Source organism: Eleutherodactylus coqui, chromosome 1, assembly GCF_035609145.1.
Source record: "Eleutherodactylus coqui strain aEleCoq1 chromosome 1, aEleCoq1.hap1, whole genome shotgun sequence".
Classification (NCBI taxonomy): domain Eukaryota; kingdom Metazoa; phylum Chordata; class Amphibia; order Anura; family Eleutherodactylidae; genus Eleutherodactylus; species Eleutherodactylus coqui.
This window is the reverse complement of record NC_089837.1, coordinates 69,862,732-71,016,164: the sequence shown is the minus strand read 5'-3', so window position 1 is coordinate 71,016,164 and position 1,153,433 is coordinate 69,862,732. Positions and strand designations below refer to the sequence as shown.

General features: G+C 44.3%; 2 protein-coding genes and 2 long non-coding RNA genes across 4 annotated transcripts; 2 read left to right on the top strand and 2 right to left on the bottom strand.

Moving 5' to 3' along the window:
* Positions 1-161,111: 161,111 nt before the first annotated feature.
* Positions 161,112-167,764, top strand: LOC136609880 (uncharacterized). The gene is made up of 3 exons (XR_010790057.1): positions 161,112-161,192; positions 165,723-165,767; positions 167,699-167,764. It is a non-coding gene; the product is annotated as an uncharacterized lncRNA (long non-coding RNA).
* Positions 167,765-375,270: 207,506 nt separating this feature from the next.
* On the bottom strand, positions 375,271-991,662 carry NBAS (NBAS subunit of NRZ tethering complex). The gene is made up of 52 exons (XM_066597064.1): positions 991,546-991,662; positions 985,141-985,195; positions 982,171-982,207; positions 971,981-972,058; positions 969,760-969,807; positions 967,090-967,133; positions 964,901-965,034; positions 962,406-962,539; positions 959,564-959,662; positions 920,128-920,266; positions 913,991-914,059; positions 905,985-906,113; positions 898,007-898,070; positions 893,808-894,001; positions 882,925-883,182; positions 881,175-881,300; positions 872,080-872,231; positions 865,607-865,744; positions 862,882-862,960; positions 860,039-860,143; positions 857,687-857,823; positions 814,406-814,489; positions 804,944-805,097; positions 799,076-799,261; positions 796,802-796,975; positions 789,896-790,029; positions 787,901-787,963; positions 781,478-781,600; positions 770,378-770,480; positions 751,187-751,416; positions 728,528-728,640; positions 710,074-710,187; positions 680,871-680,984; positions 680,026-680,183; positions 675,848-675,961; positions 667,891-668,049; positions 663,025-663,138; positions 655,592-655,715; positions 620,938-621,014; positions 618,373-618,510; positions 595,709-595,938; positions 571,890-572,000; positions 557,840-558,090; positions 551,395-551,729; positions 540,456-540,671; positions 539,410-539,612; positions 527,066-527,155; positions 490,967-491,162; positions 455,170-455,309; positions 420,918-421,062; positions 404,791-404,919; positions 375,271-378,074 (listed from the first exon to the last, which is right to left on the bottom strand). The coding sequence occupies exons 1-52, from the start codon at positions 991,645-991,647 to the stop codon at positions 377,799-377,801; spliced, it is 7,119 nt and encodes a 2,372-aa protein (XP_066453161.1). The 5' UTR covers positions 991,648-991,662; the 3' UTR covers positions 375,271-377,798.
* Positions 991,663-1,002,427: 10,765 nt separating this feature from the next.
* On the top strand, positions 1,002,428-1,037,238 carry DDX1 (DEAD-box helicase 1). The gene is made up of 26 exons (XM_066597076.1): positions 1,002,428-1,002,507; positions 1,004,487-1,004,538; positions 1,005,068-1,005,131; positions 1,005,273-1,005,302; positions 1,006,335-1,006,431; positions 1,006,538-1,006,585; positions 1,009,779-1,009,862; positions 1,010,137-1,010,220; positions 1,011,431-1,011,507; positions 1,013,430-1,013,502; positions 1,013,591-1,013,667; positions 1,014,997-1,015,111; positions 1,017,422-1,017,560; positions 1,017,638-1,017,698; positions 1,020,762-1,020,860; positions 1,025,215-1,025,304; positions 1,025,406-1,025,594; positions 1,027,797-1,027,848; positions 1,027,933-1,028,079; positions 1,033,324-1,033,415; positions 1,034,518-1,034,590; positions 1,034,677-1,034,749; positions 1,034,852-1,034,894; positions 1,035,135-1,035,230; positions 1,036,094-1,036,214; positions 1,036,841-1,037,238. Exons 1-26 carry the CDS (start codon positions 1,002,492-1,002,494, stop codon positions 1,036,969-1,036,971), a joined length of 2,223 nt encoding a protein of 740 aa, XP_066453173.1. The 5' UTR covers positions 1,002,428-1,002,491; the 3' UTR covers positions 1,036,972-1,037,238.
* On the bottom strand, positions 1,015,187-1,025,439 carry LOC136621550 (uncharacterized). The gene is made up of 2 exons (XR_010791252.1): positions 1,025,383-1,025,439; positions 1,015,187-1,016,391 (listed from the first exon to the last, which is right to left on the bottom strand). It is a non-coding gene; the product is annotated as an uncharacterized lncRNA (long non-coding RNA).
* Positions 1,037,239-1,153,433: the final 116,195 nt, after the last annotated feature.

Sequence of the window (1,153,433 nt, the reverse complement as noted above, 5' to 3'; positions counted from 1 at the left end):
TGTTTCTGCTCTACTCGTAATACACCATGCTGAGGGGTAGGGGTAGGGCTAGAGGACATGGACGCAGGCGAGGACGCGGAGGCGCAAGTCAGGGTGTGGGCACAGGCCAAGCTCCTGGTCCAGGTGTATCGCAGCCGACTGCTGCAGGATTAGGAGAGAGGCAAGTTTCTGGGGACCTCAGAATCATCTCACAATTAATGGGTCCACGCGGTAGACCTTTATTAGAAACTGAGCAGTGTGAGCAGGTCCTGTCGTGGATGGCAGAATGTGCATCGACCAATCTATCGACCACCCAGTCTTCTACGCCATCCACAGCTGCAACTCTGAATCCTGTGCCTGATGCTCCTCCTTCCTCCCAGCCTCCTCACTCCATGAAAATGACACATTCTGAGGAGCAGGCAGACTCCCAGGAACTGTTCTCGGGCCCCTGCCCAGATTGGGCAGCCATGGTTCCTCTCCCACCGGAGGAGTTTGTCGTGACCGATGCCCAACCTTTGGAAAGTTCCCGGGTCCGGGGGATGAGGCTAGGGACTTCCGGCAACTGTCTCAAGAGCATTCAGTGGGTGAGGAGGATGATGACGATGAGACACAGTTGTCTATCAGTGAGGTAGTAGTAAGGGCAGTAAGTCCAAGGGAGGAGCGCACAGAGGATTCGGAGGAAGAGCAGCTGGACGATGAGGTGACTGACCCCACCTGGTTTGCTAAGCCTACTGAGGACAGGTCTTCAGAGGGGGAGGCAAGTGCAGCAGCAGGGCAGGTTGGAAGAGGCAGTGCGGAGGCCAGGGGTAGAGGCAGGGCCAGACCGAATAATCCACCAACTGTTTCCCAAAGCGCTCCCTCGCGCCATGCCACCCTGCAGAGGCCGAGGTGCTCAAAGGTCTGGCAGTTTTTCACTGAGAGTGCAGATGACCGACGAACTGTGGTGTGCAAGGTTTGTCGCGCCAAGATCAGCCGGGGAGCCACCACCACCAGCCTCACCACCACCAGCATGCGCAGGCATATGATGGCCAAGCACCCCACAAGGTGGGACGAAGGCCGTTCACTGCCTCCGGTTTGCACCACTGCTTCTCCCCCTGTGCCCCAACCTGCCACTGAGATCCAACCCCCCTCTCAGGACACAGGCACGACCGTCTCCCGGCCTGCACCCACACCCTCACCTCCGCTGTCCTCGGCCCCATCCAGCAATGTCTCTCAATGCAGCGTCCAGCCGTCGCTAGTGCAACTGTTTGAGCGCAAGCGCAAGTATGCCGCCACACACCCGCACGCTCAAGCGTTAAACGTGCACATAGCCAAATTGGTCAGCCTGGAGATGCTGCCGTATAGGCTTGTGGAAACGGAGGCTTTCAAAAACATGATGGCGGCGGCGGCCCCGCGCTACTCGGTTCCCAGTCGCCACTACTTTTCCCGATGTGCCGTCCCAGCCCTGCATGACCACGTCTCCCGCAACATTGTACGCGCCCTCACCAACACGGTTACTGCCAAGGTCCACTTAACAACAGACACGTGGACAAGCACAGAATTGCGGGCCCCAGCTCGATGCTGGTATCTGCGGCGGTGTATGCTTCCTCCACTAAACCACTCTCCTCCTCCTCCTACGCAACCTCTGTCTCGCAATCAAGATGTGTCAGTACCAGCACGTCGCCAGCAGTCGGTGTCGTGCGGCGTGGCAGCACAGCGGTGGGCAAGCGTCAGCAGGCCGTGCTGAAACTACTCAGCTTAGGAGAGAAAAGGCACACAGCCCACGAACTGCTGCAGGGTCTGACAGAGCAGACCGACCGTTGGCTTTCGCCGCTGAGCCTCCAACCGGGCATGGTCGTGTGTGACAACGGCCATAACCTGGTGGCAGCTCTGCACCTTGGCAGCCTCACGCACATGCCATGCCTGTCCCACGTCTTTAATTTGGTGGTTCAGCGCTTTCTGAAAAGCTACCCACGCTTGTCAGACCTGCTCAGAAAGGTGCGCCAGCTCAGCGCACATTTCCGCAAGTCCAACACGGATGCTGCCACCCTGCGGACCCTGCAACATCGGTTTAATCTGCCAGTGCACCAACTGCTGTGCGACGTGCCCACACGGTATAACTCTACGCTCCACATGTTGGCCAGGCTCAATGAGCAGCGTAGAGCTATAGTGGAATACCAACTCCAACATGGGCGGCGTAGTGGGAGTCAGCCTCCTCAATTCTTTACAGAAGAGTGGGCCTGGTTGGCAGACATCTGCCAGGTCCTTGGAAACTTTGAGGAGTCTACCCAGATGGTGAACGGCGATGCTGCAATCATTAGCGTCACCATTCCTCTGCTATGCCTCTTGAGAAGTTCCCTGCTAAGCATAAAGGCAGACGCTTTGCGCTCGGAAACGGAGGCGGGGGAAGACAGTATGTCGCTGGATAGTCAGAGCACCCTCCTGTCTACATCTCAGCATGTTGAGGAGGAGGAGGAGGGGGAGGAGCATGAGGAGGAGGGGGAAGAGACAGCTTGGCCCACTGCTGAGGGTACCCGTGCTGCTTGCCTGTCATCCTTTCAGCGTGTATGGCCTGAGGAGGAGGAGGAGGATCCTGAAAGTGATCTTCCTAGTGAGGACAGCCATGTGTTGCGTACAGGTACCCTGGCACACATGGCTGACTTCATGTTAGGATGCCTTTCTCGTGACCCTCGCGTTACACGCATTCTGGCCACTACGGATTACTGGGTGTACACACTGCTCGACCCACGGTATAAGGAGAGCCTTTCCACTCTCATACACAAAGAGGAAAGGGGTTCGAGAGTGATGCTATACCACAGGACCCTGGCGGACAAACTGATGGTAAAATTCCCATCCGACAGCGCTAGTGGCAGAAAGTGCAGTTCCGAGGGCCAGGTAGCAGGGGAGGCGCGGAGATCAGGCTGTGTAGTGGAAACCCAATATATCTATATTTTGGACTGTGGACCTTTGTAGTGGACAGTGAAATTGTTTTTATTCTGTATACTAATTCCAGTACTTTTCCATTACAAATATAGATATGCCTTCTTACATGTATCCAATGTATCTACTTCCTTAATGAAACTTCTGTTCTCAAAACGCTGACAAGATAATATATAGTGTATACACGTTACATTTTCCATCTGTTTTGTAAATTTAGAAGAAGTAGAAATCAGACATAGATAACCGCAGTCTGAAACAGCTACCGCAATAATTACCCAAGCAATTTTACTGGAAACGTATGCAAATAACATGGGAGATTTAGGCAATTACTAATTCATGATGTAACATCCAATCATATCAAAGGAACCACACGTGGGTCTAAGACAACCCACTCATCTCATCCACCACCTGATGGCCAATCACAGATGACCGGAGGATGGAAGAATTGCAAGATGCTTATCCAATAATTAAACAATACGTTGTATCTATGTAATCTTTGACCTGCCCAGATGGTCAGATATGTTAAACTCTTTTAAAAGAGGCTGCGCGCCCAACATTAAAGCAGAATTGAGGAAGCTTATACATGCTGAACCTGTGTCAGTGTGAAATCTTCTTATGCGCATATAATCAATTCAGAATTAATCTGGAAGGGTGTAAACATTCCTAAATGAGTAAGTCGTTGGACGCAAAAGGAAATCCACGGCAGTTGGTGGCCCGTACGGGGAGTGATCGATAGGTTCCAAAGAGCTCGGACAGAAGGCACGGACATAGGCAACCTTGGACTTGGCGGGCCCACCAAATCATCAGAACACGGTAAGATAAATTAATTATCTATACCTGTGTGGCTGACTCTAGGCTTGCCTATGTGCCGTGTCAAGGCCGATCGATTTGGATCCGCATGACAGGTATTTTTTAAAGTCTCAATCACTCGATAAGAACCTGTCATAAGATATAAAAGGAATGTTTGCATGCCTGTTGTCTTGAGAGTACTGGTAGATTGGCCAGTAAGTTGCCCTAAGGGTGAGGAAGACCCTGGACAGGTGTCCCTGCTCGGGTCAGGTTTGGTGACGAAAACCTAAGAGTAAGGGACCTGTCAGGGGAGTTTGACCAGGTGTTCCTGCTCGGGTCTGGTTTGGTTACAAAACCTAAGAGTCAGGGAACTGTCAAACGTCTGGACAGGTACCGCTGCTTCGGTAAAGTCTGGTAAGAGACCTAGGAGAGAGGGAACTGCCAGACAGCATCCCGAGGGGCAGTGAGACTAAGCCAGCCGTACTGGTGCTCTGTCTATTTGTGTGTGTACACCCATGTCTTGCCCGAATTGCCAAAAAGGATTGTTATTGACGATAAGTACCCTCGGATGGGAGATCTGTAGTCAGAATAATCCCTACCCCGCCCACCGGTGTGGTTATGGTCCACTGCTGGAGGGTAGCAATCCACAAATATTTGTTTATCGTTTGAATGTCCACGAGTGGATTCCTCTGTCTGAGGGTAGATTAATAAACTGTGTAGCGACAGAAATGCAAACATTGTACCAAGGTCAATTCTTACACCCTAAGTTATCATTGATTAATCAAGCAATCTTTCTGCGTGCTCAAAGCCTCCTACCTGTCCTTTATATAAAGCTAGTGTGCTTGTCTGTTGTGTAGAGCTAATCCTGCTGAGTTGTTTATATAGAAATAGTCTGTTTGTCTGTCATATAGAATTAGCATCAGTCCTGCTCAACTGTAAGAAGGGATTGTCGGCAGTGAGAACGCATTGGCTGGGTTATAGCCAAGATTAATGCACCGTATGCAGCGGCGCGTTGTGGGTTTGGACTTTTTAGGTTAGATGTGCATTATTGGATCCCTTCTAATAAAGGCAGACTGCTAAACTGTGTTGCTGTTGAATTGTTAAATGTTGAAAGTATAGGCTTGTGCCCATAAGTAAATGTATACAATGGGTTAACTGTGAAAGGCTGCTTATTTCAGTTACTTCCTCATTTTCTAGGGGGAAGCGCTGTAACACTGAATGTAAGGAATGTAAGGAAAAACTTTGTTTAATAAAATAAAGGAATACAATGAGTTATACTGTCTTTAAAAACAGATGGAGGTCAGTGATGTACTAAATTGTTAGAGCAGGTGGATTAGACCCAAGCGATAGAGGAGAAAAGCAAATTCATGTGCTGTGACATATAACAACTACTGTTCGTATGTCTTGTTATGTAATCTAATCTTTGTTATGCGTTCGTCATACAAATGTAAAAAGTTATATGCCACTCACATCCTGAGGGGGCTCTTAAGAATACAAAGTTACAAACTGTAACAAACTGCATAACCCACCATGCACACAAGAAAATACATCTATGTTTGCCAAGTCCTCAATACCACATGCAATATTAGGTGGTCACAGCTGTGACTGTAAAGTTACAACATAGTTGTTATACATTAGACGTTAGAATTTTCCCTGAATGTCAGTCAGAGGGAGAGAAGGCGGGCTGGAATGGCGTCGATACCAACACATGCCAAGGACACCAGCGTTCAATATAGCAGTTAAGTTGTATAACAGTTCAGTAAATAAGGAGATATAAGAATAATATCTTAGTCACTCAGCAACCTTTGACACACGATATGTGAATTGCAATACATTACCAATCAGATGGAGATGCCAGGCATCTAAGACTGCATCTGCCCGGTCGCCGGAAGGACGACCAGGAACGAGTCTGGGACAAAAAACTGTTGTAAAAGTAAATTAGCCACGTTCTCCCTTGTAATCCTATCTCTTCCATTCTGTGTTAGAGAAGGGAGGGGCTGTCACGGGAGGGAGAGATTTTAAAAAGAGGAAGTTACTGGTGCTGCAGTCCCAGGGAAGTTAAATTTAAATAGTTTAAACTAGTTTAAATAGTTAGATTTAATAGAAGTTAAATTAAATTACAGGGAGTAAGGTGTAAAGGAAGTAAGTTAAGCAGAGAAGCCCAAGAATGGGAAACAAGCAGGTAACGATAAGGCCCGGTATTCACAGGAGGGACGGGGCAGGTTGACCCGTAAACTGTAAAATGTAAATTGTGTGATGCATAAGACTTTATCTTTATTTGGTTGTGATGTGTATCCGAGGACTGCAACCATTGAATGACAAAATGAGGAAGTAGGTATACAGCCACACTCAGAGGGGTGGAGCTAGATGATGCGAGAATACGTAATGGGTCTCTTATCCAAGGAGGGGGTAAGAATCATAGATAGCCAGAAAAAAAAGGTTTTGTTTTTTTTCTCCTGTCTCAAACTCAGCTTTCCACGGTTCCTGACATCCACAAGACAGGCATAGGGAAATTGAATGTACCCACCATGATAATATATATACGAGACCCAGATACACACCCCTGGGTCAAACAGTATCCCCTTAGAGAAAAAAAAAGGGTGAAGGGTCAGTCACACATGTTGGGTGCTGTGTGCTGATGCTTTGGAAAAACTGCCGACCGGCCACAATTTCACTGTTAATTTCCCTTGCAGAAGATGGCTGTAAGGCCTGGAGGCCTCCAAAGACTAACCAAGTTCTGCAAGAAAGGTTGTTCTCCTGGCCAGGCCATACCTGTACATACATCTGTTGCCAAATTCCGCACCTTTCTGGGCCTTGTTTCATACTGCCGCCCATAAGACAGTATTGACACAAAAGCACGGAGGACAACCACGGCCACTGAGATACTACTCCATGAGGTTGGATCCAGTGACTCGAGGAGCTCCCTCATGTGTTTGTGCGGTGGCAGCAGTACGGGCAATGGCTGACAAATCTTCTAAGTTGGTATTGGACTACCCCCTAGTGGTCCACACCCCAAATGACATCCAGAACATACTCATGCAAGTGCAACCCAAGCACTTATCTCTGGCCTACAATGTGCTCTTTCCATGCCTCCCATATTTCTTTCCGATGTTGTACTACCTTGAACCCGGCTACTCTTCTTCTAAGCAGGTATTCCGGTTCAAACGGGGGAGGGGATACATAGGTGATCTGAGTATGGCAGATCAGCTATTTTTTAAAATTCTGTGAACAAGATTCTGACAAAAACTGTTAGTAGAATCCACTGTTAATGATGCATATTTTGAGTTTTCTTTTGTAGATGGTACCAGGGTGAGGATTGATGACTCCGTCCTAACCAGATATGCAGAGGTCACACAACAAGATGTCCTAAACGCAGAAGCTCTGCCTCCGCATGTCTCAGTGCAAGAAGCGGAACCAAAGGCCCTCACTGAGGCGTGTAGAGTGGTAGAAGGTAAGACGGCAACTCTTTACACTGACTCCTGGAATGCATTTGGCATAGCTCATGATTACAGCCCAATATGGAGAGCCAGACAGCTTGTTATCTCAGTAGGACTGCCAATTAAGAATGGTGCAGCGGTGCAGAATCTCATGGAAACCCTACTACTACTACCTGGCAATGGAGAATTCACACTGATTTCTACAATGGAGAAGCGAGAGACGACACCCTCGCCGACAGCACAGTAAAGGCAGCGGCCCTCAAGCCGTGAAAGAAATAAGAAAAGATACTGACAGCATGAGTCAGTGGTAAAAACTTTGGACTTTGATAAAAACTTTGGACATTGACAAAACTTTGGACATTGATATGTCAAGGACTTTACAGTTACAAGCCATCGAGGAAGGAAAGCAAAATGGGCTAAAAGACGGGAGCAACAGAACAGGACGGCGTATGGCGAACAATCAGCAGAACTTGCCTACAGAGGTCCCTGCCCCCCATGATGGCCCAACTGGTACACAGAATCAAAAGCAGCAATGATGTCGACACTGAACAAGAATGGGTGACACCTGGGTCCTCTGTAGCTGCTGCATCATTTGTCCAGTTAGGATGATCTTTGCCATATGCGAGTCCGGACAGAAGTAAGGTGGCCATAAAACACTTGCCTGGACCACTCTACCCATTTCAGAGATTGCCAATTTGACCACATTCAGCTCACACCTGTTGAGGAGTATGAATATGTGCTTGTTGTTGCTCGAGTCTTTTTCAGGTTGGAGGCCCACCCTGATACTAAGGTAAATGAGCAGGTAACCACACAGAAGCTCATGAATGAGGTAATCTGCAGATACAGGGTACCGGAAGTGAATGAGGTAAACGAAGGTACACACTTCATAGGTGAAATAATGTGACATCATGTCTGGAAGGTAATTGGACAGGGGAGTGTGCCTTAGTAAAGCCCTTATGCTCCTCCACATCCTATCAGACAGCATTGAGGATAATGAGGTTACCCCCAATAGTTACTCTATCTTGATCCAACTCTGCTGTGTTCTGTAGTTATCCTGTCATGTTGGTCTATCCTTGTTTTCTGCATAGGTACGGCGGTTCCTTCCAGTCTTGTCACTAGGTAGTGTAGGGTCAGTGTAGGCAGCCTGGACGTGTCCACCATCAGGGCTATCTCCAGGAGGGACATTGGTGTGGGTGAAGATCAGGGAGTCCCACGCTGTGCGTACCTGTGCATACTACTAGTATTGTAACAGTACACTAGAGTGAGAGGAGAGGCACCTGGTGGTAGGTTTGACCTACACGTGTACATTGACGTCATAGGACAGCCAAGGGGGGGACCTGACTAGTTTTTAAAACTTAGAGACCACGTTAAAGCTAGTTTCAAGTCCATTTTTCTGATCATTATGGTAAATAAAATGTTGACTGGATTAATTATGTTTATTATAATTAGCAGCGGTTTATAAATTATACTAGAGATGCCTTATAGGGACTAGTCGACCAATGGGACCTACCTTGACTATGACTTTTCAAAATAGAATGGCACTAGGTACGATTTTAGCCAAAAAGGGGAGTGTCTGTAAGATGATAGGGGTGACTTGTACCTACATTCCAGACAACACGTGACCCGCAGGTAAAGACGCAGTTGCCATTAAGAAGCTGACCGCACTAACTAAAAAGAGCTAACCTTAGTCTGTTTCCTCAGTAAGGTACCTAACAGGAGAAGAAAAATATATAAAAAATAAGTTTTAAAACATTGTGTATTTAGAACACTGTGATAGGTTTTCGCTAAGATTTTGCTTTATTTTATCTGCAGTGCACTCTGCTCATGCCACGCAACATGCCGGTGTTACAACGCCCCTGGTCCTGTTACCTTGCCACTTCTGAAAAAGGGAAGTGGGAATAATCACCTTTTAGTTTCTTCCTTCCAGACTGATAGATATGATCATGCACTTACTAATGGGACAGAGGTTCAGTCATGTTGATCAGGCATTAGATAGCCCTAATTTTGCACTCTTTGTGGATGAATCGAGCTAGTGTCAAGAAGGCAGGTTCTACACAAGAGTTTATTCTGATAAAGAAGTTATTAATTATATTTGTTGCCATTATAATTGTCCTAATTTCTGTTTGTTGTATACAGTGTATTCCGACCCTGATGACTACTTGGTCCACCTGTTTCACTATGATGTCCAACAAAAAGCCCACTGTCAGTGCAAACGTCATCATCATGGATCCAGAATATGATGATGTCGAACCATCCTATACCTCCATGGCAGTGGTAGCCCCAGTCTACAACACAATGCAGATCTAGGGTCAATGGTGGGGGGTTAGGGTCGGACAGAGTAGGGACACGTAGTGTGAGTTTAGTGAAACAGATAGTTTCAAGGGGGGTCTGTAGTGGAAACCCAATATATCTATATTTTGAACTGTGGACCTTTGTAGTGGACAGTGAAATTGTTTTTATTCTGTATACTAATTCCAGTACTTTTCCATTACAAATATAGATATGCCTTCTTACATGTATCCAATGTATCTACTTCCTTAATGAAACTTCTGTTCTCAAAACGCTGACAAGATAATATATAGTGTAAACACGTTACATTTTCCATCTGTTTTGTAAATTTAGAAGAAGTAGAAATCAGACATAGATAACCGCAGTCTGAAACAGCTACCACAATAATTACCCAAGCAATTTTACTGGAAATATATGCAAATAACATGGGAGATTTAGGCAATTACTAATTCATGATGTAACATCCAATCATATCGAAGGAAAGACACGTGGGTACAAGAAAACGGACTCATCTCATCCACCACCTGATGGCCAATTACAGATGACCGGAGGATGGAAGAATTGCAAGATGCTTATCCAACAATTAAACAATACGTTGTATCTATGTAATCTTTGACCTGCCGAGATGGGCAGATATGTTAAACTCTCTTAAAAGAGGCTGCGCGCCCAACATTAAAGCAGAATTGAGGAAGCTTATACATGCTGAACCTGTGTCAGTGTGAAATCCTCTTATGCGCATATAATCAATTCAGAATTAATCTGGAAGGGTGTAAACATTCCTAATTGAGTAAGTCGTTGGATGCAAAAGGAAATCCACGACAGCAGCATGTACAGCGCAGGCAGGGGAACACTCTCCAAGGCCTTTGCCAGCTTTATGGCTCCCCAGCAAGACTGTATCACCGCTCCCCAGTCAAGGCTGAGTCGGCGGGAGCACTGTAAAAGGATGGTGAGGGAGTACGTAGCCGATCGCACGACCGTCCTCCGTGACGCCTCTGCTCCCTACAACTACTGGGTGTCGAAGCTTGACACGTGGCCTGAACTCGCGCTGTATGCCCTGGAGGTGCTTGCTTGTCCTGTGGCTAGCGTCTTGTCAGAGAGGGTGTTTAGTGCGGCTGGGGGAATCATCACGGATAAGCGTACCCACCTGTCAACTGACAGTGCCGACAGGTTTACACTCATAAAGATGAACAAAGCCTGGATTTCCTCAGACTTCTCTTCTCCACCAGCGGACAGCAGCAGTACCTAAACAATACGTAGGCTGCACCCGCGGATGGAAGCATCGTTCTCTATCACCATAAAAAACGGGGACCTTTTAGCTTCATCAATCTGTGTATAATATTCATCCTCCTCCTCCTGCCCCTCCTCCTGAAACCTCACGTAATCACGCCGAACGGGCAATTTTTCTTAGGCCCACAAGGCTCAGTCATATTACTTTTGTAAACAATGTTTATACGTTTCAATTCTCATTAAAGCGTTGAAACTTGCACCTGAACCAATTTTTAATTTAACTGGGCTGCCTCCAGGCCTAGTTACAAATTAAGCCACATTAATCAAAGCGATTAATGGGTTTCACCTGCCCTCTTGGTTGGGCATGGGCAATTTTTCTGAGGTACATTTGTACTGTTGGTACACCAATTTTTTTGGGCCCTCGCCTACAGTGTAATCCTAGTAATTTTTATGGGCTTCGCCTGCACTAATGCTACAGCAAGGTGTGTGGGGTTGGCCTACACTTTTGCTACATAAATGTAACTGTGGCCTTGTCTATACTGCAACTACTGAAATGTGAAAGAGACTGTTATCTCCCTAAACTGCTGCAACGGGAATGTTACTGTGGCCTGTCTTGACTGCTACACCTACTGAAATGGAACTAAGACTGCCCTCCCCCTATACTGCTGCTTCGGAATTGTTACTGGGGCCTGTCTTGACTGCTACTATTACTGAAATGGAACTAAGACTGTGCTCCACCTATACTGCTGCTAGTGATATGTTACTGGGGCCTGTCTAGACTGCTACTACTACTGAAATGGAACTAATACTGTGCTCCCCCTATACTGCTGCTAGTGATATGTTACTGGGGCCTGTCTAGACTGCAACTACTACTGAAATGGAACTAATACTGTGCTCCCCCTATGCTGCTGCTAGCGATATGTTACTGGGTCCAGTCTAGACTGCAACTACTACTGAAATGGAACTAATACTGTGCTCCCCCTATACTGCTGCTAGTGATATGTTACTGGGGCCTGTCCCTAATGCTACCGCTGAAATGTTACTAGTTCTGGGCTCTGACTATACCGCTGCTAATGGTATGTCACTGTGGTGTGGAAACGGAGGCTTCCCAAAGACATGATGGTGGCGAGGCCATTTCCCACCAACGCGGTTACTGTTAACGTACATATTACCAGTCTGACTGGGGCATGCACTGTGGGTCGAAGCCCACCTGTATTGTATGTGACGTTAGCTCTGCTGAGCAGGGCTCTGCAATGGGATACATTTATGTACCGCCGATGGGTTCCAGGGAGCCACCCATGCTGTGGGTCCACAGGGACTTCACATTAGGGATTTGTACCTGCCAGTGTCTATGTATTAAAAACCCTGGTCAAACTGGGGCATGCAGTGTGGGCCGAAGCCCACCTGCATTTAATCTGACGTTACCTCAGCTGTGCTGGGCAATGCAATGGGATACATTTATGTACCGCCGGTGGCTTCCTGGGACCCACCTATGCTGTCGGTCCACACGGAGTTGTAACTGCATGTGTCTAGTTATAAAGAACCCCAGTCTGACTGGGGCATGCAGTGTGGGCCGAAGCCCACCTGCATTTAATCTGACGTTACCTCAGCTGTGCTGGGCACTGCAATGGGAATTGTTTATGTACCGCTGGTGGGTTCCAGGAAGCCACCCATGCTGTGGGTGCACACGGAATTCCCATTGCGGAGTTGTACCTGCCTGTGACTATTTATAAAAAACTCCACTCTGACTGGGGCATGCAGTGTGAGCCGAAGCCCACCTGTATTTAATCTGACGTTAGCTCTACTATCCGGGGCACTGCATTGGGACAAACTACACGAGCAATACAGCGCTAATGAGACGTGCACAGCTACGCTAGCATTGGAGTCCGCTGTAGGCCCGCGATTGCTGAGGGTTTGTGCAGAGGCCTATGTCCTGGGTGCAGTGAAAGTCCGCTTCCTGCCTAGGATTGCTGAAGCGGTGGGCCGAGGCCTATGTCGTGGGCGCGGTGCAAGTCTGCCATGTTTGGCCGGTCAGATCAATTTTTGGTTCATGTCTTGGGTTTCCTAGGACCCACCTATGCTGTTGGTGCAAACTTAGCTCCCATCGCGGTGTTTGACCTGTCTGGCACAAAGGCACTGACTGACTTGGGTAGGGGGCAGAGCGCAGACGGCTTTCCCCTTGCAGTGTGGATTGAGCTATGCGACACCTTGACAGAATGAATAGTGTGTGGCACATGGGTTCCCCATTGCTATGCCCACGTGTGCAGCTCCTGATGGAGGTGGCACAGAATTGGATTTCTCATTGCTTCTGTACAGCATTGTGGGCTATCGCCCTGCCCCTTTTAAAGAGGGTCGCTGCCTGGCCCTGCCAACCCTCTGCAGTGTGTGCCTCCGGTTTCTCCTCATGGCAGACGCACTTATAAATAGACATGAGGGTGGTGTGGCTATGAGGCCAGCGTGTGGCATGAGGGCAGCTGAAGGCTGCGCAGGGACACTTTGGTGTGCGCTGTGGACACTGGGTCATGCGGGGGGGGGGCAGCATGTAACCCAGGAGAAGTGGCAGCGGAGTGTCATGCAGGCAGTGATTGTGTTTTGTTGGAGGTAGTGTGGTGCTTAGCTAAGGTATGCCTTGCTAATGAGGGTTTTTCAGAAGTAAAAATTGTTGGGAGGGGGGGCACTCTTGCCGCTATTGTGGCTTAATAGTGGGACCTGGGAACTTGAGATGCAGCCCAACATGTAGCCCCTCGCCTGCCCTATCCGTTTCTGTGTCGTTCCCATCACTTTCTTGAATTTCCCAGATTTTCACAAATGAAAACCTTAGCAAGCATCGGCGATATACAAAAATGCTCGAGTCGCCCATTGACTTCAATGGGGTTCGTTACTCAAAACGAACACTCGAGCATCGCGGAAAGTTCGACTCGAGTAACGAGCACCCAAGCTCATCTCTAGTTACAATCCCTTCAGAAGAGACCGTGGGAACGAGAAAGGGGAAGGGGTATGTCTGTATGTTAAATCCTACTTAATGCCAAGACTAAGAGGAGATATAGGTGTGGAAGATGAACATATGTAATCTTTATGGGTAGAAATACAGGGAAGGAAAACTAATAAAATCCTGATAGGAGATTTTTTATAGGTTACCAAAAATAACAGAAGAAACTGAAAATGTATTAATAGAAAAATAAAAGAAGTGTCAAACCACAATGAAGTAAGTATTTATTATGGGAGACTTTAATTATCCGAACATAATGTTGGAAGATGAAACCTGGATATCTCACAGGCGTGATAAGTTCTTGAGAACAATTAAAGATAACTACCTTACCCAACTTGTACGGGAGTCAAGTAGAGGGAGGGCCATTCTGGACAATAGTATTAACCAACAGACCGGACAGGGGGTGCAGGTTGCGGGACACTTGGGAAATAGTGACTACAATATAATTAATTTCCAGCTGTCATTCAATAGGAAGCCTTATCAGGGAACAACAAAAAATGAACTTTAGTAAAGCAAAATTTGATCAGCTCAGAATTACTTTTAATAACATTAATTGGGACAATATCCTCGAGAATACCAGTGCAGGGAACAAATGGGAGAAGTTTAAAAACATCCTAAACACCTTATGTGAGCAGTTCATACTCTTTGAAAAAAAACTACAAATAGAAGGAAACAAGAAGGCAGTGAAAAACCGCTAAAAACATACAGGGAAAAAAGGAAATATGTAAGGAAAAAATCAGAGCTGCCTGGAAAAAAGACAGTTAAGACAGGGGACAATATAGGGATCTCTCTCATTATCTGTTTATCCGCAGGACTGCAACGGTAACAAGGCGGTCTATGTCTTCTATGTCTAGAAGAAAGCAGGTTTCATCACCAACATACTGTAAGAGCAGTGAGACTGTGGAACTTTCTGCCTAAGGACGTGGTGATGGCAAAATCCATAGAGGAGTTTAGGAGGGGACTTGATGTCTTTTGGGAGCGCTACGACATTACAGGATATAGAAACTAAATAACCAGCAGGACTGTTGATCCGGGGCTTGAAGTCAAGTAGGGACTTTCAAATGTTGATCCAGGTATTATTCTGACTGCCATTATAGAGTCAGGAAGGAATTATTTCTCCTGAATGGGGTAAATTGGCTTCTGCCTCATTGTTTTTTTTTTTTTGCCTTCCTCTGGAAGAACAAGGGAAGGCGGAAAAAGGCTGAACTGGATGGTGTAACGGTCCTTCAGGGGGTGGGGGCAGCACAGACACTCTGGACTCAGAAGTGCATGAAAACTTACAGCAGTCTTTATTTTGACGTATGCTTTCAGTCAGCAAAACAGCAACACAAAAGTCCATGCGATAAAACAAAATGAAATGTCGCACCATGCAGGGTGCTCAGAGGCTTCCTCCTCAGGCTGTCAGGCACTGACTCCTTGGGAGCTGCAGCCTTTTATGCCCCAGTAACAGGGTCAGTGCCTACAGCAGAGCTTCCTTTGAATCAGGGTGAAGTTGTGGACTGGACCGCCACCCTGTCCAGACTAAGAGCCTGGGAAGGAGATATACTCCATCCACAACTTTACCTAAGCATGGCACCCCTTTTTATTACATTCATATGCCCTAATAGTGCATTTAAGCAGGGGGTGCGATCTTGGCACAAACCATTTAGGGCTTAGTCACACGGGTGCATCGACACCCATACACAGGCGCCGATGCGCCCGTGTGACTGAGCCCTTTACTGCAGGAAGAAGACGTCCGTATTTCAAGACGGACGACTCCACGCAGAGCTGAAGAAAGAACACATGACGAGCAGTGAAGCCGGTCACATGTTCTTTCTTCCGTCTTGAAATGCGTCCGTCTTCTACCTGCAGTAACACGGGTGGCGGTGCGCCCGTGTGGCTAAGCCCTTAGAATGTTAGATACACTGTTGCATTAAATATCAATTTAAAGTTTACTACATCTGATTGTTAAATTACCTTAAAAAAAGTTTACCCCTACCAAAAAAGTCCATTATTCAGTAAACATTATTTTATTTTAATATATGTATTTGTCATCAACAGAATCATAATAACTTCTGGAATTAAGTTATTTTACTGCATGGTAAACAAAGGGAAGGTAAAAGGGGAAAAAAACGAATTGGTCTTTTGTTTTGTTTTAGGCTTTTTTTGCATTTCCTTTAAATAAAATTATAAAAAATTATCACTGAAATATATATGCCCTAAAATGTTGCCATTGACATATACCAGTTGTCTGTCAAATTAAGCCCTCATACAGCTACAGAGATAGAAAAAATTTAATGTTTGACTCTTGGAATGCAGTAAAGAAAAAAAGAAAAAAAATGCTTGACTATTAGAGTTCAAAATGGGTCACGCCTGAATGAGCTAAAGATGTATACTATGGAGATAGATAGAGAGCTCGCATCTTTAACCCCTTAATGCCCCAGGATGTACATTTACATCCTGCAGAGTTGTGGTATGTATGAAGAGAGACTGTGGGGTGACCTCTCTTCATACAGCATGGGCGTCAGCTGTTTATTACAGATGATACCCGCGGGCAATAGCTGCAATTAGCTGCCTGGCTGATCAGTGCTATTAACTAGAGATGAGCGAGCACACTCGTCCGAGCTTGATGCTCGTTCGAGCATTAGGGTGCTCGAGATGCTCATTACTTGTGACGAGCACCACGCGGTATTCGAGTCAATTCCATTTCCTTCCCTGCATGTTTAGCACCATTTTCTAGCCAATAGACATGCAGGGAAGGCATTACCACTTCCTCCTGTGACGTGCCAGCCCTATACCACCCCCCTGCAGTGAGTGGCTGGCGAGATCAAGTGACCGCCGAGTATTTTAAGCGGTCCCGCCCGCGGCTCGCCTCAGACACACAATGGGAGAGTATAGGGAAAGTGCTGCTGAGATAGGGAAAGTGGTAGTGTAGGATCCCTGTCTTCAAGAACCCCAACGGTCCTTCTTAGGGCCACATCTGACCATGTGCATTACTGTTGTGGCTGCAGGGAGCAGTTTTGCACAATTTTTTTGTTTTTTATTTTGGACTGTGCAGACTATTACAGCTATAGTGTTCTCAGTCTGCAGTCTATTATACAGAGTATAGGGAAAGTGCTGCTGAGATAGGGACAGTGGTAGTGTAGGATCCAGTCTACAAGAACCCCAACGGTCCTTCTTAGGGCTACCTCTGACCGTATGCATTTTACTGGGTGGCTGCTGGGAGTTGTAGTGCTTCACTATTACGCAGCTAGGCCTGTTTGCAGCCTTCCGTATAATTTTTTTCTGGCTGCAGTTTGCATTACAATATCGCTGTCAGCGTGAAACTATATGCCAGTAATTCCATAATTATTATTTACACGATCTTTGTCTGCAGTGAATTATACGCACAGCCTAGGGCTAACACAGCCACTTTTAGAGGGGAAGTGATATACACAGTATACAGCCTGTATTCTTTTTCACACAAAAAAATACAGCTCCTTCGTTGGACTGCATATCATTGTCTGCATTTTACTGGGTGCCTGCTGGTAGTTGTAGTGCTTCAGTATTTCACAGCTAGGCCTGTTTGCAGCCTTCCGTATAATTTTTTTCTGGCTGGAGTTTGCGTTACAATACCGCTGTCAGTGTGACAGTGTACGCAAATAATTCCAGGATTATTTATACAGCTCTCTGTCTGCAGTGAATTACACCGCGGTCTCACCTGAGAGCCTGAAATGCAGCCCTGCATGCAGCCCCTGCCCTTCCCTATCCGTTTCTGTGGTGTTTCCATTGTGAGGGCATGTGTATATATTGCTATATGTTTTTATATCTTTATACCTGCGTGCAAATTTTATGCAATGCTTTGTGACAAAAAAACTTAATATTCAAATACGTAATATGCATTCTTAAAAAATCATATCAGATATGACAAAGAGCTTCTGCAAGGCGGAGAAGACTGTGTCTTGGAAAATTACAAAGAGGAACAAGATACAACGGCGATAAGCTTGGCAGTTTAGGGAACTTGCAACATCTTGTTCGAGGACTGAGGAGGAAAAAAGAGAAGTGTCTGCTGCGAATAAGGAACATGTGATTGATACAGCTGCCTGTCTAATTAATTTTTGCTATGGACAGTATTATGGACATATATGATGATGCTATATATCTGGACCAATGAGATGCTATATGCTTTGTGTTGCAACAGGAGGATATAAAACCCTGTGTAAGCCAGTAAAGTCACTCGCCATTACTCCCGTACAGGGAAGCATACCAGACCTGTGTGTGGTGTTTATCCTTACCGTCGACAACGGGACATATTAGGGTGGGCTTTGATTGATGCTGTACTGATTCATTACCCTGACACCATGACTTTCAGATGTTTTCTGGTTTTTCACAAGTGAAGACCTATGCGGAGCATCGGTCATATACAAAAATGCTCGAGTCGCCCATTGACTTCAATGGGGTTCGTTACTCGAAACGAGCTCTCGACTTGAGCAACGAGCACCCAAGCATTTTGGTGCTCGCTCATCTCTACTATTAACCCTTTAAATTAAGCTGTCAATTCTGACAGCGGCATTTAAATCCCTCGAAGAATGTTCAGGGGTCACGTACACCCCACCCTGCGATGAGATCTCAGGGAGCTGTGCATGTGTCATGGCAGCCAGGGGCCTTCTGAAAGGCTCCAGGGCTGCCTTAGCAGACTGACTATCAAGCCATCCCCGTGGGGTGGCTTGATAGACTGCCTGTCAGATTGCAGTATGATGTAATGCTGTGGCATTGCATTATACTGCAAGAGCGATCAAAGCATCGCTAGTTGTGGTCACCTAGGGGGGCTAAAAAAAAAAAAGAAAAAATAAGATCAATAAAGTTTTACTAATTGTTAAAGTCACACCTCTTTTGCCATATCTATCAAACTAAAAACGACCACTTGTCAGTGATGTATGTATGTGTGTGTGTGTGTCTGTGATTCTTATGCTCCACCCCAGGTGATGTCATCACTCTGCCCCCTGGTGACGTCATTGAAGGTCCTACAACATATATAAAATACAGAGTCTGACCGACAGAAGAACAACACAATTAAGGCTTTTAAAAAGGGGAGGACAAAAATAACAAAATGAGAATACCATTAAACCGCTACTATGTCAGATACAACTCAGCAGTCCTGACAGAACAAACTGACCAACCTCCACCACAGAGATCCGGTGGGCTGAAGGACTTGTGGTGATGTCACCTCTGTGGGAGGAGCCAAGCTGTGTTTGTCTTGTGTGGTAATCAAGCTGCTGTGTGTGATGTGTGGAGATCATGATGCATGTACCATGTAGCAGAGTTGTGTAGTGCATTGCGTCACCAGAAACACTGATACTATAATTTTCTACAACTCAGCAGTCCTGACAGAACACACTGACCTACCACCACCGCAGAGATCTGGTGGGCTAAAAGACCTGTGGTGATGTCACTGCTGTGGGAGGAGCCAAGCTGTGTTCGTCTTGTGTGGTAATCAAGCTGCTGTGTGTGATGTGTGGAGATCATGATGCATGTACCATGTAGCAGAGTTGTGTAGTGCATTGCGTCACCAGAAACACTGATACTATAATTTTCTACAACTCAGCAGTCCTGACAGAACACACTGACCTACCACCACCGCAGAGATCTGGTGGGCTAAAAGACCTGTGGTGATGTCACTGCTGTGGGAGGAGCCAAGCTGTGTTCGTCTTGTGTGGTAATCAAGCTCCTGTGTGTGTGATGTGCCACCAGAAACACTGCTATTATAATTTCCTAATAATTACTAGTATATATAAAATAGAATGCATGTATGTATGTGCCACCATAACTCATGAACGCCTGGAGCAATTTCAACCAAACTTGGTACATATATAACTCATTCCATGGAGACAAATTGGGTGGGGATAAGACAGCCCCCACTACCCCTGGGGGAGGAATGCTGGAATTGCACTTGAGCAGATGGTTTTTATTTCACAGTCTTATCTAATACAGATGACCACCACCTCATCAAATACTAATATATTACACAGATGGCCTCCTCTTCTGCTCCAATTATGACACAGCTTCCCACCAGCACTAAGCCATTATGTACCACACAGAAATGAGCCCAGCACCCCCTCTTATGATAGCTGTCCAAAAGGAAATCTGTGCTGCCCATAGCAACCAATCACAGTGCAGCTTTCATTTTACCTCAGCAGTATAACAAGGGAAAGCTGAGCTGTGATTGGTTGCTATTGTCAACAAAAATTACAGGGGAAGTCAGTGAGTTTTTTATTTTTAATTATGCCAGTATTACACAAATCTCCTGCTCCTCACATAATACTATCTTACACAGACAACTTCCTCCTCCTCAATACTAAGATTACACAGAAGACCTCCTCCTCATACAGCAATGTATTACACAGACGACCCCCTCATGTATTAAGACAGTACACAGACGACCTCCTCCTCATATACAAATACATTACACAGATGATCTCTTCCTCCTCATACACTAATATAGTAAATCAGTCCATATATATATATATATACACACACATTGAAATTCTTTGCGTGTGTAAGAATAAAATACACGAGCAACGCCGGGTAATCAGCTAGTCTACAATTAAAAAAAATCTAAATAATAAAACTAAAATGCATATTTGGTATCGCTGTGTCCGTAAAAGTTGCGCATTATTTACCCCGTAAGGTAAACGTCGTCCGAAAAGAAAATAAGGAATGCCAGAAATGCACTTTCTCAGTCTCCTTGTCCCCTAGAAAAAATGCAATAAAAAGCGATCAAAAAGTCGCATGTATTCTAAAATGGTGTCAATGTAAACCACAGGATGTCTCACAAAAAAATGAGTCCTCAAACAACTACATCGATAGAAAAATAAAAAAGTTATTGTGCGCAGAAGATTGTGGCAGAAAATAATTTTAAAAAGTTAAATGTCTATAAAAAAAAACATAAAAGTAGTATAGCAAAAAAAAAACTATACAAGTTTGGTATCATACTAATCATACTGACCCATAGAATAAAGTTATCATGTCATTTTTGTTGCAGTTTGTGCTCCGTGGAAAGAAGATACACTGAAAGCTGGTAGGATGTTGTTTTTTTTTTTAATTTTAAAAGTTTTACATTATATGGTACAATAAATAGTACCATTAAAAAATACAGCTCGTCCCGAAAAAACAAGCCAAATTTATGTGCGCAAAAACACATGCGTAAAAAATTTCTCGCTATTCTCTGCTGCAACTGTGACAGCTGCAGCAGGAGATTCCTTGGATGTAAAACCCCTGGATGCTGTCACATCCGGGGGTTTCACCTTTGGTCAATGGGGCCGGCGGCAGCTAAAAGCACTTCAGAGCAGTGCAGGGAGAAGACCTGGCTGGACGCGGCTGAGCCCCGGCAGCTGCAGAGAGGTGAGTATATGTATTTTTTTACACATTTTAGAGATGATTTTCAGGGAAGGGCAGGGGGGAAGCTCTCTCCATAGCAATGCTTTGGAGAGCTTTCACTGCGTTCCCCGCGGACGGATTATCGCTTTGGTGGATTGCAATTCAAACCCACCTGTGGTAAGGCAGGCTTATTGTGCAGCTTAAGGCCTCGGTCACACAGCCATTTTTTGGTTCGATCTGCAGACGCGCTTGCAATCTGCAGATCTATAGACCAAATGCATCCCAATGGGATTGGTCACATGTCCGCTTTTTATGCGGATGTGCAATCAATTATAGGACACAACGATTCACAGAACGCGACTATCTGCGTTCTGCGCATCGCTGTGTTCTATATATGCGCTCTATGGGGCCGGCGGCAGCAGCGCCAACCCCATTGAGAACATATGCTAAAGATCGTTCTCCTCTGCCACAGCTGTAACAGCTGTGGCAGAGAAGAACGATGTTCGCCCATTGAATTCAATGGACCCGGCAATACAGCCGGCTCCATTGAAAGCAATGGGCTGCCGGCGAGCGAGGGATGAATTTTCGGGAAGGGCTTAAAAATATAAGCCCTTCCCTGAAAATCATCCTAAAATGTGTAAAAAAAAAAAAAAAGTATACTCACCTTTTCCCAGCAGCCAGAGTTCAGCCGCGTCTGGCCAGCAGTTCTCCTGAACTGCTCTATGTAGTATTCAGCAGCCGGAGATTTAAAACCCCCGCCTGCTGAATGGGCTGCCTCTGATTGGTCACAGCCCTCACCAATCAGAGGCAGCTCTCACTCACCCATTCATGAATTCATGAATGGGTGAGTGAGTACAGCCTCTGACTGGCTGAGTGCAGGGACCAATCAGAGGCAGCTCTCAGCTATTGAATGACAGCTGAGAGCTGCCTCTAATTGGTCCCTGCGCTCAGCCAATCAGAGGCAGCACTCACTCACCCGTTCATGAATTCATGAATGGGAGAGTGAGAGCTGCCTCTGATTGGTGAGGGCTGTGACCAATCAGAGACAGCTCATTCAGCAGGCGGGGATTTTAAATCCCCACCTGCTGAATACTACACAGAGCAGTTCAGGAGAACTGCCGGCCAGACGCGGCTGAACTCCGGCTGCTGGGAAAAGGTGAGTATACATTTTTATTTTTTTTTTTTACACATTTTAGGATGATTTTCAGGGAAGGGCTTATATTTTTAAGCCCTTCCCGAAAATTCATCCCGCGCTCGCCAGCAGCCCATTGCTTTCAATGGAGTCGGCTGTATTGCCGGCTCCATTGAATTTAATGGGCGAACATCGTTCTCCTCTGCCCCAGCTGTGGCAGAGGATAGCCGGCAGTGTGGGGCGGTTTCACTGAAAACGCTGCTAGGTGCTGCTTTTTCAGTGAATCATCGGCCCCGGTCACGCGATTTGCGGATGCGCATCCGTTATGCGATCCGCAAATCGCGGGAAAAAACGCCCGTGTGACCGAGGCCTAACACTTAATTTGTTGGATGTGCAGAGTTTTATTTTCTATATGCAACACATTTGTGCAAGAGGGGCTGCCGGCACCTTTGTCATGCACTCCAATTTCCCATCTGGTTCAGTGACCATTTGTAAGCCAGGTACCCAGCTTTCCCTTTCATGTGAAAGCTGTTTAGCCTAAAGAAAGGGTCTACAGAGCTAGGTACCCATCCATTAAGGTTCACCTTGATGTGGTGGATGGGCATTTATGAATTTGATGAAATCATGCATTTTTATGTGGTTAGTTAGTACAAAAAACCATTATGCATTTGTTTGCAGATATTACGTATGTATGTATGAGTGTTGAGGCATGTGTTTGTTACTGTATTTCTTGCAGCCATTGCTTATTGTGCACCTTCACACTTAACTTATTTGTTGCATGTGCAGACTTTTGCCTTTTATATGCAATCATTCTACAGGGCGAGCATGTTTTTACAGGCCTGTAGAATAAGGCCGCTTTCACACGGGCGACAAAATTGCACCGTTTTCTTGCAATGCAACAGCACTACAAATTGCATGTATGTGAAGCCCATGCTTTCCAATGGGTTCCTTCACATTAGCGATGTTTTGGAGGCTGCTACATTGTGAGAAAACAAAAATTGCAACATGGTGAATATTGCCACGATTTGCTATGTTTTTTTAGTCCATGTTTTCCTATGGAGCCTTCCTTTGTGTTGCATTGAAGGATAACGTGGTTTTAATGCAGTGTAATGCAACTTATACAGTAGGAAGTCCTACTGTTAAGCCCTAAAATAAGCCCTAGCTGTGTTAAAAAAACTAAAACAATACAGTACCTAACATGCGCTGTCTGCTCTGTTGCACGTCTCCTCCGCAGCTCCGACACTTCTTTGTAGTCTGCAGCCAGCACTTCCAGGTCACAGGTTTCAAAAACCCTCCCTCCAGGAAGCGCTGGCTCTGATTGGTTCTCGAGCACCGCAGCTCAGCCAATCACTGTAGTGCTCGATGAACCAATCAAAGCCATCACATTTAGTTCAGCAAGTCAGTAATTTATTTGCAAAGCATTAGTCAAAGGCAGGGATGAAAGCTGGAAGTGTTTTACTGCAATGTGTTGCCACAGCCCCCCCCCCCCCCCCCCCGAGAAAGTGTTTCAATACAATGTTTACTAATGAAATTCCAAGTCATCATCTACCTCAATTGAATGCAATGTAATTGAGAAGTCAACTACCCTCTTTCCCTGCAATAAAGAGTTAAATTGTTGTCATCTAAAGTCTGGTTCCTGGAGTGCTTCCCACCACCTACAACAACTGCACTGAGACACCACATGAGACTACAGGAGCATAAGGACTATTACCACCATTTTTGTATAGTTCTCCACTTTTTGTATTTTTAGTTTTTGTCTGGAATGGGTACCTTCCCATATCCAGGCTGGCGTCACAACGAAGTAGCATCTTACCAGATCCGACCAGTTATAACAGCTACTTATTTTTATTCATTTCATTATTTTATTTATTATTTTTACCCCTGGCTGTAGTTTGACCCTAAGACAGGCACTTTTCCACTCCGCCAGGAAGAGCGGCAGAACCGCCATGACTACCATCTTATTTGTGCCCTCCCTGCTTAATACCTTCCTACTCTGGGTTGCTACATACCCGATTAACAGGAAGCAGTGGGTTATATGTGTTTTTAAACTCAATTTCAATTTGGCAAGCTAGACTGAGCGAGGACTTTATGCTTTAGGGCTGAACACGTAAGCATCTTGTCTGCTGTTTTTTACCCTGGTACTGTTTTTAGATGCACTTAATAAAGTTCTACAGTATTTTTAGATGGAGAAGAAATCAGTGCTTGCTAACTTTCATTTGCATGTCTTGAGAATGATGTGGAGGCGGTTACATATAGCGGTTCCTGTGCACTGTTGGATGGTTACCCGGGCTGGGAGGACTCCCTTGGTGTGGTGAGCTGGCTGTATAGTCTTCTCATTTATTTTCCTCTAAATTATGTTCCAACTCATAAAATATCTTGTTTTTTTCTCGACTGGGTATAACTGTCACTGCTCACATACAGCACAAGTACAAATCACTGTTCACTAGCTAAGACTATGGAAAATACTAAGCTTGTAAGAAGAAATATCCATATTTAAGCCATTTTTCGTGATTACAAAGTGTTTTGAATACATTATCCCTATGAGTTAGCAGAGGGTGAAGATAGAGAGTTTGAATCTGTCACTAAATCTCCCACTGGGGTCTAATAGCAACCAGGACTTAGGTAAGAGCATGAAAGAAGAAATCTGATTAGCTTCAATGTGATCAAAGTCTCTATGAGTACACTTAACAGTCGAGAAGCTCTTCAAACAGACCTCTGTGACTTCAGCCTTAGGAATTATACTTTTTTAAGGTATTTTTAGCTGATTTGACTACATGAAGCCTGTACTATGGCATGCAAAGTCCATACAAATCCATAGAATGGAGCCGTAAGCAATCCATGTGCCATCCTATTTTACTGTTGCATAGCACTGTAATATCGCATATAATGAAACAAGCCAAGGTTTTTTTTCTATCTGTCAGATACATGTAGAACCCAATTTAAAAAAATCCATTATATGTGTCCATATGAAATTTTAGAGACAGAGAGGTACAAAATAGCCCCACAAGTTTCTATGGGTGCCAATGTAGAACTTATAGGTTGTGTAAGGTGCTACCTTAAAGGGTTAAAATGTTGCCATGGATATGGACTCTGTGACTTACGCCAAAAATTGAGCCAAAATCACAGCATGTGCCGAATTTCAGCACATTAAAACTAAACGTGCACAGTAGAAACTTTGTAGAGACTGGGCCCTTAGTTTAAAATGCACCTTTTTGTGCTGAGTTACAGTGGTCAGATTGCACTGAGCTGATAGCACTTAGGCCTAGTCACGGTGGTGGCTACTCTGCATGGAATGAAAGCTCGTGCAGTAAACAAATCACACAACTGTGGCTAGAAACCACAGCAGTCAAAGTTCCATGTGACGTCAGTGCCTCACAGTATCAAGTAATGAAGAAAATAAAGCACCAGACTCGAAGAACTTTGGTAAAACCGGAGGCACATGGTTTACTCAACATTTGAAATATTATGTTAGGGGAAATGTGCCCACAAGTTTAAGCTATCTGGTGACTGCTTTGGATGGTTGTTGTGGAGGAATGGTGGGAATCTTACAGCCTCTCACTTGCTTTAGCAGACGCCGAAACTTCGGAGCTAGCTGGAATAATATCTGGTCACGATCTCTAGGCCTGTCCTCCTTCCCAGATCAGCGGAGTCTGCCTTGGCTTGTTTCCTTCACCCGTTTCCTCTGAGTATTCTCAAGCTAAACCCAGGCTGGACTCTACTTGAATTTAGCTCAGACTGGCTGGTCTGAGCCTAAGCTTAGCTCCTCACGTCCTTCCTCCCCGACTACATTTTTCTTCTTTTCTCCTCCTCTCAAGCCTAACTAGCCATAACCCTGCCCCCTGACCAATCCTAATCCAGACAGAACAACTGACATGACACAGAGCAGAGAAGGGTGACAAGGGTACAGAGATATACAAGTTAGACCACACTGACATACCTACATAGACACACATAGACATTCCACATGAGGTAACTGAATAAGTGCTGTGGGAGCCCTAAGTCTGGGCCACTACAATTGAGCTAGAGGTACTGCTGTCTTGGAGGGGAAGCTGCTGGAGTGGCTAAGAGAGGACAGTGACCGGAGACTTTGTGGTGTCTTGAGCCAAGACACAGCGCTAGCATTGTGTCTCCAGACCAACAGGACACCTAGATGGCAACAGGAATCTATGGAAATCGTGGTGAAGCACTCTTGATATGGGTCATTCTAAGGCCTTAGTCAGACGGGCGTTTTAAGCCGCGATTTGCGCATGCGCATGCGTCCGGCGATTTTATAAAACCATTGCTTTGCAATGGTATCGGACACATGAGCGCTTTTTATGCGCTTGTCCGATAAATTATAGAACAAAAAATCGCAGATCGCACCTATCTGCGATCTGCGATTCCTGTTCTCTTCTGTATATGCGCTCAATGGGGCCGGCGGCAGCAGCGTCGACCCCATTGAGAACATATAGAAGACAAATCATTCTTCTCTGCCACAGCTGTAACAGCTGTGGCAGAGAAGAACGATGTTTGCCCATTGAATTCAATGGAGCGGCAATACAGCCGCTCCATTGAAAGCAATGGGCTGCCGGCGTGCGCGGGGTGAATTGTCGGGAAGGGGTTAAATATATAAGCCCTTCCCGCAATTCATCCTAAAATGTGTTAAAATAAAAAAAAATTGTATACTCACCTTTCCGCTGCAGCCGGAGTCCAGCCGCGGCCGCTGTCAGTTCTCCTGAACTGCTTCTTGGCACTATTCAGCCGGCGGGGCTTTAAAATCCCCGCCTGCTGAATGATCTGCCTCTGATTGGTCACAGCCCTGACCAATCAGAGGCTGAAAACACTCACACACCCATTCATGAATTCATGAATGGGTGAGTGACTGCTGCCTCTCAGCGCTGAGCCAATCAGGGGCAGGTCTGACTCACATCCATTCATGAATTCATGAATGGGTGTGAGTGAGGCATGCCTCTGATTGGCTCAGCGCTGAGCCAATCAGGGAGCAGGTCTGACTCACACCCCCTTCACACCCACTGCAGGACGGCCACGCGGAGCTTCGGCTGCCGGGAGAAGGTGAGTATACAATTTTTTTTTATTTTAACACATTTTAGGATGGATTGCAGGGAAGGGCTTATATATTTAAGCCCTTACCGACAATTCATCCCAGGCTTGCCCGCAGTGCATTGCTTTCAATGGAGACGGCTGTATTGCCGTCTCCATTGAATGCAATGCGCTGGACAGCTCCGGCCCGTTTCTAATGAAACGCGGCTAGGAGCAGATTTACTGGCGATTTGCGGGCGACTTGCGCGCACCGGTCACGCGATTTGCGGATGCGCATCCGTCATGCGATCTGCAAATCGCGTGAAAAATCGCCCGTCTGACTAAGGCCTAAGTGAGTACTCTTGCGTGATATACTGTAAGTGAGGCTAGCTTCAAACTTACAATAGGTGTGCACACCGAGGAAAGGGATAAAGACAGTGAGTTAGCAGGCCTGCAATAGGAGATGAGTTCCATATTGTGGACATTAACATCATGCACGTTTCTGATTCCCAAACCCAGGTTATGCACTGTGTTATTTAAGGGGACATTATTCGTTAATATGGGAGACAGTATTGGAGTGTTAACCCCTAAGAGAAACTGTCCCATTATGCCATATATTCCATAACTGGACAATGTGTGAAACGGTGCTGATAACACTTGAGTGTTACTGGTATTGTTCTTTAAGAAGTATTTCCTATTGTGTACAAAGTATTAAGCTTAGGATCTATTCAGCCTTAGGCCCCCTGCACAAGGGCGGAATTCTGCAGTGGGATTTCCTGCAGAATTTCCACCAGTGCCTGCCTGCATGGGATTGCATTGCAAAACGCAATCCTATGCACACAGTTGCGATTTGTCCACGTGAAAACACGCGCGGAAAACAAATCGCGGCATGCTCTATTTCGGTGCGGATCTCGCAGAGGCCCGCACAGAAATGTCAGTAGTAACGAGCTGGCTCCACTCTGCGCATGCGCAGGGAGGCGGCAGCCAGTGCATAGCAGAGACTGAAGACGCCGGGATCGGGTGAGCACGGGTGAAGGGGCACGGGTCCACATCCCACTACGAGAATTCTCGCAATGGGATCCAACACGGCCATCTGCAGGCAGCCATAGTCAGCAACAGGCGATTCTCAGTAAAAAGGTTTAATTGAATAACCATTATTGCTATACTATTATTGTTCATTTCTAAATCTGTGTTTATTAATAAACTTTGGTTACTCCATCTGCTACTTCATATCCTGACTCCTGCGCCGTGATACTACCACCTGTGACAGTTGCCAAAGCTGTAACATGCCTATAAGACTTAAATGGGGTTGTTTCACTTCTTGCTATTGATTAACCCTTGGAATACTGTAGCTCAATAGATTCCCCAGGGTAGCATGCACAGGACCCCTATTGACCAGCTGTTCCTCCAAGGTAATGTCTCAGCGTACAGAGCTGTCTTTCCAGACAGAAACAGACAACTCTGTACATTGCTTAGTGCTCTGGGTTGGTACTGCAGGCTAAGTCCCACTGAAGTGAATGGAGTACAGTACCAACCCAAGCCAAGCAGCAAAACAGTTCTGTGCGCCAAGAAATCAACTCGGGGAACAGCTGATCACTGGGGTCCTGTGTGGCGGAATCCTGGGCAGCAGACACCTGCCAATCTATTGACCTATTGCACCTGACAGAAAAGTATTCTCTTATGTCCAGTACAACTCCCACTCTGAGAATTACAGCTTTATAGAATTCTCTGTGTTTGAGGGCTATTAAATAGACAGATCAGTCACCAGTAGGGTGCCCTGCGACAGACTGTATGCCTTACTAAACTAACTAACTACAGGCCTTGTTATTAGCCTCGAACAGTTTGGCGCCCAACGTACAATGCGGTGCGTGCACAGTTAAACCAGAGACCATAGTTCTCTGGCTGACCCGGGCCTGTTGGGTACCTCTATCCTTTGTCTGGAACGGCAGGAATAGAAGTTCATCCGAGAAACATGTGAACTCACTGACGCTGCTACTTCTGAGCCTGGTCCTTAAAGCAATCTTCTCCGTTAGGATGGGGGTCTGACAAACTCTGGATCAGTCTCTAATTCAGCTCCCTTTCACTGTAACTCCAGTCCTTTAGGGGCCCTTTTCCATGTGAATCACATTGGTTCACTCTCTCCAGCCCTCCAAAGCACACTTCATAGGATGGCCGACACACACTTCTTTCTTTTCTTCTGAGCTCTATCCTGTCTGGGCAGTGATGATGCACTTCCTCTCCCCTGTTGCATTCCAGGCCATAGTAACCTCTTGTGGTCAAACAACAAAATGTCAGTTAGAACAGCATAACAGGCTTGAAAAAGACTTAGATTAAGTTGAAACGTCGCCATTTTATGGAGCAATAAAACCCTTTTTTTACTATCTTTACACCATTGATGCTGCCGCCTCCTTGGATACCATTGCATTTATTTGGGGTTTGGTTCATGACCCCACAGGTGGCTTGGCATATACAGACTGGAACCTCTGCACTGAAGTGCATGTGTTAGGTGTGCTGCGGGATTTTCCTATTTCTACTGAGAACAGCATAACTGTCACTACCTTAGGGCTTGGTCAGATGAACAATTTTTTTGCATGCCTATGTGCACAAAAAAATGCACTCCACGGGTGTGCAAAATGCGTGTAACCGAAGCTCCGTGCTTTTTTTTACATGTGCGCAAAATAGTGTGTTTAGGCCTTCAACGGGCAAAGTTTCATATGCATGTTTACTGGAGCAGCTGTGCTTGTAGAAGTGCAGCTGCTCCACGAAGGTCCCCTTATCACTGAACACTATAATAGCACTGTCACAGTGTTCAGTGATGATGGGACTCCCCGTGGGGCCGAAAGAATCCTCTGCCACAGCTGTCACAGTGTTCAGTAATGATGGGACTCCCAGATGGGACGAAAGAATCCCCTGCCACAGCTGTCATAATGTTCAGTAATGATGGGACTGCAGCAGTGATGAAAGAATCCCGTCACAGGGGAAGCAATGGGATGCGGGCAACCCCTGCGGCAATGATTTTCAGGTGGGGGGGCCTTGAAATATAAACGCTACCTCGAAAATAATCCCTAGCTGTAGGGAAAAAAACCAAAAACAACTCACCTAGAAGCGCTGTCTGGCTCTTCTTCCCGTCCCTGGCAGTCTACTTTTGTATTCTGGTGGCCAAGGATTGAAAAGTCCCCGCCTTCAGAAAGCGCTGCCTCTGATTGGCTGAGCGCTGTGACCAATCAGAGACAGCGCTCAGCCAATCAGAGGCAATGCTTTCTAGAGGCGGGGATTTTTCAATCCTTGGCCACCAAAATACAGAGCAAGACTGCTGGGGACGGGGACAACAGCCAGACAGCGCTTCTAGGTGAGTTAAATTTGTTTTTTTTCCCTATAGCCAGAGAGGGCTGCAAAAAGATGGTGACAGAGTTTCTTTATGAAAGACATGAAGACAATCCCTTTTTAACTGGCTGTTGCATTTGGACAGACAATCTCGCTTCAGCTGCTGAATGGTCATCCATTTAATGCATGGAGGGGCTAGTTTTTCCAGATTAGCGTGAGCCCTTACAGAGTAGCTCTCTGCTCTATAGAAGGTGGTCTTAGATTACATCAGTGCAAGGGGGTTTCCTCTCCCATAAAACTGCATTACAGATATTATTTCACCTGTTCGTCTCTCTAAATCATTCTATTTCAATGACAGGTAAATCTTCATAACTTGGGGAGATGAACTAGATTTAGAAAGCGCAGTAATCGCTTGAGTTTACTGCAGTTCAAAAGGGCAGAAGAAGAGAGCGGGAAGCAGCGTTCTAAGACTTTCTCCTGCTCCTTCGTCTATAATGATCTTCTTTTACATTTTTATTACCACAAACAGAAGATGAAATGACTTTAGGGATTTAAAGGTTGTAATCATGTCTGACAGCTGTGAGGCTACTATTTATTACCTCTATATATCTTCTTCTTTACAAGGTTAGCAGATACACAGCTAAGAGATCACAATGCACCAGAAGGTCACTAGATTTCTAGGAAGAAAAGACAACAAATCACTTGCACTCATTGCTCAGATTAAGTCATTATCTGCAATCACTTGACACATTGAATGGCAAGGAAGATATAATGGTATAATTCATTTAACCCCCCCCCCCCTCCCTTCCCTTCCTATAACATTCCCCCTCCGCACTTTAAAAACACCTCTGCATTTCAATATACGCTGGAAGGTAAGAATGGAAGAAGCAGATGTTGCATTACAGTAAAAGTAAGCAACATGTTATATTAGACAGGGGGTAGAGCATGGTAACAAAGTAATCTAGTGCTCACCCCATGTATGAAGAGCAGTGTCCAGTATCACAATCTGACTGTGCTCAGATACCTCTGGCTCAGGGGCGTAACTATAGGGGGTGCAGGGGATGCGGTTGCACCCGGGCGCAGGAGCCTTAGGGGGTCCATAAGGCATCTCTTCTACATATTGGGAGCCCAGTACTATGAAAAAAGCATTATAGTTGGAGGCCCTGTTACAGATTTTGCACCGGGGCCCAAAAGCTTCAAGTTTCGCCTCTGCTCTGGCTTACGTCTAGTATCAAAAAGGAAAAATCGTCTGCCACTGGACGAAAATCCAACTTCTTTATTGATTGACAATTAAAGTATGTACATAGCTACAGATCAAGGCTCGGAAAGTCTTTTGCCTAAGTGTTTTGATCTGCAAGGTTCTTTCTCATAGCATGTCTTCGATAAAGACATACAGAGAATGTTGCCTGTCTTAGATCGGCTGCCCATGGCCGGGTCGGATTCCGCATCCACATCCAGCTGTGACCCCGGCCGGTTACCCCACGTACCTGCAAAATCTGTATTGTGGCTTACTTTGGATGCTTGCAGTCTATCATGGGCAGTACAGATTTTTTAAAAATATTTGTATAGGCGATGACGCAGCTATCTACGGCCCATCCGCAATGTTAATAGCAGAAGGGCTGCGGGTTGGATGGCCTCCATTGACTTCAATGGAGGTCAAGCGGCAAAGTCCACAGCAAAATAGAACATGCTGTGTTTTTTTTGTTTCCGTGTGTGCAAACGAAAAAGTGAAAGTATGTACCCTTCAATGCACGCGATTTGCTGCGGATCCTCCGAACAGGGATTCCACAATTGGAGTCCGGTGGTATGAAGCCAGCTTATGGCTTTGTTCACATAACCCTTAAAATCTCATTTTTTTTCATTCCATCACTGAACCAGAAAAACAAAAGTAACAGAGTCATATGGCGGACACCAACAGTACCAAATGAACCCCATTGACTTTCATGAATTCCCATTGGCTTTATGTCATGGTCTCTGTCATTTAACTTTATATGCTGTGATATTATTTTCTGACATTTCTGATGGAATACCCTGACCGAACGTGCAAATGGAGGTGCGAACAGAGCTTTATTGTCACTTGGGCCTCGTGGACACAGAGACATTACAGGTATGGATGTTCTCATTGTGGCATGTTCCAATGCAAAACATATTAGGGGAGGTATTCATGTGAGGAGAAAACCCTATACGTTCCTAGGGACCCATGATAGAGAAACAGACTTCATGCATGCGGCTTTGCATTACATTTAGTAAATCCGGTTCTATTTTGGAACATGAAGAAGCAGTTATCTATAATTGGGAGCAATACTAGATCAGCCATATTTGAAATCATTGGGCAAATTTTGTTGTTACCCAGTCACACCATCCATCTCTCAGCTCTCCATTGCAATCGCATGGAGGGAACACTCCTATCTCTATTTTTAATTATATAGCGCCAACATATTCTGCAGAACTTTACAAATCAGAGGGAACGTGAAAAAAAGGAAACAGACGTTACACGCGGTAATAAGTTCCGGACACACTAGCAGTTTTTCATCCTCTATGTTTTAAACGGAATCAACGTGGACTGCAGACGGACCCATGTTATTCTCTGTGGCAACTCACAATGCAGAGATTTCTGATGCGGACTGCATAAAAATAATACTGATCACTTGGACTTTGCGTTCTGATTAAAGTCAACGGGGATAGAAAAAAACTGCATTTTTTAGAGAGCTGTAGACAAATAGAATTGAGTTCGCTTCAGGTTTGGTTTTTTTGGATGTTAAAAGCGGATGGCATATGGAATTTAAAAAAACAAACACGGGAACTGCATACAGATGGCACACATATGACACACGGAACTGCATACAGATGGCACACACATGACACACGGAACTGCATACAGATGGCACACACATGACACACGGAACTGCATACAGATGGCACACACATGACACACGGAACTGCATACAGATGGCACACACATGACACGCGGAACTGCATACGAATGGAAAAACATCCGTTTTTTGCAGATGTAACATGGGCAATTTTTTAAAGGCAAGTGTGCATCTAACCATAAATTAACAAACAGCTGGAAAAATAGGGGTGAGGGCTTTGCTCACAAGGGCTTACAATCTATGAGGAAACAGAAGATGTAAAGTACTGCTTCTGTACAGCGGTCTCACTGTCTTTTTTAGAAACTAGATAGGGGCGAAGGACAAGAACATTATCCTTCCATTATATAAGGCACTTGTCAGGCCCCACATGGAATACTGCGCACAGTTCTGGTCACCGGTGCTCAGGAAAGATGTCACAGTGCTTGAGGGGGTTCAAAGAAGAGCGACTAAACTAATACATGGAATGACGGGACTGGAATACCCAGAGGGGCTATCAAAGTTGGGACTATTTACTCTAGAAAAAAGAAGGTTAAGAGGCGACCAAATAACCATGTATAAGTACATGAGGGGACAACACATGGATCTCTCCCGCGATCTGTTTACACCCAGGACCACGACGGTAACAAGAGGACATCTGCTACGATTAGAGGAAAGTAGGTTTCATCACCAACACAGAAAGGGGTTCTTTACTGTAAGAGCAGTGAGACTGTGGAACTCTCTACCGGAGGAAGTGGTGATGGCAAAATCCATAGAGGAGTTTAAAAGGGGACTTGATGTCTTTCTGGAGAAGGATATTACAGGATATAAATATTAGGTTAAGTGTCAATCCTGGTATATAGGCAGGTAGGAACTATTAGGGGTTGATCCAGGGAACAGTCTGATTGCCATTAGGGAGTCGGGAAGGAATTTTTCCCCCAAAAGGGCTAATTGGCTTCTGGCCTTGGGGTTTTTTGCCTTCCTCTGGATCAACACAGTAGGATAGGCAGGCTGGACTAGATGGACAATGTCTTCATTCGGCCTTACATACTATGTTACTATGTTACTATGTTTAGATGGACTCAATGTGCGCTATGTGAACATAAAATGTTTGGAAAAATGGTTGTAAACGTTTTAAGAACTGTCAAGCTGAGGATTTGCCTTGAACTGTTCACCATCCATGGCTTGGTCTTCTACATTTTGGGGGCAACAGTCAATTAGTGTATATTACATGTCGGTATATTACACCACTTACTATAGTATATGTTACTGTGGAGCCCCCAGTATATTCGATGCATTCTGTGGTAATATCATGTATCTCTGGTATACTCCACAGATTGGATCTACTACACAGAGAGAAAACAGTCACTCAGCTGTAGACCACTCTATACCAGTGTGTAGCAGAGCTGAGTGTATATACCTGCATGTAACAGAGCTGCATGCAGTCACTAAGCTGTACACCACTATATCTCTGCATGTAGTAGAGCTGAGTGTATATACTTGCGTGTAGCAGAGCTGAGTGTTTATAATTGCAAGCAGTCACTGAGCTATAAACCACTATACACCTGCATGTAGCAGAGCTGAGTGTATATAAACCTGCGTGCAGCAGAGCTGAGTGTATATACGCCTGCGTGCAGCAGAGCTGAGTGTATATACCTCTGCGCAGTCACTAAGCTGTAGACCACTGTATACCTGCGTGTAGCAGCGCTGAGTATATATACCTGCATGTAGTAGAGCTGAGTGTATATATCAGCGTGTAGCAGAGCTGCTTGTATGTATGCCTGTGTGCAGCAGAGCTGAGTGTTTGTTCCTGTGTGCAGCAGAGCTGAGAGTATATACCTCTCTCTCTTTCCTTGCCGCTCGCTTGCGTCTGGCTCTCCCTTAGCAACCCAACCCTTCACTCTCTCTAGCGGCATTGACTTAACATAGGAACTTTGCCCTGGCCTCACAAGTCACTTGGTGTATCCAACTCAAATTTTAGGATTTTACACTGGTGGTGGGGATGTCACAAATCTAATGAGACCAAAATCATCCACCAAAGATCACGCAAAGGGGTCAAAGTGTGGTGCAAGAAAAAGCCTGTTTATATTAGATAGGATAGTAAACATAAAGCTGGATATTGTATATATACAGGAATGAAGTGTCTAAGGATGTAAGGGGTGTGCGGGACACACTGGTTCTAATGGAGAATGTAGAAGAGGGGTAAACAGAGAAAAGTTAGATTTGAAAATGCTTCCCTAAAGAGATCTGTTTTTACAGCACTCTTATGTATCAGTGGCTAACCTGATCGTCTGGGGTAGCGCATTCCAGAGAACCGGTGCAGCTCAGGAAAAAAGTCTTGCAGATTAGAGTAGGAGATTAAGAAAATGGAGGATGTTAGTCGGAGATCATTAACAGGATGGAGAGCATGAGTGACACCGGTAGACAGAGATGAGGGAGGAGATGTCGAGGCTATAGCAGTCGAGTATGAAGAATGATCAGTAAACAGATATATCTACCTTGATCAGGGAATATTAGGAAATTTCGTTCATTTGTGAGATCAGTGCAGGAGGATGTCGCTAACTTCTCATTTGATGGAATAGTATCTACTAACTGTCATAGAGTGGGATTTATTGCCAAGGATGTGCTAACATTTTACATCAAAGGGCTTAACCAAAATTCCCTTTGGCTCGCCTGTAACAAAATACTAGAAAATAAAATCTAATACAAAAATTAAGTATATTATATAACAATACTAGGAATAAATCCTCAGTGCCGCACAATTCCGAAACTGCTCCCGCATATCGATAATCATTGCAGAGTACAATAGGAATCAGTGCTTCTATTTTAAGCCAAGATTAAGAAGTTGAAATCGTTCCCTGAGGTTGCTGTGTATTTTTTATGTTAGTCAGCCTTTATAGTGTCACTTTGAGTGCGGTTTATTGATTCTAAACCACACTGGATACTATTGATCGTATTTTGGAATGCAGAAAATGTATTACGACATTAAATAACTTTGTGTGCGCTGAAAAGATAAAAAGGCCGTTACTTTTAATAACCTGGATATGATTTTTAAGATTTTGCACTTCACTTTTCTGTTAATTTAACAGGAATTGTAACCAACATATTGGCTATAGAAGCACTTATGTGATAAATTCATGGCTCTGCATTGGCTGTCGCATATTATTATAACTTACCCATGGTTTATAGAAATGACTAAACGTGCTTCATTTAGAGCAATTACTCGAACGAGCATCACTTTTTTTTCGAGTAACTGCCTACTCGGGCGAAAAGATTCGGGTGGGGGCCGGGGGGGTGCTGTTGCCGCCTGGGGGGGGAGCTCTCTTTCTCTTTCTCCAACCCCCCCCCCCCCCCCCCCCGCCGCACTCCTCTCCGCAACCCCCCGCTCACACCTGGCGCCCCCCAAATCTTTTCGCCCGATTAGGCAGTTGCTCGAAAAAAGCGATACTCGTTCGAGTAATTGCTCTAAACGAGCACATTCGCTCATCTCTAATGTTTTATATTATAAATAGCGTAAAAGTGATTACAACATTTATAACATACACTTAGGCCAGTGGCAGACGAACAGATTTACATTGCAGAATCTGCGGTTAGTGTCCGCACTGAGGATCCGCAGCAAATAATGATCAAAACATGCTATGCGAAATCGCTTGTTCCTGTACACTCATGGAATCAAATTGCGATTTCTGCTTGCGGAGAAAAAATCACATTATGTTCTGTTTTCATGAAGATTCCGCATGGACAGCTTCAATGGAAGTCAATGGAAGCCGTCCGATCCATGGCCTATCCGCAATTGACATTGCGGATAAGCCGCAGGTACCCACATCGTCGCCTAGTGACAGCAAGAGAAAAATAATATATTTTTTTTAAATCTGCACTGCGCATGACCAATTGCAAGCCACCGCAGTAATCCGCAATACAGAAAATCAAAAGGTACGTGCAGTCGCTGGCCAGGGACAGGGCCAGATTCCGCTGCGGGCTCTCGCATGCAGAATTCGTCCCATTTGTGTGCCACCAGCCTTAATGCATCAAATAAACAACTATTATCAATATTATTTATAACTAATTAGAACTTTTATTTATATGGTGCCAACATATTTTGGAACAGTTGACCAGGTCGGGTTTGGTACCTTCCTTTGGTACAGACTACATAGTGCCTAATTACAATCACCATACAAATCAGTGCCAATGTAACATATGTTGGCCAAATAACACTTCCATATACAGTAGGTACCTAAATAGTACAAGGTAAGGGCTCATTCAGACGAGTGTGTTTATGTGCGTACATAGGTGCACACAAAACCGCGTGTCTATTGGAACCATGTAAATATTGCACACGAGGAGTCCCCTTGTCACTGAACACTGTGAAAGCAGTGTTCAGTAATGATGGCACTCCCCACGAGGAGTAAAGAATCCCCTGCCACAGCTGTGACAGCTGTGGCAGAGGATCACGCTGTTCTCCCATTGCTTTTAATGGGAGAACTTTGAATTCAATGAATGACCAAGTGCTGTGACCAATCACAGGCAGTGCTCAGCTGTCATTCAATGAATGACTGAGCGCTGCCTGTAATTAGTTGAGCGCTCAGCGAATCAGACACAGCCCTTTCAGGAGGTGGGGATTTTAAATCCCCGCCTGCTGAAAGAGCTTCAGAGCACTGCAGGGGGACTAAGCGGCTAGATGCTCCTTAGCCCTGACAGCGCCGGAGACGTGAGTATATATATATATATATATATTTTATTTTTTTTTACACACGCTAGGGATGATTTTTAGCGAAGGGCTTATATTTAAAGCCCTTCCCAGAAAATCACTGCAGGCGTTACCGGCAGCCCATTGCTTTCAATGGGGCTGCCGACACCAGCAGCGGCCCCATTGAAAACAATGGGCACGGATCTTCATTCACGCATGTTTTAGCACGTCCATGGGCGCGTACTTTTGTGCGAATGTATGTGCATGCGAATACACGCTCATCTGAATGAGGCCTTACACAGTGCTGCCAGCACTATACACTGCAACAATATACACAACAATATTTACAGTTGTAATCAAAACTATTCAGCCCCCATTGCAAATTCGGTTTATTGGCCCAATTTACAAACTTTCAGCTGTTTGCAAAATAAGATAACAATCAAGCAAGAATACTTTAAATAGCTCTAATATAACAAGTTGATTCTCTAAATTCAACACAAGATGCAACTTTTAATAAATGCTGCAGTCTCAGAATATTTCAACCCCTTCATGACAAGCGTCTTTTTATTGAAGAATAAGAGAACACGTCAAATTCTATTACTCAGTGACAAACCTGAGTGTAACATGGTTCAAGTATAAGTTATAATTACTTAAGACTGTGTAACATAGCATATTTGAAAAGGTATTTTGTTGTATTCAGGATATAATCATTATACCTGTGAAAGACTAAATGGCACCTGAAAGGGTCGAAGACCTTATTTGGTCCACCAATTGCCGAAATGTATTTTGCATGTGGGTTGTGGTTGATGAGCCACACCAAATTCTTCAAATTCTATAGAATTTATCTAGGCACTTTCTATTTTTACATACTATTTTTTCATATGGGAGAATAGAATTGAAAAGATTACGCCACTGAGGGAGCGTAAGGGGGCTCCTATTCATCCAGCGCAATGCTATAGCTAAACGGGCCAGAAACAGGACCTCACCAAAAAATATATGCGGATATGGAATTGCAACTGCTCTTGATCCAGTATACCTAGCAGGCATTCAGCATGGTATGGTGGAAGTGGCACCCCCAATAGTTGTTTCAGGAAGTCCATAACCTTCATTCAGAAGGAGTGTACCATCGGGCAACTCCACATCAGATGGTTAAAGTTAGCGTTGGGTACCTGACAGCGATCACATTGCGTGTTAAAGAGTCTATTCATCTTAAAGAGTCTGCTTGGTGTCAAGTAACATTGATGTACAATGTGCAGTTGAATCAGTTTGTTGTTAGCTGCTAGCGAGGCTGAAGTGTAGGAGGACATTGCGGTACTCAATTCCTCTTCAGAGAGTGAGGGGATTATTTTTCGCTATTTATCAAAGACATCATGTTCTACGTATGAAATTTTAGCTTGAATGAGATATGTATATATCTGCGAAATCAACCCCCTAGGTCCTGCGTGTCCAAAACTCCTTTGAAGGGATAGGTGGAAAGGGATTGATGTGGCGTTATCTTGGAGTTATGTTGGAGTTATCTATGAAAGCTGGTTCTAGGTATATGGTAAAGCTGCTGCAACTGCCCAAAGGAGGTCAAAACACTTTATGTATACATGTACACATGTTCCAAGGAGGTGATTCCAAGATCTACCCAAAAGGGGGTAGAGGTCATATTATTCACTGAGGCCATAGCAACCAGAGAACTATATATTATGGAGATCCATTTAATAAATATTTCTCCAAACCTGAATCTTTGGCGCACCACCAGTAGACAGGAACACTCAACTGAGTCAAATACCTTGGCAGCATCAAGAGAAGCTAAAGCCCAATCAGATTGCCACCTCCAACACACCTGTGTGACTACCTACACTCTTCGTATATTATCTGAGGTGGATTTTCCTGGTATAAATCCTGATTGATCTGAGTAGAGAATGTCCTGTATAGCTAAGATTAAAAGAAGCGCCAATATTTTTTGTTAAAATTTTATAATCTAGGATGAGTAAGGAGATGGGCCTATTTGAGCTGTAATCCTCCGGATCTTTATCAGGTTTAGGATTAAGGATTATGTTGGCCTGTTTGAATCTGGGGGCATCCCCAACCAAGGGTACCATTATCTAGCAGAAGCAGCTTTGGGACCAACAGCTCCCTATACCGTAAGTATATCTGCAGAGAAAGGCCATCAGGTCCTGGTGTTTTACCTTTGGACATAGAGGGCTGGATCTCCTCAATCTCCTCAGCAGTTATGGGGGATTCTAATAAGGACACATGTTCCCCTTGCAACATTGGAAAGGTAATATTTGTTAGATATACATACAACTCTTCAACTGTATAGGTAATTTGGGTTTGGTAGAGTGTCTCATAAAATTCTCTCTCCATTCACCCCTCCATGACAAGCATCTTTAGTACTTAGTAGAGCACTTTTTGCTGTAATGACCTACTGCAAACATAATGCATAGCTAGACACCAGAGGGTTCTATCCAGTATATGCTTCATTCCTCCTCCTCCTGACATACTGCTGATCCATAGACTCAAAAAGTTCCACTTTTGTTATATTGCTACACAGAAAAGAAATCCACATCTTCCGTTGCTTATTTATATGATTCTGGGCATATTAGAGCTGATTTTGTTTGTGCTTTTGGGTCAGCAAAGGTGTACATCTTGGAGTTTAGGCATAAAGAGCTTCAGCATTTAGTATGCACCTTACCTTACAAATGGAAACCTCAGTGCCTGCTGCCACCTAATCTTGCTGCAGGTCTTTTGCAGTCACTTGAGGGCTTTTAATCATCTGCCTTCCTCTTTCTTCCACATTCAAGCAGTGCAGCTAATGTTGGTTCAACCTTTTCCAATCCACTGTCTGATGTCTTCCTTCATTCTGATTGAAGCTTGTACAGCTCCAATGTCAGAAGATGTCCGACAGGGTATTCTTACCGTCTATTGCCAGCCACTCTGCTGTCGGAGCCTCTCTGGTGCGCACACGCTGTCTTTAGCCAGCAGATGGCACTGTTGTATAACAGCAAAAAGAGAAAGCCTTTTAGGAAACCCTGAATCCAAAATTGGATTGGAAAGGTTTAACTTTTAACTAGTCAACTATACTGCCAACTGTATTTCTAGTAACATTCAATGCTATTTCTATCTTTTGGTACCATTTTCGCTGTTTGTGGAAGGTAATGATCTATTCTCCTAAATTTTTTGGACCACTCTCTTGACATATCCATATTTATAACATACAATCAAATGTCAGAGTCAACAAAGCCTTATTCAATCCAGGTGACTGAAGTGTTTTATCTCAAGCACACTAAAAGTGTAATTAATGAAGCCCTTGATTAGTAGCATCAGATGTGCTTGACACAACACCTGATTTGTAAATATGTGTTCTTATGAGGGATTCTATTCAGGGGGGTTGAATTATTATGAGACTCTAGGTGTTGAATTTGGAGAAACCACTTGTTATATTAGTTGTGTTGAAGTATTCAAATTGTTCTTGTTTGATTGTCGGTTTTGTTGTTGTTCTTTTTTGTCAAACAGCTGAAAGTTTGTAAATATGCAAGTAACCTAATTTGCAATGGGGATTGAATAATTTAGGACCTTTTCACACTAGCGACATCATTTTTTTTTTTTGCTGTTGCATTGTGAGAACAGCAAAATGGAAGGAAAATGTTTTCATTTTCAAGCCCATAGAAATGTATTGAAGCAGAAGGTCTTCAGTTTCAATCTGTTTTTGTATTTTCTGTTTCCATTCCATTTTTTACACTGCAGCGATTTTGTTCCCAGTTTAGATAACAGATTACAGATGGATCCTTTATTTTAGTGCATTGTACTCAATGGGGGGCAGATGCAACATGAAGACAATTTGTTTGGTGGCTGTTCTTCAATGAATGTGGCTTAGTGGTTCACACTGTTGCCTTGCAATACTGGAGTCCTAAGTTCAAATCTCATTAAGGCCAACATCAACTTTGAAAAGTTCCATACAGCCATCATCCATGGTCACAAGGTGGCCAAACATAGTTAGAAGACCAAGAAAAATTATCAAAAACTCAAAAAAGTAATTTGTTTGTGTCTTTAATGTATCCTGGGACTCTGAGTAACAGAGGTTGAAGAAGATCATCAACTCATTCACCTAGTTTTTCTTGTAGGAAATTATACAATTGGTCTAATCCAGTTGTGTAGCTAGCTACTCACCAGTCCCAAGCCCAAATAAATGGGGAGGGGTGGAAAAAGCAATGGAAAACTATGGAGAATGATGATCAATAGAGTGACCAAAAGTCGGCCACGACCGAATGGATAATTACCACCACCACCACAATTGGTCTAAATGGGGAGGAGAAAGTCCTTATGAGTTTTAGGAAACTTACGAAATATAGGTTTCATTGGATGTTGGACAAAAAGATAGTCGTATTGTTTTTTTATCAATACTTTTTAAGTATAAACCCTCAGTAATCTCTGTAGAGATACATGAACAATGTGGGCAGGATTCCCAGTCAGCCTCTGGTACATAGTAGAATTCTGCGACACGTTTTTAATTTCACTCTGGTACAAAAAGAAGAATCCAACGATACAAGCAACTCTCCTTTATCGAAGGGTTGGATAATAATATTAGTATTAAAGAGTAATTGATGTAAAGCAGCTCATTCTCTAGGAGATACATTAGAATGAATAACGCTGGAAGCATAATGTAATTTAGTTAAATCACATTCAGCTCATTGCTGGAAAAGGTCCATCCCTGGAGTACAAACCTTGATAGGATAGAAAAACGAATTAGGGATATGATTTCTATGTATGGTGGAATGAATCAAATTGGAATTACCAGGTGTAAAATCCCGTAACTCCATCAAAGAAAGTATTGTCATGTGTTCAGAAAAATTAATCTGTAATGGAAAAAGATTCAATCCTAGGAAAATTGACATCTGGTGTAACATCTGTAGGAGTTTAGGAATAGGAATCCATTGAGTCTTCATTAACGTCAAAAAGATGCCTTTTGACCGTCAATAAACTTATAAATTTGTTAACATTCCATAATGTTTGATATAAATCAAACGTGGCTGATGGTACAAAGTTTAATCCTTTAGATAATAGAAAAATATGATCATGGGGAAGTATTGTTGCAGATTAATTTACAATATTAGCTTGATCATAGTTTAACAAGGATGTTTGTGATTGTGGGTGAAATAAGCTTGCGGTGTTTTCTACCATGCTGGCATGGTGAGCTGATGTGGAAGGCATATTATCTTCCTTTTGTGAGATATCTGTGCAAATATCAGATGAGTCATATTCTGTGGAGCTGAAGCTGGGATGACTAGATGTTTCTTATTCTTTAACCCTTTAAGGATGTGGACTAGAGATGAGCGAACACCAAAATGTTCGGGTGTTCGTTATTCGAAACGAACTTCCCGCGATGCTCGAGGGTTCGTTTCGAATAACGAACCCCATTGAAGTCAATGGGCGACCAGAACATTTTTGTATTTCGCCGATGCTCGCTAAGGTTTTCATGTGTGAAAATCTGGGCAATTCAAGAAAGTGGTAACGACACAGCAACGGATAGGGCAGGCGAGGGGCTACATGTTGGGCTGCATCTCAAGTTCACAGGTCCCACTATTAAGCCAGAATACCGGCAAGAGTGGGCCCCCCCCCCCCCCTCCCAACAACTTTTACTTCTGAAAAGCCATCATTAGCATGGCATACCTTTGCTAAGCACCACACTACCTCCAACAAAGCACAATCACCGCCTGCATGACACTCCACTGCCACTTCTACTGGGTTACATGCTGCCCAACCGCCCCCCCTCCCCCACACAGCGCACACCAAAGTGTCCCTGCGCAGCCTTCAGCTGCCCTCATGCCACACCACCCTCATGTCTATTTAGAAGTGCGTCTGCCATGACGAGGGACCGCAGGCACACACTGCACAGGGTTGGCACGGCTAAGCAGCAACCATCTTTAAAAGGGGCGGGGCGATAGCCCACAATGCTGTACAGAAGCAATGAGAAATAGAATCCTGTGCCACCGCCATCAGGAGCTGCACACGTGGGCATAGCAATGGGGAACCTATGTGCCACACACTATTCATTCTGTCAAGGTGTCTGCATGCCCCAGTCAGACCGGGCTTTTTAATTCATAGACACAGGCAGGTACAACTCCCTATTGTGAAGTCCCTGTCGACTGACAGCATGGGTGGCTCCCTGGAACCCACCGGCGGTACACAAAAATATCCCATTGCATTGCCCAACACAGCTGAGGTAGTAATGTCGTGCGTAATACAGGTGGGCTTCGGCCCACACTGCATGCCCCAGTCAGACTGGGGTTCTTTACAAGTGGACACATGTAGGTTACACTCCGTGTGCACCTACAGCATGGGTGGCTCCCTGGAACCCACCGGCGGTACACAAAAATATCCCATTGCATTGCCCAACACAGCTGAGCTAGTAATGTCGTGCGTAATACAGGTGGGCTTCGGCCCACACTGCATGTCCCAGTCTGACTGGGGTTCTTTAGAAGTGGACACATGTAGGTTAAACTCCCTGTGGACCCACTGCCTGGGTGGGTGCCAGGAAGCCACCGGCGGTACATAGAAATATCCCATTGCATTGCCCAACACAGCTGAGGTAGTAATGTCGTGCGTAATACAGGTGGGCTTCGGCCCACACTGCATGTCCCAGTCTGACTGGGGTTCTTTAGAAGTGGACACATGTAGGTTAAACTCCCTGTGGACCCACTGCCTGGGTGGGTGCCAGGAAGCCACCGGCGGTACATAGAAATATCCCATTGCATTGCCCAACACAGCTGAGGTAGTAATGTCGTGCGTAATACAGGTGGGCTTCGGCCCACACTGCATGCCCCAGATTGACTGGGGTTCTTTAGAAGTGGACACATGTAGGTTAAACTCCCTGTGGACCCACTGCCTGGGTGGGTGCCAGGAAGCCACCGGCGGTACATAGAAATATCCCATTGCATTGCCCAACACAGCTGAGGTAGTAATGTCGTGCGTAATACAGGTGGGCTTCGGCCCACACTGCATGCCCCAGTCAGACTGGGGTTCTTTACAAGTGGAAACAGATGCATTTATAATTCCCTGTGGACCCACTGCCTGGGTGGGTGCCAGGAAGCCACCGGCGGTACATAGAAATATCCCATTGCATTGCCCAACACAGCTGAGGTAACGTCAGCTGGAATGCAGGTGGGCTAAAAATTAATTTGATTACACTGTAGGCGAGGGCCCACAAAAATTGCTGTATCAACAGTACTAATGTACATCCCAAAAATTGGCCATGGCCAGCCAAGAGGGCAGGTGAAACCCATTAACCGCTTTGGTTAATGTGGCTTAAGTGGTAACTAGGCCTGGAGGCAGCCCAGTGTAACGAAAAATTGGTTCAAGTTACAGTTCCAACGCTTTTAAGCGCATTGAAACTTATAAAAATTGTTCAGAAAAATTATTTGAGTGAGCCTTGTGGCCCTAAGAAAAATTGCCCGTTCAGCGTGATTACGTGAGGTTTCAGGAGGAGGAGCAGGAGGAGGAATATTAGACACAGATTGATGAAGCAGAAATGTCCCCGTTTTGGATGGTGAGAGAGAACGTAGCTTCCATCCGCGGGTGCAGCCTACGTATTGCTTACGTATCGCTGCTGTCCGCTGGTGGAGAACAGAAGTCTGGGGAAATCCAGCCTTTGTTCATCTTGATGAGTGTTAGCCTGTCGGCACTGTCGGTTGACAAGCGGCTACGCTTATCTGTGATGATTCCCCCAGCCGCACTAAACACCCTCTCCGACAAGACGCTAGCCGCAGGACAAGCAAGCACCTCCAGGGCATACAGCGCTAGTTCAGGCCACGTGTCCAGCTTCGACACCCAGTAGTTGTAGGGGGCAGAGGCGTCACCGAGGATGGTCGTGCGATCGGCTACGTACTCCCTCACCATCCTTTTACAGTGCTCCCGCCGACTCAGCCTTGACTGGGGAGCGGTGACACAGTCTTGGTGGGGAGCCATAAAGCTGGCCAGGCCCTTAAAGACTGTTGCACTGCCTGGGATGTACATGCTGCTCGATCTCCGCACCTCCCCTGCTACCTTGCCCTCGGTACTGCGCCTTCTGCCACTAGCGCTGTCGGCTGGGAATTTTACCATCAGCTTGTCCGCAAGGGTCCTGTGGTATAGCAACACTCTCGAACCCCTTTCCTCTTCGGGAATGAGAGTGGGCAGGTTCTCCTTATAGCGTGGGTCGAGCAGTGTGTACACCCAGTAATCCGTTGTGGCCAGAATGCGTGCAACGCGAGGGTCACGACAAAGGCATCCTAACATGAAGTCAGCCATGTGTGCCAGGGTACCAGTACGCAACACATGGCTGTCTTCACTAGGAAGATCACTTTCAGGATCCTCCTCCTCCTCCTGGCAGAGCAGGTATTTTTTTTCCCAATTAAGGAAAGCAAATGGCGAAGCCAGGAGTAAAACGTAGCTGGGTGCGTCTGATTTTTAAACGTTGCACACGCAGCCGACACGTGTCCACCGCCCTTAGGACGGACAGAGGCAGGACAAATACAATTATTTTCAGTTTTTTTCCACCAAAAGGCAGCACTGCGTATATTCAATGAACATGAGAAGTTTAATAACTGTGCTGTGTCCCTGCTAATGTGTCACAGAACGTGAGGGTAGCAGAGTTATTAACTCTGGCAGAGCAGGGTTTTTTTTTCCCAATTAAGGAAAGCAAATGGCGAAGCCAGGAGTAAAACGTAGCTGGGTGCGTCTGATTTTTAAACGTTGCACACGCAGCCGACACGTGTCCACCGCCCTTAGGACGGACAGAGGCAGGACAAATACAATTATTTTCAGTTTTTTTCCACCAAAAGGCAGCACTGCGTATATTCAATGAACATGAGAAGTTTAATAACTGTGCTGTGGCCCTGCTAATGTGGCACAGAACGTGAGGGTAGCAGAGTTATTAACTCTGGCAGAGCAGGTATTTTTTTCCCAATTAAGGAAAGCAAATGGTGAAGCCAGGAGTAAAACGTAGCTGGGTGCGTCTGATTTTTAAACGTTGCACATGCAGCCGACACGTGTCCACCGCCCTTAGGACGGACAGAGGCAGGACAAATACAATTATTTTCAGTTTTTTTCCACCAAAAGGCCGCACTGCGTATATTCAATGAATAATAACTGTGTTGTGGCCCTGCCTACACAATTCTTTCCCTGCAGTATCAATGGAGGGTGCAATGCTCTGCAGAGGCGATTTTGAGAAGAAAAAAAAAATGCAGCACAGCTAACAGCAGCCAGCACAGTACTGCACACGGTTAAATATGGCCCTAGAAAGGACCGTTGAGGTTCTTGAAGGCTACACTCACTCCTAACACTCTCCCTGCCTATGCAGCACTTCTGTCCCTAATGCCGGGTGCAACGCTCTGCAGAGCCGATTTTGAGAAAAAAAATAATTGCCACTGCTAACAGCAGCCAACACACAGCTATCAGTGGCCCTAATAAGGACCTTTGGGGGTCTTGAAGCCTACACTAACTACCAATTCTTTCCCTACAGCAGCTCCGGTACAAACAGCACTGTCCCTCATCTAACTCACACGGCATCTGAGGCGAGCCGCGGGAGGGGCCGACTTTTATATTCGGCGGACACCTGATCACCCCAGCCACTCACAGCAGGGGGGTGGTATAGGGCTTGAACGTCACAGGGGGAAGTTGTAATGCCTTCCCTGTCTTTCAATTGGCCAGAAAAGCGCGCTAACGTCTCAGGGAAGGAAGTGAAAGTAACCAGAACACCGCATGGTGTTCGTTACGAATAACGAACATCCCGAACACCCTAATATTCGCACGAATATCAAGCTCGGACGAACACGTTCGCTCATCTCTAATGTGGACCCTTTTTTTTAAAATATCATTTTCAGTTTTTCCTCCTCATTTAAAAAAACTAAATCCCAACTCTTTTATTTATCCATCAACGTAGATATCCGGGGGTTGTTTTTGCGGGACGAGTTGTATTTTTCAGTGATACTAGTTAATGTACCATAAATGTACTGAAAGACTTCTAACTGGAATAAAATGGAAAAAAATGCAATTCCGCCATCTTTGGCAGTGTCTTGTTTCTACGGCGTACACATTGCAGCAGAAGTGACATGATTAAAGGGGTTGTCCCGCTGCAGCAAGTGGGGGTATACACTTCTGTATGGCCATATTAATGCACTTTGTAATGTACATTGTGCATTAATTATGAGCCATACAGAAGTTATCAAAAGTTTTATACTTACCTGCTCCGTTGCTGGCGTCCTCGTCTCCATGGTGCCGACTAATTTTCGGCCTCCGATGGCCAAATTAGCCGCGCTTGCGCAGTCCGGGTCTTCTTCTTTTATGAATGGGATCGCTCGTGCAGGATGCCGGCTCCTTGTAGCTCCGCCCCGTCACGTGCCGATTCCAGCCAATCAGGAGGCTGAAATCGGCAATGGACCGCACAGAAGAGCTGCGGTCCACGGAGGGAGCAGACCCCGGCGGCCATCTTCAGCAGGTGAGTATGAAGACGCCGGACCGCCGGGATTCAGGTAAGCACTCTCCGGTTTGTTTTTTTAACCCCTGCATCGGGGTTGTCTCGCGCCAAACGGGGGGGGGGGGGGGGTTAAAAAAAAAAAACCGGGGGCGGAGCCTAACCGCTGAGCAGCATGGAGTTCTGAGCAGAGAACTCCGTGATTGCGGTACATACCGGGACCTTATGCAGCTATCTGTCAGACCCAAAATGGGCAAGATCGGTAGGGACAGGAGCAGTGACCCTCAAGAGACGCCAAGAAAGTGTAAAGGACAAGCGGACATGCAGCGTTACTTGAAAGAAAAGGGCGCTCGTCCTCTGCATGAAGCATCCAAGATGGCGCCGGCCCACGAGCCGAACGGAGCTGGGGGAAGGGACAAAGATGATGAGATATCTTCAGAGGAAGAAGAAAATGAACGGATATCTAAAGGCTTTATGAAAGACCTCCTGTCGCGGACCATGCGCCCCATACTCCTAGAGCTATCGGAGATAAAAGAAGAAATGAAGCAGCTAGGAAGAAGAACGGAAGATCTCGAATCCTCCACGACTGCCATTTCCTCTCATGCCAGTGAAATGGAGCTTGCCCTAAGAGAACAACACGCACAGATCAACAAAGCGATCCTAATGCAAGAAGACATAGAGAACAGGAGCAGGCGAAGTAATGTGCGAATAAAGGGCCTTCCCGAATCTTGGGCGTCGGAAGTGCTCGAAAAAGTAGCGAAAGAAATCTTCGCTTCGCTCCTGGGCGCAGAAAGGGCGTCTTCTATAACAATCGAGAGGATTCACAGGGCACTGAGACCTCCACCTTCAGCGTCTGATCCACCAAGAGACATCATCTGTAAGTTGCTCGCCTTTCCAGACGCTGCCGCGATCCTCAAGGCGGCAAGGAACCATAGCGACTTAAAGTATGGAGGTACTTCATTGCAAATTTTTCAAGATCTTGCGCCCTCCACACTGGCGAAACGTCGCCTACTGCGACCACTGCTGGACGCTCTGAAGGAAAAGAATATTCGCTACGCCTGGCTTTTTCCTTTCGGTCTGGGCATAACCTATAAGGGCCGCAGGTTAAATATTCGCTCGTCTGACGACTTGGACGAATGCTGGCAGTTCTTGGACATCGACCCAATCTCGCTCCCCTGCTGGCAGCCGCTTCCTGATCTACCCAAGTTCACGAAACTGGACTCCTCAGAGAGATGGCAGACAGTAGGAAGCTCAAAATCGCCCAAAGGAAAAAGAAAGAAACCCAGAGAGGAAATCGCGGGCCCCGAGACCTGAAAGGGATTTACACGCAGGGGATGACCCCCTCGCTTGTCTACTCTGGAAGAAGTCCACCACGTTTACACTTGTTTGATACCGGTTTCCACAACAGTACCACGTTGAAAGCGTTATATGAAAATGGTGACTGGGTATGGGGCAAATCTGCCCGCAACTATAAGCTGAGTATGATGCTCCAACCCTTTTTCCTGCATAACCCATGTTACATTAGTGTGAACTGAAGTTATACGTTTTACTATCCCTTATCTCTGAAGACAACATCCCCTTCCTCCATATGAAGGAGGGGGGGAGTACTTCACACCCCAGCGTTATATTTTATTTTATACTAACATGGGCCTTGAATATTTTGCCCATTCCAATTGGTCCCCCCCTTGTACCGGTCAGGTTAGGCCGACAGCTAACCCCATTTTACTGATCGCCGTTAACCCGGCGGTCCCATTACCCCCTTGCCCTCAAACTTGGATCGGTTTCGGCCAAGCTGTTAAGCCGTTCCATAAGATTTTTTCTTTCCTCCAACAGGTTTCTTTGTATATATCAACAGTTAATAGGATTAATATATTTATATCTGTTGGTCAATTCAATTTAACTGTACCTTCCCTCACCTGAACTTTCCCCACGTGTACCTGTCTCACCTTTGTCCCCTCTTCCCCCATCCTCCCTCTGTCTCTCTCGTGACAGTTTACTTACAGCAAAAATTCATAGCACATATCCTTGGTACTCGGCAGAAGAAGGTCTTAAGGCATCAGAGTCAACCCCCACAGCTAGAAATCACAGATGGGTGACATACGAGTCACATCTTTTAACGTGAGGGGCCTCAACTCACCCGCAAAAAGGCACAACATCGCCCTCCTGGCAAAAAGGTATGGCACAAGTATCCTTCTTTTGCAGGAAACTCATTTTAAACAGGGCAAGTGCCTATCCTTGCCGGGCAGGTGCTTTGACCAAGCTTTCCACTGCGCCCACCCCGCCTCTGCCTCGAAGGGGGTCTCGACCTACCTTCACAAGTCATTAAATTTTAAGTGCCGGTCCACTTTCAGGGACGAAGAGGGTAGAGCTTTGTTTTTGAAGGGGACGTGCAATAACATGAAAACCACAATAGCCAACCTCTACGCCCCTAATTCAGACCAAGTTCCTTGGCTAATTAAACATCTGACAATCCTAAAACATTTCACGGAAGGCCAATTAATCCTGGGAGGAGATCTAAACTTAACCCTTCAACCTCTAAGCGACTCTTCCACCGGGCGATCGCACATATCACAAATAAAAATCAAGAGGCTCCTGCGCTGCTTACAGGAGTTAAATCTTACAGACGCTTGGCGCCTGCTGAACCCCTCAGTGAGAGATTACACCTTTTTTTCAAAGGTCCATAAGTCCCATCAAAGATTAGACTATATATTCCTTAGTTCAGACCTTCTAGCTTACATAACGGAAGCGAAAATAGATGTTACCACGGTCTCAGACCATGCCCCGGTCCATGTGGACCTCCGCCTCCTCCAACCTAAGCCCAAAGAGTGGAGATGGAGACTCAACGCTTCTCTGCTGGACTCCCTAGAGGAAAGAGACAGATTAGCGGCCTCATTGGAGGAATATTTCTCCATTAATTCAGGGGGGGACATGGGGGTGCCGATGGTCTGGGAAGCCCATAAGGCTTTCATACGAGGACAATTGATAGCTTTGGGGACCAGGACTAAAAAACTCCTTCAAAAGGATATAGATGACAGATTAAACAAAATAGCAAAACTGGAACAAGCGACAAAATTATCTCAATCCAAATTCGCTTTGGAAGAACTAGAAGCTCAGAGAAGGGACCTCAAGCAACGCCTAGACTCACGGTACAATAAAAAACACCTCTACCTAAAGCATAAGATATACGCTCAGGGAAATAAAGGGAGCAAATTTATGTCTTCTTTGATTAAAAAAGCCCGTGCTAAAAACTTCATACAGTCTATAAAAACTACCAGCGGTTCACAGGTAACAACATCAGAGGAAATCGCAAAGGCCTTCCATCAATATTACTCCGACCTATATAACATAAGACAACAGGTAAATCCCTCCCCAGAAGAAGAAGAGGAAATAGATCAAAAGATAAATACTTTCCTACTACAAGCTCACCTCCCCAAACTAGACAAGGAACAAGCTGAGTCCCTAATGACTCCTGCTTCACGAGAGGAAGTAGAGTTGCTACTAAAATCCTGCCCGAAGGGCAAAAGTCCTGGTCCCGACGGCCTAGACATTTTATACTATAACTCCTTCAAGGATATTCTAGTGCCCAAACTCACCGAACTCTTTAATGCCCTACTTCATGGTGCCCCACTCCCAAAGCAAGCCCTAGAGGCTCATATTACCGTATTACATAAGGAGAACAAAAACCCTGAATCCTGCAATAGTTACCGCCCAATCTCGCTTTTAAACTGTGATTTAAAACTTTGGGCTAAACTCTTGGCCAAAAGGTTGGAAAACTTCCTGCCACTCTTGATCAATGAAGAGCAGACGGGATTTGTAAGTGGGAGAGAGGGCAGAGATAACAGTAGGAGAATCCTCCATGCTATCCGATACGCACACAAATTTAAGGAACCTTTACTCCTGGTCGGAACAGATGCCGAAAAGGCTTTCGATCGGATAGACTGGAACTACATGAAAAAAACTCTGCTTCACTTTAACATCCCCCAGTTTTTCGTAACAGCAATTTTCTCCCTATACGCGTCACCGTCGGCTAGAATAAAAATCAACGAAATCTTATCACCAGCTTTCGATATTAAAAACGGGACTCGTCAGGGTTGCCCCCTGTCCCCTTCCCTATTCGTGTTGGCTTTAGAACCTTTTCTTCAATCTGTAAGACTAGACCCAGAAATTCGAGGCTTGGACTGGGGGGAAACACTCCCTTTCTTCTGCGGCCTTTGCTGATGATATCGTATTTTTAATAACCAACCCAGAGGAAGGTCTAAACAAACTTGAATCTGCACTGATCAATTTCGGAACTCTTTCCAACTTTAAAATTAATTTTTCTAAGTCTACGGTCCTGAATATTTCAATTCTAGAAGCACGCTTTAGAGCCATTAAAGAAAAATCACCATTTAACTGGGCCAACAATTCAATGGATTACTTGGGAATAAAACTGACAAGAAAAATAGAAGACCTGTACCAAGAGAATTTCCCCCCACTTATTGGCCACATTAAAAATCTTCTAAGGCAGTATGACATCCCCCTAATCTCGTGGTTTGGGAGGAAAAATATTTTAAAGACATATATCCTCCCCACAATACTATATAAAATTAGAATGATCCCAATACATATACCAAAGAGTTTTTTTAAAACCCTGCGATCAATGTTTACAGGATTTGTATGGAGGAATAAAAGACCTAGATTGGCATACAGCCTTATGATCAAGAGAAGATCGGAGGGTGGAATAGACCTACCTAACGTAGTTGAATTTTATGAAGCCTCTCAATTAGGGTACTGGATGGATCTGGCGTCCCCAATAAAAGACAAAACACTAACATCTTTGGTTGAAATCTCAGAAGGAAGGTCATACTTGAAAGAATTGTGGTTTCCTTCCAATATTGGACTCAGGTCAAAAAGTTTTAATCCCCTTCTAAAAGGCCCTTGTGAGGTCTGGTCCAAATTAAAAGACTCCTTAGCACCCACTCCTTCCCCAAGCACCCCCATTAGAGCCATCCCTAACCTCCTTGACATCCCAAGCGACCCGGCCTCCTATTCAGTATGGGAAAAATTTAAGGAACTCAAGATAGGAGCCCTGCTAACCTTGGCACATAAAACTGCTGACGAAATATTAAATGAACTTCTCCCAGGACATAAACTCTCATTCTTACAACAGAACTTTATAAAAAAATCATTAACGAGCTTCCTCAAAAAATTTAACTCCACAAGACCACATACAAACTTTGAAAAAATATTGTCTGACAATAACCCTAAATTTAGGAAAATTTCATATATTCGAAAGCAAATTGTCACCAATCCTTCCTACTCCAAGCCTAACTTTCTCCTGTCCTGGGAGAAAGAACTGGGTATCTCCCTTTCACCATCAGATATTAAAGTAATTCTGAAGGCCTCCTATGGCATCTCGCCCTGCGTAATTGCCCAAGAAAGCCACTATAAGCTGCTGGTAAGGTGGTATAAAACCCCACAATGGATGGCTGCCTACAAATTAACCACAAATGGAAATTGCTGGAGATGCGGGAAAGAGGTTGGTTCGTATTCTCATATCTGGTGGAGCTGCCCAGTCTTGACCCCTTTCTGGACGGAGGTGGAGGTAATTCTGCAGAGGTTCTCACCGGGACTACATATCTCCCCCGAGGTGCTCTTCCTTTGGAGGCCCTCTGGGGAGTTCCATCCTAGGAAAAATCCACTCATTGCCTTCCTACTAGATGCTGCCAAAGCATTAATTCCATTACTGTGGTTGCAAAAGTCCCCCCCATCAATAAATCAGTGGATGGAGAGGGCAGACTCCATCGCTAACTTGGAGGAACTCTCCAGTTGGGCCACAGGTTCTCGGGAAAAGTTCTGGAATATTTGGGGCCCCTGGCGTCAACTGAGGACCACTGGATGAGGCCTCGGATATAAGAGTTGGGGTCCCTCACGGAATAGGCGACTCCCTCCTGCTTTCTACTTCTAGCTGACCATGACCAACACCTAAATCATAGAGTTTCTTTCTAGCTTGTGCGCCAATGGGCGGCTCGGGCCGCCGCTCCCCCTCTCTCCCCGGTCCTTATTTAAAAGGGACTACACTATAACCTGCATAGCTCACGCATAGGACGATGCGGAAGATATATACTTCACGCTGAATCTCCAGCCCTGAAGAGAGCCAGTCATCATTCATACAGTAAGCTCACGAGAACCCCAGCTCCCCCCCATCCTGTACCCCTCCCCCCTTCTGTCTTTTTCCATACCCTACTACCCTACCCCCCGTTACCCGACAATGTTATAGATAAAGTGTGGTTTTGCATTCAAGTTAAGTCGGATGGCTATTAAAAGCCACACGCCCCGACTTTTTTTTTTTCTCTCTTCTCTGTTTACCCCTATTTTTGTTTTTGATGAAAAAGACTTTTCTCGAGTTAACCAATTGCATCTAAGCAAAGAGACAACTACACCATCAGATCCGAAAGAAGATCCCTCGTCAAGTATCGTCAGCAACACATCTCCTACGTTCATGTTTATAATGAAAGGACACGTGAAACTCAATTCGGATAATTGCGTGATGCAAATTAATATTGTCAGTATTTAGAATTGTCTAAATTGAATGTTTTGTTTAACAAAATTTGTAATAAAAATCTGATTTAAAAAAAAAAAACAAAAAAAACCCGTTTCGGCGCGGGACAACCCCTTTAATTATTCTATACAGTTTTTCTTTTGCCATACTACTTTTAAAAGATATTTGGAAAAAAATAAAATTGTCTGACGGCCGTAGTTTTTTAATTTCTCTGTCAACATAGTCGTGTGACGACTTGTTTTTCTGCTGGACGTCTTGTAGTTTCTATTGGTGCCATTTTCAAGTACATAGAAATTTTTGAGCACCTTTTACTACATTTTTCTCATAGATGAGGTGACCAAATAAGCGCAATTCTGATATAGGGTATTTTTTTTCTGATGAGGTTCATTGTGCAGGACTAATAATGCATTACTTTGTTATATCGGACTTTTACTGGTGCAGCAATACCAAATATGTTTTTATAAAACTTTTTAAAATTAATTATTACTTTTTTTTAGTCCCCATAGGGATTTGAACTTGCAATTGTTTGCTTGCTCCTGCAGTATATTGTAATACCATAGTATTAAATATACTGTGATCTGACAAGCAGTCTCTCAAGCTATGCCACAGACATGGCTTGATAGGTAATCTGCAATCGCAGCTCCGGGACCTTCAGAAGGCCCCTGGATGCAATGGCATCCTACAAGCTCATTGCGGGAGGGGAATGGGGGGGGGAGTAGGAAGGCAGTTTGGGGCCCCGAAGTCCAATCAGGGCATTTAAATGCCACTGTCAAAGTTGATGGTTTTTACTTAAAGGGTTAACAACCACAATCAGCATAAGCACTAACTATGACTGTTGCACGTGGCGGTTGGCTGTCAAGGACATGCAACACCTACATTGTATGGCACGGAATCATCGTCCAATCCCACTCCATATAAACCCCAAACCCCCATGACGTAACTGTACATCATAAAGCAATAAATGGTAAAGATAGAATTAATGGGAGCCAAGTCAATGTAGATCAACACCAGGTGTACACAAAATCCGATGCATAGTCCTTTAAATCCCGACTAAACTTGGATCATTTTGCCCATGTGATAGAATCTTCTAATTTGCTTATATTTTCCTGTAATTTACTAGTTAAAATTGCAAATTTTGAATGAGTGGAAATTTCTTGTAAAGAAACTTTCAACTGCGTAATTTCTTCGTCCAAATACTTCAATTTCCGTTGTTTATATTGTACTAATAACTCCAATAATTTTATGGAAGCTTAGGACAAAATATTATTCCACTTTATCATGAATTGTTCATCAAGAACGGATCTTAGAATTTTCGTGATTCACAATCCTCTAGGAATCAACTGTTTTGCAATATATTGTTGTAAAGTCGTGGAATCCCACCATTTCCAATTGGTAAAACATGGCTTTTTGTTTAAGTCTCATATGATGGTAGATAGAGTCGAGTATGTGTGTATAAACAAATGATGTGCAAACACAGCATCTACTTTATTTCATCTACTCTGATTAGTCAGGGGTAAAACTTATTCTGGGATCAGACATGGCAGAAAACATCAACAAACTACAGAAATACAAGTTCTAAGTCCAACCGCAAACTCTCAGGTGTGCATATATGCAAAGATTTATATATAAAGCCTGACAAAAAATCAAGAAAAATACATGAAAGTGGAAATAGCATGATAGAATATAACAAGAAAAAAAGAAAAAAGGAAAATAGCACCAGCTGTCCATCCACAATTCAATGCTTTCCGGTTTGTTAGGACATCTCCAGCTTCAAGTAGTAAAAGCAGTAAACATTTACTGAACCGTGTTAAAAGCAATGGGGTGCGCAGCCCAATAACAAAAAAAAAAAAGGTAAACGTGTTTCGAGTGTGAAGCTCTTGATCATAGCATGCATCAAATGGAAGCCAAATCCTTAAGTTATAAACCTGTGAGTTACACAAAAAATGTGGAGTGGACTACAAGTTCATATCGGGTTTTGCAAACAGAGCAATCAAATATAAAAAAGTATACTGGCTTTTTTTTTTTGCACCACACTTTGACCCCTTTGTGTGACCTTTGGTGGATAATATTGGGTCATTAGATTTGCAACATCCTCAACTTCGCTTTAATCATAAAATTTAAGGTTGATACATTGAGTGACCCGTCAGGCAAGGTCAAAGTCCCTATGTTAACTCTAGTGGCGCTGTTATGTTTCAGCCAACAGCGCCACTGCGGAGAGTCAGGGCTCCTTCACACTAGTGAGGGTGTTATCGGGCTGTGAATCGCGACCCGATATTGCCCTTGCAATCCATATGAAAACCCATGGATGTGAGGTGTTTCACATGAAAACAGCCTCGCATCCCTGTGGGGCTGCAGGAATCCCCCTGTGTGGCTGTCACAGCCACGGCAGGGAATCGCAATGTTCTCCCATTTTTTTTCAATAGGGCTGGTGATATTACAAAAAGAAAGGACATGTTGCAATTTTTTTCCATCATAGCATCACAAAGCGGTGTCATGCAGGGAAACATCGCAATTGTGAATGAACCCATTGAGTCTAGTCTATGCGTCTAGTCTATGCAAACAGCCTTATAAATTAGATTACCAATAAAAATTATGTCTAGAATTTATACCCAAAAAGTACCCCAATAACTTAATATGCTTCTCGTCTAAAATCTTTTTTTGCCAGTATCCACCTTGCACCGGCGGATTAACCTTTTCAATACCAATCACATAAAGTGAACTTGTATTGCCAAGTTGATGTTGTGCAAAATGTAAAGAGGCACCAGATTGATTGCGCGTTGTAGCAGAGGAGGCTCCCAAGAGATGCTCCAATATTCTAGCTCCTAATTTACGTGTGGCACAGATGATGTACTGCACATGACAAGAAGAACATCCTATAGGATATACTATATAAGAAGTATCATGGCTTAGTATATTTTTGGATGGAATACATGTTATGAGTGACATCTGAAATAGATGTAGTACATTTTTTAATATACTTGTAAGTGCTTCATAGAAGATGAATGAGAATATGAAAATAAACTAGGGGACAATAAATTACCTAAAGACAAGGATTTTTTTTCCACACATTGGATTCCGACTTTGAGACAGTTGTATAAAATATTATCTTGTTATAACAATGGTAAATGGCATTTTACACTGTTAATAATATAATTAGATTAAGGAGAGTAAGCAGTAGAAAAACAAAATTGGAATTTGTGCTAGAATTGCTTGGAGAAGAAAATAAATAGGCAGATCTAGATTTAGCATTAAAGGGGTTGTCCCGCGCCGAAACGTGTTTTTTTTTATTTTCAACACACCCCCCCCCCCCCCCCCCCCGTTCGGCGCGAGACAACCCCGATGACTTCGGTGACTTCATACTTACCGGCTGAAGATGGCCGCCGGCATCTTCTCCCTCCGTGGACCGCAGGGCTTCTGTGCGGTCCATTGCCGATTCCAGCCTCCTGATTGGCTGGAATCGGCACGTGACGGGGCGGAGCTACACGGAGCTACACCGAGCCCCATTGAGAAGAGCAGAAGACCTGGACTGCGGAAGCGGGTCTAATTTGGCCATTAGACGGCGAAAATTAGACGCCAACCATGGAGACGAGGACGCCAGCAACGGAGCAGGTAAGAGAAAAACTTTTTATAACTTCTGTATGGCTCATAATTAATGCACAATGTACATTACAAAGTGCATTAATATGGCCATACAGAAGTGTATAGACCCACTTGCTGCCGCGGGACAACCCCTTTAACTTTGGATTTAGCATTCTACCACCATTCCTTTTCAATCTGTGACCAGAAAGGATCATGAGGCGATGCAATCTGGATGAATTAGAAATCAGAGTCAAAAACGGAGCAGAAATGTCAACAACCTTCAATATGCAGATGGCACCACCCTGCTTGTGGAAAGTGAAAGGGCCTGGAATACCTTATCCAACAAGTGCTAAAGGAAAGCAAATGCATGGGACTGTACCTCAAGTCATGACCACGGTTGGCAACGGGACAGTGAACATAAACATGAATAACGAAGAAGTTGAGTCAGTCCAAATTGTCATCATTGTTGTTGATGTAGGTCAAAATCCTATTGGCATATTCACATCAGACTTCCAGATGAGGAGGAGGTCTTCTATACGACCGGCCATATCACTGATTAAAGTGGCAATAGATTTTGTTGCTGGTATATAGATGCCACTTCTCCCATCATGCCATATACAGGTTGGCCAAAGAGCCCTCGTAGGACAGCCAGATATTTGCAGATAAAATCTTTTACTAAAACATGAAAAAATTATATTTCAATAAAAAGTTTAAGCCGAAATGCTCTTTTTGAAAAAAACAATATGGACTTGCAGTCCACTACGCTTTTTTTGTATCTTTCATAGGTGTATAACCTAAGGTTTAGCTGCTGTTTGATATATGCTGTGATCCAAAGCTTCACGCTTGAAACACATTTGCAATTGTATTTTATGGACTGCACACCCCATTGCTTTTAACATGTTTCAATAAATGTTTACTAGTTTTCCTATTTGAAGCTGGAGACATCCTTCTGTTTGGTGTCAATTGCCTGGGAACGAGTTCAGGGTGTTTTTTCTCCATGTTTCTACAAGGAATGTCTAACAAGCCTGACAACATTGTATTGTGGGTGGTGAGCTGAGGCTATTCTCCTTTTTTTTTTAATACAGCCATCACCCTTGGTCAGTTTTGAACCTACAATTCCATCACTGCAAGGAAGCAGTGCTAATGACTGAGCTACCATGCTTGAGAAGAATACACACATAAGCATACAACCTCGATGCACATATTGTCCAGAGGTAGACGTGAACCTAGGACCCCAATGATATAAGGCAACAGTGCTAGCCATCAAGCTTCTACCCCCTCTTGCTTCTTCCTTCTAAAGAGGAGGCGAAAGAGACAAAGATCTTATTTTTATTTTCCTCCCTTCCCATTTACCTCCTTCTCCTCTGGAGGAGGAGAAAAAAGAAGGAGAAGAAGAAAGAAAAATCGTGGTGACTTCGTTATTACCACTATTGCTTTGCTGTGCTGGGGTTCTAGGTTCAAATTTGACCAAAGACAACATTGGCATGGACTTTGTATGTTCCCTTTGTTTTTCTTGTTCTCCTACTCCAGAGAAGAAAGAAGGGAGAACAAGCATGTTGGCTTGCAGTGTTGGAGTTATAGGTTTAAATGGTGAGGTATGTATTGGCTTTTATGTTCTCTTTTTCTTTAGTCTTCTTGCTCTTCTATTTCTATTAGAGCAAAAGAAAAAGTGTGGTGGCTCCATTGTTAGCACTGCTGACTTGCAGTGCTGGAGTTATAGGTTCAGATTTGACCAAGGGTGATATCTATATGGAGTTTTCCAAAATTGATGGTGCCCTTGATGAGACTTGACCCTAGCATTACATGGAAGCAGTGCTAACCACTGAGCCACATTTATTGAATAACTACCATAAAACCTACAGATGCTTTTCATTTCCATTTTCAATAGAACTGGATTAGTCGAAAAAAACGCTAGTGCGACTGTATATTTCTGTGCTATTTTCAATGGCAGAGTACATTGATTGTCATATTACTATACATCCTACTCATTCAGATATGGCCTTTTTACCTAATGTGATGATGCCTTTGGGTGAGCTTAGATAACCCTTCAATAGTCTGTAGACCATTTGTCTCTCTGTACAGAATGTTCCAATCCAATGAATTCTTTACAGTACATCACATACTGTATGCTAATGTAATTACTGGTTCTCACTGTGCCTGGCCTTGCTAAAAACAATTGCTTGTGTAAGCAGTTTAATAATAGTTCCATCTTACACAACATGCAAATCTACAGCAGAATGTATTTGTTATGTTTGCTCTGTGATTTCAGTGTCCGGCTCAGCTGCCTTTAGATCTATACTAGTCAATGTCATTTCACATACAATAAAGTGGATGATTAAGGTCGGAAGAACAATGCAACCAACGTAGATATAAAACCAGTTCAGTTGCACAATGCCAGTATTTTGCAAAGAAAATGTGTATTTTTGGGAGGTAGCAAATTGACCGTCTCCATACCTTATTAACACATGGTTTGACATCCATAATACATTAGGGTTGTTGTTGGTTTAGCCAATATACTTGGAGGTCCAAGGTGAGCAATGACAGTGAAGTGGTTGATTACACAATTTTCTCTGGTGGTCTAGGGTAGCAAAGGGATTATTAATTTATTTATTTTTAATCTAGGATGGTCTAAACTTCTGTGCTGATTTATTTTATAATATACATATGTATTTTTGCTTATCTTGATATCACTGTGTGCTATTAGGGTGGTTTGGTCAGGCATTGATTTACTTTACAAGGTTTTGTTGTGTTAAGATAATAGAACAATAGCTTTTTAATGGGTTAAGATAGGAAAACTTTCTGTGCAGTGCTATCACAATCAAGCTAAAATTTGCTACATCTTTATCTGATACAGAGTTACAAATCCACTGCTTCCCTTAAGGCACTATTAAATCCCCTGGAGGAGACTCAGAACTGGTGATTCTGAATACTTCTCTCCTGGTGCTCCCTTGATAGGAACATAACGTTGAAGTACCACCAGCGCTTTTGGGTATTCCCAAAGTTATGTCTTACCCAGCCTGACTGATGAAGGGGCCCTACTCCGAAACATGTATCTGCTGGTTTTAATCAATAAAAAGAGAAGTTGGATAATTCTATCCCACTGTTTGTCAGAATTCATTGGAGACCAGCGCCGAATCACCAGTTCTATGTGTCCAATTACTCCTATTTGACCACTATCTGGTGGATCCATCTGGTCGGCAGCTCCTCCTGGTGAAATAATTTTTACATATATTCACTCTTGTTTTTTTCTCCTCAAATCTTTGAGGCCTTTGGATCCCGGGTATCCTACCAGGCCACAGACCCTCATGGATACCTGGTTTCCTCCACCCCTTTTTTATCGATTTGTGATCAAGAGACTGATGATACAATGAGCATAATTGCAAAGCATTGAGATATTTCTAATGTATTAAGCCCTCAAGGACCAAGAACAGTAAATTTACGAAGCTTGGCCCTGGGCTTTAATCCTGGCCAATAGTAAAAATACAGTGGAGAATTAAACCTCCTGCTCCTGCAATGCAGGTTCTTAAGACTTCTCTCTTGCTGACTACAAAGACAAAAGCAGAAGTGTTACTTCTGATATTTGACCTGGTGATCATGTGATTGTTTGGTGCCACAGCAGAGCTTCAGGATGCTAGAAGACTTAGCTAAGCTCTGTTAGTGACTACTGTCATTATAAGGGAATGTTTTCCCCTGTAACTGGGGCTCCTATGGATGCTGCTCCTATGAATGCCCCAGCTACAGTGGAAAAGTGTGAAGTAAGAAAAGAATTGCATTGTGAATGACCCCCAGAGGTCCTAAATGATGTCATGAAGGTCACAGAATATACTCCCAGATTTAAAAAAGTTTTTTAGCAATTCACATAAAAGTCCTTTGATATTGAAATTATATAAAAAAAACCTGACTTCACCCTATAATGTCCCAAAGTATAATATTTAGATGAACACGAAAAGTATTTGCTGACCCCACACTGGAATCTGACCTGCCTCCCCCTATATTTCCCTAAAATCTAAAAACCCTCATGACATCAAACAATACAGATAACTTTTTCATTTCTACACGTTTCACCCCTAAGTTCAAAGGGCTCATTAGGGATCTCCACTCAATAAGTGATGCCACTAATCATTTAGAATATATAACCAAATATTATCAAAAAATAATACCAAATTGTAATGGGTCAAATCTCAGATTGAGAAGGCTCCCAACTGCATATTTTTTCACCTCACCACTTCAGGTACCCAGAGACATTGAGGAGAGCCAAAATATATTCACATAATGTAATCGTACATAATTAGTGTACCCCACTGCCAATATTCTAATCATTTGGGCCATATACCAGCCATGACTGAAAAAGATGTCACAGTTTCAGGAGAAACTCTAAAATGATATGATGTTACAATGAAACCACATATATCAATATTTCAATACCACACCATATCCCAACAACCGCTTGTTACATGTTATAAATAGACAAACAGACAATACTTGCATAAATTGTACCTGGAACAAACATGTGACTCTCACAGTACTGCCTCACAGCAAGGATATTATATGTTTCACATAATAATAGTGAACAAAAATGGGAAAAGCATAGAAAGAATAAAAATAAATATATTATATGGAAACGCCATACGTCAGTGTCACTGTGCCATACCAGATCCACAATAATGCCTGTTCCATGTTGTAACGAAAAACGTTTGGTACCGTGTTAGCCAGTAGATCAAAATGGGATTGTTCTCAGCAAGATAAGCCAAGTAATCTTGTAGATATGATACCTTTTAATGGCTAACAAAAATACATGATGTTATAGCGAGCTTCCGAACCAACGCAGGGTTCTTCCTCAGGTATAATGGCCATGAAACTAGACATGTGAGTTTCCCAATGCTACATCTAACCAAGGATACTATATGTTGCATATTGTAAAGGGGAAAAAAATGGGGAAAGGGAGCAACCTGTTAATTTCTCAATAAAGTACATATGATATCCATAAATGAGAAGAAAGGGGGCCAATATGAACTCATATCCATTACATTTATGCAAAGAATGCCATATGCTCCATATTGTAATGGCAAAATGATTAAATAAACATCCAAAAACACTGTGAGTAGAGATGAGCGAGTATACTCGCTAAGGCTAACTACTCGAGCGAGTAGTGCCTTAGTCAAGTATCTGCCCGCTCATCTCTAAAGATTCGGCTGCCGGAGCGGGTGACAGGTGAGTTGCAGCGGTGAGCAGGGGGGAACAGGGGGGAGAGAGGGATCTCCCCTCCGTTCCTCCCCGCTCTCCCCCGCCGCTCCACGCCTGACGCCGGCACCCGAATCTTTAGACACGAGCGGGCAGATACTCGACTAAGGCACTACTCGCTCGAGTAGTTAGCCTTAGTGAGTATACTCGCTCATCTCTAACTGTGAGCTTTTCATGATATAAGCGTTCACATTATTACCAATCCAGTGAAACAGATTCCACCATTACATCATAACCCCCATGTGTGTCACATTGTAATAACGAACATGACTCTAAATGACATCTGATGGTAAATCCAGATGTGATGCATATAGATAGTATTAATAATACACCGCAACCCACTCACGTCTCTTCGGAGATTAGAGAACGCCTTCTACTGATGGACGTATTCTAGAATGATGCTGTTTGGGGTTGGATATGGGCCACAGGGAGTGATCAAACAGTTCCCCTTAAAGGCTCAGTCAGACGGGTGTTTTTTTGTGCACATTTTGTTTGCGCAAAATGCATGCCTAAAACAATTTGCATATCCGAAGCATGAGTCATGCTGAAAAAAACGCATAGTGCACGTGTACTAAACAACAGAATAGCAAGCAATGGCAAGTCCTGCGTTTTTGAGAAAATTCTTTGCAAACGCAGATAGCCTCGTTTTAAAATACGGTGACCTATAATTTGCATCACAGAATTTTTTGCGCATGTAAAAATCAGACATGTGACCGCTGCCATTGAAAAGCATTGGTTCTCATAGATGCGAATCACACACGCAAAAAACATGCGCACAAAAAAACGCCTTTCTGACTGAGCCCTCAATCTCCTGCTAGAATTACATCATTACCACATGTCCGCGTCACAATTATAGCAACCCGAAAAAAAATGTGGCGCTCAGATAAAAAAACAAAGCACATGCATTAGTGTGGAATTTACACTGTAGATGCGCGCATGAAAGATCTTTAGCCCCTTAAGGACGCGGCCCTTTTTATTTTTCCAATTTCATTTTTTCCTACCCCTTTTAAAAAATCATAACTCTTTTATGTGTCCGTCGACGTCGCTGTATGCTCGCTGCTGCTCTGTCATACAATATATGGGCTGTATGAGGGCTTGTTTTTTGCGGGACGAGTTGTATTTTTCAGTGGTAGTATTTAATGTACCATATAATATACCAAAAAACTTTGGAAAACTTCTAAGTGGAGTGAAATGGAAATAAAAACTAAATTCCACGATCATTAGGAGGGTCTTGTTTCTACGGCGTAGATACTGCAACCAGAATGACATGATAACTTTATTCTATTTAGTCAGTACGATTACTACAATACCAAATTTGTTTTTCTTTTGTTGTACTACTTTTATTTTAATCCGAGGATATTTCATTTTTTTTAATTCTGACCGCAATAACTTCCTAACTTTTCTGTTGACATAGTTTTGAGAGGGCTCATTTTTTGCAGGATGTCTTGTAGTTTCTATTGCTATGATTTTGGAGTACGTATGACCTTTTTGATCACCAGCATTGTATTGAGTGTGATCGACCCTCAATCCCTGTTCATTCAAACTCCTAACATTGAGGACGTAAATGTATGTCCTGAAGCATTAAGGGGTTAAAATGCGCAAATAGATGGAAAAACCCCACAGATGCGCTCACATCAACATCCCTCAAAGCAGTGGGAAACCACAGTATTTAGAGAAGTTTTAAACTGCCATCATAGGCACTAGAGATGAGCGAGCATACTCGATAAGGCAAACTACTCAAGCGAGTAGTGCCTTATTCGAGTATCTGCCCGCTCATCACTAAAGATTCGGGTGCCGGCAGAGGGCGGGGAGCGGCGAGCGGCGGGGAAGAGCGGGGAGGAACGGAGGGGAGATCTCTCTCTCCCTCTCTTCCCCCTGCTCCCCCCTGCTCACCGCCGCAACTCACCTGTTCCCCGCGCCGGCAGCCGAATCTTTAGAGACAAGCGGGCAGGTACTCGAATAAGGCACTACTCGCACGAGTAGTTTGCCTTATGGAGTATGCTCGCTAATCTCTAATAGGCACATATTTGAAGTTCAAATCCATAAATGAGGATAAAGGGGCCCAATATAAACTCATATCCATTACATCCATCATCTACCTTATTCTTGTTCTGTGTCAAAGCTGGAATACATCCCAATCTGAGGCCTCGGTCACACGAGCGTTTTTTCCCGCGATTTGCGGATCGCATGACGGATGCGCATCCGCAAATCGCGTGACCGGGGCCGAAAAAACTGCTCCTAGCCGCGTTTCATTAGAAACGGGCCGGAGCTGTCCAGCGCATTGAATTCAGTGGAGCCGGCAATATAGCCGGCTCCATTGAAAGCAATGGGCTGCGGGCGATCTCACGATGAATTTTCAGGAAGGACTTAAAAATATAAGCCCTTCCCTGCAATTCATCCAGAAATGTGTAAAAACAAAAAAAAATATATACTCACCTGGTCCCGGCAGACGGAGTTCAGCCGCGGACGGCCGGCAGTTCTCCTGAACTGCTCTGAGTAGTATTCAGCAGCCGGGGATTTAAAATCCCCGCCTGTTGAATGAGCTGCCTCTGATTGGTCACAGCCTCACCAATCAGAGGCAGCACTCACTCATCCATTCATGAATTCAACGCGATTATTCAATTCTAAGCGCCAAACAATTAGCGTCCAAATTTTACGTATGGAATCTAATTTTCTCACTTCCCAATGTCATAGAAACTTGAAATTTGGCACGAGCATTGATTATGTCATAAATAGGTAAAGTTAATGGGTCCCAACTCGATTATTCAATTCTAAGCGCAAAAGAATTAGCGTCCAAATTTTACTTATGGAATCTAATTCTCTCACTTCCCGATGTAATTTGGCACGAGCATTGATTATGTCATAAATAGGAAAAGTTAAAGGGTCCCAACTCGATTATTCAATTCTATGCGCAAAAAAATTTGCGTCCAAATTGTACGTTCCAAATCTAATTCTCTCACTTCCCAATGTGTTAGAAACTTGAAATTTGGCACGAGCATTGATTATGTCATAAATAGGAAAAGTTAATGGGTCCCAACTTGATTATTCAATTCTAAGCGCCAAACAATTAGCGTCCAAATTTTACGTACGGAATCTAATTCTCTCACTTCCCGATGTAATTTGGCACGGGCATTGATTATGTCATAAATAGGAAAAGCTAATGGGTCCCAACTCGATTATTCAATTCTAAATGCAAAAGAATTAGCATCCAAATTTTACGTATGGAATCTAATTCTCTCACTTCCTGATGTCATCTATATATATATAAATGAATGTCTGTCTGTCTGTCTTTCCTTTATGCATTACTACACCATTCATCTAATCACGATGAAACTTTGGGAAGTTGTTGAGTACACTCCTGGGAAGATTACTGGCATAGTACATCTATCCTACGATAGGTGGCGTGCGTGCGAGCATCGTCGACAGTTATGCCCCCCAGACAAAGATCGCTTGATTTCCATCTCAAGCACGAAAGCAAAAGGCATTACGAGCAAGCATGTTCAACTCCAAAATGATGCATCCGCCAAAACGTTTTGCAAGACAATTGCTGGATATTGAGAATCCGGAGATAAAATGAAAGCTGTGCTGTGATTGGTTGCTATTTCTTATACTGCTGAGGTAACATGAAAGCTGTGCTGTGATTGGTTGCTATATATTATACTGCTGAGGTAACATGAAAGCTGCGCTGTGATTGGTTGTTATATATTATACCGCTGAGGTAACTTGAAAGCTGCGCTGTGATTGGTTGTTATCTAGATATATAAAAAATGAATGTATGTATGTATGTCTGTATTCGCAGCAACGCGCGACGGGTAAGCTAGTCACTAATAAAAATGTATATGTCAGTTTCTTCTATGGCTACATCAGTCAAACAAAGGGAAATAATGATTTTCAAAAAGGCCACAAATGATAATGTTTCATGTAACCCCTCTAGAAACACCGTTCTCAGTCCATACATCCATTCAATTTCTCTTTGCAAGAGCTTTCTGCCCTTGTCACCCCTCCATGAAAAAGGGAGTGCTATAGGGGAAAATGTCTCAGGTATCACAGTGTTGTGGTGCTCACCTCTTGGTTAGGAGGTGGGTGATGCCACAGTATCAACCACATTCCATTTGACTGCAGACATTATGTGCAGCATCAACACATGCGCCTTGTCATTTGGCATTGGGCAGCAGCATGTATTCATCTCCCGTTATGTATTTCCTGATTGGTTGGATAAGGGAGTCACATCCCTTTCGATCAAATCAGCCAGAGTGAAAGTGCTAACCAGCCTCATCTTGACATCTCCGTCTCAGTGTGTAAGCAAAAAACCACGGCACTCACTCTACCCCACCAGAGTGAAATACTAGGGGGGAGGCAAATTAGAGAAAAATAGTATTTTTAAGTAGAGGAGAATCTTAGTTCTCTGTAGCGAAAAAATCTAATTAGATAGATGCAGAGCCACCAACAGGGCTATGGACATAAGCCCCTTGGGGAAACACGTATAGCAGAAAAGGTGACAGCATATAGTGATGCACAAAAAAAACTCCTTGTCTAAAGGAACATGCTTTATTGTTTCAAGTTTAAAAATTAGGCGACGTTTCGACCTGTAGAGGTCTTTTTTAAGCCAAAAAACAGATGAAACAAGGTATGGAGTCCATGTTCCGCATGTCCACAGGGTGCAGCAGCTCAGTGTGTGGCGCCACCATAACTCTCAGCATGCCCGCTGTCTTGGGATTATATTTGACTCCGATCTCTCCTTTACCCCCTACATCCAATCTCTTTCCCCAACATGTCAGCTGCACCTCAAGAACATCACAAGAATCTGCCCTTTTCTCACCATGAACATGCTAAAAATGCTCACTGTTGCCCTCATCCACTCTCGGCTCGATTACTGCAACTCACTGCTAATCAGCCTCCCCCACACCAGACTCTACCCTCTACAATCCATCCTGAATGCAGCAGCCAGGCTCATCTTCCTGTCCAGTCACTACTCGGATGCTTTTGAACTATGCGAGTCACTGCTCCGGCTACCCGTCATATGCAGAATTCAATTTAAACTCGCCACCCTCATTCACAAAGCTCTCCATAGCACGACACCACCCTACATTGCCTCCCTCATCTCAACCTACCACCAAGCCTGCACCCTGCGCTCCGCTAATGCAATTAGATTAAACGTCCCTTTAACCCGGACCTCTCATTCCTGCCTCCAAGACTTCTCCAGAGCAGCACCAGTCCTCTGGAAAACACTCATCTTGTTTTCAGATAAGTCCCTGGTGTCATTACTTATTTGACTAATTTAGTTACATTTGCTTCCTAGTTCTGCTTTGGTTACTGTTTTTTACATCCGTCAATTGTGACCTCCCTTTTCACCACCTAGAAACAGTCTAAGTAGCCCCCAGGTTCCAGGACAATCACCTCGCTTTAGGCTATGTCCCTCACGCCAGATTGGTTAGTGTCAGCGTGCCCCCTATTTCTGTTATTGTTATTAACCTATTTTGTATTCCCTGCACCATTCTAAAACTATATGTCTAAACTACTCCTTTATGGACCATAATAAATATTATTGGACGTACAGGTGGCATCCATAGGGTATTCGTGTATTGCATGAACATAAGGAGTCTGGAGTCAGACCATTACAATTGGCAAGTTAAGCCAAGAAAATGTTGCACCTCTAACAACTTGTTCAATTTATAGTATGCTCTTTTATGAAAGTGATGCATTCTATACCCATATGAAGATGTATGAGAAAACATAGCTGGTACATAGGAGTGTCAAACACTTGTCCATAAATGGTTTCCTTTGAGCTATTCTAACACTTCCACATTGGAGTTAAAGTTATTCAAACATGGATTTGACTTGGAAAATGGCAGGAAGCACATTCTTCATTTCATCATCATAGACCTTTTAAGTGTCCGTTGAAGTAAAATGGGATATATTGCACTTTTATGAAAAATGTAATTTCTAAGGGCATTTTAGTAGTGTAATAAAACTAAAGACAGGTGTGTAGAGGCAACGCTTACAATAAAGATGCTTCTCATGTTCCATCATTCTTATGAATAATTTAAGACCCAACAAGGCAAAACTGAAAAATACTTCTGGGGAAAAATTGCAACCCTCTGCAAAACAGTTAACCTTCAGTTCACCCGAAAAGCAGATTTCACAGTTAAGATTTTTTTCGACAAAACAAAAAATATTAACAATGAAGCATATTGAGCAACCAAACAGATAATACATTTACCTCACCTTGATATGCAGATCTCACAGCGCACTTTCAGTACTCGGATCTTTCATATTTGAATTGTATTTTGTGAATGCACTGTCCTTAGGGCTCCTTCACACTGGCAAGAAAATGGGGCGATTTTCTTGCGTTGCAAGAGGGAGTAAAAACCAATATGTTACGATCGTGTGGGCACTCTAAGCATGGGCCCCACACAATCGTACCCAAAGAGGGACTGGAATGGCACGCACACAGGTTGCACACGGTATTCACACGGGTTTCAGGCAACTGACCCTGTGCTACAAGGGGAAGGACAGTGGCCCTACCTAAGCGGGGACATTGCCCCAATAAGAGGGCGGCCCAGCGGTCTTCGGAACTGGGCCTTAGCTGATCCTAGGAGCCATGACACAGAACAGGAGACATACACATGCCACATAACAGAGACAGAACAACAGAATACACAGAGCCAGAAAACACAGCAAACAGCAGCCAAAATGCAACCACTAGTAACAGATGATAAGCTGAATGTAAATACCAGGTATTAGTTGACATATTGTACAAAACATGGAAGCTAGCAGGCCACTTCACGGCTCCTGGTTATACTGCTAGCAGTGTCATGGATTCACCAACTGACACACAGAGAGAGACATAAGACGTTTGGAGGCGGCTACTGTAAAGGGGGAAGGAAAGACGAGCTGCATGTGCTACAGGTGTCCAAACCGTCTAGAGGAAAGCAGAGACACACAACCAGACCTACTAGACACAGACAAGGATTCATGACTGCTCTCTCTGGATCCCAGACAGAAACTGACAGGAGCAGGGTTTATATGTGAGTACAGACCCAGGGGATTGGCTAGCAGGAGGTAACGCACCCAGCCAGCTCAATCAATTAACCCTCAACCACCTGTAGCTGTGATGCTGGGAAGCTTAGAACTACAGATCCCAGCAGCACACGTAACAATACCTCCCCTTTAAGAAAGCGGCCTCCAGACCCTTTAAGCATAACAACAAAAATTATGCAACTCCTCTAAAAGGCACAGCCGCAGTACAGGACTTATCTATATGGGCCTAGTGCGGACGCCAGCTAGTCAGCAGGAGCAGGGAATATGCTCAGGTACATACAATACAGGGGTCTACAGAAAATTACGGCCGCAGGGCGCACCATGCCGCAGTACGGACACCGGGACAGGAACACAGACTACATAACGGGTAACAGACAGAGCTGGAACTCAGACACAGACAGGGAGACTGACCAAACAGGCCCTAACATCCGCCTACCAACGGACAAGGGGACAGGATATCAGATCGGGTGTCCGCCCACCAACAGACGGGTAGCTATACAGGAACAGGTATCAGGCGTCCACAACCAATAGACATGTGGCTCAGACAGACAAGGCCCTACATCCACCTACCAACGGACTAGGAGTCAGGATACAGATCAGGCGTCCTCCCACCAACAGGAACAGGAATCGTGCGTCCAAAAGGGAGTGAATTATGTTACCATAATGTGGGCTAACTAAGCATGGGGCCCACATGATCGTACCCAAAGAGGGACTGGAATGGCACGCACACAAGTTGCACACGGCATTCACACGGGTTTCAGCCAACTGACCCTGTGCTACAAGGGGGATGACAGTGGCTCTTCTGCTCACTCTGGAACCCAGACAGAGACTGACAGGAGCAGGGTTTATATGTGAGCACAGACCCAGGGGATTAGCTAGCAGGAAGTACGACACCCAGCCAGCTCAATCAATTAACCCCCAACCACCTGTAGCTGTGCTGCTAGGAAGCTTAGAACTACAGATCCCAGCAGCACATGTAACACAATAAGTTTCAATGGTTTCATTCTCATTTGTAATGTTTTCACGCCTGCAATGGTGCGTGAAAAAAAAAATCCAGCATATCCTTTTTTTCTGCGATATCAACCATTGTTTTGAATGCGGCCGGTGGCAGCAGCACCAGCCATATTGAAAGCTATGGGAGAAGATTGTGAGCCCCTGCTGCAGCTGTGATAGCTGCAGCAGGGGATTCCTTCATCCAGGGGTTTCAACTTGTCTTCAATGGGGTCAGCGGCATCATCAACGCCGGCCCCAATGAAAGCAATGATAGAACATCGTGATCCCCTGCTGCTGCTGTGACAGCAGTGGCAGGGGATTTCTTCATCCCTGCCGGGAGTCCCCTGATCAGTGAACACTGTGACAGAGGTGGCAGGGTGTTCACTGATGAGGGGACTCCCTGTGGGGATGAAGGAATTCCCTGCTGCTGCTGCTGTCACCCCATTGAAAGCAATGGGATGAAGGGAACCCCCACATTGATGTGAGGCTGTTTTCACATGAAAACGCCTCACATCCAAGGGTTCCACATGCATTGTGAGGGCGATGTTGGGCTGTAAATCACTAGTTTGCAGGAGCCCTAAAAGGATGAGTCATCCATGTGTGATTGGAGGCGGCACAGACACACCAAACAGAATGAAGAGGTATGAGCAATCCAGTGAATTCTGCTTTATTGCGTATCACTTCACATCCATTTAATTAAAGAGACTTTCCAGTTTTATATGTAAATAAAGCTCAATTCACAGACGTGACTTATATTAAAACTCAAATTTTAATAAGATATGATTAAAATACGAAAAGAAGGGGCACTACACTGACAAACATACAAACACAGAAAACCAGGTAAGGTGGACCACAAAAATAGCGGTACCCGTAACAACCTGGATTTATGACACTCGATGAATATTATCTCGAACACTCCACCGGACAAGAGACAGAAAGACCCCAACAGGACCAGAGTGGGAATTGAACAGGCTCGTTTAATTATAATAGTACAAGAGCCTGATGGAGTCTTTTGAGATCTCAAGGCTCCACTCCGTCTCTGTGAGAAGGCTTATTAAATGAGTGTCTATTTTATAATTCGCATCGAGCATATGTCGTTCGATGCAAATTAGAATTTGCAGGTCCTAAATGGACAAAATTTAATGGGGTGTCATGATGCAATCACCCGACATTGATGCTTATGGAGCACTCAAAAGCCAACAATTTTGTTAGGGGTCAGAACTAGATATACTGTGCTGGTAGTGTTTTTTCTCCAGATATTTGAATACAAGACTCTAGGTAATCAAGAGGAAATGTATGTACGATTGTACTTTCTACCTCTATATGTTAGAAATAGCTGAGGATAAATAGTACAGTGATAGTATCTGCATTTAGCAGTTGATGCGGAAAAATTAGTACTTTTTAGACTCTACGCGTTTCACCACATAGTCTTTGTGGATCATCAGGAGATATAGTACTCAAGTTTTGGATAAGGTCTTTGTGTATAATAACAAGATGACACGGTTGTCTCAAATCACAGAGTATCATGAGCAGTTTACAACTAAAATAAGTGATAGACTCTCAGTTTCACTTGTAACAAAAATAATAGGTCACTTGAAATAGCTAAGTGACCTATTTAAAGAGTTAAAGGAGATAAATCCTAACTCTAAGTGTGAATAACTCTCGCTCCTAACTGATACAGAGCAAGCTATTTCTCAGTATGAGGGGCTATAACGTAATAGTTATACCATTGAGGTTAGAGGATGGCCTGATGCTAAAAAGTGAGGCACTATGGGGGAGGCAGCGGTGTGTGTCTGTTAACCCCAGTCGTCGTTAGATACCCCAACAAAGAAGCACTATAGGGGAGACAGCAATGTATGTCTGTTAACCCCAGTCTTAGTTGGATACCTCAACAAAAAAGCACTAAGGGGGAGACAACAATGTGTGTCAATTAACCCCAGTCTTGGTTGGATGCCACAAGAAAATAGTGCTTTTTGTTAGAGAGTAGAATAAACCTGAAAGATAACACCAGGTCTATGTCTAAAATCCCAATAATGGATTTTGAGAGTAGCAAGTTGGTTCAGAACAACCTCAGGTAATAATAGCCAGTGCCCTCATACAAAAGAAAAAAAGAGCTCCAGCAGGAGCATAGCGGAGAGAGTAACCCGTCGCCTTGATGGTAGGCTAGGGAATGAGGATGATCATTGACTGAGCTCATTATATATAAATAGCTCCTCCCAGAGGGGTTTGGTTTAAATAGATTCCTCCAATCAAATTGCTTCAAGGCATCAACAATAGCCATGTGCTGTAGTTTGTTGATCTTAAAGACGTTATAATGCATCCATATTAGTCAAATGATAGATATATGGTTGCTAACCTTAATAGCCGCCCGTAATGCAGGAAACCTTTACCGCTGAATGTGGATCGTAGATCGTGGCAGGTAAGTAAACGGGCGAAGCTGGTGGGCGTGACAGAGGCGCCTGACGCCGCCGAAGAGGCTAGGTGAAGCGTATGACGTCATTACGCAAAGAGGCGTAGGTGAAGCGTATGACGTCATTACGCAAAGGGGCGTACATATGGCTTAATTCCCAGTCCCAGGGCGGCGTAACGTAGGACGCATATCTCTGCCGGCGCCACGTATGTGATGTCAGCACGTTGAAGACGCGCCTGTAGATGGAATTACGTCCATAAGGGGCGTGGTTACGCTGCGTTCCACAGCCAGCACTATGTGAGGGCGCCATGACGCCTGTACGTCAGAGAGCTACTCGGTACCGCTACGCTACTCACAAAGTTAAATACGTAAATGGCGTATTCTTGGTACTAAGCGTAACTGCAATGTCCAATGTGCATGACTATTTAATTCTATTAAGGTATTCAACTTTGATTAGCCCAATGGAGTAGATGAATAGCAATCTTGTGGGTAAGTATTCTTACTAGTGTTTCTTTAATACCACCAGGGGAGGGAAGTTGGTGAAAAAGTATATATTAATACATCAAGTGCATATTTTAATAGAATATGCAGGAGCTCTATTTTATACATAAAATGTTTAGTCCACTGAGAACACAGATCGTTAATTGTGAGTATGTTCTAGTGTCTTACCCCTCTCTTAGGGACCGATAGTATGCACCGATTCTTTAATAAAGGTATAAATTGATACACGATAAAGGATAAAAGCTCAATTAGAGCATATCAATATGATGATGCAGAAATCAAGAAATATTTGCACCAGAATGGACTGCATGGACCAAGATTATAGAATATGCCGACAAAAATCAGCCTCAAAGGAAACAATTGAACAAAAGTTGTTCGTTAAGACCAGCCGGTTGAACAGTATCGCACCTATAGATCCAGGCCGCTTCTTTTTGCAAAAGCAATGAATCTATATCACCTCTTCTCCCATCAGATTTCACGATTTCCATCCCCTGGAACTAAAGCTAAATCACAAATAAATAAATAGTACTAGAACTTTCTAAGATATTTTGTAGATATGTTTGCAGTCAGAGGCGTAACTTGAAGCTTCTGGGCACCAATGCAAAATGAATAACAGGGCCCCCAACTATAATGCTTTATTCATAGTACTGGGCTCCATATATGGAGAAAAGTGGCCTTATGGGCCGTTTAAGGCTCCTGGGCCCGGGTGCTACTTCATCCTCTACATCCCCTATAGTTACGCTCCTGTTTGCAGTCAAGGAATGACAACACCCTTGTTTACATTCAGAAGCAGAAAACCTCTTCATTCCTAGTCCTGCTCTCAACTGGAAATTGCCTTCAATTGTATCCAAATCCAGCATAAGCAATGCTGTATGATTCTAAATTAATACATGGTAGTGAAATGGGTTGCAAGGGCAGAGAGACTTCAGACCAATTCAGTTGAAAAAACAATGCTTTACTGAATGTATGATAGGCCGCCTGCAGACGAGCGGGTCGGATCCGGCGGCGAGAATTCTCGCGCGGGACCCGACCCGAGCGCCTGCAGGGATGAGCGCGTACTCACCCACGCCCGGCGGCCCCGGCTCTTTCATGTGCCGGCTGCCGGGCAGCCGGCGCATGCGCAGACCGGAGCCGCAGGCTGCATGAGTGACGTTTCTGTGCGAGGCTCTGCGAGCCCCGCACAAAAATAGGACATGCCGCGGTTTGTTTGCCGCGCAAGATTTCGCGTGGCCAAACCGCGGCCGTCTGCATAGGATTGCGTTTGTTAACGCAATCCTATGCAGGCTTTGAGCCGCGGAAATCCCGCCGCGGGATTTCCGCTCGTCTGCAGGCGGCCATAAAGATAGAATTGTATGGCAATAACAACAGTATTATTTTTGATACAATGCATATAGTTTACTAATGTTCATTTAATGCTACCTCTCAGTTTGTACCCTGTGAATCAAGTGCACTTAATAATGTTCACAAAATGTAGAATTATCACAGTAATAAATGGTTTATAATGGGCAGGTGTAAATACCATATCAGATGCTGTTAGAAAATAGGAGTCTCCACTAAAGTAATTTAAAGGGGTTGTTTGGCCGCCCATGGTTATTTTTTTTTCCACTAATGACCTGTAGAGTAAATGTATTAGAACATACATCATTATGCAAACAAAAGCATTATTCAACTTAGCTTTTATCTTCTTTGTCTTCTCTCTGTGAAACTGACATGCTGAATGAATCTAAGATGGCCGCCGTCCTTACACTTCCAGGCAGAGCAGTAGAAGTAACTTTTTCTTCCCCACTTCTGCCCTAATCAGCAATTCCAGCAACCTGATTGGTTGTTTGGGTTGACTGATTCACCAAACAATCAATCAGGTTGCTGGAATTGCTGATTAGGGCAGAAGTGGGGTAGAAAAAGTTAATATGCCCACCAGCACCTCCCCTGCAAGCCAGCCAGCACGACAAGAAAAGAAGATGGATTTGTCGTATCCAAGGACGACCAGAGGATCAACACAAGGGGGGCACTCCTGTATGTAAGTATATAACTTCTGTTTGGCCAATTTACAGTGCACAATGTATATTACAAAGTGCATTGTAATGGGCAAACAGAAGTGCTCACATGAATTTATTACGGTCGGACAATCCCTATAATCTTGCAGGAACTTCGGTGACCAGATCCATTAACTGAAATATGCAGTCACTGTCCTCTGAACAAATTATTAGCACAGTACCTTTGGGGGGGTTCTGCGGTGATGAAGTCAAAATAATCCATTTTACTGGTGATGGTGCTCATGATTACAATCCTTGCAGTTGGTAACTGCAGCTGACATATTCTTGGACAATCTCTGGCACTTGCGTTGCAAGAGCTATGAAGTATCACTGTAAGAATCCAAGTTGCAATTTCTTTCTCTGGTACAGAAAAACCCAATTCTCTAGTGGCACTGGGGCAGCTCACTCCCCAGAAGGCTCTCTGTTCTTCGCAAAAACTGCTAAGTCAAACCAAGCTCTGGAACAGGGCCTGCCCTTTACACTCAGCCAATCAGCAGGCAGCTGAAGTCCTGTTAGTCCACAGCAGCAAAGGTAGAGCAAAAACGTCTTGTCAGGAATATAAATAAATGATAGCAGTAATATTCATAGATACCCTGTTTGCCTGAAAATAAGACATACCCTGAAAGTAAGACATAGCATGATTTTCCAGAATTTTTGAGGATGCAAAATGATTTTTCAGGCTTTTTGAGGATACTTGAAATATAAGCCCTACTCCAAAATTAAGCTCTGCTAACAGTTAATTAAAAAGTCAATTTAAATAGTGTCCAGGCGACTATACATGTAAAAAAGTTAAAGTTAAAATTTTTTGAACAAAAAATAATATAAGACACTGTCTTATTTTTGGGGAAACATGGTATGTACAAGGGCATTTAACCCCTTACAGTAGCAAACTAGATGAGGGATTTATACAGTTTGTGCTGATGTGTTTAGCTCACAGAGCACTGTCTAGCCTGCATACATTTGTGTCCATGTTTCAAATGACAGCAGGACTATTAAAGGTTTACTGTTTCTGAAAGTTAACATGAGTGATTTCATTCAATGACAGTTAAGAAATACAGCGTCTCAAAAGTAGTTTTATATACCAGCCTAAGTAAAGGCCGCACTGGTATGAAGTGTGCCAAATGTATGCCAAAACAGATGCAATACTCTTCATACATCTTACACACCTTCAGACTGCCTATACACCAAATATGAAATTTATGCCAGCTACCAGCAAAATGAACAAAACAAGCATTTTGGCTCATTTTTTTTAGAGTTTTTTTTGTTATGGTCTTTAGTATTTTCAATTTATTGTACAGGCCGCTATAGAAGCGGCAGTACTCATCAAGTAAGTGTTTTCTTGTTTTTTTATTTCTAAAGAGGGGAATATAGGCAAAAAAGAGTTTCTTGTTACTATTTTTTTTACTATTTTTAATTTTTTCTACACGTTTTCCTTGTAGGGGAGTAAGGGGACTTGAATCGGCAATCATATGATCGCTATGATAATACATTGCAGTACGTCTGTTTAGTATTGTATAATCCCTATTGCTAGCAATCATGTGCCGTGGCAGCCCTGGACACCAGACAATGCCATGCAGTTGGCATGGAAACCCACCGGCCCTCTGTGAAGACATTGTGGTAGGCCAATGACATCACAGAGAGAGCAATCCCTTCGTAAATCCTTTGCATGTGCAGCATCCTGTAGGGTGACTCCAGACACAGGGCAGACGTTGAGGAGCTGGGAGGGTAGAGTGCTCACTTGTCATGATGGCACTTACCAAGCTCCCTTCCGGAGGGACATACATAGCCTCAACCAGAGCAGCGCTGGGCCTCTTCTGGACACACCTAGGAGAGGGATGGCCAATAAACATAGGAACAGGAGATAAGGTTGTCACGGGTAACACCACCATTCCGTTACCCACCGGAATGACCCTCGTCGGTAAATAAAGGAGCCGCAGACTCTATAACATAGCTTAGGTCCCAGGGAATGGTCAGGGTCTGGCACAACTTTACTTGGAAAACTTTATCAGGGTACACTTGAGAATACACTGGTGCAGAAGACTAGAGGTCAGGGAGGAAACACAGAATGAAACCAGTCCTGCAGTCGCAGTTATCTGCTAGGAACTGCTCCTGGACGGGGAACTCTCGAGAGGAGGATAGGGGTATGGTCACTCCACAGACACTCTCACGGAGCAGTACCTCTGCACGGTAGTTTTTGGCCATCTCTTCTCACTTACTCTCAATCTCTCTTTTACTTCTTCTCACTCACTGTTGGCTCCTGGCATTGGAGTACTCAGGAAATCTATCTTCTTCTTCTATTCTTCACCACATGAGGGTTGAAGGTACTCCCATGTGGTTGGCCCTGTCTCTCAGGAACCCGGAAGAACAGAACTCCTCACCACACCCAAAACACTCATATTTATAGACAACACAGATCACATGACTAGACAAATATTGATACATTTACAGGCATCTCCCAGTCTCATGCAAACATTAACCTCTCACTTGCTGGAGCTGTGAAATACATAACAAAATGACTAGACATCTTTGCACAGCGCATCTACAAAAGACATGACATGTATGACATTTATGGAGGGGCCAGCAACATAGACTTCTAGCAACTACACATGCAGCTAGCAACATTGATTGCTGCTTGTAAGGAGTTAGCAGCAGTTTTCATTGATCCCGCTGCAGGTGGCACGGGTACAGCTTCTAAGCCATAAGTTTACGTCCTGTTGCCTTAAGTACCAGGCAGACAAAATGTAAACTTACGTCATGTGTCATTAAAGGGTTAAACAAAGACTGCCATTATCAACTGTGATGTTGATTTTTATTATTATTTTAATTATTATTAACAACAACAATCATCGCAATCTACCAATACAAGAGTTCACCTCTGGTCAATGGGATATAATTATGAAAACAAAAATCAGAATTTCCACTTTAACCTAGAAAATCACAGCAAAAAAACTGGCAGAAATTAATTAGATTTGCCTGGTTTGACCAAGTATGAGCAAAATTGATTAAACTTTGTTATGGTGGCTACATACTTTCTTTAGTTTAATGATTTAATGAAAACTTCTTCTAGAACATGACCTGTAATTACATGGCGATGTGATATTGAACCTTGTGGCTGTTATAATGGCTTACAGCATTCCTGATTAGATTTTCATTAGAAGAGATTCTCAGTGTGAAGAAATCAAAAAAACTTCTTAAAGAGCTATTTGTTTAAACGTTTCTCACCCATTATTTGATAATTTCATAAATCATAATTCTATGCCTCACTTGTCTTTGGCGCATGACATAGATTCAACTATTCTAAGGCATTTTAAAGTTTTTTACATAGACTTGTAGGAAAGCTTCCTTCTAATAGCTGACACTGTAGAGGCACTGGAACAGCTCTCATTTGCATAGCAAATTTCCCAGAGGAGCATGCATGGCCTTTTAAGTCTCCTCACGCCCACTAGGTAGTCTCCACAAGGAGAAATTATACCCCTACTGTCCCACATCATAGGCTTCTCACTCAGCTAGAAACCTACTGACTGTACACTCATGAAAGGCAAGAACTCTGAAACAGTTTATCGGTATATGGTTAACTTTTCCTTCTGGAGACGACTCTGGTTTTGGCTTATATTCCCAATCGTTTTATAAGACCTGTGGTCAGGCATTGATTTTTAGGAAAGCTGCCTTCTAATAGGTGGCACAGTAGAGGCATTGTAACATCACCCAAACATCCCATTGGAGCATTGCATGACCTCTTAAGTTTCCTCACACCTAACAGGTAGTCTCCTTGAGAAGACACTGTACCCTACCAAATAAATTCAACTGCAATGGCACAGATGATCTGTTGTGTCAGTTTGAGCTTGAGCAATTAGGGGGGTTAGATTCCTCCTGGCCTGGGTTCTGTGCTGGTTAATTTCAGTGCAGTCTCCTTTTGCTGTTGGTAGAGAACATCTCTGGGTCTGGTTTCTGTGTTTCAGCAACTCTTCAGATAAGTTTTGAGATTTATTAATGAGATTTCTTCTTTGAGGTTTTGGTTTACTCGTATGGTGGTTCTCCTTTGTCATTTACTAGGGTCAGTGAGTGGCACAGGCATGAGAGTGGATGTGTCCTTTTCGGGCAGGTCGTCCACTAGTAGGCAGGGGTTGCCACTCTCTAGTTCCCCTTAGGTGATAGTTTCACTCCTGTGTTTATTTTTTCCTTTTACTGCAGGAGGTTCCTTGTAGTGTGGTGTGTACATTGCCAGAGGGTATATATTTTGGTTTGCAGGTATTGCACGCATGAAGCAGATGTGACATGATCAATCTGTGTTCAGAGATATCTACTATTACTGTATAAAATAGGCAGACAGACCAACACATAGATAACAGCAGTGGAACCAAAGCATGCTTCAATACAGATATGTGGTATATATAAATCTCCTTTATTGTAAGATAAAAGAAACTTAATTATTCCATATAACTGAAGTATTATTGCAGGGAACAGATGTAACAACCAATGTATTGCTTACTGGAATAATATTATATTGCCACTCAAGTTGCTTCTCTATGAAGTCTCAAGTTCACTGTTTATATACATGAGGATTTAGATGCAGATGTCTTTTTATTCCATCAAAATAGTATGCCATTACACTTGGGTACTCAAGATAATTTCCTCTCTTCTTCTGTCCATTTTGTCATTGAATTTATTGCACACTTGAAATCTGGAATGTCTAACCTATGGCCCGGCGGCTGCATGTGGCTCAGGATGCTGTGAATTTGGCCCAAAGGGGAGTGGGGCAGGGGCAGGCTGAATCTGAAGGATGCTGCAGGCAGTACCTCACAGTGGCAGTCTTTCATTCACACACAGGCTCATACAGATGACCCTCGCTGGTGTCAGAAACAGCCACGTGGCCGCAAGCTGCATGTGAGCCTGGACACTTTTCTGTGTCCAAGCTTGCATGCAGAAGCAGGCACTGATTCCAATTTGGAGTCCATATGGCCTCGTGTCGGTGGTGGGTATTATTTGGAGGATGATGGAGGATGCTTGGAGCATGGTGGAGGTCAATGGAGGTTGTTCGGGGCACAAAGTAGGATTGTGGAGGACAATGGACGTTGTGTGGAGGACTGTGGAGGATGATGGGGATTGTTTGAAACAATGGTGGATGATGCCCTGCAATGTAAGTGTTTGTGTGTTTAATGTATGGTTCAAGACAAATTTTCTTCTTTCAATATGGCCCAGAGATGCCAGAAGTTTGGACACCACTACTTTAAATGATACTTCCACCTTCAGGAAAGAATCCTTACCAGATACTGAATATCCATAAATATCACTGAAGAGAGTATCTGATTAATCAAAACATAACCTTGAATAAACACATCAAATAACTCATTGCTTATATGCAAAAAAGTAATACACTAAGATGAATACACTCTAACCCTAGTATATTCATAAACTAATCTGAACTAATGGAGTAACCACCCTGACAATAGCCACCCCATCCTTAAACCTATCTCTAAATGCCTCTGAAGGCTCAGTCACACGGGCGCATCGGCAGGTAGCAGGCGGCCGTACCTGAAGACGAACGTCTCTCTGCAGCGCCGGAGGAAAGAACATGTGACCGGCTTCATTGCCAATCATGTGTTCTTTCATCAGTGCTGCAGAGAGACGTCTTCAGGTATGGCCGTCTTCTTTCTGCAGTAACGGCTCAGTCACACGGGCGCATCGGCGCCGGTGTACGGGTGCCGATGCGCCCGTGTGACTGAGCCCTAAATTGTCCCTGATGTAGGAACCAGCGGAAACAGTAAGTGATGTAAACTACACAACAGGTAATATGCATTGCCCAGCTACACAGAAATACCGATCTAGGGGCAAGAGAGCTCTTTCCTGCTTTGTGCAAGGGACTGTGTGTGAATCAATCAATTTAAGAGAATTAGCATAACAGTGCATTTATTCCTTGGTGGCAATTAAAAATGCCTCAAATGATCAGCGAAATAAAACAAATCAGCCAACTAAAGGTCCTGTGTACAGTGGACAAATAGTTCAATGGCTTGCCATTGGCACACCATCATTGGGTTTGATACCATCATGATGGTGTTGAGCGGCTCGCAGCTTGTTTTACAACCCGCTAGATTGAACAATATGGCGATGTTCCATGGCCTCCATGTTCCCCAGATTTGACTTCTCTGGATTTCTTTCTTTAGGGTCACGTTAAAGACTTAAACAGATGGATACATGCACTAATACACTCGCCTCTACAAAGTGTATTAGCACATGAAGCTGGGTTTTCTTTGACTATTTAAACTCCGCGCTATTGCACTTGAGTTTTAAAAAAAAGAACAGGAAGATAGATCTTGCCCTATCTTTCTCGCATGTAGAAAAAAATATGCGCATAGTATTAGGGGCTATGATTTTCATGGCCGCAAAACAGGACGAAAACATACCCATATCCAGCAGCACCTTGTGATGTTGGCAAACTAGAGAGATGAATACAAGATTGCTTCTTTCAACTCTGGAACAAGCATCTCTGTATATTCATACACATACCTTCATGCAATGCTGGCAAGATCTCCGTTGCCCTTGGATTTCTGTAGACACCTTGTATATGTTGATTTGGCAATCTTTGTCCACTGTTCCTTGAAAAAGTGCTCTAAATCTGTCAGACTGCAAGGGCATCTCATGTGTGCCGCCCTCTTCAGGTCAACCACAAATTTTCAATAGGATTTAGGTCTGGGCTCTAACTGGGCCATTCCAAAACTTTAATCTTCTTCTGGCAAGTCATTCATGTTTGGAGGTATGCTTTGGATCGCTGTTGTGTGAAAGGTTGTGTGAAAGGTGAAATTCAGCTTCATTTTTAGTCTTTTAGGAGAGGCCTGAAGGTTTTGTGCCAAAATGGACTGATACTTGGAAGTGTTCATAATTTCCTCCATCTTGCCTAAAGCCCCAGTTCCAGCAGCTGAAAAACAGACACAAAGCAGGCGCACAGGAGCTAGTAAGTGCGGGGACGAGCGTCAGGTGTCGTTTGCCTGACACTCGTCCAGTCTAAATGGGCCTTTAGAGTTGAAATAGAAGATGTTGCAAATGGCCACCACCGACCTCCAAGCACTTCTAAACCCACAAGGACAGTCCTAATTTTGGATGGTGTTGATAAAGATAAATGTGCCTAACTTCTCAGGAAATGCAATAGGCAGGCCAGCAAGTCCTGCTCCCTGAGGTACAGTACACCCCTAAGGGAGGGGGGGTGTTGGTTTTCAGTTGCACCCCAATGGATAATTTGCTCCTTCATTTTACAATGTTTTTACTGATTTCTATAGTAGACGTAATATCACTTTATGAGGCAGGTCGGAGCTGTGGACCTATACAGGAGGGTCACGTGTGGATGTAAACAGGAGGGTCATATATGTCCTGTCCTTCAGAAGAGTTTTTCTTATGAAAGTAAGCAAGATGTGATTTCTGTTCCTTCCAAGGGGGACAGTTCTGTGGTGTAGTGCCACGAGCAGCCAGAGCATTGCATCTTTCCTGAGCGCATCTCAGTGGATGTGCAGTAGCAGCTTCCTCATTCCTGTTCTGCAGCTGTAAGTAATTAACGCAGGGTTGCATTTGGTGACCGATATGGAGAGATGTACATAGCCTGATCGTTTGTGTCCTGCAGCCCCTCGACAGAGTTAAAAGAACTTTCTCCCTTATCTACCAAAACTAAAAGGGAAAGCCTGACTAAGGCACACTGTTTAGCACGGTTACCTTGTGACCGTTTGCAACAGTTCAATTTCTGTGCCCCGGAGAACCCACAAACTATGTATGCTCACAATTTTACTGAATAAAAGTTGTATTTCAAGCATGGAACTGGACTATCCTGACTTTGAATACATGGAGAGTCATACCTATGCTTGGCTTTACGTATATACGGCTGCAGCCTGATTGATAGGTTGTAGCTGCCTGTGGGAGACAAAGAAATGTGGAAGTACCCATAGGGGTATCCAGTTAAAAAGAGAACCCATGGATTACCAACCATTGTGGGAGACACCACCGCCTTCCCTGTCCATGGCTTCTTAACACCCATGACAGGAAGCAGGACACAAGTCACCGCTTAATACTAAATTAATAAAAAAGAGTACAATTCTACTCAAATTACGAGTGATATAAGCATTGTGCCTAAAGTGAAACATCCTGTATAAAGAAACTTTCTAAGTAGTCTTGAAAATTGTTTTTATGTCTACAGCTCCTTTGTAGATGAAAGTGTCTCCATGGTAACAGACTACAAAGTAATTCTCCAGTAATATTCCCCCAAAAATCGTTGAGTCCTTAGGGAGTCACAAATGGTCTAAAGATAATTTTCGGGGACGATTAGCATACTGCTGTATGTCTTAGAAACGTTTCTAAGCTTAAAACTGGTGGTTCATGTGTGGTTCAGTGGGACACTGATTTGCTGAAAACATCTGTCCAGTTCAAGGATCTAGAGATTATAAAAGTAGATGTATCCATTTTTTAATCTGGAGAAATTATAATAATAGTATTGGAAGAGGAAAGCTATGCATGGTTGGCCATGATGTGTTGTTTTAAACAACAATCTGGACAGTTAACGCTGGAGGTGTCATCATAAATGCGGCATAAAATACCGGATGCATGCAGCACTTTTTCTTCCATCCAGAAGCCGGACAGCTAGGCGGAGACTGGGCGGACCCCATTATGGTCAATTCAGTCTGCCCAGTGCTGTTGGTTCCATCCACAGCCGGAATCGTTCAGCCAGAGGGTTTCCCCTTTCCTGCTCCCCAAACGGAACAAGAAAGCGGAATCCCGAGCGCAGATGTGACAGAACTCTAACACAATCAGGTATCTAGGCAAGCAAAATATGCAGTATTAACCATAAAATAATGATTACCAACAATGGAACAATAAAGAAACAATTATAAGGTATAATAAGACATAACATTTTATTAGGCAGAAAAAGTTATATTAACCATTAAAATTATTTTTTATCGAGATAACAGATTAAATAATGATTACAATTCATAATAAAAAATATGTTATGAGAGGGAATTGTGTGGTTTATCATGGTAACTACCAGGAGGATCCTTAGTCAACCAAATTAAAGGAATTGTCCCACTTCTAGCTATTTTCACACGAGTGTGTTTATGTGCGTACATTTATACTCACCTCTCCTCAGTTGCTGGGGCTCAGGCGTGTCTATCCTGTCTTCTCCCTGCACTGCTCTGAAGCTCTTTCAGCAGGCAGGGATTTAAAATCCCCACCTGCTGAAAGGGCTGTATCTGATTGGCTGAGTGCTCAGCCATTCATTGAATGACAGCTGAGTGCTGCCTGTGATTGCTCACCGCACTCAGCCAATCACAGGCAGCTCCTGGCCATTTATTGAATTCAATGTAATATCTTAGAATTCCTGTAATATCATAGCACTCTAGATAGACATCGAGTCCCTTCTTAAACTCCTCTACCGATTTTGCCATCACCACGTCCTCAGGCAGAGTTCCACAGTCTCACTGCTCTTACGGTAAAGAACCCTTTTCTGTGTTGGCGATGAAGCCTGCTTTCTTCTAAACGTAGAGGATGCCCTCTTGTTACTATTGCAGTCCTGGGTATAAACAGATCATGGGAGAGATCCCTGCATTTTCCCCTGATGTTTTATGCATAGTTATTTGGTCAGCTCTTAACTGTCTTTTTTTCCAGGGTGATTAATCCCAATTCGGATAGCCTTTCTGGGTATTCCTGTCCTCCCATTCTGTTTATTAATTTAGTTGCCCTTCTCTGGACCCCTTCAAGCACTGCAACATCCTTCCTGAGCACCGGTGACCAGAACTGTCCACAGTATTCCCTGTGATGCCTGACAAGTGCCTTATATATTGAAGAATAATGTTCTCTTTCCTTGCCCCTATACCTGTTTTAATGCACCCCAAAACTTTATTTGCTTTTGCAGCAGCTGACTGGCATTGACTGCTCCAATTAAGTCTACAGTCAACTAGTACCCCCAGGTCCTTTTCCATCTCACTTTACCCCATTTAGTGTATATTGGTGGCATAAAGACAGCAATGGTAGTGTCCTCCCAGCAGGCAGAGATGGTACAGAATATAGCTGCTCATATGATGTTGTGCTGATGTTTCATGGGATTTAAAGCAAAGTATAGTGGAAGGGAAAGCATGAAATAATCTCAGCATCAAGATGGCACCTAATAAGTATCAGACAGGAGGCTGCACTGCATGGAAGTGACTGAAATATACAGAGGAATCTTCCAGAGTGTGACAATCAGCTGAGGGATGCACAGATGGAAAAATATGTTTTCGCCGGAGTGGTCATTGAAGTGATTACACCAGTATGCATCTGCATCTTCTGAGAACAGATGCAGTAATGATGCAGCACAGTGATGAATGTTGCAGGCTATGTCTGCACACGTCTTTAATATATCTGAAAGTTGTCAATACACAGATGATACATTTCTGTTGCTCATTCTGCACATTCAAAGCTGACTTAATCTTCAGATGATGCTCCCTGACCTCTGCAAAGCCATGTTGATGAAAAGGATTTCTGAGAAATAGTTGAAAAGATTCTGAAAATCATTCTACTCAGGGCGAGTGCGACCCTCCCTCGTTTCCTATGAAGAAGTCTAATTTACAGAATGTGAAACCTCCTCTAGCTATTGTTTACTCTGTCATTAATGGTTTTCTTGCAGTTTTCCTTGTTTTACTATATTTCCCATTGAATTTTGTCAACTATTCCTTGATCATTGTACATCAGAGTTTAGTATCACTTTTCGGTGCCTATAGCCTTGGTGTAACAGCAGTGGCTGTACGCCAAGTGCTTGATGTTAGAATAGTGCCAACAAGCCACTTTGCCTTGCCCAAACCTTAAGGCAACTAAGGCCACCTGCAGACGGGCGGGTCGGATCCGGAGGCGAGGATTCTCGCCGCGGGACCTGACCTGAGTGCCTGCAGGGACCAGCGCGTAATCACCCGCGGCCGCAGCTCCTGCTGTTTGATGTGCCGGCTTGCCGGGCAGCCAGCACATACGCAGACCGGAGCCGGCGGCGGGTGAGTGACATTTCTGTGCGGGGCTCTGCAAGCCCCGCACAGAAATAGAGCATGCCGTAATTTGTTTGCCGCACGAGATTTCACGCGGCCAAATCGTGGCCGTCTGCATAGGATTGCATTTATTAACGCAATCCTATGCAGGCTTCCAGCGGCGGAAATTCCACAGGAAATCCCACCACGAATTTCCGCTCGTGTGCAGGCGGCCTAAACCTTTGTCCCTGGTAAAGGAAGGCTTAGCTAAAACGGCACCTTGCAAAGTGTTACATTGATGATGTTTTGTTTTATTTTTCAGAAAGTTGTGATCCAGATACATTTATCTATAAATAAAGACAAAAGCCCTCACTGACTCGTCACTAATTCTCCAACTTCCCGATGATGTAGAAACATGAAATTTGGCACAAGCATAGATTATGTCCAAAATAGGAAAAGTTAATGGGTCCCAACTCGATTATTCAATTCTAGCGCAAAAATACTAGCGTCTAAATTTTATGTGTGGAATCTAATTCTCTCTCTTCCCGATGTCATAGAAACTTGAAATTTGGCACGAGCATTGATTATGTCATAAATAGAAAAAGCTAATGGTTCCCAACTCGATTATTCATTTCTAAGCGCAAAAGAATTAGTGTCCAAATTTTACGTACGTAATCTAATTCTCCAACTTCCTGCTGTCATTTTTTTTATAGAGGAAACATTGTATGGTTACCTCCATGGGGTGTTTCCTGGGTAACCCAAAGAACCATGCAAAATGGTGAGCATATTTTTTTCCTCGGTATCTCTAAAGTAATCACGACTTCATAAGATTTTCCGTGTGAACACCAGGTAAACACCAGTACCAAATTAACTCGGGCGAAGCCGGGTATATCAGCTAGTTATTATAATAAGCCCTTCCTGCTTAATGCCATGCATGTGCAGCACAAAGATGGAGTGAATAAAGGAGCTGCAGATAATTTACATCCCGTTGCAAAGGCAGGAGACAATTACAACTGCAGCACAGAGTAACTTCTTTGGGATAACGTTCTACAACTTATCCTGAAGGGCTTGTCTGATTTGCAAGTGTTTACTAAAAAGTCTTTCCTATGCAGCAAGATAACTAACAATTATATATTTATCTCTCCCCGTTGTGTCCCACATGGCTGTTCTGGGTCTTCCCTCTGACATCACATTTACAGGCTACCCCCAGCCTATTTATATGATGTCACAGGCACTGCCACCAATAACAAAGCTCAGTGATCGATCGCCAAGTCTGCAGTCATCTGTACCAGTACCCATACCTAAACCATACAGCCTGCAGTTATCTGTACCTGTACCCATACCTAAACCATACAGCTTGCAGTTATCTGTACCTGTACCCATACCTAAACCATACAGCCTGCAGTTATCTATACCTGTACCCATACCTAAACCATACAGCCTGCAGTTATCTGTACCTGTAGCCATACCTAAACCATACAGTCTGCAGTCATCTATACCTGTACCCATACCTAAACCATACAGCCTGCAGTTATCTGTACCTGTACTCATACCTAAACCATACAGCCTGCAGTCATCTGTACCTGTACCCATACCTAAACCATACAGCCTGCAGTCATCTGTACCCATTCCTTAACTATACCAAGCATATTCAACATGGGCTGTAAAAATTGAACACTGGCACCGGCTTATAGAGTAAATTCCCGGGGAGACGGTGTTTTATTGGCTGGGTGGCAACCCTATATGGACGTGAAACTTGCCCATGTGAATAAGCCACAAGAACTTACAATGGTAACAAGTTGTGGGGCTTTTTAAGCCAAACAAGTGAAAAATGGACCTAAATGTGATGTTGCTGATATTTCCTTCTAGACAATGTGCTGAAATCTATTTGTGTGACTGGATTAAAAGGTGCTGTCAGGAGACGGGTGCTTTTCTCATCACTTTAAACAACTGACTAGAGTTTTATCTGTATGCAGTTTTCAGTTTAAAATATCATCTGTCTTCCTGGATCAAATTAGATGATTCACATAAAAAGCTGAGCGAGATTGTAAAAACAAGGCCGGCTTCTAGTTTTCGCTTTGCTCATATTATATGTGATAAGTGAAACTGAAGTTGCTGTTGTTAAGAATTACAACACATGCAATTAAAGCTGATTTATTAACTCTTTTGAACGTTAGGTGGAGCGGCTCTGAAAAATATGTCTATACGCTAGAAGCCTGTACAAGAGATGATCTTATGTGATCACCCCATATAATCACTCTATCATCTGATGGGCTTCAGCAGAGCTTTCAGAGCAAAAGAAATGAAAATGAGGTGTGAAATCCTTAATTGATACATTACTAATTTGGAACTTTAAGCCCGATTTTAAAAAATTACCTAAAACAAAATCTGTCTTTTTTGCCCATAGCAACCAATCACAACACAGGTTTAATTTTACCCCAGCACTTTCAGAAATTAAAGCTGAGCCCTGATTGGTTGCATGGGCAACAAAGACAGGTTTTGCATTAGTCATTTCGAGCCCATGACATAAATATACATCATGGGAAGGGGAAGTTGAGGAGAAATGGCGCATATTTATGGCTTATGGATGACATGGGCTCGGGAGCTAAGCTTGTGCCATCTGCAGGAAGAGCTGGCTGTGATTGACAGCCGATCTCCTGCTGTAAACTCCTTACATGCAGTGATTGACACATTGGGGGCATGGCGTGCATTCAGCTCACCATGTAAGATTTTTGGCACATTTTCTCTGGAGAATACTAGAGGACATAGTCATAACCAGAAAGAGAGTCACTAACAGGGAGCCCAAATAGCTAACAGACTTTTTTCTGTCCCACGGTCTACAACACCAGGTGGAGGAAGATGGTTCTGGACTTTCCTTTGCCAGCAGTTCTCCTTCCAGCGTCCCATAAAGCGATGCGGTGAGTGAGTCAGCTTGTCAGCCTTCTTCCCCTACGCAAAGCCACTCAGATCCTGGGGAGACTAGCGGAGACCTAACTACTCTGGTCCCGACTTCGGGCAACTGGATGGTGGCAGCAGGGTTGGCACCTCAAGGGGTCTAAGCATATAGCCCACAGCAATCTCCCACCAGCAGCTCTAAAAAATAAAGGGCTAAACTGGACAAGCAAGTACTCCCAGGCTCTATCTTAGTTATGTCTACAGCAACCCTGGATCCTCTAATTAACCTTCTATGCTCTAATAATGCTGCATCAGAGACTTTTATTATGAAAAGATATGACAGGACTCATGGCTAAAGTGAACTTATCCATAGATAATATTGAAAGCAGAGTGGACCAAAATGGGGTAGATTACCCAGGTGAACGCCTAAAAACTAAACTAGCTGACATTGAAGACTGTAACAGAAGGAATATTGTGAAATTCGGAGGCATTCCTAAATAGGTCCAACCCTATGATCTAACAAACTATCTGCAGAAACTAATGCAAGTGTTACTTCTCTCCAGTCAGAAACGTGATCTTCTATAAGACAGAGTGCATCGTCTACCAAACTCAAAACTCTACCACTAGAAGCCCCTAGAGACGTTATTGCACGACTGCATTTCGTCTATGCTAAGGACGCCCTCCTGCTAGGAAGGCAGGAAAACTTCCTGACCTGTTTATACATATTCAACTTTTCATTGATTTCTCTCCAATGACAATACAAGCCAGAAGGAAATATATCCACCACATCATCACTAAGAAAAATCGGACTTCCCGACAAAATTGCTGGTTACCCCTTTAGGACATGGCCATTTTGGACATAAGAATGAGACAAATTTTGGAGGACTTTCATCTCCACTTTCCAAAAGGAATAACTTTTTATTTTTCTGTCGATGTGACCATGTGAGGGCTTGTTTTTTTTTCATGGCAAATTGTAGTTTTTATTGATACTATTTTTGGGTGGCTATAATATATTGTAAAACCTTTACCAGTTTTTTTTAGGGGAAAGGAAGGGAAAACACATCATTTCTGCCATTGTTTTTTTTTTACAGCGTTAATCATGCAGCATCAATTAATTGCATGATACATTTTTTGCGGCAGGCTGGTACAATTATGACGATACCAAAATTATTTGATTTTTTAGGTTCTTCTGCGTTTGCACAATAGAAACCCTTTTTTGCACTTTTTTTTGTTACATTGCTGTATTCAAAGAGCCATAGCTTTTTTATTTTTCCATGGATGCAGCTCTGTGAGGGCTTCATCAATGCCTGACAAGCTGTAGTTTTTATCGGTACCATTTTGGGGTACATATAGTTTTTTACATCACTCTTACTGTATTTTTTGGGATGCGAAATTAACAACATACGCATCTTGCTGCCCTTTTTAGGCTTGTTTTTTTTTTTTATTGCCTGTTAGAGATGAGCGAGCGTACTCGGAAAAGCACTACTCGCTCGAGTAATTTGCTTTATCCAAGTATCGCTGTGCTCGTCCCTGAAGATTTGGGTGCCGCTGCGGCTGACAGGTGAGTCGCAGCGGGGAGCAGGGGAGAGCGGGCGGGAGAGAGGGAGAAAAAGATCTCCCCTCCGTTCCTCCCCGCTCTCCCCTGCAGCTCCCCGCTCCGTGCCGGCACCCGAATCTTCAGGGACGAGCACAGCGATACTCAGATAAAGCAATTACTCGAGCGAGTAGTGCTTTTCCAAGTACGCTCGCTCATCTCTATTGCCTGTCCTTTCCATATTTTTTTGAGGCACGCTCTATCCAAATCAGACATACTCTTACAGGTATTCAGGTCAGCATTCTATCTATTGTTTGGTACTTTCAATACAGGCCACAAGTGTGAGCTCTCAAACTCCCATTAGAGTGGCTATTATATTTATGTCCGTTAATACCAATGGCTTAAACAGCCTTTCAAAAGATCCTCAGTATGGAGGGAAGCAATCTCATCACATACAGTTATTTTATCCCTCCAGGAAACACATTTTGCTTCTAAAAATCCCACTAAGTTCTCCCATAACGGTTTTCCTCCATGTATTTATGGCTACCTCTGAGAAAAAAAAGTAGCTGGGGTGTTAATTGTTATTTAAAACACAGTCACATTCCAATTTATCCATAATATCATAGATTCTAAAGGGAGGAATCTCATTTGAATTTGTAAAATTGACGAGATTTTACTCTTAATCATACTCATCGTAAATCTATTTTTTGAATAAGTTAAGTGAAATAAATTGGTCTTTTATGCTGACTTTAATATTGTCCCAGACAATCATCTTGATTCTACTGCTTTGAGACACTTTCCTGCCTTAGCTCTGTGGCTACATAAGGAGGAATTTAGATGTCTAGACGTGTCCTCTAGGGAATATACCTTTTACTCTTATAGACATCATTTCTTCTCTAGGATAGATTGGTTCCTTCTGAACCAATGGTCTCTCCATTGTATTTCCTCTTCTTAGCATCGTTTACCCACCCCTCTAGAGCCTGTCGGAATAACACCTTTTTGATGAACCTTCCCTCTTTAAAGGGAAAATCTTTGCTCACCTGAAGGAGTTCTTTGCTATTAAGCGTACATCTGAGATTAATACTTTTTCCTTATGATATAAGCATAATGCATATATTTGAGGTATTATGATTCAGTTTAGCTCACAATACAAAAAATTCAGGCCCTATACACCTCACCTTCAGCTAGAATCATGGCAAACGGAATTTTATCCAAATCTTTTCAAATAGCGAATGGTACTAGATAGAGTTGCCCCTTGTCTCCACTGTTATTCACTATGGTAATTAGATCAACTCCTCATATTAGGGGTATCTCAAATTGGTCCTACACAATATAAATTAGACCTGTTTGCAGATGACATGAATTATCTTTCCTAAGGACTACCTCCTGTACTCTTGAAGAGTTTGGTCAGGTTTCTTACTATAAAGTAAATGCCAGTAATCCCCTGATTCTAGCTTCATGTATTGCAGATCCCCTCCAAAAAACCATCCAACGTGAATTTCCTTACCTGTGGAAGAATGAACATGTGCCAGACCTGGGCATTCGTTTATGTTCATTATTTCGCAAATTAGTGCAAGAAAATATTTCTTCTCTGATAGACTCCATATAAATTGAGTTAATATGGTTTTCACTGACATAATAGTCATGCGTTGGATGATCAGTTTTGTACAACATGCTTATTTTGCCAAAAATACTGTGCTACTCTAGAACCCTGCCAATTCTAATTCAAACTTCAACTATTTCTACACTATTAGTAACATTATAGACCCACTACTGGATCTTACTCAGTTTCCAGCACTTAGAGCCACTATTTAGGCCTGTCTTTCCTTGATGCACCCGTTGAAGGGCCTATCTACTAATTTTTATACACACATTCTATTAGATATTATGTATTTCTCTCTCCTGATATAGGTATCGAATCTTGGAATAAAACAGGCATTCAGTATCTCTTTGACATATATTCAGGAGATTAGGTCGTTAGCTCCCTTTATGTTGTATGCTCCAATTATAATATTTCTACAAAATATTTCTATAAATACTTGCACATTAGACACTTTTTAAACTTTATTTCTTCTTCACAACTATGTACCTCGCATCAAGTTCTCCTCATTCTCCAAAAATAGAACTAAAAAATGTTAAAAGGATATATGAGTATGTTAATGGAGAGGTGGGGACCATTAAGAAAAGTCACTTACTTAATTTGGGAGTCATTTTTCTTAGAACAATAGTTTACGACCATTACATGGTCTCTTAGAACTTCCTTATATGCAAATTTGCAAGAAGTATATCTTAAACTTTTGACAAGATGCTATTACTATCCATTCAAACTGTCAAAATTACATCCTGAGACTGACAATACCTGTTGGCGTTCATGTGGTCATCAGGGTACATTCATTCATATATTCTGAGAATGTCCTATTATTCATTCTTGGTGACTGTCAATATTTAATCTTATTTCTAAAATTACTGAGCTTCACATCTCTCCCAGTCTCACTTTTGCTCTGTTTGCCCTAGGGATAGACAGGTTTTCAGTAGACTTAAGAAGATTAATGTCACATCTTACTATCGGCTTTATTGCTAAGCTAGGAACTGGAGGTCTCCCACTTGCCCATCTCTTAATGCTTTAATTGATATGATATCTACTCATTGTTTTTATGAACATATATCTTTGATGGGACAAAAGAGACTTTTGGCTTTCCAAGCTCGCTGGAACCCTTGGATCAACCTTATTCTTCTTTGATATGTGATGTTTGGCCTGTAGTGACTAAATTCCTTCCTGATAAAGATATTGATAGGCTGTACATTATCTTTTTCCCTATGTTCCATTGGGATGTTCTGATGATCCCATGCAACTGTTCTGTTTTATCATATATTTTAAACAATTGTCATCACAGCGGTATCTATATATAAAAAGTTAATGAAAAAGTTAATTTAAAAAATGGTGATCGCAGCATGTTCGAGCTTCCCAGAGGAAGGGAGCTCCCTCTGTGATGTCATCAGCCCTCCACCATGTAATCAGACACCAGTGGGAAAGTGTACTGTTAAAAAATGTTTGTAATCTATACATAATGTATGTCTATCATGGCCTATGATCGCTATGATGAGTGATAATAGCATCGTAAGTTCAAGTCCCCCGCAGGAATATTAAAACAGATAAAGAATAAATCGTCTAGACTTAAGTAAAAACGCCCATTATTGTGAACATTTTACCTTATTTAACAAAGAAGTGAATTAAAAAAATATACATAAACACTACTAAAAGAAGCAACCAAAATTCTTTTTTAGTTTATTTTGAATTGCAAAAAAGGCAATAAGATTGATCAAAAAAGTCATATTATATCCCCAAACTGTAGCAATAAAAACTACGGCTCATCACAGAAAAAATGAACCATTACAGTGCTCCGTCGAAGGAAAAATAAAAAAGTTATGGGTTTTTATTGTGCAAAAGTGGAAAAAAAACTAAAAATGCATATAATTTAGTTATTTTTTAATTGTACTGACCCTCAGACCTGCAAAATAAATTTTCATGTTAACATGTCATTTACCCCACATAGTAAAAGCTGTAAAAAAAAATGACAGAGTTAAAGGGTTCTCTCTGCCCCTCCAAAAGATTACCAAAAGGGATGCAATACATTATATGTACCCCAAAATGGTAACAATAAAAAATACAGCTCATTACGCAAAGAACAAGCCTGCACATGGCTTCTTTGACATAAAAATAACAAAGTTATGGTTTTTGAAAAGTGGGGATAAAAAATTGTTCTGGTTGGGGCTGCCAGCAGAATGCAATGTAATTCCCGAATCCCGCAGAGAACACAGCGTGGGGTTTGTTGAGAGATACTTTATCTCTTAGTGGCTGAACGATGGATTCTAAGTTCACCATAAAACTATCGTTCAGACAAAAAGTGCGCAATGGTAGCATTTGCACGCAACGATTATCACTCACTTGCACTCGTTTTAACGAATTTTGAGCGATAATCGTGTCTAAATGGGCCTTAACAGCACCATAATTTAGTTTATGGTTCTGCAGGGATGTAACAGGTTCCCTTTAGAAACTTAGACAGTTTTGATAAATGACACCCTTTGTCTTTACCTATAAAAATAGCTATCCTTTGGATAATCCTGCTCATGTGATGGCCAATTTAGAGTGCGCAGGCATAAAATGAGCAACACTGCCCATCCTAGGACACATTCTATTGGGGTGGCATCTTCCCCTCTCCCTCATTATTAAAGGGTTTTTCTTGGGTAATTTTTAAAAATAATCTGGCCACGTTAAACGTTACTAAAATAACATATAATAACCCATTCCAAGCTCCAGCGCCTCATCTACTGTTCTTCCCGCCAGGTGTGTTTGCATGCTGCAGAGTCAATCTGTGAATGGAACATGACAAACTGCAGCAGCCAATTACAGACCTCAGCAGTTGATCGATAAGGTCTGTAATTGACTGTTGAAGTCTATGAAGTTCCATACACAGGTTGACTGCAGCTTTTAAACAGAGTGTTGGCGAGGTGGACCACTAAGACCTGTCATTAGCTGGAGCTGTCTGTTAAATTCCGTATTCTGCTTGTAAATAGAGTGCCAACAGGGTGAAACGCAGATGCAGCACCCAAGCTGTGTGGGACCAGGATGTGATCGAATTCCTTATTGACATCATAAAACAATTTTAGGTGCTAACTAAATACCATAGATGATGATTAGGCTGTGGCTACATAGTGACTTTGGCCGTGAAAAAAAAATCGCTGTGTAGCCTTGTGACCTGGCAATCTTACTGATGTCAATGTGGGTCATGGTGTGACTTGCAGGTTGCCATGACTCAAAGATCGCAAGAAGTTCAGTCTTTGATTGCTTGTAATTTGGGGGTTGCAGCTAATTGCTAGTTGGACTGTGACCTACATTGACATCAAATATTGCAGGTTGACAGCCGCAGAGCTGCACAGTGATCTTTAGTTGCACAATCCGTGTCACCATGTAGCCCTAGCCTAAATTTTTTAAAAAGTGGATGATGGTTAAGATGACAAGGATGAAAATAAAATATGTAAATAAAAAATGTGCATAATGGCCTTTATGAGATACAGAATATATGATGTATGTATATGTATATATATATATATATATATATATATAGTGCATATGATATAATGCTAGAATACAACATGTCTTCACATTTATAGGCACAAAATAAAAGTATTAGCTATGAGAGACGTAAAGATTATGGAACTGATTATATATAATTCCTATACGTTTTTATACATTTCTTCATAAATCTCTTATATGAACCTAAAATCAATACAAAATGCTCCTTGAGCCTAAGTTAAATGAGAATTTAAGTACACTCACAGAGGAGATAGTGATCTTTATTAGTTTATAAGAGGTAGTTTAAAGTCAGATTTATAAGTGGTGTCTCCAATAAGCCTTTCCAATCACTAATATATACCTCAAGTCAAAAATTATAAATTCCCTCTGCTCCTGAATCCTCATGTGCAGTAATGGTGCGAAGACTTTCTGTTCCAAGCTACCTCATTTGCTATACAGGCTTCTCCTGTCACCTACAGTAGTGTGCAAAAGCTTTAGGCAGGTGTGGAAAAAATGTTGCAAAGTAAGAACTTTTTCAAAAATTTAAAATGTCTGATTGGCTCCAAATTTATTCTGCAGCAGGACAACAAGCCCAAACATTCAGCCGAGTCATTAAGAACTGTCTTCGGCATAAAGAAGAACAAGGAGTCCTGGAAGTGATGATATGGCCCCACAGACCCTGATCTCATCCTCAACCAGTCTGTCTGGGATTACATGAAGAAACAGGAGGATTGGAGTGAGCTACATCCACAGATCTGTGCTTAGTCCTCCAGGATGCTTGGCACAACCCTCCTGACGAGTTTGTTTGAAGACCGTGTGCAAGTGTATCTAGAACTGATGCAGTTTTGAAGGCAAAGGGTGGTCACACCAAATATTGCTAGATTTCTCTCTTGTTCAATAATTTAGCATTTTGGTAAATGACAAAAATAAACTATTAACATTTTTATTTTTGAAAGCGTTCTTACTTCGCAGCATTTTTTCCACACCTGCCTAAAACTACTGCCCAGTACTGTAATTCAGAAGCAGAAGTTGCTTGTTTTATTTATTTGCCATCTTGATGGAGGGCTTCTTGGTCCCACAGTCCTCTGGTCTAGATCCTATTGCTCTCCTTTCCTCCCTCCTTTCACAGTGTAATGGCCCCCTGACAACGGAGTCCTCAGGCAGGTATTTTGTAGACTTAGCACGGAGTAGACTACGGGGCTCAAAAGTTCTTTCTTTCTACTTAGAACCTCCAGCAAATAGCATTTTGCGAAGGCCAGTTCACAGGCCTAATCCGACAGCCTACAGCACAGTCACATAACCATGGAAGGACTGCATTGTTTTTCTTTTGTTCAACAAGGAACTTTTATTAGCAGAGATTTCAGAAAACACTCGTAGCACTTTCCATTCCTCGAATCTTTTGGCACAGAGTTGCAAAAACAGATGGCGTAGAGCTTTGTATCTTTAAAGTTAAGCAACTCCTGTCTCAGGCTGCTCGGATACACAGCTTGGTTCAGCAATGCTGGTCTCCGGGAATATTGGCAGCCCTTGAAAGTATAGCTTGTTTCCTTCTAACCAGACCAATATCTGCTGCATCACAACTCTTCCGCTACTCTGCAGAACTTTAATACTTCGACAGTTGCCTTGTAGTAGGAGGTTCCGCCTCCCTAGTTCCCGCTTTGCACCATCTGACTACTTCTCCCATCACCTGGAGGCAAAAAAAAAAATTAAGCAACATTTACATAAAAACATTTAAGCACCAATAAAGCTTATATAATTGTTATAACTATGTTAATACTACAATCTGCATTAGAAGGGTCACAACTCTATAAATCAATGCTGAGATTGGTCCAAAACTCAATGAACCACAAAGTGCCATGGTTAATAGGTTCAGAAACAAAAGCAAATGTCTATCAGATAATGAGGCCCCTCAAAACCCCACATCAATAGCATGAGTTGCTTCTGATTACTCCATCCCAGGATTTACGAACTGCTAGGCTGTGACATCATCATGGGAAAAGTCCAGCAAGTCATGAAGCTTCTCCAACTATAGTGCTGGTAAATAACGGGTTCATAAGCAACTTCACTGACCATAAAATCAAATAGAGGGTTCAGCAAAAACTTCTATTATAGTACTTGTGGCACATATCTTATTGTTTTCTTGTAATAGTGCTGCAGGTGGTGGTATGACGCAGAACCAGGACACAATACAGCAGAAGGAGTTACAAGAATATACAATATTTATTTATGAACAAAGGAATGAAAGTGAGTTATGTTACAATGGCAAGGAAGCCATTAAACTATTACAGTAGAATCACCTATCGCTAGTTCCGGCTAACTAAATCCTAGAAACGATATTCCTTGGTGTACAATACAGAATAACCATAATACCTCTAAAAACCACATAACTAATCTTTTGCAAGAATTAGTCCCATTGCACAGAAATACAGGTCACTTGATACAGTATAGCCCACAGTTCGTCTTTGACGAGTTTTAAGGCTTCACCGTGCTTAATGCAGTTTATAGGAAATACAACATATGAAACCCACTTAAAATCTTTCTCCTGGACTCAAGTCCATATAACAATATCTCGCATGTGAGCAATGGAAATATACTAACAGTGTAAGTCCATTCGGCATGGTGTCCTACTATACAACAGGCCTGTTGGTTCGTTAGTAAGGATGAGCGAGTATACTCGCTAAGGCACTACTCATTCGAGTAATGTGCCTTAGACGAGTATCTCCCTGCTTGTCTATAAAGATTCGGGGACCGCCGCGGCTGACAGGTGAGTCACGGCGGGGAGCAGGGGACAGCGGGCGGGAGAGAGGGAAAGAGAGATCTCCCCTCCGTTCCTCCCCCGCAGCTACCCGCCCCGCGGCGGTCCTCGAATCTTTAAGGACGAGCAGGGAGATACTCGTCTAAGGCACATTACTCGAACGAGTAGTGCCTTAGCGAGTATACTCGCTCATCCTTATTTGTTAGTAAGACCCTTATTGGTGTTCACATCTACTGTCAGATTGATGCCAGCCTCACTTACAATATGTCATGTGGGAGAAGTCACCTTGACCAGCTCAGGCTAATCCAGGGTCAGAAGCGCTCCTACATCACAGTTTATAGGAAGTTTATAGGAAGATAATTTAGGGTAATTGTTGGTGCATCTCATAGTTGCCATCACTAAGGCAACAATTTAGCCATTTAAGGCAGCCTCTTCTAATAGTCACCGGAAGTTCTCTTTTAAATTAAACACCCTGGTCTACAAACAAATAATAAAACCTACATATTTGGTATCAGCATGTTCATAATATTACAATATTTATACTGCATGGTGAATACCGTAAGAAAAGTACAGCATGCCGAAACTGTTTTTTGGGGGGTTTTCCAGCTTCCAAAAAATTGAATAACAAGTGATCAAAATGATATAGTACCCCAAAATAGTACTAAAGAAAACCACAGCTCACCTCACAAAAAATGCACCAAAACACACTCCAATCGACAAAAAAGTTATGTGCCTCAGAATATGGCGATGGAAAGCATTTTTTGTTTAAGCAAAATCATTATTTTTCAAAAGTAGTAAAAAATATTTTTTAAAAACTATATAAATTTGATAGCACTGTAACTTTACTGACCCATAGAATTAAGCTCGTATGTCATTTTTCCTCCACTTGGCCTTACTTAGTACTGTGTTTCCCCCTAAATAAGACCTAGCCTGATAATAAGCCCTACCCTGATTTTGGGGGGACTTGAAATAAAAGTCATACCCCGAAAATAAGCCCTGGCTACACGATATGATTTTTTTTGCTGTGATTGGTTCATTGAGCACCAGTTGGGTGGCTGAGCCACGGTGCTCGAGCGCCAATCAGAGCAGTGGCTTGCTGGAGGCAGAGTTTTCAAACCCTGTTACCAGCAAGCGATTCTCTGTTGGCACTGGAGACTAAACGGAAACCTCCGAAGACCAGCAAAAGGGATCCAGATGGCGCCTGCTAGATGAGTATAAGACACCCCCCGAAATTAAGATCCTGTGCCTTTTTTAAGGGCAACAATTAATGTAGACAGAGTCTTATTTTCGGGGAAACACGATAATGCTACCTCTTACTTCCCCCTTACTGTTCCTAAAACAGATAAAGTAGCTAAATAAAAAATAGTAATAATACTTACCCAGCCTCTTCACACCTGCAACTTATGAGACACTGGGGTAGAATCCCTACATGGGCTGATGCAATGCAATGACTTCATTGAACCAATCTGTGCAGGGGACCCATCCTGGCATCTCTTAGGCTGGTTTCACCTCTGTTAGATCCTCCATCCAGAGATTCCGTCACACATTCAGCTAAAAATACCAGAAGAAAAAGTGCTGCATGCAGTGATTTGTTTTCCGTCAAAAAGCTGGGCAAAAAGCAGGCGGACCACCATTATAGTCAATGGGGTCTGACCGGCGCGGTTCGGTCCCATCTTGAGACAGAACCATTTGGCTGCGGGGATTCCCCTTTTCTACTCCCCAAATGGAGCAAGAAAGTATAATCCCCAATGCAGATGTGAGACCAACCTTAGCAAGCAACTGCCGCAACGTGAGACAGGCCTGTTGCAACCAGCACTAGGTGGAGCTGGTCTAGATGGAGGCTAGCAAAGTTTAGGTATTATCCTCATTTAGTGTGTTATTCCATTTTGTGCTAATTTGCAGCTATTGAAGTGGAATCCCTGAGAATAATTTGTATGCTCATCATTCTTACAGTTTTTTTCCAGCGCATGTAAATGAGGTATGACACCCTCCATTCACTTGCACGGGAAGCAGAATGTTAGCAGGTTTAATGAGGATTTAGATGCGGGATCTGTGCCTAAATCTTCATCAAATCCACAACGACTGAATTTATCCTTAATGGCCATCATAAATACATTGCAGACAATCACAAGGGATTAAGGATGGTATCTATTGGCCTTGGAAATACTGGAGATTACTGGTATATACTGGGCTTATAAGTAGTATGTAGTTGCACTAAACCCTACAAGCTGTCTGTTCCATTCTATGTATTTTGTCATGAAGACGAACATAATGCTATTACATGAGGAGAACAGCTAAATAAATAAATGAATTGTTAAATTCATCTATTTCATTTCAATTTGTGAATAGATTTTCTTCCGCACAGCGTTAGCTTTAACCCTTTGCAATCCAATTTTGGATTCAGGGTTTCCTAGGGGGCTTTCTCTTTCTGCCATTTTACAATGGCGCCATCTGCTGGCTAGAGCCAGTACTGCAGTATGGGACATGCTGGAGAGGCCCCAGACAACAGAGCGGCCAGTAATATAGAGTAAGAATACCCTGCCGGACATCTTCCGACACCAGAGCTGTACAGCCTTCAATTAGAATGTCTTCAGATGTCAGACAATGGATTGGAAAGGGTTAAAAGAAAATTCAATAAAAAATAAAACCTGAAATAATAATTTGCTTTTAAAGGTCAAGGTTTAATTCTAAAACAAACGCTTGCTCACATCACAAAGATATTGATTCACTAAAATTCTCACTATTATTTTTTCTTTGGAAGAAACATTTCAAAAAAACTGGAAAAAAAGGCAATTTTCTTCTCCTTTCACTTGTAAAATAGAGCAATAGAGACATCATTATTCACATCATTAAATATCATTACACGAAATTTTAATCATAATCTTGGGCTTAATGGTATCATTACACATAGGTGCTCTGATGTCCAACGCTTTGAATATTAGGAGCCTTTGTAAGGAAAATAATTAGAGTTAAAGAAATGACTTTTGTAGCCAGAAGCATCAATTAGATGTATTTTATCTGTTTATACCTCCTCAAGATTAAAACAGTTTTTACCATAATGAATGATAATAAGATAGCAAATTGATACAACATAACCAGCAAATATCTATCATTTTGCCGAACACTTGAAATATATAATTTGGAAAAAAATAAAAAAAGCTACATTTACAGAAGTCTATTGATCACATAGACTAAGAAAATGATGCTGACCTACATTTGTACTGTCCATGGCCGTACTATCCAATTAATGTCTAATTTTACAAATTATTGCTAACTTTTTTGTAAAAGCAAACTTATCATAACAGCCTTGACTGAGATATTTCACTTATAGAGATTTCAATGGCCGACGTGTATCAACAGGCATAGACCACTCTTGACGTATTTGTAAGGCATTTTAGTTACACCTTATCAAGGTTGCCAACCATCCAGAAATTCCTGGACCGTCAGTAAATATATGACAATTTTTACAATTGAGCAAGTTCTGACTGTATTTATCATCCTTTTACAGCTCACCGTAAATGCTGATAATTACATTGTATGAGCTGTACATACCTAGTTAGTGCTTATAATCTTTATCATTCAGAATGGTTTTCCAATGTGTCCATAAAAAATGGTGTCCATCCATGATTTTTTTCTAAGCTGTCCAGAAGAAAAAGTTCAGGATGGTAACCCCTGCACCTTATGTATGAAGTGATTGCAACAACAAAAACATTTTCACCATGGGCTCCAATGTTTTCAGCTAGCCAAAGGCATGGACTTGGATGGACCTTGAACAGAATTATGAATGCAGCATTCTTAAAAAGTCTCAAAAAGCTTTACCTTCACACTATCTGTAGGCTGCTGTTAAGTATAGGCTACCAAAGTCGACATATGTCTTCAAATTTAAATTTAGCAAATGTTATGTGATATCAGGTATGGATGAGATAAAGTTTCTCCTTTTGGAACTGCAAATTGGTATATAGAGTTTTGTAGGCTAGACAATGCTTCCTAGATACACACTATGCAAAATAGCTTCTATTCAGGAAGAAGGAAAACTCTCATTAGTGCTACAGTATATGACTTTTGATACATTTTCTGGAAAGCATCCTCCAAAAGACTGATTGAAAATGAACATAAACTAGTGAAGACTGAGTGTCCTGGATTTTTTTATTATTTGCATCAAAAAGAATTACCCCTCTTTATGATACCAAATTGGGTGTGCTTATGGGTGCATCCTTTTTAGGCCTTAGTCAGATGGGCGTTTTTTCGCGCGATTTGCGGATCGCATGACGGATGCGCATTCGCAAATCGCGTGACCGGCGCCCGAAAATCTGCTCCTAGCCGCGTTTCTTTAGAAACGGGCCGGAGCTGTCCAGCGCATTGCATTCAATGGAGCCGGCAATACAGCCGGCTCCATTGAAAGCAATGCGCTGCGGGCGAGTGTGGGATGAATTGTCGGGAAGGGCTTAAATATATAAGCCCTTCCCTGCAATTCATCCAGAAATGTGTTAAAATAAAATATATATATATACTCACCTTGTCCCGGCAGCCGGAGTTCAGCGCGGCCGGCCTGCAGTGGGTGTGAAGGGGGTGTGAGTCAGACCTGCCCCCTGATTGGCTCAGCGCTGAGCCAATCAGAGGCAGGTCTCACTCACACCCACTGCAGGCCGGCCGCGCTGAACTCCGGCTGCCGGGACAAGGTGAGTATATATTTTTTTTTTATTTTAACACATTTCTGGATGAATTGCAGGGAAGGGCTTATATATTTAAGCCCTTCCCGACAATTCATCCCGCGCACGCCGGCAGCCCATTGCTTTCAATGGAGCCGGCTGTATTGCCGGCTCCATTGAATTCAATGGGCAAACATCGTTCTTCTCTGCCACAGCTGTTACAACTGTGGCAGAGAAGAATGATTTGTCTTCTATATGTTCTCAATGGGGTCGGCACTGCTGCCGCCGGCCCCATTGAGCGCATATAGAGAAGAGAACAGGAATCGCAGATCGCAGATAGGTGCGATCTGCGATTTCTGTTCTATAATTTATCGGACGAGCGCATAAAAAGCGCTCATGTGTCCGATACCATTGCAAAGCAATGGTTTCAAAAAATCGCTGGACGCATGCGCAAATCGGGCGAAAAAACGCCCGTCTGACTGAGGCCTCAGAAGGATTTCTGAAATGCAACTTTTTAAGAAGTTGCAGAAAAATGTTTTATCTGTAGACCACCAGCAAGCTGCCATAAAATGTTAGCCATAAAACTAAACCAAAATTTCACACCTTCTACAATACAAAGCATAACAAATGATCTTCAACATAAAAAGAAAACAGTTTGGCACAAAGTTAGCCAGTAAAATTAAATGTTGGGATGCCCTTAAATTACTAGCAAAAATAAATTATCATAGACTTAGAATGGTGGAGTTGGAAGAGACCTCCAGGGTCATTGGGTCCAACCCCCTGCTCAATGCAGGATTTACTAAATAATCCCAGGCAGATGTCGGTCCAGTCTCTGTTTGAAGACTTCCATTGAAGGAGAACTCACCACCTCGAATGGCAACCTGTTCCACTCATTGATCACCCTCACTGTCAGAATGAGAATAGGGCTAATCCCTCTGCAGTGTGACAGTCGTTCAGATATTTGTAGACAGCTATCAAGTCTCCTCTCGGCCTTCTTTTTTGCAAGCTAAACATTCCCAAATCCTTTAACCGTTCCTTATGGAACATGATTTACAGACCATTCAGCAACCTGGTTGTTCTTCTCTGAACTTGCTCCAGTTTGTCTATGTCTTTTTTAAAGTGGGGTGCCCAGAACTGGACACAGTATCCCAGATGAGGTCTGACTAAGGAAGAGTAGAGGAGAATAATTACGTTACGTGATCTAGACTCTATGCTTCTCTTAATACATCCCAGAATTGTGTTTGCCTTTTTTGCTGCTGCATCACATTGTTGAATCATATTTAGTCTGTGATCTATTAGCATACCCAAGTTTTTTTTCATTTGCCCAGATGTAGGACTTTGCATTTCTTCTTGTTAAATACTATTCTGTTCGTTGATGAATACTCTCTCTCTCTCTCTGTCTCTTTTCTATAGCGTTAGCCATCCCTTCTAGCTTTGTGTCATTGGTAAATTTCATCAATTCCCCCTCAATTCCCTCCTCCAGATCATTTATAAAGATGTTAAACAACATTGGCCTAGGACAGAGCCCTGTGGTACCCCACTTGATACATTCTTCCACTTGGCTGTGCAGCCATTTATGACCACTCTTTGATTACAATCACTCAGCCAGTTGTGAATCCACCTAACAGTTGCCTTGTCAAATGTCTGGATAGTTAAAATCTCCCATGATCACTATGTTAAAGCAAGCTTTCAAGACCACTAAGGTCTCTTCATTAGGTGTGACTTAATTGTATATCAGAAGAAACAAACACATCTATAACATTAGCAGAGATATGACATGATTGACATTCCAAAAAACAAAATGAGCTTGGTGAGTAAATAGTTAAATAGTCCACAGATAAGCGCTCGTTCACATCAGCGTGGGGTAGTTCAGTTTTCCTGGTCCATTTGAGGGGAAGGAAAATGGAACCCCCTAGCCAAAAAGTTTGGTCCTATGATGGAACTGAACAGCACTAAACACACTGTTATTGACTATAAAGGGGTCTATTCAATTTACAGCCAGCAGTCCAGCATTTTGTTGGAATTAGCAAAATAAAATAGCACTGTATGCAGGACTATTTCATCCTGTTTTCTTGTTGCAATCAGCGAAGGAGATTACACAAGGAAACTCCAACACTGATGTGAAGGAACGCTATGAGTGTAGGAATTTTATTGCTTCCTGAATGATGTAGGTTCACAGACCCGATGCCACCAGTATCCCTTTACCAGATCTTTCAGATGTTGTAAGCTGCCATAAATTCTTTGGCTAGATTCTGTCTTATGCTCGTAGTGTCAAAGATTCTTATTAATTTGTACTACCAGACTCTTCTTTCCTTTTGGGATTTGAAGTTTCTTTTAATGTAATATGATTAGAGATGAGCGAGCACCAAAATGCTCGGGTGCTCGTTACTCGAGACGAACTTTTCACGATGCTCGAGGGTTCGTTTCGAGTAACGAACCCCATTGAAGTCAATGGGCGACCCGAGCATTTTTGTATATCACCGATGCTCGCTAAGGTTTTCATTTGTGAAAATCTGGGCAATTCAAGAAAGTGATGGAAACGACACAGCAACGGATAGGGCAGGCGAGGGGCTACATGTTGGGCTGCATCTCAAGTTCACAGGTCCCACTATTAAGCCACAATAGCGGCAAGTGTGGGCCCCCCACCCCCAACAACTTTTACTTCTGAAAAGCCCTCATTAGCAATGGATACCTTAGCTAAGCACCACACTACCTCCAACAAAGCACAATCACTGCCTGCATGACACTCCGCTGCCACTTCTCCTGGGTTAGATGCTGCCCAACCCCCCCTGCACGACCCAGTGTCCACAGCGCACACCAAAGTGTCCCTGCGCAGCCTTCAGCTGCCCTCATGCCACTCCACACTCATGTCTATTTATAAGTGCGTCTGCCAGAGGAACCGCAGGCACACACTGCAGAGGGTTGGCACGGCAAGGCAGCGACCCTCTTTAAAAGGGGCGGGGCGATAGTCCACAATGCTGTACAGAAGCAATGAGAAATTCAATCCTGTGCCACCTCCATCTGGAGCTGCACACGTGGGCATAGCAATGGGGAACCTATGTGCCACACACTATTCATTCTGTCAAGGTGTCTGCATGCCCCAGTCAGACAGCGTTTTTTTATAAATAGTCACAGGCATGTACAACTCCGCAATGGGAATTCCGTGTGCACTCCCTGGAACCCACCCGCTGTACATAAATGTATCCCATTGCAGTGCCCTGGACAGCAGAGCTAACGTCAGATGAAATGCAGGTGGGCTTCGGCCCACACTGCATGCCCCAGTCAGACTGGGGTTCTTTAGAAGTGGACACATGTAGTTACAACTCCCTGTGGACCCACAGCATGGGTGGGTGACAGGAAGCCACCGGCGGTACATAAAAATATCCCATTGCATTGCCCAACACAGCTGAGGTAGTAATGTCATGTTTAATGCAGGTGGGCTTCGGCCCACACTGCATGCCCCAGTCAGACTGGGGTTCTTTAGAAGTGGACACATGTAGTTACAACTCCCTGTGGACCGACAGCATGGGTGGGTGCCAGGAAACCACCGGCGGTACATAAAAATATCCCATTGCATTGCCCAACACAGCTGAGGTAGTAATGTCATGTTTAATGCAGGTGGGCTTCGGCCCACACTGCATGCCCCAGTCAGACTGGGGTTCTTTAGAAGTGGACACATGTAGTTACAACTCCCTGTGGACCCACAGCATGGGTGGGTGACAGGAAGCCACCGGCGGTACATAAAAATATCCCATTGCATTGCCCAACACAGCTGAGGTAGTAATGTCATGTTTAATGCAGGTGGTCTTCTGCCCACACTGCATGCCCCAGTCAGACTGGGGTTCTTTAGAAGTGGACTTATGTAGTTACAACTCCCTGTGGACCCACAGCATGGGTGGGTGCCAGGAAACCACCGGCGGTACATAAAAATATCCCATTGCATTGTCCATTACAGCTGAGGTAGTAATGTCATGTTTAATGCAGGTGGGCTTCGGCCCACACTGCATGCCCCAGTCAGACTGGGGTTCTTTAGAAGTGGACACATGTAGTTACAACTCCCTGTGGACCCACAGCATGGGTGGCTCCCTGGAACCCACCGGCAGTACATAAAAATATCCCATTGCATTGCCCATCACAGCTGAGGTAGTAATGTCATGTTTAATGCAGGTGGGCTTCAGCCCACACTGCATGCCCCAGTCAGACTGGGGTTCTTTAGAAGTGGACACATGTAGTTACAACTTCCTGTGGACCCACAGCATGGGTGGCTCCCTGGAACCCACCGGCGGTACCTAAATATATCCCATTGCAGTGCCCATCACAGCTGATGTTATGTCAGCTGTAATGCAGGTGGGCCAAAAATTTATTGGATTACACTGTAGGCGAGTGCCCACAAAAATTGGTGTACCAACAGTACTAATGTACCTGAGAAAAATTGCCCATGCCCAACCGAGAGGGCAGGTGAAACCCATTAATGGCTTTGGTTAATGTGGCTTAAAGGGGTTGTCCCGCGAAACAAAGTGGGGGTAAGCACTTCTGTATGGCCATATTAATGCACTTTGTAATATACATTCTGCATTAATTATGAGCCATACAGAAGTTATTCACTTACCTGTTCCGTTGCTAGCGTCCCCGTCTCCATGGTGCCGTCTAATCTTCAGCGTCTAATCACCCGATTAGACGTGCTTGCGCAGTCCGGTCTTCTCCTTTGCTGAATGGGGCCGCTCGTGCTGGAGAGCGGCTCCTCGTAGCTCCGCCCCGTCACATGTGCCGATTCCAGCCAATCAGGAGGCTGGAATCGGCAATGGACCGCACAGAAGCCCTGCGGTCCACCGAGGGTGAAGATCCCGGCGGCCATCTTCACAAGGTAAGTATGAAGACGCCGGACCGCGGGGATTCGGGTAAGTACTATCTGTTTTTTTTTTTTAATCCCTGCATCGGGTTTGTCTCGCGCCGAACGGGGGGGCTATTGAAAAAAAAACAAAAAAAACTTTTCGGCGCGGGACAACCCCTTTAATTGGTAACTAGGCCTGGAGGCAGCCCAGTTAAAATAAAAATTGGTTGAGGTGAACGTTTCAACGCTTTAATGAGCATTGAAACGTATAAAAATTGTTTACAAAAATTATATGACTGAGCCTTGTGGGCCTAAGAAAAATTGCCCGTTCGGCGTGAATACGTGAGGTTTCAGGAGGAGGAGCAGGAGGAGGAGGATGAATATTATAGACAGATTGATGAAGCTAAAAGGTCCACGTTTTTGATGGTGATAGAGAACGATGCTTCCATCCGCGGGTGCAGCCTACGTATTGCTTAGGTATCGCTGCTGTCAAAGGCCTTAGAGAGTGTTCCCCTGCCTGTGCTGTACATGCTGCCTGATCTCTGCGCCTCCCCTGCTACCTGGGCCGCAGAAATGCGCCTTCAGCCACTAGCGCTGTCGGATGGGAAGTTTACCATCAGTTTGTCCACCAGCGCCCTGTGGTATAGCATCATTCTCGAACCCCTTTCCTCTTCGGGAATGAGAGTGCAAAGGCTCTCCTTATACCGTGGATTGAGCAGTGTGTACACCCAGTAATCCGTAGTGGCCAGAATGCGTGTAACGCGAGGGTCACGAGAAAGGCATCCTAACATGAAGTCAGCCATGTGTGCCAGGGTACCTGTACGCAACACATGGCTGTCCTCGCTCGGAAGATCACTTTCAGGATCCTCCTCCTCCTCCTCCTCTGGCCATACACGCTGAAAGGATGACAGGCAAGCTGCATCTGTACCCTCAGCAGTGGGCCAAGCTGTCTCTTCCCCCTCCTCCTCATGCTCCTCCCCCTCCTCCTCCTCCTCCTCCTCTGGCCATACACGCTGAAAGGATGACAGGCAAGCAGCATGGGTACCCTCAGCAGTGGGCCAAGCTGTCTCTTCCCCCTCCTCCTCATGCTCCTCCCCCTCCTCCTCAACGCGCTGAGATATAGACATGAGGTTGCTCTGACTATCCAGCGACATACTGTCTTCCCCCGCCTCCGTTTCTGATTCCAAAGCGTCTGCCTTTATGCTTTGCAGGGAACTTCTCAAGAGGCATAGCAGAGGAATGGTGACGCTAATGATTGCAGCATCCCCGCTCACCATCAGGGTAGACTCCTCAAATTTTCCAAGGACCTGGCAGATGGCTGCCAACCAGGCCCACTCTTCTGTAAATAATTGAGGAGGCTGACTCCCATTGCGGCGCGCAAGTTGGAGTTGGTATTCCACTATAGCTCTACGCTGCTCATAGAGTCTGGCCAACATGTGGAGCGTAGAGTTCCACTGTGTGGGCACGTCGCATAGCAGTCGGTGCACTGGCAGATTAAACCGATGTTGCAGGGTCCGCAGGGTGGCAGCGTGCGTGTGTGATTTGCGGAAATGTGCGCAGAGCTGGCGCACCTTTCCAAGCAGGTATGACAAGTGGGGGTAGCTTTTCAGAAAGTGCTGAACCACCAAATTAAAGACATGGGCCAAGCATGGCACGTGCGTGAGGCTGCCGAGCTGCAGAGCCGCCACCAGGTTACGGCCGTTGTCCCACACGACCATGCCCGATTGGAGGCTCAGCGGCGCAAGCCAGCGGTCGGTCTGCTCTGTCAGACCCTGCAGCAGTTCGTGGGCCGTGTGGCTCTTCTCTCCTAAGCTGAGTAGTTTCAGCACGGCCTGCTGACGCTTGCCCACTGCTGTGCTGCCCCGCCGCGTGACACCGACTGCTGGCGACATGCTGCTGCTGCTGACACATCTTGATTGCGAGACAGAGGTTGCGTAGGAGGAGGAGGAGGAGGGTTTAGTGGAGGAAGCATACACCCCCGCAGATACCACCACCGAGCTGGGGCACGCAATTCGGGGGGTGGGTAGGACGTGAGCGGTCCCAGGCTCTGACTCTGTCCCAGCCTCCACTAAATTCACCCAATGTGCCGTCAGAGAGATATAGTGGCCCTGCCCGCCTGTGCTTGTCCACGTGTCTGTTGTTAAGTGGACCTTGGCAGTAACCGCGTTGGTGAGGGCGCGTACAATGTTGCGGGAGACGTGGTCGTGCAGGGCTGGGACGGCACATCGGGAAAAGTAGTGGCGACTGGGAACCGAGTAGCGCGGGGCCGCCGCCGCCATCATGCTTTTGAAAGCCTCCGTTTCCACAAGCCTATACGGCAGCATCTTTAGGCTGATCAATTTTGCAATGTGCACGTTTAACGCTTGAGCGTGCGGGTGCGTGGCGTCATACTTGCGCTTGCGCTCAAACAGTGGCGCTAGCGACGTCTGGACGCTACGCTGAGAGACATTGCTGGATGGGGCCGAGGACAGCGGAGGTGAGGGTGTGGGTGCAGGCCAGGAGACGGTACTGCCTGTGTCCTCAGAGGGGGGTTGGATCTCAGTGGCAGGTTGGGGCACAGGGGGAGAGGCAGTGGTGCAAACCGGAGGCGGTGAACGGGCATCGTCCCACCTTGTGGGGTGCTTGGCCATCATATGCCTGCGCATGCTGGTGGTGGTGCCTCCCCAGCTGATCTTGGCGCGACAAAGGTTGCACACCACTGTTCGTCGGTCGTCAGGCGTCTCTGTGAAAAACTGCCACACCGTAGAGCACCTTGACCTCTGCAGGGTGGCATGGCGCGAGGGGGCGCTTTGGGAACCAGTTGGTGGATTATTCGGTCTGGCCCTGCCTCTACCCCTGGTCACCGCACTGGCTCGGCCTGTGCCCACACCCTGACTTGGGCCTCCGCGTCCTCGCCCGCGTCCACGTCCTATAGGCCTACCCCTACCCCTCAGCATGCTGTATTAGCAGTAGTGCAGAAACAGAACGCTGTAATTAAATGTGCCGCTTATTGGCCTGTGGTTGGAGGCTGACTTAGTTTACGGAACCCCAGGAAATAATTTGGCGCAAGCCTGCTGTAACACTTAGCTGGCTGCGTATTTATTTGGAGAACTACTACCCCCAGCAGACATGGACCCAGAACACTGAGCACAGTGACAGGCAGGCCAAATAGATTTTTTTTCAAGATTTTTTTCAAAAGGACCACTGCGTATATTCAATCTATAATATATGTCTTCTGTCACCTGCCTACACAATTCTGTCCCTGATGTGTGTGTCACGGAACTGCAGTGTTGCACTGTTATTAACTGCAACAGACCGGTGATTTCAGAGCCAGGAAATAATTTGGCGCAAGCCTGCTGTAACACTTAGCTGGCTGCGTATTTATTTGGAGAACTACTACCCCCAGCAGACACAGACCCAGAACACTGAGCAGAGTGACAGGCAGGCCAAATAGATTTTTTTTCAAGATTTTTTTCAAAAGGACCACTGCGTATATTCAATCTGTAATATATGTCTTCTGGCCCTGCCTACACAATTCTGTCCCTGATGTGTGTGTCACGGAACTGCAGTGTTGCACTGTTATTAACTGCAACAGACCGGTGATTTCAGAGCCAGGAAATAATTTTGCGCAAGCCTGCTGTAACACTTAGCTGGATGCGTATTTATTTGGAGAACTACAACCCGCAGCAGACACGGACCCAGAACACTGAGCACAGTGACAGGCAGGCCAAATAGATTTTTTTTCAAGATTTTTTTCAAAAGGACCACTGCGTATATTCAATCTGTAATATATGTCTTCTGGCCATGCCTACACAATTCTGTCCCTGATGTGTGTGTCACGGAACTGCAGTGTTGCACTGTTATTAACTGCAACAGACCGGTGATTTCAGAGCCAGGAAATAATTTTGCGCAAGCCTGCTGTAACACTTAGCTGGCTGCGTATTTATTTGGAGAACTACAACCCCCAGCAGACACGGACCCAGAACACTGAGCAGAGTGACAGGCAGGCCAAATATTTGTTTTTCAAAGATTTTTTTCTAAAGGACCACAGCGTATATTCAGTCTATAATATATGTCTTCTGGCCCTGCCTACACAATTCTGTCCCTGGAGTATTACTGCAGGGCGCAATGCTCTGCACGGCCGATATAGCAAAAAAAAAAAAAGTGCAACACTGCTAAAAGCAGCCTCCACACTACTGCACACGGTTAGATGTGGCCCTAAGAAGGACCGTTGGGGTTCTTGAAGCCTACACTAACTCCTAACGCTCTCCCTGCCTCCAAACTTCAGTCTCTGGACTATTACTGCAGGGCGCAATGCTCTGCATGGCCGATATACCAAAAAAAAAAAAAAGTGCAACACTGCTAAAAGCAGCCTCCACACTACTGCACACGGTTAGATGTGGCCCTAAGAAGGACCGTTGGGGTTCTTGAAGCCTACACTAACTCCTAACACTCTCCCTACAGCAGCTCCAACACGATACCACTGTCCCTCAGCTATCTCACAACGCATCTGAGGCGAGCCGCGGGAGGAGCCGATTTTTATACTCGGGTGACACCTGATCTCCCCAGCCACTCACTGCAGGGGGGTGGTATAGGGCTTGAACGTCGCAGGGGGAAGTTGTAATGCCTTCCCTGTCTTTCAATTGGCCAGAAAAGCGCGCTAACGTCTCAGAGATGAAAGTGAAAGTAACCCGAACATCGCGTGGTACTCGTTACGAGTAACGAGCATCCCGAACACGCTAATACTCGAACGAGTATCAAGCTCGGACGAGTACGTTCGCTCATCTCTAAATATGATCTATGTTGTGTCCTTGGCTACCAAAATGCTCAGCCACAGGTAATTTCGTCTTTCTATCTATATTTGTATAGTGATAAGATGTCATCCATGCTTTAGGATTTACTTCTGATTATCCAACATAAAGTCCACAAACTGGACATTTAGCAGAATCATATATATAATATTGGACATAGAACATGTGAATGTCCCAGAATTTTTTTAGTCCCGATGTTTGTTGGGGAGCTGTATTTTGTCTGTGGTCAGTATGTGTGAGGGTTTTGCACCAGCTATGTCCAGTGGTCAATAAGCTCTACACAAGTGGAAAAATAAGCCTTTGAGAGCCTTTTTATAGCCCAAAGCTGGAACCATTTTTAGGGCCTCAGGTGGCAAGACTGCTCATTTTTTTATTTTAGTTTCTTTGAGCAAATTGCAGAACAGTTACAGCATAAATTTACACAATCTTGACGCTCAGTTACAGCAAATGTGGGCCGATATACCACAGGGTACCATATGTCTCCATGCTTACCTTGCATCTTGTATCCAAGCTAGAGGCAGCCTAACAGGGTACTAGAGCCTCCCTTCAAGTGTTCAGTTTTTTGCAAAACACTATCCATTTGCTCTGATGTTGTATTCAGTTACTTATATCAATGTTACAATCACACACATAAAGTTTAATTTGATTCCAAACAACTTCTTCTAGGTGCGCAATTTTTTTTGACAATAAGTGTATTTTAATTACTGCCCTAGCAGCAGTGACAGAATTACCGCCATAGCAGACACTTCGGTTGGTCTGCACAGCCATGAGAACTGACAGTGGCTACGTTTTGAAGTAAATCATCGGCACAGCCAGGGGTGGGAGCAGATGCCCTTGGTGCTGGGTTCTATGTCTTGGCCAAGATATTTAGAAACAGAGGATTCATTGCAGGACTTACTGCTGTTGATAGCTATTTAAACCAAACAACAGAGCGACCATTGGAGCGTTGCAATGTGTGCTTGATCTTTTAAGTGTGTGCAACTTAAATCAGGTAACATAGTAAACATAGCGATAGAAAATGTTAGGCTGAAAAAAGACATATGTCCATTTAGTTCAGTCTCTTTTTCCCCAATGTTACTCCAGAGGAAAGCAAAAAACCCCTTTGAGGTAGAAGCCAATTTTCTTCATTTAACCCCTTAAGGACATGGCATATTTTGGACATAAGTATGCAACAATTAGGTTTTTCTACAATACAAATACATTTTCTACATTGCTGCATTCAAAGTCCAATAACTTTTTTATTTTTCCACTGATGAAACTCTGTGAGGGCTTGTTGTTTGCATGATGAGTGGCAGTTTTTATTGGTATCATTTTGGGGTACATACGGCTTTTTTGATCACTTTTATTATGTTTTTGTTAAGCAAAATGAAGAAAATTTTGCCTCAGTTTTTTTACGCTTTTTGCCATGAAGCATAAATAGTGGGTTCAATTTATTGTACAGGTCGTACAATAAACATGTTTTACATGTACATTTAACATGTTTTTTGGACTATTTTTATCTTTTATTTACACTTTTTATTTTCCTGTAGGGGACTTGAACCATAGCAGCTATGATTGCTATGATAAAGCATTGCTGGACTTCTGTTGTAATTGCAATCATAGGCTATGGCAAACTGGGATGCCAATATACATTGTCCTGTTGCCATGGCAACCCATCGGGCGTCTGCGATTACATTGCAGGGGTCTGTTGATGTCACAGATGGAGCATCCTCCCACTGTGAACCCTTTACATTTACATAGTGATATGTAGGGGGGTTAAAAGCTAAGTTCAATGTTCTCATTGGTCTTGAGTGTTGCAGTGTGGGACAGGAATTAGCCTCTGATCCCGCACCATCCACATGACATAAGTTTACATTCTAATGTCTTAAGTACCATGCTGCCATGATGCAACCTTACATCATATAGCGTTTAAGGAAAGAAATTCCTTCCTGACTGCTAGTCGGACAATCGGAATAATCTCTGCATCAACAACCCTTCTGAAGTAATCAGTGGCTATAACTTGTAATATTGTAAAACAATAAAAGGTTAGTACCGTGTTAGCCAGTAGAGCAAAGTGTGATTGTTCTCAGTAGGAGAAACCAAGTAATCTTGTAGATATGATATCGTTTAGTGGCTAGCAAAAATACATGATGTTATAGCAAGCTTTCAAACCTACTCAGGGTTCTTCCTCAGGCTTAATGGAACAGATCTAAAGACACATGGTGTGATTAATTTGCACTTAAAATGAATTCCAGAACAGGATAAGAAGGCACAGAGGTAATGTGATTAATAGCACTTAGATAAATACCAGAAAGGGATGAGCAGAACAGTAAATACTTAATTAGTCCACTGACAAGACATGTGAAAGTTTTATGATCTCTAAATTGAGGTTTGGGGGTCACCACCAGGCCAACATGTCACCTCCGCTATGGGTTTCTCATTTCTCATAATCTCCACGGATGTAATAACCCCCTCCGAGATTCATTCCATTTTTGATAGTATCAAAGGTGGTTATAAACTTATATTCCTAAATTCTTCTGTGAAGTTGGGACTTAAAATTGCCTTTAAGTATAATAACTTTCACATGTTGTATCTGTGACTAGAAAAATGCTTTGCCACAGGTAATTCTGGCTTTCTGTCTTTAATCGTGTGGTGATGCAATTTCATCCTCGCCTTCAGTTTTTGCCCTGTTTCTCCAGCATAAAGTCGCCCATCAGGACATTCCCTGCACAGGATCAGGTACACAACATCAGACGTGAAACATGTGAATGTCACAGGGATCTTGTAGTCCTGCTGTGTGTGGGAGAATTACGTGTGGCAAAGTATTTTTCTAGGCTGAACTACCCTGGTCCCTGAAAATAAAACCTACCCCCAAAATAAGCCCTAGCTACACAACATTAAAAGCAATACATTACCTAGCAGGCTCATCCAGGTCCTCCCTGCTTGGCTCCAAAGTTCTGGCACACTTGCTTGCAGTCCTTAGCCGCCGACAGAAGATGGCTTCTTGGTAACAGGGTTCGTAAACCCCGCCTCCAAGAAGCGATGGCTCTGATTGGTTTTTAAATAAATTAATGCAATATGTGTGATTGGTTCTCTGAGCGCTGCATTGATTGGCTGAGCAACTGCGCTCGAGAACCAATCAGAGCCAGTTTATGAACCCTGTTACCGGGAAGCAATCTTCTGCCAGTGGCTGAGAACTACAAGCAAGTATGCCAGAACGCTGGACACCAGCAAGAGGGACCCATACCGTGCCTGCTACCCCAAAAATAAGGCCTAGTGCCTCTTTTGGGGCAATAAATAATATAAGACAGGGTCTTATTTTTGGGGGAAACATGGTAGATGGACATATGTCTTTTTTCAGCCTTATACACAACTAGGCCTTATACACAACTATGGACATATGTCTTTTTTCAGCCTTATACATTGCACGGCGCTATAAGCACAGAGATTGATTATTGAAAATTGGGCTTTCAAAAGATTCTATGAATAGCAGTCCTGGAATATACAAAGTGGGCCATAAAATTAGCCCAGCACTCTTATGAAAGCTGCCTAAAAGAAAATCTGTGTTGCCTATAGCAACCAATCACGGCGCAGCTTTTATTTTACCTCAGCAGTATAATAAATAGCAACCAATCACGGCAGCGCTTTTATTTTACCTCAGCAGTATAATAAATAGCAACCAATCACGGCGCAGCTTTTATTTTACCTCAGCAGTATAATAAATAGCAAGCAACTAATCACAGCGCAGCTTTCATTTTACCTCATCACTATAATAAATGAAAGCTGAGCCGTGATTGGTTGCTATAGGCAACAAAAATTACAGGGGAAGTCGGTGAGTTTTCGAATTTTAATTCGTTGCCCGGTGCTAAAGAACGCTCATGCAAAGTTTCACTTGAATCGGACCAGAACTGTGGATTTGTATACGACACAAGCAAACAGATTTAGCGTTTTCTGTATAAGATGCTACTATGTTGGCGGTAGGGCAGCTATTTGATTGTGTCAGTTGCAGGTTAATCTTGCTGCACCGAAAAAATTCAGATATAAACATTGAAGATAATATAGATAGTTAAATGTGGGAAGATCTGTGATTCTATATGTTTGTCTCAGAAGCCAAAACTGCTGAGCTTTTGAGAACATTTTAGTTTTAGCACATCAAACTGTGTTTTTTGAGCTATTTCAAGGCTGAAGACTTCTCTGAATCTGTCTGCCGTGCCCATGAGATCCTGTCTTTTTTCTGACATAAAGAGCTTTATAGAAGGTAAACAGTGAACAACAGGGCTAGCAGAATATATTAAAATTTAGCTGAAGGCAAGGTTCAGTATGCAGCCTCAGGCTGTTCATTAGAGAAGAGGACTGATCTAGCAGGATACAAGCACTAGAACTAACGGAGGATTGTGAACCACAGATGGAATCTATTGGAAGAGGATTTATTGGAAATGCTATTATGTAAACAACATGATGAGTAGGATATCCTGATATCTACAATGATCATTCTCTGCGGACATGTAAACTACAAAACAACACAAAGTCTTTTAAAAATGTGACAGATTAGATAGATAGATAGATAGATAGATAGATAGATAGATAGATATGAGATAGATAGATAGATAGATAGATATGAGATAGATAGATATGAGATAGATAGATAGATATGAGATAGATAGATAGATAGATAGATAGATAGATAGATAGATAGATATGAGATAGATAGATAGATAGATAGATATGAGATAGATAGATAGATATGAGATAGATAGATAGATAGATAGATAGATAGATAGATATGAGATAGATAGATAGATAGATAGATAGATAGATAGATATGAGATAGATAGATAGATAGATATGAGATAGATAGATAGATATGAGATAGATAGATAGATATGAGATAGATAGATAGATAGATAGATAGATAGATAGATAGATAGATATGAGATAGATAAATAGATATGAGATAGATAGATATGGGATAGATAGATAGATAGATAGATAGATAGATAGATAGATAGATAGATAGATAGATAGATAGATAGATATGGGATAGATAGATAGAGAGATAGATAGATATGAGATAGATAGATAGATAGATAGATAGATATGAGATAGATAGATATGAGATAGATAGATAGATATGAGATAGATAGATAGATAGATATGAGATAGATAGATAGATATGAGATAGATAAATAGATAGATAGATAGATAGATAGATATGAGATAGATAGATAGATAGATATGAGATAGATAGATATGTGATAGATAGATAGATAGATAGATAGATAGATAGATAGATAGATAGATAGATAGATAGATAGATAGATATAGGATATATAGATAAATATAATAATAATAATAATCTTTATTTGTATAGCGCCAACTTATTCCGCAGCACTTTCAGGCATGGATAAATGCAAAACAATACAACAATTGCAACAATTACAATGTGAGATACATTGGGTTAGACACAAATGGGTTGAGGGTGGTACAGGAGGTTCAGGGGTTGGGGAAATATGGGATAGATAGATAGATATTAGATAGATAGATAGATAGATAGATTATTAGATATATATGTGATAGATAGATAGATAGATAGATAGATAGATAGATAGATAGATAGATAGATAGATATGGGATATATAGATAGATATGGGATAGATAGATAGATAGATAGATAGATAGATAGATAGATAGGAGATGATAGATAGATAGATAACTAGATAGATAGATAGAAAGATAGATGAGATGGATAGATAGATAGATAGAAGATGGATAGATAGATAGCTAACTAGATAGGTAGATAGATATGAGATAGCTAGATATGAGATAGATAGATAGATAGATAGATAGATAGGTAGATATGAGAGATAGATAGATAGATAGATAGATAGATAGATAGATAGATAGATAGATAGATAGATAGATAGATAGATAGATATAAAAGACAGAGAGATAGATATGAGGGAGAGAGATAGATATATGATAGATAGATATGATAGATAGATAGATAGATAGATAGAAGATAGATATGGGATAGATAGATAGATAGATAGATAGATAGATAGATAGATATGGGGTAGATAGATATGAGATAGATAGATAATTAGATATGATATAGATATGAGATAGATAGATGGATAGATATTAGATAGATAGATTATTTGATAGATAGATTATTAGTAGAGATGAGCGAACGTGTTCGTCCGAGCTTGATATTCGTGCGAATATTAGGGTGTTCGGGATGTTCGTTATTCGTAACGAACACCATGCGGTGTTCTGGTTACTTTCACTTCCTTCCCTGAGACGTTTGCGCGCTTTTCTGGCCAATCGAAAGACAGGGAAGGCATTACAACTTCCCCCTGCGTCGTTCAAGCCCTATACCACCCCCCTGCAGTGAGTGGCTGGGGAGATCAGGTGTCCGCCTAATATAAAAGTCGGCCCCTCCCGCGGCTCGCCTCAGATGCCTGGTGAGTTAGATGAGGGACAGTGCTGTTTATACCGGAGCTGCTGTAGGGAAAGAATTGGTAGTTAGTGTAGGCTTCAAGACCCCCAAAGGTCCTTATTAGGGCCACTGATACCTGTGTGTTGGCTGCTGTTAGCAGTGGCAATTTTTTTTTCTTCTCAAAATCGTCTCTGCAGAGCGTTGCACCCGGCATTAGGGACAGAAGTGTTGCATAGGCAGGGAGAGTGTTAGGAGTGAGTGTAGCCTTCAAGAACCTCAACGGTCCTTTCTAGGGCCATATTTAACCGTGTGCAGTACTGTGCTGGCTGCTGTTAGCTGTGCTGCATATTTTTTTTCTTCTCAAAATTGCCTCTGCAGAGCATTGCACCCTCCATTGATACTGCAGGGAAAGAATTGTGTAGGCAGGGCCACAACACAGTTATTATTCATTGAATATACGCAGTGCGGCCTTTTGGTGGAAAAAAACTGAAAATAATTGTATTTGTCCTGCCTCTGTCCGTCCTAAGGGCTGTGGACACGTGTCGGCTGCGTGTGCAACGTTTAAAAATCAGACGCACCCAGCTACGTTTTACTCCTGGCTTCGCCATTTGCTTTCCTTAATTGGGAACAAAAATACCTGCTCTGCCAGAGTTAATAACGCTGCTACCCTCACGTTCTGTGACACATTAGCAGGGACACAGCACAGTTATTAAACTTCTCATGTTCATTGAATATACGCAGTGCTGCCTTTTGGTGGAAAAAAACTGAAAATAATTCTATTTGTCCTGCCTCTGTCCGTCCTAAGGGCGGTGGACACGTGTCGGCTGCGTGTGCAACGTTTAAAAATCAGACGCACCCAGCTACGTTTTACTCCTGGCTTCGCCATTTGCTTTCCTTAATTGGGAAAAAAAATACCTGCTCTGCCAGAGTTAATAACTCTGCTACCCTCACGTTCTGTGACACATTAGCAGGGACACAGCACAGTTATTAAACTTCTCATGTTCATTGAATATACGCAGTGCTGCCTTTTGGTGGAAAAAAACTGAAAATAATTCTATTTGTCCTGCCTCTGTCCGTCCTAAGGGCGGTGGACACGTGTCGGCTGCGTGTGCAACGTTTAAAAATCAGACGCACCCAGCTACGGTTTACTGCTGGCTTCGCCATTTGCTTTCCTTAATTGGGAAAAAAAATACCTGCTCTGCCAGAGTTAATAACTCTGCTACCCTCACGTTCTGTGACACATTAGCAGGGACACAGCACAGTTATTAAACTTAGATTATTCATTCACTAGAGGCAGTGGGGCCTTTCGTTTTCAAAAAAGGGAAAAAATTATATTTGGCTGCAGTCTTGCGCCAATTTATTTCCTGCCTGTGAAATCAAATCACTGGTAATACAGCATGCTGAGGGGTAGGGGTAGGCCTAGAGGACGTGGACGCGGCCGAGGACGCGGAGGGCCAAGTCAGGGTGTGGGCACAGGCCGAGCTCCTGATCCCGGTGTGTCGCAGCCGACTGCTGCGCGATTAGGAGAGAGGCATGTTTCTGGCGTCCCCACATTCATCGCCCAATTAATGGGTCCACGCGGGAGACGGTTATTAGAAAATGAGTAGAGATGAGCGAACGTGTTCTTAACGAACACTTACGCACCCGGACACCGGCTTTACCGAGGACTTCAGTGTCCGCGCGTAAAGATTCGGGGGGCGCCGGGGGGCGGGGAGAGGCGCGGCGGTGCGGGCGGCAGCAGCGGGGAACAGGGGGGAGCCCTCTCTCTCTCCCTCTCCCCCCCACTCCCCGCCGCACCCCCCCGCGCTGCCACGGCGACCCCCGAACTTTTTTCGCCCGAGCACGGAATTGCTCGCAAAGTTCGGTGTTCGGGCGAAAAGGGGCGGAGCCGAACACGTTCGCTCATCTCTAAAAATGAGCAGTGTGAGCAGGTCCTGTCCTGGATGGCAGAAAGTGGTTCGAGCAACCTATCGTCAACACGCAGTTCTGCGCCGTCCACTGCTGCAAATCCGAATCCTCTGTCTGCTGCTCCTCCTTCCTCCCAGCCTCCTCACTCCACTACAATGACACCTGCTCAGGAGCGGGAACACTCCCAGGAACTGTTCTCGGGCCCCTGCTTAGATTGGGCAGCAGCGGTTCCTCTCCCACCAGAGGAGTTTATCGTCACTGATGCCCAACCATTCGAAAGTTCCCGGGGTCCGGGGGAAGAGGCTGGGGACTTACGCCAACTGTCTCAACAACTTTCTGTGGGTGAGGAGGACGATGACGATCAGACACAGTTGTCTTGCAGTGAGGTAGTAGTAAGGGCAGTAAGTCCGAGGGAGCAGCGCACAGAGGATTCGGAGGAAGAGCAGCAGGACGATGAGGTGACTGACCCCCCCTGGTGTGCAACGCTTACTCAGGAGGACAGGTCTTCAGAGGGGGAGTCAAGGGCATCAGCAGGGCAGGTTGCAAGAGGCAGTGCGGTGGCCAGGGGTAGAGGCAGGGCCAGACCGAAGAATCCACCAAGTGTTTCCCAAAGCGCCCCCTCGCGCCATGCCACCCTGCAGAGGCCGAGGTGCTCTAAGGTCTGGCAGTTTTTCACAGAGACGCCTGACGACCGACAAACAGTGGTGTGCAACCTTTGTTGCGCAAAGCTCAGCCGGGGAGCCAACACCAACAGCCTCACCACCACCACCATGCGCAGACATATGATGGCCAAGCACCCCACAAGGTGGGACGAAGGCCGTTCAGCGCCTCCGGTTTGCACCCCTGCCTCTCCCCCTGTGCCCCAACCTGCCACTGAGATGCAACCCCCCTCTCAGGACACAGGCACTACCGCCTCATGGCCTGCACCCACACCCTCATCTCCGCTGTCCTCGGCCCCATCCAGCAGTGTAGTTCAGCGCACCGTCCAGCCGTCGCTTGCGCAAGTGTTCGAGCGCAAGCGCAAGTACGCCGCCACGCACCCGCACGCTCAAACGTTAACCGTCCGCATAGCAAAATTCATTAGCCTTGAGATGCTGCCGTATAGGGTTGTGGAAACTGAGTCCTTCAAAAGTATCCCAGTTCCCAGTCGCCACTACTTTTCCCGATGTGCCGTCCCAGCCCTGCACGACCACGTATCCCGCAACATTGTACGCGCCCTCACCAACGCGGTTACTGCCACGGTCCACTTAACAACGGACACGTGGACAAGCACAGGCGGGCAGGGCCACTACATCTCCCTGACGGCACATTGGGTGAATTTAGTGGAGGCTGGGACAGAGTCAGAGCCTGGGACCGCTCACGTCCTACCCACCCCCAGAATTGCGGGCCCCAGCTCGGTGCTGGTATCTGCGGAGGTGTATGCTTCCTCCACTAAAGCACCCTCCTCCTCCTCCTCCTCCTCCTCTGTCTCGCAATCAAGATGTGTTAGCAGCAGCATGTCGCCAGCAGTCGGTGTCGCGCGGTGTGGCAGCACAGCGGTGGGCAAGCGTCAGCAGGCCGTGCTGAAACTACTCAGCTTAGGCGATAAGAGGCACACGGCCCACGAACTGCTGCAGGGTCTGACACAGCAGACCGACCGCTGGCTTGCGCCGCTGAGCCTCCAACCGGGTATGGTCGTGTGTGACAACGGCCGTAACCTGGTGGCGGCTCTGCAGCTTGGCAGCCTCACGCACGTGCCATGCCTGGCCCACGTCTTTAATTTGGTGGTTCAGCGCTTTCTGAAAAGCTACCCACGCTTGTCAGACCTGCTCGTAAAGGCGCGCCGGCTCTGCGCACATTTCCGCAAGTCCCACACGGACGCTGCCACCCTGCGCACCCTGCAACATCACTTTAAGCTGCCAGTGCACCGACTGCTGTGCGACGTGCCCACACGGTGGAACTCTACGCTCCACATGTTGGCCAGGCTCTATGAACAACGTAGAGCTATAGTCGAATACCAACTCCAACATGGGCGGCGCAGTGGGAGTCAGCCTCCTCAATTCCTTTCAGAAGAGTGGGCCTGGTTGGCAGACATCTGCCATGTCCTTGGTAATTTTGAGGAGTCTACCCAGGTGGTGAGCGGCGATGCTACAATCATTAGCGTCACCATTCCTCTGCTATGCATCTTGAGAAATTCCCTGCAAACCATAAAGGCAGCTGCTTTGCACTCGGAAACGGGGGCGGGGGAAGACAGTATGCCGCTGGATAGTCAGGGCACCCTCCTGTCTATTTCTCAGCGCGTACAGGAGGAGGAGGAGGAGCATGAGGAGGATGAGGAGGAGGGGGAAGAGACAGCTTGGCCCGCTGCTGACGGTACACCGGCTGATTGCCTGTCATCCTTTCAGCGTGTATGGCCTGAGGAGGAGGAGGAGGATCCTGAAAGTGATCTTCCTAGTGAAGACAGCCATGTGTTGCGTACTGGTACCCTGGCACACATGGCTGACTTCATGTTAGGATGCCTTTCTCGTGACCCTCGCGTTGCACGCATTCTGGCCACAACGGATTACTGGGTGTACACACTGCTCGACCCACGCTATAAGGAGAACCTGCCCACTCTCATTCCCGAAGAGGAAAGGGGTTCGAGAGTGTTGCTATACCACAGGACCCTTGCGGACAAGCTGATGGTAAAATTCCCAGCCGACAGCGCTAGTGGCAGAAGGCGCAGTACCGAGGGCAAGGTAGCAGGGGAGGTGCGGAGATCGAGCAGCATGTACATCCCAGGCAGTGCAACAGTCTTTAAGGGCCTGGCCAGCTTTATGGCTCCCCACCAAGACTGTGTCACCGCTCCCCAGTCAAGGCTGAGTCGGCGGGAGCACTGTAAAAGGATGGTGAGGGAGTACGTAGCCGATCGCACGACCATCCTCGGTGACGCCTCTGCCCCCTACAACTACTGGGTGTCGAAGCTGGACACGTGGCCTGAACTAGCGCTGTATGCCCTGGAGGTGCTTGCTTGTCCTGCGGCTAGCGTCTTGTCGGAGAGGGTGTTTAGTGCGGCTGGGGGAATCATCACAGATAAGCGTAGCCGCTTGTCAACCGACAGTGCCGACAGGCTAACACTCATCAAGATGAACAAAGGCTGGATTTCCCCAGACTTCTGTTCTCCACCAGCGGACAGCAGCGATACGTAAGCAATACGTAGGCTGCACCCGCGGATGGAAGCTACGTTCTCTCTCACCATCCAAAACGGGGACATTTCTGCTTCATCAATCTGTGTCTAATATTCCTCCTCCTCCTCCTGCTCCTCCTCCTGAAACCTCACGTAATCACGCTGAACGGGCAATTTTTCTTAGGGCCACAAGGCTCACTCAAATAATTTTTCTGAACAATTTTTATAAGTTTCAATGCGCTTAAAAGCGTTGGAACTTTAACTTGAACCAATTTTTCGTTACACTGGGCTGCCTCCAGGCCTAGTTACCACTTAAGCCACATTAACCAAAGCGATTCACCTGACATCTTGGTTGGGCATGGCCAATTTTTACTGAGGTACATTAGTACTGTTGGTACACCAATTTTTTGGGGCCCTCACCTACAGTGTAATCATAGTAACTTCTATGGTCTTCGCCTGCACTCATGGTACAGAAAGGTGTGTGGGGTTGGCCTACACTTTAGCTACATAAATGTAACTTGTGCCTTGGCTATACTAAGGCTACTGAAATGGAACTAAGACTGCGCTCCCACTATACTGCTGCTTCAGAATTGTTACTGGGGCCTGTCTTGAGTGCTACTATTGCTGACATGGAACGAAGACTGCGCTCCCGCTATACTGCTGCTTCGGAATTGTTACTGGGGCCTGTCTTGAGTGCTACTATTGCTGACATGGAACGAAGACTGCGCTCCCGCTATACTGCTGCTTCGGAATTGTTACTGGGGCCTGTCTTGAGTGCTACTATTGCTGACATGGAACGAAGACTGCGCTCCCGCTATACTGCTGCTTCGGAATTGTTACTGGGGCCTGTCTTGAGTGCTACTATTGCTGACATGGAACGAAGACTGCGCTCCCGCTATACTGCTGCTTCGGAATTGTTACTGGGGCCTGTCTTGAGTGCTACTATTGCTGACATGGAACGAAGACTGCGCTCCCGCTATACTGCTGCTTCGGAATTGTTACTGGGGCCTGTCTTGAGTGCTACTATTGCTGACATGGAACGAAGACTGCGCTCCCGCTATACTGCTGCTTCGGAATTGTTACTGGGGCCTGTCTTGAGTGCTACTATTGCTGACATGGAACGAAGACTGCGCTCCTCCTATAATGCTGCTACTGATATGTTAGTGGGGCCTGTCCTAATGCTACGGCTGAAATGTTACTAATTATGGGCTCTGCCTATACCGCTGCTAATGGTATGTCTCTGGGGTGTGGAAACAGAGGCTTCACAAAGACATGATGGCGGCGAGGCCATTTCCCACCAACGCGGTTACTGTTAAGGTGCATATAACCACGGACACGTGGAGAGGACACGTAGTGCCTCAAAAACATCCCCCTCCTCCTCCAACAGGGAAAACATTCTTGGCAAATGCCTTTGCATTGGTTCGTCTGGTGGCAGTCCAAGAATTTCACCTTTACCGACACTACAAGAGAGCCCCCACACCATCCCCCCGCCACGGCCCACTTAATCCTGGCCGCATTCCGAAAACCAACAAAATACAACCGTGCTACTAGGTCCGCAGTCACCACCACATTACCACCAACGCGGTTACTGTTAAGGTGCATATAACCACGGACACGTGGAGAGGACACGTAGTGCCTCAAAAACATTCCCCTCCTCCTCCAACAGGGAAAACATTCTTGGCAAATGCCTTTGCATTGGTTCGTCTGGTGGCAGTCCAAGAATTTCACCTTTACCGACACTACAAGAGAGCCCCCACACCATCCCCCCGCCACGGCCCACTTAATCCTGGCCGCATTCCGAAAACCAACAAAATACAACCGTGCTACTAGGTCCGCAGTCACCACCACATTACCACCAACGCGGTTACTGTTAAGGTGCATATTACCAGTCTGACTGGGGCATGCAGACACCTTGACAGAATGAATAGTGTGTGGCACATAGGTTCCCCATTGCTATGCCCACGTGTGCAGCTCCTGATGGCGGTGGCACAGGATTCTATTTCTCATTGCTTCTGTACAGCATTGTGGGCTATCGCCCCGCCCCTTTTAAAGAGGGTCGCTGCCTAGCCGTGCCAACCCTCTGCAGTGTGTGCCTGCGGTTCCTCCTCATGGCAGACGCACTTCTAAATAGACATGAGTGTGGCGTGGCATGAGGGCAGCTGAAGGCTGCGCAGGGACACTTTGGTGTGCGCTGTGGGGGGGGAGGGGGGCGGTTGGGCAGCATGTAACCCAGGAGAAGTGGCAGCGGAGTGTCATCCAGGCAGTGATTGTGCTTTGTTGTAGCTAGTGTGGTGCTTAGCAAAGGTATGCCATGCTAATGAGGGCTTTTCAGAAGTAAAAGTTGTTGGGAGGGGGGGGGGGGCCCACTCTTGCCGGTATTGTGGCTTAATAGTGGGACCTGTGAACTTGAGATGCAGCCCAACATGTAGCCCCTCGCCTGCCCTATCCGTTGCTGTGTTGTTCCCATCACTTTCTTGAATTGCCCAGATTTTCACACATGAAAACCTTAGCGAGCATTGGCGAAATACAAAAATGTTCTGGTCGCCCATTGACTTCAATGGGGTTCGTTGTTCGAAACGAACCCTCGAACATCGCGGGAAGTTCGTTCCGAATAACGAACACCCGAACATTTTGGTGTTCGCTCATCTCTAATTATTAGATATGAGATAGATAGATAGATAGATAGATAGATAGATATGAGATCGATCGATAGATATATAGTAGATAGATACACTGACGGAACAGCCGTTTCACGATTGCAGCTTCCCTGTATGGAAATTAGACACGTGTTGCACAGAGTGCAGTATAAAATTACGTGATAGGTTTTCCTTGAACAGTTTCAGTGTAAATCCACATTAGAATGACAGAGTCACTTCCAATGAGGGCTGCTCATCAGTGCTAGAGAAGCCAGGGCCAGGATTTGATACACTGCCAACCCTGTGGGATGTGGTGAGTATACAGAGAATGGTGTGAGGAAAAACATCCAGTGAAAGGAGATCTTGTGGTTACAACTGTTTGACAAAAGTGGTCAGAATAGGTTGTCAAGAATCGTTCTGACGAAAACAGACAATGTGCAGTCAAGGAAACTGCAGCTGAATGCAATGTTGGTGCTCCAACTAATGTGTTTAAAAGCACAACTGGTTCAAAGAATGTGAAGCCCTGACCGAGAAGCCAGCGATAGTCAGCGAGGATCTGCCCATCTAAGCGCTCTGCACGGGCACTAACAACTAGCGGTGACGTCACCCTCTTGTGCAGTAGTTTAGATCGGCAGATCGTCTAATCTAAATCTACCATTAGTAGTGGCCTTTTACCCAGATGGCTTGGGAAGCTATTGAAAGTTGATAGTGACTAGTTGACTTAAAATTTCCTTTTGTAATTGCTTTATCTGTATGACAATCAAACAAAGCTGCTTGAGGCCAGTTTAAACAAAAATCCTCTGTTGGACTAAACTTTTTCGGGTGCATATCCCATATATACACATACAGAAAGAGATAAAAGAAATAAGATGACAAAGACTGCTAAGTTGCATCTAAGGGCCACCCCGTCCCTCTTCAGGACTATTCAGTTTGTAGTCTTCTATTATTTTATCTGTAAGAAACTCATCTCAATTAATTTATATGAATTTCCTTTATCTACTATACATACATTTTCAACAGGTGGCTAAACCTTTACTGTAAGCATGGCATACCGCCCTTGGAATTCAGTGCTCCATATGAGACAAACAGAACTCCCACACCTTATACTACTGGTTTTACCATCAATAATATTTGTCATGGCAGTCACCATGTTGTAGGTCTTAGGCCCAATGTCCATCCATGGGCAGATCTGATTTGTGGTGACCGATGCAGAAAATCTGCAAATCAAGCCGCCCATACATAGGGATACATGGGCAGCCACAAATGAAATAAAGCATGCAGATTTGATTTGTGGACCTTTTGGTCTGGAAAAAAAACCCGCAGCATGCTCCATTTTAGTGCGGGTCCCACACGGACGGCTTCCATTAAAGTCAATGGAAGTGGTCCGATCAGAGACGGATGGGTCGCAGATACCACGAGAAACCAGGAGTTTAAAAAAACCCTCCCCTGCGCATGTGCGGCGGTGCGCCATACTGGATCCTTTAACATGGCACCATGCATACTGGGTTCTTTTACATGGCACCATGCATACTCAGCCAGTGTTCCATACAACTGGTGGAGAAGGAAGAAAATCCCCCATTCTAGTAATTGTGGGAACCGTAGCGTTGGCCCCACTGATCTTACCTATGGATGAGTAATGCATGTTTTTGGTAAGAAAACCCCTTTCATAAGTTTATTAAGTGCCCACATACCATAAAGCTAGTTCTGCAAAGATTATTATACAGTCAGGACTAATTAGTCTTCTCTTTATTTCACGCCAGATGCAATTTAATCATATTCTTAAAACGATTTCACTCAGAATTATACAAACAGAATAATTTCATTATTGTTAAGAAAAACTCTGAACGTTTGTTCTGTCTGTTGACTTTACTGCCTACAAACACCATAAATGCTACATTATTTGTGCATTTACGCTTGAAAAATCCCCTTGTTGGGATTTTACATTATGATTTTTAATAGCACAGAAAACGCCATTGTGCTCAGTGCGCTTTTATAAGATGTGAACTTTAATTATGTAGGAAGCTTTTAAGTTGGGATAAAGCATTAGCATACATGGGCTATCAAATAAAGAGCTTATTGAAAATCAGAAATAATAGGTGTAACATAATGGGTAATTATGAACTCTATTTAGAGCTTAAAAATGGAGCCAAGTATTAGAACCATGTAACCACTTAATTGAGTAATGTGTAATCCGGAAAGAGACAGATTTCTCACATAAACCATTCACAAGGTCAGCATTTAACTAAAGTGAAGAACTAGACAAAATACTCACTCCAATTACTCCCACTATTACTACCATTCTACGTCCAAATCCTAGGGCCATGTAAGGCCATACCGATATCAATATAGATGACTGGATCATCCAGATTTAGCTTCTATAAAAAGCTAAAACATGACATTAGTTTTGAATTAAATGTATCATAATTGTGAAGATTAAAGCAGAAACATAGCTGAAAAATAACAAATGGTCCATCCAGTCCTGAGCCCTTTTATGTGTTATTTCAATGTTTTTATTCAGTAACATAACTTGTTGATTACTACTTGGCTCAATTAAGCACAACCATTGCCTACATGCTATATTAGAACCCCAATATATTAGCCAGAGAGAAGAACTGCTGCAAACAGCTGGCGGACTCAACATAGCCATCATTTCACAGGTCACCATGGAGTATCGTATTTGTCCTGCAGTGGCCACAGGAGTAGCAACGGTCCTGAATTTTCTCCATGTATAGATAGCATGTCTAACAGTGGTTTGATGTATATCCAGGTCTTTATCAAAGCTTTTGTAGCCTTTTCCAGCTTTATGTGTTTCTATAAAATGTCATTTGAGGTCTTCTAAAAGCTGGTTGCATCGAGGCATGATTCATGGTAACCAATCTTTCTTGGGAAAAATAGTCCAATTTTTCACAAAGATGCAAACACCATATAACTCGCATTTAAAAGGTTTTATATCCGAATGTGAAAGGTACATACAGTAACAAAAATGATCACTCCCGTGTATATGGAGTTTCTTCTTTCAAATGCAATCCAAGATATCAGAGGCAAGAGACTGTGTAGACATACGCCGAAAGCAATGATGTTTTGGGGAACCTACCTCTTCCGTACACCCATCACCAGTATAAATCATTAAAAATCACATGGTGATGGCAAGACATCATCTGTAAAAAGTAATAGGAAGAGGGAGGTTCCCGAAACATTACTTGTCTTGGCGTGTGTCTACACCTTCTCTTGCCTCTAATACCTCAGTTTGCCTTTTGAATAAAGAAACTACATATGTAATGGGGTGACAGTTTTAGTTACTTTCTGAACCTTTGACATCCAAATATAAAACTTTTTAAATGCAAGTTGCATGCTGTCTGCATCTTTGTGAAAAAATGTAGTTGATTATGAAAGATGGAATCCATATTTATGCAGCCCCTGTGCAGATGGGAAATACCCTTTGGAATCCAATGCTTTGGTTTTACGGTTCAGGAAGAACAGTAACCAGACTTTGTATGCTGTTATTTAATGGGCAAAACACTTGTAAAGGAAAACTTGCAATCTCATCTCCTTAATTAAATCACCTTTTGCCAATTAGCTTTTAGAGAAAGTTATTAACATGTAGACTCACTTACTTTTTCTCCCTGAATTGTGTGGGTGTTTACTGAATGCGTTCTTAAAAAGCCATATATGGTAGAACTATTTGTTGTACCATTAGCTAGACTGTGTTTATCTATAAGTATAACTTAGAAAACAATTGGATCACATTTTTTTACTAATTGTGCAAAAATCCTGGTAATACCAAAGGGTTCCCTAAGGGTCCTTTTACATAGTTTGACTATCATTCGTCGTTCATTCGCTGACGGCATTAACGTTGAATGATTATAATTCAGATTCCACGATCCAGCGAAAATCTGAACAATTATTGTTTAATGTAAAAGGGCCTTTAATTTCTGTATTTTAAAAAGTTTCATGATGATTATCCGTTCAGTAGCATCCGACCTTCGGATCTATAGATGAATGTTCTCCACGCATTCCTGTCTTTTACCACTTCTTTCAATTCGGCGATTGACATGTTGGTGGTGGCCTTGATTGTATCTAGTCATCTTGTTCTCTGTCGTCCTGATCTTTCCTTTAGACTGACTTTGCCAAGCATCAGTACTGTTTCCAGTGTGTTAGAGTGCATCACGTGGCCAAAAAAAAAAGAGAGCCGTGGTTTGATGATTTTGCCCTGTAGTGATATTTTCAGTTTGACGCGATCTAACATTACCTTGTTCGTTGTCATGGCAGTCCAAGGTATCCGTAGCATTCTCCTCCAGCACCATAGTTCAAACTCATTAATTTTCCTTCTGTTTGTTTCCCTTAGTGTCCAACTTTCACAACCATATGTCGTTATGGGAAAGACGATTGCATTGACTGGTCTAGTTTTTCTTGCAATGCTAATATCCTTGCATTCCTACCAAGTGTAATCCGTCTCTTTATCTTAGGTCCAGATTGCCCATTGCAATTGATTTTGGATCCAAGGAAGATGCAACCTTGGACCATCTCAACTTCTTCGTTGTTAATATTTATGTTCACTGCCCCGTTGCCTACCGCGGTCATGACTTTCGTTTTCTTGCTGTTGAGATACAGTCCCATGCAATCGCTTTTTTCTTTTGCATTCATCAGATAAGGTATTCCAGGTCCCTTTCACTTTCCACAAGCAGGGTGGTGTCATCTGCATATCGGAGGTTGTTGACATTTCTGCCACCGATTTTGACTCCGATTTCTGATTCGTCCAGATTGCATCGCCTCATGATCGTTTCTTCGTACAGATTGAAAAGGACTGGTGATGAAGCTTTGCCATAAGCCTTTCTCGATTCTGAACCAATCAGTGCTTCTATAAGCTGTCCTGACTCTTTCATAAACTTCTAAAAGTTTCATAGTAAATATGAAATTAGCTTTTGGCTGTATGGTAGTTCTGTGCCCACAATGGTTCTTGTTCTTGGCACTGCACAAGGATTGTAGCTCACTTTGAACATCAGCTGCTGATCATCAATGCACAGAAGTTTGCAGGAAAAGCTGGGATTTGCGGAGAGTGTTCTTGCTCACTGTAGATAAGATTGTCGGATGCTGATTATATGGTCACATGATGCTCATAATCTCTTCCTTTCGATACAGAATACAATATTATCTATACCTACAGATTATCTGACTGATGCAAACTCTTTTCTCAGTAATACCACAGGGGTTGGCCGCATTATAGAGAGATTTGCTTATAAAGTCCACAAACTATGAATGAATTTCTAACAAATTCATCTTTATATCTGACTGCTAAGTTGTGATTGAAGGCCCCACCTGCTGCACATGTAAATACTCTGTAAACATAGATGACCGGTCGTCTGCACATCCAAAAAATGGAATATGGCTGAGGTCACATGACATTCCCACTGTTTCCTTGAATGACCCTGGCTAGAGGTACAGAATTACAGATAAATTCATTTTTAACCCAACTCTTAGAACTTGCTGCAAGAAGTAAGTAATATAACAAAAAGTCATTGCAAAGCTATTGAAAAGGCACAAAAAGGTATTTCCCACAGTTGATATAACACATTAGGTGTCAAGTTCAGCTTCATTATACCTTTATAGGTCAATACATCCCGCGCATGAACAGATGGTAAAAAATACACGTATGTGTGCATGGGATAGCAAAGAAGTGTTCAACTGGGTATATTACATGCCATAATCCATCCAATGGACTTGGAGACCACTGGTAACTAGAGATGAGCGAACGTACTCGGATAGGCACTACTCGTCCGAGTAATGTGCCTTATCCGAGTACCGCTGTGTTCGTGCTGAAAGATTCGGCACGCGCTGCGGAGCGGGGAGCTGCAGGGGAGAGCGGGGAGGAACGGAGGGGAGATCTTTCTCTCCTTCTCTCCCGCCCGCTCTGCCCCGCTCCCCGCTCCGACTCACCTGTCAGCAGCGGAGCGCCCCGAATCTTTGAGCACGAACACAGCGGTACTCGGATAAGGCACATTACTCGGACGAGTAGTGCCTATCCGAGTACGTTCGCTCATCTCTACTGGTAACGCATGCGAATACAGTGTTCACATCGGCACTAGAGGGTCATTAATTACAATTTAGACATCACTTATAAATTAAAGGTATATTTTTAAATTGGAAATCTTTCAATTAACCCCTTCAAGACCAAGCCTGTTTGTGCCTTAGTGGTCAAGCAAAATTTTGTCAATCTGGTATGCATTATTTTAACAGACAATAACTCTAAAGATTTTACACATTGAAGTAATCTTGACACGTTTTTTTTCGTCAATTATTGTACTTTTATTTAAATGGTAAAAGTAGACTGACACTACTTGGATATATTTATTTTTTTTTAAAACTCCAAAATTGCGGAAACTTTTAAAGAATTGGCATTTTTTCGTATTTTTTAACTACAGTGTGTTAACCCCTTAGTGACAGCCCTATAGTGTTTGTACGTCCTGCAGATGCAGGATGTTTATGAAGGGCGATCGCAGGGCGACTTCCCTTCATATATTTTGGGTATCGGTTGTTTCTTACAGCTGACACCCGGCGGCAACAACTGCGATAAGCCATGCGGCTCATCTGGGCTGTTAACCCTTCAAATGCCGCAGTCAATTCTGATAGCGGCATTCAAATCCCCCAAATGTTGTTTGGGGGTCCCGTACGGCCCCCACGATGACATTTCAGGGAGCCATGCGGGTAAAATGGCAGTCAGGGGCCTTCGAAAAGGCCCCAGGGCTGTCATATCAGAATGTCTATGAAGCCATCCCCATGCGGTGGCTTGATAGACTGCCTGTCAGATCGCAGTATGATATAATGCTATGGTATTACATCATGCTGCAGGAGCAATCATCGCAAGTTGTGGTCTGAAAAAAAAAGTTGAATAAGATCAATTTTTGCCATTTTTATAATAAAAAATTCTAAATCCTAAAACAAAAATACATATTTTGTATTGCTGTGTCCTTAAAAGTCCGATCTATAAAAATAATGCATTATTTACCCAATCATCAGAAAAAAATGCACTTTTTGGATACTCTGTCTTCAAGAATAAATGCAATAAAAAGTGATCAAAAAGTCGTATGCATTCCAAAATGGTACCAACGCAAACTACAGGATGTTCCACGAAAAATGAGCCCTCGCACAACTATGTCGACGAAAAAAAATATATATATAAGGGCTCAGTCACACGGGCGCATCGGCGCCCGTGTTACTGCAGCCAGCAGACGGCCGTACCTGAAGACGGACGTCTCTCTGCAGCGCCGGGAGGAAGTACATGTGACCGGCTTCATTGTCGGTCATGTGTTCTTTCATCAGCGCTGGAGAGAGGCGGCCGTCTTCAGGTACAGCCGTCTTCTGTCAGTCACGCGGGCACATCAGCGCCGGTGTACGGGTGCCGATGCGCCCGTGTGACTGAGCCCTAAGTTTGGTATTGTAGTAATTGTACTGACCCATAGAACAAAGTTATCATGTCATTTGTTGCAGTTTCTAGAAACATGACGCACCGAAATATGGTGGAATTTTTTTTTTCCATTTCTTACTACGAGCCCTCAAACAGCGACCTTGATGGATAAATAAATGAGCTTTTTTAAAAGGGGGGAGAAAAAAACGAAAATAGAAATAAACAAAAAAGCTCTGTCACTAAGGGGTTAAATATATACATAACTATTTTTTTATCGGACATGTATTTCTATTTGTTTACTTTACTTTGAAAACCCGTTTAAACAATTTTTCATGTTATTGAGCAATGTATTTGATTAACTAATTTATTTTTAATTTTAAAAATTGTGAAACACATTGTTTTTATTTTATATTTCATTTATCATTTTTAATTTAGATAAATGGTGTTGATAATTAAATTAATTGAGGTATGTATCAATGAATGGCTGAGTGCTGCCTCTGACTGGTCACAGCACTCAATCAGAGTCAGCGCTTTCTGGAAGTAAGGATTTTTCAATCTCCGGCCACCAGAATACAGAAGAAGACTGCCGGGGATGGACAGAAGAGCCAGACAGCGCCTCTAGGTGAGTTAACTTTTTTTTTTCTAAAGCTAGGGATGATTTTCAGGTAGGGCTTATATTTCAAGCCCCCCCCCCCCCCTGGATAACATTGATGCGGAGGTTGCCTTCACCACATTGCTTGAAAGCAATGGAATAGCACACAGCTGTGGCAGGGGATTCTTTCATCCCCGCTGCAGTCCCCTCATCACTGAACACTTTGACAGTGATGAGAGGACTCCCTGCGGGGTTTAACGGAACCCTCTGGGAGTCCCCTCATCCCCGCGGGGACTAAGGGGTTAACAGCGGGACATTTAAAAGGTGCTGCTGTAAGCAGCGAGGAAGCTATTCCTGGCACAGCAGTTTCCATTAACTACTGCTCCCAAAGGAGTCAATGGAAACTCCTGCAAAACACGCACCTATGTCCTATCTTTTATAGGTGCATGCTGTTTTGCACTTCAAATTCCGTGCATATGAATGCTTCTATAGGAACCCATTGGTTCTTTTAGAAGCATGCATTATACGCGCACAAAACACACACTCATCTGAATGAGGCCTTAGGGCTTAGTCACACGGGTGCCTCTGCGCCTGTACATGGGTGCCGATGCGCCCGTGTGACTGAGAACTTACTGCAGGAAGAAGAAGGCCGCACTTCAGGATGGATGACTCCCTGCAGTGCCGAAGAAAGAACACATGACCGGCAATGAAGCCGGTCACAAGCTCTTTCTTCCGGCGCTGCCAAGAGACATCTGTCCTGAATTGCGGATGTCTTCTTCCTGCAGTAACACGGGCGCCGATGCGCCCATGTGACTAAGCCCATAGTGGGGATTTTTCACAGCCAAATATCCACAACAAAATCCACATCAAATTCCTCATTACACTATTGATTTTGACATAGATTTTTACATGGATCCACTACAGACTAAGTGTTACGGTATCCTACCCGATGATACGCCAGCCTAAGTTGCCCTAGAACTTACCCGCAACCCCTGTCCCTGCCTACTTGCCTCCACTCCTGGCTAACCCCAGGCGGGCAACTGGGCGGCAGTCCCTACACTCGCTAGGGACCAAGGAGGGACGCTGGTGTACCAAGATGGAACAGGGTAGGATACCGACAGGAAGGGTAGGTGAATAAACAAACAGAAAATAGCAGCAGACCGAGGCAGATGGATAACCTGGCAGATATGATGTGATGACAAAGGAACCCACATAACGCGGCGCCAGCTTCAAAGATGGGACCCTTAGTTTGAGATTTTTAGAAGACAGGTATACCTTCTGTCCCACCCTGTAAGGTTCAGATACAGACAGACTCTTCTCACTACGCAACTGCATACGAGCCCCTGTTGCTTCCAAGTTTTTCTGTACCTCTTTCCATACTACCTGCAGCGTATCTGTGGCGACATCAGCTGCAGGACAGACAGATGGAGTAGGGATCGCTGTAAGGAAGCAAGGATGCTGACCATATACACAAAAGAATGGAAATACCCCAGTGGAAGAACAAGTGAGGTTGTTTAGCACAAACTCTGCCAACATCAGGAACTCTGCCCACTGATGAGCCTTTTCGCCAGCAAACAACCGTAAATATTGCACTAAATCCTGGTTCTTCCACTCTGCAGAAGGCACGCCAAAACTGCGACACAAACTGAACCCCGCGATCAGATACAATGTTTTGGGGAACCCCATGTAGGCGAATTATTTCTTTTACAAAAATCTTGGCAAACTCTTTTGCCGAAGGTAGCTTCTTTAACGCCACAAAATGTGCCATCTTTGAGAACCGGTCGACAACCACTAAGATAGTAGTGCACTTCTGGGATTCTGGTAGATCAGTGATAAAATCTACCGATAACTGCGACCACGGACTAGAAGGTACCGGTAACGGTCTCAGAGGGCCCTCAGGAGGACGCCGCTGACTCTTATTGCGTGCACAGACAGAGCATCCCTTAACAAAGTCGCGGATCTCCTGAGACATGCCTGGCCACCAGAAGTGTCTAGAACAGAGATCCAGGGTTCCCTGAAACCCTGGATGGCCTGCGAGAACCGACGAGTGAGATTCATCCATGACTCTAAGACGTAAGGTCTCTAGCACAAACCATCTGCCCTCCGGCACCCCCGAAGGAGCGTCCTGCTGAGCATTCTGAAGTTGAGGGACGAAGTTAGATTCTACAGCTGCCACCACCATGCCAGGTGCCAAGATATTCTCAGGGGTCATAGTCTCACTTTCCGGCACCCCGAAACTCCGTGACAGGGCGTCCTCTTTCACGTTCTTCTCTCCTGGGATATATGTCATGACTAAATTAAACCTGGCGAAGAACAACACCCACCTGGCTTGACGAGCTGTGAGTCTTGTAGCATTGGCGAGATATATCAAATTCTTGTGATCAGTATATACGGTAATAGGGTGTCTAGCACCCTCAAGATGGTGTCGCCACTCTTCTAAAGCCCATTTGATTGCCAGTAACTCACGGTTACCCACGTCGTAGTTGCGTTCTGCTGAACTAAACTTCCGAGAAAAGAACGCACATGGGCTATACCCAGATCTCCCACTGATTTCCTGCGACAATATTGCCCCTGTCCCCACCTCAGATGCGTCTACCTCAATGAAAAAGGGTAGACGCGCATCCGGCTGTATTAACACCAGGGCAGTCGTGAATGCCCTTTTTAGATAACTAAAGGCCTCTAGGGCTGCAGGCAGCCATTTTACCAAGTCGGCCGCCTTCTTAGTCAGATCGGTCAAGGGTTGAGCAATAACCAAGTAATTCTTAATGAATTTGCGGTAAAAATTTGCAAAACCCAAGAACCGCTGGAGAACTTTAAGGTTATCTGGTCTGACCCATTGGGAGATTGCTGCTACTTTGTCAGACTCCATTTGAATCTCCGTGGGCGAAATCACATAACCAAGGAAAGATACTTGTTTAGAACCAAATGTACATTTCTCCAACTTGACAAAAAGTTGACACTCGTGCAAACAAGTCAGAACCAACCTCAGGTGCTGTACATGTGAATCCCAGTCAGGAGAATACACCAGAATGTCATCAAGATATATGACCAGAAATACACCCAGGAAGTCGTGAAAAACCGCGTTCATAAAACCCTGAAACACAGCGGGGGCGTTACAGAGTCCGAAGGGCATGACCAGACATTCAAAATGCCCTAACGGGGTGTTGAACGCCGTCTTCCATTCATCTCCCTCTCGAATGCGAATTAAGTTGTAAGCACCCCTTAAGTCCAGTTTGGAGAACCAGTGGGCCCCTACCACCTGATTCAACAAGTCAGGAATTAGGGGCAAGGAGCACTGGTTCTTCACTGTGATTTTATTCAAGGCCCGATAATCCACACAAGGCCTCAATGTCCCATCCTTCTTCTCAACAAAGAAGAGACATGCCCCGGCAGGGGACCTGGATGGCCGGATATGTCGTTTGACCAGAGACTCCGAGATATAGGACTTAAGGGCTTCATGCTCACGCCATGACAAATTGAAAATGGCTCCCTTAGGGATGGGACTGTCGGGAATCAGATCAATACCACAGTCCCACTCCCTATGGGGAGGCAAGGCCTCAGACAGTTTTTTGGAGAATACGTCCTGAAAATCTGACAAATATTTCGGAAGCACAGTATCTGCAGACCACATGGCTATAGTAGTTAGGTGATTATGGCAGGATGACCCCCAATGAGTCATTTCCCGGGTGGACCAATCAAATTGGGGATTGTGCAGTGCCAACCAGGGCATACCAAGCACCACATCAACAGACATCTTTTCCATAACTAGGAAAGACAGATTCTCAGAATGTAGAACACCCACAGTGAACTGCAGAAGGGAAGTCCTCCATTTAACAACACCTGCGGAGAAAGGGGTCGAATCAATACCAATGAAGTGCATGGGGGGCTTCAGCATGGAAAATTCGGTTATCAGAGGTCTGACAAAATTTAAATTAATCAGATTGACTGCAGCACCCGAATCAATATAGGCTTGACCGGACCGAATAAAATTCCGGAAGCCAATCTGACAAGGCACCAACAACCTAGGGAGTACCTGTGACCCTAGGCGACCCTTCAGAGAATCGCCTAGGATCGGTAGTTCTTCCGCCGCTTCAGACTGATGTTGCCGTTGCTTCTGTGGACAGGTTGCTACTCGATGTCCGTCTTCCCCACAGTAGAGGCAAAGATGGTGAGTCATCCGGAACCATCACCGTTCCCCGGGACTTAGCTGGTCCACTTCCATAGGCTCAGCCCCTGGAGCTGGCATGGGGGAGATGGGAACGGATCTACAGGACTCCCTAGTTTTACAGGCCTGACGTTCCTTTTCTCTAGATCTCAGTCTTCTGTCAGCCTTTACTGCCAATACCATCGCCTCATTAAGTGTTATGGAAGCAGGATGGAAAATAATTAGATCCTTGACAGCATCAGAAAGGCCCAACAAAAACACATCTTTGAGGGCGCCTTCATTCCAGGAGGTTTCACCGGCATACTGTCTAAACATAGAGCAGTAGTCTTCAGCACACTGCTGCCCCTGACACAAAGCCATGAGGTAAGATACAGCTAACCCCGCCTGGTCCGGCTCATCAAAAATACCTCTTAGTTCCTGAAAAAATGCATCAACAGACTGCAGGCAAGCAGAACTCTCAGGTAAGGAGTAGGCCCATGTCTGGGGGGGACCCCGCAGCAAGGACAGAATCAATCCCACCTTCTGGGACTCAGAGCCGGAGGATCCTGGCCGCATCCGGAAATATAGTTTACATGCCTGCTGAAAAACAAAAAACTTGCTTCTATCCCCAGAAAACACCTCAGGGAGAGGAAATTTGGGTTCAGGAATAGATGGGGCAGCAGGAACCTGTGCCAAGACCCGCTGCTCCTGGGCCATCAAACGACCGGACAGGTCTTGGATCACGCCCACTAGCTCCTGCAACTGATTAGCAAGGACGCTCGTAGTCTCCATTGGAGACCAAACAAAAACCCGTAGGGAAATTTTAAGGGCCAGTTATTATGTTACGGTATCCTACCCGATGATACGCCAGCCTGGGTTGCCCTAGAACTTACCCGCAACCCCTGTCCCTGCCTACTTGCCTCCACTCCTGGCTAACCCAAGGCGGTCAACTGGGCGGCGGTCCCTACACTCGCTAGGGACCGAGAAGGGACGCTGGCGTACCAAGATGGAACAGGGTAGGATACCGACAGGAAGGGTAGGTGAATAAACAAACAGAAAATAGCAGTAGACCAAGGCAGATGGATAACCTGGCAGATAAAGCAGAAGCTGAAAGCAGGAGACTGTCAGAGGCAGGAAGCTAGCACACTGAAACAGAAACCAATAACTGGCAGTGAATAGACCTCACTGCCAGCCTTATAAACAGAAGCCTCCGCCCAGGGGCGGAGAGGGGGAGGCGACGCCTCCTAGCAGAATCTCATAAGAGGGACTCATGCATAGAGCTGCACTCACTGACACCCGCGCACACGCCGCCACCCGGACCCACGAGCGCGCGCACTGTGCCGACCAACCACCCACGGCCTCGGCAGCCGCCGCATGATAACACTAAGCCTCTTCATTTAAAAGAGTGACATCAGCTGCGGATCTCTGTCAAAATATGCACCAAATGGTGTGGAATGGATTTAGATGTAGATTTTGGTGCAGCTTTTCATCAAAATTCAGTAAGTGTGAACATACTCTTATAAATTTAATTTATTTCTATATAACTGATCAAAAATTTACCCTACACTATACATTCACCCCCTACTAACTATATTGAGGGTTAATGTGTGGTGTTCTACACAGCATACTCTGCTTCTCTTTCCTCCGATCTTACACTGACAAGAGATCATGCAAGAGTGACTTTTACAGTGCCGAAATGCCAGGAAACTGTTAGTACAACAAACTTTCCTGGACACATGGTTATTGGCCGTCACTCTGATTATGTCATCGGGACCTAAACCAATCAGGTCATGATTACAGCAACCAAACCACAGGCTATTAATATCAGCCTGTTTTGGGTGGCACACCCACTTGGGATTAGGCAATCACCAGTTGAATGCAGAACACAAATTTACATTGCTGCTGCACAGAGCTCAGCAAGGGGTGACGTAAATTTACCATCAAGACCCGGAAATTCTGTTTCAATGGCATTCTGAAATGCTATATTTGGGCATAAAATTGTGCTATCCACTGTTCAGGTTTGGGAAAATAGTTCTATATGTTTATTTGTTCAGTCGCTTCCAACTCTTCGTGACCTCGTTGACCAGCCCACACCAGTGCTTCCTGTCAGCTGTCGCCACCCTCAGCTCCACCAAGGTCCAGTCCGTCACCTGAAGAATATCATCCATCTATCTTGCCCTTGGTCGGCCCCTCTTCTTTTTGCCTTCCACTTTCCCCAAGATCAACATCTTCTCCAAGGTATCCTGTCTTCTCATTATGTGGGCAAAGTACTTCAGTTTTGCCTTTAAAATCATTCCGTCCAGTGAACAGTCTGCCTTTATTTCCTGGAGTATGGACTGTTTTGATCTTCTTGCAGTCCAAGGCACTCTCAGCATTTTCCTCCAACACCACAGTGCAAAAACGTCTATTTTCCTTCGCTCAGTCTTCCTTATGGTCCAGCTCTCATATCCATGGGTTACTATGGGGAATACCATTGTTTTATAGTTCTATATAAAATGTTAATACTACCAAAAATTCTATATTTTTTCCGCACACTAACCTACCCAATTCCACAACTCACCATGTTGAGGTTCCAAAAACAACTAATGAGATATGTTTGGAATAATAAGAAGCCTAGAGTGGCAGCCCAGATCTTATACCAACACTGTAGACAAGGTGGGCTGGGAGTTCCAAATCTGCATTCATAATATCAAGCGACAATTATAAATCAAGCTACGTCTTGGCTATGGGACTTCGAGACACTATTATGGTGCCATATGGCAAAACATTTGAACAGAAATCCACCATTGAACTCCTTCCTCAAAGCATACATGATTGACGCTCTCTACCCTGAAATATCGCCTTTGTTGGCATTTCAGGACATGTCTCCACCTATGCTCGCAACACTACAGGCTTGGAAAACATATGTGTACAAATTAAAAAATTTCCCAGGAAAACAGTCCCTTAAACTATTACTAGAAATTTTCACATATTTTATCCGAGGCTTGAAAATTGGAGGATAGGGGGGAAGGGGCATTGGATTCATCTCTGATATCATGGAGGGGGAGGAGGTACTTTCATTCCACAAGATCAGAGAGAAGTTTGGGCTAAGAGATAATGAATATTACCCATACTATCAAATAAAATCCTTCTTAAAAAATAATAAATTGGAAGTTCTCAACTTTCCAGATGGCTTGGGATTCCTCCTTTCCCCTGGTAGTACCACTAAAGGGTCAATGACAAGAAATTTTTATAATGTCATATGAAGAGATATTGGGGCCTCGAAGAGTGTTCATTTAATGAATTGGGAAACAGATCTGAAGTGGGAGTTTTCTCAACCTCAGTGGTTGAAAGCTTTTGAGCAGGCCAATAACTCTACCCTCTCGGCGAGTTTGCTGCAGACTCATTACAAACTTATGACAAGATGGTACTACACTTCTGCCTGAGTAAAGAGTGCTGGAGAAATTGTAGTCAGGAAGGCACGTGGTTCCACATTCTGGAAGGAGGTATTTGATCTCATCCAAAAAACAGGCATCTATGTGAAGAGTAACCCTCAACTAGCGCTTTTGTTACTGGAATGCGACCACATACCCTGATTACATAGGAAGTGGATTTGTCATTTCTTGCTAACAGTAAAAATCTTAGTAGCTAGAAAATGGAGACCATGCTCTCCCCCTAATGTCAAAGATTTATTAGACACCATAGCAGACCACTATATATATGAAAAAATGTATGCTAAGTCCAATATCACCCTGAATTGCTTTAACGCTCTATGGAGGCCTTGGCGACAGTACACGTTATCAGTTTGACATGGATTATTTGTTGTTTCAAATGTGTTCAGTATTGGTATTCTATGTAATCACAAGTATAAACTGGAATTTACTAAGCATAAGTTAACATAAGTGTACAAGATAATTTAAAATATGTTCCTTGTGATTCTATACTTAGACTCATGTAAAACACTTGTGTGTACGATCAAAATTAAGATCTGTTCATTTCATCTATTTGCAAGTGTAAACTTGGACATGCCAGTGTGTTGCATTCATGTATGTTTTGGAAAATGTTGACCTGCATAGAAACTGTCACAGCCGTGAACAGCCAATGAAGTGCTCAAATGGGCAAGGGCAAAGCCACAGGGAATACCCCGCAAGATGACCTGCGTAATGCCAATATTATTGTACGGCTCGGAGACTTGGACCTTGCTGTCACAAACCACTGTGCATCTGAAGTCCTTTCACATGCGATGCCAATGCTAGATTCTCCATGTCCGTTGGTTCGACTTCATCAGAAACAGCGAGATACAGGCTCGCAAGGGGCTTGAGTCAATGACAGAAACAATAACAGGGAGACGACTTGCACTTTTTGGTCACGTTGCAAGCTTGTCAGAAGTTGTCCCGGCCCACAGTGCTCTAACAGCAGTAATTGCTAGGAAAATCAAGAGACGACCCACTGCTGGATAGTGGAGGCCTCCTGGTCATCCGGGAGGCTTGTGGGTGCAACAGATAGGCAACGGTACCTCCTCCGACATCTTCACTGAATGGAACAATGCTCCCGGTCGTGGTCGTTCTAGATCGGCGCTACGGACCCTCGTTGTCCAAGCGAGATAACTGACTAAGTCACCCTGGACCCAGGTGTCCGAGAGGTCCCAACTGTTATCCTACCACATAAGAAAACAACAGTATTATACGTGATAAGGGCCAAGAGGGGCTGTAAAGGAATTAATAAATGTCGCTTATCAAAAATGAGTATATATCAATTTATATTGCAATATATTGTATGTGTAACAGAAGTCATGACTGTTTTAAGGAAGTAACCTGTGGCTTTCTGTCTACACTGAAGGTCTACGTTTGACCGAAGTGGAATCAGGAAGTCACAAGAGCAGATGTCTCGGGATGTAGAAAGACATAGCCTAACCGCAAAAGAAGTTGTCGGCTCTTTCTGTCTAAAATTAATATGTTGTCTAAAAGTCATGTGAAATCAGCTATTTCTTAAAAGTCATATATCAAGCCTAAATGTCAAAGTTTATTGAATGATTAAGTCACAAGGTTTTTGTAAGATGTATGGAAATCACGAGGTTATTCCCTGTATTACCAGAGGTCGCGTCCCTGCGTGGGCGATCTTCTATAAAGACTGAGACTATGCCAATAAAGACTCAGAGTTCATTGTTTCACCATATACCGTGTGTAATGGTCAGTACTTTGACTCTCAAGGAGCGCTCCTCCTGCTTAGGTCAATTCGGAACCGGACAACATAACTGACCAGTCTGTTTGAACAAATTAACCCTCGACATACGTGACACATGGTAGGTGGAGGGTTCTGTTACAGATTTTGCATTGTGTTGCAAGAGCTTCAATCATCACCTCTACATGTGGGCAAATTATGAGCCCGTCGCCATATTTCTTTGTATAGGCCTAGAGTCTCCGACATTTGTATAGTACATGGGCAGCAAAGGGTCTTCAATTACAAACTGGCATCAGATATAAATAAAAGTACTTGTGTAAGTGGCACAGATTCCCCGTTTATGACCTTTTAGCTAATCTTCTTATAAAATGGTCAACCCTTTTAGGGCACAAATGAAGATTTAGTCCTACAATGAATTCCCTATGAAGGTTTATACAATGCCAAATTACAGCAAAATGACCTCTAATTCTTGTGCTACTTTCCATAGATGATTTTGTAGCCAAAGTGTTGAGGGAAAAAACGCTGTTATACATTAAATGGGGTTTTTCGATTATTCATAGCAGCTAAAGGGAGGCCTCCAGACCGCTGCTCCTTCATTGTCTTTTATCTGTTTTAACAGTGGCGATGACATTAAGGGAATCCAAATGAATACTCTGTAAATGTTTTAGATTACAAAGACTGGAACAATGCTCAGAGAGCTTAATGATGTGAGTAGCCGTACCTGAACTTCTGTAATTTACTGCCAATGCTCCTCTGTATAATTACCAGGTACTCGAAAAAACAAGAACATTTAAAATTGGTTTCTATTTTTATGTATTTTTGGAAAGAACAATAAGAATTGTATAAAATAAACTACCGTAAATTAATTTCTTGTAAGTAGAGAATTGAATATGTACAGCATGTCAAAGATTTACAGCGGTAGCAGACTTGAATTTATTATTGAATTGCTTATTTTCCCCACTATGAGATATGAGAGTTTAAGTGGTTTGCCCATCTGGACAACTCCTTGGTGCACGTTTTTAGAGTCAATGGCGCTTTGACATCTAGAACTTCCCTGTATGGAGAGTAGACCCTTGGCCCTGGAGTGTAGCATAAAATCAAGTTACAGGTTCTCTGGATCAGTGTCAGAGCTCATTCACACGGCCGTAGGCATTTTCATGTGCGCCCACTGGTGCCGTAAAAACGTGTGAATGGGCAAACAAATCTAATATTTGTACACCCGTTCAGATGGCACAGGCCCCAATGCAAACACACCGAGCCGCCAACGCCGTTGGGCCTCCTCTCTCCTACTCTTTGGCTGAGTGCAATGGTAGGGGGCAGGGTGAGGGTGGAGCTAAGCTCCTACCCCCTCCTTGTCCCTTGTCTGCAGCCAGCAAATAGAGAGGAGGAGCTAAGCTTGTCCTGCCCCCTCCCATTCCAAACAGCTGGAGGGAGGAGAGAGGAGGAGAGAAGAGGGAGGGAGCTTAGCAGTCACACTGCTAACACCCCTCCCACCTCCCTTCTCCTGTCATTGGCTCCCATAGGAGCCCGTGCAGTGGTCAATGTATTCCGGCCTGAAAGATAGTTCCAGGACTATCTTTGTCAATGTCTGTTTGTTTGTTGGAGCATCACACACAAACTGTACGACCGATTGACATGAAATTTTGCACACAGTATAACCTTCACCCAGAGAAGGTTATAGGCTAAGAAATATTGAGAAATTTTGCTGTCTCTGCCACCTTATTTGCATATTTTTGCCTTTCCTAAAATTTTATTGCTGCAACCCCCAAATTTGCTTTTACCAATGATTTAAAACTGTTGCCTATAACAACCAATCACAGTGCAGCTTTCATTATACCTCAGCAGTATAATATATAACAACCAATCACAGCACAGCTTTCATTTTATCTCAGCGGTATAATATATAGGTAATACATTCACATAGCATTAATCAGCATCGGTTGCTTCCACGTATTATGCGTACGTTTTGATATCCACTTTTATTACTTAAAATGTCAGGTTTTGTATTGCATACGTTCTGCATTGGGTACCCGGGCTATTTCTTATATATATATATATATATATATATATATATATAAAATAGGATGTGTGTATGTACCACCATAACTCATGAACGCCTGGAGCAATTACAACCAAACTTGGTACATATATAAGTCATCCCATAGAGACAAATTTGGGGGGCACAAGACAGCCCCACTACCCCTGGAGACGAAGGAGGGGGGGGGAGCTGAAATTGCAGTTGAGCAGATGGTTTTTATTTCACAGTCTTAGCTAACACAGACAACCTCCTCCTCATCATACACTAATCTATTACACACACGACCTCCTCCTCAAATCTATATATATAAAGCTGAAAACCCACACTCACTGACTCACTGACTGACTTGCCACTAATTCTCTAACTTCCCGATGACGAACAAACATGAAATTTGGGATGATCATTCTTTAGGTCCTACATAGGAAAAGTAAAGGGGTCACAACTCGAAAATTCACTGCTAAGTGCAAAAGTATTAGCACCCCTGTGTAATGTACCAAATATAATTCTCTAACTTCCCGGAGTAACAAAAACATGAATTTTGGCAGGAGCATTCTTTAGGTCCTAAATTAGAAAAGTAAAGGGGTCACAACTAGAGATGAGCGAGCATGCTTGTCCGAGCTTGATGCTCGTTTGAGCATTATCATACTCGAAGGTACTCATTACTCGAGAACATTTCACCCTTTCCACACTAAATTGTTTTCAATGGAGCCGCGGCTGCTGCCGGCGTCTCCATTGAAAACAATGGTCTCCCAGCACCCCTGCATTGTTTTTCATGGAAGGGCTTTACATATATGCCCTTCCCTGAAAAGCAAGGATTTTAGTGTAAAAAAAAAATAAAACTTACCTCTCCGCCGCTGCCGTTTCCCCCGTGGGAATGAAGAACACATCTGCCGCATGCGGCAGATGTTTCCTTCACCCCTGCTAGTAAAAAGGATTCCCTGCTGCTACATCTGCCACATCTGTGACAGATACAGCACAGGAATTCTTCAAATCCGTATCGCAGCTGTCACACATGACAGCTGTGGTAGAGGATTCTGCTATTGGCACCCCGTCAATGGATTTCAGGGAAGGGCTTTAAATATAAGCCCTTCCCTGAAAGTCCAGTAAAAGTAGTGTAAAAAAACAAAAAAAATAGATACTCACCTCCCTTCAGCTGCCAGGGCTCAGCAGCGTCTTCTCCTCGCTGTCCCCAGCTCCGTAGTGCTGATCTATCAGCAGGCGCTCAGCCAATCACAGGCAGCTCTCGACGAATGAATAACAATTCTTTTTACCAGTGGGGATGAAGCAAACATCTGCCGCATGCGTCAGATGTGTTCTTCATCCCCGCGGGGGACACAGCAGTGGCGGAGGGTGTTTTGGTTTTTTTTCACACTAAAATTATTGTTTTTCAGAGAAGGGCTTATATGTGAAGCCCTTCCATGAAAAACAATTCAGTGGTGCTGGCAGACCATTGTTTTCAATGGAGCCACCAGCAGCAGCCGCGGCTCCATTGAAAACAATGCAGAGCATGGGGCACCTTGAAAAATGCTCGAGTCTCCCATTGACTTCAATGGGGTTCTTTACTCAAGCCGAGCTCTCGAGCATTACAAAAAGCTCGGCTCAAGTAATGAGTATTCGAGCATTTTGGTGCTCGCTCATCTCTAGTCACTACTCGATTATTCAATGCTAAGTGCAAAAGTATTGAAACCCCTATGTAATGTAACTTCCCAGTGGCGTACAAGCATGAAATTTGGCACAACCATTCTTTAGGTCCTAAATAGAAAAAGTAAAGGGGTCACAACTCAATTATTTAACGCTAATTACAAAAGTATTGGCACCCCTGTGTAATGTAACTTCTCGGTGTTGTACAAACATGAAATTTGACATGACCATTCTTTAAGTCCTAAATAGGAAAAGCAATGGGGTCACAACTCGATTATTCAATGCTAATTGCAAAAGTAAGTTCACCCCTATGTAATGTAACTTCTCATTGTCGTACAAGCGTGAAATTTGATGCAAGCATTCTTTAGGCCCTAAATGAGGAGAGTGGGAGGAGTGGCACATTCTGCAGAGGATAAAGAAAAAGAAAAAGAAAATCCGCGCTCCTTCAGGAAAAAGTTATCCTCTGGTAACCAATGGTTATAGAAAACCTCCTTTTTTATTTGTACGACGCGTTTCGTCCTATTGCGGACTTTATCAAGTATATACATTTTAAAAGATCATAGCACTTTATATAACAATATTACCTCTCCTGATGAGGATCCACGGCTTCCTCCGTGCCTCCGGCGCCCTCTGACGTCCCGCTGTGCGTCCCGCGTCAGACGTGACACGCAGGCACGCAACGCGATGACGTCATCACGTCAGACGCTTCCCCTGAGATTTTAGAAAAATTATAAGCAATAATTTTTATTGCCAGCAGCAACCAATCACAGCTCAGCTTTCGTTTCTTATACTTCTGAGGTAAAAGAAAAGCTGCGCTGTGATTGGTTACTACGGGCAACAGCTTTTTATTTAGGAAGACTTCCACAACAGTGTGGTGCTGCGCTCATTGTTGTGGCTCACTTTGTATATTTTTTAGGACTGCTATTCATAAAATCGCCGTTCAACGCACGGGTATATCACCTAATATATATGTGTATATATATATATATATATATATATATATATATATATAAAACACAGGGTATATCTTCTAGTCAGAAAATACAACAGATCAGATAAAGAGTATGCCTCAGCGTCTGATTTTAAGGCCTAATTCCCACGGGCGGATTTCCGCTGTGTAGCACGCAGCGGAAATCTGCGGCGTTGCCCTGCAGCTATTAGGTTCTATTGCAATGCTCACGGTGCGAAATTCCACTGCAGGAATTCTGCGCTGTGAATTCACCCGTACTCACCCGCGGCATGTTCTATTTGCCACGGGCGTACGCGCAGACGGCTTCCTTTGCAGTCAATGGAAGCCGTCCGTCACGCTATCTTCCGTTGTAGCACAGCAGAAGATAGCGTGAAAACGCTTCTTCCGCCTACGGCCGGCCGCATCGTATAAGGCGGCCTGCGCATCATGTGACGCTGTTGGCGTGTCATATGACGCGTCAGCCGTGTCATGCGCTCTACTGCTTATGATCACCGGAGCGTCATGCGGGACGTCGGGCGGCAAATCCGGAGGTAAGTATGGGGTCCCTGGGGGGGTGCCGTGACAGGCTCCGCTGCGGAATTCTGCTTGCAGAGCCCATCACGGCCCTGGGCACTAGGCCCTAGTAGTAAAAACAACATTGGTTATAAACTTGCTTTAAAAAGTTATATGGAAGCTTTGCCATACTTACAAACAAAGAATTCTTTTATCATGCAAAAAGTTCTCCTCTTCAGAAGAACTTTCTAGTCGCATAAAAAATTGTACACTAAATATGGGTTAAAATAACATGAATTTAGAAACTTACAGTACCTTTCAAGTACTTGTTTCTGCACCATCGGTTCCCCAGTCTCTTGCGGTCTTGGCTTATTTAGTTGCGATAATTAATTGCGACAATTTAAAAGGTACGTCGTTTTTTTATTTTAATCTAAATTCAATTAATTAAAGAAGTTGTTGAGCCAGAAAACCCTTTCAAATTCTCTTTAACCCCTTCCCAACCAGAGATTTTTCATTTTTTTAATAGTCATTTAATTATCCCCACCTTTACAGAGTCATTTTTGTTATTTTTCTATTGGCATAGCCGTATGATGGCTTCTTTTTTGCAGAAGAAGTTGAATTTTTCAATGGTACCATTTGATGTAGAGAAAAATGTTGACAAATTATTTAAGTGGGGAGAAATTTAAAAAGATGCAATTGCATCATATTTTGAGTGGTTTAGCTTTTACAGTGTTCAAAGTGAAGTAAAAATGACATATGAACTGTGTTCTGTCGGTGCAATTACTGTGATACCAAGTTTATATAGTTCTTTCATGTTCTGCTATTTTTAAACGTAAATTAAAAAAAATGTCTTAAACAAAAATTGCTTTCTGTAACCATTTCTGTGTCCTGTAACTTTTTAAATTTTTTTGGTCAACTGGGCTCATTTTTGAGAGCTGAGCTGTAGTTTTTATTAGTACCATTTTGGGAAACATGTTTATTGATTGCTTTTTATTCAAATTTTTCAGAGCCAGTATAACAAAAAAATGGAATTTTTGCCTTCTGAATATATTTTATGGCCTTCCCCTTGTGGGAGAAATATTGTGATATTTTAATACTTTGTACTTTTACATATGGGTGGTTTTTTTAAACTGTTCAGATTTTTATGGGAAATTGATAAAGTTTTTTCAATTTTTTTTACTGTTAAAAGACTGTATTATAAAACTTTTTGTACATCTTTATTCAGTCCCCACAGGGAACAATACTTCATTATAACTAGAGATGAGCGAACGTGCTCGGCCCCGCCCCTTTTTCGCCCGAATACCGCGATTTTCGAGTACTTCCGTACTCGGGCGAAAAAATTCGGGGGGCGCCGTGGCGGCGTGGGGGGTTGCAGCGGGGAGTGGGGGGGAGAGGGAGAGAGAGAGGGCTCCCCCCTGTTCCCCGCTGCTACCCCCCGCACCGCCGCGCCTCTCCCCGCCCCCCGGCGCCCCCCGAATCTTTACGCGCGAGTACTGAAGTACTCGAAAATGGCGGTACTCGGGTGCGTAAGTACTCATTACGAGTACGTTCACTCATCTCTAATTATAACAGCTTATAATGTCTTTTAATTTTGAATATGAAGTCATGCCATGGGTGGGACTTGATAGGCATTTATGTATGGTAGTCCTGAAAGCCTTCAGTAGGCTCCGGGGTGCCGTGGAAGCGCATCAGCAGCCCAAAATCACATTGCCTGAGGTGGCAATGTGGCATGGGAGGGGACTTCCCATTGACTCTTTAGAAACATGGTCAGCTTTGATCATGATATCCAAAACGTTAACTGTCGCAATAAGAGCTAACTCTGTTCACAGCAGCTACTGATGGCTGTCAGCTGGCAAAGACAGCTGATAGCCACCAGGTATAGAGCGGACCCGGTTCCTTATGCCCACTCCATACATCCTTACGACTACATGACGTATATTTACATGATGCTGTTGGGAATGGGGTAAAACGATTTTCTCATCACAGACAACCCCTTTCAAAAAAAGCAGCCGCTTGGGTGATCAGCTAATTGACCCACATCCTGCTTCCAGGATCCTTAGCAAAGCATTGATTTTGCCAGGTGTAGGCACTAGAAACACTGCAAGCAAATACAAGGGAAGGCTCATGTCCTCCAGAATAGAAGCTACTCTTACTGAATGGAAGTGCAAAGTGGGGACACCCTTTCATGATATCCAATTGCCCTCATTGAGCAGGAAACCACCCGGTGAAACTGACAGCTGACGCAGAGGCCAGATACTCACTTCTCAACACGTAGCTTTGTACGAGGAGGAAACTAGGATTGAGCTAGCCCTGAACTTGTGAGGAATAGAAAAATCCTTGTCTAACACAGAGCAGGGTAATCGTCCAAACAAGGACGACCCTGAGCTGGAACCTGGGTGCTGACTAACCCTGTCATGATCCTAACACCAGAACAGATCGTACCAAACAGAAACAGAGGCCGAGGATGAAAGTAGGTAACAGAGAGCCTGGAAGGAACCCAAGTAGCAAATAACTACAGCAAACTGATGATCAGTAGAAACAGAGATCACTGCAGGAGCAGCAGCCACAAGCTGTCATAAGGTACGACAACACTGCAGCACTGATGATCAGGTCTGAGGGAGCTTTATAGCAGAGTAATTGGTAAACAGCCTCCAGATTAGTGAAGGAGTCAGGAACGGTTAACTCCGAAGATGCTGGAGCAAAATAAACACCAACTTAGATAACAGACAGAGCAGAGCAGCAGACATGTCTGATATACCTAACAGTTGTCTTCATGAGACAACTCCTTTAACTAATGAACAAAGATTACCCAATTTCTAGAGATAACATATTTGTCAGCTATTAAAGTAGCCCAGAGATGTCAAGTTTAGGTCAACTGTGTGTCTATTGTTAATAACTCAGGGGAAGATGCATTAAGAATATGCATCTCCTGAAGAGTTTTTCAAGAGCACTATAGAAGAAATAACTTTTTTATCGTACCAGGGTAAAAGCTAGTTGACAAATGGCACAGAATTGTCTCTATTAGAAGCTTTTCAAACAAGTTAGATGGGTAGAGCACTGAGGCTGGTTGCTAGTTTGCTTTTATCCACTTTCAAAGCTTTATGTTATAGACCAGCTGTATGACGCAGCTTTTAGAGCACAGCATGTGCAAGTAGAGTGTGACCAGAACACCTACTCATAGACTTCTGCATCGACCTTTCCTATTTCAAAAAGGAATGAAACATGCTGAGTAATTATATGAGAAACAGGAAAGTGCTACAATGTATATTATTATAAAGTATTCCAAATTATGCATTTTAAAGCTGAAGTAAATCTATTTTGACATTTTATTGCATTTGATTTGCGTAAAAAAAATTACATTTGCACTTCATTTTTTTATGCGTTATTTTATGTTATTATGAATGATTTAATGGCATCTACATCCTAATAAAATGAACTGAAAACCTCTCAATAGATCAGTAGATATAAAGTTGCCCTGGTTTATTCAGCATCAACAGCTACTCTACAGTAAGCTCTCCAGCAGCAGATGCCACACTATGCCCCCTGCTGTCAGTGCTGGTCATAGGGTGCATGTGCGTGTCTAGGCTGCCTCTTAAAGGGCCAACTAATCTTGGTACTTCCCTGGTTATTGAACCCAATAGAGGGTGCCTGAGCAATAGGTCCATTAGATTCTATGAAAGTGATACTAATTTATGCTTGACTCCTGATTTTGACCCATGCCTGTTCACCCAGTTTACCTAACTTTCTTCTATTCTGACCTTGGGCTGTTTTTGGACTATGATTTGCTAGATTGCTGTCTGCCCTGACCCTCTACCTGTCTATCTGCTTTGCATGAACTCCTCCGACCTCAATATGTTATATCAACCATGTCTCTGCTTGTCCCTGAATTGTGTAAGCTACCACTGCACCAAAACTATTCCTTGGAACACCCATCTGCCCCAAGCCTTTTTAATTAGACTATATAGCTTGGTGTCCTACTTTGCCTGATTTCATTTGGAGGCTTATGCTCAAAGAGTCATTTTAATTAGATCATATAACCTTATATCCAACTACTCTGAATCAATTGAAGGCTCAGACCCAAACGACAAGTATCTGTTACACTTAGGACCCGTCTGAAACCATGGTCATCTGGACATGCAGGATGAGCCCACAGGCTTTGATCAAAATATGTGCCAAGAACCTTGCATTTTTATGTGGTTAGTATATGCAAGAGTCATGCAATGTTATTCAGATATTAGATGTGCATGAATGCTGTTGCCACATGTTTCTGCTTGTACTGTATTGCTGTAGGCATGGCCTACCTGCGCTTTTGCATTTCATTTGTTTGTTGGATATGCTGACTTTATGTGTGTTTTTTTTTCACTTTCAATTTTTATTTATTTTAATTTTGCTTTGTATCCAGAAATGTTTAGCGAGTACATTACAATATATTCTTAATTTGGTTTAATACAAGTGCCAAACAAGTCATACATTTTTAAGCAATTAAACGGTTTGTTAACTATTAACAAATCCCTCTTAGTTGTAATCTGGAAGCATACATCTTCTATACATCTGAAGGGATATCTGAAGACTTAGTGGCCTGGCCAGGGTCTCTTTTGCATATTTATAGGGACATTGGAGTGGGATGAAAGGTAAAGGGGAGATAAAAGGGAAGGGGGTTGGGGGGTGCCATCACTCACGGAATTTCCACCCAGAACCCAACATGCAGAGTAGTATAAAAACCACTCTCGTCAAGAAGTTAAAAGTCTGTTATGTTGTGATGGTAGAATGTAATTCACCCATGGGCTCTAGATTCTCCGGAAAGCTCCATGGCAGTCTAACAATATTGAGGTTAGCTTTTCATTCAGGAGATACCAATTCAATCTTCTTTTTACCTCAAAAAAGTCCAGAGCAGCCGTTTGCCAGGATTGGGCTATCGTCTGGTGGCTAAAAAGAAGAACATAAGTAGTCTCTGTGAATCTATAGAGATATTTGTTATATGTTTATTTAGCAAAGTTTCCCAAGGATTCTTTCAGATATTGCATCCGGTCACTGAAAAAATCAGTTGGTAAACTCTGATCCATAATCTTTTGACTCTGGGGCATGACCACAAAATGTAAATCATGTCTCTAGGAACTTGACAGCCTCAAAAGCAATGTAGTGAATAACCTGGAACTGCATGGGCTATTCTGGTGGGAACTAGGTACCAACAAAATAATACCTTGTAGGATATTTCCAGCATTCAAGTATTGCATGCACTTTTGTTGGTTGATTCCCAAATCTGAGACCATTCGTCATCAGTAAGGGCATTACCTATGTCCATCTCCTAATTAGATACGTTGCTTAGTTGAGTAGGAGGAATGGACTAAGGTATTATAAATTTTCATGATGATACCTTTAGTGTGAGGGTATTTGAGGCAAAAGGGGAGAGGGTTAGGGATAGTGGGCAAGTAGTGTTCCTCAGAAGGATTGAAATTGCTTTATTTGCAGATATGTAAATATTTCTGAGGAAGGTAATTGATAATTTTTCTGTAGGGTAGGGAATGGGATGACTCCTTCCTTTGAGAGTAAGTGGTACACTTTAGTGATACCTCTGTCTGTCTAAGCCTGAAAAGCCCATGGGGCCTCATTACCAGGAGGGAAAAGGGGATTCTTCTAAAGTGATAGGAGTGGCAGGTGGGGTGAAATTAGGCCTCCTGAGTACTTTATGGAGTCCCAAATTTTAAGAGCATGCTTCATGATGGGGTTGGTTAAAATGGGTCTATTTATTGGGGTGGTCCATAAAATGGATTAAGTTTGAAGAGGATGTAATTCAGGGGCCTCTAGAGATAAGCAGAGAGAATATTTTCTGGTGAGTGGAGTAGTGCTAATTGGGCTATTTGGGCTGCCTGATTATATTTCAGAATGTTAGGAACCCCTAGTCCTTCTTGCTGCCTATATCTGGAAAGAGTAGAACGTGAAACTCTTGGATTAGAGTCCTGCCATACAAAGCGGAGTGATATCTGTTGAAATGTTTTCAAAATATGTCTTCGAACTGATACCTGGAGGGCTCTAAATAAATAAAAGAAGTTCAGGAGAGAAAAGTCATTTTCAAAGAGTTCACCCTACCAATCCAAGATATTTGATAACGTTTCCAGGTTTCCAGGAGTAGTCAAAGTCTCCTAAGAAGAGGGGGATAATTGTGTGGGGGTCATCGGGTCCAACCCCCTGCTCAGTGCAGGATTTACTAAATCATCCCAGAAAGATATTTGTCCAGCCTTTGTTTGAACACTTCCATTGAAGGAGAACTCACCACCTCCTGTGCTAACCTGTTCCACTCATTGATCACCCTCCCTGTCAGAAAGTTTTTTCTAATATCTAATCTGTGTCTCCTCCCTTTCAGTTTCATCCCATTGCTCATAGTCTTTCCTTGTGTAAATGAGAATAGGGCTGATCCCTCTGCAGTGTGACAGCCCTTCAGATATTTGTAGAAAGCTATTAAGTCTCCTCTCAGCCTTCTTTTTTGTAAGCTAAACATTCCCAGATCCTTTAACCGTTCTTCATAGGACATGATTTGCAGACCACTTACCATCTTGGAAACCTTTCTCTGAACTTGCTCCAGTTTGTCTATGTCTTTTTTAAAGTGGGGTGCCCAGAACTGGACACAGTATTCCAGATGAGGTCTGACTAAGGAAGAGTAGAGGGGGATAATTACCTCACCTGATCTAGACTCTAAGCTTCTCTTAATACATCCCAGAATTGTGTTTGCCTTTTTGGCTGCTGCATCACATTGTTGACTCATGTTCAGTCTATGATCTATTAGTATACCCAAGTCTTTTTCATATATGCTGCTGCTTAGCCCAATTCCTCCCATTCTGTATGTGCTTTTTTCATTTTTCTTGCCCAGATGTAGGACTTTGCATTTCTCCTTGTTAAATACCATTCTGTTAGTCACCGTCCGCTGTGCAAGCTTTTCTAGATCATTTTGAATACTCTCCCTCTCTTTCCTAGTGTTAGCTATCCCTCCTAGCTTTGTGTTGTTGTCAAATTAGATCAGTTTCCCATCAATTCCCTGCTCCAGATCATTTATAAAAATGTTGAACAACACTGGGCTCAGGACAGAGCCTTGTGGTACCCCACTTGATACGTTCTTCCACTTGGATGTGCAGCCATTTATGACCACACTTTGAGTACGATGACTCAGCCAGTTCTGAATCCACCTAACAGTTGCCTTGTCGATCCCATATTTGGTCATTTTTTTCAATAAGTATAGTATGAGATACTTTGTCAAATGCTTTACTAAGGTCAAGAAAGACTATATCCACCACATTTTCCTGATCAACCCAGTCAGTAAATTAGTAAATTGCACTCCTGAAATAGTTTAATGAATCCAAGACCCATTGGAATGGGAAGTTTGATTGGAGTTTCAAGACTATATGCGAAGGCAATATGACATTAAAGGCTCTGGATATGGCGTTGTTGTTAACTTTTAAGCCAGATATGGACCCAAACCTGGACAGTTCTGCCACTAAATTAGGCATACTGATGTGAGGGGAGGATATTAACAATAAGATATCATCTACAAATAGACTGATTTTATATCATACTGAGGCAATTTCAATCCCTGTGATGTTTGGATTGTTTTGAATTTTCATTGCTAATGGCTCCACAGCCAATATAAACAGGGGGAGATATGGGACATCCCTGCTTTGTGCCCCTCAAGATTGATATTGTGTCAGAACAAATACTTTTGTATCTGATAAATGCTTTTGGAGAAGAATATAATATTCATAACCATGTTAAAAATTCTTTCGGTAGTGGCATAAATGTGTAAGGTGTGTGACTCGGCATATATTGTCAGAAGCCTGGCGACCTGGTACAAACCCCACCTGATCTCCTCTTATTAAATAACGAAGAGCTGTGTTCAGGCGTTTGGCCAAAATTTTAGTTAATAGTTTCATATCTACATTAATAAGGGAAATTGGATGGTAGTTCTCTGTTTAGGGAGTCCCTCTCCAGTTTGGGGACCATCGAAATAGCTGCTAAGTAGAGATGTTTGTCCTACAGTTTGCCCATCTCACATTGTATTGATATAATCTACAAGAGGAGTGCTGAGTGTTGCTGTAAATTTCTTATAATATAATACAAAGAACCCATCCGGGCCAGGACGTTTGTTAGTTTTGAGGGATTTGATGGCATTCTTAACTTCGTCTGGTGTTTTTTTGGAGGTTAAATATTCTAGAAATGTTTCGCTTAAAACCAGAAAGGCTAGGTCTTGAAGATATGAATCAAGCTGACCTGAGGGAATTGAGTTAGTCTGAGAATATAACTTTGTTACAATTTGTTTGAATTCTGACCATATGTGTTTGATTCCTGTTTAGGGGACCCTGCAGCTAAGGCCAGATCCCTCAAAAAGGTGTTAAAGGGTGAAAACCAGGGGACCTTAAGGTGCAATAAAACTTGAGATTGTCCGTATGACCAAAAGTTGGAAAATCTTCTTTTCATCACATTCAAATTTGTTTGTTTTGCCTCCAAATTATAAAATTTAAAGCCTTCCATAAGCATCGGCTTTCAACGAATAAACAATGATTTTACCATGAAACTTTGTAAACGCACCGAGCCACAATAAGTTCTCTGACTTTGGAGTAAATGATTAGTCATGTCTCATTATGTTTATTTAAAACGCATTGACCAGCTTTTGAGAAATTTCCTCTGCATAGAAATGGAATAAAGCTCTTCAGGAGGTCTTTTAAATCAAAACTGTAATGGAACAAATGTGGGAGTAACAGTGCTGTAATCCATTATTTGATCCTAAATATGTTTGCAAATCAACAATGCGTTGATGCATAGCCTGACTACATCACACAACTCAGTACATTTTAATGGCTTCTGTCTGAATTGCAAACTATTATCTTTTAAAGGCCCAGTAGCTAAAATGCATTTGGCACATTAACCAAACAAGGAATGATAGCATCCTTGCTTCAAATAGTGAACCATAAAACAAGAGCCTATTGTTCATCTCCAGAGAACATGAAGCAGACATTGCTGTTACATAAGTAAGAAGCAGTAGTAGCTATTGAAATGCATTAGTCATCCTGTAAGAAAAGAGTAGACTTTCTTCTATGCTCATCATTTTGTACAAATTCAGTTAGTGATATCTAGTCCTTACAGTGGCCCCCATAGAGATTGTCCAGTTGTAAAGCATTGATGGACTATCCAGAAGATAGGCCAACAATAGTAGATCAGTGGGAATCTGCCACCTGGGAACCCCGCTGATATTCACTGGGCCAGTGTGCTAGTGTATTGAGCTGATTTCTGCAGGAAGCAGATAGCTCCGTTCTCACTGCAGTGGTCAGGTTTAGTATTACAAGCCAAATTCTCATTGAAGTGAATGAAAGCTATGCCTGTAATACCAAGCCTGGGTACTGCAGGGGGAACAAAGCTATCTGCTTCATGCACAAATCAGCTCAGTGCAAGCACACAGTAGCCAGGCAAATATCTCATTAGCAGGGATCCTAAGAAGCAGACCGCCACTGATCTACTATTGATGGCCTGTCCTAAAAACAGGCCATCAATGCTTTACAACTAGACAACCCCTTTAAAGTTGAATTATCTTATGAAATCTCATAGAGATGGGGAAGGATCCTGCATATTAGGCTGGCCATACACTGTAGATAACTTCTGGTTAAAACTTGCTTGTCTGACAGCTATTCTTCCTGGTTCATACAGATGCATACTCCACTCAGCTGAAGAGGCATGTGTTCTAAATAGTGATAGAGGAGTAAGCTACTGCCAAACAGAGCTGGCAAAAATGTGTCTGCCCTGAAAGCTAAAGGATCGCTCATGTTAAAATTCAACCTTCCTGATCCTTTTCCCCCAAGGCATCTTCTGTCAGTGAAATTCGAGATACAAGCATATAGATCAGAGCAAGCTGGTCTCACTGAAGTCAGCACATTCGGATGACATTCATCTAATGTGTATGGATGGCCATCTTTACAGTCCTATTAATTCATGGAACTGAGCTGAAATGCCCCATACAACCTGCAGATAGGAGTGGCACAGTTTTTGGAAGAAAACAGTCATGTCTTTCCTTTACTAGACAGCCCCTTTAAGGTCTGTTTAATATGACTTTAAGCGGTTTGGGTCTTGTATCTGGAATACTATGATCATCTGCAATACATCATGTCTGGTAATACTAGTTTGCACAACCAGAGGTGAAACGTTTTGGATATCAAAAAGGAGACAAACCGGTGACCTGTTATACAGGTTTTTTTGGAATAACTAAAAATTCTAAAATTAAGTTTAGCAAGGTACGAAGAACTACATGGACAAATATACAAGAATTCACCTGAACCGGAGCAGTGTCACAAGCAGAGCACCTGCCCTGGAATAGGCAAACCCACTGCTGAAAAGAGAGCAGGAACTAGCCTGAGACAAACTGGCAGTAAGTACCACTAGATACTAAACCTCTGAGACTAAGGTAATATAAATAACCAAACTGATTGAAACACTGATATTAACACTGAAATATCTGAGACTAACAACTGAGTATTTTCTGGAACTGTTTCTGGCCAATACCGGAACAGTATAACCAGCACCCTTTTTATTTATAAAATAAATCCTGTATTTTCACATTGTCCACTAAGCCTTATAATAATCTGATACTTCATGTTATAGTTGAACTTTGCTGTATCTGTACATTGTCTTTAAAGTTGGCCATGGACACACAATCGCTGTCCACTAGATGTTTTTTTGGTCACCAGCTACCAGCTCCTATCATAAAACATGTTCTTTTGACTTGACTCAACAACCATGTTTCTGCAATACAGATAAGAGGATAATCTGCTTCTAGATACCTCTAGTGCCAACTATCTTAGGGATAATCATTAGAATCAGACAAACTGTCCTTTTTGCATTTGGATAGGAAGAAGATATTGCTGTTCATTTGTGCAAGTTTCTTCCAATCTATTAAGTCCCAAATTATCCTGGTATCTACCAGAACTTTGCTTGACATCATCATTGGCCAATCCCTCTAGACTGTTTTTGGCAGACCACAAGTCTTTGGGATTTAGTAGTCAAATGTCTATGGCCATATTGAAAGCTGAAGTGATAAAGCAGCTGAAAACGTTTTATGCTTTCCTTTTTCACCTAGTGGTTTGGTGGTCTCATGATATGTAGGCCTATCATGAGGGAATGGTAGATGACTCCCACTGAACACAAAGAATCAACTGACTGAGATAACATTTGCTCTGAAGGAACACATCTTGGTTGATTTTTAGCTGATTGTTGATGCTTATAAGATCAGTGCAGGACCAAAAAGCTGAAGTAGAAATCAGAACGGTAAGTAACTTCTGTAGACTGGAGTACCCAACCCTTGGAACAAGGACTAGAGTACTATACCACTGAATATTAAAAATTGAGGTACCAATTAGAGATGAGCGAGCACCCAAATGCTCGGGTGCTCAGTACTCGAGACGAACTTTTCACGATGCTCGAGGGTTCGTTTCGAGTAACGAACCCCATTGAAGTCAATGGGCGACTCGAGCATTTTTGTATATCGCCGATGCTCGCTAAGGTTTTCATTTGTGAAAATCTGGGCAATTCAAGAAAGTGATGGGAACGACACAGCAACGGATAGGGCAGGCGAGGGGCTACATGTTGGGCTGCATCTCAAGTTCCCAGGTCCCACTATTAAGCCACAATAGCGGCAAGAGTGGGCCCCCCCCCAACAATTTTTACTTCTGAAAAACCCTCATTAGCAATGCATACCTTAGCTAAGCACCACACTACCTCCAAAAAAGCACAATCACTGCCTGCATGACACTCCGCTGCCACTTCTCCTGGGTTACATGCTTATAGCCGGTTCCACTGAAAGCAATGGGCTGCCGGCGTGCGCGGGATGAATTGTCGGGAAGGGCTTAAATATAGAAGCCTGAGCCAATCAGAGGCAGGTCTGACTCACACCCCCTTCACACCCACTGCCGGCCGCCGCGGCTGAACTCCGTCTGCCGGGACAAGGTGAGTATATATTTTTTTTTTTATTTTAACACATTTCTGGATGAATTGCAGGGAAGGGCTTCTATATTTAAGCCCTTCCCGACAATTCATCCCGCGCACGCCGGCAGCCCATTGCTTTCAGTGGAACCTGCTGTATTGCCGGCTCCATTGAATTCAATGGGCAAACATCGTTCTTCTCTGCCACAGCTGTTACAGCTGTGGCAGAGAAGAATGATTTGTCTTCTATATGTTCTCAATGGGGTCGGCACTGCTGCCGCCGGCCCCATTGAGCGCATATAGAGAAGAGAACAGGAATCGCAGATAGGTGCGATCTGCGATTTCTGACTATGGCCTAAGAAGGACCGTTGGGGTTCTTGAAGCCTAAAATAACCCCGGCATCAGCAGCACTGTCCCTGATCTCTGTCAGAATGCATCTGTGGCGAGCCGCGGGCGGGCAGATTTTAATACTCGGGTGACACCTGATCTCGCCAGCCACTCACTGCAGGGGGGTGGTATAGGGCTGGAACATCACAGGAGGAAGTTGTAATGCCTTCCCTGTCTTTCTATTGGCCAGAAAAGCGCGCTAATGTCTCAGAGGTGAAAGTGAAAGTAACCCGAACATCGCCTGGTACTCGTCTCGAGTAACGAGCATCTCGAACACCCTAATACTGGAACGAGTATCAAGCTCGGACGAGTACGCTCGCTCATCTCTAGTACCAATCTGTCGGATACTAGCAAGCTAGTGAACATCAGGACATAGAATGTAAAACTCTTGTGTGTGTGTTAATAGGCTCCATTGATCCTCCACAATAAAGGTTTTTGTGCCAAATGCCTTGATAATTAGAGAACAGTTACTGTACATTAACATTTTATATTGTTCTCATTAAAATTAGCTGTTGATGAAGCATAATGTGAGTAGATTTCATTAACGCCTGATCAAAATAGCTGCATGTGTCAACCAAAGTGATAGAGAAATACATTGTTTAAATACCGGAAGAGAAGAAGCCTTCCACACATCCTATATCTTGCAGACAGCTAAGAGAAGGTGAATAAGTAATAGGAATTCTATGAGCTGCTATATAGTGCCTACTTGGGAAACATACCTCTGCACATACAATATGCTGTACGATGGAGAATAACATGACTTGTTTTATGTCAGAATCTGCATGAAAATTTTCCTAATGAACTCAAGACTACAGAATGTACAATCAAACTGTAAGGTGAAAAGTTTTCCCAGTATTCAGGAGTGTTACAGCAACTTTTTACTTTTCAGTTGCTTTGGAGCTATATACCTGTGCAACATCAGCCTATACCAAAGAACAAGGATTTGCATCCTTAGTGTAGCTAGCTGCATCCCATTACCCCGGGCAACCGGAATAATTTCTGGACCACCAACCCTTCTGAAGTAGTCAGTGATATAACATGTAATGCTGTATCTCTCAAGAAAGGCGTCCAGGCCCCTGTTAAGCTCTTTTATCGAATTTGCCATCACCACGTCCTTAGACAGAGAGTTCCACAATATCACTGCTCTTACAGTAAAGAACCCCCTTCTATGTTGCTCTAGAATTATGTATAAATAGATGATGGGAGAGATCTCCGTATTGTCCACTGATATATATACATAGTTATTAGGTTGCCCCTCAGCTATCTTTTTTCTAAACTAAATAACCCTATTTTGATATTGTCTCTGGGTATTGTAGCCAGCCAATTCCACATATTACTTTAGTTGCCTGCCTTTAAACCCTCTAAAACTGTACACAATCTTCTATCCTTAATATTCCTTTATTCCAGTTTCTATGAGGATTAGTATTATTTTTATTTTTTTTTCAAATCAGATTTTTATTAACATTTTTCAATATTACAGGGTACAAGCGATTTGTGACAAGTAAATATATGTATCGATAAACATCGAGTTATAGCAGGGTGATGAGATGGAAAAATTCAATCGTCACATAACGCTAAAAAAAAAAAAAAAAAAAGGAGAAAAGGGACATAGGATACGGGGATATCCTTCAAGTCGCCAAAGACATTACTTAAGTAAGAAAAGGACAAAGACAGGGAATAGGGAGGTATGTGGCAGGGTAGGGAAAGGGTAGGAAGGTGGGGGGGTGGGGGGATGGGGTGATAAGAGCAAGGAGGGATACGTGCAACACCTACATCAGAGCGAGAAAATGTCCATGAGTCTCAACTCGCGCCAAGAAGACCAGATTCCAAGGAATTTATCATGGGTATTCCTGTGCCAGCTGGATAACTCCTCCAGATTGAAGGTCATGTCGGCCCTCTCCTGCCACTGTGACAAAGAAGGGGGTGCCTCGCGTTGCCAGTGTAGAGGTATCAATGCCTTAGCAGCGTCTATAAGAAATGCTATCAGCTTATCCTTAAGAGGGTGAAAAGCCAGGGAATGTCTCCAAAGGAACACCATCTCGGGCGTAAGGGAGAAATTTGGTTTAATCTTCCTCAGAGCCTCCTCCACTCCCTTCCAAAAAGGCACCAGCCTCGCGCAATTCCACCAAATATGGAGGTAGGAGCCTATCTCCCCATTGCATCTCCAACATCTCCCATGTGGAGCCAATTTTTTACACACAGAGCCATTGCGGAGTCTTGTACCATCTGACGAGAAGCTTATAATGTGATTCTTGAGCTAAAGTACACGGTGAAAGGCCAAACGAAGTCCTCAGAACCGTTTTAATGTCCCCCTGGGATAGGGAGATGCCCAGTTCTTTTTCCCAGGAATTGATAAAGGAGGGCTTAGCTATGGTCTGAGGGATGACAAATTGTTTACGTAGGGATGAAATTTTCCTCGCCTTCGGGTTCGCCTCTCTAATTGCCCTTTCGAAGGGTGTCAGGGGTCTAGTTGATCTATAGGCCTTGATAAGGATTATTATTATTAGATAACATATTATGTCACATACTGGCATTTAGTGAATCTCTTGATTAACATTTACATTATTTAAAAATCAGTCATTTTTTCTTACAGCTTTACACTGAACAATTACTGCATCGGAAACCTACTCAATAACAGGTTGGTACATCTTTTGAGCAATCACAACTTTTAGACCTCAGGGAACAAATTCCACAAGGTGGCAAACATCCCCATACTCAGCTCAACCCATGTCCGCTGCAGCAGCTCAATCAGTTGGAGCACATTTTGCGGTTAAGTGGGAGCAGATCTCACAGCCCTTTCCAGCATATCCCAAAATGTGGAATGGGGGTTACAGTCCGGTGAGTTTGGGGGTCAAGGCAGTGTGGAGAATTCATTGTTGTGTTCCTCAAATTACTCCCTAGCGAACTAAGCTCAATGACATGGAGCATTGTCCTGTTAAAAGATGGCACTGTGGTCGGTGAAAACGTCCTGAAGACATCTACTATACCATTCAAGGATTGTAGTATGATGATCAATGGTCCTAGTTTGTGCCAGGAAAACACTTCCCGGACCACTGGCCTGTTGAACCCCAACGTTACACACATGAGATATGGCTTCATGCTTTTCATGCCAGATCTGGACCCAGCCATCTGTACGGTTCAGCGAGAAAGCATAGCTGAGCAGAAAAATGCAGCAGCACCACATGGGGTACAATAATTTATGCACATTTTTGAACAATTTACTATTGGATTACTATTATATTTACTTCACTTTTAAATTTTAGACTCCTAGTACATATTTTGATCCAAGTGATTCAACTAATAATGGGAATCTGTCACGTCTGATAAGTACCATAAACTAAGTCATGGTTCTCATAGGACAGGGAAGGTGGTCTACGAGGGTGTACTTCTTAAACTTGTCCATCTCCCTATTCCCTCGCTCTCCCTTCTGAATGTCAGCCTTTAATCTGTGAGTGTGACTGTTTTCTTCAGTCACTGTGCACACTCCTGTAGAGAACAGTATATGTGCACACACACTGACTGAAGAACAGAGTTATTTTCACAGACCGAGCATCAACTTTCAGGGATGAAATTGAGAGAACGGGAAGCCAGGTAAGTATAAGAAGTTCACTTTTGAGCTCCATGCTCCCTGTCCTATAAGTACCATAGCTTAGTTTATAGTGCTCATAAGATGTGACAGGCTCTCTTTAATTTTTTGCATATAAAAGGGACAGATAACTTGCTGTGCATTGGGGGTCTCATCACTGACCCCCCCCCCCCACACACACACACACACACACACACACACCACCACCACCACCAATCTCAAGAACGGAGCTCCCATGTCCCTCATCCTGCAATGAGGAGACTGCATGGAGTGCTGGTCACGCAAGTGCTCCAGCACTCCATTCACTTTCAATGGGACTCCTGAGTATCCGAGCAGCACATTCACTCGGGTATTTCCGGTTGACCGCACATGTTAAGTTAGTGCTCCATTCACAGTTATATCCCTGCAGTGACAGGAGAATGGGACATTGGAGGCCCATTCTCCAGATCGGTCGGGGTCTCAGTGGTGAAACCTCCACAATCAACAAGTTATGCCTTATCCTGTGGATAGGCGATAACTTGATATTCTGGTACAACCTCTTTTTCATCCACAAAGCTGTGCTGAATTTTTCATTTGCTTCTGATATTACATGGTATCTAAAGAATTGCTCACTATACTGCATATTTCTTCACAGATCTTCAAAACCTATTCAAATGTCACCTCCGCTCACTCTACCGCCTTTTTGTCTTTTCTCTCCACTTCCACCTCTAAAGCTTCTCTTGTGCCTCTCCCCTCATCTGTTGTTTCTTACAAGATATTCGGTACGTCTCTACTCTTTACATCGTCAAACACAGCCTAACAGCAGATCTGCTCTCATCTCTAATAACCCTTACTTCAATCACTGTAGTACAGTAGCACTACAACCTCTATCATCTAGCAAGACGAATACTGCTTATATCAGATCATTCACCTATGAGTATAGATACCAAGTAGGAGATAACAAGTATAAGCCATTCAAACACTCTTTTAATGGAAATTTTCAGGATTTCTGTATAAAGACAAATCATTTCAGAAGTTCTTCGAGGCTGAACTCAACAAATTTATCCAAGATAAAATCCAACAAGGAATACTAACGTTGGAGACTGCAAAAGAATTCTTAAGGAGGCATATAATCGTATATGTTTATGGTTTAAGGAAGAAAAACGCTGAAAGATCAACTGAGAAAAGCAATCAATACAAGTTATATACTGGAGTAAATGCAGAATATGTACAGCTAAAGAAAATGTATATCACAGAAAAATATCAAAAACTTCAAAAACAATAAAAAAGAACCTTTATTAGAACTAATTAAAAATGGATAATATAAGATAGATACATTAACTTATCATAAAATCATACAGTTGGAAGGGACCTCCAGGGTCATCGGGTCCAACCCCTGCCCAATGTAGGATTCAGTAAATTATCCCAGAGAGATGTTTGTGCAGCCTTTGTTTGAAAACTTCCATTTAAGGAAAACAAATCACCTCCCATGGTAACCTGTTCCACTCATTGATCACCCTCACTGGCAGAAAGTTTTTTCTAGGATCTAATCTGTGCCTCCTCCCTTCCAGTTTCATCCCATTGCTTCTGGTCTTTCCTTGTGCAAATGAGAATAGGGCTGATCCCTCTGCACTGTGACAGCCCTTCAGATATTTGTAGACTGCTATTCAGTCTCCTCTCAGCCTTCTTTTTTGCAAGCTAAACATTCCCAGATCCTTTAACCGTTCCTCATAGGACATGATTTGCAGACCGCTCACCATCTTGGTAACTCTTCGCTGAACTTGTTCCAGTTTGTCGATGTCTTTTTTTTAAAATGGGGTACCCAGAACTGGACACAGTATTCCAGATGAGGTCTAACTAAGAAAAAGTACACAAGAAAAATTACCACACGTGATCTAGACTCTATGCTTCTCTTAATATATCCCAAAATTGTGTTCACCTTTTTTGCTACTGATGTAGAATATAATGACAATAAATCAGCAGCTATACAGATAAGAGTGACAGGTGCGACGATCCAGATAAGTAATATCTGACAATATGATAGCATAAAACGCCAGATATCAAAAGTAATAACCAATGACTAAAATTATTGCATAAAGTGCCAAGTAAGAAAATAACCCACTTTTCATAGGCAACATAGTTAATAGAATCTCAGCACAAATATACAGGGACAAGTGCAACATTCCATATATGTAATACCTAACCAGACATGTAATGTCTGATAATACAACAACCTTAAGTGCAAAATATTAGGGCGATAGTCAGTCAATGAAATAAATCAAAAAAGGGGCAAGTGCTAAAACACTAATTCATGAAGGACAACACAAAGAAACACGTCAAAAACCTAAAAGTGTCTAAATATAGAACCCTAAGGAAAGAGACTAATTCAGATGTGGAGAAAGCGAACAAACCTGTAAATCCACTGTAGTTCTTTCTGTAGAACTCTTTTATCATAATCACCGCCACGTGGTGATGGACGTGCGATCCCTAAGACAGAAAAAAAGAATGCACTAGGATTAGAGATGAGCGAGCACCAAAATGCTCGGGTGCTCGTTGCTCGAGTCAAACTTTTCGCGATGCTCGAGAGCTCGTTTCGAGTAACGAACCCCATTGAAGTCAATGGGCGACTCAAGCATTTTTGTATATGACCGATGCTCTGGATAGGTCTTCACTTGTAAAAAACCAGAAAACATCCGAAATCCATGGAAACACTACAGAAACGGATAGGGCAGGGCAGGGGCAGCATGCAGGGCTGCATCTCAGGCTCCCAGATCCCACTATTAAGCCACAATAGGGGCAAGAGTGAGACCCCCCCCCTTAACAATTTTTACTTTGGACAAACCCTCATTAGCAAGGCACACCTTAGCAAACCACCACACTACCTGCAACCAACCACAATCACTGCCTGCGGGACACACCGCTGCCTCTTCTCCTGGGTTACATGCTGCCCAACCCCCCGCACGACCCTGCGTCCACAGCACACACAAAAGTTTCCCTGGCCAGCCTTCAGCTGCCCTCATGCCACATGCTGGCTTCAAAGCCACACCACCCTCATGTCTATTTCCAAGTGCGTCTGCGATGAGGAGGAACCGGAGGCACACACTGCAGAGGGTTGGCAGGGCCAGGCAGCGACCCTCTGGGGTCCGATAGCAGGGGGTGCGATAGCCCACAATGCTGTTGAGAATTGATGAGAAATTGATGTCCGATCTTCACGTAAGCGGGCCCAGGGTCAAGCTCGTTCCCAGCCTACATCTTGTGTGACCCAAGGTGCCGCGAGTTACATAGCAATGAGGAATGCATGTGCCCACACACGATTCATTCTGTGTTGGTTTTCGGATAGCTCAATTGACACCGCAAGGGGAAAGCCATCTGCACTCTGCACCCTACCCAAGTCAGTCAGTGTCTTTGTGCCAGACAGGTAAATCACCGCAATGGGAAGTCTGTGTGCACCCACAGCATAGGTGGGTCCTAGGCGACCCAAGACATGAACCATGAAGAAATCAGAGTGCCCAAACATGGCAGACTTTCACTGCGCCGAGGACATAGGCCTCTGCACAAACCCTCAGCAATCGCGGGCATGAAGCGGACTTCAATGCTAGCTCAGCTGCGAAGGTCTCAGTAAATCAGTTACGTTTTCTTTCACCGCTCCAATGACTGGATTAGCCAGGAAAAAGTTCCACAGGCCCAACCTGGCGCAGTTGCAGTTCCCCCGGGACATAGGCCTCAGCCCACACCCTCAGCAATCGCGGGTATGAAGCGGACTTCGATGCTAGCACAGCATTGAACATCTCATTAATGCAGTAACGCTCCTCTTCTTTGGTCCAAACCAGTGTATCAGATAACTGGTAACACGAGAGCAAATACATGATGCCCAGTGCTGATCCCCTGACCCCAAGCAGGAGGAGGAGGTGGCCAAGAAACCATGAACAGGACCCACTGTAGCCCGTGTGGGAAGTATGTGAGCAGGCCCATGGTCCGGCTCAGTCCCAGCAAACACACTGTGGTACCCAAGGTGCCGCGAGTTACATAGCAATGGGCAATCTGGGTCCCCTCACACTATTCATTCTGTGTTGGTGTCGGATAGCTCAATCGACACCGCAAGGGGAAAGTCATCTGCACTCTGTACCCTACCCAAGTCAGTCAGTGACTTTGTGCCAGACAGGTAAAACACCTCAATGGGAAGTCTTTGTGCACCCACAGCATAGGCGAGCAGAAGGAACCAAAAGAAAGTAATAAACATGAAGAAATTACAGTGCCCAAACATGGCAGACTTTTACTCCGCCGAGGACATAGGCCACTGCACACACCCTCAGCAAACGCGGGCATAGAGTGGACTCCGATGCCAGTACAGCTGTGAACGTCTCATTAAGGAGGTAACGCTCCTCTTCAGTGGCCCAAACGAGTTTCACAGATAACTGTGGTAACACGAGAGAAAATACATATTGGCCTCGGCCCACAATTAATGCCCTAGTCAGTGAGTGTTTTTGGGCCAGATAGGTAAAACACCGCGATGGGAAGTCTATGTGCACCCATAGTATAAACAGACCCCTGTAACATTCCTGTAGAAAAGGTATAAGCAGACCCCAGTAACATTTTGGTTGCAGTAGTATAGGCAGACCCCAGTACAATTTCTTTAGTAGAAGTATAGGCAGACCCCTGTAACATTTTGGTAGCAGGAGTATAGGCAGACCCCAGTAACATTTCGGTAGCAGGAGTATAGGCAGACCCCAGTAGTATCATTTCTGTAGAAGTATAGGCAGACCCCGGTAACATTTATGGAGCAGCAGTATAGGCAGACCCCTGTAACATTTACGTGGCAGAACTATAGGCAGACCCCAGTAACATTCTTGTAGCAGAAGCATAGGCAGACCCCTGTAACACTTAAGTGGCAGCAGTATAGGCAGACCCCTGTAACATTTCTGTAGCAGCAGTATAGGCAGACCCCGGTAACATTTATGTGGCAGAAGTATTGGCAGACCCCTGTAACATTTATGGAGCAGCAGTATAGGAAGACCCCAGCACCATTTCTGTAGTAGAAGTATAGGCAGACCCCTGTAACATTTTTGTAGCAGCAGTATAGGCAGACCCCTATAACATTTACATGGCAGAAGTATAGGCAGACCCCAGTAACAGTTATGTAGCAGCAGTATAGGCAGACCCCAGTATCATTTCTGTAGCAGCAGTATAGGCAGACCCCACCACCATTTCTGTTGTAGAAGTATAGGCAGACCCCAGTAACATTTATGTAGCAGCAATATAGGCAGACCCCTGTAACATTTACGTGGCAGAAGTATAGGCAGACCCCAGTAACATTTATGTAGCAGCAGTATAGGCAGACCCCAGTATCAGTTCTGTAGCAGCAGTATAGGCAGACCCCAGCACCATTTCTGTAGTAGAAGTATAGGCAGACCCCTGTAACATTTATGCGGCAGAAGTATAGGCAGACCCTTGTAACATTTATGGAGCAGCAGTATAGGCAGACCCCTGTAACATTTACGTGGCAGAAGTATAGGCAGACCCCTGTAACATTTTTGTAGCAGCAGTATAGGCAGACCCCTGTAACATTTACGTGGCCGAACTATAAGCTGACCCCTGTAACTTTTTGGAAGCAAGAGTATAGGCAGACCCCTGTAACATTTAAGTTGCAGCAGTATAGGCAGACCCCTGTAACATTTATGTAGCAGCAGTATAGGCAGACTCCTGCAACATTTACGTGGCAAAAGTATAGGCAGACCCCAGTAACAGTTATGTAGCAGCAGTATAGGCAGACCCCAGTATCATTTCTGTAGCAGCAGTATAGGCAGACCCCACCCCCATTTCTGTAGTAGAAGCATAGGCAGACCCCAGTAACATTTATGTAGCAGCAGTATAGGCAGACCCCTGTAACATTTACGTGGCAGAAGTATAGGCAGACCCCAGTAACAGTTATGTAGCAGCAGTATAGGCACCATTACTTACCTCAGATAAGTTTATTCTTATTTGGTTTTGTTTGGTTTGGTGCTGATTACTGTGGCAAGTTTTTAAAAATAATATCATGTATTTTGTGATTATATAATTTAAGTGCAGGCCTGCATTTATCCAATCATATGGTGTCAATATATATATATATATATATATATATATATATATATATATATATATATATATATATATATATGTATATATATATATATATATATATGTATATATATATATATGTATATATATATATATATATATATATATATATATATATATATATATATATATATATATAAGCTGATATACCCGGCTTCGCCCGAGTTAATTTGGTACTGGTGTTTATCTAGTGTTCACACGGAAAATCTTATGAAGTCGTGGTTACTTTAGAGATACCGAGGAAAAAAATATGTTCACCATTTTGCATGGTTCTTTGCGTTACCAAGGAAACACCACGTCGAGGTAACCATGCGACGTTTCCTTTATATAAAATGACATAAATTTTGGACACTAATTCTTTTGCACTTAGAATTGAATAATCGAGTTGGGACCCATTAACTTTTTCTATATATGACACAATCAATGCTCGTGCCAAATTTCAAGTTTCTATGACATCAGGAAGTGAGAGAATTAGATTACGTACGTAAATTTGGACGCTAATTCTTTTGCGCTTTGAATTGAATAATCGAGTTGGGACCCATTAACTTTTTCTATATATGACAGAATCAATGCTCGTGCCGAATTTCAAATTTCTATGACATCGGGAAGTGAGAGAATTAGATTACGTACGTAAAATTTAGACGCTAATTCTTTTGCGCTTTGAATTGAATAATCGAGTTGGGACCCATTAGCTTTTTCTATATATGACATAATCAATGCTTGTGCCAAATTGCAAATTTCTATGACATCAGGAAGTGAGAGAATTAGATTCCGTACGTAAAATTTGGACGTTAATTGTTTGGCGCTTAGAATTAAATAATTGAGTTGGGACCCATTACCTTTTCCTATTTATGACCTAATCAATGCTCGTGCCAAATTTCAAGTTTCTATGAACGTAAAATTAGTGTCCAAATTTTAACTACGTAATCTAATTCTCTCTCTTCCCAATGCAACAAATAATTACACAAATTTTTACCTCACAAATGTGAAATTTGTCATGACCATTCCTTGCGTACTAAATATTGGAAATTTAAAGGGTTGCAACTTGATTATTCAATCCTATGCATAAAAGTAAGTGACCCCCTATGTAATGTAACTAATAACACACATCTCTACTGCACAAACTTGAAATTTGGCATGACCATTCCTATGTTATGTAACTAATAACATATCTGTACCCCGCAATATATGAGACAGTTATCTTCTCAGCAAAACAAAACGCATTTAGAAATATGAGTATATACTGACAGGAATAAAACCGACTGTCGTATGTATTTTTTTTTTTGTTAATTCACTTTTTATTGAAAATTTTCCTTTTACAGTGGTAAGAGCAATGAAACCAGTGTACTTCAAACAAATACTCAGCTTACTATTACGTAATTTAAACAAGTTATTTGAAAATGCAATGTATTCAAGCTTAACGGTACTTATTAAATTATGTCAAAACGTTGATCTCAGTAGCCTCTTACCCTGGCCAATGCTCGCTTAAAGGCTTTATTTTCTGGTCCGAGGTAGGCGACCGAGATCCATTCCATAGATAAGAAGCGTACCCATTAAGAACAATATAAACAATGTAGAGGGTAAAAAGAATGAAACAGGTAAGAAGGAGTATAGAAAGAAAAGTTGAATGGGAGGGGGAGAAGGAGATGGACCTATTTTGTCAGCTGTTTGATACTTAAGTGTCTTGTTCTGCCCAACTTACATCTACCTTTGGCTTCAACATCTCCACCGGAGCCACCGCTTCTATAGTACCTCTCTCTCCTCTTCTAGATCTGCTATAGTGTCCTACGTTTGCAGGAGTACTCAATAAAGGGCTGCTGCGCCTCCCCCAGGGGATTGGGGAGAAACAGCCACCTGACAAGGTTATCATCCCGCGGTTCTTTGAGTCGGGTCCGCCTTGGAGATGTCAAAGAGGCACAATTGTATTGAAAGGCTGTAAAGTACAAAAGGAGGTGGACATGGACTGCTGGGATGGAGTATGCCTTTAAGTATAACAAGGGGCTGCAACCTTCAGTCTGGGTTGTGAAATGAGAATAAAAAGGGGCGTTACCTTTCAGAGTAAAAATGAGCAGCGTGTGTGAGGTGGACATTCTGTGTAGTGGCATTTTCACATACAGTCTGAGATAAATCTCTCACCTATCTGCCTATACACTGAGAGGAATCTATCTGATCTGTGTGTTATGAGCAGCGTGTGTGAGGTGGACATTCTGTGGGGTGACATTTTCACATACAGTCTGAGATAAATCTCTCTCCTATCTGCCTATACACTGAGGAAACTTTGCATGGTTACCTCCACGTGGTTTTTCCTGGGTAACGCAAAGAACCATGCAAAATGGTGAACATACTTTTTTCCCGGTATCTCTAAAGTAACGACGACTTCATAAGATTTTCCATGCGAACACCAGATAAACACCAGTACCAAATTAACTCGGGCGAAGCCGGGTATATCAGCCAGTATATATATATATATATATATATATATATATATATATATATATATATATATATATATATTTAAATATATATATTTAAGGGGCACATGGCTGGTTAATTATGGATCATTGATTGATAATTGTTTTTTAGTGCTGTCAGGTATGTAACATAGTATGTTAGCCTGAAAAAAGCCATATGTCCGTTTATTTCAGCCTATCACCCTACAAATGTTGATCCAGAGGAAGGCAAAAAACCCCAATGAGATAGAAGCTAGTTTTTTATCATTCCATGCTCAAATCTGGCAATCAGAATAATTCCCGGATAACCAACCTTTCTGAAGTGATCACTGACTATAACATGTAATATTGTGTTGCTCAAGAAAGGCTCCCAGGCCGCTCTTTAACTCTTTTACTGAATTCGCCATGTACTTTTCATCAATTACTTATTGTTCCCTGATGAACTAGGATTACTTGGGAAACACGTTGAGACTGTTTTCTTTTATGAATTAGTGTTTGTGGCACTTTTTTCATTAATTTCATTGATTAAATATCTCCCTAATATTTTGCAGTCTAGGTTGTTCACATCAGACATTGTATGCCTGGTTAGGTATTACATATCTGGATTGTTGCACCTGTCACTTTAATGCATATTTGGGCTGAGATTCTATTAACTGAATAGGAGGTTTTTTGGCACTTGGAACTTTATACAAGAATTTTAGTGGTTGGTTATTACCTTTGATATCTGGCATTTTATGCTATTATATTGTCAGGAATTACTTATATGTGTTGTCGCACCTGTCACTTTTAGCTTTATATGTCATTTTGCTGATTTATTGTCATTAAATACTATAACCCCAATTCCAAAAATGTGTGAAAATGTGTAAAATGTAAATAATTGTTAAGAGAAGAAGAATGCAATGATTTGGAAATCTCATATGACCATATTTTATTCACCGCAGAACACAGAACACATATCAGAAGGTGAACGGGAGAAATGCTTCTGTTTAATTTTAAAAAAATCACTCATTTAGAAATTGATGGCAGCAACACATCTCAAAAAACTTGGGACAGGATTCACAAGAGGCTGGAAAAGTCAGTGGTACTGATGGAAAATAGCTAGAGGTTAATTTTCTAGTTACATGACTGTGTATAAAAATATTGAAAGGCGCTATCAGTGCTGAGCAGTACATGGAGGTTTTAGAACAACATATGTTCGCATCTAGACAACATGTCCTTCAGGAAAGACCTTGCATATTTCAGCTAGACAATGCTAAACTACATACTGTATCGATCACAACAGCATGGCTTCACAGAAGAGTCCGGGGGCTGAACTGGCCTCTTGCAGTCCGGACTTTTCACCAATAGAAAACATTACATGAAAAATCAAGCAAAGATGCTCCAGGACTGTAGAACAGCTAGGCTCCTCATCATACAACAATGGGACAACATTCCTCTCCCAAAACTTCAGCAATTGGTCTCCTCACTTCCCAGACTGTTGTAAAAAGAAGAGGGAATGCTACACATTGGTAGACATTACTCTGGCTCAACTTTTTCTAGATGTGTTGCTGCCATCAATTTCTAAATGAGTTTTTTTTTAAGAAATGAAAAAATGTGTAACTTTCACATTTTGATATGTGCTCTATTGTGAGTAACATATGGTTATATGAGATTTCAAAATCATTATATTCTTTTTTTCCTTACATGTATTTACATTTTATACAGTGTCCCAACTTAAGGGGTATAGCACCATATTTTTGAGCTTTTTTATTATATGAGGGTGTTAAAGGAGGTTCAAGTATGGAGCCGTCCTTGTCAGGGAAACTACTCTGCTATCAAGGAACAGATAGATCAGGAATACGGAAAGGTGAGTGTACCCCGCACTCCTTTTTGAAGTTCCTTTATCTATGTTATATTATCCATTTTTTGCATGGTGGCGTTTTTGCCTTTTAATACATTGTATTATTGTTTTGTAGTTTTTGATCCTTTTTCTGCCATAATCAGTGATAATTTTAGATCAGATTATATGCTCCCAGTAATATGTAGCTATAGATAATGAAATTAAATAGCAAGGAATAAACTAGTAGAAAGTCCAGCCCAGGATGGCAACTGCAATTCTGTCATCAGGTTCATGCTGACCAAATTACAGGCAGCATGGATCCAGGACAGCTATGCACAGCAACCCTGCAGATGTTCTGCTCTGAAGCAATGCAATGTTTCAGAGTAAGCAAACTTTGAAGTTTGACTCTGAGCTGAGGTTCAAGGCTTGGAGGTGAGCCGCACCAGCCTCTCCCCACCCACAGAATGACATATCTTGCCCTCTACAAAAGCAAGGAAAGAAACTCAGTGACTCAAAGCTCATCTTACAGGGTAAACTATGTATATGATGTCTGTATAGGTATTTCATTCTATACTATTTGTGATAGCCATATCTTTATACATATTCATGATTGTGATTTCAGATTGCGTGGACACAGTCTCTTTTTTATGTATGTTTTTTTATTTTTGTGTGTTTGCAATTATTTGTAATACAGTATGTTATTTCTCTTTATATACTTTTTGTACTGTGTCTTAGACAAAGTGTATTAGAATAAAACATCCACAGGGTTGCTGTGCATTGCTGTCCTGGATTCCTGCTGCTCATAGTTTGGTCAGCATGAACCTGATGATAGAATCCCTTTAAATCAAGATTTTGCCACTTTGTGAAACTGTTATAGTGGAACCCCAGCAGATGACTGATTTTACCATGTAGGTTTGTGTGTTTCAGAGAGGTAGCGATGATGAATGAATGTAAGGCATGGTGTGAAGTTACATAATGCATACACATGAGGGTAGAGTTGTTTTGATAACAACCAGGCTAAGATGTATATATATATATATTGGATAACTGGAAAATAATTGAACATCATTATAAAAAGAATGGCAAAACTTAATAAATATGGCAATACATTTGGGAAATTAATGACAAATTAGGCCAGGACATTTGAAGATAAAACATACAATTGCTATGAAAATCTGAAATTCTACATAAGCCAGAACAAATTGCTGAGGCTCCTGCTAACTATTATTATCTTATATTAAAAAACAAAGGAGATGGAGTGGTTTAAAAGGGGTCTAGAAATATTGAAAAATATTTAAAAAAAACCCTTTTTTGTGCTTTTTCTAATATTAGCATAAAAAAGGTTAAAAAAAATTAAAACCCCACATATTTTGTATTTACGCGTCCGTAACGACGTGTACAAAAAGTTGAACACACTTTTTATTTTGTACAGCAAAAAGCGTTTAAAAAAAACGCTAAAAAACAGAGGCAAAATGCTAATTTTTAGCATTTTGCCTCCCAAAAAATGCAAAAAAAGGGATCAAAAAAGCCGTACATTCCCCAAAATGGTACCAATAAAAACTGCAGCTCGTTTCGCAAAAAATAAGCCCTTATAGAGCTCCGTACATAGAAAAATAAAAAAGTTACAGGGCTTTGAATGCAGCTATAGAGAAAAAAAAAGATTTCCAAAAAAAGGTTTTTATTGCAAAAAAGTGTAAAAACCTAAAGAAAATATAAGAATTTTGGTATCGTTGTAACCATACCAACCCGCAAAAAAACTTTTGTGTGTCATGTATGCTGCATGATTAACGCTGTAAAAAAAAAAAAATCTATGGCAGAATTCATACGTTTTCTCTCCCTGTTATCATAAAAAAAAATTATGAAAGTTTTACAATGTAGTCTATGTACCCAAAAGTGGCACCGATAAACACTACAGCTCGCCACGCAAAAAACAAGCCCTTATACGGCCGCGTCGACGGAAAAATAAAAAAGTTATGGCTTTTGAAAAATGGAGATGGAAAAATACCAAAAATCGCTTGGTCCTCAATGCCAAAATAGGCCGTGTCATTAAGTGGTTAAATAACCAGCGGGGTTGTTGATCCGAGTCTTGGAGTCAAGTAGGAACTTTCAAATGTTGATTCTAGGGATTATTCTGACTGCCATTACGGAGGTGGGAAGGAATTTTTTCCCCAAATGGGGTAAATTGGCTTCTGCCTAATTGGGGTTTTTTGCCTTCATCTGGATCAAAAAGGTGAGGGGTGTAAACAGGTTGAACTAGATGGACATTTGTATTTTTTCAGCCTTACTATGTTGCATTGCATACTATGGAATAATAATAGAAGTAAAAACTATTTAAATAAAAAAATCCTAAAACATTAAGAGAAGATTGAGCTATGCTAAATCAAAAGATAACGATGCAAATGTAGCTGATGATACATTAGACATAGTAGAAATACATAAAACTTATTTAATGTCCTTCATAAAACTATTCCTACTCTCTTATGGGTGTATAGTAGCATTTCAGTACCAACAGCAGGCACAAAAATGTTCTTCCCATTCAGGGCATTATTATCATCGAACTAAAACGTCAATAACCTAAAAAGATGTATATTAATCCATCCACAGGGGTGCATTGCCAAATGGTGTGCTAGCTCTGTTAACGATCTGATCTACTAAGCAATGTTACATACTGTAAATTCTTTTAATGGAGAACTACTAGAAGCCATTTTAGTTTCCTTTTAAAGCAACTTAAATATTTTTTTACTACATCAAGTTATCAGAGCTTAAAGTGCACCCAACTTGACAAGTGAGTTTTCAGAATAAACGCGCTTGTGTACATGAGGAGTAACACTATTTCTGGTAATTATATGACTTGTATATGGCATTTTACAGCAGTTTCCCTTCTGCAAGCTCCATATCTAATTCTTAGTCTTCCTTGAGTCAGTGGGTAAAGAGTGGCTGCAATGATGTCTCCCATACACTGCAAACATAGGGGAGCTCTTCTCTATCTCTCCATCATAAGTAACAGCATCATAAGCACAACATCATAAGTAAAAGCATCATGGAGGATATTATACAACAGAGTAATTGTGAATCCAGCACGGTGATGATAAAACACTTACTACAAGTTGCATCTATGTCTGTGTGTCTCTCTTCAGCAGCTTCCCTCTCCTCCCCTGCCCTGTAATCTCTTCCCCACTTCCTGTAATCTGTTTTTGCTACTATCAATGGATTTTACATGACGATAGGCAATGGCCAGCAAGTTAGAAAGATGTGGCCAGTACTTTAGAGGGATTTTCAGCACAATAATGTCATTATAGGTAAATAAAGTGATTTTTACTTTTGCTAGCTACCACATTGGGTTGGCTATGACATACACAAAAGAATAGTTCCAACATTGGTTCAATGCATTTCAGTTGGACCTACAATTCTGCAGAAACCAAGTGGTCAAATACAAAATGTAAGAGGGGGGATGTAATGTGGCTCAACCCTTCTAGCACACTAACCAGACCTATTAAAATGTCTAGGAAACACAAAAAGTAATGATAACTGTCAATAGAGTAAAAATGACAGGATCGATAATGTATTTGTACATTTAGAGCTGCTTAGAAGTCTTAGGACAGTAATACTTCAACACATGTGAAGCTGCTTAGAGGTCCAGTTACACCAATCCATGAATATATATATATATATATATATATATATATATATCAGCAAGGGGTAGCATATCTACCAGTAGTAATGGAAGGTCAATACAGAATATGCCAATAATCGACCAGTAAGAAGCCCCTATTACTGGAATTCCAGCAGAGATTCACTATTAATCACAAATCCTAGGATATTCACCATCTGCAGTTCCACTGAGTACTAATAAATTACTCCACTTTGGCTGGATAATACCACTTTAGCTTAGACGTAGGATTGCTGTTGTTTCTAGTGTCTTAAACTGTCAATCTAAATCTGTCTTCATCATGGATTCCTAGCTGTCCATTCCCCTAAGCTACATAGAAGAGAGCTAAGGTAGCTTCTAGCATGAAGCTAAACTAAATTAATAATAATAAACTTTATTTGTATAGCGCCAACATATTCCGCAGCGCTTACATAGACAGGGGGAATACAGAAAGACAAAATACAAACATTACAGAACCACGGTTACATATAGTAATCAGTTGATGGAAACAATAGGGGTGAGGGTCCTGCTCCAACGAGCTTACATACTACAAGTAATGGGGTGATACAGAGGGTAAAAGGGCTGGAGATGTGCACGGTATGGCGAGGTGGAGAGTGAGCGATGCTCTACACATAGACAATGGTCAGACATTTAGCCGTGTGACGGCAGAAACGGTATGACCGCAGGAGCGGTTTATGATGGCTAGCAGGGATTGCAGTCAGTAGGTCAGGGAGCATGTTATCAGGCGGAGTACAGAGAGGTTTGTTTAGGGAATGCGGTATGCCTCCCTGAAGAGGTGCGTTTTTAGAGCACGCCTGAAGTTCTGCGAGTCCTGGATTGCTCGGGTAGCCTTTGGTAGTGCGTTCCAGAGGACCGGTGCTGCTCTGGAGAAGTCTTGGAGGCGGGAATGAGAAGTTCAAATGAAAGGGGCACTCAGTCTGGTTTCATTAGCAGAGCGGAGAGCCCAGGCTGGTTGATGGATTGATATGAGGGAGGCGATATAGGGGGGCGCTGCTCTGTGGAGGGCTTTGTGGATGAAGGTAGCGAGTTTGAATTGAATTCTGTATTTAACGGGCAGCCAGTGCAGTGACCGGCACAGGACAGAGGCGTCCGAGTAGCGGCTGGACAGGAAGATGAGCCTGGCTGCCACATTCAGGATGGACTGGAGAGGGTAGAGTCTGGTGCAGGGGAGGCCGATCAGCAACGAGTTGCAGTAATCGAGCCGGGAGTGGATGAGGGCGACAATAAGCGTTTTTAACGTCTCCACAGTGAGAAAAGAGCGGATTCTTGCGATGTTCTTGAGGTGCAGCTGACATGTTCGGGCCAGAGATTGGATGTAGGGGGCAAAAGAGAGATCAGAGTCAAATATGACCCCAAGGCAGCGGGCGTGTTGTCTAGGAGTTATGGTGGCGCCACACACTGAGATGGAGATGTCAGGATGAGGTCGGTTAGTGGAGGGTGGAAATACCAGTAAGTCAGTTTTAGAGAGGTTTAGTTTTAGGTAGAGAGAGGACATGGTGTTAGAGACAGCGGACAGACAGTTAGTGATGTTTTGGAGGAAGGGTGCAGAGATGTCACGGGCAGAGGTGTATAGCTGGGTGTCATCAGCGTACAGGTGGTATTGGAGGCCAAAACTCCTGATGGTTTGTCCAATAGGGGCTGTGTAGATAGAGAAGAGAAGGGGGCCAAGGACCGAGCCCTGGGGGACCCCAACAGCAGGGGGAAGAGGAGGGGAGGTAGAGCCAGCAAAGGAGACACTGAAAGAGCGGTCAGATAGGTAAGAGGAGAACCAGGAGAGGGCAGTGTCCTTTAGGCCAATGGAGCGTAGTATACTGAGGAGGAGTTTGTGGTCAACAGTGTCAAACGCTGCAGAAAGGTCGAGGAGGATCAGTAGGGAGTAATCGCCCCTCGATTTGGCTGTCAGTAGGTCATTGGATACCCTAGTAAGGGCAGTTTCTGTCGAGTGTTGAGGTCGAAAGCCAGACTGTAGGGGGTCTAGGAGAGAGTTCTCTGATAAATAGCTTACAAGGCGGGAGTAAACCAGGCGTTCTAGTAGTTTGGAGATGAAGGGGAGGTTTGAGATGGATCGGTAGTTGGCAGCATCAGTCGCGTCCAGAGTCGGTTTCTTTAGCAGTGGCGATATGATGGCGTGTTTGAAAGAAGAGGGAAAGATGCCAGAGGTCAGAGAGAGGTTGAATATAGTGGTGAGATGGGAGATGACCACTGGGGAGAAGGAACGGAGGAGGTGTGAGGGGAGAGGGTCGCTAGCGCAGGTGGTGGGGCGAGCAGAGAAGAGCAATTTGGAGACTTCTTCCTCTGTCGCTGGTCTGAGTACAGACAGTGAGCAGAAGCTAGATGCAGTGCTGACAGGACTAGGGTCAGGGCTAGTCTGGGATTGGGAAGTTATTTTCTGACGGATGTCGTCTATTTTCTTTTTGAAGTAAGCAGCCAACTCTTCAGCACTGAGATCCGTCACTGGGGGCTGCGGTTTTGGGCTGAGAAGGGAGTGAAAAGTATCAAAGAGCCGTTTAGGGTTGTGCGATAATGAGGAGACTAGAGAGGTGAAGTAGACTTGTTTGGCATGGTGGAGGGCGAGGTTGTAGGTTCTGAGCATGAATTTGTAGTGGAGGAAGTCTGCGTCCGTTTGCGATTTCCTCCACAGCCGTTCAGCACTTCTAGAGCACCGCCGGATGAAGCGCGTTTGAGGTGTGAGCCAGGGTTGCCGCGTTCTACATCGAATGGCTCGGGTTCTGGGGGGCGCCGCTACATCCAGGGCATGTTTGAGAGCGGTGTTGTAGTGAGCGGCAGCCAGGTTGGGGCAGGAGAGGAGAGAGATGGGGGACAGAGAGGACTGTAGGGATTCAGCAAAGTCCTGGGTGTGAATGGCCTTAAGGTTCCTGTAGGTACTGTAGGTAGGTGGGTCTGGAGAGATGGTAGGGAGCGTGACAGAGAAAGAGAGGAACTTATGATCCGAGAGCGGGAGAGGGGAGTTAGTGAAGTTGGAAACAGAGCAGAGACGGAAGAAGACCAGATCAAGAGTGTTGCCATCCCTGTGAGTGGGAGAGGCTGTGAGTTGAGAGAGACCAAGGGAGGAGGTCAGCGAAAGAAGCTTAGAGGCAGATGGGGACATAGGGTCATTAGTGGGGATGTTAAAATCACCTAAGATGAGGGTTGGAATTTCACAGGATAGGAAGTGGGGGAGCCAGGCAGCAAAGTGGTCCAAAAACAGGCGAGGAGCACCTGGGGGGCGGTAGATAACTGCTACTCGCATGGACAGCGGACGGAAAAGCCGTAGCATATGTACTTCAAAGGATGGAAAAGTGAGTGAGGGTACAGGGGGGATGACCTGGTAGGTGCATTTCGGGGAAAGAAGAGCACCTACTCCTCCGCCACGCCTGTCATCTGGTCTCGGGGTATGGGAGAACTGCAGGACATTGTAAGACAGTGCAGCAGGGGAGGCCGTGTCAGACTGCTGTATCCACGTTTCTGTGAGAGCTAGCAGGTTTAAAGATTTAGCAGTAAAAAAGTCGTGGATGGTGGGGAGTTTATTACATGCTGACTGGCAGTTCTAGAGGGCACATTTAAAGGAGTCAGGGGAGGCTATGCATGGGCTAGCAGTTGGGCTTGGAGATTTTCTTAGTGAGTCAGGTAGAGGGTGATAGCTAGGAGCAGTGGAGGGTGGGCCAGGATTGGGAGAGATATCCCCAGCAGCTAGTAGCAGCAGGATAGAGAGGGTTAGCAGATGGCTAGGAGATTTATGAGGGCGGCTGTTATTTTTGTTAGTGGCACTAGGGGGTTTGAGGCTAAGCAAAAAGGTAAAGAGTGCATGAGAGCTGTGCATAGGCGAGGACAGGAGAGAGGGGCTAATGTGTATAGAGTGCCCCAGAGGTGGGCACTTAAGTCCAGGGACAACACCCCACTCAGCTCAGTAATAGTCTAAGGACAATCCCCCACTCAATTCATTAATAGTCTAAGGACAATCCCCCACTCAACTCGTTAATAGCACAAAAGAAAAGGAAAAGATAGTGTGGCCACCAGCCCTGATGACATATCCACAAGTTTGTTGAAAAGTTAATGACCATTAAAAGTTACAGGCTAAGTACAGAAATAGCTTAAAAGTGTTGTCCGAGTTCTGTAAAGGGCATCTCAATCGGTCTCCCATTGTGTAAAATAGCAAAGCAACTGATACTCTTCTCGCATTGCACCCCACTAGTTCTCTGCTACTGCTCTGCGTCTCCGTTGTGCTCTTTGCTTACAAGCTTCAATCAGTCTGTCATGTCCTTTAAATCTGCTGCTGCAGCCAATGACAGCACTCAACGATAACCACTGATTGCTGTCACTGGTTACAGCAATTTCTTTGGAGACAGCTTAGGCTGACGGCAGCCTGTCATCATCAAGGAGACCCGCTGCTGCCAGTGGGCGATGAGTGGGAAGAGGTGAGTACCAGCTGCTTTGCTATTTTGCACCATGAGGAACCCATTAAGATGTCCTTTACAGAACTCGGACAACCCCTTTAACACTTTCTGCCAGGACAGCTCAATTATTTGGCACCAGTTCTCATAGATGCCAAACATATATTTTCTTTCATTTTTTATCTGTGCTACAAAAATGAAAACTGTATGAGGATGGGATGCGCTACATCCTAGAATCTCTATAGAAACATCAAACACCCCCAATACAGGGAGGAAGTATTATTACAGGCACCCAGATACAGAATATCTTGTCTCATCAACAACTTTCTACAGAAATACGATTTTTCCCCCATTTTTAATGCATTAAAGAAGCTTTAATATGGATCTTCTAGTTCTCTCTTAAAGACATAAAAAAACAACAAATTACAAATTTAATTTACTTCTATTGACTCAGCATTATATATAAAACTTGTATACAGGTGCTTTATAGAAGCAAAAAAGTTAAAGATTAAGTTTCAGAGTTGAAATTGATTTCAACAAATACTTCAGGGAAACAAAGTAACGTTAGTCTATTAAAGCAGAAAGCCATTTAAATAATAGCAATTGAATCCGATTTTTTTCATTTGGCAGTAGGTGAGCTGAGAATGCTGAATACAACCACCTTTAATAGGATCTTATAATCAAATACTGAAAACACCTCTGATATCACCCACAAGTACTGTATAAATGAGCAAATGTTTTTCCATAGAGTAAACCATACAATTAATCTAATCATTAAGTAGCTTAGCTTGCTGTATTTAAACCACTTACATTGGTATAATTAGATACAATATAGTTAGACAGTACCCTAATATCCTCAATTATTTGTGCAGCAGGAAGCGTCTTAACAAAGTATATCCAGTATATAAGTGATAACATATTGCTGGATTTGCTATATCATTATGGTCCAACCTTTGGGACCCGGGCCATTACCAAGAATGAGGACAAGGTTGCAGTATTCTATACAGCAAGTGGATGAGAGGATCACTGTACAGCAAAAACCTGTCAGGGTGCTTCATCTGTAGTTACTGTAACATAGTATGTAAGGCTGAATGCAGACAATGTCCATCTAGTTCAGCCTGTTTATCCTCCTATGTTGTTGATCCAGAGGAAGTAAAAAAAAAACCAAGAGGCAGAAGCCAATTAGCCCATCTGGGGGAAAATTCCTTCCCGACTCCCTAATGGCAATCAGACTAATCCCTGGATCAACGCCTAGACAACAGATGGTGAGTAAAAGATAGCATATCTTCTGCTAGGTCCAAGGCCTGAAATAGTTTACACTTTCTTGTTTGCTAACATTGCAGCTCCCTATGGAGATCACATCCATTTTCAGTATGAGGAAACAAAGGAGAGCTTCATGTGTAGGACCTCTAAAGCATACAATAGTAATTGGGTTATAGTGCACTCACCTTGAGATGTTGTACGGGTGTAGGCACTGCGAAGGACATTTATAAGCTGCAGCCAACCTGCTGAAAATGGAACAAGGAGCCTTCATAAAATGCTGAAGATTAGTGATCAGCAAACTTTTGAAAAGTTTGGTTTGGTTCAAATTAGTTCGAACTGAACCGGAAGTTCACCAAAACCCCTAAAACTGGTGCATAACACTGTCTAAGAGCCACCAGTGTTAAGGACTAGTGTTGAGTGAACCAAACCAGGAGAACCCTGGTTTGGGTAGAACTTTTCTGGAAGCTCAGTTCAGGTTCATGTGAAACCAAACTTTTAGCAAAGTTCAACCCAAAACAGGGTAAGGCCTTAGTCAGACGGGCGTTTTTTGACGCGATTTGCGGATCGCATGACGGATGCGCATCCGCAAATCGCGTGACCGGTGCGCGCAAGTCGCCCGCAAATCGCCCGAAAATCTGCTCCTAGCCGCGTTTCATTAGAAATGGGCCGGAGCTGTCCAGCGCATTGCATTCAATGGAGACGGCAATACAGCCGTCTCCATTGAAAGCAATGCGCTGCGGGCGAGCCCGGGATGAATTGTCGGTAAGGGCTTAAATATATAAGCCCTTACCTGCAATCCATCCTAAAATGTGTTAAAATAAAAAAAAATTGCATTCTCACCATCTGCCTGCAGCTCCGGGCAGCCGTCCTGCAGTGGGTGTGAAGGGGGTGTGAGTCAGACCTGCCCCCTGATTGGCTCAGCGCTGAGCCAATCAGAGGCATGCCTCACTCACACCCATTCATGAATTCATGAATGGATGTGAGTCAGACCTGCCCCTGATTGGCTCAGCGCTGAGAGGCAGCAGTCACTCACCCATTCATGAATTCATGAATGGGTGTGTGAGTGAAACCGGCCTCTGATTGGTCAGGCTGTGACCAATCAGAGCAGATCATTCAGCAGGCGGGGATTTTAAAGCCCCGCCGGCTGAATAGTGCCGAGAAGCAGTTCAGGAGAACTGACAGCGGCCGCGGCTGGACTCCGGCTGCAGCGGAAAGGTGAGTATACAATTTTTTTTTATTTTAACACATTTTAGCATGAATTGCAGGGAAGGGTTTATATATTTAACCCCTTCCCGACAATTAACCCCGCGCACGCCGGCAGCCCATTGCTTTCAATGGAGCGGCTGTATTGCCGCTCCATTGAATTCAATGGGCAAACATCGTTCTTCTCTGCCACAGCTGTTACAGCTGTGGCAGAGAAGAATGATTTGTCTTCTATATGTTCTCAATGGGGTCGGCGCTGCTGCCGCCGGCCCCATTGAGCGCATATACAGAAGCGAACAGGAATCGCAGATCGCACATAGGTGCGATCTGCGATTTTTTGTTCTATAATTTTTCGGACGAGCGCATAAAAAGCGCTCATGTGTTCCATACCATTGCGAAGCAATGGTTTTAAAAAATCGCCGGACGCATGCGCAAATCGCGGCAAAAAACGCCCGTCTGACTAAGCCCTTATACTGGTTTGATTTACTTCATACTACTAAAGATCAGGAGGAAAGATTGCAAGATAGACCAACCACAAAGTCTGATGAAGATGTTGGTTTACCGCTGAAATAAGTCACCAATAATGTTGGGTTCACACGGGAATTTCCATGTGGACTTTCCACATGGAAATTCCGCCTGCATTTTTAAACCTGAGACTAAGCAGCAAAGTGGATGAGATTTGCAACACTTGTTCACATGCTGCCAGCAGACTGCTGTGGACAAATGGCACGGAATTCAAATCTGTAACATGTCGAGTGTATCACTGTTTCCGCTGCGGGCTCTCTTCTCTCTATGGGGAGAGATTTACGCAGTGGAATACAGGTGGAAAAGCTGCTTCACACCCGTACCAAATAGTACGGGTTTTGAAGCAGCATTTCCCATGTCGAAATCTCATGGAATTTCCATGCGGTCCAACTGCAGGCATTCCGCGAGACTTTAGCGGGATTTCTGTCATGTGAGAACCCAGCCTACAGGTTTTTACATTTCATCCCGCTGTGTCCTTCCCCATTACCATCCTTATACAGGTTTTCACCACCCATTACAATGGGAATGAGAACAAACTCGCTGTAGATAACTCAAAGTAGCTGCATGCCTTGCCTCTGTGGTATATACACCCTTATGGACCACACATATAGCGGAACTTTCTGGAAGCTAATAAACGCTTAGAAGCTTGTTTACTATGACCTGTAGAAAATGTTTAAGTGCTGTTGCTATTCCACAGCTGAATGTGAATTCATTCATTATACGAATTATCCAGGGACAAACCAATTTTTTCGGACTGCTCAACCTGTGATAAAAGCAAAAGAAGTCATGTTTATCTCACCTGATCCTCCATTACTTCCATTCTGCCAGTGCCAGGTCTTTCGCTGCTCTCCATTTCCAGCTGCAGAAGTGATGATGCAGCGGACAGGGTCAGTTCTTTGGGTTGGGGAAGACGACGGGGTAAAATCTTATAAGGTCACGGGTGGCTCTATCATCTTCTCCTTCAAGACCCAAGGTGTAGTCAGCCCAGCCGCATGCAGGATCTGGTATAAGTAACCGTGTTGAATAGCTTTATTACCCATTTGTCCTCATGACTCCAGTGCCCCTTTTTAGTGAACGAAGCAAATGGCAAAGTCAACAGTCAAAGAAATAGTTGTATACCGGAGGCACATGGTTTTCTTTCATTTGTTCAGTCATATTAGATTTTTCCAATACATGGCATTAAACAGTCTTAGGCATAACAATGCAAACACTTTTGTTCCCTATTCTTCCATCAACAAGTTTGTATCCAGAACTCATTCTTCCCATTTTCAATCTATAAACATCCGCAGTCTGAGTCATCTGACGGACAATTACTCAGGATGCTTCCGTTACTTGTTGGGCACGTACCACATGCGCTTCTCATTTGTGCTTACTACTGCTGTAGAGGAACAGAGCAACCATGCACTCACCACCATCGAATCCAATAAAACAGGATCTGCTCCTCACATCCCATAGCCGTGGAAGTAAGGCCGGGACTCGTCCCTCGGTAAGCTTCAGATCTCCTGTCTCCTCCTTACACGGCCTTCTTCTCCGATCACATCTCCACTCTCTGACTTAAGTAGCCTTCACTGCTGCTCTCCTGCATCACACCTCCTTTCTTTCTCTATCCCCAACTACCACACACTTCCGACTCTTCCCCCAAAGTACCTGACTGATAAAGAGATAGAACACACCATAAACAAAGGCTGAAGTGACACAAGACACAGACCTACACTTACAAAGACACAACTACAATACACCAGGAAAAAGACAAACATCACAGAGAAACCCTCTTACTGTGGGCCACTTCAATGATATAGATAATCCCCAGCCAAAGTGACATTTCCCTGATGTGAATAACATTACTGCTAGCTCACTGAAGTGGAAATTGGAGAGCAGTGGGGTCTGGGCACTAGTGTAACGGGAATAGATGGAGATCAGGTAAAGCAACTTTGAAAAAAAATTGGTTTGCAGATAGTTCTTTTAAATTACCAGGTTGTTCAGCTTGTTTAGCACAAGGCATAGTGGGTAAACAAAATGAATGCAGGATGGTTGAGGGGTAGAGGCTTTGACGTGAGTAAAAGCAAAAGTTGCTGCACTTGTAAATTCTTCAAGTGCAACTATTATTATAAGTTTTCAGAGGGTGGAGCATAACTCAAGAAGGGGGAAGGCACCCAGTGGGGGAGATTTACTTAGCAAAATGTGCTAAAATACTGGCTCAAATTGAGCCCTAAAAACCTTAATGATGTGCCCCAGTATGTTCACTCACTGGACAGTTTTGAAAGAGTGTATAGAAAAGGAGGTGTAGCTAAGCGGGGTCCCAAAACGGGCCAGTTTTATTAATGGTATGTGCCATAATTGTTTTGAAAAAATAGTCTAAAGTAAGACAACCAAGAGGTGGTTTAAACAATCTAAAAGTGTCTAGCATGTCTTGCAAGAGGCACCACGGTAATAAATTTGGCACGTCTTTTGCCTGGCTGGTCTAGTTTTAAGTTCTAAAAGAATAAATAATAATAATTACTCTCCAATGTACGTGCTGCTAAAATATTACTGGGTAAAAGAAATAAGCAGAGGGCTGTTATATCTATACACGAAGAGACACAAAAAAGAATCTGAACCAGGGACAAAGTCAGATCTCAATTTACAATACAATGCCAAACATGTGGATGGGTTGACCAACAATAAATTAAACTCATTTATATACCTGGTGTTGTCTAGGTTGTCACTCCTACAGCTATTTCTTGGAATAGCAGTAGCTACTCATTTGGTCCATTCTTCCAATAATAAACTTTGGACGTTGATCATAGTCCTTCTGAGGATCATATTGAAAACCTTTTAGCAACAAATTTAAATAGCTTGCCGTTTTGTCTTCCTCTTTTAGAATTCGGGCATGATGCTGTTCCGTGGTCTCTGCAGCCCTTGATGTCCTGGCTCTTTCTTTCTCCTTTGGAATTCTGGTCTCATGCTGTTTCAGGGTCTCTGCAGCCCTTGATGTAGTGGTTCTTTCTTGCAATACTTGAAGTCTGGCCTCACTCTGTTCTGTGGTTTCTGCAGCCCTTGATGTCCTGGTTATTTCCATCTCCTTTTCAATTCATGCCTCATTCTCTTCCAGGGTCTCCACAGCCCTTGAAATCCTGTCTCTTTCCCTCTCATTCCTAACTGATTGGTCCCATTGTACGCCTGTCTCACTCACAGTCATTTTACTTTATTTGCTTCTGGATGGAATTATCCGATGGGTTTACATTTTTTCAGGAAGCCACGTTTAACTTATTGGTTTCTATAAGCAACAAACAGTTGAAACATCCCTCCAGTGTTTTCAGTTGGATTATGAAAAGTATGTATACCCAGTTTGGTTGAAACCCATCAAGGCATATAGGAGGCTATGAAGAACAAACAAGCAAATTTTCACTTTTATACATACAGACAGGCACTTAGAATAAACTAGTCCCTGGGCATAGAGCAGATTTACACATTAAGTGGTCAGATTATATGGTATCATTACATTTTGATGCTCTGCAAAGGACCTCCGCGATACAATTTTTACTTCAAGGCATAACTAAATGCTGCATTTGTCCACCAGTCCTGGAGACAGACAGATTAGAGTTGAACTGACATTACATTTTCCAAGTAAGCAACAGAAAGAGCCAACTTCTGTATCCTGGCTGCTTAATTTCTTGTATATCGGCTTAACATTCTCTCTCTGCCTTATCCAGACCTTTACATCTTATCTCACACCTTAAGTAAAAAGCTTCTTGATACAAATCTTCAGCCTGGCACTTTTCTTTTCTAAGCTTCTTTATACACTTTCCTATTTGTGCCCTAAACATTCTCTTTCTAATCAACTTTCAAAGTTAACGATAAGATTTAGATTGACTGTTCTGGCTTCAATTAGATAGTATTAAATATTAAAAAGGCATTGGCATATACAAATCAGGCAGAGCTCCAGCAATGTAGATAACCAGAATTTGTATTTAAGTGATAGCATTAATAACAGACAGGCTTATCGATGGAAATCTCCTTCTTACCTGGAGGTGTAAACAGATTTGTTTTTACAGTACAACAAATTCTAATGGGATCTTAAAGCGGAATAACAATTCTGGATCATCTTCTCTTAGAAATCTGACTGCTGTCAGACTTCTACTATTCCTCTGGCAAGCGTATGAAATAATTGACAACATGCCCCATTGACAAGCAGAATGGTTACACACAATAGCCAGTATTGAGAACAATACTGGAAAGATATTGGGATATACTGAGTCACGATAAAGACCTCAAAGAAGTAATACCAGAAAGCCCAAAGATCACGTTTAGACGGGGTAGAAATATTAGGGACCATCTCATCAGGAGCCATCTTGACCGAAGTAAACAAAATGAAAATTGGTTATCAAAAAGTGTACTAAACGGTACCTTCCAGTGCCATAATTGCGCCGCATGTTGCTTTATTGAGAGAAGCAATTCCTTTTCATCAAACACAACTGGTAAAATTTACAAGACCAAGAGCTTCTTTAACTGCATTACTAAAAATATTGTATATCTGGCCACCTGCACGTGCAAGAAACAATACATCGGTAAGACGAGACAAGAGTTTAGGAAACGAATCCTAGATCACATTGGGAATGTAAGACGAAAAGAAAAAACACCAATTTCGAATCATGTCTGGGAATTTCACGAGGGTGATCCGGATTGCTTGAAATTTCAGGGAATCGAACTTATAAGAAGAGATACAAGAGGGGGTGACATTGATACCTTCCTGCTACAAAAAGAAACAAGATGGATTTATAGGATGGATACGGTACAACCAAAAGGGTTAAATGAACAACTCACGTTCAACTGCTTTATATGATACGTTCTGATATACCAATTTCACCAGGTCAAAGAAAATGCTTGACAAATAGCCCATGAGGGAAATATAATGTGTAGGAAGGAAGATCGGCACAATGATGCACCATAGAATATCTAATCATTTGCGTGTGAAAATAAAAATATACATTGGTATACACATAGGTATATATTATGGCACACATATGCATGTATACGGGAGGAAGAGGAAGCTCACTATCAATATAATGTTTCCCTAAAAAATGGTTAGATATGCCAATTTTGACTGAGTAGACTTAGTCAAAATATGGCTATTCATATAGAATTTGATCTAACCCAAATTACCATCTATGTTCTTTATTAATATCTAAGTGAAGAACTCAAACGACTTACACTCGACTGGATTACTGAAGAATTCAACTCATATTTCCTTGGTCTATTATCAGTATATCAGCCTGTGCCGTTAGGTTCCATATTCTGAGCTGACCTCCTGTCGGCTGCCGGGTTAGAGGAGATGGAACAGCGTCACCATGGAGACAACGCCGGGGCGACGCTGGGTTTAGCCTATGTGTTCATGTGTTGAAACGTCATCATGCTATTAGTCACCATGGTGATGACGCCGAGGCGTCGCTGGCTTTTCGCCGATGCGTTCCAGCGTCACAACGTCATCACGTCATCGACGTCGTACCCCCTATGACGCGGCGTGGTCACATTGATGACTGCATCACGCCGCTACGTTCTAGTGACCTGTTACCCGGAAGCGCTTTCACAAGGGATAGTTTGCCTTGTCTACACAGCAGCACGTTCCTTGAGGGAACTATGTCATCACGCTGTTCACGCACGCAGCGTGGCCGGCGCCCCCTCCTCAACCAATCAGCACACATCTATAGGAACAACGCCCATAATAGGAGGACTTCATACGGAGTTGCATCTAAACATACACCGTTACCATGAGCCGATCTCCTGATCATTAATCAGTAAGAAGAATCGAAGAATGGGCAGAATAAGCCTTTAACCCCTACATATGGTTGTACTGACCACCCATTAATTACACCTTGTAAATAAAGTTCGTCTCTTTGTAAGACAAAACTGCTCCACCCCCTGAGCAACTTCATTTGTCAGAAAATCTGGATACACTCCCCCTGGGAGGAGAAAGCTTGCTTTATAAGGGAAGACAATCCCATAGCACTCAGATAGCCCTGACCTACCATCCAGGCCAGAGGCGCTACCGCTCTTACCATAGACTAGTAATATCTCTATCAGCAATAGGCAGTGCTTTAAAAAGAAGTTAGAAAAGTCAGGCTGCTTCAAGCATAATTGGGGAAAATCTTTATCTGATACCCCCCACCTATATTCTTTATGGTTGCGGTTGACTGCAGATTGCCTAAAATACTGAGATCTATACTTTGTAGAGACGCTGCCTGCTTACCGCAGGTTGCTTTCTCTATAAAAAATAAAATTAAAATATATAGATCTCAGTTCTGCACTATATAGAGTGATAGCCTACATCTAAGGCTGCCCTCTGCCAGTTATGCAGACCTGATTGTATGAGATCTATACTACAATGAGCAGCTGATTGACCACCACAATATTGCTCTCAAGTAAAAAAAGATAAATCTCATATCAATCACGATAATAGAGTTTTGCATTATCTGGAGTGACTGTCTATACTTAAGGCTGCCCTCCTATAATTATGCAGACCTGACTGTATGAGATTTATATTATCCAGAACAGCAAAGCGCTCATCACAAGACTGCTCCTTTTGAATAAGAGATAGGATCTCATACTGATTACAACTATATAGAGACCACCTCTATATTACAGGTGTTTCCCTATATGAATTCATAAACTCTATATCTAAAAAGTACTATTTGCACTGAGCACTCTGTATCTGTAAGAGCTATCATTATTCTCTCTAAATAGAGCTAATTAAACTCTGGAATAGGCATCTGAATGAAACCAGAGCCACAATAATCTACATTAAAGAAAATCTCCTGATGACCCGCTAAAATAAGCGGCGAAACGCGTCGAGATTTAATGAGATTCAAACAAACACGAAAAATATAAAAACTGGAGATTATAATGTCACATGTGTAACTATAAGGATAGGTGAGGGGCCTTTATGAACTTGATCTCCATCTGAAACAATAGCTATATGCCTATTATCAAGTTCATAGACATACACCCCCGGTATCCGCAAACCTTCCATCCTCTGATACTGGAAAAGATACAAGACTATCTGTTGCGATACTTGTACTTAATCTAAGTCTTGATCAAACCTTTATCATAGGAATAAAAATCTGGGAAGAAATGCGCAACTAGAATTAAACTTGCTCTCACCACAATCCGAGTTCCACGAAGTAACGACAGCTACCGCACTATTGTAGAAATACATGGCCCCGTTTTAGACACTAGAAGGGTATGAAAAATTAAGCGAGTGGCTATAGTCGTTTTCCTCTTGATTAAAGGGGTTGTCCCGTGCCGAAACGTTTTTTTGTTTTTTTTTCAATAGCCCCCCCATTCGGCGCGAGACAAACCCGATGCATGTGTTGAAAAAAAAAACCGGATAGTACTTACCCGAATCCCCGCGCTCCGGTGACTTCTTACTTACCTTGCGAAGATGGCCGCCGGGATCTTCACCCTCGGTGGACCGCAGGTCTTCTGTGCGGTCCATTGCCGATTCCAGCCTCCTGATTGGCTGGAATCGGCACACGTGATGGGGCGGAGCTACGAGGAGCAGCTCCCCAGCACGAGCAGCCCCATTCAACACGGAGAAGACCGGACTGCGCAAGCGCGTCTAATCGGGCGATTAGACGCTGAAAATTAGACGGCACCATGGAGACGAGGACGCTAGCAACGGAACAGGTAAGTGAATAACTTCTGATAACTTCTGTATGGCTCATAATTAATGCACAATGTACATTACAAAGTGCATTAATATGGCCATACAGAAGTGTATACCCCAACTTTGTTTCGTGGGACAACCCCTTTAAGGTCAATATATTGACAACCTAGACGGTTATCTGTAGTGCCCTATTTTTTGTTTTATGTTTTTTAATAAAAGTTATTCCATAAAAAGAAGTCATTTTAAACTATGTCTAAACTGTGAAGGGCATTGGCATATACAAATCAGGCAGAGCTCAGCAATGTAAATAACCAGAATTTGTATTTAAGTGATAGCATTAATAACAGACAGGCTTATCGATGGAAATCTCCTTCTTACCTGGAGGTGTAAACAGATTTGTTTTTACAGTACAACAAATTCTAATGGGATCTTAAAGCGGAATAACAATTCTGGATCATCTTCTCTTAGAAATCTGACTGCTGTCAGACTTCTACTATTCCTCTGGCAAGCGTATGAAATAATTGACAACATGCCCCATTGACAAGTAGAATGGTTACACTCAATAGCCAGTTTATTCAAGCATTTCCAAAAGGAATAACAGAGGGGCAGCATAATGCAAAGTTCCAAGTAAAGGTGCTCCAACCGGAGACCCAGATGAAAAAAAGCAAATACTATAACCTGGGAAACTAGCCATGGGACTGAACTCCTAGGTCCCAGCAGTGATAGTGACCCACACCCCACAGCGGCCCCAGCGGTAAGTGACACCCCCCACCGGCGGCCCCAGCGGTAATAGTGACCCCCACCCCATAGCGGCCCCATTGGTAATAGTGACCCCCACCCCACAGCGGCCCCAGAGGTAATAGCGACCCCCACACTCTGACTTCAGTGTGCTGTCGGACGCCTCCCGGCGGAACCAAGTAGTAGGAGACGTCGGGGCAGAGGGGAGGGGGATTCCAGCTGCACACTGAAGTCAGTGTGTGCCGGGATCAGCGTGGCTAGCAGTGCTGGCAGGGGAGCCGCGGCCCCTGCTGGTATTCACAAGTGGTGAGCGGCCGATGGGGTGCATGCCAGTAGGGAAGGCTCTGCGTGCCTCCTCTGGCACGCGTGCCATAGGTTTGCCACCACTGCAATAGACCTAGCACAGATGACAGCTATGACACTGCAAAGCTTAGGTTGGAGACTGTATACATTTTTTGATATTTTTCAGGGGCTATCCAGCTTTAAAAAAAAAAAAAGGAAACTTTTGGAAATCTTTGCAAATATGATGAAATAAAAAAGTAATACTTACTCGCCCTCTGCCCTGGTAATCCAGTGGTTATTCACTAGCATGTGACCACTGCAGCCAAACTATGGCAGCAATGGTGCCATGCCCTACTAATAGCAGCGCTACCCAGCAATGAGAACCATGATGCCGTGAGTATGGCATGTGACTGCTGTGGATACCATCACCAGCAGTATGAATTGTCACTGCTGCCCGTATGTAAACAGAGACTGGCAGTGGACCGATCATAGGGGGCAGAGGATGGGTGAGAAATAGTCTTTTTTTTTTTGTTTCATAACATTTGCAGCATTTTTTTCTAACCGGATAACTCTCTTTAACCCTGAATCATTGCAGCATACTTTTTTGCAAATATAGTATATAACAATGTACAGATGTGGCCAAAAGTTTTGAGACTGACCAAATTTTGGTTTTCATAAAGTTTGCTGATTCAGTGTTTTTTTTAGATCTTTTAGTTGGATGTTTCTATGGTTACTGAAGTATAATTATAAGCAGGCCCTTTCATTAGGCCATTTCCCACACATGGCGACAGTGTTTTACCCTGATTTTTAGCTGCGCTTTCGAACGCAGGTTACTGCATTTAAACAGCATTTTTTAATGCACACCATCATCCTGATGGGTGATGAGGTGTGCTAAAAATGCAAAACGCACCAAAATAGAAAAGACGGTGTTCAAAAATCGCTGGTGTTCCAAATGCCGTGTTTGAGTGTAGGTCAACGAGGCCCTATTGAAATCAGTGGGAGCATTGTACCACGATCAGCACAAAACATGTGTGTGAGAATGGCCTAAGGCCGCCTGCAGACGAGCGGAAATCCCGCCGCGGGATTTCCCGCGGGATTTCCGCCGCTGAAAGTCTGCATAGGAGTGCATTACAATACGCACTCCTATGCAGACGGCCGCGGTTTGGCCGCGCGAAATCTCGCGCGGCAAACAAACCGCGGCATGTTCTAATTTTGTGCGGAGCACGCACTCACCTGGCCGCCGGCTCCGGTCTGCGCATGCGCCGGCTGCGCGGCAGCCGGCACATCAAAGAGCCGGGGCCGCCAGGCGCGGGTGAGTACGCGCTCGCCCCTGCAGGCTCTGGGGTCGGATCGCGCGGCGAGATTTCTCGCTGCCGGATCCGACCCGCTCGTCTGCAGGCGGCCTAAGTTTGTAAACTTTTATTGACAAATATATCAAGTTTAGGCAAATAGTCAATATTTACAGTTGTGACCCTTGTTTTTCAAGACTTGTGCAATTTGCATGCTATCAGCTTCCAGCCAAATGGTAATAAACTCAAAGCACTGAGTAGGCAAGAATGGATTGCTATCAGGATTTGGCCCTGAAACTGATATCCAGCATGCCAGGGCCAATACTTTAAATATTGAGTCTTTGCCTAACTTGATGTATTTCTCAAAAAAAGTTTACAAACTTATGATATGCTTATAATAATACTTCAGTAACCATAGAAACATCTGACTAAGAGATAACACTAAAGCTAAACACTAAGGGTGCTTTCAGACGAGCATACGAGCAAAAACACGCGTGAACACTAGAGATGAGCGAACACCAAAATGTTCGGGTGTTCGTTATTCGGAACGAACTTCCCGTGATGCTCGAGGGTTCGTTTCGAACAACGAACCCCATTGAAGTCAATGGGCGACCAGAACATTTTTGTATTTCGCCGATGCTCGCTAAGGTTTTCATGTGTGAAAATCTGGGCAATTCAGGAAAGTGATGGGAATGACACAGTGACGGATAGGGCAGGCGAGGGGCTACATGTTGGGCTGCATCTCAAGTTCACAGGTCCCACTATTAAGCCACAATAGCGGCAAGAGTGGGCCCCCCCCCCCCCAACAACTTTTACTTCTGAAAAGCCCTCATTAGCATGGCATACCTTTGCTAAGCACCACACTACCTCCAACAAAGCACAATCACCGCCTGCATGACACTCCACTGCCACTTCTCCTGAGTTACATGCTGCCCAACCGCACCCCCTCCCCCCCACAGCGCACACCAAACTGTCCCTGCGCAGCCTTCAGCTGCCCTCATGCCACACCACCCTCATGTCTATTTAGAAGTGCGTCTGCCACGACGAGGGACCGCAGGCACACACTGCACAGGGTTGGCACGGCTAGGTAGCGACCCTCTTTAATAGGGGCGGGGCGATAGCCCACAATGCTGTACAGAAGCAATGAGAAATACAATCCTGTGCCACCGCCATCAGGAGCTGCACACGTGGGCATAGCAATGGGGAACCTATGTGCCACACACTATTCATTCTGTCAAGGTGTCTGCATGCCCCAGTCAGACTGGTTATATGCACCATAACAGTAACCGCGTTGGTGGTAATGTGGTGGTGACTGCGGACCTAGTACCACGGTTGTATTTTGTTGGTTTTCGGAATGTGGCCAGGATTAAGTGGGCCGTGGCGGGGGGATGGTGGGGGGGCTCTCTTGTAGTGTCGGTAAAGGTGAAATTCTTGGACTGCCACCAGACGAACCAATGCAAAGGCATTTGCCAACAATGTTTTCCCTGTTGGAGGAGGAGGGGGATGTTTTTGAGGCACTACGTGTCCTCTCCACGTGTCCGTGGTTATATGCACCTTAACAGTAACCGCGTTGGTGGTAATGTGGTGGTGACTGCGGACCTAGTACCACGGTTGTATTTTGTTGGTTTTCGGAATGTGGCCAGGATTAAGTGGGCCGTGGCGGGGGGATGGTGGGGGGGCTCTCTTGTAGTGTCGGTAAAGGTGAAATTCTTGGACTGCCACCAGACGAACCAATGCAAAGGCATTTGCCAACAATGTTTTCCCTGTTGGAGGAGGAGGGGGATGTTTTTGAGGCACTACGTGTCCTCTCCACGTGTCCGTTCCATGTAAGCAATAGTAGCACTCAAGACAGGCCCCAGTAACAATTCTGAAGCAGCAGTATAGCGGGAGCGCAGTCTTCGTTCCATGTAAGCAATAGTAGCACTCAAGACAGGCCCCAGTAACAATTCTGAAGCAGCAGTATAGCGGGAGCGCAGTCTTAGTTCCATTTCAGTAGCCTTAGTATAGCCAAGGCACAAGTGACATTTATGTAGCTAAAGTGTAGGCCAACCCCACACACCTTTCTGTACCATGAGTGCAGGCGAAGAACATAGAAATTACTATGATTACACTGTAGGTGAGGGCCCCAAAAAATTGGTGTACCAACAGTACTAATGTACCTCAGTAAAAATTGGCCATGCCCAACCAAGATGGCAGGTGAATCGCTTTGGTTAATGTGGCTTAAGTGGTAACTAGGCCTGGAGGCAGCCCAGTGTAACGAAAAATTGGTTCAAGTTAAAGTTCCAACGCTTTTAAGCTAATTGAAACTTATAAAAATTGTTCTGAAAAATTATTTGAGTGAGCCTTGTGGCCCTAAGAAAAATTGCCCGTTCAGCGTGATTACGTGATGTTTCAGGAGGAGGAGCAGGAGGAGGAGGAGGAGGAATATTAGACACAGATTGATGAAGCAGAAATGTCCCCGTTTTGGATGGTGAGAGAGAACGTAGCTTCCATCCGTGGGTGCAGCCTACGTATTGCTTAGGTATCGCTGCTGTCCGCTGGTGGAGAACAGAAGTCTGGGGAAATCCAGCCTTTGTTCATCTTGATGAGTGTTAGCCTGTCGGCACTGTCGGTTGACAAGCGGCTACGCTTATCTGTGATGATTCCCCCAGCCGCACTAAACACCCTTTCCGACAAGACGCTAGCCGCAGGACAAGCAAGCACCTCAAGGGCATACAGGGCTAGTTCAGGCCACGTGTCCAGCTTCGACACCCAGTAGTTGTAGGGGGCAGAGGCGTCACCAAGGATGGTCGTGCGATCCGCTACGTACTCCCTCACCATCCTTTTGCAGTGCTCCCGCCGACTCAGCCGTGACTGGGGAGCGGTGACACAGTCTTGGTGGGGAGCCATAAAGCTGGCCAGGCCCTTAAAGACTGTTGCACTGCCTGGGATGTACATGCTGCTCGATCTACGCACATCCCCTGCAACATGGCCCTCGGAACTGCGCCTTCTGCCACTAGCGCTGTCGGCTGGGAATTTTACCATCAGCTTGTCCGCAAGGGTCCTGTGGTATAGCAACACTCTCGAACCCCTTTCCTCTTCGGGAATCAGAGTGGGCAGGTTCTCCTTATACCGTGGATCGAGCAGTGTGTACACCCAGTAATCCGTCGTGGCCAGAATGCGTGCAACGCGAGGGTCACGAGAAAGGCATCCTAACATGAAGTCAGCCATGTGTGCCAGGGTACCAGTACGCAACACATGGCTGTCCTCACTAGGAAGATCACTTTCAGGATCCTCCTCCTCCTCCTCCTCCTCAGGCCATACACGCTGAAAGGATGACAGGCAATCAGCCGGTGTACCGTCAGCAGCGGGCCAAGCTGTCTCTTCCCCCTCCTCCTCATCCTCCTCATGCTCCTCCTCCTCCTCCTCCTGTACGCGCTGAGAAATAGACAGGAGGGTGCCCTGACTATCCAGCGGCATACTGTCTTCCCCCGCCCCCGTTTCCGAGCGCAAAGCAGCTGCCTTTATGGTTTGCAGGGAATGTCTCAAGATGCATAGCAGAGGAATGGTGACGCTAATGATTGTAGCATCGCCGCTCACCACCTGGGTAGACTCCTCAAAATTACCAAGGACATGGCAGATGTCTGCCAACCAGGCCCACTCTTCTGAAAGGAATTGAGGAGGCTGACTCCCACTGCGCCGCCCATGTTGGAGTTGGTATTCGACTATAGCTCTATGTTGTTCATAGAGCCTGGCCAACATGTGGAGCGTAGAGTTCCACCATGTGGGCACGTCGCACAGCAGTCGGTGCACTGGCAGCTTAAAGTGATGTTGCAGGGTGCGCAGGGTGGCAGCGTCCATGTGGGACTTGCGGAAATGTGCGCAGAGCCGGCGCGCCTTTACGAGCAGGTCTGACAAGCGTGGGTAGCTTTTCAGAAACCGCTGAACCACCAAATTAAAGACGTGGGCCAGGCATGGCACGTGCGTGAGGCTGCCAAGCTGCAGAGCCGCCACCAGGTTACGGCCGTTGTCACACACGACCATGCCCGGTTGGAGGCTCAGCGGCGCAAGCCAGCGGTCGGTCTGCTGTGTCAGACCCTGCAGCAGTTCGTGGGCCGTGTGCCTCTTATCGCCTAAGCTGAGTAGTTTCAGCACGGCCTGCTGACGCTTGCCCACCGCTGTGCTGCCACACCGCGCGACACCGACTGCTGGCGACATGCTGCTGCTAACACATCTTGATTGCGAGACAGAGAAGAGGAGGAGGAGGAGGAGGGTGCTTTAGTGGAGGAAGCATACACCTCCGCAGATACCACCACCGAGCTGGGGCCCGCAATTCTGGGGGTGGGTAGGACGTGAGCGGTCCCAGGCTCTGACTCTGTCCCAGCCTCCACTAAATTCACCCAATGTGCCGTCAGGGAGATGTAGTGGCCCTGCCCGCCTGTGCTTGTCCACGTGTCCGTAGTTAAGTGGACCGTGGCAGTAACCGCGTTGGTGAGGGCGCGTACAATGTTGCGGGAGACGTGGTCGTGCAGGGCTGGGACGGCACATCGGGAAAAGTAGTGGCGACTGGGAACTGAGTAGCGCGGGGCCGCCGCCTCCATGATACTTTTGAAGGACTCCGTTTCCACAACCCTATACGGCAGCATCTCAAGGCTGATGAATTTTGCGATGCGGACGGTTAACGTTTGAGCGTGCGGGTGCGCGGCGGCATACTTGCGCTTGCGCTCCAACAGTTGCGCTAGCGACGGCTGGACTGTGCGGTGCGAGACATTGGTGGATGGGGCCGAGGACAGCGGAGGTGAGGGTGTGGGTGCAGGCCAGGAGACGGTCGTGCCTGTGTCCTGAGAGGGGGGTTGCATCTCAGTGGCAGGTTGGGGCACAGGGGGAGAGGCAGGGGTGCAAACCGGAGGCGGTGAACGGCCTTCGTCCCACCTTGTGGGGTGCTTGGCCATCATATGCCTGCGCATGGTGGTGGTGGTGAGGCTGTTGGTGTTGGCTCCCCGGCTGAGCTTTGCGCAACAAAGGTTGCACACCACTGTTCGTCGGTCGTCAGGCGTCTCTGTGAAAAACTGCCAGACCTTAGAGCACCTCGGCCTCTGCAGGGTGGCATGGCGCGAGGGGGCGCTTTGGGAAACACTTGGTGGATTATTCGGTCTGGCCCTGCCTCTACCCCTGGCCCTGGCCACCGCACTGCCTCTTGCAACCTGCCCTGCTGATGCCCTTGACTCCCCCTCTGAAGACCTGTCCTCCTGAGTAAGCGTTGCACACCAGGTGGGGTCAGTCACCTCATCGTCCTGCTGCTCTTCCTCCGAATCCTCTGTGCGCTGCTCCCTCGGACTTACTGCCCTTACTACTACCTCACTGCAAGACAACTGTGTATGATCGTCATCGTCCTCCTCACCCACAGAAAGTTGTTGAGACAGTTGGCGGAAGTCCCCAGCCTCATCATCCCCCGGACCCCGGGAACTTTCGAATGGTTGGGCATCAGTGACTATAAACTCCTCTGGTGGGAGAGGAACCGCTGCTGCACAATCTGAGCAGGGGCCCGAGAACAGTTCCTGGGAGTGTTCCCGCTCCTGAGCAGGTGTCATTGTAGTGGAGTGAGGAGGCTGGGAGGAAGGAGGAGCAGCAGACAGAGGATTCGGATTTGCAGCAGTGGACGGCGCAGAACTGTGGCTGGACGATAGGTTGCTCGAAGCACTTTCTGCCATCCAGGACAGGACCTGCTCACACTGCTCATTTTCTAATAAAGGTCTCCCGCGTGGACCCATTAATTGGGCGATGAATGTGGGGACGCCAGAAACGTGCCTCTCTCCTAATCGCGCAGCAGTCGGCTGCGACACACCTGGATCAGGAGCTTGGCCTGTGCCCACACCCTGACTTGGCCCTCCGCGTCCTCGGCCGCGTCCACGTCCTCTAGGCCTACCCCTACCCCTCAGCATGCTGTATTACCAGTGATTTGATTTCACAGGCAGGAAATAAATTGGCGCAAGACTGCAGGCCAAATATAATTTTTGCCCTTTTGGGAAAACGAAAGGCCCCACTGCCTCTAGTGAATGAATAATCTAAGTTTAATAACTGTGCTGTGTCCCTGCTTATGTGTCACAGAACGTGAGGGTAGCAGAGTTATTATAACTCTGGCAGAGCAGGTATTTTTTTTCCCAATTAAGGAAAGCAAATGGCGAAGCCAGCAGTAAAGCGTAGCTGGCTGCGTATGATTTAGCAATGTTTTTCACGCAGCTCACACGTGTCCACAGGCGTTAGGACGGACAGAGGCTGGACAAATAGATTTGTTTTCAGTTTTTTCCCACCAAAAGGCAGCACTGCGTATATTCAATGAACATGAGAAGTGTAATAACTGTGCTGTGTCCCTGCTTATGTGTCACAGAACGTGAGGGTAGCAGAGTTATTATAACTCTGGCAGAGCAGGTATTTTTTTTCCCAATTAAGGAAAGCAAATGGCGAAGCCAGCAGTAAAGCGTAGCTGGCTGCGTATGATTTAGCAATGTTTTTCACGCAGCTCACACGTGTCCACAGGCGTAAGGACGGACACAGGCTGGACAAATAGATTTGTTTTCAGTTTTTTCCCACCAAAAGGCAGCACTGCGTATATTCAATGAACATGAGAAGTGTAATAACTGTGCTGTGTCCCTGCTTATGTGTCACAGAACGTGAGGGTAGCAGAGTTATTATAACTCTGGCAGAGCAGGTATTTTTTTTCCCAATTAAGGAAAGCAAATGGCGAAGCCAGCAGTAAAGCGTAGCTGGGTGCGTATGATTTAGCACTGTTCTTCACGCAGCTCACACGTCTCCACCGCCCGTAAGGACGGACAGAGGCTGGACAAATAGATTTGTTTTCAGTTTTTTCCCACCAAAAGGCAGCACTGCGTATATTCAATGAACATGAGAAGTTTAATAACTGTGCTGTGTCCCTGCTTATGTGTCACAGAACGTGAGGGTAGCAGAGTTATTATAACTCTGGCAGAGCAGGTATTTTTTTTCCCAATTAAGGAAAGCAAATGGCGAAGCCAGCAGTAAAGCGTAGCTGGGTGCGTATGATTTAGCACTGTTCTTCACGCAGCTCACACGTCTCCACCGCCCGTAAGGACGGACAGAGGCTGGACAAATAGATTTGTTTTCAGTTTTTTCCCACCAAAAGGCAGCACTGCGTATATTCTATGAACATGAGAAGTTTAATAACTGTGCTGTGTCCCTGCTTATGTGTCACAGAACGTGAGGGTAGCAGAGTTATTATAACTCTGGCAGAGCAGGTATTTTTTTTCCCAATTAAGGAAAGCAAATGGCGAAGCCAGCAGTAAAGCGTAGCTGGGTGCGTATGATTTAGCAATGTTTTTCACGCAGCTCACACGTGTCAACCGCCCGTAAGGACGGACAGAGGCTGGACAAATAGATTTGTTTTCAGTTTTTTCCCACCAAAAGGCAGCACTGCGTATATTCTATGAATAATAACTGTGTTGTGGCCCTGCCTATACAATTCTTTCCCTGCAGTATCAATGGAGGGTGGAATGCTCTGCAGAGGCGATTTTGAGAAGCCCAAAAAAAATGCAGCACAGCTAACAGCAGCCTGGACAGTACTGCACACGGATAAATATGGCCCTAGAAAGGACCGTTGAGGTTCTTGAAGGCTACACTCACTCCTAACACTCTCCCTGCCTATGCAGCACTTCTGTCCCTAATGCCAGGTGCAACGCTCTGCAGAGGCGATTTTGAGAAGAAAAAAAATCCCACTGCTAACAGCAGCCAACACACAGCTATCAGTGGCCCTAATAAGGACCTTTGGGGGGTCTTGAAGCCTACACTAACTACCAATTCTTTCCCTACAGCAGCTCCGGTATAAACAGCACTGTCCCTCATCTAACTCACACCGCATCTGAGGCGAGCCGCGGGAGGGGCCGACTTTTATATTAGGCGAACACCTGATCTCGCCAGCCACTCACAGCAGGGGGGTGGTATAGGGCTTAAACGTTGCAGGGGGAAGTTGTAATGCCTTCCCTGTCTTTCAATTGGCCAGAAAAGCGCGCTAACGTCTCAGGGAAGGAAGTGAAAGTAACCAGAACACCGCATGGTGTTCGTTACGAATAACGAACATCCCGAACACCCTAATATTCGCACGAATATCAAGCTCGGACGAACGCGTTCGCTCATCTCTAGTGAACACAGCTGCGTGCTTGTTGTCCATTTAGCCGCGGCTGCTGCCGGCGGCTCCATTAAAAACAATGCTCTTCCTGCCCCCTGCATTCTTTTTCAGGGAAGGGCTTTACATTTAAGCCCTTCCCTGAGAAAAGAAACATTTTACTGCAAAACAAAAAAAAAATTTTTTTTTAAACTTACCTCTCCACCGCTGCCGTGACCCCTGCGGCATGAAGAACACATCTGCCGCATGCAGCAGATGTTTCCTTCACCCCCGCTAGTTAAAAGAATTCCCTGCTGCTACATCTGCCACATCTGTGGTAGATGCAGCAAAGGGAATTCTTCAATTTTCAACCGCAGCTGCGGTAGAGAATCCTGCTGCCGGCATCCCGTCAATGGCTTTTCAGGGAAGGGCTTCATAAGCCCTTCCCTGAAAAGCCATTTTAAAAAGTGTATTAAAAAAAACAATACTCACCTCCCTTCAGCTGCTGGGGCTCAGCCGCAACTTTTGGCGCTATCCCCGGCTCTGTAGTTCTGGGCTATCAGCAGCCCGGGATTTAAAATCCCTGCCTGCTGGTAGCTCTGATTGTGATTGGCTGAGCACTTCAGCCAATCACAATCAGAGCTACCAGCAGGTGGGGATTTTAAACACCCGGCTGCTGATAGCTCAAAACAGCAGTGTAGAGCCAGGGACAGCGGCAGAAGTCGCCGCTGAGCCTCGGCAGCCGTCAATGGCTTTTCAGGGAAGGGCTTCATAAGCCCTTCCCTGAAAAGCCTGGTAAAATGTGTCCAAAAACAGCAAAAAAAACCTCACCTGCCGGGGCTCAGCCGTGGCTTCTACAGCTGTCCCCGGCTCTGTAGTTCTGGACTATCAGCAGCCGGTGATTTAAAATCCCCGGCTGCTGGTAGCTCTGATTGTGGTTGGTTGAACACAATCAGAGCTACCAGCAGGAGGGGATTTTAAATCACCGGCTGCTGATAGTTCAGAACTACAGAGCCGGGGACAGCTGTAGAAGCCGCAGCTGAGCCCTGGCAGGGGAGTTCTTTTTTTTGCTGTTTTTGAACATATTTTACAAGGTTTTTCAGGGAAGGGCTTATCCCTGAAAAGCCATTAACGGCTGCCGAGGCCCTTCCCTGAAAAGCCAATTAAAAGTAGGGTAAAAAAAAAAATTACTTACATGTCGGCCACTGCTGTGTCCCCCGCGGGGATGAAAAATACATCTGCATGCAGCAGGTGTTTCCTTCCTCCCCGCTAGTTAAAAGAATTCCCTGCTACTATATCTGCCACATCTATGCCAGATGCAGCAGAGGAATTCTTTAATTCTCTACCGCAGCTGTCACACATGTCAGCTGCGGTATAGGATTCTGCTGCCGGCAATTGATTTCAGGGAAGGGCTTTGAATATAAGCCCTTCCCTGAAAATCAAGTAAAAGTGGTTTAAAAAACAAAAAAATAGATACTCACCTCCCTTCACCTGCCAGGGCTTAGCCACGTCTTCTCCTGCTGTCCCCTGCACTGTGGTGCTGATCTATCAGCAGGCGGTAATTTAAAATCCCCGCTGCTGAAAGAGCTTAATGTGGGATGGCTGAGGTGCTCAGCCAATCACAGGAAGCTCTTGCCCATCATTCATTCGGGCGCGGCTCCATTGAAGAGAATGCCTGCTTTTTTTTTTTTTTTTAACACCAATATTTTTCTTTTTCAGGGAAGAGCTTATATGTAAAGAAAAAGAATGCAGGGGGCCGGCTGACCATTGTTTTTAATGGAGCCACCGGCATTGAAAACAATGCGTGCATTCCCTATGGTGCACGCATGTCCTATCTTTGCAGGCACGCACCTGCAAAGTACGGACATATGCACACACCATAGGGAATGCATTGTTGCAAATGGAAGCGTGTTTTTGTGCGTGCGTATGCACACACAAAAACACGCTTGTGTGAACGCACCCTAAGAGATAACACTAAAGCAGCAAACTTTGTGAAAACCAAAATTTGTGTCAGTCTCAAAACTTTTGGCCACAACTGTACACTGTGATGTTCATCAGCCTAGCAGTTGGAAGTACAGTGATAAATTGTAGCAAACCATGATGACAGAGAGATATGAGTTGCTGATATATTTTGAACATGCAACATTGTCTAGGTGGTATAAAAATGTACCAGACTCAGCTGGGAGAATTATGAGGTTCGTACAAAGTTTCATCCTTTGGATGTAAAAATGAATGTTTCAGGTTACTGGCAACAGACAGAGGTCCGGAACATAGGGAGGAAATGAAACATATCAGGGCAGATTTACTGTTCAAAATACAACAGTTTTCTGGTGCAATTTATGACAGAAAACTTCTTACGTGCTTCCCGCCATATTTACTATGTGTTTTTAGATATTTTCAAATAAGGAAGACGGAACAGTATCTCTGCAGTGCCAGCTATTGGATGGCAGCATTCCTTCAATGATTGACTCCTAATACAGGTCTGTAGAGCAATGATTGGGAATTAAAAAATAAGCCACAACCCATATACAGACAGATGTGTTGGGGGTTTTGCCCCTCCTCAGTGTGCAGTAGAATCCTGGCTTGGCTAGTGAGTGGCCTTGTCATGTGGGTCGGGAAGGGTAACAACACTCCTTAAGAAGAGCATCAAGAAGGAGAGTGAGGAGACTTATAAGACCATCCATGCTCCTCTCGGTAATATGCAAATAAGGAAATAATGCAAATAATAGATATTTTTAGACATTCTTTCTGACTCATCTGGAAAAGCATTGTGGATCCAGAAAAGGGAGTATGGCCTACATTGCACTAAAAATTGTGCCAAATTATGTCAAATTACTTGATGGTTTCTATGGGATACATTCACACAATGCCTTATTCTATGGTGGTTATGCATAGGCATTTGCAATGTTCTTCTCTTGGCTAAATTCCTAGTATGAAATCTCAGTGCAGTTTTGCTTGAACAGTAGCGCTCATGGACTGCATTCAGTCTGACTGCCTGGTAGACGTCACTCCATCACATAGCCATATCTTGGGGCACTATGGAACAGGGAGCTCATAGAGGCACACTTCGCTCTATCAGAAGTGACTGGCGACAATGGCAACATAACCATACAAAATAATTAAATATTTTCAAAAATATTTTGAAAGGTGTAAAGCATTCACCTTGTGTTAGTTGGAAAACCCATTTAAAGAGGTTCTCCGGTTACTGGATAACAGCCCTTCAATATAGTTGATTGTAGTAAAACACCAAGTGAGCAGTACTTATCCCTGTGCTGCCATTGGGGATCCAGTGCTGCAGTCCTGCTGTGGTCCCGAGTTCTGTTATGTATCACTGGAAGTCAGGTGCCTGTCAGGTTTGCAAACTGCTGGTATAAGTGTTCACATCCTGAGTGCCATGGGGCAGGGAGTTTGGGAATGTGACACTGCAGTCTCTGATTGGCTGCAGTGGGCACCTGACTTCCGGTTATGTTAGCTATCGCAACAAACGCCAGGGCCACAGGAAGGCTGCAATGCTGTATCCCAGCAGTGGAGAGGTAAGTACTGCTCAGTTTGTTGTTTTACTACAGTCAGCCCTATAAAAAAGGAATGTTAACTGGTTACTGGACCAACACCTTAAGGACCAGACACTTTTGAGGGATTTTACCCATGTGGTGGCTTAACTGCCTTATTTTTTTCCCTTCAGCTACCAAAATAATTTTTGCTACATTTTTTTTCTGCGACACATAGGGCTTTTTTTTAAAAAAGATCTTTTTCACTGACTTATTTTTCCCGTTTTTTTTGTTTTATTGGGGGTAAAAAGCTAAAAAAATGATTTTTTTAAACATTTATTGTTATTTTTTTTAATTAGTATATTTACGCTAAAATAAGGCATGGGAATGGGTTCCTCATTTTGTTTCAGATGTTTTCATATATTATATGTATGGTTTTGGATTACAGGGCTCATACAGCAACGGTTTTGGTTGGCGTCGGCTTTGGGTTATTTTCTTTCTTATGTATATATTGTTGTTTTATTCTATAATTTTGCTAATTATTTTTTTTTACTATCTATGTCCGCCATGATTACATATAAGACCTCTGGGGGACATTCACATGTTTTGTTTGTTTTTTTATTTGACATTTTTGCACTGTAGCCGGGGCATCTATAGGAGCAGCATCCATAGGAGCCCCAGTTACAGGGAAAATATCCCCCTGTGGTGACAATATTCACTGGCAGAACTGATCATGGTCTGCTGGGACCCTGTAGCTCTGCTGTGCCAGGTGATCCCGGCGGTCACGTTACTGCTGGCTTTCAAAGTGGAGAAAAAACTTCAACTTTCACTTTTTAGTAGATAGCACTCATTGAGCACTATGTACTAGTGAAAAGAAAATGCAGAAGGGGTTAAAAACCAGTTCTTCCTCCTCCTCCGGGTTATCAGTTATGTCTAACAGCTGACAGCCCATCTTGCTTCTGATTGATTGCAGAAGCAGGAGCTTTAATTCCCCCGCTGTATTTTTAGTATCTGCCGAGATTATAGCCCAGGACCAAGCACTGTAAATTTACTGTGCTTGGTCCTTAACGCATTAAAACAAAGTCTTTTTTTCTGAAAATGGCAAAAAAAATCCTATGTTTTCAACAGGTGTGCATTTTATTGCTACAGTCAGCCCTATTATAGGGATGTCATTAAGGGATGTTTGTTTTAATACAGTCAGCTCTTTTAAAGGGATGTTAACCAGTCACAGGACAAACTCTTTTAAGGCCTCCTCTAAAACAAAGTCTTTTTTTCTGAAAAATGACAAAAAATCCTGTGTTTTTGATGATCCCCGCATTTTCTAGAGGTGTGCATTTTATTGCGACAGTTTTTGCCATGCATACCATTTTGTTTGACTTGTTTTATTTTAAGTCAAAGAAAAAATGCCAGACCCAAAGCATACAGCAGTTCCGAAAAATGGTATAGAAAAAAAATGTGAGAAAAACACAACAATACAAAAATCCAAAAGAAATGTGACAAAAAACTTTTTGGGCAAAATCACAGTGTTTTTTACGAAAAATCCAGTGTGATAAAAGCCTTATAAAGCTAGCAAAGATGTATTAGAGGATGCTAGATTATACAATTGCTGACCACAGTCAATGGTAATGAAAGGTGGGTCTTCACCTTAATGATTTAGTAATTAATCTTAGAGCAGAAGCAATCAGTGTACAGGATTTGTAACTTGGTCTCTGTTACTTATTGTTCCCTGTGAAGATCTGCAAAGATCTAAAAATAAGATTTGCAACTTTGAAACTGTTCTACGAAGACGGTGTAATTTGTTCTTAACAAGAGAGTGTTCCCTGCGCCGCTCTCTGCACTCTGAACCTGAGATGTCGGAAAAGTGAAGTTAGTAACTACCAGAAAATGAGGAACAAAGACAGGTTTGATAAGACGTTTCTGAGAAAAGTGCAGGGGATGGTTAGTGTTCAAGATCATTTCAAAGCTACTGAGAGATTTTCTTCTATTGTTTTATTTCCAGACTCAAGTCTGGAAACTATTTTGTTTTCTCCTCACTAAAATAGTTCTTACTTGAAGAAATAGTTTTGTCAAAAGTTTTTAAGCTTATTTAAAAGAACTAATGATTAATAATGTATGTATTTTTTTGGGGGGGGGTTGTTGTTTTTTTTTTTCTCATTTCTCTTCATTTAGTTACATTAAATTGATTTTCTTTGTATTAAACTTAGTTGGAGACAGTGTTCATTGTACTGCCCCACTGTCTCTTCACAGCAAGAACAGGATGCTTTACAGTCGATATTATGGAATTTGAGATTAGCAGAGACATCAGCAGCCCTCAGCAGAAAACTCTGCCTCATCACTCTGTTGTGCATCTGTATTTCTCTAAACATCATTTTTACACTTTGGGTCTTATATATGAAAACTGGCCTTGTTGCCAATAGTAATCTATCAATATTAAGCTTTCATTTTTCTACAATGCAATGAGTGACTGAAATACATTATCTCATTAAAAGTTATTCGACACATGAGCAAGAACCAAAAGTTAACACTTAGTGGGGCTCCTTTGGCCCTAATGACATTGGATACTCTCCGTGAAATACCTTTTACTAACATTTGATACACTTCAGCTGGTATCTTCCCTGTCAGCTGTGATCAATAGAGGTAAGGGTAGCTAAGAGCGCGCTCTACCTCCATCCACTGAAGGACTATCGCTGCTATGTGGAAGCACAAGGACAATAGTCATCCGGATAGATGTCATGTGCTTATGATCCCAACAGTTCTCCTGTATAAAGTAACCATACAGACAATGTAATCACTATCACTGTGTAGAACTGCCGTCTGACTATGTATTATATGGTGACTGCATTATTTTGAGGTATCCGAAATCTTAGAGCTAAACCACTCTATCTAAGACTACTGTTATAAAATGTGTCTTGTAGATAAGGTGCCCATGAGATGATAGATAGAAAGATAGATATGAGATAGATAGATATAGATATGAGATAGATAGATAGATAGATAGATATAGATATGAGATAGATAGATATGAGATAGATAGATATAGATATGAGATAGATAGATAGATAGATAGATATAGATATGAGATAGATAGATAGATAGATAGATAGATAGATAGATAGATATAGATATGAGAAATAGATAGATGCAAGATAGATAGATATAGATAGATATGAGAAATAGATACAAGATAGATAGATAGATAGATAGATAGATAGATAGAAAAGGGTGTTTTTTTACTGGTAGGAGAAGGGGGGTTGATAAGTTTTAGAGCTCATGCCCGTAATCTTTTCAGACTTTAGCAACATCCCTGGTTGCTAGTATCTCATCGGTGGACCTCCTAACAGACCCAACGATGCTGCAAAAGCTCTAAGCAGACCATGGCTACCAGTCATCAAATGCGTTAAAGGGGGTTGGGGGCCCTGAGCTGAACTTTTGCACCTGGGCCCTTTAGACTTTAGCTATGCCCCTGCTCTAACTGCTTAATTCTAGTGTTCGGTAGGGGTTTCACTATGTGGATTCCCACTGATGTCCCTATGACATGTTAAAAGTTTTTTAATGTGCAGTCACACTACTGGCCTTGTAGAGTTTTTTTTGCAAAGGTGTTGAGAATATACAATACAGAGAATGGTGTGATCGAGGAAAATCCAGCGAAAGGGGATCCTGTGGATTTAAACAACTCAAAGGGGTCAGAGTCGGATGCGAAGAATCGTTCAAGCAGTACATAGTCAAGCAAATTACAACTGAATACAACGCTGGTGCTCCAACTAATGTGTCTGAACTTACAACTCATCATTCCTTAACACGGATAGGCGATAACAGCAGACAAGAAAGAGAAAGGCAAAACTCCAGAAAACAGCAAACATTGAATCACTGAGCAGTAGAAACCTGGTCAGATGAATCCAGATTTCTGTTGCACCATGTTGATGGAAGAGTCGGAATTTGGTTCAAACAGCATGATTCTTCCTGTCAGGTGAAAACAGTTCAGACTGGTGGAGGAGGAGTAACTAGAGATGAGCGAGCATACTCGTCCGAGCTTGATACTCGTTCGAGTATTAGGGTGTTCGCGATGCTCGTTACTCGTAACGAGCACCACGCGATGTTCGAGTTACTTTCATTTTCTTCCCTGAGAAATTTGCGCGCTTTTCTGGCCAATAGAAAGACAGGGAAGGCATTACAACTCCCCCCTGCAACGTTCAAGCCCTATACCACCCCCCTGCAGTGAGTGGCTGGCGAGATTAGGTGTCACCCGAGTATTAAAATCTGCCGGCCCGCGGCTCGCCACAGATGCGTTCTCACTTAGCTGAGGGAAAGTGCTGTTGATGCCGGGGCTGCTATAGGGAGAGTGTTAGGAGTGATTTTAGGCTTCAAGAACTCCAACGGTCCTTCTTCTCTATATGCGCTCAATGGGGCCGGCGGCTCAGCGCTGAGCCAATCAGGGGGCAGATCTGACTCACACCCCCTTCACACCCACTGCAGGACGGCTGCGCGGAACTCCGGTTGCCGGGAGCAGGTCAGTATATATATATTTTTTTAGTTTAACACTTTTCTGGATGAATTACAGGGAAGGGCTTATATATTTAAGCCCTTCCCGACAATTCATCCCACACTCGCCCGCAGCGCATTGCTTTCAATGGAGCGGGCTGTATTGCCGGCTCCATTGAATGCAATGCGCTGGACAGCTCCGCCCGATTTTCGGGCGATTTTCGGGCACCGGTCACGCGATTTGCGGATGCGCATCCGTCATGCGATCCACAAATCGCGCGAAAAAACGCCCGTCTGACTAAGGCCTTAGTCAGACGGGCGTTTTTCGCGCGATTTGCGCATGCGTCCGGCGAATTTTTATCGGACACATGAGCGCTTTTTATGCGCTCGGCCGATAAATTATAGAACAGAAATCGCACCTATCTGCGATCTGCGATTCCTGTTCTCTTCTCTATATGCGCTCAATGGGGCCGGCGGCAGCAGCGCCAACCCCATTGAGAACATATAGAAGAGAAATCATTCTTCTCTGCCACAGCTGTAACAGCTGTGGCAAAGAAGAACGATGTTAGCCCATTGAATTCAATGGAGTCGGCTGTATTGCTGGCTCCATCGAATTCAATGGGCTAACATCGTTCTTCTCTGCCACAGCTGTTACTGCTGCGGCAGAAAAGAACGATCTTTATGCTGACAGTGCGGGGGGGGCCCACTCTTGCTGCTATTGTGGCTTAATAGTGGGACCTGTGAACTTGAGATGCAGCCCAACATGTAGCCCCTCGCCTGCCCTATCCGTTGCTGTGTCGTTCCCATCACTTTCTTGAATTGCCCCGATTTTCACAAATGAAAACCTTAGCGAGCATCGGCGATATACAAAAATGCTCGGGTCGCCCATTGACTTCAATGGGGTTCGTTACTCGAAACGAACCCTCGAGCATCACGAAAATTTCGTCCCGAGTAACGAGCACCCGAGCATTTTGGTGCTCGCTCATCTCTAGGAGTAACATAATGGGGAATGTTTTCTCGGCACACCCTGGGTCCTCTGATACCTGTGGAATTGCTACAGTTCTGAAGGCCAAAGGAGGACAAGGCACTACTAGATGAGAATCTCTAATAAAATGGAGAATCAGTGTATTTAAATTGCTATAAAGTGTCAATCAGCTATTAAAATTCACCATGCATAGATCAGAAAATCAAATTGTCAACACTCAATTTTTAAATTTCTCAGTCTCCTGCAAATTACACAATGATTTTCTTCTAAATTACCGTTTTTGTGTTCCCTACGAGCTTGACATCATAAATTATTTATTATTCTATATAAATACAAAAAAAGGATATTTTAATGAATCTTGTGTGAAGGAACACAAGCGATATTTAAAGTTGGAGGAAAGTCAGAAATGTACAGTAGGTATGGTTCCAGGCATGAAAGAAATCATGAATTACTCAACAGAAATGAATTAATTAGCTCTGCTTTCCAATATATTTGAATGCTTTGTTTCCCTTCTGGCTCTGTACTTTGAAGTTCAGCTTCAATAGCCGACCATCATTGACTATTCCAGTTGTGATTCAAGTAACATTTTCCAATTATAAATTAAACTAAACCTCAATTCATAGTTCAAATAATGAATAAATAATTATTTAACCAATAAGTCCCGCTGGAGAGATGAGTGGATATTAGCTTTGATTTGGAATATTGCTTTATTGCTTTGCATAGTCCTCTGTTATTCTTAGTCTTTCTGTATTCTGTCAAGGGTTGTTGTGTGCTTAAATAAGCATGGGATCCAGAGCGATTTGTATCAGCAGTTTAATTTGACTAATTAGCAGATATCAATGTTATAGAAGAGAGATATAGATAAAACGGAGGCTTATATTTAATTCTACAGCAAAATGTGCAGGCATAGTAGAGCTCAATGTGTCATCTGACTCTGGAAGGTGCATTGTGGTAACCTTAATTTAAAACATACTTGCACTTTCAGATGACTTTTCAGAATAAGCAGCCATATGTGTGCATGACAAATAAGACTATATGTGATCATGACTTGTATCCTGCGTTTTCCACTCTGCAGGTTGCATACCGAGTTTTCAAATATCTTTGAGCTGGTGGGAGAATCCCGTTGCAATGTTACCTTCTATACATTGCATATGGAGAATAGAGCTGATTCTGCTTCTCTAGCACACATGTGAACAAATGCATGGCACAAGAGGAGTACTGAACAGTGTAGATGTGATTTCAGTAGTTATAACACTATATATGATTGAGTTAGTAGAGTATCTGTGTGTGAGTCTCTCCTTCTTCCATCTCCCTTCTAATGAAACAGAGTCAGGTGTTAAGCCAGTTAGGTACCGGTGTCAGTAGGGGAAACAAGTGGCCAGGCATGGATATAGCTGATCTGAGGAGAACATCCTCTCCTAAGCACCCCCACAGTAGGGACTTTGTAGTGCTAAAGTAAAAGGTCACACAGGAAAGGATCACATGATGCAGTCCTTCAATGGTTTAAATGAAACAAACTTAGTTTACTTAGTAAATGGACCTTGCGTAGTGGCTCAGAGTTGGAGTGTCTTTAGAGTAGGTGTAAGTTTGCTTTGTGTAAGCTGTCTTGTGTATATTTGTGTTGATCTATGTTCTATCTAAGTGCTAACAAGTTTTGTCGTGGCAAAATCTGTCTTACCTAACTTGTTTGTTGCGTGTGGCATTTTGGGAGTTTAGAAGAATATGCGAGGTGGAGCCTAGAGGAGAGAGAGGGAAAGAAGGTGCAGAGATGTAGTCGGCGAGAAGGACCTGTTAGCGGGAGGCTAAAGCTCACTTTAGCTTCTCCCTGCGCAGAGCCATGGGCCTATCTCAATTGTCATGGGATATTTCCCCTCTGGGGACTGAAGCTCAGAGTAATGGTTCCTGCTATGACACGTTGGGAGGAGTAATTAGCAAGCAAGAAAAGGCAAAAGTTGTGTATTAACCCCCCATTTCAGGAGTGTACCCCCGGGGATCATCTTGCAGATAACTTAGACTATAGACACCCAGATTACGGGAAGCAAAGTGTATCCTAGAAGGACGTGTGTGTGTAACAGAGTTGAATTATAAAGAAGCCTGCCAGAAGTGTTGTGTCTGAGACTGTCTTCTTGCTTTTACTTGGAAAACCAAAGTTAAACTATATGAGTAAATAAAACCATGCACCTCCAGTTTTAAAACTATCTCTTCGTCTGTGGACTCTTTCATTTAACAATGGCAACCATTTGCTTGAACAGAGGTACTGGGGTCACGTGACAACACCATTAAGACTAATCACCATCGTTTACATCTGTCTGTGCATTGTGTGTGGCCAAGCTGGGCCATGTTATGCCATTGTTGAGGAGAGATCACAGAGCCACCAGTGACAACCATCTTGAGAGCCCTGTGGTCTTAACCGCAAAGGCTGGCCTTCCACCCGGATGCTGCACTTGCAGCATAGCAAGCTTTGACAGTCTCAACAGTCAGGCCATAGTCACACGGGCGTTTTTTTTTTCGTTTATGACAGATGCGCATCCCCAAATCGCGTGACTGGGGCCGAAAAATCGCCCGAAAAAACTGCTCCTAGCCGCGTTTCATTAGAAACGGGCCGGAGCTGTCCAGCGCATTGAATTCAATGGAGCCGGCAATACAGCCGGCTCCATTGAAAGCAATGGGCTGCGGGCGATCTCACGATGAATTTTCGGGAAGGGCTTAAAAATATAAGCCCTTCCCTGAAATTCATCCAGAAATGTGTAAAAACAAAAAATATATATATACTCACCTGGTCCCGGCAGACGGAGTTCAGCCGCGGCCGGCCGGCAGTTCTCCTGAACTGCTCTGAGTAGTATTCAGCAGCCGGGGATTTAAAATCCCCACCTGCTGAATGAGCTGTCTCTGATTGGTCCCAGCCTCACCAATCAGAGGCAGCTCTCACTTACCCATTAATGAATTCATGAATGGGTGAGTGAGTGCTGCCTCTGATTGGCTCAGCGCAGGGACCAATCAGGGGCAGCTCTCAGCTGTCATTCCCGGCTGCTGAATACTACTCAGAGCAGTTCAGGAGAACAACATGAATAATCATGCTCCTCCCACTTTCTGTTCTCTGTTTTATTATCTCTGTTATTGGAGATGGACTTCACTTAATAACAAGCAGTGGACATTAACAATAGAAGGGAAACAGACCCTTGGTGGCCAGCTCAAACACCATTTTAGGTAAAATAAAGTGTGCTAATTATAGCATTGGGCTATACATATGCACAAGGTTTTTGAAAAATGAATGTCCATTTAAAGGAAATCCGTCACCTAATTTTAGCTTCATAAACTAATCATATGGGCTGAAAGTAGGTGACCCACTAAGTCTAGGGATATAAGTGTTATATTTACCCCCAGTGTGAACACTGAAAGCCGCCACTGAATGCATTCAGCGTGGCACGCTAAGTAGTCTGCCCATTCTAATTTTTTAAGGCACTGAGCTACAGCTTTCAGCACTCACATCGGGGGAATGACGGGGCAGGTAAGTATAACACTTACATCCCCGGCCTCCACAGGTCACCTACTTTCATCCCATAAGCTCAGCTTGTAGGGCTAAATGTAGGTGTCAGATTCCCTTTAACCCCTTAGTGACCAAGCCTGTTTGCGCCTTAATGACCAGACCAAATTTTGGAAATCTAACATGTGTCACTTTGACATAGCATAACTCCGTAAATGTTTTCCTTATCCAAGTGATTCTGAGATTCGGACATTGTTTTTTCGCCACATGTTGTACTTCATTTAGGTGGTGAAAATAGTCTGATAGAATTTGTGTATATTTATTAAAAGCACCAAAATTGGGGAAATTTTGAAAAAATTTTCATTTTTTCACATTTTCAACTGCGATATCTCAAATATGTGCGAACATACTGTACAAATTCTTGATAAGATATATATTTCCATCTGTTTACTTTATTCTGGGTGCACATTAGAAAAAGTTCTGTTTTTTTTAAACGATTTAAAAGACGTGCAAATTTAACATTGATTTTCAGCATTTTGAGGAACACGACTTAATGCATACACCTAGGGGTGTACTGTATATTTAAACCCCACCGTTTCTGAATGAATCTGAGCAAAGCAGATGGAAAAAAATACGATTTTAATTTTTTTGGCAATTGTGTCATTTTAAAAACATTTTTTTTTTGTATAGCGTACATAAGAATGAAAAAGTTCACCCCAAAATGGATACCCCTGTTTGTCCTGTTTTCAGAGATAAACCGATTGTGGCCTTAATATTATGTCTGTATGCACAACGGGACTCAAAAGGAAAAGTATATCAAACTTCAACTGTGTCTTAAATTTTACGTAATCGCCATTATCTATTGGATAACGGCGATCACGTGACCAGAAACCACTTACTGCGGCCCTCAGTCACTGCTCCAGGCTCTTGGCTACATTTAGTAGCCAGGAACAAGGAGACTTTAAATTTCCAGGGCCCTCAACAGCTTTTGCGCTTGTGTCCGCCATTTTGCTAATGGGCACATGCGCCAAAGTTGGGGAAAGGTCCGTGGATAAAGATCCCGTCGGGGGACATCGCCGGAGGCCTTAGGTAAGTAATTTCACCTCCCCTCACGAATCTGATCTGTGATTGGAGGTGAAATTTTCACTTCTTTTACTTTTACGTGATCGCCGTTTTCAATTGGAAAACGGCGATCACGTGACCAGGAACCGCGTTTTGCGGTCACTGGTAAAATTTCCAGGCTCTCGGCTACATTTGGTAGCCAGGAGCAGGGAGATTTTAAATTACCCTGGCAATCTGTGCCTTTTGCACATGTGTCCGCCATCTTGGCGGTGGGTGCGTGCGCAGAAGCCGTGGTGAAGTCCACGGATAAATGCGGTGCCTTAGATATGCTATTTCATCTCCCCTCATGGATATGATCTGTGAGGGGAGATGAAACTTAAACTTTTTTTTCTTTTTTTTAACTTTTTAAAAACTTTTTTTTACTTTACATGATCGCTGCTATCCATTGGATAGCAGCGATCATGTGACTGGGAACCACATACAGCGGCTCCCGGTGACATCCCTTTGCTCTCGGCTACACATGGGAGCCGGGAGCAGAAGAATTTTTATACTTCCCGGGCCGCGCGCGCCTTCTAAGCGCCCGCCCAACGTATGACGTCAGGCGCGCATGCGCAGAAGGTGCCGACGGGACCTGGAGGCTGGGACACCGCCGGTCATCGCGGCGAAGGCGGGTGAGTACTTTCAGCTGCCCCGATGGATCCGATCCACCGGGGCAGCTGAATTTTTCACTTTTTTAAACTTTTTATCAACTTTTATATGATCGCCGGCATTCGGTAAATGCCGGCGATCATGTGACCGGGGGACGGGGCCCACGGCCCGGAATGGCAGCTCCAGGTTGCCGGCTACCTCCCGGAGCCGGCAGCATGGAGCTGCCACGTCCGCAGCTTGCAAGGCCTTAATCCCTGCAGGAAACATATTTCTACGTCCTCAGGGAATAAGGCCCAGCAAGTGAGGACGTAAAAAGTCTATGGGCTGGTCGTTAAGGGGTTAAAGGAACCTTCTGGAACATAGACCTACCACTGTTTAGTTAGTAGTTAGTGTGATAGCCCGGACAAGAAGGCTCACTGTATGCCACAAGCATTAAGGTGGCTCAACCTGACTGTTTACAGAGGGAGTGATGCTACAAAAAAAGGTCAAGTGAGGTGAGGCGGGAGAGCATAACCAGCAGTCAGTGTTGGCCTTTGGTTCAATGGCACCCTGTACGTAATTTTTTTGCGCCCTTTGTCATAAGAGAAAAATGATATGTATTGCACCAATACGCAGTCTGGCTGTATTCTGCTTACGTATAAAGCAGAACCAAGCTCACAACATGAATACAGCTCCAGAACCAAGCAGTACAATAACAGAACCAAGCTTATAAGATAAATACAGTAGCAGAAGGAAGAGATTGTGCTGCAGGGACAGTGATGGACTGACAGCCATGCCTCAGAGCATCATAAGAGATGAGGCAAACATCTACCTGGTGCTCCCTGTGGTCGGCCATGTGATCCCATGTGTCTCATGTAACTGGGGTTGGCCTTGCTAGCAGTGACCACTAGGAAGCCAAAGCCAGCAATTTTGATTAAAAAGTAAAAAAGACAGTGCTACCACCACCAGGAACTATCCGTTCAAGTTTGGTGGCTAATGTTATACAGATGTAAAAGCACAAAAAGTTCTTCAACTAAATATGAGTTGAATCTGCTCTCCTATGTCCTACACACAACATCATGGCTGGGGATAGTACAGCCAGAGGCACCCTATTTCATACAGAGTGGCACAGTTCAGAATTGAGACTGTAGCTCCACCCCTTTAATGTCTGCCATATTGCCCCTGTGCATACCACACCGTTTTTCTGCTATAGGCCTCCAGATTCCCAGCTTCTCTCATATAACAGCAAATAAACAATTTTAAAATCTATATATAAGACAATAAGTCTAAATCCGACCAGAGTTCCAGACAAACCAGCTCCATCCCTGCATTGTAAATCATAGTCTTTGCTTGATCAAGGATTATTTATTGCAGATGAGAATGGATTCTAAACCGCGCTCTAAATGAATAGGAATGTCCCATGCATTTGGCATTGATTAATACCCAGGTCTGCAGAGTTAGGATTTTCCACTTTTTAAGCAATACTTGGGAAGTTACAGGAATATAGTCACTTTCTTACCCCTTGCTTTAACCTGTGGTTTTATGACTTGTGTTTCTTGATGGCTGAGAATATATACGCGCTGCGTACTGACTATATACATATTTTACAAGTCAATGGGCAATTACTGTCGAAATTATTGCTACATTCTTACACCGGGTGTGATCACTGAAGGTAAACTGACTGGCTGATAAAACAGAGTTGGTGCTGTAATAGCTTCCAGCTTCATGCTGGACTGAATAATTTGCTACTTAACAGGAATCTGTCACCTACTTTCAGCCCTAAGCTTATGGACGGAAAGTAGGTGAGAACGACAGGGGTGTAAGTTTTATACTTATACCCCCCATTGTTCTCTTGGGGTCAACGTTGGAAGCCACTGCTCAATACAATGAGGGACTCTGCTAGGTACTTCGCCCGTTATAAAATTAGGACAGGCTAACTACTTAGCAGAGACACTCAATGCACTGAGAAGTGGCTTCCAGCGCTGACACCGAGGGACCAAAGGGGGAGGTAAGTATAAAACTTACATCCATCGAATCAGCGGGTCACCTACATTCAGCTGGCTGATAGGGCTAAAAGTAAATGACATCTCTTTAACCCTTTCCAATCCAGTCTGACGTCTGAAGACATTATGATTTAAGGCTGTACAGCTCTGATGTTGGAAGACGTCCGTCGGGGTTCTCCTACTGTATATTGCCAGCCTCTCTGCTGTCGGAGTCTATCCAATGTGTCACCTCATGCAGTACTGGCTTTAGCCAGCATATAGCGCCGTTGTATAACGGTAGAAAAGATTAAGCCCCCTAGGAAAACCAGGATACAAATTGGATTTGAAAGGGTTAACTAATAAATGTATCATAATCACATTAAAAAAATTTACATTATGTGAACTGCTGACTGATTTTAATGGGAACTTTGTAATGCTTCAGTATTTTAGCAGGAGCACTCCAGGAGAATTAAACACTTGCTGTTGGGTTCCTCCACAGATTATGGCTGATTTCTGGAGTTCTCAACAACAGGATACTGTGACCTCTTCGTTGTTGTGGGCTCTTTTACACTAAGTTTACATTGTGTTTCTGGCAGTGGTTCTGGGATCGCTTCCTTTCTAAATATTCTGCTAAGGGTCTTGTATGTATTTCTGTATCTTGTGGCTTGGGTGAGAGTGGTATTAGGTGAGACGTGCTTGGCCTCACCTGTGGGTAATTTGTCAGGACTGTTTAACCTGGCCTGGGGCTTGGTTTCAGTTCTGTTTATTTTCAGTCTTCCTCTGGTTGTGGAGGAAGCCAGTGCTTGGAGCTGAATCCCCCGCTTGGCCGAGTCTTTGCAAAGCTAAGTACAGCAGTTATTATCTAATACATCTTGTTTGCTGTGGTTTTCTCCTATCCCACACAGGGTCAGCTAGTGGCCAGGTTTGCCCTTCTTAGGGTGGGTTACCTGCATATAGGCAGGTCCCTTCGCTGGGTAGGTTCTTTAGAGATAGTGTTTCCCTTGTCGCAGTTGTCTTTATTGTTTACCACTGTTAGGTGTGCATTTGCGGGAGTATTTCAGATTACGTATCCAGCACGTCCTGTTTGGATGTGACAGTGTTAAGGGGCTATGCTCAATGTAAAAATCAGGGACAACTATCTGTGTGCATACGTACAACAGATAAAAGAAATGGTTCTCAAAACATCTCAGATTGTGGAGAAACCTTTTTTATATTAATATCCAAGTTAAAATAAATTAGACCAAATGAGGAACTGCATAAAATCCCAATGAAAACAAATTGTTTAAAAAGTGAGACTGCGGCAGTCTCTCTAATTCACTGTACTCTTACATTTGGACCTTGTCTTTTCATATTTTTTTCTATGTGATGTTAAACACTCTTGTATAAAAAACACAAAAGTATTATAGAAGTGATACCTTTATTGGCTAAGCAGAAAAATTATACATGCAAGCTTTTGAGGCTATTTAGGTTTCTTCATCAGGCTCAAAAGCGTGCATGTATATCTTCTGTTTAGCCAAGAAAGGTATCACCTCTATAATACTTTTGTATTTTTTAGGGCTCCCACACACTTGCGACTGCGTTTTTTGTTAACGCGATTGTCAATGGGACTTTCTATTGTAAAAAAACGCAATGCACGCAACTGCGTTTTTGGTGCATTGCGTTGCGTTTTTAACATTAGAAAGTCCCATTGACAATCGCCTTACCCTCCATACTCACCGAATCTCACTCCGTGCAACTTTTTTTGTTTTACAAGTGCTTTAAAGGGGTTGTCCCGCGAAAAAAAGTGGGGTTATACACTTCTGTATGGCCATATTAATGCACTTTGTAATATACATCGTGCATTAATTATGAGCCATACAGAAGTTATTCACTTACCTGCTCCGTTGCTAGCGTCCTCGTCTCCATGGTTCCGTCTAAATTCGCTGGCGGCTTGCTTTTTTAGATGCGCTTGCGCAGTCCGGTCTTCTGCTCTGAGCACGAGCCGCTTCAGTGTGCTCGCCGCTACAGCTCTTCTGCGCATGCGCAGACGAGCTGTATCTTCTCGGGAGCGCGCTGGAGCGGCCATTCTGCTACCATCCTCTCTTAGAGGAAGGTGCAGAGCCGCCCAGCCGTGCCAAGAAGCCGCCCAGCCGCCCAGCAGAGCCGCCCAGCCCAGCCGCCCAGGTAAGTGATGGGTGACGGACTGACGGGGGTGACGCGTGACTGACTGCCGCTGTGGCCCCGGAGCCTACCACTGTGGCCCTGGAGCCTACCGCTGGGCCACGGGGCCTACCGCTGGGGAGCCGGAGCCTACCGCTGGGCCCCGGAGCCGACCGCTGGGGAGCTGGGGCGTAGCGCTGGGGAGCCGGGGGCTAGCGCAGGGAAGCCGGGGGCTAGCGCGGGGGAGCCGGGGGCTAGCGCTGGTTACCTGCTGCCTGGCGGTGGGTTACTGGTCGGCCGCGTTCAATCCCGGGGTCCGGTCGGCGGCTGCGGGGCATCTGGTTGTCAGGGAGACACAGCTAGTAGCGTCTCGGGAGCGCGCACGTCGGGCTACAGCAAGCGACGGGAAAAGAGCCGGCGGCCATCTTGGGGAAACTTTTTATAAGTTGCTGAAACGCTGGAACTGTAAGTACAAACCAGCTAGAAAAGTCATTTACAGGGGGGCTTTGTAATGTATGCTTAATTAGGGGGACTGGGCAAAAAAAAAATTTCACTGCTTCCTCGAGACAACCCCTTTAAGCAGTGGGAGAGGAAACAAAATTTAACAGCTGCAGGTTGGACGTATGAATCGGCCATCACAAAATAGCCTGAATAACCTGCTGAATAATCATCCCCAACAACATTAAGAAGGGTTCCACAGACATTTAACTAGCAACAGAAGCCTCTACTAGTAACGCTCCACCACCAGAAGATTCCCTTTTTTGTTTGGAAACTCCCACGTATATCAATGGGAAATGCAGAGATCTCTCCCATGATCTAATTGTACCAAGGACTGTGACTGCAACAAGGGGGCACCCTCTACAGCTAGAGGAAAGAAGGTTTCTACTTAGACATAGAAGTGGGTTCTTTACTGTAAGAGCAGTGAGACTATGGAACTCTCTACCGGAGGATGTGGTGATGACAAACTCACTAAAAGAGTTCAAGAGGGGCCTGGACAGCTTTCTTAAGTGTCATAATATTACTATTTTTCTGGAAATGGGACTTTGATCCAGAGTTATTCCAATTGCCGGATTTTGAGTCAGAAAGGGAGTTTTTTATTTCTCAAAAACGAGGAAAATTGGCTTCTACCATTGTCTTTGTTGCAGGATAATAGGTTGACTGGGATGGATTTGCATCTTTCTTTCATCCTTTAAAAACTATATTGCTATAGTATGTTAGTTGCATTTACAGCAGCGATAAATTAAATAAGCTAGTAGCCTGCCGTATTTCTAAAATGTCTCTTTTTTAGTTATTGTGTGCTCAAAAATGGAAATAAACTAGATATAATTTTAAAACTGTATAATATACATAATAAACTTCATATTACAGTGATGAAAGTCAGTGGGACATGTCCTCATAGTGGGTATTTTACATAAGCACCACACTCCAGCTTAATCACAGGCTGCTCATTATTATACAGAACAAAAAGGCAAATCTATATTTACAACACCTTCATAAAAATACATTCATTTTTAATATTTCTAAATTGCCACCATGCAGGATGCAGCGGCGCTGATCTAAGAAACATATATTAGCTGCACATCAACAAATTAATGCATTGTTTCCTCAAAACATAAATATCATAAAAATCATATCCTGCTTGATAATAAATGTTGGTACAGTAATCCAACAATTATAAATGAGATGACACAGCATATTGGATGGGGAAAGTAAATGCATTTATGTAGTGCTGCTATTTATGACCGCAGCATAAAGTGTAAATTGTCTGGGAGATTGCAAGTACTTCTAAATTGTACAAGCTACTAGGAAGAATTATAGAGGGAAGCATATGTGAATAAAAATAACGTGCAAGATGCAATTAATTTTTTTTTCTATATTTTTTGCTGGCGCCTAACATTACTTGATCAGTATTTTTTTTTTTTTGATTGCCATTTTGCATAGGAAGTAGAATGTTTAACCCATTAGGATGTGTTTTATTTCTCTGTGACCACATTTGTTAAATTCAAATATTTAAATGAGCCAACTTAAACAAATTTATTTAATAATGTTTATATGCTTTTTGGGTGGGGGGGTTGGCATTTTTGGAAGCGTGTCCAGTTATCCGACAACCCCGTTTCAGTAAGGCTGAAGGGGTTAAAATAATGAACTGAAAAATACTTACCCCTCCACAGCCGTCGGGACTCAGTATTGCAGCCTCGCTGTGGTCCCGGTTGTTGTTGTGCTTGCTGATGTCACAGGAACTCAAGTGACTGCTGCAGCCAATAAGAGTTCCTGAAGTTCCTGAACTCCTGCCATCATGATGTTCAGGATGTTAGCACTGATGTCAGGTGAATGAGCGCCGATGCTGCAGCCTCTCATTGGCTGTAACAGTCATCTGAGTTCCTGTGACATCAGCGATCACAACAGCCACAGGGATTACAGTAGGGCTGCAGCACTGGATTCCAGTAGCTGTACAGAGGTAATTGTGTTTCAGTTTACTATTTTAACCCCTTTAGCCTTATTGAAGTTGGGTTGTCCAGTAACCGGCAACCTATTTAAAGCAACTAGTAATTATTAGGGAATTATAGTACCAGTGCTTCTGGTGACGCAATGCACTACACAGCTCTGCTACATGCACGTCACACACACACAGCTCTGCTACATACGTTGTTCATCCCTTACATCTGGGATCAGAAGCAGCACAGCACTGGAGATGAAGGACCTGTGATGATGTCACTGTCATTCTCTGCCCCTGATCACATGATGGTGACGCTCATCCCGAGTGAATAACTTACACGCTCCGCCCCTGATCATATGACTGTGATGTCATCAAAGGTCCTGCATCCTTGTGCAGATGACAGGCAGACTACAAACCCCTGTGGCCTCAGTTGCTATGCTATGCTACTAATGAACACCTAGCCAGACAGCAGCCGTGTGCACACAGGACCTGTGATGATGTCATTGTCATGTGATCAGGGGCGGAGCATGTAACTACCTCACTGGAGGATGAAGGACCTTTTTATGATGTCACCATCATGTGATCAGGGCGCGGAGCATGTAAGTCACTCACACGGATGAACAGATCATCATTAGTAGTTTGATTGTCTAGTTATGAGCATCAGAGGGATTTGTAAATCAGCAGCAGGTTCTTGGCTTCTTTTTAACTGAGCTTCATTAGGACAGAGTTGAGATATGTGACTACAATTCATCTACAGTGTCTCCGAGAGTCCAAGAGTGTTAGTTTGAAACACACCTCCTCTCTCCTTATTGGTTCAGGGAGACACTCCCTCCTGTTTCATCTTTGGTTCAAACTACGTAGAGAGATCAAAGGTCAAGCTGCTATGCTCTCTAGCTGCTCCTATTTTGGCGATCACTGGCAGCCCGCATTTTATTCCAGCCTACCATCACGTGATCCCATGCAGAGGCCATCTTCTTACGGTTGTGTCATGTGACCTTACAGTCATGGCTTTTTTACTTTCTGGCAAAGCATGCCAAACAGTATCAAACCCCACCTCCCCCCACCCACTTGTAATAAATTTTTATAAACTGCTGACATCAGAGAACACATACACCTTTGATTTACTTCATTGTACCTGATAAAGGAGGTTTTAAACTTCAGAAATGCATTGTAAATAGAGATGAGCGTGCACGCTCGTTTAAGGCTTATGCTCGTGCGAGTCTCGGTCTTTTCGGGTGGCGGGAAGCAGGGGGGAGAGATCTCTCTCATGCCCCCCACCCCCCGCGACCCTCTGCATGGTGCTCGGACAAGTAATCAGTTACTCGAAAAGACCGATGCTCGCTCGAACATCAGCCTTAAACGAGCGTGCTCGCTCATCTCTAGTTGTAAAGTATATACATTTTTTAATTTTTTTCATTGATGTTGTATACAGAAATAAAGCCTTGAAAATGCTTAGTCCTGCGTTCCACTGGAGATTATTTTCGTAAAGTGAACTTGGATATGTGAGGCGTCTCCTCTGAAGTAAGTAACTCATTTTATTTAAATACAGTTAGCAACACCATTGCAGAACAGGAATTATTTCCCACTTTCTTATTTCGTGTAGAACATAAAGTACAGCTTCTGCGTTCCTGAATAAATTATTTTACATTTTTTATAGGCACACCATGTAAAACATTGTATTTTTCTAGTATCATCTGTAAGCAATACATAGGCAGAAACTGTTATGGTGTTTCAAAATAAGCTTAATGGTGTGTACCAAAATTGCACGTTATCTCCCCAGGATAGGGGTTAACTTGCTGATCGGTTGGGTTCTCACTGATGGGATCTCCACCGATCTAGAGAATGGAGGTCCCAGGTCCACCATCCTCTTCACTGCAGGTTTACTGCACCCCTTGCAGTGAGGAGGAGACTGAACAGAACGATGGTCACACAAGTGTATTAGCACTTCATTCACTGTCAATAAGACTGCCAAGATGCCGGGTGCCGCTCAGGTATTATATAACCGTCAACCCCATTGAAATGAATAGAGTGCTGACCGTGCATGCTGGGCTATCACTCCATTCACTGTGACATCATTGCAGAGGGAGAACCGCCCCCATAGTGACAGTCGGAGCAGGACATGGGAGTCCTTTTCTGGAGATCATCAGTGGTCTCAGTGGTGACACTCCCACCAATTAGCAAGTTATCCACTATCCTATGGACAGGAGATAACTTGGAATTTTGGTACAACTCCTTTAATGCTTAAATGCGCTAGTAACTATTTCTGGTGGGCGAGCCAGGCTGTTCACAGTGTGCTGTTTGGACCAAGTCATCGCCCACCACGAACTGTCCACCTCGCCCACTGGACTGATCATCCGAATTGGCTTGCAGCACAGAACAAACAAAAGTCTTTATTTTAGACGTATAACTGAAACTGACTAAATAATAAAGCAACGGTTAAAATCCTCATATTGTCAAGGTTTAAGCAGTGTAGGGATCGGTGGGTCTAAAAAAAACTGGTGCCAGGTTCCCATAAATCGTTTTAGTTAATTGTGTTTGCTTTCTCGATAACAAATTTTGTCATTTCTTATATTTTTTTTGTTGTCCCCAAATTCGTGATGTATCATTTTTCTTCCTTCTTCCATGGATCTTTGAGTCTGATACATGCTCAGCACCCCAACTTGGTATTCATTGTAATGCTAGCCATCCCCTTCCTTCTTTTCATTCTTACTATGATGACACAGTGCTAAGGGCAGACGATATGGGATCTATGTACCAATCCTATTATGCCCATTTAAAAAATTGATTTATGGCTGAGGCTAGATGATGGCTTTGGTTGCTCGCAATTTTGCTATGGTAGATTTCAAGTAATGACTATAAATGACGTAACCCATGATTTAACCCTTTGCAATCCACTGTCTGACATCTAAAGACATTATGATTTAAGCCTCTACCGTTCTGATGTTTGAAGACGTCCGTCGGGGTTCTCTTACTGTATATTGCCACCCTCTCTGCTGTCGGAGCCTATCCAATGTGTCACCTCATGCAGTACTGGCTTTAGCCAGCATATAGCGCTGTTGTATAACAGCAGAAAAAAAGTAAGCCCCCCTAGGAAAACCAGGATACAAACTGGATTGGAAAGGGTTAATGGTGCCTTCAACACAACAGTCGTAAGAAACTCAAACCTGTCAGAATTTTGGTTGCAGGTCACATATGACTTTGTCAGCATAAACCGTGATGTAAGTCGCATGCAACTGCAAATCACTTGCAAGATTTCTGTGATTTTGTGGGGTTGGGGTTTATTTCAGAATCGTAGCTCATAGTCATGTGAAATCATCATGTTCGTTCATCTAATGTGCATGGTCAGCACAAGGGGTAGTTGGCTTACAAACTTTGAGAAAAGTCAAACATGGTAAAGGGGGAAGGGAGTTATACAGGATTAGAAAAACATGGCTGCTTTCTTCCAAAAATAGTACTCCACCTGCCAATGGGTTGTGTCTGATATTCCAGCTTGTCTCTATTGAAGTGAATGGGGCTGAGCTGCAATATTCCATGGACAGGTGCGGCACTGAAAGTAGTCAGAAAGTAGTCGTGTTCATCTAATTCTGTACAAAGCTTTTGATATGCCACCGGTAGAAAGCTAAACCAGCTGCGGAATTACATGATGTACAAAAATGCAGATTTATGTGGACCCTAAGAGACATTGCTGAGAAGATTCCTAAAGTAGTGTATAAGTCTTGATTTGCAACAAAACATTGTCAGTTAATGTGAAATGTTTCTTACAAACTCGCAGCTGTCATGAGAATAAATTAAGTACAACCGATATCTTTGAAAAAAAAGTATAATTGGGCACAATAGATGGTCTGGCTGGATTCTTCATTCTCTGGAATATGTTAAATTCGCATTCTATTTTTACCAGCTAGTTCAGTGCTTGGAGAATACTGATCATACATTTCAGAGCGAATCGCAAGTAAAACATTAGAATTCCGATGAGCGGAGCTATCTGTCATCACATTTCCCTTCATCTCTAAGCAGTTTTTAAGAACGCTGTTGATGCATTTTGATTCTTGTTGATGTTGTATTTGTTATAAACTTTCAATAAGTTTTTCTACCCATCAGCTGTGATCCATCGCATCTTGGGGGATGTGCGTCTGTGGAACGCTTATTAAAATATACATTTTTGTTCTCTAAAGTTTTAGAGAAAAGTTAAGAAAATGTAAGAATCATACACATTATCAGTGTGACATCTGGTTGTGGCTGAACTTGGTACTGCAGCTCGGTCCTAACCACTTGAATAGAACTGAGCTGCTGCATTTTCAATCACTGCCACAATGAACTGTACAGCGCTGTTTTTGGGTAAACAATTTTAGGGATGTGGCCCCTTTATTCAACTGATTGGCAAGGGTGTTGGGAATTGGATTCCACCAGTTATAAATTGATGACCTATCTTAAAGGCTATGGAAACTTTTGTGCATGAAAGATCAATCTGTGCATATCTTACTAAGATCTTGCAGAAAAAAAAGATGTAATGCACTTATCTGTGCTTTTGTGTTAAGTTTTCCTTCTTATGTGTTTAGAAAGCCTCATACTAGGTTTGCAGGCTCTTCCACATTCAAGTTTTGGGCTGGGGTGGGGAGGTTCTCAGCACTGATCAGCTGGCCTCTCTCTTGAATGTGCACAAGCTCAGCTCATCTTCCCCTTTTTCAGAGGCTGTGTAGCATAACCGCACCCACTCAATACTACACAGCTATCTCTCAGCCTCTCTGTAAGTAGCTGCTTGTTTGTTCCCCCTCATTGGTGATAAAATCAAAAAATTCACCCTGAATGAATTACAGGCCCTGTAATAGTAGCTTTCCTTGCTCTGCTCTCCTCCACCTTTCCCTGCACTGTCATACAGCCATCTAAAATAGCTTAGAGGAAAGGCAGTGAAAGCATGTTCACAGCAAGGTAACAAGCTATGGGAGGAGCTGAGAAACAACCTGTCCATTTACTCTGACCTCCAGTCTGCAGTGCCTTGGAGAATGATACAAGCATAGAAATCAAACAATCAGAAATTTTTTATGACAACCAATTACAAAAAGTCTTCATTTCCAAAAACACTTTAATTAAAAAAAAGAATACATTGTCTTTAAAGATACTAGGGAAAGAGGTGGTGCAGAAAGACTGAGCCTCTGGTGCAACCTATTGGCATGTGCTGGCTTCAAAGGCAGTGAAATTGATAGTGTAGAATAAAATACACTTTATTAAGAACCAGCAAGTAGCATGTTTTAAGGTTCGCAGAGTGCTTCATCATGTAGCTGTAATAGATATACGATGTTAAGTTACATCATGGTCCGATATCTAAAAATACGACTGTTTAGAATATCCAGTACAAATGTTCCTCCTGTAAACTGCCCTTGGACGTTCATACCCTTGCACTGCAAATGCAGTGGTTGTGCCGCAGTGCGAATATGCAACGGCAAACCGCGGCAAAACCGCAGCAAATCCGCCCCGTGTGAACCCAGCCTAGGGGTGAGGGTCCTGCTCCAACAAACTTACATACTACAAATAAGGAGGTGATACAGATGGTAAAGGGGCTGGAGATGTGCACGGTATGGCGAGGTGGAGAGTGAGGAATGCTATACACATAGACAATGGTCAGACATTAAGCCATGTGACGGCAAAAATGGTGTGATTGCGGGGGGGAGGCAGTTAAAGGTGGCTAGCAGGGATTGCAGTCAGTAGGTCATGGAGCATGTTATCATGCAGCATCCAGAAGGGTTTGGGTTAGGGTATATGGTATGCCTTCCTGAAGAGGTACATTTTAAGAACACGCCTGAAGTTTTATGAGTCCTTTATTGCCCGGATAGCCTTTGGTAGTGCGTTCCAGAGGACTGGTGCTACTCTGGGGAAGTCTTGGAGGCGGGAATGAAAGGGTTCAAATTAAAGGGGCACTCAGTCTGATTACATTAACAGAGCGGAGGGCATGGGCTGGGTGATGGATTAAGATGGAGGGAGGCAACGTAGGGTGGCGCTGCACTGTAGAGACCTTTATGGATGAAGGTAGTGAGTTTAAATTGTATTTGACGGGCAGCCAGTGCAGTGACTGGCACAGGGCAGGGGTGTCCAGTAGCGGCTGGACAGGAAGATGAGCCTGGCTGCCGCATTCAGGATGGATTAGAGGGGGTAGAGTCTGGTTCAGGGGAGGCCGATTAGCAGCGAGTTGCAATAATACATTAAACTCAGACCTTGATGTGACCAAAAATCTTGGTAAGTGGACCTTTACTAAAACCCCTACCCTACATTAAAAAGGAAGCATTTGTAGTTTTTGGATATATTAGTTTATTATAAAGCTTACAGAAAATGTAACCTACAGACAGAACAACTAGAACTACAGCTAAGAATGTCCATCCAAAAGAAATGTGAAGACTCTACAATGAAGACTAGGCGATCATAACTCCTATTTATCAGAATACAAAAGAAAATAAAATATGAAGGATCAATCTCAATTTCCTATTTAGAGTTAGAAATTAATCAGTATATTAAAGCAAGGGAGATTGCAGCCGAATGGTAAAATCAATCTACTCTACACAGTAAATAGAAGGTAATGAACTTCCTTCAGTTGACTGAAATTAAAGAATTTATCAAAGACAGTCTTTGGTTCTTATTCTTTCTTTTTATTGAAAAATCATTTCCAAATTTCCCTTGTAATTTATATTTTATTGCATGATTTTCACTTATTGACCTCAATCACCTTAAAAGGACACAAAACCTTAAAGAGACTCTGTCACCTACTTTAACCCTGAAAGCGAAGCTTATGGTCTGAAAGTAGCTGACCTGCTGAGTTCGGAGATGTGTTACATTTATTTTCCCTGTCGTTCCCCCAGTGTGAGCACTGAAAGCCGCCCAATATAAAATTAGAAACGGAGGACTACTTAGCAGCATTGAACGGTGGCTTTCACGCCCACACCAGGGAAACAAAGGGGGAGTATAACACTTACAGCCATGCACTAAGCAGCTTAGCACTAAAAACATATAGGGAAAAAAAAATAATTATGTAAGAAAAAGATAGAAACTGCAAAGCAGGAGGCAGGAAGACTGTTTGCCAAAGAGAGCAAAAATCACCCCTAAACTGTTCTCCAATTATATAATTGGTAAAAGGATTTGCACTGAAAGTACTGTGCCTTTAATAAATAATGCAGGAGAAATTATAAAAGGCGGTGGGGAGAAGGTGAATCTATTAATTGACTTTTTTTCAAGTATATTCGCGAAAGAAAACTAAATGTCACATGATACTCAAGGTGATAAAATGAACCCCCCAATAAATATCACCTGCCCAACACAGTAGTAAGTGCAGAGTCAGCTAAAAAGATTAAAATTGACAAATCACTGGTTCCAGAGCGAATACAACCAATGGTTTTAAGGGAACTAAGCGACGTGATAGATAGATCGCTATTTCTTATATTTAGGGACTCTATTGAGACCAGGTTTGTACCGCTGGATTGATGCATTGCCAATATGGTTCCAATATACAAAAAGGGGTCACGAAGAGAGCCTAGTAACTACAGGACAGTAAGTCAACTTCAATAATTGGAAAAATATTTGAGGGGTTTCTGAGAGACGCCATCCAACAATACCTCATGGAAAACAACGGCATAACTCCTCACCAGCACGGGTTCATGAGGGGGCAATCATGTCAGACCAATTTGATCAGCTTTTATGATGAAGTAAGTACTAGGCTGGACCTGGGAGAGTATATTGATCTCGTATATCTGGATTTCTCTAAAGCATTTGACACTGTGCCGCATAATAAGTTATTATATAAAATGAGACCGCTCGGACTGGGCAAAAACGTGTGTATCTGGGTAGAGAACTGTCTCAGAGATAGAAAGCATAGGGTGGTAATAAATGGTTCATACTCTGACTGGACCACAGTCACTAGTGGGGTGCCACAGGGTTCAGTATTGGGCCCCATTCTGTTCAATATATTTATCAATGACCTGATAGAGGGGCTGCACAGTAAAATATCAATATTTGCAGATGACACAAAATTATACAAGATAATTAATACAACAGAGGACAATGTACAACTACAAACGGACCTAGATAAGCTGGGGGCTTGGACAGAAAAATGGCAAATGCAGTTCAATGTTGATAAATGTAAGGTTATGCACATGGGCAGGAGAAACGGATGTCACCAATACACAATAAATGGGGTACAGCTAGGGAAAAATGATATGGAAAAGTGGATTGTAGGTTAACTGGAGCAATCAATGTCAGTCAGCTGCTGCAAAAGCAAATCAAGTTTTGGGGTGCATTAAAAGAGGTATTGGGGCAAGGGATGAAAATATTATTTCTCCACTATATAAGGCACTTGTCAGGCCCCACATGGAATACTGTGTGCAGTTCTGTACACCCGCAGAACTGCAGAAGCGCCGATTCCTTTGAAAACAATTGGAAAACATTGCGCTCCTGTGCCACAGCTGTGACAGCTGTGGCAGGGGAATTCTCTAGCCCTGTGGGGAGTCCCTTTGTGACTAAACACTGTGACAGTGCTGTCACAGTGTTCAGTGATGAGGAGACTCCCCGCTGAGATGAAGAAATCCTCGGCCACAGCTGTAGGAGAGGATTGCGATCTTTTCTGTATGTTGTCAATGGGGCCGTAGCTGCTGCCGCCGGCCCCATTGACCACAGGGCGAAACCCCTGGATGTAACACATTCAAGGAACCCCCTGCAAAGAACTACACTACACTTCTGGGGACCAAGCAGAGAAGTTGCGCCTGAGCCCCGTCAGCGGCGGACAGGTGAGTATATGATTTTTTTTATTTTTAATTTTTTTTAATGTTAGTTGAAACACCAGAGTTGTATTCAGCTGCAATTTGCTAGATTGTGCACTGCCTGTCCACCAGAACAATTCTTGACACTCTTATCTGACGCCTTTCATCGACAGGTTGTTAAAAATTAGAGGATATGTGTACTGTACAGGGCATGCCATTAGTATTTCTGTGGTCTTGCTGTTCTACGCTAATGAGGATACTACTGATCCCAGGAACTGCTAATTGAATCCTGCTTATTGTCTAAAGGCAGTCCTGTTGTTTTGGGGTTACAAAATGTCTCCGGGGCTTGCTGCACTGACCATGAAGTTAAACCCCGAAAGATTTCCGTGGACAGCTGTAGTGCTAAAATGTGCAGAGCACTGAGCTTTCATCTGAAATCTTCTGGAGTTTGCTACGCTGACATGGTAATAATAAACCTGCCACTGAAGGGGTTAAATTATTGACATCGCAAATCTCTTAAAAGTTTATTAACACTGATCATAACTAAGCCCACTCTTACTTGCGTTACTTGTTTTACTTATTTTAATTATTTTCCTTAACTTTGTTACCAAAAGTATTTCGCAATTATTTACCTATGTTTACAAATCTACATACACATGTTAATCATATGTAACTTGTTACTTTCAATTTTTTTCAATAAAAAACTCAATAATAAAGAAAAAAAGAAATATTATAACTTAATCTATTTTCTGGGCAATGTTAGTTATATTGTTGAGCTCAGGTAATATTATGGTCCAGCAGGATTACAGGATACCTGGAGCCCAAAACACAATATCTGCTCAAAATAGCCTATGTTTGGGGTGTAAGGCAAAAGGTAAAGTTCCCTGGTGCAAACACCAAGTCAGGACTGACTCCTAGGGTGACATCACATCAAAACGTTTTCTTGGCAGACTATTTTTGCGGAGTGGTTTGCCATTGCCTTCCCCAGTCATCTTTACCCCCCAGCAGCTGGGTAATCCTTTTACTGACCTAAAAAGGATGGAAGGCTGAGTCAACCTTGAGCCAGCTACCTGATCCAAGCGGGGATTTAACTCACAACCCTTAAAGGGGTTGTCTCGCGAAATCAAGTGGGGTTATACACTTCTGTATGGCCATATTAATGCACTTTGTAATGTACATCGTGCATTAATTATGAGCCATACAGAAGTTATTCACTTACCTGCTCCGTTGCTAGCGTCCCCGTCGCCATGGTTCCGTCTAATTTCGGTGTCTTCTTGCTTTTTTAGACGTGCTTGCGCTGTGCGGTCTTCTCCCTTCGGCTCCGCTCGGCACCATCAGCGTTTTGGCTCCGCCCCCTTGTACACGTCATCGCGTAGCTCCGCCCATGACGTGTGCCGCTTCCAGCCTCCTGATTGGCGGGATTCCAGAAGTAGAAGTAAGTCAGTCCCTGTGGTCATGCCTGCATCACAAGCCGTGAGCCCTGGTGTCCATGACAAACCCCTTTATCTATGCAAGGTAGACAATGCTTCTTCTATAGTCTATCTCACACCGAAAATGCAGCAGATAGTGATGGCATTGAGTTTAATGGCTACCTGCCCTCTCTTCACCTCTCTTCTGGTCAAAAGATAGACGGTGATCATCGCCAGTGACACTTGTCACAGGTTGCTAATCCCCAAACAAGAATGGCAGAGTGATACACTCAATGCTGTCGTAATTCTCTTTGTGAGACAGACTATAGTTCAGCCAATAATAAGAAAAATCTTAATCACCTGAGATCTCACAATGCTGACATCTTAATGGTTCTTCCTGCTGCTTGTTTATGATCAGGACACTGAAAAGTGTTGACATAACCTCTTCCATCATTGGTATGAATGGATTTTATACCTAGTATTTAGACATAGTAAATGGAACTGATGAGGTTGTCATACTTTGAAAGGAATGGAAAAAAAATAAATCTCCAGGTCATTGACCGCCTAAGTTCTCAGCTTTTGAGGAAAGACTGAGCCTAAAAAATGTTAGTTTATGTTTTGAGTTACACTTTGTAATGTGGGCAGTAATAAAAGAAGTTCCTCACAAAACTAAAGTAACTTATTTTGCAGTCCTCTTCTAAAAGTGAGGAAAGTATAGTAGAGAAGTCAGCATTTGTTTTCTCTAGGGAAATGGTGGACAAGCTTACATTAAAAGATAATTCTCACAGTATCTCTCCTGAGGGAACCAATCAATGTGGAACCAATTATCTTCTATTCTAGCAAGTGATATTTTCAATAAAACCAACAAAAGTTTTTCAAAACTTTTACCAAACTAAGCTACTTCTAACAGGATCCTTCTACTGATCACCTTGTACAGTATAATACTGCTTACACAGTATCCAACATTCTTTTAATATGCAATAATGATAGATAGATAGATAGATAGACATAATCTAAATTAAGTGCAGAAATTCGTTTATGGTTACATCGAGGTACCTTTGTGAATAGCAGATGATTTCATGGATTACCCCACCTTCATTTTGTCTCTAAAAGGAGACAACTCCACTTAAAGGGGTTGTCCCGAGCCAAAACCTCAAAATTTTCAATTAGCCCATTCCCCCTGTCACCCCCCAGCATAAAGCAGCCCTTTAAAGCGGTTATAAACCGCTTCCTACTTACCGTTTTGAAGAAATAATAACTTATAAAGTTCTTCATCTAAGATGGCGCCTGTGATGTCCCAGGGTGCGTCCCACGGTGCACCGCGCTTCCAGGAGGCTTTCATGCGCGCTCCCGAGACGCCGGTCACGTGAGCAGGTGACTGACGTCATCGGTGGAGGCGTGCACTTGTAATGAATGAAACGCCGATCCAGCCACCCCATTGGCAGGTCGGCAGAACGCATCACAGCGGGAGGTGGAGTCTGCCGGAGAATACAGCAAACAGCTGTTTCTCCCTTCTCTTGACCACACAGAAGCGCAGGCACGCTGGAGCGCTCATTCACAGCGGGGAGAGTACAGACTGCGCAAGCGCGTCTAAGACAGACTGCTGAGGAAGAAATTAGACGGCTCCATGGCGACGAGGACGGAGACAAGTGAGTGAATAACTTCTGTATGGCTCATATTTAATGCACGATGTATATTACAAAGTGCATTAATATGGCCATACAGACGTGCTTAACCCCACTTGCTTTCTCAGGACAACCCCTTTAAGGAAAAATGTATCAAATGTAGAGATGAGCGAACATCGCTCTTCTCGAGTAGCTGCATACTTGTCCGAGCAAATGCGGGAGGTTGGCAGGGGTAAGCCGGTGGGAGAGAGATCTCTCTCACTCTCCCCCCGCTCTCCCCCCCCCCCAGCGCCCCCACCCCGCATTTGCTCGGACAAGTATGCAGCTACTCGAGAAAAATGATGTTCGCTCGAGTATCTGCCTTTACTAAGCGTGCTCGCTCATCTCTAATCACCTGTATTTATAATTAAAAGCATTTACTGATAGACATTATTTTTTTATGTCTTTATTTTCTAACCATAGATTTTTTTTTATTTTGTTTTTATGCATGAATATGGTGACAGCCATCTTGCCTGGGCAATTGTTAAAAGTATTCAGATATATGCTTAAGGCCTAGTGTCCACGGCCGTGACGGGCTCTGCAAGCGGAATTCCGCAGCAGAGTCCATCTCGGCGCCCCCACAGAGACCCCATACTCACCTCCGGATCCGCTGCCCGATGTCCCGCATCCCGTGCCGGCGCGCATGCGCAGTACAGCCCTTAACGCGCCGGCAGTGTCATGTGATGCACTGGCAGTGTCAAGTGAGGCGCCGGCAGCGTCGTATGACACGCCTACAGAGTCATGTGACCCGCTGGCCGAGTCATATGATGCCGGCGTTGGTGGGCCGAGAAGCGTTTTTTATGCTATCTACCGCTGTGCTACAACGGAAGATAGCATGACAGACGGCTTCCATTAACTGCAATGGAAGCCATCCGCGTGTACGCCCCCGGCAAATGGAACATGCCGCGGTGATTACGGGTGATTTCACATGGCGGAATTCCACGGTGGAATTCAGCACCATGAGCATTGCGCTATTAGGTTCAATCTGCCCATGGGAATTAGGCCTTACAGCAAAAACATGGACTATAGAAACCTCTAGTTTTTAGATGACTAATGGAGAGAGTGTTGTTGGCATACTACGTGGCATTTGCAAAAGTCATTGTGCAGGAAGGGGATGGTGAGCTGTGACCATCAACTACATTCAGTAAGAGGATTCTGTATTATTTATATAAGGTGCTACCTTTCATTGTAATCCTACATGTGGTGATAATGACATGAATACTGAAAATGTATCTTTACATAGCAGGAAGCATCCGCCTATTATTAAGGGCTCAGTCACACGGGCGCATCGGCACCCGTGTGACTGCAGACAGCAGACGGCCGTACCTGAAGACGGACGTTTCTCTGCAGCGCCGGAGGAAAGAACATGTGACCGGCTTCATTGCCGGTCATGAGTTCTTTCATCAGCGCTGCAGAGAGACGTCCGTCTTAAGGTACGGCCGTCTGCTATCTGCAGTCACACGGGCGCATCGGCGCCGATGTACGGGTGCCGATGCGCCCGTGTGACTGAGCCCTCATTCTTAGTAGCCAAAGTGAAAACTGCAAGGTTTCAGAATTTTTATACATATATAGTACTGTGCAAAAGTTTTAGGCAGGTGTGGAAAAATGCTGCAAAGTCAGAATACTTTCAAAAATAGTTAAAAATTCATATTTGACACCTTGTTCTTGCTTACACTAAAGATCGCTCTTAATGACATTGTTTGGGGTCATTGTCCTGCTGCAAAATAAATTTGGAGCCAATCGTATGTCTCCCTGATGGTATTGCATGATGAATACCTGTATTTCTCTGCTTTGAGGGCACCATTAATCCAGACCCATTCCTCAACTCCATTTCCTTAGCTGCAGCCACAAAATTGCAGAGAACCTCCACCATGCTTCACTGCAGCCTGCAGACACTTATTATTGTACCGCTCTCCACCATGCTTCACTGCAGCCTGCAGACACTCATTATTGTACCGCTCTCCACCATGCTTCACTGCTGCCTGTAGACACTCATTATAGTACTGCTGTCCACCATGCTTCACTGCTGCCTGCAGACACTCATTATTGTACCACTCTCCAACATGCTTCACCGCTGCCTGCAGACAATAATTATCGTATTGCTCTCCACCATGCTTCACTGTTGCCTGCAGACACTCATTATTGTACCGCTCTCCACCATGCTTCACTGCTGCCTGCAGACACTCATTATTGTACTGCTCTCCACCATGCTTCACCTATGCCTGCAGATACTCATTATTGTACTGCTCTCCACCATGCTTCACCGCTGCCTGCAGACACTCATTATTACACTGCTCCCCACCCTGCTTCACTGCTGCCTGCAGACACTATTTATCGCATTGCTCTCCACCATGCTTCACTGCTGCCTGCAGACACTCATTATTGTACCGCTATCCATCATACTTTACAGCTGTCTGCAGACATTTATTATTGCACCGATCTCCAGCCCTTCGGCAAACAAACTACCTTCTGTTACAGCCAAATATTTCACATTTTGACTCATTGGTTCAGAGCACCTGCTGCCATTTTTCTGCACCCTGGTTCCAATTTTTTCTGTGCGTAGTTGAGTCGCTTAGCCTTGTTTCTATGTTGGAGGTTTTTGGTTATTTTGTATTTTGCATTTTGCTAACTGACAAAAATAAACTGTTATCACTTCTATTTTTGAAAGCATTTTTTGTATGCACCATTTTTTCTACGCCTGCCTTAAACTTATTCACAACACTGTAGTTGGCATGGAAAATTAAAAAAAATATATCTTCAAAAATTCTTAAAAATATGTTTAACCCCTTAATGACATGGCCTATTTTGGCGTTGAGGACCAAGCGATTTTTTGGTATTTTTCCATCTCCATTTTTCAAAAGCCATAACTTTTTTATTTTTCCGTCGACGCGGCCGTATAAGGGCTCGTTTTTTGCGTGGCGATCTGTAGTTTTTATCGGTGCCACTTTTGGGTATATAGACAATATCGTAAATTTTTTATTTTTTTTTTTAATGATAACAGGGAGAGAAAACGCATCAATTCTGCCATAGATTTTTTTTTTTTTTTTTTACAGCGTTAATCATGCAGCATAAATGACACACTAAATTTTTTCTGCGGGTCGGTACGGTAACAACGATACCAAAATTGTTATATTTTTTTTAGGTTTTTACACTTTTTTGCAATAAAACCCCCTTTTTTTGGAAATCTTTTTTTTTTCTCTATAGCTGCATTCAAAGTCATGTAACTTTTTTATTTTTCTATGTACGGAGCTCTATGAGGGCTTATTTTTTGCGAGACGAGCTGTAGTTTTTATTGGTACCATTTTGGGAAATGTACGGCTTTTTTGATCACTTTTATTGCATTTTTTGTGAGGCAAAATGCTAAAAATTAGCATTTTGCCTCTGTTTTTTAGCGTTTTTTTTTACGCTTTTTGTCGTACAAAATAGAAAGCGTGTTCAACTTTTTGTACACGTCGTTACGGACGCGTCAATACCAAATATGTGGGGTTTTAGTTTTTTTTTCCCTTTTTTTATGCTAATATTAGAAAAAGCATAAAAAAAGGGGTTTTTTACATTTTTTTTTTACATTTTTCTTTTTTTTACACTTTTCTTTTCTTTTTTTTACACTATTTGAGTCCCTCTGAGGGACTTGCAGCACTATGCCTATGATCGCTGTCATAAGGCATGGCAAAGCTACTGCTCTGCCATGCCTTATCGCTTGTACAGCGATTATAGGCACAGGCAATACAGGACGCCGGTGTCTGGCGTCCTGTTGCCATGGTGACAGGCCGGGCTCTCGCGATAACATCGCGAGTTCCGGCCGGAGACACACAGGGATCGCGATCCCTCTGTGAACTCTTTCCCTGCCGCGATCTACTTAGATCGCGGCAGGGAAGGGGTTAACAGCGGCGGGCGCATCTCCGATGCCCCCCCGCTGTTGGAGCGGGACGCCGGCTGTGACTGACAGCCGGCTCCCGCTGCGGGATAGCGCGGGATCTTATGTGATCCCGCGCTATCTCCAGGACGTACCAGGTACGTCATGTTGCGGGAAGTACCAGGCTGCCATGACGTACCAGGTACGTCCAGGAGCGGGAAGGGGTTAACATCACAACTTGATTTATATAATAGGTCCTTTTCTGATAGCGCATTCCCTTTAAAGAGGCACTAAAATCAAAGTAATGTTTGTAAAGTGTTTTAAACCATCTGACATTGTAAGACTTCTTGAACTTTATCTCATTTAAATGCTGAGAAAATCCACACAAAAACCTAAAATGACAAAACTAAAGTAACGAAGGTGATCGCAACATAAGGATCCAAATCCAAAGAATCAATCATGTGAAAAGGGCAAATTGTATTTCAGTCAATAGACTGTTCTCTTCGGTGTACTAAAAGCTTTTGCTACCGTAAGAAGCTTCTGTATGTATTCTAAAAGAAGGCCTAAAGAGATTAGAAGAGAAGAGAAAATAGGGTGCAGCGAGCGGTTGGCATGCCATAGTCATTGGCATTAATATATTCCATTTCTTCCAAGTGAGATAATTGTACATTTCAAAAATGTAAAATAATGGTTGCAGGTATGTATGCACACTCTCCAGATATGAAATTAGTTCAAAGAGTAACTCTTTGAACGTGTGAAATGATTAATATTCATACAAATTAACTTCAGAATGATATTCTTTTTTTTTTTTACTGATGGATTAAATTAAAGAGAAAAAAGATTTAAAACTTTAGAACATTTAAAACTTAAAGGGATTGTCATATAGTCAGAACAGGGAAAGTAACAATTAATTTGTATCTCTGGAGGATGCAGGACATCCATGAATTAAATTGATAGACCATTGATTTTCATAGGAATGATTTAATTCTGTGTTTCTCCTGTGGTGGCGCTGTAGGGAAATTGTACACTTGTTGCAAAGTTCCTCCACAAATACCAGCAGATCAAAAGACATCCTAGCAGTTGGACAATCAGTGATCAGCTTATTTTTAGTCCTTCTAGAAAAAGGTCCAATATGAACAGTTCCGTTAAATAAGCTGGAAATACCATCTGTGACCCCTTAACGCTACAGGGTGTACATGTACATGGGTTTGTATGGAGCAGACCTGGAGCTGAACTTGCTCCATACATGGAGGATGCCTGCTGTCTTTGACAGCTGACAACCACCAGCAACAGATAACTCCAATTGCAGCTGTTAGCCATTTGCATCCCGCTGTCAAATCTTACTTTGGCGTTTAAATGTTGGGACAGAGAGAGTGAGCTCCCTCTGTCTCATCTGCAATTAAATCAATGGGTACCGTTCAGGTGTCATGGAAGGCCTTTGAGGGCCGCTTGGGCTGCCATATATTTTTGCCTATTAAGATGTGCCTGTGGCTGTCCTAATAGGATGCCAGCAGATCTTTAATCTACTGCAATACTGAAGTATTGCAGTATATTGTATAAGCAATCAGATGATCACCGGTTCAAGTACCCCATGGGGACTTTAAATAAAGTAAAAATAAGTTGAATACATTTTTTTAAATTATTAAAATATATATTAAAAGTTTAAAAAAAAAACTTTTTCCATTTTTAACATAAATAATAAAAACTATATAAATTTGGTAAGACCATAATCATACCATCTCACATGCTAAAAATTAATGTGTCATTTATGCTGCAGGGGGGGGGGTATTTAGTGTTTGGGTTGCCTCGTTTGTAAATTTGTAAATAAGCTACAAAATTATAATTTCATCCACATTTTAGCTATGAGCAATAAACATCCAAAAATATAAGTATTCACTGTGTTCCATACCAGTATTAATCTAATGCTGCAATGATATTTCAGGTTTAGTCTGAAAATAGATGATACCAAAGCGCTAAAACTTTTCTGTAACACTACAATATGAACTTTCAACATCTCTTGTCTCACAGAAATGTCAAATTACAGCCAACAGTCAACACGTAGCTCTCAAAAGTACTGTTCTACTTGGAGAAAGTACATGAGGGCATGCCACAGGTTGGCAATAACTAAATGCTTTTCTCATGATGTACCTGGGTCACAAAGTATTGCTTTAAGTTCTTCTTTGAAAAACAATTTTCTTAGGCTCTTACTCTGATGACAAAGTATCTCCATGTTATTGTTCCTGGACCTATGCGTGCAAAACTGATTTGTGATTTTCTTTTCTCAGACACAATCCCATAGGAGACAACATTGCAATGTCATGTGACCATCATACGTTCGTTGCCAACATTCTTATACCATTCTAACATTGCGATATACACTGTGTAGCCCTAAGTGCATATGTGAGTCCTCTAAACCAGATAGATTAAGAGACGACACACATGTTGCTATGCACAGCAACAGTCTTTACTTGAAGGCAGAATGAACAGTACTGCAGCGACCCAGACTAGACCTAGAAGGGGGAGCAGCTGAAAAGGAGTTAGGTGTCACGGTGGCGCTGCTGCTCCGCTCCGAAGAAAAGATGATTCTGGTGCAGTTCTACACAGTGGTAAATCGTAGTTCTACTTTGTAGGAGCAAAGTTGGTCAGGGCAAGATATCAGTTTGTGATGCCAGTCCGTATACCTGGCCTAGACCTGTGCCGGACAAAATAATAACAAAAATAAGCAAAATAAAATATAACTTTTTTTCCCCTGAAGTGTGGTGTGGTACCTCAGTGTGGATGGTATGGTGGTGGGAGGCAGAATTAAGGGTGAAAACATGGAACAGTTTATTCCTTCACAACTACAGCAGACTCCAGCTTTCTTAGTACTATTTCAGAGTTACGCTAATTTGAGGTACTATTAGAACACAAGCAGGCATGAAATGCAGACCTTCTATCTAGACAATGAAAAAATTTGGTACCGTGTTAGCCAGTAGAGCAAAATGTGATTGTTCCCAGCAAGAGAAACCAAGTAATCTTGTAGATATGATACCTTTTAATGGCTAACAAAAATACATGATGTTAATGCGAGCTTCTGAACCAGGCTTCTTCAGGCTTAAATAAATAGATCCGAAGAGGCACACTTACTTATGACAAGGCACAGACATGGATGTGATTAATTTGCACTTAAAAGAATACTACAACAGATATACAAACATCTTTAAAAAGTCACTGACAGGGGAGTGAAGGTTTTATGGTCCTTGAATTAGTGTTAGTGGGGTCACCAGGCCAGTATAGTTATCTGTGCTATAGATTTGTCATACTTTCCAATCATATCTTCTATGTTGTATCCGTGACTAGAAAAATGCTCTACCACAGGGAATTCTATCTTTCTCTGTTTAATTGTGTGGTGATGAGATCTCTTCCTCGCTTTAAGTTTTTAAGTCCTGTTTCTCCAACATAAAGGCCCCAACAGGACATTTACCACACAGAATCAGGTACAAAACATCAGACGTGGAACATGTGAATGTCCCTGGGATGTTACAGCCCAGCTGTTATAGTTAACTATAAGATCCCGGGGACATTCACATGGATAATCACATTTTTTATCTGGACACAAACAGGCTCTCTAGCAGTAATTAGGCATGGGATTACTTCTGTCCTCTGTGCTTTGCCCTTCTGCTTTTCTCTCTTTTCTGTATCTTCTAGTTATTTAAGTATCAAGATTTACTTTCATTGCATTGCAGTTACTTTAGGCCTTTCTTATTCTTCTATTCTTTAGCTCTCTTTTCTCTAGCTTGCTGGAAGTCTTATTTTACTTTAGCTCCTCTTTTCTTCCTTAGGTAGTTACTTTAGAACTTTGGGGTACTCACATTTTGTCCCCTTCCCACTACACTGTTTCTCAGCATCTCCTTGCTAGTACTCCATCTTACTCTAGACTCTTCTTCTACTTTACCTTGTCTCTCTAGTGTCTTCTCTCTCACTGAAACTCCTCCCCTCTATTTTATACCAAGCAACAGCCCTAAGCAACCCGTGCCTAGAACCTTTCTACCTATCACAGGCTGTCTATCTCTTGCTTACCTGACTCATTCCTTTATCTTAGGTTGTACACTTAAGAGCAAAGTGTAGTTGACTAACAATCAATTTTAATAATAGCAGTTTCTGTTGCAACAATCAGATTATACTATTGCATGATAAACATTAGAATTGTACAATAAACATCAACAGCTATGGCATTTACCAGGCTATGCTATGGCAGCAGCACCTAAGCCATTCTCTCCTCTCCTCCTCAGTGCATGATCACTGCCCCTTTTGCACATGCACAGTGCCATTTAATTCAGCTTGCACGGCTGACAGAGATAGCCAAGTGCAGGTACTCAGCTATTTCCTTCATCCCCATTGAAACAAATAGAGCAGCACTGCGCATGCACTGCCACCGCTCTATTCAGTCATTGCAAGTGGGTGCAGCAAACCCGCAGTGACGAGAATGGAGTGACATGGGAATTCTTGTCTGTGCAGAAGATTAGATTCCATCTCTAAATCACATCAGCAGGTACTCTTATGGACTCTTAACGGCACTCAGAAATTCATTTTGGGGCCCCAGTTTAAAGCATATGCTCTATACAAAGTTACAGGATGTATAATGAGCCAAGTGGCACTATATAGTCCCAGCCATGACATTGCTGTCATCTTTCTTGGCATTTGCTAATACAACTTTTTTTTTAACTTAAAAGGGTTTGTCGAGGACTAGAAAAAAGGGTCTGCAGTTTCTCGAAAAAATTTGTACATTTACACTAAAAGTAAGTATAGGAATTGATTCATCATATTGGTTTGTTGGTTCAATGTATGTTAATGGATTGAGTTGGTGTGGGTGGGTGTTTGGTTTTTCTCCTTTTTTTATTAATTTGTATTTTATTCTATTTTTATTATTTTTAAAGTATAAATAAATGTAATAAAATTAAAGGGCAGACATTTATTATACTGTTCTATATAAGTCACTGCGCTGCACTTGAGATAACAGCACAGGCACAATGGAAACTGCAAAGCTGAATAGTGGGTTGCTACCAAAAATGTACAGAATAGCCTCAAAACATTGCAAAAGTGCTTAGAATTGCCTATTCCGTACATTTTAGAAAAATAAAGAAAGTTGGTTACTCTTTAACTCTCAAATTTGAACATGTATTTTTTAATCAGAGTATGCAAAATAGTGATAAAACTTTCTGGAAGGTCTGGGACATTTGAGAAGACTCAGGGGCTTTAATCAGCACTGAAAAGACTCTAGAAGTTGGTCACTATGCAGATATGTTATATTACATTCCTTTTAGTGCTGAGAACAAGGAAAGCCACTGCTAATGGATCCCCTGTTGCTTTTACAGACTTCCCATTTGATACGATCATCAATCCACGGGAAGGTTTCACCACCTCCTATAGACTCTTATGAAATCTTTCACCTTTATTTTGACATTTTTTTAACTATTTACTTGAAGGTGCTTTTCAATTGTGCAGTATAAGATCTGTCAGTTTGCAATTAATGTCCAGCAGGCATAAAATGCACATAAATATTTTCTATTCACTAATTGATAGCTCTGTCAAAATTTTAAGTGCAGGCATCTGTCATCTCTATGAGTCATAACCGGATAGCTTGTCTAGTATGATGAAATATAATTGTGCATTGTAGCCAAAGCAAATTAATAAGAGCCTCCAAAATGAAGAATATTCCAAGTCAGGTTATCTCCAAATGTTAGTAGGTTCTGTGCTGTTTTGATAGTTCTCCTAGTTTTAATCCATGCTTGTTGCACTCAGCTTTCCCCGTCTTCTCCATTCCTGACCTTGGCTTGCTTATTGACCATATTTACTTGGCCCATTATATCCTCATCTTTTAAGGACTTCTGGGATTTCCACAAACTCTTGGAACCTTGTCACTCTCAGGTCTCCAACTGTTTTGATGTTTTAACCCAGCCAAACTGACGAAGGGGTGTAACCCCGAAACACGTTTTCACATGCTGGCTTTGCATGTTGTGCAATAAAAGAGAAGTTCTTCACTACTTTATTCATGACATCCAATTTCTACCAAATTTAGAGTGTTGCACCTTTTCACCAACCTTTTTAGTGCTTTCTCCTTATCATAATTATGACCATCAAGGTGGAGCATTATCTGGCATGGAGCACCTCTACCATTTCACACACCTATAATTCCAGACCCTTATTCGCTGGTCACCTTCCATAGGGTTTTGCTCCACCCTCATTTTTTTTCTCTATCTTTACTGTTTACTGTAAAGGCAGGCAGACCAGAAGGATCCCTGGCCCTTCTGCCTCCATTCACAGAACAACTAGCACTCCTGTGTAAAGCATAGAAGGAATAGACAGGCGCCAGGCGGTGGGATAGCTGTCGGGCACTTATGCACCCGACAGTCAACCCGTGTAGAGGTACCTTAAGCTGCTTCTTTAAAGGTCTTGGAAACCCCTTTAAGTTACCTGAAGAAAGCGGGAGGTCTTAGCTTATTGCATGATTGCTCTAATGGCCAGTTGAAAAACAGGAATCTTTCAGGATTTATTTTATATAGAAAATATAAAAAACTAAAATTATGGTTAGAATGTAAAGTTAATGATGACTATATGTGTTTTCTGATGACACATCCCTTTAGAAAGTTTTTCTTGAAAGAGCAAATTCTTTTTCACTTCAAACAGAAGTGTATAATCCTCATTATTTCAATATTAAACATTACCAAATATAATTAATGCTGATTCACACCCCAAACAATGGGGACTGGATTAACATAAATGATTTCTTTGTGTGTGATACCAGAGAGGCATTGTGTTTGATAAGGGAAAGTTCCATGTTATTGAATATAGAAGTTTCATTAAAACTTTCTTCACCTACAGACCAGTTATGTGAACAACCTTATAGGAGAAGTCTGGAAATGAAGACACGACGTTCTGTGTATACGGCGGCACTATGTATCCATACCGGTAATAAGAACAAAGGTATTACAAACAGAAATATTACAAATGTCACGGCTGATATAATGAGCTCATGAGTATTGAACACAACATATAACACCTGCTAATTAGAGTTCAGCGAGCATACTCGCTAAGGACAATTACTCGATCGAGCATTGTCCTTAGCGAGTATCTCCCCGCTCGGCAGAGAAGGTTCGGGTACCGGCGCGGGTGACAGGTGAGTTGCCGCAGTGAGCAGGAAGGAGCGGGGGGGGGGGGGAGAGGGAGAGAGAGATCTCCCCTGCGTTCCTCCCCGCTCTCCTCCACTGCTCCCTGCCCGCCGCCGGCAGCCGAACCTTTTCTCTCGAGCAGGCAGGTGCTCGCTAAGGTCAATGTTGGCTCGAGCAATTCCCCTTAGCGAGTATGCTCGCTCAACACTTTGTGCTAATCAGTTTGCCAAGTAGATCAGCAATAATTTAGCCCTTGAGAGCAGATTCCAGGGGCAATGGCTAAAGCGACATATCATTTATCAAGGACCAATTTACTGCTCTAGATACTATAAAGTGACAACATTAAAGGGGGTGATTAATGTACTTAAAGGAGTATTACCACTAAAGATATTTATCCCCTATACGCAAGGTAGAGGATAAATGTCTGATTACTGGGGGTCCAACTACTGGGACCCCCAGCGATCATGACATCTGCAAACACTGTATGCCCCATATGAATGGAGCAATGGTACACATGCGTGACTACTGCTCTATTCACTTCTATGGGACAGAGGAAGATTGACAAGTGCATTAATCTCCATCTATCCCATAGGAGTGAATGGTTTCAGTGGTCACATGCACACTATCAATCCAAGGCTGTCCAGATCTCGGGGTTCTTTGCAGCTGGACAGCCAGCAATGATACATTTTACCCTATCCTGTCAATACAGGATAAACGGCAGTATTGGAAAAAACCCTTTAAGGAGGCTTTTTCCATTATAATTTGTGATAACATTTTGCTAACCAGGGGCCAATGAAGGGCTAAGCATAAGAATGAAGGGCTAAGCATAAGAATGAAGGGCTAAGCATTATGATTACTGATTTCTCTTATGTAGTAGTGTCTCTAGACACCCACTGCTACAACAGAGCCCGTTTACTCAATTGCAGCAGTGTTGCAGTCCCCCGGATAGTAGGGAATCAGGATTGCTGCTGTGCGGATAAAGTGCCAAAGAAAACTTTTTTCCTGCATACTCCATATTGGCAAAAGTCCCTTTGATTCTATCTCTATCAATTACAGGTACAGCAAAGTTTAACCTAATGCTAATAACTGAAACAATTGATTTTTTCCTTAACACAACAAAAGAGATTGAAAAGTTATTGAAAGGCAAGAAAAACTTCTGCGCTGCAGTTTATTTAATGCATCAGGTGTCAAGTGAAATGGTGTGTCCAGTTGTAAACTTCTGATGGTCAATAGTGGATCGGTGGTGGTCTGCTACCCAGGATACTCTTTGATCAGCAATTCTCTGAGCCAGTGCACTTGTGCTCTGAGCTGATCTCTGCATAAAGTATACAGCGCTGTTCCTACTGCAGTGGCCAGACTTGGTATTGCAACCAAAGTTTCCATTTACTTAAATGCCTGCAATACCAAGCCTGGCCACTACAGTAAGAACAAAGCTGTCTGCTTCCTGCAAAAAAAATCAGCTTATTATACAAGTACAACGGCCAAGAGAACAGCTTATTGGTGAGATTCCCGAGCAGCAAAGCTTCAGCAATTAAGTATTGCGACCTATCCTGAGGACAGACAATGGGCAACCCCTTTAAACTTTGCTACATCTATATAATGATGGAGACCCCATTAAAGAGTTGTTTTACTTGTGTGTCTAAAAAGCTTGTTAATTGTAAGACATTACATTTTCTTTAATCTAGCATCAATGAGACCTGCTAGGTGTCCTGTTATCTAATATTCTGTAGTATCAGGTACTCATAGAAAAGTACCCTAAACTCACTTGTTCAGGTAGAAGAACAGGTAGAAAATTCAAAATACATTTTATCACAAAATCTGCAGCTATGACTTTGTTACATGTAATACTAATTCTCTATTCGCCTCGGCAAACCGTGGGATTGTGGCTTTGATTGACAGCATAACCCCACACAAGGAAACTACAAAGAGTTCAAGAGGGGCCTGGATGCCTTTTTTGAATGATACAATATTACATGGTATAATCATTAATAACTTCAGAAGGGTCAGTGATGCAGGGATTATTCCGATTGTCAGATTGGAGTCAGGAAGGAACTTTTTCTCTACCTCATTGGGGCTTTTTTGATTTACCTGGATCAACATTGGGAGATACCAAGCTGAACTGGATGGACATATGTGTTTTTTCTGTTTTTTGGCCTTAGCTACTAGGTTACTATACTACTTCCAAGCATACAAAGATATGACCAAAACTATAACCGCAAAAAACAAATTCTCATTCACAAAATATATAAAAATAGGTATAAATTTTCTATTAATAATCAGATAAATATACAAACACATTAACCCTTTGCAATCCAATTTTGGATTCAGGGTTTCCGAGGGGGTCTTCTCTTTCTGCCATTATACAATGACGCCATCTGCTTGCTAGAGCCAGTACTGCGGTATGGGACATGCTGGAGAGGCCCCTGACAGCAGAGCGGCCAGTAATCTAAAGTAAGAATACCCTGCCGGACGTCTTCCGACATCGGAGCTGTACAGCCTTCAATCAGAATGTCTTCAGACATCAGACAGTGAATTGGAAAGGGTTATATAAAGAAATCATAACTATAATATACAGCCGATTATGGAGCTAAAATACAGCCCTTTAACAAGAGATGCAAAGACAGTGACCGTCCAGTAAAAACAGAGAGTAAATATGTCCAGTAAGCAAGAATATAAATGCATAAAACAAACTATTCACTACAACATGCAATGCAGCACAGGGGATGTATAGAAATAGTAATACATCGAATCACAAAGTGATGAAATCACCAAAAAGTCCAATCAATAGTATGTATAGACACATACCCTGGGACATAGCAAATACCAGAAAAGGTCACAAGAAATGCCTCAACACATATTTTACTGCATCAGCAGATTCATCAGAAGTCTGAGTAGGCTTTTTATACAGCATCAGAATCCCTAATACAATTCAACTGATGTGTGACATATAGTGAACGTATTTCCACTGCGATCCTCGATGCGTTACACAATAAGGGCAGTAAAGGAGCCTGACTCACCAATCACATGAGCGCTGACGCTGAATAAAAACAGGCACCAGTGGTCGAACATGCATTGCCTCAAGATGACATAAGGGCATCAGGGAGCCATGGCACATAAATGTAAAAAGCAGCTCCATCGTATAGACGCACCAAAGATACTTACGGAACCTTCCCTCAACGTACGCATCAATGAGGTATGAATACATGCAGGGGCGTAACTATAGAGGATGCAGGGGATGTGGTTGCACCCGGGCCCAGGAGCCTTAGGGGGCCCATAAGGCCTCTCTTCTCCATATAGGGAGCCCAGTACTATAAGTAAAGCATTATAGTTGGGGGACCTGTTACAAGTTTTGCATCGGGGCCCGGGAGCGTCAAGTTACGCCTCTGAATCCATGCTCAAAGATACAATTTGTCCGAGCAAGTAGTAATTTGTTTGCATAGACAGTAATCTCCAAGACAAGTGCTATAGACAATGTATATATGTAGAAAGAAAAATCTAAAATAATTGCCCATCATAACCTAGAACACATGACATCTAGAATAGCAAACATAAAAAATAAGTAATTAATACCATACAGAAAAGATTAACAAATAATTAGAGATGAGCGAGTATACTCGCTAAGGCACATTGCTCGAGTGAGTAGTGCCTTAGCCGAGTATCTCCCCGCTCGTCTCTAAAGATTCGGGGGCTGGCGCGGGTGACGGGTGAGTTGCAGTGGCGAGCGGGCGGGAGAGAGGAAGAGAGAGATCTTCCCTCCGTTCCTCCCCGCCGCTCCCCGCCAGCCCCCGAATCTTTAGAGACGAGCGGGGAGATACTCGGCTAAGGCACTACTCGCTTGAGTAATGTGCCTTAGCGAGTATACTCGCTCATCTCTACAAATAATACATGATATAACAATGTGAATGAGACAAATATCCACTGGTTAAAGACTAGAGATGAGCGAACGTACTCGTCCGAGCTTGATGCTCGGGCGAATATTAGGGTGTTCGGGATGTTCGTTATTCGTAACGAACACCACACGATGTTCGGATGTTCGGGTTACTTTAACTTTCTTCCCTGAGAAATCTTTTCTATATGCGCTCAATGGGGCCGGCGGCAGCAGCGCCAGCCCCATTGAGAACATATAGAGCTCTCCTGCCCCTGAGCCAATCAGAGGCAGCCCTCACTCACCCATTCATGAATTCATGAATGGGTGTGAGTGAGGGCTGGCCTCTGATTGGTCAGGCTGTGACCAATCAGAGGCATCTTATTCAGCAGGCGGGGATTTTAAATCCCCGGCTGCTGAATACTACTCACAGCTGTTCAGAGCAGTTCAGGAGAACTGCAGCCTGCCGCGCTGAACTCCGTCTGCGGGCACCAGGTGAGTATATATATATTTTTTATTTTTACACATTTCTGGATGAATTGCAGGGAAGGGCTTATATATTTAACCCCTTTCCGACAATTCATCCCGCGATCGCCGGCAGCCCATTGCATTCAGTGGAGTCGGCTGTATTGACGGCTCCACTGAATTCAATGGGCTAACATCGTCCCTATCCGTTGCTGTGTCGTTCCCATCATTTTCTTGAACTGCCAAGATTTTCACACATGAAAACCTTAGCGAGCATCGGCGAAATACAAAAATGTTCCGGTCGCCCATTGACTTCAATGGGGTTCGTTATTCGAAACGAACACCCGAACATCGCGGGAAATTCGTTTCGAATAACGCGAACCCGAACATTTTGGTGTTCGCTCATCTTTATTAAAGACATTTGCTTGTCGTGATTACATCCACTGCAAGGGAAAACCAGATGGAGATGCAAGTCACCAGGGTAATAAAAACCTAATGATGAAGCATAAAGACAGTAAAAGTAACTATACATACAAAACAATAAAATTAAAAACTAGACTTAAAAGCTCACGACCTAAAATGGTGCACAATTACCACTTATAGAAAAGGGCTGAAGCTCTCAACCTCATTTAATTCCAAAGGGAAGATGGTGTTAAGCTGTACAATCCACATACATTCACATAGAAGCAGATGGAAGTTTTATCTGGTTATTCCTGTATTACTTGGCATTGGTCACCAAATTTGGGGATGTATTGATCAATAGTCACTATACAGCACCTGTTGAACGTCCTTTTGGTTCTTCTGGCCCTACATGGGGATCTATATCTTTCACCACAAAGAGGCATTCGGCATCAAGACAGATGAACTAGATGCCTTCAACTGTCCCATAGAAAGCTACTAGTCCGGGTACCCGATACAGAATGTGTGCAATACAAAACGTGGCATAAAATAAATATGTCGAAGGACACGTGTGCTGATTAACGCTATGTTAATGCATTAACTTAAAATAGACAAATTCAATGATCCTTGTGTTGATTCTCGAGTCGGTCGTTAGTTTTCTCCGGCTGGTCAGCTAGTCGAGCGACGGCTTGTCGAGTGTGTTGATTCTCGAGTCTGACGTTAGTTTGCTCCAGCACTGCAGCTACTCGAGCAGATGCTACTTTAAGTGCGGCTCTTGTCCGGCTACCCAAACAGGTCCTTCGCTTGCTTGGCATCTTATATCTAAAGCACAAAATCTGTTTGTCTATGCTGTATACAAATCCCCAGTTCTGGTCCGGTTTGAGTAAAATTTGGCATTTTCTGTTGCCAATCATAGCTCAGCTTTCATTTGTTATTCTGCTGATGTAAAATGAAAGCTGCACTGTGGTTGGTTGCTATATATTACACTGCTGAGGTAAAATAAAAGTTGTGCTGTGATTGGTTGCTATATATTATATTGCTGAGGTAAAATAAAAGCTGTGCTGTGATTGGTTGCTATATATTATATTGCTGAGGTAAAATAAAACCTGTGCTGTGATTGGTTGCTATAGGTACCAGCTTTCAATCCTCAGCGCTGAGATAAAATGAAAGCTGTTCTGTAGAGATGAGCGAACGTACTCGGTAAGGCCGATTTCGCAATCGAGCACCGCGATTTTCGAGTACTTCACTACTCGGGTGAAAAGTACTCGGGTGCGCTGTGGGGCGGGGGGTTGCAGAGGGGAGTGGGTGGTAGCAGCGGGAAACAGGGGGGAGCCCTCTCTCTCTTCCTCTCCCCCCCACTCCCTGCTGCAACCCCCCGCTCACCCACAGCGCACCCGAGTACTTTTCACCCGAGTAGTGAAGTACTCGAAAATCGCGATGCTCGATTGCGAAATCGGCCTTACCGAGTACGTTCGCTCATCTCTACTGTTCTGTGATTTGTTGTTATGGCCAACAGTATTTAATCCTCTTAGTACTGAGGTAAAATGAAAGCTGCTCTGGAATTGGTTGCTATGGGCACCAAAAACTGTTTTTTACTGTTTGTTGATTAACTGTTAGACAGTTTTGATTAATGAGGGTCGGTGTTCATAAATTTGCTCCATGTATTCCTGTCTAGGGATGGATCATTTTTACAAACTGTTATCCACATGGACATCCAAAGTGGAATTAGGAAGGACGGAATGGGGAAATGATTGGTGGCTCCACCAGGGTTAGACTGGGGCTAAAAAGCAGTCCTGAAGCACAAATTTCTAGTGGGAATTACTTGTGGGAAATAACCAGGAATACTAAATTGAGTCTGTAGAATCCATTGGTGGAAGCAAATTTGGGGGTTGCTGCATTAAAATTCAAGCAAAGGCAAAAAAATGCAAATAAGGTTGCCAAGACAAAAACATTTCTGAACTTTTTTTGAGCCTATCACCTTCTCCGGGTTGAGCTTATACTGTTTGCAAAATTTCATGTCAATCGGTCGTACAGTTTGTGCTCCAACAAACAAACAGACATTGACAAATATATAGTAGATGGAATCAGTTCCGTCATCAGTTTCCCTCTACTATTTCACTACAATTGTGAATCAAAAAGTAAAAGCTGGATGACCGGGTATATGGGAGTTTAGCCTAATTGTAACAATCTATCCAAAACTGTTACACATTATTTCTGGAAACTGCTGATGAACACAAAAAAAAAGTTTTCTAACCAAAGAAGGGCCGTGTCGTGACGTCATGGTCAAATCTCTGCGAAAGTAACTGTAGGTAAAAAGTTCATGTACAAAGCTCGACCTAAGCAGAAAATAACAATATAACCTAACATTTCGAACTTTTTTTGAGCACCATACAGTAGTGTCATCACTCCTTTAATGCCCCAATATAGCCTATAAATCAACCACATCCACTATTATTTGTCTCGCCATGTTTATTAGCTATAGGACTTGCAAAAAAATAATGAGCACCAATTCACAAGACATGCCGACCTCGGATTTCTGAAGTGTTATTGCCACAAATGAAATTGCAGACTTACATAAATGAGTCACAACATGTCCATTAAGGGAACTTTACAAGTACCTTCAACAGCAGCTGAATAAGAAGAAATGCATTCACTTTCAAGGAAATGAGATTTTGTTGTGCTCAGCTCCTGCTTAATCACTATGAGCTCTTAGCTTAAGAAAATGTTGTGCAATTTCTATAATATCACACGCTAAAAATAATCCAAAAGGGTAGGCTCCAATCTACAAAACAATGAGGGATGTTTGTGACTCAGCACCATTGTGGAGGAAATAATTGACAACTTAGAAAGAGTTATATATAGTTATTAGCTCCCCGAGTGTTATAGATTATAGGCTTTTTTACTGTTTGTGAAGGGAGAAAGTTATAAATGTGGTTTGCTCAGAACTCCCATTGTGCTCAAGGCATTAAGCCACTTCATAGAATGTATCAGAGAATGGCATAAATCGCAAATCCTGGGAATGGCATAAATCTCAACTCCTTAAAATGTTATCAAAATTGTTCTTTAGGTCTGAGGCACATGAACATCTTGTGCGCACAGGCACTTTACAGCGGGTATTACCATATGGGTCCATATTCTAGGCCCATAGACATTGTGTTCTCCCCTAGATGCAATGCAAGCAAAAGGGAAATACTGCATGCAGGTGATTTTTGTTAGTTCTTCTGATGTTTCACTCATTGGGCCACTGGCTGCTACATGCTCCCATGAGCCGTTCTGGGTTTAGTTTAAATGACACCATGTGCAGAATTTTTCTAGCACTGTCCATCATAAGAAAAATATATATATTGTGCTGATAGGCAGTCTGCCTGTACTCTGCTTATGCAGAAAGCAGTAAGATAGCAGCATACCCACACCAAAACAGCTCAGTAAATAAGTAATGTACCAGAACCAAGCCCTGCATATAAATACAACACCAAAACTAAGCTCAGTACATAAATACAGCACTAGTACAAAATCATAGCTTAAATACAGCAATAGAACCAAGCTCATAATATAAATATAGCAAAAAGCAATATTACTACATAATTACAGCACCAGAACCAAGCTTAGTACATAAATACAGCACCAAAACCAAGCTCATTAAATAAAGCATCAGAGCCAAACTCATAACGTAAATGAAGTACCAAAACCGAGTTAAAGGGGTTGTCTCGCGAAAGCAAGTGGGGTTAAGCACTTCTGTATGGCCATATTAATGCACTTTGTAATATACATCGTGCATTAAATATGAGCCATACAGAAGTTATTCACTTACCTTCCCTGCGCTGGCGTCCCCGTCTCCATGGCTCCATCTAACTTCAGCGTCTAATCGCCCGATTAGACACGCTTGCGCAGAAGGGTCTTCTGCCCTCGGCTCGGTCTGGCACGAGCGGCGTTCTGGCTCCGCCCCTTCTACGCATCATCGCGTAGCTCCGCCCCGTCACATGTGCCGATTCCAGCCAATCAGGAGGCTGGAATCGGCACACGTGACGGGGCGGAGCTACGCGATGACGTGTAGAAGGGGACGGAGCCAGAACGCCTCTGCTGACGGACAGACCCGAAGGCAGAAGACACTTCTGTGCAAGCGCGTCTAATCGGGCGATTAGACGCTGAAGTTAGACTGAGCCATGGAGACGGGGACGCCAGCGCAGGGAAGGTAAGTGAATAACTTCTGTATGGCTCATATTTAATGCACGATGTATATTACAAAGTGCATTAATATGGCCATACAGAAGTGCTGAACCCCACTTGCTTTCGCGAGACAACCCCTTTAAGTGCATAAATACAGTACCAGAAGCAAACTCATAACATAAATAAAGCATGAACCAACCTCAATACATAGATACAATACCAGAACCAAGCCTATTACATACATAGAACCACAGAACCAAGCAGAAATGCAGTAATAGAACTAAACAATTGTGTTGTAGGGGTGCCAATGGAACGACAAAGTGGAGGAGACAGAGGACCATGACTCAAGTAGCTCCACAAGACTTTGCTGCATAGAAGAAGATCATCTGACCGGACAGACCTAAGGGGAGAAATTGCCCCTAACTTACATCCACTTGGTGGCCTGCTACAAGCTGGTGCCTGGTGCCCCATGCGACTGCACGGGTCACACATACGGTAGCAAAGCCTGGCCATGTCTTTGGTGCTGTGATGCTGAGGGCAGTTCTATTTTTGTGATGTTTTAGAAAGTATGAAAGGAAGGGCTAATTATTGTGAGCTTTTAGGAAAAAGAGTCACAGTGAACCCTCTGACTTCTTTCACCTACCCAGTAAACTATACATCACTATTGCTGGCAGGGGTCCACACGTATGTTTACACGTGGGTGACCTAAACCTTTGGATGTAACAGCTGTCAAATCTATGAAGTAGTCAATTTATTATTCTAGGGGAAATTTATCTAGAGTACAAGTTCCAGAATAATAACACAATGTTATCTCCATCTGGTTAGTAAGTAGGCTTTACCCCGGTTTAGATTCAGCTGTGTTCAAGAAAGAAGTGTCTTTTGAAATGCGTCTGACATGGATATAGTGTTACATGGTACCTGCCATTTGTAATTTTAGGGATTTTTTGCAATAAAAGAAGTATTTTCAAGGAACCGGCTTTTCTTCTATTTTGTTGAAATTTATCTAGGCATCACAAATCTTTGCACACACTGCATTTGCACAAAAATGAAATAAATTGTGCTTATTAGCACCATGCTGGGCACTTTTTGGAAAAGTTGTGCAGTCTCCCATGGCAGACTCACGAGCCTGCTTCTGCTGCTTTGGGTTGAAGACATTTCCTTGTATTTTAACTTGCATTTATTGTAACTGTCAGAAAGCGCACATACCCTTCTGTACTGTCTATTCCAGGGGTGGACAAAGTGTGGCCCCATGGCCCATAGTAACATAGTATGTTAGGCGGAATGAAGACAATGTCCATCTAGTTCAGCCTGTGTCAACCTCCTTGTTGATCCAGAGGAAGGCAAAAAACAGCAAGAGGCAGAAGCCAATTAGCCCTTTCGGGGGGAAAAATCCTTCCTGACTCCCTAATGGCAGTCAGACTAATCCCTGGATCAACCTCTAATAGTTCCTACCTGTCTGTAAGACCTGGATCAACAACCCCGCTGGTCACCTAAAATTTATATCCTGTAATATCTTTCTGCTCTAGAAAGACATCCAGGCCGCTCTTAAACTCCTCTGTGGATTTTGCCATCACCACGTCCTCAGGCAGAGAGTTCCACAGTCTCACTGCTCTTACAGTAAAGAACCCTTTTCTGTGTTCGTGATGAAACCTGCTTTCTTCTAGACGTAGAGGATGCCCTCTTGTTGCCGTCACAGTCCTGGGTATAAACAGATCATGGAGAGATCCTTGTATTGTCCCCTCATGTACTTATACATAGTTATTTGATCACCCCTTGGTCGTCTTTTTTCCTGGGTAAATAATCCCAATTTTGATAGCCTCTCTGGGTATTCTAGTCCTCTCATTCCTTTTATTAATTTAGTTGCCCTTCTTTGAACCCCTTAAAGCACTGCAACATCTTTCCTGAGCACCGGTGACCAGAACTGTGCGCAGTATTCCACGTGAGGCCTGACAAGTGCCTTATATAGTGGGAGGATAATGTTCTCGTCCCTCGCCCATATACCTCTTTTCATGCACCCCAAAACGTTATTTGCTTTTGCCGCAGCTGATTGGCATTGATTGCTCCAGTTAAGTCTTCAGTCCCCTAGTATCCCAGGTCTTTTTCCATATCACTTTTCCCTAGCAGTACCCCATTTAGTGTATATTGGTGACATGCATTTCTCCTACCCATGTGCGTAACCTTACATTTATCAACATTGAACTTCATTTGCCATTTTCCTGCCCAAGCCCCCAGCTTATCTAGGTCCGTTTGTAGCCGCACATTGTCCTCCGTTGCATTAATTATCTTGAATAATTTTGTATCATCTGCAAATATTGATATTTTACTGTGTAGTCCCTCTATCAGGTCATTGATAAACATATTGAACAGAGTGGGGCCTAATACTGAACCCTGTGGCACCCCGCTAGCAACGGTGGCCCAATCACAGTATAAACCGTTTATTACCACCCTCTGCTTTCTATCTCTGAGCCAGTTCTTTACCCATATACACATGTGTTTACCCAATCCGGGCTACCCCATTTTGTATATCAACCTATTATGCAGCACGGTGTCAAATGCTTTAGAGAAATCCAGATATACAAGGTCAAAAGACTCTCCCAGGTCCAGCCTAGAACTTACTTCATCGTAGAAGCTGATCAGATTGGTCTGACATGATCGACCCTTCATGAACCCATGCTGGTGAGGAGTTATTCCATTGTTCTCCTTGAGGTATTCTCCGATGGCATCTCTCAGAAACCCCTCAAATATTTTTCCAATTTTCTGAAGTGAGACTTACCGGCCTGTAGTTACTAGGATCTCTTTTGGACCCCTTTTTGTACATTGGCAATGCACCAATCCAGTGGTACAACCCCGGTCTTAATAGTATCCATAAATATTAGAAATAGCGGCCTAGCTATCACATCACTTAGTTCCCTTAGAACCCTTGGGTGTATTCCATCTGGGCATGTCGATTTATCGATTTTAATTCTCTTTAACCGGTTCCGCACTTCCTCCTGTGTTAGGTATGTAATACTTTGCGAGGTGTTCATTTTATTTCCCTGCATCTCATGTGGCATTTCCTTTTTGTTTGTGAATACGCTTGAAAAGAAACTATTTAATAGATTTGCCTTCCCTCTATCATCTTCAATGATTTCTCCTGTTTTATTTGTTAAAGGGCCAGTGCTCTCAGTGCAAATCCTTTTACTGTTAATATAATTGAAGAATAGTTCAGGGCTGTTTTTGCTCTCTTTGGTGATCAGTCTTTCTGCCTCCTCCTTAGCAATTTTGATCTTTTCTTTGTATATTTTGTTTTTTCCCTGTATGTTTTTAGTGCTTCTTCTCTGCCTTCTTGTTTTAGTAGTTTAAACACTTTCTCTTTTTTTGTTTATTGCCTCTCTTACCGTCTTGTCGAGCCACATTGGTTTCCTTTTACTTGCAGTTCTTTAATTTTTAAAGGGTATGAACTGTTCACATGATGATTAGGTGATTAGGATCTTTTTAAACTTATCCCATTTGTCGTTTGTACTGTTATTTTTGAGAATGTTGTCCCAATTAATGTTACCGATAGTAGTTCTGGGCTGATCTAATTTTGCATTACCAAAGTTTAGTTTATTTGTCGCTCCCTGATAAGGCTTTTTATTAAATGACAGCTGGAAGTTAATTATATTGTGGTCACTGTTCCCCAAGTGCCCCTCAACCTGTACCCCCGTTATTCGGTCCAGTTTGTAAGTTAATACTAAGTCCATAGTGGCCCTGCCCTCTAGTTTGCTCCCGCACAAGTTGGGTAAAGTAGTTATCTTTAATTGTTCTCAAGAACTTATTACCCCTGTGAGATTTGCAGGTCTCGGTATCCCATATTATATCCAGATAATTAACCCTTTCCAATCCAATTTGTATCCTGGTTTTTCTAGGGGGCTTACTCTTTTTCTGCTGTTATACAACGGCGCTATATGCTGGGTAAAGCCAGTACTGCATGAGGTGATACATTGGATAGGCTCTGACAGCAGAGAGGCTGGAAATATACAGTAAGAGAACCCCGACGGATGTCTTCCAACATCAGAGTTGTACAACCTTAAATCCTAATGTCTTTAGACGTCAGACAGTGGATTGGAAAGGGTTGAGGTCCCCAATGATAATTACTTCATTGTGGTTTGAAACCCCTTCTATCTGCCTTAATAATAAGGTTTCAGTTTCTTCTGTTGCTTTTGGTGGCCTATAGAAAACTCCTATCACAATTTTTTTTCTCCCTGTATTTCTACCCATAGAGATTCCACATGTTCATCTCCTGCCCCTATATCCTCCCGTAGCCTCGGCATTAAGTACGATTTAACGTAGAGACATACCCCTCCCCCTTTCTGGTTTCCACGGTCTTTTCTTAAGAGATTGTATCTCACTGGAGCGTTTATCCCCCTGGCGTTCAGAGGGAATGTCGTGCTGCAGCGGTGCTAGCTCTGTAATGGCATCCCCCTCATCTGCCAATGTTGCAGACTTTTTGGGTTGTGCCAGTTCAGGACTCGCCTCCCTTGTTCTTTTCCCTCTACGCCTCCTTCTATCTGTCACCCAGCTGGCTGCCTGCTCCCCCTGCTCTTCCGTATTACCATCCGCCCTCGCCTCTACCCCAGTGAGCGTCTGCTCAGTGAGCAGCAAACTCCTTTCCGTGATGCCAACGGATCGCAGTGTTGCAAGTCGCTCATTTAGATCCAGGATTTGGGCTTCTAAACATGGGACGAGTACACATCTTGTGCAACATTATGCACCCTCAATCGGCTGATCAAGGATCGCATACATTACACAAGTAGCACACTGGATCGCATTGCCAGGCATGGAGCTTATCCTAATGGGGATCTACAATTTACTTGTGAAAGTAGTGAAGTAAAGATAGACTTGCTCACACTCCAAACGTGCCTACTCCAATGCGCAGCCGCTCGCACGCCTCCGCCCATGCGCAGCCGCTCACACTCAGCCGCCCATGCGCAACCGCTCACACTCCGCCGCCCATGCGCAACCGCTCACACTCCGCTCCCCGTGCTCAACTGCTCACACTCCGCAGCCCGTGCGCAAGCGCTCACACTCCATCACCCGTGCGCAACCGCTCACACTCCACCGCCCGTGCGCAACCGCTGACACTCTGCTGCCCGTGCGCAACCGCTCACACTCTTTTTTTTTTTTTCTTTTTTTAATAACACTCACACTCTCTCTCAATCACCCAATCCTGCTTGACTTATACCTTACACACAGACACTTACACACTCACACTCTAATACTCCCTCACTTAGACACAGACACACACTTAGACCCACAGGCACACACACACTAAGACACACACGCACACTAAGGCCTCCTTCCCACGAACGGATTTACGCCGCGTAAATCCGCGGCAAAAATCCGCTGCGTTGCCCCCTGCTATTAGGTTCTATTGAACCTAATAGCACAATGCTCACGATGCGTAATTCCACCGCGGAATTACGCACCGTGAAATCTCCCGTCCTCACCCACAGCATGTTCTATTTGCCGCGGGTGTACGCGCTGACGGCTTCCATTGCAGTCAATGGAAGCCGTCCGTTCACGCTATCTCCCGCTGCAACCAGCGGAAGATAGCGTGAAAAAACGCTTCCCCGCCTACCGCCGCGCGTCATATGACGCGGCCGACGCGTCACGTGACACGACCGGCCGCGTCATGTGACGCGGTGGGCGTGTCACATGACGCGGCGGCGGTGGGCGGGGAAGCGTCTTCACGCTATCTTCCGCTGGTAAGTATGGGGTCTCTGGGGGGCGCCGTGACGGGCTTCACTGTGGAATATTACGCGGCGGAGCCCGTCACGCTCGTGTGAAGCCGGCCTAAGGCACAATAGATACACAGAGAATATTTATCGGCTCCTGACGGCAGCTCCTCCGCAGCTCCGGTGACGTCACCTGCAGTCTCACCGGCCGTGCTGTCTGTCCTCCTGCTGTTCCGGGACCCGCTCCTCTGCTTCTGCCCGCTGGACTTTCAGCGGGCAATCCTCCAGCCGTTTCCTTGGACTCCTGGCGCTGGCTCCTCTGCCGCCTCGTTGTCCCCTTCCGCCCTGCTCCTGGCTAGCTTCTGGCGCCCGTTTCTGGCACCTGATGTCACTTCCCAAACGCAGCCCACATTGCAATTCTGTGCGGCCCCAAACCATCTGGTCACAGATATCCTTATGTACATCTGATGACTGCTCATATATTATTCAATTCTAGCGCAAAAGAATTGGCGTCGAAAAGTTTACGTACGTAATCTAATTCTGTCACTTTCCAATGTCATAGAAACTTAAAATTTGGCACGGGCATTGCATATGTCATAAATGGGAAAAGTTAATGGGTCCCAACTCGATTATTCAATTCTATGCGCAAAAGAATTAGCGTCCAAATTTTACGTACGGAATCTAATTCTCTCACTTCTCGGTGTGATTGAAACTCGAAATTTGGCAGGAGCATTGATTATGTCATAAATAGGAAAAGTTAATGGGTCACAACTCGATTATTCAATTCTATGCGCAAAAGAATTAGCGTCCAAATTTTACGTACGGAATCTAATTATCTCACTTTCCGGTGTCATAGAAACGGGAAATTTGGCACGAGCATTGATTATGTCATAAGTAGGAAACGTTCGTAGGTCCCAACTCCATTATTCAATTCTAGCGCAACAGAATTGGCGTCGAAATTTTACGTGCGGAATGTAATTTTTTTCACTTTCCGGTGTCATAGAAACGTGAAATTTGGCACGAGCCTTGATTATGTCATAAATAGGAAAAGCTAATGGGTCCCAACTCGATTATTCAATACCAGCGCAAAAGAATTGGCGTCGAAATTTTACGTGCGGAATGTAATTTTTTCACTTTCCGGTGTCATAGAAACAGGAAATTTGGCACGAGCATTGATTATGTCATAAATAGGAAACGCTAATAGGTCCCAACTCGATTATTCAATTCTATGCGCAAAAGAATTAGCGTCCAAATTTTATGTGTGAAATGTAATTTTCTCACTTTCCGTTGTCATAGAAACAGGAAATTTGGCACGAGCATTGATTATGTCATAAATAGTAAAAGCTAATGGGTCGCAACTCGATTATTCAATTCTATGCGCAAAAGAATTAGCGTCAAAATTTTACGTGCAGAATGTAATTTCTTCACTTTCCGGTGTCATAGAAACGGGAAATTTGGCACGAGCATTGATTATGTCGTAAATATTACAAGCTAATGGGTCCCAACTCGATTATTCAATTATATGCGCAAAAGAAACAGCGTCCAAATTTTACGTACGGAATCTAATTTTCTCCCTTTCCGGTGTCATAGAAACGTGAAATTTGGCACGGGCATTGATTATGTCATAAATAGGAAACACTAATAGGTCCCAACTCGATTATTCAATTCTATGCACAAAAGAATTAGCGTCCAAATTTTACGTGCGGAATGTAATTTTCTCACTTTCCGGTGTCATAGAAACAGGAAATTTGGCACGAGCATTGATTATGTCATAAATAGGAAAAGCTAATGGGTCCCAACTTCATTATTCAATTCTATGCGCAAAAGAATTAGCGTCCAAATTTTACGTGCGGAATGTAATTTTTTCACTTTCCGGTGTCATAGAAACGGGAAATTTGGCACGAGCATTGATTATGTCATAAATAGGAAAAGCTAATAGGTCCCAACTCCATTATTCAATTCTAGCGCAAAAAATTAGCGTCGAAATTTTACGTGCGGAATGTAATTTCTTCACTTTCCGGTGTCATAGAAACGGGAAATTTGGCACGAGCATTGATTATGTCATAAATATTAAAAGCTAATGGGTCCCAACTTGATTATTCAATTATATGCGCAAAAGAAACAGCGTCCAAATTTTACGTACGGAATCTAATTTTCTCACTTTCCTGTGTCATAGAAACGTGAAATTTGGCACGAGCATTGATTATGTCATAAATAGGAAACGCTAATAGGTCCCAACTCGATTATTCAATTCTATGCGCAAAAGAATTAGCGTCGAAATTTTACGTGCGGAATGTAATTTTCTCACTTTCCGGTGTCATAGAAACAGGAAATTTGGCACGAGCATTGATTATGTCATAAATAGGAAAAGCTAATGGGTCCCAACTCCATTATTCAATTCTATGCGCAAAAGAATTAGCATCCAAATTTTACGTACGGAATGTAATTTTTTCACTTTCCGGTGTCATAGAAACGGGAAATTTGGCAGGAGCATTGATTATGTCATAAATAGTAAAAGCTAATGGGTCCCAACTCCATTATTAAATTCTATGCGCAAAAGAATTAGCGTCCAAATTTTATGTACGTAATCAAATTCTCTCACTTCCTGATGTCATTTTATATAAAGGAAACGTCGCATGGTTACCTCCCCGTGGTGTTTCCTGGGTAACGCAGAGAACTATGCAAAATGGTGAACATATGTTTTTCCTCGGTATCTCTAAAGTAACCACGACTTCATAAATAAAATAAATAAAAATAAATCTTGGTATTTGTATAGCGCCAACTTATTCCGCAGCGCTTTCAGGTAATAATTACTTATTACCCCCCACCAAGCTGGGTTCTCATTTTACCGACCTCGGAAGGGTGGAAGGCTGACTCAACCTTGAGCCGGCTACCTGAATCATGTGGGGATCAAACTTGCAGCCTTCAGGTCGTAGCCGAGAGCTTACACTCTGTGCCAAATCATAAGATTTTCCATGTGAACACCAGATAAATACCAGTACCAAATTAACTCGGGCGAAGCCGGGTATATCAGCTAGTTATGTCATAAATAGGAAAAGCTAATGGGTCCCAACTCGATTATTCAATTCTAAGCGCCAAAGAATTAGCGTCCAAATTTTACGTACGGAATCTAATTTTCTCACTTCGCGATGTCATACAAACATGAAATTTGGCACGAGCATTGATTATGTCATAAATAGGAAAAGTTAATAGGTCCCAACTCGATTATTCAATTCTAAGCGCCAAAGAATTAGCGTCCAAATTTTACGTACGGAATCTAATCCTCTCACTTTCCAATGTCGTAGAAACATGAAATTTGGCATGAGCATTGATTATGTCATAAATAGGAAAAGTTAATGGGTCCCAACTCGATTATTCAATTCTAAGCACCAAAGAATTAGCGTCCAAATTTTACCTACGGAATCTAATTCTCTCACTTCTCGGTGTGATTGAAACTCGAAATTTGGCACGAGCATTGATTATGTCATAAATAGGAAAAGTTAATGGGTCACAACTCGATTATTCAATTCTATGCGCAAAAGAATTAGCGTCCAAATTTTACGTACGGAATCTAATTATCTCACTTTCCAATGTCATAGAAACTTGAAATTTGGCACGAGCATTGATTATGTCATAAGTAGGAAACGTTCGTAGGTCCCAACTCCATTATTCAATTCTAAGCGCCAAAAAATTAGCGTCCAAATTTTACGTACGGAATCTAATTTTCTCACTTCGCGATGTCATAGATACATGAAATTTGGCATGAGCATTGATTATGTCATAAATAGGAAAAGTTAATGGGTCCCAACTCGATTTTTTAATTCTAAGCGCAAAAGAATTAGCGTCCAAATTTTACGTACGGAATCTAATTCCATCACTTCCCAATGTCATAGAAACTTGAAATTTGGCACGAGCATTGATTATGTCATAAATAAGAAAAGTTAATGGGTCCCAACTCGATTATTCAATTCTAAGCGCAAAAAAATTAGCGTCCAAATTTTACGTACAGAATCTAATTTTCTCATTTCCTGATGTCATCTATATATATATAAATGAATGTATGTATGTCTGTCTGTCTGTCTGTCTGTTCTTTATGCATTACTACACCATTCATCCAATCGCCATGAAACTTTGGGAAGTTGTTGAGTACACTCCTGGGAAGATTACTGGCATAGTACAGCTATCCTACGATAGGTGGCGCGCGTGTGAGCATTATCGACAGTTATGCCCCCCAGACAAAGATTGTTTGATTTCCATCTCAAGCACGAAAGCAAAAGGCATTATGAGCAAAGGGATGCGTGTTCAACTACAAAATGATGCATCCGCCGAACGTTTCGCTTGACAATTGCTGGATATTGAGAATGCTGAGGTAAAATGAAAGCTGTGCTGTGATTGGTTGCTATTTCTTATACTGCTGAGGTAACATGAAAGCTGCGCTGTGATTGGTTGCTATTTCTTATACTGCTGAGGTAACATGAATGCTGTGCTGTGATTGGTTGCTATATATTATTAGTTCAAAAGGCTTTTATTGGAACAGAGGGTAAGCAATACACATTTCAAGATGCTTTTCATATTTTGATGCATTACAGATATGTATGAACTTTAAGATGCATCCGCTTTCCGGCTCCCCCCTCTCTCCTCCATGGAGCCTACCAATGATCTCTCTCTGTCTCCTTTTTTCTTTTAAAGAGAAAACTCCGTCCCCCTTCGCGTTAGGGGTCCAGGAGGAGGTGGGAGATGAACAAACAAACAAAACAGAACAGAAAAATATATAACCAAAAATAGTGCTCCGAGGAACGAGATAGTGGGTTGGAAGGGGTTGGACGGGAGGGGAAGGGGGGGGTGTGGGCTGCTAGAAGCTAAGGTTATAACATCGCCGTTTCATATTTCAGTTGTCGCGCTATGTGTTTCCTGACCGGGGATCGGGTTTCTAATGAGACGCGTCTCCTCCCTTCTGTTCCAGGAGCCGGCCGTCTCTACCCCACATCCTGTGGTTCGTTATTTGTGTGTTGTCTACCCGTAACCACCCGTGATCGGGTAATCCACTCCCCCATTCCGGGGGAAGACCTAAAGTCCAGCCATGGCCGCCAGGTTGCATAGAACCTCTCCACCAGGGCCTCCTCCTCCGCCCTCATTTCCTCATATCTGGCCAACGTGTTCATTGCCTCCACCCAATGGATTTTTGCCGGGCCCGTGGTGGCTCTCCAGAACCTTGGGATAATTTGCCTGACTGCCAGAATAAAGAATCCTAATAGGCCTTTTCTTACATGCGCTATGGGCCCCTGGTACATAGATAACAGGGCCATCTCGGGCGTGAACACTTCATCCGCCCTACACAAATTGTTGTACAGCGACTCCACGTCTCTCCACAGTGTCGCGACCGGGGGGCAATCCCACCATATGTGTACCATGTTGCCCCTACCCCTGGAGCATCTCCAGCATGAGGTGGAGGATTGAGGAATCATTTTGTGTACCTTTTCTGGCGTCGTGTACCAGTGTGACAGGACCTTGTAGTTTAATTCTTGTAGCCTAGAATAAACTGTACCTTTATGAGTTAGTACAAAGGACTTCTGCCAGAGGTCTGCAGGGAAGCTTTTCCCCAGCTCGTTCTCCCATGTTCTTACGTACCCCGGGGGTTCGTCCCCCATCTCACCGTCCAGCAGTATCTTGTATAGTAGGGAAATTATGTGCTCAGGGGATTCTGGTGACATGCATAATTTCTCAAAAGTAGTGAGGGCTTTAGCTAGGTTCGACCCGGGTGTCAGGGAGTCCAGTGAGCCCCTCAGTTGCAAGTACACCATCCATGCTCCTGGAGGTGTCCGTGTCTCTGTGAAGAACTCTGTCAGGGTTTGAGCCCCGATTGATTTGAAATGTCTCTCACTCGTTGCACTCTCGTCTCAGGGGTTAATATTAGGGATCTGTTTTGTTCTAAGGCTTTAAATTGGGGGTTGGCCAGGATTGGGGTAAGAGGCCCTGGAACCGTGACCATCCCGTTCCGCCTAGCAAAGCTCGACCACGCGTCTACTAGTTGCCTCATCAAAGGAGATAATTTGGGATAATCTTTAAGTAAGCCTCCCGGTATCCAAAATGCCCCTTGTGTTGCCTCTGGCTCCGTTTCAGTTTCCAGCTCAACCCATATTTTAGACTCACTGTGTTTGAGGAGGTTGAGAACGCATTTTGCTATATTGGCCTTGTAGTAAAGGGCGAAATCTGGCAGGCTAAGGCCTCCCATCTCCTTTGCTCTGACCAGCGTGCTATATTTTAGACGGGGCCTGCGCCCTCTCCAGACAAATTTGGTGATTAGGTTCGTATGTGTAATAGGTATTGTCTGCTTAGTCTGATGGGAAAGGCTTGGCATAGGTAGAGGAATCTTGGGAGCGATACCATCTTGACTGTATTAATTCTACCACTCCAGGACAGAAATAGGGGGTTCCACTTATTTAAATCTTCTTTCTATGTTTGTTAGAAATGGTTTGTAGTTTAAATCGAACGTGTTGGCGGGGTCTGCTGGGAGTTGGACACCTAGGTATTTTATCGCGTTGCCCTGCCATTTGAATGGGAACTGCCCCTTCAACCTTAGTTCTTCCTCTTGGGGGATCGACACATTTAGGATCTCTGTCTTTTGTAAGTTTATTTTGAAGTTGCTTATTTTGCTAAATCTGTTGAACTCTTGTAGGAGAACTGGGATGCCCACGCTTGGGCAGGATAAATAGACCAGGAGGTCATCCGCAAACAAGGATAATTTATGATCCACGTGTCCCACTTCAACCCCTCTGATGGACCTATTTTCTCTAATGGCGTTAGCCAACGGTTCCATAGTCAAAATGTAAAGGAAGGGTGACAGCGGGCATCCTTGCCTTGTTCCGTTGTGGATACGGATGGTGTCTGACAGTGCCCCGTTGACCCTCACTCTAGCTGTGGGATCTTTATACAAGGCCGATATCCATTCCCTCATGCGTGGTCCCAGTCCCACGCTCTTCAGGGTAGCCTCTAGAAAGCTCCATCTCACCCTGTCAAAGGCCTTTTCTGCGTCGATGGCCATGAGGCAAAGCGGAGCCCCTGCCCCTCTAGCCCTCGACATTAGAGACGTGAATTTGATTACGTTGTCCCTGCCCTCCCTTCCCGGGACAAACCCTACCTGGTCCCTATGAATTAGCCTCGTGATAAAGGGTTGAATACGGGTCGCGATCAGTTTGGCGAAGAGCTTGATATCTATGTTTATAAGGGAAATGGGTCTATAATTGCTGCAAACCGTGGGATCTCTCCCCGGTTTGGGTATGACCACTATGTGGGCCTGCAGCGCCTGGGGTGGGAAAGTGCAGCCTCTATTCACCGCATTAAAAGCCCCCATCATCAGTGGGGAGACCTCCTCCCGGAACATTTTGTAGAATTTGGGGGTGAACCCATCCGGGCCCGGGCTCTTGCCTGCTTTGAGTTCCTTTATTAGGGCAGACAATTCAGGATGTGAGAAATCTTCTTCCATGTCTCCGAACTCGGATGGGTCCACGTGTTTTGGGGCGTAGTTATTAAGATACTCTCGTGTACCGTCATCACCTGTGTTGTTTGTTGGTTCAGGGTCCTGTTTTAGATTATATAGGTCGTTATAATAGGAGCGGAATGTCTCCAATATCTCAGAGGTTGAATGGGCAACCCCTCCTGCTGTTTGTATTTTAGGGATGTGGTTTATGGGCGCTCTCGGGTGTAGTGTTCCGGAAAGCCACCTCCCGCACTTGTCGCCATACTCGAAAATGCCTCTGCGTAGTCTATCTCTGGCCCCTAGTGATCTTTGGTCTAGGATTTGTAGGATTTGGTGTCTGATCGCGGATATCTCCGCCTTAGTTGCGTCTAGGGGATGGCCCTTATTTAGGGACTCCTTCACGGCCAACTGTCCCAAGAGCTTCTGAAACTTGGCCGATCTGTCTTTCTTGAGCCGGGCTCCATGCGAGATGAATACCCCCCTCATAACGCATTTTAAGGCTTCCCACTTTACAGGGGTTCCCGTTGTGTCATTTCTGTGTATCTCCTCGAATTCCGCAATTGTTTTTTTAATTTCGTCGACGCACAGTGCGTCGTTAAGGAGATTCTCGTTGAGTCTCCATTGGTTTGTGAAGGTCCGCCTTCCCATGTCCGCCAACTCCCCGTATATTGGGGCCTGATCGGACCAGAGAAGCGGACCTATCGAGCATGTGGGCTTCTGGTCGAGGAGACTATGCGAGATTAAAATGTGATCTATGCGACTATAAGTGTTGTGAGCCGCTGAGTGGAAGCTGTAGTCCCTGACACCCGGGTGTAAAATTCGCCACAAGTCCACAAGGTGCATTCTATCCAGTTCCCGTTTCAGTGCCCTCCGTGCTGTGTGTGAGATGGGGGACTTACCCGCCGATGCGTCTACCTCCGGGTCCATCACCATGTTCAGGTCTCCTCCTACTATCACTCTGGAGCCAGCTGCAAAAGTGTCTAGTTTTCGCAAGGTGGACGTCCCGAAAGCGACTTGACCCTGGTTGGGAAAGTAGATGTTAGCGAACGATAATATCATGCCCATTACTTCCAATTTTAAGAAAATATAGCGGCCCTCCTGGTCTGTCTCGTGTTCTAGGACAACATGCTGCAGGGACTTGTGTAACGCTATTGATACCCCACCTGCTTTTTTCGTGGGGTGAGGGCTATGTACCCATGTAGTATAGTATCTGGAAGATAAACGCGGGACTCCGTCCACCTTAAAGTGGGTTTCCTGCAACATGGAGACCATGACCTTTTTCTTATGCATGTGATAGAGGATCTGGTTCCTCTTCTCCGGTGTATTAAGGCCTTTTACATTATAAGTACAGAAGGAAACATTAGCCATTTTTATCGGGATCATTCAAAGGCTTGTTACCTCGTGGGGCCCACACCCCGATAGGGTTGAACAAGAGGAGGATAGGGAAAAGGGTAGGGGGGGGGACAAACACGCAAACTTGGGACCTGGTGCCTTTCGGCTTAACCAGGCACAATATGTAAAGTAAGTGAAATAACATTTCTGTATAGCACATAGGCTACTACCCCTAGGGAGGGGCGGGGTGAACCAACAGGAAAAGCCGCTTTCCCCAGCGGCTTCGGCTATATGACATAGGTATTGCATGAAAATAAGGCATTACCGGCACAGGACTGTTTATCTAAAACAGAGGGTTCGCGTCGTAGTAGGTCCTAAAATATAAAGCAAACAAGAACCCAGAAAGCATACAGGCAAACATTGCATAACATTAGAAGATTAGGTGAGATGTCGCTTTGCGTCAGCGTTTCGCTTTTTCTCCAACTTTCTGCCATGGGGAGCGCAAAGCTGGTTCCGGCACCCCCTCTTGGCGGGGCCACTCTGGGAGTGCTATCGTTGGGAGACCGAGGGAGCCCAAGAAGCCCGGCAGGTCTCCTAGTGATCTGAAAGAGACCCTTTTGTTTCCCTTACATGCCAGAAGTTGAAAAGGGTAGCCCCACTGATATTGTATGTCATTCTCCCTTAGTGCTATCAACAGTGGTCTCAGCGCTTTTCTGAGTTGTAAAGTACGCCGTGACAGGTCTTGGAGCAGTAGGATGGTGGAGCCTTGGAAGGTCAGCTCCCCAGCCTCTCTAGCTTTGCGCATGATCAGTTCCTTTTCCTGGAAGAAATGGATCCTGCACAGGATATCTCGCGGTCTTGCCGGGTCAAGGGACCTCGGGCCCAGGGTGTGGTGGATCCTATCAATTTCGATGGGTTTATCTGCCGGCCTCTGTAGAATGTCATTGAAGAATTTTTGGGCCCACGCTTCCAGTTGCGCACTTTCCACCTTTTCGCTTAGGCCCCTGATGCGCAGATTATTCCTCCTGTGGCGATTCTCCAGATCGTCCAGGTGGACCGATAATTCCGCAATCTGCGCGGACTGCATTAGAATAACTTTTCTGTGAGAATCGACTGTTTCTAATATTTTGTCTTGCATATCTTCCACCTCTGTCAGGCGCTGGCCCACATGAATTATATCCTTTTGTAGGACGGATATGTCCCTTTTGTGGGATGTCTCAAGCTTGTGTAGTGCACAGTCTAAATCCCCCTTGGTGGGGAGGGAACGCAGGTGAGCCCTCCAGTCCCACTCCTCTTCTCTCTCACTTTGGCTTGTGGGGCTAGGCTGAGCATTGCCTCCTTGTCTGGGTGCATGTAGGTGCCTGGTGGGGGTGTCTGAGGGGCTCATAAATTCTCCCCTATCTCCCCTCTGGCTGCCTGGGCTAATGTCCTGGCTCATAGGGCTCTGAGCTGCTGTGTGCAGGGGTGAAGTCTGACCTGTGTGGTGGCTCTCCCGGTGTTGAGCGCTGCTCTCCCTCCTCTGCATGCTGTGGGGCTCCTGTGGCTGTGGATGCTGCTCCCTTCTCTCCGGTGAGGCTTGGCTGCCGCTGGCTGTCACGGGGTTTTCCTCCCCCGCCGCTATGTCCCTGGAGCTCTCTCTTGCCTGCATGCCGCGTTCCCCGCCTTCCACCCCCGCCGGCGCCATTTTGGAATCACCGCGGCGGTCAGATTCTTCTCTCTGCGGCCGCAGAAAGTGGTCTAGGCCGCCTCTATCTTTCCCCAGTGGGTGCCCTGGAGTACTCTGGGCTCTCCTGCGCCCCATACTGCTTGCCAGCGTTGTTTTGCCTGCCGGTATCTGCCTTGCTAGAGCCGTTGCCGCGGGAGCCTCTCTTCTATGCGACTTGCTCCAGTGTCGGCTAGCTCCGCCCCCCGGTTGCTATATATTATACTGCTGAGGCAACATGAAAGCTGTGCTGTGATTGGTTGCTACTTCTTATACTACTGAGGTTACATGAAAGCTGCGCTGCGATTGGTTGTTATATATTATACCACTGAGGTAACATGAAAGCTGCGCAGTGATTGGTTGTTATATATTATACCACTGAGGTAACATGAAAGCTGCGCTGCAATTGGTTGTTATATATTATATCACTGAGGTAACATGAAAGCTGCGCAGTGATTGGTTGTTATATATTATACCACTGAGGTAACATGAAAGCTGCGCTGCAATTGGTTGTTATATATTATACCGCTGAGGTAACTTGAAAGCTGCGCTGTGATTGGTTGTTATCTAGATATATAAAAACGAATGTATGTATGTATGTCTGTCTTCGCAGCAACGCGCGACGGGTAAGCTAGTCTACTATATAATAGAAAAAGAATGAAAGTAGAATTATATACATGAGATTTTTCCTTTAAAACCTCCCCTTTAATCTGCATAAAATCCTCTCTCTGAACGTGGGTTTCGTCTAACATGTCGTGCTGGGAACATTGTTTGTGCAGTTAAATTTGGTATAATTTCAATAAATAGAGTCCAGTTAGTGATCCAGCATCTTACTGTGAACCATACCTCATTTTGTACAATCTGAATAACTGATAGCAGATGGTATAAATCCATGCACACTGCTGCTTTATTTATTACTCTGCTAGTCAAAGAGAGTGAACAAAGAACTGAGTTCTAAAAATATATAAATATACACAATATAATACCCACTGCTTCTGAAAAGAAAAGAAAATGTAAAATGTATGCATTGATGTATCATTTCTTATACATTATTCCTCCCACACTCCAAAAACATACAGATACAATATATGATCAAATGTATGTGTGCCCCCTCCTAATTATTAACTTCAACTATTTCAGTCACGCTGATGGCAAACAGGTAAATAAAATCAAACATAAAGCCATGTAATCTCCATAGACTAATATTTGCAGTAGTATGGGTCATACTGAAGAGCTCAACGACTTCAACGCATACCTTATATAACTTGTATCCTTCATTTATCACAAGTTTTCCCCTCTGCAGATTGTATGTCTGATTTTTTAGTTCTCTCTAAGCTGGTTGGAGGAGTCTGCTATTATGATATTTTCTATACATTTCTAAAAATAAAAACAATGAAAAAATCTTGTTATTTGCATAGCGCCAACTTATTCCCCAGCGCTTCCAAGAAATTTTATTTATTACCTCACCACCACCAAGCTGGGTACTCTTTTTTCCGACCTCGGAAGGATGGTCAGATAAGTCAGCTACCTGAACCATGCAGGGATTGAACTTGCAACCTTCAGGTCGTGAGAGAGAGCTTAAAACTGCATTTCTGCTGGCTTCACACTCTGTGCCACACTCCTGCACAAAGATTTCAAATTTTGTTTCCTAACTGTCCATAACACATATATAAATCACTTCATCATGTAAGATATTAGACCAGTACTGAGCAGTGCAGATCTGATTTCAGTAGTTGTAAATCACTCACCAGCTAGGTTCTGTAGCATCTGTCTGTGACTTCTCTCTCCCTACTACAGCTCCCTCCTGTGCCCTCTTCTCTATAGACTTTTATGGGCAGCGTGACTCAACCCCTTCCTTCACTTCTTGTTTTCGGTCTTAAGGCCCTTTTAGACACAACGATTATCGCTCAAAATTTGCTCAAAAGTCATTTTTTGAGTGATAATCATTGTGTCTAAATATGCCTATCTTTCAGTTTTTTGCTGAACCACGGTTTTCAGTTCTGCTTGAAAACCATTGTTCGGCAGAACAGCTGATAAGCAGGACCATAGGCTGTGTTCTGCCTGCTAAGAGCTGATTACAGCTGATAACATTGTATCAACTGTTCTCAGCTATCAGCACCACCTCCAGAACAGCTGATAAGCAGGACTACAAGCTGTGTCTGTTGTCTATGGTGCTGAATTCTCCACAGGGAGCTAGAGATTACATTGTTTTCTCTTTAGAAGCCCATGGCTGAACAATGAAGCTAATTACAGAGCTCAGACCTTCTGTTGAGTTGTGCAACAGCCTCACAGAAGCTCATTTGCATGCAAATCAACATGTATCAACATCCTGACTTTGGCTGCTAATTTGTAATGGCCTGCACTTATATTATGGGCATTTGAGTATGATAAAGAAGGTGTAGCTGATGCATGTTAATGTGAGTGCCTTAAATAGTGGATTTCCATGAAAAGTGCGTGTGTGTGCGTGTGTGTGTGTGTGTGTGGGGGGGGGGGATGATGATAATGAGACATGTGACTCCAGCTCAGTTGACCAGTGCCTTGGCATGAGATATGAAGAAATTGAGCACTGGTGCTTTTGCAAGTGGTTTCTAAAAAGAAGGTGGATGTTAGTGAGGATTTTAACGTGTGCCAATGTAGCAAGTATAGTGGCATTACCCTGTTTGAGTGCCAGTGTAACAGAACCCAAGATCTGTTGCAAGAGTAATGCCTGGGTAGGTGATTACTAGAGACTGTAATAGCCAAGAGTACCTTTGCCATCCTCTATTTCTATTGAGAAACCACCTATTATACTGTGTCCTTGAACATAGTAACATAGTATGTTAGGCTGAAAAAAGACAAATGTCTATCCATTTCAGCCTGTTTCCACCCCACCCTTGTTTATTCAGAGGAAGGCAAAAAAAAACAGTGGGCAGAAGCCAATGTGTAGTGGCCCAGTACATGCTTTCCTGGCCCCCCATAATGTCATACATCTCATGTCTTATGTAGGTGCACTGTGCAAAAGTGTCTTGTCATTCTGTTATGTGTATTGCATAGCTGCAGCAAGTGAGAGGTTAAGTGGTTACAAAGCCTCCAGATTGCCTGTGACTCTATCAATCTATGTCCTGTCATGTGGTATGAGTAAGGCTATAAATGTGAGTGCTTGAGAGTGGGAAAGGAGTTCCAGATCTTCTGGGTTCCTGTTCAAGAGTGCTGGCTGCATGGGGATACCTTCAAACCTCATGCAGTGAAGAATTGAAGAGGAGGAGAGGTTCCCAGGATTGACTGTTCTAGCATGAGAGAAGAGTGAGCCCCAAAGAGAGAGAGAGAGCAGGAGCAAATCGTGAGTGTGTCCATCTCAAGGCCCCGTGCAGAGGTATTTGTCTTTAAGTCACATACCCGAGTGTCCTGAAGTCTGGGACCACCGAGTGGAGGTACTCTTTCAATTATTCATGCCCAAGCGTCCTGAAGTCTGGGACCACTGGATTGAGGAACGCGTCTTCAGTTGTTCACATACGGGCATCCAGAAGTCTGGGATCGCCATGTGGAGGCACTCTTACTCAAGTCTGTGTAAATGCCTGCACTTGGAAATATTGTCTTCCTTGCCTTGTACTGTTGGAATTGTATTGAAGTAAAGCTTTGCTAGGCCCTGACCGTTTCCAGGGACCTGAGGTACGTTATATCTGTCTGCGGCTCCTTTAATCTTCGCTGAAGGCCATTCCGGTGTGTAGCGGAACGATGGCATCACCCGTAACAAGTACTATCCCATTTCTATTGTTTATTGGGCATCCCTCTTCTAGGGGTGTCTAGAAGAGGCCCAGTGCTGTGCTGGCCAAGGCTACGTGCGTCCCTCCGGGAGGGAGCGTGGTAAGTGCCGCCGTGACAAGCCAGCATCTTACCCTCCCCACTCCTCAACGTATGCCCTGTGTCTGGGGTCTCCCTACAGGATGCTGCAAGTGTACCCTTAATATGTGGGGGAAAAAATTCTTCCTGACTCCATAATGGCAGCCAGGGTAATCCCTGGATCAACATTTGAGATCAACAACCCTTCTGGTTATTTAATGTCTATATCCTGTAATGTTTTAGTGCTCTAAAAAGACGTCTAGTCCTCTTTTAAATTCCTCTGTCGATTTTGCCATCACCACTTCCTCAGGCAGACAGTTCCACAGTCTCACTGCTCTAACAGTAAAGAACCCTCTTCTATGTTGGTGATGAAACCTGCTTTCTTCTAGATCTAAATGATCTAAATCCTGCTATATAAAGTGATGTACTGCCGAATATTGATCACAGTTCCCAGATGGTAGGAATTGGATTGCAGTGAGCAGGATAGAGGAGACAGAGAGGTGGTTGTAAGTGCTGCCACCTGGTCAGTCCCTATCTAAGCCAGCACCAGCCTTTCTATCTATAGTCCACTCTTAGATCCACATTCACACAAAAATAATAAAGAGCAGCAGACCCTCTGGCCTTGATGGTAGGTAATTCATGCCCTGACCTACCATCAAGGCCATAGGCTCTGCTGCTCTGCAATCCAGTTCCTACCATCTGGGAACTGTGATCAATATCACTTTACATAGCAGTATTTAGATCACGTGGGTAGCAGGGTTTGACCCTTGTTTAGAACACTCATCATCTTAGGTGTCTGAATTTCTTAATTGTTTGTTGCTGATGTGCACAGGTTCATCCCACTGTCTGGGTTCTGTTCCTCAGCTGTCTAGCTCTAGTGTATATGGTTTTAAGCTTTCTAATAAAATTATTTAAGTGAATGTCTTTTAAAAAGTCTAATCTGTGAAGGGCCTTAGTTATGAAGTAGACTTTGCTGCACTCTGTGAATTGTTTATGTATTTTTAGGTTTGCGATACACATTCTAAACATGGAAAATGATAAATAGATTTTAAATAGCCTTTGCTGAATACTTTTATTTATTGTGAATTTCCTTCCCATCACTGCTCAGGATGGAGCAGATTTCATATTATTTTTGCTGGGCTGAGATTTCTCCTATGCTCATTGTTGCCCCCTGCTAAGTAATACACTTTGCATGAGCTGCTAGGACGACTCAGAAGAAGGAAACAAGTATTCTGAAGAAAATCCCCCCTCTATATATGTACTGCTTATTATAATTTTATGATAGATAGATAGATAGATATGAGATAGATAGATAGATAGATAGATAGATAGAAAGATAGATATGAGATCGATAGATAGAGATGAGCGAGCATACTCGTCCGAGCTTGATGCTCGTTCGAGTATTAGGGTGCTCGAGATGCTCGTTACTCGAGACGAGCACCACGCGGTACTCGTCTCGATTAAACGAGCACTGACCATTGAATTCAATAGAGCCGGCAATACAGCCGGCTCCATTGAAAGCAATGGCCTGCCGGCGAGCGCGGGGTGAATTGTCGGGAAGGGGTTAAATATATAAGCCCTTCCCTGCAATTCATCCAGAAATGTGTAAAAATAAAAAATATATATATACTCACCTGGTCCCGGCAGACGGAGTTCAGCGCGGCCAGCGGCAGTCCTCCTAAACTGCTCTGAACAGCTGTGAGTAGTATTCAGCAGCCAGGGATTTAAAATCCCCGCCTGCTGAATGAGCTGCCTCTAATTGGTCACAGCCTGACCAATCAGAGGCAGATTACACTCACACACCCATTCATGAATTTATGAATGGGTGTGTGACTGCTGCCTCTGATTGGCTCAGCGGGACCAATCAGATGAGAGGCAGCAGTCACTGTCAGCATAAAGATCGCTCCCCTCTGCCACAGCTGTAACAGCTGTGGCAGAGAAGAACGATGTTAGCCCATTGAATTCAATGGAGCCGGCAACACAGACGGCTCCATTGAAAGCAATGGGCTGCAGGCAAACGCGGGATGAATTTTCGGGAAGGGCTTTAAAATATAAGCCCTTACCTGAAAATCATCCTAATATGTGTAAAAATTTTAAAAAATGTATACTCACCTTTCCGCTGAAGCCGGAGTTCAGCCGCGTCTGGCCGGCAGTTCTCCTGAACTGGCCTCTGTAGTATTCAGCAGCCGGGGATTTAAAATCCCCGCCTGCTGAATGAGCTGCCGCTGATTGGTCACAGCCTCACCAATCAGAGGCAGCTCTCACTCACACCCATTCATGAATTCATGAATGGGTGAGTGAGTGCTGCCTCTGATTGACAGCTGAGAGCTGCCCCTGATTGGTCCCTGCCCTGAGCCAATCAGAGGCAGCACTCACCCATTCATGAATTCATGAATGGGTGTGAGTGAGAGCTGCCTCTGATTGGTGAGGATGTGACCAATCAGAGGCAGTTCATTTAGCAGGCGGGGATTTTAAATCCCCACCTGCTGAATACTACAGAAAGCAGTTCAGGAGAACTGCCGACCAGACGCGGCTGAACTCCGGCAGCAGCGGAAAGGTGAGTATACATTTTTATTTATTTTTACACATTTTAGGATGATTTTCAGGTAAGGGCTTATATTTTTAAGCCCTTCCCGAAAATTCATCCCGCGCTCGCCGGCAGCCCATTGCTTTCACTGGAGCCGGCTGTATTGCCGGCTCCATTGAATTCAGTGGGCTAACATCGTTCTTCTCTGCCACAGCTGTTACAGCTGTGGCAGAGGAGAACGATCTTTATGCTGACAGTGCGAGGGGGGGGGGGTCTCACTCTCGCGCTCGCCGGCAGCCCATTGCTTTCAATGGAGCCGGCTGTATTGCCGGCTCCATTGAATTCAATGGGCTAACATCGTTCTTCTCTGCCACAGCTGTTACAGCTGTGCCAGAGGAGAACGATCTTTATGCTGACATTTTTTTTAAATTATTTTTACACATTTTAGGATGATTTTCAGGTAAAGGCTTATATTTTTAAGCCTTTCCCGAAAATTCATCCTGAAATCGCCTGCAGCCCATTGCTTTCAATGGAGCCGGCTGTATTGTCGGCTCCATTGAATTCAATGGTCAGTGCTCGTTTAATCGAGATGAGTACCGCGTGTTGCTCGTCTCGAATAACGAGCATCTCGAGCACCCTAATACTCGAACGAGCATCAAGCTCGGACGAGTATGCTCGCTCATCTCTAATGCAGTGTAATCCTTTCTCTGAATATAGAATCAATGAAATGCATATGGTTGCAGCTTCCAGCGAGAATCAAGTTTACCCGTTCGATGTTCCTTTTTGGAGCCAGACTTGATCTCCAATCTGCAATGGCGTAGCATGGGCATGTTTATTAAAGTCCGCTTGTTGTTTTTCTCATGCTCCTTCCATTCGGGTATCACCAATATGCTGGGCTTTTATGAAGTGCCGTTGATGGCCTTGCACCCATTCAGTAGATGGTAAAGGATTATGTTCATCAGGAACCTGAATTCCCAAAGCAAAATCAAAAGGTAGTTTTCCTTGTTGGCCAAACATCAAGTAATAAGGAGTGTACCTGTTAAAACAATAGTGGGTGTGATTGTAGATGTAGATAAGTTCTGGAAGAAGGTCAGGCCAATGCACTCTTTGATGAGGAGGAATGGTTCGGAGCAAGTCCACAATGGTCTGGTTCATCTTTTCACAGGTTCCATTCCCTTGTTAATGATATGCGGTGGTAAGGATTTTCTTGCACTGATTAACATTATACAGTTCCTGAAACAACTGGGACTGGAAGGTGGATTCTTTATCTGACAGAATTTTCTCCAGAGACCCGTAACAAAGAATAAAGTGCTTACAGACTATGGCAGACATGGTCTTTGCTGTTAGCTCTTTGACTGGCACCGCAACTGTGAGTTTGATATAATGGTTGACCATAGTCAGTACGTAGCTGTATCCTGAAAGACTCGGCTCAATTTTGAGATAGTGAATGGCTAAGAGTTCTAACGGTTGAGAAGCAATTTATGGGATGGAGAGCGGCCTTTTGGTCCGATTTGGCTCCCAGTCTAGTCTCGCAGATGGAACACTCTTGACACCATTTTTCTATGTTGGCTCTCATCCCCACCCAATAGAACCTGTTTCAAATTGTAGCTTCAGTCTTTTGAACTCCAAAATGCCCGGATTGGTCATGATAGGCAGCAAGGACTTGGCTAGCATCTCATCAGGGAATCAGGATTTGATGTACTCTGATACCTGAGACAGAATCTGTGGAATTTCTCAGGATAAGACCTTATTTTTAGCAATAGTTTTTTTTTCTCCAGAGTTGCTGTAATTCAACATACACATTTCTCCATAGCTATTTCGCAGAATGTTCATCTCTAGTGTAATGACTGGGGTATTCCTATCTGGTACTTCTACTACTAGGATGCCCTGTCTCAGTAGTTAAGCCCTTCCTGCAAGAATCGTAGGCTCCTGATAACTTACCATAGATACTGGCTGCCCATTGCTAGCCATAGCATCTATCAATTGCTTTGTCGGGCAGATCAGAGCATTTAAAGTCCAGAACTTCTCGAAGTCAACTTTTTTTTATAGTAGTAACTTGCGACCCAGTGTCTAATAGAGCTGGAAGTGGTATGCCTTCTATGTATAAAGTGATTTTAGGGCATAGGCCAACATACTTCATTGGCAATTCCGCGGGCGCACCAGTCTGGGTGGCTTGGCCATGTTGTTCACGTTTGCGAGGATGAAGAGGTCTCTCCTGTACCATAATACCACTAAAGGTTTTGAAATCATCTATTTTAGACGCCTGGTACTCCGTTCCCACTACTTGGATGGCCAGCACTTTGAAGTCAAGAAAGCTACTATCAGGGTGTTGGACTGAGAATATTTTTAATTGGCTACGGAGAGTTTCTGTCAGTGCTCGCTCTATGAATTGTTCTCAGAGGACTTGATTTGCCCCTTGCACCTCTTTAGGGTCAATGTGGACTACCGCTTTCATGTCTTCCTGCAAGGATAAGGCGTAGTCCCGGAGAGACTCGCCTGGCTTTTTCCTTTTGTTAAAGAAGCATTTTTTGATTTCTGACTTGGTGTGGACCTCAAAGATACCTTGCAGTCTTTCTAAGATTTGCTCTACAGTTTTTTTCGTGCTCGGGTCAGGTTTTTACCTCCCAGGCCGCTGCTCCTTCCAATTGTGCCATTAAGATTTCCACTTTCTGCTCCATGGCAAGTGGGGAGAGCTGGAATGCGGTTCCCATCTTGCTCTTGAACTTCTTCAGTGTTCATCGCTGTATCGCGGCAGCAATGGGGCGCCTAAACAATAAGTCATCACCAGAGGTGCGAAGCTGGAAGAACTAGGAGCTGGAAGAGGGCTAGACTGTTCGTTATCACTGCTGTTGGACATGGTGATAGATTATCTAGAGTTGGTTTGACTTTGGCACGATTCCTAAAAAATGGGACGCTGGCCCTTTAAATTTTGAAATTTTGCACACAATCTCAAGACAGGTCATAGAGGTCTAGTATCCTGTTTGTGATGCCAAAAACCCCTGTATTGCAGCAAGCAGAAGTCGGCAGGACTAGCCCGAGTGGGTAGGCTAACTCTGACTTTGTCACTGTTTTTGCTACTCTGCCTTAAATCGTGGCTCGTGCAGCAGGTGGGATTGCAATAGGGTTTTAGGTGCGAGCAATTGGTAAATAATGTAAGTTCGATGTGACACCAGTGCCTTTGAGTATGTTGTGACAATGAAATAATGAGACAAGTCCAATAGAGCTTTTGTAAAACCGAAGGCACACAGTTTACTTGTTGTTATGGACTTAACACCGCTTTCACACTTGACGGTGTAACAGGTAGCCAAATGCGTCAATAACTTCCGGGCAGATGCAATGCCATAATATACATGGTTACCTCGATTCTCTCCTGACAAACGGTGCTGCTAACTGGAGTTGAGTGGGGCGGCAATTGGAAAGTTATTTGTGGAGGAATGGTGGGAGTATCGCAGGCTCTACTGTGGACAAGCTGACTTCAGACTTTGCAGTAAAAAGATAGACTCACAGTTGTGAAGGCTGCTTTCCTCCCAGGCTGTGCGGGGTCTGCCCTGGCTTAGTTTCCTTCTGGCAGGGATGAAAAGGACTCTGCTACTGCTCTGAGCTCTGTTGGATCCCGGGTCAAAGCTCTTATGCCTCTCTAGCCCTGGTTGGCACCTTTCCATCTCCGCTCCTCTTCTTACCACGCACTCTTCCCTCTCTCTCCTCTGCTGACACACTCCTTTACCGCACCCTAGCGCTTTCGCAGGCTTCACTGGACTCTTCCCTCATCACCTGGTCAGTTCCCTCGAATCACCTAAATCCGTTCCAAAGGAGGGATTGGCCAATCAGAAAATTTGATGAAGGCAGCCAAACAGAGGGGTGCTATTGCTAGGCAGATACCCTTTTACCTGCATTTAAGAGAAAAAAAGTTTATTATCCAAGAAAGCCGCCTTCTCTGTCCTCCGAAGGGCTCATAGCAAGGTCCCCAGGACCTATTAAGTCTTTGCCTGTCGTGTAGGACCCTCCGGGTCACTACAGATGCGCTTGGAACCATAACAGCTGACATCATTGAGGGGGATGGAGCTTCCTCTCCGGCACTTCACAGTGCCTGTCTGTCATTTTTCCCCAGCCGCATCATGAGCTTATGGGCAGGGCTTAAGTCCAGCCTGTAGGCCTCTCTGCCCAGCCACTCAGCTGGTAGAAAGGGGAACTTAGTGTGGTCATCCGAGCCATAGTCACTAGTAGGAAGGGAGCAGGGCACTGCTCTCCCCTCTTACATATACACATCTGGGTATGATCCTGTTCGCACACAGCCCCTTCAATTGGCTTTATTGGAGGGGGTCCCAGGCAGCAGACTCCTACCGATCAGATATTGATGGCCTATCCTGCAGATAAGCCACCAATTTCTACAACTCAATTAAAGGGGTTGTCCCGCGGCAGCAAGTGGGTCTATACACTTCTGTATGGCCATAATAATGCACTTTGTAATGTACATTGTGCATTAATTATGAGCCATACAGAAGTTATAAAAAGTTTTTTACTTACCTGCTCCGTTGCTGGCGTCCTCGTTCCCATGGAGCCGACTAATTTTCGCCCTCCGATGGCCAAATTAGCCGTGCTTGCGCAGTCCAGGTCTTCTCCTGTTCTCTATGGGGCTCCGTGTAGCTCCGTGTAGCTCCGCCCCGTCACGTGCCGATTCCAGCCAATCAGGAGGCTGGAATCGGCAATGGACCGCACAGAAGAGCTGCGGTCCACGGAGGAAGAGGTTCCCGGCGGCCATCTTCACAGGTAAGTATAGAAGTCACCGGAGCGCGGGGATTAAGGTAAGCGCTCCGGTAAGCTTTCTGTACGTCCCTGCATCGGGGTTGTCTCGCGCCGAACGGGGGGGGGGTTGAAAAAAAAAAAAACCCGTTTCGGCGCGGGACAACCCCTTTAACTCCTTTAACACTACCAAAATACAGTCCTTGAGCTTAAAATGGTCCAAAGAGTTTGAGTCCAAGTCTTTAGATTGGGAAAGCATCTTTTAAATAGAACTACTTGCACAAACAAACTGGAACATCACCTACAGTAACTTAGCTCGTTAACACGAAACAGCGAAACACAGTTAACACGAAACAGCAACACACATTTCTTAAAGGGACATGTACGGTATAGAGTTTGTGTACAGTTTTTGGACAGTAGCCAATGAGCTTTGAGGTACAATTCTGAGTTGTAATGAGGCTACAAACAAATTGTCTTCATACCTGATCCCATGCCAGATTTCCTTTGTTCCATTTGCGGAGCCCAGGGCTTGAGAGCTGTATAACTGTGGGAGTTTTTATAAATCCTTCTTAGTAAGACTCTGCACGGCTAATAAAACCTGACATCTCTCTCCCTGAAGGAGGGACCTTTGTAATATCAGCTATTTTTCCCTATGTCTTTTAATTCTTTTTCCTTCCTTTGCCTGTCTTCATTGAGCAAAGCCTAACCAGGCTTGTCTCTTTCCAGCCGGCAGGGGAACCAATTATCAGTGTAAGTGGTGCAGGAACCAAGCAGACTCTCGAGTCTTGTTTTTGTAAATGATCCATTGTATGAATGCAAGATAAAGCTGCTTCCAGAATTTTAAGTGAATATTTTTTTTAAAAATTTTTCTGGTTTCAGTGACGCTTTGAAAAATATAATAATTCTCGGAGTATAAAGAAAGAAAGTATTTAGTCACTAGCTGAGATTGCAAATGTAACAAAAATTCATAATACGAGAGTAAAGCCTCTAATCAGGTCTGACCACAATTACTGATGAGTTCTTAGTAATTGCTATAACCACATGAGGTGAAGACAAATCTCTTCTTCATTCCGGTAGAACAGTATTGACTATTGAAATACATAGACTACAGCTATATGCTTTGCGAAATTTCTGCAGTGGATTTTCAGGATTTTGATGAGGATCTGCATCACAATCCGCATCAGAATCAATTAGAACTGTATAGAGTAAATTCTTAGGCTTTATTCCCACGGGCCATATGCTGTCCATGTATGCCGCGGGCATATGAGCAATATTTCACACAGAGATTCTCAGGCACAACTCACAATACAAATGTTACTTCTCTGCTAACAAGATCCTGGAGTATCTGTTCTCTATATCCTCCTTCTTCTTTTCTCGCTTCCTCAAACTTATAGTAAAAACTGAATTTGTCATCTTTTCCCCACTGTTCACTCTCACCAGACCTATCAATCACTATCCATGGCTGCTCACTGTCACCAATTCCACAATTCCATTATGGCCTCCTGCAGGCGTTGGGGTCAGATTGAGAATTCTTGCAGTGGGATGCAACCCGTGTTCCGGCAGTGACCCGCGTCTCACCCGCTCCTGGTGTCTTGCTCCGCTCTGCCCACACATGCGCAGTGCAGATCCGGCGCGCCACTAGTGATGTTTCTGTGCGGGTCTCGCAGAGGCCCGCACAGAAATAGGACATGCCGCAATTTGTTTACCGTGCGAGTTTTCACGCACTCAAATTGCGGCTGTCTGCAATGGATTGCATTACATAATGCAATCCTTTGGCAGCGGGTGCTGGCGGAAATTCTGCAGGAAATCGCGCCGCGGAAATTCTGCCCGTGTGCAGGAGGCCTATCTCAGTATTAAATTTGACTCCTTCCTCTCCTTCAAACCATATATACAGATCCTCGTCACCTCCAGCTCAAAAATATATCCCATATACGATGTTTCCTCAACCCCAAGACAACAAAACTGCTTGTGGATTTCTTCATTATCTCCCGTTTAGACTACTGCAACATTCTTCTCTGCGGCCTTCTTTCCAACGGCCTCCAATCTATCCTCAAGTCTGTTGTCCACCTCTCCCCCATTACTCTTCTGCTTCTTCCTCCAGCCAATCCCTTCACTGATTACCTATTACCCAAATAATCCAATTCAAGTTAATATCAATGACGTACAAAGCTGTCCTCAACAGGTCACCTCCATACATCTCTGACCTAATCTCCTAATACCTCCCCACTGGTAACCTTTGGTCCTCGAAAGACCTTCTCCTCTTCTCTTCCCTAGTGTGTTCTTACTTTCACCTATACAGAACATGTCAGTATCTCTATCTATTCCAGTACTGCCATCTATTTTGTGGCAACTACAAGAAGCTTGCTGTCCACATGGACCAACATTCCTGCAAAATGATTTCCCCACCTAGTGAAATCTATGCTCTGCTCTGGTTCTGAAGACTAACAGAGGTCCAACTTGGTACTATAGGGATGTTTCTAATAAAGTGTCCCTTCAGTGTATGAGTGCACATGCAAAAAAAGTTAACTAATAGAAAAAGAATGTCTTCAGCATTTTCTAGTTCATTAACTAAATGTAATGTCCATCAATAAAATGAATCACTTGGTCACCCGTACTTACAAAAATATCCCGAGCATTAATTAAGCTTATTGTGGTTCTGTTTCTGTGATACAGAGCTCTAAAGCCTCCTCCACTCCCCCTCACAAAGCCATAGTTACATGCTAATATTGATTTAGCCTACAGCCACATACTGCGTAGGGATTTGTATAGTTTCCAATAAACTCTCAAATAAATTTAAAAAACATTGAGCTCCCTTCAATGGTGGCAGAAAGAACTCTAACATTTTTCTCATCTTCCCAACTACTATGGAAACTCCACCCCCATCAGTACATTTTGGCAAAAAAACTTCAAAAACTTGGCTTAAAAGCTAACGTTAGAGAGGAATTTCACCTTTCAGCACGACAACCACCAAAGCATACCTCTCAATCAACCAAAGAATTACTTTACCAGAAGAAGATCCTAGTTTTGGAATGACCTAACCAGAGCCCAGACATGAATCCCATTGAAGATCTGTGGGGTGACCTGAAGAGGGTGCTACACACAAGATACCCTCACAATCTGACAGATTTTGAGCACTTTTGCAAGCAAGATTGGTAAAGATTGCCAAGTCAAGATGTGCCATGCTGTTGGACACCAACCCAAAAAGACTGAATGCAGTTATAAAGTCGAAGGCTACATCAACAAAGCATTAATTTTAGGGTGTGCATATTTATGCAACCACATTATTTTAGGGGTTTTTTTTACCCTAAAAGATTTCTATTTGTTTTTCAATGGAATTGTACAGATAAGGCGTCACGCTGAGGTTGGAAGTAAATCTGAAATGTGCCTTCATAAATTCCCTCCCCCAAATGTTTTGTGTCTTGTATCCATTATACTAGCACCATATTGTCATTTCTTTTGGTAATATGAGCCGTATCTGCTGAAGAGAAGAGTAATGTCTTTATATGGAATATTTTAGCTTTGGCAGTTTGAAAATTCTCAATATTCTACGCCAACTTTGCTCTGAAAAGAAACCGTACAGTTTGTAGTTCACAGGTAATCAGACTCAAAGGGCAAAAGAGAACGGGTCTGAAGGAATGAAGATCCTTGATTGATACAATATGCATAGCCCGGGGGATTTTGGCTATTTCCATAGGCCCCCCCATCTCACTGCTCAGATGTTTGATGTAGGCTGGCTATGTCTGCAAACTGACTGCTAGGATTGGAACATATCCTTACCATCTGCTCCAGCATATACTATATACATTGTACAGAAGTTAACAAATTTTTGTGATGTTGATGAGCCACAATGTTTTTAAAATTATTGATGCATCTTCTATTGGCTGATGATTATGCTAACTGCACACATGATAGCCAAATACTGTAGATGAACTTACAACTAGATTATATTAGAAACCAACCTATAACAAGTCATTCTCTATTGATTCATGACATGAGTGACCCGCATGCAGTTGCCTGAAGCAACTCGTAGCAGCTGCGACACTGATACTACTAATGCACCTAATGCCAGTGACACAGGCAGGGAGACTGAAAGGTCTTTGGCTTCCATGGTAAATCTCTAGAAGGGCCAATTCTATACATTTGCTGCCATGAACTAACAGAATGACTCTCCCCAGGACTCCTTAAGGGCACGGCCTATGTTGGACCAAAGGACAGAAAGATTTGGGGGGGATTTTCATGTCCACTTTTTAAAAGCCATAACGTTTAAATTTTTCTATTGACATAGCCATATGAGGGCTTGTTCAGTGCATGGCAAATGGTAGTTTTCATTGGTACCACTGTGGGGTACATATAGTGTATTGTGTGATTTTTTTTTTGTAGGGGCAATGTGAAAAACACATCAACTCTGCTGCAGTTTTCTTTTTTACAACATTCATCATGCAGTATAAATGACATAGTAACATAGTATGTTAGGCTGAAAAAGACGTATGTCCATCCAGTTCAGCCTATTAATCCCAAATGTTGATCCAAAAGGAGACCGAAAACCCCAATGAGGTAGAAGCTCATTTCCCTCATTTAAGAAAAAAAAATCCTTCCCGACTCCAATCTGGCCATCAAAAATATACCCGAAACACTGACCTTTCTGAAGTAATCAGTGACTAACATGTAAGATGGTAACAATCAAGAACGGCATCCAGGCCCCTTTTGTATTTTTTTACCGAATATACCATTACCAGATTTTTAAGCTTTTCTACTTTTGCACAATAGCAACCCTTCTTTTGGAATTTTTTTTGCATTGATGCATTCAAACATAACTTTTTTAATTCTTCGATCTGTGAGGGCTTGTTTTTGCATGACAAGCTATAGTTTTATTGGTACGATTTTGGGGAATATGTGAGTTTTGTATCACTTTTATTGCATTTTGTGGGAGGCGAAATGAACAAAAAAGCATTTCGACTCCATTTTGAATATTTATTTATAGCTTTTTTTTGTACATTGAAAATAACTGCGTTGAATTTATTGCATGGTTCATCATGGCTGTGACAATACCAAATGTCTTTATTTTTTTATTTTTTAAACAAAAAAGGGGGAAAGTACTTACTTTTTTTTTTACCGTTTTCATGTTCCTGTAGAGTAGAATCTGCAATCTCAAGATCGCTCAGGTAATATACTGCAGTACTTCTGTACTGTAATGTATTATCACTTTTCCTACCTATGACAAGCCATGACAGACCTGAGCACCAGTGACTGGCATCCAGTTGCTATGGCAACCCATTGTCCCTCCATGATTTTATTACAAAGGGCCGAAGACATCACAGAGGGAGCAGCCTTCCTCTGTTAACCTCATGTATGTTGCAATCAACATCTCTCATGATCACTATGTTATGCTTTTTTGAGAGCTTGGCCATCTGATGTAGAAAGAGTTCATCCATATCTTCTGCTTGTCCAGGTGGCCTATAGTAAATGCCTACAATGGTGTCCTTTCTGTTGTTCTCTCCTTGTATTCTTACCCAAACAGTTTCTACAGAGCTCCCATGCTCTCAAGCTTGAATCGTCATGCAGATGTAGGCTTTCCTAACATACAACACAACACCTCCTCCCCTTTTTGGGGGTCTGTTTCTTATAAACAAGTTGTATCCTTCAAGCCTTGTATTCCAATCATGTGTATCATTCCACCAGGTTTCCGTGATGCCTATGACATCATCTTTCTCTTCCTGTGTTAGGAGCTCCAATTCCCCTTGTTTGTTTCCCATGCTCTGTGCATTTGTATAAAAACATTTTAGCTTGCTCCTCTATTTGCCTTCTGAATTTTTGTGCCTTGGTTCTTTCTTTCCACTTCTATTAGCAAGGTTCTCAAATGTATTAATTAGCTGTATATTTTTGCCTGGCCTTTCACTTCCCTTCCCATATTGTTCTAGTTAAAAGCTCTCCTGATGAGTGTAGTAAGGCACCCACCAAATATATTCACTCCATGGTCTAGCAATCCAAATCTTTGCTGTCGGCACCATCGACGTAGCCAGTTGTTCCCCTCTAGGATCCTCTTCCATCCTAACCATAGAACATTGCATTAACACAACGATTACCCTGCATGGCCTTGCGTTAACTAATGGCGCCATATTAAAAATACTCCATTATCACAGTTCCATCGAGCCTGTGTCCCCCACCCTGGTCAGGAATTTTACATAAAAGCATCCCGGGGACACAATCACATGAATTTTCCTAGAGTTATACTCCGAAGTCTACTGGGCAGTACCATCAACTTTGATACCGCCACCGTGATGCCAGCCAATTGCAGTGGCGGAGACTGCCTCTCCTTCCATGTGTTAGAGAAACCATAGTGTATATTGAACACAATCTTGTTTTCCTTCCATTTTGACTAATTTACTTGACATATATTCGGATATTTTTGTTCACAAGATTACAAGGCCTGAAGAATGAGCAAACACTGCAACTTATCTTTTGCTCACACAAATGTGTAGCCAGACAGTTTGCTAAATATGGACTTTGTCTTAGGAATGCATTAGTAAATAGAACTTTTTATTATCTGTTTTACTTTATTTGCTCTTCTATACATTTAAACCTTGATTAAGCTGAGGAGTACTTCTAGATTACCAATTAATGATCTCAGACAGCGCGTGACAAAGTGACCAAAAGACCGACGTCACTACACATGCTAAGAGGTGTAACAAGCTGTGCATATGTTGAATCAGGAGACTTTTGGTCACCTGACTTCAATGTATTTGTCTTAAAGGACTATAAATTCTCTGACTGTTTGACAAATAAAAAGAATTATTTGCGATTTACACAAGTGCTGTAGGGCGTATCATTGAGTCTTTGAGCTGCTCTTATTAACCCTTAATATGGAACAGCAAGAATATACATATAGCGCTAGATTGTGCTAACACACGAACTGCGGGTCCTTTGCCCCCAGGTCATCAGGGCATACTGGTGGTCTCGTTGGGTTTCTTCTGCGGCCTTCGTAACCTCAAGAGTCCTTGCTGCTGGTCGCTGCTGCCCACAGTCCTGCACATACTGCTGCATTCCCACCGCTATGGCGGCTCTCTCCAGCCCTGTGATGCATTACAGACCTTTATAAGGCCCTTTCTGCCCCCATAACCTTCCAACTGCTTATCTAGCAGTGCCTCTATTAACCCCTTTATCCCCCTGCCGCTACACTGGCAGGGAAAAGAGACCTCTACCCGAAGCCCCAAGGTATCTCTGACAGCTACCCCCCTCTGCTTCTCTGGATCTTAGGCCAGAGGGGGCAGCACTTAGCATGGCCATCAGCAGCAAATCACAGAAGCTGCATGACGCTTCACTTTGTTTGGGATAGCATGGCAGTACTACCCCCTTACACAGCCCCTTTACTGTTTAAATAGGCACAGTGTATATAACTGTAGCTGTGCCTGGTGCTGCAGCTCAGTACCATCAAACATTTGTCATGGAAGGTGGTAGGAGACAAAGGGACCATGATACCAAGTGGACACCAGGGTTGCAAAAATGCACATTTTTATTTTAACGAATAAACTGCAAATCAAAACTGGTTATACAATTTTTAGAAAGCAGTAAAGTAAATATGCAAATTCTACAGATCTATTACAAAAACCTGACAATTTCTAATTAAAGGTGAGAACAACTGATTTTATATGTTATGTAAAATAACAATTATTAATTGCAATAATAGTAATGCACACCTGAGAAATACTACAATAGTAACTGGTAATTGATAATCGCAGCTTTCCGCACAGTCCATACATTAGGTAAACTAACTCCACAACGGGCGAATTCTGAAGAAAGTTATGACAAATGTTCTTTGCTTATGCATCCCGTGTTTACAGCTTGTTTGAGCTAAGAAACTCGATCTTGTGTTTCAGCTGGACACAGATTCCTGTAGTAAAAGCACCAGTCCTGAGTTCCTATTAGCAGGACTGTTAAGTCTATACAATGTTGCGTTCAGAGCATGCACTGTTTGGTGTTTTATGAGGCCTCCCTCACTTACTGTACTGATGCAGGAGTACTCCTATTTTTGTACTGGCTGTTCCACTGGCACACTCCCATACATACAATCTCCTTAGAAGTAGGTCCTGAAGGATCCCAACATTCCTTTCCAGGTGGAGGCTGATGGAGCAATCAGTTACACGGATTTTTAATTCTCTTTCAACTGCAGCAGCTGCTCTTCCTTAAGCTGACCTCTTGAAGCTTAAGCTTTCATATCCCTCTAGCATATTCAGGCTTGTTCTACAAAATGAGACAGTCCATATTCATCCCTATCATGATGGCACTCCCAGGACTATAAAAGCAAGGGGCAGAGCTTCCTCCTGGAGCACTAGCTGTGCTACAGATTCATACAGAATCCATAAAGAATAATTATGGCATGTTGCATCAAATAGCTTATTTCAGGGCAATGCTTTAGAGATCACAGCGCACACTATAGCTCACCAGTTTAGAACCATAGGGACACATCACTGAAATGTGCATGAGATGGGGCCGAATACCAGTGGCTGCTGGAAATCTATACAGGGGGCTATACCACTGAAACATCATAAGGGGCAGCTGAGCAATGCTACCTCCTTAGACATTGATGGCTTATACTAAGGATATGTCATCAATGTTTAAAGGGGTTGCGCCAAGATACAAAAGTTATCCTCTATCCTATAGATAGTGGATACATTTATGATTGGTGGTGGTCTGACTATTGGTTCTCTCACCGATTCCGAGACTCAAAGGCCCCCATTCATTTCAATTAGATCGCTACAGATTGCTGAGTGCTTGTTCTTGGTAATTTCCAGTGCTCCCATTGTGTCCCCTCCACACGGGAAAGCCATTCCTGGGATCGGTAGGGACCTCAGTGGTTGAACACTACCAATCATAAAGTAGCACAACCCCTTTAAGTTCCAAGGAAACCATTTAATTCCTAAAAAAAAGATGTTTTATCAATCATACACAGTAATGAAAAATATACACCAGAGGTTACAGTTAGGCCTCAACTTTATCATTCTTTGTTGTTACCCAAAAATCACTAAGGATCCAGTTCTTTTGTTTTCTTAGTCTCTTTCATTTTTATTTGAAGTTGATTCGATGGGGACTTGGTGGGCTTAAGTGTTCAAAATCCAAAGAAAGTTTGAAGTTCTCTTTTTGAGTTGGCACCTATCATGAATGCCGTCACCGTTTAATGACATTTCCTTTCAGAAAATAAATACTGTGTTATGTGATTATTTGTGCATTAGTTTGGAGGAATCGCGTGCTTTCTTGAATACATTTGACGGTGGCTGTGAAACTTGATTTCCCACATGAAAGAAATTGTACATGTTTAAAATTTAACAGTAACAATGCCTCAGATGGCTTTCATCCTCTTTATACCGTATATACACAAAACTCTCTGTATATCTGATGGAGGGATAAAAAGGAGCCCCTGGGATTTACTGCTCAGAAGTCGGAAGGATTGTTTCTCATGCGCACAGCCTATGAGTGACATTTTCTATGCATTTTTTTTTTCTCTGTTGGGGGAAACTTTCGCAATGCTGGCAAATTTCCCAAAAAGAAAGAATAGAAAATCCTAACACAGCAATTAAATATTTTTCAACCTAATCCTAAAGTCATTTGTACTGAAATGTTTAATAAGAAGTGTTTTTAAGCCTGAAGATTAAATGTCTGATTAGCAAAGTCTGGTAATTTACCACTTCTGTTGGTAAAAAATGGTCCCCATGTTTGTATGGTAATTCCAATGCAGACCCATTTAAAGATTTTGACTAAGGGTGTTACTGGCCTACCAAGCACTAGATGATCCTCTGGTGGAGGCAGGCTCTGACACATTCATGGGTCTCATAGGTCTAGTAGGAGACAACACCATTGGCGGACAACCATTTTGGAGACAGTCACTTGTCACTAGTGTTAATTTATAAATTATAACCAATTAGATCTTATGAATGACCAGTAGGAAGACCGTCCCAGGCGACCGCAGTCTCTATATATAAATCTCCAAGCTCAAGAAAATTATTCACCAGAATTATAAATTATACCGTAATTATAATGTAAAGGCATCGGCTGTTTCTAATACATGAAATATTCAGGGCAAACCAACGAGGCGGCCGCTTTGCATGTTGTCCTACTGGCCTATTTTTGTAGTCACTGGGAGAATTTTGCAGACGCCTCTTTGCTCATTTTTGGGTCCGGAGGTCATGTGTCCATCTAAGCAAGTGACCACTCCAGCCAATGACTAGTCTCAATGTTACTGAGACCAGTGATTGGCCATAAAAATCATGTGCATATAGGATCATGTGACTGCTGGATCCAGAAGTGAGCGTAGACCATTGGACTTAAATGGAATGGTATTATTTTTGGAGCTCTGCAATAATTTTCAACTCTATCCTCATCCTGAGGACACAAATACAGTTGACAATGGTGCCAATGCCAGGAGGCCTGATGCAGATGTACTGTTTGCCCTGTAGTTATAGCATCGCTGTGACTACCTAATGTGTATGCTCAGTTCTTTGCTTCCAGCCAAGTGTGCCTGCATATGGGGGACTCAGTGCCACTGGTGCCGGTTTCTTCTGTGTCTCAGGATTGGGTCTAATGTGAGGTTACTACATCAGCTCCAGATTATGTGGTCAGTCCTGGCCAGCATGGGTTAAACATTTCTCTGCTGCTGTTTAGCTGTCGGACTGGTTGGTCATTGACAGTCCAGCCAGCAAATCAGTAGTATTGTTAAACTAATGAGCTGGCTGGGATAATTGACAGCCTAAACTGCTACTTTCATATGATATATAAGCTAAGTCTTCCTTGCTGAAGGCATCAGTTATAGTTTTTACATTCTGCCCTTGTAAGGACACCCAGCATACCTTTCTGTTATCAGTCTTCTGTCTGTTGTCATTTTTATACTTTCAACTTATCTGTCTGTTGTCAGTTGTCTTTGTTCTACACCCAGCTCTTTTGTTCGACCCAATCTGGTTCCCTGATTCCTCTTTTATTTAGTACAAGTAATAGGGTCGTCCTTTTCAGGATGGGTGCTCTGCTTTGAGGCAGGTCCAGTCAAAGAGGTTCAGGATGCTCTATTCAGTTCTTTACCCCTGTGTTCTGTCCGGTCCTGTGTCTAGCTACTATTAGTTTCCCATATACATACCTGTTCAGACAGATGTGATATCCTGCTCACCTGAGTTTCGTCAGCAGTCTCAGTCAGACATGACAGCTAAGAGGAATAGCTATTTGCTAAAAATACATAGGCACCTTGACTTGTCAGTTGCAGAAAACTTGCCATCTTTAATGGGCTGAACATCCTAAGATGTCTCATACTCTCTTCTAATATGTGTCATAAATGCAAAAACTCTTGAGCATCATATAGTGGTCTTCATGTCTAAAAAATGTTTCAAAGAATATCTATTCTGCTTCCCGCAGTCATGAATCATTATAATTTCTCACCTCCATTTAAAAATGACCATCCGGACAATTATTCTCACATGTGCTACTCTTGATGCAAGAGTCCAGAATATGCACCGGAAATGCCACATTAAAGAGTGAATGACTATTTTGTATGCAAAGCTTATATAAAAAGAAATCATGTTGATTATATAATTCCTTTTACAGCTTTTGCCTCCTCTATTTGCTATTGAATTCTTCAAGTACAGAACCAATGCTAATAGCGTCCTTCAGCATCAAGCGTAATATCACTGCTACTTTCAATTTGGATGTTAGAATAAAAAAAGAGAAATGCTCTTTGAAAGATGATATGCTGAAAGGAACTATTTAAGGACATTTGATTGAACTGCTAATGTTCAATATAAGAGGCTACTAATCACAGCTAGACATGGTGTACTGTGAGAGGAATCTCATATGCTTTTATTAACTATATTTGTATCATTCCCTAGTAAGAATAGAACATTATCGCTGATGATGGATCACTTGAAACACTAGGAGAGACAATGTGATCTGCTGGTGACAATTGTATCTGTCTGTGTCAGAAATGTGACACAATATTATCTGTAGGCAGGGAAATAAAAGTTACAGGGGTTGTCTGGTTTAGAAAAACTGTTTTCAAGTACCCTATTAAAAAACTCTGTTCCAGTACAGGGTTTCTCCCATTTAGGACCCTCGTCTATCAGCCAGAGTGGAGAGAGGCTACAAAGAAGAGCATCTCTATCTCTCTGGAGGACCATGCATGACCATGTATTACATGGACAGTCCATTGATTTCAAAGAGCACCATGTAGTAGTTTGTTTGTCCTGTGGTGGTGCTATAGGAAAAATGAACAGGTTGTAGGTGATTGCTAGGGGTGCAATCAGCAAGACAATGCATTATTAAGTTATCATTAAGGACTCTTTCTGAGAAAAAAGTATTGTCCAAAATGGGCAATTCCTTTAGTTGGAATTGTAAAATAATGGGTAGAAGAGGGTAGTCTATGGTTAAAGGAATTTTTCCAAGCATTTGTTATTGATTACCTATTCTCAAGATAGGTCATCAATAGCTGATTAGCTGGGTTCCATCCCTCGGTACCCAAACCAATCTGCAGTTCAGGTTCCCACTGTCAGCTCCACGACACACAAGGTATGGAGCAAAAGCAGATAGGTCCAATCCCTATGCAGTAGCCAGTGCTGGTAATTACAGCTGTCAATGATTTTAATGGGAGCTGTGCCTGCAATTACCAGTGCCGGCCTCTGCTAAAGGGTCAAAACTATGTGCTTCTGCTCTGGACCCACTGTGCTGTGGCGCTGACAGAGGGCACCTGAACAGCTGATTGGTTGGTATTCCAAGCAGCAGACCCCAGACGGTCAGCTATTGGAAACCTATTTTAAGGATAGGTCATTAATAGCAATTACCTGGTTTAACCCCTCTTATAGAAATTTGTCACCTTTAATTAGTAGCCCTAAATAATTCCTAATGACTGATGTGGGATTAACATACAAATCAAACTATACATTTAGTTTTTTTCCCAGTGATTAAAATGCCCTCAAATGTGCATTTTCGCACTTCTCATGTAGTATGCTAATTAGCTTTAGACTGTCTGATAGACTGTCTTGCAGGACTGGTTTGGGCTCTCTCCGCACCAACCTCTCATTCACGTAAATCACGCTTCTTGACTAAAGCCCCATTTACACGCAAAGTTGATCGCTCAAAATTTGTTCAAAAGGTAGGTTGATCGACAGTTTGAGTGATCATTTTGCATAAGCTGCTAATGGCCACTAATGTCCATTAGCAGCTTATTAGCTTCATTTGCATGTAAATGAGCCTCCCTGCACTGTATGCAGAGAACAGTAGGTGATCTGTTATCTGCATTCAGCTCCTTTGGACTCACGTGGGAGTGCAGCTGAATACAATGTTATCAGCGCTCCCGTGAAAAAACTCAGCTCTCTGGCTGAACGATGGATTTTAAGCTGAACTAAAAATAATTGTTCGTCCAAAAAGCAAATGATGGTAGCATTTACACGCAACGATTATCGCTCAAAAGACATTGTTTGAGCGAATTTTGAGTGATAATCATTGCGTGTAAATGGGGTTTAACGGTTGATGACTGCAGCCCCTGTGAGCTGGAGACAAAGTGTGTTCCACAAATTGTGCCTGTTTTGCACTTCTCCACTTGGCACATGCGCTTGACATCATTTTTGCATTGATTACTGCAAGTCATAAAATACAGTTTGATTGTGGTTATCTGTAATTGTGGCTTAGATAACACTCTAATAACATCCACACAGTAGGAGGAAAAACTAAGTGAACCCTTGAATTTAATAACTTGTAGATTCCCTTTCAATAGCAATCACCTTCATCAAACATGACACTTAGTGGCTTGCTCTCATAGCTCCCGATGTCTAGTAGTTTACACTCCTAGTTCCTTATAGTCATAATTTCTGATAGCAAGTGATTTACTCTCTGAGTTTCTAATGTGCATTGATTTAGGGTAGGCTTGAGAGATAAAGAGAAAACATAGGCAAAGCACCTCAAAAGTAGAAACCAGATGTGGATGGTGCACTGGCGTGCTGGAATTTTGATAAGTGTGGACAAGGATCGTGAGAGATGCTGCCAGCCTTGCACGCTGGTTGACCAATGGCCAAATTAGCATTTGGTCATGTGAGGAAGAGGAGCTTAAAAAAACGATGACCCAGACTCGACCCATGGTTGGTTGTGCTTGGATGAATAATAAAGTCGATGGTGTATAAAAAACAAATGATGATGTATTTAAAACCAGTGAATATCACACGTTTTGAGGCTCATAGACCTCTTCATCAGACACTTGGGTGAACATGAGGCATTATGTTTAGCATTATGGTGCCCAACAGAAGGAAACTGAAAGCCAGATGACTAACATGAAATCCCTGATTGCTGGGGTATTAGAACGTGGCCGAGTCCTTGTGTTTTAGCTCCTCTTCATACATATAAATGGATTTGTTTCTGCATCATATGGATAGACTTCTTCAACCCCTATGGTATGTTTCAAATATAGCTTTATTCTAGTTCCTGTCATTAGTCATTAGCTTACTGACTTAGTATTCAATGATTATTAGTTTACTCCCCTAGTGTCTCATAGTCCGTGTTTTACTCCCACAGTTCCTGATGGTCATTGGCTTAGTCTCTTAGTTCCTTATCGTCAGTGGTGTATTTCCCTTTATTATTGATTTTTTATTTCCTTCCCAATCGACCTCCATAATCATTGGTTACTCTTATAATGCCTTGCTGTCCCATTCCCTGGTGTTGCAAGACCTGAACCTAATCACACCACTCATATATGACAGACGCCTCCCTTCTCCTGCTGTAGGGTGCATTCACACGAACGTATATCGGCTCGGTTTTCACGCCGAGCCGATATACATTGTCCTCGTGTGCAGAGGGGGGAGGATGGAAGAGCCAGGGCCAGGAACTGTGCTCCCGCCCCCTCTCTGCCTCCTCTCCGCCCCTCTGCACTATTTGCAATGGGGAGAGACGGGACGGGTGCTAATTCCCGGACCTTAGCCCCGCCCCCGTCCTGCCTCCTCTCATTGCAAATAGTGCAGAGGGGCGGAGAGGAGGCAGAGAGGGGGCGGGAGCACAGTTCCTGGCCCTGGCTCTTCCATCCTCCCCCCTCTGCACACGAGGACCATGTATATCGGCTCGGCGTGAAAACCGAGCCGATATACGTTCGTGTGAATGCACCCTAACCCTGTTTTTCAGATAGTATGGCTCTAAATTAAGCCATTTTCATCTGCTGCACCACATTTAGCTTGTCTAAACAAAGTGATCCATAGGCAAGATTGCAAGAAACATGCAAAGCCATGAGGTTCAGTGGTAATGTATGGGAAGGTACCATACAACAAAACCAAACCTCTCCGCCATGGCTCCATCAATCCTTATGAAACGACTTAAAAGCTCTAGGTTCTAACATGATGACAGATACTTCGAATTTATCTAATTCTAATAATCCAATGTAAAAATACAGTATATGTACAGAGGAAGATAACATGTGGTTTTAACCGCAAATGCAGATTTATTGTCCAATTACATATGTCTAAATTATAAAAGTTCCGCTAATTACTTGAAAAATAGCCCCTTAAGCTACATAAAGATCTGCCGGGTGTCACATTGGGAGAATTACTGATGAGCAATGGTTTAATTGCCTTTATGGCACTTTGAATTTATGCTAATTAAAAAAAGTAATTGTATAATTTAAGACACCGATTATACCAGTGACCCGGACTAAGAGGCCACGTGGGTTCAAGATTTATATAGGAAAACTATTGGATAATTGATATCACAGTGAGATAAAACACAATACATCTCACAGTGCGCAAAACTAATTGACCTGAAAGAGGCTCTTTTCTATTGCTCAGGAACCCATGGCCATTTCTAGAATCTATAAATATGCGAAACACGTACACTCCGAAGATGTATGGGCATAGATAGATAGATACCGTGTTTCCCCGAAAATAAGACAGTGTCTTATATTAATTTTTGTTACATGTATAGCTGCCTGGACACTATTTAAATTGACTTTTTAAATTAACTGTTAGCAGGACTTAATTTTGGAGTAGGGCTTATATTTCAGGCTTCCTCAAAAAGCCTGAAAAATCATTTTGCATCCTCAAAAACTCTGGAAAATCATGTTATGTCTTATTTTCAGGGGATGTCTTATTTTCAGGGAAACAGGGTAGATAGATAGATAGATAGATAGATAGATATGGGATAGATAGATAGATAGATAGATAGATAGATAGATAGATAGATAGATAGATAGATAGATAGATAGATAGATAGATAGATAGATAGATATGTTCTTCCCTATCTTCCCTCTTTCCTTGACATATCCCAATATTTGTGTCATGAGATACCAGATTTGAAAGAAAATAGACTTAAAGGGGTTGTCTCGCGACGAAAGCGATTTTTTTTTTTTAAAAGGACCCCTGCATTATGCCCTGTGAAAAGGAAAGCATTTGTTAGTTTTTAAAAAGCACTTTGCACTTACCTGCATCAGCGTTCTGCAGCTTCTTCATTTCTTCTTTTAAAGATGGCGCCGCTGGTCTTCTCCCACGGTGCATAGCAGGTCTTCCCATGGTGCACCGTGGAGTTTCTTCTTCTGTCTTCCGCGTTCCACTGCCGATACAGCCACCTCATTGGCTGATCGGCACCACGTGACGGAGGCGGAGCTTCGATGACGACGCACAGACCAGCTCTCCGGCGCGCGCGGCCCCATTCACCAGGCAGAAGACCGCACAGCGCAAGCGCGTCTAAAAACACCAGAAGACAGCGAAATTAGACGGAGCCATGGAGACGGGGACGCTAGCAACGGAGCAGGTAAGTGTATAACTTCTGTATGGCTCATAATTAATGCACGATGTATATTACAAAGTGCATTAATATGGCCATACAGAAGTGTATACCCCCACTTGCTGCCGCGAGACAACCCCTTTAATCGATTCTCTGTCGGGAGATGTTCATGCTATATTTGTCTATATGTGGTCATCCAGTGGCTGTGATGTGAATTGAAGCCAGTGTGGGTTTTGCTAGGATGGTGTGATGTTGTATTGAATTTGTATTGTCAGCATTTGTCCAAGGAGCTGAAGACGTAAGTTTTATTACCTGGTGCCGTCTTTTCTTCTTGTTAGGCCACTTCGTCCTGGGATCTCTCTGTATACCTCTAAATCACATGTGTGAATTAACCCATTCAAAAGAATCGGTTCTTTTTCTGTGCAAGTTCTGTCCATCTCAGACGGAACTTGTGCATTAAAGACACCTGTAGGAATACAAGCCTCAGACATAACATGCTGCTCTGATTGGCTAGTGCTGCTCACATGAGCAGCAATGGGCAATCAGAAAGCAGGATGTAGTGTCTGAGTACCGATGCATAGTATGCACTGAATGGTGACTGGAGCGCCATGACCATGTTGGCAAAATGAAGCTGGGCCCGTGGAGAAAGGATTGCACTGAGTAATAGAATTGGCTCATACTGTCCCTGGACAAACCTTGTTCCAGAGACCAAAGGGTTGCTTTAAGGAAATTTATGTAGACATTTTTAATTTAGAAATTGTCTTACTGTAATACCATAGTTTTTACCCTACTCAGTGCCTTGTCTGAAATGAGTAGAAACTAGAGATGAGCGAGCATACTCGTTAAGGAGATTTACTCGAGAGAGCATCGCCTTTTTCGAGTACCTGCTGACTCGTCCCTGAAGATTCGGGGGGGGGGGGGCGCGGGGGTGAGTGGGGGGTTGCGGAGGGGATCGGGAGGGAGAGAGAGATCTCATCTCTCACTCTCCACCTCGCTCCCCTCCACCGCCCCGCGCCGCCCCCCGCAGCCCTCCCGAATCTTCAGAGACGAGCCAGCAGGTACTCGAAAAAGGCGATGCTCTCTCGAGTAAATCACCTTAACAAGTATGCTCGCTCATCTCTACTAAAAACCCTACAAGAAGTAGCTAGCATTACTATAATGACTTCTAGGCAGCTTATAGGCTCTCATGTGGACCTAAACGAGGAACAACTATGGGGGTATCACACACAAGACTAGTAGACATTAAGATAAAAAAACAAGATGAGATGATACTTGTATGCAGTTGGGTAAATGACTAGAAGAAAATTGGAAGGATTTGGTGCAGAGCGTCACTCATATGAGGAAACATCTGATAATAATGTATACCGAACTGTTGTGGCTGGAACATTTTCTATATTCAACTATTAAAACTTAATAAAGATCGGCAGGGAGGATGTTCCATGGTATGTGTTATTTAGTTTAAATACTGGATACTTCACACCCTACTGTGGGGATTTCTAATATAACTTTATATGCAATTATTGCATTATTAATGTACAGTAATCAGTACAGCAATTAACACTGTTCATTACGAAGCAGATCTTGTAAACTAGAAATATGTATGGAGTTTTAACTATACAGTAATGTGGTGCTGATTGGTAAATGAAGAATTACTTTCATAGAGTTAAGTCCAGAAAGATAATTCTTCATCTTAAAAAACGTTGTGAAAAATCTTTTTTAGCCATTGATTTTTTTCCCCAGGTTTCCATTCAGGTTGTTATTCTGAAGGAAAATCAGCATTTATGTAAATCAATAGGATTAAAGAGGTATTCCACTACCCACCCTGACTATAGGACATCAATAATTGATCAACCGGGGCCCACAGCTTGGGATCCCCATTGATGAACTCATCGTTCGGCCCGCTGTCGGTGTAGTAGACTGGATGTCAGCATAGTGCTCAAGGGGGAGTGTAATAACCAGTTTCACTCCCTTTAAAATCAATGGGAGCGATGCCTCTTATTACCATTTTGGGTCCTCGTTGTGATCAGGATCAGACGTCCAATCCTGATCGCAATGCAAAGCCAGAAGTGTAATAGTAGGCATTGATTTCAATGGGAGTGAAACCGGCTATTACATTTCTGGAGCTGACCAATGAAGATGAGATCCAGTCCACTGTGCTGATAGTGCATCAAACAATCAGCCGATTGGCAAGGATCCTGAGCAGCAAGCCCGCTGTCAATCACCTATGGATTACCTATTCTGAGGAAAGGTCTTAAGTAGTTAAAGTTATGGAATACTTCTTTAATCCCATTAAATAAAGCAGAATGTGTAAGAGTGGTTCAGAAAGCCCTTTGAGTCTGCAGAGGGGTGATGTATCCATTGTCTGCCAACCACTGGGCCAATAAAGCTCTGCAGGGAACAGAATTAGGTATTAGCAATACAGCAAAATTTGGTCAGGCAGAAGGGAAAGAAGTTCCAAAGGACTACCTTTCGATTGTATGACTATGTGTAAACTGGACAGTGTTGTGAATCGGAGTATGAACAGATGAAAAGAAAAAAACATCTACATTGCCCGCCCTTACCGCTCAATGTTGGAAGATTCACAGTGCTTAAAAACTGTTACCGATGTTTGCTGTGTCATATTTTACAGCAATAAAGTTCCAAGTAAGCAAGGAAATAAATGATGTAGTCTTTCTGCAAAGAAGTGCCTACACACTGTAGGGTTGCAGGAAAGCATTGTGATCGGGCTTTCGCCAGAAACTTCGCGAAGGTGGTCTGCAGAAGAAGGAAGGAGTCCCAAGATCTCCCGGTTGTAAGTCTAAGCCGGAACCTGCTTGATGTACTCTCTGCTCAGGGCACCTTTTCAAATCCATAGGGCTAATTTGGATCCCATGACTTGCAGTTATACTTGGCTCTGACATGTCCTTTCTTCCTCAATTTCAATCCACTGCCAAATGCTATTAGCCTCAACTTAAAGAGTAGCTACATTTTCAGCTAACTTTTGAAGTGTCTCTCTATTGATCAGTGTAAGTCCCGCTATTTGCTAGAATGAGTGAGCTGCAGCGCTCACTGAAATAAATGGGAACTTGGCCTGCAATGCCAAGTCTGGCCACTTCAGTTAGAAAGGTGCTGTCTGCTTCCTGCACAAATCAGCTCAGTGCATGAAAAGAACAGATGATTGGTGGGGGGCCCTGACAATGGACTACTGCCAATCTACTATTGATAACCTAAACTAAAAATAGACTCTTAATAGTTAACTGCTGGATAATCCCTTTAACCCCTACCAAGCCGAGCCTAGGGAAGAAGTGAGGAAGTCAAGTTGTGCGTTAGATTTTGTGCAGCTCAGACAGGACATGGAAGCCACTGTGAGTCTATCTATCTATCGACTAATTTAACCACTATCACCAGCAAGACTTTTAAGACCTGGGATGGATGGCCAGAAGCAGTGTATTAATGTAATTATTCTCTACCATGGCCATAGAGGAGGTTCTGTACTATTTAGAATATAAAAAGTATTGTATTAAGCCACAGAAGGGGTCGCTATTACTATATGGGGCCACATAGGAGGTCACAATGATTATTTGGGGCCATAGAGTAGGTCCTATTACTAACTGAGGGGGCTTGTCAGGACTTAAACCTGGGAGCTGCCATGCTCCAAGCAGTGTTTGTCCTGATTGAGCTACTCAGCTTGCTAGATAGTTCCCCTGCAACCTTGTTCCTTATGCACTGAGATTGGTGCTGGTGCCAATTCCAAATTTCTAAACAGGTTAAGGGTGGAACACCAGAGTAGGGGTTGGCTACACACAGCCAAACTATGCCCACTGGTGTTGGCTAATGACAATATAATTTTGTGTGGCTTTGGTTTGGCTGGCTGTGGGTAGCCACACTGTGAGTTTCCACACTAAATTCTTGGTCAGACAGGCGTGTTTTGCACGCTACTACAACAGCGTGTAAAACCACGCTTCTATAGCAACCCATAGGTTGCTATGGAAGTGCTCACATGGACCCTTTTTAGAAGCGCAGAATCTGCACTTCTAAAAAAGAATGGACAGTGAGTGCTGACTCGCCCGTCAGCTCTGTGGTGCGCGCTGTCCAAGGTGCTTAACATAGGCTCCTATGGGAGCCGTGAAAGCAGGCAGCCCGCACCACAGACATGTGAATGGGCTCCTCCGTGGAGCTAGGGGCAGGTCGTTCATGTGCAGAATTCCCTGCCTATCAACAGCGTGGTTTACACATTGCTTAGCAGTGTGTAAAACACACTCGTCTGACCAAGCCCTAAGGTCACGGTCAGATGAGCGTAGTTTTTTTGCGTACCTATGTGCATGAAAAAAATGCAATCCACGCATTAGCGCAAAACGTGTGAATGAGCAAAGTTTCACATGCGCAGCACGTGAGACTTTGCCCGTTCACTGGAGCAGTTGCGCATGGAGAAGCGCAGCAGCTCCACAAAAGTCCCCTCATCACTGAACAGATTGGCTGAGCGCTGTGACCAATCAGAGGAAGCGCTCAGCCATTCATTGAATGACAGCTGAGCGCTGCCTCTGATTGGTCACAGCACTCAGCCAATCAGAGGCAGCACTTTCAGAAGGCGGGGACTTTTAAATCCTGGCCAGAAGAAAATTCTTTAGAACAGTGCAGGGGAGCCAAGGAGAAGACGCTATGGAGATGGACAGTGCCGGAGAGGTGATGTATTATTTTTTTAAATTTTTTCAAGCAGCTGGGGCTTATTTTTAGGGAAGGGCTTATATTTCAAACCCTCCCCAAAACTCCCTGCAGGGGTTGCCTTCATCCCATTGCTTTCAATGGGGTGGCAGCTGCATCGGTCCCATTGAAAGCTATGGGATAGCATTGCACTCCTCTGCCACAGCTGTGGTTGCTATGGAAACGCTTATACAGACCCTATCGGAGCCATGGAAGCAGGCTGCCCGTTCCACAGACATGTAAATGGGCTGCTCCACGGAGCTAGGGGCAGTCTGTTCACTCACAGAATTTTCTGCAAGTCAGCAGCGTGGTTTACACATTGCTTAGCAGCATGTAAAACATGCTTGTCTGTCCGAGCCCTTAGGGTGCATTCAAATTGGCATGGATTTTAGTGTGAATCTGCAGCAGGTTTCACTTAAGAGGTGAAATCTGCTGTGGATACACACCAAAATATGCATCAAAATTCAGACAAGACAGTGCAGATTTTGATGTGGATTTGATGTAGATTTTTCCAGTTGCAGAAAATCTACAGCAAAGCTGCTACATGTGAACTTAAACTTAACACCTATTCACATAGGCTTATTTTCTGCAGTGCAGTGCAAGACATACCTGTTACGTTCGTGTGGGCAACGAAGCACCAGGCCCACACAAATGTGACCCGAAGAGACGGGTTAGGGGAAACTGACCCTGTGCTGCAGGGAAGATGACTTGGCCCTACCTACAAGCAGAGCGGCCATACACTGGAACCTTGGCCCTGCTCTCCCTGAAAGGGTGATACTCACAACCAGGCGGAACTGACACATTAAATGCACAAACTCACTTACAACACAACCTTGCACACTAAAGCAGATGGTAAAGCTGAATATAAAAGCGAGGGATTAATTTGTACATTGGCCAACGAACATAAGCTGCAAGGCCCCGACAAAGCTCCTCGTGTCTTGCAGTCCCTACTCTAGCAAGACACTGAACAGGCAGCACAGGACACTACATTACCATTTTAGCTCCTCATTGTGATCAGGGTCAGACGTCCAATCCTGATCGCAATGCAAAGCCAGAGGTGTAATAGTAGGCATTGATTTCAATGAGAGTGAAACCGGCTATTACATTTCCGGAGCTGACCAATGAAGATGAGATCCAGTCCACTGTGCTAATAGTAAATCAAACCATCAGCCGATTGGCAAGGATCCTGAGCAGCAAGCCCTCTGTCAATCAGACAAAATTCAGACAAGACAGTGCAGACTTTGGTGTGGATTTGATGTAGATTTTTCCAGTTGCAGAACATCTGCAGCAAAGCTGCTACATGTGAACTTAAACTTAACACCCATTCACATAGGCTTATTTTCTGTCCATGAGTTGTCCCAGTATCTCAAAAACAGCATACAGATCCATTATAACCTATGAAGGTATTCAGATGTCTGAGCTTTCACATGTACTGATGGTCCATGTGAAAAATATTTGAAGCATGTCCTATTCTGGTCCATATCACATACCAGAACAGGACATACAATGGTCCACTGGTGGGGCTCAGGCAGCACATGGACGTGTGTCTGTGTGCTCTCCAATGTGAGTTGCACCTGAACACTCTGTATATCTCAATGCCCTGGACTATCAGATTTGCTCCTAACATTTGCAGGTTTAAGAGTGCCAGTAGGGGTTTTCCATAATATAATATTGATGGTCTATCATTTGCATAGCCCATTAGTGTCTGATTTGTGGCGGTCTGACTCCTGGTAGCCCTCCAATCAGAAAAATGTAATTGCAGTGACACTTTTTGGAATACCACAGCCCATAAAACAGCAATACCCAACGCAGTGCAGTTCTTGTCTATCTGATTATGTCTGGTACTGTCTAACTCACGTGAATTGAGCTGAATTGCAGTGCAAGACACACCTGTTACGTTCGTGTGGGCAACGAAGCACCAGGCCCAAACAAATGTGACCCGAAGAGATGGGTTAGGGGAAACTGACCCTGTGCTGCAGGGAAGATGACTTGGCCCTACCTACAAACAGAGCGGCCATATACTGGAAACTTGGCCCTGCTCTCCCTGAAAGGGTGATACTCACAACCAGGCGGAACTGACACATTAAATGCACAAACTCACTTACAACACAACCTTGCACACTAAAGCAGATGGTAAAGCTGAATATAAAAGCGAGGGATTAATTTGTACATTGGCCAACGAACATAAGCTGCAAGGCCCCAACAAGGCTCCTCGTGCCTTGCAGTCCCTACTCTAGCAAGACACTGAACAGGCAGCACAGGATACTAAACACACAGCAAGCTGACCAGATACAACTCCCACAGCAAGCTGCAAGTTGACCAGACACTACTCACACAGTAAGCTGCAAGCTGACCAGACACTACTCACACAGCAAGCTGCCAGCTGACCAGACACTACTCACACAGCATGCTGACCAGACACTACTCACACAGCAGACAAGACTGAGGAAATACAGCTCCCTCATTGCAGAGGGGCTGAGGTATATATCTACTTTCAGATCCAGAGGATTGGCTGACCTGAACCACCACACCCAGCCAGCTCAATTAACCCTCACTTGTGCAGATGTGCTCCTGAAATCCAGAGTACTACAAATCCCAGTAGCACAACATAACAATGCCCATATAGATGGAAATATGTCAGTTATTCAATGAAAAGGCTGTAAAGGGTGCAGGAGGATGAGCCACAATCTCAAATAAGCAAAGCTGCAATAAACTGGGCTTTACTGATAATTATTTAACAACAACTATAACAGTGCAACATGTACTGCAATGCAGACTATGCATATATTAATGAATACAGCTGAAATTTATCAATCTCTGAACGCTATATGCTTAGGATAAGGCAAAATGTCTAGCAAGATCTGTGTCGTCAGCTCAACAGCACTCTTAATATCAGTCTTCACTAGCTAATAACTTCTTATACCAGGTGCCCTTGCTTTACTAAATTCACATAACTGGGCTGTGTACATAACCCTTCTGTACAGGGTTGGACCATTACTTGGATCACTGCTCCATTACACTTGTGTTGCTACTACACAGATCAGTGGCCTGCTCTCTCCCTACGACACAGTCCCAGTGCTTGATCTTGAAAATTGGTGGCCAGACCACTCTACTGCACATGGCAGACATCAGCTTCCTTTGAAGCAGGACTCCTCACTACTGCACACACGGCTCTCACACAGCAACAACTCCTCTTCTGCTTTGGACTCCACTCCTACCTCACCCATCTTGACTGGGACTGTGGTGCTCTCTTCTGTAGGAAAAAGGAACATCCTGACCTTACCACTGTAGCACCATCTCTGTATGTTACAGGGCTGTGGTGCGGCAACAAGCTGTGCACCTCCTGATCGGTATGTATAAGAAATATTTGTTTTCTTACATTTTTTCAGCCAGAAACTCTCTTAAAGCAGAGGACCCCTGTATGTGGTTTCTAACTGTTGCAAAACTACATCTCTCAGCATGTCCTGACAGCCTGCCACTGGGAGTTGCAGTTTTGCAACATTAAAAGCTGACTATTGTAGCAACTGTCTGTCGAGAAAATGTTCCAGTAACCTTTCTGACCAATGCTTTGGATCAGCAAAAAATTATTTTCTTTCTGCACATACTAAAATTGTTTCCAGGAACGAACACTCAGGAGTCGTTCCCACTGAATTGTCCTCCTCTCTATGAATGGCTTAAGAGTTTTAAGAACCCATCAGGCATAGAGCCCAAGAAAATTGGTTTTGGCCTGGAATTTAGCACACAGCTAAAATAGAACACTGTCTAAAGATCAATAGCAGAAATAATTACATATCTGTACGGAAAACAGCACAATAGTAACAGTCTTTGCCATACATATAAAAATAATCGATGTAGAAAGTATTTGCCCGTCCAAATATCCATCACTTTGGGGAGGTCTAGTATTGACTAGAAGTGCGCCATACACGAGACGACCTGTCAGGCAACAGATGACCAAAGGTCGCCCCAGCCAGGGGCGTAACTATAGAGGATGCAGGGGATGCGGTTGCACCTGGGCCCAGGAGCCTTGGGGGCCCATAAGGCCTCTCTTCTCCATATAGGGAGCCCAGTACTATGAATAAAGCATTATAGTTGGGGGCTCCGTTCCAGGTTTTGCATTGGGGCCCTGGAGCTTCAAGTTACACCTCCGGTCCCAGCGATTCGTCAGGAATATCTCAGGTGTGTCCTAACAAATACCTGTGTATATAATTAAAGGCACAGGCAGTAATGTACCTTCATTCATGTATTGATAGTGCTTTAGGGTTTAAAAAAGTATCCCCTAATGGAACAAAAAAAGATTGCGAAAGATAATCAATAAAAATAGCAATTAATAAAAATTAGTTGCGACAAAAAAGATGCAATAAAAATGTTAAGGCTAGGTTCACACGGGATGTATTTGCCACGACTTTGCTGCGTCTTGACGTTGCATGGTCCTTCAACAAAAAATGAGCCCACACACAGCTGTAGCAACGCAAAATTAAGAAGAAAAGTATGGGGGTCAAAAGATGGCGGCATTACTGTATATAACAGTATATAAAATTGGTATCACATTAATTGCACTGATCCACAGAATAAAGACAACATGTCATTTACCATGAACACCGTAAAAATATCCCCCATGCTGCAATTGCATTTTTTTTCCTTTTTGCCCCATTTGGAAAAAGGTTTAAAAGTCTTTCAATAGACTGTATGGTAGAGTAAATGGTACCATTGAAAAATACAAGTGGTCCCACAGAAAACAAACCGTTATCTAGGTATGTCACCGGAAAAATAAAAAAGTTATGTTTTGGTTTTTTTTAAAGGGATAGCAGAACTGCCTGGACACAGGCATATCAATGATGCTTGGTCATGTAAGGGCTAAAGGGCCAAAAAATTATTATTTGAAAAAGGCTCCATAGACATAACCTTCCACAACATCCCTCAGACGGCTTATATGTTTTTTCCATGGTCCCCGAAATTCTGCACTGTTTGTCTAGTTTGTTCAGTGCTGCAACTTCTGGCCATGGCTATTTCTGGTTCATGGCAGCTCACAACTCATAATAACGCATTGGCATCTTTGCCAATGCAAGACCTGCCCAGTGTACATGGACAGGACCGGAGAGGGATCCACAAACTCATGGACATGACATAGGCGAAAATTCAAAAAGTGCATGTCGGAAGACTCATGTGACCAATTTCTGGAGTCGTTGCTCCATGGGGAGCAGGTAAAGTATATTGCAAAAGTGTTTCAGTATAAAAGATATGTTAAAAGGGGTAAAGGCATAAAGTTCTGGAATAGCCCTTGAAGGTGTAAGGGCAGAATCATTCCAGTGCCACCTATATGGCTATTCTGTGGTCAATATCCGACATAACTCTAGTTCTATAATACATCAGAAAGAGATTTGACATTTCCTAACATTTGACTCTTTGACCCACCTGGCCTCAACCAAGAAACCCTTAGGCCTCATGTCCACCGGGAAAATCAGGCCCGCTACGGATTCTCCATAGAGAATCCGTAGCGGGTCCCTCCTGCCCCGCTGACATGAGGCTTAAAATAAGAATAAACACACCTGCTCTGGACGATGCGGATCTTCCTTCCTTCGCGGATGGATCTTCCTTCTTCAGCCCGGCGGATGTGCTCGGCACGCCGGCTGCGTGCCGCGCGCATGCGCCGGGTACATCCGCTGGGCCGAAGAAAGAAAATCCGGCCGTGAAGAAGGGAAGACCCATACCGTCCGGAGCAGGTGAGTTTAATTCAGGCACGGGTCTCCCGCGGATCCGGACGGCTTCCATAGGCTTCAATAGAAGCCTGCGGGAGACCCGCACTAAAACGCAGCATGGCCGGATTTTTTCCTGCACGCGGGACCCGCGCCTGCAAGGAAAATTGACATCCGCAGGTATTTAACTACCTGCGGGTGTCTAATGCATCCCTATGGGGCGCGGATCGGCGTGCGGGAAAAACGCTCCGGATTTTAATTCTTAATTTCTCCGTGGACATGAGGCCTTAGGGTCCCTTCACACTTGCAATAAAATCATGCGATTTTCACGCTATGCGAGAGTGAATGAAAATGCAGAATTATGAAACCAATGATTTTCAATGGTCTCCTTCACATTTGCGATGTTTTCACACATGTGATGTTGCGTGACAAAAAAAAAAATCGCAGCATGTCCTATCTTTCTGCATTTTGCCAGTGTGAAGGAGCCCTTAAAGGGGTAGTTCCATGATAGTAGTGCCATCTGCCTTCTTGTTTTAGTACCTTGGTAAGTACTTGGCTGCCTGGTGTTGGTGTAGAGTTTCCCCTGTTTTCAGTTTTGTTGCTTGCACGTTCGCTTTATGTTTGGTGTGATCCCTATCGTTCTTAAGTAATAGGATATTTAAAACATCTTGTGTGTATAAACTTTCACCTTCAACCCTAATTGAGATTGAGTTCGGAAAATGGGATTATGAGGCGGTATCATCTGTGCGAATAATATTAGCAAACACTGAATTAATCAGAAAGATGATAAAGTTTATTTAGTATTTTATATTTCTTCTCTTATTACCTGCCAGACGACAAGATCCGGCGCAGCGGCGATAAATACATGAAAGTGCAGTCTGACAACAGCAGTACATAAAAAGGGGAATAGTATCTGTGAGTTAGGAATCAGCATGGTATTATTTCCTGAGAGGTGAACACAGGATTTAATTCACTGGGTTCAACTTAGGCCATTGAAAGTGAGATATGATTTTTGTAAAGAACAGCGGGAGGTCTTAAAATACTCCACTGAGGAGCGCATCAGATATTGTAAATTGCTCACAGACCTAAAAAAGCACGATTCCAGGCCGCCTATGTATGTAACATTATTAATGTTATTCATTTGTAATGTGAAAATATATTCTGTATTATATCTCCCTCTTTACCAGTCACTGGTCAGGCCACACATTGAATATTGTATAGAATTTTGGAGAATAGAATTAAGACGGACATATCAAAGCTTGAGCGGGTTCAGAGGCGGGCAACTAAAGTAATAAATGGAATGGGCGGACTACAAGACCCAGAGAGGTTATCAAAATTGGGGTTATTTAGATTAGAAAAAAGACGGCTGAGGGGCGACCTAATAACTATGTATAAATATATCAGGGGGCAATACAGAGATCTCTCCCATCATCTAATTATACCCAGGACTGTAACAAGGGGGCGCCCTCTACGTCCAAAGGAAAGAGGGATTCTACACCAACACAGAAGGGGTTCTTTACAGTAAGAGCAGTGAGACTATGCCTGAGGACGTGGTGATGGCGGATTCAATAAAAAGGGGGTTCAAGAAGGGCCTGGATCTTTCTTGAGCGAAATAATATTACGTGTTATAGTCACTAATTACTTCAGGAGAGTCTGTGATCCGGGGATTGTTCTGATTGCCAGACTTGGAGTAAGGAAGAATTAGCTAGAATTGGCTTCTACTTCATTGTTTGGTGTGTTTTTTTTGTTGCTACCTCTGGATCAACGGTGAGGGGCTTAATTTTCCTCCTTGCTAGGAGGAGCAGTAGAGCCATGTGACTACCATATCATTTTCCCTCGCTGCTTAACCCCACCTAGGTCTGGGCTAACCCACACTAACTAATAACTAATAACACACGAACTGTTGTATCTCCCATGTCTTTAAATGAGCACATGGAGTAATCTGGTTTTAATTAATTTTTTAAAAAAAACATTTTTTTGGTGATACAGTCCCTTTAAAACCTTGAGAGATTCATTTGGCAGTTTACAATGAAGATGTTTTATTTGCTCACTGCTTCATAACATTGAATATTGGAAATGTTGCCTGTTCAAGCTTTATATGATGTTTTTATTATACTGTATATTCTCGATCTCTCAATAAAAACCTGATTTAACCTAAAGTTTGTAGAAAATACCATTTTATTGTGTATATATTCAAAGAATGTTCTTATATGCTACTTGATTTTGTTATTGTCGATTTAAGATGAGAAACTTCTGGTACAGAGTGTGGTGTCTCGAGAATAAAGCAAGGTGGGAGTAAAGTTGCTAGGAGACCCCGAGGCTATAAAATAAGTTCCGTTGAGTAGCAGAAGGGTATAACACAGTCAAGTCAAAGACGTATGATGGTTTTCCTTGAGCTGTGGCTAAGCATTCCAGATAGAGACCGCAACCTACCACCCTCTGTGCTAGTTGATCTGCAAAGTTATTACCGGCCAGCCTATTACCATTGTTGCAAAAAAAATGTATAATGCGGTCCATCCGTAGAGAAGTACCAGTGAACTGCCTAAACCCTGGTCAGCCATCTGACTGGGTGTTTACGCATCACTTTCCAATGAATCCTCCATTCCGGGTGGAAATTACCTTGAACCCTGATAGGCTATGTCCCAACCTGCTAGAGGTCTCACCTGCTATACCAACCTCTTCCAGACCTAAATATTAATTGCTCACTCAATGTTCTGATGGAACATGCCACAATCGTATCAGACAGAAAACCAATACATGCCTCTTTATGGACTTGGAGTCAAATGGACATACGATGGAGCCTATGCACTTGTATAGATGGCATATTATGGCACCGTACAACTCAAAGAATGTATTGAAACTAGAGATGATCGAGCATACTCGCTAAGGGCAATTACTCAAGCGAGCATTGTCCTTAGTGAGTACCTGCCCGCTCAGAAGAAAAGATTCGGGTGCCGGCGCGGGGGCGCGGTGAGTTGCGGGAGTGAGCAGGGGGTAGCGGGGGGAGAGAGGGAGAGAGAGATCCCCCCTCCGTCCACCCCCCCCCCCCCTTCCCGCTCTTCCCCGCTGCTCCCCGCCCCCTGCTGGCACCCGAATCTTTTCTTCCGAGCGGGCAGGTACTCGCTAAGGACAATGCTCGCTTGAGTAATTGCCCTTAGCAAGTATGCTCGCTCATCTCTAATTGAAACATAATATGGTCCCAAAAATGAAGATTTGTTAGACTCCATACCACAGTCAAAGATGACATGGAGGGTCCACAACCAGCTTCATTCCACAGGGGTCTCAAATTGTGTCTGTACCAAAAACATTATCAAGATAGAATGAGGAAGATAATTCTACATCATCCGTAACTTGTTTTGCAATAGCACATTGATTTGTGCTCTATTATCAACTATTTCTACCATCATCCAAAATTCCATATGCGCTCCAAACAGCATATTATATCCTTCTAGAAAGTAATATGGATCTCAGAGATGGGTTGGATGCTAAACCAAGTCAGGCAGTGCACCTCAGGGCATTCATTCTGTAAGGTCTTGTTGGATATTTCATCATGATGGTGTTTTACTAATTGTTTACATCGGAGGCAGTTCCTGTGGAACATGAGCAGACAATTAGGGAATACGCTAGATACGCTGCACCAAGATAATTATCATTTTTCATCTCCCAACAAAAGAATAATGATACAGAAGAACGGAAGCATTTATCAATGATCACACAAACAAATAAAACTATTTGTTCATTCTGCAGATTTAATATCCCAGCCTCATTTATTTCCCTTCCCATGGCACTGTGGGTAAGGTTAATTTGCTGCAATATCTTCTGGGCAAGATGATTATGGCAAGCACTTCATTTCATGCTAACATTACTATAATAAGATGGGAATACCCCCTTTCTAAGAAGTCATGGCATACTTCTAGGTTGTGCCATCACTTCCTGATTAGTGAGGATCTGACAACCACAAACCCCATTATATAAGTTCAGTGCTATAAGCTGTGCCGTCCATGACAGTCATATTCAACTGAAAGGAGCCGTGTTCTAGTACCCTTTACAGAGGGTGAATGGGACCTGAGTAATGCAAAGAGACTAATAAAATTGCTTTTTCCCCCTTTGTTCTCCTGATCACCTGGGATGGTAGAGGTTGGGCTCACCAATCGTGAAATTTTGATGAATCCTAGTGATGTGCCTTGGAGTAGCATGGTGGCTCAATGGTTAGCACTGTTGAATTGCACCAAGGCTAACATCTGCATAGAGTTTGTATGTTCTCCAAGCACTCCACATTTCAAAAACATACTAATAGGTGAATTTAGCTGTGAGACCCAATAGCGACTTCAAGTCATATACAACACTGAGGAATAAGTATGCACTATATCAATGTGTAAAATAAATAAACGTGCCATTGCTTTTTAAAGGGGTTCTTTGATTTTAACAAGCCCTACTTGATCACAGAGTGTCCCCTTGCTGAGATGCCCAGTGTTCAACTTGAGATAACTGGTATTAAGTGTTCAATTTTCCTGCAGGGCCACCACAGACAAAATTAAACATTACAGATAGTACCCATTCAAATCAGTAGGGTGTGTGTGTAGTACAGGTCAGGACAGGTCTTCCAAAGTGAGAGAACACTCTTCTCTCTGGTCAAGAAGGATCCTGAATGGAGTTAATGGGGCCCCTCCATAGGCATGAATGTGTTTGTCCTGTGCTTTTCTATTGTCTGATGCTCAGCCTGGGCCCGTTCAACCCAGAGAACCCCAGTACCAGTGCTGAGTACGGAGAGAAGAGAAGAAAGTAAGAGTGAGTGTTGTTGCTGGTGGAGAAAGTGATTGCCGGGAGTGAAAGGACCTGCATATAACTTGGCCTGTGGATTGTTCCAATACTCCATGAGTTCCACCATGAAGTAATCTTGCATACTGCTATACTAAGGTAATTCCCGGTTACTACCCCTATGATCTCCCCCTGTCGGTAATGAGGTCGGGTCCCGCGCTACCCTCTGGGGAGGAGATGGTAGAGCCCTGTGACAAGGTTAACATCTCTACCCCGCTGTCTCCTTGGATGAGGGCCTGCTCCTCGGATACTGCAGGCTCAGAAGGGATGGAGCACTATTTGGCTTTTGGAATACAGATTATGCTGAAAGAACTTTCAGATGCCATGTTGTATTTGCAGCCCCTGAGTTACTAGTATACTTGAACCTCAAAACCCCATTTTAGAAACGTAGGGAGTTCATGGAAGGGCATAGTGAGCGTTTTGACCACACAGGTGCTTTGCGAATTTTTTTCAACATTTTGATTTGAAAACAAAAAAATTCCAATTTTCCCAATAAATTTTTGAACTCCTTAAGGATGAGGCCTTTATTTTTCATTTTCATTTTTTCCTCCTCCACTCCATTCTAAAAAAATCATAACTTTTATCTTACCATCAATGTAGATGTAAGAGGGCTTGTTTTTTGCGGGACGAGGTGTATTTTTCAATGGTACTATTTAATATACCATATAATGTACTGAAAAACTTTTTTTAAACTCTAAACAGAGTGAAATGGAAAAAAACTAAATTCTGACATCTTTGGATGCGTCTTGTTTCTATGGCGCACAAACTGCAACAAAAATGACATGATAACTTTATTCTATGGGTCAGTACGATTACTAGAATACCTAATTTATAGGTTTTTTTACTGTCCTTTTATTTTTTTCTAAAGATATTTAATTTTTTTTATTATTTTCTGCTGCCATCTTCTGACAGACATCGTTTTCTTATGTTTTTATCTACATAGTTGTGCGAGGGCTCGTGTTTTGCACGACAAGTTATGGTTTGTACAATTTTGGAGTACCTACAACTTTAGATAGCTTTTTATTACATTTTTTCTTTGAGACAGGATGACCAAAAAAGCGCAATTCTGTCATTGTATTTTTGTTTCTGACGATGTTTACCATGTGGGGTAAATAATGCATTATTTTAATAGATTGGATTTTTATGGATGCAGCGATACCAAATATGTTTTAGGTTTTATTATTTAAATTCTTTTATTATAAATATGGCAAAAGGATTTTTTTTATTACTTTAATTACTTTTTAATTTTTTTAAACTTATTTTAACAGTTTTTTTCTTTTAATCCCTATAGAGTACAAGAACTTTTGGCGGTGTGATCTCTCCAGCAGTATGATGCCATGCCATAGCATTATATTTTACCGCGATCTATCAAGCAACGCCACAGACTCTATTGAAAACAATGAGCAATATCGCAGAGTTTTCTCTGCACTGCGAGGCACTTGCATCGCTAGAAAACATTTTGCTAGTGGGTAGGCGGCCTAAAGGTGCTTTTAAGCAGAAAAAGTACCCCACAATGTATTACCCAATTTCTCTTAAGCACGGAAATGCCCCTTATGTGGAAGTAAACTGCTGCTTGGGCACATGGCAGGGCTCAGAATGGAAGGAGTGGCATGGGGCTTCATGTATAAGCTGTGCGAAGTACATTGGAGTAAATTGTATAACGGCGGTTCAACACAATAATGGAATCAAAATTCCAGGGACATTCGATATATTTTGAAGCAATCTTTTATGTACAGGCGGGTTGTGTTGGACAGGTTCATAGTGATGAATGAATGGTGTTCTTCCTTATCCCTCACCTGTAATAGGCTCTGCACCTTTTTTGGTCCTTCCCTTCTTAGCAGTGAAGGGAATGTCACTAGGAAAGTGTTGCCAAAATATTATACTTGTGGACTCATTTTCAAAAGTACTAGTCTCCTCTCCCTTCATGGTCCCTAAATATTAAGGCCTTAATGACCTCCCAAATCCAAGGAAGCTGCCCTTGTGGCCTGCACCTTGATACAGCATGTAGGCATTATACAGCGCCATCTGTAGTAGGTGCACAGCCATTTTTTTATACCACACCCTTGTTTTCCGCATAGCATTCTACAGCCCGAGTACTTGATCAGACAGGTCAACCCCTCCCATGTACTTATTGTAGTCAAGGCTCGGGGTCTCTATACTGGTACCTTGTACTGGGCAGCGTGTACTGCTATGCCCATGTATTGTGCTTAATACAAGGACATCCCTCTTGTCCTTATACTTGGCACACAATACTTTGTCGCTGCATAGTGCCTGGCTCGTACCCCTTCTCAGAATTTGCCCAAGCAGTGACTTAGTGGGGCTTTTCTGTTTTTTTTTTCTAAAAGTGCCACATGCCACAGTTTTTCTGGAAGCAAGGCTTTGGAATAGGGGAACATCAGTGGAAAAATTATCCAGGTAGAGGTGATAACCTGGTGCAGTAGTGGGGGCACCAATTCTCATACAATTCTTCCTGTAACTTACAGGAAAGGGGCGCCCTCTGGGGGCTCAATTTTGATGTCCTTCTCTTCATAAATCCTGAACTTATGGGTGTAGCCTGATGTATTCTCACACAGCTTATACATTTTGAAGCCATACCGTACCGTCATACTGGTCAGGTACTGGTGGAATTGAAGCCTCGTTTTGAAATGTACCAGGGTCCCATTTAGAGAAATGTTTTTCTCAGGGGTAATCCACAGAGCATCAGATGAATTTGGGGTCCTCTGAAATAGCAGTCCTTGGACACCTTTTCAGGGGTTCAGGAGGTTCAGACTTGCTTGATGGTGAAAGGATAATGCCAAAAAATGGGCTCATCCTCCTCAATGGCTGGAGAGAGAAAATGCGTGAACTTGGGCTTCTGCGCTCTGATTGGTCAGTGAGCACTGTCTGAGCGACCAATCACAGAGATCGCTGGGGCAGGACTGCTGCGATTGGTTCCCCAATAGCAAGTAGCTGCTGCCTATGTTGGGAGCCATCACTACAGTGTCACTGCAACGGTTTTAACACAGGACGTAAGTTTATGTCCTGTTTCACTAAGTACCATGTGTCCATGCCTTAAACTTACATCCTGCAGAGTTAATAAACTTATTTTATACTGAAAGACTATCTTACACTTGCTTTTATTTAATCTCCTGTGTACCTCAAATCTAACCGAAGCTCTTCAAAAGAGGGGTGCTGTGGGAGAAATTGTGCCATCCGGTTCTATCTATGGGTGTCACAGTAATCAGATTGTTACACCGCTGAGTACTGAAGACGGTCGCGGTGACTGTGGAATTATAAGACTTTTTTCCTTCTTAAGAAAATGTTGTTTATACAGTACTTTGTGTCCGCACCTGCAGAGGTTACAAGTCATTAGTGTTCTTCTTGATGGTGAATGGAAGTGAAAGACCTCCAAAGATGAGAGTGTTTTTAGATAGACAGATTGATTCAATCAGGTAGCAGTCAATAGAATCCAAGGCTAATGCAAGGGCCTTAGGACAGCAGAGGGCTTAGGTAGATTAGAAAGATGGGCATTGATCAGTAGCAATTAGATTTATGCATAAGGTAAGTAATTGCCTTCAAGATAGTTGTGTCTTGTGTCTACATGTGTGGGCGTTAAAGGCTTCTGTCTTCTAAGTGCTACTGTGGAATACATTACATGTGTCCTTATAGACAGACGATTTAGTCAACATGCACTAGGATATCATGTAGTCTGAGTGAGGATACTCTTCATTTGATATAGTCTGGCACGTTTTAGACAGGGACTCAAGCCCGAAGATAAGATTTAAGGACATTTAACCTATAACTGTGGACGTGGATCCCACAGACCACTCCCGATTCTTGATTTCCGAGAATCGCATACCTCCCCGATATTATGTAACATTACTAAATATATAAAGAAAAGTTGATTATTTCTACGTTATTTAAATTATTTATAGGCTGCAAATTAAATAAAAACAAGTTATTGTTTATTTCAAATAACGGTTACAATCCAAAACTTTGTACAATCCAGCAGAACACCAGTGCAGACACAATAATGCAGTGACAGGGAGGATTCATAGGTTGACAGACGAGTCAACAGTCCTAGTTATCTGTGGGGTTCTGTTCCCGGCCACTCTCCTTCTCTCGCCAGCTCTCTACTGTTCAACACTCACATTTGGAAAAGGGCACTCACCGCTGCATGGCAGCTTCTCTCACTCTCTCAGTCCTCCATATTAAAAGCAAAGAGGCCTGGGTGGATTGGGCCCAGGGCAGACAACTGGCCATCTTTCAGCCTCTTCCATCCTGGGGCTCCTTGTAGGACGAGGCGCAGTTTCTCCTACTCACTAAAAGTCGTTCACTTCCCCAGACTACAACAAACTTGCAAACTGACTTTTGCAAGAAGTTTCAGAAGCAGACTCGCTTGCTAACTAACTTAACATTGCATCTTTGCATACCCATATAGGAAACATGACACAAGATACATTTTCCAGACATAACCCAGACGTTAACCCATTCAGTGCTGCAGCTGGCCTTACACAAGAGGTTTTCTCAGCAAAAGAAAGCAACTAGAATTTTACAGAGAAAGGGCACCTGATGTAAGAAGTGACTAATACTAAAATCACTATTATATAACCAAGTGAATTCACTAGAGATTTGTTATATTCCAAATTATTGTATACAGAGAATGATAAAATCTATCTGCAATATATATTCTGCTATACTTATTACTGCCTAATGTACAGTGATGCAACAGTTAATTGCAAACAAATAGAATAGGAACCGTCAGAACTCATAGGTCATGTCAGAGTTCAGTTTGGCAAGATATGGTGATATCCACAGATTTTTCTCAGATGATGATCAGTCTGAAAGGCACAAAAAGATCCAGTCAGTAGAAAGAGAAGTTGATGGCAATTCACCAATATGAGATAAAAGCAATCCTTTATTTCAAGGCTTTCTAGCAGTTGTACATATGGGAAACCATACATCAGACAAGCCGGTGGACAGTTTTGCGCCACATGATGCTTTCTCAAGGCTCCTGAAAGAACAGAAATAAAGGATTGCTTTTATGTCATATTGGTTAAGTGCCGTAGACTTTTTTCTACTGTTTTAAACAGATAATAGCAACCAAAGCCTCAGTGGTTTTGTCCCCCGTCCTCCTACATTCATTACTTACATAAAGAAAACCCATTTCTTCCAATGAGGGGTGTCAGCCTTTTGTTATGTAATAGCTGGTTTGTCAATAGTGAAGTGCTCATGATAGAGCTCCATTCTAACAAGTCGATCAGTGATGGACCAATTTCTTTGGTGGATTGTAATCCACAAGTAATTATGATCCATGGTACTCAATAAAATGTTTTCCCATGTTTAAAAACTGTTTGCATATATAAGCCAGTCTCACATGCAGTTATATCATTATTCTTCTGCAGGCACGACATCCCATATACTGACGATGTGGTTATCTTCCCGTAAGAGTGCGAAGTTGTCCTCCCAGGGCTAATGCTGAATAATGTTATACACTATCCTACCAAAAGTATTTGGGCACCCCAAGCCATATTACATAAGATGCAGATCCTTGGAGGTGTCAGCCATAGTTTGTGATGGGAACAGCACGCTATTGGATATATAGGTTATGGTACTGCATACAACCATCACAAATCACAATGATGCAAAGAGTGTTGTGATTGGACAATTGAGCAATCGAAGAACATTCTATGGAGTGATGAATCCCGCTACTCCATTTTCAAATCAGGTGGACATACACGAGTGTGGAGGATGTCTGGGGAACGTCTTCTGCGCAAGTGTGTAGTGCCAAAAGAGGTTCCATTACGGTTTAGGGATGTTTTACATGACATAGCCTCAATCAGTTGGTTGTAGTGACAAGAACCATGAACATAGAGGTGTACCCTGACATTCTAGACAATAATGTGCTGCCCACAATGTGACAATACTCTGGGAATGGTCAGCAATACTTCAAACAAGTCAACGAGCCATGTCACCAATCCAACGCTGTTTTACATTGGTTTGAGTCTATAGATGTTCCACGATTGGACTGGCTGCACAGAGTCTCATCCTGAACCCTACTGAACATCTCTGGGATGAACTGGAGAATCAGGTCAGGAAATATGAACAGCGTCCGTCTTCCTCAAGAGAACTTGCCAGATGTTTGCAAGATGAATGGAAGGAAATACCAGCTGAAATGTATCAGATGTTAGTAGATAGTATGATATAGAGAGTATCTGATGTCATTAGGGCCAAAGGAGGCGCCACTAAGTATTAACATATGGAAATAAATAGTACTTTTGATTCTTGCTCAGGGGTCCAATTACGTTTGGCTGTTGCAGTGTATGTAGCCTTGTATATTTTAAAGGAGTTCTCCAGGACGTACAAAAAAGTTAAAAGGGATTAAAATGCGCTAAAATTGAATACTCACCTATCCCGACCGCTCCCCAATGCCTACTGTACAGAACCCAGAAGAAGCAGCTTTCATTGTGCATGTGACCAGTCAGCCACTCGCAGGCTTCATCGTCCATTGAAGCATCATTGTTGATGCAAAATGCAAAATGAACGGCACATGACCACTCACCTCTTCTTCTGGCTTCTATGTGGTGGACAGGAGGGCTGCAGCGCTGAACAGGGAAAAGCTGGGATAGGTAAGTATTCAATTTTAGCGTATTTTAAGCCCTTTTGACTTTTTTTTATGTCCCAGAAAACCCCTTTAATACATGCGATATGGCAATGCAGATACTTTTCTGTTAAATTTTAACTGACTTACGGGGCAGTGGCTTTCCTTTTTGATTAGAAATCTGTCCTTGTGTTAAGGACTGGAAGCTCAGAAAGGACCAACACCGTCTGTCATTCTTAGAAGAGACGTTACATTGGCTGAAGCAGTGGATGGGCAGTATGACTGGTTTGACTGGGTGTGTAGAAAGGCAAGGAGAACATCACAGCAGAACCTGGTCTGGACAGCTAAGAATGCTCTCTCCCAATGTGGGAATAGTCCAACAAACACCCAATTCAGCAAATCAAGAAGAAAGGAGAACAGCATCCCAAAATTGGATGTGACTGACGGACGTGACGTCAGGGACGTCACAGGCTTGACAGAAGGCCGTGACATTCACCCAAGAGCTCTGGCCTTTTCAATCAGCTGATCTAAGGGGATCCAGGGTGATGGACCCCTGTCAATTACCTATTGATGGCTTATGCCAAGAATGCGTCATCAATAGTTCACTCCCGGAAAACCCCTTTAAGTACAACATGCTGCGATGCTGTCAATCACGCTATCACAATGTGCCAGTCATGATAACATTTGCTACATCTGCAACTGCTCAACGGTCTTAGGTCCAACTCTGGCCACCTGAATTTATGTGGACTTTTAGTACCCTTACAATGTTCCGTCACCCTTGCTTGAACTCCCACTCCTGAGCTGACTGTCTGCAGCTCCATATATATGGATATGTGTAGCTGGACTAGCGTCCAAAGCCCAGCCAACAAACTACCACACTTCACTGCGCCGCTCTTCCACACAGAGATTTCTCAGCATCTCAAACTACTACTGCGCAACATGAGGGCAGAAACAGGACCCCCAATTTATAGTAGTCCCCCACCCCCACCCGTGATACGTGGGACACACAACGTTCACACTTACATCATGGTTTCCGTTATTAACTAAACCACAACTCAGTGTTGGATCCGTCGCACGTTCACTATCCACAGATCTACTCATCAGGGTCTGGTTCCAGATATATGCAGTTATGTCGAAGTGAGGAAACTTTCAGAGTTTCACAAAACTTTTCATAGCCGGCACATGTCCCCTGTAATACTGCAAATTTTTCTTAGTAATCTGCACTATGATTGTTTCAAGATGAAATGCACAAAGTTATTAAGCATAGCAAATTATGAAACTACTATTAAAACTGCTGGAGAAGGTATTACACAGTCGAGCGCTTTCACTTTATTGCAAATTATGTCGCTAAGTGGGGCATCATCTTTAAGATGTACACGATAAAGATAATTAAAATTCTGAGAGGTTTGCGGCTGTGACTGTGTGTTTACTGCACTCTGCTCTCGCCGCACTTATTCCGGTTTCATCTCAGTCACATATAAACATTTGTCAATCAAATGTAAGACCCCTCTCTCCACTCCCCCGAGATCACAGTAATCAGTGATAGTAAGTGACAAAATATCCAGATACTCAGATTAGTTACGCTAGAAAGTCATAAAGATATCACTATAAAACGTACAGAATAACTCGCCTAGAGGCCTCCATGCTGCAGGATGAATGGCTGGAGGGTTAGATTAGCTACCTAAGAAAGGCAGAACTTGATGCAATGTGACAGACCAGCTCTACTCTACGGAGTCTTTCTTAAGGTGTCCATAGCAAGTATACAAAGAGGGGCTACTTTATTAGAGACCCCCATTTAGTAGCACAAGGACCTCCTTTGAATTCCAGAATGGCAGCAATTCCTCGTGGCATAGATTCCACTAGATGTTCAAATAATTCTGTAGGAATATCAGCACCTGCAGACAGGAAGCTTCTTGTAGTGGCCGCAAATTAGGTGGTGCTGCTGACATGTTCTGAACAGCTGACAGGAAAGGGTCATCTATTAAGGCTTCTTGCACTAAATTCTGACCTCCCATCAGCAGCAGAAATCTGGATTCATCTGACCAGGAGATGTTTTCCCACTGCTCAGTCAATTTGTGTGTTTTTTGCCCCCTGGAGTCTCACCTTTCTGTTTTTCTTAGACAGCCATGATCCTCAAAATGGTTGCCTGCTGTAACAGCCCATCCATGCTAAGGAACGATGAGCTGTACATTTGGACATGTTATTTGGAGCACCGGAAAATTTCTTGACTGTGCACCGCTTTTTCATCAGAACGATCTAGTTGACGAGTTGTTTATGTTCACAGGATCCCCTTCACTGGATGTAATTACTTGATCACACCATTCTCAGTATACTTTCCACCAGGGGCGTAACTAAAGGCTCAGGGGCAAAAGTTCAGCTGGGTCCCCCCTCCATCTGTACCCATATCCAGAAGCATAACTTAAAGATTCGGGGACCCAATGCAAAATCTGTAACAGGACTCCCAACTATAATGCTTTATTCATACTACTAGGCTCTCTATATGGAGAAGTGAGGCCTTATTGGCCCCCTAAGGCTCCTAGGCCTGGGTGCAACTGTATCCCCTGCATCCCTTATAGTTACGCCCCTGCTTTCCACAACACTGCATGGGAAACTTTACAAAGTTGGCAATGTATGAAATCCTGGCCTCAGCTAGTCTAGCACCGATGACCAGGCATCGTTGGAAGTGTAGTGACCAGCAATTGTAACTTGTAAGCATTCATCTTACTCAGGGAGAATAGGATAGAATACATGTGTTTTACATGTTATAATGGTTTATTGTCTTTCAATATCCTCTTTGTATGGGCTGAATTGATGTATATATTAGAGTTGGTGACTGTAGGATCAAACAGTTTAATATATAGAGCAGCCTCAGTCACTCAGTATTACTTAGAGTTTTTGTCCCGTCTTTCAGACCCTCAGCTCTATGCTGCTGGGAGAACTCCAAAAGTTTATAAAAACCCTTGTCCAGTTCCAGAAGCTTGAGAGAGTAGAGTCCATGAGGTGTAACATCAAGTGCAGACAACTGGTCAGGGGAAAATCATCTATAGCCTTATTTCTGGGTCTGAGGAAGGAGCAAGGTGCCAGATATGATATTGCAGGAATTGTCCCAGGGCCACAGAGAAAAGGTTGGATAAGCAGTATAGGGACTTAGTTGTAGGCAGCTGTACCGCCAGCCACCACCTCTTAAGCTGGATGTATAGAAACAGACTGCATTGAATGTCATCCTGTTTGCCACCTGAAGCTATGAAAAATGAAAGTTTTGCTATTAATCCTTTCCTGACTCTTGGATCTCCTTTCCCCTGAGGGACCTGCCCCACGCTACACTGTAAGATCATCCCCAGGAGCAGAGATCGGCACATACTATCAAGTCCACCATCTTTCACTGTAGTGCAACCGGTTAGAGACATTAGCCGCAGTGACACAAGTCTCCCACTCTGACGTGCTACAAATGTTGCTGACGTTGATCCACCAAAAGCTTGTCAGAGGCCCAGGATGGAAGAGGCCGAGAGAATGGCCTGACCGCTGCTTAAGGGACTACTAGGAGTTTGCAGCCCTTCGAGAGATCTAGAGGAGTCGCCAGTTAAATTAGATAGCATCGGGAACTGTGAGTGTGTGCAGAGAGAGAGACAGAGGATTGGTGCTGGAACCATAACTCACAGATTTGTCCTGCCTACCCAAGAATCCTCCCTGCAATACAGCATAACGAATTGCTTATTCCAATGTTGCCGGTTGTAAAGTGTTTATGGACTGTTTCTTTCAAGTTATCTTCAGTAAACGAGGTTTTCCGTCCGTTTCAAGTTCTGCTCCTTAAAAGTTATCCCTGTGAGTGGACAGTTATATGCACAACATCGTCTGGATCCACTGCAGCGGATGGAACGGTGGCGTTACATGTGACAAAGAACTTAAGGTAAACCAGTTGGGTTGCCCCCATTTAATAGCCTGCCGTCGGTTCCTTGGACGGGTCCCCTTGCTACCCTCAGGGTGGGAGTCTGTAGAGCCCCGTGACAAGGCCCAAACTCTACCCCGCTGTCTCCTAGGCTGAGGGCCTGCTCCTCGGATGCTGCATCTCCAATAACATGGTCATTGACTGCAAGAGACTTCCAAAGCTCATTAACAGCACATACAGTACAAGTGCCTAAAGGATCCATCAAGTCTGGACTACAAGCTTTTTTCCTATTTGTAATAGACTATGTATAGACTAATATAGGACTATGAATATATGACTATAGTTATACTTGTGCAGTAATACTCTGACAACACGCAGTCATCTGGACACACCGTGGATGTGTAATAATACGACAAGATAAAGGATCATTTTCATGATAGCATCCATCTTCCATTGATTTTAAAATCTAGTAAATGTATCAGCTTGTTCTCTTTTTAGTATCTTGAAACACGGTTTTATTAATGACTTGTGCTATGATATGATGCTGACCTTTGGCAGGCTGATAAAACTATTGCTGGGAGTTGGAATGATAGATTTTTTTTAATGTGTGTGCTTTATCCACAAGAATTAATAGTCATTTCAGAAACTACTACCTCTGGCCTTTATTGATTAATAGAGATTGAAAATCTGAGGATTTGCTGACCCTGCAGGGTTGGACCGGCCCATCACGGTGCATGAGGATCCTCCGGTGGACTCAGCCTCCGACACAATAACGGCCCGTAAAGCTTCAGCAGAAGATAATCATATTCAGAAGGGATTCTCAGTTCTCTATAGATGGATGGTAGACCTAAAAAATCCCTTCTTCTCATTGCTCCAATGGACCGCAGTCTGGCACTGTTCACTAATCTATGCCAGGTTTCACTCGTTGTTTTTCAACACTTTTTAACTGTGAAGCATTGCCATGTTTTTTTTTTAATCAGTTTTTGGACCCATTCAGACACAAGCTGACCCTTGAGAATCACTTAACACAAAAAACACTCAAAAAGTAGGACAATTTGGGAATTAGTTGTACTCAAACCACCACCATGTTTTCCTCATAGGATGGGTGGCAACACTCCTGGAACTCACACGGCCCTTTTTTTCAGCATTTCCGATTTTTCCTCCCCACTTTCAAAAAATCATAACTCTTTTATTTATCCATCAACTTATTTTTTGCAGGACGAGTCATATTTTTCAATAGTACCATGTGACGTAACATTAGTAGCATTCAATAGTACCATTTAATGTGCTATCAAATAGAAACAAAATTCTGCCATCTTTGGGTGCGTCTTGCTTTTAGGGCATACACACTGCAACAAAAAATCACATGATAACTTTATTCTATGGGTCAGTAGGATTATAACAATGCCAAATTTTGTTTCTCTTTTTGCAGTACTACTTGTAAAAAATAAAATATCTTTGAAAAATCTAAAATAATTTTTTGCCTCCAACTTCTGACGGCCATAACTCTTTAATGTTGTGTGACGGCTCATTTTTCATGGGATGTCCTGTAGCTTCTATTATTACCATTTTGGAGTACATATGACTTTTTTTTATCGCTTTTTGTTAACTTTTTCTTGGAAACAGGGTAACCAAAAAAAAGCACAATTCTGTTGTTGTGTATTGTTTTCTTCCAGACAACATTCACTGTGCAAAATAAATAATGCATTGCTTTGATAGGTTTGACTTCAGTGATACCAAATATATTTTTAGTTTTGATATTTTTATTCTAAGGTGGATTTTGTTTTTAAACTTTTATTACCTTTTATTTTTTCTAATACTTAAAACTATTTTAAACTAATTTTTACATTTTTTTAGTCCCCACAGAGGACTTAATGTTTCGCAAGTTTGATTACTCCTGTAGTATAATGTCCACCTAAGTGTGGCTGTATTCTATGTGTGTAGTTTCCAAAGTGTTTGACTTGGGATTAGTGACTTGGGATTCAGGGACTTTGGAAGAGTCAATAGTGTTTATTTACTGCTTACCTATTTGAATTTTTACATATATTACTTTCACCTAACGTATCTGTAGGATCCCCATTTAGAATGTGCTCCAAGTTTGACAGTGCCGTCCAGTGTACATCTTGTGCCATGTATGATCCAGGGATTTGTTCCAATTGCCAGACTTGGAGTGGGGAAGGAATTTTTTTCCCTTAGAGAAAAATTGGCTCCTACCTCATTGTTTTTATTTTTGCCTTCCTCTGGATCAATATGGGGGGGGGGGGGGGGGGGAGGGGTGTAATAGGCTGAACTGGATGGACATACATCCATATGGCCTAACAAACTATATTACTGTGTTACTATCTACTGCATACATTGAGCACAGATTTCCCTGCGGACAGAGAGGAAACGGGGATGCAGATGAGTATAACAAGCACCCTCTGGACTCAACAGCCCCTGCTTATAAGCCCATAAAGGTGTGCTCAATGCGTCCCTTTAAAGGGGTTGTCCCGCGAAACAAAGTGGGGGTATGCACTTCTGTATGGCCATATTAATGCACTTTGTAATGTACATTGTGCATTAATTATGAGCCATACAGAAGTTATTCACTTACCTGTTCCGTTGCTAGCGTCCTCGTTTCCATGGTGCCGTCTAATCTTCAGCGTCTAATCGCTCGATTAGAGGCGCTTGCGCAGTCCGGTCTTCTCCCTTCTGAATGGGGCCGCTCGTGCCGGAGAGCGGCTCCTCGTAGCTCCGCCCCGTCACGTGTGCCGATTCCAGCCAATCAGGAGGCTGGAATCGGCAATGGACCGCACAGAAGACCTGCGGTCCACCGAGGGTGAAGATCCCGGCGGCCATCTTCACAAGGTAAGTCAGAAGTCGCCGGAGCGCGGGGATTCGGGTAAGTACTGGACGGTTTGTTTTTTTTATGCCTGCATCTGGTTTGTCTCGCGCCGAACGGGGGGGCTATTGAAAAAAAAAAACCCGTTTCGGCGCGGGACAACCCCTTTAAGCTTGAGGTGAAAAGTAATCAAAGAGCAACAAATCCAAGAATTTATAGGTAATTATAAGTGTAAATTGGCATAGGTTTTGTGAAAAATGACAGGAACTTCAGTGTAAACTCTATGGGGACAATTAACTAAAGAATGGCAATCGTATACCAGTCTTTAGCAGTGGTGAGACAGAAAAGATGCGCTAAATTAATTCGGAGGCGCACATCCCTCCCATGAAGCCCCACCAAGTTTTTCCACAACTTTGAAGAAGTGCTGAGAGACACAGCAAAGGTCGCAAATTATTGCACAATTGTGGCATGCACCATAATAAGCAACTTTTCCCCATCACAATTATGGTGATACAGCCTGTAACAGATTTTAACCGGTGTGTCTTCCCAGTGACGTGTAGTTGAGTTCCTGTTGACAATTCTGGTCATTATTCAATAGAAATTATAGCTGGCGCTGGAAGGTGGGACATGGGGTACAGTCTACAACTTGCTGATCTTAAAAGGGGTTGTCTCGTTGCAGGGCGATCAGCTGGTCTGGCTCCTGCCATCTCTGGCAAGCAACTGTCTTTGCTGGGGGAACTTACAGTCAGTAGAGGGTTCAGTATGATGAATATAGTACTGCTTAGGAGAGTGCGCACATGGAACTCTGAAAAGAGCCAAATTTTCCAGCATCATGTGATTTTTGGAGGGCAACAGTGCTGGTTCATGGGAGCGGGTGAGTATAAAAAATATATCCACCAACTCCCTGTCACCTAACAGCACCACAACTTAGTTTATATTGATGTGGTTACGTGACAGGTCCCTTTAACTCAAACCAGGTTTTCACATAATCCGTCTCAACTCGGAGCAGTATGGCACTTCAATCCTTGTGGCCTCAATGCACCATAGCTGCCAACGTACATGAAATACAGAGAAGCCGCACAGCATGCTTTACATGTTACTTCCATCCTCATCACTTTACATGGTGCGAATCAGCTATGTGAAATGCCCTTCCGTCCCAGTACATATCATAGAATGGTAGAGTTGGAAGGGACCTCCAGGGTCATCGGGTCCAACCCCCTGCTCAGTGTAGGATCACTAAATCATCCCAGACAGATATTTGTCCAGCCTTTGCTTGAAGACACTCATTGAAGGAGAACTCACCACCTCCCATGGTAACCTGTTCCACTCATTCATCACCCTCACTGTCTAATATCTAATCTGTGTCTCTTCCCTTTCAGTTTCATCCCATTGCTTCTAGTCTTTCCTTGTACAGATGAGAATAGGGCTGATCCCTCTGTACTGTGACAGCCCTTCAGATATTTGTAGACAGCTATTAAAGGGGTTGTCCGGCCATAAACATTAGGTCTCATTACTTCTGTTTGCCAATTTCCATGCACTTTGTAATATACATTGTGCATGGAAAATGAAGCAAACAGAAGTTTTGGACTTACCTGAAGGGATGCCCCCCCCCTGTGTTGCTCCTCCGTCTTCCCTGGTTAGCACAAGAATCTTCTCTTCTTGTCGGGCCACAGCAGCTCTTGTCGGCGCGGGAACGAGCCCCTTCTCATCCACGCATGCGCAGTTCTTCTCTCTGCAGCCGGGACCGATATAAGATCTTCTTGTGTGCAGGGGGGGGAGGATGGAAGAGCCTCAGAGCAGGAACTGAGCTCCCGCCTCCTCTCTGCCTCCTTTCCGCCCCTCTGCACTATTTTCAATGAGGAGAGGCGGGACGGGGGCGGGGATAAGGTTCGAGAATTAGCCCCGCCCCCGTCTTGGCTCTCCCCATTGCAAATAGTGCAGAGGGGCGGAGAGGAGGCAGAGAGGGGGCGGGAGCTCAGTTCCTGCTCTGAGGCTCTTCCATCCTCCCCCCCCCCTGCACACAAGAAGATCGTATATCGGTCCCGGCTGCAGAGAGAAGAACTGCGCATGCGCGGATGAGAAGGGGCTCGTTCCCGCGCCGACAAGAGCTGGGCCGACAAGAAGAAAAGATTCTTGTGGTAACCAGGGACGACGGAGGAGCAACACAGGGGGGGGGGGGGCATCCCTTCAGGTAAGTCCAAAACTTCTGTTTGCTTCATTTTCCATGCACAATGTATATTACAAAGTGCATGGAAATTGGCAAACAGAAGTAATGAGACCTAATGTTTATGGCCGGACAACCCCTTTAAGTCTCCTCTCAGCCGCCTTTTTTGCAAGCTAAACCTTCCCAGAATTTCACACAGCACATCATTAGTCTTCCTGACAATTAACTCCTGCATAACCAGTACCCTGTATTAACATAGTTAACCCCCGCATTACCAGTGTACATATAAACACACAACAACTAGTCACGTCCGTCATAGTCTACCAAATCCATAAAGTTCGTCAAGTGTGTGCACATTTAATTATCATAGGTCGGCCCCACACATCAGGCAGATGTCAACGTTCCAGGCTTGGATCTTGGGCGCTATACTTTTCTGAGACCAAGTGCCTTCAGGAACGGAGCCTCCCCCCTTCTTCCGCATGGTCTATCTCTTTTCAGATCATGGCTTATCACTGCATCACTTCTGCGCCTCACGTCGCTCTCAGTCTTCTCAAGCAGCCTCCTGCTACAAGCCCCACAATGGCCGCTGCTACATTCTTGACGACCCTTTTTCAGCCCTTCACACACTCTGGATACTACTGTCTTTACTCTGTTGCTACCACACTGCCCGTGGCTAGGGCTGGCAAAATGAAAAGCAATACAGCACTAGCCAGCGCTGAAACATTGGCGCTTTCTTGCACCCTGGGTCTCTCTCTACCCGCTCCCGTCTGTGTATCGGACCAGAGGAGGTGGGGCTTACTGCGCAGCCAAAAAATTCTGAATGGCTGTGCCACTTACATCGTAAAGGAGGGTGAGGGACACCCCTCTTACATGAGAAACTCCCCGTTATGACTCATGAACAGGTCCTGACTGAGAGAGCCCCCTCTATGATGTCTATTGGGTCTTGTAGAGTCTATGGGCATGGGATGTCCAGATAAAATACCGTAGTCCCTTTAAAAAATATATTATTTCATAACGCTTCACTGCTCACTGGTCTTACTGAAGAATCAGCCGTCAGTAGATTATACCGTAGGAGTTGGGAATGAAATATCTTGCATATGAATTGACACGTATTGTGTAAAGCTGATGAAAAGCTGAAGCCCAGCGCAATACATTACGTTCTGCATCTTCTCCGCGCTGTCCTCCCGTTACATATGGGGATGGACTATTAGCCTATTAATAGACTTAGTTTACAAGCACGATATTTCACTTTGAATCAGACGCAGCCATTCCGATGACAGATTTCCATACCTAGCTTGCTGCGATAGAAGAAATTGCTATCTTAATTTATGTTTTATTTGTGCATATAAACATTACACAATCTGCATGCAAAGTGGACGGGATGAGCGCAGAATATGCTTCCATGGGCGGAAAACAGCAGTCTTCTCTTAATATGGAAAATGAATGAAGAACCCCTGCAGCAAATCTAATGAACTCTTATAAATGGGAGTCCCAGAGAGCAATCTGTAGCCGTCACCACCTTGGTGATTGGCTGCAACACACAGCGCGCTCGCCCCGAGAGCTGACATTGACACAGTGAATAGTCGCAGAATGTGATTTTGTGAACTGGAGAGGTGTGAGCATGGAAGTAGCATTACATACTATACTGTATAGCTTGTCTGAACTAAATGGAGATCTGATCTGTTACAACCATATTGATGGGCCGATCTGCAGCAGCAAAAGTACAATGCAGTTACCCTACAGGCCACGTAATATTATTTTCATGATGTGTATTGATTGATCCTTAATAGGGAGACTTTTAATATTGATGACCTATAATTCATGAATAGATGATGGCCAGTGGTCTTCCACTTGGGACCCACCCTGACCAGCTGATTCCCGCACCGCTGTCAGTATGGCCAGCTTCCTGTGTTGCAGGAATAGCTCCCATTGAATTCAATAGGAGCCATGCCTGCAATACCAAACTGGGCCACTATAATGTTGACAGTGCTCTCTGGTTGAAGCACTGACCACATTGATGGGAATCCGCTTCTCCAGTGAGTATGGCTGCCTCCACATCTATGCTGGAACCTCCAGTTGGAGGTTCCGTCCCAAATCCGGCACAAAATACCGGAAGAAATAGCACCTTTGAATTCAGTAGACTCTTCTGAGATATCGCTGTGCTGAGTGGTGAGGTTGTCTTTGATTTGTTAATGGGGCCTGAAGGACAGCATTACTGTAGCTGCGGTAATAGTGGGTGGTCACTGCAAGTAAATTGTTCATGTGTGGAAGTAAAGGGAGTTTGACTTTTGTTGACCTGATGACAACAATAGAGTATGTGGTGATAACCATGCTGCGGATCAGGATGCAGACCGGATGACCAGGCTAAAGACCAGCGGAGAGTAAAGGCAACCAAAAGCACGGTTATTGTTGGTGGGTCTGAAGAGAAGGCAATATAACCTGGCATCATGCCCCTGGGAGTATTAAGCAGCGGGAAGAGTGCATGCCTTGGGTTAGTGACACAAGCTGCAGGAGACCCAGAGCTAAAGGCATTAGAGTCTGGTGAGGACTTTGTACTAATGTCCCTGTACCAGGAAGGGCCTCCTAGGGACTAAAGACCAAGTCATTGACTGTTTGTTACCAGTGTGTCGTCAGTGACAGACTATGTGTGACCTAGCAGACTAAGGGAACTTGGTGTAAGCAGTGCTGAATATGATGACCAATGTAATATTGGCAAGCAGACTTCATACAGACTTGCCATATTTTAGCTGTGATTTTCAGAGTCTGCTACCCTATGTAGCCTTATGGCCTGACTGAGATTATTCCCTGCAGTATTTAGGTATTTGCACCCTTTTATGGAGTGTATTGTGTATATACCTGTACAGTAGAAGTCAACTTTGCTGCAAAAAATATCTTCATCTATGTCTGCCTCATTGTGCGCCATTTACATCCACCTGCACTTCTTACACAGTCTTCTCCTCTCTACTTGAAGAAGAAAAGGACCCTTGTTCTCCCGACTGGTAAGAGTCCTAGAAATGGAACATGATCGTATGAGACAATTATGACATATGCCATTTTTTTTTATTATTTAAAAGATGCAGTTTCAGCAAATCTTGCTCATAAGAGTCTGTGTCTTAGTGTCCAGAGGCATGGGGGTCTGATAGATCCATATCCCCCTGACTGCTGCCTTAATGATCCAGAGTTACTGTATGTGTAAATATTATAGAGCTGTGTGTGCGCATGTACAATGTGCATGCATCAGTGCTGTGTATGTGTATAGCGTGAACTTATGTACTTGTGCCATTATTTGAAGGGACATACTAGATTTAATAGGATCTAACAGTTCACTTTTAATCCCCTTTTCTGTACTAGAACATGAAAGTTAATGCTGGTAGCCCCTCAACCTTATTAGGCCCCCAAAGATATTTAAATTAGTATGAAAGATTTTTTTCAGGTTTCCTAAACCTGGGGTGCGTCTTATAGTCCGAAAAATACGGTATTTTTGATATGCCATAAATGTCTCACATAGCAATAACAGTTTAAATTTTATCACAGGCCTTGACAGTTATTCAATATTAAAACTTCTCTTGACGGTCTTATCAACACTTTCAGTTGTAGGTCGCTATCTCCTCAGTCACTGCTGTGCAGGTTTGAATATGGAATAATCCACAACAGATTTGGGTTTCAAAAACTTTATGTGAGATAGATACCAAAAGAACACCATGTTAAAGCATCCTCTCTACAGTCCTGATCTTGCCCTATTGGACTATCTCCTGTTTGGTCCCCTGAGAGAAGCCCTAAGAGGATGAAGATTCATGTCTGTAGAAGAGGTGACGACAGCGGTGCATTTGTGGCTCGCAGATCAGCCTAAAACATTTTTAATGAGGAAATACTAAACTTTGTTGACTAATGCACGAAATGTATTGAAAAGCAGAGAGTTTATGTCGAAAAATAATGCATTTATGTGTTCTGAAAGTTGATTAAAATAAATACTGAAGCCAGAGTGCGAATCATGTTTGACTCACGCTCATAGATAAATAAAAGCTATGAAAGCAAAAGTTTCTTAACTGAGCTGGAAGAAAATGTTAAAAATAGCTGTTAGTTTCAAAAAAATAAAAATGGAACATAAAAAATACATCAAACTTAAAAACTTTTCAAAAAAATAAATAAATCATTTTTATTAATAAGCTTTTAAGTTTAATAGAAACTTTAAAAGAGACACATGAATTGGAAGTGCTAGATCCTTCACCTGCGACTATCATTCTCGCACATCCGCGGGGCAGCAGGATCTCACACTTTTTAAGAGCCATTGAATTGTAATAATTAGTTCTTCCCCCGTCGTGCTGAACTTTTACAGGAGCATTAGATATAGACAAATTATCTTGGCACGTCTTCTCCAGTCTCTCAGGTGAGCGGCTCGCAATAAGTGAAAACCAAAAACTAGTCATTTATAGAAACAATTCAAGTTCACAAACCTCGGCCTCCAAGAAAACAAGTTTGATTTTGGGTGATTTCCATTAATTGATTGTAAATTAACTCTTTGAGGACACAGCTCGTGTTTCTGTCTTTGCCTCTCCGTGTCTCAAGACCTATAACTTTTTTAATGTACATTTTTTGCAAAATCTTTTGGATTTTTTTTTATTAATTATATAAATTTTTTATTTATTGTAGTTTTTCCCCTTTTATTATTTACTTTTCATAATAATACATTGGAATACCTATACAGGGTGTCCATAGAAGTACCTATCCAGGGCAAGACATCTTTTCAAGCATTGCATGAGGGTATATATGTGCAGCGCATGTTTCTTCCACGCTAAAATAACTGAATGGAATTAATTTAAAACAAATTAGCATAAAAAGTCATTTCTGACTGTAAAAGATAAAGACAAATGCAGGACTTGAAACAAAACAGCGAGCCTCACGATCTTATACAAAATGTTCTAAATGATTGCCGTCAGTATTTATACAAAGATGTTAAGAAGTAACACCCCAAATGCTCCTCACGTTAGCGGGTTGCAGCTGTAATAAAGTCACGGCTCAGCGTGACTCGTCACGACTACGCTAATTGTGAAGCAAGGCTGCTGTTCAAAGTGAATGGCAGTGTTATGCAATTAGCGTAGCGCAGATGACAGACGTCTGGTGGTCTGCACTGCAGATGTAGCGCACCTTATTCCTAAATCAGCGCTTCTACAGCTATACATGGCTGACTGTGGTGGAATGGATGGCAAGTTGCAATTCTGGGATCACCATTACACAGGCTGCTTGTATTTCTCTCTCTAGTTGGCCACCATCACAAGGTGCTGCTGGGTATCTGTCGTAGACAACTACCTTTAGGTTAGATGGAAATCAAGAGAGGTCAAGTCTGGGGAAAGTGGTGGCCAAGGTGTACTCAGAAATACCTATCAGGGGACAAAAGAGATATTTTCTTTTTAATTTACTGATATCGTTCATTTATTTGTAGCATTTTTTAATTGCCTCCAATGAAAAAATGCATTGTCATGCTAGTTAGTCTTAAATTGATTTCCTTTGGTTATTTAGCGCTGGAACAAGCAGATCCATACACATACCTTTGTGCAATGCTGGACAGATCTCTTTCGCCCCTGGATAAGTATTTTTGTGGACCCTCTGTATATTCCAATGCCTTGGTATACCTCTGGGATTAGATCAAAACAGCCCTTTGGAGTCTCTATCAGGTCCAGGGCTGTTCCTCAGAATGATTAGCCCCAGCTGGGACTGACCATCCAGGTAGTAAACCGAGTCCCCGTTCCTTGTGATGCCCCAATCACTATTGATCATGGCATCACAACAGTCAAATTGTTAAGATGGGGGTTTTCTTCAATCCCAGCCATTGAAGCAGAGTGATTGGCTGTCGATCACAACGCCCCTAATAGGTCATCATGTTGGCGCAACCACACCATGGTAAATATATGGTAGAGCAAGAAGGGGTTACAATACTGTATCTTTTTCTAAAATATTTGTACTCTTTTTTCCCCCGTATTTTTATGTATTTGATCAGGTTTGTTTTGTCAGATGCATCTCCATTTTCCACTTCTACACGTTGTTAAGAACAGATGTTATGATCACAGATATCACATTGCCCACAACACAATAGGCTGTTGTATTGCAGGTGTAATTTAGAAGGTATGTTTTATAGGGAAGCAGCATCCCGCCGGTGTACGACGCTGTGTTCATGAGAAAAACTATTTTTATGATACTTTCTATCAATAAATCATGTGTCTTCCTTTGTGCAGGGAAATTACAGAAAGCATAAAATTGTAATGACACATTTGGCAATTTATTCTCAGTTTCATTTACTATATGTCTGGCTGCCAATTTCCTAAGTAAGTACCATGTGTCTGTGTGCGCAGTCCTGAGAATAGGTCCCTGGTGATTTGTAGCAGCATGTGCGGTTTTACTGATCACTTGTCAAGTGCCATCAGAAAGAGGAAGATCTGCTGCTATTTTGGGTTTTTGTCCTCATGTACCCCTATTGGTTCATACCGAAAATATAATGGACGGTATTGAGATAGATAGATAGATAGATATGAGATAGATAGATAGATATGAGATAGATAGGAGATAGATAGATAGATAGGAGATAGATAGATAGATATGAGATAGATAGATAGATAGATAGATAGATAGATAGCTATATATTAGATAGATAGATAGATATGAGATAGATAGATAGATAGATAGATAGATATGAGATAGATAAATAGATAGATATGAGAGAGAGAGAGAGAAACAGAGAGATAGATATGAGGGAGAGATAGATATATATAAGAGAGATAGATATGAGATAGACAGATATGAGAGAGATAGATATGAGAGACAGAGATAGATATGAGAGAGATATAGATAGATATGAGGGAGATAGATTGATAGACTAGGTAGATAACTAGATAGGTAGATATGAGAGATAGATAGATAGATAGATAGATAGATAGATAGATAGATAGATAGATAGATAGATAGATAGATAGATAGATAGATAGAAGAGACATAGATAGATATAAGAGAGATATGAGATAGATAGATATGAGGGAAAGAGATAGATAGATAACTAGATAGGTAGATATGAGAGAGAGATAGATAGAAAAGACAGAGAGATACATATGAGGGAAAGAGATAGATATGAGAGATATGAGAGATATGATAGATAGATAGATTGATAGATAGATATGAGATAGACAGATATGAGAGAGATAGATATGAGAGAGAGATATGAGATAGATAGATATGAGAGAGAGATATGAGATAGATAGATATGAGGGAGAGAGATAAATATGAAAGATAGATAGATATGAGATAGATAGATATGACATAGATAGATGGATATTAGATAAATATGAGAGATAGATAGATAGATAGATAATTGTGGATACGGTAGAAACTCTTAATGTTGCCTAGGTCTATTTCATTTTGACAATTGTAGTTTCTGTGTTTGGCCTCATGTCCACAGGCGGATTGGATTCCGCATGCGGGAACCCGCAACCGAAACTGACCATGCCCGTGGCAAAGGACACTGCGGGACTTCTACTTACCCGTAGGGGTCTTCTCTTTTCTTCACTATGGAAGTACCGGCCACCATATATGCATAGTGGAGTTTTTGTTTTTTTTTAAACTCCTGCTTTCCTGCGGAATCCATAGCTAGTCCACAATTCAATTGCGGACAGGCCGCGGATCAGACGGCTTCCATTGACTTCAATGGAAGCCATCTGTGCGTGATCCACAGTGAAATGGAGCATGCTGATTTTTCTTAGTGGACCAAAAGGTCCGCAAATCAAATCTGCATGCTTTACGTCACTTGCGGACGCCTATGTATCTCTATGAGCAACTTCATTTGCGAATCTTCCGCAAATCAGATCCTCTCGTGGACATTGGGCCTTTCTCTCACTAAACTCTCCCATCTCCAATCTATCCTAAATGCAGCAGCCAGGTTCATCTTTTTTTTGCCTCCACCCAGTGCTGGTCACTGCACTCATTGCCCAGTTGTAGCTTGAACAGGGCAGTGTCCAACTCATCAGGTTCGGCATTGGTGGGTGGACAGTCTTAGGGCTGTAGGACCCAGTAACATGGGCTTACCTGTGTAATGGCCCGAAGTCTATATTTCTGGCCCCTCCATAATTTTCATACACGTCATGTCTTTTGTAGATGCACTGTGCAAACTGTCTAGTCTTTTGTTATAAGTATTGCACAGCTGCAGCATGTAAGAGGTTAATGTCTGAATGTGGCTGGGATATGTCTGGAAAAGTATCAATTTATGTCCTGTCACGTGGTATGTACGAAGAGTCTGCTGTGCGGAGCTGCCTGCAAATACTGACTGAGTGTCTGTGGAGTGATCCTACCCCCATCCTCCTGCAGTGTTCCCCTTCCAGGAGCGGTACCTTACAGATACCTTGGCCTGTAGGATCGGTGTCATCCTGTGGACTTCCTTCATTTCTCCGCCAAGGATCATACAGGTGTGTAAGGAACGGTAGCGTCACGTGCGATAAGTCTACAGTTCATCACACGTATATAAGTAATCGCAGTCCCAGCGTTGCCTGGAAGAGGCCTAGCGGTACTTGGGCCGAGGTTGCGTGCGTCCCTCCGGGGAGGAGTGTGGTAAGAGCCACTGTGACATGTTACAACCTACCCTTCCAGCTCCTCAGCGTGGGCCTCATGTCTAGGTGGGCGCTGGGACACTGCACCTGCAGTTGGTTCACATGGCTTCATCAGAGGGCATTCCAGTTCAACCTCCACCCAGCTAAATCTTCTTGGCACCAGAGACACACTGGTCATACACTCTGCTGCTGATGATCGGTTCACTTCCCGAATATCATACTCTCTGGGAGGATCATTTGCGCACACAAAATCAGAGTCCATAGTTATAATACAAAACTGGAACACTGTGTTTTCAGAACTGCTTCAATCTCTCCCTGTGTGCGGGAAACAACCTGTTGCGCTCTCAGATCCCTCTGCCTCTCACTTTTCTCTCTTCTCTCTTTCTTTCAAGCATAGCTCTCTGCACTCTTACACTTCCTAACTCAAGTTTTAGTTTAGTTATGACAACAACAAAAAGACTATTCATCATCATCATCATCATCATCATCATCATCATCAATCTCAGTTACCATGCATTTTCACAGGACACCTCCTTACACATTCACTACAGAATACAGTTTAAACTCATCAATCGAATCCATACAGCTCTTTTCTATGCTACACTATATCTCCTCCCTCATCTCTGTCTACCAATTTACCAGCTCTTCGTGTTTTTGCTGTTCTTACACTCCACTTCCAAATTTAGTCCTAGCATCAAGACTTTTCCTGAGCTGCATCAGTTCTCTGGAATGCGCTACCCCAGACAATGGGGTTAATCACTAATATTCACAGTTTTAAGCATGTTCTAAAAACTATTTTCTTTATGGAGACCTTAAAGGGGTTGTCCCGCGACAGCAAGTGGGGTTATGCACTTCTGTATGGCCATATTAATGCACTTTGTAATATACATCGTGCATTAAATATTGGCCATACAGAAGTTATACACATACCCCCTTCGGCGCTGGCGTCCCCATCTCCATGGCGACGATGAAGCCTCTTCTCTGGTCGCCGCTACAGTCGGCGCTTGCGCAGATAAGAATCCTCTGCTGGCTGTGTCCGGGCTCACGAGCGGCATCCTGGCTCCTCCCTCTTCTCCGCATCATCGTAGCTCCGCCTCCATCACGTGGTGCCGATCAGCCAATGAGGTGGCTGTAATCGGCAGTGGAACGCAGGATGGAGAAGAACATCCACGGTGCACCGTGGGAGAAGACCAGCGGTGCCATCTTTGAAAGAAGAATCTTCAAAGCTGCAGAACGGGGATCCAGGTAAGAGGAATTAAAAAAAAAAAAAAAACACATGGATGGGGCATTACTGTGGACTAACTGGGGGTCTGTGAAAAAAAAATTTTATGTTTTGCCGCGGGACAACCCCTTTAAGAGAAATCCGCTCCCTAATTGTCAGACCAAGGAGTTGCATCTGATGCAGAACAATCCATCTTTCCGCATGCTCCTCATAACGAGGACTATTTGAATCAACCTTGTAGCCTGGAAATTTCTATTATTGTATTTCTTTTTATTTTAATAACTGTTTTATGTCTATTTTATATGATTCTTAACCTTTTGTACATTTTCCCTTTTTGTGTAATGTTTTTTATCTAAGCACTGCTAACCTTTTTAGAATAAAGCTTAAAACTTTATTAGTTGTCCTAGTTGCTATAAAAAGTAATTGACAACCCGAAAAGTGTATTACTCTTGTTTCAGCTGGGTGGAAATTTGAAAGGCTTGTATTCACATTGTGGGCAGAACCAAGGTAGCTGACCTAGCTATCCGTAAATGGTCAGTGGTGGCAGGGAAATTTTTGGAGTATGACAGACCATGTTGGGTGTGATTTAGGCCCCATCTTCATTGATTTCAGGAATAAGTGGACCCTGGGGTCTGCCCATGAGTACCATACATCACGGTTTGGTGACTGTGGCCCCATCACCGTGACATAACTAATGGAGCCCTTGATTAGTTGCATCTAGTATATTTGAGATTACCTCTGATTTGCAAATGTGTGTTCTTATGAGGGATTTTATTCAGGGGGTTGAGTAATTCTGAGGCTGCAGTAGTCATTAAAAGTGGCATTTTGTGCTGAATTTGGAGAACCAGCTTGTTGTATTACTTGTGTTGAGCTATTTAAATTGTGAGCAGAGCCCCCATCCCTACTATCGGTCTAATATTGTATGCAATGTCTGATTCTGTATATGTTCTCTTTGATTTGTAAAGTGCTGTAGAATATATTGGTGCTACATAAATTATTATGACAGATAGACAGGATACCTAATTTAATTTAGTGATCATGGATTGTGTGTTTGCAAAATGCACTTTTTTTTTACAACGAAGTATATTGGTTATGTACCGAATTGCATAAATGTTTTTCTTATTGATCTGTAAAACTACCAAGTTAGTCCTGAGGTCTTCACTAGAGATGAGCGAACACCAAAATGTTCGGGTGTTCGTTATTCGTAACGAACTTCCCGTGATGCTCGAGGGTTCGTTTCGAACAACGAACCCCATTGAAGTCAATGAGCGACCAGAACATTTTTGTATTTCGCCGATGCTCGCTAAGGTTTTCATGTGTGAAAATCTGGGCAATTCAGGAAAGTGATGGGAATGACACAGTGACGGATAGGGCAGGCGAGGGGCTACATGTTGGGCTGCATCCTAAGTTCACAGGTCCCACTATTAAGCCACAATAGCGGCAAGAGTGCCCCCCCCTCCCAAAAACTTTTACTTCTGAAAAGCGCTCATTAGCATGGCATACCTTTGCTAAGCACCACACTACCTCCAACAAAGCACAATCACTGCCTGCATGACACTCCACTGCCACTTCTCCTGAGTTACATGCTGCCCAACCGCACCCCCTCCCCCCCACAGCGCACACCAAACTGTCCCTGCGCAGCCTTCAGCTGCCCTCATGCCACACCACCCTCATGTCTATTTAGAAGTGCGTCTGCCACGACGAGGGACCGCAGGCACACGCTGCACAGGGTTGGCACGGCTAGGTAGCGACCCTCTTTAATAGGGGCGGGGCGATAGCCCACAATGCTGTACAGAAGCAATGAGAAATACAATCCTGTGCCACCGCCATCAGGAGCTGCACACGTGGGCATAGCAATGGGGAACCTATGTGCCACACACTATTCATTCTGTCAAGGTGTCTGCATGCCCCAGTCAGACTGGTTATATGCACCTTAACAGTAACCGCGTTGGTGGTAATGTGGTGGTGACTGCGGACCTAGTAGCGCGGTTGTATTTTGTTGGTTTTCGGAATGTGGCCAGGATTAAGTGGGCCGTGGCGGGGGGATGGTGGGGGGGCTCTCTTGTAGTGTCGGTAAAGGTGAAATTCTTGGACTGCCACCAGACGAACCAATGCAAAGGCATTTGCCAACAATGTTTTCCCTGTTGGAGGAGGAGGGGGATGTTTTTGAGGCACTACGTGTCCTCTCCACGTGTCCGTGGTTATATGCACCTTAACAGTAACCGCGTTGGTGGTAATGTGGTGGTGACTGCGGACCTAGTACCACGGTTGTATTTTGTTGGTTTTCGGAATGTGGCCAGGATTAAGTGGGCCGTGGCGGGGGGATGGTGGGGGGGCTCTCTTGTAGTGTCGGTAAAGGTGAAATTCTTGGACTGCCACCAGACGAACCAATGCAAAGGCATTTGCCAACAATGTTTTCCCTGTTGGAGGAGGAGGGGGATGTTTTTGAGGCACTACGTGTCCTCTCCACGTGTCCGTGGTTATATGCACCTTAACAGTAACCGCGTTGGTGGTAATGTGGTGGTGACTGCGGACCTAGTACCACGGTTGTATTTTGTTGGTTTTCGGAATGTGGCCAGGATTAAGTGGGCCGTGGCGGGGGGATGGTGGGGGGGGCTCTCTTGTAGTGTCGGTAAAGGTGAAATTCTTGGACTGCCACCAGACGAACCAATGCAAAGGCATTTGCCAACAATGTTTTCCCTGTTGGAGGAGGAGGGGGATGTTTTTGAGGCACTACGTGTCCTCTCCACGTGTCCGTGGTTATATGCACCTTAACAGTAACCGCGTTGGTGGTAATGTGGTGGTGACTGCGGACCTAGTACCACGGTTGTATTTTGTTGGTTTTCGGAATGTGGCCAGGATTAAGTGGGCCGTGGCGGGGGGATGGTGGGGGGGCTCTCTTGTAGTGTCGGTAAAGGTGAAATTCTTGGACTGCCACCAGACGAACCAATGCAAAGGCATTTGCCAACAATGTTTTCCCTGTTGGAGGAGGAGGGGGATGTTTTTGAGGCACTACGTGTCCTCTCCACGTGTCCGTTCCATGTAAGCAATAGTAGCACTCAAGACAGGCCCCAGTAACAATTCTGAAGCAGCAGTATAGCGGGAGCGCAGTCTTCGTTCCATGTAAGCAATAGTAGCACTCAAGACAGGCCCCAGTAACAATTCTGAAGCAGCAGTATAGCGGGAGCGCAGTCTTCGTTCCATGTAAGCAATAGTAGCACTCAAGACAGGCCCCAGTAACAATTCTGAAGCAGCAGTATAGCGGGAGCGCAGTCTTCGTTCCATGTAAGCAATAGTAGCACTCAAGACAGGCCCCAGTAACAATTCTGAAGCAGCAGTATAGCGGGAGCGCAGTCTTCGTTCCATGTAAGCAATAGTAGCACTCAAGACAGGCCCCAGTAACAATTCTGAAGCAGCAGTATAGCGGGAGCGCAGTCTTAGTTCCATTTCAGTAGCCTTAGTATAGCCAAGGCACAAGTGACATTTATGTAGCTAAAGTGTAGGCCAACCCCACACACCTTTCTGTACCATGAGTGCAGGCGAAGAACATAGAAATTACTATGATTACACTGTAGGTGAGGGCCCCAAAAAATTGGTGTACCAACAGTACTAATGTACCTCAGTAAAAATTGGCCATGCCCAACCAAGATGGCAGGTGAATCGCTTTGGTTAATGTGGCTTAAGTGGTAACTAGGCCTGGAGGCAGCCTAGTGTAACGAAAAATTGGTTCAAGTTAAAGTTCCAACGCTTTTAAGCTAATTGAAACTTATAAAAATTGTTCTGAAAAATTATTTGAGTGAGCCTTGTGGCCCTAAGAAAAATTGCCCGTTCAGCGTGATTACGTGAGGTTTCAGGAGGAGGAGCAGGAGGAGGAGGAGGAGGAATATTAGACACAGATTGATGAAGCAGAAATGTCCCCGTTTTGGATGGTGAGAGAGAACGTAGCTTCCATCCGCGGGTGCAGCCTACGTATTGCTTAGGTATCGCTGCTGTCCGCTGGTGGAGAACAGAAGTCTGGGGAAATCCAGCCTTTGTTCATCTTGATGAGTGTTAGCCTGTCGGCACTGTCGGTTGACAAGCGGCTACGCTTATCTGTGATGATTCCCCCAGCCGCACTAAACACCCTTTCCGACAAGACGCTAGCCGCAGGACAAGCAAGCACCTCAAGGGCATACAGGGCTAGTTCAGGCCACGTGTCCAGCTTCGACACCCAGTAGTTGTAGGGGGCAGAGGCGTCACCAAGGATGGTCGTGCGATCCGCTACGTACTCCCTCACCATCCTTTTACAGTGCTCCCGCCGACTCAGCCGTGACTGGGGAGCGGTGACACAGTCTTGGTGGGGAGCCATAAAGCTGGCCAGGCCCTTAAAGACTGTTGCACTGCCTGGGATGTACATGCTGCTCGATCTACGCACATCCCCTGCAACATGGCCCTCGGAACTGCGCCTTCTGCCACTAGCGCTGTCGGCTGGGAATTTTACCATCAGCTTGTCCGCAAGGGTCCTGTGGTATAGCAACACTCTCGAACCCCTTTCCTCTTCGGGAATCAGAGTGGGCAGGTTCTCCTTATAGCGTGGGTCGAGCAGTGTGTACACCCAGTAATCCGTCGTGGCCAGAATGCGTGCAACGCGAGGGTCACGAGAAAGGCATCGTAACATGAAGTCAGCCATGTGTGCCAGGGTACCTGTACGCAACACATGGCTGTCTTCACTAGGAAGATCACTATCAGGATCCTCCTCCTCCTCCTCCTCCTCCTCCTCAGGCCATACACGCTGAAAGGATGACAGGCAATCAGCCGGTGTACCGTCAGCAGCGGCCCAAGCTGTCTCTTCCCCCTCCTCCTCATCCTCCTCATGCTCCTCCTCCTCCTCCTGTACGCGCTGAGAAATAGACAGGAGGGTGCCCTGACTATCCAGCGGCATACTGTCTTCCCCCGCCCCCGTTTCCGAGCGCAAAGCAGCTGCCTTTATGGTTTGCAGGGAATTTCTCAAGATGCATAGCAGAGGAATGGTGACGCTAATGATTGTAGCATCGCCGCTCACCACCTGGGTAGACTCCTCAAAATTACCAAGGACATGGCAGATGTCTGCCAACCAGGCCCACTCTTCTGAAAGGAATTGAGGAGGCTGACTCCCACTGCGCCGCCCATGTTGGAGTTGGTATTCGACTATAGCTCTACGTTGTTCATAGAGCCTGGCCAACATGTGGAGCGTAGAGTTCCACCGTGTGGGCACGTCGCACAGCAGTCGGTGCACTGGCAGCTTAAAGTGATGTTGCAGGGTGCGCAGGGTGGCAGCGTCCGTGTGGGACTTGCGGAAATGTGCGCAGAGCCGGCGCGCCTTTACGAGCAGGTCTGACAAGCGTGGGTAGCTTTTCAGAAAGCGCTGAACCACCAAATTAAAGACGTGGGCCAGGCATGGCACGTGCGTGAGGCTGCCGAGCTGCAGAGCCGCCACCAGGTTACGCCCGTTGTCACACACGACCATGCCCGGTTGGAGGCTCAGCGGCGCAAGCCAGCGGTCGGTCTGCTGTGTCAGACCCTGCAGCAGTTCGTGGGCCGTGTGCCTCTTATCGCCTAAGCTGAGTAGTTTCAGCACGGCCTGCTGACGCTTGCCCACCGCTGTGCTGCCACACCGCGCGACACCGACTGCTGGCGACATGCTGCTGCTAACACATCTTGATTGTGAGACAGAGGAGGAGGAGGAGGGTGCTTTAGTGGAGGAAGCATACACCTCCGCAGATACCAGCACCGAGCTGGGGCCCGCAATTCTGGGGGTGGGTAGGACGTGAGCGGTCCCAGGCTCTGACTCTGTCCCAGCCTCCACTAAATTCACCCAATGTGCCGTCAGGGAGATGTAGTGGCCCTGCCCGCCTGTGCTTGTCCACGTGTCCGTAGTTAAGTGGACCGTGGCAGTAACCGCGTTGGTGAGGGCGCGCACAATGTTGCGGGAGATGTGGTCGTGCAGGGCTGGGACGGCACATCGGGAAAAGTAGTGGCGACTGGGAACTGAGTAGCGCGGGGCCGCCGCCTCCATGATACTTTTGAAGGACTCCGTTTCCACAACCCTATACGGCAGCATCTCAAGGCTGATGAATTTTGCGATGCGGACGGTTAACGTTTGAGCGTGCGGGTGCGTGGCGGCGTACTTGCGCTTGCGCTCGAACACTTGCGCAAGCGACGGCTGAACGGTGCGCTGAACTACACTGCTGGATGGGGCCGAGGACAGCGGAGATGAGGGTGTGGGTGCAGGCCATGAGGCGGTAGTGCCTGTGTCCTGAGAGGGGGGTTGCATCTCAGTGGCAGGTTGGGGCACAGGGGGAGAGGCAGGGGTGCAAACCGGAGGCGGTGAACGGCCTTTGTCCCACCTTGCGGGGTGCTTGGCCATCATATGTCTGCGCATGGTGGTGGTGGTGAGGCTGTTGGTGTTGGCTCCCCGGCTGAGCTTTGCGCGACAAAGGTTGCACACCACTGTTCGTCGGTCGTCAGGCGTCTCTGTGAAAAACTGCCAGACCTTAGAGCACCTCGGCCTCCGCAGGGTGGCATGGCGCGAGGGGGCGCTTTGGGAAACACTTGGTGGATTATTCGGTCTGGCCCTGCCTCTACCCCTGGCCACTGCACTGCCTCTTGCAACCTGCCCTGCTGATGCCCTTGACTCCCCCTCTGAAGACCTGTCCTCCTGAGTAAGCGTTGCACACCAGGTGGGGTCAGTCACCTCATCGTCCTGCTGCTCTTCCTCCGAATCCTCTGTGCGCTGCTCCCTGGGACTTACTGCCCTTACTACTACCTCACTGCAAGACAACTGTGTCTGATCGTCATCGTCCTCCTCACCCACAGAAAGTTGTTGAGACAGTTGGCGGAAGTCCCCAGCCTCTTCCCCCGGACCCCAGGAACTTTCGAATGGTTGGGCATCAGTGACGATAAACTCCTCTGGTGGGAGAGGAACCGCTGCTGCCCAATCTAAGCAGGGGCCCGAGAACAGTTCCTGGGAGTGCTCCCGCTCCTGAGCAGGTGTTATTGTAGTGGAGTGAGGAGGCTGGGAGGAAGGAGGAGCAGCAGACTGAGGATTCGGATTGGCAGCAGTGGACGGCGCAGAACTGCGGGTAGACGATAGGTTGCTCGAAGCACTTTCTGCCATCCAGGACAGGACCTGCTCACACTGCTCATTTTCTAATAACCGTCTCCCGCGTGGACCCATTAATTGGGCGATGAATGTGGGGACGCCAGAAACGTGCCTCTCTCCTAATCGCGCAGCAGTCGGCTGCGACACACCTGGATCAGGAGCTTGGCCTGTGCCCACACCCTGACTTGGCCCTCCGCGTCCTCGGCCGTGTCCACGTCCTCTAGGCCTACCCCTACCCCTCAGCATGCTGTATTACCAGTGATTTGATTTAACAGGCAGGAAATAAATTGGCGCAAGACTGCAGGCCAAATATAATTTTTGCCCTTTTGGGAAAACGAAAGGCCCCACTGTCTCTAGTGAATGAATAATCTAAGTTTAATAACTGTGCTGTGTCCCTGCTTATGTGTCACAGAACGTGAGGGTAGCAGAGTTATTATAACTGTGGCAGAGCAGGTATTTTTTTTCCCAATTAAGGAAAGCAAATGGCGAAGCCAGCAGTAAAGCGTAGCTGGGTGCGTATGATTTAGCAATGTTTTTCACGCAGCTCACACGTGTCCACAGCCCGTAAGGACGGACAGAGGCTGGACAAATAGATTTGTTTTCAGTTTTTTCCCACCAAAAGGCAGCACTGCGTATATTCTATGAACATGAGAAGTTTAATAACTGTGCTGTGTCCCTGCTTATGTGTCACAGAACGTGAGGGTAGCAGAGTTATTATAACTCTGGCAGAGCAGGTATTTTTTTTCCCAATTAAGGAAAGCAAATGGCGAAGCCAGCAGTAAAGCGTAGCTGGGTGCGTATGATTTAGCAATGTTTTTCACGCAGCTCACACGTGTCCACAGCCCGTAAGGACGGACAGAGGCTGGACAAATAGATTTGTTTTCAGTTTTTTCCCACCAAAAGGCAGCACTGCGTATATTCTATGAACATGAGAAGTTTAATAACTGTGCTGTGTCCCTGCTTATGTGTCACAGAACGTGAGGGTAGCAGAGTTATTATAACTCTTGCAGAGCAGGTATTTTTTTTCCCAATTAAGGAAAGCAAATGGCGAAGCCAGCAGTAAAGCGTAGCTGGGTGCGTATGATTTAGCACTGTTCTTCACGCAGCTCACACGTCTCCACCGCCCGTAAGGACGGACAGAGGCTGGACAAATAGATTTGTTTTCAGTTTTTTCCCACCAAAAGGCAGCACTGCGTATATTCTATGAACATGAGAAGTTTAATAACTGTGCTGTGTCCCTGCTTATGTGTCACAGAACGTGAGGGTAGCAGAGTTATTATAACTGTGGCAGAGCAGGTATTTTTTTTCCCAATTAAGGAAAGCAAATGGCGAAGCCAGCAGTAAAGCGTAGCTGGGTGCGTATGATTTAGCAATGTTTTTCACGCAGCTCACACGTGTCCACAGCCCGTAAGGACGGACAGAGGCTGGACAAATAGATTTGTTTTCAGTTTTTTCCCACCAAAAGGCAGCACTGCGTATATTCAATGAATAACAACTGTGTTGTGGCCCTGCCTATACAATTCTTTCCCTGCAGTATCAATGGAGGGTGGAGTGCTCTGCAGAGGCGATTTTGAGAAGCCCAAAAAAAATGCAGCACAGCTAACAGCAGCCTGGACAGTACTGCACACTGATAAATATGGCCCTAGAAAGGACCGTTGAGGTTCTTGAAGGCTACACTCACTCCTAACACTCTCCCTGCCTATGCAGCACTTCTGTCCCTAATGTCAGGTGCAACGGTCTGCAGAGGCGATTTTGAGAAAAAAAAAAATCCCACTGCTAACAGCAGCCAACACACAGCTATCAGTGGCCCTAATAAGGACCTTTGGGGGGTCTTGAAGCCTACACTAACTACCAATTCTTTCCCTACAGCAGCTCCGGTATAAACAGCACTGTCCCTCATCTAACTCACACCGCATCTGAGGCAAGCCGCGGGAGGGGCCGACTTTTATATTAGGCGAACACCTGATCTCGCCAGCCACTCACAGCAGGGGGGTGGTATAGGGCTTAAACGTTGCAGGGGGAAGTTGTAATGCCTTCCCTGTCTTTCAATTGGCCAGAAAAGCGCGCTAACGTCTCAGGGAAGGAAGTGAAAGTAACCAGAACACCGCATGGTGTTCGTTACGAATAACGAACATCCCGAACACCCTAATATTCGCACGAATATCAAGCTCGGACGAACGCGTTCGCTCATCTCTAGTCTTCACTAATAACCTCCTCTACGTGATACCTGATATCATATTTGTGTGCACCAGACTGTGACATACGGTGTGTAATGTAGCGTGCCTGCAGATTTGTCTTCTTAGTTTTCCATGCAGGTTATCAGCAATAAGCCAGACTGCTATTATTATGGTATTAGAACTAGGGCACAAAATTGGTGGGCTCAAACTCATAGCAATGTGTAGCAGTATACGGTGTATGCCTTTAGATAGATCTGCTGTGGTCGTTCCCATGATAGGAATGCAGAATCAGTCCTAATAATGCAGCATTGCAGGAAGACTAATGGGGGGGGGGGGGATTTATCAAAAGCTTTATACCATTTTTAGGCTGTAAAATAGTTGGCCCTTTTGGTGCATGTCATGTTTGCAAAAAAAGTCACGACTTCTTTTTTTTTTCTCCAACCCTCAACACTTTCTAAAAGTGGGTGGGACTTAGTGGGCGGGGGCATGATCTCCCACAGATACATTTACTATAATTTATATCAGAGACAGCGGTAAATTATAATAAAACTCTACACCAGCTCAAAGTGGTCGTAGATTCGCTATTCTGGTGCATAGACATTCAAAAGTTGCACCAAGTTAAGAGGCATGCTACTGTATTAAGGTGCGCATACACCTTCAATAACTGTTGGACAATCAGTTGCTCGTCCCACAGCTGCTTGCCCCAGCTCCCTTGTAATGTGAATTTTTGACTGGCCCATTCATGTGTTTAAGGAGGTAAGCTGCCACTAGACAGCTCTGGTGGTAACTTATTTCTCAGGAAACAAAAGGTGTTGAAATTCAACGGCCCCAATCCTTCTTTCCACTAACATCTTCTGTAGGGGGTACGTTAAGCCTTCCCATACACATTAGATTGTTGTCCGGCCCTACCATTATCAGCAGGTTCAGGCGACTAAACTCTAATGCGGATGGGGGCCTTTAAAGCACAACCAACTATTCAAAAGGATCATGAGCAGGCTGGGTCAGCCTGATAAACTGAGGGCCCAATAATAAGTACAGGTCCCAGAGCCCAGATCCCAACAAATATGTACTTCTGATATATCTCTGTCAGATGTTTTCTAAAAATGTATTTCCATTCTAACATCTTCTTATCTCTTGGTCAATGTCAAAAACGCTAAATGAAATCCAAAGTTGTGAAGAGGATAAACGCTTTTTAACACAACGAAAAAGTGAGTCAGCGGGTTTGATTAAGAATATCTATTTCCTAACAATAGCTAAATATTAGCCCCGTATAGTTGTATACTGGATCCTACTATGTTGTTAATTAGGAGACAGTACCCTGAACTTCCCAATGGCGACAAGGTTGTACAGGATGAGGACAGCTTTGCTTTTTTAATTTTTCTTCTCCTCTAACTTCTTTCTTTCCCATGCTCAACTTTTCTCTTTCCCACTGCCCTAATACGACTCAAACCCACCAGTGTGAGCCCTCTAGTTAGATATTTGGTGATACTTAAAACGACCCTCCAGGCCTGGAGAAGCAAACATGGCCGAACTGCTTCTCTGACTAACTGTTTGCATTGGTAGTCTAGCACACTACATGCTGATCTGACTGCTCAGTGCGGCTCACATTTTCAGCACTGGTCAATCAAAGTAGGTGTAGTGCCTTATACTAATAATGCATACTAATATACAGTGTGCATCAGACAATCTGAGAAGCTGGTGTGGCCATCTTTGCTTCTCCAGGCCCAGACAGTTGCTTTAATGTAGTATGTTTACTTTAAAAGACAATGGGACAGATTTACTAATGTAACTGCGCCTCGACCTTGCAAAATGCACCAAAATGCTGTGTAATTCTGGCACATACCATCAAATCACGTTTTAGACGTATCTATGCATGCACCAAAATGAATAATCCACAGCACCTCCCTTTGTAGTGCACCAGAGTGGGAGACTAGTGTTATGGTGGCAAATGTGCTGTTCCAAACCAGCTACACCACAGGGAAATAGTGGGGGATGAGATGTCATGGGCTGATCTCTGGGAATGGTGTTGTGGTGCAGTTCTCCCCAGTGGAAAAGAGCTCCAGGAGTCAGGAAGGGGTGAACAGAAAAAACACTCACTTTTATTATGCATCCAATTGACTTCCAATACAGTCATTTCCTAATGTCCAAACTCCAGAGATGTTGGCTAGAAGTATTGATATTCGTGCGAATATTAGGGTGTTCGGGATGCTCGTTACTCGTAACGAGCACCACGCGGTGTTCCGGTTACTTTCAGTTTCCTCTCTGAGACGTTAGCGCGCTTTTCTGGCCAATTGAAAGACAGGGAAGGCATTACAACTTCCCCCTGTGACGTTCAAGCCCTATACCACCCCCCTGCTGTGAGTGGCTGGGAAGATCTGATGTCACCCGAGTATAAAAGTCGGCCCCTCCCGCGGCTCGCCACACATGCCTTGTGAGTTAGCTGAGGGACAGTGGTGCTGCTGGTGCTGCTGTAGGGAGAGCGTTAGGAGTCAGTGTAGGCTTCAAGAACCCCAACGGCCCTTCTCAGGGCCACATCTACTAGTGTGCAGTACTGTGTTAGCACAGTATTTTTTTTTTTTGTCCAAAATTGGATCTGCAGAGCATTGCGCCCAGCAATAGGGACAGAAGTGGGGGTTAGGCAGGGAGAGTGTTAGGAGTTAGTGTAGGCTTCAAGAACCCCAACGGTCCTTTCTAGGGCCACATCTATCTGTGTGCAGTACTGTCCAGGCTGCTGTTAGCAGTGTTGCATATTTTTTTTTTTTCTCAAAATCGTCTGTGCAGAGCATTGCACCCTCCATTGATACTACAGGGACAGAATTGTGTAGGCAGGGCCAGAAGACATTTATTATTCATTGAATACACGCAGTGTGGTCTTCCCTTTGCTAAAAAGAAAAAAAAATTATATTTGGCCTGCCTGTGTCAGTCCTAAGGTCTGCGTGTACGTGTGTGCTGCGTGTACAACGTACAAAAATCAGACGCAACCAGCTACGCTTTACTGCAGCCTAGCGCCATTGTCTTTCCTGACTGGCAAATACCTGCTCTGCTAGAGTTAATAACTCTGCTACACTATACTTGTGTGACAATTTTTGAGGGCCACACCACAGATATTAAACTTCTTGTTCATTGAATATACGCAGTGGGGTCTTCCCTAAGCTAAAAAGGAAAAGAAATTATATTTTCCTGCCTGTGTCAGTCCTAAGGTCTCCGTGTACGTGTGTGCTGCGTGGACAACGTACAAAAATCTGACGCAACCAGCTACACTTTACTGCAGCCTAGCGCCATTGTCTTTCCTGACTGGCAAATACCTGCTCTGCTAGAGTTAATAACTCTGCTACACTATACTTGTGTGACACTTTTTGAGGGCCACACCACAGATATTAAACTTCTTGTTCATTGAATATACGCAGTGGGGTCTTCCCTAAGCTAAAAAGGAAAAGAAATTATATTTGGCCTGCCTGTGTCAGTCCTAAGGTCTCCGTGTACGTGTGTGCTGCGTGTACTACGTACAAAAATCAGACGCAACCAGCCACGCTTTACTGCAGCCTAGCGCCATTGTCTTTCCTGACTGGCAAATACCTGCTCTGCTAGAGTTAATAACTCTGCTACACTATCCTTGTGTGACACTTTTTGAGGGCCACACCACAGATATTAAACTTCTTGTTCATTGAATATACGCAGTGGGGTCTTCCCTTTGCAAAAAAGCGAAAACATTATATTTGGCCTGCAGGCTTGCGCCAATTTATTTCCTGCCTGGGAAATCAAATCACTGGTAATACAGCATGCTGAGGGGTAGGGGTAAGCCTAGAGGACGCGGACGTGGCCGAGGACGCGGAGGGCCAAGTGAGGGTGTGGGCACAGGCCGAGCTCCTGATCCAGGTGTGTCGCAGCCGACTGCTGCGCGATTAGGAGAGAGGCACGTTTCTGGCGTCCCCACATTCATCGCCCAATTAATGGGTCCACGCGGGAGACCTTTATTAGAAAATGAGCAGTGTGAGCAGGTCCTGTCCTGGATGGCAGAAAGTGCTTCGAGCAAGCTATCATCCACCCACAGTTCTGCGCCGTCCAGTGCTGCAAATCTGAATCCTCTGTCTGCTGCTCCTCCTTCCTCCCAGCCTCCTCACTCCACTACAATGACACCTGCTTAGGAGCGGGAACACTCCCAGGAACTGTTCTCGGGCCCCTGCTTAGATTGGGCAGCAGTGGTTCCTCTCCCACCAGAGGAGTTTATCGTCACTGATGCCCAACCATTCGAAAGTTCCCGGGGTCCGGGGGAAGAGGCTGGGGACTTCCGCCAACTGTCTCAAGAACTTTCTGTGGGTGAGGAGGACGATGACGATGAGACACAGTTGTCTTGCAGTGAGGTAGTAGTAAGGGCAGTAAGTCCAAGGGAGCAGCGCACAGAGGATTCGGAGGAAGAGCAGCAGGACGATGAGGTGACTGACCCCACCTGGTGTGCAACGCCTACTCAGGACAGGTCTTCAGAGGGGGAGGCAAGGGCATCAGCAGGGCAGGTTGCAAGAGGCAGTGCGGTGGCCAGGGGTAGAGGCAGGGCCAGACCGAATAATCCACCAAGTGTTTCCCAAAGCACACCCTCGCGCCATGCCACCCTGCAGAGGCCGAGGTGCTCTAAGGTCTGGCAGTTTTTCACAGAGACGCCTGACGACCGACGAACAGTGGTGTGCAACCTTTGTCGCGCCAAGATCAGCCGGGGAGCCACCACCAACAGCCTCACCACCACCAGCATGCGCAGACATATGATGGCCAAGCACCCCACAAGGTGGGACGAAGGCCGTTCACCGCCTCCGGTTTGCACCGCTGCCTCTCCCCCTGTGCCCCAACCTGCCACTGAGATACAACCTCCCTCTCAGGACACAGGCACAACCGTCTCATGGCCTGCACCCACACCCTCACCTCCGCTGTCCTCGGCCCCATCCACCAATGTCTCGCACCGCACAGTCCAGCCGTCGCTAGCGCAAGTGTTGGAGCGCAAGCGCAAGTACGCCACCACGCACCTGCACGCTCAATCGTTAACCGTCCACATAGCCAAATTTATCAGCCTTGAGATGCTGCCGTATAGGGTTGTGGAAACGGAGTCCTTCAAAGCTATGATGGCGGCGGCGGCCCCGCGCTACTCAGTTCCCAGTCGCCACTTCTTTTCCCGATGTGCCGTCCCAGCCCTGCACGACCACGTCTCCCGCAACATTGTACGCGCCCTCACCAATGCGGTTAGTGGCAAGGTCCACTTAACTACGGACACGTGGACAAGCAAAGGCGGGCAGGGCCACTACATCTCCCTGACGGCACATTGGGTGAATTTAGTGGAGGCTGGGACAGAGTCAGAGCCTGGGACCGCTCACGTCCTACCCACCCCCAGAATTGCGGGCCCCAGCTCGGTGGTGGTATCTGCGGCGGTGTATGCTTCTTCCACTAAAGCACCCTTCTCCTCCTCCTCCTCCTCAACCTCTGTCTCGCAATCTAGATGTGTCAGCAGCAGCAGGACGTCGCCAGCAGTCGGTGTCGCGCGGCATGGCAGCACAGCGGTGGGCAAGCGTCAGCAGGCCGTGCTGAAACTACTCAGCTTAGGAGATAGGAGGCACACGGCCCACGAACTGCTGCAGGGTCTGACAGAGCAGACGGACCGTTGGCTTGCGCCGCTGAGCCTCCAACCGGGCATGGTCGTGTGTGACAACGGGCGTAACCTGGTGGCGGCTCTGCAGCTCGGCAGCCTCATGCACGTGCCATGCCTGGCCCACGTCTTTAATTTGGTGGTTCAGCGCTTTCTGAAAAGCTACCCACGCTTGTCAGACCTGCTCGTAAAGGTGCGCCGGCTCTGCGCACATTTCCGCAAGTCCCACACGGACGCTGCCACCCTGCGCACCCTGCAACATCGCTTTAATCTGCCAGTGCACCGACTGCTGTGCGACGTGCCCACACGGTGGAACTCTACGCTCCACATGTTGGCTAGGCTCTATGAGCAGCGTAGAGCTATAGTGGAATACCAACTCCAACATGGGCGGCGCAGTGGGAGTCAGCCTCCTCAATTCTTTTCAGAAGAGTGGGCCTGGTTGGCAGACATCTGCCAGGTTCTTCGAAACTTTGATCAGTCTACCCAGGTGGTGAGCGGCGATGCTGCAATCATTAGCGTCACCATTCCTCTGCTATGCATCTTGAGAAGTTCCCTGCAAACCATAAAGGCAGCCGCTTTGCGCTCGGAAACAGAGCCGGGGGAAGACAGTATGTCGCTGGATAGTCAGAGCACCCTCCTGTCTATATCTCAGCGTGTACAGGAGGAGGAGGAGGAGCATGAGGAGGATGAGGAGGAGGGGGAAGAGACAGCTTGGCCCACTGCTTACGGTACCCATGCTGGTTGCCTGTCATCATTTCAGCGTGTATGGCCTGAGGAGGAGGAGGAGGAGGAGGAGGATCCTGAAAGTGATCTTCCTAGTGCGGACAGCCATGTGTTGCGTACAGGTACCCTGGCACACATGGCTGACTTCATGTTAGGATGCCTTTCTCGTGACCCTCGCATTCAACGCATTCTGGCCACTACGGATTACTGGGTGTACACACTGCTTGACCCACGCTATAAGGAGAACCTTCCCAGTCTCATTCCCGAAGAGGAAAGGGGTTCGAGAGTGTTGCTATACCACAGGACCCTGGCGGGCAAGCTGATGGTAAAATTCCCATCCGACAGCGCTAGTGGCAGAAGGCGCAGTTTCTGAGGGCCATGTAGCAGGGGAGGTGCGTAGATCGAGCAGCATGTACAGCCCAGACAGTGCAACAGTCTTTAAGGGCCTGGCCAGCTTTATGGCTCCCCAGCAAGACTGTCACCGCTCCCCAGTCAAGGCTGAGTCAGCGGGAGCACTGTAAAAGGATGGTGAGGGAGTACGTAGCCGATCGCACGACCGTCCTCCGTGACGCCTCTGCCCCCTACAACTACTGGGTGTCGAAGCTGGACACGTGGCCTGAACTATCGCTGTATGCCCTGGAGGTGCTTGCTTGTCCTGCGGCTAGCGTCTTGTCGGAGAGGGTGTTTAGTGCGGCTGGGGGAATCATCACAGATAAGCGTACCCGCCTGTCAACCGACAGTGCCGACAGGCTAACACTCATCAAGATGAACAAAGGCTGGATTTCCCCAGACTTCTCTTCTCCACCAGCGGACAGCAGCGATACGTAAGCAATACGTAGGCTGCACCCGCGGATGGAAGCTACGTTCTCTCTCACCATCCAAAACGGGGACATTTCTGCTTCATCAATCTGTGTCTAATATTCCTCCTCCTCCTCCTGCTCCTCCTCCTGAAACCTCACGTAATCACGCTGAACGGGCAATTTTTCTTAGGGCCACAAGGCTCACTCATAATTTTTCTAAACAATTTTTAGATGTTTCAATGCTCTGAAAAGCGTTGGAACTTTAACTTGAACCAATTTTTCGTTAAACTGGGCTGCCTCCAGGCCTAGTTACCACTTAAGCCACATTAACCAAAGCGATTAATGGGTTTCACCTGCCCTCTTGGCTGGCCATGGCCAATTTTTTTCAGGTACATTAGTACTGTTGATACAGCAATTTTTGTGGGCCCTCGCCTACAGTGTAATCAAATAAATTTTTAGCCCACCTGCATTAAGCACGACATTACTACCTCAGCTGTGTTGGGCAATGCAATGGGATATTTCTATGTACCGCCGGTGGCTTCCTGGCACCCACCCATGCTGTAGGTGCACACGGAGTTTTTACTACATCTGTACACTTGAAAAGAACCAGTCTGATTGGGGATGCAGTGTGGGCGAAGCCACCAGCATTAAGCACGACATTACTACTCAGCTGTGTTGGGCAATGCAATGGGATATTTCTATGTACGCCGGTGGGTTCAGGGAGCACCATGTGTAGGTGACACGGAGTTTTTATACATCTGTACAATGAAAAGAACAGTCTGACTGGGGATGCAGTAGTGGGCCGAAGCCACTGCATAAGCACGACATTACTACCTCAGCTGTGTTGGGCAATGCATGGGATATTTCTATGTACCGCCGGTGGGTTCCAGGAGCACATGCTGTAGGTGCACAGAGTTTTTATAATGTACACTTGAAAAGAACCCAGTCAGACTGGGGCATGCAGTGGGCGAAGCCCACTGCATTAAGCACGACATATACTCTGGTGTTATGCATGAATGGGATATTTCTATGTACGCCGGTGGCTTCTGGCACCACCCATGCTGTAGGTGCACACGGAGTTTTTATACATCTGTACACTTGAAAAGAACCCAGTCAGACTGGGGGCATGCAGTGTGGGCCGAAGCCCACCTGCATAAGCACGACATTACTACCTCAGCTGTGTTGGGCAATGCAATGGGATATTTCTATGTACCGCCGGTGGCTTCCTGGCACCCACCCCTGCTGTGGGTCCACAGGGAATTATAAATGCATCTGTTTCCACTTGTAAAGAACCCCAGTCAGACTGGGGCATGCAGTGTGGGCCGAAGCCCACCTGCATTAAGCACGACATTACTACCTCAGCTGTGTTGGGCACTGCAATGGGATATTTTTATGTACCGCTGGTGGGTTCCAGGAAGCCACCCATGCTGTCGGTCGACAGGGACTTCACAATAGGGAGTTGTACCTGCCTGTGTCTATGAATTAAAAAGCCCGTTCTGACTGGGGCATGCAGAGACACCTTGACAGAATGAATAGTGTGTGACACATAGGTTCCCCATTGCTATGCCCACGTGTGCAGCTCCTGATGGCGGTGGCACAGGATTCTATTTCTCATTGCTTCTGTACAGCATTGTGGGCTATCGCCCCGCCACTTTTAAAGAGGGTCGCTGCCTAGCCGTGCCAACCTCTGCAGTGTGTGCCTGCGGTTCCTCCTCATGGCAGACGCACTTCTAAATAGACATGAGGGTGGTGAGGCATTAGGGCAGCTGAAGGCTGCACAGGGACACTTTGGTGTGCGCTGTGGGGGGGAGGGGTGGCGGTTGGGCAGCATGTAACCCAGGAGAAGTGGCAGTGGAGTGTCATGCAGGCAGTGATTGTGCTTTGTTGGAGGTAGTGTGGTGCTTAGCTAAGGTATGCCATGCTAATGAGGGCTTTTCAGAAGTAAAAGTTTTTGGGAGGGGGGGGGCCCACTCTTGCCGCTATTGTGGCTTAATAGTGGGACCTGTGAACTTGAGATGCAGCCCAACATGTAGCCCCTCGCCTGCCCTATCCGTTTCTGTGTCGTTCCCATCACTTTCTTGAATTGCCCAGATTTTCACACAAGGAAACCTTAGCGAGCATCGGCGAAATACAAAAATGCTCGGGTCGCCCATTGACTTCAATGGGGTTCGTTGTTCGAAACGAACCCTCGAGCATCGCGAAAAGTTCGTCCCGAATAACGAGCACCCGAGCATTTTGGTGCTCGCTCATCTCTAATTGTTACCTATAAAACATCCCATACTGCTTATCCAAGTTTATGACTGGGGCCCTGAGACAAATCCTGCAACGTTGTACTTGTCACCTTGCTTCTTCCTCAGACTCAAGAAGAAGGCTGTATATGAGTGAGTGTATGCCCCTTAATCAGCTGTACGCACTTATGAACTCTACGCCTGCTTATTCTCTTCTGAAGTTTCTGGAGCTGAACAGTAACTTTTATGAACTTTTTGGTTTTCTTGACAGCATGGAGCTAATTAGCTGAGAGGCTGGACAAATACTGAATAATGCTGACTTACAGGGGCTACTCAATCCCTCCAGCCACCAACTCCAGTACATACATTAATTCAGCCTATATAATAGGACATTAAATCATCATAAACACTTAAAGCACAACTAATTTTCCCAGAACTGGATTAATACTCTTTAGGGACTGTTCTGGGTTACTACAACTTGACAAGGGGGCTTGGCTTAGTGGTAAACGGGGTAAGGTGCTGAAAGAAAGGAAAGTGTATTAAATGTGATAACTTGCACCACAATTTCCCCAAAACAAACTAAGTCAACCAATAGGTAATAAAAGTAGAGATGAGCGAGCATACTCGATAAGGCAAACTACTCGAGCGAGTAGTGCCCTATTCGAGTACCTGCCCGCTCGTCTCTAAAGATTTGGCTGCCGGCGCGGGTGACAGGTGAGTTGCGGCGGTGAGCAGGGGGGAGAGAGGGAGAGAGAGAGCTCCCCTCCATTCCTCCCTGCTCTCCCCCGCCGCTCCCCGCCCCCTGCCGGCACCCGAATCTTTAGAGACGAGCCGGCAGGTACTCGAATAAGGCACAGCTCGCTCGAGTAGTTTGCCTTATCGAGTATGCTCGCTCATCTCTAGTAATAAGTTAGAAAAAGTGAATAAATGTGTCCCAAATTAATCATCCAATATGAGCCACTGTGAAAGAAATGGTGGATTTTTAAGCTAAGCTTACATTAACTGTTAGACAGGATTAGTAAATCTTCCGCTGTACCCTTCCTACTGATTGCGCATATGGAGCTCATATATTCCTTATCTACTGAATGTTATAAGATTGTACACATTAGTTCATCAGAACGAAGCAGTTGTACTGGGGCTCAAGTGTTCTAACTGGCACTTACCAAAGTAGATGAGGACCCCATTACAGATTTTGCATCGGGTCACTAAATCTTCAAGTTACACCTCGGAGGTCCGGTTACGTTTATCATACTGTTGCTGTCAACAATTGGCAAATGAAGTAATTAGTGTTAATTGTGGCATTGATTGAATGGTTCTTGGTTAAAATGCAACAACTTAATGAAACATCCCTGGAAACACTGATACATTGAAGTCCAAATTTGCTGTGCCATGGCACTTTTCCAAAAAGTGGGTGGACCCCAGAGGCATGACTGGACACGGCAAGTCCCTTTAACGGAAATGTACACCGGAAACTGGTGTAGATTATAGCAAAAACCTACTCAAGCTCCTAACTAGTGTAGTGTCTCATCTGGCACATGTAGGTGCCACCAGACGAAACAAATATATTAAGCAGCTTGTGCTTCTTAATATATTTGTCACTAGTAGATGAGCACACAGTTTACCTAGAACATCTAAGTGAATATGCCCCATTGTATTACACATATGTACCGCCCCCTAAGACCCATAGTAACACAGTGTGCTTTGAATCAGTGTATCATGCTCCACCCCTGAAGACCCTGCACAAGTTATAACACAGTAAATCAGTTCTCTCTATTTCAATAGCAGAAGTGATCAGTGTGACCCCGTTAGTCACCGACACACATGAAGCCTGTAATCACGTTCCTTCCATATAAACTATATGGACAAAAGTATTTGGATGTCTTTCATAAGAAGTGTTTTATTCTTAAAATTATTAAGGTGTCAGCTCTGCTTTTGCTGTATTGCGCCGGCAACACATCAAGGCATACTTTCCACAAGTTCTCTGTAGGTCTGGGCAGGAATAGCTCGCCATTCCTCATGCAGGGCTGTGAGAAGAGATTGTTGTGAGGATGGGCGGGGGTGCCGGTGTCGTACCCGTCTCTCCAGTTCATTCCACAAGCGTTTGATTGGATGAATGAATAGTTATTACAAAATGAGCAGCTTTTTATTTTACCCATGCCCTTCCCAGCATGCTGTTCAGCAAACTCAGTATTTGCACATTTGCTGATTTTCTGCAGTGTCCAAATACTGTCCATATACATAGTATGTTAGGCTGAATGAAGACAATGTCCATCTAGTTCAGCATAGAAATCCCTGAGATTGTTTCCTCATGGATACAGAAGGGGCCGAACACTTTCCTACAGGTTATAGCGCAAAACACATTCACCGGGGGGGGGGGGGGGTCACACATACGATCCACATAGACGGATGGGTTTTCTCTCGCCCAGATTTTGCTGACATTACATTTGGAAGCTGTCCACTAGTCCTCAGGGTCCCCCAACAGGTATGTTTTCAGGATCTCCTATAGCAGTGGTGGCGAACCTATGGCACGCATGCCAGAGGCAGCACACAGGGCCCTACCTGCTCACACACGCCACCATCGACCACTCGCCACTTGTGAATACCAGCAGGGGCTGCGGCTCCCCTGCCGGCATCACTCAGCTGCGCTGCTAGCAGCTCTGATCCTTGGGCACACTGTGATGTCAGTGTGCAGCCGGGATCCCACTCCACCCTCCTTCGATGTCTCCTACTACTTAGTTCCACAAGAGCGGGTGGAGGAGGCGTCCGGCAGCACACTGACGTCACAGTCTGCACCAGGATCAGTGCCAGCAGCAACGCTGAGTAGAGGAGGAACAGGTAAGAATAAGGGTCTCGGGGAAGGGGGTGTCACTATAACGCTGGGGGCCGCTGTGTGGTGTCACTATTATGCTGGGGGCCGCTGTCGGGTGTTGCTATTATGCTGGGGGCTGCTGTGGGGTGTCGCTATTATGCTGGGGGCCGCTGTGGGGTGTCGCTATTACGCTGGGGGCTGCTGTGGGGTGTCGCTCTTACACTGGGGGGTGTCGCTATTACACTGGGGTACACTGTGGGGTGTTGCTATTACACTAGGTTATGCTGTGGGCTGTCGCTATTACACTGTGGGAACACTGTGGGCTGTTGCTATTACACTAGGGTACGCTGTGGGGTGTCGCTATTACACTGGGGGCCGCTGTGGGGTGTCGCTGTCACACTGCGAGCCACTGTGCGATGTCGCTGTCATACTAGGGGCCGCTGTGGGGGGGGGGTTGCTATTATCGCTGGGGCCGCTGGGGGGTGGTCATTATTACCGCTGGTGTATGTTTACATGTGACAGAAATGGGCAGGGCTGTTTCAAAATTGACAGGGTGCAGATTTTGACTGCAGAAATTTCCCCTGAGGACATTCTGCAGTATTTCCGCATCCAAAAAGCAGTCAAAATCTGCACGCTGTCTATTTTGAAGTGGCCCTGTCCTAATTTAGAACGATGGGTGTAAAATTATACGTCGTAATAAGCTCCGCCCCCTGACGTGTTGGCACTTTGCCATAAATATGTGGGTTTTGGGTTGCAGTTTGGGCACTCAATCTCTAAAAGGTTCGGCATCACTGTCCTATAGGGAAAACACCCATGGCAATGTTTGAGGCGCCGACAATAATTACATCACCTGTGCAATACTGAGGAAAACTGAAAACATGACCTGTTGGGGCCCCCAAGGACTGGAGTTGGGGAACACTGCGCTAGGAGAAAGGCGGCTTCATCACTAAACACTAAAGACTCCATGAAACCATTCCAGTTTGCAGACTCTCGAAGGGACTATCGTCTCTCTGTCATCCGGCTTCAGGTCCTGTATCAATTGCAATCGGCTGCAGGATGTCCAATTCTCCGCTTGCTTCAATAGTGGATTTTCGAGGACTTCTTTAGAATCTTGCACGGACGCGCTCCGCTGTTTCCACGCTTACTGGTGGACGGACGGATGATTCTCGCTTACAGATGCAACCTTCTTCCTTAAAATTGGAGCACCGCTTACTAATTGTGTACTGCTGGGTGAAGCTTCACCAAACTGTGTTCAAAAAACGACATTGCACAGGAATAACAGACTTGTGGATGTGAAAATCAAGGCCACGAAATGCTCTCCTGTCTTCGCTGGCAGCCATTTTGTCTCATACCCCCCTAGGGACTACAGCAGAAAAAAACTTTTTGGGCCTTATTTAGCAACACTGACCAACAGTAAGACCGTCCTTGCTGCCTATAAAAAGCAATCACAGCGCAGCTTTTATATTACGTGAGCAGCTGCGCTGTGATTGCTTGCTATGAGCAACAAGGACTCACAGAGGCGTAAACATATTTATGCGTGCATTTGTGCTGCGTATGTGTGCAATGAGCGCTGCGTTTTGTGAACGTGTGTACTTTACTATTTTTTTGCATGCGTGTCTTGTGTATTTACATGCAAAAAACACGCTCCCACTGATTTCAGTGCACAATTAAGATTAATATGGGCAATTAGTTCAATACGCATGAAAATACGACATGCTGCTTTTTTTTGCATTACTGAAATATACTTACAAAAAACGCACGTGACCGAACCCATTGAAATCAATGGGACATTCACTGTGTATTGCCCATGCAAATTTAGGCGGTTTTCCTTATTGAATATTTTTGCGTTTCTGTTTCCATTTATATCAAATTTATGTATCCAAATGTCATTAAATGTAAGTTATGAGACTTTCAAACCGGTAAGATCATTTATAACAAATATATATATACATATATATATATACACACACAGATAGTTCACTACTTGCGAACAGGTTCCGTTCCAGAAGCCTGTTTGCAAGTACATTTGTTCGTACGTCCGAACAAATGGTTGTATGGAGGGGATCGCGGGTGGATCCCGCTCCATACAACGTCGGGTGCCCGCTGTTTCTTACAGCGGACACCCGGCGGCAGCAGTTCCGACGAGCCATGCCGCTCATCGCAACTGTTAACACTTTAAATGCCGCTGTCAGAATAGACGGCGGTATTTAAAGCATTAACAGTTCCGCCGAGCGGCGCTGCTTGTCGGAACTGCTGCCGCTGGGTGTCCGCTGTAAGAAACAGCAGGCACACAGCATTCTGGGGTCCCGTATCGCATTCCGCAATAAGATCGCAGGATGCTGTGTGGTTGCTAGGCAGCCAGAAGCCTTCTAAAAGGCCCCAGGGATGCTATGCAGAGTGCCTATCAAGCGCATGTGTATATATATTGTGGGAGGACAGCCTGGTAGAGTGCGGGTTGGCGGCAGTCAAAGATGGAAACAAGTTGGTAAAGTCCAAGTGCAGGCGTGACCTGCGTTTATTTCAGTCCAGAAAAATCAACACAAATTCAGCCTTAGCTTCAGGCAAGAAAATAACAGTCCAGCAATAGGTCAATAGGCAGTCCCTGCATGACCAGGTCACGCTCCGCAGGTGCACCACACAGCAAGGCTTTTACCTCTAGCAGGTATCACAGGCTGCCAGGGTCCAGCAGCCATATTATTCCCCCTGTGTCAGTGCACACTGCTATTTATATGCACACCTTCTGCTGGCTCAGCCTCAGCACCTGTGCTGATTGACCTCGCACACACCCTGGAGTGGAGGAAGTGGAATGGATGGCCCCACTACCAACCTGACATCCATTCCAAAAATCCTGGCCCAAAGACTTTTAAAAGAAAACCTCCAGCAACTACTTGCTGGAGATTACATTGCACTCCTGGATTTTCATGTCTCAAAAAGTGGGACATGAACTGCCTCCAGTCCCACTAGACATAATAATGGAACCGAGGGGCAAAGTAGCGACCATCCACTATCACGCCCCTCAGTACCTCACTCTACATATATATATATATATATATATATATATATAAAAACACCCACGCACACCCACAGAGTCTTCCGATCATTTGTAACAACCCTGATCTTCCCCAAGTTATAAAGATGTTTCAAAATGATCCAATATTGGTAAAGACCTACAGAAGAGATGCTATTGACCCTTTCAGAGTGTCTTGGGAAAACACAATTTATGGAGGACAGAATGGAGCTTTTACATGACTTATTAGCATTTGTCACATATAACAGTTAACGAGCAGAGAAGAGCATAAGGTGTAATTAGAAAGTGCAACGGACTATTAAAAGGTGGAACTAAATCAGCCCCCATACTTCTGCAAGTGCATCATGTAATGGTGGTGGTGGGTGGACGTGATGTACCATTGACCTCTGTGATTTGTATCGTTCGCATTAGTCCTAGATAAAATGGCTTGTTCTGACCTTGCTTGGGCCATCCGCCAGGTTAATTTATGTTCCACGTAGTTTAATGCAATTTGTTGGAATTTGACCTTCTAGAAAACTTCTCAATGTTATACAATATTTTACGGCCTTCATCTGATTATTCAAATTATATCAAAACAGACTCAGTAATGAGCATAAAAGAGCATTTCTATAGCAAAAATATCAAAAGTAAATATAAGTCCTTGAGTTATTCCCTTCGACAGTCACATTTAGTGAAATCTCCTTCAAGGAAGGCTTGGTGGCATCCTCTTCTCCTGCTCTTCAGATGGCCATATTTAGTGACCTATCATAGCCTATGTGGCTATTCACATGGGTGATTACATACCATCAATCCGTGTAAAAAAAAAAAATTTGCTGCATGTCCTACGCTGGTCCCTATCACAGCTGAAACCAGGACTCGCAATGAGCACGGTCTATGCAGACATTCTATGGCAAAACTTACATATGGCCTTCTGAATGCAGTATAAAGGGGTTGCACCAGAATGGCAAGTAATTCTGTAGATAAGGAATAACTTGCTGATTGATGGAGGCCTCACCGTTGACTCCGCTTCAACCCCGTACAGTGACATAACTCTTAATGGAGTACTGGCTGAGCATGTGCGGTCAGCGCCCCATTCATTTCAATGGGAGTGACGGAAATACTCAAGCAAGTGCGCCGCTCGGGTACTCAGCAGTGCCAATGAAAAAAAATGGAGTGCTGGTAACCAGAGCACTATTCATTCTCCCCCTGACTGCGGGGTGCAGTAATCCGGGAGTGAGGATGACGGGGGGCATGGGACCCCCCGATCTTCAGATTGACGGAGGTCTTAGTAGAGAGACTCCCATCAATTAGCAATTTATCCGCAGGATAGGGGATATCTTGAAATTTTGGTACAACCAATTTAAAGTTATTGTATGTTAAATGCAATTTAAGGGCTTATTTAGACGACCGTATATCGGCTCGGTTTTTTCGCTGAGCGGATATACAGTGTCCTTGTCTGCAGGGGGGGGGGGATGGAAGAGCCAGGAGCAGGAACTGAGCTCCCGCCCCTTGCCACTATTTGCAATGGGAGGGGCAGGGGCGGACTAAGCGACGGTACTTAGCTCTGCCCCGTCTCGCCCCCTCCTATTGCAAATAGTGGAGAGGGGTGGAGAGGGGGCGGGAGCTCAATTCCTGCTCCTGGCTCTTCCATCCCCCTCCCCCTGCAGACAAGGACACCGTATATCGGCTCGGCATGAAAACCGAGCTGATATACGGTCATGTGAAATAGCCCTAAGAGTAAGTTCACACAAAGCAGAATTTGTGCAGATTCACTGCAGTGGGAAGGCTGCAACAAAATCATCAAATTCTATGTCAAAATGGATTTTGAGGTGGATCTGCACTAAAATCCACTGTGTGAATGTACCCTAAATATCCTATAAGGGCGTGTTTGTACGTAGCTGATTTGCTGCCGACTTTTCCCCAAATTTTGGTGCAGATCTGCAGAAGATTTCACCCTTTTGCTACATATTCTAGCTGATCTCCAGGGTTCTCAGTAGCCAGACACTCTGATTAGCTAATTTTCAGAGAATCCATAACAAATAAGAAACAAAGGTTTCATCATCAACATAGAAGGGGGTTCTTTACTGTAAGAGCAGTGAAACTGTGGAACTCTCTGCCTGAGGACGTGGTGATGGCAAAATCCATAGAGGAGACTAGATGCGTTTCTAGAGCGCTATGATTACAGGATATAGACATTAAATAACCACCAGGGTTGTTGATCCGGGGCTTGGAGTCAGGTAGGAACTATCAAAACGTTGATCCAGGGATTATTCTGAATGCCATTATGGAGTCGGGAAGGAATTTTCTCCCCAAATGGGCTAAATTGGCTTCTGCCTCAGTTTTTTTTTGCCTTCCTCTAGAACAACAAGGGGGAGTGGAAACAGGCTGAACTAGATGGACGTCTTCTTCCCTTAGCCAACATACTATGTTACTATGACAGATTGTGAATGACATGTTGAAGTCATACAAAGATTTGGGATGCAACACATCGCTCAATCTACATTTCATGGACTCGCAGCTTAACTACTTCCTGGAGAAATGCAGAGACTTATTAGATGGGCATGGTGAAAGATTTCACCAGGACATATGTGTAACTGAAAAATGGTGTGAAGAAAAGTGGATGCCAGCAATGCCGGCTGATTACTGCTGGCATATTGAAAGGGACAACACTGGCGGACATAAAAGAAAATAAGTAACTTATGCAAACATTGCATTAAAACGTCTCATATTTTCAGGCCACTTATGGAAGTTGTTATTATTAGAGATGAGTAAGTATACTCACTAAGGCACATTACTCAAGCGAGTAGTGCCTTAGCCGAGTTTCTCCCCGCTCGGCTCTAAAGATTTGGGGGCCGGCGCCGGTGACAGGCGAGTTGCGGGGGGGGACAGAGGGAGAGAGAGATCTCCCCTCCGTTCCTCCCCGCTCTCCCCCGCCCCCTCTCGCTCATCTCTAGTTATCATACATCTGCCCCCTGGTGATCTTATGTCCTGCTTATAACTGTATGTTACCCTATTCAGGACTTACTGTTTATAAGGACATTTCTAAAACATATTTCATTGCAACTGCTCTTCTTTATTCTACTGTTAAAGAATATTGTCTGTAAATCTCCGGTCTACTGTTATCCTTTATTTCTAGGTTTAGTGTTCTTTAATTCTTCTTCTATCCATTCAATTATGCAATTATAAGAAGAAACTGCTCATACATTGCTCCAGCTATATCGATTTAAATAACATACCCATCTACTGTATATATAATAAATATATGTATACAGGGCCTAGGGCTCAGCACTACGAATCTCAACAGTACAGTAAGAAAACCGAGCAACCTCAGAAAGAAGATTTAATATCAATATGTTTTCTTTATTTCGAATCCTTCAAAAAACACATTAATATTCGAATACACATATAGGATGTCAACATCTTCATACTGCAGTATTGTTTATTAAACTCAAGGCAAGGAATGAAGCCTTCCTTTATAGCTCCCTCCAACCAAAAGGATCAAAGGCGGACAATAAATAATGGAAATGTATTCTTGAATGCCATGGAGGGATTAAAAGAATGAAGAATAGCAGAAAGTCCATTTTGTCCCCCATTACATATGGAAAAAACACAAGGGATCAAATATGTTCCTTCAGGAAAGAGAATGTGTAATCTTGTGCCCAGGCTACAGTTAGCAAGACTCACAAGTAACACTACTTTCTCATTCCAGATACTAGACTGAGAGCCCAAGATTTTGCACTAACATTCAATAAGACAATACCAATAATTCCCACAAGGTGCAAGGTTCTGTTGGAATGGGGCATGGGCCGTTGGGGAGCTTTCACCGGGACCTTACCTTTCTCCAAGTTGGCGAGCGGACTCCGCAATGGGCTGTTGGGTGGAGACATCTGGTGGCAGACTGGTGCTGGAATGCCTTGGGGTCAGGCCCAGTTATGTTTAGATTCTTCAAATGCCCAGAAAAAATTGCGGCTACAGACAACATGATATTGCCTTTGTGGTGTGGAATAAAACTTGGATCCACGCCATATACTGCAGTTTGAACAGCTTTATTAGCAGTGACAGTATGGCAGAACTCACGCGTACCAGACTCATGAAGACGCTTTGGCAGGATCCCAGACAGTTGGATGTTGAGTTTCTCCAGTTTCTCCTAAGATTCTCCAGTTACGTACTCCAATACTCAACTGTACACTGTGGTAGCAGAGCTTGCGGTTCTCTGCAACCTTCTACATAAGGGTATCATAGCTCACTCAGTTGCATCCTTTCTCGGTCTTGCTAACCATACTTAGCGCCACCACAAGATAGATCTGCCCTCTAGCCCTGCCCCCTCTCTTGGCTAGGGAGAAATCACTATGAGAACCCCCTCTAGCCCCGCCCCTCTCTCTCCAAATATGGGGAGATCTCTAGGAGATCCCCTGTAGCTCCGCCTCCCATCCTCCCCTCGCTATGGGGGATTCCTTCAGCCCCACAGTGATGCAAGGCTGTTTCCCCGTGAAAACGCCTCACATCCAGGACTTTTCAGAAGCATTGCGAGGGTGCTATCAGACCATAAATCACAGCCTGATATCGCTCTCACCAATGTGCGAAAGCCCTATGATTTACCAAATGGATGACTAATTTTTTTATATTTTGTTCTGCCTTTTTTGTATTATCAGACAACCAGTTTTTCTACTGAAACTTGCCTGGTGACTAGCTGATTGGTGCAGCTCCAGCTTTATAACCCCCCGGTAATCAGTATCACTGGGCACCAATAACATCATTTATTTACTTGACAAACCCCAACACTGAAAATGCAAACGGATATATATAGTCACCTCTATATGGGTCTTAGAGGAAGGGAAATATTCACCAATGGATTGATAAAGCTAATGAAAGCAAACAAATGGGCCGCTGACCCAACTGCACCTCTAGTAATCAACCGAAAAGGGTGACCGCACACTGGAACGACTTTCTACAAAACCCTGTAATGTCCTGCACTTATCAACCTACTGCAGATAGAAGTCCATTACCAAAGACCATATAACGGTACACAATTGCTCCACATGCATTTATGATCCCAGTGGGTCGGAAAATTGTTGAAAAACAGGAACAGTGTGTAGAAATTGAAAGCAAAACATGCAGTATCAATATTCCTCAGGTCACAGATAGTAGGCGAAGTACACATAAAGGAAATCAGTTTAACATGGTAGCCATTGGCATGAATTGGTTGTGTCCACCAGAGGAGGGGACGCTGTGTGTGGAGTGACACAGAAACTACATAGTGCTGGTTAAGTTCTGGCAAAGTAGGGTAGGAATTATGTGTTCTATTAATGTGTCTTTACTTATGCTATATATACTATAATGGATTTATTCTCTTTACCCTTTTGTATAGGCTATATAAATGCATGTACCTGAAGCTGGTGGTTGGAAGTCCTTAAGGTTCAGTAATAGGGAAAAACAGCAGCCCCAGTTACACAGCATTGGTCTAACCTCCTAGCCAATCAGTGCTGAGAGGACCCAAGTTATAAAAGTTACTGCAGAGCTCCCGAACCTTTAGGAGAAATCAAAGTAGGTGTAGTAGCAAGTGTGCACTGTGCAAATAGCTGGTTCCTGGGCCAACATATTTAAGGATAAATGGTGCCTAGTACAGATTGATGGAATAAAAACAGCACTCCAATGTGCAGAACCCCCATGAGAACAAAGCTAGTAGGAAATAAAAGTGTATGCTCATCCGGAGGTGTTGCACTGGGTGCACAACAACCAATAGCACTATCAGTCACAGCTTCAGCCTTCTTCATGCCAGCAGAGGGCCTTGTGTACGATAATCCAAAATAACCATGGAAGGGAGAACCAATCTGCGTCACCGTGGAAAGACCATGCTGGATAGTGAAAGGAGACTACTGGTAGTATGTTTCCAAGTCGTACTGACTATTTTGTCAAGTCCATCATGGAAATGCATTGCCAGTCAAGTTTTCCTTCAATATCCAGCATCCAGAGTGATCTTTCCATGGCAGCGCCAATTGTTTTTTTCTTCCTTGGTTCTTTTGGATCATAGTACAGCTTGCAACATGTGTCCCAAGCCTTACAGGGTTTTAGACAACAGTACTTCCAGCCACCACCTCTGGATCTTGATATTACGAAAGTGGACTGCATTGGAAGTTACCTTTTGGATGTGCAATAAACAAGTGGTTTTTTTCCTGTTGACCTCTCCTGGCTAATTTGATTGTCTTCGGGACACACACAGCACTACACCAAAACACCATACCAAGGGACAGAGACCAGTCTGTAAAATCAATCCCCCTACTTTCTACTGTAGTGTACCCTCCTGCTCTGGCTCATTACATGTGCAACAGTCCTCTGCTGTGGCTAATAGATTGGTGGTCCCAATTAGCATACATGAAATAATAGCAGCTATATGTTAAATTATGTGATGTTTAGGAAATGGTAGATTGCTTTAGTGGCTTTGATCCAAGGGGTTGAGAAGCGGCTGCCTTTTTCATGAGTCAAGAAGAAATTTTTCCTTGTGTCACCAATTGTCCAAATGTGACCAGGGTTCTTATGTCTTCTGCTGGATCAACAGCTTTAGGCTTTATTCACACGAGCATATATCAGCCGCTGATATGTATGCTGCCCATCTGATGCATTGGTTTACAATGCATCAGTACTGATTGGCTTATTCTAACAGTGTAAGAGCTCTTTCCCACGAGCGTATATAGGCTCGCGTTTTCACGGCCGGCCAACATACGCTACCATCTGGGGCGTAGAAGCTCGTGAACGGACGCACAAATCTAATCTATTGGGTGTCAGTGTAAGGTATCCAAGTAGTAAACAATAGACTAAAAATGTATATTTTGATGTGACTGGAGATGCCGTTTCCATAACTCTCATAGAATTCTACTGACCATTAAAGGGGGTTTCTGACATTTTTTTTTTCTATTTTTTACTGATTACCTGTCCTCTAGATAAGTCATCAGCAGTTGATGGATGGGGGTCCGCCACTTGAGACTCCTTATCCATTAGCCGATCATCTAGCCCAATGTTCAATGCACTGGGTTGGATGTTGTCATAAGCAGACAGTGAAGGAAGTGAAATCAATGGAAGCGCCACACTGTTGCAGCAATTCCTGCTCCTCTCCTGGGCAGGACTGGATGTGACGCTCTGGCAAAGAGCAGGAAGTGCTGTAGCAGTGCGGCTCTCCCATTGATTTTAATCAGGGTGAAGCTGGTGCATGCATTTCCTGTGCTGATGGCTAATGACAACGTCCGTCCTGCTGCATGCATGGCAGTCCGGATGACCAGCTGATGAATGGGAGTCCTGAGTGACAGACCCCAATCCGTCAACTACCGATGGCCTATCCAGAGGATAAGTTATCAGTAAAAAAAAGACAGCAAACAATCCCTTCAACCCCTTAAGAACCAAGCGTAGTAAATTTATGGCGCTTGGTTCTGGGCTTTAATCCCAGCTGATAGTAAAGGTAAGGCATGGGATTAAAGCTCCTGCAAGAACAGGTCAGGTCCTCAGCTGTTAGTTAAAACCGAGGACCCAGAGGAGAAGGCAGAAGCGGTAGTTACTCCTTCATAAGAATCATAAAAGTTGCCTCTGCCCATTTCCTGAGTTTCTCCTTCACAGGGCATGGCTCTGACTTGTCCACCCCTGTACACGCACCAGTCACTACATTACCTGACATTTTTTTCACATCAATTTTGACATTTTAGACACAAACTTGAAAAAAAAAAAAGAAGAAAAATCTTGAACGTTACTGTGTTGTTAGATTTTATTGGATCGACATAAAATATCCATATGGCTTTCCAGTTTGTCATTTCTCTATAAAAAGTGAGCAAGATGTTTACTGCCATAAATATGCAAAGTAAAATGATAGTTATCCTCGGTAGTATTGTCGAGGCGCAGTCAGGACATCAAATGCAGTTAGAAATCCTCATAATCAGACGTAATAAAAGCTTAAACAAACATCAAATAAAACGTTTTCCTCGTTTCGTTAGAAGAAGTCTTCAAACTATATTGAAAACATACGATGAGAGAATATTAATGTTTTCTCCCTGACTCTAGTCACACTGACGGTCAGACGGCTCTGGGTAGGACTTGGCATCTTTAGCGTAGCGGCTTGTCTCCATCTTCCACACAACTATGGATGAAGGCTCTCCGATGAGGTTGGGTGCTTTTACTAGCAATCACAATGTGGACCTGGCTCTCTCTGAGGGCAGAATTATACATGGTGGAATGTTGCGGGGTCGCTTGTACGGGGTGGCCACAGAAAAGTAGCCCAGCGCCACACTCTTATGAAAGCTGTATGAAAGAAAATGTTTGGTGCCCAAAGCAACCAATCACAGAACAGCTTTCATTTTACCTCAGCAGTATAAAAAGTGAAAGCTGTGCTGTGATTGGTCGCTATGAGCAACAAATACAACCGGTACAATGGTAACTTTCCATAGGAGTTCACTGAGGGGCATGAATGTGTGTAGATTAATAGTCGTCACAGACACAAAAATAGTTGGGCTGTCTCAGCATAGACATTAGTGGCATATCACTAGGATATTCTAATAATGTCCAGCTGATGGGGCTCTGAACACTGATACCCCAACAACCCACCGCCGCTTCTAACTGCATCTTTCTATTACCCTCTACAGGGAAAAAGAAAGATACAACAGAATTGAGCAAAAATGTTACATACATAGCCCAACTTGAGCCTAGCTTCCCTCTTGTACCAGGCATCCTATAATAAGAGGCATTGCTTAGCCCAAGATTAAAATAAACCTGCTGCTTTACAGGGTCGTCTGGGATTTTAAGCAACTTCCCTAAGAGTAGGAAATGGTACAAAACAAAAAATAACCGTTACTTACCACTTAAATCCCCAGCCGCAGTCACATCATGTAAATCACTTACACAAGGGCTGCAGCAAATCATCGGCCTCCGTGATGAAGCTTGCATCTATGGCATGTGAGCAGTAACTGGGTGCAGCGGTCTCATGGATGATGTGATGGAATTGATGCAGGATGAGGGAGGACAACTGGAGCAACGGGATTTCATTGGGAAGTAATGGTCTTTTCTTATGCCAATTCCTGCTCTAAAGCAAGTTTCTTAAAAACTCAAAAACCCCATAAAAATCATTACTCCAGAGGGTATAATGTAAGAGCCCATGCCAAAAAATAGTAATAAAAAAAACAAAAAACGAGGTACGATGCAGTTATAAGGTATTAGAAACAATAATCTAGTGCACTGAGGCATCATTTGCCATCGACTTTTATTTTATACCCCAAAATAATGTTAAGTGTTAGGTAGCAGGTTTTTAGTTTTCTGTTAGGGCTACTATCTGAGAGCAGAATAGAACAGAGGAGGTGCCTGTGAGCTCAGAGATAAAGTTTTATAGCATTTAATTCCGTATTTTCACATAAAAAGCTGTTTACATACAACTAGGACTCAAAAAAAAAGCCTGAGTGTTCTGCTTCTCCCATCCCTAGACAGTGATTGATAGCTTTCACTGTATATAAGTATGTACAAGAAAAGCTGTCAATCACTGTGTGTGGGTGGGAGAAGCAGGACTCACGGGCTCTCTCTGTGATTGGGTAGGGCAACAGGACTCACAAGCTCTCTATGATTGGTTACGGGGAGCAAGACTCAGGTTTCTCTATGGTTGGGTATGGGGAGCAGGACTCACAGGCTTTCTCTACAGTTGGGTATGGGGAGCAGGTCTCACAGGCTTTCTCTACGGTTGGGTATGGGGAGCAGGTCTCACAGGCTCTCTCTATGGTTGGGTATGGGGGGGAAGGACTCACAGGCTCTCTCTATGGGTGGTTGGGTGAAGAAAGCAGGACTCAAAGGCTCTCTCTCTGATTGGGTAGGGCAGCAGAACTCACAAACTCACTCTATGATTGAGTAGGGGAAGCAGGACTCAGGTTTCTCTCTGAGTGAGTGGAGGAAGCAGGATTTTATGAATCCTAGCATCTTAAAAACAGCTTTTCACAAGAAACCACTGAAATAATAGTAAACTTTATATACTCGAGCTCATCATCTCCTCCTCTTTTGTACTTGTAGGGAAGACTCCCATCACAGATATAAAGTTGATGGACCTTCACATTTCAAACTAAACAACTGTAATAGAACAATATATATGGGTTTTAATGAACATACTTGCGTCAGAAACAAATACAATTGTGCATCCTGTCATTATAAAAACCTCATGTTCAATAACTAGCAGGTTCAATAAGAATTGACGATTCCTATCCTGAGGTTATTTACAGCAGCATGCCATTCGTTATATTTCACTCTCTACAGCCACCGCTTAAGACTAGACAGAGCAGAGGTAAAGGTTCGGAGGGCGGGGTGGGTTCCTCTGTAAGACATCAGTAGCGATCCTGCTTCTGCTTTGTACCCAGAATCATGAAGCTCCTTTGCTAGCTCTTCAACGTTCCACCTGGCATCCTCGGGTGTGGCCAGTAAATGGTTAATCAGGTGCGGGTAGTAGATGGTACCAAGGCACTTTACCAGCAACTTGGCATCCAGAAGCAGAGAAAGGATTTCGGAGTCACAGTTTGAGTCAGTGACCTACAAAAAAATACACACATATATATATATAAAAAATAAAGCCATGTGAAAAATGGACAATTTTCTGCTTTGTGTAGCACGATCTTCTGAAAGGAAGAAGACAAAGCCCAGGAACAAAAGTGAGCTATTTTCAGTAACAAATCTCATCTCCTCTTGTGAGTAAGAGCATCCCACTGCTAAAATGTAACAGAGCAGGCAGATAACATGGTAAAAATAACCAAATTGCAAAAAAACCCCAAGCTGTTTATGCCAAACGCTTCACGGGAAACACACAGAACTCTGTACTAGGTTTCATATAACACATCTGGCTTGGTTCACCTGTCCTTGGTCCAACTTTCTGCTGGGAAGAAAACAATTCAAAGTATTACAAAAAATACAATTTTTGGGAGTAAATTATGTAAAACGGGTAAATACGGTCTCTCCTTAATGAAAATCTCATTTTGAAGTGGCTTTGGGAACAGACGTAAAGAAAAAAATATATATATGAAAGTGATAGTCCCACCACTTAAAAATGCTTTCCAACCACGGTGTCCGTCCTAGTTACTGCTGACCAGGACATGTGACTGCAGTCATTGCTTTGGGATTCTGTGCCACATTTCATGGTAAGTTGTTTGACTGGGTACAAAGAATATGAACTTTGTGTACTGTCTGTATGTGTGTCAAGAAGAAATAATGGAGAATGAGAAGTTGTTACACAGATGACATGAAGACAGAAAAGTTTCTGGAACTCAAACATTTCATAGTGGGAGATGGTTTAGTAATGGAGAGGATTTCTATGGAGACAACTAGTGAAGTGCAGAAAATAAATATTTCATATGAAACCCTATCTTTGAAAGATTTAAAGGATTTGTGACTTGCATGTTTGTAAAATGATACTTGGTGGATAAGTTGTGACATGAATGTGAATGCAACATTGTGGAAAGTTTTGATCAGTAGAGATGAGCGAGCATACTCGCTGAGGACAATTACTCGACCGAGCATTGTCCTTAGCGAGTACCTGCCCGCTCGGAAGAAAAGATTCGGGTGAGCGGTGAGTTCTGGGAGTGAGCATGGGCGAGCGGGGGGGAGAGAGGGAGAGAGAGAGATCTCCCCTCTGTTCCCCCACGCTTTCCCCCGCCGCTCCCCGCCGGCACCTGAATCTTTTCTTCTGAGCGGGCAGGTACTCGCTAAGGACAATCCTCGTTCGAGTAATTGCCCTTAGCGAGTATGCTCGCTCATCTCTATTGATCAGTTTTCTACATCCCAATGGTTCATCCCCTCGTCAGCCAGACATATTGAATTGTTCAGAGAGAACAAGTTTTCACAAAGGTTGATCTATGAACTGCAACATGGCAAACCTACACGCCAACTGCTACAGAGACCCAAAGCACAGAAAAAGGCACCGCTGAGGGGAAGGCGCTGACTGCTAGCTTTTCCTTAAACTTGTATATAGAATTATATTTTATTCTGTAATCCAGTAATTTCCTAAACAAGTGCTAAGATATTTCATTGAATGTGAAATATTACTTTCATATTTTCTATTTTTTACAGCTGTTCCAAAACCGTCCCAAAATGAAACTTACACCTAGGAAAGATTATATATATATCTGTATTACATACTTGATTCCCCCTAAAATTGAATGCCCTTTTTATATTTTTGAGATATTCAAGGTCAAAGGCTACATCATCAGATGTAGCATCAGAAGGTAATATGTTACTATAAAACCTGAGCTCCATTAGGTTCAAAACGAGCCCAAGATTAAAGTTCTACCATGATTAGAAGCAAAGTTGTGCATTTTTTGGTTGACCCGGTAAGCATAAATTTCAATTTTTTTCTCCTGTTTGCAACCCTGCTGTATGAATACCGTGTATCACAGAGGGCTAAAAGTTGCCATCTGTAATTTACTTTATGTCCTCTACCATCCTTCCAAATTTCATGAAAATCGGAGAAGGTTGGGTTGGAAGCTGTAAAGATTTGGCATGGAATGGCCCAACCAGGGTGTTGTATAGTTGATCCACATTTTCGCCACCATTGTCTTGTATTGGGTACAAGAGATCTGCTGGTCATCAAACACCAGAGAATCCCCTCCAGCGCTTAGATAACCTAATCAGAAGCACATTAATACTAATACTATTGCAGAATCTACCTGTATCTATTAAAACTAATCTCTCTATTTGAGCTTCATTCAGAGCCCTGCAGTTACTATTCAGTAGTCTCTTCTAATTTTAGTGATGTCTTCAGGCGTCATGGATTTTTTTAATGTGCACTACTTGCTCAGTGCCCTACTTCATCATTCGAGGTTGAAAGGAGAAAACATTAGGAAAATGACTGTTTGGTGGCTTAACATATAGGAATTGTACCCCAAGGTGCTTTGAAAGCCTTTGTCATTTGCCTCCTCCTCTCTCACTGGATATTGTAAGGAAATAAATAAGCCTAGTAATTACCATTTGTTTCCAAAAACGGATTAATTCCTTCACAAGCTCCTAAGGGTTCCTGATATGAGATTTTTAATGCATTTTGTTTGCAAATGTTGTAGAAGTGAGGTTTTAATGACATGCAAATTTTGCAAAAAGAAAAAAAAAAACACTCTCAGGTTGACAAAATGACTCAAAGTTTTCTTTATGTGTTCAGAACTTATTTTTCATTTAGTGTAAATTTAATGAAGTAAACAGTTTTAAAACTTTTGCTTTGGAAGCTTTCTGTGGCTTCAGGATGTGAAACGCGTGGGTGGGAATGAAAAGGCCTCCCACAGTTATAACAACTGTTTCGGACGTAGTAATTTAGGAGGAAAACTCTGCGTAATTCAGTTATACTTATTATTAGCTGAGCCTTATAGTGTTAGTATAGCGGCAACATCATTGGATACCTATGGCTAAACTGCAAAGTCTAGGCTGTAGGTAAGGGAGAACAGGTGAGGTAACAGAGAAAAGGATTTTCTCTATTTAATACTAGTTTTACACTTAATATGGTTATAAAACTCAACTATTATGGCCATGTGCCTAGTGATAACTAAGTAAAATATGGGGAGTCAGTCTAAAATTTTTTTGATAATTCCCATTCAATCCTAAGGCAGTTCTAGAAATAGCTTAGCATAACCTACTTGGCTGTTTTCGTACTCCTGGCCGCAATGTACAGGAGAGTATTCTCATCTTAGCCATGAAGGCCGAGATGGAAAAACAACTAAGTCAATGTGATGTTTTTTTCCTAAACCGCATGGGAATGACTCGTGCTTCCCCTATAAGTCTATGCTGTTCCAAGGTGCCAAGTTTCCTTTAAGTACCCATTGACTTCCATAGTTAAAATGACCACCTACATAGTATCTGGAGAAGCAAAACTGTAAAAAGAAAATGCAACAAACATACGGTGAGATATGGAGGTATGGAAACGGTCATAGGATATCATTGCCTCCATATCATGGCACCCATGTTGTACGAGGTCTTTATTTATTTACTAGCTGATATATCCTGGCTTCGCCCGAGTTAATTTGGTACAGGTACTGTTGTTTGCATGGAAAATTTTCATGAAGTCGTTGTTAACTTCAGAGGAACCGAGGAATAAAATATATATACACATAGAGGAGTATTAGATTCTCCTCAGGCTACATGTACTGATGTCCCTCTGCAGAATTTGCCAACCCTACCATTCTCCTCACTTTTTTTCCTTAAAAATATTACTCCTTTTATTCAAATTTAACCTCAGACTGGAGGCTGCAGCCCTTTGTTGGCTTTAAAGGCAGGCTCCATCCCTGCAATCCATGTCCGCTTCCTTATGTATTTTAAAGCCTTTCAGTATATGCACAATGAGGTCAGTTAGATCGTTCTCAGTATATACACAAAGAGGTCAGTTAGATTGTTCTCAGTATATACAAACAGAGGTCAGTTAGATTGTTCTCAGTATATACAAACAGAGGTCAGTTAGATTGTTCTCAGTATATGCACACAGAGGTCAGTTAGATTGCTCAAAAATCTAAAGTTGGCTACGTGTCTGCGTTCAGTAAGACGTCATCTTGCGCAAGGATGTTTTTTATTGGCTCAATAAGAGAAGAACCACTTAAGGATCTTGATAGCTCCCCACTGGTTAACAAAAATATCAAGCCACCTTAATATGTAGAAATACTACACTGTAAAAGGTTAATAAGAATATATGCAGAAGTGAGGCAGAAAACAAGAGGAACCGTGTCGGTGGAACAGTTGGATAAGCTGAAATACGTTCAGGATAAAGCCGCTGTCTTACATGACTGAAGGCTTCTTCCGAGGGTTCTGAATTATAATCTAAAACAAGCACAAGTTATAAATAAATGGGGATTTTATGGATCTGTAAGCATACAGCGGGAAATGGAGATTTTCCTCGCATCTTCCCGATACATCAGTGTCCTGAGATCAGCAAACGAAGGCAGATGTTTAAAAACGTCATGGAACACTAGGCAGCGATGACAAGTGCGATATGCAAATACAAAGAAAAAGGTTTCGAGTATCCATTCATATGCAAAACTATACATCCAGTATATGGATACACAGATGACTGCGTTCTCACTTGTAGACGAAATCCAAATAGGATGCTGTTCTAACCACGGGAGGATGCCCCACCATCTGTAATGAAGAACTGAACTGGAGTGTCACTTATTAGTACACAACCTCCGCGGCTCAGGTGCCAGATTTCAATGTTGTGTTTCAGTGGTCCTTGAAGAAGTTGTGGGTTAGTTGCGTGGATTAACTGGGCGAAATATTGGAAGATCAGCCATGACGGAGCTTTAAAGGCCTTTTACAAGGCACAGTTATTGTGCAAATAATCGTCAAGTCAAGTGTTTTTTTTCGATAACAGTTAAGTGTGAACATATGCTACAACCGAACGATCAGCAATAATTCATTGGCTTCTTGCTGATCAGATCTTTCATGCGGACCTACAAATCACTGTCTGTCTGTGCCAAAGCCTTTTGTATAAACAGGTGTCAAATAGATTAGTTGACTATAAAGGAGTGGCAGAACGGTTGACTAGAGGTGAAGGAAAAGTACAATAATTGACCAACTATTCTTCAGTGTAAATGCATGTCCAGATACACAGTCGCTACATCACTGCTCGTTGCATGCTCGCTCCAACTTAGGTTGCAGTGTGAAAGGGCCTTTAGAGGAGTTTTTTTTTTAATTTTTGCACACAGTGCAGTCTTAACAATCCAACATGAACGTGTTCTCAACCAACTGATTTCCATTAGACATTTTGGGATAGTCCTTTAGGTTCGGGTTGTTTCCCATTGTTTCAGAATAAGAGTTGGCTTAAAGCATGTACATCATAGTATGGTTGGGTAAGGTGACCAGACGTCCCGACTTAGGCAGGACAGTCCTGTTTTGGTACCCTGTGTCCCACTGTCCCCAGGGTCCTTCGGTGGGATAGTCAATTGGCCTGCCTTTGGGACGTCTGGTCACCATGAAAGTGATTACCAGCAAGGGTGTTGAGGCTCCCTGGCAGGTAATCACTGAGTGGCACTGCTATGGGTGCACATACTGATGGCAGTGTATGCACCCAGGTTCCTCCTCCTCCCCTGACCTCTCCTTATTGATTCAGCCAGAGAAAGGGAGAAGGGAGTACGAGTCCGGCTGCACACTTCCGCCTGTAGCAGCACCAATGAGCGATACTTTGAAGACAAGGAGGAGATAAGTATATTGGTCGCTAATAGGGAGGCGCTATTACCATTGGGGGTCCCTATTACTTCCTGGGCTTATATAGGGGTCACTATTACTACTGGGTTCGATATAGGTGACACTATTACTACTGAGGCCACTCTGCACGTGGCAGCATGCCTAAAACTGACTTAGGGTATGTTTACACATTAGAAATACTGCACCGAGTGTCCACATTGGAAATTTCCGCGGCAAATTCCCCAGCATTTCCACATCCAAAAAACTGTCAAAATCCCCACCAATGGTGTCGAATTTGACAGGAAATCAGCCACATCTCCGTAGCTGATTTCATATTATGTGGAGCTCCACTCACTTCTTCTGAAAGCTTCCCGCAGTCAGCACTCCCAGCATCTGGTTCCCAGAGGCCTGGTCAGGTGAGGCCACTACTAGCTGCTAGTAACCGGAAAGCTGGGCAGAGGTGACAGCGAGAAGTCTTCAAAAGAGATGAGGGGGATGGCCACATAGTATGAAGTATGAAATCAGCTGTGGGTACGCAGAATCTCCATAGGACTAACTGGGGAACTTTAGCTCACATGTCAGGAAAGGCAAATTATTGTTAATTGAATGATAGGGGTTATTGTTGTCATTCATAGTAAGTTCTCTCTATAGTTCCTCTTATCTCAGATGCTGCCTCCCCAGGGCTCGTTTATCCGTGTATCAATGTTTAAATTGTGTTTATGCAAATTCCACTGTCTAAAATGTTTGCCAACTGCCACATTTCAATAGTAAACAGTGTGCCTGCAGTTTACTCAAATACGTGTGTTAGTCTTATTATTCTACTAAGACCTTTTAAGTCGGACACTGGCGTCACGTTCACCTAAGTCCCTTAGGCGCCCATATCCTGTTGTTCACTTTCATCTGTGCGCAAGATTACATAAAGCGCGCTGCACTCATTGCCACCGTGACACGGCTCCTCTTAGAAACCGCTCAGAGTGTGCAGGTCTCTTACCCCTTCAATTGAATAACTGAAAGGTGATTTTTTTTTCCATTGAGCATTTTTGTTTTGTTTTTTTAATATTTTCACACACTAAATCCCTAATATCAATTAACGACTCTTTAATGTACAGGATCAATGACGTAGCAGTTATGATCAGTCATGATGTATAATAATGTTTGATGAATTGTTAAAGGGGTTTTTCTACATTTGACATCACCTACGCACAAGAGCCCCCTGTTATTCCTCACTGTAATGGAGCAGTGGCTACACACGCCTTGCCGCTCTATTCAATGTCTTTGACAGCCGAATAATGCGAAAGGCCGTTTCTATCAGCTCCATTGATATTGAATGGTGCCTCAGAAGAGGGGACTTGGGACCCGCTGCAATCAAATACTTATCACCTATGCTTTGGCTATGTGATAATTGTTCCTTGAGGGACAACCACTTTTAACTTTCTCAAATTGACTCCATCACATTTAGTTTTTTTCTGGACAGAACACCACAGCAATTGATGCTACAGTGTCCATTAAAGAGCAACATAAACTTTATAGTGAAGAATGAATGCAGATTTGGGCAGAGCTGAAGAAAAATGCAAAAAGCATTTAAAAAAGTTAAGATAATCAGTAACTCCGCTCTTAAAAAATTAGGTAATCAAAGCATATTTGTATAGATATATAGTATGCTGTGCCTGTTTTTACATGGTAGCATTTGAGGCCCAGTCTGGCCCTGGTATACAGACGCGTCCTTCTTTACCCTTGGCTCAACATAACCCAAGATGTGTGGCATGAGATGATCAGCTTTAAAAAAAACAACATGATTTCACTATACTCTGTCACGAGAGGTCTATCCTATGTGGTTCTACTGTGACCACCCAGTGGTAGTGATGTGGACTGCAGCCTGTCGAGGGTTTTGCTAGTATATTGCAATATTGATTTGGTTTCATGAGAAATCAGAGTCGTTAACCAAATTTGAGTGAAGATAAGGGTGGACACATCTATGGATCTTCAGGTGATGACACTATAGGGGCACCAAACACTATACTTCAGGTTGTCATCACAGACAAATGGCTCATTTTTCCAATAGGAGCCACAACCAGCTATATGGCAGTCGCTGGAAGTCACATGATTGGTCGGCCATGTGATACATGAACAATTCAAACCTGCCAGAGAGTCGCTGCTTGTTAGCAGCTCTTCACTCTGCCTCTTAGTGAGGGTTCTCAGGTGGGCACCCATCTATGACCTCTATTAACCCTAATATGGCACATGAGATGACCCTTTAAATCTGTCAAGAACTCATGTGAATAAGGAGGTCTATGATATGAGGAAGTTCACTATACAATGTTCAAAATGGAGGCACAAGGGAATCCGCTCCAAACCACTGTAATACCAGATATATAGACTGATATAATTCGGGTGATACATTGGACAACTATTGGCCAAAAGTTCGCTCCAATGAGATCAACCCTAACTCATCAAATCCAGGGACGGCTTTACATGGGATGACTGTCGGGCGCATAAGTACCCGACAGTTGTCCCAAAACGTATTGCTCCTGTACTTTTGATAACTGTTCAGTTTAATGGAGGTAGAGTGTGCCAGGCATCTCTGGTGGCCACCCGTTTCCATTCACCGTGATCAGGCAGTTGTTCAAAGATGAACAACTGCCTGTTTACACTGAGTGAGAATTTGCTATTTCTCACTCAGTAACCTGTCAAGTCCGAGGTTTATATGGGACAACTACAGTATTGCTGAAAATCGATCGTTGTAGAAATGTTTTGGCTAGTAATTGTCCCGTGTAAAGCCACCTCTTGTGTTATAGTGTGTTGTAAGTGTGAACATTGCTGTTCAATCCAGACTTCCAATTTCCTTATCAAGTCCATATTCTGCATGGAGAAATAATACAGACGTTCTTTTTGCCATGAATTACTGGATTCTGGTTTAATCTGACAAAGTGCTCCTATAAAGAAGGTCAAGGTAGTTTTAAAACAAGCACAAAGTAATCGATAACCTATCTACTTGAAGCACCAACCAGACCAGACAGCCATTAGAAGCGAACGTTAAAGTTCTCCAAGATACAAAAATTGACAACACATGGTGGTGATACATCGTATACACATATCATCTGGGGAAATTCCATCTGGAAATCACTAGAGATGAGCGAGCGTACTCGGAAAAGCACTACTCGCTCGAGTAATTTGCTTTATCCGAGTATCGCTGTGCTCGGGTCTGAAGATTCGGGTGCCGGCACGGAGCGGGGAGCTGCAGGGGAGAGCGGGGAGGAACGGAGGGGAGATCTTTCTCTCCTTCTCTCCCGCCCGCTCTCCCCTGCTCCCCGCTGCGACTCACCTGTCAGCCGCAGCGGCACCCGAATCTTCAGACCCGAGCACAGCGATACTCGGATAAAGCCAATTACTCGAGCGAGTAGTGCTTATCCGAGTACGCTCGCTCATCTCTAGAAATCACATGACTGCAGCGGTATTTGCAAAATTGTTAAATTATTAATGGATTTCTAACAAAAGGATAAGCAGAAAAGGAATTCAACTACGGGGAAAAAAGTGCCGTCAGGCTGGGAAATTCTACAGAGCGGAGCTGAAGCACTCGCTATTAGATAAAAATATAGGCGGATGTGTCAGATGCGAGCAATAGCAGCTAATGAAAGAGCCAGACAGAGAAAATCCATGCAACATCAAAACCCCAGTGCTGGATTAAACACCCAGCCAAGACAGGTGAAACCTTTCTTCAATGCTTTTTTTCCTTCCTTATCTATGTGGGACAACGCAACAAACGTAGACATGTCTGTGACTCGGGACTATCATACTACTAGTCGCACTGAGATGTATCAACAGGCTAAAAAGGGTGGGCAGCACAAAAATCATCTCTATACATTGCCTAACAATGAAAAAAAATGTTCTCTACAGAAAATATTTCTTTTATTTAACTTTACCAGAATGTTTCAGCGAGAGCCATGACTGTAAATGACAGAGCTCTACCAACCTCTCTCACAGCAGGAAGTACCAGCACCAAAAAATTGCATTCAGCCAATCAGCTACACATAACTAAAACCCTTGTTTTGTAACATCCCCGGACCGAAGTTCATTAACTGAAGGGGAACCCATCAGCTGCCAAATGGTAGTGCACCCCATGGCTGAGAGCTCTCATGGTTAATGTGATGCAGTTATTGACAGGTGAAGCACATGGTTTAATGGCTGTGGGACAGACTACTGTATCACAGCCGCATTCGCATCAAACAGGATCTTGGACTTGCTAGATAAGATACTGTGCTTAAAGCGAGGTTGAACCATCACTAAGACCCGCTCTGTTCATATCACATTTTGTTGCTATGTTTTGGCATTGTGTATGCTAAAAATGTAGAGAAACGTTAGACATGTTTTTTTGTTTCTATCAAAAATGTATAAAAAATGTACCCGCTTTACTTATGCAATGTTGGCATACACACCCCTTCACTTCAATGCAAGGGAGAAAAAAATACAATGTTGTGTACATACTGTTTCTTTGGAGGACCGAATAACACACTAGACTGCACTATTCTGTCCAGTAAAAAAAACCAAAACACTGATGTAATGGAGGTCAATTGTAATTAAAAACATAGTCTTTTGCATTATGTATGGCCCTTTGAAGTCTATGAATACGCTGCAGAGGTCCTGGGGAAGAAGGGGGTGGACTTTCCGGTTAGGCACCACAGTCGGGCCCCCTGAGTTTAAGTGTATTGAAAAAGAAAGAAAAACAAACTTTCGCTTCCTCAGCCACGGCAGTGGGCACCGTTCTGTCCGGGCCCCCACTTATTTCCAGGTTGTGCAGCCACATAATGAGCACACATGATCGCTGCAGCCAATCCCTAGGCTCAGTGATGTCCTCATCAATGGCATGTGCATCAACCTAGAAGTCAGTGGGGTGCCCAAACCGAAAGGCGGTGAGTGCAGCAGCAAGGAAAGCAACAAAGAGGAGTATACTCTGTTTATTTTACTGTATAAATGGCCATAAGGAGCATTATTACTGTCTGAGGGCATCAGGGGAAGTATTACTGACTAGAGGCAAAAAGGGCCATAATTATCGAATGGGGCAAAGGGGGGGTAATATTGCTGAGTGGGGACAAAAGGATTTATTATTATTTCTGAGTGGCGAGCATAAAGAACGCATTATTACTAAGTGGGTGCACTTTTACTTTGTGAAAAATTGTGAAATTGTGTAGAAGTGTCTAAAAGGTAGAGAAGGTGCTAGAAAAGTGAGTAACCATAAATGTCTGTGTGATAAATTGTGATCAAAGAGACAAGCTGTGACAGGAAAGCCGTTATGGTAGTCTGGGCCACATGGAAAAGTAAAAGGGAAAGTAAACGACTGGTACATGTTTATGCACAAAGGAACGGAAGGTGTGTGCCCATTTAGACTTTGGCTATGGAACCCAGCCTTTTCTAGTTACATATTTCAGAAGTTGTTCTGGAGGCATGGAGGCATATCCTCTGTACACAAGGGACCTCAGTACTCTGTTGTCAATCCTTGCCCCTGCACAGGAATATGTTTGAATACCTTATTTTCATATTAAAATATATATATATATATATATATACTTGTATAGAGCAAAAAAGTGATGTGAACATCATCGCTCCACCTTGCTCTATCACATCTATCTCCATTTTAATTTCTATTAATTTCATGTCTTCCTATCTAATAACTAATATTGATCCATTTCTCTGTCTCATTTATAGATTTCTCATCTCACTTATATCTCTTTTCAGTAAATCATTTAAATGGAATCTCCGGGCTACAACATGCTGTCCAAATCGCAGGCATCATATTATAGAGCAGGAGCTGCTGGGCAGATTGATATATAGTTTTATGTGGAAAGATACAATATAACTTGTATTATATTCATGTATATCTCTGCACATCCTAAGCTGAACAGTCCGATGGGCGGAGCCATCAGTGGCTGACAGCCTTCTCTGTATGTACAGTTATTCACAGATAGCTGTCAACCACTGATAGCTCCGCCCATTGGACTGTTCAGCTTAGGATGTTCAGAGATTTACATGAATAAAATACAAGTTATACTGAATCCCCATAAAACGATATATCAATCTATTCGGCTCGTCCTGCTCTATAATACGATGCCTGCGGTATAGACCGTGTGTTCTAGCTGGCAGATCCCCTTTAATCAGTTAATCTAGGACTATGTCCTATTAGTAATGCCAAACACTGCTAAAATTGCTGCCGAATTATCTTGTACGTATGATGGCTGTCTGACCCCTGGCATCGAACGCCGCACGTAGATCACTTTTATGGTCTAACAATACATAGTTGATTACAACATTACCTTTGGATTGTAATATGTACATCACGCTTGCCAAAATGCAATTTCATTTTCGAGGACAATAAATAGGGTCATCACATTAAGACGGCGGCACATTGCCACTGCCATCATGACACCTTCACTTCAATGCAATTTAAATATTAGGTCAATCAAGACTCTGAAAGTAAGTAGGAAGTTCAGCTTCTCCGTGCGCATATTAGCATTAATCAGAATCGTAGATGTTTATTAAGGAACATTGTGATATCTGCAGCAACACAGACATTATGATGTTCTGTAGACGGTCATGATTACAAATTACGTACCGCTTGGCGGACAGAGTTCTGGAAACAGACTATACATTAATGGGGTTGTCCTTGTCATTTTCCGCAATGCTAGCAAATATGGTATGATAAAAAAGTTGCAATATTCACCCATATTTTCCTATATGCATGTATCGGACTTTGGATCTTTTTGTGGTTTTGCATCTGTTTTTTTGCCCTGCTGAATTCAGTATCTGAGATTGTGCCGTTGGCATCCTATCTGCTTTCTATGCAATATTCACCCATATGAGCCGCTGTCGGCCCAGTTCTGTTACTTATTCTCATACTCCCGGCTTTGCTTACATGACTGCAGTGTTGACATGCCCTATACAGACGTCAATCACTGGTGGAGAACAGCACAAGACTGCCGAGGCCAGTGATTGGCTTCAGCAGGTACCTGTGTATACAGGTACGTCAATGCTGTGGTGTTGTAGACAAAACTGAATTGGGGTGGGGGACCATAGTGGCAGGGCTGGATCGGCAGGTGATTGATTGGGTGAGTACAGCAGCCTTTTTTGTAATTCACATTTGCTACCTTAAGGCCAAGTCCACATGGGGGCCGATTTTTGCAGCAAAAATGTCCATTGCGAGCATTTCACTGCAGATCAGCAGCGGAAAGCCTGCCTCAAGACCTGCACTATTTGGTTTTATCACGTATTCCTGTGTGAAATTGAGAAGAAATGAATTCCATAGCAGCGATACAATTGACAGGGGGTTCTTTACTGTAAGAGAAGTGAGACTGTGGAACTCTCTGCCTGGGACCAGCGGGTTTGTAGTTTTGGGTCTTACAGTCAGGTACGAACTATCAAACGTTGATCCAGGGATTATTCTGATTGCCATTAGGGAGTCGGGAAGGAATTTTCCCCCAAATGGGCTAATTGGCTTCTGCCTCTTGGGGTTTCTGTCTTCCTCTGAATCAACTAGATGGACATTGTCTTCATTAGGCTTAACATACTATGTGCAAAATTGAATTCTGCACCGCATATCAATTTCCAGACAGGTTTTGTGCGGACTTTCTAAGCAACTTGTAGACAAGATCTTAAAAATCTCATCCACTTTGCTGCTATTGTAAATGCTACAGAATTTCCGTGTTGAGGGTCCGTACCGAAATTCCGCAGCAAATCCGCCCCCTTACGAAAAAAATGTAACTCAGACAATGCTGTTTTTAGTCTGACCTCGCCCTCACATGCTCCTGCGCGGCTCCACAAGTAGAGATGTAGCAAAATGTAACCCAACGCTGATAAGATCATTTGTTGCAGCAAGTTAACAGAACAAAAGCGATTGAGAATAAAATCCCCGTGCCGCAGTTTATTTAACGCGTTGGGTCCAGGTAAACTTTGCTCCATCTGCAGGAAGGTATTATAGTTCAGATGCGTGCATAGGACAATACTGCGGCTCCGTTCAATACGGAGTGGTACAGTGCTGTAATACCGCGGTAATCTTATGCTAACGAGGTTTTCACACTTCTGCGCATATATATACATAAGGGAGTATGCACTCCATGTGACACCATGTGGAAAAAGATCGTGCTACGCTCCATCAGGTGCCATATGGGCGCCCATTCCCCCAAAGAGAAGTCAAAGACTGAAAAATTGTATCTGTGCACACTGAACTATTTTTTTTCCTAAACTGACGCAAAGTAGATGGTTTTGAAGTAGGAAATACACCGAAACTCATCTAGTTCTCGAATAGAGCACCATAGGGAACTGGTACAGTGCTCCTATGGTACACCATATGAAAGTGATATGGACATACTCATTCAGTATCTGTATGAAACACCATATGCAACTAATAAGGATGTGCAACTCATATGGCACGCAACGATACATCAGCTGTACACTACGGTACAACTAATTCATACAGCACACCTACTGTAGACTATGTGGAACTCATACAGCACCCCAACTATTCACAACATGGAATTCATACAGCACACTAACTGTACACCATGTACACAAGGTGCCCAGCCTGTACGTCACGTGGAACTCATACATAAGGTGCCACGACTGTACGTCACGTGGCACTCATACATACTGCATGCTGACTGTAAACCACGTGGAACACATACATAAGGTGCCACGACTGTACGTCACGTGGAACTCATACATACCGTTCCCCGACTGCATTTCACATGGAACACATAAATATGGCGCTCCGACTGTATCCCATGTGGAACTCATATATAGGGCACCCAGAAACTATTCCATATGAAACTCATATATACAGCATCCTGACTGTACACTACCTGGAATTCATAGGCACACTTACTGTGCACTATGCAGAACTCAGATGACACCACAACTGTACACTAAGTGGAACTCCTACAAAGGGTACCCTGACTGTATGCCACGTGAAACTCAAACATACAGCACACAGACTGTACACTACCTTGACCTCATATGGCACCCTGACTATACAGTATGTGGAACTCATGGGCACCCGACGGCATACTATACGAAATTCATATGGCACCCAACTCTATACCCCGTGGAACTCATACATACAGCCCCTCAACTGTACACTAGCTAGAACCTATACAATACCCCTAATGTACACTACTTGGAATTCATACGGCACCTCTACTATACACTATATACCTCTGCGATACACTGTATAGAACTTATAAAACACCTCAACTGTAGACTAAGTAGAACTCATACAAAGGGTACCCAGACTGTACGCCATGTGGACCTCATAATACAGCACCTATACTGTACACTATGTGGAACTCATGCAACACCTATACAGTACACTATATAGAACTCATACTGAACTGTACACTTTATAAAACTCATACAGCACCTATACTGTACACTAGGTGGAACTCATATAATACTTCTACTATACACTGTATAGAACTTATAAAACACCCCAAGTGTACACTAAGTAGAACTCATACAAAGGGTACCCTGACTGTACGTCATGTGGACCTCATACATACGGCACCTATACAGTACACTATATAGAACTCATACAATACTGAACTGTACACTTTATAAAACTCATACAGCACCTATACTATACACTAGGTGGAACTCATATAATACTTCTATTGTACACTGTATAGAACTTATAAAACACCCCAAGTGAACACTAAGTGGAACCCATACAAAGGTTACCCTGACTGTATGCCATGTCGACCTCATACATACAGCACCTCTACTGTACACTATGTGGAACTCATACAGCACCTATACAGTACATTACATAGAACTCATACAATACCGAACTGTATACCACATGGAAACCAACTCAACTCAGAGTACCTGTACAGAACCCATACTGAAACATACAGTCAATAATATGGTACCCTACAGAGCTTCATTAGCGCAGTGTATGTACCCATACAAAGTGGCGATTGGCACAGCGTTTTCATACGGTCATGCCCACGAGGCCTTATATGTTGTCCTCTTCTAAGTGTTTGAGAACGAAGCAGACAACACAGAGTAACAGAAAGTAAGAGGCCCTGCTCCATACAGATAGCGGGAAAACCCTATATTCCACAGAATATGTACTTAGGTCTGCACTAAATGCAGAATTCTCTCATGACTGCACATTTTGCGATAACGATTTAATAATAACAGCCAGAAATATAAAGTCCATGCCAATTCCTTAAATCTGTAGCAGTCCGTATAATTACTGTATTTGGTTTTACGCTATAAGCTAATGATGTGGCCTCGGCAGTTATCACCCCGCCGCAGACGCAGGGGCCTGATGTTCATTCTTCTTTGACTAGTTCCGATTTGTGCTAAATAGCTCTACAGTCAGAGGGAAAATATCTCCAGCAATTGGGAGAAAACAAAGGAGGTTGTGAGCCGACGGGCGAGCGTGCCAGCCTATTCACATGAAAAGCGCCGTACATTAATATCCGAGCGCGCCTCCAAAACCATTTCTGCTGGAATGAAAGAGGAGGCACAATCCTCGGGATCAGCAATTCCACGCCGTCCTTTTTAACTATAAACATCCATAAAAGTGTCGGCGGCCCCTAACAAATGGCTAAATAATACATGGTATCAGCAAGCAGCACGCCATTCTACACACAGCGACGGCGTGAGCCGCGCTAGCACCGTGTCACTGAATCAATAGTCTATGATTTCCTCTGCCTGCTGCTATTTGCTTTCTTTCTACTTAATAGGAACAGAAACCGACCCTTTCTGCTGCGCTGCGGAGCACACACGCCGCACGCCTCCCTCATCCCAGAAATAAGGGGATTCAGCTAAGACGTAGGAAGCCCCCCGCACTCTGCATCTTGGAAGCGGGTCAAATGATTATTTATGGCTGTCAGCAGATAAGGCAGTCAATAATAGATCACCCAAATAAATGACTGCGGAAATACACCTGCATCTCTGTATAAGACTAAGATAAATGGGAGGGGGGGGGAGGGGTGTCATCCTTTTGGGGGTAGTTTACCTGAATCCTGTAATAGCTGCTGCAGAAATTAGCTTTATAACAGGCACAGGGTTGTACAACACTGAAGCAGGAAATGACATGTATGCAGGGGTGTTGTGGGAATGCTTTTGGGACCAGTGCAGAAGTTATTGTGCAGGGAGGGGGAGGAGGTGAGCTGTGACCATCACCTATTGTGAATGATGGATCCTCTTGTTATCTATACAGTATGTAGGTGTTCCCTTTAGTTGTAATCCTGCCTGTGAGGATTATGAGATGACTGCTGACCAATGTACAGAGGACAAACCAAACAAACTAGGTCTATAAAGCAGGAGTGCCAGTCTATTGTGTGAGATCAATGGCCAGAGTAAAAATTTGAATGCAGCTTCTTCTGTATAAGTGACCGGATGGGGGCTCTATTACTTTGGGGCAGAGAGGGTTCTGTACAATATTGTGTGGACATAGAGGAGGCACTATTACTGTGTGGGGGTATAGGGAGGGCTCTATAACTTTGTGAGGGCACAGAGCTGTAATACTTAGGGAATAGAGAAGGAACTCTGTTACTTTGCTGGGGCATGGAGGGGGATCTAATACTTTGTTGAGGCAAACAGGGAGTCTATTGCTTTGTGGGGGCATGGAGGGGGCACTATTACTTATCCAATGTATGAAGTGGGCATTACTACCATGTGAGAGGACACAATGGGGAATTACAACTGTACTCAAACACAAAGGAGGGAATCATTACTGTGGTGCACAGAAAACAGGCGACAAAGCAAGGCAACATTCTATCTGGAAGAATATGGAACCTCTAATGGAAAGTGATAGTGTTATGGGATGTTTGGTAACTGTGCCGAAAGGTGGAAGGCGGCTTCATCACTAAACATAATTTCAGAATCTGCGGAGGGAAAACCACCTGTCTACATGGAGCGTATGTGCGACCCCCCCAAGGTGATGTGTTTTGTGCTATAACTGTCAGGTCCAGCGACTCTGGGGGTCTCCGTGCCCGCACTACCAGTCCTATTACCCGGGCTGCGGGGGTGCAGCGCAGAGGAGCCCTGGTCTTGCTAACGTCCCCTAGCCGCTGTGATCCGGTACGCCGGCTACGAGCGCGCCTAATTAGCCAGATTGCTGGGGATGCGGCGGGTTACTGCCCCGCGCCGCATCCCCATTGCCCTGATACCCGGGCGTGTTCCTTCTGTCGCTGCCTGTCTTTAGCAGGCGTTGGGGGCTGATTTGGTCCTGCTGCTGTCAGGCTCCCCACCCCAATCAGCTGCTGGGGTGGGAGTTCTGACAGCATTTAAACTGCTCAGTTTCCCCAGACCTTGCCAGTGTATGTTTGGTCGCCAGCTACACCCGCGTTACCTGTATTTGACTCCATATTTTGACTCGCTTGCTTCGGACCTGACTTTGCCTTCGCCTGACCCTTTGTACCTCGTTCTCTCCTGTTGCCGACCTGGAATCCCTGACCTGCCTTTGTGTTTGTGTGTTACCTGTATTGTCTGACACCTGCCCCTCTTCCAAGGAAGAGTAGAGTGGGATGTTGTGCAGCAAAACTTTTTGAGTTTCTGTGCATATATTATATATATGCGTTTCTCTCTCTGTGGGCAATGTATGGAAGACATTATGGCAACTTATTCTGAAAAGTCCTCTGAAAGTGGGAGTACACTTTAAAGAGGTTGTTTAGGTCTGAGCTAAGGATAGGTCATCGATAGTTGCTTGGCACGGATACACAGCTTGGGAACACCAGCAGGGAACTGTCATCAAGCTCACTGTCAGTGTGTACAGTACTGGAAGCAGACAGCTCCATACACATTGTAGTGGCCTGAGTTGGTAATGCAGGCACAGTTCTCATTGAATTCAAAGGGAACAGTGCTGGACTACTGCAAAGTGTACAAAGCTTTCAGCTTGTGCTTCTGTACACACTGCCAGCAGGTCAGTTAGCAGTTGATTGCTGTAGGTCCCGAGTGGCAGACCCCACTAGTCAGGTCATCTGTAGTTTAGAACTGAACCACCCCTTTAATTGGGCTGTCTGGGCATTTACTATTAATGACCTATCCTTAGAATGGGTCATCGATAATTAATTGTCAGGAGTTTGCCACTCGGAATCCTTGCCAGTCAGCGGATCTACTGGCTCGCTGTCAATGGTGAGTCAGAAGCCATCATTGGAGTTAGAGTCAGAAGTGTAATAGAACAGCTTTAGATCCCACTAAAATCAATGGGAGTGATGCCCTCAATTACACTTCGGGCTCTGACCCCATTGCAAAGCTGGAAATGTATTGAAAGACATCACTTCCATTGATTTGAATGAGAGCAAAGCCTTTCCTTTACACATCTGGCTCCGCTGCACTGACAGAAAGCTGAAGCATCGGCTGAACAGTGGGGATCCCCAGTGGCGGACCCCGGCCGATAAACTATTGATGACCTATCTTCAGTATAGGTCATCACTAGTAAATACCTAGAATATCCCTTTAATACAGGTGTAGCAAAGTTTACCCAATTCTGATCGCTTGCTGCAACAACTTATCTTAACACAAGCAAAGCCATTGAAAAGCTATTAAAAGGGCAAGAAAAAGTTCTCTGCTGCAGTCTATTTAATGTGGTGTCAAGTTAACATTTGCTACATCTGTACCCAAACCCTACAGTTTGTAACTAGCTCCCTCCAGTGGAGAGATCTATGCGGGGGATTTTGGATCTCTGATCTGACCTTTATAAAAGGTGCATTAATAAATCATTAAAAATGTAATTTTTGGTACTAATTAAGAAAAAATACACCTGCAATAAAATGAAAATATATATATTTTGAACTGACACACTCAGCTCTACTACATTCTCCAGGTGTCGACAAAACTGCTTCTTTAGGACTTGAAAATTAAAAAACAAGCAGAGCGAGTGTGCGGTGTCTTGGCAGCAGAATACAAAAGGGGGCAGAGTAGGGCAGATGATAAAAGCTGAGCCTTGTCCTCCACGGCCAAGAACTCTATATTTCCCATCATCTTCGGCGTACAGCGAACATGATTCCTAAACGCAGGATAAATGAGTGGGGGCCGGAGACGCAGCCGCCCGCTGTAGATCAGCACAATAACTGCTGCTGGATTCATGGCACCGGCTGCCGAGCCTTCCACATGACAGACAACAAGCAACACTGCAAGGACGGACACACAGGCATTTTTACGGAATGGGTGTTACATATTTGCATGCACAAGTGTGTTTCTTTCTGTACTCTCTGCACGCAAATTGTGAGCATTTGCGTGTACAAAAAAAAAAACACGCAACGATGCTCCCACCCATTGAAATGGCCAATTAGTGTAAAGCCGGGCACACGTGGCTGTATGCAGAATCTGCTTGTGGAGGCCCGCACTGGATTCCAGCTGTCGTGACCCTGCGTCCTTATTATAAGGACTTTGCAAATATGCGATATGGACGCGATTTTCTCGTGGTGATAACGCGCTTGCCTGTGTGAAACTAGCCTAAATAACCAGACACTTTTTGGTTTTATGGCCTTTTTTTTTTTTTTTTACTGGCCTGTCAAAATTATTTTTGCTGCCAAAGGGAGGCTGCAGCGTCATCGCCTGTTCGCCTGGCATCAGCGCCCCTAAGCGCCAGGATGTCAAGAATTCAGGAACGTAACGCTGCAGCCTTCCATTGGCTTTAGCGGTCATGTGATTTCCTGTGACGACATCTCTCACAACAATCATCGGGGCGGCAGTGGGCTGCAGCGCTGGATCTCCGTGGCCTCGCAGGGGTAGGTATACTTCAGTGTATTGCTTTATTGCAGGCGGTTCTATTGAACCGGGGGTTGTCAAGATATCCGGACAACCGCTTTAATGAATCCATGGGAGTTGCAAATTCCGTAGAAAAGATCCATCTTGAATCTCACTGTGATTTTGGTGCATTACACATAAAACTTTGGCCAAATCTGTGTGTGTAATATGCTGATGTTGTGTATTTTGCTGCAGATTCAGTGTGTAATTTCACCTATCCCACAGAAAGAGGTGAAATCTGCAGCATAAATGGAGATTTAGGCTCGGGCTTAGAGATGAGCGAGCATACTCGCTAAGGGCAATTACTCGATCGAGCATTGCCCTTAGTGAGTACCTGCCCGCTCGGAAGAAAAGATTTGGCTGCCCAGCGGCGGGTGGGGAGCGGCGGGGGAGAGCAGGGGGGAATGGAGGGGAGATCTCTCTCTCCCTCTCTCCCCCCCCCCACTCACCACCGCAACTCACCTGTCACCCGCGTTGGCAGCTGAACATTTTTTTCCAAGCGGGCAGGTACTCGCTAAGGACAATGCTCGCTCGAGCAATTGTCCTTAGCAAGTATGCTCGCTCATCTCTACCTGGGCTACAAGCCAGCTTTGGCCGCACTCTCATCCTGGTCAAAAGGGAATGTGATATTGTTGCGACTCCCAACCGTAACCCAACAGTGGCCAACAATCCAAACTGGTGGGACTTCTTGTGACTATTGGGTCGTCGCAACTTGCAAGTCCCAATATGACCACTTTCACGTATGTGATGCCTGTAAGATGACACAGTGTCAAGGCCAAAGTCGTTGTGTAGCCCTAGCCGAAATAAGCAGTTTCCGCACAATTTTCTATGCAGTGCAAGGTTGAGTTTTGGTAAAATCTCATCCATTGTGCCGTGCTCGAATACTCTAAGTACATACTGCACCTCCATATGGCAATTCATCCCATGTTCCATTGGTGCAATCACACCGAGAACAATTGCTCCTTACACAGATTCCCTGTGTATTATGGTGCCATATGGTGCAACACAAAGCAACACATGGAGTGCCTATAAGAGCCGTAGCATGCAACCATTGGGAATGAGACTCCAGGTGCTGTTTGCAGCTTTTGCCATGAGTATGAGCGTTAAACAGTGGGGGCTGTTTGATTCCTCCTCCCCACCATAACCTCCCTGCTTATCTAGTCTCCATAATGTGGGTATATGCTCTTTATATCCATTAGTAAGCAGCTGAACAGCAGGACTCTAAATTTTAACTGTCACCAGACTGGAGGTAAGACACCTCCCGCAGATCCGTAATTACAAGCAGAAAATCCCAGGAACACAGACCCCCGGAGACATCCTATAAACCAGGAGATGATTTAAAAGCCTGACTTTGTGATTAGTAGGACACTGCAGCTCTCCTATTCTCTGAAGACCAGCCACTCTGTGCAGGGAATTAGTGGCTCATTAGTGATTATAGGCTTGATCACATACATGCACTGAAAATATAACCCTTCCTTCTAGATATCCCATAAATTCAAGAACATTTCCTGCAAAAACTGGAGACATATTGTTTCCTATGTATTCGGCATATTTCTTTGCATTCACTATTTGGTGACCACTACCAAGCAGATTTATTGCCGGAGTCGTAAGACATATGAATGCAGAAGTTCACAAAAATGGTGCAAAATTGCTCCACATTTATGAAAATGGTGCATGCAGCATGATAAATTGATGGATATGTTAGATACTTTATCTTACATAACTGCATCAAACGATGGCGCCCATCTTTGTTAAATTTGGAGTGTATTAGGACTCCCTTTTACTAAACACTTAAAAGGGTTTCCTAAAGACTTCAAAATAAAAAAAAATGAAGGTCTTAAAATGGTGTAACAAAGAAAAAAATGACTACTCACTAACTCCAGTGACACCCCGCCCAGTGCTGGAGCCCTGACGCCCACTGTGCCATGCATTTTGCATGAAGCACTCAGCCAATCATAGGCTTTTAAGCAGCCATAGAAGAATCAATGCTGAAGACTGTGATTGGCTGAGAGGTCACGTGCACAAAGAATGGCACATGAACATGTGCTGGCTCTCCAGGTTTCAAGTGGCAGGCACCAGGGAGCCTCTGAAGTTGTTCCTATATTTTACCTTTTTATTGGTAAATTCCTTTAGAAACACATAAAAAGTTTCTAAAACACACAATCAACGGGATGAGTAAAATGTACTTGATTTTTTTTTGCTATAATTGCCTTAGTAAAAGTCCCCATATACATTAGTAATTAGTCATCTGAATCCGCCGATAACCGTGGAGCTGTATATGGGGACTATAGAACTTTTGCCGAACATTTCCAGTTGTGTGCCCAAAATGCCATGATGAGTGAGGAACCTTCTTCCACCTGCTTTGGCGGTGTCAGGCGGTCAAGTTTGAATTCCATTGAATCCAAAGTTTTGCCTCTCATCTCCGGACTCTGGAGTATGTGCTTGTAGGTACTCATTTTGGTTGGCACGTTGGGTTCCCGAGCTTAGTGACTTATGCTCCCCCATAATAAATGGGTGTTTCAAAACAAATTTTCCTAAGTATGGGATCGGTGGCCCCGGGCCTCCCCGCCTTCCATGGGTCAACCCCATTCTATGTCGTATGAAGACCTATCCTTGTATGATGCTGATATGGTAACAGTGCTGGCCTCTTATCTCGGCCACGTTACATATGTTTAAGTGACAGCTAGCCAGTGGGGTGAATATGTACATGGGACGCATCTACTCTGGTGGTATTTTTACTATTGGTTTATAGTAGGGACGATGTTTGTGGTGTTAATTTTTTCCCTTTTTTTATAGTGAATGGGCCACTATTAACCAATTTCTAATCCAGTCTATGGCTATGGTTAGGTCCTAGACTCTCGACTTTTACACTCCATGCTTTTGACATATGTTATTGCCTTTCCCAGCACACTTTTTGTTTTTGATCTACAATGTTCTTTGCTTTTTATGCCACTTTTGTTAAGTTTCACATTTCTTCAGCAAGTGCTGTGTTACACTTTAATAAAGTTTTATAGTGAATTAAAATGAAAAAAGAAAAAAAACTTTTCCCCAACATGTAATGTTGGGGGAAAGAAGATGACATTAAATTTCATCACCAAATCCATTGGTTTCCTGGGAGATAAGCCACCGTCAGAACTGTTTAGCTGCGGCTTACCTATCTAAATACATAAATGCTCGCTCGAGCTGAAAGTTCATGTGTATGGTAGAGCCAGGTAAAAAGGCTATTGGACGAATGTTCATTTGTCGAACAGTTGTTGAGGACCATCGGCTAGAGAGGCAGGAAATAGGTAAGCATGCTAGAGCACCTCGTTCTACTGTCACTGCCCCCCACTGGTCTGTAGAAACGCTGGTTTCTTCAGTGGAGATAGTGTAACCACTTTCTCCACCGAAAGTCGCGTAAGAAATACGCAGCTACATTAAAATCATTGGGTTCTATTCACTGAGTAATACATGCGAATGAACTCTTAGGCTAACTCGCGGAGTGTCTCCCATTATTTTCAATGGGAGACCTCACATCGCATGCCTTTTGCACATGGTGTGATGCTGCACCCCGCTCCAATGGGCGGTGCGATGCGAGAGCTCACACAGGAAAGAACATGCCGTGATTTGATTCCCGAATTGCGCTGCCATACGGGAAAAACATTGCTCATGTGTATGACCCCATTCAAAAGAATGGGGTTCATATTTGTGCGAGATTTGTACGTTTCGCACGGTTTTTTCTCACCTGTGTGAAGCCGGCCTTAGTAGGATAGTGTATGTCACAAAGATGTATAACTGCTCATCTCCTTCCTTCTTACAAAAAACACCCCTTGAATGTGACTAAAAAAACTATTTTTTGCACTTTAAACAGAAAACCATCATAATCGTGCTAGGGGGTTATAAGAATTTTCGTGTAGAGGCTTAGCATTCTCTATCGGAGCTCAGGAGGAAATCTTCACTTGACACACAAACAATACGGTCTCCGGTTAGAGAATATTGCGTGCTGATTGCAAAGAGGCAAATATAAGTCTGAAAGCCTGAGAATGCAGGTGCCATCAATCACGGCGCAAATGTCTTATGAATGCATATAATTATTACTGTAAATAAAAGCTAATGAGTCAGTGACGGCGCCTACGTAACATCAGGATATTCAAAGGAACCTAAAGTGAGGGCCATGAAACCTGAGATTGTCGGCTCACTATATCTTTCTCAAGAACAGCGAGCTACCTATACGGGGTATGTGGGATTTGCTGTCAGGGAAAGGACCCCATTCACATGAAATCATCAGCGAATCCCATTGAAATCAGTAAGTTTGAATGAGTTTTATTTTATACGCATGACTAACTTAAAGAGATTTGAGCTATTCAATACCTGCAATACCAACCCAGGCCACTACAAAGTGTACGGAGCTGTGTGCTGGACAAACCCTTTAAGGCGAATACCTAACAAGTTAACGAGTTCATTGCTTCTTAAAAAGGTTTGGCTTTGGGATTGGCTTCTAAAACCCTGTGATTTTTGTTGGCCTTACCAAAGCACACTTTTGTAGTAACACCCTGCTCTACAAGACAGATCGGGGACCAAGTAAGGGACCCCTCTCTGTGATATCCATATGCCTTAATCGCGCATTTTGGAGAAGTTGTCTAAGTAAGGCCGCCCCTTTAAAGAGGACGTCTGACCCCTGCTGATACCTCCGGTTTAGTAAATACTTGCATTCCCCATGAAATAACTATTGAGGTCTGTCATTAGCAGCAGCAGACTGTGATGTCCGGTCCACAGGCTGACTGTAGTCTGTAAACACAATGTCAGTAGGGAGCTAGGAGCTGCGGCGCGGCTCCTGGAAAGGATGTACATTTATAGAGAGCACCAACTTCGAAAAAAATAACTTGGACAACCCCTTGAAGCGTTTTACGCTATGGGGCGTACACCTGTGTCCTATGTGCATGGAGTTCATACAATGCTGGCGTGGAAGCTGAGTGCAAGTCCGCTTAAGCAGCCAAAAAAAAATTAAGTTTTTATTTTTGTAAAAAAGATTATTGAAAGTTTACCCTCCTTCCATTATTTAAAAAAAAAATCTAAACTAAACATATTTGGTATTATATCGTGGCCGTAAAGGTCCGACCTATCAGAATAATGCATTATTTATCCTGCACCATCTGAACAAAACAACAAAATCCCCAAATTGCTCTTTTTTTTAGCTTGCCGATTTTTCTCTCCCTCACCATCTGCCAAGAGTCTTGAGGCCCCCCCTACACATTAAATGGTAAACCCATCTTGAAAAAAAACGGTAGCTTTGGACAGCAGAAACCTAAGGTCTGGCCACTGTCCCTGAGGATATCATCCACACCTCTGCTGCAGTCATCATTCTGATAACCTGACTAGTTTATAAAGATGTTACATGTGGAGACCTGGAGAAGAAGATTCATAAGCTGCCAAATCCTATAGTACACCTACACCATCATACAGGAAATTCATTACATCACGATCAAGTGGTTGTATATAAGTTTATAGAATATCTATCTCATATCTACATCACCCCCAGTGGTTGTACGTCAGTATATAGATTATCTATCTCATATCTTTCTATTTATTTCATATCTACATCACCCCCAGTGGTTGTATGTCAGTATATAGATTATCTATCTCATCGCTCTCCACCCGTCTGCGTCTCTCTCTATTCATCGCGAATCTATCTGATATCTCGTCTCTCCCTATCCCATCTCGTCTCTCTATCCCATCTCGTCTCTCTATCCCATCTCGTCTCTCTATCCCATCTCGTCTCTCTATCCCATCTCGTCTCTCTATCCCATCTCGTCTCTCTATCCCATCTCGTCTCTCTCTATCCCATCTCGTCTCTCTCTCTCCCATCTCGTCTCTCTCTCTATCCCATCTCGTCTCTCTCTCTATCCCATCTCGTCTCTCTCTATCCCATCTCGTCTCTCTCTATCCCATCTCGTCTCTCCCTATCCCATCTCGTCTCTCTCTATCCCATCTCGTCTCTCTCTCTATCCCATCTCGTCTCTCTCTCTATCCCATCTCGTCTCTCTCTATCCCATCTCGTCTCTCTCTCTATCCCATCTCGTCTCTCTCTATCCCATCTCGTATCTCTCTATCCCATCTCGTCTCTGTCAATCTATCTCATATCTCTCAATCTATCTCATATCTCTCTATCCACCTCATATATCTATGTTTCTCATATCTGCTCTCCCCCACGCTCTTCTTGTAGAACTCACAGTCCAGACATTATGATTATGCACCTAGCTTGCTGTTGATCAGTCACTCTACTCTCTATACCAGTCTAAGCTGCAGTACTGATAGAGTCCCGCTGGTCGCCCCTCCACATTGCATTAGGACGTGTTCGGTGCTCAGCATCTCATACCTTAGTAACCGCAGTTAAGAGCTCCAGCGCCTTTGATTGCAGATTAGAATCGCTGCTCTCAATAAACAACTTCAGTGATGTCAGCAGCATGTCGTGCTGTAACAGCGGCGAGCAGATAGCATCTATACACTGCAAAAGAGAGAGTGACAGTGTGCATTATGTACCGGCCTCACTTCATACTGGCTACATTGGTGCTTCCATTATTTGATCTTATTTCAAAGGGGAAAAAAGGAAACTTGCATCAATACTTAGAACAAAAGGAGATCAAACAATGAGGTTAAATGAGAGGTGCACTTCTAACGAGGGCAGTACTGGCTGGTGACACACAGGGCATATAGGCAGCAGTATAACATAATATGATACACTGTATGCAATATGTAACATACCATGTAAACAATACACACATGCCTTCTGGTAATAGACCTCTATGTAATTGGTATCTACATGGGTAATTTCTTGTGGAAGGATTAGGACTTCATACAATTAGCCAGATTGTCAGTAGATGTTCTACAGTAGATATGCTGAACCACAGGTTACCATCGGTCGCTGAATAAAGCTTAGAGGGTTTCATTTGGAGAAGACCCAAGGGCAGATTTACAATTGAAAGTTCAGTAGCTTTCTGGCGCATATTGTGCTAGAGAACTGACTTACATGGTTTGCACCAGACTTATGCGCTTTTAGACATGTTTTCTGACTCGTTTGACAACAGGGTGTTCTTTTGTGAAAAGGGGTTTGGCCTAGATGCACCATTGTGCAAGAAAAATGGCACCTAAATTTTGCAACTAATTGGCGGTATAAAATTAGATTACTTCACAGATTAGCTCCAGAACAGCTCTCTACCATAAGTTGTAACCATATGCACAGTACAAGGAAGGGAGTGCCCGCTCCAGTTTTGGGTAAAGTTGAAAAACCTTCCAGCATTCAAAAAAAAAATGTATACACATGCCCATAGAGAACTATGGTCTCTATCTTGGGTATAAACACTGCAAAATAGAACATGTGGGTTTTTTTAGCGCTCGCGTATTGCGCAATTCCGACATGCTAAATGTGATCAGAACTGCGTAAGCTAATGTAATTTACCGCATGTCACACGGGTGTACAGAGCCCACGTAATATGCGGTAAACACGTGCTCATGTAAGCCGGCCGTAACGTGTAGTTTATGCACCAGACTTGCTGTGTTGTTTTGTTTTTTTTTCACGCACGTCATACCTGTAAGTGAAAAAGTAAAGGTTCGAATGGCCCATTGTAAATCAATGGAGTTTAAGCACTACAGATTACGAGTGTAATACCCAACCAAAATACGCTTATGTGTGCCATAATACTGTATTTTGTGCCTTCTCAAAACATATTAAAGCATAAAACTTTAATAAGTTTGGTCCTTTTATGCTCTTAAGAATTGACAGGTCTTTCTTTGAGTGTTTTAAGGCTTTGAAGAGTCTGTTAGACAACTATTCTCTTACAACTCAGTAGGTAGTGGTAGCAAGTTGTGTGTCTGGGATGTGGAGTCTACTAGGATGTGATTTAGTTTAAATTGGCTACCTATGCGGATGACCAATACAATATTGATTGAGCAACACTGTGGTGCTGGGAAGGTCTACATATTGGATGACCAAGAAAGTGTTAGAGTAGTCATACACATTAGATGGAAATCAGCCCAAACTACCTATCATCTAATCATCCACCAATGGCAGATGTCAAAGAGATGAGAATCATGCAGCTGGATCTTAACTGTTTTTTTCTTGCGAGATAAGCCATTGCCAGAAGTTTCAAGCAGCGGGATTATCTTCTCTGTATATGCAGAACTCATGCAAACTCAGTTTATAATGAAAGCCATCATTCTCTAATAAATGTATGTTTTCAAAAGAACCCAAACTGGAAAATCATGGACCCCGCTGTCTCTAAAAATAAGGTTTCTTTCTGTGCAGTCTAGACTAGAGAACCTCTACAGAGGCGTTTTAAAACAGGTAACACATCCACCAGCTCCACAACCTATCCATGCTGTAAAATATTTCCCAAAAATGCTTCATACATTTCAATTTGCTTTCTTTTGGATACACCTATTCTATACTGTCACGTAGTCTCATTACTGGTAGTGTCGAATGAAAATTCCTTAAAACTGCTTGTCTGCCTTGGGCAAAACTATTTTTACAGGAAGGTCCTCAAAATATGATTATAAAAGGTCCCACTGCTACACTGTGCAGCAGAAGCGCATGATACTGCAGGCTTAGTTCCATTAAAGGCAATGGACACCTATGAGGTGCAAATTTTTTCTACTTAAATGCATATATTTAGGGCCGACAGTCATTTTTGCAATAGGGTTTCATTCAAATCTTTGCACAGTTTGTCTTCTGTAGCTTCTACGTATCACTGTATATAGAAACTGCAGTATGAGTCTCAATAGAGATCTGTTTGTGAGCTTGGACTGATGGTTTGGTTTCCCTCTGCTCTCTCCTCTTCTGCACATTCGCATCCACTAATTTATTCATAACGTAGCTGATAAAGTGCCGAAGAGAAGCGATGAGAGCTGAAAATTAAGGAACCTCTAACACAGAATAAGTTTCCCAACAGTTGTCCCAATAATTATCACTACTGTGCTTACATAGGTGCAATAATCGCTCATTAAGGCTGCCTGTCCACGGCCGCAACGGAATGATTTTCCGCTGCGGGGAAGCACTAAAAGTCAATGTGATGAGCCTATCTTAATGATAGGTTCATCGCGGAGAATCACTGCGATTTGTAGACGCGAGCAGAGAATCGCTATGGATTTCCCGCTCGTGTTCATCGGGCTGCGCTTTTCATAGTTATCCTATGGAAAGCATTTTAAGCGCGATCTGCGTGCCATTTATCGCCGTCGATCACGCTATGAACTATCGCCCGTGGGCAGCCAGCCTTAATAAAGATGGAGCTTGCCAGAAAACTCTTCCATCCAATCGCCTCTACTCAGAGTAAACCAACACTCGTTCTTAGATGAATAACTGCCTGTTCACATGGGTTAATTACCGTTTGGTTTGTATGCATACATAAAATGAATGATAACTGAATTATCATTCATCGTTCAATCGTTGGCATACTTATGATTATCGTTCAGCTTTACATGATCCAACGATTACCCGAACAATAATTGTTCTGAGTAAAACGTCCCTTAGCTGTCAGCCCGGCCTCACTGACTGATCTCCTGCTACGACTTGGAACAGTGATATGTAGAAGTTGCAGAAGACAAATTGTAAAAAGGTTTTTAATCAAACTCGATTACTAAAATGATTGCCAGCCCAAAATACATTTACGCAAGTGAAAAAAATAGCCTCAAAAGGTGTCCATTGCCTTTAAAGCAAATTGAAACTGAGCTTGCAGTACCATTCCCAGCCACTACACAGCGTATTGAGCAGTGCTAGTTCTGGCTGATATCTATCCTGATTCATCAATTTAAAAAAAAGTCCAGAAAAAACCTCTTCAACTCTACGAACACATCAAGAAATGATGCTCTGCGTTAAAAGGCGAGCGCTGAGAGAGAAATTAAGCACCTGCTGAACGTAATGTTGTTCCAGAATAAGGTAAATGATAATAAGGGGATAATTAATTTGCCTTACAGAGAATCAATATTTTAGACTGAAAGAATACCTGGCATATTTAATGGACTGGAGGGAAAAGAAGAGAGAAAAAAAATGGAAATTTTAATACAGAGACAATTCAGCGCTCATTTGCCAGTTTTAAACTCTGCAAATAGTTCCACATTGAAGGACCTAATTAATTCCATTTGCTTTTTCTGCATGCACAGCCTGCATTTAAATAGGTTATTAATGAAGGGCACTTACAAGGCCAAGCAGATACGATGATAAATACAAAAACCTTTGAACAGAGTTACCTCGCTAGGAAAGTTTCAGGTGTGAATTTAAATTATTGAACACCATATAGGCAGGAAACTGTGATGGAATAATAGGCAGCCGCAGCCGCGCAGGGAGGCTGAGAGACATTGTTCTTAGTTCAAAGTTAGGACAGGTCATTATACCGCCATATATTTTATTATCCACCGTGTTACATAGACATATTGCTTCCCGTTTTCAAAAGCCTTCTATCTGAACTTATTCAAACACGTAGAAGCAAAAACTCAGTATCTGAAGCAATAAAACTTAAATCGATGAGAATAAAGACAATTGTCTATAACTATAGTGAGAGACAAAGTGCGAGGAGGTTCGTTCTACACAAAAGTTATCAAACAACTTTTTAAAACTTTTTTTGATTTCTTGTTTTTGTATCTGAAATTGCTACCTGAGTTGTTCAGTTTGCTTAAAGGGGTATTCTGGACATTTACTATTGATAAGCTATACTCAGGAGAAGTAGTCAATCTTCATTGAATGGCTGTGATTGGTTCAACAAGCGCTGGCTCTGAATGGCTGAGCTGAGCCAATCACAAACAGTGCTTCCTGGAAGTGGGGATTTTCCAGTCCCCGTCCAGAAGAGATGGTGAAGATCAGTGCCGGGGGCCGGGGAGAAGATGCAGGGGAGCCGGACAGCGCTTCTTAGGTGGTGTGTATGTATTTTTTGGTTTTTTTTCCTGCATCTAGGGCTTATGTTTCAAGCCCCCACCCACTCCAAATCCTCGCATGTGGTGCTACAAAGTCACACGGATGCAATATTGCTGCGATTATCTCACGGCGATGCAATGTTGCCCATGTGAAGGAGACCTTAGGCCTCTTTCCCACGGGCTACAAAATCATCGCCACAAAACGCATGTATGTGAAGCCCATGGTTTCCAATGGGTTCTTTCACATGAGATGTTTTTTAGCCTGAAAGAACTAATTGGAAACCATGGGCTTCACATACATGTGTTTTGTGGCGATGATTTTGTAGCCCGCTTGAAAGAGGCCTTAGAATGGGCCTGTCCTAATATAATGCTGGCAGAAATACCATATATTGTAATACCGAAGTATTGCAGTATATGGAATAAGTGATCAAACCATCACAAAAATTACACAATAAAATAAAAATCTATACATAGAAAAAAAAATGACCCAATGCCGAAGCCAACCAAAACAGTTGCTAATATACGCCCTGCAATCCAAAACTATACAACGTATATATCGAAACATCTTCCACAAAATGAGAAATCCATTCCCGTACATTATTATAATATACTAGATTTAAAAATAAAACTCAAACTAAAAAAAGAAATTTTTTTTTTTACCCCCAGTAAAAGTAAAAAATGGGGGGAAAAAGTCAGTAAAAAAGATATAAAAAACAGCCCTATATGTCATGGAAAAAAACACAACAAAATAATTTTAGTAGCTGAAGAAAAAAAAAAAAATCGGGCAGTAAACCCACCACATGAGTAAGGATCCCTAAACAGTGTCTGGCCCTTTAGTATCAAAACCTCCTGGTCCATAAGGGGTCAAAGTAGTACAGAAAAAGTTCTACTTGGATATAAAGTTTCAGGTTCATAGTTGGTATCTACCGTAGTATTCAAGTGATGAACTACATTAACCTGGCAACTATTTTCTTTTCCTTTCTAAGCAGGAACATCAGTTTCAATACTATTCAGCAACGCATTGTATGTTTAAAAGAACAGAAATTGTATTCTAACACAACAAATATGTCAGCGTTTTGTTATTTTTTTTAATTATAAAACCCAATAAAAAATGATTAAAAAGAAAAAAAAAAAAAAAAAAAAAAAGAGTACAGAAAAAAATAAAATTTTTGGAATAAAGTTATGCCATTTTTGCCTGAATGTGTAGGCCGTAAAAACAAGACTTCCCTAAAGATAGTAGAATTGCTTTTTTTTTACCTTTTACACCACTTAGAAATTTTCTAAAGTTTTTCAGTACATTTTTTTTAAAAGTGTGGAAGAAAAAAACTAAAATTGAAGGGGTAAATAACTAAAAAAAAAAGAAAACTGTTTATGACTAGCAATCCCCACTCAATTTCAACAGTAACAAGCCTTCTGATGAGGAAACTAACCGGCGTGTTGTAAACTTTTTAAGAAGTGCACTCCACGCCCTCAGAAGAGCGCCAAGAGTACGAGGCTGAATGCATGATGAGCCCTTCGCTCTCCAGCGGGTTCCTGTATTTAATAGGGCTGCTCGAAAAGTCACTCTAAGTGCAAAACAGAACTATAGATAGACTCTTCTAACAGTTGCAATGAATGATATTACCAAATGAGATGTGAAGAGGAAAATGAAATACTGCAGCTATTTAATTATAGAGGAGGCTACAAAAATAGAAATTCAGTGAGATGGCAAATGTGGTGCGCTTTGTTAAAAAAGCACAGGGAGAAAAGAATCGCTGGGCCAAAGCCAAACAAATATATTGCTTTCATCCCGGTGACATCTGAGCTCCTCGAAATAAAACCGCCGACCCTAAACGAAAAACGTCTCTCTCTCAGCCCGTAGAGATTTCAACAGGCTGAATATGGAAGCCCGGACAAAAGGAAGGAAAGATGGAGGTCCCTTTCATGGTATTGTTCATTAAGATCCTCACAAGCTATAATTATCTCTTCCATAGTGTGGCATTCGAGCCACTTCCATCAAGGCACTTGGCAATCAACTCATCACAATGGAATTTTTTCTTCCATCTTAAAAAGGGGAAATATTACTTTTTCCCGCGCAATCAGCCTTTGGCAAATTAATCTGCTTTAAAGAATACGTCCGGGCACCCTCACAGAAATCTATTTCCCCGGCGGTGGATGAATATCTAGACATAAAAGTCTAATCTTTTAATATTATTCCTACAATGACGGGCACTTTCAATGGCAGGAGTGGTAGAATAATACGTCCTATTGAGGGTTTTAAGTGAGATGTGAACTTACTCATCATGGCCACAGAAAAAAATATCAATTATACCATTGGGGAATACAAAACGTTCATAGTCAGAGGCCTAACTTCAAGCTTCCGGACCATGATACAAAATATCCAGCTGCCCCCCCAATGACCATGTGCCATTTATCATAATAGTAGAGGTTAGAGATGAGCGAGCATACTCGCTAAGGACAATTACTCGATCGAGCATTGTCCTTAGCGAGTACCTGCCCGCTCGGAAGAAAAGGTTCGGCTGCCGGCGGCGGGCAGGGAGCGGCAGGGGAGAGTGGGGAGGAATGGAGGGGAGATCTCTCTCTCCCTCTCTCCCCCCTGCTCACTGCCGCAACTCACCTGTCACCTGCGCCGGCAGCCGAACCTTTTCTTCCGAGCGGGGAGATACTCGCTAAGGACAATGCTTAATCGAGTAATTGTCCTTAGCGAGTATGCTCGCTTATCTCTAGTAGAAGCGTATTTAGGCCTACTCAGATAGGAGGACCTGGGTGCAACGGTTACCTCGGCATCCCTAATTTCAGTATAGATAATCTCGTCTTTGTGTTTCTCCTAGACTGGTCATCTGCTGTTATTACCCATCCATGCTAAGGAACAAAGAATTATACATTTGGGCACATTAGTTGCAGCACCAGCGCTGTAGTTGGCTGGAATTTGCTTGGCTGTGTAACACCTTGTTCTTCAAAATGATTCTTGACAACCTCTTCTGACCCCTTTTATTGACTAGGTATTTACATCCATAGGATCCCCTGTCGTTGGATATTTTTCCTCAATCTCTACATCATTGTTTGAGAAAGTCCCGCAAGGTTGGCAGTACATGAAAGCTTGGCTCGCTGGAAGTCACTCATATTGCTTAATTTTCCTATTCTCATTTGGATTATCACAAACTGATGCGCGAAAAGTTTGTCCCTTGATGTGACGCTGCACTCGGGGGTTACATGTCCCTAATACAGCGGGCATTCAGTATAATAAATATATGTACGCCACAAAGTAATCTGCCGCATGCTTTAAAAGGTTTTATTACTATCATAATTGGTAAATCTGCTTACTTCCTGAAAAAATAATGCCACCATGATCTCTGCTCATAGGATGGCATCATTTGCCAACGGGATCCTCACATTAGAATTCCATTCGCAATGTCGGCTGAGAACACACACTGCTAACTGCATAAATCAACAAAGTGGTTATATATTATATATAAAGAATAGGACTCCATGGGAACAATGACATCCAGCGAGCAAAACCCAGAGAAGCGGCTTGGAGGAAATATCGAGGCTCTACAAATAGTGCGAAATAAGAGCAGCCTGGCAAACAACATGGCTGGTCCCCAATAACACACAAAGGATGGATTTCATAGACATATTACACGGTATTGTTAATAATGATTATTTGTTATTATGATGCATTCTCCTGTGTTAGATTATCCATTCTGGATCTTTCAATGATTTACCACTAGGTCTATGCAAGAACGTTGCTCTAGCTCGATTAATGCCTTACTTCTCTTGGCTGATAATAAGTTAGTTTAAAGGGGTTGTCCCACTTTTGTTGCAGGAAGCATACAGCTCTGTACATTGCACAGTGGCCTAGGTTGGTACTGCAGGTTGAACACCATTCACTTTAAAAAGACTTAGCCGGCAGTACCAACCGCGGCCACTGTGATATGTACAAAGCTTCTTGCAGCAAAACAGCTAGAAGAGGAACCATCATTTTAACCCTGTAGACACTCTCTTTGGGAAACGACTTACGTACCTATTGGTTAGATGGAAAAAGAAAATCTCTCTCCCATATGTTCAGTGATATCACAGGGATACTGTGATCCAAGTTGGCATCGCTTCATCCGTCTCCTAAAACTGCTAACCTCTTTAGTTTAGGTTACTGATTTGACTAAAGTATGGGATCCCAACAATGTCCCATTGACAACCACCGGGATAGGAAGGAATGTCCTGGGAAAATCTGCACAGAAGCTGTCCGCACATACAACTTCAAAGTGTTCTTGTCTCTGGACCATCCCTACTTGTTAGCAGGGTTCCTGAGCTGATTACAAAGTCTCCCCCTACTGGAAGTTAGATGCAATCAGGTGTAATTTATGGGGAATTCTGGCAGCAAGTGTTCAATTTTCCTACAGCAGCACCACCACAGGGGAAATTAATTATTACACAGTGCCCAATAACACTAGTTGGTTGTCTGCATAAGGCAAGACAAGTCAGGTCTTCCAGAGCGAGCGACACATTGAATTGCGGATGGGCCGCAAATCGGACTGCTTCCATCGACTTTAATGGAAGCTGTCCGGCGGGAAGCACACTGAAATGGAGCATGCTGCAATTTATTTTCCAGGCCGTAAGGTCCACAAAACAAATACACATGCTTTAATTCATCTGTGGACGCCCATGCTTCCCTATGGGTGGGCTGATTTATGGATCTTCTATGTGGGTCACTCGTGTGAATTCCACAAATCAGATCCACCCGTAAACATTGGGTCTGACCAGAGGTGTAACTTGAAGCTCCTGGGCCCCAACGAAAACCTGTAACAGGGCCCCCAACTCATTCATAGTACTGGGCCCCCTATGTGGAGAAGAGAGGCCTTATGGGCCCCCGAAGGCTCTTGGGCCCGGGTGCAACCGCATACCCTGCAACCACTATAGTTACATCAGTGGGCCTCCAGTTTGGTCAAGATAGAAGGATTATGAATAGAGGATTCCACTCCATTAACTCTCTAATAGCGTATATGAAAATGGATTTTCTAAAATGGACAACTCCTCTAAGGTATAAGAATTTAAAAAAAAAAAGTTTTTAAACAAAGTATTTTATTTATTTATTTTTTTTAAATCTCAAGCAGGTCTGGGATTTTTTTTTATCTTAAGCATGCCAGGGATAACTATCTATTAGAGATGAGCGAGCATACTCGCTAAGGACATTTACTCACTCGATCAAACATTGTCCTTAGCGAGTACCTGGCAGCTTGGATGAAAAGGTTCGGCTGCCGACGCGGGTGAGAGGTGAGTTGCGGCAGTGAGCAGGGGGGAGAGATCTCCCCTCTGTTTCTCCCCGCCCGCCGCCGGCAGCCGAATCTTTTCTATCGAGCAGGCAGGTACTCGCTAAGGGCAATGCTCGATCGAGTAATTGCCCTTAGCGAGTATGCTCGCTCATCTCTACCATCTATCTATCCATCCTAAGAGAGAAATAAAAAGGAAATAATATAAAGGCGGACGTCAATGGATCAAGGGGTCTTTTTCTGCCATCAATTTTCTACGTTCGTGAGATATATATATATATAGTATATGTTTCCCTTTATGTGTGGGTTATTATATATATTATTACACTTTGTAAGTCTTGTTCTCACTCTTCGCTTTTCACCGAGTATGGTTTGGGACTTGCAGTAACTGGCAGCAGTAATCAAGCTCTGGCCGCGATGATAAAACCTTCTGTACTTTGTTTTTCGTCTAGATAAAACTTGTACTGTGTAAACACGACATCCCCACTGCTGATAACACATTTGGATAGGAAGGAAACAGATTACATCCTTGATTTATAGGGAGAACAACAAATGTGTTGGGAGTTGCTGCCAGCTGTGAGTAACCTCTACTTTATTCTACGGGGAGGCGGCGAGGATGACTTGGCACGTCCTATCGCCACATGATGAAAATGCTATTTACATGGTCCAAAGCATGGGGAAAAAAGCGCTAAACCATATTTTACAATCAAGTTGTCTTTCATGGCTAAATGCAACCAGGTATTAAAATCAAAGAGAGAGACAATTGTCTTCACAATAGGACTAAATGATAGAATATTCTATTCTGGATGAATTAGCAGATTTGGAAAACCAGAACTACATAAATTTCATACTACTTCTCCATCTACAATGATCTCTGGACTTTCAGTAAATGATAGTTTGTTTACAAAGGGTCCAGATTTATTATGCGTAATTAAGCAGCCACCAATTTAGCTTTATCTTTTAGAACTTGGCAATTTTAGGTCAAATCCAGCTCGGTTGCTTGCGCTTCAGGCTCCGGCTGTTTTCAGGTTTTGGGAGAAAAAGTAGCTGACAGCTACAGACGATGTGCTTCCTTATCGCTCCGCTTGGTTGGACATATCCTGAGATTAGTGTCATGAAATGACCAGTTTTGGGGAAAAAAATAAATAAACTAGATTTTGTGATACTCTGTCAGGAGACGTGGATGCTACATTTGTCTCTGCGTGGCTAACCGATGCTTGAGATGTGAAATGGTAATATTTGTAGAAGGTTGATGGTAGACACATCTGTATCATTCTTAGAAATTAGCCCCAAGGAACCTAATATAACTGTCATTTGGTCATTTAGAAGATCATAACTAGAGATGAGCGAGCGTACTCGGTTCGGGTGTTTTTGCACTCGAGCACCGCTTTTTCCGAGTAACTGACTACTCGGACGAAAAGATTCGTGGGGCAGCGTGGTGGAGCTCTCTCCGTCTCCCCCCCCCCCCAACTCCCCTCTACAACCCCCCCCCCCCCCCCCCGCGCGCCCCCCGAATCTTTTCGCCCGAGTAGTGAGTTACTCGGAAAAAGCAGTGCTCGAGTGCAAAAACACCCGAACCGAGTACGCTCGCTCATCTCTAATGATAACCCATGCCTCTCGTAGATCTCCCTGGCAATCAAAGTAAAAGAACGTTCCACCCCTCCCCCCATGCTTCTTTTTCTGCAGTGAATTGATATTATATTATTAAGGATTGGTTGGACATTATAGAGGTGGTAGTTATATTTTCAATGAGGCTATGCATGATAGGAAAAGCTAACAATCACCAGAAATCTGGGAAAACTATATAATAGGAAGGCAATATGAAAGAATCTGTTTTAATGTTCAACATTGTTTCCACAAGCTTTGCATACATCAGTTACAGAGGAGAAGAAAAGAAACTTTGTAATATATCTTATGAGAGAAAAAGGCTTCTTTCACCACTTGTCAGGCTCTTTTTTCTTTATGCTTCTTCTCTTCTAAAGTGTTCACTCACTCTGAAAAGTCTGCTAAAATTTATCTGGGTAGACAAGTAGGACTAACAGCTCAGTGATGGAGCAGATTACATGCTGACCATAGACGTTTATGGAGAGAAGATGGGGAGGAGGTGAGAGAAAAGCAAAGACACAAAGAGAGACCCTGCAGCAGCTAATAGTAAGTCTTTTACTGGTGCATAACTACTGGAATTGCATCTACACTGCTCAGTACTTCTCTGTAACAACCTCCACGCTGTTGTTGCTTCTGAGGGCGTGCTATAGAGAGCAGGATCTCCTCTTTTCTACAGAGTAAAAGAGACATTATAGGAGCTAATCTACACCCACCATCCAAGGGAAAACTGAAAATTAGAGACGGAGATTTCAGAGAGGAAAATGTGTGATAAATGCAGAAAACAATTCACATAATGACCCAGAAATAGTGTTACTCCTCATGCACACACGGCAGCATATTCTGACAAGTTACCTGATTCGGAGACGCTTAAATTCTGCATCTCAAGATGCTGTAAAAATAACAAAATAGGGCAATTTATAGGACAGAAAATGACAACTTATCATTAGCCACTTTGGAGACTGTGGGCAGCTGTCTTTGGTCAAGTGGTCCCCAAATCTGCATGCAGATACAGTATATGAAAGCACCGATCTGTGGTTTCCTTTATGCATGTTTATCAATCTTTATTACGTTACTACCATGAAGACATACCTCATCAGGCTTCTAGGATTTCTGCACAAGGGAAAACCAGACTGACACCCCAATTATACTGTAGAGCCATTTGCATGGAGTACCTAAGGCTCCCTAGTACTGTGTGTATGCCAATAAATGGCAGCTCCATACAGCACTGTGCAACAAATGGTGCCTCCATACAGCACTGTATTACAAAGCTATTTTCTATATGTCAATACTGTATGCCCAATAAAAAAACTAAACAAGGATATTTTTTTTCAGTAAATTCTATGAAAGCATAAAAAAAAAACTTCTTACAAAGGTGTGTGCCAAGTTTTAGACGTGATTACATATCCACAGGATTTGGGATATCTTTCTGATCTGTGGAGGTTAGACTGCTGGGACCTCCACCAATCCCAAAAATGGGGTCTGGATGGTTCCTGAGTGAATGAAGCAGAGGTTGTGCAGGCGCGCTGCTGCTCCATTCACTTCAGTGACAGCACTAGAAATTGCCAAAGCGCCTGACCTTGGTAATTTTCAGCGCTGTCATTGAAGCGAATGGAGCGGCAGTGTGCCAGCGCGAGCTCCACATCATTTACTTGGCTACTGACTGGAACGCCGATTTTGGGATTGGTGGGTGTCCCAATGGTTGGCTTACTCTACAGCTTGGCCCAACCCCCCCAAGTCTTGTACAGTAGGGAGTATGGCTGCTATATTATAGCTGTAAACAATTACGTGCTTGTAAGAAGCTACAATCAAAGAAGTCATTCTGGTTAAAATGCTACAAGTGTATCATGAAATTCTTCCGCTCATGGTTTGATTTGCTAGTTGGTGATCGAGTCTCGTGGTGGGAGGGGAGGGGGAGAGGGGTAATAAAGGATAAAAGGATTTATAGAGGAGAAGCGTTACTAAAACAAAAGCTAGAAGAAGGAGGTGAGGAAGCAATATCTTCATTGTAAGGGCTGCCGCAGACAAGCTTATTATGCCGGAAAAGAACAGAAATGAGATTTGCAGCATACAGAGATTTAGTTTCCTGCTCGGCATACATGGGATGAAGTCATGCTTTGTTTAGCCAGTTAAGCAGTGTCAAAGTGCGTGCCTGTCAGCTCCGACCGTCTAAGTGACAGATATCAATGCAATAACTAGGAGGCAATGGGAAGGCAGGTTTTAAGTGGATTTCCTCCAGCTTGTCACATTTAACACCGGGAGAAATCCGCCACACAGCACAGAGATTTCCAACCACAATATATTTATATTCACGTAGCCAAATTGCTGCACACCGGATGCGCGAAAAGCTATATTTCTGGATGAAATTCACAGCTTCCAGAAACAAAAAAAAATTGTGATTCATCTCCATGGATACAACGTGCGGAGCAATATATTCGGAGGTTGCAGAGAGTGAGAGAGCAATTTTAAAGTAACATTTGATACAGTACAGTGTGAAAAGCCATCAAAAATCATAAAATGAGGAAGCGGAGCTATAAAAAGAAGCAAATAGCACAAAGGAAATGTTTTTCAAAAGATGCAGATACACAACGCTGAGCCACGATGAAGAAGAGTTGTGGGATTACAGGTGTGAATATACAAAAACACATCTACCTGATGTTATCTATATAATGAACGGTATATCTTGTGTCTATTTCTACATTTATCAATCGAATATCTATCTCTATATCATCCATCTCATATCGAATACCTGTCTGTCGAACGTCTGACTGTCGAGCATCTATCTATCTGTCGGGCATCTATCTATGGAACATCTATCTAACTATGGAACATCTATCCATCCATCGGACATCCATCTATCCATCGGACATCCATCTATCCATCGGACATCCATCTATCCATCGGACATCCATCTATCCATCGGACATCCATCGGACATCCATCTATCGAGCATCCATCTATCGAGCATCCATCTATCGAGCATCCATCTATCGAGCATCCATCTATCGAGCATCCATCTATCGAGCATCCATCTACCGAACATCCATCTACCGAACATCCATCTACCGAACATCCATCTACCGAACATCCATCTACCGAACATCCATCTACCGAACATCCATCTACCGAACATCCATCTACCGAACATCCATCTACCGAACATCCATCTATCGAACATCCATCTATCGAACATCCATCTATCGAACATCCATCTATCGAACATCCATCTATCGAACATCCATCTATCGAACATCCATCTATCGAACATCCATCTATCACAAAACATACACTGATTGGCCCTTACACGATTGCAGCATCCCTGGATGGAAATTAAACACGTGACCCCGAGTGCAAAAAAAACAAAGCAAAACAAATGACATGTTTTCCATGGATCAATTTCAATGTGAATCCACCTCAGATGGAAACATCCAGTGATCTAAGCAACTTCCAACAAGACCTGGTTATTGGTACTACACTAACCGGGGCCAAGAATTCATATACTATCAACTTTGTGAGGTTTTCTCATGCAGCGGCGTGGAGAGTATATGGAAAATGGTGTGACTGAGGAACAACAGTCAGCAAAGAGGATCCTATAGATGTAAACAACTTGTTAATGAAAGAGGTCATAGGAGTAAGTCAAGAATTGTTCGGATGAACAGGGAGGAGTACAATCAAGCAAATTGCAGTCAATTACAATGCTGGGGCTCCAATTTATGTGACCAAACATACAACTTCTTGGTTAGCACAGATGGTTGATAACAGTAGACAACCAGTTCCAGCACCATTGCTATCTAAGAAAAACAGAAAGGCGAAACTTCAGAGAGCAAAACATTTTTTGGTCTGATAAATCCAAATTTCTATTGTACCATGCTGATGGGAGGGTCAGAATGGGGCACAAAAATCAATGAACCCCTCCTGTCAGGTGTCAGGCTGGTGGAAGTAGAGTAATGGTGTAAGGAATGTTTTCTTGGCATACCCTGGGTCCTCTGATACCAGAGGATAGATGCAATGATGAATTTCTGCAGCTGTAGAGGCCAAAGTAGTCCAAACATACTACTAAATTGGAGTCTCCAATAAAGCGGCCATTCAGGGTACATACCAATAAATAAAAAGCTAGATCAGAGATGATGAGGTCCAAGCTGGCAGAAAGATGACCGTAACTCAACCATGCATGATTAAATCAGTGATATGCAGAACATCTTTGAACATACAGTGCATCAAACCTTACAGTGGATGGTCTTCAATAGCAGAAGACCTCACGAGGTTCCAGGTTCAAAGAACAGAAAACTGAGCCTAGAAGGGACAGAAGCTTCCAATAACTGGACAGCTGAGGAATAGAAAAATGAGTCCTGGTCTGACCAAATTGCACACCGAGATGCTGATAGGGTGAGAATTTGGTATAAGTCATATGAATTAGTCTCCTGCCTTAAGCTGCCCATTTATGTCAGATGTAAAGTGACTGAATATGCTAATTTTGGCCATCCAATAGGTGATCTTCCTGAATTTACTCCAATGGCAGATGTACATTCTGCTCCAACAAAAGACATCTAAGTGACCCCTCAAGTATAGTACAAGAATACAGTGGTGCCTATTAAGAGCACCGCATACGCATAGTGCGAATAACCCCTATATGTAATAACTTGTACACTATAATATCTTTATGTATTCGGGAACGAGTGCCAATTGTTGCTCCTTGATCTGCATACATATAGGCAACGTGGAAGAACTCCCATACCTCGGCAGAAAGTGCATGCCGAGACTTGTAAAAGGATCGGCACAGCTTTAATACTTCGGAAGAGGTCTCATCTCGGTTCTCTGCTTCGCACTTGGAGAGCATCGCTTTCACCAGCTTCACCCATGGATTATCTTCTGAAGATGCACTAAAAGAAAAAGAGAAAAAGTCACCAGAGACGTGGTTTACAGACGACTTCACAATAAGTAAAACGCTGAAATCTGCAAGAGATGCAATAACTCCGGCTTTATGATTGACTGCAGCTGTCCTGAACCGCATGTCCACTCAAGGATATTCATTAGTAGCTCTGTCTAGCTTTCCTGGTTAAGCAACTGATTGGTAATCATGTGACATCACATACTGTATATTTAAATACTTGCATGCTCATTAGGATTATGACTTTTTAACTTTTTTCAAAATTATTAATTTTCCTGATGTTGCATTTCATGAACTTTTGCCTATATTTTAGCTTCCCAGTGTTATTCTCTTTTGGTCATATGAAAACCTCCTGCACCAAATATCATTTCATTTTTGCCATGTACTGCAAATAACAACAAATAATAGGAGTTTATAAGTTGTAAAACATAATAAAGAAAAGAAGCCTATTCACTAGGAAAGGGTTAATGCAAGCTTGAATACAAGAATTTTTGACAGCAAGGTTACTAGATCATGTGCAAAGTGTAAATAAAGAGTCACAGAGGATGGAGAAGTGCTGGATAGTGATGCTCAAAATTCGGTTTATTATTTAAAAATCAGTTTAAATATTGTTAGCATGGTCAATTCACAACTCTCAAGTCTAATGGTATGGATTTTATTTTCAGATTTCATGCTTCAGGCTGAAGCAACATCCCGTTAGGTGCAGGGGTTTGTTTTACAATTTAACAAAATGAAAATCGTTTTTGCGCGTTATATGCTAAAAGTCATTGCTTGACAAAAGTCATAACCCTAATTGCTTAGGTCACCTGCACCACAAAAACATCTCTGGAGCCTGCAATTTTTTTTTTTTTTTTACTGTGGATACAAAAGTGTGTATTGTTACTCTGATCCATTCTCTCCTTGATTACTGAAACTTGTTACTGATTGGAATTTCCCTTACTAATCTCGCCTCCTTTGTCTATCACAAAAACAGCAACCAGGCTCATGTTTTTGTTCAACTGCTTCGCTGATGTCTCCTCCGCCCTCTGCCAGTCCCTGACCCGAGGCCTCCGCCCTCTGCCAGTCCCTGACCCGAGGCCTCCGCCCTCTGCCAGTCCCTGACCCGAGGCCTCCGCCCTCTGCCAGTCCCTGACCCGAGGCCTCCGCCCTCTGCCAGTCCCTGACCCGAGGCCTCCGCCCTCTGCCAGTCCCTGACCCGAGGCCTCCGCCCTCTGCCAGTCCCTGACCCGAGGCCTCCGCCCTCTGCCAGTCCCTGACCCGAGGCCTCCGCCCTCTGCCAGTCCTTGACCCGAGGCCTCCGCCCTCTGCCAGTCCTTGACCTCATGCCTCCGCCCTGTTCCAGTCACTGACCTCATGCTTCCACACTGTTCCAGTCACTGATCTCATGCTTCCACCCTGTTCCAGTCACTGACCTCATGCTTCCACCCTGTTCCAGTCACTGACCTCATGCTTCCACCCTGTTCCAGTCACTAGACTGATGCCTCCACCCTGCGTCAGTCACTAGACTGATGCCTCCATCCTGCGTCAGTCACTAGACTGATGCCTCCATCCTGCGTCAGTCACTAGACTGATGCCTCCATCCTGCGTCAGTCACTAGACTGATGCCTCCATCCTGCGTCAGTCACTAGACTGATGCCTCCATCCTGCGTCAGTCACTAGACTGATGCCTCCATCCTGCGTCAGTCACTAGACTGATGCCTCCATCCTGCGCCAGTCACTAGACTGATGCCTCCATCCTGCGCCAGTCACTAGACTGATGCCTCCATCCTGCGCCAGTCACTAGACTGATGCCTCCATCCTGCGTCAGTCACTAGACTTATGCCTCCATCCTGCGTCAGTCACTAGACTGATGCCTCCATCCTGCGTCAGTCACTAGACAGATGCCTCCATCCTGCGTCAGTCACTAGACTGATGCCTCCATCCTGCGTCAGTCACTAGACTGATGCCTCCATCCTGCGCCAGTCACTAGACTGATGCCTCCATCCTGCGCCAGTCACTAGACTGATGCCTCCATCCTGCGTCAGTCACTAGACAGATGCCTACATCCTGCGCCAGTCACTAGACTGATGCCTCCATCCTGCGTCAGTCACTAGACTGATGCCTCCATCCTGCGTCAGTCACTAGACTGATGCCTTCATCCTGCGCCAGTCACTAGACTGATGCCTCCATCCTGCGCCAGTCACTAGACTGATGCCTCCATCCTGCGTCAGTCACTAGACTAATGCCTCCATCCTGCGTCAGTCACTAGACTGATGCCTCCATCCTGCGCCAGTCACTAGACTGATGCCTCCATCCTGCGTCAGTCACTAGACTGATGCCTCCATCCTGCGTCAGTCACTAGACTGATGCCTTCATCCTGCGCCAGTCACTAGACTGATGCCTCCATCCTGCGCCAGTCACTAGACTAATGCCTCCATCCTGCGTCAGTCACTAGACTGATGCCTCCATCCTGCGCCAGTCACTAGACTGATGCCTCCATCCTGCGCCAGTCACTAGACTGATGCCTCCATCCTGCGCCAGTCACTTGTTACCCATCCAATACAGAATACATTTTTAACTCATCACTCTCCTTAAACCTCTCCACAGTGATGCGCTACCCTATATCTTCTTCAACTCTGTCTACAACCCTTTTTGCCCTCTCTGCTCTGATTATGGCTTTAGCCTAGATTCCTCCTTAATCTGAACCTCACATTCCCATTTCCAAGATTTTCTCTAATCTGCACCAGTCCAGTAGAATGCGCTACTTCAGACAATCAGGTGAATTCCCAATACCCACAATCTTAAGTGTACCCTAAAAACACATCTTTTTAGTGAGGTGTATCATATTCCCTAATCTAACTCATCTCCATTTTCTTCCTCTTTTACATTTCTCCTCAGAACCTGACCTTTTTTATCCCACTGTATCCCCCACACTACATACACGTTAATGCACCTCTTATCTGTATATAGACAGATACTATCTGGTGAGCGGCTCATACAGCTTTATGTATAGTGCCCCAATTATACAAAGGATGGCTGCTCTATTGCACAGAACAAGCACTTGTACTTCTGCATCTTCCCATTTCCTCACAGATTGTAAGCTCATGTGAGCAGGGCCCTCACTCCTCTTGTTCAAATTGTCTACTGGTCTAATACTGTATGTAATGTTCAATCTTGCCTATACATGTTCTCTGTGATTTGATGCAGAATAGGTTAGCGTTATATGAAGATTATTTCTTTTTATCTGCTGCAATACCCTTAATCTGTCTAGCCAGAGTCCTCATTGCATCTCTAGCCTTTAAACACATCCCAACACAAACAGAGCTTTTGGACTAATTTGCTCCAAAGATAAATTTTCTAAAAAAAATGGAACAAAGAGGAACAACAAAAGTAAAGGTCAATTTACCTGAATGTTCATACAGGGAAATATCGTATAAATGTATACAACTTACACCCCAAACTAGTATAAATGTAATGAACACATCAGTAGATTCTTCTGTATAAATGCAAATAATATCTGTGTTACAGCACAGATAGGTACTGTCAAAGTAAATAAATTACTAGCACTAAGACCAGTCATCCATCCTGGGTTATTTTACATACAGCCAAGATCTGTATAGGGAGGCATTAATCTCACACAGAGACATGGTGTCATCAAAAGCACTTCCAAATTTAATGGAATAAGAAGCATAATTTATAGTCTTTGCTATCAGTAATGTATTAAGTTTGCACAACAATGCAAACAAGTTACATAATATCGAGAGTCCCCATATCACGTGATTTACATCTGCAAGTTTTTAATTAGACTTGTGGTCAATAAGTCAGAAATAAACAACAGGTATTTAACTTTCACAGACATGACACCTGTGTTTTCCAAAATAGCTTTGTGCACCTACATTGCCATTTACATAAATCTGTCAAACACATCAGATGTGTCTTTCAGGGCGTACTGTCATGTAGGGTTAAGTAGTGAAATACATATGGTTAGTACAAAAATCAAGAAATAGGGAGTATGTGAATAATTGTAAACACACTTGTATTTTCACTTGCTTATTAAAATGAATTATGTATTCTGTTTGTCAGCTGTATCCTTATCTATGACTGGGATTTTCACCAATTGTGTATTTAATAGAGTTGAACGTACTCTGCCGAGCTTGATGCTCGTTCGAGTATTAGCGTACTCGATGGTGCTCGTTACTCGAACGAGCATCAAATCGTGTTCGACCCCCCCCAAGCTTTTGGCTCCTCCCTGCTGTGACGTGCCTGTTTTGGCAGCGCGCGCCATTTGAAAATTTTTGGTCTGGCAAGAAGGAGAAGAGGGAGAAGGAGAAAGAGAGAGAGACCGACCAAGAAAAAAAAACAAAAAAAAGCTCGGTACCCGGCGTCCCACATACAAAAATGCTCAAGTCTCCCATTATAGTCAATGGGGTTCGTTACTCCAGTAGAGCGCTCAAATTTTACGAAAAGCTCGACTCGAATAACACGGACCCGAGCATTTGGGTGCTCGCTCATCTCTAGTATTTAATTAAAATGATCATGGGAGTCTAGCAAAGCATCTGAGCAGGTGCTCATTAGCAACTACTAGGAATTCCAAAAGCTAGAGCTCCGAAAAGTCCCTCAGTTCTACACCAATAGTCTTAAACTACAATATTATTTCAAGAATACAGTAGTTCATCAGAATGACACAAAGTTACAGAATACAAGTATTAATAGAATTAGAAAGAAAATATAACTGGGGTATTTCCTGCGCCGGGTTTACTACAATTTTTCCATGCATACGGTGTGCTTAATACATTCATATATTTGGTGCATCCCTGGTAACTCTGTGCAGCTCATTGGAAACGTATGCTCAGTCTGGTCTGACGTATGTTTCTGGTGTAATTTATGCCAGTTTCTGGTATAAATCTATATATATAAAGCTGAAAGCCCTCACTGACTGACTGACTCACTGACTGACTCACTGACTGACTCGCCAAAAGTTCTCCAACTTCCCAATGTCGTAGAAACATGAATTTTGGCAAGCATAGATTATCTCCAAAATAGGAAAAGTAATTGGGTCCCAACTCGATTATTCAATTCTAGCGCAAAAGAATTAGCGTCCAAATTTTACGTACGTAATCTAAATCTCTCACTTCCCAATGTCATAGAAACTTAAAATTTGGCACAGGCATTGAATATGTCATAAATAGGAAAAGTTAATGGGTCCCAACTCGATTATTCAATTCTATGCGCAAAAGAATTAGCGTCCAAATTTTATGTACGGAATGTAATTTTCTCATTTTCCGGTGTCATAGAAACGTGAAATTTGGCAGGAGCATTGATTATGTCATAAATAGGAAAAGCTAATGGGTCCCAACTCGATTATTCAATTCTATGCGCAAAAGAATTAGCATCCAAATTTTACGTACGGAATGTATTTTTCTCACTTTCCAGTGTCATAGAAATGTGAAATTTGGCACGAGCATTGATTATGTCATAAATAGGAAAAGCTAATGGGTCACAACTCCATTATTCAATTCTATGCGCAAAAGAATTAGCATCCAAATTTTACGTACGGAATGTAACTCTCATTTTTTCGGTGTCATAGAAACGTGAAATTTGGCAGGAGCATTGATTATGTCATAAATAGGAAAAGCTAATGGGTCCCAACTCGATTATTCAATTCTATGCGCAAAAGAATTAGCGTCCAAATTTTACGTACGGAATATATTTTTCTCATTTTCCGGTGTCATAGAAAGGTGAAATTTGGCACGAGCATTGATTATGTCATAAATAGGAAAAGCTAATGGGTCCCAACTCGATTATTCAATTCTATGCGCAAAAGAATTAGCGTCCAAATTTTACGTACGGAATCTAATTTTCTCACTTTCCGATGTCATAGAAACGTGAAATGTGGCACGAGCATTGATTATGTCATAAATTGGAAAAGCTAATGGGTCCCAACTCGATTATTCAATTCTAGCGCAAAAGAACTAGCGTCCAAATTGTACGTACGGAATCTAATTCTCTCACTTCTTGGTGTCATAGAAATGTGAAATTTGGCACGGGCATTGATTATATCATAAATAGGAAAAGTTAATGGGTCCGAACTCTATTATTCAATTCTAAGTGCAAAAGAATTTTACGTACGGAATCTAATTTTCTCACTTTCCGATGTCATAGAAACGTGAAATGTGGCACGAGCATTGATTATGTCATAAATAGGAAAAGTTAATGGGTCCCACCTCGATTGTTCAATTCTAAGCGCAAAAGAATTAGCGTCCAAATTTTACATACGGAATGTAATTTTCTAACTTTCCGGTGTCATAGAAATGTGAAATTTGGCACGGGCATTGATTATATCATAAATAGGAAAAGTTAATGGGTCCCAACTCGATTATTCAATTCTAAGTGCAAAAGAATTAGCGTCCAAATTGTACGTATGAAATCTAATTCTCTCACTTCCTGATGTCATTTTATATAAAGGAAACGTCGCATGGTTACCTCCCCGTGATGTTTCCTGGGTAACGCAGAGAACTATGCAAAATGGTGAACATATGTTTTTCCGGTATCTCTAAAGTAACCACGGCTTCAGAAGATTTTCCGTGTGAACACCAGATAAACACAAGTACCAAATTAACTCGGGCGAAGCTGGGTATATCAGCTAGTTATACATAAATCTGAGAGTTCGGGTGGCCTTGATCCCTCTGACAAGCTCCGCTCACATTTCCAAAAAGTAACGTGGGTGTGGGCAAAAATGTGCAAGTTTATTTTAAGCGAGAAATACGTAAAACCTTTAATAAATGTGCCCCATTATTTTAACAGGGGGCTGGTAGTTTAGTCTTCCCCAGCAAGAGCGATCAATAGCCAACACTGGGGGAAAGGAACCATGTGGATGCCTGTTGGAGCTGGCACTAGGAGGAAGGTGAGGGTAACAGTGTGACATGCACAGCTGAGTGGGGCAATGCTGCCGACTTTTAAAACACAATGTGGAAAGGAAAGAAAAAAAGGAGATAAAAGCACCTTTTATATGCTTGTGGGTTTATGTCAGGCTGTCTGCAGGTTTTAATCCAGCGCACTCCGCAGCATAGTCACGCCATTTCTGTTTACTAGAACTGTCAATCACACCGCATGCAGACACATTGCATCACACATAATGTGAGGTTACTGAGCAAGTGACACGGGTAAACGCTCCGCACAGATGATACTCTTACAAGCGCTGGTACAGGCTGCACTTACTATTCATATCACACACAGTTTCTATGTAACTTCCTGCATGTAGGCAATAACATATTTTGTTAACTTTGTGCTACAGAAACAGTTTGCCAACTCCGAGCGTTGATCTCTTTGGCCATCTGAATCAGGTCACACAGGTGGTGGCATACTATATGGTTGCACTATCAGGACCAGCATCACGTACAATTACAGAGGGCCCCCGACTACCCCAAGCCTGGCTTGACAAGTGCGGAGGATGTTTGCCCAAATTATAAAGGGCTATACTAAACCCAGTAGATCCTGGCAAAAGCCCTGGTTTGCTGGCGGTAATGTTGGCCTGGGCACTACACAAGAGTGTATGTACTATAGAGGCAAACTATGAGACTTCTATGAGGCCCATGGAGAAAGCGGGCGCCAGCTTTGATTGCACCTACTGGGTAGGGAGAACATAATGAGGGACCCATTTAAATTTTTGCTATGGGGCTCTATCTCTTGTATGCACACAAATGGCACTGCAGCTGCAATCACAACTTTTGAGAGTTGCACACATTGCAATCATAACTCACATTGATCCTACAGATATGACCCAACTCATGGTCATGGTCATGTATTATAAGTCACTGTGTAGCCTTTATTTAAGCAGGACTGTATGTACTTGAATGTTAGAACATTGGGTACCATGAAGAGGAAGCTGTACATTGGCAGTACTCCTTTGTAGAGGGCTTTATCTGGAGTGTACTTGTACGGTAGTTTTGTAGAGGTTCCAAAACTTTCATCAAAGTAGCGGTCTAAGATTTAAAAAAAAAAGCCAGCTTTTTCATTGTCACCCCAAAAACAGCGCCACTCTTGTCTGTGGGAAGCATCTGGTATTACAACTTAGCTCTATTCAAGAGATTTACACCTGTAATCCCTCCCCAAGCAGCGACAACAAGGTACAATCATAAGCCATCATTAGTTACTGCACCCGGATGTACATTTATGTCGTAATGATCTCACAGGTACTGCTACTGCACAAAAAGATCAACCAGGACGCATCTGAAAAGAAGAATACAAAAATATGGGGGTAACTGAGGGACTGAGTTGGCATTAGCACTTGGCAAACCCAGGCAGATATTGGAGCCCACTACGTCTGTGGGTAAAGGCCACTCAAGGGTGGGGACAATCTGGTCCTCGTACTTTGAAATCAAACAAATCCGCCATCTTAAAGTCATGGATACATTGGATTATGATAGCTGCACTGCAGGAAGCAGAGTGCTTCTTGTTCTGCTGACTGTTGCCTTCTCTCACGCAAATTGTGCTATAATTTTATCCTGCCGCCTGCGTCATTCTTTATGATTCTGGCCAGAAGAGGCCAAAGCAGAGGATGGAGGACACCGAGGGAGCATGTTAAAGGGGAGATTATTATGTTATTGTAGGGGCACAATGGGGCCTTATTAAAGGGGTTGTCCCGCGAAAGCAAGTGGGGTTATACACTTCTGTATGGCCATATTAATGCACTTTGTAATGTACATCGTGCATTAATTATGAGCCATACAGAAGTTATTCACTTACCTGTTCCGTTGCTAGCGTCCTCGTCTCCATGGTGCCGTCTAATTTCAGCGTCTAATCGCCCGATTAGATGCGCTTGCGCAGTCCGGTCTTCTCCCTGGTGAATGGGGCCACTCGTGCCGGAGAGATGGTCCTCGTAGCTCCGCCCGTCACGTGTGCCGATTCCAGCCAATCAGGAGGCTGGAATCGGCAATGGACCGCACAGAGCCCACGGTGCACCATGGGAGAAGACCCGCGGTGCATCGTGGGTGAAGATCCGGCGGCCATCTTGCTAAGGTAAGGAAGAAGTTGCCGCAGCGCGGGGATTCGGGTAAGTACTAAACGTTTTTTTTTTTTTAACACATGCATTGGGTTTGTCTCGCGCCGAATGGGGGGCCTATTGAAAAAAAAAAACCCTGTTTCGGCGCGGGACAACCCCTTTAATGACTCATGGTGCACAGTGGGACCTATAATGGCTTGGGGGCCACAGCAGGACCTATTCATTACTAAACAGGCACAGCAGAACTTATAAATTACTCAGTGAGCACAATAAGCCCTATAGTTTATTAAGTGGGCACAGCAGGACCTATACATTACTAAGCAGGCACAGAGTTGGCTATAAATTACTAGGTGGGACTCGATGACTGTCGCCCTGCGGGATCATCTGTTGGGCTCATTAATGCAAGTTACGTTAAAGTGGTTTTCAAGCAAATACTACTGAGGACCTCTCCTCAGGATGGGTCATCAATAGTTGATTAGCTGAGGTGCAACATTGGGACCCCAAATGATCAGCTGATTGTGGTGCTCACAGAGGGCACCCAATATATGGATACAGAGTGGAAGCAGTTAGCTCTGACCCCTGTGTAGTGGCCAGCGATGGTAACTGCAGGTGCAGTGCTCATCAAAATCAATGGGATCTATGCCTGCAATTATCAGCGCCGGCCACTACACAGGGGTCGGAGCTAACAGCCTTTCCCCCCATAACCATGTGTTGTGGTGCTAATAGAAGGCATCCAATTAGCTTATTGGTTAGGGTCCTAAATGGTTGACCCCAGCTGAAAAACTATTAATGAACCATCCTGATGACAGTTTATCAATAGTATTTGCACTGCAAACCCCTTTAATCGAAGGACAATCCTCCTCTCAAGTCGTCACCAAGAATCTGTGGAATACTTAATTTATCCTAAAATCAGCTATTGCAAACAGACCCCCCTCTTAATAGCTGATTGCTGGACCCCAGTAGTAGCACTGCTTGCAATCAGCTGGACTACCTCTTTAAGTCTACGGCTACCTTTACTCATATTCTGTGACCCCCTGGAATGTGGAGTCAATACAGAGACAGGAGAATAAATGACGTTCCGGCATTCCATCCAAGCAGTGATATAGATATAAATATAAGTGCACCGTGTCTTGTTTTCTACCACAAGCTTCCTGCTGCTAAATTCAATCAGTCTTCACTCTGATGTAGTTCAGAATGTTTGCCGTACACACTGACAAGGCTTTAAATCAATATTTGCCATTCTCGTCAGGTGGAGAAGGACAAAATAAAGAGTAGTAAAACTAGGAGAAATAAATACATTGTCATGTGCGTACGAAACGGTTCATCTGTATAAATGAGAGCTGTTATACAGTATGCAGAGATGTAGCAGAGTGTCGACAGCTTGTCATTCTGTACTCCGACACTCCAAGTCGTATCTCAAATGGAAACGTCCAGCTTTTACATGGAACCATAGAATAGTAGAGTTGGAAGGGACCTCCAACCCCCTGCTCAGTGGAGGATTCACTAAATCATCCCAGACATCTACATATATCCATCAAGAACACCTAAAGGTCCTTTTACACGGACTGATTGGGCCTGAACGTAAATACAAATGTTCGTTTGCCCTACAACTGGGCTGTGCAATAGGACAATCAGCCAACAAACGAGCAAACACTCGGCTGATTGTGTCATTTAAGCGAGTATAAAAATGCTCGCTGGTCTCAGCACATTACCCCATGTAATCAGGGGCAGCCGATCGATGACAGACATACAATCCTGTTAGCCCATGTGTCATGCCCATAGAGCAGCTAATAAACGGAATGGGAGGACTGGAATACCCAGAGAGGCATCAAAACTGAGATTATTTACCCTGGAAAATAGACGACTAAGGGGCAACCAAATAACTATGTATAAATACATGAGGGGACAATACAAGGATCTCTCCCCATGATCTGTTTATACCCAGGACTGCGACGGTAACAAGAGGGCATCCTCTATGTCTAGAAGAAAGCAGGTTTCATCACCAACACAGAAGGGGATTCTTTACTGTAAGAGCGGTGAGACTGTGGAACTCTCTGCCTGAGGACGTAGTGATGGCAAAATCCATAGAGGAGTTTAAGAGGGGACTAGATGGCTTTCAGGAGCGCTATGATATTACAGGATATAGGCATTAGGTGACCAGTGGGTTGTTGATTCGGGTCTTAGAGTTGGGTAGGAACTGAAACGTTGGTCCACGGATTATTCTGACTGCCATATGGAATTAGGAAGGATTTTTTTTTTGCCTTCCTCTGGACCAAGTGGGGTGGGGGGGGGGGTTGAAACAGGCTGAACTAGATGGACATTGCCTTCATTCAGCCTAACATACTATGTTAATCTGCCTGTGTACATAGAGGAAACGAGTGCTGACTGACATGCTCATTGTCGGACAGTAGTTTTTAGCATGGCGCTTATTGGCCCGTGTGAAAGCACCATAAGGTTTTGTGTACATCGCATTTTTGGCATATTTGCTGGGAAAAGCCCAGGCTTCAACTCCAAACCTATCCATACGGCTCTGTTCAACTGACAGAGGAGCGTCCTTTTGGCCTCCATCGGTTGGTATATGGGTCGTCTTACACGTCTTACACAGGACGATTCTCAGGTGCTTCTGCGCCCAACAGCCTTCTCAGTGATTATCATTCTCTTGCTTTCACGCAGGAGTGAGGATGGCTCAATGAATGGAGGTGGAGCAGGTCGTAGATCGTTCCAGCCGCCAACCTACAATCACAGTAAACAGGCAGTCGTTCACAGAAGAATGACTGCCTCTTCACATGGGCCAATTGTCATTTGATTTTTAAGCCTGCACAATGAATTATCGTTCGTCGTTCAGTCACTGCCGACATTTACACTGAACGATTATTATTCAGATTCCTGCGATCAGTGAGAATCTGAACTATTATCAAGAGTGTAAAAGGGCCCTATTGTCTGTATGTTATGATTTTTTTTAGCCACTTTCCGACTAGAAGTGTTACCTCCCCTCAGGCATAGACTACCTTGATGTTTATATTCTATGGGCAGCCAGGAACTGGATAAACTATATAGAAATACATAGTTGACCATGTTTGCCTACAGTAGACATCTAGAGGCTTACCATAAAACAGCCTATACTGCGCAATATACTTTTTTTTGCCTATGCACTAACTATATGCCTAACACTTGTATGCAAATTATGCTTTTTTCAGATTCTCCATTTATAGACAATTTGTTTATCCACGGATTGCTGTACACTCAGGTGCTTCTGTAGCCTTTTCCAGCTTTACGCGTCTCTATCATGTATCTTCTGAAGCCATCTAAAAAAAGTTGCATCGAGCCATGCTTCACAATACCTAGTCTCTCTTCAGAAAAACTGATTTCTCAGTAACCAGGCTTCTTGCTTTTATTTATAGGGCAAAGCACCTTTGAAACTCTCACATTCAATCTCATCTCCTTAATCAAAATGCTTTTTTGCCAATTAGCTATTGGAAAAGCCGTTAAACACAGAGGTTCATTTACATTGTCTCCTTGCACTGTGAATGATTACTCAATATCCTCAATAAAGGAAACCGCAGTTTATTAGTAATCAATGCAGAAATCCTGGTGTTCCACAGGGTTCACATACTTTTTCTTGCAACTGTATCTAGCTAGTACAATTCCTTTAATTTAGCTTGAATAGGACCTGACTGGTGTTCATTCAACAGTCTAAAAAACTGGATGGATAAGGACATATACAGTATACTATAGAGCGGATATTGAAAAGTATCACCGTGGGCATACAAGTGTACGTGGTGGGTATACCTACACAGGATTCTTGGTCAGTGGAGAGCGGAGTGCTGCAATACTACAACAAAGTAGGAGTAAGGTCTTGTATCACTAAGAAGTTTAATTTGTTCCAAACAGTAAAGCAGAAGAGACACAGAATCCCTGCAGTGTCCTGAATGATGATTCCCTTTAAATGTGACAGCTAATTAATTAAGCCTTGAAACTAAATTCATCCTCACAAGCAGAACATATTCTAAATCCCTCTCATAGCCGGGGCAGGATCTCAGGTGTCTGAAGATCCAACTCATTTCTGTCAAAACCCAACAACTGACAATAAAGTATTAAGTAGGATCAAGTAATGGAAAATAATAATGACTATTACACGGCTCGCATCGTGAAGGGAATACATTAAAGTCCCGGCAGATGAAAGCGCAATACCGGGGAAGGGGGACAATGGAGACGGAGGTAAAGGTGGCACTTCTGCGAGCAGCCGGAGACATAACAGGCAGAAGGATTGAGGTCAGTGACCTTGAAATGAAGTTGACTCAAGGTCATAAATTGTTAATCTGAAGAACAAAGCGGGGAAGCTTCAGGAAAGAGCAGAAGTGACACCAGTATAAAACGTGATACAAAGACAAGTAAGGATACAAGCCTATAAACCGTCCATGGTATTATACACCCATTAGCCATAACCTAAAGCCACTAATAGGTGAAGTAAATAACATTATCACATGACAATGACACCTGTCAAGGGATAAAATATTTAAGGCAGCAAGTGAACAGTCAGCTCTTGATGTTGATGTGTTAGAAGCAGGAAAAATGGGCAAATGTAAGGGACTCGACAAGGGTTTAACTGTGATGGCTAGACAACTGGGTTAGAGCATCTCAATCATCTGAAGTGTTCCTGGTATGTAGTGGTTAGTACCTACCAAAAGTGGTCCAAGGAAGCTCAACTGTTGGACTGGCAACAGGGGTATGGGCAGCAAAGCTGACTGTTGTGTAAGGTGACTGAAGGATAGCCCATCTGGTCCGATCCAACAGAAAAACTATTACACAGAGATCCGGTTGAGTCCATGCCTCAATAGCTTTTAATGATATGGCTGATCGCTATAATGCTCTATTATCCTCACTGCTCTACTATTAGTTCCTGTAGCTTTACGACTTATTAACACAAGCGTATATCGGCTGCCGGTTTCGAGGCCGGACAATATACGCTACCATCTGATGCACTGGAGTCCAATGCAGACGTATTCCCATGGCATAAAAGCGCCTGACCGGCCAATATAGCTGGGCAGCAAAGATAGTCCTGGAACTATCTTTTCCAGTCGGAATATGGCTGCTGCCATAGACTCCAAATGGGAGCCAATGATAGTTACCGGAGAAGGGAGTTGGGAGAGGGTATAGCAGCGTGACTGCTAAACTCCCTAACCCTTCTTTCGTCCTCTCTGCCCCTTGCCGGCTGTTTGCAACGGGAGGAGGCCCCCTCCCATTGCCCGCTGCCAACAAACGCGGAGAGGGGGCGAGAGCTTAGCACACTAGCTCCCACCCCAACCCGCCTCTTCCCCTTGCAGAAAGCCGGCGAGGGGGCGGGAAGGGGGAGAACAGCTTAGCAGAACTAAATTGTCTCCCCCCTGCCCAACAGCATTGCGGGCTCAGCGTATATGTGTTGGCCAGGGCCGTCTGAACGGTCGCACAAACGTTAGATTTGTGCGCCCGTTCACGTGTTTTTAAAGCACTGGCGGTCGCACCTAAAAACGCCAAAGGCCGTGTGAAAGAGCCCTTTTAGATATACTGCTAGAAATCAAGATACAGTAGAGATTGGATGCTCATTATTATATATCTAATGAGGATAGGCTCATCACTAAGGGGTAGACCGCGTCCACTCTAAAGACTTTATTGGTTGAGGTCTTGTAGTAGGGAAGTCACTTTTCTAATATACCCTCCTTTCCAACTCTGCCTCTGAGAAATATTCTCAGAGCATACAATGGAGGGGCTTTTATATGCTGCCCACTTAGATCACATTACGAAGTGGGCTTTTTAGTGCAGAAGTTCCTATCCACATTTACAAGACTATACTTCCAGCGTGTAACAACCCCTACCGCATTTGACAAGAACTCTTCTCAAAGAAAGGTTTGGGACAGGAAGTATATTGAGAAGCTGCACCCTATCCCAACCCGATCGTGGTTAGGGCTCCTTTGTTGTAACTCAGTTATTGACTTACAAAAGAGGGACACTGCATGATGAAAAGATTTTGGTCAAAAATAAAACCTACCCCTTTACTGTAACCATTTCCTTCTTTTAGGATACTAGAAGACGGAAGACTCTTTTTGGCTCCTTCCAACCCTAAACACCCCCAGTCACGCCCTCCCCACCCCCAATTATTTAGCAAGCAGGATGCATTATCTGCAAATCCCAGGAGTTGTGATTTCCGTATTGTGCACTAATGAGGGCAAGTTGTAAACATGTATAGAATGGCTGGGTAATATTAAGCGGTAGACACCAGCGGTTCTCCGTGTAAAATGAGACTTAGGGGTGAAAAGGAATTTGCATGCTCCACTCAGAATAATCCTAATCCTAATGTTTGTGGGGTTTGCCATGGAAGGTATGACCACCATAAATTGTGCCATGTTTTCTTAAGAAGGCTATGCATCTGCATTAAATTCAGGGCAGATTGTTTTCTTCACCCCTCCACAACCTTATTGGTTTATTTTAGGGAAAGGGGGAAAAACAAATTTTATATGAAATGATCTACAACTCACAGCCCCGTAAAGGTGAGCCGACGAGCGCCAAGATAACAAACACAAAATATTTCCATCCTAATCAAAAACTATGATTAATTATGATGCGGAGGACCTTCCGTGAGCAGTCTATTAATTATACATAAAACCATTAATTAGATACAAAGATGGTAATTTATTGTCATCGCAAAGGGCAATAAAAAAAAAAAAAAAAAGTGTTGATAAGCCTTTTAATGGCTCGTACTGCTCTTTGAAAGTGAGATGGAAACTCTGAATACAGGAACTTCAAAATGACTCATTAATGTTTTATATGTCGTAACGGGCACGGATTTATTAAATAGAAGTAATCATTTCCCAGCTGCAAACAGGATTAAGAAGAAATCTAAACACAAAATCAGCCTCTCAATAAGGGGTGTTTTTTTCCGCAATGGGTATAGGAGCGTGATAATGTAATTTAAAGGTGGACCTTTGTGTACTGCATGTTAACTAATGAATGGAAATTGTGCTCCTATTTTTTTAGAATTCTGCACACAAAACGCCTCAAGTTCATAAGTTATTGAAAAGAAAGAAATAAAGCGGAAAGATACGGAAACCTTGTAAAACGGACGCCAAAGAGCTGACTGTCTCACAACAGAAGTGAATGGTTCCTTTTGTTTCCGTTCGGGGATTTCATCACAGCGCTGTTTTCAGACCCCCGAGCGGAGTCTCACAGCATGATCAGTGTGAATGCTTCCTAACCCTATCCTTCTTGAAATATATGGGAATTGTTACAAATCCTTGTACTACCGCCTCCACTACCCAACAGGGTGTCACTCAACCTAAGCAGTCTATACATCCCCAACAATCAATATACCCCCTAGTCCATTTGAGCTCCTTCACTTGGCAGCATTTTTGGTTCTTTTTTCCAACGGCATACACCAAAATTTGCAATAAGGAAAGTTCCCCTTTTCTGAGACGGGACATACACGGTTACTCTTCTGCATTCATTGTATTTTGTATTCTCACTCTTTTTACATATCATATTATACAGCACCATGGAAGAGCATAGCATTATGTAAGTACAGTGAATATCCCATATTTTGGCACCTAATAACTTGAAAAACTAGCATGTCATTAACCCTTTCCAATCCACTGTCTGACGTCTAAAGACATTATGATTTAGGGCTGTACAGCTCTGATGTTGTAAGATGCCCCTCTTGGTTCTCTTACTGTATATTGCCAGCCTCTCTGCTGTCGGAGCCTATCCAATGTGTCACCTCATGCAGTACTGGCTTTAGCCAGCAGATAGCGGCGTTGTTTAACAGGAGAAAAAGAGTAAGCCCCCTAGGAAAGCCAAGATACAAATTGGATTGGAAAGGGTTAAAGGTTAACTAAGTAAAAACAAACAAACCAAAAACTTTTCACATGTCAAAGAGACATGCCAAAAGTATTGATTTTTTGAACTCCGGGTGCAGAGACGCTCAGTAATTGCTAAAACAAATGGGCAGAAGTGCTCCGCTAATTGTTCGTCAGGTTCCATCATTGCTCAGAGCAATGTACGGGACCCGTAGATGGTCCATGAAGTCTGCACACCACTGGACAAGCTCAGCTGCCTGTTTTAGTGATCACTGAGGGTCTCAGCACCTGAACTCCTACTGATCAATATTTAACATGTCATTGTGACAGGTCAGATGTTTTTTAAGCTTATTTAGGCTTTTGAATAGTGCCATACTTGGTCAACAGGAATTTAGACTTGGCAGATCTTCAGCAGCTCAAATGCTGCTCATAGAGAAGTCTCCATATGTACCTGTCTGCTCCAACATCAATGCATCAGCACCATGCCTGCATACTAGGGTAAGATTGCTGATACTTCAAATAGATTGACCCTGGTGATCTAGCAACGACAGCACTGAGGAGATGATGCCTGTGCCCGATATATACTCTACACAGAGGCTCCAAATATGTAGCCCAGACATGGAGCTAATGTGCATGCTTATGGCCACATGCATTTAAAGAAGCCAGGAGGTCACAATTAGGGACTTTTCACACATGACAGAATTAGTCTAAGCAGACATTTCTGTGTCACAATGTTATCCCTATGGGGATTGAATTCATTTTACAGTTTCATGGAAAAGGTAAAAAAAATAAATAAATCACCAAATAATTAAAGGGGTTGTCTCGTGAAATCAAGTGGGGTTATACACTTCTGTATGGCCATATTAATGCACTTTGTAATGTACATCGTGCATTAATTATGAGCCATACAGAAGTTATTCACTTACCTGCTCCGTTGCTAGCGTCCCCGTCGCCATGGATCTGTCTAAATTTGCTGTCTTCTGGCGTTTTTAGACGTGCTTGCGCAGTCCGGTCTTCTCCCTGGTGAATGGGGCCGCTCGTGCCGAAGAGCTGGTCCTCGTAGCTCCGCCCCGTCACGTGTGCCGATTCCAGCCAATCAGGAGGCTGGAATCGGCAATGGACCGCACAGAGCCCACGGTGCACCATGGGAGAAGACCCGCGGTGCATCGTGGGTGAAGATCCCGGCGGCCATCTTGGTAAAGGAAGAAAGAAGTCGCCGCAGCGCGGGGATTCGGGTAAGTAATAAATTTTTTTTTTTAACCCATCCCTTGGGTTTGTCTCGCGCCGAACGGGGGCCTATTGAATAAAAAAAAAACCGTTTCGGCGTGAGACAACCCCTTTAAGTGTTTACCATAAAAACAGGATTTAAATGAACAGTAACTTTTCATACAACTTCTGCTCATCTAACAGCCAATGCTTGTATAATCAATCTTGTAATATATTTACATGACTTTTTTTTTTGTTTTATTGCTGAAGATCAAGTTTAAAATGCCTGCCACTATGGGGTCTTCCTTCCAGCATGCTTTGCAATCCACTGCCTGTTGTTGGGGCATTCTGCTTCTCTAATAACAGGTAGGTTCTAGAAGTGGGTTTGGGCTATATTCACAGGCTGACCCGTGCACTCAGAATGAGCAGGGCTCTGCTTGCGTCAGATCGTTACAGATTTGTTGACATATAGGAAAGCGGACACGGAGAACTGGTCTGTGTATGACATTATATGACATACCATTTCTGCAAGTACTTTGCTGAATGTCGGACTCCTCAGTTACTTCATACAAAGGGACGAGCATTCAAAAGCTAGCTTGCAGCTGATAGGAGCAGAATTATGCAAGGCAACATGGGATGTATCAGAGAGGAAGTCCCCATCCCTACAGTACTGACCCCAAATGTAAGTGGATTGCAAACAGCAGAACAGCATAAAAACTGGAAAATCTAAGTGGAAAAGTGAATTGCTAGTACCCAAACTGGGTGCAAATGTAAGAATGCTACAGTTTGTTGCTGTTTAGAATTCGTGTGATGTTTTCTTTTTAATGGTATTGTCTCTTTAAAAGGAAGCGGGAACCGAGGAATAGAACTGAGCAGAAAGGGACAGGAAGTAGAAGGTGGACAGAAGGCAGCTAAGCTGTAGATAGGAGAAGAAACTCCCTACTTACCCTTGGTGCTATAGGACTGTAATAATTATCCTATGGACAGTTTTCCTCTGGTGAACAGGGAAAGGAGGCTGAATATAAAGTCAGTTCCAAGCGACTCCTCCACTCCCTCACTGCCCACGTCAAATCCCCGCCAGCGGATTGGAGAGAATTCATCCCTTGTCGGCTGAACACAGAGTTGCTGAAGGTATCCCATGCCAATGGCCCTAAAGACTGTTTGCTGCTTATTCCAGTTAACCAGGATAAGACTGTGATCTAAGCACCATTTACGCTGACTTTTGTAACTTTATTGACATACTGTGACAACACAGATTATCAAGCCAAACACAAGTCGGTTCCCTGTTCCACAGTTATTAAACTAGTTGCTCATTCTCCAACGACGACTCTTGATAGCTATGTGAGTTACCCTCCGAGCCCCCGGGCTACTGCAGCCAACAGGACCTGCTTTAAGACCTGGCCATCCTCTGAACCAATATGGCTGGAACCGGTTCATGAACCCCCCACTAAAGGACCATGACCTTGCTTATGGAGCTCGGTCTGGCGCTTTCTGCTCCAGAGTGCGGTACAGTTGTCACTGACCTGGAAAACCCTGAACCCATTGTCGGCTCCGTCATACATAAACAGCAGCGGCCAGTGAGGACCGGGGCGGGTTATGCCATTTTTTTTTTTTAACTTTGCTATGCTTTAAACAATAAGTCATTTTCTAATTACACATTTTCTTTAATTTCATATATGTAGGGGGGTGTGGCTTACCGATGGCAGGATAAGACGCTCTTCAGCTCAGCTCCCGTTCTGTCCACCACATTTTCAAGCCAGGCACCAGCATTTAGAAAAAGCAGGCACTTAAACCCCTTATAATGGTCAGGAAGAGGACCCAGCCCCACACTGCAGCGTCAGTGGAGAGAGACTCCAGCGGTATAAACCGCTTCCTCAGCTCCGCGGCCCCTGCCGACAGACAAGCGGCAGACAGGGAGGAGCATACCCCTGAGGCAGTGCCCGCATCTCCACCAGTGGAGGACCAGCGCTCACACCTCAACGGAGACAGCGGTATCCCCGCGGCTCACGCGGCTTCAGAGAACGGAGGTGAGGGAAGGGCGGGGGAGAGCTCAGCGGTCGCTGAAGTCCCGATAATGGCAGCCATGCAGGGACAAGAGGCACACCCTACCTTCACAGTGGCCCCAGGTTTCTCTGCCGATGGACTCCAGAGGCATGCAGATAGCACCCCACAGGTGGTGGGGGACGAGATGGAAGAGGGGGCAGCAGACCACAAAATGTGTGCAACAGCGGCTCCCTGCACGGCAGATGGAGCTGCTGACTAAAAAATGGCGGCGACCCAGGCAGCCCTGACATGTGAACCACCCAGCAGCACAAGCAAGAAAGGGAAGCCTGAACCGCACCATACCCCAGCTGACAACCACAAGAACAGTGTGAGTACCAGGGGTTCACACCCCACATACATATGCACCTCATACCAGAGTCCCCCAAATAAGGATAGGATCACTAGTGCACCTTTGTGGCATTCATCCCCCCCTCAGGACCCTTGGGGGAATGGCGCTCCTTGCTCCCCCCCCTCTCCGAACACGTACACAGAGGACAGTGAATGGGACTAGAAGGCTCACATTAGAGCACTTCCTACTAAAACTGAAATTAACTCTTCATTCTCTCACCTTGAACAGTCACATAAACAAGCAGTGACGCAGATTCAAAAGGATAACAACAGATCGATCACGGAGTACAAGCTATAGAAGAAGCATAGGAACATACTAGCTCAATTCTTGAATCTCACAGGCAAGTCATTATGACCCATTCCACCCAGATATCTAATATTCTTGCACAGATCGATGATTTAGAAAACAGACACTGGAGGAATAAAATCCGCGTGAGGGGCCTTCTAGAAGACATCACCAATACACAGCTGGAGCGGTGGGCCCAGGATTTTTTCGGGTCTCTTATCCAGAGACCCAGGGACAATCCTATTGAAATCGACCGTATACATAGAACACTCGGCCTGAAGACCCTCGACCCAAAACGCCCACGGGACGTTATTTGTCGTATACATTTTTACAAAGTTAAGGAGGACATCTTAAAACAAGCCACAAGAACAGAAAACCTGTCCTACCATGATGCGCCTATCCGCCTGTTACCAGACTAAGCTAGAAGAATCTTACAACTTCGCAAAGCTTTAAAGCCGCTGCTGAAGGCTCTTAAAGGGAAAGACATACCATATAGATGGGGCTACCAATTCCAGTTGGTGGCATGAAAGAATGGCAAATCCGCCACTTTTTGTATCACACGACCTTTTAGATCTAGCTCCCACTAGCTCTATGGGAGTCCTTTGGTCTTACCACGTTCCGTTCTTTGGGGCCCTGCAGGGTTTCACAGAGGGGAGAGCAAACCATTCTTGGCACCTTAATGACAACCTCCTTAAGGATCCTCTTTGTGTGGATGAAGTAAAGCAAACAATCCAGAATTACATAGCCGACCATGCTCAGGACTCCTCCTCCCATCCTATCCAACGGGAAGCCCTAAAATGTGTGATTAGGGGAGTATTTAAAAAGAAAATATACACAAGGACTTAGAGGTTTACTGACTAGATTGGGCAATCTCGAGTCCTCCAACAAGACAGTGGGGTAAGATCCTCTCCACCTTAGACCAGCAATCACTATACGCTAGAGATAGATGGTATGGGAGCTTTTACGAACACGGGAACAAATGTGGCCGACTTTTGGCCAGGGCTCTCCACCCCAGGACATCTACTCCTAATATACTCTCACTAAATTCTCCATCTAAGGGAATAATTCACTCCAATAAAAACACATTAGATTGCTTTAAACAATATTATCAAAAGCTTTATAACTTGCGGGGGGGCCGGGATGATGGACAGACCCAAGATACATCAGCAATTAAGGAGTACTTGGATAGGTTCGCATCGGGGGCGCTCCCTGTGGAGGCTGTTAATTATTTGGAGGGTAACATTTCTGAACAAGAGATAAAGGAAGCAATTAAAAATGTAAAATTAGGAAAGAGCCCAGGCCCGGACGGTTTTATCCCACGCTTCTATAAGATGTTTGGTGACCTCCTGAGCCCTTCCTTATCTGAGGCCTTTAACTCCATCTCTAGAGAATGCCCTTTCCCACCTCAGGCCGTACAGGCAATAATCACAATTATTTCCAAACAGGGGAAAGACCATACACTCTGTTCTAACAACCGCCCCATTTCCCTACTAAACATTGACACCAAAATGTTCTCAAAAATTCTGGCATCTTGCCTGAAACCCCTTATTAATCGGGAACAGTCAGGCTTTGTCCTGGGCTGTGAGGCAAGGAACACTACTTTTAGAACAATCTCATTGATCTCGCATGCTCACCTCTCGGGGACCTCCTTATGCTTATTATCTGTGAGAAGGCATTCGATAGGGTGCATTGGGGGTTCCTGGAGGCGACCCTGAGGAAGATTAGGTTGGGGCCCAGATTTATTGCCTGGGTCATGGAACTTTACTGCGACCCCTCAGCTAGAGTCAGAGTGAATGGTGCCCTTTCTGCCCCGCTTAAAATAAAGAACGGAACAAGACAGGGGTGCCCCCTTTCTCCCTCTATGTCCTGGTGATGGAGTCCCTGGCCAACGCCCTTAGGAACAACCCAGACATACGTGAGTTCCAATCAGATACTTCTGAACATAAGCTCTACCTTTTCGCGGATGACCTCAATGTATATCACAATCCCCCGGATCGCAATCCCAGTAGCCCTAGAGGAATTTGAGAGACTCGGTAAAATTAGCAATTTTAAAGTCAATATAAGCAAATCGGAAATTCTTAATATAACAATCCCATTAGAGGTCGTTTTGGCGGTCAGCAATTTCTCTGCTATGAAGTGGAGGAAGGACCACATTAAATACCTGGGCATTAATCTCACCAGCGACCCTAAAATCCTATTCGAAGCAAACTTTAAACTGATGATCAATAGTTTTGGAAGAGATCTGAAGAAATGAAGACCCCTTACGTTACTATGGTTTGGAAGAATTAATGCACTAAAGATGGATGCTCTGCCTAAGTTTCTATATCTCTTCCAGACTCTACCGATAAGAATCCCCAAAGTGTACCTGACAAAACTCTGCAAACTCTCAACAGAGTTTGTCTGGGGTGGAACGAGAGTGAGGGTTAAATTTAAGACCCTTATCAGAAGGAAGGGGGAGGGAGGAAAGGCTTACCCAGTTTCTCTGCTTATCACAGGGCATCTATATGCAGATGTGTCCTAGATATTCTTCACAATAACCCCGCCAAACTATGGGTGGAGCTGGAGTGTGAGAAATTCTCCGCCCTCACGATGGGCTCTTTCTGGCTAGCAGGACACCTTTACTTTCGCCACTTTTGAAACAGATCCTGGAGGCATGGAATGGTTTCGCCACTAGTTCGGGTTTGGTCTCTCGTCCTGGTCCCTTAACATCGCTGGTTGGTAACCCCGACCTTCCGGTCCTTCTAGAGGGTTCCCCTCTATTGACGAAGAGAGATACCCCGGCTCTAAGAGTCAGGGATGTAATGTGGACTCTTGGAGTTCGTCCAATGGACGAGATCCTGGATGGAAGGGGCCCTCGGACAGGAGCGTGGTTCCAGTACTTGCAAATTAGACATTTCATTTTGTCCCTGGGCCCTTTGGCCCTCCTCCGGACCCCCCTCTCCCAGTTTGAACAAATGTGTGTCTCCTCTACAACGGGCCCAGCAAGGGTCTCCCCATTGTACAGTCTTTTACTGTCTGTGGAGACATGAGATGGCCCTCCTGGATTTGTTGGGGGCTGGGAGAGAGATTTGGGGAGACCCTTTCGGGAGGAGGTTTGGAACAAGGCCTTCACATTAACACACATTGGCGACCTCCTCTAAATTCCAAGAGACTAACTACAAGATCCTATCTAGGTGGTACAGGACTCCTGCACGCCTGGCAAAAATGTTCCCCCTGACCCCGGACACTTGCTGGAGATGCCATGGTGGAGGGGCGATTTCTTGCATATTTGGTGGTCCTGCCCATTGGTCCTACCACTGTGGCAAGATATCATTAACCTCTATAATGCGGTTTACAAAGATAGCGTGATCCTCTCACCGCCGGCGGCCCTGCTGTCCATGATACCGGTACTCCTATCAAGGACCAAAAAAAGTATTCTAAAATTTTTTCTCATTGCCATGAGACAGACGATACCTAGCCTTTGGAAGTCCTCCTCTTGTGGATCTTGTGGTTGGAAGCCCTCGACAACATAAATCGAATGGAGGACCTGAGCGCAACAGATAAAGGTAACAACCAAAACTACTTTACCACATGGACGGCGTGGATTCTATTTAGGAACTCCACAGAATTGAAAATTTGGCTCCTCTTAGGTTTGACTGATGTGTTACGTAATTGGAAACTTGGCTCTGGGCCCCCGACCTCTGACGATAGACGCCCCCCCCCCCCTCTGACGATAGACGCCCCCCCTCCTTTCCTCACCCTATCCTACCCATGTTTCCCCCTTGTCCGGATATGTGTACTTGGTTTCAGCATCTACTTGCCTGCATTTTATATATTCTAAAGCCGACCCCATGGCCCTGGAGGTGTTAAGCCGAAGCCCAATAGGTGTGAGGTGGATTGGGACATCGACGGCAAGCCCAGGAACCCGGGCAACATATGTTCTTTTCTTCCTGTTTAAATAGGCTTCATCATTCTTTACTGCAACAGTTATTCCAACGATGCTGTAATATGTTCTTGCATTGGAAAACTCAATAAAATAATTTGAACTATAATTTCATATATGTATAGTTGTGAGTGTATAGAGTTGCTTAACAGCCGACAGGACCAAGGACAATATATCAATAAACTTTTCTAGACCTGTAAAGGAAAATCTGCATAGTCGTTCAGTGACCCATTCCTCTGTACCTGTTTTAGGCTTTTTCAAAAGAAAAAATTCCCAAAATTTTTTCCCCTAAAACTGCCAATGCGATGGTTGTGAATCTAAAGTCAAAACTAAGAAAAAATGTTTTTTCCCTGTGGTACTTGGCACATGTACTCTGAGTGGTGACTCCCATGCATGCACTATTAGCCTTCTCTGCATAATATAAGTCATTCAGCAAGCAAGAACAATATACAGTATGTTTGACATTCACCATACAAATATACAAAAAAGATTGTATCCATTACAGCTCATACACAATGTAGCTCTCATATTGTTCCAGTGCACAGGATGAATAGATATAGGATGCTCTGGAGTGCTAGCATTATGTAACTACCTCAATGCTTTACTTACGAAAATAATGGAAGATGACATAAGTAACGTATTGCTGTGTAGCAGTTGATGTACACAGAGGTGATGAACTAGCAGAGCGTTGCCAGAGCAAGGAAAAAACTGCAAAAAACGATCTTCAGACATATCACAGGTGGAGCCATGAGCTAGCCTCTAGTTCACCAAAGGAACGAGATGTGCTAAATTGGAAAGAGCTCAACCCTTTTGCCACGGTTATGAAATTTCTCAACATGGAGAAAACAGAAATCATCATCTGGTTTCCCGTCTCACTCAACACACCGGCCCTATCAATCACACCCGCTGTATATTTTTGCCCAGTCACATAAGTCCACTCTCTTGCTGTAACATCAGATTCCACCCTTTCCTTGAAACTCTACATAGAAGTCCTCGCCACTTCCTGCCATCTCCAACTCAAAAACATCTCTTAGACATGTTCTTTCCTCAACCCTAACTCAACAAAATGCTACTGCATACACTCCTCTCTCATCTAAACTACTGTAACATGCTCCTCTGTGGCCTCCAAGCCAACACTTTTGTGCCCATCCAATCCATGCTCAACTTTGATGTCCGACTAATCCACCTCTCCCTATTACTCCCCCTGCCTCTACCCTCTGCCTTCACTTGTAACCTTTCATCCAGAGAATCCAGTTCAAAATATTATCAATGACATTTAAGGTAGTCCACAACCTGTCCCACCCATACATCTCTGACCTAATATCCCGATACCCCATGCCAGTGTTAGGTTAGATGGCACCCTGTGTAGAATTCATTATGCTGCCCCATCATTAAAAAAAATGAAATATGTTGCACCTATAGGTATTCTGCGTACATTTGATCAGCATATCCACACTAGAAGAGCTCATTGAATGAACACTGTACCATAATCAAGCTCATGACATAAATACAGCACCCGGACTAAGCTGATAACATAAATACAGCACCAGAATTAAAGGGGTTGTCCCGCGCCGAAACGAGTTGTTTTTTTTTCAACCCCCCCCCCCCCCCCTTTCGGCGCGAGACAACCCCGATGCAGGGACTTAAAAAAAAAAACGCACAGCGCTTACCTGAATCCCCGCGCTCCGGTGACTTCTTACTTACCGGTTGAAGATGGCCGCCGGGATCTTCTCCCTCGGTGGACCGCAGGGCTTCTGTGCGGTCCATTGCCGATTCCAGCCTCCTGATTGGCTGGAATCGGCACGTGACGGGGCGGAGCTACATGGAGCCGGCATCCTGCACGAGCGGCCCCATTGAGAACAGAAGACGACCCGGACTGCGCAAGCGCGGCTAATTTGGCCATTAGACGCCGAAAATTAGTCGGCTCCATGGAAACGAGGACGCTAGCAACGGAGCAGGTAAGTGAAAAACTTCTTATAACTTCTGTATGGCTCATAATTAATGCACAATGTACATTACAAAGTGCATTAATATGGCCCCACTTGCTGCCGTGGGACAACCCCTTTAAGTGACTGTGTTGTAGGTACACTGATGGACTGATAGCAACACCCTGGAACATCAAAAGGGAGGAGACGAAGCCAGGAGGAGGATAATTCACTCAGCTCCACAAGACACTGCGGCATGAAGGAAGATGATCTCATGGCCAGGCGAACCTAAATAAGGTGATCAACCCCAAGACAAAACCACCTCCTCTGCTCTCCTCCAGTCTGCTCCTTACATGATCATCTCCAAGATTTCTCCCATGCATCATCTAAAGTGGATATAAAAAGTCTACACACCCCTGTAAAATTCCAGGTTTTTGTCATGTTAAAAAATCCAACCATGATGAATCATTTCAGATTTATTTTCACCCTCAGTGTGATCCATTATCTGTACAATTCCATTGAAAAACAAACTAAATGCATCTAGGGTGGAAGAAAAAACCAAAAAACTAAAATAATGTGGTTTCAATAGTGTGAACACCCTCTTTTATTTGTGGACGTGGTTGTGTTCAGAACTAGCCAATCACACTTAAGCTCATGTTAAACAGTAGTCAGCACTCCGCTGCCGGATTCTGATTTACCCCATATAAAGTTCCGATATTCTAGCAGGATTTTCCTGTTATTTTCTTAGTTGCAATTTTCAGCAAAAGCCGTAAAGCGCTTAGAACACATCAAAGGGATCTGATTGTTGGAAGGTATCAGTCATCAGAAGGGGGCCAAAAATGTCCAAGACATTACATATACCATGGAACACAGTGAAGATGTCATCAAGAAGTGGATTAAATTTGGCACAGTAGTAATATTACCAAGAAAGGACCGTCCGTCGGAAACTGATGAAAAGACCAGAAGAAAATTGGGATAGAAGGCTGCCAAGAGGCCTGCAGCAATGTTAAAGGAGCTGCAGGGATTTCTGGCAAGTCCTGGTTGTGTAGTGCATGTGACAACCATCTCCCTTATTCTTTATATGTCTGGGCTGGGGTGTCGAAGGGCAAAACAGAAGCCTTTTCTAACAAAGAAAAGCATCCAAGCCCGCCTATGATTTCCCAAACCTATGTGGAGTCTGTGGGAGAACATGTTATGTCTGATGAGACCGAGGGGGAACTTTTTTGGCCATAATTCATAAAGGTATCTTTGGTACAAAGCTAACACTGCGCATCACCAGAAGACCACCAGACCCGCAGTGAAGATGGTGGAGGAGGCATTATGTGTGGGGCTGTTTTTCTGCTGTTTGAAATAGTGCTTAAGTCAAAGGGGTGAAATTTGTGACCTGTTCCAAATATCAGTCCATTTTACCAGAAAACCTTTAGCCTTTTGCTATAAAAGCTGTGGATGAATTTCACCTTTCAGCACAACAATGTTCCAAAGCAGACCTCCAGATCAACAAAAGAATGGCTTTGCCAGATGGACAAAGTTTTTGGAATGGCCCAGTCAGAGGCAAGACCTGAATCCCACTGAAAAATCTGTTGGTTGCCCTGAAGAGGCTGGTATACATGAGATGCCCTTTTGCAAGGAAGAGGGGGCAAAGATTGCCAAGTCAAGATGTGCCATGCTGATAGAGACTTGCCCAAGAAAACTGAATGCTGTCATTAAGTCAAAGGTTACATCAACACAGTATTAGTTTCAGGGTGTGCATATTTATGCAACCACATAATTTTAGTTTTATTGTTTTGTTTTTTACATTTTCCACCCTAAATGATTACAGTTTGTTTTTCATTGGAATCTTTGATTTTTTTTTAACATGATAAAAACATGGCATTTTAACAGCTGCGTGTAGACGTTTTATATCTACTGTATATTCTGGAACTCGCTACTCCAACATATCAGACCCACCTGGAAAGCTTCAAAATGAACCTGAAAAGCCTACTGCCCCAAGTATCTGAGCAGCTTCTACTGCCACCTACCGTCTCCTTCCCCTTCCTTTGTACATTGCAAGCTCTCATGGGTAGGGTCTTCTCTCCTTTTGTACCAGTTTGTAACTTATTTAGTTAATGTTTCTTGTATTTAAACCCCAGTTCTCATATGTAAAGCACCCTCAAATTAATGGTGCTCTAAAAGAAGTAATTTCCGACACTGCAAACATTGCTGCTTATTTAGGGATTACAAATGACATAAAATGCAGTGGCCCCTTTTATGGATCTGAGGGGTTCGCATTCCCATGAAACCATATGTGACAGGTTGGAAGGTCCTCTTCAGTTGGCTTTCCTATTTCAAATCTCAAAAAAGTTGTAGGACCACTTATTTATTTTTAGTATGGATCCAATGGAGTGGATGATCTCGCTCGCTGATGAGTGGGTTGCAGGAATCTGGTGGGGAATGATCTGGCCACAGATGATACTTGACGGTTCTTTTCTTTCTATGGAAAATCCTTTCAGACGTGAAGCATTACTCATCATCTTCTAGAAAATTCTCAGAAATCTCTTAGTTTTACTTCAAACGAACAGAAAATAGACTCGGAGACACCCTAGCTTGGAAGAGGTTTTTTTTTTGCTCTTGGACTGTTCAAGTCCAGTGCTCAATAGGGCACAATATACAGTAATTAGTTTTTAAGAGAAACTGCCCCTTAACTTCAGCGGAGGCTAAGCGTTTATAATCCCTACAGGGAGTCTATTTCCTTAGTTCAAACAGAGCCGAGATCAATGGCAGAGAGAAAGTTTTCAGTGGAAAGAGTTAGTAACTCGCTTCCACCCCACCGCTGACAAGTGAAGAATGACACTTCGTGCTGAGTAGCCCATAAAAAAAAAGTTAATTCCGACACTCACCTTGAAGCACAGATAAAAGGCTGAATGATTGCTGATGGCGGAAAGTGCGGGCACAGAGACCGGTTCTAAATCATGGAGCGTTCAGCTAAAACGTAAAAAACCACAACCCCTCCAGCACCCCTCATCCTGCCAATGTTTGTTAAGACCATTAACCCTCACCCCTCTTATTTTCCCATTTTGCTCTGAATCAGTTAGAGCAGGTGCTACTACAGTAAGTAATGAAATACAAGACCGCGTTGCGATACACCAAGGTTCTACGTACCTTCAGAAAGGGCTTCGCATTTTGTGTGTCCTTTTTTTGCATACGGATAAATACCTGCTAAAGCCATGTTCATACAGCACAAGTCATGGCAAATTTTTTTCCGTTGCAGATTCTGTAAAAACCACAGCATGTGTGTACCGTACTTATGCCGATTTAGCACTTTTCAATGGGTAAATCTGCATGTGGAATTCCTGACAAAGGTTTCTAGCTGGCTGGGTCAGAAGGGGTAAAATGTCTCCTTATGGAGACCGCCTAGTAAGCATCATGAGACTTAAAAGGCCAAGCAATGCTCCTCTGGGAAATGTGGTAAGCAAATAGGAGATAAATATGGAAAAGACTGGCTTATATTCCCAGTCATAGGAGAAGGCCTGTTAGAAGGTCGGGCGTTGATTTATAGGAAATTTTATTAGCAATTGTAACATCTTCCATTTGCATATCATTTTTTTTTTCTGCATGTAGATTTCAAATCCACGTACAGAAAATGTATACTGCGGCGTGGATTCCTAATGATAGTAATGGAAAACAGATTTGCCACAGATTCCATATTCCAAATCCGTGGCAAATTTTCTGCCATGTGAACAGTGCAGATAGGGCAGAAACTGATTTGATTATCGAGCAAAGCCCATTTCAAACGACCATATTTTCGGTTCGTGTGCTATCTGATTCTGAAACACTATCTTTTCTCCTTAGGGAGAGAACCTAGACTGTGAGTGAGAAGACTCAAAAGGCCATTCATGCTCCTCTGGGTAATATGCAAATAAGGGAGATGGAAAAATACCTCCACAGTGCCACCTATTGGAAGGCAGCATCCCTTCAAGCCTTCTTAGTCTCCTCACTCACCATCTAGGTGAGTGAGGAGACTCAAAAGATAGTGTTTCTGACCCCCGTCCCAGGCCTATCACTAGCAAAGCCAGACTCCTACTGTACACTGATGAAGGGCAAATACCCTGAAACAGCTGTCTGTACATGGAGTTTTGCTTTGCTTTTAATTACAAGGCTTAGTTACAAGGCTTGTATAAAGAGTCTGACTTTGGCTTGAAGGAATGCTGCCTTCCAATAGGTGGCACTGTGGAGGTATTATTCCATCTTCCTTATTTCTATCTGAGTCTAGAACAGACTAGCTAATGGAGTCATACTAGTCAATGTGCAAAGTCACACATCTGATTTTTCACTCAAGTTAATGGAAATGTAAACAAAAATGGCCAGCAAACAGACGCCGTATATGTTGCCTATGCCTATATTTCACGGATCTGTTGCCAAGGACAACAGGAAAACATGAATTGGGGCCCGATTTCAGTTTTAATTTTGTGGACATAATAAAAGGGGTGACATACGATACTAAAAGCAGTTGTACTGTATGGAGGTCATTGGGGATCCACAACATGCATGCGTTTTCATACACATGTGAATTTGGTCAAATGGGGGCTTGAGTATTAGGGTCAAACAGTGATCAATCAGTAAAAGTGGATGCCCCAAACTATACACAAAACACTACAATGCTATTTGCTTCCTTTAGGCCGCCTGCAGACGAGCGGGTTGGATCCGGCAGCGAGAATTCTCGCCGTGGGACCCGACCCGAAAGCCTGCAGGGACGAGCGCGTACTCTCCCGCGCCTGGCAGCCCCAGCTCTTTCATGTGCCGGCTGCGGCGCAGCCGGCGCATGCGCAGACCGGAGCTGGCGGCCGGGTGAGTGCGTGCCCTGCACGAAAATAGGACATGCCGCGGTTTGTTTGCCGCGCGAGATTTCGCACGGCCGTCTGCATAGGAGTGCGTATTGTAATGCACTCCTATGCAAACCTTCAGTGGCGGAAATCCCGCCGCGGGATTTCCGCCCGTGTGCAGGCGGCCTTACTGTTGGTTGTATACACCTTCATTTTATATATAAATGTGTGTGTGTGTGTGTGTGTGTGTGTGTGTGTGTGCGCATGTATGTATATATATATATATATATATATATATATACATATACATACACACACACACACACACACACACACACACACACACACACACACACACACACACACATACATACATACACACACACACACACACACATATATATACACACACACCTTAGGCCTCCCGCACACGGCCGGATTTGCATTGCGGAATCTCCTTGGTGGGCGTCCACCTCTGGACTCTGCAGCAAATACTGCCCTGTAGAAAGCTATTGCAAATCGCGATTTCATCTTCATGAGCGGAAACCGATTGCGATTTTCCGCTTGCAGAGAAGCTGTCGCAGCACGCTGCAATTCTGTGCAGGCTACGCACAGTCGGCTTCCATTGAAGTCAATGGAAGCCATCCATCCCGCAGCACTTCCGCAGTGAGCACTGCAGAAGAAATCGCAGGATCCGTGTCATCGCATACCACCAGAGGCTACTGCGCATGCGCGATGGCAAGCACATCCGCAGCGCCTAAGACGACAATGGACAGGTATGCAGGGGTCACCGGCCGAGCACCAGGTCAAACTCCGCTGTGGGAATCCCGCATGCAGGGTCTGATCCGCCTGTGTGCAGGAGGCCTTAGCCTGATGTGGTGTGGTTTGTTATCTAAACATCTCTGCTCTCCTGTGTATGTATAATGTAACTGCTTGCTAAGCCTCCCGTGCATCTACGGGTTACGGCACGGAAAAATAGTCCAGCACCACACTCTTATGAAAGGTGTCTGAAAGAAACTCTGCCCTTGTTGCCCACCTCCATGACTCAGAGCTTAGCTCCAAGTCCAACTTCAAGGTGGTCTTGGGTTCATGTTGCCCGTTGTTTGGGCAGCATGAATCAGGTGACAGAATCCCATTAAATATATAGCAAACTGCACTTGCACCGAATCCTGGATTTTCTGGTCACAAAGTCATTTTCAACTTTGCTTGCATCTTGTCGATGTAGATAAATAATGTAAGCAGCAGGGAGTCCACTCTGCAGCAAAGGGGGAAAGAGGCTTCTTGACCCATCCTTCCTGCTGGCATCGACAAGATGGGAATGCCAACAGATCTGGAGGGGTGAAACGGAAAAGGCCAAACAGGGAAGAAGAGGAGGAGCAATTGGAGAAAGCAAGTCTGAGGACGAATGGGCTGGAGGAGCCTGAGAAAAAGGCAGGGGAAAAAAAAAGGCAAAAAGTGGTGAGCAAGTAGAGGAGGATGAGCAACAAAAGTGGTATAAAGGTGCAACCTTCCAGGGAAGAACTTCTACACAAGTGAAATTCAACTTCTCCTTTATCTGTTATCAAGTAGCAAAAAAATATGTTTCGGGGCACAAGACCCCTTTATCAGTTAAGCTGGGGTCTGTATTAGAGCTAGTGAGCATCAAATACAGACTATCGAAAATAAAATACAAAATGCAATATGGAATGTGTGGGAGGGGGAAAAAAAAAAGAAAAAAAAAAGTACTGTATAGTGAATAGGAGGAGAAAAACATAATGGACACAAAATAAAAACATGTCAACTCATGCATAATATAAATACGTAATACAGTTTGAATAACATTTCAAGTGGAAATAATAATGAGGACACAACCCCCTGCCTCCCCTTTCCAACAAACAGAAATTGGGATTACAGTAATCAATAATGATACCTACCTCGGCAATTAGGGGGCTGCTGAAAGGCCAACTGCATGATGAAAAGGCTGTGGTTGAGTAGACACAGAACAAGACTATACAGAGCAGCCAGAAGAAATGCTCCTGAGACTCTATCACAATGGGTTTTTTTCTTACACAAACCCCCTTCTCCTGCACCAGCTACCTTGGGACACAAAGCCTCAGTCATGTGAGTGGTCTCCACTGCTCATTGCCAATCAAATTTAATAGCTTTGATTAGTTGTGAGCGCTGTAAACCTCCCAATCGACTACATACTAGCACAGGGCTCATTACCTAATAGGGGGTGTAGTAAACCCCCCCACTATGATACAATCATGGCTACAATGGTATGTGGTCGGCCCCACTGAGTAGACGTGGCAGGTCTTTTTGAACCCAAAGATGACTCCAAACACTTCATACAGAACTGCTCAGATGGGTATTTTAGTTACTGTACCTCATCTTACACTAATCAGATTGGAGGCTCTAGTCATATCATTCACTAATAGTGGAGTAGTGTGCAACACAGATGGAGCAGAGCTGAATTTGTCGTTCCTTTGGTGTTGCACTGCGCAGCTTGGTAGCTCGCAAAGGTAAAGCAATGCAGTCCTATGTAGAACCATAGATAACACAATTAGACCATGATGAGTTTTGTGCCAAATGACAAACTGCTACACCGATATATTCTCCCGAAAGTTACCTTCCACAAATTAGACCGTTAGCAGAAAAGTTTTTAGCAAGACACAAAAGAATAGATTGTGAGATGTTCCCCGGTTTGAACTTGGAGAGGTTGAGGTATTTGATTGCTTTTGCTGACTGACTGTACCTGCAGTGGCGTTAGAAGGCCATTACTTACATGCTTAGTCCTTTCATCGGAGGCCAGGCTTGTAGAAGTAAAACTAAGTGCTGGAACTCCGGGCGCGTGTGACTGATGTCCAGTAGCTCCACAAAGAGACAATATCTTTTTTCTTCATTTTCAATGTCAGCCACTTCCACCTAGAGGGTGAAAAACCACAGCTCAGACCTTGAATCCATTCTGTGTAAATGGGTAAAAGCAAGGAGCATGATGAATCCCGTACACAATGAAACGCACAACGCTTTGTCAAAGTCCAATAGCTGGAAGTCAACAGAGCACAGGAAACGCAGTGGAGATCATCTGCTTTATGCAGAACCTAATGCAGTAAACACTATGCAAAGATAATGATGACAATGAGATTGTAATTAAAGGGGGGTTTCACCTTCCGGAGTAGTGTTGAGCAATTCGGACCAGTAGAATCCTGTTTCGGGTTGAACTTTGCTAAAACTTCAATTTGATACAAACCCGAGCTGAGCTTATAGCAAAGTTTGACCTTACACAGGGTTCTACTGGTTCAGTTCACTTGACACTAGTCCTGAATACCAATTAACATTAAGAGCCATAAAAGCTTTGTGTATAAGACCCCCATACTGTTATACAGGGCTTTTATGGCTCTTAGACAATGTTATACCCCAGTTTTAGTGAACTTTAGCTTTGGTTCGAACTAATTCGGACTGAGCCAAACTTTTTGTAAAAGTTCGGCGAACTGGCTGAATTAAACTTTTCAGAAGTGTGCTCATCACCATTCAGGAGATAATGTTGTAAAAAACAATAAGTAGGCTCATAAAGGTGGACCTGGATGCGAAGTACATGCATAGTGATAGAAATATGTACCCTGTCCTCCACCGCCCAGTGTCAATCAAACATCACATCAGCCATTAATACTAGTCAGTAGAATTGTTTCACTTGACATTGAACTAGTGTTGGGGAGTCCAAAAATAATGGGAGCTGCTGCAGACGAACAGGGGGTTGCTAAAATAAAAATGGAAATGGAAGCGGCTTGGATGCAGCTGAACAGGTATGCTGCCATTAGGACAGGTCCTCTATAATGTATCAACATGAATGGAGACCATTTCTAAACACATTACAAAATGGTGAAATCCACGTGTAACATGTAAAAGACGAAAAAAAACTTAAAAATAAAAAGCAAAGACGTAAAACATTAAGAATGAAAATCAGTTAGGGAACATTTCCAATAGTTCGCTACAGTATTGTTATAGTAATAATAAATGTATTCTTAGGTATATATATATATTATTTCATATGTTTCTCACATTAGCCTATGCAAACGAATATATAATGCACATTCTATGGTGGGTGTGTGTGTGTGTATATATATATATATATATATATATATATACACACACACACACATACATATATATACATATACACACACATATACACGCATATATAATTTCATAAGTTTTTCACATCAGCCCATGCAAACGTATAACACACACACATATATATGAGGGAGCAAGAGAGAAATATGTTGGTATATCTTCCCTCTTATAATCATATAAACCGTTATCGTGTTTCTGTTATGCACTGGTATGTATTAGATGCGGGCTCATACTCCCACATATCCTTTCCTGTTTAGGAATGTCCCGAGATAGCAGGTTCTGACTCCCTCCCTTTGGAGAGGAGTTATTAGAACAACGAATACAGAATGAGCCAACTCTTCCCCTTAAGTTTAACTTCTTAGGAATTACGTGTTTTAGTAGCAGCATACACCTTAAAGCGTTAACATGTTAGTCATTACATGCTAAGCCAATTGTGTAGATTGTAACGACCCTAATCTTGCTTACAAGGTAAAGCATAAATGTGTCTGCCTTGTAATAACGTCAGAACAGCTTCATTGTCGTATGATACTACCTGGTGCCATGTTTCAGTAATTTGTGTACACAACTTCTCAGATACAATCCGGAGCAGACAATGAAACACTATGAAATCCCTTTGATGATTTCCCTAACAGTTTGTCCTAAAGATCCTAACCCACAGAAGAAAATATATTCTTTCAATGGTTTTATGGTGATGGAAGTTTGGTTCAGTAGAACCATGGAAGGTCCAAGTCTTACAGTCATAATACAAACACTAAAATGCAGAAGTATTATGAATAGTTCAAAGGGTTTATACGGGACTTTTACTACAGATGACCTATTCTCAGGATAGTTCATCAATAGTTTATCGTCAGGAGTCCATTGCTTCGGATCCCCAAGGAACAGCTGATCACCAGATCTGCTGTTATTACGGACAGTAATGGAAGGAGATAGAGCTGTGCTTCTTGTACTGGCCGGGTTTGGTACTGCAGGCACATCTCTCAATGAATTCAATGGAAGCTGTGCTTGTAGAACCAAACTAGATCACTGCAGCATTTAGAGTGCTATCTGCTTTCCAGTGCTGTCCGTAATGACAGCAGGTCTGACAACCAGCTGATTGGGGGGGGGGGGGGGGATCCTGAGTGGTAGGCCCCCACCGATCAACTACTAATGACCTATCCTGAGTTTACTTTATCGTCATAGAAAAGAAAAAATGAAAACCACATTGACTACAATGGGTTGTGAGGTTTCTGTGATTTCATCAGTTAGATAGCACTACATGCTGCGCTACAATTTCTGCTATCTATGATGAAACTTCTGCACGGAGCCTTACATTTTCAAAGAAAGTTTTTGGAAATGTTCCCCTCTGCTGGTATCCATCCCCATTTTTGGTAAATAATGACAGGTGAACAAATCTCCTGAACACCATAACATACAGTACGTAGACCTAAGATCTGCGATGTCCGATCCAGGCTTCCAAAAATAAAAAATGCTAACTTAAACAGCTGATTATTCCTTGGAGCACAAGCATAAAAGCCAAAAAACAGTCCAAGACCTTTCTATGTTGTCTTACCTAAAAACTCCCTTTTTTATCCATTAGCTTTACATGAGAGGCCCAGTGTTTTAATCTAGGAAAGGAAAAATTTCAATTTCTAATGTCAGACATAAAGAGAGAATTAATAATTGCATTTGCGCTACTTTCATGCCGTAAAAAGTGACAAATTATGGCGTAAGCCATAATTTGAAGCAGATGTAGCTAAAGTATCCGATATTTCTTCAACACTTCCTTGCAAATATTAATTTCGCCAATCGCGGTTACGACTGTAAATACCCTGGCCTACTACACAACGCCCAGTTTCACATTTGGGTTCCCTAGCAATAAGTTACAGATGCAAGGAAGCGACGTTCTTAAATGTCGCCATTATAGCCTGCAGCTGTGGCATCCCATTATTAGCTATGATGGACTGAAATGCAGATCTGATCTTTATTTCCTTAAAATGACTTTGTTAAAAGTTCAGCTTGAACACTTAATTTTCTTCGGGATGGCATTTTCCTCAGTCACCAAAATGTAACGTCTTTTTCAAGTGGGGGAAAGGATCCTAATGCATTGCTCTTTACAAGGGCGTTAAGCACTTCATTGAACCGGGTGACTTTAACCATCACTGAAGTAAGATTTTCGGCTGAAGTTTGAGTGCTTATCAGCAATATATTCTCCATCGTTGACACGACGCGCCTGGTCTTTCAGTCTCAGCAAAGGACATCAAGTTAACCTTGTGTACAGTTGGCTACATGACACACGGCTTCAGGAAAAGGCTTATAAAACAAAACTTTTATCAGCGGCGGCGGCGGTCACATATGAAAAATGTCCTACCTGATGCGATTGATATTCCTGTACAGGGTGCAGGGGGAGGCCGGGTTCAGGTTTACACCGCACACTTGTTTTGTTTTCTGTCACAACCAAAACCATTGTAAGAAGTGAAAAGTACAGTAGGTAGAGTTGGGTCTGGGTTGGATGTGACTCTCTGCTGGCACACCACTACTGCGTATTGCCATGGAGGGTACAAAGAACTATGGCACTCAATGTCTAATATCAATATTATACAATAGAAGCCAAAATTGGCATATATTTGTCTAAACAACCCGTGCTGAAAAAATAAAACTGCACAATGACTAAACCCCGCCATTCAATTAAAGAGAATTTGACCAGCAGTGCGCCTTCTCCCGACACCCTCCATTCACTTTGATGCTTTTGTGTATTCTAAATGGGGAGAAGGGAGTCAGTTCCTACTTCTGGCAATGGCTAATCTCCCGAGGACACAAGGATCGGACAAGTTGAAACCAACTACCTAATTCTTATCTTTACCGACATTAAATGGCCATTGGGTTTGGCCGATATACTTTTACTGTGCAAGTAACAGACTAATTTAATGCCAAAAAGCGCACTATACAACATTTAAACAACACCAACGTATCATGACAAACCAAGTAACCGAACATCATCGCTGGGGATAAAGCGTAATACCAAACACAACCAATGCAGAAGGATAGAGCTGTTTTTTTCCCCAGAATCAGACCCTTTTTAGTAATTGTGGACAACCAATTTACACTCCCCTGGCCCGTGGCATCTGTGTCCCTCGCGCTTGTCTCTGGCGCTGCGGCAGACTGTCATGTCCTCAGCGTTGACACAGCACACTCTGTCTGGTGATGGGGCTTTGAATACCCCGTTTCCAGCAAGCGAGTGCTGTGATTGGATCTTGAGCGCCATTGCTCAGCCAATCAGAGCAGGCGCTCGATGAACCAATCACAGCCATTCAGTGATGTAATTCACTGAATGGGTGTGAATGATCGAGTGCCGGGTCTGATTGGCTGAGTCAGTGGTGCTCGTGATCCAATCACAGCACTCGCTTGCTGCGTGCGGGGTATTCAAAGCCGCATCACCAGAAAGAGAGTGTTGTGTCAACGCTGAGGACACGGCAGCCTGCCGCAGCGCCGAAGACCAGCACGAGGAAGCCAGACACCGTGGGCCAGGTGAGTATTGCTTTTTTATTTTTTTCATGTAGTTTAGCTAGGGATTATTTTCAGGGGAGGGCTTGTATTTCAAGCCTTCCCATTGAAAATTGGGGTAAGGCTTATTATAGGGATAGGTGTTATTATCGTGGAACACGGTAGTAGTTGCTTTTCCTGGGTACTAACAATATCTTCTAGTACGCAGCTACCATTACAACTTATAGCAGAGTTGAATTGTGTAGCAATAATTTATCAGCACAAATAGGAAAAACAAATGCAAGGCTAAAAACTCACCAAAAGATGAGAGGCCGGCTTCACACGGGTGCAGAGAATTGAGCCCATTGATTTCAATGGGTTCATTCACATTTACATATTGTGTGTGCACTTCGGTCATGCAAAAAAAAAAAAAAATTTGAAAAATAGAACATATTCTGTGCATTTCCGCACCAAAAGTCCCTATAAAAGTCAATGGGGAATGTACAAATGCGTGCACAGTACACAAGGAGAAGCGTAAAACACTGCAATTCCACTGAAAAAAGAACACACCTGGAACTAATCAGTCATATCAATCAGTGCATTTGTTTGCCACATGCAAATGAGCAAGCCTTGCTTAGGCAAAAAAAACAGTAAAATACCCTAATGTGTGTGCAAAATGCATCATACATTACGTAAAAATGCAGTGCTCATTCTTACGCAAATACGCCTACGCTCATGTGAAGCCAGCCTAAAAGAATGGTGATGGTAAGTGGATGGATGATCATGACAGATAATAAAGCAAATGGTAAATTGGAACAAAAATAACCTGACAATAGCTAATCCTAATTCAAGTTCCCTCTAAGCCTTTCCCAAATGCTGCCCCTAACACCAGACACCACTGTCCCTGAGAAACTCTCAGAAATTCCTAATCGAAACCTTATAGAAAATACTGTCCCTAAGAAACACTGAGAGGGCACTAAGACACAGAAATAAGAAAGTCAAACAAAGCAAAACTGAACTATGAAACAAGACTAAGCAGATACAAACAGGGAAGGAGCAGATAAGAACTACAAGATTAGAATACAAGAACAAGCCAGAGTAAGAACATGTTACTAGAAATAAACAAGGAATACTACATTTAAATATACATTGTTGCTGGTCATAGCAGAAATTCACTGCAGCAGTCAGAAAGATTTAAAGACGAGCTATGCAAACAGGACTCCTCCAAAGGAGGCTAGACTGAGCAGCGTGGTCAGCTGACCCACTCTAATAGATCACCTGCGTGACACTTGCGCACCTGCTACTCCGACAACAAAACTAGAAGACAAGAGGAGACAATCCAGCAGGAGAATTCCTGCTGATTGCAACAGAAATATCCAAAGCTTGCCAACTAAGCTCAGCTAATTTTATGCTAAAAGAAAGGAAGAAAAGACTGACTTATTATCCTTTTATGCTGGATGCCATCTATTATCATGTAACTATTCCTTCAGGCCTCTTACCCACTGGCGATTGGTTTTCCAGTGATGCGAAAACACATTATCATGAAACCAATTATTTTCGGTGATTTTGTTCTCATTTACAGTGTTCACTCAAGCCTCGCTGTGATACAAAAAAGATACAATATCGTCCATGGTTTTCAATGGGGCCGGGGCCCAATTGAAATCAATGGGAGAAGATTGCGCAACAGCCTTGGAATCGCTCATAACGAGGAGAGAGGGGGGCAGAGCCACAGGGGATCTCCTACATATCTCCCCATATTTGGAAAGATAGATGGAGGGGCTAGAGGGCTTTTCCACGGCTTCCCCGAGGGCAGGGCTAGAGAATGAGCAAGGCTAGAGGGATTCATATAGTGATTCAATCTCTGGCCAAGAGAGGGGGTGAGGCTAGCAGGATCCACCTGCTAGCCCTGCCCCTCTTTGCTAGAGAAGAATCACCATGAGAATCCCTCTAGCCCCACCCCCTCGCCCCAGCTCTCAGGGAAGCCCTCTAGCCCAGACCCCTATTCCTCCAATTTTGGGGAGATATGTAAGAGATCCCAGCAGCTCCACCCTCTTTCTGCTCCCTATGGGGGATTCCAAGGCTGTTGCGCAATCTTCTTTCATTGATTTCAATGGGGCCCCCGGCGATATCGCTGCTTTTTTGTATCGCAGGGAGGCTTGAGTGAACATCTCGCCAATGAGAATGAAACCACTGAAAATTATTGGTTTCATTATCACCAGGCTTTAATAAGGTGTGTTCACACGTGGCAGATAAGGTGCAGATCAGTACCAAAATGCACAGCACACTTTGCCCTGCGTTAAAAATCTGCAAACTCCATGAAGATACTTGGTTAGATTTGATCCGAGGAACCCATAGCCATTGCCAACCGATAAAGTTTCTTGAAGTGCATTCTGGGCCATGGAGGATAGGGACCAAGCTCTAACAACCCACTGCGACATTACAATATGAAAAAGGGCCATTGTAAAAACAACCAACCTAATAACTGCACCATAAAATACAACAGTGAGCAGAAAAACAACCAGCGGAGGAGCCGCAGGAGTAAAAAACATCCTGATTATTGACAAACCTGCCACATTAGAAAATAGTAGTGTGCAAAGTAAGGGCAAAAATGTGAAAATCATCAAACTTCAGCTGGCCTCGTATACTAGCATCTGTGTATGAAAGTAAATGCTATATTAGCACAGCTACAAGGGAGAATGGCAGCAGACTGCGAATGAACTTACCTCAGGCTAGCTATGCAGTAAAACTAGATCATTGCAGTAGATACAGCTTATAAAAAAGGTGAGAACTGCAGAAAAATAAACACGTTCCCAACCCCCATGCATTATTACTCTGCAGCAAGTTAATTAAAAATGTCCCAGATCCAGTATGTAACAGATTTAATATCTCATACAGCGAGCAGAGACAGCTTTCAGTATATTCTCTCGGTGAGCCCATATAGTTATGGGAAAAGGTTATAAAATGGAGATGGGAAAATAATAGCATTTTTACTTTTGAAAGATAGGGCCACACTCCTGCTAAGGGCCTGCAGCAACACAAGGAACTTCAACTTGTTGTACCCTGGATCCTATTTTGCCCTTGGTCAAAACACCACTTCTACAATTTGTAGCTCTGCAGGGGTGTAACACAGCCTCACGAGATCTGCAGGGGAGGGGACTGAGTCTAGACATTACATCCCTGCAGAAGCGATTGCATATGTAAGCACTTGGAGGGACACAGTTTGAGACAGAACCCATTAACAGCAAAGGACGACCACTTTGGTAGAGCCTAACAGCCATGGACGACCACTTTGGTAGAGTCAGCATGCAGGCAATGGTGCCGGGGCCCAATTAAAATCAATGGGGGAAGATTGCACAACAGCCTTGGAATCCCTCATAGTGAGGAGAGAGGGGGGCACAGCCACAGGGGATCTCCTACATATCTCCCCATATTTGGAAAGATAGATGGGGGGGGGCTAGAGGGCTTTTCCACAGCTTCCCCGAGGGCAGGGCTAGAGAGGGAACAAGGCTAGAGGGATTCTTATAGTGATTCAATCTCTGGCCAATCTCTAACTAGTGTTAGGGCCACCACAATCCCTTATTAGCTATTTACAGTATCCCAGAGTATTTTAACGTGGAAAGTGAAATTAGTACTAGGTTTTCACTATATTTTAGGGTACTTTTTCTCTTAAATGATAGCTGTATAGATCAAAGACTTCAAATATCTGGGGGGCAGGACATTAATAAACAGGGAGTTGGGCAGAATCCTCATACTGGAGGGGAAGTGGTCACATATTTCCTTTCATGGACTAAAACAATTTTAGGGTTAAGGTACCTTTCCATGAGCCCAACTGTTGGGTGTATAAGCACGTAGACGTCATCCTATAGACTATCGCTCCTGTGCTTTAGACACAGTGGTTCAAGTGAATGGAGGCAAAGTGGCCAGGAATTGTTCCAGCCCACCCACCTCCATTCACAGTACAGAGGAGTCGCTCAAACATTGAGGGGTTCCTGTTTACGTGGCCCGACAGTCGCTTGATATTTAGACTGATGGCCGAACATGTGTGCTGCCACTTCATTAAACTCTATGGGACAGCCAGGGATAGCCAAGTGCTTGTATTCTGTTATTTCTGGCAGTCCTGTGGATGGGGATAAGTGCCTTATCTGGCACAACCCCTTTTAAGGTGTCAAAAATAAATTTAATGGAAAATAAATGGCAAAGACATGGGATTTGGCACAATTTTACTTAAGACTCAACAAGTTGAAAGTTTAATGTTCTTTATCTACAACCTACGGCTTATACATTTCGAGGCTTGGAGTCTCTTCTTCAGAGAGCTGGAGGGGAACACAGCATAAAAAATAATCTAATCAAGAACATGGTGAGCATGCCAATGCACAGCAAACATAATAAATAGACTTGCATCCACGTCCGGGGATAAGCTACCACTGAAAACATGAAAATCAATAGAGTGATGAAAATAAAATACCTGCAAGTATATAGACAAGGGAGTGGAAGAATGTATCAATATCTCGAAAACTGTATAAATCTTTTCATTAAAAGACAATATACAAAAAACATAAAAGTAAATTAAGAAAGTTGTTACAGAAAGTGCGAAGTAAGACGTGGGCCAATGTGCAGTCAGAAGTTATTATAATAACTAATGGCATAATGTGACCCTACAGAAGTGCTATTTAGTGAATCAGACATGGGTGGATTGGCCATATATTCCACCAGTAATTTTTTCCAATGGGCTGACCGCCCCTAAATAAATGCTGGGCTGACCGTGGTGTGATTCGTTAGTTACAGGGCGGCTGCTTCACTGACACGTAACTAACAGTGGCCATATCGCCCCGCAACTCTGCCACTGCAGGAGGAAGGAAGGAGCACAAGGCAAAGCAATAGGCCGCTTCTCCTCCTCTGTCGAGTGGGCCCCACTGATTGGTGGAGCAGCAGTCTGCTGCTCTACCAATCACAGTGCAGAGCTTCCGGCTGAAATATGGCAGTGCACTTGTCATATATATATATTGTATACACATTTATACTACTGTATCTATGTAGTAAGCTTGGTTTTGGTACCATATCTAAGTAGTATGTTAGGTTCTTTTCTCATATCTAGGCAGTAAGCTCAGTTCTGGAATCGTATCTATATAGTAAGCTCGGTTCTCATACCATATGTATGTAGTAAGTTCAGTTTTGGTACCATATCTACAAAGTAAGCTTGGTTCTGTTACTGTATCTTTGTAGTAAGGGATAGCTGTCAGTCTAATGAGTGTTGGACTGATAGCTATATCTCCCAATACGCATCTACCCAGTGCCCAACCTAATCTTTTTCCATGTTCTGAATGGGGTCATTTTCCGATTTTTTTTCCCCCAGGGCCACTAAGTTCCCAAATCCGCCTCTGGAGTCAGGGAAAGAATGACCAATGAGCACAGATCTCCAGTATGTAGGATCCTGTCAAACAGCTTTCCTTTACTCAAATGGAGGAAATAGATTATTAGGCATAGCTGAAGTCGTCCCTATATTTTCAGATTTTGAGTGAACCTTGGCTTTAAGTAGGATTTAGCCCAACAGAAGGAAAGCCACAGGTTCCTCGCACACAGCCAAGTATGTTTTAACAGCTGCTAAATGACATTAGTGCTGCTTAACATTCAGCGCTGCAAACACAGGTGTCTCTGCGCTGCTATGTTCTCCGCTGAATTATTTATAATAACTAGGTAGGATAATTTATCCGAAAGTAGTTTTTAGCTTTGGAAATAATAGTGAAAAGAAACAAACATGCATTTTTATTTTTATCATGGAAAGAACACTTCTTGTTCCACCTGCAGCACTGCTACAACAAATCACTGTAATTTAGCAGCGATGGCCCGGCCTCAGAAATGTCTGTCATTTGCAAAACGAAAAGGATATTTTCATTTTCCCATCAACTTGTTCTGCTGGAAGTACAATAATCCCCGGTTACTGAACCCGCAGCATATAGAAGCCCAATAAGGCGTCTCACTAATTCAACCGCAGCCATAATGTTCTCAAGCTGAACGACAACTTCTGGGACTAATGGAAATGTGAGTGACTTCTACTACGTCTTAGGCAAGTCTCCCACCGACGCTACGCCTCGTGCGGGTCTCCCACCGACGCTACGCCTCGTGCGGGTCTCCCACCGACGCTACGCCTCGTGCGGGTCTCCCACCGACGCTACGCCTCGTGCGGGTCTCCCACCGACGCTACGCCTCGTGCGGGTCTCCCACCGACGCTACGCCTCGTGCGGGTCTCCCACCGACGCTACGCCTCGTGCGGGTCTCCCACCGACGCTACGCCTCGTGCGGGTCTCCCACCGACGCTACGCCTCGTGCGGGTCTCCCACCGACGCTACGCCTCGTGCGGGTCTCCCACCGACGCTACGCCTCGTGCGGGTCTCCCACCGACGCTACGCCTCGTGCGGGTCTCCCACCGACGCTACGCCTCGTGCGGGTCTCCCACCGACGCTACGCCTCGTGCGGGTCTGCCACCGACGCTACGCCTCGTGCGGGTCTGCCACCGACGCTACGCCTCGTGCGGGTCTGCCACCGACGCTACGCCTCGTGCGGGTCTGCCACCGAGGCTACGCCTCGTGCGGGTCTGCCACCGAGGCTACGCCTCGTGCGGGTCTCCCACCGAGGCTACGCCTCGTGCGGGTCTCCCACCGAGGCTACGCCTCGTGCAGGTCTCCCACCGAGGCTACGCCTCGTGCAGGTCTCCCACCGAGGCTACGCCTCGTGCAGGTCTCCCACCGAGGCTACGCCTCGTGCAGGTCTCCCACCGAGGCTACGCCTCGTGCAGGTCTCCCACCGATGCTACGCCTCGTGCAGGTCTCCCACCGATGCTACGCCTCGTGCAGGTCTCCCACCGATACTACGCCTCGTGCAGGTCTCCCACCGATACTACGCCTGCTGCAGGTCTCCCACCGATACTACGCCTTCTGCAGGTCTCCCATACAACCTATTGCAGTTACCACAACGATATTACAAAAGTTAATGTATAGCACTGCCATTAAAAGGCAATCTATGGCCAAACGTACTTCAGTGACAATAAAGGTAATGATAATGATTATAATAAACATGGATTTTACTGCTTCTGTAGACCTGTTCAGACATCTAGTTATGACTTTTCATGAACATAGCTGGCTGTCAACAGGAGCTTCCTCTTAAAGGGTGCACTTAAAGGGAATGGATAAACTGTCCCTGAATATCCCGAGTAACTAAATCACCTCATGCAGCAATATGTAGCGCGATCGTCCTGAAAAGAGCGGCTCCGTAGATACACTGAAAACTAGAAAACCCTGTTATGGCCCAGTATATGAACAGGGAATACAGACAGGGGAGGTAAGATTCATTTTTATTATCATTACCGAGGTGACACATGTGACAATTATCAATGTCCTTTCTTGGCTTACTGCAGTTTGACAACTTGATTTTGAATTATTGAGGCGTCACATATTTTACTCTCATCTTAGTAAATGTTATGCCTTAGCTTCAACATTATTCAGCTTTCGCTAATCTTGATGTATATTGGTGAATTTATAGTATAGGATTCATACTACCTTGCAAGGATCCCTTGGGATTTCAAGCATATACACAATAAAAGCAAGAGGACCAATATACTGCCAGCAGCTTGTAAAGACCACAGGGCGTATACACACAAAAACAGGCAGAATTATAACTGACAGCCCTATCAGAAGTGTGAATGTACCCAGAGGCGTAACTTGAAGCTTCTGGGCCCTAAAGCAAAACCTGTAGCAGGGCCCCCAACTATAATGCTTTACTCATAGCACTCGGCTCCCTATATGGAGAAGAGAGGCCTTATGGCCCCCTAAGGCTCCTGGGCCCGGGTGCAACCGCATCCCCTATAGTTACGCTCCTGAATGCACCCATACAAGTGATTAAAGAGTTACTGCACTTTTAAACAACTTTTGACATGTCAAAAGTTTTGATCAGTGGGGATCCCGCTGATCCCTAAAATGAAGGCGCTGCAGCACTTACCTAGGTTCTGTTCCCCTACAGCAGTATTCACTGTCTGTCGGCTTCTCTCGGCAGCTACAGATGGACACACAGAGGTCTATAGAAGTGAATGTGTCTGTCTTCAACTGCCAAGAGGCGCCGACAGCCAGTGAAGATAGCCGACGGGGCGTGGTGCTCAAATGAGTGCCGCAGCCCACTGATCAAAACTTGTCACCGACATGTCAAAAGCTTTTTTAAAAAGTGCAGTTCCTCTTTTGAGAGGTCTTCCCAGATTCATGTGACTTTCAGAAACCACTTTTACTGCGCTTGGAGTTTTAAAATAAGAGTTGTTCAAATATGACGTCTTAAAAAAATTGCAGATTCTTCTGCTCTAGGCCTCTTTAGAATGCTGGGTCATGGTAGGGCATCCATTGAGTTGTCTTGTCACATGACCATGGCAGCCAATCGTGGCACAGCGCTATAGACATAATGTTACAAAGTGTAAATTATTTTCCATTGTCAAGCTTAGTAAAAGGAGTTTTCTGAAACTTGCATCTAGGTAATGTACTTGGGCAAGAAATGCACTTGGGGGGCTTGTACATTTCAATGTCCTTTTAGTGTAGCTGGGGGCTTGGGCCAAAAAGTGGCAGATGAGATTTAACACTGATAAATGTAAGGTTCTGCACATGGGCAGGGAAACACGTCACCATTACACACTAAGGGCTCCTGTCCACGGGGAAAATCAGGCCCGCTACGGATTCTCCATGTAGAATCTGCAGCGGGTCCCTCCTGCCCCGCGGACATGAGCGCTGAAAATAGGAATTTAAAAGAATTTACCCATCCGGAGCGGTTCGGGAAAGTCTTCTCTTCCTCACGGCCGGATCTTCTTTTTCGGCCGGCGGATGAACTCGGCACGTCGCCGGCGTGCCGCGCGCATGCGCCGGGCACATCCGCCGAGCCGAAGCAAGAAAGATCCGGCCGTGAGGAATAGAAGACCTTCCCCGCCCGCTCCGGATGGGTAAATTCTTTTAAATTCCTATTTTAGGTCTCCCGCGGATCCGGACAGCTTTCATAGGCTTCAATAGAAGCCCGCGGAAGCCGACCCCGCGGAAGACCCGCACGAAAATGGAGCATGGTCCAGATTTTTTCATGCTCCATTTTTTTTTAAATCCCTTTTATTGACGATCCGCGGGTATTTATCTACCCCGCGGGTGGTCAATGCATCCCTATGGGGCGCGGATCCGCGGGCAGGAGAAGAGTTAAAATCCGCTGCGGATTTTAATTCTTATTTTGCCCGTGGACATGAGGCCTTAGGCCTCCTGTTCACGGACGATCTTGTATTGCTTTACTCGCGGCGATGATCCGGCCGCGAGTAACGCAGTGCACGCTTCCCATAGCGTTGCTATGGAAAGCGCAGCCACCTGTCCACGAGTGGAGAATCATAGCGATTCTTTGCTCGCGGGACTCAAATCGCAACATAATAATAATAATAATAATCTTTATTTGTATAGCGCCATCATATTCCGCAGCGCTTACATAGACGGGGGTTACAGAAAGACAAAAGTACAAACATTACAGAATCACGGTTACATAGTAATCAATTGATGGAAACAATAGGGGTGTGGGTCCTGCTCCAACGAGCTTACATACTACAAGTAATGGGGTGATACAGAAGGTAAAGGGACTGGAGATGTGCACGGTATGGCGAGGTGGAGAGTGAGAGATGCTATACACATAGACAATGGTCAGACATTTGGCCGTGTGACGGCAGAAACGGTGTGACTGCAGGAGCGGTTTATGATGGCTAGCAGGGATTGCAGTCAGTAGGTCAGGGAGCATGTTATCAGGCGGAGTACAGAGGGGTTTGTTTAGGGAATTCGGTATGCCTCCCTGAAGAGGTGCGTTTTTAGAGCACGCCTGAAGTTCTGCGAGTCCTGGATTGCTCGGGTAGCCTTTGGTAGTGCGTTCCAGAGGACCGGTGCTGCTCTGGAGAAGTCTTGGAGGCGGGAATGAGAAGTTCGAATTAAAGGGGCGCTCAGTCTGGTTTCGTTAGCAGAGCGGAGAGCCCGGGCTGGTTGATGGATTGAGATGAGGGAGGCGATATAGGGGGGCGCTGCGCTGTGGAGGGCTTTGTGGATGAAGGTGGCGAGTTTGAATTGAATTCTGTATTTAACGGGCAGCCAGTGCAGTGACCGGCACAGGGCAGAGGCGTCCGAGTAGTGGCTGGACAGGAAGATGAGCCTGGCTGCCGCATTCAGGATGCTGCGATTTGCCGCAGTGAACCTATCTGTCAGATATGCTCACCACAGAGAACTGTCAGTTCTCTCCCCTGTTCCCCGGCGGCGGAATATCACTAGTGATATTCCACCTCGCCTGTGGACCGGGGCCCTAAATGGGAAACCACTGGGGACACTGACATGGAAAAGGACTTTGGGGTTTTAGTTAACTGTAAGCTTAACTGGAGCAACCAGTGCCAGGCAGCTGCTGCCAAGGCAAATAAGATCATGGGGGGCATCAAAACAGTCCTAGGGGCACATGATGAGAACATTGTTCTTCCTCTTTACCAGTCACTGGTCACACCACACATGGAATCTAGAAGGTATCTGGAAGGACATATCAGGTACAAAGGCGGGCAACTAAGTAATAAACGGAATCGGCGGACTACAATACCCAGAGAGGTTAGCAAAATTGGAATGACTTATTTTCGAAAAAAAAGACAGGAAGGAATTTTTCTTCCTTTAAATGGGGAAAATTGCCTTCTTCTGGATCAACATTGGGGGGTAATAGGCTGAACTAGATGGACATATGTCTTTTTTCAGCCTTACATACTATATTACTATGTAATGTCAGAAACATCAAGAAAACGAAGACCGGTAATAAAAACACAATCCACGTAAAAGGCAACCGGAAAACGAAAATGTACCTGCTGGTAAAAGGCAGACTGAGGCCTCATCGTACTCCTAATGAACCTTAACTGCTCATTCCCTGTAATAATCCATTTCTATGCGGGTTTTCACTATGCCACCTTCCAGACATTACATCAAGTCAGGTAAGATGGAAGACGATTCGTTAATGCCAGCTGGGTGAAGTTCTCCTTTCTGTTGCTGCGCTCGGCTCATCCGTCAGTCAGGCAGGAAGATCTATTCAATCTATCTAAAGAGACACGTGTGATTAGGAGAGCTTGGGAAACGCGTGGTACCGAGGGTGCACTTCTCCTCAGAAGTAAATGATCTCAGCTAATTTAGGTCTGCATAGAGCGAACGGAAAACCTTTATCTTTCATGACAAGTGGAGATGTTGAAGATCCCACTGAGATAAAAGATAGCGCTGCCGCAGTTTCATGGAAGTCTGGCATCTGAAATTGAGCAGTTAATAGCTACCATCTGACCCATCACTACAAGATACATTGTTACCGTTCCATTTCGTGGATACAATTCAACGCCATACAACTGATACGCCGATGTAATACTCCGCTACACTGAAAGAAAGAGGAGTGCTTTTAAAGAATGACCTTGCCCCGCTCGGAATTTGTATATTCTAAGGTCTTGTTGTTCTTCTCAAGGTAGCGAGCAAAAAAGGAAAGAGAGTATTTCATCCAATTATTACAGTCATATTCAGTAAGTGCTGCACTGAGATTACAAAAACAATTGCTCTTTCCAGTCAGGAACAGCGCCACTCTTGTCTATAGGCCATTACTGGTATTGCAACTCAGCCCCATTCAGATCCGTAAAGCCGAGCTTCAACACCAGTTACAGCCTATGGACAAGCAGCATTGTTTTTGGAATGTAGCAGGCATGTTTAACTTACTCACGTACAATCCCTTTAACCCCTTAATAACCAGAGTGCTTCCTTCCTAAATGAACAGGCATTTTGAAATGATTTAATCCAGGATTCGGAACAGTGATGCTGCACCCTCTGATTGGCTACAGTGGCCAGGTGACTTCTGACAAAATCATCTGCCACAGCCAACACTGGGACCACAGTGGGGATGCAGTGCGGGACCACAGCGGCAGACGACGGGCAAGCACTGCTCCTTATCTTATTTTAGCATAGTGGGTTTTATAGGGGGAATATTATCCGGTAACCGGACAAGTCTCATCACACCTTCTAGGTGGTCTCCACAAGTACTTCTCCTTATGAAAACCGGCTATCACAGTTGTTACCATCCAAAGTAGTGGTGTACGAGAACTCATTAAGATGCTTGTAAGGAGCAATTGCAATTAGGCCGCTTTCACGTGGCCAAGGAAATCGCGCAAGATCGGTGCGTTGAGAGATTCTCGCACGTATATGAACCCCATTCTTTTGAATGGAGTCTTACACACTAGTGAGGTGGTGTAGAAAGAAATCGTGGCATGCTCGAACGATCGGAACGCATTGCCCATTAATGTCAATAAGGCAGGAAAACACATTGTTGCGAGGGTTCCCATTGAAAACAATGGGAAACACTTCCTGTTCCTACCATGTGGCTGAAAGCTGCACCGGAGGATCACAACTACCCAGAAGTGATGGGAGGTGTTGACAAAAAAAAAATCCCCGAGCATGTTCACGAGCGTGATATCGGGCAGAGTATCAGGGCCCGCTATCGCGCTCGTCTATGTGTAGGAAGCCTTGGTGAGATTGCACATATTATCCAAGCATGTAAAAGCATCTTTACATAAGGGTACGGTCACATCTAGAGGACATGCCGTGGATCTTGCCATGGGATTTTGAGCTGAGCAATATTGAAGCATTTCCGCTACGTGTGAACGTACCCCAATCAGATGTATCTAACAATGCAATCCTTCCTTATCCACCAAACTATCCAACTGCGCACAAACACATGGCCAGCATCTAGCAGTGAGCCTCATTCTGCACAGTGTACCTCCAGAGCATCCATAATGTGTCCCTGGGGTGCTCCATCTATATCCCAGCACCAACACACTATTCATTCTCCGCTAAATGTTGTCTTAAAATTGAAAATCTAATTATTTCCCCCTGAGTAAATGGATGCCGGGATGGATTGGAAGTGGCCAATCATTTCTCATTTTCCTGGCTTTTTCTGTTTAAAGCAGATAGGATTGAGGATTCACACACAGGAGGCAATGAAATCTGAATAATGATATTTTGCAGAAGCGGCCTTGAGTTTTGTGTGATGGCTGTGCATGTAATATACGGTGCATTCATAAATAACTAAATGTTGGCACACGTGTATGGGAGAAAAGCAGTGGTACAAGGAAAGTACCAATAAAGTCCGTATAAACATGCAGATGTGCTATAAAGCCCTCATATGTGGGGGCCCCGCCGATAAGGCCCTTTCCATCTGGAAGAACAGGGATCCTACATTCCTCAGTGTATTGCGAAGAGCTGTGGAGTGGCGTCTATTAGGCTGCTTTCACATCTGCGCCGGTGGCTCCATTTGGGGAGCAAGAGGGGAATCCCCTGGCTGAACGGGTCCGTCTCATAACAGAAGCAAGCAGCGTAGAACGGACCCCATTTACTAGAATGAGGTCCGTTCGGTTTCCGCTCAGCTGCCCAGAATTTTACCAGAAGAATAGGCGTTGCATGGAACGCCATTTCTTCTGTTACTTTGTGCCGGATCTGCGAAAGAAGCTCCAGACGAGGTTCCAGTGCAGATGTGAGCCCGGCCTTGGGCATTTAGGGATACAGATGTAATAAAGTTTAACTCAACACTGACAAAATACGATAACTTGTTGCAACAACCGCGATTGAAAACAAAATAGTTCTGTGCTGCCGCTTACTTAAAGGGGTTGTCTCGCGGCAGCAAGTGGGGTTAAGTACTTCTGTATGGCCATATTAATGCACTTTGTAATGTACATCGTGCATTAAATATGAGCCATACAGAAGTTATTCACTTACCTGCTCCGTTGCTGGCGTCCCCGTCTCCATGGCTCCTCCTGATTGGCTGGAATAGGCACATGTGGCGGGGGCGGAGCTACGTGATGACGCGTACAAGGGGCGGAGCCAAACCGCTGCTGCTGCCGAGCCGAAGGGAGAAGACCCTTCTGCGCAAGCGCGTCTAAAAAAGCAAGAAGACACCGAAATTAGACGGATCCATGGAGACGAGGACGCCAGCAACGGAGCAGGTAAGTGAATAACTTCTGTATGGCTCATATTTAATGCACGATGTATATTACAAAGTGCATTAATATGGCCATACAGAAGTGTATAACCCCACTTGCTGCCGCGAGACAACCCCTTTAATGCATTAAGTGTCAAGTCCAACTTTAGAACATCTGTAGGCTCATTCATTTTAATCAATCTATGCAATTTTAAAAGGGGCGGTTTGGGAAAAAGAATTATATCAAAATCTTCCCAGTACTTTATAAATAAAGTTTTATTCGCCTCATCCGATTCCCCGTTGCCCCACTGCATGCTTCTGGCTGCAGTGATCACATCCATTCACAGGGTCATGTGACCACTACAACCAATTATCGGCTGATACTGAATTACACACAGATTAATTGGCTGCTGCAGTCACATGTTCCTGTGACAGGACCTCATCCCTACAGCCGAATGAAAACTGCAGTAGGGCAGCGGCACCATCAGAATGGGAACTACAAGTGATCGGGTGATGAGCATTTACTTTTTTTTGTTGCTTTTATACAGCGCTTAGTAGATTTTAATTTAATTTGTTCCTCCTCAAACTACCCCTTAAAAATTTTATGCACTTACGCCCCTCCAATCCATCCTCAACTCTACTGCCCAGCTTACCCACCTCTCTTCCCTGCTATAGCCCTGTCTCATCCCTTTGGAAAAGCTTCAAAAGGAACCTGAAAACCCACCTCTTCCAACAAACCTTCAACCTACAGCAGCGTGCTGCCACCACAAGAGGCGCACCTGCTACCCCAACCTACAGTCTCCCCCCCTTCCCCTGTACAATGTAAGCCCTTACGGGCAGGGTGCTCCCTCCGTGTCAACTTAGTTGTTTAGTGGAGGTTTATGGCTCCTGTCATTTTATACATGTAATATGGTTAGATGTGTTGTAGTATATGTAGTGTAATGTAGTTAAACCCCTATTTCTTCATTTGTACAGCTCCATGGAATTAATGTTGGTTTAAAATAAAGGTCAGCCATTTTTCTTGAATAAGGCGGAGCTACAATACCCGACGCGGTTCATATACAAGAGCTGCGCGGTTTCCCTAGGGAAAAAAAATATATATATATATTTTTTTTTAATCTCATTGGCTCGAATACAAATGGACTTAAGCAGCGACATCAATGGAAGCTGCCAGGAACTAGTAAATTACAATATTTAATTGGGTTAATAACTGGCTCAGAAAGAGAAAACAGAGTTTGGTTACTAATGGGAAATATCTCGCGGGTTCACAGTTTAAAGTGGGGTAGTACAAGGGTCAGCTTCGGGTCCTCTTCTTTTTAATAAATTTATTAATGACTTTGCAGACAATTTACAGAATATAATTTCAGCATATGCAAATGATACTAGACTCTGTAAAGTAATCAGCAGAGGAGAACATAATATTACAGAGGGGTTTGGGAAAGTCAGAGGCTTGGGGCGGAGAACCGGCAAATTAACTTTAATGCGGATAAACACAGGGTGGTGGACTTGGAACAAAGAAAGAAGTTCTATGATTCTGGATTAAATAGGAAAATGCGGGGTAAAACTAGGTGCAAACTAGCCGTGACTTTGAGTTGCACCCCAGAGACTGGAGCACAACTTGTGTTAGAAAGCACTCACCAGTCCGTGTGCTGTCCGATATACACGGACACTGACATGCATTGGCATGTTAGATTTCTAGACTGGAATAGGACATGCCATGAATTTGTCCACATGGACCATCGGTGCCTATAGCCTCATAGGCTATAATGGGGTAGTGTGCTGTCCGTAGAATTGCACTGAAAGCACGTGGACCCAAAATACTCTAGTCTGCTGGAGGCATAAATCAATGACAAAGAAAAACTTGGCAGCTGATACAAAGGCAAATAAAATCATGTGATGCATCAAAAAAGGCATACCGTGTCTCCCCAAAAATAAGACAGTGTCTTATATTAATTTTTGTTCAAAAAGGTTTAACTTTTTTACATGTATAGCTGCCTGGACACTATTTAAATTGACATTTTTAATTAACTGTTAGCAGGGCTTAAAGGGGTTGTCCCGCGCCGAAACGGGTTTGTTTTTTTTTCAATAGGCCCCCCCGTTCGGCGCGAGACAAACCCAATGCATGTGTTAAAAAAAACAAAACGTTTAGTACTTACCCGAATCCCCGCGCTGCGGCGACTTCTTCCTTACCTTAGCAAGATGGCCGCCGGGATCTTCACCCACGATGCACCGCGGGTCTTCTCCCATGGTGCATCGTGGGCTCTGTGCGGTCCATTGCCGATTCCAGCCTCCTGATTGGCTGGAATCGGCACACGTGACGGGGCGGAGCTACAAGGACCAGCTCTCCGGCACGAGCGGCCCCATTCACCAGGGAGAAGACCGGACTGCGCAAGCGCGTCTAATCGGGCGATTAGACGCTGAAATTAGACGGCACCATGGAGACGAGGACGCCAGCAACGGAACAGGTAAGTGAATAACTTCTGTATGGCTCATAATTAATGCACAATGTACATTACAAAGTGCATTAATATGGCCATACAGAAGTGTATAACCCCACTTGCTTTCGCGGGACAACCCCTTTAATTTTGGAGTAGGGATTATTTCAAGCATCCTCAAAAAGCCTGAAAAATCATTTTGCATCCTCAAAAATTCGGGAAAATCATGCTATGTCTTATTTTCAGGGTATGTCTTATTTTCAGGGAAACAGGGTAGATGCACAATAAAAGAACATACTTTTGAACATCTATGTAAAGGAAGAACATGGGTGTGGAAAAGGGTAACCAAGGTAATTACCGGAATGGGTGGTTTGCAGTACTAAGACAGAACCTTCAGGTTATTCAGTTTGTAGAAAAGATGGTGCAAGGTTGATCTAATTACTATGTTCAAAATATATAAATGGGCAGTAACCAGATTTGTCTAATGTTCTCTTTACACCTAGGCCTGTAACCATGACAAGGGGCATCCCATACTCCTAGAGGAAAGGAGATTTCACAACCGTCATAGACAGGGGTACTTTACTGTAAGTGTAAGACTATTGAATTCTCTGCCACAAATAGTAATGATGTCGTTGATAGTAGCCGATTCATTGAACAAGTCCGAGAAGGGCTTAGGATTCTTTCTTGAAATAAATAATATACCAAGTCCTTAACGCAACACTACCTACAAGGGTCTTAAAGCTGAAATACCTGCCAAAAAGTAGAACTGAAATGACTACCTGTCCATCAGGGATGAAGTGATAAGTGTTGTGTTGAACCACCTGGCCACCAAGGAAAAAATAATGAATAGCCTGCTAAAAAAACAGAAACCAAGTACTGGAAGAATTGCTTTCTACCAAGGACCAGAGGATGAACGATTTGCCAGCAACCAAGGACCAGAGGATGAATGGCCAACAGTCCCCAAGAGGAATGATGCTAAGATGACTTTTTGAAATCAAGGAACCAAATGCTGAATGACCTGTTGGTTAGTAGAGACCAAATACTGAGTGACCTACTAACCACCTGGGACCACATAATGAAAAGGAATGCTGCTGTTGTAGCTTAAATGTGTTCTCTGGGACTTCTACTATGGATGACCTAGCCTCAGGATAGGTCACAATAGTTGATAGGATGGGGGTTCACTGCTTGAAATCCCTGCCGATCAGCTGATCTCCTGGTCCGCTGTCACTGTGAAGCAGATAGTGCTGTTAACATTGCAGTGTACTGCTTTGGTATTACAGGCACAACTGCCATTGAATTCGATGGGAGCTGTGAATGTATTCCCAACTAGGCTGTTGCAATACAGACAACTATCTGCTTTGAACACTATCCACACTGATAGTGGGCCAGGGGATTAGTGGGGAACCCAAGGGTGGACCGCTACTTAAATGGGTATTCCGGTTACTACGTGATCTTTCACGTTTTTATCCATTGGCTGGGTGTAAATTGATGTACCAAGTGGGAGTCCAACCGCTGGGACCCCATTGATCCCAAGAATGTGGGAGTCCCATTTGCCCCATTTCCATTCGCTGGAAGACTGCAGCTCGAATCTAATACAACCTGAATAAGGTCACATCCAATAAAGCCTTGACCGCGCATGCGGGGTGGCACTCCATTCATTTCAATGGGGCTGACTGAAATAGCCGAGTATAATGCTCAGCTAGTTCCGTCAGCCCCTCGGTTACGAATGGAGCGCAACCGTGCATGCGAAGTCAGCATTCCATCGAACAGCACCTTGCTTAGGTTGGATAAGGTATAAGACCCATTAAAATAAATGGACATGCACAGTCAGTGCTCCATTGAGTGTGACCTTACTCAGGTCAAGTAGGAGTTACGGCCCTTCAGGGAGTGGGGCAAAGAGGACCCCTGTGTTCTCGGGATCAGTAGGGTCGCAGTGATAGGACCCACACCGATCCATCAGTTTTCACACATCCAGCGGTTGGTACTAGGAGACGTATCTGTATCAGTAGTGACGTGAGACACTCCTGCGTTGGCCCCACACTGCAATGTGCAGCACTACTTATTTCACAGGAAGATCTGTTGTATGTGACTACTATTCATTTTGATTCCTGCTGCCCCGATTTACCAAACGTCAGTGTATTTCACTAGTTTCCATCATGAGTCAAATTGTCATAGGGGCCATTACAAAACTGTGGCTATGGGGCTCCTAAAACTATTAGTTCTATTTCTATTCGTTCAACACTTCCATTATACGCATGTCCATTTGCTAGCCTGCATGCTGCTTGCCTAATGTCTTCTGGAAGCAAACTTATATCATGGTTTGACGATACAATGTAGCTGTATCATTATGACACTAAATATAGGAACAGAATTGATTTTTGCTCTATTGAGTACAACGCATGAATGAACTGCATATGGATTGCCTGTAATAAAGAGATGTCCACAAACTCAATAAACACCGCATGTGAATAGACAAAATACGAGAGGTTCATTTCCTTTCGCTCACCTTGTTCTAATTAAACTTACACCGAGAGTGGCTGATGTCCCTTTCACTTTTTACAACGTACAAGAAAGAAATATCTAATTACACAAGTTGTTGGCTGTGTAAGGGCGTCCATAATCCCATACGCTGCGGTAATCATTAGATGAAAGTCATTGTTTGGACGGATCACTGGGAAAAAATTTTACCAAATCAGCCCCCCAAATGCTTAACCTGTAGCAGTCTTTAGTTTAAGGTGTTATCTGGCACTTAAGTACTGATAACCTATCATTAGGATAGTTCATCAATATTGGCACAGCACCATACATTGTGTAGTGGCCATGCCTTGTATTGCACCTCAATCCCTTTCACTTGAATGGGACTGACGTTCAGTAAAGCCATGTGACTGATAAATGTGATGCCACATGCCGGAAAAAAAGGTCACAGCCTCTTAAAATAGCTGATCTGTAGGGTTGCTGGGAGTTGGACGCCACCGTTTTGATATTGATGATCTATCCTAAAGGTACATCATTAATACTGAAGTTCCGGACAAACTAAGTAAAAGCGGTAACTTTATGGACAATGCCTCATTAACCATTTCCCCAAAGCATCACATAAATATAAGTCATGTGTTTGCAAAGGGTATATTGAGCTGATCCAGAACTTAGTTTGCTCCATAGCTGGCTCTTATCGGCTGTTTTTGGACAGCTGACAGAAACTACCATGATTGTAGCTAGCTCAAATTACAGCAGTTAACCATTTAGATGCTGTGGTAAAAACTGACCGCATGTCTAAACAGCCAGTTGGAGGAAGAACCCCTCTCTGGCGGCCAATCACTCCCCTTCCTTTCTGGGATGCAATCAGTGGCTGCCAATAGACTAGCAAAGCAGCCAGGAGCCTAGTAGAGCCTCCCAAGGCTGCCATTCATGGATGCGTATTAACGGTTGAAAACAAATACAGAAGTATTGCAGCATAATATACAAGTGATTAAGTGACCCCAAGTTCAAGTCCCAATGGGGACTAAGAAAAATGTGTAGAAAACGTTTTAATAGAATGGTTAAAACAGCAAAAAAAAAAATTTAAAAGTTAAAACCCCTCCCCTTTTTCCAATTAAAAAAAAACCAACAACTAAACAATGAAAAGAAAAACAAACATTTGGTATTGTCATGTTTGTAGTAGTACAAACTAATAACCCTTTCCAATCCAATTTGTATCCTGGTTTTCCTAAGAGGCTTACTCTTTTTCTGCCGTTATACAACGGCGCTATCTGCTGGCTAAAGCCAGTACTGCATGAGGTGACACGTTGGATAGGCTTCCACAGCTGTGAGGCTGGCAATATACAGTAAGAGAACCCCGACGGACGTCTTCTAACATCAGAGCTGTACAGTTTTAAATCATAATGACTTCAGACGTCAGACAGTGGATTGGAAAGGGTTAAAATGTTACACTATTTATCGAGCACGAACACTATAAAAAGAAGAATGCAAAAATGGAGTCTATTGGCCATCGCTGCTCTAAAAAAAAAAAATGAATATAAAGTCATTAAAAAGATGTGTGTACTCCAATATGCTACTAATAAATACAGCAGCTTACCAACGAGCGTTTGAACAGGCCAACTAATGAAAAAGTAAGTTATGGGTCTCAAAATATGGCGACGGAAAGCAACTTTTGTTAAAAAAAGAAAAAAGTTTAACTTCTTAAAAGCAGTGAAACAGAAAAAAAAAGCACTTTGCTATTTCCATAATTGTACTGAACTGCAGAATAAAGTTTAGATGACATTACGGCACCATTACCACTTCTAAAAACTGCCCCCCTGCACCATTAATTTTTTTTCCGTTTCACTCCACTTAAAAATTGTTTAAAGTTTGTCAGTACATTATATGGTATAGTAAATAGTAGCATTAAAAAAGGGGCCAAAAATAAAAGAATGAAAATCCTCTGAACTTGATTAGAATTCCCATCTGGTAATATTATAGAGTATCACTAGGCTATGCGGTTACATTGTCATCATTGGGGTCCGACCTCTGGAACTCACAACGATCCAGACAGTGAAGAGGCTACGGTCCCTACAACGTTTTCTTCCATTGTCAATATCTAAAAAAAGAAAACAAAACTGTATAACACAGTAGACCCTTCATTCTACGTTCTACTGGGACCCCCACAATCAGTAAGTGATGGCATATGCCAATGATAGTTATGGAGGGAAATCCCTATTATGGACGTGGAAACCATTCTCCAACTGTAGCTATGCTTAAAAGGTATATTAGCTAGGACCTTGCTTTAACATGAGTGTCCACTCAACACCACAATAGTAATTATATTCTAATTCCCCCTCATGGTGGCTGCATGAAGACAAGATTTTTATCATTTAAAAGGCTTCAAATGGGATTAAAAAATAAACCTTTCATTTTGCCCCAAATGCTAAGATAATAAACCTGCTTACCTCCCCAATTCATACCCATTCTCTTGCAACATTCCTTATAATTATTCAATACAAATTAATGTGATAAGTCTGGAGAATGTCTGTTTGCCTCCAATATTAGAGATAACCTATCACCAGGTGTATACTGCCATGTCTGTATTAGTGACAGACACCCTGATTATAGCAGTATGGCACTTTCTTGCCATAGTTCCCATAAATAAACATTTTTATAGGTGCAGCAAGAGCTAAGCATAGTTCTCGTATATGGAAGCAGCTGCTCCCTTGCCCTCCTGCAGCTGATTGACAGTTTTCTCCTTATTACTGTGCATAGGGAGAAATCTGTCAATCAGTGGTGGAAAGGACTCTGCACTGAGTAAAGTGTAATTTTATGAAAAAAACTGCAAAAAAAAAAAGGCTCAGCACCAGCATCAAAGTCTCTGCCAGCACTTTATGTTGTCCTCAGATAGGGCAGCATAAATCGTGTAAGAGATTCTCTTTACTTTTGGAGGTAGGCGGTTAGTAAATATAGCATTAGCAAGTTGCAGATTTGATCTACAAGGCAGAATCTAATTTTTAATGTTGTGAAGAATCCACTTTTAAATATTTTGTCCAATATTTGTGAAAATCCTTTTTTCGAAGTGGGAATCCAGAAAATAAGCAGTTAGCGGGGTATCTTTCTGCTGGAACCCCAGCAATCAGCTGAAATCTTTGTGTTCAACCTGACCGCTAGTATTGAATTAACCGGCGGGGTCACTATAGGGAAAATGAAACACTACACAGTGCCCACTGAAATCAAGCAGCTGTCTATGTAATGCAGGGACATGCGGAGGTCCTAAAGAGGCAGAGAAAGCGGTACCTGCTCTCTGAAACTGCTCTCCATTCTGGAATACCCTTTATTAACAGGATGCTCTAATCGAAAAGGGGACTTCTAAGTCTGTGTAAAACCCTTTTACTAGTTTCCCATGCTGTGTGCAGTATTATTCAATGGAGGTCACTGACGGATGTATCTTGTTATGTGCACCTCCATCAGTGGCCATGTTTAGAATGAGAGCGGCATGCAGAGGACTATACTAACAAGGGGGCGGAGCTTATCAGAGTAAGACATCCGTACAGATGCACAAACAATAATATATTAGTAAGTTGCACATTATATTGTTCCCAGCCAACCTGTAACAAATTAACATAAAATGACTAATGCCTATAATCTTATTGTACTTAAAAAAAAAAAACTATCTTAAAAGTGATATTTCTTCTCAACAACCATCTATTAGGGCATATGGATGAGTAGAGATGGGGTGTTTCTCCACTTGGAACTCACCCTCTATAAGCTACAATGGAGAGCCAATAAAGAACTCTCGTGGACCAGGTCCATTCATTTATTACCCACAGGTAATACTACATTTCTCCTATAGTGGCCACTACAGGGGCAACTTTCCCCAGCTGTTTACTGGGTGTCCAATTTTAGACTATTCTACCAAAAGTAACTGGACACCTAAGCAAGAACCAAAAGTAGTATTTATTTTTACAGGTTAATACTTCGTGGGGCCCTAATGACATCATATATTTTCTGTGGCATACTTTTTACTAACATCTCATACACTTCAGCTAGTATTTCCCTCTATTCCTCCTGCAAATGTCTGAAGAGTTCTCTCAAAGAAGATGGACACTGATATTTCCTGACCCGATGCTTCAGTTCATCCGAGAGATGTTCAGTAGGGTTCAGGTCGGGACTCTCTGCAGCCAGTTCTATTGTGGAACATCTGTAGCCTCAAACCAACATAAAACAGTGTTGGATTTGTGATGAGACACGCTGTCTTGTCGGAATTATTGCTGACCATTCCCAGAGTATTAACACATTGTCAGAAGAGCATAATTGTCTAGAATGTCAGGGTACACCACCGTGTTCATGGCTCTTGTCAGTTCAACCAACAGACTGAGTCCATGCCACGTAAAACAGTAAGCCAGCAGTGTGGAGGAGGGGGAACACGGGACCCCCATTCTTGGGTTCAGTTGGGGTCTCAGCTAAGATCAGCAAGCGTGCCGCCACTTCGTATATTTTCAAGAGGACTGCTTGAGATAGATGAGTGGAAAGAGCTTGGGTATTTCCGTCAGCTCCATTGAAATGAACGGAGGGCCAACCAAGCAAGCTTCATTCAGTGTGATGTCACTGCGGATTAGAGAAGCATCCCTACAGGGCCTAGAATAGGGGGACACAGGACACCCGTTCTCAGAATCGGTAAGGATTTCAGTGGTGAGGTCCCACCAATCAGCAAGTTATTCGCTATCCTATGGATAGGGAATAACTTGTAATTCTGGTACAAACTCTTTAAAAACGTCACTCCAATCATATTTTAATGACCAAATTTAGACAGATTTCCAAACTAAACTCAACAGTTCCATCATTTCCCTAAAAGCCGTAGAGGCACAACTTCATATATGAACCATAAAATGTACATTAGCAACTGTTCCAAGAACTGCTGATAAAGAGCATTTTGGTATCATTTAATAGCAATGACGCTCCCATGAATTTACGGTTGCATAATCTTCAATTCATAACGTAAAGCTTCATTTTATACAAAGTGTAAATTTTTTTTTTTAAAGAAAATGCCAGTATTTTGACCCATATTTTTCATGCACCAGTTAACTAGAAAATTACAGAACCTGAAGTGTCCTGATAAAATGTATCAAGGGGATTAGAACAACACAGACGTTCCCCCTCCGCGACAAGGCTTGCACGGCTAGTGAATGTAAAATAAGGTGGAATTGTTACATTTTTGTGCTATTGAAAAATGAGGACCTCTGAATTTTTAATTGTGTGAACTAATCATTAGAAAACTGGAGATTGCCCGGCTAGGACGGCAGAATTTGTGGCTTTCTACATGCAGCACATTTTTAATTTTGCACAAGCTGGACGGCTTCCCGGCAGCACATTGATTTGTGGACGGCTTCTTAAAACACCCGCAGTGTAATTAAATATTAAGCCCCACTTTGATTTATGCTCTAAGAGGATTACTTGACAAACTAGGAGTAGCTTTCACACATCATCTGGTAAAATGAACTTTTCAATATCATTAAGCCCATCTTATGTGAGCTATGATTAATACTCATGTGTGCACTCTGTCCTCCAGACATTATCACACTACCTTGGTTGCTTGGTTTCGAACACAACCATCAGCTACTGGTGAACGCTGCATGAAGCTTTATGTGAATCCCACATTTCGGAGGTTTGAAGGGTAAATATGGTTAATTAGCGATGATATATTATTTCCAGCTGCGTTATCTGTGATGGGATTATCTGCTCTCACATATAGCCATACGTTAGAATATCCCGGACCTTCAGACGCAAATAATGAACTAAACTTAGATCACCATCTCTTAATGGCGCAAGTTTGGTTCAGTAGATTCAAAGGGGGGCGAGGAGGTTGGAAGAGTGGAATCGGGGTGTTATGGTCATAAAACACTTGTGTAAGGTTGGCCTAAAACAGTATGGGTCGGAAATGGTGGATGAGCTCTTGGCTCAACGGAGATGATCAAACAAGGCACCATAATTTGATCCCTGCCATCTGCTACATGTGAACATTGCATGAAGATTCCACTCCTGAGCTTTGATGGGTAAATATAGCTAATTAGTAAGCATATGTTAGTTTCTTTCCCTAGGGTGGTTACACAAGGAGGTAATGTGGCCCTATGTTAGACTCACTCAGACCCCAATAGCAATAAAGAACCAAACCTAGATCACCACGGAATGTAATGTCCAAACTGTACCAGAATAAAGCCCAGTCAGATATGGCCAGTAAGTAATGCAGTAGAAAAGGCAAAGGTCAGTTTGAAAAAAATGCATTACTTTAGATAATCGGCTATTCTTATAATATATTGTAATATAACACTTTTCAGATACACTGTATGGCTACTGTACTGGAGACACCCATCTAGTAGCACATTGGACCTTTATTGGCCTTCGGAGTTGCAGCAATTCAATGTGATACCCATCCACAGGTATCAGAAGACCCAGGTTGTGCCAAGGAAACATTCCCAATGCCATTACTCCACCTCCACCAGCCTAACAGGAAGGGTTCATCAATTTATGCTGCTTGCACCAAATTATGACCCTTCCATCTGCAAGATGCAACAGAAATCTGGATTCATCTGACCAGGTGATGTTCTTCCACTGCTCAGTGATCCCATTTTTGTGCCCTTTGGCCCCACTGACACTGGAATTGGTTGTCCGCTCCTATAGCTTATCAGTGCTAAGGAATAATGAGTTGTGTATTAGCTGGAGTAATATTTGCTTGACTATACACTGCCTGTTTGGCGGAACTATTCTTGACATCCTCGCTTGATTCCTTTCATCAATGAACTATTTAGCTCTACAGAACGTTTTTCCTTGATCACAACATATTCATATTCTCTCTCTCTCTCGCTCGCTTGATTGCTCGCTTGATTTTATGCTGCACCCCGGGGGTTACGGGTCTAATGTCCATACAAGGAAACTCCAAAGGTGAAAGAGACGGTATCTCTAACAAAGTCGCCATTCAATTAACGCTCCATTACTGTGTATTTCTTATAAAAGGGGTTATCTCATGAATATAAAACCTCTTTCCAAAATGTACGGTTCCTTGTGATATTAGCGGATTGCTGAGCTGGCTTCAGTTTAAACAACGGGTTGCATTAATGAGACAGATCCTTTAATTAACCCTTTCCAATCCAATTTTGGATTCAGGATTTCCTAAAAGGCTTTCTCTTTTTGCTGTTATACAATGGTGCCCTCTGCTGGCTGAAGCCAGCGTGTGTGTGCCAGAGAAGCTCCGACAGCAGAGTGGCTGGCAATAGCCGGTAAGAATACCCTGTTGGACATCTTCCGACATTGGAGCTGTACAAGCTTCAAATCAGAATGTAGGAAGACGTCAGAGAGTAGATTGGAAAGGGTTAAAAGATCCCGCCCATACTGAGCTGCTTTAGCAATGGGAGACACCGAGCAGCAGCCGGTACAAAAGCAAGTGTTGAATGGTCTAGAATTATAGTAAGGCATCAACCTTTTTCTTTTATATCTGCAAGTTGGTGAAAACAATTCAATTTCCTTGTTCAAATCTGAAAGGGAAAGATGACTTTGTCAGCCGAGTCAAATCTTAGAACTCCTATTGACTAGATTAGTAGAAACCCATTTGCCTCCACAATGATTGAAGGCCTCTGCTCTACCTTTATAGCTCAGGTCAGGCTGTGGTTAATTGTATATTTGCTGTATGAAGATCTTCCCGTTCTTTCGGTTTTATATCTCACTGGGTAAAAAAAAAAAAAGGAATTGTCTTATTGATGGGAAAGTAACGATAGAGACGTAGGATCTTTTTGTCTAATGGGACGGAATGTTAAATATTTTTTCTCGCAAACCTCCGATTGAGTTTTCAAACTAATAAAAGCAGAAAACTGTCAAGCAATAAAGCAAAAGCGGTGAAGCCGAGAAAGTATTTATCTATATCAATCCTTATTTCTCTGTGGGAAGAAAAAAACCCCTCTTTAATACTAAAGTTTCACATAAATGGTTTTCTTGCCGATGTGTAATGCACATCGCCGCAGAATCAAAGCGGCGGTGCTCATGGAGACCACGAATGTCCCTGATACTTAATTACAGGTCTACCTTATATACACAGATGTACTCTTTAATACTCAGCGTAAAAAGACGGATCATTAATTACTGTGAATGTCTCCAGAAAGACTGTCATTAAGAGCATTTCAACATGCACTTTAATAATAATAGTTATTTTATGTTCCACTGCAGAGATGTTATGCGTAAAAGTCAAATCTAAGTGGCCAGGAAGCACAGCCGCATAATTTATGCCTTATTTTTTTTGTTAACCGTGAGAACTACAGAAAGGAACTCTGATATTCACGACTAATATATGGGATAAATTGAGTTTGGGGGGGGGGGGGGGGGGACGACGTTTCTACTTGTGGAGAGAGCACCACAAAAGTAGGGACTCTTATAGGACATGCAATGTTTCCTGGGAAAACACTATGCAAATGAGGGATGGAATGATTCTTCTACAGTGCTGCCTATTGGAGGGAAGCAACTATATGAGTCAGTGTTGGACCTTTTAAACAATCCTTGCAACATGACTAGGGATGTAAGCCACACCAGAATATCCATGTAGAAACAGCTGTTTTGGAGTTAAACCCCCGTCCATTAATGCACAGCAGGGTTCTAGTTGGCTGTATGATAGGCCATGAACTTCAGTCCAGAGGAGTAATGTTTCTACTACTTGTGGAGAGAGCACCATAAGCATGTATGGACTTGAGTCCTTTAGACCATGCAATGCTCCCTGGGAAAAGTTATGTGTATGAGTGATGAAATAATACCTCCATATCGGATAAATTAGAAGACATGGAGGCTTGGTGGCTAGCTTTGCTGCCTTCTAATGCTGAGGACATGGGTTCAAATTCCCTATCAGAGCAAAGTTGCATAGAATCTACTTTAGTAAGGAGGAAAACCTATCATTGTCTTGCATAATTATTCTTTATGGAACCTTGTGGCACGGTTTGGATAGCGGTGTTGCGTGGACATAAAGGAGTCTATCCTGACAAGATATTGGCTATTTCAAGAGAGTGATTTCAAAAAGTTTTCACCTCCTCTCTCTAGATTCCTTTTCTTTCAGATGCTTTCACTTCATATATCAACAGATGTTGGTATGCTGCTGGCCTTTTTCTACTTAAAGGGGTATTCTCATTTTGGCCTTTTATAGCTGAGATGGGAAGCTGATTTCCATGGCTACTGGCCACCCAGCGGGAGCCTACAGGACTAGCTGAGCACTTAGTGCCACGTTGTTTCCATAGCCCTCATTGAAGTGAATGGAAGCTACAGAAAAGTGTAGCACAGCGCGCTAAAATTTTCCCGTAACTCCTCAAGTTACAGAAATAGCACTGTACACTGTATTATACAGCTTTTGTAGCTCCCATTCACTTTAATGAGAGACACGGAAACAGCTCTGTGCTAAACGCTAGATTTTTTCCGATAGGAACACCCGGCTGCTCTGTTCCGACCACCTATCTTGGTCATGAAAGGCCAAAATGGGAACACCTCTTTAACAACCTTGCAGGTCCCTGCTCAGATAACTTCCCTGTATTTCCTGCAATCACTGAAAGGAGTTCCATTTCTTCTAACACAACATACAGATAACAGCAGACTCATGACTGCTACAGCTCCGTTTCTCTTCCAAAGGCCTTATTTCTTCTATATATAGTCATTGCTCCAAGCACTCTTACATGCTTAGAGAAGAAAGAAGGCTGGGTAGATAATTATTTCTTGAAGTTTGGAGCAGGATCTGATCTGGAGTTGCTAAGAACTCACTATACACCCTCTATAAAAAGAATCAATATAAAACTTATTGGCATGGCACCACCCTGCGTCTGGGACTGCCACCCTATCCGAATTCCTTACTGCTTCCATCCACAACACAAAGGACAAATTCTACATCACTTGGTCATTGTGAAATTCCCTTTTGATTACTGCTAGAATATAATGTCCTGCCTTCTAGTGTTCTTCTGTACACTTCTCCTTTACCTTCTTTCAGCATTTTTCCCCTTAAAGGTCATCAATAGACAATAGTTGATCGGTAGGATTCCACTGCTTTAGATGCCTGCCAATCAGCTGATCCCTAGGTCCGCTGTTAGTATAGACAGTGCTGCCTGGTTTAGTACTGCAGGCACAGCTCCCAATGGATTCTGTGGGAGCTGTGCCTGTAGTATAAAACTAGGCCACTGCAATTCTGACAGCATTATCTGCTTCCAGCACTGTCCATACTGAATGCGGGCCTTGAAATCAGCTCATTGGTGAGGATCCCAAGTGGTGGACCTCTGCCGATCAACTCCTGAGGATAGATCACCAATAGCGAAAATCCCAGAGAACCCCATTTAACAACTGCAGTGTGCCTGCTTCAGAAAGTACAGTAGCGGAAACTGGGCATATGTACACTGTACTCTCCACTACAGTCTATGGGTAGTTAAGGAAGCAGCCATGTACTTGACCATTTCTGTAACTCCCCAAAGACTACAAAGAGTGTTGCATAGCGGACTCACCAATACTTCTCTTTGCTCCTGGTTTCTGCCAGGCTACTGTTATACTTAAACTGAGTACATTTTGTAGGCCTAGGTCCAGAACAGAGAGTGAGGTCTTCTGCTGCACACGTATAGTACTTCGTGCAGGAAACTATCAGATGGAGGGTAACTTGTTATAGCAGGTGGGCACTCACAATATGATCAAAATGGGCACTAAGAATCTCCCATTTAAATAGTTTATTTCCTAGCAGGCTGGCTCTCATTTTCCAACAGCTACTGCATGAAAATGTAGAACTACACGGGTAATAGATTGATAGACTGGGTCCACCAAGGCAAGAGACACCAGTTGTTAGTGGTTCTCAGCTTTGGCTCACAGAAGAGGGTCCCTAGAAGGCGACTACCCTCTATGAGGTCCATATGCCCAAAAAGATCATAAAGAGAGGGACAATTCCATTAAATAAAGTGTCCCATGAAGCAAAGTTATCAAATTGATCAGTAGTTGTCCGACAGCTGAGACCCCCACTGATCCAGAGAATGGGGGTCCTGACGGTCCCGCAGGAATGGAGTGGCAGTCGAACATGCGTACCACCACTCCATTCATTTCAATGGCATAGCTGAAGATAGTGGAGTACTTGAACTCTATCTTCCGCCCCACTGAAATTAATAGGGTGGAAACGCACATAGAGACATTACCAATAGTTGAATCGAAACATGCGGTGAAGGTATTGTGAAAAATGTGTTTGTGGGTGCAGCATTTCTAAGAAGGCTGAACGTCACATGAGAATGAACCAAAAAGGAACCTCGACCATGCAAAAGCCGGTCTGACAATATGACCATGTGAGTGGAGCAAGTAGTTATGGAGGACCGTTGACAAAATCTGCATTTCTGTAGGATCTGTGAACACTATCCTGCGTGAAGTCCTGAAGATTTGGAATGTTTCCTCCAGGAGGTTGCGGCAAATCCATAAAGACAACACTCTTGCTCATTGGGTTGTCCTTATTCAGGGGCCTATTCATGGCAACAACTTTGAAGTTGTTCCCCATGCTCCCTTACTCGCCTGACTCACGCTTTTTGTGATTGCACATTTTCCATTCGGGCCTCTCTTGTATCAGCGATACTAAAGAAGTGTTCACAGTGGCCATGCAATCATGGTGGTGAGGTTGTGAAAAATGAGTCCCTCAAGAAGGAGGTTATGTTGAGAAGTCACCACACTTCCAGCTTTCTGGGGTATTTTTTTTTTAGAAAACATTTAGGAAACCTTAGAACGTGAATGTATCTCGTATAGCTATATTCTTCTATTGCTCTTCTACTCAGACCTGGGACAGTAAGAAAACCAATCAATAACCCTCGAAGCTCTTCAATAATAAAAGAGGAAAGGAAATAAGAGCTAATTAGAAAAAACTTTGACAGCGAGGGTGATCAATGAGTAGAACAGGTTCTCTTTCAATGGAAGTGTTCAAACAGAGCCTGGACAGACATCTGTCTGAGATGATTTAGGGAATCCTGCATTGAGCAGGGGGTTGGACCCGATGACCCTGGAGGTCCCTTCCAACTCCACCATACAATGATTCTAATCAAAGTAAAGATGAAATGCTAACACTACCTTTTTGTCTGGCCAAGAAGCCTTCAGAACGGCTTGTGTTCTGAAAAATACAAGCAGCTTGCTGTCCTCATCACTCAGATTAAATGCTTGTTCCATAATCTGTAGTACGTCGATTCTGGGTTTCACCGGTAGGGAGTCATCACCACAAAACGGCCGCAACCACTCCAAGAGGTCGTCAGATGAAACAAGTTTCTCCCTATAAAACAAAAGAAGCAACTGAAAATTTGCATCCAAGAAATATTGTGCCAATGGTAGAGCGTTGTGTAGCTGCCGTACATCTCCATCACTTCATTATTACTTCTACTTACAGAAATGCAGGTCAACTATACTGAGAACGGAATTTACTGAAGTTTGGTGTAGAGCAAAACACTTAATAGAACTTCACCTGGCATAAATGTGGGAAATAGCTGTCACTCATCATGACCACCACTGGTCCATGCAGGAGCTGCAGCTCATGATAAGTGTCTCTTGCAGGTTGATAGGACTTTGCCCAGTCATTCGCACTGTCGGTGTCAGGATAACAGGTCACTGAGCTACATCAGCTTTGCTCTACATTTACCTTAAAGGAGATGTCCCGCGCCGAAACGGGTTTTTTTTTTTTTAAACCCCCCCCCCGTTCGGCGCGAGACAACCCCGATGCAGGGGTTAAAAAAACCACCCGCACAGCGCTTACCTGAATCCCGGCGGTCCGGTGACTTCAATACTTACCGCTGAAGATGGCCGCCGGGATCCTCTATCTTCGTGGACCGCAGCTCTTCTGTGCGGTCCACTGCCGATTCCAGCCTCCTGATTGGCTGGAATCGGCACGTGACGGGGCGGAGCTACACGGAGCTACACGGAGCCCCATAGAGAACAGCAGAAGACCCGGACTGCGCAAGCGCGGCTAATTTGGCCATCGGAGGCCAAAAATTAGTCGGCACCATGGAGACCAGGACGCTAGCAACGGAGCAGGTAAGTAAAAAACTTTTTATAACTTCTGTATGGCTCATAATTAATGCACAATGTATATTACAAAGTGCATTAATATGGCCATACAGAAGTGTATAACCCCACTTGCTGCCTCGGGACATCTCCTTTAATAGTTTGTTTTAAAGGAAAAAAATACATTAACTCCCTAATGACAAGGCCCTTTTTTGTCTTTTGCTAGAGGAGTTGTATTTGTCAATGGTACTATTATGCAAATGGGAAGATGGAACAATGCATCTGCAGCACCATATCTGGCCTTTTAATAGATCTTGTAACAATGGCTGGGAATATAAGTCAGAGTCAGGATCTTTTTCCGAAGAAGAAGAAAACCATATTTATCGTAATGTTGTCTTTTCCTTCTGGAGAAGACAGTGGCTTTGGTATATATTCCCAGCCATTGCTTGCAAGTCTATTAATCCTTTGCAATCCAATTTTGGATTCAGGGTTTCCTAGGGAGCTTTCTTTTTCTGCCATTATACAATAGTGCCGTCTGCTGGCTAGAGCCAGTACTGCGGTATAGGACATGCTGGAGAGGCCCCCGACAACAGAGTGGCCAGTAATATACAGTAAGAATACCCTGCCGGACGTCTTCTTAAATCGGAGCTGTATAACCTTTAATCAGAATGTCTTCAGACGTCAGACAGCGGATTGGAAAGGGTTAAAAGGTCAGACATTGACTTGCAGAAATGCTGCCTTCCAACAGGTGGTGCTGTAGAGGCATTATGTGATCTTTCCATTTGCATACATTTCCCAGAGAAGCTTGAACTTGTGATTGTTTAAGCCACACACTACAATACTTCAGTACTGCAGTATATAGTATTTCTGCTGGCATTCTACTATGATAGGCCCTTTTAAATAGGCAGAAATACATGGCAGCTCTGGAGGCCTTCAGAATTCCTTGACACCCAGATGGCACCTTGCAATCTTATCGTGGGGAGGCCATTTGCGATCTTCCAACGTCGATCAGGAAATTTAAATGCCGCTATCAGAATTGATAGACACATTTAAAGGGTTAGCAATTGCAATCGGCAGCTGACATGACATGCATTGGAGCAGGCTTGGCTCCTGATCCTACTCCATACAGCCCCTGAACACCCAGAACATATATGTCCTGGGGCAGGAAGAGGTTAAATGGTTTCTCCACTTTGGGCAATCCCTTTTTTGTCAAAAGGGTCCCACAACAATAAGCTCATCACGTGGTGCCCTGCTGTTTGTACCCCATATGTAATCTGTGCAAGATCTGGTCACAAGTGTTCAATCTCCCTGCAGCGCCACCACATTGGAGATTAAGGGGAACCTGTCAGGTCTTATAGAAGGAACAGAGAGGCAGTTGAGAACTATAGTCACTTCCCCAGACTCAGCATCCCCTGTTTTTAAGACCATAAGCTAAGGTTATGGGTATTTTAGAACCTGACAAGTTCCCTTTAAAGGAGTTATCTCATGAAGACAACCCATGCCTATGTGACCTAATAGGGCCCATGGGCAACACAGAGAGGGGGCCCCCTATGTGAGACCCCCCAACCACAAAATGCCATATCAGAGAGCGTCTCTGTAGCTTTGCATGAGTGGCTCCTATTCTGGTGGACTTAACCATTCATGTAATATATGGACTAACATTCATCTGACATGTAAAAATTTCCTCTGCAGAGACTGAGGCGGACAACCTTAATGTAGAGAACCAAACCCTACACTTGACCTAGTCTATATGCTGTGTGTACTTACCGTATGTCTCATAGTCCTATTCACCCGTAACAACCAGTGTGAAATGAGCGTATGAAAATTTTCACTTCCCCTCATTAAAGCTTCAGTTCAGCTATTTGCAATGACTTATAAAGTCTATTCTTTCTTTCCATGTTCACTTTGCAATTATAAGCTGGGATCTTACATGCATCTACAGTGGCCAACCAAAGTAATGCCCAAACTGCCTTTTTTGGGTATTCAATAACTACTTCTTTATATTGTACATTCACATTAAATTATAGCCTCCATTCAAGGGTTGCGTCCCGAGGGTCTGTCTGGATCGCCAAAACCAGCATACAGACAGAGCCCTGGCCAGAACCACAGGAGTGTATTACTAAAAGAGAGACCAACGTTGTGTAATTCTGTCCTGCACAAATACCAGAGAAGAACGGAAATCTATTCAAATGGTGGCCTTAGTGGTCTTCCTTTGACTATTGTACACCTATGGTTCTTATTCATTACAAATTTTCTCTACAAATATATAGAATATGTCAATCACAGCAATCAACTGAGGGATGTGCCAATGGGGTGGCTTAGGTTGGGTTCACACTAGTGTGGTTTTTCCATGGTTGAGCTCTGCATTCAGCACATAATGGATGAACCACACTAACTACAATGGGTCCACTGGACCTCTGCCATTCGCTCTTTATACAATAGCGCAGCATGATGCTCTATTTTCTCCCGCATTTTGGACTGAAGGCTCTGAGCTTCCGATGCAGATATAAAGAAAGCCTTACACAGCAGAAACATATGATATGAGGTGCATTCAAGTTCGAAGGTCTCCAACGATTTTCTTGGGAATAGGAGCAGATAAAAACATGGGACACATTTTAGAAGACGTGGACATTCTTCGGGGAAGAGTGAGACAGCGCACAGAACCCATGTGAAAACAGCTGAAGCTAGAGACGTTTCCAATACTTAAAATGGCGAGGTTCACGTTCCAAGAACAGCATGTAATCATCCATTATATTTACTTGCGTGGAATGACATCCATTGACATTCATCAAGTTGAGTTATACATGCGGTGAAGAGGTCGTGGACGTGAAAAATGTGTGTTTGTGGTTGCGGCGGTTTAAGGAAGAAAGAACGTCATGTGAGAACGACTCAGAGGAGCCTTGGCCACGCACCAGCCGATCCAACAACAAGATTACGCCAGTGGAGAACTGCCAATTGACTGTGGAGGAGATTACCTGCAAAGTCTGCATTTCTGTAGGATCTGTGCACACTGTCAAGTGTGAAGACCTGAAGATATGAAAAGTTTCCTCCAGCTGGGTGCCGCAAATGTTGACCTACTCATCAGGCAGCCATGATTCAGGGGTTTCCTCATTACAACATCTTTTAAATGGTTCCTCATGCTCCCTACTACTTGACCTTGTACCTAGCAATTTTTTGGCTCTCCCAACAATGAAGGACGCTCTCTGTAGCTGAACAATTTCCAGTGGGCAAAACAGACCTATTAAGAAGCATTTGCAGTGGCCATGGAGTAGACATCGTAAAAAAAAGTGCACAGCACGTCAACAGAGAGATTACTTTGAGAAGTGACAACACTTTCAACTTTCTGGGGTACTTTTAAAAAAAAAAAAAAATTGTAGACCTTAGAACTTAAAGGGGTTGTCCCGCGAAAGCAAGTGGGGTTCAGCACTTCTGTATGGCCATATTAATGCACTTTGTAATGTACATGGTGCATTAATTATGAGCCATACAGAAGTTATTCACTTACCTGTTCCGTTGCTAGCGTCCTCGTCTCCATGGTGCCGTCTAATTTCAGCGTCTAATTGCCCGATTAGACGCGCTTGCGCAGTCCGGTCTTCTCCCTGGTGAATGGGGCCGCTCGTGCCGGAGAGCTGGTCCTCGTAGCTCCGCCCCGTCACGTGTGCCGATTCCAGCCAATCAGGAGGCTGGAATCGGCAATGGACCGCACAGAGCCCACGGTGCACCATGGGAGAAGACCCGCGGTGCATAGTGGGTGAAGATCCCGGCGGCCATCTTAGTAAGGTAAGGAAGAAGTCGCCGCAGCGCGGGGATTCGGGTAAGTACTAAATTTTTTTTTAACACATGCATTGGGTTTGTCTCGCGCCTATTGAAAAAAAAAAAACCCGTTTCGGCGCGGGACAACCCCTTTAAATCTAACTTGTAGTAAATACAGTGACAGGCAAAGCAGGATGTTGCTGCTGGAGAAGAAGAGATGTAGGAACTGTGGCCATTGGGAAAATAATCAAAAATTCTACGAACCAGGCATCTCGTGAATCAGAGCAGCACCCGACGGTAGCAATGGAAAGGGGGCGTGAGAAACAAAAAAATGAGTCCCTGTTGTAAATTCATTACTTCCTATAGTCTCAAGATGGCTGGGGCACATTACCTACCATATTGTTTGCTTAATAAGATGCACCCCCATTTTAGAAGAGGAAAATTGGGAAAAAATATTGTGCACTCACCCAGGGATAGTGCCTGGTGACAAAGCAGAAGGAGCAGCAGGGCTCTGAAACAGTAGAGCTCTGTGTCACAGTGACACTTGTGTAAGGCAGGAGGAAGGGTAGAAGCCGATTGGTGGGAGCAGGTAAGCAGCAGGAGCTCCAGCCGGCGCTCACCACCAATCAGCGGTACGTATGGGCGGCAGTGGGGAGGAGAAAGAACTGCTAACTGATCGCACATATGTTCACACGATTATGAATTTGTTTGCATGACCGTGGTTTAGTTCTCGCATTAAACACCTGATCGCGAGGAATGTTAGCAAGTTTGCTTTATAAGATGCCCTGACTCCTACCCACACCTCCCACTTTGGGGGAAGGAAAAGTGCATTTTATAAAGCCAAAAATATGGCACATACAGAGGCCACGTGTGCCACTATTCACTGTCTAGAATGAGACTTGATGTAAAATGCCAGGTGCACAAAGGGTGCATTTAGTAAGAAGCCCTTCCAGTGGTACCTACACCGAATCTTATGTGTCACTGCAAAGTGACGGATGCTACAACTTACAAGAGTCTCCCGAGTAAGTACACTACTTGTACTGAAACCTACACAGCAATGTCTTGGATACCCCACACTGCCTGAGCCTTCTGTGCTGCCCCTGAGATGCCAGCGGGGACATAGTTCTGGGATCAGATATAACCTTGGTGAGGACTAGCCAGTCAGAAGTGCAATAATTAAGTTCCTATAAACTTTTGTGGTTCCTGCAAACTGTCAGGCAGGCAATCTTCCCCGGCAATGACAGCCATCACTGCATGTGCGAGGATCCAGAGGCTCTGCTCCGTGCACGGCATTTAATCACATGCATGCTCTGGGAAAGGGCAGCGCACGAGAGCCTGGCACACAGCGACATACTGCACACTCCTACTCCGGACTTTCATTAAGAAGAGCCTACTAATAGAGCCGAGCTGACTTAGGTGGTTCACATTCAGGTTTGATCACTGCGATTACTCATATATACAGCTGCAATCAAAATTATTCAACCCCCATAGCAAATTAGGATTATCAACCAAATGTACAAACTTTCAGCTGTTTGCAAAAAGCAGTCAAACAAGAAAAACTTAAATAGTTCAACACTACTAATAACAAGTAGTTTCTCCAAATTCATCACAAAATGCCACTTTTAAATGGGTATTCTGGACTTTTTGAACTGATGACTAGTTGATGGACAGGAGTCCACTATGCAGAAACTCCACGAATCAGCTGCACTATCAGCTGGCTGAACGTCGTCATCAGCGATCAGCATAAGAAGTTGCGTCAACTCCATTCCCATGGAAATCCATAGGAGCAGCGAGCTTCTCTTACACTCCCTGCTTCTCTTGTGGTCTCTTATGATGGAAGTGCAAAGGGCTAGACAATCAGCTGATGGACAGGTTTCCCGAGCAACTAGGCCCAGTCCATCAACTATTGATGACCTATTCAGAGAATAGGTCATCAGAAGTTGATGGACTGCTGCAACCACCTTCTTCACGTCCCACCGGAGATTTTCTATTAAGTTAAAGTCAGCTGAATCTGATGGCCACTCTAGAATCTTCCAGGACTTCTGAAACCAAGCCTTGGTGGATGGACTTTGAGGTATGCTTGGGATCCCTGTCCTGTTGGAAGGGCCAATGATGCCCAAGCTTCAGCATCCTTACAAAAGGCATGCCGTTTTCTCCTGGAATTTCCTAATATCTGATTGACTCCATCTTGCCCTCCACATGCTGCAGGTTTCCGAACCATGTTTCACTGTAGGTAGGGTGTTCTTTTCAGCATATGCTTTATTCTTCCTCCTCCAGACATACTACTGATGGATAAGTCCAAAACGTTCCATTTTTGTTTCATCGCTCCACAGAACAGAATCCCCAAACTTCTATGGATTATTTAATTTTTTTTTAGCATATTGGAGCCGACTTTTCTAGTGCTTTTGGGCCGGTAGGAGGTGTGGAGCTTGGAGTTCAGGCATGAAGACCTTCGGAGTTTAGTACTCTGCAGTCTGTTAGTGCTGAAATCTGATTGTCAACGGCCAATACAAGTAAACAACAGAGCATTTGGCAGTGTATCAGGCTGGGCATTCCCAACAAGAGAAGATACGTTGGGTGTTTCTTCACCTCGATGTGCTCCGGGGGAATTTACGGCTAAAAAGAATGTGATGCAAATTCCATATTTTCATAATCTGATTTAATCTCACAGGCTGATACAATTACGTAGCCTACAGACACAAAGCCAGAAAGTAATATTCCTATATTTAATAGAATGTGACATATGGGGAAATAAAAGCACTCAAGCGATGACAGAACTCACAATCATCATTAATTCATGATGCCCTTCCATCTAAAGCAGGTTATTCTTACACATTATGTGGTCGGAGCGATGACCTTTACAAGAGACTAATGTGATCTGAATCTCTGCTTCTATAACCTCTACTACAATTCCTCAGATAGTATTACATGAATCCACCAAGTATTAAGGGAGAGTTCTCACAGCATTTGTCACTACGTTGGGGGATTCCATCTGGGAGGCTCTGACATGGATGCCAAAACAGCACTGTGATGGAACCCCGAGAACAGGACCATTCGCTGTCATTAGTGAGGTGGACACTACTTTGGTCTCCATTTTACAAGGGTTCTGTTCATTTGTTATATTTGGAGTATAGAATAGTGAAGTCGACTAGATTATTCTATACTCCAAATAGAATGAAAATGAATGGAAGGCTTGTCGAATGGAGACCAAAGTGGTGTCCACTTCACTAATGACAGTGAATAGTATCTATTTGTCTCTGTTTGGATTAGTGAAGAGAAAAATGTGATGGGTGTAGGTGCAGCTAAGCGAGATATAAGGTACAGTACAAAAGAGAAAATAAGCTCAGCTTCTCAGTTTTATTTTAAAGCAGCATAAAAAGACGCGTTTCGGGGCAACTCCCCTTCCTCAGTTATAGCTGGGGATACAACAGGGGCGGACCACCAGGAATAGAACAGGGGCAGACCGCCGGGGAAGCAACGGGGATGGACCGCAACGGTACAACGGGGGGGGGACCACTGCGGCACAACAGGGGCGGACCGCCACTGCACAACAAGGGCGGACCGCCGCGGCGCAACAGGGGCGGACCGTCACGCAACTGTAGACACAGTACATCTATTCCGTATGTTTGTATTAGATAGATGCTGGAATATAAAACATTACTAAAAGAATAAATAACAGCAGGCCTAAAAATTAAACTGTGGTCTATGATGTGCAAGTATTTCCAAGCACAATGTCACAGCGTAAGGAGACGCAGACTGTGAAAGGAAAGTATAGGCAGCATATTTGAGGTGAGATATTTGCAGCAAAATAGAGGCGAACTGCCACGGCACAATAGAGGCAGCATAACTGAAGCGGACTGCGGTGGCACAATAGATGAGAACTGTCACGCACCATACATGTGGAACATCTATTCCCCATGTTTGCATTACAAAAAATGCTAGAATGTTAAATATTACTGGAAGAGTAAATGAGAGCAGGCGCACAAACTGAGCTGTGATACATGATGTCCAAGTATCCGCATGAAAACGTCCGTACCCCTGCCACATTCAAATGTTCATTTGACGTATATCGAATATAAAAAAACCTACAGGCTTTTTTTTCACCACACTTTGACCCCTTTGCGTGACCTTTGGTGGATGTTTTGGGGTCATTAGATTTGTGACATCCTCACCACTATCGTAAGATCATAAAATTTGAGTTGGATCCATTGGGTGACCCATCAGCCAAGGTCAAAGTTTCTATGTTAAGTCTAGCGGATCTGTTGTGCTTCAGCTAATAGCGCCTCTAGGGAGTCAAGAGTTGCTAAGCGGTGTTTATATCAAGTGCTTACCAGTTTGTTGCCATGGCCCCAAAACGTAGAAAGACCAAGCCGTGGACGGTGAACAGCTCAAGCCGAATCCTGTTCTTAAAACAGTTACAACCATTTTATGTTTGTGTAGCGAACATCGGGTCAGTCTAGTAATATGAATAAATCATATCACTCAACTAAATGTCCATAGACATTAAAGGGGTTGTCTCGCGGCAAACCTCAAAATTTTACCTTACCCCATTCCCCCTGTCACCCCCCTGGCATAAAATAGCAAAGTAAAGCGGTTTTTAAGCCGCTTGCTACTTACCGAACCGACGAAATAAGGACTTTAAAAAATCTTCTCCCAAGATGGCCGCCGATACTTTCCCAGGGATGCACTGCGGTTTTCTCCCATGGTGCACCGCGGGTCTTCTCCCATGGTGCACCATGGGCTCTGTGCGGTCCATTGCCGATTCCAGCCTCCTGATTGGCTGGAATCAGCACACGAGACGAGGCGGAGCTACGCGATGACGCGTAGAAGGGGGCGGAGCCAGAACGCCGCTCATGCCTGGACCGAGCAGAAGGGGAGAAGACCGCACAGCGCAAGCGCGTCTAAAAAAGCAAGAAGACATCAGAATTAGACGGATCCATGGCGACGGGGACGCCAGCAACAGAGCAGGTAAGTGAATAACTTCTGTATGGCTCATATTTAATGCACGATGTACATTACAAAGTGCATTAATATGGCCATACAGAAGTGTATAAACCCACTTGCTGCCGTGAGACAACCCCTTTAAATGTTATTGGAGGCAAAGTTTAAGGAAAAATACTATAAATATGTATCCAGGAAAAGTCAACAACTAAATTATTTGGAATTATCCATTACACAGCAGATACACACTAAAACGGGACACGCATAATATGTATCTGTAAAAGACTAGTGTGAGTGACCCAACAGAAATCATCAAAGACAGAAGTACAATGAAAGGCAACACACTATCCTGGAGGACCTCAAGGGAAATGGCTGTATAACTCTATATCAACATGGGTTTATGAGAGATCGCTTCTGTCAAACCAGCCTGATCAGCTTCAACTAGGAGGTAAGTTCTAGACTGGACTGGAGAGTCACTGGATCTTGTGTATCTGGACTTTTGATCCTGTGCCCCATAAAAGGTTGGTATATAGAATGAGAATGCTTGGTCTGGACAAGAATGTGTGTAAGTGGGTAAGTCACTGGTCAGTGATAGAAAGCAGAGGGGGGTTATAAATGGTACATAGTCTGATTGGGTCACCATTACTAGTAGGGAACCACAGGGGTCAGAATTGGGTCCTATTCTTTTTTTATTATATTTATTAATGGTAGAAGGATTCTGCAGTAAATTATCAATATTTGCAGATGATACAAAACTATGTAAAGTTACACAAGAGGACAGTAAATTGTTACAAAAGGATCTGGATAAGTTGGGGTAGAAAAGTGGCAAATGAGTTTTAACACTGATAAATGTAAAGTTCTGCACATGGGCAGAGGAAATACATGTCACCATTACACACTAAATGGGAAACCACTGGGGAACACGGATATGGAAAAGGACTTGTGGATGTACACTTAACTGGAGCAACCAGTGTCAGGCAGCTGCTGCCAAGGCAAAAAGGGTCATGGAGTGCATCAGAAGAGGTCTAGGCATATGACGAGAAATATTGTGGACAGTTTTGGGCACCGGTACTCATGAGGGACATTTCAGAGCTTGAGCGGGTACAAAGATGGGCAACCAAAGTAATAAATGGAATGGGTGAACTACAATACCCAGAGAGGTTATCAAAACTGGTGTTATTTAGTTTAGAAAAAAAGATGCCTGAGGGGGGACCTAATAACTATGTATAAATATATCAGGGGGCAATACAGAGATCTCTCCCATCATCTATTTATTAATAATAATAATCATCTTTATTTGTATAGCACCAACTTATTCCAAAGCGCTTATTCCATTTACGCCAGGACTGTGACTGTAGCAAGGGGACACCCTCTACATCTAGAGGAAAAAAGGTTTCATCACCAAAATAGAAGGGGATTCTTTACTGTAAGTGCAGTGAGACTGTGGAACTCTCTGTCTGAGGATGTGGTGATGGCGAATTCAATAAAAGAGTACAAGGAGGGGCCTTGACGTTTTTCTAGAGCGATACAATATTACATGTTATAATCACTAATTACTCAGATGGGTCGGTGATCCGGAGATTATTCTGAACGCCAGATTGGAGTCGAAAAGGAATTTTTTTCCCTTAAAATAAGGAAAAGTGGCTTCTACCTCATTGAGGTTTTTTTTGCCTTCCTCTAGATTAACATTGCAGGATAAAAGGCTGATCTGGATGGACATATGTCTTTTTTAAGCCATACACATTATGTTTACTATGTATTTAATTATTGATAGAAAGTAAAGAATCCAAAATTCACAGCCGGTGATGGTCAAAGCTCACCTCCTCCTCCTCTGTGCACAACGATCCCTGCACAAAGCATGCCCACAAAATGTCCCATAGAAGTCAAAGGACTTCTCCAGACTACATGTTTGGTGTCCTATCTCTGAATTCCAGTTAACAGAACAGAGCAGAGTAGCAGCAGCTTAAACAAGTGGCGGCTCCTATAATCATGTACAAAAACACAGAATACAAGGAAGAAAGAAAGAAAAGATTTGGGGGAATGAAAACAAAATCTGAGCTCCTCCAGTCTGCTGCAGTAATTTCATATAGCACCTGACATCACACATATTGCAGTTTGAGCTGTGAAACTGTTCTCCGGCTTCTTTTTGTTTTAATTAACCAAACTTCTATTAATGCCACATGATGAATCATTTAAATAGTCTCCCGAGAACCCGGGCTCATAAAAAATTATTTCTGTTATGACAGCAAGATGACAACATTTAATACTTGAAAAAGATGGCTGGATGGGGACCCAACCCACCATCTGGATGTGAGTGAGGAACAACAGTGTGTGTGATAGAATACGGCATTACGGTAAACACAATATGCTCCAAGCCCAGCCAACGGGAATACAACAGGGAGCCGGGCGGAGGAATGTGCTATCCTTCTTGTGTGGCAAGAAATGCCGGATCTGGGGTTTCTGGATATACGTAGATAAAACAGAAGAAGAAAACTAACGGTGAAAGGAGTTTTTCCCATTTAAGGGTACGAGCGCAAATCTACCTCAAAAACCTCATTTGTGTGCAAATGCGCTGTACGTTTTTGTGCATACGGTCATCTGAATAAGCCCTTAGGGTATGTTCACATGTAGCAGAAATCAACCAAAACCATATCCAAAATTGTACTATTTGTGTGGATTTTGATGCAGACCCCCACCAGACTTCAAAATGTCTGATTGCTTGCTGTCTGACTGCTGGGACCCCCAGTGACTCCAAGATGGGCAACCCGAATGCCTCATGTGAATAGAGGGGAGGTGCACATGATCAACCGCTGTCCATTCACTTCTGTGGGGCAGTCAGAGATTGATGTGCCTGGTAATCTCCCTCTGTTCCATAGAAGTGAATAGAGAAGCAGTCAAATATTAGTACCACCACTCCATTTAAAATGGGCATTTGGGTGTGCCCGTCTCAAGATCACTCAGGGTCTCAAAGGTTGGATACCCAGTGATGAGGTCTTTAATAAGAACACTCCTTTAAAGGAAAATGCAGTGTAAGGTGCAATTGCTTAGCTTTTTTAGCACAAGTATAGTTGATGCGTAACTGCTATGAACAAGAACAAATGAGATCAAGTGAACAATTAAAAAGACCAATTAAGAGGGTATCTTGGGTTTGTAGGCCCATATGAGGGAAACGATATATGCCAGATGTCTCAATTATAAAAAGAAGCACAAAAAAAACCTATGTACAAAGTTCGCTATGTACAAAGATAAAAAAGTATAGCAACCCCCGGTGGGCGGGGAATTGGGGGGGGGGGTCACAGGAGGAGCGAGTTGGTGATCCTGGATGATTGGTAGGTCAACCAGTTGGCTCATATGGTTATAAAAGGGCATGCTGTCTAATGCTTGGTTTAGACAACGATTATCGGTCCAAAAATCTTTTGAGCGATAATGGTTGTGTTCTTAACAGCGCTCCGAGCGGGGGGTGCAGAAGACAAGCGGGCCGCCACTTGTCTTTGGCATCCAGCTGTTCCCCGCTCGGAGCACCCGACTGTTACACAGCCGAGCGCTCCGAGCGGGGGATGCAGAAGACAAGCGGGGCCAATTGTCTTCTGCATCCAGCTGCTCCCTGCTCGGAGCACCCGACTGTTACACAGCCGAGCACTCCGAGCGGGGGATGCAGAAGACAAGTGGGGACGATTGTCTTCTGCATCCAGCTGTTCCCCACTCGGAGCGCCCGGGTGTTATACAGCTGAGCGCTCCGATTGGGGTATGGAGAACACAGCTGGACAGCTCTGTTCTTCATACCCAGCATGTCTTCAGGGAGTGGGATACAGCTGAAACAATAGTATCAGCTGTATTCCACCATGAATTTCTGATAACTGAACGCTGATCTTTCAACATGCTGAAAGATCAGTGACGGCTTAACAAAAACTGCACGACGTCAGTGCAGTTAGACACAACGATTATCGCTCAAAAGATGGCTTTAAGCGATTTTTGAGCGAAAATCGTTGTGTCTAAAAGGGCCCTTAGTTACCAACTCGGTTGTTTTGAGTTCAGCACCAAAAGGGCACAGCTGTGATCTGTGACTCTAGTTTATCTACAGCATCAACAGGAGTCTAAAGTAGTCTGAGACAGACCCTCTGTTTAATGATTGCTTCAGGCTGCTAATTCCTTCCTCCCCTGTAGTTCTGCCTGATTGGCCGCTAACACAAGTCCATTACAAGCTTTCCAGTTTGCAAGAGAATGCACTAAAGTAGTTGGATAGGACAAGTGCTGCTTCTATAGAGAATGATATCACATTACGCACCCAACTTTGACCTCAGCCATTAGACTGCCCCCAAAACCTCAATTCTGACAGCGAAACCACTTCGAAATCCACAGCAAAATGCCAGCTTTTCCAGCGGAAATTTTACAGAATTTCGGTGCAGCCATTCTGCTGGGAATCCGACCCGTGTGACCCCAGCCTTAATGGCTTGTTGTGGCAAGATTCTTCTTGTAATACTAACCGTTAGTAGTCTTGTATCATTTTTGTTTTATTTTCAGGTTTCTATACAGTGTTAATAATCTGCTCTGCCATTAACTGTTGTGAGTCACAAAAGACATGACATCAATGGAGGCCCTGGAGCGAAGCCTTTTTGAGCTGCTACCCTAGGAGGAGTCTATGCCAGGATGAGCTGAAAGGGAGTTGTAGCTACCAGTTGGGTGCCGCCTCAGGCCCTCTGGCACAGCCTTCATTGGTTGGTATCTGGCCTGAAGAGAAGCTAAGAGAAGTAGATGGTAAAGAGCTTCCAAGTCCTGGAGAATCCCTGCACCATTGAGACCGATGGGATTAGGTGCTTTCATGACTTTAGTCAACCGCAAACCCACTGCTGTAATTGGTGACTCAGCGCCTGAACTTGATACTCAGGTATTGCAGCAAAGACTTTGCAGATACACTTGTGAGTTGTTCATAGATTAGCATAGTTATTAGTATTGATCCGCTAAGCGACAGCAGCCCTAGACCAGTTAGAGAGACTCTTGTTCCTCAATATCGAGGGCAACGCAGGTTACTATTACAAAACTATTCACTCTGTTTATAGACTTTCACCTCCAAAACAGAAGCTGTTTGTCAATTCCTGTCTTTTGCCTATTTCCACTGTTAAGGGCCAGTGTCCAAGACCTGGGTGGTGACCCCAAACCCTTATCCCCAGGAGGAGACGAGTGACTTTCCACTGTTGACAGCACCCACCAACACTCAGAAAAAATTGCAAGTTGGAGAAAGGCTCCTATCCTCAATCCTCAAAGGTGCAAATACCATCCAGGGGCAATCCATAGAAAAAGTGAAACCAGCTCACTCACACTATCCTAGAAGCTAAGCAGCATGGTGTAGGGAAGGAAGCCGCTTCAGCCACGGATGGATCCAATTCCAACATACAAGATCCAGTGTCCCTTCCTTTCAACCATGGATGGATCCAATTCCAACATACAAGATCCAGTGTCCCTTCCTTTCAACCACATGAGCAGTGCTGGCCAATCCGAAAGCAGCATACAGAGTCTGACTACTGACAGAGAAGTGGCAGTAGTGCCACAACCATCTTGGAAGAATGAAGAGGGGACCCAGGAGCAAGCAGATCTGTAGCAGAAGGGGCACTACAAGGTAATATAACTCACCCCTTCTGGTTTCTACACACATTTTACGGGTGAAGAACTCATAATTCCTCAATCTCCGCTCCTAGGTTTAGCCCTGAGCAAAAGCATTTAGCAATCCTGTGGATTCACACCAGCTAGATGGCTTGTTGCAAAATAAATATTACGCTGTGTAAGTAATTAAAAATTAAGTAACAGGTAGTCTTTAAGAATTTATACTTTTTCTGGTGGGCTTTCTAAAAACTTTGCTAGGTGATAATGGAATTTACAAGATTATCCCAACATTCGTCAAGTTTTGAGAAGAAATCCCTGTAGCTGCCGCTTGTGTATGACACCTTGTTTGATACGGGCTTCAATTATTTATAAGTGTATTTATTATTAACACAGTGTAAAGTGTAAAAATCAGAACAGCTTTCAGGATGTAAAGATACTGTAGGGCACACTACACCGCCTAGCTGAGACTGCCATCAGCGTACAGACCGAGGACAGTTATGGCCCCTGGGTATACTGACTGGTATCATTTCAAGTTAAAATATTTTACTGGAAACCGCATGGACACATTCTGTCTCTACAGTGAGGAACGATAGACTTCTATGTAGTATCACTATCTGCCATATACGCTGATATACTGAACAGCATATGAACTGAATGGCCACTTTACTAGATTGGAGCTTCCCTGTATGGAAATTAGACCCGTGACGCCGGAGTGCAGCAGAAAATCAGAGATAAGTCTTCTCGGGATCAGTTTCTGTGTGAATCTACATCAGAATGGGAAAATCGAGCGATCTTAGTAGCTTCCAACGGGGCCTGGTCATCAGGGTTAGACTAAACGGGGGCCACGATTTCATACACTGGCAACCTTCTGAGGTTTTGTCATGTAGTGGTGTGGAGAGTATACTGAGTATGGGATGATCGAGGAAAAACATCCAGAGAAAGGGGATCTTGTAAACAGCTCATCGATGAAAGTGGTCAAAGGAGGATGCTAAGAATCAGTCAGATGAACAGGCAGTGCGCAGTCAAGCAAACTGCAATACTAGTGGTCCAACTAATGTGTTCAAACGCACAACTCATCGTCCCTTAGCACAGATGGGCTATAAGAGCAGAAAATTAGTTCCAGAATCCCTGCTGTCTAAGAGAAAGAAAAAGGATGCGACTCCGGTGGGTTAAAGTGTGCAAAAATTGGATCAATAAGTGGCCAGAAACCATTGCCTGGTCAGATGACACCAGATTTCTGTTGCCCCATGGTGATAGGTCGTCAGAATTTGGTGTAAGCAGCATGAATTGATGACCCCTTCCTGTCAGCTGTACAAAACATGTCAGCACGCCCAGCTAATTTGTACCAACTACAAGAAGCTTCCGGTCCACAGGGGACGGTATTTCACCACCTGATGCAGTTCTGAAAGCCAAAGAAGGTCCAACGCGCCACTAGTAAAGGGGGTCTCTAATAAAGTGGTTATATAAATATACCTCTGGGATAAAGCTACATGTGCTAGGATTGTGCAGCTACTGGGTCCTAGTGTTACACTGGAAAAGAAAACATTCTTTACAAAACACAAAAAATATATTTTAAAACGTCATTGTGAATTCTGTCGACAATTTTGCTACACAAATGCAAGAAAAAAAAGTCTATACAACATATGTCACATCTGCCCCACCAATTAATATATGGTGAAGAGGGATTGCAGAAGAGAACGCCTGGAGGTAATCAGAGAGGAAGGGCTAAAATGTTGTGATCTCAGAAAAACTGCAACACTACTTTTGATGCTAATCTGTTTATAATTACTATCTACAGGGTACAAAGTAAAAGAAAAAGTCCTCCAAATTTTCCTCTTATATTTTTCTGGAGACATTAATTTAATCTCCCCCTCCTTCTTACATTCATGAAATTAAAGGGGTTGTCTCACCACAATCTTTACACGGAGTGCAGCCCGGAGTGTCCTGAAATATGGGGCAGCTTAGGACTAGCATGTTCATCTCCGGTCCATTCACTTTAAAAGGGGCCGCCGGGGACAGCTGAGAACTTGAAGAATCCACAGGATAGTGCATAACTAGGTGATCGCTGGGGGTTAACTGCTGGATTCCCCACTGATCTTAAGAACAGTGGTCCCAAAGGTCTCCGAATGAATGGGGGCTGTGGGTAGAGAAAGTAATCGTAGGTGCAAAGACAAGATAAGTTATAGTATGTTAGAGATAGTGCCTCAACTGATACTGTAGATGTCTAAATAGATGGATGCAAAGAATGAAAAGAGGACTCACTTAGCATGCACGGCTCAACTTAAGGATAGGTTGACTGCCACGCCATGGGGCCAGGTAGGCAAAACAATAGGGATAATATTGTGGACACTCTGTCCCGAGGACATCCAAAGGAGAGAGCTGGTGCAGGAAGGATCCTGAGATAATGTGGAGGTCTCACACAAATATCAAAGTACAAGAAATTAAGAAAAAAACTCAGATTTTTGGATCTTCCTAACAATACAGAATGGGAGGAATTGGACGAAGCAGCAGCACATGTGGGAAAGACATGGGTATACTAATAGATCATAGACTGAACATGAATCAACAATGTGATGCAGCAGCCAAAACGGCAAACACTATTCTGGGATGTATTAAGAGAAGCATAGAGTCTCTAATTATCCCCCTCTACTCTTCCTTAGTCAGATCTCATCTGGAATACTGTGTCCAGTTCTGGGCACCTCACTTTAAAAAAGACATAGACAAACTGGAGCAAGTTCAGAGAAGAGTTACCAAAAGGGTGAGCCGTCTGCAACCCATGTCCTATGAGGAACAGTTAAAGGATCTGGGAATGTTTAGCGTGCAGAAGAGAAGGCTGAGAGGAGACAATAGCTGTCTACAAATATCTGAAGGGCTGTCACAGTGCAGAGGGATCAGCCCTATTCTCATTTGTACAAGGAAAGACTAGACGCAATAGGACGAAAGTGAAAGGGAGAAGACACAAATTAGATATTAGAAAAAACTTTGACAGTGAGGGTGATCAATGAGTGGAACAGGTTGCCACGGGAGGTGGTGAGTTCTCCTTCAATGGAAGTGTTCAAACAAAGGCTGGACAAATATCTGTCTGGGATGATTTAGTGAATCCTGCACTGAGCAGGGGGGTGGACCCAATGACTGTGGAGGTCCCTTCCAACTCTACCATTCTATGAAAAAATCATGGACTAAAGGCACAACACTTATAATACAAAATGTTGCAATGAGGTTTTAATCCAGTTCTTCTTTCTTATATGACTAATTAGTATTATCTATAGTACCAGTGTACCGCGAATGACATCATCACATGTAACTCACTGAAGGCCCCGTCAAAATATTGAATGACCTGTGATGACGTCACAGTCATGTGATCAAGGGCAAAGCTCAGAGCCTCGATGATTCAGCTGCCTGCTGAAGTGAAATCGTTGCTGGAATGAAGGACCTCTGATGACGTAACGTCATGTGATCAGGGGCGGAGCATGTAACTCACTTGATGAAAGGCCTGTGATGACGTAACAGTCATGTGATCAGGGGAGGAGAATGTAACTCACTCAATGAAAGATCTGTGATAACGTCAGTGTCATGTGATCAGGGGCGGAGCATGTAACGCACTCGATGAAAGGCCTGTGATGACGTAACAGTCATGTGATCAGGGGAGGAGAATGTACCTCACTCAATGAAAGATCTGTGATAACGTCAGTGTCATGTGATCAGGGGCGGAGCATGTAACTCACTCAGTCACTCACGGGCAAGTGGTCGTTAGTACTTTGATTAAAAACAGCCAATACTAATGTGTTTGGGAAAGGAGCCATTTCTTCAGCTGTGAGAAAGTGCAAAGTCTGTAAGAAGAAAGGTTTTCTTTGGCACTAGAGAAGGACAGCAGGGACAACAGCGCTGGGCCATGCATTTCAATAGGAATGCCAGGGACACAATAAGCTGAGCACTTGAACTCTGATATCTCTAGTAGTCCCAATGAAATTAATGAAGCAGTGGTATGCATGAACAAACAACCACTCCATTAATTGAGGGACCGTTGATACATCCATTCTCAAGATCGTCAGGGAACCCAGCAGTCAAACTGCCAACAATCAGCTGACTAGATCATATCATTTGAACAGTTCAAGAACTCTGCCATCTCCGGTGGCCCCATAGAACTTTGGTTGGTGGGACAACCATTTTAAGCTACTAAAACAATGGAGTTGGGAAATTGGGCAGTTTCTGTCTGGTAGGCATTTAAAACCTCTTCCCACTACTGACTGCAAGCAATCCAAGTCACAGCCCTTTAGTGAAACCCTACGTCTTAGAATACAAGCAGATTTCTATGGGAGTATCTATGAAGGACATACCCAGAGACATGTGGTAAGTTAAATAATGCAGAAATGAGTGTTTTCTAAAACGAATGACAAGAAATAAGAAAAAAGTAGAGGTCAGAAGTAATGAAACTCTGAAGGCTCAGTTCTGGTATTGGGAGTCTTATCTTATTTTTAACAACTAATGTAAAAACAGATCAATCTTCCAGAATCCCACTTTTTGACGTTTTTTACAATTTTACATGTTGATTAAGTGTCAAGACTTTGTGCGTCCAAATCAATGGAGTCCTTTTACTTGAAGTGTCTAGAAAAGGCTTCCTTCACAACCCCCTGATTCTCACCACAGGGAACGTTGTTTGCCATTTGAGCAATTTGTCAATACCCTAAAAGTACAAAATAATCTCCATTTTAATGAGAGAAAACTCAAGACAGACAATAGATAAAGGTGAGCACAAAATGTCAACTACCTCTATATAATTTAAACAATGACATTTCAACATTTCCAAATGCGCTAAGCAAGCTATCAACATGAAATATGACTGCATCCAATATTAACCTTTTATTAGCGGTTTGATGATCTATTCCAGGGGTACTCGACTAGTTCTTGTAAAAGGTCCACTTACCCGGGCCTGGTGTCAGACGAAGGTCCGACAAACCCAGGTAATGAGGGTTAAACCAAGATACAGAATTAGAATTATGTATACTTTAGGGTACCGTTATAAGGATACCAAATATGTACAGGCTTTTTTCTCACTACTTTTGCACTATAGAACATTTAACTCGCCATACTCGGTCATACCTTTCTGATTATCCCATCAACAGAGCTGTGTGACAACTCATTGGAGCAGAATATGTTGATGTTTTCATTTATACTATTTTGGGATACAGATGGGTTTTTGAGCACTAATGAGCCAGGGTATCAGTCCTACAAAGTGATAGTCATTACAGTGCAGTTACCTCCAGTAATCACAGCTCCAGTCTTCTCTAATTGGTGATGTTGGTTTCAGTATTTACTTCTCTATCTGGGACCAGACCGTACTGTTGTATTATGTCTACACCGGAAGCTAGGGGCTGACCGGCCTTCGGGGGAGTGAAGGCCCCCCCGTCAGGCTCCTAGCTTCTGATTGGCTAGTACTGCAGCAGGGAGGCAGGAGACAGAGCTGAGGTGCTTTGGCAACAGCCGGGAACACGGACAGCGGGGCCAATTCCACCCCCCCCCCTTCCCGCCGAAATCATACCTCTGGTCGCCGCATCTGGGACCGCTGTCACTCAGCTCCCCACTGCTCTCACCTCCCATCCCCCCGCCACAGGAACCGCTGTAAATGTGCTCCACGCTCCCCTCCCCGCCGCACTGCCATCTGGCTTCCCGTTCCCCCTGCGGCTAAACTGCAGCCGGGAGCGCTGTCACTGGGGTCCCCGCTCCTCTCCCCGCTGGACTGTCATCTCCACCACTGGTCCACCTGCATCTGGGACCGCTGTCAGTTTGGTGCACGCTCCTCTCCCCGTAGCACAGCCATGTGTGCTTTGGTTACCCCTTCGGCCGCTGCAACCACGACCAGAGCGATCGCCTGAGATGATGGTAGGCTGCCAGGGACAGGTCACCTTGGATGCGGGGTTATGGTAGTTTAAGTGCTAGGCTTACATTATTAGGTGTAAATATAAGCCTAACACTTTAACTAACCCTAAACCTACATCCAAGCCAAACCTCAGTCCCAACACTGCTAGGACCTTGCTCCAGGCAGCCAATCACTAGCTTGTGGGCATACACTGAGCGTATAAAGCCCATCACTAGGTCTCCACCCATACTTGTGGTGGAGACAAGGTACAACAGTACCATCCCAGACCATCATCACTGACTACAAGTCAAATCTGCGCCCTCTTCCCATCATATTGCTACTGCCCCTCTCAGTAACTACCCCATAGTAAAAGGTGCCACTCTGTGGCCCCTCTTAATTATATTGCCCATTTGTGGCCTCTATTAGCTTATGCTGGCCCCTCTTTGTTATGCTGACCACATGTAGCTCTTCTTAAAGGGCTCCCCTGTAGCCCTTCTTAGTTAAAGTGATCCCATGTGTCCTATTAGGTTATAGCGCAGCCTCTACTAAATCGTTATCTCCATCACACAGCCCCATTCAAAGAAAACTCATTTCCCTCCCTTCTACCCCAACATAGGGTCCCATGTAAAGACCAGACTCTCTCCTCCCATCATCTCCTCTTACAGCCCCATGTAAAAAAAAACCAAAAAAACCCCTCAACACTCCCCATACATTCAGCCCCTCTACGTACCTTTCCAACATACAGTCCCATATAAAACATGTATCCCTCCTTTCAGAACATCTAGTATATACACACCTCTTACCTTCACTTCTGCTCCATCCAACATACAGTCCCATGTAAAATCCAACCTCCTCTTTCACCAGTACACACATGTAGATGTGCTCTGAGCTGCCACCTGTTTTGAGCCACAGCGCAGCTTCGCTTTTCCCTCACCTCCGACTCCTGTTCTCGAGATCACTGAGGGTCCAGATTCGGGGGAGAAAGAAAGCTACACTACAGCGTCGGGTCCTGTCAATTTCTTCACACTGAAAGGAGTTAGTGGAGGGGGAAGGGGAATTTACAGCAGCGCCTTCTCCTAGTCCGGACCAGCCTTGGTCCGAACAGCTGCCAGTCCGACTGTTGAGTACCTCCGAGAAAGGTTCTGTTCATATGTTGGGGAGTTGGCACAGTTTTCAGTGCTATTCTTGCTATCAAAAATACAGCAACCGCAACAGATCTCATTAAAGTCAATGAAGTATGTCAGGGTCAGCTTTGATCCATTAAAAAAGTGTTTCCATCATAGCATCCTGGCTTTTGTTACAAACTGAAGAATTCATGTTATTATTAGTCAAATCTATATTATACTGCACTCTAGATGGCTGAACGCTCAACCTTTAATCATCACTATGAAAAAAAAAAAAAAAAGAAATTAATTGGTACCTAGTAGTATCTGCAAAGCATAAGACATGCAAACCTCCTTTTATAGGCTACTTAAAGGGGTAATCTCATTATAAAACTTTTATCACCTACCCATAGGATCCAGAGACAGGGGGGTCTGTGTCCCCCTCTTTTCATCACTGCGAGCTCACTGTAAGCACCAGCAGAGTGAATGGCGAAGCGGTAATACATGCTGCCACATTCATTTCATTGAGGCTAATAGAAATGGGCAAGTAAAAAAGTTTGGCTATCTCTGACAGCTTGATTGAAGATAAATGGCGCAGTTCAACGCAAGCACAACTGCCACTACATTCAATCTCCTCCTCACTTTGGGGGGTGCAGTAAGGAGGAGGGGCCACACTGGACCCATCTAGCTGTCTGATCATCCTGCACTCCCATCCTGCCATCCACCCCCACATCTATCATAGCGACTGCTCAGTGAGCAGCAAACTCCTTTCCAGGTTGCCAGTGGCTCGAAGCGTTGCCAGCTGTGCATTTACATCCAGTGTCTGGGCTTCTAAACATGCAGCATGCTGACATCTCATACAGCAGCATGCACTATTAAAGGACAGTTCAAGGATGGAATACATGGCACTAGATGTACATTGGATGGCATTGTCAATCATAGATCACAATCTAAATGGAGATTGTAGAGATTGATTACATAGAAGTCACTAATTTCAAGTTACAAACTTAAGCAACAGCGCACTTAGAATACAGCAAACACAGCCACTCTGTAATACGCAACTCCTCCTCTTTGGAAAGGAAATAGGAAGTTCCACAGATGCAATTTATCAGACCTTGATTGGGTTAAGCCAACCCTCAATTAAACACTCGTGCAAAGCAGTGGAGATTGTACCCACAAGCAAACTTTATGTGCTTTTGAATGTAACAGTGTCTAACAATATAACCCCCCTACATAACCCTGTACTTCAATATATGTAATATCGGGGGGGGGGGGGGGGTAAACAATATAGCCACAATGTAAAAGCTAAAAGATTACTACGACTTGATATAAAACTGCACTCAGCAAAATGTCCACTAATCTCAAGTCACACACTTAAGAAACAGCACACTTTAGAAAACAGCTCGCAAGCTCACTTTTGTTTGCTTTATATAGCTCTTATCTGTAATACTCCAGCTCCTCCAGTTTGAAGGGACAGAAGAATTTGAGCAAGCCTATATACATAGAAGATCTGCGGTTAGTTCTCTAAGATGTTTAGAACAACCTCCCTGCTGAATTCCTTCAAAAACGGTGTGCAAGTGTAACTAGAAAAACTGATGCTGTTAAAAGGGTGCTCACATAAAATATTAATTTGAATCAGATTTCCCTTTTGTTCATTCACTTTGCATTTTGTTAGTTAATTGACCAAAAAACTATTAACTCTTCTGTTTTTGAAAACATTCTTACTTTTCAGCATTTTTCCACACCTGCCTAAATAAAACCTTTACACAGTACTGTATCTGCAATAATTTTAGTATATATGGTCAGAACTCAGGATGCCCAAGACGAACCACAAAACATGCAAACACTGGCTACAAGTGGCCCTTGAACCACTGGTGGGGCCAACTGCTGTAGTCTGAGAGTGTTGTGACTATTAGGGGGTGATGGAGAAGTGGGAAGAGTAAGGTGAGCTACCGGCCTTGAAGAAATAATGACCAATGACCAGTCTGTAGCTCCACTGTATCTTTAATACGACAGACAATGATTACAATATCCTATTGGTGAATTCGAAAAAAGGGCAGGTCGGCAGTACAAATGGCTTGGTTTTGATGCGAAAGGCTCCACGTGGGTGCTGTGCGTGAGGATCTAAGAGGGCAGTAAAGTTTTTATTGTTGACTGAAGGAAAACTAATAATATACTTTTACAAAGTTACAAAGAGTTTGATCATGCAGGACAACAATTGTGTTCACGGCCGTCACTAAATGAAATCATGTCCTTTTAAATTGTTTTGAACAAACTTTTGCGCTTGTTCCAAATTATTTATGGCGGCATGACTCTGAAACTTTTGAGAAGTACGGGATTTAACTGAAGAGCTCTACAGCTCCAGCAGTTGTTATTCACAAGTGTCAGAGGCTGCTTAGGTAAAGGCCAAAATGATTTGTGCAACACGAGAAGTGCCATTTCTCAAAGCCAACTCAGAAAGAATAGGTTGTCAACAAAAAGTAAGGTAACTGCTCCGGACGCCTACAACTTCCCCACTGTCGGATGAAATACAGGGCTGACATTAGTACGTCATGAAAATAAAACGGAACGTCGCGATGGATGGAAACAAGGAAATGAAACAGATTTCAAGCTCCAGTTCCAATCTCGTGGGATTTGTAGACTATGCTTGCATTGTAAACATGTCTGTAGAGTCATTTCACGTCTGATATATTATGCTGGGTGCACAGGTACAAGTCAGAAAAACTCACTTTTCTGTAAGTGTTTTCCATATTCTAGTGATGGCCTCTTTGTGCTTTGAACCCGTATGACAGGAACACCAAATGTCATGAATCAAAGAGCGTGAACAATTGACAGGACAAAACAAAAAGAACGTTTTAGATATGCTGAGGTTCTTTTCTCAACGTGATCCCTGTCTTGACAGGTCCGGGGAATGTACTTGAGGCAAATTTATTAAGAGAACGGAAAATGCAGAGCTTTAAAATCAGCGTGAATCACGGCCGATCGAATGAGTTCATACGAGCAGCAGATCTTGAGAGCTTGAACATTTTGAAATAAGAAAAATAGAAGGAGTTGAGGATAGGCAGACAGTTTGTAGGATCATATTGCGAAATGCGATGCTAGCTTTATGATAGATGTAATGGGACTAGAGTTGAGCGAACGTACTCTGCCGAGCTTGATGCTCGAGAGAGAGAGATAGAGAGGGAGAGGGAGAGAGAGAGGGAGAGGGAGAGGGAGAGAGAGAGGGAGAGGGAACGAGAGAACACATGAACCAAGAAAAAAAAAAAGCTCGGCACCCGGTGTTCCACATACAAAAATGCTCGAGTCTCCCAATGTAGTCAATGGGGTTCGTTACTCGAGTGGAGCTCTCGAATTTTACGAAAAGCTCGACTCGAATAATGCGGACCCGAGCATTTGGGTGCTCGCTCATCTCTAAATGGGACCCATATTTACCAAAAAGTTCCACCTTTGACTCGTCAGTACACAGATCATTATCTGAAAAATCTCGGCAATCCTCTAGATGTTTTTCAGCAAATGCAAGACCAACCCTTGTGTTTTTTTGGTCAGTAGTGGTTCGCGCCTTCTTGTTTTGCTCAGGGTCTTTCTTATTGTGGAATCATACACATTGCCCTTAACCGAGACAAGTAAGCCCTGTAGTTCTGGGGTTTGTTTTGGACCTACTGCATGAGTCATCAATGTTCTCTTGGTGAAATTTTGGTAGGCCTCGTCTCTTGGAAAACTTCACCAATGCTCCAAGTTATCTCAATGACTCTTACTCTGGTTTGCCGGAGTTCTTCAGCCTTAGGCCTCATCTCCACTGGACACACAGATTTAGTAAATCGGCGCGGGTATCCCGCACACGTTTTCCGTGGCCATAGGGATGCATTGGACACCCGCAGGTAAGTAAATACCTGCGGATGTCAATTTTCCCTGCCACGCGGATCGCATGTTCGGGAAAATACCCGCAGCATGCTGCATTTTCTGCTGGTCTCCTGCAGGCTTCCATAGAAGCCTATGGAAGCCGTCCGATCCCGTGGTACACCCGCAGCTGAATTTCTGCTCTCTGGCACAGGAGCGCGGGAGAGCAGGAGTTTAAAAAAAACCAAAAAAAACCCAAAAGAGTGCACGGCACATGCGCGCAGCACGCTGCCGGAGTGCCGAGCACATCCGCGGAGCAGAGGGAAAGAAGATCCGGCCGCGACGGATGGGAATCCGCAGCGTCTGGACAGGTGAGTTAAATCATTTTTCAGGCCTCATGTCCGCGGGAAAGGAGGGACCCGTTGCGGGATTCTGCATGGAGAATCCGCGCGGGCCCGAATTTCCTAGTGGACATGAGGCCTTAGCAATGGCTTTTGTAACCCTTTTCAGCCTGGTAGATTTGAATGACTTTGTTCTAGAGATCTGTATTTCAATGTCTCTAAAATGTGGCATCATGTACTGCTTTGGAGACTTTCTAGCCTGTTTCATATTGCAAGACAGGTTCTCTTTAAGTGATGTTTAGATTCAGGAGGTTTTGCAAATAAGCATGCTTGGGCGCTGACTGGTTAATCCTTTAGTGACCGGCCTATTTTTTGCTTTAAGGACCAAGCGATGGTCATCGTTGCATGGCAAGAGCCATCGCTCGCTAACCTAGCCATATGAGAGCTTGTTGTTTTTTGGATAAGTTGTATTTTTTAAGGCCACAGCTCTGGGGTACATATAGTGTGTTGCATAACTTTTATTACACTTTAGCTTTTTGGGGGGTGGAGGGGAAATGTGTGGTGGCATTGAAGTGGAAGAACCCCTCAGAAATTCCACCGTTTGTGGGTTTTATTCTTATAGCATTCACTATTCTGTAAAAATAACATAAGTTTATCTGGATCAGCTCTCCATTACTGTGAAGTTTATGTAGATTTAAAAAAAAACATTTTTTACTACTTTTGTACGGTAAAAACACATTAAAAAAAAAAAAACAATTGAATCTGCATCGGCAGTGAAGGCTTGTTTTTTGCAGGAAGAATTGTAGTTTTTATCGGTACCACTATGAGTTACATGTTACTTTTTGATTGAGTTTTTTGGTGGGTGAACAAATTAAAAATAGCCTTTCTGGTGTTCGTTTTTAAATTATTTTTATGGCGTTCATCATGTGCGACAAATAATTGTCGGATTATTATGAATGTGTAATACCTATTATTAGAGATGAGCGAACTCGCTTTTTTCGAGTAACTGCCTACTCGGGCGAAAAGATTCGGGGGGCGGCGGGGTGGAGCGGGGGTAGCAGTGGGGAACAGGGGGGAGCTCTCTGTCTCTCTCTTCCCCCCCCCCCCACTCCCCCCGCAAACCCCCGCTTACCCCCGGGGTCCCTCGAATCTTTTCGCCCGATTAGGCAGTTACTCGAAAAAGCGATGCTCAATCGAGTAATTGCTCTAAATGAGCACGTTTGCTCATCTCTACCTATTATGTGTTGCTTTTTAACATTTTCTTTGGTATTTTACCCATTTAAATACGGTATTTGTGGGGAAAAATGCATATTTTTTTAAACTTTTTTTTTTTAAATCTTAAACTTTATTGAACTTTTTTTAGTTCCTCAAGGAGACTTCAAGCTGCAGGGCCAAATAGGCAAAGTTACATGGCAGACATGAAAGCATTTGTCAGAATTACGCTGCCATGGGAACCCATTGGCACCTTGCAATCACACTGTGGGATGCCGATGGGTGACAGAAGGAGCTCCCTTCCTCTATCATTTGCTTAAATGCTGTAGTTGCGATTGATGTCGTGTAATAGCTACTTTAACAGCTAGGGGGCAATTTATTTATTTATTTTTAACAAAGGGCCAGGACTCAGCAGCATTGCAGTCGTTAAATGAAATCATCATCTAAAACAGCATTTTGTAGTTACCTGGGTTATCTTTGTGTAATATTAAAAAAACATTTGGTTCACACAGATTTGCTGTGGAATTTCTGTGCGGATTGTCCGCAGGAAAATTCTGCACGCGGCTTCTAATCCTGGGATTAGCCAGCAAAGTGGACAAGATTTTGCAAAAATCTCATCCACACGCTGTGGCCAATCCGTTGCAGCCAAACTGTGCAGAAACAGCCATGCGGCGCGGAAATTAAAGACGCAACATGTCAATTCTTTTTTTTTCCGCAGCGACGCCTCTCCTCTCTATGGGGAGAGATGGCCACAGCAGAAATGCAGGCGGTGAAGCTGCTCTAAGCCCCTACTCACAGATTTTCGTTGCGGCTAATTCATGAGAATTCCACAGCAAATCCGTCCTGTGTAAACCCAGCCATAATGGGCAAATACTTTTTAACAGGACTGCAGACAGAGAGAAAGGCATGATAGAGACAGATATGAGAGACACAGACAGATATGAGATAGACATAGCTTTAAGAAATCTTCATGACAGTCTTAAGCCGGTGGAGAACAGAAGAGAAAGTGGACAACTTAAAAGGGTTGTCCCGCGCCGAAACAGTGTTTTTTTTTTTTCAACCCCCCCCCCCCCCCCCGTTCGGCGCGAGACAACCCCGATGCAGGGGTTAAAAAAGAACACCGGACAGCGCTTACCTTAATCCCCGCGCTCCGGTGACTTCTTACTTACCCGGTGAAGATGGCCGCCGGGATCTTCTACCTCCGTGGACCGCAGCTCTTCTGTGCGGTCCATTGCCGATTCCAGCCTCCTGATTGGCTGGAATCGGCACGTGACCGGGCGGAGCTACACCGAGCCCCATTGAGAAGAGAAGAAGACCCGGACTGCGCAAGCGCGTCTAATTTGGCCATTAGACGGCGAAAATTAGATGGCAACCATGGAGACGAGGACGCCAGCAACGGAGCAGGTAAGTGAAAAACTTTTGATAACTTCTGTATGGCTCATAATTAATGCACAATGTACATTACAAAGTGCATTCATATGGCCATACAGAAGTGTATAGACCCACTTGCTGCCGCGGGACAACCCCTTTAAGCCAGAGAAAACACCATCTGTGATGACTGGAGGTAACGGCACTGTAATAACTGTGTAGAACTGGTATCTGACTATTATATGGTGTGTGTGTAGCAGGTGGGAAGCTCAAGCTGAACTATTGCAATAGGTTCCATGAGTGGCTGGATTAGGTAGATGGACAGGAGATACACAAACAGGAGAGAGAGACAGACAGGAGGCAGACATGAGACAGAGAGATAGATAGATATGAGATACATAGATATATATGAGATACAGAGAGAGAGAGATATGAGAGAGAGAGAGAGATATGAGAGAGAGAGAGATATGAGAGAGATAAGAGAGAGAGAGAGAGATAAGAGAGAGAGAGAGAGATAAGAGAGAGAGAGAGATAAGAGAGAGAGAGAGATAAGAGAGAGAGAGAGAGATAAGAGAGAGAGAGAGAGATAAGAGAGAGAGATAGATAAGAGATAGAGAGAGAGATAAGAGATAGAGAGAGAGATAAGAGATAGAGAGAGAGAGATAAGAGATAGAGAGAGAGAGATAAGAGATAGAGAGAGAGAGATAAGAGATAGAGAGAGAGAGATAAGAGATAGAGAGAGAGAGATAAGAGATAGAGAGAGATAAGAGATAGAGAGAGATAAGAGATAGAGAGAGATAAGAGATAGAGAGAGATAAGAGATAGAGAGAGAGAGATAAGAGATAGAGAGAGAGAGATAAGAGATAGAGAGAGAGAGATAAGAGATAGAGAGATAGATAAGAGATAGAGAGATAGATAAGAGATAGAGAGATAGATAAGAGATAGAGAGATAGATAAGAGATAGAGAGATAGATAAGAGATAGAGAGATAGATAAGAGATAGAGAGATAGATAAGAGATAGAGAGATAGATAAGAGATAGAGAGATAGATAAGAGATAGAGAGATAGATAAGAGATAGAGAGATGGATAAGAGATAGAGAGATGGATAAGAGATAGAGAGATGGATAAGAGATAGAGAGATGGATATGAGATAGATGGATATGAGATAGATGGATATGAGATAGATGGATATGAGATAGATGGATATGAGATAGATGGATATGAGATAGATGGATATGAGATAGATGGATATGAGATAGATGGATATGAGATAGATGGATATGAGATAGATGGATATGAGATAGATGGATATGAGATAGATGGATATGAGATAGATGGATATGAGATAGATGGATATGAGATAGATGGATATGAGATAGATGGATATGAGATAGATGGATATGAGATAGATGGATATGAGATAGATGGATATGAGATAGATGGATATGAGATAGATGGATATGAGATAGATGGATATGAGATAGATGGATATGAGATAGATGGATATGAGATAGATGGATATGAGATAGATGGATATGAGATAGATGGATATGAGATAGATGGATATGAGATAGATGGATATGAGATAGATGGATATGAGATAGATAGATATGAGATAGATATGTGATAGATAGATAGATATGTGATAGATAGATATGAGATAGATAGATAGATAGATGGATATGAGAGCGATAGATAGATAGATAGATCTCCATTAAGGTATCACTGATCTGACAGCACATTGCTCTATTACTCTAAATAGCTACTTTTTGGCAGGATACCAAAGAGTTCGGATATCCTATTACCAAACTAGTACTATTCTATGCTTAACAACCCTCTCCTTTAATTGCAAGTTGTCTCGGCACCCCCCCCTCACAAAACAAAGCAAAGAACAAGCTCATTATGGACTCTCCTCCAATTTGGGGGTTTATAGATGGAGCTGGCAGGTATAATCTCGGTGCTGTTTGTCCTTCTCGTTAGAACGAATGCTAATAAAATCACAGCTGCAAAAAGTATCCATATATAAAAATCCATCATCATCATATATACACCTACCCAAAGCAACACCACGTAGAACGCGCTGCTGCTTTATTGCAGACAAATCACAGAAGGATCAAGCAGCAGATTAACCTGTCAGGAAGCTGGAACGTGCCCCGCTGATATCGGTCATTCCATTAAAGTTCAAATTGCCGGGAGCCCACGCTTCATAATGTTACAACGAGTCGACAAAGAGAAATTGTATTATTCAAATCAGACGGAGGGTAATTTGCCAGTGTTTTGGGTAAAGCCGGTCGACAAATTGTTCACTTCTGTGGTGCATAATTGATATCCTCCAACAATGGCATCAATTCTGCACCAAAGGGCCTTCTACGTGGGAATTCTGTATCCGTCGCCTGATAAATATGTAAAAGATAAAAATGTCACATTATCATTTCAAGATGTTAGCAGAAAGCCGGCTGTTCATTGGGACTAATCAAATCTCATTCTAAGCAGAAGTGGCCGATGTGTCGGGGGATATTAAATCAGGAGAAAGATCGTATTCGCCGAGGACAAACATTTCTTCAAAACAGAAAAGCGATCTCTAATTGTATATTCACTTATGAAGGAAAGCGCTCTAATTTGTGTTGTGAGCGGGAAAATGAATACGTCGCGCATGCAATATTGACGAGGACCCGGATCCTAAACATGCTCAAATATTAAAATATCCATTTTCACGTAGGATGAAGAACACGGCAGTGAAGTGTAATTATGGTAACGATTTCTACAGCCTGTGGCGTTTCGGATGATGATGGGCTCAGCTGAATCACATCTATTTAGCTATTATTACGTACCCCGCAACCCCCTCTAGTGCTCTAAAAGAGCCACCTGCGTGCTTTGTAATGTATAGTCATTCATATGCAGCGGCGGGTTACATCCCCCTTTCCTTCATAATAGGCGCATTCTGTCATATGGCATATCCAGACGGAATTACTTTGCGCTATCAGGTAGTGGCTGTCATTTATAAGGTGGCTTGATTGGCATCATAATATTCAAAGTGGGGCCGTCAGCTCTGCTCCTGGCAGAGCTGTTTACACGGAACTCGGCATCACCTATGAGCTTAACCCCTAAAGAAACGGGGTGTTTAGGCCCAAAAGGACCAGACATTTCATAGAGATTGTTCCCATGGGGGGGGTTACGGCTCTATTTTTTTTTCAGCTATCAAAATTATTTTGGCTGCGTTTTTTTTCCGCGTGACACATAGGGCCCCTTTTTAATGTTTTTTTTTTTGTCTCAAGGTATTTTATTGAAAATTTGTAGTATGACATAAGGTAAAGCTTTAGTAAATTCCCCACTTAGGGGGCATTTGGATATCGGTGAAAAAAAAAAAAAAGAAAAGGAAATTACACAGACGCAAATACAAAAATCCACACATTTTGCCAAGGTATACTAAGATAGCCGTTGTACTCGTATTCCCCCATTTCTCCTCCTCTCCCCCTCTTCCATTCAATATATGCTGTGTGTAACCATCGTTGCGCCCTTCCCCTCCTCCCCCTAAGCAAGTCCCATTCCCAGGGCCCAACCCATCTCAACTCCGATGTTTCTTTATTTACTCAAATCTTCTGCCATCCTTCCCTCTCTAATGTTTTTAATGAGGTTCAACAGATTTTGTTGATTTGGGAAAATATTTGTTTCCAATATGGAACTATCCCTGGGCAATGAGGTGAATGAGCCCTTAGTTTGAATGTAAGGCATAAGGACTGCAATATCACTCATTGGGTAATGGGAAGAGAAGACTTCTTAGGGTCGGCTACCCCCCTAGAGATCCAAAGGAGTAAGGAATACATTCACAGTTTAGGCTGAGCCCAATTAATACTTTCCAGTCTTTACGCATTTCAGGCAAACAGTGAAATCGTTATGTACTCCTCAGGAAAGTGGTTTCACGGTGTTTATTCTAGAAATGCATTGACAAATAATGACTTGGAACTATGGGTGGGGCTTAACCTAACCTGTGAATATATTCCTTTAATATATAATAATATATAATCTGTTGGACCTCTAAAGAGGTGAGCGGCCTTGCCTAGTCTTGGCTCTTCCTTACTCAGTGAGTGATTACAGTCCTTTCTCCTTATATTCAATCTTAAGAGTTACAGTCTTGCTTGAGCACCTTTTCTATTACTGCACTCTACTATATGTCACGACCAACCCTTTGGATAAAGTCATTAAATGCCCAAATTGGGAAGGATACTGTGTGAAAACCAAACTTTCGCCTGTGATTTATTGTACAGGGGGATTCAAAAATTCAGGGCCACCTGGAATACCTTCTGAATGAAAAGAGATGCAAGCAGAAAACTTAGAAAAACATTCAGCTGTGGAGGAAATCACTTTTTGGCATTATGGTGGTCTCTGTCAGCCATCATGGAAACTTCAATGGAAAGGCAGTCATGGGATACATGATTTAAAGGAACTTCCTCAAATAGGTGCAACCATTTTCGAGCTCTGGATGATGTCATGTTGAGTAGTAATAAAGTTATGTTGACTTATGTGGTATGGAAAATACTATTGGCATGTCTTTTCAGGTACCAGAAGATGCCATTCAGAATCCAGGACAGAACTGAGATCATCCTGATGGTCAGTAACACGTTCATGTGTGGTGGCCAAGAACAACGAAGACAGCCAAAGAGTACACAAACGGTCAGGAAACGGATTCAGAGGTTCAGGGAAAATGAAAGTGTCCATAGTGGCAAAAAGTTTTCCCCAACCCAACTAAAAATGTTCTACGAAGTAACATTTTGTTCAGGAGATATTCCTGGTGGCCCTTACATTTGAATCACCCTGTGTGTTGGATTTTGTGTACCTGGTGGTTGATGCGTGCATCTATCGGCCCATCCTGCCACAGGCACCATAGGATAATACTTTAATTGTTCTCATTAGTCTCTTTTTGTGCCCTTTTCTTACAAAAAAAAATTAAAACACAATGTAATCAGTAGGTAAGTGAGAAGGACTGTTTTATGATGCGGGATGCCATCAATGGACGTTGAGGAGTGGATATTCCGGTCTACCCAATGAATCCGTAAATTCCGTTGCATTCATCTTTCTTTTTTTTAAGTCTTCGGTCCACTGTTACATGAAGAGTACAAATCAGTGTATTAATAACTTCTTAGCAAGTTTGTATGTCAGACAGAAGAGGAAATCTATGTTGTAGTGAACATAACTGAGTTGTATTGCTGTGCTTAGCACCATTACGAGCCGTCTAGAAACTACCGTGACCTTTGTTAGATTTTACCTGTGTCGGATTTTTTTTCTTCATTACCAAGCAACTTGCAGGGTTATCCGCCAGCCGCTCGTGCATTTAATCACTGCCTTCATAAAACACATCTTTTGAATATGGATTATTTTAACATTTCCATGTCATTAGCGCTAATTGGAAGCATGTTTACTCCTGTCAAGCTACAAGGGCTGGGGATAAAGCAAAACACATTAAGTGCTTGGGCAGAGAGTAGAATATGGAAATGCAGAAATCTGTTACATTTCAATAGGCATTTCACACTCCCGAGTGTTTATTTTGTCGGAATCCCAACTCAATTCACATATATAGATCTGATTTTCGGAGATGTGACAGACGCGCCATATTCGTAGGAGAATTCTCATAGCTGATCTTTCTAATGGCAAGGTAAGAAAAGTCTTGAGATGAAAACTAATCAGTACATGAAAGACAATGGTGGAAACATCAGGGGCGGTGGAGCTGACAAGAGCTAAATGTGGTAATGGGAATAAAAGGTCAATCTCCTTGGTGGCCTCTACTTTGTGAGGCCATCGAGTCATCAAACTCAACGTAATGCACAGACTAGGAGCTGTGACAGGATACAAAATCGCAATGTGACAAGGTTGGAGAAAAGTAAAGTACAAAAGTTGTAATGTAGCCCCAGAGCAGAGGTCCCCAGGCTTTTGTAGGTCAAGAACAATTTTCAAATATGACAAGTGGTGTTGAGACACAAGAAATAGTAAAAGAAAAAAAAAAAAGACTAATATAAGATATGACTTTTCCTCGAATGCCATGATCTCTCTGATGCCGGTAGGGCAGATCTGTATCAGCAGTTGTCACATGCAGTGGGCGCAGGAGCTACAAGTGGCTCCCAAGCCGCTAGTTGGGGACATTGCCCTAGGCCAACTCCACAATGCTTCATAGGTTGCCTCAGATAGGACATCACAGGAGACCAGACGGATCTGCTTTAAATGGGCTTCATTTATATAGACTTTTAACGGAGTTGCACTGAGATAGGTAATAGAAACCTATCTATAGGATAGGTAATAGGGGTATCACCGCTGAGAACAATCCCGAGAATGGGGCCTCTCCTCCTCACTGTGGGCTCACTGCACCCCGCAGTTAGGAGCGCTATGGCCGCTCTTGCATTGTGCCGCTCCATTCATTTTTAATGGGAATGCCAGAGATAACCAAGTAAAAGAAGTTCCATGAGCCCCACTAATAAGAATGAAGCAGCAGTCATGAATGTGTGGCCACAACTCTGTTTATTTTAATGTCACTGCTGCTTGGAGAAGTACCCCCACAGTGATGAGAGAAGAGGGACATGGGACCCCCTTTTTCAGGATTAATGGAAGTCTCAGCGGTGAGACCTCCACCATTCACACTTTTTCCACCTATTTTATGGATAGTTTATCACAAAGTATCTCTTGATACAATCCCTCCAACTCCTTTGAGTCAATATAGGAGGAATGCTATATTGTGCATCTTGTACTATCCCATAGACGAAAAAAGAAATCTACTCTTGCTATCAGCTGGCTCAGAATTGTGCCTTTTTCTGACTTTACTAAATTAAATTTATTGAAAATCTGGTTATCCCGCCCCCCCCTCCCAAGATTAGCCCCACCCAATATTCCCGATACGTTAAAAAACAAATACTGAGAGGCAGGAAAAGTCACAAATTTTAGCGTAGAAATTAGATACACGAAATTTGTGACTTTTGTACACCACAAAGCTGGAACAAAGTTGTTAATAAATTCCCCCTCATGAAGCGCTGTGACCCTACTGCCACAAGCAGTCCATGCGTAATACAAGCCCAGGGCAAGAGGTTGGTGGTATTATTTTTTCTGCTTCAGTGAAATTATCGTTTGCGATATATCCCTCTTTTCCCCCAAAGTGGTATATAACAGCGCCGGTCTGTGTACTCACCCCCTCTCTGCGCTCAGGTGCACCTCTCTCACAATAGCCTCCAAAACCTTCAAAGGATCTTCAATGTTACCAGATTCCAAATCATTCCCGCTGTAAAATAATTAAGGACATGTCACTTCATTTCTAATTAATTTCATTCTGCCTGCGGCTCCTCTTCGAATTCATCACTCTTAATAAATCTAAAGAGGACACGTTCGTTCTTCAGAGCTATTTTAGTAAATACTTAAATCCTCCATGAAACAATAATTCTGGAGCATCTTTTTTTAGAACGCTGTGTTACATTGTTCCTTTGCTATTAACCCCTTACGGCCATCCAGGTAGTGTATGTAACAGGCTCAAGGGGCGAGCCCACTCCATACATAGCGGGGGCCGGTTGTTTCTGGCAGCTGATACCCGCCTGCAACAGCCACAATCGAGATGGATTTGATTGCGGCTTTTTAGCTCTTTGGACTCCGCAGTCAATGCTGACTGTCCAACCAAGCAGCTAGCTAGAGGTGTGCAACCACTCACGTACCCAATCTGTACCCTTGAAACCACAATCATGGGGTGCCAATGGACTCAAATGCCAGGCCAAAATCTAGTGAAAGAGCTCAGGGCTGCCATGTATGGTAGTCTATTAAGCCCTGCCTGTGCAGGACTTAAAGGACTAACTTAATAGACTAACCTTGAAATGCACAATATACAGTACTGATATACAAAAATACTACAGTAGATCGTTTAGGTGATCAAATGATCTCAAGCTCCTCAGCTTCAAGTCCTCTAGCGCAGTGTTCCCCAACTCCAGTCCTCGGGACCCCCAACAGGTCATGTTTTCAGGATTTCCTCAGTATTGCACAGGTGATGTAATTATTGTCAGTGCCTCAGACATTGCCACAGGTGTTCTTACCATAGGATATCCTGAAAACATGACCTGACTTGCTGGTACCTGAGGACTGGAGTTGGGGACCCCTGCTCTAGCGGGTCTAAATAAATATGCTTCAGAAAAGAATATTTCTAAAAAAAAAAAAAAGTTCAAAGCAGCCCTTTTTCATTATATCTTATAATATAATGTGTGTGCGGTGCGCGCATACATACATACATACATACATACACACACACACACACACACACACACACACACACACACACACACACACACACACACACATACATTGTATATATCTATATATTTATCTATATACATATATCTATATCGCACACACACTTAACTGTTGGTGTTGCTACGCATGGGAGGAAAAAAAAATTGCATCAGTAGAAAAATTTTAAAAAGTTATGGGGCTCAGAATATGACAAATAATTACTTTTTTTAAAAGGCTTTTATTTTTTTAAAGTAATAATGCATTAACAACCTGTAAAAATGTGGGATCGTATTTGTACTGATCCGCAGAATAAAGTGAACATGTCATTTTTGCTGCACCGTGAATGTTGTAAAAACAAATCCCAAAAAACAACAATAGTACGATCGTGGTTTTATTTTCTATTTCAAATTTTTAAATAATTTTTCAAGACATTATACGGTATATTGAATAGTATGCAGTTAGTCCTACAAAAAACAAGCCCTAGTACAGCTATGTCAACAGAAAAAAACAAAAAAAGAGTCATGCCTCTTGAAAAGCAGAGCGGCAGACAGAGAGTGACAGAGAGCGACCGATAGAGAGGCGACAGAGAGAGTGATAGAGAGACAGTGATAGAAAGACACAGAGAGAGCAATAGAGACAGAAAAAGAGGGTGAGAAAGAGAGAGCAATAGAGAGAGAGAACAAAAGAGACAGAGACAAAGTGATACATAGACAGAAACAGAGAGACAGAGAGCGGGACAGCCAGCCAGAGAGACAGAGAGAAAGAAACAGAGTGAGAGACAGACAAAGAGAAAGGCAGACAGAGAGAGAGAGAGAGAGAGAGAGAGAGAAAGGCAGACAGAGAGAGAGAGAGAGAGAGAGAGAAAGGCAGACAGAGAGAGAGAGAGAGAGAGAGAAAGGCAGACAGAGAGAGAGAGAGAAAGGCAGACAGAGAGAGAGAGAGAAAGGCAGACAGAGAGAGAGAGAGAGAGAAAGGCAGACAGAGAGAGAGAGAGAGAGAGAAAGGCAGACAGAGAGAGAGAGAGAGAGAAAGGCAGACAGAGAGAGAGAGAGAGAAAGGCAGACAGAGAGAGAGAGAGAGAAAGGCAGACAGAGAGAGAGAGAGAGAAAGGCAGACAGAGAGAGAGAGAGAGAGAAAGGCAGACAGAGAGAGAGAGAGAGAGAAAGGCAGACAGAGAGAGAGAGAGAGAGAGAAAGGCAGACAGAGAGAGAGAGAGAGAAAGGCAGAGAGAGAGAGAGAGAGAGAGAAAGGCAGAGAGAGAGAGAGAGAGAGAGAGAGAAAGGCAGAGAGAGAGAGAGAGAGAGAGAAAGGCAGAGAGAGAGAGAGAGAGAGAGAGAAAGGCAGACAGAGAGAGAGAGAGAGAGAGAGAGAGAAAGGCAGACAGAGAGAGAGAGAGAGAGAGAAAGGCAGACAGAGAGAGAGAGAGAGAGAAAGGCAGACAGAGAGAGAGAGAGAGAGAGAGAGAAAGGCAGACAGAGAGAGAGAGAGAGAGAGAAAGGCAGACAGAGAGAGAGAGAGAGAGAGAGAGAGAAAGGCAGACAGAGAGAGAGAGAGAGAAAGGCAGAGAGAGAGAGAGAGAGAGAGAGAGAGAGAGAAAGGCAGACAGAGAGAGAGAGAGAGAGAGAGAGAAAGGCAGACAGAGAGAGAGAGAGAGAGAGAAAGGCAGACAGAGAGAGAGAGAGAGAGAGAGAGAGAAAGGCAGACAGAGAGAGAGAGAGAGAGAGAGAAAGGCAGACAGAGAGAGAGAGAGAGAGAGAGAAAGGCAGACAGAGAGAGAGAGAGAGAGAGAGAGAGAAAGGCAGACAGAGAGAGAGAGAGAGAGAAAGGCAGACAGAGAGAGAGAGAAAGGCAGACAGAGAGAGAGAGAGAGAAAGGCAGACAGAGAGAGAGAGAGAAAGGCAGACAGAGAGAGAGAGAAAGGCAGACAGAGAGAGAGAGAAAGGCAGACAGAGAGAGAGAGAAAGGCAGACAGAGAGAGAGAGAAAGGCAGACAGAGAGAGAGAGAAAGGCAGACAGAGACAGAGAGAAAGGCAGACAGACAGAGAGAAAGGCAGACAGACAGAGAGAAAGGCAGACAGACAGAGAGAGCGACAGAGAGAGAGAGAAAGAAACACAGCGACAGACAGAGAGAAAGGCAGACAGACAGAGAGACAGAGACCGACAGACAGAGAGAGCGACAGAGAGAGAGAAAGAAACAGAGCGACAGACAGAGAGAAAGACAGAGACAGACAGACAGAGAGAAAGACAGACAGACAGAGAGAAAGACAGACAGAGAGACAGGCAGACAGACAGAGAGACAGGCAGACAGACAGAGAGACAGGCAGACAGACAGAGAGACAGGCAGACAGACAGAGAGACAGGCAGACAGACAGAGAGACAGGCAGACAGACAGAGAGACAGGCAGACAGACAGAGAGAAAGACAGACAGACAGAGAGAAAGGCAAACAGACAGAGAGAAAGGCAAACAGACAGAGAGAAAGGCAGACAGACAGAGAGAAAGGCAGACAGACAGAGAGAAAGGCAGACAGACAGAGAGAAAGGCAGACAGACAGAGAGAAAGGCAGAGAGAGACAGAGAGAAAGGCAGAGAGAGACAGAGAGAAAGGCAGACAGACAGAGAGAAAGGCAGAGAGAGAAAGACAGACAGACAGAGAGACAGACAGAGAGACAGACAGAGACAGACAGACAGAGAGAAAGGCAGAGAGACAGACAGAGACACAGACAGAGACACAGACAGAGACACAGACAGACAGACAGAGACAGAGACAGAAACAGACAGACAGAGACAGAAAGACAGACAGAGAGACAAACAAAAAGAGAGAGAGAGACAAACAAAAAGAGAGAGAGAGACAAACAAAAAGAGAGAGAGAGAGACAAACAAAAAGAGAGAGAGAGAGACAAACAAAAAGAGAGAGAGAGACAAACAAAAAGAGAGAGAGAGACAAACAAAAAGAGAGAGAGAGACAAACAAAAAGAGAGAGAGAGACAAACAAAAAGAGAGAGAGAGACAAACAAAAAGAGAGAGAGAGACAAACAAAAAGAGAGAAAGACAGACAAAAAGAGAGAGACATGTAGGCTTTTTTAATATTAGATATCTGCTCCAAATACAAAGTGACCCTCTAAATAATCACCTAACCAGCAGATTTAGAAGTTCACAACCACCAAGTTTTAAAACATTTTATGTTCGCATAGCGAAAATAGGGTCAGTCTACGGGTAAAAACGCAGTGATATCGTGATCACAAGTGTAAAAGTACCCTAATACTGAAGTTATGGAAAATCCCTTTAAATGAAATTTTCCCCTCTCTATAACTTAATAATCACTTCTACTAATGGCTGTCACCATTATCAGGGTTGTCACCCTACTTTGCAGGAGTCTGCAGAGCCAAATTCACCTGGTCACGGAGCAATAGAAGTTAGGAAAGGTCCTAAGCGAGGCTGCATGGTGGCCATAATGGTTGTCACCCATCTATGCCAGAAGCGGATATAACTTAGGAACGTCTTTATCAAGTTTTTGACCACATGACAAACCCTGCATCTCAAAATCTCTTTCCCAATGGAGAACACATCGCTTCCACCGTCATGAAGCTGCGTTCGTGCCATACCAACAGCGCCGTATCAGTATCAACATGCTGTGCTACTGTAAACCCTCAGCTTTAGAGAGCTATATCTATTTGGAGAAAACAAAAGGAAAAGCGCTACCTCTCGGCAAGGCCGGATACTCCATGGTTGCGTCTTCGGCGGCAGTGACCGCCACACTGAAGGGTTTGCGTTAATGGCCGTCATTAAAATTCTGAAGTGAAAACCTCATTGTACTATACATTTCTGCCGCGGAGATCAGCCCGGGGAATGTTGCAAAACAGAGAATGTTTCAAGGGCTAATTTCCATGTGAAGGATTGATGAATAATTTAGCTACAATGTAACAGCTTCCAATGCATAATGAAGAAGAAATCTGGATCGCACATTTCATGTGTGTACAGCGGAGGAGTGTCTTGTTGTTCGCAGCCATCGTCCACGGACGCTGGAGAGCCGGAGTCTGGGGGAGTCTTATTAGCACCTATTACTCCACACATGGCTGGCATCTGATGAGCCGACGGCCGCATCCAACAAGACGGAACGCGTCTTATTACAGGGAACAGATACACATTAACCCTATATCTTATGGCCCTTTTACATCTGACGACAACCTCATCATTGTCGCCTGCCTGAGCAGAAGAGCTGGTGACGTCATGCACTAGCTCATTCGCGCTCGTGCAGCCGCTTTAACATTGTGAACTCCTAGTTTACGGTTTCACATTCCGATCTTAAAGATTGAACGATCAGTGTTTAAACGCTATGAGAAGCGAATGAGCCGGCAATGATTTTGTTATGTCGGCTGAAACTGAATGATTCAACTTCGCCTATTATCGTTCACTTGAACGATTTTTGGATGGTTCATAATCATTCAGTCTAAACGCACTTTTAGCGAGTAGCATGTACATCAATACAGGCGAGGGTTGCAGAAATGTCTACTAGTTTTTTTAACTACTTTTTAAAATCCTACCATTCAATTATAAAAGTTGCCTAAAAATGGCAGACTGATCGGGAAGAACAGGATCAGTGAAATGAGAGCCTCCTCCGCAGGGCTGTCAACAGCCAACAAAGTCAGGACGGACGGAAATAATCCAATTTCTGACCAATTTTTCACTGGTCAGTCAGGTATGAGCTCCGTTGACTACTTTCATACAACCGATGGCTGAAAGAGTCATAGTGGCCTAGTCTATGTTGTGGCATTACTATAATTCGGGGTGTAACCTTATTGGCAAAATTAAGTAGCAAGTAGTGATATTAAGGGGATGACAAATATATTTTGGATATGGAAGTTGTGGTATTGCTTTTATCAAGTTAAAGGGATGCTGAACATAGAAAGTGGAAGTAATATTTAACACTCAACGGTCGCTGTATTCGAGACCCCCATTTAGTATGCTGTTGGACCTCCTTAGGCTTTCAGAACCGCAGCAATTCATCGTGACATGGATTCCATTCGATGTTGAAATCATTCTGCATGAATATTGGGCCATGCAGGCAGAAAGCTTCTTGTAGCTCCTGCAAATTAGATGGAGGTACTAACATGTTCTGACCAGCTGACAGGAAGGGGTCATCAATTCATGCTGCTTGTGCCAAATTCTAACCATCAGCATGGGGCAACAGAAATCTGTATTCATCTGACCAGGCGATATTTTTTTGCCCACAGGAGTCTCATCCTTCTGTTTCTCTTAAACAGTAATGTAGCTGGAACTGGTCGTCTGCTGTTCTAGCCCATCCATGCCAAGGAACGAGTTGTGCATTTAGACACGTTAGTTGGAGCACCAGCATTGTATTTGGTTGCAATCGGCTTGACTGTCCAAGAATGATTCTTGACATCCTCAGTTGACTCCTCTTATCGACGAGATCTAAACACCAACATGACCCCTATTTCACTGAATGTTTTCTCTCGATCCCAAGACTGTTGTACAAGAAAACCCTACATGGTTGACAGCGTATGAAAATTTTGGCCCGGCTAGTCTAGCACCGATGACCAGGCCTCGCTGGAAGTCGCTCAGATGGCTGAATTTTCCCATCTACTGTGGATTCACAGAAAATTTGATCATGTGATTTTATGCTGCACTTCGGCGTCACGTTGTCCAATTTCCATACAGGAAAGCTCTGAAGATGAAAGAACCGGCGTCTTTTATAAAGTGGCCAATCAGTGTGGTTCTGTTAAGAGCCATTTCAATTTGGCGAGAGTCTGACTACCTACACATTTGTGAATGTTACCACCTGCCCCTTTAAATTAAAAAGACATCCGACAAGTCAGGAAGAAGTTAATAAAAATCAATACAGTTACAGCGCTGTGCAAACTCCAGACTCATTTAATTTTGGGCCCTGTTGGGACTCAGTTTATTTATGGTAATTAGAGCTCATATTAATTTATTTCGAGTGGCAGCGCTGCGATGCTATTCTCCGCACTTCAGCTCCTACAGCAATTTTTGGGCCATGTTTGAGCTTCACATTTTATGCATGGACGGCCGGGGTATTTATGCGCTGTGTGCCCAGATGATTCTTTATTTTCCATCGACAACAATTATCTATCTCTTAAACCCTTCCGTGCTGGAGAGGCCTAAAGGTGATTAATCATTTCCCCTCTGGCGCTGAAGGGGCTAATTAGTTCAGTCTCTTCATATTGTGGATATCCATTTAGAGGCCTGGATTGTAATAGACTCCTGTGTCCTGGAAAGCCCTAAAAGCAAACAAGCCCTGCTAAAAGGCTGAACAAAGTAGAAGTAGTAGCCAAAAACGCTGAAACTTTGTTGATCTTGCTGAAAATGAACAATGTCTATATAAGCCTAAGGTTACTTGTAGTTAATAATATTACATTAGACGAGAACTCCACGGAATGTTCTCCCCGGTGAAATAACCTTAAAAGAGTTCTCCACTTTGGACGACACCGTTCCATTAGAAGACTGACGATAATTAGCTATGGAATCTGGCAGCAAGTGAGCAGTTCTTCTACTGCGCCTCCACAGGGAAAATGAAGTATTACGTGCTGATCACTGTAATCGATGAGCAGTCCATGTAATAAAAGATATGACAGCTCCCCTGGGGCAGAGTTATTCGGGCTAATAGTAAAATGGGTATTCTCATAAAATGACCTTTAGCACTTATCTCTAAAAGTCTGATCGGTGGGGGTCTCACTGCTGAGACTCCCACCAATACCGAGAACAGAGGTCCCATGTCCCTCACCCTGGGCTCACCTCACCCTTTGCAGTGACTTGGAGATTGTATGGAGCAGTGGCTGAGCATGCACTGTGCTGCTCCATTCATTTCAATATGGCTGACGAAAATAACCAGAGGAGAAGGAGACATGGGACACCGTTCTTGGCATTAGTGAGGGTCTCAACAGTGAGACTCTCCCCCATAAGACTTTTCCAAACTATTTATCTTTATCCGATTAGTGGGGGCTGATTCTTGGACACTTTATGGATCAGCCCTCTCTGTTTTGTACGGCTTCTTTCAGTTCGATTATCTGCATATTGGCGTTAGCTTTGATAGAATCAAGCCACAGTGTTCTTTGGTGGCCAGGTCTTCTTTTGCCGCTGACCGCTCCAAGAATTTTCAATGTTTCTAATGAATTAGCTTGCATTATGTGGCCAAAGGATGAGAGCCTCTGCTCCGTAATTTAACCCTCTAATGAAAACTTTGGTTTGATGCAGTCTAAGACTGCTTGGTTCGTGATCTTGGCGGTCCAAGGAATTCATAGGAATTTGCCCTAGCATCAAAGTTCAAAGACATCGATCTTCCTCCAGTCCATTTTTGTCAGTGTTGAACTTTCGCAGACGTAATATTGATTGGTAAGATGATTGCGTTGACTCTCCGACATTTCGTTGCGATACTTAACATTGTGCTATGGCATAATGCAATTCGCCATTTAATTTTGGGTCCTGATTCTCCATTGCGGTTGCTTCTCAATCCGAGGAAGAAGAACTAGACAATCCCTTGAGGAGACATCAAAGAATGGTAGAGTTGGAAGGGACCTCCAGGGTCATCGGGTCCAGCCCCCTGCTCAATGCAGGATTCACTAAATCATCCCAGACAGATATTTGTCCAGCCTTTGTTTGAACACTTCCATTGAAGGAGAACTCACCACCTCTCGTGGCAACCTGTTCCACTCATTGATCACCCTCGCTTTCTAATATCTAATCTGTGTCTCCTCCCTTTCAGTTTCATCCCATTGCTTCTAGTCTTTCCTTGTGCAGATGAGAATAGGGCTGATCCCTCTGCACTGTGACAGCCCTTCAAATATACATCACAGAACAAATCTGCGCCAAAATCCCCAAATGAGCAGATTTCACTCATTAGATTGTGATGAATGATATCTGCAGCGAAAATATTACAATTTTCTGCTGTGGATTTCTTCCGCTTTGAGTGAATGCAGCGTATAAAAACTAGAGAAGAGCGAGCATTGTCCTTAGCAAGTACTTGCCCGCTCGGGAGCAAAGATTCGGCTGCCGGTGGCGGGCGGGGAGCGGCAGCGGGGAGGAACGGAGGGGAGATCTCTCTCTCCCTCTCTCCCCCCCACTCACCCCTGCTCAATGCCGCAACTCACCTGTCACACGCGCCGGCAGCCGAACCTTTTCTTCCGAGCGGGCAGGTACTCGCTAAGGGAAATGCTCGATCGAGTAATTGTCCTTAGCGAGTATGCTCGCTCATCTCTAATAAAGACCCCTATTCATTTACATCATACTATGCATTATTGTGGAATTTCGGGGTGCAATACGCAGTTAAAATCCCACAACATATCAGCTGTGTGTGAACTTACCCCAAGTCAAACTAATGGCTGCCTACCTATTTTTTTAATTGGTCTTATCCGTGCCCAGAAATATTTCCCCGCATCTATGGCAAAGATTAGTTGCTCTATGAAACATATTTAGGTTTTAAACCAATCACATGACAAAAAAGTTGATTGTCATATGTTTTTTGCAAATATTTTGGACTGCTTTGGGGTACAAATTTTACTTTTCATTTAAATACATGTATTTTGGGCAGATAATATTTGCAATAGAGTTTAATACAACGTTTTGCACAATATCTGGAACTTTAGTCCCAGGGGGTCTTTATGCGGGACAACTGTTGTCCGATTAGATGCTCAAAAAGCAAATCTAAGCGATAGATTTTCTATATAAACACGGCCAGCAACTGGATGACGAGGAAAAAATTCACTAGTTGCTTCGTTGCGGCTCATCTAAAAAAGTCACTGGTTGATTATCGCCTGACGTGAAACAGGTAAGCAAATGCAACTGCAGATGATTTTTCTGCCTGTGGCCATAAATTAGCTGATAAAAAGTGCAGAAGAAAAGAGATCAGGGCTGAAAACCAAGGATCTTTTTACATGGGACGACCTGTGGGGCGCTGATGCCCAACAAGTCATCCCAATGATGATCGTTCTTGTGCTTTTATACAAGGACGATCATCGCTGAATGAATGGAGGAGGAACAGGCTAGAGATCATAATAAACAAGCAGTTCATAGATTTACCATTCATTGTACAGTCTGTAGATGCATTTACACTGAACGATCTTCAGATTCTTAATGGACCCCAGGAATCTGAATGATTATCAGCCCATGTAAAAGGGCCCTAAGCCTTCAGTCTGGCCTCACTTACAGTTCTCATACTGGGACTTAGGCCTCCTGTCCACGGGGAAAATCAGGCCCGCCGCGGATTCTATATATGTAGAATCCGTAGCGGGTCCCTCCTGCCCCGCGGACATGAGGGCTGAAAATAAGAATAAACTCACCTGCTCCGGGCGATGCGTGTCTTCCCTTACCTGCTCCGGGCGATGCGTGTCTTCCCTTCTTCGCGGCCGGATCTTCTTTCTTCGGCCCGGCGGATGTGCTCGGCATGTCGGCAGCGTGCCACGCGCATGCGCCGGGCACATCCGCTGGGCCGAAAAAAAAAAGATCCGGCCGCGAAAAAGGGAAGAACTGCATCGCCCGGAGCAGGTGAGTTTAATTCTGGTACGGGTGTTCCGCGGATCCGGACGGCTTCCATAGGCTTCAACAGAAGATTGCGTGAGCCGTCCCCGCGGGAGACCCGCACTAAAATGGAGCATGGCCGGATTTTTTCCTGCACACGGGACCCGCGCCTGCAGGGAAAAATGACATCCGCAGGTATTTAACTACCTGCGGTTGTCTAATGCATCCCTATGGGGCGCGGATCCGCGTGCGGGAAAAATGCTCTGGATTTTAATTCTTAATTTCCCCGTGGACATGAGGCCTTACACAGTGCAGTGTCTATATACAGTGATATGTAGAAGCTACAGAACACAAATGGTGCAACATTTTCAATTAAACCCAATTGCAAAACGATTGTCCACCCCAAACACATGCATTTAAGTGAAAAAAATTAGACCCCAAAAAAGGTGTCTATAGCCTTCAAACGTTGCATACTCCAGTAGACTCAGAACCCTTCCCTTTTGGGGGCAGCTGAATGCCATAGCTGCGTAGAGACAGCCAAAGAAAAGTAGAAAAAGGAAACCATTATAGTCACACCTGCATCATGTTTATTCAGACAGAATAGGTAGCTATATCCAATTAGTGCTGATGTGTAGAAGAAAACAAATTATAAACGGTGGGGGCAGTAAGTAATCAAAAGGAACCAAAAATGAGGCAAAATCAGACTACAAGTAAAAAAACTAAAGCTTTTATAAATCTGCAGAAGCACAAAGTTTTTGCCACTAAAAGGGGTTACCTAGGGACATAAAAAGTTAGTTGCTGTGGCCAAACTTAATATTGATGTCACTAGCTGTTATTAATATACTTTTATTAAGAAAGTGATACCGATGTCTCCTGGTCAGCACTAGCTCCAAAATCCGACAACTCTACTTCTGCTTTTGTTTCGACACAAGAGAGCAATTTTGTCCATGGTGTGTATGAAGGGGGCTGACTGTCAGACTAATGCCAATAACTAAGCCAGCTCCCTTCATATAGGTCACTGGACACACTGAGCCAGGGGGATTGCTGTCCTGCTTCAAAGAAAATGCAGAAGTAGAACTGCTGAATCGGCACTGACGGAAGGATGAAAAGGCATCTCTTCTGTAATGAAAGCATATTTACTAAGTGCCGTAGATTTTCGACTGGGCAGAAATAAATAAGGGCAAATTCACACCAGCGTCTGTGCTTCAGGTCGATTTCCATTGTTCACCTCCATCCTTGCATCTGCACAATGAAAGTACCGTAACCTCCAGATCTGGCACATGGCAGAACCAAAAGGCACTGAACAGAACCCTTGACTATAATGAGGTCTATCTGGCCTAATAGCGCAGCATGCTGCACTATTTTGCCTGGAAGCCTATGCTGTATCTGTGCCGGAGGCTCCAATTGGGACTTCCGATGCAGGCATGAACCCAACTTAACTTATTTCACCGGATAACCCCTATAATTGGATGTTTTACTTTGATCACACAAGTCAATTTTATGGCCATATCTAATGGCTCAGTGAGCAGAGATATTGAGGCCCATTGACCATCAGATGTGTACGATACAGTATTTTCGCCAGTATGCCGAGAAGCTTTTTTGGAGGGAAGGGTTGCAAATCGATGAGACATCAATAGCAGACTTAAAGGGGTTTTACCAGGATGTTCCCAATGTCTCACGCTCTGGTGGGCAATCCCTTGCAGAAATTAAAGAGAAAAACAAAAATACCAAAATCTTTTCCACCAACTTGAGAACAAATGTAGCCGATGTCATTACCTCAGTTTAGCGATGATTCTCTCGGCTGAGCTCTGCACAATATCCTTTGGACTGATGCCTGTATCACCAACCGATACTTCCAACAACTTCTGTATGGCGTTTAGAGGCTGACCGTCAAGACACATTGTGACTGCCAGATTCTTCAGCTTCTCGTTCTCGGATCTCGACAGATCGTACATGTGTGAGTACTTCTGCATGCGATCCTGGAAATTAGTTGATAGATACAATTTAAGGATCTAGAGATGCTTCTCTGAAGAAGAGTATAAAGGAGAGAAGGGATCAGGTGTCCTGTATTTAGACTGTATGGGCTAGAAATCATGGAATAGAAGACCAGATGTACCAAGAAATATTAACATTTCTGGATGAGTTTAGGCTAAGAAGCAATGTAATTTGTTATCCCAGTAGTCAATAGGAATAGTTAAAGGAAACCTGCCAACTGAAAAGTCCATTTTATTTTATAAGATCCTTAAAGAGATTGTCCAAGTGTTAGGCAACATTTTTTGACAATTGATCCACGTCTGTTTAAGTAATACAAGATGGGGCACCTACCTGTTTTCTACCCTGGTGATCAAGTGCTGCATCATTCCGGTCTTTGTTGTGGAACGAAAACCACCTGACCACTGCAGCCAATCAGAGGCCACAGTGGACAGGCATTGTTCTCCTGGAATCACTGCTCAGATGCTGGGAGCCATGATGCCAGGTGAATGGTAACTGACTGCTGTGCATCTGAATGGCTGCTGCAGTCAGATGGTTTACATTCCGCAATCAAGACCCCGATAAATGCAAGGAAGTAGCTCTGGAACGCTAGGGCAAAGGATGGGTAAGTACCCTGGCAACAATGGTTTTAAGAGGTCTGGGTCGATTTTTAAAAAGTTGCTTTGCACTTTGACTAGCCCTTTAACAAAAAGTTAGTGGGTGCCCAAGCTGGGATAAAACTATCCCAAAAAGCTCAACTAGTCTAAATACTTGCGATAAAACAGAAATTGCACCAGTTACTGTTTTGGGATAGAATTACGTGGCTAGTGCTGTTCCTGGAAGAGTCTTACCTGGTCCAAACTTCTCAAGTGGCCAACAAAGTCATGACCAAGAGTTTCCAGGTGAGCAAGGGACTGCTGTAGGTGGCTCAGCACCACGTCATAGGTGACAGAGGACTGTGAGGCCTCAGTGACTTCTCCAGATGTTTTCTTCTTCTGCTTCTCAATAAACTGTTTAACTGCTGCAATGGTCTTCTTTGTCATCTCCATCCTGTCACCCACTGTCAACTAACATGTAGAAAACACATTCAGCCTATGTAATTAGAATCTGTTATATTACAAGTATCACCATTTAGTCTAGATTTGAAATTCTACTGCATGCTGAGATGATGGCCTACTGACAAATTATGATGACGTTCCCATCTGCAGTGAGGTCATGGAGACTTTATGCCTACCAAATGTCCAAATGTATGGATGTCCTCACTTACTGTATATAAGCAAAACTGCTAATTTGCAAACCAGGTAGGCAGGGTAGATGTTGCGTTTGGAGAAGTGAAACCACACAAGGTCTTAAGGATATAATGACGTCGTTGATACAGTTGTTAAAAGGCACAGTCCAATATATATAATCCTACTGTGTTACTCCAGAAAAAGGCAACCTCCCCACTGAAGAAGAAGTGTTGTTTCGGCTCCATTTATGGCAATCAAAATAAATCTCTGGATTAACAAACCATCTACCATAAATCTAATACCCATAACGTATGATAAAGTCTTTCAACAAATCCACCATTAGCACACTGTGTGTTAGGGAGTTTCATGATCTCACTGCTGTTACAGTAAAGAATCCTTATCTATGGTGATGGTGCAATCTTACCTCTGGACATAGAGGATGTTTCTTTGTCATGGTTACAGGTCAAGGTATACAAAGATTATTAGACAGATCTCTGTACTGTCTACTCACATATTTGTACACAGTGGCTGACTAGTACACATGTCCTTGCTGGGGTCTTTGGTTGAAATGTGACCAAGTGCAACATCTGTATGGAGTTTGTATGTGTTTCCCTGGTTTGTGCCCTTCCCCACTCTAGAAACATGGTGATAGGTTAACTGGTTCCCTGTTAAAGGCAGTCCGTCACGTTAATTGTTCCCATAAACCTATGCTCACTAGAGGTGGGGGATAGGGAGAAAAGGGTTCTTTTGTCCTTGTTCAAGGGAGATGGAGATGTCAATCACTAAGCAGGGGGTGGGTTTAAGCTGCCCATCGGATTGTTCACACCTAATCTGCATACCCGGAAACGGTGATTTTGGAGGTCATGCAGCAGTTTGAGTGGAAACTTTGGTGGGCTGTCTGGTCATTTACATTTTTTTTAAAACTGCTTAGAATGCTTTAAAAATAATAAAAGAGGTGATAATTCATCAATTTCCTGCTGTCCCCGATCTGACGCTTCACAGGGTTCCCTGCTGGTCTCTGTACTTCCTTGTCCCTGCTGACAGACATGTGACTACTGCAGCCAATCACTGGCCTTCCTGCTCCATGGTGAGATGGACATGTAACAACTGCAGCCAATCACTGATCGGCTACAGTTACCCATTGGCTGCAACAATCACATGTCCATGTCAATAAGTACCATAACAGAAATATCACTACCAGCGGCCATATTTACCTACATACTAATACAAAGATATACAAGGTCAGGTATAAACACCACTTCCCGGCGGAATGCAGACGGGCAGATTGCTGTATGGCGGAGTATTGCACAAGTGTAAGATACTGATGAACAACCACTCGCACACCTACCATATATTTGGGCGGGGGTAGTATTATACTTAACTAATACCTCATATTTATCGGTATTAACCGCTATTTTTTGCAGTAAGCAGTCTGGTTTTGGATGCTGGGGGAGCCCGGGGTGTCAGTCCGGTGTGGCTTCTTTGAAAAGCAGGGCAACCCGCCGGACTGAATTGTATGTAGCGTCATTAATAAGTAGTAAGCCAGCATGGTGCACTACATGTATCAATGGGACATTACTCCCATTGGGCAAGTATAATAATAAGCAGCCACTGCCCCAATATATGGTAGGTGTGTGAATGGTTGTTCATCAGTATCTTACACTTGTGCAATGCTCCTCCATATAGGAAGCTGCCTGCCTGCATTCTGCTATGAAGTGGCGTCTGTACCCGCCCTTGTGTGTCTCTGCATTACTATATGGGTAGATATGGCCGCTCTCAGTGATATTTGAGTTGATTTTTTTCCCTTTGCAGTCATATATTTGAGAAAGGACCATGATGACCAGTGATTGGTTGCAGCTGTCACATGTCCAGGTTAAAAGTGATCAGGAAATACAGAAAGCAGTGTCGCAGCATGAGTGACAGGAAAGAAGATGAGTAATACTACTTTTAATTATTATAAAGCTTTCTGAGCATTTTGAAGAAAAAAAAAAAAGTGTCCGGACACTCACTTAAAGTGCATTTACCCTTATCCTATTTTCGCACACCTATGATTAGCTGAGGTTTAATCTGGCAGAATCCCTTTAAATTGATCCCATTGTGGGTCTGAAATTGGGACAGCAAACTATGAGCCCCATTGGAGCCGGGGACTAATGTGAACGGGACGTGTATGCGGGAGCCCGCAGCAGAATCCGACTCTACCTGCTGCCAAAGACCATGTGTACCTGTCCGGGTCTTCACTGCGCATGTGTGCGGAAGCACAAGCCCGGGCGCCGCTGCACATGTGCAGTAGAGTTTTTTTTTTTTTAAACTCCTGCTTCACCGCGGAAGCCATCAATGGAAGCCATCTATGCGGACCAAAAGCTGTGAACGTTCATGTTTCACTACGGGCAGCTTGAACTGCAGATAGCACGGATTCCCCAATTCAAGTCCGCCCGTGGACATTGGGCCTTAAAGGGATGTTCACATCTGAAAAATTAGCTACAGATTCTCAGATGCAAAAAAACAAAGCAAATTTGCTTTTGGTGAGAGTTTGCCCTGGATTTTACACTTTCAATTGGGAAGGTGAAATCTGCACCAAAATCAATATCATTTGGTGCGGATTTGCCGCTACGGAAAATCCATCAAGTGTGAACATGCGCTATGGATTCATTCACACAAGCGTGTTTTCACGGTGCATTACGCGTGCAATCTTTGCACGCTTACTACACAGTGAACGGAAACCCTTGATTTCATTGCGCTTGTTCACATCTTCGACAGCATGAAAAAATATGTGGCGCGCCCTATTTTGGTGCCCATTACACGGCACAATATTGCATTGAAGAGAATGGACCGTGCAAATACACAGCGAACATGTAGGAAACCTGCGTATTCGTGCATCAAATGCATGGGCCCTTCTGCCTACTTTTTGCATACGCACTATATTTGCATGCCCAAAAACGTGCAGGAGTGGGCGAAATATGCGTGCAAAAGCGCTTTTTGATCACTTAAATACTCACCGTATTTACACAAATGAAATTGGCTTACGCCCGTGTGAATGAGCCCTAAGCCATGTTTCTTTCCAAACATAAGAACCCCAGTCTTGGGCTGCATGTACACAGCCAGGTCAGATTCCGGATCCTGCACCAGAATCCTACCCTGTGCCTCGATGGCAACCCCTGCGTATCTGTCATTTTTCCTCTTCTGTACTGCGGATGTGCCGGCTATCGCAGGTACGCAGTACAGAGTTACCCGCACCGTCACTAACACGATGATGCGGATCACAATTGATTTCCGCTTATGGGCAGGGAAAAGCGATTTTGCATAGCATACTATGGCAGGTATTCACAGTGGAATCCGGGGGCGGACACCGGCCTCGATTTCCACACTGCAAATACGGCCATATGCATTGGGCCCTGATAGAAGGGTGCATGTTATCATCAGACTCTCAGTAGTGCAGCCTCAGGCACTGGGCCTTTAACTTCCAGCGCTCATATCTCAGGGTGAAAGTAAAATATATATTTTTTGCATCAGTAACGTAGAGTAAAGACCTTTTTTATCTCCTTCTTATAGGTCTTCCAAGAATTATAAAACAGGTTTTAGATGGCAAAAAAAAAATCCAAAAGCACAAGATAGATATCAAACTATTTTCACTTTATCAATGTGATAAAAAAGGACACAAATGACACATAAAACCCATCAACCTAATTAATGGGTCCGTTTTCTTAAAGGCACAGACCCCCCATCCCCCCGCATGTTAAGGGAATAAAGAGCGGATGCACTAATGTTCCTGACAGTGAGTCACTGAAGAGCTTCTCTTGACACTTGTCGACTTGTGACATGAAACAACTATCATGAAAGAGAAGAATTATTCAAATATTATGAATGTGAGAGACGCTAAATATTTGGAGCAGGAAACCGACGTGTGAAAAGCTTCAGACGCTCCGTCTCCTCAACGCGCTTGTTTTGACAGATTCAGATCATAGATTGTACGACTCTTACACTTGAGACAGAGAACAGAAAGCCTCAAAGAGAAGCCGAGCTTCAGAACACAACGCTGAGCGCCACGTTTTGTTCATTACTACAGAACAAGCATTATTTGATCTAAACAAATTATTGGCCGGCGCTGGCAGCCGAGAACGAGGCGAGAGGGGAACGCCTGCAATATAAGAAATTATACTATACTGGGGAAGCATTCATCTGCTTGTGTCGAAGGATGAGAAAATGACCTGCCGGGGCCGTGCTCCACTACCGGGGCCGTGCTACCCAACCTGTGGCTTTACAGCTGTTGCAAAAGTACTAATCCAAACTTGGCCTAACCATGAAAGGAGTTGTAGGTTTCTAGGTCCTGCTTATACAATAGGGGAAATTTAACTGGTTGAACAGAAAAGTAGAGCAGAAGCCCATTCTAACCAATCAGGTTGCTCCTTTAAAATGTCTCCAAATGTGTTAAAACAATAAAAGCAACCATATTCACCTGTTCGTTCCACGGTGATCCAGCGCTGTCACTCCTGGCCATCACTTGACCACTGCAGCCTCTCAGAGGCCACAGCAGTTATGTGCCGTTTTCCTGAAATCAATGCTCAGAGGCTGGGAGCCATGATGGCAGGAAAACAGCATCTGACCGCTGTGGTCTCTGACTGGCTGCAGCTGTCAAGAGGTAACTGTTCGCAAACAAAGCTTAGAAGGACCCCTGGAGCTGCAGCGCGGGAATGAACAAAGTTGCCCCACCCAGGTACAACCCATTTAAAAGGGACCTTTGACACCCGAGCCCGTTTTGTCATGTGACTAAGCCCAATCTGACATATTTCACTTTGAGGGCTCCTGCACACTTGCGTTTTTCTTGCGCATTTTTTTCACGCGATATTGCTACACTTTTTTTCACGCGATTGTCAATGGGACTTTCGCTGCTTGCAGATGGCCGGGTTGGATCCCCTGCGAGAATTCTTGCAGCGGGATTCGACCGGCATCCCTGCAGAGACCAGTGCGGCACTCAACTGCTCCTGAGGCTCCGGCTCGGTGATGTGCCGGCTGCCAGCCAGCCGGCGCATGCGCAGAGCGCAGCTGGCCCAGCACTACTGACATTGCGCTGCGGCTGTCTTTCCTCATAGAGGAGAGAGACAGCTGCAGAAATGAGAAAATAATTAACATGCCGCGAAATTGAATTCCAAGCCACATGTCAGTTTTCGTGCGGTTTGGTTGCAGCATGTGGACGAGATTTTTGCAAAAGTTCACCCACTTTGCTGGCTAATCCCGATTAGGGATTAGGAGCCGCAGGCAGGATTGCCGTTGGGGCCTTCCACATGGAAATTCAGCAGCAATCCCTCCCCGTGTGAACCCAGCCTAAAAATATAGTGATATACACGCTGCTATCAGTAGTCTGTTAGCGCCCATTTACACCAAACAATTTGTCGTTCACTCTTTATACAGGCAGATACATCGTTGGCTCGTTCATTGACTGTATAAGTGACTAAGAACGACTGTACGATCGGGATTTAAACCGAACGATTAGCGAACGAGCCAACGATGATTTTTATGCCTGCAGAAAATGAACGAAAATTGAACAAGTCACCACTTGCCGTTCAATCTTTGGCTGCGTTTATGCTGAACAACTTAGCGTTCATTTCTTTTGTTTGAACGATTTCTTGAACAGTAATGGTCCCTTAAAAGGGCCTGGACTTATACTGATCACTTCAGGAGTTGTGGACCATGTTTGTTTCCAAGTTTATAGTGAGTCACAAGAGAAATCTGGCACTGCTCATGAATATTCAGACATTTGCTACTCAACCTGCCTCCCTTCTGCTGATTGACAGGTCTCTCCTCCCTTCTGCTGATTGACAGGTCTCTCCTCCCTTCTGCTGATTGACAGGTCTCTCCTCCCTTCCACCCATTGAAGGGTCTCTCTATACTAGCATGCATGTGGGAGAACCTGTCAGTCAGTGGCAATGGGGCAAGGTGAGCGGTAAATAGAACAAACTGGCTAAAACGCTCAACTGGATGCAGTATTCCTTCGGCTTCAGTCAACAAACAAAGCCAACTGGAGGAGAAGGAGCACAGCTTCCGCCTAGTGTTCCATCAAGTACTCTTAGCTACTGTTGAGTTCTCCGCATCAGGACCCTAACATGCCCAAATTTTTTTTACAATGACAGTGACCCTTTCAACCACAGGACGACCGTCCGTATTGCCTTTTTTCGCCCATTGGTTTCAACAGTAACTAAACATGAGTGAAAAGGAAGCACAGAATCAAGGAGTTACATGTGGAAGCTTCGTATTCCTAAAGTGAAGGAGGGTTATCAGAGCGAATGTCCAGATGCCACGCTTTTTACATGACCGGAGAGAAACGTGTACTCTACTAACATTCAACTGCTTCACACAGATATCATAAGAAAGCGGATTCTTGGCTGTCCTCCATAATCTCCCCCGTATGTGATCGCTGTCACCGGCTCTACACATCGATTTACATCATTATGTCTTTTACTGGATTCTAGACCCCAGTTCAACATCCAAGACAGACAGAAGACATAACCTTCCATGAAGAAAAGCCTTTACAAGGACACATTACTTCTACTTACAGAGTTATGCTGTACATTCTAGGAAGGCTCCTAATTAATCACATTCAGACGTCTAATGATAGTAAAGGGGAGTTTCCATCCCTTTCAGACATTACCATATTGTCTGCTGTGATTTCGAACAGAGGTGTGTAACTGCCAAGACAAGCTGGGAGTTGTAGTCTTATTAGACCGGCAGGAGCACCGCAGCTGATACTGGATACCAATGCTTAAGGGTCTGCTGCATTTCTATTTCAACTGAATCCAAAGTGGAAGTCAATGGAAAAGAAAGCTGTTCATGTAAAAGTTGCAGGCAGGCGTTTCACATGAGTTGCCACATGAGCGATTTTGTATGAAAATTATACAAAAACACTTTCAGTGCCTTTTTTTTATACAGTGGCAGTCCCATCAGGACAATCCTTGCTCAAAGATATCGCTAAGGTCCTTTGGGGAAACTGTGGGTGGCCACACATGTTCCCTTCAACCATGTAGCATAATGTAATACATGGTGACAAAAAATAAATAAAAAGCAAGAAGGGGCGATCATGTACTTTATGGTCAATCTGGAGCGTCTGCAGCAGGACCTACTCTTTTCAGCAACTCTCTGCTTTATTAGTCAGAATATGGTAGTTCAAAGCTCTACAAGCGTTAACAGTGGGAAACCCTCCTATGCTAGCCTGTAAACCCTAAAGCCCCATTTACACGCAACGATTATCACTCAAAATTGATGCCTTTTAATCGATAACTTTTGCATGTAAATGCTACCATTGTTTGCTTTTCGGCCAAAAGATGATTTAGTTAAGCTTAAAATCCATTGTTCGGCCGGACAGCTGATATCAGGGACCGCATGCCGTGTTCTCCACGGGAGCACTGATAACACTGTATTAAGCTGCAGTCCCGTGGCAGAAAAATAGAGCTGTATGCAGATTAACAGACCACCTGCTGTTATCTGCATACAGCTCAGGGAGGCTCATTTAGATGCAAATAAAGCTAATAAACTACTAATGGGCATTAGTGCCTATTAGCAGTCTATGCAAAATAATCACTTAAACAGTCAATCATCCTATCTTTTGAATGAATTTGAGCGAACACCTTTGCGTGTAAATGGGGCTTAACACTTGCATACAATCAGCCATTAGGTATCATAACTCATTTATCATTAGTAGATAGTTGTCTCTTTTCTTTTCTCCAATCAGCAGTGTTCGTGAAATAAGCTTGTATAACTAGTTTGGAGTTGATCTATGTGGAAACATAAATACTACTTTTGATAGGATTGAGTAACATATGTTAATACTTAGTGGGGCTCCTTTGGCCCTAATGACATTGGATACTCTCTGTGGCATACTTTCTACTAATGTCTGATACACTTCGGCCAATGTTTCCATCCATTCATCCTGCAAATGTCTGGAGAAGAAGCATTGGCTCACCTACAGTGCTGCAAGGAGCATCATCATTGAATTGTTGAGCAATGGAAGAATGTATTCTCCATCTTCAAATCAGATGGACGTACCTGCGTGTGGAGGATGCCTGGGGAACACCTTTTTGCTGAGTTTGTTGCGCCATCAGTTCTGTACAGCGAAGGTTCCATTATGGTCTAGGGATGTTTTATGTGGCATGGTCTCAGTCCATTGGTTGTAGTAGCGAGAACCATGGTGGTGTAACCTGACATTCTAGACAATAATGTGCTGCCGACAATGCTCTGGGAAGGGTCAGCAGCACTTCCAACATGACAACGTGCCTCGTCATAAATCCACTGTCCTAGGCTGGTTTGAGGATGTTCCACAATAGGCCTGGCTGCACAGAGTCGCAACCTCAACCCTAATGAACAACTTTGGGACGAACTGTAATGTCAGATCAGGAAAACGAATAGCATCCATCTTCTATGAGACATTTGCAAGATGAATGGAGGGAAATACCAGCTGAAGTATATCAGACGTTAGTAAAAGCATGCTACGCGAAGTATCTGATGTCATTATGGCCAAAGGAGCCCCACTAAGTATTAATATATGGAAATAAATACTACTCTTGCTCAGGTGTCCAATTACCTTTTGCAGGTCCATACCATGAGTCTATACAAAGGCTGCATATGTAGACGTCAATACATGCAGCTCACTTACTATATGCATGTACGACTCTATTAGTGGGGTGTATGAGTTTTCTAAACCAGGCCACCCCTTCAAGCACTGATTTTCTTATTTGCACCCTTCTCCTTATATATGTGCGATGGTTTTGGCATTTGCCAGCTCATAAGTAGGGCAGCGTGAGATCTCATAGCCAGTCTTCCAGCCCATTTAACAGCTCTGCACGTTAATGATGCCAACGTATTCAAGCTGCAGGGCACGTGGCCCACATGTCTGACGGAGATGCCAACATGGTCTTTTGTAAGTTTCCAGCCATAGAGGCAGATGGCACGTTGCGAGAAACATATAGTCAAAAAAGACAAAATATGATATGACAATTTAACACTTCAAATACCGGAAGGCAAAGATAGCGATGGAGGAAAACACAAAATACATGCAGGGCACTGAGCGATGAATGGAGCCGGGTAATGACGCTGTATCATTGAGTGTTCTGTTGATAGTCAAGGCTTTCAGCATGATTCATGTCACTGGCGTGTAACGCCCGGCACTCCGCAATCTCCATTCTCTAAGAAGTTATTAACGTGAATGCTTCCCACTGTACAGAGAACATCTGGCCTGTTCTGCACACGGCAATGGAAGTGAATTACAGCGCAATTACATTAAATATAATGCACGTCAATGGAGAACATCCACGTATGTAAATGATATCTGGATAATTGGGCGATTGCTCCTGAAGGCCCTCGCTGCGCGTCATTTCCCCGAACAGCGCTGTAACTTAGTGCTTCCCTTTAACCCCTTATCAGTTAGAATCTTGCGCTATTCTTATGACGTAAGAGTACGTCATGCTGCGGGAAGTACCACCCTGCTATGATGTACCCTTACGTCATGGGGCGGAAAGGGGTTAAAGGGATTGTGTAGCATAAGAAAAAAAAACAGCACCCCCCCCCCAAAAAAAAGCAGCACCGTTCTTGCCCACAACTTGTATTTGTGCTGTGTGTGTTATTGAAGCTCAGTACCATATATTTAAACAGGGCAAGCTGCAGTACCAAACATAACCTATGAATAAGAGTGGCGCTGTTTCTGGAAAGGAGAGCTTCTTTAGTGGCTCTATGCAGATGCAAGAGCGTGACCCTCGGAGGATGGAGCGCTACGTTTCTAGAGTAGACTGGAGGGTGCCGCTACGTTACTTGTGGAGCGCAGCTGCTGCCACTCAGTTTAATGGCGGTTGCACTTTGCAAACAAATTGTGCTTTCAAGTCTCAGTAGTGTGCCAACGTGAGCAGAATTAGCCCTTCTATAGCTTGACGAATCTTTTTGGTTGTACAGATGTAGCAAACGTTAACTTTACACTGCAAGGGGTTTTCCTCAGGATAGGCCATCAATAGTTGATCGCCTGGGTTCCATCGCTCGGGCATCCGACCGATCAGCTGATTGTGCGGCCGCTGACAGTGCTGCAATTACACAGGGGTCGGAGTGGAAGTCTCTGCTCCGATCTCTTTGATGTGGCTGGCGCTTGTAACTGCAGGCAGATTCGTGTTGATTTCAATGAGAGCTGCGCTTGCAGTTACAAGAGCCGCCCACTACATGGACGTTGGCGCAGAGGCTTCAGCTGCTTCCGCTATGACCTCTGTGTAATTGCAGGCACACAATAAGCTGATCGGTCGGGGTCCTAAGCGGTGGACCTCAACCGATCAACTATTGATGACCCATTCTAAGGATAGGTCATCAATAGTAGTCTCCCTTGAAAACCCCTTTAACACATTAAATGGACAGTTGCAGCAAACTTTAACTTGACTTTTACAACGGCTTTTGTTGTGTCAAGTTTCAATTAAAAGTCTGCTGCAGCTGTGAGTTTAATGCGTTAAATGTCAAGTTGACGCCCGCTAGATGTGTACCTGGTATTCCTGGTTCAGAGATGACGTGTTGGCGGCCAGGTCATTCGTCTGGTGGAGCTTACCTTGCCAACAGCCCGTGGGGTGAAAGTAATTTCATCAATAAACTCAATCAAATCAGCAGGCGTCAGTCTGTCCAAGTACTTCCTGCAGACATCGTAGGCGCGGGACCACTCGGCCGCGGTCTGCGGGGCTTCCTTGAGAAGCTGCGGGTCGCCGTTCCAGAAGAGTTTCTTCAGCCAGGCTGCATGCACGGAGCTGGAGGAGAGCATGTTCCCATCTAGATCTGGGATCCGCGCAGCCAGCTTGGAAATAGCGAGTACATTGTGACTGGTGAGTACGGGTGCCAGTGACTCCAGGGGGTTCAGGCTAGCATCTGTCATTCTCTTATAGTCCAGACCTGCGAAAGACAACACATAGGCACAGGATTATCTACTAGGACATGTGTGTGGTGTAGATCCAGATACAGCAGAGCTGAAAGTGTCATTGTGTTTAGTGTTAACTATTTACAACAATGTAGCTCAAACCTTTGTTATGGCAAAAGACAAACACATATCAGCTACATATAACCCGCTAAAAAGAAAGAGTGGCCCCGCTACAAAGGAGAGCGGCCCCGCTAAAAAGGAGAGCGGCCCCGCTAAAAAGGAGAGCGGCCCCGCTAAAAAGGAGAGCGGCCCCGCTAAAACGGAGAGCGGCCCCGCTAAAACGGAGAGCGGCCCCGCTAAAAAGGAGAGCGTCCCCGCTAAACGGAGAGCGGAGCGTCCCCGCTAAACGGAGAGCGGAGCGTCCCCGCTAAACGGAGAGCGGAGCGGCCCCGCTAAACGGAGAGCGGAGCGGCCCCGCTAAACGGAGAGCGGAGCGGCCCCGCTAAACGGAGAGCGGAGCGGCCCCGCTAAACGGAGAGCGGAGCGGCCCCGCTAAACGGAGAGCGGAGCGGCCCCGCTAAACTGGAGAAACACAGCTCTACTACACTAAAGCAACTCAGCTCTGTTAAATTAGAGCAACTCATCTTTGCAACGTCTGGCAAACCTTTGCTCAGCGACATGACAGACCGGCTCTCTGTAGCATCTGGATGTGCAAAAATAGAAGAAGTCTCTTTCACAGGAAGATTGTATTCTAGAACTGGTTCACAGCAAAGACAATTTCCCCGCTAGGTGTTGGGGCCACAAGATGCTGCGGCATGTGTTACAGCGCGCCCGCCGTCTGCTGGCATCTAACCTCAGGTCAACATGCCGAAACCGCAACACTTCATTATCACCTTCCACACAGGTAACTAGAAACAACGGACTACGACAAGACACAGCGGGCGTCATTAATTACATGCACACTATACATACAGTATACATACACACACACACACACACACTATACATACACACACTATACATACAGTATACATACACACACACACACTATACATACAGTATACATACACACACACACACACACTATACATACAGTATACACACACAAACTATACATACAGTATACACACACAAACTATACATACACTATACATACAGTATACACACACACACACACTATACATACAGTATACATACACACACACACACACACTATACATACAGTATACACACACACACTATACATACAGTATACATACACACACACACACTATACATACAGTATACACACACAAACTATACATACACTATACATACAGTATACACACACACTATACATACAGTATACATACACACACACACACTATACATACAGTATACACACACACTATACATACAGTATACATACACACACACACACTATACATACAGTATACACACACACTATACATACAGTATACACACACACACACTATACATACAGTATACACACACACACACTATACATACAGTATACACACACACACACTATACATACAGTATACACACACACACTATACATACAGTATACATACACACACACACACGCTATACATACAGTATACACACACAAACTATACATACACTATACATACAGTATACACACACACTATACATACAGTATACATACACACACACACACACTATACATACAGTATACACACACACTATACATACAGTATACATACACACACACACACACTCTATACATACAGTATACATACACACACACACACTATACATACAGTATACACACACACTATACATACAGTATACACACACACACACTATACATACAGTATACACACACACACACTATACATACACACACACACTATACATACATACACACACACACACACTATACATACAGTATACATACACACACACACTATACATACAGTATACACACACACTATACATACAGTATACATACACACACACTATACATACAGTATACATACACACACACTATACATACAGTATACATACACACACACACACTATACATACAGTATACACACACACACTATACATACACTATACATACACACACACACACTATACATACAGTATACATACACACACACACTATACATACAGTATACATACACACACACACACACTATACATACGGTATACACACACACAGTATACATACACTATACATACAGTATACACACACACACTATACATACAGTATACATACACACACACACACTATACATACAGTATACATACACACACACACACACTATACATACAGTATACACACACACACACTATACATACAGTATACACACACACACACACACACTATACATACAGTATACATACACACACACACACACTATACATACAGTATACATACACACACACACACACTATACATACAGTATACATACACACACACACACTATACATACAGTATACATACACACACACACACACTATACATACAGTATACATACACACACACACTATACATACAGTATACATACACACACACACACACTATACATACAGTATACACACACACACACTATACATACAGTATACACACACACACACACACTATACATACAGTACACACACACACACACTATACATACAGTATACACACACACACACTATACATACAGTATACACACACAATACATACAGTATACACACACACACACTATACATACAGTATACACACACACACTATACATACAGTATACACACACACTATACATACAGTATACACACACACACACTATACATACAGTATACACACACAATACATACAGTATACATACACACACACACACTATACATACAGTATACACACACACACTAACTATACATACAGTATACACACACACACTATACATACAGTATACACACACACACTATACATACAGTATACACACACACACTAACTATACATACAGTATACACACACACACTATACATACAGTATACACACACACACACAGTATACACACAGTATACACACACACACAGTATACACACACACACACACACAGTATACACACACACACACTATACATACAGTATACACACACACACTATACATACACTATACATACAGTATACACACACTATACATACACTATACATACAGTATACACACACACACACTATACATACAGTATACACACACACACTATACATACAGTATACACACACACACACACTATACATACAGTATACACACACACTATACATACAGTATACATACACACACACACACACTATACATACGGTATACACACACACAGTATACATACACTATACATACAGTATACACACACACACTATACATACAGTATACATACACACACACACACTATACATACAGTATACATACACACACACACACACTATACATACAGTATACACACACACACACTATACATACAGTATACACACACACACACACACACACTATACATACAGTATACATACACACACACACACTATACATACAGTATACATACACACACACACACACTATACATACAGTATACATACACACACACACACACTATACATACAGTATACATACACACACACACTATACATACAGTATACATACACACACACACACACTATACATACAGTATACACACACACACACTATACATACAGTATACACACACACACACACACTATACATACAGTACACACACACACACACTATACATACAGTATACACACACACACACTATACATACAGTATACACACACAATACATACAGTATACATACACACACACACTATACATACAGTATACACACACACACTAACTATACATACAGTATACACACACACACTATACATACAGTATACACACACACTATACATACAGTATACACACACACACACACTATACATACAGTATACACACACAATACATACAGTATACATACACACACACACACTATACATACAGTATACACACACACACTAACTATACATACAGTATACACACACACACTATACATACAGTATACACACACACTATACATACAGTATACACACACACACTAACTATACATACAGTATACACACACACACTATACATACAGTATACACACACACACACAGTATACACACAGTATACACACACACACAGTATACACACACACACACACAGTATACACACACACACACTATACATACAGTATACACACACACACTATACATACACTATACATACAGTATACACACACTATACATACACTATACATACAGTATACACACACACACACTATACATACAGTATACACACACACACTATACATACAGTATACACACACACACACACTATACATACAGTATACACACACACTATACATACAGTATACACACACACACACACACTATACATACATACACACACACACACACACTATACATACAGTATACATACACACACACACACTCTATACATACAGTATACATACACACACACACACACACTATACATACAGTATACATACACACACACACACACACACACTATACATACAGTATACATACACACACACACTATACATACAGAATACATACACACACACACTATACATACAGTATACATACACACACACACTATACATACAGTATACATACACACACACACACACACACTATACATACAGTATACATACACACACATACAGTATACATACACACACACACAGTATACATACAGTATACATACACACACACACTATACATACAGAATACATACACACACACACACACTATACATACAGTATACATACGCATAGTAATATATATATATATATAGTTTCTCCAGCTGCTGAGGTAAGATGAAAGCTGCGCTGTGATTGGTTGCTATCGGCAACAAGGACGTCTTACTATTAGCAAACCTGTTTAGCAAAACTGTCTATTAGTGCACGTCATTTTCGTACACAGTTTGGTGAAGATCCCCCAGCGGCGCACAATTTGTAAGCGGTACTCAAATTTTAAAGGACATCATTTACATCTGTAAGTGAAAATCATCCATCAGTCCACCAGTAAGCGTGAAAAAAAAAATGGAGCGTGTCCGTGCAAGTTTCACCAAGTCCTCAGAAATCCCCCGTCAGAGCGAGCAGAGTACTTGATGTCCCACAGCTGGCTGTATGGAAAATTCTGCGCAAATGTTTGTGATGTTATCAACCCTGAAACCGGATGACAAAGCGCGGCGACGTTCTTCCTGCGAGAGCCTGCAGACTGTAATGGGAACCAATGGATCCATGGAGTCTCGAAGCCGCCTTCCATCTTTTGGGCAACAAATGTAATGTCAGAATCTGGGGAGGGAAACCCACCCGTCTACGTGGAGCATGTGGCGACCCCCCGAAGTGATGTGTTTTGTGCTATAACCTGTAGGAAAGTGTTTGGCCCCTTCTTCTACCATGAGGAAACATGGGATTTCGTACCTGGTCGCTACAGATATGGCTTCTGCAGCCGAAACAGGAAACCCCTGGTTTCATCTTCTAACAGGACGGTGCCCCCCGGAACATCCCATTGAAGTCAGCAGTGAGTTGGGATGAAGAGTTGGGCCATGCAGGTGGTGACAAACCCTATACTCAACGTATGCAAATTATATATATATATTTTTTTTTTTATTATTGATCTATAATTTGCATATGTCTGAGGCAATATAACTACATTCAAACCTATGATTCAGTCCTATAGGTGAAGCCTTAACCCTTTGCAATCCAATTTTAGATTCAGGGTTTCCTAGGGGGTTTTCTCTTTCTGCCATTATACAATGGCGACATCTGCTGGCTAGAGCTAGTACTGCAGTATGGGACATGCTGGAGAGGCCCCCGACAACAGAGCGGCCCGTAATCTACAGTAAGAATACGATGCCGGACGTCTTCCGATATCGGAGATGCACAGACATCAATCAGACGTCAGACAGTGGATTGGAAAGGGTTAACTGGTGAGGCGCCTGCAGCACACAGTATAGCGATGCGCTAATTGGAATGGCAATCTTCATGCTAGGAGACGCTACGTAGCGTAGGCTCAGCCAGTTGTGAGACGGACGGCAGGGCCACAACGCCCCCTGGTCACCGCCATACTGTACCTGACGCCACCGCCTTCAGCTTCTTCAGCAGTTTGACATGAGAGTCGGGCTTGATGAGGTGTCGGACGTGCTGCGAGCAGCCGCAGTTCTCCAGCAGGGTGAAGTAGTACAGCAGTCTCTGGTGGTCTCGGCCCTCTATGGTGGGATACACATACTTGGCCATGTGCTCGTAGAACGCTTCGGGGTTGGCTTTTAATGTATCAAACAGGCCGAGGGATTTTGCTCGCTCCTCTATTTCTGTTGTAGACAATCTGCAGACAACACATCATATATATTATTAAGCAAGACTGATCATATGGTAACATATATGCTGCGGTCAGCAAATCCAGGATACGTGTTATAGAATGAAAAGTTATACAACTTCTAAATATACTTTCTGTATCAATTCCTCACAATGTTCAAGATCTCTGCTTGCTGTCATTCAATAACCAGTGGGTATAATCAGGTGCAGATTGTTATCAGTAGTAACGAGTCGTGTGATGAGTCCATCACATGACCAGTTATACCCTTAGAGGGTAGGGGGTCTCACCCGTGGTGACAAATGCGTTTTTGCGCCTTGTTTCTGCGCATCTGGCGTCACATATTTTTGCACACAGCCGAGGTTTCTTTGGTACCTCTTGCGTGTGCAAATCATGCGGATTTGTGTTCCCCCCCCAAAAAAAACCCCTCAACCACGGTCCCGTACACTGAAATGGCTAATTAGCCTAATTAGTGTCATATGTTCTATTTCCCCGTGCAAATACTTCTGGAAAATACAAGTGCTGCGTGTTTTCTTGCTTGACAGAATTGCGCACGCAAAATACGCACTTGTGAACGAACCCATTGAAAACCGATGAGTTCTATTCACTTCACACTGCGTGCGCTAATATGGTTGTGTGAATCCGGCCTAAGGGTATGTTCACATCACATCCACCGTGGTTTTTGGCGTGGATCTGCATGCGGAATTTGTCCCGTCCAAAGGGAAAATCCATACGAGGAAATCGGATACGCAAAAATCGCCTTTCTGTGCGTTTCCACGTGTGCACAGAATCGAGAATCTGCATCAAAATTCCACATGCGGATCCGCGTGAAAAAGAGTATAAAGGGTTAATCGCCACAATCGGAGTTCTCAAATCATGATTGCTGCTGAGCCCGCTGCATATAAAGCATATGCTGGGGATGTCTATATACATCCTGACCGCACGGGGTCTGTGCAGTGGGGACATACATAGCCGTGTGTGTCGGGAAGGGGTTAAAGAGGTTGCACAGGTACAAAACCTCTGGTCACATGCACTAAAGGCATTAGATTTTATTCTAAGCAGCACGACATAAATAAAAAGTATAATCTTACCCCTAGCATAAATATAACTAATACAATGGAGTGTAAAGACAATGGTACCAGTGGCTGTGCTAGGATACAAACCGTGTCCTTCAGAGGAGACCATGGGGTCCAACAGGGCTCCTCAATATTCAGGGTCGCCTTGCAATGAATCACCAAGAGGGAGTTTGGGGTAATTTTTTTTGGAGACTTTTATTCTATACAGACATCCATTGTATACATAGTAAAGAGACCTTCAACGCGTTTCGGAGGTGTGTGCCCACTTTATTAAAGGGGTTGTCCCGCGCCGAAACGGGGTTTTTTTTTTTTTCCCCGCGCTCCGGTGACTTCTTACTTACCTGCTGAAGATGGCCGCCGGGATCTTCTCACTCGGTGGACCGCAGGGCTTCTGTGCGGTCCATTGCCGATTCCAGCCTCCTGATTGGATGGAATCGGCACGTGACGGGGCGGAGCTACAAGGAGCCGGCATCCAGCACGAGCGGCCCCATTGAGGAAAGAAGAAGACCCGGACTGCGCAAGCGCGGCTAATTTGGCCATTAGACGGCGAAAATTAGTCGGCTCCATGGAAACGAGGACGCCAGCAACGGAGCAGGTAAGTGAATAACTTCTTATAACTTCTGTATGGCTTAAAATTAATGCACAATGTACATTACAAAGTGCATTAATATGGCCATACAGAAGTGTGTAGACCCACTTGCTGCCGCGGGACAACCCCTTTAAGTACTTAATGGGAAAAAAATGTATTTTTTATTACACCTTTTTTTTTAAATTTAACTCTATGCCCGTGGTCTCGTACCCTGGGCCATTCTGACGACACTCTCCCTGAGCATCCGGAACAGTATAGGGATTAGGTGCATGCTATTGCCAGAGTGCCAGAGTCTGCCAACTGGATGGCTTCCCGTCACCAGGTGATTCCAACTCTAAGGCCTCATGTCCACTAGCTAAATGGAATTGCGGATCCCGCTGCAGATTTTTGCCCATAGGGAATCATTGGCCATCCGCGGTCCATTAAATTGATTTTTGCACCCGCGGATGGCATTTTAAAAGAATTGCGTTTTTCACGCATGGGAGAAAAACCGTGGCGTGCTCCATTTTACCGCGGATTCCGCGCGGATCGGCAACATTGCTATCACATTGATAGCAATGTGTGCGGATATCTGCATGCAAAAAATACCATTTAAAGCAAATCCGCAGATTCTGCGCGGATTGTATTTTTTAAGTGGACATGAGGCCTCATGTCCACGGGTAAATTACTATTTAAAATCCGCAGCGTTTTTTCTGCACGCGGATCTGCGCCCCATAAGGATGCAATGGACACTCACAGGTAGTTAAATACCTGTGGATGTCATTTTTCCCGTCAGGCGCGGATCCACGTGCGGGAAAAAATCCGGACATGCTTCATTTTAGTGCAGGTCTCCCGCAGGCTTCTATTGAAGCCTATGGAAGCCGTCCGGATTGGCGGAACACCCGCACCATAATTAAAACTGACCTGTCCTGGATGCTGCAGGTCTTCCTTCCTTCCCAGCTGGATCTTCTTTCATCGGCCCAGCGCATGCGTGCGGCACGCTGTTGGCGTGCCGAGCACATCCGCCGGGCCGAAGAAAGAAGATCCGGCCGGGAAGGAAGGAAAACCCGCAGCGTCCGGAGAGGTGAGTTTATTCTTATTTTTCAGCGCTCATGTCCGCGGGGCAGGAGGGACCCGCTACGGATTCTACATGAAGAATCCACAGTGGGCCTGATTTTCCCCGTGGACATGAGGCCTTATTTTATTCTGCTTTCCCCTCTTTATAGAATTATGCACTCTTTGGAGTGCGGCTGGACATATTTATTCTCATAAATATTACATTTTTACCGAACGGTGGGCACCCTAGAGGCAACCCCTGGAGCAAATTTTTTTTCCCCATCATTTCGCCCCACTTAGAGATTTTTTAGAACTTCTTCAGCACATTAAATAGTTCCTTTCTAAAAATAACTCGTCATGCAAAAAAACAAGCCTGCATGTAGCGATGTCACCGGAAGAAAAGATATAAAAAAATTATGAATTTTTGGAAAAAAAAAATGAAAAAGGGTCAGGATCAGGAAGGGGTTAATTCCTTTTAAAAAGTATGGATGGATGGATAAAACTTTTACCCAACTTAAAACAAAGCGTTAATGTTTTCAGATAGAATCCCACGGCGTTGTATTTCCTGCCTCCGATTTGCCGGGATGAGTTGGCCAGTGATTCACGGCACTTCTACATCTGCAATGGGCATCATGCCTTAGATATGGAAGACTGAGCCTTACAAGCGAGCCGTGTTAATTAAATATTTAGGAAATAAAAGTGATTTAGGTGGAGGGTTGTAGCGCTTATTGATTCTTGTACACAGATTGTACGGTAATAGATTCCCGGCTTATGTGTTAGACCGCAAGACAGAAGCAGCCGGCAGGCACGGGGTTTCCGTAAGGGAGGCTGAAAATACAGTTTACAGGGAAACCGCCTTCTGATCATATAGATAGGGGGATTATATATAAAATGATACCATCCGCGGCTGTATAACCTCTGACCTCTCCTCGCCGCCCGCATTTAGGAGAGTTGCACATTTTATTAGGGTGGACACTCACTGGCGGTTTTCCTGCACGTTTTTTAAATGCTGCGATATCGCTGCATTTTTTTTAACATCACTGTCAATGGGGCTTTCGAATTTAAAAAACGCATCGCATTGACAATCGCGTGAAAAAATGCAGCGATATCGCGTGAAAAAAACACGCAAAAAAACCACAAGTGGGTGTCCACCCTAAGGGGGCTTTCAGATGTAAAACATGCTCTTTAAAAAAATATTTCAAAGGAGCGAAAGCCAACGATGAATGGGAATTGTTTGCTTTCTGCTGGTCATTCATTATATGAAGGCATAAATACTATGATTGGCTCGTTTGCTGATTGTTTGGTTTAACCCCTTAAGGACCATGCTGATTTGTACCTTAAAGGGGTTGTCCCGCGGCCAAAACGAAAACATTTTCATACCCCTGTCCCCCATGTTAAGCAAGCATCACAAACTACCCATGTAATACGTTTTTTTAGAGCGTTTCTACTCACCATGAAGCTGTTTCATGAAGTTATAAAAATCTTATTCCAAGATGGCCGCCGTCATTTCCCAAGGTGCACCGCTGGTCTTCTCCCATGGTGCACTGCCGGTCTTCTCCCATGGTGCACCGTGGATGTTCTTCTCCAGTCTGAGCTCCACTGCCGATTACAGCCACCTCATTGGCTGATCGGCACCACGTGACGGGGGCGGAGCTACGTGGTGATGGGGGCGGAGGAGCCAGGACGCAGGTCGTGAGCCCGGACCATCCAGAAGAGGAATCTTCAGTGCGCAAGCGCGACTGTTCTTGCAACCAGAGGATAAGTTTGATCGTCGCCATGGAGACGGGGACGCCAGCACCGGAGGGGGTAAGTGTATAACTTCTGTATGGCCAATATTTAATGCACGATGTATATTACAAAGTGCATTAATATGGCCATACAGAAGTGTTTAACCCCACTTGCTGTGGCGGGACAACCCCTTTAAGGACCAGCCAATTTTTAGGGATTTTCCCCCGGAGGTGGTTTAACTGCCCTATTTTTTTTCTTCCAGCTACCAAAATTATTTTTCAATGTTTTTTTCCTGGCAACATATAAGGCTGTTTTTTTTATTATATTTTTCACTGATCTCTTTTCCCCTTTTTAGTTCTAATAGGGGTAAAAACCTAAAAAATATATTTTTTTGTATACATAGTAAAGAGATCTTCAATGCGTTTCAGAAGTCTGTGCCTACTTTATTAAGTACTTAATGGAAAAAAAAAAATATATATATATATATATTATATATATATATATATATATATATATATATATATATTTTTTTTTTTTTTTCTTTACACCTTTTTTTAAAATTTAACTTTATGCCCGTGGTCTCGTACCCTGGGCCATTCCGACGACGCTCTTCCTGTGCATCCGGAGCAATCTAGGGATTAGGTGCATGCTATTGAAGGCACACCTGGACAATTGGTGCAGGAGCCTGTCAACTTGACAGCTTCCTCTTTTGTAATTAGTATATTTACGCTAAAATAAATCATGGGCAAGGGTTCCTCATTTTGTTTCGGACGGTTTGATATATATGATATGCACGGTTTCGGATTACAGGCCGAATACGACGATGTTGTTGGTTGGCTCTGGCTTTGGGTTATTTTCCCTTTTTATGTATATATTTTTATTTTATTCTGTGAATTTTGCTTTACTTATGTAATAATTATTTAGACTATCTATGTCCCCCATGATTACATATAAGACCTCTGGGGGACATTCACATGTTTTTTTTATTACACACTTTCCCTCTGTAACTGGGGCATCCATAGGAGCCGCATCCATAAGAGCCCCAGTTACATGGGAAACATCCCCTGGAGTGACAATAGTCACTGACAGAGCTGATCAAGAACAGCTGGAACCCTGTAGCTGTGCTGTGCAAGGGAATCCTGGCGATCACGTGATCGCCAGTTCTTGTAGTGGAAGCTATACTTCCACTTTCACTTGTTAGTACATACAGCTCATTGAGCGCTGTGTACTAGAGAAAGGAAAAGGGAGAAGGCAGAAGGGGTTAAAAACCACTCCTGCCTCCTCCTTCGGATTCTCAGCTGTTACTAACAGCTGACGGCCTGCCCTGCTTCCGATTGATTGCAGAACAGGGGCTTTAATCCCCCGCCATATTTTTACTATTGGCTGGTGTTAAAGCCCAGTACCAAGCGCCGTAACTTTACGGTGCTTGGTCCTTAATGCGTTAAACAGCAATCGTACAGTTCTTGCATTGGCTTATACGGGGACTGAATGATTCTCATTTGAAACAAGCCAACGATGCATTTCCTGTCTAAACAGGCTGAACGAATGTGAACGAGTTAACGGTGCCCTCAATCGCTCGTTCAAATGAGATTTGGCTCGTCTAAAAGGACCCTTAGAAACTCAGGCACAGAACGGTTTACTTGGAGGTTGAAGGTTCTTCTAGGTTTCGTATTGGTCTAACCCCAGATAAATGCTCCCTCACCCGATGGGGTTCGTTTAGGCATAGCACCAATTGGCGTTTATCAACAGTTCTATCAATCCCATGGGAACCATTAGTCGCAAGCCAGGCTGCTGACCGGGTTATGTAGCAATATGTAAAAAGAAAAAAATAATACACCAGTTGTATATTGTACTGCTCGAATCACGAAAATGTAAGGCCTTATTCACGTAAGCGTTGGAGGCTCCATTGCAGATTTCCATTAAAATACAAGACGAAATAGCGCTGCACACCAGTTGGCCAAACAAAACCCACACAGACCTCATATTCAACAGGGTCTGTTCAATTCCATTCTAAGATGGATCCATTCAGCCAGTAGTTTCCGTTTTCCTGCTCTCCATATTGTACATTAGGTAGTCAGGGAAGGGGAGGCCATCTTTGTCTGTCCAGGGTGGGAGGGTCACTTTAAGCATTACATGGTACCCAATAAATTAATGGGGTGTAACACACAGATTCACCAGAAAGAGAGAAACTTTATAGACACTCTCTGTTCTAGTTACTAAATGAAAGCCATGAATGTCCTTGAAGGGCGAACGTGAAATTTCTAAACCAGACAGCCCCCATTGAGTAATCACCAAACCGTTCTCCCACTAATAGCAGCTAAAGCTGTGAGTACATCTATGTTGAAGCCTCCGTTGCAGATTTCATTACAAAAAGCAGTCTATTGCGCTATTTTATCTGACAGACACTATGACTGAAACCCAAAAGACCCCCCTATAGTCACTGGGGTCCATCGGCAATGCTGCTATTTCAGCTTTTCTATTCCCATGCAGGCCTAAGCAGCTGTTTTCTGGCAGATGCACAATGTGAGCCGGGCTGTACGAGTCCCTCTGAATAATGGGATGTCTTGAGATGTCACAAATGTCATTTCGTTTTCTCATTTCTAATTTTCCTTTTCTTAAAAGGAAATGGATTCCTCCAGGGCCCAGCGATATGTAATGATGAAGTGTTCATTTCGACTGTATATGAGCAACTTGCCTTGATTTAAGTGTAATTCGTCCGAGGATCCGTGAGAGCCAATCTTTAAGATTTACTTTAATAGATGATGAATCCAGGTAATTCTTCTCTGATTAAATTATGCTTAGCATGCCAGCAATGTCTTCATTTGCACTTCAATTAAATTACTCTGTTAGAATGACCATTCAGAAATCTACAGAAGAAATAACAAGTATGAAGACCCAACAGCTATCTGGGAACACGAAGTGACTCTGAAGGCTGATCCAAAATCCTCGGAGAAGCAGCTCCTTTCTTCGAATGATAATGACTAGAGCATCGTCGTACAAAGACCAAATCGTAGAGGTATTCTGTAACAGTGCATCAATCCTTCCAAAAACTAGTAAATTCGACAAAAACAGGGAAAAGGAACTAGTGTAAAGTTATCAATGGCGCAATGACATTTGAACACAACCAATCCACCATGCAAGGCCAAGGCTGGTCAAACATGGTAGGACTGTTACAAGATCCAAACCATGAGTCTAGGGCATACAAGTAATGGATGAGATCTAGAACATCATCCATATCACAGCAGTATAGAGGGGTTAATGGGAAATGCTACAGCCGGTGGAGACGGTGTGGCCTGCCCCATTGGCCCGGTCTCCATCATTTACACCCGGCACGGGAAATTTAGAAACACGAATTCTGCAGGTATGCTGTACTAAGGAGCAATGACAAAGTTTTTGAGCTGCAATATTCTATAGTTGTGTGTGGTTTGATATCCTTAAAACTGATCACAGGCTCCCTTTAAAGAAATTACAGAAAGCGAAGCCCCTGTGTTTAACATTTACCAGCTGGCCTTATAACGATTCAATCTCTTGCGGAAGGAATATCAAGGAGTTTTGCACTTTGGAAAATCCTACGACATGTCATAACATACGGTAACATTGTTGGGGGTTAACGAGCTGGGCCCGTCTTCATCTTGCACTGTGGGTGCCGGTAGCTCATGCCCTTTTGTACTGGTCAGTGGAAGAGTGGCTCATCTTGGGAGATGCGTTTGTTGGCAAGTGGTGCCAAACAACAGGTTGTGAACTGACCGGCTCGTCTGTAGAACATCATACTTCAAAGAGAATGGCGGATACCGGGCTCCCCTTGATAATTCCGATCGGCCAGGCACAAGGCCAATTTATCAGCAGAAACGGCGGACCGGGCAAATGCTTTCTGTGGTCATTAATGAATATCTGCCTTTGAAAAGGATGGAAGAGGAAGCGGCTCCTGTGACATATCTACAAGGATTCTTCCTTTACATTAGAAGGCAGGAAGAAAGCAGGAAGCTGACAAAACAAAGTCCTCATAAGAGAAGGAGAAGCTCTGGCTGAGAAATGACCTAAAACAAACAAGAGGAAGCCGGAGAAATTAGAAAGCGGAGAGAAAAGCGAGAATAGATGAGGCTGGATGGACATGATTTACACACGGCTCAACGGGATTAATCTAATATTAAAGAGGGATGAAAATTGTAATGATCTGCAGAAGTCTCGGCTTCGGAGAATGATTAGCGGATATTAAATGAAGGGGGGCGGCAAGACGGAAGAAGTTAAGATAACAGATTAATGGACGGCTCAAGACTTTCAGAACATCTCTCAGCTGTCTCTGCATATAAAACATGCCGATAAAGGTGGAAACTTGAAAACAAAGTGACTGTGCCAGTGAGTGAGCTACTGTGTCCGGAAACTATCGGAGATGAAGGGCCCTGTTCACACCTAGCAGGATTTTTGCCCTTAGCAAGAATTGTACTAAAAGTATAATTGTAAACTTTATATAACTTCTCTATGGGGTTCCATTTTGCTGTTCCAAAAGGAAAAGGAGAGCAAAAGCTCCAATAAATACTAAAAAGGAGATTACATGGGTTATCCAAGATGAGAAAAAGGCATTTGCTTCTTTTTCCCCCATAAAAGGCCAATGGGTATTGCAGAATTCAACTAAATGGCGCTGAGTGGCAATACCAGACGCAGCCAGTGGATAATCTGTAGTTTGTATACATGAGAAATAACACTATTCTAGCCACTATACGACTTGCACCTGGCGTTTTTCACTAGTTTTTCTCTTTGCAACTTTAATTCTCAGTTTTCCCTGAGCTGGTGGGTGGATATTTGCTGCTATATACAGCACACAGCAAAGAGGAGATCTTGCTCACCTACTTATCTCTTATAGGGAGGCTTCACACAAGGGTATTTCGCTGCATGCCGCCCGCATTTGACAGTTGTGTGGCATGCAGAAAAAACTTGCTGTGGGCCACCAATCACCATGTACTATCTTGGCATGCATGCGCTCGTAACACGCGCCAAGATAGTGCATGCTGTAATCTTTACTGCGCATGTATTTTGCGCAATGTGTGTGATCAGCAACATGGGAGCCTATGGAAAATTAGTACAGCATATTCCGTGATTAAAACCCGCATGCGGAATACGCTACAAAGATAAATCCGTGTGAAGGAGCCAACATACAAAGAAGCAGCACAGCAAGGAGGACAATAAAACGCTTACTATTAGCTGCAGCAGTCACTTTGTGTGAGCCTCTCTGCTACTGCCTCCCTAGTTGGCTCCTCCTCCTTCCCCCCTTTTCATATACTTTTATGGGCAGCATGTAATGTGATCTGTCAGTGAGCTGTTAACTCTTCCTATTCACCAAGACAGATTTTAGCAGTTTTTCAGAGTGGAGGAGAGGAGCCTCATAAGATTAGAAAGAAGTATTTTTCTCTGACAAGATATATTTCAAAGTTTTTTAGATTCACCTCTACCATTACTACATACAAAGTTTGAGAGTCCCAAAGCAAGACTCTGTCAACATTTAGAGAGATAAGGATGATAATGGACGGTGATAAGCGTCACGTGTTTTTGTATGACATTACATGACAACCATCAGTAATTCATGTGTCTTTATACCTGTTATTTTCTCTAAATCTCCTAACTTCTACTTTGCTCTCGGTACCATATTACCGGATGAATAGCGTGCTCTGTATTAGCATCCCCAGAGAGTCACCCTCTGTAGTCTCTATGTAGAACTTCTTGGAAGAGCAGCGATGGCAGAATGCTAAAGCATCCCAGGAGTGCTGACCATGAAAGCATGCACAGATAAAGATGAAAGGCAAGGAGCCGCTGTGCTATTCTGGGGAAGGAGCTTTATGTTACTCTTTGGTTTGTTCCTTAGCAAGTTATAAATCTCTGTCTCTTTATTTGGGAAGAATACTTCACAGTAAGCAGAAAATCTACATCATCAGTATAGAATGAGACCTCTTTACATTACGGTGTTTTTTCCGGCTTTGGAAGAAAGGCGCAGTGGTGCGTGATCAACTGAAAGGGGCGCACTGTATTTGCAGTCTGTGGTGTATTATGTTGCGCAGAAAGAATTTGACTCCTTGTCTGGACCATCGCCATTGGAGTACACAAAGATGCATTTACTGAAGTGGTCACAGGATATGATGACTTCTATACATCAGATGCCTCTGCATGCTAGAAGACGAAAGAGGAGAACGCTAGGGAAAAGTGATATGGAGAAAGACCTTGGGGTACTACTAGTTGATTGTAGACTTAAGTGGAGCAGTCAATGCCAGTCAGCTGCTGCAAAAGCAAATAAAGTCTTGGGGTGTATTAAAAGAGGTACAGGGGCGAGAGACGAGAACATCCTTCTTCCAGTATATAAGGCACTTGTCAGGCCTCACATGGAATACTGTGTACACTTCTGGACATTGATGCTTAGGAAAGATGTTGCAGTACTCGAGGGGGTTCAAAGAAGGCAACTAAACTAATACATGGAATGGGAGGACTGGAATACCCAGAGAGGCTATCCAAATTAGGATTATTTACCCTGGAAAAAAGAGGCTAAGGGGTGATCAAATAACCATGTATAAATACATGAGGGGACAATACAAGGATCTCTCCATGATCTGTTTATACCCAGGACTGCGACGGTAACAAGAGGGCATCCGCTACGTCTAGAGGAAAGCAGGTTTCATCACCAAAACAGAAGGGGGTTCTTTACTGTAAGAGCAGTCAGACTGTGGAGCACTCTGCCTGAGGACATGGTGATGGCAAAATCCATAGAGGAGTTTAAGTGGAGACTAGACATCTTTTAAGAGCACAAGGATATTACAGGATATAAACAATACATAGTCAAATGGGTTGTTGATGGGGAAATCTTTCGACTACCGACTTGGGAGTGGAAGGAACCTTCTCTAAAGAGTGTTGATCCACTGCCATCATGGAGTCAGGAAGGAATTTTCTCCCCCAGGTTGCGGTAAATGGCCTTCTGCCTTTGGATCAACATGGAGGGGTGGAAATAGGCTGAACTAGATGGACATTTACCTTTTCTCAACGTAGCATACTATGTTATTATAGTTAAGTATTTTATACTAAAATGTGTCATTGAAAAGGGAGCTGTAGGAACAAAATGATGAACTAAACCCCATAAGTGCGTTGGAAGTTGTTTTTGTCTCTCAGTTGTGAGATCTGAGTTTGGGATCACCTCTGTTGCGGTCAGAGGACACTTTTCACTTACAACCAAGTGTAAAGCCAAGCCACAGGTTTCAGCAGACACTTGGTCAGATTTATTAAAAAGGTTGCAAGCCAAACAAAAATAAAACGCAGAAACAAAATCAAATCATTGTCTGTCTAGCAATAACTATATGGAAAGTAGCTCTATCAGCTGATAAAGTCTGCCTGGTGTCACACAGACAAGCTTTCTGTGTCCCCAGGCAGACTAGCTACTGTTCTCTTAGCTGATCCTTCAATATCCACTTTCTGGCTAAGTTAATTAATCAGCCTGAAGGCAATACTCTTCCTGTCACTCCATCAAGGAGAGAAACCTGAGAAATATATAGCTGCCCGTCTACGATCAAGCCTGTAGAAAGCCATATTCACACAATGGATAGTCTCGCGTGACTTCTGTCCATGTCCAAGATGGATAGAACATTCTATCTTGGACATGGACAGAAGAATGGGGCATATAATGTGTGATGCGCCACCCATTGCACAGTACACACACACGGTACCTGTGTGTTGTGCAATGTGAGTTGCACACAAGAACGTTGGGCACAACTTGCTCTCGACCATGTGAATACCACCTCTGTAAAAACCACACAGATAGAAAACTAAAAACAACCACGCTTCACTGTATGCATCGATTAGATAGCCAAATGACCAATACCGGAATCCCCCTACAGGTTTAGCAGATATAAATGTTGGCCGCACAAGGTGCAAGTACCATCTAATAGGCATGCCCATTGGAGAGAGCATCAGTACGAAGGTAATTGCACACAGCTGGTTCCTATCCCGGCTCTGGCAGTGCCAATGTATTGGTATTATACTGGGCTTCTGTCAGATAATTAAAGTTCCAAGTAAATACTCCTCCTATTTGAAGTTCTACTCCAGTTGCGTTCAATAAAGTGCAAAGTCCTAGTAGATGGGGGCATGCTCCAGCCAGTAGCGTCTCATATTCCCATGTATCAAACAGTAGGCAGCTTCTGTGTGACGTCACATTCCAGATACGGCAGCCTCAATGCACCAGGTCCAACGCGTTTTGCAAATTACTTTTTCCTTAATCAGGGAGATGGTCCTGTCCTTGCTTCTGGCTTCTTTTATACACTTTCATGTATGTAACACATGTAGTTACTAATGTGTTAATTAATTAGACTTTATCTCACATCTATCCATGTCTTTTAAACCAATTTAACAGCAATACCCAGTCCATAAAAACCTACGGACAGCATGGTGTAGCTGGCACTGTTGAACTGCGGCACTAGAGTGCACACCCCGCCAAGGGCAGCATCAATATGACAGTGACAATGCTCCTGCCGTCTTTATGACACGGGGGTCCGCTTTAAAAGCATTGCTCCGGTCGTCTTTATGACACGGAGGTCCTCTTTAAGGACAGTGCTTCAGACATTTTTAGAACATCAGAGGTCCTCTTTAAGAACAATGCTCCGGCCGTCTTTATGACATGACATGTCCTCTTTAAGGACAATGCTCCGGCCGTCTTTATGACACGAAGGTCCTCTTTAAGGACAATGCACTGGATGTCTTTATGACACGAAGGTCCTCTTTAAGGACAATGCTCTGGCCGTCTTTATGACACGCAGGTCCTCTTTAAGGACAATGCACTGGATGTCTTTATGACATGTCTCCCTTTAGGACAATGCTCTGGCCATCTTTTGTGACATCAGAGGTCCTCCTTAAGGACAAAGCTCCGGCCGTCTTTATGACATAGCAGGTCCTCTTTAAGAACAATGCCCTGGCTGTCTTTACAACATGACAGGTTCTCTTTAAGGACAATGGTCCGGCCATCTTTTTGACATGAAAGTTCCTCTTTTAGGACAATGCTCCGGCCGACTTTATAACATAGCAGGTCCTCTTTAAGGACAATGCCCTGGCTGTCTTTACAACATGACAGGTTCTCTTAAAGGACAATGGTCCAGCCATCTTTATGACATGATGCTCTGGCCGTCTTTACGACATCACAGGTCCTCTTTGTATGTACAAAGTTGTTGAACTTATTATGTTCATTTAGACTGTATTCCATTGAAACTCCACTTTTAGATGAGCACACCAAATTGTACATGATACCGGTATGTTGGACTGCAATTCTCAAACAATAATCAACATAGAAGGAGTTTATAAACCAACAACTATCCAAAAGCAATAAATGAGGTATAAATAAAAACTAAAAGTGGAATACGCACCCACTGTCACAGAACAAGTACTCCAGGTGCGTCATGTAAACCTCCCAAAGAGGCACTTTGTACCGCTGAGCCAGGGAGAGCGAAATCGTGTACACGTTCTCTTCAAGAGTCCTGGACAAAAAGGGAAAAGGAAAGAAACATTAGGCTTTCAATGCAAATCTTTCTAGAAAGAGGAGGGGAGAAATGTGACGACTACAACTCTGTAATCCAATTAAAATATTTAATTAATGGATGTAACCCTTTTATTACTGCCATTTGCTATTGTTATACATGAGCAATTTATGAAGGAGTCGGAGCTGGAGTTAAAGTCAGAAGTTGGGCTTACCAATTCCACAGCCCTGCTAGAAACAGTGCAGCTCCTGACCATGGGATGTGTTACAAGCAACTAAGCCAGACTGACTTCAATGGGGAGAAGTTACAATGCCAGAAACAGCCAATGGGCAATAGTGGCACCGTTTCTTCCAAAAATCAAGAAATGAGGCTGTGATGGCAGCATGAAGTACGTGCTTAGATTTTAAGGGGGTTTTCTCATTAAGGGTGCGTTCACACATTGTAGATTTGCTGCAGATTTTTCACAGCTCAAAAAAATCCACAGCAAAACTGCACTAAAATCTGCCTCAAAAAAGTGAAATCCACTGTAGACCCGAGAAAAATTTGCACCAAGTGCGGATTTTGATATAGATTTTGCTAGATTTTTCCACTGCAAAAAATCTGCAGCAAATCCGCCAGATGTGATTGTACTCTAACCACCATTATCCCATATCCACAGGAAGGGGACAAATGACTGACTGCTGGTTCCAACTGCTGGCCTGGGGTATGAGATGTTTATTCCCTATCCTACGGTAAGGAGTATATATCATTAATGGGAAAATGCCTTTATTATATAAATCATTTTCTTTTAGTTAAACATCTGGTGTGCAATATATGAATTCTAATACCCTTAGAAATGATGTATCATGTAAAGTTTTTATTAGAGATGAGCGGGCATGCTCGGTTAGGGCAATTACTCGAACGAGCATCACTTTTTTTCGAGAAACTGCCTACTCGTCCAAAAAGATTCGGGCGGCGGGGGTGGGTGGGAGAGATCTCCCCCCTGCCGCCCCCTGAATCTTTCCGGACGAGTAGTCAGTTACTCGAAAAAAGCGACGCTCGTTCGAGTAATTGCCCTAACCGAGCGTGCTCGCTCATCTCTAGTTTTTATGTAATTTAGATTTTTAACATTTTTTTTTTTAAAGGTTTTTGTGCCCATTTTCTAGTGAATTATTTATATAAAATTAAATCAGTGATGAAGCTAAACTCTTTAATTGAATGTAATACACAGTGGACAAAGTTCTAAAAATGGTCACTAGATGGCAGAACGATGTAGTTGAGCAGGAAGGTTACCGACATGAGCCTATCTGTACAGCTGTTTAGTGTTTGCTGTAATCTGCATGAAGCAGTTCCCTTCATTCTCTCCTCAGCATATCAGTATTTTTTGAGTTTCAGTCACAAATACCAGAAAAACATTATTGAGTTCTGAGTGTTATTTTTTTGTATTTAAAACCAGACAATATTTGTCAATACTGCATTATTGTCTATGTAATACTGCTACGTATCTCAGAAATGTGATGTGATGGATAGAATCTGATTCTTCCACTGAATTCAGCGCCCCAAAATTAGCTGAATCAACCTCTTTCCAAACAAGATACAGATTTTCTTTTTTGATTTGTTGACCAGTGTAATAGGCTGATACTTCCAGCCCTATAGAGAAAACTTTGCAGCAGTCATCATACTTCAGGCACCTTTACACGGGACGACTGTGTTCTTAAACACCTGTATGCATGATTACAGGATCTAACATTCACAATAGGTATAAGCTGTGACTATCTACTCCCCCTTCCTGCACAGGTCATAGAGCAGGTCAAGAACAGTCTCCTATACAAGTAAATGGCTCTCTCCTGCCCATTGTGTCTATGGCCCATGAAGCTGCTCTAAAGCATCTCTCAATAATAAAAAACAAATGTGGGTGATGTAGTTCCTTTATGGCTCATCTATTCCAGGCAGTAAAAAATGATCACTATTCGCCCTAACAACATAAATGCAGATAAAATATGTAAACTAATAGTAACACCATCCTCCCCTTTTCCCTTAAAGGGGTATTCCGAGCACAGACTAACATTGTAAAATCTGATGTCCATCATCACAATAAGTCATGTTGTAATAGGCTCACTGTACCAGGTTTAGCTACTTTCTGCATTTTCCATCTAGGTCACGTGACCCTCTGCCTTAAAAAAAAAAGCTCTACTTCCTCTGATGTCTTGTCGGCATTTGCTACTTCCTCCCCTGTCCACAGCCTCCAACTCCCCGTGAGCAGTGCATGATGGGAGGACAGGAGCAGTAGCACTGCGCTGTATTGCTCATGTGCAGTTCAGACTGCCGGACGGTGCGGTCTGTCGGCTTCAGCAGGATTTCCCTTCACTCTGAATGAGAGGGAGGTTGGTACCTATAGATTGTAGGACCTGTGACCTGTGGGCGGAGCTACAGTGCTGGCCAGCAAACAAGCTCTGGGAATTGTATTTAACTGTTGCTGTGTTTACTGCAGAAGTGATACACGTACACACAGCGGCTGCACGGGATGAAGAAGAGGGTCCAGACCGGCAGATAAAAGGCACAGACTGTCGCTACTTAGCTGAACTTCCTCGATTTCAGCTTTTTCGGAATTTCCAATTTTGGGCCCGGAAAACCCCTTTAAACAACCCATTTCCCTGCATATGAACATCGCCGCACATTAGCCGCCAATTATCTGGCAACACTCACGTTTTAGCACCTTACGGCTGATTTTCAGTTTTATTTTTTCTACTTTTCTTTATTAATAAGGAAATTGTGGGGAAAAAACCCCACACAACTGCGACCGGCAAGAGACGGGAAACATTTGACATTTTGAAATGAAGCTCCGGGGGTGAGTTAAGTAAATGTTATCCTAGATGGCTGCTTAATCATTTCATTTCCAGCATTCAGCTTCGTACACAGGCGCGCTCCGCTTTCTTTTAAGTAAAATTTAATTTTCCTGAGAGAAGGACGGGTTTGTTCTTGCTCTTTGAGGGACGAGGACATTGATTTTGCATTCATTGCTTGCTGGTTGTAGAGTATAGATAGTACGGGGGGGAAGGTTCTGCCATCACACAGCTCTGCCAGGGCGCTGGCTACTGCATTCCTACTGATGGCCAACACTTTATTTGGCTTTTCCATCACTTTTCAATGGCTTTTGTGGCGCTTATATAACTTGTTGCATAAAGTTGTCACATTCAAGTTAAACTTTGCTACATTTGTAGAGTACAGTAAAAAGTACTACAGCAAATGCAATCATGTGACCTAGAATTTCTGTAGTGTCAGCAATTCCAAAAAATATCTTTTTGTAAAACCAATACACTGTGTTATGTCTAGGGATGGTGTATGATAATAGTATTCCCCTTTGATGCTCTTTGAATCCTTGTGTCGTGCTACATCCCCTTAAAGGGGTTGTCCAGGGTTATAAAAACATGGCTGCTTTCTTCCAAACACAGCGCCACCCTTGTCCATGGGTTGTGTCTGGTATTGCAGCTCAGCTTCCATTCACTTCAGTGACACTAAACTGCAATACCTCACACAACCCTATGAACACGGGTGGCGCTGTGTTTGGATAACAGCAGCCGTGTATTTCTAACCCTGGACAACCCCTTTAGGCTAGTTTCACACAGGCGAGTGCGATATTGGGTTGTGAAACGCTGCCCAATATCGCGCTCGCCAGCGTGCAAGGTACCCGCGAATGCGAGGCGTTTTTTATGTCAAAAACACCTGCCATCACTTTAGTATAGTTGTGATCCTGCGGCACGGCTTTAAGCCGCGGTGGAAGAACGGCAAGTGTTTCCAATTGTTTGCGTGCACATTGTACGCCGTGCGATGTGTTTTATGACACCATCGAAACCAATGGGCGAGGAGTTCCGAGGGAACGACCAAAGATAGGACATGGCACGGCGCCTCATGTGCATGACCCTAATCAAATGAATGGGGTTCATATTTGTGCATCTCGCAATGCAGAAATCTTGCGCCATTTTCTCAGCCAGGTGAAAGCAGTCTTGGGCAGGGTTCACACGGGGCGGATTTGCCGCGGAAATTCCATGTCAAATTTTGCCGCGGCAAATCTGCCTGTGGCCGCTAATCCCGGGATTAGCCAGCCATGTGGACGAGATTTCTGAGAAATCTCGTCCACACGGGACGGCAAATCCGCTGCGGCTAAGCCGGCAGATTTGCCGACAGCAGCATGTTCATTTTTTTTTCCCCCGCTACGGCTGCGCTCTCCTCTATGGGAGCGCCGGCCCCAGCGGAAGAGCAAGCGGCCAGGCCGCTTCAAAACCGCCGCGGGTTTTGAAGCAGCGGTTCTTCCAGCGGAAATCTTGCGTTTTTTTGCTGCGGCCAAACCGTGAGATTTCCGTCGGGAATCCGCCCCGCGTGGACCCAGCCTTAAGGGGTATTCCTATCGCACAGATTCATTGCCTACCCAGAGGATAGGACGCACTGTAAATGGCTGATACAGGAGTGTTCAACAATAGCAGTGAGATTGGAAAAACAAAGTGCAAAATCATTCTAACAGCTTATTTCCATAAATGCAAATACACCAGAAATAGGACACATCCCACTCTAAATGAAAACAATTAAATGTAGCCAGTTTGTGTTAATCCTTAACAGAAAGCAGAGACTAATTGGTGGCTGTTTAAAAAAAATGCTGTGTCTATATCTATATGTAAAAGATAAAACAAAAAAACACTCAAAAATGCAATGCATCAACTGAAAAAATGTTAAAGGGTAAGCTTACATGGGGCGGAATGTCAGCAGCGGAACATTCCGCACCATTTCTGCAATCAACACAGTCAAAATCGGCAATGGCGGATTTTGACTCGAAATCAGCAGTATGCCTACAGCGAATTTTAGAGAATACAGCAATTACATACAAAGTCTTCAGCTGTCAGCGCACTCCTCCACAGTGCCATCAGGATAATAATGTATATATATATATATATACAGTGACTACACCAGCAGAATAGTGAGTGCAGCTCTGGAGTAGAATACAGGATGTAACTCAGGATCAGTACAGGATAAGTAATGTATGTTGTACACAGTGACTCCGCCAGAATAGTGAGTGCAGCTCTGGAGTATAACACATGATGTAACTAAAGATCAGTGCATGATAAGTAATGTATGTAACTCAGTGACTGCACCAGCAGAATTGTGAGTGCAGCTCTGAAGTATAATGCAGGATATAACTCAACATTAGTACAGGATAAGTAATGTACAAGTGATTCCACTGGTAGACTAGGGAGTACAGCTCTACAGTATAATGCAGAATGTAACTCAGGATCAGTATAGGATAAGTAATATATGCACACAGTGACTCCACCAGCAGAATAGTGAGTGCAGCTCTGGAGTATAATACAAGATATAACTCAGGATCAGTACAGGATAAGTAATGTAATGTATGTACACAATGACTCGACCAGCAGAATAGTGAGTGCAGCTCTGGAGTATAATACAGGATATAACTCAGGATCAGTACAGGATAAGTAATGTGTGAGTAATTCCACCGGTAGACTAGTGAGTTCAGCTCTACAGTATAATGCAGAATGTTACTCGGGATCAGTATAGGATAAGTAATATATGCACACAATGACTCCACCAGTAGAATAGTGAGTTTAGCTCTGAAGAATAATACTTCGGCAATTGAGGATCAGTACAGGATAAGTAATGTAGTGTATGTACATTGTGACTTTACTAATAGTGAGTGCAGCTCTGAAGTATAAAACATTATATAGCTAAGGATACTATATAACTCAGGATCAGTACATGATAAGTAACGTATGTAACCCAGTGACTGCAGAATAATGAGTGCAGCTCTGAGGTATAATACAGGATGTAACTCGGGGTCAGTAATGCAATGCATTTACAAAATATCAACCTTTTGATAAAGATAAGGAGAAAGAGACTGATCACAGGTACATGACAGTGACAACCTGTATGGTATGGCATTCACTGGTTCCTTTTGTTGCTGTCTCCTTGTAACTACTACAAAGAAGGTTTCCCAGATAAGCTACTGGCTTGGATCTGCCTGGAGAGTATAAACAAACAATTAGATCTTTGAGATGTCTGATTCTTCTGTTGTAATTTCCTTGCCATCGCTCACCATCACCTTTGATCTTGGTGCGCTCATTAACAGGATATAAATTCTGGATCTGAGGTGCGATGCGTCTGGGTGCAATTAACAACATAACACATCAACATCCAAGGACTCATTAAATGAAACATTTATGGAAACACATTCAGCTGCCAAATCACAGTTTCATAAGCCAACAATTAGCTGCACACACTGTTACATACATTAGACTGGTCTGCAAACAATCGTCATGTCAGTCTGCCACGCCGGGGGAAGGCTGACTGCAGAGACTCATTAGAAGTCGCTCTCAATCTCACGTTGGTGGACGACTACCGATTGTCAACTCCGGTCAGAACGTTCTACACTTCACTATTTCTATGGGACTAAGGGAGACCGCTATCTCCGTAGGCAGCTATCTCCATAGGTACCATTTCGAAATACATACAACTTTTTGATCGCTTTTAATGCACTTTTTCTGGGAGACAGGTTAACCAAAAAAAGTGCATTTCCAGACGACGTTCACCGTGCGGGGTAAATGATGCACTACTTTGATAGATCGGACTTTTGTGGACACATCGATACTAGAGATGAGCGAACGTACTCGGATAGGCACTACTCGTCCAAGTAATGTGTTTTATCCGAGTACCTCCCCGCTCGTGCTGAAAGGTTCGGGAGCTGCCGCTGCTGACAGGTGAGTCGCAGCGGGGAGCGGGGCAGAGCGGGCGGGAGAGAAGGAGAGAAAGATCTCCCCTCCGTTCCTCCCCGCTCTCCCCTGCAGCTCCCCGCTCCGTGCCGGCACCCGAACCTTTCAGCACGAGCGGGGAGGTACTCGGATAGGGCACATTACTCGGACGAGTAGTGCCTATCCGAGTACGTTCGCTCATCTCTAATCGATACCAAATATATATTTTTATTTTAAGATTTAGATTTTTTATTATAGATATGACAAAAGGGGCGTGATTTAAACTTTTAACACTTTTTTTTTTTACTATTACTAAAACTTTATTGATGTGGGCATTTAAATGCTGCTGTAATAAACAGCAGATGCCCGCACTGTGTGAAAAGAGGTTGCCCCGTGACTCTTCATACATACCCCGACGCTGCATGACTTAAATGTACGTCATATTGCAGGAAGTGGTTCATGAGATTATCCATCTCTTCCGCTCCCATTATCAGCGGAGTACAGCTTATAGGACTGGGAGTAGCTGTCTACTGATACCAACGCAGAACAATGAAAATAGAATGCAACCTATGGCAGACTGATGCGAGTTCAATAAGTCATAGACCAGAGTGGAGCAGAGCTCCAGAGTGATGGCGTCTGGAGTAATCTGTCAACCTGATCCGCGATGTGTCAAATTCGAGCACCAGGTAGACAACACACCATCCAATGACTCTGGTGGCAGATTGCCCTGTCAGTCCCCCACAACCAGGACCTGTCTAGCCTCCGCTGTGCTCCTATTCCCCTCCTTACTGGAGTAGACACCCCATAGTGGCAAGAGGGCATCTCATACTGCTGCATTGCCAATCCTTTAATGGTATTCCCCAAATCAAACTTGTTGGCATGTGCCAGTTCAGGACTAGCCTCCCTGGATCTCTTCCCTCTACCCCTCCTAACTGTCATCCAGACAGATACCTGCTCTCCCAAACTACCATCCACCCCCGCCTCTAACCCAGTGAGCATCCGCTCAGTGAGCACAAACTCTTTTCCATGATGCCAATGGAACCCGGTGTTACAAGTTGCACATTTAGATCCGGGATCCGAGCTTCCAAATACGCTGCACACTCACATCTCGCACAGCAGTATGCACCCTCCAACGGCTATTCAAGGACCACATACACAGCACAAGGTCTACACTTGACACCACTATCACTCATGGAACACATTCTAAATGGGGATTGTATTGATAGATTAAAGTAATGCATGAAAAAAAAAAAATTAAATAGTCAGCAAATAAATACAAGTGACCCTTCCAAAGTCCCTGAATTTAAAGTTACTAATCTCAAGTCACACACTTAAACAGCGCACACTTCTATTACAGCACACACACTCATGCTCGCACGCCTACTTATGGTTGTTTTATATAACCCTTATCTGTAATGCTCCTGCCCCTCCGCTGCATGGAAATTAAAAGATTTGACATGTCAGTTCTTGACCTGCAAACTGCGTCTGGTGTCTGCACATGGATTTGCCCTATAGAATAGAGCTGAAATTCATATGCAGCTCTACAACATTTCAGAATGCAAATCTGCAGCAGAAATCCAAGTTCAGTCGATGAACAAAATCTAAATGAAATATACACTTTCTAAAAAAAAATGTTGATAAAACAGTTTCGGTTAAAGCTCGTATGCAGACTATAAAAAAAACAAAAAAATTGTGTGCAGGCTGGTAGTACAGAAACAGTTTAAAGAAACTCTGTGCTAATCTAGTAACAGCAGAAGGAACAGGCAAAAGTAACCTATAACTGCCAGATTAGCCTTCAGGGTAAGGGTGCATTCAGACGACTGTATATCGGCCGGGTGTTCATGCCAGCCGATATATGGCGTCTCTCTCTGCAGGGGGAGGAGGCTGGAAGAGCCGGGAGCAGTGCTCTGAGCTCCCGCGCCCTCTCCGCCCCTCTGCACTATTTGCAATGAGAGGAGGCGGAGCGGAAGCGGGGCCAAGTTCCAGGAATTAGCTCCGCCCCCATCCCGCCTCTCTTCATTGAAAATAGTGCAGGTGGGTGGAGAGGAGGCAGAGGGGGCGGGAGCTCAGAGCCCTGCTCCCGGCTCTTCCAGCCTCCTCCCCCTGCAGAGAGGGACACCATATATCAGCTGGGCATGAAAACCCAGCCGATATACGGTCGTCTGAATGCGCCCTTACTTTGCAGCCTGCAACTATGGTGACATATAAGTCTGCATAGGAGCTGTATATACAAAACGTGTAAGATTTTTTTTTTTACCCCCCCAATGACAGGCCCATTTTAGGCCCTAACGACCAATTATTTTTTTCAGGTTGTTTGGTCATCGCACACCTAGAGCCATAAACTTGCATACAATAAAGTGTCATTTAATGGCACTATTTTAGGGTACATATAATGTATGGCTTTTAGCACACACAGTAAAAAAAACTTTATTCTCCAGGTCAGTATGCATGCGGCAATACCAAACTTATGCAATTTATGTTTTGCAATTTTTATACACTAAAGACACTTTTTTTTAACAATTTGCTTTTGCGCTGCCACATTCTAAAGTCATAATATTTATAGTTTTCCACCGTGGAACTCTATAAGGGCTTTTTTTGTGTGATGAGCTCTAGTTTTCATTTATCCCATTCCTGACAAAATATAACTTTTTGATCACTGTTTATTTTGTTGTTTTTTTCCTGAAGGCAAGGTTAACAAAATTTGCAATTTTGGCATGTTCTTGTTTTTTACACTACACCGGGGCCTTATAAATATATATATGTCAAATTACTTCTCTGGGCAGTAAAATTACATCAATACCAAATTTATGCTTTTTTTTAAATATTGTGCTACTTTATAACATTTAAAAAAAAAAAAAAAAAGGAGACTCACATTTAAAGAGCCCTAATTTTTTTCCTGTCAATGGAGCATTGTGTGGTTTTTCTTTTTATTCACAGGACGAGTTACACTTTTTTTTATTGGTATCATTTGGTGATCTCTGTATGACTTTTTGATCCCTTTCAACTCTATTTTTTGTGAGGAGAGATATACAAAATTAGCTATTTTTTTTAATGACATGCACCGTGTAGCTTAAATAATGTACTACCTTTTTTTCCATTGGTCTTCACGAATGCGCCAATTCCAAATCTGTGATACAGTTCAGTGGGAAAAGTGAGATTGTGACTATTTTCATCTTATAATTTTTACTCTTTCACTTTTTATATTTGTCTCACCATGGGACTTCAATGTCACTACATTAGATCGCTGGTATAATACACCACAATACCTCAGTATAGCAGTGTACTATAGCCCAACGTAGATTACAGTCCCAGAAGCCATCTTCAAGCCTTCAAGTGCCATAAAAACCCATCGGGACCCCATGATCCCATCACTCTTTCAGACCTTTACATGATATAGCCCAATTGAGGCTGGGACTGGTCCTCGTTGTTATAGCTGGAGCCAGACTATCATGAGACAGCCAGGCCTCTGTTTCTACATGCATGATAGACAAGTGTCAGTATCGTGATGCAACAATGTAAAAAGCCATATGGGTGGCCATTAATTAATCAGGACTGTTACAGCTGATCCATTTTTAATAATTAGATGCATTGTAGTATTTAGAAAAATACTTGCAGAAGTGAACACACCCTTTAAGACTAACAGATCAGGGATGTCAGCTATCTGAAGGAAATCAGGTGTAGACCATCTACTACAATTTTTGATATAATTCTTTTTTCTTCCGCACAAATGGATGAGATTGAAAAGGCAGATCCTGGAAGCATGCCAGTTATTTCCCTAATGCAATGCTCGGCACAAAAAAAAAAAAGAGGTGAGGAGTCTTCCATGAAGTGACTTGCTCTGAAAGGCTCCGATTACCGTGCTCAGTAATAGTCCTGAGTGACAATGTGATTGCATGCACACTCTGCTAGAGCGATGGCGGAGAGGAGGAACAGGCTGGCCCCCCACTGACTGCACTCACAGCGTACCATCGGATGTCTACGCTCATCCAAAACTTTATTCTTTTAATTCTGAAACGTTCTATAAAACACAGCATTGCCCGCTCCCTTCTCTCAATACATTCATCTCGTCCCGGGATTTAATGCTGCCACTAAATGTCACTGCTGAAAAATAGTGTTGAACTAGTGCGGAGCGTGAAAGGACACAAAGATGTGTTCATGTCACTCAAAAGTCAGACGGGGGCATTGATTTACATATCCAACTGCCAAGAGCAGACAAGACAAGACAGTCACGCTCTTCTCCTACAGGCATTTTTTTCCAGCTACTTGTGTTAGACAAATAGCATCCTGGGTACTAAGCAGGTTCTGCTGACTCCAAACACTTCAAAAGACAAAACTTTCACTGTTGTTCAATACAGAAAAACGCCTTTAATCTGACATAAAAGGGGAACTAAACTTTCAGCAAACCTAACTTGCTATGTTAGAAGTTTTGATGCCGAGACGGTCCTCCACCATTCACTAAGATGAAGGAGCAAAAGTGCTAAACTGAGTGCTGTGCCACTTCAAGCTGTGACCAGCGAGTGGTATACAGAATCAAAGTCTTCCTACTGAGCCACTGCAGCACTCCGAGGAGGGGCAACTGGGCACAGTGCTTGAACATGTCTGCCCCTTCATTTTAGCAACCGGAGTGTGTCTGAGCACCAAACCCTCACCAGTCGAAACTTCTGGACACGTTAGAAGTTTGCTGAAAGTTCAGTTGCCTTTCAAAAAACCACTGTGGGGAAACTTTTACCATGCAGAGCCTACTAGAGTAGATCATATACAGGGTCATTTAAGGTCAGGGCCACCCGGGATAAAAGTAGGCAACTTTATAAAAAAAACTTAGATGGGTGGGGGAAAACTTTTTGGCACTATGGTGGTGACTATCACTATCTTGGTGGAGCCCATGCAACTTCAATAGAAAGAGGGTCATGGGATACGAGATTTAAGGGTAGAATTCCATCAGACATTGATAGGTAGTGTCATTTTTCCCCCAATATCTACAACCATTTTTAAGTTACGGATGATAATTGTATTAATACTCAACATGACATGTTGAATTATGTGGATGGAAACCACTAAACACGTCATTCCAGTAACAGATGATGCCATTAACAACCTAGCGCAGAATTGAGATCACCGTGATCGTCGGTAACAGAAGCTCATATGAAGTGGCGGAGGCTTTCAATCAAAAACACCCTGGGCCAGTGAGCGCACCGACTGTCAGACATCATTAGAAGGAACAGTTTACAGATTTTCTTACAGGAGTTGCCCGGGTGCAAAGTACCACATCTTTACTTTTTAAGACACTTAGGAACAGTTAGGCTGTGTTAGTGTCAGTTCAGGGTTTCTGTCCCTCTGCTCCGTTTTTGGAGTAGAGAAACTGAAAAAAAAAAAGGATCTGTTTTCTTCCCCACTGATCTCAATGGGGTTTTAAAAAAAACACCAAAAAAGGAAAATCAAGTGAAAGGCTTCAGTTTGCTGCTATTCCATCAAATTTCCATTCTATTGGATGGAAAAATCATGCTGCAGACCGCCATTTTTCCGTACAAGAAACAGAGACCTGACGGAATGGAAATCTTTTCGTTTTATTTAAACCCCATTGACAAAAGTGGATCATTTTTTCAGTTTTACTTCAGTTTCTCTCCTCCAAATACGGAGTGGAGAGGCAGAAATCCTGAAATGACCCCTAATGGAAGTGTGAAAACAGCCTAATAAAGGTTGCAAAAGTGTACATACCCTTAAATAAATGCAAGCATTAAAGAGAGCAGCTTGATTATTATGAATCAGCGGATCCATAGTTTGCTAATAAAATTTACTTGTGCAACTTTGTGGTCGTTCTCAGGGTCATAAGATCTCCAAAACATAATGCATAGCAGCTCAATAAAAAGCCGGCACATTTCATTTCAAGATGCTCCAACCCCCATTAGCCATAATAAAGAGAGGATCTCTCTGCGGTTTCACAATTGCATGCTTTACTCTGTATGTTTTTCCCATAAGAGCGGTCGAGGCGGCGCGTTGCATACCAATGCATCGTACGAAGCTTCTTACGCTGAAAAGTCTAATTAAAAGCATATAAAAACACTATAAAAATGATTCATGGCCATCTCAAAGATCAGCAGCATGCCATAATTGGCTCTTTCACACTTTGTTGTTCCCATAGAGCCTGATGACAAAAACACATTATTATACCGTACAAACCCAATCATTTATTTGATACTGATTCAGTCATGTTTCGCATCTTAGCAAAGGGCACACAGTATGCAAGATTAATTCCGGGACACCGTCACGTGATCCCACGGAATTCGGCTTTTGTGTGATCAGATATTTATGTATTTTTTCAGACTGCATTCCTAAAGTATCTGATAGACCTTGGCATACAAGCTGAATGTACTCCGGATGACCTTCACACCCCTTTCTGCATTGTGGCTTTGTACCAAATGCATGGCAGTCTGATGTATTCTGCCATTTCTTGGCAAAATGTAAAAAAGTAAGGGCACCCATTTAAAGGGGTTGTCTCGCGGCGAAACGTTTTTTTTTTGTTTTTTTTTCAATAGGCCCCCTGTTCGGCGCGAGACAAACCCAAGGGTTGGGTTAAAAAAAAAAAATATATATATATTACTTACCCGAATCCCCGCTCTGCGACGACTTCTTTCTTCCTTCTCCAAGATGGCCGCCGGGATCTTCACCCACGATGCACCGCGGGTCTTCTCCCATGGTGCACCGTGGGCTCTGTGCGGTCCATTGCCGATTCCAGCCTCCTGATTGGCTGGAATCGGCACATGTGACGGGGCGGAGCTACGATGACGACGCAGGACCAGCTCTCCGGCACGAGCGGCCCCATTCACCAGGCAGAAGACCGGACTGCGCACGCCCGTCTAAAAACGCCAGAAGACAGCGAATTTAGACGGATCCATGGCGATGGGGACGCCAGCAACGGAGCAGGTAAGTGAATAACTTCTGTATGGCTCATAATTAATGCACGATGTATATTACAAAGTGCATTAATATGGCCATACAGAAGTGTATACCCCCACTTGCTGCCGCGAGACAACCCCTTTAAGTTTGGTGGGGTGCTCTTGGGGTCTAGGTTTAAACCTGACCAAGAACAACATTTGCATAAAGTTTGTATGTTGCCTTTGTGTTTCTTCTTCTCCTTCCTATCCTTATCCAGAGAAGTAAGAAATATGGTGGCTCAGTTAACACTACAGCCTTGCAGTGTAGGCATCCTAGGTTTAAATCCGACTAAGTACAACATCTGCATAAAGTTGATATGTTGCCTTTGTCTTTCTTCTTGTTTCTATCCTTCTCCAGAGAAGTAAGGTGGCTTGGTTATTAGCACTGTTGCCTTGCAGTGTTGGGGTCTTAAAATTAAATCTGACAAAGGACAATCTCTGCTCGGAGTTTGTATGTTGCCTTTGTGGTTCTTCTTTTCCTTCACTTCCTCCTTCTCCTCCTCCAGAGAAGTAATATACATGGTGGTGGCTTAGTGATTAGCAGTGTTGCCTTGCAGTGATGGAATCCAAGGTTCAAATCTGGCTAAAGACAACATCTGCATGGAGCTTTTTCGATTCCATGCAGATGTTGTCCTTGGTCAAATTTGAAGCACCACCACCATTTCAGGGCTCTTATATAGTGTTCAATGCTTGTTTTAGAGGATTTATGAGCTGCCAATTAGGTTCAAACTAATTCAGACCAAACTGAACGTTTTTCTGTCATGTTGGCGGTCTCCACAGCTCACTCTAACTGGATGACAGTGGAGATCACCCAGATGGCAGATTCAAAGTGCTGGTAGCTGAATATAGCAGAATTTGGTATGGGGGGGGAAGAAATGTGAAAGAGTTAGTGCAGCTGCTGTTGTAAAGCTATGTAGCCAACCCTGTTGAGCCGTGGACATGACAGGTCCTCATTAAACTCCAGTCATTTACATTGATTTGCACTTTGCTGGTGGAATGTGCAGCGACACCATGTCTAGATCCAAAAAGCTCTCTGAGGTCCTCAGAAAGATGCCTAGAGATGCCTCTGGAAGGTGATATAAAGGGGTTATCCAATTAGTAGTATCAAATTGATGGGGGTCTGACCACTGGGGACCTCAAAGACCACAAAAATAGAGGTAGTAAATGTGTCTGCATGAATGGAGTGGTGGTCATACTTGTGCACTATCACACAATTAATTTCAATAGGACTTCCAGAGATAGAGTGCAAGTGCTTGTCTATCTCCAGCGGTATCATAGAAATGAATGGAGCAACAACACGTATTTGACTGCAGCTCCTATTCATACCGGGGTAAATGGGTTCCCCATTCTTAAGGCCAATATACTTATCTCCTCCCTGTCTTCAAAGTGCTGCTGCTCCTCTGCTTGGCGCTGCTGCGGGTGAAAGTGTGCACGCCCGGACTCCTCCTCCCTTCTCCTATCCTCCAGAGACACCAAGGTGGAGAGGTCAGAAGAGGAGGAACCAGAAGGCACACACTGCCGTCAGTTTGTGCACCCGTAGCAGTGTCTCTGACTGATTACCAGATGGGGATTCCAGTTAGTAATCACTTTCATGGTGGCTGGAAGTGGAGTTACCGCTATCACCACACCCACACTGGATTTGGATAAGCTTATTACCCTGGGCAACCCCTTAAACAAGAGCTAATTTCCTCATTAAAAAAAAAACAAAAAAAAACGCAACCCCCTTGGCTATCCTTTATAACATTCGAGTGACCAAAAAACTGACTATTCAAAACACAAATGGCAGAATTTGAGTGACGACCAGCTGAAAACTCCAGCAAGGAACGTCAATTATCTGACAGACGCTCAGCAGTCTCTTCAACCAACTCATGGAAAAAGAGTCATGAGAAAAAGCCGGTATTTTACTTTGGGCTAATGATTATCTCATGACTATGGGCCACTTTATCATGTTGTTAACCCACCATGTGCGACCGCACAATGATATCTAATCAACGTCACTCAGAAAACGTGTTGTAAACCACACAAAAACCCTTACAGATAACAACCCGTATACTTCTAGACGCACAAGTAGCGTACGTGAACGAATGCTGACATCTCATTAACAGAGAATTTGTCGTCCTCACAATCCTCAGTCGTTCATTATTACCGCCTCTCACAGAAAACCCACAACTGCGAATATTCAATGCAATTTACAGCAGACACTAGTCATCTTGCTTACAGGGAGCCTGTCACATTGAAGCCCACGCTGTAGGCAGCAGGAAAAGCTGAACAGATTGATGTATAGTCTTGTGGGAAAAGATTCAGAAGAACTTGTAAGTTATTCCTATTAATGACTGCTCACTTTAACCTTAGGAGTCCGGTGGGCGGTCCTACAGTGGCCGTCCTATTCAGCATAAGACTGCACCGCCAACTGGACTCCTAAGTCTCGAGTCAGCAAGAATGTAAATTAAAGGGAACCTGTCATGTCCCCACAGCACAATAAGCCTCGATCCAGCCCCATCACCTGCTGCAGTCGGCGGGTTGTGCAAAAATCTGACAGATTTTTACTGGCTATCACTAGGACAGATAAAAGTCTGATCAGCTGAGACCCCCACCAATCCCAAGAACAGGGGGTCCTGTGATGTTCCTCTCCTCATTGTGCGCTTACTGCACCCCCAAGCACTGAGAAGGATATTGAATGAATGCCCAGTGCTACGCCATTCATCTCCAATACGTTTGTGCTCAGCTATTTCCATCAACCTCTTTTAAATGAACATGCCACGATAGGATTGCATAGGATTGCATTATGTAATGCACGGACGGAAATTCTGCGGGAAATCCTGCCGCGGAATTTCCGCCCGTCAGAAGGAGGCCTTATTGTGTTTTTTACAGAGTGCACGTGTTGGCTGTTCCTGAACCACGGTATCAAGAGTGTACAAAGACTGATTGAACCAAGGATAGGCATTCAAGAGAAGATCACACAGCATGTATTTTTTTTTTCCCGTAAATAAATTGGAATAAGTTGGCGCTATACAAATAAAGATGATTATTATTAAACAAAAGGGAAAAAGTGTGCAAAAAGTTATTTTATTTATTTTTTTACTTTTCATCATACTGTAGGGGACTTAGGCCTCATGTCCACGGGGAAAATCGGGCCCGCTACGGATTCTACATGTAGAATCTGCAGCGGGTCCCTCCTGCCCCGCGGACATGAGCGCTGAAAATACAAATAAATGACAATAAACTCACCTCCCATCCGCTCCGTTTCTTCTCTTCGCGGCAGCGTCATCTTCTCTCGTCGCGGCCGGATCTTCATTCTTCGGCTCGGCGGATGTGCACGATGACGTCGGTGACGTGCCCCGCGCATGCGCCGGGCCGAAGCAAAATGATCCGGCCGCGGCTGAGAGAGGATGGCGCGGCGCCGAAGAGAAGAACCGGAGCGGGTAAGTAAAATGTGATTTTTGTGTCCCGCGGATCCGGACGGCTACCATAGGCTTCAATAGAAGCCCGCGGGAGCCGTCCCCGCGGGAGACCCGCATGAAAATGGAGCATGGTCCAGATTTTTCCATGCTCCATTTTTTTTAAAATCACTTTTATTGACGATCCGCGGGTATTTATCTACCCGCGGGTGGTCAATGCATCCCTATGGGGTGCGGATCCGCGCGCGGGAGAAGAGTTAAAATCCGCTGCGGATTTTAATTCTTCTTTTCCCCGTGGACATGAGCCCTTAAACCTGTGAAGTCTCAGTACTTCTGCATTGTATTATTGTTTATGAAGCAATCACAGGCCATGGCAGAGCCAGATGCCATTGACTGGCATCCAGCTGCCATGCCACCTATCAGCCGTCAGCGATAACATGGAGTAAAGCCAATGGGAGCGACTTCACCTGTGAGCACGGCAAGTTAGGGATCAACAGTGGAGATAGGTGGTCTTACCGAACCCCGCTGTTGAAGTGTGAGGCCAGCTGACAGTAACAGCCGTCTCCCACTGCAGATGGTGCAGGCTGAGATCCTAAGGCTGTGCCATTCGTATGCCTTGGCATCTCTATTCACCATAGCATCTCACCTTAACTCTCTAGTCACCATAACATAGATGTACGTCATGGGGTGCAAGAGAGTCTAAAAAGGTCTGTCTCAAGATGACAACTGTTGTCCATATGCAATATTAGATCATATCAACATTATAGAGCAAGAACCACCATTCGGAACTTCCCCTTGCATGAAACATAATAGAAAGTTTCCATGATCCATCCATAGAATTCACGGACGTGCATTGATCTGAATGACCTTCATGTAATATTGCACATATTTCCCCTGCTATGAAAATGTCTGGTTTGCCACGGCTGCCCACACTTGTTTGCTTGGGGTGGCATGAGTGGGAGCCAAGGCAATCAGTCAAAAGCCCCTTGGGCTGCATTCTGAAAAGGGTGCTCTCTAATGGGTCACCCCCTTTATTATATTTACTATGTATGATTCCTAGAACATATACCTATATACTTATTCCCAGTTTGCACTTTCCATGAAATATGTGAGGCTAGGAATTAGTCCGCCTGGTTAACATGCTGTTTAAGTGGACTCTCAAATTTCCCTTTGTGCCTTTGAAGTAAGTTTCAATAAATAAGGAAGGAGTTGTGATTCTGGTTTACAATTGATTTCGCTGTACTCGCAGTAAAAAGCTACAGAGCATGATCTCTGCCGCACTCCCGTAACATCGATACGCCTTTAAAAAAAAACAGAAAACTGCAGAAAGATTTCACCCCTATTGATCACATCAGTACAAAGGCACCGCAGTGTTATAGTTTCTTCAAGAATTACTCAAGTCGAGTCTGAGAAAAGGAGAAAAAACATTTTGTGCTAAGTAAGGGCCGACAAAGGTCAAACTGCAATTAAATGTACTTGTTACAAAGAATTAGAAGACTGACGTGAATGGCACAGTCATAAGAAAAGCTACGGAAATATCTGCATTGTTATAAGTCTCGGCGTCTCAATCCACAGTGAGCTCAAACCAATGAGCTACCATAAAACCATCCACTCCATTGTTCGCAATCTCATTCGCCTTTTGAGTCACGCCACTTACTTCACCCACTCCAAGTTCCATGCATTCTTCATATACACTGACTGATCACTGCATTAGGAACAACTGGAACATAACATCTCGTGATCAATAAGTACTACGTGATGGCCACGTCATGATCTGCTCTCCGATAACGTGCCGACGTCTCTGCGCAGCAGAAGGCAACGTTTGGCAGTCATGGGTAAACGTGGTGACTTGAGTGATTGACCACAGGAATATTGTTGGTGCTTGGAGGTATGATGCCAGTATTTCTGCACCAGTCACATTTGTTGGCTGTTCCTGAACCCAGGTATCAAGAGTGTACCAAGACTGGTTGAACCATGGACAGACAAGCGACAAAAGATCACACAGCAGTAGGCCACGTGTAGTTGATCCTAGAGGAGAGTGTTGGGTGGCATGTTTAGTATCTCAGCAACGATGTGCCACAGCAAACCAACTGACCCAGAAGTACAACAGAGGGGAAGTTAGACCAGTTTCCACAATGGCCATGTGGCGTGTCTTGCGTCAACTGGGGTTCAATAGTCATAGTTGCCCCTGATGACCATACGTCATTGCCAACAATGGTTTGTACCGGCCAGGAAAGACGTTAATGTACCTTGGATACATGGTAGAAGGTCGTCTGGCATGACGAATCCCATATCCTACTGAATCATAATGGATGGCCATGTCCACATCTGGCGTAAACAGCATGAAGTCGTATCCCATAAGTGCACCATTTCAGTACAAGAGGCATGGTGGTGGTGTCATGGTTTGGGGAGCATTTTCTAGGCATGGCACAATCCTTGAATGGCAAACACTACAGGGACCCCTTAACTGACTATCTGCACTCATTATCAACACAAAGTCTTTCCCGAATACAGTGCCATTCTTTAACAGGACAATGCTCCATGTCATCAAGCTCGGATCACTAGGGAGTGTTTGGAGGAATACAACAATGAATTCCCCAAACTGCCTTGGCCCCCAGTCCCACTGGACTATAACCCCATTGGTTATGTTTAGAATATGCTGGAAAGGGCTATGAGATCTGCTCTCACTTATCTGCAAAATGCAGAGCAACTAATGGAGCGGCTGCAGTGGACATGGGTTGAATTGCGTATGGAGGATGTTTGCTACCTTGTGAAATCTGTTCCCCGTGGTCTGAAAGCCATGATCACCCCAAAAGGTGAGTCAACAGATTTTTGAGTAAGTGGCCCTAATGCAGTAATTGTTCAGTGTATCATCTGGTATATATAACTTCTGACCAATAAAATGGCCCATTGCCTGGTTTTAGATGGAGATTGTTTGGATATTACCTCCTAGACCTCCATCAACAGGACCTTCTGTCATATCTAATTCCCATGGTAGAGAATATTAAAGTCAGAAAACTTATTTAGGCACTATAAAATTAAGATATTCTGTATATTAGTGCTGCTCTGTTATAATGTTTTAGAGGGGTTGCACCAAGCTTAATACTTCTACCCTATCAATAGGACAGAGGATACGTGTCTGACCAATAGGGGTCCAACCGCTGAAGCACCCAGTGATTACGAGAAAGTGGTCCCATGTACAATACCTTTGAATTAATGAAGCTGTGATTGAGCACCTGTACTGCTGCCCCATATACTCCATATGGGACTACTGGAGATAGAGTACAGCACTGTGCTCGGCAATCTCCGTCAGTCCCATAGAGATGAATGGAGTGATAGCCTGCATGCTTGACCAGTTGTCTCATAGATATGGAGTGGAAAAGAGTATGCTTGACTACTATTCTATTGCTCTGGGGGCTAATGGGACCCCTTTTACATGATCACTGTGGGTCCCAGCGATTAGGCACCCATCAAGCAGACAGTACTTGCCTATCCTGTGGAAGGAGGTGATGTTTTAATCCTTTGGGGGCATTCAATGTACATGTGTGTTGGTTATGTGTGGGGTTAGGATGGAGTGTCTACCGATAACCCTTTTAAATGCCCCTCAAACCTTTTGGGGACCTCACAATCTTGGAGAAGATCTCAATCGGAAGATAATTAGGGGGTCATTCACATAGGCTTGTCATTCACACACATACACCGCTCTCACTGCATGGGTATGTGTGTGCTGTATGCGTTTCTGATGTGCGCATTTTTTATGTCTGTTGCATCCGACTTCACTGCATTGTTCACGCGCAAAAAAACACCAAAAGCCCTAATTTATATCACTTTTTTTATTATCTACAGGCAACAATAATTTAAAAAACGCAGTGGATACGCGTGCAACTACTAATTTTTAGCACTTTTACTTGATCTCTTTAATGGGCGATTTCAGGCAATACATACGGACGAAGAGAGGATATGCAGCGATGTTTTTACGTGAATACACCAATGCAGGTCAACGGGGCTGCATGAGGTTTATATTGCACCCGTAAAAATGCGCCAGTGTGAATGGGCCCTAAAACTTCCTCTCTCCTATTGTAAGCACCGCTGTATGTCGTCTTCAGAGACAATGAAAGCTTTTCTCAAAGAACATTAGGAAAAGTCTAAAAGCCGACTAGCGACAGCGACACTTTTAATCCCGCCGTCTCATTCGAGGCTGCAGTACAAATACATTAATATGTACAGATGTGTTCTCCTAATCTCACAGGCTAATTGGTATAACTTGCAGCGCTGTGATATTACATCACACAGCCCGGACTGCGTCCCCCTCCTTTACTGTTCCTGGCTCAGAGGATTATCCGCTGTTAATGCATATCAAGGCTGCGGAGGACGCGATAATCTGGAGGTATATCGCAGCCCGCCTCCGGTTTATGTACCGCACTCTGTGGTCTTCATCGTTGCGCATCGGCACATCGTACGTATAGAAATTACAGATAGTTCTTCATTACTAATATCATGCAATCAATATAATGGATCTGCTGGTATTAGGTAATGAGCGGATGTTGCCCACTACAAATCCAACAGATACTCTATCATGCTTGATTTTTCCGTTAGTCCCCATCTCTAATTATTACCAGGCACTGAGCATGATGTATGGGGATCCACAATATGAGAAAGGGGTTGTCCAAAGTATCCTTATACTATAATTAAAAGGGATGCCTAGGAGTAGAAAAACATGGCTACCCCTGTCCTAGTTTTGGGTGCTTCTTCAGCTCAGCTCTAGTGAAATGAATTGGGATGAGCTGCAATACCACATACAGCCTGTAGACAGGTGTGGCAGTGTTACAAAGCACTGTACAACTCCTTTAATTTCCCACCATTCCACAAGAAAGAACATCCTTCACTGTCTCTTAGAGGGGTTGTAAGAAGTTCTAAAGATGTCCCCAATCAACAGGACAGGAGCTAACTTTTTGATCGGTGGAGGTCCAAAATCACCGGTACCCCCACTGATCCGAAAAATGGAGGCCATGCAGGTGCACCACTGCTCCTTTCACTTTAATGACAGCGCTGGAGATTGCCGATGCTTTTGAACTTAGTAATCTGTGACGCTGCCACTGAAATGAATGGAGCAATGGTGCCTGCAGGACCTCTGCTCCTTTCACTTGGGGACCACCCGGACCCCATTCACTGGAGTCCCAGTGCTCGGACCTCACCAATCATGGATAGGGGATAACTTTAGAATATGGCAAAACCCCTTTAAATTGGTTCCTGCATGCATCACTACTTTGAAGCCAATCTTTCAAGCAGGAGGAAACCATTCCCTTGTCCTATAAGCTGGGATATGGTTTTACCCACAATGCAATATGCCATTTTATCACCTCTCTGCAGTGTTACAATATTTGCAAACAAGGTTCTGTTCATACATGCCCCATGGCTTATATGGATAACAGAAGGAACAGTACTGTGCTGGATCCATCGCTTGACAGGTCTTGACGGCAGCTGACAGGTCCCAGATGTCTGTGGGGGAGGTCCCTGGTTACTTCAAGGGCAAGAATGGTGCTGCATGTGGCGCTACTCACTATTAACCCTTTCCAATCCAATTTGTATCCTGGTTTTACCAGGGGGCTTACTCTTTGTCTGCCGTTATACAGCGGATAAAGCAAGTACTGCATGAGGTGACACGCTGTATAGGCTCCGACAGCGCAGAAGCTGGCAATATACAGTAAGAGAACCCCGACGGACGTCTTCCAACATTGGAGCTCTACAGCCTTAAATCTTAATGTCTTTACAGGTCAGACAGTGGATTTGGAAAGGGTTAAACCTGGCGAAATTGCAGATGGAGCCTATGATGGTAGTGTGGGCATAGCCTATGGGTCCATCACATGGGGCAGTGACAAGTGGCAATCCATGATACAAAAAGTTACCTATTTAGGCTGTATTTACACAAGAACCCATTATTTTCAATAAATAACTTAAGTGATTTTTCGCTTGCCTCCATAGCGCGAGACTGAAAAACCGCAGCATGTCCTATTTTCGTGCAAGTCTCAGGAGGGAATGGGACATGCCATGTGCTGCATCCTGCCTATCCCACAGCACATGGACGGGGTGTCTGTGCGCTGCAAACTGCTCCCGAGAATCTCAAGCGCAACTTGCTCTCAGCCGTGTAAATACGGTCTTAAAGGAGGTTCATTAAGGCCAATGCAAACTATATGGGGGGGGGGGGGTCAGACGATTGTTAACAGGACTCCCGTTAGCCTGAGAAAGGAATAAGACCGACTTCGAAATGCACTGCTAATAAAATGTTGGCTTCTATCAAGTTGCCCCTGAGGTTTCCTATTTGGCAGCAGAGCTCATCTCTCAGCTATTTGCCGTCTTCTAACACCGCACGGTGGAGCGGTCATCTGGTGCTCCGCCCGAAGAGGGCAGTAGCCGAGTTCTGTCGTGCAGTGTGGTGTGCCACATCTAATCCTCTAGTATTCCTGTCCATGGAGCACTGGTTCCTTTTTTCTTTCTAACCTACTTATAATAATGAAAGTGGCTTTTAATTTTCTTTTTACCATTGGACAACTGCATCAGGCTGAAAGACGAGCTCCAGCCAATCATAGAAGACAGTTATGTGACCCAAACAAAAAGATTGGCATCAGACTTGTTCAAATACTCACTCAGCAAGTCCTAGAATGGTCTCCGTTTTGTACTGGCTGTCTGTGGCAAATCTCTGCACGTCCACCCCCTTGCCGAGACCTTGGAGGATCTGAGCCTGAGTGAAGTCCACCAGCCGCTCATTGTAATAGTGCAGTTGTTCTATCAGGGCCACCAGTTCAATAGGCCAGTTGGCATTGGCATAATCGGAGACATACTTTGTTACCAACTTGATGAGCACATTTGGGTCAGCCTACAGAAGAAAATAAATGTTAGAGTGCTTTAGAGGGAGAAAAAACAAACACTTAAAAAAATGCTATTAACTAATATGTAATCAGGATGCAGAATAACAGAAGATTTCTCATTTTTCACTCCACCATCCACAGTAGGTCAGTCTTGGAAGATTCAGATTCAGTTTGACATCTTTGACAACTTAATGGCCTCATTCACACAGCAGAATGACAGCGCAGATGCCAACAAGGATTCTGTGCCAAAATACACATTGCAATCCATGTGGATTCTGTGTTTCGTTTTCAATGGAAATCATTGTCCGAAGTGGCCGTTGTCTGAACGTTATCTTATTTGGAGTAGCAGAACTCCCTCCGGAGCGGAGTTTGGGAGTTTAAATATGTTTTCCAGGACAATAAAAAAAATTTAATTAAAAAGGCTTAGAATGAATAAAATTTGAATACTCAGTTGTCCTGGCCACTCCTCATCCAGCGCTGCACAAATATATACATATGGACAGATAGAATAGGATAAATGGATCAAGATAGATAAATCAGGATAGGATAGACAGACAGCCAGGAGACAGAAGAGAGAGAGGCAGGCAGACAAGAGAGAGGCAGACACAGACATGAATCAGAAGACAGACAGGAGACACAAAAGACAGACACACACAGACAGGAGACACAAAAGACAGACACACACAGACAGGAGAGACAGACAGAAACAGGCAGTAGACAAGAGAGACAGACAGAAACAGGCAGTAGACAAAAGAGACAGACAGAAACAGGCAGTAGACAAAAGAGACAGACAGAAACAGGCAGTAGACAAAAGAGAGAGACAGAAACAGGCAGTAGACAAAAGAGACAGACAGAAACAGGCAGTAGACAAAAGAGACAGACAGAAACAGGCAGTAGACAAAAGAGACAGACAGAAACAGGCAGGAGACAAAAGAGACAGACAGAAACAGGCAGGAGACAAAAGAGACAGACAGGCAGGAGACAAAAGAGATAGACAGACAGGAGACAAAAGAGATAGACAGACAGGAGACAAAAGAGATAGACAGACAGGAGACAAAAGAGATAGACAGACAGGAGACAAAAGAGATAGACAGACAGGAGACAAAAGAGATAGACAGACAGGAGACAAAAGAGATAGACAGACAGGAGACAAAAGAGATAGACAGACAGGAGACAAAAGAGATAGACAGACAGGAGACAAAAGAGATAGACAGACAGGAGACAAAAGAGATAGACAGACAGGAGACAAAAGAGATAGACAGACAGGAGACAAAAGAGACAAACAGACAGGAGACAAAAGAGACAGACAGACAGGAGACAAAAGAGACAGACAGACAGGAGACAAAAGAGACAGACAGACAGGAGACAAAAGAGACAGACAGACAGGAGACAAAAGAGACAGACAGACAGGAGACAAAAGAGACAGACAGACAGGAGACAAAAGAGATAGACAGACAGGAGACAAAAGAGATAGACAGACAGGAGACAAAAGAGATAGACAGACAGGAGACAAAAGAGATAGACAGGCAGGAGACAAAAGAGATAGACAGGCAGGAGACAAAAGAGATAGACAGGAGACAAAAGAGACAGACAGGCAGGAGACAAAAGAGATAGACAGGAGACAAAAGAGACAGACAGGCAGGAGACAAAAGAGACAGACAGAAACAGGCAGTAGACAAGAGAGACAGACAGAAACAGGCAGTAGACAAAAGAGACAGACAGAAACAGGCAGTAGACAAAAGAGAAAGACAGAAACAGGCAGTAGACAAAAGAGACAGACAGAAACAGGCAGTAGACAAAAGAGACAGACAGAAACAGGCAGTAGACAAAAGAGACAGACAGAAACAGGCAGTAGACAAAAGAGACAGACAGAAACAGGCAGGAGACAAAAGAGACAGACAGAAACAGGCAGGAGACAAAAGAGACAGACAGGCAGGAGACAAAAGAGACAGACAGGCAGGAGACAAAAGAGACAGACAGACAGGAGACAAAAGAGATAGACAGACAGGAGACAAAAGAGATAGACAGACAGGAGACAAAAGAGATAGACAGACAGGAGACAAAAGAGATAGACAGACAGGAGACAAAAGAGATAGACAGACAGGAGACAAAAGAGATAGACAGACAGGAGACAAAAGAGATAGACAGACAGGAGACAAAAGAGACAAACAGACAGGAGACAAAAGAGACAGACAGACAGGAGACAAAAGAGACAGACAGACAGGAGACAAAAGAGACAGACAGACAGGAGACAAAAGAGACAGACAGACAGGAGACAAAAGAGACAGACAGACAGGAGACAAAAGAGATAGACAGACAGGAGACAAAAGAGATAGACAGACAGGAGACAAAAGAGACAGACAGACAGGAGACAAAAGAGATAGACAGACAGGAGACAAAAGAGATAGACAGACAGGAGACAAAAGAGATAGACAGGAGACAAAAGAGACAGACAGGCAGGAGACAAAAGAGACAGACAGGCAGGAGACAAAAGAGACAGACAGGCAGGAGACAAAAGAGACAGACAGGCAGGAGACAAAAGAGACAGCCAGGCAGACCCCGACAGAAGAGAGGCAGACACAGGCAGGAGAGAGGGGAGAGAGCGAGAGATAGATAGGAGAGCGAGAGATAGATAGGAGAGCGAGAGATAGATAGGAGAGCGAGAGATAGATAGGAGAGCGAGAGATAGATAGGAGAGCGAGAGATAGATAGGAGAGCGAGAGATAGATAGGAGAGCGAGAGATAGATAGGAGAGCGAGAGATAGATAGGAGAGCGAGAGATAGATAGGAGAGCGAGAGATAGATAGGAGAGCGAGAGATAGATAGGAGAGCGAGAGATAGATCTGGGATAGATAGATAGATATGGGATAGATAGATAGGAGATAGAGAGATAGATAGATAAATAGATATGGGATAGATAGATAGATAGATAGATAGATAGATAGATAGATAGATAGATAGATAGATAGATAGATAGATAGATAGATAGATAGATAGATAGATAGATAGATATGGGATAGATAGATAGATAGATAGATAGATAAATAGATATGGGATAGATAGATAGGAGATAGAGAGATAGAGAGATAAATAGATATGGGATAGATAGATAGATAGATAGATAGATAAATAGATATGGGATAGATAGATAGATAGATAGATAAATAGATATGAGATAGATAGATAGATAGATAGATAGATATGAGATAGATAGATAGATAGATATGGGATAGATAGATAGATAGATAGATAGATAGATAAATAGATATGGGATAGATAGATAGGAGATAGAGAGATAGAGAGATAAATAGATATGGGATAGATAGATAGATAGATAGATAGATAAATAGATATGGGATAGATAGATAGATAGATAGATAGATAGATAAATAGATATGGGATAGATAGATAGATAGATAGATAAATAGATATGGGATAGATAGATAGATAGATAGGATAGATAGATAGATAGATAGATAGATAGATAGATAGATAGATAGATAGATAGATATGGGATAGATAGATAAATAGATATGGGATAGATAGATAGATATGGGATAGATAGATAGATAGATAGATAGATAGATAGCTAGATAGATAGATAGATAGATAGATAGATAGATAGATAGATAGATAGATAGATAGATAGATAGATAGATATAAGACAGACAGATCCCGCTCATGGAGTGGTTTGTGTATACAGGCACTTACAGTCTATACAGATATATACGCACAAACACTGCACCATGACAGATGAATTACATGATCCATAAAGTCTTCTCCGCTGGCTATCATGTGTTCCGGTAGACGGGAGTTGTGTTTAATTGCCCAGAAGTTATTATGTAATCATGTATTTCAGCGGCTTTACGTGACTTTAATCTCCGGCGGCTGTAACATCAGCCCTACATGTAAGGAGTAATTGTGGGGGGAATGTAATGTGAATGTGACTTGCAGGAGGGGAAGGTTGCACTAACTGTGCTCATTTCATGTCATTAGCTTTAATCCGAAGCCTCCATAAAGAAGCCACGTGTTGCAGGATGTGAGGAGCTGCTGTACAAGTGGAGATGAAGGATTTTACGATAGCAGTGAAGCAAACGAGTACAAGCGGAGCAGTGGGAGAGTCCGCACAATGCTGCAACGTCCCACAACCACAGGACTCAATCATACTTGTAGCAATGGGAGGGCTGCGGGGTTGGGAAGGCTAGAATTAAAGGGACTCTCCTATTAGTACAGCCCTAGTCTTCAACTATACCAAGACATATCGAGTTCATATATAGCAGGGCTGGCAAACCTCATTTTCACCAAAGACCAGATCAGCAATATGGTTGCCTTCAAAGGGCCGTTTAGAAGGGCTCACTCTCAGGGGCGTATTTACAATACACTTTATGCGTGTATTTTTTGCGTCTGCGATAAAGACATTTTATGGTTCAAAGGTATTTTATTGCCCGCAATGGAAAGTACAGTTCAACAACAATACTGTTTACATGTCTGTCAGGGACGAGTCACTGTCACGTCTCCTGACGGTTTTGCTTTCTTTCTGACATCCCAAGCAGGTTTTTAAGAAACAAATAATGCAAGTCTAAACTTAAAGGGGTTGTCCCGCGGCAGCAAGTGGGTCTATACACTTCTGTATGGCCATATTAATGCACTTTGTAATATACATCGTGCATTAATTATGAGCCATACAGAAGTTATAAAAAGTTTTTCACTTACCTGCTCCGTTGCTAGCGTCCTCGTCTCCATGGTTGCCATCTAATTTTCGCCGTCTAATGGCCAAATTAGACGCGCTTGCGCAGTCCGGGTCTTGTTATCTTCTCAATGGGGCTCCGTGTAGCTCCGTGTAGCTCCGCCCCGTCACGTGCCGATTCCAGCCAATCAGGAGGCTGGAATCGGCAATGGACCGCACAGAAGCCCTGCGGTCCACGGAGGGAGAAGATGCCGGCGGCCATCTTCACCGGGTAAGTAAGAAGTCACCGGAGCGCGGGGATTCAGGTAAGCACTGTCCGGTGATCTTTTTTAACCCCTGCATCGGGGTTGTCTCGCGCCGAACGGGGGGGGGGGGTTGGGAAAAAAAAACAAAAACCGTTTCGGCGCGGGACAACCCCTTAAACGCTGGACTTCGTTTATATATATATATAAAAACTGTTTCAATTACAGCGGAAGATTTTCCAGTCCTGCATTCGCCCATAAGTTGAGATGAAAAACGCCTCACAGCCAGAAACCATGTTCAGAAATTCTCCCAGGGATTAAGTTCGGCAGTGTTTAGGGGCTAAATTGAGATATAAGCTGCGATTACCCCCACATCTTTAAATGACATGCCGCAAAGCCTGAGAATTCCAGTTATGTGCTACCTGCTATAACACAATCACACAGCAACCATATTTACTGAGTGACGCCAATTACAGGAGATAAAATACTTAACGTCTCAGCCCGACACGGCCATTTAAAGGCAATTGGTTAAGGTTTAGGCACTGAATGACAACCTAAAGGAAACAACTTTCTCCCTGGTGCTTTGCTATTAAGCGTTGCAGATTGTGACGGGGTGCGGATGCTTATCGCAATGGCGCATTGTTCTGGCCACTCACAGCAGCAGAAAAAGGCCTCACACTTTGCATACTTGAAATAACAATGTGGAATCTCTGCTGCGCTGAATGTGCATTAAGAGGGGCATGAGGCGACAAATACAAACACACTACTTAATCCGAAGCGGTCGGGATGTAGTTTGGTACTGTTATTACGCTCTGGTGTAGGTGTTGTAATTACGGCATAAGGCATGGCGGCTGCACGAACAGAGGTGTTGATAAAGCAAGAGGAATGAACTCAGGGAACAAAAAGTTTCATCAAAGGACTATTTAGGCTTCTTTCACATCTGCTTGTCAGAAAGCGGCCTGATACATGGATAGATATACCATCATCATGTTAGACAGCGGAGAGCAGTACTGAGCAGTGATGATGTGAATAAACAGCAGCAGGCAATGCACCAGTAGCTGCAGCAGGATTTATGTGTTAGGCCCCCTGTCCACGGGCAAGGCAGAATATCGCTAGTGATATTCCGCTGCTGGGGAGCAGAGAAGAGAGCTGACAGATAGGCTCACCGCAGAGAATTGCGGCAAATTGCAGCATGGCGCGATTTGAGTTCTGTGAGCAGAGAATCACTATGGAAACGCTATGTAAAGCGTGCACTGCGTTACTCGTGGCCGGATTATCACCTTGAGTAACACAATGCACTCAATCGTCCATGGACCTCCGAGCCCTTTGTCCATCCATGCTCTCCCCTCTGCTCTCATAGATTTCAATGGGCACTATGACTCGTGCCCCTCTACTTCTTCCCATAGCAGAAACTTAAGTGACATTATAGTGCCATCCAGGACAGTAGGGTCTGGTGTTTGTTTCTTGCTTCATACCCTTTAAAATGAAAGAAGGTCCTGCACAGTCCACAGTGTGTAGCTCATTTTATCCCGGGGCAAATGATTTGGGGAATGTGTTATATTACCTGGTGCCCTCCTTTATTCCTGCACTGCAGCTAATCTGCCTTTTCCTGAGGCCCTTATCTGGTGATTCAAAATAGTCGCTGCACCCAGTTGTTAATTGATGCACATGTTGCTTTCTGTGCATAGAACCCACTGATTTTAACGGGTTCGATCACATGAGCGTATTTTTTCACGCGGTGTGTAATCGCGTGAAAAAATCCGCGGCGTGACCTATTTTGGAGTGCATTACGCCCTGCAATACGCCATTCAAGTGAATGTGCATGCGCAAATAAAACCATGCCGGAGTAATCCAAAAAGGTAGGTATAAGCGACTTTTGTTCGTGCAAATATGCAGCGTATTTGCATGATCGAAATGTGCTTATGCCGGTGTATACGAGTCCTAATTGTGACCCCCATAGGGCCGCAATAGTAACCCCCATAGTAGTGATAATGACCCCCCATAGTGGTTTTAGTAGTAATAGTGACCCCCTTAGTCATCCTATATTGTCCCCAGTAGTAATAGTGACCGCCATAGTAGTGATAATGACCCCCCATAGTGGTTTTAGTGGTAATAGTGACCCCCTTAGTCATCCTATATTGTCCCCAGTAGTAATAGTGACCGCCATAGCAGTCCCAGGGATGCGGACCAGCCAGAGGCTGGCAGCACCCCTGTAGGCTTGTCCATCAACCTGCCTGCAGCAGCCGCTGCTGAGTCTGTGACCGCTGACCTCTCACCTCTGATGTCACTGGTCAGGAGAGTTCAGTGTTCTCAGACTCACCGAACCAAAGCTGGCATGCGGAGAAGAATCCCTTTAAGGTTTAATGCATGGCTGGCAGGCCACAAGACCAGGGCAGTGGGGTCGCATTCAGCCCACGGACCTTGTGTTTGATGTGTGCTCCGTTCTTGAGCCAGCCTTGTTGTATATTGATGGCCATTCATCTGAACAACCATCATGCAATACTACATTGCTGCTGTAGGGAAAATATCTGTCTGGTCAGGGTCTTGCCCGGTAATATCAGCTATTTTCTGAAGGGGTTGGGAGCGGGACCCAGGTCATATTCTAAAATGGGTTTTCTCATTGATCGCGCCCAAGAAGGGTGGGAAGTTCTGTTTCTGCTCCATTTTCTGTCAGCCTTTTCCTATTGTTCGGAGTTATTTCTATCAATGCATTGATGGCTCAAGTTCATCCAAGGACCTCATTGGCCCCACATTTCCCTGTCGATATATTATACACTGCTTTCCGAAAATGAGACCTGCCCTGCAAATAAGCTCTATCCTGATTTTTCAGGATTTTTGGAGAGGCTTGAAATATAAACCCTACCCCAAAAATAAGCCCTAGTTGCATTACATTTAAATAAAATAAAGGATTACGTAGCAGGCTTGGCCCAGGTAACTCCCACTGCCCTCCAGAGCTCCAACGCGCTTCTTGCAGTCCTTGGCCGCCCACAGAAGATCACTTCCTGGTTATAGGATTCATAAATCCCACCTCCAGGAAGCGATGGCTCCGATTGGTTCTTGAGTGCTTCTCAACCAATCAATGCAGCGCTCGATGAACCAATGCAATGGCTGTGATTGATTCATCGAGCACTGCGTTGATCGGTTCTTCGACCGCTGCTCAGCCAATCACAGCCACCACATTGTGAATTGGCCAATCAGTACCACGGCTCAGCTAATGTGATGGCTGTGATTGGTTCTTCGACCGCTGCTCAACTAATCAATGCAGCGCTTAATGAACCAATTACAGCCATTGCATTGGTTCATCGAGTACTGCAATGATTGGCTGAGCAGTGGTTGAAGAACCAATCATAGCCATTGCTTCCTGGAGGTGGGATTTATAAATCCCATAACCAGGAATTGATCTTGAATGAGTGGCCGAGGACTGCAGGAACCGCATCGGGGCTCCGGAGAGCAGCGTGAGGGACCTGGACTGAGCCTGCTATGTAAGTATAATAAGACATCCCTGAAAATAAGACCTAGCACCTCTTTTTGGGCAAAACTTAATATAAGACAGGGTCTTATTTTCAGACAGACAGCAGACACCCTACACTGGGGCATATGTTACCGCTACAGTCATGGATACACTATATTCTACCAACCTGTTACAACCGTGATTCCCTGTATACACCAAACACTCATTAAACTAGCATCATTGTCATCCAGAATTATGAACGGCAGAGAGATGGCGGCGGGGGCCATTTGTATGTAAATTACACCATTTCTTGGCATGACAAGTTCCTGGCGACTTCTGTAATAGACTCATCACATCCTGAAGGATTCATTCTTTCCTTGTTTGGCAAGCCCTCCATATCGTTGATCATTTTTATGCTGCATTTAGTTTTATCCCCAACTTCTCTTTTCCCAGGTGTCCTGCGATGCTTCCCTGTCACTTCTATCACCACTTGAACGGGCTGTCCGCTTACAAATTGCCTTGTCTAAATTAGGTCCAAAAGTGTTAAAACAATAACAGAAACTGTATTAACTCATCCTCAGCCCTGGCGATCCAGCAGTGCAGGCCCATGATTCTCCCGCTCTGTGTTGACAGTGAGAGTCAGATGACCACTGCCCGCCCCTTCTCCTGGCATCCTGGGCATCATGATGGCAGGAGCTCGGAACAGTGATGCTGCAGCCTCTGATTGGCAGGTAGTGGTCACCTGACTTCCAGGGGACCGAAAGATTCATGGGTGTACAGTTGTGGATGGCTGAAGCTGAGGACAGGCAAGTATAGTTAATTTTATCGTTTTAGTGCATTTGTATATAATGTTAACAAGTCAATTTGTAACTGGACAACCCCTTTAAGCCTTAAAGCGACCTTCCGGTTCCAGGACAAAACTCTGCCTAGGGATTGGGAATCGGGGGTGGGGGTGGGGGTGGGAGTGGATATACTACCTGCTGGCCATTCCTTGCATTGTTGCCCCAGGTGGACTTCAAGGATGGCCACCACAATCTTTTAAGTACCCAATGTACACTGTGCAGCAGTAGTCTCAGGTACTTCACACTGCTCATTGATTGGCCAGTGCTAATCATGTGAGCAGCACTGGCCAATCAGAAAGCAGACGTACACACTACCAACGCACAGTGTTAGAAGACTGCGGTGGCTATCTTTGAAGTCAGAAACAAGAGTCTGGGAATGGGCAAGTCTGAGATAAAAAGCACAGAGGATGCCAGTAACTAATATAACTCCTGCCTCCCATCTCTGTGCACAGCTTCGTCCTGGGACTAGGGGGTCACTTTAAAGCATCTCTTCTGTATTAACTGTAGATGTTCTCTATGGTGGTCTCTCCATTCCACTGTTTCCGGGCACACTGCATTGGTAGCATTAGGACTATGAATCCACAACACCTCTTCTGTGATTGGCCACCGCTGCTCATGGGATTATTGCTGCCCAATTATAGAACAGTGCATAGTGTAGCTGGAAAACGGCAGTGGCCATCCGCCTTGGCCGTAAACGGCACCTGGAACAGCGGGACAGCCGGGAAAGTCCTCAGGGACCGCCAACAGGTCATGTTTTCAGGATTTCCTCAGTATTGCACAGGTGATGTAATTATTGTTGGTGCCTCAGACATTGCCACAGGTGTTCTTACTATAGGAGATCCTGAAAACATGACCTGTTGGTGGTCCCTGAGGACTGGAGTTGGGGACCCCTGATTTAAGGTAATATATCAGCACCAAATCTGTGACCAATCCGTGACATAAACGGTCACGCTGTGAACTTAGAAGAAATGCAACAGGTCAACTTTCAAAGTGGACTTTTTCTCGAAATCCCATCCGCCTGGTTCATGCTGTAATGCTCTGCATATTTTCTACATGTAAATTTACAGCATAAAATATAGTGTATCTGCCACGTTAATACACACAAATACACACTGAACACACAGATATATGCCCTCCAGCATCATTGTGACTCTTTCCCGGTCGGACTGACAATGACACATTCACTAGAATGGGAATTGACTGCTGCAATACCAAGCACAGCCACTGGGCGGACATGGAGCAGATGTTATACTTTGGGGAAAAAAAGTTGACTTCTCTTTTGATCCTGATGTTGTTCCTAAAAGTAGACAGCGCCACCCATAGGTAGCTTCCGCAGCGACTACAATCCCATATACCGGTGAGCGGCCTTGCATAGACACGTAAAATTGTTACTGAATCACCGGAGATAGGACTGCTTCTTCATTTCTATTCCGAGATCATCGGAATCGTCTTTGATATTCTTTGTTTGATGTCTCACAAAAACTTCTAACAATGAATATGAAAGTAAACAGCCCTGACCCGTCCCGGCGCTTCCCGTACCGCCGTGTTCCAAATAGCAAAGAATATTCACATTCATAATACAGCAGCCGATGTGTAATGCAGCACTGATTAGCGCATGGAGCGAAGACCTCGGATAACCCCACAGCATCTATATTTAAAGGGATTTTCCGACACCTTTAAACCCAGAATTTTGCTAAAAGCTTCCTATTGTCACACATTCACCTTTCTAATCTGTCCCTGTGGTCTTCCATTACCAGCCACAGTGATGGCACATAACCACCCCTGCCGATCAATAGTGCCAATGTCGATAGTGCCAATGTCACCAGGAGTTTTTTAAATAACGCCTACTCACGGCATAATTAAAGGTCTTGTCTGGAACAAAGCATAGTTAAAGGGGCTGTCCAAGATAATTTAATAATAGTTTCAGGCCCCCTGGTCCCAACATGGCGCTGGACCATCACTGCAGCGCCATGGCGTCTGACAGGTAACGTCACCAGGCTAGGAGACCCCATAAACTTGTCACGTGGGTGGGCTTCTAATGGCTTCATGTCGGACCTTCTATTGGCTGCAGTTAACAGAAGACCAGAGGACGGGAGCAGCGGCGGCAGCAGGGAGGTTAGTAGTATCTTTTTCTATTTTCTACACGTTTTGTCCCCCTACTGACTATGTTGGAAAACCCCCTTAAGACCGATGGAGGGTCTGTTGCTTGGGTGAGCGGTGTGGTCGCTTCAGTCCATGCACAGGTCCGTACATTGTATAGAGGCTGTGTCAGGCCTAGTAGCTCAGTCCTATTCACGTGGATGGGAGTGATCTGCCCTCATGCCATGTGACGGATGAACGTGCCGTCACACGTGCCCGAGGACAGACTACGGCGCTCACCTGAGCGCCGTGACCTCTTCCATCAACTGTGCTGAGGATATGTTGCCAATGGTTAAGTCCTGGAAAACCCTTTTAAACGTTGCACGACTTTATAATATATCTTGTGCTTCAGGTCTGCACTATTTCAAGATTTTAATTGCAGTCAGTGAATAGAAACATTACTTTAAAACCCATACTTGTCCTGATTATAGGCTGCCCATACACAGATAGGTGAAACAGAGGGGGAATACACATGGGAGGGGATAACTTGCTGATTGGTGGAAGGCTCACCGCTGAGACCCCCGCTGATCTGGAGAATGGGACTCCCGTGTCCCGCTCTTCTGTTACTGCAGTGACGTCATTCTGAACCAAGTATTGGCTGCACATATTCGGTCAATGCTCCATTAATTTCAAAGGTGAGGACAGAAATAGCCAAGTGGTACCTGCTCAGCTTTCTCTGCAGTCCTATTGAAAGTGAATGGAGCGCTAGTGAGCATGCCTGGCCAGTCTCCGGGGGTGCAGTAAACCTATAGTGAGGATGATGAGGGACACAAGAACTCCGTTCTCCAGTTTGGCGGGGGTCTCAGTTGTAAAACCCCACTGACCGGCGACTTATTCTATATTCATAACTAGAGATGAGCGAGCGTACTCGGAAAAGCACTACTCGCTCGAGTAATTTGCTTTATCCGAGTATCGCTGTGCTCGTCCCTGAAGATTCGGGGGCCGCTGCGGCTGACAGGTGAGTCGCAGCGGGGAGCAGGGGAGAGTGGGCGGGAGAGAGGGAGAGAAAGATCTCCCCTCCGTTCCTCCCCGCTCTCCCCTGCAGCTCCCCGCTCCGTGCCGGCACCCGAATCTTCAGAGACGAGCACAGCGATACTCGGATAAAGCAAATTACTCGAGCGAGTAGTGCTTTTCCGAGTACGCTCGCTCATCCCTATTCATAACCTCTTTAAAGAAAAAAAATTGTATTTGCATTGCCACATTCCTCGGCTCATAGCATTTTTATTTTCCCCAATGTGAGGTTTGTTTTTTTTTGTTTTGCGGGGTGAGCTGTTTCAATTTGTATCATTTTGGGTTACACCTATTTTTTTTTAATCACTTTTTACGGTGTTTTTTGTCTGTCGGACATATACTACCCTGCAATACATAAGTGATTGAACAGCAATCGATAACATAGAAAGGGTTAAAAAAAGCAGGTTATAAAAAGGTTCCTCAATTGTCAGCTATTAGAGCAGAAGCCCAGCTGTGAACAGACTGCCGAGCCCCAGCTATTCAGGGCATAGGATTTCCATTCCAGCTTTAGACTAGGCCATTGTGTTCTTACAGTGGTCTAGCCTATGACCCCCTTAGTAGCCGCCATAAAACACATATGGCTTTTCTCTACGGGGTTGAAGAAGTAGACCTATAGTTATAAGTGATGCCATATTACTAGCAGCCAAGAACCCACCATCAATCCCGGGAATGAAGCCCCTTCACTATTTTTCCCTGCATAGTAGCACCCTGGCCACTCGCTGCGCACACAGCTCTTTTTTTTTAAGTGGTTGAGTGCATCGTTGTGCGGAAAAATACCGCGAACGGGACACAGTTCTCACCAGCGCTGCTGCCCTTCATTCTCCGAATCATTGGGACTCCCAGAGGTCAGACCCCCTCCAATCCAAAGTGCCTACATAGCTCAGGTCGCCATCAAACTTCTCACGTTCTCCGTCCAATATTTCCTTATTCTGATAGAAGACGGAACGCTACAAAAACCTATATATTCTAGGAAAACAATGGAAGCGACAAAGGCGGGAAAGCAGGCTAGGTGCTAATAAAACATTTCTTAAAATACACTCAAGTAAACTGGGAATTCAGTGGGAAGTGAGCTCGGCTCAAACCAGATTTTCTGCACAGCAGGTGCCGGACTAATTGGCGTCTACAGGTAAGGGTTTTTTTTTGTCTTACATTCGATATGAAGAAAGGAAACTAGAATAAAAATCAGCATAGGGAAAATCTGCAGCGTGGCGAGATAAGAGGAGCGGGCGATAAATAAAGAAACAGGACGGAGTGCGAGTCTGAAACAAGGAGATCAGGGAAAGGCTTAGATCTGCAAAGTTCTATAGGGCAACTTGTGGATCGAACGCCCATGACCACCTCGAAAGACCTCATCGAATGACACGGCTACTCAACTTGTGAGAGAATGCTTTAAAGATGTATGACAAGTCCCCGACATCGGCGTCACTGCTGACAGCGGATGTAGATGGTTATGCTGCTGCCTGTCAGCCAGCACCGTTGGCAATAGGCATAGGCATATATCAGTAGGCAGGACACATTGCTGTGTCGTGCATCGAGGCGATGAGTCTAGGGCCATTGCTAGGTGGTCTTCACACTCTTACTTGTAGAGGTATACGCAGGACAAGGATACATTGAAAGGGATAACAAGGCAGGGATACAATGTTTGCAGGAAGAAAACAAGAAGCCCACCCTATGCAGGAGGTAATTGCGGATTGGGCTCATAAAGGGTCTTGTGGCTATTATGAAGGGCATTGTCGTTAACATATTGGGTCTTGTTGGATTCATGGTGGCCACTATAGCTAGCATAAGGTAATTTTGGCTGCGTTAGAGGGAAATCTGGGGTGTCATTGGGGATTTATGGAGTAAAAGTGAGGAGCCAAAGATGCCTGGACAATAAAAGCTGGAAGAGGCCTTCATGTAGTTTTGTGTCAGATAGAAGAGGCAGAGATGGAAAACCTTCACACAAGGAAGGCGTGAACTGGGAGTCATTAGATTGGTTAGTGCAGAAGGGGAGAGACATGGTGCAATGGCAGCCTGCTTGAGGCCTCAGGTGCCGTACTGTATCACCCAACGTGTGCTTTGAGTCACGGTTCGATTGCTGCAGGACCATATCCATAACTTATCATGCGGCTGCGTTTCCTCCTCCATGGCCGGCTGCAGCGACATGCAACCCATGTGATCGTGTAGGACAATGACCAGTTGTATACAGGGTGGGGTGTACCAGGTAGATGTAGGCGGGAGGTGATCGTATCGCTTAAGTATGCCTTGACAGGTGATCATCCTCCTATGTGCGGCAGCATCTTTTGAAGCTACATGGATGCTCCTTCTCATGGCTCCGTCTCCTACCCAAGAATGTTTCTGACATGCTGCTGTCAGCTCATTGGCCACTCCACAACTGCTTAGATATGCTGTTGTGTTTATGTTATGAACTTTGTTCTGTGGCTGCATTTAAGTTATGTGCTTGGTTCTGGTATTGCATTTATATTATGAGCTTGCTTCTAGTGCTGTATTTGTATTTTGAACTTGGTTGCGGTGCTGTATTTATGTTCTAGACTTGGTTCTCGTATTGCATTTATGTTATCAGCTTGGTTCTGGTATTGTATGTTTGTACTGAGCTTGGTTCTGGTATTGTATGTTTGTACTGAGCTTGGTTCTGGTGCTGCATTTATGTTATAAGCTTGGTTCTGGTGCTGTATTGATATTTTAAACTTGGTTCTGGTCCTGTATTTATATTAACAGCTTGGTTCTGCTGTTGTATTCATGTAAAAAAAGCTAGCAAAATGCGGCCAATAAGAAGCACAATCTTCCCCTCTCTTCCCATTAATCCAGGTATGTCTCCATTGACTGGACAGTGTCGGCTGTGTTGGGTCATATTATTCACAGCTCTGCTGACAAAGGGGACATTAAATCCCAATTGTAAATGTATTCAAAACATTTCCATTAATGATAACGGAGGAACGGCGCAGGGTTCTGAGAAAATGCGACAACAAGGGGGGATGCAAGCGAGTAGAGCTGATGGGTTGTGCATTATATCGGGCAGCCTCGTTATATAGTAGGACAGACGCCTGCTCATTACACCCTGCACTCCCAGCAATTTAGAAAAATAAGAAAAGTATCTGTGCAGCGGGTGATGGTGTCTTTCTGCTGACACTTGCTGATGAGAACTGTTGATCTTGACGGAATTAAATGGACTGGAAGATCAATAGTGTTCTGATCACCCAATTAAGACACATTATAACCTAGAAGTCACTTTGGCACCTGACAAGTCACGTATGACAGCAGTATAGAAGTGAGTCCCTGAACAGACTACCAAGCAGACGCCCTCCTGCAGCTCATGGTGTGCCGGGCTTTGCTTATATTATATTATACATATGGTACATTGGGGCACGAAGGAATTCTTGCTCGCTTCTATGAGCTCATGCAGAAGTATGGTCGCTTCTAAAGAATCCTGCGGATTGTTCATGGCCTGTATAAGCCAGTGTTTATATCATGCAACAAATTGTATAGGACTGCACAGCGGATGGATGTACTATATGTCCCTGTCAACGGTGACCACAAGGGGGCCCTCAACTAAAAAAATGCTAAAATAAAAATTTTATTATATACATATACATATATATATATATATATATATATATATATTTGTTGTTTTTTTAATATATATAGCTAATATCATACCATATCATACCATATAGCTCGTGATAATAAGCCCCAAGTGTCAGATCCCCATTGGAAAAATCTGACACGGATCTGAAATAAAAGAAGCCGTGCGAACATGCTCTAAAAGTCCTGCCGCTGTACGGCCGACGTAAAAGTGGGCACATAGGGATTTGTGTGAGGGATTCGAGGGCTGCTGATTGCGATGTGAGAGGAGCGGCAGGATGAAGTCAGCTAATTTAAAGCCACATTCGGCATCAGTGGTGGGAACGCTGTGGATTCCGCTGCAGTATTTCTGCTACGTGTAAACTGACCCTTGGGCAGGTTTATTAAAAAAGGCCTAAAGTTCTTTCAGTGTTCTCTGCTCAAATCGATGCGATGGACGGGTGAAGAAACAGCATGGAAAATTAAGGAAAACTTCCATGGACCCTACAGTAGCGCAGCCAGCTTTGCATAGACTGTTGTACAGCTATTACCTCCGCACAAACCCAATGCTATATCTGCAGTATTATACGTACGTCATCCGAGATCACTTCTATAGACCCCTTTCTGCAAGCAGTACGGACGGAACATACAATGGGCAGCAGAGCCCCGCACCGCTACTACATTCACTGCAGCCCCATCATTCCCTATGACTGGTAGCTGCACACAATGCATGAGAATGCAGAGGAACTCTCAGCTCCCCTGACATGTCAGTTGCTATGAAATTGCAATTTGGAAGGTTTCTTAGAGCACTGCTTTGTGCCGTTCCTCTCTTATTCCTCCTGGAAATATATTGCTACATTGATAAGCGGGTATTTCCATTCTTCTTGTCCATAGTGTGTGCCCCTACACAGTCATCCACTATGAGCACTGAGGGGGCAATGCCAGAGTGTGCATGGGCACAACATGAGCAATAGCTGTCATTCTCAACGTTATCATACATTTCCAAGAGGAGTAACAGAGGAACAGCACAGTGCGGCATTCTACCAAACCTCCCAAATTTCGTGAAGAATGCAAGTATGGACTAACACAGGCATGACGGTAGACATGATGGGTCCTCTTTAACCCTTTCACTGCCATTACAAAGTTCACAATTTTGACAAACACACATACAACCTGAATTATAAAAATTAGAGAAAAATAATATTACACACCCACATATTTTCTGATAGCAAACTATGAGAATCCCACCCAGACTTTATAGATTAATGAGCACTCTGCTCATTAAAAGGGTTATGATAGGGGATAACTAGCTGACGAGTGGTCGGTCCCATGTCTTCAGTCCTCCTCGCTAATTGCAGCCCCCATACAGTGAGGAGGAGAATAAATGGAGCGCTGGTCTTGCAAGAGCTTCACTTATTTTCAATGGGACTTCGGAGATAGCACTTGGGTATTAAAGTCAGCCCTAATTACATTAATGGAGCGCCGACCGCACATGCTTGGCCAACGGTTCCGTTGACAGTGACATCACTGCAGATGGGAAAAGCATCCCAGCAATGACTTAAACAGGGGGGCAAAGGATACCGGTTCTCAGGACTGGTGGGGGGGGGGGGGGTCTCAGCAGTGAGTACCCCACCAATCAGCAACTTATTCACTATGTGGATAGGAGATGCCTTGCAATTCTGGCCCGACCCCTTTAAGAGGTTAAAAGCACACTGGACACAGTAAATCATATATACAGTCATTATTCTGAGGACTCCAAGTAAAAGAATTTCCCGAGATCCATAAGCTCGTCTTCAGACAGATATAAAAAAAAAAAAATAAAGAATTTTTAAGTTGCAGCTTAAACTCATCGGTGCCCCCAATCTTCACCCGCTTTTGCCACCGCTGATCATTTGCACCGAGATGTTCCAGGTTCAGCTTATCACCAAGCAGCAGGCGGCCTGCCAAGAAAATTGTCCAGCTTCACGCATAACCCTTCACATATCAAAGCGGCGGTGTTGCAGCCTTTCCATGTAGAACAGCCGGGGAGGCGTCCTTATCTGAACATCGTCTCCTTCTACAGCTCCGCTCATTCATGCCCATTATTGAGAGGTGCGATGCGTTGGGTAATCCTTCATTGGCTTGTACTGCCGACTCGTGGTAATGAAATTACTAGTCCGGACATTATTGGCTAGTGGACGATGTATAGACACCGGATGGATGGGGCTTGATGAAGACAAGTGTATTACCGGGATTTGTAGTTAGAGTTCGGCTACCATAGGTCACCTAATAGAGTTTCACTGCGAGGATTTATGGTCATTGTAAGAGAGGGAGGAGAGAAAAAAATCCTGCTAGGAAAATAGCTTTGTGATATATTTCCCTACATTATTTATTCTGGCGATATATTATAGGTTTTTTCTGGAATGGAACAGTTCATTAAGAAAACCAAATGGAGAGAGGTCATGGAATGGAGCTATTCAGAGGATGAAGGATTAGTCGGGAACTGATATTGTAGCGAGGCAGCAATTTAATTTCCAGATAGGATCCACGCTAGAATATAGAAAATTGATGTATCAAAAAGGCTAAAAGACGAATACATTGCTTCTTCTTACAGATGTAGCAAATGTTAACTTGACATTTACGCGTTACGATAACGTGACTACGGCATAATACTAGCTGGGAATCGAGTTGTCATGATGCAGCGGTCATGTTAGCGATTGCTACATCTGTAGCGCCAGCATATTCTGCACTGATGAGATATAGCCATCTATTGATGCAGTCATATTGCAGAGCCCTGTAGAAATTATTGTCAAGATGCTACCTCATTGTGATGTACACTGAACGGCCACTTTATTAGAGACTCATCCAGTAGCCCATTGGACCTCCTTTGGCCTTTAGCAATTCATCGCAGTATAGATTCCACTAGGTGGTGAAGTTGCTCTGCAGGAATATCGGCCCCTGTGGACGAGAAGCTTCTTGTAGTTGCTGCACATTAGATGACGGTGACATATTCTGTACAGCTGACAGGAAGGGGTCATCGATTCATGCTGCTTGTGACAAATTCTGACCTACAAGCAGCACGGTGCAACAGAAATCTGGAGTCTTCTGACCAGGAGATGTTTTTCCACTGCTCGGTGATCCAAATGTGGCTCTTTTCGGCACCCTAGAGTCGTCTTTCTCTTTCTGTTAGATAGCAATGGTGCTGGATCTTGCCGTCTGCTGCTGTAGCCCATCTGTGCTAAGGAACCATGAGTTGTGCATTCAGACATGTTAGTTGGAGCACTCGCATTGTATGCGGCTGTAGTTTGCTTGGCTGTGCACTACTTGTATGCCGGAACGATTCCTGACATCCCCCTTTGATTACTTTTTATTTACGAGCTGATTATGTCCACAGGATCCTCTTTTGCTGGATGTTTTCCCTCGATCACACCTCGGTATATCTCAGCATACTCTCCATACCGTTACATAAGAAAACCCTGGCGGTGAAGTCCTAGTCTAGCACCGATCACCAAGTATGGTTGGAAGTGGCCCATGGGATAACGATCGACCGGAAAAAAAGAGAGATTTTCAGTGCAAGTTGTCTTGTGCAAACACGGTCCCATCACCGTGTAGGGCCGCTGTCTGACTATTATATGGTGACAGCATTATATTGGGATAACCATATCTATTTAAGCCTACTGTTATAAAAGCTGTCTTGTAGATACGGTGCCTGTGAGATGTACTGGTGGGGAGGGTGTGTGTGTGGGGGGGGGGGGGGGGGGACGCGTTTTGGAACTTAAGACCCTAATCTTTGCAGAATTGATCAACATGCCTGGTTACCTGTATCTCTAGCAGTCATCAAGTGTGGTAAGGGCTAGGAGCTTAACTTTCACACTCTGGCCCTGGAGCCTTCAGCTACGCCCCTGGCCACTCTCTCTAATAAAGTAGCCAATCAGTGTAAAGGAACACACCGATGATCGGTTATAACTTTGACAGCGCTCCAGGTAGCAACTAAAATGGTCAGAAATATTGAGATTTTGCAGGTATATCTGAGAAACAGAATACCCCCATATTAGTCATCATCTAGAAGTTACATTGTTATTCTGCATATCTGCAATAATCAGTGAGTGGGTGCTGCCATATGGGCACTGCCAACAGGAGAAAACACCATGTGCGTTTGAAGTTATCATGAAGTACAACATAATATCCTACTGTCTCATAACTACCCCCGAACCAGTCGAGAAGACCTAATAAACACTAAGTCTGGAAGGTTCCTTAAAGGGATTGTCTTGCATAACCAAACCCCTGTTCATATCCTTTATGAGCATATGGTTGGCATAGAGAGGAGTCTTCTGCTCCTTAAATCACTATATAAGAGCAGCTCCCACGCTGGTGGACCCACCTCATCCATGTACTACATGCTCGGCTGTCTGTGTGGGCAAAAATTTGGGGGGCTCAAGGGCCCACTAGGGTTTAATTGTAACCAATCCCACCACAGCCTTTGCCATAAGGTGAAACCCCCAGTTGGGTCCCCTTAAAAAGTAATTTTATTGATATGTAATAAAATATATTAGAGACGCACGGAATTTAAAAAAATCAGAGTTTCAATGTAGTGTGAGTGAAAGTAATGCAATAGACGAAACCGGTCTAAGAGAGGCAATATCCTGCCTTGCTGATTACGCACACATATCAGGATCACGACTAAAGGCCCATTTACACGTAACAATTTTCGCTCAAAATTCGTTCAAACAACCGAAAATGAACGATGATCATTACATGTAAAAGCGGGCATCGGGTGCTTTTCGTTGGAACGATGATTTTAAGGTGAACTTTAAATCCAACGTTCAGCTACTAAAGAGATAAAGCAGACACATTATCTGTCAGTAGACCACAGGCTGTGTTCTCCACCAGAGCCTGCAGATAACATTGTAATCTGCCTGCAGTCGTGAGCAGAACAATGCAGCTGGGCATGTGATCACAGGATGGGGTCTGCAAACAGCTCCTGGAGGCCCTTTAACATGCAAATGAAGATGATAAAGTGTTAATGGCCATTAACACTTTATGCAAATGGATCGAAAAATCTTTCAATCGTTTGAAAGATTAGCTTTGTGTATAAAAGGGCCTTAACACTTGCTGCAAATGGTGTGTGCTATCAAACAGCAGTACAGGGCTATGTGCTAAAGATATGGCAAGTGATTAGATCTCTGCATAAACTGCCAGCAGGTGTGATAATTGCTGCCAGATCAACTAAGTCCGCGATGAGCTTTTGCAAGATAGACTACATGAGGCTCTTTGCTAAAAGACCAGCTCCCCCAACTAGTTTCACCAGAACTCTGGCATCATCAGGGGTATAGGAGCTATAGCATGTCTTTTGAAGAGATTCCCTTTAATTACAAAGAATCCGATTTCGATACGATGTATATGGCCTCCTTGTCTATATCCCATGCTGGTCAATAACATTTTACTGCCATTGGATAGAACTGGTTCTCTTTTTAGAGATGCAGCAGGTGTAAAGAGTCGTACACACATGGTCCCTGAGAAAAAGTATGCAAATTATATCCCCTTCGGAAGGAAAAGGGGATATAAGTGCTGGGCCTAGAAGTGAACAGAGAGTGTGAGGAAGACGGATATATCTGTTTATTAGCTTTTTAGCTTCCAAAACACTTGAGCATGGAAGCAGCAGGGTGATGGCATAGAAAGGAGCTAAAATAGAGGGCCCATTTTAATACATTGCACTGGGCCCACTGGGGTATTAAACTAGCCTTGAGATACGGCACTGGTTGACTCTGGTTGGGTGAAATGCCCTTGACGTTGTTTTTTGGAAGGCACTGGGGTTCCTTGAGGAGATCCAGCTGGTGTAGGACGTCTTATCTCAATGCTCCCTGGGTAAAAGGATGGAAATTAGCTCTCCTCCGAAACGGTCTCTGAAGTGCCCTAAAACCACGGTTTTCTGCAGCTTGGGGCTAGATCTCCGTAAGTTATAGTGCTTAAATAGGCATTAGTGTATTACTAGAACGCTACAGAATCTCTTTGATATCAACCAATGATGTCCAGTAACTAATTGTCTTCGTCACCTTGGACAACCAGTTCATAGTTGAAAGTCTAGATGTGAGTAAGAATTACTTGCTAAATGCTAATATTACACCAGAATTACCGAAACTGCCAAGAAGTGAGTCGCCTGCAGTAAAGTGAGCGCAGAAGCTTACAGAATTCTGAATGCAGCTCTGGAGATAACCAAAGCCTAAAAGGTGAACTTCCACTTTCCATTTCTGAGCATTACCCGATGCGTGACATTCATTCGGTGTAGGAATATGGACATTTTTCTTATAGGATTTTCTTCCCAAGTACAATCCTAAATTATAGAGCGGCATAAAAAGACGCCAACCTGCCTAACATTTCACTGCTAGAATGGATTTTCAGACTCCTACCCAGATATTCAGTGACGTGATGAGAGTAAGCTTTTTAATTAGCTATAACTTATGTTCTAAGCTTTTCTAGCGGATCACCTGCACTGTGGAACGGAGCGAAAACAGACAGCTATGAGAACTTACCCTGTAGAGAGGATGGCACTTGTCCTTGAAGCATGGTGCCAAATGGGCATAGATCTGCAGGCTGTAGTAATAAGCCGCCAGCTGGAGAGACAGAGCTGAATGCGATTGCTTTTCAAAGCATTTGTTGGCATCTAGTACCTACGGAAAAATGAGTGAGATAGAAATGACTTGGCTGGAGAAAACACACGAGCCTCGGCTGATGAAGTGGCTGCAAAGCCCGGTGTAATGCTTTACAAGAGACTGCGGCGCGGCTAATTAATGCTTCTTTTACATAATCTTTAAATAATTATGGTGCTTATCAATTTCACTTCGACATGTGATTTAATATCAGAGTAAAGGGGCAAAGCCTAAAGAGAGTGCTATGGACCAAATAGATGGCCACGTCCGATGTACAACGGGCGATCTCAGGGGGCAGGAACAGATGAGGGGTTTCATTCTTCGCTATTGTATCTTTCGCCCTTATCACGTATCCTGATTGTGAATGACGGAGCGAATGAGAAGCCCCCTGATGGAGAGGTGGGGGGCTATGGCGGCTGGTGTCTGGACTACCACAAGTAGCAGAGGGAATGCTGGGTTAAAAATATGCTGGGTTAGGCTGTTTTTACACGGCCGAGAAAATCATGCGGGATTTGTGCATTGCAGGTCGCACGAATATGAACTCCATTCTTTTGATTGGCGTCATACACAATTGTGGCATGTCCAGTCTTTGGGCGTTCCCTCGGAAAGCCTCACATTGCCTATTGTTTTCAATGGGGCCGGAACAGCATTGAACGGCATGCCAGGTGCAAGTGAGTGCGATGTTTAGCCAATGGGAAACACTCCACAATTCTCCGTCACGACTTCTAGGATCGCTACTTCCCCGAAGTGATGTGAGGTGGTTTTAACACAAAATTTGACAGCCCGTATATTGCACTCGTCCGTGTGAAAGCAGCCTTAGGGCTCCCCACACACTTGCGATTGCGTTTTTTGTTTTTTTTTACGCGATTATAAATGGGACTTTCTAATGTTAAAAACGCATCGCACAAAAATCGCAAAACACAAACTTCCAAAAAGTCCCATTGACAATCGCGTGAAAAAAAACACAAGTGTGAGGGGGCCCTTAGGCCATGCTCACATGAGCGCATGGCCACAGTGTAGTACTCACGCAGGCTCTGTGCGCCTAATATGTTGTACCAATCTGCCATAGGCTCCCATGTTGCTGCTCATATACATTTGTACAAAATATGTGTGCAATTAAAAAAAAATAAATAAAATAAAAAAGAAGAAGAATTGCAGCATTTTCCATTTTGGTGCAAATTACATGCACATACAGACAGAATAGTGCATGGTGATTGGCGTCTCGCAGCACAAGTACTCCTCTCACTGCATGTTCTACCTTGGCACGTATTACGTGTGCATACACGCCCAGATAGTGCATGGCAATCGGTGAACCACAGCAAGTACGCGATATCATAGAGTTTCCTGCCAATCAGCTATTCAAAGTGTCTGTGGCACTTGGGTGAGTGTCGCGGCACCTCACCGCACACCAGGCACAGCATTGACATAGTATAGTGTATGTGCCTGGTAGAGCAACGCAGTCGCATTCATGTGAATGGCACTGAGATGCTCTGAGGCCATGTGACCCATAAATATGACACTGCTGGCCTGAGAAGAGGCCAAGGTGCTCACCAAAGTGTGGAAGCCTCTTCAAATAGATGATCGGCAGGGTCCCAAACAGCAGATCCCCACCCATCAGACACAAGTGACCTATCCTACTGATAGCTCATCAATATTAGAGTCCCGGAAAACGTCTCCAAAAGGTAAGAGATGCCCTTAGTACCACCTTCAGGTTCTCCTATAAGGCTCTGGAAACTGATATTTCCATCTGCTTGGTCATCTTTAAGTCTACTTGATATGTCAATGTCCTAGTACAGGCCTAGTAGTACAGGCCTAGTGGTACAGGCCTAGAGGTACAGGCCTAGAGGTACAGGCCTAGAGGTACAGGCCTAGAGGTACAGGCCTAGAGGTACAGGCCTAGAGGTACAGGCCTAGAGGTATAGGCCTAGCAGCTTTGGCCTAGCAGCATTGACCCAGCAGCATTGACCCAGCAGCATTGACCCAGCAGCATTGACCCAGCAGCATTGACCCAGCAGCATTGACCCAGCAGCATTGACCCAGCAGCATTGACCCAGCAGCATTGACCCAGCAGCATTGAGCCAGCAGCATTGAGCCAGCAGCATTGAGCCAGCAGCATTGAGCCAGCAGCATTGAGCCAGCAGCATTGGCCTAGCAGCATTGAGCCAGCAGCATTGGCCTAGCAGCATTGGCCTAGCAGTATAGGCCTAGCAGTATAGGCCTAGCAGTATAGGCCTAGCAGTATAGGCCTAGCAGTATAGGCCTAGCAGTATAGGCCTAGCAGCATTGGCCTAGCAGCATTGGCCTAGCAGTATAGGCCTAGCAGCATTGGCCTAGCAGTATAGGCCTAGCAGCATTGGCCTAGCAGTATAGGCCTAGCAGCATTGGCCTAGCAGCATAGGCCTAGCAGTATAAGCCTAGTATTATGGACCTATACAATGGTGGACCTACCTGGGGTAGAGCAAGTAGATATGCAACAGACAAGGTGATGTCGTTCGGCATAGTGTCGCTGGCCAGCTGCAGCAGAACTGAAATAGAAGAACACAAATACAGGATAACTATAGGAGAGAGATGATTGGTAGATCTGGCGTTGTCATATGGTTACAGCGTTCATCGCACAACATACGGCATAATGATTTGCGTAATTTAAATGAGATGCTTGTTGGTATGATGCATGGCACGGATCGCGCCCGATCAGGCTGTAACGCGGCCTTACGTTAATTGTTAGGCAAAATATTTTCACACTGCAGCTAAACACGAGAAAACAGATGCTGCGGCAGATTGTGGGAACGCATCCGGCACACAATTCAGTGGGATAATCAGCGGGTCATAAAATAACATCAACTCCTGGAAGAAAGTGCAGGATTGTTCTGGAAGAAAAGTGCAGGGATTGCAGGATTCAATCCAGTGAGCAAACAATCTTTAACTGTCCCCATTTTCTCTAATGGAAATGACAATTGCGCATGAAGTCGACAGAAACGTAATGGTGGTTTATGCAGGACGGGGATGGCGCATATAATAAAGCAGAAGTTGGTGACTCAGTGTTAATAGCGGACACTGCAGCACTCCTGATAGTCGTCTTATTAAAGGGGTTTTCTGGGACTAAAATATTGATGATCTCTCCGCATGACAGGTCATCAATATCCAAATGGTGGAGGCTGGCTGGTTGGGACCACCGCTGATCAGCTGCTTGAAGAGGCCACAGCACTTTGGTGACCAGCTTGGCCTCTTCTAAGGCCAGTGACGTCAATTTTGTTTGCCATGTAGCCTGAACAAGCTGGAGCTGCAATACCAGGCACAACCACTATACGATGTACAGCGCAATACCTGGTATGCAGTGAAGAGGCCGCAGCATGCAGGTGAGTGCTACATCCTCTCCTCAGGCCAGTGACGTCATATGGCATGAGAGCAGCTCAGTCCTATACAAGTGAATGGGATTAAGCTGCTATACCAGACATCACCATTACAAACTGTATGGCACTGTGCCTTTTATGCAGTGTGGAGGCTGCTGTGATCACCTGTCCAACGCCATCTCTTCAAACAGCAGGGGTCCCAAACTGTAGAGCCCAACTAAACCGCATATTTTAGTTCTGTTAAACCCCTTCAAATATTTGTATTCAAATCCGGGGCATCCGCCCTACATTGTGCTATTCCTCTATTATTCCTCCTGGAATTTCTCACAATAAATTGTGAGAAAATTTATGAAAGGGCAATTCTGTATCTACTCTGATACTGATAACTGAGGAATGGCAGAGTTCTAAGAAAGGAGACTCCAGAACTGTTACTTCTTAGAAAACACAAGAATTTACTGAGAAAGACCAGCCAGGGAAACCAAGATGTCCTCCAAAAACTATTGTATCCATTATATTCATTATTCTCCATGTGAAAGTGTAGTATTCTTAGTTTTCTTGATTATGACTTTCTAGGAAACTCATTAAGACGAGGTGCATTTAAGTTTGAAGGTCTTCTGTTTTTTTTCTCCTGTATAGAAGCAAATAGAAACATCTTAGAAGAAGCCGTCATTCTTCGGGTGAGACAGATGGCAGCATTGTCCAGTGCAAAGAACCCACGGACAGCGGCTGGCGATGGAGGCGACTTCAATACTTAAAATGACGACACAAACTTTCCATGAACAGCCTGTAATCACCCATTTGTTTCCACGTGTGGAATGACACCCATCGACATTCATCATCTGTTGTGCGTCTGTGTGTGTGGTGGTTCTAAGAAGACCGGACGTTGTGTGAGAACAAACCAAAGGAGCCTCGGCCACACACCATTTGGTCCGACAATATCACTGCACAAGTGGAGCAAGTGCTTATGGAGGACCACCGATTGACCGTGGAAGAGATTATCGGCATTTCTATAGGATCTGTGAACACCTTCTTGCAAGAAGATCTGAAGATGTGAAAAGTTTTCTTCAGGTAAGTGCTGCAAGCCCGTCAAGACAAGGGTCCTGCTCATCAGGTGCTCCTTATTCAGCGAGTTCTTCATCAACTCTGAAGTGGTTCCTCATGCCCCTTTACTCAACTAACTGAGATGCTTACATGAGCAGCCCTTTCCAATCAGAAAGCAATAATGTGCATCAATTAGCAACTGGAGTGCGATGGCCACCATGAATCACTATAGCGAGGCACCAGGAACTGGTAAATTGGTGGCCGTCAGGGTATGAAAGGAGGGCACTACGTGATATAACCTCCCCCCAACAGTCCTGGGACAAAACTTTGTCTTGGAACCAGAACATTGTTTTAATTTGACACTTAAAGGGGGTTTCCAGGTTGAAGTACTGTAAAGTGAAGTTGCATTACTTTCATGGGGCTGATGTATCCTGTGCGGAGATTCAACTGTTCTCCCTCACAAGATAGTGGATAACTTTCTGATCATTGGAGGTCTTATCGCTGATACCTCCACCAATCCCAAGAACTGGGACTCAGTATCTCCTGCTCACTTCAGACTTATTGCACCCCTACAGTGAGGAGAAGCGGTTTTGTGCAAAAATTGTGCAGTTCCACTCTCTGTAACCCTTTCCAATCCACTGACGTCTAAAGACATTATGATTTAAGGCTGTACAGCTCTGATGTTGGAAGACATCTGTCGGGGTTCTCTTAATGTATATTCCCAGCCTCTCTGCTGTCGGAGCCTATCCAACGTGTCACCTCATGCAGTACTGGCTTTAGCCAGCAGATAGCGCTGTTGTATAATGGCAGAAAAAAGAGTAAGCCCCCTAGGAAAATCAGGATACAAATTGGATTGGAAAGGGTTAACATTCACTTGCAATGGAAGATAGTTGCATACAAGCACTTGGCCCCATCGGAACACATGGAGTGGCAACCACGAACACATGGCCAGAGCTCCATTTAATCTAATGTCATGCTGGGTGGGACACCACAGGACTTGCATTCTCGGGATCGAGTAGTAGTAAGAACCCCCCCCCCCAATCATAAAGTTACCCCCTATTCTGTGGATAACCCCCTATAAATGTGATACTTAATGATCTTGGTTATAAGGTACAGAAAGGAGCGGTAACACAACGGCATGAAGTGGCTTCAGCTCCATGAAGTTCTGCAAAGTGCTCCTGGTGTGAAGCATTAAGCTCTATGATTAATACGGCTCGGTAATGTGCTTCTGGCTGTGCCATCTCTCACACACCCCACTCCTCCGCCATTAATACCTCTACTGTTATTATACGAGGAGCCGAGATCTGAAGGTGACATTACAGAAATGGTTTCTATCGAGATAAATTGTTTTAATTGCTTTACAAATCTGACATAACACAAAACCGCCAACAAAAGAATCTGTTCACAGATAATTAACCGGCGGTTTATTAACTTCCGTTTATTTTCATTTAGAGTAGAAAATACCCGGAGAGACTTGTGGGGGACTGGAAGGTTTTTATCCACAAGAGCGGAATTATCTCACATTCCACGGCTGCTGTGCTCAGGGGGCGTTCACACAGCGCAGATAACAACTATCTCAGATTGCTTCAAATGAGACAAAATGCAATCAGATGGCCGATACAGTTCGTGCAAAGAGGAAATCTCAGCTTTCTGTTGGTTAAAAAAGTTTCTTGCGATTTTTACAAACTCTAGGAGCCAAAAATCCTTGAGGAAACATCTTAAAGGGATGTAGTATTTCAAGTCGCCCCTCCAGTTTTGGTACAAGATTCTGTTGCAGACCCAGAAAAGCCGAATGTATATTACTTGCAGCGGTCGTCCCTCTGATCCAATATGGCCGTCACAATTTTTTAACTACCTAATACACGCTGTCCACTGCTCTTCAATTGGACGGGTCTGATCATGTGAGCTATGCTGGCCAATCAGAACAGGTTTAGTGCACTGGTAGTCTAAAAATATTGATGCACTGTGGGGAGAAGGTTCCTCGCAGCACATTGGGGATTGGAGAGACAGGAAAGAAAAACAACTGTGTGTCATATATCCTTCTCTCCCTAGGATAGAAATTTGTCCCGAAACCAGATAGTTGAAGAAGGTAGAAAAGGCTGCTGTAAGGCATCTCTATCTAATAAAAGCAGCTCAGATACGATGGCCACCCCTGCTGTCATGGGCAGACAATAGAATGAAAAAATCTACCATAAGAAAATAAAACAGATTAGAAAAGTGGAAAATGTTAGATTATATGGTTTTAATTAGTTACAAAAAAACACACAAAAATAAGTAATACATTCCCTTTAAACGGTCATAGCCTAAAGCTTGCTTGAGTATTGTGTGACTACGATATTTTCCCTAGCTCCTTTCTTGCGCCCCAGGAACGCTCTTTACCTCTGTCGTCAAATTCTTGTGGCTCACCTACCGTACTGGGGGGCATTTACTAAGCCTGGCTTTTCCAATTACAGTCTTAGTATAATTACCCCCGAAACACGGTGCACTTATTACATGAAGAGGCGCAGGCCTGCACATGCATTAGGCACGTCCTGGCACTTCTGGGCACCTATATTAGTTTGTGGTGTAAATTATATATAAATCTGTTAGTCAGGGGCGACCTTTTTTTTTCCTTTAAATGTGGGGGGGCCGGCACAAAACACAGATTGCTTGCACAAACATTTAGGCTGGCTGTCCACGGGTGATGCAGTATCCCGCAGCGAAGCTCGGCCGGGGGAGCCACCGCCTGGGAGCAGGATCGTCCGCCGAATCTCTGCCAGTCAGCAATATCTAATAGATAGGCTGACCACAGAGAATGGGGGCAATTCGCAGCATGCTGCGAACTGCCCACTGCGAGCGGAGGATCGCAAGGATTCTCCGCTCGTAGACAGGTGCCGGCGCTTGCCATAGCAATGCTATGGGAAGCGTTGGCCGGCGAATACACGTCCGTGGACAGGGGGCCTTACTACTTTTTTATGCCAGAAATTGGCGCAAAATACTTAATAAATATCCCCTATTGTGCTCCTCGCAAATTGTCTCTCCGAAGATCCTCATCAATCATCTAAACTATGTTCAGCTCATCTTCTCCAGTCAACTGGATCCCAACCTTTTCCCACACCAGTATTGTAACAGACACATCATAGGAGATGATCATTAGCTGCATCATTAGTGACATGCTACACATCATGTGTGGCTTTTCTTAAACGTGTCTGCGTTCACATATTTACACATTTAAAGGGGTTTTCCAGGAAAGTACTACTGATGACCTATGTTCAGGATAGGTCATCCACCACTTGACACCCCAGCAGATCAGATACTTGGGGCATGCAATTACGAGTGCCAACCACTAGACAGAGGTTGAAGCCAACTGCCTTTGCTCTGTACCCCTGTTAGGGAAAAAAATGGAAGAAAAGGGAAAATAAGAAAAATAACCCTTGGTTATAGCCAATGAAGGATCATATCAGTGAGTACAAGAACAACCTACTTCATAAGGGAGGTGCGGTGTCAACACAAAGCTTGACCCACGGATCTACGTATAATTAAGGTGCGTATATCACAAATTCTTGACAATAACCCCAAAGTCCACATAAGTATCCAAGGATTTATTGCAACCTCAATGGAACATGGATAAAGTACTCTGCAATGTATTTCAGGGGGTACAGATCGCCTAGTAAGCATAATAATTTGTCATTTCCCCCAAAACATGTTGCAGCGTACTTTATTCATGGCCCTGTTCCGTTGAAGTAGCAATAAATCTCTTGGATCTTCACATTTGTGGACTTTGGGCTTATTGTCGAGGACTTGTGATATGCGTACCTGGATTATAGAGAGATCTGTGGGTTACCCTTTGTGTTGACAGCACACCTCCCTTGTGAAGTAAGTCGCTCTTTAACTCATTGATATCATATGCTACTCCTTCATTTGCTATATTCCGGTTATGATTTGACAGTAGAGTAAGCATTTCTAAGGCTTTGGATTCCTCCTACTCTTTGAAGGCGAACAGGGCTCAATGGTAGGGTGGTCCACCCTAGGCTCTGTGCTAGGACCACCACAACAGGTGAGCTTTGGTTTATATTATTTGGTCCATACTGCTCTTATTGGAGCGTTGTCCTATTCCTTTTTTTCTTCTGAATGGTGTGTCTATACCCTGCGTATTGCGGTGCTGACAGTGGGCGCCCGATCTGCTTATCAACCAGGGTCCCAAGCGGTGGCCCTTAGCCGGTCAACTAGGATAGGCCATTAACCCTTTCCAATCCACTGTCTGACGTCATTATGATTTAAGGCTGTACAGCTCCGATGTTGGAGGACGTCCGTCGGGGTTCTCTTACTGTATATTGTCAGCCTCTCTGCTGTTGGAGCCTATCCAACGTGTCACCTCATGCAGTACTGGCTTTAGCCAGCATATAGCGCCATTGTATAATGGCAGAAAAAGTGTAAGCCCCCTAGGAAAACCAGGATACAAATTGGATTGGAAAGGGTTAACAGTATTTGCCTGAAAAATGGATGACTGGTTCACTTTAAAAGAAACGGTTGACTGGCATCTACGCGAAACACCACAAAAAAAAAATGTCCACCTTCTAAAAGAGGAACAAATAGCTTTTGGATTGTTTTAGAACGTAATCAGCAAAGACACGCACAGTAGTCATTAGCCTTTTCATCGTCTGTGGGGCTGACTAGACCTGTCATAAATGAAACATATTTCAGGGAATTAATTTTTAAGGACACTGGCATTCCTCTTCAAAATGCCAACTACGGCGTCAAAACATTTAAACAATAATTACACTTGCCATAAAAGTCGAGGAGGAATAAATTGTACATCTGGTCACGGGGAGGGAGGGAAAAAAAAAGGCAAATGGTCTATAACCGGCTCCCATTCTTCACTGGCATCGAAGGCCGAACACCAGCGTCTAACGGCTCTGCGGTTACGATTATGTTTATTACCACGGCTCAACAAATACATTTAAATGGTGGTCAATGCCATAAAGCTCAGTGGAGTAGGTAAACACGAGCTGAAATAAATGATGCGCTTAATTCTCCTTTTTTTTTTTAGCAAATTGTTCTACTGTCCAGATTTTTATCTTTCAAGGTTGAGGTTGCTTAAAAAAAATTCAAAAAATCTACGCAAAGGCCCCATAATGCACTGCAGCTTGGCTTCAACAGAATTCATGTCAGTTGGCGTGTTCACAGCTACAGTAAATCAAGACCCTCCTGGGGTCTGCGTTATGGAACGGTTTCATTTCAGTAGTTGGCAGCTGTACTTACAAATTCACTAAGAGACATTTAGAAAGGTCCATAAATCTGTATTTTTAGAACTCGGCTACAAAGGTGGTTAAAAGGGCAATTCCACCTTAAATGTAGTTGTACAGTGATGTGGTATGCAATCACCGTAGAATATATATATACATACACACACACTGTATGTAGTATATCTTGGATGGCCACTTTCCTAGAGACGCTGGTGCCTCCCCGTATGGAAATTGGACCGGTGATTCCCAGAGTGCAGAATAAAACCACGTGAGCAATTTTTTGTGGCCCGGCTTCACTGTGACTTCCAACGAGGCTTGGTCATTGGTGCTAGACTAGCCGAGGCTACAGTTTCACTGCCAACCTTGTGGGGTTTTCTTGTGCGGTGGTTTGGACAGTATACCAAGAATGGTGTGATCGAGGAAAAACATCCAGAAAAAGAGGATTCAGTGGATGTTAAAAACTCATTGCTGATTCAGTACTATTTCCATGCATCTGCTGCCATGGCTGCACCCATTTTGCTTAGGCAATCAAGACAGACACCCCACAATAGGTCCTACTCTCACTATTAGTAAATGACTTTTTCCTAAGCCTATTGTCTCTCCATCCTCGCACTTTATCCCAGACATGGAACCAGGTCCCTTTAGTTCCCGGGGGCTGCAAGTAACTTTTGCGCTCAACACTTGTTGCTAGGCCCTTGTTGGATAACCCTTGAGGAATGGTCTTCCTCAGTAGATGCCTAGCCGCTTGGCTTTTGGAGAGCGTCACAGCTCGTTCATTGACTGGTCCCTCTCTGTTTGCTGCTTCTTTGAGCCAGCTTGCAATAATTCATGTCCACTCTGACATTCCTTCTCTAATTTCTATTCTCTACTGGTCTCTTCGGATCTTGACTACAAACCCCCTTTCCCGGCTAGGTGAATTTATCCATAAGTCCTCTATAGCAAGAATATTTCAAGAGGTGGGATACAAACTCATTACTAGATGGTATCATGTTCCTTCCAGATTATATAGGATTTTTCCATCTGTCTCCTAACCGCTGGCGATGTGGAACTGTGCGAAATTGAGTATCAAGTTCATGACTCCATCTGCAAGGTCTTACATAAGATTCTACTTCTGTCCCCTGGCCTATACCTCTTGCCCCCTGTGGATTTGCCCACCAAGGTTTCCCAAAAATCTATTTTGAAACATCTAGTCAATGCCGCGAGATCTTGTATCAGAAGCTCTACGAAACTCCTGCTCTGCTCCTACACTCTCTCAAAGGAGTTGATGAGATTACACGAATGGAAGAGCTCACCGCATCGCTGCAAGATACCTGTGATTCTTTTATCTCCTCTTGTACTCTTTGGATTATGTCCCAGGGCTTTGATGGATACAGGTCTACCCTGGCCACCGAGGATTACTACTTCCCTCCTCCCACCTGTTACTTCTCTCTCGCTCTTTTTTCTCTCTTCCTTGCTCTGGCTTCACTATTTACCTATCGTTATCCTCCCCTTCCCCTGCTATACTGTTTCCTACTTGTTCAGGACACTTCTCCTCTGGACCATCTGGTATTGCTATATCTCGTGACATGGGGCATTGGGCCTCAGGCTCTTGATTGTAAATCTTTGGTTTAGTAATGTAGGCATCCTGGTGGCTCCTAAACCTGTTTCAGACTGTTCTACACTCAGTTTTCACTTTTTGATACATCTCTTGTACATGATTAAAAATGTAAAAACAAAAATTTGGCACCAAAAAGGGGTCAGAGGTCGATGTCAGGAATGTTTCTGATGGACAAGTAGTACACAGTCAAAGACATTGCAGCTGAATACAACACTGGCGATCCACCTAACATGTTTGAACGCACGACTCGCTCTTCCTTAGCACAGATGGGATATTACAGTGCTGCTCAGACAACCAATATCAGCGCCATTGCTAAGAGAATCAGAAAGACGAGACTCCAGTGGGCAAAGAAAAAAGAAAAGTGTATCACCGAGCAGCAGAAAAAGATCTCCCGGTCAGTTGAACCCAGATTTCTTTTGCATCATGCTGATGAAGAGGTGAGAATTTGGTGCAAGCAACACGAATCAATGATATTGGTACAAGACAGATCTTTGATACCTGTACTGGAATGATAGATGCACCTGCGCATCCACTCCAGGGACACCTAAGTTAGATAGAGGACAGCACTCAGGGGTAAAACGGAATTTAACATGTAACCAAACACAATATTTTGTGTGGTGACAATGTCTGGCAAGACACCCAGTCATATCCACAGTACTGGAATACTTGAATTAAGCAATCAATCCACTAGGTTTAGTTCTTGACACACCATCCACCAAGGGACATCCACCAATGAGGGTGTTGATTGAATTCTTGGCCAAGAACCCAGACAGTCTTGGTCAAACAGTAAACGTATAGAACAAAAAAGAACATATACCGGCGCCCAGGGGTGAACTGAATCAGACAATACATAACAATAGGTGTAAGATGTGGACTTAAAGCCCATTTACACGGGACACATGTTAGGCAAACGATGCCCAACACTTGTACTGAACGGCTGCTATGTACACTGAACAATCATCATTCGGATCATCGCTCATCGTTTAGGCTGCATAGAATCCTTAACTATGATGTGGGCGAGCCAGTGATACTCGTTCCTGTGCAGCAGGGAGTACATGCAGGAACGAGCGTCAATCATCGTTTGCCTGACATTTGTCTCGTGTAAACGGGCCTTTACTTCACAAGGGAAAGTGGTGTCTATAGACACCTATGCTCTGTCTTCAGCTGTCGGGAGGAGCCGAAAAACAGTGAAGGGGCACAGCCCCCTGCTGAGCGATGCAGTCCCCTGGTTCTAGCAATCCCTTGGGGTGTCAGAAGCGGGACCCCCACTAATCAAAACTTTGTGAAAAGTGCAGTTACTCAGGCCTGCACAAATCATGACCCATCAGAGGATTTCTGGCGACCCACGACATGACTATGATGCCAGGAGGCTAGACTCTTGACGTAGTCATGTAGCATTGCTTGCCACATTTATGTCACGCTAGCCGCTAGCAATAATCTTTACTGGGGTCAAGTTTGAATGGTCATATGAACGGCCACGCTGCACAGTGAGGGAGGGGGTAGCGGGTGTCAGGCATGGAATGTTGTGTTGACCACGCAGCTGATGACCAATACCACCCCCCTCGCTGCGCGGGCAGTCATGACTGTCAGTAAGTTCAGAGAGCGGCACAATCATCTTTCTTAGCAGCTTAAGGGGCAGGTAAGCATAGAGTAATATTGTATATAAATATAAACAACATGAAGGTTTGTGACCTTACAGAATAATAGAATGGATGGTTTTCTAGTGTCTTACTTACAGAGTGAGACGCTAAATACCTAGCTGCGGCCCCAAGAGGTTCGTCGATTTGAATTTTAACCCCTATCTACTACCAATTGTGCCGGCCTGCTTTAAAGGGACCAGATGACCAAAATTGTATTAACTAAAAACAGATAGTGAAACATTTTCCATGTTTCTAACCAAATTTTATTTTCTGTTTGTTGAGTTTTTTATTTAGTTGTCTGTGCATGACTATGGGGGCGGCCATCTTTCATGAGCTGCATTTAACAGCATTTTGAGAGATGCTTTAGAGCAGCCTCATGGGCCACTTCCACAATGGACATGATGGACCCAGTGACTTGTATGGAGACTGTTCTAGACCTGTTCTGTGACTTGTGTAGAGCTCATTTTGCAAGGAGGGGAGTAGATAGTTCCAGCTTATACCTATTGTGAATGGTAGGTCCTGTGTTATCTACATATAGGAGTTACCTCTGTGTAATCCTGCCTGTGATGTTAGTGAGGTGACTGCTTCCCCTACAGACTAGTATTAGGGTCTGTGGCCAGTATAAAAAATGTAGGATTTTATTAAAAATGCATATTGTGACAAAGTTAAATTCCTCAAAAAAAAAATAGTTTAACACAAAACTGTGATTTATATAATAGGTTACCTTCTGATGACGCATTCCCTGTAAATGTTGTGAACTGGAGTTTTTCAGGACCATGGACAGCAGATTTTTGTCGCATTCTGCAGTTCACTGAAAGTAGCTTTAACATCATGCCATGCAAAAATAAAATGGTTAGTTCAGCCTTAAAGGGTTTTTTAGGATAAGAAAATCATTGCTGCTATTTTGCACACACAGTGCCACACCTGCCCATGGGTTGTGTGCGGTATTGCAGCTCAGCTCCATTGGAATGTAGGTTCAGCCTTTCTTCACCTTGCACAGGTCTACCATAGGACAGCACTGATGGCTTGCTATGATTCTGCAAGCAAGGACTGACCAGCATACAAAAAGCCCCAATGGGCTGCAGTAATAAATCAGTAATGCCGTTGTAGGAGTTCACTATAAATGTAAGTTTATTCTCTCCAGCGCATGGAGTGTGACTAGAGAACCTCTACTTGCATCTACATGGCAATGCCGAGTGCCTTCATATTTTTTATATCCACCCTAATGCTTCGGCTTATGGCGGCCATGAGCAATTACATTTCTAAAAACCAATTTCTGCTGCTCTCCGTAAGTCACGCTCATGCAATCAGCCAAGTGCCTTGTATATATTAAATATTACTTGGATCTCTTCGGGTCATAGGCCAGCTTCTCCTGGTGAGACTGAAAGAACTGCATTTAGAGTCTATGAATAAATACACAGTGCGCTGCCGTCTATAATGAGCGGGCGCAGTGGGCATGGAGTTGTCTCCCCCTGTTTTATCTGCACCCGTCATGCAGTCTATGATATACGTGGGGAGGATTTGTGATCCTGATTAAATGAAACACATCAGTCGGGGAATTCTTCAACCTGATTAACTTCAAGTCTGTCTGCCCTTCATCTCCATCTATATTGGAGATAGATGTATGTCTATTACTCTTCAAGAGAGCCATATAATAGCCGCTCTTCACGTTTAACCCTTTGCAATCCAATTTTAAATTCAGGGTTTCCTAGGGGGCTTTCTCGTTCTGTCTTTATACAATGGCGCCATCTGCTGGCTAGAGCCAGTATTCCCGTATGGGACATGCTGGAGAGGCCCCCCGACATCATAGTGGCCAGTAATATACAGTAAGAATACCCTGCCGGATGTCTTCTGACATTGGAGGTGTACAGCCTTCAATCAGAATGTCTTCAGACGTCAGACAGTGGATTGGAAAGGGTTAAAAGGAGTCTATCATTGGGTTTATGCAAAACCTGGGGTTTGGATAGTATGAATCCAAGACAGAGAAGTCTATTGCCCCTGTGAGTGCCTTATTCTGAAACTCTGGGGCTTTTCAGAAAAAAATGCACTTTGAAGTTTGAGCTTCAAGCTCCGAGTCAGCAGGGCGGGTCGCACTATCCTCTGCATGCAGCGACAGCTCTCTCCCCTTTTGTGTATAGGGATGGAGCTATCGGTCATTTTGCAGTGGGTGGAAAGAGAGGACAGTTTGTCCCACTTCTGTGACTCAATGCTTAGGTCTGGGTCAAACTTCAAAGAGCATGTATTTTGAAAAGCATCAGCATTTCAGAATAAAGCACTTGTGAGGGCAATAGGTTTCCCCTGTCTTGGGTTCGTGCTGTCCGTGGTTTGACAGAATCCCTTTAACTGCTCAGTATTACGGAAGGGCTGAAGATGATGGTCGGTGATTCTGATATGGCAAAATGATGGCTCGGAGGGATTTCCATAAAAATGGTACATGAAAACCACTTAACATGATTATATATATATATAATTATTTTTTACATGTATTACCTAAGGCCCATTAACACGGAACAATAATCGCCCATAATTTCGACAGTTTGAGTGATCGTTCTGAGCAATCATTTTTGCATAACTCTATGTAGCTAATTAGCTACTTAAGAGTTAATGCAGGCAGAGCGGGACACCGCCACGATAACTCCGAGAACAAAGCAGCTGTTTTGTGTATGCAAACCGCTGCACTGTTCTCTGAGCTTTCAGCTGGTGTCCCTCTTAGAATTGCCAGCAGGATACCAGCTGAAAAGAATACTATCAGTGTCACCTGCTTATAAAATCAGCGTGCAGCTCTGATAAGATTCATCGGCGATTCCTAATTCCCCCCCCCCGCAAAAAAAATAAAATAAAATAAATCAATCTGTGGAGAAAATGAGGCAGCAGTCATCCTTTCTCTCCAACTACGGTGCAGTATAGCCATTCAGCACATACGATGATGATCTGTACAAACTGTGCAGAACTTGTGGAAATACAGAGGAAGGTTAAATTCACACAAGTATTTAAAAAGTCGTCTGACCATTGTTCATCTATGTGCAGTTCTATATGGCATCCACGTGTGCCTTATATGTTCATTTTCGACTTCTCTATCTCATACAACAGGCCCCAATTGATTTTCTTCTGCGTCTCTTAGCAATGGATCCGTGAAATTTGGACAGCACACAGGCAGCATTCCCAAGAAGTCTTTTTTCCCCACCCTCATTGACTTCAAGGGGCAAGTCTTATCCAGAAATTGGATTAGAACTGAAAACAGACAAAGAGGTCTCTGCCTCATTTATTGAACACGATGCTTTCATCCCGGATCCCATCCCTATGCCGTTTACAGCATATAAAACAGAAACCAAAGACCGAGCCAGCACTGGAGAGAAGAGAACAATGGGAAAGGAGCCTTAGCCCTAGGAACACCTAACTTTATGGGAGTTACGGGAAATGCTATGTTGGGTTTGCATGGGGCAGTGGAAATAGTGGCTACAGTGAGAATACAAGCAACTGCTTCCGTATGATTGTTGTCCATGATTACTGACCTGCATGCCTTCCTGCTTACCCGTCCGGGTCTTCTTTTCCCTCTACTGCTGATGTAGAGTTAGTTTATTTTGTAAACTTCTGCTTTCCCACGGAAATGTCAACTGCAGACGGGCCACTAATTGGACAACTTCCATTGACTTCAAGGGAAGCCATCCATGCGGGAACCGCACTGAAATGGAGCATGCTGGGACTTGATTTCCACACCCCTTGGTCCACAAATCAAATCTGCATGCTTTACTTCAGTTGTGGACGCCCGCGTTTCCCAATGGACAGCTTGAACTGTAGATCATCCGCACGAGTGTCCCACGCGGATTCCCCAATTCAAATCCGCCTGTGGACGTTGGGCCTTAGGAAAGAAATAGCAAGGCTAAAAGCTGGCACACCTGCGCTCCTGAAATCCTGGCATCAGATTAAGATAAAGGAAGTGCTCAAGCACCGGCATCCCCTGCGACGTCTGTTCATAGAAGAGGTAGTCTGTCACACTGGCAACAGCCAGTAAACAACTAGAGAGAGGAATCAAGATCTGGAATATCTGGAGAACGGAGCATTTCATAAACATTTTATGGGTAAGGGCATTGTTTTGTAATTTCGAACATGCTGAAATAGGTTTTCCGAGATCAGATATATGGCACAGCGGTGTACATGCACATTTTGGATGCCATACAACATTCTCTATTTTGTTTAGGCATGGGACTGAAGTCCCCTATTCTAGAGATCATGGGGTCACAACATCTATCACTTAACCCTTTCCAATCCAATTTGTATCCTGGTTTTCCTAGGGGGCTTACTCTTTTTCTGCTGTTATACAACGGCGCTACCTGTTGGCAAAAGCCAGTACTGCATGAGGTGACACGTTGGATAGGCTCCAACAGCAGAGAGGATGGCAATATACAGTAAGAGAAACTTGATGGACGTCTTCCAACATCAGAGCTGTAGAGCCTTAAATCATAATGTCTTAAGACGTCAGACAGTGGATTGGAAAGGGTTAAGACTAGAGATGAGCGAGCATACTCGCTAAGGACAATTACACGATCGAGCATTGTCCTTAGCCGAGTACCTGCCCGCTCGGAAGAAAAGGTTCGGCTGCCGGCGCGGGTGACATGTGAGCTGCGGCAGTGAGCGGGGGGAGAGAGGGAGAGAGAGATCTCCCCTCCGTTCCTCCCCGCTCTCCCCCGTCGCTCCCCGCCGGCAGCCGAATCTTTGCTCCCGAGCGGGCAGGTACTCGCTGAGGGCAATTCTCGATCGAGTAATTGCCCTTAGCGAGTATGCTCGCTCATCTCTAGTTAAGACCGTTTCCCAGCATGATACCTTTCCCATATCCATTTGCTCCCTCAATACCTTCCCATTCTGTATTGATGTAAACATCTGCCTGATGATATAAATGATGAGAAAATGGCGCAATAAGTCGGCTGAAGTGCGATCGCCCGGGGAACATTCCGATGCATTCATTCTCTCTCCGTAGCAGCTTTAGGATTAATATTGTTTCGAGATGATATTTCACTAGAAAAGCCAGCGCTACTTAATACGAGAACCCCTAAAACACATTTATGAGATACCGACTACATTAAAACCTGCAATTAGTACATTTTCTATGAGGCGTTTTAATGAATAAGTACAAAGACTGCGAAAGTTGCTTTTTTTCCCATCCATATTCAGCGGGATGGATTTATGCGTTCCTACAATTTAGGAGTGCTGTGTAATTTCTCGGAAAGAAATATCTTCAGTCAGATTAAGAAAAAAAGCTTTGATGGCTTCAAGTACAAAGGCAAACGGCATTAATGTGTTATTACTTTTTAAGTATTACTCCCACAAGAACACACAAACAGAGCTGCCATCTTACAAGGGAAACTCATTTACGAGAATGATGGCTTTGTTTGGGTAAAACTGTTTCTGCGCGTGTAATTTAGCACGAGCTACGTGAGAAAATGAATGGACTGCGGAGGCTGGTTGTAGGAACGTGCGCTGCTTGGATAAGAAGACGTGACTGAGACACCGCCACGTTCTTGAGTCATCCTCACTTTTAATGCCCGCTGATGTGTCCTTGATCCCCCTCGGATATCATATGATTGACATACCCCAGGGTGCGGACCTCTGACCTATGCTGCTACCCATACATTTATCATTACACAGAACCCAATCCAATGGATGCTTGCCCATGTTATACTAGAATGGGCCAAACCCACCAGAGAGCAGTACCTATCTGATATGGCACCCATATGCCCTAAGGGCTTAAGGAAAGCAGATGTTGTAGTGCTATACAACCTTTAACCCCTTAACGACTGCCCATATGCCTTTTTTCAGCAGTCATAAGCGGGCCTTATTCTGATACGTGTGCCTTTTTACAGTGCTGCATTAAAAACCTGGCACAGATCTCCCATGTGAGGAAAACCGGGTGTCTGCTGACAGCCCAACACCTGCTCTAACAGCAGAAACTGCCAATCCATGTTTAACCCTATATATGCTGAGATCAGTGCTACTGTGGCCTCTAAAAGGCTGACAGAGGGAGGGGGCTCCCTCTGTCATCCACTGGAACCCTGCGAGAAAAATAATATTTATTCTGCATGCAATGTCGTAAAAAAATTGAATCCAAAAGATAGTGGCAGAATTTCACTTTTTTTTCACAATCCCCCTAAAAGAAAAATAAAATGACTATTACTACTACTAATAAAAGTTATACAATATATCATGGGCACCTCAGAATGCAGGTTTGCAAGCCAATCCTGTTCCACACAAGGTGAGTGCCAGCTGTTTGTGATAGCAGCCACGCGCCAGCAATACCCACAATGACATCTGGATAGGTTATAAGTAGCTGATAGACGAGAGCGCGCCACTTGAGCCCCCCCATCCATCAGTTGATCGTTTGATGATCCGATTGATTTAAATGCAAGTTAAGTTGGCATCGTAACTTCCTCCCTTGCCCGCTGATGACAATATCCAGCCCGCGGCACTGGACAGAAGGCCAAACAATCAGCTGAAGGACAGTGTTCCTGAGCGGCAGAACCCCGTCCATCAACTACTGAGGATAGGTCACCAGGTAAAAATATAACAGACAACCCCTTTAAATGCCCCAATTGTTGTTTGGGGTCCCATATGCTCCACCTCACCACACAAAATGAGATTGCGGAATGCCGTTTGGTTGTCTTGTCAGTCAGGGACCTTCTGAAGCAGCTCAAGGCTACCATGAATAAACGGCTGTCAAAATGCAGTATAAAATTGTGACTTAATGAGCGAGAAAACAATCACAAAAAAAAGTAAATATAAGGAAAAAAGTTTTATTAATTACATCACTGGGAAAAGTAAACATTTTAAAAAAATGTCCCTCGTCCCATAGTAATTATTAAACAATAAAAAAAAAAATAGTATCGCTGCCTCCATAAGAGTCATATCTATCAAAGTAACCCATTAATTACCCCGCATGGTAAATGTCAGAAAAAAATACATGTTGTCAGAATTGCGCACTTGAGGTCATCTGGTCTCCAAGAGAGAAATTAATAAAAAGCGATTAACTCACACAAACTCCAAAATGGTACCAAAAGAAACTACAGACCACCACACAAAAAATGAGTACCAGTACAGCAAAAGGAAAACTCTATAAACTAGATTGACCCGATGTTCACTACGGGGACATAAAAGGTTTCTAAGGTGGTGGTTGTGAACTTCTCAATCTGCTTGGTTAGGTGATTATGTAGGCCGTCTGCAGACGACCGGGTCGGATGCCCTGCAATAATTCTCGCAGCGGGACCCGACCCGCGCCCCTGCAGGGACCCGTGCGGCTCTCACCTGCTCCAGCCCTCTGATGTGCCAGCTGGCGCATACGCAGAGCAGAGCCGGCGGCCAGGGAGTGACATTTCTGTGTGTGCCTCTGAGAGACCCGCACAGAAATAGAACATGCCACGATTTGTTTTCCGCACGTGATTTCATGCGGACAAATCGCAGCCGTCTCCATAGGATTGCTTTTTCTAATGCAATCCTATGGCAACGTCCACAGGCGGAAATTCTGCAGGAAATCCCGCCACGGAATTTCCGCCCGTGTGCAGGGGGCCTCAGGGTGTTACTTATCGCTCTTTCTTTCACTGTCTCTCTCAATCACTCTTTCTGCCTCTAACGCTCTCTCGCTCTGTCTCGGTATCGTTGTCTCTCTATCCCTCTCTCACTCTGTCTCTATTGCTCTCTCTCTATCGCTGTCCCTATCGCTCTCTCACTTTGTCTCTCTCTATCGTTCTGTCACTCTGTCTCTCTATCGCTCTCTCTCTGTGCCTATCTATCGTTGTCTCTGTCCATCGTTCTGTGTCTCTCTATCGCTCTCACTCTGTCTCTCTATTGCTCTATCAGTTTTTATCACTCTCTTGGTTGGGCAGTGTATGATGCAGCTTAGCAGTGTATGCTGTGTTGCTTAGCAACGCTTCACTCATTTCAGCGCATGCCTGAAGCACAGCAGCGCCACCCATAGACTTAACATTGCAACTTCGAACCTGCCTGACAGTCCCTGAATATATTAAACTCACATTTGATGATTTTATAGCACCGGTGAGCGTTTGTGTCATCTAATGACCCCAACATCATCCACCAAAGTTACAGCAAAGGGGTCAAAGTGCGGTGCAAGAAAAAGCATGGAGGCTTATTTATATCAGATGTGGCATTGCTATAGTCATATTGACCCGTAGAATGAAGTTACCATGTCATTTTTGCAGTAATACGTAAACTGTGAAAACAAGACGCTCTCACCAAAGATGGCAGAATTATTATTTGTTTCTCCATCTCACTCCACTTAGAAAGTTTTGCAGTACATAATTTAGTAAATTAAAAAGCACAAGTTACAAACACAACTCTGCAGAATCCGGGCCTCACACAGCGATGTCAATGGGAACACGAGAGAGGATTACTTCTTTTAAATTGCGAGGGGAAAAACAAAAATGTAAAAGGGTGGGTTAAATTTCATCTGTTGTTAACAGGTAATCAATGGCTTTCAATGACTCGTCAATAACCTTGTGGGGAGGCGGGCGTTCCACTTGTTCACCAATCACAGAATTGTACGCAAGTGAACAACCGTCGTTTATACGCTTCGGCGACTATTGCGAGTGACTATTGAGGTGATAGATGCCCTCTGTAAAGCCGTCCTCAGGGTTAATCCACACTTTTTTTTTGGCTGTGTGCAGTCCATGCAGTCGGAATCCATGCATTAAAAAAAAAATGTAAAAATAAAATTGTAGCATGTCCTATTTTTGACTGTATCATGGACAAGACCACAACATGTGATGCCCACTGCCCCACACACTGACGTGTGTCCGTGTGCTGTCTGCCAAGAGTTGCATTCAAGAATCGCAGGTGGAAGTGTGAATAAGCCCTATATTTACATGGGATGTAGGCCAGTGAAAAACTGACTCCACAGCGATATCTATGCAAGTATGATGGGTTTTTGGTTTTACATGTACCAGGTTTACATGCATTTAAAAAAAACAAAAAAAAACAACACATCGCATGGTTCATTAGTACAATGCTTTAAAACTAGATCGCACTCGCATGCAAATCGCACGTGAAAAAGGATCGCACAAAAATAGAGCCTACAGTGATTTTTTTCAAACTCCGATAGCCCGAGTACAAAAAAAAAAATGTATGTTACTATGCGAGTTCTGCCTAATATCAGGCAATATCGCCCATGTGAATCCGCCCTCCGGATCTATGGAGGCCCCCTGGACTAGCGGCAACCCCAATGAGCTCTCCTGCACCCGCCGCTCACCTTTGGACCTACGACACCGGCTTTATGTACTCTCGTGGAACTATTTTCAGTGCCGAGCAGTTTCTGAGACTTCCGACAATTAAATGTCAATCTCAGCACGCATATTAAAGTGGGGCAAGCGACGCGTGTCATTCCTCTAGCCGCTCCTTGGACAGGAGGATTTGCATTTTCAGCACAAAGGATCAGTCATGAATTTTTCATCGGTGATGACTGACGGTCCCTCCAACAAGCAGGCGGCTTTCTACGTTCCAGGCAAACTTCTGGCCACGACAAGACGGAAACTTTATCATCATATCAAAGTGAAAGGAGAAGGGAATACGAGGGAAGCGACAGCGGCGGACGCGCTTCGGATCTGTTAAATTGCCGGTATCTGAATTAATACGTGATTAGGTGACGGCACTTAGTGGCTTTGCGCAACAGAGAAATTTCAGCCTTGGGTTGATTGCTGTCAAAAGTAGTTCCATTTAATTCTCTAACGAAGGATATTCAGACTCGATTTAGGGCTGTGAAGTTCTTCCTACACGACTCATCCACAAGACGCAGGTGCAGCTCATTGAAGCCCATGGCTGACTGGCATCTGCCGCAAAGCGGGATTCGTCATACCTCGCTGAAAAGAGAACGCCGAGACCTGGAGAAGAACACTAATCCCATATTCATTAGCACCTTGTCTGATGGAGCATCTTAGCAAACACATCTCTACCCAATGTGGGAGAAAAGGAATTCACAATACCGACGGATTACTAATTTCCTTCATTTCCATATATACTGAACACGTATATAGTCACGCACGATAGTCTGACAGCTAACGGGTCCCAGGAAGTTTGCTGCATATATACCAGGGCGAGTCAAAAAAGTATCCGCACTTCGGTTATACTAAAACTTCCGCGGGCCGCATTAATTGAAATCCACGTACTTTCATTGACTCTATTCACCGCATGTCACACGTCTGTGCATCACATGCGTAATCCGCGGTCGAATAACGGTCGTGAGAATAAGCCCTTAATGGGGGAATATGAAAGCTTGTTGACAGGTGGACAAAGTGTATTATTGAAGAGCAGGGAGATCATGTCAAAAAATAATGTATTTGTCTTTTCTCAAAGTTGATCAAATTTGACAGCCGGTGTGCGGATAATTTTTGACTCACCCTCGTAAACACTTATATCAGGTTGCCTGATAAACAATCTATTGCATTGCATGAGGACATGGCAAATGTAAAGTAAGCATGCCTGGCACCTCCCTGCACTATTCCTCCGGTCTGGTCCCCTATCTGGCTGCCACAGTCTTCGGCTTTGCCAGTAGGATAGTTCAGCACACACAGTCCTCAAATGAGGAGACTCACAGATGGGATGAGCAGAGAGACCTCCCCGGCTCCGGACCATCTGAGAGCGGGTAAGTATCTTCAACTTTTCCAAGCAGGGCGCTGGGTATGTTGACTATACATTTCCAATGTATGGCCAAATTTTTGTTTGCACTGAAGGGTCACTTTACATGGGTTAAACGGGTATTCTCATCTAGGAAGCTTATCCCTGATCCACAAGGTAGGGGTTAACTTGCTGATTGCTATCGGTCTGACAGCCCCATTGGATGTCACTTCCAGCATGTTCCTATATTAAGATAGAGGCAGTCACACATGAGCGACACCACTCCATTCCCTTCAATGGAAACCGCCAGAGATAGGCAAGTTGAAGTAAATGGGGATCACCAGCAAGATAGGAATACCCCTTTAAATATTAATGATCTATCCTTAGAATAGGTCACCGACATTAGATTGGTGGATGTCAGACTTCTGACACCCATACCAACAAGCGAGCACTGCAGCCTCTTCACTGTATACCAGACACAGCGCCGTACATTGTGTAGCAGCCGTGTCTGGTATTGCAGCTTAATCCAAGTCTACTGAAAGGGACTGAGCAGCGGAGAGGCCGACGACCAATAAAAGGGACGTCACATGCCACAGGAGGGGGTCGCAGCGCTTGCTTGAGCATCATGGCCCTTTGAACCAGCCTATCAGCAGAGGCGCTGTTAGTCGGACGCCCGCCGATCTGATATCCTAGGTTAAGGATAACCATTATAGGAACGTCACACTATCAAATAGCTCTTTTCCATGAAGGATGAAATAACGGTCACAACCTGCATATCCATCATGCTTCATGTAATGAAGGGGAACGCTGCATTAACACTGCGGCCTAATAAAAGCTAGATTTCGTAACTGTGGACCATTGGGTTTTTTTAAGAAATGTTGAGCCTCTAGAAAAGCTCAGTGTCTTCTGTATACATCGTATCCTCCAAACAGATTCATTTTTTAGTTTGTCATCCATTCCCAGATTTCTACGGCTCTGTAGTCTGTACCAAGGTAAAACCATGCAAACGATATGTAAAAAGTGGTAGCAACACAAAGTTCTAAAAAACGGCACATTTGATTTGTTACCAAACTCCAGAATATTTGTTCTAGAATCCTATGATATTTTAGGGACTCGTTTTAGTTTAGTTTTTCCCTTCCTACGGAACTGGCTGATAATTTGGAAGTGATCAACAAATATTAGGAGGCCGGATAGGGTCTTCATCAGTGATGTCTTGTGAACCTGCCTTGGTGACAGCTTTACAGGACACCACCAGGCCTTATAGTAGGGTGGCATCACCTGTCAGATGCCATGGTTTTAATACTGAGTATATTTCTTATATATAACTTTGGGCATGGGTACCCAAAACTATATAAAATAAATAATTCGGAAAATCCATTTAACACAGCCAAAACCATTGTAAAGCAACCGAAAGATCAAATAAACTGTGTCATAAAGAACTATCATAACGTGTGAAGAGCCAATTAAAGGGGCCACACCGTCGAAAACACATTTTTCCATGCTTGCCCCACTCACCTGATTGCCTGTCCCACTCCGTAGGTCTCCTCTGTGTATTCCAGTCATTTCCATGCAGTGCAGCCTCCTGTTTGATGCTTATCAACCACCATCTTGATGGTGAGATGTTTTACTTTCATATCTATCCCATGAAGTGCAGCATTAGTTAAGATATACCATTCTTGCCTGCTGGAAGCTTGGTATTGCAGACATTGAAATAAATGGGTACTTTTCATGCAATACCACACTTTGCCACTGCAGTGGGGACAGAGCTGTCAACTTCCTGCAGAAATTGGCTCAGTGCACAGGCACGCTGGCCTGAAAAACAGTTAATCTGTGGAAGCCCCGTACAACTGTACAACCCATTTAATGTCTCCGAGCTCCTTCATCACTAGCAAAAACATCATCTTTGGTGATTTCAATGGACACTGTTCCCTTTTTTTTTTTATATCGGAAAGTAGGTAAAAGGTCATTTTTGTTTCTTACGGTTCTACAAGGACTCCAATAATCCAGCATATATGGTAGTTTGGAAGGTCCTATGAACTTTTACTGCACTGTAATTAATAATCCCCCTATATTGCAAGTGTACAATGGCAGAGATGATTGATGTAAGAGAGTGTGAACTGACTCAGCTATAAGCATGCGGAGAGGCTTGGTGACAGCGCGGGTGTCAGTGATGAATGGGGAGGACTGTTGAGTCCTCCCGCGAGCACAATACAGCAGCTTTAAATATTAATATTAAACCAGCAAAACACATTAAGGGCTATTTATCAGTGAACAGCAGAATGGCATGTGTAATTCAAATAGGACTGCGTTCCAATAAACTTCCCCTAAACACTTCACCGTCACATCTCTACTAAAAGGATCATGCGTTAAAAAGTATCAAGCCTTCGGATTGCAGATGCTAAAGAGCGGCTAATGTCTGCTGCTCATATGTACAAACATGTCTCCGGAGGATCTCAGCAATGGAGATACATGAAGTAAGGTCAAGAGTACGGCTGCTGGGTAGAGATGAGCGAGCATACTCGTTAAGGCGATTTACTCGAGAGAGAATCACCTTTTTCGAGTACCTGCTGGCTTGTCCCTGAATATTCGTGGGATGGGCTGCGGGGGGCTGCGGGGTGGAGAGTGAGATATCTCTCTCTCTCCCCCTCTCAATCCCCTCCGCAACCCCCCAATCACCCCTGCACCACCCACCCTTCCACCCTCCCGAATCTTCAGGGACGAGCCAGCAGGTATTCGAAAAAAGGCGATGCTCTCTCGAGTAAATCGCCTTAACGAGTATGCTCGCTCATCTCTACTGCTGGGATTTCTATGGAGGTCCGACTTGATAAATCCTTCTAAAAATTACTATAATCGCCATTCTTGCAGCTCTTCTGAATTTGAATGCAACCAAGGACAACATGTACGGAGGTTGTATGTTCTCCCCTTTATGTGGGTTTGCCCCCAAAAGATTGGCTTTTTATGAAATTGTCCAGTATGTGTGTGTACCTGAGATAGGGGGATTCAACTGTGAAGGACGACAACCTCTATACACATCTATCCAATATGTTGGTGATCAATAAGCAACAGGAAATACATATTATTTAGGTATAATATACTATCGCTCTAAATGAAGTTGCCCAGTTTTAAACTATCGATGGCTTATACTCAGGATCGGTGGTCAACAGTAGACTGGTGGGAGTCTACCATCCAGAACCACCGCTTGGTATTGCAGGCTAAGTTCCCATTGAAATAAATGCTTGCAATACCAAGTGTGGCCACTACAGTAGGGACAGAGCTGTCTCATTTCTGCACAAATCAGCTCAGTGCACAAACGAACTGCTTCAGCAAAGAGCTGGTCGGTAGGGGATCTGGGCAATGGGCCCTCACTGGTCTACTATTCACAACTAATCCTGAGGTGTATTATATATAAAGCGCTAAACTGATAATATGTAAATATTTCCTGGGCTTGACAAAAAGTATGGCATGATAAACGTATGATTACCAGAAACACTCAGCCTGTTTGGTTTTATATGGGGTCACGATTGTCCAAATAATCGCTAGAACAAGCAAATGCAAATGGTAGTTGTTTAATGTGAACAAGGCCACCAACAGAGTGACCAGCAATAATCTGTTCACTAATCGTTAGTCGTTCCTATTTGAGTGAGTTGTTCATGAATTTCCATGGATATTTCCCCTACGAACAATATGTCCACAAAGTACTAATACACATTAAGAGCTCTGTGTAAAAGCGAACAAACCCCTGCCGTCCGTACGCTTCAGAGACTCTCCAGAGTGACTAAGTGAGCGATAGTTGCTCAGTGTAAGGCCTCATGTCCACGGGCAAAATATGATTTAAGATCCGCAGCGGATCTCCCGCATGCGGATCCGCACCCCATAGGGATGCATTGACCACCCGCGGGTAGATAAATACCCGCGGATGGTCAATAAAAGGGATTTTAAAAAAAATGGAGCATGAAAAAATCTGGACCATGCTCCATTTTCGTGCGGGTCTCCCGCGGGGACGGCTCCCGCGGGCTTCTATTGAAGCCTATGGAAGCCGTCCAGATCCGCGGGAGACCTAAAATAGGAATTTAAAAGTATTTACCCATCCGGAGCGGACCGGGAAGGTCTTCTCTTCCTCACGGCCGGATCTTTCTTGCTTCGGCTTGGCGGATGTGCCCGGCGCATGCGCGCGGCACGTCGACGACGTGCCGCCGGCGTGACGAATTCATCCGCCGGCCGAAAAAGAAGATCCGGCCGTGAGGAACAGCAGACCTTCCCTGCCCGCTACGGATAGGTAAATTCTTTTAAATTCTTCTTTTCAGCGCTCATGTCCGCGGGGCAGGAGGGACCCGCTGCAGATTCTCCATGTAGAATCTGCAGCGGATCTGATTTTCCCCGTGGACATGAGGCCTAAAGGTAACTTTAAGGAGCAGAGCATATTCCTTTCTCCATCTGCACTGTATAGAAGACATCATAGCAGCAGGCTCCTCCAACCAACTCAGAGAAAACTGAAAATTAGAGATACAGGCTGCAGAGGGGAAAAATAGTGATAACTGCAGGATATAAGTAATGTAATGGTCAGACATGGGGTTACACCTCATGAAAACACATATGGCAGATGATTCTGAACAGTCACCTGGAAGTGCTGGCACACTTTAAAAAAGTGAAAATTACATATTAAAAAACAAAAACATATATTTCGCTCTATAAGACACACCGGATGATAAGACACACCCCCATTTTAGAGGCGGAAGATAGGGAAAAAAATATTTTGAACTCACCCAGGGATAGTGCAGGGGATAGAACCAGGCGATGGAGCAGAAGACACAGTAGCGGTCTGAAACACTGAGCTCCATTTCACAGAAGCACATTTCTTTGCCTGATTGTTCGCACAATCACACGTTTAACTCGCAATTGTGCGAACAAACGGCACGTTAGCTCTATAAGACGCACTGACTTGGGGGGGGGAGTGCATCTTAGAGCGAAAAATATGGTACATATATAGAATAAGCTACACTGGCAACAAAAAATAAGCAACAAACTTATTACAACCGTTAAACTAACATACATTAAACAGTATCTCAGGCCACAGAATAACTGGGCTCCAAATGGTTAAATAGTCACTAACGTTTCGAACAACTTGTATTATGTGATAGCCAATGTTTTCCTCTACGTTTAGTAAAGATGCCATTTTTGGGCTGAAAAACCCTTCTAAAGTACTGGCCACTAGGAGACTCCCTTCCTTATAATTTGCTGTTGACTAGCTGCTTTTAAAGTAAAGTCCGTCTCTAATAACAGAAACAAGACAGAAAAAAAGAAAGTGAAAAACAGGGATGGCTCATGGTTTGCTTTGTGTGTGTTGCAGAGAGTTAGAGAGCAGAATCTGTTACCTTCTCTATGTAAAGTGCTTAGAAAGCATCATAGCAGCAGTTTCCTCCCAGCAGTTCAGAAAGAACTGGAAAGTAAAGTTACAGAACATCTTTCAAAGAGTAATGGTAAAAAGGCATCTGAAAGTGTAGGCATGCTTTAAGATCCATCGCACATTACAGAGCAAAGCACAGGGCATCCCGCGAGGTGTAGTATGATGCTCTGAATAGCAGAACACTATAGAGATATTCTCCTCTATAAGCATCAGTAGAATAGTTTCCTAATATGGCATCCAGTGGATAATGGCAGGTTTTTATTTCTGTTAGATACCATATAAATACAACTTTTGTACTTCTGTATGAAATCAGAGGCACATGGAGGTAAGGTATTGCCCTATAGAGGTTTATGAGTATTACAACTCCATACAACTCTGGTAATATGATCGTGTCAATGAGCCCTTAGATCAACCCTTTCCAATCCACTGTCTGACCTCTTCAGACATTCTGATTGAAGGCTGTACAGCTCACAGCTTCGAAGTCGGAAGACGTTGGGTAGGGTATTCTTACTGTATATTACTAGCCGCTCTGTTGTCGGGGGCCACTCCAGCATGTCCCCTACCGCAGTACTGGCTGTAGCCAGTAGATGGTGCCATTGTATAATGGCAGAAAGAGAAAGCCCCCTAGAAAACCCTGAATCCAAAATTGGATTGCAAAGGGTTAAAAACTTGCAAACATGGAGGGAATAAAGCAGGAACAAGAGATCAGATAGGCTATATGCAACCAGAAAGGTATGGAAAATACAGCGCAGAATAAAGTGACAATCAATAGCATGGTGATGGGTACCGGCCCGGGATGTTTTAAATAAATATACCCCTGAAACCCACAGTGATGACTGTACAAGCCGGCAAAGAAGCAGCTAAGGACATTTTAATGAGTATGAAAGAACACATGCTTCTTCCATGTGCGGCTGTAAGATTGCTATTCACTTCACAAACAAAAGAAAACCAGGTGTTATCCTCTATGAGCGTCTATTCACCACCCTCACCCACTCCACGTGCACAAAGGAACACGCAAACCTCATTAACTCCAATGTTAGATTTGATGGTTAAAAAGGGGGGGAATAAGTTAAATTACAAAAGAAGAAGCCGATAAAACGGGGAAAAAAATCTGATACATTAAAAGTAATGTGATAAGAAATAATCCACTATAGATCTATACAACGGGCTCATGTATATACAAAATGACAGCCAATATACAGATGTAGCAACGTTTAACTCAACAGTGAGAACTTTCTGCAACAAGTTATCTTAATGTAACTAAGGCCATTGAAAAGGCAAAAAAAAAGAGGCACTAAACTTTTTCTTAAGGTGTTAAGTGTCAAGTTAAAGAAGCATCCCATGGTCAGCGTTGGACGCAGCTGCATTGGTAACTCCAGCACAGCTTCCATTGAATTCAACAGGATCTGTGCCTGCAGTACCAACCTCGGCCACCGCGCTATGGTCAGCACAGTCTGCTTCCTGTGCTGACTGCAGTGACAGTGGTCCCAGCTGATTGGTAGAGAGTGGTGAGTCCCTGCCAGTCATCAAAACAAAACAGAATACCCCTTTAAATGTTGCCACATCTGTATGCATTTATATAGGTTTGTGAAAAATGAATCTTCTACATGGATTAAAGCTGGTAAACAGCAATGTTAGTAAGAATGATGTGTAAAGTAAGGCAGATGTCAGCTCTCGTAAGCTATAATAAGGTCAGGCCCCGCCAGTACGTGCTACCCGCCAGAAGAACTCTGCCTGACCATCAATTTTGACAACCTGCAGAATAAAAAACACGTATCTGAAGCAAAAAAAAATCTTCGGTGGGATATGAGCGTACATTATTTATGTTAGACACAGCATCAACCTCCATTATTCATGTCAGCAGACCACAGCGGGAAGGTCTTATTTAGACAAGTATTTTGTTAGACTATTGGTGTCCATTCGGGATGGGAGAAAAGAAAAAAAAAAAACGGCATTGTAGAAGGCCTGACTAACATTCCGCTGACTCCGAGAGCGGTCAATTATTAACAGTGTAAAAGAGACGCACAATTGTTCCCACAACCCCACAGCCTCGCCAACACTATATCGGCCATTCAACCTTTAACCTGATTTTTTTAAAATTTTTTTGCAGTGGGTAATTTTTGGCATTTGTCCGCCATTTTGATGGTTTAAAAAAAAAAGTGCGGACGGATCAAGTATGTTATGAGCTATAGATCTAAAGATTGACCTAAACTGTGAGCCGTACGCCGGAGCCGCAGATGCCGGCCCAACAGTCACTTGGTGTTTAGTTCTGCTAAAAACCAAACAACTCCAACAGCTAAACAATTTCTCGCTCAGTCCCTGTTGTGGCCAAGTGTACAACTTTCACCCCAAATTTGCTGTTTCCAGCGAAATCCTTGGGCAATTTTCGCCCGGTGTAAATCTATCATTAGGCACAGGAGAGGCTGGAGACTGCGCCCTATGCAGCAGCATGCATGTCACAGGCAATATGTAAAGTGTAGCTTGGTTGGCAATAGCAGATTTGCAGTCGCCGCCCTGTGCATGCCTGTGTAATGACACAGGCATTTCTACCCAATTTTGCTATAAATACAACTTAAAGAAAGCGGAAACTTGAGACCTCATGATTACAGGTGAGTATTCACAATGGAAAGTTATGCAGCGTTTTCCTTCAACCGAGTTGCTGACCAATGCACTGCTGGCATTTAAAGGAGTCCTATCCCAATAGTTAACTTATCACCCATCCATGCATGTAATCAATAGGCGTATGACCACTGAGGCACCATCTAATCCTAAAGGAGGGCAGTGGTGGCCCACGTGCATTCATCTCTTTGGGAGTCAGACACGAATGGAGCGACATCATGCATGGTCAGTTGCAGCTCCATTCATATGGGGGTGAGAGGACCCTGTTCTTGTGATCTGTAGGGGACCCAGCGGTCACTTATTTCCTATCCACGGGATAAGTTCATCTCGGAGGGCGGCTTCACACGAGCTTATTGGCACGTGCAGAATTTGAACTAGCAATACACAGAGAATAGAACCCATTGATTTCCAGGGGTTCGTTCTTACGCCCCGTTTTACACGCTGCATGAAGAAAAAATGCAGCCAGCTCTAGTTTTGCTCTCCCTATAGAAGTCTATGGGGGGGGAGGGGGATGTTTTATGAACGAGTATTTTTTCTGGCATATTTTACGGCACCTTTTGTGCTTGCAGGGCTTTTCTATGTATGCACAGGACACGAACGCACTCCAATGTAAATGGCTATGTCGCCTAATGAGTTTCAGATGGGTTCTTTTCCCCGTGGAATCTCTTTGCACATTGCACACATATTTACAAAACCTCTCCTACACTGCTTGGAGGACTTTTGGTGGGCAAGTGCGTACCAAAGTAGAGCATACTGCCTTTTTTTTTTGTACACGCAAAAAAAGGGAAGGAGAACAAACCCATGGAAATCAATAGACAATCACTGAAAACGGCCATAAACCTGCTGATACAGGAGGGCAGATAGCACTGGAGGCAGATACTCTGTGGCGACCGTACGCAAAGCCATCCGCTGCAATATTCTTCCCAGCATCTACGTCTTCTGTGGTTGTTTGGTAAGGACGATTCACACAGAGTCCTTTAGATGGCGCTGCGGAAACCTCATTATAGGGTGGGTGCACTTCAGTAATCAAATCCCCCTTCTGACACGTCCTCCGCTGCAAGCATTTGTTTAACAGGTAAAGAAGTGTGAGGCTCTAAGTCAGTTCATTAAACCCCTGTGCTGGATTAACATGCCACAGCCCTCACCCAGCCTGTAGGATTAGGCCGCCACAGCTCCGCTCTGGGCGCCGCTGGCATGGAATACAGAACGAGAGCGTTCGGACAACTTGCATTATCGCTGCTTTATTAAAACTTCATCCCAACGTGACACTTCAGCAGAGCTCTGCATACTTAGCCGCTGCTGGGGACGGTTATTGCCCGGAGGTCGCCGCTACCTCGCTGTACTCTCTGCAACCTGCTCTCACCCCGGCGTAAAATGTCAGCGCCTTAGTTTGTTGTTCTTCCGTTTAAAAAAAAAAAATTTTTGTCATATACTGTTTTTCATTTTTTCCCCCTGAATGGCCATTTTATTAGAAACCCCTACCTAGTGGTGGGTTGGACCTTCTTCAGCCTTCTGAACTGAAGAAATTTATTGTAGCATTCATCACAGGTATCAGAGGACCCAGGTGTGCCAAGAAAACATTCCCCTACATCATTACTGCACCTCCACCACCCTGAGCTGCCATCACCTGGCAGGAAGGGGTCATCGATCCATGCTGCTTGTGCCCAATTCTGAACCTCCTATCAGCACGGTGCAACGGAAATCTGGATTCTGTTATTCACGGCCCGATGTAGCACTCGCCCGTGTGAAATTAACGCTTTCCAATCCACTGTCTGGCGTCTTCAGACATTCTGATTGAAGCCTGCCCAGCTCTGATGTCAGAAGACGTCTGGCAGGATACTCTTACTGTATATTACTGGCCGCTCTGTTGTCGGGGGCCTCTCCAGCATGTCCCATACTGCAGTACTGGCTCTAGCAAGCAGATGGCGCCATTGTATAATGGCAGAAAGAGAAAAAACCCCTAGGTAACCCTGAATCCAAAATTGGATTGCAAAGGGTTAACCTTAGACAGTTATGGTGCTGATCGCCCGCTGTTATAGTCTGTGCTAAGGACAATTTGTGTGTTCGGACACATTGGTTAAAGCACCAGCATTGTATTAACCCTTTCCAGTCTAATTTTAGATTCAGGGTTTCCTAAAAGGCTTTCTCTTTTTGCTGTTATACAACGGTGCCATCTGCTGGCTAAAGCTAGTGTGGCGGAGTGGCTGGCGATAGCCAATAAGAATATCATGTTGGACGTCTTCTGACATTGGAGCTGTACAAGCTACAATCAGAATGTAGGAAGACGTTCGACAGTGGATTGGAAAGGGTTAAGCGGCAATTTGCATGAATGTGCACCAACTGGTCATTCAATTTATTCTTGCCATCCTCTTCGGACTCCTTTTTTATCGATGAGTTACGTCCACTGCATCCCCTTTTGCTGGATGTATTTTCTTGATCACATCATTCTCAGAATACTTTGTACACTTCTGCTCAAGAAAACCCCACGCGGTTGGCAGTGAAATCCTGGCCCATAGCTAGTCTAGTAGCGATGGCCCGGCCTCCTTGAAAGTCAATCAGATCTCTCGATGTTCCAATTAAATTGTGGATTCACACTGAAACTGATCCATGGAAAACTTGTTACATGATTTTATACTGCACGTCGGGGTTACGGGGATAATTTCCATACAGGGAAGCTCCTACCATGCTAATAAAGTGGCCAAATGACGACACTTCTTGCACTATTGTAGATGTGCCGATGCATCTTCTTTGGGAGAACTCACCGGTTGTTTGCAGGATGAATGGAGGGAAATACCAGTTGAAACGTATTAGACGTCAGTAGAACATATGTCATGGGGAGTATCCAATGTCACTAGGGCCAAATGAGCCCCACTAAGTATTAACATATGGAAATAAATACTATGTCTGATTCTTGCTCAGGTGCCCGATTACTTCTGGTAGGAATGTGTAGATTGAAAATAACCATAGAATTGTGCACTTATTGAAGAAAAAAAAATAAAGGACAAACAATCTAAAGGACGGACATTCACTTTAAACGTAATTCCTGCAGATAAGACAGCATCGTTACTTGGTATTACAATGAAGCCGGCATACAGAGGTCCCTTGCAGACAGTTATGGGGAAATTAGGAAGAAGGGCATCTGGTAAGGTACTCAACAAAATGTCAAGTATTACGTAACCGAGTCATGCATGACCCGCTCACAAACCAGAGTCTGTTCAGCTACAGGTGGAGAGGGATTTATCTGATACGGGTCATAACCAGGTTAGATAATATGAAAGGCATCTGGATGCTGTGGAGGAACCTTGTTTTCATATATCAGATGAAAACACAGAATAAAATGGCAGAGGAGCGCAATGACCCGGCAGGTCACATGTGATGGTATTCTAAAATAACCAGAGATACAAAGGATGAAAGAAACAATACAGAAATGGGGAGGGGAGGAGATCAAACGATGTCAGCAAGTAAATGTTACCCAACTCAGTGCGGATAACCGGAGGGGACAGCAAACTACTCCGCACTCACTTCTGCAGATGACCTTCTACTTCAGTGAAATGCAGACTATTTAATGAAACCTTGGCAGTGTTCGGGTGTTTGAGATTTATTGTACAGTCATTAGAGCTCAGGAAACACATCTGCTAGTCTAACCTAAATGGTTGTGTACCTGCTATAACCCTAGGACCTTCCACTGGGTCAGACATCTTTTTGGCTTATCCAGAAAGCCACATTCAACTTCGGGAGATGAGTGGGAACCTCAGCACTATAGAAGGAAACCCTGGCCCGTATGCCGTAGCTCGGGACCCCCTTCAGAACAGATAGCTGCCCTGTAAAAGCTACACTGAAACTGTGGTCTCAGATCCCCATCCTCTCGATTGGTTCTGGTCTCAGAGATAAGACCCACAGTGATCACTTATCACCTATTCTGTGGACAGGCAATAGGTTGTTATGGTGGGTCAACCCATTTAAATGGGTTTATTAAGTGATAAAACATTGGTGGGATTGGGGATTAGGAGTTATACATATAAAAAAAAACAAAAAGCACCAGCACTCACCTGTCATGCTGCACCCACCCGCTGCCCCACTTGTTGTCCCACATGTGCGCTGCAAACAGTAAAAAGGTCAACAGAGATCTCATGAGTGAAATCCCATAAACTTGTCTGGGGCTTCTGCATTAGAAGTGACAGCTTTACGGGAGTCTCCATGCCAGAAGACCAAATGACGTCACATTTTAGATGTCATGGTGCCACAATGAGTATATTGATTTTATATCGTTTTGGGCATAGGGGACCCATACCTAAATAAAATATTAACTCAGAAAATTCCTATAAGGTGCCCAAACCCAGACTAAAGTAAAAAAATGGATGATTTCAACTAAAATGATTGTTCAATGGGTGAAATTTAACAAATCTTGATCATTTTAGACAACCAAGTACAAACCAGCTTTTATCTAGATATCCATCACACACACATATCTATATAACAGACCCCCACCTACCATTTATTCTAAGGGCCACTATGGTAAGCACACATTTTTCCCTGTAGTACTTCATACATCTACTAAAATATATATGAGATTTTTCTCCCTGCTCACTTTCTCTATGATGTGCTAGCAATCCGGTGTCACATCAGCACATCATCACATGAGCAGCTCGAACCTGTACCATTACTGCCTGCTAGAAGGATACTGTAATTATTCATTACCTTTACATTCATCTAAATAAACTATAGTCAGGAGTCTAAAATGTAAGCCCTACCCCGAAAATAAGCCGTAGCTGGAGAAAAAAAAAAAAGCAAAAAAGCAGCGCTGTCCGTGCCTCCGCTGCAGCTTCTTCCTGGTTCCCCTGTACTTGTCCTCCTCTTCTTCTCTGGCCGGGGATTGAAAAATCCCTACCACCTGGAAGCGCTGGCAATGATTGGCTGCTGCTTAGCCAATCAGAGCCAGCACTCGACGAATGGATTTAATTGGTTCATTGAGCGCTGGCTGAAATTGGCTAAGTGTCAGCCAATCACAGCCAGCGCTTTCAAGAGGCGGGGATTTTTCAATCCCTGGCCAGAAGATGATGAAGAGAAACAATGTCAGGAACCAGGGAGAAGCTGCTGTGGCATCGGAGAGCGCTTCTAAGGTGATGTATACTGTTGTTTTTATTTTGTCCCGCAGCTAGGGCTTAGTTTAGGGCGTTCACCGTAGGATTTTCTACTGTCAAAGTTGCATCACACCGCACGAAAATTGCGTTTTCATGCGATGCGATAGAGAGGAAGGCTCCATAGGGAAACATGGGCTACAAAACCTCACAAGTTGCGAGCATATCATCGGACCCGCACGGTTTTTGAGTCAGGTTGTTGCATGCTACAAAACATCACGTGTGAAATAACCCATAGGAAAGCATGGGCTTCACATACATGAGATTTGTAGCATTGTAGAAACGCGGCAAAAACGAGCGACTTTGTCTCTCGTATGAAAGCACCTTAACTCTTATATGTCACCTCTGATTTGCTCTGCTCCCTGCATAAATAGCAATAATAAAGGAAACGAACTATAAATTAGTAGTAGTAATAATAAAATAACCATAATCTCTCATCAATGTGCGCATTACTGGGTTCTGCAGCACAGACCTTACCTTCAGTCGCAGGGAACAGGGTGTCCCCTTCACTTTTGGTTTCCGCTAATTTCCCAGTCCTGAGCAGAACCTCGGCGAAGCTCTCCTGGGAGTTGTGCTCGTACGCCGTGTACGCAGCTTCACCCTGTCACAAGGCAACATGCAAGAGAAATCAGAGGAAGCCGCTTTCACAGAAGCCATCTCTTCAAACACACACATTGGGGAAAATTTACTAAGCTCGGCGATTCCTGCATCGGGCTTAAGATTTCCCCCAATGCACTAAATATATGAAGAGGGGCACGTCTCCTCATGTATTCAGCGTATCTCCAGCACCTCCATGCGCCTTTACTGAGATGCCGTTTGTGGCATTATTTCTGACAAGCCACACCCATTTTTGGGGGAAAGAGGCGGGGCTGGCACGGAAGGAAGAAAAGTCGCAAAATGTTTGCACAAGGATATCTTGCGCAACAATTTGCAACTTTTCTACACCAGTATGCTGGCATGAATTTGTGAATGTCTCCCATTATGGATCTACAAAGAGGATATACTAGTCTCGTATGTTGTATACACAGCGCTGGGCGCTGAACTGTCGTCCAGAACTATGGGGAAATGGAAATCTGTCATTGGCTCTAATCCTCTAAAATAAAATCAGCCATCGTTATAATAAATGTTCTTTATTTTCTTCATGGTTTTACTCTTTAATCTTTGAAGTGTATTTTGGCACTAAAGAAGCACTTTTTAGGGAGGATTTTCATCTCCTCTTCTGAAAAGACCAACATTTTTTTTTTATTTGTCAGTTGACACGGCCATAAGGCGGCTTGATTTTTGCGGGACATGCTGCAGTTTGTATTGGTACCATTTCTTGGGTACTTAAAACTTTTAAGTACAAGTTCTGCCCCCCCTCCCTTTTTTTTATTTGCAGCGTTAATAATACGATTAAAATGATACTAACAGAATTTATTTTCCGTTTTCCCATTTTTACACAATAAGGGCGGCTTCACACGAGCGTGTTTTTGTGCGTGCATACGCACACACAAATGCTTGCATCTGGTACATCCAAAGCATTACCTATGGTGTGTTCACATGTCCGTGTTTTACAGGTGCGTGCCTGTAAAGATTGGACATGTGTGCACCACAGGGAATGTACGCATTGCCTTCAATGGAGCCGCAGCTGCTGCCGGCGGCTCCATTAAAGGCAATGGTCTGCCGGCTCCCCTTAATCGTTTTTCAGAGAAGGGCTTTAAATATAAGCTCTTCCCTGAAAAACAAACATTTTAGTGTAAAAAAAAATAAATATATAATATATACACACACACACACACACACACACACACACACACACACACACACACATATATATACACACACACACATATATACATATACACACACATATATACATATACACATATATATATATATATATATATATACACACACACACACACACACACACACACGCGCGCGCGCTTACCTGCCCGTCACTGCTGTGTCACCCGCAGGGATAAAGAACACATCTGCCGCATGCGGCAGGTGTTTTCTTCATCCCCGCGGAGATTAAAGAATTCCCTGCTGCACCTGCCACATCTGTGACAGATGCGGCAAAGAAATTCTAAATCCCCACGGGAAATAAAGAATTCCCTACCGCAGCTATCACAGATGACAGCTGCGGTAGGGGATCCAGCTGCCACCACTCATAATTGTTTTTCAGGGAAGGGCTCTAAATATAAACCCTTCCCTGAAAAGCAAGGCAAAGTAGTGTTAAAAACAATAAAAACCACACGCTCACCCATCTTCAGCTGCCGGGGCTCAGACGCGACCTCTCTGCTCTGTTCCCTGCTCTGCAATTAAGTTCTTTCAGCAGGCGGATAATTAAAATCCCTGCCTGCTGAAAGAGCTGCTTGTGATTGGCTGAGCGCCTCAGCCAATCACAGTCAGCTTTTGCTGAATGAATGACAAGCGAGAGCTGCCCCGGGAACTGAAGATAGGGGAGTATGTGCTTTTTATTATTTTTAACACTACAATTAAGACGTGTCGGCAGACTATTGCCTTCAATGGAGCCGCCAGCAGCAGCCATGACTCCATTAAGCCCTTGGTGGCACACCCGGAAATTTTTCGGGACAAGCTACACTGCCCATAACGATATAACCCGGAAGATTTCAGGGCAATGTATCACTATGGGAGCTGCAGAGCACACCGCCATAAGCTGTGGCAGTGTGCTCTGCCTGCACAGACCCACAGAGAGCAGTTCAGGACTTTGAAATAAGAAGCAGGGAGATACTGCCGATCTGCCGGCAATCTCCCACTTTAAATTTCAAACTCCTGCACTAGTTTGTATACAGGTTGCCATAGAGACCATCGGCTTTTCAGAAGCAAGCGGATGGTCTGTGTGGCAGGGAGAGCTGGTGCTTGGCTGTCAGAGGACAGCCAGGCACCAGCTCTTACACATGCTGTGACTGCAGCATGTAAAGGGCTGTCATCATTGGACCCCTGGAATGTGATCAGGGGGTCCTGATGGGTCTCTGTGGAAGTCCCCTACAGGGACAAAAAAAAAAGTTTAAAAAAAAGTAAAAAACAAAAACACTTGTCTCCCTTTACTTTGTAAAAAATAAAATTACACATGTGGTATCCCTGCGCCGTAATGAGCCAGAGAAGGAAGTTAATACATTATGTAACCCCTTAATGACATGGCCCCTTTTTTTCTTTTTTCCCCATTTCTTTTTTTCCTCCCCCTGTTTAAAAAATCGGAACTCCTTTATTTATCCATCAATATATGTATGAAGGCTTGTTTTTTGTGGGACGAGTTGTATTTTTCAATGGTGCTATTTAATGTTCCATATAATGTACTGAAAAACTTTTACAAAAGTGGAGTAAAAGGAAAAAAAAAAATGACATTCCGCCATCTTTTGGTGCGTTTTGTTTCTACGGCGCACAAACTGCAACACATATGACATGATAACTTTATTCTATGGGTCAGTGCGATTACTACGACACCAAACTTGTATAGTTTTTTTTTGCTGAAGTACTTGTATTTTTTTTCAAAGACATTTAATTTTTTTAAAATTATTTTCTGCTGCATCTTCTGCGCACAATAACTTTTTTATTTTTCCGTCGATGTACTTAATCAAGGGTTCATTTTTTGCGGGATGTCCTGTAGTTTACGTTAGTGCTAATTCGGAATACATATGACTTTTTAATCGCTTTTTATTGCATTTTTTTTCTGGGAGACAGGGTGACTGAAAAATGCATTTGTGGCGTTCTTAATTTTTTTTTTTCGGACTGCGTTTACCGTGTGGGGTAAATAATGCGCTAGTACAGATATGGCAAAAGTAGGGTGATTTAAACTTTTATTACTTTTTTTTTTTTTTTTTTAAAGTGTGAAAAAGTAGTGAAAAAGGAAAAAAAAACTATTACAATTTGGTATTGGCATAATCGTACCTGTAGAATTATCTTAATACATTATTTATACTGCTCAGAGAATGCAGTGAAAAATACAAATAAAAAACATGCCAGAATTACAGATTTTGTTAATCTTGCCACTAGAAAAAATGGAATAAAAAACTATCACAATTTTACATGTTCCAAAAAATTAGATAAATGAAGACTAGAGTTCATCCCACAAAACACGGCCTTCTAGAGCTCCGGCAATGGGAAAATACAATTAATACGGCTCTTGGAATGTGGCGACACAAAAGCAAACCTTTAAGAAAAAAAAATGTTTTAAATGTACACAAACAGCAAAACATAAAAAACTGTATAAACCTGGAATCGCCAGAATCATGCTGACTCAGAGAATAATGATATCACATAATTTATTCTGCACGCTGAACGCCGTAAAAATGAAATTAAAACAAATGGCAGGATTTTTTTCCCCCAATCTCCCTACAAATCTTTTTACAAAAGTTATGCAATACATTATATATACCCAAAAATGATGCCATCAAAAAGTACAACTTCTCCCGCAAAAATCAAGCCCTCATATGGCCGTGTCAATGGAAAAATGAAAAAGTTATGGCTCTTGGAACGCGACTGGAAAATTAGTTAAAATTAAATGATCGGCCCATTTAAAAAACCTGCCCTGGTGGGTACGACAGGGTGGTAGGAAACCCGCCACTCAAGGGGTTAAAGGCAATGCACGGACCTGTACAGCACCTATGCACAGCACACGCTCATGCGAAGCCACCCTAAAAACCCTTTTTTCAATTTTTCTTTTTTGGCATTGCTGCAATCAAAGTCCCGTATATATATATATATATGTATATATTTTTTAACACAGAGAAAATAAAAGCAGGGTGCACTGCAACTGATTCCAGTGAAGTTCGAAGACAGCAAGAAAAAGATCCAGCATCCATAAAATCGCGCCTTTATTGAGGTATATTAAGATCCCAACAGGAGCTCTGTGAGGGCTTGTGTTTTGCATGAAGAGCTGCAGTTTGTACTGGTACCATATTGGGGTACATACAGCCTCTTTTTTTTTTAATCAATTTTTTTGCTTTTTTGGAGGCAACATGAACAAAATAAGTATTTTGGCTCCATCTTTTTTTACATTTATGTCTTTGTAGGGGACTTGAACCGAGAAAGCTATGATCGTCATGATGACACATTGCAGTACTTTCTACTGAAATGCATTATCACTTACAGAAGCAAGCCCAGGCCATTGTCTGGTGTCCGATTGCAATGACAACCCATTAGCCCTCCTCAATTACATTGCAGAGGGCCAATGACGTCACCAAGGAAGCAGACTCCCTATGCAGACCTTTCACATACAGTGATCTACATTGAGCGTGACATATAAGCGGATAACAGCAGAGGTCAGTGTTTTCTCCGATCCCTGCTGTTGTCAGATATCAAAATGCTAACTGTATTTAAAAAAATAAAAATAAAAATAAAGCATGGGGGAGCAGTAGTCCCCTTTAGTTTTCCCTGGTGACCCAGTGCTGAAGCTCTGGCCATACCGCTGGTCTTTGGCTGCAGTGGTGTCATGCTGACTGCTTGCAAACAATGGGAACCCCCTTCACGATGCCTGCCAATCAGCTGGTTGAATTGGCAGTGGCGCTTGGGTGAGCGCTGCTGTCACTTTAATCCAAACCAAGTGCAACACCGCACATAGTATAGCAGCAGTGCCTGGCATTCCAGTGCAGTCCCATTCATTTGAATAGGCTTAAGCTGCACTCAGGCCATGTGACTGATGAATGGGACGTCGCTCGACTGAGAAGAGGGCGCAACATTAATCCAATCACTGCAGTCTCTTTAATCAGTCGACCAGCAAAGATCCAGAACGGCAGACCCCGTTGATCAATTACTTGTGACCTGGGGATAGATGATTAGCGGTTCAGCCCTAGAAAACCCCTTAGGTTAACTTGTTCCACCAAGCCATCAGTGTTAAGTTAAACTATCTGTCGGAGAGGGTATCATCACTCCTTAGGGAGAGCACCAAGGTGGTGAGTGAGGAGACTTATAAGGCCACCCATGCTCCTGTGGGTAATATGCAAATAAGGGAGATGGAAAGCCATCCAATAGGTGGCGCTGCAGAGGTTTTGTTCCATCTCTCTTATTTGTAAATTAAACTTCGTTACATCTGTAATCCCTGACTTCCTGGTACAGCCTTTTTAAGAGGTGGGGGGGGGGGGGGGGTGTCATCATGATGCTGCTGCTTTCCTGCTCTTCTACAAGTGATGTGAAGAGGAAGGGGAAACTATAGCTAGGGATGGCCATAAGTTTGATGGAGCTTTGTGCATAGCACCCTATCATAGTAAGAAACACTATGTCAACACTAGGTTGGGGCGTCATCTCATGCAAGAGAGGTGAATTGCAGCTCCACCAGCTAAGCACAGCATTGCACAGGGGCCAACTGACAAATTTTAGCATGGGGTGGTAAGGAGTTGCGGTCCACCCTTGAGGTAATTGCACACGTTTTAGTTTTATGGCAGATTTTCTAGAATGGAAAACATCCAGAGCAAACCTGCATTAAAATCTGGATATGGATTTTTGATGCACATTTTTGGTGCAGATTTGATGCGGGTTTCACCGTTGTGTAAAATCCACGGGAAATCCACTATGTGTGATCACACCCTAAAGGCCAATTCCCATGGGTATTTTCGCGGACAGCACATGGACCCATTATAGCCAATTAAGCTATTCCATCGACCAATGGTCTGTGTGAAGAAAATCATGGTATGTCCTATTCTGGCCTGCTTTGTGTGTCCGTCTGGTGCAAGTTGTACCTGAGAGTCTGGCGCACAAGTCATGTGAATGGGCTCCAAGGGCGGCCTCACACACAGCATAAATGAGGTGGGATTTCCACAATCGATTTTGTTGTGGAGATCTGCAGCATTTACAGAACAAACCATGTAGAGATTTATAAAATCTCCTGCACATGGAGCTGAAAGTTTCCCAACTGAATCCAATCCACAGCATGCTTATTTCTGCTGCAGATTTCAATCCTCGAAATACAAAGGCTAAAATCCACAGCAGATCCTCAACAAAATCATTTTGCTGCAGATTTGGCCACTGTGGATTTACAGCATATTTGCTGCTTGTTTTCTACTGTGGAAAGCCCACAGCAGATACATGGCCCCACTTAGTAACTGGACCCCCTGGGTGGCCCATTTAGTAGTAGCACACCCTCTGTTGCCCTAAATAGTAATTGCCACCTCCTCTGTGGCTCCACTTATTAACAAAGCCCCATGTATGCCCCAGTTAGTAATAAAACCACCTTCTGTGGTCACAATTAAGAGAAGGACTCCCCTGGGTAATCCTACTTAGCAAAACCACCCCCTTTTGTCCCGATTTCCTAAAAACATAGGGCCATGTGTGTCCCGCAGCAAATGTTTAGTGCCACTGGGCCCTGCTCCTAAGACTCTGGTGGGTGGGTGGGGTTAAATTCAGTAATACACTAGTGGGGGGTTAAAGAAGCTCTCCTATGCAAAATCAGACTAAGTACATCACAGACTCAGAGCAGACAGGAGCCAGAGTGTTAGTATATATTACTAAATTGAACCCCATCCACCCACCAGAGTTTTAGGAGCAGGGCCGGGTGACATACCCTAATTTGGGTAAGGTAATGCGCCTGTGAATTCACACAGGTTGCATGCCCCAAAGGCCAACCCCAACTGTAGCCAGCGCAGAGGCACATTTTGTTGTTGCCCCTCCTCTCTATTGAGGAAAAACAAAGTAAAAGCAGATACCTCCACTACATCTAAAGAGCTCAATATCTTAATTTGCGCAAACCTTTTAACAAAACCGCGTTGCCTAAGCGGCACATGAAACGGATCTTAAATGCGGCAATCTTTGAAAGCAGGTGCGCATCAGATAACTATTCATCCCGTTGAGCTGTAAAGAAGCTTCAATTAATTAATCCGTGAGATGCACTTGAAGACGTTTAATTAAGTTATCTAAATCAAGACCGATAAAGAACTTCTCCTCTTACTTTACGCCGTGCTTATTACACTTACTTCAGCAATAAAAGGATTGACAATTAGAGATTCATAGAAGGGATGGCAGCCTTGGCTAACACCCGATGCCGCCGTGCCCTTGGCGCTCTTCGACGTGCTGCTCTGTTCCAGACCCTGAAGGAAGGAAAGCAGGGAAGGCAACGGTTAATCTTCAGCACTGCTTATCTGAGAAGACAATAGGGTTTAATAAGGATGGCAGGGCTGCAGGTAGGGAAGAGGATAGAAATGGTAGGTTAGCGAATGCTCTGACAGCTACAATCTGTGATTGAAGGATGTGACTCAGAAATGCAGAGAGCGGCCAAGTCAGGTGTGTTCTCAGGCGTATTGTTAGGAAGTGTCCTTGGCAAGAAGCAAGGTTTCCTTGAGAGATTACTCAGACACTGCTGTGTGTTCCTCGCTGGAGATCCGGCATTAATCTCTGGCAATTTCTATTTCTTTTTTCTTTCATCGGCCACAGAATCAATTTTGTCCAGTCGCAGGAGAAGTTAACAGGGTCCCTCCACCAACATTAGCGGAGCGCATCCCCTGCTATTACAGTCAGTAGCTGTCAGGTGCCGGGGCGGAGCGCGGGGACTCAACCGCAAAGTGATAAAAGGAGTTTGCACCGTGAAGCCGTACAAAGTGGATATTCTTTAACTTTTGCAATAAACCTAATGTTAGATTTTACACGGTCTTAAAAGGTGGAAGTCTCACTGAAGTTTACGGCTGGGTCATAAGTGCAGGTTTACACAAATCGAATCAAAGCAATAGAAGTCAAGGTTGAGTTGTGCGATATTTCCTTTGACTCCTACTGAAATGTGTCAGCTGTATTGAGCTATTATGTTGCCTGTTTGATGTCCCCCGTCAGATTTTAAGAAGCGGTTTAGCATTTCGTACCAGTGTTTCATGTGTTCTGACACAAGAAGAAAAGGGCTGATGTGTAGACTGTCCACAGAACTGACATCAGGCTGTGGGGGACACGGCCCTCTGTACGCTTGTTAGATTAACCTCTTAAGGACCACCCAAGGATAGGCAGCCATGGGTGGTAAATGAAGCAGGCCCCCGGTAAACACAATAGTAGGGTGCCAGGGGTTGATGGGTTTGGTACTACAGGCACATGCTGTATTCAATGGGAAGCTAGACCTGTGGTACCAAACCAGGCCAATGCAATACAGACAGCACTGTGTGCTTCTGGTGTCACCTGGACTGACAATGGGCTCATCGGTGGGGATACCAAGTGGCAGACTACTGCCGATTTACTACGGATTGCCTATCCTGAGGAGAAATCCTCAATAGTAAAGGTCCCTTCAATGTCATGGCCTACCATATAATGCATATGAGGACACTAGCAGATATCCCGTCCCAGGATAGCGACTGAAATACATAATGCATTCACTTAAGAGTTCTTGTCCCAGGTCAATGGCTACAATGTATACACTTATGTATATACAACGATAATTTTTACTTAGTGGAATTAGGAATAGTAATGATAATGCATAGGTGTCAGGTAGCTTGGTACCACCCATACCATCTGTACATTCCTATACAGTACTTCAATGTGGGCGCACCTAGGCACGAGAAAAAACACGCGTGTATGCAGCTGCGTGCATTGTTTTCAAGGGAGCCGCGACTACTACCGGCGGCTCTATTGAAAACAATGGTCTGCCGGCACCCCTGAATTGTTTTTCATGGAAAGCTTTTACATATAAGCAGACCCATGAAAAACAATCATTTTAGTGTAAAAAAATCCTGCGGTAGAGGATCCTGCTGCCGGCACCCGTCAGTGGATTTCAGGGAAGGGCTTAAATATAAGCCCTTTCCTGAAAAACCATGGAAAAAAGTGTAAAAAAAAAAAAAAAACTCACCTCCCTTCAGCTGCCGGGGCTCAGCCGCATCTTCCTGCGCTGCCCCCGGCTCTGCCGTCCTGATCTATCAGCAGACTGGGATTTGAATCCCTGCCTGCTGAAAGAGCTGATTGTGATTGGCTGAGGCGCCTCAGCCAATAATAATCAGCTCTTTCAGCAGCAGGGATTTTAAATCCCCGCCTGCTGATAGATCAGCACAGCAGTGCAGAGCTGCGGACAGCGAAAGGAGTCGCGGCTGAGCCCCGGCAGCTATGGGGCTTTCAGGGAAGGGCTTTAAAGATAAGCCCTTCCCTGAAAAGCCATTTAAAATAGTGTAAAAAAAATAAAATAAAATACTCACCTGCCTTCAGCTGCTGGGGCACAGTCCCCAGCTCTGTAGCGGTGCTGATCTATCAGCATGCGGGGATTTAAAATCCCCACATGCTGGTAGCTCTGGTTGTGATTGGCTAGAGAGCTCAGCCAATCAAAATCAGAGCTACCAGCAGGCGGGGATTTTAAATCCCCGGCTGCTGATAGCTCAGAACTATAGAGCAGGGGACAGCGGCAGAAGTCGTGGCTGAGCTCCCGCAGCTGAAGGCAGGGGAGTATGCTTTTTTTAACACTACTTTTATTGGATTTTCAGGGAAGGGCTTAGGTTTAAAGACCTTCCCTGAAATCCAATGACAGGGATGCCGGCAGCAGGGTTCTATACCGCAGCTGTCATGTGTGACAGCTGCAGTAGAGAATTGAAGAATTCCTCTGCTGAATCTGTCACAGATGTGGCAGATGTAGCAACAGGGAAGTCTTTTTATTAGCGGGGATGAAGGAAACATATGTCACATGCGGCAGATGTGTTCTGCATCCCCGTGGGGGACACGGCAGCGGCGGAGGGTACGTTTATTTTTAATTTTTATTTTGTTTACACTAAATTTCTTGTTTTTCAGGGAAGAGCTTATATGTAAAGCCCTTCCAGGAAAAAGACTGCAGGGGTGTCCTGGCAGACCATTGTTTCCAATGGAGCCGCCGGCAGCAGCCACGGCTCCATTGAAAACAATGCGCGCATTCCCTATGGTGCATGCATGTCCTATCTTTGCAGGCGCACGCCTGTAAAGTACGGACATGTGCACATACCATAGGGAATACATTGGGGCTAACAGACACGTTTTTAAGCATGCACAAAAACACGCTCGTGTAAAGCCACCCTAAACAATTAGGTGTCAAGTCCCGCTCTAATCGTCCACATATATAAAAGCCTTAGCATGTCATGTGGTCATCCAGCCACATGGGGTCAGTATTTTGATTGCTAAGAGACACAGGACCTGCTAAGGCATTAGATACTCCCTCTACTGCAGCCTATAATGTCTTGTATTTTGAGAAAAGAACAATCCAGGCTACATAGGAAGTTGTAAGAGTATAAAAGTGAGATTTACAATTTTCTGCAGAGCAGGGATGGGGCGAAGTAGTCTCCTCACAGGGTGGAAGACTCTTACAGGCTCCAATAACTATTTATCATGGACTATCATGGGCTGTCAAATATGATATGGCGGAGCAAGGTGCAAACATACACGTAACCATGCAAATAGTGTGAATGTTCCACGTGAACTGCATTAAGGCAGTCTAGTACCACTGAACATGTAAAGTGCACAGTTGGTCACACAGGAGATGTTCTGCAGAGAACAATTGTGTAAATGGATATGTCCAGTAAAAGACAATGCAGAAGAAACTTTTTCTTTTATTTTTTTCCTACCAGCAACAGAGATAAAGTGTTCTTGGAGAAAATCCTCTTTCGACAACACAGATGGGTAGCAAATTGTAGGAGCCAAAGTTTAGACCAGTGTTCTCCAACTCGAGTCCTCAGGGACCCCCAACAGGTCATGTTTTCAGGATTCCTAAGTGTTGCACAGGTCATGTCATTCTTGTGAATGCCTCAGACATTGCCACAGGTGTTCTTACCATAGGATATCCTGAAAACATGACCTGTTGGTGGTCCCTGAGGACTGGAGTTGGGGACCCCTGGTTTAGACAACCCATCGTCAAGTGCCCTATTACGGCTTCTTGGTTCAAGGGGTTTTCAAAGTTAAAAGTTTTATGTAGTTTTGGGTCCCCAGACTGAAAACTATATAGAATCAAAGCAATCACAGTGGCACCAGACCACCATTTCAGAAGTCCCCCATCATGGCATCTGATGTCACCCAGCTATACAGCCGAAAAGCTGTGACGTAGGCTTCTACATTAGAAGCCCTGAGGCAAGTTTATGGAGCTGTTAATGTCCCTATCTGGCCTCTACTGGCTACAGCTCCTGTAAGCAGAAGACCAGAGCAGCAGTTAGCCATGGCAAGGTAGTGTCATGCAGTGGTAGATGAGTAGTTTTTTTTGTTTTTTTCTTTAGAACCGTTGGCGTCTGAGCTGCCAACATAGTTTCAGGGAACTCAGAAAACCCCTTTAAGAAGGAGGACAGCAACAAAAAGTCTCTCTGTTTGGAAGACACAACACATTGGTGGACAACATAGAGTCCACCAATTATAATTGGGCAGCATGTAATACTTAATTTCCCCTGTGGTAGCGCTAAAGGGGAATTGCGCACTTGCTTTTAGGTTCTCTTGAACTTTTTTTTTTTTTTAAAGTACCACATATATAAATAGCAAGTTAAAATAAGAAGACCGACCACAACACGCACCAAGACTGCCCCCGTAACGGGTTTCTGCCGCTAGAAAGCAATTGTAACTTGCTATTGCTAACTGTGGTACTCTTACCAGCCCTGAAGTGCTGGATCATCTTTCCCTTTCGTTGATTGCACGTTTGGTCAGATGAGCACCGTGCACCAGGGCTAGAGCCCCGCGCAGTCAGTGAGCTGGCTCCCCTATAATAACAAAAGTTGTGCCTGGAGTAACTCTTTAAGAACACTGGCCAATAGACAATTGGTCAACCCATGAGGATGCTCTGCAAGTGCCTTTCAAGTCCATCTCTAAACAGAAAATCTTCCTGCATATGACTGCTTGCTGGTTACAAATGCAAACCAATAGCCCCATGAAGGCGTTCTTACATTCAGAGGACGGAGGTATGTTAGTGACTTTTTCCAGAATTGCCCATCACTGACAGCATGCAGCACAGCCTTAGTAGTCAGGGTTGTATTAGTCAGGACTTTCATGGTTGTAGCCGTCGTTCGATGCAACAAGTCCACAGACTGGGATTTGGAATCGGCCTGAAATATTTACACAATTGTTAGTGATCCATCATGCCATCATCTTACACAGAATTTTCCAATACACAGAGCAAACCGGGTGAGAACAAAAACATATAAATGCAAATATTTACAAAGCTTGTACAGTTTAGAGAAACTGGTTGTTTCCTTCTAAAAGCAGTGCCACATCTGCACAAGGTACTATGTGGTATTGCAGCTAAGCTCCACTCACTTCAACAAGGCCGAGCCGCAATACCAGAAAACACATGTAAAAACTTACTAAATGTACTTTTATTCTACATTCCACCCTGATCCTCTGCCACTGATGCGGTCCATGGTGTGGTCATATCACCTAACCGCTGTGTAAAGTGAATGAGCACAGTAGTTACTTGTTTAATACTGTTCGTGGATTTATAGACTTGGAAAATCCCATTAAATTGGAGATGTGACTAAAATGATGAGGATTACAAGGAGAGTGTAGGTGGGGAATAGAGATGAGCGAACGTACTCGGTAAGGGCGATTTCGCAATCGAGCACCGCGATTTTCGAGTACTTCACTACTCTGGCGAAAAGTACTCAGGTGCGCTGTGGGGCGGGGGGTTGCAGAGGGGAGTGGGGGGTAGCAGCAGGGAACAGGGTGGAGCCCTCTCTCTCTCCCTCTCCCCCCCACTCCCGGCTGCAACCCCCCGCTCACCCACAGCGCCCCCGAGTACTTTTCACCCGAGTAGTGAAGTACTTGAAAATCGCGGTGCTCGATTGCGAAATCGCCCTTACCGAGTACGTTCGCTCATCTCTAGTGGGGAGTCTTTAGGTTGCACTTAAAAAGTGACAAGTGCCCAAACATTTGTTTTCTTGCCTTATCAACTGCTCAAAACACTGGTAAAAAAAAGGCACATGGAGTGAGATTAGGTACTAATACGGACGGTGAGGCAAGGGTGTTGCATTATTTTTTATCCAAAATTGCTTAACACTCAGCACTGTGTGGGCGGCTGCATTGTCATGATGTTTGCCCACACTATACTCTGCATTCACCTGACCTCTCGGTGGAGACTTGTTTTTATGAGTGCTTTGAACAGTGGAAAAGGATACAAACTTTCCCAGCTGCACGTGTTGTATAAATCAGGCATCGCAAAATAGGCAACATACAGGCTAGAACAGGCTTCTGTTGTAAAGTGAATGTCTGCAGAACCCTTTTTAAGGCGGAATACTGGCTGGCATTGTGGGAAAAGGCTGCGTTCAACTTCAGTAATTTTTTTCAGTAATTACATCATACAGCAATCTGACAGTCTATCAAGCCACCCCACAGGGGTGGCTTGATAGGCATTCTGCAATGACAGGCCTGGGGCCTTTCAGAAGGCCCCTGGCAGCCATGACACCCACACGGCTCCCCGTGATCACCCCGTTCAGGGTATTTAAATGCCGCTGTACGAATTGACAGCAATATTTAAAGGGTTAACAGCCCAGATGAGCTGTAAGCAGTAAGAATCAGCCGACACCCACAATGTATGGAGGGAGATCACCCTGCGATCTCCCTTCATACATGTCCTGGAGCGGCAGGACATAAAAACACCATAGGGCAGTCACCAAGGGTTTAAAAGACTGACACCTTTGCAAGCCTAAAAAGTCTAAGAACCCGGACACTGTAAAACTAAAAGAAGAAACACCAACTCTATACCCCGCTGAGTCATCCAAACCACCCAGCTCTTCTGTATATTCTCCTTCAGGCAAGGGAGATTAGCAAGATACCAGTATTAGAGATGAGCGAGTGTAATCACTAAGGCAAACTACTCGAGCGGGTGCCGGCGGGGAAGAGCGGGGAGGAACGAGGGAGGGGGGGTGAGATCTCTCTCACTTCCCCCCCCCCCCCCCCTCACTCCCACAACTCACCGCTCTCCCCCGCCGGCACCCGAATCTTTTGAGATAAGTGGGCAGGTACTCGCATAAGGCACTACTCGCTCAAGTAATTTGCCTTAGCGAGTACGCTCGCTCATCTCTAACCAGTATACATTCTTACTAGATAATCAGCAAGCAAGAGGCGTAGCCGACACATGAGGCCAAAGGTGCATCACTAGAGTGACAGGACCCCCCCCCCCCCAACGTACAGTTCACTGGGAGCACCGGTATTGATCTGCACTGCAGCTAAACAGTCACTTAAAGACAATGAAGGAACAAGAAGAGTGATTGGAGTGAGCGGACCCTTACTGGAGCGGGTTTGTAACTTACATCATTATTGTTCATTTTCGCTCGCTGGAAGAATTTCTTTCAACCATAATTGTGACTTTTAAAAGGGTCTTAAGAAAACTACTATTTAACCCCTTAGTGACTGCCAATACGTCTTTTTACTGACCTCACTAATGGGCTTTAAACCTGCATATAGATCTGTTTAACTGCCAAGAGCAGAGAAACCTCAAATCATTGCAGTTTAACCCCTTATATGCCACATTCAATTGCAACTGCAGCATGCAAGTAAATTAAAGGAGAGGGAAGGGGGGGGGGGTCTTTCTGTTACCCATCAGCATTCAGCAGTGTGATTGCAAGGTACCAATGGATTCCAATGGCAGCCAGAAGCCTGACAAATGTCATTATGTCTGCCCTGCAACTCAGTCTATTCGTCCTCACCTCCGACAGAGTCTAATAATGCTTAGTAGAGCGCAGTACAGTGCACTACCCACCAAGTAATGCAGTGTACTGCCCATATGATCGAACAATTACATTTTCAACCCCCCTTCAGGGACTTAAAAATACCATTAAAAAAAGTGCAATACAGTTTAAAGAAAAAAAAAAAAAAATCCATAAAAAAATAAGTTTTTTCGGATAGAACCTATTTTAAATGGATAAAATAGAAAAAAAATCAACCCACAATAGGTATTAACAAGCTTGTAATGACCCAAACAATGAATATACTCTGTCTTATATCGTGCACAGTGAACACCATCAAAATTATTTTAAAAATTGATACTATAATACCTATTTTGGTTTTGTTCGCTTCCCGAAAAAACACAATAAAAAGCAATCCAAAAGTCCTGTGTACAAAAGACCTCACATATCTGCACTGCTGGAAAAAGAAAATGGTCTTAGGAGGCGACGATGCAGATTCAATTGTTTTTCTTTAAAAACATGTTTTTATTGTGCATAAGTAGTAAACAATAAAACAAATCTATATAAAACACACACGACACGAAAAAAAAACCCAATGTGGATGTCCACGAGTCAGGACTCTTGCAGTGCAATAATGAAAATCGCTTGGTCCTTAAAGCAAAGCTAGACTGGTTACTAAGAGGCTGAACAGTTCAATCACTGCTGTATGGGGGAAAAGGGGATCAACAGAAAACAGGAAAGGAAAGAGAATGAAGGATCTTTAGGTTAGGCCAGTTTAGCAATTTATGTAGCCAGTTATAATAACCTACCAACATTCAAAAGCTGAAAACTTTTGCCCAAGTTATAGTTGTGCAAAATTAAAGACTTTTTGGACTTTCTGTGCCCCGTCCAACAGTTATAAAAGTGGGCATGGCTTAGCAGTAAAGGGGTGTGGCCTCTACAGCCCCTAAGATTTACTATAATTTATGCCACTTTAGTTGGGCAAACAGTTTTTATTTCAGACCTTCAAAAAGTAGTCGTGCATTAATCTGCCCATACACAGATGAAATTTGGCTAGAGCCGCCAATTGCAGCAGGATCCAGCCAACTAATTAATGTGCATGGGGGCCCCAAATGGAATATCTAATGAGATAAAAAAATAACATTTCTCCATGCCTAATCCTGTCGCCCCATGGAAGATACACAGACGTTTGCCTAGCAGTGGTTTACCCCCTTCTCCCAACACTTGGCTACAGAAATATGGGGGAGAGAGGAGAAACTGCTGTCAGCCAACAGCTGTTGTGCGCCTATAGGCAGATTAAAGGGCCAATCCCACCAAACACATTTATCACCTATTCGAAGAATAGGTAATACATGTTGTATCGCTGGGGGACCCACCACTGCGACCTCCAGAGATTACAAGAATGGTGTACCTCCAGATAAAGTGGGGGTGCGCATACATAACTACCACTCCATTCACTACTATGGGACTCGGCAAGAAAGCCAAGTGCATTGCTGGTCTATCTCTATAGAGGATGAATGGAGACAATGATAATGAATAGTGGCAATGCATGTGCGCACTTCTGCTCTATTTACCCAGAAGACTCAGAGTTGCATTTTGTGAGCCCTGGGAGCCCCACTGATCAAACCCCCAGCAACCATGCATTTGTCACCTACCCTGTGGATAGCAGATATAGGTTTTTGGTACGATCTTCCCTTCCATCATTTGGATAACAGCAATCGCGTGACCAAGGACCGCGTATTTCGGCCCCCCGTGAAGTCTCTAGGCTCTCTGCTATGTTTGGTAGCCAAGAGCAGGGAAATTTGAAATTATCCCGGTAATTCGTACAGGGTGTTTGCATGAGTCCACCATTTCGGTAACGGGCGCATGCGCAGAAAACAGGGTAAGGTCCACAGACAAATTCAGGGGGCCTTAAGTACGTAGTTTCTTGAACTTTATTTTCCCTGTTTTTTTACACACTTTTTTTTTCAAACTTCACATGATCTCCGTTATTTAATGAACCGGGGACCGCATACAGCAGCTCCCAGTAACGTCTCCCTTGTTTCAGCTTCGCATGCTAGCCGGGAACAGAGATTTAAAATCTCCCAAGCCGCCCGACCTTCTGTGCATGCACCTGACGTTTTACGCCTGGCGCGCATGCGCAGAAGGCTGTGTCAGGTCTTTGAAAGGCCAGAACGCCGCAGGACATCACTGAGGACGGAGGTGAGTAGTTTCAGCTCCCCTTGTGGATAGATATCCGGGAGGGGAGCTGAAACTTTAACTTTCACTTTTTATTTACTCTTACGCAATCACTGTTTTTATCACCATTGGACAACAACGATCACATGACTAGGGGGTCGCATTTTCCGGGCCCTTATGACAACGCCAGGTTGTCAGCCACTTCCGGGCGGCTAATAGCGGGGGAGCTGTCATTTCCACAGCATCTGGGGCTTTAATCCCCAGAGCGAGTGTGTTATTACGGCCCTGGGGATTAAAGCCCGGCAAGCCAGGCCGTAAAAACACTATGCTGCAGCACTAAGGGGTTAAGCTGGGTCTTTATCAACACGGTAATAAGAAGGGCTACAAATACAGCTTTAGACTTCTATTATCAACTACTACTAAATCCATAAAACGTCAACACTATTCAAAGATGAATCTACGCTTCAATGATCTACAAAGGGACTGATAACATGAATGGAAGTCAAAGTTGTAAAATGAGAACAAAATATAATACTGAACACGCGTGGAAAGAGAATTAATCATTGTTTACTGCCTATAAAAGACATTTAAGCTAAAATAACCTTCACTACATCATAAACCCGTTCCTCCTGATTATATAAACCTCACTTTGGGCTTACAACAAGCGCGGGGTAAAAAGTGACTGCGGTCCCCCGCAATTAAATAAAAAGGGCTGCAAATAGTGTGGTTAAAAGATCAGAGAAATGGGAGACATTGAAATAGACAAATATGAAGAGCACATAGTTAAAAAAAAAACATAAAAAACACAACACAAAGGCGACCAAGAGAAATGTCAGAAGCGGCATATTTATTACTGAGAGTAATGCTACTCCGAATACAGCTTATATTTACTGAATAGAAAAAAACACTAAAAAGTGGACCTACAATTGTAAACAACTTTCCATAAGTCATTAGCACGGGCGAACACAGGAAACTTTGTAAAATATGTTATTAGAGGAAAATGCTTCTTTCTCCACTTATCCAACAACTTTCCTCCTGTTGTTTCAGAGTCCTAGTTGCCATGATGTCTCCCATATACTGAATACATGGAGCAGAGATGTCATTCGCCTAGCTCTCTGTAGCAAACCCTCAGAAAAAATGGCATGGAGGACATTATACAGCAATAGTGGTGCTAAAGTGAATCCAGTAAAAGACTTTGCAGAGCTACCGTAGTGTCGCCTGTGTGTGTCTGTCCCCCTCTGTCTCATCGATCCTGTTGTCCTTTTTGGGTAACTAGTGGTAAGTACTGATCATGGGATATTGTAAAAACACCCCAAAAGACCTACTGCTATAAATAGTCATCATGGTTTGGCCCTTTTTAACATCCCTGAGATCCTTACATTTGGCTCCAACACATCAACTTGAAGAACTAACTCTGCACTTGCTACCCAACATATTCCACCCCTAACAGGTACGTTTATGAAGACATGGTCAATGTTGTTTACTTAAGTTGTTACATTAATTGTGTCAAGCTATTTAATCTACTAGATTGGCTCAATGTTCGCTACTAGAGATGAGCGAGCATACTAGATAAAGGCAAACTACTCGAACGAGTAGTGCCTTATTCAAGTACCTGCCTGCTCGTCTCTAAAGATTCGGGTGCCGGCAGAGGGCAGGGAGCAGCGGGGAAGAGCGGGGAGGAATGGAGGGGAGATCTCTCTCCCCGCCGCTCGCCCCTGCTCACCGCGGCAACTCACCTCTCACCCGCGCCGGCAACCGAATCTTTAGAGACGAGCAGGCAGGTACTCTAATAAGGCACTACTCGCTCGAGTAGTTTGCCTTATTGAGTATGCTCGCTCATCTCTATTCGCTACACGAACATAAAATGTTTTGAAGGATGGTTGTTGGGAACTTCTAAATCTGCTTGGTTAGGTGATGATTCATCAGTGACACTTTATATTTGGAGCAGATCTCTCTCCCTCACCGCTCCCTCTCTCCCTCGCCCCACTCACCCACCATTCTAGCCCCTCTTCCCTATCCCCTTTCATTGAAAACAATGGGAGAGCTCAGTGATCCTTAGCCCCACGGCTGGGGAAATCCCTCCATCCCCACAGGGATGAAAGGATTCCCCGTAGTGTATGTGGCTGTTTTCACATAAAAAACACCTTACATGCATGAGGCTTTCACATGGTACAAAGTGTGATATTGGGCCGAAAATCACAGCCCAATAATTGTCGTCACCTTTGTGAAACCAGCCTCACTCCTCCTCAAACTCAAATTTTAGGATTTTACAGTGCTGCTAAGAATGTCCCTAATCTAATGACACCAAAATCAGCCACCTAGGGTCAGGCAAGGGGTCAAAGTGTGGTGCAAGAAAAAGCCTGAAGGCTCTTTTAAATTAGAATTTTTTTTTTATTTTTTTTTTGCAAATAGCCAAAACTTTGTAAATTTCACAAATAAAACTAATTTGCAAAGCGATCTGAATAATTGTGATTACAACTGTGTGTGTATATATATATATATATATATATATATATATATATATATATATATGATATGTAGTCTTCATGTATAGTGATGATCGTGCTGCGTTTAACATCTGACCAAAATAACGGTGTCCACTTTACAAAGTAATCTGACAGTTATTTCAGAAGGCAGACTAAGCTTTATTATTGCACTGAGCTCGCTGTTATGTTATTGGTTTCCCCAATTATCTCCAAATCGCGCTTGACTTTAAGTAACAAATCCATATCGCTCTGTGATGCCGACCAGCTGAGAGGCACAGAAGATCTTCCAGTGTGGAACCCGGAGACACAAATAGGATGTAACGCAGACAATTTGAAGCTGTCTCATTGAAGCTGACCTCTGGTAGGCTACCTAGTGTATATATATTTGCAACAGCCGGGTAGCAGATAATTGCTTTCTGGCTCAGTCCATGCATTTTGCTCTATTTACTGGCATAGCATGCCGTGCATAAATATTTCTTTGAAAATTGTTTCAAAATTGGACGAGAGAGATAACTGAATATGCAGTAGTATACAGTCAGATATGAGAGGCTTATTACCTGACTGGCTTCTCTAGCGGCCGGCCCGGGAGGTCCAGTGGGCTGAGAATTCTCCAGCCCTTCGCTGCTGCCGCCACCTGGGTGTAGCTGGTAATTTACTGCTTGGAAGAGAATCTGGAGAAAAACAGCAGGTCACATGAATAAATTGCTGCAACCGACCACTAAGAAAATAAACACTTTCATCATCGTCCTTTGTTTGTTCTTTAGATGTCAGCAAAGCAGGATCAAGATCTGATAAGTAGTTTAGCTTCCATGAACACACGGACAAATATACAAGTACACATGCAGTAACGTAAGTTTTAATGTGTTTCGATAACTTTCTGCGCCAGTTTGTTTACCCTTTGTAATTATTTTACAATGGCTTTTGCTGTGTTAAAAGGGTTGTTCAGTGCTTAAAAAAAATCATAGTGGCTCAAAAATGTATAAAAGTAAGAAAAAAATACATACTCACCTGCTCCAGCGGCGCCTCACCCAGTGTTAGATCCCCAAAGCTGGCAGCTCGAGGCTCCTAAGAAGCTGGCGGACAGTCACATGCCGTACATTGTGCATGTGACTGCTCAGCCAATCATAAGCTTCAGCAGACATGGGCGAATCATAATTAGAGCCTGTGATTGGCTGAGCGATTACTTGCACAATGGATGGCACATGACCGCCTGCCACTTCTTCAGTGGCGAACACTGGGGCTCCAATGCTGAACAGAGCAAAGCAAAAACGCAGGATTATGTACTTTTATCAGCCACCGATTATTTTATTTTATTTTTCTAGAAAACACCTTTAAAATAACAATAGCTTTCTAATGGCTCGAAGTACGTTTCTTTGACAAGTTCTCTTATCATAGGCAAGTTAAACTTTGGTACATCTGTAAATTCTACATATGTTGACTAATGTGTCAAATGCATTGCATTACTTTTCTTGTACCGATCCCGAGTTCTTAAGGCCCAGACTCGTATCAATCTGCACATACATTTCTGATAGAGTCTGAGATAACATGTGGAAAAAATGACTTATTGTTTTGTATCTACAGCTCACATGCAGACCAGACCTATGTATTTCCATGGTAACAGACTACAAACAAACTGAGTAGTCTGATCCCACAGTCATACACACTTTTATCTGTTCAGTACCTTTATAACCCACTGAATGTGTTAGTAAGAAGTTGGGGATGGATGAAAGGGTGCATGACTGCAGGATCAGACTGTATAGGGATTGTTTGTAGTATGTTGCTATGAAAATACATAGGACGGATGAACACAGAACTTGCACACATGTTAAAAAGGAAGAAAAATATGTTTATCAAATGGAAAGAGGGGAATATCTAAAGAAGAATATAATGCAGTCTGCAGAAACTGTAGGGCAAGTGTCCGAAAAGCTAAAGCTAGTAATGAATTGAGGCTTGCAACAGAGGCCAAAAGCAATAAAAAAAGGTTTTTGGGGGCATGTCAAAAGCAAAAGAAAAGTCAAAGATGCTATTGGATGCTTGCAGGATGAAAATGGTCAATTGGTTCAGAATGATGTTGAGAAGACCAAACTTTTAAATTCCTATTTTGTATCCGTTTTCTCTCGGAACGTAGTCCCGATCTTCAAAAAAGGGAAGAGGTGGATCCAGGAAACTACAGGCCTGTGAGCCTGACTTCTATACCGGGAAAGATCTTTGAACAAATTATTAAACAGAATGTATGCAAGTACTTGGATGAAAATGGAGTAATTAACCAGAGCCAGCATGGGTTTGTAACAAACAAGTCATGCAAGACTAATGTAATTTCCTTCTATTGTGATAGACATGATGATTATTTTGGTATAAAATGTCTATCGATTTATATAACCCAAATGTATTTTGCTGTTGTAATGACTTTCAGCTCTGAGGAGTTTAAAGGACACACACACAATCTAATCATGGTATTTGCTAGACAATGGATGTCTGATCTAATGTTAGCTAAATACATAGGAAGTACATAGGGATTGCACAAGAGACCTCTAAGAGTTAAGGGCTATAGTGTTATGTGTATATCCTGTGTTCAATACTGAGTGTTTACCTAGGCCCCCTTCCACTCCCATCCTGAAGCTATTTAAACAATGATTCATCACTACACGGAGCTGACTTCAGCTAGGACAAAAGTCCATACTACCTCAGCACTTGGAAGGGGGTGGGCAGAGAGGTGGGGGATTCTATATGATCCGACAAATGAGAATCTTATATGTTACTGATGTAATCTGTTGCACGCCCATTGAAGGGCGGTTGTCATGTGTTATAATAAAAAGCCTGAGCCTCTACACATTGTAGAGACTCTCCCGGTTTTAGACCAGCATTTGTGTCTGATTCTGGTCGACGATGTGTGCACACGATATAATTCGGAAGCGGCAAAATACCCCAAAGCCTGCTGGAGAAATCATAATCCAGATCACTATGACAGAATCACCGACTGGGTTGATCAGGGAAATCCGGTGGATAACGTATATCTTGACTTTAGTAAAGCATTTGACATAGTATCTTATACCATACTTATTAAAAAAATAACCAAATATGGGATTGACAAGGCAACTGTTAGGTGGATTCACAATTGGCTGAGTGATCGTACACAAAGAGTGTTCATAAACGGCTGCACATCCAAGTGGAAGAATGTACCAAGTGGGGTACCACAAAGCTCTGTCCTAGGCCCAGTGATGTTTAACATTTTTAAAAATTATCTGGAAGAGGACACAACGCTAGGAGGGATAGCTAACACTAGAAAAGGGAGAGAGAGAGTACTCAAAAAGATCTAGAAAAACAGTGGACGTCGACTAACAGAATGGTACTTAACAAGGAGAAATGCAAATTCCTACACCTGGGGGGAAAAAAATGAAAAAAAGCACATACAGAATGGGAGGAATTGGGCTAAGCAGCAGCACATGTGAAAAAGACTTGGGTATACTAATAGATGATAGACTGAACATGAGTCAACAATGTGATGCTGCAGCCAAAACGACAAACACAATTCTGGGAGGTATTAAGAGAAGCCTAGAGCCTAGATCACGTGAGGTCATTATCCCCCACTACTCTTCCTTGGTCAGACCTCATCTGAAATACTGTGTCCAGTTCTGGGCACTCCGCTTTAAAAAAAGATATAGACAAATTGGTAGTTTAGCTTCCATGAACACACGAACAAATATACAAGTACGCATGCAGTAACGTAAGTTTTAATGTGTTTCGATAGCTTTCTGCGCCAGTTTGTTTACCTTTTGTAATTATTTTACAATGGCTTTTTGAGCAAGTTCAGAGAAAAGTTACCAAGATGGTGAGCGGTCTGTAAATCATGTCTTATGAAGAAAGGTTATAGGATCTGGGAGTGTTTAGCTTGAAGAAAAGAAGGCTGAGAGGAGTCTTATCTACAAATATCTGAAAGGTTGTCACAGTGCAGAGGGATCAGCCCTATTCTCATTTGTACAAGGAAAGACTAGAAGCAATGTGATGAAACTGAAAGGGAGGAGACACAAATTAAAACTTTCTGACAGTGAGGGTGATCAATGAGTGGAACAGGTTACCACGGGAGGGGGTGAGTTCTCCTTCAATGGACGATCACAAAAAGGGAATTATCAAACAGAAAAAAAAAAATCACAGAAAGTGGCCACATACTCACTGATACATAGCATGTTTGAGGGATATGTGGTTATATGCCTGCCCTCTTGTATCAGAGTCCAAAATGAGCAGTTTGAGGTTTATATGCCAGCCCTCTTGTATCAATGTATCAGTGAGTATGTGATTTCACTCCTTCAATTAAACTCTGTCTGGGATGATTTAGTGATCCTGTATTGAGCAGGGGGTTGGAGCCGATCACCATTCTATGATTATAGGTCCATGTAGCAGCTGTAGACGAAAAACAATAGACCACTTTTAATAGAGACATTTACAAAAAAGAATTCAGATGTAATGCGACAATTAAAAGGCAATGCCTGCAAAAATGCAAATGAACTATCTAGCCCTTGACAACCAAGTGAAGAAAAAAAATGACCATTTTTACGTACCATATATCTAATAGGATGTACAGCTTTTTTTCAACAACATTCCAGTCTGAACTATGATAGCATAGTATGCAGTGTATAAAAACCCTGCACTTTAATGTATGGGACATGACAGGTTCCAAATTGTACTGATCAATGTGACCCCACCCATGTGTATCTTCAAATATACAGATTGACCTGACCTGCGTTTGCAAGGAGCTGCCGGCAGCCAACAATGTCTGTATGGCAGATGGAGGGCAATGCGTTAAAGCAAATGCCATCAATTCCTTACGAGTGCCAAGGTCCTCATAGTTCTCAGACTGACCCAACTTGCTGCATACTTCCCAACTTTTCTTATACTCTGAAAGAAGAAATAATACGGTAACATGTTAGAAACCATGTACTAATGTTAAATGGATGAAGAGAGAGAGAGCGAGATAGAAAAGACAGAGCGAAAGAGTCAAAGAGATAGATTAGATAGATATGAAATAGATACAGTGCTTCCCCAAAAATAAGACACTGCCTTATATTATTTTTTACCCCAAAAGAGGCAGAGTGTCTTATTGTTGGGGATGGTGGTGGTTTATACTTACTAGGCAGGCGCTGTCCCCGCCCCTCACGCTGCTCTGCCCAGGCACGCCGGAATTCCCCCGAGTTGGTCACAGTGCTGAAGGAGCATTCTCTTCCTGGTATCATGGGTTGAATACTCCCCGCCTCCAACAAGAGAATGCTGTGATTGGCTCAGGCTGCGGTTCTGAGCCAATGACAGCATTCTCTTGCTGATGGCGGGGGGCGGGGGGGGTATTGAACCCGCGTTACCAGGAAGAGAATGCTCTTTCAGCGCTGAGGACAACTAGGAAGAATGCCGGCGTGCATGTAGAACAGCGAGATGGACGGGGGCGGTACCTGCAAGGTGAGTGGTGTTTTTTTGGGTTTTTTTCAATGTACTGTAGTTAGGGCTTATTTTCAGGGGAGGGCTTATTTTTCAACCCCCACTCTCCCACTTCATGGTAGGCAGATAGATAGATAGATGTTCTGAATCTATTACCAGCAATCATGAGCTCTTGGCAGTGCCCATTGGCAGCTTTGTAATCCTGGCAATATAGTGCCTGTTCAGCGAGTAGAGTAAGAACTTGGCCTTTCATCTCTGCCTCTTCATTTCCTAGAATAGAGAATAGTTTATATGTGAACCGTAATACTTTGGGTGGGTTATTATAATATGTATAGGGCCATCCTAATATTCTAAAATCATACAGCTGTAAATCTGGCATATTTCTTAGGAAACTCTTGTACCCCTTTGCTAAACACTGCCAGATCCCCCAGCTTGGTAGCAGCCCTTTGTGCACATTGCACATGGCATCTATTCTCAGTCTCCATAGTCATGGTGAGGCTCCCTGATTTATGATGCCTACTGACTAATAGATTGGTTGCTAAAAGGAGTCCAACATCAGAAAAAAACTTTCCATTTGCATATTTTCCAGAGGAGCATGCATGGCCTTATAAAACCCCTCCCTAAGAGGAAGACTCACCCTTCCTGACCCACATCACAAGCCTCTCACCAAGCCATGCCAGCAACCTACTGCACACAGAAATGGTCTGTGTGTGAAAGGGTCATCTTTTCTTTCTGGCGAAGCCTATAGCTTGGGCTTTTATTCCCAGTCAATTGTTACAAGGCCTGTTAAAATGTCTGACATTGACTTTCAGGAATCCTGCCATCCAATAGGTGGCGCTGTAAAGGCATTGTTCCATCTTCCGACTTGCATATTCCTCAGAGGAACATGCATGGCCTTATACATCTTCTCATACCTTCTAGAACCAAGAAAAGCAGAAGCAGAATACTTTGTTTCAAAAGGTAAAACTATGTAATAAACTTCAATGTTACAAACTTTCTGTCTAGTCACCCCATGAGTGCGGAGTCCACACAGTGCACAGCTGCATACATCAATGGCTGTCAAAACACGCTAACCAAGGCACTAAACCACTAGCGTACTACAAACATACCCCAAAGTTACAGATTTCATTTAACCCAGAAGTGACCAAGCCGGTTTGCGCCTTGATGACAACTAATAATCGCTCAATTGTTTTCATGGTTACATTGTAGGACAAGTTACATTCTTAATTACATCATTTTGGGGTACATAATGTATTGTATAACTTTTAGGGGGATGAGGGAAGAAAGTAACAAAGAATTGGGGAGAAGAGTAATTCCGCCATTCGTTTTTCGGATTTAATTTTTATGGCATTCAGGGTGCAAAATACATATAGTGGTGACACTATTCTCCGAGTCAGCACGATTCTGGTGATGCCAAGTTTGTACAGTTTTCTAGGCTTTGCTATTTTTGCATACAAAAACGTGTTATTTTTTATTTTAAGGATTTGTTTTTTGTGTCGCCGCATTTCAAGAGCCATAACATTGTAATTTTTCCATCGCCGGAGCTCCACGAGGGCTTGTTTTTGGTTGGATGAACTCCAGTCTTCATTTATTCCAGTTTTGGGAACATGTAATATTTTGATGGCTTTTTATTCAATTTTTTTCCCAAAGGCAAGATTAACAAAATCTGCATTTTTATTTATTTATTTTAAACGGCGTTCACCGTGCAGTCTAAATACTATGTTAAATTAATTCTGTGGGCCAGCACAACTACACCAATACCAAATTGAAAGGGTTTTTTTTAAATCGTTTTTTCTGCAACTTTTTCACGTTAAAAAAATAAAAAAACAAAACAAAAAAAAAAATGTACGTTAATTTAGTCATTGCATTCAAAGACTACCTAACTTTTTTTTTTTCTTCTTGCGGGATGAGTTGTACTTTTCAATGGCACAATTTGTTGATCCATGCAACATTTTGATCACTTTTGATGTGATTTTAGGCGAGATGGGTAAATTTAGCTCTTTTCACCATGTTTTTTGTACTTTTTCTCTTTCCATGATGTGCTTTGTGCGGTTTAAAATCCAAATACACAAAATGCCAAAAGAAAAAGCACTGCATGCAACGCGTGTCTTAATTTATCTGTACTGCGGCTGGCCCAGGCGGCTCGCTGTCGGACATGTGCAGTACAGATTTTTTCTTCACATATATTCCTTTTCCCCGCACTGTCGCTAGGCGATATTGCGGAATCCCCGACCTTTCTGCAATGTTAATTGCAAAAGGGCCACAGGTCGGGCGGCTTCCGGACGGAATCCGCGCAAAAATAGAACATTTGATTTCCACTAGCGGAAATCACAATCCTGGCTGGACATGCAAATGTTCTATTTGTTTGAATGAGTGCGGAATACCACGGATAGTCCGTGCAGGTGACGATCGCAGATTCCGCAATTCAAACTCGGTTGTGAGAGTCTGGCCTAAGACAGACCCGGTCGGCCAGGGGATTCCGCTTTCCTGCTCCATGTTCTCGACCCACAATATATTTTATAATGAGGGAACATGAAAGCTTATTGACGGATCAACAAGGTGTATTGAAAAGGAGGGAGATGTTGAAAAACAATGTACCGGTAAGTTGAATAAAATACGGTAAATTCTACAGCCAGAGTGCGGATAATATTTGACTGGTATTTAATGTCACCTTGCATCATACCCCACTACTTCCAAGACAGTTTTCCTAAAGATCCTTGCAGGGCAATCTTAAGTAGAAATAAACCACGGTCTGCTATAGTAATTTTGTCTACTATCCCTGGCCTAGCTTCTGTGGAGGTAAACCTACCTTGATCCCCCCTGGCCTAACCCCCTGGGGAGGTAAACCTACCTTGATTCCCCTGGCTTAACCCCTGGGGAGGTAAACCTACCTTGATCCCCCTAGCCTAACCCCCTGGGGAGGTAAGCCTACCTTGATTTCCCTGGCCTAACCCCCTGGGGAGGTAAGCCTACCTTGATTTCCCTGGCCTAACCCCCTGGGGAGGTAAACCTACCTTGATTCCCCTGGCCTAACCCCCTGGGGAGGTAAACCTACCTTGATTCCCCTGGCCTAACCTCCTGGGGAGGTAAACCTACCTTGATCCCCCTGGCCTAACCTCCTGGGGAGGTAAACCTACCTTGATCCCCCTGGCCTAACCTCCTGGGGAGGTAAGCCTACCTTGATTCCCCTGGCGTAACCCCCTGGGGAGGTAAGCCTACCTTGATTTCCCTGGCCTAACCCCCTGGGGAGGTAAACCTACCTTGATTCCCCTGGCCTAACCCCCTGGGGAGGTAAACCTACCTTGATTCCCCTGGCCTAACCTCCTGGGGAGGTAAACCTACCTTGATCCCCCTGGCCTAACCTCCTGGGGAGGTAAACCTACCTTGATCCCCCTGGCCTAACCCCCTGGGGAGGTAAACCTACCTTGATCCCCCTGGCCTAACCTCCTGGGGAGGCAAACCTACCCAATATCACAAAATTCTTTTTCGGGGTAAATCCATTGGGGAAATTCCTTGACAAGCTTTTCCAATCTGGATAAAATAATCTGCATATTCACTAAAACTCTAGGAGCGTGAAGGAAGTGGCCCTCTGGGATCCCCCTGGAGGCCTCTGGAGCAGGCGGACTGTCACAGCTAAGCAATTTATTTCTATCAGTCAGCTTGGAAAACAATGCGGTAGAAAAGCATCTTTCCTTCTTAACTACTTCAACATTCAAATGATATATTGGAGACATATCCTTATAGAAGGATAAGGTTAGAACAGCCACTCAGATACTGAATACATTCCATCTGCCATAATAAGAATACATGATCTACATAGTGAAGCCACAGCTATGGAATCTACGATTAGTCACATGCTGGGTCATACACAGATGTAACAATCCTTACCATGATTTACAGCCTTGTAGGACATTGTAGCTGAGCTATCATAATGTGTTACATGTCAAGTTAACCTTTGCAATATCTGTAGATGCCCGCCTGATCTCAGCACTATTCCACTGCGCCAGTCATGTTATATTTTATTAATATAAAGTTGGCATTAAATTGGTATCACGTTAATTCAATCATGTTAAAACACTTACTTGCAAACATCAGGCTGCTCTCGCACAGGCGTCTGTAAAAACGTTGTGTTTTACGGCGTTTTCAAACGCGGTGAACGATGTTTTTTAACGCACCCCATCAATGCAATGGGTGATGAGGCGCATTACAAATTGCTGAAATGCACTGAAATCGAGCACACAGTGTTTGGAAATCGCTGCGTTGCTCTCACGCTCGTCTGAGCAGCCCCATTGCAATCAATGGAGGGGTTTTACAGTGTTTAGTGAGGTGTTTGAAATGCCGCGCTAAACGCTGTAAAAAATGCCCTGAATGAGAGTTTGCCTAACTATGACGTCACTGATGCGTATACTTGTTTCGCCTCTATTTAATGTTTTTGTTGTAAAGAAAAATTCTGCAAAATTGCAATACAAAGTAAAATTAAAAAAATAAAGAAAAAAATGCCCTGAGATTCTGAAGAGGTCAGTGTTTTGTCTGGAAAGTGCAGGACAGCCCCGTAGATCGAATAATATGTCACGGATAGGCGGCAAGCCTATCTATACAAGCCTTATCTATATCAGCAGCCGCCCCACCCACCACCATGAATAGTAGGTGTGTGAGTGGTTGTTCATCAGTATGTTATCACACAGTAATTATGGCAGTATTGAAGGGGTTGTCTCATAAAAATAATTTATCCCCTAACCTATCTGTTTGGCAGGGGTCTGACCGCTGGGAATCCCACAAGATCAGATGTCCCATGTACCCCTGCATGGAAGGAGTAGTGATAATAAATGTACACTACTACTTCATTCATTTCAATGGGACTGAAAGACATAGCTGATTACAAGCATTTCGCTATAATCAACCCTTCACGGACATGGATGGAGTGGGAGTACACGCGTGTTACCATTGCTTTGTTCGTTCAGAATAAACAAGTAAATCCAGCACCTTTGCAGTAAAAGTCAACTCTTCTGTATTCCATATTTAAAAATAATTTAAGAAAAAGTCCTATCAATAGTGTGCAGTCTACACATTTCAAGCTGCCATGGTAGCTCTTGTCAGATGTTGGAGAGGAATGGATTGAGGGAGGGGAATGGAGAGAGAGGGAGAGCGAGGGAGAGAGAGAGAAAGGGAGGGAGGGAGAGAGAGAGGAAGGGAGGGAGAGAGAGAGAGAGAGGAAGGGAGGGAGAGAGAGAGAGGAAGGGAGGGAGGGAGAGAGAGAGAGGAAGGGAGGGAGGGAGAGAGAGAGAGGAAGGGAGGGAGGGAGAGAGAGAGAGGAAGGGAGGGAGAGAGAGAGAGAGAGGAAGGGAGGGAGAGAGAGAGAGAGAGAGGAAGGGAGGGAGAGAGAGAGAGAGAGAGGAAGGGAGGGAGAGAAAGAGAGGAAGGGAGGGAGAGAGAGAGAGAGAGGAAGGGAGGGAGAGAGAGAGAGAGAGGAAGGGAGAGAGAGAGGGCGAGGGAGGGCGGGCGAGGGAGGGCGGGCGAGGGAGAGAGAGAGAGAGAGGGCGAGGGAGGGAGGGCGAGGGAGGGCGGGCGAGGGAGGGCGGGCGAGGGAGGGCGGGCGAGGAAGGGAGGGCGAGGGAGGGCGGGCGAGGGAGGGCGGGCGAGGGAGGGCGGGCGAGGGAGGGCGAGGGAGGGCGAGGGAGGGAGGGCGAGGGAGGGAGAGCGAGGGAGGGAGAGCGAGGGAGGGAGAGCGAGGGAGGGAGAGCGAGGGAGGGAGAGCGAGGGAGGGAGAGCGAGGGAGGGAGAGCGAGGGAGGGAGAGCGAGGGAGGGAGAGCGAGGGAGGGAGAGCGAGGGAGGGAGAGCGAGGGAGGGAGAGCGAGGGAGGGAGAGCGAGGGAGGGAGAGCGAGGGAGGGAGAGCGAGGGAGGGAGAGCGAGGGAGGGAGAGCGAGGGAGGGAGAGCGAGGGAGGGAGAGCGAGGGAGGGAGAGCGAGGGAGGGAGAGCGAGGGAGGGAGGGAGGGAGAGCGAGGAAGGGAGGGAGGGAGAGCGAGGAAGGGAGGGAGGGAGAGCGAGGAAGGGAGGGAGGGAGAGAGCGAGGAAGGGAGGGAGGGAGAGAGCGAGGAAGGGAGGGAGGGCGAGGGAGGGAGGGCGGGCGAGGGAGGGAGGGAGAGGGAGAGGGAGGGAGAGGGAGGGAGAGCGAGGAAGGGAGGGAGGGAGAGAGCGAGGAAGGGAGGGAGGGAGAGAGCGAGGAAGGGAGGGAGAGGGAGGGAGAGGGAGGGAGAGGGGGGGAGAGGGAGGGAGAGGGAGGGAGAGGGAGGGAGAGGGAGGGAGAGGGGGGGAGAGGGAGGGAGAGGGAGGGAGAGGGAGGGAGAGGGAGGGAGAGGGAGGGAGAGGGAGGGAGAGGGAGGGAGAGGGAGGGAGAGGGAGGGAGAGGGAGGGAGAGGGAGGGAGGGAGAGGGAGGGAGAGGGAGGGAGAGGGAGGGAGAGAGAGGAAGGGAGGGAGAGAGAGGAAGGGAGGGAGGGACGGAGAGAGAGGAAGGGAGGGAGGGAGAGAGCGAGGAAGGGAGGGAGGGCGGGCGAGGGCGGGCGAGGGAGGGCGAGGGAGGGAGAGCGAGGGAGGGAGAGCGAGGGAGGGAGAGCGAGGGAGGGAGAGCGAGGGAGGGGGAGCGAGGGAGGGGGAGCGAGGGAGGGAGAGCGAGGGAGGGAGAGCGAGGGAGGGAGAGCGAGGGAGGGAGAGCGAGGGAGGGAGAGGGAGGGAGGGAGAGGGAGGGAGAGAGAGGGAGAGCGAGGAAGGGAGGGAGGGAGAGCGAGGAAGGGAGGGAGGGAGAGCGAGGAAGGGAGGGAGGGAGAGAGCGAGGAAGGGAGGGAGGGAGAGAGAGAGCGAGGAAGGGCGGGGGAGGGAGGGCGGGCGAGGGCGGGCGAGGGAGGGCGGGCGAGGGAGGGCGAGGGAGGGCGGGCGAGGGCGGGCGAGGGCGAGCGAGGGAGGGAGAGCGAGGTAGGGCGAGGGAGGGAGGGCGAGGGAGGGCGGGGGAGGGCGAGGGCGAGAGAGAGGGCGAGGGCGGGAGAGGGAGGGCGAGGGCGGGAGAGGGAGGGCGAGGGCGGGAGAGGGAGGGAGAGGGCGGGAGAGGGAGGGAGAGGGCGGGAGAGGGAGGGAGAGGGCGGGAGAGGGAGGGAGAGGGAGGGAGAGGGAGGGAGAGGGAGGGAGAGGGCGGGAGAGGGAGGGAGAGGGCGGGAGAGGGAGGGAGAGGGAGGGAGAGGGAGGGAGAGGGAGGGAGAGGGAGGGAGAGGGAGGGAGAGGGAGGGAGAGGGAGGGAGAGGGAGGGAGAGGGAGGGAGAGGGAGGGAGAGAGCGAGGAAGGGAGGGAGGGAGAGAGCGAGGAAGGGAGGGAGGGAGAGAGCGAGGAAGGGAGGGAGGGAGAGAGCGAGGAAGGGAGGGAGGGAGAGAGCGAGGAAGGGAGGGAGGGAGAGAGCGAGGAAGGGAGGGAGGGAGAGAGCGAGAGAGAGAGAGAGAGAGGAAGGGAGGGAGGGAGAGAGAGAGGAAGGGAGGGAGGGAGAGAGAGAGGAAGGGAGGGAGGGAGAGAGAGAGAGGAAGGGAGGGAGGGAGGGAGAGAGAGAGAGAGAGAGGAAGGGAGAGAGGAAGAGAGAGAGAGAGAGAGAGAGGGAGGGAGGGAGAGAGGAAGGGAGGGAGGAAGGGAGGGAGGGAGGAAGGGAGGGAGGGAGAGAGAGAGAGAGGAAGGGAGAGAGAGAGAGAGAGAGAGAGAGAGGAAGGGAGGAAGGGAGAGAGAGCGAGGGAGAGCAAGGGAGAGCGAGGGAGAGCGAGGGAGAGCGAGGGAGAGCGAGGGAGAGCGAGGGAGAGCGAGGGAGAGCGAGGGAGAGCGAGGGAGAGCGAGGGAGAGCGAGGGAGAGCGAGGGAGAGCGAGGGAGAGCGAGGAAAGGAGGGAGGGAGAGAGAGAGAGGAAGGGAGGGAGGGAGAGAGAGAGAGGAAGGGAGGGAGGGAGAGAGAGAGAGGAAGGTAGGGAGGGAGAGAGAGAGAGGAAGGGAGGGAGGGAGAGAGAGAGAGGAAGGGAGGGAGGGAGAGAGAGAGAGGAAGGGAGGGAGGGAGAGAGAGAGGAAGGGAGGGAGGGAGAGAGAGGACGGGAGGGAGAGAGAGAGAGGACGGGAGGGAGAGAGAGAGAGGAAGGGAGGGAGAGAGAGAGAGGAAGGGAGGGAGAGAGAGAGAGGAAGGGAGGGAGAGAGAGAGAGGAAGGGAGGGAGAGAGAGAGAGGAAGGGAGGGGGAGAGAGAGAGGAAGGGAGGGAGAGAGAGAGAGGAAGGGAGGGAGAGAGAGAGAGGAAGGGAGGGAGACAGAGAGGACGGGAGGGAGAGAGAGGGCAAGGGAGGGAGAGAGAGGGCAAGGGAGGGAGAGAGAGGGCAAGGGAGGGAGAGAGAGGGCAAGGGAGGGAGAGAGAGGGCAAGGGAGGGAGAGAGAGGGCAAGGGAGGGAGAGAGAGGGCAAGGGAGGGAGAGAGAGAGGAAGGGAGGGAGAGAGAGAGGAAGGGAGGGAGAGAGAGAGGAAGGGAGGGAGAGAGAGAGGAAGGGAGGGAGAGAGAGAGGAAGGGAGGGAGAGAGAGAGGAAGGGAGGGAGAGAGAGAGGAAGGGAGGGAGAGAGAGAGGAAGGGAGGGAGAGAGAGAGGAAGGGAGGGAGAGAGAGGAAGGGAGGGAGAGAGAGGAAGGGAGGGAGAGAGAGAGGAAGGGAGGGAGAGAGAGGAAGGGAGGGAGAGAGAGAGGAAGGGAGGGAGAGAGAGGAAGGGAGGGAGAGAGAGGAAGGGAGGGAGAGAGAGGAAGGGAGGGAGAGAGAGGAAGGGAGGGAGAGAGAGGAAGGGAGGGAGAGGAAGGGAGGGAGGGAGAGGAAGGGAGGGAGGAGATTTTGAAGGCGAGAGAGTCAGATTTTGATGGAGAGAGAGAGTCAGATTTTGATGGAGAGAGAGAGTCAGATTTTGATGGAGAGAGAGAGTCAGATTTTGATGGAGAGAGAGAGTCAGATTTTGATGGAGAGAGAGAGTCAGATTTTGATGGAGAGAGAGAGTCAGATTTTGATGGAGAGAGAGAGTCAGATTTTGATGGAGAGAGAGAGTCAGATTTTGATGGAGAGAGAGAGTCAGATTTTGATGGAGAGAGAGAGTCAGATTTTGATGGAGAGAGAGAGTCAGATTTTGATGGAGAGAGAGAGTCAGATTTTGATGGAGAGAGAGAGTCAGATTTTGATGGAGAGAGAGAGTCAGATTTTGATGGAGAGAGAGAGTCAGATTTTGATGGAGAGAGAGAGTCAGATTTTGAAGAAAGGAGTCAGATTTTGAAGAAAGGAGTCAGATTTTGAAGAAAGGAGTCAGATTTTGAAGAAAGGAGTCAGATTTTGAAGAAAGGAGTCAGATTTTGAAGAAAGGAGTCAGATTTTGAAGAAAGGAGTCAGATTTTGAAGAAATGAGTCAGATTTTGAAGAAATGAGTCAGATTTTGAAGAAAAGCGTGAAATTTGTCCTGCAGTGCCACACTAGTAACGCCCTTATTCTTGATTATCATGCATACTGATTTCCTTTCCTCACTACAGTAAGCCCTGCCCGCAGACCTCACTTCTCCTTTACTTGCTATGGCTTCAGCGGTGTACTGTGCATGCGCCTTGAGGATCATTACTCCCATAGTCAGCTTACTTGGGATGCAGTGGGAGTAACAATCAAAGTGCATGCATAATATACCGCTGAACTCGCAGCATGTAAAGAAGAGCTGAGGCGCACAGGCATGATTTGGTACTGTGCTTGCACGGAATTACAGCGAAGAAAGGTGGTTAGCACGCATGCCCATCAAGGCCAGCAGCATGCCTGGCGTGACATTGTGGGGAAAATCTTACTTTTTTCTTCAAAATCCTACTATTCATTATACTACAATGTGGGAAAACCTCAAAAATCGATTGTAAAGGTACCGGAGCACGTATTACAAAACTGTAGTGAAATGGAAATCCGACTGTTAAATGTTTATCACGGATTGGAATGTAAAAACTTGTTGATATTTTTCCTTTAAACCAACTTTTTCCAAACTAATCCTAAATTTCAGTCAACCCATTTCAATTGGTACTTCGGTTGCCCAGCAATGATCCTCACCACCTCTGCAATTTTGGATTTGCCTCCTCTGGGGAAGCAACAGGAGACAAATCACTCATTTAAACACCATCCAAAAATGTTCTCCGTTGTTTCTAAGTGCTCTTAAACAGTCGAAGATACTGCTGCAAATTAATGTGTCTTTTTATTCCTCCTTTCACTTGCCTTAACAACTTCCTTAGAGATATTCATTTAACCACATTGTCCCCTTTGTGAAAGAATAAAGAAAAAGTTATGTGCTAATGACTGTTGAAGACAGTGGGAGTTATAGCTGAAGTGGCACATTTATAATGGAGCTCTACAGATTATTGCCTTTCTTATAAAATGGAACAGAGATAGCGCCGGCTTAAACAAAGCACAATGTCCTAATCAACAAATTACCTGCACGCTGTTTACAGGGAAGCCTTATCTCCGAAGAACAGGGTGCGAGCGGAATACAAAATATGTATTTTACATCAAGATGAAGCTCTCCAGTGAACAAGTCCTTGGCACGTGTGCCTGTGATGTCTGCTTAATTCCTTGTTGGAGGGTTATATAATTGCATTAGTGGAAAGGTGTTATGAAAACATCTCTGTTCTACTGGAAAAACGTGAGCCCATATAATTTAAGAATCCCTGTTACCTACTAGCAGAGTACAAATTACGGCCTCAGTCTGTCCTACGTTGCATAATGAGCAGCCCTGCTTTAGAAGCCTTGCAGTATACATAGGATTACATCAGTATTCCGCACCTTTGCAGGATCCAAGTTTGGTACTAGCTCTTACAATGTGCTGTATTGTAGGGGAAGAATGACTTACTGATAAAGTAGCCACCATTTAAAGGGCCGCCTAGATGTAAACTATTGATGGTCACTCTACAGATCATCAAAAGTCAATGGGTGGAGGCCCATCACCTGGGCCCACTGTTCAGCTGTTTAATAGGCCAATACGCTTGTGCACTGAGCTACTTTCTGCAGGACGCAGACTGCTCCATTCACATTTTGGGAACTTGACTTGTAATACCAAGCTTGGCCACTGCATTAAAATGGAGCTGTAGGTTTATTGCAGAAAAAATTAACTCAGTGCCAGATACACTGGCCCAGAGAACAGATGATAGGTGGGAGTCTCTGTCAACAGAACCTCATTGAGCTAATTATTTATGATCTATTCAATCATAGACAATCAACAGTTCACAACTAGACATCCCTTTTGAAAGGGTATTCCAATGATGAGACTTTTTTTCAGGTTCCACTCATCCCCTGGATGGGTGAAAACCGATTGATCAGTGTGGGTCCGACCACTGGAACCCATACCGATCCCAAGAACCAAAGACCTGTGCCACGCTTTTTTCACGGTTCAATATACATTGTGACATTTCTGTAGTGTAGCGGGGACTAGAGCCACTAGTCACACATGTACAGCAGCGGCCCAATACCTCATGGCACAGGCTGAGAGTGGAGCATGGAGCTCGGCTACCAGTTTGCCCCATAGAAATAAATGGAGCGGTGCCACTCAATTCATCTCAATGGGACTGACAGAAATAGCCAAGTGTTGTGCTTGACTATCTGTATGCTCCATTCCTTTTATGTGGGCAGACAGAGATAGTCGATGCACAGTGCCCAGCTATCTCTGTCTGCTCTATCCATTTCAATATGGCAGAGAGATAAGCTGAGCACAGCGCTTGGCTATCACCATTGAGAAGAAAAGAGCCGTTGCTGTACATGTGTGACCAGCAGCTCCATTCCCCACGATACTACAGAAACAGGACAATATATCTTGAACCCCGGTTCCATGTTCTCGGGATGAGTGGGGATCCGACCGCTGGATGGGTAAAAACTGGAAATTTAAAAAAAAAAATAAAAAATCAAAAATCAAAAAACACGTCCCATTGGCAGGATGTCGCCATACGTGTGGTCTAGGAATTGACCTGATCTTAAAAATTGTGTATTTTTTTTTTTAATGCTTGCTGGCTTAAGTATGGTTCCTAAACTATAGATGTATTCTACGTCAAAAAAGCCAGTCCTCCGTACTGAGGAAGCCCGATGTGTAGTACTGGAAGCCTGCAGGTCGTATATAGGGGCAACCTGGCAATACAGACTTCTGAAGTGCCGGAGAAGGTGATGGTGCATAGAGCTACAAGATCCAAAGCAGAACCGCCCTGCAAACTCTTATAACATGTGATGTGCATTCATGTGGCAACAACTCTGTGTAACCAGAATACCCCTTTAACATGTTAAAGGGGTTGTCCCGCGCCGAAACGGGTTGTTTTTTTTTTCAATAGCCCCCCCCCCGTTCGGCATGAGACAAACCCGATGCATGTGTTGAAAAAAAAACAAAACCGTCCAGTACTTACCCGAATCCCCGCGCTCCGGTGACTTCTTACTTACCTTGCTAAGATGGCCGCCGGGATCTTCACCCTCGGTGGACCGCAGGTCTTCTGTGCGGTCCATTGCCGATTCCAGCCTCCTGATTGGCTGGAATCGGCACACGTGACTGGGCGGAGCTACGAGGAGCAGCTCTCCGGCACGAGCAGCCCCATTCAACACGGAGAAGACCGGACTGCGCAAGCGCGTCTAATCGGGCGATTAGACACTGAAAATTAGACGGCACCATGGAGACGGGGACGCTAGCAACGGAACAGGTAAGTGAATAACTTCTGTATGGCTCATAATTAATGCACGATGTACATTACAAAGTGCATTAATATGGCCATACAGAAGTGTATACCCCACTTGCTTTCGCGGGACAACCCCTTTAAGTGTCACCATAAACTTTGCTACATTGCTATGTGCGCACCAAGACACTAGATCAGTTATTTCTGAGGCCAGTTAGTTATATTTTTATTATTAATGAATGCTACAGGACAGCAGCCCGCTCTGAAGGTACCCGGTGCCATGATATACTTCTCCACTACGGCTGGAGATTCCAGACAGTGCAGGGTATTAAACTCATAAAGAACATCATGTCCTAATATAATACACCACAAGGTAAACTAATCTTCTTGTACATCGGTATAAATACAGGTTTTCTTTCAACAACCTCTCCCCCTTCCTATCTATCCTAAATGTGGCAGCTAGACTCCAATTATTGTCCAACCACTAGACCAATGCATCCATCTTGTGCAGTCCCAACACCAATACCACCACCCCGTGCCAGTCATTACAGCAACGGCTCTCACTTGTGCCAGTAACCACACCAATGGTGCCACCGTGTGCCTGTTACTACACCAATACCGCCACCCTGTGCCAGTCATTACACCAACGGCTCTCCCTTGTGCCAGTCACTACAACAATGCTTCCACCCAGTGCAGTCCCCACACCAATGCCGCCACCCTGTGCCAGTTAATGCACCAATTCCACCACTCTGTGCCGGTCTCATTACACCAATGCCTTTACCCTGTGCCAGTCGTTACACCAATGCCTTCACCCTGTATCAGTCACTGCACCGACGCCTCCATCCTTTGCCAGTCATTGCACTGATGCAGTCACTATACTGATGCCGCCACCCCGTGCCGGTCACTGCCCTGATGCCGCCACCCTGTGCCGGTCACTGCCCTGATGCCGCCACCCTGTGCCAGTCACTGCCCTGATGCCGCCACCCTGTGCCAGTCACTGCCCTGATGCCGCCACCCTGTGCCAGTCACTGCCCTGATGCCGCCACCCTGTGCCAGTCACTGCCCTGATGCCGCCACCCTGAGCCAGTCACTGCCCTGATGCCGCCACCCTGTGCCAGTCACTGCCCTGATGCCGCCACCCTGTGCCAGTCACTGCCCTGATGCCGCCACCCTGTGCCAGTCACTGCCCTGATGCCGCCACCCTGTGCCAGTCACTGCCCTGATGCCACCACCCTGTGCCAGTCACTGCTCTGGTTGCCAGTCCACTATAGAAAACAATACAAAATCATCACTGTCATCCATAAAGCTCTCCACAGCTGTAAAAGCTGTCTGCAATATACCAAACCGAAAATCAGGCAAATCCCCAATATCTACAATTTTAACCGTACCCTAAAAACACGTCTTTAGGGAGGCTTATCACATCCCCTAATCTAACAGTTGCACATTTACCCCTCTTCAGAACCAGATCCTACCATCTCTCAGTAACCCCCACACTCCATACACCCTGATGCACTTCATATCCGTACATACACAGATACTGGCAGGTGAGCGGCTCCTACAGCTTTATATATACTACCCAATGTATATAAATCAACGGCCAGGCCATTATACAGCAAAATCACTTGGTGTTACCCCGATTTCCTCAAAGATTCTAAGCCACTCAGTGTTCAAATTATCTATTAGCTTACTTATTACTTTATGTAACGTCGGATTTTGTCTGTTCATAATCTCTCTAATTTGGAAACTGCTGTGGAATATGTTGGTGCTATAAAAGACTATTACTATGATGTACTAATGCCACTAGATCACACAATCTCATTATAGACAACCTACTTAATAAATGGGCAAACGGCTCCCTCCAAACCAGCTGATCTTTCGGGGAATATGTCTTTGATGGCTCAGGGAAAATGTAACAAATCAAAGTCCAACAATGAAATGCATGGACACCCGAATCATTGCACAGGAAGACCTGGTGATCGTTACAAGCCATCCTTTTGGTTTATGTATGAGGATAAACGTGGGGGATCCCAATGTATCATGTCTGTTACAATGTATCATGTCAGGTACATTACATGGGTTGTAGCCCTGATGGCCAATGCTATGAAGGATACTTACACCAGCAGAGCTGGATTTAGCCCTCCACCAGCTCTACTATAAAAGTTACCCAGAAATGAACAGTTTCCAGAAACTCAGCTCCAAGTAAACAATCAGACTTATTGAGCCCACAGCGAGAGAATTCCAGTAGAAGAGAATTAATCAATAGTTTAGTCTTTCCTCTGGCACCGGGAGCACAGTACCAGAGAAAGAAATTAGTTACAGCTGAGTTGCAGCTAAAAGATAGCAAATTTATCTAAGAACTCTACAGGCAATCATTACTGGCACGCACTGGTGCAATAAGCCTGACGATGCTCCCCGTTAGGCCTGTGTGTGAGCAGTGTGAAATACTAATGCAATTCTGGGAAGAGAAATATGCCTGGCGTGTGAAGCCAGAGACAAAGCCACAAGCCTTCAGAACCCTCCGCTGTCCGCATTGTGAGAACGCCATCATTATTTATTGACTATCGTTATGGAGGTCAGTTTCATGCAACGCTCTAACCTAATTTTTCAGGCACCAATTTCTTGCTGATTGAACTTTGAAGCTGTCTTTTGGTGTGCACGACACGTAGAGCGAGAAGTCAACGCTGCCAGAGCAAGCCTTATTAGGCTGATTGGAAATAACAAAGAGCTAGAACATAAACAAGACATAACAATGCAAATGCTGATATATGTGTGAGAGATAAGAGAGAAAAATAGAGATGAGAGAGAGATAAGATAGATATGAGAGAGAGGGAGAGAGATAAGATAGATATGAGAGAGAGGGAGAGAGATAAGATAGTTATGAGAGAGGGAGAGAGATAAGATAGTTATGAGAGAGGGAGAGAGAGATAAGATAGATATGAGAGAGAGGGAGAGAGAGAGAAGATAGATATGAGAGAGGGAGAGAGAGATAAGATAGATATGAGAGAGGGAGAGAGAGATAAGATAGATATGAGAGAGGGAGAGAGAGATAAGATAGATATGAGAGAGGGAGAGAGAGATAAGATAGATATGAGAGAGGGAGAGAGAGATAAGATAGATATGAGAGAGAGGGAGAGAGAGATAAGATAGATATAAGAGAGGGAGAGAGAGAGAAGATAGATATGAGAGAGGGAGAGAGATAAGATAGATATGAGAGAGGGAGAGAGATAAGATAGATATAAGAGAGGGAGAGAGATAAGATAGATATGAGAGAGAGGGAGAGAGAGAGAAGATAGATATGAGAGAGGGAGAGAGATAAGATAGATATGAGAGAGGGAGAGAGATAAGATAGATATGAGAGAGGGAGAGAGATAAGATAGATATGAGAGAGGGAGAGAGATAAGATAGATATGAGAGAGAGAGAGATAAGATAGATATGAGAGATGGAGAGAGATAAGATAGATATGAGAGAGGGAGAGAGATAAGATAGTTATGAGAGAGGGAGAGAGATAAGATAGTTATGAGAGAGGGAGAGAGAGATAAGATAGATATGAGAGAGAGGGAGAGAGAGAGAAGATAGATATGAGAGAGGGAGAGAGATAAGATAGATATGAGAGAGGGAGAGAGAGATAAGATAGATATGAGAGAGGGAGAGAGAGATAAGATAGATATGAGAGAGGGAGAGAGAGATAAGATAGATATGAGAGAGGGAGAGAGAGATAAGATAGATATGAGAGAGAGGGAGAGAGAGATAAGATAGATATAAGAGAGGGAGAGAGAGAGAAGATAGATATGAGAGAGGGAGAGAGATAAGATAGATATAAGAGAGGGAGAGAGATAAGATAGATATGAGAGAGAGGGAGAGAGAGAGAAGATAGATATGAGAGAGGGAGAGAGATAAGATAGATATGAGAGAGGGAGAGAGATAAGATAGATATGAGAGAGGGAGAGAGATAAGATAGATATTAGAGAGAGGGAGAGAGATAAGATAGATATGAGAGAGAGAGAGATAAGATAGATATGAGAGATGGAGAGAGATAAGATAGATATGAGAGAGGGAGAGAGATAAGATAGTTATGAGAGAGGGAGAGAGAGATAAGATAGATATGAGAGAGAGGGAGAGAGAGAGAAGATGGATATGAGAGAGGGAGAGAGATAAGATAGTTATGAGAGAGGGAGAGAGAGATAAGATAGATATGAGAGAGAGGGAGAGAGAGAGAAGATAGATATGAGAGAGGGAGAGAGATAAGATAGATATAAGAGAGGGAGAGAGATAAGATAGATATGAGAGAGAGGGAGAGAGATAAGATAGATATGAGAGAGAGGGAGAGAGAGAGAAGATAGATATGAGAGAGGGAGAGAGATAAGATAGATATGAGAGAGGGAGAGAGATAGGATAGATATGAGAGAGGGAGAGAGATAAGATAGATATGAGAGAGGGAGAGAGATAAGATAGATATGAGAGAGGGAGAGAGATAAGATAGATATGAGAGAGAGAGAGATAAGATAGATATAAGAGAGGGAGAGAGATAAGATAGATATGAGAGAGAGAGAGATAAGATAGATATAAGAGAGGGAGAGAGATAAGATAGATATGAGAGAGAGGGAGAGAGAGAGAAGATAGATATGAGAGAGGGAGAGAGATAAGATAGATATGAGAGAGAGGGAGAGAGATAAGATAGATATGAGAGATGGAGAGAGATAAGATAGATATGAGAGATGGAGAGAGATAAGATAGATATGAGAGATGGAGAGAAATAAGATAGATATGAGAGAGGGAGAAAGATATAAGATAGATATGAGAGACAGAGAGAGAAATAGGGAGAGAAATAAGATAGATATGAGAGAGAGAGAGAGATAAGATAGTTATGAGAGAGGGAGAGAGATAAGATAGATATGAGAGAGAGGGAGAGAGATAAGATAGATATGAGAGAGAGGGAGAGAGATAAGATAGATGTGAGAGAGGGAGAGAGATAAGATAGATGTGAGAGAGGGAGAGAGATAAGATAGATGTGAGAGAGGGAGAGAGATAAGATAGATGTGAGAGAGGGAGAGAGATAAGATAGATGTGAGAGAGGGAGAGAGATAAGATAGATGTGAGAGAGGGAGAGAGATAAGATAGATGTGAGAGAGGGAGAGAGATAAGATAGATGTGAGAGAGGGAGAGAGATAAGATAGATGTGAGAGAGGGAGAGAGATAAGATAGATGTGAGAGAGGGAGAGAGATAAGATAGATGTGAGAGAGGGAGAGAGATAAGATAGATGTGAGAGAGGGAGAGAGATAAGATAGATGTGAGAGGGAGAGAGATAAGATAGATATTAGAGAGAGGGAGAGAGATAAGATAGATATTAGAGAGAGGGAGAGAGATAAGATAGATATTAGAGAGAGGGAGAGAGATAAGATAGATATGAGAGAGAGGGAGAGAGATAAGATAGATATGAGAGAGAGGGAGAGAGATAAGATAGATATGAGAGAGGGAGAGAGATAAGATAGATATGAGAGAGGGAGAGAGATAAGATAGATATGAGAGAGGGAGAGAGATAAGATAGATATGAGAGAGGGAGAGAGATAAGATAGATATGAGAGAGGGAGAGAGATAAGATAGTTATGAGAGAGGGAGAGAGATGAGATAGTTATGAGAGAGGGAGAGAGATGAGATAGTTATGAGAGAGGGAGAGAGATGAGATAGTTATGAGAGAGGGAGACAGATAAGATAGTTATGAGAGAGGGAGAGAGATGAGGTAGTTATGAGAGAGGGAGATAGATAAGATAGTTATGAGAGAGGGAGAGAGATAAGATAGATATGAGAGAGGGAGAGAGAGATAAGATAGATATGAGAGAGGGAGAGAGATAAGATAGATATAAGAGAGGGAGAGAGATAAGATAGATATGAGAGAGAGGGAGAGAGAGAGAAGATAGATATGAGAGATGGAGAGAGATAAGATAGATATGAGAGATGGAGAGAAATAAAATAGATATGAGAGAGAGGGAGAAAGATATAAGATAGATATGAGAGAGAGGGAGAAAGATATAAGATAGATATGAGAGACAGGGAGAGAAATAGGGAGAGAAATAAGATAGATATGAGAGAGAGAGAGATAAGATAGTTATGAGAGAGGGAGAGAGATAAGATAGATATTAGAGAGAGGGAGAGAGATAAGATAGATATGAGAGAGGGAGAAAGATAAGATAGATGTGAGAGAGGGAGAGAGATAAGATAGATGTGAGAGAGGGAGAGAGATAAGATATATGTGAGAGAGGGAGAGAGATAAGATAGATGTGAGAGAGGGAGAGAGATAAGATAGATATTAGAGAGAGGGAGAGAGATAAGATAGATATTAGAGAGAGGGAGAGAGATAAGATAGATGTGAGAGAGGGAGAGAGATAAGATAGATGTGAGAGAGGGAGAGAGATAAGATAGATGTGAGAGAGGGAGAGAGATAAGATAGATGTGAGAGAGGGAGAGAGATAAGATAGATGTGAGAGAGGGAGAGAGATAAGATAGATGTGAGAGAGGGAGAGAGATAAGATAGATGTGAGAGAGGGAGAGAGATAAGATAGATATTAGAGAGAGGGAGAGAGATAAGATAGATATTAGAGAGAGGGAGAGAGATAAGATAGATGTGAGAGAGGGAGAGAGATAAGATAGATGTGAGAGAGGGAGAGAGATAAGATAGATGTGAGAGGGAGAGAGATAAGATAGATATTAGAGAGAGGGAGAGAGATAAGATAGATATTAGAGAGAGGGAGAGAGATAAGATAGATATGAGAGAGAGGGAGAGAGATAAGATAGATATGAGAGAGAGGGAGAGAGATAAGATAGATATGAGAGAGGGAGAGAGATAAGATAGATATGAGAGAGGGAGAGAGATAAGATAGATATGAGAGAGGGAGAGAGATAAGATAGATATGAGAGAGGGAGAGAGATAAGATAGATATGAGAGAGGGAGAGAGATAAGATAGATATGAGAGAGGGAGAGAGATAAGATAGATATGAGAGAGGGAGAGAGATAAGATAGTTATGAGAGAGGGAGAGAGATAAGATAGTTATGAGAGAGGGAGAGAGATAAGATAGTTATGAGAGAGGGAGAGAGATGAGATAGTTATGAGAGAGGGAGAGAGATGAGATAGTTATGAGAGAGGGAGATAGATAAGATAGTTATGAGAGAGGGAGAGAGATGAGGTAGTTATGAGAGAGGGAGATAGATAAGATAGTTATGAGAGAGGGAGAGAGATAAGATAGATATGAGAGAGGGAGAGAGAGATAAGATAGATATGAGAGAGGGAGAGAGATAAGATAGATATAAGAGAGGGAGAGAGATAAGATAGATATGAGAGAGAGGGAGAGAGAGAGAAGATAGATATGAGAGAGGGAGAGAGATAAGATAGATATGAGAGAGGGAGAGAGATAAGATAGATATGAGAGAGGGAGAGAGATAAGATAGATATGAGAGAGAGAGATAAGATAGATATGAGAGATGGAGAGAGATAAGATAGATATGAGAGAGGGAGAGAGAGATAAGATAGATATGAGAGAGAGGGAGAGAGAGAGAAGATAGATATGAGAGAGAGGGAGAGAGAGAGAAGATAGATATGAGAGAGGGAGAGAGATAAGATAGTTATGAGAGAGGGAGAGAGAGATAAGATAGATATGAGAGAGAGGGAGAGAGAGAGAAGATAGTTATGAGAGAGGGAGAGAGATAAGATAGATATGAGAGAGAGAGAGATAAGATAGATATGAGAGATGGAGAGAGATAAGATAGATATGAGAGATGGAGAGAGATAAGATAGATATGAGAGATGGAGAGAAATAAGATAGATATGAGAGATGGAGAGAGATAAGATAGATATGAGAGATGGAGAGAAATAAGATAGATATGAGAGAGGGAGAAAGATATAAGATAGATATGAGAGAGAGGGAGAAAGATATAAGATAGATATGAGAGACAGGGAGAGAAATAGGGAGAGAAATAAGATAGATATGAGAGAGAGAGAGAGATAAGATAGTTATGAGAGAGGGAGAGAGATAAGATAGATATGAGAGAGAGGGAGAGAGATAAGATAGATATGAGAGAGAGGGAGAGAGATAAGATAGATGTGAGAGAGGGAGAGAGATAAGATAGATGTGAGAGAGGGAGAGAGATAAGATAGATGTGAGAGAGGGAGAGAGATAAGATAGATGTGAGAGAGGGAGAGAGATAAGATAGATGTGAGAGAGGGAGAGAGATAAGATAGATGTGAGAGAGGGAGAGAGATAAGATAGATGTGAGAGAGGGAGAGAGATAAGATAGATGTGAGAGAGGGAGAGAGATAAGATAGATGTGAGAGGGAGAGAGATAAGATAGATATTAGAGAGAGGGAGAGAGATAAGATAGATATTAGAGAGAGGGAGAGAGATAAGATAGATATTAGAGAGAGGGAGAGAGATAAGATAGATATGAGAGAGAGGGAGAGAGATAAGATAGATATGAGAGAGGGAGAGAGATAAGATAGATATGAGAGAGGGAGAGAGATAAGATAGATATGAGAGAGGGAGAGAGATAAGATAGATATGAGAGAGGGAGAGAGATAAGATAGATATGAGAGAGGGAGAGAGATAAGATAGTTATGAGAGAGGGAGAGAGATAAGATAGTTATGAGAGAGGGAGAGAGATGAGATAGTTATGAGAGAGGGAGAGAGATGAGATAGTTATGAGAGAGGGAGAGAGATGAGATAGTTATGAGAGAGGGAGACAGATAAGATAGTTATGAGAGAGGGAGAGAGATGAGGTAGTTATGAGAGAGGGAGATAGATAAGATAGTTATGAGAGAGGGAGAGAGATAAGATAGATATGAGAGAGGGAGAGAGAGATAAGATAGATATGAGAGAGGGAGAGAGATAAGATAGATATAAGAGAGGGAGAGAGATAAGATAGATATGAGAGAGAGGGAGAGAGAGAGAAGATAGATATGAGAGATGGAGAGAGATAAGATAGATATGAGAGATGGAGAGAGATAAGATAGATATGAGAGATGGAGAGAAATAAAATAGATATGAGAGAGAGGGAGAAAGATATAAGATAGATATGAGAGAGAGGGAGAAAGATATAAGATAGATATGAGAGACAGGGAGAGAAATAGGGAGAGAAATAAGATAGATATGAGAGAGAGAGAGATAAGATAGTTATGAGAGAGGGAGAGAGATAAGATAGATATTAGAGAGAGGGAGAGAGATAAGATAGATATGAGAGAGGGAGAAAGATAAGATAGATGTGAGAGAGGGAGAGAGATAAGATAGATGTGAGAGAGGGAGAGAGATAAGATATATGTGAGAGAGGGAGAGAGATAAGATAGATGTGAGAGAGGGAGAGAGATAAGATAGATATTAGAGAGAGGGAGAGAGATAAGATAGATATTAGAGAGAGGGAGAGAGATAAGCTAGATGTGAGAGAGGGAGAGAGATAAGATAGATGTGAGAGAGGGAGAGAGATAAGATAGATGTGAGAGAGGGAGAGAGATAAGATAGATGTGAGAGAGGGAGAGAGATAAGATAGATGTGAGAGAGGGAGAGAGATAAGATAGATGTGAGAGAGGGAGAGAGATAAGATAGATATTAGAGAGAGGGAGAGAGATAAGATAGATATTAGAGAGAGGGAGAGAGATAAGATAGATGTGAGAGAGGGAGAGAGATAAGATAGATGTGAGAGAGGGAGAGAGATAAGATAGATGTGAGAGGGAGAGAGATAAGATATTAGAGAGAGGGAGAGAGATAAGATAGATATTAGAGAGAGGGAGAGAGATAAGATAGATATGAGAGAGAGGGAGAGAGATAAGATAGATATGAGAGAGAGGGAGAGAGATAAGATAGATATGAGAGAGGGAGAGAGATAAGATAGATATGAGAGAGGGAGAGAGATAAGATAGATATGAGAGAGGGAGAGAGATAAGATAGATATGAGAGAGGGAGAGAGATAAGATAGATATGAGAGAGGGAGAGAGATAAGATAGATATGAGAGAGGGAGAGAGATAAGATAGATATGAGAGAGGGAGAGAGATAAGATAGATATGAGAGAGGGAGAGAGATAAGATAGTTATGAGAGAGGGAGAGAGATAAGATAGTTATGAGAGAGGGAGAGAGATAAGATAGTTATGAGAGAGGGAGAGAGATGAGATAGTTATGAGAGAGGGAGAGAGATGAGATAGTTATGAGAGAGGGAGATAGATAAGATAGTTATGAGAGAGGGAGAGAGATGAGGTAGTTATGAGAGAGGGAGATAGATAAGATAGTTATGAGAGAGGGAGAGAGATAAGATAGATATGAGAGAGGGAGAGAGAGATAAGATAGATATGAGAGAGGGAGAGAGATAAGATAGATATAAGAGAGGGAGAGAGATAAGATAGATATGAGAGAGAGGGAGAGAGAGAGAAGATAGATATGAGAGAGGGAGAGAGATAAGATAGATATGAGAGAGGGAGAGAGATAAGATAGATATGAGAGAGGGAGAGAGATAAGATAGATATGAGAGAGAGAGATAAGATAGATATGAGAGATGGAGAGAGATAAGATAGATATGAGAGAGGGAGAGAGAGATAAGATAGATATGAGAGAGAGGGAGAGAGAGAGAAGATAGATATGAGAGAGAGGGAGAGAGAGAGAAGATAGATATGAGAGAGGGAGAGAGATAAGATAGTTATGAGAGAGGGAGAGAGAGATAAGATAGATATGAGAGAGAGGGAGAGAGAGAGAAGATAGTTATGAGAGAGGGAGAGAGATAAGATAGATATGAGAGAGAGAGAGATAAGATAGATATGAGAGATGGAGAGAGATAAGATAGATATGAGAGAGGGAGAGAGATAAGATAGTTATGAGAGAGGGAGAGAGAGATAAGATAGATATGAGAGAGAGGGAGAGAGAGAGAAGATAGATATGAGAGAGGGAGAGAGATAAGATAGTTATGAGAGAGGGAGAGAGAGATAAGATAGATATGAGAGAGAGGGAGAGAGAGAGAAGATAGATATGAGAGAGGGAGAGAGATAAGATAGATATGAGAGAGGGAGAGAGATAAGATAGATATAAGAGAGGGAGAGAGATAAGATAGATATGAGAGAGAGGGAGAGAGAGAGAAGATAGATATGAGAGAGGGAGAGAGATAAGATAGATATGAGAGAGGGAGAGAGATAAGATAGATATGAGAGAGGGAGAGAGATAAGATAGATATGAGAGAGGGAGAGAGATAAGATAGATATGAGAGAGAGAGAGATAAGATAGATATGAGAGATGGAGAGAGATAAGATAGATATGAGAGATGGAGAGAAATAAGATAGATATGAGAGAGAGGGAGAAAGATATAAGATAGATATGAGAGAGAGGGAGAAAGATATAAGATAGATATGAGAGACAGGGAGAGAAATAGGGAGAGAAATAAGATAGATATGAGAGAGAGAGAGATAAAATAGTTATGAGAGAGGGAGAGAGATAAGATAGATATTAGAGAGAGGGAGAGAGATAAGATAGATATGAGAGAGGGAGAAAGATAAGATAGATGTGAGAGAGGGAGAGAGATAAGATAGATGTGAGAGAGGGAGAGAGATAAGATAGATGTGAGAGAGGGAGAGAGATAAGATAGATGTGAGAGAGGGAGAGAGATAAGATAGATATTAGAGAGAGGGAGAGAGATAAGATAGATATTAGAGAGAGGGAGAGAGATAAGATAGATATGAGAGAGAGGGAGAGAGATAAGATAGATATGAGAGAGAGGGAGAGAGATAAGATAGATATGAGAGAGGGAGAGAGATAAGATAGATATGAGAGAGGGAGAGAGATAAGATAGATATGAGAGAGGGAGAGAGATAAGATAGATATGAGAGAGGGAGAGAGATAAGATAGATATGAGAGAGGGAGAGAGATAAGATAGATATGAGAGAGGGAGAGAGATAAGATAGTTATGAGAGAGGGAGAGAGATAAGATAGTTATGAGAGAGGGAGAGAGATAAGATAGTTATGAGAGAGGGAGAGAGATGAGATAGTTATGAGAGAGGGAGAGAGATGAGATAGTTATGAGAGAGGGAGATAGATGAGATAGTTATGAGAGAGGGAGATAGATGAGATAGTTATGAGAGAGGGAGATAGATGAGATAGTTATGAGAGAGGGAGATAGATAAGATAGTTATGAGAGAGGGAGAGAGATGAGGTAGTTATGAGAGAGGGAGATAGATAAGATAGTTATGAGAGAGGGAGAGAGATAAGATAGATATGAGAGAGGGAGAGAGAGATAAGATAGATATGAGAGAGGGAGAGAGATAAGATAGATATAAGAGAGGGAGAGAGATAAGATAGATATGAGAGAGAGGGAGAGAGAGAGAAGATAGATATGAGAGAGGGAGAGAGATAAGATAGATATGAGAGAGGGAGAGAGATAAGATAGATATGAGAGAGGGAGAGATAAGATAGATATGAGAGAGAGAGAGATAAGATAGATATGAGAGATGGAGAGAGATAAGATAGATATGAGAGAGGGAGAGAGAGATAAGATAGATATGAGAGAGAGGGAGAGAGAGAGAAGATAGATATGAGAGAGGGAGAGAGATAAGATAGATATAAGAGAGGGAGAGAGATAAGATAGATATGAGAGAGAGGGAGAGAGAGAGAAGATAGATATGAGAGAGGGAGAGAGATAAGATAGATATGAGAGAGGGAGAGAGATAAGATAGATATGAGAGAGGGAGAGAGATAAGATAGATATGAGAGAGGGAGAGAGATAAGATAGATATGAGAGAGAGAGAGATAAGATAGATATGAGAGAGAGAGAGAGATAAGATAGATATGAGAGAGAGAGAGATAAGATAGATATGAGAGATGGAGAGAGATAAGATAGATATGAGAGAGGGAGAGAGAGATAAGATAGATATGAGAGAGAGGGAGAGAGAGAGAAGATAGATATGAGAGAGAGGGAGAGAGAGAGAAGATAGATATGAGAGAGGGAGAGAGATAAGATAGTTATGAGAGAGGGAGAGAGAGATAAGATAGATATGAGAGAGAGGGAGAGAGAGAGAAGATAGTTATGAGAGAGGGAGAGAGATAAGATAGATATGAGAGAGAGAGAGATAAGATAGATATGAGAGATGGAGAGAGATAAGATAGATATGAGAGAGGGAGAGAGATAAGATAGTTATGAGAGAGGGAGAGAGAGATAAGATAGATATGAGAGAGAGGGAGAGAGAGAGAAGATAGATATGAGAGAGGGAGAGAGATAAGATAGTTATGAGAGAGGGAGAGAGAGATAAGATAGATATGAGAGAGAGGGAGAGAGAGAGAAGATAGATATGAGAGAGGGAGAGAGATAAGATAGATATGAGAGAGGGAGAGAGATAAGATAGATATAAGAGAGGGAGAGAGATAAGATAGATATGAGAGAGAGGGGGAGAGAGATAAGATAGATATGAGAGAGGGAGAGAGATAAGATAGATATGAGAGAGGGAGAGAGATAAGATAGATATGAGAGAGAGAGAGATAAGATAGATATGAGAGATGGAGAGAGATAAGATAGATATGAGAGATGGAGAGAGATAAGATAGATATGAGAGATGGAGAGAAATAAGATAGATATGAGAGAGAGGGAGAAAGATATAAGATAGATATGAGAGAGAGGGAGAAAGATATAAGATAGATATGAGAGACAGGGAGAGAAATAGGGAGAGAAATAAGATAGATATGAGAGAGAGAGAGATAAGATAGTTATGAGAGAGGGAGAGAGATAAGATAGATATTAGAGAGAGGGAGAGAGATAAGATAGATATGAGAGAGGGAGAAAGATAAGATAGATGTGAGAGAGGGAGAGAGATAAGATAGATGTGAGAGAGGGAGAGAGATAAGATAGATGTGAGAGAGGGAGAGAGATAAGATAGATGTGAGAGAGGGAGAGAGATAAGATAGATGTGAGAGAGGGAGAGAGATAAGATAGATGTGAGAGAGGGAGAGAGATAAGATAGATATTAGAGAGAGGGAGAGAGATAAGATAGATGTGAGAGAGGGAGAGAGATAAGATAGATGTGAGAGAGGGAGAGAGATAAGATAGATGTGAGAGGGAGAGAGATAAGATAGATATTAGAGAGAGGGAGAGAGATAAGATAGATATTAGAGAGAGGGAGAGAGATAAGATAGATATGAGAGAGGGAGAGAGATAAGATAGATATAAGAGAGGGAGAGAGATAAGATAGATATAAGAGAGGGAGAGAGATAAGATAGATATGAGAGAGAGGGAGAGAGAGAGAAGATAGATATGAGAGAGGGAGAGAGATAAGATAGATATAAGAGAGGGAGAGAGATAAGATAGATATGAGAGAGAGGGAGAGAGAGAGAAGATAGATATGAGAGAGGGAGAGATATAAGATAGATATGAGAGAGGGAGAGAGATAAGATAGATATGAGAGAGGGAGAGATAAGATAGATATGAGAGATGGAGAGAGATAAGATAGATATGAGAGAGGGAGAGAGATAAGATAGTTATGAGAGAGGGAGAGAGAGATAAGATAGATATGAGAGAGAGGGAGAGAGAGAGAAGATAGATATGAGAGAGAGGGAGAGAGATAAGATAGATATGAGAGAGAGGGAGAGAGATAAGATAGATATGAGAGAGGGAGAGAGATAAGATAGATATGAGAGAGGGAGAGAGATAAGATAGATATGAGAGAGGGAGAGAGATAAGATAGATATGAGAGAGGGAGAGAGATAAGATAGATATGAGAGAGGGAGAGAGATAAGATAGTTATGAGAGAGGGAGAGAGATAAGATAGTTATGAGAGAGGGAGAGAGATGAGATAGTTATGCGAGAGGGAGATAGATAAGATAGTTATGAGAGAGGGAGAGAGATGAGGTAGTTATGAGAGAGGGAGATAGATAAGATAGTTATGAGAGAGGGAGAGAGATAAGATAGATATGAGAGAGGGAGAGAGAGATAAGATAGATATGAGAGAGGGAGAGAGAGATAAGATAGATATGAGAGAGGGAGAGAGAGATAAGATAGATATGAGAGAGGGAGAGAGAGATAAGATAGATATGAGAGAGAGGGAGAGAGATAAGATAGTTATGAGAGAGGGAGAGAGAGATAAGATAGATATGAGAGAGGGAGAGAGAGATAAGATAGATATGAGAGAGGGAGAGAGAGATAAGATAGATATGAGAGAGGGAGAGAGAGATAAGAGATAAATAGAGACAGATATAAGATAGATAGCTAGATATAGAGAGAGACAGATAAATCTATTTCTCTCTCATATCCATCTTACATCTCTCTCACATCTTTTTCTCTATCTACGCCATATCTATCTATCCTACGTCCGCCCCACGTCCGTCTCCCGTCCGCCCCACGTCCGTCTCCCGTCCGCCCCACGTCCGTCTCCCGTCCGCCCCACGTCCGTGTCCCGTCCGCCCCACGTCCGTCTCCCGTCCGCCCCACGTCCGTCTCCCGTCCGCCCCACGTCACTCCGCCCCGCGCCCGTCACTCCGCCCCGCGCCCGTCACTCCGCCCCGCGCCCGTCACTCCGTCTCTCCGCCCGTCCCTCCGTCTCTCCGCCCCGCGCCCGTCCCTCCGTCTCTCCGCCCCGCGCCCGTCCCTCCGTCTCTCCGCCCCTCCGTCTGACCTCCATCCATCCGTCTCACGTCTATCCCATGTCCAAATTGCAACAAAAATGACCTGATAACTTTATTCTATAGTTCAGTCTGATTACTACCATACCATTATTTTATTTTTTTGCTGTACTATTCGTATTTTTTCTCAAAGACATTAAATTTTTAAAAATTATTTTCTGCCACCATCTTCTGTGCTTAATAGCTTTTTTTATTTTTCCATACGAATTGACAGCGACATTTAAAGCAGCTCTAATGCCCCACGCGGCTCATCGCAGCTGTTGCTGCCAGGTGTCAGCTGTGAAAAATAGCCAACACCCTGGATGTATAAAGGGAGGACGCCCGGCGATCGCTCTTCATACATGTCCTGCATCTGCAGCACGTTAAAACACTATAGGGGTTACTAAGGGGTTAAGGGTGCCTTCATATGGGCGTCAAACTTGCATGTAATTTGCGTGCTGTGAGACAAACAAATATGAACCCTCTTCTTTTGAACGGGGTCATGCACATGAGCAATGTTTTCCTACGTGGCACCGCAATGTGATGCAGGAAACAAATTGCAGTATATTCTATCTGGTGCGTGCTGTAGCAGCGCAGCGCCTATTGCACCACATGCTAGCTGCATGCAACACAAGGCCACCCATTGAAAACAATGATGCAAAGCTTTTTCACCTTAAAATACCTTGGGCATCTCATTAGATTATATTTTTTTATTGGGTCTACGGAAATGAATACTGCTCACATACTTTGCATACAATTACTATATATCGCAACGTGTCCTGGCCGGTCAGGTACTGCCTACCATATCGTTGCACTCTAGGACTGTGAAGGCTGGAGCTCACTGCTCACCGGCCCATCTAGAGGGAACTAGTCAACAGCATATACAGAAGTGTAGGCTGCACATGTTACTGCATTAACTCGCCCCTTATGACAGCAGATCTTTACTATTGATCGGACTGAATCTCCACACTTGCCGGGCAAGAGAACATGCTTATAATTAGCCTGCAAGCTCCCAGGTGTCCCTCATCCAGCCACGTATTGCAGTTCAATGATTAGAAGTATTTACCTGCGACTCGCAGCAGATGCGCCAGGGCCAGTAGTTTTGCTGACTGCTTGTAGCTGGCTGGGGACTGAGAAATACTTTTCTTGATGAGGCTGAGGCGGTCAGAGCATAGGCGCACTGCGGGGACGAAGAACAGAAGATGTTACACACAGTCCTTCCAAGGATTCATTACTGATCTCAGGGCAGGGCACTATAGCTTTAATTGGAAGAAAACAAATGACAGGTACAAGAAATAGAATAGAAAAGCCCATAGAATATAATTACCACCACTACAGAGCAACCAGACTGTATATTTGTTTCCATAAATCAATAGCACAAACAAAAATAAAATAATGTAACAGAAGAATGCCCCTTTCTCTACTTAAAAAAAATTTTTTCACCGCCCCCCCCCCCCCCCCCCGCACGCACTCTGAATACACCAATAAAATCCATGCATAGAAGTCCGTAAACTGAGAGACTAGATTACAGCTGCATCCCATAAAAAAATCTATGGAGAGGAAGAGGGAGCTGCTCAAGGTTCTAGTAAGTGTTTTATCTTACCGCAGTGCTGGATTCATATGGACCCTGCTCAGTACATCTGTATAATGTCACCCATGCTGATCGTACTTATGAGGGTATGCTACAGAGAGAGAAAGAAGCTATATTCCTCTCCCATGTGAGCAGTGAATGGAGGCATTGCACTAGCTAGTCTACACCCCCCAGCTCAGGGAGAACTGATGAATAGAGATGGAGCATGGAGAGGGGAGAGGAGAAAACGGTCGGTAAATGCAGGATGCAAGTCATAGAATGGCCATATAAGTGTTATTCTTCATGAACACACACAGAAGCTTATTCTAAAAAGTCATCCAAAAGTTTAGTTCGGTTTTAAGACCATATGCAAGGAACACAATAGACATTTAGTGTCTTACAAGAGGTTTTCAAGATGATAAAAAATGTTCCCAAAGCCAGGAATTGTGATAACAAAAAAAGCCATGCTCCCCGAGTCAATACCCAGCCCTCGCCTCTGGACTTTGTTACCTTGGCTAGAGCAATGATGTGCCCATATACTCCAAGTGACCATTAATCATGGTCCTCAGAAGTATACAGCAACAGAACCCGGACGTCAATGATTGGCAGCAGCGGTTTGCGGGGCATACGGGCACATCATTGCTGCAGCCAACAAAGCCCAGCAAGAAGGACCAGGGTGGTGGCACTAGATGCACTGGACTTTCTACACTGGACTGTAGCCATGATGAGCCCGTATACACCATGCCACCACTGCAACCAATCACTAGTCCCTGACACAAGATTGATGCGACCAGTGATCGGTTGTAGTGTTGGAATACATGGCCACGTTATCATTGTAGCCAAATCAGCAAAGTCCAGTGGGGATCACTGCAAGCACTACATTTTGTTCCATTAGTTTAATTTTGGGAACCCAACTGCATCTGTTACAACATAGTCTAATACCCCCTTCCTCCCTAACACAACGCTCACAGGCGCTTGCACTTATACCGTCCTTATAGGCTCCGGATAGGTCTTGGTCTTACTTTTGCTCCTTGATGATGTCTTGCAGCTGGAAACGGTCTCACAATCTTAGAACTAAAAAAATAAGAGCCGCTCGTGCGTGCATAGTTATACACAATGAAGCCAACCCCTACACGGTGCGCTCCCTAGTCAGCTCTTAGGAGGGAGGGTGGTGTTCGCTCATATTTGGCTGCGAGCATTGCACACCGCGGAGATGACGAGTAAACATTTCAATCAATACGATCAACGCGAGCTGCCAACTCCACGGGATATCAGCTGTCCTGGACGGGAGCGCACAAACACCTGACTGCCCCTTCCATAAGACGCCCGAAGAGCCGGCTTGGCTGGCAGTCATTCCGGCACATGTTAAGCTGCTGGGCGATCGCTTGTCAGATGTCCAAAAAAAAAGAAAAATCCAGATCAGAAATTCGAAGTGTAGACATTTATCACAATTGGAACGCACACGGCACAGGAGCAGATGTTCCAGACAGACAATAATGGAGAGAGGGGGATACAGATGCTTAACACAGAGCTGCGCACTCAGAGAAGGAGATAATGAAAGCCACATTAAGCGCTGGAGTGTGTGCCGTCCTAATAAGTAATCAGTATGCAAAACGCCGGCGTTCTGGAGACGAACAAAAGGCAGGCGAGGAAGTTACCCAAGGTAACCAAGTTGGAACGGAGCAACTTTTAAGCCACTGATTACTTCTCAATATGCTCCGGCGTCTGCTCCCCAGAAATGCTCGTTTTTCTCGCACGCGGATTAAGGAGAGCAGTCCCGGAAATAAAGTATATTTATTTGGCTATTTCCTAGCACACGTTTATAGCGTTTGTTATAAGGTAGAACATTGCTGCCCATAAAGCTTTGCTTAGGCTGCTGGATGGAGGAATAAAAATGTCTGCATATGTTTAATGGTCATTTCCAATGGGCGGAAATATTTTAGAAAAATGAGCAGGGTTCTGTAGGACGCTCCGCTTGCCGTTTATTAGCGCACGCTGGAAGGGACTGTATAATGTGACTGTGTGATGAGACGCTCAAGTGGAAACGCTCGTAGGTTAGACTGACAATCATCCGGGATTTATATAATAGAGATTAATGAGAGCTTGTCGTCATCCCTGCTGAACAATGGCGCATTTGGGGTTTTAAAGGGAAGCTGTCAGGTCCCCCGAGCTGCCGACAGCAGGGCGTAGTAACATTTACCCTGACCTCAGCGGGTTGTCACTTATACCCATCAGTTTAATGGCTTTGCAAATCGTACTTCTGAAACTTTGCAGAGCCGGACTGGAGATGAATCCAATGAAGCTCATCTATATTCATGCATCCTCCTCCTCTCTCCAGATGCCGATCGGCACTGTATGCACCATATAAAAAAAGGCTTTTGCACAAGTTGACTGTTGGGCGCTGCGGCACCCGAAAGCCTTCTCAGCAATGATTGCCACTGTGCATTCAGAAAAGAGTAATGATCACTGGAGGTAGAGCGGGCCGGAGATCCTTCCAGCCGCCCACCTCCATTCATGATAAATGGGTCACCATTCATAGATTCTGGTTTACACAAAATGATGCAGCGGCAGACCAACGATGATAGCAAGATATGCAAAACTGCTAAACCGTTGGGTATAAGTGACAGACCGCTGAAATCAGAGTGTCTATTACTATATCTTACAGCTTAGGGGGCCTGACAGGTTCCCTTTAAATCTGTAACAATGCACACAAGTTAAAGGGGACGGATGGAGACAACCCCTTTCTATAGGCATTGTTAGGGTATATGGAGGTCAGAGAGGGGCTTCTCCATTGCAAGACCCCCACTATGAGCCAGAATGCAGCTCATGTGAAGAAGGGTGCTTGCACCAGGGAATCAGAAACCTTTGTAAATGAGTTCTTGTATGCTGGTGTTCAAATGGTCACTGGACTCTCAACAGCCTGCAGGCATAAATCATGCAGGTGAATATAAGAAACTTTATCATTTTTCTCTGATAAGACACATTAAACTTTCTCCACTTATCAGGATTACTTGTTCACACAGTCAAAAAAGCTGCTAAAATCCATCTTGGTAAATAAGATGGACGAATAGCTTACTGATGCGTGCTCCCCATAGAAGTCTATGGAGAGGGGAAACAGCAAGAAAGAAGAAAGTCACACGAGCATGCTGCAGCAGCTAATAGTAAGCATTTTACTGTCATCTTTGATTGGCTGCAGAGGCCACATGTCTATATGACACATCCTCAGTAGAAGCCAAGATGCAGAACCCACTGGGGAGAAAGTGAGTAAAAGATTATTTTGTGCTGCAGATTACACTTGGCTGTAGCCACAGCATGAATTGGGTGAAAAAAGGCACTTTAGGGAGAGTAACTACAAGTGTGGGGAAACGTATAAGGCCATGCATGCTCCTCTGGGAAATTTGGATGTAAAAGGGAGCATGCACGGCCTTGTAAGATTTCCGACACCTTTTAGGTGATCTCCTTAAGGAGTAGCTATACTTTTCCTGACCCACGTCTATAGCCCTCTTACCCAGCAACCTAGTGCACACTGATTGAGAAGACTCTTTGGCTTTGGCTAATATTCCCATTAAATGTTACACCACCTGTTAAAAGGTCTGATATTGACTTGCAGAAATGCTGCCTTCCAATAGGTGGAGCTGTAGAGGCATTGCACCATAAATTGATATGCTGTGGGTTTAAAATCTGGCCACAGGTCAGTGCATGCTGCCATTTTTTATTTTTTTTTCGCAGAATGTGATTGTGATTTCTTGAACTGTAACAAATTGAGCATTTTGCACACAACAATCCACCTATTTTTGGCTGGAACAAGCATAGCTGCAGTGTACAGCATGGGGGAAAAATAGAGCAGAAGTCTCTGATGAGACAGCAGTTGATTTTTAACAGAACCCTGTTAGATAATGCAGCTAACCTGGAGTCATCGGCCATAAATGTGTCTTTATAAAACAGTTAAAAAGTAACAAAAAGCCACCAATGACGACAACAGCTAATTAGTATCACCCATACAAAGTAACCTGTACCTGAAAACTACTGGAGGTCCACTTATGGAGGAGTAGAAATAGAGAGAAGTATAAAGAGACTTACAGGAGATGGATCGATATGAGATGGATCGATATGAGATGGATCGATAGATAGATACATAGATAGATAGATAGGATAGATATGTGATAGATAGATAGATAGATAGATAGATAGGTAGATAGGTAGATAGGTAGATAGGTAGATAGGTAGATAGGTAGATAGGTAGATAGGTAGATAGGTAGATAGGTAGATAGGTAGATAGGTAGATAGGTAGATAGGTAGATAGGTAGATAGATAGATAGGTAGATAGGTAGATAGATAGGTAGATAGATAGGTAGATAGATAGGTAGATAGATAGGTAGATAGAGGGACCTAATTGGCAGGTCGGAGTACAACTCCCAGCAGTCTTCTCATCATACACGCCCCGCTCCCCCTTCTGACTTTGCCATTAATGTGCCTTTTTCTATAAACTGCTCGGCAATGTACAGCAGAAGTAGCACGCTGGTCCGTACAGTAAATGCAGCAGTGCCATTCCGCTGGCAGAGCTCTCCAAGGTACTGAAGCCTTTTCACAGCGCAGCTATTAGTGGCAGGCGCACTACTACCTTGTGGGCAATTTAGCTTTATTTCACAGAGAGCTTTATTTCTCAGTACAAAACCTCTAATGGGAACACTAAGCACCCCGCACAACACAGGAGCTGGGCTGCATAATGGATCTGCTGGATCATCCAAAGGACACGTTTACAGAAGGTCCTCTTAAAAGTTTGGGCTTTTTTGTTCAAGCTTTTGACTACAATGAATAGAGCAGCCAAAAAAAGCGGGATGTCTTTATATTCCAGACACATGTTCTGGGAAATGTTTTACCTCCGTGTCTGCTGTAAGGAAATGTGCCTCCTTAATACATAAAAAGCTCCATCTGGAAGGCGCACTTAGCAGAGTATAAAGTACAGCGATGATGGAAAGATATATATCAAGAAGACACTGTACATCTACGGAGAAAGAGAGATGAGGAGGAGAAATCATGGTGTAGATAAAAGGGAAAAAAACAGTACAGCGAGGAGGTTTATTGTACTCCTTTATACAGGGCATGCACATGCCGCAGCGCTGCACATCTCTGCATAGTAGCTTCATCTATGGAGTGCGGAGGAGACCCAGGCGGGCACAGGGGGAACATACAAACTCCAGGCAGAGGTCATCTTTTATAGGATTTGACCCCGAGACCTCGGCGATCAAGGGAACAATGCTAAGCACTGAGCCACCATGCTGGGTGAATGGATGGACAGACATAGGAGACGAGACCGACAGACATAGGAGACGAGACTAACATGAGATAGACCGACAGGTATGAGATAGATGGATGGACAGACATGAGCTAGACAGAAAAATACAGGAGATAGAGAGACAAACCGACATGACAGATATGGGATCGACAGACCGACATGAGACAGACCGACAGATATGAGATAGTTAGATAAGTAGACTAGACAGACAGACAGAAAAATAGACAGGCAGATCCATCACAGGTGATATTTATCATATGGCAGAGCACTGTGGTCGTTGCCATGAGCTCAATTGTGAACATAGCTTTTAATGGCAGCACTTTGATAGCACCATTACTGAGGGCACTCTACTGGCATCAGGCTGCACTATGATGGCAATATTAATTACGGCACTACTAATGGCAGCACTATGAGCAATATTAATTTAAGGAGGGCACTTTCCTGACATTAGACTAGTACTATTGATAATGATAGGGATAGTAACTGGCGGACTATGACAGCACTATTAGGCCTCATGTCCACTGGGAAAATCAGGCCCGCACGGATTTCTGCTGCGGATGCACTAGAATTGTCTTTTTTTTCTCATGCGGCAGATCAATAGTGATATGAGCTTTAAGAGCTCCCGCACGTGTGATCCACACTAAAGTGGAGCATGTGGCTTTTTTTTTTTTTTTTCACACGCGTGAAATCCGCAAATCACTTAAAATACCACCCGGCCCTATTTAATTAACTGTGGATGGTCAATGCTTTCCTATGGGATGCGGATTTGCGGGGTTTTTTTTCACGCGCGGATTTGCTAAGTATAATTTCCCCGTGGACACGAGGCCTTAACCCTTTCCAATCCAATTTATATCCTGGTTTTCCTAGGGGGCTTACTCTTTTTCTGCTGTTATACAACAGCGCTATCTGCTGGCTAAAGCCAGTACTGCATGAGATGACACATTGGATAGGCTCTGACAGCAGAGAGGCTGGCAATATACAGTAAGAGAACCCCAACTAACGTCTTCCAATATCGGAGCTGTACAGCCTTAAATCATAATGTCTTTAGACATCAGACAGTGGATTGGAGAGGGTTAAAGTAATAACACAGCCTGGAGGATCAGATTCTCTTGTTCAGAAGAGGCCTTTTAATATGTTAGAGTGTGTCCGACTGTCCCAATATTGCATCCTCTTTACACAGGATGTAATCTGCTGATGAAGGGGTCTGGCAGTGGACTGTGCCCCTCTTTCCATTGAGCACAGAGACACAGTTACCATGTGTAAGGAGGGCTCTGTAGGAAGAGCGTTTCGCTGACGGCTATGTAAGGTGTAGGGCCATCTTAAGACATTACCTTGCAAGCCTCTTTACAATTCTCCTTTTTCCCAGAGACCACTTAACGTCATATTTCCCCCCAAGGATGCCTGAAGCCTCTCTAACTACCTGCTGATTCTCTCTAAAGCCAGCCATTGTTCCAGCCAGGCATTACCTTGTCATAAGTTATGGCGGTAATAAAACGGGATAGAACCGGAGAGGCTGGGAAAGCGAATGACGAACACAAGTCCATTAAGAGAAACAGAAATGTTGCATAAAGCAGAGGTGCAGTCTGGGCTGACATTTTCACATGGCCATTAAACAAATGAAAGGAGTCAATCTGAAACCATCTCTCAAATCTCGCTGCACGGTGACCTTTCCAGAAGTACCTGTGAATGTGGGTGAGCACGGACCATTAAATGATCTTCATTTGGCAGATGATAGAAGGCACTTCTAAGATGATCAGCTTTCACTTGGGAGCAGGGGCTTGGGGCAAACTGCAGCGGTTACTGCAAAGGACAGTTTGCTAATGAGAATAATAATGCTATAAATTATCAATACTGTCAGAGTAGGATCAGGACTGCTCAGGGGGCTAGTCATGGAGGGGAGACATTCTAGCAAAATACCTTATTACTGGTGTTACTATTAAAAGGGGTCATACGAGGATCCCTGGATCTAAGGTTAGAGAATGTAACAATGTGTTGCCAAATCTTTAATGATCTGCAGGGGAGGGAATAAGTTACATAGTAACATAGAATGACCTATGTCTATCCACCTCAGCCTATTACCTCCTCCTAATGCTACATACATACTTCTACAATGAGGTAGAAGTAGGTATTATAGGGGTTTTCCTCAGGATAGGTCATCAGCAGTTCGTCCGGCTGGGGTCCGCTGCTCAAAACTCCGATGTGTCCGGGTACAAAAGGGTATGGAGAGAAAGCAGCTCCGGACAATACACAGGGGTCAGAACTGTCCGATTCCCCCCTGTATCCTGTGTGTTTTGCTAATGACAGCGGTGCCCTGATCAGTCGGGGTCCCGAGAAGAGGACATCAGCCAATCAACTATTAATGATATATCCTAAGGATTGGTCCTCAGTAAAACTTGCCTGGAAAAGCCCTTTAAATCATCTACAGAGTATGAAAAAAGTATCCCCAAAACATGAGCTATTGGAGGTACTGGGTTCACTAGTTATTACCGCACGGGCCTTCTTTAAATGCCGTATTGTCTAATGCAGGGGTCCCCAACCACCGGTCCGCGGACCGAGGCCGGGCCGTTAGGTGTCTAGCGCCAGTCCGCGGCACCGCCGGGAACTTTAGTTCTAAACACAAGGCCCGCGGGCCGAATCCAGCCCGCTGCCTTGTGTTATGTGGCCCGCGGCGTGCCGACGCCGCTCACCACTGAAGCGATTACCAGCGGGGGCGCCGCAGCTGCCTGGTGGTAATTGCGCTTATCCCAGCGCACACTGACATCAGTGTGCAGCCAGGATCCTCCTCCCCGAGTCCCCTGCTCATTAGTTCCACAGGAGAGGACTCAGGGAGGAAGCGTGCCGGGCTGCACACTGACGCCAGGGAAAGCAGAGAAAGAGCGATGCTGACAGCAGGGAGGAGGTAAGTATATGGGTTGGGGGGGGTGCTTATTACTAGGGGGGGCTGCTTACTACTGGGGGGGCTGCTTACAACTGGGAGCTGCTTATTACTGGGGGGGGCTGCTTATTACTGTGGGGGGGGATGCTTACTATGGGGGGGCTGCTCATTACTGAGGGGTGGGAGGCTGCCTATTACTGAGGGGTGGGGGGCTGCTTATTACTGGTGGGGGGCCTGCTTGCTACTGGGCGCGGGGGCTTATTACTGGGGGTGGGGGCTACTTATTACAGGGGGAGGGGCTGCTTATAACTGGGGAGGGCTGTCTATTAATGAGGGGGGGGGTAAATTATATGATGCCCTATGTGTGTGCTGGGGTGGGGAGATAAATTATATGCTGCCCTATGTGTGTGCGGGGCGGGATAGATTATATGCTGCCCTATGTGTGTGCTGGGGGGGGGGGGGATAAATTATATGCTGCCCTGTGTGTGTGCTGGGGAGGGCGGGAGATAAATTATATGCTGCCCTATGTGTGTGCGGGGCGGGATAGATTATATGCTGCCCTATGTGTGTGCTGGGGGGGGGGGGGGAATAAATTATATGCTGCCCTATATGTGTGTGCTGGGGGGGGGGGGTAAATCATATGCTGCCCTATGTGTGTGCTGGGGGGGGGGGTAAATCATATGCTGCCCTATGTGTGTGCTGGGGGGGGGGGAGATAAATCATATGCTGCCCTATGCGTGTGCTGAGGGGGGGGAATAAATCATATGCTGCCCTGTGTGTGTGCTGGGGGGGGGGGATAAATCATATGCTGCCCTGTGTGTGTGCTGGCGGGGGGAGATAAATCATATGCTGCCCTATGTGTGTGCTGGGGGAGGGGGGGGATAAATTATATGCTGCCCTATGTGTGTGCTGGGGAGAGATAAATTATATGATGCCCTATGTGTGTGCTGAGGGGGCGGGGGGAGATAAATTATATGCTGCACTATGTGTGTGCGGGGGGGGGGGGGAGAATAGATTATATGCTGCCCTATGTGTGCGCTGGGGGGGCGGGGGGAGGTAAATTCTATAATTATATGCTGCCCTATGTGTGTGCTGGGGGGGCGGGGGGAGATAAATTATATGATGCCTTATGTATGTGCTGGGGGGGCGGGGGGATAAATTATATGCTGCCCTATGTATGTACTGGGGGGGGGCGGGGGGAGATAAATTATATGCACACACCATGTGTGTGAGGGGGGGGGTAGATTATATACTGCCCAATGTGTGTACTGCCAGGCGGGGGGGGGGGGGGGTATATTATAATGCCCCATGTGTGTACTGCAAGGACATTTTAAATGTCATAATTAAATAAGTATGCACTAAACTCCAACCCCCTTCATAACCTTGCCCCATATAACCAAAGCCCCGCCCAACCTTGCCGGGCCTTGTAAAAAATGTTCTTGCTTGAAGCCGGTCCCTGGTACCAAAAAGGTTGGGGACCACTGCTCTAATGGGACTGACATAAGGCCCTCTGTGTGCAGAATCACAGGTGTAAAGCCTATAGATACAGGGCTGCACTTGCTAGAAAACCTCTGAGGGCTCGTTCACACCAGTGACCAACGTTTTCTGCCTCTCCGTTCCGTTTTTGGAACAGACAGAATAAAATAAAATGGAACTAAACAGTCCTGTTTTTCTCCCATTGATTTCAATAAGATTTTATTTTTTTTTAAAGAAATGAAGGCCTCCCTCACACATGCGTTGCGGTAAGTGGCACAATTTAAATTGTGGCGCTTTGCCGCGCCTTACTTTAGTTTTCGTCCGCAGCATTGCCATCGCCACTCACACCATTGATGAACATACACCGCGACCGACGGGGCTGTCTGAGCAGTCTCATTGAAAACAATGGGAGCGTTATGCTGCGATTAATCGTGGTAAAACGCGCCTGTGTGAGTGAGGCGAAAGCTTTCAGTTTGCTTTAGTTTGGGCCCACACGAACGTACATTGATTTTCATTGACCCACTCACATTAGTGTTTTTTGTTTGTTTTATTGAGCATGATACGTGTGGGTAAAAAAACGCAACGTGTTCTATTTTATCGTGCATTGTGCGCCATAGCGCCCATTATTCTCTATGGGCACATAATAAATGCTGCATGTGCGCAATTATATTGTGTATGTGCTGTGTTTAATAGGCAAGGCTGCAAGGGGCAGAGCAGGAAGAAAAAAAAACAAAACCCACAAACTAGTCACACTGCACATGACAGCTTGTGCGCAATAGGCTGCCATGCGCAGTGCACAATCGCTGACCTACGCAGCAACAGCCGGCTCACACAGCCGTGAAACACTGCATAATGCAAGCAGTGTTAACGATAGGCAACTCAGGATAAACTAGTGCAGATCCCGCAGAGTGAGTGCTACAAAACTGAATCCTGGGTTGTAACCCTAAAAAGTGACACCAAGAGTAAAGGGAGCAGCTTCCCGTCTGCGGAATGTTTAATATTGCTACAACTTCTGGAATAATGAATAAGTATTTGGAATTTACATAGGACTGCCGGTAAACCTACTTTGTTGTCATGATGGACAACAGAAGAGACAGAATCAGCTCTGCTAGTCCTGTTGGTAACATCCAGTGCCCAATCCTACCGGCAGTGGCTGATGAGACAGAACGTGCCTGGTGAGGAGGGGTAATCCAGTGTTCTGCCAAGCACATGATCACGTTACCCGTCTCATAAGTCCCTACTGACATCGGCATGCACACTTCAGGACCTCTGAAAGGCTTCCTCTATACAATAATTGCTGTTAAATCGAGTGGGATTGATCTGACTACGTCTCCTATTTATAATGACACATTTCAACAATTAAACTTCTTTGTAACCGTTTTATTATAGCATGGGAAAGAGGGGGGGGGGGTTGAGGTCTCTGACTAATGCCTGCCATTCACTCATTTCTAAGGCTGCAAGTCATCGTAGAAATTCCTCTGCATCTAGAGGCGTCCATTCTGACTTTTGAGAAATTTTGGATCATCTTGTTTTGGAACTTTGTGTTCTTCCTCTGTTGTTCTTCCTGGAAATTTAAAACCAAATTGACTATTGGGTTGTACTATTCCCCTTGTCAATGTGGCATCTGTCTACAGCATGTGACATTGCTCTGAGAGTGCTAACAGTATGAGGTTGTGTAGGAGTGATGGGGTTGTGTAGTGGGTATTGCCACCACTCTTTGTGAGAAGGGCAGCTGTAACACTACACAGCCCCATCACCCCTACAGAACCCCATACTGTTATGAAGAATGGTAAATCATACAGTTAAGGAGGAATAACTGAGGAATGGCAGAACCCAGACTCGGACGGATATGTATGTGTTCTTGTAGTAGACATGATAATTAATTAGTATAAAATGTCTATTGATTTGTATAAACCAAATGTATTATGCTATTGTAATGACTTTTAACTTTGTGGAGGTTAATGGCCACACAATCTCATCATGGTAGCTGCTGGACAATGACATGGTGAAAGATGTGTGGTATAATGTTAGCTGAACATATATATAAGTTGCACAAGCAGCCTCTAAGAGTTAAAGGTCATAGTGTTATATGTATACCTGTATTCAATATTGAGTGTTTTCCCAGTCCCTCCCCATCCCCCACACAGAACCTTCTTCAACAAAGAGATATTTACTTTCAGTTTCAGGTTTGGCCACATGTTATTAAGACAAAGGCTCCTACTTGAGAGAGGTGGGGAGAGGCTGAGGCGGTGAATTCTATATAACCCAGCGAATAAGAATATATATATGTTACTGATGTAATCTGTTAAACGCCCATAAAGGGCAGGTGCTATGTCTTTCAATAAAAGGGCCTGTCTGGATGTTTACCCCAGAAGAGCCATTTTGAACATGAGACTGATACCTCGTGTTTGACTTGGTCAGTGTGCGCATACTGCTTCTACACAATTAGGAAGCTACATAATACCCTGAAGCCTGCTGGAGAAAACCATATTCCAGCTGATTCTCAGTATGGGGAGGTGGAATAAAGTGGAGCCGTATTTACAGCTTATGCTGCCCTAGGCACTAAGCCTGATTTTTTAATTTTCCTATGTGCTGATGCCACCCCACAGGACCTAGTGGCAGATATGACCATGAGAATAAGTCACTTCCATACTCTTCTTGCAGTGACTTATTTACCTTCAGAACAACAATCAGGCATGCTGAAAGTCTACATTCTTGACATCCATCATTAGTGGAGACTTAGGACAAGCCCATATGCATCATTAGATTGTCAACCGACCCTGCCACCATCGGCCAAATTTGGCCGATATCCATAAGGCTGGCTGCACACGGGAGGATTTGCATTATGGAATCCGGAGTGGATGTCTGCCTCCGTATTCTGCTGCAAATGCCACCCACAGCATGCTATGGCAAATAGTGATTTCCTCTACACGAGCAGAAATAGATTGCAATTTTCCGCTCGTGGAGGAGAGATTACAGCATGCTGCAATACTGTGCGGCTTCCGTGCTGACAGCTTCCATCCAAGTCAATGGAAACCGTCCGCCTTGTGACCCTTCTGTTATTATTGCGGAAAGGTTGTGGGATCTGTGTCATCACACAGTGATGGGACGGCATAATCTATACTGCACATGTGCGCTGGCCGGCACAGCCACAGCAGAGATAACAGACAGGTACGCTGGGGTCACCAGCCGGGCACCTGCGGGATAAGACCCAGCCGTGTGCAGGCAGCCCAATATGTATGGCTACCTTAACCCTTTCCAATCCACTGTCTGACATCTAAAGACATTCTTATTGAAGGCTGTACAGCTCCGATGTTGGAAGACGTCCGGCAGGGTATTCTTACTGTATATTACTGGCCGCTCTGTTGTCGGGAGCCTCTTCAGCATGCCCCATACCGCAATACTGGCTCTAGGCAGCAGATGGCGCCATTGTATGATGGCAGAAAGAGAGAGCCCCCTAGGAAACCCTGAATCCATAATTGGATTGCAAAGGGTTTATAACTGTCTCTTTCTGCTTAGTGCTCTGGTCTTAAAGCGGCCTTCTGGTTTAGAACAAAATGTTGTCCTGAGACCAGAGGAGGCAATTATTCTACCTGCTGTTGTACTTCTGTGCCGATGCCCTTCCGATCTGCCAGTTGCATGTCCCGTTTTCAGCTGTCCAAGATGCAAACTCCATCTTCAGACTTCTCAATTTTCACAATGCATTGGTAATGCTAGACTACCAATGCCTCATAGCTGCTCTCTGATTGGCCAGGGCTGCTTACATGATCATTGCTGGCCAATCAGAAAGCATTTAATGTGCAAAAATGTATCAACCTCTTAGACAGCTGAAAACAGGATCATGGACCGGTGGATCATTGGGGCATTGGCATAAAAAAACGATAGCTGTTCCCTTCAGTTTCTGAAAAAAATCTTTCCTTGGACTGAAGGGCCGCCTTAAAAAATTCCAGATTTTCACATATCCTGCTCTACCAAAGGAATTACTTTTTTTTTTTTTTTTATTACATTAATGAAAAACATTTGAGTTGACTTTCAGTGGTTAAACTTTCCGAGACAGGACAGCGGCAATAAAGCTAGCCACAGGTAAGATGAGGGGAGCTGCAGCGGAGGACGCCTATAGAACATTTCTGCCCGCGAAATTTCCTTCAGCCAAACTAATCATTTCCTAATGTCTAGCCCATTATACACACACTACTCCGTCTCCGGCTCTCTTGGCCTCCGGCCTATACTTTGAAGCATATTAATAGAGAAAATTCACGTTTGCTGGGATGAAACAAGCTCCCGAGTCCTGGGCAGGCTGCGTGAGTCGCACTTACAGATGTTCTTATGTCACAAGATGCACATTTCAAGAAAAAGCGTCTTAAAGAAGTTACCTCTAGGCTAAGTGAGAGCCGTACAGTAATGGAGGAGAATTACCGGCAAGTAATAAAACACAGAGGCGACCTGTGCCCGGTACATAAGGGAAAAGCGCTGAAAGGGAAATCACTACTAAAAGACACAGACACCATATTTCACAGAAGAGTGGAGATGTCCAAAACAGTGTCTATAGAAGACGAAAGTGTTTGCGGCGTTTGTCATCTTTCTTTTTTTTTTTTTTTAAAGGGCCCATTTACTATGTAGCTACCCCCCAGTATATATAAACTAGTGTTACCTCGGTTAGTCATTTCCTTTTGTCTGAAGGTCCTGACCTTTTTTCCTTGAGGTGGTCATGTGATCTCCATTCTGATTTACTTGGGGTTATGCTGTCTGAAACTACTCGATTTCTCAGGCTGTGTGATGCTGTTACATGAGACCCAATACAGATATTGCCTAGAGGGAGACACTGCCACTTCTATCCCAATTACTGATGTTAATCACACAGCTTCTGTCACACAGCAATAATAGAGGAGATCACAACTCATCCTCCTGACTAGATACTTATGGGCTACAGCTTATTTAGGTCAATATAGAAGGTAATGATAATTAAACTGCCCCTCACTCAGTAAAAAATCTCACTCTCAAAATAGTGCCTAGACAGGGGCTGAACTGCATGGATGTGGCTGCAATACACATAGGAGACTCCTAATAAGGCAATCAGGTTAGGGAGGCAAGGAAGGAAAGAAGTGGACTTTGAAAGGGGTTTCCCATATAATAAAGTAATGGTTGAAAAATCAACATTAACCTCTTAACAACTGCTGAAATGCCTTTTGACAGCCTATATTGGTGGTCTATGTATGAAGAGAGATTGTGCGGCGATCTCCCTCCATACACTGCGGGCGCCGGCTGTTTTTACAGCCGGCAGCAACTGCTCTGATTAGCCGCGTGGCCAACTGGAGTGGTTAACCCTTAAAATGTTGCTGCCAATTCTGACAGTGGCATTTAAATCCTCAGAACAATGTTCAGGGGTCCAATACGGCCCCCCAGGATGAGATCGCAGGGAGCCGTGTGGGTGTCATGGCAGCCAGGGGCCTTCTGAAAGGCCCAGGGGCTGTCATGGCAGAATGCCTATCAAGCCGTCCCCGTGGGGTGGCCTGATAGACGGCCTGGCCGATAGCAGTATGAAGTGATGCTATGGCATTACATCATACTGCAGGAATGATCAAAGCATCGCAAGTTGTTGTCCCCTATGGGGACTTGTAAAAAAAAAAAAAGTAAAAATAATTAGTAAAATTTTATTGTTCCTATTAAAAAAAAAAAGTAGAAGTAAAAATATCATATTTATAATTAAAGAATAAAACAAAAATACATATTTGGTATGACTGCATCCGTAAAAGTCTGACCTATCAAAGTAATGCATTATTTACCCCGTATGATGAATGTCGTCAGAAAAAAAGAAAGAAAGAACACCAGAAATGTACTTTTTCAGTCACCCTGTCTCCAAGAAAAAAATGCAATAAAAAGCCATCAAAAAGTCGTATGTATTCCAAAATGGTATCAACGCAAACTACAGGACGTCCCGCAAAAAATGAGCCCTTGCACAACTATGTCGACGAAAAAATTAAAAAGCTATTGTGCCCAAAAGATGGCGGCAGAAAATTATTTTAAAAAATTAAATATCTTTGAAAAAAAATACAAGTAGTACAGCAAAAAAAAAAAAAAAACTATACAAGTTTGGTATTGTAGTAATCGTACCGACCCATAGAATAAAGTTGCGTCATTTTTGTTGCACGAAACAAGACGCACCAAAAGATGGCAAAACTTCATTTTTTTTCCATTTCTCTTTACTTAGAAAATTCTAAAAGTTTTTCAGTACATTATATGGTACATTAAAAAGCACCATTGGAAAATACAACTCGTCCCGCAAAAAACAAGCCCTCATACAGCGACGTCGATGAATAAATAAAGGTTATGATTTTTTAAAAGGCGGCAGAAAAAGACGAAAATAGAAACATTTTAAAAAACTTGGTCACTAAGGGATTAAAGGAAAAGCCTTTTTTCTTTGTTTTCCTTTTTAGTTTTTCCTCCTGACTTTCAAAAGATCATATTTATTCACCGATAGACATCTGAGGGTTCGCTTTTTACAGGGTGAGTTGCATTTTTCAATGGTACCATTTATCGTACTATATGATGTGCTGGAAAACTTAAAAAAAAATTCTAAGTGGAGAGAAATGAATAAGAAAAAAATTGTTTTTATTGCATACACACTGCAGCAAAAACTTCATACGATTACGCTGATACGCCCTGTAGTTTCTACTATCGGTACCATTTTGGAGTACATATGACATTTTGATTGCTTTTTATTACATTTTCTCTTGTAAATGGGATAACCTTTTTTTTTATTTATTTTATTTTTTTACAGACAACTCTCACAGTGCTGGATAAAAAATGTGATACTTTGATAGATCAGACATTTACGGATGCAGCGATACCAAATAGGTTTGTTTTTTGTATTTTTTATCTTAAAGGGGTTGTCCCGCGCCGAAACGGTTTTTTGTTTTTTTTTAACCCCCCCCCCGTTCGGCGCGAGACAACCTCGATGCAGGGGTTAAAAAAAACAAACGGAGAGTGCTTACCTGAATCCCGGCGGTCCGGCGTCTTCATACTTACCTGCTGAAGATGGCCGCCGGGGTCTGCTCCCTCCGTGGACCGCAGCTCTTCTGTGCGGTCCATTGCCGATTCCAGCCTCCTGATTGGCTGGAATCGGCACGTGACGGGGCGGAGCTACACGGTGACGGGGCGGAGCTACACGGAGCCGGCATTCTGCACGAGCGGCTCCATTGAAGAGAGCAGAAGACCCGGACTGCGCAAGCGCGGCTAATTTGGCCATCGGAGGGCGAAAATTAGTCGGCTCCATGGGAACGAGGACGCCAGCAACGGAGCAGGTAAGTATAAAACTTTTTATAACTTCTGTATGGCTCATAATTAATGCACAATGTACATTACAAAGTGCATTAATATGGCCATACAGAAGTGTATAGACCCACTTGCTGCCGCGGGACAACCCCTTTAAACGTTCAAACCTTTTTTTTTATTTTTCTAATACTCAATGAAACTTTTTTTTTTAACTACATTATACATTTTTTTTTCACATTTTTCCGTATAGGGAACTTGAACTTGTGATGGCTTCCAATACTATAAGAATGTTAATACTATAGTATTATATTATACTGTGATTTGACAGGCATTCCATCAAGCCATGACATAAGCATGGCTTGCTAGGCAACCAGCCATGGAAGTGCTGGGGGCTTTCAGAAGGTCCCAGGCTGACATGGCAACCAAATGGCAGACCATAATCTTGAAATGGACAGCAGCACTTACAGGGTTAATAGCCGCGATCAGCATTAACGATGATCACAGTGGTTGCTTTATATGGCACGTGAGAGGTTAGCGGACCCCCTCTATACAAACCTCAAATGCACAGGACGCAAAAAACGTTGCACGGCATTAAGGAGTTAAGCGAGTCATACATTAATGTAACTTCCGGGAGTCAAACAAGCGTAAAATGTGTCGCGATCATTGTTTAGGTCCTAAATGAGGAGAATAGAAAGAGTGGCACATTCTGCAGAGGGACATCAGTACATGCAGCCTGAGGAGAATCTAACGCTCCTCTATGTGTATACATATTTTATTCCTCGGTTCCTCTAAAGTAACCTTGACTTCATAAAATTTTCCCTGCGAACAACACGTAAACACCTGTACCAAATTAACTTGGGCGAAGCTGGGTATATCAGCTAGTCTTAGATAAGCATATATCTATCCTAAGTGTTCCCCGCACAGCACCAGAAGTTACAAGACAGAAGCATTTTACCGTTACCAGAATTTTACAAAAACTTCTACAGCTAAAAGGCTGCCCCTCTGTGCAGCAGCCTCATATTTTTTCTTACCTTGCAGTGGCAAAATTTTAACGCCAAACTCCTCCAAGTAACCCAGAGATCGTATGAGGTCCAGCTCCTCTTGAACGGAATCGGGACAGTCAGTGATCAGCTGTAAGCAGCTCCTATAAGAGCAAACACAAGAATAATTTGCACTTTTGTGGTGCAAAATGAAACCCTGAAGACTACTCGGCATGTTCTAATGTCAGAACAGGTGGCTGCATAGCTTCACAGTTGCGACCCTGCCTCCCATAGCTGTGTCTTTTTTTTTGCCTCTACTCTCTTCAATTCTTCTGTAATGGTTATTTTTAGTTTCAGTCCTCAGAGATGTCAATGTGTCAATTGGGGGTCTTCACTGCTTGTTGTCAATGGATGGTGTCAGACTTCATTGACAGTAATGGGGTAGAAACTGCCCACCTGCCAAATTCACACTGAAACTAAAAAGAGCTTGTATATATCTGGGTGCTGGATTCAGCAGGGCTGCAGATATAAAGCTATGCAGCCGGCCTTATTGACATGACGGTTCCTCTTTAAATAGTCACTAAACTTGGAGACAACTTGTGTCAATATGATAGATAGCAAAAATGCAAATCACTTTATTAACATAAAATGGCATTGCTGTGCAGAAAAATCTAGGGGTTTCTGTTTCTTCTATATTGCTGTCCACTGCCTGTTGTCAAGTGAAGTCTGCCATTAGTTACAAAAAGAAAAAAAAACACACAGAACACAAGAAGTGTGTATACTGCCCACAGAAGTGGAGAAAGGAAGAAGACAGAAGTAAAGACACTGTCACAAGCATGGCACTGCTAACAGTAAGCAATTTACTGTGTTAGAGTTACTAGAATCACATCTACTATGCTGGTTACCGCTGTATAATACCATCCATGACGCCATAATTGATGTGTGTGTGCTGCAGAGAGTTGTGAGCAGAATCTGCTGTTATTTCCACGTGCAGTGTATAGAAGATATGATAGCAGCTAGTCCCCACCCACCAGCATAGGGAAGACTGAGAATTACAGATACAGTGTGAAAGACTGCTGAAAAATGCTGGATACAAGTCATATAATGGCCAGATCTAGTGTCATTCCTCATGTACATACATGCCAGTTTATTCTGTAAGGTCATATCAAAGTGCAGGTATGCTTTACCCACAGCTGGGTCACGAAGCAAAGATGAAGTGGTGTCAGCCCACGGAGCTCCACTGAGGACAGGATGGGCACAATAGTTGATTTTTACAATTAATTTGTGATCACTATGCTGACTGGCACAGCAATTACATACCCGGACAGCACACTGATAAGTCTCTGGGCACCCCTCATGCCATCAGCTGTCATTAGACAGGGAGGTCAGAGCTGGTGCAAAGTGATAGGAGACCACCCGTCCGTTATTAGTCTTTTGATGGCCGACAAGTGGTTCAAGCACGTAATCATCCTTAGATGCCACAACTTTGTAAATACTTTGCATTACTAATCTTGTGCTGATCCTGAGTTCTAGCCTGTAAATAGTACAGAACTGCATCCCCCATTCTGCAGCTTCAGAGCTCAATTCTTCTGGCATTCTCTGCTGTTTAGTGTCTTTTCTGTTGATTTACATTCTTTGAAATGTCATCTTTACACAACTCACTGAACTAGTAGATTTTGAAAAAGCCATCTGCCCCAGTGCATTGCGTTGTCTCTTAAATGGCGCTGAGCTGCAAAACCATTTATAGCCTTCAAAACAAGAGTGGCGCTGCTTCTAGAAGAAAATAGCCAGGTCTTTCTTTTTTTTCCCTCACACCCCCTTTATAGTGCACTAGGTGTCTTCTCTCTAGTACATTTCTACTCAAAGAAACAAACATTAAAGCCGCAGGGGTCACGTATTTAATGTTAACCAGCAGAGCACAGAGGGAGGGAGGAGGAATTTATGTACAAATGGAATAACATGTCCTGCTGCTTAAACCGGGTCGGATGTTTTATGTGCAATTATGAGCCTAATTAAAGCATAGTGGCATCTTTATGTAGCCAGGGAAGCTTTCCCTTGCAAAAACATTACGTCAAAGGACACTTAACATTTGTAAGGTCACCGCGGCTCGCACCTCCTTACTGAGTACACGGGCGTCTACTGACCTGTGCCTTTACAATCATTTAGTCTCATTGTTTAGGCCAGTCTAATGCACATAGCAGCAGCTCATTCTAGGGGCAATTATACTTTTCCATCGAGCCGCGATTTCCTCTGATGTATCGAGTTTTACAAAATACTAATCTTCTCCGCACGTGACCCGTGCACTACAGCAGAGCCGTGCGTGAAGCAACGACTTCAAAACACGTATGTGGCAGAGCTGAATTAATCATTTAACGGCAATGCTATAATTTACATCGAATGTTATAATCAGAAACACTCCCTTTACTCCCTGATGATAATTTGCAAATTGCATTCAAAATTCCTAGTACTTGGTATGCAGATTTATCAGCCGCACTACAGGGTGAAGCAGCCATCAAAGGGGGCAGAGGGAAGCATACCCTGTAAGTAGGCGTCTCTGGACTGGCTATTATCATCTGTAGCCATGTGTCAAGTCTCTTTAAATCTACAAACCCAATAAAGCCCCACAAATTTTTCCCCTTCATAGAGGAATTCAACCATAGACATTGATAAAGAGATGTACAGTAGCAATCGTTAACATGACTGGTGCATCGTTATAACTCAGTTTACAGCATTGTTGTATAGTGTAGTTAAGTTTGATAAATGTCAAGTTAAAGTTTGCTAGATTTGTATGTATGGTAGGTGGGTCCACCCATCAGGAGGACATATGTCCCGTGATTTCTCTTTCTGAAAAGTGCTCAACTGTTCAATAACTCTCTTGGACTATACAGCTACTGTACCCGACACATGTATACACGCGCACACTGCTAGGCTGAACATGCATGTGCACTGAATGTAGAGAGGGAGAGCCAGAAGGCCCCATACACATTACATAATCGGCATTTCTCATAAGTTATCATCTCTGCAGGCTGTATCTAATTTTCAGTTTTCTCTGACACCATCTTCTCCCTCCCAGGGAAATATCTACCATGAAGCAAGTTGAACTTCTGGCCTCAGGTGGCACCTTGCAGCTTCACAGAGTGGGCAGTATTAGACCTAAGACCTAGTGGCTGAAAGTTTCTCGTCTGTATCACTGGGGGACACAGCTTTGACCTTGGGTATATAGCACCTGCTGATTGGAGGCAGACACTTAGGAGACAAAGGAGTTGCCTTCTCCCACTTGCTATATAACCTCTGCAAGCACTCAGTTAATCAGTTTTTAGCTTAGTGTCTGTAGGTGGCAGACCTTTTCAATCAAGGTCTTGAGGACTACAGGGATGTGGGGACAGGCCAGGTAACTCACTACCTATTACCCATGAGCAAGGGTGGACGGCAAGTGTCTGTCCTCCTCCAAGAAGCGATTGCAGGTCGACGGAACAGTATTACTCTCTGATCTACCCCTGGTGCTTCAGTCAGCCAATTCCCAAAGTTTGTGCTCATGTGTATATTCCAGCTCCTTGTCAGTGTTAGCTGGTTTTCTTGAGCAAGTCCTGTGTTCCTGCATGTCTGGTGGCTCTGTTCTGGTATGTCCTGGTGTGAACAGAGTCATTCTCCTGCATTTCTGTGCAGGTTCTGTGTGTGAACTGTGTCATTCTTCTGCATCTCTGTTATGGTATATCCTGGTGTGAACAGTGTCATTCTTCTGCGCGTCTGATGTATCCAGGAGAAACTGATTACCGCCGCTGTGCGGCATCAACTATTCAGCCGCTGTGCGGCATTTTGGTGGCAGCCGCGGTGCAGGGTAGCCACTGTGCGGTATTTTTGTGTAGCCGTGCGTGCTATGCATGGGGTCACATGGTTTGAATTATGCCACCATGGGCATGTATGTATTCGCCGCTGCACGTTGTATTGTGTTCATGTGCTGTTGGCCGCCGGCCGGACCGCTTGACCTGCCCGATCGCTGCGCCAAGGCGGCAGGTGTTTTTGTGCGTGGGGTTCCTGTATGGCAGCAGCTGTGGCTGGAAGATCAGAGGCCTGCTGCCCCCTCCTTGCAAAGTTCAGGACCCCCTCCCACTCCTTCCCCCGATGGCTATGTACCCCATTCCTAGGCACCATGGCTCCACATCCGCCTGCAGATCGACAGAGCAGTATTACTCTCTGACCTACTCCAATGTAGGAGGGCAAATGACCACATTGCTACCCAGGTCAACCTCAGCGTGATTCTGGGCTTACTGAGACCTGTGGTACAACCCATACTGGGAAGAGTACTTGCACAGGGATTATCTGGTACTATGTGCGGTACGAGATTCACACCCAGCTAGAGATTATCTTGTTTTACAAACGGTGTTCAAACTAATTGCCAGCATGTCTCCGGCATTGCTGAGACCTGTGGTACCCTCTATTTGGAAAGAGTACTCAAACGGGGAGGCTCTGGACGCATCGCTGCTCATGGTTGCTGAAGACCGGGTTAAGCATTGCCCATCGGTAGCTCCCCTGTTGCCTCTCTTGCAGGCATCCTTAGCGCAGTGTCCAAGTGCAAGATGACATATGGGCAGGGGCCAGTCAGAGCTACATACTATGTGCTCTCTCCCTACGATACAAGATTTACATCCAGCCTGCGGTTCTCGGCAGGCAGCCTTGGCACGGTATCCATGTCCAGGATAACAGGCAAGAGACAAGTGCCACGTGCACTCCCGATGCAGTACGAGATTGCATCCAGCCATGTTCAAACTGGTTATCAGTAGTACTCTGGGCTTGCTGACATCTGCGGTACCTTCCATATGGAAGGAGTACTGTGCACAGAATGCCCATGAACAGGGAAGCCTTACCCGACGGCTAGCTTCCCTATGGTGGCCCGCCTGCAGTGTCCTTGCGGGCAGCTTTAGCGCTTTTCCCACTTACAGGATGAGACGCAGGCTGAGGCCGCCCCGAGCCGCATACTATGTGCGCTCGTGTGCTATATGGCAGTGGTGGCGAACCTGCGGCACGCAGAACCCTCCCTGCTGGCATGCGCCGCCGTCAGCCGCTCACCAAGTTAGTGAATACAGGCAGGGGCCACGGCTCCCCTGCCGGTACTCATTCAGCTGCGCTGATCTTGGCGCACATTGTGACTTTAGTGTGCAGCCGGAATCCTCCTCACCCCTCCCCTGACGTCTCCTATTAGGTTCCACGAGAGCAGGGGGAGGAGGCGTCAAACAGCACAATGACATCACAGTGTGCACCTGGGATCAGTGCTGCTAGCAGCACCGAGCAGAGGAGCAGCGGTGCTTCCACGAGGAAGAGGGGGGAAATATATGGGTCTCAGGAGGCACTATTACTACCGGGGGGCGCTGTGGGACCTCACCATTACTACTACTGGGGGCCGCTGTGGGACGTCACCATTACTATTTTATAACGGCGGAGGTAAAATCATAGGTTGTGATAAGCCCCGCCCCCTGACATGTTGTCACTTTGCAATAAATAAGTGGGTTTTGGGTTGCAGTTTGAGCTCTTGGTCTTCTTGGTCTCTGAAAGGTTCGCTATTACTGCTATATGGGATTGACATCCAGTTAGATAACACAAGATGAGATATTCTTTGACTAAGTATAGTGGTAGACTGAGGCTTTGACCTCCGACAGGGTGCCTGGGGGCTGTAGATCTGTCTACTAGCTCCCCTCCGGTCAGCTCAGATATAATGAACCACTATGGGTCTGGCCCCTCAGCAGGCGACCTCGGAACGAAACCAACACGTTTCTTTATAGGAGGACTGTGCAGCAGACGTGGGTCACTCATGTCGTCCAGTGATGCATGAATGATCCACCGGTGACCCTAAATGTTCGGGACAGAACGGGCCTCGTATTCTACCCTATGAGGGATGTCTGGCCTGCTGCCGTTAGGAGTGCTCTGTAGTCAGAGCGTTCTATGACTTTGCTCCTACAGCGTTTCTTCACGTAGCCTTCCTACGCAGGTAAGAGCACCGTCTAGGACACAAGCGCTTAATCAGACGGAGTTAGTAGTGTGCTTTGATCCTCCTGCGCCATTTTCTCCTGCAGGATTGCTTGCAGGAGACCATGAAACAGTATACAGTAATACGGATTACAAATCTTACCGCTCGCTCGCCCTCCCAAATCCGGAGGGTTCCACAAAAAGACCAGCGAGACTCGCATCCGAGGTTAATTTGGCATTTATGCCACGATCATGGTGCCTGGTTGGAGTCATGCGGTGACAGTGACATCTTGGTAGGGAGCCACCCTGGCTTGACAACTCAGGCGCCTTTTTTTTCCTAGGCCTAGACTTCTTCAGGGTCAGTGGGCTTCATGCAGAAGGTGGAGGCTGTGGCCATTGTCACAGTCTCAGAAGGCTGATACTAATGGTATTTTTGAGCCATGTGTCTCCATCTCCCATTCCCTCTGGTTGTGGTAGCTCCCATGCATTCGCCTGGGGTGCTTCCTAATAACCCTTCAACAGCGGTGCCCTCATTACGACAACCTGGCTAGCCAGGTGTTTACAGTGTGGACTCCAGCGGACCCTGATGTTCAACTAGGTTGCCTGCTGGAGGGCTCTCAGCTCTTTAAAGTTTCCTCCCCCCTTTTCTGAGGGTGCTGATGCCACGTCCAGCTCGCCCGGTCTACTCATCTCTCTTCAAAGCAGGAGGCGCTATTGGGTGGAAGTTTCTTTGTCATCAAAAGAAGGTAGTTATTGTCCGGTTGCATGTTACCTCCCTGCATGTGGTATCTTGGACCGCGTTAATGAAGACTAGTTCCAGGGGATGGGTCGGTCACAAGTGGGCTCGGTCGAAATTCGCAAGTTTACCTCTCTCTAGTGGCATTCTTCAGATGCCCTGGCTCCCTGCTAGTGCTCCCGAAGACACTAGTGGATCCTTGGGTTTCCAAGGAGGGTTCCTCGCACTGGCGCTGCTTCGTGGCAGTGCAGGCTTACCGTGCCATAGACATATGTTCAGGCTGTGTTACGGCACATATTTCTCGGACAACAGGTGCCTCGTTGGTAGATCCTCGTCGGTAGCCTTTTTCCCGTGGGTTAATGGATTCATTTTTTTCAGGCCCCTTTGAGCACACTGGATGCCTAGGCACCAATTAACGCTAGTTGCGGTTAAAGAGCCGATTATGCCTATTTACACATCAACGCCTTATATTTCCCGACCCCTTGGGTACTGCTCTTGAACGTCCCATGGTCAAAGCTGTGTCCCCCAATGATACAGACGAGAAAACTAGATATTTGTAAAGAACTTATGGTAAAATCTCATTCTTGTCATGTTCATTGGGGGACAGCACCCGCCCAATAGGGGTTCCTTTTTCATTGGCCTATGATCGCACTGGCACCCTACTAAGTTATTATTTTAAGCACTACCATTTCGTAACAAGCCCCACTGGGGCGCTCCTACTGCTTGCATGCAAAACTGATTAGCTGACTACCACCTAGGGAAGAGGGTATATAGCAAAAGGGAGGAGCCAACTAGTTTGTCTGTTTAGTGTCCGCCACCAGTCAGCAGGTGCTATATACCAAGGTCAAAGCTGTGTCCTCCAATGATACAGACGAGAAAGAGACTTCATGGTAAGTTCTTAGCAAAATCTAGTTTTCTTAACAACTTAATGACCTGGCTTTAAAAAATATATATTTATACCTTTCACGATCCATAACTTTTTCAATTTTACATCGATAGAGAAATATGGGAGTTCCTGATTTTTGCAGGACAAATTGTATTTTTCAATAGTAGCATTTGTGCACCATAAAATATATTGTATAACCTTTAAAAATGTTTAAATGGGCTGAAAAAGAAAAAAAAAATGAAGTGAAAATGCACCATTGTTGTTAGCGTTTTCTTTTTACAGCAAATAGGAAGATGTAACAATGCCTCTACGGTGCCACCTACTGGACAGCAATATATATGCAAATCAATACCATACCTTTTAACAAGCCTTGTAACAACGACTGGGAATATAAACCAAAGCCTTCTCCAAAAGGAAAAGATAAACCATGTACAGACAGCCTGCTATGGGGTTGTTCTCCCTCATCAGTGTGCAGTAGGTTGCTGGTTTAGCTGGATGATGCCTTCCAATAGGTGGCGCTGTAGAGGTGTTGCTCCATATATCCATTTAAATACATTTCCCAGAGGAGCATTCATGGCCTTCTAGTTTCCTCACTTAGATGCTCTCCTGCCCTAAGTCTACATGCCTCTCACCCAACCAAACCAACAACCTACTGCACACTAATGAGGGGCAAAAACCCTTAAAGGGGTTGTCCGGCGACACAGGGTAAAAATTTTTATAATGCTGCTGCTTCCCTTTCAGTAAGGATAGTAACACACAGCATACAGGGGCTCAAACCGGCAGGCAGATCAGCTGCAATGTCAGTTTCTTACCTTAGAATCTGATGTTCACTGCAGCTTTCAAAGATGGCGCCTCTGTGCTGCCTTCCCACAATGCTCTGCACTCTCCCTCTTCTGTGTGCGCGCTCCCGATGGCAGTAAGAGGCATGAAAAAGCAGGATTTCATGGCCTCCCTCAGCTCACGTCCTAGCCCCGCCCACGACACGCCCACCTCTATTGAACTGCTCTACAGTCTCTCCCCGCCCCCTGCTGCATACTATACTCAGAGGGGTTGTAGCCAGGGGACACTTATACACTCATGGTTCAGGATAAAATCCTGGCATGAGTGTATAGTGAATGGAGAGGGGCTGGGGAGAGCCGAGAGAGAACTCTTCTGCAGCCCCCCACTGCAAGGCTACCTACTGCCCCCCCACCTTGCTAAAGTAAAGTAAAACAAAACATTTCCCCACACACACATGCCGTCATAGTGCCCCTCCCACAGCGACCCCCCCCCTCACAATGACCCCCTCCCCCCACTTCTGTCAGCCGGGTCCCTGCACACACACACACACATCACTGCACCCCCCCCCCCTCTTGCACACATCCATCCATCTCTCCCTCTCCACCCCACCCCCCACCCCCCTTCCCCCGGGACTTCTGACAGCCGGGTCTCCAGACACCACTAACACACACATCACTGCACCCCTCCCCCTGCACACATCCATCCATCCATCCATCTCTCCCTCTCCACCCCCCCCCCTTCCCCCGGGACTTCTGACAGCCGGGTCTCCAGACACCACGAACACACACACACACACATCACTGCACCCCCCCCCCCCTTGCACACATCCATCCATCCATCTCTCCCTCTCCACCCCACCCCACCCCCGCGAGAGCCCGCCCCTCCACTCATTCTTACCTTGGAGATGAAAAGCCAGCAGCCACGCCTCCCCTGCAGGCAGAACTGAGCTTCCCAGCGGCTGAAGTTCTTCTGCACATGCGCAGAGCTGTGCTGGAGAAGCGTGTCCAAGTCGTCCCGACAAGAAGAGGACAAGAGACTTGTCGGAACCCATGGCAACCGAGGAGCAACACAGGGGGGGGGCATCCCAAAAGGTAAGTGAATAACTTCTGTTTGCCTAATTTACAATGCACAATGTATATTACAAAGTGCATTGTAATGGGCAAACAGAAGTAATGAGACCTAATGTTTATGGCCGGACAACCCCTTTAAATAGTTTGCCCAGCGATACCAATTTTATGGGTTTTTGTTTGTGGGTTATTTTTTAATATTTCACTAATTCTTAAAAAACACAACTTTAAAAACAATTACGTTTATATTAGCACTACTTTAGGGTACACACAATTTTTTTTTTTTTAAACAAGCCACTCAAGAAATGCACTTCTGGCATTACATTTTTTATGACATTTAACATGCAGAATAAATGTCATATTTTGATAGTTCGGACTTTTACAGATGCAACAATGCCACTTATGTTTGACTTTTTTGCTTTGTTTTTTTATGCATCTACTGTGAAAAAGTTTTACTTGACCTTTTAGTAATTTTTGCGTTTCTTTAGTTACTATATCGAACTTGAATTTGTGATAGTTTGATCACTTGTACGACATACTGCACTACTTCTGTACTAAGGTATATTATACTTCTGCCGGTAGCTTATTAAGCTCAGCCACATACAGCGCTTAATGGGCCGCAATATATGACAAGCCTGGGTGACTTCCATATACCCCAGGCAGCCAATGCAACCCTCATGCTGCGCTCAGTGTGCTGCAGAAGTGGATTGTCTTTTCTGGTTGCTTAAGTAAATTGCCACTGACATTGCACCAACTATAAATAAGCTATAGCTGCCATCCCACCTCTCACTTCCTGAAAGGTCGTGCTTACCTGATGTGAGTGGCCCAACTCGCCTCATGGCAGATGAGCCTCTGGATGGAAGGGGGCACTTTTCTATAGTTTGCCTCTGGCAGCGGAGAGGCTGAGTTCACCCATGCTCCTCCTTCCCCTCTGCTGTCTATACACTATTATGGATAGCATGCTCCTTCCCCCCCTGTTGTCTATAGACTTTTATGGACAGCATGAGCCATTACTCTGCTTCAGTTCCTGTGTTCTGTTGTTACCTATGTTGGATACATTTAGACAATAGGCAGTCGACTTGAGAAACCTCTAATGATCAACACTTTACAGGGAGTTTTCAGTATAAGCCTGTCATTTTAGATAAAGTGATTTGTACTTTTGCTTGTTATCACATTGGCCATCACACCAAATAAACTTGTCTCAAAGTGCAGTGACTTTTTAATAATTCATAGATACTTTCACAATGAATAAAATCTGTAGAAGATGAAAAAGAAGTCCTAAGTGCAAAGTGATGAAATTATGAAGAACTAAATGCAAAAAAAAAAAAGGGGGAAAAAATTAAAGCGACCTTCCGATCCTGCAGAAAAAAATATGGATGAAATGCTTCTCTGACTCCACTGTATATCAGTATGCTTTGGTAGTCTAAGACACTACGTGCTGCTCCAACAGGACAGCACTGGTTAATCAAAGCAAGTGTAGGTCTTAGACTAATGGCCCTTTTAACCCTTTCCAATCCAATTTGTATCCTGGTTTTCCTAGGGGCCTTACTCTTTTTCTGCCGTTATACAACGGCGCTATATGCTGGCTAAAGCCAGTACTGCATGAGGTGACAGGTTGGATAGGCTCAGACAGCGAAGAGGCTGGCAATATACAGTAAGAGAACCCTGAAGGACGTCTTCTAACATCAGAGCTGTATAGCCTTAAATCATAATGTCTTCAGACGTCAGACAGTGGATTGGAAAGGGTTAACGGGTCAGGATTTTGGAGATTTGTGTTTGCCCGACAGAACAAGCTGGTGACATCATCACCCGCTGATTCGCCCGTTTAGACTGCAAGATTCTTACTGATAATGGTGCAGTCCTCGGGCACTTATCATTCAGTGGTTCATATTCCTATGTGAAACACTAAACAAGCAGTGATTAAATGGCACGGTAAGCGCACGAACCGGCGCTGGACTTTATGCCGACAAAGCTAACGACGGGCGATTCTCGTTTGTCTTTCAGTCATTTACCCGAGTTTAAACAAAACGATTATCGTTCAGTTTTGTTCGGTTGCACAATTTCCTGAACAATCATCGTTCTGTCTAAGCGACGCATAATGATACTATGCAGTGTGCATCATGAACTTACAGAAGCTGATGAGGCCGCCCTTCGTTTGCCCAGGGCTGGACAGTCGCTCTAAAGCATGAGTCAAAAGTAGTGATCAGCACTCAGTTATTGCTCGATGCGGTATAATGGCAGCACTAGAGTTGCTACCTGCAGTTGCAGTAAAGGAATTCGATGTGCCGTTTTCAATGGAGGCAAGTATGCGGACACAATGAACCACAGTTTGGGAGATGTTAAAGGGGTTGTACCAGGATCACAAGCTATCCCCTTATCTACAGTACAGTGGATAAAGGCCCATTTAGACACAGTGGTTATCGCTCAAAATTCGCTCAAAAGCCGTCTTTTGAGCGATAACCATTGCATCTAAACACCTGGCCATCGTGCACTGTTTGTGCACTATCCGTTCATCGGTGATTTCTAGCAAGCTGACTGTTATCAGTGCTGCATGTGGATTCTCTCAGCGGGCGGCGCTCATAGTATTCTTTCAGCTGGTATCCTGCTGGCAGTTCTCAGCGGGATACCAGCTGAAAGCTCTGAGAACAATTTAGCTGTCTGCATATACAAAACAGCTGCATTGTTCTCGGAGCTATCGCAGCGGTATCCCGCTCTGCCTGCATAACTCTTATGTGGCTAATTAGCAACTTAAAGTTATGCAAAGATGATCATCGTTCCGCGTAAATGGGCCTTAACGTGTTGATGTGGGGGCCTCAGCACTGGGACTGCCAACAATCCTCAGAATTGGCGTACTGCGTTCCCCGCTCTTCTTATTGCTGCCTACTGCACCCCCTGCAGTGAGAAGGAATCTGATTGGGGTGCTAGGTGCGCAAGTGTGCTTCCACTCCATTCGCTTTCAATAATCAAGTCGGAGATAGCAGAGCAGAAAGCCTTCGGGTATTTCCATCAGCCTCATTGAAACGAATGGAACCATTAGTGAACATCCTCGGCCAGTGCTCCATTCAGTGACCCTGACCATGACAGGCAGAGGGGGACACATGAGCCCCATTCTCGGGATCGGCGAGATCCCCACCAATCCTGTGGATAAGGAATAACTCGTAATCTTGGTACAACCCCTTTAAGAACAATCTAAGGTTTAAATTAGAAAACTCAACTTATTTCTTGAAAAATCCCTAACGTACAACAGCTAATATGGCCAAAACTGGAAGGAGCAGATGCCAACATCTGGGCTGAGTTGGAATTTTAATATTCAGATATGTTGCAGAATGAAAGAAGAAACCAGCATAGAATGTATTTATTTTTTTAGTAATGCATGACATATCCTGCTGAAGTTATTTGCTAGAAAAGCTGTCTCTCAATTAACACCTAATTAAGCTTCATTACGAAGTCCCAAATTCATCATTAATGGCCTGAGTTGTGAAATAACTTCATCACTTAATTTCATATTTGTAAAAACACCTACTCAGCTGGAAAGTCGGAATAATAAAAGTTAAAGAGCAAATATTAATATGCCAACCGCGAGGAAAACCACGGACGGGCGTGTTCCTGCGTAGACGCTGTACACGGATAACGTCAACTCAGCCAAATTCCGGTGACCGCGGCAAAAATGCCAATGCTCACGGGAGATGGGGAAAGTACGAGCAAGGTCATTGCAACGGATAGTGATTCTCAACTCTGCTCCGTGCACCTTACCATTACCGCACAGGAGATAAGGGTCCTTAACATTTGCCTACATGTATAATGCATTAACACATCTTGCGAGTGCACAGCTCTCATCTAGATTCTCCGTAAAGGAATGCAGGTTTGATTTTTTTTTTTCTCTTGACAAAGGAGGACAAACGAAAAATCAATTGCTATCAACACCCTGTCATGAGCAATTATATCAAACAGAAAAGGAGGCCTCACAAGGCAGAAAGCGGCTAGCGTGCTTATTTCTAGGAGAACAACATTGTAATAATATCGTAATCTTGAGGAGGCTTTAAAAGCCGGGAGATAAGTGTTGTGGAAGATGATATATTTACGGAGGAGGCCCGTCACTGGTGTTCCAACTCAATCTAATTTCACATCCTTCTTCAATTTCAGCAAGACTGTGATGTATGACTATCTTTGTATATACACTGTTCTACCGAAAGTATTTGAACACACCTATCAGTAGAATGGGTCATGTCCTATGTGCCAGCTATAGTTTGTGATGGGAACAGCCCGTTATTGGATATGCGGGTCATACTGCACACAAGCCATAGATTATAAAGCATTGGCCCGTCTACAACTGTGCAAGGAGCGTTGTTGAGCAATGGAACAATATTCAATGGAGTCACGAATCACGCTGCTCCATTTTCAAATCAGATGGGCGTACCTGGGTTGGACGAAGCCTGTGGAGTTAGTTGTGCCAACAGTTATGTACGGCGGAGGTTCTGTTATGGTCTGTGGATGTTTTGCGTGGCATGGTCTCAGGATGTTGGCTGTAGTGGCAAGAACCAGGAACATGGAGATGTACATTGATATTCTAGACAATAATGTGCTGCTGACAATGCGACAATACTCTGGGAATGCTCAGCCATACTTCCAACAAGACAACGCGCCTTGTCACATCCAACGCTGTTTTGCATTGATTTGAGGATATGGATGTTCGACGATTGGACCGGGTGCACAGAGTTCCAACCTGAACCCTACTTAACAGCTTTGGGATGAACTGGAGCGCTGGGTCAGAAAATATGAACAGTGCCCATCTTCTTTCAAAGAACTTGCTAGATATTTGCAAGATGAATGGAGGGAAATACCAGTTAAAGTGTATCACATGTTAGTAGATAGCATGATATGGAGAGTATCTGAAGTCATTAGGGCTAAAGGAGCCCCACTAAGTATTAACATATGGAAATAAACACTACTTTTGATAGGTTTGTGTACACTGCATGGCCATTTTATTACAGATCCCCATCTGATGATATGTAAGACCTCATTTGGCATTCAGAACCATAACAATTCATTGTGGTGTCCAACCACAGGTATCAAAGGAGATGCTTTTCCACTGCTCAGTGATACAATTTTTGCACTCTGTTGCCCCCTGGAGTCTTCCGCTATTACAGTCCATGTACGCTAATGAACAACGAGTTGTGTGCTCAAACATGTTAGTTCTATGTGGTTGCAATTTGCTTGACTGTGTACCACCTGTTCATTTTATGAATGGTCCCAAAACATTTCAGTTGACGGGCTCCCATTGTCAGTGCCAAGGCTACAGGGGTGGCAGTCGCACTTGGCCATGGGTTCCCACAGACTCATCTGCCACATATGAATACACCAGTATTATCATGAACTGCATATGGTAGGTGTGGGCCCCCTTTTGCAATGGGGCCCAAGAGCACCAAGATACACTTTTGCTCATTGTTTGGTAAATTGGCCAATTATAGATACGAGTTGGACAATTATTGTCCATTGTGTCATAGTCAGAAAATTTTCTTATAATTGTACAAGACTTTTTCGCCTCATTACCACTAGCGCTCCATCCGGGACTCTTCAAAGAGTTCTATGTATGGAGAAACTGCAATCTAATTTAACAATGAGTTATTCTACCTGCAGGAAGATTGGCTTAAAAACCAGCACATTATTTAACTAAAGAAAGTCAGATTCCTTGTGAGGTTTTGACCCGATTCGAAACTAATTAAATCACTGGTAAGGCACAAATAACGGGAGACTCTGCTTATTAAAAACTTAGCCGGTACGATAAAACTTTCCTAGTTTAAACTGTGAACTTGTGTTATTGCTGTACTCAGCTAAGCGCCGGTAAATATTCCATTAAAACTTCTGAATGCCTCGATACACAGTGAAAAAACAAAAAAGAGAGCGGCTGCTCGGAGCGGGTCACATAGATCCACCTAAGTTATTCAATTAGAGAGAGTGTCTGCAGGATTTCTCTATGAGACGAAAACTCATTTCGGAACAGACTGCTACAGTATTAAGTCAATATACACACGGTGCTTCTAAGCGGTATGGATTGCTCTAACGCGCTTAAAGCTTATGGCGCAGCAAAATATTAATAGGATACAAATGCAATAAATCCTCCGCATATAAAAGGGGCTTTAACAGAAGATTAATGGGTTAAACAGTGCGAGTACCCTAGGTGCTACCGAGCAGCGCTGCGCAATCAGAGCAATGTACCGTAGAGTTCCTATGTAGAGATGAGCGAATGTACTCGTCCGAGCTTGATATTCGTGCGAATATTAGGGTGTTCGGGATGCTCGTTACTCTTAACGAGCACCACGCGGTGTTCCGGTTACTTTCAGCTTCCTCTCTGAGACGTTAGCGTGCTTTTCTGGCCAATTGAAAGACAGGGAAGGCATTACAACTTCCCCCTGTGACGTTCAAGCCCTATACCACCCCCCTGCTGTGAGTGGCTGGCGAGATCAGGTATCACCCGAGTATAAAAGTCGGCCCCTCCCGCGGCTCGCCACAGATGCGTTGTGAGATAGCTGAGGGACAGTGCTATCGTGTTGGAGCTGCTATAGGGAGAGTGTTAGGAGTTAGTGTAGGCTTCAAGAACCCCAACGGTCCTTCTTAGGGCCACATCTATCCGTGTGCAGTACTGTGCAGGCTGCTGTTAGCAGTGTTGCATATTTTTTTCTTTTCAAAATCGGCTGTCTGCAGAGCATTGCGCCTTGCAGTAATACTACAGGGAGAGAATTGTGTAGGCAGGGCCAGAAGACATATATTATTGATTGAATATAGTCAGTGGGCCCTCCGTTTCCCAAAAAGGGAAACATTCTATTTGTCCTGCAGGCTTGCGCCAATTTATTTCCTGCCTGGGAAAAGTAACCACTGTGCTGCACTTCATATAACTGCATTTCTGTGCAACACATATCTTATCTGATTGAATATAGTCAGTGGGCCTTTTCTTTTTAAAAAAAGGGAAACATTCTATGTGCCCTGCCTCTGTCAGTCCTCAGCGTTCTGTGTACGTGTGTGGTGGGTGGAGATAGTAAACAAATCATACGCAGCCAGCTACGTTTAACAGCAGGCTTGCGCCAATTTATTTCCTGCCTGGGAAATCAAATCACTGCTAATACACCATGCTGAGGGGTAGGGGTAGGCCTATAGGACGTGGACGCGGGCGAGGACGCGGAGGCCCAAGTCAGGGTGTGGGCACAGGCCGAGCCAGTGCGGTGGCCAGGGGTAGAGGCAGGGCCAGACCGAATAATCCACCAACTGTTTCCCAAAGCGCCCCCTCGCGCCATGCCACCCTGCACAGGTCAAGGTGCTCTACGGTGTGGCAGTTTTTCACAGAGACGCCTGAGGACCGACGAACAGTGGTGTGCAACCTTTGTCGCGCCAAGATCAGCTGGGGAGGCACCACCAACAGCATGCGCAGGCATATGATGGCCAAGCACCCCACAAGGTGGGACGATGCCCGTTCACCGCCTCCGGTTTGCACCACTGCCTCTCCCCCTGTGCCCCAACCTGCCACTGAGATCCAACCCCCCTCTGAGGACACAGGCACTACCGTCTCCTGGCCTGCACCCACACCCTCACCTCCGCTGTCTTCGGCCCCATCCAGCAATGTCTCTCAGCGTAGCGTCCAGACGTCGCTAGCGCCACAGTTTGAGCGCAAGCGCAAGTACGACGCCACGCACCCGCACGCTCAAGCGTTAAACGTGCACATTGCAAAATTGATCAGCCTAGAGATGCTGCCGTATAGGCTTGTGGAAACGGAGGCTTTCAAAAGCATGATGGCGGCGGCGGCCCCGCGCTACTCGGTTCCCAGTCGCCACTACTTTTCCCGATGTGCCGTCCCAGGCCTGCACGACCACGTCTCCCGCAACATTGTACGCGCCCTCACCAACGCGGTTACTGCCAAGGTCCACTTAACAACAGACACGTGGACAAGCACAGGCGGGCAGGGCCACTATATCTCCCTGACGGCACATTGGGTGAATTTAGTGGAGGCTGGGACAGAGTCAGAGCCTGGGACCGCTCACGTCCTACCCACCCCCAGAATTGCGGGCCACAGCTCGGTGGTGGTATCTGCGGGGGTGTATGCTTCCTCCACTAAACCACCCTCCTCCTCCTCCTACGCAACCTCTGTCTCGCAATCAAGATGTGTCAGCAGCAGCACGTCGCCAGCAGTCGGTGTCACGCGGCGTGGCAGCACAGCGGTGGGCAAGCGTCAGCAGGCCGTGCTGAAACTACTCAGCTTAGGAGAGAAGAGGCACACGGCCCACGAACTGCTGCAGGGTCTGACAGAGCAGACCGACCGCTGGCTTGCGCCGCTGAGCCTCCAACCGGGCATGGTCGTGTGTGACAACGGCCGTAAGCTGGTGGCGGCTCTGCAGCTCAGCAGCCTCACGCACGTGCCATGCCTGGCCCATGTGTTTAATTTGGTGGTTCAGCGCTTTCTGAAAAGCTACCCACGCTTGTCATACCTGCTCGGAAAGGTGCGCCGGATCTGCGCACATTTCCGCAAATCACACACGCACGCTGCCAACCTGCGGACCCTGCAACATCGGTTTAATCTGCCAGTGCACCGACTGCTGTGCGACGTGCCCACACAGTGGAACTCTACGCTCCACATGTTGGCCAGACTCTATGAGCAGCGTAGAGCTATCGTGGAATACCAACTCCAACTTGCGCGGCGCAGTGGGAGTCAGCCTCCTCAATTATTTACAGAAGAGTGGGCCTGGTTGGCAGACATCTGCCAGGTCCTTGGAAAATTTGAGGAGTCTACCCAGGTGGTGAGCGGCGATGCTGCAATCATTAGCGTCACCATTCCTCTGCTATGCATCTTGAGAAGTTCCCTGCAAAGCATAAAGGCAGACGCTTTGCGCTCGGAAACAGAGCCGGGGGAAGACAGTATGTCGCTGGATAGTCAGAGCACCCTCCTGTCTATATCTCAGCGCGTTCAGGAGGAGGAGGAGGAGCATGAGGAGGATGAGGAGGAGGGGGAAGAGACAGCTTGGCCCACTGCTGACGGTACCCATGCTGCTTGCCTGTCATCCTTTCAGCGTGTATGGCCTGAGGAGGAGGAAGAGGAGGAGGAGGAGGATCCTGAAAGTGATCTTCCTAGTGAAGACAGCCATGTGTTGCGTACAGGTACCCTGGCACACATGGCTGACTTCATGTTAGGATGCCTTTCTCGTGACCCTCGCGTTACACGCATTCTGGCCACTACGGATTACTGGGTGTACACACTGCTCGATCCACGGTATAAGGAGAGCCTTTGCACTCTCATTCCCGAAGAGGAAAGGGGTTCGAGAATGATGCTATACCACAGGGCGCTGGTGGACAAACTGATGGTAAACTTCCCATCCGACAGCGCTAGTGGCAGAAGGCGCAGTTCCGAGGGCCAGGTAGCAGGGGAGGCGCAGAGATCAGGCAGCATGTACAGCGCAGGAAGGGGAACACTCTCTAAGGCCTTTGCCAGCTTTATGGCTCCCCAGCAAGACTGTGTCACCGCTCCCCAGTCAAGGCTGAGTCGGCGGGAGCACTGTAAAAGGATGGTGAGGGAGTACGTAGCCGATCGCACGACCGTCCTCCGTGACGCCTCTGCCACCTACAACTACTGGGTGTCGAAGCTGGACACGTGGCCTGAACTCGCGCTGTATGCCCTGGAGGTGCTTGCTTGTCCTGCAGCTAGCGTCTTGTCAGAGAGGGTGTTTAGTGCGGGTGGGGGAATCATCACAGATAAGCGTACCCGCCTGTCAACCGACAGTGCCGACAGGCTTACACTCATCAAGATGAACAAAGCCTGGATTTCCCCAGACTTCTCTTCTCCACCAGCGGACAGCAGCGATACCTAAGCAATACGTAGGCTGCACCCGCGGATGGAAGCATCGTTCTCTCTCACCATCCAAAACGGGGACATTTCAGCTTCATCAATCTGTGTATAATATTCCTCCTCCTCCTCCTCCTCCTGCTCCTCCTCCTGAAACCTCACGTAATCACGCCGAACGGGCAATTTTTCTTAGGGCCACAAGGCTCACTCATATAATTTTTCTAAACAATTTTTATACGTTTCAATGCTCTTAAAAGCGTTGAAACTTTAACTTGAACCAATTTTTCGTTAAACTGGGCTGCCTCCAGGCCTAGTTACCACTTAAGCCACATTAACCAAAGCGATTAATGGGTTTCACCTGCCCTCTTGGCTGGCCATGGCCAATTTTTCTGATATACATTAGTACTGTTGATACAGCAATTTTTGTGGGCCCTCGCCTACAGTGTAATCAAATGAATTTTTAGCCCACCTGCATTACAGCTGACGTTACATCCGCTGTATTGGGCACTGCAATGGGATATATTTATGTACCGCCGGTGGCTTCCTGGCACCCACCCATGCTGTGGGTCCACAGAGAATTATAAATGCATCTGTTTCCACATCTAAAGAACCCCAGTCAGACTGGGGCATGCAGTGTGGGCCGAAGCCCACCTGCATTAAGCACGACATTACTACCTCAGCTGTGTTGGGCAATGCAATGGGATATTTTTATGTACCGCCGGTGGGTTCCAGGGAGCCACCCATGCTGTGGGTCCACAGGGACTTCACAATAGGGAGTTGTACCTGCCTGTGTCTATGAATTAAAAACCGCGGTCTGACTGGGGCATGCAGACACCTTGACAGAATGAAGTGTGTGGCACATAGGTTCCCCATTGCTATGCCCACGTGTGCAGCTCCTGATGGCGGTGGCACAGGATTATATTTCTCATTGCTTCTGTACAGCATTGTGGGCTATCGCCCCGCCCCTTTTAAGGAGGGTCGCTGCCTAGCCGTGCCAACCTTCTGCAGTGTGTGCCTGCTTTTCCTCTGGCAGACGCACTTATAAATAGACATGAGTGTGGCGTGGCATGAGGGCAGCTGAAGGCTGGGCAGGGACAGTTTGGTGTGCGCTGTGGACACTGGGTCGTGGGGGGGGGGGGGGGTTGGTCAGCATGTAACCCAGGAGAAGTGGCAGCGGAGTGTCATGCAGGCAGTGATTGTGCTTTGTTGGAGGTAGTGTGGTGCTTAGCTAAGGTATGCCATGCTAATGAGGGCTTTTCAGAAGTAAAAGTTGTTGGGGGGGGGGGGGCACTCTTGCCGGTATTGTGGCTTAATAGTGGGACCTGGGAACTTGAGATGCAGCCCAACATGTAGCCCCTCGCCTGCCCTATCCGTTGCTGTGTCATTCCCATCACTTTCTTGAATTGCCCAGATTTTCACACATGAAAACCTTAGCGAGCATCGGCGAAATACAAAAATGCTCGGGTCGCCCATTGACTTCAATGGGGTTCGTTACTCGAAACGAACCCTCGAGCATCGCGAAAATTTTGTCCCGAGTAACGAGCACCCGAGCATTTTGGTGCTCGCTCATCTCTACTCCTATGCACTACCCATGTACGGCGCGCACCAGGTAGTCAGAGATGTTTGCTTTGTCTGGGACTGGAGGGTCGTTTTAAAGGGGTATTCCAGAAGTTTTTTTGTCACATTTTTACCCATCCTTTATTTAAAGGGGTTATCCGAGTAGACTTTTTTTAAATGGATGCGCATGCGATAAGTTAACAAAAGAATCGGTGTTTACTGCTCTTCTTCCCCTGTATAACAATGAAGTGACTCAGATGAAGAGCCTGCTGTCAGCACAGGTTAGAAGTCAGGTGACTGCTGCAGCCAATCAGAATCTATAACATCCCATTTTAAACTCTTGGCATAATGTCTCCCAGTATGTGTTGCCCAGAGAATGGAAGTCACACGGCGGGCTCTGGTTGACGGGGGCAGCCACCTGAACTCCAGCTTGTGCTGACTTTGGAAAATTCACCAGAGAAGAGGGGTAAGTAGTGATTTGGCATTTTATTGCATGCCTAGTCAAGTATTTTTTTTTTTTTAAATAGGGTAACCCCTTTAATCATCACCTTTATTTATACAGTGCATACATATTTGGTAGCTCTTTATATCACTGGATATTATAGGTTCTGTCCCCATTGGGGCTGAAAATTAAATCTGCCAATCAGTATGTTTTTGGAGTGTGGGCGTAAACCCGAGCACCCAGAGAAAACCGAAGCAAACAGGAAAAGGAGGAGAACATACAAACTCCATGCAGAGGTTGGCCCTCGTTGGATATGAACCTAGGATCCCAGCGCTGCAAAGCAGCAGTGCTAACCACTGAGCCACCGTGCTGCCCCAATCCACTGGTAAAAAAAGGATAGATCAGTTGGGGTTGAAATGCTGGGATTCCCACCGATCCAGGAAACAGAAGGGTCCCTGATTCCCCTCGGTTTGTCACTGCAAGGATGTTTCTCTCAGCCGCCGTAACATCAGATTGAATAGAGCGCCGACTGCACATGTATGACCATCGATTCTTTTTATTTCATTGAGACGGAAGTAGCCAAGTGCTTTCAGCTCAGCCATCTCTGGCAGTCCAATTGAAAGTGAAAGGAGCTGCACTGCACATGTGTCTCCACAGCTCCATTAAATCTGATAGAAGACGCAACCCCAAAGTAAGGAGGAAGAGCAGTTCGTCATTCTCGGGATCGATGGAGGTCCCAGCAGTCCTATTCCCACTGATATATCAGTTTTCACCTATCCAGTGGATGAAGAGTAAAAAACAACCTTCAGTCTTCAGAATACCCCTTTAAGGTTTTAACACCATTGAAAACACGTCATTGTTTCCTGAAACAGTATTAATGACAATATAAGTAATTTAGACCCATAATATAGACCCATCTAACAATTATAATGAAATTATGAAAGGCCTCAGACCCCATTATAGTCAACGCAGTCTAATGGTTCCATTATAGTCAACGCGGTCTATTGCTTCCATTATGAGACGGATTCATTCATCCAGTGGATCCTGTTCCCTCGCTCCCATAACGGACCAGGAAAACAGAACCCTTAGCATTGATGTGAATATAGCCCAACAGTCCCTCTGAAAATTAGCTGGATGGCACCCATGCAAGCTCCTCCTCACTACTGGGGATGCAGTGAAGACATGGGACCCCCATTACTAGCATCAACGGTGGTCTCCGTGTTGAGACCCCCACTGATCAGTCTTTTATCGTCTATCCTCTTTGTAGGCGGTAATAGTCAATCTTAGGATTGTTAACCCTTTTAAAAAGTATCAGAGTTTACACTTCATGAAGCCGATAACCCTTGCCTAGTGCTGTGTATAATTATCCCATAAAATATGCATAATAAAAAAACATCAAAAAGCATTAAAAAAACAACACATTGATGACAATTGCGCTTTAAAAACATCCAGACATACCTTGCAAGATCCATACAGTTATCAGTGAGGGTAGCGGATGAATTAAAGTATTCTCTACTGGCAGCCAGCACCAGCTCCACGCTTTTCTGGTAGCTGACCCGGTACTGGGGCTTGCCTTTGGAGCTGATGCTTAGAGGAAGGTCTATGGAGGTTGAGCTACAGTGCATCATGTGTCCGGCCAGCTGGATGTTCTCGTGGCGGCCCGAGCATAGCAAACTCTCAGCAAATATCTGAAATATGTAAAGAAAGGTTTGAATGGTCACAGAAGGACTATCACATAGAGCACAGACAACAGATGTATGGCACTTATACACACTTCCCCATTACGCCAATGCACAATACATGTGGCCAGTTGTCACCCTGTACGTTCTTTTTTGCGCTCACACATTACGCAATTTTGACTCGCTAATGGAATCGGAACTGTGTCAGGAATTGTAATTCATATTAATCCTGTGTCTTATTCTTGCTACCAGTGGGGATCAAAGCCCCAAAACCAAGCGCCATATATTCACCAATGTGACCCCCTCCGATCCTGAGAACGAGAGTCCAGTATCCCCCTCTTATGTCAGACCGATTGAAGTGATGGCCACACGTGTAGCCACTGCTCCATTCACTCAATGGGTCTGAGCACCTACGCTCGGCTATCTCCAGCAGCCCCTCTAAAAATGAATGCAGCAGCACTGCGCATGCGCGACCATCACCCCATTCAATCTCCTCCTCACTGTGGCGGGGGGGGGGGGGGGGGGAGGGGTGTGTAGCGAGCCAGCAATGGGGAGGACATGGGACCCCTATTCTCAGTATCGGTGGTGATGTCAAAGGTACGACCCCAACCAATCAGATCATCCTAAGGGTAGCTGATAAAAGTTTAACTTGTTACGCCGCCTTTAAGCTATGGTAAGTAACTTGTAACTTGAAATGAGTTTGCGATGGCATTTAGTTTGCTATTCCTCAGAAGACGTCTTCTAGTTCAATAGCAAACAACCCACCCACCTACTCAAGAAATTGCGGTGGGAGAAGGTTGGAGGGGAGGATAAACAAACAGAGGAGAAGTCTCTAATGGAAAACGAAAGAGAGCTGCATGTGAAAGCAAATATGATAGTTCCTTCTGCTGGGCAATGAGGTAGCACTAACGTCGTAGAGAGAAATGGAAATAGATGGAAAGTGCGCCTAAGTTCATTTTTCATGGCGAGGCATCAGCGTCTAAACATGATATTATTTTAAACTCATCTGCGACGAGATGGGCCTCTCATTCACGGCAGCGGCGGCGGGGACATTGATGTATAGGTGCCGCGACTGGAAGTGCTGCTCCTGCTTCTATCCAGTGTAGATGTGGTTTACAAACACATTTCCCCATATCAGATTGAATATGTATGGGGCCGCGGTGAAGCTCCGGCTTGTATAATGTATGATGGATGCCGCTGTCGCCGCACCTCTGGGGTCTGTCCTTGGCGCTAAGCTTTCTGCCCTGTAGATGCTCTCTTAGCAATCTGATGAGCTCCTCTGGGTTTATAAGGCACGGCATACTAATGGCTTTCAGCACAGCCTTTGTTTCCTTATCTACAGACATTTAGACTTTCCAGAATACAAATCCTCCATTTCTTAAAGGGGTGGTCCAATTTAAGGATCTCTTGTAAAAGGTCCCCCTGCTATTTTAATTTTCTGGCTTCTATAAGGGACTCTAAAGGAGAAATAAACTTTACATTGCATGCATGGAAATCAATGGGGTGTCTAAGTACAAGGTTATATACATTGTATTCTAGTATGGCAGATTTCATTCTTTTTCACCCTGAGTTTGGGGGGACACAAGCAGCGAAACTTTTTCCCATGTCATCTGAGCACATTGTTGTTAGAAAGAAGAGGAAAGGCTATGGGAGGACTCAATCAGAGAGAGAGAAGAGGAAGCAGTACTATCTGCCCCTCATTATTGAGGGCTTATTTACACAAGCTTATATTGGCCGGTGTTTTTATGGCCGGCTGATATACGCTTCCATCTGAGCAATCCCCCCCTTTCCTCTATCCTCACCGGCTCTCTGCCTCTCTCCTCCACTCTGGCTGTCTGCAAAGGAAGGGAGCAAGATGGGGGCGGAGCTAAGGGATACAGGAGGGTGTTGCTATCTGTGCTGACATCATTTACAGGGAGGCAGTACTATCTGTGCCTATGACATTTCTAGAGGAATACAGAAGGCAGTAACCTGTGGCTATATTATTTAGGCCTCATGTCCAGCACCGAGACTGCTTCTCTTCATCATCTTGTGGCCGTGAATTGAAAACCCCCCGCCTCCTGGAAGCGCTGGTTGTGATTGGCTGACATTTAGCCAATCACAGCCAGCACTCGATAAATGGCTGTGATTGGTTCAAGTGCTAGCTGTCATGTTCTAAGCATCAATAACAGCCTGTGCTTCCAGGAGGTGCAGAGTTTTCCATCTCCGGCCAGAAGATGATTAAGAGAAGCAGTGCCAGGACCCAAGGAGAAGATGTGGCTGGGCTGACAGCACTTCTAAGGTGATGTATACTGCTTTTTTATTTTTTCCGGCAGCCAGGTCTTAGAATATAGTTTTGATAGTAGGATTTCCTACTGTCAAAGTTTTATCGCACCACACGAAAACCGCGTTTTCGTGCGATGCAAAAGAGAGGAAGGCTCCATAGGGAAACATGGGCTTCAAAACCTCGTGAGTCGCGGGCATATCGCTGGACCCACAAGGTTTTTATGTTGGGTTGTTGCATGCTACAAAACATCTCATGTGTGAAACAACCCATAGGAAAGCATGGGCTTCACATACATGCGATTTGTAGTATTGTAGCGACACAACAAAATCGTGCGACTTTGTCATTCCTGTTAACGAGGCCATACATCCACGATTTGCTATATTTTGTAGCCCAGGTTTTCCTATGGAGCCTCCTTGTTTATCACATCGCATAGCCCATTGGAAACCATGAGCTTCACATGCATGCGTTTTATAGCAATGATTTTGTAGCGAGATTTTCTAGCCTGTGTGCAAGAGGCCTAATGAGACATGTCATGCAGGGCTCCTGGAAAGTTGGGTGACAACTAATGGAATCATCATTACATTGTCACTCAGCTCTTCCAGGATCCTGAATGCCAACTGTAGAGATAGGCCTCATGCCCACGGGCAAATTCGGATTTAAAATCTGCAGCGTTTTTCCTGCACGTGGATCCACGCCCCATAGGGATGCACTAGACACCCGCAGGTAGTTAAATACCTGCGGATGTCATTGTTCCCTGCAGGCGCGGGTCCCGCATGCAGGAAAAAATCCGGACATGCTCCATTGAGGCGCGGGTCTCCATGGAAAAAGTCCGGATCCGCGGGAGACCCGCGCCTGATTAAACTCACCTGCTCCGGGCGATGCAGGTCTTCCTTCCTTCGCAGCCGGAAACTTCTTTATTCGGCCCGGCGGATGTGCCCGGCGCATGTGCGCGGAACGCAGCCAACGTGCCGAGCACATCCACTGGGCCGAAGAAAGAAGATCCAGCGGCAACGGAACGAAGACACGCACGGACCGCTGCGGGTAAGTATATTCTGATTTTTTAGCATCATGTCCGCGGGGCAGGAGGGACCCGCTACGGATTCTCCATGGAGAATCCGTAGCGGGCCTGATTTTCCCCGTAGACATGAGGCCTTATGCAAGCATGTATACCACATGCATAGCTATAACTACCGTAGTCAAATATGGCATTTAGGGCTCCTGGAAAGCTGGGTGACCAGTAATAAGATCACCACTACAGCTTTCCTGGATCCTGAATGGCAGGTTGACAAGTGGCATATAGTTCATTCTGAGGCGGTACTGCTGTAGTTTATGCCTCCTGTAACGCCTCCCTATATTTTTCACTATTTTCCTCCTCTAAAACCTGGGTGCGCCTCATCATCAGGTGTGTCTTCTAGAGCGCAGAATACACTGTATTATACACACACACCAAATGTTGTACAGTGCTGCGTATTACTGGCACCATCACCATGACTGCACTTCGTTTTCTCCCTGCATTGACACACACAATATTGAATGTAGCTTCATACCAGCAGACACATTAATTCCCATTGCTGTCAATTAGAGGAGGCAGGCACAATTACACAATGTCTCTCCTCTAATAGACAGCTTGTCACATGACAGGTATGAATATCACAAATTGTCACTTCATCACAAGGAAGCAATCTATGTCTGTTTTTTTTCCCCCCCATAACAAAGTCTTCTGGGGAATATTTTTTTTTTAGTCTGGAAGAGAGGATGTTAGTGAGAATATACACTGAATGGCCACTTTATTAGAGACTCCCATTTAGTAGCACATTAGATCTTCATTGGCCTTCAGAATTGCAACAATTCATGTGGTGTAGATTCCACTAGGTGGAGAAGTCGTTCTGCAGCAATGTCGGCCCCTGCGGACAGGAAGCTTCTTGTAGTTGCTACAGATTGGATGACGGTGCTGACATCTTATGTACAGCTGACAGGAAGGGTTCAGCGATTCATGCTGCTTGTGCCAAATTCCGACCTCCAATCAGCACGGGGCAATAAGAATTTGGGTTCATCTGACCAAGTGATGTTTTTCTATTGCTCAGTGATACAATGTATGCGTTCTCTTGCGCTCGTCTTTCTGTTTCTCTTAGGCCTCATTCACATGGGCACATTTATGCTTGGTTTTACATGTGTAAGACAGAGCTGGAACCCCATTGGTTTGCGTTGGTGTATTCAGACATGCGTTTTTCAAGTGCTCATTTACATATGTGAAAAAAGGCAGTATTACGGAGTGAAAAAGTCCATGAAAGGCAATGGGATTGTGTCAATACACATGATACTTGCGTATTAACTGTGTAGGTAAAGGAAAAGTCCTTGGTGTAAGCACCAAGTCATGACCGACTCCTAGGGTGACGTCCATCGTGACTTTTTCTTGGCAAACTGTTTTTTGCAGGGGTGGTTTACCAGTGCTTTCCCCAGTCATATTTTACCCCCCAGGGTACTCATTTTACCGACCTTGGGAGGATGGAAGGCTGAGTCAACCTTGAGCTAGCTACCTGAACCATGCAGAGATTGAACCTGCAACCTTCAGGCCGTGAGCAGGAGCTTAGGACTGGATTTCGGCTGCCTTAACACTCAGCGCCACATGGGCCTCATCATTCACAAAATCAGTGGGGCTTTCTTGCATTTTTTTTCTAAACGTGAAATACACAATGAATACATGAAAAAAAACAAACAGGGAGTACACACAGTGTTGGTCAGTGAAAACGCTTCCTATTTCACGGACCACAACTGTGCGAATGAGGCCTTTCGAAAACAATGCCGCTGGAACTGGTTGCCTGCTGTTATAGTCCATCTGTGCTAAAGAATAGCAAGTTGGGCATTTTGACACATTAGAGCGATTCTTGACATCCTCCTCTTTTTCGCCAATGACTTATTTACACCCCCGGGATCCTCTTCCACTGGATTTTTTCCTCTGTCTCACCATTCTAAGTATACTCGCCAAACTGTTGTACAAGAAACCCCTCCTCCCCAAAGTTGGCAGAGTACGACATCCTGGCCCCGGCTAGTCTAGTCCTGATGACCAGGCCTCACGGGAATTAAATCTCCATACAGGGATATGCTAATCCGGAAAAGGCCGGGGGGTCTGTAAGAAAGTGGCCCTTCAGTGCACAGTAAGCACACTATGGTAGTGGAGCATACGCACAGCGATAACCCTAAAGTGTCCCAGTTATAGTTTTTGCATAAGCTAGTAGTACATGTGAATATATGAAGTTTTGCAATATACTGTATTAGTTTGTTATAGAGCAGGAGGAGCTGAGCAGATGCATATACAGCTTTATGGCAAAAGATTCAGTATAACGTGTGTTTTATGTATTTATAGTTCTGAACAGTCCGATGGGCGGGGCTATCACTGATTGACATCTGTGCATCCAGTCACAGTGTGGGATCTTTTACACCTGCTTCTATGATAGATTACCATTTTCTACTAATAACGAATTGATGAAGTGACTCATTTTGCGCCTGCACAATATTTTCTTTACCACTGCTGAAACCCGGGGCCCATGCACCATGCAGGAGTCCCATCGGGGCGGGCTCATGATCCCTTTCCTTTTTATCTTCCCGTACCTGGCTCCTTTTGGATGGCACGATTGTCGCTTGCACGAGTCTGTAACGTCATCACCAGCCCTTCCCTCTCGGACTTAGTGTTTAACATTCGCGATGTCGGGAGGGGTAACATCTCTCCTTAAAGAGAGGTGAGTGAGGAGCCTTAAAGGCCACCCAAGCCACATTCGCTATGTGATACACTGAACTACGAGTGGTTAAACAAATAACAAGTTAACGAGCAGACGATGGATTTTATGCCTGCAGAAACTGAACGACGGACGAGAAGCGTTGGCTCGCGTTTAGACTGATTACCGTTCATTTTCACTCATTTGAATGATTGTGCCGTCTAAAAACACCTTAACCCTTTAGTGACAAAGCCGGTTTGCGCCTGAATGACCAACTATTTTTTCAGTTTTTTTTTTCATCACCACATTCCAGGAGCCGTACCGTTTTCATTCTTCAGTCGACTTAACGGCTTGTGTTATTTTGGGGGGAGGAAGTTGTATTTTTTAATTACATCATTTTTGGGTACATATAAGTGTATTGTATAACGTTTATTGATTGTAAAGGGGAGGGGGGGGTGATATATATATTTTTTTGGGGCATTTCGTTTTTACGGCATCAGGTGTGCAAAATAAATCATGTGATAACATTATTCTCGGAGTTTGCACGAATCCGATAACGCCAAGTTTATACTGATTTTTTTTTTAATGTTTTGCTAATTTTGTACACAGTTTTTTTTTTAAAGATTGGCTTTTAGTCGCCGCATTTCGAGCGCACAAACTTTTTCCATGCACAAGTTTTGTGTGATTGCGTGACGCCCATAACTCGCACGTGGGAAGAACCCATTATTTTCACTGGATACATTTACATAAGGAATTTCTTACTGATACTGCAATGTTTTGATCTTGCACCTATTTTTGGCCTATTCTGCTGCAAGAATCACCCATAATTAGGAGAATATGTAAAAAAAAAACTGCACCCACACGCCATGCTAATTGAGTGTGAAGCATATTTGATTTTTTTTTTTTAACAAGTGTTAAAAATGCATGTTACAGCTATGCGAATTGTGCACATTTAACACCAAACCGCATCACAGATGCATGAAAATCACAGAAGTGTGATACATGTCAGATTTTCTCAGACCTGTATGACATTTGTCCGTATAAATATAGTCTAACATTATGTTCTTTTTTTCAAAGGGCCACTCTAATTTTTTTTATTAAATTCCTGATGTAGCTATCCCCCGGGGGCAGAGGCGTGTTTGGAGAGTGATATAGTCAATGTTCAATACTTCCACAAGTAAATTGTAGATCCCCATTAGGATGAGCTCCCTGCCTGGCAATGTCATCCAGTGTGCTGCTTGTGCAATGTATGCGGTCCTTGATCAGCCGATCGAGGGTGCATACTGTTGCACAAGATATGTGCCCATCGTACATTTAGAAGCCCAAATCCTGGATCTAAATGAGCGACTGGCAATACTGAGATCCATTGACAACATGGAAAGGAGTTTGGTGCTCACTGAGCAGGCACTCGCTGGGGTAGAGGCGGGGGCGGGTGGTAATATGGAAGAGCAGGGGGAACAGGCAGTAAGCTGAGTGATAGAAAGGAGGGGTAGAGGGAAGAGAACCAAGAAGGCTAGTCCTGAACTGGCACAAACCAACAAGGCTGCAACATTGGCAGATGAGGGGGATGCCATTACAGAGCCAGCACCACTGCAGCACGACACGCCCTCTGAACGCCAGGGGGATGACTGCTCCAGTGAGACGGGGACGGGGAGCGCAGGGCAGGCTAGACAGGTTCTAGTGGTGGGGGACTCAATTATTAGGGGGACAGAGAGGGCAATCTGCCATAAAGACCGGGATCGTCGAACAGTGTGTTGTCTTCCTGGCGCTCGAGTTTGACACATCGCGGATTGGATTGACAGATTACTGGGAAGGGCTGGTGAGGATCCAGCGGTCATGGTGCACATTGGCACCAATGAACAAATAAGAGGTCAATGGAGGGCTCTCAAAAATGATTTCAGGGACTTGGGGTCCAAGCTTAGGGCGAGGACCTCCAGGATAGTTTTCTCAGAAATACGACTTGCACCTAAGGCCACACTAAAAAGGCAGCAGGATCTTAGGGAGGTAAACAAGTGGCTCCAGACTTGGTGTAAGAAAGAGGGGTTCGGGTTCCTGGAGAAGTGGGCTGACTTTGCTGTCGGCTACAGGCTCTACCATAGGAAAGGGGTGCATCTTAATGGGGAGGGTGCAGCTGTGCTGGGGGAGAAGACGGCTAGAAGGCTGGAGGAGTGTTTAAACAAGGGATATGGAGGAGGATATAGGGGGTAGTCAGTGTAGATAGCGACCTGGGTCCAAGTAATTGGAGTGGGGGTCGAGCTGGAGGAGGGGTTAGCACAGTTAGAACTGTTAGATCAGCCAATAGTACCATTAGTAGCAAGATGAATTTAAAGAACAAAAATACCCGTATAAATTGTATGTCTACGGATGCAAGAAGTCTGATCGGTAAAGTGGGTGAGCTTGAAGCAAGAATGACTGATGAAAACTACAATATAGTCAGAATAACGGAAACATGGCTTGATGATAAGTGCGATTGGGCGGTGAACTTACAGGGTTACAATCTCTTCAGAAGAAACTGTGGTGAACAGAAATGGGGAGAGGTGTGTCTGTATGTTAAATCCTACCTAATGCCAAGGCTATGAGAAGATATAGGTGCAGGAGATGAACACGTCAAATCCCTGTGGGTGGAAATACAGGGAGAAAAAAAATAACCAAATCCTGATAGGGGTTTTCTATAGGCCACCAAAAGCAACAGAAGAAACTGAAACCTTACTATTAAGGCAGATAGAAGAGGTGTCAAACCGCAGCAAAGTAATTATCATGGGGGGCTTTAATTATCCAGATATAATATGGGATAACAAGACCTGCAAATCTCTTGAGAACAATTAAACCGTATATACCGGCGTATAAGGAGACGGGGCGTATAAGACGACCCCCCAACTTTCACCTTATACGCCGGTAATACAGTGGAGAAAAAAAAAATCATTACTCACCTCCCCCGGCGTTCTGTCGCGCTCCGGCAGGATGTCGCTCGCTCCTCGTCCCCGGCGCAGCATTGCTTTCTGAATGCGGGGCTTGAAATCCCCGCCTCCAGAAAGCTAATACACACGCCGTCAGCCAGTTACATCCATTCAATGACATCATTGAATGGCTGCGATTGGCTAAAACACGTGGCTTCAGCCAATCACACTATTCAATGACATCATTGAATGGGTGTGATTGCTAACACAGGTGCGCCTTCAGCCAATCACAGCCATTCAATGCTGTCATTGAATGGCTGTAACTGGCTGACGGCGTGTGTATTAGCTTTCTGGAGGCGGGGATTTCAAGCCCCGCATTCAGAAAGCAATGCTGCGCCGGGGACGAGGAGCGAGCGACATCCTGCCGGAGCGCGACAGAACGCCGGGGAGGTGAGTAATGATTTTTTTTTTTACACTTTTTTTTTTGTATTACCGGCGTATAAGACGACCCCCGACTGCAGAGCAGATTTTTCGGGGTTCAAAAGTCGTCTTATACGCCGGTATATACGGTACCTTATCCAATGTGTGCGGGAGCAAACTAAAGGGAGAGTTACTCTGGACCTAGTACTAACAAACCGGACCGAATAATGGGAGTTCAGGTTGAGAGGCACTTGGGGAACAGTGACCACAATATAATTAATTTCCAGCTGTCATTCAATAAGAAGCCATATCATAGAGCGACAAATAAATTAAACTTTGGTAAAGCAAAATTTGCTCAGCTCAGAACGATTGTGTTTGCCAAAAAGGCAAACACAATTCTGGGATGTATTAAGAGAAGCATAGAGTCTAGATCACGTGAGTTAATTATCCCCCTCTACTCTTCCTTAGTCAGACCTCATCTGGAATACTGTGTCCAGTTCTGGGCACCCCACTTTAAAAAAGACATAGACAAACTGGAGCAAGTTCAGAAAAGAGTTACCAAGATGGTGAGCGGTCTGCAAATCTTGTCCTTTGAGGAACAGTTAAAGGATCTGGGAATGTTTAGCTTACAGATGAGAAGGCTGAGAGGAGACTTAATAGCGGTCTACAAATATCTGAAGGGCTGTCACAATGCAGAGGGATCAGCCCTATTCTCATTTGCACAAGGAAAGACTAGAAGCAATGGGATGAAACTGAAAGGGAGGAGACACAAATTAGATATTAGGAAAAACTTTCTGACAGTGAGGGTGATTAATGAGTGGAACAGGTTACCAGGGGAGGTGGCGAGTTCCCCTGCAATGGAAGTGTTCAAACAAAGGCTGGACAAATATCTGTCTGGGATGATTTAGTAAATCCTGCACAGAGCAGGGGGTTGGATCCGATGACCCTGGAGGTCCCTTCCAACTATCATTCTATGATTCTATGGTAACATGAATTGGGACAACATCCTCAAAAATAACAGTACAGATGTCAAATGGGAAAAGTTTAAAAAGATCCTAATCACCTCATGTGAGCAGTTCATACCCATTAAAAATAAAACTACAAGTAAACCAATGTGGCTCAACAAGACTGTAAGCGGGGGCAATAGACGAAAAAAAACAAAGTGTTTAAATTACTAAAACAAGAAGGCAGCGAAGAAGCGCTAAATTCATACAGGGAAAAAAACAAAATATACAAAGAAAAGATCAAAATCGCTAAGGAGGAGGCAGAAAGACTGATCGCCAAAGAGTAAAAACAACCTGAAACTATTCTTCAATTATATTAACAGTAAAAGGTTTTGTACTGAGACTACTGGCACATTAACAAATAACGCAGGAGAAATCATAGAAGGCGACGGGGGAAGGCAAACCTATTAAATAGTTTCTTTTCGAGTGTATTCACGAACGAAAAGAAAATGTCACACGAGATGCAGGGGAATAAAATGAACACCTTGCAAAACATTACATACATAACACTGGAGGAAGTATAGAGCCGGTTCAAGAGAATTAAAATCGATAAATCGCTGGGCCCAGATGGAATACACCCAAGGGTTCTAAGGGAACTAAGTGATGTGATAGCTAGACCACTATTTCTAATATTTATGTATACTATCAAGACCAGGGTGGCGCATTGCCAATGTAGTTCCAATATACAAAAAGGGGTCCAAAAGAGAGCCTGGTAACTACAGGCCGGTAAGTCTCACTTCAATAACTGAACAAATATTCGAGGGGTTTCTGAGAGATGCCATCGAAGAATACCTCAAGAAAAACAACGGAATAACTCCTCACCATCATGGGTTCATGAGGGGTCAATCATGTCAGACCAATCTGATCAGCTTCTACGATGAAGTAAGTTCTAGGCTGGACCTGGGAGAGTCTATTGATCTTGTATATCTGGACTTCTCTAAAGCATTTGACACTGTGCCGCATAATAGGCTGATATATAAAATGGGGCAGCCCGGATTGGGTAAACACATGTGTATATGGGTAAAGAACTGGCTCAGGTATAGAAAGCAGAGGGTGGTCATAAATGGTTAATACTCTGGGCCACAGTCACTAGTGGGGTGCCACAGGGTTCAGTATTAGGCCCCATGCTGTTCAATATATTTATCAACGACCTGATAGAGGGGCTGCACAGTAAAATATCAATATTTGCAGATGACACGAAATTATACAAGATAATTAATACAACGGAGGACAATGTGCGGCTACAAACGGACTTAGATAAGCTGGTGGCTTGGGCAGAAAAATGGCAAATGAAGTTCAATGTTGATAAATGTAAGAATATGCCCATGGGCAGGAGAAACGGATGTAACCAATATACAATAAATGGGGTACTGCTAAGGAAACGTGATATGGAAAAAGACCTGGGATACTAGTGGACTGAAGACTTAACTGGAGCAATCAATGCCAATCAGCTGCTGCAAAAGCTAATAAAGTCTTGGGGTGCATTAAAAGAGGTATAGGGGCGAGAGAGGAGAACATTATCCTCCCACTATATAAGGCACTAGTCAGGCCCCACATGGAATACTGCGTACAGTTCTAGTCACCGGTGCTCAGGAAAGATGTTACAGTACTAGAGGGGGTTCAAAGAAGGCAACTAAACTAATACATGGAATGACGGGACTGGAATACCCAGAGGGGCTATCAAAATTGGGATTATTTACCCTGTAAAAAAGACAGCTAAGGGGCGACCAAATAACTATGTATAAATACCTGAGGGGATAATACAAGGATCTCTCCCATGATCTGTTTATACCGAGGACTGAGACGGTAACGAGAGGGCATCTGCTACCTCTAGAGGAAAGCAAGTTTCATCACTAACACAGAAAAGGGTTCTTTACTGTAAGAGCAGTTAGACTGTGGAACTCTCTGCCTGAGGACGTGGTAATGGCAAAATCAATAGAGGAGTTTAAGAGGGAACTTGATGTCTTTCTGGAGTGCTATGATAGTACAGGATAAAGACATTAGGTGACCAGCGGGTTGTTGATCCGGGTCTTCCAGGCAGGTAGGAACTATCAGAGGTTGATCCAGGGATTATTCTGACTGCCATTACAGAGTTGAACACACAGCTCCAGTCACACAGTTACAATAGAGGAGATCACAGCTCATTTCCCTGACTGCATACTTATGGTCTGCAGCCTATTTAGTTGAATACAGAAGGTAATGTTAATAAAACTGTACCTCAAGCAGGCAGAATGCTACAGCCTAAGCTAATGTTGTGCTAATGCATTATGGGATTGATGCGAAACTGAAAGAAAAAAAAATCTCAGCCTCAATATGTTGCCTGATAAGCATCAGACAGGGGCTGCACTACAGGGAAGTGGCTGCAATACACAGAGCAGGCATGGAAAAAAGTATTTTTGCCTGGTTGACCCTTTAGCCTTAGATCACTAAACATATTTTCAAGTCACCACATATTAGTCTCACAGACTAACAAAATTAAACTTCAAAATTATATTTATCGTATTTATTAGTGAAAAAGTTATATGAAAGAACATTTATTAAATTTAAGTAAAAACTATGATCAAACTCAATAAACTTCTTCCTTGCAGTCATTGCAAACTGGAACAGTGTGTTCGTCACAAATGGCCGTGCTGCAGGAGCGGCATAAGAACTTGGTCATCCTGGGCTTCTGGAATGGACAGGACTTGTATGAGAAACTAATATTTCATGGAATCTCCAGAAGTAATTGGCGTGCGCACGCGATGGATGCGCCCGGGTCATTAATTTGCTCAATTAGAAAGGTACAGAGAGGGGCGAGGAAGCACCGAATACGTCTGAGGCCTGTAGTCTGTGAGACTAAAGCCCCCTGCACACGGGCGGAAATTCAACGGTGGGATTTCCCGCAGAATATCCGCCCCTGGACGCCTGCATAGGATTGCATTGCAAAACGCAATCGTATGCAGACGACGCGATTTGCCTACATGAAAATACACGCGGAAAACAAATCGTGGCATGTTCTCTCCCCGTACTCCGGCTCTGCTCTGCACATGCGCCGGCTGGCCGGCAGCCGGCACGTCACAGAGCTGGAGCCGCGTGAGAGTTGAGTGCCGCACTGTTCCCTGCAGGGGCTCGGGTCGGGTCCCGCTGCGAGAATTCTCGCAGAGGGATCCAATCCGGCCGTCTGCAGGTGGCCTAAGATTTAGTGATCATGGGTTAGGGGGAGTTCGAGTTCGAGCATGAGGAACCGGTTGCCACTAGGCCCTTCTCACACAAGTGGATCTTTCCAATCCACTGTCTGACGTCTTCCTACATTCTGATTGAAGCTTGTAGAGCTCCAATGTCAGAAGATGTCAGACAGGGTATTCTTACCGTCTATTGCCAGCTGCTCTGCTGTTGGAGGCTCTCTAGCACACACACACACACACACACACACTGGCTTAAGCCAGCAGATGGCGTCGTTGTATAACAGCAAAAAGAGAAAGCCTCTTAGGAAACCCTGAATCTAAAACTGGATTGGAAAGAGTTAAAAGACAAAACTTCTCCAAACCAACCGGCTGCTTCCACATTGTGGTCAAAAGGCGTTCTCGAATTCTGCATACAAAAGCCACAACCGCCCAATCCATCCATGTTTGGCCTTAAAGCCTCCGATACAATTACACCAGAGTGAATGTGAAAATCAGAATTTCCCGGAACCAAGTTTTAAATAAAAAGCATAGATCTTTAATTCTGAAATCCAAGGGGGTTCCTGGATGTTTTTTTCTTTTTTCCTATTTTTTTTCCCCCTTTTACATTTAAAATTACTTGCATTTTATAACTGTAGAAAATTGACACATTTCAGCCCTTTGTTGAAACTCCCTCATGCCTTTTCAGAAAGATTCCTACGTAGCTTTTATAATTTGCTTTCAAAGCTTTTCCCGGGAGAAGAGGAGATTGGCAGTCGTATCCAACTAAATCGGTAAACTGTAATAAAAAGCTTCAAATAATTCTCAACTTTTAACAGATGTCAAGCTTTCTAAGTAAATTATGCCACTTGCGGGCTTGTTCAGGCTTTGTGCGCTTGGCTGATTAAAGCGAACATGCAAATAAACAGCGTGCATCAACGCAAATTCGACTCCGGCTTAATATCAACATTTTGCAAATAGCTTGGGAAGGTTATTCTGCGGCTTTGAACATTAAGTGCTGATGTATGAAACGGAGAGCGCGGGGCTTGTGCATGAGATCACAGGCGGGGGGATGTTACTGCCGCCGCCCCCCGCTCTGTGAGTAGCGTGAGACATTTGAACATTGCGGTGATAAAGAACTGTTGACTAAAGCAAAACCAAGGCAAGGGCACAAATGCTGCCGGCTTCTGAGAGCGCAGCGCCGCGAGGCTGCTAACACTTCTGTAGTCTGGTTTTTAACATATTTATACAAAAAAAGGGAAAACACATTAAAAGGGGTTTTCTGGGAGTATCGCTTATCCTCCGGATAGGGCAGTAGTATTGTAGCATTGGGTCCCTACTGATCAGCTATTTGAGGAGGTCGCTGAACTCATCCCCTCATAGTGGTATATAGCATGATATACGATTTTCTCTGTATGCGTATCCATGTGATGAGCTATTCCATAGAGCAAGTTAAGGTATACCAACGTATGCTAGTCCAACGGAGGCCAAAAGGGCACTTTTGACCTCCGCCAAGTGGTTGGGAAGAATGGGGGAATTTGTCCCCAGATTCATAAATTGCTATTTTTATTCCGTAGGTTGTTGCAGGTAAAGGGGCACTAACCTTTCAGACAACTTCTGCTCATTTACTAGCTTGTGTTAGTCTCATCATTTTTGTAATATACTTGCATTAAAAGGGTTGTTGCGTTACCACTGTAAATCATGTTTTTTTGTTTTTTTTAATAATTGAGTTTTTATTAGAATTTTTTATAATAAACATAAACAACATTTTACAGTTTTGAAGAGACACCTTAAGTAGGTGAACGGTACTCATAGCAAAGTTGGAGTTCAAACATAAACATAAACATAAACATATGCAAATATACGTAAATCATGTTTTAAATGGTTGCCACTAGAGGTCTCCCTTCCAGCTCCTCAGCAATCCACCGTCGTTAGGCAGTGGTAACAAGGACACAGGGGCATTTTTATAGCTATCTTTACAAGCTGTACCCATTCACTCAGAGGCTGCAGGCTGACAGATCTGCAGACACTGAGATAATGATCTCCACAACCTCTGCCTCTTCTGCTGTTACAGCATCTGTGTGTATATTAGATTGGGTTTACTCACTATTTAGCAAGGACATCTCTGAGCTCCAACAATTGTCCTGGGAAAGCAGAGAGGCGGGCAATAATATACTGCTCCCCTGCTGATTGGACCAGATATAGAGCAAAGCAGTAAGGTAAGGGAAAGAAAGTCAGGACAGAGAACTACTGGCAGAATGCTAGGCTTGCTACACACCTGCTGACTGAAAGTGGATTGTAAACGGCAGGGCAACAGAAAAATGGGAAGAAACACTTAAAAGTCAGAATGTACAGATGTAAAACAGGGTACAAACAGCAACAAATAAGAGGAAGGTAAGAAAAAGTGGTTATATTACAGAAAACTAGTTGAACACTCAGGTACATTTTAAACCAATACCAAATAAATTGGTGATCGCAAAATATCATAAGACCAAGCTAATTTATTCACTTACTGTACACCAATTGTCATGCTGATTATTTTTCTAGGCACATGGTACTTTCTTTCTACATTTTTGTCTTTTTACAGGTTTTGATGATGTCTAATAGAGATTAGCGAGCGTACTCGGTTCGGGTGTTTTTGGACTCGAGCACCGCTTTTTCCGAGTAACTGACTACTCGGACGAAAAGATTCGGGGGGCAGCATGGTGCAGCGGGGGGGTAGCAGTGGGGAACAGGGGGGGGAGCTCTCTCCCCCCCCCCCCCCACACTCCCCTGTGCAACCCCCCCCCCCCCCCACGCACCCCCGGCGCCCCCCGAATCTTTTTGTCCGAGTAGTCAGTTACTCGGAAAAAGCGGTGCTTGAGTGCAAAAACACCCGAACCGAGTACGCTCGCTCATCTCTAATGTCTAACTATTTAAATGGTGGAAATCGCATACTGTACAATACAATCCATAAAGTATTTGAAGTTTATGCGCATAATTAATGGCATTACTTTAATACCACATAAGTGGCTGCGGAGCCTAAGGAACACACTCGGCTCTAACCATTTACAAGAATCAAAAACGAACCATATCAATTGTACGACACAGACATTTCTAAACCAAATTATACAACAGGATGCCGGCTTGTAAGAAGTGCCGACGTCTCCAATGCAGTTCTTAATTTCATCTAATAGGTTGTAAACCGTGTGCGCTGTCTCCATTAAGTGACAGAATATTCTGAGCGCCTAAGGCTAAAACTAGTGACATGCATTTTATTAAGGGAAGCTCGCAGATGGCAGCCCGGAGAAGTCATCACCACTCAGGGACAACTTGTACCAAAAATATGAGATCAGGGGAAACCACACAGTGCCACGTAGACAAAAAAAAAATGCCTTCCACCGTTGACACTGGAATTGGCACAGAAAAGCGGATTCACACTTCAAGCTCAACTTGTCAATTAGTGCAGCTCATTAAAGGTTGACCGCTCACCAATTATGTCCTACAGCTTAAGTAGTGGGCTTAGAAACGACTCTAGATTCATATGTCTGGAAGGACGTTACCTTCAAGTTATTCATTTTCCAGACATGAGCAATCTACTTTACATAATGACTTCCAACACGTCTGGCTGATGCCACCAGGTAGGAGAGGAGTCGAGGAGCTCCTCAGCTAATCAGTGCCTCCTAAACTCATGAGACACAGTCTAAAAATGTCACCATCGTGGGATCGGAAGGGGGACGTCAGAGACAATAACCTACTCTGGACATAATTCTGGAGACCAGATCGTCTTCACACAAGATACATTTTCCAATTGTGCAAGATGGACCCATGGTTGGAAACTCTCAAAAAAGTACTTTTCTGCTCCTACTCTGCTTTTTATATGATCCTAATTATGGAATTACAACTTAAGCCCCATTTACACGCAAAGATGTTTACTCAAAGTTCGTTCAAAAGATAGGGAGAATGACAGTTTGAGCGATCATTTGCTAATGGGCACTAATGCCCATTAGCAGCTTATTAGCTTTCTTTGCATGTAAATGAGCCTGCCTGCACTGTATGCAGAGAACAGCAGGTGGTCTGTTATCTGCATAGAGCCCATTTGTTCTGCCCTGTGAAGAGATTGCAAAGAGCCATGTGCGTGTCATGGTAGCTGGGGGCCTTCTGAAGGGTCACAGAGCTGTCTTGACAGAATGCCTATTCAGCCGTCGCCCTGGGGTGGACTGATAGACTGCCTGCCCGATCGCGGTATGATGTAATGCTGTGGTATTACATCATACTGCAGGAGCGATCAAAGCATCGCAAGTTGTTTTCCCCTACGGGGACTAAAAAATAAAAGGAAAAATGAGAACAAAAACAGTTTTAAAAAAGTAATAAAAAAGTTAAACAGACCCTTCTGCCATATTTACAATTTAAAAAATGTAAATTATAAAACAAAAATACATATTTGGTATCGCTGCGTCCGCAAAAGTTTGATCTATCAAAGTAACACGTTATTTACCGCATACGATGAACATCGTCAAAAAAAGTGAAATAAAATAAAGAATGCCAGAAATGCGCTTCTTTGGCCACCCTGTCTCCAAGAAAGAATGCAATAAAAAGTGATCAAAAAGTTGTACATTTTCCAAAGTACCAACACAAACTACAGGACATCCTGCAAAAAATGAGCCCTCGCACAACCATATCAGTGTAAAAATAAAAAAGGTATTGCGTGCAGATGATGGCGGGAGAAAATAATAATAAAAAAAAGGTCTTTGAAAAAAAAATAAAAGTAGTACAATGAAAAAAAAACAAAAAAAACTATATAAGTTTGGTATCTTCGTAATTGTACTGACCCACAGAATAAAGTTATCCTGTTGTCATTTTGTTGCAGTTTGTGCGCCGTAGAAACAAGATGTGCCGAAAGATGGCGGAATGTTGTTTTGTTTTTTAATCCACTTAGAATTTTCAGCATTACAGCATAACTTTACAGCATTCATTTCAGTACACTATGCGGTACATTAAATAGCAGCATTGGAAAACACAACTTGTCCCGTAAAACACAAGCCCTCATGTCGATGAATAAATAAAGAAGTTACGATTTTTTTTAAAGAGGGGGGGGGGGGGGAACGAAAATGGGAAAAAAGGGTCCGCGCGTCACTAAGGGGTTAAAGGGAGTCTGGCAGTTCCTTTGAGCTCCATGAGCTAAACTTATAGGCTCATAGGAGTCTGCAGAGGCGAGTCTTCTACTTACCTTTCCTGCCATTCCCCTGCTGTGCGATGTAGCAGAATACACCCGCGGGACTGCTTGTGCACTTGCATAACGCAAGAGGACTAAGACTACATGGACAAGGGCTAAGTCTGCCTACAGATCCACGGCACAGAGGAGCAAATCTGCTGCAGAATTACGAGCTTACCCTTATTGCATGCTCTGTGCAGATTCTGCCCCTAAAACCGCGGTATAACTAGCTGTGCGGCAGAGCCGCTAATGTCTGCTGTGGATGCAATCCCCACACATTGTACAAGGCAAGTTTAACTCTGTTCGAAACTGTAGCTGATAACGGACCGGTCCTACCTGGTAGCAGACGTCTGTGGTCAGACACACGTACACATTCTGCTGCATGTCCAGGATATCCTGCAGCAGACCCTTCCAGTGGCTCTCACTGACCGCAGGCTGCCTAAACATCCGGAAGAGAAGAACAAAATTAGCAACAAGTATGGGTGAAGCCTCGTTCACATCAGCAATCTAATTTCTTTGCTGACCCCTTAAGGGCGCATTTTGTCTCAGCTTTTTAGTTTTTTTGCCATGCAGGACAAAAAGTGTGTTCAATTTCTTGTACGAGTCTTTACGGATACGATGATACCAAGTATGTGGTTTTTTTTAATGTATTTGTTTATTATACTAATAGTGGGAAAAGAACACAAAAAAGGTGTTTTTAACTTTTCTTTTTTTTTACATTTTCTTTTTTTTTTATACTACTAAAACTTCTTTTTCTACTTTTCATATCCCTCTTGGGGATTTGTACCACAGCTGCTTTGATCGCTATGATAAAGCATTGCAGGACCTCTGTCCTGCAATGCCTTATTGCTTGTATTATCGATCATAGGTAATGGCAAAAGAGGATGCCTGTAACTGGTTGGCCCTCCGCGATTTCATCCCGAGAGTCTGATGATGTCACAGAGGGAGCGTGCTCCCTATGTTAACCCTTTACATGCCGCGATCTACATAGATCGCTGCGTGTAAGGGGATAACAACGGAGGTCTCTGTCCAGATGCATCCCCGCTTGCTGTTGCAGCAGGAGGCCGATTATCGTAACAGCCGGCTCCCGCTGCCGAATAGCACGGGATCTCTTCTTATCTAACGCTATCCCCTAAGTGTACGTCCTGTGGCGTTAAGGGCTTAAACAGATCAAGGGGCTTTTTTGTTTGTTTTTTATAGATCCCGTAGACAAATAAGTAAAAAAAGAAACCAAAAAAAAAAAAAAAAGACAGTTTCCATCAGTTTGTTTCCATTTGATTCAATTTACTTCTGCTTTTAAGGGATCCTTTCTTAATTCTTTAGTCTTTCTAACCTTCTGCGCACGCTCATTTAAGAATGGATCTGTTCTATTGACATGAAGACTGAACTAAACGGAAGCCTCTCTGCTCAGTTTGTCATCCATTGACTAAAAGCTCAGAAAAGGCGAAAGTATTTGATTTCCATTTTCTAAACTGAAATTCTAGTGCAGAACAATAATCAAATGGAACAGAATTGAACTGAATAACCGAAGCTCAGAAAGTCCCATTGCAATTAATACAATTTAAATCAGAACCTTTTCCCTCCGTTTTGCAGCTCCTCAGACGGAAATGCAAAACGGCAATCAAAAACAGTGATAAGAACGAGTTCTAAAATGATCAAAAAGAATCAACTATTATATATATACATATATATGAGGAATAGGAGGCAGCGATCTACTTCTGCTGGTGGGGCGTTACTAGTGTGAGCTTCTGTTACTACCCCTTTTCCCCTGAAAATAAGACAGGGCCTTATATTAATTTTTGCTCCAAAACATTTCACTTTTTTACATGTATAGCTGCATGGACACTATGCAAGTTGGCTGTTTTTATTAACTGTAATTGGACTTATTTTTAGAGTAGGGCGTATATTTTAAGCATCCGGAAAAACTCTGAAAATTGTTGGGGGTGTCTTATTTTCAGGGAACCGGGGTAGGTGAATCTCTGCGGAACCCTACTGAGGTGGAACACCAGCCAACGATGTTGGGGAAGGTTATATTCGGCCCCATAGTTTTTTTTTTAAAGTTGTTTAGTTTTTCACCTATTTTGTGGTGAAACATATACACACATGCATACTGTATATATAGCAGTGGGGGGGGGGAAACTGTAAAACTTTCCTTTTAGTCTACCTGAATGTTACACTAGCCACACAGGGTTCCATTTATGGCGCCCTTCAATGACAGCATGTCACACCATATTTAGCACTGTAATATGAATGCTCAGTCGCCAACCATCAGTGTGAGTAAAACACGGAAAACACATTACAGATGTGATCACCGATTCTTTAATTCCGACCACATCTTCGAGTCAGGTTCTGCCGTTTCATGAACATCCTTCATATGACCTCAATGAGTTTAGGATCAGCGCACATAATCAGCGCTCCTCAGCGTGGCGTCCCGCGTGCTGTCACAGTGAGCAGAACAGAGAAGTGTGTCTATCTGTGACCTGCTCCGTAGTCTTCAAAACTCATTGAAGCGATGAGTCCCATATATGCCCATCCACATTTAATTGAGGTCATCGGCAGCCCTCCGGCTCAAACAGGATCTGTAGAATGTTTATCTTGATTTAAGATGGAAACAACACATGCAGGACCATCATACGGCAGGCACAAGGCTACAGTCTGAGTCCAAAACCACCAAAACCACATGTAAAGGGAATCATGTTTTTATGGGATTTTATTTTATTTTTTATTTTTCATGTCACAATGTACATTTAAAAAGAAAAGAAAAAAAAAAAGAAAAAAATCCTAAAAGCTTGCAGTTTTCACACTGACCACTAAGCCTAGTAATACTATGTTACTTTCTGTCAGCATTTATTTCAGCATCATCAGGTAGGAGTAGAACGAAAGGTAATACCCCATTTACACGGACAGATGATCGATCAAAAGTCACTTAAGTTTGAGTGACAGTTTTGAGCGATCATCTTTGCATACTTTATAGTAGCTAATTAGCTACTATACAGCTATGAAGACGCAGCGGAACACCGCCGCCATCTCTCGTCGAACACTACAGCTGTTCTGTATGAGTAAACAGCTGTAGTGTTCTCTGCGTTTACAGCCCGCGCCCCGCTGTGAATTCACAGCAGGACACAGGCACAGAGAATCTTATCAGTGCAGCCTGCTGATTGCTCAATTATAGCAAGCAAGAATTCAGCAATCAACGACTCGTGCATGAAAACTGCACGATGTCCCTGTGTTTAGACAGAATAAGAATCGCTCAAAAGATTCTTTTGAACTCATTTTGAGTGATTCTCGTTTCTAGAGCCTGGTTTAGATACTAAGATGTCTTTTGAGCGATTATCGTTGTGTGCATTTACAGGGCAAGGTGATCGCTCAAAAGTTGAGTGATCACCTTGCACTCCGAGCGGGGTATGCAGAAGACAAGCGAAGCCACTTGTCTTCTGCATCCAGCTGTTCTCTGCTCGGAGCACTCAGCTGTTATACAGCTGTGCGCTCTGAGCGGGGGATGCAGAACACAGCTGGACCACTGTGTTCTTCATACCCTGCCTGTGTTCAGGGAGCGGGATACAGCTGAAATGATAGCATCAGCTATATCCTGCTGTAAATTCCTGATGAGGCTGATCGTTGTCTTTCAGCACGCTGAAAGAGAATGATCAGCGACTCGTTAATGAAAACTGCCCAGTTTTGTCAGTGTCAGTGCAGTTACACACAACGATCTTCGCTCAAAAGACGGCTTTGAGCGATTTTTGAGTGAGAATCATTGTGTCTAAATGGGCCTTAAAACAGATACATAGATAATACAGGATCCATCATTATCAATAGGTTATGGTCATAGGTCACTTCCTCCCCTCTCTGCGCGTGGACCTTTGCACAGATCATTGAGAATGTTCATAACACTATCCCAAAGTCGTCAATGAGTCCCTTCCTTTCTATTATGCCTATGATCTATGAGAGGCTGCTGTACAGAACAGGGAGCATCATCCTATTAAATTTTCGAGTTTCCAGGATGCTCCATCATTTTATGCCTTCTAGTTTGTTGTTAGCTGTAAGACAGTTGCATAGCAAGTCCCCTGATTCATTAGAGGGAATCAGCTGACCATAGTCCTCCACCCAGCCTCCTTTGGGAAAATGTTCCAGGTAGATTTGCCTTGCCTTAAATATTCCTCATTCCATGGTGTGTTGCTGGTTATAGAGTAGCAATGTGCGCTTAAATCCAATATTCCTTGTACACTTCTATTGCCTTGTTATTGTTAGTGTGGTCTAGCCCTTGTTGCCTGCCTTGTCATTTTTGTGTGCTCCTTCCCAGTTTGTATCTGCCTTATCTTGTTCCACAGTTCTGCTCAGCTTTCTTTGACTTGATTGTTCATAAGAAGACTTAGGGGGAGCTAGCATTAGGTTTAAGTTTTGCCAGATTTTTTTTTCTATAGCTGCCGCCACCGCCACCGCCACCACCACCATCATCACCACCACCATCACCACCATCATCACCACCACCATCATCATCACCATCATCAAAGGACCACCCCTATTCTGTTTCTGTCATCTACTGGTGTGCTCCTAGTCTTGCATTTGTGCTTCCTATTTCGTAGAATCACAAAGTTAGAAGGGACCTCCAGGGTCATCGGGTCCAACCCGCTGCTCAATGTAGGATCCACTAAATAACCCCAGACAGATGTCTGTCCAGACTATAGTTGAAGATCTCTATTGAAGGACAACTCAATATAGATTTGATCTTGTGACTGTCCAGTTATAACACAATCTGGTTTAAGTCTTAGGAAGGTGTCAGTACTGAAAGGCAGTATTATTAACCCAGAAAGTCGACTGCTAGGTGAAGTCTAGTTCTGCTATCTAATGTTCAGCCGGTAGCGTCACACATTGCTTACTTCCAGAGGAGTAGAACGTGTCCTGGTCACGATTAATGAAGTTTCTCATTAACCAATTGAAAGCACAAATCTTAAAAACTAAGAAATCAGTGGCGCTAGTGTATTCCATTTGCATTGTGCTCGGAATCCGAACGATCCAGGTTGGCGATCACATGCTGTGCACATGACCGCTGAGCAGTCATAGACTTTAGTGGTGATTCCTCCATGGCCATTGAAGCCCGAGATTGGATGAGCAGTTGCGTGCACAATGAACCACACATGACCACCCGCCAGTTCTACTGGGTTGCCAGTGTTGAGCACCAGGAATCCAGCACTGGATGGGAAGCCACATGAATAGGAGAGAATGCCTATTTTTTGCCCTTCTAGTATTTTCCTTTGTCAGTAGGGACTATTCCAATGTGACAGACCCCCTTGAACAAAGTGCCGCCTTATTTTTGACTTATTCAACTCTTACAATCAGCTTCACAATTTATCTTGCTTTGTGATTACAAGCACACAATGCCATTAGTCTTTCTCCAACTGTCAAGATTTGCTTTCAGCTTAGGGGATATCATTCTTGTAGATTAGACTATTGATTGGGTGCAGTAATTACCTGCTCCTGTCCAGCCATTATATCACTGATATCAGCAATAACTGGACCAGGAGTTTTGACTTTGACCTGGGCTTTATCACATAGGGATTGTACTTAGGTCAGCAGGTTATTTGGCCTTCAAATGTAAAATACTTTGAAGCAATCCGAGGAAGGGATTCTTTCAAAAGTTAAGAATCCGTGTTCTTACTTCTAAGAAATGTTCTGTTTAGACGTTATTGATTGGTAATGATGCCCATAATACACGTTTTAGATTTTTTGAAAGCTGATATGAACAACTGAACAGATGAAGTTTTCCTTGGGGGAAAGATGGATGAATGGAAAGATAGAAATTAGTCAGAAAATGGTTTCCATATACAGGGTATAGTCAAAAACGGATTCAGCCAGGGGTGTAGCTGAAGGCTCATGGGCCTGGGTGCAAAAGTTTAGCTAAGTGTCTCCCCCACCCCCCAACTTCTCTTAAACCATTAATGCAGAGCTGTAACTTGAAGCTCCTGGGCCCCAATGCAAAATCTGTAACAGGGTCCCCAACTATAATGCTTTATTCATAGTACTGGGCTCCCTATATGGAAAAGAGGGGCCTTATGGGCCCCCTGAGGCTCCTGGGCCCAGGTGCAACCGCATTACCTGCATCCCTATAGTTACGCCAGTGTTCAGCGCTATATCCAAGTACCAGTGTCCTATACTGAAATAACAATGGATGCTCTACATCAGTGTTCCCCAACTCCAGTCCTCAGGGACCCCCAACAGGTCATGTTTTCAGGATTTCCTCAGTGTTGCACAGGTGATGTAATTATTGTCGGTGCCTCAGACATTGCCACAGGTGTTCTTACCATAGGATATCCTGAAAACATGACCTGTTGGTGGTCCCTGAGGACTGGAGTTGGGGACCCCTGCTCTACATGATGGTATGGTGTACGAGTTAAGTTGCGTCATATTTATCTGAATGCATTGTCGATGAATACAAAGACCGAAGTATTGAAGTCAGTGAGTAACAAAAAGATGGGCATCCGTGCGGACAATAGAGAAGGGTGAACCGCGAAATGATTTTCTTTTAGACAGCTTCCATAAGAGTGTGGTGTCAGGAACCTTTCCATGGCCTATCCTGTAGTTACATATGGCATAAGCAGTCTATAGACACTAAAAGGTCTACACAATGCCAGCTCAGCATTGTTCTCTCCAAAAAAAGGGAAGAAATGAAATTGTGTGATATGTGGAGAAATAGGAGTGCCAGATGGAGAGAGAGATAGGACATATACTCAACAGTCACTTTAATAGAAACCCCCATCTAGCAGTGTGTTGGACTTCCTTTGACCTTCAGAACCGCAGCAATTCTGCAGGAATATCGGCCCTTGTGGACAGGCAGCTTTTTGTAGTTGTCAGAAATCAGATGGAGGTTCTGACATGTTCTGACCAGCTGACAGGAAGGGGTCATCCATTCATGCTGCTTGTGCCAAATGCTGACCTCCCATCAGCACGCGGCAACAGAAATCTGGATTCATCTGACAGGAGGTGTTTTTCTATTGCTCAGTGATCCAATTTCTGATCTCTTCTGCTCACTGAAGTCTGACCTTTCTGTTTCTCTTATACAGGAATGGTGCTGGAACTGGCGGCCTGCTGTTCTAGCACATAGACTAGTTGTGCGTTCTAACACATAAGTTGGAGCACCAGCATTGTCTCTGGCTGCAGTTTGCTTGACTGTGCACCATCTCAGAATAATTCTTGACACCCTCTGCTGACCCCTGTTCCCGGCAAGTTGTTCATACCTACAGGATACCCTTTTGTGAGATTTTTTTTTCCTTCTCGATCACATGATTCTCAGTATACTCAAAGCCCCACACGGTTGGCAGTGTATGACTTCCTGGCCCCGGCTAGTCTAGCACCGACGACCAGGCCTCATTGGAAGTCACTCAGATTTCTGGATTTTCCTACTCTAATACAGATTCACACCGCAGGACCCTTTACACGGGATGACCTGTTGAGCGCAGCTACCCGGCAGCTGGTAATTCCTGTGCATTTACGCAGGAACAATCAACACTCAGTGAAAGGAGGTGGAATGGGCAGCGGATCGTTTTGGCCAACCCGCCTCCATTCACAGTAAACAGGCAGTTGTTCATAGATGAACGACTGCCTGTTTACACGGGCGGATCATGGTTCAATTTTTATGTATGCGTAAATGAAACAAACTTTTTTTTTCTTTTTTTTTTTTTCGAATAATCGTTGGTCATTTAGTTGGGGCATACATTTAAACCGAATGACAATCATTCAGATTCTCGACCGTGTTAAAGGGCCCAAAAACTTGGATCACTTTTATACCGCACTCCGGGCTAATCGGTCTAATTTCCATAAAAGGAAGTTCCAATTGTGAAAGGGCCGATGTCTCTATAGACAGTATTTAAAGCATCTGTGTACAATAGGTCTGTGTGCATTAAGGAAACAACACTTAAAAGGAGTAGAAGGAGGTTAGAAAAACCCAGCCGCTTTCTTCCAGCAACAGAACAATGTTTGACGTTGTGGCTCAGCACTAGAGATGAGCGAGCATACTCACTAAGGACAATTACTCGAGCGAGCATTGTCCTTAGCAAGTACCTGCCCACTCGGAAGAAAAGATTCGGGTGCCGGCGGGGGGAGAGCGGGGAGGAACGGGGGGGGAGAGATCTCTCTCTCCCTCCCGCTCCCCCCCCACTCACTCCCGCAACTCACCTCTCACCCGCGCCGGCACCCTAATCTTTTCTTCCGAGCAGGCAGGTACTCGCTAAGGACAATACTTGCTCGAGTAACTGTCCTTAGCGAGTATGTGCGCTCATCTCCCCGTGCCGCACAGACTTGTTTGTAAATCCAAAAGTACATTGCTCATGAAATCAAGCAGCACTGCCATTACAACATGCAAGGCAAAGGTGCAGAAATAAACAAGATTGCACGTCGTGTGCTTTCTTCCTACTGAAATGGAGATATTGTGAAGCAAGAGGAGATGCATTTTAATGGACGCCATTTAGGTTACCCTGAAAAGGCTGGCACTGACGGACTGGCGATAAACCGCACAAATAAATTCCATTTTCACTTGCAGTCTATGATTTGGGAAAACAGTGTTTGGTGGATTTGATCCTTTCAGGGTTCAGTAGTTCTTCTGTTTCCCACTCCCTGTTGTTAATGGTTTATGAGCCGAGTGTTCAGCAATGGGTGTAAATAAAACGGCTTCATTTCAACAGGCGCCGTGTATAAGTGTGCCAGACAAAAGGTGCCAGCTGGCAAGATTAACATGAAATGGCAAAAAACTAACACAAAGAACTAGTGTGCCAGACGCAGAAGATGAAGGGTCGGTCAGGATAGAGCAGCTCTAGAATACAGTATAACTCCCATCACACCAACAACATATTACCGCCGCTGCACCATCTCTGGCAGGACAACGGTAGAAGTGCGGGACGGCCGGGAAAAACCCAAACAGAAAGAGTTGTATCCATCGCCATCGGCTCGCTGCTGCAGTCCTGCCAGCTACGGTTCTGTTCACACTGCACCATGACTGCTCCGTCGGGTCCAGTTTCCAAAAGATCTCATTGACTTATAATCCATCCGATTTTCAGTCAAGGTTGTAGTATTTTTACTGGCAAGAACGACATTAACCCCTTAAGAACCAGGGTGCTTTAGTTCTCAAGGACCAGACATGTTTTAGGGAGTTTACCCATCTGGTGGTTTTACAGACCGCTTTTTTTTTTTTTGCTGTATTTTTCTTTTTTTTTTTTATCTGTGACTTATGGAACTATTTTTTGCATAGTTTTTTTGTTTTTTAGTTGTATTAGGGGCAAAAATGTAAAATGTATATATCTACCGGTATTTTTTTTTTTTATTTAGAGTTTATTTTCAAAATGTGTGTATATATATATATATATATATATATATATATATATATATATATATATATATATATATATATATATATATATATATATATATATATATAAAATTTGTTCGGTCTCGGATTACAGGGTACACAAGGCGAGGGTTTTGGTTGGAGTTTTATATATATATATATATATATATATATATATATATATATATATATATTTATTTTTTTTTATTTTATTTTATTTTATTTTATTTTTTTTTGTTATTTATTACTTCTTCAACTATTTTATTTGTCATGTCCCTCATGACGTCGCCCAAGACCTCTGTTTTTTGTTGTTTCTTTTATTATTTCACACATTTCTACGGTAACCGGAGCCTCCATAGGAGCCCTAATTATAGGGGAAGATATCCTGACAGTAGTCACTAACAGGGCGTGGAAATCAGCGCATTCACAGCAGAATGGTGAGAAATGTTCTTCTGGTCCCATGGACAACATGTAAAAAGTGGAATTCTGGGCATGTATTCCCTTGCGGTATTGATGACCCATCAGCAGGAAGTCCATTAGAAGGCTTCGCTCTCAATGAAAATCAACGGGTGTTATACCTTCTATTGCTCTTCCAGCCCCGCTGCATCAAGTGTGGAGGCTGAAATCAGACGATTGGCAAGAAACCCAAGTCATATACCGCCTGCCGATCAACTGTTGATGACCTATCCTGTATGTACTTGTGGTTGGTTACCATTTGGGTTAATATATGATATTTTTGGGGGGACATCTGCACCTCCTACACTAGTTTCAGCTTTATCTACTCCTTCATAATGGTGGTGACAACCATCTGCTCCCTGATTCTATACTTAGTTATATCATAGTGCGCTTTAGTTAGCCTCTCCGTGAATATTTACGCATCGGATAGGTGGAGTATATTACCACTGACGGTAGCGCTATTGACGTTACCATAGAGCTTGATCTGGTGTGTCCCGGCGCCGATCTAAAACACACGCCGGCTTTTGTTTGAATCATGCCGGGGTATCTGTTAGTGTTACTGTAGTAACCATTCTGCCATGGCCGTGCGATACCCTGGATTCGCACATGCGCAGTAGCCGATCCTTGGGATTCGCTGTACTGACACCGCGGAGCTTGAGGAATCCTGTGCATGTGCTCTACTCCTACCAGGACGCTATCGGATGGCGGCCCAACAATGGAAGGTAGAAACATGTCATTTGAATGAACGTTATTCATTCTACATAATTGGCTACAGATGGTTTCTAACATATTTTGATTCTACAAACACAGGTGAAGGTTATTGGTCTGTAAATAAGGTGCAGCCGGTACTATGTGGTGATTGGTGTGTCACTACTTACAGGTTACTATTTATGATGTCTGTTTGGGGATGTCCATATGCTTGAAAAAGGCCATTTTTGGCCGAAAACGTCGCTTCTTTTAGAGATGAAATGAATGAAAGTTCTTTTTTTTAATTCACCATTGATGCTGCCACTACTTTATCTATTTTCTATTCTTGGGATAGGTCATCAATACTACAAGGGAATTAATGCTTAGAGGACCCCTTTAAAGGGGTTGTCCAGGGTTAGAAAAACATGGCTGCATTTCTTCCAAAGACAGTGCCACCCTTGTCCATGGTTGTATCTGGTATTGTAGCTCAGCTCCCATTCAGCTCAGCTGCAATACCACACACAACCCTACGGACTAGGGTGGGTGCTTTGTTTGGAAGAAAGCAGCCATGTTTTTCTAACTCTGGACAACTCCTTTAAATAACAAAGAAAACAAGAATTATAGCACATAGTATCCCTTCTTGTTCACCTCCAAATGAGAAGTGTCTTTAAAAAAAAACAAACAACAGGTCAGCTCTCGGAGTATGTATATTTCAGTACTGCAGATACTTAGATCATCTCTTCTTAGGACTCTGCATTTGGCAGATCCTCTGGTATTCCTCCTGGAGATGCATGAATAAATTAAATAAGTGTCACCATTCCACTTACCAGGCCACTGTCATCCTCCATTACCAAAAGCAATAGTAACACCCAGTTGTCAATTTTGCCAATGTCAATTATGCTCAGAGCAAAAGTTATTTTGCAATTAAATGAAACCAAGCGAAGCATAAAGATCCTTACTTGCGACCAGTGTGCCGAGTAAGTCGTACAATCAGCTTGCGAGCTTCTTCTAAACTTGTCTGTGTTTCCTTCACAAACGAAATGGGTTTCTGTAGGCCATGCTTCTCCAGGATCTCTGAAACACTGTTGAGACAAACATGATGTAATGACTGCTAACGGACCGTGTCCGGCATCGAAACATGAAAACCACAAATGCATGTGATTTTGTATGTGTTTTGTAAGATATACGTGTGTTTTATGCTAAATACCGATATATCATGAAGGTATTAGTGTCAGGAAGAGATCATAACATGCATTATTCTAGACAAATTCTAGAAGGATCGTAGATTGGAAAAATGCCCCTCAATCTGAATGTACGTATCATTGCGAAAAGTTGGGCAAACAACGTATATCTTATGTCTACAAGCCATATTAAAAGGTCATTCCAATTCAGACATCTGTGGGACATTTATGATAGCCCCATATATGGACAGTAAGCGTCCCCGGATTCCTAATGAGCAAGCCAAGGCAGCCATATTTAGGAGCAGGCATGCTCAACTGTTTAGATACCTCCTATATACCCAATGGAGAGCCATACGCATGAAAGACCAACTATCTACTAGATCTATAATGTCTTACCAATTAGACTCCTATCCCTTTCACTGTGACATTAACTATTTCTTTGCACAATATACACTAATCTTCACCATTTTCATGAAGATAAAACGTCAGCTATGTTTTTTTTTGCAGTCTATGAAGCAATTGCTGAAAATTTAATGCATATTCCAGGCATTTAATATTGATCAGCGGCGGTCCGTCGGTGGGGCCGACCGTCAGCATCAGTGTCAGAGCAAGAAGTGTAATAGACTGCCCTACTCCCACTGAAATTATTGGGAACAATGCCTTTTATTACACTTCCGGCTGCTGATTATGGTCAGAGCTCGAAGTGTAGTAGAAGGTATTGCTAGCATTGATTTCAATGGGAGTGAAGTCGTCTATTACACTTCCGACCCTCAACAGCAATGCAGACACCTGGCTCCACTAACGGACCTACGACGATCAACTATTGATAGCCTATCCTGAGGATAGTAAATGCCCGGAATACCCCATTAAATTTGATATACAGAGTTCAAATGCAAAGCAAAAACTAAGGGGGATGGGGAAAAAACACTAACTGAAAGAAGTACTACAGCATATGCAATACAAATAACTACAATTCTTAAATGTTGCTGTAACTTGTCTTTGGAACTGATCTCCCAAAGTCATCTTGTCACCGGGGACAACTGAACACAAAGCAACTCCTTCAAGGTCAAGAGGAGCCGACAATAGGATACAGATCGTAATCTCCAGCAAGTCTCCGAGTGTCATTGTTATTCAGGCGTGCGTTTAACCACTGAGCTAATCCATCTATCAGCTGTAACTAGATAATGAAGTTGTACATTTAATAAAGGGACTTAATTTCCACCACCTGCACTAACCATATGGAAACAACCAGAAGACAAGCAAAATAAAGTTATAAACAAAAACAGATTATACAGGAAATGATCGTGAACCATTTCTCTTGTCTACCGGGAGGAAGGAAAACACAACGCGGCTCATCTCATCCCATGAACTAAATTGTAAAATATAGGAGGAGATCATTGTGAGGCCCTATGATAAGCTGAGCTGCTATTTCCACCACTTTAGTTTAATTTCTTAATCTCATGTGATCCCAATAATGCTAAGTAGGCTTCATTATAGGGTACATAGGGGGTTGGTCAAGGCTGGCATCCTTTAATAGACCCTGGTAAGAAGAAAGATGGAGGGTGGAAGGAATAATGCTTCAATAATGCACCAATAAAAGTAAAAAAGGTTGATGATGGCACTGATGCCGGGGCTTCACGAATATGATACAGCCTAAAAATCCTCAAAATCCTATGCCTGAGGAGATGGCCATAGGTATTAGATGGGGGGTGCTGTCAGAAACATGTCCGCTTAGCAATATTGCATGTGCATTTTGACAGAAAAAGGGGAGGGGAATGAGGAATGAAAGAAAGGAATTAAAGGGAGTAGAAGAAAAGGTTACATAGTAACATAGTATGTAAAACTGAAAAAAGACACACCTCCACCAAGGTTAGTCTATTATCTGTCAATGTTGATCCAGAGGAAGGGGGAAAAAAAAGATCATAAAAAGGTGGAAGCTAATTTTCCTCATCTCAAGGAACTCAAATTATGGCAGTAAGAATGGCTCCCTATATCAACAAGCCTTCTAAAATAAGCTAGCGACCATAACGTGTAATGTTATCACGCTCAAGAAAGGCATCCAGGCTCCTCTTGTATTTTTTTATCGAGTTTGCCATCACCACGTCCTCAGGCAGAGAGTTCCACTGTCTCACTGCTCTTACAGTAAACAAACCCCTTCTATGTTGGTGATGAAACCTTCTTCCCTCTAGACGTAGAGGTGCGCCCGCTTGTTACAGTCACAGTCCTGGGTATAAATAGATGATACAGGAGATCTCTGTATTGTCCCCTGATATATTTATGCATAGTTATTAGGTGCCCCTCAGCCGTCTTTATTCTAAACTAAATAACCCCAATTTTGATAACCTCTCTGGGTATTGTAGTCTACCCATTTTGTTAATTAATTTAGTTGCCTGCCTTTGTACCCGCTCAAGCTCTGATATGTCCTTCTTAAGTACTGCTGCCCCAAACTGTCCCCTAATGGTGGTCTGACCAGTGACTTGTACAGAGGAAGAACAATATTCTCATCATGCGCCCCTAGACCTCTTTTGACGCACCCCAGGATCCTATTTGCCTTGGCAGCAGCCTCACAGGTCAAGTGGCACGGAGAAAAGAAATTGGGGAGAGAGAGGGGGTGGGGGGGGAGAGACTAGCAAGCGAGGAAGGAAAAGTTAGGCAGTGAGGAGGAAAGGGTAGAGAGGAAGGGAAGAGATGTCACTCTGGAGGAATGACAATTAGCATGCTTAATTATGACATCCAACAGACATCACAATTCCAATTAATGACTGGCTGAAAAAAAAAAATATCCAGCACAAAAGATCAAAATTAGATCAGATTAAAGAGTACCTGCGCTTTTCAGAAACTTCTGACATTTCAGAGAGACATGTCAAAAGTATTGATGAGTAGGGGACCCACTGCTGAGGCGCCCACTGATCGGTAGAAGGAGAGGGGCTGAAGCGTTCACATCAACACTGTGCCCCTTTGGCTATCTTCGCTGCTCTTCGGCTCTTCCCAGCAGCTGAAGAGGACTTCATAAAGGTCTATAGAAAGTTCTATAGCAGCGAAGACAAACGGGGCACAGCAGCGGGACCCCCGCCGATCAAAACTTTTGACATATCTCTCTAACATGTCAAAAGTTTCCAATAAGTGCGGTTACTCCTTAAGTGTTGTGTCTGACCGTTTCCAGATGGAGGAGAACCATCTAGTGGCCTTGGGCAGTTTAGGAGGCAGGTTCGCATCGGATGGGTTCTACGGGATTGTGATTTGGTTCAAATCCTAATAGACCAAAAACTTTCCTTGGCAGACAGAAAAACAAATATTTACTGAAAACATCTGAAATTCATGAGGGGAAAAAGGAAGATGAGAATGAATCACTGAATAACTAGACAGGATTGTCATAGAGGAGCATCAAACGCTGAGCAGCCTCTCTGGTGGAAACCTGGAACAGCAGCTAGTAGTTATATTGTTTATTACCCAGCTTTCCCAAAAAAGAAATCTATTTAAGAAATGATTGAGGAGACCTTTTTTACAATTTGACAGATGAGTGTTCCAGAAAATGTTTTTCTGGTATCTAACAAGGCCGGCGTCTGCTGCACACAACACCCCCGTATTGTCATATAATAAGAGGCATGAAGGATGTGCTGGATTTCCTGGCCCCGTGCTGTTTACTCTCCTATCAGACATCTATTAGCATCAGACATAGGCTTCCTCGGGCCTCGCCACCGACTTTATGAAAAGAGCATATTTATGATTTGGTTCTTGGCTGAGAGAGTTTATCACTAAATCAAAAAAAAAACAAGTCATATCCAAAGATATTTCTTTTGCAAAAACCAAGTCAGCGGCAATAATGAACAGGGTTGTGATGCCCATTGCTTGATAATTTATGGCTTTGCTTGACTTTTATGAAAAAAACCAAGTTATTACAAAACTTCTTACAGCTTGCTTCCCTTAAAGCTGGGTCTAAAACTCTTCAACGACATTAAAAAGGGTCATGCAGTAAAAAGAAAACAGATGTAAATGTAATAAAACTATATACTGCTCCTGCAGTCCCCCACCGGTCCCGGTTTACCAGCATGCAGCAGTGACGGTTAATACTGCTGGTGACTGCTGGCATCATGGCCCCCATTAGAAAGCCATGATGCCAGTAGTATGGGCATGTGACTGCCACAGTGGCTGCATGCTAGCAGCATGTAAGCAACTGGGTGGATCGCAGTAGAGAGAGTGGCGGACCCCCAGGGCAGAGGACATGTGACTAGTGGTTTAGGTTTTGTTTTATCATATTTCCAGATGTTTCTATTTATTTGAATGGGCAGTCCTTTAAGAAGCTGGTAGGTTGGGTTGGAACCTCCGTTCGAAGGTACTGTTGCAGAGCCAGTACAAAATACCAGAAGAAAAAGCATTGCATGCAGCACTTTTTCTTTCGGTTGAATGGCATGTACAGGACTTTTACTATAGATGACCCATCCACAGGAAAGATGGCAAATACTTGATTGGTGGGGGTCCACCTCGCTCGGGAATCCCACCGATCAACTGTTTGCCGGGCCTGCTGTCATTGCAGACAGCTCTGGAAGCAGATAGGGCTGTTAACATTGCATCAGTCCAGGTTGGTACTACAGGCTCTGCTCCCATTGTCAGGTGCGCCTGCAGTACCAACCAGCGCTGCTGCAATACGGACAGTGCCATCTGCTTCCAGTGTTGGCTGCACTTACGTTGGTCCAGCAAACAGCTGATTGGCAGGCTTCCTGGGAATTCAATGGCACGTCACCGACGTCATCATGCACATCCGCCGAGCCGAAGAAAGAAGATCCGGCCGCGACGAGAGAAGATGACGCCGCAGCGAAGGAAGTATCCGGAGCATGTGAGAGGTAAGTTAATTCTGATTTATTCCTATTTTCAGCGCTCATGTCCGCGGGGCAGGAGGGACCCGCTGCAGATTCTACATGGAGAATCCGGAGCGGGCCTGTTTTTTCCCGTGGACATGAGGCCTAAAGGTTTATTCCCAAAATCGACTTATCACCTACCCATAAAATAGGTGCTGAGACCGATCTGAGATCGCAGGTCCTATGTCATTGAAGCTCCTGCAGTGGAGTGGAGACTGAATGGAGCAACACCATGCATACTTGACCACCACCCCATTCAATCTCTTGCTGTGAACCCGCAGCAACGTGAAGGAGGGGGTTACATAGAACCTGCTTTCTCGGGATCATTGGGGGTCTCTCCTATCCTATGGATAAAAGTCATTTTTATGGATAGATGAAATAATTCAATTTTGGGAATAACTCTTAAATCTGTATAGCCATCTTAAAGGGAACTTGGCAGCATCTTTAGCGTCACTAAACCACCAGCATGGCATTGTGCAGCTAGGGCTTTCCCTTTGTAAAAAATGGGCTGGAGAAATATGGCTATTTCAACACTAGCTCTAAAAAGAAGCTATATCTAGTGAATCCTCACTGTGTATATGAAGCCAAGAACAGTATACACCGCATCATGTACAGGTCTGACAAATGCTGGGAGGGGTTAAGCAGGACAGAAAGCATTGTCTAGGAGCTGAAGAGGAGACCAATGTCAAGTGGAAAGCCACCAGTAGAGTCTGATGCCCCAGAGCTGTGAACACCATTGTCTGTGCTTCTCTATAGATACTGAGGCACAAACAATAAGATACAGTACGGTGTAAAGGTTTTAGGCAGGTGTGGAAACATGTTCTGAAAGTAAGAATGTTTTCAAAATTAGAAGGTGTTTGATTGACTCCAAATCATTAAGAACTATCTTCAGTGTAAAGAAGAACACGAAGTCCTGGAAGTGCTGAGAGCCCTTGATTTCATCATCATCCAGTCTGTCTGGGATAACATGACGAGACGAAAGAGCAAGCGTACATCTGCAGAAGATCTGTGGTTAGTTGCCCAGGATGTCTGACCGCGAATTCGGCAGCGATAATCCGTCCGTGGGCATTCGGTCTTACATTTCTCTTTTGTTCATTCACTTTACATCTTACTATTTGCCAAATAGACTATCAACGCTTACTTTGCAACATTCTTACTTTACAACATTTGTTCCTCACCTGCCTAAAACTTTTGTGCAGTTCTGTATTTTATGTAAAAACCGTATGATGTCCACTATTTTACATTCTGAAATAGATTATAAAGAAATGCGATCCGTTTCCTTCCGTCTCTGTGTATAAGGCTGCAGAGTATCCAGGAGGGAAGGAGCGGGTGAAATGTGCGTTACCTGAGGATTTGCTCGAGCTGATCCACCTTGTCGTGTAGAGATTTAGTTATGTCTGTCTCCGCGCTAAGAAGAAGAGGGAAAGAGACACCGAAAATCAGATAGCTGGCTGTAATTTCCTGCAGTTATTAATACGGCATTACCGAGTGACACAAACAATAAGCAAGTCTCTGTTCCACGCCATGCGCTCTTATGTCTAGGGAGATTTGCGCTGTCTCGTATTCCCGAGATACTTTACTGTGATGGGAGAAGGAAGAAGATTTATGAACTGGACAGAAAAAGAAACAAAAATAAGACAGAACGACTTGTGGGAAGTGAAATGCAATAAATTCTGCATTTACTGGTGGGGATCCCATCCTGCTGACAGCTTCTCTTGTAGACTGGAAAGCCAACCTAGATATCTCAGGGAAGGATATCGGTGGGTGCCTTACAGCATGAAGCCAGATGGACTTTATGCTCAAGAAAGAGACCACTCTTTAATCCCTTTCTCTGATCAGCACTGAGCGGGTGTAAAAGCACTAGAGATGAGCGAGCATACTCGCTAAGGCAAACTACTCGAGCGAGTAGTGCCTTATTCGAGTACCTGCCCGCTCGTCTCTAAAGATTCGGGTGCTGGCGGGGGAGAGTGGGGAGGAACGGAGAGGAGATCTCTCTCTCACTCTCTCCCCCCCCAGCTCCCCACTGCTCACCACCGCAACTCACCTGTCACCCGCGCCAGCAGCCGAATCTTTAGAGACGAGCGAGCAGGTACTCGACTAAGGCATTACTCGCTCGAGTAGTTTGCCTCATCGAGTATGCTCGCTCATCTCTAAAAAGCACTAAAGGGTATTATGCCACTAGTTTTGAAGAGCCAAAGCGGACCCCAAAACTTGTCATATTTTCACGAGTCAACATAGGAAGAAAGGGGGAATATCTGTCACTAAGATACTGAATACAACCTTAGTGTGGTCTTAATCTGCCCGTGGTAACAAGCACCATATCGCTCCTGTCACATCGTTATAATGAAGGAGATCACAGCTCATCCTTTTAAGCCTGGTGTGATATGGGCGAACCTGATTACGCATGAGGGAGGCCCGCAGCGGATTCCAACTGTGAGACTGCATACCTGAATTTTCTGTATTGCATGACCATGGCAGCTCTAAGCGATGACGTGGGTACCCGCAGTCCATACACAATGCTGTGTATGGGCTGTGGGTTTGACGGCCTTCATTGACTTCAATAAAGGCTGTCTGCGTGGAAACCGCGGCAAGATAGAGCATGCCTCAATTTTTGGTCGCTCGTGGAATACACAGTTCGTATCCGCGAGTGTGAGCGAAAAAGCAAATTTGCAGGGAGCAATCTCAGCATCAAGATAGTGTCTTATAGGTATCAGACAAGAGGCTACAGTGCATGGAAGTGACTGCAGCATGCAATCCGGTGAGGGATGCATGGATGGAAAGTGTTTGCCGTAGTGGCCTTATAAGTTAGTTACACAAGTAAGTGATAGCCAGTATGGTGACGAATGGGCATTACTACGATTGTTCATCCCCATGCAGATAGCCTTCATCGGCAGTACATCCCCCATTTATACAGATGTGCTACCAAAGAGTTAGTACTTTTGTACCTGCATAAAAGATTAAACCATTTGCTCGTTTGACGACTGATCGCCAGCATACTCAGACAAGCCCAAGACTGTTCATGCAAACATTAGTACTCAATCATCAGTTTGTATAAAATGGCCTTCAGTCATTACAAGGCTGCTGAGTCGATTAAGTGGTGGTGGTGTCATGTTTGACAAGTTAAGAGACCTTAGATGGTTGTTGAGTGTCATTGAATCATTTTAATCCCATGTCTCTACACGTAAAGGATGCATTATGGGATGCTGACCTGAAATATGGGTGTGAGTAGCCCAAGACCCAGTCCCTTTGCTGATATCCATTCGAGAGATACCATAGAATAGAACAGGGTTTCCAAATACAAAAAGACTAGCTTCATTGTGCAAAGATACATTTCCCTTACCCATAGCCCCTCTGTGGTAAGCATTCCAGGATGTCATAGCAGAAGGAAAGCTGGTCATCGCGCTCACAAGTGTAGATGGATTCCAGAGCAATTATCATCAACTGGTCCTGATCTGGGATGAGTTTTTGTTTGCACTAAATCAAGAAAAAAAAAAATCAAAAAACAATATAGATTTAACATCAGAAATAACATAGTAACATAGTATATAAGGCTGAAAAAAGATATATGTCCATCCAGTCCAGCATATTACCGACACCCCCCCCCACCCCTAATGTTGATCCAGAGGAAGGCAAAACACCGCAATGAGGTAGAATCCAATTTACTGCATTTAAAGGGGTTGTCCCGCGCCGAAACGGTTTTTTTTTTTTTTTTAAACCCCCCCCCCCCGTTCGGCGCGAGACAACCCCGCTGCAGGGGTTAAAAAAACAACCCGCACAGCGCTTACCTGAATCCCGGCGGTCCGGCGTCTTCATACTCACCTGCTGAAGATGGCCGCCGGGATCCTCTGTCTCCATGGACCGCAGGGCTTCTGTGCGGTCCATTGCCGATTCCAGCCTCCTGATTGGCTGGAATCGGCACGTGACGGGGCGGAGCTACACGGAGCTACACGGAGCCCCATTCAGAAAAGAAGAAGACCCGGACTGCGCAAGCGCGGCTAATTTGGCCATCGGAGGGCGAAAATTAGTCGGCACCATGGAGACGAGGACGCCAGCAACGGAGCAGGTAAGTATAAAACTTTTTATAACTTCTGTATGGCTCATAATTAATGCACAATGTACATTACAAAGTGCATTATTATGGCCATACAGAAGTGTATAGACCCACTTGCTGCCTCGGGACAACCCCTTTAAGGGAAAAATAATTATTTCCTGATTGCAAGTCTGGCAATTGGAATAATCCCTGGATCAACAACCCTTCTGAAGTAATCAGTGATGTAACATGTAATATTGTTACACTCCAGAAAGGCGTCCAGACTCCTCTTGTACTCTCTTACCGAGTTCTCCATCGCCACGTCCTCAGGCAGAGAGTTCTGTAGTCTCACTACTTTTACAGTAAAGAACCCCCTTCTATGTCGGTGTAGAAATCTTCTTTCCTCTAGACATAGAGGGCGCCCCCTTGTTTCAGTCACAGTCCTGGGTATAAATAGATGATGGGAGAGATCTCTGTATTGTCCGCTGATATATTTATACATAGTTATTAGGTCGCCCCTCAGCTGTCTTTTTTTCTAAACTAAATAATCCCAATTTTGATAACCTCTCTGGGTATTGTAGTCCGCCCATTCCATTTATTACTTTAGTTGCCTGCCTGTGTACCTGCTCAAGCTCTGATATGTCCTTCTTGAGTACCGGTGCCAAAAACTGTCCACAATATCCCATGTGTGGTCTGACCAGTGACTTGTAAAAAGGAAAAACAATGTTCTCATCATGCTGTTAGACCTCTTTTGATGCCCCCCATGATCCAATTTGCCTTGGCGGCAGCTGCCTGACACTGGCTGCTCCAGGTAAGTTTACAGTTGTTTTCCTGCAGAAAGCAGACAGCTCTTCACTTTTGTTGGACACTGATCCGGGTGACTGCGCAATGTACGAGGATTCAATAGTTTTGCTTTAAAAACGTGTTATTTTTGTGCAAAAGTAGTAAAAAGTAAAATAAATCTGCAAAAACTTTGGTATTGCAGTAATCATGCTGATCCAGATTAAAAAAAAGTTATCATGTTATTGTGGATACTGTAAAAATGAAACCCAAAAACAATTTTCCATCCAATCCCCCCAAAAGTTTAATACAAGTTATACAACACATTATATGTGCCCAAGAGCGGTGCCCTTAAAATACACAACTGGTCCCAAAAAAACCAAGCCCTCATATAGCTATGTCAACGAGTTATGTTTCTTGCAATGCGATGATGAAAATCGCTTGGCTCTTAGAGGGGTTTTTACAGATAGCACCGGCTGCCAGTTCTTGGCTACACCACGATTGGAGTAGAAGCTGCTGCTCTGACCCGTGTGCTGGCCGACGCTCGTAACTGCAGGTGCAGCACCACTGAAATCAATGTGATCCCAGCCCGCAATTACAAGTGTAGTCCTCACTGATTTCAATGAGAGCTGCACCTGCAATTACAAGTGCTGACCGCTACACAGGAGGAGTTGGAGCAGTGGCTTCCGCTCCAACCCATCCTGGCGGTCCTGCCAAGGAAAGCCCTTTAAGACACATAACAGGCTTGTCACTAAGGGGTTAAAGGGGTTGTCCCGAGGCAGCAAGTGGGTCTATACACTTCTGTATGGCCATAATAATGCACTTTGTAATGTACATTGTGCATTAATTATGAGCCATACAGAAGTTATAAAAAGTTTTATACTTACCTGCTCCGTTGCTGGCGTCCTCGTCTCCATGGTGCCGACTAATTTTCGCCCTCCGATGGCCAAATTAGCCGCGCTTGCGCAGTCCGGGTCTTCTCCTCTTCTCTATGGGGCTCCGTGTAGCTCCGTGTAGCTCCGCCCCGTCACGTGCCGATTCCAGCCAATCAGAAGGCTGGAATCGGCAATGGACCGCACAGAAGCCCTGCGGTCCATGGAGACAGAGGATCCCGGCGGCCATCTTCAGCAGGTGAGTATGAAGACGCCGGACCGCCGGGATTCAGGTAAGCGCTGTGCGGGTGGGTTTTTTAACCCCTGCATCGGGGTTGTCTTGCGCCGAACGGGGGGGGGGGGTTTAAAAAAAAAAAAAAACCCGTTTCGGCGCGGGACATCTCCTTTAATCCTCTCCAGAATATGTGAACCTTCAGTTATCAGTGATTTTCAATAATCCAACTTCATGGCATGCTGGACCCTCAGAATTTCCCTGGAATTAGCAATTCCTTCCATACAGTATAATGAGGCCGCCAAGTTTCGCAGGATGCGGATATACCGGAATATAGATTTATGTACATACATAAACATGGCTGATTGCTGATTGCATTATTTGCATTACAAAGGACATGCTTCTACTTCTAAATCTTCGGATTTGCATAAAATTCTCTCCCTAAACAATTATGAGGGTGAAATATCTCAACGTCAAATTAGTTAATCATGGATTAAAGCAGCGCACGAAATCTTTTAATCTCAGAACTCTAAATGATGCGGATGAAATATGATTTATTGTTACCACATCTGTAGCGCGGCCTCATTTATAACGTGAACAGCCTGTCGCTGCTTAATTATTCAAAACTGTTGCTAAGCTAGGAAAAAAATAAATAACTCTCGTATTATACGGCGCTCTCACGACGCGCAAAGACCAATTCAACAGCTCAACTACCGATAATAATCCCCGTACAGACCCCGAGAGCGGCGCAGGCGGACAATGCTGCATTCTCCTACAGGCGCTCTAGCAAGGACGGCCGTGGCAGGACATCCGGCTTATATCATCGAGGTAACAAAGGAGCGCCGAAGGTAAAGGTTGGGTTGCAAAGACAATATGTAGCGACTAATCTCTTGAAAGTTACAGTATTTTGCATCATCACACCGGTCTGTGAAAGGCCAACGCAACCCAATGTTGTACTGGTCGTTCTGATGTCTTATGTGTCTGGGGAGCCTTAGAACCCCCTTGGGCAACAGGGTCCAAATACGACTACCCTCATAGGGAGGAGGAAAAGGAACATTGGTCGCACAAGCTTGGTGCCACTCTATTCGTTTTCAATGGGATTGCTGGAAACAGCCAAACGGCAAGCACTTTTCTAGTCACCCCACTGAAATGAATGCACATCCATGGCTACATTCCATGGGAAGTCCATGTTGGTCGACCCCATAGTGACAAGAGGGCAAAATGGGAACCTCAGTTCTCAGGATCGGTGGGTGTCTCAATAGTAAGACCCCCACTGATCAGCAAGTTATCAGAGATAGGACTCCCTCCCCCTCTCCCAGAAATTCCACATCTGCTTTTGGGTTCTTTCTACAGTGTTCACCATTCAGTATACATAAGATGGCTTTCTTATCTGGATCAGTAGGATTACTGCGATACCAGGTTTATGTAGATTTATTTTGGTTTCTTACTACATTAGCACAATAAAAACATGTTTTTAAAGAAATACAATTAAATCTACATCACCGCATTCGAAGATCTATAACATTTTTATTTTTCCAGCATCGGAGCTCTCTAAAGGTCCACTTACACGCAAAGACGAACACCCAAAATCCGTTCAAAAGATAGGGAGATTGACAGTTTTAGCGATCCTTTTGCATAAGCTGCCAATGAGCACTAATGCTCACTAGCAGCTTTTTCCCTTATTTGCATGTAAATGAGCCTCTACGATCTGTATGCAGAGAACAGCAGGTGGTCTGTTATCTGCATACAGCTATTTTGTTCTGCAGTTGAATACAATGTTATTAGTGCCCCCGTGGAGAACACAGCATCCCTGCTATCAGCTCTCTGGCCGAACGATGAATTTTATGCTCTCCTAAAAATCATTGTTCAGCTGAAAACTAAACGATAGTAGCATTTACACGCAACGATTATCGCTCCAAAGACATCGTTAGAGCGAATTTTGAGCGATAAACGTTGCGGGTCAATGTGATTTTAGAGAGTTCGTTTTTTTGCGGGAAGAGTTGCAGTTTTTATTAGTACCAATTTGAGGTACATGTGACTTTTGGATTGCTTATTATTGTGTTTTTTGAAAGGCAAACAAACAAAAAAAAGGCTATTTTGCTACTGCGTTATAAAATTATTTTTCCAGTGTTCACCAAGCCAACGTTAAATATTTTTTATTGTCCAGTTTGTTACGAACGCTGTTATACCTATATTTATATGTTACTTTTTATACATTTTTTTTGTATTTTAGCCATTTAAAATATTTTGGGTTTTGGAGGGGAAAAAAAGTGTTATTTTCGTATCTGGATTTTTTTTCTTCTATGAATTAAATTTTATTGAATTTACACTATCTTTTAGTCCTTCAAGAAGACTTGAAGATTTAATTGTTTGATCGCTAGGATAGTCCACTGCATTACTTATGCAGTGCATTCTACTAAGCCTATGACAGTAGCCTATTAGACTACGTGGAAGGCAGGGCTTAATAGGACGAGTTACATGGCAGACATGAACGTCATTGTCAAGCTTTCGGCTGCCATGAGAACCCATTGGTACCTTGCAATTGAACGACGGGGTGCCAATGCTTGTAGCGGTTGCTATTGATTGTGGCATGGAAGGTGTTAAACTGCCAGGATCTGAGGTTTCCCCTCTCCTGGCAGTTGCAACAGGAGCCTGGCTGTCAGTAGTCAACGAAGCCACTACTAGAATAGTGCACTACTTTACTTATGTAGTGCATTCTACTAAGCCTATGGTAGCAGCCTATTAGACTCTGCGGGAGGCGGAGCCTAATAGGCTAAGATACACGTCAGATGTGGAGGCCTTTGTCAGGCTTCCAACTGCTATAGGAACCCAATAGTACTGTGCAAATGCACTGTGGTGGGCCAATGAATGACAGAATAAACCCCCATAGGAAAAAGACCCAGGTTCATAAGATATGAACCGCAACACAACACATTACTGTTAACCCTTTCTAATCCACTGCCTGACGTCTTCCTACATTCTAATTGAAGCTTGTACAGCTCCAATGTCAGAAGACATCCGACAGGGTATTCTTACTGTCTATTGCCAGCCACTCTGCTGTCGGAGTCTCTCTGGCACACACATACTAGCTTTAGCCAGCAGATGGCACCATTGTATAACAGCAAAAAAAGAAAGCCTTTTAGGAAACCCTGAATACAAAATTGAATTGGAAAGGGTTAATACTGTCTTAATTAAAATTTTGAAGTTGGGTGGAATATGAAAAAAGGCAATTCTGGCAATGTGTTTTATTTGTTGTTTTCAGGTGTTCACTATCTGGTATAAATGACACGTTAACCTTCTGTGATCGATAGGATTATATTGTTACCAAATTTACACAGTTTTTATTTTTTTTACTATTTTTTTTTTAAGGATAAGCAGCCCTTAAAATACGAATAAATAGAAATTTGCTTCATGACCCACGTTCTGACACTCCTAACTTTAGATTGTCTTTTTTAATAAATGGATCAATATCATTATGCTAGGTTTTCAGATCGCCGGACTTTGCTGACACATTACCCAGCTCCCTAGAGACTGCGCTCAGCAGCTGCCACAGTTCAGAGGGAACATTTCTGGACATTGTCCATACACGGTCCGACATTATCTTATCAGGGCTGACAGCGCTAAACTGTTTAGGGACAGCAGCCTGCTGACAAGGAGAATAATGACCGCAGTTGTTAATTTGGTCATACATTTCCAGGAGGAATAACAGAGGAACGGCAGAACCACAATTTTGTGAATACGAATATTGACTAAACCGTATCATGATCCTCTTTAAATTTTCATGTTGCTGAAATAGCATTTTACGTGTCTGCTGCTCCCGCATACATACTGGAGAGTTTTTGCAGTTGACTTTGTAAACAAATGAGAGCAATTACGCATGAACCATAATCTATGAAGATGATATTTGCGGATTTGGAAGATGCAAACACGATAATAACGTTCGACTTCTCCGCGTATGAAATATTCAGAGAGCTAAAAATATTTGCACAGCGCCAAATAGCTGTACAATTACCGCGTGATTCAGCTGACTGTAGATGGCAAAGACAAAAGGTCCTGGCAGCCCGGCAACAAGTCGCGGCTTCCTAATACTATTTTTATTTTTCCGTCTCCTACCCTCATTACTCTGTTTGTTTTATTTTGCATGCGGTGACAGAACTAAGTGATTTCTTCTTCTTAAACACCGCAAACAATGTTTCAGCAAATAAGTCACTGGGAAATTCATGAATAGAAATGAGCATCAGAAAGGCAGGCCTGTCAGCCCCAAGAAAGCTCTTATGTCCATATCTGCAATAACAGTGTCATGAAGCAAAGCAAAAAGGAACGTCGGCTCACATCGGGCTTGGAATGCTGAAAGATCTTCAGGGGGAATTTAAGGTCGTCCTTAGCGAGTGTTACTATGTATTGTTTCAGTAGAGTGGTTGCCGCTCCGGGACTCTGTGCCTCGCAACGATGGAGGAAAGGAACCATCCACTGGTAGGCGTTCTTGACGTAGTGCTCCTCTTTAGACTGCAAGACATTAAGCAATTAACGAGTTTACAAAAAACTCTTATCCATTTAACATAGAAGGGAATTCTCAATTAGTGGGTGGACCTCCATCAATTTGCTAAAATTGAGAGCAGCTCTGGAGGATCCGACATACCCATTTCCACCCATTTCAATGAACAGAGAAGTAATACTGCATTTGTCCTGTGGAGGCACTGCAGGAAAAAACCTTTAGCAGTCGAGCTACCAACACATTACAAGATGATCGCTCAGGGTCACAATAGCCCAACTACCTATCTTCACAAGGACCATTCCCCTTCTAGAAAAAAAAAACTAAAAAAAACGGACAAATGCAGTGTGTCAATGAAGCCAGAGCAAGTACATCCAGCTACACTGTGTATATGGCATCAACCAGTAGGTTGGAAGAGAAATAGAAGACAGCGATACATGCAAAGTATTTTGTTCTGGCTTGCAAGACTGTACCCTGTCCTCAGAGACATCAACATAGGCATATTAGGTGAGTTTTGGACATTGCCAGACTGCTTCTTTACCTGACTGAGTCCACCTCCGTGAGTCCAGCATGGTAACTAGCATGTGGCAAGGGCAGGGATTTAAAGAGTAACAATAGTCTAACCCTTTCCAATCCACGGTCTGACCTCTGAAGACATTATGATTTAGGGCTGTACAGCTCTGATGTTAGAAGACATCTGCCGGGGTTCTCTTACTGCATATTGCCAGCCTCTCTGCTGTCAGAGCCTATCCAACGTGTCACCTCATGCAGTACTGGCTTTAGCCTGCAGATAGCGCCGTTGTATAAATGGCAGAAAAAGAGTAAGACCCCTAGGAACACCAGGATACAAATTGGATTTAAAAGGGCTAAAAAAAAGGTCAAACGTTTTGGTCAATGGAGGTGCAAGTGCCGAGACCCTTGCCAATTGCTGAAATGAAAGGGCTGCAGCGCTCACCCAACTGCTCTGCCACTCTGGCTGTCATCTTTGCCTGTAGAAACCTCTTAGTTTCTGAAGTTGGGCATGTAGCTGTCTACAGAAGTCTATCCTTCTGTCTTCACCTGTTGAGAGGTGAAGACAAGCAAAAAAGACAGCTAAAGGGAAGAGCACTGCTGCCCCTTCATTTCAGTGATCAGCGGGGTCTCAGCACCTGGCCCCCGACTGATCACAACATTTAACATATTGCACTGACACGTCAAGGGTTTTTTTTTGGTTTTTTTTTAAAGTGCAGTTTTTTGACAAAATTCTTCTTCTACTTTATCTAGAAGGGACACCCTCAGCAAGCATAGTGGGCAATCTAACAGGGATGGTGGTCTGCAAAGAGGATTTCTTATGACAAGTTCCCTTTAAAAGTTGGTGTTCTAGTTTAAAAAATCCATTTTCATAAAGCCAATTAGGGTATTCAGAATTAATAGAGCATCTCTTGCTCCAGAGGACCTGCCCTGTCCTGCATTACAAAGACAAACTATTGATTTGAATGAACACTGTATACTGCTTAAGGGGTAACTACACTTCTTTTGACATGCCATAGTGCTGTCAGAAATTTTTATTGGTAGGGGTCTGGGTGCAAAGACCCCAATCGATGACTAAAACAAACAGGTAGAAGCACTCTTCTAAGCACGGTACCTGTTCCATCTCGGTCACTGCTCAGAGCTTTGTATGGGCTCCATAAAAGTCTATGGAGTCCATACTCCGCTTGCAATGACAGCTGGATGGGCAGAGCATTCTTCTGCCCATTCATTTTAATGATCTTAGTAGCACCCAGACTCCTCCTAATCACAACTTCTAGCATATCACAATGACATTTCAGAACTTTGTAAAAAGTTTAGTTACATTTTACTTTCTCTAGGGTAGTGCTGCAGGAAAACTGAACACTTCCTGGCAGGTTTCCCCACAGCTTGTCCAAAGTGAGAGAACCCTTTTAAGTTTGAAATCTCACTCCGGAGGAATTTACTGTGAGCCGAAAGTATTAAGAAGGAAAACTTATTAGCGCCATCCCTAATCGCCAACGGTGAGACCCCACGTAGCAGTTCTAGCGGACGTTTACCACAACTTTTTGAAGAAACTGTGGCTAAATCCAACAAGACTGCATAAACTAAGCATTAGCACAACCTACGTTTTCCATAAGTAGTCGCAGCTTCTCCATGTCCTTGATCTCGTGCAGGTCTTTGAGGTTTAATGACACGTCACAGTTGGCTTCGTACACAAGGGTCTCCAGTGTGACCAGATCATCACAAAGCCGCTCCAGGCCAGGAATACTCTTCTCCTTCCCCAGACGTACCAACGAAAGCGCACCGTCCACCTAGAATTCAGCCAAAACGGTGTATAGCAAATGAAGGAAGCCAACATTGGATCTAAATAAGTCAACGTGTTCCCAAGAATCTCACCAATGAAATGTACATACTATATTACCGTAGTAATAGAAGGCACTTAATAAAGAGAACTAGACTTTACCTAATCCCAGGTTCCCACAGTGACACATGGCCATTCCTTGTTTGTGGTAAGATCACGGGATTATTGCCATGGGACAAAACAAATGATGGATCAGCTGCTATTTTTCGAGCTTTACGTAAGCAGAGGTGTAGCTAAAGAGCGGCAGACAAAAGTGAGACTATAGAGTGGCAGACGACAAAGGTGGGGCTATAGGGTGGCAGAGGTGTGGCTATAGGGCAACAGACGTGTGGCTATAGGGTGTGGCTATAGGGCGGCAGACATGTGGCTACAGAGTGTGGCTATAAGGCAACAGACGTGTGGCTATGGAGTGTGGCTATAGGGCAGCAGACGTGTGGCTATGGGGTGTGGCTATAGGGCGGCAGACGTGTGGCTACAGAGTGTGGCTATAGGGCAACAGATGTGTGGCTATGGGGTGTGGCTATAGGGCGGCAGACGTGTGGCTATGGGATGTGGCTATAGGGCAAGAGACGCTTGGCTATGGGGTGTGGCTATAGGGCGGCAGACGTGTGGCTACAGAGTGTGGCTATAGGGCAACAGATGTGTGGCTATGGGGTGTGGCTATAGGGCAAGTGACGTGTGGCTATAGGGCGGCAGACATGTGGCTACAGGGTGTGGCTATAGGGCAACAGACCTGTGGCTACAGGGTGTGGCTATAGGGCAACAGACGCGAGGCTATAGGGTGACAATGTTGCACCAAGGGCTTGAAGGCCCCTATGCCATATAACAACCAGTACAGTAAACTGTGCATAGTAGGTAAGTGCTCTGTTACTTTGACCCATACCTCTGTAGATAAATCATGATATGTGAGTAACATTTAGGAAATGTTGACATCTGTTGGAGTTGCAAGTTACACAAACATATATTTTACTGTAAGATCTGCCATATAAATCCAAGGCTTTTGAAAAACAAAAATGTAAGGTTGACGGCTGAAATCTGAATGTTGAACTTGTTTTTCTACAGCGGATATGTAGTTTGCAGCGCGGATATGACCCATTCAACGGCGCAAATCTCTTAACTTTCTAGTGAGGCATCTGCTGGAATAAATGTAACGCTACTTATTCCCTCAGATTTCTTTCTTCTGCAGGTTGCAGAAATCCCATTCACACGTACAGGATGCGAATGGTCATTGAATCTGATACAGATTTTGGAACGGAATCTGTGCCACAATCTGTGACATATTCCAAATATGTGAACTTAAGCCTGACCTGATAGCTAGTTTCTGCTTTTCAGATTTGCACAGTTAGGGCAGAGCTGTGGTCAAAGATTGCAGTATATCCGCAGTATGAGGTGCTCTAAAAACTGCCTGCAGCTCTGCTAGCGTAGGTTAGCTGCTGAGTACAAACACAAACCTTCCAAAACTTTAGAACATCTAGATATTATTTCGTGTAAATGTAAAGTTTGTCCTGGAGCTCAAAAAGTAAGTAACATAGTAATGTACGCATTGTGACATATACTGTATCCCCATATTGTATGAGGGCGAAAAATTATCCGCACCCTGGCTGTTCATTTTAATCAACAAATATATAATTTTTCTACATAACCTCCCTGCTCATCAACACACGTCGTCTATCTGTTAACAAGCTTTCGAATTCCCTCATTAATGTTTTAGGCTGATCTGTGAGTCACGAATGCAACGCTGTCTTCACCTCTTCTTCAGACGTCAATCTTCATCCTCTTAGGGCTTCTCTCAGAGGACCAAACAGGAGATATCCTGATGGGGCAAGATCAGGACTGTGGAGGATGCTATAACACCTCTAAACAATGTCAACAGTATGGGCAGCAGTGGGCAAATGTGCATAGTTATGCAACAACCCTTGGATAGCAGTCCTCTGTGTTTTGTTTGTGTTTTTGGCTTCATCTCTTCAGTGAGCATCTCACTGTAACGACCACTGTTGATTGTTGAACCTTTTTTCCTGATAACGGTCCAATATTGGCCCTTTAGAACGTCAGCAAAATGTAAGCACCAATTATCCAGGAGATGCTTGACTTTTGAATTTTTTTTTTTCTTGGTCGGCGCCTGAGGATGCTTCTATTCCATACTCTAGGTCTACTCACAGGCTCAAAAAATCAATCACTGCACACTGCTCTTTCATACAACTCACAAGTGGGGCAGCTATTTTTCTTGCACTGCACGATAGCTACAACGAAAAGCGTTGATAAGACAGTGCGGCCAACAGAAGTTTTACTATAGTTGGAGCGTAAATAATTTTTGACTCACCCATAAATATATATATATATATATATATATATATATTTTTTTTTTTTTTTTTTTTCCACTGACCAACTGTTCACCCAGAACCCGAAAACTAACCTCACAACAAATTTGCTAACTCACACAATCCAACTTGATCCGAATAATACCGCCACACAGTGATCTAACAGTTTCTCTCTACAAACTTCATTTATATGCAATTATTTTTCTAACATGAAGGAAATTGTACTGGAAATAAATCTTTTGACTGAAGTGTGCAGAAGCAATTTCTTGAATTTGCACAGATGGGACTCAGATTGAGAGAGTCCCCTGCATCCTCCCTAATATAGAAAGCACTAAGTTTGCAATCATCTGGAAGAAAGCACAAACCTACTTGAGATTCTTAGAGCACATGTGGTTCCTCTAACACAATGTGTCCAATGAAGTATTAAAGGGCCCACTGCACTTTGTGCCAGCTTGTGCTTATATGAAAGCTAACATGATAACTAGCAAAAGTGCAAATCACTTTATCTAAACAGACGTTTTTGTGCTGAAAAAAAACCTTCTAAAGTGCTGGCCACTAGGGGGACTCTCTTCCTTCTAGCTTGTTGTCCACTGCCTGTTGTCAAGTGAAGTCTGTCTTTAATAACAGAACACCAACATGGATTACAGGATGACAAAAAGGTGTGTGTGTGTGTGTGGGGGGGGGGGCTGTCTCATGCTGCCCATAGATGTGTTGCACACGGGTGCTGCAGCAGCTAACCATAGTACATCCTTAGCTTATACAATGAATATGCTTTATTCACACATTACTAGAATTGCTTTTCAAATACAATGTGATTGGTCTCAGAAAGAGAAACCAAGTAATCTTGTAGATATGATAACTTTTAATGGCTAACAAAAATACGTGATGTTATAGCGAGCTTTCCAACCTACTCAGGGTTCTTCCTTTTCAATTATGAACATCTATGAGTTGACTAAAAGGGTTAAGACTAGTGGGCTCTCAGAGTGGGGGGAGATATGTGCAGTCATGGGACCACCACCGATGAGGCTATGGTTAGGTCATAAAAGTCAATTGTGGCAACACCCATTTAAAATAAGATAACTAGTTACTGAAAGCTAGCACAGTCTAGCTAAACTTTGCAACATCTGTATACATATTCCTTAAAGGGTCTTCATCTCAGACAGAGATACTGTATATAGCAAGAAATTTTCCAAGGAAAGTATGCGATTTTTATCAGTAAGAAAAGCTGAGCTGCAAATAACAAAATTGTAATAAAAAGACCCAGGTTCAAAAGATATGAACCACAACACAACAAGGCCCCATGGGAGGACGCCACGGAGTGAAAAAGATGGAGAAGCTGCACCGGGAAAACAAGTGCGAGTCACAGATTAAGAGCTAAGAGTAAGTGTAATTATATTCTAATACAGTGAAGATAAATTATGCATACGCCGTGGCTGCCAGCATTTCACCCATTCCAAAAGAACAGTCACACGAATTGCAATGTGAGAGAAATAAAAAAACTAATCTAAAAAAAAAAAAGAATAATAAATTATTAAAAATCAAAGCCATAATGACAGTGCTGGGAAGAGATACAGAATGTGTTATCACTGGGGGGTGTTCCAGGCTCTAATCTGGACTGAATGCATCTCGCCAAATAATTGGTAACGACAGCTTTTTGACATTCGGATTTTCAAGTAGAGTCGGCATGTAATTTTAAAATTAATGTAAAACTGGTGTACTGGCGGACGCATGATCTAATCAAGACTGGGCGTTGTTGGAAAATAGCAATTCTACAATGTGAAGATGGAATATATGAGAAGACTGCAAAAACAAAACAAAAAAAAAATGGTTGAGGTCGCCAATTACTACATACTGGGCACCAAGCAACTGGCATGGGGCATAGTGGGCGGCTTCAAATTACATGGGGCAGATGCCAACACAAAGAGCAAGTAAGCTTGATGGCGCTCTCAGAAGCCACACAAAGTGGCCCCATCATGATAGTTCAGCATAGGTGCTATATATCCTTACCCATATATACCATCTTCAATGTGGGCAGTGCCCCTTGATTTACAAAATGTAATCTCATCAAGACAACATATGTTCAAATGTCCCTTATGGGCATCATGTGGGGATTCTTTTTGAGCTGGAATGGGGACAGTACTCAGCAGACCCAGGCAGGTGGGATGGATCCAGTCCTAATTCTTTGAAATCAATTGCATGGGTACAATTGACTATGATAGCGGCGCTAAGGGAAGCTGAGCAATACCTGCCCCACTACCTGGTGCCTTCTGTGTCATGCAGGCAGTGCGTTGTAATCATCCCGCCACCTGCATTGTTCTGCATGATCCTGATAAGAGGTCAAGGCAGAGGATGGAGGATGTTGTTGGAGCCCGATGGAGAGAAGGAAGTTTGTTATTTTATTGTCAGAGCACAGTAGGGCCTCTAAAGGCATCAGGAGGTACAATAGGGCCTCTAAAGGCTTCGGGAGGTACAGTAGGGCCTCTAAAGGCTTCGGGAGGTACAGTAGGGCCTCTAAAGGCTTCGAGAGGTACAGTAGGGCCTGTAAATGATTTGAGATATATAGTATGGCATATAAATGATTTAGGAAGTACAGTAGGGCCTATAAATGATTTACGAAGTACAGTAGGGCCTGTAAATGATTTAGAAGGTACAGTAGGGCCAATAAATGACTCAAGAGGTATAGTGGGGCCTATAAATGACTCGGGCAAACAGCAGGACTTATAAATTACAAAGGGGGTAAGGAGGCGGCCTATAATTTACTAAAAGGGCAGAGCTTGGCCAATAATTAATCAAGGGGGCAGAGTGGAGTCCATAAATTACTAAAGGTACCCACTTTACCTTTGTTGCCCAGGGGCCCATGTAAACTTTGAGAAGACTCTTTCTATGAGCCATAATAGTGAGCCGTCAAGTAAGAGTAGATACTGCCCTGGCATATCTGATCCTTACATGGTGAAACTATACTTTTGCCAACAGCAGTTGATCCATAGCAACACAATCAAATGATCACAGGGGTGACCGTCTGTAGAGAAGGGGTGGTCTTCAAAAGGGAAGTTCTTTAAAGGGTTCGCACAGGATTAGAAAACCATGGCTGCTTTCTTTCATCCCACCATCCTATGGGTTGGATCTGGAATTACAGCTTAGCTCCATTAAAGTGAATGGGGCTGAGCTGCAACATCCCCCACACAATCTCTGGATAAGTGTGGCTTGGTTTATAAAAGAATGCAGCTATGTTTTCCTAATTTTGTACAGCTCCTTTAATTACTGCAACTAGATGTAACTAATGCAATACCAGGTGAGGTGTTTAATGCATTTACCTGTCTGGCATAATTCTCAATCTCCTCGGCTCTCTTCCAGTACCAGTTCTTTACGATATCGATGGACAGACAGTCTGATCTGTACAGCAGTAGCTCAGGCTGCTCCTCATACAGAAACTCAGCCAGATCGGGTTTGCTGGGCTCCACCTGCAACCTGCAGAACATAATGAAGAGAACAAGTACAGGAATGATGTGATACATTTAGTACCATCACCAAGTGTACAGCTGAATTTCCAATACCATCGGAGTACTATTTGTGCAATGCGTATGTAAAAAGTCGGCGACGGGGGTCAGTGGGCTCTCCCCATTACAGGACTGCCTGTTTACACGGGCTGACTGTAAGTCAGGCTTTTATACCTGCATAAAATGAATGATAACTGAATGAATTAGCATTTGACATTCAATCATTGGCCATATATACACTGAGCTATTATAGTTAACCCTTTGCAGTCCACCGTCTGACGTCTGAAGACATTATGATTTAAAGGGGTTGTCTCGCGAAAGCAAGTGGGGTTATACACTTCTGTATGGCCATATTAATGCACTTTGTAATGTACATTGTGCATTAATTATGAGCCATACAGAAGTTATTCCACTTACCTGCTCCGTTGCTAGCGTCCCCGTCTCCATGGTTCCGTCTAATTTCGCTGGCGGCTTGCTTTTTTAGACGCGCTTGCGCAGTCCGTTCTTCTGCTCTGAGCACGAGCCGCTTCAGCGTGCTCGCCGCTACAGCTCTTCTGCGCATGCGCAGACGAGCTGTAACTTCTCGGGAGCGCGCTGGAGCGGCCATTCTGCTACCAACCTCTGTTAGAGGAAGTTGCAGAAACTTGAGCCGCCCAGCAGTGCCGAGAAGCCGCCCAGGTAAGTGATGGGTCGGGGGTGACGAGTGACTAACTGGACTGGGCCCCGGGGCCTACCGTTGTGGCGAGGGGACTGCCGCGGGGGAGCCGGGGCCTAGCGCGGGGGAGCCGGGGCCTAGCGGTGGGTGACTGTGGCCCAAGAGCGTGTGCCGTGGTCGGCCGCATTCAATCCCGAGGCCCGGTCGGTGGCTGTGGGGTCTGGTCGGCGGCCGCGGGGCGTCTGGTTGTCAGGGAGACACAGCTGGTAGCGTCTCGGGAGCGCGCACGTCGGGCTACAGCAAGCACGGTGCACCATGGGAGAAACCTGCGGTGCACCTTGAGAAAAGAACCGGCGGCCATCTTTGGGAAACGTTTTATAAGTTGCTGAAACACGAGAACTGTGAGTAAAAAAACGGCTTTAAAACCCATTTACACGTGTGCATAGTAATGTATGCTTAAGAAGGAGGACTGGGCAATACAAAAATTACACCCTTGCCTCGAGACAACCCCTTTAAAGCTGTACAGCTCCGATGTTGGAAGACGTCTGTCGGGGTTCTCTTACTGTATATTGCCAGCTGTCAGAGCCTTTCCAATGTGTCACCTCATGCAGTACTGGCTTTAGCCAGCATATAGTGCCATTGCATAACAGTAGAAAAAGAGTAAGCCCCCTAGGAAAACCAGGATACAAACTGGATTGGAAAGGGTTAAGCCTCACATGATCCAACGCCGAACTGAACGATAATCATTCCGTGTAAAAAGTATTCCAGTGTGTTCAGTGTTACAGAATATCTGCAGAGAACACAGAGGCGATGTCCTGCCAATCAGTTCTATACTCTAGGAGGCGGGGCTTAGTCATGGGGTGAGGTTTACTGCTGCAGAGGGGGGGAGGCTCCTGCTGCTGCAGCCAGCTGCCTTGCAGTCAATCACAGGACAGGGGACGCTGATAGACATTTCTTTACATATATGCATTTCTCCCTTTAGATTGCAATACAAGACACAATTGGATCAAAGCGCAAAAGAAGATTACGGGAGAAATTACTGGGATTGTTTTTTTGTTTTTTTTTAACCTTTTCGCAATTCTTCACATTTAATGTTCCTTTTCTATAAACACACAGAAGAAAAGCCAGACGAAATCCATATTTATTCCGGATGCACACGCCAGCTTTACCCCAGACATGATTAGATGTAAAATAACTGGGAGCAGGAGATTGTGCATTGCTGTCAGCTGGATTGGAGGCTGTAAATGAATTTTCGGAGAAGGCGTAATACACCTCCAGACTAATTCCAAGAGGGATCCCTGTGAGCTTCAATATCAGAATGAGAAAGGAAATAAAGCAGCGGCGCTTACACACCAGGCAGCTGGAATAAAATGTACACTGCGCCGAATCCCATAAGCCAAGCCAAGGTTCTATTTTTAAGGTGTCCTGCCCTTGTGCTCCCTTCCCATAAATCCTTTGTCCTCGCAGGAAGCCGAGGTGTCTGATCATTTTTATTCTATCCGTGTTGCTGATATTATCCGCACAGGAAAAAAAGGACGGCGAAGGCTGCTGGCCAAGTCCTCAAGGCTGTGTATGTATTACTGCTTACACAATGTACTATGGATTTTTAGCAGAGGCATTGTTACCATTCTCTCTGGCCCCTGATACCTTTTATAGAAGCTTGGGGCTGGGAAAGACTAATACACGGCCTTTCTTTTTCGAGATGCATTTGGGAAACAAAACTAAAAAACAACCTTTAAGAAATCTCAATACGAATCACCGGTAATGGCAACACAGTATCCACTTTACTTTGCAACTTTTAGAAATCGTAAACTATTGATGATGATCCGTTCAGTCGCATCCGATCCTTGGTCACTCCATGGATCAATGTTCTCCACGCATCTCTGTCCTCCACGGCCTCTCCCAACTCCGCGACTGACACGTTCGCGGTGGCCTGATCCCCTCCCCCCATGACCCCGCCAAGCACCAGCACCGCCTCCAATGAGCCAGAGCGCACCACGTGTTTAAAAAAAAAAAGAAAGAGCCGATGTTCCCCACCCCCCAGCGATACCCTCGGTCTGATGTGAGCCAACACCACCCTGTTCGCTGTCATGGTAGTCCAAGGCTCTCGCAGCACTCTCCCCCAGCACCACAGCTCAAACACATCGACCTTCCTTCTGTCTGTCTCTCTGAGCGGCCAACCCTCGCACATTGCCGTGGGAAAGACGACTGCATCGACCCATAAACTATCATGATTGTTAAAAGGAGTTTTCCAGAACCGACATATTTATGACCTGTCCTTGCGGTATGAAGTGGCTGCGGTGCTCACATGAATGCCGCGGCCTCTTCACAGGCGTGTATGCCGTCACGTTTAGCGGTCACATGGTCTGAAAGCAACTCTGTCCCATTCCGGTGAATGAGACTGAGCTGCTATACCAGGTACAGCCTCTGATGCAGCGGTTATTGGGTAGACCAAAAACTATCTACCTGTTGCATCAGTAACGGCCCTTTTAGCCATCTTTTGAGCGATAATCGTTGTGTCTAAACGCACGTCCATCACACACTGTTTGTGCACTATTCGTTCATCGCTGATTTCCAGCAGGCTAGAAATCACTGATGACTGTTATCAGCGCTGCATGCTGATTTTATCAGCGTGCAGTGCTGATAGCATTCTTTCAGCTGGTATTCCAGCAGGATACATGCTGACAGCTCCAAGAACAAAGGCGCTGCCAGAACTCCTGTTATTTCTCAGAGCTATTAGCTCAGCGGGACACCGCTGACAAGTGTGAGAACAAAGCAGCTGTTTGCATATAACTCTTTAAGCTACTTAGGAGTTATGCAAAGATGATCCCTCAAAACTGTCACTCCAACTGGCGTTTGAGCGATTTTTGAGCACTCCTCTTTCAGTCTAAATGCACCCTTGGAAAGATTGCTTTACTGTAATTCCCAAATGCTTTACACTGCAGCTCTGCTTCCTGTGGTGTGTATGAGAAAGCCTACCAGAAGCTCAGAAGGAAATCAGTGAACAGACAGCTGGTTTCCAGGAATATAATGATTAAAGTTGCACACAACTAATCTACTGCTGGAGAAGAGGTAACCCATTATATATTGGGCAATCCAGGCTCAAAAGGTGAAGGTAGGTCTAATGAAGTTCTTCATATTCTTACTAGATTATCAGAGTATGCCACTTGGGCGACATTAAACTCCTTAGGCTGCTCTCACACAGGTGTTTTTTACTTTATTTAAAAAAAACAACAAAAAAAAACACGAAAACCTACATTAGAAAACGAAAGTACAATTGCGGCAAAGCATTTTGCCGCGCCCATGTGTGAGAGTGGCTTCAAGCACGGGGCCCTTTTTTTTTCCTCCCTTTTTAAAAAATCATAACTTTTATTTAATCATCGATGTCGTTGTCTGAGGGCTTGTTTTTTTGACGGACGAGTTGTATTGTTCAATGGTACCATTTAATGTACCACATAATTTACTGGAAAACTTAAAAAAAAGATCTAAATGGAGCAAAATGAAAAAAAAATAAAAAAAACTCTGCCATCTTTGTGTGTGTATTGTTTCTATGGCGCACACACTGCAAAAATAACATGATTAAAAAATAAATAAATAGTATAAAGCTGTTTTTTTTTTTTCTGATGACATTCACCGTGTGGGGTAAATGATACTTTCATAGATCGGACTTTTACAGACGCAGCGATACCAAATACGTATTTTTGTTTTATTATTTAGATTTTATTAGAAATATGGCAATAGGGTTTTTTTTAATTTTTTTATTTTATTAGTATTTATTTTTTTACTAATTAGTAAAGCTTTTTAAAAACTTATTTTTACTTTTTTTTTTTAGTCCCCAGAACTTGTGATTATTAGATCGCTCCTGCAATATAATGTAGTGCCATAGCATTACATTATACTGCGATCTGACAGGTATTCTATCAAGCCCACAAGCCCACACCACAGACCTGGCTTGATAGGCAATTTGCAATGACAATCCAGGGGCCTTTCAGAAGGCCCCTGGCTGCCATGACACCCGCATCGCAACCTCCGATCTTATCGTGGGGGGCAATTTGGGACCCCTAATCATCGGTCGGGGCATTTAAATACTGCTGTCAGAATTGACAATGGCATTTAAAAGGTTAACAGCTTCGATGAATGTTGCAGCTTATCGGAGCTGTTCCAGGCGTGTGTCCGCTATAAAAAAAACAGCCGGCACCCGCATTGTATGGCGTGAGATCACCCCGTGATCTCCCTTCATACATATCCTGAAGCTGCAGGACGTAACTGTACGTCCTGTAGCGTTAAGGGGTTAAAAAGGTTTTGCATGGGTTGGACAACTCGACCACTCTACAGCAGCAGGTGTACACCTCACTTTTATGTAGTAGGGCACTCTGCTTTTAACACGGGTTGTCCTCCCGTTTCAAGCTATATAACTATGTGAGAGCTGCAGTTAAAGGGGTTTTCTCTCTTAGAGGCAAGCTTCTCACAATGTGGCCCCTGGGCTGATTACCTGGGTGATTCTGATTTTACACAGCCAGCCAGAAATCTCTCCAGCTGTCTAAATGTAGCACTGCATGACAGCGATCCAGATGAACGGTCAACCCTTGTACTACAAGGCTGGCTCAAGTCCTGCTCCTACAGAGTGTTTCTCCATTCCAGCTCATAGAGGGGGTGATCAGGGACCCGGCTCTATGCAATTCAAAATCAGAGCAAGAGAAGTAATATAATGTATATATGTACACCGTGACTACCCTAGCGGAATAGTGATTGCAGCTCTGGAGTATAATATAGCATGTAACTCAGCAGTAGTAATGTACATCAGACTGAAAGCACACGGGCGGAAATCCCACGGCGAGAGTTCACGCAGAATTTCCACCGTTGCACGCTGCCATAGGATTGCCTTGGTTTATGCAATCCTATGCAAGCAGCCGCGATTTAGTATGCGGAAAAGTCGTGGCATGTCCTATTTCAGTGTGAGCCTCTGCGTCATCGCTGACATGCCAGCTCTGCTCTGTGCATGTGTGGCTGTGTGCAGGTTGACACATCCGCAGAGCATAGCGAAGACACCGGACAGGTAAGCCGGAGGTCACTGCAGGGGCACGGCTCGCATCCTGCTGCAAGAATCTCGCAGTCAGAATCCGAACCGTCTGTCTGCATTCACCCTAACTGTGCAAAAGTTTTAGGCAGGTGTCAAAAAAATTCTAAAGTAAGAATGTTTTAAAAAATAAAAGTGTTAATAGTTTATTTTTGGCAATTAACAAAACAAAAAGTGAATGAACAATAATTTGAATGACATCAGTATTTGGTGTGACCGCCCTTTGTCTTCCAAATAGCATTAGTTCTTCTAGGTACACTTGCACACAGTTATTGAAGGAACTTGGCAGGGAAGTTGTTACAAACATCTTGGGGTACTAACCACATATCACTGGTGGATGTTGGCTTGCTCTAATCCTTCTGCCACTTCATGTAATCCCAGACAGACTGGATGATTATGAGATCAGGGCTCTGTAGAGCCGTCTCATCACTTCCAGGACTCCTTGTTGTTCTTTACACTGAAGATAGTTATTAATGACATTGGCCGGATGTTTGGGGTCAGACGCCTCCCTTATTGTATTGTATGGTGGATAAGTATCTGCCTTGATGGCACCATTAATCCTGACCAAATCCTCAACTCCATGTGCTGAAATGCAGCCGCAAACTTGCAGGGAATCTCCATAATGCAGACAATCATTATTGCACCGCTCTCCACCATGCTTCACTGCTGCCTGCAGACACTCATTATTGTACCGCTCTCCACCATGCTTCCCTGTTGCCTGCAGAAACTCATTATTGTACCGCTCTCCACCATGCTTCCCTGCTGCCTGCAGACACTCATTATTGTACTGCTCTCCACCGTGCTTCACTGCTGCCTGCAGACACTCATTATTGTACAGCTCTCCACCACGCTTCACTGTTGCCTGCAGACATTCATTATTGTACCGCTCTCCACCACGCTTCACTGTTGCCTGCAGACACATTATTGTACCGCTCTCCACCATGCTTCACTGTTGCCTGCAGACACATTATTGTACCGCTCTGCACCATGCTTCACTGCTGCCTGAAGACATTCATTGTACTGCTCTGCACCATGCTTCACTGCTGCCTGCAGACACTCATTGTACTGCTCCCCACCATGCTTCCCTGCTGCCTGCAGACACTCATTGTACTGCTCTCCACCATGCTTCCCTGCTGCCTGCAGACACTCATTGTACTGCTCTCCACCATGCTTCCCTGCTGCCTGCAGACACTCATTGTACTGCTCTCCACCATGCTTCCCTGCTGCCTGCAGACACTCATTGTACTGCTCTCCACCATGCTTCACTGCTGCCTGCAGACACTCATTATTGTACTGGTGTCCAGCCCTTCACCAAACAAAATTGAACTGCCTTCTTTTACAGCCAAATATTTCACATTTTGACTCATAAGTCTAGAGCAGCTACTTCCATTGGCCTGCACTCCAGTTTCTATGTTTTCATGCATTGAGGAGTCACTTGGCCTTATTTATATGTGTACAATATGGCTTTTTGGCTGCAATTCTTCCATGAAGACCACTCCCGGCCAGACTTTTCAGAAAAGTAAATGGGTTTATCTGGGTCCCAATGGTTTCTACCAGTTCTGAGCTGATGGCACTGCTGAACATCTTCCAATTCCAAAGGGTTGTAAGCATTATTTGCCTATCTGCTGCACTAAGTTTCCTTGGCCAACAACTGCATATACGTTTCTCAATGTTGCTCAATTCTTTCTGCTTCTTCAAAACAGCTTAAGCAGCACATCTTGAAACCACACTCTGCTTTAAAATCTTTGTCTGGGAGAGACCTTGCTGATGCAGAATAACTATCTTGTATCTTCATGTTGCGCTCAGTCTTGCCATGGTGTATAACCTGTGGGTACTGTTGCATCTTGTCTCCACCAGAATAATAGATGGAGACATGTTTTGGCAGTCCTGAGTTGAACGACACGCCCCCAGTGGCTGACTAGCTGCCGCAGGCGTACACTCCTGAGCTGGGCCTCCTGCCTCATCCTCCCAGGCCCCACATAGATATATGGCGCTGGAAGCTGGGTCGACAGGGACCCACACACAAGCCGCTAGAACCGAGCAGGGCTGGCCCTGAAGGTACGCTGGCCTCCCATTCCTGCTCCTGACAGGTCGCATGTGCAGAGCTGAGACCCGGCCGACACCCTGGAATCACCTCTCCCGGCGCACGCCGCAGTCACTCTGCTTCCTGACCGGATTCCAATGCAAGGGGCATCCATGGAGCCCGACAAGTGCCTTCCCTACAAGCCACAGGCCCTACTAGCTAATGGGGACAGTGGAGGACAAGGAGGAATGAAGTCGGGACACATCAAATATCGGTGTGATTTAGATACATCTTTGGTTCATTCACTTTGTATTTGTTAATTGACAAAGATAAACTATTAACGTTAGAGATGAGCGAATATACTCGTTTCGAGTAATTTCTCGATCGAGCACCGCGATTTTCGAGTACTTCCATACTCGGGTGAAAAGATTCGGGGGGCGCCAGGGGGAGGCGTGGCGGAGCGGGGAACAGGGGGGAGCTCTCTCTCTCCCCCCCCCCCCCCCACTCCCCGCTGCAACCCCCCACCTACCCACGGCGCCCCCCGAATCTTTTCGCCCGAGTACGGAAGTACTCGAAAATCGCAGCGCTCTGGCGAAAAAGGGGCATGACCGAGTAGGTTCGCTCATCTCTAATTAACACCCTTAATTTTTTTAAGTAATCTTACTTCGCAGCATTTTTTTTACAACTTCTAAATCTTTTGCACAGTACTGTACACGGTGACTCCACCAGCAGACTAGTGATTGCAGCTCTGAAGTATGATACAGGATGTAACTCCAGATCAATACAGGGTAAGCAATGCAATGTATGTAAACGGTAACTCCACCAGAAGAATAGTGAGTGCAGAGGAGGAAAATACAGACTGCAACTAAAGATCAGCAGAGAATCAGTAATCTACGTACACAGCAACTCAACTCTTTGAGTAGATTACTTCCATGTATGTAAACTGTCAAACGGGATCATAAAGGTGAAGCATACCGGAGGATGCGGTAAAACCCAGGGCTGCGAACACAAAGCATTTTCACCTTGCAAAAAGTTGGCTTTGGTACTTCTTGACCGTTGCCTACCAAGATCTACCGGCGCCGTTCCCCAACCTGTAGAGCGGGCACCGACTGCTACTGCGCTCCCTTGCCCACTCCTCATCAGGTGGCATTTATTTGCAGAGACAACCCTGTGTCCGTGATTTGAAAGTGATTGAATGCCTTTTAATCAAAGTGTTTTGTATTCTTTCCCCTGGAGCTGTGCGCCTCTATTTATTTAATCGAGAGTCTAGCTTAGAGCTCCAAAGAAAAGAAAGCAATTTACTTCAGTAGAAGTAACAAAGGGTGATGGCGGAAGGGACGGGATTTGCAGTGAAGGCCTCTCTTCTTAATGCTCGCTAATGTTCCGCTCCTTTCTTTGATGTGCCTCGCTCTTTCTATTAAAATGTATTAACATATTGAGTGGAAAGCATAGAAACACTCATTTAAATATGTATGAGCGGGCATCTGATGTGTTCCTTTCAATTACGCCTCATACTGGACTTACTTGCACCGAGGCTCCTCGCACCAGTCTTTGTCGCGGTGTTCCTGCTCATTCCAGGCGACGATTTTCAACTCGCCGGCTTCAAAGCTATTTAGGAAATGTAAGCAGAGATAAGAAATACAATGAATGCAAAATATGGAAATGCCAAGGATGAGACTAATGATGGGCGCAGATATTTTAATTTTCCATTCGTGGCTATTGACTCGATACTTTCTGCTTACCGGAATGTTCATTGGAAAACAAAGATATCCATCTGTACTTCCTATCCGCACCATGAAGTAAGTCATGTACTCATAGTTTAGGTCACACATGTCAAACACAAGGCCCACTGCCTCATTTTATGTGGCCCGCACAGCGATTTTGGGTAGGCCATGTCATGGCCACAGCGCAACCGAAAAGCGTGTGAACGAGAAGCAGCCATGACCAAGTCACGGCTGCATCTCCTGTCCATGTGGCCGTCCAGATGGCCAGGTCCGATGAGTATACGCCAAGCCCGGGATACAGTCGGGCAGGGATAGACAGTTTAGCACACTAGCTCCCACCCCCTCCAATTGCAAACAGCCACCAAGGGGTGGAGGAGGAGGAGGAGGGAAGGTGGTGGGAGTTTAGCTGTCATGCTGCTAAACTCCCTCCCACCTCCCTTCTCCGGCAGCTCCCACAGGAGTCTATGGGAGACGTTGCTGTATTCCAGTCGGAAACATAGCTCCTGAACTATCTTTCCTGGCCAGCGTAAAAACGGACAGCCAAAATGAACACAGTATGTGCTATCTTTGCCGGCTAGTCGTCTTTATGCCGCGGGAATATTCCCATTTGAACTGATGCATTGGAAACCAATGCATCAGATGGGCAGTGTATATTGGTCAGGTGTGAAAGCGCGGCCGATATAGGCTTGTGTGAAAGAGCCCTAACAGGCACTTCACTCACACAGCCTGCAGCTCCGGTCCAGCGGCGGTGCAGAGTCTGTGACCACTGACCTCTTCCCTGCCGTGTATGTGTGTGCCATCCTGTACACAGTGCAGATGCCATGGGGAGAGGCCAGCAGTTACAGGATCATCAGTGGCTGGGTGAGTGGAATGCTGGCCGACCAGGGGCCAATTACTACTGAGGCTGATGTGAGGGTCACTATTACTACTGGGGCCACTAAGGGGGGGCCATTGTTATTACTGGTGCCACTATGGGGGGGTCAATTATATTACTAGAGTCACTATGGGAGTCACTGTTATTACTGGGGTCACTATGGGAGTCACTGTTATTACTCTGGTCACTATCCGGGACACTTACTACTGGGGTCACTATAGGGGGCCCTATTACTACTAGGGTCACTATGGGGGACACTCATTATTGAAGCCACTGTGATTACTGTGGTCATTTACTACTGGGGCGACTATGGGGGACAGTATTATTACTGGGGTCACTATGGGGAGGTAGGGGCAGTATTACTACAAGGGCCACTATGGAAACTACTCTTATCATTGGAGCCAATCTTAGCCAAACGCGCCCTAGAGCGTGTGAATATGTAGCGTATTTACACACACAGAAACCTGCAAGAACGGCCAAAATATATAGACAATTGCAATATTCAGCCGTGTAAATACACAGCATACTTAAACGACTGAAGCCTGCATACGCCCGTGTGAACGAGCCCTTAGTCTTTTTCTCTGATAGCAGCACTAACTCGAGAGTCTGGAAGACCCCAAAAGAAGATCTTACTAGAAGCAAGATTTTACAATTTCCGGCCCATTACCAATGTGAGGAGATTCTCTATTTACAGCCCTGCGTTGCATATTCCGGCACGTAACATTTACAACAATCGTAATGATCTTTTAAAAGCCGCCCGTGTATGGGACCTTTCCCCTTCATTCGTAAAATAATTGTTTTCCACGTATGCAATTAACATTTTCCTCACTTGACACTGCGGCGGTGTTAAATCTCGCTGCTGACACAGAATTTTACAGTGCAGTGAATGTGAAAGAACATTTCGATAAAAGACTTTCAAACCTAAAATAATCCAGTGACCTTTAAATCACATTACGGTGCTTTATTCCCAGTCGCTCTCTACTTCAGCAGATGCAGCAGCCTTTATTGCGCCATTCGCCCCCTTTTGCTTCACTATATATGTGACTCCTCCACATATACGAGTCATTAACAAGACCGGCGCAAGATGTGCAACGGGGCAGAGATAGCGCAACTCTGTTCACGAAACATTGTAACAAGAGTGGATATTCCGCTTCCAGCAAATCAATGGAGAATTAAGGGTCATACAATTTCACAATATACGGTACTACGGTATGTATATCACTTCCCCAAGCTTTAGTTAACCCTTTAGCTGTCATTTCAACAAACTCTGCATAAACCAATAGTGCAGGTGATGATCAGAAGGTTTCTAATACACTATCCTACTAAAGGGATGCTTAACCCTTTCCAATCCACTGTCTGACCTCTGAAGACATTATGATTTAAGGCTGTACAGCTCCGATATTGGAAGACGTCCGTCAGGGTTCTCTTACTGTATATTGCCAGCCTCTCTGCTGTCACCTCATGCAGTACTGGCTTTAGCCAGCAGATAGCGCCATTGTATAACAGGAGAAAAAGAGTAAGCCCCCTAGGAAAACCAGAATACAAATTGGATTGGAAAGGGTTAAAGGGTTAGAATAAATCCTAAGAAAGTGATAAACAAAACTATCCGTTTTTACATTAAAAAAAGGTATATATTTTTCACTGAACTTCTTTTTCTTTAGAAAGTTTTGCAGCTGCCTTTTTTTCTTTAAGACATCCGATAACAAAAAAAACACATATGATACATGAGGAAACGTACACACAGCGCTGATAAGAGTGTGATGAGGGGTTACTTTTTCGTGGCACACCCTGTATTTGGAGAATAGGATAGCGTAGTGGACTATGCCATTCTTTACTCCAAATGAAATGGAAACAAAAAGGAACCCTTGGCAAAAGGACACCAAAGTGGAATCCGTTTCACTAATCGATCCCTTTCCCTTTGGGAGTTCCATGCCGTTTATGGCAGCTGTGACAGAACCTCCAACATAACCTCACAGTGTAGTTTTAAACGCTGCGGGAACGCTGCCTATGGTCCCCTGCCAACGGGCGAGGTGGAATATTGCTATTAATATTACGCCGCGGCACAGCAGGTGGGAGCGCTGTCAGGTCTCCAAACTGACAGATAGGCTCACCGCGGAGAATCGCGGCAAATCGCGATTTGAATCCTGCGAGCAGAGCATCGCTGTGATTTTCTGCTCGTGGACAGGCGGCTGCGCTTTCTGTAGCAACGCTATGGAAAGTGTTCACTGCGTTACCCGCGGCCGGATTATCGCCGCGGATAACACAATGAACTAATCGCCCGTGGACAGGAGCCCTTAATTGACAACCTGAGCTGCACAAAATTAAGCACCTTGTTATAGTTAGCATGCACAAAATATTACTTTTTACATGGGGGAAAATAAGAAAAAAGGAAAAAACAAGTTAAATAAAGAAAAAAAAAAATTTGTAATTAACCCCTTATTGGCCAGCTTATTTTGTGCCTTAAGGCCCAAGCAAATTTCATTGTCGAATTGCAAAAGCCATAAGTCTTTGACATAGCCATATCAGGGCTTCTTTTTTTCAGGGGGGGGGGGGGGGGGGGGATAAGTTGTATTATATTAATGGCACCATTCTGGGGTACATATAATGTGTTTTAGAACTTTTACTACACTTTTGGGAAGACAGAAGGGAAAAACAACCAGAAATTCCACCATTGTATTTACAGAATTCACTAACATAGAATGTAAGGCCAAAAAAAGACATGTCTATCAGTTTAGCCTATTACCCACAAGTGTTGATCCAGAAGAAGACAAAACCCCAATGAGGTAGAAGCCAATTTACCTCATTCAAGGCAAAAAAATTCCTTCCCGACTCCAATCTAGTAATCGGAATAATCCCCGGATCACCGACCCTTCTGAAGTAATTGGTGATCTAATCTGTAATATTGTAATTTTTTTAAATACTTTATTACTTTAGTACAATAACAGCTCATATTTAAACAAAAACAAGTGAATCGGCATTCCCACATTCTAAGAGCCAGAACATCTTTATTATTCCACCAACGGAGCTATATGAGTTCTTGCCTAAAGAGTTGTAGTTTTTATTGGCACCATGTTTAGCTGCATATGACTTTTAGGCTGCTTTTTATTAAATTTTTGGGGGAGTGGAACAAAAAAAAAACAAAAAAAACAGCAACTCTGGCATTCCTTTTTTTTTTATAATTACATTTACGGAGGTTTTCATGTGAGATAAATAACAAAACATTTCCATTGCTTAGGTAATCCCTACTGTGTGTTGGTTCTTTAACTTCCTTTGGCATTTGATCCATTTAACCCTCTCCAATCCAATTAGTATCCTGGTTTTCTGCAGTTATACAACGGCGCTATCTGCTGGCTAAAGCCAGTACTGCATGAGGTGACACGTTGGATAGGCTCCGACAGCAGAGAGGCTGGCAATATACAGTAAGAGAACCCCAACGAGCGTCTTTCAACATCAAAGCTGTACAGCCTTAATTCATAATGTCTTTAGACGTCACAGTGGGTTGGAAAGGGTTAAAACATGTTTTTTTTGTTTAACCCGGATTTTTGTTTTCTTTAAATTTAATTTTATTGATTTTTTTTTTGTTATGCTACATTTTAGTCCCTGAAGGGGACTTGAAGTTGTGATTGTTCATTCACTAGGAGAGTACACTGCATTACTTATGTAGTGCATTCTACTAATCTTATGGAAACAGCCTATTAAACTCTGGGGGAGCCGGACCTAATACATCGAGTTTCAGGGCAGATATGGAGGCCTTTGTCAGGCTTTTAACTGCCATGTGAACCCATTGGTACCTTGCGATCACACTGCAAGGTGCTGATGGGAGACAGAAAGAGCCCCTGTCATTTGCTTGCATGCTGCAGTTGCTAATGATTGTGGCATGTAAGGGGTTAAACTGCCAGAAGCTGTTGTTTCTCTGTTCCTGACAGTTCGAGTAGGAGCCTGGCTATCATTTAGTCAGCTAAATCACCACCTTAAAAAGATGAATGTGCAAATTTGAAGCCCCGCTATACAAAGGTGTATTGATGGGGCTAAAGGGGTTGCCCAGTTGCAAACTATTGATCTCCTATCCTTAGGATAGACCATTAATAGTAGATTGGTGGTGGTCTGCTGCCTGCAAGACCCACCGATCAGCTATTCTATATGCTTGTGCACTGAGCCGATTTCTGCAGGAAGCAGACAGCTCCATCCTCACTGTAGTGGCTCGACTTGATACTGCAGGCCAGGTTCCCATTGAAATGAATGGGTGTAATACCAAGTCCAGCCACTTCAGAGAGAACAGAACGGTACGATTCCTGCAGAAATCAACTCAGCGCACTAGCCCGGCAAACAACTGATCAACAGGTGTCTTGAGCAGCAGCCTGTCACCGATCTACTCTTCGTGCCTTAGCCCAATAATAAGACTCATTACAAAAGATGCTTCGGATTACATAAAAACAAAAGTGTGCCTAGGAGGCGCAGCTTCGGATGGCGCGCCTCATGCTGTGGCCCCACAATGACAGAGAGGCAGGCCAGCCAGTAGCTCACATCAATTAAAAACTAAAAGACCATTGTGAGAAATAATCTGCATTACATACACAGCATGTGGGAGACCAGAGGGAAAACCGTTTATCAGATTAATTAGTACATACATCTACCCCTCAAGGTAAGACTAATGAATAAACCGCAATCCAGCCAGAAGAAAGCGCTGCAGATACTACTGAGCAGTTTTTGGAGTGAACGTTCGGTGCTTCTGCTCCCGTCGCAGTAAGGTTACGAAGCACAGAACGCCATACTGGCTACATTTCTTTAGCAGCTTAGCCTTCCCGAGATTAAATACTGAGGTGTTCCTGAAAACAGCATCAAGGCCGTCTCAGTGTGCCGCCGCAGAGAAGAGCGCACGCCTGCTTTACATTTTGATCGCGGGATCTAATCAGCTTTTGATTTTTGGAGGTTAAGGGGCTTATCTTGTTAACTCCCTCCAGAGCAGCCAGTTGGTCGGATTTACTCTCCACACTAATAGCTGCAGGTACGGCGGGTGAGCAGGCGGCGGCGCGGGTAACATCGTCACGCTTCATGTAGGGAAACGCACATAAACACGAATTGTGGAGGCAGCTCATTCCCCGCTGTCCACAGGGCAGATCCTTTCAGATGTGTCGATGAAAACGGTCAGCGGATTCTAGCAGATTATACAGAACGCCCGGCGCCTTTTTTTTTTTTTCTTTGTTTCTGGAAATTTAACGCTACTCTTGTGTTGCATAGGTCACATGTAACTGGTAATGCTCTTTTACAGAGTCATATCTGGCTTTGTACCAAATGGTATTTTAGCTGGTCCTATATGCTATGCAGCATATCACAACGCGCATCACAGCCATTTGTGGCAGACTGCAAAAACACGCTATTGCACATGCATCAGTTTGCAGAGTCTGGGGCTGCCTAGAAATCTTAAAGAAAATCTGTCATTAGTTTTTACTATAGTAAACTAAGCCCAGTGGGAGAATAGGGGGTGGACAAAAATATGGAAACACTATACGAACGTTTTCACCCCTGTTTGGATGAGAGCTTCCCCAACAAATTTGTGTGTACTTCACCTCTTGCCCTGCTCTGGATGGTTTGGGGAGTGAACTGGTAATAGCAGTTGGGTGGCTCAAACCCCCTGACCAATAAGATATTGTTGCCTTCTGCCCGGCAGCATCCGTGTTATATTACCTTCACTTAGAATCGGTCGCTACAGGTCTTATTGAAATATCATTTATAATACCATGTAACTTAAGGCATGTATTTTGTACAGTGTTTCCATATTTTTGTCCAGCCCCTGTATACCCGTTTTCCAAGCTAATTGTTCTACGGCACTTTATGTAGGTACAACTGTGATTTAAAAAATTCCAGCGCCATATGCATAAAATGCAGACTGGTCGGTTGGGTGGGCCAGAGTAGCTTACTTGTCCGCAGCTTTTCCCCTACATCATCCACGCTGCACTTCAAAATTGTGTGGCGCTGCTGGCCTGTACGTGCGCAGATGAGCGCTCCCCTATGTCATCCAAACTGTGCTTAAAAATTTCACGCTGCATGCAAATTAGATTTTAGAAAACACTTTCTGACAGTGAGGGTGATCTATGAGTGGAACAGGTTACCATGGGAGGTGGTGAGTTCTCCTTCAATGGAAGTGTTCAAACAGAGGCTGGACAAATATCTGTCTGGGATGATTTAGTAAATCCTACACTGGGCAGGGGCTTAGACCCGATGACCCTGGGGTCCCTTTCAACTCTACTATTGTAGGATTCATTGCATAATGGGATTTTCTTTCTAATCTATAGTTTTTTTGGCCGTAAACCCAATGTTTAAAGCTACTGATAGAGATTTTCTAAATATTTGTGACATAAGCCATCAGAAGGATTTTACAGGAATCCAAATGCTTACACCCCCCAGTAAACAGTTTATAATTTTTTAATCTACATTAGGTGCAAACATTTGTGCTAATTTCATAATAAGCTTTAGGCTGGCCAAACAGGTGTAAAAAACTGGCAAAGAAGGTGTAAAAAAAAAAAAAAAAACTGGTTAAAAAGCTTTGCATGAGAAATACGAGGCAATGGAATTAAAGGGAACCTGTCAAGACACTTTCCACCCCACTGCCAATAGGTTTATAAACAGGTGTATGTTCACACGGGGTGGAATTAGCTGAGGAATGCCTGCAGCCAAACCACAGTGCAAAATCCGAACCAAAATTCACACTATTTAGTTCAAATTTTGACGTGGGTTTTGGTGCGGAATTCATCCCCTCATTTGAAGAAGTGGAATCCATACCACAAAGCTGATGCTATAACTGTCTGCGAATCCATCTGCATTTTGGTAAAGATTAGAGTTGAGCGAACGTACTCTGCTGAGTTTGATGCTCGTTCGACTATTAGCATACTCAATGGTGCTCGAATGAGCATTACGCAGTGTTCGACCCCGCCCCAGTTTTTGGTCACTCTCCGCCCCTACAATGGCAAATTTTTGGCTGGCAGGGGAGAGGGAGAGGGAGAGAGACGAACCTTGAAAAAAAAAAAAGCTCAGGACCCGGCGGCCCATATACAAAAATGCTCGAGTCTCCCATTGTAGTCCCTCGAGTAGAGCTCTGGAATTTTACGAAAAGCTCGACTCGAATAACACGGACTCGAGCATTTGGGTGCTCACTCATCTCTAGTGAAGATACCTGTTAATGTGAAATCGGTAAAGGCAGTACCCTCCCGACGTTTCAATTTTCTAATTGTGTGAATGAACTCGTTCACCATTATCCACGAACCATTAACAGGCGCTGTTCAACTGAGTACGTCTGCGGAAAACTTGTTTGGTGGTCGCGTTTTGACTTCGGGAGTACAGTTCAATTCGCTGACAGATGTGGCGATTTGATAGACAATGGGGGGAGATTTATGAAACAGTCTAAAACAAAAACTCTGTTGCCTATTCCAATTACCGGGCAGCATTCATTCCACACAGTGTTCTTGAAAAATGAAAGCTGTTCTATAATGGATTGCTGTGGGCAACAAAGAGTTTTTCCTTTAGATAGTTTTCATAAATCTGCTCCATAATCTCCGTCCTTGTCATTTTTCATAAGGGTCCAGTCAAAGTTACTGAGAAAAGTGTATTTTTGCTAGCAAGAAACTCACCTAGTATAATGAAAACTAAAATTGTAAACATGCCATGTGTTGCATACAAATTGCTGCTTAAGAATCATCGGGGTGGCGCTGTCCACCCTGAAGAGGAGCCATGGGGGGGGAGGCGCTGTCCACCCTGAAGAGGAGCCAGGGGGCGGTGGCGCTGTCCACCCTGAAGAGGAGCCAGGGGGCGGTGGCGCTGTCCACCCTGAAGAGGAGCCAGGGGGCGGTGGCGCTGTCCACCCTGAAGAGGAGCCAGGGGGCGGTGGCGCTGTCCACCCTGAAGAGGAGCCAGGGGGCGGTGGCGCTGTCCACCCTGAAGAGGAGCCAGGGGGCGGTGGCGCTGTCCACCCTGAAGAGGAGCCAGGGGGCGGTGGCGCTGTCCACCCTGAAGAGGAGCCAGGGGGCGGTGGCGCTGTCCACCCTGAAGAGGAGCCAGGGGGCGGTGGCGCTGTCCACCCTGAAGAGGAGCCAGGGGGCGGTGGCGCTGTCCACCCTGAAGAGGAGTCAGGGGGCGGTGGCGCTGTCCACCCTGAAGAGGAGTCAGGGGGCGGTGGCGCTGTCCACCCTGAAGAGGAGTCAGGGGGCGGTGGCGCTGTCCACCCTGAAGAGGAGTCAGGGGGCGGTGGCGCTGTCCACCCTGAAGAGGAGTCAGGGGGGCGGTGGCGCTGTCCACCCTGAAGAGGAGTCAGGGGGGCGGTGGCGCTGTCCACCCTGAAGAGGAGTCAGGGGGGCGGTGGCGCTGTCCACCCTGAAGAGGAGTCAGGGGGGCGGTGGCGCTGTCCACCCTGAAGAGGAGTCAGGGGGGCGGTGGCGCTGTCCACCCTGAAGAGGAGTCAGGGGGCGGTGGCGCTGTCCACCCTGAAGAGGAGTCAGGGGGCGGTGGCGCTGTCCACCCTGAAGAGGAGTCAGGGGGCGCTGGCGCTGTCCACCCTGAAGAGGAGTCAGGGGGCGGTGGCGCTGTCCACCCTGAAGAGGAGTCAGGGGGCGGTGGCGCTGTCCACCCTGAAGAGGAGTCAGGGGGCGGTGGCGCTGTCCACCCTGAAGAGGAGTCAGGGGGCGGTGGCGCTGTCCACCCTGAAGAGGAGTCAGGGGGCGGTGGCGCTGTCCACCCTGAAGAGGAGTCAGGGGGCGGTGGCGCTGTCCACCCTGAAGAGGAGTCAGGGGGCGGTGGCGCTGTCCACCCTGAAGAGGAGTCAGGGGGCGGTGGCGCTGACCACCCTGAAGAGGAGTCAGGGGGAGTGGCGCTGTCCACCCTGAAGAGGAGTCAGGGGGAGTGGCGCTGTCCACCCTGAAGAGGAGTCAGGGGGAGTGGCGCTGTCCACCCTGAAGAGGAGTCAGGGGGAGTGGCGCTGTCCACCCTGAAGAGGAGTCAAGGGGGGTGGCGCTGTCCACCCTGAAGAGGAGCCATGGGGGGTGGCGCTGTCCACCCTGAAGAGGACCCATGGGGGTTGGCACTGTCCACCCTGAAGAGGAGCCATGAGGGGTAGCGCCGTCCACTCTGAAGAGGAGCCATAGGAGGTGGCGCTGTCCACCGTGAAGAGGAGCCATAGGAGGTGGCGCTGTCCACCGTGAAGAGGAGCCATAGGAGGTGGCACTGTCCACCCTGAAGAGGAGCCATAGGAGGTGGCACTGTCCACCCTGAAGAGGAGTCATGGGGTGGCGCTGTCCACCCTGAAGGAGTCATGAGGGTGGCGCTGTCCACACAAAGAGGACTCACAGGGGGTGCTGTTGACCACCCAAAGAGTAGTCACGGGGGAAGGGTGCTGTCACCCAGAAGAAGTAAAACTGTGTGCAGTTTTTTCTGCCAAGTTCTTAGACATGCAGCAAAATACTACTCCTCTAAATATAGGCTAAAGAGATCCTGTCAAGGCATTTTCTGTTCTTAGGCCACTTTCAATGTCTGGATTTTTAGATTTGCAGTTATTAGAGTCTTTGCTTTCTCAAGATTGAAGTGGAGCTAGGAATACGATAGCAAATTATCCTCCTCCATCTTTTATAAGTGTGCACATTTCGTCCGGTCAAACATACATGATAGTCATGGTGACATCTGTTGGCCAAGTAATAGTTCTTCCATCCTAATGTTCAAGTCACCGAAACATTCATCCTCGAGAAGTAATGCTCAAGATGACAGATCTTTTGATGTTCGAAACACCCAACCACTAACATATATCCAAGGCTAACTTAATGCTCCACATCATCTTAAGACCGATTCCACTATCTCAGCTCACTTGCTTCCTTTCATACTGAACGATTCCTAAGGACCAAGCCTTAATTATAATATTTATGGTAATGGAACAGTGATCACAGGGCTGCTGATCTCAACTAATGACATCCGATGGGTATGTGCAGTCACATATTTTAACTTAATAGCGAGTGCACGTGTTTTGTCATCGAACGCCTCTTGTGAATAAAGGACCTGATACAAAGTGACCCACAATGCAACTGAGTTGCAACCAGGGCGATAGATCTCGCGCAAATCACCCTTTCATGATGAAACATCAAAGTCCTCCTCCCAGAGCCTGCCAGATAATGAAGTCTATCTTATTCTGATTTAAGAGACAAGGAGCAACACGCTTCTAATCTCATTTCGGAATTTAAAAGCTGGCTTGAAACAACTTCAGGCAAAAGAAGTATGTGTTTTAATTAGAGCAGAGACTCAAGCCATTCAGGAGACCGAGAGATTATTACCTCCTAGCAAAATCATCCGAGTAAAATATTAATAAAAAAATCTGTGTTTGCTTTGCAGGAAGAAAAAAAAAAGGAGAAGTTGGGGATAATGAAAATTTGTGCAATATATCAAGTGCTGGTTCTGCAAAGAGCATCTATATCAAGGGGTAGGAGTATTTTACCCCTGCACAGACTTGCCATTAATTGTGGAAGTTAAAACAGAAGATTATGTAGCAAATACAAAAAAAAACTGGCTTCTCAAGCTAAGAGACAACCCCAAGAGAGCCCTCAATTCTTAAAGAGGTTGCTGGATACCAATAAACAAAAGACTAGCGGTGTATCGGGAAGCGTTGGCGGGCAGCCAGAGGGGATCGGTAAGGTGAGCATTATTCCTTCTGTCGTCATACAGCATTGTAAGCCCTTTGTTTAAAAAAATTAAACCAGGGGACCAGCAACCCCTTTAACAATGGTCCTGAGGGCCTAGGGCATGTCACTTCAGCCTGGGGTTGCCACTCGGCTGGTAAACCATTGGCCAAGCCAGTAATATGGTCCACAGGCCACTGCTGGAATTTATTTATTATCACCAGCAATGCAGCATGGGGCACTACATCCGATTGAGAGGTCACAGAGGGGGGGAACTAAAAGGTAGCCAACAGAGGGGGCACTACATTGATGGGAGGTGTGTGTGTATGGTGGGGGGGGGGGGGGGGCGACACAACATAGCAGGGAATCATGTCTAAGTGGGGCTAATAAGGGGGAACTCTATCTGAAAAGGTCCTGACAACTAAGTTGGGCACTATTAATTTGTGGCGCCAATGAAGGGGACACTATTACTAGCAGGGGCCACATAGGGGCCACTATTACTTTGTGGAGTCACATAAGAGATAATATTACGTACTTTGTGAGACCATAGAATGGTGCACTATCTTTGTGAGGAGACATAAGAGGACAAAAGTACTAAGAGGGGCATGAGTTATGGCTCGAAAGAAAACGCTCTATGTCTGCCCAGATCCAGACAAAACAGAAAAGCAAACAATCGATGGAGGTTACTGCACTTCAATCACTGTGTAGAGCTGGTAGCTGACTATTACGGGTTGATTGTATTATATATATATTTTTTTTTGCGTGGTGAGCCCTGAGAGGATCCAATTGGGTGTCTTCCTATAGTGCCCAATGGCTTCTGTGTGCACCCCTGACTAGAATAGGTCATGAGTAGCCTCCTAGAGCAATAGTTTACAGAATCATCTGCTGTGGTTCTTCAGTCACTGCAAAAACTACAACTTTCAGCATATCAGAGCATGAAAGGAGTCATAGTTGTGCAACAACTGAAAGGTTAGAGGTTGGAGATGAATGTATTAGTAAAATGTCTTATGATAAATTTATAAAAGGAGTACAGACATGTTTCCTTGCTGAGTGAATGTTGAACTGGTGTTCAAGAAATACAAGGGGGACAAAGCACTTAATTAGTGTTATGGTTCCTTTATTCTCAAGGTAAGTGACTCATGCTAAAAGTCTGTCGTAAAAAGTTGACGAACTGGGAGTAATGTCTCAGGAAAACTATGACATAGTGGGAATAACAGAGACCTGGTTGGACAAAAGTTTTGACTGGGCAGTGGGGATCGTAGAAATCAGAAAGAGGGAGGGGTTTGTCTTTACGTAAAAACCTTTTTAAATCCCACATTACAGGAAGATATTTGTGAGAGAGATGAACAAGTGGAGTCTGGATGGGAAGAAACATACGGAAGTAAAATAATAAAATCCTCACACACCATCGAAGAAATAAGCGAAGACACCGAAAATCTCTTATTGGGGCAAATAGATGAAGCAGCAAATCACAATGAGGTAATTATTATCCGGGACTTTAATAATATGGATATAAACTGGAAAACTGAAACCTGCTCATCTCAAAGATTTCTGCCAGTAACTAAAGATAATTACTTTTTCGAACTTGCGTAGTACAACTTGCACATAATTACCTTTTTCACCAAGACCCAGCTAGCTGCCCTTAACCTTATCAAGAGGGACAATGTCCTCAGAAATAAGAGTATCGAAATAAATGGGAAATTTTAAAACCATCTTCAATACTCACTGTTAGCGGTTCATATCTTACAAAAAAAAAACAATGTGGTTCAATAAAAATGTAAAGGAGGCAAATAAAAGCATTCTTACCACTAAAACAAGACGGTAGGAAGGAAGCACTAAAAACCCATAAAGTAAAAAAATAAATTATATAAAAAGCAAATAAAAGTAAGAAAGAAGTAGACAGAGCCTTCTTGCCAAAGAGAGAGTACAACTAACCCTAAGGCCTCATGCCCACGGCCGGGTTGGATTCCGACTGCGAAATACCACAGCAGGATCAGACCTGCCCCCTCCCAACTCCCCTTCCCCGGCTGGCAGGATTCCATTGTCTGTTCCCAGCAGAGTAAACAGTGCACTCATTATGTCTGCAAGGCAGTTACAATGAGTACATTGCTAAGTCAGCAAGCCGATCAGAAACTGAATGAATTCCATTCATATGGAAGGAATTTTGAGTGATCAGATGATGGTTTTTATGTTGGCTAAAAACCAGCGCTAAATGACAATTGAACGAATAGTGCATGACTGCCTGCGTTTATATGTAACGATCGCACAATTTTGGCAATTTGACCGAATTTTGAGCAATAATCGCTGCGTGTAAAAAGGCCTTAATCTAGAAGAAAGCGCAGAACCGCAGAACATAGACAAATTGCCAGGTCCTGATGGCATACACCCCAGGTTTTAATGGAATTAAGTTATGTGATAAGCAGAACAGTCTTTCTTATATTTAAGGACTCTTTAATGACGGGGTCTGTTCCACTAGATTGGCGCATAGCAAATGTGGTGCCAAAATTCAAAAAAGATTAAAAAAGTGAACCTGAAAACTACAGACCGGTAAGCTTTACTTCTATCGCAGGTAAAATATTTGATGGGTTTCTAATAAATACCATCATGGGGTACCTCAATGAAAATAGCTGTATAACTGCATATCAGTGTGGGTTTAAGAGGGGTCACTCCTGTCAAACCAATCTGATCAGCTTCTACAACAAAGTAAGTTCTAGAATGCATCGGGGAAGAGTCATTGGATCTTGTAGATCTTGATTTTTCCAAAGGCTTTGATACTGTGCCACATAAAAGGCTGGTAGATAAACTGAGAATGCTTGGTCTTTAAAAAGTCACTGGTCAGATCACACATGGAATATCTTGGGCAGTTTTAGGCACTGGTACCCAAGGAGGACATATCAGAGCTTGAGCGGGTATGAAAGCGGGCAACTAAAGTAATAAATAGAATGGGAGGTTATCAAAATTGAGGTTCATTTTAGAAAAAAAAGACGACTGAGGGGCGACGTAATAAGTACCGGAATGTAGATATTTCTGGTCAATACGGAGATTTCTATTATCTATCTATACCCAGGACTACGACTGCAAAAAGGGGGCGCCCTCCACGTCTAGAGGAAAGAAGATTTCTACACCAACATAGAAGGGGGTTCTGTGCTGTAAGAGCAGTGAGACTATGGAACTCTCTGCCTGAGGACGTGGGGATGGCAAAATCACTAAAAGAGTGCAAGAGGAGCCTGGATGCCTTTCTTGACTGTTACAATATTATAGCCACTGCTTACTTCAGAAGAGTCTGTGATCCGGGGATTATTCTGATTACCAGATTGAAGTTGGGAAGGAATTGGAATTACTTTCCCCTAAATGAAGAAAAATGCTTTCTACTTACTTTGGTGTTTTTTGTCTTCCACTGGATCAACATTGCAGAAAAATAGACTGAACTAGACAACAAAAGTCTTTTTCGGCCTAAAGTCCAATGTTACTATGACTTTGCGGGGACTGATCAATGAGGCAGCACGCAGTATTTTTGAAGAAATGGGCCTAACATTGTGACTGCTGCAATATTAGATACATTAGGATGTACCCAATATAACTGAAGCTGCTAAACTACCAAATAATAAGTTCCAGACCCTCACAGAGGCATAGTCTTAACAACTTTATAGCCATGTTCCTCATTGCTAACAGACGATCGTTATGGAAAGTCATGCAAGAACCAGTGGGGCAAGTGGTACATGGGAAAGGAAAAAAAAAGTCTGCAGATAAAGTTAAAGGGGTTGTCTCGCTAAAGCAAGTGGGGTTCGGCACTTCTGTATGACCATATTAATGCACTTTGTAATATACATCGTGCATTAAATATGAGCCATACAGAAGTTATTCACTTACCTTCCCTGCGCTGGCGTCCCCGTCTCCATGGCTCCGTCTAACTTCAGTGTCTAATCGCCCGATTAGACGCGCTTGCGCAGAAGGGTCTTCTGCCTTCGGCTCGGCAGCAGCGGCGTTCTGGCTCCGCCTCCTTCTACGCGTCATCGCGTAGCTCCGCCCCGTCACGTGTGCCGATTCCAGCCTCCTGATTGGCTGGAATCGGCACAAGTGACGGGGCGGAGCTACGCGATGACGCGTAGAAGGGGGTGGAGCCAGATCGCCGCTGCTGACGAACCGAGCCGAAGGCAGAAGACCCTTCTGCGCAAGCGCGTCTAATCGGGCGATTAGACACTGAAGTTAGACGGAGCCATGGAGACGGGGACGCCAGCGCAGGGAAGGTAAGTGAATAACTTCTGTATGGCTCATATTTAATGCACGATGTATATTACAAAGTGCATTTATATGGCCATACAGAAGTGCTGAACCCCACTTGCTTTCGCAAGACAACCCCTGTAAGATAAAAAAAAGACCAGAAGAACAACTCAAGATACTTTGCTACCCTAGATAAGGGGTGTCCAACTCACTTTCAGCATCAGCAATATGGTTCCCTTTAACAGACCGTTTACAACGTCTCATTCACATGGGTGTATTTGCGCTCCGTTTTACCTCTGCAATACGGACAGATTAAACGCTCTTGATTTGCATTGGGGTATTCAGATCAGCATTTTTCACACCAGTATTTTACGCCCCTAAAAAAATTGCAGCAGGTCTTATTTTTGGCCATATTATGGGACGATAATTGCCCACTAAAGTCAATAAGACTGTAGTAAATGCACATGTAGCATGCAAATTTATGCATATTTACACATGAAGGAAGGAGAAATCTACGAGGTCTGCACAGCCCCGGTAACAGCCTGGCAGCGGCGTCGGCATCCGGCGTGGGGGGCAAGGATCTTACATGAGTGGCAATCTCCTGGCAGCATGGGGATTCATTTTTGCCTGGCATGGAGGGTTAGTGTTAGTTCCAGTGTTAGGGTGCCCGCACACGAGCAAAAATTTCGCGGCGGGATTTGCGCCGCTGGAAGCCTGCATAGGATTGCGTTAACAAACGCAATCCTATGCAGACGGCCGCGATTTGTCCGCCCCGAAATCTCACGCGGCAAACAAATCGCAGCATGCTCTATTTTTGCGAACCCTGCACAGAAACATCACTGCCTGGCCGCCGGCTCTGGTCTGCACATGCGCCGGCACATCAAACAGCTGGAGCCGCAGGCGCGGGTGAGTACGCTCCGCTCTCCGCAGGCGCTCGGGTCGGGTCCCGCGGCGAGAATCCTCGCCGCCGGATCTGACCCGCCCGTCTGCAGGCGGCCTTAGGCTTAAATTATTTCATGAAAACGCTTGTTACTGCAGCCCTGACACCGCTCTCACAGCTAAGCATTTGCAGCTAATAATTTAAGCCCAAGACTGAAACTAACTATTACCCTCCATCCCTGGCAAAAATTAGTCCCCACGCTGGTAGGACCTTGCTGTAGGCAACCAATCAGCAGCTTGGGGGTGTACAGTGGGCGGTTATAGCCTTCACCAAGTCTCCACCCACACTTATGGTGGAGACAAGATACACCAGTACCTATGCGGGCATGGAGGCTCTAGTACTCTGCTGTACCGCCTCTAGCTTGGATAAAAGAAGTGACACGGGCGGGCATGGAGGCTCTAGTACTCTGTTGTATCACCTCTAGCTTGGATACAAGATGTGATACAGAGGCATAAAGGCTCTAGTACCATGTTGTACTGCCTCTAGCTTGGATACAAGATGTGATACAGAGGAATGAAAGCTCTAGTACCCTTCTGTACCGCCTCTAGCTTGGATAAAAGAAGTGACACGGGCGGGCATGGAGGCTCTAGTACTCTGTTGTATCACCTCTAGCTTGAATACAAGATGTGATAGAGGCATAAAGGCTCTAGTACCATGTTGTACTGCCTCTAGCTTGGATACAAGATGTGATATGGAGGCATGAAGGCTCTAGTACCATGTTGTACTGCCGCTAGCTTGGATACAAGATGTGATACGGAGGCAAAAAGGCTCTAGTACCCTGTTGTACCGCCTCTTGCTTGTATACAAGATGTGATACAGAGGCATTAAGGCTCTAGTACCGTTTTGTACTGCTGCTAGCTTGGATACAAGATGTGATATGGGCGGGCATGGAGGCTCTAGTACACTGTTAGGACACCTCTAGCTTGGATGCAAGATGTGACACGGGTGGGCATGAAGGCTCTGGTACGCTTTGGGATGGGCCCTGTAAATCCAAATATCCTTCAACAAAGTGTTTAGAAATGGTTCCGAAAGTCACCAGAGCTTGTAACAATGGTGTCATCTGTCTCTGGATAGCGGACAACAAACCAGTTGGAGATGCTCATGCTTGTCAGATGTTCAGATGGTCCACTCTACTTGTGGTATGCTGAAGGAATCTTGGGCCCAGTCGCCTTATGTGTCTGCCCTCCCGCATCCACTCATCCCAAAACCTCCTAACAGTCTGATCAGAATGGCCCTGGTGGCAGGTAATTCATCGATACAACCATCCAGCCTCTAGTATTCCAATAATGTGCCCCTCTCAAACTCTGGTAACGGGGTGAAATCTCTTCTCTGCATCATCGATGTGTCTAGTGGTCAACAAGCTCTACACAAGCAGAAGAAGAGGTCACTACACACAAGGAGCCTCCGAGAGCCTTTTATAGGCCAAGGAGGGAAACATTTTTAGGGCCTCAGGGGCCTCAGGGACCGTTCATCTAATCACCGCAACTCTAATGATTTACATATCTGCCTGAGATGTAACCGCATGCCGAGTTTTGCAGCAGAACAAGAACTCCATCTAGGTGCTAGATTTTTTTTTTTTTTTTTTTTAAAGAGTGCAATTGGTGTTTGGGCAGGCAGCACCTGATCTCAGCTTCACCTCGTTACATTCAGCAAGTTTCGCTGCATCAGAATAATAGCTTTAAAAGTCAAAAAACGACACAGTAACTAACAATCGTGCAGGTTAAACACAAGGTGAATTTTCACCTTTTATCATGTAGTTTCCAAATTTTCTGTGCCAATTAATTTCTTAATATATTTTTATTTACAGCGGTTTCAGGCTGCTTTCCGACACGCCTTAGGGGTTTTTGGTCATAATGACATCTGTCTGTTCCATTTTTGGGAAATGTAATTAAGCATTTTTCCACCATTATATATTTTTTTATGTTTGCTTTTATTTTAAGAAATCCCGTCAGTTTGCTTCCATTCTGTTAGGTTTTAGTTTTTTGTTTTGTTTTTTTGTTTAACTAATATTGCTGCGGACACAGTAATTGTCTAATTAACTTTAAAAAGAAAATGGGAGAAAACTGACAGCATTGGGTGTTTTTTTTTATTATTTTATTTTTTAAAACCGATTTAAGTTAAAGGGGTTGTCCCGCGGCAGCAAGTGGGTCTATACACTTCTGTATGGCCATATTAATGCACTTTGTAATGTACATTGTGCATTAATTATGAGCCATACAGAAGTTATAAAAAGTTTTATACTTACCTGCTCCGTTGCTGGCGTCCTCGTCTCCATGGTGCCGACTAATTTTCGGCCTCCGATGGCCAAATTAGCCGCGCTTGCGCAGTCCGGGTCTTCTGCTTTCTTCAATAGAGCCTCTCGTGCAGGATGCCGGCTCCGTGTAGCTCCGCCCCGTCACGTGCCGATTCCAGCCAATCAGGAGGCTGGAATCGGCAATGGACCGCACAGAAGAGCTGTGGTCCACGGAGGAAGAAGATCCCGGCGGCCATCTTCACCGGTAAGTATAGAAGTCACGGGAGCGCGGGGATTCAGGTAAGCGCTGTGCTGTTTTTTTTTTTAAGTCCCTGCATCGGGGTTGTCTCGCGCCGAACGGGGGGGGGTTTGAAAAAAAAAAAAAACGTTTCGGCGCGGGACAACCCCTTTAATGGAAAAAGACAATTCCATTTTTCTGCTCCAATAATAGAACAGAGATAAAAAATTGCGACTGACTGCTGTAACGCAAGTGTAAATGGGTCCAAAATTTTGTTTTTTCTGATCCAAAGCTCCAAATCCTCTATCAAGACATGCATTAAAAAGAAAATAAACTGGGTACTAGTAGCTGCCACTAGAGGCAGCAGGTTTTATTGTATCTCGACACCACCATGAAGAACTGGAAGAGTCAAGATTGACAGGGGGAGGGGGGGGGGGTGACGCCCCCTGTACCTGATTGGCTGCGGAGCTGGATGGGCCTGCAGGTCTTGGCTGGCCAGTAAGCTCATGCTGCAGCTGCAATCCAGGGAGCCCTTCACCTGCGTTGAGGCAGCATGGGAGCTTTCTGCATTATCACTGAGTTGAATGCATAGTAGTATGCAATGAGCTCTTGTCTGAAGGGGGGGGGGGGGAATTGAAAAAGTGCTCAGTCTGGTGTATTTAAAGGGGTTCTGTCACTAAAAAAGAAAAATGCTCTACTTATCTATTCCTCCCCCATCAGTCTACTGACCAGATCTTCCCCTCCCTTATCTTCTCCTGTCTCCTGCAGTCCAGGGGTCACTTCACCTCCAGCTGCCTGATTCTTCTCCTTCCTGTGTGGTTATGTACATTTGGTTGGCAGTCTGCCAATGTACCTTATGTCACAGCTCACAGGCCAGCAGGAGGACTGCCTATCTTCTTCAGAGATTGCTCATGGAGCTATCTCTGAAATAAATTACAATTCCTTCCTAGGCAGTGAAGTTACAGCACAGGGATGTGACCTTCACTGACCCAGCCGGAAGGAGTTTGTGATAACCAGCCCTCATAACAAGCTAGGCGCAGCCTGCAGTGAGCTGACCTGGGGCACTGGAGAAGCTCAACCAGGAGAAGATGTGATAAGGAGACAGACAGGAAAGGAATAGGTAAGTTTAGATAATTTTTCTTTTAATGGCAAAACCCCTTTAAGCATTGTGGAACATTCAAGTAGTCTCAGGTAAACTTAAGACATTGTTTGTTCCAAAGTAAAGCAGGGCTTAAAGGTGTTGCCCCACTTTTAGTTGCTCCATACACTGTGCAGTGGCCAAGGTTGGTACTGCAGGCTAAGTCCTACTGAAGCTAATAGAACTCAGCCTGCAGAAGCAACCCAGGCCACTGCTCAATGTACAGGGTGTTGCCGGTGGGACAAACTCTTTTTTAAGGTTTCCACAATTTTGGATTTTAATATTGTAAACCATATATAAATATAGCGGGCAGAGGTTTCCTGTTTAGCAGTACAACTGCTAGAAGACCAAGGCTGTGAACACTCATAATGGGAGCTCACTGCTATTACTACTCTTAATGAACTATTCCACTCGCCTATCTCCATCCTGTAATTAATTTCCTCTAAAACTCCAATTCCCTTAAATAACATTTTGCAGCCTGATAAAATTAGGCAGCTTTTATTTTCAGTGGGTTAGTACGATTGGGAGGTCAACATGACTTTTAATTAGTCTGCCGTAATTAGCAAAATAAAGCAACCAGAAAAAGCTAAACATCAATCCTTGCAAGTAGCAAAACACAAATGAGTGTGAAATATCTGAAGAGAAACTCTTCACAGTGGAGGGAGGTGAAGCCGCAAAATATAAAACAAGGCGCACACAGTGAAAAAGCACCAAAAAGCATTGGTAAATAACAGAGAGGAGCGGACGTTCTCTGCCCAAACTCCTGACATAAATCAATGTAGATTTTCATTTTTGCTCCTACCTGCAGTTGAAAAGTGTTAGGCCGGCTGCAGAAACGGGTTTGCATTGCGGAATCCGGAGCAGGACATCCGCCTATGGATTCCGCAGCAAACACTACCCATCGCATGCTATTGAAAAATGCTTTTTCCTCTACGCAAGTGGAAATCGATTTTCTACCCGCAGAAGAAAAATTGCAGCATGTTCTATTTTCGTGCGGATGCTGTGTGGACGGTTACTATTGAAGTCAATGGAAGCCCTCTGATTCGCGGCCCTTCCGCAATAACGGAAAGGTTGCAGACTCTGCATCATTGCTAGGTGGACCATCCGCAGTACAGCTGAAGAAAAGAGAAAGCAGGTATGCGCTGATCCCGCATGCAGAATGGCCTTAAAGGGGTTGTCTCACGCCGAAACGGGTTTTTTTTTTATTCAATAGGCCCCCCGTTCGGCGCGAGACAAACCCAATGCATGGGTTAAAAAAAAACAAACCGTTTAGTACTTACCCGAATCCCCGCGCTGCGGCGACTTCTTCCTTACCTTAGCAAGATGGCCGCCGGGATCTTCACCCACGATGCACCGCGGGTCTTCTCCCATGGTGCACCGTGGGGTTTTTGCGGTCCAGTGCCGATTTCAGCCTCCTGATTGGCTGGAATCGGCACACGTGACGGGGCGGAGCTACGAGGACCAGCTCTCCGGCACGAGCGGCCCCATTCACCAGGGAGAAGACCGGACTGCGCAAGCGCGTCTAAAAACGCCAGAAGACAGCGAATTTAGACGGATCCATGGCGACGGGGACGCCAGCAACGGAGCAGGTAAGTGAATAACTTCTGTATGGCTCATAATTAATGCACGATGTATATTACAAAGTGCATTAATATGGCCATACAGAAGTGTATAACCCCACTTGATTTCACGAGACAACCCCTTTAAGCTTTATTCACATCTGCGTCAAGGTTTATTTTCTGTTATAGGAATAGAAAAGTGGGTTATAGGGTGAACTGGATGGACATATGTCTTTTTTTGGCCTAACATGCTATGCTATGTTACTCATCTTAGATCAAGAGGTTACACTGTTTGATGTATACATATGGGACATCAGATTGCCAATAAGAAATATAGCAAGAGCAACTAAGTTACAGCTGTCCCCACATTGTTCTGGATGCTGGTCCCATAGAGACTGTAAACCCACCGTTACCAGCCACTATTCAAGTGACTATAGATGTACTATGCCAATTAAAAATTACTTCCCTGTATTATTTTCTGATACTAAACTCAAGTCAATTTTGTAAAATGGTTGTAGGTCTGTGACCAGGAGAGGATCTAATTTCTCTTACAGTAATTTCAATTGATGTGGAAGGTCCTACTACTTGGCTAAACGTAAGCGGCTCATATAGCTGTGGTGGTTGTTCTTCTGCAACAGATCAAAGCTACAATGTATCTTCTTCACTGTTCAACCACACATGTAGTGAACTCCATAACCTGTACAATTTGTAACGTATATTATGTGGGATCCATGACTAAACCTCTATGCAAACGCAATATTGAACACATATAAGATGTAGCTGATGTGATAGCTGCAAGGTTTCATCTGTATTCCAACATTTTGCCAATTCTCAAGATAGATTGGACGCTTTTCCTGTATGTTACATAGAAAAAGTTCTCAAACTCAAAAGGGGGGGTAATTGGGAAGAGAATGTATGTAACCATGAGGCATGTGGGATTTTACTCTTGGATTGCCACCAACCTAAGGGTCTCTTAACCCTTTCCAATCCACTGTCTGACGTCTAAAGACATTCTGATTGAAGGCTGTACAGCTCCGATGTCGGAAGAAGTCCGGCAGAGTATTCTTACTGTAGATTACTGGCCGCTCTGTTGTCGGGGGCCTCTCCAGCATGTTCCATACTGCAGTACTGGCTCTAGCCAGCAGATGTCGCCATTGTATCATGGCAGAAAGAGAACGCCCCCTAGGAAACCCTGAATCCAAAACTAGATTGCAAAGGGTTAATTATTGATCTGACCTTATGCACATCTATTAAAAAAACGTAAATATATTGGGTTGGTGGTGTTGGATGGTAGACTCTACACGCCAATGTGTTTTTTTTGACTCCATGTGCAGGGATAATTAGTGAATGGTAACACGACGGCGCTTCAATAGCTAACACATATACCGATGTAGGATGTAATTTATTACCATTCACATGTGTTAGGGGGCACTTGTTTGCTTTTAAAAATGTGTTTTTTTTAGTTTGGAACTCTATTATAAGTAAAGGCCCATTTAAACACAGCGATTATCGCTCAAGCAAGTTTTGAGCGATAATCGTTGTGTCATTTGCAGCTCAAGATGAGCGATCACCCTGCGCTGCCAACAGAGGATGCAGAAGACAAGCGGGGTATCCCTGCTTCTCTTCTGCATCCAGCTATTCCCCGCACTGAGAGCCCGGATATTATACAGCTGAGTGCTCGGAGCGGAGGATGCGTAGACAAGCGGGGTGTCGCTGCTTGTCGTCTGCATACAGCTGTTCCCCACACCAAGGGCCTGGCTGTTTAACAGCAGAGCGCTCCCAGCAGAGGATGCAGAAGACAAGCGGGGCCGCTTGTCTTCTGCATCTAGATGTTTTCTGCTCTGAGAGCCTGGCTGTTATACAGCCGAGCGCAGCGTGCCGGTATGGAGAACACAGTTGGACTGCTCTGTTCTTCATACCCAGCTGTCATCAGGGAGCGGGATACAGCTGAAACAATAGTATCAGCTGTATCCCGCTGTGAATTCCTGATAACTGTCCGCTGATCTTTCAGTATGCTGAAAGACAACGATGAGCGACGGTTTAACGAAAACTGCAGGATGTCAGTGCAGTTACACACAATGATTATCGCTCAAAAGACGGCTTTTGAGCGATAATTGTTGTGTCTAAATGGGCCGTAAGAACCAGGTAGCGTAAGCTCAAAACACATCACTAGTGTTTCATGTTTTTATCATGTGCTCCGATGTATGTTTTTTGAAATAAAAGTTTTAATTTTTCATTTCAGTGCTGGAATTTTTTTTGGCTTTTGAACTAGTATTTGTCCGTACCGGAGCGGACTTTTTCTTTACACTCACTGACCAGCAAACTCAGATCCGGTGTCCCTGACCTGGTTCCTTTCTCCAATTGGGCATAAATGCCTGATCACTGGGGATCCGACCGCATGGACCCCAGTGATCCGGAGATCTACTCACCTTAATTTCTCCGTAAGAATGGAGCAGTTGTGCACACGTCTGACTACCCTTCCCTTTACTTCTATGAAACGGATTGATGTGCTTGACATTCCTCCTCAATTTCAGAAGCGCATGGAGTGGTGGTCAGATATTAGTACCACCTCTCAAGTCTCAGAGGAGTTGGAGAGCACACATCTTGGGTTCATTGGGGTTCCTAGTGGTGGGTCCCCCAAGGATCAGATATTTATCCCCTAACCAGTGGGTAAGGGATAAACATCATTATCGGAAAACCCTCTTTAAAACTTTCGATAACGGTGACATACGTCCGCCATATTATCTTGGTCCAACACGGTCTTCAGGACAAACTTTAAGGCATCTATAGAACAGGCGTAAGATATATATTAGAGGCACATAGGCTTGGCCCAAATTGTGCTCACCGGCAGGCATTTGTAGTCTTTAATAAAGCATTGCTTATTTTTTTTAAACTCCTAATATAACAACGCCGATGACTAACGAGAGGGATAGGATGAGCCATAGGTCCTGTTCTACTGTCATATTCCTATGAGCCTGAGATGATAAAGAAAGAGGCTTTTTGTTTTGCTCTTCGCTTCTACTTTGCAAGTGTACAGCTGCAATAACAGAAGTGACTGTGATCATTACTATTCCGAGAGACAATTAATTCTCAATTGTCATGCAAATTTGCCGAGTATATTGCTACCACCCTTGCCTTTAACGATCGGCACTTAATAAAGACACATCTGGTTGCTACAGTAACAGAACACTGGCGCCCACATTGCAGATACACTCGTAACCCAGTACCAGCGAGGTGACAGCAGGAATATTATCCCTCTCCCCAAGTCTGTCACTTCACAAGACTTCGGCAGTGTAGAGCAGTGAGCAGGCTACCCTGATGGAGCAAGGAACATAGACGACTCGGTCTACATGAATAAAACCTTTTGAACTCTACGTAAACCAGACTTATCAACGGGGGGTCTTCCCAGGACCACCCAATGCCATAGTGTGGGACAAGGAGATATAAAGAAGATAACCAATCAGACGTTTCTTGCAGGATCTGATTTTAAAGAAAGCTGTTATCACTTTGCAGTTTCACAGCCTGCTGCCTTTTTGGGTGGGTGTTGCGGTGTCAAGGCATGGTAGAAATAATAGTTTCAACACAGCTGAGGCTACCGGAGAATGCTGGAAGTTGTACTTTCCCCATACTTGGAGAGGCGTAGGTTGCAGAAAAGTCTCGAGGTGTCTGTGCGATGTTTGTCTGAGACACACAAATGACTGCAGTGGCCAGAGGTTACATTTTAACCCATTCCATTACACACATGGCTATATACACCCTAGCTGCACACCCCAAGCGGTGGAATAAGCTGGCGCTGTACAAATAAAGATTATTTTTTATTATAGTCATTCACAGTAATTGGTATCGGCTGTCTTCAAAAGCTCAAACCCACCTGCAACAGCAGCATTAGTAGATAACTCAGATCGCGGCTGTTTATCCTTTAACTCAATGTCAATCCTGGCAGTGGCATATGAATGTCCCAAACAACCTTACCGCAATAAGAGTTTAGGGTTGCCGTCCGGCTGTCTTGGCAGCTCGGGGCCTTCTGAAGACCTTCTTAAAACATGCTAGTTTTGTAAATTTGGCAGTCTGTAAAACAGTATAATGCATTATCATAGTATTGCATTGTACTGTATTAGTCAAATGATTGAAAAAACAAAAAAAAAGGAATAACTAACTTTTTTTAATTACAAAACGAAAAAAAAATTATTGAAGACTTCAAAAAAAACCATCCAAAACTAAAGGAAAAATTGCTACATCCATAGAAGTCAAATTTATTAGAATATCATATTAATGCCGCACAGTGAACGGTATCAGAAAAAAAAAAAATGCAATTCCAGAATTGCGCTTTTTTTGGTCACCCCATGAAAAGTGGTAAAAAAAAAAAGTTGTATGATCCCCAAATCGGTACAGATAAATCTACAGCGAGCCCTCACACAGGCTAATCAATGCAAAAATAGAACAGTTAGGATTTTTGGAAAGTGGGAATGCCAGAAGTGCAGAATTTTACCTGGAAATAGGAGCATCAATGACCCTTGGTCATGAAAGGTTTAAAGAATGAAGAGTAATGAATTCCTCTGTGCTAAGAGTCAATGTAACAGTATGTATAGTTGTACTAGAAGAGAATTGTAATCCCTCCATAGACAGCTAAAACGGTGTATGAAATGAGTGCAGCCAGAAATACTACATATATTGGGAATTCCTTCGTCTCTGTGATGGTTTATGCTTGATAAAGGAGCCGATGTCCCCCTGGTGGGATGCTACCGTAGTGCCGTGTTATGTGCACACAGCCAATCAGATGTCTAACCTGCTGCTCCTCCTCCTCCCCTCCCACAGCATAAAGGTCCTTTACACAGGTTGATCAGGCCCAAATAGTCCTTTGAACACTTATTCACTAACAATCAGGTCACGCTAAGGCACCACCAATTAACGAGTGAACAGTCGTTCATTGGCTGAATGTTCAGTATCAGCAAGAATATAAACTCTTGCTGATCAGTGGTGCAGTTCCCTGTGTGAATCAGCAGATATACAGTCGGTTTGTAGGGATGAATGATCGTACTAGCAATCGTTTATCCCTATAAACCGAAACTTGGCGCATGGAAAAGACAATGAAACAAGTGCCAATCGACAAGCATGTCAACTGGTGTCCATTACATCCTTACAAGAAATTAGTTTGCCTAAAAGAACCTTAAAGGGGTTGTCCAATTGTAAACAACTGATGGCCCACACACAGGATAGGCTATCAACAGTAGATCAAAGGGGGTCCACCAACTCGGACCCCTACTGATCAGCCATTTACCGATCTGATGCAATTGTGCACTCACAATTTCTGTAGGACGCAGATAGCTCATTTCGCACTGCAGAGGCGAGGTTTAGTATTACAGGTCATTTACTTCAATGGGGACTTTGACTAATACAAAGCATGACCACTGGAGGTGGAACAGAGCTGTCTGCTTCTTGCAGAAATCAGCTGAGTGCATGAGTGCACAAGCATAGAGAATAGCTAAATTATAAGGGGCCCAGACAGCAGACCCTCACAAACCTACTATTGATGGACAATTCTATGGATAGGCCATCTGTAATTTACAACTGGACAAGCCCTTTAAGTCTTACAGATGACCTAATGTACAAAGACTATCAGCCGACAAACGAGGAAATGCTTGTTTGCCAGCCAATCACATCATGTATGTGGGCAGAACAAAGCTCATTCGCCAGCAGCACATATTCTGTATAAACAGGGGTTGTGCTGCTGAAAAATGCAAAATGTAGGAGGATGAACAATTGTATTAACAATGTTTCATCTCCATAGTAACAATGATCTATCATATGTAAATGCCGTAACTAGCATGGATCGACATGCTATATTGTCAATCGGCACCACTAAGGGTGCAGAAAAATCCTAATAGGATTCCTCCTCCCTTTCCCCTCTTACAGCATGAGTCTCAGCACTACTGAAAGGAATTTTGAGGAATGCTAAAGTGGTTGGCCACTATTACTATTGCTGAGCAAACAACAAAAATAATGTTTAAAATTCATTGTCCTATAGATTTTTATTTTTACATCTGTGGCATTCTGCTTTAAATATTGAAGCCACGCCACTTCCATAGATTAGCCAGTCTCATGTAGAATTCTGACAACATTTCCGTCCATAGGATGTCTGCTGATGGAGAGACATACGAACAACACAGCATCATACCTATGTCCTATGAGGAATGGTTAAAGGATCTGGGAATGTTTAGCTTTCAGAAAAGAAGGCTGAGAGGAGACTTAATAGCCGTCTACAAATATCTGAAGGGCTGTCACAGTGCAGAGGGATCAGCCCTATTTTCATTTGTACAAGGAAAGTCCAGAAGCAATGGGATGAAACTGAAAGGGAGGAGAGATAGATTAGATATTAGACAGTGAGGGTGATCAATGAGTGGAACAGGTTGCCACGGGAGGTGGTGAGTTCTCCTTCAATCTAAGTGTTCAAACAAAGGCTGGGCAGACATCTGTCTGGGATGATTTAGTGAATCCTGCACTGAGCAGGGGGTTGGACTCGATGCATTAAAAGAGGTATAGGGGCGAAGGACGAGAACATTATCCTTCCATTATATAAGGCACTTGTCAGGCCTCACATGGAATACTGCGTACAATTCTGGACACCGGTGCTCAGGAAAGATGTCACAGTGCTTGAAGGGGTTCAAAGAAGGGCAACTAAATTAATACATGGAATGACGGGACTGGAATACCCACAGAGGCTATCCAAATTGGGACTATTTACTCTAGAAAAAAGAAGGTTAAGAGGCGACCAAATAACCATGTATAAGTACATGAGGGGACAACACATGGATCTCTCCCGCGATCTGTTTACACCCAGGACCACGACGGTAACAAGAGGACATCCGCTACGATTAGAGGAAAGTAGGTTTCATCACCAACATAGAAAGGGGTTCTTTACTGTAAGAACAGTTAGACTGTGGAACTCTCTACCGGAGGAAGTGGTGATGGCAAAATCGATAGAGGAGTTTAAAAGGGGACTTGATGTCTTTCTGGAGAAGAAGTATATTACAGGATATAAATATTAGGTTAAGGGTCAATCCTGGTATACAGGCAGGTAGGAACTATTAGGGGTTGATCCAGGGAACAGTCTGATTGCCATTAGGGAGTCGGGAAGGAATTTTTCCCCCAAAAGGGCTAATTGGCTTCTGGCCTTGGGGTTTTTTGCCTTCCTCTGGATCAACACAGTAGGATAGACAGGCTGGACTAGATGGACAATGTCTTCATTCGGCCTTACATACTATGTTACTATGTATGTTACTATGACCCTGGAGGTCCCTTCCAACTCTACCATTCTAGGATTGTACCTCTTTCACTGAAGCAGTGTGCCTTTCATCTGCACAAGGACAGGTCCTAGACACCAGTATTGGAGTGTAGTTTGTATTAATGAAGGGGACATGATTATGTGTTGGTCACACGCCTCACCATCTGCAGCCATCTTATAGAGGAGAGCACAATCTGAACAGTGCATGAGGCTGGCGGGGTAACGAGGAGGCAGGCGAGGCTAGTGGAGTGGCAGAAGGGGTGTGGCTCCAGGCTAGTGGAGCAGCAGGGAAGGGGTGTGGCTCCAGGCTAGTGGAGCAGCAGGGAAGGGGTGTGGCTCCAGGCTAGTGGAGCAGCAGGGAAGGGGTGTGGCTTCAATAGTAAAACAAAATGACACAAAAGAAGAAAAGATCAGTAAGCATCAAATAAACATCACTTCACTTTTAATGCTGCTCAGCAATTAATTAATCAGTCCCTTTAAAGCTACGTTCATTTAGGTGGATTTCAGACTCTCTGCATGCAAAAGTTTACGATTTTTCCAAATCTCTTCTACACGCGGCAAAAAAACCCTCAACTAAATCAGTGTCGAAAATTTACGTGCGGAGTGGAATTTAAAGTGTCACACCGCTACAAACACTGACGCAATCAACGTTAGTAGCGGATGAGCAGTGCAGATTCCACCTCTTCGAATGAAGGGGTCAATTCTGCTTCAAAATTATGTGGATCTTGACCCACGGATTTCGACTCTGCAGCGAATTCTGCCCTGTGTGAACATAACCTTACAGGGAACTAGAGATGAGCGAGTATACTCGCTAAGGACAATTGCTCGATCGAGCATTGTCATTAGCGAGTATCTCCCCGCTCGGAAGAAAAGGGTCGGGTGCAGCGCAGGTGACAGGTGAGTTTCAGCAGTGAGCAAGGGGGAGCTGGGGGGAGAGAGGGAGAGAGATCTCCCTTCCGTTCCTCCCCGCGCGCCGCCGGCAGCTGAATCTTTGCTCCCGAGCGGGCAGGTACTCGTTAAGGGCAATGCTCGATCGAGTAATTGCCCTTAGCGAGTGTGCTTGCTCATCTCTACAGGGAACCTTACAGGCTGCTAGAAAGTAAGGACACTGACTTCCCTCTACTAAGACGCTCTTCTCTCCTACGGATATATGCAGAACAAATAATGAAAGATCAGAATTTGAATATTTGTTTGTTTAAATGCATTCAGCATCCTGAAGTGAACCCGGTCCCCCGGACGCCACTTTAAAGGAATTTCACCGTTTACAGCCGGTATTACCTGGCAGGCATCAATTACTACATTTTTCTGCAACATCCGACAACAAAGACTCTGGGACGAGGCAGGTGAACGATCTGCTTCCCAGATAACAAAGTGAGAATCTGCAAACATCCAGTGATCAGGTGGCAGACAACCAGCATGATAATATCCTCCGCCGCTATTCTCTTCTCATCACGCCAACCGCAGATCAGCTAAATTATACTGAACTCCGAATGCCAGTCGCAGAGAAACCGCCGCAGAGATGACAGCCACACCATCAACGGATTGATTTCTGTCACTACGGGGCTTCCTCCACACACATTTATCTGCCTCTTTTTGCTTAAACAATGATTTTTGTGCTCTTTTACAAGCATGTTTTTGGTGGGTTTCTTTTTTCCTGTTTATACATCTTTTTACACGCATTTTTAATATTAATGTATTTATACCTATACATTGTCATATAGAGAAGCCTGCTGGGTTTAAAAAAAAAAAAAAAAAAACATGCAAAAAACGGAAAAAAAAGTTAAAGGAAAAAAAAAAAGGGTGTTTTGTATTTATTTTAGTTTTAAAGTATTATTTTCACTTGGCAGCAGCATAAGGGCGGACACCCACTGGCGATATTTTGTATCTTGCGCTGCGAGAGCAAGTGAAAACACTCGCCTCGCAGCGCAAGAAAGATGCAGCAATGAGACTGGCATATCGCCAGTCTTTTCAATGGAGCCAGCAGCGCTAGCCTATTGAAAAGATATGGAGAATACCGCGGACTTCTGCCACAGATAGTGCTTAGCTATGCATTCATGAATAGCACTATCTTAGCTATTCATGAATAAAGAGCTAAGTACTATCTGTAATTGGCTGTGCACTCAGCCAATAGCTAAGCACTAGCTGTTATTGGCTGAGCGCTCAGCCAATCAGCACAGCCCTTTCAGGAGGCGGGTATTTTTAAATCCCAACCTGCTGAAAGTGCTGTACAGCAGTGTCGGGGAGCCAGCTGGAGGACGCGTGTGAGCAGTGGAGGGGCGAGTACTTTTTTAAAAACTTTAACCACTGATTGATGATTTTCAAGGAAGGGCTTATATTTCAAGCCCTTCCCCAAAAATCATACTGCAGGGTTTGCCAAAAACCACTGCTTTCAACGGGGCCAGCAGCGGCAGCGTCGATCCCATTGAAAGCAATAGGACAGCATGCTGCACTTCTGCCACAGCTGTGACAGCGGATTCCTTCATCCCCGTAGTCCCTGCGAGGATGAAGGAAACTCCTTCCACAGCTGTCATAGCTGTGACAGCTGTGGCAGAAGTCTGCGGTATTCTCCATATCTTTTCAATGGGGCTAGCGCTGCTGCCGCTGGCCCCATTGAAAAGACTGGCGATATCCTGGCGTCATCCTGTTTTTTTTCTCGCACTGTGAAGCGAGAGTTTTCACTTGCTCTCGCAGCGCAATGGAGAAAAAACGCCAGTGGGTGTCGGCCCTAAACGGAAAAAAAATAGAACTGAAAAGATACTGGAAAAGATTGCGCCAGAAAATGGTTCAAAGTATGCCACAAAAATCTTGCACATGGTTTACATCATATTTATCATGTGTTTTTTACATACTTTTGGACACTTTTTGCAACTCATCTGACAAAGGGGTGTGGCTTAAATGTGACACTGTGCATCAAAAAATGTCCAAATTGTGAATGGAGCCAACTAAAAGATCGTATGAAGCAAAAGTAGACAGTCTAAAGTTGTGCCAGATTTATCATTCAGCAGAGTCACTGTGATATATCTGGTCCGGTCTACGTTTTCACTGCAACTACTAGACAGTATTTTAGAGCCCTTTTATACTGAATGCTTATGTGAAACTCAACGATAATCATTCAGTGTAGACACGGCCAATATTTGAACCCCGAACGATAATTCGCTTGCTTACCGTTTGAAAACCTGACAATTGGCCATTGTAAACAGGCAGTCATCCATCTGTAACAACTGCCTGTTTACTCTGAATGGATGAGATCTGCAGCACGCTCCGCCTCCATTCAGTCAGCCATTATTGCTCTTGTGTCAAAAAGCGTAAGGAGCAATAATCTTCAGGATGACTGTCAGGCGCTTAAGTGCTGGACAGTTGTCCTGTGTAAAGGGACCCTTAGTAAATCTGCCCCTGTGTGTACAAATACCTTGGTGGAAGCAGTGGGACTGAAACCTCCATAACTATACAAAAACATTGAAAACTCTGGTAACAAAGTAAACTATGCAGTACTCATCAGTAAGATGTGTCGGCGGTCCAGCACAGCTATTGTGGTCCCTCTCATTCTGGTCACGTGCCATTCATCATTCACATGAGTGCTGCAGCCAATCAATGCTGTCAGCAGCCATGTGTCCAATGAACAGCATTTAAGGAACTTCCAGGACCAGAGCGATGGGGACTGAGGAGTGCTGTAATGTTTGTTTTTTTGCTCTTCCCTGCCCTTAGTCTCTTTTTTTTGACAGTCCTGGAAAATCCCTCTAAGGGGTTGCGTCATGCAGGTAACTATTAGAGCATGTGAACATCATAGAGCGAAGCCCCCTGCTCGGGTACTACCACTGTGATCCAAGATGGGAACCCTTCTGTAAGAGCAGCTCCGGTTCTGGCTGACCTTATCCCGTCCTTGCATTACAGTAACCTGAATGGCCGTCCGGTAATACTACACTTCTCTTGCAGCAGAAGCTTGGCAGGCTACAAATGTTCCCAAAAGTTCTGGAACTCTTTGCAAGCAACTATTGTCCCCTGGCACCACATTCCGAAAGGAGTCTGTCTGATACCACAACCCCTTTAATAAAAAGACCCATGCTGACCATGAGTTTTTAGGGCTAATGCCCACGGCCGTGAAACGCGGCGGAAATTCCCAGCATTACACCGCAGCTATTAGGTTCTATTGAACCAAATACCTTGATGCTCACGCTGCGGGATTCTGCAGCTTGAAATAAATCAAAGCATGTTCTATTTGCTGCGGGAATACATGCGTGGAAGCTGGCCGCCGCGCTATACTTACGCTGTCAGTACAGAGGAAGTATTGCGTGAATAAGTGACCCCACCCACCGCAAGTCGCATCATGCGCTGTAATGCGCATGCGCGTCAAGCGGAATGCGCACAGTGGATCCGGGAGGAGAGTATGGGGTCCTTGGGGGATGGGCGTGATGGACTCCACTGCAATATTTCGCTGGCGGAGTCCGTCACGGTCGTGGGCATTAGCTCTTAGGCCGGGTTCACACAGGACGAAATTGCCGGCGGAATGCCTGCAGTGGACATCCTGCTGCCGATCATCCGCAGAATGCCTGCCTCCAAACCCGCCCCATTTGATGCAGGTTTTGAAGCGTGTTTCATCGCAAATTCCATGTGAAATTCAACCCTTCAAAGGGCGATACAATTGACAGGTGGTGGATTTTAATTCCCTGCCACAGGGGAGTTTCCACACAAGTTTTGTGCGGGTTATTTCCACAGATAGCGGACCAGATTTTCAAAATCTTGCCCACTTTGCTGCTACTGTAAATGCAACGGAACTCCTCTGCGCAGGGTCCACACGGAAATTCCGCAGCAATTCTGCCCCGTGTGAATCAAGCCTTAGGATTAAGCTAGATAGTGTATGAAAAGCTCATTCCAAACCTGGATCTCAAAGTCGACAAGTTTAAGAAATCCCCACCAGAATTAGCCGCTTGGTACGCATGTGCTGTATAGAAGACGAATAGAATGGTCTTTTTGCTGAGTGTTTCTGTACAGCATCACAGATGAGCGACACACAATGTAGTAAAAACAGGGTGCGAACCTAAATGTATAATAGGTACACCAAAAAAAAAAAAAAGCACACACACATGCAAAAAGACATGAAAGTGCATCAATGAATAAAGGCATGCATATCCAATACAATAAGACCAATAAGCTGTAAAGGCACAAACAATCAGTATCAAACACTCATGAGTTTCTACAAACAGGCACTGATAAGTAACAGCTAGAATAGCGCAGTGATCGCTGACCCTAGAAGGAAAGCCCTGAGCCGCACGCGTGTCGCTGAGAACATGTACCCATGTGTTAATGTGTTTTTTATTGGTTTGTCCCAGGCTCCACTATGCTCTACACGCTCAGAACACATTAATCATGCAGAATCCAAATCGGGAAATTCTTAGTACTTTATATACAAATCTCAGAATTAAATAATGCCAACAGCGCCCCCCTCTGGCTTATTTAGTCGAGTTAATGGCCTTTATAATAGAATTTGTGACAAGACGACATCAGATGTTATCATGGTCTTGGCTCAGAGAAATGTGCACTATATGTAGGGTATAGTCCTATATCTGGCCAAGGCATGACCTAACAGTCTTACGTAAGTAGTGATACCGGTTAATGATCCCACTAGGGAAAAAAAATGTGCGCAAAAACACTTGTCAGTATATAAACTTGGTGTGGTTTGGGTACTGAGGCCAACAATGATCACTCGATCATCATATTACTATACAGAAACTGCCGCCAAGAGCCTCGCTTGGCTTCATTAAAGGGATATTCTGGCCTTTTTTCAACTAATCACCCATCCACAACAACACAGGAGGATAAGCAGGCTGGACTAGATGGACATTGTCTTCATTCGGCCTTACATACTATGTTACTATCCTCTGGATAGGTCATTGGAAGTTGATTAACAGTGACCCACCGCTAAGAATCGTCGTCTATCAGCGCAGCAGGGCCATACGCCATCATTAGTGGTCAGGGGCAGGAAGTGAAAGTGACAGCTTCACTCCCATTGAAATCAATGGGAGCGTAGTGCTTCTATTACACTTCTTGCTCCTTGGTACGGACAGGACCGAAGCAGAGGATAAGTCATTAGTTGAAAAAGAGTCTGGAATACCACTTTAAAGGAGCTATACCAAGTTATAACGTTATCACCCATGCACAGATTCGAGATCATTTTATGATTAGTGAGGATCCAATCGCTGGGATTCACACCGATCCCGGGAGAAGGGGCCCAGTCGGTCCCCGAGTGATTGGAGCGGAGTTCGTGCAGCTGTGCCACAAAGCCATTTACTCCAATGACAGAATCACAGATTGCTGAAGCGCTTTAACTCCGCAATCTCTGGCATGGCCATTGAAGTGAATGGAGCGGTGGAGCGCATGCACAACCTCCACTCCATTCACTTGGGAACCAACTGGAGCCCTGCTCTTGGGATCAGAGGCAGTCCCAGCGGTTGGATCCATATTGATCAAAGGTTATTCCCCAACTACATGATGAGGGAAGACTTTATAACTTGCTTGGCACAACCCCTTTAAAGGGAGCCTGTCAGGTCCCCAAGTTACCCAGGCTGCGGGTAGTAGGGCTCTGTAAAGTTTCAAAAGTACGGCTTGAAAAACCACAAAGCTGATCATTGACGTATCTACCACTAGACCATGCTACCCGCAGTCAGGGCAGTTGAGGGGATTAGCAGTTTCTCTTTAAGGAGAGATGCTGTCAAGTCAATACTCATTTCTTAAAGTGCTGAGCTCGCCAAAAAGTGCATGAATAGGTTTTGGCAGTTGTTTAACAACAGATCTCACTGGCAGCACGTGAAGATACATAGAAATTAGAGATGAGCGAGCATACTCGCTAAGGCAAACTACTCGAGTGAGTAGTGCCTTATGCGAGTACCTGCTCGCTCATCTCTAAAGATTCGGCTGCCGGCGCGGGTGAGCGGTGAGTTGCGGGGGAAAGAGAGGGAGAGGGAGATCTCCCCTCCGTTCCTCCCCGCTCTCCCCCGCCGGCGCCCGAATCTTTAGAGATGAGCGAGCAGGTACTCGCATAAGGCACTACTCGCTCGAGTAGTTTGCCTTAGCGAGTATGCTCGCTCATCTCTAATAGTAATGCATACACAATGCTACAAAAGCGCTATAGCGCTTATTGATGAGCCTTATCAGCACTTCATTTACATAGCGCACCCATATTCTGCAGCGCTGTACAGAGCTCTTCACCACTTACATCGGTCCATGGGGGTTGGACTATCTTTTTGTAGCTTGGGAGGAAAGCAGAGTGCCCGGAGGGAACCTGTGCAAACAGAAACTCCATGCAAAAGTTGTCCTTGAAGATTTGAACCCAGGCCCCTAGAGCTGCAAAGCAACAGTGTTAACCACTGAGCCACCCACCATACTTGCCTCCCCCCTTCATGTACAATAACCCCTTTTAGAGCGCGGCCCATTTAATTTTTTTCAATTTTTGATTTTTCCTCTCGACATTCAAAAAAAATCACAACTTTTTTTCCGTCAATCTAACTGACTGAATGCTTGTTTTTTTTCATGGGAGGAGTTAGATTTTTCAATGTACCATGCAATGTACAGAAAAACTGGGGGGGGGGGGGGGGGTACTGTTTTAGCAGCGTATACACTGCAATGAAAAGGACGTGATAACTTTACTCTGTGGATCAGTATAATCAGAATAATGGCAAAGTGTTTCTATTTGTACCATTTTGGAGTGTACATGACTTTTTGATCACTTTTTATTTTTCTTGGAGACAGGGTGACTAAAAAAGCAAAATTCAGGCGTAGAATATTTATTCTTTCTGATAGCATTCACCGTTCTGGATAAATTGCAGTTCTATGGATGCAGAGATACCAAAAATGCTTTTTTTTTTTTTTTTTTTTTTTTTAATATGGGGAAATGGGGGTGGAATTTTTAGCATCATTTTTTGTAACTATTTTTGTACTTATTTTTTACTTGTAATGCCATTACACAGGCACACGTTGATAGGCCTTCATTTATGGGAACCCTGGGGGCCTTCAGGAGGCCCTGGGCTGCCATGATAACCGAATGGCGCCTTGCCATCTCTTCACGAGGGGGCTGTTCAGGACTCCCACATGCCATAAAAACTGTCAGTAGCAGTTAAAGGGTTACTAGCTGCCGCATGTGACCTCGGCTGAGGTCAGCTATCAGTGTCTATACTTTATGTCATCATTGGAGGATAGCATACAGAAACTGGTGACAGTCCTTGCCTGCTCCCTTTCCAGAGCGTGGAAAAGGCCGAAAACATGAATATACTTAATGTTTCACTTTATAATATATGTGACTCCTTTATAGTGCATACCTATTCCCCAGTACTGCAGAGAGACTGCTGTCCATTTGCAATCCCTATTGGGGCTCACAATCTAAATTCCAATTTAGCCAATCATTATGGTTTTAGAGTGTGGGAGCAAACTGGAGCACCCGGAGGAATCATACACAAACATGGAAAGGGCATATATTGTCCTTGGTCAAAGTCGAACACAAGACCCCAGCGATGCAAGGCAACAGAGCTTACCACCCTGCACCTGAGTATTCAGCTGCAGATCTCCAGTTAATCGGAAATTAAACCCAATGGGGAAATTCATCAACAAAACTGTACTTAGGTTCCTTTTACATGGCCGAATTCGAGCCTTATAACGATCGCTGATTAACAAGATCGGCACTCTGATTCAGGAGGTATGAAGGCTGAACCATTGTTCAATCGTTCCTCCCACCATACCGCTCCTTCGCTATCGGCAGATGTACTGCTAACAACAATTGTTGGTGTTGCATGGAAGATGTGATCGCTTGAACATCTACTCGTCTTGTCGGGTGATTACCGGTACCTTCACATCGTCTGATGATTCGGCAAACAAGTGTTCTTGCCGGCTTATCGGGTTGCACAAAAAGGCCCTTAAATTGTTTTTTTGGGACCTTTACTATTAATGACCTATCCTCGGGAAACAGCAAGTCATCAATAGTTGATTGGCAGAGGCCAGACTGAATTCAGTGTGGGCTGTGCTTGCAGTACCAATTCAGGCCACTTCAATCCAGACAGCACTATTTACTTCCAGCGATGTCTGCAATGACAGCAGGTCTGGAGATCAGCTGATCGAAGGGGATCCCAAGCAGCGGACCCCTGCTGATCAACTTTTGATGATCTATCCTGAGGAAACAGTAGTTGATTGACAGCGGTCCTAATGAATTCAATCCCGGAACAAGAATTCACACGTTGTGAATAAAAGAAAACTGCCCCACGGGTTAGACCCCATTTACACTAAACCATGATCGCTCAAAAGGCAGTTTGAGTGACAGTTTTAAAGATCATCTTTGCATATTCTATAGTAGCTAATTAGCTACTAAAGATCTATACAGGCAGAGCGGGACACTGCCACTATCGCTCGGTGAACAATACAGCTGTTTTGCTTAAGCAAACAGTTGCATTGTTCAGTTGCTTTGTTCTCTGCACTTACAGCTCGCTTCCGCTGTGAACTACCAGCGGGACACGAGCTGAAAGAATCTTATCAGCGCTGCTGACTGTGATAACAGCCTTCACCGCTGATAACAGTTCATCGCTCAATTCTAGAAAACGAGAATTGAGCGAGAAACAAATCATGCACGAAAACTACACGATGTCCGTTAATTTAGACGCAATGGTTATTGCTCAAAAGACGGTTTTGAGCAAATTTTGAGCGAGAATCGTGTCTAAAAGGGCCTTTATTTCCGCACTGAAAAGGTTGGTAGCATGTTGATAAGATTTGTTGAAACTTCATCCACTATTTACTGTGCGGGTTATTAATCTAAAACTCTATTGCACTTCTGTCCCATGTAGACGTGCAGTAAAGGGGTCACAGGGCTTCCCATAGCAAAAAGGCTCATTGCATTGCTGATGAGGGTACCTAATGCTCCCCCCCCACACACACACACACACACACACACACACACACAGCCAATTACATTTGATTTTTTTTCCCCCAGAAAGCCTTTCTAAGCATAAAACTGAAGCTAAAGAGCTGAAAACAAATATAAAGACAGAACAGGAGTTGAATAAAAATGTAGAAATTAATGGAGATTGAACTTTTCATACATTCATTTAATTTTTTTTTAATTGAGCTGGGAGAACAAAATGCTGATTATTCTCCGGGCGACTCTAATTTCTAGATAACCTCCCCGGCAACACAAAGCTTTATTCTTTACTTCAGTTCAAGTAATTATCCCAACATCAATATTTCTCCGAAATCGAAAATGTCTGAATCATATCTCATGAAGTATATAATCAAGAGGAGAAAATGCATTTTATTTCCAGGAACATTTGCATTCTTAAAAGCATCTTAAATACTCTCTGTGAGCGGTTCATATCTTACAGGAATAAAAGGGCTGGGAATAGGAGAAAACCAATGTGGCTCCATAAAGATGTAAAGGGGGCCATAAACAACAAAAAGAAAGCGTTTAAACTACTAAAACAAGAAGGCAGCGAGGAAGCACTAAAAACCTAGAAGAAAAAATATATTATGTAAAAGGCAAATAAAAGCAGAAAAGGTGAAGACAGAGAGACTCATTGCCAAGAGTAAAAAGAACCCTAAACTGTTCAACTATATGAATAGCAAAAAGATCAAATGCAAAGTGCTGGCCCTAAGGAGGGATCGCTGCTGTCAAACCAGCTACTACGAGGAGGTAAGTTCTAGACTGGACTGGAGAGTCACTGGATCTTGTGTATCTGGACTTTTGATCCTGTGCCCCATAAAAGGTTGGTATATAGAATGAGAATGCTTGATCTGGGAGTGAATGTGTGTAAGTGGGTAAGTAACTGGTCAGTGATAGAAAGCAGAGGGGGGTTATAAGTGGTACATAGTCTGAGTCAACATTACTAGTGGGGTAGCACAGGGGTCGGTTTTGGGCCCTAATCTTTTTAATACATTTATTAATGACCCGGTAGAAGGATTGTGCAGTAAAATTGCAATATTTGCAGATGATACAAAACTATGTAAAGTAATTAACACAAGAGAGGACATAAGTTGGGAGTTTGGACAGAAAAGTGGCAAAGGAGATTTAACACTGATAAAGGTAAGGTTCTGCACATGGGCAGCGGAAATACATGTCACCAATATACACTACATGGGAAATCCCTGGGGAACACTGATATGGGAAAGGACTTGGGGAATTTAGTTAACTGTAAGCTTAAAGAGGTTGTCCCGCGATAGCAAGTGGGGTTGTACACTTCTGTATGGCCATATTAATGCACTTTGTAATATACATCGTGCATTAATTATGAGCCATACAGAAGTTATTCACTTACCCACTCCATTGCTGATGGGTCTTTTCCCTTCGGCTCGGTCCGGCAGCAGCCTCCTGATTGGCTGGAATCAGCACATGTGACGGGGCGGAGCTACGCGATGACGCGTACAAGGGGGCGGAGCCAGAACGCCGCTGCTGCCGGACCGAGCCGAAGGGAAAAGACCCATCTGCGCAAGCGCGTCTGATCGGGCGATTAGACGCTGAAATTAGACGGCACCATGGCGACGGGGACGCCAGCAACGGAGCAGGTAAGTGAATAACTTCTGTATGGCTCATATTTAATGCACGATGTATATTACAAAGTGCATTAATATGGCCATACAGAAGTGCATAACCCCACTTGCTATCGCGAGACAACCCCTTTAACTGGAGCAACCAGTGTCAGGCAGCTGCTGCCAAGGCAAATAGGGTCATGGGGTGCATCAAAAGAGGTCTAGGGGCGCATGAGGAGAACATTGTTCTTCTTTACAAGTCACTAGTCAGACCACACATGGGATATTGTGAACAGTACTCAGGTACTCAAGAAGGACATATCAGAGCTTGAGCAGGTATAAAGGTGGGCAATTAAAGTAATAAAGAGGTTATCAAAATTGGGGTTATATAGTTTTGAATAAAGACAGCTGAGGGGCGACTTAATAACTATGTATAAATATATCAGGGGACAATACAGAGATCTCTCCCATCATCCCTTTATACCCAGGACTGTGACTGTAACAAGAGGGCACCCTCTACCTGTAGAGGCAAGAAGGTTTCTACACCAACATAGAAGGGGGTTCTTTACTGTAAGAGCAGTGAGACAGTGGAACTCTCTGCCTGAGGACATTTAGTGAGTTCTCCATCACTATAAACTTAAGAGAGACCTGGATGCCTTTCTTGAGCGATAAAATCTTACATGTTATAAGTCATGGATTACTTCAGAAGGGTCGGTGCTTCAGGAATTTTCCCAATTCCCCTCTAAAATTAGGAAAATTGGCTTCCATCTCACATGTTTTTTGCCTTCCTCTGGATCAATATTGCAATAGACTGAGCTAAATGGATATGTCTTTTCAGCTTTCTACACTATGCATGCATGAACAAGTGTGGATTAAGTGATATCATACATAGAATAGCAGCAGGTCAGTGAGGGAGGTGACAACAGTGCGGCGAGACAAAGGGAAGGTTCGAATGTAATGAGCAATTAAAGTACTACAGATGCAAAATGCAAGCAATCATCACAACGCACTGCAATACCCAGGTCAGCTCTCTAGTAAAAGCATTGATACAAACAAAAGACTGAAATCCCCTGTAAGCAGGCAGCCTCCGATTCAGATTGCGTTTCTACTATTTCCATTTTCAGTGCTTTTAGCAAAAGATTACTCATGTGTAAAATTAAGGACGCCTCATATCAATGTTATTTTTTACCCTAGGGCGATCAATATTTAATGTCCTATAAACTGTATCTAAAGATAAAGTTCATGCAGATGAACAGAAAAGCAACAACAAATTGACCTCGCATCATGACAATATCAATAAGTCCACCAAGGAATAGTAAGAAATGGAGGTTTCTTGAATATCCAAATCAAACCTTGGATCCAATTCTATGCTGTGCTTGGCGGGATTTATTTTGGGCTGTGCAGGCAGGAGACCCCTAATGATTAAAGGGGCTGTCCAGGGGGAAAAAATATTGAAAACTTGTCACCTTATCATAAAAATGTAAAAACAAGGCAAACACAATTGCCCAATCTCCCCCCACCACCATTTGGACACTGTCCAGTCCCCTGCCGTTCTCTACTTCCTACTGCAACAATGACATCCCAACACAAGGACATGTGACCACTGCCCACGGCCAATCACATTAGTTGCTGTGTTGGGATGTCCTGGATGCAGCAGAAAGTACAAGGCAGTAGGTGAGCGGGCACCGCCAGAAGAGGAGCAGCAGGGGATTGAGCGAGTATGCCATCCTGAAGATAGGTCATCAATAGAGATGAGCGAATATATTCGTTTCGAGTAATTACTCGATCGAGCACCGCGATTTTCGAGTACTTCCGTACTCGGGTGAAAAGTTTCGGGAGGCGCCGGGGGGAGCCCTCTCCCTCTCCCCCCCACTCCCCGCTGCAACCCCCCACTCACCCACAACGCCCCCCGAATCTTTTCACCTGAGTACGGAAGTACTCGAAAATCGCGGCGCTCGGGCGAAAAACGGGCATGGCCGAATAGGTTCGCTCATCTCTAGTCATCAACAGTAAAGTTCTGGAAAAACCCTTTTAAGCACTAAACTTTGGCGCATGTTTTTCCACACGGATATTTCCATCCTGTTTGATTCTTCCCTCTCGAACACTGCAGCGCCTCTGTAATGAATGATTAACACATTACATGTGAGGAAGAAAACTACAACCTCGCCACGACTTAATTGTATGAAATGTACAAAGCACTGCCTGAAAGAAAAGTCTATTCTGGACTGAAATTACTCGCATTTTCGGTTGCATGACCAATTGTCTGAGGACCATTATCAAGCACTTGAAATAACACAGAAAATGTAAAAGGCACAACAAGCATGAAGCCAAACCTACAGAGCATTACCGCCCAGAGAAAGAAGGGTAATTACTTCCAATAGAAGACATTAGCATGATTAAGAATGCTAAAAAGAAAAAAAAAAAGTGTCACGGCTGATGAAGTTAGGGTGACCTTACCTTGCCTCAGGTAACAATATGGCGTATTTATGAGGGGGCGTGGTCTCAGGGAAATTCGAGAGAATAGCCAGGCGATGAGGAAGCAGATCCGATCCATGGAAGGTAAAGAGAAGATCTAAAGCTTGTACATTGCTTTCCTACAATGACAAATAATTGTGTCATAACAAATACCTACAGTAGGCGTTTTGGGTTCTCAGCATCATTCAACATTCGGATAGTGCTGCTGATAGAGGACACCTTTTTATATTGGTCGAACCTCTTTAAAAATAGAATTCAACTATATTAAAAGTTTAGTAACTAGACTGCTTAAACTTATTCTTAGTTTCAAAACTTGTATTACAGCCAAGAGCTGCAAACAGAATTCTGTTAGCTTCAGAGCAGAAATCTCCTAGTGCTGCCGACAAGAACGGAAATAAATGACCACATGAATGATGGAACGATCGTGAACGTTGACAATTGCTCGTAGGAAAATGTTCTTAAATGAGCACTGATCAACTTGCTATGTCGTTGGCCATCGCTCATTACGGCCAATTTATGTGCTTATATAAAGGAACCCTTAGCAGGGCTCCCAGCCGGTAACTGAATACAACTGTATCGAGTCTATACAATCCCCTCTGAGCTAAGCAACCAGACTGACTAAGCAGGAAATTAAGGACCCTTTTATGTGAGCCTATAAGTGCCCAAACAATTACCTCCAGTAAAGAGGGCAGTGATCAGCTGACAAATGAGCAAATGTTCACATGTCAACCAAAAATGTATTTTCTTCTTCCCAACAGCACATCTTCCTCTGTAAGAAGGAGGGTATTCTGCCGGCAATAATAAAAGGATATTGGGCACAGATGATCATATTAAAGTGACCCTCCGGTATAAGGACAACACCCTTATCCAAGCTCGGGTGGGTGGGTTGGTTGAGGGCAGGATGGGGCAGTGGGGGTTGGTGGGGGGGGGAGGGGGGGGGGGGGTTGTTGAGTGAGCTAGCATCACCTGCTGTTGCTGTTCTTCTCCGATGATGTCCCTCCAATCAGATGGTTTGGGATCCCGCTTTCAGCTGTCCAAGTCAGTAAATTGTTAAGTTATTTAGTACACATTGAGCTAGCTCTCTGATTGGCTAGCACTGATCACGCAAGCAGTGTGGCCAAATCAGAGAGCAGGTATAGTGCATTGTTAGTCTAACACTATCAACATACCTTGGAATTAGGTAGTCTGAAGACTGCAACGGCACCTTGGATGGCTGAAAGCAGGGCCCAGAGCCAGTGGGCATCGGCACAGAAGACCAGCAAGCAGATAGCAGATAGAACCGAAGGGTCGCTCTAACAATCATACAGCCTGCGTGAGGCCCGCTTAAATAAGTGCCGATTGACGCCCATCATGGGCCTGAAATTGGCCCGTTTGAGGGCTCATATGCACATCAGCATCAGAAATTCCATTGCCAATTGGTGCTTTTAAAAAAAAAAAAAAAAAAAGGACAAAAAAAGCGCAGCATGCTGCACTATTCTGTCTTCTTTAATGCCAGATGGCCGAACATAAACCGAACAGACCCCAATGTAGTCAATGAGGTCCGTTCGGCACCATTCGGCTCCATCATAAAACGAATCAACGAATCAGTTTGACAGGGGTTGCTATTTCCCTACTCCCCGAACGACCCAAGACAACATAAACCCCTTCCGCTAGTGTGAACGAGCCCTAACAGCACTTCCGTTACTACTGATGTGTTTAGCTCACAGAGCATTGCCTAGACTAGATACAATTGTATTCCCTTCTTCGCGGAGTACAAAGATGACATATGTAAAGCAGTTCTCGGCTTCTGCACGTTAACGCGTTTTCATCCTCTGGCAGCATTTAAGCAAATTCTTAAAATATTCAGCAAAAAATACCGCCAAAGTGAATCGACACATTAAATTCCGACCATTTAAGAAGATTCCCGTAAATACATCCCAATCTATTTCACCCTCCATCACATTTTATCTGCTTTGTAGACATAAAAATTCCTCTCTAAGTTGCGGCGCTCCAAATCTCCGCCGTTACGGATTATGCGGCTGCAATTATTCTGCGCCAAACACAATAACGTCCTCTGCCCTTAGATTATCCGCATATTAAAAATAACAAAGGCAGATGGATAATAACATTTGTCACCGTGCCCGGCATCGCACCGCTTCCTATCTAGTTAGGAAGGATTACTTAATTGTGAATTAGTATTGACAGGATCATCTCGCTATACAGAGTTCAAAGCGCGCTGGGCTTTAACGCCGAGCTAACTAAGTGAATCAGATTATAAATGATAATGGAGGTGAAAGGCGGCCCACTTAAAGAGGAATCAATTCCGTCTCTATTGTTCTGACTTTGTAACATTACCCGAGCATATGTTCTCGCTGACAGCACAATATTTTGGTTCCTAAACTTCTTGAAGAAGTCGGCGTCGTATCTCTTCTCGGCTGCCTGCGGCCCCCCGAGGATCTCCTTAAGGACAAAGAAGCAGATGTTGGAGAAATCCTTCAGAATATGGTAATGGAGCAGATTGGATAATTCCCATCTATTTATCAGCGGCTCGGCACTAACTCTACATTGCAGGCAGGAACGGCTCGGCAAGCGAGCGGCCAGGTATTGAGTGATAGGATTTAGCGCTCCTCTAGATTATTAATGCTCGTGGCGGACTCTGTTCATCACCAGATATGGCGGTTTTATACTTATCGCTCGTGATTAAAGTCGTTTTCAGTAACATGGTTGACATTTAGCGCCACGGTTATATTTACATATTCATGTTTTCACTTACATTTATTTAGCGGTTTGTTCCCTTCTTCATGCAGAAGACTTGAATGCGAAAGCAGGATTACAACCTAGTACTGCCAATGCTCTGAAGCGCTATCTAAAGATGGCATTCAAGCAGTCTTCTGGTTCCGGGAGGAGAATGTGGAGGAGGAATATTATCTGTAGTTGGCTGTTAGCCGTTGTCCAGTTCTGCGGTTCCAGGTAGCCACAATGGTTGCCACCATATATACTTTTTTTTTAATTCCACTATGTACTTGCTGTGTGATTGGCCAATGCTGATCACAGGAGCAGCACTAGCCAATCATGAAGCAGGTCTAGCGCATAATGCACTATGAACCATTAGGTAGTCTAAGGATGGGGGTGACTATCTCGACTGCCTGAAAAAGGGACCCCCGAACCAGCAGAACTGAACGATTGCCAACGGAATCAACTACAGGTAATATACCTCCTCCAGTCCCAGGGCACTGGATGGTCACGTTAGGTCATCCATTTTTTCTATTCGTCAATTGACTAAAAGGGTTGTACCAAGATTACAAGTTATCCCCTATCTGCAGGATAGGGAAAAGCATGCTGATTGGTAGGGGTTTCTCACCTCTAAGACCCCCACCAATCTGGAGAAAGGGGGCTCCAGTGTAACCCATCCTCCTCACTGAGAAGTTACTGCACCCCGTCCCACAGTGAGGAGAAGACTGAATGAAGTGCCAATCGTGCATGCTTGGCCAGGACCTTGCTCATGCTGACGTCACTGCGGGGATAGAAGCGAAACGACCCCCGCAGTGCCAGGCAGAGTGGGACACTGGGCATGCGAATCCTGAGATCTGTGGAAGTCTCAGTGGTGAGACCCTCGCTGATCAGCAAGTTATCCCCCGATTCTGTGGATAGGGAATAACTTGTAATCTTGGTACAACCCCTTTAAAGTTATGTGCACATCTACACTTGGCGTTTCCAGCATAGATCAGCACAGAATGCCAGGCAAACTAGCACAGTATGCTGTACCATTGTGTCCAGAGGGCATGCCTGAAGCTGGACGGCCTCATTATAGTCAATGGGCCTGTTTGCCTCCAGTAGATGCCGGATGAAGTTCTTCCGTTTTTTTCTGTGGCTATTAGAACAGAGCCAAACAACAGAAAGTGATGACGCTAGTGTGAACCCAGCCTAACCTTGTGGAGAATGGGATGCTAGATTCCTATAATGCACAATGCATGCCCTCACTGCCTTAACAAGGGTAATTTGTATGCCTTAAAGGGAATGTATCATCTCTTTTTTAATTAATATCACACAACGATGTCTAATCTTTTTTATAATCCGCTTTTATTTTCAGATTGTAGATTTCATATTCTACCTGACTATGGGGACGGCAATCTTCCCTATAGTCAGTACTTGGACATGCTTTACAGCAGACACAAGGACCATAAGAAAATGTATTTTGGAGTTCTTCGTTGACCCCTATGGTAGAGTGTTGTGGGCATGTTCTCTTACATATGCAGATATCATTGTGTAGGGAGGGGGAGGAGGTGAGCTGTGACATCATCTATTGTAAATTGTGTATCTATATGTAGGTGTCACCTTCAGTATACTTCTGCCTGCAATCATAATGAAATAAAAGGGGTGATCGCTACAAAACAGGAAAGGATAAACTATTAGGAGCTTCTGTGGCCAGAACGAAACCGGCATTTTTTTTATTACAGCTTAGGTTGTTTTCTGGTGACACATTTCCTTTAAAATGGAGTCTGTCAGCTTGAATACACTCTCCAAACTGCAGGCAGCATGTTATAGAGCCGGACGAGCTGAGCAGATTTATATGTAGTTTTATGGGGAAATATTCAGTATAACTTGTGTTCTATTCATTTATATCTCTGGTCTTTCTGAGCTGAACAGTCCAATGGGCGGAGCTATCAGTGATTGACAGCTGACTGTACATAGAGTATGACCGCCCACTGGACTGTTCAGCTCAGAAAGAGCAGAGATATAAAAGAATAAAACACAAGTTATACTGAATCTTTAGTGTACAGGCCTTTTATACTATTTCTAAACCATAGGATTATCTAGGAAGTGAGGTTCTACTTACCCCAATCTGGCATTGCCATTTGGGACACATCTCTCGACCCACTTCAAATCCTGTCTGTTACAGTGTGGTCAAATGAGAATTATGTATATGTTTGTCTGTTTATACACGTTCTCCCTATAGATTACGTGTTAACCTGTGTCTGTCATGTGAGCTCATATTTTAATAGGTAAATTCTGTGAAGGCCTATATATACTTAGTGGACAGTGAAGGCACTTAATGTAGGGGATACTCTAAAGGTATTGTAGTCTCATCAATATGAGGGCCATCCCAACAGTCTATACTGCAGGGTGATGTGTTATGTGGGGTAGGCCGACTGCTTTATACTCACTACATAAGGTCTATATAGAGCGCAGTTACTTACCTCATATGTTGACAGGCGATCTAGGTAGGTCAATAACTTGAGCCTACAGCGGCAGAGCTCCTTCTGCTCAAGTGTTAAGCTGTGATAACAATGAAGACATAAGACGTCACTACATAGATACGATCAATTGTCAGGGTGTCGGAAGCATTTCACAGCGGACAGCCACCGGTTTTACCAGCGCCACGCGCCACGGTGTGTACATGAGAAACGTTTTAGTGGTCAGAGAAAACTTCTGCAAACCTGGAAGACGAAGCAGAACTCGTAACTCCCCCCTACGGCCAGGAACAAGTTTACTGATCTACATAAAACCTCGGTAAAGGAAAATGTAGATATGAATACTAGAGATGAGCGAGCGTACTCGGAAAAGCACTATTCGCTCGAGTAATGTGCTTTATCCAAATATCGCTGTGCTCGTCCCTGAAGATTCGGGTGCTGCTGCGGCTGACAGGTGAGTCGCAGCGGGGAGCAGGGGAGAGCGGGCGGGAGAGAGGGAGAGAAAGATCTTACCTCCGTTCCTCCCCGCTCTCCCCTGCAGCTCCCCGCTCCGTGCCGGCACCCAAATCTTCAGGGATGAGCACAGCGATACTCGGATAAAGCAAATTACTGAAGCGAGTAGTGCTTTTCCGAGTACGCTCGCTCATCTCTAATGAATACATCAAACACTGTTTTTTTATGTAAATTATGTTAATTGAACAATTACAGTGCTTTAGAAATAAGAGGCGCGAGATGTTGAGTGATGCCCATCATAAAGTCACACATGGCCAACTATGACAAACTTGATGAGCAGTCCCTACGGGTGGCTGTACATGGGACAACTATTGGTTGTGTGAATGTGAGTGATAGAGCGATCACAGTCACCGTCAGGGTGATGGGAGAGAATTCGTTCACCGGCTGCTAGTCACTTCACTTTAGCTTACCTAAACATAGTCTAGGCTTGACTAATTATCATCTGGTGTAGACTGGCAAATGTTTCCCTTTCAGTGACTAGTCAGCACATTGCAGGTAGGTGTGCGCTTCCATAACAGGTCAACAATTATTCTGTGCAATGGTAGCTTTACACGAGTCAATAGTTGCCTAAATAATTGCTCAAATGAGCGATTTTTGGCGACTTTTGGCCAGTGAACACATGGGCACTGAGAGAGAAGTCGCTCAGTTGTCGCTAATCGTTGCATTTCATCTCACTGAACGACTAGTAAGCAACCCGTTTACACACTCTGAACGACTGTCATTCTCGTGTACATAGAGCCTCGTGTGGCGCAGAGTGTTACGGCAGCAGAAGGCAGTCCTAAGCTCTCGCTCACGACTTCAACGCAGGTTCAATCCCTGCTTGAGTCAGGGATAATAAGCTTGCTGGGAGGTAAAGATGACTGGGGAAGGCAATGACAAAGCACCCCGCAAAAACAGTCTGCCAAGAGAACGCCACTATATGACGTCACCCTAGGAGTTAGTCAGGACTCTGGGTTTGCACCAGGGGACTTTACATTTACCTTAATAGCAATAGTTGCACCCTGCAAGGGCACCTTAAGGATACTTTTACCAGAGACGCCTGCTTTCACACAGGAGCGATAGTCATTTAGTGAATGTAGGCGGAGCGCACAAGTGATCTCTTCCGGCCGTCCACCTCCATTCTCTGTGAACTATTTACACTGGGCCAAGAAGTCGCTCACTAGTCAGTCATTTTGTTTCAGCGAGCTGAAAGAATACGACTAATAGGCGAATTCTCATTCAGTACCCCGTCGGGTCCTGCATTTACATGGGACAACTGTTGCTAAATTTGCTTGTTTGAGTGATAGTTCACCGGTGTGAAAGTATCCTAAGAGCAAACAAGCAATAGTCGTTCATATACTAGCACTGTGCTGTAGCGACGAACGTTGTCTTAGGTAAACCCGTCCCAAGGGGCCAGGTAATCCTTGTTATTAAAAATTTGGTATTGTGCTCTGCTAATCCTTGACTACAGTTTTAGAAAACAGCAAACAAGCAAAGCTGTAAACTGACTATTAGATTGAACTGGTCATATAGACAGGGCTGGGACAGGGTGATTCGGTGAAGTAGGCAGATTGGGAAACGGACAAACCTCTAGAATCTATTAGAAGCCAACGTACTCCCTAATGGAAGAGATTTAAAAACATCTTAATAGAAGCTGATGCAAGACACCTCTTCTGGTGTCTTAATAGAAGCTGATGCAAGCATAGGATGGATTTAATCTAGGGACTGACTTTACTTTTCTTCTCCATTTAGCCCAGACCATTTTGGTGATTTCTCCCGAAAATTGCAGAGTTTGCTGCTGAAACATCTCCACTCTTCTAGGTTATTTTCTGCTGCAGGCACAATGCCACGACTTGACGTCAATGCACACTATGTCCTGACGTGGGCGGTGTTCAAACTCAGCGTAGTGCCAGCGCCTGGAGCAGAGGATCGGTGAGCAATACAAATGCTCACTGCTCCCAGGGTCTTCAGTTACAATGAGCACATCCATCACTGACAGAGATGCTTGTTGTATAGAAAGCGAAGTGTTGCAAGAATTATTTTTTCAAACAAACAGAATTATGCCTCAATCTCCAGTTACAAGACAGTGGCCTAGGTGGTCGTCTAGCCCTCGTCCTGCCTTGCATACAGATCATTCATCCATAATCTTCACAGAAGGATTATCATAAGCAACAAGCCTAATGAGCATACTATCTGATGGTTTTAAACACATGAATTAATAAACAAAAAGCTCACTCACCTGTCAAAGTCCACCCTCTGCAGCAAATTTTTACGTCTCTGGACTTCTCTCTCTTTTCGGCTTGCCGCTTCCTCTTCTGGTGTCAAGAAGTCTTCGTATGGGACATCATCAATGTCTACGTCCCCAGGTAAGATAAACCTGCCCAACGTGTAGAGATAAGAAACAAGCAAGATTGATTAAAGGGAGTTCAAGCACATTAGACATATCATCATATACTGTATGCCCTATACTGTAAGGCACTGCAAAAGTTTAGGAACCTGACCTGGATATTCGTGCATCTTGGAAACACTATGTATCCAGGATATGCAGCTGCAAGAGCTTGGGCGAAATGGACATTCAGACTGCGGTTCTCTGGACATTTAGGACAAAAATCATTAATTACCATTTCCCCTGTTAGTAAGGTGGGTCCCCACACACGGATACGGTCAGTGCTGATTAGACATGGTCAGAATGTGCAGGCACACACTACAACAGCAGTGTGGTAACAGTCATTTGTCAGTCCATTCATACATTTCCAGGTGGGTCATTCTGGGACAAATCACCCAAAGGGGTAAAATCGTTGCGTACTTATGCCCAAGAAAGGCCATGTCCTTAAGGTGTTGAGCTATTTTTTTGGCGAATCATTGGCCAGAAGAAGGTTGTGGGGCCTCGGGGATTCGGCCTCCCAAGCCTAGAATTACATAACACAGTAAAGCAATGTGCAGCAGGACAGATTGGATCCAGGGTGATAGCCAATTGCCACATCTGGGGTCAGGAAGGATTTTTTTTTTCCCCCCTGAGGTAGAACTTTCCGGAAAGGGGGGGGGGGGGGAGAGGTTGCCTTCCTCTGCATCTGTGGGTCCAGCGGCTCTCATCTCAGGACATCGGTGGTCAGAATGAGCTCAGCATATTCTGTGGTCTCCATCGGCCTGACCTGAGAGTCACTGTGATCATTGTGTCATTTATTAAAGAGCCGGTCATTTTTAATGTTGCTTATTGCTATTCTAATAAAAAAAGAATTTGCTCTCTATATAGATCATGGCATTTGTCTTTTGCCTGGATTTCTGCCTACAAAGCGACCATGATGAAAGTGGTTGCTGCCGCCCAATATTCCACAACTGGACTTAACGCACACATTCCTTCTCCCCCCCCCCCCCCCCCCGCTTTTTAATTAATCAATTTGTTTTCTGCTTTCTCTTCAGAGTATTAAAGGAGATGTCCCGCGCCGAAACGGGTTTTTTTTTTTTTTAAACCCCCCCCCCGTTCGGCGCGAGACAACCCCGATGCAGGGGTTAAAAAAACCACCCGCACAGCGCTTACCTGAATCCCGGCGGTCCGGCGTCTTCATACTCACCTGCTGAAGATGGCCGCCGGGATCCTCTGCCTTCGTGGACCGCAGCTCTTCTGTGCGGTCCACTGCCGATTCCAGCCTCCTGATTGGCTGGAATCGGCACGTGACGGGGCGGAGCTACACGGAGCCGCTCTCTGGCACGAGCGGCTCCATAGAAGACTGCTGAAGACCCGGACTGCGCAAGCGCGGCTAATTTGGCCATCGGAGGCCAAAAATTAGTCGGCTCCATGGGAACGAGGACGCCAGCAACGGAGCAGGTAAGTATAAAACTTTTTATAACTTCTGTATGGCTCATAATTAATGCACAATGTATATTACAAAGTGCATTATTATGGCCATACAGAAGTGTATAGACCCACTTGCTGCCTCGGGACAACCCCTTTAAGTGACTCAAAAAAGAGTGTTCCAAAAAGAAAGTTGAAATTTTACTTACATCCTACTTTAACCTGTATTGGATGTACAGTCTTAGGCTCACATGAGCGTAGGATTACTGCGTATTTAGCATACACGGTAATTTGCAAGAAATCAAATACATAGCACGTTGGTGCGTAATACATGAGCAAAAAAAAAAAAAGAACACGGCATGTTTTATTTTGTGCCGTTATTACGCACAAGATAGCCCATTGTTCTCTATGGGTGCGTAATCGATACCGCCCATAGCAGTTATATTACAATGGCACGGGAAATATAAACAAAAAAAAAACAAAAAAAACAGGTGGACTGCACAGGATAGCATGCGTGACACACATTGTCATGTACAGTACAATTTCGCTGCCATATGTGGTGATAGGTCGGGTCACCAACGGCTCTACAGTGGTACAATGCACACGTGATACACAATGAATGGAGTCAATGATACTCAATGGGTTGTCACTGATCCTTGTATACCGCTGTGTGGACACTGTAAATCCAACTACTACTTAAGGCCTCATGTCCACAGGAAAAATATGGCCAGCGCAGTTTGCTGCAGATTTCCGCAGCGGATGCACTTTGAATTGTCTTTTTTGCATGCGGGAGATCCATTAAGATAAAGGACAATAAGCCGTGCATGATTCGCGTTAAAATGGAGCATGCCGCTTTTTTTTTTTCTTTTCCCCGCGCGTGAAATCCGCAAATCACTTAAAATACCATCCACGGCTATTTAATTAACCGCGGATGGTCAATGCTTTCCTATGGGATGCGGATTTCATGAATTGGAGAACTTTGTGGATTTGATAAATATAATTTCCCTGTGGACATGAGGCCTATAACAGTTACAGTAAGCCAGATGTTGAGGGGTGGTTGCATTTATGTGGTCTTGCAATTGCCACTGGCCATTTGGACGCAACTGTAAGACTGAACATATAGGTAGGTGCCATAGTAGAAGGCAATTACTCCCCTCTCAAGTAGGTGCCCCCCCAGTACGTAGGTTATTTCCCATGCATTAAGTATGTGTTCCAGCAGGTAAGTAATTTCCGATGCATTGAGTAGGTCCCCCCCAGTACGTAGGTTATTTCCCATGCATTAAGTATGTGCCCCAGCAGGTAGGTTGTTTCCCCCATTAAGCTGCTGCCCCAATAGGTAGGCAATTCTCCCCCCCCCCCCCCAGAATGCCCCCAGTAGGTAGGTAATTTCCCCCTATTAAGTAGGTGTCCCTAGTAGGTATCGAAGAATAGTAGAGTCGGAAGGGACATCCAGGGTCATCTGGTCCAACCCCCTGCTCAGTGCAGGATTCACTAAATCATCCTAGGAAGGTAGGTAATATTCCCCCATTAGGTAGGTGCCCCCAGTACGTAGGTAATTTCCCACGCATTAAGTAGGTGCCCCAGCAAGTAAGTAGTTTTCCTCATTAAATAGGTGACCCAGTAGATAGTCAATTTCCCTCCATTAAGTAAGTTCCCACAGTAGGTAGGCAATTTCGCCATTAAGTAGGTGCCCCTACTAGGTAGGTAATTTCGCCCCATTAAGTAGCTGCCCCAATAGGTGGGCAATTTCCTCCCCCCCCCCCCCCAGAATGCCCCCTGTAGGTAGATAATTTCCCTCAAATAAGTAGGTGCCCACAGTAAGTTGGTAATTTCCCCCCAATAAGTAGGTGCCCCCAGTAGGTAGGTAATTTCCCACCATTAGTAGGTGCTCCTAGTAGGTATGTAATTGTGCTCCATTAATTAGCTGCCCCCAGTAGGTAATCTATATCCCCCCAGAATGCCCCGGGTAGGTACGTAATTTCCCTCCATTAAGTAGATGACCCAGTAGGTAGGTAATTTTTTCCCCATCAAGTAGGTGTTCCCAGCTTACTGGGTGCTACTCTAGGACAAAAAGATAATGACATCTCAAGCATTGATTACAGTAGTGCGCTGCAGCTCCACTGCCACACTCCTCGCTGTGTTGTGGCGGCAGCGCCGGGGTCTGCTGCATCACAGAGAGAGGACAAAAACTTTCTGGCAGTTAGGGTGATCAATGAGTGGAGCAGGTTACCGCGGGAGGTGGTGAGTTCTTCTTCAATGGAAGTCTTCAAACAGAGGCTGGACAGACATCTGTCTGGGATGATTTAGTAAATCCTGCACTGAGCAGGGTGTTGGATCCGATGACCCTGGAGGTCCCTTCCAACTCTACCAGTCTATGATAGCAATTACATTACAATGGCACAGAAAAAAAATAAAACAAAACACAGGTGGACTGGGCACTATAGCATGTGTGACACACATTGTCATGTACAGTACAATTTCACTGCCATATGTGGCGATAGCCTGGGTCACCAACGGCTCTACAGTGGCACAACGCACATGTGATACACAATGAATGGAGTCAATGATGCTCAATGGACTTTCAGTGATCCATGAACACGGCTGTGTGGACACTGCGTATCGATACGCAAGAGAAATAAATCACAGCATGCTCTATTTGTCTGCGTAAGTTCGCAGCGCGAGTCCTATACCCTTGTAAGGGCAACGTATGATACACTGTCCATACACTATACAATCCGTATGGGCAGCATTGTCATACGCATTCCGGCTTTGAACAGAGTGGGGAATTAAAAAAATTTTTATTCACAATGCGCATGTAAGTATGTTAGAGTAAATATATACATTTTTTTAAAAACTAAATGTTTAGAAAAATCGTTTTTTTCCAGCTTTTTACCCCTAATAAAACTAAAAAAAAAATAAAAAAATTAACATAAAAATGGAAAAGAAAGTCTGTTAAAAAGATATAAAAAAAATAGCCCTGCATGTCATGGGGAAAAAAAAGAAACAAAGCAAAAATAATTTTTGTAGCTGAATGTAAAAAACGACCACATGGGTAAAATCCATAAAAAGGGTCTGGTACTATAGGTACAAAACAGCCTGGTCCTTAAGAGGTTAAGTACCAAAGTAGGCCATATCCTCAAAGAGTTTAAAAATAAAAAACAGTATTCTTCTAAAAGTCCATTTATTGCTTATTTTTTGCTTTTTGAACTCTTGGACAACTTCAGTAAGTAAAACAGAGGCGTCAGGGAAAGCAGACAGGTTCTTTATTAACTGTGCTACATGGAAAGGCTAATCCACGCTCGTACAAGCTCTTTCTTGGGAGCCGTTGAACTTTGAGAAAAAGTGAAAAAAAAAGTAAAAAAGTTAAAACCACACTTTGTGCAGAACTATGTAATAAATAAATGGGAAGACGGTATGGAAGCCGGCGCCCAAGTCTCTCCAATTTAGAAACAAGCGCATCATTTCAGCCTTCAAACCCCGAACCTATAAAAGCATAAAAAGTGTGTTTCTTGGAGCCGAATGCCTGGTGGAGAAATAGCAGTTGGCTTCTCCACTTAGACACCGGCTATTTCCACTGAAGAGCAGCTGCATATATTATGCATTAAAACCCACACTTTAAGTGGTTATCAAAAAGCAACAGGGGAGCGGCGGAGCTGCGCCGATGATGTTGGGAGAGTGCCCACTGTAATGATAATACATTGCTCCGAATCAAAGCGCTCAAGAGACAGCGTATTATTACACAACATTTTACTGAAGTATGCTAATTACCATAACCATCAGATAGGAAAAGGATAATTAGAATGGGCGAGATTGAAGATTGGTAAATGAATTTACGCATGCATTAACATGTTAAGGAATAAGGCACTTCACTGGGCTCGAGATGATTAATCAGAAGATAGGATTCACCAGCGAACCGCCGCCGTTTGTACAGGAATATGCAAATGGGGAAGAGACACCGCTGGCCCCCGCGATCCGGAGACATCGCGTGACATTGCTTACAAGAGCTTGCAAATCCGAAAGATGGAACAATACCTCTACAGCGCCATCTATTGGATGGCAGCATTCTTTCAATTCAAAGGGACCTCATTAAAAAAGTCCACAATGATTGGGGATATTAAACCAAGCCAGAAACCATGCATAGACAGACTGTTTCGGGGTGTTTACTGCATACTGATGAGGGGCAAACACCCCGAACAGTCTCTCTATGCATGGTCTCTGGCTTGGTTTAATATTCCCAATTAGAGATGAGAGAGCATACTCGTTAAGGGACAATACTCGAGCGATTATCGTCCTTTTCGAGTACCTGCCTGCTTGTCAGAAAAGATTCGGGTGCTGGCAGAGGTGAGCGGTGGGTTGTGAGAGTGAGCAGGGGAGAGATAGAGAAAGAGATCTCCCCCCCCCCCCCCCCCTGCCCCCCACACCCCTCTCCCTCGCCGGTACCCGAATCTTTTCTGACGAGCAGGCAGGTACTCGAAAAGGACGATACTCGCTTGAGTATTGTCCCTTAACCAGTATGCTCGCTCATCTCTATTCCCAATCATTGAGGACCTGTTATAATGTCACTTTGAATTGAAGGAATGCTGCCATCCAGTAGATGGCGATGTAGAGGTATTTTTCCATCTTTCTGATTTGCATAAATTTCCCAGAGGAGCTAGCATTACCTAATAAGTCTCCTTACTCACCTTCTAGGTGTCCCCACACCCCTTCTGGGTGCTCTCCTTGGGGAGAGACTATACCATCCCCTAATCCACTCACCCCTTAGTTGTCCCCCACATACTTCTTGGGTGCTCTCCTTAAGGAGACACGACACCGCTTCTGACTTACAAGAGCTTTGCCCGCAGCTCACACACTAAAAAACATTACGTCTATAGTATATCAAATAACCAGTGTTTTCATACATGGCGTGTAACACAACGCACCTTCCTCCATCCTCTCCATTGCCTATGGACACAAGTGCCTCCAGGTCGGTTCCCTTCAGGCCGAACATGAGCAGTTCCTTGGCAGCATCCACGTTCTCGGGGACTCTCTCCAGACATTCATGCAGGACCCAAGACCTCTTTTTTATTTTGCTCTGGAATTAAAAAAATGATATATATTTTTTACATTATCCACAAATATAAATTGATTATCTATCTATATCTACACTTTTTTTTTTTAATCTGATAAATATTTCTTTCTTTGCACAAAAAAAAAATTTAAAAAAAAAAAATCAGAAAATGCTGGACGTCCGCATTGATGGCATTCTGTTGCACCTCCGGCCCTGACCTGCTTGACATCAGTGGTCAGGGCCAGGGCCGTAATGAACAGCTTTGCTCCCATTGATTTCAATGGGAGTAAAACATTCTCTTACACTTCTGGCCCTGACCACCGATGCAGAGGTACAGTCTCATTCCGCTGCACCGAGGTGGGCTGGATGATCACCTGATCGCCAAGAATCTCAAATGGCGGATCCCCACCAATCCGCTACTGATGACCTATCATGAGGATAGGTCATCAACAGTATAGAGCGACAAAACCGCTTTAAGAAGAGGTCTTGTCTGCTACTCTTCAGCCTGATATCATTGAATTTGGCGCCCTGCACAATGTGAGAAACGCTACTAGGTAAGTACAGTTTGCCCAACATGACATCAGGCATGAACCAGCAGACATTACTGGGACCACACAAGGTGGCATACGTCTTGTAACAAGCAGTGATCACTTCTGTTCAGGAGGAGATAAAAGTCATGAGCTGCACTGTCAGCGGTAGAGCCATCTGTATTTTACTCCATTCCCACTACTGTCGGAGCTTCTTTCACAATGGAGCCATGACCGCCACGACGGACCTTTTTTTTCCCAACAGATCTGATTAAATTTCTGAAGGATCACATTAACTTAAAGCCGATTTAGACAACGATTTTCGCTCAAAAATTGCTCAAAGACGTCTTTTGAGTGATAATCATTGTGTAACTGCACTGACATCGTGCAGTTTTCGTTATGTCATCGCTCATCGTCGTCTTCCAGCCTGCTGAAAGACAATGATGAGCCTTATCAGGGATTCACAGCGGGATACAGCTGATACTATTGTTTCCGCTGTATTCCGCTCCCTGATGACAGGCGGGGTATGAAGAACACAGCGCTCCAGCTGTGTTCTGCATCCCCCGCTCAGAGTGCTCAGCTATATAACAGCCTGGCGCTCTGACCAGAGAAGAGCTTGATGCAGAAGACAAGCAGCCCCGCTTGTCTTCTGTATACCCTGCTCGGAGCACAAAGTGATCGCTCAACGTTTGAGCAATCACCTTGCGCTGTAAATGCACACAACGATTATCGCTTAAAAGACATCTTTTGAGTGATAATCGTTCCGTCTAAACCAGGCTTTATAAAAGCGGTCAGGCAGGTTCCATCAAAAGCACAAGAAAGTGCTACAGATTGCTATAAAATACCTGAACCGCAACACAACACAGCGGTAAAGCACCCGCACACTTTCACATGACTGTCAGAATAAGCAGCTGTGTGTGTAAAGGAGGAGCAGCGACATTTCTAGCCATTATATGACTTGCAACCTGTGGAAGCTGATGAAAAATGCAGAATACATCCTTAATTCTCGGTTTTCCCTGAGCACGTGGGTATAAACTAGCTGCTATGTTGCCTCCCATACGCTACAAACATTGACATGAGAAGATCCTGCTCCCCTATCTCTCGTATAGAGTGAAGCAGAAGCAGCATAAAGAACATTATAGAAAAATACTGAACAGCACAGATGGGATTCTATTAGTTGCCTGGCAGTAAATCACTTACTACTACCTGCAGCAGTATGCATCTCTCTGCTTCTCCCTCATTCAGCTCCTTCTCTGTCCTCCATAGACTTCTATGAGCAGCATGCAATCAGATCTGTCAGTCTGTCTTGTCTACAGAGACCAATTTTAGCAGTTTTTTCAGAATGAGTGAACAGCTTTGATGGGAGGAGCTGGATGAATGCAGAAAAAGTCCCTCTCCCCACCTTTACCTCTCATATTCACTTGTACTATTAATTTATGCAAAGTTTGTTTAAACTGCTAAGCCTATCTAAAAGAATGGTCATATCCCTGTTGTGTCAAGAGCCTAGCCAGCCCAACAATGGCCTCCCAGGTCAAGCAGACAATGCTTGAGAAGGAAGGGCCATCGGTGGTGCTGGATGAAGAACATGAATGCTATCTATTATTATACCGGGCCTATACGCCTCAGCCACCACTGTTCCAAGATGCTGCGAGGGTTAATACATTACATTACTCTATTTTGTATGCAGGGAATTTATAGACCTATTATTGCTTCCTGATTTGTAGAACCTAATTATATTCCCATTATTAGTCTGTAATAAATAGGAAAAATATAATCATCCAGGAAAAATACATTTACACAAATTAAATTTTGCACAAGGTCAAACCTGCGGAGTAAAAAAAAAAAAAACAAAACCGCCTGGATGTTGTTCAAACCTCCATAATAAAGGACACACAAAGGGAAGAACAAAATAATGAGAGCTTTCTTAACAACCGCCTATTACCCATACAAAGAGATTATCAGAACAATCAAGGAATAAAGGTATTAGTAACAAGCTCATGCAGTAATTGTCATAATTACCACTCAGCGACACTAATCAGAACGTGATTACCGAGTCCAATAGACCTTCATGTGCAGAGAATAAAGTCACATTTTTGGTGTGTTGCTAAGGGCCTATTCTCAAACGCATTGTTGTTTCCAATGGGTTCAATCACGTGCGATGTCTGTGCACGCATTTCGATTGCGTTAAAAAAAAAATCACAGCATGTCCCATTTTTGAGCATACTGCACACAGAAATAGCACATATTAGACTAATTAGGCTAATTGCCTAATTATCCCTAATTATAAGTTTTCACTGAGCATGTGGGTGTAGACTAGCTGCAGTAGTGCCATGTGGTGTAATGTTGGCCACCCTCGGTGACCAATGGCTTAGAGATTTTGCCAGTAACGCTGCCCTTATACTAGCAAAAATCGGTGACCATTGGTTACCAAGTGTAGATGAGGCTTCAGCCACATTATTCAATTTTTAAAGGGGCATTCTCATCTCAACTTGTATGGCATATCCACAAAATAGACCATAGGTGCTGGGACTTGAACCTATCTTGAGTTGTGGCCCCAACTGCCCTTGGCCAGGCTATATGCTTTGGCAGAGGAAGGCTGGAAATATGTAAAAGACAAGCAGGCTGCAGCTCTTAAAAAAGACATGCCACGTCAGCAGAATCAGCTGCATAGCTTTGAAGCCGCGGCCCTACTGACTCCAACGCTATCTTCCTTTTCCTTTACTCCCTCCCGTTCCCTCATACTAGCTCTTCTTGGTTTTGGAGTGAATGGGTCAGATGGGCGTTTCCCATCACTTACTGTCAATCAAGTCCAACTTCACCCATTGACCGCGAGCAGCAAGGACCTTCCACCAGACACATTCACAGCTCTGGGAACTAAAACGAAGAACAGCCTTTTGGGGGGGATGTGAGGGAGTAGAGGCAAAAGAGAAAACGTGTTGAGTCATCGGGGCCGCAGCTGCGAAGCTATGCAATCAGCCACGATGACATGAGGACATGACCGGTTCTCTTGGAAGCTACTCTACAGTCCACAACTAAAATTTGTCTTTAGAAATCAAATGTATAGCTAACATACCGGATGCCCTCCTTGGTGTCCATTCTCTGTGTTCTCTTAACTGTGGTTCGACTCTCTACAATATGGTCACCCCTGTCTTAGGCTTGTGCATGCACAGTGCTGTAGGAGTCTAGACTCACTCCCCGTCTTTACAGACCTCAAATAGACCATCCCACCTGGGTCACATAAATTCTGGGTGCAGCTGGTCCATCAAAGGGCAGCATCTCAAACTTTCCTCCAGGACTGGGAAGTCAAAGGCCCAATGTCCACATCCGGATTTTAATTATAAAATCCGAGCGTGGCCCCCTGCGCAAGTAAAAGCATGCAGATGTGATTTTTTTTTTCCCGGCGTGCAGGTTGCACGCATGGAAAAAAAAGGATCGCGGCATGCTCCATTTCTCTGCAGATCCCGCAGCAAGGGCTTCCTTTGAAGTCAATGAGCGCTGTTTTCGCCACGGCACACCCGGAGCTGTCACTGTGGAGCTGCCGCGGATCTACAGGGAAGCAGGAGATTCAAAGACAAACAAAAAAAGAGGGCACAGTGCATGCGCCGGACGCATCACCCATCGCTCCCAGACACATCCACCGTGCTGAAGAAAGAAAATCCATCCGGCTCCGAGGAGAACCACGCTGGACCCGGAGAGGTAAGAAACATTATTTTCCTCTCCACAGCCGGGGGCACGGGTGGATACCACTGTGGGAAATCAGCAGTGGTATCCGTGCATGCAAATAGACTTAAGGCCTAAGACCGTGGAGGACATACTGTGGACAGTAGAATGAGGGACCAAGTCAGAGGGATGGAGGCTGCATACAGGCTAAGGAGGACAACAGGTATATTGATTGTACATTTGAAACGTACACTAAAATTGTAGTTTTGAACTGGAGGGTTCCTTTAAAGCAACTCCCCTGGGCCTGGGAAAACAAACATGGCCCAATCGCCTCCTTGACCACCTGATGCATCTAAGACTTTGATTGACCAATATCACCCGTGTGAGTGGCACTAGCCAGTAGGAACAGCATGTAGCATCATAGACTATCAATGCATATTAATGCTCAGATAGTCAGACAAGCGGTTCGGCCAGCTTTGTAGGCCCTGAGGCTTGATCTACAGCAAACCTGTTGGGTGATTTATGTAGCCATAGCCGAGGACAACATATGATGGAAGCTGAGCTCTCTCGTATAGCTTTATATGATTTGGAGCAGGATATCAAAGTTCGTAAAAAGCAAAGTAAATCCTGACAGGTCCCCTAGGACAGACCGTGAGAGTCCCTTCTTACTCCTGTTGGAAGTCAGATAAGCCTTTCCATCACAGAGCTCAGCTTCTCTCCCTCCATCATAGCCTGCTCTCAGTAGAAATCACCTGACAGGTTTGCTTTAAGATCCCCCCAAAAGGTCATAATTTCATGATTTCCTCGGTATTGCACAAGTGATATAATTTGTGGGTACATCGAGGATTGCCCTACATGTCCTATGTAATATATCCAGATCATACCCCATTAGGGGCATCTTAGGACTGGATTTGAAAGACACATGAGTCAAAATGAGTGGAATGCATCAAGTGGCTATCTTTTGGCACCCAACCTCCGATGCTGAAGAACATTCTACCCAACCTATTAGAGCAGTGTTCCCCAACTCCAGTCCTCAGGGACCCCAACAGGTCATGTTTTCAGGATTTCCTCAGAATTGCACAGATGATGCAATTATTGTCAGTGCCTCAGATATTGCCACAGATGTTCCTACCATAGGATATCCTGAAAACATGACCTGTTGGTGGTCCCTGAGGACTGGAGTTGGGGACCCCTGTATTAGACCATGCCACACAGCGCGAACAGTCATAGAAACTGATCTTGTTCATCCCAAGGCCAAAATTTGCTTGCGTTACCATTGAACACTTTCAATGGTCAGAAATGCTCCTCATCCTTAACCCTTTTCAACACTCATTTTGGGACAGCTATAGTATTTAGCCATGAAATTAACCCCTTAGTGATGAATCTATTTGTGCCTTAAGGAACAAGCAATTTTCATTGTTGCATTGCAAGAACCATAACTTGTGGCATCGCCGTAGGAGGTTTGTTTTTGGGACGAGTCATATATTTTAATGGCAGCACTCTAGGGTACATATACAGTGATCCCTCGCTATATTACGGTTCAATGATTGCAATGGTTCAGGGCATCGCGGATTTTAGATAGACCATATAAAATTCTGTTTTCGCTTAGGTTTTCGCTATATTGCGGAATTTTGAGGTACATACAGGAAATACAATACTCCACTAGCACTTGCAAATGCAAGATTGTACACGGCACACTATTGGCTGATGAAATGTGTTCTGTATCCTGGGCGCCGATTGGCTCACTGATCGCAGCATTGGTCTGTTTGTTCACTTTTGTGATTGTTTGGCAGTTCGTTAGTGTAAATATAACACTGCTACTTTGCGGATTTTCACATACCGCAGGGGTCTCTGGAAGAGGGATCACTGTAAGGTGTTGTAAAAGTTTTATTACATTTTTTTGAGGGGAGATGGAAAAAACATGCAGAAATTCAGCCACAGTTTTGGGGGTTGTTTTTACAGCATTCACTATTCGGTAAAAATAAACATAACTTTCTTATTTGGATCAGCATGATTACCGCAATACCAAGTCTATGTAGATTTTTTTAATGACTTTTTCACAATAAAAACACAATGAAACAAACAAAAAAATATTGAATCTGCATCGTCACATTCTGAGACCCACAACATTTTTATTTTTCCAGCAACGGAGCTCTGTGAGGTCTCACTTTTATGCAGGAAGAGAGCGCTCACCACTTATAAATCCTGGCGGGGGCTGCGGCTTCCCTGCCGGCATTCCCTCAGCGCCAATGCTATGTGCGCTGATCCCGGCGTCATATTAACTTTTTCTTCCCCACTTCTGCCTTAATCAGCAATTCCAGAAACCTGATTGGTTGTTTTATAAATCAGCCAACCCAAGCAACCAATAAGGTGCCAGCAGCAACGCCGTGCAGAAGAGGAGCGGAGCTTCCACTAGGAGGAGGGGGTAAGTATATGGGTCTCGGGGAAGGGAGAGTGTCACTATGATACAGTGGGCCGAGGTGGGGAGGGTCGCTAGGCCGCTGGGGGCCGCTGTGGGGAGGGTCGCTGGGCCGCTGTGGGGAGGGTCGCTAGGCCGCTGTGGGGAGGGTCGCTAGGCCGCTGTGGGGAGGGTCGCTGTTACCGCTGGGGGACGCTGTGGGGAGGGTCGCTGTTACCGCTGGGGGACGCTGTGGGGAGGGTCGCTGTTACCGCTGGGGGACGCTGTGGGGAGGGTCGCTGTTACCGCTGGGGGACGCTGTGGGGAGGGTCGCTGTTACCGCTGGGGGACGCTGTGGGGAGGGTCGCTGTTACCGCTGGGGGACGCTGTGGGGAGGGTCGCTGTTACCGCTGGAGTATGTTTACATGTGGCAGAAATGGGCAGGGCTTTTTCAAAATAGACAGCGTACAGATTTTGACTGCTTTTTGGATATGGAAATACTGCTGAGTTTTCCACAGAAATTCCCGCTGAGGACATTCTGCAGTATTTCTGCATCCAAAAAGCAGTCCAAATCTGCACGCTCTTTTTTTTTTTTTGAAGCAGCCCTGTCCTTTTTAGAATGACTGGGGTAAAATCATACGTTGTGATAAGCCCCGCCCCCTGACGTGTTGGCACTTTGCGATACATAAGTGGATTTTGGGTTGCTGTTTGGGCACTCTGTCTCTAAAAGGTTCACCATCACTGGTGTTTCAGAACTTTACTGCCTTTTCCAGCATATATGACGGAGCCCCTGAACAGAACAAGCAGACAGAAGTGTGCACAGAGCCTGACTTGCAACATGTCCGCGATTTTTTTTCCAGACCCTATGGGTGCTGTAAATCTTAAATTACAAAACTGACAGCCGTAAATAATCCTGCAACTAACAGTAGGTCAGTCAAACACATTCTCTGGTTGCATGACTTGTATGCGCCATGATGTCACAGGACCAGTGGCTGTGTAGTCCAAGCCTGAAAGTAAACGATATAATAATGGCAGGCCTCTAACTAACTTCTTCCTTTTAATTGTAATGGGATTCACGTGCCAACTAATGAAATAATGGAGAGGTCTCCATGTACTCAAATGTGATTATGGACCTTAACGCAATTGGAAAACTTATTTAAATAATTATGAAGAAGTTGTTGTAATCTGAATGCACTTCAGTGAAGTATAATGAATAGATTCTGTGTTCGCAAGGAACATACTGAGCCACCTAATTCATATTACTCTTCATCTGCTAATTGACAGATTGTGGAGCATTCCAGTAGGATCACTGCGCTCAGCAACTAACACAATGACTTCCTTGGTGGAGATCCATGTGGTCATTTCACCATGTCACTTTGTACTATCAAACTACTAATGACGACCTGTCCATCCGTGCGTGCATGAGAGGGTTTGTGAGTGACTTACATGCTCCGCTCTTGATCATATGATGGTGATGCCAAAGGTCCTTTATCCCCACTGAGGAAGTTACATGCTCCGCCCCTGATCACATAACCATGACATTATTACAGGTCCTGTACGCACACGGCTGCCTTCTGGCTAGGTGTTCGTTAGTATTCCATAGCAACTGAGGCCGCAGGGGGTGCATATATCTATATTACTCTCAAGCTCGGCCCTAACAACCAATCAGGTTGAATCAGACAATCCAAACAACCAATCAGGTTGCCGGAATTGTGAATCAGAACCAATGAGGTTGCTGGAATTTTTGCATAGTACTGAGCTTGAGAGTAAGAGGCAGGGGGCTTGTAGTCTGCCCGTAATCTACACAAAAGATGCAGGACCTTTGATGATGTCACCATCATGTGATCAGGGGCGGATCATGTAAGTCATTCACTCGGGATGAGCGTCACCGACATGTGATCAGAGGCCGAGCATGACAGTGACGTCATCACAGGTCCTTCTTCTACAATGCTGTGCTGCTTCTGATCCCTGTTGTGTGGGCCGAACTATGTATATAGCAAAGCTTTGTGTGTGACGGCCATGTAGCACAGCTGTGTAGCCCATTGCACCACCAGAACCACTAGTAGGATAATATCCTAATAATTTCTAGTGGATGACCTATCCTTAGGATAGGGCAATCAACAGCAGACTGGCAGGAATCTGGCTCGCAAGATCCCCACTGATCAGCCGATCACCTGGCCCGCTGTCAGTGCGGCAAGGCCAAACGTCCGGTGGTCAGGGCTGCAAGTGTAATAGGTTTTACTTCCATTGATTTGATGCTGCACTAAGTAAGCAAATGTCATGACTCTGAAAAGCAACTGAATAATAACTATTGGTCATTTTTTATCAGTTATTCAATGAATAGGATATCTGATGGTGGAACAACCCTTTAACCAAACTCACCAAGTAATCCTGAATTGTAGCAATATTGACAGCCGATTTCCTCCATTGCCTCTGATAAACCAGGTCAGTGTCCAGTCCATATGCTTGCGCCAAGGATAACGCTTCTCCATACTCTTCGTGATCAATCTGCATCAAGAATAACATGTGACAATATTTTATTACTTCTTGAAATATCAATTTTTATCTATTCAGAACTATTGAAAGATCCAATAAAATATCTAGTCATCCTAAAACCTCTTCCTAGATGAAAACAGAAACCGATCGTCATACCACCTCATTAAAAGGCAGACTTATCACACTGTCTAATGGAACATGTAGATCCATCGAAAAAGCTTAGGAAGAAAAAAAGAGAGTGTCTTCGTATTTCAAGAAAAATGAAGACTAGTTATGATATATGGTGAAACATGGAGATCCATGAGAACATTAAATGACAACTGGAGGCCCGCCATGATGGAGACTCAATAATTTCTATTGTATTAACCTATGAAGAAGGTCATACACTTCCTCATTCATGGTCAGTAAAGGCCAATTCGTTAGGCCAATTCCACATCTGCATTGGAACCTGCAGTCAGAGGTTCCAGCACAGATCTGGCACAAGATACCGGAAGACAAAGTGCTGGATGCAGCAGTTTTTCTTCCGGGTAAAAGAGGGTCAGTTGGGTGGAAAGTGAACGGACCCCATTATATAGTCAATGGGCTCCGCTCAGCACTGTTCAGTTCCGTCCTAAGATGGAGCCGTTTGGCAATAAAGATTTCCTTTCCTGCTCCCAGAATGGAGAAGGTAAGTAGGACACCGAAAACGGGTGTGAAACCACCTTTACACTAGGGCCATTTATACGAGAAGATTATTGCGCAAAAATTGTTCAAACCAACAAAAATGTGCTGGGACACTGACTTCTCGCTCCTTGCTTAGCGCTTCAAAAATAGAATACGAGAAGGCAACAAGACGTCCGCGATAGTCATCGGTGATCTGCCTGTCTAAACACTCTGCAGAAGCGCTAACAACTTAGCGGTGACGTCAGCGCTCCTGCAGTTGTTTAGCCGACAGTCGTTTTAAGTAATTAACCCTTTCCAATCCACTGTCTGAGCTCTGAAGACATTATGATTTAAGGCTGTGCAGCTCCGATGTTAGAAGACATCCGTCGGGGTTCTCTTACTGTATATTGCCGGCCTCTCTGCTATAGGACCCTCATGCAGTACTGGCTTTAGCCAGCATATAGCGTCATTGTATAATGGCAAAAAAGAGTAAGCCCCCCTAGGAAAACCAGGATATAAATTGGACTGGAAAGGGTTAAAGCATTTGTCTTAAGGCTCATTTACATGTAACACTTATCACGCAAAATTCATTCAATTGAACAAATTTAAGCGATAATCTTTCAGTGTAAATGCACAAAAATTGCTCACTTGTCATTCAGTCAACTGAAATAACTTTGTTGGCTTCTCGTCCTGTGCAACTGCTCCTCGCTCGGCGCTTCCAATAGGAGGTGAAGCGCTTGAGCGAGAAACGGATCGGAAACCTGCAATTCAGCGGCAAGTCTTTCTGTGTCAACGCCCCATACGAGTGCTGACGACCTTAGCGGTGATGTCAGCACCCATGAAGTCATTCAAAAAACTGTCTGCCTGTGTAAAAGGGCCAATAGGCAAAGATAGTGACTAAAATACATGCAAACCCTCCACTATATTGTATTCATGACAATGGCAATAGAAATGTAACGGCGAGAGAATTGTACTTGGCCAACCCCCAGCATACCTTCCTCTGGTACAGTTCCTCTGGTGTTGTAGACCTCAAACTAACAAGCCTGTAAGTCTTCATGATGGTGCGAGGACGTTTGCGAGGAGGGGCAAATCGTTCCATCTCTGTGGCGTAGTACAGCCCTTGCTTTATGTAGGACAAATATCTGTCTTTGGCGGACATCTCATCATCGAAGTCAGAGTCTTGGTCTCCGTATTCGTCTTCACCAGATCTGGTGTCCAAGCGGGACCTTTTTGAAGCAAATTTTACTTCACACTAAAAAAAAAAAAGTGAAGTAAAGTAGAAATGAAAGTTAAAGGGGAAAAAAGTTATTCCTCGACAGAGCAGAGAGCTGATGAGCTGCTAATTTTTTAGATTTTTTTTTTTTTTTTTTTTTTACAGAGAGAATTAAAACATTTTAGGATTAACAAAAACTGTTTTTATAAACAGTGTAACAAAAAAGTGGTGTAAAATACAAAAAAAAAATATATATATAAAAAAAAACCACACCTTCTATACAAACACACCCATTTATGTATGACATGCATATATACTGTATATACACACACACTTAAAAAGCCCGTTCATCTAATGAAACCAATGGGCATCAAGTCACTCAAAAGTGTTCTAGGACAGCATTTATCAAGGAAAGTCAGCGGTGCAACCGTACTTCAGAAGAGGATAGCAGCCACAAGACCGGATCACATACGGCAAACGGACTGCTGAAAATCAGTTACATTCATCTGGTTGGGTTTGTCAGATTTTCAGACCGCAGCGACAGACAGCACGGGAACAGCAAAGTCAGGGAGTAAAAAATTTAAAAAAATACACCCGCCAGCTCCCCATCATCTCGCCTAACACCAACTTGATTTGGTTTATGATGCTGTAACGAGGTACAGGTTCCCTTTACTAGGCCTTGTAACATCACTGGGAAGGTAAGCCAAAGCCAGAGTCTTCTTCAGGATTAAAGGATATCCCCATGTAGAGACAGCTGTTCCAGGGTTTTTGCCCCTCATCAGTGCACAGTAAGTTGCTGGCCGGCTGGGTAAGAGGCCTATGATGTGGGCTGGGAGGGGTAAAGTTACTTCTAAGGCCCTCTGCACATGGGCGGAAATTCTGCGTCGGGATTTCCCGCAGAATTTCCACTTGTGGAAGCTGCCATAAAATTGCATTAGAAAACGCAATCCTAGGCAGACGGCGCCGATATCGCCCTCGTCATCCTTATGAAGGCCCCAGTGATGCAAGGCATTTTCATGTGAAAACAATAGGCGATATCGCAGCTGAATGGGGTTCATATTTGTGTCAGAGAAACTTTACTCCTCTTGACCCAATTCACCCCAAAAGGTATAGATTTCCAACCAATTTCAGCCAACTTAAGGCGCTTTGCATGGGGGCAAACCAATCAATAATTATACCAACTTTACTTGAATCTGCCCTTTTTGTTTAGGTAATTTTTTAGGTAATTTGAGGTCTTGGGTTGGGAAAAAAAATGTTTAAAAAACTTCCCCATTGTAGATGTTGATTGTGGAGCCTTTCAAGCTCTTCGCTTTGAGTGATGCTATTGCTCAACCTCAGGAAACTTGCTTTAATGGAGACAGTGGAAGTGCCCTACTATTCTGCAGAAGGTTCCTTATGAAGTGCAAGCCTCTGTAATATCTTTGGCCAGGACACCGTTTCTATTATGACCATCTGTTAAGCAATTGAAACTTTGATTTAACCTGCTGAGACTTTTCATGTTTCTGCGTTTTCTCACTGACACAGGATTCCATGTGATATTATTTAATGGTCATTATATCGCCACCTCGTTTCCTTTTGGATCACAATGACATTTCTCATTTTCTTTCATTGCTTTAGGCCGAATTTTACATGGGCGATTTCCCCCTGTTAGGGGCCACTAGCACACAGCTATGCAGCTTTGGTTTAGTGGTCTAGAGATGCTCACATGATGAGGACATCATCACTGCAGCTTCACGCCGGACAGCAGCCATCTGCTGACAGGACCTGTGATGGTGTTTAGATACAAAACTAGCACAGGGCACCGATATGTATGTAGTAGAGCTGTGTGTGTGATGTGTGGGCATCAGGATGGATGTAGTAGAGCTGTGCGTGTGATGTCTGGGCATCCGGATGGATGTAGTAAAGCTGTGCGTGTGATGTCTGGGCATCCGGATGGATGTAGTAAAGCTGTGCATGTGATGTCTGGGCATCCGGATGGATGTAGTAGAGCTGTGCGTGTGATGTCTGGGCATCCGGATGGATGTAGTAAAGCTGTGCGTGTGATGTCTGGGCATCCGGATGGATGTAGTAAAGCTACGCGTGTGATGTCTGGGCATCCGGATGGATCAAGTAAAGCTGTACGTGTGATGTGTGGGCATCAGGATAGATGTTGTAGAGCTGTGCGTGTGATGTGTGGGCATCAGGATAGATGTTGTAGAGCTGTGCGTGTGATGTGTGGGCATCAGGATAGATGTTGTAGAGCTGTGCGTGTGATGTGTGGGCATCAGGATAGATGTTGTAGAGCTGTGCGTGTGATGTGTGGGCATCAGGATAGATGTAGTAGAGCTGTGCGTGTGACGTGTGGGCATCAGGATGGATGTAGTAGAGCTGTGCGTGTGATGTGTGGGCATCAGGATGGATGTAGTAGAGCTGTGCGTGTGACGTGTGGGCATCCGGATGGATGTAGTAAAGCTGTGCGTGTGACGTCTGGGCATCAGGATGGATGTAGTAGAGCTGTGTGTGATGTGTGGGCATCAGGATGGATGTAGTAAAGCTGTGCGTGTGATGTCTGGGCATCAGGATGGATGTAGTAAAGCTGTGCGTGTGATGTCTGGGCATCAGGATGGATGTAGTAAAGCTGTGCGTGTGATGTCTGGGCATCAGGATGGATGTAGTAAAGCTGTGCGTGTGATGTCTGGGCATCAGGATGGATGTAGTAGAGCTGACAGTGTGATGTGTGGGCATCAGGATGGATGTAGCAGAGCTGTGTGTGTGATGTGTGGACATCAGGATGGATGTAGTAGAGCTGTGTGTGTGATGTGTGGGCAGCAGGATGGATGTAGTAGAGCTGTGTGTGTGATGTGTGGGCAGCAGGATGGATGTAGTAGAGCTCTGTGTGTGATGTCTGGGCATCAGGATAGATGTAGTAAAGCTGTGTGCGTGTGATGTCTGGGAATCAGGATAGATGTTCCATAGCTGTGTGGTCCATTGCTCCACCAGAAACAATGGTACTATAATTTCCTAATAATTACTAGTAACTATGTAATGACGAAATGCCTGATGGGTTATCTTTAGAACATAAGTGCTGGTGGTTTAATGGCAACAAAAGGTATTACACAGGTTTCCTTTACAGAGAAATTTAGAAATTTCCATTTCTAAAATTTTGCTACAAGTTAAGCAACATGTAATCAAATCAATACTTACTACTTTGGACAAAAGTAAGTTTTGTCTACATTTTTTGCCATACAATATAAAAGTATGACTTTTTTTTTCTATGTTTGCCCAGGCAGAGGGCCATGTCGTTGTCACAGCCAAGCAAGAGAGTGACAGCTTTCCCGCTGCTTCACAACAGATCATGCCTCTTAATTCCTCATTTCTGATTCAACAGAAAGGTCTACTGTGCACGCTACAATTATTCCTCTGTCACCAATATAGAAGACAAGTAACAAATGTACCATTTCAATAAATTCTACATTATAAACCAGGGGGAAAAGTCTTCAGCTGATCTAAAGCACCAAAACACAAAAAAAAGTATAAAAATGCAGCTTACACTTGGATGAAAGTGTTCATGGCAAACTCACTATTAGCGCACAGAGACCCCCTACTGATCCAATTACCGCTTATGCACCACTGCCCTTCTGCATCAGAGAAGCATCCTTCCTTCTACTGCACCCTAAACTGGCTATAGAAGTAATTATATTCGGAAATCTTCCGGGAAAAAAAACGATCATTAATGGTTATTAAGACCGCTTCCATGGTTCGCAATGGATGTGTCATATTTTAACATGTCAAACAGAAGTTGCCAAATTTATGTAGACTTCAGTGATGATGATGATTATTATCCGGTCAATCAAGGCCAACTTTCAGTCACTTTATGGATTAATGTTCTCCATGCTTTCCTATCCTTGACAGATTCTTTCAGTTCTTCCATGTGCATGTATCCACCTTGATTGCGTCCAGCCAGCGTGTTCTTTGACTTCAGTAGCCAAGTGCGTAAGCCGGTCAGCATGTTTTTGTAGCCACCTAATAAAAACGCTCAGAGGCCTGTAGCAGACATAATTTTTTAGATACTTCTCAGATTTAATTGCAAGTCGAGACAAAATGGGACCCAAGGAAAAGGAGGAGATTAATGGCTGAAGAGTTGGAATATTTTTTCTGTATTTCCTGTGCTTAGTGTTCTTTATCAACCATCTTCCCAGTAGTGTAAAATGCCGAAACAGTAGTGATTGAATTGAACGTAAGAAGTCTGGTCTATGGAAAAGTTTAGACTAGTGGTGGTCTACCAGACAGAGGACCTTTGATCCAATCGAGCGAAGCCTGGGTCAAGGAATCGACAAACACTGACACACAACTTGTGTTCTTTGCTTTCCATTTTGTTGGGTTCTTATGAAGGTTTTCTTTTTTTTGCACAGCTGTATTCATAACTGGCTTTTCTTCCATAGACTTGAACGTTAAAGACCGGTCTGGAAAAACAATCCAACTTGGATCTTCCGAGATCTGTTCTCGTTTTTTTTTTGTGTTAGCGAGGCAGTGCCGACATAACAGAGGAAAAGACGGAGAAGCCTTTCTAGTCTTTCCAGTTGGGCAGAGCACTCACATGAATGCTGCCTTACCGCAGCACCTCAGGCTCATAGACTGAACCAGACGGCTTTAAAAGAAACTGTAAAAACTTTTCAGGCATGATCGATAACCCCGCAAGTCACGCTACGGAAATGGCTGACCACATGCAACTGTAGGGTTGACCGATTCATACCACATTAATGCTATGAAACAATAGAAGAGGTTTAATAGGGAGAGAGAACGGACAACGCGAAATCTTTACTTAAATCGATGTATATTAAAATCAATGCTGTCTTGAAGACGAAGTGACAAGCACACAAGAAAAGGATGACACGGCTCACGCTGAGCGCCTAATTGCGGGCCAACCACTGTGGTTTATCGTAGGTCTATGATTAAGTGCGCGGTGTGCTACGTGTCAGCGTGACAGCTTTCGGTTTTGCTTTGTACAGCTTTTTTTTTTCTACCTCCTGGACTTTGAGAGATTTTAATTTGTCTACCCGTTCAGTTTTAGGCTTGCTGTCCAGGAAGGAGGCCAATTACATAGTTATCACTGAGTGCAGAAGGGATTTATGAAACACGATGCACGATAATGTAGCGCTAAATCTTCTGAGGTTCTCCAGTTGCAGAATCAAAAAGGCCATGCTAAGACTTAAAGAGGATTTAAAATTGGCCTCATACAACAGAATGCTATAAATTCAGCACCCAGAAATCCTGGTAATTGCCTGATAGATGAAGACATGTCCCCTGCAGCTTGCAGGGGGATGAGAAGTCAGCTGTATTCTGTACTGACCTTACAGGCCTCAGGGCGGATGTGCTCCAATTTCAACATAATTAAACGCTAATTAGGCTTACCCGAAATGTATATTATAAGTGCCAGCGGCAATGTACCAATGCCAACTTTGCTACACAGCAAAGGCGCGCATGGAAGTTTTGGTGTCATCATGTCATGGCCAGAGCTATGCAAATGGGAAAATGGAACAATATCTCTGCAGCGCCACCTGTTGGAAGGCAGCATTCCTGCAATTTGTTAGACTTTTTTAAACAAGCCTTATAACAATGACTGGGAATTGTAAGCCAAAGCCAGAATAACCATACACAGTCAGATGTTTCAGGGTGATTGACCCTCATCAGTGTGCAGTAGATTTCCCGACTTGGCTAGTGAGAGGTCTATAGACATACAGAAAGGGTATCATCTCTCCTTAAGGAGAGCACCTAGAATAGGAGACTTGTACCGCCATCCATGCTCCTCTGGGTAATATGCAAATGGACAGAAGGGATAATACCTCTGCAGCGCCACCTTCTAGGTGCTCTCCTTAAGGAGAATCGAAAAGGTTCCTGACTAGAGATGAGCGAACGTACTCGGTAAGGGCGATTTCGCAATCGAGCACCGCGATTTTCGAGTACTTCACTACTAGGGTGAAAAGTACTCGGGTGCGCTGTGGGTGAGCGGGGGTTGCAGCGGGGAGTGGGGGGGGGAGAGGGAGAGAGAGAGGGCTCCCCCCTGTTCCCCGCTGCTACCCCCCACTCCCCTCTGCAACCCCCCACCCCACAGCGCACCCGAGTACTTTTCACCCGAGTAGTGAAGTACTCGAAAATCGTGGTGCTCGATTGCGAAATCACTCTTACCGAGTACGTTCGCTCATCTCTATTCCTGACCCATGGCCAGAATTCTGATGGCACCAGCAGGAAGGGTTTGGGATTTTTCATTGTGTACCAGACATTCAACCATAGCTACGATTTGATCTGTAATTATTAAGGTGGCTTCACAGACAGTAATATCTGGAAAACGCACTTGCAGTTTTTGATGCACCTTTTTGAGCCAAAGCCAAAAGTAGATCAAAGAAGAATGAAAACTATAAAAAGTCAAGACTTCTACTTGTCCTTCCCGATGGATCTACTTCCGGCTATGGCTCAAAAAAAAAAAAAAAAAAAAAAAGATGCTCCTGACCAACTTTAGAACATTTTGTATTAATATTTTTTTGCAATTCGGTATTAACATGCTATGATTTTGGGCTCAGTGACATCACTGTCACGATTTCCGTTTTCTTGTTCCATCTTGGATCAGGGGAACGGGAAGCCCTATTTGTAACGAGACGGCAATGAACAGCACCAAATGTATCCCAGTGACTCAAATGGGTTCAATCCGGTTTACGGCACGCACGCCGGCATTTTCCAGCATGAAATACTGCAGCATGTTGCACTATTTAGTCCTGGATTTTAACGGAAAGCTGCAATGGAGGCTTTGAACAGAAGTTCGAAGTATGTAAGCTATGTAAATCTGACATGTCAATCCCTATCCAACACACCATCATTGGTTGTCAAGATCAATCAACAAGCGTAAATGTGAGTGGGCGCTCTTCGAGTGAACACTCGCTGCTGCGGCCTCTCGCTGGTTTGAGTAAACAGTCAAGTGTAGCAACGAGCATATCTGGAAGACCAAAACCAGCCAACGTCTGTAGCAGCGAGTGCTCTTGCCAAGAGCAGCAAGGACTGTTCAGCCAAGGATCACTCGCACATGTGTTTAGGTTTCGGGAACCAATGGTTTCCAATCCACTGTCTTCCTACATTCTGATTGAAGCTTATACAGCTCCAATATCAGAAGACGTCCGACAGGGTATTCTTACCATCCATTGCCTGCCACTCCGCTGTCGGAGCCTCTCTGGCACACACACACTGGCTTTAGCCAGCAGATGGCACTGTTGTATAGCAGCAAAAAGAGAAAGCCTTTTAGGAGGACTGAAACAAAGCGACTACTGATCAAACTTCAACCAGTTGGCGGTCGTGTTTACACGGAACAACTGTCGCTTGCATTCGCTCTATTGAGGGACTATTGGATGGTAGTTGGCACCATGTAAAGCCACCTTTAACCCTTTCCAATCCACTTTCTGACATCTAAAGACATTCCGATTGAAGGCTGTACAGCTCCGATGTCGGAATACGTTCAGCAGGGAATTCTTACTGTATATTACTGGCCGCTCTGTTGTCGGGGGCCTCTCCAGCATACCCCATACTGCAGTACTGGCTCTAGCCAGCAGATGGTGGCATTGTATAATGGCAGAAAAAGAAAACCCCCTAGGAAACCCTGAATTAAAAATTGGATTGCAAAGGGTTAAAATATGGGTGCAACAGGGAACATTTTAGCCTCCGTTCTAAACGGCACACATGGTGATGGTAAAAGTGTTATTAGAATAGGTGTGCTGAAAAGTTTTACAAGTCGGCAGATGCGGAAGGCTTCCCATTGTTCAGGAGTTTTCCCCAGGGTGCAATCAAGTATTCATAAAAAAAACCTAAATGAAAGATTCCTTCAAATAGCGGCACAATCATTCTAATATGTTTAAGCCTGGTAAAGCAACCGCGAGCGGCGTTATTAGGTTATTAAAATGACTGACTGCTAAAACAATTTACTTTCAATTTCCTCAAGCAGCGCTCTGGGGTTAGAGTGCAACGCATAGAGAAACGTACAGGTATTATTTGCAATTTCTCTGCAGGATTCGCTAAATAGTCTTGATTCCCCTCTCTTCTGTGTAATCCGCCTTCCCTGCTCATTACTACCTCCATGCATTCCTGATCTGCAATCACTTCAGCTGTACAGCCAAGAAAAGCCAATGTCTTAATGCGCTAGACATATGCAGTACCGACAGGCCTGCTGCAATATGGACAGCGCTTTCTGCCTCCAGGGCCGAGAGGTAGACCCCCGTCCATCAACTACTGATGACCTATCCTGATGATCGGTCATCCATAGTAAGGGCTCGTTCACATAGGCGCTCGCACTATGAGCATTACACGTTTTTGCTGCGCATGTGCAGTTTTTATTACGGCTGTGTTGCATCCATTTGTCATCAGCGCGCAAAAGAAAAAAACATGCCAACGAAGGCCAAAAGGCATGTCACTTTTGTCACAGCCCAGAGAAAACAGGAGGCGCAAAAAAGCTGTGAAAACACGAATGCTAATGTCACACATGTCTAACATAAGGCGGGCTGAGTTCGGCCCAATATCTCGTTATATATGGTCCGCCGCATGTAAAATCTGAACTTGCAGCACCAATGCAGCAAAAAAACCTAAGTTTGACAGGAGTCTCTGCGCCCCAGGCAGAGTTTCCCCCACCCACCCAATCACGTGTGCTCTTTGTGACGCAGCAGGCCCCAGCCTCATCTTCACAACACCGCATGCCGTGTGGAGCCTTGGCGACTCAAAATCAGTAACCCCTCACTATAGCGCACACAGCAGCCCTCACATGCATCACCCAGCAAAAGCTACAAAGCGCAGCGGATGCCAATCAAGTGATGCAGAAGAAGGTGCGTTATCTGACTGGCAGCCGCAGCACTTGTTAGCGGTTGCTGGGTGAGTGCTGCTCCCTGCGTTGCGGTGAGGAGGGGCTGCCGATTGTGAGGGGAGAGGAGCGTCAGGCCGAAATCAGCTTATTTTAAGTCAAAATTTGCACCAATGGTGCAGATTCGCCCTCGGATTTTTGATGCAGAAATGCTGCGGATGTTGCCTTATAAAATATGTAGTATTTCTGCTATGTGTGAACTTACGAGCGGGTTGGATATGGCATACGGATTTTGGCTGCGTACCTCCTTTAACTGTACTGTGGATGACCACGGAGTCTTGCAAGCAGTCATCTGCAGGACAGTTTTGCTTTTCTGTTTGTATTTCCCGTGTAATCGTTAATTTGCGGATGTACTGCGGGTCAGACAGCCTACATTGCAGGCCAACTGCGGCAAAAAGAGAGCATGCTGCAATTTTTATTCCGCTCGTGGAATACGCAATTCGTATTCCGAGAATGTAATCGAGAAAGCAGAAATGCATGCCTTCCAATGCCTGTGTTTTACCGCAGATCTCCCGTGCTACTGGCGATTGTGAAATCCGCAATACAAATCCGCCCGTTTGAGCCCGGCCTAAGGGCTAATGCAGACGGCCAAATTTCTGCCGCGTTATCCCGCAGCTATTAGATTCTACTGAACCTAATAGCTCAATGTTCTCCTTGCGGAATTCTACTGCGGAATTCTGCAGCGTGAAAGAAACCGCGGCATGTTCTAATTGCCGCAGACAAATGCGCGGCCGACTTCCATTGTAGTCAATGGAAGCCAGCCATCACGCGATATTTCCGCTGTGGGCTGACAGGAAGTATCGCGTGATTACGTGTCATCGCCCACTGCCTGCACGTCATGTGCTGTACTGCGCATGCGCGCCGGCTTACCGGGCAGGACTCGAGCCACAAATCCGGAGAGGTGAGTATGGGATCTTTGGGGGTTGCTGTGATGGACTCCACTGCAATATTCCGCTAGCAGTGTCCGACACAGCTGTGGGCAGGAGGCCTAAGGCTTTATACAACTTCTGTGGATCAGGACTTTTTGATGTTTTAATATTTTTGTTTTCTTCTGGATCAACAAAGTTGTGCAAACACCACAGGGCCTCACAAACAACTCGTTTGTGCCTGAATTCTGCTAGTGCCAAGTCAACTTTGACATTTATGCCATGCCCGACAGGTTGTCAAAGAGTGGGCACAGGCCATTACATTCATTATAATCCATGCCACAAACTGGCGCAGATTTAGACTGCCTGTTCACAACCAATATGTCACTGCATTATCCGCAATGACAATCCGACCACGGGTAATGCAGTGAACGCTTTTCAAAGGCTAACTATAGAAAGCGCAGCCCAATGTCCATTAATGGAGAATCGTAGCGATTCTCTGCTTGCGGGATTAAAACCGTGGCAAGCTGCGAGTTGCCGCAATTTTCCGTGGTGAGCTATCTATTGGATAGGCTCATCACGGAGACCGGTCAGTGCTCCTTTCCGCAGCCGTGGACAGAGGGCCTACAACAAATGAGTCACTACATCTATAAGGTACAATACGGCGTCAATCACATGACTTACACACGTGGCCATATAACCTATGAATGAAGAAACTATCAGTATAGTAGTCGTCATAGCATACACATGGGGCACTCAACTCCGGAGCGGGCATAAAAATATAAACAGACGTAGTTTTAAGTAACCCAATTAACAGCTTCCTTCCTATAAACTGGCCAACCTCTATAAAGCACTTAACCCAATTACTATATAATGTGCTAATAACAATATTAATAAAAGGTTAAAGAAAAAAAGCTTTAAAATGTTACCTCCAAGCTGAGAAAGCCTCCGTCGTGGGCGGCGGTAACCTGCGGAGAGGGTTCAAACCATTCGCAGGATTTCCCTAGCAAGTTCTTTAAAGTTTTCACAGAGGACACAGTCAAAGAACCAGAGCAGCGAGCCAAGATCACAGCGTTGTCCGCCCACCAATTTACATCAATCAGCGGATAATAGGATTCTTTATCTGGATGCGGACAGAGGACATCAATGCGTTAGAAGACACAGTAGCACTCCTACAAATCCATGGAAGAGATAGCAAATGTATGCTGCATCAAAAGAAAACAACGGGCGACCTGAAATTAGCTAATAGGGTGTGTGGTCTGGCATGTAAGCGGTCTGTCTGCGGCCAATTAATACCAGTCGTTAGCTCTCTGTATGGATTTAGCTTCAAGATATTTCATAATCTACAAATTCGAGATCTTATCTGAACAGAGGAATACAGCTAAGGAAAGACTGCACGCACGGAGCGTTGCCTTCTCAACTTTTACCCAAATGTCTCTTATTAGAGATTCCAAATTAGGAAAACTCAATATAAAAATAACGAGGAACCAAAGTATAAGAAAAGGGTAAGAGCTTGACTTGTAACTTCTTGGGACGACCTATTCTGCATACTCGTCAACACATTCTGTACCGCTAGTTAGAACTGGTTCCGGTGGAGTAACAAAACCAATATGGCTGCCTCTAGAGTTCCGCTATGGGCTGTCATGTAGAACTGATCCTAGTTCTGCTCTTAAGGAAACCACATAATGGTTAATGGGGGGTGGAATCACCAAAACGCCATTAGGAATAGGGCATACAATAATAAAAATGCAGCAGCCACTGGCTGGCTCATAACTGCATAGTATGATGGAATTTTCAAAAACTTGTTCAGTCCAGTCTAATAAGTTTAAAGGGAACCCATCATCAGGAATTAGACCTCCAAACTGCCACCAATCACTTGTCAGGAACAGTAACTGGTTCCAACTGATGTTATTTTAATTTTCTAGCAGGCGCGGCTTCATGAAGATACAGAATTCTGAAGGCTGTATTCCCGTCATGAGAGTAGTTTTGTTGGAGGTACCTTTGAAATTGGATATGCAGAGCCATTATGTTGGTTAGAAGAATAATTGTGGTGGTGTCTACAGAAGTGCACCATATTATAAAAGTGGGTGTGATTCGGTGAGTAGAGGATCCGCACTTCTCTATATGGGAAGACGGCCAAGCCATCCTCTCCTGGAAACAGAACGGTATCACCTTTCAGCACAACTGAGTAACAGGCTCTTTTGCCCCGAAATGCATCTTTATTGCCAAGTCAATAATTAATAAAAAGAAAGGTTGAATTTAGTATGCTTAACTTCGAATTTTGTTTTAACTGGAAAGTTGCGACCCTAACAGAATTTCTCATCTCTGCAAAAAGGTCACACTACTCGGTCCTCCTCTTGGGTTGATTGACATCCTGCTGGTTGGGAGCATTATCACAAGCCTTGAACAGAAGCAACCAGCATATGGGCATTCTGCAGATGAAGTGGAGACCATCACACCTTGTTTCCCTGTGCATATATTGGAGGTGGCTTGCTAACCTAAATGATCTGCAAGTCGCCAATTAACCTAGTTGGGTGACCGCCCAGCGCAACTTCTTTTCGGAAGGTGGCTCCTTCCTCTTGACACTATATAGGCATTGGAATAAAGCCTTCAAAGTTCTGTTTCTTCATGATGCCGCACCTCCTAGAAAATTAAAGTGCATCATTGAGAACCTGTTACCGTCCTAGTTGATAGGCCCCAAACTGCCTCCAACCTAATTCTTGATGACAGACGCCCTTTAAGTCGAAATAAGATCAAGATTCATGGATTACGTTGGAGGGCAAATAATATCTTCCTGCCCTCCTAGTTGTAGACAGCAAAATATGTTGGCTTCTGTGAATGGGACAGAAGTTAATCTGTAAAGGTCCACAAGGACTTCCAATAAATGCATTTATTGATCCTTTGTCTATGGAGCAATTCCTACCATATCAAGATCTTCTCACACCACTGTTGGAAAACCATAGACTATTTTGTGAGGGTCTAGTTGCGCACACACACAAGACAAACATCCAATCCCTCGACTGGTACGTTGCCTTCAATGGACAGAAGGAGACGAGCAACTACCAGACTCGCCTGACAGCAATTTATCTCCTGGATGTACAAATCAATCGATTCAATGGAGCCCACAGAAGATAATGGGTGCGGCCAAGCATAAGTAGTAAGTACATGGTGTATCAAATGAATTTTACTTCATATGCTCAGCCGCGTCCATTATCTTCTATGAGCTCCAATGAAATCAATAGAACACAAGTCGATAGACACAGGTGAGAATGCGCAGTAAGTGGACCCACTCTTCGCATTGGGAGTGCACATTTCACAGTAGAATATTACAAAATGGAGCAGCAAAAAATATTGCAGCACTCCAGATGTGACGGCCATGGTCATTGCTATAACAGCTTATTAGCTATTGACCTCAGTGGAGTCCAACGAATACAACAAGCCAAGCATGCCCAACACTTCAGCTAATCGCCGTCAGCTCATCTAGATATTTTGTATGACTGCATAAAAATAAATTTGATATCTTATATTCCCCCCGCACTGTTAATCTCATGTTATCTGGATTCAGCTCATCCATGGGGCTCTGAGTACCTGTTGGGGTACATTCACAGATAACAGAAATGGTGGGAAATTTTACGCAGCAGAAAATTTCCACATAGATTCCACCTTTATTCCACGGCTAAGCTGCACATTTAAGCCATGTGTTCTTTCACGGATCCACATGCAGGTCTAGCCCTGTCAATGGGCAAAATCTGCATGCATAATATCTGATCCGTTTCCAAGTGGATCCAAATGGTGCATATGCATCAAAATCCGGCACTTGTGAACGTACTGTTATAAATGGGCAAATTGTGTGTTCTTCTGTGGTAGGAACCATGGAGTGTACAGAGAAGTAGGGATGGACACGTAAAAGGATTGATGACCACAGTGTGAGGCTAGGGCGGTAGACTGTGAGACCTTCATGATGGCAGAGCAAACGCAAAACCTGACCCATTTTCCATAAAACAACCAGGAAGTAAAGAGAAGCCATGGGGATACAAAAAGACATTTGCAAGATTATGCAGCAATTAGTATTACTGTGCATGTGGGTCTAGTGCTAATGTAGTGTTAGATGATAAAAGTCTGATCAGTCTCACCTCTAAGACCGCCAATGATCTCAAGGACGGTAGTCCCGTGCCTTCCCCCACCCCCTCTTCCCTACAGCAGCATCACAGCACCCCCTGTGGGGAGGAGGAGATTGAATGGAACCAGTGGTTGTAAATTCGCTGCATCACTCCATTCATTTTCAATGGAGGTAATCAAGGGCTTGTACAGGGCCATTTCAATCAGCTCCATGAAAAATGAAAGGAACAGTGCTGTGCATGTGTGACCCCGCTGCGTTAAATCTAACAGTGTGGGTGGGTGAAACGAAGAGCGAGTCATAGTAGATTCATTCTAGGGTTTGTTTGGGGTCTTAGCGGTGAGAGCCTCATCATTTGGACTTTTACCACCTTTCCTATGAATAGGTGAAACACGTGAATTCTGGTCCAATACCCTTAACCCTCTCCAATCCACTGTCTGACGTCTAAAGACATTATGATTTAAGGCTGTACAGCTTCGATGTTGGAAGATGTCCGTCAGGGTTCTCTTACTGTACATTGCCAGCCTATCTGCTGTTGGAGCTTATCCAACGTGTCACCTCATGCAGTACTGGCTTTTGCCAGCACATAGCGCAGTTGTGTAAAGGCAGAAAAAGAGTAAGCCCCCTAGGAAAACCAGAATACAAATTGGATTGGAAAGGGTTAAAAAGTCATCGTATTTTTACAAGCAGATTCATTCCAGACATTTCTGAAATCCCAATCTTATATATCTATTTGTAGACCAGAGATTCAGCTGAAACATTAGCAAAAAAAATTTGCCGCGTATGACTTCACCCTAATGCAGATAATTAGTCTGAAAGGGGCTGCGAGGAAATAGCGTTGATCATAGTTAATAATCAGCTCATGCATGGCCTTTAGGCATGGGAAAGAGCCCATATAAAAACATCACAAAATGATCACATCCTTCAAAGAATCCAATTTCCTCTGGGGTCAATATACTACTTCGAGAACTCTATTCTAGAAGAAGCCAAAGTACTTTAATTTTAATTTACCTTTCATCTTTTTCCTTTTCTCCACTGAGCTTCTCCAGTCAGGATTGATCTCATCACACTCCGGCTAAGAGGGAAGAAGAGAAAAAAAATGAGAGAAGACAGACAATGATAAGTATAACATTGCTGGACATCCAGTAAAACCACAGTGTATCATCTCAGTGAAGAAGACTCAATCTGTAACAGATGTGATCAGGACGTCATGGAAGAGGATACGGAAGACCGTCGGCCCATTAACCAGCAGAGAACACGTGAAGTGTACATCGGGAAATTAGGTTTCTACTCTTCGACTACAGAACCGAATAATCACAATCCCATACTGCCAAGACTCGCACACTTGGGTGAGCAGACTCGTAAATGGAAATGTAATAGGGCTAGATGCATGACTATCCGCCTCGCCAGTGGGTTTATGCCAGAGTAAGACACAATCGATGACGTTTTTGAGCATTGGTTCAGTGTCCGTAGGCAAACAAAAATTTGGCATGCAACATTTCTCTGTTCAGCGTGGGGAGACATTCGGTGACACGGCCAACACGCCAGATGCCATGAACAACCCCACAGAGTAGACATGTAGATGGTAACAAAAACTGCACTGGTCTGAACTGGTGTTTTTCACTGCACAAGACCAGTAAAGATTATATAATGTCCAGTGCAAGAGGAAGGAACCCAAAACTGTCTGCATAGACACAAAATAAAACCACTATTTGGTAAGTATAGGGATCAAATAAGAGACGGTTACATGCACTAACCTACCAAAAGTAATTGGACACAGTAGCAAAAATCAAAAGTATTTATTTCCGTTGGCCCTAATGACATTGGATGCTCCCAGTGGCATACTTTCTACCAACGTCTGATACACTTCAGCTGGTATTTCTCTCCATTCATTCTACAAACATATGGAGAGTTCTCAAAGACAACGGACACTGTTGGTATTTCCTGACTTGACCTTCTAGTTCGACCCAAAGATATTCAGTAGATTTCAGGCTGGGACTCTGTGCAGCCAGTCCAATCGTGGAACATCCTTATCCTCAAACCAATGTAAAACAGTGTTGGATTTGTGACGAGGCATGTGGTCTTGTTGACGTATTGCTGACCATTCCCAGAGTATTGCCAGATTGTCATTAGCAGCACATTATTGTGTAGATTGAAAAGACACACCGTGCCAATGGTTATGGTCACTACAACCAAGAGACCATGCCATGTAAAACATCCCCAGATCATAACAGAACCTCTGCCGTACTTAAGTGTTGGACAAGAAACTCTGGCAAAAGATGCTCCACAGGCTCCTCCACTCCCAGGTACATCCATCTGATGTCAAGATGGAGTAATGTGATTCACGCAATAGAACCTTCTTACATTGCTCAACTGCCCAATAATTACGCTCCTTGCACCATTGTAGAAGGGCCGATACATCTTCTTGTACGAGGTCATGGAATGCGGGTGAGACTTCATCTTCCTTGGCTCAAAAATTGACCAGGCTGGAGAATCTATGCCAGAGATAAACTGTAGGATAGCATTGGGGCGAAGTGCGATAGTAAACATGGACAAAACCTGGAAAAGTAGGGATATCGGCATAGCAGCTAAACGCAGGATAGTGCAAACCATCATTTTCCCCATAGCCATGTATGGATATGAAAGACGGACTGCGAGGGAAGCTGATAGAAGGAGTATCGATGCATTTGAGCTGTGGTGCTGGCGAAAGCTGCTGCGTATTCCCTGGACAGCAAGACTACCAAACACAGAAGTCCTGAATTGTATAAGACCCGATATATCACTGGAGGGCAAGATGACCGGGCTCAGACTCACGGATTTTGGCCATGTAATGAGAGCAGAGTCACTAGAAAAATCTATAATGCTTGGACAGATCAAAGGCAAAAGACGACCCGGCCGCCAAAAGACACGATGGCCGATATGGTCAGAGCTGATACTGGCATGGCTATCGCAAAACCGAAAAACATGGAGGGAGCTAGCTTTTAGGGTTGTGAATGACTAAACGGCTAACAACTTCTATTACCTGATACTAGGAGATTGGCTGCAGCAGCAACGTTAATAATAAACAGCATATGAGTACTTCAAGAGTCCTTGGACCAGAATTGCTGTAAACCCCCAGCTCAGGAGCAAGCAGTATGCAAGTGCCACCCACCAGTACTCTGTCTGTTCTCAGTCCGTACACTAAACGCTAAGAAATGGTGTACGGACTGCTCTTAGCAACCACTGAATCCCTAGAAAAAGCAGAAACTATACTAACTGCACTTGTTTTTCTCTGCCATCCCTCTGATCTACCAGTTCAGGATCCCTTTTCTGGCCATCTAATAGGTCTACTGCAATTTTCTAGTTCACTAATGCATACTGTGCCCGCTCTCCAATTTACTAGTGTTGATCACTTAAGCAGCACTGGTCAATTGGAGAGCAGGTATATGGTACATTGGTAGTGGAGCATGACTAACGCACTGTGAAGGATTAGAAAGATTGAAGTTTTCATTGGACATCCGATAAGTAAAACCAGTAGATCGGAGGGACAGCAAAGAACAACAACTCTCCAGTCCCTGGACAAAATTCTGTCCAACAAATGGAGGGTCGTAGAGAAAATGAACCTTATATTTTGGTTATGCAATGGGAAAAGCTTGCACCCCTGAAGGGCAAATTCAATTAAAAAAAAAAAAAACAGTCCAACACATGAAAATGCTGAGGAGGTGGTAGAAAAAGTTGAAAATTATGCAATTGGATAGGTTTCCATAGAGCAATATCAAAAGGGGTTTTGGGCACCAATCCAAACAGCATTTGGACCTGGAAGACAGGTTGTGGGGCACCACCTTGGCATTCTTTGACATGCCTACATCGCTCCCACCGCATTTCACTCCCAGACTTGATGAGACTTTATAATGTGGAAACCCACAAGGCTTGATTTTAAAGGATTTGACAAACTGTACAAATGAAAAAACAAACCATTCTGGCAAAGACGAGGTTGTCTCAGAAGATTTTTTTTGTTAAATTGCTTTGCTCAGAGCTCGGCAGCCTTGTGGCTACGCATGATTTAATCCTAATGAAAAAGACGAGAACCACATTAATTTATCTCCATTTTAAATATGACTGTGCTCCTGTCTTATCACACCTAGATGATGAAAAGCGTAGGACAACAGAGGAGCAGAGTAATTACGGATAATGTAAGAATTAGGGAGAGTCACCTAAAACACACTTATATTCAACAGCCGGTATCATCTCATCGCAACACATAGAAAGAACAATTCTTCATATACGGTGACCAAGAAAGCGGTCTTCATATTAAATGTCGTACACTATCCTACCAAATGCTTCAGGACACCCTATCAGTCAAAGGGATTGTGTCTTGAACCATGCTACATGAGATACAGACTTGGAGGTGGCAGCCATAGTTTGTGATGGGAGCTGCATGCTATTAGATATACGAGTTACGGCGCTGCACACAAGCCGTTCACCGTGAAGCACCATGCATCGGCCCGTCTACAATGGTGCAAGGAGCATCGTCATTGGACAGTTGAGCAATGGAAGAACATTCTATGGAGTGATGAATCACACAACTCCATCTTCACATCAGATGGGCGTAGCTGGGTGTGGAGGATCAGGGGGAACACCTATTGCATGAGGTTTCGTTATAGTCTGGGAATATTTTACGTGGCATGGTGTCGGTCACTTGCTTGTAGTGACACAAACCATGAACACAGATGTGGATCCTGACATTCTAGACAATAATGTGCTGCCGACAATGTGGCAATACTCTGGAAATGGTCAGCAATACTTTCAACAAGACAACGTGCCTCGTCACAAATCCAACTCCGATTTACGTTGGTTTGAGGAGACTAGTAATTATTAGGAAATGATAGCACCAGGGTTTCTGGTGGCGTAATGCACCACACAGCTCTGCTACATGGTACATCCATTATGATTCCCACACATCACACACAGCTCTACTACATGCATCCTAATTCACACACATCACACACACACACAGCTGTGGTACATCCATGCTGATTTCCAGACATCACCAGCTCAGTAGACTCCTGGATACAGTAATCAGCCCCTGGTCATGTGATCCAAGACTCCAACCACACAGATGATCAGATGATGGTGACATCATCACAGGTCCTGGTGGCTGCTGTTTGCTTATCCATTATACAGTACTTTCTACCAAACTGTACAATGGCTCCTTCCACAGCAGTGACATCACCGCAGGTCCTTCAGCCCACTGGATCTCTGTGGTGCCGGTAGGTCAGTGTCTTCTGTCAGGACCGCCGAGTTGTGTCTGAGACAACAACAGCTTAGTTGTATTCTCATTTTGTTATTTTTGTCCTTCCCTTCCAAGAGTCCTAACTGTGTTGTTCTTCTGTCGGTCAGGCTCTGTGTTTTATATACAGTGGTAGCTCGGGTTACGAGTGCCTTGGCTTGCAAGTTTTTTGACTTGCGAGCAAGCTCTCTCCCGAATTTTCGCTCTGTTTTACAAGCAAAAATTCGGGGTACGAGCCTGCTTGCGAGTCAAAAAACTCGCAAAATGAGGCTCGGGGGGGAGGGATCTATACTCGCCTGTCGCCGGCTTGTCATCCTCCCGATGGTCTGCAGCGCTGCTGCAGGCTATCTCTCCCTCCGCCACGCTGACAGAGCATTGCTTTTCTGCATGCGGGGCTTGAATACCCCGCCTCCAGAAAGCTAATGCTCTGATGGGCTAACTCAGCACGCTGTCAGCCAATAAAAGACTGTGCTGCGTTAACCAATCAGAGAATTAGCTTGCTGGAGGTGGGACATTCAAGCCCCACATGCAGAAAGCAATGCTCTGTCGGCGTGGAGAAGGGAGCGACAGCCTGCAGCAGCACCACAGATCATCGCAGAACGCCACTGGAGGGGAGTATTGACTTTTTTTTTTTTTTTTACAAGTAGTTAGTTTCCCAATTGAAATGCATTGGGGAAAAACGGAGGACCCCAATTTCCCCAGCCGCAAGATGAACTTTGAAATGGAGTAGCGGTCAAGTATGGACACGGCTACTCTATTCAAAGTCTATGACAATGATGGAACTAGCCAAGCACTCCTCTTAATTGTCGTCTTGCAGCAGGGGGGCGTGGGGACAGAGTCTAAGTTTTGGCAAATATTGGAGGTCTCAGTGGTCAGACCCCCACCTAACTTATCATCTAAGCAGTGAAAAATGCTTCAGACTGTAATACCCCCTTTTTAAAGGAGCTATCTGGGACTTTTACTATTGATGACCTATCCATGGGTCATGTCATCAATTGTTGATCGGCCGGGAACTGCCACTCAAGATCCCCATCGATCAGCTGATCCCCAGGACTGGAGGGGAGGTGAAACAGAATTAATTCAATGGAAGCTGTGCTTACAGTACTAAACCAGACTACTACAACACAGAACGTGACATCTACTTCCAGCGCCGTCTGCACTGATAGTAGGCCCAGCGATCAGTGGATCCTCACCGATCAGTGGATCCTCACCGATCAACTATCGATTACCTATCCTGATGATAGGGCAACAATAGTAAAAGTCATGGACAATCACCTTTAAGACCCTCCGCTAACAGAGTTCTGGTTTGCTGTTTATACAGAGACCACAAGGGTTTCAGTCAGGCATTTTACTGATGCCATAACCACACTGGGTACTACTAAAGTGCCCATTAGGGCGCTAGTAAAAATCTTTCTACATATGACCCTTCTATGTTTGGGCGCCTTAGCCATTCAGCAAAGCCAAGCAGAACCAAAGTAGTTGTTCACTTCTTCTGGTCTTCAAACTTCGAACCACCGCCGCACCAACCAGGTCATATTTAATACGCCATCTAAAATTGTAATAGAAGTAATAGATACCTGTTCTGGGAACAGATTTACAAAAAAACCCTCAAAGGAAATCATTGAATTAGTGGAGTCCAATGTCAGATAATAACTCAACAGTTTAATTTCTGAGCCCTAATATGAGTGGAAAGATAAGATTTTCTTTATTACTTATGTGTCAATACAGCATTGTGCTCTGTTCTACATAAATAATGCCAGAAGTGGCAAAAAACCTGAAAAGAATTCCCAATTACACATAAAAGGCTCATCATTAACGCCAATTCTGTCTTCTCCAGGATCCTCACAGAATGCAGCCGACTTCACGCGGCTTCAGAAAACTTACTTTTATTTAGTTTTCAACTAGTATTGTTAGTTTTCTTCCTAATTATGCCGCAACCTTTTAAAGTTTATTGTGCTGCCGAGTGTTTACTGATCTGCTGCCATCCTTACAAAAATCCCCTGCTGCTGAATTAATGGGCCAGGAGCAGAAATAAATATTTAAAATACAGTTTGAGAAAAATCAAAATTTCTTCACAAGCGGCAGTCGGGAGTAGGTGGCAGTAATGTCTTGTGAAAACTGCATAAACTTATTGTAAAACTTTTACCTGTGTCAGATTTATCTGCGTGCTGTGAAGATGCAAGAAGAGACGTACTGAAGTAAGAGCGAGATGGTGAAACATGCAGACAACAGAGAGATGGGCATGAAGTATTCTAGTTACAAGTGGCACAAGCCGTCATGGACACTAAGTGCTCTGCATAATACATGCTTAGCAATGCTCTGCAAGAACACCGAGGGAATGAAATTCAGTGATAAGTGGAGAATTACGAGTAACCGTTACATGGCCAGAGACATAGGACATACCCCAAATGGCCAATTTTATTAGAGACCCCCCCCCCCCCCATTTGGTAGCATGTTGAACCTCCTTTGGTCTTCAGAACTGCAGCAATTCACAGTGACACACATTCCACTAAGGACACCTGCACACGGGCGGATTTGAATTGCGGAATCAGGAGCAAGCGACCACTAGTGTTTTAAACTGATGGATCAGACGCTACACTAAAGGTCCATTTAGACACAACGATTCTCGCTAAATGCACGGACATTGTGCAGTTTTCGTGCACGATTCGTTCCTCACTCAATTCTAGTTTTCTAGAATTGAGTGATACACTCTTATCAGCGGTGCGGGCTGTTTCAGCTAGTGAACCACTGGTAGTTCACAGCGAGATGCGAACTGTAAGCGCGGAGAACAATGCAGCTGTTTGCTTATGCAAAACATCTGTATTATTTGCTGAGCAATAGCGGTAGTGTTTCACACTCCGCCTGCATAGCTCTTTAGTAGCCAATTAGCTACTATAGGTTATGCAAAAATGATCGCTCAAAACTGCCACTCAAACGGTCTTTTGAGCGATGATCTTTCAGTGTAAATGGGGTCTAACTAATACACTGAGAGACAACACTGTACATTAACACTACACAGATGATACATGGCACTAAACTACACACTGACCGAACAATCACAGTGATCGCTGGGGCAGGACTGCTCTGATTGGTCCCCCAGTAGCTTGTAGTGATCAGCTGCTAATGATGTCAGTAGCCATCACCACAATGTCATCATGATTGGTGACATTTTAAAGACAGGATGTAAATTCGTACTAACAGGCTTCTGATTTCTATATAGGATGTACATTTATGTCCTGGGGCGGGAAGGGGTTAAACATGTACAATAAATCATCATGTTTACAGGCATAACTATTTCACTTGTCTGGCTACTAGAGAGCAGTTCTTATAGGAAGGACATGTTCTGCAATCACGTCAGATACAAAGAGGACTGTAGAATATTCTCCAAAGTTCACTGCAGATTAAAACTTCTCACCCCGCCAAGATATATTCATGTCTTTCTCTAAAAGCTCATCATCAGTATATTCAGGTTATAAGTAAGAAGAAGGAAGTCAAACCCAACCAATCAATTCAAGGAACCATGGCAGAAAGAGATATATAAAAAGTCTGATTAAAAAAAAAATCTGTTTTTCACAATCAGAAGGTATCATGAAAGAGGAGGGATGTGTGGGAGAAAGAGATTTGGACAGAAAGATATCACAGATGTAACAGACACAGAAAAGACAAGACAGACAGATGGGTTCACAGCAGCCAACAGTAGATTTGTGTAAAGGTCCAAACCTGATCACTTTGAGGCCACGCCCCCTGTAGTCTTAACGATGGAATCTCCCAAATGGACAGTTTGCCAGAGTAATGAACGGCTGCCAAAAGTTTTCCATCAGGAGAAAGACTCATCTTAAAGATACCATCCTGTAAGAAAGAAAGGAAGAAAATTGTAACTTATTTCACAAAGACAAAGAACAAACAATATTGCCGACATTTTTAAAGGGGTTGTCCATATTTTGTTACCATGTTTCCCCGAAAATAGGACTTACCTCTAAAATACTCCTATGCTGATTTTCAGGGGTAGAGGCTTGTAATATAAGCCCTAACCCAAAAATAAGCCCCAGCTAAACCACATTTAAAAAAGAAAAAAATTAAATTACCTAGCAGACGCCTTCCAGGTCTCTCCAGCTTCAGTCCTCAGGCACCAACAACAATGCGATGGCTGTGATTGGTTCATCGAGTGCTGCACTAACTGTCTGAGCAGCAGTGACCGAGAACCAATCAGAGCCATTGCTGCTTGGAGGTGGGGTTTACAAACCCCGTTACCAGGAACCGATCTGCTGTCACAAGCTGAAGACTGAAGCAAGAGCGCTGGAGCTGAAAATAAGACCCTGTGTCTCTTTTAGGGAAATAATTAATATAGGACAGGGTCAATTAACACCACAGATAGGTCATGAATAGAGTTGAAAGAACGTACTCTGCCGAGCTTGATGCTCGTTCCAATATTAGCGTACTTGAACGAGCATCACGCTGTGTTCGACCCCGCGCTAGTTTTTGGCTTCTCCCCGCTGTGACGTGCCTGTTTTGGCCCCTCCCCGCGTCAATGAGAGGGCAGAGGGCAGAGGGCAGAGGGGAGAGGGCAGAGGGGAGAGGGCAGAGGGGAGAGGGGAAAAAAAAAAAAAGCTCTGGACCCGGCGTCCCATATACAAAAATGCTCGAGTCTCCCATTGTAGTCAATGGGGTTCGTTACTGAAGTAGAGCTCTCGAATTTTACGAAAAGCTCGACTCGAATAACGCGGACCCGAGCATTTCTCTAGTCGTGAACAACCATTTGAACTCAAACCTTTTTAAAAAACAATATAATAGAATCAAACTTGAAGAGAAACTGAATATGATGTGCGATTCCAAAGACAATAAGTGGATGATTAATTACCATATCAAGGCAACAAGGACAGGAGTAAAAGGATATAAAACAGGAATTAAGACAGAAACCGTTCTTGAAGGATAAACAAGTTCTTCTCTTTGCCGGCACAGTATGTATTCACCTCCTCGATGATATGACATGGTCTGTTCTTTTCATCCACATGAATTATTCACATCTAAACCCATAAACACACCGAGATACTCAACACAAAGGCATTCTATAAACCTCAAGAAGTCGATGGAAAAGAGATATAAAAAAAAAAAAAAAAGCTAAACGTTCAAGTCTTTTTACCATCTTACACATCTTCTGGCTAACACGTTAGTGTCAGATTTTTGCTGCACATCATTTTAAGAATAAAGGCAATGTGCCGCTGGAAGGTCTAATTGAACGGTCAATCAAGCCAAATCTGAATTATATAGCCAGTAGCAGAAGAGACATCCGAAATTACTGCCCTGCGCTGAAGGTCTTTTTTTCTCTTTAAGTCCAGAAATAAGCCATGTCCCTGGCTGTTCCGGGTCACTGGTGGCATAGCGTAACCTCTGCAAAGCATGGCCGCAAGATAATTACACCGCCATTTGCACTTTAAAGCAATGCTATGCTTGATTTACTCCAATCCGATAAAAACACTTAAGTTTTTCAATACGGCTGTTTAAAAATAAATGTAGCTTGGTGAAAAAAAAAAAAAACATTGTTACAACGCTACATGAGACATAAAAACACAAATATTTTTGCATTTTGGTTGGTGCCTCCTGACCAAAAAAAGCACAAATCCCACCCAGTGTTTATACTCACAGGGTCTGCACATTTTGGTGGGTGAATTAGCGCAGTTTATTTTTTTTTTTAATTTTTAAGGGCAGGATAATGTTTTCTCCTGCCCCTGAGCCAATCAGAGGCAGCCCTCACTCACCCATTCATGAATTCATGAATGGGTGTGAGTGAGGGCTGGCCTCTGATTGGTCAGGCTGTGACCATTCAGAGGCATCTTATTCAGCAGGCGGGGATTTTAAATCCCCGGCTGCTGAATACTACTCACAGCTGTTCAGAGCAGTTCAGGAGAACTGCAGCCTGCAGCGCTGAACTCCGTCTGTCGGCACCAGGTGAGTATATATATATTTTTTATTTTTACACATTTCTGGATGAATTGCAGGAAAGGGCTTATATATTTAACCCCTTTCCGACAATTCATCCCGCGATCGCCGGCAGCCCATTGCATTCAGTGGAGTCGGCTGTATTGACGGCTCCATTGAATTCAATGGGCTAACATCGTTCTTTTCTGCCACAGCTGTTACAGCTATGGCAGAGGAGAACTTGCTGTGTCGTTCCCATCATTTTCTTGAATTGCCAAGATTTTCATACATGAAAACCTTAGCGAGCATCGGCGAAATACAAAAATGTTCCGGTCGCCCATTGACTTCAATGGGGTTCGTTATTCGAAACGAACACCCGAACATCGCGGGAAGTTCGTTTCGAATAACGTGAACCCGAACATTTTGGTGTTCGCTCATCTTTAGTTATGAACACAGTTTTTTTGGGGGGAAAGGTGGAGGTATTTCCACTTTAAATGGGTTTTTGTGGGGGGAAAATGTACGTGACGTTGTGAATATTTGATCACTAGGATAGTACACCGCATTACTTATGTAGTGGATTTTACCAAGCCTAGATTATTACATTGTTTCCATCCAAGTGAATGGGGGTACATTGCCTTGGTATTAGTGTATCTTGACGCCACCGGAAGCCAGGTGTTTGACAGGAGGAACACCCCTCTTACACGCGTAGCTCCCGATAGGGCCAAGGCTCGCAGGTCCTACTAGGACACTGTAGATAGATGTGTGCATGATGTGCAAAATAGTTCTTAGGCTTACATTATTAGCTGCAAATGCTGCCGTGTTACTGCTGTAACGTGGCAGCAGTAACATGTAATAATGTAAGCCTAAGAACAAAAAGTACCCTCACTCTAAGGTCGCCCACTCACAGCAGCCGGACTGCCGCTCCATGTCGCCCCTTCTACCGCTCACAGCTGCCGCAGGCGTATCGGGTGTGCTCCACCGCCGGGACTGTCATTGCCGTGGACGCCGCTCCCTTGCTGACACATGGCGTTCTCACCGCCTGTTCTCCGCCGGCGCTGGGACTATGACATGCGTGCCCCAACTCCCCCACTGACAACTTGTCTCTCCCCGCTCCGTCCCACTCTAGTACTTGTATAGAGGATGCAGTGCAGCCTGGTTTACACAACGCCACAAGTGCTGCAGCCATTAACAGAGCCTAGTGTTCAAGCGCTGAGCTCCGTCATTGGCTGCAGCACCTGCGACGTCTGGGGTAGCCTGTAAACTTGACATCAGATGAGACATCTAGAGCAACGGCGCAGGAGGAGGGAGCAGGAAGAGAGTAGTATATGCCCATTAGTTATTTTACTGCATGGAAAAGGCATTTTAGTTAAAACCCACAACTCAGACAATCCACTATTTAGCTACCTACAAATGGGCAAGTGTGATCTAGGGCCGAGAAACTCGAACTGGGATTGCGCTCGCTATTGTGCGTTTTTACAGCGTCGCAAGGTGTTTTTCAGGCAAAAAAAAGTTAGAGATTTTTGTATCTCGCAACACACAAATCCCATGCGAGTTTTTTCGGTCTGTAAAACTGAGGAGATAAGCAGAAACTCACACACAGAGCTGATGCTAGTGCTGACTTCTTTACTATTTATTCACATCTCTACTGCTCAGTACTGCTGTACACTGTCTTCCATTATGATGAAATGTCTCTATTTCAGTTATTCCCAGGGTACACACCCAGTAGCTAATTCTGAAGAGTCACTTCTGCTTTAACTGACCATTTCACAGGAGTATGGGAAATGAACGATCATTCCTACAATTGTTCATCCCCCATAGAGTTACATCACTTTTGGTAGCACATCCCCCATTTACACGGTGAGATGTTCTGCCAACCATGCCAATTTTTGCTGCTTCACAAAACATGCAATCGCCCAAAGGAGGAGTGCTTGCTTGTTTGAAGATTCCCTGGCAGCGCCTTCACATGGACAGAAGACAAATGTTCGATAACAATCGACTGCCCTTTCACGTAAGTGATACCATATCCCGTAGGATATGCTATGGCGGAAAAACTCTTCAAAGGGTGGATTGGGCACAGGAAACAAAAACACTGGGCAACATGAGTAATTTTGGGTAAATACACACTACGTGCCAACGTTATCACAGTCGTAATCAATGTTACCTTTGGCTCCAAGGAGACATGTTTATTTCAATTTCAGTTTCTGAAACCATTTGCATACAAATGCAGACAGCTCTCCATATACAAGTGCAGCTTGTCCTGGCGATCAAGCAGGCTAACCATCTGTTTAAGGGCCGTCCCTGGGGCCCGCGAATCAGGCTACTCAATTCAGATGCATTAGTAATGTAATAACAAATGCCCCAGAGCGGGAAGAGGATTACATTGCTGCATCGGAAACATCTCGCAGGACAAGCGCGCACTCTTATCTCCAGAGGAATGCATCTGTCTTACCCGATTGTTAAATTAGTGCGGCTTACTGACAAAGGAGAATAAAAGGAACATACTGCAATGAATAGCGGCTCGCTGCTGTGCTTGTGTGAGGTTTTACAAGATATCCTCCACAAAAGGCCACAATTAGAAGGTCCATCGACAGAAGAGATCCGGCTAAGCGTTTCCGAGTCAATAAAATAGGACTTAACCCTTGAACAGCCAACCACCGGGCAGAGGCACGTGAATGTGCTATACGGCAATAATGATACAACAGCCGTTCCATTCTCTAGAAATGGCAGATTAGCTGGAAAAAAAAATCCGCGCCTCAATAATTGTTGTTTTCGATGACTTTTGCAAAGTATTTTTTTAGTATATTAAGTTTTATTTTCAAGTGAGAGGTTTCTGCAATTAGATTTTTGCCTGTCTGGGATAATTCTGCCAAGGAGTGCTTAGAATTTTTAACCTCTTCAAGACCAAAACCCTTTTTTTTTTTTTTTTTCCGCCCTTCTTTTTTCCTCTTTGCATTGCTAAAAATTATTCTAGATTTTGGGACTCCTTTAGGCCTCATGTCCATGGCCCAATGTGGATATTCACAGCTGATGCACTGCAGGTCAACAATAAAAATCGATTCATTTTTGTTTGCGGATGCACTGCGGATCATCCGTGCGTGAAAAGAAAAAAAAAAAAAAAGCAATCCCACTTTCCTAATTGAATTTAACCTTCAACTCTGCATTGCATCCGTAACTGAATATGCTGATGCACTGGGGATTGTAAGCTTCCATATAGGTAGATGAATGGAGCACAGCCACACGTCATCCAAGGTAAAATGGAGCATGCTACATTTTTTTCCACGTGGGCGCTATCCGCAAATTGCAAAAAAACGGAGGCAGTTATGAGTTGGACAAAGATCATGAGACTGAGACATCGCTGCAGCTCATACTAAGTGTTTTACTATTGGACTCACATCAATACTGCTCGGTACTACTGTGGCTTCTGAGAGTGTAAGGGATAGAGCCGGATCTCCTCTTTTCTGTGAGTGCAGTGTATGGAGACATTTACTGAATACTATTTATTAACAAAACTTTGCTGTACCTACGCTTTTGACATTTTTTCTTTTTCTTGGAACATTCTTTCTTTGGAACGTACCCTTTTATGCCGGCTTGCAAACATATGTCATTTGCAGACTTTGATCATTTTTGGGTCACCTACTGTTTCCGTGTTCGTATTTTCTCCTTTTACGGCTTTTAACTTTGAAGAAGCAATAAGGATGAATTTGTTTTTAATTGTGTCCAGCATAGTTTTTCTTTTGCTTTGGTGTTGATATATTGAACATGTGCAATTGGATATGTTAGAGCTGTGTGGGTTTCACTTCAGTACAGTAAATTTAACTTATTGCAAAAAAAAAACAAAAAACACGTTTTTTTTAGCGATACTTTCTTTTTAAAAGTAATTTTTTTATTCATCTCACTTTTCTAAATCTTAGAGGAGAATTTTTCATTTTCAATAGGATTGCCAGATCTAGCCGAGAACTTGTACTCTGCTATTTCTGCCAATTAAAAAAGGAGTGGCTCAGTGCCACACTTGATTGGCATTCAATCTCATCACAGCAGGTGGGTGTGTCGAGCTTGCAATGAGGAGAAGAGGTCGGACAAGGGACCCATGTTCTTGGGATCACTGGGGGTCTCATTGGTTGACCCCCCACCTATCAGACATTTATCGCCTATACAATAGTAAAGGCCCATTTAGACACAACGATTCTCGCTCAAAAGTCCCTCAAAAGACGTCTTTTGAGTGATAATCGTTGTGTATTTACAGGAATATATGAGCACTCAAAATTCGCTCAAACAGTTTTGAGAGTTCACTTTGCATAAATGTGTAAATGAAGGCTCATGCTGTATGCAGAAGACAAGCAGGACCGCTATCTTCTGCATACAGCTGTTGTCTTCTCCGAGCACTCAGCTGATATACAGTTGAGCGCTCCAAGTGAGGTATGCAGAAGACAAGCGGGTCCGCTTGTCTTTTGCATACAGCTGTTGTCTTCTCGGAGCGCTCAGCTGGTGTCCAGCTGAGCGCTCCGAGCAGGGTATAGAGAACACAGCTGGACCGCTTGTCTTCTGCATACTCCTGCTGTGTTCACAGAGTGCACAGCTGGTATCCAGCTGAGCGCTCCGAGCGGAGTATGCAGAGCACAGTTGGAGCGCTGTCTTCTACATACTTCTGCTGTGTTAACGGAGCGCACAGCTGGTATCCAGTTGAGCGCTCCAAGCAGGGTGTGCAGAAGACAACTGGGGCCACTTGTCTTCTCTATACAGCTGTTGTCTTCTCAGAGCACTCAGCTGGTATACAGCTGAGCGCTCCGAGCAGGGTATGCAGAAGACAAGTTGGGCCGCTTGTCTTTTGTATACAGCTGGTGTGTTCTCGGAGTACACAGCTGGCATCCAGGGGAGCGCCCAGAGCATGGTATGCAGAAGACAGCTGGAGCGCTGTCTTCTTCATACTCCGGCTGTGTTCTCAAGCCTAATACCAGCTGAAACACTAGTATAAGCCGTATCCCACTGGGAACTCAGCACATGGCATTGATAAGACTCAATGTTCTCTTTTAGCTTGCTAAAAGAGAACGATGAACGCCTCGTTAACAAAAACTGTACGATATCCGTGCAGTTAGACCCAACGATTCTCGCTCAAAAGACGGATTTGAGCGATTTTTGAGCGAGAATCATTGGGTCTAAATGGGCCTTAAGGGGATAAGTGAATTTGGGTACAATTCCTTTAATTTTCTGTGCGGTGGTGCTTTAGGAAAACTTCCCGAATTACAGGTGATCACTGGGGTTCCTGCAAAAAGTAACTGTGGCTTAGTTCTAAGCAATTGTCCAAAGCAGAAACCCCCTTTAAGTCCTGCTGCATGATGCGCAATTCTTGCCTTGAAGAGAGAAGGACATCAATGATGGCGGTGCCAAAAAAGGGTGTAAACACACAAAAATTATATTACCTGAAACATATATGAATAAGAAGTACTGTATAGAGACAAATGGAATAAAGAAGTAAAGCTTCCTACACTTTCATGGTGCATAGCCAGCTAGCAGCGCTAGGAAGCCACCAAGTGCGGCATGTACAGCAGTTACTGCAGTACCTGGCTGAGCAATGCAAATAGTCTCCCGATATCAGTGTTTACACACTAAAACCCTATTATACAACAATAAATACAATTTCCGCTTATTCTGTTAGACAAATAAAAGAAGCAATAGCTGATTATTAATATGAACTTTTGCGGCGGAGTCGCCTTGGTAAGCCGCTCTTCCCTTCCCTTTCCTTACACCGATGATTCTCAATCAAATTGTGTTCCACATGCTGGAACTAAATTAATGAAGTAAATCCCCATTACCTGTTCGGTTCCGTGTCTGTTAGATAATCGCAACTTAATAATCCTCCACAATCCTTTTCCCTTCAGCGCCTGTAAAACGAGATCAAGTCATGCGTTACAGCGACAACTGAAATTACAGGCAAGGGAGAAAAAAAAAATCTTCATTTTTGCAAACGACAATTTCAAGGAACGTAGGAAAATATGACAAAAGAAGAGGATAAATAAACCACTGAGGTCATTACATTTCCCAGGATGCCTTTTAAGCCCCTCTAGGCAATTCTAAGATTTAATTTACAACTATTGTGAATAATATTGGTATGTCTGAACGGCACGTATTAGGAGTTTTGCAAATCCCATTGTTTATCTCAGCATTACTTTTAATTGAATTGAAATAAGTAACCGGAAGCTTAGAAATGTGTTTATGCGGTTTGGTCTTAAAAAGGCCGTGTCTACGGATTACGTACCGCGCAATACATGCCGATGCGATTTTGAAAATGCTCCCCATATGTAGCGTGAAAAACTCCATGCTGAAAGAGGAGCGTGCTGCAGATCCGCTAATCCACAGCATGTCAACTCTGTTGGATACCACCTCTTCATAGCGAGTCCACAGAACAATCCAACAGAAGTGGCCCGGCACCACACTCTTACGAAAGCTGTCAAAAAAGAATGTTTGTCTTCGCTGTCAACCAATCACAGCGCAGATTTCATTTCTTATACTGCAGAAGTAAAATGAAAGTTGCACTGTGATTGGTTAATATGGGAAACAAAGATACATTCTCTACCAGTCAGCTTTCATAAGAGTGTTGTGCTGCGCTACTTTTCCATGGCCCATCCTGTGTGTTCTATTAGGACAAAAAGCCAGCTACGGCTTATAGCTATAACTATAATGTCTCTTGGGATATAAAGGGAAACAGTCAGGTCCTATGATCCCCATAAACGTGACGTGGAATTCCTTTGTGGAACCACGGCTTACTCAATTTGGAATGTTTACACCCTTCCAGATTAATTCTGAATTGATTATATGCGCATAAGAAGATTTCACACTGACACAGGTTCAGTATGTATAAGCTTCCTCAATTCTGCTTTAATGTTGGGCGTGTAGCCTGTTTTAAAAGAGTTTAACACATCCGCCCATCTGGGCAGGTCAAAGATTACATAGATACAACGTATTGTTTAATTATTGGATAAGCATCTTGCAATTCTTCCATCCTCCGGTCATCTGTGATTGGCCATCAGGTGGTGGATTAGATGAGTGGGTTGTCTTGGACCCACGTGTGGTTCCTTCGTTATGATTGGTTGTTACATCATGAGTTAATAATAGCATAGACCTCCCATGTTATTCGCGTCTGTTTCCAGTAAAATTGCTGGGGAAATTATTGCGGTAGCTGTTTCAGACTGCGGTTATCTATGTCTGAGTTATACTTCTAAAGGCACGAACAGTCGGAAAAATATATATATATATATATATATATAGATTGGTTTCATGTTGGCTTCCCCATGTCAGCAGAGTTATAAAACAGATATTTTCATATGAGCGGAAGTACCTATTGCACAACTGTAAGAACATTATATTTGTAGCAAGACAGAAAGCAAATATCTATACAGAATGTTAAATTGACAACTGTCTACTGCCAAGGCCCACCGATCCATATAGATATATATTGGGTTTCCACTACAAACGTAGCTGATGGGCTCACTGAGCCCGGGGATGTGATTGTCATACTTTGCCTCAACATTTCCTTGATGTCCGCCCGTGAAGCTGACACCGAGTCTACCGAGTGGAATCGCCTCTTCATTTCATGCCCACACAAGTTCCATAATAAGTTAGTGCAAACTTAGGCTTGACAGTTTTAAAGTGTGTAAGATCATCATAGTAACTGTGCTAAATGATAAATATGTTGAATGTTAAGACTTTAGTGTAAGTTTAGACCACTTAGTTGGCTTAATTTATTCTATTCTAAAGAGTGCGCCAATTTCGCGGCAATTCTGAGCAATTTAGGCCTTCAAAAGTGTCTATTTTGAATAGTAAATCTGCCCAGTGTGTACAGGATGAAGAGAGGAGTCCTGTTTATACCCAGGACTGCGACGGTAACAAGAGGGCATCTGCTACGTCTAGAGGAAAGCATGTTTCATCACCAACACAGAAAAGGGTTCTTTACTGTAAGAGCAGTTAGACTGTGGAACTCTCTGCCTGAGGAAGAGGTGATGGCAAAATCCATAGAGGAGTTTAAAAGGGGACTTGATGTCTTTCTGGAGGGGAAGGATATTACAGGATATAAATCTTAGGTTAAGTGTCAATCTGGGTATAAAGGCAGGTAGGAACTATTAGGGGTTGATCCAGGGAACAGTCTGATTGCCATTAGGGAGTCGGGAAGGAATTTTTTCCCCAAAAGGGCTAATTGGCTTCTGCTCTTGGTTTTTTTTTGCCTTCCTCTGGATCAACAACACAGGAGGATAACAGGCTGAACTGGATGGACATTGTCTTCATTCGGCCTTACAAACTATGTTACTATGAGTCTGTTCAATGGACCAAACGTTGACTTTGTGGTCGGACAGCAACCAAATGGGGAGGTAGGTGAATAAAAAGTCACATCCTCAGACTCAGCAGCCGATGTCCTAGGAGTCCATAACCTTAGTTGATGGTGATGCACAAAACCCGACAGGTTCATTTAAATCCCTGGACAGCAATTTCTTCCTATATACATAATGGCAAAATAGTCCACAGCGCTATTCACAAAGATTAAAGGCATTGTAACGACTATAGTGAATGACTGCAGTGAGGTCCTCTTGTCCTAGCGCAGCCGCCCTCGTGTTATATATATAACCCAGCCGTGTAGAAGTCATTCCTATACGCCGGTTCCAAGCCCGGATAAATGGGGAGGGTTAGAGAAAGACTGGGTGATCTACCCTGTAAAAACTTTGCCTTGAAAACCCTACGAAAGAGCTCTCCAATGATTCAGATACAGTATCCAATGGCAGGTCCTCAGGTCAAAGGATTCTCTAAATGTAACTGGGGAAGAGCAAATTCTGAGTACAAGCAGTCGGGGGTTTTCCTCATGACGCAAGTGGGGGGGGGGGGGCCCAGCTGCTGATGCGCCTCATGATGAAAGGAAAGGACTGTGCTATACCAAAGCTCACATACTAGCAACATGGAATGTGCGTGGCATAAGTCTAGGGAAACTGGACATTGTGAAACGCAAAATGACAAGACTCAACATTGGTATTCTTGGGATTAGCGAATTGCACTGGACAGGTAATGGATATTTTCAGTCCGATGACTTCACGTTGCACTATGCCCGACATGACAAAATCAAGAGGAATGGAGTAGCCTTTATTACGAACGAACAAACCTCAAAGGCAGTAGGAAGTTTTACAACAATCAGAGACCATATCATTGCTATCCGGATATGTGGTAAGTCGGTGAATATCTGAATCCTACAGGTCTATGGCCCAATGACTGATAAGGAAATCACTGAAGACTTTTATGTCGACGTCCAGAAAACTTTAAGCTAAGTGCCCAAGAAGGACATCATTTACATTATGGGTGACTTCATTTCCAAAGTCAGCAGCCAGCTAGAAGCAACCATCACAGGAAGATTCAGGCTTGGTGAAAAAAAATGAAGCCGGTGATCGCCTGATACAGTTCTGCCAGGAAAATCGGTTCAGGATAACAAACACATGGTTTATGCAACCCAAACACCGACTGTACACGTGGATATCTCCCTATGGCCTCCATCGAAATCAAATTGATTACCTCCTGTGTAATCATCGTCGGCAAAGTTCAGTTGTTCCAAAAAAAAAAAAAAGAACTTTCCTGGCACCGACTGCGGCACGGATCATGAACTCCTTGCAGCTCTTCCCCAGAATAGCTGATAAAAGAGCAGCAAAGGTGGCCGGCAACAAAGACGAAGTTCGGCAACTAAATGCCGATTTTCAGTGAGCGTCAAGGAAAGATAAGGAAATGGACTGGAATGAGCGTTGCAAACAACTCGAAGCAGAAGCCATGAAAGGCCATATACGAGGCTTATTCTGACAGGTCAAGATGGTCTGAAAAACATTTCATGGCAGGCAAGGGTACAATCAAGGGCAAAAATGGGAAGGAACTGAATGACAAACAGAGTATCAAGGATAGGTGGAGGGAATACTCAGAGGAACTATATGCCTGCAACCACATACCTGAAACATTGTATGGGGTGGAGCCCAAGGACTTGGAGCCTCCATTATGGATTCAGAAGTGGTTATGGCAATTAAACAACTAGCCAAAAATAAAGCACCAGGCATAGATAAACTATGCTGCCAGTACTAGTGAAAACCATCACAGCGCTGTGCCAGGCAGGATGGGCATCCACACAATGGCCACAGGACTGGAAAAAAAAAAATCTGTCTTCACCCCTCTACCAAAGAAAGGCGACTCCCAGAATTGATCCAACTTCAGAACAATAGCCCTCATTCCGCATGCAAACAAGGTCCTTCTCAAAATTAAACAAGAAAGACTGAGATTAGTGGTTGAGGAAGCACTTCTTGATGCGCAGGCAGGATTCCCGGCGAGGACGCAGCACCCGCTACCATACTGCATGGGAAAAGCTCGAGAATACCAAAAGAATATCTACATGTGCTTCATCAACTACATCAAGGCCTTTCACTGCATCAACCATGACAAGCTATGGCAGGCCCTACAAGAGCTGGGCGAATCGGCACATCTAGTCAAGCTAATAAAATCACTTTATACCAATCAAGAAGCCACTGTGAGAACACAGTATGGAGCCACAGATTGGTTTGGGATCGGCAAAGGCGTCTAATAGGTTAAACAAGAAGGGTGAGAGGATGCAGCCCTATGTAAGGAAGTTATCTTGCGGAAAATGGGCCTAGATGGATTGGAAACCTGGGTGAAAATAGGTGGAAGAAACATCAACAATCTCCGTTATGCAGATGACACAACTCTGCTTGCAGAAACAGAAGCAGGTCTGAAGCAGCTGATATGTAAGATTAATACTGAAAGTGGAAAAAATGGGCCTCTACCTCAATATAAAGAAGACTGAAATTATGACAACTGAAAAAAAATGTCCAAACTCAAATCAAAATCGACAACGAGGCTGTAGAATGCGTGCGAGACTTCATCTTCCTTAACTCAAACATTGACCAGGCTGGAGAATCTATGCCAGAGATAAAACGTAGGATAGCATTGGGGCGAAGTGCGATGCTAAACATGGACAAAAGCTGGAAAAGTAGGGATATTTTTATAGTAACTAATCACAGGATAATGCAAACCACCATTTTCCCCATAGCCATGTATGGATGTGAAAGATGGACTGCGTAAAAAGCTGGTAAGAGGAGGATTGATGCGTTTGAGCTGTGGGACTGGCGAAAGCTGCTGCGTATACCCTGGACGACGGGAGTAAGAGAGCAGTCCTGAATCGTATAAGACCCGATATATCACTGGAGGGCAAGATGGCCGGACTCAGACTCACGGATTTTGGCCATGTAATGTGAGCAGAGTATCTTGAAAAATCTATAATGTTTGGACAGATCAGTGGAAGAAGAAGACCAGGCGCCAAAGAACACGATGGCTGATACTGTCAGAGCTGATACTGGCATGGATATCACACAACTGAAAGAGGCCGTGCAAAACCGAAAAACATGGGGGGAGCTCGCCCTGAGGGTCGTGAACGACTAAATGGCTAACAACATATATATATAAAAGCCCATTACTAAGGCATTTTCCCATAGTAGTGGAGAATATGGTGCCACATGGAGTGTCTATGGCAATGTAATCTAGCACCATGCAGACCCATGGGAAGCCAACGGACAATAGTGCTAACCGCCGTCCATCTCTACAACTACTCATTCATGTAAGGTTTTACAAAGGAGCATTGCGTTTATAAATGGAAACCGAATTGCACAATGGGAAGGAAAAAATCTTGCGCATCTTTTCGCCGGCACGGAGGTATAGAGAAAGCTGCATAAATGAAATACGCGGTCTCCGCAGAGCAGATCAGAGCCCGCGGTTATACACACATTGCAACTGATGATTTTTTAATTTACTGTAAACATGTTAAACTGCTGAAAATTTAACTAAGGACATTAAAGATGCTCTGATAAATAATTAACCGCTGCAAATGAATACTAAAATGCGCACAAGGCTTTTTCTCATTACTTACCGTTCCCACGTCGTCCTTGTAATTAGTGACCTGTTTGTAATGAGGGGAGCCGGAAAGCACTCTCCAGGATGTGAGCCCACACTGCGTCGCCTCCGACACTCCATCTTCATTTGTCTCGCTGCCTCCGACGAGCAAGAGCCTAAAAATACATAGACGGGAAGAGCGCTCAATTAAAAGCACCACATGCTGGTCTGCAGTCAAGGAAGCTATTTTTTGGGATCCACCAATCTCGATAACAAATGGTAATTTCCAGGAACCGCTGTACGAGTCTGGGTTTATACAGTAAAAATGATCATGGCGGGCGCTCCTGACAGATAAGGAGTAACTAACAGTAAATATAAACTCGCCAGACTGGAATACAAAGAAAACTTTTTTTTCCCAACATCTAAACTTTAGGAAAAGCCCATGTGGCAATGAACATGCAAGTATGTCTACAATAAAAGTCGCCAAGAACCCAGCTTGTCCCTAATGCTTAAACACCACATCAGGTTTACATAATATAGCAGCACTGGATAAATGACAGGGAAGGGGGCCACGGAAAAGTAGCCCAGCTCCACACTCATGTAAGCAGTCTCTAAGAAAATCTGTCTTTGTTGCCCAACCAATCACAGCTCAGTAGTATAAAAAATAGCAACCAATCACAGTGCAGCTTTCATTTTACAGCAGTATAAGAAATTAAAGCTGTGCTCTGATTGGCTGCCAAAAAAGACAGACAGATGTTCTTTTAGGCAGGTATCATAAGCGTGTGGTGCTGGTCTACTTTTCCATGGGCAGTCCTGTATAAGCTGGTGCAACCCAACTAGACCTGATCCGCAGTCCTTGCAATACGTATAGAACAACAACTTCAGGATAGCACCCCAATTTCTCCAGCAGTTTGGGCTGAAACGTTGCACACGTATTAAAAGGGTCTTTTTCTCAGAATTGAAGTGCTGCCCTCACGTGCTTCTATACAGGCCCCATCAACAGTACAGTAGTGGCCAAAAGTTTGGAGACCAATTTTGGTTTTCATGTCGTTTGCTGCTTCAGTGTTATTAGATCTTTTATTCAGATGTTTCAATGGTTACTGAAGAATACTTTTATTGACAAATGCATTAAGTTTAGACAAAGACTCAATATTTATGGTGTTGACCCGTTTTTTTTTCTTAAAACTTCTGCAATTCTCCCAATCATGATGGTTATCAGCTTCAAGGCCAAATCCCGATGGCAACGCACTCTTCGTAATCAGTGCTTAGAGTTAATACATTTTTCTGTGTTTTTTGTTTGTCCATCCACTTTTTGAGGATTGACCACAGGTCCTCAATAGGATTGAGGTCTGGAGAGTTTCTTGGCCAATGACCCAAAATTTCAGTGTTTTGTTCACTGAGCCACTTAGTTATCACTTTTACATGGTGGTCCATCATGCTGGAAAAATCATTGTTCATGACCAAATTGCTTCTGGGTGGTTGGAAGAAGATACTCTTGGAGGACATTTAGATACCATTCTTTATTCATGGTGGGGTTCTTAGGCAACATTGTGATGAAAGCCTCTCCACACATGAAAGGTCACAGGCATGACACCGGACTCATGGTAGCGCTCATCTTTCCTTCTCCGGACATTCATTCTTCCAGACGTCTTACAGAGTCTGAAGGGAGCTTCATCAGAAAAAATAACTTTACTCCAGTCCTCTGCAGTCCGATCCCTGTACATTCTGCAAAATGTCAGACTGTCCTTCATGATTTTCTTGGAGAGAAGTGGTTCTTTGCTGCCCTTCTTGACACCAGGCCGCCTCGATAAGCCTTCACCTGACTGTGATACACAGACTCCTGCCTGCCGCCATGCCTGAGCAAGCGCTGCAGTGGTGATGAAACGGTCCAATAGTGGAATCTTCTTTAGGAGATGGTCCTGGCACTTGCTGGACTTTCTTGGGCATCCTGAAGCCTTCTTTACAGAAGTGCAAATAGTTTTCATGGCAAGGAACGGCACTGCAATTTATTGCAAATCATCAGATCATCTTCATGTAAATTGCCACTATAAAAACTGAAGCCGAAAACTTTGTAAAAAAACAAAATTTGTGCCAGTCTCAAAACTTTTGTTGAGTCTCATTTCTGGATCAATAGATGAAAAAATCTCACAGATGAAATGTGAGCAGCAGTTCTGCAAACTGTGCATGGACACAACTAGACAAACCTTCATCCAATAGTTGTAACTCAACAAAAGTCAATGGTAGGAATTGATGAAAGGCTTTACATCAGCATTTTGGTGCAAGAAAGTTGTAAATGCTGGTGCATTCATTTTTTGTGCCAAAATGTGCAAATTTTTACTTTTTTTTTTTAAGTGGCTAAGAACGGCGGCGTGAACAGCAACAGTCGGACAAATCAAAGTTTTAAGCCAAAAAACTATGAAAAACCTGCAGCAGACCTTCTTGAAATCATGAAAAACCTAACAATTTATTGAAGGTTAGACGACATCATATGCATTCCGTTCACAGGCATAGTTATCATAACTTGAGCATAAAGACAAATACATACTATGATGTTTCAGTCTATTTAAGACCTTCTTTAAATTGGGTCTATAATAACATCAAAGAGCCATCAATAAATACTCAGTACATCAACATCATTAGAACGCTCTAAGTGCTCTTTAAAACACCTGTGTTGGGGATTAGGCTTTCCTGCCGCATTTGGGAAGCAGAAGGGAAATCCCTGTGGTCGAACGGTTCCATTCCTGGACTGAACGGCACTGGGCAGACCCCACTGACTATAATGGTCAGCGAGATCTATATATACACATCACCACACCAGGGATCACTATTACGTGCCCATGCGTTAGTTTATACCCATGTCATATATTTATCCATAAGTATAATATTGTCACCCAATATCAAACAGCCTTTTGTTAAAAATGACCCAAGATCATCAATGTAACCTCATGCACATATCTGGTCAGAAAAACGGACACCTCATTTATGACCTTGCATGCTCAGATATACCCCAATACCATCTTAGACCTATTCATTATTGCATCAGGCATGCTTAGACCGCAATAACCATGCTTTGCCTGTTCATCATTGCACTCCGAGGATGCTTAGAGCGCAATAACCATGCTCTGCCTGTTCATCATTGCACTCCAAGGATGCTTAGAGCGCAATAACCATGCTCTCTGCCTGTTCATCATTGCACTCCGAGGATGCTTAGAGCGCAATAACCATGCTCTCTCCCTGTTCATCATTGCACTCCGAGGATGCTTAGAGCGCAATAACCATGCTCTCTGCCTGTTCATCATTGCATCAAGCATGCTTAGAGTGCAATAACAATGCTCTGCCTGTTCATCATTGCACTCCGAGCATGCTTAGAGTGCAATAACCACACTCTGCCGGTTCATCATTAAATCGAGGATCTCTTGAGCACAAGCTCAGGCCATTCATCATTACTGGGTCTCACTCAACTGAGGACACTCAGAGCGTGTTTGACATGCTCCAGAAACTTGCAAGGTTGATGACCGATAAATATGGTGGTGGCCAGTGTCCCGGTTATCATTGGTGCTGCATTCAATGCGTTCATCATCCATCTGCTGGTACATGGGTGCACATCTCTCGTCTGACGTTATACGCGTTGCTTGCTGATACTTTGTGAGTAATGCAAGAATGCAATGATAAATATGCCCTTTGTCCCTATACTACTATCATACCATTACTTCACTATACTTTATGAATGCAAAATGCATAAACTGTAGCAGAGAAATTTGCTACAATGACTCGGCGAGATAAACCAAAGCTGCTAGCCTCATCTGAAGTACGACTCAGGGTCCTTTTAGACGGGAAGACTTATCATTTGGACGAGCGAGTGACGTCACCATTGGCGCATTCGCTCTCGGGCACCCTGCTTATACAGGCAGATGCATTGTTGGCGCATTCAAATAAGAAATTGTTCCATAGTTCACATTCACTGTCTAAGTGAATGAGAGGAAGTGAACGAGCGCCGTTTAAACCGAACAAGCCCGTATAGAATGAACGAGCAAGAAGCGAACGATAATCGTTCAGGGAGGGGGAGGAGGTTAGCTGCGACCATCACCTACAGTGAATGGAGGTTCTTTCGGTTTTGCGCAGAAACGGACATGCGGTGCAGTATTAAAATCCACAACATGTCAATTTTGGCACCGTTTCTGCTGCAGACTTCTTTTTCTCTATGGGGAGCAATTTCCGCAGCGGAATACAGAATGAAAAGCTGTTTTAAAACCCGCGCCCACTGCGGACATCCCGTGAGATTTCTATCCAGTGAGAACCCAGCCTAAGAGGGCTTAGCATGTAATAGGAAAATTGCATGTCCTACTTTTGAGTGATTCTGTAGAAGTATCGCCTATTCTTTCCCATGGGAGCAGAAAAGAAAAAAAATAAATTAAAAAATTGCATCGCATTCACATGTACGTGCAAGAGAGTGATGTATTTTTGCTCCCATAGGGAATAATGGTCGTTTTTTCACACACGTGACGGCAGTTTCCCCACAAAAAGCATCGCACTTGTCTAAAAATCACATGTCTGTAAGTGCAATACTAGACCGAGTTTCTTGGACCAATATTGCCCTCACCTGTATAAATGCACCCTGAAGAGGGCTAATGGATTACTAAGAATTTGCTTGCTTCTCGTTCAATTTCTGCATGCATAAAACATAATGGCAGATCGGCCGTGTGAACAGGCAGTCGCTCATCTATGAACTGCCTGTTTACTGTGAACGGAGACCGTTCACAGAGCGATGATCGTCCCTATCTAAAAGCACAGGGCCGATCATCCGTGGGACGTTCAACAGGTCGTCCCATCTATAAGGACGCTCTTGATGAAAAGCACAGTTTCCACTGGAGGTATTCTTTAACCAGCAGCATTACACTGCAAGAAAAACTACTCAAAAGTAAAGTTATGCATCCGGTTCAATAAAAAGCTATTAGAGGGAATCTTTATTAACCCCTTGAGTGGCACGCCCGGAAAAGTTCCGTGACGAGCTCCACTGCTCATAGCAACATAGCCCGGAAGATTTCCGGGCTATGTATCACTATGGGAGCTGCAGAGCACAATGTCACAAGCTGTGACAGTGTGCTCTGCCTGCACAGACCCACACAGAGCAGTGCAAGGGCTTTGAAAAACCAGCAGAAGATATTGCCGACATGTCGGCAATGTCCTGCTTTGTTTACAGGTTGCCATAGAGACCATCGGCTTGTCAGAAGCAAGCCGATGGTCTCTGTGGCAGGGAGAGCTGGTTGTTAGCTGTCAGAGGACAGCTAGGTACTAGCTCTTACAGCAGAGATCAGAGAAAACCTCCGATCTCTGCTGTGTTAACCCTTTACATGCTGCAGTCTATGTGACTGCAGCATGTAAAGGGCTGTCACTGCAGCATGTAAAGGGCTGTCACCATCGGACCCCTGGAATGTGATCAGGGGTCCTGATGGGTCCCTGTGGAAGTCCCCTAAAGGGACAAAAAAAAATAAAAAATTTTAAAAAATTTTAAAAAAAAAAAGTAAAAAAATTATTAAAAAAATTAAAAAAACACTTGTCTCCCTTTACTTTGTAAAAAAAATCAAAAATACAATCACACATTTGGTATCCATGTGCGTCGTAATGACCCAGAGAAGGAAGTTAATACATTATTTAACCCCTTAATGACATGGCCCCTTTTTTCTTTTTTCCCCATTTCTTTTTTCCTCCCCCCTGTTTAAAAAATCACAACTTGTCCCGCAAAAAACAAGCCCTTATATGGCCATGTCAATGGAAAAATGAAAAAGTTATGGCTCTTGAGACGCAACTGCAAAACTAGTTGAAATTCAATGATTAGACCATTTTAAAAAACCTGCCCTGGTGGGCACGACAGGGTGGTAGGAAACCCGCCACTCAAGGGGTTAAAGTATTAAAAAAAACAAAAAGCAACAACTTGATAAAAGTTATTAGCGTGCGATATCTCCTCGCTATGTAATCTAACTAGTTGTTCTGCTCCTCAATAAATTCAGTTATGTCTATAGCTGAGCGCTTCAAAAAAAAACAAAAAAAAACTAGTAAATACACCGAAATACACGGGTCAACCTCCCTAATGGGCACTGTATCATAACGACAGAAAATCTGCCAATTCCACAAAAAAGTAATTACTCCAAATCATAGTAATTGCTCTCTCATTTGTTACCAGGCGAGGCTTCTGCCAGTTGGAATCAACACTATGCAGTATTAGATTTGTTGAGAGGGAAGAAAAAAAAAAAAATACAAAAATGTAAAATTGCTCTGCCTGAAGCCAATATTATTCGCATGATGATAAGAATGGGTGACAAATGGGTTGCAGCGAATATTCCATTCTGGCTACTATTTACAGAGGCGTGTACCCACGCAAAGCCCTGTGTGACAAGTCAGCAGGGGAAGATTGTGCTTAATTGTCCATGCCTTTGTTTTAAAGGACAGACATTATTACTCACCGCTAACCCTCCACTTAAGACGTCACTTGACTTTTTCCCAGCACGAGTTTCAGACAGAAAAAGTTAAGAAAAAAACAGTAACATTTCGAGCTCCTAAAGAGTTCTTCCAACTTTCATTTCCTAACAACTTGCTGGATGGATGGATGGATGGATGGATGGAGTACCTACATAAGTACCGATGTCACAGTATTTGGCACCCACAGTATTTGGCACCCAGTATTTGGTACAACCCAGTGCCAAGTCATTCCCTAATCATGAAAGTCTATTAAGCAAAGGTTGTATTTAAGGTAATGTTGGTGGACAGGTCTATGACGAGTATTAAGCAGGGCTATGGAGTCGGTACATCAAACTTCTGACTTTTCTATTTTTTACCGTCCAACTTCTTCATAATTGGCTTATGTATAATAATAATAAGTAAAAATACATTTATTGGAGTAAAATCGTAACATAAGACCAGAATTACAAGTTATGCCCTAAGCAGAGAATAGGTGGGGGTCTCGCCGCTGAGACCGCCATCAAGCCCAAAAGCCGTCCCATCGCGCAAGCGCACTAGCACTCCATACATTTGCAATGAAACTGCCAAAGATAGCTAAGCGTTCAGGTATTTCCATCAGCCCCATTTACAGTGTTTGACTCCATATGACATCACCATAAAAGAAGTATCCCCACAATGAAGAGAAGACAGGGACATGGGACCCCTGTTCTCAGGATCGGTGGAGATCTCAGTGGTGAGACTCCCACCGATCAGCAAGGGAATGACTAGTAAATCTGGTACAACCATTTTTTTAAATTATATATTACTATAGAATATCTAAAGGACGGGGGAAAGAAATGGCTAAAATTTAAATAAAAAATGAAAAGGAGTACTTACCCAATAGATGCACCCCCCCAACTCCCATCAAATACAGCTGCACCTGTTCCAGAAGCTCCTGCAGCGATTATATGCCCTTTATCGTTTAAGTCAGGGGTCCCCAACTCCAGTCCTCAGGGACCACCGACAGGTCATGTTTTCAGGATATCCTATGGTAAGAACACCTGTGGCAATGTCTGAGGCACCGATAATAATTACATCACCTGTGCAACAGTGAGGAAATCCTGAAAACATGACCTGTTGGCGGTCCCTGAGGACTGGAGTTGGGGAACACTGGTTTAAGTGACTGCTTCAACCAATTACTGGCCTTAGCAGTCACGTTCCGCTTATGCAGATATGACCCGTGAAGCAAGTCACGTTAATGATGAATGACATATGACCGCTAATAATAATAATAAGTCCTTGATAGCCAGAGCCAAATCCACCAATACCCCGCTGTGCCTTCTGGAAATTGACGCCGAGAAGGCATTTGATAGGGTGAGTTGGACCTTCCTCTCTGCCACACTTAAAAAAATCAGAATGAGCCCTCGAATGCTCCAGTGGGTCATGGCGCTGTATCAAGACCCCACAGCTAGAATCAGAGTGAAAGGGTCAATGTCTGACCCCTTCAAAGTGAATAATGGAACGAGACAGGGATGCCCCCTCTCCCCCTTTTTATATATCTTAACTATGGAGGCTTTAGCCAATTCGATCAGAAGCAACGACTCGATAAAAGGATTCAAGATAAACACTTCAGAACACAAAATGGCACTATTTGCAGACGATCTGCTACTTTATTTATCCAATCCCCGAGTCGGTATGCCTGTGCTCCTTAAAATCAACGCCCAAAAATCTGAAGCCCTGACCGTCTCACTCCCGCAGGCCGAGGTCTCCGAACTGGAGTCAGTGCTCCCCTTTCGGTGGGCCAACTCACATATAAAATACTTAGGAACCAACATCTCAGCAGACCCCTCTCAGGCCTATAAACTAAACTTCATTCCCTTTGTCGAGAACCTGGAAAGAGCCCTGGGTAAATGGAATCCCTTATACATTTTGTGGAACGGACGAATCAATGTGATTAAAATGGATATATTGCCCAAATTCCTATATCTCTGCCAAACCATCCCAATAGGACTCCCGAGATCTTTCTTCCTAAAAATCAGATCAATAATCACAAAATTCGTTTGGAGGGGCCAAAAACCACGATTGCGACATTCACTCTTGACTAGAGACAAAGAAAGGGGAGGCCTGGGCCTGCCAGACTTTTCTCTATATCACAAGGCCAACACAGCAAATTGTGCCCTAGACCTCATCAAATGACGGGATACCAGGCTCTGGGTAGATATAGAGCATTCAGGTGAAGTAGACGGGATATACGGAGCACCCTGCATTCCCCCTAAATGGGTCAAGTCTATCCCCAACATCCCCCCTTCAGTCTCCAATTATTCACCACATGGGTGAGCTTCGCGCCCCAACTAGGATTAGTCACAGTACCTGGCCCTTTAACACCTCTCTTAGCAAACCCTCTATTCGAAATAGCCACAAGACAAAAAGGGACTACTATCCCTCCCTACTGACCCAATCCCAAGGCTGAGAGATGTAGTAACACAGTCGGGACTGAAACCCTTGACCGAGATTGTGGGCCAGAACACCCCACGGCCAGGATCATGGCTCCAATATCTTCAGCTGAGGGGCTTTGTGGGCTCGCTGAAGCCGGGAGTGAATCTGACGGCACCTCTCACGGAGTTCGAGCAACTCTGCATGTCAGAACAAATCCAGAGACACATGATATCTAGGATCTACAAAATGTTGCCGAGTCGGGAGACGGAGGACGAGGTCCTGAAATATAAAGAGGCTTGGGAAAGGGAACTGGGTGAAAACCTCACCGAGGAGGACTGGAGCAAAATATGTGTCCTTACACATAAAATCTCCACAGCAGGCAAAGTACAGGACCTTAACTACAAGATAGTCTCAAGATGGTACAGGACCCCAGACCAATTACAGAGAATTTCCCCCCAGTCCTCCTCGGCATGCTGGCGATGCAGTGTGAACAGGGGTACAATGATACACATCTGGTGGGAGTGCCACCTAGTGGCCGACCTCTGGAAGTGACAACCCTGTATAATCATATCAGTCGCTCAGACGTGACTATGACCCCTAAACATGCCCTGCTCTCCCTGTTCCCAGGTGCTACGAGAATAGCTAAGTCAAGCTTACTAAAACACTTTATTATCGCAGTGAGAAGACTCATCCCAAGACTCTGGCGCACCACGACTGCCCTGACTAGAGGTATGTGGGTGGAAGAGCTCCACACTCATGAGATTCGACGAGCTGGGGGCAGATGAGCCAAAACTGTGGGAAACTTACTATAAGACGTGGCAGTCGTGGGTTGCCTTTAGGGGATCAGACGCCCTTAAATATTGGATTGAACAAGGATCGATTGATTGATCGGCCACTACCATGACGAGTACCGAGACAACAATCGCTACAGTCTCGCCTGTCTATAAGTACCGTGTCTCCACCTCTCCACTTCCCCCACCCACCCCTCTTTTCCCACCCTCACCCCCCCTTTCTCCTATGTACGTCTTAGAATAAGAAAAGTTAAGTTAAGTAAATACAATTGGAAGAAAGGAAAAGGTCTATCGAGTATCTAGCCTAGGTCCGGGTTGATTACCCAATCCCGAACCTTAGCCACCATCACAGGGAAAGCGCGACTGGGAACGAACCACCAAGGGCGGGGTCACCAGGCAGCCCCCGAACAATCTACATGATTCAGTGTCTCATCCGCTCAGTCTTCCCCCTCTCCATTTCCTCTCTACCCCCCATAATTACAACTGTCTAAGTAGAAGTTAACAGAATTGCATTGCTAAAAGTTGCCCTTTTTTCTGTTTGTTGATCAAGATATAAGCAAATAACCATGACAAAGTTGTATTCAATAAAATATATTTGAACATAATAAAAATCATCTTTATTTGTATAGCACCAACATATTCCGCAGCGCTTACATAGACAGGGGGGAATACAGAAAGACAAAAGTACAAACATTACAGAACCACGGTTACATAGTAATCAGTTGATGGAAACAATAGGGGTGAGGGTCCTGCTCCAACGAGCTTACATACTACGAATAATGGGGTGATACAGAAGGTGAAAGGCTGGAGATATACACAGTATGGGGAGGTGGAGAGTGAGGGATGCTATACACAGACAATGGTCAGACATTTAGCCGTGTGACGGCAGAATCGTTATGACTGCAGGAGCGGTTTAAGACGGCAAGCAGGGATTGCAGTCAGTAGGTCAGGGAGCATGTTATCAGGCAGCGTACAGAGGAGTTTGTTTAGGGAATGTGGTATGCCTCCCTGAAGAGGTGCGTTTTTAGAGCACGCCTGAAGTTTTTCGAGTCCTGGATTGCCCAGGTATCCTTTGGTAGTGCGTTCCAGAGGACCGATGCTGCTCTGGAGAAGTCTTGGAGGCGGGAGTGAGGAGTTTGAATTAGAGGGGCGCTCAGTCTGGTTTCGTTAGCAGAGCGGAGAGCCCGGGCTGGGTGATGGATTGAGATGAGGGAGGCAATATAGGGGGGCGCTGCGCTGTGGAGGGCTTTGTGGATGAAGGTAATAAGTTTAAATTGAATTCTGTATTTAACGGGCAGCCAGTGCAGTGACAGTCACAGGACAGAGGCGTCCAAGTAGCGGCTGGACAGGAATATGAGCCTTGCTGCTGCATTCAGGATGATTGGAGAGGGTAGAGTCTGGTGCAGGGGAGGCCGATCAGCAACGAGTTGCGATTATCGAGCCGGGAGTGGATGAGGGCAACAGTAAGCGTTTTTAGCGTGTCCATGGTGAGAAAAGAGCAGATTCTTGCGATGTTCTTGAGGTGCAGCTGATATGTTCGGGCCAGAGATTGGATGTAGGGGGTAAATGATAGATCAGAGTCGAATATGACCCCAAGGCAGCGGGCATGTTGTCTAGGAGTTATGGTGGCGCCACACACTGAGATGGAGATGTCAGGATGAGGTCGGTTAGTGGAGGGTGGAAACACCAGTAAGTCCGTTTTAAAGAGGTTTAGTTTTAGGTAGAGAGACCACTACAGAAGACCTGGGACCGGAGCAGTGGGGTCAAAAGCATCTGCACTGTACCAGGGTGTCCATTTAATGGGTGAATACTTTTTTTTATTTTATGCCATTCCTTGCCTTTACCAACTTTTTAAAACAACTTTAATAATATTATTTTGATGCTCCAGCTGGACTCATTACATTTCTACAGAGTGCATGACTCTATAGCTGTAAAATGAAGATCAGATCCTCCTAGAACAAAAACGTAATAAAACTAGTGCCAGTTTACAGTAAGTCAGCTTTCAGCTATACCACCAAAGGTGCACGACCCCGGCTTTAGACAGGAACTGGTTAAATCTAAAAAAAAGACTTGGGTCATGGACTTCAGTAATCTGCTAGATCAAGTAGGACTGCCTGGTGGGGAAGTTTTCATGTGTCAATCTTTTACTTTATAGACCACGAGTGGTAACCACATGGCACACATGCCTAACATTACACATGAAGAAACACCCACCCACTGCAATGTATTCGATGGGCCACACCTATATATAACTTGTCCGTGAAAGACCGTCCCCTTTGGGCCATCAAATGTCTTAACTGTACCGGTCCTTGTTCCCAACCATTGTCTACTTGACTCATCAGAACATCGCATCATCGCTACCGGGCACTGCAAACAAAGGAGCAACGCCGGGATAACAGGTAATAGTATGGGGCTTAACTGTGACCGGTTATCCCGGCATTGTTCCTTTGTCTGGACTATATTTGGGGTTAAAAGGGCTAGGCTAGATTATACCCCGGGTATATGATGGCCTAGGCCAACTCATACCCCTTTAGGCCATATTATACCCCCATGATATCACTAGTGTTGAGTGATATACACGAGAATTACTTAATGTTTCAACATTTTATTGGGGGTCCAGCTTTGTCAGGTAAGTTAAGTGAGAATGCTAACCGACTTAAATTTTAAGACTAACACACAGGCTTTTATTACTTTAAAATTAAGTCACATTTCATGACGCCACTGATTAATTAACAAGACATCGTTAGAGATTGACTACCACGGTAGATGGGTATATTCTGGCCTGGAGGGGTATAGTCTGGCATAGGATATTTCACACCCCCAGGTATAGTTTGGCCTAGGACAATTGATCCCCCAGGAAATACTCTGGCATGGGCCAAACTATACCCAGGTTTAATCTGGGCAGGGGTTAATGTGGCCTGTAACACCGGGATAAAAGAGGGATCCCAGTAGTGAAAGAGGATAATCTTACAGTTGTAAGAAACGCTATCTTTTTTCCTTATGGAGAGCACCTAGAAAGTGAGTGAGAAGACTTATAAAGGCCATTCATGCTCCTCTGAGTAATATGCAAATAAGGGAGATGAAACAATACCTCTGCAGTGCCACCTATTGGAAGGCAGCATTTCTGCAAGTCAAATAGGTGGCACTGCAGAGGTATTGTTCCATCTCCTTTATTTGCATAGTTGTAAGAAGGGATGTCTCAGAATTGCTATTTCAGGAGAAATGTCCGGATAGCCAAGAGGTTCTCCTTAACTCTTCTCCTCGTGTAATATTTGTTGTTAAAGGGGTTGTCTCGCGGCAGCAAGTGGGGTCATACACTTCTGTATGGCCATATTAATGCACTTTGTAATATACATCGTGCATTAAATATGAGCCATACAGAAGTTATTCACTTACCTGCTCCGTTGCTAGCGTCCCCGTCGCCATGGTTCCGTCTAATTTCGGTGTCTTCTTGCCTTTTTAGACGCGCTTGCGCAGATCCGTCTTCTCCCTTCTTCTCCCTTCGGCTCCGCTCGGCAGCATCGGCATTTTGGCTCCGCCCCCTTGTACGCATCATCGCGTAGCTCCGCCCCATGATGTGTGCCGGTTCCAGCCTCCTGATTGGCTGGAATCGGCACGTGACGGGGGCGGAGCTACGCGATGATGCGTACAAGGGGGCGGAGCCAAAATGCCGATGCTGCCGAGCGGAGCCGAAGGGAGAAGAAGGGAGAAGACGGATCTGCGCAAGCGCGTCTAAAAAGGCAAGAAGACACCGAAATTAGACGGAACCATGGCGACGGGGACGCTAGCAACGGAGCAGGTAAGTGAATAACTTCTGTATGGCTCATATTTAATGCACGATGTATATTACAAAGTGCATTAATATGGCCATACAGAAGTGTATGACCCCACTTGATTTCGCGAGACCACCCCTTTAACATCTCACAACCGTTCATCCTATTGAGACATCTGCCAGAAGTCAGAACCTACAATGAGCTTTTCTCCAAAAAGGTGTCAAACAACCGGTTATCAGAGAGCCGCACTAACAAACTTCTTTGTAAAGCCGAGGTCACGCTGGCTGACCACTGCCTTATCTCTGTTAGACAGATCTAAACCGCAGTTTATTGATAAATTGTTACACGGCAAATCATTCAAGCCTTGGCCGTTAAAAACAAACCACAAGCCAATAAAAATGGAAGCCGTCAACTACTGAGGAACAGACATCTGCCTTATGCGAGCTCTGAAAGAACATGCTGCAAAGCTCCCCGGTCTGATTCACTATTAATGAGTAAGAGTGCCTTCCTGGAGCCTGTGCAGCGGTCGATAGGGTGGGTTATATAACCCATCTGTCTGAGCAAGAAGGAAGTTGTATGTAACAAACACCAGCTTAACCATAACGTAGATACCTTCTGTAACCCAGACCAAGAAAATAAAAAAAATAAAAGAAGAAAAACAGTTTCTATTAAAGTGACTCTCCAGTTTTGGGACCAGAGAGGATGACTGGTAAACGAGGGGCTGCTGATAAGTCTTTGGCTTTGTGTTCTTTTTCTGTTTCTATGGAAACGAATGTTACATCACAGGAAAGCCTTATAAGTCTAATATAGGTTTTTAAAATTGTGTTTGTAGCTTATGGCAACAGTGATCTAGGCACAGGGGAAAACATGGCGGAGTCTACAGAGCAGAGGAGCGATAAAATTCTTGTTTCTGCAAGGAAAGTCCACCAAGGATATTTATGGTGATATGCCGCAGACATTGGGGGATCAATGCCCTTCATATTCTACAGTTAAGAACTGGGTTGCCAAATTTAAAACGCGGCCACTTCAGCACCAATGATGAGGAACGTCCTGGACGACCGAGAGAGGTTGTTTTTCCGGAGATCGTCGATGCTGTGCAGAGCTTCATACTGGAGAATCGGCCACTTTCAGCCAAAGGAATAGCAGACATCATGGGGATTTCTCGTGAACGTGTTTGTGTCATTATCCATAAACATTGGAACATGAAGAAGCTATCTGCAAAGATGGTCCCCAAATGTTTGACAACAGATCAGAAAAGCATGCGAGTGAAAACTTCCCGGTCCATTTGTCAGCGTTTCTGAACTGATAAGAACTTCCTGGATCGACTGGTCACTATGGAGGAGACCTGGATTTATTTGTATGACCCGGAAACCAAGGAGCAGTCAAAAGAGTGGAGGCACAGTGGTTCTCCTCGCCCAAAGAAGTTCAGCCACTAAGGTGATGGCGTCTGTGTTCTGGGATAAGGAGGGCGTGCTGCTGGTGGACTACCTTCACAATAGTTCCACTATCAATGCAAGGTATTACACTGAACTTTTGAACCAATTGAAGGCAGCTCTGAAGGCCAAAAGGCGCAGCAAGCTGTCCAAAGGAATCTTGTTCCTGCAAGACAAAGCCTCCGCTCACACTGCACAAGCGACCACGGCAAAACTGGTGGAGCTAGGCTTCCAGCTGGTTGACCACCCACCTTATTCACCAAATCTAGCTCCCTGCAACTATCATCTGTTTCCAAACCTGAGCACTCTTCCCTGAATTCTAGATTAGAAACTGAAATTGACAACACTGTCTTAAGATGACGTCGTTCAGCAGTTTTGACCTCTCAAAAGCACAGACAGCCTTATACAGGTGATGGGAAGAGCAGTGTATGAGGCGATGGTTATGCAGGTTGCAAAAATCAAGAAATCCAACTTTTAATCCCCCCAGGCTTTGATTGCAAGTGTCTGGGAGGTAGACCCTTCATGTTCAGTGCCCAGGGATCTCTGTAATGGACACTTGCCCAACTCCTCCCCTCCTAGTGAAAGCTCTAGCAGTCTCCTGATTGGATGCTACATGTCTACATTTTGGAAATGCAAGCGCTGACCATAAGACTCGCTCTTCTGTATATGCCCATGGCCCCTTCACACAGGCGTATTTGTGCGCATATTGCACGTAAAATTTAAGTGAGCAATATGCAGAGAATAGACCTCAATGATATCAATGGGTTCATTTACATGTCTGTATTCTGTGCTTATTTCAGTCACGCAAAGAAAACGAAAAGCAACATGCTCCACCTTTTGGCGCATTTGCACAAATACCGCACAGAAGCCAATGGGGGGTGCGCAAATGCGTTCGTGTGAAGGGTCCCTTAATAACTCATGTCGCCTGCAAAATCTACACTTTGGAGATGATTATTTATCCCCAAATGGATTTGCGCCATATTTTGGGGCATCTATTAGTGCAACACGGCGCTCATTAGGCTGTCCGAAACACTCAAAACCTCTTATCCTCAAGAACATCGCAAGAATCCGCTCTTTTCTCACTGTGGACATGCTAAAAACGCTTACTGTTGCCCTCATCCACTCCCGGCTCGATTATTGCAACTCGTTGCTGATCGGCCTCCCCTGCACCAGACTCTACCCTCTCCAATCCATCCTGAATGCGGCAGCCAGGCTCATCTTTCTGTCCAGCCGCTACTCGGACGCCTCTGCCCTGTGCCGGTCACTGCACTGGCTGTCCGTTAAATACAGAATTCAATTTAAACTCACTACCCTCATCCACAAAGCCCTCCACAGTGCAGCGCCCCCCTATATCGCCTCCCTCATCTCAATCCATCAACCAGCCCGGGCTCTCCGCTCTGCTAACGAAACCAGATTGAGCGCCCCTTTAATTCGAACTTCTCATTCCCGCCTCCAAGACTTCTCCAGAGCAGCACCGGTCCTCTGGAACGCACTACCAAAGGCTACCCAAGCAATCCAGGACTCGCAGAACTTCAGGCGTGCTCTAAAAACGCACCTCTTCAGGGAGGCATACCGCATTCCCTAAACAAACCCCTCTGTACTCCGCCTGATAACATGCTCCCTGACCTACTGACTGCAATCCCTGCTAGCCATCATAAACTGCTCCTGCAGTCATACCGATTCTGCCATCACACGGCTAAATGTCTGACCATTGTCTGTGTATATCACCCCTCACTCTCCACCTCGCCATACCGTGCACATCCCCAGCCCCTTTACCTTCTGTATCACCCCATTACTTGTAGTATGTAAGCTCGTTGGAGCAGGACCCTCACCCCTATTGTTTCCATCAACTGATTACTATGTAACTGTGGTTCTGTAATGTTTGTACTTTTGTCTTTCTGTATCCCCTTGTCTATGTAAGCGCTGCGGAATATGTTGGCGCTATACAAATAAAGTTTATTATTATTATTATTATCTACAGCCTGAAATATAAGATTACATGAAGCCGATGTAAAAAGTGATTATAATCTGGGATCGTTAGCTGAAACCGAAGACGTCTCTGTATCTGTGACCATCGTAAGACTCATTGATGTCACCGGTACACCTCCGAGTATCCATGGTCCCTAATGAACCGATAGGCAACACAATGGCTTTCATTGTGTGCAAATGACAGGCAGCCTGAAAAGCGTACACACATACATGGCCGTCTCCCCGCACACATCACATAATGTGCCGTCCCGATAGCATCTTCACAGATACACTTCTATAGCAGTCGGTGAGCGGCGGACAGGTTGACATGCAGCAATCCGAGGCAAACAAACATCTTATCCTTCACAATCAAACGGCATTTCCCTTGGTTTTGACAGGAACATCATCTTCTCCTCCATGTAAGACGTGTGTGACGCTTGCGCAGGACTCTTGGAAGAAGTGTGAAGTAAGGCATTGTTTACTTCAAAGCTATACCACATGCACAACGGTATCTGCGTAGGCGGCATCCTTTAGTGCCCCCCAGTGCCCTCCTCGCAGAGACATTTACTACAGATTATGGCGCCTATAAAGGCTTTTCCAGCTACTTTCCTTAATTCCCGAACAGTGTCCATAATTGAATAGAGGAAGAAAAGAAGAAGAGATAAGTATTAAGCTGACGATAGTGCTGTAGTGCCAGCTGCTATTCCTCCTAATGACATGCCTTGCTGCCACGAAAAAGCAACATCTGCTCTCATCTCCGAGACGGTATCACAGCTCCGCTACCTGCCACTCTGGAGATGGCAGCCTATTAGTTGGGTACATGGCGATCACTTATTGTCAAAACAGAGAGGAGAGTCTACTGAGCGACACACGCCAGATACCCCCTCTAAAGCTAGCTGCACACTAGGGCAACTGCAAGTCGGGTGCAATTGGCATCGGACACCGCGCATTGGCAAGCATCGGCATCTTATTTCTCATCTGTGAAACAGTAAGACTATCTTTTCTCCTTAGGGAGAGCACCTAGAAGGTGAGTGAGAAGACTTATAAGGCCGTTCATGCTCCTCTGGGTAATATGCAAATAAGGGAGATGGAACAAAACCTCTGCAGCGCCACCTATTGGAAGGCAGCATTCCTGCAAGTCAATGTTAGACTCTTTAAACAAGCCTTGTAACCATGACTGGGAATTGAAAGCCAAAGCCAGAATCCATACACAGACAGCTGTGAAATGGACATGAGTTTTTCTTTACAGAGACCATGGGTCCATGTGAAAAAAAGACCATAGGGTACAGCCTTATAGGCTATAATGGGTCAATACAATTACACAGAAAATGTATACTAGTTTGCACCCAGCCTACAGCTGGGCATATAAGAACTTCCCGACGGCCAGAAAGGCAGATTTAAGGCTTATTTAGACAACCGTATGCACAAATACGCCTTTGGTGTAGCATATATGCACATGAACAAGATTGGAGGAGTTACATTCACATATAGCACTGTACTTTATATAGTTCTCACACGGGCAACACACCCTTTCCGTGGATTAAAAGGCTATTTAGCCTAATGAGGTCCAGATGTGTTATTTTCCCAATTTTGTGCACTATTTCACGCTTCCCCTTGCGGATTTGTGTACCTTCCATAGACTTCAATGATGGCCGTTTTCTGCACAAAGCACAGAGACAGAGCAGGTCCTACTTTTCTGCATGCGCGTAAAACACGCTCATTAGAATGAATCCATTGTCATCAATGGGTTCTCTTCTCTGTGTCTTGCTCGAATATATTTTACGCACGCAAAAACATGCGCAAATACGGTCGTGTGAAGAAGCGCTTGGGGCGTTTCTGCCAACCATGGCAAATAGGTGGTGCAATGTTGATCTGTCATTAGAAATTTTTGGTTATTGGCGGGTGCCGTACTTAAAAAGTCACTCGAGCAGAATGACACGTCTACACCCCATCATCAGAAGCCCAGATCAAACATCACAGTGAAGATCGATTGGCAATTCCTCGTTTTGACTCGAAGATGACAACTTCCACGGTCCAGCCACGAATGACAGGTTTGAGAAAATGCCCGTTTTAAATCCGTCCTGTGTGACCGGCTTTAAGGGGTTTCATTCCTCCAAATGAGCGGAGTGCAATCATCATCGAATCTGATGCAAATCTGCATGTAACGAGTTTGCCATGGATTTGGAATTCTGGCAAAATGTGCAGAGAAACTCCGCTGGGGTAAATATGTCCCTTGTGGGACACTTTGGTTCACATGGCTGTTTCTAGAACTCGCACAGACTATAAAGTAAAGTACATTTGTGGCCAGCTCTGTTCTGCGACAGGAAGGGGATATATTACCTGCAGTTCTTCTCTGCCTCCCCTCCAATCTGCTTGTTTCGGGCCCCAATTTCAGTGATCCGAGATCACCGCAACAATTTTCTAACTACCTAAAGAAAGCAGTGCACTGCTCTCTGATTGGTCAGTGCCGATCAGGTCTGGCCAATCAGTCTAGTGCAATGGTAGTCTACCGCTAGCAATGCACTGTGGGGGATTGGGTGGTCTAAAGATTGCATCGGCCATATTGGATGGCCAAAAATAGAACCGGGAACCCATGGATTAGAGGGACAGCAGAAAACAACTGCAGGTAACATACTCCGGGACAGAGTTTAGTCCTGAAATGGGGGGGGCATTTTAAGTAAAGTATTCACTGGCTGTTCATTAATGGCCATGTGGTTTTGGGCAAACTGTACACCCAATAACGACTTCTAAGCAGCAAACATTTAATTCATTAGGAGGCTGTGCGCACTTGAATCGCTGCATCAGTGCCATAACCAACATGTGACCTGGCCATGTGATGACTGCTACAAGGGACCGTACCTTAAATATCCGTCTAGTTCATGCAATGATCGGATAGGTATACTGTTACAGTACTGTCATCAGAGCTGTATGCTGTAAAGAGTCGGGCACCGGTAAGTCCAACCCATACAAGATTGCCCTAATATCATCGGATCCTCTCCATGGTATACTCTCTAACGTCTGATACACTTTAGCTGGCAGTTCCCTCCATTGATCTTGCAAATGTCTGGTGAGTACTACAAAGATAATGGATACTCTTCACATTTTCCGACCGACGTTCCGGTTAATGCTAAAAGAGGTCAGCAGGATTCGAATCGGGTTCAGGCCAATCAATCACGGAACATCAATATCCTCAAATTAATGTAAAGCAGTGTTGGATTTGTGACGAGGCACATTGTCTTGTTGGAAGTATCCCTGACCATTCCTAGAGCATCATCACATTGTGGGCAGCACATTATTGTCTACGATGTCTGGGTACACCTCCGTGTTCGTGGTTCTTGTCACTACAATTAATAGAGCGAGACCATGCCACATAAAACATTCCCGGACCATAACGGAACCTCCACTATACATGATTGTTGGCACAGCACACTCAGGCAAAAGGTGTTCCCCAGCATCCTCCACACCCAGGTCCATCCATCTGATTTGAAGATGGAGTATCGTGATTCATCACTCCATAAAACATTACCCCATTGCTCAACTGTCCAATGATGGAATTCACTGCACTATTGTATAGGGGCCGATGAATCTTCTTTGGGAGAACTTGCCAAACATTTGCAGGATGACTGGAGGGAAATACTACTTGATGCGTATCAGACATAATAAAAAAAGTATGCCACAGAGCGAATCTGATGTCATGAGGGCCAAAGAAGGCCCCACTGAGTATTAACATATGTGAATAAATACTACTTTTGATTCTTCGTCAGGTGTCCAATTACTTTTGGTTGACTTGTGTATTTCAGTTGGGACAGACGAATAATCTGCTGACAGACCTGTTGGCCAGGGCTTGTCCCCTTCAGGAATAAAGGACCAGACTGTTAGAGAATAAGGAAGCCCTCCATACACATTAGATAGTTGACCAATCCCACCCAAACTATCCAATGTTTATAGACGTGAGCATCTTCCATACATTTACAGGAGCCTCTCCCTTCGGGCTTGTCTTTTTTTTTTTTTTCTAGCGTTTTCCAAAAATTATTTGAAAGTAACTTTTTACATAAAATAACCCATCAACCAATATCCTCATTACATGACACACCCTATCATCTGTGCTTGTAACATTCTTACCCCTAGTAACAAGATACTTCCTTTTGGACTTGACACAGGCTAAGAACATCAATCTCCTGTAACATTCCCATTAATGCTACTGGGGTCTCCAGCCTTCATTTAGTTGTTTTTTTTTGTCGCCCCCGGACTGAAAGTGGTTTGCAACCTGCAATATTAACGGCCATCTAAACATCATGTGTCCGCTGAGATGTCACCAAGAGGCCCATAACTGCTAGAGCCCGAGCCATATGTCTTAGAGGCATTTAATAATGTATTGTCCCCATAATGAAATGCTCAATCTAGTACAGACTTAGTCAATGAGTGTGCGGTCAATGAGTTATTAAAGGGCCACGAGACTCCGTCTATGGACTTCAGTTAATCAGTCCGCGTCCGGCTGAAAGCTATCCCATCAGATCAATGCAGGGAACAATTACTGGCGGTATATTACGCCTCTCTTGCTTCTGTACATTGCTGTCACAAGTGTCACACAGATTTGTGATTTACTACCGCCAATGGTGATTGCACAATGCCGTAACCCTCAACTCCTATATATCTCCTCATTTCCCAATATGCCATAATTAAGGTAACAGGAAGAATCCATAGGAACTGAAACTACATAGAATAAAAGCCTGACTATTGTGAATCGAAGGAGGAAAAAAAAAAAAATATTAAATATATTGGACAAGATGACATCACAAATAACTTCTGCTTTCGTCCCTCATTTATGTCATCGCAGCCTCTCACGGTGACTATCATCACAGGTAGATATCCGGTTGGAAAGCTGCTGTAATCATTTATCAACATAGAAACCGCAACCTCTTGAAACATGCGAGGAATCAATCAACGAGAACCTCTGTGTGCTGCAGCGACGCATCAACATAAACACACTGCGCCACCGTGTGGCAACAAAGGGGAACAGCAGCTTTTTATTTTTTTATTTTTTTTAAGGGATTGCTCAATATTATGCAAATAATGTATATTCATTGTATGATGGAAAGTTCTAAGTAAATGGATATTGTTTTAAGTTCTCTTGCTTCCAAAAAGCTCTACTTTACATTCAGAGAATGGCGATCAGAATGTAGAGATAGTGCCCTATTCATAGTTAATGGGTTTGTTACATTTTATAAAAAATAGGCAAAACCTGTGAAGGGGTTATTCCGAATTCAGCTTTTATCACCTACCCATAGTATAGTGTATGGGAGGGATTTCACCACTGTGGCCCCCACCGATCCCAAGAATCGGGTCCCATGGTCCCATTCTGTCTTCACCGTGGGCTTGCTGCACCCACCTACAGTGATACAGGGATTAAATGGAACAGGGAATGGAGGGGGGGGGGGGTCACACATGCGCAGCACTCCCCATTCATTTCAATTTTGTTCACGTGCGTACGATGTGTTTTCACGATAAGTGCGATTTGCAGCAATGGACTTACTTGGCAAGGAAAAAAAAACAACATTGCTTGTGGTTCCCTATAGTTACAATAGTAACCGCGCATTACACTCGCATGCAAACCGCACAGCATGTGCATTTTTGTTTGCTTTGTTTTTTTACTGCCATGGCAAATTATAGGTGTTTCCTAAACAAATATCGCCAGAAAATAGGACATGCTGGGATTTTTGTGACTATTGGTTAAGAGAAAAATAATTTCTGTGCTGGACCCATTCAACTCGCATACTTTTCCATGCCTCACTTCCCACGGAACGTACACAGTAATATCGTCCGTGTAAATACAGCTTTAGGCTGCCTGTCCACGGGTGTTTTTGCATTGCGTGCTCTGCGGCGATAATCCGGCTGCGGGGAACACAGTGCAAGCTTTCCATAGCCTTGCTATGGAAAGCGCAGCCCCCTGTCTACAAGCGGTGAATCACAGTGATCCTCCGCTCGCAGCCGGCAAATCGCAGCATGCTGCTATTAGCCGCAATTCTCCGCGTTGAGGGTATCTGTCAGATAGGCTGACCACAGAGATCCGTCTGCAGGCTCCTGCTCCTGCGGGATATCGCAACGCCGTGGACAGGCAGCCTTAGTGAAAAGCGTCTTGCCGATTTCGGGGAGAGCAGCTGACTGTCTTAGGTGTATGATGGCATCCTAACTGTCCTCCAAGAGATGAAGGATACGGAACGCTGAATGCCAACACCAGAGGTGTCAGGACACGGCTATCTCCACTCTCCATATGGAAACCCCAAGACCGTACAGCCAAATAAGCTTTCATTTGACAGGTATTGGCGCCCTAAAAACACCGTAAGACTCAAGTTTTTATTTTCCACCTGTAAATATTGTACGGTCAAAAACAGCATTGCAAAACTACACAAAACTCAAAGACTCTTCTCACACAGCGTTTTTGCAATCCAGCGTTGGTTCCGTCCGGCTTTCCATGGTGTATGCAGAAAACTGCAGTGGGACGGCGACCAGGACGATAGGTGAAAGGGAGACCTCTTCAGTCTACGTCAGTTTTTAATCAGTTGGATGCCGGTGTTTCTGCGACTCAGAGCAGATTCCATCCTGACTTCTCTCCTTGTGCGTTTTAAGGATGGAGCATGGGAATCACCGCCGGATCACAAAAGCGCAACGTGAAGAGAACATCAAAGACCTGCAGTTTTACGGCCATTTTTGGCCACCAATGGGTTCATCCTCAGCTATACTACGAGGTTGTAATGATCTGCAGCGGTGCGAGGAAGACTAAGTAAGGACGAGTTCACACAATGCAGAACGGCTACGGAGAGGAAATGTACGGTGTGAGGGAACGGCGGTTTAACAAACCACTTACAGCATCAGGTGTATGTTCCCACGCAGTGAAAAATGGTGCAGGGGAAAGCGTGAAATCCGCTGTGGATCAGCATAAACACCAATAGTACGGAATTAGTATCCTTTTCCATTGCGGTTTGATGTGGAATTCGGTGCGGATTGTTCATTGCAGACAATTTGCAGCATTTTCCGCTACGTGCTAACATACCCTAAAGGGGTTGTGCCAGGATCACACAGGATAGGGGATAATTTGCTGATTGGTGGGGGTCTTACCGTTGAGACTGCCACCAATCCCAAGAACAGGGGTCCCTTCTTATTGTGGAATAATGGCATCCCCCGCCGTGAAGAGGCGGCTGAATGTAGTGACAGTTATGCAAGTGTGCTGCCACTCCATTTCCTTTCAACAGGATTGCCAGGAAGATAGCGAGTGGCAAGTGTGTGGGCATTTCCTTCAGCCCCATTAAAATGAATGGAGCGCCAACCAGCTTGTCCAGTGCTCCAGTCATTCTGAGGTCACCGCGGGTAAGAAGGGACCTTGTAGTGACAGGCAGAGGCAAGCATGGGACCCTCGTGCTTGAGAGTGGCAAGTGTCTCAAATGGGGAAAGCCCTACCAAGCAGCAAGTAGTCCCCTGTCCTGTGGATAAGGAATACCTTGTGATCGGGCACAATCCCTTTAATAGTCATGTCACGACGTTTCATCTCTAGGAGTAGCAGTGGATTTTCCCTATGGAATTCATTCACTGCAGTGCTTATTCACCTCTCCCTCCCGAAGCCAATGGTGATTCTCGCATTCAGTTGATCTATTATACACACAAGTTTATGGGAAAATGTGCAGAGGTAGCCATCAACCAAACACTCAACTGACCGCTATCTCAGTGGATGCTACATCTATGTCAGAGCGCCGGTCGCTTCTGGGATTCAAAAACATGTCCATGGTGACGTCACTCCACCACAGGCCCGGACCACAGTATGCACCCGCACGGGCATGCTCAGTGTCATTCCAATGCTGGACACCAAAGAAGCAACATCTCCCTTCGAGTCTAGTACCAGCGACTGGTTGAGGTGATAAAGAACGCAGCCAGCCTATTGGTGTCGCTTTTTGGGGTATTTAAACTGGTCCTCCTTTCAGATGCCGCCGGTTAAAATCTTTGTATGCTGTTCCATGTATGGTGCTCAGTCTTCCGAGTTTTACGGCAGGTTCGGTCAAGTAGTTCAGGCAGTTGAGTTATGTAATGCATTTGGGCATTTATCTCAGTTAGGACCCTTACATAAGGTATGACCTATCGGGTGCAGAGCGCCCAACAACTGTCCCAGCAATGATCATTCTTGGCGTTTATATAGAAACAGTCATCACTGAGTGAATGGAGGCAGGGACCGCTACGGCCTGCCCGCCTCCATTTACAGTAAACAGGCAGTTGTCCATAGATTAATGGCTGCCTGTTTATACGGGCCGACAGTCCAGTTTTTGTGCATGTATTTACGCTTAACGATTATTGACCGGTGTTAAAGGACCCTTTATGTGTCATACTTTGTTTTCAGACACTTTCATTTTCCCAAAATTTAGTCACTTTGCCTTCCCAGGTTCTAGCTCCCTAGGTCTCACCCGGCATTAAAAAAAAAAATGTTATTTCTATAACCCCAACTTATTCTGCAGTGCTTTCAGGAAATTTATTACGCCCCACCAAGCTGGGCACTCATTTTACCGATCTCGGAAGGATGGAAGGCTGAGTGAACCTTGAGACGCCTACCTGAACCACGCGGGGATTGAACTTTCAACCTTCAGGTTGTGAGCGAGAGCTTAGAACTGCATTTCTGCTGCCTTAACACTCTGCGCGCCACAGGCCTGAGTAGACGTAGCAAGCTAGAGATCATCAAAGAGGAACGGAAACCGGAAGTAGTAGACCCATGATTTTATGTTCAGCCCATTGTAGTTAGCTAAGCCACACCCATCAAGTAAAATCTGTAGCTCAAAAAAAAAAATTTAAAAAAAAAAAATCACAAAGTGGTTACTTGGAAAAAAAAAAAAAAAAGGTTTTATATTTTCTGTTCGCCCCCTTAATTTTTAGATTGCATCCCTTTAAGGCATCATAAGGCCTCGTACACACGGGCGGCATGGCATCGCCGCGAGAAAAATCGCTCGTCTGTGCGATATCGCTGCGGTTTCTCGCAATCATACCGCGACTTTGTAGTGCTACAAAGTCGCATATAGTGCTACAAAGTCGCACGACTTTGTAGCACTACCTGCGAGAATTTTCTGGGAAGGGAGGGGGGAGGGGCTTGAAATATAAGCCATACCCGAAAATCAGTCGTAGCTAAAAGGAAAAAGAAAGAAAAAAATCATACATCACCTAGACGCACTGTCCGTGGCTCTGCTACGGCTTCTCCCCGGGGTCGCGGCACTGATCTTCTCTTCTGGCTGGGTATTGAAAAATACCTGCCTCCTGGAAGTGCTAGCTGTGATTGGCTAAGCATCAGCCAATCACAGCCAGCGCTTCCAAGAGGCAGGGATTTTTCAACCCCCGGGCAAAAGAAGACAAGTGTCGGGGACCTGGCGAGAAGATTACAGCTTTGACAGTAGGATAATGAATATTCTCCCCTCCATGTACAGGCTTATTTGTAGGTTAGGTCCCTTTAATGCAAGAATATGATATATTAGAGAAGGCCTATAGGAAAGACCATCAAAATTAAGGAAGTCCTCCCCCAACACATGTCCTTTCACCTTTCCAGCAGCGCCGGATTATGATAATGACATTTGATAGGTTATATAAAAAACCCTGTGGCTGCATTGTGTCCAGATTAGGTTCCATCTCTCCAATGTACGATTAGCTGATTTCATCCACTAATCCCAGCCGGATTATTTTCTTAAGGGAATTACAGGTCAATAACAGACTAATCTCCTTATGTCTTGTGTAAAAAGTGGAAAAAAACTTAGAAGAAAAAAAATTATTCCGATTTATTCAGTAGGGGACAAACGTGTAAGAGCCCAGTGCTCCGACTTCCAGAGGGGCGGTCACCATTATCATCCAGCGCCTGTTATCTATGCTTACTATTCATTGGAGTTGCCCTAGAAGGTGGCACTGCCTGCTGTGATCAAAGGCACAGGAAATTGATTTCTGGAGTCATAGGGACCTTTTTGATCCCATACACAGATATAATATTGCACATTTTATGTCTATTTCATTTGTGACAAGGGGTGTAAGACAGGGGTGAAACCACGGCTATAGCTGCCCATCTAAATGCAAGTCCTAGAGTGAAGAAATATCTTATATGGCTGCTAAAGTGACTTATTGGGAACGCAGGATAGACTCCCAGTAGTAATAATTAGCAGCGACATCCAGCGTCCTGCATACGGTTACTAAAGCTGATATATACCGAGACATCTAGTAGCCGTCTAGTAGTACGTTGAGTCTTTTCTGGCCTTCGGAGTTGCAGCAGTTCATCATGGCATAGATTCCACTAAGCGTTGTAATCGTTCTGCAGGAATACCGGCCCCTTCTTGTAGTTGCTACAAATTAGATGGAGGTGCCGACATATTCTGAGCTGCTGACATGAAGGGTTCAGCGATTCATGCTGCTTGTGCCAAATTGCGCTGATTCTCTAACCACATTGGTTGGAGAATCAGCATTGTACTAGGTTGCACTTTGCTTGCCTGTGCAACATCCATCAGAACAATTCTTGACATCCTCCTCTAACCCCTTCCATCGACAAAGATCTTTCTTAGATCGAAACTTGCAGCTTTTACTATGGAGGAATAAAGGTTATTTTATTGCATCCCTGCATGCTGCCACGGACTTTTTCTTCTATGGCTGACTTTGGAATCTTGGATCTGAATTTCCTTTGTGGCGTGCATAAATAATACAGCCCTGCCTTATTGGAATTGGAGAGGGGGCTGCTTGTGCCTATACGTAACCCTTTCATCGACACGTTGTTTACACATCATCCTCTTTAGCTGATGTTTTTCGGCATAACACCATTCCTGGTGTATTCTTGACACTGTTGCACAGAATACCTCAGGTGGTTGGCAGTGCATGACATTCTGGCCCCAGGGAGGCTAATACGGATGACCAGCCCTTTCTGAAAATCATCCAGATCACTCAATTTTCCCATTCAAATTTTGATTTACACCCCTGGAACGAGTTGTCATTTTGCTGCAAAATTCGACAGGCAGTTACATCTCAGGAAGATATGCAAATGATCAGAGTAGTGACGTGATTGGATGAACAATCCTGCCACCTGAGGCCATAAAAGTGGTTCCACCACTTGCCTATAAAGAGGGTCTCAGAGGCTACTTGTGTGCACTGGACCCGCTTGAGTAGAGCTTGTTGACCACTATATGCCTATACGACGCAAACACATCTCACATCCGAGCTAGAGGCGGTACAACAGGGTACTAGAGCCTTCATGCTCACCAGTATCACATCTTGTACCCAAGCTAGAGGTGGTACAACAGGGTACTAGAGCCTCCATGCTCATCCATATCACATCTTGTATCCAAGCAAGAGGTGGTACACATGGTACTAGAACCTCCATGCCTGCCTGTATCACATCTTGTATCCAAGCTAGAGGTGGTGCAACAGGGTACTAGAGCCTCCCTACAAGTGGTCAGTTCTCCACAATAAATTATCCTTTTGTTCTGATATTGTAATCACTTACATCAGCCAAACCGTGCGGAAACGGCCATGCGGCGCAGAAATTAAAGACACATGTCAATTTCCCCCCCCCCCCAGCTGCCTCTCTCCTCTCTATGTAGAGTGATGGCCGTAGCGACGGCGAAGCCAATCCAAAACCCGCGGCTGTGGTTTTCCAGGAGAGTTCTCGCAGATTTTCGGTGTGGCCAATTCGCTGGAAATCCGTCCCGTGTGAACCCAGACTTACTGGTCCACAGAATTGGATGACATTCGTCAGCAAAACAGTCATTTAAATTTTAACAGGTCCTAATTTTAATCCGCTCCTAAGGCCTGATGCACACGGGCAGATTTTCGCTGCGGAATTCGTAGTGGGTGCCTGCCTCCGGATTCCGCAGCAATAATTCTCCATAGCATGCGATTGAAAAATGATTCTCCATGCACACGAGCGGAAACCAATTGCGGTTTCCGCTCGTGGATGAAAAATCGCAGCATGCTGCATTTTACTGTGGTTCCCGCATGGATGGCTTCCATGGAAGCTGTCCGACCCGCGGCCCGTCCGCAATGCCGCAGATTTCGCGGGAAAAGCAGGAGTATAAAAAAAAAAAATCTGTACAGCGTATGTCCAACAACAAGACGTGTGGACCATCCGCAGTACAGAGAAAAAGTAGAAAACACAAGTACGCGCAGATGCCGGCCGGGCACAGGGTCGGATTCCGCTGCAGGCTCCCGCTCCCGTGCATGCGGCCTTAAGCAAAACGGTCAATGATAAAATGACTAGGCAGAAAAAAAGTAGTCAAGGTAATTTCTAAAAAGAGTTCTCCACTTAGAACAATCCCAACTGGTTAGAAAACCCCAGTGACCAGAAGATGATCACAAAGTGTCCTCCTACTGGAATCCCAGAGGGGTATACCAGGACTCACTACCGATTACCTATCCTGTCAGTGCCGCAACTTGTATGTCCTCACCACTGCTCAGTGCCGGAAGGGTAATACCCGGCTTCACGCTCATTGAAATCAATGGGAGCGTTACCTCCTATCACACTTCTGGCTCCCCAGTGTGATCTGGACCGGACATCCAACCCTGACCACAATGACGAACCGGAAATGTAATAGGAGGCAGCGTTCCTATTGATTTCAATGGGAGTAAAGACAGCTATAACACTTCCTTCCCTGACCACCTATGATGACATCTGGCCCACCGCACTGACAGCGAGCTTAACAATCAGCTGATCGGCAGGAACCCTGAGTCGTGGGTCCCCACTGATCAACTACTGGTGACCTATTCTAAGAGAAGTCCCCAAGTAGTTAATGTCCCGGAATACCCCTTTAACAATCACCTGCAATCTGAGGGGAAACCTGGCAGCAACTGTTTCATTTCACTACAGCACCACCACAGGAAAAAATAAGTATTACACAGCGTCTATTCATATTAACGTGTGGTCTATGTAATACAGGATAAGAGAGGTCCTCCAAAGAGATAGAAACACTCTACCTACCTGCTCTTCACTCTGGCCAAGAGAAGAGGGTCCTAAGCAGAGGGTCCCCTTATTAACTACAAGTTCCGTAACAGGGCATATCAAAATGGGTTTGGGAGAAAAAGTTAGTCACTAAACTACGACAAAAAATTATCCCTATAATAAACCCTCTTGATCTTGTTCACCATCACAATGAAAAAGAGATGAGAGGAAAGGGATAGAATAGGCAAATCTCCCATGAGACTACCGTTATCAGACATATTGGCTCTTATGGAACTAATCTCTCCATTACCATATCATAAACATCCTCTGTCCCTCACTCAGCTCTTTCCAGCATCAAGCACATTGACAGACCTGCCCAAATCTTTTATTGTGCAGAGATATAGGACCCCTGGCAATCCGCTGTAATCTATGGGACGTGTCAGCAGTAGAGATGAGCGAACGTACTCGGTAAGGCCGATTTCGCAATCGAGCACCACGATTTTCGAGTACTTCACTAGTCGGGTGAAAAGTACTCGGGGGCGCTGTGGGTGAGCGGGGGGTTGCAGAGGGGAGTGGGGGGGGGAGGGAGAGAGAGAGAGCTCCAATCTGTTCCGCGCTGCTACCCCCCGCTCCACCACGCCACGCCCACAGCGCCCCCGAGTACTTTTCACCTGAGTAGTGAAGTACTCGAAAATCGCGGTGCTCGATTGCGAAATCGGCCTTACCGAGTACGTTCGCTCATCTCTAGTCAGCAGGTGTTCTGCTTCCCTGCAGCGCCACCCCGGGGCAAGTGAAGCATTACATACTTCTTATCGAAATCTGTGGGCTATTTGGGTAATGCACAAATGTGCTGCTCAGTAGATGAGGGCACTGAATGGAGGACCTCCTGCATTAAAGCGGTTTTCCGAGTCATCATTTTTACATAGTTGTGGGTCCCCTATGCCCAAAACGAAATAAAAGTAATATACACAGTGGCACCTGAAAACATCACCCCTGCATCTGACAAGTCATAGAATGGTAGAGTTGTTAGGGACCTCCAGGGTCATCGTGCCCAAAGCCCTGCTGAGTGCAGGATCACTATGACCCTATTTACACTGACAGATGATCGCTCAAACAACAGCTTGAGTGACAGTTTTGCGCGATCAAAACTAAGTAGCTACTAAAGAGCTATGCAAGCAGAGCGGGACACAGTCGCTATCACTCAGCAAACAATACAGCTGTTCTGCATAAGCAAACAGCTGCATTGTTCTCCTTGATTACAGCCTGAGTCTCCCTGTCAACTACCAGCAGGACAAGGACTGTAAGAATCTTATCAGCGCTGCCGACTCTGATAACAGCCTGCACCGCTGATAAGAGTTCATGGCTCAATTCAAGAAAACTAGAAGTGAGCGAGGAACAACTTGTGCACGAAAACTGCACGATGTTCGTGCATTTAGACCCAACAATTCTCACTCAAAAGCCGGCTTTGAGCAATTTTTGAGCAAGAATCGTTAGGTCTAAATGGATCTTAAATCATCCCAGACAGATATTTGTCCAGCCTTTGTTTGAACACTTCCATTGAAGGAAAACTCACCACCTCCTGTGGTAACCTGTCCCACTCATTGATCACCCTGTCAAAGTTTTTTCTAATATTCTAAATTTGTGTCTCCTCCTCCCTTTTCAGTTTCTTTTCAGCTAAAAGACTTGGTGACGTCCTGTAAACCTGTCACACGGGCTTCTAATGAGGTAGGTTTACAGGACGTCACTGATGATATCCAGCCACCTTCCCACTGGATGCAGCAATCATGCTGGAAGACAACCCACACCGCTGCTAGAAGACCGAAGTGGTGGCAGCAAGGGGAGCATTTTTTTTCCCACTAGCTTACATGTTCCCCACTGCCACCAATGTTTGGGGTAATCAGAAAACCCCTTTAGCTTAGACGTGGCCAAGAGTGTATTTCAAAATGGTCTGTCTAAGCCCCTATAAAAAAAGTGGCCAACTCACTAGTCCGATGTCCTTTGGACCCATGACAGACACTTCAGTCTCCACCACTCCAAAACCCGGAAGTTGCTCAAGTGGTTACGTACCGCTCCTTGCACACATGACCACTCAGCCAATCACAGACTAGAGTGTTGATTCTTCCATGACGGCTGCAGCAACTTCCTGGTTCTGGATCGGCAGAGACTGTAGAACCCGTGATGAATCCAAAGGACATTAACTGGCGAGTAATCCTTAGTTTATTATTTTAGGCCATCCCCAGCTACCTTCTGTTGAGCGTTGGCAAACCCTAGTAAGGTAAATGGAGTAGGAAAAGCTTGTGATGGAAATCTATGTTTGGTAGAACGATTATTGTATAATAAATCTTAACAAAAACCCCAAATAATAAAATAGTCTGACATTAGAACAAAATCATTCATGGAGAAGAGAAAAAAAAACTCGTGTGTTAAACAGAAAGATGTAACCTTGTAGAGTTGGTAAGTACAAGAATGACAGAGAAATTGTGCGGCCTTGATACAAGACTAATAAAGTGCTTTGTAGAAGAGCCCCGCGTTAGAAAGAAGAGGTAAGGAGGGGGGGGGGGGGGGGGCGAGTGGCTTCCAAGTGCAATATTAATGCAGTCAACTTTATTGCCAGACACTATTTCATACAAATTCATTTTACGGCAACAACAAAGAAATTCTGTAATGTCTGTAAAGGGATGAGAAAAACATTTTATGGGCTGTGGCTGTAAAAATCGCCTGATGGATGATAAGTGCACTTTTAAATATTTAAAGCTCATGAATTTCATATGGTAATTGGTGATTCTTCTTCTTTCATATATACAGAAGAAGCGCGGAGCGTTACAACACCAAACAACACAACACGGCCGCGGAAAACTCAAGGTAATAATGTGGTTCCCCCAGGGTGTAAGGAACGGATGATCGCAAAACCGTGACGCATCCCCAAATGTTTGTCTAAGGACAAAATACAATTTAATACCTTTTGCATGTAATTGGTAGAAAAATACAAAAATTAAAAAAAAAAAAAAAAAACAAACTTGAATTCTGCAGTTTACTACGTGACCTTAATAAATAACGAGGCTTAAAGGGCTTCGGCCACCGCCACAACTTATCTTCTATCCGCAGGACAGGGGACAACCTGCTAATCGGTGCAGGTGCAACCATTGGGAGCCATACTGGTTCCAGGAACGGGGCTCTTCAGCAAAGGAATCAAAAGATGGTCGATAATTTTAACCCTTTGCAATCCAATTTTGGATTCAGGTTTTCCTAGGGAGCTTTCTCTTTCTGCCATTATACTATGGCACCATCTGCTGGCTACAGCCAGTACTGCGGTATGGGACATCAGAGTGGCCAGTAATAGACAGTAAAAATACCCTGCCGGACATCTTCCAACATCGGAGCTGTACAGCCTTCAATCAGAATGTTTGAGGACGTCAGACAGTGGACTGGAAAGGGTTAATGGGACTGCTGGATATTGGCAAGTTTGAGAGCTTGGCCATCTCCGACGGCCACAATTACATAAATGGAGCAGTCGGCACCGGAGAGGCTCTGGAGCCCCAGCGGTTAGCAAGTTATCCTTTATCCTGTGGACAGCCAATAACTTGCAGGGATACACAAAACCTTTAACCCTTAGGGCCCATTAATCTGGCCATGCGAGTAAAACGCTGCGTGGGTCGCACAGCGTTTTACCAGTCGGTGTGAGTTGGCTATTACCGTGTATGGCAGCGAGTGCGCTGCCCGTGACCGCGGATCTCATGCACACTGTCCTGTGCAATATGTTTTTGTCTTATTTTTCTAGTTCCCTGCAGCATGGCGTATGCATCATTGCTCCTACACAATGTATTGCATATGGAGAGCTTTGAATACGATGCCCACACAAAACAATAGAGTTCACGCTGCATATAGAGCGTGCTGCCATCTTTTGCACGTGCGGATCTACACGCAGTGTTTACATGTTAACGTGAATGCATCAATGAAAGTTCGTGTACTTTCACTGACTCCCTTCACAGAGCGTCACGCGGCCGAGCATACAATACACGCCAAAATCACGGTCGTATGAATTAGCCTTTAGAGTGTTCGGATCATTTTTAGCAGTTATGCATACAAAGTAGTCCAACACATCTAACTTTATGTTCTGGGTAATCAAAGAATATCATGCTGTATTTGTTTTTTGATGGGGCTGTTTTTCAGATCACCTTATAGATTTTTTTCCCTTTTTTTAGTTTTATTAAGGGTATTGTGTAAAAAATAGTATCGCGCTATATGGGTCCGCTTTCAGCTGCCGGAAGGAGCCAACATCGTCGGGCAGAGCAAGACCACTCTGCAGTGAAAGTGCAGGCACTCTGTAAAAACGTTTTCTGATCTATGAAAAAAAAAACAAAAAACCACGACACGAACTTGCCCGCCCCCGGGTAGAGAATGGCATAAAAAAAAAATACAACAGCCATTACTCACTCCTACGATGTACCTCCTTATCCAGCGGTCTTTGCTGAAGCAGGAAATAATGACATCACATCCACCACTCATCATGACTGCCGCAGCCAATCAGTGGCATCGGTGGTCATGTGTGCATGCAGGCAGCGAATGGCTGCAGCGGTCATGTGAGTGATGAGCATGTTGTCATTATTTCAACAGATACCGGAGGGGATTGGGTCATTTTTGTGCTGCACGAGAGGCCCGTTGGAGAACGAAGTAATGGCTACTTTATTATTGAAGTTTTTCCCTACCCTAAGGCAGGTTTTGTTTTTTTTTTTTAAAGGTCAAAAAAAACACTTAAAATTTTTTTTTACTCTTAAGTCAGAGTTGGAGTTACGACATTTCTACAAACTGCACCCAGAACAAACTCGGATTCCACATTCCTGTGTGTAAAGGAGAGATGTAGGAGGAGCAGCCATTGGGCGAACAAGAGGGGTGTCCGGCACTGGATTACCCCCTACTCCCTGTGAAGGACACATGCGCACTCAGCTGAGCTGAACGGGCAGACCTGCGCAGAGGGGGCAGACCTGACAATAGCTGCCAATGCCAGCGTGTACATCCAGCTTTAGATCACCTGGAGGAGGTTCAGTAGAACAGCAGGAGGGCCCAGTATTGCAGTTGTACAATTCTTCCTACAGCGAGATCTACATGTTCCTGGAAAATCCCTTTAAACGGTAATGATCCCTTTATAATCCAGGTTCTCAGTGCTTCGATAATGCTTCCGTAAAAAGGAGACTATGCAAAATTCAATATCTTATTAAATCCTTAGAAAAAAAAACTGTAAGCCCGTAAACGCAAATTTTAACAGAGAACCGCACGCTGCCTGATATCATCTTCCACCAAAATCAAAAAGCGTACTAGTGAAATATCTAACTGCGTGTTAATGCTCTTCTGAGGGTCTAACGTCAACCTCAAAAGAACCTTTCAAGAGACATCTGAGAAGGAAGGAACGCGAAAACCCGCGGCTATGACAGGCCAAGATCTCAATTACAGACGCGTCTCGTCTTCTGCCATAGGTGAGCATGTGCTGAATTTTTGACATCAAAACTCCAGGACGCAGTAAAAGTTGATTGGTAACCATGACAACCAGACATCCAAGACCCTGCTGCGACATCACGCTGCAATACGGCACGGGAACTTTTTTTTTTTTTTCCCACTTTTTTTTTTGTTTTTGTTCCCAGAAAAGCCATCACATTAGTGGAGCAGATGTATAATTTAGGAGGCTCTTATCAGGATGGATGAGGCTCCCTGACAGCTGGAATGGAGCTGCCAAGCGAAGTTAAGGCTTAAAAAAAAAAATAAAAAAACCCCAAACCCTCTCTGAGCGCTGAAGTAAAATTCATTATGGCAGCGCATAGTCGAGAGAAAAACAAAAAGCGCTTTTCTTTTTACACAGATCCTGGATGAAAAAGAAAAAAAAGGGAGGCGCGGAGCTTCTATTAAGATTAATGGAGCTATTGCTTCACTGGTTCCTAAAGCTCGTGGCGAGCAGAAGGCTATTTGTGATGATTAAAGATTTCCACCAACGCAACCCAAAAAAACAACAAAAAAAACAATGAAGCGCTACCTATGAGCGGCTGGAAAGGAGAACGAGGCTTCAGATGCTAAACTGAAATATCAAGTAAAATCTGGAGTTCTAAAGTACGTTCCCCTTGAATTTCCGCGGATACACGGATTTTGACTCGTTATCAGCTGCGTATCCACAGCTTATTTCCTCCGAAGTCTTCGCCCTATCAGCGCACCGTGTGCCGAGATGTACTGACAGCACGTAGACATCAGAGGAGCGCCATATCTTCTGAAATCGGAAACGCAGCCAATATTGAGTCAAGGTACGCTTTTGGATAGGGAAATGCTGTGGAAATTCTGCAGCATTTCCGTTACGCGGCTCTGCTTACTGGAGCTGTTAACCCTTTAAAGTTCCCTGATGTTCGGGGGGGGGGGTCCCGTACTGCCCCCAGGTGGCCATACAGTTACCATTGCAGCCGGGGACCTTCTAAAAAGGCCCCAGGGCTGCCACTGCAGATTGCCTATCAAGCCATGCCTGTGGCGTTGGCTTGATAGATTGCTAGTCAGATCGCGGTAGGATGCAATGCTATGGCATTACATCGTACCACATTACATCATACTGACTGGCTGTCAGAAGATTGCGGCGGGAAATGTAACAACTTAAATATCTTTAGTTGTGCGCTAAAGAAACACGATGCACCGAAAGATGGTGAATTTTTGTTTTTTTCCCCATTTCACTCCACTTAGATCTTCTTTAAAGCTATTCATTAATACAATCTAGTAAACAGGAGATCCTGAGTTAAACTCTCAACAGTGCCTTGCTCTCTTATGACAGTGAGGGTGATCAATGAGTGGAACAGGTTGCCATGGGAGGTTGTGAGTTCTCCTTCAATGGAAGTGTTCAAACAAAGGCTGGACAGACATCTGTCTGGGATGATTTAGTGAATCCTGCACTGAGCAGAGGGTTGGACCCGATGACCCTGGAGGTCCCTTCCAACTCTACCAGTCGGAGCTACATTATATGTTACCATTGAAAAATACAACTCGTCTCGCAAAAAACAGCCCCTCAGACATCTACATCGATGGTTAAATAAAAGAAAAAATGAAAATGAAAAAGGACGTCCTTAGGCCTCGTTTACACGGGCAACAAAGTCACGTGACTTTGTCGCACTGCTACAATTCTACCAAATCACATGTATGTGAAGCCCATGCTTTCCTATGGGTTCCTTTACACATGCGATGCTTTGCAGCATGCAACAACCAGACACAAAAACCTCGGGGTCCGGCGATATGCCTGCGACTCGAGGTTTTGTAGCCCATGCTTCCCTATAGAGCCTTCCTCTCTGTTGCATGGCACAAAAACGCGGTTTTCGTGTGAATCGATGTAACTTTGACAGTAGGAAATCCTACTATCAAAACTATATTCTAAGTCCTGGCTGCAGGAAAAATAATCTAAAAAACACATACATCACCTTAGAGGCGCTGTCCCAGGGACCTTTTTTTCTTCACCTTTTCTGGCCGGGCAGTGAAAAATCTCCGCCTCCTGGAAGCGCTGCCTCTGATTGGCTGACGCTTACCGCTTCAAGGAGGCGGGGATTTTTCCATCCCTGGACAGAAGAGATGAAGAATATGATGCCATTGACCGAGAAGAAGCTGCAGCGTAACCCGGGACAGCGGTTCTAGGTGAGGTCTATTTTTTTTTCCTGCAGCTACGACATATTTTCGGGGTAGGACTTACATTCCCCCCCCCAACCCCCCTGAAAATCCTCGCATGTGGGGGAGGAAGACACTGTGAATGACCCCCAGAGGAGGTCATGGAGGACAGACGTTGAGGAAAAAAAAATTGTTACAAAAAAAAAAAAGTTACAGAATCTAAAATTTATTCTTAAAAATACAAGCAGAAAAACAATCCGCTGCCCACACCAACCTAAACCTTCCCCGTGTCCACCCTGTAATCCCAGACTATCCGAATTATATATCAAAATGTCAGGCAGGAAAATAGGAACCAACTCCTGCACTAAATATCCTGATTTTGACAATGAACTAATTTTTGGATACATTAACTCCTAATAAAACAAGAAAGGCAGAAAAAAATTTCAGTGAAAAAAAAGAAATTAAGAATAGTGCTTTATGCCAGAAAAGAAAAACACTTTGCAAAAAATATTTTGGCAACCCTTGGAAAAAATAAAATAAACAGAGCCATAAAAGCACACATGTGAAATCTCTGAAAAGTGTCTGGTTCATTTAGGTCCAAAACACCCCGGTCCTTAGGGGGTTAATAATGAGCACAATCATACGTTTCCCTATTGACTGCAATGTAAGAAAAGAAATAAAAAGCTTTAATCTAAATTTTCTATATTTTTTGTGGGACAGAAAACGTGGTGCGCTACACTTTTCGATCCCACAAAATAAAAAACAATTAAAAAGAAAGGTCAAATGTAGTTAAAAACATGCACTTTTGAACTCCGTTTCACAAATTAGAGTCAGTGGGTACGTAAAGAAATACGTTGTAATGTGTTTTTTCACATTAAAACCTCAACGGAAGGTAAAATCCTAATGTGAACGGCCTCATAAAGAGGATCGGTCACCTGACACATGTACCGTTCCTCTGTTGTTCCTCCTAGAAATGTATGAATCAACCGACAACTAGGTGTTACCATTCTCCTTGTCAAAGCTGTGTCCTTGTAGTCAGCAGTGATTGGACAGTGACAAACTATCCAGGGACACGCCCCCAACTGGTAACACCCAGCTTTTAATTTATTCATGCATTTCTAGGAGGAATAACAGAGGAACGGCACAACAAACACTCATAAGATTGAGCAGAACTCTTTGGTGGGGGGGTCTCAGTACTGACAGAGATAGCGTTGTGGTGGGCTATATCCATCAGCCCCACTGAAATGAATGGAGCGACGCCACGTGCATGCAGTGACCCCGCAGTGAGAAGAGGGGAACATGGAACTCCCGTTCTCTGGATTCTCAAGATCAATGGATGCCTCAGTGTCGATACCCTCGCCGATCAGACTTTTATCACCCTACTCTGTGGACCACCCCTTTAAACATAAGTTTTCTCCAAAACATGGCAGTTCTTTACAATTAACCATAGCATATAATTAAGGATAGTCCAGCCACTAAAGGCGACGTGTTGGGTGCAGATGCCCGACAGGTCATCCCAGCAATGATCATTCCTGTGCTTTTACGAAGGAACGATTATCGCTTGGTGAATAGGCGCAGAGCGGGACAGGGATCATTTCATCCCACCCGCCTCCATTCATAGTGAACAGGCAGTCGTTCATAGATAAACGACTGCCTGTTTACACGAGCACTTTGTATGCATGTACGACGAATGGTAAGAGAATGAATTCTCATTCGCTGTTCAGTCTATGCATGCCTTTACATTGAATGCTAATCCTTCAGATTCTTGCTGTATAGCAGGAATCCCACCAATCACCGGCCCGTGTAAACGAGCCCTTAGCCGTGCTGCCTGCAGTTAGTGCAGCATTATTTGGTGACCGGTTCCCTTTAAACTTTCTTCAAACACAAACAATCATATATCTCTTTCTGAAGAGTTGTGATAAACTTACAAGTCATCGATTCACTAAGCTTAGCGGACGGGTCATTGCAAAAGGAACATTTGCTTTTGTCCATTAATAGGATTATAGCGCAGCAGCAGCCAGTCTGCTAAAACCAAGTCAAACACCCCGAGGGAGTGAAGGAGAGCAAACAGGATGCAAACATCCCAGTGACCTACCTGTGGCCGGGAAGATACATGACAGAGGAAATCCCCTGGGAGTAATGACATCCAAAGTTGAAGCTGTGGCTCTCCTGATAGCTGTGATTGGCTCCGACGCTGCGAACAGAAAGACACGTACAGAATATGTTGGCCACTTAACAACTTACATACTTTCTACGATTCATACTAGCCAGGATGACATTTCACCATGGAACTCTCCAGATGACTACCCACAGACCAGCCTTAGTCGCACACATGCCGACTAGTGTCCCGTTGGGATATGGAGACGGTTGCATATGCATGGGGCATACTGCCCACTCGGCAGATGATCTCGCAGAACACAACGAACACAAGAAAAAGATGGAACACCGTAGGTTTCCTGCGTATTTACGGAGTTCATTGATTTCAATGGACTATTACGGTGCGTAATACGCACCAAGCACCAAGGTAGGACATGCTGCATTTTTTTTCACAATGCAGATGTGAATGAACCCACTGAAATCAATAGGCTCTCTTCACTGAGTATATGTGAATGAGCCCTAAAGATAGGGCTATATGGTGCCTTTGGTCATATGACATGAAGATCGCAATGTTGCAATGCCTTTATGACTGTCATAAGTGTTGGGACATGCAACCTAATGCAACCACGACACAATTGCTTAAAAATGCACAACTGTTCCGAGTTTTGCTTGCCGGTCACATTCGACTGTGCCATGCGATTGTGACTTGCCTGCAACGTGGATGATTTTTTAAACAGCCAGATCGCAGCTTTATAACAGACACGTGACAGCAAGTCAGACAATTTTTTTGGTAGCACTTTTCAGAGACTTTAATGTCACGAGAGCAAATCTGCCATGGAGTCCTAAATTAAAAACCACTGAAGTCGAATTTGGGTGGCTTCACACGAGCGTGTGTTTGTGCGTACATAGGTGCGCACCCCTGTACACGCAAAAACATGCGTGTATGCAGGTGCGCGCATTGCTTTCAATGGAGCCGCAGCTGCTGCCGGCAGGTCCATTGAAGGCAATGGTCTGCCGGCACCACTGCTATAAAAATATACTTTCCTGTCTGTCGTATTCCCCGCGGGGAATAAAGAATTCCCTGCTGCACTTGTCACAGATGACAGCTGCGGTAGGGGATCCAGCTGCCGGCACTCCGTAATTATTTTTCAGGGAAGGACTCTAAATATAAGCCCTTCCCTAAAAAACAAGGCAAAGTAGCCGGGGACAGTGCAGAGAGGGCGCGGGTGAGCCCCGGCAGCTGAAGAAAGGGGAGTATGTGTTTTTTATTTTTAACTCTACTTTGCCTTATTTTTCAGGGAAGGCCTTATATTTAAAAGCCATTCCCTGAAAAACAATTACGGGGTGTCGGCAGCTGGATCCTCTACAGCAGCTGTCATCTGTGTCGGTAGGAAATTATTTATTCCCCGCAGGGATTTACAACTCCTTTGCTGCATCTGTCACAGATGTGACAGGTGCAGCAGGGAATTCTTTATTCCCCGCGGGGATGAAGAAAACATCTGTGGCAGATGTGTTCTTCATCCCCATGGGGGACACGGCAGCGGCGGACAGGTAAGTATATTTTATTTTAATATTTTTTTATTTTTTTTTTTACACTAAAATGGTTGTTTTTTAGGGTAGAGCTTATATTTAAAGCTCTTCCTTGAAAAACAATTAAGGGGTGCCAGCAGACCATTGAAGATGCATGCCTGTAAAACACGGACATGTGCACACACCATATGGAATGCATTGGTTGTAATAGAAGCCCGATTTTGTGCGCGCGTATGCACGCACAAAAACACGCTTGTGTGAAGCCACCCCTAAACACAGTCATGGAATACAAATGAATAAGGCTAGGGGTCCATGGCGACTCCAGTCATGGGACACCAAGTCTCAGATAAATCAAGCAACCAAAATGTTAGCGCGAATTGCTGCTGTGTGACCACAGATTTCACTGTTCAATGCAGTGGATGATGGCATAGTCATAGTCGACTTGCAACCACAAATACAACAGTCTAGAACTTTTTCGGACTGTCGTGTCATGCTTGCGCTAGGTCACCGGACAGGCCCACCAGTCATCATTACATGCCAGGTCATAGTGCATTTTTCAAATGTGTAGCTTAGCCCTAACCTAAGGGTCCTTTCAGACAAGCAGATTATCGTTTGAACGAGCGAGTGACGTCACCATTGCAGCCTGTTTATACAGGAAGATACATTGTTGGCTCATTCAAACGAGAATTGTTCAATTTTCACATTCGCTGTACAAGTGAGTGAGGGGCTGAACGAGCACTGGTTAACCCTTTGCAATCCAATTTTGGATTCAGGGTTTCCTAGGGGGCTTTCCCTTTCTGCCATTTTACAATGGCGCCATCTGCTGGCAAGAGCCAGTACTGCAGTATGCGATATGCCAGAAAGGCGCCTGACAACAGAGCGGCTAGTAATATACAGTAAGAATACCCTGCCGGACGTCTTCAGACATCGGAGCTGTACAGGCTTCAATTACAATGTTGAAAGACGTCAGACATTGGATTGGAAAGGGTTAAACCCAATGATAAGTGAACTAGTCAACGGTGATTTTTGGCTCACGTTTAGATCGAACGATTATTGTTTAATGTTGCTCGTTTGAACAATTGCTCCGCTACAAGAATGCGCTTACAAGAGACGTTTCTGCAGAAACCACATAAAGCGTCCAGATTTGCCGAATTTTGCATAGTTGTTTTTCACAGGCAAAACATTTCAGGTTTTTAACTTTAAATTTGCATTACCGAAGTCGCATTGCCTCAGCGCACACAGTTTTACATCACGCGGTCAGAAGGGTCTCATGTAGCTGCACCCCGAGAGATACAATGTAACGAACCTACCTGACTAGATAACTTTTCAGCTGGCCCCGGTAATTGATGACTAGAAGTTCAGCCGACCACTGAGAGCTGGCTGTATACTCCAGGAAGATCAGACCAGCAACGGCATAACTCACATCCCCGGGGAAGCTGGCCTGCTGCAGACAGAAGAAGAAGAACCTGACTCAGGACTATTTATTTCTAGATCAATTCTCATTAGCCGCATGTATTTAAAGCCAGACACAACCAAAAATCTGCTTTCCACTTTAAAAGCCAATGAAGTTGCTGAAGTGGAACATGAAACAGTTTCCTGCCAAAACATTAGGCTTTCTTGGGATACTTGTAAAAAACTTCTTACGAATGTTAATGAGACTGTAAAAGAACCTCGGCTTAAAGGGAAAGTCATCCAAAAATGTCAGAACCAGAGAGCGACTGAATCTTCCGATCCAACACGCTGGCCCAAACAAAATGCCATTTAAATCAATAGGGATCGGGAAGGGTATCGTTTCTCCTTAAGGACAGCACCTAGAAGGTGTGAGGATATTTATAAGGCCATCCATGCTCCTCTGGGAAATATGCAAATAAGGAAGAAGGAACAATACCTCTGCAGCGCCACCTGTTGGAAGGCAGCACTTCTGCAAGTCAATGTTAAACAAGCCTTATAACAATGACTGGGAATTTTAAGCCAAAGCCAGATAACCATACACAGACAGCTGTTTCGGGTGACTGCCCCTCATCAGCTTTCAGGCTTGGCTAGTGAGAGGCCTATAGACTTGGGTTGGGAAGGATATTGTTTCTCCTTAAGGAGAGCACCTAGGTGGTGTGTGAGGAGACTTATAAGACCATGCATGCTCCTCTGGGAAATATGCAAATGAGAAAATGGAACAATAGCTGTTGAAATCAAGAGAGATTTAGGCAGAACTTCTTTTAACGAATTTCTATAGACAATATCCGGTCATTGTATCCACATTCCTTTACTGGGATGGTGTGGGCAATACATAACATAGTAATAATTATTCATTACCCCTTAACAATATATGACAGAGGTTTGCGTCCTGGGAAGGAATGTGCTCCCTCTGTGACGCAATTGCAGAGGGTCGATACGTTGCCAGATACGGATGTACCGGCTTACCATTGCCTCTGATTGATATTCTACCAATAAAGCATTGCAGTACAGAAGTCCTGCAATGCATTATCATAGCAATAGTAGCTTACTATGGTTGTTATGGTTCAAGTGCCCTACAGGAAAATAAAAAATAAAAATAGTGTAAAAAAAAAATGTAAAAGACGGAAAAATAACCATTTTTGCACACTTTCCACTATTAGTATAAAAATTAAAAAAACACATATTTGGTATCCTTAGATCTGTAACAACATGTACAATAAATTGAACCCCTTATTTATCTTGTACAGTAAAAAAAACTAAATAAACAGGAAAATAAAAAGTACAGTTCACCATTCAAAAAACAGACCCTCCTATAGCCATGTCAAGGGAAAAATAAAAGTTATTGCTTCTGAAAAGTGGAGAAGAAAATCCCCCAAAAACTGTTGCATTCTTTGGGCCAAAATAGGCCATGTCCTTAACGGGTTAAACTTTGTCATGATTTGTTAAGTTCAGAAAGGTGGTCCACCATGATTGGCCACTATACTCTCTTTGTCTACTCGCACTATAAATAAAGTTAAAACTGGGCTGGGCTCTTTGGGTAGAGCACAGAGGTGACGTTAAACAGCTCATGTTTCTTGTTCTTTCTCTGATGATCATCGTTAATTAATTTGGACACATAAGAGAACTCAGATCTCAGTAACCTTATTACCAAATCTAAATTTAAAAGGTTACTCCAATACACTACTAGGGGAGGTCGACTATTCTATGTTTAGGGCCTGAGGTGGCAAGACCGATCATCTAATCACGCCACAACTCTAATAATTTGCATTACTGCCTGAGATGTAACTGCATGCCAAATTTTGGAGCAAAACAACTTTTTCTAGGGGCTTGATTTTTTTTTTTTAGACAAAGTGTACATAGAGCAGTTAGCGAAATACATATCTGCTATCTATTTATCATTATTTACTAAATCCGGGAGAATCCCTTAACTTCCATGAAGTATTAATACAGATAGAGGCAGGATAGAGGTCATACACTCTAATGCACTTCCTGACGAGCAGTGGCCTCTTTCATAGGTTTTCAGACCAACTTCAGGAGAAAGAGAAACAAAATATGTATCCACATAAAAAGACAAGAGATCTTGCATTCATTTCTGCTCCAAGCCTTGAAAGAGAGAAGGCCTGCTTTTATCTTTTGTTTTCCCTCCTTCATAAATGAAACTCTGCCCCACATTGCACTCAGACAGACATCTGACTCTACGGACTCGCTGGATGTGCCGTTATGATCACGAATTCCTTTTTTCTGGACATCTGCCCCATGCAGATTAAGATTCCTTATCTTATATAAAATGTTCTTCTCCATACAATGTGTTAATTAAATAAGAAAGAGAGAATATTTTTTTTAAATCATATACCGGAGGGATGACAAAAAGTTCACTCCCAATGAGATCAAACAGTCGAACAGTCCCGGTGCTCTCGGCATAAGCCACCAAGGTGCAGTCATGGCTCCAGGCCACACGTCTCCACTGAGGATTGGGGTCTTTAGGCACTAAAAATAAACAAAATTCAGGATTTTTATTAAAAGAAGCATTACAATAAAAAACACGGACCACTTATCCATCAGATTAGTGCCACTACAACAGATGGTCAGACACTCAGCTATCTCCAAAACATGCACACAGTTTAATATATGGAGCGGTGGTCCAGCATGCACATTGATGGTTCAGACGAAACTCCTCCGTTCTGAGGTCATGTGATTAGGGGTTGGAGAGGGACAGGGTACTGTGTCCTAGTGATTGACGGGGCTCCCTGCAACGTTCCCTGACAGCACCATAAGTTAGTTTATAGTGTTTTTTTTTTTTTTTTTTTTACAGGATGGTTGTGAAGGACATCTCAGAAGGATGTCTACTGTCCACAAGCCATCATCCATAGTCTTCCATGTAAATGAAAAAAAAAGTTGATAAATTTGTTTTTACTGGCTCATGATAAAAATGGAGTCCTTATTAGATTCAAGCCATGGTGTAACGTAGACACATCCATTTGGCTGTAGGAGGGTCACAAACGCTATCTTTTTTCCTTAGGGAGAGCACCTCTCAGGCCTCTTACTAGCAAAGCCAGACTCCTACTGTACACTGATAAAGGGCAAAAACCCTGAAACAGCTGTCTGTACATGGAGTCTGGCTTTGCTTTTAATTCCCGATCATTGTAACAAGGCTTGTATAAAAAGTCTGACTTTGGCTTGAAGGAATGCTGCCTTCCAAAAGGTGGCACTGTGGAGGATTTATTCCATCTCCCTTATTTGGCTGTAGGGGAAATGAAAAAAAACTATTTTCATGGTTTTGCAACAGGTCAATATCCAGTGCCATGCAGTGATTGAGTACTGTGCCACTCAAACATTTCGTAGGGAGCGTAGGTCTTCCATTGGCCCACAAAAGCTCCCACTGCCTTCCCTTCCATACTATGTATGTGTAAAGGGTCCTATAGAATCAAGACCTACTATTTTGAGGTCTTTTCTATTTAGGGTAACATTAGGATTTGGACTTGGGCATCCTTTTTAAGAAGACCATAAAGCTTTATGCAGATTTTATTAAATCGTATAGGAAGAATGGTGCTGCATGCAGAACCCTACATGGCCATAAATGTGTTAACATGAGGTCAGAAAAGGTGTGGTTTCTCCTTAGGGAGAGCACCTAGTAAGGAGAATTATAAAGTCATGCCTGCTTCTCTGGGAAATTTATGCAAATGTTAAAATGGAACAAAGCCTCTACTGCACCACTTATTGGAAGGCAGCATTTCTGCAAGTCAATGTCAGACCTTTTAATAAGCCTGGGAATACAAGCCAAAGTCAGAGTCTTTTCCAAAAAGAAGAGATAAACAATGTACAGGCAGACTGTTTCCGGGTTTTTACCCCTCATCAGTGTGCAGAAGGTTATTGGCTTGGCTGGTTGAGTGACATATGACGTAGGTTGGGAAGGGCCTTATAAAAGTCTCCTAACTAGTTGCTCTCCCTAAAGGGAAACCATACTCTTCCCAACCTACATCATAGGCCTCTCAGCCAGCAACCTACTGCACACTGATGAGGGGGAAAACCCTAAAATAGTCTGTACATGGCTATCTTTTCCATCTAGAGAAAACTCAGGCTTTGGTTTATATTCCCGGTCATTATTACAAGGCTTTTTGAAAGGCCTGCCATTCACTTGCAGAAATGCTGCCTTCCAATAGGTGGTGCTATAGAGGCATTGGTCCATCTTTCCATTTGCGTGAACATGGTCAACATATTCAATCACATTTTTTTTTGCTACATCACTTAAAGGAAAACGGATACAGTATTATGCCTACTACAGCTCCGGAAAGGGCGGAGCATAACATAGGGATCTGGAAAAAAAAAAAAAAAAAAAGAAGAAAAAGGCCTTTATTATGCTCCACCCTATTAGACCGCGTACTGTCATGCTCCGCCCCCACAGATTTTCCTGACCTTATACTAGGTATAACAGTATCAGTTTTGTGTGTACTGTTCCTTTAAACTGAATTTCCTTTTTTTCTGCATGTATAATCCGAGCAGCGGCGCCCGAGCGCAGCATGTACATACTGTATAATCACTCACCTTGACATTTTCCTATAACCGAGCCAAAGTCATCTTTCGCAGACCTGGATTGTGCAGGAAACGGAATACAAAAGGGAAATTAAAATCTTGATCACTACAAGAGAGTGATGGATTTTTACAAGCAGGCACCCAGGATACGAACCCATCAGTGTTACGGAGAAACACAGGAATTGAACTTGTTAGCCGTGCCAGAGAAATTAGGGGAATCAGATACTAGCATCAAGTGAGTGCAGGAAAGGTTTTATATCGGCAGCCGCGTGCCCTTCTAGTATTCTCTGCACCAATGCCCTCCTGGCCGCCCCAATCACATGCATGGGGTCACTCTGAAGTGCCCTGAGGAGCAGCAGGTGGCCAGGAGGGAAATAATGAAGAACTTGCCTCAAAAGTAAGGCCACCCTTACACGACCGTATGTAAAAACGAAGGGTTGTTTTACTGATGAGGTCACAACTAATTTTTTTCCCCCCTACAGTTGGCATAGCAACCAGCATAAAAAACGCAGTAAAACACAGTATTACGTGTGCAATCGTGTATTAAATGCGATTTTTTTTATGCACCCCCTTCATTTCAAGGCCGAGAGAAATAGGACATTCTGCGAAGCATGCGAGAGGCCCCATTGAAATACATGGAGGTTTAGCGTTGCGTATTTCACGCGCGAGTAAGGGCTCATTCACATGGGCGTACTGTCACCGCGTATTACACATGCGTATATCATGTGTGCAACATGCAGTGAATAGAGACTATGAGGCTGGGTTCACACGGGGCGGATTCCCGGCGGAAATCTCGCGGTTTGGCCGGAGCGAAAAACCGCGAGATTTCCGTCGGGAGAAGCGCTGCTTCAAAACCCGCAGGTTTTGAACCGGCCTGACCGCTCGCTCTTACACTGCGGCCGGCGCTCCAATAGAAAAGAAATGAACATGCTGCGGCCGGCGAATCCAGCTTTGCCGCGGCGGATTTGCCGTTCCGTGTGGACAAGATTTCTGAGAAATCTTGTCCACGTGGCTGGCTAATCCCGAGTTTGCGGCCGCAGGTGGATTTGCCGCGGCGAAATTCCGGACGGAATTTCCACGGCAAATCCGCCCCGTGTGAACCCAGCCTGAAAGTCAACGGACTTTCAGTTTTTCAACTACATCTGTTTGTGGACACTGCATATTGATACGCAGGAGAAATAAATCGCAGCACGTGCCATTTCCCTGCATACCATACGCAGCCCTTGAATGGGCGGCGTTTCCATCCACATCCACGCTCTGAACAGCGGAGAATTAAAATTTACAAAAAATATTACACTGCACATGTCCATGACGTCAGATTTGTGGCATGCGTAGTGCCAATCACGACCCATCCGCGGTCTCTCCCAGCAGGCGGTGGGTTTCCATTGGGTTCTTAAAGGAGATGTCCCGCGCTGAAACGGGTTTTTTTTTTTTTAAACCCCCCCCCCCGTTCGGCGCGAGACAACCCCGATGCAGGGGTTAAAAAAACCACCCGCACAGCGCTTACCTGAATCCCGGCGGTCCGGCGTCTTCATACTCACCTGCTGAAGATGGCCGCCGGGATCCTCTGTCTTCATGGACCGCAGGGCTTCTGTGCGGTCCATTGCCGATTCCAGCCTCCTGATTGGCTGGAATCGGCACGTGACGGGGCGGAGCTACACGGAGCTACACGGAGCCCCATAGAGAAGAGGAGAAGACCCGGACTGCGCAAGCGCGGCTAATTTGGCCATCGGAGGGCGAAAATTAGTCGGCACCATGGAGACGAGGACGCCAGCAACGGAGCAGGTAAGTATAAAACTTTTTATAACTTCTGTATGGCTCATAATTAATGCACAATGTACATTACAAAGTGCATTATTATGGCCATACAGAAGTGTATAGACCCACTTGCTGCCTCGGGACATCTCCTTTAAGGACAGGACACTTCAAATGAAGAAGTTAAAATGGGGAGTTATTCTATATTTTACTAGAGACAAAGAACGAACCTTATGGGGAGGTCTGCTAATGAGAAAAGTTATGAAAACTCATAAATGACTTATGTGGAATAGTCTTCAGTCCAGAAAGACCTCTTGGTCAAGTATGGAGGAAGGCTGGGGTCCTGTGCTGCCTGTATGTTATGGGGCAACGTGTCATTCAACGCTGGTTACATGAGAGCAGACGGCTTACCCACAGGGCAACCAATTCAAACAGCAGCCCCTTGGGTTGTCGCTCGCTGCTGCTCAAGGAGAATTCAGGGCAGGATGATCTTGGCAGCTGCGTGTGGCTGGCCTGCTGATGAGATATTCAGGTATGACGCTCAGATGGTACACTGAGGGCTCACCCAGGTAAGGCAGCAGGAGGCATAGGATGGGGTAGGTAACTCCAGGGAGATGCTCCTTTGCTGGCTGCTAGTGATGGGGAGTTTCGGTAGTGCCAATAGAGTAAGATGCAATTCTGGGCAGCCAGGCACAAGTTATGGAGGCAGTTCTTGTTTCCTTTGCTGGGCAAAGTGCAATATGAACACTCTGCTCAAACAATAATGAAGTGGTCAGGGGGGTCTGGCATTGTCGCCTCCCCTGACTCAGGAACGTTTTAGCAAGAATATTATTTTATTGCTAAACAATAACTCTTCTAGTCCAATAAAAACCCCATTAAGCACCTTTCCATAAATCTCATTGCATTTCAATACAATTAGTAACTCACCTAATTTCAATGCACTGGTCCTGAACTGCTGCCAAAAGCTTGCCGTTACTGCGAGAAAAATGGGAAGAAAAACATGGAAATGATTATTATACTATTAAGCGTTATGAAATGTTACAATTATGGAAATGCTTTCTGTTTGCTGGTGCTTCATCTCTCCCACATTACTTAGGAATCTTCTCGCCCAAGAGGTTTCCGGATTTCGCAGTAAATACCTTCCATAGCAGGCTATGGAAAAGGGATTCTTCCTGCACATGAGCGGAAACCAAATCGCAGTTTCTGCTCATGGAAAGAAAAAAAAAATTTCAGATATAGCAGCATGTTCCATTTTTGCGGAGATTCTAGACATCAATGGAAGGCGTTCGATCCGCAGCTCTTCCGGAAAGGTCGCAGATTCTGCATCACTGCTAGGCGATGAGGCGGGAAAAGCGGGAGTTAAAAAAAAAAAAATGTGAAAATTTGTACTGCGCATGTCGGATGGCGAGCCATGTGGACAATCCGCATTACAGATGAAGAGAAAGTGAGACAGATCTGTGCGGATGCCACTGCTGCCAGGGCCAGATCCCACATGCACTTGTGTGCAGGCGGCCTAAGCCAGGACATTGGCAACATCTCCTAAAAGGTCTCTGTGAATTGTTGACAAGAGCACAAGCCCCGACTTCAATCCTAACTGCAAGAACGAATTTTCAAAAAAAACCTTATGGGACACTTATGAAGCACGGCGTTTTATATACCAGCCTTAGGGTGACTACCCACTACAGGTTTTTTTCCCTGCGAAATTCGCATTTTTTTTTCTGCAGGGGTCTATGGGACTTGAAATGTTAAAATCGCGATCGCGCAAAATCACGATTTCACAGTAAATTGCAATTTTGCGCGATCGCGATTTTAGCATTTCAAGTCCCATAGACCCCTGCAGAAAAAAAAAACACTGCGAATTTCGGAGGGAAAAAAAACTGTAGCCACGCCCCTTTTCCGCCCGAGCGACGCGATTTTCGAGTACTTCCGTACTCGGGCGAAAAGATTCGGGGGGCGCCGTGGGTGAGTGGGGGGGGGGGGGGGGGGAGGGAGAGAGAGAAGGCTCCCCCCTGTTCCCCACTGCTACCCCCCGCTCCGCCACGCCTCCCCCACCCCCCGAATCTTTTCACCCGAGTACGGAAGTACTCGAAAATCGTGGTGCTCGATCGAGTAATTACTCGAAACGAGTAGGTTCGCTCATCTCTAGTAGTCACCCTTAATGCAATGCCCACTGGAGCAAGATGCAATTTAAAAAAAAAAAAAAAAAAAACTTATAAAGAGGTACACAGCACTTAAAGGCAACTACCTATTTTATAAAATCACATTTTTGTGTTAAAAATACTTTAAAAAAAAATTCAGTAAAAGTCTTAATCTTCCATAACAATCTGTACTTTAAAAAAATAAATAAATAAAATCCTACAATTCTGCGGTTTTCACACTGACCAGAGCCTAGTAATGGGCGTTTTACGTAGGAATGTGAAACACTGAACCAGAAGTTCACGATTCCCAACGATAATTTGCCTGTCCGCACAAGCGCTAACGAGCTGGTGAGGACGTCACCAGCTCGTTCGCTCAGGCAATGGAGAGTCGTGAGGTTCTCGTTCAGCGTATTAATGCTCTGCAGGGAAAGCTGTGCAGTCATTTCACTAAATCACTGGCAGGATTACACTGAGAAGTAACTCCTATATGTAGATAACACAGGACCCACCATTCACAATAGGTATAAGCTGGGACCATCTACTCCCCTCCCTGCACAATAACCCCTGCAGCGGTCACAGAGCAGGTCTAAAACAGTCTCCAAACAAGTCACTGGGTCTCTCCTGTCCATTATGTGGGTGGCCCATGAGGCTGCTCTAAAGCATATCTCTAAATACTGTTAAATGCAACTCAACTTTCTTCTGCTAAGCCCCATCCACTTTTTTTTTTTAGCAAAGTAGAAATGGTGCAGGAATAAGGGAAAAAAACTGCCAAAACTGATATTCCAATATTTCTTTGAGACGAGAATTAACACTCGCAAGTTTCTAATAACAGAAGGACCGCACCTTCATTGAATGGAGAGGGTGGTCTCAGAATTGGCAAACGTCTCTCTGAACCAAATGCTGGTGAGACATGAAGGCAGCGTGACAACGTGGTCTTGAGCCGCCTAACAAGTACTAAAGTCGCTGTGTAGCCATTGCGTAAAAGATGAAGAACCCCAGACATTCCTTACCTCGTCAGCACCAGCTGCCAGTTGATTTGCTTGTTGATTAGACGGACAAGGCCGGGTGGAAGACAAAATTTAGCTGGGCTGTGAGCAAGAAAAGGAAAATGCATTATAAAAATTTTACAAATATACATTTAAAAAAAAAAAAATAAAAAAAAAATAAAAAAAAGTGCAAAAACTCAAGTAGATGTTTTTGTAAAAAAAAAAAAAGAAAATTTATAATAAACTTTGGATTTTTTCACCAGAATTGTGAATGGCCTAGAAAGGATAAGTAGAAGAGAAAACTCCTCTTTTTGGACCCAATACTATTTTTCTTAAACACCTGTATAGAATAACTACATGGAAGATGTTAGCATTTTCCAAGCCCAATCTTAGACCCTGGACTCTTGTTCATCACCTGCGTTTCAGGCACTAGAGTTCAACCCCTCACTTCTTACTTAGTAAGTGCTTTTGTACGGCTGATCCCAGTAAGGATCTACCAGCACACAGACGCTTTTTCCATCCAATTTCCGGACAAAAAAAAATAAATAAAAAAAGTCCAAAAATTAGACGGAAATAGAACCCACAAAAAACAGGGAGTGGAGAAGAGTGGTGACTCAGTCTGCTCATAGAAGCCTATGGAGAAGGAGAGGAGGCAGCTGCTGTAGAGGAAAACACACAGACATGGTTGCTGGAGCAAATAGTAAGTGATTTACTGTTTACAACTACTGTAATCACATTTACACTGCTCAGATCTTCGTTAGGGTCCCCCATGATGGTGCTACTGTATTTACATATGCGTGCTACAAAGAGTTAAAGAGGTCGTGAGATTATAAGAAAAAGATTTAACAGCCGAGCAGTTGATATTAAAAAAAAACAAAAAACTGTATTCTCACCTCTCCTTGGCCCCCGGTACCCAGCTGGGTCACTACTGCTGCCCTCCTCCCCATCTGCAGAAGGCTGCAAGAAAACAGGTAATGGCTGTGGCCAGAGGCTGCAACGTCACTATTCGAACTCCTGGCACCAGCATTTACATGCTAAGAGCCATGATCCCAGGAGTTTGCTATAGCCTCTGATTAGCCACAACTGTTATCTGAATTCTGGCAGCCATCTGTGGACGGGAAGGATCATGGAGCAGCAAGTCAGTTGGGTACCAGGGTCTGAGGACAGGGGAGTATACCGTATTTTTTATTTTTTTTTCCACCTGCTCGGCCATTAACAAACTTTTTCTTTTAATTAGACAACCTCTTTAAAAAGCATAATCTGCTGTTTTCTCCATGTGCAGTGTATAGAAAGACATCATAGCAGCTAGTCTCCACCAACCAGCTTAGAGAGAACGCAAAATTAGAAACATAACCTGTAGAGGGGAAAATTGGCACAGGTCATATAATGACAGGAAATAGTTATTCCTCATTCACTCAGACAAAGCAGCTTATTCTGAAAAGTCACCTGATGCAGGTCTACTTGAGGGATAGCAATCTGTGAGAGATGACCTTTGGGGCAAATCCACACGCAGTGGTCACAGCGTGTCTAAAAGGGGAGTCTGTGATGTGGCCAAAAATTACACGGACACCGACTACCAAAAATTCGCCTGGCTTTCAAAACGGATTGTTAAAATCATACAGCAATTAATTTGAAAATGTCGCTGACTCGCCCTCCTAACTTTAACAACTTGTGCCCAAATTGCATCGGAGAGCACATGGACACCAGAGTGTGTGCTGCCCTATATACACGGACACGACACATTGACATACATAGGCACGTAAAAGGACAGGTATAAAACATGCCATGAGTTTTTTCCCGAGGCCCATTGAAAATATGTTCGTATATAACCTCATAAGCTAAAATAGGGCCGTGTACTGTCCATGGAACTAGACGGCACCAAAAAGAGGTAAAAAGGTCCAAAAAAAGAAAAAAATCTTGTAAAATGTTGCACTCCACAAAAACAATGCAATCCTTTTTCCAAGGAAATGTTCACATCTGAACGCCGAGGAGGTGCTGAACGCTCGCTGCTAACTCAGAGGCTAAAAGCTTTCCCCGTTCTGCCTGGGACACCTCACTGATGGCTCCATAACCGAGGCGATGAATCCGGCTGACATCTTTATGTTCAGATTGAGAGTTTTGCGCTCATAGATAATAGGGGCAGTAAAAAGTTTTACAACAAAGAAATTTTAATATTTCAATGCTGCAATTGTTTTTTAAATAGCTTTTATATTACACTTAGTGTTTATCTCGTAAAGGCGTAGACACGGTCGTTTCGTATCAATTATTACTGAGACATATTTGGCTGGTGGTAACAGAGCGAGCGCATCTCCGGCGTACTGGCACAGGGTGTAAAGTCAGAATGGGGGCATTAAAAGACACCGAGTCCATAAACGCGTCTGCTATTTCTCATTACCCCGCGCTGGTCGGTGGCCGCGGTCGCATCCGTGTTGGTGCACAGCTGCTTCATTATATGTTCAGTTATTAGCAGAGACAAACAACAGGAAGACGTAAAGTTGAGCAAAACAACAAAACTTCTCCTAGCAAGGGCACAGAGGATTCCAATCCGGGTTATGTGGGGCCTCGTGTGGCGCAGAGTCCTAAGCTCTCGCTCACGACCTGAAGGTTGTGGGTTCAAGTAGCCGGCTCAAGGTTGACTCAGCCTTCCATCCTTCCGAGGTCGGTAAAATGAGTACCCAGCTTACTGGGGGGTAATAAATGAAGTACCTGAAAGCACTGCAGAATAAGTTGGCACTAGAGATGAGTGAGCATACTCGCTAAGGACAATTACTCGATCGAGCATTGCCCTTAGCGAGTACCTGCCCGCTTGGAAGAAAAGGTTTGGCTGCTGGCACGGCTGAGAGGTGAGTTGCGGCAGTGAGCAGGGATCGAGTAATTGTCCTTAGCGAGTATGCCCGCTCATCTCTAGTTGGCACTAACAAATCCCTTCCCCTATGAAAGGGGCAGTTCGCTTCGGACAATCCGTTCTTGCTTGAAAAGTCTCCCCAATAAAATAACAGGTAGGATGGGGGTGTGGGAGGAATATTGCACCCCTGGTCGTACAATTCCGTCCTATGACAAGACCAGATGGCCCTGGAATAGACCCCATTGACTATAATAGGGTTCGTTCGGTTTCCAGCTTTTTACAGGATGAAATAGTACAGCATTTTGTGTTATTTCATCCTGTTTTTAAATGGCATTCAGCGATGGAGGTTCCAAATGGTGATGTTAATGAGCCCTTAGACATTGCATATCATTATGACCGAGGTTTACCAGTTCTCCTGCAGCACCACCACAGGAGAAATAAAGTATTACATGGTGGTATTAAAATCAGTGCGCTGTCTATATAATGAACGGACACGGATCCACAGGCTATAATGGTTTAACCCCTTGAGTGGCGGGTTTCCTACCACCCTGTCGTGCCCACCAGGGCAGGTTTTTTAAAATGGTCTAATCATTGAATTTCAACTAATTTTGCAGTTGCGTCTCAAGAGCCATAACTTTTTCATTTTTCCATTGACATGTGAGGGCTTGCTTTTTGCGGGACAAGTTGTGATTTTTTAAACAGGAGGGAGGAAAAAAAGAAATGGGGAAAAAAGAAAAAAAGGGGCCATGTCATTAAGGGGTTAAATAATGTATTAACTTCCTTCCCTGGGTCATTACGACGCACGGATACCACATGTGTGATTGTATTTTTGATCTTTTACAAAGTAAAGGGAGACAAGTGTTTTTATACGTTTTTTTAAAATAATTTTTTAACTTTTTTTTTTTTTTGTCCCTTTAGGGGACTTCCACAGGGACCCATCAGGACCCCCTGATCACATTCCGGGGGTCTGATGGTGACAGCCCTTTACATGCTGCAGTGACAGCCCTTTACATGCTGCAGTCACATAGACTGCAGCATGTAAAGGGTTAACACAGCAGAGATCGGAGGTTTTCTCTGATCTCTGCTTTAAGAGCTGGTACCTAGCTGTCCTCTGACAGCCAAGCACCAAGCTATCCCTGCCACAGAGACCATCGGCTTGCTTCTGACAAGCCGATGGTCTCTATGGCAACCTGTAAACAAAGCAGGACATTGCCGATATGCCGGCAATATCTTCTGCTGGTTTTTCAAAGCCCTTGCTTTGTTCTCTGTGGGTCTGTGCAGGCAGAGCACACTGTCACAGCTTGTGGCATTGTGCTCTGCAGCTCCCATAGTGATACATAGCCCGGAAATCTTCCGGGCTATGTCACTATGAGCAGTGGAGTTCGTCCCGGAAAATTTCCGGGCGTGCCACTCAAGGGGTTAAACATAGTCAATCTATGAATCCGTTTGACTACGTTTAGTCTGACATGTTTTCATTCTTTTTTTTTTTAATGAGATTAAAAAGCGTAGCCTGCTACATTTTGCTGTCCTACAAAGAAAAAAATAGGGAAAAAGTATACTTTTTTTTATTAATTAACATTGCTGTCAGTGGAAAAGGTATGGCTGAACATTTCCATACGCTTGATGTATACAGTTTTTGTGATCAAGGCAAAAATTAAAGAAAATGTTTAACTACAAAACCTTATTAGAAAAAAAAAAGTTTACAATGAAAAAAAAAAACGGACCTTAAAGTGTCAGTGTGAGCAGGCCGTAAGGCCATGGTGGCTCACCGTCGGTCATACACAGTACAGATTATTTTGGTCCAATATTTGTATTTCTGCACCACGGCTTAGCAACAATTTATTGCGTACGGGCTGTGGTTCAGACAGCCTCCATTGACTTCAATGGAGGCCATATGCAGCAAAATGGGGGCATGCTGCGATTTGTCCTCCACTCACGGAACACGCAGTTTGTATCCGCGAGTGTGAGCGAAAAAACAAAAATACATGACTTTCAATGCGTGTGACTTGCTGCAAATGCTCCGCGCAGATGCCGATCGCAGATTCCACAATAGAAGAAGCCGGCCTAAGGTGACTCTGCACTTCTCCTGGGTTAAACTAGTCTTTAGTGGAGAGCTTGCTCTATCACTCTGGATCTTTTCTGACATTTCATTTTCCTCAGTGAATTCAGTGAAGAAAAAAACTAAGATTTAGTTTCTCCTCATCACCCTCTACAATTTTTCCTACATTATTTTTTAAAGGGCCAACACTTTCAGTGTTAATCTTTTCATTTATATAACTGAAAAACAGTTTAGGGTTAGTTTTACTCTCTTTGGCAATAAGTCTCTCTGCCTCCACCTTTGCTGCTACTTTTTTCAGCTTTTTAGATAATTCATTTTTTTCTCTATAGGTTTTTAGTGCTTCTTCGCTGCCTTCTTGGGCCCACTGTCCTGGGCCCATTGTTGTTCAACATTTGTATAAATCATCCGGAGGAGGGAATTGATGGGAAACTGATCAACTTTGCAGACGACACAAAGCTAGGAGGGGTAGCTAACATTAGGGAAGAGGAGAGAGTATTCAAAATGATCTAGACAAGCTTGAACAGTGGGTGGCGACTAACAGAATGGTATTTAACAAGGAGAAATACAAGAAAAAAGATAAAGGACATACAGAATGAGATGAATTGGGCTAAGCAGCAGCACATGTGAAAAAGACTTGGGTATACTAATAGATCATAGACTGAACACGAGTCAACAATGTGATGCAGCAGCAATTCTGGGATGTATTAAGAGAAGCATAGAGTCTAGATCACGTGAGGTAATTATCCCCCTCTACTCTTCCTTAGTCAGACCTCATCTGGAATACTGTGCCCAGTTCTGGACACCCCACTTTAAAAAAGACAAACTGGAGCAAGTTCAGAGAAGAGTTATCAAGATGGTGAGCAGTGTTCAAATCATGTCCCAAGAGGAACGGTTTAAGGATCTGGGAATGTTTAGCTTGCAAAAAAGAAAGCTGAGAGGAGACTTAATAGCTGTCTACAAATATCTGAAGGGCTGTCACAGTGAAGAGGGAGCACCCCTATTCTCATCTACACAAGGAAAGACTAGAAGCAATGGGATGAAATTGAAAGGGAGGAGACACGGATTAGATATTAGAAAAAAAACTTTCTGACAGTGAGGGTGATCAATGAGTGGAACTGGATACCAAAGGAGGTGGTGAGTTCTCCTTCAATGGAAGTGTTCAAACAAAGGCTGGACAGACATCTCTCTGGGATGATTTAGTGATCCTGCACTGAGCAGGGGGTTGGACCCGATGACCCTGGAGGTCCCTTCCAACTCTACCATTTCATAATTCTACGATTCTTGTTTTAATGGTATAAGGCCTCATGTCCACGGGGAAAATCAGGCCCGCTACGGATTCTCCATGGAGAATCTGTAGCGGGTCCCTCCTGCCCTGCGGACATGAGGCATAAAAATAAGAATTAACTTATCTCTCGCACGCTCCGGATCTTCTCTTCGCCGCGGCGTCATCTTCTCTGCGTCGCGGCCGGATCTTCTTTCTTCGGCCCGGCGGATGCGCAGGGCACGTTGGTGACGTGCCCCGCGCATGTGCCGTCCCGAAGAAAAAAGATCCGGCCGCGACGGAGAGAAGATGGAGCCGTGGCGAAGGGAAGAACCGGAGCGGGTGAGTAAATTCCTATTTTTGTCTCCCGCGGATCCGGACGGCTTCCATAGGCTTCAATAGAAGCCTGCGGGAGCCGTCCCCGCGGGAGAAGCGCATGAAAATGGAGCATGGTCCAGATTTTTTCATGCTCCATTTTTTTTAAAATCACTTTTATTGACCATCTGCGGGTATTTATCTACCCGTGGGTGGTCAATGCATCCCTATGGGATGCAGATCCGCGTGGAGGAGAAGAGTTAAAGGAGATGTCCCGCGCCGAAACGGGTTTTTTTTTTTTTAACCCCCCCCCCCGTTCGGCGCGAGACAACCCCGATGCAGGGGTTAAAAAAACCACCCGCACAGCGCTTACCTGAATCCCGGCGGTCCGGCGTCTTCATACTCACCTGCTGAAGATGGCCGCCGGGATCCTCCGTCTTCGTGGACCGCAGCTCTTCTGTGCGGTCCACTGCCGATTCCAGCCTCCTGATTGGCTGGAATCGGCACGTGACGGGGCGGAGCTACACGGAGCCGCTCTCTGGCACGAGCGGCTCCATAGAAGACTGCTGAAGACCCGGACTGCGCAAGCGCGGCTAATTTGGCCATCGGAGGCCAAAAATTAGTCGGCTCCATGGAGACGAGGACGCCAGCAACGGAGCAGGTAAGTATAAAACTTTTTATAACTTCTGTATGGCTCATAATTAATGCACAATGTACATTACAAAGTGCATTATTATGGCCATACAGAAGTGTATAGACCCACTTGCTGCCTCGGGACATCTCCTTTAAAATCCACTGCGGATTTTAATTCTTCTTTTGCCCGTGGACATGAGGCCTAAGCGCTTTATTTTTGCTGTTTATTGCCCCCTTTACATCTTTATTGAGCCCCATTGGTTTTCTACTACTATTAGGGCTTTTATTCCTGTAAAAGGTATGAACCGCTCATAGTAATTAATTAGGATGTTTTTGAGCATTCCACACTTATTGTTTGTACTCCTAAGATGCTCTAACACAGCCCGCTCCTTACAGTGATTAGCGCAGCATTTCAAGTGTACGCGCTAATCATGGTACAACACCCGCATTGTATTCAATGGGGCTTTGCAGACCTGCGATCGAACACTACGATTTTTAACACAGTCTGCTCTATTTTTGCGCGTTTTAGCACTTAACGCACCTCAACACAATAAAGCTAGACATACTCAGGTGAGTGCGATATTGGCGCAATATCATACTTGCCACCATGTGAAAGCCCCGTGGATGGAAAGCCTTTCCATGTGAAAAGAGCCTTGCATTACTGTGGGGGATGAAGGGAATCCCCGCCGCGACCGTGACAGAGGGTCGCAGAGTTCTCCTAGTACTTTCAATGTGGCCGGCGCTACTGCTCCCACTGAAAACAATGGAAGATCTCGCAGCTAAATAGGACATGCAGCAGAACATTGCTCATATGTATGAATAGGGTTCATATTTGTGCATCTCAAAACACAAATGTCGCACGATTTTCTCAGTAGTGGCAGTAGTAACTTGCCTTGTTAGCCTTACTTAATTACATGTTAATGCTCCCATGTTATAGTGGTAACATGGCAGCATTAACCGCTAATAATGTAAGTCTAAGAAGAAAAGTAACCTTCCGCCGAAGCCTGCAGCGGTGGCAACAATTACTCCACACTGTCCTGCTAGGACCTTGCTGCCTTGACCCTATCAGGAGCTGGGGGTGTGACAGGGGCGTTCTTCCTGTCAAACCCCTAGCTTCCGGTGGCCTCTAGGTACACTAATACCGCCAGTGATAACAGCCTATAAGACGCTGCGGGAGGCGGGGCATAAAAGCCAAGTTATAGGAAAGACATGGAAGCCTTTGTCAGGCATTTAGCTGCCACGAGAACCTTATGATTAGTACCTTGCGGTCGCAGTCCGGGGAGGCGGGAGGGGGTATGACAAAAAGAGGCCACTCCCCATCATCTGCTGACATGCTGCAGTTGCTATTGATTGTGACATGTAAAGGACTAAACTGACAGGCTCTGAGTTTTCTGTGTTTCTGGCTGTTAGAGCAGGAGCCTGGCTGTCAGTAGTGAGAACTAAGTGCAGGGAGTGGAACAGTTAAAGGGATATCTCTGCAGCTTTGTAAATGAATTAACATTATATTGCAAGTGTACATGTGATCACCTTAAGAAGCATATAGCTTTCACTTTGAACAGCCCTTTAAGACCCCATCCACCCACACTGTACTCAGTTGCTGAATTTTGAAATTGCACAACCAGTACATGATATGTGAAAGGGTCTTGTATTAAAGGGGTATTCCCAATTAAATATCGGCCATATGCCATGGCCACTTGTGGCTGGGATTACAAAAGCAGCTTAACTACCAGTTCTACGCAGTCTACGTAACTCCAACAGAAGTGAATGGGGGTTACGGAAATAGCAGAGCTCAGCGGGCTAACGCCTGTTCCACATTTGAGTAGTTACAGAAACCGCGTAAGCTCACTTATATTACTGCAGTAGCAAAAGATCTAAGAGAGGCTACAATTGGGCGATCACTACAATAAGCCCCCTATATTAGAATATATACTTTATTAAATATCATTGCAAATCACCCACAAACAAGCATAAATGTATATGCCAACATCCGGGACCAGAGAAAACTCCATTCCTGACCATTTAACTCCTTACATGCCACTATCAATGGCGATCACGACATGCAAGCAGGTAACAAGAAGCATCTTCTGTCCACCACCAGGTACCGATGGATTCCCATAGCAGCCAAAGGCCTTATTTAGGCCGCCGATTCTACCAGGCATACCAGCCTATCAGAGCCCCAGCAGGGTTAGATTGCTGATCGGTGCAAAGTACACTATACTGTATTACATAAGTAGTGCAGTGTACCAACCATAGAACAATTGCATCAATGGGACAAAAAAGTTTTAAAATAAAAAAGGGTATTTAAAAAAAAAATTAAAATAAAAATACAACTTTTCACTTCAAATCCTTTTTATTACAGCAAAAAATAATAAACATATTGCCGCCTTGATTATAACCCCTACTATAAAAATATAATGTCTGTTATCCCACATGGTAACCAGTGTTTAAAAAAAAAAAAAAAAAAAAAAAAAAGGTAAGAGACGATGCAAAATTGACATTTTTTTATTCATTTTAATGAAAAGTTACGCAATAAAAAGTTACCAAAAAGTCATATGTACCCCTAAAATTGTACGAACGAAAAATACAGTTCGCCTTGCAAAAAACACAACCTGTTCTACACAAGACAAGGCCCCATATGGCTGTGTCGGCAAAAAGGATAAAAATGAAACGTAACAATGTAAAAACAAAAACATTTCCGTCGTCATTAAGGAGCAAAACAGGACGGTTATAAAGGGTTAAAGTCCTACAGAAAAGCCTATGGGAAAAACACCATAATGAAAAAAGGCCGTGCCATGAGCATGTCACCCTGTATGTACTAGGGTTTTGTATTGCAATATCAACTGTAACGTAACATCTGGCTGCAGCATTTCTAACCGGCCGTAAAAACGGTGTTAATTACAAAAAGAGCCTCATGAATCCAACTATTATAGCCTCTTCTTATAGAGACGCATCCACATTAGGGTTACAGACGCCATGCCAGGAGTGCCCTGAACCTGTTCTTGTACAGACCGGTCTCCCAGTCATCAAGAAGTGATTACAAATCCTCGTGTACCACAATAGTAAATACTGCCCTAATCTCATGGCATGGGAGGGTCACTTACCTGTACCAGAGTAGCTGCTGGAAGTAATATGCCGGAGCTGTGGGAAATAAAGGGGATTTTAATAAGCCACTTCAAAGTAAATGCATAGTAACAGGAAAAATACACAGTTTTTTTTTAACCTGCATAAACCCTTTAATATAGGCGGTCTGGGTCTGAATTTAATTTAGGGGTCTGGCTTGAGGTCAGTTATGAAAGAACTAAAATCAGGATAGGTGATCAATAATTAATCAGTGAGAGTCTGCAGCTCAGGATCTCTGCCAATCAGCTGATCCGCAGCCCCACGGACAGTCCTGGAAGGAGATAGCGCTGTCAACATTGCAGAGGCCCAGTTTGCTATTGCAGGCACATGGATTCACCCTGAGCTGCTGCACTACAGACAGTGCGGTCCACTTCCAGTGCTGTCCTCATTGGCAGCAGACCCAAAGATCCTAAATGCCAGACCCCTGCCGATCAACTATTGATGACCTATCCTGAAAAACGGTCATCAAAAGACAAAATCCAGACAGACCCTTTAAAATAAGGGGAATGAATATATTTAGGGGAATTCGGTTTGAGGTCTGATATTATTAATAGGGGTCTGAGTATATTTAGCAACAACCTTTAAAGTGGTTTTCCGGGCACAAAATGAAAACTCTGAAAATGATGACATCTAGGAGATTCAGCCAAGCAGCGTCGTTGTCCCGTGCAGCCCATGATCTGCTGCTGTGTTTACACGAATCACTTCTGCAGTAAACACAGCAACAGACTGTTACCTACAACTCCCAGCATGCATAGAGCTTGTCTCCCTGCTGGCACTGTAGCTCCGCCCCCAGCTTACAGGTCCTACAACTTACTGGCACCAACCTCCCTCTCACTCAGAGAAAGCTGCTGAAGCCAACAGGCCGGGCCGTCCGGCAGTCTGAACTGCACATGAGCAATAGAGCACAGTGCTACTGCTCCTGTCCTCCCATCATGCACTGCTCACGGGGAGTTGGCGGCTATGGACAGGGAAGTTGCAAATGCGGACAAGATGTCAGAGGAAGTAGAGATATTTTTCAGATGAAGGGTCACATGACAGATGGAAAATGAAGACAGTAGCTAGACCATGTACAGAGAACCTATTACAACATGACATTGTGAGGATGAATATTAGATTTTACAATGTTAGTCTGTGCCCAGAATACCCCCTTAATTATAAGCAACCTTTTTCTTCCGTCACAAAACCGGGCAGCTGGGCAAAAAGTAGGAGGACCCCATAATAACCAATAGGGTCCGTTCTTTGCTGTTCGGTTCCGTCCAGAGATGGCGCTGCTTGGCGGTGGGGATTCCCCTTTCTTGCTCCCTGAACGCAGTAGGAAAGCAGAATCCCCAGCGCAGGTGTGAAAGCAGCCTAAGACTCTACCAAAGGGGTTTGGCGCCAGACTGCTATACCGTTTGAAATAAACATGTTTAGGCTTCTTTTGGAGGTTTATTTTTGTGGTTATTTTCAACATTTTAGTGACATTTAGGCCTCATGTCCACGGGGAAAATCGGGCCCGCTACGGATTCTCCATGTAGAATCTGCAGCGGGTCCCTCCTGCCCCGCGGACATGAGCGCTGAAAATAGGAATTTAAAAGAATTTACCCATCCGGAGCGGTTCGGGAAAGTCTTCTCTTCCTCACGGCCGGATCTTCTTTTTCGGCCGGCGGATGAACTCGTCACGGCTGCGGCACGTCGCCGACGTGCCGCGCGCATGCGCCGGGCACATCCGCCGAGCCGAAGCAAGAAAGATGCGGCCGTGAGGAAGAGAAGACCTTCCCCGCCCGCTCCGGATGGGTAAATTCTTTTAAATTCCTATTTTAGGTCTCCCGCGGATCCGGACGGCTTCCATAGGAGCCCGCGGGAGACCCGCATAAAAATGGAGCATGGTCCAGATTTATCCATGCTCCATTTTTTTTAAAATCACTTTTATTGACGATCCGCGGGTATTTATCTACCCTGCGGGTGGTCAATGCATCCCTATGGGGTGCGGATCCGCGGGCAGGAGAAGAGTTAAAATCTGCTGCGGATTTTAATTCTTATTTTGCCCGTGGACATGAGCCCTTAGGCGGCTTTCCCATGGGCAACAAAAATAAATAAATAAATAAAAAAAATAGCACAATTGTCTCGATGCGACAGCGCTACAAATTGCATGTAATTGAATGGCTGCGATTAGTTCACCAAGCATTGCAGTGATTGCCTGAGCTGCGGCGCCTAAGAACCAATCGCAGCCATTCAATGCGATGGCTGTGATTGGTTCACGAAGCACTGCAGTAATTGCCTGAGCTGTGGCACCCAAAAACCAATCAAAGCCAGTGCTTCCTGGAGGCGGGGTTTTTGAACCCCTGAACAAAAAGCGCTGTCTGAAGACCACAAGCAAGTGCCACGGAACTGCCAGAGAAGAAGTGCAGCGGAGTGGATAGCGCCTGTTAGGTGATGTGCTTTGTTTTTGTTTTTTGTTTTTTTTAATGCAGCCAAGGATTATTTTTAGAGTAGGGCTTGTAGTGCAGAAAAATCTCAACATCACCTATTTTTTCGCGGCAATGTTGATGTCGCTCATGTGAAAGAAGCCTTATTATTTTGCATCATTCTGGTTATTTCTAGCGATTTTTCTCCAGTTCTAAGTAGAACTTCAAAGAGCGTCAGGAAAATATCCTATCTCGAGTTTGCTGTGTTTGATAAAATCATCATTGACCCCTAAAATGCTGCAAAAATGTCACCAGCAGTGCTGAAAAGGTGCAACGGCTGCAGTTTTCCCCCTTGACTGAAGGAGGGAGGGATGTGAAGGCGGCGCGCGGGACGATAATGATAGAAAATCATAATTAATGAGCGTTTAGTTGTGCTGATCTATGCCTCCCATTAGCGCTATTAGGACCGGCCGGCAGAGGAATGCATGGAGGACTTGTGTAGTGCTGAGAACATAAGCCGCGGCAGTATACAGCGATCCCAGATAATGGAGCGGCCCCGGGTACCTGTAATAGCCTTGGTGAGAACAAACGATGCTCCATGTTCACGGCCGCCTCGAGGCTGCAAATAAAACAGGACAATTACACAGCAGGCAACGACACCGGCTCACTAATCTTGTGTGTCATTCTGGAAGTGGCCGTTCCCCGGCCAAGTCCTGGTAATAAGCCGGCCCCGGCAGCGACTCGCTGTGTATAGATGCTCTGATGCACTGGATTTAAAAGGAGTTGTCCGGTTAGAAATGGACATTTTAAAATTAGGTCCAAATAAGTTAAAATAATCAAACAAACTCTACTGACTTGTCCTGAGCCCCGGCGATCCAGCACTGCAGCCCACAACACTCCCAGTCTGTCTCAAGTCAGGTGATCACTGCCTGCCAGTCAAAGCCGCAGTGTCACCGCCCAATCTCCTGGCGGTGACATTGTGGCCTCCGATTGGCAGGCAGCGATCACCTGACTTCTGCTGTCAACACAGAGAAGGAGAATAGCGGAGCTGCAGCGCTGGATCACCGGGGCCGAGGACAGGCGAGTTAAGTTTCTTTTAACTCATTTAGACCTAATTTTAAAAATGTCAATTATTTATAACCGGACAACTCCTTAACGGTATATTCACACGTAGCTGAAATGCTAAGGATTCTCTGCATTTCCGCACCGTTGGTGCAGATTCTGGGTCCGATTTAGCAACAAATCCGCAGCCAATTTCGGCGCCAATTGCGCAGTCAGACGCACCTCTCGCCTCCAAATACTGAGCCCTGCCAGTACCGATACCGCAGCGCACATCGTCAATGAGCAACCGCTACCGAGTGCCACCGATGCCAGTCAGGCAATGGGAAAATGGATGGCGCTCAGTAGCAGCTGCCGGCGTACCCAACACTCTTGGTGCTGGCAAGAATACATCGTTCAGCTGTTTCTGTTAGGGCCCATTCGCACGAGCGTTATTACGTGCGTCATTTTTACATCTCAATGGGTTCATTCACAAGTATATATTTTTTTTGTGACTTTCGGTTACGTATAAACAATACACGGCTCGTCCTATTTTGGTGTAAGACCCCATTTACACTGATACATGATCGCTTAAAAAAAATTTAAAAAAAAGAAAAAAAAAAATCAAAAAAAAATCAAAAAAAAAAAAAAAAAAATCGCTCAAACGACAGTTTGAGTGACAGTTTTAAGCGATCATCTTTTTATAGTCTATAGTAGCTAAGTAGGTACTAAAGAGCTATGCAGGAGGAGTGGGACACCGCCACTATCACTTGGCGAACGATACAGCTGTTTAGCATAAGCAAACAGCTGCATTGTTCTCTACATTGTTCGCTTACAGCTCACATCCCACTGTGAACTACTAGCGGGACATGGGTACTAGTGTACCTTGACGCCACCGGAAGTGGTGGGAGTACACCAGGGTTAGACTGCTTGACAGCCAGGTGACGGCCCAACTTCCAGATTGGCTATTTGTACAATGACTGGGCAGATTGACAGCGGAGGATAGAGAGCGGCAGACCAACAAGGGAGATGCCACAGCAGTGGCCAAACAGCAGAGTCTCCTGCGGCGCCGGGGATATTTAGGCGAGATTGACAGCAGGGGACGGAGAGTGGAGAAGCAGCAGGGGAGATGCCACAGCAGTGGGCACAGTTACAGCAGCTGGCCACCAACAGAGCACCATGGTCAGCATCAGTAGTGCGGCTAGGTGCACATTACACTCACAGCTCCCTGTCCCCGCTGCCGCAGTCACTAGTCCCCTGCCGCCGTACTATCTCCAGTACTGGCGGATCCGTTCTTAGATGGGAGGCTGGTGTTTGCAGCGTCTCGCAGTTACCGATCCCCGCTCGTCAGCTGCTGTCACACTAGTGGCCTGGCGGCGTACTATGTCCGGCATTGGCGGCCCTGTTCTCACAGTCCCGATTGGGGTGGGGGCCTTCCTCATTTTTCAACGGAAGGCCCAGCGCACAGTCTTCTCCCCTGCCGTCGACCTACCTTCTGCGCTGCCGGCTGCCTCCCTGCAGCCCCGCCGCTCACAAGGTACTGCTGTATCTTGTAAGCCAATGCAAAGCTAGGGGCGTGACAGGGGTGTTCACTCTTCATGACAGCTGTCACAGCCTTAGCTTCCAGTGGCGTCAAGATACACTAGTACCCGAGCTGAAAGAATGTCATCAGCACTGCCGACTGTGATAACAGCCTGCACCGCTGATAAGAGTTCATCGCTCAATTCAAGAAAACTAGAATTGAGCGAGAAACGACTGATGCACGAAAACTGCATGACGTCCGTGCATTTAGACGCAACAGTTATCGCTCAAAAGACGGCTTTGAGCGAGAATCGTTGTGTCTAAATGGGCCTTTACACATCGAAATAGTACACGGAAGCAAATGGGTTGATGCACATACCCCGTGTATTCACTGTGTATTTGCGCATCCAAACAATGGGCCCTGCTGCACGATGCATGCACAAAAAACCTGCAGAAAGGCCGAAATACGCAGGAATAGAAATTTTTCAGTCCGTGAATACGCTGCATATTTAGAGACAGAAATACGCTCACGCCTGTGTGGATGACGCCTTAACCCTATAGATGCTGAATGGACACATGGCTCCAGTGCTGCTCCTCCCAAACACACTACACGACCACAGCAAGGAGGACACTGAGAGGTTGGGGGTCGCAGTGATCACACATTTATTCGCTTTCCTGAAGAAGTGATACCGTTGCAATAAAAAGTAAGTGAACCCTTTGGAATTCCCTTGATTTCTGCATTGATTACTAATAAAATGTTGACTTGCTATCTAAGTCATAATTAGAGACAAACACAATCTAACTAATAACATGCAAACACTTTTACCGTTCATGTCTTTTATTAAGCACATTGAGTAATCTTCACAGCATAGGAAGAAAAAGTAAGTGAACCTCTGTGTTAGTGACTTCTCCAAGAGCTAACTGGAAAAAGGTATTTCAGTTAGGGCTCCCACACACGTGCGTTTTTGCAACGCTGCGTTTTTTGTTACCGCAACAAAACCCAATTCAGGACTGTAGTTCCACTCTAGGACAGGAGATCTGGGTAAGATGACTTCAAGAGCGCAACAGGCAAACCTGAAGAAGGTGCGAAAGAACCCGAGAGTAAAGGCCCTTTTACATGAAACGATTAACGCTCGAAATTCGTTCAAACGACCGCGAGGAGACGGTAGATAACATTGTATTCTGCCTGGAGCAGCGAGCAGAACGATGCGGCTTTGCACACAGCTGGGCATGTGATTAATCACACTCTGGGCTCTGCAAACAGTTCCCAGAGGCTCATTTCCATGGAAATAAAGATGATAAAGTCTTAATGGCCAGTAATGGCCATTAGCACTTTATGTAAAAAGATTGCTAAATCTTTCAATCATTTGAAAGGTTAGATCTTTGAATGTAATTGGGCCTTAACGGTCCTCTTACACACCATGAGAACAGCATGATTCTTGTTTCTCTGAGCTCGAAGCGTCATCGCCAGCTCATGCAGCCTGTTTAGACACGCGAGTCATCGTTGAGAATTGTGAACTTCCTGTTCAGAATGATCAGTGTTTAAACGTAACGAGAAGCAAACGAGCCAGATGATTTTTATGGCGGCTGAAACCAGACCAACTAAAAGCGAACTGTTCTCGTTTGTCATTCAGTTATTAGCTGTCCGGCGGCTTCTGCTCTGTACTGCCGATCTGCCGGCCTGCGTTCCGTCACGCATGCGCAGTACAGAGGACGCTGCGCCATAGCTATAGCGATGATGCGGCTCCTGCGGCAATTCTGCAATGATGATTGCAGAACAGCCGCGGGGCCGGACAGCTTCCATCGACTTCAATAGAAGCCGGCTGTGCGTAGCCCGCACAAAATCGCAGCATGCTGCGATTTCTTCTCCGCTAGGGAAAAAAATAAAAAATAAAATTAAAAAAAAAAAAATCGCTGTCGATTTCCGCTCGGCTGGATTTGCTTGTGGAGTCAGAATCCCACTCCGGACTCCGCAATGCAAATCCATCCATGGACAGGAGCCCTAACTGCGGAAGACCTGTAGAAGTCTCTACAAACAGCAAAAAGCTCTGTTCATGAGTCCACTATTAGAAAACTACCAACAAGAATGGGCCACCTGGATGTCACACGTGGATTTGGGGAAACATTCTATAGACACATAAGACAAAGGTGAACTATTTAGCGCAAATGCACAACACGGTCAACAGGGGGAAAAGAACACAGCACACCAACCCCTCAACCCAACCGCGACGCCTGGTGCAGGAGGCATCGTGATTTGGGGCCGTTTGCCGTCTCGGGGTCTGGGTGAACATGTAATTGGGAGAATATAAGGGCAGCCATCCATGCCAAGACCCAAAGGCAGAAAGTAGTCGGCACTGTCCATACTATGAAGTAAGGGCTCTTACGTATGTTTTACACGCATAACAGTGAATAGAGCCCACTGATTTCTAGGTGCTCATTCACATGATTTTCGGTCACATGAAGAAAAAAAAGTAGGTCCAATTAAGCACCGATATCACCCACTGAAATCAATGGCTGTGTGTAAATACACAAATTACACGGGAAACTTGCTGCACATTTATAGACACAAAAAACACAAAACACCATTAATTCTGTGCGTAAAAAAAACTACTGACAGAAACACGCAGGGAAACAATATATTTCAGTCCATGAATACGCATACGCCCGTGTGAAAGAGCCCTCAGCGGAGAGCCTCTATTAAGGACGTCCGGTTTAACACTCTGCAGATCAGTAGAGCTCATTACTGTTATTAAGGGGTTGTCAGAGTTCCGGAAACATTTGAGAGCGCAGGAAATGTTAAAAACTAATAGGTTTGGCTCAGCAGTCTGATCCCCCTGCTGTCCAGCACCGATACTGCAGGTCTCGCTGTCGGACTTTCTCTCCGTGCTGCAGCAGCATTTCCATATACACAACAGGCTGCTGCAGCACGGAAGCCGAGCTCGGCACACAGGACCAGAGCGTCAGCGGTGGATCGGACTGGTGAACAAAAGGCATTATTTCACTTTTCCTTTTCTCTCTCTGATTTTTTTTAATCAATCAGACAACCCCTTTAAGACTGATTGGACCCAAAAGGCTCACACTTTAAAATTTGCTTGTCTTCATATTGCAAAGCGATGTTATGGAATCTCCACTAATGGGGAGACAGACATCTTCCCTCCCAGCACATCTGGGATGGAAGATCAATGAGAGCCAATGCCTTATCAGTGCACCGTCACTGTGAGAATGTGGCGCACTGTCATGACAGAGGAGAGTGCAGTAAGCGGGAGGGAGCTGTGCTGATTGGAGGAGCTGAACCCCATGCGTCACCTGTATAGAATTCTTAGGTTCCAATCCATTTTTTATTTCATCGATTTGCGCACAGCTCTTCCTTAAAGTCGTAGTACACCACTGACTTGTAGCACTTATCCATAGTGATAAACGTCTGTTCGATGGGGGTCTCACCAATCCCCAGACCAGTGGTCTAGTGTCTCCCTCTTCACCCCTAGTGAGGTTACATTGATATAGCCATTCCACTATCCCTGGCAGCCCCACTGAAATTGAATAGAACAGCACCAAACTTGTGGAAACTAATTACTTATTCTCAGGATAGGTTAATCGAATGGATTGGAGGGTCTCCGCAGCTCAGGAACCCCATTGTTCACTTCAGTGCATGCCAGGCACAGCGCCGTACATTGTATAGTGGCCGTGTCTGGTACTGCAGTTCAGTACCATGCATTTCATTGGGAATGAGCTGCTCTTAGGCCAAGTGACTGATTAACCAAATGTTACATGCCTGAGAGGAGGCTGCGACGGAATTCTGCAGCATCTTCAATCAGCTGATTGGCAGGGATCCCAAGTAACAAACGCCCGCCGATAATCAACTATTGGTGCGGACAGACCAGTAATTTAGTGTCTGAAAATCATTTTACTTTTAGACAAAAAAAAAAAAACCAATACGGTTGCCAGCCTTACTCCAAATCGTTTACGGTAAATTACACACACCTGGCATCCTCGGCCGATGCCAAGCAACACTGTTGTAATCACGTGTGGGCAGAGCTTGGGAGCACAACAAAAAAGAAAAGAAAAAGAAAAACTGCACATGACATGCAAAAAAACTGACGGCTATGGCACAGATATGCCAGCAGTAGGTGTGCCAACAGTGCCAGTCCTGGCAACCACTGTGCCCCTCCATGCTTTCCTATGGACACAACCATTACTGGGTGTCACAGTGTACAAATAGGAGGCCCTGCTGTGGAACTACAACTCCCAGCCAGCTCCGACCTTCCTAAGGAGCAGGTAGATAGTGTATGCAAATAATGCCAGCAGTCCTCCCCCAGTGCTACGTGTCCTATCCACCTGTCACTGCCAGCTACCTATGCATTATAACCCCCCCATATCCTCCCCTGACGCCCTCTACTGGCTGCCCCTCACCTGTACATCGGGCTCTGGCGGCCACTCCGTGTTTATTAACAGATCATATAGGATATTTTCTTCACTACTCCCGCTAGCAGATGAGTCTATAGGCGCCGCCATCTTTACTGCTGGAAGACCAACTGAGACGTACGGCGGCCGGGCGAGGCCAAACTGCGCCTGTCCGCGCAGTGCAGGGAAGATAAGGGATGACGCGGCTGTTTCCATGTTTACCAGAGACTCCATAATAATTCTATCACTACCTTATTGTAATCATTTCCAGCTGAGAATTTGGTTATTTCCTATACAGAAGGAATATTATAATGTAATACATTTAGGGCCCATTCACCCCGTCGTATATACTGCCCATGTGCTAACCATATTAACGACTGAAAAAAATGCACTATATCCTATTTTGTTCCAAAAATGCCCATGAAAGTGTATGGGAGCATTAATAACACGCAAACACAGACGTTACACGCATGTGCGCTGGGCTTTTTTACACACACATTGCCAGGAGACCATGAAGAAAAAAAAGGGACATCAATTGGTCCTTTTTGTTTTTCGTTTTGCTTTTCGCCCACGTGAAAAACAGACAGCGGATGTCGAAGAAAGAACATATGCGAAAAAAGTGCATTCAGCATACGCACTCATTAAAGGTCATGCGTGTAAATGTAACTCAATATCATTCGTGAGCAAATATATTGCGCTGCGGCAAGTATTTTAGCGCGAACGCTCGTGTGAAGCTGGCCGAACTCCGACTATGGCCGAACTCACACGAATGGGTTGGCTTCTGCTTATTGCACTAACCTGTATTGCGGATGACAGCAGAGGCTCGCAGGCGGTCATGCACAGTACAGGTTTGTTTGTTTTGTGTTTGTATTTCCCGCGGCGGGTATTCGCAGCCCCTACACAAGGTAATTACGTATGGGCTGCGAGTCAGATACCTCCATTGACATCAATGGATTCCTGAGCAAGATATTTGTATTCGCAAGTGTGAAGGAAAACTCGAAAGTGCATGCCTCTCAATGCCCACCTTTTACCTTAAATCATCTACACGGACAGCGATCGCAAAATCCGCCATTCAAGTCCAGTCATGTGAGATCGGCAAGTGAAAACGAATCCGATTTATGGACGAGGATAGCAAATGCTAATATCAACGAGCCGTGTTCAGCACGCGGACAGTCCGACCGTTGTCCGACGTGACGTGCGCCGCGAATCTTGGGCACAACTTTTAAAACGCCTGAGTGCATTTACCTTTAGCGCCTCTTCACATTTGCATGCGCCTCAGTGCTGTGTTTTTGTGGATGGAACTATGCTTTTTTGCGCACATACTGGCATATTTTACTGTACTTTTCCCGCCCACAGGGCATGTTTATTGGCGCGGAGCAAACGATAGACTGAACAGGTCAGGAAGGTAGGAGGAAAGCCATGAAAGCGCAACATTCTCCGGCTCCACGTACCAAATCACAAAGTAATTGGAAGAGCAAAGCACTGAGGATAACAACTGAGCTGATCTTTGGCGCAAACCACACAGGATGCAGATTCAGGTGTCAACAAGCTTTGTTCTTTTCTTTCCTGGTATTTTTGTAATAATTCAATTTTAGGGCTTTCACCCACTAGTGTTTTTTTTTAAACGCTGCGATATCGCTGCGTTTTTTTCAATGGGACTTTCTAATGTTAAAATTGCATTGCACAAAACCGCAAATGCACAAACTTGCGATTTTTGTAAGATGCGATTTTAACATTAGAAAGTCCCATTTAAAAAAACGTAGCGATATCGCAGCGTTTAAAAAAACCGCTAGTGGGTGAAAGCCCTTACTTTGTTCTATATGTCCAATATATATATATATATATATATATATATATATATATATATATATATGAGTACACCTATGAATGGGTGACACATCAAACCCTTAATATATAGAAATGTGTTAATATGGACAATTAGTGACATCTGGATGCCAAATAAAACTGACTGACCATCTGTGTGCTGTATAGTTTGTGCTGAAGATCAGCTCCTTTTCTATCCTTCGGTGAAAAGAATAATGTGATAATGTGGCACTGATATGTGAGCGTATGGCACTGCTAGACATCTTCTGATTTTAAATGTCCTTGGTCGATCACTGCATCTGCAGTCCTCAATGTTGCCCATTTCTATGTGCTTCTTCAAAAGAGCTTGGACAGCACATCTTGAAACCCCAGTCCGCTTTGAAATCTTTGCATGGGACAGACCTTGCTGATACAGTAAAACAACTTTGATGCTGTGCTCAGTCTTTTTTTTATGACCTGTGCCATGAAACTGTCTTCCACAACATCACCTTTTTAACATTTCTCTAATCAATGGACACACTGTGCATTCAGGCGCTACCGCATAGGACAGTGTGTTTCCCAGAGAAATTGAGGAAAGAGTTCCTACCATGAAACGTGTTCTATTTGCTGGGTATCAATAAAGGAGAAGTTGGACTTTTACAATTGTTTTAATATTCATTCTATCAGAAGTTTGTGCCTTCACCAGTTTTTTAGATTCTTCTGCTCAATGTCCACCCTCCCTCCTGTGACTAGGTGTTAGCATATCATCTGCTTTGGCAGCACTTCCGCGATTCTTCCATCTATCACCTGGTTTAGCCAGTAGGTTCCACATACTCCAACTATGGAAAGCTCCACCTATTCTTTCCTATATATCTTGTTTTCCTATAGCGTATGATCTGTGATATGAAACTGTCTTCCACAACCTCACCGTTATAGCAGAGTTCGCCTGTTCCTCGCCCAGTTTTAAGCCTCCTACACAGCTGTTTCTGTTTCAGTGAATGGCCATGTTTTAACCTACATATGAACATGATGATCATTATCAGCTGTTTGGTATAAATGGTTAATCATAGACTTTGTGCAAGTGTAGATAGAAGAACCGATGCTGTTTTGGAGTGGTCACACCAAGTATTGATGTGATTTAGATTTCATTTTTGTGCATTCACTTTGTATTTTGTTAATTGACAAAACAAAAAACATTAACACTTCTATTTTTTAAAGTACTCTTACTTTGCAGCATTTTTACACATCTGCCTAAAGCCGCCTGCACACGGCCGGGTCGGATTCCGCATGTGGGATCCCGCAGCGGAATCCGACCAGGTGCCCGGCCGGTGACCCATGTGGACCTGTCTGCAGCTTTCTTCATCTGTAGTACGGATGTGTCGGCCGGCACATACACAGTGCAGATGACGCTGTGCCGTCACTAGGCGATGACACGAATTCCGCGGCTTGTGACTTCAATGGAAGCTGTCCACGCGGAAATTGCACCAAAATATAGCATGCTGCGATTTTCCCTCCATAAGTGAAAAAACACTATTGATTTCCACCAGTGAAATAGCTATTTTCTATAGCATGCTACGGGAAGTAGTTGCTGCGGAATCTGGAGGCGGACGTCCGCTCTGTATTCCACAATGCAAATATGCCTGTGTGCAATGGGCCTAAAACTTTTGCGCAATACTGTATTAACTAAAATGTTTTGGTTTTTTTTACTTGAAAATGCAGAATTAGGAAATTTGCCCAGAAGATAATGTATGGTCCAAGACCCAGGTTGCAGTTTCTACTAGCTGAAAGGCGGCCAAGTGTATGTGAATGCTCCTGTGCAGTAGTAAAAGTATCTACGGTATGAGATGAGTATTTATGAAGTATATGTTTAACCAAACACATCGCCAAGTAATAAAGCAAAAGCCAATCTTGCCCTAAATTATAATCAATGTATAGAAACATTACACTGCAATGGGAATGAATATTCTGTACAGAAATCCAATTTAGGCTCCGCGATGATAAATGTTCTCTCCACGATTTATTTAGCGTCATGAAATGTATTTCCAGAATTCCAAGGAAGATAAATTTCCTCCGTAATGCCTTCTATTCATCACGGCAGCACTTACACTATTGTTGCTTATATAAGGGCTACGTCTGCTCCTCATGATCGGGCCCCGGGCTCTTTATAATCATCAGTGCAAAATAAAATGTCAGCTAATAAAAGCGCGCTGCACACTTCCCCGCAGGCCGGCGCTCCCGCGGTGCCGCTAGAGCTGCCTGCGTGAGATTAAATACTCTACCTTTAGATTATTTATTGCCCTTTTTGCCTGAAACACAGCAGGAACGAGTCTCCCGATGTAAAGAATTGGTGCGTTCACTTCATAGAAGGTGACATTTGCAAGTCTGCAGTTTAACAAACATGAAGGACGACCCGTCATGTTACTGTAAATGTTATACAGTCATCCACCACAGAGGAGATCAGGGGCAATTTGCCTTGTCAACACCTCTCCTATGGGTATCTTTTCCATTACGGAGCAATATTAGCCGCATATAAGTCAATGGAGGTTGGAATAATGGAGTCTTGATCTAGATTTCGGTTTTATTGTGCTCCGTAATAGAAAGTTGGCCCATCTGTGAAATGCTGACACGGCAAATCGACCGTAAGTACAGGTTTAAGAGGGTACTCACCTGCCCCCCCCCCCCCCCCCCTTACAACCCACCTTCCACCTAAAGTAAGTGCTTTTTTTTTTAATATCATTTTAGTGCCTTTAACTCATGGAGCTCTGGGACTTATTTTGTCCTTTGGTTTTTCACCCACATGTAACCGATATATTAGTTTCAGATGTCCCGCTGACACTCTCCCACGCTGGATGTCCTGAACGGTAAGGGGTCTATTTGACTGATCTGGCTGATTGATTTGATGCTCTACCATGGCTTGTAGACGGAACGATTAGTGTTAATAAAAAAATGTTCAAACGTGTGAAAGTGAACGATTATCGTTCAGTCTAAACACAGGCCTAAAAATCATCGTTGGCTTGTTCATTTATCATTATATTTAAGCAGCGCTCGTTCAGTCGTTCTCATTCACTTATACAGCGAATGTGAATGACTGAATAATTTCTCGTTCGGCATGAAACCCATCGTTCCACAGAACAGCTGATAAGCAGGACTGCATGCTGTGTTCTGCCTGGGAAGCGCTGATTACATGATCTAAGCAATCATCTTTGTGGTGTAAATGTACCTTTAGGTGTGACAGATTTTGCTTTTACTGAAGTTTTTACCTCTGGAGTTCTGCCCTTGGTCTAATTGTTCGGGGGAACGACAGGGGAGGTAAGTGTAACACTTCCACCCGCAGACTCAGTGGATCACCTATTTTCAGACCATAAGTTTAGCTTAGAAGGCTAAGGCTGGGTTCACACTGGGCGGATTTGCCACAGAAATTCCATCCGGAATTTCGCTGCGGCAAATTCGCCTGCGGCTGCTAATCCGGGGATTGGCCAGCCATGTGGACGAGATTTCTCAGAAATTTCGTCCACACAGGACGGCGAATCCGCCGCTGCGGCGCAGATTCGCCGACTGCAGCATGTTCATTTTTTTTTCTTATTTCACTGCAGCCGTGCTCTCCTCTATGGGAGCACCGGCCGCAGCGGAAGAGCAAGCGGCCAGGCCGCTTTAAAACCTGCAGCTAAGTGCCACGGGTTTTGAAGCAGCGCTTCTATCAGCGGAAATCTCGCATTTTTTCGCTGTGGCCAAACCTCGAGATTCCCGCCGGGAATACACCGTGTGGGAACCCAGCCTTAAAATAGGTGACGGGGGCTCTTTAATATATTAAGCATACAACTTTATAACATTGCACATGCTTGCCAGCAATTAACCTTCGGCTTCTTCAATATGGAGTAAACCATCTAAATGACCAAATCACTGGTGTGGCCAAGACATTGTTAGCTGTGACACCTGAAATATAACAGAAATCAGCCGAAGAAGAAGACATGCTGATCCTTTATCTTGATCTACAGTAAAACTGGGCAGAGTGGTGAGTGCTCCTGTCATCGCTAGGCAGAAGGTAAGTCCTGGGCTGTGTCCTCCCTATTTCTTGAGGTCTAAGGGCTCATGTCCACGGGCAAAATATGATTTAAGATCCGCAGCGGATCTCCCGCGCGCGGATCCGCACCCCATAGGGATGCATTGACCACCCGCGGGTAGATAAATACCCGCGGATCGTCAATAAAAGGGATTTAAAAAAAAATGGAGCATGGAAAAATCCGGACCATGCTCCATTTTCGTGCGGGTCTCCCGCGGGGACGGCTCCCGCGGGCTTCTATTGAAGCCTATGGAAGCCGTCCGGATCCGCGGGAGACCTAAAATAGGAATTTAAAGTATTTACCATCCGGCGCGGGCGGGGAAGGTCAGCTGTTCCTCACGGCCGCATCTTCCTTGCTTCGGCTCGGCGGATGTGCCCGGCGCATGCGCGCGGCACGTCGGCGACGTGCCGGCGACGTGCCGGCGACGTGCCGCCGGCGTCAGGAATTCATCCGCCGGCCGAAAATGAAGATCCGGCCGTGAGGAACAGCTGATCTTCTCCGCCCGCGCCGGATGGTAAATACTTTTAAATTCTTATTTTCGGCGCTCATGTCCGCGGGGCAGGAGGGACCCGCTGCAGATTCTCCATGTAGAATCTGCAGCGGATCTGATTTTCCCCGTGGACATGAGGCCTAAAACTTCTCCTCTTCACGCCTTAAAGAGATCTGTAGCCAAATCTCCCTATTAACACCTTTACCGGGAGACACTTGAGTTTTAGGCCCGGTCACCTGGTTCACGGCCTTACACCCGTGCAGAAGTCAGCAAAATAAAAAATCATCTAGAAAGCCCCGGTCACATATCCCAAGCATGAGACCACTGTGGTAAATTCCAGGGATTGGCTACTGCTGTCATGTGACTGGCTGCCAGGAGGAAAGTGGTGAGACTGGTGGGACGGACATTGGAGCAGCCACGGGGAGCAGAAAAAGTGAGTACAATAGTACTTTTTTAATTTTACTGTGGGAGCAACTAATTACTATTATGGAGGCCAAGAAATAGCAACTAATTACTGTGGGGGCCACAAAAAGGCATTATTATTTTGTGATGAGGACAGTTACCATATAGGGGGCATTCATTTCTGGGAGCAAAGTGTATTCCAATTTATTTCTGGGGTCACAGTGTAGATAACGATTTATTGCACTTGGCACAGTGTACTATAATGTATTTCTCTGGGCACAGTGTTAACTCAATGGAGCACTACGGATATATTCTTATGCTCCGAATTCAAAAGGGTTAAGTTCTTCTTATGCACTTTTCCCTGTTGATATAAAAAAATAATAATTTTTTTAAAACCTACATATTTGGTGTTACCGTATCCATAATGGCCTGAATAATAAATTGAACACTATTAATGCCACACAGTGAAAACTGTCAAATAAAAAAACAAGGTAAAATGCTTATTTTGTTTATTTTGCTAGTCCGAAAAATTGATTTAAAACACTATATGTACCCCAAAATAGTACCAATAAAAACTACAGCTCATCTAGCAAAAAACAAATCCTCACTGAGCTCTGCCCATGGGAAAAAAAATGAAACTTTGAATGCTGCGATGTAAAAAAAATAATTTCCAAAAATGGAAAAACCTAAAAAAAGTGTATTTTTTTGTATTGTCGTAATCGTACCAGCACGCAGCAAAACGTTATCATGTCATTTATGCTGCATGATTAACACTGTAAAGAAAAATAATGGCAAAATTGATGTGTTTTCTCTGCCTGTCCTCCAAAAAAATTAATTAATGTTTTACAATACATTATTAAGTACCCAAAAATAATACCAATAAAAACTACAGTGCTTCCAGCATTATCCTTCATGCTGCAAGCTCCCCCTAGTGGTGGCTACCGGTAGCTTTTGCTGTTAGTTGTGTATTTCTATAGAATAAAAAAGGGCTCTGAGCTTTAGGGCTCCTGCACACTTGCGTTTTTCTTGCGTGTTTTTTTTTCACGCGATATCGCTGTGGTTTTTTCACGCGATTGTCAATGGGACTTTCTAATGTTAAAATCGCATCGCACAAAAATTGCAAAGTACAAACTTGTGATGTGTTTTTAACATTAGAAAGTCCCATTGACAATCGCGTGAAAACAACACAGCGATATCACGTGAAATAAACGCGCATGAAAAACGCAAGTGCACAGGAGCCCTTAGGCTAATTTCACACGGGCGAGTGCGATATCCGGCTGCGCAACTTAGCCCAATATCACGCTCGCCAATATGCAATGTTACCGTCGATGCAAGGCATTTTTGTGTTAAAACCGCCTTGCATCACTTAGAGGAATTTGCGATCCTCTGCCGCCGCTTTTTGTTGTTGTGGAGGATCGCAAAATGTTTCCCACTGTTTTCAAACGGTAAACATTGCACTGGCGTACACCTCGTATGCCGTGTGACGCTGTGCCAGCCTCATTGAAAACAATGGGCAATGCGAGGCGTTCCAAGGGTATGCCCAAAGATAGACCATACCGCGATATGATGCAGGATAAAAAAATGTTTGCACTCATGTGATGTCGAGTGGAAAACAATTTGCGGTATGTCCTATGTTTCTGCGTTTTTTTTATCTCCCATGTTTCCCTATGATGTCTCCTTTTTATCGCATTGCACGAACTTGTAATTTTCATTTGATGGGTTTTTAACTTTAGAAGGACCGAATGTCTTTCTCATGAGAAAATCACGGCAAAATCGCATGATGTTTTTGCAAGGAAAAGCACTGCTGACGCTCAAAAATCGCGAGAACAAAGACGTGATTTTGTCGTGATCTTATCACTGAAAAATCGTGATCGCCAGTGTGCAGGAGCCATTAGCGCTGGTTTGGTAGCTCTCATTTTAATGAGGGCTACAGAAACAGCCCTTGGGACTTTTTGTTGGTGAAGTTTGACTTATTTATTGATGTCCCCCTGGTTTATTGATGCCCCCCTTGGCTACACAGTGCCTATTAGGACATATGGATCTAATGAACCTGTCATCTGCAATTTCTCAGCTATGATGTAACTACAACTCCCAGCATGCCATGACAGCCTATAGCTGTGACCATCCAGCTCCTCACATCCCAATAATGCGCCCCTCTCAGACTCTGGTAACGGGGTGACATCTCTTCTCTGTGTTGTAGAGGCGTCTAGTGGTCAACAAGCTCTACACAAGCGGAAGAAGAGGTCACTACACACAAGGAGCCTTCAAGAGCATCTTATAGGCCAAGGGGGAACCACTAAGAGAGCCTCAGGTGGCACGACCGTCCATCTAATCACCACAACTCTAATACAGTTAGTCCCCTACTTGCGAACACGTTCCGTTCCGGGAGCCCATTCGTAAGTCTATTTGTTTGCAAGTCGAACAAATGCTTGTATGGAGCAGGATCGCGGGTGGATCCCGCTCCATACAACGTCGGGCGCCGGCTGTTCCTACAGCGGGCACCCGGCGGCAGCAGTTCCAACGAGCGGCGCGGCTCGTCGGAACTGCTGCCGCCGGGTGCCTGCTGTAAGAAACAGCCTGCGCCCGACATTCAGGGGGCCCGTACAGCGTCCCACGATGAGATCGCGGGACGCTGTGCGGTTGCTAGGCAGCCAGGGACCACCTGAAACGCCCCAGGGCTGCCTTTGCAGAGTGCCCATCAAGCGCACGGCTTGATAGGCGCTCTGCATAGACAGCCCTAGGGCCTTTCAGAAGGCCCCCGGTTGCCTAGCAGCCGTGATCTGACCGGACAGGCTTCTATCAGGCTTGATAGAAGCCTGCCGGGTCCCTGCACAGTATGATGTAATGCCATAGCATTACTGTGCAGGACAGATAGTTCGTATGTTGCGAAATTCGTAACTCGAATGTTCGCAAGTCGGGGACTATCTGTATCTGTCTGCGATGGAACTGCAAAAGAAGTGGCCTCACATTGACAATAAGAGGGGGTCTTGGGTACCCTGTTCTCGGGATCAGTGCTGAGACCCTGACCGATCAGACTTTTATAACCTACCCTATGGATAGGTAATAAATAGAGATGAGCGAACACGCTCGGTAAGGGCAGTGACTTTGTGACTTGAGCGAGCCTCACTCATCTCAAGTAACTGCCTTCTCCTCTAAGCATAATTGCGTGGGGGGGGGCAGCAGGGGAGAGCGGAGGAGAGTGGGAAGGAGGGGGGGCGGTGGAGTGAGTGAGATCTCATCCCCCACCCCCACCCCGAGCACGCTCAGAGGAGCAGGCAGTTACTCGAGAAGAGCGAGGCTTGCTCAAGTAACCGCCCTTACCGAGCGTGCTCGCTCATCTCTAGTGATAAACATTCATTCTGGTACAACCTCTTTAAGGTACCCTTCAGATATAGTCTTTTTTTCCCCATGACTTCTTTAGTAAAAGAAAGAGAAAATCGCCCCAAAAAATCGTATGCATAAGCAGCAGCCTATGGGGAAACGCAGAAAAAAAACGCCAGATCATGCTGCGTCTTGAAAACGAAACATTCTGGACCCCAAAAAACGCACCAAAATTGAGAAGAAAGACCAATAAAAAGTCTAATATTTGTAGGGCTTGTCGTATTTGACTCATGACCGACAGCCAACATTCACACGCAGCAATTTGTGAGGAAACAAAAAAGTGGAGGTAAAAATAACGGGAAAAACGGACACGACCTGTGAGTGTAGCAGGCTGCAAAAATGATACTATGCTCTGTATACTGTACCATCACAAGGTTCTCTGAGTAGTGAACATTTTTATATCTCTGCCCACATTTTGCATATATTTACATTTATTATGTAAAACTAAATGACAGCATCTCTTTTCATCTTTATTTTACCACAATAAATATATTAATAGCGACTTCTAACAGCATAAATGCACTGGAACAAATTCCCACAACAAACATGGCCGCCGGAGCAGCGCCATGACATTCCACGCATGTCAGACACTAGAGGCTGACTGTGGTTGGATCATATAATGTCTCCTCTGAACGCTCTGCGCTGGGAGGCGTCCGCCATTGTTTTGAAGACCAGTTTAGCCTTCCAGTCAATTTCCGGACGACAGAATAATGTCTGCTAAGCACGGACAATGAAATCAGCATCATGTGAGTGACACCATATTTCCGGCGCTGTGACTAGTTCCTCCTGTGTGCTGTCTGCGCTGGCAACCTGTAGACATGGCGGCCTTTGGAGGTGAGGCACATATGGTTGTACGTGTATATAGTGGCAGCTAATGACTTGTGTGTGCTGAGGAATGGACGTCGTCATGGTGACAGCATCATGTCCGGCGGCTGTGTGCGTCCAGCTGTGAAGCACTACAAGTGCCAGCATGCCTGTCATGTGGTTTCCCTTAGCTGCTTGGAAGCCTCTCTTTGTCCTACACTATTGAGTTCATGCATGTGTTAACCCCTTAATGACCAGGGTGTTTCCTTCCTGAAGGACCAGACCCTTTTTAGGGATTTTACCCATGTGGTGGTTTTACGCGCCAATTTCTTTTCTTCAGCTCCCCCAATTATTTTTCCTTCTCTCTTCATTACTTGGCACTCATTGACCACTATGCAGTCCACCGAAGAGAAGACAGAAGTGCTTAAAAGCTGCTTCTGCCTTCTCCTCTGGGTCTTCAGCTGTGACTGAGGACCCGGAGGAGAAGGCGCAGCCCGGAGAATGATGCAGTTGAATAGGACGGCTGTAGTAAGAAGACTTGCGTTGTGTTTGCGTCACGCCGGCTCCACTTTGGTGGCGCACATTCTGTACCACTAATCTGTGCTGACGTACCGCACGATATTCACGGATGGCTTCTGAACCTCATCCACGTGCGACGGGGAAATCCTTTGTGCGTCTTGGTATCTGTAGAGCGCAGTTCTGCCACGGATTTGTGGTCTATTTTTTTCACTCTGCCTTTGCAATGCATCGCAGGAAACAAATGACCAAATCTACGGCCGCACGTAACACCCGCACATTTTGCGTTAAATTTGCGAGAAAAAACTGCTGTGGAAAATACCCGCCACGTCTCGCCGCTGACTGACTTGTTGATGAAATAGAACAATGGCGGAGGGTCCAGTTTCAGCACCAGACAGCCGTCTTTCACACGAGGATCGCTCAGTCAGTGGAGGCGGACCGGAGATCGCCCCGCTCGCCCCCATTAACAGGCCGTCGTTCCTAGATGTAGATCTGCAGTGAATTTCCAATTTGAGGCAGGGTTCGTGTAAAATTAAAAAAAAGGTACTTTTTTCGGAGATGTGGATTTCGCCGTATGAACTGCGCTGCAGATATAAGGGCGATAAACGCCCATTTTGTGTGTCGGATTCCATGTCAACGAGGCAAAACACTGCCATGTTGATCTCCTGCTCTTAATAGGCGCCTTAGTTCCTTATGTCCGCTCCTTTCTTCTCTACACTTTCAGGGCGCCGACACACGTAGCGCAAATGTTGTGGAGTTTTCACAGCGGATTTACAGTACAAGCCGTGTGGAGGAGACTTCTAAGATCTCCGCCATGAATCTGCAGCGTTATAGAAAATCGCCGCGGATTCTAAGTCCTCCGCCCGTCTATTTAGACTGCAGATTTCATCCCTTGAAATGAAAAAGTTAAAATCCACAACATTTGCGCAAGTTCTGTAAATCTGCGCCATGTGGCTGTGGATTTGGTCACTGCGGTTTCTCTGCATATCGGAGCGTGTTTCACGGCCTTGTGGTCCTTATACAGCGGCGGATCCCCAGGCCGAGCGTTCCTTCACCCTACAATGCGGCTGTGTAGGGGTATGTTCACACGGGGCGGATTTACTGCATTTTTATGGGTTCTATTCAATGCGGATTGCGTAACCGGTATAATCGCTCCCCGCCATGTCCTTCGCCGCTGCTCGGTCCTCCGCTCCCGTTGATGCTTACAGGCTGCGGCAGCAATTAGCTCAGCTGATAGAGGCTGAAGTTTGGTTAATAGTCGGGTAGTATGGGAATTGTTTGTAATAATTGGCTGCTAGGATCTATGTTACCGCCACACTGTGCACCTGGCAGTAACATCTTCCTAAACCTGCATGATCTATCGGGTGATGCATTATGGGGGATGTTAGATATCATCAGCGCTCCGGTTAGTGCGGGCCAACAGCCATCCTCCTGACATCCATCATTACGCAGTCCCGCTCACATGGTATTAATGACTACACTTTATATTGCAGAAATGGGTGTGATGCCGGAGATCGCTCAGGCCGTGGAGGAGATGGATTGGCTGTAAGTACTTCTTGTAGTACGTCTGTACATATGCATCTCATAGGGATAGTCCGCCGCAGAAATCCAAGGTTGACCCTTCGCACGGATTTCACACATCCAATTCTGTACAGTGGAAAAGGCCCAAACTTCCCTTGTATTGTGCTTGTTCCCTATACAGCCTGTCGGCGGTGCGAGTACTTTACGTCTGCCTTGACTCTAATGGCCCATTTAGACGGGACGAGAGTCCTCTAAACAACTGCACGGGCGCTGACATCACCGCCAAGGTCGTTAGCCTTCGTGCAGAGCGTTTAGACAGCCAGCGAACACCTCTGCATCGCGGGCTTCTTGCTCAGCGCTTCACCTCCGGGGAGCATTTACACACAGGGAGAATCCCGCGATGACAAGAAGTCAACAAATAGTAAACTTTTTTTTGCATTTACACGGGACGATTATCACTCCATTTAGTTGGTTTGAAGGCATTTTGATGGTCCTATGTAAATGGCCCTTATGACTTCATGGATGGTTAATGTTCTCTTTATCTCACGCTTAGCCTTCCCACTGACATCCAGGCCGAGTCCATCCCCCTGATCCTGGGCGGAGGTGACGTGTTGATGGTGAGTTCTGTAGTGGACTTTATACAGATAGAGCAGCAGTAATCAGTAGAAATTAGTGTAATGCGCCAGAATGAAAGTGAGAGAACTCAATCTGTTGCTCAAGTAATCTTTTATGGATTTTTTTTTTTTTTTTTTTTTTAGGCTGCCGAGACCGGAAGTGGCAAAACGGGGGTGAGTCTACCAGCTCTTCAGTGGAGTACAAACCTGCCAACACGCGGCTCACCTGTAGGGCGCCATCACACGTGGCATATTCGCTGCTGACTTTCTACTACTGAAAATCTTCATCAAATCTGCCCTTAATGTTGGGAATTTTGCAAGGGATTTTGATTTGTGGATTTGCTGTGGGTTTCAACCTTTAACATTCATTTCAGAGGTTGAAAGCCACTGTCACAATCCACAGCATAACTTGACGTGCTGCTGGTTTAGAATCCACAGTAAGCCGTATGTCCCCCGAATTGGTTCCCATAAAAACTACAGCTCGTTACGCAAAAAACAAGCCCTCACAGAGATCCGTGCATGGAAAAATGAAGATGTTGTAGGACTTTGAATGCAGCGATTTAGAAAGGCAAATAATTTCCCCAAAATTGCGGAAAAGATGAAAAACCTAAAAAAAAAAAATAATAATAATAATTTTTGGTGTTGTTGTCATTGTACCGACCCGCAGAAAAAATGTATTGTGTCGTTTATGCTGCATAATTAACACTGTAAAAGAATAAAAAACACAATGACAGACTTGATGCGGTTCTAAAAAAAATTAATAAAAGTTTTACAATATAGTCTATGCACCCAAAAATATCACGAATGAAAACTACAGTTCGCCACGCAAAAAACAAGCTTTGTTCAGCTGCGTCGACAGAAAAGTTAAAAAGTTACAGCTTTTGAAAAGTGGAGATAAAAATCCCTCAAAAATCGTTGCGTCCTCAATGCCAAAATAGGCCATGTGCTTAAGGGGTTAAATAGATGTTTAGTTTTAATAACTTTTTGTAAGGAGTCGCCCCCTGCCCATTGATTTTAGAAGTGATGTGGCTCCAGCTGCTATTAGCTACAAGCAAACAAACTTCTGGGTACTTTTTCACCAGCCCTCATACTTTCATATTCACTGAACCATGCACCCCCTTCAGAAGGTTTGGCTCCCATCTAAAAGGCAGACGTGTAGGTGGCGGTGTAATTATTGAATATGTACTTCATTTTATGGTTTTTAAGGCTTTCAGTATACCGGTCATCCAGATTGTGTACGAAACCTTGAAGGATCAACAAGAGGGCAAGAAGGGCAAAGCTGCAATAAAGACCGGAAGCTCAGGTAAGCCTCATAGGTGTGTGTATAATACACCGGGGTGCAGGGTCACTTCTAATTGCAACATTGGATTGTTTATATGCAAATTATTTTTTTCCTTTATTTTTAATAGTGCTAAATAAATGGCAGATGAATCCGTATGACAGAGGATCCGCGTTCGGTAAGGGTTTTGTACCTGTGTTTTACGTGACATGGCTTTACCTTATCCATATACACCCTCCAAAAATGAGTTGGGACTAAACCGAGATTTACACGTATCCATACACCGTGGTGCTGATTAATTAAGACTGTTAGGCCGGCTTTACGCGGCCGTGACTGGCTCTGCCGCGGAATTCCACGGCGGAGCCCATCATGGCGCCCCCCCAGAGACCCCAATACTTACCTCCGGATCCGGCCTCTACATCCTGCATGACGCTTCGGGGCGCATGCGCTATAGAGCGCGTGACGCGCCGGTTGCGTCATATGACACGCCCACAGCGTCACATGACGTGCCGGCCGCGTCATATGATGCTGCTGGTGGTAGGCGGGGAAGCGGTTTCACACTATCTTCCGCTGTGCTACAGCGGAAGATAGCGTGACAGATGGCTTCCATTGACTGCAATGGAAGCCGTCCGCGCGTACGCCCCCGGCAAATAGAGCATGCCGCGGGTGAGGACGGGTGATTTTACGGTGCGGAATTCCGCGGTGGAATTCCGCACCGTAAGCATTTTACTATTAGGTTCAATAGAACCTAATAGCTGCGGGCAACGCAGCGGATACGCGATGGAAATCCGTCCGTGGGAAGGAGCCCTTAAGGTGGACAGGATAAAACCAGACAGGTGGAAACTGCATCAAAGTTATCAGATTGAGCAAAGCTCAACATGTTAGAAACTTTCCTCTTCCTTAGGCCTCATTCAGATGAGCGCTGTGTTAGCATATTAGAGGCGCGTGAAAAGATCGCGGTTATACTGCGCTAAAGATCACGTGAACGGGTGGTTTTCAGCTCTTTTAACCAGCTGTGAAATTGCCCATTCACAGGATCGGAGGTGCTTGTTATCCAGCTCCCATAGGAGTCTATGGAGAGCACGCACCAAAGATAGGTCAGGTTTAGTGATGAGCGAGCGTACTCGGAAACGCACTACTCGCTCGAGTAATTTGCTTTATCCGAGTATCGCTGTGCTCGTCCCTGAAGATTCGGGTGCCGGCACGGAGCGGGGAGCTGCAGGGGAGAGCGGGGAGGAACGGAGGGGAGATCTTTCTCTCCCTCTCTCCCGCCCGCTCCCCGCTGCGACTCACCTGTCAGCCGCAGCGGCACCCGAATCTTCAGGGACGAGCACAGCGATACTCGGATAAAGCAAATTACTTGAGCGAGTAGTGCTTTTCCGAGTACGCTCGCTCATCTCTAGTCAGGTTCCATCTTTTCACGCAGCACGGACTTTAGATGTGATCTTTTCACACACGTCCTATCATTGTTAGGTGTGAGTATTTAGCGTGTCTAAAACGCCTTCATGTGCACGTTTATATAGGAAACGAATGTTTCTAATTGGCGCGATCTTTTCACGTTCCTGTAATGCGCTAAAACAACGCTCATCTAAACAAGGCCTTACACCCTGTCATGGCTGGTTTGCTGCAATCCCTTTTGTAGACCCTTTTAAAAACTGTCATGGAAGGTGCTAAAAGTGGCTAAACAAACAATACACTTTGCTTGTCAAGGCTACATCTACACGAAGCAAAAAAGGCAAATTTTGCGTCTATATTTACGAGCAGGAAATCTGCAGTGTTTTGTAGTAGCAGCAAACCGGATGGGGTTCTACCAAATCTCATCCACATGCAGCGAAAAAATATCTGCATGGAAATTGGCATGAGGCTGAGACCATGTATCACGTTCATCCAGGATGATCCGCTCGTTTTAGGGTATGTCCACATGACGTTCAGGTTCCATCCACGGACTCCATCACAGTGTATGTCCTAAACCCAGAAAACGGGATGCGATGAAACCTGTCAGTGGCATTTCGGATTTAGGGATAGTCTTGTGGATTTAGGGATGGTTTGCGTGGACCTTTTCTCAACATCGCTGGCCTCTATTTCATTCCGGGGATACCATGACTTGCTATGGCCTCCTGTCCAGGGCCGAGGCGGAATATCGCCAGCAATATTCTGCCACGGGGTGGAGGGGGGAGCCCTGACAGGTCTCTTTGGTGAGCCTATCTAATAGATAGGCTCACCGCAGAGAATTGCTGCATGCCACGATTTAAATCCCATGAGCAGGATTTAATGGAACCCCCCCCCCCCTCATGCGTGTGATCTGCATGTCGGGGAAAAAAATATCACATCCTCATGCTTTTAACAGCTTTGCGTGCGCCCATGCATTCCTATGTGCGGGTTCCACAAATCAAATCCACCTATGGACATTGGTCCTAAAGGTTTCCATCTGGGAAGGTTCCTAGTTCTTTCTGGGATAGTTTTCAAAATTCTAATTAAAACCGGCCAATGGAGACTTTTTGGTCTGTTTCCACAGCTTTCTATAACACCTCGGGTTCTTCCCAATTCCTTTTTTTGGTTTTGGGCCATAAATTTGAATGGAACCTGAAAACGTAATGTGAATATATACCCTTAGGGTAGATTCAAAAGGTGGGCTAAAATCACACGGCATTGCCAGCTACAGATAGACGAGTTCCTCTACTCCTATCTCTGCCAGTCCCATTAAGATGAATGCAGAAGTAGTACACATCTTTGACTACTGCTCAATCCGTTCAGGGACCCCAGTTCTCGTGATCATTGGGGTCTCAGCTGTCTGACCCCCATGATCAGTTATAACCTATCTTGTGGATAGGGATAATTCCTTCTGGTGGGGGGGTCAATTTTACATCTATTCATGATTGGATACCATTTTATAAAGGGTGTTAAAGGGCTTTTCCAGGACTTCTCAACAGGATTGGTCATTAATAGTTGATTGGTGGGGGGTCCGCATCTCAGGATCACCATAGATCAGCTGCTCGCCAGTCTTCTTGCCAGTCTTGGCAGGGCCGGAATCAAACCGGCTCTGTCCATAATGCATCAGCCCCGGTTGGTATTCCAGACGCAGCTCCCGTTGCATTCAATGCACCACCAACCTGGGACACTGCAATACGATTAGAACTGTCGGCTTCCAGCTCTATCCACAGGAACAGCTGGCCCAGCAATTAACAGATCGGTGGGGATCCCGAGTGGCGAACTGTCAATGATCTGTCTTTAGGATAGGTCCTCAGTGGTAAAGTCCCTAAAACCCCATTTACACACCTCAAGTGTTTGGCATTCATCACTGTCTGTCGGCTAACCATTCATTCCAATGACGAGAACTGAAAATGACTTGAAATGTCTTTTATTACTCTCAGCTATTGGGTCAGATGGCCTTTGTTGTCAGAGCCGAGAGGTGAAGGAATGGCACGGCTGCAGGTCAACCCGGGGCGTCACTAAAGGTAAACCATACATCAGTCTTGGATGATTTGTGGATTTAGTGCAGTGATTTTGCATTCTTCCCCATTATATGTATATTGGTGATGTCGGCCACATATTTCTGTCACTCACATCAGTCCCTAGATCCAGCGGTGCTTGCAATCCAACTCCCTCGAACTCATGCACACACTAGTGCCAGCTGTATCATAAGCGTTAGACGGGTTCCTGGGTGGCATCCAATGCTGTTTTGTAAGGGGAGCCATGTTTAAAATATTAATAATAATTGGATTTTATTAGGAAAGTATTACTACGAGATGTCCTGCCACGACCAAGGATTGTGCAGAGTGGGGTGGTCTACTCTACAGGCCTGCTTAGATCTTGGTAAGTCGAGATCAGTATCAGAACTGTATGTTCACGCTGTTGCTTAGGTATCTGCATTTTAATTGTTTGGTCACAATTGTATTAAAAAACAAAACAAAAAAAAAACCCATCATAAAATAGGCTGATACTTCCTGATCTGTAGAGAGAGCTTTGCAGCAATCATCTCACTAACATAACAGACAGGATTACACTGAGAGGTGACACCTACCGATATATGTAGATAACGGGATCCACCATTCACAATAGGTATAAGCTGGGACTGTCTACTAATCCTCCCTGCAAAATAACCCCTTGCCACGGGTCATAGAGCATGTCCAGAACAGCTTCCTTACAAGTCAGTGGGTCCCCTCCTGCCCATGAAGCTGCTGTAAAGCATCTCTCTAAATGCTGTTAAATGTAGATATCACAGAATGTCCCATTTGCAATGGGTATAAACTGTAACTATCTACTCCCCCCTTCCCTGCACGATAACCGCTGCACAGATCACAAAGCAGATCTAGAATAGTCTCTGTACAAGTCAATGGTTCCCTCCTGTCCAATGTTTGAATGGTCCATGAAGCTGCTGTAAAACTTATCTTTTAAATGCAGCTCAGGCAAGATGGCCGCCCCCATAGTCACGTACAGACAGCAGAATAAAGAATTCTACACTCTGTAAATAAGACAAACTAGAAAAACGGAAAATGTTTCTCTATCTGGTTTTAATCAATAGAAAAAGGTTTTTGTGATTTAGTCCCTTTAAATAAATACTCTTTAGACTAAGAGAACAGGAACCTCTGTGATCACTTGGGCAGAGATTTGTAGTCACCTGCTTATAGTTTTTTTTTTTTCCTTCCCACTTTGCCCGATAATCAGGCCATGCAAAAGAACAAACGTTCAGTCAACGACAAGCAGATTCCTTGTTAATTGGCTGATTGTGTCATTTAGGGGGACATAAAATACTCACTGGTTGGCTGCACATCTGCCCGTTCACATGTAAATGGGGAGAAGTGCAGCTGATCGTTGACAGCTGTACGGAGACGAACAATCATGTTAATGATCGGTTGTCCCCATCGAGCAGATGATCTGTCAGTACACAGAGGGAACGGATGCCGACTCACCTGCTCATAGCTGGTCAGTGGTTGTTGGCTCGGGCAGATTAACTGTCTCTGTTAAAGGACATTATGTAATGGTGGTCATTATCTCCTTGATGTTACTATGTTTTCTTCTTTAGGGACGGACAAGTTTGGCTTTGGTTTTGGAGGAACGGGAAAGAAATCCCATAACAAGCAGTTTGATAACTATGGCGAGGTAATTCCTATTCTTATGTTCCTAAGGCCGCCTGCAGACGGCCGGGTCGGATCCCGCTGCGAGAATTTTGGCAGCGGGACCTGACCCGAGCCCCTGCAGAGAGCAGCGCAGCACTCACCTACTCCCGCAGTTCTGGCTCTGTGATGTGCCGGCTGCCGCCCAGCCGGCGCATACGCAGAGAGGAGCCAGCAGCCAGGGAGTGACATTTCTGTGCAGGGCTCTGCGAGCTCCTCACAGAAATAGAGCATGCCGCGATTTGTTTGCAGACGGCCATGATTTGTCCACGCGGAATAGTATTGCGTTTTCTAACGCAATCCTATAGCAGCTTCCACGGGCGGAAATTCGGCAGGAAATCCCGCCACGGAATTTCCGCCCGTGTGCAGGGGGCCTAAGAGATTTAGTTTTAACGTGACGTGTTTATTCTCCTGACATGTCTGGCTTAGTAAATACTTGTATTCCTCATAAAATAGCAATTCCAGAGCTTTTCTAAGAACTCTGCATTGAGGCTGTTCCTCTGTTATTCCCCCTGGCAATGTGTAAATAAACTTTGTGGTACCATTTGCCTTGTCAATAGGGTGTGTCTATGACTGGACACTGGTAACACCTAATTGTCAATTCCTTGTTTCTGCTCTTCTGCTTGCTTTTTCTACTGGCATTATGCCTGCGACACACAGGGAAGTGATTGCTTGGGATTGAGCATAATGTTATGGTAAGTTCAGAATTCCAAAACTGCAACCTGCAAAGTATCCACAGCAAATTCCGAATGTGTTAGTTATGTTTCACACGGCCGAGAAAATCGTGTGAGACGCACAAATCTTACTCTAATATGAACCCCATTCTTTTGAATGGGATCCTAAACATGAGCGATGTTTTCCTGCATGGCACCGCGGTTCGGTGAAGGAAACAAATCACGGCATGTTCTATCTTCTTACGTGCTCTCCTATTGCAGCACCTATTGTCTTCCATGGGGCTGGCGGCAACATCGCTCTACGTGCTACAGTAGGTGCACCCGATGTGAGGTCTCCCATTAAAAACAATGGGAGAAACTCTGTGATCCTCGGCCGCGGTTATCAGCTACTTCCACGAAGTGATGCGAGGCGGTTTTGACATGAAAACGCCTTTCATTCGTGAAGAATCTACATGGTGGGGAGCGCCATATGGGGCCATGATTCATTGAGCCATATCATGCTTGCCAGTGTGATGTTACCCTTGGGCTAACGTCACACAGGCGAGTTGGATATCGGGCTGTGAATCCCAACCCAATATCTCACTTGCCAACACGCGATTTCCCCGGGTATGTGAGGTGTTTTTATATCATAACCGCCTCACGTCACTTTGGGGAAGTAACTGTCAGCCGCGGCTGAGGATCACAGAGTTTCTCCTATTGTTTTCAATTGTAGACCTCTCATTGCACCGTGATGAAAAGAATGGAGGTCCTATTCGTGAGAAATTTGCTCGTCTCGCAACGCACAAATCTCGTGATTTTTTTTTCTTGTCCGTGTGAATACGGCCTTGGTGTGTTCGATCAACCACCTGTGACAACTCTGTAAATTGCATCACTCCTGAACTTGAACCTATATGATCTCAATTGGAAGTCACCTGGACCTTAATCACAGACAGGAGCTTTCTGCTCTCCTGGGAAAATGGGTTCAGTAGAAAGTATTCTAATGCAACAAGTATGTCAACTTTCTGTTGTTTTTTTTTTGTTTGTTTATTATAAAACCCCGATTAAAAAATTACTGAAAAGAAAGCTTATAATTTTTTGGGGGGGGTGTATTCAAAGCACAGTGAGTGCAGAAGGAACGTATGAAACCCGGCGCAAAGGGAAAGTGGAGTTGTTGACCATAAAAACCAATGAGATTGCAGTTCTAGCAGATGCAACAAATTACAAGATCTCCAATTGTTTGTTTTTCGCTCTGCAGGAATTCACAATGCACGACACGATTGGCTGTTATATTGACGTGGACAACGCTATTGTCAAGTTCTCTAAAAACGGTCAGTGGTGGCTACATTTTCCTATAGTAGATTGGTTTTCACTCCTAGGCATTTATCTCATCGCTCCGTTGTATTTCTGTACTTCTAGGCAAGGACTTGGGTCTCGCGTTCGAAATCCCTTCTCGTTTAAAGAACCAGGCATTCTTTGCAGCGTGTGTTTTGAAGGTAAAGTTTAGTAATTGTATAGTTATTTTATCTACTGTTACTTTTCTAGCGCCAACATATATACTATAGTGGTGTACAGCGATTGTCACCAGCTATGTCAGCCCCTGTCCCCAATTGGGCTCAAATACACTAGGACCATTTTAAAGGGATTGTCCCACAAATAAATTGTAAGTTACTCTGTTAGGTCAGGCAAAATGTAATGAGTTTTCATTTGACGTAATTAAAAACAAATATATATAAAAAAAAGCGTGAGTCACTGTCCTAAATCTGGCACACTTCAAAACTCAAGTTTATACTGTCTGTTAGGCCAACTTTGGTCTGTAAAAAGCACTGCGGGTTTAAGTGTGTTTTTCATGCTTATGTGTGTTTTTTATGTCCATGTTGCATCCGTATTCACCCCATAGAACATCCATTTTCACTTGTGCTTCTTTTGTTTTTACGTTCCCATGGATATAGACTAAAATAGTACATGCTGCAATTGTGTTTTTCCCATATGCATAGTATTGGTCTGAAAACACCCATTAAATTTAATGAGTCCATAGTCAGTAGAAAATACAGGCTGATTATGGGCTAAAAGTACTTTCGTGTGAATGGGTCCTACTCCGTTGTGTCCAGTGCTGGTGGTCACACATGCTCAGTCCCACCGCCAGTAGGGTGATCCCAGCTACTGCACAAGTGTCAGCAAGAATCTGCATTAGAAGCGGTTTCTTCTCACGAACACCAGGCACATTAACCCTTTCCAATCCATTTATTTTTTTCTCATCCATTCTCCCCAGCTCCAAATAAATTGGAGTTGAGGAGAATGGATGAAAAAAATACACTTTCCTTTCACTCTCATGATCTGACAGAGTTCAGGAGGGTGCAGGTGCTCACTACACCGTGGGGGGAATTCGGAAGTATTACTTCCGCATTCTGCCTCCTGGCTCGGTGATCATGTGACAGCTGGGGGTCAGGTGACACCAGCGGTCACATGATCACCAGCCGGAATCATTGTGCATTACATAACGCTAATTGAGCGCTATGTAATGTGTAAAGGAGAAGGCAGAAAAGGTTAAAAACCCTTTCTGCCTTCTCCTCGGGGGTCCTCGATGAGGACCAGTGCAGGAGTGCATCTGCGTCTGATGTGTCTGACGATCGGGTGCAGATGCACTCCTGCACTGCAGTTTCGGACCTGTCCCGACATTGGAGCTGTGGAGGGAAATGATGATGTCAGGGCAGACCCAACATTGGATTGGAAAGGGTTAAGTTGGCAATCCTATGTGGTGATACATTGTGTTTGCTCTCTGTTGATGCGTGTCGGATATCTCCCATGTTTTTAATTCCCCTCAGAATGCTGAACTGAAGTTTAACTTTGGAGAGGAAGAGTTTAAGTTTCCTCCTACGGATGGATTTGTTGCTCTGTGCAAAGCCCCAGACAGCGATGTGACGAAATCACAAAATGCCGGTAGGTGTTCCTGCACTTCTGTTGCTTTTATCGTAATGTAAAAGTAGTGAACTAAGAGAGACAGGAGAGGGAAAATAATATTTATAATTGTTTACTAGCTAGTGGTGGTGTAGATGAAATTCTGCTCCATATCTATAGGCCTCTTACTAGCCAAGCCAGAAGCCTACTGCACACTGAGGAGGAGCAATCGCCCCGAAAGAGTCTGTCTGTACAGGGTTATCTATTCCATCTGGAGAAGATTCTGGTTTTGGCTTATATTCCCAGTTATTGATCCTATGGTTGTAAAAAGGTCTGACATTGACTTGCAGGAATGCTGCCTTCCAATAGGTGGCGCAGTAGAGGTATTGTTCCATCTTCCCATTTGCATATCTCTGCGCCATTCACTTCATTGGGATCATCGGAAATAGCTAAACTCTTGAACTTGGTGGATCCACTGAACTGTAGGGAACAGAGGTGCTTGCACGACACCACTGTTAGAACTTCAAGTGTTTGAGTGAAATCTTGGGATCAATAGGGGTCACAGAAGTTGGAAATCTATGTATTAGCAAGTTATTCCCTACCCTGTGGATAGAGGATAACTAGCTTTGATGGGTATACGCTTTTAATTACATGTTCAGCTATTCATTTGAATGAGTATTGGCTGCCATGCAATACCTGATATCAGCAGCTTTGATACTCCCCGTGGTCAGCCGCTTGCCAGAAGATGGCGCTACATTAAAAAAGGAAATTGCTTTTCCTGGCAACTGCTTTGATCACGTACTAACGATATTAACCCCATTAATCAACAGTATCCAGCATTACAGCTCCTGGCATTTGTACAAAAGGTGAGCAGGTAGTGTAAGTGGACACAAACTTGGCAAATGTATCAAGATGTAGACAGTGTAAGAGTAATTTGGCACATCTTATGGCACACTAGTCACCTTATGGCTAGCTAATGTATGTTGCGAAAAAATGGTGCTAGTCAAAGTGCTTGTCCACATGGGTTGTAATTCTCGTTCGTGTGTCCTCATTTTGTACAACCAACTGTACTGACAGTATTAGCGTGACATGCATGTTTTTTTTTTCTTTTTTTCCCACTGGTGGCATGTCATATCTGCTTCGATTTCTTGGTCAAGACTTTCCAATTCGGGTCACTTGGTGCGCAAACAAAAAAGGAATGCACACAGATAACATCCACGTCTACTCCGTTTTTGAGGGATCGTTGCTGAGCAGTGCTAGAAAAATGGCGTCCTTCTGGTTCTTCTTTTTTGCGCGCAAGGAAAACCAAATGAGTCATGGAACTATAAAAAAAACAAAAAAAATGCAAAGTTTACAGATGACACATAAACATTCACTCTGATTGGACTATTTTCTGCAGGCCTAAAAGTTTCTTTTCCAGGACCTAATAAATAATATATCATCTTTACCATAGAAAGTAAATATGCCGCATGTCACTCGCACCTTTTTTCCGTGCATATGAAGCTATATTTCTGGTACACTTGCTAAATGTGTCTCAATGAGTTCATTACAATTAGCCAGGAAAATAATTATAGTCACACACTGACTAATGTGGAGCTTCCCCACTCCATGTGCTACGCACTGCAGTCTTACATGCAGCATTATAGAACTTTTCTAATTGCTAGAAGCATGTATGTATATATCGCCCCCATCGATAACCCTTTTATAGAGTAGGTCCAATTTTATTTTAATCAATCGTGACTATGGATAGTCTGTCCATCAGAAAGGAATTTATGGCCTTTTTTTTTTTCTAGGTCCAGTTTAGCACATTTAACTCTTTCCAATCCAATTTCCCTGTCACCCACACACTTTTATTTATTTTGGGTGGGAAAGCGCGTTGTGGATTCCTTGAAATTGCTCAACAGAAACATATAAAAATTACCTGTCATGTTTTCCTCGGCAATTTTTTGAAAATTAAATGGGAGTTATGATTATTTCACATCAGCCAAATTATTTGTAATAATCCTGTAAATATATGTATATTGATATACCATACATTTATATAATAAGGCTCTATTCATTTCTAATTTCTCTAATGATTATCTTGCTATCTCATAGCTATCTATCTCTGTAGTATCGTTCCATACAGAGGCATCCTATACACATCCGATGTGTATAGCATGAATAGAGCTTTGATGTCGGAGGCTGTTCTGCATATGTATATTACACTATGCAGGACAGAGTTCTGATATTTGAGCTCTGTTCTGCATAGTGTTAGAAACACTCGGTGTTGGACGAGGTCCGAGACTAGATTGGAAAGGGTTAACCCTGTTCTGTTTTTCCCTTGTAAATGTGCTCTTTCCTTCCTTTTAGGAAGCGCACAGGTGACACAAACCAAGAATGTTCCAAATGCACCGAAAGCTCTTATTATTGAACCATCCAGAGAGCTGGCAGAACAAACTCTGAACAATGTGAAACAGTTCAAGAAATATGTGGATAATCCAAAGCTAAGGTAAGAGCCGTCCTTCTCTTGTCCTGGCTGGAGTCTGTCACACAGCGGAGATCATCCTGGCTTGTTCTGTTTTGCAGGGAACTGCTCATCATTGGAGGAGTCGCTGCAAAGGACCAACTCGCCGTGCTAGAGAGTGGAGTAAGCACTTAAATCTAGGATATATTCTCCCGGCCATTGTTTCTTACGTCACCAAGGACTCCATAGAAAGCATACAATAAATGTAGAGAGAATATATTGAATATGTGTCACAGCAGATCAGCGGATCATCCATTTTCTCACAAATCCTTGGTTTGATCTGTCTGTAAGGCATCTGGTTGCAGCAGGAGCTCTTCCCCACTACTCTGTCTGCAATTGGAAACACCTAAAGATACCTTGTTCCTTGAGCCTTCTGTTTCAAAATCTACTGCATACTCTCACATGTGTGAGGATATTTCCGGCTGTATGGGAATTGGATTTTTTATTGACCTTAAAGGGGTTGGTTCACAAGAGACGATCTCTTTCAGGTTGCGGGGTCTGGGGAGATCGGCTTATCAGAATCCAGCTCTTGGCACCCCTTGAAAAATTAGCTGTTTGCTCAGGGTGCTTGAGAACAGCAGCTCGGAGACCAGTCAGGCTTTACTAGTATTACTTGGCAGCCATTCAGTTGATTGACCCCATGTGTAATAAAAGAGCAGTTTAAAGGAGTTTTCCAGGGAGAAGACTCCTCAGGATAGGTCATCAATAGTTGAGCGGCTGGGACCCCAACTGATCAGCTGATTGCGTGCCCGCTGGTGTTGCTGCAATTACACAGGGTTCAAAGCAGAGGCAGCTGAAGTCTCTCCTCCAACCTCCATGTAGTGGCCAGCTCTTGTAACTGCAAGTGCAGTTCTCATTGAAATCAACCCGATTTTGCCTGCAGTTACAAGCACCAGCCACTTCACAGAGGTCGTAACAGAGACTTCCGCTGTGTAATAGCTACGCCGTCGGTGGGCGCACAATCTGCTGATTGGTCAGGGTCCTGATGAACCCCAGCTCATCAACTATTGATGACCTATTCTGAGGATAGGTCATCAATTGTATTTTCCCCGTAAAACCCCTAAAGTTCGCATCTCGTTCTGGCTCATAGAGAGGGGTCCCGAGTGGGTGGCCCGACTCTACGAGGTCCATATTCCTTAATAGGACATATGAGTAAATGTTGTCCTCATGAGATTACACCTTCAAACAGGCTGATGTCTGGTGGTAGTTTTGTTACTACACTATCTTTTTAGTCAGCGGCTAATGACATCCCCGATGTAAGCAGACGTATACGAACACTGTTCTTCACACTCCAGTCAAGTTCATTGTGCAGTGATTTTGTAGCCTAGTGAAGTATCTGCGTGCGGTAACAAGTGATTCCGTCCATATAACGGCCTATATGATAGTCCTTTTTGGAATCTGACGACAAACGTGTTAATTAACACCCCCCAGCTGCTTATAGTGCTGGTAGATGCAGGTACAGTTTCCTGCAGTGGATTACTATACAGTACCATATGTACAAATTACATAACCTACAATGCAAGTCACCACAGTAAACTCTGCAGTCATTGAGCCAGGAATGCTGAGGTATTTCAACTCAGAGGGCTGCAGCGTTATGAATGCAGCTCTGGAGTATAATTGAAGCTCTAAAGGGGTATTTCAGGGCTGTTGGCTGTATTGGGCAGGACTTTGTAAAGGACATGGGAATGGGCTGAAGAATCACTTGCTTCAATGCCAGTGCTAAGGATGTAGTAAAGCAGGAGAGAGTCTGGGTGGCGTAACGTGACAGATAATCGTATATGTAAACGGTAAAATGCAGTGTTAGATGCCAATGAAAATGGCCAAGTAGTTGACATGGGGGGTATTCTTCATCAATATTGGTGCTAAAAATCTCTTTAACCCCTTAAAGCTACAGGGCTTACAGTTACATCCTGCAGCTTTGGAGTATGCATGAAGGGAGATTGTGGGGCAATCTCGTTCCATACAACGCGGCTGCTGGCTGTTTCTTACAGCCAGCACCCATCCGCAACAGCTCTGATAAACTGCGCTGCTCATCAGAGCTGCTAACCCTTTAAATGCCTCTGTCAATTGTGACAGCGGCATTTAAATCCCCTGGCCGATGTTCCAGGTTCCTCTACTCCCTCCCTGCAATGAGATCGCGGGTAACCTTGCGGGTGTTATGACAGCCAGGGGCCTTCTTAAATGCCTGTCTGATTGAGGTTTAATGTAATGCTATGGAGCGATCAAAGCATCGCAAGTCCTTGTCCCCTCTGGGGACTAATAAAAAAAAAAAGTAAAAATAAGTTTAAAAATAGTTTGCTAATTATTTTTTAAAAAAAAGTCAATAAAAGTTTTAAAAAAACAAACAACCTTTTGCCGTTTTTATAATAAACGCCCCACCCTTCCCTCCCACTCACCGTCTCTCTGTCTTTTTCTTCCCCTCCGAGCGGTTTGCAATGGGAGTGGGTGGGACAGGGGCGGAGCTAAGATCCCACCCCTTGCCCACATCCAGGAATGGGCGGGGCAGAGCGGAGCTTAGCTCCGCCCTCGTCCCGCCCAATCCCATTGCAAACACGGGAGTGGAGGAGAGAGGCAGAGAGCCGGTCAGGGGGAGGGAAGGGGGGACCGCTTAGATGAAAGCGTATATCGGTCGGCCGTGAAAACGCCGGCCAATATATGTTCGTGTAAATAAGCCCTAAGGGTTTAACTGAAGATCAGTATAAAATAATGGAAGGGATTTACAAAGTGACTCCGATTTGTCTGGATTTATGTGACACATTTCTATAGCACATACTTATTCCGCAGCGCTGTACATCACTTTATGTCCCCATCGGGGCTCACAGTCTAAGCTCACCTATTACTATGTTTTTGGAGTGTGGCAGGAAGCCATAGTACCCTGAGGAAAATCACACAAACACAGGGGAAACCTACAAACTCCATGCCGATGTTGTCCTTAGTAGAATTTGAATCCAGGACCCAGCGCTGCACGGCAATAGTGAACACATGAACCTCCGCCCTGCCCTTTAAAGCTGGACTCTTCACTTTAAGGGACAATCCAACTGTGAGATGTCTGATTCATCTCTTCTGCTTGCAGCAAATTTTGCTTTAATCTCTGAAGTTGCTAAATCATTTCTTCTCCACTGACGTGTTTTGTATGTTTCCCACCCATTGACTACCCATCTGAGACGACCTCTGCTCTCCCTGCAGGTTGACATAGTGGTGGGGACTCCAGGCCGAATTGATGACCTTATATCTACAGGGAAGCTCACGCTGTCACAAGTGCGGTTCCTGGTACTGGACGAGGCGGTAAGTTTAGAAGAAATAGTCTGGTTTCTGATACCCGCTTACGGGAAGTGTTTCTGTATTTGTTTCTCACATTTTATGCATCCTACGTTATTATCTGCTGAGTATCACTATTGCTGCTGTATATAATATTTTTGAACTACTGATGGATGGGCCGCCTTCTCTACCAATTTTTATTGCTTTCATGCGTCTAAAATGAAATATGAAGGAATTACGCATCTAGTATTAAAGGGATTGCTCAGGACTTAGCTTTTGATGTCCTATCGGGATAGGTCATCAGTAGTTGATCGGATGGGATCCACCATACATGGACATATGTGGCGCTGTCCGCCGAGTTCATTGTCAGTGCGGACAGAGCTGGAAACAGACTATACTGCCCACATTGCAGCGGCCTGTGTAGGTAATGCCGGCACAGCTCCAATTGCACTCCGATATCGATCATCTGATTGAAGAGGCCACAACACCGCAGCCTCTTCTCAGGCCTGTTATGTCATGTTTAACAGTCACGTGGCCTGAGAGCAGCTCTGTCCCACTCAGGTGAATAGAACTGCGCTTCTATACCAGGCACCGCCTCTATGAATTGTACGGCCAGGTATGCTGTGAAGTGATAGCGGCAATTAGCCAAATGCTGTTGCTACTTCAATCAGGAAATCGGTGGAGCAGCGGACACCCACTGATCTGATATTGATGACCTCTCTTGAGGACAGGTCTTCTAAATCTTATTGCCAGAAAACCTCCTTATTTAAAAATCTCCTGTTTGCAAAGTTGCTTTACTTCTCATTTTAGACACATTGTAAGATAAAGAAGGTGGACGTAGCCTCCAAAGGAGTTGTAGAAGATTGGTTAAACGTGGCTGCTGGTTTCCACCAGAAACCACACCTGTCCCTGGGTTTTGTTGCAAAACGGAGCTGAGTTGCAATACCAGATACAACCAGTGGTCAATTGTGACGCTGTTGGAGCGGGATTAAAATTAGAAGCCTTTTTTGTATTTACACTTATTGAAAAATGTTTCCTCTGATATTCTAGGACTATTAGAATAGCGCCTCCTGCTGTTAATATGCCCAGATATTCCAGGACTAATAACAGAATAGTGCCACCTGCTGTTTATACCCCCAGATATTCCAGGACTAATGACAGAATAGCGCCACCTGCTGTTTATACCCCCAGATATTCCAGGACTAATGACAGAATAGCGCCACCTGCTGTTTATACCCCCAGATATTCCAGGATTTATGACAAAATAGCGCAACCTGCTGTTTATACCCCGAGATATTCCAGGACTAATGACAGAATAGCTCCACCTGCTGTTTATACCCCCAGATATTCCAGGACTAATGACAAAATAGCGCCACCTGCTGTTTATACCCCCAGATATTCCAGGATTTATGACAGAATAGCTCCACCTGCTGTTTATACCCCCAGATATTCCAGGACTAATGATAGAATAGCGCCACCTGCTGTTTATACCCCCAGATATTCCAGGACTAATGACAAAATAGCGCCACCTGCTGTTTATACCCCCAGATATTCCAGGATTTATGACAGAATAGCTCCACCTGCTGTTTATACCCCCAGATATTCCAGGACTAATGATAGAATAGCGCCACCTGCTGTTTATACCCCCAGATATTCCAGGACTAATGATAGAATAGCGCCACCTGCTGTTTATACCCCCAGATATTCCAGGACTAATGATAGAATAGCGCCACCTGCTATTTATACCCCCAGATATTCCAGGATTTATGACAAAATAGCGCCACCTGCTGTTTATACCCCCAGATATTCCAGGACTAATGACAAAATAGCGCCACCTGCTGTTTATACCCCCAGATATTCCAGGATTTATGACAGAATAGCTCCATAGCACCACCTGCTGTTTATACCCCCAGATATTCCAGGATTTATGACAGAATAGCTCCATAGCACCACCTGCTGTTTATACCCCCAGATATTCCAGGACTAATGATAGAATAGTGCCACCTGCTGTTTATACCCCCAGATATTCCAGGGTTTATGACAGAATAGTCCCACCTGCTGTTTATACCCCCAGATATTCCAGGACTTATGACAGAATAGCACCACCTATTTATACCCCCAGATATTACAGGATTTATGACAAAATAGCGCCACCTGCTGTTTATACCTCCCGATATTCCAGGACTAATGACAGAATAGCTCCACCTGCTGTTTATACCCCCAGATATTCCAGGATTTATGACAGAATAGCACCACCTATTTATACCCCCAGATATTACAGGATTTATGACAAAATAGCGCCACCTGCTGTTTATACCTCCCGATATTCCAGGACTAATGACAGAATAGCGCCACCTGCTGTTTATACCCCCAGATATTCCAGGACTAATGACAGAATAGCGCCACCTGCTGTTTATACCCCCAGATATTCCAGGATTTATGACAGAATAGCGCCACCTGCTGTTTATACCCCCAGATATTCCAGGACTTATGACAGAATAGCGCCACCTGTTGTTTATACCCCCAGATATTCCAGGACTAATGACAGAATAGCGCCGCCTGCTGTTTATACCCCCAGATATTCCAGGACTAATGACAGAATAGCGCCACCTGCTGTTTATACCCCCAGATATTCCAGGACTTATGACAGAATAGCGCCACCTGCTGTTTATACCCCCAGATATTCCAGGATTTATGACAGAATAGCGCCACCTGCTGTTTATACCCCCAGATATTCCAGGACTTATGACAGAATAGCGCCACCTGCTGTTTATACCCCCAGATATTCCAGGACTAATGACAGAATAGCGCCACCTGCTGTTTATACCCCCAGATATTCCAGGACTAATGACAGAATAGCGCCACCTGCTGTTTATACCCCCAGATATTCCAGGATTTATGACAGAATAGCGCCACCTGCTGTTTATACCCCCAGATATTCCAGGACTTATGACAGAATAGCACCACCTGCTGTTTATACCCCCAGATATTCCAGGACTAATGATAGAATAGCGCCACCTGCTGTTTATACCCCCAGATATTCCAGGACTGACAGAATAGCACCACCTGCTGTTTATACCCCCAGATATTCCAGGATTTATGACAGAATAGCACCACCTATTTATACCCCCAGATATTACAGGATTTATGACAAAATAGCACCACCTGCTGTTTATACCTCCCGATATTCCAGGACTAATGACAGAATAGCGCCACCTGCTGTTTATACCCCCAGATATTCCAGGACTAATGACAGAATAGCGCCACCTGCTGTTTATACCCCCAGATATTCCAGGATTTATGACAGAATAGCGCCACCTGCTGTTTATACCCCCAGATATTCCAGGACTTATGACAGAATAGCGCCACCTGTTGTTTATACCCCCAGATATTCCAGGACTAATGACAGAATAGCGCCGCCTGCTGTTTATACCCCCAGATATTCCAGGACTAATGACAGAATAGCGCCACCTGCTGTTTATACCCCCAGATATTCCAGGACTTATGACAGAATAGCGCCACCTGCTGTTTATACCCCCAGATATTCCAGGATTTATGACAGAATAGCGCCACCTGCTGTTTATACCCCCAGATATTCCAGGACTTATGACAGAATAGCGCCACCTGCTGTTTATACCCCCAGATATTCCAGGACTAATGACAGAATAGCGCCACCTGCTGTTTATACCCCCAGATATTCCAGGACTAATGACAGAATAGCGCCACCTGCTGTTTATACCCCCAGATATTCCAGGACTTATGACAGAATAGCGCCACCTGCTGTTTATACCCCCAGATATTCCAGGACTTATGACAGAATAGCACCACCTGCTGTTTATACCCCCAGATATTCCAGGACTAATGATAGAATAGCGCCACCTGCTGTTTATACCCCCAGATATTCCAGGACTGACAGAATAGCACCACCTGCTGTTTATACCCCCAGATATTCCAGGACTAATGATAGAATAGCACCACCTGCTGTTTATACCCCCAGATATTCCAGGACTGTTAGAATAGCGCCACCTGCTGTCTCTATTGTAGAGCCTGTCTGTCCAGTGCATCTCGGTTAATGTCCCAAGATGGTCACACCCGCTCAGTCTCTCTTCTCTGCAGTAACGGTGATATATGCAATGAGTGGAGGGAGAAGCAAGACTGAGCAAGTGAAACAGTGACTGTGTTAGAACAGAATAGAGACAGCAGGTGGCGCTCTTCTAACATTAGTCCCGGAATATCTGGCGATGGAAACATTATTTTAAAGAAATGTAAAAAATGTTTATAATTATGGGCTGCATTCAAATAGAAGCAGTTGTTTCTTGTGGGACTGCCCCTTTAAGGATGACCCTGACATACTGATTTGTCTTGCCCCTTGTGTTTCCAGGATGGACTGTTGTCCCAGGGATATTCAGACTTCATTAATCGAATTCATCAGCAGATCCCACAGGTCACCTCGGATGGGAAAAGATTGCAGGTCTGGACTTGCTTAGGATCTTCTCTCATGTTGTAGGATCACGTATGATGCTCTACCGATGTGTGATGTTCTACATACCAACGTAACGTGTTCTCTTGAAGGTGATTGTCTGCTCTGCCACGCTCCATTCTTTTGATGTGAAGAAGCTGTCGGAGAAGATTATGCATTTTCCTACATGGGTGGACCTGAAAGGAGAAGACTCGGTCCCTGAAACTGTGCATCACGTTGTTGTCACAATCAACCCCAAGAAAGATAAGCAATGGGAGCGACTTGGCAAAAACCACATACGAGTAAGGATGCTGTGGGAAGTCTGATAGAACTGAACTCAAGGCTTTCATATATACATTATGGTAACTAGCGATAACACAGGGTGATTCAGAAAGAATGGCGCAAAACTAAAGCAGATTTAACAATACGTGAATTGACCAACAGCAGACTGACATGAGCAAATAAAAGAACTCTCCACGTTTCTAATTCACCCTACAGATGTTCGATGTGGGTGACTCTTGGTGACACTAGATGACCTAAAACAACACCCCCCTGCCCCTCTGCAGTGGACTTGATAATGGAGGTCTATACTAAGAAGTGGCTGGGCAGAAGTACTGACTTTATATCTGCTGGATCACCAACTGCGCACTTGTTGAATCTTAGCTTTGCTTTTGCACCATTCTTTTTGAGTCCCCTCGTATGTTAGGATCAATGCTAGTAACCAGTGGTTGAAACTAGACCTTTCACATGGCACACAGGTAGACCTCCTTAACTCCTTTCCGCAATATAACGTACAGGTGAGACTTTGTTGTATGTATATAGCACGGTGATGGCATGGGCTCCATTGTTGTATATTATAGCTGACACCCTGCTGTGGTGACCGGGATCATAAGTTAATCCAATCCTGGTCGTTTAACCACATGGATGCCATGGTCAGTAGCAAGCGTGGCATCTAAGAGGTTAGACAGAGGCACCTACAGCAATTGAAACAATTTTATACTGTAGTTGGCTTCATATGTGCAACATGCATGCTGCTCATTCCACTGCAGATGACCTAGAAACAGAAGCTAGAACTTACTGGAGATATTTTCTTCAGCCGTTTTCACAGGGGCATCTTTAGAAGGCTAACCCCTAAGCTAGTGGTAGGCTCCCTTTAAGGGTGCACTGAAAGAAAAATATGGGGCCTCATTTATCACAACTAGGGATGAGCGAGTATACTCGCTAAGGCACTACTCGCTCGAGTAATGTGCCTTAGCCGAGTATCGCTGTGCTCGTCCCTAAAGATTCGGGGGCCGCTGCAGCTGACAGGTGAGTTGCGGCGGGAAGCGGGGCAGAGCGGGCGGGAGAGAAGGAGAGAGAGAACTCCCCGCAGCTCCCCGCCCCGCGCCGGCCCCCGAATCTTTATGGACGAGCGGGGAGATACTCGGCTAAGGCACATTACTCGAGCGAGTAGTGCCTTAGCGAATATACTCGCTCATCCCTAATCACAACTATCTAACAAAAAAAACTGTCCTTGTTGCCCCTTAGTACTCAATCACAGGGCAGCTCCCAATTTTCCTAAGCAAAAGGAAAGCTGCGCTGTGATTGGTTTCATTGAAGATTGCTATGGACATCAATACCAATGTTACTATCAGATAGTTTTCATGGGAATTTCTTGAACTTGCAGGCCTCATTGTTACTGCCATAGGCTTGAGAGATCCTGACAACCTTTTCTGTGCTGCTGGCATAGCTTGATTGCCTGTCAGATCACGGTATATTGTAATACTATGGTATTACATCATATTGCAGAAGCGATCAAACCATCACAAGTTCATGTTCCCTTGTATTTGGTATCGCTGCATTTATAAAAGTCTGATCTATAAAAGTAACACATTACTTACCCCGCACGGTGAACACCGCCAGAAATGCGCATTTTTGATCACTCCGTCTCCAAGAAAAAATGTAATAAAAAAAACCAATAATCAAAAACTTCTGTGTTTTTCAAAAATCGTACCAATAGAAGGTACAGAACATCCTGCAAAAAAAACGAGTCCCCACACAACATCAACAAAAAAATAAAGTTATGGGGGCAGGAATTTTTTTTATTAAAGTAGTACAGCAAAAAAAAAAAAACCTCTCTAAATTTGGTACTGGATTGACCTTTACTGGCCAGTAGAATAAAGTTATCGCGCCTTTTTGCTGCAGTGTGAACACCGTAGAAAGATGGTGGAAAGATACCCTAGAGATGTCGGAATAGGTTTTTTTTCCTATTTCAGTACATTAAATAGTACAATTGAAAAATACAACTGGTCCCGTATGATTTTTTTAAAGTGAAAAACCAAAAATAAAGATTGGGGTGTGGGGAGAGGGGCGTGTCTATGAGAGGTTAAAATATACACCCTTTTCAATAGTCAAGAGCCAGTTCACCCTGCAATGTGTGTGTCCCCTAGGGTTGGGGGTTCTACGTAAAGTGACATCAGACTTCTAATGACACAAATGTATACAATGTTTCTTTCTTTCCCCAGACGGATGGTGTACACGATAAGGATAACACGAGACCCGGTGGTAGTTCTGCAGGTAATCTTTCCACATGGTACATCTAAGTATCAGGTAAGGGGTTTCTGCAGTTCAGTATGACTTATCACAGCTATTACATTTCAGAAACCATGTCAGAAGCTATAAAGATGCTGAAGGGAGAGTACATTCTGCGCGCCATCAAGGAACACAACATGGATCAAGCCATTGTATTCTGCCGGACTAAGCTGGACTGTGATAATTTGGAGCAGTACTTTATACAGCACGGAGGAGGTAATGTCCGCAGCCAATCAGAATTCATTATTATGCAAGAAGTTTCACTATTAGGAGGCAGAAAAATGATTTTGGCTACTGCAGTCCTGACTGCGATTTTGGGATAAAATGATCTGTTCTACATGACAAACATCTGTTGTGTTTGTATGCAGTAATGGCACACACAGCATCCAGTTTGATCCTTCCTGACACTGCTCCCAGCATAGTGTACTTTGTGTGCCCCAGTCTAATGACTGATTGCATTCCAGGACTTATTTTTTTTTCTATTGATGACCGATAGGGACCCACTGCTCATATTCCCATTGCCACTGACAGCGCAGGAAGCAGAGAGTGCCGACCAAAGTGTAGTGGACCGGGTTGGTATTGCAGGCACAGCTCCTGTTTAATTCAGTGGGAGCTAAGCTACAGTGTCAACCCGCCACTATGCTATGGTCAACACTTTCTGCTTCTTGTGCTGACTGCAACCCCTGGAATCAGCTGATCCGCGGGGATCTTAGTGGCAGGTCCACACCAATCACCTATTGATGTCCTGTCGGTCATCAATAAAAATATATAAATAAAGTCCCAGAAATCCCCCTTTTAATTTTACAACGTGCACTATTCCTGACGTAAACACACAAAAAAGTTTGTGTTATTAAAAAAAAAAAAAAAAGTCCTCATGCTGCTCCATCACCAATAAATGAACAAAGTTATGGGTGTCAGAATATGACGGTGGAAAGGGATTTACATTTTTAAATAAAGTAAAACAATACACTATATAAATTTGGTGTTCCCGTAATCCTACTGATCCACAGAATAAAGTTCATTTAATCTTTACTGCACCGTGAACGCTATACAAACAACCCCCCCCCCCCTAAAAAAAATATTGCAATTGCATTTTTTCATTTCATCCCACTTAAAACATTAAGTTTTTCATTGCATTAACCCCTTAACGACGGCCCCATTGGGAAAATACGTTCTCAGAAAGTGGGCTTTAATCCTAGAGGACATAGTTTTATGCATCCTCTTTGGATTAATGCCCACTTGCCTGAGGACATGACAGCTCCATGCTGTCTGTGCCCGCAGGTAGCCGACAGCATGTAGCTGTCATCCCAGGATGCGGGCAGTCACCCCCGGCATTGCGATCGGCGCTATCCAATGGATAGCGCCGATCGCAATAAAGTATATAAAAGTGTTAAAAAAGTCAGATATTCAGCTGCCCTGATGCATCGGATCCATCAGGGCAGCTGAAAATACTCACCCGGCTTGTCCGCGGTGTCCCCCAAAGATCGGGTCCTCCCGGACCCGCCGCCGGCCTTCTGCGCCTGCGCGCCAGACGATGACGTCAGACGCATGCGCAGAAGCCTGGGAACCCCCGGCAAATTTGAAATCTCCTGGCTCCCGACTCCTGAAGGTAGCCGGGAACCAGGAGGTGTTACCGGGGACCGCTGTGAGCGGTCGCCAAGCACGCGACCGCTGTGAGCAGTTCCCAAGCACGCGACCGCTGTGAGCGGTCCCCAAGCACGCGATCGTCGCTATCCATTGGATAGCGGCATCGCGAAAAAGTAAAAAAAGTTTAAAAAAGTGTCAGTTTCACCTCCCCTCATGGATCGGATCCATGAGGGGAGGTGAAAATACTCACCTAAGTCCTCCCCGATGTCCCGGGACCTGAAGTCCCCGTCTGCGCATGTGCGCCCGATGTCAATCATCGGGCGTGTGCACAGAGGGGCTCGAGCCCCGGGAAATCTAAAATCCCTCTGCTCCTGGCTGCCATGTGTAACCAGGAGCAGAGAGATTATACCGGGGACATGATCACTGTTATTCAATGGAATGTAAAGTAAAAAAAAGTGTAAAAGTAAAAAAAAAAGTTTAAAAAAGTTAAAAAAGCTTGCGTTTCATCTCCCCCCACGGATCATATCTATGAGGGAGGATGAAATGACGTACCTAAGGCCCGCGGATTTATCCGCGGACCTTACCCCAGCTTCTGCGCACGCGCCCATCGCCACAATGGCAGGTGCATGCGCAAAAGACGTGGATTGCCAGGATAATTTAAAATCTCCCTGCTCCTGGCTACAAAACTTAGCCGAGAGCCTGGAGATTTCACGGGGGGCCGCGGTGAACGGTTCCTGATCACGTGTTCGCTGTTATACAATGGATAATGGCGATCACGTAAAAGTTAAAAAAAGGTGAAGGTTCATCTCCCCTCACCGATGCGATCTGTGAGAGGAGATTAAGCTTTTTACCGGAGGCCTCCGTATTTGCACCCCGACGCGATCTTCCTCCGTGAACTTTCCCGGATTCTGCACATGCAACCGCCGGCAAAACACCGGACACGTGCGCAGGAGTCGGGGAGCCCAGGAAATTTAAAATCTCCTTGCTCCCAGCGACCAACGGTCGCAGAGAGCCTGGAGCAGTGACCTTGTTGAGCGGTCGCCAGTCATGTGATAAAAAGGTAGCGATCTAACATAGGACGGTCTCACATGACCGGATAGGAATTACGGATTCCGCATGCATCTGATCCGCGGTAATACGCAGATCAATCACATTGGATTACACAATTCCGCTCACATTAGTGGGTCGGAATTGCGTAATCCACTCGCAGAAAAGAGAACGCAGCAGGTTCTATTTTACTGCGGATATCCGCAACATAGAGCCCATTGTGCTCCATGGTCATGGATATACCCGCAGCCCATACGCAACTACATTGTGTACGGGCTGCGGGTACCCACGTCATCGCTAAGCGACGGTGCGGGAAATCCAAACAAAAAAAAGTACTGCGCATGACCGCCCGTGTGAGTAGGCAGTTATGCGCAGTACATTACGCGGCCATACACAGGGTCACAGCCGGGCTCACAGCTGGGATCCGCTGCTGGCCTCCGCAAGTGGATTCCACCTATGGCTGCATGAGCCTGGCGTTATTCAGACCGCTACCTGTAATATGCAGTTTACAAGAAGCGCCGGGAACGTTCGCCTTCCTGCAGTTCCAGGAGCACCTTGTTGAGCGTCTTCTGTCTTGATGCCGCACCTCATCAAGCTTACGGAGACTCACAGAGCACCACTTTTTACACCCCATACCCGCCACTGAGGTCACAAAATACCCCCAAAAAGCATGAGAGGAGGGGGATACACGGTTTTATTGCCCCATGTACCCATCCCAACCAGCGTTCGTAATTACCCCTGTCTTCAGAAATACCACACAGTTCACATTGTTACTTTTATCTAAGATTTGGGGAACGCCGAAAAGGGCGCGGAGGGGGGGGGGATATTTTTAGGGAGTCAATTTATATTCCGTACAAATGAGCAATGGGGCCTGGAATGTATTCGGTTGTGCCCTGCAATCCAACGGGTGTTCCCTCCATTACAGGCCTTGCCATGTGTCCTTTAAGTAGATTAGGGCCACAAGGGGTATGTTTTTGAACATGGAACAAACGGGGGTATCCATTTGGGGGTGAATGTCTTTATTCCTATGTACACTGTACAAAAAAAAAACGTTTTAAAATTGACAAAATTGGCAAAATAATGAAAATCGTAATTTTTTTCCTTCTGCTTTGCTTAGATCTATTCAAATACTGTGGGGTCAAAATACACAGTACAGCCCTAGATGAATTCATTAAGGGGTCTAGTTTTCAAAATAGGGTCATTTGTGGGGGTTCTCTGTCGTTTTGGCCGCTCAAGGGCTCTACAAGTGGGCAATGGGGCCTAAATCACCTTCATGCGAAATTTCTGTTCTGAAAGCCACCGACTACTCCTTTCATTTTGGGCCCCGTTGTGCATCCACACATAAGATTAGGGCCACAATGGGTATGTCTCTGAACACGGGAGAAACGGGGGTATTCATTTTGGGGTGCAAGTCTTCATTTATGAGTGTGCTGTACAAAAAAAGCAGTTTTTAAAACGACAGAATTGCCAAGAAAACGAAAATCACATTTTTTTCCTTTTGCTTTGGCTGCCAGCGTGTGTATTAGCTTTCTGGAAGCGGGGATTTCAAGCCCCGCATTCAGAAAGCTATGCTGCGCCGGGGACGAGGAGCGAGCGACAGCCTGCCGGAGCGAGCGACATCCTGCCGGAGCGCGACAGAACGCCGTGGGAGGTGAGTAATGAATTTTTTTTTTTTTTCTCCACTGTATACCGGCGTATAAGGTGACAGTTGGGGGGTCGTCTTATACGCCGGTATATACGGTATTTGCAGAAATATGAAATTTTATTTTTTCTCCTTTAAATTGAATTAATTCCTGAAAAAAACTGGTGGGGTCAAAATACTCATGACACCCCTCAGTGAATACATTAAGGGGTGTAGTTTTTAAAATGGGGTCATTTGGGGGGGTATCTATTATTCTGACACTCATGAGCCTTTGCAATTTTGGCTTGGTGCAGGAAAACAAAGTGCTCCTCAAAATGCTGAAAAGTAATGTTAAATTTGTACGTCCTATAAATGGTTAAAAAAAACAAATGTTTTTCAAGTGTGCATTCAGAATAAAGTAAACAGATGGAAATATGTATCTTATCAAAAATGTGTACAGTATGTTTGGACATATTTGAGATATTACAGTTGAAAATGTGAAAAAATGACAATTTTTTCAAACTTTTTCCAATATTGGTACTTTTAATAAATATACACAAATAATATCGGTCTCTTTTTACAACCAAAATGAAGTACAACATGTGGCGAAAAAACAATGTCAGAATCACTGGGATATGTAAAGCCTTTACGGAGTTATGCTACGTTGAACGACGCATGTCAGATTTCAAAAATTTGGCTCCGTCACTAAGGCGCAAACAGGCTTCGTCACTAAGGGGATAAATGTATTTTAAATGGTTACCATTAAAAAGATACTTGCTTTCATAGAACCGAGTCAATGAGAAAATAAATAAGTTGTGGGACGAAAAAATGAAAAAAAAAAATCTGGCCTCAAAGCGGTTAAACCCTGCTCTGATCATACCTGACTGATATGTGTGTAGGGCTCATGACCCCACATCCAGGCTTGTAATGAATGGAGAGGTGGCCCTGCGTGTCTCTTAGCATTCACTTTCACTGGAGTTACTGAAACAGCTGAGCCGCTGCGCTCGACTTTTCATAACTCCTATGGAAGTGAATGGCCCGCTCCATTCTGCCTGGGCACGGTGGCTGGTGGAGGTGGGTCCAAGGGCCCTTGAACACAATCTTCCTGTTCTAAAAGGGGACATAAAACAATAGAATGTGCGTGGAGTCAAACACAATTGACACTCTATTGTAAATGATCTGAAAAATGCTTCTGTGTCTTTCAGGACCTGACAGAAAAGGCCATCAGTTCTCCTGTGTGTGTCTTCATAGCGACCGGAAGCCACATGAGCGAAAACAGAATCTGGAAAGATTTAAGGTAAAACAGCGCCCCCTGGTCACATAAAATGCAACGGTATAATGAGTAATTATCCATCTGCAAAGATTTTCCTTTGTAAAACTGCTGTGTGATCTGGGAAATACAATACATAGAGAAAGTGAAAAAATAAAACCATGAACCTCCATGTCATTGAGTTGTATACCTGTTCATATATATTTATTAAAAGTTACGCACAAATTAAAGTGACCCTCTGGTTTCGGGAACATTTTCTGTTTTAGGACAGAGGGTTATATTACATTCAGTTGTTCTTCTCTGCTGTTCCTCTGGTCCGCCAATTCCAGGCCCCATTTTTGGTTGCCCAATATTGTCGATGCAATCTTCAGACTACCTAATCCCCCATAGTGCACTGTGCCTGTTCTCTGATTGGCTACAGCTGCTCATGTGATCAGTGTTGGCCAATCACAGTAGCACACAGTGTGCATTAGGTAATTAGAAAATGGCTGCAGCCATTTTGGACAGCCGAAAACAGGGTTTGGAAGGGTGACTGAGAAGGAACTAGTGCAGGTAATATACCCATGGATTTCTCCTCTCCCACAACAGAATTGTGTCCCGAAACCTTAGGGTTGCTTTAAACATTCCGTTAGTCTCAGAAGTTTCCTACACACAGCCAGTCGCATTGCTCGGAACTACAGGGCTTTGAAATATCATTCATATCCAATGAGGTCTGACAACTCTTCTAGCTACTTGACACTTGGATCTACCATTTGTAGTGCAGGGTAATAGTCGTCATCTGATAAATATCTTCAGGATCATTGGCGTAACGGGATGCGGTTGCACCCAGCCCAGGAGCCTTAGGGGGCCCATAAGGCCTCTCTTCTCCATATAGGGAGCCCAGTACTATGAGTAAAGCATTATAGTTGGGGGCCCCATTACAAGTTTTGCATTGGGGCCCAGGAGCTTCAAGCTACACCTCTGCATTAAGGGGTTAAGAGAAGTTGGGGGCCCAGAGATAAACTTTTGCACCCGGGCCCATGAGCCTTTAGCTATGCTCCTGTGCAGGGTCATTTAGCAAAACAAAAATCTCAAGCTTTATCATCCTCCTTCTTGCTTGTTGACTGTTCCTTGCTTTGATTCTCTTAAGAAAGCTGATGTTCGGTTCTTGATCTGTACGGATGTAGCTGCCAGAGGTATCGATATCCACGGGGTCCCTTATGGTAAGTGTCTCTTGTATGATAACTGATGTGTTCATAGAGCTGTTGTGTTCTGGATGGGTGAAACTCTGGGCTCTTCTTCCTGGCAGTTATCAATGTGACTCTTCCAGATGAGAAGCAGAACTATGTGCACCGCATCGGTAGAGTGGGCAGAGCTGAGAGGTAGTGTAGAACTCGGTCTTTTAGTCTCATAAATTATGTTTGGTCTATAAATGCTACAAGTTGGTACACTTACAAGTTCCTGGCTCTTTTTTTTTTTTTCAGAATGGGTTTAGCTATTTCTCTGGTTGCAACAGAAAAAGAAAAGGTGAGTAAAGGCCCTTTTAGTCACAACGATTATCTTTTGAGCGATAATCGTTGTCTTACTGCACTGACATCCCTGAAGACAGGTGGGGTATGAAGAACAGAGCGGTCCGCACATTATATGACTTGGCCATTGTTACAGTAAACAGTGCCATGAGTCCATAACTAAAAGCAATAAGAATGAGACCTGGTGGCATCACATGGTCTTCGTCAAACCGTTAAACAGGACCGCGTTTTGTCGTAGGTTTGGTATCACGTTTGCAGCAGTCGTGGGAAAGGTTGTTACAACACCAGGCTAAAGGAAGATGGCGGCTGCACGATCTGGTACAATGAGATGCAGGTAACTGTTCATCATTTTATGTTCTACAAGCTGTTTCCTCTTGTTACAATGAAATACAATGTCGTCTGTCTGTACGTTGAATGGAAATATGACTTTGTTATAGGGAAATGCGTATGTCGTCCATGCGATACCGCGTATCGAGTTTCCATAGGATCACATGTGCGCACTTGTGACTGCCAACATCCAGCAGCGTTGGGTTTTTAGCAGTAATGATGTAAAGCCAGTTGAATGCCCTTCCCTACTGCCATCATCAGAGAAGTACAAATGCAGCAGTTCCCTAATTCACTCTGATCAAGCCGGCTTCTTTTTTTTTACCTGGAGTGATCCAAAAATAGAGCAGAGCGGCGAATCTAATTGCATCTGTCTGCGGAGCTGCAGATACCGGCTGGAGGGGAACGTAGCTCGTAAGTGGAGGGATTTCAGTAAAGCAGGTTAGGCAACTGCTATATATGCAGCTTGCTTATATATGTGTAGCGGTACCAAAGCTTGGGGCGATGCGTGAACCCCTTCTTGCGTTACCTATGTGGGTGCGCAGTACATCACTGCTTTGCCACATATATGTACACTCTTCCTCAGCAGCAGCGGGTCCAATACTGCATGCTAAACACCTTCGCCGATGACGCCACGCTGGCAGATGAGGCGTAACAGAGTGGCCCTCGAGTCCAACCAGTGACCCTGCCTACAAGAAATCAGCAACTCCTCTTTACCCTAATTGAAAAAAAAAAAAGGACTATAATGGCCATAAACATGGGAAGGGTGCAAAAAAAAAAGTTTGAAGTCCATAGTATGAAGATGGGCTTTATCCTTAAAGGGGTTGGTCCACTTTGATTGAACTGTTATGTCTCTGCAATCCCTTTCTTCAGCTGCTGTCAGAAATCGAAGAGCACTTGACCTGCACTATATCCCATGTGGAGCCTGATATGAAGGTGCCCTTGGATGAGTTTGATGGAAAAGTGACCTATGGTCAGAGGAGGGCTACTGGGGGTAAGTCCTGTGCTTTTTATTTATCCACCTGTACTTCTACAGCCTCTAAGCTCTCGCTCACAACCTGAAGATTGCGAGTTTAACCCCCACGTGGTTCAGGTAGCGGCTCAAGGTTGACTCATCCTTCCATCCTTTCCAGGTCGGTAAATTGATTTCCCAGCTGCTGGGGGGTAAAAACCCACCCCGCAAAACAGTCTGCCAAGAAAGCGTCACGATGTGACATCATCCTAGAAGTCAGCCATGACTCTGTGCTTGCACCAGGGGACTTTAGCTTAATTCTACATCAAGTATTAATACTAATGCCAATAATTGTGATCTGAAATGGCCAGCTGGAAAAAAGTTACAAAAAACGATTTGGTACAACTCTTGTCATGAAATTCAAGCCTTAAAAATATAGAACTGTACCTCTGTTTACCGTTTGTATGTTCTATTTAAAATGTAGTAAACCGGTTAAACCTAAAGCCATTGGCCTATCCTCCTACCTACTTCCCTGTAAACATGTATGGGAGATTGCTCTTTACAATGACATGTTGCCTCGCACCACCACAAATCCTCCAAGATTCACCAGGTTCTTCCAACAATTCCCATCGTTCTTCTAAACTTCCACACTTTCTCGCTTCTTGTAGGCGGCCTTTATAAAGGGCATGTAGATATCTTGGCACCAACTGTACAGGAATTGGCTTCTCTGGAGAAGGAGGCGCAGACGTCTTTCTTGCATCTGGGATATCTGCCGAACCAGCTCTTCAGGACCTTCTAATGGGATCTATCGGCGGCATGGCAAAAACTGCTGACCGCTCCTGTGTGCTGCCCTCGATGACCCGCACTTATCCAACCGCGATAGATGGTAATATGGACATTTAGGCGTCTTACCTGGGTTTCTCCTCATTTGTTTTCAGTCCATACTAGACTTTAATTTAGATGAGATACATCATATAGTTCTGTTTTGTTTTATGGTGACTGACTACACTCGGTGCATGAAGTGGAACTAATAAACGCAGCAAATAAAAATGTGGTTGGTGTTTTATGATGTCTAGAAATATCCCTTTTTTTTGGTATGTTCGTATACAGGTTGGTAATTGACTGGGGGGCGCACTTAATGTTTCCTTTAGGCTGGCTGAGTTCTCGGTCCAATCTAACCAGTGCCAAGCGAAATGCCTTTTGATCAGCACTTTTTTTTATGTTCCTTCACATGGGCTCAAGGGGATGAACATTTGTAATTCCAAGTGTTTGTCCCCAGCAGCTGGCTGTACATCTCTCTGATCACATGGAGGAATGTACAGCCAGTCAGCAAGCATTTTCATGCTTGCTGAAACTGAATGATCAGCCAGTGAACAAACGTTCTCTCATTCATTGGCTGATTACTAGTCTTTTTACATTGCCCGATTGTCAGACAAATGAGCATTTGGAGGAATGTTCGGGCCTGACAATTGGCCTATATAAAGGTCCATAAGGCTTAAAGTCTGAAGAGGTCCAAAGAACACTTCTCCCTGTATGAAGAAGCCAGTGAATATATGATGTGGCAGTGCTTGATAGGCAACATAGAAAAAAATAACAATGTAGTGCATTACTAATGTATTACAGTATATAGCACCAATGATTAAATGATCACAAGTTTAAGTCCACTTGGGGGACTAAATAAGTGTTAAGAAAAAAACGTATGAAATTTTTTTTTAAAAATGCCCTCTTTTTCTTGTTTTTCCCCATTAAAAACAAAACCAACCCAAATATTTGGTATTGCTTTGTATGCTATTAAAAATATCAGTATTTATCATGAATAGTGAAGGTCGTAAAAAAAACAAAAAACAGAATGCCAGAATTGGGGGGGGGGGGGGGGGGGGGGTTTATTATCGCAGCTCCCAAAAAATTTGAATACAAAATGATCAGAAAAGACATAGGTTTCCAAAAATTGTTGCAAGAAAAACTGCAGCTCATTTTGCAAAAGAAAGCCGTCCTACAGCCCAATAGACTAAATAAATATAAGTTGTGTCTTAGAAAATGGCGATGGAAAGCAATTTTTGTTTAAGAAAACATTTTATTTACTTTTTAAAAACAGAGAAACATTAAACTGTGTAAATGTATTATCACTGTAGTCATACGACCCTTGGACAAAGTTCATGTGTCATTTTTACTGCACCGCTCCCCCCTGCTCACTCCCGCAACTCACCGCTCACCAGCGCCGGACCGAATCTTTTCTCCTGAGCGGGCAGGTACTCGCTAAGGACAATACTCGCTCAAGTAATTGCCCTCAGCGAGTATGCTCGCTCATCTCTAATGATCTGTAAGATGCATTAAAAACCTGGAGAATTTTCTAAGCTTTCCATGCCATTCTGTTGGATGTCAACTCATGTATGAAGAAATAAACTGTACTTTTGCACCATTCATTTTGAATTACCTGTATATATGGCACACGTCAGGGCACTTTGGGCCCTCAGAATGTCATATGGAAATTTCCTCCATATTGTTTCAATTGCTCAATATCTTTAAGCTGTTTATTTGCTGTCAATGAATGAAAACACTCCTCTTTCCATTCAGAGGCAGCAGACCTATACATATGTGTCAACGAATGAGAACACTCCTCTTTCCATTCAGAGGCAGCGGACCTATACATATGTGTCCTGCTCTCAGCTGAGAAGTGGAAACAATTGCATCCAGACTAGACAATGCTCTGTGAGCTCAAAAGCCTGGACTAGTACACTATCCTACCAAAACGACACCTGACCAAGAATCAAAAGGATTTCTTTCCATATGTTTATACTTAGTGGGGCTCCTTTGCGCCAAATGTCATTAAATACTCCCACATGGCATAGGTCTCCTAACTTCTGAAACACTTCAGCTGCTATTTCCCTCCATTCATCCTGCAAACATATGGCGAATACTCTCGAAGGTACATCGGCTCGTCTATAATGGTGTGAAGAGCGTCATTATTGGACAGTTGATGAATGGAGGAATATTCTATGGAGTGACAAATCATAATACTCAATCTTCATATCAGGTGTGTTGTGCCAACAGTTAAGTACGGCGGAGGTTCTGTTATGGTCTGGGAATGTTTTACGTGGCATGGTCCCTATCCGTTCGTTGTAGTGGCAAGAACCATGAGGTGTACCCTGACATTCTAGACAATGTGACAATACTCTGGGAATGGTCAGCCATACTTCCAACAAGACAACACGCCTCGTCAAAAATCCAACGCTGTTTTACGTTTGTTTGAGGATATTGATGTTCCATGATCGGACTGGCTGCACAGAGTCCCAACCTGAACCCTACTGAACATCTCTGGGACAAACTGGAACGTTGGGTGAGGAAATATGAACAGTGTCCATCTTCTGTGAGAGAACTCTGCAGATGTTTGCAGGATGAATGGAGGGAAATACCTGCTGAAGTGTATCAGACATTAGTAGAAAGTATCCAATGTCATTAGGGCCAAAGAAGGCCCCACTGCGTGATCACATATGTAAATAAATACTACTTCTGATTCTTGCTCAGGTGTCCAATTATTTTGGCAGGATGGTGTACATTGTAGTAAAGCACCTGGGAGATCTGAACAACTCCTACTGATGTGTTGCGCTCACAGAGCATTGTCTAGACAGGATGCAGTTGTATCAGGTTTACCGCCTCTGGAAACAAGTGTTCTCAATCGCTGACAACAAATCAATATCTTGAAAATGGTGAAGTGAAAGGCAAAGTATATCAGAAAGTCGCAGAACTTTTCATTTATACAGTGAATCAATGAAACTACAATTACAAACCCCTTTAAGACGTCCAGCGTTAAATTTGCAATCCGTATATCAATGTGGGTAAAATGTGTAAAAGTGTAAGGTATAACCGCACAAGAGATGAAAGAAATGTCAGCTATAAGCGATCATGCGGAGGGATCCGCTCGGCGCTCTGTACGCCGCACCCAGCGTGAGGATCCAACCTGTGTGCAATATCTGGCTACACGTTAGCTCCGTCTCAGCGCCGCCGCTTCTGTATGAATAAATGAGAAGAGATATTTGGCCTACTTTCCGAGCTCGGCTGATGTCGCCATGGAAACATGGCTTTGTTTATCCTAGAGGATTGTCAACAAGTAGCAATAAAGGGCCAATCCCATTACAGCCTGGTGACCCAGCCTCCCAAATATACAGTGTAATTGATGGGATGTAAAGCTATTTTTAGACACTCGTCTCGTTCGCGTTTCAAATCCTGACCACATGATGGCGATAGCGATTCATTCTTTTTCCCTCCGTTTTCGCGAATGCAGCTGGAGACGTTCAGTTTAGATTTCCAGACGTGTTTTATTTGGTTCAGTTACTCAATACTAATGCAGTCGTTCTGTAGCAATAATGTGAAGTAACAACCTTTTTTTTAGTGTATGTTTTGCAATCATAATTGGTAATTAAGCTAATTAGCTTACTCAATATTGCCATATATAGCGTGTGTGTATGTAGGAATGTAAATATATATGTGTATATATGTGTATGGTATGTACCGGTTTTCGACGGAAGTAAGACCTATCCCGAAACTAAGCTCTAGCTAAAGTACATGATAAAACATCAATACTCACCTGGCCTGTGGCGTCTGAATCCCTCGCGATGGTCCCCGGAGCTTCGGCAAGCTGCTGTGTCCTCTGCGCTGAGTAATCCTCTTCTTTCTGGTGACTGTGCTTTAAATACCCCGCCTCCAGCAAAGCGAGCGCTGTGATTGGATCGAGCGCCAGCCAATCACCGTCGGCACTCGATCATTCACAGCCATTCAGTGAATGACATCACTGAATGGCTGTGATTGGTTCATCGAGTGCCGGCTGTGATTGGCTAGTGCTCAATCCAATCGCAGCACTCGCTTTGCTGGAGGTGGGGTATTCAAAGCCCCGTCACCAGAAAGAAGAGGATATCTCAGCGCGGAGGACACTGCAGACTTCCGCATTGTCGCTGGAGACCAGAAGCACAAGGCATCGGGATGCCGCGGACCAGGTCAGTATATTTTTTATATATGTATACACACACTATTAATCTAAATTTTGTGTGTGTTTGTGTGTAAGCACATACATACTCACACATACCGTGTTTCCTTGAAATTGAGACACTCTGCCTCTTTTGGGGCAAAAAAGACCGTGACGTATTTTGGGGGAAACACGTTTGTGTGTGTGTGTGTGTATGTGTATAAATAAGACATATAATATAATAGTGTGTATGTATGTGCGTACGTGTATGTAAATATATGTGTGTGTGTGTGTGTGTGTCTTTGTGTGTATGTATATATTATTTATATATATATATATATATAAATAAAACATATTGTACACTGTAATACTGGCTAAGCTTACTCAACCCTAATTGAATTGCTAATTAAGCGTAGTGAATATTGTAATGTGCATTTTATAAAATATATATATATATATTGCACATTGCAATATTGACTATGCTTAATTAGCTAATTATGATTGCAAAACAAAAAGCACCATGTGGAATTCTCTGCATACAATAGTAATGATATAATAGTTATATACAGTTGTGTGGCTGCCAATTCTTATGCAATGTTCTTACACTAGGCATTGAGATCAGCGCCTGCTGCCTCCCCGATCTACATGTATATTTAATCAGTTCATAAAAGTGTAATAGAAGTATGTTTTAATATGCAAAAAAAAAAAAAGAAACCTATATGAACATTGTTAGGTTCTTTATAATCTGCATAGATATTCCATGAGAGGTGCAGTAGTAAATCCCACTGTGCCATGATTATGCTCTGATTTTGTGCTGCTCATTAACACAACTGGTAGCAAGAAAAGAGTTTTGCTACTACTGGTACTATACATTATTTATGTCTATTATTTATTCTGCTGCTTTCCTGTTGGCTTTTAGACTAAAGGACTTCACAGTGCTCAGTAACCCCCTGCTGGATCAGTATCTGCACAGTCCATGTATTGAAACAATACAGAGATTTCTCCCATCATCTATTTATACCCAGGACTGTGACAATAACAAGCGGGCACCCTCTATGTCTAGAGGAAAGAAGGTTTCTACACCGACACAGAAGGGGGTTCTTTACTGTAAGAGCAGTGAGACTATGGAACACTCTGCCTGAGGACGTGGTGATGGGGAATTCAATTAAAGAGTTCTCAATAGGGGCCTGGACGTCTTTCTTGAGCGATACAATATTACATTTTATAGTCACTAATTACTTTAGAAGGGTTGGTGATCCGGGGATTATTTTGATTGCCAGATTGGAGTTAGGAAGGATTTTTTCCCCCTTAAATGTGGAAAGTTGGCTTCTACCTCCATAGCGTTTTTTTCCCCCTTCCTCTGGATCAACATTAGGGGATAATAGGCTGAACTGGATGGATATGTTTTTTTCTGGCCTTCCGCTTCAGCTTTCTCTCCCCATAGAGAGGAGGGAGGAAACGCTGTGGAAACGACAAAAGAATTGAGTTTCGCGCTGCATGTCCGTTTTCTTGCGGCTTGGCTGCAGTGTGTGGGTGAGGTTTTGGCAAAATCTCGTCCGCTTTGCTGGCTAATCCTGGGATTGGGAGCTGCCGGTGGAATTGCTGTGCGGACTTTCTGCACAGAAATTTAGCCTCAATTCCGCCCCTTGTGAACCCATCCTTAGGGATGTAATGTTTGCTGGTTCCATCCGCTTTGCAACTGGGGGCCAAAAACTTCCTCCAATGGGATTATAGCAATATATGGCTTAAAATTTACATGAGTTTTCAAAAAAAATTTCAGATGCAGCCTAGCTCTTTATTGGCCGCTGCTGTTTGTGTCCACTTTGAACCCTTTATCAGTTCAGTTATCTATGTAGCTTTTCTGCTGTTTCCCATCAACTTACTGGCGAGGGATGTCCTAAGCAGCGATTCTGCCAGTACTGTACTGGCTGGGACTTCCTCTTTTACACTTCCCAATCCCTACTCCAATAAGCTACAAGGCAGCTTCTGAATGGCCACCCCTTTGTTGTATGTTGTATAATAGTGTGTATGTATGTGCGTACGTGTATGTAAATATATGTGTGTGTGTGTGTGTGTGTCTTTGTGTGTATGTCCCAGTTGTCCTGTTACTACAGAAGCCAAATGCCTAACAACATGCGGTGGATTGCAAGAGGGGAGACCCCTAGTGGCAGTCACTTTAAAGTTCATTTTCAATGGTAAAACAAAAATAATTGTAACACAAGTATACTACAAGATTGATGAGACAAACATTGCCTCTTAGATGAGAGGTTGCGTGAAGCGTTGGTGTCCATTTAAAGCTGTTGTACACAGACCAATGATTGTGAACAAGCATTCAGACCATCATGATGAACAAACACTCATTCTTCGGCTCATTGCAGCTTTTGAGCAACCTAAAAAATCGTTCTCGGCAGTACACTTCTCCATTTAAAAAAAACGTAGTAAGCGTCAATCTCCCCTCTCGACACCTTTTTCTTAGGGTATACACACGGGCAATTTTCCTATGCAGGATCTATCCATTTCCGAGATGGACAGAACTTGCATGGAAAAAGAACCCGTTTTTTGAAAGGGTTCATTCATGTGAGTGAGTTTCCTCTCGGACCGACGGCGTGAGTTTGAAAATTCACAGCATGTCCTATTCTTGGATGAGAACAGTACATGTAATGTGCAGTGTCCAGCACGTCGGACAGATGGGACATCCACGTGCTGTCCGATGCAAGTTGCGCCCGAGAATCTCGGACACGACTCTCTATCAGCCGTGTGAATGAATACAGCCTTAGAAAAACTGTTGTTTTTTTTATTTACTTGCCAAAAGAAACTAAAGTCGGTTCTTCCTCATTTTCAACGGGTTATTCATATTCTACCAAACCACATTAAAAATTGAGCTGAAATCTGTTTTAAAAATACCCTGTGGTATTTGATAATATCCCCATAAGCTACTCGACACAAGGACTGATGGTCCCTTCTTCTCTGCTAATTAGGGCTCACTATACTAACCACCAGTTTTCTAGGATTAAAACCCAAGGTTTCTTTATTTCAGAAACCGTGCTAGACCTGGCTATAGGGAGTGTGTGGTGTTGCAGCTTATCTCCTTTTCATGCAGATTTAAACCCCATAAACTACATTACGGGGCTCAGAGTTGAGGAAGCTGAGTTCTGAGGAGCTGCTTTTTGTACTCGTCAGGTACCCTGTTCCAGTACTGTGCTCCCAAGAAATCGGCGCATGCACAGGGTTACTCTTCACAAGTCACTCTGTGTGTACTGCTGATTTCTCAGGGGCACAGTGCTGGATGAGAGTACCTGGTGAGTATAAAAACCAGCTCACTAGACCCCCATTTCCTCACCTTTGAGCCCTATAATAGAGTTTGTGGGGCTTAAAGGTGGTTATAAATGCACTATAAGTGGGTTGACCAATGAAACAAACTTATTCCCTATACACAGGATAAGTGATTAGCATCTGATTGGTGGGGTCCCACCACTGGTACCTCAAGGAATCACAAGAACGGACCTTGCATTTCCCTGTAAGAATGGAGCTTTTGTTATGCTTGCACACCACGTCTCAATTCATTTCATTGCAACTGCTGGAGATAGCAGAGTACAAGCGCTCATCTGTCTCCTTCAGTCCCAGTGAAATGAATGGACAGGTAGTGCACACGTCTGACCATTACTTCATTAATTAGGGATATTTGAGACTCCTGTGTTTATGACATGTGGAGGTCCCACTAGATCAGATACTTAAAGGGGTTGTCCCGCGAAACAAAGTGGGGTTCAGCACTTCTGTATGGCCATATTAATGCACTTTGTAATATACATCGTGCATTAATTATGAGCCATACAGAAATTATTCACTTACCTGTTCCGTTGCTGGCGTCCTCGTCTCCATGGTGCCGTCTAATCTTCAGCGTCTAATCGCCCGATTAGATGCGCTTGCGCAGTCCGGTCTTCTCCTTTGCTGAATGGGGCCGCTCGTGCCGGAGAGCGGCTCCTCGTAGCTCCGCCCCGTCACGTGTGCCGATTCCAGCCAATCAGGAGGCTGGAATCGGCAATGGACCGCACAGAAGACCTGCGGTCCACCGAGGGTGAAGATCTCGGCGGCCATCTTCACAAGGTAAGTATGAAGACGCTGGACCGCGGGGATTCGGGTAAGTACTATCTGTTTTTTTTTTTTTTATCCCTGCATCGGGTTTGTCTCGCGCCGAACGGGGGGGCTATTGAAAAAAAAACAACCCGTTTCGGCGTGGGACAACCCCTTTAAGTATCTCCTATGCTGTGGATGGGGGATGATTTCTTTTGGTGGGTGAACCCCTTTAAAGTAGCTTTCCGGGCAAAGACCAGGAGAGGTCATCAATAGTTAATTGCTGAGGACCCGCCACCAAGCTGGCTTCACTCACATTCAAATCAATGGGAGCTGAAGCCAGCTATTATACTTCCGACATTTTCGCCTCTGTCACTGAGATTGGACACTTCAGCTCCTGTTAATTATAATTGGAGTGAAGCTAGCTAGGGTACTTCCGCTCCTGTCCCTTAGGCCTTGTTCACATGAGCGCTGTTTTCGTGCATTAGAAGCGTGTGAAAAGAGCGCTTCTATTATAAAAACCAATGGTCTCTTATAGAAGCGTTCACCTGAAGGATTTTTAGGTGCACTAAATACTCGCACCAATCAAAGATAGGACATGCCTGGGTACAATGCGTGCATCTAAGATCCGTACTGTGAGAAAAGATAGGACCCTGACCTATCTTTGGTGCGCGATGTGCAGGAGATTCCATTGACTCCTATGGGAGCAGGAGTTTATGGAGACTCTTGAGCAGGAAAATGAGACTGCAAATATCATTAGGGCTCCCTTAATCCACGCAGGAACTAACCGCAATTTACAGCGGGACATTTAAAATGTGCTTCTGGGTAGCACATCTCAAATGTCTCACTGAAAGAAGCTGGGAATTTCTTCAGCCCCGCTGCTGGGCAGTGGGAGACTCCCTCCACCTCTCTCCCCAAGGGATTTCCCTATAGTAGGTAGAGAAAGGGGGGCGGGATTTCAAGGTTTCCCCAAGAGGATGGTGCTATAGGGATTCGCCCTCTAGCCCCACCCCCACTCTCTGTACTATGTGGATTCCCTGTGAAAAGCCCTATAGCCCTGCCCCCTCTATCTAGCCCCACCTCCTCTCTGCGCTATGGTGATATCCCCCACAAATTCCCAGAACAGGGAGAGAAAGATAGGGGCTATGGGGGATTAGCCCAGCGCAGGGAGAGACAGAGCAGGGCTATGGGTTAATCCCCTGTAACCCCGCTCTCTCTTCCTGCTATAGGGAAATCCCAAAGCCTTGTGGGGCTTCTCTCTCTCAACACACAATTTTTTGGAGCCCCTAAAACTGTGCTAAAACGACGCTCGTGTGAACGAGGCCTTATGATGATATCAAACCTGCTGCACTGACAGCAGGCCGGGGGATCAGCTCATTGCTGGGAAGGCCAAACTGCAGGTTCCCAGCGTTTAACTATTGATGACCCATCCTGAAAATAACTCATCAATAGCTTTTGCCCGGAAAACCCCTTCAAGCTGAATTGGTTTTACTAAAACGCCATACAGACAATCCTTCAGTATTTCCTACAGTATCTCACAACTCATGTCCTTGCTGTCACCACTGAACTTCCCAGCATTAGTTGTTTAAGAAGAGAATAAACAGCTCTGATCTGTCGTGATACCTTTCAGATGGACAATTAAACATCTGGTCACTGACACCAGGTCATGTTTTATACTTGGTATGTATTGCTTCAATCAAGCAATTCTCTAAAAGTAAGATCAATATGGAGATCTGAGAGAGGAAGGAGGAAAACCCTCTTGATGACCAAATGACAGAGAAGGTAGCGCCATGAGACCTAATATGGCTGACAATGGTAGATGTCACTCAGACAGCTTCATCATCTCCCGGAAACCAAAGACAGGAAAAGTTTGGAGTACAAACATCTGAGTTTACAAAAGGAGAACTGCACCCCGTTACAAACGTAAGGATTCAGAGACCCAGGCAAGATTTAATACATGGCTGGAGGTTCTCAAATCTACCAGATTTTCTCAAGGTCATTGTTCATGGTCAAGAAAACGGAACCAAGTGCAATCAAGGCTACGAGCAGTCATGATTTTAAACAAAATCTCTCATCCCCTTTTGTTATAATTGTCTTTTACTTAATTGAGTTCTAGTATTGGGGTGAATGAATTCTTACTTCACATAATTTAGCCACATGAATCATTGACGGGGTTGTCCAGTTGTACACTATTGATGGCCTATCTTCGATAGTAGATCAGCGAAGTCTGTTGCCTGAGACCCCCATTAATTAGCTGTTTGCCGGGTTAGTCTGCTCCTGCATTGAACTTTTTTGTGCAGGACGCAGTAAGCACTGTTCCCATTGCAGTGGCTAGGTTTGGTATTACAGTCAAAGTTCCCCTTGAAGGGAATGGCCGGCAGTTCTAAGCTTGGCCACTGCAGTAAGGAAGGAGCTGTCTGCTTCCTGTAGAAATCAACTCCGTACATAAGTGCATCAGACTGGCGAACAGTTAATCAACTGGGGTCCCAGGTGGCGGCCACCTGCCAATCTACTATTGATAGGCCACCAATAGTTTACACGTGGGCAACCCCTTTAAAGTGATTCTCCGATCTCAGAAAAAATTCTGTCATGGGATTGAAGAGGGAGGGAGGTATATTACCTGTAGTTGTTCTTCCGTGCTGGCCCTCCCATCAACTGACTATGGGTTACAGTTTTGGCCATCCAAGATGGCTGTGGCAATTTTCTAACTATCTGTTTTCTGATTGGCCAGCACTGATTATGTTAGTAGCTGGGGCTATTCAAAGAACAAGTGTAACGTATTGGTAGTCTAATACTACCAATACACTGTGATGAGGTCGGAGACTGCGTCTGTCACCTTGGTTGGCTGAAAACCCTATGCTGAACTGGCAAATCAGAGGCCCTGCAGAGAAGAATAACTGCAGGTGATATATGTCCCTTCCCCTCCTTTCTCAGGACAGAATTTTATCCCAAAACTGGAAGGTCACTTTAAATACTGATGGGATATGGAAGGGATTGAGGTCATATCACAAAGATGGATATGAAAAGGAAAAGAGTCCTGGGAAATTTTTCAGCTGGTGTAATACATTAATAACATAATAAGGCACATTGCCCACATGACAAAGCCAACTTGAAACTGTAGCAGAGGAAGCAATAAGAAGCATGGCCTAGAGACGTTATGTACCTGTGTGGTAGCATGTACCCCATTGAGGAACTATGGTTTAGGCAAGTGGTCTCCAATCTGTTGCTTTCCACCTGTTGGACTATTACGGTTTCCAGCATTCTCTGACAGCCATAAGCTCTTAGGTCATACTGAAAGTTGTAGTTTGGCTACAGCCGAAGAGCCACATTTTGGAGATCATTGCTCTAGGGCAATGGTACCTTCGAAGAATGTTTTCACAACTTATGACTAATCGGCACATCCTCTACAGCATCCATTGGGATAATGTATTGTTTACAGTCTACATATAACCAACTCCAACCAAAATACAACATTGCCCCATAATTATGTTAGCTTTTCTTCTATCACCAGTGTAACCATTTTACAGGAACCAGTGTCACAAGACACAACCCAATAATCTGGCACTGGTTGCTAGGAACATGTTACTTTTTCATCAGTTGATTGCTTAATAGTTTACATAAGGTTCCAACAGCTTGTGTGCGGGTTATTAGTAACCCCGAATGTCACATCACCCAGCAGGATCCTGGCCGGGTCACAAATGAAAGCAAAACGGCTGCTGTACAATGAAAACACAAATCGCTACCACAGTATTTTCATAGACTAGACATGTTTCTACTCATCGGACGGGGTAATAAAGACTATTTTTAGTTCTTCATTTGGTAACCTTGTCCTAAATCGTATTTTACGATACATGTGCCTACATACACTGCTATATGGATGTGATATATACATTCAGACATACTAGATGCTTACATGTAAATTAACAATGTCCCTCACTAGTGATGAGTAAGGATGAGCAAGTACACTCGCTAAGGCACTACTCGTCCGAGTAATGTGCCTTAGACGAGTATCTCCCTGCTCGTCCTTAAAGATTCGAGGGCCGCCGCGGAGCGGGGAGCTGCGGGGGAGAGCGGGAAGGAACAGAGGGGAGATCTCTCTTTCCCTCTCTCCCGCCCGCTCTCCCCTGCTCCCTGCCGCGACTCACCTGTCAGCCGCAGCGGTCCCCGAATCTTTAAGGACAAGCAGGGAGATACTCGTCTAAAGCACATTACTTGGACGAGTAGTGCCTTAGCGAGTATACTCGCTCATCCTTAGTGATGAGTGAATTTTTGAAAAGTTTGGTTCTTCCAGTTCCCCAAATGTTTGTAAAAATTTCAATTCTCTCAGAATTAGTTTAAACCGGACCGGAAGTTCACCAAACTCTTAAAACTGGTGTCCAATACTATCTAAGAGCCATAAAAGCCCTGATTAACACTCTGAGAATGTTATGCAGGGCTTTTATGTTATACACCATTGTTCAGGACAAGTGTTAAGCGAACTGAGCCAGTAGAACCCTGCTTCAGGTAGCACTTTGCTAAAACTTGGTTCAGGCTTGTGCCAAACCATACTTATAGCAAAGCTCGACACAAATCAGGGGATCAACTACTATTTTGGTTCGCTCAACATTACTCTTACCCCACCACCAGGAGCAAAAGTTCAGGATTGAGTTTCTGAGATGTTCCTGAAGTGATACCGAACTTCTAAAAGGGGTGTGCAGGATTAGGTAAAAAAATTGCGATTTTTCTCGCTTGGAGCAGCACCATGCCTGTCCATGGGCTGTACTTGATATTGCAGCTTAGCCTTATTCAAGTTAAATGGGTTTTCTGGACCTCGTGATCCTCACGATAGGTCATCATTGTCAGATTGGTTTGTGTTTTACTCCTGGAACTTACACTCATCAACTGTTTGAAGGGGCCACAGCACTCTTCCTTGAATACTGTGCCATATATTGCCGGACATTGCATAACAGTGCATGCATCTCAACCATGCTAACTTTAATGAGAGTGAGCTGCAGTAACGACAAGTGACTTATGAACACAATGTCACAAGCTAAGGATGAGACCACAGCATTCATACTAGCGCTGCAGCCCCTGCAAACAACTAATTGGGGATGGTGCCAGAATCGCACCCCACCAATCTGATACTGTTGCCTTATCCTATGTCCTGGAAACCCCCTTTAAATATCACCAGCTCCATTCTGGAGATACACTGCCAGATATCCCTAGTTATTTATTGTCTTTGTGCCTCTTCCATTGATGCCTAGAGGGTCAATAATGAGTGTACCAAGAACTACCCTCACTATTTGTATTAGGAGCAATCCTCAACAAACTAAACTGCCAGTCTGGATCTTTGATGGCTGCTGGACTATGGACCCCTATGGTGCCAGGACTCTGTTATGATCTCTCCCTTAGCCTATTAGTGTTAAATTACAAAAAAAAAAATTTTAAAGTTAGCGCTTGGCACTGGAACATGTATTTCACAAGTCGGCTCATAAAAAGTCATGATATGTATATGTAAAGTCACGTATGACTTTGTGCCAAGCACTACAAAAGTCAGTTGGAATGAACTAGTTCTAAGGTTCTAGCAGGGCAGTGCACCATCTCTTATCCCCTTGACCAAGGATCGCTGCTTCATCTACAAGGGGCTGTTATACCCTTGGATTGGCTAAGTACAGATGTGGTAATGCTAAAGGGGTTATCCAACTTTAAACTATTGATGGCCTATCAGTAGTAGGATGACAAAGGTTTGCTGCTCTCAGTACCCCAACCGATTAGCTGGGTCAGTGCAATTGTATATGGAGCTTATTTCTGTACGAAGTAGACAGCTCCATTCCCATTTCAGTGGCCAGACTTGGCATTACAGACCAAGTTCCTATTCACTTCAGTGCTACCTGCATACATCAGCGCTGTGCATAAGTGCAGCTGCCCAGCAAATAGCTGATCAGTGGGGGTTCTGGATGGCAAACTCCACCTATCAACAATTAATGGCCTATCCTGAAAATAGGCCATCAATAGTTTAAAGCTCAACAACCCCTTCAACACATAGGGTAGTGAGTGAAAAAGAGGACACCCATTCGAATCAGCCCTAGCGGTCAATAAAGATCTGAACTGAAATCATTACGGGGTTGTCCAGTGGTTTTGTTGAGTAAACTGTGGGTGGTCCAAGTCTTGTTGCACTAATATGGACATTAACATTAACGTGCCGCCGTATTATAGACGTTTATATGCGACTTTACTATAGATGCCACCAGAAAAGTGACAGCTCACAAATAAAACAAGACACAAGAGAAACATTTGCTAAGTATTGCATTCTGACCAAGTAAAGCGCTGCATTGTTATTTGCTCCACTGATTTTATTGATCTGTATGTCAGCCTTAATATGTCCTGTTCTGCAATGTGTTCACAATATTTAATATGGCATTTTCTGATGATTAGCGCAATGAAAGAGACATTTCACTTTGCTAATTGCTTTGCTCCAGCTTGTCGTCTCTGATTCATGTTGACTGCCAGTCAAGGCTCCGTTATTGTTAGGTGAATGTTCTATCCACGCAGGAACATCTTGTGACAGAACAGTCTATTGTGTGCCGTGCTTTAAATATACTATTCACTTGGCAATCCGCATGATCTCCGTCGTAAACACATCTGAATAATCATATTTTTCCCTCTAGAACCTGTTTTGTATAGTGTGGAAAATGAAAAAGTCAGTTGACCCAAAGTGGGATGAGCAAGGAAGACGGATACGAGTCCGTGTAGTGTAAAAAAAAACATAAAATGATTTAATGATGTATTATGTATAGAGATGAGCGAACACCAAAATGTTCGGGTGTTCGTTATTCGTAACGAACTTCCCGTGATGCTCGAGGGTTCGTTTCGAACAACGAACCCCATTGAAGTCAATGGGCGACCAGAACATTTTTGTATTTCGCCGATGCTCGCTAAGGTTTTCATGTGTGAAAATCTGGGCAATTCAGGAAAGTGATGGGAATGACACAGTGACGGATAGGGCAGGCGAGGGGCTACATGTTGGGCTGCATCCTAAGTTCACAGGTCCCACTATTAAGCCACAATAGCGGCAAGAGTGGGCCCCCCCCCCCTCCCAACAACTTTTACTTCTGAAAAGCGCTCATTAGCATGGCATACCTTTGCTAAGCACCACACTACCTCCAACAAAGCACAATCACTGCCTGCATGACACTCCACTGCCACTTCTCCTGAGTTACATGCTGCCCAACCGCACCCCCTCCCCCCCACAGCGCACACCAAAGTGTCCCTGCGCAGCCTTCAGCTGCCCTCATGCCACACCACGCTCATGTCTATTTAGAATTGCGTCTGCCATGACGAGGGACCGCAGGCATACACTGCAGAGGTTGGCACGGCTAGGCAGCGACCCTCTTTAAAAGTGGCGGAGCGATAGCCCACAATGCTGTACAGAAGCAATGAGAAATAGAATCCTGTGCCACCGCCATCAGGAGCTGCACACGTGGGCATAGCAATGGGGAACCTATGTGCCACACACTATTCATTCTGTCAAGGTGTCTGCATGCCCCAGTCAGACCGGGCTTTTTAATTCATAGACACAGGCAGGTACAACTCCCTATTGTGAAGTCCCTGTCGACCCACAGCATGGGTGGCTCCCTGGAACCCACCGGCGGTACACAGAAATATCCCATTGCATTGCCCAACACAGCTGAGGTAGTAATGTCGTGCGTAATACAGGTGGGCTTCGGCCCACACTGCATGCCCCAGTCAGACTGGGGTTCTTTACAAGTGGACACATGTAGGTTTAACTCCCTGTGGACCCACTGCCTGGGTGGGTGCCAGGAAGCCACCGGCGGTACATAGAAATATCCCATTGCATTGCCCAACACAGCTGAGGTAGTAATGTCGTGCGTAATACAGGTGGGCTTCGGCCCACACTGCATGCCCCAGTCAGACGGGTTCTTTAGAAGTGTACAGATGTATTAAAAACTCAGTGTGCACCTACAGCATGGGTGGCTCCCTGGAACCCACCGGCGGTACACAAAAATATCCCATTGCATTGCCCAACACAGCTGAGGTAGTAATGTCGTGCGTAATACAGGTGGGCTTCGGCCCACACTGCATGCCCCAGTCAGACTGGGATTCTTTACAAGTGGACACATGTAGGTTTAACTCCCTGTGGACCCACTGCCTGGGTGGGTGCCAGGAAGCCACCGGCGGTACATAGAAATATCCCATTGCATTGCCCAACACAGCTGAGGTAACGTCAGCTGTAATGCAGGTGGGCTAAAAATTAATTTGATTACACTGTAGGCGAGGGCCCACAAAAATTGCTGTATCAACAGTACTAATGTACATCCCAAAAATTGGCCATGGCCAGCCAAGAGGGCAGGTGAAACCCATTAATCGCTTTGGTTAATGTGGCTTAAGTGGTAACTAGGCCTGGAGGCAGCCCAGTGTAACGAAAAATTGGTTCAAGTTAAAGTTCCAATGCTTTTAAGCGCATTGAAACTTATAAAAATTGTTCTGAAAAATTATTTGAGTGAGCCTTGTGGCCCTAAGAAAAATTGCCCGTTCAGCGTGATTACGTGAGGTTTCAGGAGGTGGAGCAGGAGGAGGAGGAGGAGGAATATTAGACACAGATTGATGAAGCAGAAATGTCCCCGTTTTGGATGGTGAGAGAGAACGTAGCTTCCATCCGCGGGTGCAGCCTACGTATTGCTTACGTATCGCTGCTGTCCGCTGGTGGAGAACAGAAGTCTGGGGAAATCCAGCCTTTGTTCATCTTGATGAGTGTTAGCCTGTCGGCACTGTCGGTTGACAAGCGGCTACGCTTATCTGTGATGATTCCCCCAGCCGCACTAAACACCCTCTCCGACAACACGCTAGCCGCAGGACAAGCAAGCACCTCAAGGGCATACAGGGCTAGTTCAGGCCACGTGTCCAGCTTCGACACCCAGTAGTTGTAGGGGGCAGAGGCGTCACCAAGGATGGTCGTGCGATCCGCTACGTACTCCCTCACCATCCTTTTGCAGTGCTCCCGCCGACTCAGCCGTGACTGGGGAGCGGTGACACAGTCTTGGTGGGGAGCCATAAAGCTGGCCAGGCCCTTAAAGACTGTTGCACTGCCTGGGATGTACATGCTGCTCGATCTACGCACATCCCCTGCAACATGGCCCTCGGAACTGCGCCTTCTGCCACTAGCGCTGTCGGCTGGGAATTTTACCATCAGCTTGTCCGCAAGGGTCCTGTGGTATAGCAACACTCTCGAACCCCTTTCCTCTTCGGGAATCAGAGTGGGCAGGTTCTCCTTATACCGTGGATCGAGCAGTGTGTACACCCAGTAATCCGTAGTGGCCAGAATGCGTGCAACGCGAGGGTCACGAGAAAGGCATCCTAACATGAAGTCAGCCATGTGTGCCAGGGTACCTGTACGCAACACATGGCTGTCTTCACTAGGAAGATCACTTTCAGGATCCTCCTCCTCCTCCTCCTCCTCAGGCCATACACGCTGAAAGGATGACAGGCAATCAGCCGGTGTACCGTCAGCAGCGGGCCAAGCTGTCTCTTCCCCCTCCTCCTCATCCTCCTCATGCTCCTCCTCCTCCTCCTGTACGCGCTGAGAAATAGACAGGAGGGTGCCCTGACTATCCAGCGGCATACTGTCTTCCCCCGCCCCCGTTTCCGAGCGCAAAGCAGCTGCCTTTATGGTTTGCAGGGAATTTCTCAAGATGCATAGCAGAGGAATGGTGACGCTAATGATTGTAGCATCGCCGCTCACCACCTGGGTAGACTCCTCAAAATTACCAAGGACATGGCAGATGTCTGCCAACCAGGCCCACTCTTCTGAAAGGAATTGAGGAGGCTGACTCCCACTGCGCCGCCCATGTTGGAGTTGGTATTCGACTATAGCTCTACGCTGTTCATAGAGCCTGGCCAACATGTGGAGCGTAGAGTTCCACCGTGTGGGCACGTCGCACAGCAGTCGGTGCACTGGCAGCTTAAAGTGATGTTGCAGGGTGCGCAGGGTGGCAGCGTCCGTGTGGGACTTGCGGAAATGTGCGCAGAGCCGGCGCGCCTTTACGAGCAGGTCTGACAAGCGTGGGTAGCTTTTCAGAAACCGCTGAACCACCAAATTAAAGACGTGGGCCAGGCATGGCACGTGCGTGAGGCTGCCGAGCTGCAGAGCCGCCACCAGGTTACGGCCGTTGTCACACACGACCATGCCCGGTTGGAGGCTCAGCGGCGCAAGCCAGCGGTCGGTCTGCTGTGTCAGACCCTGCAGCAGTTCGTGGGCCGTGTGCCTCTTATCGCCTAAGCTGAGTAGTTTCAGCACGGCCTGCTGACGCTTGCCCACCGCTGTGCTGCCACACCGCGCGACACCGACTGCTGGCGACATGCTGCTGCTAACACATCTTGATTGTGAGACAGAGGAGGAGGAGGAGGAGGAGGGTGCTTTAGTGGAGGAAGCATACACCTCCGCAGATACCACCACCGAGCTGGGGCCCGCAATTCTGGGGGTGGGTAGGACGTGAGCGGTCCCAGGCTCTGACTCTGTCCCAGCCTCCACTAAATTCACCCAATGTGCCGTCAGGGAGATGTAGTGGCCCTGCCCGCCTGTGCTTGTCCACGTGTCCGTAGTTAAGTGGACCGTGGCAGTAACCGCGTTGGTGAGGGCGCGCACAATGTTGCGGGAGACGTGGTCGTGCAGGGCTGGGACGGCACATCGGGAAAAGTAGTGGCGACTGGGAACTGAGTAGCGCGGGGCCGCCGCCTCCATGATACTTTTGAAGGACTCCGTTTCCACAACCCTATACGGCAGCATCTCAAGGCTGATGAATTTTGCGATGCGGACGGTTAACGTTTGAGCGTGCGGGTGCGTGGCGGCGTACTTGCGCTTGCGCTCGAACACTTGCGCAAGCGACGGCTGAACGGTGCGCTGAACTACACTGCTGGATGGGGCCGAGGACAGCGGAGATGAGGGTGTGGGTGCAGGCCATGAGGCGGTAGTGCCTGTGTCCTGAGAGGGGGGTTGCATCTCAGTGGCAGGTTGGGGCACAGGGGGAGAGGCAGGGGTGCAAACCGGAGGCGGTGAACGGCCTTTGTCCCACCTTGCGGGGTGCTTGGCCATCATATGTCTGCGCATGGTGGTGGTGGTGAGGCTGTTGGTGTTGGCTCCCCGGCTGAGCTTTGCGCGACAAAGGTTGCACACCACTGTTCGTCGGTCGTCAGGCGTCTCTGTGAAAAACTGCCAGACCTTAGAGCACCTCGGCCTCCGCAGGGTGGCATGGCGCGAGGGGGCGCTTTGGGAAACACTTGGTGGATTATTCGGTCTGGCCCTGCCTCTACCCCTGGCCACTGCACTGCCTCTTGCAACCTGCCCTGCTGATGCCCTTGACTCCCCCTCTGAAGACCTGTCCTCCTGAGTAAGCGTTGCACACCAGGTGGGGTCAGTCACCTCATCGTCCTGCTGCTCTTCCTCCGAATCCTCTGTGCGCTGCTCCCTGGGACTTACTGCCCTTACTACTACCTCACTGCAAGACAACTGTGTCTGATCGTCATCGTCCTCCTCACCCACAGAAAGTTGTTGAGACAGTTGGCGGAAGTCCCCAGCCTCTTCCCCCGGACCCCGGGAACTTTCGAATGGTTGGGCATCAGTGACGATAAACTCCTCTGGTGGGAGAGGAACCGCTGCTGCCCAATCTAAGCAGGGGCCCGAGAACAGTTCCTGGGAGTGTTCCCGCTCCTGAGCAGGTGTCATTGTAGTGGAGTGAGGAGGCTGGGAGGAAGGAGGAGCAGCAGACAGAGGATTCGGATTGGCAGCAGTGGACGGCGCAGAACTGCGGGTAGACGATAGGTTGCTCGAAGCACTTTCTGCCATCCAGGACAGGACCTGCTCACACTGCTCATTTTCTAATAACCGTCTCCCGCGTGGACCCATTAATTGGGCGATGAATGTGGGGACGCCAGAAACGTGCCTCTCTCCTAATCGCGCAGCAGACAGCTGCGACACACCTGGATCAGGAGCTTGGCCTGTGCCCACACCCTCACTTGGCCCTCCGCGTCCTCGGCCACGTCCACGTCCACGTCCTCTAGGCTTACCCCTACCCCTCAGCATGCTGTATTACCAGTGATTAGATTTCCCAGGCAGGAAATAAATTGGCGCAAGACTGCAGGCCAAATATAATTTTTGCCCTTTTTGGAAAACGAAAGGCCCCACTGCCTCTAGTGAATGAATTATCTAAGTTTAATAACTGTGCTGTGTCCCTGCTTATGTGTCACAGAACGTGAGGGTAGCAGAGTTATTAACTGTGGCAGAGCAGGTATTTTTTTTTCCCAATTAAGGAAAGCAAATGGCGAACCCAGCAGTAAAGCGTAGCTGGCTGCGTATGATTTAGCAATGTTTTTCACGCAGCTCACACGTCTCCACAGGCGTAAGGACGGACACAGGCTGGACAAATAGATTTCTTTTCAGTTTTTTCCCACCAACAGGCAGCACTGCGTATATTCAATGAACCTGAGAAGTTTAATAACTGTGCTGTGTCCCTGCTTATGTGTCACAGAACGTGAGGGTAGCAGAGTTATTATAACTCTTGGAGAGCAGGTATTTTTTTTCCCAATTAAGGAAAGCAAATGGCGAAGCCAGCAGTAAAGCGTAGCTGGCTGCGTATGATTTAGCAATGTTTTTCACGCAGCTCACACGTCTCCACAGGCGTAAGGACGGACACAGGCTGGACAAATAGATTTCTTTTCAGTTTTTTCCCACCAACAGGCAGCACTGCGTATATTCAATGAACCTGAGAAGTTTAATAACTGTGCTGTGTCCCTGCTTATGTGTCACAGAACGTGAGGGTAGCAGAGTTATTATAACTCTTGGAGAGCAGGTATTTTTTTTTCCCAATTAAGGAAAGCAAATGGCGAAGCCAGCAGTAAAGCGTAGCTGGCTGCGTATGATTTAGCAATGTTTTTCACGCAGCTCACACGTCTCCACAGGCGTAAGGACGGACAGAGGCTGGACAAATAGATTTGTTTTCAGTTTTTTCCCACCAACAGGCAGCACTGCGTATATTCAATGAACCTGAGAAGTTTAATAACTGTGCTGTGTCCCTGCTTATGTGTCACAGAACGTGAGGGTAGCAGAGTTATTAACTGTGGCAGAGCAGGTATTTTTTTTCCCAATTAAGGAAAGCAAATGGCGAACCCAGCAGTAAAGCGTAGCTGGCTGCGTATGATTTAGCAATGTTTTTCACGCAGCTCACACGTCTCCACAGGCGTAAGGACGGACACAGGCTGGACAAATAGATTTGTTTTCAGTTTTTTCCCACCAACAGGCAGCACTGCGTATATTCAATGAACCTGAGAAGTTTAATAACTGTGCTGTGTCCCTGCTTATGTGTCACAGAACGTGAGGGTAGCAGAGTTATTATAACTCTTGGAGAGCAGGTATTTTTTTTCCCAATTAAGGAAAGCAAATGGCGAACCCAGCAGTAAAGCGTAGCTGGCTGCGTATGATTTAGCAATGTTTTTCACGCAGCTCACACGTCTCCACAGGCGTAAGGACGGACACAGGCTGGACAAATAGATTTGTTTTCAGTTTTTTCCCACCAACAGGCAGCACTGCGTATATTCAATGAACCTGAGAAGTTTAATAACTGTGCTGTGTCCCTGCTTATGTGTCACAGAACGTGAGGGTAGCAGAGTTATTATAACTCTTGGAGAGCAGGTATTTTTTTTCCCAATTAAGGAAAGCAAATGGCGAACCCAGCAGTAAAGCGTAGCTGGCTGCGTATGATTTAGCAATGTTTTTCACGCAGCTCACACGTGTCCACCGCCCGTAAGGACGGACAGAGGCTGGACAAATAGATTTGTTTTCAGTTTTTTCCCACCAACAGGCAGCACTGCGTATATTCTATGAATAATAACTGTGTTGTGGCCCTGCCTATACAATTCTTTCCCTGCAGTATCAATGGAGGGTGGAATGCTCTGCAGAGGCGATTTTGAGAAGCCCAAAAAAAATGCAGCACAGCCAACAGCAGCCTGGACAGTACTGCACACGGATAAATATGGCCCTAGAAAGGACCGTTGAGGTTCTTGAAGGCTACACTCACTCCTAACACTCTCCCTGCCTATGCAGCACTTCTGTCCCTAATGCCAGGTGCAACGGTCTGCAGAGGCGATTTTGAGAAAAAAAAATGCCACTGCTAACAGCAGCCAACACACAGCTATCAGTGGCCCTAATAAGGACCTTTGGGGGGTCTTGAAGCCTACACTAACTACCAATTCTTTCCCTACAGCAGCTCCGGTATAAACAGCACTGTCCCTCATCTAACTCACACCGCATCTGAGGCGAGCCGCGGGAGGGGCCGACTTTTATATTAGGCGAACACCTGATCTCGCCAGCCACTCACAGCAGGGGGGTGGTATAGGGCTTAAACGTTGCAGGGGGAAGTTGTAATGCCTTCCCTGTCTTTCAATTGGCCAGAAAAGCGCGCTAACGTCTCAGGGAAGGAAGTGAAAGTAACCAGAACACCGCATGGTGTTCGTCACGAATAACGAACATCCCGAACACCCTAATATTCGCACGAATATCAAGCTCGGACGAACGCGTTCGCTCATCTCTAATTATGTACTAATTACATAGAGTTACTCAAATATTTCTATGTACCGTATATACCGGCGTATAAGACGACTTTTGAACCCCGAAAAATCTGCTCTGCAGTCGGGGGTCGTCTTATGCGCCGGTAATACAAAAAAAAAAAAAGTGTAAAAAAAAAAAATTTATTACTCACCTCCCACGGCGTTCTGTCGCGCTCCGGCAGGATGTCGCTCGCTCCGGCAGGCTGTCGCTCGCTCCTCGTCGCCGCCGCAGCATAGCTTTCTGAATGCGGGGCTTGAAATCCCCGCTTCCAGAAAGCTAATACACACGCCGGCAGCCATGACATCATTGAATGGCTGTGATTGGCTGAAGGCGCACGTGGCTTCAGCCAATCACACTATTCAATGACATCATTGAATGGCTGTGATTGGCTGAAGGCGCACGTGTTAGCAATCACACCCATTCAATGATGTCATTGAATAGTGTGATTGGCTGAAGCCACGTGCGCTTTAGCCAATCACAGCCATTCAATGATGTCATGGCTGCCGGCGTGTGTATTAGCTTTCTGGAAGCGGGGATTTCAAGCCCCGCATTCAGAAAGCTATGCTGCGGCGGCGACGAGGAGCGAGCGACAGCCTCCCGGAGCGAGCGACATCCTGCCGGAGCGCGACAGGACGCCGTGGGAGGTGAGTAATGAATTTTTTTTTTTTTCACCACTGTATACCGGCGTATAAGGTGACAGTTGGGGGGTCGTCTTATACGCCCCGTCGCCTTATACGCCGGTATATACGGTAGTTAAAACTTTTTCCCCCCTAGTTTTTCACTATACTAAAAGAAAAATCTGAAGTCCTGCAGTTTTCACTTTGGTCAAAGAGCCTAACGATAGTCTGACAATCCCTGTTTTGTAGAGATCACTTCTCAGCAGTCATCTCATTGTCATCACAGGCAGGATTACAATGAAATGACACACCTATATATACATAACACAGAATCCAGCATTAACAATAGTTAATGGTCAAATCTTATCTCCTCACCCTCCCTGCACAGTAATGTCTGCACAGGTCACAGAGTATGCCCACTCCACTTTCCTATAGAAGTCAAAGGGTCGGCTCCTGCCCATTGTTTCTATGGGCCATGAGTGGCACTGCCCACTGTGCTCTGAACTTACTACTCCATAAGCAAGCATGTCAAGGACAGCAGACCATGAAAATTAAAAAAGCAATATAGAAATCAGCCGAAAATATGGCACAATTTGGACATTTCCAGCTATATATCTTTTTTTGCATGACCAAAGGGTACGTGCTATTGAAATAGAGATCACCTGTATGTCCTTATATTGGGATTGGAGGTTAAATCCACCTGTGTCTGGTTGGTCAAATTGCTGAAAAGTTAGTGTCCTGGTAAAAACGGCACCATGAAGACTGGAGAAAACTTCAAACAACTCAATGGTAAGGCCAGTCACTGAATTTTACCTTGGAGTTCAGTTACTGTCAAAAGCAGAATTAAAGGGGACCTTTACTATTGATGAGGTATGCTCAGCACAGTTCATCAATAGTTGATCAGTGGAGGTCCACAGCTCGGGATCCCTACTGATCAGCTGATTGCCGGGTCCACTGTCAGTGTGGACAGCGCTGGAAGCAGATAGGAATCAGAATTGCAGTGACCTGGTTTTGTTGCGAGTGTCTAATAGGCTCTTTGCAAAAAAAATATCAAGCCCCTAGAAAGAGTTGTTACTTTGCTGCAAAACCCAGCATGCAGTTACATTTCAGGCAGAGTTATAGCGTGATTAAGTCTTGTCACCTGAGGCCCTAAAAGTGGTTCCATTCTTGGCCGATAAAAAGACCCTCAGAGTCTACTTATGTGTAGAGCTTGTTGACCACTAGACACCCCCACAATGTAATTGAAGATATTTCGCCTAGTTAACAGAGTTTGAGAGGGGGCGCATTATTGAAATGCAAGAAGCTGAATGGTCGTATTTACGAATTGTATCTAAGCTAGAGGTGGCCCAACAGGGTACTAAAGCCTCCATGCCTGCCCATATCACATCTTGTATCCAAGCTAGAGATGGTCCAACAGTGTAATAGAGTCTCCATTCCCACTCATATCACATCTTGTATACAAGCTAGAGACAGTACAACAGGGTACTAGAGCCTTCATGCCAGCCCATATCACATCTTGTGTCCAAGCTAGAGGTGGTACAACAAGATACTGAAGCCTCCATGCCCTCCTGTATCACATCTTGTATCCAAGCTAGAGGTGGTATAACAGGGTACTAGAGCCTCCGTGTCCTTCCATATCACATCTTGTATCCAAGCTAGAGGCAGTACAACAGGGTACTGGAGCCTCCATGCCCTCCTGTATCACATCTTGTATCCAAGCTAGAGGCGGTACAATAGGATAATAGAACAAGTGTTCTGTTTTCACCAATGAATTCTCCTTTTGCTCTGATATTGTAATCACTTACTTATATCAATGTTGCAATCACACATATAAAGTTTTATTCAATTCTGACAACTCTTAGGAGAGGGATTTTTTTTTACAGTGAGTGTATTTTGTCTTTTTCAATTTGCCCACATAGTCAACATCTTGAGGACTGTGGCTGGAGCACATTTTTATTGCCAACATTAGACATACAATCTACCAATCTACATTGATACATAGTCACTGTCTCCTCCAAAATGTGTCTTTGTTTCCTTTACATATATATTTCCATTGAACTTTGCAACATAATAACTGGGGCAATTTCTACCCCTCTATCTGGTCTTGTACATTGTGGCATGGTGGGGCACACCTTGCCCTGCAGGGTGGTACTTGTGTTTGGTACAGAAGGCAGAATGTGGCACGGAAGTGGATTGTGTTGGCTGCAGGGGCGTAACTATAGTGGGTGCAGGGGTTGCGGTTGCACCCGGGCCCAGGAGTCTTAGGGGGCCCATAAGACCTCTTTTCTCCATATAGGGAGCCCAGTACTATGAATAAAGCATTATAGTTGGGGGGCCTGTTACAGGTTTAGCATTGGGGCCCAGGAGCTTCAAGTTACACCTCTGGTTGGCTGCATTGGTGGAGTGCACACAGAAGTACAAGTAGTCTGTGCAAGGTTGGGTGTAGCCTGAGAAATGAGCCCTGAGAGAAGTTCTGGAAGTCTGCTGAAGAAGTGGTTGGGTCCAATCTGAGAGAAGCCTGGAGCCTCCTGATCAGAGCTGAGGGTGCTTGGTCAGTCTGAATCATCGAGCTAAGGGAGTGCCGGTTATTGACCTGCTGAATTGCTGAGAGAGGGGAAGTACACCATTAAGAGACTGTCAGTGCGTATCATTGCGAACTGTTGAGTTTATCTATGGAGCCACGTCTAGTATGCAGAGTAGCTAGAGAGACTGTATCTTGATCCCACAAGGGCTGTTGAGCTAAAACAGTGTTGCCAAGTTCTAGAGTCAGCATTGCCAAATTTTGAAACTGTGTTCAACGTTCTGAAACTGTGTGCCATGTTAAAGTGACTGTACCACTGATTCAGCTGCCAAGTAAAGACTGTTATTGGTTACTACCATGTGTGCTCCTTCTCTTACTCTCCTGCGGGGCAAGGTGTTTCCACAAGCATTATAGTACTTGGTACTGTGCTGAAGAGGCCCCAAGCTCCATTCTGTATTGGTGGTGGTCCTAGGGGTTGCTCAATGTTGTACCACAGATTAACCCTTTTAGTGTATTTTAAAAAAGACTTTGTAAAGCAAGGGTGTATTTTAATGACAGTCTATGGAAACAACTCCCGAGCATAGGACATGTTTACTACTAAATTTCAGCACGTTTAGTGAAAAACAAGTATAATCAGACTCATGTAATCTTGTGATCTAGACTTATCCTGACACAAAGCTGTTAAGTAACATGGGCAGACCAGGGGAGTTCTGCATCTGTCTTTTTATGTACAATAGTCAAATCACCACACAAACCTAATCTAGCCAGTAAAGCTCCAACTAATGAATTAATTACCCAAAAAGCCCCTGCTGGCTGTCTTGCATGGGGCTACTGGTTCGGGAATAAGTAAAAGGGAGTGGACGCTTGTTCAGGGCTCTGTTTACCGGTATCAGACTGTGGGTCAACTTGTAGTTTTCACAGTATCGGCCTTCCATAGATGCTGTAGTCAGGAGCACATTGGCAACTGTAATGAGCCCGAACTCATATTCTCCAATATGGGGTTTACCAAACACAATCAGGACACCATTGCATGCTCGAACTTGTTTAATGTGGGGAGGTGGGTGCATGGCACGAGCCATCTCTCTGGTACAGGTGCTTTTGGGCTGTTGTCTTCATAGGGGAAAAACAGCTCCCTCTGCAATCTGGATTCGTCTGGGTGTCTCCAATATGCCTGCAGACTGATATCAAGTGATTGTTGCCTGAACCCCTTTTGTTTGTGGACTGAGATATTTTTCAAGGGGAATAAAAGGATGACATTAGGGGCGGAGGGGTGTCAACCTCTAAAAACAAACCTTATTATATATTCTGTGATTTGTATTTCTATGAAATGGTGTAATTATTAGTGAAGTGTTATTGACGTTGTTCACAGGGTATTACTACGAATTGCTCACAAGTGTTACCATTCCTGCATTGTAGTCAGCAGTAGATAGTGTTTAGGTACTGGAAGGTAATAGTTTATTTGTTTAATTATCATTCTATTGTTCACTTCATTTTTGTGTCCTCAAATAAATATCGTGCACTTTGGTTACTCCATCTGCAGCATCGTATCTTAAATCCTGCATCGATACACCTCTACCCACGACATTTTATGTCACTGATTGTAATAATAGGCCTTAAAAATGGTGAGGAACTGAAATCAAAGTATGTTATAAAGTTACAGAACTGTTCATTCTGTAAATCTTGAAAAACTCCTTTACGTAGTAATTTTTGGTTGCCAGTTCTGGTTTGCTGCGCCTGGCTTTGTATACAGGTGCTAGTCCAAGGAAAATAAGGTAGAGTAAATACAGCTGGCACCATATGTATCGCTATATAAACATGTAAAGTCCTGACACAGCAAATATCTGGACAATAATCGCCAGCACCTAAATCTTTACATTGGCATTTGGTGACTGTCTGACGCTGGAGTTATTTTTAGGAAGGTGTATCCTTGTAATATCAGGAAAGTAATATTACCGCAATGGAATGATGTTCTTCTCCGTATAGGGACAATTTTCTTGGGTGCACAGCTGTCTATCTGGATTATAAACATTGCTGGGGCGTAATAAACAAATTACCTGAAAGCGCTGCGGAATAAGTTGGAACAAGTCCCCTCTCTTTTGTGTGTAGGTCTACACCCCAAACACGGGGAGATTATATCTGCAAGCAAAACTATAAACTCCTTCATAGTTGCATCCCTCGAGAATTCATAAAATGTAAAGCATACGGGAACTGGTAGTATCAGTATTCACTGCCTTATATTTGTTCAGATTTTTTGGTTCTTCTGTTCTCTAATGTCAATGACAATGGTTTATCCTGTCTTTGCCCTCCAAGCAGTAGAGTTGTCACAAGCTTCTTGCTGCACTATTTGCCCCTTGAAAGTTAACATTCTTCTTGCCTGTAACGTTTTCGATTATATTCCCCTGTTCATGAATATATTGCCATTTTATATATACTTCATTGGGCTTAACTTTTGATCATTGACAATGGCTGAACTTTCTATAACATCCCTTAATGGGCGTTTAATATAGTAAAAAAAAGAGATCTCAGATATTTTACTCTTTTCATAAACAAAACTTGCATATTTTGTGTCTCCAGGAAACTCACTTTCAGACATATTTCTAAACCTATTAGTCCCTGCTACCCTGCCTGGTGCCATGCCAGTAACCCACTGGCTAAATCCAAAGGAGTTTCCATATTGTTCCATAAATCTTTAATCTATAAAGTTATGGATACCTATACCAAGACCAAGACTTGTATATACACAGACTGAACATGAGTCAACAGAGTGATACAGTAGCAAAAAAGCAAACATAATTTTGTGATGTATTAAAAGAAGCACAAAGTCTAGATCATGTGAGGTCATTATCCCCCTCTACTTTTCCTTAGTCAGACCTCATCTGGAATACATTGTCCAGTTCTGGGCTACCCAATTTAAAAAAGACATTGACAAACGGTGGCAAGTTCAGAGAAGAGTTACCAAGATGGTGAGCGGTCTGCAAATAATAATAATAATAATCTTTATTTGTATAGCGCCAACTTATTCCGCAGCGCTTAAATCATGTCCTATGAGGAAAAGGTAAAGGATCTGGGATGTTTAGCTTGCAAAACAGAAGCCTAAGAGGAGACTTAATAGCAGTCTACAAATATCTTAAAGGCTGTCACAGTGCAGAGGGATCAGCCCTATTCTCATTTGTACAAGGAAAGACTAGAAGCAATGGGATGAAACTGAAAGGGAGGAGACACAGACTAGATATTAGAAAAAACTTTCTGACAGTGAGGGTGATCAATGAGTGGAACAGGTTACCACAGGAGGTGGTGAGTTCTCCTTCAATGGAAGTGTTCAAACAAAGGCTGGACAAATATCTGTCTGGGATGATTTAGTGAATCCTGCACTGATCAGGGAGTTGGACCCGATGACCCTGGAGGTCCCTTCCAACTCTTTGATTCTACCAATGTCTGATATCTATTTGTGAATTGTGAACTTTGCAATGCTTGGCATCTGGCTTACTCAACTGACTGAGATTACACATTCTTAGCAACTGTACACAATTCCTATACTAGAATTGATTATATATTTTTTTAACATGCTCTTCTCTCGTCTCTTGACTTCATATTAATCGGTTCGATCATTCATTCCAGGCATGCTCCAGTCCTCCCTTCCTTTGCAACCCAGATGTGACTATACCTGATGATTAAATGATTCCTTATTTCTGGATTCGATTTGTATAGCTGAACTACAAGAAACTATCTTGCATGTTAGGAATGACCGTGTTCGTGATCACACTCCTGTGCCAATCCAATGGGAAACCCCAAATTGCGTTTTAAGAGGTGTAATAAATAAACGTGGCAAAGCAATTAAAATGTGAATCCGTCTTTATACTTCAAAATCTCCTAACTTTACTACATGCCTTAGAAGCACTGCACAAGCGAACTCTGCAATAATCTACTCTTAGGAACTTGATTAGAATCCAACGTGAAATACTAGAATTACTGGAAATATAAACAACTATGTGCATGCTTGTTCTACGAATGGAGAAACAAATCAGGAAAGCTCCAAGCACAAGCACTGAGGGACAAAAAGACGCTTCTTTCATACCGTCCATTAAAAATTCAATGGCCACTTGCACAGATCTTACCAACAAGATTATCTCCTCTTTTCATCTCTATTTTACTTCTTTGTATAATCTTCCCGACATGCACTCTACGGTCATCTTCTTGGTACAGTCTAATCTTCTTGGTACACTCCAATGTATAGTTGACACTGCTCTTCTGCAATTGTCACCAAAAACTTCTTCGTCATTAGACCTTCCATTCCAGCCGGAAGACATTTCTCAGACCATTAAACCCTCCTTCTAGGGAAAAGCGTGGGCTTGCATGGGTATACTGCAAAACTTTACAAAACCTTGCTGACCGGGCTGCTCCCCTCTCTGTTGCATACTTTCAATAGTATTTCTTGCTTCAGCCAATTCTCTCCAAAGGAGGGTAAAGATCCCCTACTGTGCTCAAGCTATAGGCCAGTGTTGGTGAACCTTTTAGAGACCGAGTGCCCAAACTGCAACCCAAAACCCACTTACTTATTGCAAACTGTAAACACGTCAGGGGGCGGGGCTTATCATGACATATGATTTTACTTCTGTCATTATAAAAAGAAAAGGGATGTTTCAAAATAGACAGGGTGCAGATTTTGACTGCTTTTTGAATGCAGAAATGCTGCGAAATTTGCCACAGAAATGACCATTGAGGACTTTCTGCAGCATTTCCGCCACGTGTAAACATTCTCCGAGCAGTAATAGTGACCCCCCTACACACACACACATAGAGTGGCCCCAGCGGTAATAGTGACCCCCCACAGAGTGGCCCCAGTGGTAATAGTGACCCCAGCAGTAATAGTGACCCCCCACAAAGCGGCCCCAGCAGTAATAGTGACCCCCACAGAGCAGCCCCAGTGATAATAGTGACCCCAGCAGTAATAGTGACCCCCCACAGAGCAGCTTCAGTGGTAACAGTGAACCCCCCACAGAGCGGCCCCAGTGGTAATAGTGACCCCCCACAGAGTGGACCTAGTAATAATAGTGACAGCCAACAGCGACCGCGTCGGTAATAATGACATCCCACAGTGATCCCAGCGGTAACAGTGACATCCCAAAGTGGTCTCAACAGTAGTAATAGAGCCCCCAAGACCCATATACCTACCCCCTCCTCCTCGAACTGCAGCTGCTCCTTTGTTCGGCGTTCCTGCTGGCGCTGATCCCAGGTGCACACTGTAATGTCAGTGTATGCGTCCGTATGCCACCTCCCCCTGCTCTCGCAGAAACATGGAGGAGACGTCAGGGGAGGGGGGAGGATCCTGGCTGCACACTGACATCACAGTGTGCATCGGGATCAGCACTGCTAGCAGCGCCACTGAATGAATATCGGCAGTGGAGCTGCGGCACCCTTCCCGGTATTCACTACCGTGGTGAGCAGCCGCCGGCTTGTGTGCCAGCAGAGAGGGCTCTGCGTGCCACAGGTTCGCCACCACTGCTATACGCCAAGTAGGATTCATTCCCTTACGGGAAGCCAGAGTAGGCTTTTGATCAAGTTGACTGGGGCTTCATGACTACTGTCCTCCATCAAATTGCTTTGGGACAAATTATGATGCAGATAATTCTAGCCTTATATCACAATCCACAAACTTAAATTAAAGTGAATCTCTCTCTCTCTCTGCCCCTCTCAAAACTGGCAATGGCACCAGGCAGGAATGCCCTCTGTCCGCTTTTCTATACATGATTGTCATGGAACACCTGTTGGTATCTATAAGGAAAAATGTTAATATTCAGGACTCTCAAATAAAAAATTTGCGGACGATCTGTTACTTTATACATCAAACACACAATTCCCTGCCATCCTTAATGCCCACAATACATGATTACAGATGCTTTAGCAACTACCGTGTTTCCCCGAAAATAAGACAGTGTCTTATATTAATTTTTGTTCAAAAAGGTTTAACTTTTTTACATGTATAGCTGCCTGGACACTATTTAAATTGACTTTTTTTAATTAATTGTTAGCAGGGCTTAATTTTGGAGTAGGGCTTATATTTCAAGCATCCTCAAAAAGCCTGAAAAATCATTTTGCATCCTCAAAAATTCGGCAAAATCATCTATGTCTTATTTTCAGGGTATGTCTTATTTTCTGGGAAACAGGGTATTAACTTCTCTAAGTGTGTTGCATTAAATGTTTTGTTAGATCCACAAACAGCCCACCAAGTACGTAGCTATTTTTCATTCACCTGGCAGGCCAAAGCCTTTAAATACTTTGGAGTCAATATTCCTTTAAATTCTTCTGACGCATATAATTTGAATAATCTACGGATTAATAAATCAGATCTAGCTAAATGGGACCAGAAGGACTCCTCATGGTTGGAAAGAATTGATATTCTAAAGATTCATATTTTTGTTAGATCCGTTTGTTATATCCCTTTCAAACACTTCCCACTGTCCTTTCCCGACCCTTCTTTATAAAACTTTCAGCATTGCTTTCCACATTTGTTTGGGCTAATAGGTGTACTAGCAGAGTAGCTAAAGTCCCGTTAACACAGAGCAATTATCATTTAGATAATCGTTGAAATGAATGAAACTGAATGATAATCGTTCAGTTTAAAGATAAGCCAATGACTGAACGATTAGCGAGAATTGTGTGGCTCTCGCTTGTCGTTCAGTTTCGGCCGGCATAAAAATCATCGCCGGCTCGGGCACTTATCGCGCCATTTAAACAATGACCGTTCAGTGTTTCACATAGGAATGTCAAACACTGAACAATTAGTGAATAAGAAGTGCACGATTCTCGTTGAGAATCACGCAGTCTACACGGGCTGCCTGAGCACGAACGATCTGGTGATGACGTTGGGGAAAATAGAATTTGTAAGATTCTCAGCCCGTGTAAAAGGGCCATAAGTCTACTGTGATTAGAAAGAAGCAAGCCGGTGGCCTGGCTTTGCCTGATTGCTTATATTACTACATATCTGCTGTCACAACCAGGATTCTAGACTTTTTCCACCACCAGTAATCAAAACTCTGGAGACTACTAGAATCCACTTTGTCCCCGCTCCCATTAATGGCACGCCCTTGGATGTAATATACCTTTTAAGTGAGGAGTGCATATAGATGCATCCTCCTCTCACCATGCAGGTAGCTGACTACCAAATGGAGGAGCCAATAACACCTGTACAGGACACCGATGAGACAACCACTCACACTGCCTCTTAATAACGAGGGGGGTGGATGCTTGGTGTACACTCCCACACATAGTGGATACAGGGTGCCAGACCATTCTGATATATGTAGTTCACCATGCAGACCAGCAACCTATTAATGACGCAACTATTATTTAATGCTCTTGAATTTTTGGGTACATCTTGTTCTACCTCCCTAACTTTCCAGTATGTCACCAGCAACACTACCATGAGGTCTAATGAGGAACTGATTCCTGAGTCACTTTGTTCCCAGTTTAAATATCTACAGTATTTTCAATTGTCACTTTTTATTTGTATAATAAGAATAAGACCTTGCTGAAATTGCATTGCACCCTAACCCCTTTTGAATCAATGTGCTTGACCACATCACCCCCAGGTGGGACAACCTCAGTTATATATAATCTGATTTGGGATTCATATTCAACTTTTGTGCTGACCTATATTACTAGCTGGGAAAAAGAAGTTAATTGCACAATCACACCCCTAGATTGGGTAAAGTCCTTTACATTATGCCATAAGATAAGATAAGATGTCCTGCAAAGCACAGACAATTAACTCTAAAATCTTGACTTATTGGTACAGAGCTCTAGATATCTTCCATTCATTGTTCTCTTTGGTTTCAGACAGATGCTGGTGATGTGAACGGGTTTGAAGGACTATAACATATTTGTTGGCTGTGCCCCATTCTACAGGTCTTTTAGGTAAAAGTGATAGACATTATCCATAGAACAACAGGAACTCTCCTCCCTGATAACGCCTCTCCACTTCTTCTTTCTATAATCCCTGGCACATTTAAACAAGTCTCTTAAAGTTTGCTTCGATTTCTTCTTATAGCAGCCAGAACAGTATTCCTCCGCCTCTGGAAGAGCTGCAGGCCTCCTTCTAACACGGAATCGTTCCAAGAGATCTGCAGCAAATCAAGGAGCTGGTGGTATATTCTAGAATCCCCCCCCCCCCCCCCAAGAGACTTATGGTGTTATCTGGAGACCATGGTTGGATTCTCTTCAGACACCAGAATTTAAAACATACCTATAAGATAGTTTCTCTCCATCTCCTCATTGTTAAGTGGGCATCTCAGCTATATTTATGCATATTGGACAATTGTCTTTCCCTCCTCTGAACAACTACTTGTGATTACCTTAGAAACCCTGGGTGTACAACAGGTCTGACACAATTACTATTGGTCCTGTTGATGTGCTCAATATTTCATGTTGTATGTTTAAGCGGTTAACTTTTCCTATCCTCGCTTAATAAGCTGGTCAAGGGCCCTTTTACAAGGGGGTGAGAAATTGTTCAGATTCCTGCGATGAGAAAGGATCTGAACAATTATTGTTCAATCTAAATGCATATATGACTGAACGATAAATTTGCTTGTCATTCAGTTTCTGCATGCATACAAAACTGAGCGATGTACTGACACATGTAAACAGGCAGTTGTTCATCTATGAACAACTGCCTGTTTACTGTAAATGGTGGCGGGCGGGCCAGAACAATCCCCGGCCCCGCTCTGCCTCCATTCACTACCGATAATCATTCCTGTGTAACATAGGAATGATCATCACTGGATCGACCTGTCGAGCATCTACGCCCTACAGGTCGTCCCGTGTAAAAGCACCCTTAAACTTTATTTTCGCTTTTTCTTTTACATTGAGGGGGAAAAGGGCATGAAGGAAAAGCAGGGGAATAAGAAATGCAAAGAGAAGAACAATATCGAAAGATTATTGGATATTTCTACAAAAAGTTTATTTTTTAAAGCCCATTTTATCTAATTGATGTTATGCATGATCCAGAGCTGGATCTATTATCTAAGCTGAATGGTTTTCACCCGGCTACACACGATAATGTTGGTTCTTGTATATGCGCCTGCTACATCCGGAGATAAATGTTTATGCAGTGTAAAGCACCCCTTTTCTTTTTTGCTGTACCCCCCACCCCGCTTTTCTTGGTATCTGTACTACCCCATACAAAATTGATTTTTTTCTCCCAAAATTTAAATAAAAAGAAAATGTAAAAAAAAAAAACACAAAAAAAAATGTAAAAAAAAAAACCACACTCATAATGACCCGAACAATGAAAATATTTAGTCATTTATCCTATGTGGTGAATAATATGGAAAATTATTTAGCAAAAGTCAGAATTGCTATTTTTCATCTGTCTGCTTCTCAAAAATCGTAATAAAAAGCAACCAGAATGTCACATTTACCCCATAATTGTATAGTTGATAACTATAACTCTTTACACAAAAAACAAGATCCCCGCATAGCGGAAAAATAAACACGTTGTCGGTCTTGGGATGCGGTGATGCAAATTCATTTTTTTTCTTTAAAAAAGTGTTTTTAATGTGTAAAAGTAATTTTAAAAAACCATATAAAATTGGTATCACAGTAATGGTATTAGCCTGTGAATGAAAATAAAAGGTCATTTATGCCACATATTGAATGCTATTAAAAAAAAACCCTAAAAAATACAAATCTAGAATTGCTGTTTTTTTTTTTACTCCTTCTAAAAAGCAGAATAATAAATCTGTAGCCCAAAATGGTACCAATATAAACTACAGGTTGTCCCACAAAGAATAAGTCTTTTTTGATGAAAACATAAAAATTTAATTTTATTGTTGAAGTGCTTTTAGTGTGCAAAAGTAATAACACATAAAAAACTATATGAACTCAGTATCACCATAATCGCGCTGATCCAGAGAATAACATTGTTTGTTTTTTTACTACATGGCGAACGCCTGTAAAACAAAACGCATAAAACAATTTCAACTTTTTAAAAAAATAATTCTCCTGCTCAAAAAATCACTGAAAATGGCCGTATACTTACTGATACAGGAGGGCAAATATGTGCACCACCTCAGCATGCAGGCAGCGAAATGCCAAATGAGGGAGCCAGTTACACCTGTGGAGGACACCGATGAGACAGCCACTCACACAACCTCTTATATAGAGGAGGGTGGCTGCTTGGTGTATACTCCTGCACAGAGTAGATACAAAGTGCCAAACCATTCTGATACATGTACTTCACCATGCAGACTGGCAACCTAATAATGACGCCATAATAGTTCGGCGGGCTGCCCGGCACCGCAAAAAGTGAACCACATTGTTACTCCTCAAAAAAAAGTTAATAAAAGTTTTGTAACACATTAACCCCTTACGGGCCAGGCATGGTATATATACGGCACATGGTCCTGGGCTTTAATCCCGGCCAATAGCAAAAATACAGCGCAGGATTAAATCCTCTGCTCCAGCAATCAAGCAGGAGCAGGTCAGGTTTTTAGCTGTTAGTTGCAGCGGTTTTTAATCGCTTCTGCCTTTTCCTTTCTTGGGTATATAGCGCTTATACCCAAGAAAGGAGAAGGCAGAAGCGATTAAAAACCGTGAAAGTGGAGTTGTTACTTCCACTTTGTGACCCAGCAATCACATGACCGTCAGAATTCCTGGCACAGAAGAGCTGCAGGGTCGCAGACCCTGATCAGCTCTGCCAGTTTCCAGGGGCGTAACTATCAGGGATGCAGAGGATGCTGTTGCACTCAGACCCACAAGCCTTAGGCCAGTACTATGACTAAAGCATTATTATACTAATTTTAAGAAAATAACTATAAATGTTAAAATTCTTTTTTTAAGCTTTTTACCCTCAATAAAACTAAAAAAGTCAGTGAAAAAGATATTTAAAAAATCGCCCTATTTGTCACGGGAAAAAAACGCAGCCAAAATAATTTTGGTAGCTGAGGAAAAAAAATAGGGCAATAAAACCACTACATGGGTAAAATCCCTAAAACGTGTCTGGTCCTTAAGGTACAAAACAGCCTGGTCCTTAAGGGGTTAAACATAGCCCAAATCCAGACATAAAAAATTACAATTTGTCCTGGCAAAAAACAAACCCTCATTTGCCTATGTCAATGTAAATATATAAAAGTTATGGCTCTTCCAATACAAAGATGAAAAATAGATTGGTCATTAAGGTACTAAATAGGCCCGTTTCTAAGGGGTTAATTTACATCTCCTGTTTGATGGCGTTGACCCAGTAATGTGACAGAGGACTGAAACAATCGGTTCCCTGTGGCTATAACCTCTGGCTTTAGGTGATCTGTTCTTGAGTAACGGCTTTTACGATTTGTTGTCATTAGGGATGATATCATTGATGACATCACAGGACTTCTGTGGCAGAAGGTTAGAAGAGGGCATGAAGACAGAAAGGGGCAGGTGGGACACATATAAATGTCTGGAGGCTTCAGAGATAGACCAAAACCATATTATTTACTGATGTTTTGCAAAGTTTTACAGAAGTGTATGGATATGTATGAAAAAAACAGATCCTTAACGCAATGAATTGTAAGCGTCCCTCTCTGACCAAAAAGTTGGGGGAATGAAAAAACGTATTTGAAAAATAAATATGCTGTGTGTGAAATTAGCCTTAGATGTCATACACAGTCATACTATGGCTCCATACAAGCTCTGAGAAATCTATGGATCCTTAACATAGCTCCTTAAAGGGGTTGTCCAACTTCTGAGATTGATGAACTATGCACAGAAAGTAAATGGGACTGCAGTACCACACCAGACCACTATGCAATGTACAGAGCTCTCTGTTTTCAGCAACAAAGCAGCTCTGTACATTAAAACACCGGCCCCAGTGATCAGCTATTGATGACATATCATTAAGTAGTCTAGTGCCTTACAGAGGCACCATATGGCAGCACATGGAGCATCTCCATAGTATTGGGATGTAGAGACTCCATGTGGTGTCATATTGGCTCTGTGCATAATGCCTTAGCATATACAGCTAATTAATTAACCCGATTCTGACCAAGCGCTGTACATGTACAGCGTTTGCTCATGGGCTTTAAACTTGCGCCATTGCAATCTAGCTGGAGCACATTGGGTGCTCAGATGTTAGAGACAGCCAGGGACCTGAAGGAGAAGACAGAAGTGGTTTATAACAGCTTCTGTCTTCTCTTTTCCAACCTACATATTGATCAATGAGAGTTTTAGTGAATAGAGGCAGTGCTCTTCCATCTATTGGACCCGACAATTATATAATCAATGGCGCCCCCAGCATGACAGAGCTGCTGGGTCTTAGTGCAGTGTCCGAGGAGCAGGCCCTCAGCTGAGGAGATAACGGGGTAGAGAAATAACCTTGTCACTGGGCTCTACCGTCTACTCCCACGGGGGTAGCTCAAGACCCGACCTCGATACTGACCGTGGGAGATCACAAATAGGGTAACGATGGCTATCTAAAGTCCTGTTTGTCACTCGTGATGCCAACGTTCCGTTCTCTATGGTAAATTTTGGAGTTGGAATAAAGTAGTCCATACATACAGAGTGTCTTTTCTAAACGAGATCCGGGAACGTTTAGCTCTGTCCGTTTACTTAAACGTGAATAACTAATAACATTACAACAGTTCTTAGGCTGCCTGTCCACGGGCGTTGCGGTATGCCGCGGCAGAGATCCGCCGCGGGAGCCACCACCCGTCAGCAGCAGCTGGCAGACAGATCTCCGCTGCCAGCCTATCTGATAGATAGGCTGACCGCGGAGAATCGCAGCATACTGCGAATTGCCGTCTGTGAGCGGAGAATCGCAATGATTCTCCACTCGTGGACAGGGGGCCAGCGCTTTTCATAGCAACGCTATGGAAAGCTTCAGATGGTGTGATTCGCTGGCGATTTACTGCTGGCAAAATCACGACCGTGGACAGGGGGTTTTACAGTGGTGATACGGGGAGGATTCATGGGGTATTTGTACATCCACAGTCTTAGTTATCTGCAGGAATTCACTCTCTCTCTCCTGTCAGTCACCCACTGTCTTTTTTCCCTCTTGGGCGGTTCCTCTATTTCTCCGCACACACACGCTGTTCCTGCGCGGCTTTTTCTGGGTCCGGGCTCATCACTAGACATTAACCCATTCATGCGTGCAGACATCCAGTACACATGACTGATGCATTCAACAGACAAGACAATGCACAAGAAACATATTCTGCGGTGCTGGAGGGGGCCCCAAACTCTGGGCCACTACATAAGCAGACCCCAGCTAAGCTCTACCAGTGACTAATCGCACCAAAGGGGGATGTTTTCTCCTGTAACTAGGGCTCCTATGGATGCTGCTTCTGTGGATACCCCAGTTACAATAGAGAACTCCTGGGGTGTGATGCACGACACAGATTTCAGGATACCATACAGAACTGCAAAATAAGAAAATAAAAAGACATTCTGAATGTCCTCCAGAGGTCTTATTTAACATCATGGAGGATACAGATGGTAAAAAATATTTCAAAAATTATAGAAAAAAAATGCAAATATATATATATATATATATATATATATATGTATATATAAAACCACGCACGCCAACCCCAACCCCAACCGTCACCATAGCCACCCTGTAATCCGAGACTATACAATACGACAGAACCAAAGTGGGGTACCCATTTCTATACTTTATTTTAGCATAAATGTACTAATTTAAAAAATAAAGACCTAGAAATAAAAAATAAAAACTTTTTGCACACACTACGCTTAAAAAAAGCAAAAAAGAACTTCGGTGGTCTGGCCAGCGGCGGGAAGACAGCACACCTCGGGAGCTCCAGACCGGCGTGACCTTTGTGGCGAAATCCCGGGGCTCCACAGATCCCTGCCGACCGCAGAACACCACCGCTGGCATCGCGGCACCGGGAGGAACAGTTTGAGACCCTCCGCGGGTCTCTAGGCGGAGAGCAAGCAGTGTGGCCTACCTGGAGAGGCGCATCCCCGGACTGAAGTTCCGGCCGCCGGAGGCACCGGACGGGCGGCGAAGTCCCCGCTCCACATAGCACAAGTGCGGCTGCTGCAGCTGGAGGCTGCACGGCTCCCAAGACCCCCGCGAGAACCACCGGGGCTTCGGGTACAGCTGGGAGAGCAGGAACGGGAGGCGGAACGCTCCGGCCCGACTGGAGGCTGCGGGACCCTGGATCCGGTGAGTCCCACATACACACACCTCGCTGTAAAGGTGAGGAGGGCCACCACAAAGTCAGGGGACCCCATAACCCCCCCCCCTCCCTCCCAGCAGCGAGATACCAACGGCACACGGAGGAGAGACACAAGAGTTTGCAGACGGAGCAAAAGCAGACGTGCAATTAACGAAAGCCTGCTGCCACCTAGTGGCTATTCAATAGAACAGCACCCCACAAAGGAAGAAACATAAACTCTCCCCTCTGAAAGCAAATTAACCCCTTAGAAGACTATAAAATTGCAACTTGCAGACAGGAAAACAAGAGCTGGTGCCTCCATAGTGCCCTGCTACTCAGGAGAAGGGAAACAAATCGAAGACCCTCAACGGCCAGTTGGCCCAGTGTTAAATTCACATTAACACTTTACCACATCTGTGCACACTGAGAGCCCTGGAGGAGAAAGTCCCCCCCACACCAAACATGGCACAACACGACTGAGAGATGTAGTTCCTCCCGACACACGCGGCTCTAAAACAGCGCAAAGCAAGGCCACCTAGCACCAATGCCCATTTGAAACTACTCTAACTAACCGGAACACGTCTCCCACGGCTCTACAGAGATACCATCCCCTCTGGTGAAACGGTCGGAACACCAAAAGAGACTTTCTTACCGCATACTTTGCAGATTCTATTTACTCGCAATGGTGAAACGCCGCACCAAGGCGATTGCCCCAAGAAGACTCTCGGAGTTCTTCCCTCCGGGTCCACGGAGCGGCAGGAACACACCGGCGACTCCACACCCGAAGAACCCTGAAGCAGCAGCAACTACCATCTCTCAAAGCCCTGAGGCCCCATTACAACACCCCTCCCCGGGCTCCCTGTCTCCTTCCCCGGACAGTCCTAACCTTCCCCCCAAAAGCGGGGACAAGAGGAATGTTCAAGATTCCACTCCATCCACGCCTTTACCCAAGGGCCCCGCAGCAAAGAAGACCCAAAGCAATAAACCGCAAGAAGCCTCTCAGCAAACAGCTACTATCAACAACCTACAAGCCTACCCAGACTCCGAGAGCCCTTTAACTATAAACGCCCTGAAAAACATGCTAATATCGCTGCAAAAAGACATCTCCAACGATATACAAAACCTATCCGGGCGACTCCAATCTAACATAGACCACCTAGCTACCCGAACAGATCATATTGAACAAAAATTCGGGGAATTCACAAAAGCTCACAACGAGATGGTGGACGCTCACGGCAATTTAGAAGATGAAGTAGCCCGGCTGCGAGAGAAGGTTGTCGACCTAGAAGACCGTTCCAGAAGGAATAATCTTAAATTCAGGGGAATCCCGGAGGCCGTGCCTCCTTCTGATATACCACAGTACCTACTTAAAATGCTACAAACACTCCTCCCGGACCTCCCCGAAATAGAATATGCAATCGATAGAGCCCACAGGATCCCGAAAGCGCGCTCCGTCCCTGAGTCAGCGCCTAGAGACGTCCTGGCAAGGATCCATTTTTACAAAATAAAAGAGGAAATCCTATCAGTGGGAAGACGTAGGGGTACGCTGCCGGCCCCATATGAGAATATTCAAATATTCCCAGATCTTTCAGCGGCCACCCTGCAGTCACGTAGACTATTCGCAGCAATTACATCAACCCTTAGAGAGGCTCACATCAAATATAGATGGGGATTCCCAACCAAGCTTTTGATTTCCAGAAACGGAACTCTCCATATTGCGACCTCAGTAGAGGAAGGCATCTCCCTTCTACAACAATGGGAAATCCCCACAACCCAGCAATCCCTGAGGACGGCGGGGAGCCCACCTTCCAGAGTCGAAAAAGACTGGTCGATCGCCGACAGGCGAGGCAAACATGCGTAACTGGTGCTTAAAAAAGGCCAAGACCTACTTTCATTCTTCATTATAGTAGAGCCGAAGTGGATGGTTTGAAGATCCTATCCCCCCCTAAAGTCCATTCATCCAGTGCACATCGGCGCTGGGTGAACAATGTTTTGATTATGTTTAAAATTGATGTTTATTTTCATGTTTTATTTAGTTATAAAATTGTGTTTAGGAGGTCTTTCCCCCCCTTACACTCCGCCAACCCTGATAGACTAAGACGCCACGACAGTCCAGCCCACAAACTCCCCATTAGACATGCCAGTTAACATTTCTTCCCTAAACGTAAAAGGATTAAACAGCCCTTTCAAACGGAGTATGCTCTGGAGGCAGGCCATCAAATCCCACTCTGATGTTTTCTTTGCCCAAGAGACCCATTTTCTAAGGGACAAGCATCCCCCCTGTAAACACCCTAAATTTCCGTACATCTTCCTGGCCTCTAGTGGGGAAAAAAAGAAAAGAGGAGTAATGATAGCAGTTAGCCAAAATGTATCATTCTCCCAAAGAAACCTATTTGCAGACCCAGCAGGTCGTTTCCTAATATTGGTATGCGAGATAAACAACACCACGTACACCCTGGTAAATGTCTACTTCCCTCCCAATAGACAAGTTAAATTCTTCAAACACGTCATGACAGAAATGGCCAAAATTCGGGAAGGAAACCTAGTTATCGGAGGAGACCTGAACTCAGTGCTGGACCCTGAGCTGGACTCCACGGCGAGCAACAGGGGCATATCCCCTGTTGCCCCAATTATCCATGCAGAGGGGCTTTACGACGTGTGGAGATGCCTTCACGGGTCGGAGAAGGATTATACCTTCCTCTCGGCGCCTCACGCATCCTATTCCAGGATTGATGTATTCCTGCTGCCGCAGAGGGGCCTAGAAAATACCCTCCAGGCTGAAATCGGAACAATCTCATGGTCCGATCACGCCCCCATATCCCTGTCCCTTAGAGAGTCAGTCAACTTCACCCCATCATCTCCATGGAGATTGAATGAATACACCCTAAACCTCCCTGAACACGAATCATCCCTTAAAGAAGAGCTAGAGAGCTTCTTCGCAAACAATGTAGGTTCGGTCCCGAACATGGCTACCGTATGGAACACTCATAAAGCTTACATGCGGGGCATGTTTATTAAAATTGGAGCCAGAGCAAAACGGAAAAGAGACGAAGAATTCAACCGGCTGATCGGGCAAATCAAGTCCCTAGACTCCTCAAACAAAAAAGAACCATCCTTACAAAAAACAGCAGACCTGTTCAATCTTAGAGCAAAGCTCCAAAACCTATTAGTCTCCAAGCACGACATCTCATTTCTAAAACTAAAAATGCAATTCTATGCTCATGACAACAGGACTGGGGCCTTACTAGCAAAACAACTAAAAGAAGTAAGAGCAAAAGACAGAATTAGACACCTATTTGACTCCCAAGGCAGAAAAATTTTCCACCCCCAAGAGATTACCAACGCGTTCGCTGCATATTACTCCTCCCTATACAATCTAAAAGACAACCCAAATATTCACCATCCCCATAGGGTGGACATACAGAATTTCCTACATAGCATAAATCTCCCCTGTCTTTCACCAGAGCAATTAGACTCCCTCTCTGCGCCAATCTCCACACAGGAAGTATTGGATACAATTAAGTTATTAAAGCCACATAAGACCCCTGGCCCTGACGGCTTCTCTAACGGCTACTACAAAAAATTCGCCCCAACTCTTGCCCCCCATCTGGCGTCTGTGTTCAATGGAGCAATGAGGAGTGGTTCCTTCCCGCCTGAGATGCTGGAAGCCTTGATTGTCACCATCCCTAAGCCTGGGAAGGACAACACATCCCCGGCTAACTTCCGCCCCATCTCTCTCCTGAACACAGACGTTAAGATATACGCAAAACTTCTTAGCACAAGACTACTCTCGATCCTCCCCCTATTAGTGGCAACGGACCAGGTTGGATTTGTCCCCCAAAGGCAGGCCCCCGACGGAACCCGAAGATTCTTGAATCTTGTCAGGGTGGCAGAAAGGAATAAAACCCCGGCCCTGCTTTTGGCGTTAGACGCCGAAAAAGCGTTTGATCGCATACACTGGGGATTCCTGGAAGCCACCCTGGAAAGATTCGGTTTCTTAGGACCCATCAAATCTGCTATCTTGTCCCTGTACTCGGCACCGACTGCAAGGGTCCTATCCTCAGGATGCCTCTCCTCCCCGTTTGCTATATCCAACGGTACGAGGCAAGGGTGCCCCCTGTCACCCCTAATATTTGCCCTTATCATGGAACCGCTGGCGGAAATGGTCAGAGGTAACCAAAACATCCAGGGAATAAAAATAGCCTCGCAGGAACATAAAATTGGATTATATGCAGATGACGTTATTCTTGCCATCACAAACCCGTTGCCCTCCCTGAGACAGGCCCAAGCTGCTCTAGCCAAATTTGGTGAGGTCTCATATTACAAGATCAATGATACCAAATCCCAAATGTTAAATCTGGGCATAGACGCTAAGACCACCCAGTCTATCTCGGAATCCTTCCCCTTTTCCTGGTGTAAGGGTTCCCTGCCATACTTAGGTATTAATATAACATATCCTAGCTCCCTAACCTTTTCCCAAAACTATACACCACTCCTACATCGCATCCCGAACATTCTAAGTAAATTCCGCAAACCCTTTATCTCTTGGGCTGGCAGAATAGCAGCGGCCAAAATGATGATTCTCCCACGTATATTATACGTTTTTAGAACGGTCACTATCCCAATCCCCACCTACTTTATATCAAAACTCCAAGCTCTTATCAACAAATTTATCTGGGGAGGAGCACATGCCAGAATTAAATTCTCAACTCTGGCAAAACCATATGAGCTAGGGGGTATGCAAGCCCCTGACATTAAGAGATACTTCGCCGCAGCTACACTGGACCAAATTAAACATTGGTGGACCCCGGTATCCCAAAAGAAATGGGTGAGCATAGAGGCAGCAACCCTGGGAACCCCCTTGATCTCCCTCTTAGGAGCTTCTCCCCCCCCCCTCCCGCCCCATCCTTTACCAAGCATCCAAGCGTCTGTACAAGTATGGAACCAACTAGTCTCTTCGTCCTCGGAGAGGGTGCCGGCCACACTCCTCCCACTGAGATTCCTATATTCCATCCTCCCAGATTTTGAATATGGGATCTGGGAGAAATCTGGAGTTAAAAAGATTGGAGACCTCTATAGAGAGGGGTCCATTATGGACTTCCCCACAATAAGTGAGATACATAAACTCCCCAATAAACTAGGCTTCTCGCATCTAAGACTAAGGTACGCTTTACAATCTATAGATGTTCAAAAGCCCATATTCCCTAAGGTGGCCTCCATCTTTTATTCACTATCAACAGAGGTCTCCGGAGGCATATCTACCTTTTACGAGTCCTCATTCTCCCAAAATGCCCAAACTAAATCTAACCACATGACCCTATGGGAGCTTGACTTCAAACAAACTTTCAGTCTGGAGGAGTGGGGCCGGGCGCTCTCATGGACGAAAAAGATTTCACATGGTATCTCCCACTGGGAATCTTCCCAGAAGATATTCCTCCGCTGGTATCTTACCCCAGCTAGGATAGCGAGAATGAACCCCTCAATCTCAGAAAATTGCTGGAGAGAGTGCGGTGCAAAGGGTACCTACTTCCACATGTGGTGGCTATGCCCCGCCATACGGTCCTTTTGGAACCTAGTATTTAATCTAATACACTCTGTCACAAACCAACACGTCCCCCCGGACCCTAAACTCGCTCTTTGTTTCCTGAAAACAGACAAATTATCCCCTTTCTATGCAGCCATCTCCTCCCACATTATCTTAGCGGCACGTCTAGCAATAGCTAAGCACTGGAAATCAAAAGAAGCTCCATCCATAACAGAGGTTAGAAACTCGGTGGAACTTACCTTCCACCTGGAGGAAGCCTACTCACGTAGATTTGTTTCTCAACACCCTCGTACATCTTTTTGGGCAACTTGGCTGGACTACACAACCAAGAACCCCCTCTAGAGCAACAACCATTCCCGTAAATAAGGAAATGTACCTCCGCTAATTTTGTTTATGTTCGTATATCTGTATATGTTTTTGTTTATGTTGATGTTTGAATTCCAATTTTGCTATGAATACCGTTCACCTATTTAAGGTGTCTTCCCAAAACGGTAAAATGTTGTTTATGTTTATTATAAAAAATTCTAATAAAAACTCAATTATTAAAAAAAAAAAAAGCAAAAAAAAAAGGAATAAAGATTTGTATGAAAAAAAGATATTAAAAAACAGCCCTACATGTAACGGAATAAACAAAAAAAAAACAGCAAAAAATTGAGGGCCGTTAAAGCTCCACATGTGTTAAATCACAAAAAAAAAAGTGTGTGGTCACTTAGGACCAAAACACTCTAGTCATTAAGTGGTTAAAGAAATGATAAATAAAATGACATATCTTAGGCAAATCGGTGTATAGCGGTATGCTGGGCTCTTTTCTTTGTTGTGTCCGTAATTTTTTCTTTGACCGTAAATCTCGAGCCTTGTGTGGGTCTTACCATTATGAATAGCCTGAGAAGACTGCCCAAACCGCAGCCGAGGAACGGCGCTGCATAACAAAAAGCCACCTACTCCTTTCAACTTGTGCTAGCAATTGTGTCCGAGCTAAGCCCCGTTCGCCACATATTCAATTATACCATTCACACTCTCAGTCAAGAGCTCAAAGGTAACAGCTGACTCCAGAATGAACTATGATTTTCCTTTCTTCTCCTTATAGCCAGATTGATGGTTTGATGTGAACGAGGTCAGACTGGATTGGTCTATAGCAAGGTCACCGTTCATGCAGAATAAAGCTGTCTCAGACGTTTTATAGCCGGTGAAATTGGAAGAATGTTGGTTTTAATTACACCTACTGCCTAGTATTAGACTTGCAAACACTGGAAGAGGAGTCTCTGCTGCTGTAGTCCCAGGGACCCCCAGATAGATTATATGGCTGACTGGTACCATATGTTTGCAGAGGATGACATGAATACTTGCTGCCGAGGAAGATAAAAAGAAACGGGAATGTATACCTTGATGTAAAAGATAAAACCATCCTTTATTTGCAGAATCCGGTGTAAAGCGATGCATTCAATGGTGGCGGATAAAAAAAAAAGAAGTTACCCCTTTGATTTATGAAGCTATTTCCAATATATGTGGTGTTACTGACAAGAGGCACATTACCGGAGGAAGGGGAAAAAAGGTAATTGAAATTTCTGCAGGCTTGCTCGCTGCTTTGGCTATTAACTCCTGTTGTTGCACAGATAACCCTGTGAGGAATTGGCTGAGATAAAAGCACGGATTGTCACCCCGTGATGCAGGAAGCGCATATTGTCACCGCGTCATGCAGAATAATGGCAATCGGAGCTTTGCACTTGTTGGCTTAGTGATGTCAGATGTCGGCTGTGTCCTACAGGTGCTCTATGTCTCTGTGGATAGATTGAAAGAGTACCTGCGCTTTCACCTCCGGAGCGCTTCTACTCTGTTGGCCATTTTCGGCTCCTTCCGCCAGCCCCATGTAGCTCTATAGAAGGTTGTCTTCAGCTGCTAAAAGGAGACGAAGACGGCTGACAAGGCAGAAAATCTATGGAGGTGAAAGTGTAGGTACTCTTTAAAGAAGTCTGGGAAATAAGAAAAGTTTGTAATTTATTCCCTTATCTCATAGCATAAGGAGCCATTTCCGGCATTTCCACTATGGGAGCTACAGAAACAGCATAGCACAGCTACTATAGATCAGCTGTTTCCATAATCTCAGCCACCGGTGGCTATGGCATACAGCACACAGTACATCCCCCCTGTTGTACTGTTGGGTCAGTTGGTCTACTGTAGCATGTTGTTGCTGAGATACCCTGTGTTCTCTGAAAATAAGACCTACCCTGAAAACAAGCCCTGCCCTGCAAATAAGCCCTAGCTGAATTACATTAAAAAAAGCAATTCATTACCTAGCAGGTTCAGCTTTGATTGGTTCTTGAGCACTGCTGAGCCAATCAATGCAGCCCTCGATTAACCAATGCAATGACTGTGATTGGTTCCTCGAGTACTGCATTGATTGGCTGAGTAGCGGTTGAAGAACCAATCACAGCCATCACATTGGTTCATCGAGCACTGCATTGATTGGCTGAGCAGCACTGGATGAATCAATCACTGTCATCACTTCCTGGAGGTGGGATTTATGAAACCTGTAACCAGGAAGTGATCTTCTGTGGGCTGCTGAGGACTGCAGGCAGCCTGCCGGAGCTCCGGAGTGAGGTGGGAGGGACCTTGACCGAGCCTGCTAGGTAAGTATGATAAGGCATGCCCCGAAAATAAGACCTAGTGGCTCTTTTGGGGTGAAAATTAATAGAAGACAAGGTCCTTTTTTCAGGGACACACAGTACAACCCGACGCTCACCACTAGGATCAACCACACATCATCTGCTGCCGTATGATCTTCTCTTAAATGTCTGTCTATGGTTCAACCAGTCTTGGTACCATGGTTCAGGAACAGCCAACAAATGTGGCTGTTTCAGAAATACTGGCATCATACATCCAGGCATCAACAATCTGTCAGCGGGCAAAGTCGTTCAAGGCATCACAATGCACGAGGTCAGCTTGTTGTCCTAGAACAGATTGGATGCGGCCATCATGTAATACTGTGTTACTGATCACAACATGTTATGCGCCAGCTGTTCCTAAGACCGGATTTAGACGAGCATGGTTTTCTCCCCTTATACAGCCGTGATAATGACATTGGCATAATGGGACAAAACAAAACCACTGATTTCAATGGGATTTCAGAGATTTCGTTTTCACTAGCTCTTTTCTCAGCTGTTAATTGTACGAGCAAGAAAAGACAGAACCTACCCTATCTTTCCTGAACGGATGTGAATACTATGTGCGGGGAAGATCGGACAGCACCTATCTTCCCACAGACTTTTTCAAACTCCTATGCTCTGGTGCACAAGTTTGAAAAGCCAGCAAGAAGGAAGAAATTCCCCTCATTCAGCCACAACTAGTGATGCCGTGAGTGTTGCGATGCTGGAGTAAAGAAGACACTGGACCCCATTCTCGAAATTGATGGGGGTCTCAATGGTTAGGGTCTCAGCCCCTTTAAAGAGTAGCTTCACTTTTAATTAACTTTTGACATGTCATAGAGACATGTGAAAAGTATTAATCAGGTGGGGGTCCAGGTGCTGAGACCTCTGCTGATCGTTGAAATGAGGGGACTATAGCACTCACCCAAGCCCTGTGCCCCGTCGGCTATCTTTGCTGGTTATCAGCTCCCTCCAGCAGCTGAAGACAATCTCATAGAGGTGTATAGCACTTTCTATAGACCTCTATGAGGCCATCTTCAACTGCCGGAAGCAGTCAAAAAGCAGCAAAGGCAGGCGATGGGGCACAGCGTTCTGTTGATTCACGGGGGTCTCAGTAGTAGGACCCCCACTGATCAATACTTTTGACATGTCTCTATATCATGTCAAAAGTTAGCTGGAAGTGCAGCTACTCTTTAAGAGTGGCGTATTAAATTCCACAAGCCTCGTGTGGGGCGGAGTGTTAAGGCAGCAGAAATGCAGTCCTAAGCTCTTGCTCACGACCTGAAGGTTGCGGGTTCAACCTTCAGGTAGCCAGCTCAAAGTTGACTCATCCTTCCAAGGTCAGTAAAATGAATACCCAACTTGCTGGGGGCGAAAAGATTACTGGGGAAGGCAATGGCAAATCACCCCGCAAAATCACGATGACCTTAGGAATCAGTCATGACTCGGTGCTTGCACCAGAGGACTTTACCTATTAAACTCAAATATTAACAAATCTCCCCTATTATGTGCTTTCTTCCATATATTTCAATGTTATTCAACTACAGCAATATAATAAAGCAACGAGACAGGGTGTAACATGCAACCCCATAGCATTTTGTTAATACTAACACTTTGTAATACATATGCATATTAACACATCGAAGGGTGAAAAGAGATTGGTGTCATAAAACCCAAGTAAGTGGCAGACCCTTGGCAATGAATAATGTCATCTCTTGTTTGAACACTGAATTAAATCTTTATTTACTCACCTTTATAATGATTAAATCCTATTCAGCCTCCTATATGCCCGTTGGCTAATAAATTATACAAGGGGATTTAGAAAGAATGGTGCAAAAGTAAAGCTGACTTCTTCATACATGACACACAACAGCCAGAATGACAGGAAAAGATAGAACTCTTCAAATTTTCAATGCCCCTTACAGATATTTGATGTGGGCGCTGTTGGTGACATGGAAGATGTCAAGTTGGTAGTCCAATTCTGCCCAGACACTCCTGGCATATCCTCTGTTATCAATTCCCCTGCCGCAGATGTGCGTTGTTTAAGTTGTCGAGGCCTGGTATTATAGGGGTAAGTCCACACATGGTGGGGTTTTTTTCTTGGCAAATCTGCATCAAGATCCACATGTAAAGCACTCAGATTTTGCTGCGGGTTTCACAATGGATTTCACTCCTCTGCATTGAAAGGGGTAAAATCCACTGTGAAAATCCGCACCATAGGGCAATTTCTTTGTGAAACAATTTTTTCAAACCACCTCGACATGGCTGATATTATAATTCAGCCATGCCCATGACCTTCAGCAAGTGCTAATACTTCTTCTGTACAGAATCACAGGCTGACTGCAGCATATGCAGTGACCAAGAGCCAGCCCTTCAGCCGGGAAGACGGTGGGATGGCGGTGCTTCACGGTGGCACTGCCGTCTCCTCTCCTGAGGGCCAAAGTACAGTCCAGCTCAGCCACTTGCAGGGGGATAAGATATAACAGTCCTTACTACTAAGGATTAGTTCTTTGATTGTCTACGTGACGCCAGTACCCCTAGATGAGTGACAAATCACTCGCAATAAATAAATGAATCTACAACCACAATGTCTTTCAAAACTGGAGGCACTCGGTTTTCTTTTACTCACGTTTTCAATTCTTGATTTTCCAATACAAAGTAAGTGCCTCCGCTTTACAATGGGAAACAAGTGCTCTTGAAAAAATTAATTACAGCGTTTCTTGACATGCTTACTTCCCTTGCACACCTTTTGACACACTTGAAAACAGAGAGTCCTTTTTCTCCCCAAGGCACACACATCCTCGGTCATAGTTATCTGATAGACAATTTCTTGGGGCAGCCACTACTGTTTTAGAAAGAATTCTCAAACACTCTTTCTCCTCGTCTCTTACTTCCCAACACCCTGTGCTAACTGTAGTGGATTTTTTTTCTTCCCCTGGCAATGCAGTTCGGTGGGGGAATGTGTGATAACCATACTCCAACTTCTCCCTCAGGTTGCGTCCTCTGAGCTCCCGTCCCCGGAGTGGGGAGACGTCTCCTGGCATGTGAGACCGGACTGAGGCTGAGCCCCGGCAGTAGCGTCAGCGCCGCTGACCTCAGCGCACACCACCTCCTCCACCAACTATATGCTACACTCTCCTTCTCTCTCACAGCAGGTTGGGAGGACAAACAAACAGACTTCATCAAGGTTGATGACACCATAAAGACGAACAGACCACAAGTGCTGGAGAGACCCTAACTCTGGGTCACTACACATGTAAGCACTATCCCATAGGGAAGACCCAGGGCTGTAGAGTGTGACACAACAGGGAGCCAGAAGGGGTGAGTATATGATTTACTGTTGTTACTTTTACACATAGGGCGACTATTAAAAAGTTAATTAACCTGAACTACTCCTTTAACTTTTTGGATCGCTCTCTTGACATATTTCTAACATCCGATAAAAACATCACAGTCAACAAACTCTTAGCCAACCCAGGTATTTGACGTTTTTTATCTCAAGCACATCTGATGCAACTAATAAAGCCCTTGGTCAGGTGTGTTTGTGGCCGGGCTCACACGAACGGATTTGAATTGCGGATTCCATGATCACTATTCGTGCTGAAGATTCACGATAAAATATGGGCATTGAAAGGCATGTATTTTCCTTCAGACACGTGGCTACAAATTGCATATTCCGCAAGTGGAGGAAAAATCGAAGCATGCATTATTTCATCACGGATTCTGCGCGGACAGTCTCCATGGAAGTCAAAGGATGCGACTGTTCCACAGCCCATATGCAATAAACATTGCGTATGAGTGCAGGAATCGCTAGGCAGTAGCATAGACAAGCGTGAATTCTTTGTGGCTGGACGAAGAGAGAGAGAGAAGAGAAGGGAAGGGAAAAAATTTTCCGCCTGTAATCTTTTTTCCTCGCAGACGATACGCTGTGCATACGCATACATCCATGTGGAAAACCACACGCATCCAATACATTCCCCAACTATTCACAATTACTTTCCGCATTCGATCGCAGGTCTTCCGCTGCGGCCATTTTCTGAGGTTTTATTCTCTTTAAGTGACATATTTGACATACCAACAAATATTGCGAATCAGTTTGCACGTTCCAGGCCATTCCTCATCCACATTCATGTACTTTACACTGACTTCAATGTGCCTGGTGTGGGTTTATGGTTGTGCATATATTTGCATATACAGTAGTTAATTGACTTATGTTCTGCTGAGTCTTTTTTTTCTTTCTTTGTATTGTTAGTAATTACAGACAGACAATAAATCTTTTCTCCTATAAAACATCCCTGTGCAATCAACAACAACACAACTGCACTGAGATAATTGCCCGATAACCCTCTGTAAAGCACAATGGAGCGAGAGGTGTTAATGTTTTCTTGTATGCTATGTTAATCATGGTAAATACAATAAGTCACAATCCATTTTAAGCAGGTTGGATGCTGCTGTTTGTGTCACTTTGCATAATTCAGTGTTACTCACTGAGCATAGTTGGATTTAATGGATAAGATTCAAAAGGACTTCCTTTTTATTGTTTGTTTTGTATTTTAACCCCTTAATGCTCCATTCCATAGATTTACTTCATGGAACTATGCAGATCCCGCACATTGACGTAAATGTGCAACATAGTGATGGCCGTTTAATGGCTTAGATACCGGTTACGCAAGGTCCTCAGGTCTGGCATATTAGATCTAGTAGACCCTGCACAATTTAGGACCCAATCGAATGCTTGTCAATATTACATTGGCAGACTCATTGAAAACAATGGTTTGGTACTGTGTTAGCCGGTGAAGCAAAATGGGATACTGAATTATGACATCATGAGGTTCTAGCTCATGCCACGAATATGTCTTATTGAATCCTAGAAAGTATTTTTTGGAGTTGTCTGAGGACAGTGATAGTATACTTTGGCAACAGGTGTAGTGCTACAGTTTAGCCTCACACATTAGATATAGACTGGTTGAACCCACCAATTTCAGTAGGACCAGCCCATCATCTAACGTGAATGGCCGCCTTCCAAGTCTCCTCCAATGACAGATGTTGAGGGAGATAAGGATTAGGCTACTGGAATTCAAGTGCCGAATCCTTTTGCTCTTCAGCGGCAGAAAAATCCCAAAGGCCAAGGCTAGTGTGCATGTGAATAGAGGTTAGGAAGAGATAGCTGTCTGCCAAACAACTATTCAGCTGATAGCTATCTAATGTGTATGGGTAACGTTAGGGCAGTGATTTTTAACTCCAGTCCTCAAGTATCCCCATACTAGTCATGTTTTCAAGATTTCCTTAGTGATGTAATTATTGTTAGTGCCTCAGAAATTGCCATAAGTCTTCTGTCTATAGGATATCCTCAGATCATGATCTGTTGGGGGTACTTGAGGACTGAAGCTGAGAAACATTGTCTTAGGGTATAATAGGGAAATGGTTTCTTGTAGATTAGTGACCTTATTAGGCACAGATCATGTATTCTGATTTTATACCTCGTTTCTCAGTATGATCCCTCCATTGGACCATAGATAAGAATGTTATTCATCTTACAACCGATAAGAAAAAGCATCATGCAAACATAGAGAGCAAGTCAAAACATCTACCAATAAGGTAATATAGTCAGTGGTACACATAAAGCGAATGAGGGCCCCATAGCAAAGTCCAAAATGACCACTCATCATGGTGCTCGGTCTTGCCATCGAAGACAGTAGGGCATGGTGTTTTCTTTGTTGTTGAAGCCCTTTTCATGATTCTTGGCCAGTCCTCTTCTTACTTGCTAGCAATGCAGTTCCTCTATTGAGAGGATTTCCGCATAGGTTCTTCCCATCCAATAGCAAAAGCAACAAGACCAACCAGGGCTCCCCCCTTTCCTCTCCAAGGTGCCATAGCAGCCACATGGTCTTCCTTTATGGTCTTTACAACCTGGTATATACTGTATCTAGCTGTTTTCTTCACTGCACAGAAGGCCTTAAAATATTTATAGGATTAGAAACCGGGGAGTCATTACTATGTTAATATTTATATGAAATTACGCTTTGACATATCCTTAGCTTCTCTTTAAACCGTAATCTGTTTCTGAATGCTAACCCTGTAGAGTTCCCTGCTCGGTTATTACTGGTGTTATGATATAATTAAATTTCTCTTAATTACAGCATTTAGTTCTACTCATTAGGAGGATACTTTATAGAGAATGAACTCTTACAGTTCTAGCTTTAGTTTCATGCAATTTATGTAATTAATATAGATTATTATTAAAATACAAGACGGGGTTTAGAGTTTATCAGGGATTTTTTTAAATTCATTAAACACTATGCAATTGAAATTTCATTAAGTTTAAAGAAGCAGTTTAGATAACGATAATAGAAAATATATTTAGAGACAAATTAGTATTATCTGCGAAGTAACTATTTGTACCTTTTGCATTAAAACTTTCACAGCTGTTACAGTTGATGGCCACGTCTCTCGCCCGGAGGGTATGTGCACTCATACCCACACCTTTAAAGGGCTAGCGTACACATAGCAAATTCTTCCCCTGCCAGTCATGGGGTATCCCTGGCTATATTGGGCATCCTCCCCCTTTGAAAGGTGGCTACATTTGTGGTCTTTTGGTCTTGCTTAAGGTGCTATCCAAGTGTGTTCTGATTCTTAGGTTCCTGACTTTGGCTATTCCTGACCTTGTTGCATTCTTCGCTCCTTGGCTTGTTTGGTCTACTGACCATGCTTCTGTCTGCTGCCTGCCCTGACTCTGGCCTGTCATACCGTGTTACACCCATTCTGTGTGTCTTGAGCTCTAGTGTGTTCCTCATTCGCAAGTTTTGCTGTCGGCCTGACTCGAATTGTCTAAATATGCCTCTGTTCACACCCTCAGGTACTGTGTCTTAGTCTATAATAGAATCAACTGCCACATTGCTTGGACCATTTCCAGAGCAACGGACTGGGGACCCCAAAGTTAATCCCACATCACAACAGTGGGACCAAAGCATGAAGACCAGGATACCTTGAGTGTCACTTCTGGATCTGGCCCAAAGCCAAAACATCCGCTGATCCTGACAATAGCCAATGTATCCTCAAGGTTGTATAACAGAATACCACCTCCGGGAAGCCCAGGCTTGGAAAAAATAATAGCCTGATGTTCCAGCAGAAGATAACCTCATTGGTGGACAAGCACTTTGGAGCTTATCAGTTGTCAATAAGGTTTACCTCTTATAGCTGGATGCACAAATAGCCTCTTATACCTTACTAATGATATAGCCTGCATGTAGAATGATGAGAAAAAAGCTTATGACTCCATTAAGTGTTGCCATACATATATTATGTACAGAGGGTAAATCCTTAGGCCGCCTGCACACAGCAGAGCTGGATTCCGCAGCAGAATCTGACTATTACTGTTCATCATCTCTACTGCGGATGGACCCCGCAGCTCGCTTTTGGACATGCGCAGTACAGATTTTTTTTTCAATTTTTTTTCCAGTGTCCTAGCTAGGTGATGACGTGGAATCTGCGACCTGTCTGCAATGCTAATTGCGGATGGGCCGCGGGTCGGACGGCTTCCACTGACTTAAAAGAAGGCCGTCCGTGCGGAATCCGCGTGAGAATAGAGCATGCTGCGATTTTTCCTCCACGAGCGGAACCTGAAATTGATTTCCGCTATTAAAGCAAAATTACAATCCTGAAATAAAAGCAAACCTGCACATGATGAGAAACAAGCTGTTTGATTGCGTTTGAGGGAATTCCATTATATAATGTACCTGTTGCAATACATAAAATAATGCACATTGATTATCATCACATTCCTGTACAATAAATTAATAATTTACTTTATTGATAAGTTATGGTGATTGTGTATTGGGTAAAAAAAATTCATATACATTAAATGCTAATGTCTATGAAAGAGACCCCTGGGTGGAGAGAGGGGCCTTGGCAGGTTGTTGGGACCTTGGAGAGTCCTTCAAATCTAGTGATTCCAAGGTTGAACTTGCCAGTACTGCTAAAAGAAGGACCTTCTTTGACCCAAGGCACAGATTTCAGTAGTGCTGTATGTTAACTCAATTCCAGGCCATATCGGGCATGGTAGACCCTGTCATATGGTTACATCAACACACAACTAGAGATGAGCGAACGTACTCGTCCGAGCTTGATATTCGTGCGAATATTAGGGTGTTCGGGATGCTCGTTACTCGTAACGAGCACCACGCGGTGTTCTGGTTACTTTCAGTTTCCTCTCTGAGACGTTAGCGCGCTTTTCTGGCCAATTGAAAGACAGGGAAGGCATTACAACTTCCCCCTGTGATGTTCAAGCCCTATACCACCCCCCTGCTGTGAGTGGCTGGGGCGATCAGATGTCACCCGAGTATAAAAGTCGGCCCCTCCCGCGGCTCGCCACACATGCCTTGTGAGTTAGCTGAGGGAAAGTACTATCGTGCTGGTGCTGCTGTAGGGAGAGCGTTAGGAGTCAGTGTAGGCTTCAAGAACCCCAAAGGTCCTTCTTAGGGCCACATCTACCTGTGTGCAGGCTGCTGCTAGCAGTGTTTTTTTTTTTTCTTTCCTCACAATCGGCAGTGCAGAGCATTGCACCCGGCATTAGGGACAGAAGTGGTGCATAGGCAGGGAGAGTGTTAGGAGTGAGTGTAGCCTTCAAGAACCTCAACGGTCCTTTCTAGGGCCAAATTTAAGCGTGTGCAGTACTGTGCTGGCTGCTGTTAGCAGTGTTGCATATTTTTTTTTTTCTAAAAATCGTCTGTGCAGAGCATTGCACCCTCCATTGATACTACAGGGACAGAATTGTGTAGGCAGGGCCACAACACAGTTATTGTTCATTGAATATACGCAGTGGGTCTTCCCTTTGCAAAAAAGGAAAAAAATTATATTTGGCCTGCCTGTGTCAGTCCTAAGGTCTCCGTGTACGTGTGTGCTGCGTGGACAACGTACAAAAATCAGACGCAACCAGCTACGGTTTACTGCAGGCTTGCGCCATTGTCTTTCCTGACTGGCAAATACCTGCTCTGCTAGAGTTAATAACTCTGCTACACTAAAGTTGTGTGACACTTTTTCAGGGCCACACTACAGTTCTAAAAGTTATTGTTCATTGAATATACGCAGTGGGTCCTTCCCTTTGCAAAAAAGGAAAAGAAATTATATTTGGCCTGCCTGTGTCAGTCCTAAGGTCTCCGTGTACGTGTGTGCTGCGTGGACAACGTACAAAAATCAGACGCAACCAGCTACGGTTTACTGCAGGCTTGCGCCATTGTCTTTCCTGACTGGCAAATACCTGCTCTGCTAGAGTTAATAACTCTGCTACACTAAAGTTGTGTGTCACTTTTTCAGGGCCACACTACAGTTCTAAAAGTTATTGTTCATTGAATATACGCAGTGGGTCCTTCCCTTTGCAAAAAAGGAAAAGAAATTATATTTGGCCTGCCTGTGTCAGTCCTAAGGTCTCCGTGTACGTCTGTGCTGCGTGGAGAACGTAAAAAAATCAGACGCAACCAGCTACGGTTGAGTGCAGCCTTGCGCCAATTTCTTTCCTGCCTGGGAAATCAAATCACTGGTAATACAGCATGCTGAGGGGTAGGGGTAGGCCTAGAGGACGTGGACGCGGCCGAGGACGCGGAGGGCCAAGTGAGGGTGTGGGCACAGGCCGAGCCAGTGCGGTGGCCAGGGGTAGAGGCAGGGCCAGACCGAATAATCCACCAACTGTTTCCCAAAGCGCCCCCTCGCGCCATGCCACCCTGCACAGGTCAAGGTGCTCTACGGTGTGGCAGTTTTTCACAGAGACGCCTGACGACCGACGAACAGTGGTGTGCAACCTTTGTCGCGCCAAGATCAGCTGGGGAGGCACCACCAACAGCATGCGCAGGCATATGATGGCCAAGCACCCCACAAGGTGGGAAATGCCCGTTCACCGCCTCCGGTTTGCACCACTGCCTCTCCCCCTGTGCCCCAACCTGCCACTGAGATCCAACCCCCCTCTGAGGACACAGGCACTACTGTCTCCTGGCCTGCACCCACACCCTCACCTCCGCTGTCCTCGGCCCCATCCAGCAATGTCTCTCAGCGCAGCGTCCAGACGTCGCTAGTGCCACAGTTTGAGCGCAAGCGCAAGTACGACGCCACGCACACGCACGCTCAAGCGTTAAACGTGCACATTGCAAAATTGATCAGCCTAGAGATGCTGCCGTATAGGCTTGTGGAAACGGAGGCTTTCAAAAGCATGATGGCGGCGGCTGCCCCGCGCTACTCGGTTCCCAGTCGCCACTACTTTTCCCGATGTGCCGTCCCAGCCCTGCACGACCACGTCTCCCGCAACATTGTACGCGCCCTCACCAACGTGGTTACTGCCAAGGTCCACTTAACAACGGACACGTGGACAAGCACAGGCGGGCAGGGCCACTATATCTCCCTGACGGCACATTGGGTGAATTTAGTGGAGGCTGGGACAGAGTCAGAGCCTGGGACCGCTCACGTCCTACCCACCCCCAGAATTGCGGGCCACAGCTCGGTGGTGGTATCTGCGGCGGTGTATGCTTCCTCCACTAAAGCACCTTCCTCCTCCTCCTCCTCCAACGCAACCTCTGTCTCGCAATCAAGATGTGTCAGCAGCACGTCGCCAGCAGTCGGTGTCACGCGGCGTGGCAGCACAGCGGTGGGCAAGCGTCAGCAGGCCGTGCTGAAACTACTCAGCTTAGGAGAGAAGAGGCACACGGCCCACGAACTGCTGCAGGGTCTGACAGAGCAGACCGACCACTGGCTTGCGCCGCTGAGCCTCCAACCGGGCATGGTCGTGTGTGACAACGGCCGTAAGCTGGTGGCGGCTCTGCAGCTCGGCAGCCTCACGCACGTGCCATGCCTGGCCCATGTCTTTAATTTGGTGGTTCAGCGCTTTCTGAAAAGCTACCCCCACTTGTCATACCTGCTCGGAAAGGTGCGCCAGCTCTGCGCACATTTCCGCAAATCCCACACGCACGCTGCCACCCTGCGGACACTGCAACATAGGTTTAATCTGCCAGTGTACTGACTGCTGTGCGACGTGCCCACACAGTGGAACTCTACGCTCCACATGTTGGCCAGGCTCTATGAGCAGCGTAGAGCTATAGTGGAATACCAACTCCAACTTGCGCGGCGCAGTGGGAGTCAGCCTCCTCAATTATTTACAGAAGAGTGGCCCTGGTTGGCAGCCATCTGCCAGGTCCTTGGAAAATTTGAGGAGTCTACCCAGGTGGTGAGCGGCGATGCTGCAATCATAAGCGTCACCATTCCTCTGCTATGCATCTTGAGAAGTTCCCTGCAAAGCATAAAGGCAGACGCTTTGCGCTCGGAAACAGAGCCGGGGGAAGACAGTATGTCGCTGGATAGTCAGAGCACCCGCCTGTCTATATCTCAGCGCGTTGAGGAGGAGGAGGAGGAGCATGAGGAGGATGAGGAGGAGGGGGAAGAGACAGCTTGGCCCACTGGTGAGGGTACACATGCTGCTGGGCTGTCATCCTTTCAGTGTGTATGGCCTGAGGAGGAGGAAGAGGAGGAGGAGGAGGATCCTGAAAGTGATCTTCCTAGTGAGGACAGCCATGTGTTGCGTACAGGTACCCTGGCACACATGGCTGACTTCATGTTAGGATGCCTTTCTCGTGACCCTCGCGTTACACGCATTCTGGCCACTACGGATTACTGGGTGTACACACTGCTCGATCCGCGGTATAAGGAGAGCCTTTGCACTCTCATTCCCGAAGAGGAAAGGGGTTCGAGAATGATGCTATACCACAGGGCGCTGGTGGACAAACTGATGGTAAACTTCCCATCCGACAGCGCTAGTGGCAGAAGGCGCAGTTCCGAGGGCCAGGTAGCAGGGGAGGCGCAGAGATCAGGCAGCATGTACAGCGCAGGCAGGGGAACATTCTCCAAGGCCTTTGCCAGCTTTATGGCTCCCCAGCAAGACTGTGTCACCGCTCCCCAGTCAAGGCTGAGTCGGCGGGAGCACTGTAAAAGGATGGTGAGGGAGTACGTAGCCGATCGCACGACCGTCCTCCGTGACGCCTCTGCCCCCTACAACTACTGGGTGTCGAAGCTGGACACGTGGCCTGAACTCGCGCTGTATGCCCTGGAGGTGCTTGCTTGTCCTGCGGCTAGCGTCTTGTCAGAGAGTGTGTTTAGTGTGGCTGGGGGAATCATCACGGATAAGCGTACCCACCTGTCAACCGACAGTGCCGACAGGCTTACACTCATCAAGATGAACAAAGCCTGGATTTCCCCAGACTTCTCTTCTCCACCAGCGGACAGCAGCGATACGTAAGCAATACGTAGGCTGCACCCGCGGATGGAAGCTACGTTCTCTCTCACCATCCAAAACGGGGACATTTCTGCTTCATCAATCTGTGTCTAATATTCCTCCTCCTCCTCCTGCTCCTCCTCCTGAAACCTCACGTAATCACGCTGAACGGGCAATTTTTCTTAGGCCCACAAGGCTCACTCATATAATTTTTCTAAACAATTTTTTTATGTTTCAATGCTCTTAAAAGCGTTGAAACTTTAACTTGAACCAATTTTTCGTTAAACTGGGCTGCCTCCAGGCCTAGTTACCACTTAAGCCACATTAACCAAAGCGATTAATGGGTTTCACCTGCCCTCTTGGTTGGCCATGGCCAATTTTTTGGGATGTACATTAGTACTGTTGATACAGCAATTTTTGTGGGCCCTCGCCTACAGTGTAATCAAATGAATTTTTAGCCCACCTGCATTACAGCTGACGTAACATCAGCTGTGTTGGGCAATGCAATGGGATATTTTTATGTACCGCCGGTGGGTTCCAGGGAGCCACCCATGCTGTAGGTGCACACGGAGTTTAACCTACATCTGTCCACTTGTAAAGAACCCCAGTCTGACTGGGGTATGCAGTGTGGGCCGAAGCCCACCTGTATTAAGCACAACATTACTACCTCAGCTGTGTTGGGCAATGCAATGGGATATTTCTATGTACCGCCGGTGGCTTCCTGGCACCCACCCCTGCTGTGGGTCCACAGGGAATTATAAATGCATCTGTTTCCACTTGTAAAGAACCCCAGTCAGACTGGGGCATGCAGTGTGGGCCGAAGCCCACCTGCATTAAGCACGACATTACTACCTCAGCTGTGTTGGGCAATGCAATGGGATATTTCTATGTACCGCCGGTGGCTTCCTGGCACCCACCCATGCTGTGGGTCCACAGGGAATTATAAATGCATCTGTGTCCACTTGTAAAGAACCCCAGTCTGACTGGGGCATGCAGAGACACCTTGACAGAATGAATAGTGTGTGACACATAGGTTCCCCATTGCTATGCCCACGTGTGCAGCTCCTGATGGCGGTGGCACAGGATTCTATTTCTCATTGCTTCTGTACAGCATTGTGGGCTATCGCCCCGCCCCTTTTAAAGAGGGTCGCTGCCTAGCCGTGCCAACCTCTGCAGTGTGTGCCTGCGGTTCCTCCTCATGGCAGACGCACTTCTAAATAGACATGAGGGTGGTGAGGCATTAGGGCAGCTGAAGGCTGCGCAGGGACACTTTGGTGTGCGCTGTGGGGGGGAGGGGGGGCGGTTGGGCAGCATGTAACACAGGAGAAGTGGCAGTGGAGTGTCATGCAGGCAGTGATTGTGCTTTGTTGGAGGTAGTGTGGTGCTTAGCTAAGGTATGCCATGCTAATGAGGGCTTTTCAGAAGTAAAAGTTTTTGGGAGGGGGGGGGCACTCTTGCCGCTATTGTGGCTTAATAGTGGGACCTGTGAACTTGAGATGCAGCCCAACATGTAGCCCCTCGCCTGCCCTATCCGTTGCTGTGTCGTTCCCATCACTTTCTTGAATTGCCCAAATTTTCACACAAGGAAACCTTAGCGAGCATCGGCGAAATACAAAAATGCTCGGGTCGCCCATTGACTTCAATGGGGTTCGTTACTCGAAACGAACCCTCGAGCATCGCGAAAAGTTCGTCCCGAATAACGAGCACCCGAGCATTTTGGTGCTCGCTCATCTCTACACACAACAGCTTTTGGCCTGCAACATGCATTAGGCTGGACATCTTGCTCTCAAACTTTATTTATCAATTGAAAGCAACAGATGTTTCAGTGAACTGGAGTGTTCTTTTAGAAACAAAAAGTCCGTTCGATTTACAGTGATGAGGAAGATCACAGTTGGGAAAAGACTTATAGTCCACTGTAGCTTTGTCAGTGTCCACAGTCAAACTTGAATCCATATATCTTATGTCTTCCTCAGTGACTTAGTTGCTCTTTGCAATTATTCCTTCTAGTGGAAACTATAACAAGAATAAACAAACGCTCACCCTCTTTCCTGCATACACTTGATCCTTGTGGCTCGGCTATGTATCCATCCTAGGTAGTTTGTGTAGTCCTTCACCATATCCAATAGGAATTTTAGTAAAAAGAAATTCCATCTTTATAGGTATGGAAAAAATCTTTAGCCTTTATTAATAATCAGTATCACAGCATAATAAAAACTTGGAACGCGTTTCGGTCAGCGTCCGACCTCGTTCACGAGTTCCAAGTTTTTATTATGCTGTGATACTGATTATTAATAAAGGCTAAAGATTTTTTCCATACCTATGAAGGCGGACTTTCTTATTACTACAATTCCTATGCCTTCTAGTGTTCATTCTCCAAGGTCTGCCACATCCCGGATTTTTGTAGATAGTGTAGAGAGTCTGGTACAGCCTCTAGTAACAAGTCTAGCTGCTATACTCTACTCAGTCTGATGCCATAGGTGTCACCACATCCTTTATAGTGTATGCCAACGTCCTCTGCGTTCATGGATCCCTACAAGATCCTCCAGACTAATCAGACTAAAATTATTCAATGCAATTATTTAGGGTGGGCTTATTAGTGGGTAATTATAAATTGTTTTCTTTTTTAATTCGGACGCTAGTGCCCTTGGGCACGATTTGTAGTAGTGAGTAGTGAGGTGCTGAATAGTACACAGAGTCAGATATTTTGCTTACCTTGTAAACATGATGCTATTATAAAAAAAAAACAGGGAGATGAGGTAATTCTCTTCAACACATAGGCCTCATGCCCACGGCTGGGTAGGATTCTGCCTGTGACATACCGCAGCGGATGTAGACCTGGCGCCCCCAGAGGCCCTATACTCACCTTTCTGGATCTGCTGCAAGTGTTTCGCCTGGTGAGGTAGCGCGCATACGCAATGCAGCACATGATGCTCAGACACTGGGTGGGGACGCGGATTCTCGCGGTGCTTCCGCAGTGCTCACAGCAGAAGTATCGCGGGACAGACAGCTTCCATTGACTGCAATGGAAGCTGTCTGCGCGATTATCTGCACAAAATAGAAGATGCTGCAATTCTCCCCCGCAAGCGAAAAATCACAGTTGATTTCCTCTCGTGGGCATGTCTTTGGACATTGCTGTGGAATGTGTGGCGGGCTTCTGGCCGTGAATTCCGCATCGATAATCCGTCCGTGGGCATTAGCCCATACAACGAATAATAAATGATACCCAATTTGCAACCATAAAGACACCTGTGTATAACACATTTATATACTGGGAGCTTACTCTGAATTTCTTTTCTCCATCCCTCTTCATCTTTACAACTCTTTATCTCAGCTCTCTCTCTTATCTCTCTTCTACTCACTGTCACAGCTGACTCTCCTTCTCTGATTCTTCGTTTCTCCCTGTTTCTCTGCTTTCTCTCTGTCCTCTCTCGGTCTCTCTCTTGTTTCTCTCCATCTCTCCTGCTTCTCTCTTTACGTTTCCCACTCCTGTCTTTCCTTCTGCTGCTCTTTCCGCTCCTCTGCCTCCTGCGATCGTTGTTCAGCTCTATATCCCCTCTATCACCTGACCAGTCTGTCTGCAGCCAATCACAACCTATTTGGTTGCTAGGCTACCTGCATCATCTGAGTCTCTGGGCATTTTTTATATCCTGTGCAGCTGGATAAAAAAAATCCTAACTGGTTGCTATATTACCTGCATGCCTTGTGCAAAGTTGACTCAGATTAAACCCCTAGGGCTGGTTATTATATTACCAGTCGCCACAGCTAAACAGTGCTATGTAGTGCCTTTTTTCTGGCCACTACATCTCCCCCTTTTTTGAGAGCAGCCATACTTGGCATTTTTTTCTTTGTGGACGGAGCAGGTGGATAGCAGGAAAAAATGACAAAATGTCTGGGATATTAAAGTCAACTAGAATCTAGCAAGGGATTTGAAGAGGGGCAAAACCACCTACTTCAAAAGAGCTGTGGGGCCCCTACACGTATTCTCCCCACAGTCAACAAATAGTGCATTTCTGAAGTTTAATATACAACAACATTATGCACAACAGCATTTGGCATACTTAGACATTCTTGATACGATCCACCTGGTGAGAGTAAAAATTGGGGTTATGCAGGCATGCAAGTCAAACATTACAATTTTACACTTGATTCAGATGGAGCTTCTTCTTTAGAGCCTATGTCCTTCTAGTTCTTGTTGGAACCACAAAACCTAAGAACCCTGATAGACAGCCTCACTACCACTAGCTAAGGGTATCTTCCCCAGGCACAATTTGGGGTGCAGAGTCCATAACATGTCGCTTGTGCTGGCTGTAACAAGTCTCGAGATACAGGATGTTGGAAATAGTTTTATGAAAAACAGGAACTGTTAACTGGGGTTAACAAATCTCTGAATAGTTCTTCAGGGTACTAAAACGTAAACGTTACTATAAACTTTATTGAGTCGTCCGTTAAAGGCACAAAACTTGATTGAAGAGGTTTCAACCTTTTCTTTTTTTTGTTTGTTTTAAACACTTGAATAAATGAACTAAATAATAATGAAGGTAGAAGTCTCTTACATGGCTTCTGTTTTTTTTAGAAGTTCTCATCTTCAAAGCAAATTTGTGGCTTTCCAAAGTTACTCATTTGTGAGCGTCTGGGGATGTTGACAGTTTCATTTTCTGAGTATTCATTAGAACTTTGTACATCAGGAAACTTATACATTGTTGGTACTGGAGTTTCATTCTCATTGGGTGATTCAACAGATACTGCTGGGACATAATCCAATAGCCTTGGTCCAACCAAAGTCATCGCAGGACTCAAGTACCATGTTAGGGGGTTGTTGATGTCAAATTCACCAATGTTTCTTGTACTTTCTGATCTCTTTATTGGGTTTAGTGCAGTTTCCCCTTTTTCTGATGTATCTTCCGAAGTAGGGTCTAGTAGAAAAAGTTTTACCCTGTTTCGGTGAACCATTTTTGTGATTCTTCCATCTTGAGCAATATGATATAGGTCTTTTTCTGGAAAGGGTAATCCTAATATGATGTAAGGCACTGCTTCCCATCTGTCGTCTAGCTTTCCTGTTCGGTGTTCTTTCTTTAGCCACACTTTTGTTCCTTTTGTTAGTGGTTCAGCCTTGGCTTGCAAGTTGAAATCTTGCTCCATGCGAGTGTCTACAATTTCTTCTGCTGTTTTCAGACATCTTTGTAGATCATGAATCCATTCTGTGGTGGGTAAAGGATTTGGATCTTCAGACACTTGTACTTCCATTGACAGATTAGCAGGCAATTTCCCTTGTTGACCAAACATAAGATAATAAGGAGTGTATCCCATTGAACAATGGATGGTGTTATTGTATACATAAATCAATTCAGGTAGTAAACCTGGCCAATCACTTCTCTTGGAGGTTGGTATGCTACGTGATAAATTTAGAAACATCTGGTTGATTTTCTCGCAGACTCCATTTCCTTGAGGATGGTATGCTGTCGTTCTGATCTTGGTGCATTGATATAGTTTACACAGTTCTTGAAACAGTTGAGAATCAAATGCTGTTCCTTGATCGGTGAGGATCTTTTCTGGTGTCCCATAAGGCAATATGAAGTGTTTCCAAAGTGTTTGGCTGCTCTTTTGGCAGATAAGTCTCTTACAGGAATTGCTACTGTGAACTTCGTGTACAGGTCTATTATGGTAAGCAAGTAGATATAGCCGCTCCTACTCGGCTCAATCTTCAAGTGGTCAAGAGCAAGCAGTTCTAATGGTTTCTTTGTCACTATTGGGTGTAAAGGAGCTTTTTGGTCAGCTTTGTTGTTTCTCCTTTTAGCACATGTTTGGCACTCTGAACACCATGTCTCTATATCTCTTCCCATTCCTACCCAGTAGAATCTTTTCTGAATGGTATTCTCTGTTTTGGGCACTCCAAAGTGCCCAGATTGGTTATGGTATGCTGTTAATACAAGATGTGCATCTCTTCGTGGAATGTGTATTTGGTGCATCTTCAAATAGGTGATAGGGCCTATAGTTCCTCTGTACAATAGACATCTCTTTACAAACAGTCTTTTTCTTTGCTACCACAAGCGGTGAAACTTTGTATCTTTTTTCCCATTTCTCAATCTGATGCGTACAGTACCATGAGTCAATCAGTTTGAAGATCAATCCACTGTTTTTCTTCCACAGGTTCGTCTTCATTAGTACTGGTGGTTTGGATGACGTTCTGTTGCATGTTGTAGCAACCAAAATCAGGCATCTCTATCTCCTCCCATTGATCTTCCTCTTCCATGGAGTAATCTATTGATGCAGGTTGTCTGGACAGTGCATCAGCATTGGCATTAGTCTTTCCGGCTCTATATTTGATGGTAAAGTTGAAGTTGGCTAGCCGTGACGCCCATCTCTGTTCAAGAGCTCCCAATTTTGCTAACTTTAAAGGTGCAAGAGGGTTGTTATCTGCGTAAGCAATGAATGTGGATGCGACAAGTAGTCTTTGAACTTCTCCGTCACAGCCCATATGAGAGATAAGAGTTCCAATTTAAATTAGCTGTAGCTCTGGTCGTTTCTTTCTGCTCCTTTCAAAGAATGGCTTGCAAATGATATTACTTTCTCTTTATCGCCTTGGACTTGACTTAATACTGCACCCAGTCCTCGCTTACTTGCATCAGTGTATACTCAAAAGGGTTTGTTGTAATCCAGATATCCCAGGATAGGAGGGGATATTAACTTATTTTCTGGATTTCGAAAGCTTCTTGTTGTTCTTTCTCCCATGTGATGCAGATGGTTTTTCTGCAGTTTTGTTTTGACGTTCCTCAGATCAGTTTTGTGCAATGGTTCATCAATTCTGGCAAAATTGGGGATAAATCTTTAATAGTATCCTGCGAATCCTAAGAAACTCCTCACTTGTTTAGCAGTTTTGGGTATTGGCTATTCTTGTACTGCTGCAATCTTCTTTGGATCAGGTCTAACTCCTTCTGCACTCACAACGTGTCCTAAGTACTGTACTTGCATTTGTAACAGATGGCATTTGGATGGCTTCACCTGAAGGTGATGGCAAACTAGCATCACAAACACTTCAGCCAGGTGTTTCAGATGGTTGTCGTAAGTCTTGGATAATATATTGTCCAGATATAGCAGCACCGTTACAAAATTCTTATGCCCAAAACATCTTTCCATGAGTCTTTGAAAAGTGCCAGGAGCAATACATAGGCCAAAGGGCATAGAAATGAACTCATATAGCCCCATTGGGGTAGTAAAAGCTGTTTTCTTTTGTCCTCTTGAGCCATGGGTACTTGCCTGTATCCACTAGTCAAATATAGGGGGGAGAAGTAAGCTGTTGACCCCAAAGCAGTGAGAGATTCTTTGATTCGGGGCAAAGGATAGGCATGATATATTACGCGTGATATTGTTCAATTTTCTGTAATCCACACAAAATCGAATACCTCCATCTTTTTTCTTCACCAGTACCAGTGGGACTGCCCACAGGCTATGGCTCTCCTGTATCACCTTGGTGTCTTTCATTTCTTTCATTAGTTTTTCTACAGGTTGATAGATGACTGGTGGTTTGGGTCGGTATCTTTCTCTAATGGATGGATGGGATCCTGTTGGGATATAGTGACAGATACCTTCATTTCGGCCAAAGTCTAACGGGGTTTTACTGAAGGCTTGATGAAATTTCAGAGCTACTCTGACTACTCCTTCTTTCTTGGTAGCAGGGGTGTCAGCATTTCCAATTTGTAATTCAGCCCACCAAGGGTTTTCAGGTTGCCTATATCTGTGGTTAAGACTTTGTGTATTCTGTTGAACCTCTGCTCCAGAGAGAGTGTGGATATCGTCCGTGTGTATGAGTGAGATTTGTGCCACTGGGTAATATTTCTTCAACTGTACCGCAGACTCTCCTATATTAAGTAGGCGGACAGGCACTTTTTCTTTTAAGATGTTCACTACACTCTGCCATAATACCTGGATGTTCTTCCAATTGAAGCAGCTCTACCAGGGCTTGGTAATCGCTTCCTAGAGACCTGGTTGAGTTTGACAGATTATAGTTTCAGTCCTGGGTTTTAAAGTTACCGGTCTCACATCTTTTATTCTTGCACATCCTACTAGACCTATATCATTGGTGAACTTCTGGTGGGCGGACAAGACTTTTATAGTCTGATGTAAAGCTCATTGCTGGGCTTGTGAAGCAGAAGAAATGGAGTTTTGTAAGGCTTCCAGCATTTATCCATAGCAATTTCTAAGAATGTTCATGCCCAAAATGACGTCTGAAGCATTTCTCTCTGCTACATCTATGACTAAGATCCCTTGGGGGGGGGGGGGCAGTTTGGCATTCCCTGTCATCACTGTAGCCTCTGAGTAGCCTACCACGAGAACATTTTGTCTATTGGTAGCGACGACATTCATAACCTGTTCAGGAAGTTGTACTAATTCTTCTAGGGACCAATGCTTCTGAAATATGGCTCTGCGTATGATGGTCATCTGAGATCCTGGAAAAGGTATGCCATCATGTGGATGATAACCTCCGGGCAGGGTCCCACATACTTTGAGAACCATCTGGGGATTTCAGGACCTACCCTTGGTTTCCCTGAGGGACGGTCCTTGGCCTCAGAGGATATCTGTTTAACTGCCAACAGTCTTTTTCAGTATGCCCTTCCCCCTGGAATGCCTGCAGATAACTGGGCCTGGTCTACTTGGTTGTATTCTGATAGATGTAGTAGCTGGACGGGAATGACTCTTCTATGGCAGGACTAATGAGTCCTCTCACTTGTCTAATCTTGCCTCCAGTTCTTCCATTTTCTTACAAAGGGAGGATACACTATGGGCTACTACTGCAACATCCTTCTGCACAATGTTGAGGATCTCCTTCTCGTCAGATTGGCTCTGACCCGCTTGTAACAGCAGGACATTTTTCGGTGATTCTGTAGATAAGCGTTCTTTCCTTTTTTTTAGGGAGAGCCCTCTGAAGTTCCGTCAATCCCTGTCGGGACTTCTCTGCCTAGCACCTGTATGACCAGTTCCTTAAAGTCTAGGAAAGAGAGGCCCGTGTTCTGGATGGATAGCATGCATAGCTGTCTTTTGACTTCTTCTGGGGCTGCGCCTTCCACAAATTGTTCAGGCAGCATCTGATCTGCTCCTATCGCTACTACTGAATCTATGTGAATCATGGCCTTCATGTCTTCTTGTAGTGACAGTGCGTATTCTCTGAGAGTTTCATGTGATTTCTGTCTTCTGTTAAAGAAACATTGTTTTACTCCAGATGCAGTGCTGATCTCAACTATATTCTGCAGTCTTTCAAAAATCTGATCCATTGTCTTCCTATGTTCTCTAGGCCATGATTTGACCTCTCTAGCTGCAGCACCTTCTAGTTGGCCCACTAACATCTCCAGCTTTTGCTCCTTAGTGAGAGGGCTCAGACGTTATAGCGCTTTCATCTTCTGCTTGAACTCGCTGAGTTGATATTGTTCTCCGTTATATATAGGCAGCCAAGGAGCTCCCAGGTAATATGGCATCGTAAATGGCATTATAGGGGATGGAGTAGGGATCTTTGCTCCTGTGCTGCTTTGCTGTTTATTGTCACTTGAATCTGACATTTTCTGAAGTTGCGTCCTTTTCATTTTTGCCATCCCCACCTGAGATTGGGGTAATCTCACCCACCCAAATTGAGAAGTGTAGTTAAATCCTCCGATAATCTGCGAGAGATTTTCTGCAGAGGACTTGATTTTGTCAAGGCATGTAAAAAAATTGTATTGTACTGTAAATCTGAATGTGCCTAAACTAATTTTTAAGCTAGTGACTGGCAAGCTTTAGTGGGGAGGCATGTAAGGATCCAAACTAATATGTAATTGTGATATAGAGCTTTAATGGGAGTCATATGCCAGAAATGTCGCCAAAAGTCATAGTGTGCATCAAAATTTGGTACACCAAGACTGCACATGCTCACGAGACACTTGTTGATTGGTTGAGGCTCTGAGAAAGGACAATTTTCTGCTGTGTAGTAGCTGAGCTGCCACTGGGACAAGAACAGAGCAAGCTGGGAACTGTGCTGCCTGAGCATGGGATGAGAAGCATGGCAATAACTCCAAGCTGGTGGAGAACAACACTGACACCAGGATAGAGAGAGAGAGAGAGAGAGAGAGAGAGAGAGAGAGAGAGAGCAGGGAATGGCCTTCCCACTTCTAGATCCACCCACGGACCGACTTTAGACAGAAATAGGTTAGAGTCACAGCAAAACGGACTGTAAGTGAGACTGGCCTTTGAAAGGATTATAGATGTGTACACCAAACAGGGAGCTAATAACAAGCTAACAGGCCTACTGAATAATCCATGGTTTGCTGGGGAGATTAACCTTTTCCAATCCATTTATTTTTTTCTCACCCATTCTCCCCAGCTCCAAATAAATTGGAGCTGGGGAGAATGGATGAGAAAAAATACATTTTCCCTGCACCCTCCTGAACTGACAGAGTTGAGGAGGGTGCAGGGAGGGACCTGCTTACCTGTCCGGCGTCTTCCTCATTCTCCTTCTGCCTCCCGTCCCGGCGATCATGTGACTGCTGGGGTCAGGTGACACCTGGCGGTCACATGATCGCAGGGCCGGGAGGCAGAAGGAGAATGCGCAAGACACCGGTTAGGTAAGCAGGTCCCCCCACGGTGCAGGCTCCCAGCTCGGCGTTCATGTGACCGCCGGGGGTCAAGTAACACCGGCGCTCACATGATCGCCGGCCGGAATCTCTATGCATTACATAGCGCTAATTGAGCGCTATGTAATGTGTAAAGGAGAAGGCAGAAAGGGTTAAAAACCCTTTCTGCCTTCTCCTCGGGGGTCCTCAATGAGGACCAGTGCAGGAGTGCATCTGCACCCGATGTGTCTGATGATCGGGTGCATATGCACTCCTGCACTGCAGTGTCGGGCCTGTCCCGACATCAGAGCTGTGATGATGTCGGGGCAGGCCCGACATTGGATTGGAAAGGGTTAAACTGTGAGAATTTCGTAGTTGGTAGAGCTTCTAGGGTTTGTTGCTGTTAGGCTATTGGGGAGTGAGGACAGTTTTTTATTTCTGGGATTAGATATTTTTCAAGGGAGGGAAATTGGAGGAACTTTTAGTGGTGTGTGTGTATTTTTACTCAAAGATAAGAAAAACAAACAATAAGAATGTGCCTTATATTGCAAATGTAACTCCCTTCAGTTAAAATGGAGTATAGAAGGTGAACATTGACTCAACTGGGGCTCGAAGGGTTAACCCTGCCCAGGGCTAGCCCTTCAGCACCCTTTGTCCAGGATCTGCTGCATCACATTGTGAGCCTTGCATTATCATACCTTGGCCTATAATATACACATTTATAGAAAACTGATATCAGTGAGGTCAGAAAGAAAGCAAAGAAAGTAAGTAGGATGCTTAGCTGCATAGCTAGAAGTATAACCAAAAGAAAGAGGGAAATTGTGATCCAGCTGTATAGAGGTCCGATGAGACCACATCTAGAAGACTTTGCTCAGTTCTGGAGATTTCACCTACAGAAAAACATTGATGAAATAAAACAAGTTCAAAGACAGGCTACAAAAATGGTGGAAGGTCCCAAGAACAAAACTTATCAGGAAATAATTTAATGTGTATTGCCTGGAGGAGAGAGGTGGAAACCTTATATCTCTTACAGGATAAGAGAAGGGAGAGGAGAGGTGTCATGTCTCATCTACCTGACTCTATTCATGGACATGTATAAGCTGTACTGTATCTGCAAGTGTTTGCCTTTTTAGTTTGTCCCTTCTGGTTCTCTGTACCCCCTGTGTTGCATAACCCCTCCCTTTCTATATGTGATGGGAGGAGAGAAGGGAGAGGGAGGACATGATGGAAACCTTTATATGTGTTACAGGAGGGAAGAAGGGAAAGGAGGGACATGATGGAAACCTTTATATATGTAACAGGAGGAGAGAAGGGAGAGGGAGGACATGATGGAAACCTTTATATATGTTACAGGAGGGAAGAAGGGAAAGGAGGGACATGATGGAAACCTTTATATATGTTACAAGAGGGAGAAGGGAGAGGTGGGACCTGATGGAAACCTTTATATATGTAACAGGAGGAGAGAAGGGAGAGGGCGAACATGATTGAAACCTTTATATATGTTACAGGAGGAAAGAAGGGAGAGGGGGGACATGATGGAAACCTTTATATATGTTACAGGAGGAAAGAAGGGAGAGGAGGGACATGATGGAAACCTTTATATATGTTACAGGAGGAAAGAAGGGAGAGGAGGGACATGATGGAAACCTTTATATATGTTACAGGAGGAGAGAAGGGAAAGGAAGACAGGATGGAAACCTTTATATACGTTACAGAAGTAGAGAAGGGAGTGCGGGGACATGATGGAAACCTTTATATATGTTACAGGGGGAGAGCAGGGAGAGGGTGACATGATGGAAACCTTTATATATGTTACAGAAGTAGAGAAGGGAGAGCAGGGACATGATGGAAAACTTTATATATGTTACAGGAGGAGAGAAAGGAGAGCAGGGACATGATGGAAAACTTTATATATGTTACAGGAGGAGAGCAGGGAGAGAGAGACATGATGGAAACCTTTTATATATGTTACAGGAGTAAGAAGGGAGAGGGTGACATGATGGAAACCTTTATATATGTTACAGGAGGAGAGAAGGGAGAGCAGGGACATGATGGAAAACTTTATATATGTTACAGGAGGAGAGCAGGGAGAGAGAGACATGATGGAAACCTTTTATATATGTTACAGGAGTAAGAAGGGAGAGGGTGACATGATGGAAACCTTTATATATGTTACAGGAGGAGAGCAGGGAGAGAAGGGACATGATGGAAACCTTTATATATGTTACAGGAGGAGAGAAGGGAAAGGAAGACAGGATGGAAACCTTTATATATGTTACAGAAGTAGAGAAGGGAGAGCGGGGACATGATGGAAAACTTTATATATGTTACAGGAGGAAGAAGGGAGAGGAGGGACGTGATGTAAACCTTTATATATGTTACACGCAGGAGAGAAAGGAGAGGGGGACATGATGGGGACCTTTAAAAATGTTACAGGAAGAGAGAAAGGAGACGGGGTGTAGTGGCTCGAAGTCTATATAGCTGGCCCCACTATTACTGTCATATATGTTATGTCTTTAGTGTGGATGCACTGTGCAAATTGTCACCAGTTATGCGTATTGCACAGCTGCAGCATGTAAGAGGTTAATGTCTGTGAGTGGCTGGGATATGTCTGGAAATTGTATCAAACTGTCTTGTCACGTGATGTTGTATGATATATATATATATATATATATATGTCTCCAAGAGGAGAGAGAGGGAGAGTGCAGAGTTCCGTTGCTTCGATGGTAGAGTGTGAAGGGAGAGTGCTGGCTGCATGGGGGTACCTTCAACCCTCATGTGGTGAAGAATGGAAGCTGAGGAGAGGTATCTAGATGTCCCCATCCCAGGACCCCAACCTTGAGTGACTGGAAGTAAGGAGCTGCCATGCAGTGTTCTGTCTACAAGTGAGTGTCAGCGGAGTATTCTTTCCACCTCTGGTGTGTCTGTTATTTCCTCTGCCGGACAACCAACTGTGTGAAGGAACGGTGGCATGACGAATGACAACTTCTCAAGTCCACTACACATATATACAGGTAACTGCTGTCCGAGCATTGCCTGGAAGAGGCCTAGCAGTGCCTTATCTCAGGCTGTACTCATCTCTCTGGGGAGGAGTTTGGTAGAGCCACCGTGACAAGTGCCATCTCTACCCCCGCCAGCTCCTCAGTGTTGTGACTCGGGTCTCAGTTGCTGCGGGACGTTGGAGGGGTACATGATGGAGACCTTTATATATGTTACAGGAGGACAGAACAGGGAGAGGGGGACATGATGGAGACCTTTATATAGGTTACACGAGGAAAGAAGGGAGAGGAGGGACATGATGGAAACCTTTATATATGTTACAGGAGGAGAGAAGAGAGAGGAGGGACATAATGGAAACCTTTATATATGTTACAGGAGGAGAGAAGGGAGAGTAGGACATGATAGAAACCTTTATATATGTTACAGGAGGAGAGAAGGAAGAAGAGGACATGATGGAAAGCTTAATATATGTTACAGGAGGAGAGAAGAGAGGGAGAGACATGATGGAGACCTTTATATATGTTACAGGAGGAGAGAACAGGGAGAGGGGGACATGATGGAGACCTTTATATATATTACAGGAGGGTAGAAGGGAGAGGGGGACATGATGGAAACCTTTTTATATGTTACAGGGGAAGAGAAGGGAGAGGGGGACATGGTGGAAACCTTTATATATGTTACAGGAGGGAAGAAGGGAGAGGGGGACATGATGGAAACCTTTTTATATGTTACAGGAGGAGAGAAGGGAGGGAAAGGACATGATGGAAACCTTTATATATGTTACAGGAGGACAGAAGGGAGAGGGAAACATGATGGAAACTTTTATATATGTTACAGAAGGAGAGAAGGGAGAGGGAGACATGATGGAAACCTTTATATATGTTACAGGAGGACAGAAGGGAGAGGGAGACATGATGGAAACTTTTATATATGTTACAGGAGGACAGAAGGGAGAGGGAGACATGATGGAAACTTTTATATATGTTACAGAAGGAGAGAAGGGAGAGGAGAGACATGATGAGACCTTTATATATGTTACAGGAGGAGAGAAGGGAGAGGGAGACATGATGGAAACTTTTATATATGTTACAGGAGGAGAGAAGGGAGAGGGAGACATGATGGAAACCTTTATATATGTTACAGGAGGAAAGAAGGGAGGGGAGACATGATGGAAACCTTTATATATGTTACAGGAGGAGAGAAAGGAGAGGGAGACATGATGGAAACCTTTATATACGTTACAGGAGGAGAGAAGGGAGACATGATGGAAACCTTTATATATGTTACAGGAGGAGGGAAGGGAGAGGAAGACATGATGGAATACTTTTAAATATGTTAAAGGTATAAATAAGGTTCAGAAGCAGAATATATTTATTAGGAAGCTAAACACTAGAACAAGGGGGCACAATCTGATATTAGTTGGTGGAAAATCAGAAAATGAATGGTTTGAAAACTAACAATAAATGAATTCAAGCTGGCTGGGATAACATCTATCTATATTAGAGAGAATAAGCAAGGAAAGAATATAAGGACAGACTTTTTCTGTCCTCAATTTTTTATGTTTCAATCAGGGTTGGAAACCTCCTTTAAGTGAATGGGACTTAACTGCAACCCCAGATACACCACAATCATATGTATGGTGATATGCCTGGGCAAATAATGATGGAGATGTAACGTTTGACAATCAGTGGATGGGCTTCGATATTATAGTTTCAGAATACCATGAAAAATGTTCTTGAGGAAATGTGGCATTTGGAAGGAATCAGATACTTTTTCCCATACTGTATGAACACCTATGTCTCCCTTGTACCATAGCAAGAAGCATAAATGCATCAATTATTCAGCTATGTAACACTACTAAAAATGCTATGACTGCTTTTGGTTATGACATGATGTATCGTTGTTCAGAGGAAGCAGATGTCACTGGCGCTTCTGTATAATATATGAGGCTTTGCTTTAGGGCAGTTAAAAATATGCTGTTCAGATTCAATCTTTCTTAAATAGTCTGTTCTTGAATATCGACTCTTCAGCAAAGTTGTCAGGATCTGTCATACTGCAGATGTATGATACATGGCACGGCACAGGACATACTCTGTCCATCATCCTTTTCCATTTGACTCATCTTCTATATTTGGGTCATAAATCACAACTAGATAAAATGAATGTAGCACATAGCAAATGGCAAATGTGTAATCTACCACTTGAAGAAGAGACATTTATTCTCAGTTATGTGTAGCAAAAAAAAGTGTTTTAAAACAACGCAAAGGCGTTCAGACACATCCAGAAGCATTATGTATATTAAAGGAATAATGAAAGTAATGTCAACAGCTACGGCTCTCTACACGCCTCATCCGGGGCAAACCTCGGGGGTATCAGGACGTATGTCATACAGTTGTCTATGTCTGCCATTGGCCACAATGTATTTAAAAAAAATGATTGCATGATATATGGGTTTTTTTTGTAGAGGAAGCCAAAGTCTGCTGTACTTTCCTATATAGTCATACAAAAGTTATTTTGGTGCATGCCACCTTGACAGAGGCCAAAAGGACAATCTTGGCCTCTGGCAGTACACTGGGGATCTATAGCAGCATTCAGCCAAATATGTTCACATGATGAGCCGTGAACAGAGCCGCATATAGATAAACCTTGTAGAAAGAGCCGCTATTATCATTATTGCATAGGGCGCTGTTACTTCCAAGCAGAACATCCGACCGGACGTAATAGTTGTCGAAAGGGACGGATATGCACTCTAATAATAACTCAGAGAAGAAAACGACCAAAACAAAACTAAACAAGCGGGAAAGAGTGGAATCTCAGGCTAATACTAATAAGTAGTATAACATTAAAAAGTTATATAAATTTGTTATCACCCTACTTGTATTGACTTACTGAATACTAATGTAATTTTTACCACATCATGAACGCTATAACAATGAAACTTCCCAAAAATGGTATAATTGCGCTTCCCTGCCCCCCCCACTTAACATTTTTTAAACATTTTCAGTACATTAACTCCTTAACTAGAGATGAGCGAGTATACTCGCTAAAGGCAATTGCTCGAGCGAGCATTGCCTTTAGTGAGTACCTGCCCACTCGAGACTGAAGGTTCGGGTGCCGGCGCGGGCAGGGAGCTGCGGGGGAGAGCAGGGAGGAACGGAGGGGAGATCTCTCTCTCCCTCTCTCCCCCCCCAGCTCCCTCCTGCTGACAGCCGCTACTCACCGCTTCCCCGCGCCGGCACCCGAACCTTCAGTCTCGAGCGGGCAGGTACTCGCTAAAGGCAATGCTCACTCGAGCAATTGCCTTTAGCGAGTATGCTCGCTCATCTCTACCCTTAATGTACGTTTACATTCTGGCTACTTGGTATATAGGGCAACAATCTGTAAACTTACATCCTCTGCATGGCATGAGCTCAGAAGCTGATCACTTGCCAACTGCAGAGATAGCCAGCTGTGACTGACAGCCGGCGTTGTGCTGCACCAGTAGGGATTGGTGCGAACACCGATTCCCACTGTTAGCGATCAATGTTTATAACAGCTTGTTAAGGGTTCACAGGAGTGTGTTCCCTCTGTGACATCATCGCCCCACTGCGCCTGGCATCTGGGTCTACCATGGCATATGATCGCTGGCAATAGCGATAATACAATGCAGTACAGATATACTGTAATGTATTATCATTGCAATCAAATGATTGTGGGTTAAAGTCCCCTATAGGGACAAAAAAATGTGGAAAAAAAAATTTGTGAAAAAAAAGTGTAAAATATTAGTAGCGGGAAAAAAAACACATTTTGCCCACTTTCCCCTCTTTGAAAAAAATATATAAATGCACGTTTGGTATTACCACATCCATAATAACCTATAAATTGAACAGAACACACTGTTTATCCTGCAAGGTCAAAAACGTTAAAAAAAACGGAGCCAAAATTCTTATTTTGTTAATTGCGCCTCCCAAAAAGTGCAATCAAAGAAGCTGTATGTACCCCAAAATGGTGCCAATAAGACCTACATCTCATCATACTAAAAAACAAGCCGTCCAAGGAAAAATAAAAAAGTTATGGCTTTTGAAAAGTGGAGATGGAAATCCCCAGAAAATTGTCGCATTTTAAAGCTCAGGATAAGCTATGTCCTTAAAGGGGTTGTCCCACGCCGAAACGGGTTTTTTTTTTTTTTCAATAGCCCCCCCTGTTCGGCGCGAGACAAACCTGATACAGGGGTTAAAAAAGAAAACCGCATAGTGCTTACCTGAATCCCCACGCTCCGGTGACTTCTTACTTACCTAGTGAAGATGGCAGCCGGGATCTTCTCCCTCGGTGGACCGCAGGTCTTCTGTGTGGTCCATTGCCGATTCCAGCCTCCTGATTGGCTGGAATCGGCACGTGACGGGGCGGAGCTACAAGGAGCTGCTCTCCGGCACGAGCGGCCCCATTCAGAAAAGAAGAAGACCGGACTGCGCAAGCGCGTCTAATCGGGCGATTAGACACTGAAAATTAGACGGCACCATGGAGACGAGGACGCTAGCAACGGAGCAGGTAAGTGAATAACTTCTGTATGGCTCATAATTAATGCACAATGTACATTACAAAGTGCATTAATATGGCCATACAGAAGTGCTTACCCCAACTTTGTTTCGCGGGACAACCCCTTTAAGGGGTTAAATGGTGCCTTTAAAAATACAACTTGGATAGCCCATCCTGTGTTTAGGTCCGGACAATCCAGAGATTATGATAGAATTTTCTTTTATATCCTAAATATTTTACATTTCCATTTTTAGTTTAGCTTTGTATGCATATGTTTTTTTTTATGAATCAGAAAGGTAATGCAGACGGCACTACTCCATTGTACCCGGTAAGGTGGGACAAAAAATGCCAGCCACGGAAGGAGCCTGGATCCAGAGACTCCAAATAGCAGTGTTTTCTTTTATCAGAAGTAGTTGTAACAGCAGTAGGTCGGAAACTAGACAATTCTTACTGAGACAAAGTCCAAGCTATTCAAAGAAAAATAACGAGTAATGCAATGAAGGCATAGATAGTTTCTTAGATCAGTATAGTGAGATGAGTGTTATTTATATGGATTTGGTAGACACTGTTTGACATTGATGTGTATGACACTGTTCTATATTGTATGTTACTGTATAACTCAAGAACGTAGACTTGGTGGAGACACTTATACCATCCTTGAAAACTGGCAGGCCCCTTAGAAATGCTACGGGCCTGCTTTATGGAGGGCTTCTTGAAAGAGCCTCATTATATGCTCATTGCATCTAGTATGTCTAGTAGACTTTCATCCTTCTTGCACATCCTTTTAAGTAACATGTTTGGAATTTCTACTTGCCGTAGTGATAAATCTGTTGACCGACAGCCAGTCTACCGGACAGACCACTGTATGTAAGTTGCTCATTGAAATAGTTTTTAGTGGTCAGAAAGCCAGGTTTTTGTGGGTTTTCTACTTTCAGTACACAATCAAAGTTGGACCTTAACAAGAGACGGGCCGCAACTAGAGATGGACCTTTAAGGGGTTGTGTGTTTTCAAAGTAAACATTTTTGCTAGCTGGGCATGGGTTAAAATAAAAAAATTACATATACTCACCTGTCATCAGCCCCCATGGAGGTTAGACCAATAACCGTCTCTGCTGCCCCATCCCCGTCCTCCACCGCTGGAAGTCAGGTAATCGCAGTGGCTAATAAAAGGCCACAGGGTCACCTTCTGAACTTCTGCAATCAACAATTACATCCTGGGCGCCATAATGCCAGGAGTTCACTGCAGCCTCTGATTGGCTGCAGTGATCACCTGATTTTTGACTGTGGCAGACGGAGATGGGGGAATGGAGATGGTTAGCATTGTCCAGGTGAGCCAAATACAGGTAAGCATATTTTATTTTTAACCCATGCCCTTCCCGGGAAAAATGTTGAATTTGAAACCATGCAACCCCTTTAATCAGAAATGTTCCTCAACTAGAGATGGCCTATTTTTAATCTTGCTGGTTCAGTCAATATTTTTCTAATGATTTTACTACACATTGTACATACATATAAGGGTCCTTTTACATACTACAATTTGGCACCACTGACCATTACTGATTAACGAGATCAGCACTTGTGTGCTGGGTCTTTACAAAGTCCAATTCAGCTTTCTAAGGTGAAAAACTATGGTTAATACGATTGAACATCTCCATAGAGCTCTCATTGGTCGGCGATACACAATAAGAAAGATTCTTAAGTCAGCAGAATTACATTCTTCCATTCAGGGTTGGATCAATATTGGTGGTGGCACTTGGGCAAATTAGAAACAGGGAATATATGATAGGATCTATAACTCTTATTTATGTCAAGATGACGGTGGCCCAAAGTTGTGGCTACCAACACAGAAAAGTAAAGGAAAATGTAAATTTCTAACCAACGTTGTAGACCTTCCAAGGTTCAGAGATATGTCAATTACAGTAATTCTTTGACAATTCTTTCATTCCTAATTTAGGTTCCAGCTTGGGACCATGAAACACATTTTTTATGTGATTTACTCGTCCTTATGTATGTACCTTCTGAGTGAGATAACACTTTACATGCTGTCTATATTGATATAGAAAACTGTAGTCATTTTCATCACATTTTTCCATATTTTACCTATTTTTGTTCTGCAAAAAATACCTTTCTGTGATATATTCAAAGTGCTAACGACCACTTGTCCATCTGTCCATGTGTGATGTGTGAGTTACATGCAGAGCCTGACAGCACCTGTGATGTCAGTTACTGGCTCTTAGCTCCGCACCCGGATCACATGATGATGACGTCATCACAGGTCCTTTATCCTCCTTCTGCACTTCAGTTCCTATGGATACAGCAGTACTCAGTCTGGAAGTTTGTACCTGGTTGTGAGACTGCTGCATACCTGTGTGGAGACTCCAATAAATAAATAAACGTCACAAATTTACACATACATAGCTCATGTGCTGACAGGACCTGTGATGATGTCACTGTCATATGATCAGTCACATGGTCTCTGAGCTGAATGAGGGATTATGGGCGGACATCCCCCACAAACCCTCAGTTGCTATGGATACAACAGTACTCAGTCTGGCAGTTTGTAGCTGGACAGCTGTGTGGAGACTCCAATAAATGACACCTCCAAAATGTACACATACATAGCTGGCGGTGCATATTGACGAACAACGTTGAAGCATAGTCCTTCCCCACTATCTTCACATCTCCTGAATGTGATATCCTGTCATCTTAAGTGCTAATGCCGCCAACCCCAGACCAGCCTTCATCCAATCGTCAACCGTTGTCCAGTGTTGGAACTAACTGTCACTGTCATGCAAACATGTCACAACAGAGGGTTAACGTTGCCGTGAAGCTAAGGCAGCTTACATGACACAGCGACAAGCCACGATTTCATCTCAGCCACCAACTGAAGTTTGTAAATCTCGTGCAGCAGATATGCGAAAGCTATGAACGAACATGTCTCCTCAGTGAGCTGCTGAAGTTCGTAAATCACATGCAGCTTATATGTGAAAGCAACGTAGCAGAGCAGTGTGTGTGTGATGTGCATGTTTCAGAGCTGTGTGGTGCATTGCGCTACCAGAAACACTGGTACTATATTTTCCTAATAGGTACTAGTTTTGCCTAAATGTTTGATTTAACTGATTCTGATAGATTTTCCCGAGAGATATGATGTGAAGCATGGATTATTGTATTTTAATCTCCATTTGAAAAACGTAACTTTTTTGGGGGTGTAGTTGATATGTATAAATATACTAGATAATAGAAAACATAAATTGTTGTGCTTAAAGGGTTGCCACACATGGGGCATTTATCACCTATCCATAAGATAGGTGATAAATGTCTGATTGATGGAGGTTCCACTCTGGGATCATCTCAAAACACAATCAGTAATGCTAGGAGAAATCTGTTTTGACATCCCCACAAAGAAGCCATTGGGTCTTCTATTCTCTTCATCTCTTGAAGCCTCTGAAACCAAAGGTGTATTGTGCGTGGAGTTACTGGTCTCCAGAGGTCCAGAATACAAGAATGGGTTGCATTGATCAGATGACTGGTGATTGATGTCCTTCAGATGGGAAAGAGGATATCACACAAAAGTATAGGTTACACCAGGTACATCGGGTAGCGTGTGGTCCGTGAACGTCAAAGTAGCATGTTAAATGGTATCCTAGAATTCAATCAAAGGCAGTTTTTGAAACCATGTAAGATAGTTCCCTTTTCAGAGTGGGTCAAAGCCATTTGGGTAGCACGAGAAGAACCTATGCAATATCAGACAGGTGGTTTTAATGTTCTGGTTGATTTGTGTATATATAAATATATCCAGTTGTATATTTATGTTATTTCATTTGAATTCATAGAAAGTATTAGGTTTTATTTGACCATAATTGTAAATCAAATAGTTCATTGATTCTATAATTAGACAATCCAAATTATGGACAATTTATTAGGTCTCTATTTATGTCCTGTGAAGTCTGTTAGATCATGTGCTAGTCAGTGGTTTGACTATTGGGAAAAAGGCACATTTCTACAAAGAGAATTACGGGTTAGGGTCAGCACAGTAATCAGAAACATACCCGGCCTGAAGCTAAAGATCACATGCCTTTAAACGTTTCTTGTGTGAGCAAAATGGAGCATTGTGCAGCCTCAGCCTAAACTCCCTTTTCATTCTAAAAAAAGAAGAATGATCAATTATTTAGAAATATTGTTAGGGATTTCTCACCCGTTGGCCTTTATTATCAAGTGAGAAAATATAAGTTACCCTTTATACTTTCAGTCCTTTATTAAAAGTCTTCAAAGCTGATGTTCATACAAATGTTGGTAGTCCCGTCTTTCATGGGACCGGAGACTTAAGGCTTTATTAAAAGATTTCTACTAATATAACAATGGGGACAACCTAAGGCAAAGGTAAATATAAAGGCCTTGTTATAGTGTAAGCCTTGTACATTCAAGGCCAGAGCAACAGGTAATTATCAATAAAGAACAAGATATTTACTTTATCTATCTCTTTGTTGTCCATTGACCTCACCATATTTGTATTATTATCTAACCTATTTGATTTTTTTGTGTTTTTTATTGTCATTGCATTTTCCATCACCCCTTCTGTATGGAGTATAATAATGGTCCTAGGGCCTTCCTTGACACCATCTTTTTGATCTGCAAAGTTGATAGGTCAGGTCAGGATTCCTATAGAATGACACAAACTTTGGAGTTGAACAAATAACTTAATTTTCTCCCAACAGAGGCCAGACAGTTTTGTGAACATTTCTTGACTGAGGCTAAGAACTATGAGATACTCCATGACATAAGTCGATCAGAGGTGAGTTGCATCCGAAAGTGTCTGTTGGATTTTGCCCATGCAAATGTGCCACTGTAACCCATGCGGCCCAGTTCAAGCACTTCATAGATATGGGGTACCATCTCTTTAAATCCAGAAAATGAGAAGTTCTAGCACCAAGTAGAATATAATAACACATACTCTTTACAGGGCCTTGTGTGGCGCAGAGTGCTAAGGCAGCAGAATGCAGTCCTAAGCTCTCACTCAATCCCTACATGGTTCAGCTAGCTTGCTCAAGGTTGACTAAGCCGTCCAGCTTTCTGAGGTCATTAAAATGAGAACCCAGCTTGTATGAGGGTGGTGAGGCTATCAAGCAATCGTGTGGCATGAAGACAGCTGAACGCTGCGCTGGGTAAAATTTGAGTACGCTGTTGACGCAGGCTCTTGCCTGTGTCCTGGGCGGGATTGGACAGCAATGCCACCATGTAACACAAGAGAAGAGGCAGTGGTGTCACCTGCAGGTAGTGATTGGCCTTGGTTGCACCTAGTGTGGTGCTTAGCTAAGATGTGCTAGCGCGTGTGCCTTGCTGATTATGGTCTGGCCCAAGTGAATTGTTAGGGAAGTGACCACCAGGCTATTGCCCACAATTTGGATTAATAGTGCGACCTGGGAGCCTCAGATGCATCTATGCATGCTGCCCCTGCCGTTCCCTATCTGTTTTTGTGGTGCTTCCTTCACTTTCTGATGTTTTCAGGTGATTCACACAACCTTGAAAAATGCTCTCTCATTGACTTCAATGGGGTTCGTTACTCGAAACGAGCTCTCAAGCATTACGAAAAGCTCGACTTGAGCAACGAGCACCCGAGCATTTTGGTGCTCGCTCAACTCTAAAGAAGACTAATTGCTGGAGTTTCGGAAGAGGAATGTTGTCCCATTCTTGTCTGATGTAGGATTCTATCTGCTCAGCAGTCCTCGGTCATCTTTGCTGGATTTTTCATTTCATAACGCGCCAAATGCTTTCTCTTGGTGAAAGGTCTGGACTGCAGGCGGCCGATTCAGCCTTTGGACTCTTCTTTTGTGAAGCCATGCTGTTGTGATGGATGTAGTATGTGGTTTAGCATTGTCTTGCTGAAATAGGCAAGGCCTTCCCTGAAAGAGTCATTGCCTGGATGGGGGCACAGGTTGTTCTAAAATCTCTATATACTGCTCAGCATTGATAGTGCCTTTCAAGAAGTGGAAGCTGCCCATGCTGTAGGCAATAATGCAATCCCATATCATCAGAGATACAGGCTTTTGAGCTGTGCGCTGATAACAAGCTGGATGGTTCCTCTCCTCTTGAGTCCGCAGAACACAGCGTCCATGGTTTCCAAAAAGAATTTCAAATTTTGATTCATCTGACCACAGATCAGTTTCCCATTTTGCATCAGTCCATTTTAAATGAGTTTTGGCCCAGAGAAGATGCCGCCATTTCTGGATTGTGTTGATATATGGCTTGTTCTTTGCATGATGCAGCTTTATTTTGCATTTGTGGATTGCAGGGTGAACTGTGTTCACAGACAATGATTTCTGGAAGTATTCCTGAGCCCATGCACTGAATTACATTACAGAATCATGACTTTTTGTAATGCAGTGATTGCCTGAGGGCCCATAGATCTCGAGTATCCATGTCCCTTGTGCACATGAATTTCTCCAGGCTCTCTCAATGTTTTGATATTATGAATTGTAGAAGGTGGGATATTCAAAGTCTTCTCAATTTTATGTTGAGGAACATTTTTCTGAAAGTGTTCCACAATTTTTTTAAATATAGTTTTTCACAGAATGGTGAATCTCTGACCATCTTTGCTTCTGAGAGACTCTGCCTCTCTAAACATGCTCTTTTTATACAAATGTAGTAGAAAATTGACCCTTCAGCTCTTTTTCATTAGTACCACTTACTTTTTCAGCCTTTCGTGAACCCTGTCCCAACTTTTGTGAGATGTGTTACTGCCATCAATCTCTAGATGAGTTAATTTTTTAAAAATGAAATAGAAAAATGTCTCCCTTTCCCCTTCTGATATGGGTTCTATTGTGAACAAAACATGGTTATATGAAATCTCCAAATCATTGTATTCTTTTTTCTTTACATTTATTTCCATTTTATACAGCATCCCAACTTTTTTGGAATTGGGGTCGTATTAGATTGTGTTTGTTTATAATTGTGAATTAGATAACAATTAAACTGCATTTTATTAGTAATCCAGGTAGTTCCAAAGGGTTCACTTACTTTTTCTTGCAAATGTGTTATATGTTTGTATAAGAAAAACTGAGCACTATGAAGATATGTTATGAAAATAATCAGCACAGTATATTGAACTTATTTAGATATAAACAATGATATTCTAGGCAGGACATTTATTTTGCGTTTATAGTAAGCCATGGACATTAACTTAAAGGTAATGTATAATCAGAAAATGACCTATTTTATAAACCAAGTTCTTGCGTTCTACTTCTATTCTTTCTATTCATTTTCGATAAAGAACACAGGATCCACCATTCGCAATAGGTGATGGTCACAGCTCACCTCCTCCCCTTCCCTGCACAATGATCTCTGCACAAGTCATACAGCATGCCTATAACAAGATTCCCTCCTGTCCATTGCATGAATGGGCCATGAGGCTCTATAAATGTTGTTAACTGCAGCTCAGGCAAGATGGCCAGAATAGTCATGGACAGATGAAGAATAAAAAAAAATCTACAATCAGAAAGTAAAAATAGATTTAAAAAATGGAAAATGGTTCACTATTGGTTTTAATTAGTATAAAATATAGGTGATACATTCCCTTTAACAATAAATATTTAATGTCTTGGTCTCCTTTAAATAGAACTCCTTGGAAGGAGAAATCCAGTTAAGGAGAGAGGGAGAGTTGTTAAGAGGCAGACAATACGTATCGTTTCCTGAACATCTTACATCAATTGTTTGATCCCCTGACAAAAACATATTGTTTGCTTTATCCAGCTCGGCCTGCGCCGACTACCAGAACAAACATTAATCATCCTGCTTACAGATTTAGCCAGAATGTACGAATGTAAATGTGAAGGTTCTATTTAAGGTAATTCATACATAAACTATAAGCTGCTATGATATAATCAGCACTGAATTCTCTCCGCTGTACATAAACAATGAGAATCTGAAAGGCTGATCTGTAATAATAACACTGAACAGACGCGGCCCAGAACTTGTGCTAAGATTTACTCTATATAATCACACTGAACAAAGAAGATGGTGCTGGTCTTTGTACTCATATGTGTAATACTGGTGCTCCCCCCAAACATATTGCATAGTCTTACTCCCATGGAATCGCCCAGCTATTGCCTAACTTGATAAAAGGTCTATTCATGGTCTTTTTGCCTAATGTACTCAACTTTGTCCTTGAGGATCACATTGGAATTTCTTTACGTTCATCGTATAATAACATGCACAGGCATTTGTTAGAGCAGGGGCACACAACTTATTCTGCTCTGAGGGCCACATTGCCATACTGAACCACTTCCAAGAGCCGCAAGCATATTCCCATCTGAGGCATTTATGGTATATCCTTGGTATACGCCATAAAAAATCAAAGGAAGTTCCACTTGCAGGGCTTCCACCTACTAATGGGGGTCACTGTCCTCCCCATTAAGCGCCCTAGAGAGGTGGAGACAATGTATGTGGCACTCTCCCCATTGTAAATGATGGATGTCGAGGTAACAGCCCAGCATCAAATAAGTCCTATAAACCTCAATGCTGATGCATAAATGATGACTCTAACTTATATACTCATTTCTGGAGTACCAAACGGGTCAAGACACTTTATTCTAATATATAAGGGACTCGGCTGCAATCTTAGTAGTTGTGGTCCTAAAACAGCTGATTGATGGGGTCCCAAGGAGTGGACCCCCACCGATATGATATTGATGACCTATCCTGAGTATAAGTCCTCAACAGGACCGGCCTTAGGTTAAATGGGGCCCTGTGTGAAATTTTTTATCGGCACCCCCCCCCCCCAACTCCTCTCCATCATAAAAAAAACACTGGTTAGAACACTGGGTGGAACTTCTATGGGCTAGTGAGAAGGATATGGGCTATTCAATGTATTTTAGGCCAGTTTCACATGAGTATATTACAGGAACAGGCATGCCGCTGTAATATGCTTCTGTGAAACTAACCATATGGAGTTTATTTGCTTCTATTACGACCACTTGACAACGTAACCAGTTTATTCATTCGCGCCTTCTAAGAACCATAAGGCTGCATCGACACAGGATAGATTTGCTGCAGAATGTCAGCAGTGGACATTCTGCAGCAGATCTGCAGCAGAAAATTCAGAATTCCCCCCCTTCATATGAAGACGTGAAATCCACAACAAAAACCCGATGCTATAATTGACATGATGCGGATCCAAAATCTACTCCACAGGTCAATTTTTACAGTGGATTTTTTCCACAACATGTGGATGAGATTTTTACATTTTCAACCACTGTGCTGCTACTGTAAATGCCACGGATTTTCCACTTAAAAATCATCCTTTTTTTATTTTTGTGGTAAATAACTAGAGATGAGCGAACGTACTCATCCGAGCTTGATACTCGTTCGAGTATTAGCGTGTTCGAGATGCTCGTTACTCGAGACGAGTACCACGCAATGTTCGAGTTACTTTCACTTTCATCTCTGAGACGTTAGCGCACTTTTCTGGCCAATAGAAAGACAGGGAAGGCATTACAACTTCCCCCTGCGACGTTCAAGCCCTATACCACCCCTCTGCTGTGAGTGGCTGGCGAGATCAGGTGTCACCCGAGTATAAAAATCGGCCTCTCCCGCGGCTCGCCACAGATGCATTCTGACATAGAGGAGGGAAAGTGCTGTCTTGCTGGAGTTGCTATAGGGAGAGTGTTAGGAGTTATTTTAGGCTTCAAGAACCCCAATGGTCCTTCTTAGGGCCACATCTAACCGTGTGCAGTACTGTGGAGGCTGCTTTTTGCAGTGTTGCACATTTTTTTTTTTTTTGTATATCGGCTGTGCAGAGCATTGCGTCCTGCAGTAATTTTACATTGTCCAGGGCCAGTAGTGGTGAGGCAGGGACAGAAGACATATTTAGTGTATATAGGCAGTGGGCCTTTCCAAAAACATTTGGGAAAAAAAATCTATTTGGGCTGCCTGTGACCGTCCTCAGTGTACTGGGTCTCTGCTGGGGGTAGTTGTCCTAATTCATACGCAGCCAGCTAAGTGTTACAGCAGGCTTGCGCAAAATTCTTTCCTGGCTCTGTGTTGCCTGTTACATCACCGCTGTATTCCTGTCCACAGTGAAACAGTCTGCAGTAATTTTACATAGTGCAGGGCCAGTAGTGGTGAGGCAGGGACAGAAGACATATTTAGTGTATATAGGCAGTGGGCCTTTCCAAAAACATTTGGGAAAAAAAATCTATTTGGGCTGCCTGTGACCGTCCTCAGTGTACTGGGTCTCTGCTGGGGGTAGTTGTCCTAATTCATATGCAGCCAGCTAAGTGTTACAGCAGGCTTGCGCAAAATTCTTTCCTGGCTCTGCTGTGCGTTCCGTAAGCGAAGTCAGCCTCCAACCACAGGCCAATAAGCGGCACATTTAATTACAGCGTTCTGTTTCTGCACTACTGGTAATACAGCATGCTGAGGGGTAGGGGTAGGCCTAGAGGACGTGGACGCGGGCGAGGACGCGGAGGCCCGAGTCACGGTGTGGGCACAGGCCGAGCCAGTGCGGTGGCCAGGGGTAGAGGCAGGGCCAGACCGAATAATCCACCAACTGTTTCCCAAAGCGCCCCCTCGCGCCATGCCACCCTGCAGAGGCCAAGGGGCTCTAAGGTGTGGCAGTTTTTCACAGAGACGCCTGACGACCGACGAACAGTGGTGTGCCACCTTTGTCGCGCCAAGATCAGCTGGGGAGTCACCACCACCAGCATGCGCAGGCATATGATGGCCAAGCACCCCACAAGGTGGGACAAAGGCCGTTCACCGCCTCTGGTTTGCACGACTGCCTCTCCCCCTGTGCCCCAACCTGCCACTGAGATCCAACCCCCCTCTGAGGACACAGGCACGAGTGCCTACCGGCCTGCACCCACACCCTCACCTCCGCTGTCCTTGGCCCCATCCAGCAATGTCTCTCAGAGCAGCGTCCAGACGTCGCTAGCGCAACTGTTTGAGCGCAAGCGCAAGTACGCCGCCACGCACCCGCACGCTCAAGCGTTAAACGTGCAGATAGCCAAATTGATCAGCCTGGAGATGCTGCCGTATAGGCTTGTGGAAACGGAGGCTTTCAAAAGCATGATGGCGGCGGCGGCCCTGCGCTACTCGGTTCCCAGTCGCCACTACTTTTCCCGATGTGCCGTTCCAGCCCTGCACGACCACGTCTCCCGCAACATTGTATGCGCCCTCACCAACGCGGTTACTGCCAAGGTCCACTTAACAACGGACACGTGGACAAGTACAGGCGGGCAGGGCCACTATATCTCCCTGATGGCACATTGGGTGAATTTAGTGGAGGCTGGGACAGAGTCAGAGCCTGGGACCGCTCACGTCCTACCCACCCCCAGAATTGCGGGCCCCAGCTCGGTGCTGGTATCTGCGGCAGTGTATGCTTCCTCCACTAAACCACCCTCCTCCTCCTCCAACGCAACCTCTGTCTCGCAATCAAGATGTGTCAGCAGCAGCAGCACGTCGCCAGCAGTCGGTGTCGCGCGGCGTAGCAGCACAGCGGTGGGCAAGCGTCAGCAGGCCGTGCTGAAACTACTCAGCTTAGGAGAGAAGAGGCACACGGCCCACGAACTGCTGCAGGGTCTGACAGAGCAGACCGACCGCTGGCTTTCGCCGCTGAGCCTCCAACCGGGCATGGTCGTGTGTGACAACGGCCGTAACCTGGTGGCGGCTCTGCAGCTCGGCAGCCTCACGCATGTGCCATGCCTGGCCCATGTCTTTAATTTGGTGGTTCAGCGCTTTCTGAAAAGCTACCCACACTTGTCATACCTGCTCGGAAAGGTGCGCCGGGTCAGCGCACATTTCCGCAAGTCCAAGACGGATGCTGCCACCCTGCGGACCCTGCAACATCGGTTTAATCTGCCAGTGCACCGACTGCTGTGCGACGTGCCCACACGGTGGAACTCTACGCTCCACATGTTGGCCAGACTCTATGAGCAGCGTAGAGCTATAGTCGAATACCAACTCCAACATGGGCGGCGTAGTGGGAGTCAGCCTCCTCAATTCTTTACAGAAGAGTGGGCCTGGTTGGCAGACATCTGCCAGGTCCTTGTAAACTTTGAGGAGTCTACCTAGATGGTGAGCGGGGATGCTGCAATCATTAGTGTCACCATTCCTCTGCTATGCCTCTTGAGAAGTTCCCTGCAAAGCATAAAGGCAGATGCTTTTCACTCGGAAACGGAGGCGGGGGAAGACAGTATGTCGCTGGATAGTCAGAGCACCCTCATGTCTATATCTCAGCGCGTTGAGGAGGAGGGGGAGGAGCATGAGGAGGAGGGGGAAGAGACAGCTTGGCCCACTGCTGAGGGTACCCATGCTGCTTGCCTGTCATCCTTTCAGCGTGTATGGTCTGAGGAGGAGGAGGAGGAGGAGGAGGAGGATCCTGAAAGTGATCTTCCTAGTGAGGACAGCCATGTGTTGCGTACAGGTACCCTGGCACACATGGCTGACTTCATGTTAGGATGCCTTTCTCGAGACCCTCGTGTTACACGCATTCTGGCCTCTACGGATTACTGGGTGTACACACTGCTCGACCCACGGTATAAGGAGAACCTTTCCACTCTCATACCCGAAGAGGAAAGGGGTTCGAGAGTGATGCTATACCACAGGACCCTGGCGGACAAACTGATGGTAACATTCCCATCCGACAGCGCTAGTGGCAGAAGGTGCAGTTCCGAGGGCCAGGTAGCAGGGGAGGCGCAGAGATCAGGCAGCATGTACAGCGCAGGCAGGGGAACATTCTCCAAGGCCTTTGCCAGCTTTATGGCTCCCCAGCAAGACTGTGTCACCGCTCCCCAGTCAAGGCTGAGTTGGCGGGAGCACTGTAAAAGGCGGGAGCACTAAACAATACGTAGGCTGCACCCGCGGATGGAAGCATCGTTCTCTATCACCATCAAAAACGGGGACCTTTTTGCTTCATCAATCTGTGTATTCTATTCATCCTCCTCCTCCTGCTCCTCCTCCTGAAACCTGACGTAATCACGCCGAACGGGCAATTTTTCTTAACCAATTTTTCTCAACCAACCACCTGAACCAATTTTTATTTTAACTGGGCTGCCTCCTGGCCTAGTTACCAATTAAGCCACATTAACCAAAGCGATTAATGGGTTTCACCTGCCCTCTTGGTTGGGCATGGGCAATTTTTCTGAGGTACATTAGTACACCAATTTTTTGGGGCCCTCGCCTACAGTGTAATCCAATTAATTTTTTCCCCACCTGCATTAAAGCGGACGTTACATCAGCTGTGCTGGGCACTGCAATGGGATATATTTATGTACCGCCAGTGGCTTCCTGGGACCCACCCATGCTGTGGGTGCACACGGAATTCCCATTGCGGAATTGTACCTGCCTGTGACTATTTATAAAAAAACGCAGTCTGACTGGGGCATGCAGACACCTTGACAGAATGAATAGTGTGTGGCACATAGGTTCCCCATTGCTATGCCCACGTGTGCAGCTCCTGATGGCGGTGGCACAGGATTATATTTCTCATTGCTTCTGTACAGCATTGTGCCCCATTGCTATGCCCACGTGTGCAGCTCCTGATGGCGGTGGCACAGGATTATATTTCTCATTGCTTCTGTACAGCATTGTGGGCTATCGTCCTGCCCCTTTTAAAGAGGGTCGCTGCCTAGCCGTGCCAACCCTCTGCAGTGTGTGCCTGTGGTTCCTCCACAGGGCAGACGCACTTATAAATAGACATGAGTGTGGCGTGGCATGAGGGCAGCTGAAGGCTGCGCAGGGACACTTTGGTGTGTGCTGTGGACACTGGGTCGTGCGGGGGGGGGGGGGGGAGCATGTAACCCAGGAGAAGTGGCAGCGGATTGTCATGCAGGCAGTGATTGTGCTTTGTTGGAGGTAGTGTGGTGTCTAGCTAAGGTATGCATTGCTAATGAGGGCTTTTCAGAAGTAAAAGTTGTTGGGAGGGGGGGGGGGCACTCTTGCCGCTATTGTGGCTTAATAGTGGTACCTGGGAACTTGAGATGCAGCCCAACATGTAGCCCCTCGCCTGCCCTATCCGTTGCTGTGTCGTTCCCATCACTTTCTTGAATTGCCCAGATTTTCACAGATGGAAACCTTAGCGAGCATCGGCGGTATACAAAAATGCTCGGGTCGCCCATTGACTTCAATGGGGTTCGTTACTCGAAACGAACCCTTGAGCATCGCGAAAATTTCGTTTCGAGTAACGAGCACCCGAGCATTTTGGTGCTCGCTCATCTCTATAAATAACCCATATTTGCTTGTCTGTTGCCTGAGAAGTCCTAAGCAGTTTAACCAGGAGTGTATGGGCCTTATTACCCCTCTTGTAATAGCGTTGCTTTGAGAATAGCATATGTTTCTCTAGAGCCTCTAAGTAAAGGACCTTGAGTTTGGATCGAGCTTCCACTGATCTACAGAGAGTGGAGACCGCAAGGGTGGTGGTGATCATGGATGTTTTAAGCTTTAAAATATCCTATTTGAGCTCTTTGATATTACTTAATTTGTGTTGGTTGCTAAGGAAATGCAATGGCCTCTAAAAAACGGTTTATGTGCCACCCACCCAAAGCATGGAGAGTTTGGGGATAGAGTCCTTATTTAAAGAGAAATAGTGGACAAGATGGAAGCGAAGAGCTTCTCCCTGGGTGGGGATTTTCACGAGTTGATCGTTAAGGTTCCAGTTTTACAATCTTAATGTAGGATGGGAGAAAGATAGTTCCACCTTAACAAGGAAAATTGTCAGACCACGAAACTGTTCTTATAAACAAAGTGTGGGAGACTCTAAGGCCTCCTTCCCACGAACGGATTTACGCCGCGTAAATCCGCGGCAAAAATCCGCTGCGTTGCACCCTGCTATTAGGTTCTATTGAACCTAATAGCACAATGCTCACGATGCGTAATTCCACCGAGGAATTACGCACCGTGAAATCTCCCGTCCTAACCCGCAGCATGTTCTATTTGCTGCGGGTGTACGCGCTGACGGCTTCCATTGCAGTCAATGGAAGCCGTCCGTTCACGCTATCTCCCGCTGCAACCAGCGGAAGATAGCGTGAAAAAACGCTTCCCCGCCTACCGCCGGGCGTCATATGACGCGGCCGGCGCGTCACGTGACACGGCCGGCCGCGTCATGTGACGCGGTGGGCGTGTCACATGACGCGACGGCGGTGGGCGGGGAAGCGTCTTCACGCTATCTTCCGCTGGTAAGTATGGGGTCTCTGGGGGGCGCCGTGACGGGCTTCACTGCGGAATATTACGCGGCGGAGCCCGTCACGCTCGTGGGAAGGAGGCCTAAGGCCGCCTGCAGACGAGCGGGTCGGATCCGGCAGCGAGAATTCTCGCCGCGCGATCCGACCCGAGCGCCTGCAGGGACGAGCGCGTACTCACCCGTGCCTGGCGGCCCCGGCTCTTTCAGAAAATTAGGACATGCCGCGGTTTGTTTGCCGCGCAAGATTTCGTGCGGCCAAACCGCGGCCGTCTGCATAGGAGTGCGTATTTTAATGCACTCCTATGCAAACTTTCAGCGGCGGAAATCCCGCGGCGGGATTTCCGCTCGTGTGCAGGCGGCCTAAGAGTCAGAGTGTTACTGAAAGAAAGTCTAGCTAGTGCGTGTGTGGTGGAGGAGGGAGTAAAAAAGGGCCGTAAAGGGGGGCCTGAATTAAGATAAAGTGTCCGTCAGGGTCAGAATTCACATAGCAAACTTGTAATGCGTAGGTGTTTGCAATAAAAATGGCTGCCTTTTTCTGATAAGCGCTAAACGCCTGAGAAAACCACTGTCTAGCGAAGTTAAAGTTACCGGTGGTATTAAAATGTGTCTCTTGCAAAAAGGCAAAGTCTGCTTTATGTATAAGTAATTCTTGCAATGCCAGGCAATGCTTAGCATCCAAGTTTAATCCTTCTAACAGTTAAGGAGATAATCCGTACCATGATGTTGCACTAAGAGAAGTAAACCGCAGAGTAAAAATGTGGTCAGACTACTCCTACTTTAAAGGGGTTGTCCCGCGCCGAAACGTTTTTGTTTTTTTTTCATAGACCCCCCCGTTCAGCGCGGGACAAACCCAAGGGACGTGATAAAAACAAAATAATAATTTTACTTACCCGAATCCCGTCTCTACAGCTTCTTTCTTCTTTGCAGCCAAGATGGCCGCCGGGATCTTCACCCATGATGCACCGCGGGTCTTCTCCCATGGTGCACCGCGGGCTCTGTGTGGTCCATTGCCGATTCCAGCCTCCTTATTGGCTGGAATCGGCACACGTGACGGGGCGGAGCTGCGCGATGACGCATAGAAGGGGGCGGAGCCAGAACGCCGCTCGTGCCGAGACCGAAGAGAAGGGAGAAGACCCTTCTGCGCAAGCGCGTCTAATCGGGAGATTAGACGCTGAAATTAGACGGCACCATGGCGACGGGGACGCCAGCAAAGGAGTGGGTAAGTGAATAACTTCTGTATGGCTCATATTTAATGCGTGATGTATATTACAAAGTGCATTAATATGGCCATACAGAAGTGTATAACCCCACTTGCTATCGCGGGACAACCCCTTTAAGGCTAACACGACTGCGGAGATTAGAAGAGGGAAAGTAGGCGAGGAAAGCTAAATGGAGGACATTTGAAACCCAACATGTAAAACAATGGAAAAGACATCATGTACCAAAAGATGCAACATTGAATGTTTTATTTGTGGTTTCTAAGAGCAAAGGTAGCAAAAGAAAAACCATTGTAGAAATGGTTCAGGTTGGTAATAAGCCTGAAGAAGGACACAGTCACAAATACTGGGGTAACTGTGAAAGCTAATCCAGAGTTTAGCCATCATTCCATACACCCTAAGTTACCGGCACAATCCTCCTCTCAGACAGAGGGAGGAAAGGCAAATAGGTGGTATCAAAGAAGAAACCGCCTAGTTATAGTATAGAATATCAAGGTGCTACATCCAGTAGATGCATTGACCTATAGAGATATACCCGCATTATAGTAGAAAGAAGCTAACTAAGCATATTTATACCATCCATTGAACAAATGGAGTGCATACCTAGGGAAGACTTCAAGTGAGTGACACTGCAAATGACACTATGTGGTTTAGGCAGTGCCCCTTAAGGGATAAGAGCTTTGTGAGCGCAGTCAACCTTTATAAGGGTTAAAAAGCAGTTGAAGGATATGAGAAACATCTTCAGATTCTGATTCTGGGGATTCAGGCAAACCCCTAACACGGATATTATGGCGTCTCCCCCTGTTGTCTACGTCCTCAATTTGCTAGTGTATTTCCCTAATAACTCGGCCTCAGAAGTATTGGGAATCATCACCACAAAGGCATGAGTGCAGTCGTGGTGCTCCTCTAACTACTCAATGCAGTCTGTGATGGCTTTAAGGCAATCTCTATGCTCTGTAACGGCACGGCAAACAGATTTTACCTCAGTGATAAGGATTGGAAATCTTGCCTGGTTGGCAGGGATTTTAGGTGGTGGGAACAAGTACGATCTGGAGGCAAAGCAAAATCTTTATCGGTAAAGGTATGAAACAATGGAGAAAGTCAAGGTTCCTTCTGGTCAGACCCAGCAGTGTGGGATACAGGCAGCATGAGAGGACTTGTAGAGGAGTGAGCTACCTGGGGCACATGCTGGAAATTGCCCACCTGAGGTGCAGCAGGCATAGAAGTCACCAGCCTTTGCTCCAGCCACCGACCATGTTCTCAAGGCGGAGAATCATAGGATAGAAACATAAAATTACTAAATGTCCAACCTCTGTTTGAAGACTTCCATTGAAGAAGAACTCACCACATCTTGTGGTAACCTGTTCCACTCATTGATCACCTCACTGTTAAAAAGTTTTTTATAATATCTAATCTGTGGCTTCTCCCTTTCAGTTCTACAGCATGGGGCCTGTCATGGAGGGACTTTTAGGTGGATGTGCCCAGAAGAAGACCGGTGTAATGATGCCAATCTGTGGGGAAGCCTCCTACCTCAGGTCCATAGGGTCACCAGTAGTCATCGGAGATGCAGAGGCTAGAGCAGGAGGTGAGGGAAGAAGCAGTTGAGCAGGACGTGGTTGTCCATGGTGGATGAGATCTTGGATACAGGTGGATTGAGGGAGAGTGCCTTATGTAGCAGGTACTGGGCCATGGTAGACTGTGTGATCACAGTGCACAGCGATGCCAGGCACTTTGCAGGCTTTTGATGTTTACCCTGGGCCATATATCCACATTCTCAATGGTATTAGCAGTATTGGGTCTCGGGAGTACACAGAATATACGGCTCACTCTATGAGCAGTAAGCTATGCCCCCCCCCCCAATTTTTTGTTTGCATGAACAGTATATATATATATATATATATATATATATAAAATCTTGCCTCACACTATATGTCTCCTCCCACAGTATGTAAATCCCCACACACTGTTTTACCACTTTATATATATAACAACCAGTCTATGTCTCTCACCCAAGTATATATCCTGCCTACCATGATTTTGCTGTATGCCCCAGTACCTCTCCCCCACAGTATATGTCACCCTGTCACACCCCTGTTTTATACTGTATCTCTCCACCATTAGTGAAAGAAAAATGGCATTTTGTGTAAAAGGGTTAAAGAAGGTTTTCTAGGAAATGTTCCTAGAACTGCTTCTATGGAAACCCCATTTCAGGATGGCATGTAGCAGCCAAGGTTACATTTTTGAGGTTTTCAATGTCTTTTTTTCACATTAAAATTTGCATGTGCAATAAACAGCGAATAGAACTCATTGATTTCAATTGGTTCGTTCACAAGCATGCATTTTGAGTGCACAATTCCGTTGCACAGAAAAATATGCATGTTCTATTTTCCTGCTCAGATGAGAAATAGAACATATAGAACTAATTAGGCTAATTAGCATTTCAATGTACAGGACCATGGCTGCAGGTTTTTGTGTGCAAGAAGTACAAGTAAAGGCCCATTTACACGCAATAATTATCGTTCAAAATTCATTCAAACGATGGCATAAGAGCGATCATCGTTGCGTGTAAATACTGCCATTTTTTACTAGATAAGAGGGACCGCACGCTGTGTTCTGCACGGGAGTCGTAGAATACATTATATTCTGCTGACAGCCCGTGTGAGAAAAAAGGAGCTATGTGCAGAGCTCAGACCACATGCTGTGCTTTCCAAACAGCTCCCGGTGACCCTTTTACAGGCAAATGAACCTGATAAAGTGTTAATGGACATTAGTGTCCATTAACACTTTATGCAAAATGATCGCTAAAACTGTCAATCTTTCAATCGCTTGAAAGATTGTCTTTGCATGTAAATGAGCCTTAAAAATGCAGTTGTGCATGCAAATACACAATGCCCAATGCCCAAAAATATATTAAATAAATAAATACAAATACGGGAAACACAGATGTCATATAGAGGAACACGGGTGGGAATGACCACCATATAATACTAGATTTCCCCTGCAGCTGCATTGCAAGAAAAACCTCTGGTCAGAGAAGACATAGAAATTTGCATGGGGAGCTGTCAAACCTAGAGGCAAGTGTCACCATCTTTACAGCCATCATCATTCCCATGTAAATGATTCAAGATCTGCTCATTCACTAAAAATCATTCTAGATTAGAGGAGTAAATAGTAGAGAGGGAGAAGGAGGACAGAGCTGCAGTTTCTCTCTTACTGACATCTGATTGACTAGCTCACCAGCATCATACCAGGAAAAGCTTTGCAATTCTATAGGCCAAGAAAGAGGAAATGTATTGTTCTATATAAAATATATATATTTACAGCCACCTAGAGAGTGATTGAGATTTTTTGGTTTGTACCGATCGGTATTCTCACATATTAAAGATAGTGTCCGAGTTAAGGAAAACCCCTGTCAACGGGTCCCCCATGCATTAAAATTACAAATCAGCAGATACACACCTCTTAGCGCTTCCACGTTCATCCTCCGCCGCCGGCTCTGGTCTCCCTGTGACGTCACTATGTAGGCTGAGCCCATCTACAAACAAGCTGCAGCAGCCAGTAGCAGCACTCATCGATCATGGCTGGGGCCCGGCATTGCTGCTACAGCAGGTTTCCAGGTATCATAGTGCCTGTAAGCAGACAGTAGTGACTGGAGCCAGTGGCCGGGGTCGCATGGGGGAGCGGGGAGAGGTAAATAACTACTGATTTGTTATTTCAATGCATGGGGGACCCATTGACAGCGGTTAACCTTAACTTGGACAACCCCTTTAAACACAAAAACGTGACTTGTTACTTTAAGAAACCGGAATGATGAATGGAGTTTGCTTTATGAATTTCCTTTCCTGTCCTCATCACACAGGACTTTTTTTTTTAAAGCACTAGACATGCAGTATTCAGCAAGTTCCCTGGTAAATATATTTATTAGATGCATTCTTTGTAGTCGAGTTAATTGGTCTACCATATGCTTATATTTAAAACACTATTGTAAGTCTTCTAACACCTTCCTTCTACCTCCTGCCTTGGAGGTTAAGACCTTGGCTTACTGCCAGCGAAGTGCTGCCGTTTCTACCCCTTATAATTAGAACAATTCTTATGATGAAGGAAATCCTTGGAAATATCTCTATAGTCGCCCTGCTTGGTTCACAGAAGGAACTTACTTCCCAAGTCAAACAAACGGGACAATAAAACTTTCACATTATTAACTTTTGTTTCCCGAAAAAAAAAGGTAGAAGCTGGTACCACATTAAAGACTTGCCACTAGGTAATGAGATCTCTCCGGCAACCTGCTTCTATGTGTTGTGTTTTATAGGTCTTGATGCAGTGCCTTGTAGGTTTACATAAGGCGGTTTTGTTTTTTCTTTGTGTTACCTATTTACTCTTTGATTTTCCAAAAACATGGATCCTATTTAATTTCATTAGAAGAACTTTCAGAATTTTACCTGGACCAAACCAGAGAAATAATAGATGGATATTATGATTTATACTTTATGTGTATGCAAAATTTCAGTACATTCTATCATTTTTAATGCCTATATCATGTTTAATGTATAATTGTGATGTAAGAAATAGTCCATTTTGGACTAAGATTCCTTGGGACCACCAGAGGAGATGATTCTGAGGCCCACCATTCATCTATACAGAACATGTGAACGTCCACTTTAATTATATTATTATCTTTAATGTTGTCGTTGCCTGCACAGGACATATCATCAATAAGGTCTAATAGGTTTTTGTGAAGATATAGACCTTAGTGACAAGTGATCAGCTGCAAAGTCAGCTCCTCCTATTGTGTTTGGGGCCTGTAATTGTGAAGCAGGTTGGTGACTTTCATGTACCCCACTGGATTTTGTAATAGGCCAAAGGGGTACCTAACTGGATTGGCTTACCTGGTTACTGGCGCTCATTGGACAGTCTGGATTTGTCTCTTATGTGGTGGGTGCTGAGTCATGTAGTGTTCAGACTCAAAGGAGGGAGATTTTGGAAAAATGCCTTGCCACAGGGACATTGCTGAGCCACCATGAGGCTGGAAGGCAACCACGGTAGTCCCACATGATGCTGTAAACTTAATTATTCAACTGGTAACTTGTTATCAATCAACAGAACTGCCATGGTTGACAGGTTACGGATGACCCTTGAGTGAGGGCCAAAGGAAAAACAGTAGCCGATTTGTTTATTCCTTGCCTGTACAAATTTTGCAGACTCTTTCCATTAGTTGCTTCACATTACTCCCATACGTAGGATCTCCTCCTCTGCTTAATGGCACCAAAACTGTGCCATCAGCATGGCGCTTGCCTTTCTTTCAGTTCCGATCCCAGGATCACCCTCTTTCACCTTCCCTAAAGAAGCACAATAGGAGGTAATAATGAACCAGATTAGAACAAGTAATGCAAGGGAACCCCCATTACAATTGTGTCAAAGCCTGGGTAAACAGTGGATCTGCTGGCACTATACTGGGCCAGCCAACATTGAAAGACGGCATTTGACCAGGCATTAACTACAGCATACTATATTTCCATAGCTTGAATTAGGACTTATTGTATGTATATGTCACAAAATAGATCAAATAAGGTTAAGTGTCACGAAAGTTGTTGGAGCAAAAACATAGTAAAACCAAAAATTTGCATAGAGTGAAGGAAAGAAGAGAAAACGCCCATGGAAAACTGTTTGAAACTAATTAACATACTGTGCATGCCACACCAAAATGGCAATTACAGGGAAGGGGAGTCACTGTGAAGCACAGAAATAGTATGGTTACATTTACTAGTATATCCCCTATCTTGTGTTATGGTTGCTTTATGTTGTGAATTTTATAGAACAGACTTACTTTAAATATGTTAAAGACTTAAGTAAGGTTCAGGAGCGAAGAAGCTAAACCCAAGTGCAATCTGAGGTTAGCTGGGGAGAGATCAGAAGCAATGTCAGAAAATATTACTTTACTGAAAAAGTAGTAGATGCTTGGAACAAACTTTCAGCAGATATGGTTGGTAAATCAACAATAAATGAATGTAAGCCTGTGATAATCAAATATCTATCCTAAAACAGAAATAATACAAGGGCAGACTAGATGGACCAGGGAAGCTTCTTCTACTACGAAGCTTTTACGTTTCCTTACCGAAGTTTGGCTGTTGCTCTAACATCTCATTGGTGGAAATCTCCTTCGAGAGATGACACAGGTTCTACAATAGTGTTGAGCAAACCGAAACAGTCAAACCCTGTTTCGGGTTGAATTTGCTAAAAGTTCAGTTTGGCCTAAACCCGAACCTCAGGCAATTCATCTTGACTGAACTAGCTAAAAGAACTAGAAGGAAAAAGAAGAACTAGAAGGAAAAGGAAGAACAAAAAGGAAGAAGAACAAGGAGGAGAGAGAAAAGGAATGAAAAAGGCGAAGAAGCAAAGAAGGAAAAAGAAGAAAAAGGAGCAAAAATAATAATTTTCCTTTTTCTATTCCTTCTTTTTTTCCTTCTCATTTTTCTTCAGTAACCTTTCAATAAAACAGCTCAAATGTACTTAAATAGACCCATAGGTGACCTAAGAGTGTTATACAAGGCTTTTATGGCTCTTAGTCAATGCTATACACTAGTTTTTGGGTTATTAGTGGTGAAGTTCCGCTCTACTTTAATTCAAACTAATTCGGACTAAACAAAACATTTTGGCAAAATTTGACAAACTGGCTGAACCAAAGTTTCCAAAAGTTCGCCCATCACTACAACATCGGTGTATGAGAAAAAAAATGACTAATATTTGTTGCAAATAGATAATTAAGAAATAAGATAATTTATTATTAGACAACCTAGACTACTGTTTAGGGCTATTTAGACAGAGAGGGAAGTTAGAATAGCCACACAGTGCACTGACTTGGATCAATCACTAAAATAATATAGTGGGGCAAACATGCATTCGGCATTCAAAACTTTCTGAGAAATAAAAAAAATGCAAGAAATATATAACCCAACCCCCAATATAATTTACCAGTATCATTATCTGATGGCAAGAACTTCCTCCTCTATGGCCAACGTTAGCAGGGGGCTGACACTGAGTCTATTTTGTCTGATCTCACTTTGTGTAACACAAATAGTCTGCCTCACTATATGATAATGGGACCAATCTATTGCCACACCTCTACTTTCTTATCTGATGGTAACAGAAAGTCAGGATAAAACCTTTGTAAGGGCAATAAGTCTGTGACTACTGGAAGGTAAAGAGGACCACTGATGTTGAAATGGGAGAGAGGATGATTGCTCTTGTTGATCTGGGAAAACATCTGCATGGAGTTTTACAAAATTCATGCCGATATTATCAGATTTGAACCTAGGACCCCAGCGCTGTAAGGCAATACTGCTAACCACTGAGCCACATCCATTGGAGGGCCACCACCACCACCATTGCTTGAACTAATTTGAACCAAACCTTTTGATAAAATTTGATGAACCGAACTTTTGAAAAAATTTGCTTAACTCTACTCATTGGTAAGGGTAGGGGGGCACCATTATGCTGTGACTATTGGGAAGTTTGTAATCTGCTAGTGGCACATAAAGTTGAGTTCAGAGGTTTAGGTGCTTTATATTTAGTTCTTTTTTTAATACCTTCACAGCTCTAGAACATTTTCATAGGTGTGTTTTCAACGCAACTTAAATATGAGTCGGGGAAAGCATTTAGTCTTTGTTCCAATGGGGCTCGTAGTCTAAATTTCATCAGTATGTTTTTGGACTGCAGGAGGAAATTAGAGGACCTGGAGGAAACCTACACAGTCAAGTGAGGAACATACAAAAGGCCAGCAGATGCTTGGGCCTATTTGAACCCAGATCCTCAGTGTTGGAAGGACTGGAAAGGATCCTGATGTGTGATGAGCTTCAGCTTGTAGTACTTAGTCCATTCTGGCCATATAATTTTTCTTCTTGGTGTTACGGCTGACGGGTGTGGGCCCACTGTGCTAATTTACCAGCTAGGCCGTGATCCAGAACCCGTGAGGTTAGCAGCTGGTCCCGTAGAAGGAGGTATTGGAGTACGATGCTGCGAGTCCGTCCGATCCGTAAGTAGCAGAAGTACTAAAGAACACTCAGTACTAGCAAGAACCTAGAAGCAGGGTGATCATTCTGACAAGAACGAGCCCACGGTCTTCACCTGGGGTCTGTCTATCCCTGACAGGCCGCAGTAGAGATAAACTGAAAAAACAGAAACACTGCAGAGTACAATAAACACAAACAGTAGAAAATCACCACAAAGGTGAAGACAATACAAAGATAGAAAGGAACTAAAGAAAACACAAATGGAAGACGCACAAGATATAGAGCAATTAGGAACGTGGAAACAGGAACCAGGCTGGATGACTGAAGCAACATACATCAGCACTAAGGCAATGGGACTGAGCTCCCAGATCAGCTAAATAGAAAGGTAATTGCTGATGCCTTGCAGCTGAACTGGAACACTTAAAGGGGTAACCTTGAAAAAAGTCTACAGCAATTGAAGTTACTGTGGGAACAGGACGACACCTACGTTTACCGGAAATAACAGGAGGCAGGTAAGTCTGGGAAGTAGGCCTAATACTTGGCTGATGGAACAATTCAACCGCACCCATATCTGACTATATTGTGTACTTGCTTTTTTTGTCTACTGGTACTTGGGTCCTACCTCTTTGGTTGGTAGTGCCAAATTCCATCTTGCTTTTCTTGCCTTCAGCATTCCAAGCCTTGTGATTACAATCTCTTACAGATCATTTAAAAAACAAGCATCTCGCATTCGATGCACATTACTTCATTACCGATCTAATGTTCAACTGCAACGTGATAAAATCATAATTAGCGCAGGAACCCAAGGTCTACAATCCTTTAGAAACACTTCATTATATGGCCGAGCTCGCAGCCATCTGTTAAATGTGAAAGAATTTTGTATCAGCAAATAACTACTTCTGAATGGTTTATTGATGGCTTTTACCAGTGCTCATAAATTTCCGAATAAGCTTTTTTGCTGTTTAGTCATTTATTTAAGTATTCAATTTTGTAATTAGGAAGCCCTATACATATATTTTAATAATCCGTCATTTTAGGCGCAATTTAGCTTTGAAGTGCTGCCCATAGTCTAGTATATCAGCAGACCTACATAATTAATTTGTTGTAGGATTAAGAAGGGAGGTAGAGACTCTAGTGTAAATCACGTCTGCCTAAAAGTATAAAAACACGTCTCTTTTATGTTCTTAAAGGGGAAGAACACAGACAAAAATTAAGCATTAAAGTTTCAGCGCCCACAAGAAACTAACTCCAAACTATTTTTCTAATGAACTGGAGACAAAAGGCACCAAATTCTATGCATACTGGCCAATGATATACGCATATACTCTACCAGATTGTCCAGAAGCTTCCTAAAATAGAGGAGATCAGAGATCCCAGCAGAGGAGGGAAATTCTGTATATAAAATGCTGCTGGCAGCAGGGGGAAGTGGCTGCGTATATATTTACATTGCTTTCACTGACTCCAATGGGAGTTGTTATAAATATGAATGTAGTGAGCACCCCTAGTGGTAGGTGGAAGAAGACAGAATTTTATTAAATGCTATGTCTTTGTGAAGGGAGTTAGGATCCTTTTAGAAGAGCCGATTCTTGTTTGAACGAGCGAGTGACGCCCCCGCTAGCTCGTTCGCTCTCGTTAAGAAGGGGGAAGGAAGGAGATGATCAGAGACAGATTTATTCCCTATGTCTGAGAGAAGGTGCTATATATCACTTAAGTCTTGGGTGATGTTATTTGTCTCACTCGCTTACACGATTTTTACTTTCCTTGCTTTCAGCTGGACTTGTCTGATGGGTTTTCGTTTTTTCTGAGGCATTCTGGATCTACTATGTGTTTAAATTATTCACCATGCTGAATCCAAAAGAATCTTATGTTACCATAGTTCATACAATAGGCATTGGTTTAAATGTGCTCGCGCTACAGGCAAATGACGGGTGATCCGGTCCAGTGGTCATACCAGACTTTCAGTGTTAGACTGTCCTGACCAGCTTGGGGGGCCTGTATGGCTCCCCAAACACCGCCCCACTCCTTGCACGTCATCACTGCCACGTGCTAAATCCCATGCAAGTTTTTCAAACACTATGATCAGTGGACACACAGTTGATTTCATGAAACTGGCCAGATCAGAGACAGATTAGCTATGTACAGGGGGTGGACAAAAATATGGAAACACCATACGAGTGCATGCCTTAAATTACATGGGATTAGAAATCATATTTCAATAAGACATGTAGAGACCGATTTTAAGTGGAGGTAATATGACAGATGCTGCTGGGCAAAAGTGAACATCTGCCCGAACAACAAGGTTCCATTGGTCAGGGGTTTGAGCCACTCAGCTGCTGTTACCAGCTGGCCCCCAAAACCACCCAGAGCAGGGCAAGAGGTGAAGTAAACACAAATTTAGTGGGAATGCTCTCAGCCAAGCAGGGGTCAAAAGGGCAGCTCAGTGCTAATGATTAAAATCCCATGCATTTCGTACAGTGTTTCCATATTTTTAACCACCCCCTGTATGAGCCGATCACGTTGCTCACAGGCTTTCCAAAACATGCTGTGTGTGAAACCACCCTGATAGCAGCTTATGCTCAGTCACTGAATACATAGACCAACATTGTGGAAATGCAGTCTGTATCTCATTTTAGAGTGTGATTGATAAATGGACACACTGGGAATGTCTATGTGCAAGTGCTAAATACTGCAGAGGAAATGTGCTGAAGCTCTGCATCTTCCTGTTTCAGCAGTCGGATCTGTTAACATCGTCAAATCTTTTGACTCAAGCTGTTCCTCTCAAGGTAGAAGAAAATAAAATCACACCTGTTTTACAGAACGTCGCTGTACGGACGTTCTACTGGGATGTAGAATCACATCAGGCCGGGTGCAAACCAAAAAAATCTTGTATCTATTAACTGACTAACATATCCAACAGATGATGATTTCGATATCACGAGCAATATGGTCTACCAAAAGGCATAAAATATAACCTGCAAGAAGTTGTTGGGGGGGTTAGAGTTATGTTCTTTATGGCTTCCACATCATTTCCCATACATTGTAAAAAAAGGCAAGTTATGGGCTGTGCAAGCTACTACTACTTTCATAGGCTCACGTATGGCTATGGGATTTATTGCTGTGCCACACTATGTACTAGTCTAATGTCATATCAATCACACACAGTATGGCTTCAGAATCGCAACGCGTCAATAGTTTTGTGGTTACAATACTATTAACCCTTTTTAATGCACTGTCTGATATCTAAAGACATTCTGATTGAAGCCTGTACAGCTCCGATGTTGGAAGACGTCCGGCAGGGTATTCTTACATTAGATTACTGGCTGCTCTGTTGCCGGGGGCCTCTCCAGCATGTCACACAATGCAGTACTGGCTCTAGCCAGCAGATGGCGCCATTGTATAATGGCAGAAAGAGAAAGCCCCCTAGGAAACCCTGAATCCAAAATTGGATTGCAAAGGGTTGAAGGGATTGTACCCGGATCACAATTTACCCCCTATATACAGGGTAGGGAATTACTTGCTGATCGGTGGGAGTCTCACCTCTGAGACCCTCCTGTTACCGACCATGGGGGTCCTAAGTCCCCTGTTCTGCTCACTGCAGGGTTACTGTATCTCCATCAGTGAGGAGGAGACTCCGTAGCCCCATTGACTAACTTTCAATGGGGTTACGGAGATAGCTGAGTGGCAAGCACTCGGGTATTTCCGTCAGCCCCATTGAAATGAATGGAGTGGTGACTTTGCATGCTCAGCCAGCACTACGTTCATTCTGATGTCACTGCAGGGGGAGAAGTGACCCCGCAACAGCAGGAAAAGGAGGATAGAGGACCCCCATTCTCAAGATCGTTAGGGGGTCTCAGAGGTGAGCCCTCCTCTGATCAGCAAGTTATCCCCTATTCTGTGGGTAGGGGATATTTTGTGGTAATCCCAGTTTAACCCCTCCAAGCGTTTGAGCAATGAAGAGAGGGATAAGTGTGGCAGAGTGCATAACGCACCACCTAAAACTTTTAGGACAGGCTACGCCCCTTTTACATTAAGCCACACTCTCTGTATCCTGTAATAGTGCCCTTCAGTTCCCCCATTCACAGTAATAGTGACCAAATCTGGGATGATTGGGACACATACATAAGTAGTGCAGTGTAGTATACCAGCAATTGAATGATCACATTCGAGGGACAAGAAAAAAAAGGTACATAACAATTCAGACCCCATGTATGGCACTGCACATGCCCACGAATCACACGCACACGGACATGCACAGTGTGAATTTTTTTTCAATTCCTCGCTCTGTTCAGAGCGAGGATGCATATGGAAACACTGCCCATATGCAATCTATTGCGTATGAACATCATATCATATTCAGCCCATAGACGTGTATAGGGCTCACACTGCGTGCGTGCGCAGACAAATAGAGTATGCTGCGATTTATTTCTCCTGCGTATCTACACACGGGGTCTACACGCCGGTGTGCATGGAACAATGAAAGTCCACTGACTTTCATTGACTCCATTCACTGCATATCATGCTGCATGCAACGCACACGTTATACATGGTGAAAACAGAGTCGTGTGCATGAGCTCTTACCTGGGTATCTACTATATATGGTTATATATGTACAGCTGGTATATGTAATACATCTTCTGTATATAATGATATACCAGTGTATACCTGCATGGTCAATATCATTACATACGGCGGATGTATATCTTATACCAGTAGTGCATATATAATTATATACAGGAGATACCCAGGTTATACTAGCATGCTCCATATCACTATATACAGGATGTGCATCCTCCTGTATATAGTGACATGGAGCATGCTGGTATAACATAGGTATCTCCTGTATATAATTATATATGTACAGCTAATATAAAGTAACCTATACCAGCCTTACATACAAGATTACATATGGTACATACCTGGCTGTATCGCATGTACTCCTCCTCTGGTTTCCTCCTCCGCTCCTGATACTGTCAGTGCATCGCCGGCTGGACGAATCACGCAGCTGGCAGTGCACTGATAGGCTGTGGGAGGAGTGTGCGCCGTGGGAGCCTGTAGCCTGTAATTGGCTATCGGCTCCCCAGGTAACAGCCCTCCCCTCTCCGAGTGCCGGCCCGCAGGCTCCAAATAATGATCAAAAAGTCACATGTAGCCTAAAATGGTACCAATGGAGATGAAGCGGTCTGTGAAAAATTTCTGCAACTAGTTATCTTGTCTTAAGCTATTAAAAAGCTATTGTTACTTGAATGTAAGGGAGGGAGTGATGCTCCGCTCTTCCCTTCTTACGCCGGCTTCACACAGGCATATTTGCACATGCAAAATTTGTGAGTGCAATACGCAGAGACTAAAACCCATTGGTTTCAATGGGTTCATTCACATTTCTGTATTTTGTGCACGCATTTTGGTGCATTTGTGCACCAGAAGTCCCCATAGGAGTCTATGGAGGTGCGCATATGGGCTCGCTATATGCAAGGAGATGCAGGAAACACTGTGGAATTCCGCTGGAAAAAGAACACATCTGGAACTCATAGTCATTTCAACTGGTTCATTTTTACTTGCCGCGCAGAAATGAACTTGTCTTGTGAGCTTAAAAAGTATAATACAATGTGCCGATGTGCACACAAAAATAATTCATTACTAGAGATGAGCGAGCGTACTCGGATAAGCACTACTCGCTCGAGTAATTGGCTTTATCCGAGTATCGCTGTGCTCGGGTCTAAAGATTCGGGTGCCGGCACGGAGCGGGGAGCTGCAGGGGAGAGCGGGGAGGAACGGAGGTAAGATCTTTCTCTCCTTCTCTCCCGCCCGCTCTCCCCTGCTCCCCGCTGCGACTCACCTGTCAGCCGCAGCGGCACCCGAATCTTTAGACCCGAGCACAGCGATACTCAGATAAAGCAAATTACTCGAGCGAGTAGTGCTTTTCCGAGTACGCTCGCTCATCTCTATTCATTACGCAAAAGCGCTACACATGCACACGCAAATATACCTATGATCGTGTGAAGCCGGCCTTACTGTAGCGACTCACAACCACTGGGATGAACGACCTGATGGCTGTGCTAAGCTCCCCTTAAGAGCTTGCTATTTGGCCAGGAGGGGGACAGGAAAAGTAGAGGCTCCACCCTCCTGACTGTAACACGCCAGGGAGAGAGAGTTAAGAGGTGCTCAGGGTGCAAGAAATATAGCTCCACTCCCCCATGACATGACTGCTAAAAGAACCCGCCATCCTCAAAGGAGCCTGAAGCTTCTTAGTGCTTGAGGCACCCTATATAGAGGAAATTCTCACTGTGTCACGGAGGAGAAGCGGAGGTGCTGCTGGAGAGCTTTGGTGCCTCCCGAGCAGCTGGGGAGCTGCCAATACAGATGCAAGGGCCTGCAGAGGAGCTGAACTATGTAAAGTTGCAGGCTACACAAGGAGTGAGACACCCAGCTAAGGTCAGCTAGCGCTGGTTTGGGACTGCTGGACTGCAACCAATGGCCAAGAGAATGATGCAGTAGAGTTGTGCTCTTGGCCATGGGCAACCTTAGGCTGGTCGTAGTGATAACTGCTGTGCAACGCAGCCTTAAGTAGGGCCGGCCTCTAACAAATAGGTGTGCACACTGGCAGTGACAGAAGTAGTTAGACAGCAGACCTGCTACAGTCAATGACAGGGACTTTGGTGATTATTTAGATGCTCTTTATTTGACCAGCTGTTACAAGTGTTGGGCTTGAGTATGTGAGAGTGAACTGAGATTATTACCCTAATAAGAGTCCAGCCTGGGATCTCACAGACGCTGTTATTGGAGTCGGTTACCATTGTATTGGTGATTTACTGCAAGGCAGGGAGTTAAGTGTTATTCCGTAAAATACAAACGGTGCACTGCATTACTCGAGTTGTATTTCTGTTCCACAGCACGGACCCCTGAACTGCATTATTGATACTGTTTACTGCTATTGTTTCTTATTGTGTCTGAAGTACTATTGATCCTAGGATTTAGTTAGCCTTAGTTAGTATCGAGTAAATCTACAGCAAAAGTAAATTGCTTTCTTGTTATTTTATATGACCTATTTTTGGTAATTTGGTCACAAATAACTATTGTTCAAACAAAGGCCGAACGCACACGGGGGAAAATCTGCACGTTGCCATAGGATTGCATTGGTTTATGTCATTGCTGGCACGCCGACTCTGCACCGTGCATGTGTGGCTGTGCGCCAGACGGCACATTCGGGAAGCAGGGAGAAGACGCCGGACAGGTAAGCCAGGGCTCACTGCAGGGGCACGGGTCACATCCTGCTGCGAGAATATCGCAGTCGGAATCTGACCCGGCGGTCTGCATTTCCAAACTGGAAGAAACTTTCAACCTATGGTCAAACAAAAACGGTAGATATTAAATAGGACAAATGTAGTCATAGTTATCCCTATAGAGGGCGACCTTAATAAACATATTAAACATTAAGTGTCATGGCCCAAAAAATAGATGTTGATGTAGCACTTAAAAGTGGGGTGTACAAAAATATGGAAACACCGTATGAAATGCATGCCTTGAATTACAAGACATGTGGAGACCGATTTTAAACACCATATGAAATGCACAGGATTTTAACCATTAGCATATTTTACTTCACCTCTTGCCCTGCTCCGGGTGGTTTTTGGATGCAAATGGTAATCAGCAGCTGAGTGGCTCAAACCCCTGACCAATGGAACCTTGTTGCTGGGGCAGATGTTCACATCTGCCCAGAAGCATCTGTGTCATATTACCTCCACTTAAAATGGGCCTCTACATGTTCTTATTGAAATATGATTTATAATCCCATGTAACTTAAGGCATGCATTTCATATGGTGTTTCCATATTTTTGTCCACCCCTGTATATATTTGTAAACATAGAGCAGCATGGTCTCGCAAAATGGCAGTTGCCACTAATTCATAAAACGGCCGTTAAATGTATCAACATTTCCCTTCTCTCACAAATGAATATTGTGTGTTTTTGCAACTCCTTTGTCCGCATCGTATTCTGAACTTGCGACGCAATATCAACCACCCACACCATTTCTACAACAAAACCTATTATAAACTAACTGAAATGGTCAACAAATTGCGGCACGCAAAGTTATTATGACGCATTAAAAGTTATGTTAAACTTTGCTGCATCTGTAGAGAGGTGCAGTAGAAGCCCATAGAAGTGCCATAATACATCATGTATCACTCAGAGGTTCTACTGAGTCGTATGTACTCTCATGTACAAGTTGATTTCTGGACACCGGCCAGATCTTTATTCTCCATTTGAGACATTATTTTTAGATTTTTTTTCTGAAACCGAACTGCAAATGATTCCAATATTGTAAAGAATAAAGAATTTGTGGAAATGATTTAAGCGTGTGATCAGCGCCTGACGTGGAGATTATAACAAATAGTTACACAGTAAGGAAAGCTGCTTTATTCCAATTGTCTCCGAACGCTTTTTGAAGTCAATCTCTAGAGTGTTTGCTTCTGTTTTGTGTTATTTTACATACCGTAAATGAACTCACAATGTGTATTTAGCCATGATTTATGGACAAATGGGAGGATTACTAAACATCCAAGAGGAATTTGAAATGTCTCAGCTGAGATTGTATGTATGTAAGATGTGTCCATAAGTCATAATGATAAGGTGCTACCTTTTCTCCTCCAGATATATTTCAAGAGAAGATTAACTAAGCGAGGAGGTACGCTGAGCCAAGAGCACAGAAACTTCTCCCTTATTAACAAGAAAACTCAAGTCAAGAATCGGTTCAAGGAAAACCACTATGAGGGATGAAACCAGGTGATACTGAGGCTCATTGCCTATTGGATCCACCAAGGCCTTTGTCTTCTACCAAGTCCTTTGAGATTCCATTCAGCTCTTTCTCCAGGTATATCTGCCATGGGAAAGCTTCCTAACAATGAGTATGGCTCATAGATGTTGACTCCCAGCTTTCCAAGAGTCCTGAAAGACAATTCTGCCTAGCCTTACGATGTTATGCACAGGGGCTTACAGGCCCTGGTTCAAATGTTCATTTTGTGTCCTCCCCACTGCTCGTTATGGCTGCTGGCAGTGGTCTGCCTGGAACGTTCCGCTGCATTACCCTTAAGTGGTTCACTAAAAAAGCACTAGAAGCCAGGGATGTTTCTAGAGTCTTACAAGATTAGGGGTACAAGCTCCAAAACACATCACACCCCCCCAAAAATACATATGCTCATAGACAGTATAGAATACTGTATAAAATATCTGTAAAACAACTTTTAGAACACAGCAGTTAAGCTGTAGTATACTTCTCATGATGCAATCACCATATAATGGTCAATTACCAGCTCTGCACAGTAATAGTGATTACAGTGCAATTACATTTAGTAATCACAGCTCATGTCTTCTCTGGTTCATGACATAAGCTTTCCAGCTCAGACCGCCATGAAGACTTATTTCAGCCACAACTTGTCTCTGCACACTCTTCACATCCTGCTGCTACTCCCAATGCTGCTTACACACTAAGGCTGGGTTCACACGGGGCGGATTTGCCATGGCAAATCCCCATGCGGCCGCTAATCACGGGAATAGCCAGCCATGTGGATGAGATTTCTCAGAAATCTCGTCCACACCGGATGGCAAATCCGCTGCAGCTAATCTGCCGCTGTGGCGCGGATTTGCCGACCGTAGCATGTTAAATTTGTTGCCCCGCTTCAGCCGTGCTCTCTTCTAGAGTGAGCGGCCGGGACGCTTCAAAACCACCGCGGGTTTTGAAGCAGCGTTTCTCCCGGCGGAAATCTGGCGGTTTTTCGCTGCGGCCAAACCGCGGGATTTCCGTCGGGAATCCGCCCCGTGTGAACCCAGCCTAATAGTGCCTATCTTTGTGTCCCACAAAGTAATAATTTCCCGTTGCGACCATCATAAACTAATAGTGCCCACTTTCTGCCCCTGAAAAGTTACAATTTCGCTCCATGACCTTACATGGTTACAGTGGCCCACTCCGTGTGCCCAACGTAGCTATAGTGGCACGTGCAATGCTCCAATATGGTCTGACTCCTCCCCTGCATCTTCAGTTCCCAATAAAGTATGAACTGGGGTAGGAGTCAGGCACAGCAAATGGAGATCTGAAGCCCTGAAAGTATACTTCTGGTTATGCAAACAGTGCACATATCAATGCTTATATACAATGACTAGCTGATATACCCGGCTTCGCCCGAGTTAATTTGGTACTGGTGTTATTCTGGTGTTCACACGGAAAATCTTATGAAGTCGTGCTTACTTTAGAGATACCGGAAAAACATATGTTCACCATTTTGCATAATTTTCTGCGTTACCCAGGAAACACCACGTGGAGGTAACCATGCGACGTTTCCTTTATATAAAATGACATCAGGAAGTGAGAGAATAAGATTACGTACATAAAATTTGGACACTAATTCTGTCGCGCATAGAATTGAATAATGAAGTTGAGACCCATTAACTTTTCCTATTTATGACATAATCAATGCTCGTTCCAAATTTTCCGTTTCTATGACACCGGAAAGTGAAAAAATTACATTCCGCACGTAAAATTTCGACGCCAATTCTTTTGCGCTAGAATTGAATAATCGAGTTGGGACCCATTAGATTTTCCTCTTTATGACATAATCAATGCTCCTGCCAAATTTCACGTTTCTATGACACCGTAAAGTGAGAAAATTAGATTCCATGCGTAAAATTTCGACGCCAATTCTTTTGCGCTGAGAATTGAATAATCGAGTTGGGACCCATTAGCTTTTCCTATTTATGACATAATCAATGCTCGTGCCAAATTTCCCATTTCTATGACAACGGAAAGTGAAAAAATTACATTCCGCACGTAAAATTTTGACGCCAATTCTTTTGCGCTAGAATTAAATAATCGAATTGGGACCCATTAGCTTTTCCTATTTATGACATAATCAATGCTCGTGCCAAATTTCCTGTTTCTATGACATTGGGAAGTGAGAAAATTAGATTCCGTACGTAAAATTTGGACGCTAATTCTTTTGCGCATAGAATTGAATAATGGAGTTGGGACCCATTAGCGTTTCCTATTTATGACATAATCAATGCTCGTGCCAAATTTCACGTTTCTATGACACCGGAAAGTGAGATAATTAGATTCCGTACGTAAAATTTGGACGCTAATTCTTTTGCGCATAGAATTGAATAATCGAGTTGGGACCCATTAGCTTTTCCTATTTATGACATAATCAATGCTCCTGCCAAATTTCGAGTTTCTATAACACCGGGAAGTGAGAGAATTAGATTCCATACGTAAAATTTGGACGCTAATTCTTTTGCGCATAGAATTGAATAATCGAGTTGGGACCCATTAGCTTTTCCTATTTATGACATAATCAATGCTCGGGCCAAATTTCGAGTTTCTATGACAGCGGGAAGTGAGAGAATTAGATTCCGTACGTAAAATTTGGACGCTAATTCTTTTGCGCATAGAATTGAATAATCATGTTGGGACCCATTAACTTTTCCCATTTATGACATAATCAATGCTCGGGCCAAATTTTAAGTTTCTTTGACATTGGAAAGTGACAGATTTAGATTACGTACGTAAAATTTCGACACCAATTCTTTTGCGCTAGAATTGAATAATCGAGTTGGGACCCAATTACTTTTCCTATTTTGGAGATAATCTATGCGTGTGCCAAATTTCATGTTTCTACGACATCGGGAAGTTGGAGAACTTTTGGCGAGTCAGTCAGTGAGTGAGTGAGTGAGTGAGTGAGTGAGTGAGTGAGTGAGTCAGTGAGGGCTTTCGTCTTTATATATATAGATTTCTCTTTCAGAAGTCTGAGAAAGCTGGGTGAAAAATCACTGTGGGACATGCAGTATGGTTGGTAGTCATATTTATTGTTCTCCTGTTTTTCAGAAATGTCACAGGGGGATGACTGTTCAGCTCATTTTGACTCCTTAAACGCCAGAGTGTTTTGTTCCTAAAGGGCATATTCACACGAATGCATTTGAGCTGCGTATTACGCATGCAAAATTGGCGTGTGCAATATGCAGTGAATAGAACTAACTGATTTCAGTGGGTTTGGTCATATGTGTGTTTTTTGGTTACACACACACAAAAAAGCAGCGTGTCCTATTTTGGTGCGTATAATGCACCAATTAGCCCATTGAAATCAAAGGGAGTGTGCTTGCATGCTTTTATGCGTGCGCAAATACACAGGACAGTAATATATGCACAGATGTATGAAAAAAATGCAACGCCAAAATACGACGCGCATAAATACTCTTACGCTCGCGTGAAGCTAGCCATGTTGTTGGGTGACCCAAAACAGTCGAACCTTATTTTGGGTTGAACTTTGCTAAAAACTCACTTAAGTGCTAACCTGAACGTCAGGCGGTTCGTCTCGGCTGAGTGTGCTAAAGTTCTTCTTTTTGCAGTCTTGCCGATTTGCAGAGTTACACCCATAGTGATCCAGAGTTTTTGGGACCCCTCCAAAATGTTATATGTCTGTCTCGTGCCATTGTCTTGTCAGTGTCTTATGTGTGGTATGCATTAGAGCTATGTGTATTGCACCTCTGCAGGATTGAATGAGTTAATGTCTGGGTTATGTCTGGAAAATGTATCGTGTTGTGTATCATGTGACTATGTTTTCTATATGTGTTTGCAAGGATGCTAGGAAAAACTGTCTAGTCTAGCCTAAGTGCAGAAGGAGTATTCTAGTCTGCAAGAAGTCAGTGAGTGAACCCCACAGACGCTGATCAGTCTGTGTGGAGAAAATGGAGGAAGCGGAGCGATTCCCTTCTGCTTGGCCTGGGACCAGTCTACCTAGGATATGCTGTTGCTACCATTAAGCACTGTGTGAGAGAGAAGGACCACTGTATGGCGAGAGCAAGACACATGTAATGTGAGTGTGAAGTGGTAGAGAGTGAGAGAGAGAGAGAGTCACCGGGAGTGGGATCACACAAATAACTGGGACTGTGGATCTTTCGGAATACCCGGAGAATCCTCCCTGTCGCACCACTTTATTTTGTTGTATCTATGCCAGACTGTTGATGTCATTTTATCAAGTTACAGTAAACGGACATTACTGACCATTCCCGATTTGTCCTGAAGGTTTTCCCTGTGTGTGGACTAAGTTATTTCATCATCAAGATTCACCGCAGAGAACAGTGGCGTCACTTGTGATAAAGAGATTACAGGTAACCTCCGGTTGCTTTTCCCCTATGACCTTCCCCAGCAGTAACTTGGTCGGGTCCCGAGCTACCATCAGGGGAGGATATGTTAGAGCCCTGTGACAATTCCCTTATCTACCCTGCTATCTCCTTGATTGTGGGCCGGCTCCTCTGACGCTGCACACCAGATGCTGGAGGAGATACCTAGGAGGTTCCGGGTTCACCCGCTACTGTGGCAGTGTGCGTGTAAGGGGCATTTCCATACTTTTTACTCCATCTTGAGTTGCCATCCAGAAAAGTT

Coding starts and splice junctions, on each gene's coding strand:
- NBAS (XM_066597064.1), bottom strand. CDS start 991,647: ATGGCGGCGCCTATAGACTCATCTGCTAGCGGGAGTAGTGAAGAAAAT. Junction 985,196..991,545: donor CGCCAGAGCCCGATGTACAG/GTGAGGGGCAGC, acceptor TTTTATTTGCAG/CCTCGAGGCGGCCGTGAACA. Junction 572,001..595,708: donor ACCATTCTAGGACTTGCTGA/GTGAGTATTTGA, acceptor CTTTTTGTCCAG/GACTCTTGAAGAGAACGTGT.
- DDX1 (XM_066597076.1), top strand. Junction 1,006,432..1,006,537: donor AATAAAGACCGGAAGCTCAG/GTAAGCCTCATA, acceptor TATTTTTAATAG/TGCTAAATAAATGGCAGATG. Junction 1,015,112..1,017,421: donor GACGAAATCACAAAATGCCG/GTAGGTGTTCCT, acceptor CCTTCCTTTTAG/GAAGCGCACAGGTGACACAA.